Source organism: Venturia canescens, chromosome 5 (genome assembly GCF_019457755.1).
Source record: "Venturia canescens isolate UGA chromosome 5, ASM1945775v1, whole genome shotgun sequence".
Lineage (NCBI taxonomy): Eukaryota > Metazoa > Arthropoda > Insecta > Hymenoptera > Ichneumonidae > Venturia > Venturia canescens.
The window spans coordinates 21,173,439-22,326,871 of record NC_057425.1 but is presented as its reverse complement, the minus strand read 5'-3'; the positions used below and the strand labels follow the sequence as shown (position 1 = coordinate 22,326,871).

The following is a 1,153,433-nucleotide window of genomic DNA, read 5'->3' as shown; positions in this document are numbered from 1 at the left end:
GGAGTGAAGAGTAATGTTGTCGCTAGAACAATAACCTTTGACGATTATATGAAATGCTTAGAGCATGATATTGAAATAACTCGTAGTCAGTCTTGTATAAGATCATTTTTACATCAGGTATATACAATTTCAGAGACAAAAACTGCTCTGAGTCCTCACGACGATAAACGATATATCATTCCAGGAAGTGTACAAACTCTACCATGGGGACATTATCGAGTGCCATTGTAAATAATAGCTTAAGGAAAGTCATGAAAGCGAGAGAGAGAGAGAAAGAGAGAGAGAGAGAGAGAGAGAGAGAGAGCGAGAGTGTAGTGATATCTAATGTACATTTCCTGTATATTTTTCACACATAATAAAAATAGTTTTATCAAACCATTGATGTTTCCTCTTTTTTCTATCAATTAGCAGTTTTTCCAGACCCAGAGCATGTTAACACATGATGTTATTTCAGGATAAATTTCCCATGGTATTTTTTCATATAAAATACCAAAACGTTTTCCTTTGACACACCATCGATACCTGCTCACGTTTCCAACCTGGGGAACGGTTAAGCTTTCAACGCATTCGAAGAGTGGGCCAGAGAGAGAAAGATTAAAATGACTGAGGCACCTGCTCAGGCTAGGATGATACCTAAGGTTCAAAATCTGCGTTGTTTAACGTTTGCCTTTTTCCGCATCTCCCCCATACCCTTCTTCTCGCAGTTCTCTTCCTTACTTTCAACAATTTTTTTTACTCATTAGGAGGATACACTGCCCATTTTTTCCCACTCTTATCCCCCATTCACATTGTTTTTTGGGGAAAAAAATGTTTCAGGGAGAGAAAATTTTGGAAAGAAAAACTTCCCTCATTCAACCGTAGTACTCACCACAGTACGTTTCGCAATCTTTTCAAATCATCCATCTCAAAAAAGTATTCATCATGTATTATGAAAACTTCAATACTGACAAATTGGTCGGACCATATCATTATGTACGCATTTCCAGCGTGCTCAATCCGAGCCAAGTGTGTGTTCATATATTCGGTGAAGACAACAGTTTAGTGCATCGAGTGTTGGAAGCAGTCAACGATATACCCCTTGATCATGCAGAGGTTCATCCCATTCTCGAGGAAGAGGTGCACCCGGGGAAGGCTCTTCTCTATCGTGAGGAGGAAATAACACATTATCGGGCCACGTTCATCCGCCGAGCGGGAGTGGATAATGTGATTGTTTGGCTCGGTGATTATGGCTTCGAAATCATGGTGAAAATCAATGAACTTTTCACACCACCAAGATGGACATTCGAAGTGCCATATCAGGCGGTAGTGTGTGGGATCCGCGGCATTGGACCGATTGGTGTGGACTATGAACCATTACACATCGAGAGTGTTGATGCAGCGATTAAAGGTGTCGGCTGGACTCTTGAAATATCACAAGAGGAAACCAACACCGATGCAGTGTGGGGACGGCTCATAAAAAATTCGGAGGACCCGGACGAACGCATCGACTATGTCGATCTCGTTTACAGCCTCTCAGCTGGTCGAAAATCCAACGACACGACACCATTCGAGTTTGCTGCTGCAGGATCGTGGTTCTGCAGCGTAGGGGAGTATGGGGCAAAGTGGCCCACTTAAGGAATTTAACGAGTTTTGTCGGGTAGCACATGGTCATTTACTTATTTTTATGTCCCCAAACTGATTCCACCTCCTTATTGCTCGAATTTTGAAAAAAAAAATTTTTGGGGCAAAGTGGCCGACCCCTCGAATGCGGTGAAAATCGATAATTGTCACTTCTCGTTAAATAGACGTTGGAATTGACTGTTCTCGCATGGAACATTGAAGGATGCGATAAAACGAAAAGAAACGAGGCATAGTAGGAACCCTCCTTCGATGGGATGAAAAAAAAATTAGTCAGAATACTTCGATAAATTTTGCCAAATTTTTTTTCATGCCGAAAATGAATATCCAGCCCACTTTATCAGATAATAAATGATCTTTCGACTATTGTTGAGTCTTAAAACTCTTTGTTCATCCTCTTTTTCCTTATTTGGTCGAGAAAATTTTTTGGGGCAAAGTGGCCACCCTCTCGAATGCGGTGAAAATCGATAATTGTCACTTCTGGTTAAATAGACGTTGTAATAGACTGTTCCCGCATGGAACATTGAAGGCCGCGATAAACCGAAAAGAAACGAGGCATAGTAGGTACCCTCCTTCGATGGGATGAAAAAAGAATTAGTCGGAATACTTGGATAAATTTTGCCATTACCAGTGGCAAAAGCCCGTTCTTATCGGGGGCAAATCGTGGGAAAACCGCCATTATCACGAGTCTGTCGTATCGCGCAAATCTAGTGAGTAAGAAAAAAGAGATCATCAAAAAAGAAAAATTCTTGTCTGCGGCGGACGTTGCGTGTATTTTCTGCGATCAACTTTATTCGCATTCCTCCAAAGATTGAATTCGCTGCGAAACATGCCTAAAATGGGCGCACACCTTGTGTGCAGGTGTTGATGAAGATGAAGTCCATTATAAGTACGATTTTTGTCAATTAAAATAAAATAGACATTCATCAGTAATTCGCAAAATGATTCTCACCCTCTGCCTCAAATAGCTATCAATTTCTCAAAAAACATAGAATTCTCACTGAACCTGAGCCCCGCCAGAAATCGGAATTGCGTGAGTCGCCACTTTGCCCCAGAATTCAAAAATGCCCCAAAAAAGTGGATGGCCACTTTGCCCCATGTGGCCACTTTGCCCCATGTTCCCCTATATGAGCAAACTAACAAATTTGCTAACTTCGCGAATGGTGAGGATGATGATGATGATGATGATGGAACTCATCCAGTTGGTGATGCAGATGACCAGATATCATTGTTTGATGACGATGATGATATGTGGTTAAATTTCGACTTGGAAGAAGAGGAGATGGACGCGATGGCAGCGGGCGAGGAGGAGGAGGAGGAGGAGGACGATAACTTGAGGGCTCCACCAATGCATCCCGAGGAAATCCGATTCCTTCAACAATGGGGTGTGTTGGAAATACCAATGTTGGAGGAGGAGGAGGAGGAAGAGGCTAGTGACTCCGACAATTCCATCGACTTATGTTGAAGAAAAAAGTGTGTGTGTGTGTGTGTGTGTGTGTGTATTATATTGTTGATAACCTTTCATATATTTTGTCACAATATATTGTAACGGTACGCTTTTATGACGTCACCCGCTACGCGTGTGTTCGAGCTACTAAAATTTAGGAGCAGGCATGAAATGAGCGAAAGAGTGAAAATTTGTGGTCAAAATTATAATGATCGTGTTTATTCACAACGGTTTCAGTATACAAAAGAAATTGTGATGCAAATCGTTGGTGTTTTTGTGATAAATATGAATTCTTTCTCTAATTTGTCCAGTTTCGCAATTCTGTCCTTTTATTTCAATAAACTTGTCCAATTTTAAGGAATCGCTCTCTTGTCTCAATGAACTTGTCCAAATTACAGTTTCTTTCCCTAATGTCAAGAAACTTGTCCACTTTAATTATTTCTGCTCTCTTTTGCTAATTCTTATAAATTCAGATCTGTGAGATCAGAAATTAATTCCTATTCTTCTCAATTCTCAAATTTAATCAATCCGACTAATTCTCTGCCTCTATACAATTTTATATGATCTTTGTGGACTGGCTCGATATAAATCAACTGAGATTGATTAATTTTTTCAGGACAATTAAATTAAATTTCATTTTAATCGAATGTTTTAAAATAATTTATGTAATTCAGACAGTTCCCGCTTCAAAGAGGATAGTGGAGACTCACGCTCTCGAAATAAATTATCTATTGCCTCCAACAAAATAAATTAAATTGGGTTAAACGAAAAGGGGCCTATGCCAAGAATCTGCAGACCGTACGGAATCGCACCGTCCCCTCCCTCTTTAGCATAGGAATAGAAGGAACCGAATTGAGAATCTTCAGACCCCACGGAATCGCAGGGTCCCCTCCCTCTCAATAAGGAATGGATAGGTTATCACCCTCGAATCTTTGGCCTGAACGGAGTCGCTCAGTCCCCTCCCTCTCGGCGTGATCGGAAAGGAATTTCACCCTCGAATCTTTGGCCTGAACGGAATCGCTCAGTCCCCTCCCTCTTGGCGTGAAATTTGGAGTATTTGGGTTGGTTGGTTTGTTGGAGCTGATTTCCAGAGTCACTACCTCTGTACTAAAGCGAGAGCTGATTCAAGAATGAGCTGCCGTTGCTGCTCCGCACGGCCTTTTATACTCGTTTGAACAAAGAAATAATAATGATAATTCTGTCTAAAAATAACTTGGACTTTGATTCGCTTTGAAAAATAATCTCCAACCAGAATTTTGCTCTCTAAATTCATGGATTGGTCGATAATTCCCGCTCGCGCCGTAATTGGACAAGCTTGAGGCTGTTTTCCCTCGCTTTTGAGAACTTAATGATTTCTGTGTGAAATTAAATGCTTTTAACGAACAAAAATTGTATTCTGCTTTTTAAAGTTTAAATGGATCAAGTTTATCTTTTAATCAACGTTAAATTAATACATTATGATCATTTTCGATCATTATTTCCCCTGGAACCAAATGCTCGCTCGTGACTGGTCATTTCTGTTGGAGCCAGCACGCTATTGGAGTTTTCTGGACAAGTTTTCTCTGGACGCTCTCAATTGCTTTTGACACCGACTTTTTAACTTGTTTTGTTTAATTGAATCTTGCCTCGTATCAAAATGAAATTAATTGTGTCATTTAAAACATAAAATGAAAGTAATTACGAGAGAAAAGAGTTTTTCTTATTTAAGCAATAGCCTTTACGCCGAGCCACGGAGAGTCGCGTCGAGCGGCTGAGTACGAGCTCGCGTGGCGCGAAGTTCAAACGTCATATTTTCTTTATTTAAAAAGGGAGTGCCGTTTCAACGCCCCCAGGACAAAAAGAATTGAGAATAGCGAAATGACTTTTTGTTCTAAATTGGAGGACGGGGCAAGGGCGCGTCGTCTGGATGTTTAGATGGCTTTTATCCCTCAGGCTCGTCTTCCATCATTTGTCGGAATTCTTCTTCGGCGTCAAGATGTTCCAAGTGTTCGAGCAGCCTTTGGTGGGCTCGTTCATCATCGAATCCTTGATCCACTTCGCCATTTTGTTGATCGAAAAGTTGTTGTATTTGTCGAATAGATGCCCATGGAATGTCGTCTCTCAAACTGAGTCCGTAGACACCTCGTTTTGCAAAAAGGTTTCGGACGAGACTTTCACTCAATTTGACTCTGTAGGAGCTGATGTAGAGCTCGATTTCAAAGCCCCCAATTGTTCGATGTTCGCCAATAATGGAAATGTATGCCGTTTTCTCGACCAGCTTGTCCCGGTAATGTATGCATAGGGTCTCCTCCCATTGCTCTCCGATGTATGGTTTGACGTCAGATATAAACGCTTTGGTTGAAAAGCACGGCGCGCACGCAAATTCGTGCGGAATGCGCCTTAAATCGTCGACAGGAGTCATTAATTTCACCCCTCTGTCGATTAATCTGACTGTGGCCTCGTCCTCGTCGATTTCAAGGACTTTTGCTCGATATGCGATATTTTTATTCATTAAGGCGTATAATTTGCCTGTTTCGACGTTTACAAGTGGGCTCGGTCGTTGGTGAGCTATGAAATCACCCAACTCCTCTTCAAAATCTTTTAATTCCAGATTTTTCGCCGGAGTGGTGAAAGTCAAATTTGTAGGGTTCATGAAGTCCAATATTATGACCTCAAGGTTGCCTTCCCAGGTTGATGGCCACGAAGTTGGATTGGGAACTCCCGGGATCATGTGTTGACTCATTTTGATTTGTAAGATGGCGGTGGGTCTCTGGATCGATGTTGACGGTAGCTCGTCTCGGTGTGGAATGGTGATTCTCGACCCGAGGAAGCTCGATTTATACGACTCGATGTTCCCCCACTTCTCGTCCCGTGGCGCCCTCTCTAATGATGTTCTCCGATGACTTTTGGGGTGGGGATGATTCTAAATTTGCTATTTCTCAATTTTCTCTTTTCTTTTATTTTACAGGTCTCTCTGGTAAGTACGACACTCAAAACTTCTTTCTCTTTTTCTCTCATTTTTCAGGTTTTAACAATAATCTCATTTCTTTTCTCTTTTCTTTATTTTTGGGTTAGTATTCGATTTTCTTTTAATAATTTGTTCTTTCTTTTTCAGGTTTCAGGTAAGCGATGTCTCTTTTCTCTTTATTCTAAATCTTTTTGTTTTTTCATTTTTCAGATTCTAGGTTCTACGAGGCAAGCTTCATCGGTAAGTAAGAATCTTTCAAGCATTTTATTTTATTTTCTGTCTATTAATTTTCTTTTTATTTTTCTTTCAGGTCTGCAGAGGCGAGAGTTCCAGGTAAGTCCTATTCTTATTTCTAAATTTCAGGTAAGTATGATTTTTCGGGTTTTTCTAATCAATTTCTTTTTCTTTTTCAGATTTCTTGGTTCCAGGCACGAGACAAAATTCTTGGGTAAGTAAATGATTCTATTTTCGTAAAAAAAATATTCTTTTCGATGTTTTTAATTGTTATTTTTCTGCTTTCCAGGTTCTACGGACATTGGACATCTCGCAGGTAAGTAGTATTTTTCGTCCTCATATCTAGTAGATCATTATTGATAATAATTTTTTAAATACACGCTTTTTGTTTTTAGGGCATGGAGAATAACACGCAAACACCAAGGATTTGTCAGGTAAGAAAAAATATATTTATTGGATAATTGTCTTTGACTAAAGAGATTACGGATAGCCCTTTTAGCAGACTGTTTACATGATAGTCGCTGCCGTTGTTAACATAAATCGTTTCGTAAAAAAAAAAAAACTTCCTTTCATTTAATAACAAAATTTTTATCTGTTAATCAGTCATAGTTCTTAGGAAATAATAAAATGGTCTTCTTGTTTCAAAAGACTAATTCGTCTTTTTGTCACCAATTTTCAAAAAAAAAATATATCTAATATGTCTCTTAATGTTTTCCAAAAATAATATCACAGTTTTTCACTCCCCTTTTTTTTTTTTTTTTTTTTGATTAGTTGCTCAATTGCCCGTTTTTTATTTCCTCCGCGATTTGCTTTCGTTCATCGCTTATGTCATCTTGACTGAAGTCGAATTTCCGATTTTCCGCTGCATATTTGGCAAATAGACAAACAAACACCCCACAGTCGTAATCGTTCATCTGTCGGGGAATGTCCTTGTTTATTTTCAAAATCCATTTATCAGGAAGAAAATTTGTCTGTCCCGTGTGCTTTGCTTCGTCGATCAGGTATTGGAAGAGCGTCGTTAGGCAGCCTTTGTCTCCTCCGTGTAGACTGTCGTAGAAGCTGATACATTTTTCATTTAAGCCAATAGATGCCATGCACCAGTGATTTCCAAAATGCAGAGGTACGAGGATTAGATCGTATGAGAAAAGGTTTATTTTCTTCGTCCATCGTTTGACAGAAGGGTGTCCTCCTGATCGGAGGCGAGCATAGAAAAAGGAGTTCATACAGTGAATATTTCTGTTTGTTTTTTTGCTCCTTTCAGCAATTAGCGTGAAATAAATGTTTATCACCTCATCATTTACCCATCTCTTGTCCTTCAACGTTTCACAGTGTTGATCTAGGCATATTTTGGCGACTTTCGTTTCTCTTTCCACTTTCATTTTCTTTTTGTTGTTCTCCTTGCACCCTTCTACGTTAGACTTTTGTTTTATTCCCTTCACTGCCTCACCCGTTTCTTCCTTCTCCGGATGTTCCTCTTTTTTTTTTTTTTTTTGATTTTGTCACGCACACCCAAATCTCCTTTTCCTTCCATTTTCTTTAACCCCCTTCCTTTGACCTCATTTATTTCTCGTTCTTGTTTTGTTTTGGCATCGTTTTCATCCTCCTTCCATTTAAACTCTCCAACCCGCCATTGGGTCCATTCCTGTCCTTCTCTCCTCATTTTTTCCGTTTCATCCATTTCTTTTTTGTACTGTTCCCTCTTTTTGGCTTCTAACTCCCTCCTCTGACTTCTTTGTTCGCTGCTTGAGATCGACGTCGGAGTGGTTCGATCGCATACTGGTGAGATCATAATCGGTACCGTCATTTCTTTTGATACATCGGCTACTTGTCGTTGTGCCGCTATGAATCCCAGTGTTCTTTGTCGACTAGACTTTTCCGTCTCCGGTATATCCACTTTACTCAGCGTCCAGGCAAAAACTTGCACCGATTTATTTTTTTGTGGTGGGGTCTGTGTGTCCGAATTTTGGTTTTTCTTTTTTTCTTTTCTCTTGACTTGTCCTCTATGTTTCTCCTCCCGTTGGTTCTGTCCTTTCTCTTTATTCGGCGCTGTTTCTACTTCTTGCACTTCGGTTGTTGTGAGCTCGCCATCCCAACCTCCATTTTCACCCGTTTGTTGGCTGAAGTTCATCCTCTTGACCATTACCTTGGTTTGTGTGGAGACGTCCCTCATCTCTATTTTGAGAACACATTTTGATGTATTCTTTGTCTTTAATTTATTTATTCTCTTTTCATACCTTTTTTATGCCTTGATCCTTCTTTTTATGGACTTCGTTTACCCTTCTTAGCTGCGTCCTTTCTTCGTTCGTCGGACTCGGGGATTTAATTTTTGTTCATTATTGCCGGATCCTTGTTCGGTGATTCAATTTTTGTTCAAGATCACCGGATTCCCCGTTCTCTGTCTGCTGCACCGCCCTTTTCTACATGGGTGAAGTCAGCCGGCGCGGCCCTTCTTTTCGAGCGCCACGAAGTTTGCTGCTCTTTCTTGTCCAGTTTCCATTCCTCTCCTTTTTATTGTTACTCTCCCGTTTATGTTTAATTATGTTATGGTAGTTATAGGTAGTTATTTAAATTTTTATTTTATTTTCGATTTTATTGATTTTTTTTATGTTTTTCAGATTTTCCATAAAATTGTTAGGTAAGTGGTGAATTTTTTAGTTTATTTTCGATTTTATTAATTTTTTTTCTTATTTTCAGGTTTTTCATAAAATTGATGGTCCTCGTCGTGTGTGGAGTAACCATTCTGGTAAGTAAACATAAATTTTTTTATCTTTTAGTTGTTTAAATCATAATAACAATTTTTTTCTTTTTCTCTTTTCAGGTTTTCGTCAGGAATTCGTTCCCCAACGGTAAGTATTAACTCAAATTGATAGTCTTTTTTATTATTTGTTGAATTTTTATGTTTTATTTTTCAGGGTCACCGTGTGAGACATTCTTCTAGGTAAGTACGCATGATTCTTATCTCCAATTTAGAGGATAACTAAAAATATAATTTCTTTGTTTTCCTTTTTTTCAGGTTCCCTTTGGATTGTATCCCCTGCGGGTAAGTATTAAATGAAAATCATAAATTTGTTTATTGTTTATTTATCCATTTATTTATTTTTCTTTTCAGGTTAGCTGGGCGACGTATCCCTCTTGGTAAGTATGCATAATTCTTGTTTCTTTGTACACATAAAATAAAAACTTTCTTTTGTCCTTTCTTTTTACAGGTTCCTCCAGGAATTCGTCCAGCCGGTAAGTAATAAATGAAAATCAGGAATTTATTGTTTGTTTATTTAACTTTTGTATTTTTTCAGGTTGGCAGCGTGGTACATTCCCCTCTCCACATCGGTGTTCGTGTTTTCGAGAATGTAAGTAGCAGCTGCTATTTGTTTTTTGATTCTATACGGTCCTTCGTAAATAGAAAAGAACTTTGCCATCTTTTTGTTCATTGGATCACTCACGTTGCATGCTTTTGCTAACACAAGATCTCCAACTTGAAATTCTATTAATTTATGTCTTTGATCGAACTTTTCAGCTCTTTTTCTTCCTTTTCTTGCAATCCTTTCTCGCGCCAGCATTAATTTTTCTTCAATTTCATCCTCTTGTTCATTTTCTTCTTTATCGATTTGAATCCAATTTTTCCAGATTCTTTGAGGTTTTATATTTTTTTGTATCTCAATTGGCGTCATTTCCGTAGTATCGTGATGAGTTTCATTAATACAACCTTCAATTACCTTGACCCATTTCAGCCAATCAGTGTGCTTGTCAGTTAGGAACGTTCTAAAAAATCTACCTATCTCTCGGTTTACCCTTTCTACTACATTTCCTTGAGGATGTCTAATTGACGAGAAAACTGGCTGTATTCCTTCACTAGCTAATTTTTGTAGCCATAATCGCGACGTGAACTGTGTTCCGTGATCGAATTGTAATTTTCTGGGTTTTCCATTTTCCGGAATGTAATAATTAAAGATTTTATTGATTGTAGCTGGCGCTGTTGCAGCTTTCAATGGATATAGAGCGACAAATTTCGAAAAAACATCGATCGTGACGAGGATGTGTTTCATTCCGCCTTGTGAGGCTGGCAAAGGACCGAAAAAATCGATTGATACGATATCTCCGGGTCCTTCCGGAATGATGTTTTGCTGTGCCGCATATGAATGCTGATTCGGAACCTTGTTTCTTTGGCACGAATCGCATGATGCGAGAATTTGTCTAACAGCGCGATACATTCTTGGGTAAGTAAAATCCTCATTTATAATTTTCCAAACTTTCTTTGCCCCTATGTGACCGTACATTTCGTGTGTTTCAGATACTAGACGTTGGAAGATTTCGCGCGGCAGCACCACTTTACTCGAATTCGTTTTCAATAAAATATTATTTCTCAACTGAAATTTATCGTCTTGTTGATTTTCAATCCTCTCTCTGATTTCCTGAATTTTTTCTTCCCTCATTTGCCAATCTCCTATGTTTTTCATCATGTTTTCTAATTCTCTAGATGGTTTTGTTGCTAGCATCGTATTTATGACGAGTTCTCTTCCTTTTCTGCCCCCCGTATCCGGAGGATTTAAACGACTTAGGACGTCGGCTACAACATTTCTCGTACCGGGACAGTATTCAAATTGGATATCGTAATCCTGAATTGCTAGTATCCATCTAGTCAAACGTTCGCTTAACAGCTGACTATTTTTCAAAAAAGTGATTGCTTGGTGATCTGTTACGACTCTGATTTTTGATCCTAACAAATAAGTTCTCAATTTTTTTAGCGACCACACAATTGCCAGTAATTCTTTTTCAGTAGTCGTGTATGCTAATTCTGGCCCTTTTAGCGTCCTACTTGCAAACATTACGACCCCTAAATCTCCGTTATCGTCGCGTTGAGCTAAAGTGCCCCCCAATGCATAATTGCTTGCATCTGTTTGCAATATGTACTCTTTCGTTGGATCAGGATGTTTTAAAAGCACGTTTTCGACAAATAAATTTTTTATTCTCTGAAATGCTATTTGTTTTTCTTTATCCCAATCCCATTTTGTTTCTTTGCGTAATAACTTCAAAAGAGGAATCGTTTCTTTTGCATGTTCTTTTGTGAACTTAGTATAATAATTAATCAAACCAAGGAAACCTCTAAGCTGTTTTAAGTTTCGCGGCGCAGGAAAATCGTGTATTGCCTGTATCTTTTCAGGCTGGGGTTTAATACCTTCAGTTGTTAAAATATGGCCTAAGAATTCTACTTCTTTCCTGAAAAATCTGGCCTTTTTTAGTTTGATTGTCATACCGTGTTTTTCTAATCGGTCTAAAAGTTCATCTAATTGTTGCATATGCTCTTCGAAGCTTGTTGAGATGCACAATAGATCGTCTACAAAATTAATCACGTGGTCGCCTAGACCGTGTAAAATAATGTCTAGAGCTCTTAACAATGATGCAGTACTCGTTTTTAATCCAAATGGAGTGACAGTAAATTCGTACACTTTTCCACGATATCTAAAGGCTGTGTACTTCATTGAGTTCGGATGCAACGGAATTTGCCAAAAGCTATTCGTTAGATCAAGCGTGGTCATGACTTTAGCTGTGTGACATTTTTGAAAAACTTCTTCGATATTGGGCACTGACTCGTGATCGTCCTCCATAACCTGATTTAATTTTCTCGCGTCCAAACACAACCTAACGGACCCATCTTTTTTTATGACTGGAATGATTGGATTGATCCACGGACTACTAGATCTTTGAATAATCCCATAATCTAACAATTTCTCAATTTCCTTATCTACCTTCTCTCGATGCATTAATGGAACCTCGTAAGCGTGGGCAACGATCGGTTTATCCGTCGTAATATTTAGCTCGTGTTCGTAAACCGAGATTCTACCTGTACTTTTTCGAAAAACGTTCCTTCTATTCCATAAAACCTGCCTATGGATTTCTTTTTCTTTTTCGGAGAGTTCTGTGTGATCTACGATTTCGTTTATTTCCTCTATTGTGACTTCTTCATTATTTTCTCGATTGTACATCAGATTATGTACTGGCTGAATGATAATTTTATTTAAACTTTGCACTGGCTTAATAACTTTACTTCTCAATAATTCTTTGTAATCATTTTCTTTTAATCCCCATTTTTCATTAATTTCCCCTTTTTCAATAACTTCTTCAATCTCCGACGTAACTTCTCCCCTTTCAACCATACTCTCTTTTTCTTTTTTTGATTTCTTTTTCTATTATTTCTCCCTCAACAATTGTTTCATCACCTTTAACTTCCTTATTTACTTTTTCTCCATTTTTAATTTCTCCCTTAACTTCTTCTGTAATTTCTTTTTTAACGACATTCTCCTCAACTTCATCTTCATCAGTAACTTCTTCATTTTTAATTTCTTTTTTTACTCCTTCATTTTCTTCTTTAACTTCATTCTCATTTTTACCCTTTATCTCTTCTTTAACAACTACATTACTCTCTTTTTCTCCCATTTTGAATTCTACACTTTTTTCTTTTTCAATTTTCCCCACCGCGGGAATTATTTCAATGACTTCATTGTATTTGACCTGGAGAGACATCTCTCCCAGGTCTATTAAACTTTTTAAAGGTTGAAGGGCATCTACCCCCAGCAACACATCCCTTATTAAACCAGGCACTATTAAATATTTTACGAAAGTCTTTATTTTTCCGATCTCTGTTACAGCCATAATCTGATGCTTTATCTTTGTCATTTTTCCTTTGATTGCCCCTTTTACCGTAACTCCTGTCACTGGCAAAAGAGGACAATTTTTTAGAACTTCTTTATTCTCCAAATAGAACTCCTCCGAAATCGTAGTCACTTTAGAACCAGAATCTATAAGTGCAGTTACCGGAATCCCCTCGATTTTCGCGTAAATTTCTGGGCATTCTATAATCGGGACTGCTTCCCCATTTATTTCCTCTCCTAACAAGAATTCACGGGTATCCGTGAAGATTGTATTAATGGGGAGCTCATTATCACGATTTAAACGTTTCTCTCCATTGAGGTACCATTTCATTTCATCGGGTATCGTGTATTTTTCATTACTTTCTTTTTTCGTTGTACCTCGCACATTTTTGTTATTTTTCTTTTGACGATTTCTTTTGAGTACGGGTACAACGCTTATGCGTTTCCCGCCTTGGAAGTGCTTGGCTGAGGTTCAACTTTTGTTTCGATTGTCGCCTCTATGGCTTGAATCGGTTGTTGTTGCCGAGCATTGTTGTTCGGAGGTCCATTATTCTGGTTTGGGTTCGGTGGACCCCAATTTTGATTCCGAACTTGCTGGTGGTTGGGATTATAAGGAGGCCGATTATTGTAATTGTTTCCCCAGTTTTGTTGGTTGTTGCGGAAGTTTCCGTCGTTCGGCCGTTGGTTGGAATACCCATTGTTCGGTCGTTGGTTATTATTTTGTTGGTGGCCCTGTTGGTTGAAATTTCTACTTTGTTGGTTGTTCCAATTGTAGTTATTATATCCTCCATTTTGACCTCTATTGTTTTGTTGCCAATTATTATTTGGTTGGCCATTGGGTTTCCAGTTTTGGTTCTGGTAACCACCGTTTTGCGGCATTTTGAAAGGCCTTGGCTCATTTTTGTCACTATTATTTTTATGACCCTGAACTTTTGGAGGTGTTTCCTCCTCAATTCCCGTGTTCACTGGACCACTCTGGTCCAGCTTTTCGAGGAATTCGATCAATTGCTCGAGGTTTAAGAAACCTCGGCTTATGATTGTGGCCCTTATTTCCTCCGTGAAATGTTGTGACAAAGAAGCCACAATGTCTTTGTCAGATGGCGGTGGAATCAAATCCCTAGCCGTTCCAAACGTTCGAGTGGCATACTCGACCTTAGTCATTTTGCTTTTCTCGGGATATTTCCCGAATTCGAGCTCCTTGCGGACCTTCCTTTGCACCTCATAGCTCCAGAATCGATTTATGAATTTGGTTTCTATGTCCTCGAAGTCATTTATTTCCTCTTCTACGAGGACCCACCATTCCTGGGCTGCTTTTTCCAGGCATTGTCCAAGCAGATATTTCATTTCGGTAAAGGTGGGGTTTATCACCTCACAGTAGCGCCTGAATTCTTTGACGAATTTGATCGGTCGTTTGTCTTTCGACCCATCGTATGTTGGCGCCTTTATTTTGAACTTGTTGTTCAGAGGCATGATGTCACGGTGAGGAGATTTCATTTCTCGATGATCTTCACCATCATCCGATTCTTCTTCCTCAACTTCGGGTTTCGGAACGATTCGCGTACTCTCGATCGTAGGACTGTGGAATTTGTCCTTCGTTTCTAAGTTTTCAACCCGTTTCCGGATTGCGTTCGCATCCAATTGCATCTGCGCTACGCTCACTTCGACAACGGCACTTTTTGCCTCGTTCTCTTGGACGATTCTTGTCAGACCCGTTACGTGGCGTTTGATCGGATCGTAGATTTGATGCACGTCACTGGCAATTTTTGCCTGCATGACCGTTAATTTCTCCGAAAATTCGGCTCTCAATTCAATTGTTGCCTGGTTGTTTTTGGCGATTTCATTCGCCATTATTTGCACTTGCGATCTTACTTCCTGCATCGCTTCCATTAGACCAACCAGCAACTGATTGTTTACCTCCCCAAACTCAATCCGGCCACGGTCTGATTTCGGAGTGCCAAATTCTTCCAAACGATTATCTTCTTTATTGATGTGTGAATCAACATTATCAGCAAAATTTGCCCTTGATTCGTTGAAAATATCACCCGCTCCGGGAGGCGGAAGCGTGGTTGTAAAATCATGCGTTTGTGCGTCAGTTTCTGGATTCTGAATTCCAGAATCTGCGACAATTTCCTCGGTTTTATTTTTGTCAGCCATTTCAAAGACTCGAATAATTTTCATTCAAAAAAAAGAGTTTTCTAATTCTTGCGTCCACTTGCAATGCCTGCCCCACGTTGGGCGCCAAGTTGTAACGGTACGCTTTTATGACGTCACCCGCTACGCGTGTGTTCGAGCTACTAAAATTTAGGAGCAGGCATGAAATGAGCGAAAGAGTGAAAATTTGTGGTCAAAATTATAATGATCGTGTTTATTCACAACGGTTTCAGTATACAAAAGAAATTGTGATGCAAATCGTTGGTGTTTTTGTGATAAATATGAATTCTTTCTCTAATTTGTCCAGTTTCGCAATTCTGTCCTTTTATTTCAATAAACTTGTCCAATTTTAAGGAATCGCTCTCTTGTCTCAATGAACTTGTCCAAATTACAGTTTCTTTCCCTAATGTCAAGAAACTTGTCCACTTTAATTATTTCTGCTCTCTTTTGCTAATTCTTATAAATTCAGATCTGTGAGATCAGAAATTAATTCCTATTCTTCTCAATTCTCAAATTTAATCAATCCGACTAATTCTCTGCCTCTATACAATTTTATATGATCTTTGTGGACTGGCTCGATATAAATCAACTGAGATTGATTAATTTTTTCAGGACAATTAAATTAAATTTCATTTTAATCGAATGTTTTAAAATAATTTATGTAATTCAGACAGTTCCCGCTTCAAAGAGGATAGTGGAGACTCACGCTCTCGAAATAAATTATCTATTGCCTCCAACAAAATAAATTAAATTGGGTTAAACGAAAAGGGGCCTATGCCAAGAATCTGCAGACCGTACGGAATCGCACCGTCCCCTCCCTCTTTAGCATAGGAATAGAAGGAACCGAATTGAGAATCTTCAGACCCCACGGAATCGCAGGGTCCCCTCCCTCTCAATAAGGAATGGATAGGTTATCACCCTCGAATCTTTGGCCTGAACGGAGTCGCTCAGTCCCCTCCCTCTCGGCGTGATCGGAAAGGAATTTCACCCTCGAATCTTTGGCCTGAACGGAATCGCTCAGTCCCCTCCCTCTTGGCGTGAAATTTGGAGTATTTGGGTTGGTTGGTTTGTTGGAGCTGATTTCCAGAGTCACTACCTCTGTACTAAAGCGAGAGCTGATTCAAGAATGAGCTGCCGTTGCTGCTCCGCACGGCCTTTTATACTCGTTTGAACAAAGAAATAATAATGATAATTCTGTCTAAAAATAACTTGGACTTTGATTCGCTTTGAAAAATAATCTCCAACCAGAATTTTGCTCTCTAAATTCATGGATTGGTCGATAATTCCCGCTCGCGCCGTAATTGGACAAGCTTGAGGCTGTTTTCCCTCGCTTTTGAGAACTTAATGATTTCTGTGTGAAATTAAATGCTTTTAACGAACAAAAATTGTATTCTGCTTTTTAAAGTTTAAATGGATCAAGTTTATCTTTTAATCAACGTTAAATTAATACATTATGATCATTTTCGATCATTATTTCCCCTGGAACCAAATGCTCGCTCGTGACTGGTCATTTCTGTTGGAGCCAGCACGCTATTGGAGTTTTCTGGACAAGTTTTCTCTGGACGCTCTCAATTGCTTTTGACACCGACTTTTTAACTTGTTTTGTTTAATTGAATCTTGCCTCGTATCAAAATGAAATTAATTGTGTCATTTAAAACATAAAATGAAAGTAATTACGAGAGAAAAGAGTTTTTCTTATTTAAGCAATAGCCTTTACGCCGAGCCACGGAGAGTCGCGTCGAGCGGCTGAGTACGAGCTCGCGTGGCGCGAAGTTCAAACGTCATATTTTCTTTATTTAAAAAGGGAGTGCCGTTTCAATATTTTTCATGAAATATTTTTTCTTAATAAAAATAATAAAATCTAATATCCAAAAAACATAATAAGCCTGTCTCCGAGTCATTTTTTGATTTACTACTCCAATATATCTCCTTCCCAGTTAGTAATTTCAAGTCAACGTGAAAACGAGTGAGGTAGAACGCGAGAGAGAGAGAAGAATAAGAAAATTACCTGCACCATCCGAGGGAAAGGACTGTGTAAAGGGAGTGAGCGAGAGAGGGGAGAGATACATAGAAAAGGAAAAACTACGGGGCACTTTTCCTTTTTTTTTTCATTTCATTTTATTGCACCAGCATCAATCCATGAATTCTGGCTATCGTCGAAACCGAGCCATTTTACAAATATCTTATTGCCACGCCTCTTAACTACTTTTTCTATGAGATAAATATCAGGATATTTCACCTTTAAAAGTTCATGCTCGTAAAAACCACCGGCAATGACCTCGTCTTGGTAATCTTTTAAATGGTAAGTTATTGGGTTAGTTCTTCTTACACGGGAGACGGTAAATATTTCAGTTGTCCAATTTGGCGTATAACCTTTATCGAAAACATTTTTAAACTTATACGCACTTTATCACCTATTTTAAATTTTGCTCGTTTTTTCACCACCTCTATTCGGTTATAAACGCTATGTAAAAGTCGTTCTTCATTCGCGATGTTAACATCTTTCGGCTTCATTTTTGTCGTACTATGAATAGTATTATTATAATTCTTAATTAAAGTACTAAGAATATCTAACCATTTCCAATTGCCGCGAAGACTAAATTGTAGCCACATTTTATTTTTGAGTGTGCGATTGAAGCGTTCGCAAATCGAAGCTTTTAAATTGCTAAATGTTGAATATAAATTTATATTATATTTTTTCATTAAATTCTTAAAGTCCATATTGTAAAACTCTTTGCCACGGTCGACATGAAGATTTTTCGGTACACGTCCTTTGCGGAAAATTGATTCCATAACGGCGGTGACATCTTTCCCACTCTTACTCTTCAACGGTGCGGCCCAGGCGAATTTGGAGAAAATATCGATGACGGTAAGTAAAAATTTATACTTGGAGTTGTATTGTGCGTATGCGGTCATATCCACAAGATCAGCTTGCCAAGTCTTATCCAGGCCGCGTATATCCACTCGTTGACGTGGATAATTTCGTCGAGCTGGCTTATGCAGCTCCTCCACCACGGCACGCTTCTTATCACTCATTTTCTCTCGTCAGTCGCAACACGTCTTACCACATTTTCATGATTGAGTATTGTTGGCTTTTTCTTCGATCGTTTCACTTCAGTTTGATTGTAAAATTTTGAAGTCACTTTTAAGCTTTGCAACTGCACTTTCCAATTTTGCATCTCCTTTAACAGGATGGGGAGATCATCTTTTATTTGCTTCGCGATCGCATTTTCCAAATTTTTCATCTCCTTGCGTAGAGTGGTGAGATCATCTTTTACACGCTTCTCTAGAGCAGCCACATTCGATTCGCACCTTTGCGTCGTTATATGAGTCACACCATGAGTTATAGAATGGATGTGTTTACTTAATACACCGAGTGTTACAACATCTCTGGCATTTATTGGGTCGCCAACGTTTCCCAATCGTTTTCGTTCCAAATTAAAATGACCGTCTGGGGTTTTATTGAATCCAACACCTGGTTTACCCGGAGGACCTGCACCACGTCTACTCAGCTTTCGTCCAAACACATCGACTGTCATGTTGGGAATGCGGATGAAAGCAAGCCCTCACATGTTAATAAATGATTTCAGCTTCGCGCAATTCTTCAATAATTGAAATAATTTCATTCGAATGCGATGAGTTTCCGGCTGCTTGCGATGCGAGTAATAAGCGAAGACGATCCACTAGTTCATTCGGATCGTCCCAATGCACGTAGTCGATAGAGGTATGCTTGCGTGCCACCTTATACTTGGGCAGACCAACACTATCACCCCCACCACCACCTTTTTTATATCCACCATTGCTATGCAGCATATTGGATATATAATTTTTGAATTTATTACTTTTATCATGGCGTACAGCACCATTACGTTTATAAAATTTTCTATGAGCATTCGTTGAAATAATAATTTTTTGATATTTCTCCAAGTCATTTGGTGTTAAATATTTGAGCTCAGGCTCTTTTTTAAACAATAATTCGACCAAACCAATACTTTTTGGATACTTTTCCGCTCCAACTGATATATGATCGAGTTCAAAATGAATTGGTGAATTGCCAATCATCAATTTATTCTGAGCGAGATTTCGTACACCATACAAGCAGTCTAATTTCGTCTTGTTATTTCCACGTAGTAAACTCAAATGTTCATTTATCAACTCATCAACATCTTTAGATGATTCATCATCATCATCATCATCATCATCATCATCATCATCATATTTTGGAGAAATATTATGTAACATGTTGTCTTGTATTTTTTCAAAGATTTGGGGCTCCTCTTCACCCCTCTTCTCCACCTTAACATTCACACGTTCCTTCTTAATTTTATCTTTTGGGTTTTTTGTATATGACACTAGCTCTTCTAACGGCTCAACAATCGGTTTAAACACATCATGCATTTTCTGCTGAACACTGTCTCGTCCACTTTTTAACATTCGATGTTTCCGTCTGATTGCATCACTTGCCTTGGCAAGTTCACTCAATACAGCCTTCTCCTTTAAAAGTTCTTTGCTCTTCATGTTGACATGAGCAAGTCAGACTTCAGACTGTTCTATAAACACTAAAGAACAATCATTTATTATCATCATTATCATCCTCAGTGAGGAAGAAATCAAATCCTCTTCTATATCTCCCAGCATTCATTTCACTATCCTTGTCAATCGTGTTGAATCCATACTTTTCCGACTTCCAACACTTTATACACATGTTTTTGAAGCAAGCATAAGTCATATCGGTATTCACATGATCATTATACACATGTTTGAGGTTCATGTCGTCTTGCTTGAACAGCACAACAAAATTTGCATTATCTCTCACAAGATGTTTCGGGATACGCGTGTACGTTTGACATATATAAAAACTGTCTACAATCTCATGTCTCCCCATGGAAAAAAATGCTCGCACATTATCCTGCTTTTCACATGCTATATCGTCAAAGATAAATATTGAGTTTGGTCGAGCCTCATTTGGTGCAATGACTTGTTCATGCTCGTTGAAAGGAAAAAATTTCACTCCATCCACGGGTTGAAGCATTTGCTCAAGCAATCTATATTTTGGCTGCTTCAACGATTTGGAGTAGAGATAAATGTTTTCAAATCTCAGACCATTTGGATGTATTAGTAGCGTGAGTAATGCATTACTCTTTCCACAATTCGATGGTCCACAAAATATGGCGCGAATACTGTCGGGTAGTAGATTTCCATGACGCTTCTTCACACCCGCACCCGCTCCAACGACAAATTCATCGAAATTTATGATGGGGAGTTGACCGCCACCACCACCACCACCTGAAACTTGTTTCTTGGGCACCATCTCATACGCGACTAATTGAAAACCCTATAAATACACCATTATAACATCTGCAATGATCAGTTAAGAACGACCTGTCCAACGGTGATGATCATACATCATAAGTCGGGTAAAGGTTTAATCAACGATCTCATCAACAATCTTCCCATAGAATTACATTTACCGGGTTATCAATATTGTGGACCTGGCACAAAGTTGGTCAAACGTCTTGCGCGTGGTGATCCTGGAATAAACCCGCTGGATACAGCTTGCAAAGAGCACGATATTGCATACTCGAAAAATCGACATAATTTAGAAGCGAGGCATTTGGCCGACAAAGTTTTGTCTGAACAAGCGTGGCAACGAGTCATCGCAAAAGACGCTAGTATCGGTGAGAGAGCAAGCGCTTTGGCAGTAACGAACATTATGAAGGCGAAAAGAAAATTCGGTATGGGCATAGAGTCGTTGAATAAGAAGAAGAAGAAGAAGACGAGAAAAACTGCGGCAAAAAGTGTTTGCTTGAAGAAGGTCATTAGTGCAGCACGAAAAACTATGATTCGAAGTGATGATCCTCATAAAGTGGTCTTGTCCGCACTGAAAGGGGCTCGTGCCAGCGTGAAAGGTGTCAAAGTACGCACACCTCCAGTGTTACCTGTTCCCCCGAAAACCGGGGGTCTGCTACCCTTTCTCATTCCAATCTTTGCCGGTCTCAGCGCTGCAGGTGCTTTGTCTGGTGGTGCGGCCGCAATAACAAATGCTGTGAATAATGCTCAATCGGCTAAAGAACAATTGGAAGAAAACAAACGTCATAATCGAACCATCGAGGCGATTGCTTTGGGCAAAGGTTTAGCAATGAAACCATTTAAGTAGGGTTTGGGCCTTCATATTTCACCAAAAAAAAACGCATAATCACGCTACCACATCGGCCACTCACCAATCATGATCTACTAAAGTATGTGAGAATCATGAAAATTTCAAATTTTCGAGGAGTTTACATGCGAGATACTCTACCTGCGAGTGGACCACTGAAACGCGAATCTGCCATTGTGAATTTGGATAAAAATGTTGGTCCTGGCACGCATTGGGTTGCTTTCAAAAAAACTGGTGGGAAAATCATGTATTTTGATAGTTTTGGAAATCTCCCACCTCCACCCGAACTCATGAAATACTTCAATGTTGGTAGCGTGAAATATAATTATAAAAAATATCAAGCATATAATACCGTAATATGCGGTCATTTATGTTTAAAATTTTTGTGTGGTCAGTTAAATCGTCGAGGCAAATACACACTATATAAATGAGGAATACAAGTCTAATAGTTTAGTTCTAATTTGTAAGCATCATGGATGATAGCTTAACAATCACCATATCTGGATCGTCATCTGTTCTCGAGGCGCAATTCTTTCCACCTATCGTGCTATCACCCGACAAAAATTATACTCTTGGCCTCGTTGAGCTACTCACATTCAATTCAATTCCCAATATCGACATTGGCTCGAATGAGTTTCATGTTGGACCACATACATTGATCATACCAACGGGTAGTTATGAAATAGAGGACATTGAAAATTACTTAAAATCTGAACTAACTCGTAAAAACATAAAAATTCAGCTCAAACCGAATAATAATACACTACGCAGTGAACTGGAGTGTGATCAACCTATACATTTTCCAACTAAAAACTCGATTGGACCCCTGCTGGGCTTTGCATCGCGCTCATTGGAAGCCAATAAAAGACATGTGTCTGATCTGCCAGTATCCATTCTCAAAGTGAACGCCATACGAGTCGAGTGCAATATAACCACTGGTGCTTACATTAACGGACAAAAAGTGCATACAATTCATGAATTTTTCCCATCTGTACCGCCAGGCTATAAAATCATTGAAGTACCATCAAGCGTCATATATCTACCTATTACAACTCGTTCAATCGACAATATACAACTTCGTATTGTTGATCAAGACGGTGATTTGGTAAATTTTCGCGGAGAAATCATCACCGTACGACTGCACATAAAATCTCGATGGGCATAGTTTACAATAGAGTGGACAATATTAATAAGCCACCGGCATGGAATTGCAGAATCAGTCATCGATCATCGCTCAAAGCGCTAACACCGCAAAATCGTCTACTCTTGAAAAATTTGGGTCTCAGAGTTCGTGGGCTACGCGTGTGAAGAATTATCTACTTTGTGCATTGTGCATCTGTTGTGTGAAATGGAAGCGGAAATTGTAAACATTCAAACACCCGTAATGTTCGATGAATCCATCAAGAGACTCGGTAGAGTCTCGGGACAAGTACATTGACAGCCCTGTCGTCTGCTGGCCCGAGACTCTCGCCGAGACTATACTTTCTCTGAATAAAACGATCCATAAAAAAACTTTAAAAAAAATTTTCTTTAAAAATTGTCAAAAAAATTATTTTATAAAAAAAAAATACAGAACAATTCGAAAAAAATTTCACAAATCTAGAAAAAACATTATGTTAAAAAAAAAAAAGTTCAAAAAAATTCAACAATAAAAAACAATCGAAAAAAATTCTGTAAAGAAAAATAAAATTTTTCAAAAAAAATCATAAATATTGAACAAATTGAAAAATGTACTATCCAAGTTACATGCAGTATAAAAATGTCTGATATCAATTAGAGGCCAAGTTTTTATTGATAATTTGGAATATTTATTGAACAAATCGGAAACTTTAATTGAAACTCATGATAATTATTTTCAAGAAAAAAGTTAATGAAAAAAAAGTCATAACGGAAGTTACGTGCAGTACTAAAATGTATTATATCAATTCGAGGTCAAGTATTTATCAGTTATTCGAAATATAATCTCCGGCGACAAATGAGCGTTGAGAATCCTTGTCGGGCTCACAACGTTTTATCAAAATTACTAAAAAATTAATGGAAATGAAATCATTAAAAATTCACATGAAAGTCATTCGTTACTTCAACAAGGTACATACTTTAAAGAATCGATTTCCCTCCGATTTTCAGGATCCCCTGGTATTATTCACAACATTCAACTTCGATTGGATCGGTACAAATTATGTTCAAATACGTCTTAAACGTACTTGTCCGGCCCATCACTTTTTATTCAAATTGCTCATTCGAAAACAAATCAGAGCTGCTCTAAAATGACAAATATAATAAAATCGATAGAAATAAAAATAATATCTGCAAGTAATTTGAACTTGACTGTTCGCAAGTTCGTATAGCAATATCCACTTCTCATTTTCTTCAGTGAACACATACCATTCGGTAAGAACCAATGAAAATGAGAAATAATCAGGCACATTACAAGAAATTTTCGAACGTACTCAGCCATGCATTGTTTTTTTTTTCTATAGTCACGTACACATTTTGATAAATACCACTAGTCGAGTACGACACGTGGATTCCTGGAATTTGGAGAAAAATTATTTTGTTGTGAATTATGACTCCATACAATATAAATAGATTAATCAACTTCATCTTTCATTTTCGTTTCATTTTGACAAGAGTAATTCGAAGGAAAATTATTTCCTTGGGAATTACTGTTCCTTAATATTAACATATGCATTAACTTTGTTTTTGATTTGTTTTCGAATGAGCAATTTGAATAAAAAGTGATGGGCCGGACAAGTACGTTTAAGACGTATTTGAACATAATTTGTACCGATCCAATCGAAGTTGAATGTTGTGAATAATACCAGGGGATCCTGAAAATCGGAGGGAAATCGATTCTTTAAAGTATGTACCTTGTTGAAGTAACGAATGACTTTCATGTGAATTTTTAATGATTTCATTTCCATTAATTTTTTAGTAATTTTGATAAAACGTTGTGAGCCCGACAAGGATTCTCAACGCTCATTTGTCGCCGGAGATTATATTTCGAATAACTGATAAATACTTGACCTCGAATTGATATAATACATTTTAGTACTGCACGTAACTTCCGTTATGACTTTTTTTTCATTAACTTTTTTCTTGAAAATAATTATCATGAGTTTCAATTAAAGTTTCCGATTTGTTCAATAAATATTCCAAATTATCAATAAAAACTTGGCCTCTAATTGATATCAGACATTTTTATACTGCATGTAACTTGGATAGTACATTTTTCAATTTGTTCAATATTTATGATTTTTTTTGAAAAATTTTATTTTTCTTTACAGAATTTTTTTCGATTGTTTTTTATTGTTGAATTTTTTTGAACTTAACAATTTTTCGTTTATTATTTTTATAGAATTTTTTTCGTGGTTCTGAATTTTTTTTCTATGTCATCCAGAAACAAGGGACCATCAATGTACTTGTCCCAACCTTTTTTTCCCAAGGGGAAGTTTATGGTTTGATATCACGCCTTTTTTCTCAAAAGTTCCTCATTTATGTTATGACGGTTATAGTATTTTAGTTTAAATATCTATGAATTATTTGCTTAGTACATTTTTATAGATTCCATTCTCATACGAACATTTTTTTATGGGATAATCTTTTTCATGAAATTATCAGCAAATAAGGGACCATCAATGTACTTTTCACAACCTTATTTTCCCTGGGTATGATGTCCGGCTTATAAAGTTGGTTTCCACCATAGAAAACCAATTTTTCGTAAAAATTGTAGTGAAAATATTTCGTCACAAGTCTGCCCTTGAACTTTGGCGATTTTTTCTCTTATACTCTAATATGTTATGCCTATTAGGAACTCAACAGCATGGAGGAATCCGGGATGAGGCCCGAGAAATAAATTTCGGTTTATAATGTTGGTTTCCATGTAAAAGACCAATTTTTCTTCAAAATTGTACTGAAAATATTTAGGCACTGGTTTGGTCTTGGACTTTGGTGATTTTTCTCCTTGTCTTCTAATATGTTTTGTCTATTGGGAACCCAAGAGCTTGAAGAAATGCGTGTTGTGGGCCGTAATATGATTTTCGGCCTATAACGTTGGTTTCCACGAAAAACAACAAATTTCTCGTCAACATTGTACAGACAATATTCCGTCACAGGTCTGTCCATGGACTTGGGCTATTTTTTTTCTTCTACTCTAATATGCTATGCTTATTGGGAACCCAAGAGAATGGTAGAAAGCGGGTTGGGGGCCGAGATATGATTTTCGGCTTATAACGTTGGTTTCCACAAAAAAGGACCTATGTTTCGTCAAAATTGTACTGGAAATATTTCGGCACTGGTTTTTTCTTCCACGTTGGTGATTTTCCCCCTTATCTTCTCATATGTTTTGTGCAATAGGAACCCAAAAGAGTAAAGAAATGCGTCTCGTGGGCTGTAATATGATTTTCGGCTCATAACGTTGGTTTCCGCGACAAAAGATCTATTTTTCGTCAAAATTATACTGGAAATATTTCGTCACCGGTCTGTCCTTGGCCTTTGGCAATTGTTTCCAAGTCTTTAAACGAAGAAAGAACTGACGTAAAGATTTCCTTAATAGAACAGATTTTATTTATCCCTTTTCTTCAAAATTCAAATGAAAGAACACGAAAAATCCAACAGATTTGCCCACTTTAAATGTCGCTTTTGCATTCTGAATCTAGAGATTTCATCTCATCCAAAATGTGCTCCCAATGAAATATATTTCCAAAGTTTGCAAGTGGCCGCTGAGGTCCAATTATCCACAGTTTGATAGTTGCTGAAAAAAAGTACCCAAAAACTTCTAACATTTATTATGCCAGAACTCAAAGCAGCAAAAAAAACTAAGCGAACTTAATTCAACAGAGCAACAGAATTCAAAGACGTTTAAGGTACCTGCATTGGTTGTGGAGGAAAACCATTTCAGGACAATTCAGAAATGAATTTAGAAATTCGAAAACTCACAATGGAGTAGAAAAAGGAAAATTGAAGTATTTAGAAAAGCGGAAGACTTTTGTGATGAATTTTCTAGATTACATGATACGGTTGGAGTAAATGATTTGAATGATTGGCACACATGCTGCAACACAGAAATATCAAAGTTTGGAAGTATTCGCTGTATATCAGTCATACAAACTTCAATACTATTTGAAAAGGAACACTTAAAAACTTGCATTTACCTTACATATTACCATAATCAAAGATAAGGGGTGATCCGTCGCATATATATTTATCCACAGAAATTTCAGAGTTCGCAGGTATCTGCTGCGGTTCAATGTATCTGCGCAATGAGCTTCGAAGACAGCAATTTCAAATCTATCCATAAATGAGCAACTGAAGACTTTTATAATCAATTTTTTACTTCATATAGATGTTACAGTTAGATTCAAAATGTAAAATGAATGGCACAGTATTTAAATTGTATAGTTTGCAGATTTTTGCAGTATTTTAATGATCCGAATCTACAGCATTATAATGAAAAGTTGTCAAAAGTCATGATGTTACATTAAAATGACATAGCGCACATTGCATTCAGCAATTCTGTAAGTTTCTGGGGATGTTGGTAGGCACCATATTTGATCGCATCCAAAACTGAGCAACAGTAGACTTATCGGAATGAATTTTTTTTATAATTCCATATTTGTAGTTTGCAAAGTGGAAATACTCAACATACATGTCATTCTATAAGTTTTGTTATCAAAATTTGTGTTTGCATACCGCATTCCTAAGATACGACTTTTCATATTATTAGCAAAAAAAGCATCCAATGGCTTTCTGGAAAAGTTTTCAAATTTATCACTTGACAGACCTAATGGGAAAAGAATATATAACTGCACACTATACCAAGACCAGATTTTTTTTTGAAAATCTGATTTACAAAATGTGCAATTCTAGATCATGGTTAGAAACCTCTCGAATCATGTTACCACAATCATCATGAAGGAGTAGAAAATCATAGGACACATATTAGGGAACGAATTAAAAATATGAATCGGTTCGCTGCAAACTGAGCGGGTGAAAACAAGGATCGGAGAGGGCAGAGCCAAACTGAATATCAAGCAAAATATGGGGATGTTTAAAAATAATGACCACACAAGAAATAAATTAGAAAACATTTATTCAATTAAAGTTTCTAATATCATTCTAACAGTTGCGTGTATTTTTGTTCTATTTATTCGTATATATAACCTATGTACACATGATATATAACCACGCCACTGACAATTTATTCGCACTGGACAATATTTCTCGTACTCTGGTTTAATTGAAGGATTATTTCAGTTAACACTTATTTCCAATCGAACGAAATAATGAAATCTTGAAAAGTTTCGTTGACATATATGCATCGCGCATTTTTTATATTCTTTTTCACACACACATCACAGACTACATTTACGCGGCCGCTTTGATACCGGTTTAATATATCACAAATAACAAAATAAATAGTAATATGCACTTCTTTAGATGACGAAAATTATTTTTTTATTGATCCCGCACGCACTTCGTAATGTCGAAACTCTGTTCATACGATCAAAAACTGACACATGGTTTGTACATATATATATATATATCGGTCGAATTTATGACTGCTGTTACCAGCTGTGCTGCGCCGTGTGCTACGTTCTGAAGTTGACGTCAGATTTCCAATCATCAACAACTAATTTCAACAACCAATCACAACGTCTAAAAATGGATGTCGTCAGATCCAACGAATCAGAAACTCGAGAGCATCAAAGTGCCTTTGATGGTGTTTATAAATACAGACGCATAAATTCTTGAATGTGTTGGTAACTTTTGCATAATCTTGAGCCCGTGCAAAGTTTTTTCTCAGCAATTACAACATCGATCATGCTGATTTAGGGCGGAAACGAAAGAGAATTACTCATTTGGCTTAAACTTCAATTTTCAAGTTGCTAAATGGCTCCTGAGCTTCGTAATTCAATAAAATCACATGCCAATTTTACCCCCACCACGGCGAATCGTTTTATTCAGAGAAAGTATAGTCTCGGCGAGAGTCTCGGGCCAGCAGACGACAGGGCTGTCAATGTACTTGTCCCAAGACTCTACCGAGTCTCTTGATTCGCCGTGGTGGGGGTAAAATTGGCATGTGATTTTATTGAATGACGAAGCTCAGGAGCCATTTAGCAACTTGACAATTGAAGTTTAAGCCAATTGAGTAATTCTCTTTCGATTCCGCCCTAAATCAGCATGATCGGTGTTGTAATTGCTGAGAAAAAACTTTGCACGGGCTCAAGATTATGTAAAAGTTACCAACACATTCAAGAATTTATGCGTCTGTATTTATAAACACCATCAAAGGCACTTTGATGCTCTCGAGTTTCTGATTCGTTGGATCTGACGACATCCATTTTTAGACGTTGTGATTGGTTGTTGAAATTAGTTGTTGATGATTGGAAATCTGACGTCAACTTCAGAACGTAGCACAGCTGGTAACAGCAGTCATAAATTCGACCGATATACATATATATATGTACAAACCATGTGACAGTTTTTGATCGTATGAACAGAGTTTCGACATTGCGAAGTGCGTGCGGGATCAATAAAAAAATAATTTTCGTCATCTAAAGAAGTGCATATTACTATTTATTTTGTTATTTGTGATATATTAAACCGGTATCAAAGCGGCCGCGTAAATGTAGTCTGTGATGTGTGTGTGAAAAAGAATATAAAAAATGCGTGATGCATATATTTCAACGAAACTTTTCAAGATTTCATTATTTTGTTCGATTGGAAATAAGTGTTCACTGAAATAATCCTTCAATTAAACCAGAGTACGAGAAATATTGTCCAGTGCGAATATATTGTCAGTGGCGTGGTTATATATCATGTGTACATAGGTTATATATACGAATAAATAGAAAAATATAGTCCAGTGCGAATATATTGTCTGTGGCGTGGTTATATATCATGTGTACATAGGTTATATATACGAATAAATAGAACAAAAATACACGCAACTGTTAGAATGATATTAGAAACTTTAATTGAATAAATGTTTTCTAATTTATTTCTTGTGTCGTCATTATTTTTAAACATCCCCATATTTTGCTTGATATTCAGTTTGGCTCTGCCCTGTCCGATCCTTTTGTTTTCACCCGCTCAGTTTGCAGCGGATCGATTCATATTATTAATTCGTTCCCTAATATGTGTTCTATAATTTTCTACTCCTTCATGATGATTGTGGTAACATGATTCGAGAGCTTTCTAACCATGATCTTGAATTGCACATTTTGTAAATCAGATTTTCAAAAAAAAATCTGGTCTTGGAATAGTGTGTAGTTATTCTTTTCCCATTAGGTCTGTCGAGTGATAAATTTAGAAACTTTTCCAGAAAGCCTTTGGATGCTTTTTTTGCTAATGATATGAAAAGTCGTATCTCAGGAATGTGGTATGCAAACACAAATTTTGATAACAAAACTTATAGAATGACATGTATGTTGAGTATTTCCACTTTGCAAACTACAAATATGGAATTATTATAAAAAAAATTCATTCCGATAAGTCTACTATTGCTCAGTTTTGGATGCGATCAAATATGATGCCTACCAACATCCCCAGAAACTTACAGAATTGCTGAATGCAATGTGCGCTATGTCATTTTAATGTAACATCATGACTTTTAACAACTTTTCACTATAATACTATAGTTTTGGATCATTGAAATACAGCAAAAATCTGCAAACTATAAAATTTATATACTGTGCTATTCATTTTACTTTTCGACTCTCACTGTAACATAAACATAAAGTGAAAAATTCATTACAAAAGTCTTCAGTTGCTCATTTATGGGTGGATTTGAAATTGCTGTCTTCCAAACTCATTGCACGGATACATTGAATCGCAGCAGATACCTGCGAACTTTGAAATTTCTGTGGATAAATATGTGCTAAGTATCACTCCCTATCTTTGATTATGGTAATATGTAATGGAACTTGGTTGAGCAAGTTTTTAAGTGTTTCTTTTCAAATAGTATTGAAGTTTGTATGACTGATATACAGCGAATACTTCTAAACTTTGATATTTCTGTGTTGCAGCATGTGTGCCAATCATTCAAATCATTTACTCCAACCGTATCATGTAATCTAGAAAATTCATCACAAAGGTCTTCAATTTTTCTGAATTTCTTAATATTCATTTTTCTATTCTATTCTGAATTTTTACATTTCTGAATTCATTTCTAAATTCTCCTGAAATTGTTTTTCTCCAAAACCAATGAAGGTACCTTAAACGTTTTTGAATTCTGTTGCTCTGTTGAATTAAGTACGCTCAATTTTTTTTGCTTTTTTGAGTTCTGACATAATAAATGTTTCCGGGTGCCTTTTTTCGGCCACTGGCATACTTTCGAAATATATTTCATCGGGGGCACGTTTTGGATGACACGAAAATATCTAGATTCAGAATGCAAAAGCAACATTTAAAAATGGACAATTCTGTTGGATTTGTTGTGTCTTGAATTTGATCAATCTTTCCTCTTTTCCTTTCTTTTTTCTAACTTTCTAACGTTATAAGCCGAAAATCATATCTCAGCCCGCAACACGTATTTCGGCATGCTCTTGGATTGCCAATAAGCATAACATATTAAAGTATAAGGAAAGAAATCGTCAAAGTCCAAGGATAGACCTGTGACGAAATATTTCCAGTACAATTTTGACGAAAAATAGGTCTTTTTTCGTGAAAACCAACGTTATAAGCCGAAAATCATAAATAATTTATAGAAATTGAAACTAAAATCCTATAGTCATCTGAACATAAATAAGGAACTTTCGAGAAAAAAGACGTGATATCAAACCATAAACTTCCCCTAGGAAAAAAAAGGTTGGGACAAGTACATTGAAGGTCCCTCGTTTGCTGATAATTCCATCCATAAAAAAAACTTAAAAAAAATTATTTTACAAAAAAAAATACAGAACAATTCGAAAAAAAATTTTCAAATCTTGAAAAAACATTATCTTTGAAAATAACTAATCTATATCTATTATTTAAAGTGTCAAAAGAATCAAAAAACAAGTAAAAAATAAAAAACCGAAAAATCATGCTTGAAATCATTTTGGAAACCGATGCCTCATTCTTCTTATTTGATTCGAACAACTAAATCAATTGAAAAAATTCCATCTAATTTACGTGCAGCATTAAAATTTATGATATCAATCGGTGGACAAGTATTTTATTAGTAACTCCAAATTTTGACATTATTAAATTGTTCTAAGAACCTTTTAAATCGAAAAAAATGACATGAAAGCGAGTCATTTGTTACTCTATGGTAGCAGAGACTTATAAGAAAATCGATTCTTCTCAGACTTTCAGGATCCTCTGGTATTATTCACAAAATTCGACGTCGATTGGATCGATACAAATTATGTTTAAATATGTGTTAAAAGTACTTGTCCGGCCCATCACTTTTCGTTCAAATTGTTTATCCAAATAAAAATCCGTGCTTGTCTAGAACTGATGAGTCACAAGTATTCATGTAGAGGGAATTGAGAGAATTATCTTCAAGTAATTGTTGCTTAATTGCACTAATTTAATAAAAAACGGAAACAAATTGTTTCGCAATATACAAGGGATATTATTGTGAATCGATAAATAAAAAAAATTGTACATAATACATATGTTTTAGCTTCCAAAATAACTCTCCAGTTTGTATTCAATAATTATTGAATATAAACTGGAGAGATAAATGAAAAAAATTGTACATAATACATATGTTTTAGCTTCCAAAATAACTCTCCAGTTTATATTCAATAATTATTGAATATAAATTGTTATTGAAAAAAAATTGTACATAATACATATGTTTTAGCTTCCAAAATAACTCTCCAGTTTATATTCAATAATTATGTACAATTTTTTTTATTTATCGATTCACAATAATATCCCTTGTATATTGCGAAACAATTTGTTTCCGTTTTTTATTAAATTAGTGCAATTAAGCAACAATTACTTGAAGATAATTCTCTCAATTCCCTCTACATGAATACTTGTGACTCATCAGTTCTAGACAAGCACGGATTTTTATTTGGATAAACAATTTGAACGAAAAGTGATGGGCCGGACAAGTACTTTTAACACATATTTAAACATAATTTGTATCGATCCAATCGACGTCGAATTTTGTGAATAATACCAGAGGATCCTGAAAGTCTGAGAAGAATCGATTTTCTTATAAGTCTCTGCCACCATAGAGTAACAAATGACTCGCTTTCATATCATTTTTTTCGATTTAAAAGCTTCTTAGAACAATTTAATAATGTCAAAATTTGGAGTTACTAATAAAATACTTGTCCACCGATTGATATCATAAATTTTAATGCTGCACGTAAATTAGATGGAATTTTTTCAATTGATTTAGTTGTTCGAATCAAATAAGAAGAATGAGGCATCGGTTTCCAAAATGATTTCAAGCATGATTTTTCGGTTTTTTATTTTTTACTTGTTTTTTGATTCTTTTGACACTTTAAATAATAGATATAGATTAGTTATTTTCAAAGATAATGTTTTTTCAAGATTTGAAATTTTTTTTTCGAATTGTTCTGTATTTATTTTTGTAAAATAATTTTTTTTAAGTTTTTTTTATGGATGGTTTATTATGCCAGAACTCAAAGCAGCAAAAAAACTAAGCGAACTTAATTCAGCGGAGCAACAGAATTCAAAGACGTTTAAGGTACCTGCATTGGTTTTGGAGGAAAACCATTTCAGGACAATTCAGAAATCAATTTAGAAATTCAAAAACTCAGAATAGAGTAGAAAAAGGAAAATTGAAGTATTTAGGAAAGCGGCAGACTTTTGTGATGAATTTTCTAGATGACATGATACGGTTGGAGTAAATGATTTGAATGATTGGCACACATGCTGGTACACAGAAATATCAAAGTTTGGAAGTATTCGCTGTATATCAGTCATATAAACTTCAATACTATTTGAAAAGGAACACTTAAAAGCTTGCCGAACCAAGTTCCATTATATATTACCATAATCAAAGATAAGGGGTGATCCGTCGCATATATATTTATCCACAGAAATTTCAGAGTTCGCAGGTATCTGCTGCGGTTCAATGTATCTGCGCAATAAGCTTCGAAGACAGCAATTATAAATCTATCCATAAATGAGCAACTGAAGACTTTTATAATCAATTTTTTAATTAGAATAACTACACACTATACCAAGACCAGATTTTTTTTTGAAAATCTGATTTATAAAATGTGCAATTGAAGATCATGGTTATAAACCTCTCGAATCATGTTACCACAATCATCATGAAGGAGTAGAAAATCATAGGACACATATTAGGGAACGAATTAATAATATGTATCGATCCGCTGTAAACTGATGGGGTGAAAACAAGGATCGGAGAGGGCAGAGCCAAACTGAATATCAAGCAAAATATGGGGATGTTTAAAAATAATGATATGACAAGATGTAAATTAGAAAACATTTATTCAATTAAAGTTACTAATATCATTCTAACAGTTGCGTGTATTTTAGTTCTATTTATTCGTATATATAATCTTGACATATAACCACGCCACTGACGATATATTCGCACTGGACAATATTTCTCATACTCTGGTTTAATTGAAGGATTATATCAGTTAACACTTATTTCCAATCGAACGAAATAATGAAATCTTGAAAAGTTTCGTTGACATATGCATCGCGCATTTTTTATATTCTTTTTCACACACACATCACAGACTACATTTACGCGGCCACTTTGATACCGGTTTAATATATCACAAATAACAACATAAATAGTAATCTGCACTTCTTTAGATGATGAAAATTATTTTTTTATTTATCCCGCACGCACTTCGTAATGTCGAAACTCTATTATTACGATCAAAAACTGACACATGGTTTGTACTTATATATATATATGTATATCGATTGATTTATGACTACTGTTACCAGCTGTGCTGCGCCGTGTGCTACGTTCTGAAGTTGACGTCATATATTTTGTACATTCATAGTCAGTACTGAAATGCACATGCTATATGCTTGCGCATGCCATTTCAAACTTTGATGTAATTGGCCTAGGATTTTTTTCATTTCTCATTGGTTGGAACAAGAATATTCTCACCGGGGATTGGTGATCATGGGGGCCAAGGAGCCTATGCTTGTAGCGGTCAGAGTACGCGTATACAGATTGTCAATAAATAAATTTAAAAAAATGTTTAACTGTGAAAAAATATGAGATCTATTGTAACATATACAGTGAATGAATTACGTTTCCTGTAGGAATTCTGAATTTTGGAAATAAAAAAAAATGAGATCATTTTCTAACGTAGCCAAGTACAGTGAATGAATTAAGGTTCTTGTGGAATTCATTCGTGTACACTTTTAGCCCTAATCCCTCACTTATTCAGAAAAATTTTCCAGCAAACGTCACAGAGCAACAAAGGTTTCTCGAATGATTCTGCAATTATTAAGAGATTATCATCTGTTTTTATGCTAGCTCGGGTTATAAACTTAAAACAGTTTACGCGTACAAGTGCATGCATTGTATCTATACGATGAACTGCACAAATTCATTTTCAACATTACACACAAGCTTGGCGTGCATGGTTTTCAATCGGAAGCTCGGGAAGAGACAATTGTTCAAATTTACTATGAAAACAATAATTAATTAGAATTGTATGAACGAGTGTGAAAAAAACCGAACCCCCAATAAAATAAGAGGGGCCCTGTTATATAATGATTTGGTAAACAATACAGATGGGTGAAATTTGTGGATAAAATTGAACAATTAAACGAACGGATAAAGAAATGAAATCAATCTATCCCTTTATATGCCTTTATCTTGTACGGATAGATACGGCCATTCTTTCATGCCCATACGCATTTTAATTTATGCACGCGTCACTTTCACTCGTTTGTCCGTACACTCTTTTTTTTACCAAATCGGCAGTATTTACCACAAGTATTGAAATGGATGAACAAAGAAGTAAGCTGTGTAAACATTGATTTGAGAAAAGAAAACGTGTTGAATACGAAACATTTGGAGTAATGAATTTATCAGTCAAACTAGTCAAGAATAGATATTTTTCTTTGTGTACATAGCGCGGGATCTCACGTCGAACTACTCAATAAAATAGTTGGATGGAAAAGGGATGGCAAATTAAAAAACAATTACATGAGAGGATCATCAAGTTTTCTTCAAATATATGGACGGATGAGGCATTCCTCCGCCGAGCTTCCGATTGAAAACCATGCACGCCAAGCTTGTGTGTAATGTTGAAAATGAATTTGTGCAGTTCATCGTATAGATACAATGCATGCACTTGTACGCGTAAACTGTTTTAAGTTTATAACCCGAGCTAGCATAAAAACAGATGATAATCTCTTAATAATTGCAGAATCATTCGAGAAATCTTTGTTGCTCTGTGACGTTTGCTGGAAAATTTTTCTGAATAAGTGAGGGATTAGGGCTAAAAGTGTACACGAATGAATTCCACAAGAACCTTAATTCATTCACTGTACTTGACTACGTTAGAAAATGATCTCATTTTTTTTTATTTCCAAAATTCAGAATTCCTACAGGAAACGTAATTCATTCACTGTATATGTTACAATAGATCTCATATTTTTTCACAGTTATACATTTTTTTAAATTTATTTATTGACAATGCGAATATAGAAAATCATTTAAAACGACGGTCACGACCTTTTAATACTTGGCGTGCCTTTTTTACTTTTTGAAGTTTTAATATTTACTGATTTCACTTCTTTTTGCGAGACGTGACAACTATATAGCAATCGTATTTCATTCACTATATTTGTCAACTTCAGAAAACGATCTCATTTTTTTTTATATTTTGAAGTTTTTTATTGATAATGCAAATATAGAAAATTATTGGAAACTACGGTCGCGACCTTTTAATAATTGGCGTTCTTCTTTTACTTTGTCAATTATTTTTTTTTCTAATTTAGCTTATTTTTTAGAGGCGTGACAATATTTACTTAAGAAAAAAAATAAATTCCTCGTCTTCGACGAAAATTTTTAAAACGATTTGTTTCAAGTTGAGTGCTTTTCTCTATGTGCCAAAAGCAATCGACACAGCCAATTTTTCTATGTAGACGGACGAAAACTGTGCGGTTATGTTCATGTGAGTTGAAACCTTTTACAAGCAATAATGGTAACGATTTTGATTATCCATTCAGCAAATCGAATTTTCCAATGAAAGATTGGGAAATTCCTATGCAATGGGATGATATTTTCATTTTCTATTCCTTTTTTTGAAAAGCTCCACTTGTTTACTTGGAAAAATGATTTTTGAAACTATCTTCTTCTCATTCATGGATTCCATGTTGACATGTATACTGTCAATGGTTTGCAATGCCCAAGGAGATGTTTCCATGGTATTCAATGTCTAAGACCACAGCTTTATGGTTATTGGTGTCCAGTGATATTTTTTCATGGTCTACTGTAACGTCTGAACCTGCCTCGTCAATGTAAACTATTAAATCGCATATCTAGATATCGATAACTATGAGGAAACATATCGTAAACCATTGCACCGTTTACCTAAATATCGGGAAATATAAAATTGTCGAATATATATTGAAAAATACGAAGGCATCCACCTAGACATCGAAAACCCTATAGTCGCCAAACTAGACATCGAAAACTATAGAGCCGACGACCTAGATATCGAAAACCTTAGAAAAACTCACCACACTATCGGAAACTATGGAGCCTGTTTAAAAATAGTTATGTGATGGAAATATATGTCGACATTTTTCACACCAAAAAACAAAAAATCTTATATTCACTGTCGGTAACACTCCGATCAATTTTTCTCTTCTTGTTTCCAAGGAAACGAAGAAATCAACGGGTTCGTGTGTTTTTTTTTCAAAACCAGTAAAAAGAAAATACCATTGAATCAAACTTTGGGTCCATTGCACGTTTTTTTTCAATTCATCCTTTGACATGAATTGCACTCATCTCAATTAATTGTTTACTTCGACTACTCGTTAAGTTTTGTTTGCATAGTGCTTACCAGTGATATTTTTAATTTGATATTATCAAAAGAATTCAAATGTCTGAAGACACAAAGCTCACCCGCTGATTAACCGGAACCAGACGCCACCGCAATCCGGTTAATCTGTGTCTTCAGGTTCCTCTCCTCAATCTTTCTTCTGATCATGAGTGTGGCACGCTTGTTAAATTACGCAAACATCGTTATACCGCTTTACAATCGAAGTTATACCGCTCTACGTTTTAACCTTTTTTTTATAACCAAGAATAAAGGTAATGTTCATCTTTATGATTATTATTTATGTTAACAAATGTACGATATTGTATTAACTCTAACAAACTCTCAAACTATGTGATTTTCCATCTGAATAAACTTAACCTATTTCCTGGAACAGGGTATTATTTATTCGATCAGAGCCATTAACTTTCATATCGGGAACCATGGACAAATTCACCTTAACATCGGAAACTATGGAGCTATCGACCGGGATAGTGAAAACTATGAAGTCGTCAACCTAGTCCACGAAAACAATGGGAAAACATACCTGGACATTGAAAACTACGGAGCCGTTGATCTAGACCTCGAAAAGCATGAAAAAACATACCAGGATGACGAAAGCCATGGAGAAATATACCTAGCCATCGAAAACCATGGAGCTGTCGACGTAGACATCGAAAACAATGGAACCGTCGACCTAGACCATGCAAACCATGGAGAACCATAACCAAACATCGAAAACTATGGAATTGTTGACCTAGCATCAAAAGCCATGACGGAATATACCTGGACCACGAAAACCATGAAGGAACATACGTAGACATTTAAAACTATGAAGAAATATACCTGGACATCCAAAACCATGGAGGAATATACCTAGACATTGAAAAATATGTAGACACATACCTAGACATCGAAAAGTATGGAGTCATCGACCTAGATCACGGAAATGATGAAGAAATATACCTAGAGAACAAAAACCATGGAGGAATCTACCTAGTCCACGAAAACCATGGAGAAACATATCCAGACATCGAAAACTCTGGAGGAATATACCTGAACCACGAAAACCATGGAGGAATCTACCTAGACCACGAAAACCATGAAGCAATGTACCTAGACCACGAAAACCATGGAGAAACATATCCATACATCGAAAACCATGGAGGAATATACCTGGACCACGAAAACCATGAAGGAACATGTCCAGACATTCAAAACCATAAAGGAATATACCTAGACATCAAAACCCATGGAGGAATTATCCTAGACCACGAAAACCATGGAGAAGCATACTTGGACATCGAAAACTGTGGAGCCGTCGACCTCGACCGCGAAAACCATGATAAAACATGCCTAGACATTGAAAACCATGGAGGAATATACCTGGACCACGAAAACCATGAAGGAACACGTCTAGACATTGAAAACCATGAAGGAATATACCTAGACATCAAAACCCATGGAGAAATTATCGTAGACCACGAAAATCATGGAGAAACATACCTAGACATCGAAAACTGTGGAACCGTCGACCTCGACCGCGAAAACCATGAAGAGACATACTTAGACCACGAAAACCATGGAGAAATATACCTTAGACATCAAGAACTATGGAGAAATACACCTGGACATTAAAAACTATGGAGAAATACACCTGCACATCAGAAACCATAGAGGAATATACCTAGTCATCGAAACCCATAGAGGAATTATCCGAGACCACGAAAACCATGGAGAAACATACCTGGACATCGAAACCTGTGGAGCCGTCAACCTCGATCGCGAAAACCATGGAGGAATATACCTAGACATCAAGAACTATAGAGAAATACACGTGGACATGAAAAGCTATGGAGAAATACACTCGCACATCAGAAACCATGAAGGAATATACCTAGACATCGAAATCCATGGAGGAATTATCCGAAACCATGAAAACCATGGAGAAACATACCTGGATATCGAAAACTAAGGAGCCGTCGACCCAGACCTCGAAAACCATGAAAAAACATACCTAGACGACGAAAGCCATGGAGGAATATATCTGGACATAAAAAACTATGGGGTCGTCCACCTAGAAATCGAAAATCGCGATAGAATGTACCTAAACCTAGTCCTCCAAAACCCATGAGCTATCGCCCTAGACATCCTCGAAAAATCCAGCGGCGTCGACCAGAATTTTATATTTTTTTATTTTTATTATTTATTATTTAATGTTATTCGTATTATTCAATTTTTTTATTTAATTATATTATTATCATTTTATATTATATATTGTATAATATAATATATATATTATATTATATATTAATTATATTAAAATATTTATTATAATAATATTTTATTATTAATTAATATTAATAAATAAAATATATATTATATAATTATATACATATTTTATGCGCAAACCAGGAGCTGGTATTGCCCCCGCTGTGCGCCCATTCTCTGTCTCTCTCGCTCGGCGACGCAGAAGGAGAGGGGGTAGCCGCGTTCAGCGTAGTACGTGACGTAGAGTGTGACAAAAGTAAGAAATCGTGCAAAGGACGTAAGTCCAAATGTAAACAAGCGTAACTTACGCCCCTCTGTCTCTAAGAAAATGAAAATCCCGAAATGATGGATTTTAAATCACTAACGTTACATATCTCAGGATCTACTGGACGGATTTACTTGCAACAAAGACCAATGGAAAGAGAAAAATCGGGAAAAAATCGTCACAAATTTTAAAGTTCTTTTATGAAATGGTTTATTTGTGAGAGCCATTTGAAAATTCTGTGACGTCATAAAACCGGCATATTCGCGTATATAAGAGTAGCGGCAGGGCTCGCGCTGGCTTTTCTTTTGCGCTGCAGTTTTTCCTTTTAATACTTGGCGTCGAGCCGCTACCGCGTCTCTTGATACGTCGAATCCCCAATGTGTTAGTAACTTTTGCATAATCTTAAGCCCGTGCAAAGTTTTTTCTCAGCAATTACGACACCGATCATGCTGATTTTGGGCTCATTCGACAGAGAACTTCTTAATTAGCTGAAAGTTCAATTTTCAAAGCCGTACAGAACTCATAAGTTTCGTAATTAAAGAAAATCGCATGCCAATTTTACCCCCACCACGGCGAATCGTTTTATTCAGAGAAAATATAGTCTCGGCGAGAGCCTCAGGCCAGCAGACGACAGAGCTGTCAATGTACTTGTCCCGAGACTCTACCGAGTCTCTTGATAAATTGTTTTCAGTGAGTTAAATTGGTTTCGAATAATTTAATTAGCTCAAAATGATAAATGGCTCGAAATTGTCTCGTTTTGAGAATAAAGAAAACTTGCTTGGTTTTAATCATTTTTAATGAATTTGATCGTCACTCAGAAAACAATGACTCGTTGATGGAAAAGTATCCACCCCGAGATCTTGGGACAGAACGAAGCCGAACTGTCCCGGCCTCTCTGGCCTGGAAAGGCAGGAGTCCTACCCAAGAATTTTGTGACCGAACGAAATCGAACGGCCACGGCCCTCTTGGATAGAAAAAAGGATTGGAAATCTACCAGGAATCTTGAGACAGAACGAAATCGAACAGTCCCGGCCCTCCTGGATAGATCGGAAACTCTCACCTAAGAATCTTGAGTTCAAACGAAATCGAATGAACCCGGCCCTCTTAGCGTGAGAGAGGAAAGGTGTTATTTTTGAATTCTGAGTGGTATTTTCGCGATGTTATTTTGCTCTTTGTTTTTCGAGCTGTTTTGAAATGAGCCAAAATTTTTATGTTTCTTTATTCTTGCTTCTATTGGCAAATTTACGTGACGAGATCCTGAGGCATGACTGGCGTTTGATATTTGTGAGTGCGAGTCAAGCTCTCTAAGATTCGAGACGAAACTGTCTCTTTGTTAGCTCCGAGAGCGTTATTGCTTTAGCGAGTCTAGCGTGGCGAGATTCGAGACGAGACTGGCTCTCGGACCTTCGGCGCTCGGGTTTCAAGAGACTCGGTAGAGTCTCGGGACTAGTACATTGACAGCCCTGTCATCTGCTGGCCCGAGGCTCGCCGAGTATACTTTCTCTGAATAAAACGATTCGCGGTGGAGGGGGTAAAACTGGCATGTCATTTTCGGGGAGAGTACGCTTTCCGAGGCGCCAAGATTTGACGATTGATTCTTCATATTTCGACCATTCTAAAACGAATTACAAGAATAAAATTTTTGCGAATTCGGCTTCCTTAAAGAGTTATCACCATTTGAAGTTGAAAAAAAGTGTTTTTTTGGCTATTGATGATAAATTCCTAACGCACGCGAATACGTGAGGGTATTAAGGATATATTGCACAGGCGATACAATGTTGCCATGCTAAACCATGCTAAAAACATAAAAAAATTCAAAATGATCAGAATTTTATAAAATTTGGTGAACATATTCTTTAGTGCCAAATTTGACAATACAAATTTTTTAAGATTTTTCTTCTGTACAGTTATCGAGTAATTGATCACTAAAGTTCACGTGTATAAGCATAGCGTTTCCATATATATAGGTATACATTCCGGGCATAAGAAATCTGCTTTAATGCGTAATTACTTGATAACTAAACAGAAGAAAATTTTGAAAAAATTTGTGTTTTCGCACTTGATGTTGAAGAACATTATCACCAAATTTGATCAATTTCTAATTATTTCGACTTTTGTATCATTCACCCTTAATATCTTGCGTTGAAATGATTTTTCGAAGTATAAAATAGTATTTTTAATAGTGTTTCAATGCCGTATTAAAACATTGCGCCTTGATTTTCAAAATGTGTGCGCTAAATTGCGGACTATTAGCGTAACCCGGAAAACACTACGTGGAGGTTGTCTTGTTGTGTTGTTGTGTTGTGTTGTTTACCATCTCCTGTTTCAATTTGCGTTCATTTGTTTATTTGGCAGTATAAGCGAACATTGTTACAAAAAATAACTTCAATTCATTGGGGAAAGTGCGATTTCGGATGCGGCAAGATTTTACGATTGATTCCGCACACACATCGAAAGTGCTTCAAACCCACCCAACGATTCCGCGCACACATCGCAGGTGCTTCAAACCCGCTCAACGATTCCGCACACACATCAAAGGTGCTTCAAACCTACCCAACGATTCCGCACACACATCATAGGTGTTCCAAGCCCGCCCAACTATTCCGTACACACACCGAAGGTGCTTTAAACCCACCCAACGATTCCGCACACACATGAAAGATGTGTCGAATGGAGAAATGAATTTCAACATTTTTATAAATTAAAAAAAAACGCGCCTCATCGTTACAAACCCTATTGAGTGATGTTCTGGACCCACCCAAAAATCAAAAACAGTATTTCTAACGAGTTTTCGACAAATTTTCAAAGGATTGTGATTCGATGAATTGTGATTTGACGAATTGTGATTCGACGAATTGTTTTCGACAAATTTTCCCCAAATCACCGTTCCACCCCCTTAAATTTTTTTATTTTTTTGAATTTTGATTTTCATTTTACTGCAAAGTAGTATCATTTCCGATAAAAAAAAGGGCGCTACATGGTCCAAATTAGGGAGCATACACATCATAATGATACTTCAACTTTCAACCCCCCGTTTCACCCCCTTAAAGGCAAAATTTCGATTTTTTTTACTCTTGAAAAACATCTTATTTTGGGCTAATTATGAAGACTGCATGGTCAAAACTTGGCGCCTCGGAAATCGTACTCTTGCCTCATTTTCTAAAATTGCAGAGCTCAGGAGATTTTTTAGAAATCAAAAATTGGTTTGGAGACTAATTTTCAAAATCCCTTTCGAATGAGCACGAAACCAACACGATCAGTAGCGTGAATGCTGAGAAAAAACTTTGCACAGGCTCAAGATTATGCAAAAGTTACTAACTCATTTAAGGATTTGCCGTGTCTGTACAGAACACCATCAAAGGCCTCTTGATGCCAGCTATAACCCATTTCTATGGAAGCTCGAGTCCCGGGATCCCGGCTACAGAAATAATGAGTTGTGATTGGTCAGGATACTCGCTGTACCGTTCCAGCGGAATGAAGTTTATGAATATATACCTATATATACAATCCCATCAGTCAGCTGTCAGCTTTTGATGTTATAATAATCGGATTTCCGACATTACGAAGTGCGGCGTGAAAAAAAAAAATTTTTCATCTAATCAAGTGTTCAATATGTATTTATTTTATTCAAAGTAGTGGTATGTGGTGTCATACATGCAGTGTATTACGAAAAACAGATACCCTAGGAAAAAAAAGGTTGGGACAAGTACATTGATGGTCCCTCGTTTGCTGATAATTCCATCCATAAAAAAAACTTGAAACAAATTTTTTTTTAAATTGTAAAAAAAATTATTTTATAAAAAAAAATACAGAACAATTCGAAAAAAATTTCATAAATCTTGAAAAAACATTATATTAAAACAAAAACTAATCTGTATCTATTTTTTAAAGTGTCAAAAGAATCAAATAACAAGTAAAAAATAAAAAACCGAAAAATCGGTCTTGAAATCATTTTGGAAACCGATGCCTCATTCTTCTTATTAGATTCGAACAGCTAAATCAACTGAAAAAAATTCCATCTAATTTATGTGCGGCATTAAAATTTATTATATTAATTCGAGGCCAAGTATTTTCTAATGAATTGAAAAAAGTTACCACTTGAATTACGTGCAGCATTAAAATTTATGATATCAATCGGTGGACAAGTATTTTATTAGTAACTCCAAATTTTGACATTATTAAATTCTTCTAAGATGCTTTTAAATCCAGAAAAATCACATGAAAGCTAGTCATATGTTACTCTATGGTGGCAGAGACTTATAAGAAAATCAATTCTTCTCAGACTTTCAGGTTCCTCTGGTATTATTCACAAAATTCGACGTCGATTGGATCGATACAAATTATGTTTAAATATGTGTTAAAAGTACTTGTCCGGCCCATCACTTTCCGTTTAAATTGTTCATCCCAATAATAATCAGTGCTTATCTAGAACTGATGGATCACAAGTATCCATGCAGAGGGAATTGAGAGAATTATCTTCACGTAATTTTTACATAATTGCACTAATTTAATAAAAAAAGCAAAGAAATTGTTGCGCAATATACAAGGCATATTATTATGAAAATAATTGTACATAATATATATGTTCAAGTTTAAAAAATAATTCTCCAGTTTGTATTCAATGACGGCAATTTTTGCTTCTCACTTATTCTTCCAGCAAACGAATTCCACTCGGAATAAGAACTAACCTATACTATTATTAAGAACATTAAACTAATAATGAATCGCATTTCAATAAATGTTTAACCGGATTCTGCCATACAATTCCATTTTTTCATGATTGATTTTTATTTAAATGAATAGTGATGGGCCGGACAAGTACTTTTAACACATATTTAAACATAATTTGTATCGATCCAATCGACGTCGAATTTTGTGAATAATACCAGAGGAACCTGAAAGTCTGAGAAGAATTGATTTTCTTATAAGTCTCTGCCACCATAGAGTAACATATGACTAGCTTTCATGTGATTTTTCTGGATTTAAAAGCATCTTAGAAGAATTTAATAATGTCAAAATTTGGAGTTACTAATAAAATACTTGTCCACCGATTGATATCATAAATTTTAATGCTGCACGTAATTCAAGTGGTAACTTTTTTCAATTCATTAGAAAATACTTGGCCTCGAATTAATATAATAAATTTTAATGCCGCACATAAATTAGATGGAATTTTTTTCAGTTGATTTAGCTGTTCGAATCTAATAAGAAGAATGAGGCATCGGTTTCCAAAATGATTTCAAGACCGATTTTTCGGTTTTTTATTTTTTACTTGTTATTTGATTCTTTTGACACTTTAAAAAATAGATACAGATTAGTTTTTGTTTTAATATAATGTTTTTTCAAGATTTATGAAATTTTTTTCGAATTGTTCTGTATTTTTTTTTATAAAATAATTTTTTTTACAATTTAAAAAAAAATTTGTTTTAAGTTTTTTTTATGGATGGAATTATCAGCAAACGAGGGACCATCAATGTACTTGTCCCAACCTTTTTTTTCCTAGGGGAAGTTTATGGTTTGATATCACGTCTTTTTTCTCAAAAGTTCCTTATTTATTTTCAGTTGACTATAAGATTTTAGTTTGAATTTCTATGGATTATTTATGATTTTCGTCTTATAACTTTGGTTTTCACGAAAAAAGACCAATTTTTCGTCAAAATAGTACTGAAAATATTTCGTCACAGGTCTGTCCTTGGACTTTGGCAATTTTTTTCTTTGTACTTTGATATGTTTTGTCAATTAGAAACCCAAGCACACGGTCGCAAGCGGGTTGGAGGCCGGGATATGATTTTCGGCTTATTACGCTGGTTTCCACGAAAGAGGACCTATTTTGCGTCAAAATTTTACTGGAAATATTTCGTCACAGGTCTGTTCTTGGACTTTGGCGCTTTTTTTCCTTTTACCCTAATATGTTTTGTCCATTGGGAACTCAAGAGCATGTAGCAATGCGTGTTGCGGGCTGAGATGTGATTTCCGGCTTATAACGTTAGAAAAAAGAAAGGAGAAGAGGAAAGACAGATCAAATTCAAGACACAACAAATCCAACAGAATTGGCCATTTTTAAATGTCGCTTTTGCATTCTGAATCTAGACGTTTTCGTGTCATCCAAAACATGCCCCCGATGAAATATATTTCCAAAGTTTGCAAGTGGCCGCTGAGATCCAATTATCTACAGTTTGATAGTTGCAGAAAAAAGGCACGCGAAAACATTTATTGTGTCAGAACTCAAAGAAGCAAAAAAAACTGAGCGTACTTAATTCTACAGAGCAACGGAAATCAAAGACGATTAAGGTACCTGCATTGGTTGTGGAGAAAAACATTTCATTTCAGGATAATTTAGAAATAAATTTAGAAATTAAGAAATTTAGCATGGAATTTAGAAAAAGGAAAATTAAGTTAAATAGTAAAGCTGAAAACTATTGTGATGAATTTTTGAAATTACATGTTACGGTTGGAGTAAAAAATTAAAATGATTGGCACACATGCTGCGACACAAAAATATCAAAGTTTGAAGTTATTCGCTCCATACCGCAGTAATACAAACTTCAATACTATTTGAAAAGAAACACTTTAAAACTTGCTGAACAAAGTTCCATTTCATATTACTATAATCAAAGATAGGGGATGATACTAGCACATATACTTATCCACAGAAATTTCAAAGTTCGCAGGTATCTGCTGCGATTCAATGTATCTGTGCAATTAGTTTGGAAGACAGCAATTTCAAATCCATCCATAAATGAGCAACTGAAGACTTTTCTAATGAATTTTTCACTTCATATTTATGTTACGGTGAGAGTCAAAAAGTAAAATGAATGGCACAGTATATAAATTTTATAGTTTGCAGATTTTTGCTGTATTTCAGTGATCCAAATATATAGTATTATAGTGAAAGGGTGTTAGAAGTCATGATGTTACATTAAAATGACATAGCGCACATAAGATTCAGAAATTCTGTAGGTTTCCATGATGTTGGCAGGCATTATACTCAATCGAATCCAAAACTGAGCAACTGTAGACTTATCGTAATGAATGTTTTCACCAATAATTCCACATTTGCAGTTTGCAGAATAGGAATACTCAACATACACGTTATTTCATAAGTATTGTTGTCAAAATTTGTGTTTGCCTACCGCATTCCGAAGATTTAACTTTTCATATTATCAGCAAAAAAAGCATCCAAAGACGTTTTGGAACAAGTTTCAAAATTTATTACTCGACAGGCCAGGTGGAAAATGTATAACTACACTTATATCAACACCAGAAACTGTTTTGAGAATCTGGTATACAAAATGTGCGAATAATGATCATAGTCGAAAACCACTTGAATCAGGTTACCACAACCAGCATGAAGAAATGGTAGAAAATTAAAGGACACATATTGGGCAACCAATTAATAATATATATCGATCGGCTGCAAACCGATAGAGTCAAAACAAGGATCGGAAAGGGCAGAGCCAGACTCAATAGGAAGCAAAATATGGGAATATTCAAAAATAATGATGACACAAAAAATAAATTAGAAAACATTTATTCGATTGGAGTTTCTCACATTATATATACTAACAGTTCCGTGTGTTCTTGTTTTATTAATTATCAACCATAATATTTCAGATCGCAAAAAGAAAATTTGACGTTATAAGTTGACGAACATTTTTTCTTACAACTTCCAGATCTATTTTTGATAAACTGATTTGCCTTATTTATATTATTCACTAACTATGCGAACGTATGTTACATATGTCCCGCACTTCGTAACGTCAAACCCCGGCCGGTTCGTTACCACACAGCATCAAAGGGAACTCGTACATATAACCTACATAATTACACATGATATATAATCACGCAACTGACGATATATTTACACTGAACAATATTCCGCGCACTCTGGTTTAATTGAAAGATTATCTCAGTTGACACTTATTTCCAATCGAATGAAATAATGAAATCTTAAAAAGTTTCGTTGACATATGCATCGCGCATTTTTTATATTTTTTATTTGCACACACAGATCACAGTCTACATTTACGCGGCCGCTTTTATACCGGTTTAGTATACCACAAGTTTTAACAAAATAAATTTTAACCACTTTTCACTAACCATTTTCATTTATTAATTAGAGTCCGCACACAACAGCACTTTGGGATCATAACCTCACCTGTCAAAATGACGTTCAGTATGAAAACAAGTCTCGGGTGGTTTCGGATGTGCGTATTGATGTATTGATATCATATAACCTATTTACGAATGATATAAATGATAAACTTATTTTCAGTCAAACGAATTAATGAAATCTTAAAAAGTTTCGTCGACATGCACCGCGTATTTTTTTATTTTATTCTTTTTTACACACGTCGGATCACAGACTACATTTACGCGACTGCTTTTATACCGGTTTAGTTTAGCATTCCACAGGTTTTCGACAGGCAACCTATGGAATGCTAAACTATCTCATCTAACGAAGTGGTACTATGCACTTCGTTAGATGACCAAAGTTTTCTGTATTTATCCCACACGCGTTCCATAATGTCAAAACTCCGTTTGTTTGTACGATGATCGAAAACTGACACATGGTTTATATATATATATATAATATTCACGGCGTCTGAGCGCGGTCGGGGTAAGACTCAAAAGTTAGAAGGCCTAAAATGGCGAACAGGCATTCTGTATAACGCATATATAGATATACAGAATGCCTGTTCGCTATTTTAGGCCTTCTAACTCTTGAGCCCCACTCGCGGTCGGCCTAGCAGCTGGAGGAGCCGACATCGTTGAGCCAATCAGAATGCGTAGAGGCACAACTCTACTACCACTAACTACGTCAAAACGCGTATACGTATACGTCGAACTCGTGATGTGTCGGTAACTTTTGCATAATCTTGAGCCCGTGCAAAGTTTTTTCTCAGCAAATACGCCACCGAGAATGCTGATTTTGGGCTCATTCGACAGAGAACTTCTTAATTAGCTTAAAGTTCAATTTTCAAAGGCGTACATAACTCATGAGCTTCGCTATTAAAGAAAATCACATGCCAATTTTACCCCCACCACCGCGAATCGTCTTATTCAGAGAGAGTATAGTCTCGGCGAGAGCCTCGGGCCAGCAGACGACAGGGCTGTCAATGTACTTGTCCCGAGACTCTACCGAGTCTCTTGATATAGTGACTTTGGCGTGATATATTGTTCAACCATCTGTCAGTTTTTGATGGCATGATCAAATTAATAGCAACAGCGATCTAAATGATAAAATTTCGGCGAAACAGTGCGAGCTGTATTCAAAATTCTTATATGACTATAAAAAAAAATGTTATGTAAGTTTTGTGAAAACCATGTGGGTTAGTTTACCCTCATCGCAATCGGTTCGCGAGTATTTGTTATATAGGACATATATTAGTATTGGGAAATTTCTCCTTGTACAAATTCTTTGATTTTACTTTTATTTATGACATAATTTTGTTGCAATCCTGGTTCTGGTTCTTTAAACATTTTCAACGGGAGTTATGTGAGAAAAAAGAACTTTCGCTCGTTATAACCTCTCAAACGTTCTTTAAAAACAGAAAATTTATGTTGTGTAATTACATTATAGAAAAAATTTGCTTGGTTGTATGTAAATGAATGCAAATAAAGTTTGAAAAACTTTGGTGAAGTAAGTGTCTAATTCATAGTATTGTTGTCATATTTTCTTTCATTTCGTTTGGCTGTGTTCACCGGCTCCTTTAATTTTCCCACCTCCTTAGCTTACAGTATATCCATATCAATTTAATTCGAGTGACTTTCGTATTTTTATTCCCTCATATTGATTTCAATAAATTGGAAAATTCATAACAAAAAGTTTTCACGATTGCTTGTTCATACACCCGAGTTTTATAAAAATCTTTGGGCCATGTAAGTGCATAGATATATTCACTTGAGTTATAGCATAATGAATTTGGAAATTTATTTCAATAACGCATTGGGTGGTTAATTTTCATGATATCAAAATTCGTATCTTCGAAATGCAATGAACACCTCTAAAGTGCGACAAAGTCATGAAGCGACATGTATGTTGAGTATTTTCAGACCATGTTTGCGATTGGCATCATGGGTTGAAAAATTCATGTGTATAAGTCTACGCCTGATAATTTTTGGATGTGATCAAATATTTTGTCTGCGTATAACCATGGAGACATAGAGAAATACAGCATTTTGCTTGCTTCAACATGCAGCGTATCTGTCACTTTTTTTCTTGAATGTGACATAATAAGTTTCAAGAATGTGGTTCATGGAATTTTGAAGTGGTTTGCCCCATAGCACCAAAGTTTGTATTACTGGTATGCAGCAAATATCTATGAACTTTGATATTTCTGTGAAGCGTAGGTGTGCCAATCTTTTCACTTTTTGGTTCCGACTGCAATATATAAACGAAGATACATGAAACAATTTTGAGTTCTGTTCACTTTGAAGTGCGCTGTCTTTTTTCCTTTTAGTTTTGGCATAATGAATTTTATGAATCGGTGGCAATTTTTTCTTTCTGTATCAAAATTTAGATGAATAAATTGCAGCGGATACTTGCAAACTTTGAAAATTCTGTGTATTGACATGCACGCTAGGTATTAGCACTTCCTATTTTTGATTATGAAATATAGATACTTACAATTAATAAAAATTGTAGAAGAATTATAGAATTACGATATGGATTACTAGTAATAAATAACTCAAAATAATGATAAATGATACAAGAAGTCAGCGATGGCCTATTTATGAATGACATAAGAAGTTATGTTTTCAAAATGCAATGGACATATTAATAAATAAGCAATTCTGTTGGTCTTGACGCACTTCATAGTTTATCTTTTGTCTGGTTGAACCTTGGTGCCTACATGCAGAGTTTAAAAATGTTGTGCATCGACGTGGGTGTGTCAACTTTTATCTCTGGGTATGATAATACGAATGAAAAAGATTGCTTCAAAAAGTCCTTAGAAACACGTTTTTAAATGAAATAAAAATTGGTAGCATTAGAATTCAATAAACATATGTGAAAATTGCGAATTCTGGTTGACTTGGTGAACATTGTATATATTTTTTTCTTTCTCCTTCTATCCAATTTTAAAGAAAATCAATCAAAAAATTCATTTCATTGAAAAATCTTCATATTTTCTTTATTCACAATGATTTCATCAAAACTATTGAAAACAAAATTTATAAATGACGAGGGAAAATTCCACAATCATACAAAATATTGAAAAACCTTACGGAATATGATTTTAATCCCACAAAATTATGGACACATTCGAAATAGTTGAAAAATTGAGGGTATCACTTGAAACATTCGAAGAATATCAAACTGTTATAAATTGTACAAAACTTAAAGAAAATCATAGGAGAACTTATTTTTAAATATCACAATAGAAACATTGGTTAACTTTAGAAAATCTTATTTAAGAATATTTTTTGTCGTTTAGAACTGCCATAGAAAAAAGATTTGATATCAAGCCGTAAAAATCCTCACTCGGAGAAAAAAAATTTGGACAATTACATTGATGATCGCCCGTTTTCTTATTACACCACAAAGAATGTAAACAAAACTTCTTAAGTCACACAACGAAAATGATTTCGAACCGTAAGAAAATATCAAATATATTACAATCCTACAGCAATCATGTATAATACTCTTCACTAGTATACTGATTGTGCGTTATCAGTCTTTTTTCGACGAATCGGATGTTACAAGCCAAAATCATATCTCGGCCTCCAACCTGCTTTCCACTATGCTCTTGGGTTCCTAATTGACAAAACATATTAGAGTACAAGGAAAAAAATCGCCAAAGTCCAAGGATAGACCTGTGACGAAATATTTCCAGTACAATTTTGTTGAAAAATAGGTCTTTTTTCGTGGAAACCAATGTTACAAGCATTAAATCGTAAATAATTCATAGAAATTAAAATTAAAATTATATAGTCGTCAAAACATAAATAAGGAACTTTCGAGAAAAAAGACGTGATATCAAATCATAAACTTCCCCTAGGGAAAAAAAGGTTGGGACAAGTACATTGATGGTGTCGTGTTTGCTGATAATTCCATCCATAAAAAAAACTTAGAAACCGATGCCTCTTTCTTCTTATTTGATTCGAACAGCTAAATCAATTGAAAAAAAATTCATCTTATTTACGTGCAGCATTAAAATTTATTATATCAATTCGAGGCCAAGTATTTTCTAATGAATTGAAATAAGTTACCACTTGAATTACGTGCAGCACTAAAATTTGTGATATCAATCGGTGGACAAGTATTTTAGTAGTAACTTCAAAGTTGAACATTATGGAATTGTTCTAAGAAGCTTTTAAATCCAAAAATATCACATGCAAGCTAATCATTTCTTGCTCTATGGTGGCAGAGACTTATAAGAAAATCGATTCTTTTCAGACTTTCAGGAGCTTCTGATATTATTCACAATATTCGACGTCGATTGGATCGTTACAAATTATGTTTAAATATGAGTTAAAAGTACTTGTCCGGCCCATCACTTTCCATTAAAATTGTTTATTCAAATAAAAATCAGGGCTTTTCTAGAACTGATGGAGCACAAATATTCATGCAGAGGGAATTTAGAGAGTTATCTTCAAGTAATTTTCCCTCAAGTGCACTAATTTAATAAGAATGGAAACGAATTGTCCTGTACTATACAAGGGATGTATTTGTGCATCGATAAATAAAAAACATTATGCACATTAAATATTGAAGCGAAATACACTGACTTTAACTCTTTATTTTATCTTTTTATCGACATGGCACGCACGAGTGTTTACACCGGCGGCCATGATGAAAAACTGTCACTTCGCGAAGCGGCGCTCGGGAAGTGAGGCGCTCAGCGCTGCCAACTTAATTTCGTTCCACCAAAATTCCCTAGATTCATGAAATTCTTTATTTTATTGAATATCAATTAAATAATCTTTTTCTTATTAAAAATAATGATGCGAACTATTAAAGAAACATATTTTGAACAAACGGGTGTAAATTTCAGGTCAAAATTACTCAAATTTTTAAGAAAACTTTTCGTTGCGAGATAAAGTGCACAGTGCGCATGCGCAATGACCCACTTTCAACAGACGCGTGCAAGAACGTGACTTTTTGCAAATTGGTGAATAAAGCTAAATAAAAATAATCTTGTGAATGAAATTAATAAAAAAATAATGTCAAATAATAATAAAAGTCATAAAATCGATAAAAATTCATCTGAAATTCGTTTTATTCAAAATTCATTGAATTTCCACACATGCGCATTGTGACTCTAGCTCAATTCGACGAATTGGGACTCACGCGGGGCCTCACCGAGCCAATGAGAGAATTTAGCGTAGGAGTCCCTGGTTCAAGATTAAATCACTGAGCGAATCATGAAACGGGACAAAGTCCATCATATTATTATTATTATTTCCTTTGTTTGAAAGGGTATAAAAACCCGAGCGCGGAAGCTCAGTTGGCTAGTCTCGTCTCGAATCTCGCCACGCTAAGAGCCAGTCACGTCTCGAATCCCTGAGAGCTCGACTCGCATGCCAAAACAAAAAGCCAGTCTTGCCTTCGGATCTCGCCGCGTGCACTCACCTTAATTGAAGAGAATAAAGAAACATAAAAATTTTTTCGCTCATTTAAATAGCTCTCAGAACAAAGAGCAAAATAACATCGCTCATTAACACTCAGAATTCAAACAGAATAACACCTTTCCTCCTCACGCTAGGAGGGCCGGGTTCATTCGATTTCGTTTGAACTCAAGAATCCTAGGTGAGTCTCCGATCTATCCAGGAGGGCCGGGACAGTACGATTTCGTTCTGTCTCAAGATTCCTGGTAGATTTCCTATCCTTTTTCTATCCAAGAGGGCCGTGGCCGTTCGATTTCGTTCGGTCACAAGATTCTTGGGTAGAATTCCTACCTTTCCACGCCAGAAGGGCCGGGACAGTTCGATTTCGTTCTGTCTCAAGATCTCTGGGTGGATTCTTTTCCATCAAAAATCATTGTTCTCTGAGTGGCGATTTAATTGATTAAATTCATTAAAATTAATAAAACCAAGCACGTTTCTTTATTCTCCAAACGAGACATCGATTAATAGAATTTTGCGAGTCAAACAAAATATCATTTTCAAATCAAATTGAGCTTATTAAATTAATCAAAACGAATTAACTCACTGAAAACAATTTAATTGGATTGTATCGAGTCTTTAAGAGTGAAGACAAAACAATAATTCACTCGTCAAAATAAACTTGTATTGTATAGAATCAAAAAGTGAGTCTCTAAGAATCATAGCTCAATTGTTCAATTCCTAATTTAAAACAGCGTTGGCAAAATAAATCAGAAATTAATTATTACGAGCGAGACTATTAGTGCGAGCGTAAATTCACTGTCGATATTATTATTGTTATCATTGCGAAAAGTATTAGAAATTTGACATTAAATAATTGCGAAAATTGTCACAAAGAAAAATACCGGAAATAAAATTTTTCATGCAATTAAAATAAAGCTAAAAACACGATTTCAAATAAAAAGCCTTTATTTTTGTGATTTGGTTCAAAACAATTTAAAATTGAATAAAGCATTTGTCATTTCAATTTAATTTCATTTTACTTTTGTTTTTCCTTCATGCCCGCTCTTCTTTAATATAGAATTGCTCGAATCCAGGCGTGACGGTGTGCGAAAATTGTCACAAAGAAAAATACCGGAAATAAAATTTTTCATGCAATTAAAATAAAGCTAAAAACACGATTTCAAATAAAAAGCCTTTATTTTTGTGATTTGGTTCAAAACAATTTAAAATTGAATAAAGCATTTGTCATTTCAATTTAATTTCATTTTACTTTTGTTTTTCCTTCATGCCCGCTCTTCTTTAATATAGAATTGCTCGAATCCAGGCGTGACGGTGTGCACAAGCATTAACGTACCGTTACAACTATTGGCGCCCGAACAGGGACGGGCATTGCGTAGGAAAAACAAGGGTTAGTAAATTCAGTAAATGAAAATTATTCGAAATCTCAAAATGGCTGATAATAAAGAACAAATTGATAGCGCCACTGGCGATTCGGGATTTCAAAATCCAGAGCATGAAATTCAATCAAACGATTTCACGACCACGTTGCCTCCACCCGGTGCGGGGGACATTTTCAATGAATCTAGAGCCAATTTTGGGGACGAATTTGGAAATAAAAGGAATGAAAATAAGGAGGTGAGGTTAGAGGAATTCGGTACGCCTAAATCGGAAAAGGGAAAATTAGAATTTGGAGAAATAAATAATCAATTGCTTGTCAGTTTAATCGAATCAATGCAGGAGATGAAATCTCAAATGCAGAGTATGGCGAATGAAGTCGCGAAAAATAATCAGGCGACAATTGAATTGAGAGCCGAATTTTCTGAAAAATTGACCGTCATGCAGGCTAAAATAGCTTCGGACGTTCATAGCATATACGATCCAATCAAACGTCATGTTACGGGGCTTACTAGAATTGTGCAAGAAAACGAGGCCAAAAGCGCCGTAATCGAAGTAAACGTAGCCCAAATTCAACTCGACGTGAGTGCAATCAAAAAAAGGGTAGAAAATTTGGAGTCAACGGACAAATTACAAAGTCCAAATACAGAGAGCACCCGGATCCATCCACGGCAGAAGGAAATTCCGGAAGAACAGGAAGAAGATGAAGAATCGGATGACGATGAGGAGCAACAACAACAGAGGCCAATTTTCCGAAACGAAATTTCCTCAACCAACAAAATTAAAATCAAGCCTCCAACATTTGATGGGTCGAGCAACAAGCGGCCAATCAAATTCATAAAAGAATTTCGACATTATTGCGAGGTGACAAACCCGACGTTCACCGAAATGAAATATCTACTCAGCCAATCGCTTGAGAAAGCCGCCAAGGAATGGTGGGAACTGTTCGAGGACCAAGTTAACAGTTTCGACGACGTCGAAAAACGATTTACAAATCGATTTTGGAGTCACGACGTACAGCGTAAAGTGCGTAAAGACCTGGAATTCGGGAGATATCCCGAAAAACCAGGCAAATTAACAAAAGTCGAGTATGCAACTCGGACGTTTGGAGCGGCTCGAGATTTGATTCCGCCACCGAGCGATCCGGACATTGTTGCATCGCTTTCGCAGCACTTTACGGAGGAGATTGGAGCCACGATCATAAGTCGTGGGTTCGAAACCCTCCAGCAATTGATCGAGTTTCTGGAGAAACTCGATCAAAGTGGGCCTGTCAACACGGGAACTGAGGAAGGAAAGCCTCAAAATCAAAAACCGAATAACGACAGAAATGAGCAACGGCCATTCAAAATGCCTCCGCAAAATAACTGGAACAACAATGGTTACCAGAACAACAATAATTTCAATCGCGGCAATCAAAACTGGCAAAATAATCGCCAAAATTGGAACCAGAACAACGGAGGATTCCAAAATAATCGAGGTAACAATGGGGGCGAATACCAAAACAATAATGGGTACAACCAACAAAATCGCAATTTCAATTACCAACAGAATTATGGTAATCAACGGCCGAATAACGGAAACTTCAATCGGAATGAACAAAATAGCGGGCAAAACAGAGGAAACAATCGCCCAAATTACAATCCTCCACAAAATCAAAACCAAAACTGGGGACCGCCGAATCAAAATCGGGGACCGCACCAAAATAATGGGGGATATCGGCCACCTGCGAACAATAATGCGCAGCAACCACCGATTCAAACGATTGAGGCGCAAATAGAACCTCAACCATCAACATCGAAAGCGGGAAACGCGTAGGCGTTGTACCCGCAATAAATACAAACAATCGAGAAAATGAAAATTATAGAAAAGTGCGAGGTACAACGGAAAACAATAATGAAAATCAAAGGAATAAAATTAAAAATTACCCGCACGACGCATTAAAAATGGACCTCAACAGTGAAAATCAAATTCCGATTAATACAATTTTCACTGATACTAGAGAATATTTGATGGGAGAGGAGATCAACGGCGAAGCAGTCCCGATTATTGAATGTCCGGAAATTTATGCGAAAATTGAAGGCATTCAGGTGACAGCTCTCGTTGACTCCGGATCGAAAGTAACTACGATTTCGGAGGAATTTTATCTCGAAAATCGAGAAATTTTGAAAAATTGTCCACTTTTGCCTGTGACGGGAGTCACGGTGAAAGGTGCCATTAAAGGCAAAATGACAAAAATTAAACATCAAATTATGGCTGTAACTCAAATTGGCAAAATAAAAACGTTTATGAAATATCTAATTATTCCTGGCTTAATAAGGGATGTATTGTTGGGAGTAGATTCACTCCAACCGTTAAAGAGTTTGATTGATCTGGGAGAGATGTCTCTCCAGGTAAAATATAATGATGTAACTGAGATCATTCCCACAGTGGGATCATTTGAAAAAGAAAAATTGATTGAAAAAGAAATTAAAGAGGATGTTCAAACAGTTTTGATTGGAGAAAGAGAGAGTAAAATTGTGAAAGATTTTGAAAAAGAAGTTAATGTGTTGGGAGAAAATAATGTAGTTGTAGTTGAGATGGGAGAAAATGAAGTTAATGTTTTGGGAGGAATTTAAAAAATTGAAAAAGTTATTGAAGTGGGAGAAAGTGTTATTGAAGTGGGAGAAAAAGTTATTGAAGAAGTTATGGATGAAAAAAATGTTATTGATGAAGAAGTTGAAAATGAAGAAGTAGAAATAGAAGTAATTGAAGTTGATGTTGAGAAAAATGTTAATGAAGAAGAAAATGTTGAAAGTGAAGTTAAAGTATCAAAAGAAAATGTTGTTGAAGATGAAGTTATGGAAAAAGCAAAAGAAGTAGAAAGGAATGTTGTTAACTGGGGGGCAATCAAAACTGTACAAATTGAAAAGAAAAATGAAGAATTAAGGGGAGAATCAAATGCTAAAATCAAAAGTCGAGTGAAAATTATTAAGCCAATGCCAAAATTAAAAACAATTGAAATTATTAGTGAAAAAAATGTTCAGCCTATACAAAATTTGATTTTTAATCAAAGCATCAATCATGATCAAAATAATAGCAATGAAATAACCATTGAAGACATAGAAGAAATCGTAGATCAAACCGCACTCCCTGAATATCAAAAAGAAATTCACAAACAGGTGCTTTGGAATAGACGGAACGTCTTTCGCAAGGACACTGGTAGAATTTCCGTTTATGAGCATCAATTGAACATTACATCGGAGAAACCGATTGTCGCTCATGCATACGACGTACCATTAATGCATCGTGAAAAAGTTGATAAAGAGATCGAAAAATTATTAGATTATGGTATTAAAAAATAAAAAACCGAAAAATCGGTCTTGAAATCATTTTGGAAACCGATGCCTCATTCTTCTTATTAGATTCGAACAGCTAAATCAACTGAAAAAAATTCCATCTAATTTATGTGCGGCATTAAAATTTATTATATTAATTCGAGGCCAAGTATTTTCTAATGAATTGAAAAAAGTTACCACTTGAATTACGTGCAGCATTAAAATTTATGATATCAATCGGTGGACAAGTATTTTATTAGTAACTCCAAATTTTGACATTATTAAATTCTTCTAAGAAGCTTTTAAATCCAAAAAAATCACATGAAAGCTAGTCATATGTTACTCTATGGTGGCAGAGACTTATAAGAAAATCGACTCTTCTCAGACTTTCAGGATCCTCTGGTATTATTCACAAAATTCGACGTCGATTGGATCGATACAAATTATGTTTAAATATGTGTTAAAAGTACTTGTCCGGCCCATCACTTTCCGTTTAAATTGTTTATCCAAATAAAAGTCAGGGCTTGTCTAGAACTGATAGATCACAAGTATTCATGCAGAGGGAATTGAGAGAATTATCTTCAAGTAATTTTTACTTAATTGCACTAATTTAATAAAAAACGGAAACAAATTATTCCGCAATATAGAAGGGATATTATTGTGCATCGATAAATGAAAAAAAATTGTACATAATGTATATGTTCAAGCTTCCAAAATAACTCTGCAGTTTACATTCGATGACGGCAATTTTTACTTCCCACTTATTCTTCCAGCGAACGAGTTCCATTCGGAATAAGAACTAACCTATAATATTATTAAGAACATTAAATTAATAATGAATCGCATTTCAACAAACTTTTAACGAGATTCTGCCGTGCCATTTCGTTTTTTTATGATTGATTCTTTATTGAATGAATAGTGATGGGCCGGACAAGTACTTTTAACACATATTTAAACATAATTTGTATCGATCCAATCGACGTCGAATTTTGTGAATAATACCAGAGGATCCTGAAAGTCTGAGAAGAGTCGATTTTCTTATCAGTCTCTGCCACCATAGAGTAAGAAATGACTAGCTTTAATGTGATTTTTTTGGATTTAAAAGCTTCTTAGAAGAATTTAATAATGTCAAAATTTGGAGTTACTAATAAAATACTTGTCCACCGATTGATATCATAAATTTTAATGCTGCACGTAATTCAAGTGGTAACTTTTTTCAATTCATTAGAAAATACTTGGCCTCGAATTAATATAATAAATTTTAATGCCGCACGTAAATTAGATGAAATTTTTTTCAGTTGATTTAGCTGTCCGAATCTAATAAGAAGAATGAGGCATCGGTTTCCAAAATGATTTCAAGACCGATTTTTCGGTTTTTTATTTTTTACTTGTTATTTGATTCTTTTGACACTTAGAAAAATAGATACAGATTAGTTTTTGCTTTAATATAATGTTTTTTCAAGATTTGTAAAATTTTTTTCGAATTGTTCTGTATTTTTTTTTATGAAATAATTTTTTTTACAATTAAAAAAAATTTTTTTTTAAAGTTTTTTTTATGGGTGGAATTATCAGCAAACGAGGGACCATCAATGTACTTGTCCCAACCTTTTTTTTCCCTAGGGGAAGTTTATGGTTTGATATCACGTCTTTTTTCTCAAAAGATCCTTATTTATGTTCAGATGACTGTAAGATTTTAGTTTAAATTTCTATGAATTGTTTATAATTTTCGGCGTATAACGTTGGTTTTCACGAAAAAAGACCTATTTTTCGTCGAAATTGTACTGAAAATATTTCGATAGAGGTTTAGTTTTGGACTTTTGTGATTTTTCTCCTTGTCTTCTAATATGTTTCGTCCATTGGGAACTCAGGAGCATGGAGCAATGCGTGTTGCGGGCCGAGATATGATTTTCGGCTGATAACGTTAGGAAAAAGAAAGGAAAAGAGGAAAGATACATCAAATTCAAGACACAACATATCCAACAGAATTGGCCCTTTTCAAATGTTGCTTTTGCATTCTGAATCTAGACATTTTCGTGTCATTCAAAACGTGTCCCAGATGAAATATATTTCCAAAGTTTGCAAGTGGCCGCTGAGATCCAATTATCCAGTTTGATAGTTGCTGAAAAAAGACACCCGGAAACATTTATTATGTCAGAACTCAAAGAAGCAAAAAAAACTGAGCGTACTTAATTCAACAGAGCAACCGAATTCAAAGACGTTTAAGGTATCTGCATTTGTTTTGGCGAAAAACAATTTCAGGAGAATTCATTAATGAATTTAAAAGTTTAAAAACTCAGAATAAAATAGAAAACGGAAAATTTAGGAATTTAGAGAAGCTGAAGACGTTTGTGATGAATTTTTGAGATTACATGTTACGGTTGGAGTAAAGAATTTAAATGATTGGCACACATGCTGCGACACAAAAATATGAAAGTTTGGAGGTATTCGCTTCATACCGCAGTAATACAAACTTCAATAGTATTTAAAAAGAAATACTTTAAAACTTACTAAACCAAGTTCTATTACTCATTCTCATAATCAAAGATAGGGGGTGATACTTAACACACATAATTATGCACAGAAATTTCAGAGTTCGCAGGTATCTGCTGCGATTCAATGTATCTGCGCAATAAATTTTGAAGACAGCAATTTAAAATCTATCCATAAATGAGCAACTGAAGACTTCTGTGATGAGTGTTTACTTCATATATTGAGACGTAACACTCGCGTAGCGGCCCGAGCCCGCTCGAACTACTAGATACTACGCATGTGAAAAACATCGCGGCGCGATGACGGGCGTGCGACCCGACCGGCGGCCATCTTGGCTACTGGCACAAAGGCCCGAGCGAGCCGGCGGGCAACGCACTGAACGGCGCCACAAGCCCCAAATTCGTACCAAAATTGTATTTTTATTTTCAATTATTCCCAATCTTTTTATTTATCAATATGAGCGTAATTAGGCTCAAAATGTCGGGCAAAATAGCCGCTATCAAAGAAAAATAGAGAAAAGATTAAAGCTTGTAGAAAATTTGGGTTATTTCAAATAAAGCGAGATGCTTGATCACAGCGCATGCGCAGAGCTAAGCGTTCATGGGCTATAGGAACCCGAACGTGACTTTTTCCAATTTTACGGATAAAATTAAAGTAAATGATATTAAATAAAACAATGAAGCCAAATCGCTTAAATAATTAAACAATAAGAATTGGCATTGAAATTTCATTATTTTTAAGTCGTGTAGAGCGGAAAATTAATCAAAGCGGAACTCGGCGCATCGGGCAAAATAGCGATCAGCCAATAGCAAGGCGCGAATTAAGGCAGCGAGCCAATAGGGAAGCCCGTTACAAAAGAATGCGCAGAACGCGTCCGAAACTGAGAAATTCGGCGTTTGAGAGAATTTAGAGTGGGGAACGGGGTATAAGAGTCGGTGCACGGCTCATTCGGCAGGCAGTTGACCCTACCTCTAGAACCAACTCGGATCTCCTAGAAGAGCTAGCAGACTCAAATAGAAAAATACACTCTATTCTGATATAACCTAAAATCCTTTTTCCTATTATTCCTTTGGATGCCTGGGGTATTGGTGAGACTCGGCGACGTATCGATCCCGTAGTCCAGGGTCCATTCCACATAACCTATAATTTCCGAATTTTGCTGCACGGGGCATTGGTGAGACTCGGCGACGTATCGATCCCGTGGTCCGTGGGCAAAATTACCTAACCTAGTGAATGCTCAGGACATTGGCGAGACTCGGCGACGTATCGAGCCCGTGGTCTGGGGTTCACATCCTAACCTGTCTTGTGTTTCTGGGCATTGGCGCCATTCGGCGACGTTTGAGGCCCGTGGTCAAGCACAAACTTTCCACCTAGCATTTTTGGGTTTATTGAGAATAGAGGCGGTAAATAAATGATTTTATGATTAATTATTATTAAATTCAAAATTGTTTCATAATTTATCCGAATTGGTTGGGTCGAACGAATTAATTAGCATTAGAATTAAATAAATCAATAATCCGCGCCCCATTTGAACCATTGTACGACTCCAAAGTCAAGATAAATCGTCTAATCGATTATAACAAATAACAAGCAGATAAAAGCGTTGATTCAAGAGGCAGCGGTAAGGCTAGAGTTTGTATAGCATCCAAGCGATCACAAATTGAAAAAATTGTAAAAACAAAAGCGTACAACACTCTTGAATTGCTAGGAAGCGTAAAGAATTCAGGGTCAAGCGGTTAGGATTACAGGACATCGGTTGTCAATTAGTAGTGTTGCGAATTTTATTATTTTTTGTTTGTTTTTTATCTGAAAAATCTCATGCAAGCGGAAAGGAGAGGCAATAGAATAAGCAGGGGCACGATAAACCATAAAGCGTTCTTTATTGTATAAACAAAAACAAAAACAAATTTGAAAATTCAATCGAAATTTCATACAGTAAAACGCTCCGTTTTTCCGGGTCTTTCGAGTCTTCTCTCGCCTGACTTGGTTAAACAACGCGGACAAACAAAGATTAAAATTAAAAACGCGTATCATTTTGTAAAAACATAATAGTATTGTTTAATAAATTCATTTTGTTATCTTATCAACACAATTCTTGTCTCTCGTCTCGTTCATACCTGCTCCTTTTAAAATTAAGGTAGCTCGAACCGACGTGTGGCGGCGTTCAGGCCGGGTCGGCAAGAGCGTTACGTTATAATATATGTTACAGTTAGTTTTAAAAAGTAAAATGCGTGACACAGTATATCAATTTTAGAATTCGCAGATTTTTGCTGTATTTCAATAATCCAAATCTATGGTATTATAGAGAAAAGTTGGTAAAAGTCATGATGTTATGTTGAAATTACATAGCGAATTTTGTATTCAGAAATTCTGTATGTTCCCATGGATGTTAGCAGGCATTATATTTGATCGCATCCAAAACTGAGCAACTGTAGACTTAGCGTAATGAATCTTTTCACTAATAATTCCACATTTGTAGTTTGCAAAGTGAGAATACTCAATATTACCATAATTAAAGATAGGAGGTGATACTTAGCACATATATTTATCCACAGAAATTTTAAAGTTCGCAGCTATCTGCTGCAATTCAATGTATCTGCGCAATGAGTTTGGAAAACAGCAATTTCAAATCAAATTTCAAAGCATAAATGAGCAACTGAACACTTTTCTAATGAATTTTTCACTTCATATTTATGTTGCAATGAGAGTCAAAAAGTAAAATGAATGGCAAAGTATATAAATTTTATAGTTTGCAGATTTTTGCTGTATTTCAATGATCCAAATCTATATAGTATTATAGTGAAAAGTTGTTCAAAGTCATGATGTGCCATTAAAATGACATAGCGCATATAACATTTAGAAATTCTGTAGGTTTCCATGATGTTGGCAGGCATTATACTCAATCGCATCCAAAACTGAGCAACTGTAGACATATCGTAATGAATGTTTTCACCAATAATTCCACATTTGCAGTTTGCAGAATAGGAATACTCAACATACACGTCATTTCATAAGTATTGTTGTCAAAATTTGTGTTTGCCTACCGCATTCCGAAGATTCAACTTTTCATACTATCAGCAAAAAAAACATCCAAAGACTTTTTGGAACAAGTTTCAAAATTTATTACTCGACAGACCAGGTGGAAAAAGTATAACTACACTTATATCAACACCAGAAACTGTTTTGAGAATCAGATATACAAAATGTGCGATTGATGATCATAGTCGGAAACCACTTGAATTACGTTACCACAATCAGCATGAAGAAATATTAGACAATCATAGGACACATATTAGGAAACCAATTAATAATATGTATCCATCCGCTGCAATCCGATGGAGTCAAAACAAGGATCGGATAGAGCAGAGCCAAACTCAACAGGAAGCAAAATATGGGAATATTCAAAAATAATGATGACACAAGAAATAAATTAGAAAACATTTATTCAATTGAAGTTTCTAACATCATACTAACAGTTCCGTGTGTTTTTGTTTTATTAATTATTTATCAACCATGTCATTTCAGATCAAAAAGAAAATTTGAGGTTATAGGTTGACGCACGTTTTTCCTCACAACTTTGAACTTTTAGAACTCTTTTCGATTAACTGATTTGACTTAGAAAGTTTATATTATTTACCAACTATACAGACGTTCGTTACATTTGTCGCGCCTTCGTAACGTCAAACGCCGGCTGATTCGTTAACACACAACTATCAAAGCGAACTCGTATACATAATCTAATTACACACATGACATATAACCATGCTTTAACTGACGATATATTTACACTGGACAATATCCCTCGCACACTGGTTCAATTGAAGGAATTAATACTTATTTCCAATCGAACGAAATAATAAAATCTGCATCACCCAAAAACACACGGATCACAGACTACATTTACGCGGCCGCTTTTATACCGGTTTAATTCACTAAAAGACCGGTTTTCTTAATATTATGACACCACATCACTATTTTTACTAAAATAATAAATATTATGCACTCTACTAAACAACAAACATTTTTTAAAATTGAATTTAGACCGCACTTTATTATGTCGAAACTACGTTTGTTCATGATGCTATCAAAAACTGACAGATGGTTGTACATATATACGTTGACGAAGTCTGAGCGTGGTTACGTTCATGGAGTGTGACCGTGGATACGTTTATGGAGTTAAAACGTGGTCTGTCAGATGGAGTGAGCCAATCAGAATGCGTTGAGATACAACTCTACTACCACTAACTCACGTCAAAACGCGTATACGTATACGTCGAACTCGTAATGTGGCAGTAACTTTTGCATAATCTTGAGCCCGTGCAAAGTTTTTTCTCAACAATTACGCCACCGATCATGCTCATTTTGGGCGGAATCGAAAGAGAATTTATTAATTAATCTCCAGTTCAATTTTCAAAGTCTCAGATGACTTATGAGTTTCGTATTTGAACAATATGACATGCCAATTTTACCCCCACCACGGCGAATCGTTTTATTCAGAGAAAGTATACTCGGCGAGAGCCTCAGGCCAGCAGACGACAGAGCTGTCAATGTACTTGTCCCGAGACTCTACCGAGTCTCTTGATCCAGAGATCCAGTAGCCCATGGATCAATCCGATCATCCCAGTTATAAAAAAAGACGGTTCAGTTAGATTATGTCTTGACGCCCGAAAATTGAATCAAGTTATGGAGGACGACCACGAGTCTGTTCCTAATATCGAAGAAGTCTTTCAAAAATGTCACTCGGCAAAAGTAATGACAACACTCGATTTAACCAACAGTTTTTGGCAAATACCATTACATCCAGATTCTATGAAGTTTACGGCATTTAGATATCGCGGTAAAGTTTACGAGTTCACAGTCACCCCATTCGGTTTAAAAACAAGCACTGCTGCTTTGTTAAGGGTGTCACGTCCGGAGGGGCGTGAAGGAAAGGTTCGGGTGTTTGAGCGTCGAGCGGCAAACGCTATGTCCCATAGACTTTTCCATTCAGCATGTATACGCAGAGCGTTATTATATAGATATACTCGTTCGAGTATCGTGGGCGCACGCTGAGAGACCTCGAGAAGTCTTGCTTTTGTCTAGTTGCGATTGAGGAAAGGTATTAAAAGTCGTGGACAAAGAGATCTAGGATTCCTTATACACTCTTTAATGAAAATAGATTTTTAGTAAAATACAGTAGTAGAACATGATAGAGAGATCTAGGATTCTCTATATGTTCGTGATACAACGTAAGGTGTTAGTAAAGTACAATCGTAGAATATGATAAAGGGATCTAGGATTCTCTATGTATTCTGGATATTGCGTAAGTTACAATAAGTGATACGATTCGTTACGATACGTGGTACGTTACCGGAGAGGTGTCTTCAACTCGTCGATGCGCGGTCGTTATTAGATTTCGCGATCGGTCGTAAATATTTGAAGTCACTAGTCGAGGCGATTGGAGGAATGTTTAAAGTCTCGAATCGGAGCAAAAATACCTTAACACCTTCGTTGCTGGAGTCGACTCGCTCTCTTCTACGGAAGACCTGGAGTTCGTCCAGAGGTTAAGTATAAGACGGCTAACCGAATGACAACCGAACTACTGCGAACAGTATAAACGCGACTCTAGGTACGGAACGGAATGCAAGTTGTACCGCAAATCTTGGCCTTTTTATAGGGCTAGATTTGGATCAAATAGGTGGGGTTTGTTATCGTTACCTTGGGCACAAGTGTTCAGAGTTCTATTTTTCGGTCCTTATAAGGAAAAAAACATCTGTGTAATCAATCGATGAATCCCCGAAATTTAGGGCAGTAGTGCTCGGATGGGAGTTTCGTAAAGCCCAGAATACTTGCGTCAGGCACGTGTTCTTGGTAATGATATGTCTATGCGTTATATTCGGTGTTTTGATTAGGTGATATGCGTACTTAGTTCGAGTTTGTGTTAGTTAAGTTGTAACAGAAAAATAAAATAATAAAAATTTAACGTCGGTTGTGACAAGGGGATTAGACATTGTTCTTCATGGTCTCGGTGACCACGTGATAAATTTCGTTGACGATTTATTATGCATTTCAACTAGTTTCGAACAGCACATGCAGCATTTAGATGAATTGCTTGAACGATTAGAGAGTCATGGGATGACAATTAAATTAAAGAAAGCTAAATTTTTCAGGAAAGAAGTAGAATTTTTGGGACACATTTTAACAACAGAAGGGATTAAACCACAACCTGAAAAAATTAAGGCAATTCATGACTTTCCAGCTCCAAGAAATTTAAAACAATTGAGGGGTTTTCTGGGTTTGATAAATTATTATACGAAATTTACGAGAAATCATGCCGAGGAAACAATTCCTCTATTAAAATTGTTGAAAAAAGAAACTAAATGGCATTGGGGTGAGAACGAAAAAATTGCTTTCCAGAGAGTTAAAGATTTGTTCGTAAATAACGTGCTATTAAAACATCCTGATCCGAAAAAAGAGTACATTTTGCAGACAGACGCGAGTAATTATGCTTTGGGGGGCACTCTGGCTCAAAAAGATGAAAATGGAGATTTAGGGGTAATAATGTTTGCTAGCAGAACTCTTAAAGGGTCAGAGCTAGCTTACACAACAACAGAAAAAGAATTACTTGCAATCGTGTGGTCTTTAAAGAAGTTGAGAACTTATTTACTGGGAGCAAAAATCAGAGTCATTACCGATCACCAAGCTATAACTTTCTTAAGGAACAGTCAATTATTGAGCGAACGATTAACGAGATGGATCCTAGCAATCCAGGATTACAACATCAATTTTGAATATTGTCCTGGAGCTAGAAACGTTGTTGCAGACGTTTTGAGTCGTTTAAATCCACCTGATACGGGGGGCAGAAAAGGCAGAGAATTAATAATAAATACAATGCTGGCATCAAAACCTTCGAAAGAACTAGAGTCAATGATTAAAAATATCGATGAGTTTCAAACTAGAGACAATAAAATTCGCGAAATGAAGGAAAGGGTTGAAAATGAAGAAAACGACAAATTTCAGATCAAAAATAACATTTTATTAAAATCAACCAATCAAAATTCTTACAAAGTCGTATTGCCGAAAGAAGTTTTCCATCGCTTAGTATCTGAAACACATCAAATGTACGGTCACATTGGGGCTAAAAAAGTTTGGAAAATAATTGATGAAGATTTTACTTACCCAAAAATGTACCATTCAGTTAGACAAATTCTCTCTTTTTGTGATTCGTGTCAAAGGAACAAAGTTCCAAACCAGCATTCGTACGCTGCACAGCAAAATATCATTCCAGAAGGACCTGGAGATATTGTGTCAATCGATTTTTTCGGTCCTTTGCCAGCCTCTCAGGGCGGAATGAAACATATTCTTGTTACAATCGATGCTTTTTCCAAATTTGTAGTTTTGTATCCATTAAAAGTCGCAACTGCCCCAGCGACAATAAACAAAATTTTTAATCATTACATTCCAGAGTACGGCAAACCACGGAAATTACAATTTGACCACGGTACTCAATTCACATCGCGTTTATGGCTCAGTAAATTAGCAAGTGAGGGTATTCAACCTGTTTTCTCGTCAATCAGACATCGTCAGGGGAACATCGTGGAAAGAGTAAATCGCGAAATCGCTAGATTTTTCAGAACATTCTTAACAGACAAACACACCGATTGGGTGAAATGGGTCAAAGTAATAGAAGACTGTATGAACGAAACGTATCATGAGACAACGGAAATGACTCCACTTGAAATTCAGAAAAATCAAAAACCTCAAAGAATCTGGAAAAACTGGTTAAAAATCGATAAAAACGAAAATTTAGATAATGAACAAGAAATTGATGCCAGATTAATGCTTGCAAGAAGTCGAATAGAAAGAAAAGGCCGAAAAAGAGCCGAAAAATTTGATCAAAAACATAAATTGGTTCAATTTCAGGTAGGAGATTTAGTACTCGCAAAAGCGTGCAACGTAAGCGATCCAATCAATAAGAAAATGGCAAAATTTTTCTCAATTTACGAGGGGCCGTATAGAATCAAAAAACAAATAGCAGCCGCGACTTATATTTTAGAAAATCCTGAAAATGGCATTGAAAGGGGCATGTACCATGCCGCAAACTTGAAAAAATACAAAAATGAAGTCGAAAACGACGATAACAATCGGGATTTAGATCAAGAGTAAAATATAAATGGCGATAACACAGAGTATCCAACTATTACTTTCGAATACTTGACTTTAAAAGCAGCCAATAAAAAACAAGCGTCCTTCGATCCAATCATTGGTCGATCATTATTAAAAGAGATATTCCCAAACAATCAAATAATTTTAATTGTGGGGTTTTTGTTTGTTCCTTTACCGAATACGAGGCGGCAAGTCGTGAAATAGATTTTTGTCAAAATGACATGGGGGCAAAGCGCCAAATGATAAAACATTGCCTAATCAGAGGCCAAATAGAATAAGGATTTCGAGTAATTTTCTTTAAAAATTTATTTATTTTCGCTACACCATACAAGGTTTATAGAAAAATATTATTAACAAAGAGTTAAACAAACATTATTATAATTCTGTGATAAATCATAAGACACCATTTAATGGCAAACTGTTGAACAGATTGAATTACTTATTTTGTTAAAAGAACATAGAGTTCATTTTATATTATTTCCAACAAAATCATTGTTTCAACATGATACAAACAAACAAACATACAAACATTGTTGAAACAGAACAAACAATTAAATAAAAATTGTTGCTATCATTATCTTTGTTACACACGAAATTTCCGGTGTTTTTCTTTCTTTGCGTTACCTAAAAATAAAAAAAAGGGGTTATTATTATTATTATTTTTATAAATAAGCGATCAAAAAATGAAACACAAAAAGCGCCACTTACCTGAAATTTTCACCTAAACAGAATAAAATGAAAAAGAGACAAATTATACTTACCTCGCTACCTGAAAAAACAAAAAATTCGAAAAATGCTAAATGAAGAGGGCAGTACTTGTAAAAAGTAGTAGGGATAGAAAAATGTAATTTCCCTTTCCCCAAACCACCAACTCGACTCATCATGGGCCACCAGAGGGCAGCACTACCGAGCGAGGAGTGGGAGAAGCCGGAGCGGTATAAAAGCAGCCGAGCGGAGCAGCGATCCTTCAGTCCACATCGAGACGAGCTACAAGCAACACCCCGAGTCGAACCTTCTACCAGCTCACACCCAATTGCCAAAACCATCTCAAAATGAGAATCGAACAAGTCATTCCGGGAGTTCCGACACCTTCTCCATGGCCAGCGACTTGGGAGGGCGTTTATGACGTCAAGATCTTGGAATTTCTTAATCCAACCAACTTTTCGTATACAACTCCTTCAAAATTTGAAGAGCTGCGTATTTTCGAAGAAAAATTATTCATCGAACCCACAAACAGAAGACACGATCAAAGGGTGTCTCTAAAAACAGATCGAATGTACGCTGTTATAAATGGTGACCGTGCCTGTCGTGGGAGATTGACCAACGTCGAGGATGAAGAAGCTACCTTGATGCTCATTGACCGAGGGATGACGCTCATGCATCCGGTTGATGAACTTCATAATTTACCACATCAATATGCCAGCGTGCCACCTTTCTGTACAAAGGCATACATCACCAACATTAAACCGTACATTGGGGATCGATGGGATATGGTTTGCAGCCTTCACTATCAACGAAAGCTAGTCAATCAAAGGGTAAAAGTCAACATCCTCAGGGATCATCCAACCCTAGATGGACATGAGGTCGGTCTTTTTTTCACTCCACACTACGTCAACCTGCGGGAAAGCCTCATTCAACGTGGATACGCTACAGAAGGCGAATATGCATTTTCGCTTCGAGATGACATCAAATGTGCAACACCAGAAGAAATACAAAGACTGGTAAATGGAGAGCAACGGCAGGAACCTTTCGATCCAATCGAGGCTGAGCTGAGGCAATTAGAACATCTGCAATTTATGGACTTGGAGGAAGAGCAGGAGAGAGAGGTCGATTTTTGGAGCGACTAATCACCATCGAGAACTCCGCTGAAAAACAACATCGCTGTCATCTAGAGCCAAGCTGAATAAACATCAAGATCCTCGAGAAACCTGCAAATCATCAAAATCATCACCATCTTCAAGATATCATCGCCCTGTCCTCCCACTATCCATTTTTTTTATTATTTTCTGTTGAAAACAAAAATCAATTTAGAGTCTCAAAATTTCTTTTTGTTCTGGGGGGCGTTGAAGCGAAATACACTGACTTTAACTCTTTATTTTATCTTTTTATCGACATGGCACGCACGAGTGTTTACACCGGCGGCCATGATGAAAAACTGTCACTTCGCGAAGCGGCGCTCGGGAAGTGAGGCGCTCAGCGCTGCCAACTTAATTTCGTTCCACCAAAATTCCCTAGATTCATGAAATTCTTTATTTTATTGAATATCAATTAAATAATCTTTTTCTTATTAAAAATAATGATGCGAACTATTAAAGAAACATATTTTGAACAAACGGGTGTAAATTTCAGGTCAAAATTACTCAAATTTTTAAGAAAACTTTTCGTTGCGAGATAAAGTGCACAGTGCGCATGCGCAATGACCCACTTTCAACAGACGCGTGCAAGAACGTGACTTTTTGCAAATTGGTGAATAAAGCTAAATAAAAATAATCTTGTGAATGAAATTAATAAAAAAATAATGTCAAATAATAATAAAAGTCATAAAATCGATAAAAATTCATCTGAAATTCGTTTTATTCAAAATTCATTGAATTTCCACACATGCGCATTGTGACTCTAGCTCAATTCGACGAATTGGGACTCACGCGGGGCCTCACCGAGCCAATGAGAGAATTTAGCGTAGGAGTCCCTGGTTCAAGATTAAATCACTGAGCGAATCATGAAACGGGACAAAGTCCATCATATTATTATTATTATTTCCTTTGTTTGAAAGGGTATAAAAACCCGAGCGCGGAAGCTCAGTTGGCTAGTCTCGTCTCGAATCTCGCCACGCTAAGAGCCAGTCACGTCTCGAATCCCTGAGAGCTCGACTCGCATGCCAAAACAAAAAGCCAGTCTTGCCTTCGGATCTCGCCGCGTGCACTCGCCTTAATTGAAGAGAATAAAGAAACATAAAAATTTTTTCGCTCATTTAAATAGCTCTCAGAACAAAGAGCAAAATAACATCGCTCATTAACACTCAGAATTCAAACAGAATAACACCTTTCCTCCTCACGCTAGGAGGGCCGGGTTCATTCGATTTCGTTTGAACTCAAGAATCCTAGGTGAGTCTCCGATCTATCCAGGAGGGCCGGGACAGTTCGATTTCGTTCTGTCTCAAGATTCCTGGTAGATTTCCTATCCTTTTTCTATCCAAGAGGGCCGTGGCCGTTCGATTTCGTTCGGTCACAAGATTCTTGGGTAGAATTCCTACCTTTCCACGCCAAAAGGGCCGGGACAGTTCGATTTCGTTCTGTCTCAAGATCTCTGGGTGGATTCTTTTCCATCAAAAATCATTGTTCTCTGAGTGGCGATTTAATTGATTAAATTCATTAAAATTAATAAAACCAAGCACGTTTCTTTATTCTCCAAACGAGACATCGATTAATAGAATTTCAAGTCAAACAAAATATCATTTTCAAATCAAATTGAGCTTATTAAATTAATCAAAACGAATTAACTCACTGAAAACAATTTAATTCGATTGTATCGAGTCTTTAAGAGTGAAGACAAAACAATAATTCACTCGTCAAAATAAACTTGTATTGTATAGAATCAAAAAGTGAGTCTCTAAGAATCATAGCTCAATTGTTCAATTCCTAATTTAAAATAGCGTTGGCAAAATAAATCAGAAATTAATTATTACGAGCGAGACTATTAGTGCGAGCGTAAATTCACTGTCGATATTATTATTGTTATCATTGCGAAAAGTATTAGAAATTTGACATTAAATAATTGCGAAAATTGTCACAAAGAAAAATACCGGAAATAAAATTTTTCATGCAATTAAAATAAAGCTAAAAACACGATTTCAAATAAAAAGCCTTTATTTTTGTGATTTGGTTCAAAACAATTTAAAATTGAATAAAGCATTTGTCATTTCAATTTAATTTCATTTTACTTTTATTTTTCCTTCATGCCCGCTCTTCTTTAATATAGAATTGCTCGAATCCAGGCGTGACGGTGTGCACAAGCATTAACGTACCGTTACAATATGTTCAAGTTTACAAAAATAACTCCCCAGTTTGTATTGGAATGACGGCAATTTTTACTTCTCACTTCTTCCAGCGAACGAATTTCATTCGGTATAACTAACCTATACTATTATTAAGAACATTAAACTAATAATAAATCGCATTTCAATACATTTTTAACCGGATTCTGCCGTACAATTTCGTTTTTTTATGATTGATTTTTATTTGAATGAATAGTGATGGGCCGGACAAGTACTTTTAACTCATATTTAAACATAATTTGTAACGATCCAATCGACGTCGAATATTGTGAATGATATCAGAAGCTCCTGAAAGTCTGAAAAGAATCGATTTTCTTATAAGTCTCTGCCACCATAGAGCAAGAAATGATTAGCTTGCATGTGATATTTTTGGATTTAAAAGCTTCTTAGAACAATTCCATAATGTTCAACTTTGAAGTTACTAATAAAATACTTGTCCACCGATTGATATCACAAATTTTAGTGCTGCACGTAATTCAAGTGGTAACTTATTTCAATTCATTAGAAAATACTTGGCCTCGAATTGATATAATAAATTTTAATGCTGCACGTAAATAAGATGATTTTTTTTTCAATTTTAAAGTATTTGGTGAAGAGAGTGCTAAAAAACGTGCCAAGGGTATAAAACAATCGACATTAACGGAAATCGAATTTGAAGATTATAAAAAATGTTTATTCGAGCACGAAAATTTAGTAAGAGATCAGTATTTAATTCAAAGCAAAAATCATGAAGTCAATACTGTCAAACAGAAAAAATTAGCATTAAGTTGGTTAGATGATAAGAGAATTCTTTTACCCGATATTACGTATACTGTACCATATGGCTATAATAAAAACACTAGAATATATTTTTCGTTTTTTATTTAAAAATCTTTTACAAAATCATCATCGTTTATTATTATTAGGTAGAAGCTTATGACGGTCTTCTTTACCACATATACATCGTCCATTTTCATAAACGGTACATCGATTTGTTGACGGTTTTTCCGACGACTTATCCCGCTCATCCTTTGGATCCTTTTTGTTAGGCTGCCACGACATGACTGATTGCAGCGACGTTGAGAACACTTGGATTTTTAAAATTTTTTTACAAAATCGTTTTTTATGACAAAGAATGATCCTTTCCGTATAGCTGCTGAACACGACTGATTGCAGGAATGTTGTAGTTGAACCTCTTACAAATCTTTCTTATTTATCCAACTGTTGTGTGTACTATCGAAACCTTGCCACTTTACTAACAGCTGATTTCCACGTTTTCGCACTATTTTTTCCACAAGGAAAATATCCGAATTTCTGACTAGAGTGAGTTCTTCCTCATAGAAACCACCTTCGATCGGTTGATTCTGATAATCCGTGAGCTTGTATGTGATCGGATCGGTATTTCGTATCTCGCTTATGGTAAAAATCTCAGTTGTCCAATTCGGTGTGTAGCCTTTCTCGAAAACGTGTTTGTGCTTGCTGACTCGAACTTTGTCTCCAATTTTAAACTTTATATTACGCGTACGATTGACACGATAATTTCCATAAATATTTCGTAGAATATTTCTTTCATTCTCAGCAGTGACATCTTTTGGTTTCATTTTTAACGTACGATGTTTGCTGTTGTTATAGTTAGACAACAATTTTGGTAGAATATCTATCCATTTGTATGAGCCGCGCAAACTGAATTGCTTCCACATTTTTGCCTTCAAAGTACGATTAAAACGTTCACATATCGATGCTTTCATGTTACTGAATGTGGAATATAATTCAACATTATGATGTTTCAAGAGAGCTTTGAAGTCGCTGTTACAAAATTCTTTGCCACGATCAACGTGTAATTTTTGCGGTACACGACCTTTTGCGAGTACAGATTTCATGGCGTCCGCCACATCTTTGCAATTTTTACTTTTAATCGGAACAGCCCAGGCGAATTCGGAAAATGTATTGTAACGGTACGTTTGCGCTAGTGCACACCGTTACGCGTGGATTCGAGCAATTCTATGTTAAAGAAGAGCGGGCATGAAAGAAAAACAAAAGTGCGATGAAATTAAATTGAAATTAACAAATTATTTATTGAATTTTGAATATTCACGGATCAAATTACAAAAATAAATGAATTTTGTTTGCATGAGAATTTTGTTTCCGGTATTTTTCTTTCTATTGCAATTTCGCAATTATTTATTTTTCGAAATTATAATAATTATTATTTCGCATGAAGGAATTTGTTTTTAATGTCAAATTTCTAATATTTCTCGCAATAATAATCCCGCCAACGCTGGTTTTGATAAATTTTTAATTAATTTTATTTGATAACTTGATAATTGAGCTATAATTTAATGAACTCACTTTTTATGATTCTATATAATGCAAAAAAGTGTGACGAGTGAGTTTTGTTTACTTTTCCACTCTTAAAGGCTCGATATAATCCAAATGAATGATTTTTAATGAATTAAATTGGTTTCGAATAATTAGCTCAAAATGGTAAATGACTCGAAATTGTCTCGTTTTGAGAATAAAGAAAATTGCTTGGTTTTAATAAGTTTTAATGAATTTAATCGCCACTCAGAAAACAATGATTCGTTGATGGAAAAGAATCCACCCAGAGATCTTGAGACAGAACGAAACCGAACTGTCGAAATCTACCAGGAATCTTGAGACAGAACGGAATCGAACTGTCCCGGCCTTCCTGGATAGATCGGAAACTCTCACCTAAGAATCTTGAGTTCAAACGAAATCGAATGAACCCGGCCCTCTTAGCGTGAGAGAGGAAAGGTGTTATTCTATTTGTAACTTTTTGAAGGGATATTTCCTGGTTTGTGAGGATGGAATCGTGGATAGTTGTATGGCCGGGTGAAAGAAAAAAAGAATGAAGGCGAAGCTGTAGATTTTCGTGTAAAAAATAGCGTAAAAATATCACAGTTTTATTGAAATCGAAGAGTTCACAATCGAAGTATCTCGAAGAGTCCACAGGTGGCCAATATGGCGGAGAAGTGTTCGAAGAGAGCCGTTACGAATTCGATTCCGATAGTGAAGGAGAACTTTAGATAATGCCGGAAAACAATCGAAGTGAACGTTTTAATTCCACGGGCGTAAATCGCAAGACTAAAACGCGCACTTAGAAAACGTAACCAAACGAAGAAGAGAACTGTTGGAAGAGTGAAAATGAGACCGAAAGTAGAAACACGTGGTGTCTTGCACAACGTTCCGAACAGAAGAGAGAGAAGAAGACGCTGGTCACAACCGGCACGACGAGCACGAGGGAGGGGAGCGCGTACAGAGGTGCACAGCACCGCCGAGCTCAAGCGAGAGACCGACCGTCGACTGAGGGCCTCCCACGAGAGAACGGCGAACTATGCCCTTTTCTGAACACTATTTGAATTCTGAGTGGTATAATATCGATGTTATTTTGCTCTTTGATTTTAGAGCGATTTTTAAAACGAGTGAAAAATTTGATGTTTCTTTATTCTCGTTTTAATGGCGCGTACACGCGGCCAAATCCGGAGGCAAGACTGGCTTTTGGTTATCGGCATGTGAGTCGAGCTCTCAAGGATTCGAGACGTGACTGGCTGTTTGTCTGCTCAGTGAGCGTTGTTGCTTTAGCGAGTCTAGCGTGGCAAGATTCAAGACGAGACTAGCTCCTAGCGTGGCGAGATTCGAGACGAGACTGGCTACCGGAGCTTCTGTGCTCGGGTTTTTATACCCTTTCAAACAAAGGAATAATAATAATTATTAATTTGGACTTTGTCCCTCTCTATGAATTCCTGCGCGACTTAATCTCGAAACAGGGACTCCCACTCTAAATTCTCTGATTGGTGCGCTAACTCCCCCGCGTGGGTCCCAATTGGCCGAGTCGAGCTATAGTCACACTGCGCATGTGCAAGAATTTAATATAATTCAATAAAACAGTTTTTTGATCAATTTTGATTCATTTTATGACTTTCTCCATTATTTTGTTTTGTTTTCTATCAATTCTGTCCATAAGATTATTTTTATTTGATTTTATTCACTAATTTGCCGAAAGTCACGTTCCTGCACGTACCTGTTGAATGTAGGTCATCGCGCATGAACACTGTGCACGCTCGATCTTTCAAAGAAAAGTTTTCTTAAATTTTTAAATAATTTTAATCTGAAATCTTCACCCATTTGTTCCAAACAAGAATTTTGCGAGTCTAGGGAATATAGGTGAAGCGAAATTGAGTTGGCAGCGCTGAGCGCCTCGCTTCCCGAGCGCCGCTTCGCGAAGTGACAGGTTTTCAACATCGCCGCCGATGTAAACACTCGTGCGTGCCATGTCGTCGAAATAAGTGTTTAAGAGTGTGTTTCGCTTCAGTATCGATAATCGTTAGCAAGAATTTCTTCCGATTGTTGAACGATGCGTACGCTGACATGTCCACGAGATCCGCCTGCCAGGTTTCATCCAATCCACGAATATTCACATGACGACGGGGATTGTTTCTTCGCACGGGCCTATGAAGTTCCTCAACGACCAACGTTTTTTTCTCATTCATGTTTCGTTTTTCAACTCTTGTCTAGTTTGCATACTCGGCATCAACTTGTTGTCGTTTTTTCCAATAGCAGCTTTTTCCAATGTTCTCAGTCGCGCTTCCAAACTCGTAATGAGCTGATAATTACGAAGCGTTAGTTCTTCAAGATTTTTACTTTTTTCCATTTGCACTGTATTTACAAAACTTTGCATCGACCGCACAGTGACAGCATCATTTTCCAGTTTAGGATCGGCAAGATTGCACAATCTCTTGTTGTCCATATCATACTGACCATCGATTGTAAATTTAAATCCATTACCAGGAGGACCTTGGGCACCTCGAGGATCACCCAATAAATTTCGTCCAAACACGTCAACACTCATAATTGCAATGAACTCGACTAGTACGCACTGTCTAATAAATTATTTGAGCTTCACGCAATTTCTCAATGATAGATATTATTTCGTTATTGTGGCTTGTATTTCCAGCTGCTTGTGAGGCGAGAAGAAGACGCAATCTATCGACCAGCTCGTTAGGATCGTCCCAATAAACGAAATCCATATTTTCCTTGGGGGTAGTCATGTAGCGTGGTAAAGCTTTACCAATTTTTCGTGTTGGAAGAATATTCGAGATAATATTTTGGTATTTTTTGCTCTCCGTGCGAATAGGTTTTTCAGCTTTATAGTATTTTCGGTGAGCACTCGTGTCGATAATGATGGCTCCATAATTATCCATATCTGCTGCAGTTACGATCTCTCTGTTTGGTAATTTTTTGAATATCAATTCGAGTAAACCAGGCGAGGCTTCGTACGTCTTGTTTTTCACTGAGACGAGTTTGTTGTCAAATGTCGCGGGTGAGTCACCAATCATTAAAACGCCTCCTGCGAGTTTTCGAACACCGTACGAGGTATCCAGTTCTTTTTCTTCAGCCGTTCCAAACATTCGCAGATACTGCTGAACAAGCGATTCAACAGCTTGCTCCTTGAATGGTTCAGTGTCCTTCTCAGTTGACACTTGTTGATAATCATCATCATCATATGCGGTATTGAAAGTATTGTCGAGATCTTCCTCCTCTTTTATCGCTTCTTTCGTCTCTCTTTTTACCTCTTTTTTTACACTCTCTACTTGTTGACTCGCAATTTTTTTCAGAGGAGTCACCACAGGACGAAACACTTCATCCATGACTCTTTCAACGGCCTCTTTGCCTAATTTTATGAGTTTATGTTTACGTCGAATAGCATCACTCGCATGAGCGATTTTCCGTAAAACATCTTTTTCCTTATTAAATTCTGCGCTCTGCATGCTGACCGAACACTGACTGATTTCACTGTATCGATGCTTCTGTATTGTAACGACACGCTCTTGCCGACCTGGCCTGAACGCCGCCACGCGTCGGTTCGAGCAACCTTAATGGTAAGGAGCAGGTATGAAGGAAACGCGGACACTGTTAATTTTGGTAAAATATAAAAATAATCAATTTTATTCAATTATTTGACCGAATTTTGACAAAAATAAAAGAAATCTTGAGCCTTGGCTCGCTAATTCTAAAACAATTTGGTGTTTTTTTGTTTTTAAACTGTCTTGCTTTGTTTAATCGGATCTGGCGAGAAAAAGACCCGAAAGACCCGAAAACGTTGCAAATTCTCTGTCTGAGAAATTTTAAATTTCTCAATTTTCGAATTTTATAGTGTACAAGGAAAAATCTGTTTTTTAAAATCGCAAAAACCCGAAAATCAATGTCTACCGCACGCTGTATTACGCGAAACTCAATATTCCCGATGTCCTGTCACGCTTGTTTTCTTTTTTTAAAAAAATAAATGAATCCAAGAGGATCTCTTCGCTTTTACAATTTTTCAATTTTGTTTTGACTCGATATAATTTTAACTCGATCTATCGCCTCTTGGATTTTTGTTAATTTTCTAAATTGCGTTAGGTCTCCGTACCCGGCCAACTCGAACGAGATTTTTATCAAATTTGAATTAAAAATTTTAATTAACCAAACAAAAATTATTACAGCTCTGCTCTTAACGATCATAAAATGATAAAATAGAATCTAACATGAGTTAAGACAGGATAGCGTAGACCACAGGCTCTGGGATTGAAACGTCGCCGAATCGCTCCGAGATCCCGTGGAACGGAAATTTGGAAAAACTAAGAGTGGACCCTGAACTCTGGGATTGAAACGTCACCGAATCGCTCCGAGATTCCAGGCATCCAGGATATTTTAGGAAAGGAATTTATGAGTTTTGAGCAGAGGGCTTAGTTAGTACTGTAAGAGAGAGAGGTCCGAGTTGATCCTTGAGGCAGGGAGAACTGACTGCCGAATGAGTCGCGCAGCGCTTCTTATACCCCGTTCCCCACCATGAAATTCTCGAGCGCCGAGAATCTCAGCTTTCGATCGGTTCTGCGCATCTCCATGGTACGCCGTCACTGATTGGCCCGCCGACATGATTCGCGCTCGCCCGTTGGCCAAGCGGGCTAACATACGATGCGCGGACTACCGCTTTTTATGAATTTCAGCTTATTGCGATTTTCAACAATAAAAACTTCAATCTGATCAAATATTATTTAATTTCTTCTTTAATTTGGCATTGTTATTTCATTTAATATGATTTGAATAATTACAATCGCGAAAAGTCACGTACGCGTCCTATAGCCCATTAACGCTCTGCTCGCGCATGCGTCGCAGTCGATTTTTACATTTTTCATTTGTGATTGTTTTTTATACTATTAATTTGACTTGTGATCAATTTTCTTACTCTCGTGTTATTTTTCTGATGATATTGATAGTAATTACGCGCTTGGGCGACTTAAAAAAAAAAGAATTAATTTCCTAAAATATAGCGCGGCGAAGTTCAGAGCGGTGCGGTTGCCCCACTGGGGCTCATGCCTACCGGCCTAAGATGGCCGCCACCTGTCGGTGGCGGCCATTAGTCCGGTAGTTTCGTTAGTCCCGACGGGCTCGGGCCGTCGCGCGAGTGTTTCGTCACAAATGCCCCCCAGAACAAAAAAATCTAAGAATTAGAGATTTTTGTTCTCAAATCTCATTTTACTTAAAAATCAAGAGACTCGGTAGAGTCTCGGGACAAGTACATTGACAGCTCTGTCGTCTGCTGGCCTGAGGCTCTCGCCGAGTATACTTTCTCTGAATAAAACGATTCGCCGTGGTGGGGGTAAAATTGGCATGTCATATTGTTCAAATACGAAACTCATAAGTCATCTGAGACTTTGAAAATTGAACTGGAGATTAATTAATAAATTCTCTTTCGATTCCGCCCAAAATGAGCATGATCGGTGGCGTAATTGTTGAGAAAAAACTTTGCACGGGCTCAAGATTATGCAAAAGTTACTGACACATTACGAGTTCGACGTATACGTATACGCGTTTTGACGTGAGTTAGTGGTAGTAGAGTTGTATCTCAACGCATTCTGATTGGCTCACTCCATCTGACAGACCACGTTTAAACTCCATAAACGTATCCACAGTCACACTCCATGAACGTAACCACGCTCAGACTTCGTCAACGTATATATGTACAACCATCTGTCAGTTTTTGATAGCATCATGAACAAACGTAGTTTCGACATAATAAAGTGCGGTCTAAATTCAATTTTAAAAAATGTTTGTTGTTTAGTAGAGTGCATAATATTTATTATTTTAGTAAAAATAGTGATGTGGTGTCATAATATTAAGAAAACCGGTCTTTTAGTGAATTAAACCGGTATAAAAGCGGCCGCGTAAATGTAGTCTGTGATCCGTGTGTTTTTGGGTGATGCAGATTTTATTATTTCGTTCGATTGGAAATAAGTATTAATTCCTTCAATTGAACCAGTGTGCGAGGGATATTGTCCAGTGTAAATATATCGTCAGTTAAAGCATGGTTATATGTCATGTGTGTAATTAGATTATGTATACGAGTTCGCTTTGATAGTTGTGTGTTAACGAATCAGCCGGCGTTTGACGTTACGAAGGCGCGACAAATGTAACGAACGTCCGTATAGTTGGTAAATAATATAAACTTTCTAAGTCAAATCAGTTAATCGAAAAGAGTTCTAAAAGTTCAAAGTTGTGAGGAAAAATGTGCGTCAACCTATAACCTCAAATTTTCTTTTTGATCTGAAATGACATGGTTGATAAATAATTAATAAAACAAAAACACACGGAACTGTTAGTATGATGTTAGAAACTTCAATTGAATAAATGTTTTCTAATTTATTTCTTGTGTCATCATTATTTTTGAATATTCCCATATTTTGCTTCCTGTTGAGTTTGGCTCTGCTCTATCCGATCCTTGTTTTGACTCCATCGGTTTGCAGCGGATGGATACATATTATTAATTGGTTTCCTAATATGTGTCCTATGATTGTCTAATATTTCTTCATGCTGATTGTGGTAACGTAATTCAAGTGGTTTCCGACTATGATCTTCAATCGCACATTTTGTATATCTGATTCTCAAAACAGTTTCTGGTGTTGATATAAGTGTAGTTATACTTTTTCCACCTGGTCTGTCGAGTAATAAATTTTGAAACTTGTTCCAAAAAGTCTTTGGACGTTTTTTTTGCTGATAGTATGAAAAGTTGAATCTTCGGAATGCGGTAGGCAAACACAAATTTTGACAACAATACTTATGAAATAACGTGTATGTTGAGTATTCCTACTCCGCAAACTGCAAATGTGGAATTATTGGTGAAAACATTCATTACGATATGTCTACAGTTGCTCAGTTTTGGATGCGATTGAGTATAATGCCTGCCAACATCATGGAAACCTACAGAATTTCTAAATCTTATATGCGCTATGTCATTTTAATGGAACATCATGACTTTGAACAACTTTTCACTATAATACTATATAGATTTGGATCATTGAAATACAGCAAAAATCTGCAAACTATAAAATTTATATACTTTGCCATTCATTTTACTTTTTGACTCTCACTGCAACATAAATATGAAGTGAAAAATTCATTAGAAAAGTGTTCAGTTGCTCATTTATGCTTTGAAATTTGATTTGAAATTGCTGTTTTCCAAACTCATTGCGCAGATACATTGAATTGCAGCAGATAGCTGCGAACTTTAAAATTTCTGTGGATAAATATATGTGCTAAGTATCACCTGCTATCTTTAATTATGGTAATATTGAGTATTCTCACTTTGCAAACTACAAATGTGGAATTATTAGTGAAAAGATTCATTACGCTAAGTCTACAGTTGCTCAGTTTTGGATGCGATCAAATATAATGCCTGCTAACATCCATGGGAACATACAGAATTTCTGAATACAATGTTCGCTATGTAATTTCAACATAACATCATGACTTTTACCAACTTTTCTCTATAATACTATAGATTTGGATTATTGAAATACAGCAAAAATCTGCGAATTCTAAAATTGATATACTGTGTCACGCATTTTACTTTTTAAAACTAACTGTAACATATATATGAAGTAAACACTTATCACAGAAGTCTTCAGTTGCTCATTTATGGATAGATTTTAAATTGCTGTTTTCAAAATTTATTGCGGAGATACATTGAATCGCAGCAGATACCTGCGAACTCTGAAATTTCTGTGCATAAATATGTGTGTTATGTATCACCCCCTATCTTTGATTATGAGAATGAGTAATAGAACTTGGTTTAGTAAGTTTTAAAGTATTTCTTTTTAAATACTATTGAAGTTTGTATTACTGCGGTATGAAGCGAATACCTCCAAACTTTCATATTTTTGTGTCGCAGCATGTGTGCCAATCATTTAAATTCTTTACTCCAACCGTAACATGTAATCTCAAAAATTCATCACAAACGTCTTCAGCTTCTCTAAATTCCTAAATTTTCCGTTTTCTATTTTATTCTGAGTTTTTAAACTTTTAAATTCATTAATGAATTCTCCTGAAATTGTTTTTCGCCAAAACAAATGCAGATACCTTAAACGTCTTTGAATTCGGTTGCTCTGTTGAATTAAGTACGCTCAGTTTTTTTTGCTTCTTTGAGTTCTGACATAATAAATGTTTCCGGGTGCCGTTTCTCAGCAACTATCAAACTGGATAATTGGATCTCAGCGGCCACTTGCAAACTTTGGAAATATATTTCATCGGGGACACGTTTTGAATGACACGAAAATGTCTAGATTCAGAATGCAAAAGCAACATTTAAAAAGGGCCAATTCTGTTGGATTTGTTGTGTCTTGAATTTGATCTATCTTTCCTCTTTTCCTTTCTTTTTCCTAACGTTATCAGCCGAAAATCATATCTCGGCCCGCAACACGCATTGCTCCATGCTCTTGAGTTCCCAATGGACGAAACATATTAGAAGACAAGGAGAAAAATCACAAAAGTCCAAGACTAAACCTCTATCGAAATATTTTCAGTACAATTTCGACGAAAAATAGGGCTTTTTTCGTGAAAACCAACGTTATACGGCGAAAATTATAAACAATTCATAGAAATTTAAACTAAAATCTTACAGTCATCTGAACATAAATAAGGATCTTTTGAGAAAAAAGACGTGATATCAAACCATAAACTTCCCCTAGGGAAAAAAAAGGTTGGGACAAGTACATTGATGGTCCCTCGTTTGCTGATAATTCCACCCATAAAAAAAACTTTAAAAAAAAAATTTTTTTAATTGTAAAAAAAATTATTTCATAAAAAAAAATACAGAACAATTCGAAAAAAATTTTACAAATCTTGAAAAACATTATATTAAAGCAAAAACTAATCTGTATCTATTTTTCTAAGTGTCAAAAGAATCAAATAACAAGTAAAAAATAAAAAACCGAAAAATCGGTCTTGAAATCATTTTGGAAACCGATGCCTCATTCTTCTTATTAGATTCGGACAGCTAAATCAACTGAAAAAAATTTCATCTAATTTACGTGCGGCATTAAAATTTATTATATTAATTCGAGGCCAAGTATTTTCTAATGAATTGAAAAAAGTTACCACTTGAATTACGTGCAGCATTAAAATTTATGATATCAATCGGTGGACAAGTATTTTATTAGTAACTCCAAATTTTGACATTATTAAATTCTTCTAAGAAGCTTTTAAATCCAAAAAAATCACATGAAAGCTAGTCATTTCTTACTCTATGGTGGCAGAGACTTATAAGAAAATCGACTCTTCTCAGACTTTCAGGATCCTCTTGTAGTATTCACAAAATTCGACGTCGATTGGATCGATACAAATTATGTTTAAATATGTGTTAAAAGTACTTGTCCGGCCCATCACTATTCATTCAATAAAGAATCAATCATAAAAAAACGAAATGGCACGGCAGAACCTCGTTAAAAGTTTGTTGAAATGCGATTCATTATTAATTTAATGTTCTTAATAATATTATTGGTGAGTTCTTATTCCGAATGGAACTCGTTCGCTGGAAGAATAAGTGGGAAGTAAAAATTGCCGTCATCGAATGTAAACTGCAGAGTTATTTAGGAAGCTTGAACATATACATTATGTACAATTTTTTTCATTTATCGATGCACAATAATATCCCTTCTATATTGCGGAATAATTTGTTTCCGTTTTTTATTAAATTAGTGCAATTAAGTAAAAATTACTTGAAGATAATTCTCTCAATTCCCTTTGCATGAATACTTGTGATCCATCAGTTCTAGACAAGCCCTGACTTTTATTTGGATAAACAATTTAAACGGAAAGTGATGGGCCGGACAAGTACTTTTAACACATATTTAAACATAATTTGTATCGATCCAATCGACGTCGAATTTTGTGAATACTACAAGAGGATCCTGAAAGTCTGAGAAGAGTCGATTTTCTTATAAGTCTCTGCCACCATAGAGTAAGAAATGACTAGCTTTCATGTGATTTTTTTGGATTTAAAAGCTTCTTAGAAGAATTTAATAATGTCAAAATTTGGAGTTACTAATAAAATACTTGTCCACCGATTGATATCATAAATTTTAATGCTGCACGTAATTCAAGTGGTAACTTTTTTCAATTCATTAGAAAATACTTGGCCTCGAATTAATATAATAAATTTTAATGCCGCACGTAAATTAGATGAAATTTTTTTCAGTTGATTTAGCTGTCCGAATCTAATAAGAAGAATGAGGCATCGGTTTCCAAAATGATTTCAAGACCGATTTTTCGGTTTTTTATTTTTTACTTGTTATTTGATTCTTTTGACACTTAGAAAAATAGATACAGATTAGTTTTTGCTTTAATATAATGTTTTTCAAGATTTGTAAAATTTTTTTCGAATTGTTCTGTATTTTTTTTTATGAAATAATTTTTTTTACAATTAAAAAAATTTTTTTTTTTAAGTTTTTTTTATGGGTGGAATTATCAGCAAACGAGGGACCATCAATGTACTTGTCCCAACCTTTTTTTTCCCTATTTGAATATTCGGAAATCGGAAATGGAGTTTTTGAAAAGAAAAGATGACGCGTTGACCCAGGAGATGGATGGATTTGATGATCTTGGTATTCTCGATATTCTCGATGTTCTCGATGTTCTCGATGTTTTTCACTGATTTGGGGGATCGCCGAGGACACGTTCTCGTCGATAGGCATACCAGTTACCAGCTGCTTTCTCTTCTTCTATTAGGTCCTGCATATCTTCGGGAGAAATCATCCCGATGTCTTCGTTTAAACAACATTCGTACGGCCCTTCTCTCGCAAACTCTTTAAGAACGAGTCGATCTCCCAAGTTGTCGTTGTTCGGCAGTGTGAACAATCGAACCTCATGTGCTTCTTTGGTAGGATGTTCCGAAACAATCTTGATCTTGACTCTCTTCTCTTCCAAGGCCCGTTGGTAGTAGAGGCATACAGTTTCCTCCCATCGTTCTCCCAAAAATGGTTTAATTCCCGATAGGTAGCCTCTTGACGAAAAAGGTGGAGCGACAAGGAACGCATACGGAAGGGCAGTTAATTCAAAAACTGGATGCCTGAGTGTTGTTCCTCGATCAATGAATCTTAGAATGGCTTCGCTGTCCTCGTATTCCATCAATTCCACGCGATGGGCTACACTGCCGATTTCTAAAGCGTAGTGATCTCCAATCCGATAACCTGTCCTTTGCATATACCCAACTCGGTTGACGTGCGCCCCAAGCTCATACTCGAAGTCACATAACTCCCAATATTTGGTCTTAGTTGTGAACGTGAAGTTCGTTGGATTTTTTAAATCCAAGATGATGCATTCCATGGTCCCTTCCCACGTGCCAGGCCACGGAGAGGGCGTTGGTACTCCAGGAATGTTGCGGATCCTCATTTTGGTGTTAAAAAAGATTTTCGATGTTGCTCAGGATGAAAATAGCGGATTTTTCGATGTTGAATTCTCCTTCCAGATGCCGATGTCGTTGTTGAGGATCAGGTAGACTTGCCGATGTTGCTAGTAGCTGGACTGGAGCTGGAATGACGCTCCGGAGCCCGCTGCTCCGACTCTTTTACCCAAATTCAATCCCCACTCTTTTCACACTCCCCACTCTTTCAGTTTCCCAGTCCATATTACCCCCACTTCACTTTTACAGTCCTTATTCGAACTTCAAGTCACTTTCCCCACTTTTATAGTCTCTAATTGTCCATCCCTCCTTCATTTTTATTAATTCAGTCCTTCTTTTATTTTCACCCCCTTCCCTTCCTTTCCGATTCCTTTTTTCTTATTTTTCAGTGTTACAGGTAAGTACTTATTTTCTAATTGTTATCGCTAGTTATTTTCCGCAAGTATACGCTTTTATTGTTAAAGTTTTCCTAAATTTGAATTTCTTATTTTCAGCTTCAGCGTTCCCAGGACATCGATTTCTCATCAGGTAAGTAAGGTGATTTATTCTATTTTCTAATTAAATTTCTTAATTTTATTTTCTATTTTTCAGGTTCAGCATTCCCAGGACATCGATCTTCTACGGTAAGTATATATTTTTTTTAATTTCGTATTTAATATTATTATCATTTTTTTTTCCTTTTCAGGCGCAGATTTTCCAGGACATCGATTCTCGAGCAAGGTAAGTATTTTTATGTTTTTCAGGTGCAGAGTTTCCCAAGGACAACGATGGTATGCTTATTTTCAGGTATAAAATAAAGAAATAAAACACAGGAGAGTTTGTTTGAGTGTAGCAAAGAAAAATGACGTCTTTTATTGCGTTTTGATTGATTAAGCCGTTTTAACAAAGTAAAATAAATAAAGAAATCATAATTCTATAGTGGATATTTGAGATCCGTCGAAAAAAAAAATAAACATAATGATAGGTCAAAAAAAAAATCCTCTCTAGTTTTCGAGGCATCTCATTTGTAATTCGCGGATCATTTTTGTCCTGATTTGAGGCATATCTCGTTGGGTGAAATTAAACTCTTTATTCCTCGCTTCGTAACGGGCAAACATGCAGGTGAAAATCCCGCAATCATACCCATTTGTTTGTCGAGGGATATTCATTTTGGTTTCCAAGGACCAATCTTCTCTCCTTATCGGCTTCACGCCTTTCTCCTCTGCTTCCTCTTTCAAGTACTCCAAAAGGGTATCCAAATACCTGGGTTGACTACCCCCAAGGCTATCATAATAGCGAATTTGTCCGAAAATGATGTCTATCACGGCAAGACACCAGTGATTGCCCATGTGAATAGGGATGATCACTTTGCGGTACTCGAAGATGTTAACTTTTTTTGTCCAACGTCTAACGGCGCTATATCCGTTGACTTGGAGCCTCGGAAAGAAAAACGAACTCATGGCGTATGTGTTCTTGTTGCTAATCAACTCGAGGTAGTTGTTTATAACTTCGTCGTTCAGCCAATTTGTCCCACTTAGGTTCTCGAGGTCCTCTTGTTTAATCTTAATCCTTTTTGTTTGTCTCTCTCCATTGTCGTTAGTGCTCTTCCTTTTGTTTTCGTTTACCGCGTTCTCTTTGTCTTGTTTCGTTATCTCTTCTTTGATCCTCTTCACTTGTTTTTCTGCATGATCGTCAGTCCTTTTCCTCTTGTTGTCAATGTTGCTACTGTCGTTGTTTTGTGTGTTCTCTTTTTCGTCCTCGACCCACACAAATTCTCCTGCTCCCCATCCTTTCCATTCTTCCGCCTTATCCTCTACCTCCCTTATCGGGGAAAGCATCTCCGGCACACTAAATTCATTCTCTTGCCTGATCAGGAACCATTTGCGAGAGATGTACCTGAGAAGCATATCTCGGTTCGGTCTCCTAGATTCCTCGATTTCGATTTTGTGCAAGACCCATTCGGTCTGCACCCCCTTCTCTTTCGTTGGAAACGCGGTCTGCGTTTTGACGCTCTGCATGCGTCTTTTTGACGCGTGCGGGCGAACCACGGCGATCACTATGACGTCATCTTCTTCCTCTTTCTTTCTTCTTATTTCCCTCAAGATTTCTACCTCCTTTTCCTAATTCACCCATTCTCCCCTTCCTCCGTCCGTCTGTTGTGCGAAGTCTTTTCGCACAACTTCAGTCTGTGTGCTTGCGTCCATCTTCGTGCCTATATCCGTCCAGAGAAATTTTTTTTTTTTTTGCTCATTCCTACTTCCTTTTGTCTCTCCTATTATCTACTTACTTTTTCATCATTTTGTCATTCCTCATGCTTAATACGCCTAAATCTGTAATTTTTACCTGTTCTCTCACTCAAGATCGCCTAAAATACCCTCAAGTCCTTCGAACTTCTATACTCTGATCCGCACGGTCCGTCTCGGTCAAGTGTCGCTCGTAGAATAACAACTTAACATGGCGGCCGGACCTCGTTAACGCTCGTGAGTTCGGCTGCTAACAGCGCCACTCGCCGATCGTGGATACTTCGGGAACTAATGCCTAAAACTTCGTTTTCATGAACTTCCGGTCGTGCCGAAAGCGTGACGCAATCGCAAACTTCTCAAATTGTGTTTTTGGTTGTTTAAATGAATTCTATTGTTAATTAACTTAAACAGTCGAGTAGAAACAACTTTGTAAAAAAAATGTTTTAAAAAAACATTTAAAAAACTCCCGACTGAAAAATTGTATAGCGTATTTAAAATAAAACAAAGTCGAGAAAAAAATGAATGTTAGAAAAAAACAATATTGTAAAAAAAGGATATGCCTTTCCAGAAAATGATTTTAAACTCTTTTTCTTAAGAAAGTTGCAGTAAACTTTGGAAAGACTGAAATAAAAATAGATTAATAATAAGATAGATAAGAAATCATTTAATACAACTCCCTCGAGATTCGATTTTTATGGTTAATATCGATTGATGGTAGTTAAGTCATTTATATATGAAAATAAAAATTTTAAATAGTAATTGTCGAAGTTGAATGATTGTACAAAGAATGGTGATAATACAACAAAAAATTTTATCACACAAACAACTAAAATATGTTATAATCATAATGGAGTTTAATATTTTTCGGGAGATGTCTCTAACTTTTACTCAATGATTTGATTAGAGATTTGATTTAACAGATTCATTTTTTTATTCATTGCATTTGAAATGGTTTTTTTTTTATAACCTTTAATAATGAATTGCTCATTTGAAGCAAGTTTCGAGAGAACAGATATGCCTTTCCAGAAAATGATTTTAAACTCTTTTTCTTAAGAAAGTTGCAGTAAACTTTGGAAAGACTGGAATAAAAATAGATTAATAATAAGATAGATAAGAAACCATTTAATACAACTCCCTCGAGATTCGATTTTTATGGTTAATATCGATTGATGGTAGTTAAGTCATTTATATATGAAAATAAAAATTTAAAAATAGTAATTGTCGAAGTTGAATGATTGTACAAAGAATGGTGATAATAAAACAAAAAATTTTATCACACAAACAACTAAAATATGTTATAATCATAATGGAGTTTAATATTTGTCGGGAGATGTCTCTAACTTTTACTCAATGATTTGATTAGAGACTTCTCCTGACAAATATTAAACTCCATTATGATTATAACATATTTTAGTTGTTTGCGTGATAAATTTTTTTGTTTTATTATCACCATTCTTTGTACAATCATTCAACTTCGACAATTACTATTTTTAAATTTTTATTTTCATATATAAATGACTTAACTACCATCAATCGATATTAACCATAAAAATCGAATCTCGAGGGAGTTGTATTAAATGGTTTCTTATCTATCTTATTATTAATCTATTTTTATTCCAGTCTTTCCAAAGTTTACTGCAACTTTCTTAAGAAAAAGAGTTTAAAATCATTTTCTGGAAAGGCATATCTGTTCTCTCGAAACTTGCTTCAAATGAGCAATTCATTATTAAAGGTTATAAAAAAAAACCATTTCAAACGCAATGAATAAAAAAATGAATCTGTTAAATCATGATAATGCGTGAAAAACGTTTGGTTCAAAGGAACAAAACGTGGTCAAATAAATGCAAAAGTGACGAGTACATTGGATGACGAGTGAAAAAAATTCAAAACATAATGGCATGTAAAAAAAATTACGAAACCAACTGTAAATTATTTCAACAAAACAATTAAGAAAAGCTTTCACAAATCATGAAAAAATATTATATTAAAAAAAATACAAATCTGTAAGTATATTGTAAAGGAAAAAAAAATTTAAATAGGACGTGAGAAATTCATTCTTACGGAAAGCACAGGGAACTTGAGAAAGTTCAAGTGAATCAAAAAAGTTACCATCTGAGTTATGTGCAGCACTACAATTTATGGCATCAATCGGAGGATAAGTATTTTATTAGTATATAATACATAATTTTTCACAATATGAAATTGTTCTGAGAAACGTTCAAATCCAAAAAAAAATCGCATCGAAGGTAAAAGTCATTTGTTAGTCTATGGTGGCAGAGACTTACTTAGAAGAAAATCGATTCTTCTCAGACTTTCAGGATCCCCTGGTATTCACAATATTCGACGTCGATTTCGTATCGGTACAAATTATGTTTAAATATGTGCTAAAAGTACTTGTCCGGCCCATCACTTTTCATTCAAATTGCTCATTCAAATAAAAATCAAACTAGACGTTAATTTCTGCGTTATTTTTATGGAACTAGAATTAACGCTGCTACACGCCCACTTGAATTTGGACATCATTCCACATATGCTCGGCGGTAACTATCTCTTCGCAACAATTCATGGCATCGAGTAAACAAAACCATTGCAACGGATAGAGGCTTTACATTCCGATATATCGAAAATTTTTTTTTAAGAAAGGGTATATAGTAATACACTAGGGAATCACTTTTCATCGAATTTCAAGAAATGCCCGTGTCGCACTCATTTTTTAATGTTGATTTCAACAAAGTGCAATTGTGTACGTGACCATAAACAAACGAAATTGTACAGACGAATCTGCTCGAAAATTTATTGAATTGCGATTTATTATCAGCTGAATATCTTCAGTAATAGAATAGATTAGTTGCTGTAACGAATAAAATTCGTGTGAAGAAGAAAACGTGTAGTAAAAATTGCCGTCATTTCAATATAAACTGGGGAGTTAATTTGGAAGCTGGACAATGCTTATCGTCCGAAGGATACTTTTTCATAAATACGCAATAATATCTCTTGGATATTACAGAAAAATTTGTTTGCATTTTTTTATAATGAATGCAATTAAGTTGAAATCTCTTGGAGGTAATTTTTTAAATTCCCTCTGTTTCCCTCTGTACGCATAGATGTGATCCATCAGATCTAGAAGAGCCCTGATTTTTATTTGAATGAGCAATTTGAATGAAAAGTGATGGGCCGGACAAGTACTTTTAGCACATATTTAAACATAATTTGTACCGATACGAAATCGACGTCGAATATTGTGAATACCAGGGGATCCTGAAAGTCTGAGAAGAATCGATTTTCTTCTAAGTAAGTCTCTGCCACCATAGACTAACAAATGACTTTTACCTTCGATGCGATTTTTTTTTGGATTTGAACGTTTCTCAGAACAATTTCATATTGTGAAAAATTATGTATTATATACTAATAAAATACTTATCCTCCGATTGATGCCATAAATTGTAGTGCTGCACATAACTCAGATGGTAACTTTTTTGATTCACTTGAACTTTCTCAAGTTCCCTGTGCTTTCCGTAAGAATGAATTTCTCACGTCCTATTTGAATTTTTTTTTTCCTTTACAATATACTTACAGATTTGTATTTTTTTTAATATAATATTTTTTCATGATTTGTGAAAGCTTTTCTTAATTGTTTTGTTGAAATAATTTACAGTTGGTTTCGTAATTTTTTTTACATACCATTATGTTTTGAATTTTTTTCACTCGTCATCCACTGTACTCGTCACTTTTGCATTTATTTGACCACGTTTTGTTCCTTTGAACCAAACGTTTTTCACGCATTACCATGATTTAACAGATCAAGAGACTCGGTAGAGTCTCGGGACAAGTACATTGACAGCCCTGTCGTCTGCTGGCCCGAGGCTCTCGCCGAGACTATACTTTCTCTGAATAAACCGATTCGCGGTGGTGGGGGTAAAATCGACATGTCATTTTCTTTAATTGCGAAGCTCAGGAGTTATGTCGCCATTTGAAAATTGAACTTTCAGCTAATTAAGAAATTCTCTTTCAATTGTGCCCAAAATCAGCATGATCGGTGGCGTAATTGCTGAGAAAAAACTTTGCACGGGCTCAAGATTATGCAAAAAGTACCAACACATTTACGCAACTGACGTATCCGTATATGGGTTCAGACCGATACATACAAGGGCTTCTTGATGCCCATCATAACCAATCACCGGTGAGAATCTATCCGTCTCGACCAATCGCAGATGAGAAAGTTTCTCATAGTCCTCAATGTTTTCTTGTATACCGTCTGTTATCGTCTGTTATGTTATTATAAAGTGATTGCGATCGTAGCCCCGTGGATCAACGGTGCAAGATTGGCAAATTTCGTTTAAATAAATAAAACATTATTGGAAATAGCAGTGGATATAATCAATTTTATTTTTTTCATAAAAGAAGTTTCAATAAGTTTCGAGCCCAATTCACGACAATAATATCTATAATAAATAAAACCTCAAAAGTGGATTAATTGATCTCATACAGTGTACTGAGAGTGAGTAAAATGTTGAGAAGTGAAAGCGTGAATAATGTGTCATGAAAATTAAGAATTATCTGTTCCACTTCGATATCGTAATATATACGTAGATAGCAAATTTGCGAGATTTCGCGTCATGTTGAGGTATTAGGTTATGACCGCCGGAGTGCTGTTGCGTGCAGAGTGTAGAAAAATAAAAGTGGTTATTGAAAAGTGGAAGGAATCGATATTATTAATGACGTGACTAATTGGTGTTGAATAATAATAACCCTAGGAAAAAAAAGGTTGGGACAAGTACATTGATGGTCCCTCGTTTGCTGATAATTCCATCCATGAAAAAAACTTTAAAAATATTTTCTTTTTAAATTGTCAAAAAAATGATTTTATAAAAAAAAATACAGAACAATTCGAAAAAGTTTTCACAAATCTTCAAAAAACATTATCTGTAAAAAAAACTAATCTGTATCTATTTTTTAAAGTGTCAAAAGAATCAAATAACAAGTAAAAAATAAAAAACCGAAAAATCGCGCTTGAAATCATTTTGGAAACCGATGCCTCATTCTTCTTATTTGATTCGAACAGCTAAATCAATTGAAAAAAATTCCATCTAATTTACGTGCAGCATTAAAATTTATTATATCAATTCGAGGCCAAGTATTTTCTAATGAATTGAAAAAGTTACCACTTGAGTTACGTGCAGCACTAAAATTTATGATATCAATCGAAGGACAAGTAATTTATGAGTAACTCCAAATTTCAACATTATGGAATTGTTCTAAGAAGCTTTTAAATCCAAAAAAATCACATGCAAGCTAGTCATTTCTTACTCTATGGTGGCAAAGACTTATAAGAAAATCGATTCTTTTTAGACTTTCAGGAGCTTCTGATATTATTCACAATATTCGACGTCGATTGGATCGATACAAATTATGTTTAAATATGAGTTAAAAGTACTTGTCCGGCCCATCACTATTCATTCAAATAAAAATCAATCATAAAAAAACGAAATTGTACGGCAGAGTCCGGTTGAAAATTTATTGACATGCGATTTATTATTAGTTTAATGTTCTTAATAATAGTATAGGTTAGTTATACCGAATGAAATACGTTCGCTGGAAAAAGTGAGAAGTAAAAATTGCCGTCATTCCAATACCAACTGGGGAGTTATTTTTGGAAGCTTGAACATATTTAATGTGCAAAATGTTTTTTATTTATCGATGCACAATAACATCCCTTGTATAGTACAGGACAGTTCGTTTCCATTCTTAATCAATTAGTGCAATTAAGGAAATATTACTTGAAGATAACTCTCTAAATACGCTCTGCATGAATATTTGTGCTCGATCAGATCTAGAGAAGCCCTGATTTTTATTTGAATAAACAATTTTGATGGAAAGTGATGGGCCGGACAAGTACTTTTAACTCATATTTAAACATAATTTGTATCGATCCAATCGACGTCGAATATTGTGAATAATATCAGAAGCTCCTGAAAGTCTAAAAAGAATCGATTTTCTTATAAGTCTTTGCCACCATAGAGTAAGAAATGACTAGCTTGCATGTGATTTTTTTGGATTTAAAAGCTTCTTAGAACAATTCCATAATGTTGAAATTTGGAGTTACTCATAAATTACTTGTCCTTCGATTGATATCATAAATTTTAGTGCTGCACGTAACTCAAGTGGTAACTTTTTCAATTCATTAGAAAATACTTGGCCTCGAATTGATATAATAAATTTTAATGCTGCACGTAAATTAGATGGAATTTTTTTCAATTGATTTAGCTGTTCGAATCAAATAAGAAGAATGAGGCATCGGTTTCCAAAATGATTTCAAGCGCGATTTTTCGGTTTTTTATTTTTTACTTGTTATTTGATTCTTTTGACACTTTAAAAAATAGATACAGATTAGTTTTTTTTACAGATAATGTTTTTTCAAGATTTGTGAAAACTTTTTCGAATTGTTCTGTATTTTTTTTTATAAAATCATTTTTTTGACAATTTAAAAAGAAAATATTTTTAAAGTTTTTTTCATGGATGGAATTATCAGCAAACGAGGGACCATCAATGTACTTGTCCCAACCTTTTTTTTCCTAGGGGAAGTTTATGGTTTGATATCACGTCTTTTTTCTCAAAAGTTCCTTATTTATGTTCAGTTGACTATAGGATTTTAGTTTAAATTTCTATGAATTATTTATGATTTTCGTCTTATAACGTTGGTTTTCACGAAAAAAGACCTATTTTTCGTAAAAATTGAACTGGAAATATTTCGTCACAGGTCTGTTCTTGGACTTTGGCGATTTTTTTCCGTGTACTCTAATATGTTTTGTCAATCAGGAACCAAAGAGCACGGTGAAAAGCAGGTTATAGGTCGTGATATGATTTTCGGCTTATAACGTTGATTTCCACGAAAAAAGACCTAAATTTCGTCAAAATTGTACTGGAAATATTTCGATAGAGGTTTGTTCTTGGACTTCGGTGATTTTTCTCCTTGTCTTCTAATATGTTTTGTCCATTGGAAACTCAAGAGCTTGTAGCAATGCGTGTTGCGGGCTGAGATATGATTTCCGGCTTATAACGTTAGTGAAAAGAAAGGAAAAGAGAAAAGATAGATCAAATTCAAGACACAACGAATACAACAGAATTGGCCATTTTTAAATGTCGTTTTTGCATTCTGAATCTAGACATTTTCGTGTCATCCAAAACATGCCCCCGATGAAATATATTTCCAAAGTTTGCAAGTGGCCGCGGAGATCCAATTATCTACAGTTTGATAGTTGCAGAAAAAAGGCACCAGTAAACATTTATTATGTCAGAATTCAAAGAAGTAAAAAAAACTGAGCGTACTTGATTCAACAGAGCAACGGAATTCAAAGACGTTTAAGGTACCTGCATTGCTTGTGGAGGAAAACAATTTCATTTCAGGATAATTTGAAAATAAATTAGGAAATTCAAAAATTTAGCATAGAATTTAGAAAAAGGAAAATTAAGATAATTAGTAAAGCTGAAAACTTTTGTGATGAATTTTTGAAATTACATGTTACGGTTGGAGTAAAAAATTTAAATAATTGGCACACATGCTGCGACACAAAAATATCAAAGTTTGAAGGTATTTGCTCCATACCGCAGTAATACAAACTTTAATACTATTTGAAAAGAAATACTTTAAAACTTGCTGAACAAAGTTCCATTACATATTACCATAATCAAAGATAGGGGGTGATACTTAGCACATATACTTATCCACAGAAATTTCCAAGTTCGCAGGTATTTGCTGCGATTCAATGTATCTGCGCAATTAGTTTGGAAGACAGCAATTTCAAATCCATCCATAAATGAGCAACTGAAGACTTTTGTAATGAATTTTTCACTTCATATTTATGTTACGGTGCGAGTCAAAAAATAAAATGAATGGCACAGTATATAAATTTTATAGTTTGCAGATTTTTGCTGTATTTCAATGATCCAAATCTATAGTATTAGAGTGAAAAGTTGTTAGAAGTCATGATGTTACATTAAAATGACATAGCGCGCATAACATTCAGAAATTCTGTAGGTTTCCATGATGTTGGCAGGTATTATACTTAATCGCATCGAAAACTGAGCAACTGTACACTTATCGTAATGAATGTTTTCACCAATAATTCCACATTTGCAGTTTGCAGAATAGGAATACTCAACATACACGTCATTTCATAAGTATTGTTGTCAAAATTTGTGTTTGCCTACCGCATTCCGAAGATTCAACTTTTCATATTATCAGCAAAAAAAGCATCCAAAGACTTTTTGGAACAAGTTTCATAATTTATTACTCGACAGACCAGGTGGAAAAAGAATAACTACACTTATATCAAGACCAGAAACTGTTTTGAGAATCTGTTGTACAAAATGTGCGATTGATGATCATAATTGGAAACCTCTTGAATCACGTTACCACAATCAGCATGAAGAAATAGTAGAAAATCATAGGACACATATTAGGCAACCAATTAATAATATGCATCGATCCGCTGCAAACCGATGGAGTCAAAACAAGGATCGGAAAGAGCAGAGCCATAGTTAAAAAGAAAAAAGACAGCGCAATTGAAAGAGAACAGAAATCAAAATTGTTTCATGTATCTGTGCATTAGTTTCTGAAGACAGTAATTTCAGATCTATTCAGAAGTAGTAATGAATATCTTCGTTAATATATTCCAGTCGGAACCAAAAAGTTAAAAGATTGGCATACCTGCTATTTCACAGAAATATCAAAGTTCATAGGTACTTGCTACGTACCAGTTATACAGACTTTGGTGCTATAGGGAAAAACACTTCAAAATTACATGAACCACATTTTTGAAACTTATTATGACACATTCAAAAAAAAAGTGACAGATACGATGCATGTTGAAGCAAGCAAAATGCTGTAATTTTGTATGTCTCCATGGTTATCCGCAGACAAAATATTTGATCACATCCAAAAATGATCAGGTGTAGACTTACAGACATGAATTTTTCAACCCACAATGCCAATCGCAAACATGGTCTGGAAATATTCAATATACATGTCGCTTCATCACTTTGTCGAACTTTAGAGGTGTTCATTGCATTTCGAAGATACAAATTTTGATATCATGAAAATTAAGCACCCAATGACTTATTGAAATAAATTTCCAAATTTATCATGTAACAACTCAAGTGAATATATCTATGCATTTACATGGCCCAAAGATTTTTCAAAACTTGGGTGAATGAACAAGCAATCATGAAGGCTTTTTGTTATAAATATTTCAAATTATCTTGTTGAAATTAATATAAAAAAATAGAAATACGAATATCTCTCGTATTGTCTGGAGAACAAATAGAAATTGGTATGACAATACATTGTAAGCTAAGGAGGTGGAAAAAAGGGACCGGTGAACACAGCCAAACTAAATGAAAGAAATTATGACAACAATACATTGAATTACTTGACCAAAGTTTTTTAAAATTTATTTGAATTCGTTTACACACAACCATCCACCTCTTTTTTTAATGTAATTACACAACATAGAATTTTTGTTTGGAAAGAACGTTTTAGAGGTTATAATGAACGAACGTTTTTTTTCTCATTGTTATTATTATTATTATTCAACACTAATTAGTCACGTTATTAATAATATCGATTCCTTCCACTTTTCAATAACCACTTTTATTTTTCTACACTCTGCACGCAACAGCACTCCGGCGGTCATAACCTCAAACGTCAACATGACGCGAAATCTCGCAAATTTGCTATCTATGTACATATTACGATATCGAAGTAGAACAGATAATTCTTAATTTTCACGACACACATTATTCACGTTTTCACTTCTCAACATTTTACTCACTCTCAGTACACTGTATGAGATCAATTAATCCACTTTTGAGGTTTTATTTATTATAGATATTATTGTCGTGAATTGGGCTCGAAACTTATTGAAACTTTTTTTATGAAAAAAATAAAATTGATTATATCCACTGCTATTTCCAATAATGTTTTATTTATTTAAACGAAATTTGCAAATCTTGCACCGTTGATCCACGAGGCTACGATCGCAATCACTTTATAATAACATAACAGACGATAACAGACGGTATACAAGAAAACATTGAGGACTATCAGAAACTTTCTCATCGGCGATTGGTCGAGACGGATAGATTCTTACCGGTGATTGGTTATGATGGGCATCAAGAAGCCCTTGTATGTATCGGTCTGAACCCATATACGGATACGTCAGCTGCGTAAATGTGTTGGTACTTTTTGCATAATCTTGAGCCCGTGCAAAGTTTTTTCTCAGCAATTACGCCACCGATCATGCTGATTTTGGGCGCAATCGAAAGAGAATTTCTTCATTAGCTGAAAGTTCAATTTTCAAATTGCGACATAACTCCTGAGCTTCGCAATTCAAGAAAATGACATGTCGATTTTACCCCCACCACCGCGAATCGTTTTATTCAGAGATAATATAGTCTCGGCGAGAGCCTCAGGCCAGCAGACGACAGGGCTGTCAATGTACTTGTCCCGAGACTCTGCCGAGTCTCTTGATAACAATGAGAAAAAAAACGTTCGTTCATTATAACCTCTAAAACGTTCTTTCCAAACAGAAATTCTATGTTGTATAATTACATTAAAGAAAGAGGTGGATTATTGTGTGTAAACGAATTCAAATAAATTTTAAAAAACTTTGGTCAAGTAATTCAATGTATTGTTGTCATAATTTCTTTCATTTAGTTTGGCTGTGTTCACCGGTCCCTTTTTTCCACCTCCTTAGCTTACAGTGTATTGTCATACCAATTTCTATTTGTTCTCCAGACAATACGAGAGATATTCGTATTTCTATTTTTTTATATTAATTTCAACAAGATAATTTGAAATATTTATAACAAAAAGCCTTCATGATTGCTTGTTCATACACCCAAGTTTTGAAAAATCTTTGGGCCATGTAAATGCATAGATATATTCACTTGAGTTGTTACATGATAAATTTGGAAATTTATTTCAATAAGTCATTGGGTGCTTAATTTTCATGATATCAAAATTTGTATCTTCGAAATGCAATGAACACCTCTAAAGTTCGACAAAGTGATGAAGTGACATGTATATTGAATATTTCCAGACCATGTTTGCAATTGGCATTGTGGGTTGAAAAATTCATGTCTGTAAGTCTACACCTGATCATTTTTGGATGTGATCAAATATTTTGTCTGCGGATAACCATGGAGACATACAAAATTACAGCATTTTGCTTGCTTCAACATGCATCGTATCTGTCACTTTTTTTTTGAATGTGTCATAATAAGTTTCAAAAATGTGGTTCTTGTAATTTTGAAGTGTTTTTCCCTATAGCACCAAAGTCTGTATAACTGGTACGTAGCAAGTACCTATGAACTTTGATATTTCTGTGAAATAGCAGGTATGACAATCTTTTAACTTTTTGGTTCCGACTGGAATATATTAACGAAGATATTCATTACTAAAGTCTTCACCTACTTATTTCTGAATAGATCTGAAATTACTGTCTTCAGAACCTAATGCACAGATACATGAAACAATTTTGATTTCTGTTCTCTTTCAATTGCGCTGTCTTTTTTCTTTTTAACTATGGCTCTGCTCTTTCCGATCCTTGTTTTGACTCCATCGGTTTGCAGCGGATCGATGCATATTATTAATTGGTTGCCTAATATGTGTCCTATGATTTTCTACTATTTCTTCAAGCTGATTGTGGTAACGTGATTCAAGAGGTTTCCAATTATGATCATCAATCGCACATGTTGTACAACAGATTCTCAAAACAGTTTCTGGTCTTGATATAAGTGTAGTTATTCTTTTTCCACCTGGTCTGTCGAGTAATAAATTTTGAAACTTGTTCCAAAAAGTCTTTGGATGCTTTTTTTGCTGATAATATGAAAAGTTGAATCTTCGGAATGTGGTAGGCAAACACAAATATTGACAACAATACGTATGAAATGACGTGTATGTTGAGAATTCCTATTCTGCAAACTGCAAATGTGGAATTATTGGTGAAAACATTCATTACGATAAGTGTACAGTTGCTCAGTTTTGGATGCGATTAAGTATAATACCTGCCAACATCATGGAAACCTACAGAATTTCTGAATGTTATGTGCGCTATGTCATTTTAATGTAACATCATGACTTCTAACAACTTTCCACTCTAATACTGTAGATTTGGATCATTGAAATACAGCAAAAATCTGCAAACTATAAAATTTATATACTGTGCCATTCATTTTATTTTTTGACTCGCACCGTAACATAAATATGAAGTGAAAAATTCATTACAAAAGTCTTCAGTTGCTCATTTATGGGTGGATTTGAAATTGCTGTCTTCCAAACTCATTGCGCAGATACATTGAATTGCAGCAGATACCTGCGAATTTGGAAATTTCTGTGGATAAGTATATGTGCTAAGTATCACCCCCTATCTTTATGGTAATACGTAATGGAACTTTGTTCAGCAAGTTTTAAAGTATTTCTTGTCAACTAGTATTAAAGTCTGTATTACTGCGGTATGGAGCGAATACCTTCAAACTTTGATATTTTTGTGTCGCAGCATGTGTGCCAATTATTTAAATTTTTTACTCCAACCGTAACATGTAATTTCAAAAATTCATCACAAAAGTTTTCAGCTTTAATAATTATCTTAATTTTCCTTTTTCTAAATTCTATGCTAAATTTCTGAATTTCCTAATTTATTTCTAAATTATCCTGAAATGAAATTGTTTTCCTCCACAACCAATGCAGGTACCTTAAACGTCTTTGAATTCCGTTGCTCTGTAGAATCAAGTACGCTCAGTTTTTTTTTACTTCTTTGAATTCTGACATAATAAATGTTTCCGGGTGCCTTTTTTCTGCAACTATCAAATTGTAGATAATTGGATCTCCGCGGCCACTTGCAAACTTTGGAAATATATTTCATCGGGAGCATGTTTTGGATGACACGAAAATGTCTAGATTCAGAATGCAAAAACGACATTTAAAAATGGCCAATTCTGTTGTATTCGTTGTGTCTTGAATTTGATCTATTTTTTCTCTTTTCCTTTCTTTTCACTAACGTTATAAGCCGGAAATGATATCCATAAAAAAAAACTTGGAAATCGATGCCTCATTCTTCTTATTTGATTCGAACAGCTAAATCAATTGAAAAAAATTCCACCTAATTTACGTGCAGCATTAAAATTTATTATATCAATTCGAGGCCAAGTATTTTCTAATGAATTGAAAAAAGTTACCACTTGAGTTACGTGCAGCACTAAAATTTATGATATCAATCAGTGGACAAGTATTTTATTAGTAACTCCAAATTTTGACATTATTAAATTGTTCTAAGAAGCTTTTAAATCCAAAAAAAATCACATGAAAGCTAGTCATTCGTTACTCTATGGTGGCAAAGACTTATAAGAAAATCGATTTTTCTCAGACTTTCAGGATCCTTGGTATTATTCACAAAATTCAACGTCGATTGGATCGATACAAATTATGTTTAAATAAGTGTTAAAAGTACTTGTCCGGCCCATCACTTTCCGTTTAAATTGTTTATTCAAATAAAAATCAGGGCTTGTCTAGAACTGATGGTTCACAAGTCACAAGTATTCATGCAGAGGGAATTGAGAGAATTATCTTCAAGTAATTTTTACTTAGTTGCACTAATTCAATAAAAAACGGAAACAAATTATTCCGCAATATACAAGGGATTTTATTCTGCATCGATAAATGAAACAAATTGTACATAATATATATGTTCAAGCTTCCAAAATAACTCTCCACTTTATATTCAATGATGTCAATTTTTACTTCCTACTTATTCTTCCAGCGAACGAATTCCATACGGAATAAGAACTAACCTATACTATTATTAAAAGCATTAAACTAATAATGAATCGCATTTCAACAAATTTTTAATCAGATTCTGCCGTACAATTTCGTTTTTTTATGATTGATTTTTTATTGAATGAATAGTGATGGGCCGGACAAGTACTTTTAACACTTATTTAAACATAATTTGTATCGATCCAATCGACGTTGAATTTTGTGAATAATACCAAGGATCCTGAAAGTCTGAGAAAAATCGATTTTCTTATAAGTCTTTGCCACCATAGAGTAACGAATGACTAGCTTTCATGTGATTTTTTTTGGATTTAAAAGCTTCTTAGAACAATTTAATAATGTCAAAATTTGGAGTTACTAATAAAATACTTGTCCACTGATTGATATCATAAATTTTAGTGCTGCACGTAACTCAAGTGGTAACTTTTTTCAATTCATTAGAAAATACTTGGCCTCGAATTGATATAATAAATTTTAATGCTGCACGTAAATTAGATGGAATTTTTTTCAATTGATTTAGCTGTTCGAATCAAATAAGAAGAATGAGGCATCGATTTCCAAGTTTTTTTTTATGGATGGAATTATCAGCAAACACGATACCATCAATGTACTTGTCCCAACCTTTTTTTCCCTAGGGGAAGTTTATGGTTTGATATCACGTCTTTTTTCGCGAAAGTTCCTTATTTATGTTTTGATGAATATATAATTTTAATTTAAATTGCTATGAATTATTTACGATTTACTGCTTATAACGTTGGTTTCCACGAAAAACGACCTATTTTTCATCAAAATTGTGCTAGAAATATTTCGTCACAAGTCTGTCCTTGGACTTTGGCGATTTTTTTCCTTGTATTCTAATATGTTTTGTCAATTAAGAACCAAAGAGCATGGTGGAAAGCGGGTTGGAGGCCGAGATATAATTTTCGGCTTATAACGTTGGTTTTCACGAAAAAAGACCTATTTTTCGTCAAAATTGTACTGGAAATATTTCGTCACAGGTCTGTTGTTGGACTTCAGCGATTTTTTTCCTTGTACTCTAATATGTTTTGTCAATTAGGAACCCAAAAGCACGGTGGAAAGCGGGTTGGAGGCCGAGATATGATTTTGGCTTGTAACATCTGATACGTTGAAAAAAGACTGATACCGCACAATCAGTATACTAGTGAAGAACATTATACACTAATGCTGTAGGATTGTAATATATTTGATATTTTCTTACGGTTCGAAATCATTTTTGTTGTGTGATTTAAGAAGTTTTGTTTACATTTTTTTTGGTATAATGCGAAAACGAGCGATCATCAATGTAATTGTCCAAATTTTTTTTCTCCGAGAAAGGATTTTTACGGCTTGATATCAAATCTTTTTTCTGTGGTAGTTCTAAACCACAAAAAATATTCTTAAATAAGATTTTCTCAAGTTCTCCAAGGTTTCTATTGTGATATTTCAAAATAATTCTCCTTTCTCCAATGATTTTCTTTAAGTTTTGTACAATTTATAACAGTTTGATATTCTTCGAATGTTTGAAGTGATATCCTCAATTTTTCAACCATTTCGAACGTGTCTATAATTTTTTGGGATTAAAATCATATTCCGTAAGGTTTTTCAATATTTTGTATCATTGTGGAATTTTCCCCCTTCATTTATAAATTTTGTTTTCATCTGTTTTGATGAAATCATTGTGAATAAAGAAAACATGAAGATTTTTCAATGAAACGAATTTTTCGATTGATTTTCCTTAAAATTTGACAGAAGGAGAAAGAAAAAAATATATATAATGTTCACCAAGTCCACCAGAATTCGCAATTTTCACATATGTTTAATGAATTCTAATGCTAGTTATTTTTATTTCATTAAAAAACGTGCTTCCAAGGACTTTTTGAAGCAATCTTTTCCATTCGTATTATCATTCCCAGAGATAGAAAGTTGACGCACCCACGTTAATGCACAAAATTTTCAAACTCTGCATGTAGCCACCAAGGTTCAACCGGACAAAAGAAAAAGTATGAAGTGCGTCAAGACCAACAGAATTGCTTACTTTTTAATATGAGCATTGCATTTTGAAAACATAACTTCTTATGCCATTCATAAACAGGCCCTCGCTGACTTTTTGTATCATTCATCATTATTTTTTATTATTGATTATTATTTATAATCCATTTCCAAATCCTATAATTCATGTATAATTTTTATTATTTGTAGATATCCATATTCCATAATCAAAAAAAGGAAGTACTAATACCTGGCATGCATGTCAATACACAGAATTTTCCAAATTTGCAAGTATTCGCTGCGATTTATTCATCTAAATTTTGGTACAGACAGAAAAAATTACCACCGATTCATAAAATTTATTATGCCAAAACTAAAAGGAAAAAAGACAGCGCACTTGAAAGTGAACAGAACGCATAATTGTTTCATGTATCTCATTCATATATTACAGTTGGAACCAAAAAGTGAAAAGATTGGCACACCTACCGCTTCGCAGGAATATCAAAGTTCATAGGTATTCGCTGCGTACCAGTAATACAAACTTTGGTGCTATGGGGCAAAAAACTTTAAAATTACCTGAACCACATTTTTGAAACTTATTATGGCATATTCAATAAATAAAGTGACAGATACGCTGCATGTTGAAGTAAATCAAATAGTGTAAAAAGTGACAGACAGATACGCTGCATGTTGAAGTAAATCAAATAGTGTAATTTAGTATGTCTCCATGGTTATACACAGACAAAATATTTGATCACATCCAGAAATGATCAGGCGTAGACTCACACACATGAATTTTTTAATCCATAATGTCAATCGTAAACATGGTCTGGAAATACTCAATATATGTGTCGCTTCATCATGTTGTCAAACTTAAGATGTGTTCATTGCATTTGGAAGATACAAATTTTGATATCACGAAAAATAAGCAACCAATGACTTATTGAAATGAATTTCCAAATTCATCATGCAACAATTCAAGTGAATATCTATGTATTTACATGGCCCAAAGATATTTTAAAACTCGTGTTTGTAAACAAGCAATCATGAAAACTTTTTGTTATGAATTTTCCAATTTATTGACATCAATATGAGGAAATAGAAATACGAATGTCACTCGAATTGTCTAGAGAATGAATAGAAATTAGTATGGATACACTGTAAGCTAAGGAGGTGGGAAAAAGGGCCCGGTGAACACGGCCAAACGAAATGAAAGAAAATATGACAATAATACATTGAATTAGACACTTTTACTTGACCGAAGTTTTTCAACATTTATTTGCTTTCATTTACATACAATCACGCATATTTTTTCTATAATGTAATTACACAACATAAAATTTCTGTTTGGAAAGAACGTTTGAGAGGTTATATAATGAGCGAAAGTTTATTTTTCTCACATAACTCCCGTTGAAAATTTTTGAAGAACCAGAACCAGGATTGCAACAAAATTATGTCATAAATAAACGTAAAATATCAAAGAATTTGTACAAGGAGAAATTTCCCAATACTAATATATGTTCTATATAACAAACACTCGCGAACCGATTGCGATGAGCGTAAACTAACCCACATGGTTTTCACAAAACTTACATAACATTTTTTTTTTATAGTCATATAAGAATTTTGAATCGAATTCATACAGCTCGCACTATTTCTCCGAAATTTTATCATTCAGATCGCTGTTGCTATTAATTTGCTCATGCCATCAAAAACTGACAGATGGATGTATTATATATCACGTCAAAGTCACTATATGTCTGGTTTTCGTAATACTGTATGACACCACATGCCACTATTTTTAATAAAATAAATACATATTTAACACTTTATTAGATGAAAAATATTTTTTTGTCACCCCGCACTTCGTAATGTCGAAAATCCGTTTGTTATAACATCAATAACTGACGGCTGACTGATGGTCTTGTATATATATTCATAAACTGTATTCCGCTGGAACGGTACAGCAAGTGTCCTGACCAATCACAACTCATTATTTCTGTAGCCGGGATCCCGGGACCCGAGCTTCCATAGAAATGGGTTATAGCTGGCATCAAGAGGCCTTTGATGGTGTTCTGTACAGACACAGTAAATCCATATATGTGTTAGTAACTTTTGCATAATCTTGAGCCCGTGCAAAGTTTTTTCTCAGCAATTACGCCACCGATCGTATTGATTTTGGGCGCAATCGAAAGAGAATTTCTTAATTAGCTGAAAGTTCAATTTTCAAAGTCGTACATAACTCATAGGCTTCGCAATTAAAGAAAATCACATGCCAATTTTACCCCCACCACCGCGAATCGTTTTATTCAGAGAAAGTATAGTCTCGGCGAGAGCCTCGGGCCAGCGGACGACAGGGCTGTCAATGTACTTGTCCCGAGACTCTACCGAGTCTCTTGATCTCAGCCCACAACACGCATTGCTACATGCTCTTGAGTTTCCAATGGACAAAACATTTTAGAAGACAAGGAGAAAAATCACCAAAGTCCAAGAACAAACCTCTATCGAAATATTTCCAGTACAATTTTGACGAAATTTAGGTCTTTTTTCGTGGAAACCAACGTTATAAGCCGAAAATCATATCACGACCTACAACCTGCTTTTCACCGTGCTCTTTGGTGCCTAATTGACAAAACATATTAGAGTACAAGGAAAAAAATCGCCAAAGTCCAAGGAGAGACCTGTGACGAAATATTTTCAGTACAATTTGGATGAAGAATAGGTCTTTTTTCGTGGAAACCTACGCTATAAGCCGAAAATCATATCCCGGCCTCCAACCCGCTTGCGGCCGTGCTCTTGGGTTCCTAATTGACAAAACATATTAGAGTACAAGGGGAAAAATCGCCGAAGTCCGAGGACAGACCTGTGACGAAATATGTCCAGTACAATTTTGACGGAAAATAGGTCTTTTTTCGTGAAAACCAACGTTATAAGACGAAAATCATAAATAATTCATAGAAATTTAAACTAAAATCCTATAGTCAACTGAACATAAATAAGGAAATTTTGAGAAAAAAGACGTGATATCAAACCATAAACTTCCCCTAGGAAAAAAAAGGTTGGGACACGTACATTGATGATCCCTCGTTTGCTGATAATTCCATCCATGAAAAAAACTTTAAAACAAAATTTTTATAAAAAATGGGCAAAAAAATTATTTTATAAAAAAAAAACAGAACAATTCGAAAAAAATTTCACAAATCTTGAAAAAGCATTATCTTTAAAAAAAACTGAACTGTATCTATTTTTTAAAGTGTTAAAAGAATCAAATAACAAGTAAAAAATAAAAACCGAAAAATCGCGCTTGAAATCATTTTGGAAACCGATGCCTCATTCTTCTTATTTGATTCGAAGGGCTAAATCAATTAAAAAAAAATCCATCTAATTTACGTGCAGCATTAAAATTTATTATATCAATTCGAGGCCGAGTATTTTCTAATAAATTGAAAAAAGTTACCATTTGAGTTACGTGCAGCACTAAAATTTATGATATCAATCGAAGGACAAGTAATTTATGAGTAACTCCAAATTTCAACATTATGGAACTGTTTTAAGAAGCTTTTAAATCCAAAAAAATCACTTGCAAGCTAGTCATTTCTTACTCTATGGTGGCAGAGACAATCGATTTTTTTCAAACTTTCAGGAGCTACTGATATTATTTACAATATTCGACGTCGATTGGATCGATAGAAATTATGTTTAAATATGAGTTAAAAGTACTTGTCCGGCCCATCACTTTTCATTTAAATCAAATAAAAATCAATCATAAAAAAACGAAACTGTACGGGAGAATCCGGTTAAAAATTTATTGAAATGCGATTTAGGTTAGTTATGCCGAATGAAATTCGTTCGCTGGAAGAAGTGAGAAGTAAAAACTGCCGTCATAGCAATACAAACTGGGGAGTTATTTTGGAAGCTTCAACATATTTAATGTGCAAAATGTTTTTTATTTATCGATGCACAATAACATCTTTTGTATATTACAGGACAATTTGTTTCCATTCTTATTAAATTAGTGCAATTAAGAGAAAATTACTTGAAGATAATTCTCTAAATTCCCTCTGCATGAATATTTGTGCTCCAACAGTTCTAAAAAAGCCCTGATTTTTATTTAAATATAATAAGTTTAATGGAAAGTGATAGGCCGGAGAAGTACTTGTAACTTATATTTAAACATAATTTCTATCGATCCAATCGACGTCGAATATTGTGAATAATATCAGTAGCTCCTGAAAGTCTGAAAAAAATCGATTGTCTCTGCCACCATAGAGTAAGAAATGACTAGCTTGCATGTGATTTTTTTGGATTTAAAAGCTTCTTAAAACAGTTCCATAATGTTGAAATTTGGAGTTACTCATAAATTATTTGTCCTTCGATTGATATCATAAATTTTAGTGCTGCACGTAACTCAAATGGTAACTTTTTTCAATTTATTAGAAAATACTTGGCCTCGAATTGATATAATAAATTTTAATGCTGCACGTGAATTAGACGGAATTTTTTAAATTGATTTAGCCCTTCGAATCAAATAAGAAGAATGAGGCATCGGTTTCCAAAATGATTTCAAGCGCGATTTTTCGGTTTTTATTTTTTACTTGTTATTTGATTCTTTTAACACTTTAAAAAATAGATACAGTTTAGTTATTTTTAAAGATAATGCTTTTTCAAGATTTGTGAAATTTTTTTCGAATTGTTCTGTATTTTTTTTATAAAATAATTTTTTTGCCCATTTTTTATAAAAATTTTGTTTTAAAGTTTTTTTCATGTTCATTTTTTTATTCATTGCGGTTGAAATGGTTTTTTTTTTATAACCTTTAGTAATGAATTGCTCATTTGAAGCAAGTTTCGAGAGAACAGATCGAACAACTTCTTATAAATCATCGTGCATTCGTGTTTTGAACTACATGAGTGTCACATAGGGTTTCACTGAGACTACTGTCCAGGTGACATCAAACATATATGTACTTGTCTCCAATTTTTTAACAGCATTCGTGCTGTTACTTATGGTTTGATTTGACTACTTTTTGTGCACTGTGAACTTGAAAAAATTTTACAGGATATTGGAAAATCAAATTCTTCATGTTAGGGCACAATATAGATGACATTCTGTTATTGTTAATTCATTTTTTGTTCGTACCAAGAAATGCACACTACATGTATGAGTAACATATATGTAGGGTTTATTCACTGAGACTACCGTTCAGATGTAATGATCATATTATCACCCATCAGAGTGTACTTGCGAAAAGAAAATTTTTTAATTAAAATTATTCCCTGTTTCATTGAAAGAGATATCAAAAAAAAGGAAACAAAAATTTTTTAATCAAATTACGGCTAATTTATTTAAAAACTCAAAAAATTAAAACGAATAATAAATTTCAATGTCGTTAAATAACGACAGGATTTCAATGACTAAGGCACTCGAATCTTTTTTCAAGATAACGCGATATTGATCGATTGGAATAATTAAATCCAACATAGGGGGTCACCCCTCATGGCGGCCAAATTTCGTAGGGTTTTTTCGCAATTTTCTTGCGGTAAAGAAAAAACCCGAGGGAAAAAAAGGTTGGGACAAGTACATTGATGGTGTCGTGTTTGCTGATAATTCCATCCATAAAAAAAACTTAGAAACCGATGCCTCTTTCTTTTTATTTGATTCGAACAGCTAAATAATTGAAAAAAAATTCATCTCATTTACGTGCAGCATTAAAATTTATTATATCAATTCGAGGCCAAGTATTTTCTAATGAATTGAAATAAGTTACCACTTGAATTACGTGCAGCACTAAAATTTGTGATATCAATCGGTGGACAAATATTTTATTAGTAACTTCAAAGTTGAACATTATGGAATTGTTCTAAGAAGCATTTAAATCCAAAAATATCATATGCAAGTTAATCATTTCTTGCTCTATGGTGGCAGAGACTTATAAGAAAATCGATTCTTTTCAGACTTTCAGGAGCTTCTGATATAATTCACAATATTCGACGTCGATTGGATCGTTACAAGTTATGTTTAAATATGAGTTAAAAGTACTTGTCCGGCCCATCACTATTTATTGAAATAAAAATCAATCATAAAAAAACGAAATTGTACGGCAGAATCCGGTTAAAAATGTATTGAAATGCGATTTATTATTAGTTTAATGTTCTTAATAATAGTATAGGTTAGTTATACCGAATGAAATTCGTTCGCTGGAAGAAGTGAGAAGTAAAAATTGCCGTCATTCCAATACAAACTGGGGAGTTATTTTTGTAAACTTGAACATATTTAATGTGCATAATGTTTTTTATTTATCGATGCACAATAACATCCCTTGTATAGTACAGGATAATTCATTTCCATTCTTATTCAATTAGTGCAATTAAGGGAATATTACTTGAAGATAACTCTCTAAATTCGCTCTGCATGAATATTTGTGCTCGATCAGTTCTAGAGAAGCCCTGATTTTTATTTGAATAAACAATTTTAATGGAAAGTGATGGGCCGGACAAGTACTTTTATCTCATATTTAAACATAATTTGTATCGATCCAATCGACGTCGAATATTGTGAATAATATCAGAAGCTCCTGAAAGTCTGAAAAGAATCGATTTTCTTATAAGTCTTTGCCACCATAGAGTAAGAAATGACTAGCTTGCATGTGATTTTTTTGGATTTAAAAGCTTCTTAGAACAATTCCATAATGTTGAAATTTGGAGTTACTCATAAATTACTTGTCCTTCGATTGATATTATAAATTTTAGTGCTGTACGTAACTCAAGTGGTAACTTTTTTCAATTCATTAGAAAATACTTGGCCTCGAATTGATATAATAAATTTTAATGCTGCACGTAAATTAGATGGAATTTTTTTCAATTGATTTAGCTGTTCGAATCAAATAAGAAGAATGAGGCATCGGTTTCCAAAATGATTTCAAGCGCGATTTTTCGGTTTTTTATTTTTTACATGTTATTTGATTCGTTTGACACTTTAAAAAATGGATACAGATTAGTTTTTTTTACAGATAATGTTTTTTCAAGATTTGTGAAAATTTTTTCGAATTGGTCTGTATTTTTTTTTATAATATAATTTTTTTGACAATTTAAAAAGAAAATTTTTTTAAAGTTTTTTTTATGCATGGAATTATCAGCAAACAAGGGACCATCAATGTACTTGTCCCAACCTTTTTTTTCCTAGGGGACGTTTATGGTTTGATATCACGTCTTTGTTCTCAAAAGTTCCTTATTTATGTTCAGTTGACTATAGGATTTTAGTTTAAATTTCTATGAATTATTTATGATTTTCGTCTTATAACGTTGGTTTTCACGAAAAAAGACCTATTTTTCGTCAAAATTGTACTGGACATATTTCTCACAGGTCTGTCCTCGGACTTTGGCGATTTTTTCCCTTGTACTATAATATGTTTTGTCAATTAGGAACCCAAGAGTACGGCCGCAAGCAGGTTGGAGGCCGGGATATGAATTTCGGCTTACAGCGTAGGTTTTCACGAAAAAAGACCTATTTTTCATAAAAATTGAATTGGAAATATTTCGTCACAAGTTTGTTCTTGGTCTTTGGCGATTTTTTTCCTTGTACCCTAATATGTTTTGTCAATTAGGAACCAAAGAGCACAGTGGAAAGCGGGTTGGAGGCCGAGATATAATTTTCGGCTTATAACGTTGGTTTCTACGAAAAAAGACCTATTTTTCATCCAAATTGTACAGAAAATATTTCGTCACAGGTCTCTCCTTGGACTTTGGCGATTTTTTTCCTTGTACTCTAATATGTTTTGTCAATTCGGAATCAAAGAGCACGGTGAAAAGCAGGTTGTAGGTCGTGATATGATTTTCGGCTTATAACGTTGGTTTAAACGAAAAAAGACCTAAATTTCGTCAAAATTGTAATGGAAATATTTCGATAGAGGTTTGTTCTTGGACTTTGGTGATTTTTCTCCTTATCTTCTAATATGTTTTGTCCATTGGAAACTCAAGAGCATGTAGCAATGCTTGTTGCGGGCTGAGATATGATTTCCGGCTTATAACGTTAGAGAAAAGAAAGGAAAAGAGGAAAGATAGATCAAATTCAAGATACAACGAATCCAACAGAATTGGTCATTTTTAAATGTCGTTTTTGCATTCTCAATCTAGACATTTTCGTGTCATCCAAAACATGCCCCCGATGAAATATATTTCCAAAGTTTGCAAGTGGCCGCGGAGATCCAATTATCTACAGTTTGATAGTTGCAGAAAAAAGGCACCCGGAAGCATTTATTATGTCAGAATTCAAAGAAGTAAAAAAAACTGAGCGTACTTGATTCAACAGAGCAACGGAATTCAAAGACGTTTAAGGTACCTGCATTGGTTGTGGAGGAAAACAATTTCATTTCAGGATAATTTAGAAATAAATTAGGAAATTCAGAAATTTAGCATAGAATTTAGAAAAAGGAAAATTAAGATAATCAGTAAAGCTGAAAACTTTTATGATGAATTTTTGAAATTACATGTTACGGTTGGAGTAAAAAAGTTAAATAATTGGCACACATGCTGCGACACAAAAATATCAAAGTTTGAAGGTATTCGCTCCATACCGCAGTAATACAAACTTTAATACTATTTGAAAAGAATTACTTTAAAACTTGCTGAACAAAGTTCCATTACATATTACCATAATCAAAGATAGGGGGTGATACTTAGCACATATACTTATCCACAGAAATTTCCAAGTTCGCAGGTATTTGCTGCGATTCAATGTATCTGCGCAATTAGTTTGGAAGACAGCAATTTCAAATCCATCCATAAATGAGCAACTGAAGACTTTTGTAATGAATTTTTCACTTCATATTTATGTTACGGTGCGAGTCAAAAAATAAAATGAATGGCACAGTATATAAATTTTATAGTTTGCAGATTTTTGCTGTATTTCAATGATCCAAATCTATAGTATTAGAGTGAAAAGTTGTTAGAAGTCATGATGTTACATTAAAATGACATAGCGCGCATAACATTCAGAAATTCTGTAGGTTTCCATGATGTTGGCAGGTATTATACTTAATCGCATCGAAAATTCAGCAACTGTACACTTATCGTAATGAATGTTTTCACCAATAATTCCACATTTGCAGTTTGCAGAATAGGAATACTCAACATACACGTTATTTCATAAGTATTGTTGTCAAAATTTGTGTTCGCCTACCGCATTCCAAAGATTTAACTTTTCATATTATCAGCAAAAAAAGCATCCAAAGACTTTTTGGAACAAGTTTCAAAATTTATTACTCGACAGGCCAGGTGGAAAAAGAATAACTACACTTATATCAAGACCAGAAACTGTTTTGAGAATCTGATGTACAAAAGGTGCGATTCATGATCATAATTGGAAACCTCTTGAATCACGTTACTACAATCAGCATGAAGAAATAGTAGAAAATCATAGGACACATATTAGGCAACCAATTAATAATAAGTATCGATCCGCTGCAAACCGATGGAGTCAAAACAAGGATCGGAAAGAGCAGAGCGAAACCTAATAGGAAACAAAATATGGGAATATTCAAAAATAATGTTGACACAAGAAATAAATTAGAAAACATATTTATTCGATTGGAGTTTCTCACATTATACACACTAACAGTTCCGTGTGTTCTTGATTTATTAATTATCAACCATAATATTTCATATCGCAAAAAGAAAATTTGACGTTTTAGGTTGACGAACATTTTTCCTTACAACTTCCAGACCTATTTTTGATAAACTGATTTGCCTTATTTATATTATTCACTAACTATGCGAACGTTTGTTACATTTGTTCCGCACTTCATAACATCAAACCCCGGCCGGTTCGTTATTACCACACAGCTATCAAAGGGCACTCGTATATATAACCTACATTATTACACATGATATATAATCACGCAACTGATGATATATTTACACTGCACAATATTCCGCGCACTCTGGTTTAATTGGAAGATTATCTCAGTTGACACTTATTTCCAATCGAACGAAATAATGAAATCTTGAAAAGTTTCGTTGACATATGCATCGCGCATTTTTTTATATTTTTCATTTTCACACACAGATCACAGTCTACATTTACGCGGCCGCTTTTATACCGGTTTAGTATTCCACAAGTTTTAACAAAATAAATATCAATATGCACTTCGTTAGATGACGTGAAAATTATTTTTATTTTCCCGCACGCACTTCATAACATCATAACCCCAAATGTCAACATGACGTGAAACTTCAGCTGGTGACTTTCGAGTACTTTCGAGCTCTCGAGCTTTTTAGCTTTCCGCCAAACTTCCTTGCTCTTCTTCTTGAATGTCATTGGCCCAAAAATTCTCTCACTCTTCATTGGTTGAAACAAAATTTCTCTCACCAGGGATTGGTGATCATGGGGGCCAAGAGGCCTATGTTTGTAGCGGTTGGAGTACGCGTATACAGATACGTAAAATCCTGAATGTGTTAGTAACTTTTGCATAATCTTAAGCCCGTGCAAAGTTTTTTCTCAGAAATTACGACACCGAGCATGCTGATTTTGGACTCATTCGACAGAGAACTTCTTAATTAGCTAAAAGTTCAATTTTCAAAGCCGTACATAACTCATGAGCTTTGCAATTAAAGAAAATCACATGCCAATTTTACCCCCACCACCGCGAATCGTTTTATTCAGAGAAAATATAGTCTCGGCGAGAGCCTCAGGCCAGCAGACGACAGGGCTGTCAATGTACTTGTCCCGAGACTCTACCGAGTCTCTTGATCATAAAAAAACAAAATTGTACGGCAGAATCCGGTTAAAAATTTATTGACATGCGATTTATTATTAGTTTAATGTTCTTAATAATAGTATAGGTTAGTTATACCGAATGAAATTCGTTCGCTGGAAAAAGTGAGAAGTAAAAATTGCCGTCATTCCAATACCAACTGGGGAGTTATTTTTGGAAGCTTGAAAATATTTAATGTGCAAAATGTTTTTTATTTATCAATGCACAATAAATCCCTTGTATAGTAAAGGATAATTCATTTCCATTCTTATTCAATTAGTGCAATTAAGGGAATATTACTTGAAGATAACTCTCTAAATTCGCTCTGCATGAATATTTGTGCTCGATCAGTTCTAGAGAAGCCCTGATTTTTATTTGAATAAACAATTTTAATGGAAAGTGATGGGCCGGACAAGTACTTTTAACTCATATTTAAACATAATTAGTATCGATCCAATCGACGTCGAATATTGTGAATAATATCAGAAGCTCCTGAAAGTCTGAAAAGAATCGATTTTCTTATAAGTCTTTGCCACCATAGAGCAAGAAATGATTAACTTGCATATGATATTTTTGGATTTAAATGCTTCTTAGAACAATTCCATAATGTTGCAATTTGGAGTTACTCATAAATTACTTGTCCTTCGATTGATATCATAAATTTTAGTGCTGCACGTAACTCAAGTGGTAACTTTTTTCAATTCATTAGAAAATACTTGGCCTCGAATTGATATAATAAATTTTAATGCTGCACGTAAATTAGATGGAATTTTTTTCAATTGATTTAGCTGTTCGAATCAAATAAGAAGAATGAGGCATCGGTTTCCAAAATGATTTCAAGCGCGATTTTTCGGTTTTTTATTTTTTACTTGTTATTTGATTCTTTTGACACTTTAAAAAATAGATACAGATTAGTTTTTTTTACAGATAATGTTTTTTCAAGATTTGTGAACATTTTTTCGAATTGTTCTGTATTTTTTTTTATAAAATCATTTTTTTGACAATTTAAAAAGAAAATATTTTTAAAGTTTTTTTTATGGATGGAATTATCAGCAAACGAGGGACCATCAATGTACTTGTCCCAACCTTTTTTTTCCTAGGGGAAGTTTATGGTTTGATATCACGTCTTTTTTCTCAAAAGTTCCTTATTTATGTTCAGTTGACTATAGAATTTTAGTTTAAATGTCTATGAATTATTTATGATTTTCGTCTTATAACGTTGGTTTTCACGAAAAAAGACCTATTTTTCGTCAAAATTGTACTGGACATATTTCGTCACAGGTCTGTCCTCGGACTTTGGCGATTTTTTTCCTTGTACTCTAATATGTTTTGTCAATTAGGAACCCAAGAGCACGGCCGCAAGCGGGTTGGAGGCCGGGATATGATTTTCGGCTTATAGCGTAGGTTTCCACGAAAAAAGACCTATTTTTCGTAAAAATTGAACTGGAAATATTTCGTCACAGGTCTGTTCTTGGACTTTGGCGATTTTTTTCCTTGTACTCTAATATGTTTTGTCAATCAGGAACACAAGAGCACGGTCCAAAGCGGGTTGGAGGCCGGGATATGATTTTCGGCTTATAACGTTGGGTTCCACTAAAAAAGACTTATTTATCGTAAAAATTGAACTGGAAATATTTCGTCACAGGTTTGTTCTTGGACTTTGGCGATTTTTTTCCTTGTACCTTAATATGTTTTGTCAATTAGGAACCCAAGAGCACGGCCGCAAGCGGGTTGGACGCCGGGATATGATTTTCGGCTTATAACGTTGGTTTCTACGAAAAAAGACCTATTTTTCATCCAAATTGTACTGAAAATATTTCGTCACAGGTCTCTCCTGTGACTTTGGCGATTTTTTTCCTTGTACTCTAATATGTTTTGTCAATTAGGAACCAAAGAGCACGGTGAAAAGCAGGTTGTAGGTCGTGATATGATTTTCGGCTTATAACGTTGGTTTCCACGAAAAAAGACCTAAATTTCGTCAAATTTGAACTGGAAATATTTCGATAGAGGTTTGTTCTTGGACTCTGGTGATTTTTCTCCTTGTCTTCTAATATGTTTTGTCCATTGGAAACTCAAGAGCATGTAGCAATGCGTGTTGCGGGCTGAGATATGATTTCCGGCTTATAACGTTAGTGAAAAGAAAGGAAAAGAGAAAAGATAGATCAAATTCAAGACACAACGAATACAACAGAATTGGCCATTTTTAAATGTCGTTTTTGCATTCTGAATCTAGACATTTTCGTCTCATCCAAAACATGCCCCCGATGAAATATATTTCCAAAGTTTGCAAGTGGCCGCGGAGATCCAATTATCTACAATTTGATAGTTGCAGAAAAAAGGCACCCGGAAACATTTATTATGTCAGAATTCAAAGAAGTAAAAAAAACTGAGCGTACTTGATTCAACAGAGCAACGGAATTCAAAGACGTTTAAGGTACCTGCATTGCTTGTGGAGGAATACAATTTCATTTCAGGATAATTTAGAAAGAAATTTAGAAATTAAGAAATTTAGCATGGAATTTAGAAAAAGGAAAATTAAGTTAAATAGTAAAGCTGAAAACTTTTGTGATGAATTTTTGAAATTACATGTTACGGTTGGAGTAAAAAATTACAATGATTGGCACACACGCTGCGACACAAAAATATCAAAGTTTAAAGGTATTCGCTCCATACCGCAGTAATGCAAACTTCAATACTATTTGAAAAGAAACACTTTAAAACTTGCTGAACAAAGTTCCATTCCATATTACTATAATCAAAGATAGGGGGTGATACTAGCACATATACTTATCCACAGAAATTTCAAATTTCGCAGGTATCTGCTGTGATTCAATGTATCTGCGCAATTAGTTTGGAAGACAGCAATTTCAAATCCATCCATAAATGAGCAGCTGAAGACTTTTCTAATGAATTTTTCACTTCACATTTATGTTACGGTGAGCGTCAAAAAGTAAAATGAATGGCACAGTATATAAATTTTATAGATTGCAAATTTTTGCTGTATTTCAGTGATCCAAATATATAGTATTATAGTGAAAGGGTGTTAGAAGTCATGATGTTACATTAAAATGACATAGCGCACATAACATTCAGAAATTCTGTAGGTTTCCATGATGTTGGCAGGCATTATACTCAATCGCATCGAAAACTGAGCAACAGTAGACTTATCGTAATGAATGTTTTCACCAATAATTCCACATTTGCAGTTTGCAGAATAGGAATACTCAACATACACGTTATTTCATAAGTATTGTTGTCAAAATTTGTGTTTGCCTACCGCATTCCGAAGATTTAACTTTTCATATTATCAGCAAAAAAAGCATCCAAAGAATTTTGGAACAAGTTTCAAAATTTATTACTCGACAGGCCAAGTGGAAAAAGTATAACTACACTTATATCAACACCAGAAACTGTTTTGAGAATCTGATATACAAAATGTGCGAATAATGATCATAGTCGGAAACCACTTGAATCAGGTTACCACAATCAGCATGAAGAAATGGTAGAAAATTAAAGGACACATATTAGGCAACCAATTAATAATATGTATCGATCCGCTGCAAACCGATGGAGTCAAAACAAGGATCGGAAAGAGCAGAGCCAGACTCAATAGGAAGCAAAATATGGGAATATTCAAAAATAATGATGACACAAAAAATAAATTAGAAAACATTTATTCGATTGGAGTTTCTCACATTATATATACTAACAGTTTCGTGTGTTCTTGTTTTATTAATTATCAACCATAATATTTCAGATCGCAAAAAGAAAATTTGACGTTATAAGTTGACAAACATTTTGTCTTACAACTTCCAGACCTATTTTTGGTAAACTGATTTGTCTTATTTATATTATTCACTAACTATGCGAACGTTTGTTACATATGTCCCGCACTTCGTAACGTCAAACCCCGGCCGGTTCGTTACCACACAGCTATCAAAGGGAACTCGTATATATAACCTACATAATTACACATGATATATAATCACGCAACTGACGATATATTTACACTGAACAATATTCCGCGCACTCTGGTTTAATTGAAAGATTATCTCAGTTGACAATTATTTCCCATCGAATGACGTAATGAAATCTTGAAAAGTTTCGTTGACATATGCATCGCACATTTTTTATATTTTTTATTTGCACACACAGATCACAGTCTACATTTACACGGCCGCTTTGATACCGGTTTAGTATACCACAAGTTTTAACAAAATAAATATTAACCACTTTTCACTAACCATTTTCATTTATTAATTAGAGTCCGCACACAACAGCACTTTGGGGATCATAACCTCACCTGTCAAAATGACGTTCAGTATGAAAACAAGTCTCGCGTGGTTTCGGATGTGCGTATCGATGTATTGATATCATATAACCTATTTACAAATGATATAAATGATAAACTTATTTTCAGTCAAACGAATTAATGAAATCTTAAAAAGTTTCGTCGACATGCACCGCGTAATTTTTTATTTTATTCTTTTTTACACACGACATATCACAGACTACTTTTACACGACTGCTTTTATACCGGTTTAGTTTAGCATTTCACAGGTTTTAGTACTATGCACTTCGTTAGATGACGAAAGTTTTCTTTATTTATCCCACACGCATTCCACAATGTCAAAACTCCGTTTGTTTATACGATGATCGAAAACTGACACATGGTTTATATATATATATAATATTCACGGAGTCTGTGCGCGGTCGGGGTAAGACTCAAATGTTAGAAGGCCTAAAATGGCGAACAGGCATTCTGTATAACGCATATATAGATATACAGAATGCCTGTTCGCTATTTTAGGCCTTCTAACTCTTGAGCCCCACCCGCGGTCGGCCTAGCAGCTGGAGGAGCCGACATCGTTGAGCCAATCAGAATGCGTAGAGGCACAACTCTACTACCACTAACTACGTCAAAACGCGTATACGTATACGTCGAACTCGTGATGTGTCAGTAACTTTTGCATAATCTTGAGCCCGTGCAAAGTTTTTTCTCAGCAAATACGCCCTCGAGAATGCTGATTTTGGGCTCATTCGACAGAGAACTTCTTAATTAGCCTAAAGTTCAATTTTCAAAGCCGTACATAACTCAGGAGCTTCGCAATTAAAGAAAATCACATGCCAATTTTACCCCCACCGCCGCGAATCGTTTTATTCAGAGAAAGTATAGTCTCGGCGAGAGCCTCGGGCTAGCAGACGACAGGGCTGTCAATGTACTTGTCCCGAGACTCTACCGAGTCTCTTGATTTTTCAACAAAATTGTACTGGAAATATTTCGTCACAGGTCTATCCTTGGACTTTGGCGATTTTTTTCCTTGTACTCTAATATGTTTTGTCAATTAGGAACCCAAGAGCATAGTGGAAAGCAGGTTGGAAACCGAGATATGATTTTGGCTTGTATCATCTGATTCGTCGAAAAAAGACTGATACCGCACAATCAGTATACTAGTGAAGAGTATTATACACGAATGCTGTAGGATTGTAATATATTTCATATTTTCTTACGGTTCGAAATCATTTTTGTTGTGTGATTTAAGAAGTTTTGTTTACATTTTTTTTGGTATAATGCGAAAACGAGCGATCATCAATGTAATTGTCCAAATTTTTTTTCTCCGAGAAAGGATTTTTACGGCTTCATATCAAATCTTTTTTCTGTGGTAGTTCTAAACCACAAAAAATATTCTTAAATAAGATTTTCTAAAGTTAACCAATGTTTCTATTGTGATATTTTAAAATAAGTTCTCCAATGATTTTCTTTAAGTTTTGTATAATTTATAACAGTTTGATATTCTTCGAATGTTTCAAGTGATACCCTCAATTTTTCAACTATTTCGAATGTGTCCATAATTTTGTGGGATTAAAATCATATTCCGTAAGGTTTTTCAATATTTTGTATCATTGTGGAATTTTCCCCCGTCATTTATAAATTTTGTTTTCAATAGTTTTGATGAAATCATTTTGAATAAAGAAAATATGAAGATTTTTCAATGAAATGAATTTTTTGATTGATTTTCTTTAAAATTGGATAGAAGGAGAAAGAAAAAAATATATACAATGTTCACCAAGTCCACCAGAATTCGCAATTTTCACATATGTTTATTGAATTCTAATGCTACCAATTTTTATTTCATTAAAAAACGTGTTTCCAAGGACTTTTTGAAGCAATCTTTTTCATTCGTATTATCATACCCAGTGATAAAAGTTGACACATCCACGTCGATGCACAAAATTTTTAAACTCTGCATGTAGCCACCAAGGTTCAACCGGACAAAAGATAAACTATGAAGTGCGTCAAGACCAACAGAATTGCTTATTTATTAATATGTCCATTGCATTTTGAAAACATAACTTCTTATGTCATTCATAAATAGGCCATCGCTGACTTCTTGTATCATTTATCATTATTTTGAGTTATTTATTACTAGTAATCCATATCTTAATTCTATATGTCTTCTACGATTTTTATTAATTGTAAGTATCCATATTTCATAATCAAAAATAGGAAGTGCTAATACCTAGCGTGCATGTCAATACACAGAATTTTCAAAGTTTGCAAGTATCCGCTGCAATTTATTCATCTAAATTTTGATACAGAAAGAAAAAACCCCTAGGGAAAAAAAGGTTGGGACAAGTACATTGATGGTCCCTCGTTTGCTGATAATTCCACCCATAAAAAAAACTTTAAACAAAATTTTTTTTTAATTGTAAAAAAAATTATTTCATAAAAAAAAATACAGAACAATTCGAAAAAAATTTTACAAATCTTGAAAAAACGTTATTTAAAAAAAAAACTAATCTGCATCTATTTTTTAAAGTGTCAAAAGAATCAAATAACAAGTAAAAAATAATAAACCGAAAAATCATGCTTGAAATCATTTTGGAAACCGATGCCTCATTCTTCTTATTTGATTCGAACAATTAAATCAATTGAAAAAATTCCATCTAATTTACGTGCAGCATTAAAATTTATGATATCAATCGGTGGACAAGTATTTTATTAGTAACTCCAAATTTTGACATTATTAAATTGTTCTAAGAAGCTTTTAAATCGAAAAAAATGACATGAAAGCTAGTCATTTGTTACTCTATGGTGGCAGAGACTTATAAGAAAATCGATTCTTCTCAGACTTTCAGGATCCTCTGGTATTATTCACAAAATTCGACGTCGATTGGATCGATACAAATTATGTTTAAATATGTGTTAAAAGTACTTGTCCGGCCCATCACTTTTCGTTCAAATTGTTTATCCAAATAAAAATCCGTGCTTGTCTAGAACTGATGAGTCACAAGTATTCATGTAGAGGGAATTGAGAGAATTATCTTCAAGTAATTGTTGCTTAATTGCACTAATTTAATAAAAAACGGAAACAAATTGTTTCGCAATATACAAGGGATATTATTGTGCATCGATAAATGAAAAAAATTGTACATAATACATATGTTTTAGCTTCCAAAATAACTCTCCAGTTTATATTCAATAACGGCAATTTTTACTTCCCACTTATTCTTCCAGCGAACGAATTCCATTCGGAATAAGAACTAACCTATACTATTATTAAGAACATTAAACTAATAATGAATCGCATTTCAATAAATGTTTAACCGGATTCTGCCATACAATTCCATTTTTTCATGATTGATTTTTATTTAAATGAATAGTGATGGGCCGGACAAGTACTTTTAACACATATTTAAACATAATTTGTATCGATCCAATCGACGTCGAATTTTGTGAATAATACCAGAGGATCCTGAAAGTCTGAGAAGAATCGATTTTCTTATAAGTCTCTGCCACCATAGAGTAACAAATGACTAGCTTTCATGTCATTTTTTTCGATTTAAAAGCTTCTTAGAACAATTTAATAATGTCAAAATTTGGAGTTACTAATAAAATACTTGTCCACCGATTGATATCATAAATTTTAATGCTGCACGTAAATTAGATGGAATTTTTTCAATTGATTTAATTGTTCGAATCAAATAAGAAGAATGAGGCATCGGTTTCCAAAATGATTTCAAGCATGATTTTTCGGTTTATTATTTTTTACTTGTTATTTGATTCTTTTGACACTTTAAAAAATAGATGCAGATTAGTTTTTTTTTTAAATAACGTTTTTTCAAGATTTGTAAAATTTTTTTCGAATTGTTCTGTATTTTTTTTTATGAAATAATTTTTTTTACAATTAAAAAAAAATTTTGTTTAAAGTTTTTTTTATGGGTGGAATTATCAGCAAACGAGGGACCATCAATGTACTTGTCCCAACCTTTTTTTTCCTAGGGGAAGTTTATGGTTTGATATCACGTCTTTTTTCTCAAAAGATCCTTATTTATGTTCAGATGACTATAAGATTTTAGTTTAAATATCTATGAATTGTTTATAATTTTCGGCGTATAACGTTGGTTTTCACGAAAAAAGACCTATTTTTCGTCGAAATTGTACTGAAAATATTTCGATAGAGGTTTATTCTTGGACTTTGGTGATTTTTCTCCTTGTCTTCTAATATGTTTCGTCCATTGGGAACTCAAGAGCATGGAGCAATGCGTGTTGCGGGCCGAGATATGATTTTCGGCTGATAACGTTAGGAAAAAGAAAGGAAAAGAGGAAAGATAGATCAAATTCAAGACACAACAAATCCAACAGAATTGGCCCTTTTTAAATGTTGCTTTTGCATTCTGAATCTAGACATTTTCGTGTCATCCAAAACATACCCCCGATGAAATATATTTTCAAAGTTTGCAAGTTGCCGCGGAGATTCAATTATCTACAGTCTGATAGTTGCAGAAAAAAGGCACCCGGAAACATTTATTATGTCAGAATTCAAAGATGTAAAAAAACTGAGCGTACTTGATTCAACAGAGCAACGGAATTCAAAGACGTTTAAAGTATCTGCATTGGTTTTGGAGAAAAACAATTTCAGAAGAATTCAGGAATGAATTTAAAAGTTTAAAAACTCAGAATAAAATAGACAACGGAAACTTTAGGAATTTAGAAAAGCTGAAGAGGTTTGTGATGAATTTTTGAGATTACATGTTACGGTTGGAGTAAAAAATTTAAATGATTGGCACACATGTTGCGACACAAAAATATGAAAGTTTGGAGGTATTTGCTTCATACCGCAGTAATACAAACTTCAATAGTATTTAAAAAGAAATACTTTAAAACTTGCTAAACCATGTTCTATTACTCATTCTCATAATCAAAAATAGGGGGTGATACTTAATACACATATTTATGCACAGAAATTTCAGAGTTCGCAGGTATCTGCTGCGATTCAATGTATTTGCGCAATAAATTTTGAAGACAGCAATTTAAAATCTATCCATAAATGAGCAACTGAAGACTTCTGTGATGAGTTTTTTACTTCATATATATGTTACAGTTAGTTTTAAAAAGTAAAATGAGTGGCACAGTATATCAATTTTATAATTCGCAAATTTTTGCTGTATTGCAATAATCCAAATCTATAGTATTATAGAGAAAAGTTGGCAAAAGTCATGATGTTACGTTGAAATGACATAGCGAATATTGTATTCAGAAATTCTGTATGTTCCCATGGATGTTAGCTGGCATTATATTTGATCACATCCAAAACTGAGCAACTGTAGACTTAGCGTAATGAATCTTTTCACTAATAATTCCACATTTGTAGTTTGCAAAGTGGGAATACTCAACATACATGTCATTTCATAAGTATTGTTGTCAAAATTTGTTTTTGCCTACTGCATTCCAAAGATTCGACTTTTCATATGATCAGCAAACAAAGCATCCAAAGACTTTTTGGAATATGTTTCAAAATTTGTTACTCGACAGACCAGGTGGAAAAAGAATAACTACACTTATATCAAGACCAGAAACTGTTTTGAGAATCTGATGTACAAAATGTGAGATTGATGATCATAGCTGGAAACCTCTTGAATCACGTTACCACAATCAGCATGAAGAAATAGTAGAAAATCATAGGACACATATTAGGCAATTAATTAATGATATGTATCGATCCGCTGCAAACCGATGGAGTGAAAACAAGGATCGGAGAGGGCAGAGCCAAACTGAATATGAAGCAAAATATGGAAAACATGAGAAATAAATTAGAAAACATTTATTCAATTAAAGTTTACAACATCATTCTAACAGTTCTGTGTGTTTTTGTTGTATTTATTCATATATATAATCTGACGCCTTCATATATATAACCTAGCCTACTGACGATATATTTACACTGCACAATATTTCTCGCACTCTGATTTAATTGAAAGATTACTTTAGTTAACGCTTATTTCCAGTCGAACAAAATAATGAAATCTTGAAAAGTTTTCGTTGACATATGCATCGCGCATTTTTTATATCCTTTTTCGCACACATATCACAGACTACATTTACGCGGCCGCTTTGATACTGGTTTAGTATATCACAAAATTTAACGAAATAAATAGTAATATGCACTTCGTTAGATGACAAAAATTATTTTTAGTCATCCCGCACGCACTTCATAACATCATAACCCCAAACGTCAACATGACGTGAAACTTCGGCTGGTGACTTTCGAGCTCTCGGCATGTGACGTCAGTCCGCGACACCGCCGCGAAGTTAGACCGAGGGACATGAGGCCTTTGATGGTATTATATACAGACATGTCAAATTTCTAAATGTGTTAGTAACTTTTGCATAATCTTGAGCCTGTGCAAAGTTTTTTCTCAGCAATTACGCTACTGATCGTGTTGGTTTCGGGCTCATTCGAAAGAGATTTTGAAATTTAGTCTCCAAACTAATTTTCGCTTAACAAAACATCTCTTGAGCTCCGCAATTCTAGAAAATGACGTGCCAGTTTTACCCCCACCACCGCGAATCGGTTTATTCAGAGAAAAGATAGTCTCGGCGAGAGCCTCAGGCCAGCAGACGACAGGGCTGTCAATGTACTTGTCCCGAGACTCTACCGAGTCTCTTGATTGCCACCGATTCATAAAATTCATTATGCCAAAACTAAAAGGAAAAAAGACAGCTCACTTCAAAGTGAACAGAACTCAAAATTGTTTCATGTATCTTCGTTTATATATTGCAGTCGGAACCAAAAAGTGAAAAGATTGGCACACCTACGCTTCACAGAAATATCAAAGTTCATAGATATTGGCTGCATACCAGTAATACAAACTTTGGTGGTATGGGGCAAACCATTTCAAAATTCCATGAACCACATTCTTGAAACTTATTATGTCACATTCAAGAAAAAAAGTGACAGATACGCTGCATGTTGATGCAAGCAAAATGCTGTATTTCTGTATGTCTCCATGGTTATACACAGACAAAATATTTGATCACATCCAAAAATTATCAGACGTAGACTTACACACGTGAATTTTTCATCCCATGATGCCAATCGCAAACATGGTCTGGAAATACTCAACATACATGTCGCTTCATGACTTTGTCGCACTTTAGAGGTGTTCATTGCATTTCGAAGATACGAATTTTGATATCATGAAAATTAACCACCCAATGACTTATTGAAATAAATTTCCAAATTCATTATGCAATAACTCAAGTGAATATATCTATGCACTTACATGGCCCAAAGATTTTTCTAAAACTCGGGTGTATGAACAAGCAATCATGAAAACTTTTTGTTATGAATTTTCCAATTTATTGAAATCAAAATGAGGGAATAGAAATACGAAAGTCACTCGAATTAAATTGATATGGATATACTGTAAGCTAAGGAGGTGGGAAAATTAAAGGGGCCGGTGAACACAGCCAAACGAAATGAAAGAAAATATGACAACAATACAATGAATTAGACACTTACTTGACCAAAGTTTTTCAAACTTTATTTGCATTCATTTACATACAACCACGCAGATTTTTTCTATACTGTAATTACACAACATAAATTTTCTGTTTTTAAAGAACGTTTGAGAGGTTATAATGAGCGAAAGTTTATTTTTCTCACATAACTCCCGTTGAAAATTTTTGAAGAACCAGAATCAGGATTGCAACAAAATTATGTCATAAATAAACGTAAAATCAAAGAATTTGTACAAGGAGAAATTTCCCAATACTAATCAAGAGACTCGGTAGAGTCTCGGCACAAGTACATTGACAGCCCTGTCGTCTGCTGGCCTGAGGCTCTCGCCGAGACTATCTTTTCTCTGAATAAAACGATTCGCGGTGGTGGGGGTAAAACTGGCATGCCATTTTCTAGAATTGCGGAGCTCAAGAGATGTTTTGTTAAGCGAAAATTAGTTTGGAGACTAAATTTCAAAATCTCTTTCGAATGAGCCCGAAACTAACACGATCAGTAGCGTAATTGCTGAGAAAAAACTTTGCACAGGCTCAAGATTATGCAAAAGTTACTAACACATTTAAAAATTTGACATGTCTGTATATAATACCATCAAAGGCCTCATGTCCCTCGGTCTAACTTCGCGGCGGTGTCGCGGACTGACGTCACATGCCGAGAGCTCGAAAGTCACCAGCCGAAGTTTCACGTCATGTTGACGTTTCGGGTTATGATGTTATGAAGTGCGTGCGGGATAACTAAAAATAATTTTCGTCATCTAACGAAGTGCATATTACTATTTATTTCGTTAAATTTTGTGATATACTAAACCAGTATCAAAGCGGCCGCGTAAATGTAGTCTGTGATATGTGTGCGAAAAAGGATATAAAAAATGCGCAATGCATATGTCAACGAAAACTTTTCAAGATTTCATTATTTTGTTCGACTGGAAATAAGCGTTAACTAAAGTAATCTTTCAATTAAATCAGAGTGCGAGAAATATTGTGCAGTGTAAATATATCGTCAGTAGGCTAGGTTATATATATGAAGGCGTCAGATTATATATATGAATAAATACAACAAAAACACACAGAACTGTTAGAATGATGTTGTAAACTTTAATTGAATAAATGTTTTCTAATTTATTTCTCATGTTTTCCATATTTTGCTTCATATTCAGTTTGGCTCTGCCCTCTCCGATCCTTGTTTTCACTCCATCGGTTTGCAGCGGATCGATACATATCATTAATTAATTGCCTAATATGTGTCCTATGATTTTCTACTATTTCTTCATGCTGATTGTGGTAACGTGATTCAAGAGGTTTCCAGCTATGATCATCAATCTCACATTTTGAACATCAGATTCTCAAAACAGTTTCTGGTCTTGATATAAGTGTAGTTATTCTTTTTCCACCTGGTCTGTCGAGTAACAACTTTTGAAACTTATTCCAAAAAGTCTTTGGATGCTTTGTTTGCTGGCCATATGAAAAGTCGAATCTTTGGAATGCAGTAGGCAAACACAAATTTTGACAACAATACTTATGAAATGACATGTATGTTGAGTATTCCCACTTTGCAAACTACAAATGTGGAATTATTAGTGAAAAAATCCATTACGCTAGGTCTACAGTTGCTCAGTTTTGGATGCGATCAAATATAGTGCCTGCTAACATCCATGGGAACATACAGAATTTCTGAATACAATGTTCGCTATGTCATTTCAACGTAACATCATGACTTTTGCCAACTTTTTTCTATAATACTATAGATTTGGATTATTGAAATACAGCAAAAATCTGCGAATTATAAAATTGATATACTGCGCCACTCATTTTATTTTTTAAAACTAACTGTAACATATATATGAAGTAAACACTCATCACAGAAGTCTTCAGTTGCTCATTTATGGATAGATTTTAAATTGCTGTCTTCAAAATTTATTGCGCAGATACATTGAATCGCAGCAGATACCTGCGACCTCTGAAATTTCTGTGCATAAATATGTGTGTTAAGCATCACCCCCTATTTTTGATTATGAGAATGAGTAATAGAACTTGGTTTAGCAAGTCTTAAAGTATTTCTTTTTAAATACTATTAAAGTTTGTATTACTGCGGTATGAAGCGAATACCTCCAAACTTTCAAATTTTTGTGTCGCAGCATGTGTGCCAATCATTTAAATTTTTTACTCCAACCGTAACATGTAATCTCAAAAATTCATCACAAACGTCTTCAGCTTTTCTAAATTCCTAAATTTTCCGTTTTCTATTTTATTCTGAGTTTTTAAACTTTTCAATTCATTCCTGAATTCTCCTGAAATTGTTTTTCTCCAAAACCAATGCAGATACCTTAAACGTCTTTGAATTCCGTTGCTCTGTTGAATTAAGTACGCTCAGTTTTTTTTGCTTCTTTGAGTTCTGACATAATAAATGTTTCCGGGTGCCTTTTTTCAGCAACTATCAAACTGTAGATAATTGGATTTCAGCGGCCACTTGCAAACTTTGGAAATATATTTCATCGGGGACACGTTTTGAATGACACGAAAATGTCTAGATTCAGAATGCAAAAGCAACATTTAAAAAGGGCCAATTCTGTTGGATTTGTTGTGTCTTGAATTTGATCTATCTTTCCTCTTTTCCTTTCTTTTTCCTAACGTTATCAGCCGAAAATCATATCTCGGCTCGCAACACGCATTGCTCCATGCTCTTGAGTTCCCAATGGACGAAACATATTAGAAGACAAGGAGAAAAATCACCGAAGTCCAAGAATAAACCTCTATCGAAATATTTTCAGTACAATTTCGACGAAAAATAGGTCTTTTTTCGTGAAAACCAACGTTATACGCCGGAAATTTTAAACAATTCATAGAAATTTAAACTACAATCTTATAGTCATCTGAACATAAATAAGGTCTTTTGAGAAAAAAGACGTGATATCAAACCATAAACTTCCCCTAGGGAAAAAAAAGGTTGGGACAAGTTCATTGATGGTCCCTCGTTTGCTGATAATTCCACCCATAAAAAAAACTTTAAACAAATTTTTTTTTTAATTGTAAAAAAAATTATTTCATAAAAAAAAATACAGAACAATTCGAAAAAAATTTTACAGATCTTGAAAAAACGTTATATTAAATAAAAACTAATCTGCATCTATTTTTTAAAGTGTCAAAAGAATCGAATAACAAGTAAAAAATAATAAACCGAAAAATCGCCCTTGAAATCATTTTGGAAACCGATGCCTCATTCTTCTTATTTGATTCGAACAGCTAAATCAATTGAAAAAAATTCCATCTAATTTACGTGCAACATTAAAATTTATTATATCAATTCGAGGCCAAGTATTTTCTAATGAATTGAAAAAAATTACCCCTTGAATTACGTGCAGCACTAAAATTTATGATATCAATCGGTGGACAAGTATTTTATTAGTAACTCCAAATTTTTACATCATTGAATTGTTCTAAGAAGCTTTCAAATCCAAAAGAATCACATGCAAGCTAGTCATTTCTTACTCTATGGTGGCAGAGACTTATAAGAAAATCGATTCTTCTCAGACTTTCAGGATCCTCTCGTATTATTCACAAAATTCGACGTCGATTGGATCCATACAAATTATGTTTAAATATGTGTTAAAAGAACTTGTCCGGCCCAGCACTATTCATTCAATAAAGAATCAATCATAAAAAAACGAAATGGCACGGCAGAATCTCGTTAAAAGTTTGTTGAAATGCGATTCATTATTAATTTAATGTAGTATAGGTTAGTTCTTATTCCGAATGGAACTCGTTCGCTGGAAGAATAAGAAGGAAGTAAAAATTGCCGTCATCGAATGTAAACTGCAGAGTTATTTTGGAAGCTTGAACATATACATTATGTACAATTTTTTTCATTTATTAATGCACAGTAATATCCCTTCTATATTGCGGAATAATTTGTTTCCGTTTTTTATTAAATTAGTGCAATTAAGTAAAAATTACTTGAAGATAATTCTCTCAATTCCCTCTGCATGAATACTTGTGACTCATCAGTTCTAGGCAAGCCCTGATTTTTATTTGGATAAACAATTTGAACGGAAAGTGATGGGCCGGACAAGTACTTTTAACACATATTTAAACATAATTTGTATGGATCCAATCGACGTCGAATTTTGTGAATAATACCAGAGGATCCTGAAAGTCTGAGAAGAATCGATTTTCTTATAAGTCTCTGCCACCATAGAGTAAGAAATGACTAGCTTGCATGTGATTCTTTTGGATTTGAAAGCTTCTTAGAACAATTCAATAATGTAAAAATTTGGAGTTACTAATAAAATACTTGTCCACCGATTGATATCATAAATTTTAGTGCTGCACGTAATTCAAGGGGTAATTTTTTTCAATTCATTAGAAAATACTTGGCCTCGAATTGATATAATAAATTTTAATGTTGCACGTAAATTAGATGGGATTTTTTTCAATTGATTTAGCTGTTCGAATCAAATAAGAAGAATGAGGCATCGGTTTCCAAAATGATTTCAAGGGCGATTTTTCGGTTTATTATTTTTTACTTGTTATTCGATTCTTTTGACACTTTAAAAAATAGATGCAGATTAGTTTTTCTTTAATATAACGTTTTTTTAAGATCTGTAAAATTTTTTTCGAATTGTTCTGTATTTTTTTTTATGAAATAATTTTTTTTACAATTAAAAAAAAAATTTTCTTAAAGTTTTTTTTATGGGTGGAATTATCAGCAAACGAGGGACCATCAATGTACTTGTCCCAACCTTTTTTTCCCTAGGGGAAGTTTATGGTTTTATATGTTTTATATAACAAACACTCGCGAACCGATTGCGATGAGCGTAAACTAACCCACATGGTTTTCACAAAACTTACATAACATTTTTTTTTATAGTCGTATAAGAATTTTGAATACAGCTCGCACTGTTTCTCCGAAATTTTATCATTTAGATCGCTGTTGCTATTAATTTGATCATGCCATCAAAAACTGACAGATGGTTGAACATATCACGTCAAGGTCACTATATATCTGGTTTTCGTGATACACTGCATGTATGACACCACATACCACTACTTTGAATAAAATAAATACATATTGAACACTTGATTAGATGAAAAATATTTTTTTTTTCACGCCGCACTTCGTAATATCGGAAATCCGATTATTATAACATCAAAAGCTGACAGCTGACTGATGGGATTGTATGTATAGGTATATATTCATAAACTTTATTCCGCTGGAACGGTACAGCGAGTATCCTGACCAATCACAACTCATTATTTCTGTAGCCGGGATCCCGGGACTCGAGCTTCCATAGAAATGGGTTATAGCTGGCATCAAAAGGACTTAGATGGTGTTCTGTACAGACACGGCAAATCCTTTAATGAGTTAGTAACTTTTGCATAATCTTGAGCCTGTGCAAAGTTTTTTCTCAGCATTCACGCTACTGATCGTGTTGGTTTCGTGCTCATTCGAAAGGGATTTTGAAAATTAGTCTCCAAACCAATTTTTGATTTATAAAAAATCTCCTGAGCTCTGCAATTTTAGAAAACGACATGCCAGTTTTGCCCCCTCCACCGCGAATCGTTTTATTCAGAGAAAGTATAACTCGGCGAGCCTCGGGCCAGCAGACGACAGGGCTGTCAATGTACTTGTCCCGAGACTCTACCGAGTCTCTTGAAAAACATAGACTTTTAAAATTTAAAGGGTTTATTCAATGGTATTTAAACTCGATGGTAGAATTTTTAACTCTGATATCTCTGGTAGATTCGGTGTAAAGCTACTCCACAGGAACCTATATGTTTCTTCATAGTCTCCACGATTCCAGGGGATCGGTTTATCTGAAATCAAAAAACCAAGGGGCGTTTGGATTAGTAAAGCAGTGGTTATCGCCTGAATTAAAATTATACAGAAATATTAAGCATTGAAGGATTATTCCGTTTAGAAAAACCTTATTTGAATTTTTCAAAATGTTGCATAGCTCAATAATCCTTCAATTTCGATATTTCTGTATGATTTTATTTCAGGCACTAGCCCACTGCTTTACAAATCAAAACGCTCCTCGGTTTTTTGATCGCAGATAAACGGGATCCCCGGGAATCGTGGACACCATGGAGAAGCTTATGGGATCCTGTCGATTAATTTTACACGGAATTAACTCGAGACATCAGAGTTAAAAAATTCTATCATAAAGTTGAAATACCAATGAATAAACTCTTTAAATTTTAAGTCTGTGTTTTTTTCTCGTCGCAAAAAATAGAGGAAACCCCAAAAAATGCGGTTGCCATGGGGGGTGACCCCCTCAAGCCGAATCAGTTTTTTTGAAAATAAAAATCGTTTTATTATGCATGCAAGTTGTTTTAGGTATTTTAATACCCACTAGGGTGGTAGTTATTTGGGATCAAATTTATTTTACCCTTTTCGCCCCCTAAATTGGTTCGAAATACATAGAAAGTAATGCTGTAATTTTGTCAGATTTGTAGAACAATGCTCAACCCTCGACCATGGGGGTTGAAGTTTTCTGTTCATAATACATGGAATTTTTCTGCGTTTGTGGTCACGATTATACTGTGGGCCTCAATACATTTGGAAAATCTTGAAATTTCCATAAATTGTTTTACAAGCATGTTGCTACACGAAAAAAATTTTCAAAACTCCTACCCTTAAAATGTTGTATAGCATCACTATAAGAACCCATTAATGCGCAAAACGACAATTTTGGACACACAATTTCAGGTACGCAGTTTTAACTAAAGAACAAAATCTGATATAGGGGGTTTTCGAGAGTGCTCTTTCAGAATCTTGCATTTATTTTGTAAAATTAAATCAAAATCTTCATTATTTGTTCGTTTTTAATTGAAAAGTCAAGATTTTCTAACATTTTTTTTTTCAAAGCGATTTCTCTCACTGTTGCTGCTCTCAAACAACCATATTATCGCCAGCATACATGTTCTTAAGGTCTGACGAGTCCAGAATACTGGTTATAGACACTTTTTTCTTACTCAGTTTTTGCATAATGGCGGCTTTTGCAAAACAGCATGATGAAAATCTGTATGATTTTTTTTCTCGAAAGTCTTGACATAACAAAGAAATGTTCCAAAACAAAAAGTATTGAGAATCTTCTAAAGAATACGTGTGATTTTTTTCAAAAATTTTCTAGCTATTTTTGTATTTTTCAATTTCGATAAATTTTCAAAATATTTAAAATCTTTGAAAAGATTCACATTCTTTGGATGATTCTAAACAATTTTTGTTATATAATTTTTTTTTTCAAGTTGAAACTTTTTAAGAAGAAAATTATGAACCTATTTATTATTCGATGGAAAATAATTTTTTTTTCAAAAAGTTTCAACTTTACAAAAAAATTATATAACAAAAATTGTTTAGAATCATCCGAAGAATGCGTGTGAATCTTTTCAGAACTTCAAAAATTTTACAAAATTAATCGAAATTGAAAAATACAAAACTAGCTAGAAAATTTTTGAAAAAAATCAGGCGTATTCTTTACATGATTCTCAACACTTTTTGTTCTGTTACATTTCTTTGTTGAGTCTTTCGAGAAAAATACTGGTTATAACCAATGTTCCGGAAAGGTCAGACATTGAAAACACTTTTGCTGGCCTTAATATGGTTATTTGAGTGCAGCGACAGTAACGGAAATCGATTTGAGGGAAAAAAACGTTAAAAATTTTTGACTTTCCAATTCAAAACGCAAAAATAATGAAGATTTTGATTTAATTTTAAAAAATAAACGCCAGGTTCTGAAAGAGCACCCTCAAAGACCCCCTATATCAGATTTTGGAGAATTTTTCTTTTGTTTTTCAGTCAAAACTGCGTACTTGAAATTGTGTGTCCAAAAATATCGTTTTGCGCATTAATGGGTTAGTATGATGATGCTATACAACATTTTAAGGATAGGAGCTTTGAAAATTTTTTCCGTGTAGCAACATGCTTGTAAAATAATTTCTGAAAATTTCAAGATTTTCCAAAGGTATTGAGGCCCACAGTAAGATCGTGACCACAGACGCAGAAAAATTCCACGTATTTTAAACGGAAAACTTCAACCCGCATGGTCGAGGGTTAAGCATTGTTTTAAAAGACCCCAAATAACGACCACCCTAATACACACATATACACACACGCGGACATATTTTATTTCGAACTTAAATTTTACTTTGTTGGAATTGAAGTGAAAAATCTCCGAGATTATCAATTTAGTCTTTTTGATGAAAAAATTTCCACCAATGCAAAATGAAAAAAATACTGATTGCCTCAGTTTCGATTTGCCAATAGAAATTTTGTAATCAAGCACTTTCGGATAGTCTGTTATGCGTTTACAGACAATGCGATTATACTGCCTTTCTATATTTTTGTAGTCCCTGGCTCTTTTTCGTCATTCCTGTTTTGGGTTATTTTATTACAAGACGATGCCGCGTCTTTAGATATTCTGCAATAACAAACATCGACAAGTTTGATGATACAATCAGAGAGGGCTGATGAGAAAGAGCGGAGGCGTGGATTTTTATTTCTAATGTTTCAGAATCCGGACTACATCTCAAGATATATATAGAAAAAATCTCTACCCTTTCTAAATATTTTTACCATCAATCCGAACGTTGTTGACAATTTTCGGTTTTTTTTCCATTACACAACACTCTTGGATTCCTCGGTCTTTATCTCTTTCTTCTTCACTTTTTTCTCACCACTTTCACTAAAACATTGTACTGCTTTTATTTATTTTCTACAGAACCGGAAAAAATTGGAACAGTTTCGGTGAATTGTAACATTTGCGATCTTTATAATCTCATTTAGTTAGCATTGAAATAACACACCATACGTCATATCATAACGGAAATATATAGGTATATATGTAGGATTTTGGATGGTTTTACGAGAATAAAACGTTCGACGACACGGGGTGTAAACTTGAGCCTTTATTTCAATTAGATGCCGGTAGCCACGAGAGCGTCGTCCGAGGTACTACCATCTCTCGGCCCGGCTAATCGCCAGCTCTTCTAGACTATTTGGTAGTGGGGATAACGTTCAGTGTACTACCCGTTACGCGTATGTGGCGGTCGCCACATGTCTCCCCTTTTTAGTGATGAAAAATCGTAAAGAGAAAAGAAAAAAAAAATATGTGGTGATATTTACAAAGTATTTACACTATTTACATTCGGGCGCACTAGCGAAGAGAAAGGAAAAACTTTTGTTGCACTGATGAGAAAAAAAATTGTAAGTAAGAGAAAAAAAATTAATGTTGTTGTGCGGTGCTAGTTCGAACGCCCCTTGGTTCGTGGGCGGGCACTGGTAAGATCAATCCTGGATATTAAATCTTACGCGCCCTTTTTTTGTTCGCTGTTTAGTCGAGTCCGACAGTTTCGGCTGTGGAGCTGTCTCATTGTCCTGAACGTAGTACGTTGGTTTCAAACGATCCACTGATACGACCATGCGTTTGTTTTTGTATCGAATTACGAAATGCTTGTCGCTTCTCTCGATCACCTCGAACGGGCCGTCGTAAGGCGCCGCATATGAGGGCCCAATTTGGCCTTTGCGTACGAATACGTGTGAAGTCGTTCCGAGATCCTTGAACTCGAAAACGGCTTTTTTTCCGTGTCGAGAAGTCTTTTCAGGGGACAAATTTCGAAAATGTTCTCGCAGCTGTCTCGCCATTTCCGATTCTCTGAGTTCTTTTCCTGACGGAGCGAGGAATTCGCCGGGGAGGCGGATCGGTTCCCCATAAACTAGTTCAGCTGGGGTTGTTTTTATGTCTTCTTTCCAGGCCGCTCTGAGGCCCATTAGTACTGCTGGCAGAGAGTCGCACCACGTATCGTCATGGCATAGCAGTGCCGCTTTCAGTTGTCGATGTAGTCTCTCGACGAGGCCGTTCGCTTGTGGGTGGTATGGAGTTGTCCTGAGGTGTTTGATTCCGAGCATTTTGTTTAGTCCGCGAAACAGGTCGGATTCGAATTGACCGCCTTGGTCTGACGTTATCTTGTCAGGTGGTCCGTGGTGAGCAATCCAATGTAACAACAGTGCTCGTGCGACGGTTTCCGCACTGGCGTTCTCGAGCGGGATTGCAACGGGGTATCGCGTGTAGCGGTCGATTATTGTCAGGCATTGGCGAAACCCTCGCGACGGAGGCAGAGACACCAAATCTATGTGGATGTGTTGAAACCGTTGTGTCGGTAATTCAAAATCGTGGATCGGCGATACGTTATGGCGAGTGATCTTGTTTCGTTGGCACTCGACGCAGTGTTTTGCCCATTCGCTGCAGTTTTTATTCATTTCTGGCCATACGTAGCGCGCTGCTACCAGTTTTACCGACGCTCTTCGCCCGGGGTGAGCCAACGAGTGGAGAGAGTTGAAAATTTGTTTCCTGTATCGTCGTGGGACGAAAGGACGCGCCGAGTTTGACGAAACATCACAAAACAGCGAGACGTCCGGGTCGGAAAAATGAATTTTCGTAAGTTGCAGGCTCGTGTCATTTTTCTGGAGGAGATTTTGAAGTTCTGCGTCCTCGCTCTGCGCTTGCGATAGCTCTCGTGCTTGGACGGCCGGCGCTATCGCCTCTACTCGCGATAGTGTGTCCGCCACGGTGTTTTGGGGGCCTGCCACGTGCCTGATATCGGAGGTGAATTGGCCGATGTAGTCGAGACGTCGGAATTGCCACGGGGATGCTCTTTCTGGTCGTTGTTTGAAAGCGTGAACAAGTGGCTTGTGATCTGTGTAGATTATCACATGTCGGCCTTCGAAAATGTGTTTGAAATATCTCACGGCCTCGTAGATTGCGTGGAGTTCTCGGTCGTACGTCGAGAGTTTCTGTATGTTGGGCGCCAGTTTGCGGCTGAAAAATGCAAGGGGTTGCCATGTCTGGTCACAAGTTTGTTGTAGGACCGCTCCTATCGCATTTTCGGAAGCATCTGTGAAAATAGACCATTCTGCATTAGTATTAGGGTGAGCGAGGAGTGTGACGTCAGCTAACGCCCTTTTACACTTGTCGAAAGTCGTTTCGAGTTCCGGAGTCCAAATCACTGGGGTGTTGTTCTTAACGTCTGGGCCCACCAGCAGTTGGTTTAGCGGCGCGAGCAACTGTGCGCATCCTCTAATGAATCGTCTGTAAAAATTGATTGTGCCGATGAATCCGCGGAGTTTTTTTATGTTTGGAGGGCGCGGAAAATCCATTAAAGCGGCGACTCGGCTCTGCGGCGGTCGGATTCCTCGTGGAGACACCAAGTGTCCCAGAAATTCGACCTCTGATTTTCCAAGTTGGCATTTTTCGGCATTGACCACGAGACCGAATTCTTTCAGGCGTTGGAAAAACGTTATCAAATGCGCTTGGTGCTCACTCTCGTTTTCTGAAACGATTAATATGTCATCGATGTATGGGAAAACAAATGGTAAATCTCTCGTTACTTCGTCAATGAAACGTTGGAAAGTTTGTGCTGCGTTTCGCAAACCGAACGTCATGACCGGAAATTCGAACAAACCGAACGGGGTAATGATTGCCGTTTTTTCGATGTCCTCCGGGGCCACCGGGATTTGATGAAAAGCTCTAACCAGGTCTATTGTAGAAAAAATGTTTTTACCGAACAAGTTAGCGGCGAAATCTTCAAGGTACCGTACTGGGTATTTATCTGGAATGGTGCGATCGTTAAGCCGCCGATAATCTCCGCATGGTCGCCATTCGTCGTTTTTCTTGGGGACCAAATGGAGTGGGGATGACCACGGTCCGTTGGATCGTCGAGCAATGCCCAACTGGACCATTTTCTCGAATGCGTCTTGGGCGATCTTCAGTTTGTCTGGCGACAGTCTTCGAGCTTTGCTGCATACCGGCGGTCCTTCGGTTGTATTGATGTAGTGTACGGTTGTGTGCTTGGATTGCGTAAACACTCCGTCTGGCCTCGTGATTTCAGGATAATTTGCGAGCAGCTGCAGGTACGGTGAATCATCGTGCCCCTGCAGTAGTTTTACTGATGCTATGGTACGGGTCCTTTTAACTTGTCCGACTGCCGATAACCCCGTTATCTCGTCGATGACACGCTGGTTTTTTAGGTCAACCAGAAGGCCGAAGTGACTGATGAAATCGGCTCCGATAATTGGGTTCGAGACATCGGCCATGAGAAAACGCCATGTAAATTCCCTCCGCAGCCCGATTTTCAGAGTAATAGGGATGACGCCGTACGTGTTGATCGGGGAATTGTTTGCAGCGAACAATCGGTATCCCAGGGGGGAGCACCGTCCTGTTTTGGGGTATACCGATACTTCCGAGCCCGTGTCGACTAGAAATTCCGTGCCACACGGACTGTTTTTGATAAACAGGCGGGGTGATCCTTGACGAGAGTCTGTAACCGCCTCTACTGACTCTCGGTTGCGTTTCCCTGAAACTTGCAGCCAGGCATACATTTCCGTGCTTTTTGGGCGAATTTGAAATGATACCAGCACGTACCTGATTTGTGTAGGGATCTGCCGCGAGATTGGCTCCTCGAACGACTGCGAGACTCCCGTTTTCTCTGGTCTTTTCTCCCTCTGACCACCTCCGTGAGGGCCGCGACTTGTTTTGTCAGTGCGGCAATTTGTCCTTCGAAATCGGAGACAGCAGCTACGCTACGCGGTCTCAGAATTTCGCTCAGGGCGTCCGCTGCTTCGCACAACTGCTCCGTCGTCGCGTCTTTCTGGACGACGAGGCCCGCTCGTATTTGTTCGGGGAGGTGCGATAGCCACCTGGCCTTGAGAACCTCGTCGTCTATATCGGGAACTAAGCTGCGGAGATGTCGAAAATGTTGTGACGGCTTCCGATCGCCTAGGCTCTCGCCGTCGAGTAATTGTAAAAGTTTGGCTGCTCGGAGATAGTGATGCTCTGTACTGTGTTTACCTCGTCGAGCACGCGTATGCTGTCTCCTTCTCCCTCACCGCTAGGCTGGGTGGCCATGATGGCTGTAGCTGTACGTGGCTTCGCTTACCGGGCGTGAAAAGAGAAGAAATGAAAAGAAAACACGTGCACTGTTTCACTCACTGCACCGGGTGCACTTTCAGTCTCTGTCTCGCTACCAGCGCAGCACAACGTCTCTGGGTGCTCAGCAATGCGCCAGTTTGGATGGCGAGAGCAGCTTCGGTGCAGGGGAGATCACTTATTTTAGCTTTTCACTGCTTAACGATGCCGTGCTAGAACAATATGGCCGATGCGCAACACGTGTCGCGAAAAATTCGCGGCCCACGCGGTTTTCCAATCCTAACGGCAGAGAAATTAGACTCTATGTAACCACAGAAGTTTGCTCTGCGGTCGTCGCGTCTCCAGTCGGGGTCACCAATGTAGGATTTTGGATGGTTTTGCGAGAATAAAACGTTCGACGACACGGGGTGTAAACTTGAGCCTTTATTTCAATTAGATGCCGGTAGCCACGAGAGCGTCGTCCGAGGTACTACCATCTCTCGGCCCGGCTAATCGCCAGCTCTTCTAGACTATTTGGTAGTGGGGATAACGTTCAGTGTACTACCCGTTACGCGTATGTGGCGGTCGCCACATATACTTGTACTACCGACCGGGATATCGGTGAACTGTCAAATTCACGATCTTTATAACCTCATAATCTATCAGCATAAACAACACACCATACGTCATACGACACGAAAATATATAGGTATATATTGGTATTATGGCACCAGAAAAACAATATATCGGTATATAAAATGTATTATGGCACCAGATTTGTCACTAGATATAAAACAAATAAACATCAAAAATGTGTGCGAAAATCCGACCCATTTTTTGATGCAGTTAAAAAATAAATAATTAATATCTCTTCAACGCGTCAAGCTACAGAGTTCGAAGAGGTCGCAATCGAAAGAAAAAAAATAACAAAAAATATGTCAACGTATAATATTCTCCGAAATGATATAGTTAATTAATTATTGAAGAAACAAATTTTGAAATTTTTCGAAAACAATTGGAAACGCTATCGCTCCGGTAAAGAGTCTCTGGCAGCAACTCGTCATATCTTATAAATGTACTTGTCTCAGAGTCGCTGCCGCGACTCTAGATTCTTTTTTTACAATATTGTTTTTTTCTAACATTCATTTTTTTCTCGACTTCGTTCTATTTTAAATACGCTATACAATTTTTCAGTCGGGAGTTTTTTAAATGTTTTTTTAAAACATTATTTTTACAAAGTTGTTTTTTCTACCACAGATTTTTTTTTAACATTTTTTTACAAAGCTGTTTTTTATAACATAAATTTTTTTTAAACCTTTTTTTCAAACATTTTTTTTAACAAAGTTGTTTTTTCGAACACTCATTTTTTTTATTACTAAAACATTTATTATTTCATAATTTTTAAAGTTCACTACGATTTCTCAGTCCCAATAATTTTTATTATTATTTTACACTCGTTTTCACTATATTTTTCAATACACTATATAACCCTTGGGAAAAAAAGGTTGGAACAAGTACACTGATGGTCCCTTGTTTCTGGATGACATAGAAAAAAGATTCAGAACCAGGAAAAAAATTCTATAGAAATAATAAACGAAAAATTGAAAAGTTCAAAAAAATTCAACGATAAAAAACAATCGAAAAAAATTCTGTAAAGAAAAATAAAAATTTTCAAAAAAATTCATAAATATTGAACAAATTGAAAAATGTACTATCCAAGTTACATGCAGTATAAAAATGTATGATATCAATTAACGCATTAATGCAATAACAACACGCATTTCTTCATGCTCTTGGGTTCCCAATAGACAAAACATATTAGAAAACAAGGAGAAAAATCACCAAAGTCCAAGACCAAACCAGTGCCTAAATATTTTCAGTACAATTTTGAAGAAAAATTGGTCTTTTACGTGGAAACCAACATTATAAACCGAAATTAATTTCTCGGGCCTCATCCCGGATTCCTCCATGCTGTTGAGTTCCTAATAGGCATAACATATTAGAGTATAAGAGAAAAAATCGCCAAAGTTCAAGGGCAGACTTGGGACGAAATATTTTCACTACAATTTTTACGAAAAATTGGTTTTCTATGGTGGAAACCAACTTTATAAGCCGAACATCATACCCAGGGAAAATAAGGTTGTGAAAAGTACATTGATGGTCCCTTATTTGCTGATAATTTCATGAAAAAGATTATCCCATAAAAAAATGTTTGTATTAGAATGGAATCTATAAAAATGTACTAAGCAAATAATTCATAGAAATTTAAACTAAAATCCTATAACCGTCATAACATAAATGAGGAACTTTTGAGAAAAAAGGCGTGATATCAAACCATAAACTTCCCCTTGGGAAAAAAAGATTGGGACAAGTACATTGATGGTCCCTTGTTTCTGGATGACATAGAAAAAAGATTCAGAACCAGGAAAAAAATTCTATAGAAATAATAAACGAAAAATTGAAAAGTTCAAAAAAATTCAACGATAAAAAACAATCGAAAAAAATTCTGTAAAAAAAAATAAAAATTTTCAAAAAAATTCATAAATATTGAACAAATTGAAAAATGTACTATCCAAGTTACATGCAGTATAAAAATGTATGATATCAATTAGAGGCCAAGTTTTTATTGATAATTTGAAATATTTATTGAACAAATCGGAAACTTTAATTGAAACTCATGATAATTATTTTCAAGAAAAAAGTTAATGAAAAAAAAGTCATAACGGAAGTTACGCGCAGTACTAAAATGTATTATATCAATTTCGAGGTCAAGTATTTATCAGTTATTCGAAATATAATCTCCGGCGACAAATGAGCGTTGAGAATCCTTGTCGGGCTCACAACGTTTTATCAAAATTACTAAAAAATTAATGGAAATGAAATCATTAAAAATTCACATGAAAGTCATTCGTTACTTCAACAAGGTACACACTTTAAAGAATCGATTCCCCTCCGACTTTCAGGATCCCCTGGTATTATTCACAACATTCAACTTCGATTGGATCAGTAGTAAGGCTATACCAGTTCTAACTCAGGGATCTCAGGGGGGAGCGGGGACGGGGGAGCGCGGGGACCGTTGCGGGGCTGCATGGTATGTGGAGGGGGAAGGTTCTCGGACAGCGGGGGTGCGGCGGCACTTTGATGACAAAAGATTGCCGCACTTCTCGAATGACTGATTTATGTTTCCGGTGTGATCATCAGATTGCATTGGACGGAATTTTCTTTTGAAAAAGTGACCTGCTCTTTTCGAAAATGATCTCAATTATCGGACCAAAGCACTACTCTAATGACAAATTTATGTGTCCTAGATATTTTTGCATTCCTGAGATGGTGCCAGTTTCCATGAGATTTCTTTTTCAAAATGCCCCTCCCCCGACTTTTCACTTGAGACTTGTATCTTTGAAAAAATATATTGTTATTCCGAGAATTGCACGTCACACGACGTCTAATGATAAATGTCCAGTGTTACATATCTCTACATTCCTCAGACGGCGCAAGATCCGACGAGATTTCTTTTTCAAAATGCACCTGCCCTTCCCCGAACTTTTGACTTGAGAGTTGTTTGAATGTTTTCCGAGAAAAAAAAAATTTTCACATCGAACGCTTATTCTGAAAGTAAACGTCGCGATGGAAAGGTGTGCTAGTATGTATGCTATCCATCCAGCAAAAGATCCATCGACATTAACGGAAAATGAACTTGAGTCATTGCCGAAGGCTTTGCTTTTAAAGTACTATAGTAATTCTATTCCTACGTTATGGGATCGTTTACCCAAGTATTTGCAATGTGATGCTGATGTGCAATCATATCAATTGTGTTTCGATCATTTCAATCAACCCTGGGTGCGAACTCATGTTGATTCAGCTAGACCCAGACGTAGAAATTGTGAAAAGTGCTCGATTATGGAACGACTTGTAAACATCTATGGGACTTTACGGATAAAAAATCCCTGTGAAATGACATCGGAGGAGCTCCAAATTATATCTCCAACCATCTTCAAGGAATACTTTGGTGAATATACAGATATTTTGTGGGATCGTTTACCGGAATATTACAAATCCGATAGTGAGATTGCATTATTACGTCGTTGCGTTGAACATTGGAATGTATCATCGATGGACGATCATATTGACGGTCCGGCTCCGCAACGTCGAAATTGTAGGAAATGCTGTGAACGTGTTTAAACAAGTTTAGAATGCACGTGTTCATAACGTCGGCGGAATCAAAGAGCCTGTACAGAAAAAAGGACCACCGGAGGAGATTGCATCGATTCCAATATAGATCACGTTTGAACCTGTTTGAAAGCGTGTGGAAGGGGATGGTTCAGTTTTGGGGTAGGGATAGATGGAAAAACTACAAATAGCAGAGTCCAGAAGAAAAAAGCATCACTTCACGTCTTCGTAAAGTTGAGTCAAGACTTGCTCTTTAAAGAAAATCTCAAAAAACTATATCCATAATGGAGTTCTCCGCCATCAACAATATCATTGCAAAGTCGGAGTATCTCCCCGCCAAGAAGCTGAAAGAACTCCAAGTCAACGAGGAATATCTCATCTCGGACGTGCGGACAGCAAATACCAAATGGGGAAAAAGATACGTCGCCGAAATCGGGAATGAATTCACCGTATTCCTGCCACCGCGAGTTGTCAAGGCATTCGATCAGAATCCAGCGGTATTCGAGAAACTTCTGGAAACGGCTCATTGTGGACAACTATACATGAAATATCTCGGTGGTGATTGGAACGCTATTGAATTTTCTCAAAGAGATTTCTAATATTCTCAACGCAAAAATGTATATATCTGAATCACCGATGAAATGTATGTTGAAGGAGGAGGAGGAGGAGGAATATTGTATAAATAAAATTACACATTTATGAAAAAATTGTTTTGTTTATTCCAAGATCCCTCTATTACATAATGCATGATATACGTATAACCAGCTTTGCAAAGATTTTACATTCTTCGTTGCACAATTAAATTTCGATTCGTTGATGTGGTGGTGATGGTCGCATTTCGATGGACTTTTCGGCAGTTTTTTCAACGATGGGCAGTCCAAAGTCTCCAAATCGACAATCTCCGTTGACAGATCCAAAAAGTTCGTCAGCCATAAAGACTTTTCGCCGCCTTTTACGAAGATGGTATGAGCGCCGCGTAAGATAGTTTGAATTATTCCTCTTGCAGCATCGTATGGTATTACACCAAAATCCCATGGCAATCCATGAAAATTACGTTCCAGCCATTTGTTTGTCGTTTTATACTTTGTCGGCAGAGAATCCCATGCATACGGTGGTGCGAAGAAAAGTGTGAGAGGTTCAGCATTCTTCACGTCCGCACGAATGATTGAAATTTCTTTGAGTATAAACTCATTGATGGGTCCTTTGAAGCCTTGTAGATCGATGACAAAATCCATGATGACTGTTGGCCGAAGAAGTTGATGGTACGGTTTTATACCAATTTTCTCACCCCACCACTCACAGGATTGTATTCAACGATGCGATCGTGTAGAATAAGGCAGTATGCGCATGTTTGTGCTGGAATATTTGTGCTTGTTTCAAATTCGAGGCGCACATCAACAGGTCCAGACTTGAGAGAATCGTTCTGCTTCGAGCAGTCAATCACAATGAGAGGTGCAAATTTGAGAAAATCCGCTTTTGTAAGCCATGGTTCGGCCTCCTTATTGTAGTACATCGGTTGAAAGTTTGTATACATATCGTAGAGTACTGCATACTGATTTTGTTCTATATTCAAATTCATATTACCATAAGGATAACATTGTGAATTCAAGTATAATTTTACATCAGTAACGTTGCAATGATCAAAATTACTCGCATTTTGCCTCTTATTATTCTTTCGTCCTGTTTGGAATGCCAGGATCACATATCGAGGTTTTTCCAGCTGCGTTGATGTCTTGACTGACCACACGTGTTTCGATGTCGCCGGTAACATTGGATATTCATACAATTCCCACGTACGAAAACTCATTGGAATTGGGGTATCTTTGGCGATGAATTTCAGCAATTGAATTTTCCGTTTATCCGCCACGGTGACGTATGGAACGAGCCATTCAATTTTCCGTAGTGTAATTTTATAATCTTCAGCGGCTGGTTGAACTATGGCATTATCATCGGAACGTGATCTAGTCAAAATCAATTCGTGCTTTGCATTCACCACCATTTTTCGATAATCTTCAGCAAATCCCAGCAGCATGCTCAGTGGTATGCATACGTCAAAGTTGCCTGCTACGTCTACAATTTGTTTAGTCTCCTCAACATCGAGCCAACCGGTGTTCTCAAGCATTGCACTTCTCGCCGACGAATGAGATGTATATCCTTTCATAAGAGATGTGATTCCCACATTTTTATTACGATCGATTTCAACTGCGTTAAGTTCATAACGCACCTCCTCGAATAAATGACAAATGGCATTGTTGACGAGGCTCGTTGCAGCTAACGCTGCACCATCCGCCTTTGTCAGTTTGCCGCAAATGTGAATTGAACTTTTGCTCGGTAGAATTGATAAATCTTGATGTTGGATTGAAATACGTATTTCATCACTATTGTTGTATGTTGACGATGCGTATGGTTGATGAGCATGAACCTCATAATGTATGATGGATTCGTCAAACATGACGGGTGTCTGGATGTTTACGATTTCTTCCTCCATTGCAGGCAGCAGATGCACAACGAGCAAAGCAGATAATTTCTCACACGCGAACTCCACGAATTTTGAGACCCAAACTCTTCAATAGCAGAAGGTTTTGAGGTGTTAGCTCTTTGAGCGTTGATCGACGACTGCTTTCGCGATCCCATGTTGGCTTATTAATATTGCCAATACGATGATTGTAAATTATGCCCATTGAGATTTTATATGAAGTCTTATGGTGATGACTTCACCGCGGAAATTGATCAAATCTCCGTCTTGATCGACAATACGAAGCTGTATATTGTCAATGCGACGAGTTGTGATTGGTAGATAAATGACGCTCGACGGTACTTCGATGATTTTATAGCCGGCCGGTACAGATGGGAAAAATTCGTGAATTGTATGAACTTTTCGCCCGTTGATGTATGCACCAGTGGTTATGTTACACTCGACTCGAATGGCGTTCACTTTGAGAATGGACACGGGTAGATCGGACACATATCTTTTATTGGGCTCCAATCGACGCGACGTAAAACCCAGCAAAGGTCCAATCGAATTTTTGGATGTAAAATCAATCGATTGATTGCACTCAATTTCACTGCGTAGCGTATAATTATTCGGCTTAAGCTGAATTTGTATGTTTTTAGATGCCAACTCAGTTTTCAAATATTTTTCAATATCTTCAATTTCATAGCTGCCCGTTGGAATGGTCACCACATGATTTCCAACGTGAAATTCATTGCAACCAATGTCGATATTTGGAATCGAATTGAATGTGAGCAGCTCGACGAGTCCAAGAGTATAATTTTTGTCGGGCGATAGTTCGATGGGTGGAAAAAATTGTGCCTCGAGTATGGAGGATGATCCAGTAATGGTGATCGTCAAACTATCATCCATGATGCTCGCAGATTTAGAACTAAACACGCAGCTCCATAGTCCTCATTTATATAGTGCATAATTGTCTCGTCGATTTAGTTGTCCACACAAAAATTTCAAGCATAAATGCCCGCATATTATTGTATCGTATTCCTGATACTTTTTATAATTGTATTTCACGCTACCAACATTGAAGTATTTCATGAGTTCGGGTGGAGGTGGGAGATTACCGAAGCTGTCAAAGTATGTGACTCGTTGACCATTCTTTTTATATGCAACCCAGTGTGTCCCAGGGCCCACATTTTTATCCAAATTCACGATTGCTGATTCTTGCTTGTGTGGTCCATTTTCAGGCAAAGTGTCACGCATGAAAACCCCACGAAAGTTACGAATTTTCATGGCTCTCGCATACTTTAGCAGATCGATGTCGGTGAGTGGTTGATGTGGTAGCGTGATTATACGTTTTTTGTCCCGAGGTAAAGACCCAAACCCTGTTTGTATGGTTTCAGATGTAAACCTTTACCCAAAGCGATGGCCTCGAGTGTTCTGTTGTGACGTTTACTTTCCTCCAATTCCTTTTTAGCCGCTTGAGCAGCATTTACAGCTTTGACTATTGCAGCACTTCCACCAGACAGTGCACCAACGGCGCTAAGGCCGGCAAAGATGGGTACGAGGAAGGGCAATAAACCGCCGATTTTGCGAGGTACAGGTAGAACCCGAGGCGTGCGTACTTTAACACCTTTAACACTGGCACGCGCACCTTTCAATGCTGACATGACGATTTCACGGGGGTCACCACTACGAATCATGGCTTTCTTTGCGGCACTAATGATCTTTTTCAGGCAAACACTTTTTTTGGTCTTTTTCGTCACTCCTTTCATACCTAGACCAAATTTCTTTTTCGCCTTCATAATGTTTGTCACGGCCCAAGCACTTGCTCTTTCACCAAGACTTGCGTCTTTCGAGGTTACACGTTGCCAGGCTTGTTCAGCCAAAATTTTATCCGCCAGATGTCGTGCTTCCAAGTTTTCACGATTTTTCGAATATGCGATATCGTGTTCTTTACACGCAGCGTCCAGCGCGTTTATACCAGGATCACCACGAGCAAGACGTTTGATCAATTTCGTACCGGGTCCACAATATTGATATCCCGGTAGATGTAGTTCCACGGGGAGATTGTTGATTATACTGTTTACCAAACCTTTACCAGGTTTATCATGTACAATCATCACTCCGCAGTGGTTACAATTCGACTGACTATTCCAACATTATAAAGTTGCATTTATATGATTTTTTCAATCAGTCGCATGCGAGATGAAGTCGAAGAAACAAGTTTCGAGCGGTCAACTCCCCATAATAAATTTCGATGAATTTATTGTTGGAGCGGGTAGTGTGAAGAAGCGTCATGGAAACTTACTACCTAACAGCATTCGAGCCGTATTTTGTGGCCCCTCGAATTGTGGAAAAACGAATGCCTTACTCACGCTCCTAATACATCCAAATGGTTTGAGATTTGAGAATATATATCTATACTCGAAATCTTTGAAGCAGCCTAAATACCGATTGCTCGAGCAAATGCTTAAACCTGTGGAAGGAGTGGAATTTTTTCAATTTAACGAGCATGAACAAGTTGTGGCACCTAGTGAAGCTCGCCCAAACTCCATATTCATTTTTGACGATATAGCGTGTGAGAAACAGGACAACGTGAGAGCATTTTTTTCCATGGGAAGACACGAGATTGTGGATAGTTTTTATCTCTGTCAGACGTATACTCGTATTCCGAAACATCTCGTGAGAGACAATGCAAATTTTATAGTGCTATTCAAACAAGATGATATGAACCTCAAGCATGTATATAATGATCATGTCAATACGGATATGACTTATGCAAGTTTCAAAAAAATGTGTGTCAAGTGTTGGAAATCGGACAAGTATGGATTCATCACGATTGACAAGGACAGTGAGTTGAATGCTGGAAGATATAGAAGGGGATTTGATTCTTTCCTCACTATCGATGATGATGATGATGATGATGATAAATAATTGTTCCCCTGGATTTTACAAGACAGTCTAAAGTCTGACTTACTCGTGTCAACATGAAGCGCAAAGAACTTTTAAAGGAGACGGCTGTATTGAGTGAACTTGCCAAGGCGAGTGATGCAATCAGACGAAAACATCGAATGTTGAAAAGTGGACGTGATAGTGCTCAGCAGAAAATGCAAGATGTGTTTAAACCGATTGTTGAACCATTAGAAGAACTAGTTTCATATACGAAAAAACCTAAAATTAAGAATGAACGTGTAAATGTTAAAAAGGAGGAAGAGGAGGAGGAGAAGGAGGAAGAGTCTCCAAATTTTGGAGAAAATAGCATGAAGCAAGATATTTCTTTCAAAGATGATATTTGGCATGATGCAATTACTAATGAGAATGTCGGTGTACCCTTAACTAAAAATAGTGATAATGATATTCATGAAGATAATAATGATGATGATGAGGACGATGATAACTTGGAATCATCTGGAGATGTTGATAATTTGATACGTGAATATCTGGGCTTACTGCGTAGTAATAACAAAACAAGATTAGATGGCGTGTATGGAGTACGAAATCTCGCTCAAAACAGATTAATGATTGGTGATTCACCAATTCATTTCGAACTCGATCATATAGTGGTTGGAGATGAAAAGTATCCCAAAAGTATTGGCTTGGTGGAACTGTTGTTTAAAAAAGAGCCCGAACTCAAATATCTAACACCAAATGACTTGGAGAAATATCAGAAAATTATCATCACAACGAATGCTCATAAAAAATTTTATAAACGCACGGGTGCGGTACGTCAGGATAAAAATACTAAATTTAAAAATTATATATCCCAAATGCTCGGTAGCAACGATAAGAAAGGTGGTGCTCTGCCTCAGTATAAGGTAGCACGAAAGCATACCTCTGTCGACTATGTTCATTGGGATGATCCAAATGAGCTGGTAGATCGTCTTCGCTTATTGCTCGCATCGCAAGCTGCTGGAAATTCATCACATTCGAATGAAATTATATCGATTATCGAGGAGTTGCGTGAAGCTGAAATCATTTATTAACATGTGATGGCTTGCTTTCATCCACATTCCCAACATGAGCGTCGATGTGTTTGGACGAAAGTTGAGTAGACGTGGTGCAGGTCCTCCGGGTAAACCAGGTGCTGGATTCAAAATTACATCGGACGGTCATTACGACTTGGAACGAAAACGACTGAGCAACGTTGGCGAGCCAGTAAATGCTCGAGATGTTGTAACACTCGGTGCATTCAGCAAACACATTCATTCTATAACTCATAGTGTGACTCATACAACGAATCAAAAGTGTGAATCGAATGTGGCGGCTGCAGAAAAGCGTGTGAGAACCGAGCTCGCCCATCTCCGTGAAGAAATTGATAATATAAAGAGAGAAATCTCAGAACTTCATGATGATATGAAGTTTTTACGAGATCATCTAATGATAAGTCAGTGAAAAATCCTCCAGACTCTTATCTTCTGCAATTGATGAGGACTGTGGGGGGGAGAAGAAAAAATGAGTGAAAAGAAGCTTGCGGTGGTTGAAGAACTGCATAAGCCAGCTCGGCGGAATTATCCACGTCGACATGTGGATATACGCGGCCTGGATGAGACTTGGCAAGCTGATCTTGTAGATATGTCTGCATATGCACAACACAACTCCAACCATAAATTTCTCCTCACCGTCATCGATATATTCTCCAAATTCGCCTGGGCCGCACCGTTGAAGAGTAAAAGTGGAAAAGATGTGAGTGCTGCAATGGAGACGATTCTCAGCAAAGGGCGCATACCGAAAAATCTTCACGTCGATCAAGGAAAAGAATTTTATAATACTGACTTTAAGGCTTTGATGAAAAAGTATAATATACACTTGTATCAAGAGACTCGGTAGAGTCTCGGGACAAGTACATTGACAGCCCTGTCGTCTGCTGGCCCGAGGCTCTCGCCGAGTATACTTTCTCTGAATAAAACGATTCGCCGTGGTGGGGGTAAAATTGGCAAGTGATTTTTTTGAATTACCGAAGTTATGAGTCATCTGAGGCTTTGAAAATTGAACTTTCAGCTAATTAAGAAATTCTCTTTCGATTGCGCCCAAAATCAACACGATCGGTGGCGTAATTGCTGAGAAAAAACTTTGCACGGGCTCAAGATTATGCAAAAGTTACTGACACATCACGAGTTCGACGTATACGTATACGCGTTTTGACGTAGTTAGTGGTAGTAGAGTTGTTGCCTCTACGCATTCTGATTGGCTCAACGATGTCGGCTCCTCCAGCTGCTAGGCCGACCGCGGGTGAGGCTCAAGTGTTAGAAGGCCTAAAATAGCGAACAGGCACTCTGTATATCTATATATGCGTTATACAGAATGCCTGTTCACCATTTTAGGCCTTCTAACTTTTGAGTCGTACCCCGACCGCGCTCAGATGGATATTATATTATATATATATATATATAAACCACGCGTCAGTTTTCGATCATCGTATAAAAAAACGGAGTTTTGACATTATGAAATGCGTGTGGGATAAATAAAAAAAACTTTCGTCATCTAACGAAGTGCATAGTACTAAAACCTGTGGAATGCTAAACTAAACCGGTATAAAAGCAGTCGCGTAAATGTAGTCTGTGGTCTGTGTGTGAAAAAGAATAAAATAAAAAAATACGCGGTGCATGTCGACGAAACTTTTTAAGATTTCATTAATTCGTTTGACTGAAAATAAGTTTATCATATATCATTTGTAAATAGGTTATATGATATCAATACATCGATACGCACATCCGAAACCACCCGAGACTTGTTTTCGTACTGAACGTCATTTTGACAGGTGAGGTTATGATCCCCAAAGTGCTGTTGTGTGCGGACTCTAATTAATAAATGAAAATGGTTAGTGAAAATTGGTTAATGTATATTTTGTTAAAACTTGTGGTATACTAAACCGGTATAAAAGCGGCCGCGTAAATGTAGACTGTGATCTGTGTGTGCAAATAAAACATATAAAAAAATGCGCGATTCATATATGTCAACGAAACTTTTCAAGATTTCATTATTTCGTTCGATTGGAAATAAGTGTCAACTGAGATAATCTTTCAATTAAACCAGAGTTCGCGGAATATTGTCCAGTGTAAATATATCATCAGTTGCGTGATTACATATCATGTGTAATAATGTAGGTCATATATACGAGTTTCCTTTGATAGCTGTGTGGTAACGAACCGGCCGGGGTTTGACGTTACGAAGTGTGGGACAAATGTAGCAAACGTTCGCATAGTTAGTGAATAATATAAATAAGGCAAATCAGTTTATCAAAAATAGGTCTGGAAGTTGTAAGAAAAAATGTTCGTCAACCTATAACGTCAAATTTTCTTTTTGCGATCTGAAATATTATGGTTGATAATTAATAAAACAAGAACACACGGAACTGTTAGTATATATAATGTAAGAAACTCCAATCGAATAAATGTTTTCTAATTTATTTCTTGTGTCATCGGTATTTTTGAATATTCCCACATTTTGCTTCCTATTGAGTTTGGCTCTGCTCTTTCCGATCCTTGTTTTGACTCCATCGGTTTGCAGCGGATCGATACATAGTATTAATTGGTTGCCTAATATGTGTCCTATAATTTTCTACTATTTCTTCATGCTGATTCAAGTGGTTTCCGACTATGATCATCAATCGCACATTTTGTATATCAGATTCTTAAAACAGTTTCTGGTGTTGATATAAGTGTTGTTATACTTTTTCCACCTGGTCTGTCGAGTAATAAATTTTGAAACTTCTTCCAAAAAGTCTTTGGATGCTTATTTTGCTGATGATATGAAAAGTCGTATCTTGGGAATGCTGTATGCAAACACAAATTTTGATAACAAAACTTATGGAATGACATGTATGTTGAGTATTTCCACTTTTCAAACTACAAATATGGAATTATTATAAAAAAAATTCATTCGAATAAGTCTACTGTTGCTCAGTTTTGGATGCGATCAAATATAATGCCTACCAACATCCCCAGAAACTTACAGAATTGCTGAATGCAATGTGCGCTATGTCATTTTAATGTAACATCATGACTTTTGACAACTTTTCATTATAATGCTGTAAATTCGGATCATTGAAATACTGCAAAAATCTGCAAACTATACAATTTAAATACTGTGCCATTCATTTTACATTTTGACTCTAACTCTAACATATATATGAAGTAAAAAATTGATTATAAAAGTCTTCAGTTGCTCATTTATGGATAGATTTGAAATTGCTGTCTTCGAAGCTCATTGCGCTTTGCGCATTGCGAATACATTGACTCTGAAATTTCTGTGGATAAATATATATGCGACGGATCACCCCTTATCTTTGATTATGGTAATATGTAATGGAACTTGGTTCGGCAAGGTTTTAAGTGTTCCTTTTCAAATAGTATTGAAGTTTGTATGACTGATATACAGCGAATACTTCCAAACTTTGATATTTCTGTGTTGCAGCATGTGTGCCAATCATTCAAATCATTTCCTCCAACCGTATCATGTAATCTAGAAAATTTATCACAAAAGTCTTCCGCTTTTCTAAATACTTCAATTTTCCTTTTTCTACTCCATTGGGAGTTTTCGAATTTCTAAATTCATTTCTGAATTGTCCTGAAATGGTTTTCCTCCAAAACCAATGCAGGTACCTTAAACGTCTTTGAATTCTGTTGCTCTGTTGAATTAAGTTCGCTTAGTTTTTTTTGCTGCTTTGAGTTCTGGCATAATAAATGTTAGAAGTTTTCGGGTACTTTTTTTCAGCAACTATCAAACTGTGGATAATTGGATCTCAGCGGCCACTTGCAAACTTTGGAAATATATTTCATTGGGGGCACATTTTGGATGAAATGAAATCTCTAGATTCAGAATGCAAAAGCGACATTCAAAGTGGGCAAATCTGTTGGATTTTTTGTGTCTTGAATTTGATCTATCTTTCATTTGAATTTTGAAGAAAAGGGATAAATGAAATCTGTTCTATTAAGGAAATCTTTACGTCAGTTGTTTCTTGGTATGAAGACTTGGAAAAAATCGCCAAAGGCCAAGGACAGACCGGTGACGAAATATTTCCAGTACAATTTTTACGAAAAATAGATCTTATTTCGTGGAAACCAACGTTATAAGCCGAAAATCATATTACGGCCCACAACACGCATTTCTTCATGCTCTTGGGTTCCCAATAGACAAAACATATTAGAAGACAAGGAGAAAAATCACCAAAGTCCAAGACCAAACCAGTGCCGAAATATTTTCAGTCCAATTTTGAAGAAAAATTGGTCTTTTACGTGGAAACTAACATTATAAACCGAAATTCATTTCCCGGGCCTATCATCCCGGATTCCTCCATGCTGTTGAGTTCCTAATAGGCATAACATATTAGAGTATAAGGAAAAAAATCGCCAAAGTTCAAGGGCAGTCTTGTGACGAAATATTTTCACTACAATTTTTACGAAAAATTGGTCTTTTATGGTGGAAACCAACTTTATAAGCCGAACATCATACCGAGGGAAAATAAGATTGGGAAAAGTATATTTATGGTCCCTTACTTGCTGATAATTTCATGAAAAAGATTATCCCATAAAAATTGTTCGTATGAGAATGAAATCTATAAAAATATACTAAGCAAATAATTCATAGAAATTTATACTAAAATCCTATAACCGTCATAACATAAATGAGGAACTTTTGAGAAAAAAGGCGTGATATCAAACCATAAACTTCCCCTAGGGAAAAAAAGGTTGGGACAAGTACATTGATGGTCTCTTGTTTCTGGATGACATAGAAAAAAGACTCAGAACCAGGAAAAAAATTCTATAGAAATAATAAACGAAAAATTGAAAAGTTCAAAAAAATTCAACAAAAATAAAAAATAATCGAAAAAAATTCTGTAAAGAAAAATAAAAAATTTTCAAAAAAATTCATACATATTGGACAAATTGAAAAATGTACTATCCAAGTTACATGCAGTATAAAAATGTATGATATCAATTGGAGGCCAAGTTTTTATTGATAATTTGCAATATTTATCGAACAAATCGGAAACTTTAATTGAAATTCATGATAATTATTTTCAAGAAAAAAGTTAATGAAAAAAAGTCATAACGGAAGTTACGTGCAGTTCTAAAATGTATTATATCAATTCGAGGTCAAGTATTTATCAGTTATTCGAAATATAATCTCCGGCGACCAATGAGCGTTGAGAATCCTTGTCGGGCTCACAACGTTTTATCAAAATTACTAAAAAAATAATGAAAATAAAATCATTAAAAATTCACATGAAAGTCATTCGTTACTTCAACAAGGTACACACTTTAAAGAATCGATTCCCCTCCGACTTTCACGATCTCCTGGTATTATTCACAACATTCAACTTCAATTGGATCGGTACAAATTATGTTCAAATACGTCTTAAACGTACTTGTCCGGCCCATCACTTTTTATTCAAATTGCTCATTCGAAAACAAATCAAAGACGAAGTTAATGCATGTGTTAATATTAACGAACAGTAATTCCCGAGAAAATAATTTTTCTTCGAATCACTCTAGTCAAAATGAAACGAAAATGAAAGATGAAGTTGATTAATCTATTTATATTATATGGAGTCATAATTCACAACAAAATCATTTTTCTCCAAATTCCAGGAATCCACGTGTCGTACTCGACTAGTGATATTTATCAAAATGTGTACGTGACTATAGAAAAAAAAACATTTCATGGCTGAGTAGGTTCGAAAATTTCTAGTAATGTGCCTGATTATTTCTCATTTTCATTGGTTCTTACCGAATGGTATGTGTTCACTGAAGAAAATCAGAAGTGGATATTGCTATACGAACTTGCGAACAATCAAGTTCAAATTACTTGGAGATATTATTTTTATTTCTATCCATTTTATTATATTTGTCATTATAGAACAGCCCTAATTTGTTTTCGAATGAGCAATTTGAATAAAAAGTGATGGGCCGGACAAGTACGTTTAAGACGTATTTGAACATAATTTGTACCGATCCAATTGAAGTTGAATGTTGTGAATAATACCAGGAGATCGTGAAAGTCGGAGGGGAATCGATTCTTTAAAGTGTGTACCTTGTTGAAGTAACGAATGACTTTCATGTGAATTTTTAATGATTTTATTTTCATTATTTTTTTAGTAATTTTGATAAAACGTTGTGAGCCCGACAAGGATTCTCAACGCTCATTGGTCGCCGGAGATTATATTTCGAATAACTGATAAATACTTGACCTCGAATTGATATAATACATTTTAGAACTGCACGTAACTTCCGTTATGACTTTTTTTCATTAACTTTTTTCTTGAAAATAATTATCATGAATTTCAATTAAAGTTTCCGATTTGTTCGATAAATATTGCAAATTATCAATAAAAACTTGGCCTCCAATTGATATCATACATTTTTATACTGCATGTAACTTGGATAGTACATTTTTCAATTTGTCCAATATGTATGAATTTTTTTGAAAATTTTTTATTTTTCTTTACAGAATTTTTTTCGATTATTTTTTATTTTTGTTGAATTTTTTTGAACTTTTCAATTTTTCGTTTATTATTTCTATAGAATTTTTTTCCTGGTTCTGAGTCTTTTTTCTATGTCATCCAGAAACAAGAGACCATCAATGTACTTGTCCCAACCTTTTTTTCCCTAGGGGAAGTTTATGGTTTTCTACATTTAGTAATTTGAAAGCATCAATTTGTGAGCGCTTCAATCGTACACTTAAGAATAAAATGTGGATTCAATTTAGTTTTCGCGGAAACTGGAAATGGATCGATATTCTCGATACATTAATTATAAAATATAATGATACATTACATCGTACGATAAAAATGAAACCGAAAGATGTGAACACTGCGAATGAAAAACGCCTGTTGCGTAATGTATACAATAGATCAGAAGTTGGAAACCAAGCAAAATTTAAAATCGGTGATAAAGTACGCATAAGTAAATTTAAGAATGTATTCGAAAAAGGTTATACACCAAACTGGACAACGGAAATATTTACAATATATCGAGTTAGAAAAACTAATCCAGTTACTTATAATATAAAAGATCATCAAGATGAACCCATCGCAGGTAGTTTCTATGAGCAAGAGCTGCTTCGAGCAAAATATCCCGACATATATCTTATTGAAAAAGTATTGAAGAAACGTGGTAGTCAGTTGTTTGTAAAATGGCTAGGTTTCGACAAAACACACAATAGTTGGATAAGTAAAAATGATTTGTAAACAATAAAGATGGAAAATTCAAAAGTCTGATTGATTTTTACGACCTTTCCCCAACTCCGCATGAAAAGCAGATTAAAGAAAAAGAATGACAGATTTTCACAAAAAATTTTTATTTTACATAAATTACAACATATATTTACAAATTTACAAGTTTTTGAGGAAAAGTCCTCTCGCACAAAATTTTTTTTATTTCATATCAATGTTGAGAACAAGTTCTCACTCTCACAATTTTTTTTTTCGCTTTCAATGTACAAATATTCTCGCAATCTCTAACATTCACAAGCACACATTCGTATTTACAATGATCTATGCCTCCATAGCTTCTGGAAATTCGGGAATATTGTAATGGCCCCATGGTAACGTGTCTACCGTTCCAGGTATAACATAACGCTTGTCATCGTGTGGACTTAGAGCAATTTTTGTCTCCGTGATGGTATAGACATTGTGTAATGTCGAGCGAATTGAAGATTGAGAACGCTTCATTTCGATCTGCTCATTGAGACATTTCACGTAATCTTCGAATGTTATGGTCCTCGCCACAACATTACTTTTTACTCCTTTTGCTTTTTTAACATCGTTCTCACCCTCAACTCGCGTCGCATACATCTTCGATTTAAGTCCAACGAATTCGGTCATTATGGCCCCATTGTTCTCATCTTTCATGAGACCCGGGACCTTTTTGTTGACTAGCGGTATACCATAAACGTTGTCATGGGGATAGTCACTGGTGTCATATTTGTCGAGATTACATTTCATGTCCTCGTACACATCTTCACATTCAATGTGGTAAATTAAACTATCAGTATCCGTATACATGACTTTACATTTATTTTGATACGACGGCATCATGAACTCGTGATGGAATTCATATAAACAAGTTTTTGAAATATCTAAAATAGACATGCCAACATATATCGGTTTATTGAATTTGACTTGTAGATTTCGCAACTCTACAGCGATTAAATTTTCCGCAAAAATACTTCGACTGTGAAAGTTAGGTTTAGCAATCATAGCCTCTGCTCCGTATCGACCTGCCCATTCCGTTAACAGTTTAACTTGGACGTGACTACGAACATCCTCCATGGTTTTTCCAAACACGGCATTATTCATTAATTTGAATAGATTTTTTTCAAAATCATTTTTCGCACGTGTACGAAACTGTGTATTCAAATCAATGTATGTTTTGAGCCAGGAAGATTGCTTAAACTTCAAGACTCTATGAATTTTAGTGATTGTCAAACCATGTTTCAAACACTGCTGCAATGCACGATAGTGGATGACATATCGTTTTTTCGCATTCACCGTGGCAAGAAGCTTCTCTTGCTTCGCGCCCGGAGGTTTGTCATGCGTTGGACAAAATGGCAAATCACTATGTGCATCGTGCAAGTGTTTCGGATATTCCAGATCAACCTCAAGAATATAGCCAATTTCAGATTCAAATGGATGAGACTCGATGTTGAAGTTGGCAATGTCTTCAATCCATTCGAAATCTGCATACGGCAGTGGTTGACTCATTGCCCAACCATACAAATTGTTCACATCAAAATACATCAAGTATGACGATGGAATAGATGGGTCATACGAGTTCATGTACTTGTTATTGGCACGGGCATGTCTTTTGGAGCATTGACTAAGACCACCTCGGATACCTCTCTCCACAAACAATACCATGTCGATGTCTGTGAGCAATTCAAACTTTACTTTTGTATATTTCATCATGGCATCCCAGGTATATCCGGGGAGAGTGTAGTAAAACGCAGGGTCAAGACCATAACTTTTCAGGCAAGTATCGCGAAAATTCTCAAAGATATCGGCTAATAGTAATACGTCAGTCTTCAAGTATAAATCGCTGTATTCGCCGAGCGTTCGCGTTGAAAATCGTTCCCACACATTTTTCGCATGTGCATACTCCTTCTCGGAAACTGTTGAATCAGTTAAAGAGCTGTAAAATGCTTCCCGCGGTGGAAGCTCCGTTTCATCCAACTTTTCGAAACTGTCAATATACTCGTACGGGAAGACACCTTTCCGTGTTAATAAATGAAAATGGTCTACATCTTGGAATTGCGACTTTAACGTCGCGAGTTTATCTACAGTTAAAAAGGATGCTAATTTGTCTAGGCTCGTATTGAGAAATCTGAGCGAGTCAATGAAACGCAATTTTATATTTTTCCGCGTGTCTTTGCCTGTTTGAACCGTTTTCGAGAAGGAGATGTACTTTTCTTTTGTTATTGGGAGCAAGTCGATTTTCCCCGCGAACGCAGTTGCTACTTCTTTAATTATAAAATGTGCATCATAACCGGATAAATTGTGGAAAACTATTGGCATGAAAAACGAATTCTGATAGTTTAAATTACAATTTGAATGAGCCGGACCTCTGAATTGCCCTGTCAAGTGGCAATGATCGCGAACACGCTCGTCACCCTCGACAAAAGGTTTCTCACAAATATGGCACTCTTTTTCTTCCCGAAATTTCCTCCACTCTTGCGGAGACAATTCTTTCATCGGAACGTTCGTAAGAAGAATCTTTTCTACGCGCAAAGCTAATTGTTTAAGTTCTTCTACGAACCATTCCACGCAGTCCTCACCTCGGCGTTCGTGGTATCCCGAAAGCGAATCATCGTAGGAGCACTTTACATAATATCCAACGCTGAAGACGCGATGATGTTGGCTCTTATTTTTCTCCCTTTCTTCAGCGCTGGTCTTCTCCAAGATGCATTCGAGGTCGGCGTATACCACGAACGGGAGACGCTCCTTCCGATTGGCATTGGTAAACTCCAACCATTTGTCGTTCTCAGCTGGTAGTCGAACGGCACAATCGTTGATAACGCCACAATCCACCTCATGGAACTGCAGCTTATCAATGGTTGGGAAGTAATGAAGGCATCTATAACAATAAAAAATTTCAAATATTTACAGTATATTATCATAATCGTAAAGAAATGTATACAGTTGTATATTAAAAATACTTACCGATCACAGATGTATTTCTTGTGCCCATCAGAATTGAGCTGTGAGTTGACGAGCCGGGATAAATTCTTGATCCACGCGAAGTGTCCAATTCCACATCCCGACACGTCTTCGATGTAAAGCAAGTTGAAGTGTCGCTCTTTCTTCTCCTTGCTCACGCGGACTGGTAGAATGACTTCCTCCTTCTCGCTATAGACATTGATTGAGAGATTATTCATCTTCTCAAATTTCCCAATCTGGTCCAACGTCATAGGGAAGTTGATGCCTTGGAAGTTGAATATCGTTGAATAATGCGGGTAAGAGGATGTGCGATCGCTGTTTTTTTCTGCTGGATAAAGTGCAGCAGTCATAGCCCATCCAAAACACGCATTATCCGCCGATTTCACATTTACCACCGCTCTTTTCAACTGTATACGTTTCGCCAATGAAACGTGACATCCCGCCCGCAAAGCGTTGTACTTGTTGATGTTCACAGTTAAATTTGTTATTGATGTTAATGTCCAGCCACTGTCACTCTCCTGGAACTCCTCGAGCGATCTCAGAGTCGGCTCCACGACTCGCTTCCGATACCACTCACTCAAGTCCGATGTTGTGAAAAGTTCAACATTTCCCGTGTTGACACTTTTATTTGCCCGCTTATCGCCCACGGTAAACTCTCCGTTAAACGAAGTGTTCACTTTTATACTATTATATTTGCAAATATGAGCCTGCACTTGTTCTTCAACAAGCTCATACGCATCCAATAGAAACTTTCGTGGGTCGATATGATCACGATTAATCACAGCACCGGTTGACAAGCGATTTTCAAATGCGCTGTCAATTTCACGCCATGTTAATCCATGATCATTTAATCCTCCGCCCCAATGTATGAAGCGTTGGCGTGTTGCCTGCTTCAAACATTCGAGACGCAAGATTTGCGAAGTGACCGAGTGGTGATATCCCAGTCGCGGTCGTTTCGATCGAACTTGCTCCTCCAGCGATTCGATGAGGGTATCACACTGGTGTTCCCACACCAAAAATTGCTCCAACGTCCGCAGAAGAGTTGCTTGCATACGCAGCAATTGCTCGGTAGCGATGTCGACGGTGAGAGACATGATGCGCTGAACGAAATTTGACTCGAAATGTAACTGTTACGTCGTCTCAACAGAGTCTGAACCTTCCTCAAAATTGTTTCATTTTATATACGCGTTTTTTCGTTTCTGAGGTGGGGATGAGTAGGAGGGAGGAAAAATCTTGACTTTTCTGGAAACTCGAATGTGGTACCCAGGATCTAATCGAGGAAGTGCGGTTGACTTCAAAAATCCCTTCTTGCGCCTTTTGAGAAATGCCTCTGCAGGTTAAAAATGTGCAACACCGGACACATAAATCTGTCATTGAGCGAGTGCATCTCTGTAAAGATTTCTAGTCCAATGTGAACATTTTTTTTTTCTCGGAAAACATTCTTCTAAACATCTCTCAAGTCAAAAGTTGGAGGGAAGGGCAGGTGCATTTTTAAAGAAATCTCATCACCATCTCACGAATGTAAAAATATGTAATATGGGACACATAAATTTCTCATTAGGGGTCTCCGTCACGGATTCCAATAATTGAGAGCACTTTTCTTCTCAACTGACTTTTCTTAAAACTCCGCAGGAAACATAAATCAGTCATTCGAGGGGGGGGGGGGAGGGGGGGGGGGGGCATCCACGAGTTCTTTTTATTCCTGAAAATATACTTTGTCTATGCAATGCCGCAAACAGGACCGCTGCATCCCCTCTCCCCCTCTTTGTTACCCTGAGAACCTCCACACACCATGCAGCCCCCGCAATGCGCTTCCCCGTTGTCGCACTCCCCCTAAGAGCCCATCGGTTAAAACTGGTTTTGAAAACAGAAATCTTGTCGGAACTTGCACCACCTCAAGAATACAAAATACGTAACACCGGACACATAAATTTGTCATTAGTGTGACATGTAAACATCTTTCGTCACGGAGTCCGATAATTAAGATCATCTTCGGCAAGAGCACTTTAAAAAGAAAATTCCGTTCAATCTGATATACCAGAAACATAAATCAGTCATTGGAGGGTGTAAAAAAATCTTTTGTCTCTTCAAAGTGCCGCCGCACCCCCGCTGTGCGAGAACCTTCCCCCTCCACATACCATGCAGCCCCGCAACGGTCCCCGCGCTCCCCCGTCCCCGCTCCCCCCTGAGATCCCTGAGTTAGAACTGGTATAGCCTTACTACTTGGATCGGTACAAATTATGTTCAAATACGTCTTAAACGTACTTGTCCGGCCCATCACTTTTTATTCAAATTGCTCATTCGAAAACAAATCAAAAACGAAGTTAATGCATGTGTTAATATTAAGGAACAGTAATTCCCGAGAAAATAATTTTCCTTCGAATCACTCTTGTCAAAATGAAACGAAAATGAAAGATGAAGTTGATTAATCTATTTATATTATATGGAGTCATAATTCACAACAAAATCATTTTTCTCCAAATTCCAGGAATCCACGTGTCGTACTCGACTAGTGATATTTATCAAAATGTGTACGTGACTATAGAAAAAAAAAACATTTCATGGCTGAGTAGGTTCGAAAATTTCTAGTAATGTGCCTGATTATTTCTCATTTTCATTGGTTCTTACCGAATGGTATGTGTTCACTGAAGAAAATGAGAAGTGGATATTGCTATACGAACTTGCGAACAGTCAAGTTCAAATTACTTGCAGATATTATTTTTATTTCTATCCATTTTATTATATTTGTCATTATAGAACAGTTCTGATTTGTTTTCGAATGAGCAATTTGAATAAAAAGTGATGGGCCGGACAAGTACGTTTAAGACGTATTTGAAAATAATTTGTACCGATCCAATCGAAGTTGAATGTTGTGAATAATACCAGGAGATCGTAAAAGTCGGAGGGGAATCGATTCTTTAAAGTGTGTACCTTGTTGAAGTAACGAATGACTTTCATGTGAATTTTTAATGATTTTATTTCCATTAATTTTTTAGTAATTTTGATAAAACGTTGTGAGCCCGACAAGGATTCTCAACGCTCATTTGTCGCCGGAGATTATATTTCGAATAACTGATAAATACTTGACCTCGAAATTGATATAATACATTTTAGTACTGCACGTAACTTCCGTTATGACTTTTTTTCATTAACTTTTTTCTTGAAAATAATTATCATGAATTTTAATTAAAGTTTCCGATTTGTTCGATAAATATTCCAAATTATCAATAAAAACTTGGCCTCCAATTGATATCATACATTTTTATACTGCATGTAACTTGGATAGTACATTTTTCAATTTGTCCAATTTTTATGAATTTTTTAAAAATTTTTTATTTTTCTTTACAGAATTTTTTTCGATTATTTTTTATTTTTGTTGAATTTTTTTGAACTTTTCAATTTTTCGTTTATTATTTCTATAGAATTTTTTTCCTGGTTCTGAGTCTTTTTTCTATGTCATCCAGAAACAAGAGACCATCAATGTACTTGTCCCAACCTTTTTTTCCCTAGGGGATTATATTTATCCTTCAGGCCTTGTATATCAACGACAATGTTCATGATGCCTCCCGACCGATGTAAAGTCTCAAGCCTTGAGCGCCGACTGACGATGAGCGTTGAACGCTCTGCAACTGCATTAGAGACAACAGCGCTGATCGTCAGCGAAATCTGATATCCGGCCCCCGTCACCACTCGTACAATTTTCGCCGAAAGAAACGGGATAGGAGACAGACACAGGATTTTAAAACGGCGCGTGTGATTCTTGTTGAAAGCAACGAGACAGTCGTTAGAAGTAGCATTTAAAATTTTATTACCATTTAATTACCGAGAACGAGAGCAACACGCTGTATACAATGTATATGCTTAATCCTATAACCCCTGCCGATACAGTCATCTGTATCGGAAACCACACCCTTAGATTTACCACCCTTGCTGCTATACGCATTATAATACTCATGAACTATTTTATCGTTTCGCTGCAAATCATGCGAAAAAACATCTCTAAATCATTGAATACCGAGACCAGTAGCCATATAATGAAGAAACATAACACAATACTGTCCACAACACTGCGAATTAGGGCCTTGGAGCTGAACCGTGTTGCAACGGAAGAGTCGACAGTTTCTTCGGAGACGCGCGAGATGCTGTGGGATGATTGGAGGTAGGCCGTAACTGTCGAAGAACCATCCGTGTCCATTTCGATCGACGTACATGGCGACCCAGTGGGCCCCTGGGCGTTTGTATCCATCGGTGTTAACCACGAATGCCGTCGGTTTCGTCCACACCTTCGGGATACGATCGGCCGGGTAGACGCCTATAGCATGCTCCTTTATGTTTTTGAGAGATTGTAAGATCTGAAGACTGTTCATGATTCGGGGGTTCTTTTTCCTCTTCGGTCCTGGCCTCAGACATACCAATGCTCCACGACGTGGTAGTCCTATACTCCGATAAGGAGGTAATCCGTTCGCTTTGACAGAGCCAGGCTTTGATTCTCATAGCGTTGTTCAGGGCGCATCTGTAGGCCTGTCTGTGATTTGCGACGCGGTGGTGCATACAGCATGCGTCGCTTCGAGGTAGCTGACGTAATGAAGGAGCCTCTTCATCATCTTCTAAATTTATAATAAAATAGCCCGTGAGCTGCGCCAGATACGATGATTTGTCAGAGCCACGCGTGAAAATCCGTGTCGCCTGACCCGCAATCCTTTTCAGATTTGTCTCCAACGCTTGTAGCGATGTATCGCCTTTAAACCATTCTATACCATGGACATTATCGCGTAGCTACATATTTTGACGCTTTACAAAGACTGGTAAGTTATCGTCCTTATAGGGCGGCTTTACAATCCAGTGACCATAGTCTTCAGTTTTTACCGATACGACGGCTACTTCTTTAGGTATAAATTGGTTATCTCTACCTCTCACGCCCTGCACATCAATAACAATATACATGATGCCGTCTTTTTTATTTGACCGTCACTCTTTGAATGCTCAGTGAAAACTGAGGGTGCTTCTCTCTCTCGCTCATCAACCGCTGAAATCTACGATGACCTATCTGGATGAGTCAATCTCAAGCACATTATCATATTCAGCGTACACAATACAGTTAATCGTTGTAGGTAAAGACCCCGCGAAGCGTACTTCTATCCTCACGCTGCCATGCCTCACCAGATTCCAGTGGGTGCTGCTATTAGCAGAGAGATCGAGTGTCAGATCAAACGCGAAAAGGCAATGGCCGTATGGGTAGTTCAAACGCGAGATACAATTACCGTCGTTGAGAAAGTGAATACCCGAGCCAGAAAATAACGTGTGATATGCATCCACATACATATTACTATCTGTGAAGTCTGTCTGCAGAGGTTTTGACGGTATCTGTTGGCCGTCTACATATAAAGAAAGATAATTGATCGAGTAGTGGTGAAAATTGAACGGATTTTTGGCATAATCACCGTTGAAAGCCTTATTATCGACAAAACCAATTATTATACGTTTTGGTAGTTGGCCCAGTATGACGTTATCAAGAGTATCGCCGTGTATTCCGGCGTGCATTGATATAGCTTTAACCTAGACACGCGTCAGCGGATATTTTGCTGTAGATTTAGACAGAGCTCTCGCATAAGACAGGAGTATACTGGGCGCTATCTTAACGCGTCGCACGATTAGCGATGCTTCTGTAATGCGGATTTTACAGTTTTTCAAATCAGTCATGAGACAGAAAGCGCTATTGTTCTGCACAAGTCGCAAACGCATCTCAACACCGTTCAGCAAAAACCTTTCCTGATTGAAGATATCGCAATGCAGATGTCCAAGAAGATCGATCGTTCTATCCTTGCCTAATGCATCCCGTCTCTCTACAAGTCCTTTGTTACCATCGCCCTTATCATCCATTGCTCCCTCTGTATCGCTATACCATAAAGCGCTCGTAAGATGCGAGGTCTTCGCGGCGTACGCGTAGTTCAATAGAGTTTCAATATAAGCTCTATAAGCATAAGCATTGTTAGGAGGAGACACAAGTTTTTGATTCAAAAATACATCGATCTGACTGAACATTGAGTATAGGAGATTATTGACAGGTCCTACATCGGGTGATACGCCCTCTAACCCCCCTGTCTTTTTATAATCTGGAGCATCTATCTTAACGCGTTTACTTAGCATTGTATGCGCGAGATCAATGTACTCATCCCCCTGGCCTGGGACGACAAATTCTATCGGTGAATCATCCGTCAGCGATGAGATTGGTTTGTAGTATACAGAGTGTGTCCCCTCGATCGTTGTCTGGGTTGGCGGTAATGAAAATAATTCAAGCTCCGACTTAAGACACTCGCACGAGTGCGCGTGTAGGAACGCCATTTTTCAGAGCGCAGTTTAAGCAAAAATATCCGTCACTGTTCTTGGTTTTTTGTTACGTCTCGTGACGCGTGGTTTAGCCGATGATCTTCTACCTCTCACAGCCTTCTTCCTCTTCTTAACACACTTCGTTCTCGCGCCACCGCCGCTTGAACGTTTTCGCGATTTCACTGCCTTTCTTTTCACAGAGTTCCGCCGTGATACGCTCCCCGCAGCAGAATGCATCAGTTTATTAATTTTGCTGCCTTTATAGCCGGAGCCCTTCATGAGCGATGTAATTTTTTCCTCAGCTTTACGCCTCAGGTTTTGTCCTGATTCGCGCAGGCGCGTTTGAAACGCTTCTCTCGGTTGTATGCCGGAGTTAACGACATCAGAGGCCATGTTAATCCCCGAGCGAAGCGCCTCTCTACCAACAGTCCGAGCCCCCTGTTTCAAGAGAGGTATGATACGTCGAAAGAGACCCCCTAAAAAACTTCCAATACCATGACCTTGAATGGTATTGGTGAGCCGATATACACATGGCTGATACCGCCATAGCCTGTTCGAGCCCCACTCCCCGTTTGCATGTCGAAGTACTCGTCATAGTAATCTATTGTAGATACACCCAGGTCAGTCTATACGTTTGAATTGTAGCGTCACCGTCAGCGTCCCGTGCTCGAATGGTATTGGCTCGCCAAACTCATCCCTTATATCAATGATTATTGTTTGAAAACTAGTATGTAGTAAGGGAATATAACGCGGTGGCGAGAAGCTTCTTATCCTCACAGATCCGTAATTATGGGCATCGGCGATAGCAACAGGCACAACACGTAGCAATGGCGTGCGAACATCATCGGTAATATAGGGCTCACAGATATCGGTATAAACGTACATCATGTTGGGGGTCCCGTTGGCTAAATTGGCAGGCCTCTGAGCAGTGTATCCTCCACGGGGTACTACTACGCCTCCTGTTTCGGTGAACCCTAAAACCTTGCTCAGTACGTCGGAGAAAAAAAAGGTATGCTCCAGGTTCTTACAGGATTCGCAGACGCGCTTCACCGTCACATACCCGTTGCGGGCGTACTTGAATTTCAAATGGCCCGTGACATAAGGTATTTCGTTAATAGCCTCGAGCAATGTCCCTATGCTATGGTATACACCGGGTGGCACACAGGCGTTATCTTCCTTAAAAGCAAATGCCGTTGAAACACCGGCCGCCAACTCGCGCTCGATAGGCACGTACTTCACCGGGGTACCAGCCGGCTGCCTCGTTGTCACACTCAGGAGGTTTCGCGCGCCCTCGACAGGTACGTACTTCGTTGAGATACCAACCGCCTGCTCCGTTGTCATATTTAAAAAGTTTCGCTTGACATCGGTAGGCACGTGTACAATGGTTGCGGGTATATGGATCTCAGCTAATGAAACAGCCCAACTACCGCGAAGAGACATACGCTGCGGTAGATGTGTGGTATACCGTGTTGTTACATTATCGGGATAATATTCCATAGTACTATTGCTAGGCAAAACCATGTAAAACTCGTCTTTCATTTTAACGCCCGCTGTTTAACCTGCTTTGTTTGCACTCTCGATAGCTCGGGCTCATAAAATATACCATCAATATCCTCGTCGTGGAGATCGCGCAGGAAGTATACCGCAGGGCAAATGCCGAACGACACACGGTGAATCTTGAATAGCTCGCTACTCCAGCCACCTTCGTAACCTTTTGCAAAGGCCGCCTTCGCGCTACTGATACGCACAATGTCACCCACCTTATATTTAGGGAGACAATGCTCTGGTCTTTTGTATCGCTGTATTAGGTTATTCCGAGCCCTAGCGGCTGTAGCAAACGTCACTGAGACGGGCTTCATTTTTATAGCGCTATGCGTAGAGTTGTTGTATGCTGAAACAATGCTCTGTAGAACGTCGAGGTAGCGTTTTTGTCGGGAATACGTGAAATAGCGTCACATTCTCTCCTTCAGTGTTCTATTGAATCTCTCGACAATAGCCGCTTTGATATCGGGGTTTCTCGCAATGCGAAACTGTATGTCTTTTTTCTTTAAGAAATCCTGAAACGCAGCACCTACGAATTCTTTACCTCTATCCGTCTGCAGATAAACGGGTGATCGACCGTTGCTATTTTTCTTAGACAAGATGAGATTAAACGCTTTAGCCACAGATGCGGCAGATTTGTCGCGTAGAGGTTGAACCCATGCGAATTTACTGAGAGTGTCTATCACAACGAGTAGATAAACATAACCGTCGTTATAATCTTTAAATGAGCGAAGATCTACCAGATCAGCTTCTCAAAAGTCATCAATGTTCCGTACGTTATAAAAACGTCGCGGAAAGTGCTGTCGCACGGGTTTGTGTTTCGTGCAAGCATCCTGTCCCTCAAGCCACTGCAGAGTCTTCGTTCTGGATACTTTTTTCTGACGTGCCAGACGTAGCAGTTTAGTAGCACCTGAAAACGATGCTTCATGGGATGGATTAAAATACACTTTTTCCAACGTTTTCATATTTATAATTTGAGGTTAGCCCAGGTTACATGTCTTTTCTTATGATATTTATTAGGATAACCGTTGCCGCTCTGCCCTGCGTTATCTGATTTGCTATCGCGGCCGCTGAAGAACGGCGACTGACTCGTCGCACCTGTACTGTCGCTGTTTGTACTGCTGTTGCTGCTCTCCTCGAGCTGCGACGGTCGTAGCGTTGAATTGGCCCTTGTCTCCTGCCACAACGCGTCATTGCCGATGAACTCCCGCGGTGTCTGTATTGCTCTCAGAAATTTAGCGAAAGCACCACGCCCCGCCGGTTTAGATATTTTTCTAGCTCTCATGGCGTCGTTCACAAGATCAACAATATACGAACCTTGTGGCGGTTGTGCCGAGGCGTTCCAGCCGGCCGTTGGCTGTCTCTGGTTTTGCATGCCCAGCTGTGCCACATGCTCCTCAGGGATAAGAACCATTTTTCTCGCGTGCTCCATCATCCCCCTCCGCCAATCAGGCTCGATAGAACAGTGCCTAGTATCGGTGCTAGTAGGAGCGGTAGAAACCCGCCGCTCTGGATAACGAAACGTTTTTTACTTTTCCAGCAGCCTTTTTTCGCGGCTAAACGACGGAGAGCGGGAGCGTGTCGTCGTAGCTTTTTTCGCTGATCAGCCTTCAAAGGAACGTTACCACAAAGAACGTTCAAGGCACACTCGCAGATACAACGGACGATGCTTGGGTCCGCTTTACGCAGGACAGCCTCGCGCTGCTCTTTATTGAGATACTGAAGAGCCCGTAATATCGTCACGTGCTTTTTACAGAGCGGTGCACCGTTTCGCTCCATTACGTGTGTCAAACTGTCTAACCTCTCGACGTATCGCCCCTTTTAGCCGATTTTTTCGACCTATAGGGATGGGGGGTAGCGGTGCCTTTAAGAATATACCACACGCATAGACCAATACAATAATAAGGGTGGGAGGTGTTTCCACAGGTGCTGGGTCCTTGCGTTATCTTGTTAGCTCGCTGAAGTGCGCTCAAAACGATCATGCATTTATCACAGTACGATAACCCTTTGGGCGCCATTACATGCGCTGAACTGGTAATTCGCCAGCATTGCATCCGCTTTTAAACTTTTTCCGCGGTACGTAGACAAAATGATGGGGGTCGTCGGGAAAAATACAGGTACGGAATTTACAGTTGTCAGGCGTCGATTGTTTCAAGTCGAGTAGCAAATAACCGTGCGGCTTGGATGTTGCGTCGTGGTACGCCTCCTGTAGGAAACGCGGGTTTTCAGGATACACCTGTCGCGCGAGATGCTGAATTTGAGCACGATCACGGGGATTTTTGAAAATCACTATATAGTTGGCATTCAGCGAGATATCTCGCTGGCCGTGTCCTTGATGGAATAAGTTCTGGGTACTAAAAATAACGCTGAGATTTTTATGATGACTGCCTTTGGTGAAAAGGTTCACAACATTGTTGTTAGATGCCTCGCGCATCAAATCATCGATTATGAGAAGTTTTGCGCGAGGGTCGTTAGCATAATCAGCACTCTGAGGTAGACCCTCATGGAACTCTATTGATTCACCATACTCCGTGTACGCTGACTGCCACTCGGAGTAATAGAAAATGACTCGCTCAAACGGCTCACTGTTCATCCGTGATATAAACTTTAAAAACTTTTTTACTAAGTACGTTTTACCGTAGCCTGTGGGACCACAGATCATTGAGGTCCAGGGATGCTTCCACCGTACATCCATCTGCACGAATGACCATGTTTCCTGCGGGGCGGTATAATATAAAGAATTCGAACAGCTGAAACATGTACAGAGATTTTATTTTCCGGTAACAGTATAGATATTTTACAGTAATAACATAGATATTTTACAACGTTACTTAACAATGTTTAAAGCGAGAGTTTTTATAAACTGTTATTTGTAGCCGTAAGGGAGCGAGCCGTATTCGCCATCACGTCTTCGCTTGACACTCAGAGGCATGCACGATTTCTTTTCGGGTCGTGTGACAACCTGGTGGAACGGTGTACGACGTATTGAATCAAACTGTAGTACAACAGGATTTTCTCTCTCACCGATTATAAATGACCCTATTGATTCGTAATTTATCAGCGAGCTGTTTGCGTAATTCAGCGTTATGCCTTTAACCTTGCAAACCTCGCTTTCCGCGCCGCTCGGTGTATTAACTATGAAAGAATAAAAAATTTTCAAAAAAATTCACAAATATTGAACAAATTGAAAAATGTACTATCCAAGTTACATGAAAAAGGACCTATTTTTCGTCAAAATTTTACTGAAAATATTGCGGCACAGGTTTGTTCTTGGACTTCGGTGATTTTTCCCCTTGTCTCCTAATATGTTTTGTCTATTAGGAATCCAAGAGCACGGTGGAAAGTGGGTTGGAGGCCGGGATATGATTTTCGGCTTATAACGTTGGTTTCCCCGAAAAAAGACCGATTTTTCGTCAAAATTATACTGGAAATATTTCGGCACTGGTTTGTTCTTGCACGTCGGTGATATTCCCCCTTATTTTCTAATCTGTTTTGTGTATTAGGAACCCAAGAGTGTGAAGAAATGCGTTTCGTGGGCTGTAATATGATTTTCGGCTTATAACGTTGGTTTCCGTGAAAAAAGATCTATTTTTCGTCAAAATTGTACTGGAAATATTTCGTCACCGGTCTGTCCGTGGCCTTTGGCGATTTTTTCCAAGTCTTCATACCAAGAAAGAACTAACGTAAAGATTTCCTTAATAGAACAGATTTTATTTATCCCTTTTCTTCAAAATTCAAATGAAAGATAGATCAAATTCAAGACACGAAAAATCCAACAGATTTGCCCACTTTAAATGTCGCTTTTGCATTCTGAATCTAGAGATTTCGTCTCATGCAAAACGTGCCCCCAATGAAATATATTTCCAAAGATTGCAAGCGGCCGCTAAGGTTCAATTATCCACAGTTTGATAGTTGCTGAAAAAAAGTACCCGTAAACTTCTAACATCAAGAGACTCGGTAGAGTCTCGGGACAAGTACATTGACAGCCCTGTCGTCTGCTGGCCCGAGACTCTCGCCGAGACTATACTTTCTCTGAATAAAACGATTCGCCGTGGTGGGGGTAAAATTGGCATGTGATTTTATTGAATTACGAAGCTCAGGAGCCATTTAGCAACTTGAAAATTGAAGTTTAAGCCAATTGAGTAATTCTCTTTCGTTTCCGCCCTAAATCAGCATGATCGGTGTTGTAATTGCTGAGAAAAAACTTTGCACGGGCTCAAGATTATGCAAAAATTACCAACACATTCAATAATTTATACGTCTGTATTTATAAACACCATCAAAGGCACTTTGATGCTCTCGAGTTTCTGATTCGTTGGATCTGACGACATCCATTTTTAGACGTTGTGATTGGTTGTTGAAATTAGTTGTTGATGATTGGAAATCTGACGTCAACTTCAGAACGTAGCACACGGCGCAGCACAGCTGGTAACAGCAGTCATAAATTCGACCGATATACATATATATATGTACAAACCATGTGTCAGTTTTTGATCGTATGAACAGAGTTTCGACATTACGAAATGCGTGCGGGATCAATAAAAAAATAATTTTCATCATCTAAAGAAGTGCATATTACTATTTATTTTGTTATTTGTGATATATTAAACCGGTATCAAAGCGGCCGCGTAAATGTAGTCTGTGATGTGTGTGTGTGTGTGAAAAAGAATATAAAAAATGCGCGATGCATATATGTCAACGAAACTTTTCAAGATTTCATTATTTCGTTCGATTGGAAATAAGTGTTAACTGAAATAATCCTTCAATTAAACCAGAGTACGAGAAATATTGTCCAGTGCGAATAAATTGTCAGTGGCGTGGTTATATATCATGTGTACATAGGTTATATATACGAATAAATAGAACAAAAATACACGCAACTGTTAGAATGATATTAGAAACTTTAATTGAATAAATGTTTTCCAATTTATTTCTTGTGTCATCATTATTTTTAAACATCCCCATATTTTGCTTGATATTCAGTTTGGCTCTGCCCTCTCCGATCCTTGTTTTCACCCCATCAGTTTTGCAGCGGATCGATTCATATTATTAATTCGTTCCCTAATATGTGTTCTATGATTTTCTACTCCTTCATGATGATTGTGGTAACATGATTCGAGAGGTTTCTAACCATGATCTTGAATTGCACATTTTGTAAATCAGATTTTCAAAAAAAAATCTGGTCTTGGTATAGTGTGTAGTTATTCTTTTCCCATTAGGTCTGTCGAGTGATAAATTTGGAAACTTTTTCAGAAAGCCTTTGGATGCTTTTTTTGCTAATGATATGAAAAGTCGTATCTTAGGAATGCGGTATGCAAACACAAATTTTGATAACAAAACTTATAGAATGACATGTATGTTGAGTATTTCCACTTTGCAAACTACAAATATGGAATTATTATAAAAAAAATTCATTGCAATAAGTCTACTGTTGCTCAGTTTTGGATGCGATCAAATATGATGCCTACCAACATCCCCAGAAACTTACAGAATTGCTGAATGCAATGTGCGCTATGTCATTTTAATGTAACATCATGACTTTTGACAACTTTTCATTATAATGCTGTAGATTCGGATCATTAAAATACTGCAAAAATCTGCATTCTATACAATTTAAATACTGTGCCATTCATTTTACATTTTGACTCTAACTGTAACATCTATATGAAGTAAAAAATTGATTATAAAAGTCTTCAGTTGCTCATTTATGGATAGATTTGAAATTGCTGTCTTCGAAGCTCATTGCGCAGATACATTGAACCGCAGCAGATACCTGCGAACTCTGAAATTTCTGTGGATAAATTTATATGCGACGGATCACCCCTTATCTTTGATTATGGTAATATGTAATGGAACTTGGTTCGGCAAGTTTTTAAGTGTTCCTTTTCAAATAGTATTGAAGTTTGTATGACTGATATACAGCGTATACTTCCGAACTTTCATATTTCTGTGTTGCAGCATGTGTGCCAATCATTCAAATCATTTCCTCCAACCGTATCATGTAATCTAGAAAATTCATCACAAAAGTCTTCCGCATTTCTAGATACTTTAATTTTCCTTTTTCTACTCCATTGTGAGTTTTCGAATTTCTAAATTAATTTCTGAATTGTCCTGAAATGGTTTTTCTCCAAAACCAATGCAGGTACCTTAAACGTCTTTGAATTCTGTTGCTTTGTTGAATTAAGTTCGCTTAGTTTTTTTTGCTGCTTTGAGTTCTTGCATAATAAATGTTAGAAGTTTTCGGGTACTTTATTTCAGCAACTATCAAACTGTGGATAATTAGACCTCAGCGGCCACTTACAAACTTTGGAAATATATTTCATTGAGGGCACGTTTTGGATGAAATGAAATCTCTAGATTCAGAATGCAAAAGCGACATTTAAAGTGGGCAAATCTGTTGGATTTTTCGTGTCTTGAATTTGATCTATCTTTCGATTGAATTTTGAAGAAAAGGGATAAATAAAATCTGTTCTATTAAGGAAATCTTTACATCAGTTCTTTCTTGGTATGAAGACTTGGAAAAAATCGCCAAAGGCCAAGGACAGACAGGTGACGAAATATTTTCAGTACAATTTTGACGAAAAATAGATCTTTTGTCGCGGAAACCAACGTTATAAGCCGAAAATCATATTACAGCCCACGAGACGCATTTCTTCACTCTCTTGGGTTCCTATTACACAAAACATATTAGAAGATAAGGGGGAAAATCACCAACGTGGAAGAAGAAACCAGTGCCGAAATATTTCCAGTACAATTTTGACGAAAAATAGGTCCTTTTTCGTGGAAACCAAAATTTTCGGCCCCCAACCCGCTTTCTACCATTCTCTTGGGTTCCCAATAAGCATAGCAAATTAGAGTAGAAGAAAAAAATAGCCCAACTCCATGGACAGACCTGTGACGGAATATTTTCTGTACAATGTTGAGAAATTTGTTGTTTTTCGTGGAAACCAACATTATAGGCCGAAAATCATATCTCGGCCCGCAACACACTTTTCCCCATGCTCTTGGGTTCCAAATAGACGAAATATATTAGAGTACAAGGAAAAAAATCGCCAAAGTCCAAAAACAGACCTGTGACGAAATATTTCCAGTACAATTTTAACGAAAAATAGATCTTATTTCGTGGAAACCAACGTTATAAGCCGAAAATCATATTATGGCCCACAACACGCATTTCTTCATGCTCTTGGATTCCCAATAGACCAAACATATTAGAAGAAAAGGAGAAAAATCACCAAAGTCCAAGACCAAACCAGTGCCGAAATATTTTCAGTACAATTTTGAAGAAAAATTGGTCTTTTACGTGGAAACAAACATTATAAACCGAAATTCATTTCGCGGGCCTCATCCTGGATTCCTCCATGCTGTTGAGTTCCTAGTAGACATAACATATTAGAATATAAGGAAAAAAATCGCCAAAGTTCAAGAGCAGACTTGTGACGAAATATTTTCACTACAATTTTTACGAAAAATTGGTCTTTTATGGTGGAAACCAACTTTATAAGCCGGACATCATACCTAGGGAAAATAAGATTGGGAAAAGTACATTGAAGGTCCCTTATTTGCTGATAATTTCATGAAAAAGATTATCCCATAAAAAATGTTCGTATGAGAATGGAATCTATAAAAATGTACTAAGCAAATAATTCATAGAAATTTATACTAAAATCCTATAACCGTCATAACATAAATGAGGAACTTTCGAGAAAAAAGGCGTGATATCGAACCATAAACTTCCCCTAGGGAAAAAAAGGTTAGGACAAGTACATTGATGGTCTCTTGTTTCTGGATGACATAGAAAAAAGATTTAGAACCAGGAAAAAAATTCTATAAAAATAATAAACGAAAAATTGAAAAGTTCAAAAAAATTCAACAAAAATAAAAAACAATCGAAAAAATTCTGTAAAGAAAAATAAAAAAATTTCAAAAAAATTCATAAATATTGAAGACATTGAAAAATGTACTATCCAAGTTACATGTAGTATAAAAATGTATGATATCAATTGGAGGCCAAGTTTTTATTGATAATTTGGAATATTTATCCTACAAATTGGAAACTTTAATGAAATTCATGATAATTATTTTCACGAAAAAAGTTAATGAAAAAAAAAGTCATAACGGAAGTTACGTGCAGTACTAAAATGTATTATATCAATTCGAGATCAAGTATTTATCGGTTATTCGAAATATAATCTGCGGCGACAAATGAGCGTTGAGAATCCTTGTCGGGCTCACAACGTTTTATCAAAATTACTAAAAAATTAATGGAAATAAAATCATTAAAAATTCACATGAAAGTCATTCGTTACTTCAACAAGGTACACACTTTAAAGAATCGATTCCCCTCCGACTTTCAGGATCCCCTGGTATTATTCACAACATTCAACTTCGATTGGATCGGTACAAATTATGTTCAAATACGTCTTAAACGTACTTGTCCGGCCCATCACTTTTTATTCAAATTGCTCATTCGAAAACAAATCAGGGCTGTTCTATAATGATAAATATAATAAAATGGATAAAAATAAAAATAATATCTCCAAGTAATTTGAACTTGATTGCTCGCAAGTTCGTATAGCAATATCCACTTCTCATTTTCTTCAGTGAACACATACCATTCGGTAAGAACCAATGAAAATGAGAAATAATCAGGCGCATTACTAGAAATTTTCGAACCTACTCAACCATGCAATGTTTTTTTTCTATAGTCACGTACACATTTTGATAAATATCACTAGTCGAGTACGACACGTGGATTCCTGGAACTTGTAGAAAAATGATTTTGTTGTGAATTATGACTCCATATAATATAAATAGATTAATCAACTTCATCTTTCATTTTCGTTTCATTTTGACAAGAGCGATTCGAAGGAAAATTATTTTCTCGGGAATTATTGTTCCTTAATATGAACACATGCATTAACTTCGTTTTTGATTTGTTTTCGAATGAGCAATTTGAATAAAAAGTGATGGGCCGGACAAGTACGTTTAAGACGTATTTGAACATAATTTGTACCGATCCAATCGAAGTTGAATGTTGTGAATAATACCAGGGGATCCTGAAAGTCGGAGGGGAATCGATTCTTTAAAGTGTGTACCTTGTTGAAGTAACGAATGACTTTCATGTGAATTTTTAATGATTTTATTTCCATTAATTTTTTAGTAATTTTGATAAAACGTTGTGAGCCCGACAAGGATTCTCAACGCTCATTTGTCGCCGCAGATTATATTTCGAATAACCGATAAATACTTGATCTCGAATTGATATAATACATTTTAGTACTGCACGTAACTTCCGTTATGACTTTTTTTTTCATTAACTTTTTTCGTGAAAATAATTATCATGAATTTCATTAAAGTTTCCAATTTGTAGGATAAATATTCCAAATTATCAATAAAAACTTGGCCTCCAATTGATATCATACATTTTTATACTACATGTAACTTGGATAGTACATTTTTCAATGTCTTCAATATTTATGAATTTTTTTGAAATTTTTTTATTTTTCTTTACAGAATTTTTTCGATTGTTTTTTATTTTTGTTGAATTTTTTTGAACTTTTCAATTTTTCGTTTATTATTTTTATAGAATTTTTTTCCTGGTTCTAAATCTTTTTTCTATGTCATCCAGAAACAAGAGACCATCAATGTACTTGTCCTAACCTTTTTTTCCCTAGGGGAAGTTTATGGTTTTTATTATGCCAGAACTCAAAGCAGCAAAACAAACTAAGCGAACTTTATTCAACAGAGCAACAGAATTAAAAGACGTTTAACGTACCTGCATGGGTTTTGAAGGAAAACCATTTCAGGACAATTTAGAAATGAATTTAGAAATTCGAAAACTCAGAAAGGAATAGAAAAAGGAACATTGAAGTATTTAGAAAAGCTGAAGACTTTTGTAATGAATTTTCTAGATTACATGATACGGTTGGAGTAAATGATTTGAATGATTGGCACACGTGCTGCAACACAGAAATATCAAAGTTTAGAAGTATTCGCTGTATATCAGTCATACAAACTTCAATACTATTTGTAAAGAAACACTTCAAAACTTGCTGAACCAAGTTCCATTACATATTACCATAATCAAAGATAAGGGGTGATCCGTAGCATATATATTTATCCACAGAAACTTCAGAGTTCGCAGGTATCTGCTGCGGTTCAATGTATCTGCGCAATGAGCTTCGAAGACAGCAATTTCAAATATATCCATAAATGAGCAACTGAAGACTTTTATAATCAATTTTTTACTTCATATATATGTTATGGTTAGAGTCAAAATGTAAAATGAATGGCACAGTATATAAATTGTATAGTTTGCAGATTTTCGTTGTATTTCAATGATCCGAATCTACAGCATTATAATGAAAAGTTGTCAAAAGTCATGATGTTGCATTAAAATGACATAGCGCACATTGCATTCAGAAATTCTGTAAGTTTCTGGGGATGTTGGTAGGCATTATATTTGATCACATCCAAAACTGAGCAACTGTAGACTTATCGGAATCAATTTTTTTTATAATAATTCCATATCTATAGTTTGCAAAGTGGAAATACTCAACATACATGTCATTCCATAAGTTTTGTTATCAAAATTTGTGTTTGCACACCGCATTCCGAAGATACGACTTTTCATATCATCAGCAAAAAAAGCATCCAAAGGCTTTCTGGAACAAGTTTCCAAATTTATCACTCGACAGACCTAATGGGAAAAGAATAACTACCCAGTATACCAAGACCAGGAATTTTTTTGAAAATCTGATTTACAAAATGTGCAATTCAAGATTATGGTTACAAACCTCTCGAATCATGTTACCACAATCATCATGAAGAAGGAGTAGAAAATCATAGGACACATATTAGGGAACGAATTAATAATATGTGTCGATCCGCTGCAAAACTGATGGGGTGAAAACAAGGATCGGAGAGGGCAGAGCCAAACTGAATATCAAGCAAAATATGGGGATGTTTAAAAATAAGACACAAAAAAATCCGATAACAATAAAAGTTAAAATTGAGCCTCACAAAAAGTTGTTAAATAAATGAAACCTATGAAAAGTATCAATAGTCAAATACATCCCCGAAAGTAGCCCCACAAAACTTGTTAAATTAATGAAACCGATGAATGAAAAGCACGAATAATCAAATACATTAAACTTATTAACCTTGAATAAATATTTTTTAAATTATTTGAAAGTATAGTTGTTCGACACAAAAAAATCCGATAACAATAAAAGTTAAAATTAAAATTGATTAAAAAAAAAAAAATTCTGATACGAAACAAACTTCAAACGAAAAAACAATTGATTGAAAAATAACAATTTGATTGAAGGAAAAAAAAATAATTGAAATAAAAAATTTAATTGAAAAAAAATTTGACTGAAAAAAAATGAAAAGAAAAAAATTGACAGAAGTACTTGGCGACTTTGTGGTAATGATCAATATATTATAATAAGAATATGTGAACAAACACTCGCCAAGTACTTCTGTCAATTTTTTTCTTTTCATTTTTTTTCAGTCAAATTTTTTTTCAATTAAATTTTTTATTTCAATTATTTTTTTTTCCTTCAATCAAATTGTTATTTTTCAATCAATTGTTTTTTCGTTTGAAGTTTGTTTCGTATCAGAATTTTTTTTTTTTTAATCAATTTTAATTTTAACTTTTATTGTTATCGGATTTTTTTGTGTCGAACAACTATACTTTCAAATAATTTAAAAAATATTTATTCAAGGTTAATAAGTTTAATGTATTTGATTATTCGTGCTTTTCATTCATCGGTTTCATTAATTTAACAACTTTTGTGGGGCTACTTTCGGGGATGTATTTGACTATTGATACTTTTCATAGGTTTCATTTATTTAACAACTTTTTGTGAGGCTCAATTTTAACTTTTATTGTTATCGGATTTTTTTGTGTCGAACAACTATACTTTCAAATAATTTAAAAAATATTCATTCAAGGTTAATAACTTTAATGTATTTGATTATTCGTGCTTTTCATTCATCGGTTTCATTAATTTAACAACTTTTTGTGGGGCTACTTTCGGGGATTTATTAATTAACTTTTTGTGAGGCTACTTTCGGGGATGTATTTGACTATTGATGCTTTTCATAGGTTTCATTTATTTAACAACTTTTTGTGAGACTACGTTCGGGGGAAGTAAATGTACTTGTCTCACTTTTTTTACAGCATTTTTGCTGTTTTTGGCGGGGATTTGTCGACTTTTTGTATGGAATTTATAGTTCGTGTATTAAAACTGTCAATTTATTTTGTAAGTACTCGGATGATACAAAACGATCAGCATTTTTCCCCATATTATAGCAAAGTATGGCAATATTTAGTTGTGTAAGTACTTGGATGATGTAAAACGATCAGTATTTTTTCCCGTGTATGGCAAAGTATGGCAATATTTAGTCTAAAATTTCTCATGAAATAGTTGCTTGGTAAAAAAACTTATTTTTTAGTTTGTTCCAAAAAAAAAATGTAAGCATTTTTAGCATTCCTCGGCCAACTTCTTTTCTCAATTTTAGCATCATCTGCAAAAATCCATGAAGAAGCACCTGTTCTCAACATACTTGTATAATGACCTTCGAAAACGGTTTGACCGTGGTGAAATATGACACTTTTGATTTTATATTTTTGGCCACCAATGAAAATTGTAGTAGACGGAATACTTTTGATACTATAGTCAATTTTCGCAAATTGTAAGGTTTTTTCGTGCACAGACATTATTGAAAGTTGTAGAATTAAAACTTGTTTAGCCGCTGCTAAATCAATTTTTGTCATAAGTTTCCTCATTTCACCACAAGAATTACATTGACCTTCAGTCGAACGCCATTGAGAGAATGTGTGTTCAATTATTCCTTGCAAAGTTAAGGCTTTCTTAACACATGGTACGGTCAGCACGAGTATGTTATTTGGTTGCTCTTCCGTCTTCGTGCACTGACAAGTCTGACATCGAATCTTAATTGTTAATTTATGTTCAACAACATCTTTAATAACACAATTCTTGCTGCATAGGCCAATAAAAAATCCTGAAGCATCGTGCTGTTTTTTTTCAATGAATGACCCACCTACATATTCCCTCACGGCTAATGAGCTTGATAATGTATTTCATTCTACATAAGCACGAAGTAAAAGTGTTAATGGATTTTCTTCTGATTTGCCATTCCTTACGAGTTCTTCTCGGAGTGGTTGACAATGAAACATGCAGTGTATGATAGCATTGGCATAACATGAAACACCATCCACATTTGAAAGGCCATTGATCTGCCAGGTACTGATTTTTGTTTCAGTCGGTGGTTCTTGACATTCCATTACATTCTTGGGTATCGCCCAAAGTAAATCCGGTACTTTTGCAGCTCGTTCTGTAGAGAATTTTATTAAGGCAAGATCTGGGCGATACTTCTGTCTCAAACGATTATATTCGATTACAGCTAATTCATCTGCTTTCACAGAATGAGGGTCGAAATTTATCAAATGTAGTCCGTCCAAAGTAGTCACACGAGAAAGAGCAACATAACTTTGCCCACAAGTAAATATTGAATTTCCTGCATCTATCGCAACATGGTCTAAGCTTAATCCTTGGCTCTTATGAATACTAATACCATAGCTTAGATTCAAAGGAAATTGTTTGCGTATGACATAAACTCCATCCATTATTTGAAATTTTATACTTACGCGTTCTATTTCGTACTCCAACCCCGTTTTCAAACGAATTTTTATCTTCTCAACATCATTTGTATCAAGTGAACGAGTAATCGAAATAATTTTACCGATTGTACCGTTAACCAAACCTATTGTAACATCAATATTTCGCCGAAGCATAATCTTTGCTCCTATTTTAACCCTTATACGAGTTGCGAGACCAGCTGTTCGAGAACTATCATCATCATCGCGAGCCAAAATCTTTGCCGCTTTTGATTTATTATAGGGAGCACAATCAATATCATCACGAGCCATTAATATAATATCTTCCGACGGTATACGATTTAACATAGCTTCGTTCAAAACGTCACACAAATGATTTGTGGGCAATAAACAAACAGTATCATCTGATAGTTCATTAATGTAATCACACAACTCTTCAATTCTATCACGGAACTCCATAGATTTAAAATTTATTTTCCGTGTATTCAAAATTTTGGTATCTGACTCTGTTATGAACCCTAAACGAATTCTAGAAAGTATTTCTCTGTACGAAGAATCATTTTTCTGACGCATATTGATTGTTAGTTCATCGTAGCTGAATAAATTCGCCCAAATATCCGCACTTCCTAAAGATTCTAACAACTGTTGAACCTTGGATGTATCAAGTTTAACAAATGCTTGTTCTTGACGCACCGGTGGTAATTGAAGAAGATCGCCAAACAACAAAATATGTTTTTTACCGAACCAGCCGTCGTCAACGTTGGATGTATTAAATATTTCCGTTAATCTAAGATGGATATATAATAACATAACATTTGATATCATCGAGACTTCATCAATAATTATCAGCGAAACATTTCTTAATTGATCACGAATTATTTTTAAAACCATGTCGGAGAGTTCTTTATATTTAGGTGTCTGGCCATGCTCAACGGGTAATTGGAATAATCTATGGACCGTAAATCCGTCAACGTTAAATGCTGCCAAACCTGTAGGAGCCGTTACCGCTGTATCTTTTCCGAATGTTTCTTTAATCCAACATCTTAGAGTCTTAATTAAAAAACTTTTGCCGGTTCCCCCTTCACCACTGATGTACATTCTTAGAATATTTTTTCCAGACGTGACGGTATCGGTGACCTTATCGAAAATTCGTTTTTGGTCCTCATTCAATTCAGATATCATTTGAGTGAGATTGACTTCGACAGCATCGTGTTTATCACCCATATCAGCGAAATCTTTCATAGCATCATCGGCTTCAATTTGAATACAGCCTATATGATCAATATTATCGTCAACATTTTTCTCTTCTTCTATATTTTCAGCCATTTGTTTTTCAATAAGCTCTTTGGCACAATTGAAGTCGTTCTGTATTTCTGGCAGTTTTTCATGATACCCTAGAGCAGTAGTAAGTTTAGATTCCATTGACGAAAATGATTCCATGTATGTATCACATCCATTTTTAAGTTCGTCCGTATCTCTCCATGGTTGGAAAAGCAATAGCAAAGCGAAAAAGTATTTTTCTGGCTGCGTATTCACATCATATTTAAAATGATTGATCAAATAACCTCTTTCACGGCGTTTTAAATACTTTCCTCTACCTAATGTATAAAATTCAACTTCACCTTTTGGCTCAGTGGAAACTATATCATACCACTTTGTGAAGTCATATAAATTCGTTCCCTCTAATTCCATGGGTCTTGTGGGATAGTAGTAATCTACCAAGTCAGGGTAGAAAATATCGGTTGAATCTTCATTCATTTTCTCAATTTCCTTATAAGACTTCAATCTTCGACGTCTTATGATATTAACATCTAGCCATCTAATAGTAGTTAACGGATCAGTACCGTATAAAGAAATTCCTAGTAAACTATCAGCGGCTTCAAGAGCACCGCATTCTCTGTTGCATAACATACGTAAAGCAACATTCCAAAGACGACTCGTCAATGATTTGGTAGAATTTATCCGTTCAAAAATTTCCGTCGCATAACTTTTTTCAGCTTTGGATATATATTTAGTGCAATACATTGTTAACACCGAAGATTTTTCTCCAACAAATTGTATATCCATGTTGCCCTCCCATGCTGTAAGTATTACAGGGTTGTAGTCATTAATATGCGTTTCATTCTGAGATCGTGGAAGATCATACAGTCTACTTTTCGTTTTCAATTGTCTTCTGCCAGTTACAGCACTGACAACATCTCTCATGACCAAGGTATCACTTACAGGTCGAGGAAAGCCAAAACGGCAAGCTCGAATCGTACGATTTTTAATTTTTTTGCTACGTAAGCAATAGCTGTTATGATGATGATTTTGATGTGAAATAGCCCGACTATATAGAGTTGGCGACTCATCTTTATTGGGTAATCTGCAGGTTACGTACTTTGAAATAAAAGTAGCAACATCTTCAGTTGAAGATTCACCGAGAATCGGTGCGTCTTTTACCCAAATTAATAAATGGAAGTGTTGAGTACCTCTAGTTTGATACTCCCGCCTCCAAAAGTAATGAGTGACTTCACCAATGGGATTCGATTTCGAGCATATAAAATTCAACATAGCTCGAAACTTATTATCCATAAATCGTGATACAGACACGGGATCTGCTGCAATTAAAGAATTGGCTGAAACGTGTGCCATTGTAAGATTTACTTCGCGCAGATATTCTATCAAATCAGACCATAAATATTCACTCGGGCTTAATGTAAGAAACCACGTAGCTGGACCATAATGATGAATCATACAATCCAGATTTAACCTAGGTATGCGCCAATATTGCTGTGTATTGCGGAGCCGTGAAAAGATGGTATTCAAATTACCTTCAAGTTCCCCCTTTGCTAATTTTTGTAAATAATTACCAGCGGTAAACCGCCATCGTGCATCAGTAACATTCATTTTATGGAATATACCACTTTTCAACTGACGAATGTTACTGTCATTCAATAAGAAAAATAAATACTGTTGATTCAATCTAAATCGAGAGTGCTTAGACATTAGCTTTGACTTAATATACTCAAACTCAGTTAGTCGAACTACTCTCTCTGCACGTTGTCCATTGATACCATAGGGGTACAAGTCGGGATAACATTTCAAGTCTAGTGCCTTATAATGAAAGTCGAGGGCCAAATCTTCAATTTTCAACATTTGATAAAGTTCAGATGCTAATTTATTTTCTTTTTCGGTATACATTGGATGAATCGTAAATTGCTCATAGCAAGGATCGGATTGAGACTTTTGCGTTAATAGCGCCTTTCTCTTGTCGATATCTTTTGTATTCTTGTTCATTTCAGGCCCCTTGATATCTTCTGTATTATTGTTGATTTCAAATTGTCTATTATCTTCTATATTTTTATCCATTCCAAGCGCTTCCATATCTTCATTATTTCTGTCCGTTTGAATTTCCTCATTAATTGGTCCATTTATTGCATCTTCGCACTCACTTTCGTCGTCAACCGCGTCTCTTTCAAGATTGAATTCAACATTTGAAATCAAATCGTTTAAGAGTAAATCCGGAGTCTCTGGTAAGTTGATTTCATAGTATAATGGATTATTTTTTTTAAGCCACTTAAGGACTTTGAATACTTTTGTTCTATTTACCAAGTTTTCCCACACAACCTTAGCCTTTGTGGGTATGCCACGAACTAAAATGTATAATTCATGTTGTAGATTAAGTGGTTCTGTCGTGGGACAAATTTTTTTTAGCGTTTCTTCAATCGGCAGAGGCAAATGGAATGTTCTTCCTACAACTTTTTTATTCACTACTTTGTGAGGCATATTTTTATTCGAAACCGTGCCCATTTTCTGAACTACTTGGAATGCCTTAGCTCTTTGAATCAATATTTTTTCGTACTCATTAAGATTTAACATTTCTTCTGGAATCTCTCCCGTATCAAGATTATTCAAAATACAAGTCGGCGGTAGTTTGCCTGAACGAAACTTTGCGAGACAATAATTACAAACGTATTCACATTCTTTCCCACTTTTCAGAATATGCATTAAGTCTTTCCAAAATGGACACATTATACTGGTTCTTAATTTTTTTATTGCTACAACATTTTTTCGATAGCAGAGTTTTTCACAAGACACACAAGCAAACCGTGGTGTATCTATCGAACTTTTTTTCAATAACCTAAATGCGTCAAAATGTTTTGAAATTATAGACTCTTCGTTCAAATTAATTTCTTTGTTAGCATCGAAGGATTTGGACCTTTCCCGTGCTTCGTTTGCAATTTTCAACAATATATCGATATTTGTAGTCTCCAATGCTTCATCCAATTCGTACAATTTTCGCAAAGACGCTTGTATTTCATAAAATGATCTTTTCATGGTTCTCACCCTTGGAAAATGCGGCGATAAAAATTCCAGTGATAAAAAAAGTGATTTGCAGATCATAGGACTTATGTAACAACTGTGACTGTGCCCTAATAACATACCGACTTGTCGAACTGTGCATTTGTGAAGTTGACAAAACACTTTTCGAATATTTCTCAAAGTACAATTATGTATCTTCAACAAAAGAAGATGATAAGTATCAACGAGCTTACTATCAATCGGCTTACAGAGGGGTGAACAGATCCAGGAAATTTCACCTTTTCTATTTCTGCTGGTAGATAAAACGTTCATCGCACGACCTTTACTATCCATGACAATCGCATCTGAAAATTGTATCGGTTTTTGATACATCGTTTCTGCAAAATAGGCTTCAGATGAAGTTGTGTGTTTTCTAGTGCTACCACACAAGATAGTTACCTTATCCTCGTTTGAAACATTATGAGATTCAGCAAATTGGGTCAATATAACCTCTATTTTCTCTTTAATCAATTTCAGTTTTTTTTTAATGTCAAACAAAGATTTTTTTCTCATATGTAAACACCATTTTATTATTGACTCTGCTTCCATGAGACGTTCCTCAATTGACAGACCACTCATTGCTGGAGCAACATTTGATATATAATATTCTCTTGAAGATAATAGCTGAATAGTGTCAAATTTGTTCCTGATCCGTTTATATTTATTCGATATTTTCCTCGCTGAATTGACGTTAGTTTTAGAATCTGCAATAAATACATTCTGTTTTTTTGACGGGTCAGATGATAGAACTCGTTTTCGACATTGTTGACCTAGAATTTTCAAAACATTCGACTGTCGCTGGATTACAATATTCTCATCTATATTATTGTTCAAGTTAAGTTTCTTCAATTTTTTTTTCGTATATTTTTCACGTCTTATTTTATTTACTTTGTTCTTCCGCAAAGTCCACGATCCTACTTTATTCTCACTGTCAGTTTTATCAAAAATAACACTCGGAACCGTGGTGTTTTCTAAATAAACTGAAGGAACATCTAACACATTTACTGTTCCATCCAAAGATTGTAGTTTCTTGTTATGATCGGCGGTATTCTCTTTTTGGTTATTAAAAGAAACTAATTCTCGACTGATATCGTCGCGAAGATTTTTTTTTTCGTTTTCCATTCATACAAATCTCTTCGTTTTTTTCAAATTTTATTTTGGAAACCGAATCATTTCGTCTTTTTCGTTGTCTATGTAAATTATTGTTTTCAATATCAATTATATTTGTCATTTCACATGTACGTTTTCCGTTCTTCGCTGTCTTTTCGGAAATTTTATTTCTTTTGGATTTAACAACCGTGAAGCCTGATTCTGTATTCAATGTATTCAATGTGCCTGTTTCTTGTGAAAGATTTTTGTCATAATTAGTACCTTCGTGTCTTTTCTGAACGTTGTGACGATTTGTTATGGGTGACTGAACTGCAATTACAATTGATTCAATGTTGTTTGTAACATTGGTTTCGACTTGCTTATGTATTTTTTGGCATTGTACATCTCTTTTTTTTGTTCGTTGTTCTTGGTTCTTAATAGATAATTTTGTTAATCGTTCAGACCGTTGGCCAGAAACAGAGGATCTAATAAGTTTTTCGGGTTGAACAGAACACGGAAATGGTTCCAACGTGTTAGTATTAAATATTTACAACAGATGTTGTCTCATAACAGAGGGAAAGTATTTAACATTGTCTGGTTTCAGCCCATATAGAATAGAAACAGCAAATGCAATAGCGAAAACACCACAATCTCTACCGTTCAATTGTTGCTGAACTTTCGGAAATTCAATATCTTCCAGAGGATAGTAAGGAAATAATGCTTTAAGATATTCTGCGTGATGCTGATGTAACTTTTTTCTATTTAGCGAATCATAAATATAAATCTTTTGTGTGTCATAGTAAGCGCATACCCAATGACCACCTTCGTTCGTCGAAAAGTTTTCGCAGCTATGCAAAATCTGGATATGTTTTTTATCCGGAGGCCGTACAGTAATCCAGCGGGGTTGCTGTACTTTCCACGTCTCTTGCATTTCAAAGTTAGGATTGGTCATTTTTAATAGTTCACCAAATCGATCCATGTGTCGATCCTCTATTAAATACCCATGCGAAATCACCCGTTCAAACGTGACACTAAACTCGTTTGCGTGCATGTCAACTTTCTTGAATGCTATGTTGAAATTCAGAAACCTGGGTAAAAAGTGTTAGCGTAAAGAGATCCAAATCTCCACAATAAAGAGAATGGCAGGTAAGTAACAACGCCAAATATGTATTTTTTTTTTATTTAGCACAATTCTTTTATCTATTTACAATTTTTCTAAGTAAGTGTTAAAAAATTGAAATCAGAGTAGATGTATTCTGATTCTGTTTTACGATCCACAATTTTTTTCAAGTATTTATCTGTAAATATCACACTAAAGTGGAGCCCACAAAAATTTATTATTTTGGCGCACTGCAGCCTATTATTTGGCGCACAGCAGCCTATTATGTGGCGCACAGCAGCCAAGAATTTCAAAGTACGAAGAAAGTTATTGATTATATCGAAGCCGCTTTTCGGGAGAATTTGAAGCAGTCGTTGTCTGAAACAAAAAATGAAAATATCAGATGAACCTCAAAAAGCGGTAAATTTCAATCAGGATAACTGTATGAAAGCGCCCCTGAATAAATTTTCAGCCAATTTTAAATAGTAAATGATAATTATTTTCATACACACTAATGCGAGAAGATACTGAAAAATCTTGTCCGATATTTATATTAAGTCTATTATAAAATCAATTTGGACATTCGCAGGTGTATGTTCTTGAACAGTTCTTTTTGAATACCTTCTTGTTGATCGCGATACTTTAAATAAAATACCGATGAATTGGAAATGTAAATATCATGAAAAGTTGTTCAATAGCTATCTAAACCGATTGTTAATTTTATAACACATGGAATGTTCAATAAGTCATCAAAATACTGTAACGGTACACTTTATGTAGATCGCTGGGCGATTTGCTACGCTTCAATTTAGGGTTCTTGAATTTGTCGAGCAGGTAAAGAAGAAACCGGATAAAGACGAAATTTGTATAGAAAAATAAAGAGAGATGGATTTATCAATTTGACCAGTGATTTGATATGTTAATTGGACCTGGATCAACTTTGATTTGTTTTGTTGCGAGCTCATGGTTTACGAAAAAATAAACGAACTTTAAATGCTTATTGCGTTCGCATTTTTTTTAATTTTCCCGCAATTTTTAATCTTCTATCATTTTTCATAGATTTCTCTTATACAAAACTTGATATTAAACAAACTATACGTATACTAGAACACGCACTGTCATTTGAAAAACTGTCCAATCGCGATAACCAAAAATCTAGTTCTATTATTGTTTTGCGGTAAGGTTCTGTCTCGTTCTATCGCTCCTACTACCGACACACGATGTCAGTACAGTCCAAAGCAAAGTTTATGACAGAACGTTTGGCGTACTACGAAAGAATAGTGCGCCGAACTCACTAGTATTTTTAACAGCAATTACAAAACGTAGATACAGTATTTCATACAAATTTTATGATTTTCCAAACTTGAAATTTCTTATACTTTTAATACCGACTGTACACTTAGCTGTACAAGAGAGATAGGTTAGGCGATCTTTTACGACTATTGTTATCACTCGATGCATGTTTCAATAGACTTACAGTGAACGATAGTATTCATCCAGGGGATATATTAAACCAAATCTCCTCTGTACGAATACTTTCGTCGCTCACTATATATATATATATATTTCAGCGGTCGAAAATACGAAGCGCGAAACCTTTCATAGTCCGATCACGACGATGTGTATCTTCCCGATCATATATAGCGACCGAAATTCTCAGTCTTTTTAAATGTTTAATTTACCAAAGAAAAAAAATTGAGTCGTTTAAAACTGAGAAAGTTAAATCGAGACGTTAATTTGACAGAAAAATTTCAGTCGATTTTCATTAAAAACTACAAAAATTTAGCCTAAAAGCATATTCGGTCGCTATCATCCGCCAAGATTATTACTATGAATGAAACATACGAATTTCCAATCACTGTACTTACCTCTTTCTATAAATCGATGTTCACCGTGATGACCCGAAACACTGGCAGAAAAACTCTTAGTTTATTATAAACAAACTTTCGTTGTCGGTTCTAGCGCTCGCTCGAAGTAAAATTGGCACGTAAATGAACAAGCTGTCGCACGATTTTCGTAATGGTATATATGTACTACACCACAATCAACAATGGCGCGAGCGAGACCTCGATGAGTACGTGCAACGAATTATAATGTAGGGTGAAAAGCTGCAATGATACTATCGTATCTTAGGGACGATAACTAATTTCATTAAAATTTCGTAAATTGTTCGAAACATTTTTATGTTTGCTGTAAAAATTAAAATTATAGTAATGACCTCGCAATTATCGATTATCGATAACGTGAATGTACTTGTCTCGAGTCGCTACCGTGTGACTCTAGATCAATGTTATTGTTAAATAGATTTTTCTTACGTTTGAAAAGTTGGAGAATAGACTCATTTATTAATAATTTTAACTTATCTATATAAATGTGCAAATGCGACAAAAATAGAATGATCATTTTTAGTGGTTTTTAAAATTAATTCCCTATGAATAAACATTTCAGAAGATGCAACGAGAAACATAGCTGGAATCAAGTCACGGGGTAAACCACTGGCATGAAAATAGAACAAACGGATCAATATTAGACCGAGATTAGATGGAATTTGATAATAAACACAAACAGTCAAACAAATATTGTTTTTTTATTAAAGACTGTCAGTTATCATAATATCACAAGTGTTTTTATGTATTTATTTAGAAAAGTTAAATGTAATTAAAAATATGAGACAAAAAGAAAAAAACTGAATGAATATCATTATTGGTGTCAGTAAGGGTTTTGCGGACGCCCACGGCTATAACGACGTCCCCGGAACGGATTTGACATCTGGTACAGCATGTTGATCATCCGAGCTTGAGCATTCGCAAAGCTTCTTTCTTGACGGGCTCGACGTTGTTCAAAATACCCTGAAAAAAAGAGACATGTGAAAGAGGCTTAGTGCATGTGAATTTTATATTTGTATTGGAAGATGAATTGTGGCTAACTGGAAAAGCGCGCGCGCTCAGGTGTGTGCGTGTGTGCGAGAGAGAGAGAGAGAGAAGAGGGAAGAGAAAAGGAAAAAAACTAGAGAAAAACGTCTGCATGAAGGCTAAAAACAAGGAAAATGATAAGAAATTTATATGAAACTAAAAAAGAAAAAGAACGTGGATAGATATGAAAATTGAATGAGCTTGAAAATCATGTCTGAGAGAGAATAAATGAATGATATTGTTTATTAGATAGATAGTATTAGATTAAAGAGGTTTAGAAGTTGAGAGAAAGAAAGAGAGAGAAAAGAGTGACAGAAAGAAGGCCAAAAGCGCAGAATAATCTGCGTGAAGAGGAGGAAAAAATGAAAGAGAAAAAAATTTTATTCAAAGTAAGAAAGGTAAAAACGGATTGTATAAATGAAATGAATAGACACGAAAAAAATATGAAAAGGAGAAGAGAGAGAGAGAGAGAGAGAGAGAGAGAGAGAGAGAGAGAGAGAGAGAGAGAGAGAGAGAGAGAGAGAGATTGATTGATTGATTGATATATATATTTGCCCTGGATAGATCCGTAGGGCCAAAAACAATAAAAAAAGTTATATACAAGTTTGTACAATATGTCTTTTACAAATAATGTGGTGCAATAACAATAGGTATATGTAAATCTTAAATAAAATTTAACATGAGAAGGCAGCATAGTGCACAACAATAAAATAGACTCTGTAGACATTAACAATAGGGTTGATCACGTTCATGGTAATGAAATTTACATTTAATTCATTATGCGTTCATTGTTCGGATCCTCAAGATCAAAAAGATGTGAGAATAAGCGAGTTTTGAAAGTATCAATAGTTGTTTCACAACGTATTTCCATTGGAAGTGAGTGCCAGAAATACATTGAGGTCAGAACAAATGAATTCCGGAGGGTAGTAGTACGATGATTCGGTATACGAAAAACCTCTGGTTCACGACGTATATTAGATCTCTGTAACTGATTTATTCTAGGAAATAGCTCAATCAAATAGTTAGGAGCCTGATTGTTAAATATTCGAAATATCATGATCCCTACAAAATAAAGTCTCCGCGATCTCGCAGTTAGCCATCTTAACTGTCTCCTATAGGGTGTAATATGCTCGTCTTTTCTTAGGTTAAAGATGAAACGGATTCCACTGTTAAGTAATATTTCAAGTTTGTTATTAAGTTCTTGAGAGAGGTCAGTGTACACAGCACAGCAATAATCAATGGGTGGAAAAATGAGAGCAACGACTAACATGGCCTTGGTTTGTGGCAGTAGAGCAGCTCGGTGATATCGCAATCGGTAAAGCACTAGGTTAACCTTGCTTGAAATACTGTTAACATGTTTATTCCAGGAGAGGTTAGACGACATAATCACCCCCAGATTACGGGCATCATTGACAAAAGGAAGAGCAACTCCATCAATCATAATGGGAGGAAGCACTGAAAAATCAAGTCGACTGATAAATTTATTACTGCCTAATATAAGCACTTTGGACTTACTGAGATTGAGTTTGAGACCATTTGCAACAGCATAGTTGGAAATCGCTTTAGCATCCTGAGCAACGAGATTTAACTCATCAATGATACTGGAGGGAAAACAGCTGCGATATATCTGCATATCATCAGCGAAAATTAAGTGACTAGTATTCGACAATACCCCCCCAATATCATTGATGTAAAGAGAGAATAGTAAGGGTCCCAAAACTGAGCCCTGTGGCACTCCAGAGGTGGTGATAGCCCAGTCAGAGCAATTTCCAGAGCTGTCAATACAGGCTTGCGATCTTCCCGAAAGGTAGGAATGAAAGAAATGTAAAGTTTCATCAGTAAGTCCAAAGTTGCGAAGTTTAGATAATAAATTATGGTGAGGTACAGTATCAAAGGCTTTACTGAAATCAAACAAAATAAGGATTGTAATCTTTCTGTTATCAACTGCCTGCCTAATGTCATGATTCAGTCTTAATAATGCAGTTTGAGTACTGTGACCGATGCGATACGCCGATTGTCTCGAATCAAGTAGACTATGTTTTATAAGAAAGGAGTAGAGTTGATCAAATACTGAGCGTTCAAGTAATTTCGACAGTTCACTAAGATTCGCGATTGGTCGAGTATCAGAAGGTGATGCTGGAGGAGTAGTTTTGATAAGAGGTCGTATATAGGCTCTCTTCCAGATCGATGGAAAATATGAGAGGCGGAGACAGTCGTTAAAGAGATCTACAAGTATGGGTAGTACTTTTGTTGATCCATTTCTAAGAGCAAAAGGAGAAATACCATCAGGACCAGCCTGTAGAGAGGTAGAGGATTTGGCAGACAGTGATTTGAGTAGTGAACCAGCTGTGATTTGAGAGAATTCAAAGACCGGCTTATTCTCACATAATGGATTTAAAGTACTTAATAATGTGATAAAATTACAGGGCGGAGTCGTAGAAGATATTTGAGCATAAAATTGATTTAGTATATCCGGTGAAAAAAATGTAAATGGTGACAGGAAGTTTGTTCTGATTAAGCCGAGATTAGAAAGTTCACGCCATAATGATGAAATGTTAGATGTTGAGGATAATCTTGCAAGATAATATTCATTTTTTATTTGCTTAATGTAAAGGCCAAGTTCATTTCTGAATTTCTTGTAGATCTCTATGGCTAATAGATTGCCAGATCTTTTTGCCTGTTTATATAAGGTATTCTTTAATTTTATGCGAGCTTTAATTTCATTTGTTAGCCATGGCGCCAGAGGTTTACTAACATTAAAAGTATTGAGTGGTGCATGAGTATTCAAAGATTCTTCAATTTGAGTACATAGAGATTGTGCTGAATTTTCAAGCTCATAGGTAGATGAATATATTCTTGATCGCGTGAGATTATTAGTTTCTAAGAGTAATTCTAGGGTTTCATTATAAGCATTTATGTTAAAATTTTTCAGAGAGCGTCTAGTAACGGTTCGTGTAGTAGCAGCTTTTAGAGGAATATCATATGTTACTGTGAGCATGTCATGGCCACCAATAAAAGGTGACTCAGACTGAAGAAATGAAAGAATTTTATTTTGATTGTCCACAATAAACACATCAAGCCAGGAATCACTGTAGTTTGTGTGGTGAGTTGCTTTTGAATCAACAATATGTAGTGCTTGCGAAAAGACAAGTTCTTTCAAGTAATTCGACTCAAAGCTGCTACTTAATAGATCGCAATTTAGATCACCACTGATAATAATGTTTTCATAGAAAGGCGCAAAACGAAGATAATCATTTAAAAAAGCATGAAAAAGGAGGCCTTTTGGTCTCCTCTACATTGTAATGAAAAGAAGGGAAATATTGGAAGTAGTGGAAATGTCTAGAATAAGATATTCCGGTGAGTTTGAGAATTGCGATGGTGAGCTAGCCAAAATTTTAACCTTGAGTGACTCATGAATATAGCATGCAACACCACCTCCCGATTTCCCCTCTCTATCATTACGAATAAGAGCGTAATTTTTTAGATCAACTAAATCAGAGAGAGAGAGAGAGAGAGAGAGAGAGAGAGAGAGAGAGAGAGAGAGAGAGTTAATGAATGAATAAATAAATGAAATTGTTTATTGCATACTATTAGAAAATATTCAGAGATGATGATGATGAAATGCTTACAGAGGAAGAGAGAGAAAAAAAAACGCTAGAGGGGATTAGCCTGCGTGAGGAATGAAAAAAATAAGAAACATTATGAGTTGATAAAAGATAGATTGCGTGGGCGTAAAGAATGAAAAATATTGAGAAAAAAAGGTGAGACTACATGCATGAATGAACTGTATCTAAAAGGAAAAGTATACAAGGATATTTATAAATAGAGGAGAAGAAAAAGAATAGAAAGGGATATGGCATAAAGCGGTATAGAGAGAAAAGATGATAGAAATACCATTGCGATCTTGCCTCGCAGGGAACACAGGCAATCGTTCAAGCTGGGGGTTCCTCGCAAGTTGGTTTCTCCGCAGATTTTGGGCTGCCGCTGGCTGCCGGTCTTCTCTGAGTCCTGCGACTAAAGGTGCTGCCGGTGGCTGATCAATTATTTGCTGCTGGTCTTGATTAATGACCCGCTGTTGTGGATGTCGCTGCAGGGCCTCCTGATGAACATCAGGGATGACTCTTCGATATAGATTGCCTGAAAGATTATATTTTATATATACATTTTCAATAGAGCTGGAATATTTTTATATGTAGAAAGGAAAAAAATCTTACCTTGATAGCGAATCATTGCTGCCTGAGGTTATGGTTGTGCGACTGGACCATCACCTGCTTGCTGTGGTTGTGCGACTGGATCAACACCTACTTGCTGTGGTTCTGCAACTGGACCATCACCTGCCTGTTGTGGTTGTGCGACTTGACCGTCACCTGCCTGTTGTGCTTCAAGAATTGGATGATCGATGTCTGAAAAAATGAGTTAGCGCATCAGAAATAAAGAAAAAAAAAAGATTCTATGCGAAATTCAAATGTAGAAGAAAGAGAAGAGAAAATAACACCAGTACCTTTCCCAGCTATAGGCAAACAAGGGATTACGTAGCACAATCTTACCTTGTTGAGGAATTTCTGCTGCCGGAAGTGGTGCTCCTTGCAATAATTCTTCCTCATCTGGCTGATTATTTTCCACCTCTGCTGCTGCAATTTCCTCCAATTCTGCAAATGAAAAACGATTGATATCATGTTGTGGCCGGCTATCGTTTTTTTAAAAGTATTACATGCAAAAATAAGAAAAATATCCGCATTTAATGCTATCCGAGAATTGATAAATTAACCTCAAAAAATACCGTTTACGGCCTAACAAACCAGGTTAATACGTGTTGGTGTCCATGCGGCGAGCTGTAATTCAACAATGCATCGCAGTTCACTCGAATCAAATCGTTGTATCATTTCAAGTAAACGGCGTGCAATTACCGAACACGAGTACCACGTGTACAACCTTTTTTTAAGCTACAGGTTGGTTTTTGCACATCAAATTTATCAATTTCTCCCGAACAGCATATCGGGACTATAATAATTTCATTAGCGTTGCATGAACAAAAAAATAAAAAGACTAATTGGATTACAATGCGTATACAATGCACGCTTATTACACACGAACATTAATATTTTGGAACAAAAAATAACTCACCCATATCAATATCAGCAAAGTCCATCTAAAAAAAATGTAAAATTAGTTTGTTTTTAAAAATCTAACAATGAAAAATTATTGAAATACGAAAATAGAAAAATACTTACGTCTCCGTACGACATGTTGTGATCTCGAAGATTTTTTCCGGAACCGGCAATGGGAGCTTTTTTCGCTGTTTCCCCCGTCTCGATTTTCTTGAATCGCGGATCATAAACGGAAATCGAAACTATCAAAGGTTGTATTCCAAAACCGGCTACCAGCGCTGTGAGTGTGCTATCACTGAACCACGACATAATATATGTCCAACTATATTGTTTTATTATTAACTATGGGTGATATTTTGATCAAGAGACTCGGTAGAGTCTCGGGACAAGTACATTGACAGCCCTGTCGTCTGCTGGCCCGAGGCTCTTGCCGAGTATACTTTCTCTGAATAAAACGATTCGCCGTGGTGGGGGTAAAATTGGCAAGTGATTTTTTTGAATTACCGAAGTTATGAGTCATCTGAGGCTTTGAAAATTGAACTTTCAGCTAATTAAGAAATTCTCTTTCGATTGCGCCCAAAATCAACACGATCGGTGGCGTAATTGCTGAGAAAAAACTTTGCACGGGCTCAAGATTATGCAAAAGTTACTGACACATCACGAGTTCGACGTATACGTATACGCGTTTTGACGTAGTTAGTGGTAGTAGAGTTGTTGCCTCTACGCATTCTGATTGGCTCAACGATGTCGGCTCCTCCAGCTGCTAGGCCGACCGCGGGTGAGGCTCAAGTGTTAGAAGGCCTAAAATAGCGAACAGGCATTCTGTATATCTATATATGCGTTATACAGAATGCCTGTTCGCCATTTTAGGCCTTCTAACTTTTGAGTCTTACCCCGACCGCGCTCAGACTCCGTAAATATTATATATATATATAAACCATGTGTCAGTTTTCGATCATCGTATAAACAAACGGAGTTTTGTCATTATGGAATGCGTGTGGAATATATAAAAAAAACTTTCGTCATCTAACCAAGTGCATAGTACTAAAACCTGTGGAATGCTAAACTAAACCGGTATAAAAGCAGTCGCGTAAATGTAGTCTGGTGTGTGAAAAAGAATAAAATAAAAAAATACGCGGTGCATGTCGACGAAACTTTTTAAGATTTCATTAATTCGTTTGACTGAAAATAAGTTTATCATTTATATCATTTGTGAATATAGGTTATAAGATATCAATACATCGATACGCACATCCGAAACCACCCGAGACTTGTTTTCATACTGAACGTCATTTTGACAGGTGAGGTTATGATCCCCAATGTGCTGTTGTGTGCGGACTCTAATTAATAAATGAAAATGGTTAGTGAAAATTGGTTAATGTATATTTTGTTAAAACTTGTGGTATACTAAACCGGTATAAAAGCGGCCGCGTAAATGTAGACTGTGATCTGTGTGTGCAAATAAAACATATAAAAAAATGCGCGATTCATATATATGTCAACGAAACTTTTCAAGATTTCATTATTTCGTTCGATTGGAAATAAGTGTCAACTGAGATAATCTTTCAATTAAACCAGAGTTCGCGGAATATTATCCAGTGTAAATATATCATCAGTTGCGTGATTACATATCATGTGTAATAATGTAGGTCATATATACGAGTTCCCTTTGATAGCTGTGTGGTAACGAACCGGCCGGGGTTTGACGTTACGAAGTGTGGGACAAATGTAGCAAACGTTCGCATAGTTAGTGAATAATATAAATAAGGCAAATCAGTTTATCAAAATAGGTCTGGAAGTTGTAAGAAAAAATGTTCGTCAACCTATAACGTCAAATTTTCTTTTTGCGATCTGAAATATTATGGTTGATAATTAATAAAACAAGAACACACAGAACTGTTAGTATATATATAATGTAAGAAACTCCAATCGAATAAATGTTTTCTAATTTATTTCTTGTGTCATCGGTATTTTTGAATATTCCCACATTTTGCTTCCTATTGAGTTTGGCTCTGCTCTTTCCGATCCTTGTTTTGACTCCATCGGTTTGCAGCGGATCGATACATAGTATTAAATGGTTGCCTAATATGTGTCCTATACTTTTCTACTATTTCTTCATGCTGATTGTGGTAACATGATTCAAGTGGTTTCCGACTATGATCATCAATCGCACATTTTATATATCAGATTCTTAAAACAGTTTCTGGTGTTGATATAAGTGTTGTTATACTTTTTCCACCTGGTCTGTCGAGTAATAAATTTTGAAACTTCTTCCAAAAAGTCTTTGGATGCTTATTTTGCTGATGATATGAAAAGTCGTATCTTGGGAATGCTGTATGCAAACACAAATTTTGATAACAAAACTTATGGAATGACATGTATGTTGAGTATTTCCACTTTGCAAACTACAAATATGGAATTATTATAAAAAAAATTCATTCGAATAAGTCTACTGTTGCTCAGTTTTGGATGCGATCAAATATAATGCCAACCAACATCCCCAGAAACTTACAGAATTGCTGAATGCAATGTGCGCTATGTCATTTTAATGTAACATCATGACTTTTGACAACTTTTCATTATAATGCTGTAAATTCGGATCATTGACATACTGCAAAAATCTGCAAACTATACAATTTAAATACTGTGCCATTCATTTTACATTTTGACTCTAACTGTAACATATATATGAAGTAAAAAATTGATTATAAAAGTCTTCAGTTGCTCATTTATGGATAGATTTGAAATTGCTGTCTTCGAAGCTCATCGCGCAGATACATTGACTCTGAAATTTCTGTGGATAAATATATATGCGACGGATCACCCCTTATCTTTGATTATGGTAATATGTAATGGAACTTGGTTCGGCAAGGTTTTAAGTGTTCCTTTTCAAATAGTATTGAAGTTTGTATGACTGATACACAGCGAATACTTCCAAACTTTGATATTTCTGTGTTGCAGCATGTGTGCCAATCATTCAAATCATTTACTCCAACCGTATCATGTAATCTAGAAAATTTATCACAAAAGTCTTCCGCTTTTCTAAATACTTCAATTTTCCTTTTTCTACTCCATTGTGAGTTTTCGAATTTCTAAATTCATTTCTGAATTGTCCTGAAATGGTTTTCCTCCAAAACCAATGCAGGTACCTTAAACGTCTTTGAATTCTGTTGCTCTGTTGAATTAAGTTCGCTTAGTTTTTTTTGCTGCTTTGAGTTCTGGCATAATAAATGTTAGAAGTTTTCAGGTACTTTTTTTCAGCAACTATCAAACTGTGGATAATTGGATCTCAGCGGCCACTTGCAAACTTTGGAAATATATTTCATTGGGGGCACGTTTTGGATGAAATGAAATCTCTAGATTCAGAATGCAAAAGCGACATTCAAAGTGGGCAAATCTGTTGGATTTTTCGTGTTTTGAATGTGATCTATCTTTCATTTGAATTTTGAAGAAAAGTTATAAATAAAGTCTGTTCTATTAAGGAAATCTTTACGTCAGTTGTTTCTTGGTATGAAGACTTGGAAAAAATCGGCAAAGGCCAAGGACAGACCGGTGACGAAATATTTCCAGTACAATTTTGACGAAAAATAGATCTTATTTCGTGGAAACCAACGTTATAAGCCGAAAATCATATTACGGCCCACAACACGCATTTCTTCATGCTCTTGGGTTCCCAATAGACAAAACATATTAGAAGACAAGGAGAAAAATCACCAAAGTCCAAGACCAAACCAGTGCCGAAATATTTTCAGTACAATTTTGAAGAAAAATTGGTCTTTTACGTGGAAACCAACATTATAAACCGAAATTCATTTCTCGGGCCTATCATCCCGGATTCCTCTATGCTGTTGAGTTCCTAATAGGCATAACATATTAGAGTATAAGGAAAAAAATCGCCAAAGTTCAAGGGCAGTCTTGTGACGAAATATCTTCACTACAATTTTTACGAAAAATTGGTCTTTTATGGTGGAAACCAACTTTATAAGCCAAACATCATACCGAGGGAAAATAAGATTGGGAAAAGTACATTTATGGTCCCTTATTTGCTGATAATTTCATGAAAAAGATTATCCCATAAAAATTGTTCGTATGAGAATGGAATCTATAAAAATATACTAAGCAAATAATTCATAGAAATTTATACTAAAATCCTATAACCGTCATAACATAAATGAGGAACTTTTGAGAAAAAAGGCGTGATATCAAACCGTAAACTTCCCCTAGGGAAAAAAAGGTTGGGACAAGTACATTGATGGTCTCTTGTTTCTGGATGACATAGAAAAAAGACTCAGAACCAGGAAAAAAATTCTATAGAAATAATAAACGAAAAATTGAAAAGTTCAAAAAAATTCAACAAAAATAAAAAATAATCGAAAAAAATTCTGTAAAGAAAAATAAAAAATTTTCAAAAAATTCATAAATATTGGACAAATGGAAAAATGTACTATCCAAGTTACATGCAGTATAAAAATGTATGATATCAATTGGAGGCCAAGTTTTTATTGATAATTTGGAATATTTATCCAACAAATCGGAAACTTTAATTGAAATTTATGATAATTATTTTCAAGAAAAAAGTTAATGAAAAAAAGTCATAACGGAAGTTACGTGCAGTACTAAAATGTATTATATCAATTCGAGGTCAAGTATTTATCAGTTATTCGAAATATAATCTCCGGCAACAAATGAGCGTTGAGAATCCTTGTCGGGCTCACAACGTTTTATCAAAATTACTAAAAAATGAATGAAAATAAAATCATTAAAAATTCACATGAAAATCATTCGTTACTTCAATAAGGTACACACTTTAAAGAATCGATTCCCCTCCGACTTTCAGGATCTCCTGGTATTATTCACAACATTCAACTTCGATTGGATCGGTACAAATTATGTTCAAATACGTCTTAAACGTACTTGTCCGGCCCATCACTTTTTATTCAAATTGCTCATTCGAAAACAAATCAAAAACGAAGTTAATGCATGTGTTAATATTAAGGAACAGTAATTCCCGAGAAAATAATTTTCCTTCGAATCACTCTTGTCAAAATGAAACGAAAATGAAAGATGAAGTTGATTAATCTATTTATATTGTATGGAGTCATAATTCACAACAAAATCATTTTTCTCCAAATTCCAGGAATCCACGTGTCGTACTCGACTAGTGATATTTATCAAAATGTGTACGTGACTATAGAAAAAAAAAACATTTCATGGCTGAGTAGGTTCGAAAATTTCTAGTAATGTGCCTGATTATTTCTCATTTTCATTGGTTCTTACCGAATGGTATGTGTTCACTGAAGAAAATGAGAAGTGGATATTGCTATACGAACTTGCGAACAATCAAGTTCAAATTACTTGGAGATATTATTTTTATTTCTATCGATTTTATTATATTTGTCATTATAGAACAGTCCTGATTTGTTTTCGAATGAGCAATTTGAATAAAAAGTGATGGGCCGGACAAGTACGTTTAAGACGTATTTGAACATAATTTGTACCGATCCAATCGAAGTTGAATGTTGTGAATAATACCAGGAGATCCTGAAAGTCGGAGGGGAATCGATTCTTTAAAGTGTGTACCTTATTGAAGTAACGAATGATTTTCATGTGAATTTTTAATGATTTTATTTTCATTCATTTTTTAGTAATTTTGATAAAACGTTGTGAGCCCGACAAGGATTCTCAACGCTCATTTGTTGCCGGAGATTATATTTCGAATAACTGATAAATACTTGACCTCGAATTGATATAATACATTTTAGTACTGCACGTAACTTCCGTTATGACTTTTTTTCATTAACTTTTTTCTTGAAAATAATTATCATAAATTTCAATTAAAGTTTCCGATTTGTTGGATAAATATTCCAAATTATCAATAAAAACTTGGCCTCCAATTGATATCATACATTTTTATACTGCATGTAACTTGGATAGTACATTTTTCCATTTGTCCAATATTTATGAATTTTTTGAAAATTTTTTATTTTTCTTTACAGAATTTTTTTCGATTATTTTTTATTTTTGTTGAATTTTTTTGAACTTTTCAATTTTTCGTTTATTATTTCTATAGAATTTTTTTCCTGGTTCTGAGTCTTTTTTCTATGTCATCCAGAAACAAGAGACCATCAATGTACTTGTCCCAACCTTTTTTTCCCTAGGTAATCTTACATTTGAGAATAATTTTCAATTCGTACCAAAAATCTAGTACGAAGATGATATTGAAAATGTTGAGAGAAAATGTACTGGGAGTAAATTATGGAGATACTCCTTTTTTATACGAACGATTCAAAAGGATTATTTTTTTCAAACGTACCGCCATTTTAGATAAGGGTTGCATAAAGTGTTTCATCTGCTTCAAGAAGCGCACAACCCGTACGACACTAGCAGCGACACAGACGGCGAGTAACCGAAACTGAAAATGGATGGTTTTTTCCTTCATACTTATTCAAAAAAACAGCCACTCATACTTTTTAAATGAAAAAAAGATGTAAGTTTTAGTAATGTTCAAATAACATGATAAATAAAATTATTACTGTGAGGAAGGTCACGCGCACGTGGGTATGTGTGAGAGAAAGAAAATAAAACTTTGAATCTAGAAATCGTTCCGGGATCTTCTTCACCGACAATTCACGGAAAAGCACTCAAATATCATGGAAGAGTACCTGATTCCAACTGCGTTTTGCGGGGGAAGTCCCTGAACTTGTAGCCTGCCTACAAACGAATAAATACATTAGCAGCATTCACTAGTGGAATGTAATAAACTGATGTGACATCTAGTGTCAAATTTCAAATAAAAAATAGAGTGCACACAGAAAACTAATATTTATCAACAACGTTATCGCTATTATTATTATTGTTGTTGATACAACATGATATTTTTATTGAATTATTGTCAATTATTACGATTGTTATTGTTACGAACACTCCCAATTTTTAATCTTTCGAAAAAGCAAAAAGGGTGACCCGTTATTATATCAATTGAATGCAAAGTAAATTCATTTCTTATAAATCAATGAATGACGAGAAGATTGTTGAGGTTCAAGCCCACTTGGATTTTTTTTTTTTTTTAATAAAAACAAAAAAAACATTGATTCAACACCGAACTTGTTTTTAATAAGTGATTTTGTAAAATATTGATGTTTGCACATATGTTTTACATAAAAAATGAAGCTCTTCATTGGTAACATTTTTTAATAAGAAAGAAAATACATTTAAATCATAGTCATTTTGGTGCCGTAGATACAATTTTTCAAGTGCTAGTTAATTGAATAGCTATTAATTGAATAAAAAAATCTCCATAAGGCATTGCTGACGTCAAACCGTGGTGGTGTACAATGTATGTATACATACCTCTGGAATGCCGAAGTGGTAATCTGAGACAATGCTATCAAAGCATATCAACTGTGGTCGAGTATGTCAGTCGCTACGGTCAGTCTGATCATTGAAAATCTCGTCTTTGAAACTTTTGTGCTCTTTAAGAAAGTACATAACTAAAGAGATTTTGTGATTGAAAAACAAAATTCGGCCAATTCCAAAATGGGTGAGTCTTGTGATGATTATTGATTTACAATTCGATGTTAATACCACAATTTAAGACACTCTTCAGAATAATAATAAGTGTGAAAAAATCAAACATATTAAAAATTCTTCTGATATTCGAAACCTAACTACATCCATAATTTTTCAATTTCGGCGTGCATAAAATATAATATAATATATAATAACTAATAATATAATACTAAAAATTTTAAAAAACTTCACTTTTATGATTTTACATATTTTATTTCAGAAACTGGGAAACATAACGAAACGCGGAATGGCGATGAAAAAAGGACTTCAGCAGTTAAAGAAAGCAGCTCCACAGGTGACTGAAATAAAAACTATTTATCATGTAATTGTTATCGTGTCATGTTATCATATAATTGATTGCTTGAAAATAGCTTGACCCAATAAACAAGAGTATCGTTCTCGAAGAAAAAAAGGGGATTCTATCATTTTTTGATGTTGTGTTGGGCATTCTTCAAAATAATGTATAAATAATGTAATTGAAATGCGTTAATAAAAAGTGATTGATAATTATTGAGCGGTTAATATACAAACAACTATAATGAGGAATCTCTAATAGTTTCACAAAAAACCGATACGACTGATATTTATATTTAAGCTTTGTGATAAAATACAAACAACTATAACGAAGCATTTAATAGCTTAACAAAAAATATAGCGGCTTGTCCCAGTAGGGCTGATTCCATACTCAGCAGCAAAACGCTGCCACAACTCTTTATATATCATTGAATTGAAAAATGAAAATGAAAGCGATGGTGAGCCACTAACAATCGGAGTCACATAATCTATTCGGAAGGATGTCCTGCGATAAATGCAATGACATCAGAAGTGAGGTTGACCCATTTTCTTAACTAAACTCTTCATTTTTCAGGTGAACCACAGTCAAGACCTCCACGATGGAAGCGTTCAGGAAGAAAAGCTCGGGAAAATGAAGAATCGGCTCAAAAACGATTCCAAAACTTCTTGAAAGAATTATCAACTCCTCGTCGATGGAACTGAAAAAAAAGACAAATAAACATATCAGCATAATCTCTCTCTCGAAATTGCACTCTTCAATATACAATGTAAAAAATGTAATTTTTGGATCTGACATTCAAAAGAATAGAGGTTTCATAAGTTTATCTTCATTAGTTGAAAGATAATTTTTTTCAAACTTCCATAATCACTCTCCAAAAAAGGGATATGTATTTTTTAATGAAAAACACAATCCTCGACTGCAAAAATATCAAATCTACTTTACTAAGGTGTTGAACTGCGACACAGGTTACTATTTTCTTATCGATAGCATTAATAATCTGTTTCGAAGGAGAAAATCAATCTGACATTAAATACAATTTTATCATCATACATTTGACAGCATTTAAATTTGCATCGCCATAAACAAAAAAAATTCATTTATCAATGGGTTATGACATAATTGTCCGTGTAATTATCAACTTTTCAATATGTTATCAACAATTAAGGAAAAAGAGAATCTCAAACACTTTAGGAACTTTTAATCTAAAATATTTTATTTTATAACTTACCTTGATGACTGCTCCATTAAGTAAAATTAGGGACAGTTCGAAATTTTGTCCAAACAAAATCTTTGGGAGTGAAATTTTTCTTCAATATTCGCACTTACATAGCTGTTCCAAATTCTGAAGTGATTTTTGATAGAGTTTCGATGCCTAATAACCTCAAAACCGTCAATATTAACTCAACAAACACAACAAGAAATCCCGATCTTTCTTAAATATATATCTCCATACTAACGAACACGAACCAAAAACAATTAATCAAACACGATCTTTATAACCTTATATAAAACACAGCTGTCACTGTTTTGTATTAAAATCAAACGCGATCTTTATAACCTTTTATATAAAACACAGCTGTCACTGTTTTGTATATGTATGAAGTTTGGTATGGGCTGTCACATCAATGAACACAGTCTCACATATTACCAGAATTTCTAGATACAACTAGTGTCACTAGACAGCAACTGCTGAACGTCAGAAAATGTGTGCGAAAAATGCCACCTTTTTTCGACGATATTGAAAATTAAAATTGATATATTTCTTAGATGCGTTAAGCTACAGAGTTTTAATTAGTCACGATCGAAAGAGAAAAAAAAATAAAAAATACGTGAACTAATAACATCTTTGAAAACACTGTAATTTATTAAATATCGGTGAAACAATTTTCGAAAACCCTTCGAAACGACTCTGCTTGCGGTAAAGACTCTAGTAGCGACTCGTCTTCATCTTACTATAGATTTGTAAATGTACTTGTCTCGAGTCGCTACCGCGACTCTAGATGATGACACAAGAAATAAATTGGAAAACATTTATTCAATTAAAGTTTCTAATATCATTCTAACAGTTGCGTGTATTTTTGTTCTATTTATTCGTATATATAACCTATGTACACATGATATATAACCACGCCACTGACAATATATTCGCACTGGACAATATTTCTCGTACTCTGGTTTAATTGAAGGATTATTTCAGTTAACACTTATTTCCAATCGAACGAAATAATGAAATCTTGAAAAGTTTCGTTGACATATATGCATCGCGCATTTTTTATATTCTTTTTCACACACATCACAGACTACATTTACGCGGCCGCTTTGATACCGGTTTAATATATCACAAATTAACAAAATAAATAGTAATATGCACTTCTTTAGATGACGAAAATTATTTTTTTATTGATCCCGCACGCACTTCGTAATCTCGAAACTCTGTTCATACGATCAAAAACTGACACATGGTTTGTACATATATATATGTATATCGGTCGAATTTATGACTGCTGTTACCAGCTGTGCTGCGCCGTTTGCTACGTTCTGAAGTTGACGTCAGATTTCCAATCATCAACAACTAATTTCTACAACCAATCACAACGTCTAAAAATGGATGTCGTCAGATCCAACGAATCAGAAACTCGAGAGCATCAAAGTGCCTTTGATGGTGTTTATAAATACAGGCGCATAAATTCTTGAATGTGTTGGTAACTTTTGCATAATCTTGAGCCCGTGCAAAGTTTTTTCTCAGCAAATACGTCACCGATCATGCTGATTTAGGGCGGAATCGAAAGAGAATTACTCAATTGGCTTAAACTTCAATTTTCAAGTTGCTAAATGGCTCCTGAGCTTCGTAATTCAATAAAATCACATGCCAATTTTACCCCCACCACGGCGAATCGTTTTATTCAGAGAAAGTATAGTCTCGGCGAGAGTCTCGTGCCAGCAGACGACAGGGCTGTTCATACTCTCCAGGCTCTTTTCTCGTGACATAAATAACGGAATCGGTGTCGCAGTACAGAGCACGCTTACCCAGCGGTTCGAGATAGGTGTAAAGTTTTAAACGGGCTTGGGCTGTGGTGTATGCAGCTATAACAGTATTTGCTATATTAGACGGTATTACAGCATCATCGGTGTTCGTATAATTAACATACAGTACCTGGTTGTTAACAGGTAGCATACCAGTGATCTCGTGCTCGGGGCTGTTTAGCAACTCAGTAGAGTAGCTAGGAGAGACCTAACCCATGGGATCTCAGGGGGGAGCGGGGACGGGGGAGCGCGGGGACCGTTGCGGGGCTGCATGGTATGTGGAGGGGGAAGGTTCTCGCACAGCGGGGGTGCGGCGGCACTTTGAAGAGACAAAAGATTTTTTTACACCCTCCAATGACTGATTTATGTTTCCGGTATATCAGATTGAACGGAATTTTCTTTTTAAAGTGCTCTTGCCGAAGATGATCTTAAATATCGGACTCCGTGACGAAAGATGTTTCCATGTCACACTAATGACAAATTTATGTGTCCGGTGTTACGTATTTTGTATTGTGGCGCAAGTTCCGACAAGATTTCTTTTTCAAAATGCCCCTCCCCCAATTTTTGCTTAGAGGAATATATTGTTTTTTTTCTGAGAAAAAATGAAAGTTTGCATCAGACTGGAAGTATTTGCTCTCAATGACAGATTTATGTGTCCTGTGTTACATTCCTGAGATGGCGATTTCTTTTTTCAATATGCACCTGCCCCTCCCTCGACAAATTTATGTGTCCTGTGTTGCATCTTTTGTATTCCTGAGGTGGTACAAGTTTCGACGAGATTTCTTTTTTCAAAATTGGATCATTACTGAAGTCGAGGTCGAGATGGAAAGATGTGCAAGTATGTATGCTATCCACCCGGCGAAACATCCATTGGCATTAACAGCAAATGAACTTGAATCATTACCGAAGGCTTTGCTTTTGAAGTATTATAGTGCATTCATTCCTGTTTTATGGAATCGTTTACCCAAGTATTTGCAGTGTGATAGTGAAGTGCAATCATATCAATTGTGCTACGATCATTTTAATCAACCCTGGCTACATACGCATATTGATTCTTGTAGACCTAAACGACGAGATTGTGAAAAGTGTCACATAATGGAACGACTTGTGAATATCTATACGACTCTACGCATAAAAAATCCCTGTGAAATGACATCGGAGGAGCTCCAAATTATATCTCCTACCGTCTTTAAACAATGTTTTAGTGAATATACAGATATTCTGTGGGATCGTTTACCCGAATATTACAAATCCGATAGTGAGATTGCATTATTACGTCGTTGCGTTGAACATTGGAATGTATCATCGATGGACGATCATATTGACGGTCCGGCTCCGCAACGTCGAAATTGTAGGAAATGCTGTGAACGTGTTTGAACAAGTTTAGAATGCACGTGTTATTAACTTCGGCGGAATCAAAGAGCCTGTACAGAAAAAAGGACCACTGGAGGAAATTGCATCGATTCCAATATAGATCACGTTTGAACCTGTTTGAAAGCGTGTGGAAGGGGATGATCCAGTTTTGGGGTAGGGATAGATGGAAAAACTACAAATAGCAGAGTCCAAAAGAAAAAAAGCATCACTTCACGTCTTCGTAAAGTTGAGTCAAGACTTGCTCTTTAAAGAAAATCTCAAAAAACTATATCCATAATGGAGTTCTCCGCCATCAACAATATCATCGCAAAGTCAGAGTATCTCCCTGCCAAGAAGCTGAAAGAACTTCAAGTCAACGAAGAATATCGCGTCTCGGACGTGAGGACAGCGAATACCAAATGGGGAAAAAGATACGTCGCCGAAATCAGGAATGAATTCACCGTATTCCTGCCACCGCGAGTTGTCAAGGCATTCGATCAGAATCCAGCGGTATTCGAGAAACTTCTGGAAACGGCTTATTGTGGACAACTATACATGAAATATCTCGGTGGTGATTGGAACGCTATTGAATTTTCTCAAAGAGATTTCTAATATTCTCAACTCAAAAATGTATATATCTGAATCACCGATGAAATGTATGTTGAAGGAGGAGGAGGAGGAGGAGGAGGAGGAGGAGGAGGAATATTGTATAAATAAAATTACACATTTATGAAAAAATTGTTTTGTTTATTCCAAGATCCCTCTATTACATAATGCATGATATACGTATAACCAGCTTTGCAAAGATTTTACATTCTTCGTTGCACAATTAAATTTCGATTCGTTGGTGTGGTGGTGATGGTCGCATTTCGATGGACTTTTCGGCAGTTTTTTCAACGATGGGCAGTCCAAAGTCTCCAAATCGACAATCTCCGTTGACAGATCCAAAAAGTTCGTCAGCCATAAAGACTTTTCGCAGCCTTTTACGAAGATGGTATGAGCGCCGCGTAAGATAGTTTGAATTATTCCTCTTGCTGCATCGTATGGTATAACACCAAAATCCCATGACAATCCATGAAAATTACGTTCCAGCCATTTGTTTGTCGTTTTATACTTTGTCGGCAGAGAATCCCATGCATACGGTGGTGCGAAGAAAAGTGTGAGAGGTTCAGCATTCTTCACGTCCGCACGAATGATTGAAATTTCTTTGAGTATAAACTCATTGATGGGTCCTTTGAAGCCTTGTAGATCGATGACAAAATCCATGATGACTGTTGGCCGAAGAAGTTGATGGTACGGTTTTATACCAATTTTCTCACCCCACCACTCACAGGATTGTATTCAACGATGCGATCGTGTAGAATGAGGCAGTATGCGCAAGTTTGTGCTGGAATATTTGTGCTTGTTTCAAATTCGAGGCGCACATCAACAGGTCCAGACTTGAGAGAATCGTTCTGCTTCGAGCAGTCAATCACAATGAGAGGTGCAAATTTGAGAAAATCCGCTTTTGTAAGCCATGGTTCGGCCTCCTTATTGTAGTACATCGGTTGAAAGTTTGTATACATATCGTACAGTACTGCATACTGATTTTGTTCTATATTCAAATTCATATTACCATAAGGGTAACATGCTGAATTCAAGTACAATTTTACATCAGTAACGTTGCAGTGATCAAAATTACTCGCATTTTGCCTCTTATTATTTTTTCATCCTGTTTAGAATGCCAGGATCACATATCGAGGTTTTTCCAGCTGCGTTGATGTCTTGACTGACCACACGTGTTTCGATGTCGCCGGTAACATTGGATATTCATACAATCCCCACGTACGAAAACTCATTGGAATTGGAGTATCTTTGGCGATGAATTTCAACAGTTGAATTTTCCGTTTATCCGCCACGGTGACGTATGAAACGAGCCATTCAATTTTTCGTAGTGTAATTTTATAATTTTCAGCGGCTGGTTGAACTATTGCATTATCATCGGAACGTGATCTAGTCAAAATCAATTCGTGCTTTGCATTCACCACCATTTTTCGATAATCTTCAGCAAATCCCAGCAGCATGCTCAGTGGTATGCATACGTCAAAGTTGCCTGCTGCGTCCACAATCGGTTTCGTCTCATCGGCATCGACCCAACCAGTGTTCTCAAGCATTGTACTTCTCGCCGACGAATGAGATGTATATCCTTTCATAAGAGATGTGATTCCCACATTCTTATTACGATTGATTTCAATGGCTTTAAGTTCATAACGCACTTCCTCGAATAAATGACAAATGGCATTGTTAACGAAATTCGTTGCAGTTAACACTGTACCATCCGGCATTGTCAGTTTGCCGCAAATGTGAATTGAACTTTTACTCGGTAGAATTGATAAATCTTGATGCTGGATTGAAATACGTATTTCATCACTATTGTTGTATGTTGACGATGCGTATGGTTGATGAGCAGGAACCTCATAATGTATGATGGAGTCATCAAACATGACGGGTGTTTGGATGTTTACGATTTCTTCCTCCATTGCAGGCAGCAGATGCACAACAAGCAAAGCAGATAATTTCTGACACGCGAACTCCACGAATTTTGAGACCCAAACTCTTCAATAGTAGAAGGTTTGTAAATCATTTCAATCAGACATGTCTTGTTAATACTATACCCTATTAAGTTCCATACAATATGTCAACGGCGCTAAGGCCGGTAACAAGAGGTATTAGAAAGGGCAATAAACCATCGGGTTCGAAGGCGCAGGTAACGCCCAAAGCGTGCACACTTTAACGCACAATACTGACACGCGCCTCTCTCAATGCTAACATAAGAATTTCACGGAGGGCCACCATGACGAATCATGGCTTTCATTGTGACACTGACGACCTTTTTTTTCAGGTAAACACTCTTCTACGGTTTAGTCCCATTTACATCACTACCAATGATCTACGATCCATTTCCCGCTGAAAATGCTCTGCTAGACATGCTCTGCTGCAAATGCTCTGCTAGAAATGCTCTGCTAGAGATGCTCTGCTAGACATGCTCTGCTGCAAATGCTCTGCTAGAGATGCTCTGCTAGACATGCTCTGCTGCAAATGCTCTGCTAGAGATGCTCTGCTAGAGATGCTCTGCTGGAAATGCTCTGCTAGAGATGCTTTGCTAGAAATGCTCTGCTAGAGATGCTCTGCTAGAGATGCTCTGCTAGAAATGTTCTGCTAGAGATGCTCTGCTAGAGATGCTCTGCTAGAAATGTTCTGCTAGAGATGTTCTGCTAGAGATGCTCTGCTAGAGATGCTCTGCTAGAGATGCTCTGCTAGAGATGCTCTGCTGGAGATGCTCTGCTAGAGATGCTTTGCTAGAGATGCTCTGCGGCAAATGCTCTGCTGGAGATGCTCCGCTAAAGATGCTCTGCTGCAAATGCTCTGCTGGAAATGCTCTGCTAGAGATGCTCTGCTAGAAATGCTCTACTGGAGATGCTGTGCTGGAGATGCAAGCATCGAAAGTTCTCCATGAATCAGTATAACCATCTGAACTCGATGAAACTAAGATTGAGAATAATAGCATTTTCATCTCTATATTGGTACGCACTCACAGCGCAGCATGCTGTCGCCATAAAAATTATCTTTTGCTACAAATTATGACCGCTGAGTGGCGCAGAGCGTTGAGATTCTTCTCGCATATGATACATTGTGTATTCGAGTATAAATTTTCGAAACTTTACTTGAAATTATTTCTAAATCGACGTTGAATAAGATTGTACCCCCACAATATTTGAATCGTATATTTAAACTTTGAACCAGCGTACTGAATATTCTGTTGCGAGTGAAATTTGAAAGGCATCAACGATTGCACTATCAATGATCGCTTGACATTACGGAATGTCACGGTGTCCCCATGGTCACCGAGTATTCACTGTGCCAGGAATAATGTCTTTGAAAGCGATATAAATAAGTATGAGTGAGTGAGAGCAAGAGAGTTTGTATATTTGGAAGTGAAATGAAAAAAATCTCCGATTAAGCTCAATGTATCCTTTTTTTCTTTTAAAAACGCCGGAGTCCCCGTTATGGTGGCGCTGGCAGTATGCATGAATACACTAATACTATTAATGCAGTAGTATAAGATTGTTTGCTCCGCCCACCTGCACACAGCGAATAGGGAGTGGTCATAAAAAAAAAACCCAGAGTCGAAACGTTTCCTTCTCCATTATCTTTATTCATAGGTCATCCTTGCTTATCCAACTATTGTGTGTATTGTCGAAACCTAGCCATTTTACAAACAACTGACTGCCACGCTTCATCAACACTTTTTCAATGAGATATATGTGGCACATGTTAATAAATGATTTCAGCTTCACGCAACTCCTCGATAATCGATATAATTTCATTCGAGTGTGATGAATTTCCAGCAGCTTGCGATGCGAGCAATAAGCGAAGACGATCCACTAATTCATTCGGATCATCCCAATGAACATAGTCGACAGAGGTATGCTTTCGTGCTACCTTATACTTGGGCAGAGCACCACCTTTCTTATCGTTGCTACGCAGCATTAGGGATATATAATTTTTTAATTTACTATTTTTATCCTGACGTACGGCACCATTGCGTTTATACATTTTTTTATGATTGTTCATTGCGATCTTGGTTTTTTTACATTTAACCAAGTCATTTGATGTTGAATATTCGAGCTCAGACTCTTCCTTGTTCTGAAAATTTTCGAACAGCAATTGCGATGAATCATTAGTTTTCGGATATTGTTGGTTATCGATACCCACATCTTCGGAGATGTTCTTATATGCGCTTTGTTCACTCTCTAAATCATTATCAAACTTAAATTCGGAACGATTTTCCGTAGACACTTCTTCATCACAGTTCTCATTTTTCAGAAAATAATTAGCATGAGTTTGAGGTTTAATGTCCATAATATGACATTTTAGAATAATGTCATCATCGTCTCTCGGCTTCTTCATCAATTCACAGTGAATTATAGCACCACACTCACGGCATAACCCCTTAATCGTTAAAAAAAGTTTTGCTCCAGCACTTTGGTAAACATTATTATTTTTGAACGAGAAAATACACTGAAGCTTAAGCTGCGTTGATATTTCTTGAGCAATCACATTTGTCCAGCCATTTTGCAGCTTCCAGTAATTTCGTTTCCCATATTTTCTTGGTTCAGGTCGTACAGCACACCACTTTTCATGCGGTATTCTAATATTAGCATCAATGGAATTTGAAGTAGTAGTAGTAGTAGTAGTAGCCATGCTTGAAGTCGTTTTACGATGATGTAGTGGACAAACAGACATTTTTCAAGTTTTGCATCAACGTTGTCATGTATCACACATGATAGTTGACGAACCTTCAGTTTAATTATAGATGAAAATGGTAGATGTTCGTATAACCGATGGCGCTGACATTAAATTATTAGATATTTATTATTAAAAACTGTGGCAACTTGCTAAGATACATGTGTTGGATCATTGATAGTGCAATCGTTGATGCCTTTCAAATTTCACTCGCAACAGAATATTCAGTACGCTGGTTCAAAGTTTAAATATACGATTCAAATATTGTGGGGGTACAATCTTATTCAACGTCGATTTAGAAATAATTTCAAGTAAAGTTTCGAAAATTTATACTCGAATACACAATGTATCATATGCGAGAAGAATCTCAACGCTCTGCGCCACTCAGCGGTCATAATTTGTAGCAAAAGATAATTTTTATGGCGACAGCATGCTGCGCTGTGAGTGCGTACCAATATAGAGATGAAAATGCTATTATTCTCAATCTTAGTTTCATCGAGTTCAGATGGTTATACTGATTCATGGAGAACTTTCGATGCTTGCATCTCCAGCACAGCATCTCCAGTAGAGCATTTCTAGCAGAGCATCTCTAGCAGAGCATTTCCAGCAGAGCATTTGCAGCAGAGCATCTTTAGCGGAGCATCTCCAGCAGAGCATTTGCCGCAGAGCATCTCTAGCAAAGCATCTCTAGCAGAGCATCTCCAGCAGAGCATCTCTAGCAGAGCATCTCTAGCAGAGCATCTCTAGCAGAGCATCTCTAGCAGAACATCTCTAGCAGAACATTTCTAGCAGAGCATCTCTAGCAGAGCATCTCTAGCAGAACATTTCTAGCAGAGCATCTCTAGCAGAGCATCTCTAGCAGAGCATTTCTAGCAAAGCATCTCTAGCAGAGCATTTCCAGCAGAGCATCTCTAGCAGAGCATCTCTAGCAGAGCATTTGCAGCAGAGCATGTCTAGCAGAGCATTTGCAGCAGAGCATGTCTAGCAGAGCATCTCTAGCAGAGCATTTCTAGCAGAGCATTTGCAGCAGAGCATGTCTAGCAGAGCATTTTCAGCGGGAAATGGATCGTAGATCATTGGTAGTGATGTAAATGGGACTAAACCGTAGAAGAGTGTTTACCTGAAAAAAAAGGTCGTCAGTGTCACAATGAAAGCCATGATTCGTCATGGTGGCCCTCCGTGAAATTCTTATGTTAGCATTGAGAGAGGCGCGTGTCAGTATTGTGCGTTAAAGTGTGCACGCTTTGGGCGTTACCTGCGCCTTCGAACCCGATGGTTTATTGCCCTTTCTAATACCTCTTGTTACCGGCCTTAGCGCCGTTGACATATTGTATGGAACTTAATAGGGTATAGTATTAACAAGACATGTCTGATTGAAATGATTTACAAACCTTCTACTATTGAAGAGTTTGGGTCTCAAAATTCGTGGAGTTCGCGTGTCAGAAATTATCTGCTTTGCTTGTTGTGCATCTGCTGCCTGCAATGGAGGAAGAAATCGTAAACATCCAAACACCCGTCATGTTTGATGACTCCATCATACATTATGAGGTTCCTGCTCATCAACCATACGCATCGTCAACATACAACAATAGTGATGAAATACGTATTTCAATCCAGCATCAAGATTTATCAATTCTACCGAGTAAAAGTTCAATTCACATTTGCGGCAAACTGACAATGCCGGATGGTACAGTGTTAACTGCAACGAATTTCGTTAACAATGCCATTTGTCATTTATTCGAGGAAGTGCGTTATGAACTTAAAGCCATTGAAATCAATCGTAATAAGAATGTGGGAATCACATCTCTTATGAAAGGATATACATCTCATTCGTCGGCGAGAAGTACAATGCTTGAGAACACTGGTTGGGTCGATGCCGATGAGACGAAACCGATTGTGGACGCAGCAGGCAACTTTGACGTATGCATACCACTGAGCATGCTGCTGGGATTTGCTGAAGATTATCGAAAAATGGTGGTGAATGCAAAGCACGAATTGATTTTGACTAGATCACGTTCCGATGATAATGCAATAGTTCAACCAGCCGCTGAAAATTATAAAATTACACTACGAAAAATTGAATGGCTCGTTTCATACGTCACCGTGGCGGATAAACGGAAAATTCAACTGTTGAAATTCATCGCCAAAGATACTCCAATTCCAATGAGTTTTCGTACGTGGGGATTGTATGAATATCCAATGTTACCGGCGACATCGAAACACGTGTGGTCAGTCAAGACATCAACGCAGCTGGAAAAACCTCGATATGTGATCCTGGCATTCTAAACAGGATGAAAAAATAATAAGAGGCAAAATGCGAGTAATTTTGATCACTGCAACGTTACTGATGTAAAATTGTACTTGAATTCAGCATGTTACCCTTATGGTAATATGAATTTGAATATAGAACAAAATCAGTATGCAGTACTGTACGATATGTATACAAACTTTCAACCGATGTACTACAATAAGGAGGCCGAACCATGGCTTACAAAAGCGGATTTTCTCAAATTTGCACCTCTCATTGTGATTGACTGCTCGAAGCAGAACGATTCTCTCAAGTCTGGACCTGTTGATGTGCGCCTCGAATTTGAAACAAGCACAAATATTCCAGCACAAACTTGCGCATACTGCCTCATTCTACACGATCGCATCGTTGAATACAATCCTGTGAGTGGTGGGGTGAGAAAATTGGTATAAAACCGTACCATCAACTTCTTCGGCCAACAGTCATCATGGATTTTGTCATCGATCTACAAGGCTTCAAAGGACCCATCAATGAGTTTATACTCAAAGAAATTTCAATCATTCGTGCGGACGTGAAGAATGCTGAACCTCTCACACTTTTCTTCGCACCACCGTATGCATGGGATTCTCTGCCGACAAAGTATAAAACGACAAACAAATGGCTGGAACGTAATTTTCATGGATTGTCATGGGATTTTGGTGTTATACCATACGATGCAGCAAGAGGAATAATTCAAACTATCTTACGCGGCGCTCATACCATCTTCGTAAAAGGCTGCGAAAAGTCTTTATGGCTGACGAACTTTTTGGATCTGTCAACGGAGATTGTCGATTTGGAGACTTTGGACTGCCCATCGTTGAAAAAACTGTCGAAAAGTCCATCGAAATGCGACCATCACCACCACACCAACGAATCGAAATTTAATTGTGCAACGAAGAATGTAAAATCTTTGCAAAGCTGGTTATACGTATATCATGCATTATGTAATAGAGGGATCTTGGAATAAACAAAACAATTTTTTCATAAATGTGTAATTTTATTTATACAATATTCCTCCTCCTCCTCCTCCTCCTCCTCCTCCTCCTCCTTCAACATACATTTCATCGGTGATTCAGATATATACATTTTTGAGTTGAGAATATTAGAAATCTCTTTGAGAAAATTCAATAGCGTTCCAATCACCACCGAGATATTTCATGTATAGTTGTCCACAATAAGCCGTTTCCAGAAGTTTCTCGAATACCGCTGGATTCTGATCGAATGCCTTGACAACTCGCGGTGGCAGGAATACGGTGAATTCATTCCTGATTTCGGCGACGTATCTTTTTCCCCATTTGGTATTCGCTGTCCTCACGTCCGAGACGCGATATTCTTCGTTGACTTGAAGTTCTTTCAGCTTCTTGGCAGGGAGATACTCTGACTTTGCGATGATATTGTTGATGGCGGAGAACTCCATTATGGATATAGTTTTTTGAGATTTTCTTTAAAGAGCAAGTCTTGACTCAACTTTACGAAGACGTGAAGTGATGCTTTTTTTCTTTTGGACTCTGCTATTTGTAGTTTTTCCATCTATCCCTACCCCAAAACTGGATCATCCCCTTCCACACGCTTTCAAACAGGTTCAAACGTGATCTATATTGGAATCGATGCAATTTCCTCCAGTGGTCCTTTTTTCTGTACAGGCTCTTTGATTCCGCCGAAGTTAATAACACGTGCATTCTAAACTTGTTCAAACACGTTCACAGCATTTCCTACAATTTCGACGTTGCGGAGCCGGACCGTCAATATGATCGTCCATCGATGATACATTCCAATGTTCAACGCAACGACGTAATAATGCAATCTCACTATCGGATTTGTAATATTCGGGTAAACGATCCCACAGAATATCTGTATATTCACTAAAACATTGTTTAAAGACGGTAGGAGATATAATTTGGAGCTCCTCCGATGTCATTTCACAGGGATTTTTTATGCGTAGAGTCGTATAGATATTCACAAGTCGTTCCATTATGTGACACTTTTCACAATCTCGTCGTTTAGGTCTACAAGAATCAATATGCGTATGTAGCCAGGGTTGATTAAAATGATCGTAGCACAATTGATATGATTGCACTTCACTATCACACTGCAAATACTTGGGTAAACGATTCCATAAAACAGGAATGAATGCACTATAATACTTCAAAAGCAAAGCCTTCGGTAATGATTCAAGTTCATTTGCTGTTAATGCCAATGGATGTTTCGCCGGGTGGATAGCATACATACTTGCACATCTTTCCATCTCGACCTCGACTTCAGTAATGATCCAATTTTGAAAAAAGAAATCTCGTCGAAACTTGTACCACCTCAGGAATACAAAAGATGCAACACAGGACACATAAATTTGTCGAGGGAGGGGCAGGTGCATATTGAAAAAAGAAATCGCCATCTCAGGAATGTAACACAGGACACATAAATCTGTCATTGAGAGCAAATACTTCCAGTCTGATGCAAACTTTCATTTTTTCTCAGAAAAAAAACAATATATTCCTCTAAGCAAAAATTGGGGGAGGGGCATTTTGAAAAAGAAATCTTGTCGGAACTTGCGCCACAATACAAAATACGTAACACCGGACACATAAATTTGTCATTAGTGTGACATGGAAACATCTTTCGTCACGGAGTCCGATAATTAAGATCATCTTCGGCAAGAGCACTTTAAAAAGAAAATTCCGTTCAATCTGATATACCGGAAACATAAATCAGTCATTGGAGGGTGTAAAAAAATCTTTTGTCTCTTCAAAGTGCCGCCGCACCCCCGCTGTGCGAGAACCTTCCCCCTCCACATACCATGCAGCCCCGCAACGGTCCCCGCGCTCCCCCGTCCCCGCTCCCCCCTGAGATCCCATGGGTTCGGTCTCTCCTAGCTACTCTACTCAACTCCATAAATTTTTCGCGTGTCGACACTATTTCTGTTTGAGGTAAATTTTCGCGTTGTCCAAATTTACCCCAAAAAGAGTTAAGACAAAGTTTGGCTACCGAGCACAGCCCCGGGTTTTTCGCTACCGCACCCCGCTCCAGCTGAACCCCTTCGGCTGTCTTAAAAGAAGTTATATAACGCTCTTGGGCAGCCTCGTCACCTGTATAACCCTCGGGCCAACCGCTAGCCTCTTGTTTGATTTTAAGAAAAGTATTTATGTACCCGGTGAAAAGGCCCCCCTCCTGTGTATCGCGGTTGTACTGCGTTATCTCATACTGCCAAATCTCGCTCACGGTTAATATTTTATACCCGCGCGCAATAGCTTTTCGCAATTCATCCACCACCCAAGTACCGCTAAATACACGCTCCGCGGGGTTTTCACGAGGACACGCGTTCTGGTTCATTGTTTCGCAGCAGCTACGACATAACCCGAATAACAGGCGCTGGTGCATTCGCACCGGCAGCACCGGATGATAAAGATTTTGCGGTGGAAGCACTGTACATTTAACAAGGCCCTCGACGCGGGAAAGACTGACATTATTTTCGGGACCTGTCAGCGCCCTGCACTCGTCGCCGACGTATACCGTTGGATGGCCCACCGGATATTTACCGTACTTGCAGATGTATGGGTACAAAGAGCAAACGTCAACATATCGTATCTGCTCCCCGTCTTTCACATCGTACAGAGTGACCATGTTTTCCGTGCGACCACCGAAAAAAGCATCGCGCGGATTGAGAGGCTCCGCTCGAACCAGAGCGTGATCACTCACAAAAGCGCTCATCTCTAAATCTGTTTTTATCATCCGGTCATACGCGCACTCCCAAATCTCGGTTAACGTGTAGCCGCTTGAGCGGATTCTCTGCGATATAGCGTTTGTTCTCTCGAGACGCTCGTTCAATGTATCACCGTCGCTTTGTGCACGGTCTCTGTTTACAGTGAAACAGCTCAAGCACCCGTGCCAATAGCAACCGTGAAACTGTAACACGTGGGTTGAATCAGGTGTTTCGCAGTAACCGTCTACTAATAAATTTTGAGGCAATTTAAACTCGCGCGAGCGTCCTGCGTGAATGATACGACGATTTAAAGAATGCTCCATCCACACGAGCGAAGAGATCGCTTTTTTTGACTGATTGTGAGCCCATCTGTAACCACCCGTAGGTATAATACCGATCGTGTTAGGTTTTCAAAAATTTTTTCGAAAGATTTGAAAGCAGGCGGACGCGATTGTTGTGTTTTCGCTAAACGGGCAAACGCGTCCGCTGTCCATGAACATTTTCCGGAAAACCACACAGGCCTGTCTCAATATCGTAACGTCGTTTTTACAATAGGTTATGAGCTCGTTTGAAAAGTTAAATACATAAGAGGCATTCTTTGACGCGTTATACCATGCAAAAAAACGCTTGCGTTCCTCCGGGCGCATAGTGTCGGGAGAGTAATCGGCTGCGGGCGGCATCGGCCCAATATAATTTTGATTCTCTGGTCTATTGAACAGGTGCGGAAAAGATCCTTTGGCGAGAGCAGTTTTTAGACCGAAAGATTTAGGCAGTGCGCTCAGAGGCATGTGAAAGTAGTTCAAGCTGTCGAGAAACACGAGTTTGCCAACGCGCATTGTGATGATTTTAGTGCCGTTCATTATTAAAGACGGGAGCTGCGTTTTTTTCTCCTCGATGAAGTAGCGCAGGATAAACTGGGCGTCGAAGCCACCGGCGTTATGGGCTATTAAAAATATGCGAGAGAAGCCCGGGATACTCTGCATGGCTAACTCCACAAGTTGACACACAGGGTTCGTCCTAAATATAAACTCGTGATCCCCGCAATGCTCGCACAGCTCGTCTATAGAAGCGTTATCGCAGCACCTGGTGCAGACGCGCTGAGCTACGCAAAGATTCGGTTCGTGAACGCGCGTTGCAGGATCACCTTTTACAGGGGTACACTGCTGCGTTTCAAAATCATAGAATATGAATATGTTCTCTTTTGACCTCTCATCGGCGCGAATAGGCCTCATATAGCACAGGTGATTATAGGGCTGCTGCGATTTACACGTTTTACAGAAACCCTCCCCGCACACATGCGTCTTTTTCTCTAAAGGTCTTATCGCGCGAAAGCAGTTACGGCACCGCTGAAGAGACTCGCAAACAGTGTTTACCCTGCGTTTACGACGGATGGTAATAGCCCTGTGATTTTCTAAACATTGTTCCCCAAAAAAATCGCGGTTACATGTCTCGCATCTGATCGTGGCAGCTGCGCCCAGAGCGCAGGGCGGTGCTTGAAGGCAGCGAGGGCATTTCTTTTTTAAACATCTATGATCCAGACGAGAACGGGTGTTACAGATTGCGCAGAAGTTTAAGCTACCTACAGCACCACGCAGATTCAAGATAGGCTGGAAATGATGCGACCGCTCATAATACAGAATGTATAACGTGTGCCGGACTGAGCCTACTGTATCCATAACCGTCTGTGTACCGTCAAACACCGGTCTTTCGCGTCGCCCCAAAGTCAAAAACTCGAAAACCACGATAGCTAACCCCTCGCGAGCCAAATAATTCTGGTATATAGCAATTTCGCGCATACCACAGCCAGCGGGCTGTATAACATTTGTGCTTCTCGTGAGTTCAAGCGCCGCCTCTTTTTGAAGCGACCCGTTAATCTGTCGTATACGCTGCCATCTAGAATGCAGAGCCCCCGAGCGTATCTCACCCCTTTCCGCGTACGCGCGTGCTGTTACTAACGAGCGCGGTAGACACAGATTGTCGGTATTTCGAATCGTTAAAATTGATTTTTTAGCAACGCCCTCGTATGTCAAACCTTTTCACCCCCTACCCTCCAAACCTTTAACGATACATCAAGAGACTCGGGAGAGTCTCGGGACAAGTACATTGACAGCCCTGTCGTCTGCTGGCCCGAGGCTCTCGCCGAGACTATATTATCTCTGAATAAAACGATTCGCGGTGGTGGGGGTAAAATCGACATGTCAGTTACTTGAATTGCGAAGCTCAGGAGTTATGTCGTAATTTGAAAATTGAACTTTCAGCTAATTAAGAAATTCTCTTTCGATTGCGCCCAAAATCAGCATGATCGGTGGCGTAATTGCTGAGAAAAAACTTTGCACGGGCTCAAGATTATGCAAAAAGTACCAACACATTTACGCAGCTGACATATCCGTATATGGGTTCAGACCGATACATACAAGGGCTTCTTGATGCCCATCATAACCAATCACCGGTGAGAATCTATCCGTCTCGACCAATCGCCGATGAGAAAGTTTCTGATAGTCCTCAATGTTTTCTTGTATACCGTCTGTTATCGTCTGTTATGTTATTATAAAGTGATTGCGATCGTAGCCCCGTCGATCAACGGTGCAAGATTTGCAAATTTCGTTTAAATAAATAAAACATTATTGGAAATAGCAGTGGATATAATCAATTTTATTTTTTTCATAAAAGAAGTTTCAATAAGTTTCGAGCCCAATTCACGACAATAATATCTATAATAAATAAAACCTTAAAAGTGGATTAATTGATCTCATACAGTGTACTGAGAGTGAGTAAAATGTTGAGAAGTGAAAACGTGAATAATGTGTGTCGTGAAAATTAAGAATTATCTGTTCTACTTCGATATCGTAATATATACGTAGATAGCAAATTTGCGAGATTTCGCGTCATGTTGAGGTTTAAGGTTATGACCGCCGGAGTGCTGTTGCGTGCAGAGTGTAGAAAAATAAAAGTGTTTATTGAAAAGTGGAAGGAATCGATATTATTAATGACGTGACTAATTGGTGTTGAATAATAATAATAACAATGAGAAAAAAAACGTTCGTTCATTATAACCTCTAAAACGTTCTTTCCAAACAGAAATTCTATGTTGTATAATTACATTAAAGAAAGAGGTGGATTATTGTGTGTAAACGAATTCAAATAAATTTTAAAAAACTTTGGTCAAGTAATTCAATGTATTGTTGTCATAATTTCTTTCATTTAGTTTGGCTGTGTTCACCGGTCCCTTTTTTCCACCTCCTTAGCTTACAGTGTATTGTCATACCAATTTCTATTTGTTCTCCAGACAATACGAGAGATATTCGTATTTCTATTTTTTTATATTAATTTCAACAAGATAATTTGAAATATTTATAACAAAAAGCCTTCATGATTGCTTGTTCATACACCCAAGTTTTGAAAAATCTTTGGGCCATGTAAATGCATAGATATATTCACTTGAGTTGTTACATGATAAATTTGGAAATTTATTTCAATAAGTCATTGGGTGCTTAATTTTCATGATATCAAAATTTGTATCTTCGAAATGCAATGAACACCTCTAAAGTTCGACAAAGTGATGAAGTGACATGTATATTGAATATTTCCAGACCATGTTTGCGATTGGCATTGTGGGTTGAAAAATTCATGTCTGTAAGTCTACACCTGATCATTTTTGGATGTGATCAAATATTTTGTCTGCGGATAACCATGGAGACATACAAAATTACAGCATTTTGCTTGCTTCAACATACATCGTATCTGTCACTTTTTTTTTTAATGTGTCATAATAAGTTTCAAAAATGTGGTTCTTGTAATTTTGAAGTGTTTTTCCCTATAGCACCAAAGTCTGTATAACTGGTACGTAGCAAGTACCTATGAACTTTGATATTTCTGTGAAATAGCAGGTATGCCAATCTTTTAACTTTATGGTTCCGACTGGAATATATTAACGAAGATATTCATTACTAAAGTCTTCGCCTACTTATTTCTGAATAGATCTGAAATTACTGTCTTCAGAAACTAATGCACAGATACATGAAACAATTTTGATTTCTGTTCTCTTTCAATTGCGCTGTCTTTTTTCTTTTTAACTATGGCTCTGCTCTTTCCGATCCTTGTTTTGACTCCATCGGTTTGCAGCGGATCGATGCATATTATTAATTGGTTGCCTAATATGTGTCCTATGATTTTTTACTATTTCTTCATGCTGATTGTGGTAACGTGATTCAAGAGATTTCCAATTATGATCATCAATCGCACATTTTGTACAACAGATTCTCAAAACAGTTTCTGGTCTTGATATAAGTGTAGTTATTCTTTTTCCACCTGGTCTGTAGAGTAATAAATTTTGAAACTTGTTCCGAAAAGTCTTTGGATGCTTTTTTTGCTGATAATATGAAAAGTTGAATATTCGAATGCGGTAGGCAAACACAAATATTGACAACAATACTTATGAAATGACGTGTATGTTGAGTATTCCTATTCTGCAAACTGCAAATGTGGAATTTTTGGTGAAAACATTGATTACGATAAGTGTACAGTTGCTCAGTTTTCGATGCGATTAAGTATAATACCTGCCAACATCATGGAAACCTACAGAATTTCTGAATGTTATGTGCGCTATGTCATTTTAATGTAACATCATGACTTCTAACAACTTTCCACTCTAATACTATAGATTTGGATCATTGAAATACAGCAAAAATCTGCAAACTATATAATTTATATACTGTGAAATTCATTTTATTTTTTGACTCGCACCGTAACATAAATATGAAGTGAAAAATTCATTACGAAAGTCTTCAGTTGCTCATTTATGGATGGATTTGAAATTGCTGTCTTCCAAACTCATTGCGCAGATACATTGAATTGCAGCAGATACCTGCGAATTTGGAAATTTCTGTGGATAAGTATATGTGCTAAGTATCACCCCCTATCTTTATGGTAATATGTAGTGGAACTTTGTTCAGCAAGTTTTAAAGTATTTCTTTTCAAATAGTATTGAAGTTTGTATTACTGCGGTATGGAGCGAATACCTTCAAACTTTGATATTTTTGTGTCGCAGCATGTGTGCCAATTATTTAAATTTTTTACTCCAACCGTAACATGTAATTTCGAAAATACATCAGAAAAGTTTTCAGCTTTACTAATTATCTTAATTTTCCTTTTTCTAAATTCTATGCTAAATTTCTGAATTTCCTAATTTATTTCTAAATTATCCTGAAATGAAATTGTTTCCCTCCACAAGCAATGCAGGTACCTTAAACGTCTTTGAATTCCGTTGCTCTGTTGAATCAAGTACGCTCAGTTTTTTTTACTTCTTTGAATTCTGACATAATAAATGTTTCCGGGTGCCTTTTTTCTGCAACTATCAAACTGTAGATAATTGGATCTCCGCGGCCTCTTGCAAACTTTGGAAATATATTTCATCGGGGGCATGTTTTGGATGACACGAAAATGTCTAGATTCAGAATGCAAAAACGACCTTTAAAAATGGCCAATTCTATTGTATTCGTTGTGTCTTGAATTTGATCTATCTTTTCTCTTTTCCTTTCTTTTCACTAACGTTATAAGCCGGAAATCATATCTCAGCCCGCAACACGCATTGCTACATGCTCTTGAGTTTCCAATGGACAAAACATATTAGAAGACAAGGAGAGAAATCATCAAAGTCCAAGAACAAGCCTCTATCGAAATGTTTCCAGTACAATTTTGACGAAATTTAGGTCGTTTTTCGTGGAAACCAACGTTATAAGCCGAAAATCATATCACGACCTACAACCTGCTTTTCACCGTGCTCTTTGGTTCCTAATTGACAAAACATATTAGAGTACAAGGAAAAAAATCGCCAAAGTCCAAGGAGAGACCTGTGACGAAATATTTTCAATACAATTTGGATGAAAAATAGGTCTTTTTTCGTAGAAACCAACGTTATAAGCCGAAAATCATATCTCGGCCTCCAACCCGCTTTCCATCGTGCTCTTTGGTTCCTAATTGACAAAACATATTAAGGTACAAGGAAAAAAAACGCCAAATTCCAAGAACAAACCTGTGACGAAATATTTCCAGTTCAATTTTTACGAAAAATAAGTCTTTTTTAGTGGAACCCAACGTTATAAGCCGAAAATCATATCCCGGCCTCCAACCCGCTTTCGACCGTGCTCTTGTGTTCCTGATTGACAAAACATATTAGAGTACAAGGAAAAAAATAGCCAAAGTCCAAGGAGAGACCTGTGACGAAATATTTTCAGTACAATTTGGATGAAAAATAGGTCTTTTTTCGTGGAAACCTACGCTATAAGCCGAAAATCATATCCCGGCCTCCAACCCGCTTGCGGCCGTTCTCTTGGGTTCCTAATTGACAAAACATATTAGAGTACAAGGGAAAAAATCGCCGAAGTCCGAGGACAAACCTGTGACGAAATATGTCCAGTACAATTTTGACGAAAAATAGGTCTTTTTTCGTGAAAACCAACGTTATAAGACGAAAATCATAAATAATTCATAGAAATTTAAACTAAAATCCTATAGTCAACTGAACATAAATAATGAACTTTGGAGAAAAAAGACGTGATATCAAACCATAAACTTCCCCTAGGAAAAAAAAGGTTGGGACAAGTACATTGATGGTCCCTCGTTTGCTGATAATTCCATCCATGAAAAAAACTTCAAAACGAAATTTTTATAAAAAATGGGCAAAAAAATTATTTTATAAAAAAAATACAGAACAATTCGAAAAAAATTTCACAGATCTTAAAAAAGCATTATCTTTAAAAAAAACTAAACTGTATCTATTTTTTAAAGTGTTAAAAGAATCAAATAACAAGTAAAAAATAAAAACCGAAAAATCGAGCTTGAAATCATTTTGGAAACCGATGCTCCATTCTTCTTATTTGATTCGAAGGGCTAAATCAATTAAAAAATATTCCATCTATTTTACGTGCAGCATTAAAATTTATTATATCAATTCGAGGCCAAGTATTTTCTAATAAATTGAAAAAAGTTACCATTTGAGTTACGTGCAGCACTAAAATTTATGATATCAATCGAAGGACAAGTAATTTATGAGTAACTCCAAATTTCAACATTATGGAACTGTTTTAAGAAGCTTTTAAACCCAAAAAAATCACATGCAAGTTAGTCATTTCTTACTCTATGGTGGCAGAGACAATCGATTTTTTTCAGACTTTCAGGAGCTACTGATATTATTCACAATATTCGACGTCGATTGGATCGATAGAAATTATGTTTAAATATGAGTTAAAAGTACTTGTCCGGCCCATCACTTTTCATTTAAATCAAATAAAAATTAATCATAAAAAAACGAAACTGTACTGGAGAATCCGGTTAAAAATTTATTGAAATGTGATTTAGGTTAGTTATGCCGAATGAAATTCGTTCGCTGGAAGAAGTGAGAAGTAAAAACTGCTGTCATAGCAATACAAACTGGGAGTTATTTTGGAAGCTTCAACATATTGAATGTGCAAAATGTTTTTTATTTATCGATGCACAATAATATCTTTTGTATATTACAGGACAATTTGTTTCCATTCTTATTAAATTAGTGCAATTAAGAGAAAATTACTTAAAGATAAGTCTCTAAATTCCCTCTGCATGAATATTTGTGCTCCAACAGTTCTAAAAAAGCCCTGATTTTTATTTAAATATAATAAGTTTAATGGAAAGTGATGGGCCGGACAAGTACTTTTAACTCTTATTTAAACATAATTTCTATCGATCCAATCGACGTCGAATATTGTGAATAATATCAGTAGCTCCTGAAAGTCTGAAAAAAATCGATTGTCTCTGCCACCATAGAGTAAGAAATGACTAGCTTGCATGTGAATTTTTTGGATTTAAAAGCTTCTTAAAACAGTTCCATAATGTTGAAATTTGGAGTTACTCATAAATTACTTATCCTTCGATTGATATCATAAATTTTAGTGCTGCTCAAATGGTAACTTTTTTCAATTTATTAGAAAATACTTGGCCTCGAATTGATATAATAAATTTTAATGCTGCACGTAAAATATATGGAATTTTTTTTAATTGATTTAGCCCTTCGAATCAAATAAGAAGAATGGAGCATCGGTTTCCAAAATGATTTGAAACTCGATTTTTCGGTTTTTATTTTCTACTTGTTATTTGATTCTTTTAACACTTTAAAAAATAGATACAGTTTAGTTTTTTTTAAAGATAATGCTTTTTCAAGATTTGTGAAATTTTTTTCGAATTGTCCTGTATTTTTTTTATAAAATAATTTTTTTGCCCATTTTTTATAAAAATTTTGTTTTGAAGTTTTTTTCATGGATACTTTTATATGGAAAGAATCATCAATATCCAGAGACGCTGCACTTTGAGCTATGTTTGTTATTAATTGTCAGATATCTACAAATGTATAGGCGCGGACAGGACGGAATGAAAGCCAGACGGGGCCGTGCGCTAAGCAGCTCGCGGAGAACGAGATCCCCGCGTAGTCACCACCCTCACAGTGACTCGTGAGATGCGTCAGAAGATCGCGGAATGCTCCTTCAAGCCATGTTGTCACGTTTGCGCCAGCGTGCGGTTGGCGGATACGCAATGTTATCTCCCGACCACGTAGTTGAAAACGTTTGAAATAACGGGCTGTATCGTGCGTGATGATGATCCGCCCTCCCGGGGGTTGCACATCCCCGAAAGCCTCGTTCCCCTGTGTATTGCGTGTTCTTCCCCCGCCCGTTTGTATATCTGTAATCAAACAAAGGCGTGAGTTATAGAGTAGAGATCGCCGATAAAAAGGCATATTGTAACTTTAGTGTACCTCGTACTAATCGCGGTACGCCAATAACGAGTCAGCTGTCGAGTCAACTGACGAGTACCCTGTGGTAAATATAACCTTGGGAAAAAAAGGTTGGGACAAGTACATTGATGGTCCCTTGTTTCTGGATGACATAGAAAAAAAATTCAGAACTACGAAAAAAATTCTATAGAAATAATAAACGAAAAATTGTTAAGTTCAAAAAAATTCAACAATAAAAGCAATCGAAAAAAAATCTGTAAAGAAAAATAAAATTTTTCAAAAAAATTCATAAATATTGAACAAATTGAAAAATGTACTATCCAAGTTACATGCAGTATAAAAATGTCTGATATCAATTAGAGGCCAAGTTTTTATTGATAATTTGGAATATTTATTGAACAAATCGGAAACTTTAATTGAAACTCGAGGTCAAGTATTTATCAGTTATTCGAAATATAATCTCCGGCGACAAATGAGCGTTGAGAATCCTTGTCGGGCTCACAACGTTTTATCAAAATTACTAAAAAATTAATGGAAATGAAATCATTCAAAATTCACATGAAAGTCATTCGTTACTTCAACAAGGTACAAACCAGGAAAAAAATTCTATAGAAATAATAAACGAAAAATTGAAAAGTTCAAAAAAATTCAACAAAAATAAAAAATAATCGAAAAAAATTCTGTAAAGAAAAATAAAAAATTTTCAAAAAATTCATAAATATTGGACAAATGGAAAAATGTACTATCCAAGTTACATGCAGTATAAAAATGTATGATATCAATTGGAGGCCAAGTTTTTATTGATAATTTGGAATATTTATCCAACAAATCGGAAACTTTAATTGAAATTTATGATAATTATTTTCAAGAAAAAAGTTAATGAAAAAAAGTCATAACGGAAGTTACGTGCAGTACTAAAATGTATTATATCAATTCGAGGTCAAGTATTTATCAGTTATTCGAAATATAATCTCCGGCAACAAATGAGCGTTGAGAATCCTTGTCGGGCTCACAACGTTTTATCAAAATTACTAAAAAATGAATGAAAATAAAATCATTAAAAATTCACATGAAAATCATTCGTTACTTCAATAAGGTACACACTTTAAAGAATCGATTCCCCTCCGACTTTCAGGATCTCCTGGTATTATTCACAACATTCAACTTCGATTGGATCGGTACAAATTATGTTCAAATACGTCTTAAACGTACTTGTCCGGCCCATCACTTTTTATTCAAATTGCTCATTCGAAAACAAATCAGGACTGTTCTATAATGACAAATATAATAAAATCGATAGAAATAAAAATAATATCTCCAAGTAATTTGAACTTGATTGTTCGCAAGTTCGTATAGCAATATCCACTTCTCATTTTCTTCAGTGAACACATACCATTCGGTAAGAACCAATGAAAATGAGAAATAATCAGGCACATTACTAGAAATTTTCGAACCTACTCAGCCATGAAATGTTTTTTTTTTCTATAGTCACGTACACATTTTGATAAATATCACTAGTCGAGTACGACACGTGGATTCCTGGAATTTGGAGAAAAATGATTTTGTTGTGAATTATGACTCCATACAATATAAATAGATTAATCAACTTCATCTTTCATTTTCGTTTCATTTTGACAAGAGTGATTCGAAGGAAAATTATTTTCTTGGGAATTACTGTTCCTTAATATTAACACATGCATTAACTTCGTTTTTGATTTGTTTTCGAATGAGCAATTTGAATAAAAAGTGATGGGCCGGACAAGTACGTTTAAGACGTATTTGAACATAATTTGTACCGATCCAATCGAAGTTGAATGTTGTGAATAATACCAGGAGATCCTGAAAGTCGGAGGGGAATCGATTCTTTAAAGTGTGTACCTTATTGAAGTAACGAATGATTTTCATGTGAATTTTTAATGATTTTATTTTCATTCATTTTTTAGTAATTTTGATAAAACGTTGTGAGCCCGACAAGGATTCTCAACGCTCATTTGTTGCCGGAGATTATATTTCGAATAACTGATAAATACTTGACCTCGAATTGATATAATACATTTTAGTACTGCACGTAACTTCCGTTATGACTTTTTTTCATTAACTTTTTTCTTGAAAATAATTATCATAAATTTCAATTAAAGTTTCCGATTTGTTGGATAAATATTCCAAATTATCAATAAAAACTTGGCCTCCAATTGATATCATACATTTTTATACTGCATGTAACTTGGATAGTACATTTTTCCATTTGTCCAATATTTATGAATTTTTTGAAAATTTTTTATTTTTCTTTACAGAATTTTTTTCGATTATTTTTTATTTTTGTTGAATTTTTTTGAACTTTTCAATTTTTCGTTTATTATTTCTATAGAATTTTTTTCCTGGTTCTGAGTCTTTTTTCTATGTCATCCAGAAACAAGAGACCATCAATGTACTTGTCCCAACCTTTTTTTCCCTAGGGGAAGTTTACGGTTTGATATCACGCCTTTTTTCTCAAAAGTTCCTCATTTATGTTATGACGGTTATAGGATTTTAGTATAAATTTCTATGAATTATTTGCTTAGTATATTTTTATAGATTCCATTCTCATACGAACAATTTTTATGGGATAATCTTTTTCATGAAATTATCAGCAAATAAGGGACCATAAATGTACTTTTCCCAATCTTATTTTCCCTCGGTATGATGTTTGGCTTATAAAGTTGGTTTCCACCATAAAAGACCAATTTTTCGTAAAAATTGTAGTGAAGATATTTCGTCACAAGACTGCCCTTGAACTTTGGCGATTTTTTTCCTTATACTCTAATATGTTATGCCTATTAGGAACTCAACAGCATAGAGGAATCCGGGATGATAGGCCCGAGAAATGAATTTCGGTTTATAATATTGGTTTCCACGTAAAAGACCAATTTTTCTTCAAAATTGTACTGAAAATATTTCGGCACTGGTTTGGTCTTGGACTTTGGTGATTTTTCTCCTTGTCTTCTAATATGTTTTGTCTATTGGGAACCCAAGAGCATGAAGAAATGCGTGTTGTGGGCCGTAATATGATTTTCGGCTTATAACGTTGGTTTCCACGAAATAAGATCTATTTTTCGTCAAAATTGTACTGGAAATATTTCGTCACCGGTCTGTCCTTGGCCTTTGCCGATTTTTTCCAAGTCTTCATACCAAGAAACAACTGACGTAAAGATTTCCTTAATAGAACAGACTTTATTTATAACTTTTCTTCAAAATTCAAATGAAAGATAGATCACATTCAAAACACGAAAAATCCAACAGATTTGCCCACTTTGAATGTCGCTTTTGCATTCTGAATCTAGAGATTTCATTTCATCCAAAACGTGCCCCCAATGAAATATATTTCCAAAGTTTGCAAGTGGCCGCTGAGATCCAATTATCCACAGTTTGATAGTTGCTGAAAAAAAGTACCTGAAAACTTCTAACATTTATTATGCCAGAACTCAAAGCAGCAAAAAAAACTAAGCGAACTTAATTCAACAGAGCAACAGAATTCAAAGACGTTTAAGGTACCTGCATTGGTTTTGGAGGAAAACCATTTCAGGACAATTCAGAAATGAATTTAGAAATTCGAAAACTCACAATGGAGTAGAAAAAGGAAAATTGAAGTATTTAGAAAAGCGGAAGACTTTTGTGATAAATTTTCTAGATTACATGATACGGTTGGAGTAAATGATTTGAATGATTGGCACACATGCTGCAACACAGAAATATCAAAGTTTGGAAGTATTCGCTGTGTATCAGTCATACAAACTTCAATACTATTTGAAAAGGAACACTTAAAACCTTGCCGAACCAAGTTCCATTACATATTACCATAATCAAAGATAAGGGGTGATCCGTCGCATATATATTTATCCACAGAAATTTCAGAGTCAATGTATCTGCGCGATGAGCTTCGAAGACAGCAATTTCAAATCTATCCATAAATGAGCAACTGAAGACTTTTATAATCAATTTTTTACTTCATATATATGTTACAGTTAGAGTCAAAATGTAAAATGAATGGCACAGTATTTAAATTGTATAGTTTGCAGATTTTTGCAGTATGTCAATGATCCGAATTTACAGCATTATAATGAAAAGTTGTCAAAAGTCATGATGTTACATTAAAATGACATAGCGCACATTGCATTCAGCAATTCTGTAAGTTTCTGGGGATGTTGGTTGGCATTATATTTGATCGCATCCAAAACTGAGCAACAGTAGACTTATTCGAATGAATTTTTTTTATAATAATTCCATATTTGTAGTTTGCAAAGTGGAAATACTCAACATACATGTCATTCCATAAGTTTTGTTATCAAAATTTGTGTTTGCATACAGCATTCCCAAGATACGACTTTTCATATCATCAGCAAAATAAGCATCCAAAGACTTTTTGGAAGAAGTTTCAAAATTTATTACTCGACAGACCAGGTGGAAAAAGTATAACAACACTTATATCAACACCAGAAACTGTTTTAAGAATCTGATATATAAAATGTGCGATTGATGATCATAGTCGGAAACCACTTGAATCATGTTACCACAATCAGCATGAAGAAATAGTAGAAAAGTATAGGACACATATTAGGCAACCATTTAATACTATGTATCGATCCGCTGCAAACCGATGGAGTCAAAACAAGGATCGGAAAGAGCAGAGCCAAACTCAATAGGAAGCAAAATGTGGGAATATTCAAAAATACCGATGACACAAGAAATAAATTAGAAAACATTTATTCGATTGGAGTTTCTTACATTATATATATACTAACAGTTCTGTGTGTTCTTGTTTTATTAATTATCAACCATAATATTTCAGATCGCAAAAAGAAAATTTGACGTTATAGGTTGACGAACATTTTTTCTTACAACTTCCAGACCTATTTTGATAAACTGATTTGCCTTATTTATATTATTCACTAACTATGCGAACGTTTGCTACATTTGTCCCACACTTCGTAACGTCAAACCCCGGCCGGTTCGTTACCACACAGCTATCAAAGGGAACTCGTATATATGACCTACATTATTACACATGATATGTAATCACGCAACTGATGATATATTTACACTGGACAATATTCCGCGAACTCTGGTTTAATTGAAAGATTATCTCAGTTGACACTTATTTCCAATCGAACGAAATAATGAAATCTTGAAAAGTTTCGTTGACATATATATGAATCGCGCATTTTTTTATATGTTTTATTTGCACACACAGATCACAGTCTACATTTACGCGGCCGCTTTTATACCGGTTTAGTATACCACAAGTTTTAACAAAATATACATTAACCAATTTTCACTAACCATTTTCATTTATTAATTAGAGTCCGCACACAACAGCACATTGGGGATCATAACCTCACCTGTCAAAATGACGTTCAGTATGAAAACAAGTCTCGGGTGGTTTCGGATGTGCGTATCGATGTATTGATATCTTATAACCTATATTCACAAATGATATAAATGATAAACTTATTTTCAGTCAAACGAATTAATGAAATCTTAAAAAGTTTCGTCGACATGCACCGCGTATTTTTTTATTTTATTCTTTTTCACACACCAGACTACATTTACGCGACTGCTTTTATACCGGTTTAGTTTAGCATTCCACAGGTTTTAGTACTATGCACTTGGTTAGATGACGAAAGTTTTTTTTATATATTCCACACGCATTCCATAATGACAAAACTCCGTTTGTTTATACGATGATCGAAAACTGACACATGGTTTATATATATATATAATATTTACGGAGTCTGAGCGCGGTCGGGGTAAGACTCAAAAGTTAGAAGGCCTAAAATGGCGAACAGGCATTCTGTATAACGCATATATAGATATACAGAATGCCTGTTCGCTATTTTAGGCCTTCTAACACTTGAGCCTCACCCGCGGTCGGCCTAGCAGCTGGAGGAGCCGACATCGTTGAGCCAATCAGAATGCGTAGAGGCAACAACTCTACTACCACTAACTACGTCAAAACGCGTATACGTATACGTCGAACTCGTGATGTGTCAGTAACTTTTGCATAATCTTGAGCCCGTGCAAAGTTTTTTCTCAGCAATTACGCCACCGATCGTGTTGATTTTGGGCGCAATCGAAAGAGAATTTCTTAATTAGCTGAAAGTTCAATTTTCAAAGCCTCAGATGACTCATAACTTCGGTAATTCAAAAAAATCACTTGCCAATTTTACCCCCACCACGGCGAATCGTTTTATTCAGAGAAAGTATACTCGGCAAGAGCCTCGGGCCAGCAGACGACAGGGCTGTCAATGTACTTGTCCCGAGACTCTACCGAGTCTCTTGAACTTTAAAGAATCGATTCCCCTCCGATTTTCAGGATCCCCTGGTATTATTCACAACATTCAACTTCGATTGGATCGGTACAAATTATGTTCAAATACGTCTTGAACGTACTTGTCCGGCCCATCACTTTTTATTCAAATTGCTCATTCGAAAACAAATCAGAGCTGCTCTAAAATGACACATATAATAAAATCGATAGAAATAAAAATAATATCTCCAAGTAATTTGAACTTGATTGTTCGCAAGTTCGTATAGCAATATCCACTTCTCATTTTCTTCAGTGAACACATACCATTCGGTAAGAACCAATGAAAATGAGAAATAATCAGGCACATTACAAGAAATTTTCGAACCTACTCAGCCATGCATTGTTTTTTTTTCTATAGTCACGTACACATTTTGATAAATACCACTAGTCGAGTACGACACGTAGATTCCTGGAATTTGGAGAAAAATTATTTTGTTGTGAATTCTGACTTCATATGATATAAATAGATTAATCAACTTTATCTTTCATTTTCGTTTCATTTTGACAAGAGCGATTCGAAGGAAAATTATTTCCTTGGGAATTACTGTTCCTCAATATTAACATATGCATTAACTTTGTTTTCGATTTGTTTTCGAATGAGCAATTTGAATAAAAAGTGATGGGCCGGACAAGTACGTTTAAGACGTATTTGAACATAATTTGTACCGATCCAATCGAAGTTGAATGTTGTGAATAATACCAGGGGATCCTGAAAATCGGAGGGGAATCGATTCTTTAAAGTATGTACCCTGTTGAAGTAACGAATGACTTTCATGTGAATTTTGAATGATTTCATTTCCATTAATTTTTTAGTAATATTGATAAAACGTTGTGAGCCCGACAAGGATTCTCAACGCTCATTTGTCGCCGGAGATTATATTTCGAATAACTGACCCCTAGGAAAAAAAAGGTTGGGACAAGTACATTGATTGTCCCTCGTTTGCTGATAATTCCATCCATAAAAAAAACTTTAAAAATATTTTATTTTTAAATTGTCAAAAAAATGATTTTATAAAAAAAAATACAGACCAATTCGAAAAAATTTGCACAAATCTTGAAAAAACATTATCTGTAAAAAAAACTAATCTGTATCTATTTTTTAAAGTGTCAAAAGAATCAAATAACAAGTAAAAAATAAAAAACCGAAAAATCGCGCTTGAAATCATTTTGGAAACCGATGACTCATTCTTCTTATTTGATTCGAACAGCTAAATCAATTGAATAAAATTCCATCTATTTTACGTGCAGCATTAAAATTTATTATATCAATTCGAGGCCAAGTATTTTCTAATGAATTGAAAAAAGTTACCACTTGAGTTACATGCAGCACTAAAATTTATGATATCAATCGAAGGACAAGTAATTTATGAGTAATTCCAAATTTCAACATTTTGGAATTGTTCTAAGAAGCTTTTAAATCCAAAAAAATCACATGCAAGCTAGTCATTTCTTACTCTATGGTGGCAAAGACTTATAAGAAAATCGATTCTTTTCAGACTTTCAGGAGCTTCTGATATTATTCACAATATTCGACGTCGATTGGATCGATACAAATTATGTTTAAATATGAGTTAAAAGTACTTGTCCGGCCCATCACTATTCATTCAAATAAAAATCAATCATAAAAAAACGAAATTGTACGGCAGAATCCGGTTAAAAATTTATTGACATGCCATTCATTATTAGTTTAATGTTCTTAATAATAGTATAGGTTAGTTATACCGAATGAAATTCGTTCGCTGGAAAAAGTGAGAAGTAAAAATTGCCGTCATTCCAATACCAACTGGGGAGTTATTTTTGGAAGCTTGAACATATTTAATGTGCAAAATGTTTTTTATTTATCGATGCACAATAACATCCGTTGTATAGTACAGAACAATTCGTTTCCATTCTTATTCAATTAGTGCAATTAAGGGAATATTACTTGAAGATAACTCTCTAAATTCGCTCTGCATGAATATTTGTGCTTGATCAGTTCTAGAGAAGCCCTGATTTTTATTTGAATAAACAATTTTAATGGAAAGTGATGGGCCGGACAAGTACTTTTAACTCATATTTAAACATAATTTGTATCGATCCAATCGACGTCGAATATTGTGAATAATATCAGAAGCTCCTGAAAGTCTGAAAAGAATCGATTTTCTTATAAGTCTTTGCCACCATAGAGTAAGAAATGACTAGCTTGCATGTGATTTTTTTGGATTTAAAAGCTTCTTAGAACAATTCCAAAATGTTGAAATTTGGAGTTACTCATAAATTACTTGTCCTTCGATTGATATCATAAATTTTAGTGCTGCATGTAACTCAAGTGGTAATTTTTTTCAATTCATTAGAAAATACTTGGCCTCGAATTGATATAATAAATTTTAATGCTGCACGTAAAATAGATGGAATTTTTTTCAATTGATTTAGCTGTTCGAATCAAATAAGAAGAATGAGGCATCGGTTTCCAAAATGATTTCAAGCGCGATTTTTCGGTTTTTTATTTTTTACTTGTTATTTGATTCTTTTGACACTTTAAAAAATAGATACAGATTAGTTTTTTTTACAGATAATGTTTTTTCAAGATTTGTGCAAATTTTTTCGAATTGGTCTGTATTTTTTTTTATAAAATCATTTTTTTGACAATTTAAAAAGAAAATATTTTTAAAGTTTTTTTCATGGATGGAATTATCAGCAAACGAGGGACAATCAATGTACTTGTCCCAACCTTTTTTTTCCTAGGGGAAGTTTATGGTTTGATATCACGTCTTTTTCTCAAAAGTTCCTTATTGATGTTCAGTTGACTATAGGATTTTAGTTTAAATTTCTATGAATTATTTATGATTTTCGTCTTATAACGTTGGTTTTCACGAAAAAAGACCTATTTTTCGTCAAAATTGTACTGGACATATTTCGTCACAGGTTTGTCCTCGGACTTCGGCGATTTTTTCCCTTGTACTCTAATATGTTTTGTCAATTAGGAACCCAAGAGAACGGCCGCAAGCGGGTTGGAGGCCGGGATATGATTTTCGGCTTATAGCGTAGGTTTCCACGAAAAAAGACCTATTTTTCATCCAAATTGTACTAAAAATATTTCGTCACAGGTCTCTCCTTGGACTTTGGCTATTTTTTTCCTTGTACTCTAATATGTTTTGTCAATCAGGAACACAAGAGCACGGTCGAAAGCGGGTTGGAGGCCGGGATATGATTTTCGGCTTATAACGTTGGGTTCCACTAAAAAAGACTTATTTTTCGTAAAAATTGAACTGGAAATATTTCGTCACAGGTTTGTTCTTGGAATTTGGCGTTTTTTTTCCTTGTACCTTAATATGTTTTGTCAATTAGGAACCAAAGAGCACGATGGAAAGCGGGTTGGAGGCCGAGATATGATTTTCGGCTTATAACGTTGGTTTCTACGAAAAAAGACCTATTTTTCATCCAAATTGTATTGAAAATATTTCGTCACAGGTCTCTCCTTGGACTTTGGCGATTTTTTTCCTTGTACTCTAATATGTTTTGTCAATTAGGAACCAAAGAGCACGGTGAAAAGCAGGTTGTAGGTCGTGATATGATTTTCGGCTTATAACGTTGGTTTCCACGAAAAACGACCTAAATTTCGTCAAAATTGTACTGGAAACATTTCGATAGAGGCTTGTTCTTGGACTTTGATGATTTCTCTCCTTGTCTTCTAATATGTTTTGTCCATTGGAAACTCAAGAGCATGTAGCAATGCGTGTTGCGGGCTGAGATATGATTTCCGGCTTATAACGTTAGTGAAAAGAGAGGAAAAGAGAAAAGATAGATCAAATTCAAGACACAACGAATACAATAGAATTGGCCATTTTTAAAGGTCGTTTTTGCATTCTGAATCTAGACATTTTCGTGTCATCCAAAACATGCCCCCGATGAAATATATTTCCAAAGTTTGCAAGAGGCCGCGGAGATCCAATTATCTACAGTTTGATAGTTGCAGAAAAAAGGCACCCGGAAACATTTATTATGTCAGAATTCAAAGAAGTAAAAAAAACTGAGCGTACTTGATTCAACAGAGCAACGGAATTCAAAGACGTTTAAGGTACCTGCATTGCTTGTGGAGGAAAACAATTTCATTTCAGGATAATTTAGAAATAAATTAGGAAATTCAGAAATTTAGCATAGAATTTAGAAAAAGGAAAATTAAGATAATTAGTAAAGCTGAAAACTTTTGTGATGAATTTTTGAAATTACATGTTACGGTTGGAGTAAAAAATTTAAATAATTGACACACATGCTGCGACACAAAAATATCAAAGTTTGAAGGTATTCGCTCCATACCGCAGTAATACAAACTTTAATACTATTTGAAAAGAAATACTTCAAAACTTGCTGAACAAAGTTCCATTACATATTACCATAATCAAAGATAGGGGGTGATACTTAGCACATATACTTATCCACCGAAATTTCCAAGTTCGCAGGTATCTGCTGCGATTCAATGTATCTGCGCAATGAGTTTGGAAAACAGCAATTTCAAATCCATCCATAAATGAGCAACTGAAGACTTTTCTAATGAATTTTTCACTTGATATTTATGTTACGGTGCGAGTCAAAAAATAAAATGAATGGCACAGTATATAAATTTTATAGTTTGCTGATTTTTGCTATATTTCAATGATCCAAATCTATAGTATTAGAGTGGAAAGTTGTCAGAAGTCATGATGTTACATTAAAATGACATAGCGCACATAACATTCAGAAATTCTGTAGGTTTCCATGATGTTGGCAGGTATTATACTTAATCGCATCGAAAACTGAGCAACTGTACACTTATCGTAATGAATGTTTTCACCAATAATTGAACATTTGCAGTTTGCAGAATAGGAATACTCAACATACACGTCATTTCATAAGTATTGTTGTCAATATTTGTGTTTGCCTACCGCATTCCGAAGATTCAACTTTTCATATTATCAGCAAAAAAAGCATCCAAAGACTTTTTGGAACAAGTTTCAAAATTTATTGCTCGACAGACCAGGTGGAAAAAGAATAACTACACTTATATCAAGACCAGAAACTGTTTTCAGAATCCTGATGTACAAAATGTGCGATTGATGATCATAATTGGAAACCTCTTGAATCACGTTACCACAATCAGCATGAAGAAATAGTAGAAAATCATAGGACACATATTAAGCAACCAATTATAATAATATGTATCGATCCGCTGCAAACCGATGGAGTCAAAACAAGGATCGGAAAGAGCAGAGCCAAACCCAATAGGAAAAAAAATATGGGAATATTCAAAAATAATGTTGACACAAGAAATAAATTAGAAAACATTTATTCGATTGGAGTTTCTCACATTATACACTAACAGTTGCGTGTGTTCTTGATTTATTAATTATCAACCATAATATTTCATATCGCAAAAAGAAAATTTGACGTTTTAGGTTGACGCACATTTTTCCTTACAACTTCCAGACCTATTTTTGATAAACTGTTTTGCCTTATTTATATTATTCACTAACTATGCGAACGTTTTTGTTACATTTGTTCCGCACTTCATAACATCAAACCCCGGCCGGTTCGTTATTACCACACACCTATCAAAGGGCACTCGTATATATAACCTACATTATTACACATGATATATAATCACGCAACTGATGATATATTTACACTGCACAAAATTCCGCACACTCTGGTTTAATTGAAAGATTATCTCAGTTGACACTTATTTCCAATCGAACGAAATAATGAAATCTTGAAAAGTTTCGTTGACATATGCATCGCGCATTTTTTTTATATTTTTTATTTTCACATACAGATCACAGTCTACATTTACGCGGCCGCTTTTATACCGGTTTAGTATTCCACAAGTTTTAATAAAATAAATATCAATATGCACTTCGTTAGATGACGTGAAAATTATTTTTATTTTCCCGCACGCACTTCATAACATCATAACCCCAAATGTCAACATGACGTGAAACTTCAGCTGGTGAGTTTCGAGTACTTTCGAGCTCTCGAGCTCCTTAGCTTTCCGCCAAACTTCCTTGCTCTTTTTCTTGAATGTCATTGGCCCAAAAATTCTCTCACTCTTCACTGGTTGCAACAAAATTTCTCTCACCAGGGATTGGTGATCATGGGGGCCAAGAGGCCTATGTTTGTAGCGGTTGGAGTACGCGTATACAGATACGTAAAATCCCGAATGTGTTAGTAACTTTTGCATAATCTTAAGCCCGTGCAAAGTTTTTTCTCAGAAATTACGACACCGAGCATGCTGATTTTGGACTCATTCGACAGAGAACTTCTTAATTAGCTAAAAGTTCAATTTTCAAAGCCGTACATAACTCATGAGCTTTGCAATTAAAGAAAGTCACATGCCAATTTTACCCCCACCACCGCGAATCGTTTTATTCAGAGAAAATATAGTCTCGGCGAGAGCCTCAGGCCAGCAGACGACAGGGCTGTTAATGTACTTGTCCCGAGACTCTACCGAGTCTCTTGATAAATACTTGACCTCGAGTTTCAATTAAAGTTTCCGATTTGTTCAATAAATATTCCAAATTATCAATAAAAACTTGGCCTCTAATTGATATCAGACATTTTTATACTGCATGTAACTTGGATAGTACATTTTTCAATTTATTTAATATTTATGAATTTTTTTGAAAAATTTTATTTTTCTTTACAGATTTTTTTTCGATTGCTTTTATTGTTGAATTTTTTTGAACTTAACAATTTTTCGTTTATTATTTCTATAGAATTTTTTTCGTGGTTCTGAATTTTTTTTCTATGTCATCCAGAAACAAGGGACCATCAATGTACTTGTCCCAACCTTTTTTTCCCAAGGGGAAGTTTATGGTTTGATATCACGCCTTTTTTCTCAAAAGTTCCTCATTTATGTTATGACGGTTATAGTATTTTAGTTTAAATTTCTATGAATTATTTGCTTAGTACATTTTTATAGATTCCATTCTCATACGAACATTTTTTTATGGGATAATCTTTTTCATGAAATTATCAGCAAATAAGGCACCATCAATGTACTTTTCACAACCTTATTTTCCCTGGGTATGATGTCCGGCTTAGAAAGTTGGTTTCCACCATAGAAAACCAATTTTTCGTAAAAATTGTAGTGAAAATATTTCGTCACAAGTCTGCCCTTGAACTTTGGCGATTTTTTCTCTTATACTCTAATATGTTATGCCTATTAGGAACTCAACAGCATGGAGGAATCCGGGATGAGGCCCGAGAAATTAATTTCGATTTATAATGTTGGTTTCCACGTAAAAGACCAATTTTTCTTCAAAATTGTACTGAAAATATTTAGGCACTGGTTTGATCTTGGACTTTGGTGATTTTTCTCCTTGTCTTCTAATATGTTTTGTCTATTGGGAACCCAAGAGCATGAAGAAATGCGTGTTGTGGGCCGTAATATGATTATCGGCCAATAACGTTGGTTTCCACGAAAAACAACAAATTTCTCGTCAACATTGTACAGACAATATTCCGTCACAGGTCTGTCCATGGACTTGGGCTATTTTTTTTCTTCTACTCTAATATGCTATGCTTATTGGGAACCCAAGAGAATGGTAGAAAGCGGGTTGGGGGCCGAGATATGATTTTCGGCTTATAACGTTGGTTTCCACAAAAAAGGACCTATGTTTCGTCAAAATTGTACTGGAAATATTTCGGCACTGGTTTGTTCTTCCACGTTGGTGATTTTCCCCCTTATCTTCTCATATGTTTTGTTTAATAGGAACCCAAAAGAGTAAAGAAATGCGTCTCGTGGGCTGTAATATGATTTTCGGCTCATAACGTTGGTTTCCGCGACAAAAGATCTATTTTTCGTCAAAATTATACTGGAAATATTTCGTCACCGGTCTGTCCTTGGCCTTTGGCAATTGTTTCCAAGTCTTTGAACGAAGAAAGAACTGACGTAAAGATTTCCTTAATAGAACAGATTTTATTTATCCCTTTTCTTCAAAATTCAAATGAAAGAACGCGAAAAATCCAACAGATTTGCCCACTTTAAATGTCGCTTTTGCATTCTGAATCTAGAGATTTCATCTCATCCAAAATGTGCTCCCAATGAAATATATTTCCAAAGTTTGCAAGTGGCCGCTGAAGTCCAATTATCCACAGTTTGATAGTTGCTGAAAAAAAGTACCCGAAAACTTCTAACATTTATTATGCCAGAACTCAAAGCAGCAAAAAAACTAAGCGAACTTAATTCAGCGGAGCAAGAGAATTCAAAGACGTTTAAGGTACCTGCATTGGTTTTGGAGGAAAACCATTTCAGGACAATTCAGAAATCAATTTAGAAATTCAAAAACTCAGAATAGAGTAGAAAAAGGAAAATTGAAGTATTTAGGAAAGCGGCAGACTTTTGTGATGAATTTTCTAGATTACATGATACGGTTGGAGTAAATGATTTGAATGATTGGCACACATGCTGTAACACAGAAATATCAAAGTTTGGAAGTATTCGCTGTATATCAGTCATATAAACTTCAATACTATTTGAAAAGGAACACTTAAAAGCTTGCCGAACCAAGTTCCATTATATATTACCATAATCAAAGATAAGGGGTGATCCGTCGCAAATATATTTATCCACAGAAATTTCAGAGTTCGCAGGTATCTGCTGCGGTTCAATGTATCTGCGCTATAAGCTTCGAAGACAGCAATTTCAAATCTATTCATAAATGAGCAACTGAAGACTTTTATAATCATTTTTTTAATTAGAATAACTACACACTATACCAAGACCAGATTTTTTTTTGAAAATCTTATTTATAAAATGTGCAATTGAAGATCATGGTTAGAAACCTCTCGAATCATGTTACCACAATCATCATGAAGGAGTAGAAAATCATAGGACACATATTAGGGAACGAATTAATAATATGAATCGATCCGCTGCAAACTGATGGGGTGAAAACAAGGATCGGAGAGGGCAGAGCCAAACTGAATATCAAGCAAAATATGGGGATGTTTAAAAATAATGATATGACAAGATGTAAATTAGAAAACATTTATTCAATTAAAGTTACTAATATCATTCTAACAGTTGCATGTATTTTAGTTCTATTTATTCGTATATATAACCTTGATATATAACCACGCCACTGACGATATATTCGCACTGGACAATATTTCTCATACTCTGGTTTAATTGAAGGGTTATATCAGTTAACACTTATTTCCAATCGAACGAAATAATGAAATCTTGAAAAGTTTCGTTGACATATGCATCGCGCATTTTTCATATTCTTTTTCACACACACATCACAGACTACATTTACGCGGCCGCTTTGATACCAGTTTAATATATCACAAATAACAACATAAATAGTAATCTGCACTTCTTTAGATGATGAAAATTATTTTTTTATTTATCCCGCACGCACTTCGTAATGTCGAAACTCTATTATTACGATCAAAAACTGACACATGGTTTGTACTCATATATATATATGTATATCGATTGATTTATGACTGCTGTTACCAGCTGTGCTGCGCCGTGTGCTACGTTCTGAAGTTGACGTCATATATATTGTACATTCATAGTCAGTACTGAAATGCACATGCTATATGCTTGCGCATGCCATTTCAAACTTTGATGTAATTGGCCTAGGATTTTTTTCATTGCTCATTGGTTGGAACAAGAATATTCTCACCGGGGATTGGTGATCATGGGGGCCAAGGAGCCTATGCTTGTAGCGGTCAGAGTACACGTATACAGATACGTCGAATCCCCAATGTGTTAGTAACTTTTGCATAATCTTAAGCCCGTGCAAAGTTTTTTCTCAGCAATTACGACACCGATCATGCTGATTTTGGGCTCATTCGACAGAGAACTTCTTAATTAGCTGAAAGTTCAATTTTCAAAGCCGTACAGAACTCATGAGTTTCGTTATTAAAGAAAATCGCATGCCAATTTTACCCCCACCACGGCGAATCGTTTTATTCAGCGAAAATATAGTCTCGGCGAGAGCCTCAGGCCAGCAGACGACAGAGCTGTCAATGTACTTGTCCCGAGACTCTACCGAGTCTCTTGATAAAGCCTTTTAAACATATCCTGTATATACCGCAAGGGCTAGTGATAAAGAGAGAGAAAGCGTGCGAGTGAGGGAGAAAGAGAGAGAAGACGTTATTATTTCTTTACCTGAATCACACTCCATCAGCTCTTGAAACCATAGGGCGAAGCGTCTAGCTTCTAATCGCTCCTCGTTTAGACGCTCCTCCTCCTCCTCCTCCTGTCGAGCATCCATCGGATACACCCCCAGCTGATTCTCGGGCTGTACGAGGTCATCTTCCTGCTGACGATGGTGGTGATACGATGAACCCGCTATCGCTCCGTCGTCATCGTTTGCTCTGGCTTGCCGGTACACAGCTGTTTGGGTTATTTCATAATTTCTGTTTATTAACGCGGTTTATTTTTATTTTTATTATCACTGTACGACTATGCTTACCCAGTATATCAGACCGATCGCTAAACATCAAGGAGGGGTTGAGAATAGTCGACGCCTCGTCGTCATTAGACGCGGGCTGCAGCGGTATCGGTTCGGCCGATGCTGCCGAGGCGCTCGCTCTAGGCTCTTCCCCTACCCCCTCCTCATGCAGCGGTTCTGAAAAAATACCACCCCCCAGTAGTTTTTATATCTAAAAACGAAAATCGAGGGTAATAACGCCAAAACAGTTGAATACGCACGGTAGAGGGCGGTTTGACGCTCTAGAGCCGTTTCCTCCACAGCTCTCGTCGCCTCAGCGAGAGCCTCTTCTTCGTCACTCCCCACATTGTAAAACTGCCGATGGCCTATGGTAAAAATAACTGCTGTATTGCTAACCACCAACAACAGTGATTTATCGAGATAATGGTACTTACATCTGATTTCATCGACAAGGCCTCTTACGCGGGGAGCTTCTAAAACACCGCGGCGCTGTAACTCCTCATACACAACACCCAGCACTCGTTGACCACTTAATATGCCTCTGTTATAGGCCACCACTAGAGCGCGTAAAGGGGCCCACCAGATTACGTATTTAAGTCTGTTCACGAGTCGATCACCCGATAAATGCAGCAGCTCGTAAGACCTGTGACGTGACAATACGACCCGCCACTCGTACGAATCGTGTCGACCAGTGGACCGGGTTTACGGCCCTGTGGACGCCGCTGCGACTCGTCGGGTGGTGCTCGGAAGGAAAACTCCTCATTGCGTAGTTTTAAGTTTGTATTAAGAATTGTCTACCTTACCTGCCGAGCGCTATTTACCGTGCGAAACTCATTACCTACTGCGTGCCTGGACAGAGAGAGAGAGAGAGAGGAAAATTTGAATTATCCCGAATAGTTTTCGTAATACCCTAATCTGATTAGCATTTCAGCTGCCTCCTTTAGCGTGAAAGTCCGGTGTTGCCTCCATCACTTCGGACTCACACATCGCTCGATACGTCGTGAGGTGGCTCTTCGTTCTACCCGATCTCGCTTGGGGGGATGGGCCCTTCCAAAACTTCGAGCATAAAACATCGCTCTCGGCACGCGGACGGATGAAGGGACACGCTGGCATAGGCCACTTGTGAACGCCGCCCGTGCCCTTCCCGCGGAGCAACCGAGAGTTACACCGACCACTAGACCGTGAATTCGGGTATCGGAGTCCGTGAGACACGGCGCCTTGTCCAGTGGGGTCCGGGGGAGTTTCCTGGGGGAGAGGTGCTGTATTGCCTGGTGGTTGTGTCGTGGGCCCACCGTGATCCTGTGGGACGCCCAGGGTCGTGAGGGAGGCCTCCCCTTTGCCCTTGCAGAGATGCCCGCCGGATCCCCAAGAGGAAGGATGCCCAAACCACGGTCGTCAAATCGGGAGGCCCTACCCAAACGGGCGGGGGAAGGGAGCACGAAGAGGTGTGGTATTAGATAATCATCCGTTAAGAAGCGCGGCGAAGAATCATTTTCGCGCGCGCTTCCACTTTCAAAATTGCCGCGAAAGCGTGAGCCGGGGCCCACACTTCGGCCGCGCCTAGCAACCGAGCGCTGCGATGTGATACCCGAGTGGTGGGGATAGCGCCGGGCGCCGGGAGCAGCTCGCTCGCATAAATTAGTCTACTTCCGAGCACCCGATTGACGAGCCACGTCCAGATTGCTGCGCCACCCGTCTTTCTTCGTGCCTTTCCTTTTGTTGCGAGCTGTTCCTCGGTAAGTCCGTCTTTCTCTCCATGAGTTCTTTTATCTCGTTGAGCCTTCCGTTCTCGTTTAGTATTTTCGGAATATCGTTCCGGATTAAAGTTTAGTTTATTGCGATTTATTGGGGACGCGTGGGTTGTAGTACCGAGCGAGATTGCGGCCGGTACTTCCCGCTCCCCCAGCCCTTTTGATTTTGTGGCTCAATTAGATGAACGAACTCGATATTAGTTTGGTCCATAAATTTAGAATGATTGTGGAAAACAGACGTTATGCTGTTCTCCTAATTTTGCCGATTGCGCGTTGGAGATTTCCACGCATTATTTTTCGAGTCGCTCTATCTCTCTCCCGGCACGTGCTAAGGTCGCTAGCGAGCGCGCTCGGGCGCGCAATGTTTTCGTTGTGTCTCTCTCGCTCCTACGACGCGCTACGGCTAGTATGGTGGCCCACCTCTCGTTCTGTATTAATTATATTTCGTTCGTTTCTTCGTCCTTTGTCACTGCATATCGCCTCGAACACTGTGTAGTGGATCGCATCGGGACTTTGCTCGCGTGTAGTTTCTCCGCATTATTTTATAATTCATTACTCGGTTTTATTTATCGTATTGGTTCGGGATGTGAGGAAATCTCGGCGTACCTTCCGCCTGGCCGAAGTTTCCTTCTCTATTACTTGTGATACTCGCGCAGTACCCCTCGGATTACCTAGCGTCATTACCTTGCCTATGTTGCCTACGACGCTTTCGCGAATTATTTTAGGGTTACCTAGCGTCATTACCTTGCCTATGTTGCCTACGACGCTCTCGCGAATTATTTTAGGGTTACCTAGCGTCATTACCTTGCCTATGTTGCCTACGACGCTCTCGCGAATTATTTTAGGGTTACCTAGCGTCATTACCTTGCCTATGTTGCCTACGACGCTCTCGCGAATTATTTTAGGGTTACCTAGCGTCATTACCTTGCCTCTGTTGCCTACGACGCTCTCGCGAATTATTTTAGGGTTACCTAGTGTCGATTACCTTGCCTATGTTGCCTATGACACTCTCGCGATTATCTCTCGTTACCTGCGGAATCCGGCCGAACCGCGTGCGTGATCGGCGATTACCTACTCGGCCTCGGCGAAGCCTGTAAACGGGCGAATACTAGTACTCGAACCTGCGCTCTTTATTACTCTTCGTATCTCAACCACACGACAAACTATGTTAATTTAATCACCCCGATTTTGTTCATTATTTGTAATTCGACCTAACGGAATAAATTGTTATTTAATATTTAATTCCCCGCTGTTTCGGCTACATTTTGTTTGTGCTGTAATTCGTGTTGCGACCATCGCTACCTTCTCTCAAGGATCCCCCCTCCTCTACCTTTCGTACCTCAGCTGAGCTGAGTAGCTGGACCGTCCTCGGTCACGTGCGTCCCTCAGGAACTCGTTATTCTATCATTTAGTTAAGCTAACACCGCGAGAAGGGGAAAATTCAAGTCGAGTAATTCGGCGGTACTCTGTACCTGGCGCCCATCCCATCTTCGCTGCCGGTGAGTTCATGAGGAGGCGCAATCCGTGAGCCGAGAAGGGACCGATCGTACCTCTTCCGGAAAAATCGATGTTACCCACCATAGATCATTACACCGACGTCTCAGCTGAGCGCTATGCGGTTTTGTTAGACGTAAAAGACCCAAAATACAAGAACGCACTGATTCATCCGACATTGTAAGGGGTAATCGTTAAATTCCGCTCTATATGACGGTTGAATCGCTACTGACATATCTCGAGCGAGAAGATAGGTGTGAATCATAATTAAAATGCTAGCGATATTTTTTTCAAGACAGCAAAGGAGCAGTCGCTGAAGTTTAACAGTACTCTGCATGGCCCCCGGTGTTTGCGTGAAAAAGCACGCGCACGAGTGAGACAGCTTTGTTTATGCCTGCAAGCATATTTCCGAGCATATTGCTCCATCTCCTGTATAGCATCTTTTCCCGAATACCGAGCTATGTCTTTAGCCCTCGGAGATACGCCCTTCATAAGTGAATCGGTTGAATCTGCAAAAATAGCATATAATAAAGAATATATATGGGTGGGGTTTGTTTAGAGGTATCAAGAGGCTGCAGCCGTATGCGTCGTTTTGACAGCTCTGTATAAAGCATCGCGTCTCACGGGAGAGCGAGAGAGAGGATTGCTCGCTAAAGGATCGGTGTGATGAGAGCGAGCGAGACGGTATATGGTATCACTGCTACAACTCTGAAGCACTGTACCTCTATATCTAGCGAAAGAGCGCGTGAGAGAATGCACGGTGTCACGAGCTTGAGTGAGAGGGTATATGCTGTTGCTGCTGCTCTCGCGCTCGTGCGCTTCACAAGAGAGAGAGAGAGTGAGCGAGAAAATGTATCATGTCTCCAGGTGTGGACGAGAGGCTGTGCTCTATCCTCGTTACAGCTCTGGAGCTCTCGGCCGATGCACGTGCAATTCTGATGACGCTGCACGACGACGTCGCGAGAGCGCAGGGCCTCGCATCTCATGAGAGAGCGAGCGAGAGGGTTTATCACGGCACGGGTGTGAGCGAGATAGCATGCACAATCATAGCCGCGACTCTCAAACGCTCGAGTATTGGGCCTCACGAGAGAGAGAGAGAGAGAGAGAGAGAGAGAGAGAGGGTATATCATGACGTTGGAGCGAGCGAGACGGTATACGGTATCACTGCTACAGCTCTGAAGCGCTGTGCCTGTACATCTAGCGAAAGAGCGAGTGAGAGAATGCACGGTATCGTTAGTGTGAGCGAGAGGGCATATACTGTTGCTGCTGCTCTCGCGCTCGTGCGCTTCACAAGAGCGAGAGAGTGAGCGAGAAGATGTATCATGTCTCCAGGTGTGGGCGAGAGGCTGTGCTCTATCCACGTTACAGCTCTGGAGCGCTCGGCCGGTGCACGTACAATTCTGATGACGCTGCACAACGACGTTGCGAGAGCGCAGGGCCTCGCATCTCATGAGAGAGCGAGCGAGAGGGTTTATCACGGCAGGGGTGCGAGCGAGATAGCATGCGCTATCATTGTCACGACTCTCAAATGCTTGAGTATTGGCCTCGCGAGAGAGAGAAAGAGAGAGAGGCCTGTATCATGCCGTTGGAGCGAGCGAGACGGTATATGCCTTCGCTGCTGGCTGCTGCTTAAAGAACCAGCGCGATGCTATGACTTAAGGTCAATGCTACGATGACGTACTCCCCCGCCTGCTTAGAGGCTGTGCACGGTGAGCGCGAGGTATCGCATCTCAAGAGAGAGCGAGCGAGAGCGTATACGTTGACGCGTATGCTAGCACGAGAGCGAGTAAGAGGGTGTACGTCGTCGAGATTGCAGCCACGTGCAGTTTCGATGAAGCAGCGAATACCTCAAGCTCTCGCGAGCGGCCTTATCTAAGCGTGAGAGGGAGTGAGAGGGCATGTGTGAATCCTTTGCCCCGTATACGAGGATGACTGCATCGAGCCGAGGTGCCAGCTGTTTTACACCCCTCCTGTCCTTCTTTTGCCCCTGCACTGATATGCTCATCATAAGCACGTATTTGCATAAACGTCTTAGCCTCTTCTCCCATCAGTCTTCAACCGAAACGCGCGCGAGCATCTCATCCCGGTCACACTTATATTCTGTCCCTCTACAAGTTTTTTCTTTTTTTTTTTTTGTTTTTTGCTTCAAAATGTATCCACGCTACCGCTATTACGAATTTCTGTGTCGTTCATTTACGTGCCGCGTCATACGGTTGTTGAGCGTTGCGTCCCTGTACATCCGTACCGACGCTCTAGAACAATTGTATCTCCACGTGGTAGATTTAATGCATATCGAGTTTAAAGACAGGAGGTTGGGCCGGCCCATCCAAAGCGAGGAGGCAACGCCGGGCGTGAACTGTGTGGTGGTGCTGCGGGGCTCACGTATTGCGTACCGTGGGGAAATCGTGTACCGCGATAGCGGTGATTTTGTCGAGGTGTATCTGGTGGACCATGGTGACAGTGAATTTTATGACCTAAACTGTCTCTACCACCCCTCACCGGCATTAGAGGCGATACCGGCGCTCGTGATAGAGTGCTCCCTCCACAGCCTCGCCTACTTAGAGGCTTTTCATTATCCCATCCATGAGATGGAAGCGCTGTGCGAGGGGCCTCTTACGGCTATGGTCATGAGCCCTCCTACACGTCACCCCCTGAGCATCCAGCTGTTTGCTGAGGACGGCCGGGATCTCGGGGGTGATCTCGTGAACGAGCTGCCGGCCGACTATCACGGTTACGACGAAGGGGTTGAAGACGGGCTCCTCGGCGTTGCCGCCGCCCCGGACGACCCTGAAGAGTTGTGTGTGTGTGTGTGTGTGTGTGTGTGTGTGTGTGTGTGTGTGTGTGTGTGTGTGCGCGCGCGCGTGCGCGCGCGTGAAAAACGATGGTGCGTGAGACAGCGTCGTGGAGCCTGGATCGGGGAGAGAGAGAGACGCGTCACCCTGGTGAGTTTTTCAATATACATTTTTTCTTTTATTTTATTTTATTTTTATTTTTTCTTTTTTCTTTTTAATTTTTATTTTTTTGATTTTTTTTTATCCATTTTAAAAATAAAATTAATATAGAGAGAGAGAGAGAGATTTTTTATTTTATATTTTTTCACAAATATAAAATAAAAAATATATATATATATATACACCGGAAAAAACGATGGTGCACTATGGCGACACGCTCACCCCCCTCCGCACACCCGCAAACCTCTCGCCCACAACGCCGGCCGCTCGGCCTAGTGGGGGAAAGGAGTGGGGATAGGAGTGGGGGTCGCCATAGTGCACCACCTACTACTAGAGTGGCACGAGGTGATCCCGGTATTAACCCTCTGGACGCTGCTTGCAAGGAACACGACATTGCCTATTCGAAGAGTCGTGAAAATCTTCCAGCAAGACACGAAGCGGATCGAGTACTTGAGGAAAAAGCCTGGCAAAGAGTCCTCGCGAAAGACGCTGGTATTGGAGAAAAAGCAGTGGCTTGGGGTATAGCAAACACGATGAAAGTCAAAACGAAGCTCGGTATGGGTGTTAAGAGAAAACGAAAGCATATCAAGACGACGCTGAAACAGGTTATCAATTCAGCTAAAGCATCAATGAGTGGTTTGAATCCCATAAAATCGGCTCTCAGAGTCGCACGTGATGCAGTAAAAAAGGCGGGTGGACGAAGCAAAGTGAAGTCACCTCGTGTCCTTCCAATGCCAGCGAAAATTGGTGGTTTTCTACCACTTCTCGCGCCTATTCTCGCTGGGCTGAGTGCCACTGGAGCTCTCGCTGGTGGTGCAGCAGGAATAGCGAAAGCTGTGAACGATGCTATCGCTGCCAAGCGTCAATTGGAAGAAAGTAAACGCCACAATGAAACGATGGAAGCTATCGCGATGGGTAAAGGACTATACCTGAAACCCTACAAAAAAGGCATGGGACTGTATCTAACAAAAAACGCATAAAGCTACCACACCGAGCACTCACCGACTTCGATCTGATAAAGTATGAAAAGCTATGAAAATTCCTCATTTTCGCGGAGTTTTCATGAGAAACAACTTACCCAAGAACGGTCCAAGAAAATACGAATCGGCTATTGTAAATTTCGATGACAAGGATGTGCCTGGCACACATTGGGTCGCATACCGGAAAACCAACGACAAAGTCATGTATTTTGACAGTTTTGGTAATCTCCAACCACCTCAAGATTTGAAGAAATATTTCGGTGTTGGTAGCACTATCACATACAATCATGAACGATATCAGGACTACGATACTGTCGTGTGTGGTCATTTATGCTTGAATTTTTTATATAAAAAGAATGATTTTTAGTGGCAAATCATCAGTTGAACGACAACTACCATGAATAATTCTTTCACGCTGACGCTTTCGGGAACGAGCTCGGTATTGGATGCTTACTACTTCCCACCTATAGAACTGTTACCGTTCAAAAATTATACCCTCGGACTCGTCGAATTGCTCACTTTCAATTCCATACCGAATATCGATGTGGGCAAGAATAAATGTTATGTGGGACAAGAAGTTGTGACTATACCTACTGGGAGCTACGAAATTGCGGATATCGAGCGTTATTTACAGAGTGCACTCTCTGACAAAAACATCTTCATAAACCTCAGGCCAAACAACAATACTCTATGCAGCGAGATCAAGTGTAATCAGCAAATAAATTTCGAACCCGATGACTCTATCGGTCGACTGTTGGGATTCGTGGCACGCAAACTGGAAGCCAATGTCGTACACAAGTCCGAATTACCTGTAGCCATTCTTAAAATCAATTCTCTACGAGTCGAGTGCAACATCACCACAGGTGCTTACATCAATGACCAACGAGTGCACACGATCCATGAATTTTTTCCCGTTGTTCCGCCAGGATATAAGATCATAGAAGTACTATTGCACGTCATTTATCTACCGATCGCCGTACAATCAATAGATCATCTTCAGCTCAGACTTGTAGATCAAGACGGAAACCCGGTGAATTTTCGTGGTGAAATTATAACAATAAGATTACACATTAAAACAACATAATGGGTAATGTATTTAATACTAAAGTTGGATTGGGCTATAAAAACGAATCGATATGTGCAAAACCCATCAGTCGTCGAGCACCTCTCAAGGAGCTAACCCGTCAAAACATTCAGTTCCTAAAGAATTTGGGATTAAAACTAAAAAGAAAAAGTGGAAAATTTGCTGTATTGTAATTGCATGCATTACACCACCATGGAAGAAATCCTAGCCATACAAAAACCCGTTATCTTCGATGAGGCTATCGCCCACTACGAAATTCATGCGCATCAACCGTTCGCGTCAGCAACCTTCAACAACAACGATGAAATCCGCATTTCCGTTCAACATCAAGATCTGTGCTTGCTCCCGAGTAAAAGCTCTTTGCACGTACATGGAAAATTAATGAAAACAGATGGAACTGCGGTTCAACATACACGACTCGCCAATAATGCCATCTGTCATCTGTTTGAGGAAATGCGTTATGAGTTGAACGCTATCGAGATCGATCGTAGCAAAAATGTTAGTCTCACGACACTCATGAAAAATTACGTATCGCAAAATCCTAGAAAAGAGATGGAAAATGCTGGCTGGCGCGAGGATGATGCAACATCATTGACGGATGACAATGGAAATTTTGACCTTTCAATACCCCTAAGTCTTATTCTCGGATTCGCTGAGGATTATCATCGAATTGTCATCAATGCCAAGCACGAGCTGATTCTCACGAGATCGAACAGCGATATGAATGCTGTTGTGCAAACACCGGGCGAAGCTGCTGCTGAACAATTAAAAATTTCATTGCTCAAAATTGAATGGATGATTCCGTATATCAGAGTATCAGATCAACGAAAAGTTCAATTGCTCAACTACATCGCCAAAGATCCATCCATCGCCATGAGTTTTCGTACGTGGGAATTGTACGAGTATCTGTTACTCCCAGTTACCTCGAAACACGTGTGGGACGTAAAAACATCGACGCAGCTCGAAAAACCGCGATACGTGATTCTTGGATTTCAAACCACGAGAAAAAACAACGCGATAAAAAATGCGAGTAATTTTGATCATTGCGATATTCGCGATGTCAAGAGACTCGGTAGAGTCTCGGGACAAGTACATTGACAGCCCTGTCGTCTGCTGGCCCGAGGCTCTCGCCGAGACTATATTATCTCTGAATAAAGTAAATTTCGGTGGTGGGGGTAAAATTGACATGTCATTTTCTTGAATTCCGAAGCTCAGGAGTTATGTCGCAATTTGAAAATTGAACTTTCAGCTAATTAAGAAATTCTCTTTCGATTGCGCCCAAAATCAATACGATCGGTGGTGTAATTGCTGAGAAAAAACTTTGCACGGGCTCAAGATTATGCAAAAGTTACTAACACATCTATGGATTTACTGTGTCTGTACAGAACACCATCAAAGGCCTCTTGATGCCATCTATAACCCATTTCTATGGAAGCTCGGGTCCCGGGATCCCGGCTACAGAAATAATGAGTTGTGATTGGTCAGGACACTTGCTGTACCGTTCCAGCGGAATACAGTTTATGAATATATATACAAGGCCATCAGTCAGCCGTCAGTTATTGATGTTATAACAAACGGATTTTCGACATTACGAAGTGCGGGGTGACAAAAAAATATTTTTCATCTAATAAAGTGTTAAATATGTATTTATTTTATTAAAAATAGTGGTATGTGGTGTCATACAGTATTACGAAAACCAGACATATAGTGACTTTGACGTGATATATAATACATCCATCTGTCAGTTTTTGATGGCATGAGCAAATTAATAGCAACAGCGATCTGAATGATAAAATTTCGGAGAAATAGTGCGAGCTGTATGAATTCGATTCAAAATTCTTATATGACTATATAAAAAAAATGTTATGTAAGTTTTGTGAAAACCATGTGGGTTAGTTTACGCTCATCGCAATCGGTTCGCGAGTGTTTGTTATATAGAACATATATTAGTATTGGGAAATTTCTCCTTGTACAAATTCTTTGATTTTACGTTTATTTATGACATAATTTTGTTGCAATCCTGGTTCTGGGTTCTTCAAAAATTTTCAACGGGAGTTATGTGAGAAAAAAAAACTTTCGCTCATTATAACCTCTCAAACGTTCTTTCCAAACAGAAATTTTATGTTGTGTAATTACATTATAGAAAAAATATGCGTGATTGTATGTAAATGAATGCAAATAAATGAGACTGGCGCTCTGGTCTAGTGGTTAGCGTGCTTGCCTCTAAACTAGAGCGCCGGGAAGGTCCTGGGTTCGATTCCCGGTCTCGTAGCCTTTTCGCGGAAATTGAAATATGAGCGTGACGTAGCTCCAGGCGTATGTATGGGTCACACTCAGGTACTTGTACCTGTGCGACACATGCATATGACTGTAGTTCATGTTTACATTCCCGTGAAAAGGCGCGACGTAGCTCCGATACCGTGAGGCGAGCTCAGGGCCGGGCTGTAGTGGCACAGGTTTTCCGCAATTTCCCTGTGCCCATGGAATCGAGTGCCATGGCAAATGCGCTACAGAGGGGGAAGTCGGGTGCGGCCGCATGGGGGACTGGTTACTGATCCGGACCAGACCCCCAGGGGGGACTGGCTACTGACCCGGGCCGACCCTGCAATAGGCGAAAGCCTCTACGCGGGGGGACAATACGAGTTAAAAAAAAAAAAAAAAAAATGCAAATAAATGTTGAAAAACTTCGGTCAAGTAAAAGTGTCTAATTCAATGTATCGTTGTCATATTTTCTTTCATTACATTTGGCTGTGTTCACCGGGCCCTTTTTCCCACCTCCTTAGCTCACAGTGTATCCATACCAATTTCTATTCATTCTCTAGACAATTCGAGTGACATTCGTATTTCTATTTCCTCATATTGATGTCAATAAATTGGAAAATTCATATCAATAAGTTTTCATGAGTGCTTGTTTACAAACACGAGTTTTAAAAAATCTTTGGGCCATGTAAATACATAGATATTCACTTGAATTGTTGCATGATGAATTTGGAAATTCATTTCAATAAGTCATTGGTTGCTTATTTTTCGTGATATCAAAATTTGTATCTTCCAAATGCAATGAACACATCTTAAGTTTGACAACATGATGAAGCGACACGTATATTGAGTATTTCCAGACCAAGTTTACGATTGGCATTATGGATTAAAAAATTCATGTGTGTGAGTCTACGCCTGATCATTTCTGGATGTGATCAAATATTTTGTCTGTATATAACCATGGAGACATTCTAAATTACACTATTTGATTTACTTCAACATGCAGCGTATCTGTCACTTTATTTATTGAATATGCCATAATAAGTTTCAAAAATGTGGTTCGGGTAATTTTAAAGTTTTTTGCCCCATAGCACCAAAGTCTGTATTACTGGTACGCAGCGAGTACCTATGAACTATATTCCTGCGAAGCGGTAGGTGTGCCAATCTTTTCACTTTTTGGTTCCAACTGTAATATATGAATGAGATACATGAAACAATTATGCGTTCTGTTCACTTTCAAGTGCGCTGTCTTTTTTCCTTTTAGTTTTGGCATAATAAATTTTATGAATCGGTGGTAATTTTTTCTGTCTGTACCAAAATTTAGATGAATAAATCGCAGCGAATACTTGCAAATTTGGAAAATTCTGTGTATTGACATGCATGCCAGGTATTAGTACTTCCTTTTTTTGATTATGGAATATGGATATCTACAAATAATAAAAATTATACATGAATTATAGGATTTGGAAATGGATTATAAATAATAATCAATAATAAAAAATAATGATGAATGATACAAAAAGTCAGCGATGGCTTGTTTATGAATGGCATAAGAAGTTATGTTTTCAAAATGCATTGCTCATATTAAAAAGTAAGCAATTCTGTTGGTCTTGACGCACTTCATACTTTTTCTTTTGTCCGGTTGAACCTTGGTGGCTACATGCAGAGTTTGAAAATTTTATGCATCGACGTGGGTGTGTCAACTTTCTATCTCTGGGAATGATAATACGAATGGAAAAGATTGCTTCAAAAAGTCCTTGGAAGCACGTTTTTTTAATGAAATAAAAATAACTAGCATTAGAATTCAATAAACATATGTGAAAATTGCGAATTCTGGTGGACTTGGTGAACATTATATATATATTTTTCTTTCTCCTTCTGTCAAATTTTAAGGAAAATCAATCCAAAAATTCGTTTCATTGAAAAATCTTCATGTTTTCTTTATTCACAATGATTTCATCAAAACAGATGAAAACAAAATTTATAAATGAAGGGGCAAAATTCCACAATGATACAAAATATTGAAAAACCTTACGGAATATGATTTTAATCCCACAAAATTATAGACATGTTCGAAATGGTTGAAAAATTGACGATATCACTTCAAACATTCGAAGAATATCAAACTGTTATAAATTGTACAAAACTTAAAGAAAATCATTGGAGAAAGGAGAATTATTTTTAAATATCACATTAGAAACATTGGAGAACTTGAGAAAATCCTATTTAAGAATATTTTTTGTGGTTTAGAACTACCACAGAAAAAAGATTTGATATCAAGCCGTAAAAATCCTCTCTCGGAGAAAAAAAATTTGGACAATTACATTGATGATCGCCCGTTTTCGCATTATACCACAAAAAATGTAAACAAAACTTCTTAAATCACACAACAAAAATGATTTCGAACCGTAAGAAAATATCAAATATATAACAATCCTACAGCATTAGTGTATAATGTTCTTCACTAGTATACTGATTGTGCGGTATCAGTCTTTTTTCGATGAATCAGATGTTACAAGCCAAAATCATATCTCGGCCTCCAACCCGCTTTCCACCGTGCTCTTGGGTTCCTAATTTCCAAAACATATTAGAGTACAAGGAAAAAAATCGCTGAAGTCCAACAACAGACCTGTGACGAAATATTTCCAGTACAATTTGACGAAAAATAGGTCTTTTTTCGTGAAAACCAACGTTATAAGGCGAAAATTATATCTCGGCCTCCAACCCGCTTTCCACCATACTCTTTGGTTCTTAATTGACAAAACATATTAGAATACAAGGAAAAAAATCGCCAAAGTCCAAGGACAGACTTGTGACGAAATATTTCTAGCACAATTTTGACGAAAAATAGGTTGTTTTTCGTGGAAACCAACGGTATAAGCAGTAAATCGTAAATAATTCATAGCAATTTAAATTAAAATTATATATTCATCAAAACATAAATAAGGAATTTTCGAGAAAAAAGACGTGATATCAAACCATAAACTTCCCCTAGGGAAAAAAAGGTTGGGACAAGTACATTGATGGTATCGTGTTTGCTGATAATTCCATCCATAAAAAAAAACTTGGAAATCGATGCCTCATTCTTCTTATTTGATTCGAACAGCTAAATCAATTGAAAAAAATTCCATCTAATTTATGTGCAGCATTAAAATTTATTATATCAATTCGAGGCCAAGTATTTTCTAATGAATTGAAAAAGTTACCACTTGAGTTACGTGCAACACTAAAATTTATGATATCAATCAGTGGACAAGTATTTTATTAGTAACTCCAAATTTTGACGTTATTAAATTGTTCTAAAAAGCTTTTAAATCCAAAAAAAATCACATGAAAGCTAGTCATTCGTTACTCTATGGTGGCAAAGACTTATAAGAAAATCGATTTTTCTCAGACTTTCAGGATCCTTTGGTATTATTCACACAATTCAACGTCGATTGGATCGATACAAATTATGTTTAAATAAGTGTTAAAAGTACTTGTCCGGCCCATCACTTTCCGTTTAAATTGTTTATCCAAATAAAAATCAGGGCTTGTCTAGAACTGATGGTTCACAAGTCACAAGTATTCATGCAGAGGGAATTGAGACAATTATCTTCAAGTAATTTTTACTTAGTTGCACTAATTTAATAAAAAACGGAAACAAATTATTCCGCAATATACAACGGATTTTATTCTGCATCGATAAATGAAACAAATTGTACATAATATATATGTTCAAGCTTCCAAAATAACTGTCCAGTTTATATTTAATGATGTCAATTTTTACTTCCTACTTATTCTTCCAGCGAACGAATTCCATACGGAATAAGAACTAACCTATACTATTATTAAAAGCATTAAACTAATAATGAATCGCATTTCAACAAATTTTTAACCAGATTCTGCCGTACAATTTCGTTTTTTTATGATTGATTTTTTATTAAATGAATAGTGATGGGCCGGACAAGTACTTTTAACACTTATTTAAACATAATTTGTATCGATCCAATCGACGTTGAATTGTGTGAATAATACCAAAGGATCCTGAAAGTCTGAGAAAAATCGATTTTCTTATAAGTCTTTGCCACCATAGAGTAACGAATGACTAGCTTTCATGTGATTTTTTTTGGATTTAAAAGCTTTTTAGAACAATTTAATAACGTCAAAATTTGGAGTTACTAATAAAATACTTGTCCACTGATTGATATCATAAATTTTAGTGCTGCACGTAACTCAAGTGGTAACTTTTTCAATTCATTAGAAAATACTTGGCCTCGAATTGATATAATAAATTTTAATGCTGCACATAAATTAGATGGAATTTTTTTCAATTGATTTAGCTGTTCGAATCAAATAAGAAGAATGAGGCATCGATTTCCAAGTTTTTTTTTATGTTAAACTGTTTCTAAACTCGCAATGTTATCCTTATGGAAATTTGAATCTCGATATTAGTCACAATCAGTACGCTCTGCTATACGATATGTGTGCGAATTTCCAAGCGTCTTACTACGGCAAAGAGTCAGAACCTTTGTTGAGCAAAGCTGATTTTGTAGAAAAAGCCCCTCTCATTGTTATCGATTGTTCGAAACAAAAAGAGTTCCTGAAATCAGGACCAGTGGATATACGTTTGGAATTTGAATCGTGAACTCCGTTCCCACCGCAAACATCCGCGTACTGTCTGATTCTACACGATCGAATCGTCGTATACAACCCAATTAGCGGAAATGTAAAAAAACTGATGTAAGAGGGAAAAAAGGAAACATGTAATTTTTTTTTTTTTTAATTCAACATTTACATACGTTTGTAAAAATAATAAAAATTTTCTACATATTATACTCGTATGATTTCTATAAATTCCTTCATATTCTCCAGACGCTTCTTCAATGTTAGAAAAAGATTAATCACGTTGCTGATTCTTTCGTCAAGGTTGATTCCTTCATCATCATCGTCGTCGTCATCGTCTACGTTCAGCTCATTCAATTTCATTTTTATTTCTTCAACTTGACGATGTAAACTTCGAATGTGGCTCTCGATAGTCTCGAATGATCCCTGAGTATAACCACAGCGCGCACATTTTTGTTCACTCTTTTTCCGGTCACTTTTCACCTGTTCCAAATTTGCTTGGAACTGCGATAGATCCTGTAGAAACTCGTATACTTTTTCCGGTGGATCATCGCCGAAATACTTGACCACAGCATCATCGTAGTCACAGAAATATGGGGGAAGACAGCCCAAGTGCTTAATCTCATCTGGTGTCAAGTCGTCCATCGTGTAACGTAATAAGCCGTAACAGCTTGAAAACCATTTGTTTTATAGGGTGTAACAAGATTTTCCCGGGAAGGTACGATCCAATCCCTTCTCGGCTCACTCTCCTCGCCTCGTGCTACTCTCCGGCTACGAGGATGAACTGGGCGCCAGGTACAAAGTACCGTCGAATTAATCGACTTGATTTTCGTCAATTCTCGTGATGGTAACGCAACGCAAAATTAAAGTCTAGAGTGCACGAGGGAAACAAGTGACCGAGGACGGTCCGACTACTCAGCTTATCTGAGATACAAAAGGTAGAGGGGGGGATCCTTGGGGCAAAGTAGCGGTCACGAAACACAAAAGAAATAGCCCACAACAAAATATAAAATTCGAAACAGTATGCGTCATTTATTCACAATTTTTAGCGGAAAACAAATTATACAGGAGAAAAATACGAGATCGCCAATTAATGTTCAACAAAATAATATTTTAGGAAACGATAGTTTAGATTCGCCAGTTAAACGGAACAAGATAATAATTCGGAAAAATGGTAATTTTAATTCGCCATCGCGTTGGCCCTGTTTACAAGTAGGTAACTAAACGTCGCCAACGACCTACCCGAGTTCGCAAGGTAACTACAGGCAATAGGCAATAGGTAATAGGTAACTGCTATGACGGAAATTGTAACGCATTGGTCACTAAGGCAGGGTAGGCAACAAAGTGACCACGGTGAGACAATTCCAGGTAGATTACGCGGGTGTCGTATGTAGCGCAAAGGCAAAAGGTAATCGACACCTGGTAATTTACTACCCAATAATTCATCCGCGAGCTAACCTACCACACGGCGACAGAAATCTCAAAAGATAGAAGTCCGCGATTTTGGGCAATGCACGGACGCAACGCGAAAGACAAAAGATAGGCGAAATTATGATCGACAACGGAGAATAACGCAATTTTACAATAGAATACTTCAAAAGAGGTAACAGAAAATACGTCGATCGTGAGACAAGAAATAATACAATAGCAGGTACGAAAGAGTGCGCAATATAAAAGAAACGCGGGAAAAATACTGAAAAATAATGCCTTGACTAACCGCCATACATCCCGAACGCGACAATGAGAAAGAGAGAGACACAACGAAAACATCGCGCGGCGAGCGCGCTCGCTAGAGCTCTCGACACGTGCAGGGAGAGAGAGACAAAAGAGAACTCAAACTTTACTGCGCGTAATATTCAGCGCTTTATCAAAACTCGAACGAATAATCGTTCACACCATCTTCGAAATCAGATAATAATGCATTGGACCAGATTACGAGTGAATCCTCTGATAGAGTTGAGCATCTCAATAAACTACACGAAAAATAATGGAGATTGGGAAATAGCGGCCGCAATCTCGCTCGCTACTTCGCCACACAGGTCTCCCTCCCAGAAAAGGCCACCAAAACTCAAAGAAAACCGGAACTAAATTCCGAAACAATACGCTCAACTCTACCAAAGAACCCGGGGAGAAAGAGTAGTGGGCTTACCGAGGAGATCACTCGTCGCACCCGAAGAAAAGACAAAAGAGACCTAGATGACTGCAGACTCGGACTTTTGACTCGCCGGGGAGGTGATCGGACCAAGACTAATTGTGCGAACGAGTGGTCCTCAATATTCGGCGCCATCCCCACCACTAGGCCCACGAACCGCAGCGCTCACACGCTAGGCGTGAGCCAGAGCATAGGCTCGTAGTTCACGCTTTCGCGGGAATTCAAATTAAGAGGCGCCACGTCGGTAATTTGCCTCCCTGTTGCTCTCATCTCTCCCCTCCGTTTGAAACATTCCTCCCGACTTAATTACCGTGATTCGAGTGCCTTTCCTCTTGGGGATCCGGCGGGCAGCTCTGAAGGACCGAGGGAGGCCTCCCTCATGACTTCGGACGTCTAGAAGTCATGGTGGGCCCACTACAAAAACCACCAGGCAAAACAGCACCTTGGCTCCAGAAAACTCCCCCGAATCCCACCTGACGAGGCGCCGTATCGCACGGACCGTGGCACCCGAATTTACGGTGTAGCGGACGGTGTAACTCTCGGTTACTGCAGCGGGAGAGGCACGAGCGGCGTTCAACGAATGGCCTATGCCAGCGTGTCCTCTCAGCCGTCCACTGGTGGAGAATGATACTCGTAACTCGAAAACGGTGTGGGAGGGTGTTTCTCGCGAACGAGATCGGGTCGAACAACAGCAAAGCATCGTCACAATAAAAGACGGTTCGCAAACCCAGTCGCGGAGGCGACACCAAATATCCCAAAACGACAATGAAATTTTACTTTAAATAAACGTCAGATTAAATCCAAAAATAGACAACGAAATTCTCTGTAAATAAATGTCAGATTAAACTCAAAAATAGACAACGAAATTCTCTGTAAATAAACGTCAGATTAAACTCAAAAATAGACAACGAAATTCTCTCTCTTCCCGCCACGTCGGTAATAGGTAGCTAAAATTAACTAACATCTCTCAAATCGGTAATGTAGGCGGATTTTCGAACTTAATACAATAATTACGCAATAATGAGTCCGGCTCCGACCAACACCCGACGAGTCGAAAAGTCGTGGAAAACGGGCCGTACACCCGGTCCACTGGTCGACACAATTCGTACGAGTGGCGGGGCAAAATGTCACGTCACAAGGGATTACTCCCTCCAAAAAAGTAATTTTAAACTACCAATACTGCGCAGAAGTAGCCTTCCAATAATTATCATAAACATTTCTGGAAAAACAGAGAATTCTCGAAGCGGCCTCGTTTACAACGCACACGTCCAGGGACAGGTTCATGAATGAATTTCAGTCTCTTGACATTTTTTACAATTTTTTCGTAGAGGTGCTGGAGCATCAATGTGCTCTCCCATCGAAGATGTATGCTAATGATGATAACATCGACGAAATGATTGAATTTCAACGTCAGATTTGTAATAATGTGGTAAACGCTCCCACAAAATATCTGTAAAGTCACTGAAATATTTTTTGAACGTTGATGGTAATATGATCAAGAGTTCTTCTGCCGTCGTTTCATTAGGATTTCTTGTACAATAAATTGCATAAGTATTCACTAGCTGCTCTATGATCCAACATTTTTCACAGTCTCGACGTATTGGTCCCAGATCATCAATATGAGACCGCACCCATGGTGGATTAAAATGATCATGACAATATTGATACGACTGAACATCACTATCACTCTGCAAATGTTCAGGTAATCGATCCCATAACGAAGGAATGAATCTGCTATAATATTTTATGAGCAGAACCTTGGGAATCGATTTGAGATCATTTTTAGTCAACATCGAAGGTGGTTTCAATGGATCGATTGCATACATACGCGCACATCTGTCCATCTTCAGATCAACTTGAAAAATAAAATTTGCTATGCTTAATTCCAATCTTTTATATCTTGCCCTAGAAATACCCCCACTTCTTCGCTGCCAAAGCCCTTACTGCGCTTCCAGACGCGTCATTTTTCTGTACACACAAGGTCACAGCGCAGTGATGACCCCTCCTCAATTCTCCTATGACGCAAAAAAACATCCAAGGACACTGCGCTATTATGACGTCACCGTAATTCACCCGACGCAAACAAGGTCACTGCGCAGTTATGACGTCACCGTAATTCCCCGACGCAAACAAAGTCACTGCGCAGTATGACGTCACCGATCCCCCCCCCCCCATGGAACCTTCTAGAACATGCGCAGTAGAACCTGCGCAATGGATTTTTCTGCGCATGCGCAGTAGAGAAAAAGTGGTCCAGAACCGGTGTTGTATATCTACTGATTCCATTGATTTTTGACCAAGCTATCTAACTTTTAGTGTGGGTAAAAATTCCGACTGGTGAACCCAAACTTTTGGACGGGAGTGTATATATCGATCGAATTTATGACTGCTGTTACCGTGCTACGTTTTTTAAATGTCTGCTATGCTGCCATGTGCTACGTTTCGAAGTTGACGTCAGATTTCTAATCACCAACAACCAATTTCAACAACCAATCACAACGACTAAAAATGGATGTCGTCAGATCCAACCAATCAGAAATTCGAGAGCATCAAGGTTTTATGGTGTTTATATTGTAACGATACACGTTACACGCACACGGCAAGCGCCCGTGTGCGTAAGAACAGTCGAGTCCGACGCCCCACCACGGCGAGGGAAACCCCGCGCCGCGTGCCCCGCCGCACCACGGAGTGGACACTATATAAGGCGACACCTCCGTGGCCAATTACCTATCATTTGATCCAAAAACTCCAACCCTATAATACACTCTCGGCGTGTCTCCTGGCATAGCGTCCAGCTATCACGCTTCCTTAGGAAAGCCCATCCTACCTCGAATATCGTGTCTCCTGGCACAGCGTCCAGCTATCACGATATTCTCCTCGATCTCGGAATCGAGCGTCTCTCGGCATAGCGTCCGACTATCACTCGGGAACGAAATCACCCTAAGATCTCCGTGACAAGTGTCTCTCGGCATAGCGTCCGACTATCACTTGCCATAGAAATCTAAACTCCTTGGCACAGCCCAGGCCACTCTTAGATATAAGTTCTCGGCAAAGCCCATGCCACGTAGTTTATAAGTCTCGGTACAGCCCATACCTCATTAGTATACTAAGTCCTCGGTATAGCCCATACCATTCTAAACGCAGCACCCACTTCATCATTTCGAAACACACTAAATCAAGCATTATCCCAACGCCATTCGTGAGCCACCCGATAGATCAGAAAAAACCGAGTTATGTGTTAAAAGTCTCTCGACATTGCGTTCGACTATCCTTTGACACATAAATCGTTCGAAGAATTCCTTTATTGTCGTGTCTCTCAGCAGAGCGCCTGACTATCACACAATCAAGGGAATTCCCAAGTCCCCACCTCCAGACTACCAAAACATCAAATCCTCATCCTAACCGATGATGAAAAAGTGCGACAGTACGCGCCGTATGTAAACACGGCAGCCGACGCGCTCCTGAGGTTGTATTCCTATCTCTCTCTCTCCTTCTTATCCGCCTGTCCGAAGATCCACACAGCTGAGCCGGTCAATAACCCCAGATTCGACGGCCAGCTCAACAAATAAGAATTAAAAGTCGGCATCCCCGAACCCGCGAAGCGGCTGGTAGACATTTGTTTCGTTTCAATATGTTTATATGGTGTTTATAAATACAGACGCATAAATTCTTCAATGTGTTGGTAACTTTTGCATAATCTTGAGCCCGTACAAAGTTTTTTCTCAGCAATTACACCACTGATCATGCTGACTTAGGGCAGAATCGAAAGAGAATTACTCAATTGGCTTAAACTTCAATTTGCAAGTTGCTAAATGGCTCCTGAGCTTCGTAATTCAATAAAATCACATGCCAATTTTACCCCCACCACGGCGAATCGTTTTATTCAGAGAAAGTATAGTCTCAACGAGAGCCTGGGACCAGCAGACGACAGGGCTGTCAATGTACTTGTCCCGAGACTCTAACGAGTCTCTTGATTACATTAAAATCTAAAAGCTTTTACCCGTATCCCGAATAATTAGCTTGATAGGTTCCTTGTTGCCAATAGGGTTAACGAGTAGCATTGCACATATTTAATAAAAAATGGTCTTTTCTCTTTCAGATATATGATTGGAGAAGCTCAATATGGTGGACGTATCACCGACGACTATGACAAGCGCTTGCTGAATACTTTCGCCAAAGTCTGGTTTACAGATGCTCTTTTTAGGGAAGATTTTGCTTTCTATAAAGGCTATGGAGTGCTGAATTTCAAACAAGTAACTGAATACTTACGTGCAATCGAAAATATGGCAGCGGTCGATCCACCGCAGGTATACGGTCTCCATCCAAACGCCGATATCTCGTGAGTTTCAGTATTTTGGAAGTTATTCTTTTTATAATTACAAATTACTCTTTACGGTGATTTGAAAAAAAGATCAGAAAGAAAAAGTTTTAGTTTTCAGTGGGAAAAACCATGAAAAAAAAACATACCTAATTTTTTTAGTATACGGCTTTCGCTCATGCAACTGATAAATTACTTTATCGCATGAAGTCACGAAAGAACAATTCTCACTCGATAATGAATGTCTTGATTTGCATATTCGATCGTTGATGGGAACACTAAAAGCATTTCCCCTGCCTGGAAATCTTGTTTAAGCCCAAGAGTAACTTTGTACAAATGGAATAGAAAATGAAGAAAAAAAACCGAAACCTCGTTAAAAACCTTTCAAAACAATGCCAACTTTTTCTAGTACATTCAAAAAACTTGACTGAGTCGCAGGACGAATACACTGACAGCTTCGTCGTGCTAACCCGAATTTTTGTGGAAAGATTTACTTCGATAAAAATGAAAAATGAGAAAAAGAATTGCATAAGAAATTATCAAGAGACTCGGTAGAGTCTCGGGACAAGTACATTGACAGCCCTGTCGTCTGCTGGCCTGAGGCTCTCGCCGAGACTATCTTTTCTCTGAATAAAACGATTCGCGGTGGTGGGGGTAAAACTGGAATGTCATTTTCTAGAATTGCGGAGCTCAAGAGATGTTTTGTTAAGAGAAAATTAGTTTGGAGACAAAATTTCAAAATCTCTTTCGAATGAGCCCGAAACCAACACGATCAGTAGCGTAATTCCTGAGAAAAAACTTTGCACAGGCTCAAGATTATGCAAAAGTTACTAACACATTTAGAAATTTGACATGTCTGTATATAATACCATCAAAGGCCTCATGTCCCTCGGTCTAACTTCGCGGTGGTGTCGCGGACTGACGTCACATGCTGAGAGCTCGAAAGTCACCAGCCGAAGTTTCACATCATGTTGTCGTTTGGGGTTATGATGTTATGAAGTGCGTGCGGGATAACTAAAAATAATTTTCGTCATCTAACGAAGTGCATATTACTATTTATTTCGTTAAATTTTGTGATATACTAAACCAGTATCAAAGCGGCCGCGTAAATGTAGTCTGTGATATGTGTGCGAAAAAGGATACCACCCATAAAAAAAACTTTAAACAAAATTTTTTTTAATTGTAAAAAAAATTATTTCATAAAAAAAAATGCAGAACAATTCGAAAAAAATTTTAAAAATATTGAAAATACGTTATATTAAAAAAAAACTGATCTGCATCTATTTCTTAAAGTGTCAAAAGAATCAAATAACAAGTAAAAAATAATAACATCCATAAAAAAAACTTTAAAAAATTTTTGTTTTTAAATTGTAAAAAAAATTATTTTATAAAAAAAATACAAAACAATTCGAAAAAAATTTCATAAATCTTGAAAAAACATTATATTAAAGCAAAAACTAATCTGTATCTATTTTTCAAAGTGTCAAAAGAATCAAATAACAAGTAAAAAATAAAAAACCGGAAAATCGGTCTTGAAACCATTTTCGAAACCGATGCCTCATTCTTCTTATTAGATTCGGACAGCTAAATCAACTGAAAAAAATTTCATCTAATTTACGTGTGGCATTAAAATTTATGATATTAATTCGAGGCCAAGTATTTTCTAATGAATTGAAAAAAGTTACCACTTTAATAACGTGCAGCATTAAAATTTATGATATCAATCGAAGGACAAGTAATTTATTAGTAACTCCAAATTTTGCCATTATTAAATTCTTCTAAGAAGCTTTTAAATCCAAAAAAATCACATGAAAGCTAGTCATATGTTACTCTAAGGTGGCAGAGACTTATAAGAAAATCAATTCTTCTCAGACTTTCAGGATCCTCTGGTATTACTCACAAAATTCGACGTCGATTGGATCGATACAAATTATGTTTACATATGTGTTAAAAGTACTTGTCCGGCCCATCACTTTCCGTTTAAATTGTTCATCCCAATAATAATCAGTGCTTGTCTAGAACTGATGTATCACAAGTATCCATGCAGAGGGAATTGAGAGAATTATCTTCAAGTAATTTTTACGTAATTGCACTAATTTAATAAAAAAAGCAAAGAAATTGTTCCGCATTATACAAGGGATATTATTGTGCATTGATAAATGAAAATAATTGTACATAATATATATGTTTAAGTTTAAAAAATAACTCTCCAGTTTGTATTCAATGACGGCAATTTTTGCTTCTCACTTATTCTTCCAGCGAACGAATTCCATTCGGAATAAGAACTAACCTATACTATTATTAAGAACATTAAACTAATAATGAATCGCATTTCAATAAATGTTTAACCGGATTCTGCCATACAATTCCATTTTTTCATGATTGATTTTTATTTAAATGAATAGTGATGGGCCGGACAAGTACTTTTAACACATATTAGAACAACATTGAAAAATGTACTATCCAAGTTACATGTAGTATAAAAATGTATGATATCAATTGGAGGCCAAGTTTTTATTGATAATTTGGAATATGTATCCAACAAATTGGAAACTTTAATGAAATTCATGATAATTATTTTCACGAAAAAAGTTAATGAAAAAAAAGTCATAACGGAAGTTACGTGCAGTACTAAAATGTATTATATCAATTCGAGGTCAAGTATTTATCAGTTATTCGAAATATAATCTCCGGCGACAAATGAGCGTTGAGAATCCTTGTCGGGCTCACAACGTTTTATCAAAATTACTAAAAAATTAATGGAAATAAAATCATTAAAAATTCACATGAAAGTCATTCGTTAATTCATCAAGGTATACACTTTAAAGAATCGATTCCCCTCCGACTTTCAGGATCCCCTGGTATTATTCACAACATTCAACTTCGATTGGATCGGTACAAATTATGTTCAAATACGTCTTAATCGTACTTGTCCGGCCCATCACTTTTTATTCAAATTGCTCATTCGAAAACAAATCAAAAACGAAGTTAATGCATGTGTTAATATTAAGGAACAGTAATTCCCCAGAAAATAATTTTCCTTCGAATCGCTCTTGTCAAAATGAAACGAAAATGAAAGATGAAGTTGATTAATCTATTTATATTATATGGAGTCATAATTCACAACAAAATCATTTTTCTACAAATTCCAGGAATCCACGTGTCGTACTCGACTAGTGATATTTATCAAAATGTGTACGTGACTATAGAAAAAAAAACATTGCATGGCTGAGTAGGTTCGAAAATTTCTAGTAATGCGCCTGATTATTTCTCATTTTCATTGGTTCTTACCGAATGGTATGTGTTCACTGAAGAAAATGAGAAGTGGATATTGCTATACGAACTTGCGAACAATCAAGTTCAAATTACTTGGAGATATTATTTTTATTTTTATCCATTTTATTATATTTGTCATTATAGAAGAGCCCTGATTTGTTGTCGAATGAGCAATTTGAATAAAAAGTGATGGGCCGGACAAGTACGTTTAAGACGTATTTGAACATAATTTGTACCGATCCAATCGCAGTTGAATGTTGTGAATAATACCAGGGGATCCTGAAAGTTGGAGGGGAATCGATTCTTTAAAGTGTATACCTTGATGAAGAAACGAATGACTTTCATGTGAATTTTTAATGATTTTATTTCCATTAATTTTTTAGTAATTTTGATAAAACGTTGTGACCCCGACAAGGATTCTCAACGCTCATTTGTCGCCGGAGATTATATTTCGAATAACTGATAAATACTTGACCTCGAATTGATATAATACATTTTAGTACTGCACGTAACTTCCGTTATGACTTTTTTTTCATTAACTTTTTTTGTGAAAATAATTATCATGAATTTCATTAAAGTTTTCAATTTGTTGGATACATATTCCAAATTATCAATAAAAACTTGGCCTCCAATTGATATCATACATTTTTATACTACATGTAACTTGGATAGTACATTTTTCAATGTCTTCAATATTTATGAATTTTTTTGAAATTTTTTTATTTTTCTTTACAGAATTTTTTCGATTGTTTTTTATTTTTGTTGAATTTTTTTGAACTTTTCAATTTTTCGTTTATTATTTTTATAGAATTTTTTTCCTGGTTCTAAATCTTTTTTCTATGTCATCCAGAAACAAGAGACCATCAATGTACTTGTTCCAACCTTTTTTTCCCTAGGGGAAGTTTATGGTTTGATATCACGCCTTTTTTCTCAAATGTTCCTCATTTATGTTATGACGGTTATAGGATTTTAGTATAAATTTCTATGAATTATTTGCTTAGTACATTTTTATAGATTCCATTCTCATACGAACATTTTTATGGGATAATCTTTTGCATGAAATTATCAGCAAATAAGGGACCATCAATTTACTTTTCCCAATCTTATTTTCCCTAGGTATGATGTTCGGCTTATAAAGTTGGTTTCCACCATAAAAGACCAATTTTTCGTAAAAATTGTAGTGAAAATATTTCGTCACAAGTCTGCTCTTGAACTTTGGCGATTTTTTTCCTTATACTCTAATATGTTATGCCTATTAGGAACTAAACAGCATGGAGGAATCCGGAATGAGGCCCGCGAAATGAATTTCGGTTTATAATGTTTGTTTCCACGTAAAAGACCAATTTTTCTTCAAAATACTACTGAAAATATTTCGGCACTGGTTTAGTCTTGGACTTTGGTGATTTTTCTCCTTGTCTTCTAATATGTTTTGTCTATTGGGAATCCAAGAGCATGGAGAAATGCGTGTTGTGGGCCATAATATGATTTTCGGCTTATAACGTTGGTTTCCGCGACAAAAGATCTATTTTTCGTCAAAATTGTACTGAAAATATTTCGTCACCTGTCTGTCCTTGGCCTTTGGCGATTTTTTCCAAGTCTTCATACCAAGAAAGAACTGATGTCAAGATTTCCTTAATAGAACAGATTTTATTTATCCCTTTTCTTCAAAATTCAAATGAAAGATAGATCAAATTCAAGACACGAAAAATCCAACAGATTTGCCCACTTTAAATGTCGCTTTTGCATTCTGAATCTAGAGATTTCATTTCATCCAAAACGTGCCCTCAATCAAATATATTTCCAAAGTTTGCAAGCAGCCGCTGAGGTTCAATTATTCACAGTTTGATAGTTGCTGAAAAAAAGTACCCGTAAACTTCTACCATTTATTATGCCAGAACTCAAAGCAGCAAAAAAACTAAGCGAACTTAATTCAGCAAAGCAACAGAATTCAAAGACGTTTAAGGTGCCTGCATTGGTTTTGGAGAAAAACCATTTCAGGACAATTCAGAAATTAATTTAGAAATTCGAAAACTCACAATGGAGTAGAAAAAGGAAAATTGAAGTATCTAGAAATGCGGAAGACTTTTGTGATGAATTTTCTAGATTACATGATACGGTTGGAGGAAATGATTTGAATGATTGGCACACATGCTGCAACACAGAAATATCAAAGTTTGGAAGTATTTGCTGTATATCAGTCATACAAACTTCAATACTATTTGAAAAGGAACACTTAAAAACTTGCCAAACCAAGTTCCATTACATAACACCACAATCAAAGATAAGGGGTGATCCGTCGCATATATATTTATCCACAGAAGTTTCAGATTTCGCCGGTATCTGCTGCGGTTCAATGTATCTGCGCAATGAGCTTCGAAGACAGCAATTTCAAATCTATCCATAAATGAGCAACTGAAGACTTTTATAATCAATTTTTTTCTTCATATAGATGTTACAGTTAGAATCAAAATGTAAAATGAATGGCACAGTATTTAAATTGTATAGTTTACAGATTTTTGCAGTATTTTAATGATCCGAATCTACAGCATTATAATGAAAAGTTGTCAAAAGTCATGATGTTACATTAAAATGACATAGCGCACATTGCATTCAGCAATTCTGTAAGTTTCTGGGGATGTTGGTAGGCATCATATTTGATCGCATCCAAAACTGAGCAACAGTAGACTTATCGGAATGAATTTTTTTTATAATAATTCCATATTTGTAGTTTGCAAAGTGGAAATACTCAACATACATGTCATTCTATAAGTTTTGTTATCAAAATTTGTGTTTGCATACCGCATTCCTAAGATACGACTTTTCATATCATTAGCAAAAAAAGCATCCAAAGGCTTTCTGGAAAAGTTTCCAAATTTATCACTCGACAGACCTAATAGGAAAAGAATAACTACACACTATACCAAGACCAGATTTTTTTTTGAAAATCTGATTTACAAAATGTGCAATTCAAGATCATGGTTAGAAACCTCTCGAATCATGTTACCACAATCATCATGAAGGAGTAGAAAATCATAGAACACATATTAGGGAACGAATTAATAATATGAATCGATCCGCTGCAAACTGAGCGGGTGAAAACAAGGATCGGAGAGGGCAGAGCCAAACTGAATATCAAGCAAAATATGGGGATGTTTAAAAATAATGACGACACAAGAAATAAATTAGAAAATATTTATTCAATTAAAGTTTCTAATATCATTCTAACAGTTGCGTGTATTTTTGTTCTATTTATTAGTATATATATAACCTATGTACACATGATATATAACCACGCCACTGACAATTTATTCGCACTGGACAATATTTCTCGTACTCTGGTTTAATTGAAGGATTATTCCAGTTAACACTTATTTCCAATCGAACGAAATAATGAAATCTTGAAAAGTTTCGTTGACATATATGCATCGCACATTTTTTATATTATTTTTCACACACACATCACAGTAGAGTAACTAGGGGAGATCTAACCCGCGGGATCTCAGGGGGGAGCGGGGACGGGGGAGCGCGGGGACCGGCGCGGGGACTGCTGCGGGGCAGGGTTCGAGGAGTGTGGAGGGGATGTGTTGCCGGGCAGGGTCTGAGGAGTTTGGTGGGTATGTGTTGCGGGGGTGTGTGGAAGTGGATGGTTAAGTGGAGAGAGAGAGAGAGAGAGAGATGGAAAGATGGGGGTGAATGTCACCGTTTTGGAGGATTCAGGGCAGACTTTTTAAATATCCATCATTAGATCAAATTGTTAATATGTTCCTATTACTACTTACATTTTCTATTATTCTTATTATTACTAATATGCTTATTATTACTATTATTCTTATTATTATTATTCTTATCAATATTATATTCTTATTTTGATTTTTATAAATCTTATAGTTATACGTATTCTTATAATATACATTCATATTATAAAGAGCCTCCTGCAACAAAAAAAAAATCGAAAATTCTTAATTTTTTATTCAGTTTATTCAGCAAAAAGGAAAACGTTAAAGAATGAAAATCACTCACCATCAATTCATGCATATCCTGCACATCCTATCAGCGATGAATAAGGAGAGCGGCCTCCCACAGTTACTACACCACCGGTCATCGAGGCTGTCATAAACCCCTCGCAGGTGCGTGAAGTGCGCAGTCACCACCCCGTAGACTTCAGGGTCGCGGATAAAACAGCCCGCGCACACGAAGTAGTCCCGTTCATCCGCGTAATACGATTGAATACGACAGCTTTGAGACATCGGTGTAATGGTTGCTACCGACTCTAGCTGCCGCATCATCGCTAGATGCGAATTACATTCATCCACACCAATTTCATAATTGGGTGATGCAACTCGTTCACTATCGGGGAACTCGAAAGGCCCTTCATAAAGCGATAAATCGTCCTCCGTTTCATCACTCATTACACAATTCGCGTCCCTTTCTTCATCCACAATATGAATTTCGTTGTGAACACAATCGCCGTCAGTAACTGAAGCTGCACTCGTACTTTCATTAGGTTCAAGATCGATGACTTCAATTTCGCGCTCATAAACATCCTCATTCGTGAGGTCGATAACGTCAAATGCAAACATTTTTTCTATTTTTTTTTATTTTCGCGAACTTCGAAACAAAACTTCGATGAGTCAGAAGAGACGTAGAGAGCAGAGTGATTTTCCTCGTGAGAAAAATGTCCTTTTAACTCTTCGTAGAAAGAAAGAAAAAAAGGGAGGATTCTGCATACTCTCAACACTTTAACGAATAGCAAGCATTGAATCCCCTCCAACAACTTTCCACCAAAATTAGAAAATATACAACTGAACTTTTCCAGCAAAAAAAAAACTTCTACTGCTGGGAAAAAAATCTAAGGACCCGCAATGACCTGCGAGTGAGGAACGAAAAGGAGCGGAAGTTTTTTTCAACAATTTCAAACTACCCATGAAATTCATAATCAAATTTATGACATTCGAAGTATGTCGAATATCCGCCATGGTGTAACTAACTAAGATTTACTGACACTGAAAAAAAGTGTTTCGAAAACTTTCTACGGAATTGCCCACCCACGCAACTTTTCTCAAACCAGATTTATCTTGATCACTTAATGGGTTTTTAGGGGGACGGAGTATTAAAATATATATAATGAAATGATTTGGGGTAGTAGAACGGAAATTCTAATGATGAAAGTGGGGAGGGAAATATTTAAAAGACATTGGAATAAAAAATGGGATCATTTCTGAAGTCGAGGTCGAGATGGAGAGGTGTGCAAGTATGTATGCTATCCACCCGGCGAAACATCCATTGGCATTAACAGCAAATGAACTTGAATCATTACCGAAGGCTTTGCTTTTGAAGTATTATAGTGCATTCATTCCTGTTTTATGGAATCGTTTACCCAAGTATTTGCAGTGTGATAGTGAAGTGCAATCATATCAATTGTGCTACGATCATTTTAATCAACCCTGGCTACATACGCATATTGATTCTTGTAGAGCTAAACGTCGAGATTGTGAAAAGTGTCATATAATGGAACGACTTGTGAATATCTATACGACTCTACGCATAAAAAATCCCTGTGAAATGACATCGGAGGAGCTCCAAATTATATCTCCTACCGTCTTTAAACAATGTTTTAGTGAATATACAGATATCCTGTGGGATCGTTTACCAGAATATTACAAATGTGATAGAGAGATTGCATTGTTACGTCGTTGCGTTGAACATTGGAACGTATCGTCGATGGATGATCATATTGACGGTCCTGCTCCTCAACGACGACATTGTTGGAAATGTTGCGAAGGCCCGAACGTGTTTGAACAAGTTTAGAATGCAGGTGTTCAAAACGTGTTCGATCAAGTTTAGAATGCACGTGTTCATGACGTCGGCGGAATCAAAGAGATGACCCGTCTGAGCCGATACAGAAAAAAGAACCACCGGAGGAGACTGCATCGATCACAATATAGATCACGTTTGAACCTGTTTGAAAACGTGTGGAAGGGGATGATTCAGTTTTGGGGTAAGGATAGATGGAAAAACTACAAATAGCAGAGTCCAGAAGAAAAAAGCATCACTTCACATTTTCATAAAGTTGAGTCAAGACTTGCTCTTTGTGGAAAAATCTCAAAAAAACTATATTCATCGTAAAATGGAGTTCGCCGCAATAAACGACATCATCGCAAAGTCCGAATATCTCCCTACTAAGAAGTTGAACGAGCTCGAAGTCGATGGGGAATATCTCGTCTCGGATGTCAGGATCGCAAACACCAAGTGGGGCAAAAGATACGTTGCCGAAATCAAGAATGAATTCAACATATTCCTGCCGCCACGAGTCGTAACGGCATTCGATCAGCATCCTGCTACATTCAAGAAACTCCTGGAAACAGCTCATAACGGGGAACTTTATATGAAGTATCTCGGTGGCGATTTGAAGGCCATCAAATTTTGTCAAAGAGAAGTTTAATGTTTCTCAACAAATAGAAAAATGTAAATAGTATATGTAAATCTTCGATGAAGTGTGAGTAATGTTGAAAGAGGAGGAGGAAGAGTATTATATAAAATAAAAAAAAAAACACACTCATATATGGAAAAAATTGTTTCGTTTATTCAAAAATCCCTCGTTTGCACAATGCATGATATACATATAACCAGCTTTTCAAAGATTTTACATTCATCGTTGCACAATTGAATTTCGATTGGTCGGTATGATGGTCGCATTTCGATGGACTTTTCGGCAGTTTTTTCAACGATGGGCAGTCCAAAGTCTCCAAATCGACAATCTCCGTTGACAGATCCAAAAAGTTCGTCAGCCATAAAGACTTTTCGCCGCCTTTTACGAAGATGGTATGAGCGCCGCGTAAGATAGTTTGAATTATTCCTCTTGCAGCATCGTATGGTATTACACCAAAATCCCATGATAATCCATGGAAATTACGTTCCAGCCATTTGTTTGTCGTTTTATACTTTGTCGGCAGAGAATCCCATGCGTCCCATGCAGGTGGTGCGAAGAAAAGTGTGAGAGGTTCAGCATTCTTCACGTCCGCACGAATGATTGAAATTTCTTTGAGTATAAACTCATTGATGGGTCCTTTGAAGCCTTGTAGATCGATGACAAAATCCATGATGACTGTTGACTGAAGAAGTTGATGGTACGGTTTTATACCAATTTTCTCACCCCACCACTCACTGGATTGTATTCAACGATGCGATCGTGTAGAATGAGACAGTATGCGCATGTTTGTGCTGGAATATTTGTGCTTGTTTCAAATTCGAGACGCACATCAACAGGTCCAGACTTGAGAGAATCGTTCTGCTTCGAGCAGTCAATCACAATGAGAGGTGCAAATTTGAGAAAATCCGCTTTTGTAAGCCATGGTTCGGCCTCCTTATTGTAGTACATCGGTTGAAAGTTTGTATACATATCGTAGAGTACTGCATACTGATTTTGTTCTATATTCAAATTCATATTACCATAAGGATAGCATTGTGAATTCAAGTATAATTTTACATCAGTAACGTTGCAATGATCAAAATTACTCGCATTTTGCCTCTTATTATTCTTTCGTCCTGTTTGGAATGCCAGGATCACATATCGAGGTTTTTCCAGCTGCGTTGATGTCTTGACTGACCACACGTGTTTCGATGTCGCCGGTAACATTGGATATTCATACAATCCCCACGTACGAAAACTCATTGGAATTGGGGTATCTTTGGCGATGAATTTCAACAGTTGAATTTTCCGTTTATCGGCCACGGTGACGTATGGAACGAGCCATTCAATTTTCCGTAGTGTAATTTTATAATCTTCAGCGGCTGGTTGAACTATGGCATTATCATCGGAACGTGATCTAGTCAAAATCAATTCGTGCTTTGCATTCACCACCATTTTTCGATAATCTTCAGCAAATCCCAGCAGCATGCTCAGTGGTATGCATACGTCAAAGTTGCCTGCTACGTCTACAATTTGTTTAATCTCCTCAACATCGAGCCAACCGGTGTTCTCAAGCATTGCACTTCTCGCCGACGAATGAGATGTATATCCTTTGATGAGAGATGTGATTCCCACATTTTTATTACGATCGATTTCAACTGCGTTAAGTTCATAACGCACCTCCTCGAATAAATGACAAATGGCATTGTTGACGAGGCTCGTTGCAGCTAACGCTGCAACATCCGCCTTTGTCAGTTTGCCGCAAATGTGAATTGAACTTTTACTCGTTAGAATTGATAAATCTTGATGCTGGATTGAAATACGTATTTCATCACTGTTGTTGTATGTTGACGACGCGTATGGTTGATGAGCATGAACCTCATAATGTATGATGGATTCGTCAAACATGACGGGTGTCTGGATGTTTACGATTTCTTCCTCCATTGCAGGCAGCAGATGCACAAAGAGCAAAGCAGATAATTTCTCACACGCGAACTCCACGAATTTTGAGACCCAAACTCTTCAATAGCAGAAGGTTTTGAGGTGTTAGCTCTTTGAGCGTTGATCGACGACTGCTTTCGCGATCCCATGTTGGCTTCTTAATATTGCCAATACGATGATTGTAAATTATGCCCATTGAGATTTTATATGAAGTCTTATGGTGATGACTTCACCGCGGAAATTGATCAAATCTCCGTCTTGATCGACAATACGAAGCTGTATATTGTCAATGCGACGAGTTGTGATTGGTAGATAAATGACGCTCGACGGTACTTCGATGATTTTATAGCCGGCCGGTACAGATGGGAAAAATTCGTGAATCGTATGAACTTTTCGCCCGTTGATGTATGCACCAGTGGTTATGTTACACTCGACTCGAATGGCGTTCACTTTGAGAATGGACACGGGTAGATCGGACACATGTCTTTTATTGGGCTCCAATCGACGCGACGTAAAACCCAGCAAAGGTCCAATCGAATTTTTGGATGTAAAATCAATCGATTGATTACACTCAATTTCACTGCGTAGTGTATAATTATTCGGCTTAAGCTGAATTTGTATGTTTTTAGATGCCAACTCAGTTTTCAAATATTTTTCAATATCTTCAATTTCATAGCTGCCCGTTGGAATGGTCACCACATGATTTCCAACGTGAAATTCATTGCAACCAATGTCGATATTTGGAATCGAATTGAATGTGAGCAGCTCGACGAGTCCAAGAGTATAATTTTTGTCGGGCGATAGTTCGATGGGTGGAAAAAATTGTGCCTCGAGTATGGAGGATGATCCAGTAATGGTGATCGTCAAACTATCATCCATGATGCTCACAGATTTAGAACTAAACACGCAGCTCCATAGTCCTCATTTATATAGTGCATAATTATCTCGTCGATTTAGTTGTCCACACAAAAATTTCAAGCATAAATGCCCGCATATTATTGTATCGTATTCCTGATACTTTTTATGATTGTATTTCACGCTACCAACATTGAAGTATCTCATGAGTTCGGGTGGAGGTGGGAGATTACCGAAGCTGTCAAAGTATGTGACTCGTTGACCATTCTTTTTATATGCAACCCAGTGTGTCCCAGGGCCCACATTTTCATCCAAATTCACGATTGCTGATTCTTGCTTGAGTGGTCCATTTTCAGGCAAAGTATCACGCATGAAAACACCACGAAAGTTACGAATTTTCATGACTCTCGCATACTTTAGCAGATCGATGTCGGTGAGTGGTTGATGTGGTAGCGTGATTATACGTTTTTTGTCCCGAGGTAAAGACCCAAACCCTGTTTGTATGGTTTCAGATGTAAACCTTTACCCAAAGCGATGGCCTCGAGTGTTCGGTTGTGACGTTTACTTTCCTCCAATTCCTTTTTAGCCGCTTGAGCAGCATTTACAGCTTTGACTATTGCAGCACTTCCACCAGACAGTGCACCAACGGCGCTAAGGCCGGCAAAGATGGGTACGAGGAAGGGCAATAAACCGCCGATTTTGCGAGGTACAGGTAGAACCCGAGGCGTGCGTACTTTAACACCTTTAACACTGGCACGCGCACCTTTCAATGCTGACATGACGATTTCACGGGGGTCACCACTACGAACCATGGCTTTCTTTGCAGCACTGATGATCTTTTTCAGGCAAACACTTTTTTTGGTCTTTTTCGTCACTCCTTTCATACCTAGACCAAATTTCTTTTTCGCCTTCATAATGTTTGTCACGGCCCAAGCACTTGCTCTTTCACCAAGACTTGCGTCTTTCGAGGTTACACGTTGCCAGGCTTGTTCAGCCAAAATTTTATCCGCCAGATGTCGTGCTTCCAAGTTTTCACGATTTTTCGAATATGCGATATCGTGTTCTTTACAAGCAGCGTCCAGCGCGTTTATACCAGGATCACCACGAGCAAGACGTTTGATCAATTTCGTAACAGGTCCACAATATTGATAGCCCGGTAGATGTAGTTCCACGGGGAGATTGTTGATTATACTGTTTACCAAACCTTTACCAGGTTTATCATGTACAATCATCACTCTGCAGTGGTTACAACTCGACTGACTATTCCAACATTATAAAGTTGCATTTATATGATTTTTTCAATCAGTCGCATGCGAGATGAAGTCGAAGAAACAAGTTTCGAGCGGTCAACTCCCCTTAATAAATTTCGATGAATTTATTGTTGGAGCGGGTAGTGTGAAGAAGCGTCATGGAAACTTACTACCTAACAGCATTCGAGCCGTATTTTGTGGCCCCTCGAATTGTGGAAAAACGAATGCCTTACTCACGCTCCTAATACATCCAAATGGTTTGAGATTTGAGAATATATATCTATACTCGAAATCTTTGAAGCAGCCTAAATACCGATTGCTCGAGCAAATGCTTAAACCTGTGGAAGGAGTGGAATTTTTTCAATTTAACGAGCATGAACAAGGTGTGGCACCTAGTGAAGCTCGCCCAAACTCCATATTCATCTTTGACGATATAGCGTGTGAGAAACAGGACAACGTGAGAGCATTTTTTTCCATGGGAAGACACGAGATTGTGGATAGTTTTTATCTCTGTCAGACGTATACTCGTATTCCGAAACATCTCGTGAGAGACAATGCAAATTTTATAGTGCTATTCAAACAAGATGATATGAACCTCAAGCATGTATATAATGATCATGTCAATACGGATATGACTTATGCAAGTTTCAAAAAAATGTGTGTCAAGTGTTGGAAATCGGACAAGTATGGATTCATCACGATTGACAAGGACAGTGAGTTGAATGCTGGAAGATATAGAAGGGGATTTGATTCTTTCCTCACTGTCGATGATGATGATGATGATAAATAATTGTTCCCCTGGATTTTACAAGACAGTCTAAAGTCTGACTTACTCGTGTCAACATGAAGCGCAAAGAACTTTTAAAGGAGACGGCTGTATTGAGTGAACTTGCCAAGGCGAGTGATGCAATCAGACGAAAACATCGAATGTTGAAAAGTGGACGTGATAGTGCTCAGCAGAAAATGCAAGATGTGTTTAAACCGATTGTTGAACCATTAGAAGAACTAGTTTCATATACGAAAAAACCTAAAATTAAGAATGAACGTGTAAATGTTAAAAAGGAGGAAGAGGAGGAGGAGGAGGAGAAGGAGGAAGAGTCTCCAAATTTTGGAGAAAATAGCCTGAAGCAAGATATTTCTTTTAAAGATGATATTTGGCATGATGCAATTACTGATGAGAATGTCGGTGCACCCTTAACTAAAAATAGTGATAATGATATTCATGAAGATAATAATGATGATGATGAGGACGATGATAACTTGGAATCATCTGGAGATGTTGATAATTTGATACGTGAATATCTGGGCTTACTGCGTAGTAATAACAAAACAAGATTAGATGGCGTGTATGGAGTACGAAATCTCGCTCAAAACAAATTAATGATTGGTGATTCACCAATTCATTTCGAACTCGAACATATAGTGGTTGGAGATGAAAAGTATTCCAAAAGTATTGGCTTGGTGGAACTGTTGTTTAAAAAAGAGCCCGAACTCAAATATCTAACACCAAATGACTTGGAGAAATATCAGAAAATTATCATCACAACGAATGCTCATAAAAAATTTTATAAACGCACGGGTGCGGTACGTCAGGATAAAAATAGTAAATTTAAAAATTATATATCCCAAATGCTCGGTAGCAACGATAAGAAAGGTGGTACTCTGCCTCAGTATAAGGTAGCACGAAAGCATACCTCTGTCGACTATGTTCATTGGGATGATCCAAATGAGCTGGTAGATCGTCTTCGCTTATTGCTCGCATCGCAAGCTGCTGGAAATTCATCACATTCGAATGAATTTATATCGATTATTGAGGAGTTGCGTGAAGCTGAAATCATTTATTAACATGTGATGGCTTGCTTTCATCAACATTCCCAACATGAGCGTCGATGTGTTTGGACGAAAGTTGAGTAGACGTGGTGCAGGTCCTCCGGGTAAACCAGGTGCTGGATTCAAAATTACATCGGACGGTCATTACGACTTGGAACGAAAACGACTGAGCAACGTTGGCGAGCCAGTAAATGCTCGAGATGTTGTAACACTCGGTGCATTCAGCAAACACATTCATTCTATAACTCATAGTGTGACTCATACAACGAATCAAAAGTGTGAATCGAATGTGGCGGCTGCAGAAAAGCGTGTGAGAACCGAGCTCGCCCATCTCCGTGAAGAAATTGATAATATAAAGAGAGAAATCTCAGAACTTCATGATGATATGAAGTTTTTACGAGATCATCTAATGATAAGTCAGTGAAAAATCCTCCAGACTCTTATCTTCTGCAATTGATGAGGACCGTGGGGGGGAGAAGAAAAAATGAGTGAAAAGAAGCTTGCGGTGGTTGAAGAACTGCATAAGCCAGCTCGGCGGAATTATCCACGTCGACATGTGGATATACGCGGCCTGGATGAGACTTGGCAAGCTGATCTTGTAGATATGTCTGCATATGCACAACACAACTCCAACCATAAATTTCTCCTCACCGTCATCGATATATTCTCCAAATTCGCCTGGGCCGCACCGTTGAAGAGTAAAAGTGGAAAAGATGTGACCGCTGCAATGGAGACGATTCTCAGCAAAGGGCGCATACCGAAAAATCTTCACGTCGATCAAGGAAAAGAATTTTATAATACGAACTTTAAGGCTTTGATGAAAAAGTATAATATACACTTGTATTCTACATTTAGTAATTTGAAAGCATCAATTTGTGAGCGCTTCAATCGTACACTTAAGAATAAAATGTGGATTCAATTTAGTTTTCGCGGAAACTGGAAATGGATCGATATTCTCGATACATTAATTATAAAATATAATGATACATTACATCGTACGATAAAAATGAAACCGAAAGATGTGAATACTACGAATGAAAAACGACTGTTGCGTAACGTATACAATAGATCCGAAGTTGGAAACCAAGCAAAATTTAAAATCGGTGATAAAGTACGCATAACTAAATTTAAGAATGTATTCGACAAAGGTTATACACCAAACTGGACAACGGAAATATTTACAATATATCGAGTTAGAAAAACTAATCCAGTTACTTATAATATAAAAGATCATCAAGATGAGCCGATCGCCGGTGGTTTCTACGAGCAAGAGCTGCTTCGAGCGAAAAATCCCGACATATATCTCATTGAAAAAGTGTTGAAGAAGCGTGGCAGTCAGTTGTTTGTAAAATGGCTAGGTTTCGACAATACACACAATAGTTGGATAAGCAAGGATGATCTATGAATAAAGAAAATGGACAAGGAAACGTTTCGACTCTGTTTTTTTTTTTTTTATGACCACTCCCTATACATGCAGCGGAGCTTGAAACATAGCAGGTATAAGAAAAAAGGACACATTGAGCTTGGTCGGAGATTTTTTTTTTTTATTTCACTTCCAATGTACAAACTCTCTCTCGCTCTCACCCACTCATACTTATTTACATCGCTTTCAAAGATATTACGGTATGTCACGGTGACCCCATGGCAAAGTATTCACTGCGCCAGGAATAATGTACCGCTTATCGTCATACGGACTTAGAGCTATTTTTGTTTCCTTAATAGTATATACATTGTGTAATGTGGACCTTATCGAAGATTGAGTGCGCTTCATCTCAATTTCCTCATTTAAACATTTAGTGTAGTCGTCAAAAGTTATAGTTCGCGCTACAACATTACTATTAACACCCTTTGCTTTTTTTACATCATTCTTACCTACAACTCGTGTTGCATACATTTTTGACCTAAATCCGACGAATTCGGTCATAATAGCCCCGTTATTCTCATCTTTCATGAGACCGGGTACTTTTTTATTAACTAGCGGTATACCGTATTTATTATCTATAGGGTAGTCACTTGTATCGTATTTACTAAGATTATTCTTCATATCATTATATACATCGTCACACTCAATATAATAGATTAAACTATCGGTGTCAGTGTATAAGATTTTACATTTGTTCTGATATAACGGGGACATGAATTCATGATGGAATTCATACAAACATGTTTTTGATATATCTAGAATAGACATTCCAACATATATTGGCTTATTAAACTTGACCTGCAAGTTCCGAAGTTCTACAGCAATTAAATTTCCAGCGAAAATACTACGACTATGAAAGTTGGGTTTCGCAATCATGGCTTCAGCACCATATCTTCCTGCCCATTCCGTTAAAAGTTTCACTTGTACATGACTTCGAACATCCTCCATAGTTTTCCCAAAAACCGCATTGTTCATTAATTTGAAGAGATTTTTTTCAAACTCATTCTTTGCATTTGTTCGAAATTGGGTATTCAGGTCGATATATTTCTGAAGCCACGATGATTGCCTAAATTTCAAAATCCTATGTATTTTTGCGAGTTTTACACCATGTTTTAGACATTGCTGTAACGCGCGATAATGTATGACGTAACGCTTTTTCGCACTAAGAGACCGTAACTTTTCAAACAGGTGTTACGAAAATTTTCAAAAACGTCAGCTAGCAATAAAACATCGGTTTTTAAATATAAATCACTATATTCTCCAAGTGTTTGAGTGGAAAATCGCTCCCAAACGGTCAAAGCATGAGCGTACTCATTTTCCGATACCGTTGAATCGGTTAAAGAACTATAGAATGATGCTCGCGGTGGAAGTGCCGTTTCCTCCAGTCTGTCAAAGCTATCGATGTACTCGTATGGGAATACACCTTTTCGCGTTAACAGATTGAAATTATCGGTATCTCGGAATTCAGATTTTAAAACCGTGAGTTTATCAGGAGTCAAGAAAGATGCTAATTTATCAAGACTTGTGTTCAGAAATCTATATGAATCAATGAAGCGCAACTTAATATTTTTTCTATGATCTTTCGAAGTTATAACGGTTTTCGAAAAAGAAATATACTTTTCTTTCGTTATAGGTAGTAAATCAGTTTTCCCCTTGAACGCCGTAGCTACTTCTTTGATGATAAAATGAGCATCGTAACCCGACAAATTATGGAAAACTATGGGGATGAAGAAAGACTCTTGATATTTTAAATTACAGTCTTGATGCGCTGGACCTCTGAATTTGCCTGTTAAATGACAATGATCGCGTACTCGAATATCACCCAGTACGAATGGTTTCTCACAGATATGACATTCCGTATTTTCTCGGAATTTTCGCCACTCTTGTGGAGTCAATTCTTTCATCGGAATGATGGTATATAAAATGGTTGCTACTTGTTTCGCCAATTGTTCTAATCTACGTACGAACCATTGAACGCAGTCCTCGCCCCGATGTGTGTGATACCCTGATAATGATTCGTCATACGAGCAGTTGACGTAGTATCCCACGCTGAAGACTTGGTGATGTTGATATTTATTGCGGTCCATATCTTCAGCCGTGGTTTTTTTCAAAATGCACTCGAGGTCGGCATACACGATGAACGGTAGAAGCTCCTTTCGATTCACGTTCTTGAATTCCAACCATTTGTCATGTGCATTAGGCAGCAGAATCGCGCAATCGTTCATCTCGCCACAATCCACCTCATGTGATTGGAGCTTCTCATGAGATGAAAAATAATGAAGGCATCTATGAAGGAGCAGAAAAAAAAACATTTTTTAATTACTCACAAATTTTTATTATATTTTAAAAATCGTATATATATAGTGGTAAACCGATATCACTTACCGATCACAGATGTATTTTCGACCGTTGTGCGCATTCAGCTGCTTGCTCACTAACTGCGATAGATTTTTAATCCATGCGAAATGTCCCATGTTTACATCCCTCGCATCTTCTATGTATAGTAAATTGATGTGTCTCTCCTTTTTTTGTTTGCTCAAGCGAATGGGTTGAACCACATCATTTGGTGCACTATATATATTTATTGAGAGGTTGTTGAGATTCTCAAATTTTTTCATTTGATCTAAAGTCATGGGGAAATTGATACCCGCAAGATTTAAGACCGTTGAGTAATGTGGATACGATGATGGGCGTTCGCTATATTTTGCGACTGGGTAGAGTGCCGCAACCACCGCCCAGCCGAAACACGCGGTATCATTGGATTTCACATTGATCACAGCTCTCTTCGATATAACATTTTTTGATAATGTTATATGACAACCCGCACGCATAGAATTATACTTATTTATATTAAGAGTTAAATTTAAAATTGAACTTAATGTCCAACCGCTCTCACTCTCTTGAAATTCGTCGAGTGATTTTAACGTCGATTCAACCACTTTCTTTTGGTACCAATCACTTATATCACACGTTTCAAATAGTTCAACAGTCTTCGTAATAATACTTTTATTTGCACGCCTGCCATTCACAGTAAACTCGCCATTGAACTCAGTATTTACTTTTATACTATTATGTTTAGAAATATTGTCCATCACTTGCAGTGCTACCAAGTCGTATAAATCTTGTAGAAATTTTCGCGGATCGATGTAATTTTTATTAATCACAGCACCGGTTAGCACGCGATTTTCGAACGCTGTGTCGATTTCACACCATATCAAGTTACGATCTTTCAATCCATCACCCGTGTGAATGAATTGTGAACGCGTTGTTGATTTCAAAGTTTCTAAACGTATAATTCGCGCAATTAATGAACGTTGTGACGCTATGTTTAATCGAGCACGTTTGGAAGAATTTTCGCCACTCAACGATGCGATAAACACGTCGCACTGTTCTTCCCACGCAATATATTCTTCCACCGATTGTAACGAAGCCGCACGGTTACTTAAAAACTTTTCCATATCATCATCATTGAAATTTGCCATGGTGATGCGGAGAATACGAAACTAAACTTCGATGTGGTCTCAAAGAAAACTCAATCCCGAATGTCTCGAGTTTTGAAATCATCTTGATAAAATTGACATCATCCCTAAAAACTTTTTCCTTAAAAATTGACTTTTTAAGAGAGGGGGTGTATATGAGAACTGTATATGTGAGGGTTGACCTGTCGGCATTTCTTTTACATATTCCCATGATTACTCTAGATCGATGTTAGGAAAAAAATGTGGGTGGGCGAACATTTTTTTACGAGGAAAAAAAAAACGTGGAGACATCTTTTGTGGAAACAATGGGTCAATCATGAACAAGCAGGTGTATGCACTTCGGACGATTATAGCGTGAAAGTCGGTCCCTAACTCAAAGACATCTTCATTCCTTTAACGTCTCGTTATAACTCCACGAATCGGCATCTTTCTTTTCAACTATCCTTTTACCTAGTATGGTGTAAGAACGGAATATACGAAGATAAACATCTATTAGTAGATTCGACATGATAATATCAGTAACCAAACTCGGGAAAAATTGTGGGTGGGCAGCTATTCGGGGAAAAAATCTAGGAGACATATTTTTCGGAAACAATGTAGTGTAAGTGCAGGTGCTCCTGACTTTATAAACCATACCATGAAAAAAAAGTCGGTTGCCGAAAGACTTAATTTAAAAGGTCATGGATGACGAGTGCATTTCTTTCCAAAGTTTCACAAAAAACCAGAGGACATCTTTTTGAGAACAATGGATCAATTCTGGGATGCAGGTGCTAGTATTTTTGGAACCCTGTAAACGTAGAAGTCGGTTCCCCCCCTTTTTTTTCATCAAAGACGTAAATTTAATTAGGAAAGGTTCTTGCAATGACCGAAACAAATCTTTCGTTTCAGAGGTCATAAATCCTATACTTTATTACTACCGCACAGGTTGCTGCTGTTTCTTAGGGTTGAAGACATGAGTGGCTTCCTCCGATAGCCATTTCATAGAATTCTGCTTTGAGAAAAACCTGTGTGAAAGTTCATGTAAAAAAAACCCACTGTTCGAAAAGACTTTTGCTAAAAGTTATAAATTTTATTGTCTCACTCCCTCTCTCACACTTGGCCATCACCCCCTCCTCCCTCTCCACGTCGCATCCAGCCTCTTCCTCTCTCTCTCTCTCTGACCATCCCCTCCACAACGGTTCCCCCTCCATACCCTGCCCCGCAACAGACCCCACGCCGGTCCCCGCGCTTCCCCGTCCCCGCACCCCCCCTGAGATCCCGTGGGTTAGATCTCCCCTAGTTACTCTACTCATCACAGACTACATTTACGCGGCCGCTTTGATACCGGTTTAATATATCACAAATAACAAAATAAATAGTAATATGCACTTCTTTAGATGACGAAAATTATTTTTTTATTGATCCCGCACGCACTTCGCAATGTCGAAACTCTGTTCATACGATCAAAAACTGACACATGGTTTGTACATATATATATGTATTCAAAAAAATTCAACAAAAATAAAAAATAATCGAAAAAAATTCTGTAAAGAAAAATAAAAAATTTTCAAAAAATTCATAAATATTGGACAAATGGAAAAATGTACTATCCAAGTTACATGCAGTATAAAAATGTATGATATCAATTGGAGGCCAAGTTTTTATTGATAATTTGGAATATTTATCCAACAAATCGGAAACTTTAATTGAAATTTATGATAATTATTTTCAAGAAAAAAGTTAATGAAAAAAAGTCATAACGGAAGTTACGTGCAGTACTAAAATGTATTATATCAATTCGAGGTCAAGTATTTATCAGTTATTCGAAATATAATCTCCGGCAACAAATGAGCGTTGAGAATCCTTGTCGGGCTCACAACGTTTTATCAAAATTACTAAAAAATGAATGAAAATAAAATCATTAAAAATTCACATGAAAATCATTCGTTACTTCAATAAGGTACACACTTTAAAGAATCGATTCCCCTCCGACTTTCAGGATCTCCTGGTATTATTCACAACATTCAACTTCGATTGGATCGGTACAAATTATGTTCAAATACGTCTTAAACGTACTTGTCCGGCCCATCACTTTTTATTCAAATTGCTCATTCGAAAACAAATCAGGACTGTTCTATAATGACAAATATAATAAAATCGATAGAAATAAAAATAATATCTCCAAGTAATTTGAACTTGATTGTTCGCAAGTTCGTATAGCAATATCCACTTCTCATTTTCTTCAGTGAACACATACCATTCGGTAAGAACCAATGAAAATGAGAAATAATCAGGCACATTACTAGAAATTTTCGAACCTACTCAGCCATGAAATGTTTTTTTTTTCTATAGTCACGTACACATTTTGATAAATATCACTAGTCGAGTACGACACGTGGATTCCTGGAATTTGGAGAAAAATGATTTTGTTGTGAATTATGACTCCATACAATATAAATAGATTAATCAACTTCATCTTTCATTTTCGTTTCATTTTGACAAGAGTGATTCGAAGGAAAATTATTTTCTCGGGAATTACTGTTCCTTAATATTAACACATGCATTAACTTCGTTTTTGATTTGTTTTCGAATGAGCAATTTGAATAAAAAGTGATGGGCCGGACAAGTACGTTTAAGACGTATTTGAACATAATTTGTACCGATCCAATCGAAGTTGAATGTTCTGAATAATACCAGGAGATCCTGAAAGTCGGAGGGGAATCGATTCTTTAAAGTGTGTACCTTATTGAAGTAACGAATGATTTTCATGTGAATTTTTAATGATTTTATTTTCATTCATTTTTTAGTAATTTTGATAAAACGTTGTGAGCCCGACAAGGATTCTCAACGCTCATTTGTTGCCGGAGATTATATTTCGAATAACTGATAAATACTTGACCTCGAATTGATATAATACATTTTAGTACTGCACGTAACTTCCGTTATGACTTTTTTTCATTAACTTTTTTCTTGAAAATAATTATCATAAATTTCAATTAAAGTTTCCGATTTGTTGGATAAATATTCCAAATTATCAATAAAAACTTGGCCTCCAATTGATATCATACATTTTTATACTGCATGTAACTTGGATAGTACATTTTTCCATTTGTCCAATATTTATGAATTTTTTGAAAATTTTTTATTTTTCTTTACAGAATTTTTTTCGATTATTTTTTATTTTTGTTGAATTTTTTTGAACTTTTCAATTTTTCGTTTATTATTTCTATAGAATTTTTTTCCTGGTTCTGAGTCTTTTTTCTATGTCATCCAGAAACAAGAGACCATCAATGTACTTGTCCCAACCTTTTTTTCCCTAGGGGAAGTTTACGGTTTGATATCACGCCTTTTTTCTCAAAAGTTCCTCATTTATGTTATGACGGTTATAGGATTTTAGTATAAATTTCTATGAATTATTTGCTTAGTATATTTTTATAGATTCCATTCTCATACGAACAATTTTTATGGGATAATCTTTTTCATGAAATTATCAGCAAATAAGGGACCATAAATGTACTTTTCCCAATCTTATTTTCCCTCGGTATGATGTTTGGCTTATAAAGTTGGTTTCCACCATAAAAGACCAATTTTTCGTAAAAATTGTAGTGAAGATATTTCGTCACAAGACTGCCCTTGAACTTTGGCGATTTTTTTCCTTATACTCTAATATGTTATGCCTATTAGGAACTCAACAGCATAGAGGAATCCGGGATGATAGGCCCGAGAAATGAATTTCGGTTTATAATATTGGTTTCCACGTAAAAGACCAATTTTTCTTCAAAATTGTACTGAAAATATTTCGGCACTGGTTTGGTCTTGGACTTTGGTGATTTTTCTCCTTGTCTTCTAATATGTTTTGTCTATTGGGAACCCAAGAGCATGAAGAAATGCGTGTTGTGGGCCGTAATATGATTTTCGGCTTATAACGTTGGTTTCCACGAAATAAGATCTATTTTTCGTCAAAATTGTACTGGAAATATTTCGTCACCGGTCTGTCCTTGGCCTTTGCCGATTTTTTCCAAGTCTTCATACCAAGAAACAACTGACGTAAAGATTTCCTTAATAGAACAGACTTTATTTATAACTTTTCTTCAAAATTCAAATGAAAGATAGATCACATTCAAAACACGAAAAATCCAACAGATTTGCCCACTTTGAATGTCGCTTTTGCATTCTGAATCTAGAGATTTCATTTCATCCAAAACGTGCCCCCAATGAAATATATTTCCAAAGTTTGCAAGTGGCCGCTGAGATCCAATTATCCACAGTTTGATAGTTGCTGAAAAAAAGTACCTGAAAACTTCTAACATTTATTATGCCAGAACTCAAAGCAGCAAAAAAAACTAAGCGAACTTAATTCAACAGAGCAACAGAATTTAAAGACGTTTAAGGTACCTGCATTGGTTTTGGAGGAAAACCATTTCAGGACAATTCAGAAATGAATTTAGAAATTCGAAAACTCACAATGGAGTAGAAAAAGGAAAATTGAAGTATTTAGAAAAGCGGAAGACTTTTGTGATAAATTTTCTAGATTACATGATACGGTTGGAGTAAATGATTTGAATGATTGGCACACATGCTGCAACACAGAAATATCAAAGTTTGGAAGTATTCGCTGTGTATCAGTCATACAAACTTCAATACTATTTGAAAAGGAACACTTAAAACCTTGCCGAACCAAGTTCCATTACATATTACCATAATCAAAGATAAGGGGTGATCCGTCGCATATATATTTATCCACAGAAATTTCAGAGTCAATGTATCTGCGCGATGAGCTTCGAAGACAGCAATTTCAAATCTATCCATAAATGAGCAACTGAAGACTTTTATAATCAATTTTTTACTTCATATATATGTTACAGTTAGAGTCAAAATGTAAAATGAATGGCACAGTATTTAAATTGTATAGTTTGCAGATTTTTGCAGTATGTCAATGATCCGAATTTACAGCATTATAATGAAAAGTTGTCAAAAGTCATGATGTTACATTAAAATGACATAGCGCACATTGCATTCAGCAATTCTGTAAGTTTCTGGGGATGTTGGTTGGCATTATATTTGATCGCATCCAAAACTGAGCAACAGTAGACTTATTCGAATGAATTTTTTTTATAATAATTCCATATTTGTAGTTTGCAAAGTGGAAATACTCAACATACATGTCATTCCATAAGTTTTGTTATCAAAATTTGTGTTTGCATACAGCATTCCCAAGATACGACTTTTCATATCATCAGCAAAATAAGCATCCAAAGACTTTTTGGAAGAAGTTTCAAAATTTATTACTCGACAGACCAGGTGGAAAAAGTATAACAACACTTATATCAACACCAGAAACTGTTTTAAGAATCTGATATATAAAATGTGCGATTGATGATCATAGTCGGAAACCACTTGAATCATGTTACCACAATCAGCATGAAGAAATAGTAGAAAAGTATAGGACACATATTAGGCAACCATTTAATACTATGTATCGATCCGCTGCAAACCGATGGAGTCAAAACAAGGATCGGAAAGAGCAGAGCCAAACTCAATAGGAAGCAAAATGTGGGAATATTCAAAAATACCGATGACACAAGAAATAAATTAGAAAACATTTATTCGATTGGAGTTTCTTACATTATATATATACTAACAGTTCTGTGTGTTCTTGTTTTATTAATTATCAACCATAATATTTCAGATCGCAAAAAGAAAATTTGACGTTATAGGTTGACGAACATTTTTTCTTACAACTTCCAGACCTATTTTGATAAACTGATTTGCCTTATTTATATTATTCACTAACTATGCGAACGTTTGCTACATTTGTCCCACACTTCGTAACGTCAAACCCCGGCCGGTTCGTTACCACACAGCTATCAAAGGGAACTCGTATATATGACCTACATTATTACACATGATATGTAATCACGCAACTGATGATATATTTACACTGGACAATATTCCGCGAACTCTGGTTTAATTGAAAGATTATCTCAGTTGACACTTATTTCCAATCGAACGAAATAATGAAATCTTGAAAAGTTTCGTTGACATATATATGAATCGCGCATTTTTTTATATGTTTTATTTGCACACACAGATCACAGTCTACATTTACGCGGCCGCTTTTATACCGGTTTAGTATACCACAAGTTTTAACAAAATATACATTAACCAATTTTCACTAACCATTTTCATTTATTAATTAGAGTCCGCACACAACAGCACATTGGGGATCATAACCTCACCTGTCAAAATGACGTTCAGTATGAAAACAAGTCTCGGGTGGTTTCGGATGTGCGTATCGATGTATTGATATCTTATAACCTATATTCACAAATGATATAAATGATAAACTTATTTTCAGTCAAACGAATTAATGAAATCTTAAAAAGTTTCGTCGACATGCACCGCGTATTTTTTTATTTTATTCTTTTTCACACACCAGACTACATTTACGCGACTGCTTTTATACCGGTTTAGTTTAGCATTCCACAGGTTTTAGTACTATGCACTTGGTTAGATGACGAAAGTTTTTTTTATATATTCCACACGCATTCCATAATGACAAAACTCCGTTTGTTTATACGATGATCGAAAACTGACACATGGTTTATATATATATATAATATTTACGGAGTCTGAGCGCGGTCGGGGTAAGACTCAAAAGTTAGAAGGCCTAAAATGGCGAACAGGCATTCTGTATAACGCATATATAGATATACAGAATGCCTGTTCGCTATTTTAGGCCTTCTAACACTTGAGCCTCACCCGCGGTCGGCCTAGCAGCTGGAGGAGCCGACATCGTTGAGCCAATCAGAATGCGTAGAGGCAACAACTCTACTACCACTAACTACGTCAAAACGCGTATACGTATACGTCGAACTCGTGATGTGTCAGTAACTTTTGCATAATCTTGAGCCCGTGCAAAGTTTTTTCTCAGCAATTACGCCACCGATCGTGTTGATTTTGGGCGCAATCGAAAGAGAATTTCTTAATTAGCTGAAAGTTCAATTTTCAAAGCCTCAGATGACTCATAACTTCGGTAATTCAAAAAAATCACTTGCCAATTTTACCCCCACCACGGCGAATCGTTTTATTCAGAGAAAGTATACTCGGCAAGAGCCTCGGGCCAGCAGACGACAGGGCTGTCAATGTACTTGTCCCGAGACTCTACCGAGTCTCTTGATATCTGTCGAATTTATGACTGCTGTTACCAGCTGTGCTGCGCCGTGTGCTACGTTCTGAAGTTGACGTCAGATTTCCAATCATCAACAACTAATTTCAACAACCAATCACAACGTCTAAAAATGGATGTCGTCAGATCCAACGAATCAGAAACTCGAGAGCATCAAAGTGCCTTTGATGGTGTTTATAAATACAGACGCATAAATTCTTGAATGTGTTGGTAACTTTTACATAATCTTGAGCCCGTGCAAAGTTTTTTCTCAGCAATTACAACACCGATCATGCTGATTTATGGCGGAATCGAAAGAGAATTACTCAATTGGCTTAAACTTCAATTTTCAAGTTGCTAAATGGCTCCTGAGCTTCGTCATTCAATAAAATCACATGCCAATTTTACCCCCACCACGGCGAATCGTTTTATTCAGAGAAAGTATAGTCTCGGCGAGAGTCTCGGGCCAGCAGACGACAGGGCTGTCAATGTACTTGTCCCGAGACTCTACCGAGTCTCTTGATTTTGCGTCAAAATTTTACTGGAAATATTTCGTCACAGGTCTGTTCTTGGACTTTGGCGCTTTTTTTCCTTGCACCCTAATATGTTTTGTCCATTGGGAACTCAAGAGCATGTAGCAATGCGTGTTGCGGGCTGAGATGTGATTTCCGGCTTATAACGTTAGAAAAAAAAGGAAAAGAGGAACGACAGATCAAATTCAAGAAACAACAAATCCAACAGAATTGGTCATGTTTAAATGTCGCTTTTGCATTCTGAATCTAGACGTTTTCGTGTCATCCAAAACATGCCCCCGATGAAATATATTTCCAAAGTTTGCAAGTGGCCGCTGAGATCCAATTATCTACAGTTTGATAGTTGCAGAAAAAAGGCACCCGAAAACGTCTATTGTGTCAGAACTCAAAGAAGCAAAAAAAACTGAGCGTACTTAATTCTACAGAGCAACGGAAATCAAAGACGTTTAAGGTACCTGCATTGGTTGTGGAGGAATACAATTTCATTTCAGGAAAATTTAGAAAGAAATTTATAAATTAAGAAATTTAGCATGGAATTTAGAAAAAGGAAAATTAAGTTAAATAGTAAAGCTGAAAACTTTTGTGATGAATTTTTGAAATTACATGTTACGGTTGGAGTAAAAAATTAAAATGATTGGCACACATGCTGCGACACAAAAATATCAAAGTTTGAAGGTATTCGCTCCATACCGCAGTAATACAAACTTCAATACTATTTGAAAAGAAACACTTTAAAACTTGTTGAATCAAGTTCCATTACATATTACCATAATTAATGATAGGAAGTGATACTTAGCACATATATTTATCCACAGAAATTTTAAAGTTCGCAGCTATCTGCAGCAATTCAATGTATCTGCGCAATTAGTTTGGAAGACAGCAATTCCAAATCCATCCATAAATGAGCAGCTGAAGACTTTTCTAATGAATTTTTCACTTCATATTTATATTTATGTTACGGTGAGCGTCAAAAAGTAAAATGAATAGCACAGTATATAAATTTTATAGTTTGCAAATAGTTGCTGTATTTCAGTGATCCAAATATATAGTATTATAGTGAAAGGGTGTTAGAAGCCATGATGTTACATTAAAATGACATAGCGCACATTAAATTCAGAAATTCTGTAGGTTTCCATGATGTTGGCAGGCATTATACTCAATCGCATCCAAAACTGAGCAACTGTAGACTTATCGTAATGAATCTTTTCACCAATAATTCCACATTTGCAGTTTGAAGAATAGGAATACTCAACATACACGTTATTTCATAAGTATTGTTGTCAAAACTGTCAAAAAGCATCCAAAGACTTTTTGGAACAAGTTTCAAAATTTATTACTCGACAGGCCAGGTGGAAAAAGTATAACTACACTTATATCAACACCAGAAACTGTTTTGAGAATCTGATATACAAAATGTGCGAATAATGATCATAGTCGGAAACCACTTGAATCAGGTTACCACAATCAGCATGAAGAAATGGTAGAAAATTAAAGGACGCATATTAGGCAGCCAATTAATAATATGTATCGATCCGCTGCAAACCGATGGAGTCAAAACAAGGATTGGAAAGAGCAGAGCCAGACTCAATAGGAAGCAAAATATGGGAATATTCAAAAATAATGATGACACAAAAAATAAATTAGAAAACATTTATTCGATTCTAGTTTCTCACATTATATATACTAACAGTTCCGTGTGTTCTTGTTTTATTAATTATCAACCATAATATTTCAGATCGCAAAAAGAAAATTTGACGTTATAAGTTGACGAACATTTTTTCTTACAACTTCCAGACCTATTTTTGATAAACTGATTTGCCTTATTTATATTATCAAGAGACTCGGTAGAGTCTTGGGACAAGTACATTGACAGCCCTGTCGTCTGCTGGCCCGAGCTCGCCGAGACTATCTTTTCTCTGAATAAAACGATTCGCCGTGGTGGGGGTAAAATTGGCATGTCATTTTGTTCAATTACGAAAATCCTGAGTCATCTGAGGGTTTGAAAATTGAACTGGAGATTAATTAATAAATTCTCTTTCGATTCCACCCACAATCAGCATGATCGGTGGCGTAATTGCTGAGAAAAAACTTTGCACAGGCTCAAGATTATGCAAAAGTTACCAACACACTTTAGAATTTATGCGTCTATATTTACAACACAATCAAAGGCACTTTGATGCTCTCGAGTTTCTGATTGGTTGGATCTGACGACATCCATTTTTAAACGTTGTCATTGGTTGTTGAAATTAGTTGTTGATGATTGGAAATCTGACGACAACTTCAGAACGTAGCACACGGCGCAGCACAGCTGGTAACAGCAGTCATAAATTCGATCGATATACATATAATAATGTACAAACCATGTGTCAGTTTTTGATCGTATGAACAGAGTTTCGACATTACGAAGTACGTGCGGGATCAATAAAAAAATAATTTTCGTCATCTAAAGAAGTGCATATTTATTTTGTTATTTGTGATATATTAAACCGGTATCAAAGCGGCCGCGTAAATGTAGTCTGTGATGTGTGTGTGAAAAAGAATATAAAAAATGCGCGATGCATATGTCAACGAAACTTTTCAAGATTTCATCATTTCGTTCGATTGGAAATAAGTGTTAACTTCAATTAAACCAGAATACGAGAAATATTGTCCAGTGTAAATATATCGTCAGTAGGCTAGGTTATATATATAAAGGCGTCAGATTATAAACTTTAATTGAATAAATGTTTTCTAATTTATTTCTCATGTTTCCCATATTTTGCTTCATATTCAGTTTGGCTCTGCCCTCTCCGATCCTTGTTTCCACCCCATCAGTTTGCAGCGGATCGATTCATATTATTAATTCGTTCCCTAATATGTGTCCTATGATTTTCTACTCCTTCATGATGATTGTGGTAACATGATTCGAGAGGTTTCTAACCATGATCTGGAATTACACATTTTGTAAACCAGATTTTCAAAAAAACATCTGGTCTTGGTATAGTGTGTAGTTATTCTTTTCCCATTAGGTCTAACGAGTGATAAATTTGGAAAATTTTCCAGAAAGCCTATGGATGCTTTTTTTGCTGATGATATGAAAAGTCGTATCTTAGGAATGCGGTATGCAAACACAAATTTTGATAACAAAACTTATAGAATGACATGTATGTTGAGTATTTCCACTTTGCAAACTACAAATATGGAATTATAAAAAAAATTCATTCCGATAAGTCTACTGTTGCTCAGTTTTGGATACGATCAAATATGATGCCTACCAACATCCCCAGAAACTTACAGAATTGCTGAATGCAATGTGCGCTATGTCATTTTAATGTAACATCATGACTTTTGACAACTTTTCATTATAATGCTGTAGATTCGGATCATTAAAATACTGCAAAAATCTGCAAACTATACAATTTAAATACTGTGCCATTCATTTTACATTTTGACTCTAACTGTAACATCTATATGAAGTAAAAAATTGATTATAAAAGTCTTCAGTTGCTCATTTATGGATAGATTTGAAATTGCTGTCTTCGAAGCTCAATGCGCAGATACATTGAACCGCAGCAGATACCTGCGAACTCTGAAATTTCTGTGGATAAATATATATGCGACGGATCACCCCTTATCTTTGATTATGGTAATATGTAAGGTGAATGCAAGTTTTTAAGTGTTCCTTTTCAAATAGTATTGAAGTTTGTATGACTGATATACAGCGAATACTTCCAAACTTCGATATTTCTGTGTTGCAGCATGTGTGCCAATCATTCAAATCATTTACTCCAACCGTATCATGTAATCTAGAAAATTCATCACAAAAGTCTTCCGCTTTTCTAAATACTTCAATTTTCCTTTTTCTACTCCATTGTGAGTTTTCGAATTTCTAAATTCATTTCTGAATTGTCCTGAAATGGTTTTCCTCCAAAACCAATGCAGGTACCTTAAACGTCTTTGAATTCTGTTGCTCTGTTGAATTAAGTTCGCTCAGTTTTTTTTGCTGCTTTGAGTTCTGGCATAATAAATGTTGCATGATAATTGGACCTCAGCGGCCACTTGCAAACTTTGGAAATATATTTCATTGAGGGCACGTTTTGGATGAAATGAAATCTCTAGATTCAGAATGGAAAAGCGACATTTAAAGTGGGCAAATCTGTTGGATTTTTCGTGTAATGAATTTGATCTATCTTTCATTTGAATTTTGAAGAACAGGGATAAATAAAATCTGTTCTATTAAGGAAATCTTTACATCAGTTCTTTCTTGGCATGAAGAATTGGAAAAAATCGCGAAAGGCCAAGGACAGACAGGAGACGAAATATTTCCAGTACAATTTTGACGAAAAATAGATCTTTTGTCGCGGAAACCAACGTTATAAGCCGCAAATCATATTACAGCCCACGAGACGCATTTCTTCACTCTCTTGGGTTCCTATTATACAAAACATATTAGAAGATAAGGGGGAAAATCACCAACGTGGAAAAACAAACCAGTGCCGAAATATTTCCAGTACAATTTTGACGAAAAATAGGTCCTTTTTCGTGGAAACCAACGTTATAAGATGAAAATCATATCTCGGCCCCAAACCCGCTTTCTACCATTCTCCTGGGTTCCCAATAAGCATAGCATATTAGATTAGAAGAAAAAAAATAGCCAAAGTCCAAAGACAGACCTGTGACGAAATATTTCCAGTACAATTTTGACGAAAAATAGATCTTATTTCGTGGAAACGAACGTTATAAGCCGAAAATCATATTATGGCCCACAACGCGTATTTCTTCATGCTCTTGGATTCCCAATAGACAAAACATATTAGAAGACAAGGAGAAAAATCACCAAAGTCCAAGACCAAACCAGTGCCGAAATACTTTCAGTACAATTTTGAAGAAAAATTGGTTTTTTACGTGGAAACCAACATTATAAACCGAAATTCATTTCTCGGGCCTCATCCCGGATTCCTCCATGCTGTTGAGTTCCTAATAGGCATAACATATTGGAGTATGAGGAAAAAAATCGCCAAAGTTCAAGGGCAGACTTGTGACGAAATATTTTCACTACAATTTTTACGAAAAATTGGTTTTTTATGGTGGAAACCAACTTTATAAGCCGAACATCATACACAGGGAAAATAAGATTGGGAAAAGTACATTGATGGTCTCTTGTTTCTGGATGACATAGAAAAAAGATTCAGAATCAGGAAAAAAATTCTATAGAAATAATAAACAAAAAATTGAAAACTTCAAAAAAATTCAACAAAAATAAAAAACAATCGAAAAAATTCTGTAAAGAAAAATAAAAAATTTTCAAAAAAATTCATAAATATTGGATAAATTGAAAAATAAACTATCCAAGTTACATGCAGTATAAAAATGTATGATATCAATTGGAGGCCAAGTTTTTATTGATAATTTGAAATATTTATCGAACAAATCGCAAACTTTAATTGAAATTCATGATAATTATTTTCAAGAAAAAAGTTAATGAAAAAAAAGTCATAACGGAAGTTACGTGCAGTACTAAAATGAATTATATCAATTCGAGGTCAAGTATTTATCAGTTATTCGAAATATAATCTCCGGCGACAAATGAGCGTTGAGAATCCTTGTCGGGCTCACAACGTTTTATCAAAATTACTAAAAAATTAATGGAAATAAAATCATTAAAAATTCACATGAAAGTGATTCGTTACTTCAACAAGATACACACTGTAAAGAATCGATTCCCCTCCGACTTTCAGGATCCCCTGGTATTATTAACAACATTCAACTTCGATTGGATCGGTACAAATTATGTTCAAATACGTCTTAAACGTACTTGTCCGGCCCATCACTTTTTATTCAAATTGCTCATTCGAAAACAAATTAGGGCTGTTCTATAATGACAAATATAATAAAATGGATAGAAATAAAAATAATATCTCCAAGTAATTTGAACTTGATTGTTCGCAAGTTCGTATAGCAATATCCACTTCTCATTTTCTTCAGTGAACACATAACATTCGGTAAGAACCAATGAAAATGAGAAATAATCAGGCGCATTACTAGAAATTTTCGAACCTACTCAGCCATGCAATGTTTTTTTTTTCTATAGTCACGTACACATTTTGATAAATATCACTAGTCGAGTACGACACGTGGATTCCTGGAATTTGAAGAAAAATGATTTTGTTGTGAATTATGACTCCATATAATATAAATAGATTAATCAACTTCATCTTTCATTTTCGTTTCATTTTGACAAGAGCGATTCGAAGGAAAATTATATTCACGGGAATTACTGTTCCTTAATATTAACACATGCATTAACTTCGTTTTTGATTTGTTTTCGAATGAGCAATTTGAATAAAAAGTGATGGGCCGGACAAGTACGTTTAAGACGTATTTGAACATAATTTGTACCGATCCAATCGAAGTTGAATGTTGTTAATAATACCAGGGGATCCTGAAAGTCGGAGGGGAATCGATTCTTTACAGTGTGTATCTTGTTGAAGTAACGAATGACTTTCATGTGAATTTTTAATGATTTTATTTCCATTAATTTTTTAGTAATTTTGATAAAACGTTGTGAGCCCGACAAGGATTCTCAACGCTCATTTGTCGCCGGAGATTATATTTCGAATAACTGATAAATACTTGACCTCGAATTGATATAATTCATTTTAGTACTGCACGTAACTTCCGTTATGACTTTTTTTTCATTAACTTTTTTCTTGAAAATAATTATCATGAATTTCAATTAAAGTTTGCGATTTGTTCGATAAATATTTCAAATTATCAATAAAAACTTGGCCTCCAATTGATATCATACATTTTTATACTGCATGTAACTTGGATAGTTTATTTTTCAATATAACCAATATTTATGAATTTTTTTGAAAATTTTTTATTTTTCTTTACAGAATTTTTTCGATTGTTTTTTATTTTTGTTGAATTTTTTTGAAGTTTTCAATTTTTCGTTTATTATTTCTATAGAATTTTTTTCCTGATTCTGAATCTTTTTTCTATGTCATCCAGAAACAAGAGACCATCAATGTACTTGTCCCAACATTTTTTTCCCTAGGGGTTCACTAACTATGCGAACGTTTGTTACATATGTCCCGCACTTCGTAACGTCAAACCCCGGCCGGTTCGTTACCACACAACAATCAAAGGGAACTCGTATATCAAGAGACGCGGTAGCGGCTCGACGCCAAGTATTAAAAGGAAAAACTGCAGCGCAAAAGAAAAGCCAGCGCGAGCCCTGCCGCTACTCTTATATACGCGAATATGCCGGTTTTATGACGTCACAGAATTTTCAAATGGCTCTCACAAATAAACCATTTCATAAAAGAACTTGAAAATTTGTGACGATTTTTTTTCGATTTTTCTCTTTCCATTGGTCTTTGTTGCAAGTAAATCCGTCCAGTAAATCCTGAGATATGTAACGTTAGGGATTTAAAATCCATCATTTCGGGATTTTCATTTTCTTAGAGACAGAGAGGCGTAAGTTACGCTTGTTTACATTTGGACTTACGTCCTTTGCACGATTTCTTACTTTTGTCACACTCTACGTCACGCACTACGCTGAACGCGGCTACCCCCTCTCCTTCTGCGTCGCCGAGCGAGAGAGACAGAGAATGGGCGCACAGCGGGGGCAATATCAGCTCCTGATTTGCGCATAAAATATGTATATAATTATATAATATATATTTTATTTATTAATATTAATTAATAATAAAATATTATTATAATAAATATTTTATTATAATTAATATATAATATAATATATATATTATATTATACAATATATAATATAAAATGATAATATTATAATAAAATAAAAAAATTGTATAATACGAATAACATTAAATAATAAATAATAAAAATAAAAAAATATAAAATTCTGGTCGACGCCGCTGGATTTTTTGAGGATGTCTAGGGCGATAGCTCATGGGTTTTGGAGGACTAGGTTTAGGTACATTCTATCGCGATTTTCGATTTCTAGGTGGACGACTCCATAGTTTTTTATGTCCAGATATATTCCTCCATGGCTTTCGTCGTCTAGGTATGTTTTTTCATGGTTACCGAGGTCTGGGTCGACGGCACCTTAGTTTTCGATGTCCAGGTATGTTTCTTCATGGTTTTCATGGTTTCGGATAATTCCTCCATGGATTTCGATGTCTAGGTATATTCCTCCATGGTTTCTGATGTGCGAGTGTATTTCTCCATAGTTTTTCATGTCCACGTGTATTTCTCTATAGTTCTTGATGTCTAGGTATATTCCTCCATGGTTTTCGCGATCGAGGTTGACGGCTCCACAGGTTTCGATGTCCAGGTATGTTTCTCCATGGTTTTCGTGGTCTCGGATAATTCCTCTATGGGTTTCGATGTCTAGGTATATTCCTCTATGGTTTCTGATGTGCAGGTGTATTTCTCCATAGTTCTTGATGTCTAAGGTATATTCCTCCATGGTTTTCGTGGGCTAAGTATGTCTCTTGATGGTTTTCGCGGTCGAGGTCGACGGTTCCACAGTTTTCGATGTCTAGGTATGTTTCTCCATGATTTTCGTGGTCTAGGATAATTTCTCCATGGGTTTTGATGTCTAGGTATTTTCCTTCATGGTTTTCAATGTCTAGACGTTTTCCTTCATGGTTTTCGTGGTCCAGGTATATTCCTCCATGGTTTTCGTGGTCTAGGTACAATCCTCCATGGTTTTCGTGGTCTAGGTACGTTTGTTCATGGTTTCAATGTCTAGGCATGTTCCTTCATGGTTTTCGTCATCCAGGTATATTCCTCCATGGTTATCTCGGTATAGGTAGATTCCTCCATGGTTTTCGTGGTCTAGGTATGTTTCTTCATGGTGTTCGTAGTCGAGGTCGACGGCTCCACAGTTTTCGATGTCCAGGTATGTTTCTCTCGGGTTTTCGTGGTCGAGGATAATTCCTCCATGGGTTTCGATGTCTAGGTATATTCCTCCATGATTTTCAATGTCTAGGCATGTTTAATCATGGTTTTCGCGGTCGAGGTCGACGGCTCCTCAGTTTTCGATGTCCAAGTATGCTTCTCCATGGTTTTCGTGGTCTAGGATAATTCCTCCATGGGTTTTGATGTCTAGGTATATTCTTTCATGGTTTTGAATGTCTGGACATGTTCCTTCATGGTTTTCGTGGTCCAGGTATATTCCTCCATGGTTTTCGATGTATGGATATGTTTGTCCATGGTTTTCGTGGTCTAGGTACATTGCTCCATGGTTTTCGTGGTCTAGGTAGATTCCTCCATAGTTTTCGTGGTCTAGGTAGATTCCTCCATGGTTTTCGTGGTTCAGGTATATTCCTCCAGGGTTTTCGATGTCTGGATATGTTTTTCTATGGTTTTCGTGGTCTACGTAGATTCTTCCATGGTTTTCGTGGTCTAGGTATGTTTCTTCATGGTTTTCGCAGTCGAGGTCGACGGCTCTACAGTTTTCAATGACCAAGTATGAAGGACCACGAAAACCATGTTCCTTCATGGTTTTCGTGGTCCAGGTATATTCCTCCATGGTTTTCAATATCTAGGCATGTTTCATCATGGTTTTCGTGGTTCAGGTATATTCCTCCATGGTTTTCGATGTCTGGGTATGTTTCTCCATGGTTTTCGTGGTCTAAGTTGATGGTTCCACAGTTTTCGATGGCTAGGTCTGAGTTTCCATAGTTTTTGTTCTCTAGGTATATTTCTTCATCATTTCCGCGATCTAGGTCGATGACTCCATACTTTTCGATGTCTAGGTATGTGTCTACATATTTTTCAATGTCTAGGTATATTCCTCCATGGTTTTGGATGTCCAGGTATATTTCTTCATAGTTTTAAATGTCTACGTATGTTCCTTCATGGTTTTCGTGGTCCAGGTATATTCCGTCATGGCTTTTGATGCTAGGTCAACATTTCCATAGTTTTCGACGTTTGGTTATGGTTCTCCATGGTTTTCATGGTCTAGGTCGACGGTTCCATTGTTTTCGATGTCTACGTCGACAGCTCCATGGTTTTCGATGGCTAGGTATATTTCTCCATGGCTTTCGTCGTGCTGGTATGTTTTTTCATGCTTTTCGAGGTCTAGATCAACGGCTCCGTAGTTTTCAATGTCCAGGTATGTTTTCCCATTGTTTTCGTGGACTAGGTTGACGACTTCATAGTTTTCACTATTCCGGTCCATAGCTCCATAGTTTCCGATGTTAAGGTGAATTTGTCCATGGTTCCCGATATGAAAGTCAATGGCTCCATAGTTTCCGATAGTGTGGTGAGTTTTTCTAAGGTTTTCGATATCTAGGTCGTCGGCTCTATAGTTTTCGAAGTCTAGTTTGGCGACTATAGAGTTTTCGATGTCTAGGTGGATGCCTTCGTATTTTTCAATATATATTCGACAATTTTATATTTCCCGATATTTAGGTAAACGGTGCAATGGTTTACGATATATTTCCTCATAGTTATCGATATCTAGATCTGCGATTTAATAGTTTACATTGACGAGGCAGGTTCAGACGTTACAGAAGACCATGAAAAAATATCACTGGACACCAATAACCATAAAGCTGTGGTCTTAGACATTGAATACCATGGAAACATCTCCTTGGACATTGCAAACCATTGACAGTATCCATGTCAACATGGAATCCATGAATGAGATGAAGATAGTTTCAAAAATCATTTTTCCAAGTAAACAAGTGGAGCTTTTCAAAAAAAGGAATAGAAAATGAAAATATCATCCCATTGCATAGGAATTTCCCAATCTTTCATTGGAAAATTCGATTTGCTGAATGGATAATCAAAATCGTCACCATTATTGCTTGTAAAAGGTTTCAACTCACATGAACATAACCGCACAGTTTTCGTCCGTCTACATAGAAAAATTGGCTGTGTCGATTGCTTTTGGCACATAGAGAAAAGCACTCAACTTGAAACAAATCGTTTTAAAAATTTTCGTCGAAGACGAGGAATGTATTTTTTCTCTTAAGTAAATATTGTCACGCCTCTAAAAAATCAGCTAAGTTAGAAAAAAAATAATTGACAAAGTAAAAAAAGAACGCCAGTTATTAAAAGGTCGCGACCGTAGTTTTCAATAATTTTCTATATTTGCATTATCAATAAAAAACTTCAAAATATAAAAAAAAAATGAGATCGTTTTCTGAAGTTGACAAATATAGTGAATGAAATACGATTCCTATATAGTTGTCACGTCTCGCAAAAAGAAGTGAAATCAGTAAATATTAAAACTTCAAAAAGTAAAAAAGGCACGCCAAGTATTAAAAGGTCGTGACCGTCGTTTTAAATGATTTTCTATATTCGCATTGTCAATAAATAAATTTAAAAAAATGTTCAACTGTGAAAAAATATGAGATCTATTGTAACATATACAGTGAATGAATTACGTTTCCTGTAGGAATTCTGAATTTTGGAAATAAAAAAAAATGAGATCATTTTCTAACGTAGCCAAGTACAGTGAATGAATTAAGGTTATTGTGGAATTCATTCGTGTACACTTTTAGCCCTAATCCCTCACTTATTCAGAAAAATTTTCCAGCAAACGTCACAGAGCAACAAAGGTTTCTCGAATGATTCTGCAATTATTAAGAGATTATCATCTGTTTTTATGCTAGCTCGGATTATAAACTTAAAACAGTTTACGCGTACAAGTGCATGCATTGTATCTATACGATGAACTGCACAAATTCATTTTCAACATTACACACAAGCTTGGCGTGCATGGTTTTCAATCGGAAGCTCGGCGAAGGAATGCCTCATCCGTCCATATATTTGAAGAAAACTTGATGATCCTCTCATGTAATTGTTTTTTAATTTGCCATCCCTTTTCCATCCAACTATTTTATTGAGTAGTTCGACGTGAAATCCCGCGCTGTGTACACAAAGAAAAATATCTATTCTTCACTAGTTTGACTGATAAATTCATTACTCCAAATGTTTCGTATTCAACGTGTTTTCTTTTCTCAAATCAATGTTTACACAGCTTACTTCTTTGTTCATCCATTTCAATACTTGTGTAATTCATCCAATCATCTGCCCATTTGGTAAAAAAAGAGTGTACGGACAAACGAGTGAAAGTGACGCGTGGATAAATTAAAATGCGTATGGGCATGAAAGAATGGCCGTATCTATCCGTACAAGATAAAGGCATATAAAGGGATTGATTGATTTCATTTCTTTATCCGTTCGTTTAATTGTTCAATTTTATCCACAAATTTCACCCATCTGTATTGTTTACCAAATCATTATATAACAGGGCCCCTCTTATTTTATTGGGGGATCGGTTTTTTTCACACTCGTTCATACAATTCTAATTAATTTTTGTTTTCATAGTAAATTTGAACAATTGTATCTTCCCGAGCTTCCGATTGAAAACCATGCACGCCAAGCTTGTGTGTAATGTTGAAAATGAATTTGTGCAGTTCATCGTATAGATACAATGCATGCACTTGTACGCGTAAACTGTTTTAAGTTTATAATCCGAGCTAGCATAAAAACAGATGATAATCTCTTAATAATTGCAGAATCATTCGAGAAACCTTTGTTGCTCTGTGACGTTTGCTGGAAAATTTTTCTGAATAAGTGAGGGATTAGGGCTAAAAGTGTACACGAATGAATTCCACAATAACCTTAATTCATTCACTGTACTTGGCTACGTTAGAAAATGATCTCATTTTTTTTTATTTCCAAAATTCAGAATTCCTACAGGAAACGTAATTCATTCACTGTATATGTTACAATAGATCTCATATTTTTTCACAGTTTTTATAACCTACATAATTACACATGATATATAATCACGCAACTGACGATATATTTACACTGAACAATATTCCGCGCACTCTGGTTTAATTGAAAGATTATCTCAGTTGACACTTATTTCCAATCGAATGAAATAATGAAATCTTGAAAAGTTTCGTTGACATATGCATCGCGCATTTTTTATATTTTTTATTTGCACACACAGATCACAGTCTACATTCACGCGGCCGCTTTTATACCAGTTTCGTATACCACAAGTTTTAACAAAATAAATATTAACCACTTTTCACTAACCATTTTCATTTATTAATTAGAGTCAGCACACAACAGCACTTTGGGGATCATAACCTCACCTGTCAAAATGACGTTCAGTATGAAAACAAGTCTCGGGTGGTTTCGGATGTGCGTATCGATGTATTGATATCATATAACCTATTTACAAATCATATATAAGATTATTTTCGGTCAAACGAATTAATGAAATCTTAAAAAGTTTCGTCGACCTGCACCGCGTATTTTTTTATTTTATTCTTTTTTACACACGTCGGATCACAGACTACATTTACGCGACTGGCTTTTATACCGGTTTAGTTTAGCATTTCACAGGTTTTAGTACTATGCACTTCGTTAGATGACGAAAGTTTTCTTTATTTATCCCACACGCATTCCAAAATGAAACAACTCCGTTTGTTTATACGATGATCGAAAACTGACACATGATTTATATATATATATAATATAATATTCACGGAGTCTGAGCGCGGTCGGGGTAAGACTCAAAAGTTAGAAGGCCTAAAATGGCGAACAGACATTCTGTATAACGCATATCAAGAGACGCGGTAGCGGCTCGACGCCAAGTATTAAAAGGAAAAACTGCAGCGCAAAAGAAAAGCCAGCGCGAGCCCTGCCGCTACTCTTATATACGCGAATATGCCGGTTTTATGACGTCACAGAATTTTCAAATGGTTCTCACAAATAAACCATTTCATAAAAGAACTTGAAAATTTGTGACGATTTTTTTTCGATTTTTCTCTTTCCATTGGTCTTTGTTGCAAGTAAATCCGTCCAGTAGATCCTGAGATATGTAACGTTAGTGATTTAAAATCCATCATTTGGGGATTTTCATTTTCTTAGAGACAGAGGGGCGTAAGTTACGCTTGTTTACATTTGGACTTACGTCCTTTGCACGATTTCTTACTTTTGTCACACTCTACGTCACGCACTACGCTGAACGCGGCTACCCCCTCTCCTTCTGCGTCGCCGAGCGAGAGAGACAGAGAATGGGCGCACAGCGGGGGCAATACCAGCTCCTGGTTTGCGCATAAAATATGTATATAATTATATAATATATATTTTATTTATTAATATTAATTAATAATAAAATATTATTATAATAAATATTTTATTATAATTAATATATAATATAATATAATATATATATTATATTATACAATATATAATATAAAATGATAATAATATAAGAAAACAAAAAAATTGAATAATACGAATAACATTAAATAATAAATAATAAAAATAAAAAAATATAAAATTCTGGTCGACGCCGCTGGATTTTTCGAGGATGTCTAGGGCGATAGATCATGGGTTTTGGAGGACTAGGTTTAGGTACATTCTATCGCGAATTTCGATTTCTAGGTGGACGACCCCATAGTTTTTTATGTCCAGATATATTCCTCCATGGTTTTCGCGATCGAGGTTGACGGCTCCACAGGTTTCGATGTCCAGGTATGTTTCTCCATGGTTTTCGCGGACTCGGATAATTCCTCCATGGTTTTCAATGTCTAGGCATGTTTCTTCATGGTTTTCGTGGTCTAGGATAATTCCTCCATGGGTTTTGATGTCTAGGTATATTCCTTCATGGTTTTCGATGTCTGGATATGTTCCTACATGGTTTTCGTGGTCCAGGCATATTCCTCCATGTTTTTCGTCGTCCAGGTATATTCCTCCATGGTTTTCAATGTTTAGGCATGTTTCATCATGGTTTTCGTGGTTCAGGTATATTCCTCCATGGTTTTCGATGGCTGGATTTGTTTCTCCATGGTTTTCGTGGTCTGGGTATGTTTCTTCATGATTTTCGCAGTCGAGGTCGACGGCTCCACAGTTTTCGATGTTCAGGTATGTTTCTCTCGGGTTTTCGTGGTCGAGGATAATTCCTCCATGGGTTTTGATGTCTAGGTATATTCCTCCATGGTTTTCAATGTCTAGGCATGTTTTATCATGGTTTTCGGGGTCGAGGTCGACGGCTCCACAGTTTTCGATGCCCAAGTATGCTTCTCCATGGTTTTCGTGGTCTAGGATAATTCCTCCATGGGTTTTGATGTCTAGGTATATTCCTTCATGGTTTTCGATGTCTGGATATGTTCCTACATGGTTTTCGTGGTCCAGGTATATTTCTCCATGGTTTTCAATGTATGGATATGTTTCTCCATGGTTTACGTGGTCTGGGTATGTTTCTTCATGGTTTTCGCAGTTGAGGTCGACGGCTCCACAGTTTTCGATGTTCAGGTATGTTTCTCTCGGGTTTTCGTGGTCGAGGATAATTCCTCCATGGGTTTCGATGTCTAGGTATATTCCTCCATGGTTTTCAATGTCTAGGCATGTTTCTTCATGGTTTTCGTGGTCTAGGATAATTCTTCCATGGGTTTTGATGTCTAAGTATATGCCTTCATGGTTTTCGATGTCTGGATATGTTCCTACGTGGTTTTCGTGGTCCAGGTATATTCCTCCATGGTTTTCGATGTATGGATATGTTTTTCTATGGTTTTCGTGGTCTACGTAGATTCTTCCATGGTTTTCATGGTCCAGGTATATTCCTCCATGTTTTTCGTCGTCCAGGTATATTCCTCCATGGTTTTCAATGTCTAGGCATGTTTCATCATGGTTTTCGTGGTTCAGGTATATTCCTCCATGTTTTTCGATGTCTGGGTATGTTTCTCCATGGTTTTCGTGGTCTAAATTGATGGTTCCACAGTTTTCGATGGCTAGGTTTGAGTTTCCATAGTTTTTGTTCTCTAGGTATATTTCTTCATCATTTCCGTGATCTAGGTCGATGACTCCATACTTTTCGATGTCTAGGTATGTGTCTATATATTTTTCAATGTCTAGGTATATTCCTCCATGGTTTTGGATGTCCAGGTATATTTCTTCATAGTTTTAAATGTCTACGTATGTTCCTTCATGGTTTTCGTGGTCCAGGTATATTCCGTCATGGCTTTTGATGCTAGGTCAACAATTCCATAGTTTTCGATGTTTGGTTATGGTTCTCCATGGTTTTCATGGTCTAGGTCGACGGTTCCATTGTTTTCGATGTCTACATCGACAGCTCCATGGTTTTCGATGGCTAGGTATATTTCTCCATGGCTTTCGTCGCCTTGGTATGTTTCTTCATGCTTTTCGAGGTCTAGATCAACGGCTCCGTAGTTTTCAATGTCCAGGTATGTTTTCCCATTGTTTTCGTGGACTAGGTGGACGACTTCATAGTTTTCACTATCCCGGTCGATAGCTCCATAGTTTCCGATGTTAAGGTGAATTTGTCAATGGTTCCCGATATGAAAGTCAATGGCTCCATAGTTTCCGATAGTGTGGTGAGTTTTTCTAAGCTTTTCGATATCTAGGTCGTCGGCTCTATAGTTTTCGATGTCTAGTTTGGCGACTATAGGGTTTTCGATGTCTAGGTGGATGCCTTCGTATTTTTCAATATATATTCGACAATTTTATATTTCCCGATATTTAGGTAAACGGTGCAATGGTTTACGATATATTTCCTCATAGTTATCGATATCTAGATCTGCGATTTAATAGTTTGCATTGACGAGGCAGGTTCAGACGTTACAGAAGACCATTAAAAAAATATCACTGGACACCAATAACCATAAAGCTGTGGTCTTAGACATTGAATACCATGGAAACATCTCCTTGGACATTGCAAACCATTGACAGTATCCATGTCAACATGGAATCCATGAATGAAAAGAAGATAGTTTCAAAAATCATTTTTCCAAGTAAACAAGTGGAACTTTTCAAAAAAAGGAATAGGAAATGAAAATATCATCCCATTGCATAGGAATTTCCCAATCTTTCATTGGAAAATTCGATTTGCTGAATGGATAATCAAAATCGTCACCATTATTGCTTGTAAAAGGTTTCAACTCACATGAACATAACCGCACAGTTTTCGTCCGTCTATATAGAAAAATTGGCTGTGTCGATTGCTTTTGGCACATAGAGAAAAGCACTCAACTTGAAACAAATCGTTTTAAAAATTTTCGTCGAAGACGATGAATGTATTTTTTTTCTTAAGTAAATATTGTCACGCCTCTAAAAAATAAGCTAAATTAGAAAAAAAAATAATTGACAAAGTAAAAAAAGAACGCCAATTATTAAAAGGTCGCGACCGTAGTTTCCAATAATTTTCTATATTTGTATTATCAATAAAAAACTTCAAAATAGAAAAAAAAATGAGATCGTTTTCTGAAGTTGACAAATATAGTGAATGAAAGACGATTCCTATATAGTTGTCACGTCTCGCAAAAAGAAGTGAAATCAGTAAATATTAAAACTTCAAAAAGTAAAAAAGGCACGCCAAGTATTAAAAGGTCGTGACCGTCGTTTTAAATGATTTTCTATATTCGCATTGTCAATAAATAAATTTTAAAAAATGTTTAACTGTGAAAAAATATGAGATCTATTGTAACATATACAGTGAATGAATTACGTTTCCTGTAGGAATTCTGAATTTTGGAAATAAAAAAAAATGAGATCATTTTCTAACGTAGCCAAGTACAGTGAATGAATTAAGGTTCTTGTGGAATTCATTCGTGTACACTTTTAGCCCTAATCCCTCACTTATTCATAAAAATTTTCCAGCAAACGTCACAGAGCAACAAAGGTTTCTCGAATGATTCTGCAATTATTAAGAGATTATCATCTGTTTTTATGCTAGCACGGGTTATAAACTTAAAATAGTTTACGCGTACAAGTGCATGCATTGTATCTATACGATGAACTGCACAAATTCATTTTCAACATTACACACAAGCTTGGCGTGCATGGTTTTCAATCGGAAGCTCGGCGAAGGAATGCCTCATCCGTCCATATATTTGAAGAAAACTTGATGATCCTCTCATGTAATTGTTTTTTAATTTGCCATCCCTTTTCCATCCAACTATTTTATTGAGTAGTTCGACGTAAGATCCCGCGCTGTGTACACAAAGAAAAATATCTATTCTTGACCAGTTTGACTGATAAATTCATTACTCCAAAAGTTTCGTATTCAACGCGTTTTCTTTTCTCAAATCAATGTTTACACAGCTTACTTCTTTGTTCATCCATTTCAATACTTGTGTAATTCATCCAATCATCTGCCCATTTGGTAAAAAAAAGAGTGTACGGACAAACGAGTGAAAGTGACGCGTCGATAAATTAAAATGCGTATGGGCATGAAAGAATGGCCGTATCTATCCGTACAAGATAAAGGCATATAAAGGGATTGATTGATTTCATTTCTTTATCCGTTCGTTTAATTGTTCAATTTTATCCACAAATTTCACCCATCTGTATTGTTTACCAAATCATTATATAACAGGGCCCCTCTTATTTTATTGCGGGATCGGTTTTTTTCACACTCGTTCATACAATTCTAATTAATTATTGTTTTCATAGTAAATTTAAACAATTGTCTCTTCCCGAGCTTCCGATTGAAAACCATGCACGCCAAGCTTGTGTGTAATGTTGAAAATGAATTTGTGCAGTTCATCGTATAGATACAATGCATGCACTTGTACGCGTAAACTATTTTAAGTTTATAACCCGTGCTAGCATAAAAACAGATGATAATCTCTTAATAATTGCAGAATCATTCGAGAAACCTTTGTTGCTCTGTGACGTTTGCTGGAAAATTTTTATGAATAAGTGAGGGATTAGGGCTAAAAGTGTACACGAATGAATTCCACAAGAACCTTAATTCATTCACTGTACTTGGCTACGTTAGAAAATGATCTCATTTTTTTTTATTTCCAAAATTCAGAATTCCTACAGGAAACGTAATTCATTCACTGTATATGTTACAATAGATCTCATATTTTTTCACAGTTAAACATTTTTTAAAATTTATTTATTGACAATGCGAATATAGAAAATCATTTAAAACGACGGTCACGACCTTTTAATACTTGGCGTGCCTTTTTTACTTTTTATAGATATACAGAATGCCTGTTCGCTATTTTAGGCCTTCTAACACTTGAGCCTCACCCGCGGTCGGCCTAGCAGCTGGAGGAGCCGACATCGTTGAGCCAATCAGAATGCGTAGAGGCAACAACTCTACTACCACTAACTAAGTCAAAACGCGTATGCGTATACGTCGAACTCGTGATGTGTCAGTAACTTTTGCATAATCTTGAGCCCGTGCAAAGTTTTTTCTCAGCAATTACGCCACCGATCGTGTTGATTTTGGGCGCAATCTAAAGAGAATTTCTTAATTAGCTGAAAGTTCGATTTTCAAAGCCTCAGATGACTCATAACTTCGGTAATTCAAAAAAATCACTTGCCAATTTTACCCCCACCACGGCGAATCGTTTTATTCAGAGAAAGTATACTCGGCGAGAGCCTCGGGCCAGCAGACGACAGGGCTGTCAATGTACTGGTCCCGAGACTCTACCGAGTCTTTTGAACCGAAAAATAGCCCTTGAAATCATTTTGGAAACCGATGCCTCATTCTTCTTATTTGATTCGAACAGCTAAATCAACTGAAAAAAACTCCATCTAATTTACGTGCGGCATTAAAATTTATTATATTAATTCGAGGCCAAGTGTTTTATAATGAATAGAAAAAAGTTACCATTTGAATTACGTGGAGCATTAAAATTTATGATATCAATCGGTGGACAAGTATTTTATTAGTAACTCCAAATTTTGACATTACTAAATTCTTCTAAGAAGCTTTTAAATCCAAAAAAATCACATGAAAGCTAGTCATATGTTACTCTATGGTGGCAGAGACTTATAAGAAAATCGATTCTTCTCAGACTTTCAGGATCCTCTGGTATTATTCACAAAATTCGACGTCGATTGGATCGATACAAATTATGTTTAAATATGTGTTAAAAGTACTTGTCCGGCCCATCACTTTCCGTTTAAATTGTTTATCCAAATAAAAGTCAGGGCTTGTCTAGAACTGATGGATCACAAGTATTCATGCAGCGGGAATTGAGAGTTATCTTCAAGTAATTTTTACTTAATTGCACTAATTTAACAAAAAACGGAAACAAATTATTCCGCAATATAGAAGGGATATTATTGTGCATCGATAAATGAAAAAAATTGTACATAATGTATATGTTCAAGCTTCCAAAATAACTCTGCAGTGCACATTCGATGACGGCAATTTTTACTTCCCACTTATTCTTCCAGCGAACGAGTTCCATTCGGAGTAAGAACTAACCTATACTATTATTAAGAACATTAAATTAATAATGAATCGCATTTCAACAAACTTTTAAAGAGATTCTGCCGTGCCATTTCGTTTTTTTATGATTGATTCTTTATTGAATGAATAGTGATGGGTCGGACAAGTACTTTTAATAACACATATTTAAACATAATTTGTATCGATCCAATCGACGTCGAATTTTGTGAATAATATCAGAGGATCCTGAAAGTCTGAGAAGAATCGATTTTCTTATAAGTCTCTGCCACCATAGAGTAACATATGACTAGCTTTCATGTTATTTTTTTGGATTTAAAAGCTTCTTAGAAGAATTTAATAATGTCAAAATTTGGAGTTACTAATAAAATACTTGTCCATCGATTGATTTCATACATTTTATTGCTGCACGTAATTCAAATGGTAACTTTTTTCAATTCATTAAAAAATACTTGGCCTCGAATTAATAAAATAAATTTTAATGCCGCACGTAAATTAGATGGAGTTTTTTTTCAGTTGATTTAGCTGTTCGAATCAAATAAGAAGAATGAGGCATCGGTTTCCAAAATGATTACAAGGGCGATTTTTCGGTTTATTATTTTTTACTTGTTATTTGATTCTTTTGAGACTTTAAAAAATAGATGCAGATTAGTTTTTTTTTAATATAACGTTTTTTCAAGATTTGTAAAATTTTTTTCGAATTGTTCTGTATTTTTTTTTATGAAATAATTTTTTTTACAATTAAAAAAAAATTTTGTTTAAAGTTTTTTTTATGGGTGGAATTATCAGCAAACGAGGGACCATCAATGTACTTGTCCCAACCTTTTTTTTCCCTAGGGGAAGTTTATGGTTTGATATCACGTCTTTTTTCTCAAAAGATCCATATTTATGTTCAGATGACTATAAGATTTTAGTTTAAATTTCTATCAATTGTTTATAATTTTCGGCGTATAACGTTGGTTTTCCCGAAAAAAGACCTATTTTTCGTCGAAATTGTACTGAAAATATTTCGATACAGGTTTTTTCTTGTACTTTGGTGATTTTTCTCCTTGTCTTCTAATATGTTTCGTCCATTGGGAACTCAAAAGCATGGAGCAATGCGTGTTGCGGGCCAAGATATGATTTTCGGCTGATAACGTTAGGAAAAAGAAAGGAAAAAGGAAAGATAGATCAAATTCAAGACACAAGAAATCCAACAGAATTGGCCATTTTTAAATGTCGTTTTTGTATTCTGAATCTAGACATTTTCGTGTCATCCAAAACATGCCCCCGATGAAATATATTTCCAAAGGTTGCAAGTGGCCGCGGAGATCCAATTATCTACAGTTTGATAGTTGCAGAAAAAAGGCACCCGGAAACATTTATTATGTCAGAATTCAAAGAAGCAAAAAAAACTGAGCGCACTTAATTCAACAGAGCAACGGAATTCAAAGACGTTGAAGGTTTCTGCATTGGTTTTGGAGAAAAACAATTTCAGGAGAATTCAGAAATGAATTTAAAAGTTTAAAAACTCCGAATAAAATAGACAACGGAAAATTTAGGAATTTAGAAAAGCTGAAGACGTTTGTGATGGATTTTTGAGATTACATGTTACGGTTGGAGTAAAAAATTTAAATGATTGGCACACATGTTGCGACACAAAAATATGAAAGTTTGGAGGTATTTGCTTCATACCGCAGTAATACAAACTTCAATAGTATTTAAAAAGAAATACTTTAAAACTTACTAAACCAAATTCTATTACTCATTCTCATAATCAAAGATAGGGGGTGATACTTAACACACATATTTATGCACAGAAATTTCAGAGTTCGCAGGTATCTGCTGCGATTCAATGTATCTGCGCAATAAATTTTGTAGACAGCAATTTGAAATCTATCCATAAATGAGCAACTGAAGACTTCTGTGATGTGTGTTTACTTCATATATATGTTACAGTTAGTTTTTAAAAGTAAAATGAGTGGCACAGTATATCAATTTTATAATTCGCAGATTTTTGCTGTATTTCAATAATCAATATGTTCCCATGGATGTTAGCAGTCATTATATTTGATCGCATCCAAAACTGAGCAACTGTAGACTTAGCGTAATGAATCTTTCCACTAATAATTCCACATTTGTAGTTTGCAAAGTGAGAATACTCAACATACATGTCATTTCATAAGTATTGTTGTCAAAATTTGTGTTTGCCTACTGCATTCCAAAAATTCGACTTTTCATATAATCAGCAAACAAAGCATCCAAAGACTTTTTGGAATAAGTTTCAAAATTTGTTACTTGACAGACCAGGTGGAAAAAGAATAAATACACTTATATTAAGACCAGAAACTGTTTTGAGAATGTGATGTACAAAATGTGAGATAGATGATCATAGCTGGAAACCTCTTGAATCACGTTACCTCAATCAGCATGAAGAAATAGTAGAAAATCATAGGACACATATTAGGCAATTAATTAATGATATGTATCGATCCGCTGCAAACCGATGGAGTGAAAACAAGGATCGGAGAGGGCAGAGCCAAACTGAATATGAAGCAAAATATGGGAAACATGAGAAATAAATTAGAAAACATTTATTCAATTAAAGTTTATAATCTGACGCCTTTATATATATAACCTAGCCTACTGACGATATATTTACACTGGACAATATTTCTCGCACTCTGATTTAATTGAATTTAAATATCTTTAGTTAACGCTTATTTCCAGTCGAACAAAATAATGAAATCTTGAAAAGTTTTCGTTGACATATGCATCGCGCATTTATCAAGAGACTCGGTAGAGTCTCGGGACAAGTACATTGACAGCCCTGTCGTCTGCTGGCCCGAGGCTCTCGCCGAGACTATACTTTCTCTGAATAAAACGATTCGCGGTGGTGGGGGTAAAATTGGCATGTGATTTTCTTTAATTGCGAAGCCTATGAGTTATGTACGACTTTGAAAATTAAACTTTCAGCTAATTGAGAAATTCTCTATCGAATGAGCCCAAAATCAGCATTATTTGTGGCGTAATTGCTGAGAAAAAACCTTGCACGGGCTCAAGATTATGCAAAAGTTACCAACACATTCAAAAATTTATGTGTCTGTATATTATATTATAACACCATCAAAGGCACTTTGATGCTATCGAGTTTCTGATTAGTTGGATCTGACGACATCCATTTTTAGACGTTGTGATTGGTTGTTGAAATTAGTTGTTGATGATTGGAAATCTGACGTCAACTTCATAACGTAGCACACGGCGCAGCACAGCTGGTAACAGCAGTCATAAATTCGATCGATATACATATATATATGTACAAACCATGTGTCAGTTTTTGATCGCATGAACAGAGTTTCGACATTACGAAGTGCGTGCGGGATAAATAAAAAAATAATTTTCGTCCTCTAAAGAAGTGCATATTACTATTTATTTTGTTAAAATTTGTGATATATTAAACCGGTATCAAAGCGGCCGCGTAAATGTAGTCTGTGATGTGTGTGTGAAAAAGAATATAAAAAATGCGCGATGCAGATGTCAACGAAACTTTTCAAGATTTCATTATTTCGTTCGATTGGAAATAAATGTTGACTGAAATAATCTTTTAATTAAACCAGATTACGAGAAATATTGTCCAGTGCGAATATATCGTCACTGGCGTGGTTATATATCATGTGTAAATAGGTTACACATACGAATAAATAGAACAAAAACACACGGAATTGATAGAATGATATTAGAAACTTTACTTGAATAAATGTTTTCTAATTTATTTCTTGTGTCATCATTATTTTTAAACATCCCCATATTTTGCTTGATATTCAGTTTGGCTCTGCCCTCTCCGATCCTTGTTTTCACCCCATCAGTTTTGCAGCGGATCGATACATATTATTAATTCGTTCCCTAATATGTGTCCTATGATTTTCTACTCCTTCTTCATGATGATTGTGGTAACATGATTCGAGAGGTTTGTAACCATAATCTTGAATTGCACATTTTGTAAATCAGATTTTCAAAAAAATTTCTGGTCTTGGTATATACTGGGTAGTTATTCTTTTCCCATTAGGTCTGTCGAGTGATAAATTTGAAAACTTGTTCCAGAAAGCCTTTGGATGCTTTTTTTGCTGATGATATGAAAAGTCGTATCTTCGGAATGCGGTGTGCAAACACAAATTTTGATAACAAAACTTATGGAATGACATGCATGTTGAGTATTTCCACTTTGCAAACTACAGATATGGAATTATTATAAAAAAAATTCATTCCGATAAGTCTACAGTTGCTCAGTTTTGGATGTGATCAAATATAATGCCTACCAACATCCCCCGAAACTTACAGAATTTCTGAATGCAATGTGCGGTATGTCATTTTAATGTAACATCATGACTTTTGACAACTTTTCATTATAATGCTGTAGATTTGGATCATTGAAATACAGCGAAAATCTGCAAACTATACAATTTATATACTGTGCCATTCATTTTACATTTTGACTCTAACCGTAACATATATTGAAGTAAAAAATTGATTATAAAAGTCTTCAGTTGCTCATTTATGGATAGATTTGAAATTGCTGTCTTCGAAGCTCATTGCGCAGATACATTGAACCGCAGCAGATACCTGCGAACTCTGAAATTTTTGTGGATAAATATATATGCTACGGATCACACCTTATCTTTGATTATGGTAATATGTAATGGAACTTGGTTCAGCAAGTTTTTAAATGTTTCTTTTCAAATAGTATTGAAGTTTGAATGACTGATATACAGCGAATACTTCTAAACTTTGATATTTCTGTGTTGCAGCATGTGTGCCAGTCATTCAAATCATTTACTCCTACCGTATCATGTAAACTAGAAAATTCATTACAAAAGTCTTCAGCTTTTCTAAATACTTCAATGTTCCTTTTTCTATTCCTTTCTGAGTTTTCGAATTTCTAAATTCATTTCTAAATTGTCCGCAAATGGTTTTCCTTCGAAACCAATGCAGGTACGTTAAACGTCTTTGAATTCTGTTGCTCTGTTGAATAAAGTTCGCTTAGTTTTTTTTGCTGCTTTGAGTTCTGGCATAATAAAGGTTAGAAGTTTTCGGGTACTTTTTTTCAGCAACTATCAAACTGTGGATAATTGGACCTCAGCGGCCACTTGCAAACTTTGGAAATATATTTCATTGAGGGCACGTTTTGGATGAAATGAAATCTCTAGATTCAGAATGCAAAAGCGACATTTAAAGTGGGCAAATCTGTTGGATTTTTCGTGTTATGAATTTGATCTATCTTTCATTTGAATTTTGAAGAACAGGGATAAATAAAATCTGTTCTATTAAGGAAATCTTTACATCAGTTCTTTCTTGGTATGAAGACTTGGAAAAAATCGCCAAAGGCCACGGACAGACCGGTGCCGAAATATTTCCAGTATAATTTTGACGAAAAATCGGTCTTTTTTCGGGGAAACCAACGTTATAAGCCGAAAATTATATCTCGGCCTCCAACCCACTTTCCACCGTGCTCTTGGATTCCTAATAGACAAAATATATGAGGAGACAAGGGGAAAAATCACCGAAGTCCAAGAACAAACCTGTGCCGAAATATTTTCAGTACAATTTTGAAGAAAAATTGGTCTTTTACGTGGAAACCAACATTATAAACCAAAATTAATTTCTCGGGCCTCATCCCCCGGATGCCTCCATGCTGTTGAGTTCCTAATAGGCATAACATACTAGAGTATAAGAGAAAAAATCGCCAAAGTTCAAGGGCAGTCTTGTGACGAAATATTTTCACTACAATTTTTACGAAAAATTGGTTTTCTATGGTGGAAACCAACTTTATAAGCCGAACATCATACCCAGGGAAAATAAGGTTGTGAAAAGTACATTGATGGTCCCTTATTTGCTGATAATTTCATGAAAAAGATTATCCCATAAAAAAATGTTCGTATTAGAATGGAATCTATAAAAATGTACTAAGCAAATAATTCATTGAAATTTAAACTAAAATCCTATAACCGTCATAACATAAATGAGGAACTTTTGAGAAAAAAGGCGTGATATCAAACCATAAACTTCCCCTTTGGAAAAAAAGGTTGGGACAAGTACATTGATGGTCCCTTGTTTCTGGATGACATAGAAAAAAAGATTCAGAACCAGGAAAAAAATTCTACAGAAATAATAAACGAAAAATTGAAAAGTTAAAAAAAATTCAACAATAAAAAACAATCGAAAAAAATTCTGTAAAGAAAAATAAAAATTTTCAAAAAAATTCATAAATATTGAACAAATTGAAAAATGTACTATCCAAGTTACATGCAGTATAAAAATGTATGATATCAATTAGAGGCCAAGTTTTTATTGATAATTTGGAATATTTATTGAACAAATCGGAAACTTTAATTGAAACTCATGATAATTATTTTCAAGAAAAATATTAATGAAAAAAAAGTCATAACGGAAGTTACGTGCAGTACTAAAATGTATTATATCAATTCGAGGTGAAGTATTTATCGGTTATTCGAAATATGATCTCCGGCGACAAATGAGCGTTGAGAATCCTTGTCGGGCTCACAACGTTTTATCAAAATTACTAAAAAATTAATGGAAATGAAATCATTAAAAATTCACATGAAATTCATTCGTTACTTCAATAAGGTACACACTTCAAAGAATCGATTCCCCTCCGATTTTCAGGATCCCCTGGTATTATTCACAACATTCAACTTCGATTGGATCGGTACAAATTATGTTCAAATACGTCTTAAACGTACTTGTCCGGCCCATCACTTTTTATTCAAATTGCTCATTCGAAAACAAATCAGGGCTGCTCTAAAATGACAAATATAATAAAATCGATAGAAATAAAAATAATATCTCCAAGTAATTTGAACTTGATTGTTCGCAAGTTCGTATAGCAATATCCACTTCTCATTTTCTTCAGTGAACACATACCATTCGGAAAGAACCAATGAAAATGAGAAATAATCAGGCACATTACTAGAAATTTTCGAACCTACTCAGCCATGCAATGTTTTTTTTTCTATAGTCACGTCCACATTTTGATAAATACCACTAGTCGAGTACGACACGTGGATTCCTGGAATTTGGAGAAAAATTATTTTGTTGTGAATTCTGACTTCATATGATATAAATAGATTAATCAACTTTATCTTTCATTTTCGTTTCATTTTGACAAGAGCGATTCGAAGGAAAATTATTTTCTCGGGAATTACTATTCCTTAATATTAACACATGCATTAACTTTGTTTTTGATTTGTTTTCGAATGAGCAATTTCAATAAAAAGTGATGGGCCGGACAAGTACGTTTAAGACGTATTTGAACATAATTTGTACCGATCCAATCGAAGTTGAATGTTGTGAATAATACCAGGGGATCCTGAAAATCGGAGGGGAATCGATTCTTTGAAGTGTGTACCTTATTGAAGTAACGAATGAATTTCATGTGAATTTTTAATGATTTCATTTCCATTAATTTTTTAGTAATTTTGAAAAAACGTTGTGAGCCCGACAAGGATTCTCAACGCTCATTTGTCGCCGGAGATCATATTTCGAATAACCGATAAATACTTCACCTCGAATTGATATAATACATTTTAGTACTGCACGTAACTTCCGTTATGACTTTTTTTTCATTAACTTTTTTCTTGAAAATAATTATCATGAGTTTCAATTAAAGTTTCCGATTTGTACAATAAATATTCCAAATTATCAATAAAAACTTGGCCTCTAATTGATATCATACATTTTTATACTGCATGTAACTTGGATAGTACATTTTTCAATTTGTTCAATATTTATGAATTTTTTTGAAAATTTTTATTTTTCTTTACAGAATTTTTTTCGATTGTTTTTTATTGTTGAATTTTTTTTAACTTTTCAATTTTTCGTTTATTATTTCTATAGAATTTTTTTCCTGGTATCCTTTTTCGCACACATATCACAGACTACATTTACGCGGCCGCTTTGATACTGGTTTAGTATATCACAAAATTTAACGAAATAAATAGTAATATGCACTTCGTTAGATTATGAAAATTATTTTTAGTTATCCCGCACGCACTTCATAACATAATAACCCCAAACGTCAACATGACGTGAAACTTCAGCTGGTGACTTTCGAGCTCTCAGCATGTGACGTCAGTCCGCGACGCAGCCGCGAAGTTAGACCGAGGGACATGAGGCCTTTGATGGTATTATATACAGACATGTCAAATTTCGAAATGTGTTAGTCACTTTTGCATAATCTTGAGCTTGTGCAAAGTTTTTTCTCAGCAATTACGCTACTGATCATGTTGGTTTCGGGCTCATTCGAAAGAGATTTTGAAATTTAGTTTTCAAACTAATTTTCGCTTAACAAAACATCTCTTGAGCTCCGCAATTCTAGAAAATGACATGCCAGTTTTACCCCCACCACCGCGAATCGTTTTATTCAGAGAAAAGATAGTCTCGGCGAGAGCCTCAGGCCAGCAGACGACAGGGCTGTCAATGTACTTGTCCCGAGACTCTACCGAGTCTCTTGATAAAAAATGCGCGATGCATATATGTCAACGAAAACTTTTCAAGATATCATTATTTTGTTCGACTGGAAATAAGCGTTAACTAAAATAATCTTTCAATTAAATCAGAGTGCGAGAAATATTGTCCAGTGTAAATATATCGTCAGTAGGCTAGGTTATATATATGAAGGCGTCAGATTATATATATGAATAAATACAACAAAAACACACAGAACTGTTAGAATGATGTTGTAAACTTTAATTGAATAAATGTTTTCTAATTTATTTCTCATGTTTCCCATATTTTGCTTCATATTCAGTTTGGCTCTGCCCTCTCCGATCCTTGTTTTCACTCCATCGGTTTGCAGCGGATCGATACATATCATTAATTACTTGCCTAATATGTGTCCTATGATTTTCTACTATTTCTTCATGCTGATTGTGGTAACGTGATTCAAGAGGTTTCCAGCTATGATCATCAATCTCACATTTTGTACATTAGATTCTCAAAACAGTTTCTGGTCTTGATATAAGTGTAGTTATTCTTTTTCCACCTGGTCTGTCGAGTAACAAATTTTGAAACTTATTCCAAAAAGTCTTTGGATGCTTTGTTTGCTGATCATATGAAAAGTCGAATCTTTGGAATGCAGTAGGCAAACACAAATTTTGACAACAATACTTATGAAATGACATGTATGTTGAGTATTCTCACTTTGCAAACTACAAATGTGGAATTATTAGTGGAAAGATTCATTACGCTAAGTCTACAGTTGCTCAGTTTTGGATGCGATCAAATATAATGACTGCTAACATCCATGGGAACATATAGAATTACTGAATTGAATGTTCGCTATGTCATTTCAACGTAACATCATGACTTTTGCCAACTTTTCTCTATAATAATATAGATTTGGATTATTAAAATACAGCAAAAATCTGCGAATTATAAAATTGATATACAGTGCCACTCATTTTACTTTTAAAAACTAACTGTAACATATATATGAAGTAAACACTCATCACAGGAGTCTTCAGTTGCTCATTTATGGATAGATTTTAAATTGCTGTCTTTAAAATTTATTGCGCAGATACATTGAATCGCAGCAGATACCTGCGAACTCTGAAATTTCTGTGCATAAATATGTGTGTTAAGTATCACCCCCTATCTTTGATTATGAGAATGAGTAATAGAACTTGGTTTAGTAAGTTTTAAAGTATTTCTTTTTAAATACTATTGAAGTTTGTATTACTAGGGTATGAAACGAATACCTCCAAACTTTCATATTTTTGTGTCGCAGCATGTGTGCCAATCATTTAAATTTTTTACTCCAACCGTAACATGTAATCTCAAAAATTCATCACAAACGGCTTCAGCTTTTCTAAATTCCTAAATTTTCCGTTTTCTATTTTATTCTGAGTTTTTAAACTTTTAAATTCATTCCTGAATTCTCCTGAAATTGTTTTTCTCCAAAACCAATGCAGAAACCTTAAACGTCTTTGAATTCCGTTGCTCTGTTGAATTAACTACGCTCAGTTTTTTTTGCTTCTTTGAGTTCTGACATAATAAATTTTTCCGGGTGCCTTTTTTCAGCAACTATCAAACTGTAGATAATTAGATCTCAGCGGCCACTTGCAAACTTTGGAAATATATTTCATCAGGACACGTTTTGAATGACACGAAAATGTCTAGATTCAGAATGCAAAAGCAACATTTAAAAAGGGCCAATTCTGTTGGATTTGTTGTGTCTTGAATTTGATCTATCTTTCCTCTTTTCCTTTCTTTTTCCTAACGTTATCAGCCGAAAATCATATCTCGGCCCGCAACACGCATTGCTCCATGCTCTTGAGTTCCCAACAGATGAAACATATTAGAAGACAAGGAGAAAAATCACAAAAGTCCAAGACTAAACCTCTATCGAAATATTTTCAGTACAATTTCGACGAAAAATAGGTCTTTTTTCGTGAAAACCAACGTTATACGCCGAAAATTATAAACAATTCATAGAAATTTAAACTAAAATCTTACAGTCATCTGAACATAAATAAGGATCTTTTGAGAAAAAAGACGTGATATCAAACCATAAACTTCCCCTAGGGAAAAAAAAGGTTGGGACAAGTACATTGATGGTCCCTCGTTTGCTGATAATTCCACCCAAAAAAAAAACTTTAAAAAAAAATTTTTTTTTGATTGTAAAAAAAATTATTTCATAAAAAAAAATACAGAACAATTCGAAAAAAATTTTACAAATCTTGAAAAAACATTATATTAAAGCAAAAACTACAAAAGAATCAAATAACAAGTAAAAAATAAAAAACCGAAAAATCGGTCTTGAAATCATTTTGGAAACCGATGCCTCATTCTTCTTATTAGATTCGGACAGCTAAATCAACTGAAAAAAATTTCATCTAATTTACGTGCGGCATTAAAATTTATTATATTAATTCGAGGCCAAGTATTTTCTAATGAATTGAAAAAAGTTACCACTTGAATTACGTGCAGCATTAAAATTTATGATATCAATCGGTGGACAAGTATTTTATTAGTAACTCCAAATTTTGACATTATTAAATTCTTCTAAGAAGCTTTTAAAAAGCAACATTTACAAAAGCAACATTTAAAAAGGGCCAATTCTGTTGGATTTGTTGTGTCTTGAATTTGATCTATCTTTCCTCTTTTCCTTTCTTTTTCCTAACGTTATCAGCCGAAAATCATATCTCGGCCCGCAACACGCATTGCTCCATGTTCTTGAGTTCCCAATGGACGAAACATATTAGAAGACAAGGAGAAAAATCACAAAAGTCCAAGAATAAACCTCTATCGAAATATTTTCAGTACAATTTCGACGAAAAATAGGTCTTTTTTCGTGAAAACCAACGTTATACGCCGAAAATTATAAACAATTGATAGAAATTTGAACTAACATCTTATAGTCATCTGAACATAAATATGGATCTTTTGAGAAAAAAGATGTGATATCAAACCATAAACCTAGGGAAAAAAAAGGTTGGGACAAGTACATTGATGGTCCCTCGTTTGCTGATAATTCCACCCATAAAAAAAACTTTAAACAAAATTATTTTTTAATTGTGAAAAAAATTCATTCATAAAAAAATATACAGAACAATTCGAAAAAAATTTTACAAATCTTGAAAAAATGTTATATTAAAAAAAAACTAATCTGCATCTATTTTTTAAAGTGTCAAAAGAATCAAATAACAAGTAAAAAATAATAAACCGAAAAATCGCCCTTGAAATCATTTTGGAAACCGGTGCCTAATTCTTCTTATTTGATTTGAACAGCTAAATCAATTGAAAAAAATTCCATCTTATTTACGTGCAACATTAAAATTTATTATATCAATTCGAGGCCAAGTATTTTCTAATGAATTGAAAAAAATTACCATTTGAATTACGTGCAGCACTAAAATTTATGATATCAATCGGTGGACAAGTATTTTATTAGTAACTCCAAATTTTGACATCAAGAGACTCGGTAGAGTCTCGGGACAAGTACATTGACAGCCCTCTCGTCTGCTGGCCCAAGGCTCGCCGATCAAGAGACTCGGTAGAGTCTCGGGACAAGTACATTGACAGCCCTGTCGTCTGCTGGCCCGAGGCTCGCCGAGTATACTTTCTCTGAATAAAACGGTTCGCGGTGGTGGGGGTAAAACTGGCATATCATTTTCTAAAATTGCAGAGCTCAGGAGATGTTTTATAAATCAAAAATTGGTTTGGAGACTAATTTTCAAAATCTCTTTCGAATGAGTGTTACGTCCTAGCATTACGCTAAACGCCCCTCACTTTTTCTCTTCTACTCAAACGCTATCACGAGTATATTTCTAACCCTTATCATCATTTGTCGATACATAGTTCTTATCTAGGAATATATTTAAACACAGAGCGTATCCAGACCACCCATAACAAATACATCCTGCGAGACACTCGGCGCTCGCACATATTTTTTTCCTCAACTGTCCATTCTCTAAACACTCACAACGCGTGCCCTAGACTCTCCCCGACGTTCCGGCGCCATAAATAATCCTACAAGACGAGCACGGAAAACCAGAAATAAACACTCCAAGACCGATTTCCTATCCTTGAATTTATTATCAATGCAGCATTTCCTAAATCCACACAAAATTCCAGAGATGCGTTCCGAAACTCGCGTTTCCCACGAGTCCCGAAAACAGATGCTCTTATCTCAAGTGCAACACGTGTACATCTCAGAACTCCGCTCAACACACTTTCCCTAATTCTAAGAAATCTCGAGCGACTTTTCCTCCAATCATATCTCCGGCAAAGTCTCCCCCATATTCAAATCCAATCACCAAATCAGACGATACTTTTTACCCAATCCAAACTAAAAAACCACAGAGAACAAACCCCCTCTACAGCATCCTACCCCCAAAAAACACATCCTCCTCTCGAACTCTAACTAGGCTAAGAATCTTAGTTGTTAGTCAGTTAGCATCGAACGATAAAGACATTAACATCGGAGAACTCTCCTTTCTCTAAATCCTAATTCATCCGAATAATAGCTAACTCTTTGTTTAACAGTTTAATTTCTTAATTTGTAAAGTAAATAAGTGCATAAGTGTCTCAATAAACACATCACAATATTCTGTAATAAACAAAATATCATCGAGTGTACTTATTTCATCAAGCCTTCGACACCGCTCAACAATTGGAAAATCCTTCCAATTCGCGGGCACAACCTCAATAAAAGGTCACGTATACCTAAAAATATAGTATATGTTCTCGGGCCTCGCACTAGTCCCAAAGAAGACTCACTGGCAGAGGTACTCAACGTACACTCTGCTTCTCTAAATCGGCGACTGTGCGCCCCCAACTAATCCTCCCTCCTGGGACGTAACATGAGCACGAAACCAACACGATCGGTAGCGTAAATGCTGAGAAAAAACTTTGCACAGGCTCAAGATTATGCAAAAGTTACTGACACATTTATGGATTTACCGTGTCTGTACAGAACACCATCAAAGGCCTCTTGATGCCAGCTATAACCCATTTCTATGGAAGCTCGGGTCCCGGGATCCCGGCTACAGAAATAATGAGTTATGATTGGTCAGGACACTCGCTGTACCGTTCCAGCGGAATAAATTTTATGAATATATACCTATATATACAATGCCATCAGTCAGCCGACAGTTTTTGATGTTATAACAAACGGATTTTCGACATTACGAAGTGCGGGGTGAAAAAAAAAATTTTTCATCTAATAAAGTGTTCAACCCTAGGGAAAAAAGGTTGGGACAAGTACATTGATGGTGTCGTGTTTGCTGATAATTCCATCCATAAAAAAAACTTAGAAACCGATACCTCTTCTTATTTGATTCGAACAGCTAAATCAATTGAAAAAAAATTCATCTTATTTACGTGCAGCATTAAAATTTATTATATCAATTCGAGGGCAAGTATTTTCTAATGAATTGAAAAAAGTTACCACTTGAATTACGTGCAGCACTAAAATTTGTGATATCAATCGGTGGACAAGTATTTTATTAGTAACTCCAAGTTTTGACATTATTAAATTGGCCTAAGAAGCTTTTAAATCCAAAAATATCACATGCAAGCTAATCATTACTTGCTCTATGGTGGCAGAGACTTATAAGAAAATCGATTCTTTTCAGACTTTCAGGAGCTTCTGATATTATTCACAATATTCGACGTCAATTGGATCGTTACAAATTATGTTTAAATATGAGTTAAAAGTACTTGTCCGGCCCAACACTATTTATTGAAATAAAAATCAATCATAAAAAAACGAAATTATACGGCAGAATCCGGTTAAAAATGTATTGAAATGCGATTTATTATTAGTTTAATGTTCTTAATAATAGTATAGGTTAGTTATACCGAATGAAATTCGTTCGCTGGAAGAAGTGAAAAGTAAAAATTGCCGTCATTCCAATACAAACTGGGGACTTATTTTTGGAAACTTGAACATATTTAATGTGCAAAATGTTTTTTATTTATCGATGCACAAAAACATCCCTTGTATAGTACAGGACAATTCGTTTCCATTCTTATTAAATTAGTGCACTTGAGGGAAAATTACATGAAGATAACTCTCTAAATTCCCTCTGCATGAATATTTGTGCTCCATCAGTTCTAGAAAAGCCCTGATTTTTATTTGAATAAACAATTTTAATGGATAGTGATGGGCCGGACAAGTACTTTTAACTCATATTTAAACATAATTTGTAACGATCCAATTGACGTCGAATATTGTGAATAATATCAGAAGCTCCTGAAAGTCTGAAAAGAATCGATTTTCTTATAAGTCTCTGCCACCATAGAGCAAGTAATGATTAGCTTGCATGTGATATTTTTGGATTTAAAAGCTTCTTAGGCCAATTTAATAATGTCAAAATTTGGAGTTACTAATAAAATACTTGTGCACCGATTGATATCACAAATTTTAGTGCTGCACGTAATTCAAGTGGTAACTTTTTTCAATTCATTAGAAAATACTTGCCCTCGAATTGATATAATAAATTTTAATGCTGCACGTAAATAAGATGATTTTTTTTTCAATTGATTTAGCTGTTCGAATCAAATAAGAAGAGGCATCGGTTTCTAAGTTTTTTTTATGGATGGAATTATCAGCAAACACGACACCATCAATGTACTTGTCCCAACCTTTTTTCCCTAGGGGAAGTTTATGGTTTGATATCACGTCTTTTTTCTCGAAAGTTCCTTATTTATGTTTTGACGACTATATAATTTTAATTTTAATTTCTATGAATTATTTACGATTTAATGCTTATCACATTGGTTTCCACGAAAAAAGACCTATTTTTCGTCAAAATTGTACTGGAAATATTTCGTCACAGGTTTATCCTTGGACTTTGGCGATTTTTATCCTTGTACTCTAATATGTTTTGTCAATTAGGAACCCAAGAGCATAGTGGAAAGCAGGTTGGAGGCCGAGATATGATTTTGGCTTGTAACATCTGATTTGTCGAAAAAAGACTAATACCGCACAATCAGTATACTAGTGAAGAGTATTATACACGAATGCTGTAGGATTGTAATATATTTGATATTTTCTTACCGTTCGAAATCATTTTCGTTGTGTGATTTAAGAAGTTTTGTTTACATTTTTTGTGGTGTAATAAGAAAACGGGCGATCATCAATGTAATTGTCCAAATTTTTTTCTCCGAGAGAGGATTTTTACGGCTTGATATCAAATATTTTTTCTATGGCAGTTCTAAACGACAAAAAATATTCTTAAATAAGATTTTCTAAAGTTAACCAATGTTTCTATTGTTATATTTAAAAATAAGTTCTCCAATGTTTTTCTTTAAGTTTTGTACAATTTATAACAGTTTAATATTCTTCGAATGTTTGAAGTGATACCCTCAATTTTGCAACCATTTCAAACGTGCCCATAATTTTTTGGGATTAAAATCATATTCCGTAAGGTTTTTCAATATTTTGTATCATTGTGGAATTTTCCCCCGTCATTTATAAATTTTGTTTTCAATAGTTTTGATAAAATCATTGTGAATAAAGAAAATATGAAGATTTTTCAATAAACCGAATTTTTTGATTGATTTTCCTTAAAATTTGACAGAAGGAGAAAGAAAAAAATATATACAATGTTCACCAAGTCCACCAGAATTCGCAATTTTCACATATGTTTATTGAATTCTAATGCTAGCAATTTTCATTTCATTAAAAAACGTGCTTCCAAGGACTTTTTGAAGCAATCTTTTTCATTTGTATTATCATACCCAGAGATAAAAGTTGACACACCCATGTCGATGCACAAAATTTTTAAACTCTGCATGTAGCCACCAAGGTTCAACCGGACAAAAGATAAACTATGAAGTGCGTCAAGACCAACAGAATTGCTTATTTATTAATATGTCCATTGCATTTTGAAAACATAACTTCTTATGTAATTCATAAATAGGCCATCGCTGACTTCTTGTATCATTTATCATTATTTTGAGTTATTTATTACTAGTAATCCATATCATCATCCATAATAGTAATCCATATTGTATCATTTATCATTATTTTGAGTTATTTATTACTAGTAATCCATATCGTAATTCTATAATTCTTCTACAATTTTTATTAATTGTAAGTATCCATATTTCATAATCAAAAACAGGAAGTGCTAATACCTAGCGTGCATGTCAATACACAGAATTTTCAAAGTCTGCAAGTATCCACTGCGATTTATTCATCTACATTTTGATACAGAAAGAAAAAATTACCACCGATTCATAAAATTCATTGTGCCAAAACTAAAAGAAAAAAAGACAGCGCACTTCAAAGTGAACAGAACTCAAAATTGTTTCATGTATCTTTGTTTATATATTGCAGTCGGAACCAAAAAGTGAAAAGATTGGCACACCTACGCTTCACAGAAATATCAAAGTTCATAGGTATTCGCTGCATGCCAGTAATACAAACTGTGGTGCTATGGGGCAAACCACTTCAAAATTCCATGAACCACATTCTTGAAACTTATTATGTTACATTCAAGAAAAAAAGTGACAGATACGCTGCATGTTGAAGCAAGCGAAATGCTGTATTTTTGTATGTCTCCATAGTTATACGCAAACAAAATATTTGATCACATCCAAAAATTATCAGACGTAGACTTACACACATGAATTTTTCAACCCATGATGCCAATCGCAAACATGGTCTGGAAATACTCAACATACATGTCGCTTCATGACTTTGTCGCACTTTAGAGGTGTTCATTGCATTTCGAAGATATGAATTTTGATATCATGAAAATCAGACACCCAATGACTTATTGAAATAAATTTCCAAATTCATTATGCATTAAGTCAAGTGAATATATCTATGCACTTACATGGCCCAAAGATTTTTCTAAAACTCGGGTGTATAAACAAGGAATCATGAAAACTTTTTGTTATGAATTTTCCAATTTATTGAAATCAATATGAGGAAATCGAAATACAGAAGTCACTCGAATTGTCTAGAGAATGAATAGAAATTGGTATGGATATACTGTAAGCTAAGGAGGTGGGAAAAAGGGCCCGGTGAACACAGCCAAACGAAATGACAGAAAATATGACAACAATGAATTAGACACTTTTACTTGACCAAAGTTTTTCAAAATTTATTTGCATTCATTTACATACAACCACGCATAATTTTTCTATAATGTAATAACACAACATAAAATTTATGTTTGGAAAGAACATTTGAGAGATTATAATGAGCGAAAGTTTTTTTTTCTCACATAACTCCTGTTGAAAATTTGTAATGAACCAGAACCAGGATTGCAACAAAATTATGTCATGAATAAACGTAAAATCAAAGAATTTGTACAAGGAGAAATTTCCCAATACTAATATATGTCCTATATAACAAATACTCGCGAACCGATTGCGATGAGGGTAAACTAACCCCATGGTTTTCACAAAACTTACATAACATTTTTTTTTATAGTCATATAAGAATTTTAAATCGAATTCATACAGCTCGCACTGTTTCTCCGAAATTTTATCATTTTGATCGCTGTTGCTATTAATTTGATCATGCCATCAAAAACTGACAGATGATTGAACAATATATCACGCCAAAGTCACTATATATCTGGTTTTCGTAATATACACTGCATGTATGACACCACATACCACTATTTTGAATAAAATAAATACATATTGAACACTTGATTAGATGAAAAATATTTTTTTTTCACCCCGCACTTCGTAATGTCGGAAATCCGTTTATTATAACATCAAAAGCTGACAGCTGACTGATGGGATTGTATATATAGGTATATATTCATAAACTTTATTCCGCTGGAACGGTACAGCGAGTATCCTGACCAATCACAACTCATTATTTCTGTAGCCGGGATCCCGGGACTCGAGCTTCCATAGAAATGGGTTATAGCTGGCATCAAGAGGCCTTTGATGGTATTCTGTACAGACACGGCTAATCCATAAATGTGTTAGTAACTTTCGCATAATCTTGAGCCTGTGCAAAGTTTTTTCTCAGCATTCACGCTACTGATCGTGTTGGTTTCGTGCTCATTCGAAAGGGATTTTGAAAATTAGTCTCCAAACCAATTTTTGATTTATAAAAAATCTCCTGAGCTCTGCAATTTTAGAAAATTACATGCCAGTATTACCCCCACCACAGCGAATCGTTTTATTCAGAGAAAGTATATCGGCGAGAGCCTCGGGCCAGCAGACGACAGGGCTGTCAATGTACTTGTCCCGAGACTCTACCGAGTCTCTTGATACACGGTTGATTTGCCGCTCGACAAAGGCGCCTCAAGGGATTTGAGAGTTCCGATAAAGAGTAAAAAAAATTAAATTCCAGACCCGTGTCAAGCTAAAAGAAAAGTAAGCTGATACTTTGTCTTTAACTTTAAAATATTATTAAGCGCTTAATGTTTAAGAGCGATTAAAAAAAAAATTATCATTTTCTGATTACAGGTACAAATCTAGCAAGAACAAATGGCTCTTCTAGAAACTCCGTTTCTAGGCGACAAAAAATAAACATTTAAAAAAAAACGACGACGTGACTACCATTTATTTTAAGTTTTCATCAATATTTATTAACACCTCAACATAAAAAAAGCATCATAAATAATAAGCCGACAATTTTTGTTTTATTAATGACAAATCAAAATGCGTTTCTTAAATTACTCTAACTCAAAAGTATTAGTGCAAATGATCGTTTGTTCAATTGTTTTATTCTCTTATCCAAATATGCTATATTGTTGCGTATTGATTCCAAATTCGAGGCAAAACTTTCTTAAATTCCTTTAAGCAAGTCTTTGTTGCTGTCCAGTCCATTGGTTATGTCGGTTTGTAGTAGGAGCTCTAGTTGTGCCAGTAACGTATTTCCGACCATATGAAAAGAAAAAATAAAACATTTTAGTGCTTTGAAATTAGTCTGCAGTTGAAAAATTTGCTTCATTTTGAAAATTGGGATCACACCAATCTCGTGTGTCGCGGAAATGTTAACTCGATGACAAAATACTGAGAAATATTTTGGTGAATTTTACCTTGCTGATGGAAAGAGCTAAGAGCCAACATGCGATTGACCGTTTGAGGTACAATGATCGAGGAAGCTTCGTTTTTTTTTCATGATTTCGTACATCTCAATTTTTCGTTCTCTTTCTGTGTCCTGTTGAGCGGCCGATTTTTTCTGTGCTAATTTGTTCATTCGATGAAGAAGCATCGAGAGGCTACTCGCCATTGCTATGATCTGAATGCTGTTGAGTAAAGCCGATTTTGCGCTCAATTGCTGAACCACCTCGACGATTTCCTGGGTCTTCATAGTTTGAGACAATTTTCCAAGTTATGCGTTTTTAATACTCCAGACTTCGTTTGCGAATTTTATCCACTTCAGTAAATGCCGTTTTTTCCTCTCCAACTTTAGTCGAACCCGTTTGTTTGAATAGCTGAATCTGCAACGTCAATTGTCTAAAACAAAATAAAAGTCGGTCGTTCTTAAATTCTCGAATTTTAACATGTTCCAAAGTTATTTGTGGATTGTTTTACAAGGAATATTAATAAATTTGCAATTTGGGAATCGCTATGATCTTTACAAATTCAATGGTTTTTTGTTATTCAAATAATTCTAGTCACTTTTCGTTTAGAACTGTCTTTGGAAAAGAAAACTCCAGTGAATGTTTAATAATTGAATGGATCTTCACTCACTTTAAGCTGGCACCTTGAGGATCAGCGAAAGTCGCGACCAGATTGCTGCTAAGGTTTCTTGCAATTTCAGGAAATTCAATTTTTTCCCCATTATCTCGACCTGGGACAGAATTTCTGCCATACTTTTTTGTTCTGCCTCATCGTTCGCTTTTTCTTTGAGTCTATTAATTTCTTCGAAACGATCTTTCAGCTCAAACTGCAAAAAGTCTCAGATTTTTGAATCGGTGTTTCTTGCTCTCCCTCACCTGGCAACTCCCAGTCTCCAAAACTGTTTTTCAATAAACGTAATTTTCATGACAATAGCGAAAAAATAATTCCTATTATTTTTAAACGTCCAATATAAAATTTGAGTAGAGCAAAGTTGTTATTATGCTTAGAACTCCCATAAAATAAAATTATAGTTCTTAACCAGAATTATAGTTCTTGAAATTCTGTCGGAAAAATCAACACCTTGGTTGAGAACACGTTTCCCCTTGAATTTATTGAAGGTTGTAGTAGCGCTTGTGTGCAAACGTTCAATAAAAATAAGCCAATAGTTTACTATCCCACAAACAGTTATGATTATTTTTTTTTGTATTTGAATAATTTTTCATTTCAATTCCATTATAGAAAATAATAATAATTTCGCATCCAAAATTTTTCGAGAAAATCAGATTAATTGAAGTTTAATTAAAACTAAGGAGTAAATTACATTCAGTTATATGTTGTCTTACATGATTGAATCTTTAAGGTAATCCAAGAGTTTCGAATTTGTCATTTCCAAATGCAAATTCTTGAAAGGTTATTCTGGTGGTAGACAAAATAGGAATATCGATCTCGACGGTGAATCCTGGCAGTAGCTTCATAAGATGTCTAAGTTTACTGAAGTGTTTGAACAGTGCGGTCACTTCCAAAACATTTAGAAGCATGTCCACGGTCAATGAAAAATCCATATACATCGCTACTGTCGCTTTGATAGATTCACTACTTTCCTTGTATACAAGATTTTGACCTAAGAATGGACTTTCTCCTGCCTGAGCTTCCAGACATACTTCCTGATATCTGAGTATCAAGGGAAGGATTTGTGGAAACTCTTCTCATCGGAGGCTATGCGACAAATACAAAATATAGAAAATATTATAGAAACAATATTCTGTGTAAAATCAAATTAATTGAAATTTGATGAAAACTAAGGAGTAAATTACATTCACTTATATGTTGTCTTACCTGATTGAATCTTTAAAGTAACCCAAGAGCACTTGTAAGAGTTTCAAATTTGTCATTTCCAAATGCAAATTCATGAAAGGTTATTCTGGCGGTAACCGTAGACAAAATGGGAATATCGATCTCGACGATGAATCCTGACAGTAGCTTCATAAGAAGTCTAAGTTTACTGAAGTATTTGAACAGTGCGGTCACTTCCAAAACGTTTAGAGGCATGTCCACGGTCAATGAAAAATCCATACACATCGCTACTGTAGCTTTGACAGATTCACTACTTTCCTTGTATACGAGATTTTGACCTAAGAACAGACTTTCTCCTGCCTGAGCTTCCAGATATTCTTCCTAATATCTGAGCATCAAGGGGAGGATTTGAGAAAACTCTTCTCATCAGAGGCTATGTGAAAATACAAAATATGAATTAGTCCAATACATTACAATGATTCAGATCTATTATTATTGGCTTCGCTAAATAAATAATCAACCCTCAGTAAGGAACTGATGTTTATGCTGTTGAATTTTTTGTTTAAATACTACATAACATACCTTGTATAGTTTCATTCAATACGTAGTGAATCAGCGAGAACTTGTCCTGTAGTCGTCCAAATCTCCATACCAATCAAAAATCACTGAGGATCCGAAAATCGCCGTAGATCCATTTGAGCGTATTGCAATAGCACTTAAAATATTTCTTGTCGGAATGATGCGAAAAATCGTAAACCTGCCAACGAACATCGGACTGTAGATAGATCGTTTCTGAGCGGGTCTCATCCGACGTGATCGTACGCTTTTTCCTTGCGTCATAAACAATTTATTATGGGCAAGGGTTCTGAATTGCATATGCTAGCTGAATTTTATATACATTCCATTAAATGATCCATAAAATGATAAACGTTTTTTTCATTAATCCCGCACTTCGTTACATCGAAATTCCGTTTTTTTATACCATCAAAAACTAACAGATGGTTTTTTATATATAAGCATTTACCTTGCGTCCTAAGCAATTTTTTTATGACCAAGGGTTCTGAATTGCATATGCTCGCTGAACTTCATATATGTATTCCATTAAATAAATAATAATAGTTTTTTTTTATTAATCCCGCACTGCCGAACATCGAAACTCCGTTTTTTTATAACCATCAAAACTGACATATGGTATTATATATATATATATATATGTAGGTCCAGCGGTGGGTTTCGGGACATTTTGTAGTTGTGATCGTAAACAATGATTTTTCCTATTCTTAACAAATGACACCCCCCAGATTTTAAATAAATTCATTAATTCCCTTTATACATCACTTTGTTTTCAAAATGGTGGATTCCAGACCACTAACAAATGGCATGTTCCAGGATTGCAGATTTTCCAGGACTGTCCCCATAGACATTTAGGTCACACGGTACTTCCCGGGACAGTTATTAATTACCTTTAATGGACTCGAATAAAAATGATTTTTCAGGGAATAACAGAAACATTACCGTAGATGATATGATTTGTAGTAAAGCAAACCGTGAGAAATCAGTCCTCGATACATTTTTACTAGAGAAAAGGGTGGTTCTGTGATACAGTTCATCGTGTTCCGGGACATCGAGCGAACGGCCTATTCCAGGACACGATTGTCCCTGAACCCTTTTAGATCATGAGGCATTTCCCAGGACGGCAGTAAATTGAATTAAAGTATCGACACATAAAGCGTTTTAGCCCAAGTCGCCTAAAAATTCCTCCGATGAAAGTCACTGTAACTACCGTAATAAGTTTGAAAATCTCAAAAGATGGCAGCTTCAGGTATAAATATTATTTCGATTACGAAGGTTGTTCTGAGAAATACCATTTGATGTATCGATGAACCTTTGATTTTAATACTTTCGAGGATAATTATTAGATATATGGGAATATTTATTAGAGCTACATTCCAGCGTAAATCGTTGTAGCAATGGAAAAAGACCCGGCAACTACCGTAATGGATTCGAACATCTCATAACTTGGTAGCTTCAGGGACAGACATTGTTTTTATTGAGAAGTGACTACCCACCAACCTGAAATGGGTTATCAGAGGCTCAGTCTGATGGTTTTTGTCCTGCAGGAACAAACAAATGTATAAATTTTTTGCATCACTGATACGATTCGAAATGAAAAATGTCTCATACAGCGATTTATGCCAAGTTGCGTTAAAGATGCTAAAATAAGAGTCCCGGTACCTCCCGTAATGTTTTTAGGAATTTTATTAAATGGTATCTTCAACGACAAACAGTAATTTGAGTATCAGGTTTGTCCTGGAAAATACCATTCGATTCATCGCCATATTCGATTCCCAAAGTATCGATAATAATCATTGGATATTGGAAATAACTATTGTAGTTGGATGACTGCATAAATTCCTGGAGTACTGAAAGGTCAATACGCAAAAAACAGAGGATCTGGCACACCAGAAATTAGCTTCAATGTTTTGAAGCCATAAAAACTGATGCCTTAGATAAAACCCTGCAGCAGTCGTGGTAAATTTATATCACATTATCGCTAGGTACAGGAAAAATAACGAATTTACCAGTATTCAATGAAACTTTATAAAAAAATTTAGAAGCGCAACACAGGCTTACTCAGCAATTTATGTTTTATCAGGAAATAAGATGATTGTTATATGACTGAAAAATTCATTAACAAAAAAAAACTCGTACAGGAATTCGAGTCTCACACAAGATGAGAGGAATAGACTTTAACGATAGGAGAGCAAGTAGCGACAGCGATGCAGACAGCACTAACTTCCGCAATGTATTACACGCTAGTAACACAGACAGGCCAAACAATTGAAAATGAGTTATTATAGGCTCAGATTGATCGTCCGTGTCCGCCAGGAGCAAAAATATGCATGTATTTTTCCGAGCACCGATGCGCTTTTCAATGAAAAATAACCCTTCCAGTATTTTTATGCCTAGTCGCGTGAAAGTACTGAGACCAAAGTTCCGGTAACTGCCATAATAAATTCGAAAAACTTATAACATGGTAGTTTCAGGGACAAACATTATATTCATTAAGATTGCCCTGAGAAGATGTGAAGGTCCTTGGATACAATTTTAGTAATCCGACATTTCAGGACACGGCGAAAAAAACTGAGCACTGGAAAGAAATTATGCTGGCACATGAAACGACATAGAAGGAGAACAGTTCGAATAGACGCTCGTTATATTCCTTGTTGGCGCATAACCGAAAAGCAATCACCGGGCGTCAATAGCACTATGTTGTGGGTTAAGAACGTTGTGCCGATCGCAAAGCTTTTGCAAAAGAAAACTGCATGATTTTTATGGGCCGGGTGAAATTCGGAAGGAAAAACAACAGGTATCGCGTCTCGGGACACGGTGTAGCAGGTTTCCGTGAATTGACATTACACTCTAAAAGCACGAAATCACTCAGCATCACGTACTAACTTAGACATTGTACTACGCTCGTAACACTGACAAGCCCACCAACCGAAAACGAGCTATCAGCTGCTTAGGCTAATACTTCTTGTGCTGCAAGCGCACAAATATGCATGTTTTTTTCGTAGCAATAATGCGATCTTTAATGAAAAAAAATCCATACACCGTTTTTATGCCGAAAGTCGCGTAAAAAGTTCAGAGACGAAAGTCGCGTAAAAATTTCAGAGACGAAAGTCCCGGTAACTGCCGTTATGATTTCGAAAATCTTATAACATGGTTGTTTCCAGGACAAAATTTATAATAGGTTAGGAAGTTTGTCCTTGAAAGTAGCGGTCGATGCATCGGGGAACCCTCTTTTTTACAATTTCGAAGACAATCATTCGATATTTATTGATATTAGATTCCTGTGTAGAGTATCGTAGCACTGGAAGATTAATGGATAGCAAAGGCAACAAAAATGAAAACCCTCCGGCTAGCAGTCTCCCATTACACTTTAGGAGAAACTTAGAAATACAACATAGACTTATTCAGCAAATTATGTTACATCGACAAGTAGAATATTTTGTTGTATAACTGAAAGTTTCATTAGCAAAGAAAAACTCAAAAAGAAACTTAGTTCTCAGACATGTTTTGTAGGAGGACATAGAATTTATTGATGAAAGACATAGGAACCACACCGATGAAGAATTATTGTCACAAAGATAAGTCACTCAATGGAAATTCAGTCATCCGGCATGACAGAACTCAGCGCAGAGAAATTTGGTAGTCAAAAACACATGCAACTACCATAAAGTGTTGTTGCAGCATAAAATGACTTTTTTTATATAACTGTTAGGTCAACGAATGGAAACTGTCCCATTCAACTTCTTTAGGCTCATCGAAAACGTTTTTCCTAACAATTGCTACTCTTGATGAAACACATATCCTTCGCCAGCAGGGTCAAACATTCATTGTAACATCAGTAGGTCCGAGGATGATATTTTAGTAATCCGACATTTCAGGACACTGCGAAGAGGACTTTGGAAACTGAAAAGAAATTGGGCTAGCATATGAAACGGAATAGTAGAAGAAATCTAGCCTTTATTCAAACACTATTGAAACACAAGATCTCAAATATGTATGTTTTTTACGTAGCGCCGATGCAATCTCGAACGAAGAAGATTTCATACACCGTTTTTATGCCACATCGCGTGGATAGTTCAGAGACAAAAGTCCTGGTAACTGCCGCGATGATTCCGAAACTCTAATAAAATGGTAGTTTCCGGGACAGACTTTATAACAGGTTAGGAAGTTTGTCCTTGAAAGTACCGATCGGTGCATCGATGAATCTTCCATTTTGACAGTTACAAGAGGTAATGATCGGATATATTGGAAATATTTATTGAAGTTAAATTTTTTTGTAATGTATGGTCGCACTGATGCAAGATCAATGTACAGCAGAGAAAACAAAAATGAAAACCCTCCGGTTAGTAGTGTCCTATTACACTTCAGAAAATTCTGAAAAGTACAACATAGGCTTATTTAGCAAATTATATTGCATCGGCACGTAGAATATTTTGTTGGATGAATGATGGGTTCATTATTGAAAAGCAAATCATAAAGCAATTTAGGTCCAGACAAGTTTTGTTGAGGGACATAGAATTTATTGATGAAAGACCCAGGAACCACACCGATGAAGAGTTATTGTCACACAGATAAGTCACTCCATGGAAATTCAGTCATCCGGCATGACGGAACTCAGCGCAGAGAAATTTGGTAGTCAAAAACACATGCAACTACCATAAAGTGTTGTTGCACCATAAAATGACTTTTTTTATATAACTGTTAGGTCAACAAATGAAAACTGTCCCATTCAACTACTTTAGACTCAGCGAAAACTTTTTTCCTAACAATTGCTACTCTTGATGAAACACATATGCTTCGCCGGCAGGGTCAAACATTCATTGTCACATCGGTAGATCCGAGGATGATATTTTAGTAATCCGACATTTCAGGACACTGCGAAGAGGACTTTGGAAACTGAAAAGAAATTGGCCTAGCATATGAAACGGAATAGTAGAAGAAATCTAGCCGTTATTCAAACACTATTGAAACACAAGAGCTCAAATATGCATGTTTTTTACGTAGCACCGATGCAATCTCCAACGAAGAAGATTTCATCCACCGTTTTTATGCCACATCGCGTGGATAGTTCAGAGACGAAAGTCCTGGTAACTGCCGCGATGATCCCGAAACTCTTATAAAATGGTAGTTTCCGGGACAAACTTTATAACAGGTTAGGAAGTTTGTCCTTGAAAGTACCGATCGGTGCATCTATGAATCTTCCATTTTGACAGTTACAAGAGGTAATGATCGGATATATTGGAAATATTTATTGAAGTTAGATTTTTTTGTAATGTATGGTCGCACTGATGCAAGATCATAGCACAGCAGAGAAAACAAAAATGAGAACCCTCCGGTTAGTAGTGTCCTATTACACTTTAGAAAATTTTGAAAAGTTCAACATTGGCTTATTTAGCCAATTATATTGTATCGGCTCGTAGAATATTTTGTTGGATGAACGATGGGTTCATTATTGAAAAGGGAATCATAAAGCAATTTAGGTCCAGACATATTTTGTTGAGGGACATCGAATTTATTGATGAAAGACCCAGGAACGACAGCGATGAATAATTATTGTCACACAGATAAGTCACTCCATGGAAATCCAGTCATCCGGCATGACAGAACTCAGCGCAGAGAAATTTAGTAGTCAAAAACACATGCAACTACCATAAAGTGTTGTTGCAGCATAAAATGACTTTTTTTATATAACTGTTGGGTCAACGAATGAAAACTGTCCCATTCAACTTCTTTAGACTCAGCGAAAACTTTTTTCCTAACAATTGCTAATCTTGATGAAACACATATGCTTCGCCGGCAGGGTCAAACATTCATTGTCACATCGGTAGGTCCCAGGATGCAATTTTAGTAATCTGACAGTTCAGGACACTGCGAAGAGGACTTTGGGAACTGAAAAGAAATTGGGCTATCATATGAAACGATGTAGTAGAAGAAATGAATCCTTTATTGAAACACTTGCACGTTAACCAGTAAAATGAAGATCACCATGAGTCAGAGAACATGGTGTGAATCACTTTGGATATGATAATTTATAATTGTAAAAAAAATTATTTCATAAAAAAAAATACAGAACAATTCGAAAAAAATTTTACAAATCTTGAAAAAACGTTATATTAAAAAAAAACTAATCTGCATCTATTTTTTAATATGTCAAAAGAATCAAATAACAAGTAAAAAATAATAAACCGAAAAATCGCCCTTGAAATCATTTTGGAAACCGATGCCTCATTCTTCTTATTTGATTCGAACAGCTAAATCAATTGAAAAAAATTCCATCTAATTTACGTGCAATATTAAAATTTATTATATTAATTCGAGGCCAAGTATTTTGTAATGAATTGAAAAAAGTTACCATTTGAATTACGTGCAGCACTAAAATTTATGATATCAATCGGTGGACAAGTATTTTATTAGTAACTCCAAATTTTGACATTATTGAATTGTTCTAAGAAGCTTTCAAATCCAAAAGAATAACATGCAAGCTAGTCATTTCTTACTCTATGGGGGCAGAGACTTATAAGAAAATCGATTCTTCTCAGACTTTCAGGATCCTCTGGTATTATTCACAAAATTCGACGTCGATTGGATCGATACAAATTATGTTTAAATATGTGTTAAAAGTACTTGTCCGGCCCATCACTTTCCGTTTAAATTGTTTATCCAAATAAAAGTCAGGACTTGTCTAGAACTGATGGATCACAAGTATTCATGCAGAGGGAATTGAGAGAATTATCTTCAAGTAATTTTTACTTAATTGCACTAATTTAATAAAAAACGGAAACAAATTGTTTGGCAATATGCAAGGGATATTATTGTGCATCGATAAATGAAAAAAATTGTACATAATATATATGTTCTAGCTTCCAAAATAACTCTCCAGTTAATATTCAATACCGGCAATTTTAACTTCCCACTTATTCTTCCAGCGAACTCATTCCATTCGGAATAAGAACTAACTTACACTATTATTCAGAATATTGAATTAATAATGAATCGCACTTCAACAAATTTTTAACCAGATTCTGCCGTACAATTTCGTTTTTTTATGATTGATTTTTTATTGAATGAATAGTGATGGGCCGGACAAGTACTTTTAACACATATTTAAACATAATTTGTATCGATCCAATCGACGTCGAATTTTGTGAATAATACCAGAGGATCCTGAAAGTCTGAATAGAATCGATCTTCTTATAAGTCTCTGCCACCCATAGAGTAAGAAATGACTAGCTTGCATGTTATTCTTTTGGATTTGAAAGCTTCTTAGAACAATTCAATAATGTCAAAATTTGGAGTTACTAATAAAATACTTGTCCACCGATTGATATCATAAATTTTAGTGCTGCACGTAATTCAAATGGTAACTTTTTTCAATTCATTACAAAATACTTGGCCTCGAATTAATATAATAAATTTTAATATTGCACGTAAATTAGATGGAATTTTTTTCAATTGATTTAGCTGTTCGAATCAAATAAGAAGAATGAGGCATCGGTTTCCAAAATGATTTCAAGGGCGATTTTTCGGTTTATTATTTTTTACTCGTTATTTGATTCTTTTGACATATTAAAAAATAGATGCAGATTAGTTTTTTTTTAATATAACGTTTTTTCAAGATTTGTAAAATTTTTTTCGAATTGTTCTGTATTTTTTTTTATGAAATAATTTTTTTTACAATTATAAAAAAATTTTTTTTAAAGTTTTTTTTATGGGTGGAATTATCAGCAAACGAGGGACCATCAATGTACTTGTCCCAACCTTTTTTTTCCCTAGGGGAAGTTTATGGTTTGATATCACGTCTTTTTTCTCAAAAGATCCTTATTTATGTTCAGATGACTGTAAGATTTTAGTTTAAATTTCTATGAATTGTTTATAATTTTCGGCGTATAACGTTGGTTTTCACGAAAAAAGACCTATTTTTCGTCGAAATTGTACTGAAAATATTTCGATAGAGGTTTAGTCTTGGACTTTTGTGATTTTTCTCCTTGTCTTCTAATATGTTTCGTCCATTGGGAACTCAAGAGCATGGAGCAATGCGTGTTGCGGGCCGAGATATGATTTTCGGCTGATAACGTTAGGAAAAAGAAAGGAAAAGAGGAAAGATACATCAAATTCAAGACACAACATATATCCAACAGAATTGGCCCTTTTTAAATGTTGCTTTTGCATTCTGAATCTAGACATTTTCGTGTCATTCAAAACGTGTCCCCGATGAAATATATTTCCAAAGTTTGCAAGTGGCCGCTGAGATCCAATTATCCAGTTTGATAGTTGCAGAAAAAAGGCACCCGGAAACATTTATTATGTCAGAACTCAAAGAAGCAAAAAAAACTGAGCGTACTTAATTCAACAGAGCAACCGAATTCAAAGACGTTTAAGGTACCTGCGCATTGGTTTTGGAGAAAAACAATTTTAGGAGAATTTAAAAATGAATTTAGAAATATAAAAACTTAAAATAAAATAGAAAACGGAAAATTTAGGAATTTAGAGAAGCTGAAGACGTTTATGATGAATTTTTGAGATTACATGTTACGGTTGGAGTAAAGAATTTAAATGATTGGCACACATGCTGCGACACAAAAATATGAAAGTTTGGAGGTATTTGCTTCATACCGCAGTAATACAAACTTCAATAGTATTTAAAAAGAAATACTTTAAAACTTACTAAACCAAGTTCTATTACTCATTCTCATAATCAAAGATAGGGGGTGATACTTAACACACATATTTATGCACAGAAATTTCAGAGTTCGCAGGTATCTGCTGCGATTCAATGTATCTGCGCAATAAATTTTGAAGACAGCAATTTAAAATCTATCCATAAATGAGCAACTGAAGACTTCTGTGATGAGTGTTTACTTCATATATATGTTACAGTTAGTTTCAAAAAGTAAAATGAGTGGCACAATATATCAATTTTATAATTCGCAGATTTTTGCTGTATTTCAATAATCCAAATCTATAGTATTATAGAGAAAAGTTGGCAAAAGTCATGATGTTACGTTGAAATTACATAGCGAACATTGTATTCAGAAATTCTGTATGTTCCCATGGATGTTAGCAGGCATTATATTTGATCGCATCCAAAACTGAGCAACTGTAGACTTAGCGTAATGAATCTTTTCACTAATAATTCCACATTTGTAGTTTGCAAAGTGAGAATACTCAATATTACCATAATTAAAGATAGGAGGTGATACTTAGCACATATATTTATCCACAGAAATTTTAAAGTTCGCAGCTATCTGCTGCAATTCAATGTATCTGCGCAATGAGTTTGGAAAACAGCAATTTCAAATCAAATTTCAAAGCATAAATGAGCAACTGAAGACTTTTCTAATGAATATTTCACTTCATATTTATGTTGCAGTGAGAGTCAAAAAGTAAAATGAATGGCAAAGTATATATATTTTATAGTTTGCAGATTTTTGCTGTATTTCAATGATCCAAATCTATATAGTATTATAGTGAAAAGTTGTTCAAAGTCATGATGTTACATTAAAATGACATAGCGCACATAACATTTAGAAATTCTGTAGGTTTCCATGATGTTGGCAGGCATTATACTCAATCGCATCCAAAACTGAGCAACTGTAGACATATCGTAATGAATGTTTTCACCAATAATTCCACATTTGCAGTTTGCGGAGTAGGAATACTCAACATACACGTTATTTCATAAGTATTGTTGTCAAAATTTGTGTTTGCCTACCGCATTCCGAAGATTTAACTTTTCATACTATCAGCAAAAAAAACATCCAAAGACTTTTTGGAACAAGTTTCAAAATTTATTACTTGACAGACCAGGTGGAAAAAGTATAACTACACTTATATCAACACCAGAAACTGTTTTGAGAATCAGATATACAAAATGTGCGATTGATGATCATAGTCGGAAACCACTTGAATTACGTTACCACAATCAGCATGAAGAAATATTAGAAAATCATAGGACACATATTAGGAAACCAATTAATAATATGTATCCATCCGCTGCAAACCGATTCAGTCAAAACAAGGATCGGATAGAGCAGAGCCAAACTCAATAGGAAGCAAAATATGGGAATATTCAAAAATAATGATGACACAAGAAATAAATTAGAAAACATTTATTCGATTGGAGTTTCTTACATTATATATACTAACAGTTCTGTATGTTCTTGTTTTATTAAATATCAACCATAATATTTCAGATCGCAAAAAGAAAATTTGACGTTATAGGTTGACGAACATTTTTTCTTACAACTTCCAGACCTATTTTTGATGAACTGATTTGCCTTATTTATATTATTCACTAACTATGCGAACGTTTGTTACATTTGTCCCGCACTTCGTAACGTCAAACCCCGGCCGGTTCGTTACCACACAGCTATCAAAGGGAACTCGTATATATGACCTACATTATTACATATGATATGTTATCACGCAACTGATGATATATTTACACTGGACAATATTCCGCGAACTCTGGTTTAATTGAAAGATTATCTCAGTTGACACTTATTTCCAATCGAACGAAATAATGAAATCTTGAAAAGTTTCGTTGACATATGCATAGCGCATTTTTTTATATTTTTTAGCACACACAGATCATAGTCTACATTTACGCGGCCGCTTTTATACCGGTTTAGTATACCACTCGTTTTAACAAAATAAATATTAACCACTTTTCACTAACCATTTTCATTTATTAATTAGAGTCTGCACACAACAGCACTTTCGGGATTATAACCTCACCTGTCAAAATGACGTTCAGTATGAAAACAAGTTTCAGTTGGTTTCGGATGTGCGTATCGATGTATTGATATCATATAACCTATTTACAAATGATATAAATGATAAACTTATTTTCAGTCAAACGAATTAATGAAATCTTAAAAAGTTTCGTCGACATGCATTTCATTTTTATTTTATTCTTTTTCACACACAGATCACAGACTACATTTACGCGACTGCTTTTATACCGGTTTAGTTTAGCATTCCACAGGTTTTAATACTATGCACTTCGTTAGATGACGAAAGTTTTTTTTATTTATCCCACACGCATTCCATAATGTCAAAACTCTGTTTGTTTATACGATGATCGAAAACTGACACATGGTTTATATATATATATATATAATATAATATTCACGGAGTCTGAGCGCGGTCGGGGTAAGACTCAAAAGTTAGAAGGCCTAAAATGGCGAACAGGCATTCTGTATAACGCATTTATAGATATACAGAATGCCTGTTCGCTATTTTAGGCCTTCTAACACTTGAGCCTCACCCGCGGTCGGCCTAGCAGCTGGAGGAGCCGACATCGTTGAGCCAATCAGAATGCGTAGAGGCAACAACTCTACTACTACTAACTACGTCAAAACGCGTATACGTATATGTCGAACTCGTGATGTGTCAGTAACTTTTGCATAATCTTGAGTCCGTGCAAAGTTTTTTCTCAGCAATTACGCCACCGATCGTGTTGATTTTGGGCGCAATCTAAAGAGAATTTCTTAATTAGCTGAAAGTTCAATTTTCAAAGCCTTAGATGACTCATAACTTCGGTAATTCAAAAAAATCACTTGCCAATTTTACCCCCACCACGGCGAATCGTTTTATTCAGAGAAAGTATACTCGGCGAGTGCCTCGGGCCAGCAGACGACAGGGCTGTCAATGTACTTGTCCCGAGACTCTACCGAGTCTCTTGATACATTTGAACAAAACTGACATTTGGAATAGCACGAATAAACGCTCGTTATATTCTTCGTTGACGCATAAACGAAAAAGAATCACCCGGCGTTAATAGCACTATGTAGACAATGTTGTAGGTTAAGAACGTTATGCCTATCGCAAAGCTTCTCCAAAAGTAAACTGCATGATTTTTATGGACCGGGTGAGTCTCTGAAGGAACAGCGACCCGTATCGCGTCTCGGGACACGTCGTCGCAGGTTTTCGTGAATTGACATTACACTCCAAAAAAACGAAATCACTCTCAACATCACGTACTAATTTCGGCATTGTACTACGCTCGTAACACTGACAAGCCCAGCAACTGAAATCGAGCTATCAGCTGCTTAGTCAAATACTTCTTGTGCTGCAAGCGCACAAATATGCATGTTTTTTTCGTAGCACCGATGCAATCTCCAACGAAGAAGATTTCATACACCGTTTTCATGCCACATCGCGTGGATAGTTCAGAGACGAAAGTCCTGGTAACTACCGCGATGATTCCGAAACTCTTATAAAATGGTAGTTTCCGGGACACGTACGTTTCCACAAAGAATCGATCTCTAATTGGGCAGTTTCCGGATATTCATTCTCATACAGACCTATTGCAGTTTTTATTTACGTGTTCTACCCACCCGTATCGCTGAAACGTTCGCTCAATTTTATTACTATTAAACGGAGGTCTTTTTCAGTGAATTGGTAGTTTCCAGGACACGCCGATTTCCGCGGAGATTCGCACCATATTTTGCCAGTTTCCGAGAAATGATTTCCATACAGGGCTATTTGCGTTTTCAATTTTCTCATTCTATCCACTCGTATCTCTGAAACGGGAGCTTAGTTTTATTCCGATTCAACGGTGGTCTTCTCCAGTCAATTGGTAGTTTCCAGGACACGTAGATTCTCGCGGAGAATCAATCACTAGTTCGACAGTTTCCGGATAATGATTTCCATGCGAAGCTATTGCCGTTTTTTATTTTCGTATTTCATTCATCCTCGTCTTTGAAACGTTAGCTCAGTTTTATCAGGATCCACTGGAGATATTCTCCAGTGACTAGGTACTTTGCAGGACCCCAAGATTTCTACGAAGAATCGCACCACATTTGAATAGTTTCTCAATATTCATTACCATACAGGGCTATGGCCATTTTATTTTGGTATTCTACCCACTCGTATCCCTGGAATGTTTGCTCAGTTTTATTCTCATTCAACGGAGGTCTTCTTCAGTGACTTGGTAGTGTGATGGACACGCTGATTCCTGTGGAGATTCGCACCACATTTTGCCAGTTTCCGAGACATGATTTCCATACAGGGCTCTTTTTGTTTTCAATTTTCTCATTCTATCCATTTGTATATCTGAAACGCGCGCTTAGTTTTATTCCGATTCAACCGAGGTCTTATTCAGTGAGTTGGTAGTTTCCAGGACTTGTAGATTCCCGCTGAGAATCTCTTGCTAGTTGGACATTTTCCGGATATTGATTCCCATACGAAGTTATTGCCGTTTTTTATTTTCGTATTCAATCCACCCTTGACTCTGAAACGTTAGCTCAGTTTTATCAGGATCCGCTGGAAATATTCTCCAGTGACTTGGTACTTTTCAGGACACCCAGATTTCTACGAAGAATTGCACCACATTTGAATAGTTTTCGAATATTCATTTCCAAATAGGACTATGATCGTTATATTATCGTATTCTATCCACTCGTATCCCTGAAACGCACGCTTAGTTTAATTGCGATTCACTACTGTTCTTCTTCAGTGAAATGGTAGTGTCCAGGACTCGCCGATTTCCACGGAGTTTCGCACCACATTTGGACAGTTTCCGAAAATTGATTTCCATACAGGGGTACTTCCGTTTTTATTTTCGCATTCTATCCACTTATATCTCTGAAACGCGCGCCTAGTTTTAATGCGAGCTACCGAAGTTCTTCTCCAATGAATTGGTAGTTTCCGGGACACGATTTCTACGATGAATTTCCCCACATTTGAATAGTTTCCCAATATTTATTTCTATACAGAGCTATGACCGTTATATTTTCGTATTCCACCCTGAAACGTTTGCTTACTCAGTTTTATTCCGATTCAACGGAGGTCTTCTTCAGTGAACTGGTAGTTTCCAGGACACGCCCATTTCCGCGGAGATTCGCACCACATTTGGATAGTTTCCGAAAATTGATTTACATACACGTGGGTACTCCTGTTTTCATTTTCGTATTCTATCCACTCGTATCTCTGAAACGGGAGCTTAGTTTTATTCCGATTCAACGGAGGTCTTCTCCAGTGAATTGGTAGTTTTCAGGACACGTAAATTCCCGTGGAGAATCGCTCTCTAGTTGGATAGTTTCTGGATATTGATTCCCATACAGAACTATTCCTGTTTTTTAATTTTCGTATTGAATTCACACTCGTCTGTGTTACGTTAGCTTAGTTTTATCAAGATTTAGGAGATATTCGGTTTTGAATTGGTACTTTCCAGGACACCTAGATTTCTACGAAGAACCGCACCACATTTGAATAGTTTCCGAATATTTATTTCCATACAAGGCTGTGGCCGTTTTATTTTCGTATTCTACCCACCCGCATCCCTGAAACGTTTCCTCAATTTTAATTTGAAATATTAATTCAATATAATTTACAGTTTTAATTTTAAATTAAAGGATTTTAGACAGGTAGATTTCTGCGGATAAGTGCTCTCTAATTGGGCAGTATCTGAATATCCATTCCCATTCAGGGCTATCTCCGTTTTTGATTTTGGTATTCTACGTACCCGTTCCCTGAAACGTACATTCAGTTTCATCCTGACAGATCAAAAATTTTTTTCAGTGCATTAGTAGTTCCTGGGACAAGTCAATTTTCGCGGAAAACCAATGCATATTTAAACAGTTTTTGATTTTTGTATTTTTTTCACTAATGTCCGTAAAACGTTTGCTCCGACTTATTCTCACTTCTCAAGCATGCTTGACCGATCAAGCTAATTATATAGCTAGACCTGTTTTCGTAAAAAAAAAAAACATGAACCAAGTAAGATAGAGAGTATTAGGAAACTTCGGCGGTCTTTACGCGTCTACTGTAATGATGCTCCAAAAATATTTTCATATTCAACAAACGGGTAGATTCCAGGACGATTATATGTACATACATTTCATAATATGCCGTGAAATGTACGTACATCTATTTGTACGTACATTGGAGTCTCGGAACGTGCCAGTCAATTAAATTGGCAGTTTCAAGGACGTCCCGGTAAGCTCCTCGTGACCTAAAACTCTTCCAGGACAGTCCTCAAACCTGCCAATTGTCCCGGTAGACACCACTCCCTTCATATTTTTGGCCTGGAAGACACCGCTGTACCTACATATAGACATAGGCAATCAAGAACTTTATTCCGCTGGATCGGTACAGCGAGTGTTGTGACCAATCGCAACTCGCTACTTTTGTCGCCGGGGTACGAGGCTTCCATATCCATAGAAATGGGTTATAGCTGGCATCAAGAGGCCTTTGATGGTGTTCTATACAGACAAGGTAAATCCATAAATGTGTTAGTAACTTTTGCATAATCTTGAGCCTGTGCAAAGTTTTTTCTCAGCAATTACGCCACCGATCATACTGGTTTTGGGCGCAATCGAAAGAGAATTTCGTCATCAGTCTCCAGTTCAATTTTCAAAGCCTCAGACGACTTATGAGCTTTGTAATTCAAGAAAATAACTTGTCAATTTTACCCCCACCACCGCGAATCGTTTTATTCAGAGAAAGTATACTCGGCGAGAGCCTCAGGCCAGCAGACGACAGGGCTGTCAATGTACTTGTCCCGAGACTCTACCGAGTCTCTTGATATCTATTTATTTTATTAAAAATAGTGGTATGTGGTGTCATACATGCAGTGTATTACGAAAACCAGACATATAGTGACTTTGGCGTGATATATTGTTCAACCATCTGTCAGTTTTTGATTGCATGAGCAAATTGATAGCAACAGCGATTTAAATGATAAAATTTCGGAGAAACAGTGCGAGCTGTATGAATTCGATTTAAAATTCTTATATGACTATAAAAAAAAAAAATGTTATGTAAGTTTTGTGAAAACCATGTGGGTTAGTTTACCCTCATCGCAATCGGTTCGCGAGTAATTGTTATATAGGACATATATTAGTATTGGGAAATTTCTCCTTCTACTAATTCTTTGATTTTACGTTTATTCATGACATAATTTTATTGCAATCCTGGTTCTGGTTCTTTAAAAATTTTCAACGGGAGTTATGTGAGAAAAAAAAACTTTCGCTAATTGTAACCTCTCAAACGTTCTTTCCAAACAGAAATTTTATGTTGTGTTATTACATTATAGAAAAAATATGCGTGGTGGTCTGTAAATGAATGAAAATAAATTTTGAAAAACTTTGGTGAAGTAAAACTGTCTAATTCAATGTATTGTTGTCATATTTTTTTTCATTTCGATTGGCTGTGTTCACCGGGCCCTTTTTCCCATCTCTCCTTAGCTTACAGTATATCCTGTAACAATGATTTTCCCCGGGGGGTACGATCACGTCCCTTCTCAGCTCACCCGTCTCGTCCTCTCGCACCACTCTCCGGCCATGAGAGTGAATTGGGCGCCAGGTACGAAGTACCGCCGATTACTCGACTTTTGATTCATCCACCCTCAACGATGGTAACGTCAAATAATATAATGTACGACACAGAGGGAAAGAGAGACACGCGTGACTGAGGACGGTCCGGCTACTCAGCTCATCTGAGATACTGAAAGGCAGAGGGGGGGATCCTTGGGGGAAAGGTAGCAATTCGCAACGCAAAAAAATTGAGCCAAGACAAAGCAAAATTCAGGAAACAGTTCAGACTTTATTCGACATTGTCGGAGACGCTAAAGTACAGGGAAAAAGATATATTATGCCGGAGGCCGATTCGATACAAAATAAAATTCGGACGAAGGTAATTCGATGATACACCAGATCGCATAACTTTTACCTCCCGCGCCGTAAGGAGGGAATTCGCGCGGGGCGCGACCGCATTCGTTAGGTAGTAGCGCGGATAACGATTCGCCTCGTGGTCTCCCAGGTGCCGTAGGTAATCGACAACCGATGCTCTGGCGTGCAGGTAAAAGGTAATCAGCTGTCCGCCAGGCGGATGCTTTAGGTAAAAGGTAAAAGGTAAGCAACGCCAGGGCAGCCGGTGCCTTAGGTAACTCAAGGTAAAAGGTAAAGGGCACCCGTTCGACCGCGAGACGTCCGGCAATACGCGACGAAAGGTAACCGAAGATAACAGCGGACAAACTTCGGCCAAGCGCGAGGTAACGCCGAAGTCCCGGCGCGTTTAACAGAGGTAATGCGAGCTGACGCGATTAGAGAATAAGGTAAAATAGGGAAAATGAGCGTCGGGTGAACATTTGCGAAGATAACAAAGGTAATGCAACAATACGATATAATAATGCTCGCAATAAGGTAACAGAAAAGAAGGTAAGCGCCACACGAAATAAAGAAAGAGCAATATAGACGAATGTAAAAATAACGGTTGGAAAAGATTCGATACGAAAGACAAAATATAACGCCGTATAAACGATGCTCGCCAGCGCGGGCGAGAGAGACAGAGCGCAAACAAACGCGAGGTAACGTGCTCGCTAGAGCCTCGGCGCGTGCGGGGAGAGAGAGAGAGAGAGGCGTCGTCGCGTGGAATATTCCAGCGCGCACTACGCAATTTCACAAAGACTCGAACTCTATAATTACTCGATTTTAACGCGAAACTTGAAAGAATTAACTGAGACCAAATTAATGACGAACCACGGATCAAGCTGAGCCCCTCAGAACAACATTATCAAAAGACTGGAAACACGGGAAGTATCGGCCGCAATCTCGCTCGATACTTAGCCCTCGTGTCCCACTAAAACGCCACATAAGCTATAAGAAACCGGAACTGTATTCCGAAACGATACGAGAAAAGAAAAGGGGCTCGACTAGACCAGTGAATTCGGTGGAGATAAAGAGTTGGACTTACCGAGTAACACGCTCGCTGCACAAAGGAATGGTCGTCGGACTCGGCTGGGCGCTGACTCAACGGTATGATGTTCGAAATTGGACTAATTGTCCGTGCGAGCGGTCCTCGCGATTCGGTGTTGTCCCCACCACCGGACCCCGGTACGGCAGCGCTCTCACGCTAGGCGCGAGTCCGAGCGCGGACTCGTGGCTCGCGCTTTCGCGCGGGGTTTTCAAATGCGGAGCGCGCAATGAACGTAATTGTGGTTACGCCTCTTGCCCGAACGGATTAATAACAACTCACCTCTTGTCCTCACCTCCCTCGCCCGCTCGGAACACTCCTCCCGACTTGATAGCCGTGATCCGGGTGTCTTTTCTCTTGGGGATCCGGCGGGCAGCTCTGGAAGGATGAGGGGCGGCCTCCCTCACGACTCCGGACGTCTCGGAGACGTGGTGGGCCCACAAAATAAACCACCAGGTACAACAGCACCTCGCCTCCAGAAAAACTCCCCCAGATCCCACCTGACGAGGCGCCGGTTCACACGGACTGTGACACCCGAATCCACGGTAGTGCGGGCGGTGCAACTCTGGGTTGCTACAGCGGGAAAGACACGGGCGGCGTTCAAAATATGGCCTATGCCAGCGTGCTCTTTCAGCCGCCCGCAAGTCGAGAGTGTTATTCGATGCTCGGTGACGGTGTGAGAGGGGTGATCCTTATGAGCGAGATCGGCTCAGTCAATCGGCGAGCCTCAAGCATACTGGTGAGGGGGGGGGGGGGCCCGGTGGGTGGCAACCCCAAATCACTCCACTATCAAACGAAGCTGTCAAAACAAACGTCATTAGGACTTAAAACAGGCAAACTAAAATTCTCTCTCTCTTCTTTGCACGCGGAGGTAACAGAAGGTAAAACAGGTAGATTTCGCTAGCAAGGTAATACACGGGTTAATAAACTAATACTTAAAGATACGTGACGCTGAGTCTCGTTCCGAACATCGCCCAGTGAGTCGAGGGGCGTCCAATCATGGACCGTAAATCCGGTCCACTGGTCGACACAGATCGTACGAGTGGCGGGGCAGAAATGTCACGTCACAATCCATACCAATTACTATTCATTCTCTAGACAATTCGAGTGACATTCGTATTTCTATTTCCTGATATATTCAGTTCAATAAATTGGAAAATTCATAACAAAAAGTTTTCATGATTGCTTGTTTATAAACCCAAGTTTTAAAAAATCTTTAGGCCATGTAAATACATAGATATTCACTTGAATTGTTGCACGATGAATTTGGAAATTTATTTCAATGAGTCATCGGTTTCTTATTTTTCATGATATCAAACTTTGTATCTTTGAAATGCAATGAACACCTCTTAAGTTTGACAACATGATGAAGCGACATGTATATTGAGTATTTCCAGACCATGTTTACGATTGGCATTATGGATTAAAATATTCATGTGTGTGAGTACTGCGCGTGATCATTTTTGGTTGTGATCAAATATTTTGTCTGTGTGTAACCATGGACACATACTAAATTACACTATTTGATTTACTTCAGCATGCAGCTTATCTGTCACTTTATTTCTTGAATATGCCATAATAAGTTTCAAAAATGTGGTTCGGGTAATTTTAAAGTTTTTTGCCCCATAGCACCAAAGTTTGTATTACTGGTACGCAGCGAATACCTATGAACTTCTATTCCTGCGAAGCGGTAAGTAGAGTAGCTAGGAGAGACCTAACCCATGGGATCTCAGGGGGGGTGCGGGGACGGGGGAGCGCGGGGTCTGTTGCGGGGCAGGGTGAGCTGTGTGGAGGGGGAATTCGGAGGTGCGTGAAGGAGATGGGAATCTCAGGGGGGTGCGGGGACGGGGGAGCGTGGGGAAGGGTCCGGCGCGGGGTCTGTTGCGGGGCAGGGTCGGCTGTGTGGAGGGGGAACCGTCTGAAAGAATAGTGCGAGACAGAGAGGAGATGAGAAGAGAGAGATGGAAAAACGGGGGTGAAAGAATATTTTCTTAACATCTTACATTTTTTTTGCAAATTTGATGTACGCAAAATTATCTCGCATATTTATTGATTCAATACAAAATTGAGATATAAAAAATTATAAAAATAATATGAATTTAAAAAATTACAATCGTCATTTAATTAAATTCAAAAATTTTTTAATTTGAATTTCGAAGATTCCGTCTTCTGCAACAGATAAAATCCCCCTATTCATGATTTTTCTTTTTATGCGGAATTCAGTGATAAATTAGGAATAGAATTACTCACCATTAATTTTTACAATATATACAAGTGTTGTATGCTGGGAATACACAGAGCGTTCGATTACAGTTGTAGCACCATATATCTTCCAGTGTCTCATACGGCCCCACGTTATGATCGCAGAAGGGCACCACGTGACCATAGATCTCAGGGTTCCGAGTGAAACAATCGGTGCAGATCCGATTGTTCATTCGATCCAAATAATATGAACTTATTCGACAGGTCCGCGTTGCAGGCGTTATGGCCAGGGCCGTAGGTCATGAGAGTGGCCGGCGATGTATCGACTCCCCATCATCCAAGGAAGAGTTGGACTCAAATCCCTCGTCCGATGTGATGGCCTCTGCTGGCTCGATTTCATCGAACTCGACGTCCCTCCCATAGTAAGCGAAATCACGCTCGATGTCATCGAGGATGTTGTTCATTTCCTCATCATTAACATCAACATCATCATTTCCATCATCACTGTCATTATCGTGTTCATCATCACTCACATTCTCCATGTCTGGATTGTTGTCATCATCGTCCGAGATGTCGACAATTATAAGATTATTTCTTTGAACACTAGAATCACATTCGTAATCATTCACGAGATCAATCACTTCGACCTCATCGTCGGAAATGTTACTTTCATCACGATAACCATTGTTCCTGAGATCAATAATTTCGACATCGTCATCGGATATGTCGACAACCATTATTTCACTTTCTTTATCACTACAATAACTATCATTGTCGTTCACGAGATCGAAGATCTCCACTTCACTTTTACATAAGTTGAAACTTTGAGACATTTTTACGTTTTTGGCGAAAAGATAAATATGACACGAACGCGACTGGCAATGTCACCGATACTTTTTCGAGGAGTGATTTTTGACGTAACGAAACAAAACTTTGATGAGTCAGAAGAGACGTAGAGAGCAGAATGATCTTCCTCATGAGAAAAATACCCTTTTAACTCTTCGTAGAAAAACAGAACAAGAGGGAGGATTCCGCATACTCTAACACTTCAACTAATGGCGAGCATTGAATCCCCTCCAACGACTTTCCACCAAAAATTAGAAAATGTACAACTGAACTTTTCCAGCAAAAAAAAAACTTCTACTGCGGGGACAAAAAATCTAAGGACCCGCAATGACCTGCGAGTGAGGAACGAAAAGGAGCGGAAGTTTTTTTCAACCATTTCAAAGTACCCATGAAATTCATAATCAAATTTATGACATTCGAAGTATGTCGAATATCCACCATGGTGTAACTAACTAAGATTTACTGACACTGAAAAAAAAAGTGTTTCGAAAACTTTCTACGGAAATGCCCACCCACGCAACTTTTCTCAAACCAGATTTATCTTGATCACTTAATGAGTTTTTAGGGGGACGGAGTATTAAAAAAATATATCATGAAATGATTTGGGGTAGTAGAACGGAAATTCTAGTGATGAAAGTGGGGAGGGAAATATTTAAAAGACATTGGAATAAAAAAAATGGGATCATTTCTGAAGTCGAGGTCGAGATGGAGAGGTGTGCAAGTATGTATGCTATCCACCCGGCGAAACATCCATTGGCATTAACAGCAAATGAACTTGAATCATTACCGAAGGCTTTGCTTTTGAAGTATTATAGTGCATTCATTCCTGCTTTATGGAATCGTTTACCCAAGTATTTGCAGTGTGATAGTGAAGTGCAATCATATCAATTGTGCTACGATCATTTTAATCAACCCTGGCTACATACGCATATTGATTCTTGTAGACCTAAACGTCGAGATTGTGAAAAGTGTCACATAATGGAACGACTTGTGAATATCTATACGACTCTACGCATAAAAAATCCCTGTGAAATGACATCGGAGGAGCTCCAAATTATATCTCCTACCGTCTTTAAACAATGTTTTAGTGAATATACAGATATCCTGTGGGATCGTTTACCAGAATATTACAAATGTGATAGAGAGATTGCATTGTTACGTCGTTGCGTTGAACATTGGAACGTATCGTCGATGGATGATCATATTGACGGTCCTGCTCCTCAACGACGACATTGTTGGAAATGTTGCGAAGGCCCGAACGTGTTTGAACAAGTTTAGAATGCAGGTGTTCAAAACGTGTTCGATCAAGTTTAGAATGCACGTGTTCATAACGTCGGCGGAATCAAAGAGATGACCCGTCTGAGCCTGTACAGAAAAAAGAACCACCGGAGGAGACTGTATCGATCACAATATAGATCACGTTTGAACCTGTTTGAAAACGTGTGGAAGGGGATGATTCAGTTTTGGGGTAGGGATAGATGGAAAAACTACAAATAGCAGAGTCCAGAAGAAAAAAGCATCACTTCACATTTTCATAAAGTTGAGTCAAGACTTGCTCTTTGTGGAAAAATCTCAAAAACTATATTCATCGTAAAATGGAGTTCGCTGCAATAAACGACATCATCGCAAAGTCCGAATATCTTCCTACTAAGAAGTTGAACGAGCTCGAAGTCGATGGGGAATATCTCGTCTCGGATGTCAGGATCGCAAACACCAAGTGGGGCAAAAGATACGTTGCCGAAATCAAGAATGAATTCAACATATTCCTGCCGCCACGAGTCGTAACGGCATTCGATCAGCATCCTGCTACATTCAAGAAACTCCTGGAAACAGCTCATAACGGGGAACTTTATATGAAGTATCTTGGTGGCGATTTGAAGGCCATCAAATTTTGTCAAAGAGAAGTTTAATGTTTCTCAACAAATAGAAAAAATGTAAATAGTATATGTAAATCTTCGATGAAGTGTGAGTAATGTTGAAAGAGGAGGAGGAGGAGGAGGAAGAGTATTATATAAAATAAAAAAAAAAAAAACACACACACTCATATATGGAAAAAATGTTTTGTTTATTCAAAAATCCCTCGTTTGCACAATGCATGATATACATATAACCAGCTTTTCAAAGATTTTACATTCATCGTTGCACAATTAAATTTCGATTCGTTGGTGTGGTGGTGGTCGCATTTCGATGGACTTTTCGGCAGTTTTTTCAACGATGGGCAGTCCAAAGTCTCCAAATCGACAATCTCCGTTGACAGATCCAAAAAGTTCGTCAGCCATGAAGATTTTTCGCAGCCTTTTACGAAGATGGTATGAGCGCCGCGTAAGATAGTTTGAATTATTCCTCTTGCCGCATCGTATGGTATTACACCAAAATCCCATGATAATCCATGAAAATTACGTTCCAGCCATTTGTTTGTCGTTTTATACTTTGCCGGTAGAGAATCCCATGCATACGGTGGTGCGAAGAAAAGTGTGAGAGGTTCAGCATTCTTCACGTCCGCACGAATGATTGATCAAGAGACTCGGTAGAGTCTCGGGACAAGTACATTGACAGCCCTGTCGTCTGCTGGCCCGAGGCTCTTGCCGAGTATACTTTCTCTGAATAAAACGATTCGCCGTGGTGGGGGTAAAATTGGCAAGTGATTTTTTTGAATTACCGAAGTTATGAGTCATCTGAGGCTTTGAAAATTGAACTTTCAGCTAATTAAGAAATTCTCTTTCGATTGCGCCCAAAATCAACACGATCGGTGGCGTAATTGCTGAGAAAAAACTTTGCACGGGCTCAAGATTATGCAAAAGTTACTGACACATCACGAGTTCGACGTATACGTATACGCGTTTTGACGTAGTTAGTGGTAGTAGAGTTGTTGCCTCTACGCATTCTGATTGGCTCAACGATGTCGGCTCCTCCAGCTGCTAGGCCGACCGCGGGTGAGGCTCAAGTGTTAGAAGGCCTAAAATAGCGAACAGGCATTCTGTATATCTATATATGCGTTATACAGAATGCCTGTTCGCCATTTTAGGCCTTCTAACTTTTGAGTCTTACCCCGACCGCGCTCAGACTCCGTAAATATTATATATATATATAAACCATGTGTCAGTTTTCGATCATCGTATAAACAAACGGAGTTTTGTCATTATGGAATGCGTGTGGAATATATAAAAAAAACTTTCGTCATCTAACCAAGTGCATAGTACTAAAACCTGTGGAATGCTAAACTAAACCGGTATAAAAGCAGTCGCGTAAATGTAGTCTGGTGTGTGAAAAAGAATAAAATAAAAAAATACGCGGTGCATGTCGACGAAACTTTTTAAGATTTCATTAATTCGTTTGACTGAAAATAAGTTTATCATTTATATCATTTGTGAATATAGGTTATAAGATATCAATACATCGATACGCACATCCGAAACCACCCGAGACTTGTTTTCATACTGAACGTCATTTTGACAGGTGAGGTTATGATCCCCAATGTGCTGTTGTGTGCGGACTCTAATTAATAAATGAAAATGGTTAGTGAAAATTGGTTAATGTATATTTTGTTAAAACTTGTGGTATACTAAACCGGTATAAAAGCGGCCGCGTAAATGTAGACTGTGATCTGTGTGTGCAAATAAAACATATAAAAAAATGCGCGATTCATATATATGTCAACGAAACTTTTCAAGATTTCATTATTTCGTTCGATTGGAAATAAGTGTCAACTGAGATAATCTTTCAATTAAACCAGAGTTCGCGGAATATTGTCCAGTGTAAATATATCATCAGTTGCGTGATTACATATCATGTGTAATAATGTAGGTCATATATACGAGTTCCCTTTGATAGCTGTGTGGTAACGAACCGGCCGGGGTTTGACGTTACGAAGTGTGGGACAAATGTAGCAAACGTTCGCATAGTTAGTGAATAATATAAATAAGGCAAATCAGTTTATCAAAATAGGTCTGGAAGTTGTAAGAAAAAATGTTCGTCAACCTATAACGTCAAATTTTCTTTTTGCGATCTGAAATATTATGGTTGATAATTAATAAAACAAGAACACACAGAACTGTTAGTATATATATAATGTAAGAAACTCCAATCGAATAAATGTTTTCTAATTTATTTCTTGTGTCATCGGTATTTTTGAATATTCCCACATTTTGCTTCCTATTGAGTTTGGCTCTGCTCTTTCCGATCCTTGTTTTGACTCCATCGGTTTGCAGCGGATCGATACATAGTATTAAATGGTTGCCTAATATGTGTCCTATACTTTTCTACTATTTCTTCATGCTGATTGTGGTAACATGATTCAAGTGGTTTCCGACTATGATCATCAATCGCACATTTTATATATCAGATTCTTAAAACAGTTTCTGGTGTTGATATAAGTGTTGTTATACTTTTTCCACCTGGTCTGTCGAGTAATAAATTTTGAAACTTCTTCCAAAAAGTCTTTGGATGCTTATTTTGCTGATGATATGAAAAGTCGTATCTTGGGAATGCTGTATGCAAACACAAATTTTGATAACAAAACTTATGGAATGACATGTATGTTGAGTATTTCCACTTTGCAAACTACAAATATGGAATTATTATAAAAAAAATTCATTCGAATAAGTCTACTGTTGCTCAGTTTTGGATGCGATCAAATATAATGCCAACCAACATCCCCAGAAACTTACAGAATTGCTGAATGCAATGTGCGCTATGTCATTTTAATGTAACATCATGACTTTTGACAACTTTTCATTATAATGCTGTAAATTCGGATCATTGACATACTGCAAAAATCTGCAAACTATACAATTTAAATACTGTGCCATTCATTTTACATTTTGACTCTAACTGTAACATATATATGAAGTAAAAAATTGATTATAAAAGTCTTCAGTTGCTCATTTATGGATAGATTTGAAATTGCTGTCTTCGAAGCTCATCGCGCAGATACATTGACTCTGAAATTTCTGTGGATAAATATATATGCGACGGATCACCCCTTATCTTTGATTATGGTAATATGTAATGGAACTTGGTTCGGCAAGGTTTTAAGTGTTCCTTTTCAAATAGTATTGAAGTTTGTATGACTGATACACAGCGAATACTTCCAAACTTTGATATTTCTGTGTTGCAGCATGTGTGCCAATCATTCAAATCATTTACTCCAACCGTATCATGTAATCTAGAAAATTTATCACAAAAGTCTTCCGCTTTTCTAAATACTTCAATTTTCCTTTTTCTACTCCATTGTGAGTTTTCGAATTTCTAAATTCATTTCTGAATTGTCCTGAAATGGTTTTCCTCCAAAACCAATGCAGGTACCTTAAACGTCTTTGAATTCTGTTGCTCTGTTGAATTAAGTTCGCTTAGTTTTTTTTGCTGCTTTGAGTTCTGGCATAATAAATGTTAGAAGTTTTCAGGTACTTTTTTTCAGCAACTATCAAACTGTGGATAATTGGATCTCAGCGGCCACTTGCAAACTTTGGAAATATATTTCATTGGGGGCACGTTTTGGATGAAATGAAATCTCTAGATTCAGAATGCAAAAGCGACATTCAAAGTGGGCAAATCTGTTGGATTTTTCGTGTTTTGAATGTGATCTATCTTTCATTTGAATTTTGAAGAAAAGTTATAAATAAAGTCTGTTCTATTAAGGAAATCTTTACGTCAGTTGTTTCTTGGTATGAAGACTTGGAAAAAATCGGCAAAGGCCAAGGACAGACCGGTGACGAAATATTTCCAGTACAATTTTGACGAAAAATAGATCTTATTTCGTGGAAACCAACGTTATAAGCCGAAAATCATATTACGGCCCACAACACGCATTTCTTCATGCTCTTGGGTTCCCAATAGACAAAACATATTAGAAGACAAGGAGAAAAATCACCAAAGTCCAAGACCAAACCAGTGCCGAAATATTTTCAGTACAATTTTGAAGAAAAATTGGTCTTTTACGTGGAAACCAATATTATAAACCGAAATTCATTTCTCGGGCCTATCATCCCGGATTCCTCTATGCTGTTGAGTTCCTAATAGGCATAACATATTAGAGTATAAGGAAAAAAATCGCCAAAGTTCAAGGGCAGTCTTGTGACGAAATATCTTCACTACAATTTTTACGAAAAATTGGTCTTTTATGGTGGAAACCAACTTTATAAGCCAAACATCATACCGAGGGAAAATAAGATTGGGAAAAGTACATTTATGGTCCCTTATTTGCTGATAATTTCATGAAAAAGATTATCCCATAAAAATTGTTCGTATGAGAATGGAATCTATAAAAATATACTAAGCAAATAATTCATAGAAATTTATACTAAAATCCTATAACCGTCATAACATAAATGAGGAACTTTTGAGAAAAAAGGCGTGATATCAAACCGTAAACTTCCCCTAGGGAAAAAAAGGTTGGGACAAGTACATTGATGGTCTCTTGTTTCTGGATGACATAGAAAAAAGACTCAGAACCAGGAAAAAAATTCTATAGAAATAATAAACGAAAAATTGAAAAGTTCAAAAAAATTCAACAAAAATAAAAAATAATCGAAAAAAATTCTGTAAAGAAAAATAAAAAATTTTCAAAAAATTCATAAATATTGGACAAATGGAAAAATGTACTATCCAAGTTACATGCAGTATAAAAATGTATGATATCAATTGGAGGCCAAGTTTTTATTGATAATTTGGAATATTTATCCAACAAATCGGAAACTTTAATTGAAATTTATGATAATTATTTTCAAGAAAAAAGTTAATGAAAAAAAGTCATAACGGAAGTTACGTGCAGTACTAAAATGTATTATATCAATTCGAGGTCAAGTATTTATCAGTTATTCGAAATATAATCTCCGGCAACAAATGAGCGTTGAGAATCCTTGTCGGGCTCACAACGTTTTATCAAAATTACTAAAAAATGAATGAAAATAAAATCATTAAAAATTCACATGAAAATCATTCGTTACTTCAATAAGGTACACACTTTAAAGAATCGATTCCCCTCCGACTTTCAGGATCTCCTGGTATTATTCACAACATTCAACTTCGATTGGATCGGTACAAATTATGTTCAAATACGTCTTAAACGTACTTGTCCGGCCCATCACTTTTTATTCAAATTGCTCATTCGAAAACAAATCAAAAACGAAGTTAATGCATGTGTTAATATTAAGGAACAGTAATTCCCAAGAAAATAATTTTCCTTCGAATCACTCTTGTCAAAATGAAACGAAAATGAAAGATGAAGTTGATTAATCTATTTATATTGTATGGAGTCATAATTCACAACAAAATCATTTTTCTCCAAATTCCAGGAATCCACGTGTCGTACTCGACTAGTGATATTTATCAAAATGTGTACGTGACTATAGAAAAAAAAAACATTTCATGGCTGAGTAGGTTCGAAAATTTCTAGTAATGTGCCTGATTATTTCTCATTTTCATTGGTTCTTACCGAATGGTATGTGTTCACTGAAGAAAATGAGAAGTGGATATTGCTATACGAACTTGCGAACAATCAAGTTCAAATTACTTGGAGATATTATTTTTATTTCTATCGATTTTATTATATTTGTCATTATAGAACAGTCCTGATTTGTTTTCGAATGAGCAATTTGAATAAAAAGTGATGGGCCGGACAAGTACGTTTAAGACGTATTTGAACATAATTTGTACCGATCCAATCGAAGTTGAATGTTGTGAATAATACCAGGAGATCCTGAAAGTCGGAGGGGAATCGATTCTTTAAAGTGTGTACCTTATTGAAGTAACGAATGATTTTCATGTGAATTTTTAATGATTTTATTTTCATTCATTTTTTAGTAATTTTGATAAAACGTTGTGAGCCCGACAAGGATTCTCAACGCTCATTTGTTGCCGGAGATTATATTTCGAATAACTGATAAATACTTGACCTCGAATTGATATAATACATTTTAGTACTGCACGTAACTTCCGTTATGACTTTTTTTCATTAACTTTTTTCTTGAAAATAATTATCATAAATTTCAATTAAAGTTTCCGATTTGTTGGATAAATATTCCAAATTATCAATAAAAACTTGGCCTCCAATTGATATCATACATTTTTATACTGCATGTAACTTGGATAGTACATTTTTCCATTTGTCCAATATTTATGAATTTTTTGAAAATTTTTTATTTTTCTTTACAGAATTTTTTTCGATTATTTTTTATTTTTGTTGAATTTTTTTGAACTTTTCAATTTTTCGTTTATTATTTCTATAGAATTTTTTTCCTGGTTCTGAGTCTTTTTTCTATGTTTGAAATTTCTTTGAGTATAAACTCATTGATGGGTCCTTTGAAGCCTTGTAGATCGATGACAAAATCCATGATGACTGTTGGCTGAAGAAGTTGATGGTACGGTTTTATACCAATTTTCTCACCCCACCACTCACAGGATTGTATTCAACGATGCGATCGTGTAGAATGAGGCAGTATGCGCATGTTTGTGCTGGAATATTTGTGCTTGTTTCAAATTCGAGGCGCACATCAACAGGTCCAGACTTGAGAGAATCGTTCTGCTTCGAGCAGTCAATCACAATGAGAGGTGCAAATTTGAGAAAATCAGCTTTTGTAAGCCATGGTTCGGCCTCCTTATTGTAGTACATCGGTTGAAAGTTTGTATATATATCGTAGAGTACTGCATACTGATTTTGTTCTATATTCAAATTCATATTACCATAAGGATAGCATTGTGAATTCAAGTATAATTTTACATCAGTAACGTTGCAATGATCAAAATTACTCGCATTTTGCCTCTTATTATTCTTTCGTCCTGTTTGGAATGCCAGGATCACATATCGAGGTTTTTCCAGCTGCGTTGATGTCTTGACTGACCACACGTGTTTCGATGTCGCCGGTAACATTGGATATTCATACAATTCCCACGTACGAAAACTCATTGGAATTGGGGTATCTTTGGCGATGAATTTCATACGGTGACGTATGGAACGAGCCATTCAATTTTCCGTAGTGTAATTTTATAATCTTCAGCGGCTGGTTGAACTATGGCATTATCATCGGAACGTGATCTAGTCAAAATCAATTCGTGCTTTGCATTCACCACCATTTTTCGATAATCTTCAGCAAATCCCAGCAGCATGTTCAGTGGTATGCATACGTCAAAGTTGCCTGCTACGTCCACAATCTGTTTCGTCTCTTCAACATCGAGCCAACCAGTGTTCTCAAGCATTGTACTTCTCGCCGACGAATGAGATGTATATCCTTTCATGAGAGATGTGATTCCCACATTCTTATTACGATCGATTTCAACGGCGTTAAGTTCATAACGCACCTCCTCGAATAAATGACAAATGGCATTGTTGACGAGGCTCGTTGCAGCTAACGCTGTACCATCCACCTTTGTCAGTTTACCGCAAATGTGAATTGAACTTTTGCTCGGTAGAATTGATAAATCTTGATGCTGGATTGAAATACGTATTTCATCACTATTGTTGTATGTTGACGATGCGTATGGTTGATGAGCATGAACCTCATAATGTATGATGGATTCATCAAACATGACGGGTGTCTGGATGTTTACGATTTCTTCCTCCATTGCAGGCAGCAGATGCACAACGAGCAAAGCAGATAATTTCTCACACGCGAACTCCACGAATTTTGAGACCCAAACTCTTCAATAGCAGAAGGTTTTGAGGTGTTAGCTCTTTGAGCGTTGATCGACGACTGCTTTCGCGATCCCATGTTGGCTTATTAATAATGCCAATACGATGATTGTAAATTATGCCCATTGAGATTTTATATGAAGTCTTATGGTGATGACTTCACCGCGGAAATTGATCAAATCTCCGTCTTGATCGACAATACGAAGCTGTATATTGTCAATTCGACGCGTTGTGATTGGTAGATAAATGACGCTCGACGGTACTTCGATGATTTTATAGCCGGCCGGTACAGATGGGAAAAATTCGTGAATTGTATGAACTTTTCGCCCGTTGATGTATGCACCAGTGGTTATGTTACACTCGACTCGAATGGCGTTCACTTTGAGAATGGATACGGGTAGATCGGACACATGTCTTTTATTGGGCTCCAATCGACGCGACGTAAAACCCAGCAAAGGTCCAATCGAATTTTTGGATGTAAAATCAATCGATTGATTGCACTCAATTTCACTGCGTAGCGTATAATTATTCGGCTTAAGCTGAATTTGTATGTTTTTAGATGCCAACTCAGTTTTCAAATATTTTTCAATATCTTCAATTTCATAGCTGCCCGTTGGAATGGTCACCACATGATTTCCAACGTGAAATTCATTGCAACCAATGTCGATATTTGGAATCGAATTGAATGTGAGCAGCTCGACGAGTCCAAGAGTATAATTTTTGTCGGGCGATAGTTCGATGGGTGGAAAAAATTGTGCCTCGAGTATGGAGGATGATCCAGTAATAGTGATCGTCAAACTATCATCCATGATGCTCGCAGATTTAGAACTAAACACGCAGCTCCATAGTCCTCATTTATATAGTGCATAATTGTCTCGTCGATTTAGTTGTCCACACAAAAATTTCAAGCATAAATGCCCGCATATTATTGTATCGTATTCCTGATACTTTTTATAATTGTATTTCACGCTACCAACATTGAAGTATCTCATGAGTTCGGGTGGAGGTGGGAGATTACCGAAGCTGTCAAAGTATGTGACTCGTTGACCATTCTTTTTATATGCAACCCAGTGTGTCCCAGGGCCCACATTTTCATCCAAATTCACGATTGCCGATTCTTGTTTGAGTGGTCCATTTTCAGGCAACGTGTCACGCATGAAAACCCCACGAAAGTTACGAATGTTCATGGCTCTCGCATACTTTAGCAGATCGATGTCGGTGAGTGGTTGATGTGGTAGCGTGATTATACGTTTTTTGTCCCGAGGTAAAGACCCAAACCCTGTTTGTATGGTTTCAGATGTAAACCTTTACCCAAAGCGATGGCCTCGAGTGTTCGGTTGTGACGTTTACTTTCCTCCAATTCCTTTTTAGCCGCTTGAGCAGCATTTACAGCTTTGACTATTGCAGCACTTCCACCAGACAGTGCACCAACGGCGCTAAGGCCGGCAAAGATGGGTACGAGGAAGGGCAATAAACCTCCGATTTTGCGAGGTACAGGTAGAACCCGAGGTGTGCGTACTTTAACGCCTTTAACACTGGCACGCGCACCTTTCAATGCCGACATTATTACTTTACGAGGATCCTCACTACGTATCATTCCTTTTCTTGCAGCAGCGATGATCTTTTTCAAACAAACAGTCTTTCGCGGTTTTGTTTTTTTCCCAGCTCGCTTCATGCCTAGACCAAATTTCTTTTTCGCCTTCATAATGTTCGTCACAGCCCAAGCACTTGCTCTTTCACCAAGACTTGCGTCTTTCGAGGTTACACGTTGCCAGGCTTGTTCAGCCAAAATTTTATCCGCCAGATGTCGGGCTTCCAAGTTTTCACGATTTTTCGAATATGCGATATCGTGTTCTTTACAAGCAGCGTCCAGCGCGTTTATACCAGGATCACCACGAGCAAGACGTTTGATCAATTTCGTACCAGGTCCACAATATTGATAGCCCGGTAGATGTAGTTCCACGGGGAGATTGTTGATTATACTGTTTACCAAACCTTTACCAGGTTTATCATGTACAATCATCACTCTGCAGTGGTTACAACTCGACTGACTATTCCAACATTATAAAGTTGCATTTATATGATTTTTTCAATCAGTCGCATGCGAGATGAAGTCGAAGAAACAAGTTTCGAGCGGTCAACTCCCCATAATAAATTTCGATGAATTTATTGTTGGAGCGGGTAGTGTGAAGAAGCGTCATGGAAACTTACTACCTAACAGCATTCGAGCCGTATTTTGTGGCCCCTCGAATTGTGGAAAAACGAATGCCTTACTCACGCTCCTAATACATCCAAATGGTTTGAGATTTGAGAATATATATCTATACTCGAAATCTTTGAAGCAGCCTAAATACCGATTGCTCGAGCAAATGCTTAAACCTGTGGAAGGAGTGGAATTTTTTCAATTTAACGAGCATGAACAAGTTGTGGCACCTAGTGAAGCTCGCCCAAACTCCATATTCATCTTTGACGATATAGCGTGTGAGAAACAGGACAACGTGAGAGCATTTTTTTCCATGGGAAGACACGAGATTGTGGATAGTTTTTATCTCTGTCAGACGTATACTCGTATTCCGAAACATCTCGTGAGAGACAATGCAAATTTTATAGTGCTATTCAAACAAGATGATATGAACCTCAAGCATGTATATAATGATCATGTCAATACGGATATGACTTATGCAAGTTTCAAAAAAATGTGTGTCAAGTGTTGGAAATCGGACAAGTATGGATTCATCACGATTGACAAGGACAGTGAGTTGAATGCTGGAAGATATAGAAGGGGATTTGATTCTTTCCTCACTGTCGATGATGATGATGATGATAAATAATTGTTCCCCTGGATTTTACAAGACAGTCTAAAGTCTGACTTACTCGTGTCAACATGAAGCGCAAAGAACTTTTAAAGGAGACGGCTGTATTGAGTGAACTTGCCAAGGCGAGTGATGCAATCAGACGAAAACATCGAATGTTGAAAAGTGGACGTGATAGTGCTCAGCAGAAAATGCAAGATGTGTTTAAACCGATTGTTGAACCATTAGAAGAACTAGTTTCATATACGAAAAAACCTAAAATTAAGAATGAACGTGTAAATATTAAAAAGGAGGAGGAGGAGGAGGAGAAGGAGGAAGAGTCTCCAAATTTTGGAGAAAATAGCATGAAGCAAGATATTTCTTTCAAAGATGATATTTGGCATGATGCAATTACTGATGAGAATGTCGGTGTACCCTTAACTAAAAATAGTGATAATGATATTCATGAAGATAATAATGATGATGATGAGGACGATGATAACTTGGAATCATCTGGAGATGTTGATAATTTGATACGTGAATATCTGGGCTTACTGCGTAGTAATAACAAAACAAGATTAGATGGCGTGTATGGAGTACGAAATCTCGCTCAAAACAGATTAATGATTGGTGATTCACCAATTCATTTCAAACTCGATCATATAGTGGTTGGAGATGAAAAGTATCCCAAAAGTATTGGCTTGGTGGAACTGTTGTTTAAAAAAGAGCCCGAACTCAAATATCTAACACCAAATGACTTGGAGAAATATCAGAAAATTATCATCACAACGAATGCTCATAAAAAATTTTATAAACGCACGGGTGCGGTACGTCAGGATAAAAATAGTAAATTTAAAAATTATATATCCCAAATGCTCGGTAGCAACGATAAGAAAGGTGGTACTCTGCCTCAGTATAAGGTAGCACGAAAGCATACCTCTGTCGACTATGTTCATTGGGATGATCCAAATGAGCTGGTAGATCGTCTTCGCTTATTGCTCGCATCGCAAGCTGCTGGAAATTCATCACATTCGAATGAAATTATATCGATTATCGAGGAGTTGCGTGAAGCTGAAATCATTTATTAACATGTGATGGCTTGCTTTCATCAACATTCCCAACATGAGCGTCGATGTGTTTGGACGAAAGTTGGTCAATCATGAGAAAAATGGTACTTGCACGTGTTCTATCCTGTCAATTATAGCGTGAAGAAAAAAAGTTGGCCCGAACTCAAAGAGATCTTCATTCCTTGGACGTCTCGTAACAGCCCCTACGAATCGGCTTCGCGTCTTTGAACCATCCTTAAGAAACCTATGGGACATCTTTTTTTTTCGGAAACAATGGGTCAATCACGTGAATACAGGTATTGCCGGTGCTTCATAAACTATGCCATACCTGCGTGAAGTCTTAATTATCGATAATGATCAAATAAGTTTTCTAAAGTTTTGAAGAAAAATTCCTGAGGACATTTTTGGGAACAATAAATCAATCGTGGGGATGCAGGTGGTAGTTCAACATGAAAGTTTTTTTTGCACGTGTTCTATCCTGTCAATGATAGCGTGAAGAAAAAAGTCGGCCCGAACTCAAAGAGATCTTCATTCCTTGAACGTCTCGTAACACCCCCCCACGAATCGGCTTCGCGTCTTTGAACCAACCTTAAGAAACCTATGGGACATCTTTTTTTTCGGAAACAATGGGTCAATCACGTGAATACAGGTATTGCCGGTGCTTCATAAACTATGCCATACCTGCGTGAAGTCTTAATTATCGATAATGATCAAATAAGTTTTCTAAAGTTTTGAAGAAAAATTCCTGAGGACATTTTTGGGAACAATAAATCAATCGTGGGGATGCAGGTGGTAGTTCAACATGAAAGTTTCCGCGGTTTTTTTTTCCATCAAAGACTTACATTTAATTAGGAAACGTCATGCTCATCTTGCAACGACTGAAAAAAATATTTCGTTTCGGAGGTCATAAATCTCATACTTTATTACTAACGCACAGGTTGCCGCTATTGTCCCTTAGGGCTGAAGACATAAACGGCTTCCTCAATACCCATTCCATAAAATTTCGCTTTGAAAAAAACCGTGTGAAAGTTCATGTGAAAAAAACACTATTCAAAAACTTTCGCTAAAAGTTATAAATTTCAGCATCTCACTCCCTCTCTCACGCCCCTCCACTTGACCATCCCTTATACTCACCTTGTGACGCAACCCATAAATTTTAGCATCTCACTCCCTCTCTCACGCCCTCCATCCCTTCTACTCACTTTGTGACGCAACCTCATCCCCTCCATGCACCCCCCGAGTTCCCCCTCCACTCTGGACCCTGCCCCGCAGTCCCCGTACTCCCCCGTCCCCGCTCCCCCCTGAGATCCCATGGGTTAGGTCTCTCCTAGCTACTCTACTGCGGTAGATGTGCCAATCTTTTCATTTTTTGGTTCCAACTGTAATATATGAACGAAGATACATGAAACAATTATGAGTTCTGTTCACTTTTAAGTGTACTGACTTTTTTCCTTTTAGTTTTGGCATAATAAATTTTATGAATCGGTGGTAATTTTTTCTTTCTGTATCAAAATTTAGATGAATAAATAGCAGCGGATACTTGCAAACTTGGAAAATTCTGTGTATTGACATGCATGCCAGATATTAGTACTTCCTATTTTTGATTATGGAATATGGATATCTACAAATAATTAAAATTATGCATGAAATATAGTATTTGGATATGGATTATAAATAATAATCAATAATAAAAAATTATGATGAATGTTACAAAAATTCAACAATGGCCTGTTTATGAATGGCATAAGGAGTTATGTTTTGAAAATGCAATGGACATATTAATAAATAAGCAATTCTATTGGTCTTGACGCACTTCATAGTTTATCTTTTGACCGGTTGAACCTTGGTGGCTACATGCAGCGTTTGAAAATTTTGTGCATCGACGTGGGTCCGTCAACTTTCTATTTCTGCGTATGATAATACGAATGGAAAAGATTGCTTTAAATAGTCCTTGGAAACACGTTTTTTAATGAAACAAAAATTGCTAGCATTAGAATTCAATAGACATATGTGAAAATTGCGAATTCTGGTGGACTTGGTGAACATTATATACATTTTTTTCTTTCTCCTTCTGTCAAATTTTAAGGAAAATCAATCGAAAAATTCGTTTCATTGAAAAATCTTCATATTTTCTTTATTGACAATGATTTCATCAAAACTATTAAAAACAAAATTTATAAATGACGGGGGAAAATTCCACAATGATACAAAATATTGAAAAACCTTATGGAAAATGATTTTCATCCCACAAAATTATGGACACCGTTCGAAATGGTTGAAAAATTGAGGGTATCACTTCAAACATTCGAAGAATATCAAACTGTTATAAATTGTACAAAACTTGAAGAAAATAATTGGAGAAATTATTTTTAAATATCACAATAGAATCATTGGAGAACTTTAGAAAATCTTATTTAAGAATATTTTTTGTCGTTTAGAACTATACCACAGAAAAAAGATTTGATATCAAGCCGTAAAAATCCTCTGTCGGAGAAAAAAAAATTGGACAACTACATTGACGGTCGCCCGTTTTCGCATTATACCACAAAAAATGTAAACAAAACTTCTTAAATCACACAACGAAAATGATTTCGAACCGTAAGAAAATATCAAATATATTACAATCCTACAGCATTTGTGCATAATATTCTTCACGAGTATACTGATTGTGCGGTATCAGTCTTTTTTTGACGAATCAGATGTTACAAGCCAAAATCATATCTCGGCCTCCAACCCGCTTTCCACTATGCTCTTGGGTTCCTAATTGACAAAACTAATTAGAGTACAAAGAAAAAAATCGCCAAAGTCCAAGGATAGATCCGTGACGAAATATTTACAGTACAATTTTGACGAAAAATAGGTCTTTTTTCGTGGAAACCAACGTTATAAGCAGTAAATCGTAAATAATTCATAGAAATTTAAATTAAAATTATATAGTCATCAAAATGTAAATAAGGAACTTTCCAGAAAAAAAGACGTGATATCAAACCATAAACTTCCCCTGGGGAAAAAAAGGTTGGGACAAGTACATTGATGGTGTCGTGTTTGCTGATAATTCCATCCATAAAAAAAAACTTAAAAACCGATGCCTCATTCTTTTTATTTGATTCGAAAAGCTAAATCAATTGAAAAAAAATCCATCTAATATACGTGCAGCATTAAAATTTAATATATCAATTTGAGGCCAAGTATTTTTTAATGAAATGAAAAAAGTTGCCATTTGAGTTACGTGCAGCACTAAAATTTATGATATCAATCGAAGGACAAGTAATTTATGAGTAACTCCAAATTTCAACATTATGGAATTGTTCTAAGAAGCTTTTAAATCCAAAAAAATCACTTGCAAGCTAGTCATTTCTTACTCTATGGGTGGCAGAGACTTATAAGAAGATCGATTCTATTCAGACTTTCAGGATCCTCTGGTATTATTCACAAAATTCGACGTCGATTGGATCGATACAAATTATGTTTAAATATGTGTTAAAAGTACTTGTCCGGCCCATCACTATTCATTCAATAAAAAATCAATCATAAAAAAACGAAATTGTACGGCAGAATCTGGTTAAAAATTTGTTGAAGTGCGATTCATTATTAATTCAATATTCTGAATAATAGTGTAAGTTAGTTCTTATTCCGAATGGAATGAGTTCGCTGGAAGAATAAGTGGGAAGTTAAAATTGCCGGTATTGAATATTAACTGGAGAGTTATTTTGGAAGCTAGAACATATATATTATGTACAATTTTTTTCATTTATCGATGCACAATAATATCCCTTGCATATTGCCAAACAATTTGTTTCCGTTTTTTATTAAATTAGTGCAATTAAATAACAATTACTTGAAGATAATTCTCTCAATTCCCTCGGCATGAATACTTGTGACTTATCAGTTCTAGACAAGCCCTGATTTTTATTAGGATAAACAATTTAAACGGAAAATGATGGGCCGGACAAGTACTTTTAACACATATTTAAACATAATTTGTATCGATCCAATCGACGTCGAATTTTGTGAATAATACCAGAGGATCCTAAAAGTCTGAATAGAATTGATTTTCTTATAAGTCTCTGCCACCATAGAGTAAGAAGTGGCTAGCTTGCAAGTGATTTTTTTGGATTTAAAAGCTTCTTAGAACAATTCCATAATGTTGAAATTTGGAGTTACTCATAAATTACTTGTCCTTTGATTGATATCATCAAGAGACTCGGCAGAGTCTCGGGACAAGTACATTGACAGCCCTGTCGTCTGCTGGCCCGAGGCTCTCGCCGAGACTATACTATCTCTGAATAAAACGATTCGATGTGGTGGGGGTAAAATCGACATGTCATTTTCTTGAATTGCGAAGCTCAGGAGTTATGTCGCAATTTGAAAATTGAACTTTCAGCTAATTAAGAAATTCTCTTTCGATTGCGCCCAAAATCAGCATGATCGGTGGCGTAATTGCTGAGAAAAACTTTGCACGGGCTCAAGATTATGCAAAAAGTACCAGCACATTTACGCAGCTGACGTATCCGTATATGGGATCAGACCGATACATACAAGGGCTTCTTGATGCCCATCATAACCAATCACCGGTGAGAATCTATCCGTCTCGACCAATCGCCGATGAGAAAGTTTCTGATAGTCCTCAATGTTTTCTTGTATACCGTCTGTTATCGTTCGTTATGTTATTATAAAGTGATTGCGATCGTAGCCCCGTGGATCAACGGTGCAAGATTTGCAAATTTCGTTTAAATAAATAAAACATTATTGGAAATAGCAGTGGATATAATCAATTTTATTTTTTTCATAAAAGAAGTTTCAATAAGTTTCGAGCCCAATTCACGACAATAATATCTTTAATAAATAAAACCTCAAAAGTGGATTAATTGATCTCATACAGCTGCAGTGTACTGAGAGTGAGTAAAATGTTGAGAAGTGAAAACGTGAATAATGTGTGTCGTGAAAATTAAGAATTATCTGTTCTACTTCGATATCGTAATATATACATAGATAGCAAATTTGCGAGATTTCGCGTCATGTTGACGATTGAGGTTGTGACCGCCGGAGTGCTGTTGCGTGCAGAGTGTAGAAAAATAAAAGTGGTTATTGAAAAGTGGAAGGAATCGATATTATTAATGACGTGACTAATTAGTGTTGAATAATAATAATAATAACAATGAAAAAAAAAACGTTCGTTCATTATAACCTCTAAAACGTTCTTTCCAAACAGAAATTCTATGTTGTGTAATTACATTAAAGAAAGAGGTGGATGTTTGTGTGTAAACGAATTCAAATAAATTTTAAAAAACTTTGGCCGAGTAATTCAATGTATTGTTGTCATAATTTCTTTCATTTAGTTTGGCTGTGTTCACCGGTCCCTTTTTTCCACCTCCTTAGTTTACAGTGTATTGTCTTACCAATTTCTCCAAATTCGTTCTTCAGACAATACGAGAGATATTCGTATTTCTATTTCTTTATATTGATTTCAACAAGATAATTTGAAATATTTATAATAAAAAGCCTTCATGATTGGGCCATGTAAATGCATAGATATATTCACTTGAGTTGTTACATGATAAATTTGGAAATTTATTTGAATAAGTCATTGGGTGCTTAATTTTCATGACCTCAAAATTGATATCTTCGAAATGCAATGAACACCTCTAAAGTTCGACAGAGTGATGAAGCGACATGTATATTGAATATTTCCAAACCATGTTTGCGATTGGCATTGTGGGTTGAAAAATTCAGGTCTGTAAGTCTACACCTGATCATTTTTGGATGTGATTAAATATTTTGTCTGCGGATAACCATGGAGACATACAAAATTACAGCATTTTGCTTGCTTCAACATGCATCGTATCTGTCACTTTTTTTTCTTAAATGTGTCATAATAAGTTTCAAAAATGTGGTTCAAGTAATTTTGAAGTGTTTTTCCCTATAGCACCAAAGTCTGTATAACTGGTAGGTAGCAAGTACCTATGAACTTTGGTATTTCTGAGAAATAGCAGGTATGCCAATCTTTTAACTTTTTGGTTCCGACTGGAATATATTAACGAAGATATTCATTACTAAAGTCTTCACCTACTTATTTCTCAATAGATCTGAATTTACTGTCTTCAGAAACTAATGCACAGATACATGAAAAAATTTTGATTTCTGTTCTCTTTCAATTGCGTTGTCTTTTTTCTTTTTAACTATGGCTCTGCTCTTTCCGATCCTTGTTTTGACTCCATCGGTTTGCAGCGGATCGATGCATATTATTAATTGGTTGCCTAATATGTGTCCTATAATTTTCTACTATTTCTTCATGCTGATTGTGGTAACGTGATTCAAGAGGTTTCCAATTATGATCATCAATCGCACATTTTGTACAACAGATTCTCAAAACAGTTTCTGGTCTTGATATAAGTGTAGTTATTCTTTTTCCACCTGGTCTGTCGAGTAATGAATTTTGAAACTTGTTCCAAAAAGTCTTTGGATGCTTTTTTTGCTGATAATATGAAAAGTTGAATCTTCGGAATGCGGTAGGCAAACACAAATATTGACAACAATACTTATGAAATGACGTGTATGTTGAGTATTCCTATTCTGCAAACTGCAAATGTGGAATTATTGGTGAAAACATTCATTACAATAAGTGTACAGTTGCTCAGTTTTCGATGCGATTAAGTATAAAATCGAAAAAAATCTGTAAAGAAAAATAAAAAAATTTCAAAAAAATTCCTAATTATTGAAGACATTGAAAAATGTACTATCCAAGTTACATGTAGTATAAAAATGTATGATATCAATTGGAGGCCAAGTTTTTATTGATAATTTGGAATATTTATCCAACAAATTGGAAACTTTAATGAAATTCATGATAATTATTTTCACGAAAAAAGTTAATGAAAAAAAAGTCATAACGGAAGTTACGTCCAGTACTAAAATGTATTATATCAATTCGAGATCAAGTATTTATCATCTATTCGAAATATAATCTCCGGCGACAAATGAGCGTTGAGAATCCTTGTCGGGCTCACAAAGTTTTATCAAAATTACTAAAAAATTAATGGAAATAAAATCAATAAAAATTCACATGAAAGTCATTCGTTACTTCAACAAGATACACACTTTAAAGAATCGATTCCCCTCCGACTTTCAGGATCCCCTGGTATTATTCACAACATTCAACTTCGATTGGATCGGTACAAATTATGTTCAAATACGTCTTAAACGTACTTGTCCGGCCCATCACTTTTTATTCAAATTGCTCATTCGAAAACAAATCAAAAACGAAGTTAATGCATGTGTTAATATTAAGGAACAGTAATTCCCGAGAAAATAATTTTCCTTCGAATCGCTCTTGTCAAAATGAAACGAAAATGAAAGATGAAGTTGATTAATCTATTTATATTATATGGAGTCATAATTCACAACAAAATCATTTTTCTACAAATTCCAGGAATCCACGTGTCGTACTCGACTAGTGATATTTATCAAAATGTGTACGTGACTATAGATAAAAAAACATTGCATGGCTGAGTAGGTTCGAAAATTTCTAGTAATGCGCCTGATTATTTCTCATTTTCATTGGTTCTTACCGAATAGTATGTGTTCACTGAAGAAAATGAGAAGTGGATATTGCTATACGAACTTGCGAACAATCAAGTTCAAATTACTTGGATTTTATTTTGGATATTATTTTTATTTTTATCCATTTTATTATATTTGTCATTATAGAACAGCCCTGATTTTTTTCGAATGAGCAATTTGAATAAAAAGTGATGGGCCGGACAAGTACGTTTAAGACGTATTTGAACATAATTTGTACCGATCCAATCGAAGTTGAATGTTGTGAATAATACCAGGGGATCCTGAAAGTCGGAGGGGAATCGATTCTTTACAGTGTGTATCTTGTTGAAGTAACGAATGACTTTCATGTGAATTTTTAATGATTTTATTTCCATTAATTTTTTAGTAATTTTGATAAAATGTTGTGAGCCCGACAAGGATTCTCAACGCTCATTTGTCGCCGGAGATTATATTTCGAATAACTTATAAATACTTGACCTCGAATTGATATAATACATTTTAGTACTGCACGTAACTTCCGTTATGACTTTTTTTCCATTAACTTTTTTCGTGAAAATAATTATCATGAATTTCATTAAAGTTTTCAATTTGTTGGATAAATATTCCAAATTATCAATAAAAACTTGGCCTCCAATTGATATCATACATTTTTATACTGCATGTAACTTGGATAGTACATTTTTCAATGTCTTCAATATTTATGAATTTTTTTGAAATTTTTTTTATTTTTCTTTACAGAATTTTTTCGATTGTTTTTTATTTTTGTTGAATTTTTTTGAACTTTTCAATTTTTCGTTTATTATTTTTATAGAATTTTTTTCCTGGTTCTAAATCTTTTTTCTATGCCATCCAGAAACAAGAGACCATCAATGTACTTGTCCCAACGTTTTTTTCCCTAGGGGAAGTTTATGGTTTGATATCACGCCTTTTTTCTCAAAAGTTCCTCCTTTATGTTATGATGGTTATAGGATTTTAGTATAAATTTCTATGAATTATTTGTTTAGTACATTTTTATTGATTCCATTCTCATACGAACATTTTTTATGGGATAATCTTTTTCATGAAATTATCAGCAAATAAGGGACCATCAATGTACTTTTCATAATCTTATTTTCCCTAGGTATGATGTTCGGCTTATAAAGTTGGTTTCCACCATAAAAGACCAATTTTTCGTAAAAATTGTAGTGAAAATATTCCGTCACAAGTCTGCCCTTGAACTTTGGAGATTTTTTACCTTATACTCTAATATGTTATGCCTATTAGGAACTCAACAGCATGGACGAATCCGGGATGAGGCCCGAGAAATGAATTTCGGTTTATAATGTTGGTTTTTTCTTCAAAATTGTACTGAAAATATTTCGGCACTGGTTTGGTCTTGGACTTTGGTGATTTTTCTCCTTGTCTTCTAATATGTTTTGTCTATTGGGAATCCAAGAGCATGATGAAATGCGTGTTGTAGGCCATAATATGGTTTTCGGCTTATAACGTTGGTTTCCACGAAATAAGATCTATTTTTCGTTAAAATTGTACTGGAAATATTTCGTCACAGGTCTGTTTTTGGACTTTGGCGATTTTTTTCCTTGTACTGTAATATGTTTCGTCTATTCGGAACCCAAGAGCATGGAGAAAAGTGTGTTGCGGGCCGAGGTATGATTTTCGGCCTATAACGTTGGTTTCCACGAAAAACAACAAATTTCTTGTCAACATTGTACAGAAAATATTCCCTCACAGGTCTGTCCATGGAGTTGGGCTATTTTTTTTCTTCTACTCTAATTTGCTATGCTTATTGGGAACTCAAGAGAATGGTAGAAAGCGGGTTGGGGGCCGAGATATGATTTTCGGCTTATAACGTTGGTTTCCACGAAAAAGGACCTATTTTTCGTCAAAATTGTACTGGAAATATTTCGGCACTGGTTTGTTCTTCCACGTTGGTGATTTTTTCCCTTATCTTCAAATATGTTTTGTGTAATAGGAACCCCAGAAAGTGAAGAAATGCGTCTCGTGGGCTGTAATATGATTTTCGGCTTATAACGTTGGTTTCCGCGACAAAAGATCTATTTTTCATCAAAATTGTACTCAAAATATTTCCTCACCTGTCTGTCCTTGGCCTTTGGCGATTTTTTCCAAGTCTTCATACCAAGGAAGAACTGATGTAAAGATTTCCTTAATAGAACAGATTTTATTTATCCCTTTTCTTCAAAATTCAAATGAAAGATAGATCAAATTCGAGACACGAAAAATCCAACAGATTTGCCCACTTTAAATGTCGCTTTTGTATTCTGAATCTAGAGATTTCATTTCATCCAAAACGTGCCCTCAATGAAATATATTTCCAAAGTTTGCAACTGGCCGGTGAGGTCCAATTATCCACAGTTTGATAGTTGCTGAAAAAAAGTACCCGAAAACTTCCAACATTTATTATGCCATAACTCAAAGCAGCAAAAAAAACTAAGCGAACTTAATTCAACAAAGCAACAGAATTCAAAGACGTTTAAGGTACCTGCATTGGTTTTGGAGGAAAACCATTTCAGGACAATTCAAAAATTAATTTAGAAATTCGAAAACTCACAATGGAGTAGAAAAAGGAAAATTGAAGTATCTAGAAAAGCGGAAGACTTTTGCGATGAATTTTATAGATTACATGATACGGTTGGAATAAATGATTTGAATGATTGGCACACATTCTGCAACACAGAAATATCAAAGTTTGGAAGTATTCGCTGTATATCAGTCATACAAGCTTCAATACTATTTGAAAAGGAACACTTAAAAACTTGCATTTACCTTACATATTACCATAATCAAAGATAAGAGGTGATCCGTCGCATATATATTTATCCACAGAAATTTCAGAGTTCGCAGGTATCTGCTGCGGTTCAATGTATCTGCGCATTGAGCTTCGAAGACAGCAATTTCAAATCTATCCATAAATGAGCAACTGAAGACTTTTATAATCAATTTTTTACTTCATATAGATGTTACAGTTAGAGTCAAAATGTAAAATGAATGGCACAGTATTTAAATTGTATAGTTTGCAGTTTTTTGCAGTATTTTAATGATCCGAATCTACAGCATTATAATGAAAAGTTGTCAAAAGTCATGATGTTACATTAAAATGACATAGCGCACATTGCATTCAGGGCAGTATTACGATATCTGTGGCCCCCAGTTTTGACTATGTAGTCTTTATATTTGGCCCAAAATAAGACTTTTTTCAAGAGTGACAAAAATCGAAATTCGGCCTTTTAAGGGGTGAAACAGGGGGTTGAAAGTTGAAGCATTATAATGTTTGTGGTCCCTAATTCTGACGATACAGCGTCTATATTCCATCGAAAATCAGACTTTTTTTTATTTACTCAAGATCCAAGTTCGACCATTAAGGGGGTGATAGAGTGGTTTCAAAATTGCAGCGTTTTTATAATGTATGTTATTTGTGGTCGCTAATTCTGACCATGCAAACTTTTTTAAACAAAGATAATCGGAACTCGGCCTTTGAGGGGGGAAAATGAGAGACATGAAGTTTGCGTATTATATTATTTGGGGTACCTAAATTGTTTTAAAAAAATTTGCAAATTAAATGTGTTCTTTCGGGGGCTCTGTAAGTTTTGTTATCAAAATTTGTGTTTGCATACCACATTCCTAAGATACGACTTTTCATATCATTAGCAAAAAAAGCACCCAAAGGCTTTCTGGAAAAGTTTCCAAATATATCACTCGACAGACCTAATGGGAAAAGAATAACTACACACTATACCAAGACCAGATTTTTTTTTGAAAATCTGATTTACAAAATGTGCAATTCCAGATCATGGTTAGAAACCTCCCGAATCATGTTACCACAATCATCATGAAGGAGTAGAAAATCATGGAACACATATTAGGGAACGAATTAATAATATGAATCGATCCGCTGCAAAATGAGCGGGTGAAAACAAGGATCGGAGAGGGCAGAGCCAAACTGAATATCAAGCAGAATATGGGGACGTTTAAAAATAATGACGACACAAGAAATAAATTAGAAAACATTTATTCAATTAAAGTTTCTAATATCATTCTAACAGTTGCGTGTATTTTTGTTCTATTTATTCGTATATACAGGGTGTTCCATTTTAATCTTACACCTGACTTTTCTCGGAAAATATTGCTCGGATCAAATATTGTGTGAAACAAAACTTTTAGGGGTTGAAGGGGGACGTTTGATAACAATTGGTTTGTGGACCCAAAATTCAAAACGGCCGCGTTAGAATGGCCGACATGTTTTTTTCGAATGGAAACATAACTTTTTTTCATCACCAAAAAATTTTACAGCGCAAAACCAACAACTTTTGTTGGAAAAATTTTTTGATTAAGTTCATATTTTTTAAGTGAGAACATCATTTTCAACTATTTTAGAGGTATCCAGGATGTACCGCGAAGAGATCTTTAACGTACCAAGTGCAAGTGCGTTTGCGTGTAAGGAGCATATCAAGGATTTCGTTGGGACTGAAATCAGCCATTGTTGCTAATTTTCAGAATTTTCCTCTAATTTAAGAACTTTTAAAAATTTCGAGAATCAAGAATTTTTCTCTGATTTCAGAACCTTTACAAATTTTCGATTTCGTCTCTTGCTAATGGCTGCGGAGTCAGACGATAAACGTTTCAATCAATTTTTCATCCGTGGGCGATCACAATAACTTCTAAAATAAAAAATTGTTCTCTGATTTAAAACTCTAAAGTAAGAGAACTACGCAAAGTCAGACTACGTCAGTACTACCAATGATGTTTTCTTTAATCTCTTACAAAGTGAACTTACCTTTAATCGTACGCGAGGCTTACGCTTAAAGATAAGTACACGCAAGCGAGGCTTACACTTAAAGATAAGTTCACGTAAGCGAGACTTACACCTACTTTTGAGTTGTAAATCAGAGAAGAGTTTTTTATTTTAGAAGTCATTGTGATCGCCCACGGATGAAAAATTAATTGAAACGTTTATCTTCTGACTCCGCAGCCATTAGCAAGAGACGAAATCGAAAATTTGTAAAGGTTCTGAAATCAGAGAAAAATTCTTGATTCTCGAAATTTTTAAAAGTTCTTAAATTAGAGGAAAATTCTGAAAATTAGCAACAATGGCTGATTTTAGTCCCAACGAAATCGTTGATATGCTCCTTATTTTAGGGAGGTGTCGGGGCAATTACTTCCGAGCTGAAAATTTGTATCGACGTGAATATCCTGATCGTCGTCACCTATCACGGCAGACAATCCGAACCCTTGAGCAGCGGGCGAGGGCAGGTCGGATGATCCGCCACCGTCGACATTTCCCAAACGTCAATAATTTTGGTGGATTGCATGAAGCCCGAAACATGGCTATTTTAGCCATGGTAGCAATTGATCCTCATTTGAGTACCAAAGTGATCTCGGAACGACTGGGGTTTCCCAAATCGACAGTGCACCGTGTATTGAAAGGTGCGAAACTTCACCCGTACCGTCTACAATTCCACCAAGACACTCCTAATCCAGATCCGTTGCGAATGGTGGCGTTTTGTCGGTGGGCGTTGAGACAAATCGAGCGATCCAGGGACTTTTTTCGATACGTTATGTTCAGTGATGAATCCACTTTCAACAACCGTGGTCAAGTGAACCGATGGAACTTTCGGTATTGGTCTGATCAGAATCCACATTGGTTGGAGTCTGAACGTATGGTGTGGTATTGTGAACGGGCAAATTAATAGGTCCCCATTTTTTCGAGGGGAAATGTGAACTCTGTCCGTTACCTTGATTTTCTACAAAATGAACTGTCTCTTTTGCTAGAAGATCTGGATTTGGAAACACGTCAACAGATGTGGTTTCAGCAAGACGATGCACTCGCTCACTGGGCTCATGTTGCTCGAAATCATCTGGATACAACATTTGGTCAACGGTGGATTGGTCGAGACGGTCCTGTAAATTGGCCTCCAAGGTCACCAGATCTTACCTCTCCTGATTTCTTTTTGTGGGGGTACTTAAAAGACGCTGTCTACCGTCAAGCTCCAACAACACGAGAGAACATGAAGGAGCGGATAAGAGCTGCCTGCCGTGCGATCCCGAGAGATGTTTTCCTACGCACAGTTGATGGTTTTGAGAGAAGAGTTCAGGCATGTTTAAACATGAATGGAGGGATCTTTGAACATCTCTAGGGAGGGATCAGAGTACACTCACAAGGAGGGTTTGGAGTCCGAAAATACTGCGGTAGTGACGAACCGCAGAGACCTAATCCTTGTGAGCTCGTACCTATGGGCATAAAGGCATTGAATGCCCCTCTTTTTAAAAAAAGTTGAAAAATATAATGAAAATAAAAAACACACACACATGCACCTCCACGTATGCACACATATGCAGACGCACACGCAAACGCACTTGCACTTGGTACGTTAAAGATCTCTTCGCAGTGCATCCTGGAAACCTCTAAAATAGTTGAAAATGATGTTCTCACTTAAAAAATATGAACTTAATCAAAAAATTTTTCCAACAAAAGTTGTTGGTTTTGCGCTGAAAAATTTTTTGGTGATGAAAAAAAGTTATGTTTCTTGAAAAAAACTTTTCAAGATTTCATTATTTTGTTCGACTGGAAATAAGCGTTAACTAAAATAATCTTTCAATTAAATCAGAGTGCGAGAAATATTGTCCAGTGTAAATAAATCTCCAGTAGGCTAGGTTATATATATTGTAACGAGCCTAACTCGCTGTTTCTTCCCCACTCCTCAATTCGCCGAATCACCATCCCAGCCTAGAATCCCGGATCGAGATTTTAGGCAGTTGGTCGTCGACAATCGAGATCGAAACAAGCATTATCAGTTAAGAATTGAGTTCCTTCGTGTTAATCATCGTAGCCCAGGCCTGGCACTCTAATAGAAGGTTCTTCAATTACAACTTCTCACAAAAACCACAAAAAAAAGGAAAGAAAAGATATGTATTATCCAAAGATATGTATTATATAATTTGAATGATATCAACAAATGTATTATTTATCATCAACTTCATCAATTCTAAATTATATTTGCATACTCCGGATTTGACCACATATTCAATGACAATATTTTGTACACGCTCGTTCTTCCATTATTTATAATATTTTTCGATCTCACATTCCGAGTTATTATTGAATAATTGAATCACACAACATTATAAGTAATTGACTATCCTATAAGAAAATGTGCTGAAATCTATCCTGTATAAACGAAAATAAAATATTACATTGGCGCCCGAACGTGAACACGAAGTTTGGCCTTGAGCTCTTCAATCACAAGGTACAATAGATGTATACAAATGAAAAAGTAACGTGTGATCGAGTAACTAGAGCGAAGTCTAGATTGAATAGTAATATACGTGATCAAGTAATAATTCAAAGTGAAAATTCAGACAGAATTTTGAAGAGCGTTGCCAATAATAAGAATAATCTATCTAATAAGAATAATAATAGTGAATCGAATTCCTCACCAGAAATATTAAACGAAACAAACATGACCAAAGAAAGAGAAACAGTATTAACACGTGAGGATATGGAAGAGGAGTGGCGACGTTTGAAAGAAATGCAGAAAGACATCGCCGAACAGAGAGCTGAAGTAGAAGCCATGCAGGCCGAAATAATGAAGCAGCAACAAGATAGACAAACCGAAATAATAACTCAGCTACGCAGCCGTATAACCCAGATGCCAACACCACCTGTGCAAAACGTGCAAGATCGAGAAGATGGCGCGCCGAATGAGCAGTTAGTGAGCGGACTGGTAAACCATTTGCAAAATTTTTATATAAATATTAAGCTACCTAAATTTGTAGAAGAGAATAACCCGATCGAATTTATCGAGGAACTCGAACGATATTTTAAATTTAAAAACGTACGCGAAGAGCTAAAAATGTTGGTCGTGGAAAGTTTAATGGAAAATCGACTGAAAATATGGTATGAGGTTGTCAAAGTCGATATTAATAGTTTCAATGATTCCAAGAAAGCGTTCAAAGATGAATTTTACTCCGTTCAAACGAGAGTGCGTGTAAAAAGCCAGTGGGCAACGCGTCGCTATAGAGCGCATGAGGGTAGCATGCATTCGTATTTTTATAAACAGTTGAAAGAGACAAAATATTTTGAACCACAGTTAACTCCATATGAAATAAATTTTACGATTGTGCAACAATTCTCACATAAAGTTCAAACCGCATTGGCAGTAGTAGATTTTGCGGATACGAATATGGTCGCACAGGCTCTTTCTCAGCTCAATAGAGTGCAAGGCGAACAAAATAATATCGATTCACGCAATTGGAGAGCATCGAGTGACGGAAATAATATGTACGCTAATAACGGGAAACGAGAAACTAAAGTCAACAGCATGCAGATGCAATATGAAACACGTGACGGTAATGAAAAAAATGGTCGGAATAAACGTCGCGGTGTTAACGATAAGCGAAATAATGAGGATTTTAATCATCTTCAACGCGTGAATACAAGTCAGTATAATCCTTACGTAAATCAAAATATAGGTTATCCTCCTTATGCGTTTCAACCACAAACAAATCTGCCAATAATGCCCGGAACATACTATAGCTATGGATTCTCACAAAATTTGCCCGACACTCGTTTTCCTCCGCCCAATATTATTAGCCAATCTCAACAAAAGTCGTTAAAGAATACAGAACATTTAAACTAAAGGTCGGCGCGGTCCAAAAAAGTCCAGTTCCGTGCCATAGTTATGATGATTTGGTTAAGGACTTACAATCAGATATAGACGGAGCATACTTACCTGACTCAGATATACCGATTGGAATATGCCCGCAGATTAAAGTGAAAATTAATAATAATTACACAAATGCGCTAGTAGATACTGGTAGCCAAATAACGTGTGTTTCTGAAAACTTTTATAATAGAATCAAAAATGAAATAGTTGGAGAGCTGCCCGTAACAAACATTTATGTTACAACCGCTGTTGGGGAAAAGAAAACATCGGTAAAACGCCAGATTTGGATAGACACAGTGGTGGATTGTTTGAAAATGAAAACTATTTTTCTAGTCGTGCCATATCTTACCTCCGAGATAATTTTCGGAAATGATTGGTTAAAAAGAAATGAAGCAGTAATAAATTATAAAGAGAATATGATTGAAATTAGAAACGTTCGATTGAGTTCCGGGGCCGTTTCGTTTGAGCGGAGATCGGTAGAGAGGATTCAAACTACGCTCAATAATAGCGAAATAAACATTCGAATTATTCGAAATAGTGAAAGTTTTTCTGAATACGAGTCGAATACTATCAACAAGACAGACGACTGTATTCCAATCGATGTCAACAAAACAATAACCCCAGGTGAAAAGGGGGATGTGAATATAGATAATGATTTTTCAACGGATTTACAATGTATTTTTGATCAAAATTGTGAAGAAATCGTGGAACATGTTAATCTGGACTTAATGCATGAACAAAATATTGCATGCAATAATGTTAAAGTTGAAGTCGTTAGTGTAAACCGAGAAAGTTCGATTGATCAGAAGAATAAAACATGCATTGGTAGCGATGAATCTTTCCCTGCAGATCTCGGCTCTGTCGCGCGAATGCTCACGTCATTGACCCCGACTCAATCGAGCACCGTGTTAGACGTCATACAAAAATATCGCCCATTATTTTCAAACAAACCTGGGTGTACCACAGTGTATGAACATCACATAAAATTAAGAAAAATAAAACCTTATATACGGCGTTCGTATCCTATTCCATTGTCATATCGTGCTGCGGTGGAGAGGGAGATAGATTCCATGCTCAGAGGGGGGATAATCGAGAGATCGTCGAGTCAATATTGTAATCCGTTACGCATTGTTAAGAAAAAGGACGGTAATGTTCGTGTATGTCTCGACGCCCGGTTCCTCAATGACGCGATAGAGGGTGACAATGAATCACCACCACCGATTAACGAAATTATGCAAAAACATTATGGAAAGAAAATTTTCTCGTCACTTGACCTAACGCATGGTTATTGGCAGATCCCATTAGCCGAAGAATCGCGTCAATACACCGCTTTCTTGCATGGCTCCACTTTATACCAATTCAAACGTATTCCATTCGGCTTGAAAACCGCGGGGAGTGGTTTTATTCGCGCCCTAGATTTGGCTATGGGCACGGATTTCCACGAATTTGTCACATTATATATAGATGACGTACTTGTAGCATCAAACAATTTTGAGCAGCACCTCTATCATTTAGACCTGATATTTAGAAAGCTACAAGAATCGAATTTCACGTTACGGCTTAACAAAGCAATGGTGTGTCAATCTGAAATTCCGTTTCTTGGGTACGTGCTTTCACCTCGTGGAATTAAACCTGATCCGAACAAATTGGATGTAATTAGAAAATTTTCTGAGCCACACAATCAATTACAATTACAAAAGTTTTTAGGCGTATGTAATTATTATCGGCAGTTTAGCTTGTGTCATTCACGTTTTCTTGAACCTTTTAGGGAACTGTTAAGAAAAAATAGCCCATGGGTATGGAATCGTGAACATTCGAAAGCTTTCGAGGCTCTAAAAAATAACTTCTTGAGTATTGTCGAATTAGCACATTACGATCCCTCTAAAAGATTCAGAGTTCAAACCGACGCGTCTGACGCTGGTATAAGCGGGATTTTGTTTCAAACAGAAATTAATGGAGATCATCGGTTGATCTCTGTAGTAAGTCGTTGCCTTACATCCGCGGAAATTCATTATAATACGACCGAAAAGGAATTGCTCGCAATCGTGTATTCGATTACCAAGTTCAGGATTTACCTCATTGGCAATCCTTTTGACATAATTACTGATCATCAAGCGTTGACATTTCTCAATACAACACAATTTCAAACAGCCAGACTATCAAGATGGAATCTGTTGCTGCAAGAATACACATTCACTGTTATTCATTGTAGCGGCAAAGATAATATCGTGGCTGATTTTTTGAGCAGAAATCCTAACAAAGCATTTCAAGATGATTCCGGTGATAAGATTATTGTTTCTGCGATCGTCTCTCGGGGTGTTGATGAAAAGCACAATTTTGGGGTCGATGCACTGGCACTGATTTGTCACTTGGAGCTTGATCCAATATTGAAAACGCAATTAAAAAATTTAATCAAATTACAGCAGGATGATATGGAGTTGCAAAGATTTTGTGTTCAGGGGAGTGCCAGTGGTGATGGTCAAGAATTTTGTCGCTATAACGACATATGGTTTCATAGAAATTCAGCTAAAGAAAATTGGAGTTTAGTCGTACCGGCGAGTCTTCAAAGATTGGTGGTCGTATCGGAACATGATCGTTTTGGTCATATGGGTGTGTATAAAACTCTTGGCCATTTAAAACAGTTTTTCTACTGGAAAGGAATGACCAAAGACGTAAAGCGGTATGTTCTTGCATGCGATTTATGCCAAAGGGTGAAATATTTGTCACGTGCAGTTGAAGGTGAATATTGTTTCGTAAAATCAGAGCATCCGAATGATCTTATCACCGTCGATTTTTATGGTCCCTTGCCACGATCGATTGGCGGCGTCCAGTATATATTTGTAGTCATAGATGCTTTTTCAAAAATGGTCTCTTTATACCCTATTAAAAAAGCCACCACTGTTATCGTGCTGAGAAAGATTTTTGATCACTTTATCGTGAAGTTCGGAAGTCCAAAACGTATTTTATCTGACAATGGTTCTCAATTTACTTCCGCTGCATGGAATCATAAATTAGAACAGTCAGGCATTAGAGTCGTTCATTCATCCATTCGTCACCCCCAGTCGAATCCGACTGAAAGAGTGATGAGAGAATTAGGAAGATTATTTCGAACTTTATGTGCGGATCAACACACTCGTTGGGCCAAATATATACAAACAATTGAAACGATGCTCAATTATGCGACGCATTGTAGCACGGGTTATTCTCCGTATGAACTACATTATGGTGAGAAACCATATGACAAAATCAAGGAATTGATTGACTTTCCGCAAGGTGACGAAAATTCGCATAATCAAAAACTCATCTTAGCGAAAGAACGACTTCTTGAAAATTTTGAAAGACGAAAAAATCAACAAAAATCTCGATCTCTAATTGATATTCGAGTCAATGATTTAGTATTGTTGCGAGATCCTCATATCTCTAGTAATTCCGATCGGGTTACGCATAAATTTTTTCATTTATACGAAGGCCCCTACATTATTGTGCGGGTATTGGGACGTAATACATTTGTTCTTGGTACTGTTGATGACCCAACGAAAATAAAAGGTACCTATAATCGAATTAGTCTGCGAAAATATTACCAGTTGGCTCAGGACTAACTTTCGGCGGTTAAACGAATTTATCTGATTGTTGTATTATATCCGTATCGTTGACGAAATTCTAAGCAATTGATACCTCGAAGCGCTATTGGCACATGGGTCAAAATTTTGTCATTTATTTCTCTAATCGACCAAATCCTTTGGTTTTACTATATCTGTATTTCATGTATGTCATTTGTAATGAACTGAATCTCGCACGATTAATTTCATTTTAGGACAAGATCCTTAGTGGGATGGAGTCACGATCAGTAGTTTTAAGTTAGGACGAGATCCTTCGTGGGATGGAGTCACTACATCGTAGTCTAACGCAAAAAAAAAAAAAAAAAAAAATGTTTATATATATCCGGTATTTTGTCGTTAACATGTTGATTTATTAACGTCAAAATAAGGGGGATCATGTAACGAGCCTAACTCGCTGTTTCTTCCCCACTCCTCAATTAGCCGAATCGCCATCCGAGCCTAGAATCCCGGATCGAGATTTTAGGCAGTTGGTCGTCGACAATCGAGATCGAAACAAGCATTATCAGTTAAGAATTGAGTTCCTTCGTGTTAATCATCGTAGCCCAGGCCCGGCACACTAATAGAAGGTTCTTCAATTACAACTTCTCACAAAAACCACAAAAAAAAGGAAAGAAAAGATATGTATTATCCAAAGATATGTATTATATAATTTGAATGATATCAACAAATGTATTATTTACCATCAACTTCATCAATTCTAAATTATATTTGCATACTCCGGATTTGACCACATATTCAATGACAATATTTTGTACACGCTCGTTCTTCCATTATTTATAATATTTTTCGATCTCACATTCCGAGTTATTATTGAATAATTGAATCACACAACATTATAAGTAATTGACTATCATATAAGAAAATGTGCTGAAATCTATCCTGTATAAACGAAAATAAAATATTACAATATGAAGGCGTCAGATTATATATATGAATAAATACAACAAAAACACACAGAACTGTTAGAATGATGTTGTAAACTTTAATTGAATAAATGTTTTCTAATTTATTTCTCATGTTTCCCATATTTTGCTTCATATTCAGTTTGGCTCTGCCCTCTCCGATCCTTGTTTTCACTCCATCGGTTTGCAGCGGATCGATACATATCATTAATTAATTGCCTAGTATGTGTCCTATGATTTTCTACTATTTCTTCATGCTGATTGTGGTAACGTGATTCAAGAGGTTTCCAGCTATAATCATCAATCTCACATTTTGTACATTAGATTCTCAAAACAGTTTCTGGTCTTGATATAAGTGTAGTTATTCTTTTTCCACCTGGTCTGTCGAGTAACAAATTTTGAAACTTATTCCAAAAAGTCTTTGGATGCTTTGTTTGCTGATCATATGAAAAGTCGAATCTTTGGAATGCAGTAGGCAAACACAAATTTTGACAACAATACTTATGAAATGACATGTATGTTGAGTATTCTCACTTTGCAAACTACAAATGTGGAATTATTAGTGAAAAGATTCATTACGCTAAGTCTACAGTTGCTCAGTTTTGGATGCGATCAAATATAATGACTGCTAACATCCATGGGAACATACAGAATTTCTGAATTCAATGTTCGCTATGTCATTTCAACGTAACATCATGACTTTTGCCAACTCTTCTCTATAATAATATAGATTTGGATAATTGAAATACAGCAAAAATCTGCGAATTATAAAATTGATATATTGTGCCACTCATTTTACTTTTTGAAACTAACTGTAACATATATATGAAGTAAACACTCATCACAGAAGTCTTCAGTTGCTCATTTATGGATAGATTTTAAATTGCTGTATTCAAAATTTATTGCGCAGATACATTGAATAGCAGCAGATACCTGCGAACTCTGAAATTGCTGTGCATAAATATGTGTGTTAAGTATCAACCCCTATCTTTGATTATGAGAATGAGTAATAGAACTTGGTTTAGCAAGTTTTAAAGTATTTCTTTTTAAATACTATTGAAGTTTGTATTACTGCGGTATGAAGCAAATACCTCCAACCTTTCATATTTTTGTGTCGCAACATGTGTGCCAATCATTTAAATTTTTTACTCCAACCGTAACATGTAATCTCAAAAATCCATCACAAACGTCTTCAGCTTTTCTAAATTCCTAAATTTTCCGTTGTCTATTTTATTCGGAGTTTTTAAACTTTTAAATTCATTCCTGAATTCTCCTGAAATTGTTTTTCTCCAAAACCAATGCAGAAACCTTCAACGTCTTTGAATTCCGTTGCTCTGTTGAATTAAGTACGCTCAGTTTTTTTTGCTTCTTTGAGTTCTGACATAATAAATGTTACCGGGTGCCTTTTTTCAGCAACTATCAACCTGTAGATAATTGGATCTCAGCGGCCACTTGCAAACTTTGGAAATATATTTCATCGGGGACACGTTTTGAATGACACGAAAATGTCTAGATTCAGAATGCAAAAGCAACATTTAAAAAGGGCCAATTCTGTTGGATTTGTTGTGTCTTGAATTTGATCTATCTTTCCTCTTTTCCTTTCTTTTTCCTAACGTTATCAGCCGAAAATCATATCTCGGCCCGCAACACGCATTGCTCCATGCTCTTGAGTTCCCAACAGATGAAACATATTAGAAGACAAGGAGAAAAATCACCAAAGTCCAAGAATAAACCTCTATCGAAATATTTTCAGTACAATTTCGACGAAAAATAGGTCTTTTTTCGTGAAAACCAACGTTATACGCCGAAAATTATAAACAATTGATAGAAATTTAAACTAACATCTTATAGTCATCTGAACATAAATATGGATCTTTTGAGAAAAAAGACGTGATATCAAACCATAAACCTAGGGAAAAAAAAGGTTGGGACAAGTACATTGATGGTCCCTCGTTTGCTGATAATTCCACCCATAAAAAAAACTTTAAACAAAATTATTTTTTAATTGTGAAAAAAATTCATTCATAAAAAAATATACAGAACAATTCGAAAAAAATTTTACAAATCTTGAAAAAACGTTATATTAAAAAAAAACTAATCTGCATCTATTTTTTAAAGTGTCAAAAGAATCAAATAACAAGTAAAAAATAATAAACCGAAAAATCGCCCTTGAAATCATTTTGGAAACCGATGCCTCTTCTTCTTATTTGATTCGAACAGCTAAATCAATTGAAAAAAATTCCATCTAATTTACGTGCAACATTAAAATTTATTATATCAATTCGAGGCCAAGTATTTTCTAATGAATTGAAAAAAGTTACCATTTGAATTACGTGCAGCACTAAAATTTATGATATCAATCGAAGGACAAGTAATTTATGAGTAACTCCAAATTTCATCATTATGGAATTGTTCTAAGAAGCTTTTCAATCCAAAAAAATCACTTGCAAGCTAGTCATTTCTTACTCTATGGTGGCAGAGACTTATAAGAAAATCGATTCTTCTCAGACTTTCAGGATCCTCTGATATTTTTCACAAAATTCAACGTCGATTGGATCGATACAAATTATGTTTAAATAAAAGTACTTGTCCGGCCCATCACTATCCATTCAATAAAAAATCAATCATAAAAAACGAAATTGTACGGCAGAATCTGGTCAAAAATTTGTTGAAATGCGATTCATCATTAGTTTAATATTCTTAATAATAGTATAGGATAGTTCTTATTCCGAAATGAATTCGTTCGCTGGAAGAATGAGTGGGAAGTAAAATTTGCCATCATTGAATATAAACTGGAGAGTTATTTTGGAAGCTTGAACATATATATTATGTATAATTATTTTCATTTATCGATGCACAATAATATCCCTTGTATATTGCGGAACAATTTGTTTACGTTTTTTATTAAATTAGTGCAATTAAGTAAAAATTACTTGAAGAAAATTCTCTCAATTCCCTCTGCATGAATACTTGTGATCCATCAGTTCTAGACAAGCCCTGATTTTTATTTGGATAAACAATTTAAACGGAAAGTCATGGGCCGGACAAGTACTTTTATTTAAACATAATTTGTATCGATCCAATCGACGTTGATTTTTGTGAAAAATACCAGAGGATCCTGAAAGTCTGAGAAGAATCGATTTTCTTATAAGTCTTTGCCACCATAGAGTATGAAATGACTAGCTTGCATGTGATTCTTTCAGATTTGAAAGCTTCTGAGAACAATTCAATAATGTCAAAATTCGGAGTTACTAATAAAGTACTTGTCCACCGATTGATATCATAAATTTTAGTGCTGCACGTAATTCAAATGGTAACTTTTTTCAATCCATTAGAAAATACTTGGCCTCGAATTGATATAATAAATTTTAATGTTGCACGTAAATTAGATGGAATTTTTTTCAATTGATTTAGCTGTTCGAATCAAATAAGAAGAATGAGGCATCGGTTTCCAAAATGATTTCAAGGGCGATTTTTCGGTTTATTATTTTTTACTTGTTATATAATATATATTTTATTTATTAATATTAATTAATAATAAAATATTATTATAATAAATATTTTATTATAATTAATATATAATATAATATATTGTAACGAAACGCTCTTGCCGACCTGGCCTGAAGTCCGCCACGCGTCGGTTGGAGCAACCTTAATAATAAGGAGCAGGTATGAAGGAAACGCGGACACTCTTAATTTTGGTGAAATATAAAAATAATTAATTTTATTCAATTATTTGACCGAATTCTGACAAAAATAAAAGAAATTTTGCGCCTTGGCTCGCTAATTCGAAAACAATTTTGTGTTTTTTGTTTTGAAACTGTCTTGCTTTGTTTAATCGGATCTGGCGAGAGAAAGACCCGAAAGACCCGAAAACGTTGCAAATTCTCTGTCTGAGAAATTTTAAATTTCTCAATTTTTGAATTTTAAAGTGTACAAAGAAAAATCTGTTTTTTAAAATCGTAAAAACCCGAAAATCAATGTCTACCGCACGCTGTATCTCGCGAAACTGAATATTCCCGATGTGCTGTCACGCTTGTTTTCTTTAAAAAAAAAATAAATGAATTCAAGAGGATCTCTTCGCTTTTACAATTTTTCAATTTTGTTTTGACTCGATATAATTTTAACTCGATCTATCGCCTCTTGGATTTTTGTTAATTTTCTAAATTGCGTTAGGTCTCCGTACCCGGCCAACTCGGACAAGATTTTTATCAAATTTTAATTTAAAATTTTAATTAACCAAACAAAAATTATTACAGCTCTGCTCTTAACGATCATAAAATGACAAAATAGAATCTAACATGAGTTAAGACAGGATAGCGTAGACCACGGGCTCTGGGATTGAAACGTCGCCGAATCGCTCCGAGATCCCGTGCAACGGAAATTTGGAAAAACTAAGAGTGGACCCTGGACTCTGGGATTGAAACGTCACCGAATCGCTCCGAGATTCCAGGCATCCAGGAAAATTTAGGAAAGGAATTTATGAGTTTTGAGCAGAGTGCTTAGTTAGTACTGTAAGAGAGAGAGAGGTCCGAGTTGATCCTTGAGGCAGGGAGAACTGACTGCCGAATGAGTCACGCAGCGCTTCTTATACCCCGTTCCCCACCATGAAACTCTCGAGCGCCGAGAATCTCCGTTTTCGACCGGTTCTGCGCATGAACTTGTAACGCCTTCTCAGATTGGCCCGTTGCCATGATCCGCGATCGCCCGTTGGTCGAGCGGGCCAACATACGATGCGCGGACTACCGCTTTTTATGATTTTCAGCTTATTCTGTTTTTCAATAATAAAAACTTCGATTTGATTAGTTATTATTCATTTTTTTCTTTAATTTGGCATCGTCACTTTGTTAAATACGATTCGAAAAATTACAATTGCTAAACGTCACGTACGCGTCCTATAGCCCATCAACGCTCTGCTCGCGCATGCGTAGCAGTCGATTTTTACATTTTTTTGTTTGTGATCATATTTTACACTTGTAATTATTTTCCTTAAGTTCATATTATTTTTTTCGATGATTTTAAACCTAATTACTCGCTTGGGCGAGTTGAATAATAAATAAAAAGAAAAGAGATATTTTCCGAAAATATAGCGCGGCGAAGTTCAGAGCGGCGCTGGTAGCTCCACTCGGGCTCATGCCTACCAGCCTAAGATGGCCGCCACCTGTCAATAACGACGAGCGTGGTCGCCGCGATGTTTTGTCCGCGATCTAAAGATCGTGGAGTTTCGTTAGTTTCGACGGGCTCGGGCCGTCGCGCGAGTGTTTCGTCACAAATGCCCCCCAGAACAAAAAAATCTAAGATTTAGAGATTTTTGTTCTCAAATGTCTTTCTACTGAGAATAATCAAAAAAAAAAATGCTTAAAAATTTGAATATTCGGATATCGGAAATGGAGTTTTTGAAAAGAAAAGATGACGCGTAGACCCTGGGGATGGATGGATTCGATGATCTTGATATTCTCGATGTTCTCGATGTTCTCGATGTTTTTCACTGATTTGGGGGATCGCCGAGGATACGTTCTTGTCGATAGGCATACCAATTACCAGCTGCTTTTTCTTCCTCTATCAGGTCCTGCATCTCCTCGGGAGAAATCATCCCGATGTCTTCGTTTAAACAACACTCGTATGTCCCTTCTCTCGCAAACTCTTCAAGAACGAGTCGATCTCCCAAGTTATCGTTGTTCGGCAGTGTGAATAACCGAACCTCATGTGCTTCTTTGGTAGGATGTTCCGAAACAATCTTGATCTTGACTCTCTTCTCTTCCAAGGCCCGTTGGTAGTAGAGGCATACAGTTTACTCCCATCGTTCTCCCGAAAATGGCTTAATTCCCGATAGCTAGCCTCTTGACGAAAAAGGTGGAGCCACAAGGAACGCATGCGGAAGGGCACACAATTTAAAAACTGGATGCATAAGTGTCGTTCCTCGATCGATGAATCTCAAAGTGGCTTCGCTGTCCTCGTATCCCATCAATTCCACGCGGTGGGCTACACTGCCGATTTCTAAAGCGTAGTGATCTCCAAACAAAACGTGGTCAAATAAATGCAAAAGTGACGAGTACATCGGATGACGAGTGAAAAAAATTCAAAACATAATGGTATGTAAAAAAAATTACGAAACCAACTGTAAATAATTTCAACAAAACAATTAAGAAAAGCTTTCACAAATCATGAAAAAATATTATATTAAAAAAAATACAAATCTGTAATTATATTGTAAAGGAAAAACAAAATTCAAATAGGACGTGAGAAATTCATTCTTACGGGAAGCACTCGGAACTTGAGAAAGTTCAAGTGAATCAAAAAAGTTACCATCTGAGTTATGTGCAGCACTACAATTTATGGCATCAATCGGAGGATAAGTATTTTATTAGTATATAATACATAATTTTTCACAATATGAAATTGTTCTGAGAAACGTTCAAATCCAAAAAAAAAATCGCATCGAAGGTAAAAGTCATTTGTTACTCTATGGTGGCAGAGACTTACTTAGAAGAAAATCGATTCTTCTCAGACTTTCAGGATCCCCTGGTATTCACAATATTCGACGTCGATTTCGTATCGGTACAAATTATGTTTAAATATGTGCTAAAAGTACTTGTCCGGCCCATCACTTTTCATTCAAATTGCTCATTCAAATAAAAATCAGGGCTCTTCTAGATCTGATGGATCACATCTATGCGTACAGAGGGAAACAGAGGGAATTAAAAAAATTACCTCCAAGAGATTTTAACTTAATTGCATTCATTATAAAAAAATACAAACAAATTTTTCTGTAATATCCAAGAGATATATTTGCGTATTTATGAAAAAGTATCCTTCGCACGATAAGCATTGTCCAGCTTCCAAATTAACTCCCCAGTTTATATTGAAATGACGGCAATTTTTACTACACGTTTTCTTCTTCAAACGAATTTTATTCGTTACAGCAACTAATCTATTCTATTATTGAAGATATTCAGCTGATAATAAATCGAAATTCAATAAATTTTCGAGCAGATTCGTCTGTACAATTTCGTTTGTTTATGGTCACGTACACAATTGCACTTTGTTGAAATCAACATTAAAAAATGAGTGCGACACGGGCATTTCTTGAAATTCGATGAAAAGTGATTCTCTAGTGTATTACTATATACCCTTTCTTAAAAAAAAATTTTCGATATATCGGAATGTAAAGCCTCTATCCGTTGCAACGGTTTTGTTTACTCGATGCCATGAATTGTTGCGAAGAGATAGTTGCCGCCGAGCATATGTGGAATGATGTCCAAATTCAAGTGGGCGTGTAGCAGCGTTAATGCTAGTTCCATAAAAATAACGCAGAAATTAACGTCTAGTTTGATTTTTATTTGAATGAGCAATTTGAATGAAAAGTGATGGACCGGACAAGTACTTTTAGCACATATTTAAACATAATTTGTACCGATACGAAATCGACGTCGAATATTGTGAATACCAGAGGATCCTGAAAGTCTGAGAAGAATCGATTTTCTTCTAAGTAAGTCTCTGCCACCATAGAGTAACAAATGACTTTTACCTTCGATGCGATTTTTTTTTGGATTTGAACGTTTCTCAGAACAATTTCATATTGTGAAAAATCAAGAGACTCGGTAGAGTCTCGGGACAAGTACATTGACAGCTCTGTCGTCTGCTGGCCTGAGGCTCTCGCCGAGTATACTTTCTCTGAATAAAACGATTCGCCGTGGTGGGGGTAAAATTGGCATGTCATATTGTTCAAATACGAAACTCATAAGTCATCTGAGGCTTCGAAAATTGAACTGGAGATTAATTAATAAATTCTCTTTCGATTCCGCCCAAAATGAGCATGATCGGTGGCGTAATTGTTGAGAAAAAACTTTACACGGACTCAAGATTATGCAAAAGTTACTGATACATTACGAGTTCGACGTATACGTATACGCGTTTTGACGTGAGTTAGTGGTAGTAGAGTTGTATCTCAACGCATTCTGATTGGCTCACTTCATCTGACAGACCACGATTAAACTCCATAAACGTATCCACGGTCACACTCCATGAACGTAAACACGCTCAGACTTCGTCAACGTATATATGTACAACCATCTGTCAGTTTTTGATAGCATCATGAACAAACGTAGTTTCGAGTAGAGTAGCTAGGAGAGACCTAACCCATGGGATCTCAGGGGGGGTGCGGGGACGGGGGAGCGCGGGGACTGCGGCGCGGGGTCTGCTACGGGGCAGGATGTGGAGGGGGAACCGTTGTGCGGTTGTTTGGAGGGGATGGTCAGAAAGGTTGGCGGCAATGCGGGGAGAGGGGAGGGGCGTGATGGTTAAGTGGCGGGTGTGAGAGAGGGAGTGAGATGAAAAGAAATTATGGAGAGGGGATCCGAAGATAAAAATTTTTTCGATGATATATACAGTATTTATTCTTATAACTAGATACATTTACTTATTATTACTTCTTAAATTATTATTATTATTAAGAGACGCGATAACGACCCGGTAAGTATTAAAACTATATATTATAATTATAACTATTATTATGATTATTATTATGATTATCATTATTATTCAGTAAAAAAAAAAATCGGAGCCTTCCTGTAACAAAAAAAAAACAAAAACATTCTTAATTCATTAATTATAAAATGAGAAAAAGAATTGTGCAAGATGAAACTCACCGTCACTGCATACATATCCGGCACATCGTTTCAGCGACGAATAATGATAGCGATCTCCCACAATTGCCGCACCACCGATCGTCCAAGACGTCATACGGCCCCCTCAGGTGGGTGAAGTGCGCGGTGACTCGTCCGTACGCATCTGAGGCCTGTACGAAACAGCTCGTACAGACCGAGAATTGTTGATCGTCGGCATAAAATGATTGCATGCGGCAAATCTGGGTCATCGGTGTTACATCAACCGATTCCAGATGCCGCATCATTTCGAGCCGACAATCGTCACGGCTTTCCTCCGGCGATGTAGCTGGTATAGGGGTACTGGTCGCGAAGCCCCACGAATTCAGAGACAAGTCCCCACCAGCCCTCCACAGCGCCACTTCACTATAATCCTCCATATCAATACGGATTGAATTATAATTGGGTGACGCAACACGTTCACTATCGGGGAACTCGAAAGACCCTTCATAGAGGGATAGATCGTCCTCCGTTTCATCACTAATGGCACAGTTCACGTCCCTCCCATAGTAAGCGAAATCACGCTCGATGTCATCGAGGATGTTGTTCATTTCCTCATCATTAACATCAACATCATCATTTCCATCATCACTGTCATTATCGTGTTCATCATCACTCACATTCTCCATGTCTGGATTGTTGTCATCATCGTCCGAGATGTCGACAATTATAAGATTATTTCTTTGAACACTAGAATCACATTCGTAATCATTCACGAGATCAATCACTTCGACCTCATCGTCGGAAATGTTACTTTCATCACGATAACCATTGTTCCTGAGATCAATAATTTCGACATCGTCATCGGATATGTCGACAACCATTATTTCACTTTCTTTATCACTACAATAACTATCATTGTCGTTCACGAGATCGAAGATCTCCACTTCACTTTTACATAAGTTGAAACTTTGAGACATTTTTACGTTTTTGGCGAAAAGATAAATATGACGCGAACGCGACTGGCAATGTCACCGATACTTTTTCGAGGAGTGATTTTTGACGTAACGAAACAAAACTTTGATGAGTCAGAAGAGACGTAGAGAGCAGAATGATCTTCCTCATGAGAAAAATACCCTTTTAACTCTTCGTAGAAAAACAGAACAAGAGGGAGGATTCCGCATACTCTAACACTTCAACTAATGGCGAGCATTGAATCCCCTCCAACGACTTTCCACCAAAAATTAGAAAATGTACAACTGAACTTTTCCAGCAAAAAAAAAACTTCTACTGCGGGGACAAAAAATCTAAGGACCCGCAATGACCTGCGAGTGAGGAACGAAAAGGAGCGGAAGTTTTTTTCAACCATTTCAAAGTACCCATGAAATTCATAATCAAATTTATGACATTCGAAGTATGTCGAATATCCGCCATGGTGTAACTAACTAAGATTTACTGGCACTGAAAAAAAAAGTGTTTCGAAAACTTTCTACGGAAATGCCCACCCACGCAACTTTTCTCAAACCAGATTTATCTTGATCACTTAATGAGTTTTTAGGGGGACGGAGTATTAAAAAAATATATCATGAAATGATTTGGGGTAGTAGAACGGAAATTCTAGTGATGAAAGTGGGGAGGGAAATATTTAAAAGACATTGGAATAAAAAAATGGGATCATTTCTGAAGTCGAGGTCGAGATGGAGAGGTGTGCAAGTATGTATGCTATCCACCCGGCGAAACATCCATTGGCATTAACAGCAAATGAACTTGAATCATTACCGAAGGCTTTGCTTTTGAAGTATTATAGTGCATTCATTCCTGCTTTATGGAATCGTTTACCCAAGTATTTGCAGTGTGATAGTGAAGTGCAATCATATCAATTGTGCTACGATCATTTTAATCAACCCTGGCTACATACGCATATTGATTCTTGTAGACCTAAACGTCGAGATTGTGAAAAGTGTCACATAATGGAACGACTTGTGAATATCTATACGACTCTACGCATAAAAAATCCCTGTGAAATGACATCGGAGGAGCTCCAAATTATATCTCCTACCGTCTTTAAACAATGTTTTAGTGAATATACAGATATCCTGTGGGATCGTTTACCAGAATATTACAAATGTGATAGAGAGATTGCATTGTTACGTCGTTGCGTTGAACATTGGAACGTATCGTCGATGGATGATCATATTGACGGTCCTGCTCCTCAACGACGACATTGTTGGAAATGTTGCGAAGGCCCGAACGTGTTTGAACAAGTTTAGAATGCAGGTGTTCAAAACGTCGGCGAAATCAAAGAGATGACCCGTCTGAGCCTGTACAGAAAAAAGAACCACCGGAGGAGACTGTATCGATCACAATATAGATCACGTTTGAACCTGTTTGAAAACGTGTGGAAGGGGATGATTCAGTTTTGGGGTAGGGATAGATGGAAAAACTACAAATAGCAGAGTCCAGAAGAAAAAAGCATCACTTCACATTTTCATAAAGTTGAGTCAAGACTTGCTCTTTGTGGAAAAATCTCAAAAACTATATTCATCGTAAAATGGAGTTCGCTGCAATAAACGACATCATCGCAAAGTCCGAATATCTTCCTACTAAGAAGTTGAACGAGCTCGAAGTCGATGGGGAATATCTCGTCTCGGATGTCAGGATCGCAAACACCAAGTGGGGCAAAAGATACGTTGCCGAAATCAAGAATGAATTCAACATATTCCTGCCGCCACGAGTCGTAACGGCATTCGATCAGCATCCTGCTACATTCAAGAAACTCCTGGAAACAGCTCATAACGGGGAACTTTATATGAAATATCTTGGTGGCGATTTGAAGGCCATCAAATTTTGTCAAAGAGAAGTTTAATGTTTCTCAACAAATAGAAAAAATGTAAATAGTATATGTAAATCTTCGATGAAGTGTGAGTAATGTTGAAAGAGGAGGAGGAGGAGGAGGAAGAGTATTATATAAAATAAAAAAAAAAACACACACACTCATATATGGAAAAAATGTTTTGTTTATTCAAAAATCCCTCGTTTGCACAATGCATGATATACATATAACCAGCTTTTCAAAGATTTTACATTCATCGTTGCACAATTAAATTTCGATTCGTTGGTGTGGTGGTGGTCGCATTTCGATGGACTTTTCGGCAGTTTTTTCAACGATGGGCAGTCCAAAGTCTCCAAATCGACAATCTCCGTTGACAGATCCAAAAAGTTCGTCAGCCATGAAGATTTTTCGCAGCCTTTTACGAAGATGGTATGAGCGCCGCGTAAGATAGTTTGAATTATTCCTCTTGCCGCATCGTATGGTATTACACCAAAATCCCATGATAATCCATGAAAATTACGTTCCAGCCATTTGTTTGTCGTTTTATACTTTGCCGGTAGAGAATCCCATGCATACGGTGGTGCGAAGAAAAGTGTGAGAGGTTCAGCATTCTTCACGTCCGCACGAATGATTGAAATTTCTTTGAGTATAAACTCATTGATGGGTCCTTTGAAGCCTTGTAGATCGATGACAAAATCCATGATGACTGTTGGCTGAAGAAGTTGATGGTACGGTTTTATACCAATTTTCTCACCCCACCACTCACAGGATTGTATTCAACGATGCGATCGTGTAGAATGAGGCAGTATGCGCATGTTTGTGCTGGAATATTTGTGCTTGTTTCAAATTCGAGGCGCACATCAACAGGTCCAGACTTGAGAGAATCGTTCTGCTTCGAGCAGTCAATCACAATGAGAGGTGCAAATTTGAGAAAATCAGCTTTTGTAAGCCATGGTTCGGCCTCCTTATTGTAGTACATCGGTTGAAAGTTTGTATACATATCGTAGAGTACTGCATACTGATTTTGTTCTATATTCAAATTCATATTACCATAAGGATAGCATTGTGAATTCAAGTATAATTTTACATCAGTAACGTTGCAATGATCAAAATTACTCGCATTTTGCCTCTTATTATTCTTTCGTCCTGTTTGGAATGCCAGGATCACATATCGAGGTTTTTCCAGCTGCGTTGATGTCTTGACTGACCACACGTGTTTCGATGTCGCCGGTAACATTGGATATTCATACAATTCCCACGTACGAAAACTCATTGGAATTGGGGTATCTTTGGCGATGAATTTCAAGAGTTGAATTTTCCGTTTATCCGCCACGGTGACGTATGGAACGAGCCATTCAATTTTCCGTAGTGTAATTTTATAATCTTCAGCGGCTGGTTGAACTATGGCATTATCATCGGAACGTGATCTAGTCAAAATCAATTCGTGCTTTGCATTCACCACCATTTTTCGATAATCTTCAGCAAATCCCAGCAGCATGCTCAGTGGTATGCATACGTCAAAGTTGCCTGCTACGTCTACAATTTGTTTAGTCTCCTCAACATCGAGCCAACCGGTGTTCTCAAGCATTGCACTTCTCGCCGACGAATGAGACGTATATCCTTTGATGAGAGATGTGATTCCCACATTTTTATTACGATCGATTTCAACTGCGTTAAGTTCATAACGCACCTCCTCGAATAAATGACAAATGGCATTGTTGACGAGGCTCGTTGCAGCTAACGCTGTACCATCCGCCTTTGTCAGTTTACCGCAAATGTGAATTGAACTTTTACTCGGTAGAATTGATAAATCTTGATGCTGGATTGAAATACGTATTTCATCACTATTGTTGTATGTTGACGATGCGTATGGTTGATGAGCATGAACCTCATAATGTATGATGGATTCGTCAAACATGACGGGTGTCTGGATGTTTACGATTTCTTCCTCCATTGCAGGCAGCAGATGCACAACGAGCAAAGCAGATAATTTCTCACACGCGAACTCCACGAATTTTGAGACCCAAACTCTTCAATAGCAGAAGGTTTTGAGGTGTTAGCTCTTTGAGCGTTGATCGACGACTGCTTTCGCGATCCCATGTTGGCTTATTAATAATGCCAATACGATGATTGTAAATTATGCCCATTGAGATTTTATATGAAGTCTTATGGTGATGACTTCACCGCGGAAATTGATCAAATCTCCGTCTTGATCGACAATACGAAGCTGTATATTGTCAATTCGACGCGTTGTGATTGGTAGATAAATGACGCTCGACGGTACTTCGATGATTTTATAGCCGGCCGGTACAGATGGGAAAAATTCGTGAATTGTATGAACTTTTCGCCCGTTGATGTATGCACCAGTGGTTATGTTACACTCGACTCGAATGGCGTTCACTTTGAGAATGGATACGGGTAGATCGGATACATGTCTTTTATTGGGCTCCAATCGACGCGACGTAAAACCCAGCAAAGGTCCAATCGAATTTTTGGATGTAAAATCAATCGATTGATTGCACTCAATTTCACTGCGTAGCGTATAATTATTCGGCTTAAGCTGAATTTGTATGTTTTTAGATGCCAACTCAGTTTTCAAATATTTTTCAATATCTTCAATTTCATAGCTGCCCGTTGGAATGGTCACCACATGATTTCCAACGTGAAATTCATTGCAACCAATGTCGATATTTGGAATCGAATTGAATGTGAGCAGCTCGACGAGTCCAAGAGTATAATTTTTGTCGGGCGATAGTTCGATGGGTGGAAAAAATTGTGCCTCGAGTATGGAGGATGATCCAGTAATGGTGATCGTCAAACTATCATCCATGATGCTCGCAGATTTAGAACTAAACACGCAGCTCCATAGTCCTCATTTATATAGTGCATAATTGTCTCGTCGATTTAGTTGTCCACACAAAAATTTCAAGCATAAATGCCCGCATATTATTGTATCGTATTCCTGATACTTTTTATAATTGTATTTCACGCTACCAACATTGAAGTATCTCATGAGTTCGGGTGGAGGTGGGAGATTACCGAAGCTGTCAAAGTATGTGACTCGTTGACCATTCTTTTTATATGCAACCCAGTGTGTCCCAGGGCCCACATTTTCATCCAAATTCACGATTGCCGATTCTTGTTTGAGTGGTCCATTTTCAGGCAAAGTGTCACGCATGAAAACTCCACGAAAGTTACGAATGTTCATGGCTCTCGCATACTTTAGCAGATCGATGTCGGTGAGTGGTTGATGTGGTAGCGTGATTATACGTTTTTTGTCCCGAGGTAAAGACCCAAACCTTGTTTGTATGGTTTCAGATGTAAACCTTTACCCAAAGCGATGGCCTCGAGTGTTCGGTTGTGACGTTTACTTTCCTCCAATTCCTTTTTAGCCGCTTGAGCAGCATTTACAGCTTTGACTATTGCAGCACTTCCACCAGACAGTGCACCAACGGCGCTAAGGCCGGCAAAGATGGGTACGAGGAAGGGCAATAAACCTCCGATTTTGCGAGGTACAGGTAGAACCCGAGGTGTGCGTACTTTAACGCCTTTAACACTGGCACGCGCACCTTTCAATGCCGACATTATTACTTTACCAGGATCCTCACTACGTATCATTCCTTTTCTTGCAGCAGCGATGATCTTTTTCAAACAAACAGTCTTTCGCGGTTTTGTTTTTTTCCCAGCTCGCTTCATGCCTAGACCAAATTTCTTTTTCGCCTTCATAATGTTCGTCACAGCCCAAGCACTTGCTCTTTCACCAAGACTTGCGTCTTTCGAGGTTACACGTTGCCAGGCTTGTTCAGCCAAAATTTTATCCGCCAGATGTCGGGCTTCCAAGTTTTCACGATTTTTCGAATATGCGATATCGTGTTCTTTACAAGCAGCGTCCAGCGCGTTTATACCAGGATCACCACGAGCAAGACGTTTGATCAATTTCGTACCAGGTCCACAATATTGATAGCCCGGTAGATGTAGTTCCACGGGGAGATTGTTGATTATACTGTTTACCAAACCTTTACCAGGTTTATCATGTACAATCATCACTCTGCAGTGGTTACAACTCGACTGACTATTCCAACATTATAAAGTTGCATTTATATGATTTTTTCAATCAGTCGCATGCGAGATGAAGTCGAAGAAACAAGTTTCGAGCGGTCAACTCCCCATAATAAATTTCGATGAATTTATTGTTGGAGCGGGTAGTGTGAAGAAGCGTCATGGAAACTTACTACCTAACAGCATTCGAGCCGTATTTTGTGGCCCCTCGAATTGTGGAAAAACGAATGCCTTACTCACGCTCCTAATACATCCAAATGGTTTGAGATTTGAGAATATATATCTATACTCGAAATCTTTGAAGCAGCCTAAATACCGATTGCTCGAGCAAATGCTTAAACCTGTGGAAGGAGTGGAATTTTTTCAATTTAACGAGCATGAACAAGTTGTGGCACCTAGTGAAGCTCGCCCAAACTCCATATTCATCTTTGACGATATAGCGTGTGAGAAACAGGACAACGTGAGAGCATTTTTTTCCATGGGAAGACACGAGATTGTGGATAGTTTTTATCTCTGTCAGACGTATACTCGTATTCCGAAACATCTCGTGAGAGACAATGCAAATTTTATAGTGCTATTCAAACAAGATGATATGAACCTCAAGCATGTATATAATGATCATGTCAATACGGATATGACTTATGCAAGTTTCAAAAAAATGTGTGTCAAGTGTTGGAAATCGGACAAGTATGGATTCATCACGATTGACAAGGACAGTGAGTTGAATGCTGGAAGATATAGAAGGGGATTTGATTCTTTCCTCACTGTCGATGATGATGATGATGATAAATAATTGTTCCCCTGGATTTTACAAGACAGTCTAAAGTCTGACTTACTCGTGTCAACATGAAGCGCAAAGAACTTTTAAAGGAGACGGCTGTATTGAGTGAACTTGCCAAGGCGAGTGATGCAATCAGACGAAAACATCGAATGTTGAAAAGTGGACGTGATAGTGCTCAGCAGAAAATGCAAGATGTGTTTAAACCGATTGTTGAACCATTAGAAGAACTAGTTTCATATACGAAAAAACCTAAAATTAAGAATGAACGTGTAAATATTAAAAAGGAGGAGGAGGAGGAGGAGAAGGAGGAAGAGTCTCCAAATTTTGGAGAAAATAGCATGAAGCAAGATATTTCTTTCAAAGATGATATTTGGCATGATGCAATTACTGATGAGAATGTCGGTGTACCCTTAACTAAAAATAGTGATAATGATATTCATGAAGATAATAATGATGATGATGAGGACGATGATAACTTGGAATCATCTGGAGATGTTGATAATTTGATACGTGAATATCTGGGCTTACTGCGTAGTAATAACAAAACAAGATTAGATGGCGTGTATGGAGTACGAAATCTCGCTCAAAACAGATTAATGATTGGTGATTCACCAATTCATTTCAAACTCGATCATATAGTGGTTGGAGATGAAAAGTATCCCAAAAGTATTGGCTTGGTGGAACTGTTGTTTAAAAAAGAGCCCGAACTCAAATATCTAACACCAAATGACTTGGAGAAATATCAGAAAATTATCATCACAACGAATGCTCATAAAAAATTTTATAAACGCACGGGTGCGGTACGTCAGGATAAAAATAGTAAATTTAAAAATTATATATCCCAAATGCTCGGTAGCAACGATAAGAAAGGTGGTACTCTGCCTCAGTATAAGGTAGCACGAAAGCATACCTCTGTCGACTATGTTCATTGGGATGATCCAAATGAGCTGGTAGATCGTCTTCGCTTATTGCTCGCATCGCAAGCTGCTGGAAATTCATCACATTCGAATGAAATTATATCGATTATCGAGGAGTTGCGTGAAGCTGAAATCATTTATTAACATGTGATGGCTTGCTTTCATCAACATTCCCAACATGAGCGTCGATGTGTTTGGACGAAAGTTGAGTAGACGTGGTGCAGGTCCTCCGGGTAAACCAGGTGCTGGATTCAAAATTACATCGGACGGTCATTACGACTTGGAACGAAAACGACTGAGCAACGTTGGCGAGCCAGTAAATGCTCGAGATGTTGTAACACTCGGTGCATTCAGCAAACACATTCATTCTATAACTCATAGTGTGACTCATACAACGAATCAAAAGTGTGAATCGAATGTGGCGGCTGCAGAAAAGCGTGTGAGAACCGAGCTCGCCCATCTCCGTGAAGAAATTGATAATATAAAGAGAGAAATCTCAGAACTTCATGATGATATGAAGTTTTTACGAGATCATCTAATAATAAGCCAGTGAAAAATCCTCCAGACTCTTATCTTCTGCAATTGATGAGGACCGTGGGGAGGAGAAGAAAAAATGAGTGAAAAGAAGCTTGCGGTGGTTGAAGAACTGCATAAGCCAGCTCGGCGGAATTATCCACGTCGACATGTGGATATACGTGGCCTGGATGAGACTTGGCAAGCTGATCTTGTAGATATGTCTGCATATGCACAACACAACTCCAACCATAAATTCCTACTCACCGTCATCGATATATTCTCCAAATTCGCCTGGGCCGCACCGTTGAAGAGTAAAAGTGGAAAAGATGTGACCGCTGCAATGGAGTCGATTCTCAGCAAAGGACGCATACCGAAAAATCTCCATGTGGATCGAGGGAAAGAATTTTATAATACGGACTTTAAGGCTTTGATGAAAAAGTATAATATACACTTGTATTCTACATTTAGTAATTTGAAAGCTTCAATTTGTGAACGCTTCAATCGTACACTTAAGAATAAAATGTGGATTCAATTCAGTTTTCGCGGAAGCTGGAAATGGATCGATATTCTCGATACATTAATTATAAAATATAATGATACATTACATCGTACGATAAAAATGAAACCGAAAGATGTTAGTGCTGCGAATGAGAAACAACTATGGCGTAACGTATTTAATAGAACTGTGAATCGGGAAAAACCAGCAAAATTTAAAATCGGCGATAAAGTGCGCATAAGTAAATTTAAGAATGTTTTCGAAAAAGGTTATACCCCAAACTGGACAACAGAAATATTTACAATATATCGAGTGAGAAAAACTAATCCAGTTACTTATAATATAAAAGATCATCAAGATGAGCCCATCGCAGGTGGTTTCTACGAGCAAGAGCTACTACATGTTAAATACCCCGACATATATCTCATTGAAAAAGTGTTGAAGAAGCGCGGCAGTCAGTTGCTTGTAAAATGGCTAGGTTTCGACAATACACACAATAGTTGGATAAGCAAGGATGACCTATAAATAAAGAAGATGGAAAAAATTTCAACTCTGTTTTTTTTTTTTTTTTTTTATGACCACTCCTTATACATATAGCGGAGCTCGAAACATAGCAGGTATAAGAAAAAAAAAGGACACATTGAGCTTGGTCGGAGATTTTTTTTTTCTTTATTTCACTTCCAATGTACAAACTCTCTCTTGCTCTCACCCACTCATACTTATTTACATCCCTTTCAAAGACATTACGGTATGTCACGGTGACCCCATGGCAAAGTATTTACTGTGCCAGGAATAATGTACCGCTTGTCGTCGTGCGGACTTAGCGCTATTTTTGTTTCCTTAATAGTATATACATTGTGTAAAGTAGATCTAATCGATGATTGAGTGCGCTTCATCTCAATTTCCTCATTTAAACATTTAGTATAATCATCAAAAGTTATAGTTCGCGCTACAACATTACTATTAACACCCTTGGCTTTTTTTTACATCATTCTTACCTAAAACTCGTGTTGCATACATTTTTGACCTAAGACCGACGAATTCGGTCATAATAGCCCCGTTATTCTCATCTTTCATGAGACCGGGTACTTTTTTATTAACTAGTGGTATATTATATTTATTATCGATGGGATAATCACTTGTATCATACTTATTAAGATTGTTCTTCATATCATTATATACATCATCACATTCAATGTGATATATTAAACTATCGGTGTCAGTGTACAATATTTTACATTTATTCTGATATAACGGAGACATGAATTCGTGATGAAACTCATACAAACATGTTTTCGATATATCTAGAATTGACATGCCAACGTATATCGGTTTATTAAACATTACATGCAAGTTCCGAAGTTCCACAGCAATTAAATTTTCAGCGAAAATACTGCGGCTATGAAAGTTGGGCTTTGCAATCATGGCTTCGGCACCATATCTTCCTGCCCATTCCGTCAAAAGCTTCACCTGCACATGACTTCGAACATCTTCCATCGTTTTCCCAAAAACAGCATTGTTCATTAGTTTAAACAGATTTTTTTCGAACTCATTCTTCGCATTTGTTCGAAACTGGGTATTCAGGTCGATATATTTCTGAAGCCATGATGATTGCCTAAATTTCAAAATCCGATGTATTTTCGTGAGTTTTACACCATGCTTCAGACATTGCTGTAATGCGCGATAATGTATGATGTAGCGTTCTTTCCCACTGACTGACGCAATGAGCTTCTCTTGTTGTTTACCCGGAGGTTTTTCATGGGATGGACAGAATGGTAAATCACTATGGATATCATGGAGGTCTTCTGGATATTCTAAATCAACCTCCAGCAGATAACCATGTGTACCATTCAATGGAATCGATTCTACATCGAAATTCTCAATATTTTCAACAAACTCAAACTGATCGTAGGGTAAAGATTGACTCATTGCCCAGCCATATAAGTTATTAACATCATAATACATTAAATACGCCGATGGTTCTGATGGATCATACGATGGCATGTATTTATTATTAGCGCGTGCATACCTACCACTGCATTGACTTAAACCCCCACGAATGCCTCTTTCGACAAATAAGACCATGTCAATATCTGTGAGCAATTCGAATCTGATCTTTGTGTATCGCATCATTGCATCCCAGGTATATCCAGGAAGTGTATAATAATATGCGGGATCAAGACCGTAACTTTTTAAGCAAGTACTACGAAAGTTTTCAAAAATGTCAGCCAACAATAAAACATCGGTTTTCAAATATAAATCACTGTATTCTCCAAGCGTTTGAGTGGAAAACCGCTCCCAAACGGTCAAAGCATGAGCATACTCATTTTCCGATACCGTTGAATTGGTTAAAGAACTATAGAATGATTCTCGCGGTGGAAGTGCCGTTTCCTCCAGTCTGTCAAAACTATCGATGTACTCGTATGGGAATACACCTTTTCGCGTTAACAGATTGAAATTATCGGTATCTCGGAATTCAGATTTTAAAACCGTGAGTTGATCGGGAGTTAGGAAAGATGCTAATTTATCAAGACTTGTGTTCAGAAATCTATAAGAATCAATGAAACGCAACTTGATATTTTTCCTATAGTCCTTCGAAGTTATAACGGTTTTCGAAAAAGAAATATACTTTTCTTTCGTTATGGGCAGTAAATCGGTTTTCCCCTCGAACGCCGTAGCTACTTCTTTTATAATAAAATGAGCATCATAGCCCGACAAATTGTGAAAAACTATTGGGATAAAAAAAGACTGTTGATATTTTAAATTACAGTCTTGATGCGCTGGACCTCTGAATTTACCTGTCAAATGACAATGATCGCGTACTCGAACATCACTCTCTACGAATGATTTCTCACAGATGTGACATTCCTTATTTTCTCGGAATTTTCGCCATTCTTGAGGAGTCAATTCTTTCATCGGAATTACAGTGTATAAGATGGTTGCCACCTGTTTCGCCAATTGTTCCAATTTTCGTACGAACCATTGAACGCAGTCCTCACCCCGATGTGTGTGATACCCCGACAATGATTCGTCATACGAGCAGTTGACGTAGTATCCCACGCTGAAGACTTGATGCTGTTGAAATTTATTATTCTCCATATCTTCAGCCGTGGTTTTTCTCAAAATGCACTCGAGGTCTGCATATACAATAAATGGGAGAAGCTCCTTATGATTCACGTTCTTAAACTCCAACCATTTGTTTCGTGCATTCGGCAGGAGAATTGCGCAATCATTCATCTCACCACAGTCCACCTCATGTGATTGGAGCTTCTCATGAGATGAAAAATAGTGAAGGCATCTATGGAAAAATCAGAATTTTTTTTTAACATTCAACAAATCTCATTATATTTATTGTGTGATAGTGCGATATTACTTACCGATCACAAATGTATTTTCGGCCATTGTGAGCACTCAGCTGCTTGCTGACCAACATCGATAGATTTTTAATCCATGCGAAGTGTCCCATATTTACATCCATCACATCTTCTATATACAGTAAATTAATATGTTTCACCTTTTTCTGCTTGCTCAAGCGAATAGGTTGAACCACATTATTTGGTGCACTGTATACATTTATTGAGATGTCATTGAGATTCTCGAATTTTTTTATCTGATCTAGACTCATGGGGAAGTTTATACCCGCAAGATTCAAGATCGTAGAATAGTGAGGATATGATGATGGGCGCTCACTATATTTCGCTGCAGGGTGAAGAGCCGCAACCACCGCCCAGCCGAAACACGCGTTGTCATTAGATCGCACATTGACCACTGCTCTCCTCGATATAATTTCTTTTGTCAGAGATATGTGGCAACCCGCGCGCATAGCATTATACTTATTGATATTGACAGTCAAGTTCAGAATTGAACTTAAGGCCCAACCACTCTCACTCTCTTGAAATTCGTCGAGGGATTTAAGAGTTGGCTCAACAACATGATTTTTATACCAATCACTTATATTACATGTTTCGAGTAGCTCAACTGTCTTTGTAATTATACTTTTATTTGCATACCTGCCGTTCACAGTGAATTCACCATTAAACTCGGTATTTACTTTTATACTACTATGTTTAGAAATATTATCCATCACATGTAATTTCACTAATTGGTATGAGTCTTGCAGAAATTTTTGTGGATCGATGTAATTTTTATTAATCACAGCACCAGTAAGCACTCGATTGTCAAATGCCGTATCGATTTCACGCCATAGCAAGCTCTGATTATTTAATCCATCACCCGTGTGGATGAATTGTGAACGCACTGTCAATTTCAAAGTTTCTAAACGTATAATTCGCGCAATTAATGAACGGTGTGACGCTATGTTCAATCGAGCACGTTTGGGAGAATTTTCACCACTCAATGATTTGATGAACGCATCGCACTCTTCTTCCCACACGTTATATTCTTCTACCGATTGTAATGAAACCGCACGATCACTCAAAAGCTTTTCTACAGCTTCAGCATCATTGAAGTTTGCCATGGTGACGAGGAGAATGTGAAAGAAAACTTTGATGTGAACTCGAAGAAAACTCGATCCTGAATGTCTCGATTTTTGAAATCATCTCGACTAAATTAACATCATCCCTTTTAAACTTTTTTTCCCCCCAAAAGTTAACTTTTTTTTCTTGGAGAGGGGGTGAAATATGTGAAAACGCGGAGGTGGAAACCTGTCGACATTTTCTTTGACATTTCCATATCATTGCTCCAGATCGATGTCGTGTGGGGGAAAAAAAAGTTGGTAGGCAAAGATTTTTTGAAAGAAAAAAATTTTTTAGGACATCTTTTGCCGAAAAATGGGTCAATCATGAGAAAAATGGTGCTTGCACATGTTCTATCCTGTCAATTATAGCGTGAAGAAAAAAAGTTGGCCCGAACTCAAAGAGATCTTCATTCCTTGGACGTCTCGTAACAGCCCCTACGAATCGGCTTCGCGTCTTTGAACCATCCTTAAGAAACCTATGGGACATCTTTTTTTTTTCGGAAACAATGGGTCAATCACGTGAATACAGGTATTGCCGGTGCTTCATAAACTATGCCATACCTGCGTGAAGTCTTAATTATCGATAATGATCAAATAAGTTTTCTAAAGTTTTGAAGAAAAATTCCTGAGGACATTTTTGGGAACAATAAATCAATCGTGGGGATGCAGGTGGTAGTTCAACATGAAAGTTTTTTTTGCACGTGTTCTATCCTGTCAATGATAGCGTGAAGAAAAAAAGTCGGCCCGAACTCAAAGAGATCTTCATTCCTTGAACGTCTCGTAACACCCCCCCACGAATCGGCTTCGCGTCTTTGAACCAACCTTAAGAAACCTATGGGACATCTTTTTTTTTCGGAAACAATGGGTCAATCACGTGAATACAGGTATTGCCGGTGCTTCATAAACTATGCCATACCTGCGTGAAGTCTTAATTATCGATAATGATCAAATAAGTTTTCTAAAGTTTTGAAGAAAAATTCCTGAGGACATTTTTGGGAACAATAAATCAATCGTGGGGATGCAGGTGGTAGTTCAACATGAAAGTTTCCGCGATTTTTTTTCCATCAAAGACTTACATTTAATTAGGAAACGTCACGCTCATCTTGCAACGACTGAAAAAAATATTTCGTTTCGGAGGTCATAAATCTCATACTTTATTACTAACGCACAGGTTGCCGCTATTGTCCCTTAGGGCTGAAGACATAAACGGCTTCCTCAATACCCATTCCATAAAATTTCGCTTTGAAAAAAACCGTGTGAAAGTTCATGTGAAAAAAAAACACTATTCAAAAACTTTCGCTAAAAGTTATAAATTTCAGCATCTCACTCCCTCTCTCACGCCCCTCCACTTGACCATCCCTTATACTCACCTTGTGACGCAACCCATAAATTTTAGCATCTCACTCCCTCTCTCACGCCCTCCATCCCTTCTACTCACTTTGTGACGCAACCTCATCCCCTCCATGCACCACCCGAGTTCCCCCTCCACTCTGGACCCTGCCCCGCAGTCCCCGTACTCCCCCGTCCCCGCTCCCCCCTGAGATCCCATGGGTTAGGTCTCTCCTAGCTACTCTACTGTTTCGACATAACAAAGTGCGGTCTAAATTTAATTTTAAAAAATGTTTGTTGTTTAGTAGAGTGCATAATATTTATTATTTTAGTAAAAATAGTGATGTGGTGTCATAAACCGGTCTTTTAGTGAATTAAACCGGTATAAAAGCGGCCGCGCAAATGTAGTCTGTGATCCATGTGTTTTTGGGTGATGCAGATTTTATTATTTCGTTCGATTGGAAATAAGTATTAATTCCTTCAATTGAACCAGTGTGCGAGGGATATTGTCCAGTGTAAATATATCGTCAGTTATAGCGTGGTTATATGTCATGTGTGTAATTAGATTATGTATACGAGTTCGCTTTGATAGTTGTGTGGTAACGAATCAGCCGGCGTTTTGACGTTACGAAGGCGCGACAAATGTAACGAACGTTCGCATAGTCGGTAAATAATATAAACTTGATAAGTCAAATCAGTTAATCGAAAAGAGTTCTAAAAGTTCAAAGTTGTGAGGAAAAACGTGCGTCAACCTATAACCTCAAATTTTCTTTTTGATCTGAAATGACATGGTTGATAAATAATTAATAAAACAAAAACACACGGAACTGTTAGTATGATGTTAGAAACTTCAATTGAATAAATGTTTTCTAATTTATTTCTTGTGTCATCATTATTTTTGAATATTCCCATATTTTGCTTCCTATTCAATTTGGCTCTGCTCTTTCCGATCCTTGTTTTGACTCCATCGGTTTGCAGCGCATCGATACATAATATTAATTGGTTGCCTAATATGTGTCCTATGATTTTCTACTATTTCTTCATGCTGATTGTGGTAACGTGATTCAAGAGGTTTCCAGCTATGATCATCAAACGCACATTTTGTACATCAGATTCTCAAAACAGTTTCTGGTCTTGATATAAGTGTAGTTATTCTTTTTCCACCTGGTCTGTCCAGTAATAATTTTGAAACTTGTTCCAAAAAGTCTTTGGATGCTTTTTTTGCTGATAATATGAAAAGTCGAATCTTCGGAATGCAGTAGGCAAACACAAATTTTGACAACAATACTTATGAAATGAAGTGTATGTTGAGTATTCCTATTCTACAAACTGCAAATGTGGAATTATTAGTGAAAAGATTCATCACGATAAGTCTACGGTTGCTCAGTTTTGGATGCGATTAAGTATAATACCTGCCAACATCATGGAAACCTACAGAATTTCAGAATGTTATGTGCGCTATGTCATTTTAATGTAACATCATGACTTTTAACAACTTTTCACTATAATACTATAGATTTGGATCATTGAAATACAGCAAAAATCTGCAAACTATAAAATTTATATACTGTGCTATTCATTTAACTTTTTGACTCTCACTGTAACATAAACATAAAATGAAAAATTCATTACAAAAGTCTTCAGTTGCTCATTTATGGGTGGATTTGAAATTGCTGTCTTCCAAACTCATTGCACAGATACATTGAATCGCAGCAGATACCTGCGAACTTTGAAATTTCTGTGGATAAATATGTGCTAAGTATCACTCCCTATCTTTGATTATGGTAATATGTAAACCATAAACTTCCCCTAGGGAAAAAAAAGGTTGGGACAAGTACATTGATGGTCCCTCGTTTGCTGATGATTCCACCCATAAAAAAAACTTTAAACAAAATTTTTTTTTAATTGTAAAAAAAAATTATTTCGTAAAAAAAATACAGAACAATTCGAAAAAAATTTTACAAATCTTGAAAAAACGTTATGTTAAAAAAAAACTAATCTGCATCTATTTTTTAAAGTGTCAAAAGAATGAAATAACAAGTAAAAAATAATAAACCGAAAAATCGCGCTTGAAATCATTTTGGAAACCGATGCCTCATTCTTCTTATGAGATTCGAACAGCTAAATCAACTGAAAAAAATTCCATCTAATTTACGTGCGGCATTAAAATTTATTATATTAATTCGAGGCCAAGTATTTTCTAATGAATTGAAAAAAGTTACCATTTGAATTACGTGCAGCACTAAAATTTATGATATCAATCGGTGGACAAGTATTTTATTAGTAACTCCAAATTTTGACATTATTGAATTGTTCTAAGAAGCTTTCAAATCCAAAAGAATCACATGCAAGCTAGTCATTTCTTACTCTATGGTGGCAGAGACTTATAAGAAAATCGATTCTTCTCAGACTTTCAGGATCCTCTGGTATTATTCACAAAATTCGACGTCGATTGGATCGATACAAATTATGTTTAAATATGTGTTAAAAGTACTTGTCCGGCCCATCACTATTCATTCAATAAAGAATCAATCATAAAAATACGAAATTGCACGGCAGAATCTCGTTAAAAGTTTGTTGAAATGCGATTCATTATTAATTTTATGTTTTTAATAATAGTATAGGTTAGTTCTTATTCCGAATGGAACTCGTTCGCTGGAAGAATAAGTGGGAAGTAAAAATTGCCCGCATCGAATGTAAACTGGAGAGTTATTTTGGAAGCTTGAACATATACATTATGTACAATTTTTTTCATTTATCGATGCACAATAATATCCCTTCTAAATTGCGGAATAATTTGTTTCCGTTTTTTATTAAATTAGTGCAATTAAGTAAAAATTACTTGAAGATAATTCTCTCAATTCCCTCTGCATGAATGCTTGTGATCCATCAGTTCTAGACAAGCTCTGACTTTTATTTGGATAAACAATTTAAACGGAAAGTGATGGGCCGGACAAGTACTTTTAACACATATTTAAACATAATTTGTATCGATCCAATCGACGTCGAATTTTGTGAATAATACCAGAGGATCCTGAAAGTCTGAGAAGAATCGATTTTCTTATAAGTCTCTGCCACCATAGAGTAACAAATGACTAGCTTTCATGTCATTTTTTTCGATTTAAAAGCTTCTTAGAACAATTTAATAATGTCAAAATTTGGAGTTACTAATAAAATACTTGTCCTCCGATTGATATCATAAATTTTAATGCTGCACGTAAATTAGATGGAATTTTTTCAATTGATTTAGTTGTTCGAATCAAATAAGAAGAATGAGGCATCGGTTTCCAAAATGATTTCAAGCATGATTTTTCGGTTGTTTATTTTTTACTTGTTATTTGATTCTTTTGACACTTTGAATAATAGATATAGATTAGCTATTTTCAAAGATAATGTTTTTTCAAGATTTGAAAATTTTTTTTCGAATTGTTCTGTATTTTTTTTTTGTAAAATAATTTTTTTTACAATTAAAAAAAAAAATTTTTTCAAGTTTTTTTTATGGATGGAATTATCAGCAAACGAGGGACCTTCAATGTACTTGTCCCAACCTTTTTTTTCCTAGGATTATGTATTATATACTAATAAAATACTTATCCTCCGATTGATGCCATAAATTGTAGTGCTGCACATAACTCAGATGGTAACTTTTTTGATTCACTTGAACTTTCTCAAGTTCCGGGTGCTTCCCGTAAGAATGAATTTCTCACGTCCTATTTGAATTTTTTTTTTTTCTTTACAATATAATTACAGATTTGTATTTTGTTTAATATAATATTTTTTCATGATTTGTGAAAGCTTTTCTTAATTGTTTTGTTGAAATTATTTACAGTTGGTTTCGTAATTTTTTTTACATACCATTATGTTTTGAATTTTTTTCACTCGTCATCCGATGTACTCGTCACTTTTGCATTTATTTGACCACGTTTTGTTCCTTTGAACCAAACGTTTTTCACGCATTACCATGATTTAACAGATTCATTTTTTTATTCATTGCGTTTGAAATGGTTTTTTTTTTATAACCTTTAGTAATGAATTGCTCATTTGAAGCAAGTTTCGAGAGAACAGATCGAACAACTTCTTATAAATCATCGTGCATTCGTGTTTTGAACTACATGAGTGTCACATGGGGTTTCACTGAGACTACTGTCCAGGTGACATCAAACATAAATGTACTTGACTCCAATTTTTTAACAGCATTCGTGCTGTTACTTATGATTTGATTTGACTACTTTTTGTGCACTGTGAACTTGAAAAAATTTTACAGGATATTGGAAAATCAAATTCTTCATGTTAGGGCACAATATAGATGACATTCTGTTATTGTTAATTCATTTTTTGTTCGTACCAAGAAATGCACACTACATGTATGAGTAACATATGTAGGGTTTATTCACTGAGACTACCGTTCAGATGTAATGATCATATTATCACCCATCAGAGTGTACTTGCGAAAAGACATTTATTGAAAAATTTTTTAATTAAAATTATTCCCTGTCTCATTGAAAGAGATATCAAAAAAAAGGAAACAAAAATCTTTTAATCAAATTACGGCTAATTTATTTAAAAACTGAAAAAATTACAACGAATAATAAATTTCAATGTCGTTAAATAACGACAGGATTTCAATGACTAAGGCACTCGAATCTTTTTTCAAGATAACGCGATATTGATCGATTTGAATAATTAAATCCAACATAGGGGGTCACCCCGGATGGCGGCCGAATTTTGTAGGGTTTTTTCGCAATTTTCTTGCGGCAAAGAAAAAAAAACATAGACTTTTGAAATTTAAAGGGTTTATTCAATGGTATTTCAACTCGATGGTAGAATTTTTTAACTCTGATATCTCTGGTAGATTCGGTGTAAAGCTACTCCACAGGAACCTATGTGTTTCTTCATAGTCTCCACGATTCAAGGGGATCGGTTTATCTGAAATCAAAAACCAAGGGGCGTTTGGATTAGTAAAGCAGTGGTTATCACCTGAATTAAAATTATACAGAAATATTAAGCATTGAAGGATTATTCCGTTTAGAAAAACCTTATTTCAATTTTTCAAAATGTTGCATAGCTCAATAATCCTTCAATTTCGATATTTCTGTATGATTTTATTTCAGGCAATAGCCCACTGCTTTACAAATCAAAACGCTCCTCGGTTTTTTGATCGCAGATAAACGGGACCCCCGGGAATCGTGGACACCATGGAGAAGCATATGGGATCCTGTGGATTAATTTTACACGGAATTAACTCGAGACATCAGAGTTAAAAAATTCTATCATAAAGTTGAAATACCAATCAATAAACTCTTTAAATTTTAAGTCTGTGTTTTTTTCTCGTCGCAAAAAATAGAGGAAACCCCGAAAAATGCGGTTGCCATGGGAGGTGACCCCCTCAAGCCGAATCAGTTTTTTTGAAAATAAAAATCGTTTTATTATGCATGCAAGTTGTTTTAGGTATTTTAATACCCAGTAGGGTGGTAGTTATTTGGGATCAAATTTATTTTACCCTTTTCGCCCCCTAAATTGGTTCGAAATACATAAAAAGTAATGCTGTAATTTTGTCAGATTTGTAGAACAATGCTCAACCCTCGACCATGGGGGTTGAAGTTTTCTGTTCATAATACATGGAATTTTTCTGCGTTTGTGGTCACGATTATACTGTGGGCCTCAATACATTTAGAAAATCTTGAAATTTCCATAAATTGTTTTACAAGCATGTTGCTACACGAAAAAAATTTTCAAAACTCCTACCCTTAAAATGTTGTATAGCATCACTATAAGAACCCATTAATGCGCAAAACGACAGTTTTGGACACACAATTTCAAGTACGCAGTTTTAACTAAAGAACAAAATCTGATATAGGGGGTTTTTGAGAGTGCTCTTTCAGAATCTTGCATTTATTTTGTAAAATTAAATCAAAATCTTCATTATTTATTCGTTTTTAATTGAAAAGTCAAGCTTTTCTAACATTTTTTTTTTCAAAGCGATTTCCCTTACTGTTGCTGCTCTCAAATAACCATATTATCGCCAGCAAAGATGTTCTTAAGGTCTGACGAGTCCAGAACACTGGTTATAAACACTTTTTTCTTACTCAGTTTTTGCATAATGACGGCTTTTGCAAAACAGCATGATGAAAATCTGTATGATTTTTTTTCTCGAAAGTCTTGACATAACAAAGAAATGTTCCAGAACAAAAAGTATTGAGAATCTTCTAAAGAATACGTGTGATTTTTTTCAAAAATTTTCTAGCTATTTTTGTATAGGGATAGGAGCTTTGAAAATTTTTTCCGTGTAGCAACATGCTTGTAAAATAATTTCTGAAAATTTCAAGATTTTCCAAACGTATTGAGGCCCACAGTAAAATCGTGACCACATACGCAGAAAAATTCCATGTATTTTAAACGGAAAACTTCAACCCGCATGGTCGAGGGTTAAGCATTGTTTTAAAAGACCCCAAATAACGACCACCCTAATACACACATATACACACACGCGGACATATTTTATTTCGAACTTAAATTTTACTTTGTTGGAATTGAAGTGAAAACTCTCCTTGATTATCAATTTAGTCATTTTGATGAAAAAATTTCCACCAATGCAAAATGAAAAAAATACTGATTGCCTCAGTTTCGATTTGCCAATAGAAATTTTGTAATCAAGCACTTTCGAATAGTCTGTTATGCGTTTACAGACAATGCGATTATACTGCCTTTCTATATTTTTGTAGTCCCTGGCTCTTTTTCGTCATTCCTGTTTTGGGTTATTTTATTACAAGACGATGCCGCGTCTTTAGATATTCTGCAATAACAAACATCGACAAGTTTGATGATACAATCAGAGAGAGCTGATGAGAAAGAGCGGAGGCATGGATTTTTATTTCTAATGTTTCAGAATTCGGACTACATCTCAAGATATATATAGAAAAAATCTCTAACCTTTCTAAATGTTTTTACCATCAATCCGAACGTTGTTGACAATTTTCGGTTTTTTTTCCATTACACAACACTCTTGGATTCCTCGGTCTTTATCTCTTTCTTCTTCACTTTTTTCTCACCACTTTCACTAAAACATTGTACTGCTTTTATTTATTTTCTTCAGAACCGGAAAAAATTGGAATAGTTTCGGTGAATTGTAACATTCGCGATCTTTATAACCTCATTTAGTTAGCATTGAAATAACACACCATACGTCATATCATAACGGAAATATATAGGTATATACTTATACTACCGACCGGGATATAGGTGAACTGTCAAATTCGCGATCTTTATAACCTCATCATCTATCAGCATGAACAACACACCATACGTCATACGACACGAAAATATATAGGTATATATTGGTAGTATGGCACCAGAAAAAAAATATATCGGTATATAAAATGTATTATGGCACCAGATTTGTCACTAGATATAAAACAAATAAACATCAAAAATGTGTGCGAAAATCCGACCCATTTTTTGATGCAATTAAAAAATAAATAATTAATATCTCTTCAACGCGTCAAGCTACAGAGTTCGAAGAGGTCGCAATCGAAAGAAAAAAAATAATAAAAAATATGTCAATGTATAATATTCTCCAAAATTATATGGTTCATTAATTGTTGAAGAAACAAATTTTGAAATTTTTCGAAAACAATTGGAAACGCTATCGCTCCGGTAAAGAGTCTCTGGCAGCAACTCGTCATATCTTATAAATGTACTTGTCTCAGAGTCGCTGCCGCGACTCTAGATCCGATAACCTGTCCTTTGCATATGCCCAACTCGGTTGACGTGCGCCCCAATCTCATACTCGAAGTCACATAACTCCCAATATTTGGTCTTCCATGTTGCTAGTAGACTTCCCGATGTTGCTAGTAGCTGGACTGGAGCTGGAATGATTCTCCGGAGCCCGCTGCTCCGACTCTTATACCCAACTTCAATCCCCACTCCTTTCACACTCCCCACTCTTTCAGTTTTTCAGTCCATTTTACCCCCACTTCACTTTTACAGTCTTTATTACAGTCTCAAGTTCACCCCCTCTTTTTTTTCACTTTTACAGTCTCTTTTTGTCCATCCCCCCTTCACCTTTATTAGTCCAGTCCTTCTTTTGTTTTCATTCCCTTCCTTTCCTTTCCGATTCGTTTTTCCTTATTTTTTAGTGTTACAGGTAAGTACTTAATCTCTAACATTTCTAATTTTTACAATTATTTCTAATCTTTTTCTTTTCTTTCCAGGACATCGGATCTAGACGAGTAAGTATTCACATTTATTGCTAAATTTAAAAAATTTTTCTCTTTTTTCTTTTGCAGGCGAGCGCGTTCCAGGACATCGATTTCTCATCAGATAAGTAAGGTGATTTATTCTATTTTCTAATTAAACTTTTTTTATTTTCTATTTTTCAGGTTCAGCATTCCGAGGACATCGCTTCTCTACGGTAAGTATTTTTCGCGTTTTCTAATCTCGTATTTATTATTATTATCATTTTCTTTTTCTTTTTCAGGCGCAGACCTTCCAGGACATCGATTCTCGAGCAAGGTAAGCATTTTTTATGTTTTTAGCTTTCTAATTCTATTTTCTTTCGCAGGTACAGAGTTTCTCCGGACATCGTATGAACAAGGTAAGTATTTTTATGTTTTTCAGGTGCAGAGTTTCCCAAGGACAACGATAGGATGCTTATTTTCAGGTATCAAGAAATAAAACAGGCGAATTTGTTTGAATGCAGCGAAAAATGCCGTCTTTTATTGCGTTTCGACTGATTGAAGACGTTTTATAACAAAAAATAAATAATAATCAATTTTAAAAAATGTAAAACATAACAAAAATGAGGATATTTGAAATCCCCAAATAAAGAGAAAAAAGAAAGGGAAAAAAAATAAAAAAAATTTATAAATTTCACTCTTCGAGGCATCCCGCCTTGAACTCTCGCATCATTTTCGCCCTTATTATGGGCATTTCGTTTTGGGTGAACTCCATCTTTCTCTCGGAGATCTTGCATCGGGCGTACATGCAAACGAATACCCCACAATCGTATCCGTTGGATTGCCGAGGAATGTCCATTTTGGCTGCCAGATGCCATTTTTCTCTCATTATCGGCTCTCCTTCTTTTTGCCTTGCCTCTTCGATCAAATATTGGAGAAGGGTCTCCAGAGATCTGGGATTTTCTTTTTTAAAACTATCATAGTACATGATAGTTTTTGCTATGAAATTTATTGTTGCCAGGCACCAGTGATTGCCCAAATTGATTGGGACAATCACTTTTTCGTATTTGAAGATATTGACTTTTTTAGTCCATCTTTTGACTGCAGCATATCCGTTGTGGTGCAGTCTAGGGAAAAAGAAGGAGCTCATGACGTATGTTTTTTCATCTCTAATCAAGTCCATATAATCGTTAATGACTTCGTCATTTAGCCAATTTGTACCACTCAGGGTCTCAAGGTCTTCCCTCTTGGTTTCCTTCTTTGTCCTTTTTGTTACTTGTTCTTTCTCCTTGTCGTCCATGCTCTTTCTTTTTCTTCCATTGTTGTTTTTGTTGCCGTTAACGCCGTTTTCTGTGTTTTCTTCCTCTTTTGTCTCCGTCTTTATTTTCTTTATCTGTTCTTGTCTGTCTTCATTAGACCTTGTTGTTGTTGCTATTTTCGTTGGCTATGTTCTCCTTGTCGTCCTCAATCCACACAAACTCTCCTGGTCCCCACTTCCTCCATTCCTCTGCTTTGTCCTCGACCTCATCTCTTATAGGGGAAAGTATATCTGGGACCTTAAACTCGTCCCTCTGCCTTATGAGGAACCACTGTCGCGATATATAGCGAAGAAGGAAATCCCGGTTGGACCTTCGAGAATCTTCAATTTCGATCGGGTGGATCATCCACTCTGTTTGTACCCCTTTTTCCTTTGTTGAGATAGAGGTTTGCGTCTTGACGCTTTGCGTCCTCTTCCTTGACGTGTGCGGGCGGATGACAGCAATGATTGCCACGTCTTCCTCATCCTTCCTTCCCTTTGTTTCTTTCAAAAACTCCACCTCGTTCTCTTCTTTTACCCATTCTCCCTTTCCTCCGTCCGTCTGTTGGATGAAGTTTTTTCGCACAACTTCAGTCGTCTGCGTGCTTGCGTCCATTTTTGTGCCTATACCCGTCCAGAAATTTTTCCACGCATTCCTATTTCCTTTTGTTCTTCTATCCTCTACTTACTTTTTCGTCATTTCGTTATTCCTCATGCTGTTCATGCCTAAATCTGTAATTTTTACCTGTATTTTCTCCTAAAAAAAACCTTAAGTCCTTCGGAAACTCTCGAACTTCAATCTCTGCTACAGAACACGTCCGTCTCGGCCAAGCGTTGCTCGTAGAATGACAACTTAACATGGCGGCCGGACCTCGTTAACGCTCGTGAGTTCGGCTGCTAACAGCGCCACTCACCGATCGTGGATACTTCGGGAACTAATGCCTAAAACTTCGTTTTCATGAACTTCCGGTCGTGCCGAAAGCATGACGCAGTCGCACACTTCTCAAATCGTGTTTTTTGGTTGTTTAAATGAATTCTACTGTTAATTAACTTGAACAGTCGAGTAATTATGGCTCTCAAATGCAACATTTACCCTTCTTCGTAATATCTTTGAAATTTCTAATAAAAATGAGTTTTATCATTGTTTATTGCTGTTATTGCTAACTAAATGCTTTAGTATTGTTTGTCTTTCTTTTCTTTTCATTATTATTAAATTTTTTCGAGTTTTTGTGCGTTTTTCTGATCTTTAAATAGTCCCGTAGAAAAAATAAGGATGGAGAGTGCGTAACGGTTTTGTATGACGCTTAACGTGAAATTTTGAAATTTTTATTGTAATTTGGCAATTTTTTTGCATTGGAATCGTTTGGAAATAATATGAAAAGATTTGTAACATAGTTAATTGAAATGCATCCTGGTAATTTTACTTGAAATCAGCAATTTTTAACAATTTCGGTATTTCTTAAGATTCGCGGCATGGTACATCCCTCTTTCTACTTCGGTCTCCGGATTTTCGAGGATAAATGTTGCAGCAGCTATTTGCTTTTTAATTCTGTATGGTCCCTCGTAAATTGAAATGAATTTCGCTTACGTTGCACGCCTTAGCCAATACTAGGTCGCCCTCATTGAAGTTAACTAATTTGTGTTTCTGATCAAATTTTCGAGCTCTTTCCCTGCCTTTTCTCACTATTCTATCCCTAGCAAGCACTTATTTAGCTTCAATCCCTTCTTCCTCATCAAATTGTTTGTCTTTTTCTACCTGGATCCAGTTTTTCCAAATTCTCTGTGGTTTTATGTTTCTCTGAATTTCGACCGGCGTCATTTCTGTTATCTCGTGATGAGTTTTATTCATACAATCCTCTATTACTCGAACCCACTTTAGCCAATCGGTGTGCTTGTCAGTCAAAAACGTTCGGAAAAATCTACCGATCTCTCTATTTACCCTTTCGACTATGTTCCCTTGAAGATGGTGAATAGATGAGAAAACTGGTTGAATCCCTTCACTGGCTAATTTCTCTAACCATAATCGCGAAGTGAATTGCGTGCCATGGTCAAATTGCAATTTCTTAAGTTTTCCGAATTCCGGAATATAGTGATTGAAAATCTTATGAATAGTTGCCGGCGCTGTCGCCGCTTTGAGAGGGTGTTACGTCCTAGCATTACGCTAAACGCCCCTCACTTTTTCTCTTCAACTCAAACGCTATCACGAGTATATTTCTAACCTTTATCATCATTTGTCGATACATAGTTCTTATCTAGGAATATATTTAAACACAGAGCGTATCCAGACCACCCATAACAAATACATCCTGCGAGACACTCGGCGCTCGCACATATTTTTTTCCTCAACTGTCCATTCTTTAAACACTCACAACGCGTGCCCTAGACTCTCCCCGACGTTCCGGCGCCATAAATAATCCTACAAGACGAGCACGGAAAACCAGAAATAAACACTCCAAGACCGATTTCCTATCCTTGAATTTATTATCAATGCAGCATTTCCTAAATCCACACAAAATTCCAGAGATGCGTTCCGAAACTCGCGTTTCCCACGAGTCCCGAAAACAGATGCTCTTATCTCAAGTGCAACACGTGCACATCTCAGAACTCCGCTCAACACACTTTCCCTAATTCTAAGAAATCTCGAGCGACTTTTCCTCCAATCATATCTCCGGAAAAGTCTCCCCCATATTCAAATCCAATCATCAAATCAGACGATACTTTTTACCCAATCCAAACTAAAAAACCACAGAGAACAAGCCACTTCTACAGCATCCTACCCCCAAAAAACACATCCTCCTCTCGAACTCTAACTAGGCTAAGAATCTTAGTTGTTAGTCAGTTAGCAGCGAACCTCGAAACAATTAAGATCGGAGAACTCTCCCTCTCTAATCCAAATCACTTGGGAGAACTCTGTCATAATCGCTAACTCAAAAGTACATAGAAAAACATTTCAATTTCAAAGTGTAAATAACTCTAATAATCAATCAATAAATTCATCAATATATTTTGTAGTGAAAAAAATATCATCGCATACACTTATTTCGCGAAGCCTTCGACACCGCTCAACAATTGGAAAATCCTTCCAATTCGCGGGCACAACCTCAATAAAAAGGTCACGTATACCTGAAAATATAGTATATGTTCTCGGGCCTCGCACAAGTCCCAAAGAAGACTCACTGGCAGAGGTACTCAACGTACACTCTGCTTCTCTAAATCGGCGACTGTGCGCCCCCAACTAATCCTCCCTCCTGGGACGTAACATATTACTATATTAAAAACTGGTGGCAGCGGAAAAAACACAAAAAACACCATTTTTTAATTTTATATTAAAAACTGGTGGCAACGGAAAACAACAAAAATCAGCAAACACCAATTCTTCAATTTTATCTCCAAATTGGTGGCTTCGGAAAACAACAACAAACACCCACCACTTTTAATTTTATATTAAAAATTGGTGTCAACGGAATTCACACCGAAGGACAACATCGAAAATAAACATCAACAAGTATCAACTGTTGTGCCCGTACATCGCACTCCTAAAATAAAGAGTATATAAATTAAGCGTTCTCAGCATAAATGCATCGACGGCGAAATATCGACGTTCCCGAACGAGCGCATCGACCCTCGATGTCATCACCGAAACTTCGAGAAAGAATATCACGCCATATTGTCGCGAGAGGGGGAAACACCCCCAAGTCTATAAATTTACCAACTAACCAAAATTCGACAGTCTTTGACGAGAATTGTAACGATCGGTCTCGAGGCAATAAAACCTCGAATTTGTAACTTCTTAAATAAACTTATTATTAACTTGTTGTAAAAGTATCGAGTTGGAGTTCAGCTCTTTTGGCCTAAATACCTTAAATACTCGTCCTTGATAACTCGTCCCTTCGCGACGGTCTTCGCGGACACAACATTGGTGGCAGCGGTGGGATAGCCACTACTCGAGAAACCCGACACGTCTACGATAGTCAAACGGAAGGAATTCAAATTGCTGAGGAGGACCGATAATTCTAGAAAAGTCGATATATCGAACGAACGTTCGATCACCGATCATCGCATCCAAGGCAGACCGATCTACGTCAAGATTCAACCCAAAATACGACTGGAGCTGGAGCGGAAGAAATTCAACACGACAACAAATCCGAACATCATGTTAGCGATCATCTTACTGTAAGTGACGGAACATTATTAAATAACATTGTAATCCGCCAAAGCCAGATCGTATATAAAAATTTATATGTCAGACGACGAGTACGCTGACAGTCTCAAATTACCGGGCGTAAGCACTATTTCGCGTTCGCTCAATTCATTTTTCGACGATAAACTCGACTACAATCGCGAAAGAAAAAACGAAATCACCTCGCAAAGTAGAAGGCGACGAAGTAGCGCAAAATCTTTAAATCGATCTCCGACATCGGAAGACGATTATTTAGACGCGGAAAATACGCCGGAAAATTCGGTAGTAGAAACAACAAATCCTTTAGTATCAACAATGGTTGAAACAGTAAATTTAGACACAACGGGAGATAATCAGAATTCCGGAAATCCCGGAAATAGTCGAAATAATAATCCCGGAAATCCTGGAAATAATGGTGAAAATAATAGAGGAAATAATTCTCAAAATTCCCCGCCAAATCACTCGCGAACTAACAGACTTCGAGGCTCAATGTCTCTTAAAAAAGCGCGTAGTTTAATTCCTCGATTCGACGGTTCAAAACCGGAAGAAGCGCGAGAACTTGTAGATTCTTTTGCTCACGTCAACAAACATATTTTAGAGGAGGACCAAGAGATTCTCCTGGAATCAGTGTTAACAACGAAACTAACCGGTAGAGCCCGAGCAGAAGTAAGATATAAAAATATTCCAAATTTCGAAACATTTAAATCCGTTATGTTAGAAATATTCTGCGGTACGAGAACCGTAGGAGCCCTTCAAACAGAGCTGTATTCTTGTCGACAGAAATTTAACGAATCAGTAAAAGAATTCGGAAGAAGAGTAGAAGACACAATGATGGAATTAATTGATGCAAGTATAAAAAAGCACTCGACAATGATCGAACAAATGGCGGTAGAAAAGCACATACGCGAAGTAGCCCTTTCGAGTTTCGCGCAAGGTCTCAAACGCGAATACCAAACCATTATTAAAGCTAGGGCATATCCAACACTTAATGAAGCAATCACAGCCGCGATTGACGAAGAAAAGATACAACAGGGAACTCGTAGAGAACCTGGAAATACGACTATTTGCAGTAAGTGTAATAAGAAGGGTCACATTGCACGCGACTGTAGAAGCTCAGGGAATAAAAACGGTTATAACGGTAATAATGGTAACTACAATCAGTATAACGAAAATAAAAGCATAAATTCAGTCTTCTGCAATTATTGCAAAAAACCAGGTCATGTCTATGATGACTGCTGGAATAGGAAAAATAAAAATGGCGATCAAAGAGGAAATAATCGGAATAACCAAAATAGAAGTCAAGGAAACAGAGGAAACAATAATAATCAAAATAATCGCGAAAATCAAGGAAACAGGGGTAAAAACAGAGGTTATCAAAATAATAGACCGAATAACGGTCAAAATAATAATCAAAATAACCAAAATCAAAATCAGTCAGGTAACGCGGAAGAAAAGAAAACGATAGGGTCGCTGAACCTCAGTCTCCTTGCACGTACGGCCGAGCGAAAGAACGCGCACGTCAGCTGTTTGGAGGCCGAGCGAGCTACAGGCTCACCCACACCTCAGGCAAACCAAACGCGAATGAAACTAGAAATTAATTCTTTCGGTTCCTGGGGAATGGCTAGCGATTTTTATATCACGTCACCGCACGCTATAAATTCAGCTCTCCTTTTGAAAGCTGATACGGGAGCCCAATGCAGCATAATTAAAAGGGGCCCCCTAAAAGAAGATACCGAAATAATCGACGAAACCGTCGAACTGACTGGCGTCGGAGGACAAGCCTTCAACGCCCTGTGTAAAGTCATACTCGAGATCGAAACGCCCGCCGTCAACATTCTTCACGGATTTTTCGTCGTCGACAACGACGTTCCAATCAAAACAGACGGAATCCTGGGACTCGATTTCATGAAAAAACACAAGGTCGACATATTGGGTGACCGGATAATCAAAATATATGGTCACGTCGAGCCTTTGGTGAACGGTTCGGAGAAATTAAAATTACCCCCCGTTCTGAGAGTATTCACTACGTGAAAGCAAAAAAACTGGCAATCGGATGCGTAGCAGCCAGAAAAATTGAAAAAGGAATAAAAATAGGACAAGGGACGGTTCACGAAAAAAGTATGATTTTCCCCATCTCTTTTCTAAACACGTTAGACCAGGAAGTCTCGATCGAAAGAACGACGGTCGAAATCGAAGAAATAGGAAGCGTCCAAGAATAAAATCAAACGAAAACATGCGAAACGGCGAACGGCTTAGCTAAGGAAGGAATCTACGTCACCAACGCTGAAGAAAAAGGTAACAGAGTAAGTCAAATAATGATGCAAATTGGTGAACATTCGCACCTCAACAAAGAAGAAGAAAAATTTCTACAAGAATTTTGCCAGGAATTCGGAGACGTATTCCACCTAGAAGGAGAAACTCTGGGAAATACAAGCCTCGTGGAACATCGTATCTATACAAAAAAGGACACCGTACCAGTCAATATTCGACCGTACAGATTGCCCGAGAATCACAAGCAAGAAGTGACGACTCAGACGCAGGAAATGCTGAAAGCTGGAATTATTAGGCCAAGTCGAAGCCCGTGGAACGCGCCGCTACTGGTCGTTCCTAAAAAAGCGGACGCTCAAGGTAACGTCAAGAAGAGAGTCGTCGTCGACTTCAGAAAATTGAACGAGGTCACCGAGGGAGATTCTTACCCTCTGCCCAATATCACAGAGATCTTGGATCAATTGGGAAAAGCAAAGTACTTCATCACACTTGATCATGCCTCTGGATTTCATCAAATTCCGATGGCGGAAGAAGACAAACAAAAAACTGCCTTTTCAACTCCGTTGGGCCACTACGAATACAATCGAATGCCTTTCGGATTAAAAAACGCACCACCGACTTTCCAAAGATTGATGGATGCTGTTTTAGCAGGTCTTCAAGGTCTCAAATGTTACGTTTACCTGGACGATATCGTAATACACGGATCAAGTTTCAAGGAACACAACGAACGACTACGAGATGTCTTCAAACGGTTGAGAGAAGCTCAATTAAAAGTGCAACTGAAGAAATGCCAATTTCTGAGAAAAGAAACGCAATATTTGGGTCACATCATCACAGAAGTGGGAGTGAAACCCGATCCGGAGAAAATCAAAGCTGTAAAAAATTTTCCTTCACCAAAAAATGTTAAAGAAGTCCAATCATTCCTGGGACTCGCAGGATACTACAGGAAATTCATTCAAGATTTTTCAAAACTCGCAAAACCATTAACAGAGCTGATAAAAAAGGACAGAAAATTCGAGTGGAACGAGCATACGCAGGCAGCGTTCGAGACGTTAAAAGAAACACTCAGCACCGCACCAATACTTCAATATCCCGACTTCACGAAGCCGTTCGTCGTCACCACCGACGCATCGGACAAGGCAATCGGAGCTATCCTATCACAGGGAAAAGTAGGGGAAGATCTACCAATTTGTTATGCGAGCAGAACGCTAAACAAAGCGGAAAGAAACTACTCAGCAACGGAAAAGGAAATGCTGGCAATAGTTTGGGCTGTACATCAGTTTCTCCCGTACATTTATGGAACGAAATTCACTATCGTTACCGATCATCAACCCCTCATCTGGTTATTCAACGTAAAAGATCCAGGCTCCAGACTAATGCGGTGGAGAATAAAATTAGAAGAATACACATACAAAATTGAATATAAAGAAGGCAAAAAGAACACTAATGCTGACGCACTGAGCCGCATATACGCAATCACGCGCAGTCAAAACAAAAACACAGATCAGCTGCAAAAAGAAGGAAGAAGAAGGCTGCGAAAAATCAAAGCCGACGCGACTCCATCTTCTTCAACACCAGCCTCCTCAGACAATCGGTCCAGCCCTAATCATAATGGCCGACTTGATAATCAGCCGAGTGTGGCTGAAGATAAAAATGAGACGCATATAGTGAACAGCGACGAATGAGATAGCGAGAGTGAAACCGAACACCTCGACTCGCATTTGAAAAATGCGCGGTCGATATAGTAGGACCTCTACCCGAAACCGACCGGAGAAATAAATATATTCTAACAGCACAATGTTTATTAACAAAATTTTCCGAAGCAATTCCATTGGAAAATCAGGAGGCACAAGAAGTAGCAAGGGCATTGACCACTCAGATCATTTGCCAGCATGGAACTCCCCAAACCATTCTCTCCGATCAGGGAACGAATTTTCTGAGCGACGTTTTTAAGGAAACGTGCAAATTATTACGCATCAAGAAAATTCAAACAACTGCATATCATCCGCAATCAAATGGAGCATTGGAAAGATCCCATCGCACTCTGGCAGAATACCTAAAACATTTTGTTCAAGAGGATCAAAGGGATTGCGATTTATGGCTACCATACACCATGTATACATACAATACAACACCTCACTCATCTACAGGATTCACCCCGTATGAATTGAGGTATGGTCAAAAACCTGTGTTACCAACTGCACTCAAAGAGCCGCCGAGAACCACATACTCGTACGACGACTATGCAGCCGAACTTCGAGAACGACTCAGGGCGACTTGGCAAGTCGGGAGAGAAAAATTAATGGAAAAAAAGGAGAAAATAGCGGAAAAACAATGGGAAACTGCAAAAAACACCGAATATCGCGTTGGCGATAAAGTACTGCTGCTCGACCCAACAGTTCGTCGAGGCAGGTCAGCGAAATTAACGCCAACATGGACAGGACCGTTTGAAATCAAAAGTAAAGATTCACCGGTAAACTACAGCATCGGCAAGGGACGCAAAACTGTTCGAGTTCACGTAGAGCGGATCAAGCCCTACGTTACCCTTTAGCCGATCGCAGTGAGCCTTGCCGGTATTACAGCAAATAAACAAAAGAGAATGTACAAAAACGATAAAAGAACAAATATAAAATTGGAATATGAAGAAAGAAATTAAATATACAAAAAAATACGAAAATAAATACAAAAATAATAAACAGAACGAAACGAATAATACGGAACGTGTATAATAACACGAAATAAATAAATAAATTATAATCCGAACGAAAAAATTAATAATAATAATTATTATTTTAAAATATTGAAACTCAACAAAGTCTATCCACTAACAACAAAAATTAATGAAAAACAATTCCAATTTATAGTAACCACTTCCAAAACAATAATTGTGGATAATTACAAAAGAACGTATTTAATAATGACTGGAGAAGATTTAAACAATGCGAAAAAAGTTGACAACATCTATTATTACAAACCTAAGCAATCACTGCAAACAATAAGCGATAATACATCATGCAAAATAGCGATTTATTTAGGAAATAATCCCGAAAAATTTTCACGTAATCAATGAATTGTAAAAATCGAAAAAACATTAATGATCGCACTAGAAAAGAAGGTAGATGGCTATTCGTAGCCCCAAAACCCGAAAATATTAGAATCGATTGTAAAAATAAGTCTACGACACACGAAATAATCCACAATACAGGATTACTGGCTTTGGACGGAAAATGTTCCGCCACATCAATTAATTTTCAATTGTTTTCTTTAAATGAACTGCGACAAAATGAATTTATAACATATGTACCATTATATAACTTAACGAACGCAATCGGAATGGTAAACGCTAATCACCCTATTTTCAATTACAGCGTACCATCAAAAGTAATTATCAATCCACTAGAAACGAACGCATTAGGAGAAAGAATCGAAATCCTTAAGAAAAAACTAGATGAAGAACCAAATATTTGGGCACATCCCTATCACATAATCGGAAATTATTCTATAAGTGCCATTAGCATGACTATGATCATTTTAATAATCATCATATTAACAATTTTCAAAGCTAAACATTGTCAACGAATTCGATTAATACAACAAACTAATGATATCGAACTAGCCCCGACTTTCGTGGCAAGACCAAAAATTATAGAAGAACTCGCATCTGAATCTACTAACGACAAAATTGTCATCAGAAAAGCAAAATCGAAAAACGCAAACAAAAATGGCTCATTGTAACCTCAAAAAAAAAAAAAAACTTACATTAAACAGGGAACTAGAAAACAAACATAACTACGGAATGATTCAAATTTAATTATTTTATTCCGTGGGAAAAAGTAGCCGAAATGAATTTCGTCTCCCGAAGGGGGGAGGGATGTTGTGCCCGTACATCGCACTCCTAAAATAAAGAGTATAAACCATAAACTTCCCCTTGGGAAAAAAAGGTTGGGACAAGTACATTGATGGTCCCTTGTTTCTGGATGACATAGAAAAAAGATTCAGAACCAGGAAAAAAATTCTATAGAAATAATAAACGAAAAATTGAAAAGTTCAAAAAAATTCAACAATAAAAAACAATCGAAAAAAATTCTGTTAAGAAAAATAAAAATTTTCAAAAAAATTCATAAATATTGAACAAATTGAAAAATGTACTATCCAAGTTACATGCAGTATAAAAATGTATGATATCAATTAGAGGCCAAGTTTTTATTGATAATTTGGAATATTTATTGAATAAATCGGAAACTTTAATTGAAACTCATGATAATTATTTTCAAGAAAAAAGTTAATGGAAAAAAAAGTGATAACGGAAGTTACGTGCAGTACTAAAATGTATTATATCAATTCGAGGTCAAGTATTTATCGGTTATTCGAAATATAATCTCCGGCGACAAATGAGCGTTGAGAATCCTTGTCGGGCTCACAACGTTTTATCAAAATTACTAAAAAATTAATGGAAATGAAATCATTAAAAATTCACATGAAAGTCATTCGTTACTTCAACAAGGTACACACTTTAAAGAATCGATTCCCCTCCGATTTTTAGGATCCCCTGGTATTATTCACAACATTCAACTTCGATTGGATCGGTACAAATTATGTTCAAATACGTCTTAAACGTACTTGTCCGGCCCATCACTTTTTATTCAAATTGCTCATTCGAAAACAAATCAGGGCTGCTCTAAAATAACAAATATAATAAAATCGATAGAAATAAAAATAATATCTCCAAGTAATTTGAACTTGATTGTTCGCAAGTTCGTATAGCAATATCCACTTCTCATTTTCTTCAGTGAACACATACCATTCGGTAAGAACCAATGAAAATGAGAAATAATCAGGCACATTACAAGAAATTTTCGAACCTACTCAGCCATGCAATGTTTTTTTTCTATAGTCACCTACACATTTTGATAAATACCACTAGTCGAGTACGACACGTGGATTCCTGGAATTTGGAGAAAAATTATTTTGTTGTGAATTCTGACTTCATATGATATAAATAGATTAATCAACTTTATCTTTCATTTTCGTTTCATTTTGACAAGAGCGATTCGAAGGAAAATTATTTTCTCGGGAATTACTGTTCCTTAATATTAACACATGCATTAACTTTGTTTTTGATTTGTTTTCGAATGAGCAATTTGAATAAAAAGTGATGGGCCGGACAAGTACGTTTAAGACGTGTTTGAACATAATTTGTACCGATCCAATCGAAGTTGAATGTTGTGAATAATACCAGGGGATCCTGAAAATCGGAGGGGAATCGATTCTTTAAAGTGTGTACCTTGTTAAAGTAACGAATGACTTTCATGTGAGTTTTTAATGATTTCATTTCCATTAATTTTTTAGTAATTTTGATAAAACGTTGTGAGCCCGACAAGGATTCTCAATGCTCATTTGTCGCCGGAGATTATATTTCGAATAACTGATAATTACTTGACCTCGAATTGATATAATAGATTTTAGTACTGCACGTAACTTCCATTATGACTTTTTTTTCATTAAATTTTTTCTTGAAAATAATTATCATGAGATTCAATTAAAGTTTCCGATTTGTTCAATAAATATTTCAAATTATCAATAAAAACTTGGCCCCTAATTGATATCATACATTTTTATACTGCATGTAACTTGGATAGTACATTTTTCAATTTGTTCAATATTTATGAATTTGTTTGAAAATTTTTATTTTTCTTAACAGAATTTTTTTCGATTGTTTTTTATTGTTGAATTTTTTTGAACTTTTCAATTTTTCGTTTATTATTTCTATAGAATTTTTTTCCTGGTTCTGAATCTTTTTTCTATGTCATCCAGAAACAAGGGACCATCAATGTACTTGTCCCAACCTTTTTTTCCCAAGGGGAAGTTTATGGTTTGATATCACGCCTTTTTTCTCAAAAGTTCCTCATTTATGTTATGACGGTTATAGGATTTTAGTTTAAATTTCTATGAATTATTTGCTTAGTACATTTTTATAGATTCCATTCTAATACGAACATTTTTTTATGGGATAATCTTTTTCATGAAATTATCAGCAAATAAGGGACCATCAATGTACTTTTCACAACCTTATTTTCCCTGGGTATGATGTTCGGCTTATAAAGTTGGTTTCCACCATAGAAAACCAATTTTTCGTAAAAATTGTAGTGAAAATATTTCGTCACAAGTCTGCCCTTGAACTTTGGCGATTTTTTCTCTTATACTCTAATATGTTATGCCTATTAGGAACTCAACAGCATGGAGGAATCCGGGATGAGGCCCGAGAAATTAATTTCGGCTTATAACGTTGGTTTCCACGAAAAAGGACCTATTTTTCGTCAAAATTTTACTGAAAATATTTCGGCACAGGTTTGTTCTTGGACTTCGGTGATTTTTCCCCTTGTCTCCTAATATGTTTTGTCTATTAGGAACCCAAGAGCACGGTGGAATGTGGGTTGGAGCCCGAGATATGATTTTCGGCTTATAACGTTGGTTTCCCCGAAAAAAGACCGATTTTTCGTCAAAATTATACTGGAAATGTTTCGGCACTGGTTTGTTCTTGCACGTCGGTAATATTTCCCCTTATTTTCTAATATATTTTGTGTATTAGGAACCCAAAAGTGTGAAGAAATGCGTTTCGTGGGCTGTAATATGATTTTCGGCTTATAACGTTGGTTTCCGTGAAAAAAGATCTATTTTTCGTCAAAATTGTACTGGAAATATTTCGTCACCGGTCTGTCCGTGGCCTTTGGCGATTTTTTCCAAGTCTTCATACCAAGAAAGAACTGACGTAAAGATTTCCTTAATAGAACAGATCTTATTTATCCCTTTTCTTCAAAATTCAAATGAAAGATAGATCAAATTCAAGACACGAAAAATCCAACAGATTTGCCTACTTTAAATGTCGCTTTTGCATTCTGAATCTAGAGATTTCGTCTCATGCAAAACGTGCCCCCAATGAAATATATTTCCAAAGTTTGCAAGCGGCCGCTGAGGTTCAATTATCCACAGTTTGATAGTTGCTGAAAAAAAGTACCCGTAAACTTCTTACATTTATTATGCCACAACTCAAAGCAGCAAAAAAAACTAAGCGAACTTTATTCAACAGAGCAACAGAATTCAAAGACGTTTAACGTACCTGCATTGGTTTTGAAGGAAAACCATTTCAAGACAATTTAGAAATGAATTTAGAAATTCGAAAACTCAGAAAGAAATAGAAAAAGGAACATTGAAGTATTTAGAAAAGCTGAAGACTTTTGTAATGAATTTTCCAGATTACATGATACGGTTGGAGTAAATGATTTGAATGATTGGCACACATGCTGCAACACAGAAATATCAAAGTTTAGAAGTATTCGCTGTATATCAGTCATACAAACTTCAATACTATTTGAAAAGAAACACTTCAAAACTTGCTGAACCAAGTTCCATTACATATTACCATAATCAAAGATAAGGGGTGATCCGTAGCATATATATTTATCCACAGAAAGTTCAGAGTTCGCAGGTATCTGCTGCGGTTCAATGTATCTGCGCAATGAGCTTCGAAGACAGCAATTTCAAATCTATCCATAAATGAGCAACTGAAGACTTTTATAATCAATTTTTTACTTCATATATATGTTACGGTTAGAGTCAAAATGTAAAATGAATGGCACAGTATATAAATTGTATAGTTTGCAGATTTTCGTTGTATTTCAATGATCCCAATCTACAGCATTATAATGAAAAGTTGGCAAAAGTCATGATGTTGCATTAAAATGACATAGCGCACATTGCATTCAGAAATTCTGTAAGTTTCTGGGGATGTTGGTAGGCATTATATTTGATCACATCCAAAACTGAGCAACTGTAGACTTATCGGAATCAATTTTTTTTATAATAATTCCATATCTGTAGTTTGCAAAGTGGAAATACTCAACATACATGTCATTCCATAAGTTTTGTTATCAAAATTTGTGTTTGCACACCGCATTCCGAAGATACGACTTTTCATATCATCAGCAAAAAAAGCATCCAAAGGCTTTCTGGAACAAGTTTCCAAATTTATCACTCGACAGACCTAATGGGAAAAGAATAACTACCCAGTATACCAAGACCAGAAATTTTTTTGAAAATCTGATTTACAAATTGTGCAATTCAAGATTATGGTTACAAACCTCTCGAATCATGTTACCACAATCATCATGAAGAAGGAGTAGAAAATCATAGGACACATATTAGGGAACCAATTAATAATATGAATCGATCCGCTGCAAACTGAGCGGGTGAAAACAAGGACCGGAGAGGGCAGAGCCAAACTGAATATCAAGCAAAATATGGGGATGTTTAAAAATAATCACGACACAAGAAATAAATTAGAAAATATTTATTCAATTAAAGTTTCTAATATCATTCTAACAGTTGCGTGTATTTTTGTTCTATTTATTCGTATATATAACCTATGTACACATGATATATAACCACGCCACTGACAATTTATTCGCACTGGACAATATTTCTCGTACTCTGGTTTAATTGAAGGATTATTTCAGTTAACACTTATTTCCAATCGAACGAAATAATGAAATCTTGAAAAGTTTCGTTGACATATATGCATCGCGCATTTTTTATATTCTTTTTCACACACACATCACAGACTACATTTACGCGGCCGCTTTGATACCGGTTTAATATATCACAAATAACAAAATAAATAGTAATATGCACTTCTTTAGATGACGAAAATTATTTTTTTATTGATCCCGCACGCACTTCGTAATGTCGAAACTATGTTCATACGATCAAAAACTGACACATGGTTTGTACATATATATATGTATATCGGTCGAATTTATGACTGCTGTTACCAGCTGTGCTGCGCCGTTTGCTACGTTCTGAAGTTGACGTCAGATTTCCAATCATCAACAACTAATTTCTACAACCAATCACAACGTCTAAAAAATGGATGTCGTCAGATCCAACGAATCAGAAACTCGAGAGCATCAAAATGCCTTTGATGGTGTTTATAAATACAGACGCATAAATTCTTGAATGTGTTGGTAACTTTTGCATAATCTTGAGCCCGTGCAAAGTTTTTTCTCAGCAAATACGCCAACGATCATGCTGATTTAGGGCGGAATCGAAAGAGAATTACTCAATTGGCTTAAACTTCAACTTTCAAGTTGCTAAATGGCTCCTGAGCTTCGTAATTCAATAAAATGACATGCCAATTTTACCCCCACCACGGCGAATCGTTTTATTCAGAGAAAGTATAGTCTCGGCGAGAGTCTCGGGCCAGCAGACGACAGGGCTGTCAATGTACTTGTCCCGAGACTCTACCGAGTCTCTTGATAAATTAAGCGTTCTCAGCATAAATGCATCGACGGCGAAATATCGACGTTCCCGAACGAGCGCATCGACCCTCGATGTCATCACCGAAACTTCGAGAAAGAATATCACGCCATATTGTCGCGAGAGGGGGAAAAACCCCCAAGTCTATAAATTTACCAACTAACCAAAATTCGACAGTCTTTGACGAGAATTGTAACGATCGGTCTCGAGGCAATAAAACCTCGAATTTGTAACTTCTTAAATAAACTTATTGTTAACTTGTTGTAAAAGTATCGAGTTGGAGTTCAGCTCTTTTGGCCTAAATCCCTTAAATACTCGTCCTTGATAACTCGTCCCTTCGCGACGGTCTTCGCGGACACAACACAACGAACTCCAGAAATCTCCTCCAACACGTACGAGTACTCCAAGCCATCGGAGGGACACAGCCATAAACCATCGGCATCATCGAAGAGCAGGTCAAAAACACCAGCAGCGGTAGACCACTAGCAGGATCATCACCACAACTCAACAACAGGTTCATCGGCACGTGTCACCCGACTACAAGATCTTCGTAACGTAAGTCATAAAACTCACAATGTCCAACGAAGACCAGAACCCCATGAACGTCTACGGACAGGGCGGACCGCCAAATCAAAATAACGCAGGTCAGCCAAATCCACACAACGAATTTGGACCAAATCCCAACCCTCTACAAGTTAATGTAGATATAGACGTACTCAGTAGATATATTGCAGATAATATTCAACGTCAAGCTCCCCAACATGTCAATGCTAATCGAGCACCAGAAAACACACCATACCCCATACATGCGAATTATAAAGATTTCACTAGGTATGTACCAGAGTTCGATGGTACAACAAAAACATGTTCCCTCAATACTTTTATTAATTATTGTGAATCCGCAAGAGAATACACTCAAGCGATTGGCGAAAGACCAGTAGTCGCATTACTGAGAAGTAAATGCAAAGGCGTTGCATGCGAAAGTCTAGAAAGTTTTACAATTTCAACAATCGATGACCTCATCAACATTTTGAGAAGTAGATTCATTACATCGAAACCCTTGTTCGCGTGGCTCGAGGAATCAAGAGACTCGGTAGAGTCTCGGGACAAGTACATTGACAGCCCTGTCGTCTGCTGGTCCGAGACTCTCGCCGAGACTATACTTTCTCTGAATAAAACGATTCGCCGTGGTGGGGGTAAAATTGGCATGTGATTTTATTGAATTACAAAGCTCAGGAGCCATTTAGCAACTTGAAAATTGAAGTTTAAGCCAATTGAGTAATTCTCTTTCGATTCCGCCCTAAATCAGCATGATTGGTGTTGTAATTGCTGAGAAAAAACTTTGCACGGGTTCAAGATTATGCAAAAGTTACCAACACATTCAAGAATTTATGCGTCTGTATTTATAAACACCATCAAAGGCACTTTGATGCTCTCGAGTTTCTGATTCGTTGGATCTGACGACATCCATTTTTAGACGTTGTGATTGGTTGTTGAAATTAGTTGTTGATGATTGGAAATCTAACGTCAACTTCAGAACGTAGCACACGGCGCAGCACAGCTGGTATCAGCAGTCATAAATTCGACCGATATACATATATATATATGTACAAACCATGTGTCAGTTTTTGATCGTGTGAACAGAGTTTCGACATTACGAAGTGCGTGCGGGATCAATAAAAAAATAATTTTCGTCATCTAAAGAAGTGCATATTACTATTTATTTTGTTATTTGTGATATATTAAACCGGTATCAAAGCGGCCGCGTAAATGTAGTCTGTGATGTGTGTGTGAAAAAGAATATAAAAAATGCGCGATGCATATATGTCAACGAAACTTTTCAAGATTTCATTATTTCGTTCGATTGGAAATAAGTGTTAACTGAAATAATCCTTCAATTAAACCAGAGTACGAGAAATATTGTCGAGTGCGAATAAATTGTCAGTGGCGTGGTTATATATCATGTGCACATAGGTTATATATACGAATAAATGGAACAAAAATACACGCAACTGTTAGAATGATATTAGAAACTTTAATTGAATAAATATTTTCTAATTTATTTCTTGTGTCGTGATTATTTTTGAACATCCCCATATTTTGCTTGATATTCAGTTTGGCTCTGCCCTCTCCGATCCTTGTTTCCACCCGCTCAGTTTGCAGCGGATCGATTCATATTCTTAATTCGTTCCCTAATATGTGTTCTATGATTTTCTACTCCTTCATGATGATTGTGGTAACATGATTCGAGAGGTTTCTAACCATGATCTTGAATGGCACATTTTGTAAATCAGATTTTCAAAAAAAAATCTGGTCTTGGTATAGTGTGTAGTTATTCTTTTCCCATTAGGTCTGTCGAGTGATAAATTTGGAAACTTTTCCAGAAAGCCTTTGGATGCTTTTTTTGCTAATGATATGAAAAGTCGTATCTTAGGAATGCGGTATGCAAACACAAATTTTGATAACAAAACTTATAGAATGACATGTATGTTGAGTATTTCCACTTTGCAAACTACAAATATGGAATTATTATAAAAAAAATTCATTCCGATAAGTCTACTGTTGCTCAGTTTTGGATGCGATCAAATATGATGCCTACCAACATCCCCAGAAACTTACAGAATTGCTGAATGCAATGTGCGCTATGTCATTCTAATGTAACATCATGACTTTTGACAACTTTTCATTATAATGCTGTAGATTCGGATCATTAAAATACTGCAAAAATCTGCAAACTATACAATTCAAATACTGTGCCATTCATTTTACATTTTGACTCTAACTGTAACATCTATATGAAGTAAAAAATTGATTATAAAAGTCTTCAGTTGCTCATTTATGGATAGATTTGAAATTGCTGTCTTCGAAGCTCATTGCGCAGATACATTGAACCGCAGCAGATACCTGCGAACTCTCAAATTTCTGTGGATAAATATATATGCGACGGATCACCCCTTATCTTTGATTATGGTAATATGTAATGGAACTTGGTTCGGCAAGTTTTTAAGTGTTCCTTTTCAAAACTTTGATATTTCTGTGTTGCAGCATGTGTGCCAATCATTCAAATCATTTCCTCCAACCGTATCATGTAATCTAGAAAATTCATCACAAAAGTCTTCCGCATTTCTAGATACTTCAATTTTTCTTTTTCTACTCCATTGTGAGTTTTCGAATTTCTAAATTAATTTCTGAATTGTCCTGAAATGGTTTTCCTCCAAAACCAATGCAGGTACCTTAAACGTCTTTGATTTCCGTTGCTCTGTTGAATTAAGTACGCTCAGTTTTTTTTGCTGCTTCCAGTTCTGGCATAATAAATGTTAGAAGTTTTCGGGTACTTTTTTTCAGCAACTATCAAACTGTGGATAATTAGACCTCAGCGGCCACTTACAAACTTTGGAAATATATTTCATTGAGGGCACGTTTTGGATGAAATGAAATCTCTAGATTCAGAATGCAAAAGCGACATTTAAAGTGGGCATATCTGTTGGATTTTTCGTGTCTTGAATTTGATCTATCTTTCATTTGAATTTTGAAGAAAAGGGATAAATAAAATCTGTTCTATTAAGGAAATCTTTACATCAGTTTTTTCTTGGTATGAAGACTTGGAAAAAATCGCCAAAGGCCAAGGACAGACAGGTGACGAAATATTTTCAGTACAATTTTGACGAAAAATAGATCTTTTGTCGCGGAAACCAACGTTATAAGCCGAAAATCATATTACAGCCCACGAGACGCATTTCTTCACTCTCTTGGGTTCCTATTACACAAAACATATTAGAAGATAAAGGGGAAAATCACCAACGTGGAAGAAGAAACCAGTGCCGAAATATTCCAGTACAATTTTGACGAAAAATAGGTCCTTTTTCGTGGAAACCAACGTTATAAGCCGAAAATCATATCTCGGCCCCCAACCCGCTTTCTACCATTCTCTTGGGTTCCCAATAAGCATAACAAATTAGAGTAGAAGAAAAAAAATAGCCCAACTCCATGGACAGACCTGTGACGGAATATTTTCTGTACAATGTTGACGAGAAATTTGCTGTTTTTCGTGGAAACCAACGTTATAGGCCGAAAATCATATCTCGGCCCGCAACACACTTTCCTCCATGCTCTTGGGTTCCAAATAGATGGAACATATTAGAGTAAAAGGAAAAAAATCGCCTAAGTCCAAATACAGACCTGTGACGAAATATTTCCAGTACAATTTTAACGAAAAATAGATCTTATTTCCTGGAAACCAACGTTATAAGCCGAAAATCATATTATGGCCCGAAACACGCATTTCTTCATGCTCTTGGATTCCCAATAGACATAACATATTAGAAGACAAGGAGAAGAATCACCAAAGTCCAAGACTAAACCAGTGCCGAAATATTTTCAGTACAATTTTGAAGAAAAATTGATCTTTTACGTGGAAACCAACATTATAAACCGAAATTCATTTCGCGGGCCTCATCCCGGATTCCTCCATGCTGTTGAGTTCCTAATAGGCATAACATATTAGAGTATAAGGAAAAAAATCGCCAAAGTTCAAGGGCATACTTGTGACGAAATATTTTCACGACAATTTTTACGAAAAATTGGTTTTCTATGGTGGAAACCAACTTTATAAGCCGAACATCATACCCAGGGAAAATAAGATTGGGAAAAGTACATTGATGGTCCCTTATTTGCTGATAATTTCATGAAAAAGATTATCCCATAAAAAATGTTCGTATGAGACTGGAATCTATAAAAATGTACTAAGCAAATAATTCATCGAAATTTATACTAAAATCCTATAACCGTCTTAACATAAATGAGGAACTTTTGAGAAAAAAGGCGTGATATCAAACCATAAACTTCCCCTAGGGAAAAAAAGGTTGGGACAAGTACATTGATGGTCTCTTGTTTCTGGATGACATAGAAAAAAGATTTAGAAACAGGAAAAAACTTCTATAAAAATAATAAACGAAAAATTGAAAAGTTCAAAAAAATTCAACAAAAATAAAAAACAATCGAAAAAATTCTGTAAAGAAAAATAAAAAAATTTCAAAAAAATTCATAAATATTGAAGACATTGAAAAATGTACTGTCCAAGTTACATGTAGTATAAAAATGTATGATATCAATTGGAGGCCAAGTTTTTATTGATAATTTGGAATATTTATCGAACAAATTGGAAACTTTAATGAAATTCGTGGTAATTATTTTCACGAAAAAAGTTAATTAATGAAAAAAAAGTCATAACGGAAGTTACGTGCAGTACTAAAATGTATTATATCAATTCGAGGTCAAGTATTTATCAGTTATTCGAAATATAATCTCCGGCGACAAATGAGCGTTGAGAATCCTTGTCGGGCTCACAACGTTTTATCAAAATTACTAAAAAATTAATGGAAATAAAATCATTAAAAATTCACATGAAAGTCATTCGTTACTTCAACAAGGTACACACTTTAAAGAATCGATTCCCCTCCGACTTTCAGGATCCCCTGGTATTATTCACAACATTCAACTTCGATTGGATCGGTACAAATTATGTTCAAATACGTCTTAAACGTACTTGTCCGGCCCATCACTTTTTATTCAAATTGCTCATTCGAAAACAAATCAGGGCTGTTCTATAATGACAAATATAATAAAATGGATAAAAATAAAAATAATATCTCCAAGTAATTTGAACTTGATTGTTCGCAAGTTCGTATAGCAATATCGACTTCTCATTTTCTTCAGTGAACACATACCATTCGGTAAGAACCAACGAAAATGAGAAATAATCAGGCGCATTACTAGAAATTTTCGAACCTACTCAGCCATGCAATGTTTTTTTTTCTATAGTCACGTACACATTTTGATAAATATCACTAGTCGAGTACGACACGTGGATTCCTGGAATTTGTAGAAAAATGATTTTGTTGTGAATTATGACTCCATATAATATAAATAGATTAATCAACTTCATCTTTCATTTTCGTTTCATTTTGACAAGAGCGATTCGAAGGAAAATTATTGTCTCGGGAATTACTGTTCCTTAATATTAACACATGCATTAACTTCGTTTTTAATTTGTTTTCGAATGAGCAATTTGAATAAAAAGTGATGGGCCGGACAAGTACGTTTAAGACGTATTTGAACATAATTTGTACCGATTTTGTTATTTGTGATATATTAAACCGGTATCAAAGCGGCCGCGTAAATGTAGTCTGTGATGCAGTGTTGCCATAAATATTCTTACGTCCCCACCAGTTTCCAAAAGGAAAATCACCAGAAAACAACTAAAACGTTTGAGACACAATACATGCACATAAGTAGTGTAGTAAGTGGTATGATGTTGCAGTTTCCGGTCACTAGGAGCGCTGCAGTCGCTTCTCTACACGTGCCGTCACTGCCGTCCTAGTCTTTTATCCCACGCTAAATTCAAATGTATTTTTTATTTCATTTTACTATTTTATTTTCTCTGTACTTCTACTTTATCACAATCTGATTGAATGGATAATAATCAAACATTGATCAGAGATATACTATTACGTCCCGGTATAAATTGTTATTACCGTGGTCGTAAACGATGCTTCAGTTTCGGTCAGCTGGGAGAGACCGGGGATTGAAGCGATGTCGCTTGACAAGCGGATCCTTTTTGGTTATATTTTGAGTAAAACCCACTTACCTTTACGCTGATGCTTAGGGTTTACGTGGATTGTGCTTGACGTCTGCAAGACGGTCCGATCCCTTGTTCTCGGGTCGCCCGGTATGTAGGCGACGGTGATTAGAGAGAAATGAGTAGAGGATAACAGGCGTATCCGTTGTTCGCGGATATATTCGCGCGGGTGCAATAAAAACGGAACTCCGCGCGTTAAGTATTCAAAACATAAAATTATATTCAAAATAATGAGTTGATGATGCGATACAATTTTGAATGCGTTTTAATATTTGGTCAGAGCGACCAAAGCCGGAGAAGCACCGATCGGTTTAGTTCGCGAATCAAGACTAACTGCCCTTTTTCATTTTTCCCACTGACTCCGGCTATCTTGTCCGAGTCAGTCGAAAATGCTTAGGCCGAGGTTCCCATGATCTTGGATTGATGCTTCGCATTTTCTCATGGCAAACCGTCTCACGGCGTTCGTCGCTGCTGATTTGCGTTTTCTTATCGCTAGGTGAGGCGGACCTAGCGGACCTATTAATTATTTATTATATTTCTATAGATTCTGTTAGGCAAAAATCAAAACGAATCTCCAGGACGTAACAATACAAATAGATATATTTTTAATGATCTTATAATTATTATAATTATTCTTTTTTTCTATTTCTACATTTGTTCAGGATTGAGCGAGGCCTCGACGGTAGCGCGAGAGAATTCGGGCCGGGCTCTCGCGCTCCGCCGCTGGCGTCGCCAGTTCGCGAGTTCGGACATTTTGGGCGCGTGCAATTAGAGCAGCCGGGTGCTCGTTTCACGTGCTCACGGGGGGCGTCGCCACCTCCTGAGCAGTAATTAGCACGGGACCGGGGAAGCACACCGCGCATGTGCGCGGGGCTTTATCATCGATCTCCATGATTGATGCCTCAGTCTTGATCCGGTCGCTGAAGCGTGCAATACGGCTAATCACTGCATCTCACCTTCTCACCAGTTTTCGGTATCAAATTCGGGTTCTCTTATTCATTTTCGGTTCAAATCATTACACGGACTCTGCGCATTTAACGGAACATTCTCTCGGACTCATTTTAACGGTATATCTCTAAAAATCATCGGGTTCTTTCTCACGAGCACGCTTCGGTCGTCCATCTTGTTCGTCTCGCACGTGCTCGACGAACACCAGGTCAACTCGCCATTTTCATCATCGGGCTACTCGCCGGGCTCTTTCTCAACAATTATCGGGACTCATTGTACGGTATCATCGGGAGTTGTCTCACAAATAAATCTACTTACAATTTGTCGCTATTCTCCGCCGCATTTATTATTTACCACCTACACCAGACTCCTTGCACAAACATTTTGGTCCTTCGAGCCGGATCTGGTGGTAAGTGCGCGCGGAGTGGGTGTAAAAAGTGAGTGAAAATTCAGTGGGAACAGTTTCAACGGGTTCTCACGGACCATCGCATCTCAACGGGACTTCGAACATTCTCGTCTCCACGGCTTGGTTCGCACGTGGTTCGAGCTCAACGGGCGGCCATCTTGGTCATCGACCGCGCACTCTCATCGATTCTTCGATTTCAACGGGTTTTTTCTGAGTGCGTCTTCACATCGGGTGAGTTTTTTCGCAAACTTTATTCATCAATTTATTTGGAAAAATGGACATCAGTGCGGGAAGTGAAGCAAGTGTGCGGTCGCGGGCTCAGCGGTAGCGCTTTCTCTCTCACTCTCGGCGCGCGGGAACATTGGCGTCGATCTCAGCTCTCATTCTCGGGACGCTCACCGCGCGGCGTGGCGCGGCACTACTGAGTCGGTAATCAGTCACTGGCATTGGGTCACAGGCGGTAAAGTAACGGTCACATTACCGCGCATCGGTAATTTATCGGTTTTCCACGGGATTCGGACATTCGGCGGCAACTCATCGGCTAAACTCAATGCATGGACAATTCTCACGACCGTTACGGGCAATTACTCGGTTTTTCACACCTTTTTGGGCAATCTTGGGTACTTTTCGGGAGTGGCCAGTGACTTCGGGCAAAATCAACGGACATTTCTCACGGGTTCTAGCAGTGATCAGTGACACTTCGCATTCGGGTTTACAGTGATGTTCCGTTATCGAATTTTGGACAAATTCGCGGGTGCTTTATCGGTATTCTGTGCACTTTCGGGATTATCGGTGACAGGTGGTGCGGGTCGGGCGGGTTCGGGGCCACCTCGTCTCTTCAAGCATTTCGGGCTTGTACAAAAAATACGGGCTGCAGCATTCATACTCCGGGACAATATCCTCCGGTTTTTTTGGGGATTTTTTTGTCGGTTTATTGGGCTCCACGCAATTCTTGGGGAGCATACGTCACCGGGGACGTATATTCGCAGGCGTTCCACCTGCACCAGCGCATCACCTCAATCATTTCTCGGTTTCGGGACGAGATTCAGCCTTCCTCTACGGGAGCTTCCACATCGGGCGGCGCTGCAGCCATCGGGAGGGAGAATCTTCCGAAGATCTCTCTACCCACATTCACCGGGGACTTCTCAGCCTGGATTTCATTTCGGGATCTGTTCACATCTTTGGTTCGGGACAACGCATCGCTCACTGATGTCGAGCATATGCACTATTTGCGGACGGCCACATCGGGAGAGGCGGCGAAACTCATCGCCAGCCTCGCAATAGAAGCCAAATCTTTCGCAACGGCTTGGGAGATTCTCCCGGATCGGTACAACGACACACGGGTGCTCATCCGCTCTCACCTGGACAGCATTTTTCGCACAACGGTCATCTCACCAAACTCTGCACGGGATCTTCGCACCCTCATCCACGACGTCTCGGAGGCGTACAACTCACTCCGGGTTCTGGGGGCACCTATCGACTACTGGGACTGGGTTCTCGAGTATGCGATCACGCGACGTCTCGACACCGCGAGTCGCGTCGCCTGGGAAACAAAAGCGGGCCAATCACCAAATCAGCCAAAATTGGCAGAATTACGGGCGTTCCTCACCAATCGGGCTCGGGCTCTTGAGGGCTCTGCTGTCTCCACGGGTCCTCCTCACTCTCGGAGCGGAAGCAACACGGGATCGGGCAAATCAGCACCGGGTACATCCTCAAGGCCGTCAGCAAGGGCTCATGCGGCAACAACGGGGAGCCAGCAATCATGCTCGCTCTGCCAGCAGGCGCACTTCATCGTCGCCTGCCCCAAATTTCGGGAGCTCACCAACGAGCAACGGCGGGAAAAGGTGCAGTCCTTGCGGCTGTGCTTTAATTGCTTGGGCCGGCACAACGTGTCGTCGTGCCAGACGACGACGTGCAAGGAGTGCGAACGGAAGCATCACACCATGATCCACGTCGGGTGGAGTCGGGACGGGAGCACTCCTGCACCATCACGTTCGGTCAAGTCGGGCGAGGCATCGGGAGCCTCTACGGCGGGACCATCCTCATCAAGCTCCGCATGAGACAACGGGGCATTAACTTTGTCCGCCTCGGGAGCTGCCAGGCCGGCAGTTCTTCTCGCAACGGGTCAAGCTAACCTCATCACACCACACGGGGCTTCTCACCGGGTACGAATGTTGATCGACACGGGCGCGGAGATCACATTCATCACTGCTTCTCTCGTGCAGCAACTCAAGGTTCACCGGGAAGCATCGGTAACACCGATCATCGGGATCGGCGGGACGCATTCGGGCCACACGCGCGGGGTGGTTAGCGTAAAGCTTCGGTCTATACACTCATCGGACATTGTCTCAATAAAAGCTCACATTTTGTCAAAGTTAATGCCTACTCTCCCTTCATTTACACCTCCTAACATCTCACTTTCTCATCTGCAAGGTCTTCCACTTGCAGACCCGGAATTTCTCTTACCAGGGTCCATCGATTTAATTCTCGGGGCTGACATCTATGGGCAACTCATTCGGGAGCAGATCAAGCGGGGGCCTCACGGCACACCGATTGCACAGAATACGGTTTTCGGGTGGATCGTTCTCGGTCCTATGGACTCTTCTCAACAGTCAGCCGGGTTGGTTCATCACGCTGCAGTGGATCACGGGTATCAGGAGCTTCAGGATCTCCTCACACAGTTTTGGGTACAGGAAGAAGTCTCGGGCTCGGGCGAATCGCATCTCACTCCTGACGAGCAGGAATGTGAGACTCATTTCTTGACGACACACAAACGGGACTCAGACGGGCGGTACGTCGTCAGATTGCCGGTTCAATCCGCATCGGGGACATTGGGCGGGTCCTTTCACACAGCTTCTTCTTGTCTCCATCGACTACGGTGCAAACTCAATCGGGATTCAAGCTACAAGGGCCTCTACGACACGTTTCTCGGGGAATACGAATCATTGGGGCACATGACTCGAGTCTCGGGCAATCACGCCCCGCTCGAGCCCATTTACTACTTGCCGCACCACGGGGTGCTCACCACAAAGTTACGTGTTGTATTCAACGGGTCGTGCAATACAGATTCGGGAATTTCGCTTAACGACATTCTGCACACGGGCGCGAAACTGCAGCGGGATATTTCGGACGTTCTCTTGTGGGTCAGACGACACCGTTTCGTCTTCGCGACCGACATCGTTAAGATGTTCCGGCAAATTCGGGTTCACGAAAGTGATTGGGACTTACAACGCATTTTATGGGTGGACGAGGGCGGGCGGGTCGTTCCATTCCATCTCACCACGGTCACTTACTGTACTCGGTCAGCACCATTTCTCGCGGGACGGGCCCTGGATCAACTGGTTACAGACGAGGGCGGGAAATATCCCGAAGCTGTCGCCCCTCTTACAAAGGGGCGATATGTGGACGATATTTACGGCGGTGCTGACCAGCTCGCAGATCTCATCACGCAAGCGGAGCAACTCATGGGGATTTGTACAACGGGCTGCTTTCCTCTGGCCAAGTGGCAGAGCAATCATCCGGAGCTTCTCACGGCGGTCGGGGCGACCGCATCAACGGAAAACGCTCGGGTATTTGAAGAATGTGAGACAAAAGTCCTTGGTCTCGCATGGCTTCCTCACACGGACGTGTTCAAATTCACGGTTCACAAGTACACAGCCGGGGACGGGATCACGAAACGCATCATTCTCTCGGAGATCGCACAATTCTATGATCCACTGGGTTTTCTCTCACCGGTAACAATTCGAGCCAAAATTCTCTTACAAAGGCTTTGGTTAGAAAAGTTAAATTGGGACGACCTCGTGTCAACGGAAGTTCGCAACTCCTGGGTCGCGTTTCGGCAGGAACTATCGCATCTCGGGACGGTTTCGGTACCACGGTGGCTCAACATCGCGACGGGTACATCGGTCGAACTACACGGGTTTTCGGATGCATCTCAACTAGCAATGGGCGCAGCTGTGTACGTTCGGGTTTCGGGCGCGGGTAATCAAACAACGGTCTCACTAGTCTGCCCTAAGACTAAGGTCACACCGATCAAACGGCTCACAATTCCTCGGTTGGAGCTCGCAGCAGCGGTGCTGCTTGCTAAACTCACACACCACGTGCAAAACGTGCTGGGCCTTGATGACTCACGGGTACACCTATGGACGGACTCAATGGTAACGCTCACTAGGGTCACTTCTCATCCTTCACGGTGGAAGGATTTTGTTCGGAATCGAGTATCACTGGCACAGGAGCTCGTGCCACGGGCCCAATGGAGATTCACACCGGGTCGCGACAATCCAGCGGATTGCGCATCATGGGGGCTAACCATCTCACAACTCGCGCGACATTCATCATGGTGGGACGGGCCTCACTGGTTAGCAAAAGACTCATTCCATTGGCCAACTCAACGCATCGGGACGGGGGACGCAGCGGCGCTCAAAGAGCGGCCAGGTCTTACACTCTCACTCGCAACATCACCCTCACCGGTTTACGATCTCATCTTGAAGTACTCATCTCTCACATGGTTGTTGCGAATCACCTCATGGCTCTTCAAGGTGATTACAAACCTGAAAGGAGCGGGCGACGGTACATCGGGTTCAGCCAACATCACACCGGGAGACCTGGAGAACTCACGGCTTTATTGGGTGAAAGCCATTCAGGGAGCATACTTCACTTCAGAGCTCAAAACACTTACATCTGGCTACACTCTCCCGAAATCGCATCCGATCACGCGATTAACGGGCTTCATAGATCATCAAGGCATTCTCAGGGTGGGAGGACGGCTGAAGCACTCAGCCTTACAACCTGATAACAAACACTCAGTCATTCTCCCTCGGGACTCACCACTTACAGCACTTCTCATCGCTGATGCCCACGAGCGCACTCTTCACGGCGGGACTCAACTCACTCTGGCTTATCTACGGCAGAGCTGCTGGATCATCGGCGGGCGTGGGCCAGTACGCTCATACATTTTGCGTTGCGTGCGGTGCGCGCGCTTCCGGGCGCTCAAGGCCCAGCAACTAATGGGTCAGTTGCCAATCTCACGGGTTACGCCGGCAAGGCCGTTTCTCTTCTCGGGGGTCGACTACGCGGGGCCAGTTTCACTCAAAAGCTGGCGCGGGCGCGGGAGCAAATGTCACAAAGGCTGGTTGTGCATTTTCGTTTGTTTCGCTACCTCCGCTATGCACCTTGAAGTTGTTACAGATTTAACCACGGACGGGTTCCTCGCAGCACTCAGGACGGTTCACGGGCAGACGCGGGATTCCGCACACGATCCAAAGTGATTGCGGAACCAACTTTCAGGGTGCAGCAGCGGAGCTACGACAATTATTCAACACGGGTACACGGGAATCCGAACTCATTCAGCACACTGGGGCAACTGACGGGATTAAATGGGTGTTCAACCCAGCGGGGGCACCTCATATGGGCGGAAAATGGGAGGCCGCAGTAAAATCGGTCAAGTATCATCTCCGGCGGACGATTGGGGATGCCAGTCTCACGTTTGAAGAATTTACGACTCTTCTCACACAAATTGAGGGCATACTCAACTCGCGGCCGTTGGAGCCTCTGTCGGATGACCCGGATGATTATTCGGTTCTCACCCCTGGGCATTTTCTCATCGGGGACACACTCACCTCCATTCCTGAGCCCTCATTACGGGATGTGCCTCAAGGTCGCCTCACACGGTGGCAATGGCTCCAGGAACGGGTTCAATACTACTGGGAGCATTGGTCATCGGGATACCTGCAACGGCAGCAGGCTATATCAAAATGGCATCATCCGAGTCACGACATCCGGGTCGGGTCTATGGTTCTACTCATGAACGAAAACACGTCACACGTCACTCGCGCTCCGCCGCTGGCGTCGCCAGTTCGCGGGTTCGGACATTTTGGGCGCGTGCAATTAGAGCAGTCGGGTGGTCGTTTCACGTGCTCACGGGGGGCGTCGCCACCTCCTGGGCAGTAATTAGCACGGGACCGGGGAAGCACACCGCGCATGTGCGCGGGGCTTCATCATCGATCTCCATGATTGATGCCTCAGTCTTGATCCGGTCGCTGAAGCGTGCAATACGGCTAATCACTGCATCTCACCTTCTCACCAGTTTTCGGTATCAAATTCGGGTTCTCTTATTCATTTTCGGTTCAAATCATTACACGGACTCTGCGCATTTAACGGAACATTCTCTCGGACTCATTTTAACGGTATATCTCTAAAAATCATCGGGTTCTTTCTCACAAGCACGCTTCGGTCGTCCATCTTGTTCGTCTCGCACGTGCTCGACGAACACCGGGTCAACTCGCCATTTTCATCATCGGGCAACTCGCCGGGCTCTTTCTCAACAATTATCGGGACTCATTGTACGGTATCATCGGGAGTTGTCTCACAAATAAATCTACTTACAATTTGTCGCTATTCTCCGCCGCATTTATTATTTACCACCTACACCAGACTCCTTGCACAAACAACTTTCTATTACTCTCCTTGAGAAGAGTCCAAGTTCAATTCCAAAGCAGCAACGCTGACATCGTGCTCAGACTGCTCGGAATCATAAGCTTGCCTTGTCCCAATTTTTTTTAATACATCAACCGGAATTTCATAATTGTTGCAGCATTTTCCTGCGCGCGTCAAACCTGCTCTCACTCGCAAAATCGAAGTCAATAATTGACTTTTCATTCGATTTCTCTGCTTAGATTTCACGATGTTCATACTGCTAAACAATCTCTCTACATCAGCGTTGGAGTGAAGTAAAATTAACAAAGATATAGCAAAAGTTGCCAATTCGACAAATCTCGGTTGTCCTAACGCGTCCTTGTGCTCTAAAACTTCATACCAAAAATGCTTCGTACTTTTAGTTTCTTTCCATTTCAAAAGGTGGATTTGATTCCACTGCTCATCAACTTTTGCTATATATTCGTCGGTTTTACGAAAGTGGCGCAGCAACTCTACGATTGACCCTTTGTTATGATTTAGTGCTTGTGATACGCTGATCTTATCGATGTTTGTCATGATGTTCAAATTTTCCGGCAATCGATTTTTTAGCTCTGAAATTAAACATACGATGAACTTAATGCAGCGATTACGCAAATTCTCTTCGTCTGTTTTTTGGAGACCGTTTTTTTCTTTCATTTGTGTTATGTGTGTCTCAAACCTGAAACCGAGATAACACGTAGGGTCAACAAAGTCTTGAACCTTTTGTGAGAAGATGTCGATTTTTGTCGATGGTAAGGTGATTTTACTGACAAGCATATTTATTAATCCCGTTAATTCATTGCAGAGTTTTGTGTGATCAGCATCTTTGGTCTCAAACATTTTGTTGACCCTATTGATCTCGGTTAATATCGGATACAAAAACGAAATGTATGCGTAATTCGTGTCATCTTCGTACATTGTGTGTAACACATCTGCTGAATAGCATCTGTCACTTATTTTCGCTATAGAAAAATGAGTTTTTAATTCGAGCCATTGTGTATATATTCGTGAAACAGCAGATTCGATGGAGAGCCATCTCGTTTGACACGATTGAACGATCTTTAGAGGATTTTGCCCGTCGTTAATAATTTTGTAAAGATCTTTATAAAAAGCCTGTCTTGATGGGGAGCGACTGAACCAATCATAAGTTTCTCGTATAATGAACTCTAAATTTCTGGGAAGAAATTGCTTTGCAGCAGCTGAAACAGCTAATTGCAATGAATGACAAAGGCATCGCACTAAAATGAGATGAGGAACTTCTGCTTTTAATTTGGCAAACACTCCATTGTTGATGCCAGTCATTACAGATGCGTTGTCTGTACCAATTCCCATTACGTTCGAAAGAGACAAGTCAAAACCTTTGAGCGTTCCTTTGATTGCCGTAATGCGATCATCTGCATTACATTCAGACAATTCAGGCAGATCTAAGAAAGTAGATTCGATTTTTTTCTATTCTTTACTATAGTAAATGACAACAATACCGAGATATTTTTGTACCGCGATGTCTGTCGACTCGTCGATTAGCAAACTGAACGGTTGGTTTCTTAGATCTGCCTTTAACAATTCGTGAAAATGTGGGGCGTGTACATTGTTTATAATATTTGCACATTTGGTTCGATGCAATCTTATGGAATCTTCCGGTGTGTGAGTATGGTTCAAAACTTCACCAATATGATCAACCACTCGAATACTGCTATGTGCCGCGATAAATAATGACACTCGAGCTTCTCGTTGCTGTATCGATGTTGTTCGACTTGGTTTAAACGGCAATTTCGGCTGCTCAGTTGTTACAACCTGTGAATCAAAATTAGATACATAAGCAATACATTTTTACAATTTAAGGCTTTAATCCCTCCATTGAATTATTGCTGAATCTTTTCAAAATATATAAAACACATCGTATTAGCCCTATCATTGGTTTATTGAAAATGTTGTTTTTTTTTAATTACTTCATGGTGAATGTAAGTTCGCGCTTTTTCGTTTATGTTTGTGTTCCAATATTTCCCTACAAATCCCTACCGACCGTCATTCCGCTGTCCAAAAAAACGTGAAACGTCGTTGCCCTTTTCCCGCCTTTGATTCGCCACTATGTATTTTATGTTATTTTTTATTCGTCGCTTTTATTTGCGACTTTCTTCATACTTTCGAACCCAAAGCCTTAACATGACTTCGACGTTCGACCGCCATTTCAGTTATTTCACTTTCCGAAAAACGTAAAACATCGTTGTCCTTGCGCCGCCCTTAGTTCGCTACTGTATTGTGTACTTCAACTGTTTTGTTATTTTTTATTCGTCGTCTATATTTGCGATTTTCTTCGTTCCCAAATCCATACCATATATACCACAATATGACTTACCTTTGTATTTTGTTGATGTTTTTTTGTTGATACATGACTTTTTAAGTCGCCGTAGTGATTTCTTAGTATAACACCACAATATTTGCACTTAGCTACTACACCAGCCGTGCTTTCAACGGCTTGTATCCAATTTTTCAGAACTGGATCGTTGAGCCATTTATCCCGGAATTTTTAAGTGTATTGTGGTTTCGGCATATTTTTCTGAAGAAAAGACCGTAACGCACGTCATGCACTCGTCAATAAAACAAAAAATACACGTTCGCATGAACAAATTTATTGAAGAGTCTACAATATAAGTAGAGATTTCGGGAAATACCGAACGAACAAGTCCGAACAACATACAGCACTACAAACACCAAACACCGCTTACTGTTGTCGCGGACGTCACGTGAAGCGTAAAGGTGAAGTGTGAAGGTGAAGCGTGAACGTTCAGCGCCCAGAAAGTTGAGTCGATAATGTCGATATCGATCATATCTAGAGATTTTTGTCCCCAAAAGTATTATTCAATTACAAAATATTTTGCTAAAACGCTCCGCTCGATGCTTCTGGCGTAATGTTCCTCAAAAATCGAATGGCTGCAGTTTGTTTAATGATTTAAATTTCATTTCGCAAAAAAAAAATCATGTAGGCAGCACGAACACTCAACCATTAGCTCATGAAAGATGAGAGTCGTTCTTAACTCACTCGGCTACAAGAGCACATAAAAATAATGTATTAAACAATCGTATGTGTTTATTAGAACAGCTTGTCATAATGGAGATTTATAAACAGATAATGTTTTCAAATCATACATAATTTCTATAAGCTCATAAATAATTTGTTTCATTTGCTGAAAATATTCGAAAAATTTAAAAAAAAATCAAGGTTTCATTATACATGACATACCACTGAAAAAACCACTGATCACTAGAAGCATTATTTCCCCACTAACAGCCAGGTACAAACCACCAGTTCTGGTGGTAAAACCACTAACTGAGAAAAAACTTTGCACGGGCTGAAGATTATGCAAAAGTACCAACACATTTACGGAGTTGACGCGTCTGTATATGGGTTTAGACTGATACATACAAGGGCCTCTTGATGCCCATCACAACAAATCACCGGTGAGAATCTATCCGTCTCGACCAATCGCCGATGAAAGAATTTCTGATAGTCCTCAATATTTTCTTGTATACCGCGTCTGTTATTGTCTCCCCTATAACCAAGAAACGTCAGATGAACGCCAGAAACGCGTTAGCCTGTGGCGTATGGCGTTACGCTGTAACGCGACTAGTGCGCCATCTACTTCGCCATTTTCATATTCCTTTGGCGTTAGCGAGTAACGCTACAGCGTGGCGCGTTTCTAACGCAAACGTGGCGTTGGGATTCCAACAGCATTCTAGCGTTAGGTCGTGGCGTCAATCTATCGTTACAGTTGAACAGTATTATAACGTTACGTTTTGACGGTGTTTTGACGTTAGATCTCAACAGCATTATAACGGTACGTTGTAACATTATTCTAGCGTGAGATTTAAACAATATTTAGCGTTTTATTTTAATATGAGATTTCAATAATATGTAGAGTTTTTTCTACCAGCATTACGTGGGTGTAATACCTAATAATAGAAAGGTGGTCTGGACTGTGCCGTTACAGATAAATATTTGTTTATTTATTGATTAACCAACAACTTATTATTTGATGTTAATATTCATTGTGATCGAAATTATAATAATTGCTTGTTTGATTATGCGATAAATGTTGTTACTCGAAAATACAAAAAATTTTACATTATGAAGTTATGGAAATTTTTTTTAAATCAAACTTTTCGGATTTTTCCATAAGTTACTTGAAAAAAAATTTTCTCCAAGATACACGAAAATTGTTAATTTTCAATAGTTGGCAAATCGAAGAGACTTGCGCATTATGTACCAGCATGGGGAATGGTGTGATACAACACGTTCATCCTATACCGGTTGTAATACTGATTTTCCCGCGGGGGTACGATCACGTCCCTTCTCGGCTCACCCGTCTCGTCCTCTCGCACCTCTCTCCGGCCATGAGAGTGAATTGGGCGCCAGGTACGAAGTACCGCCGATTACTCGACTTTTAATTTATCCGCTCTCAGCGATGGTAACGTCAAATAATATAATATACGACACAGAGGGAACGAGAGACACGAGTGACCGAGGACGGTCCGGCTGCTCAGCTCATCTGAGATACTGAAAGGTAGAGGGGGGGATCCTTGGGGGAAAGGTAGCAATTCGCAACGCAAAAAAATGAGCCAAGACAAAGCAAAATTTACGAAATAGTTCAGACTTTACTCAAAATTGCCGAATAAGCTAGAGTACAGGAAAAAGATAAATTATGACGGAGGTAGATTCGATACAAAATAAAATTCGAACGAAATTAATTCGGTGATACACCAGATCGCATAACTCTTACTCCTCACGCAGTAACGAGGGAATTCGCGTGGGGCGCGTCCGTAGTGCAGGTAAAAGGTAATCAGCCATCCGCCAGGCGGATGCTTTAGGTAAAAGGTAAAAGATAAGCAACGCCCGGACAGCCGGTGCCTTAGGTAATTCAAGGTAAAAGGTAATTGACACCCGTTCGATCGCGAGGAGTCCGGCAATACGCGACGAAAGGTAACCGAAGATAACAGCGGAACGAACTTCGGCCAAGCGCGAGGTAACGCCGAAGTTCCTGCGCGTTTAGTAGAGGTAATGCGAGCTGACGCGATTAGAGAAATACTTGACCTCGAATTGATATAATACATTTTAGTACTGCACGTAACTTCCGTTATGACTTTTTTTTCATTAATTAACTTTTTTCGTGAAAATAATTACCACGAATTTCATTAAAGTTTCCAATTTGTTCGATAAATATTCCAAATTATCAATAAAAACTTGGCCTCCAATTGATATCATACATTTTTATACTACATGTAACTTGGACAGTACATTTTTCAATGTCTTCAATATTTATGAATTTTTTTGAAATTTTTTTATTTTTCTTTACAGAATTTTTTCGATTGTTTTTTATTTTTGTTGAATTTTTTTGAACTTTTCAATTTTTCGTTTATTATTTTTATAGAAGTTTTTTCCTGTTTCTAAATCATTTTTCTATGTCATCCAGAAACAAGAGACCATCAATGTACTTGTCCCAACCTTTTTTTCCCTAGGGGAAGTTTATGGTTTGATATCACGCCTTTTTTCTCAAAAGTTCCTCATTTATGTTAAGACGGTTATAGGATTTTAGTATAAATTTCGATGAATTATTTGCTTAGTACATTTTTATAGATTCCACTCTCATACGAACATTTTTTATGGGATAATCTTTTTCATGAAATTATCAGTAAATAAGGGACCATCAATGTACTTTTCCCAATCTTATTTTCCCTGGGTATGATGTTCGGCTTATAAAGTTGGTTTCCACCATAGAAAACCAATTTTTCGTAAAAATTGTCGTGAAAATATTTCGTCACAAGTATGCCCTTGAACTTTGGCGATTTTTTTCCTTATACTCTAATATGTTATGCCTATTAGGAACTCAACAGCATGGAGGAATCCGGGATGAGGCCCGCGAAATGAATTTCGGTTTATAATGTTGGTTTCCACGTAAAAGATCAATTTTTCTTCAAAATTGTACTGAAAATATTTCGGCACTGGTTTGGTCTTGGACTTTGGTGATTCTTCTCCTTGTCTTCTAATATGTTATGTCTATTGGGAATCCAAGAGCATGAAGAAATGCGTGTTTCGGGCCATAATATGATTTTCGGCTTATAACGTTGGTTTCCAGGAAATAAGATCTATTTTTCGTTAAAATTGTACTGGAAATATTTCGTCACAGGTCTGTATTTGGACTTAGGCGATTTTTTTCCTTTTACTCTAATATGTTCCATCTATTTGGAACCCAAGAGCATGGAGGAAAGTGTGTTGCGGGCCGAGATATGATTTTCGGCCTATAACGTTGGTTTCCACGAAAAACAGCAAATTTCTCGTCAACATTGTACAGAAAATATTCCGTCACAGGTCTGTCCATGGAGTTGGGCTATTTTTTTCTTCTACTCTAATTTGTTATGCTTATTGGGAACCCAAGAGAATGGTAGAAAGCGGGTTGGGGGCCGAGATATGATTTTCGGCTTATAACGTTGGTTTCCACGAAAAAGGACCTATTTTTCGTCAAAATTGTACTGGAAATATTTCGGCATTGGTTTGTTCTTCCACGTTGGTGATTTTCCCCCTTATCTTCTAATATGTTTTGTGTAATAGGAACCCAAGAGAGTGAAGAAATGCGTCTCGTGGGCTGTAATATGATTTTCGGCTTATAACGTTGGTTTCCTCGACAAAAGATCTATTTTTCGTCAAAATTGTACTGGAAATATTTCGTCACCGGTCTGTCCTTGGTCTTTGGCGATTTTTTCCAAGTCTTCATACCAAGAAAGAACTGATGTAAAGATTTCCTTAATAGAACAGATTTTATTTATCCCTTTTCTTCAAAATTCAAATGAAAGATAGATCAAATTCAAGACACGAAAAATCCAACAGATTTGCTCACTTTAAATGTCGCTTTTGCATTCTGAATCTAGAGATATCATCTCATGCAAAACGTGCCCCCAATGAAATATATTTCCAAAGTTTGCAAGCGGCCGCTGAGGTTCAATTATCCACAGTTTGATAGTTGCTGAAAAAAAGTACCCGTAAACTTCTAACATTTATTATGCCAGAACTCAAAGCAGCAAAAAAAACTAAGCGAACTTTATTCAACAGAGCAACAGAATTCAAAGACGTTTAACGTAGCTGCATTGGTTTTGAAGGAAAACCATTTCAGGACAATTTAGAAATGAATTTAGAAATTCGAAAACTCAGAAAGGAATAGAAAAAGGAACATTGAAGTATTTAGAAAAGCTGAAGACTTTTGTAATGAATTTTCTAGATTACATGATACGGTTGGAGTAAATGATTTGAATGATTGGCACACATGCTGCAACACAGAAATATCAGAGTTTAGAAGTATTCGCTGTATATCAGTCATACAAACTTCAATACTATTTGAAAAGAAACACTTAAAAACTTGCTGAACCAAGTTCCATTACATATTACCATGATCAAAGATAAGGGGTGATCCGTAGCATATCAAGAGACTCGGTATAGTCTCGGGACAAGTACATTGACAGCCCTGTCGTCTGCTGGCCCGAGGCTCTCGCCGAGACTATACTTTCTCTGAATAAAACGATTCGCGGTGGTGGGGGTAAAATTGGCATGTGATTTTTTTTAATTGCGAAGCCTATGAGTTATGTACGACTTTGAAAATTGAACTTTCAGCTAATTGAGAAATTCTCTATCGAATGAGCCCAAAATCAGCATTATTGGTGGCGTCATTGCTGAGAAAAAACTTTGCACGGGCTCAAGATTATGCAAAAGTTACCAACACATTCAAAAATGGATGTGTCTGTATATTATATTATAACACCATCAAAGGCACTTTGATGCCATCAAGTTTCTGATTGGTTGGATCTGACGACATCCATTTTTAGACGTTGTGATTGGTTGTTGAAATTAGTTGTTGACGATTGGAAATCTGACGTCAACTTCATAACGTAGCACACGGCGCAGCACAGCTGGTAACAGCAGTCATAAATTCGATCGATATTACATATATTGAGACGTAACACTCGCGTGGAGGCCCGAGCCTGCTCGAACGATTTGATACTACGCGTGCGAAAAACATCGCGGCGCGATGACGGGCGTGCGTCCCAACCGGCGGCCATATTGGCGACTGGCACAAAGGCCCGAGCGAGCCGGCGGGCAACGCTCCGAACAGCGCCACTTGAAAAGAAATCAAACTAAATCATAATTTCTTTATTCTAATTGTTTTCAAGCTTTTTATTTATCAATATGAGCGTAATTAGGCTCAAAATGTCGGGAAAAATAGCCGCTATCAAAGAAAAATAAAGGAAAGATTAAAGCTTGTAGAAAATTTGGGTTATTTTAAATAGAACGAGATGCTTGATCACAGCGCATGCGCGGGGCTAAGCGTTCATGGGCTATAGGAACCCGAACGTGACTTTTTGTGATTTTTCAAATTAAATTAAATTAAAAGATATTAAATGAAACAATGGAGCCAAATCATTCAAATAATTAAGCAACAACAATTGACATTGTAATTTCATTATTTTAAAGTCACGGTAAGCTGAAAATTGATCAAAGCGGAATTCGGCGCATCGGGCAAAATAGCGATCAGCCAATGGCAAGGCGCGAAATATGGCAGCGAGCCAATAGAGAGGCCCGTTACAAAAGAATGCGCAGAACGCGTCCGAAACAGAGAAATTCGGCGTTTGAGAGAATTTAGAGTGGGGAACGGGGTATAAGAGTCGGTGCACGGCTCATTCGAAAGGCAGTTCACCCTACCTCTAGAACCAACTCGGATCTCCTAGAAGAGCTCTCCTAACATCAAATAGCAAAATACACTCTATTCTGATATAACCTAAAATCCTTTCTCCTATTATTCCTTTGGATGCCTGGGGTATTGGTGAGACTCGGCGACGTATCGATCCCGTAGTCCAGGGTCCATTCCACATAACCTATAATTTCCGAATTTTGCTGCACGGGGCATTGGTGAGACTCGGTGACGTATCGATCCCGTGGTCCGTGGGCAAAATTACCTAACCTAGTGAATGCTCAGGACATTGGCGAGACTCGGCGACGTATCGAGCCCGTGGTCTGGGGTTCACATCCTAACCTGTCTTGTGTTTTTGAGCATTGGCGCCATTCGGCGACGTTTGAGGCCCGTGGTCAAGCACAAACTTTCCACCTAGCATTTTTGGGTGTATTGAGAATAGAGGCGGTAAATAAATGATTTTATGATTAATTATTATTAAATTCAAAATTGTTTCATAATTTATCCGATTTGGTTGGGTCGAACGAACTGATTAGCGTTAGAATTCAATAATTTAAGAATCTATAGTCCATTGTACGACTCTAAAGTCAAGAAAAATTGTCCGAACTAATTATAACGAGTAGAAACAAATAACAAGCGGATAAAAGCATTAATTCAAGAGGCAGCGGTAAGACTAGAGTTTGTATAGCATCCTAGCGATCACAAATTGAAAAAAATTGTAAAAACAAAAAGCGTACAACACTCTTGAATTGCTACCAAGCGTAAGGACTCAGGCTCAAGCGGTTAGGATTACAGGACATCGGTTGTCAATTAGTAGCGTTGCGAATTTCATTATTTTTTGTTTGTTTTTTTTTTTGCCTGAAAAATTTCATGCAAGCGGAAAGGAGAGGCAATAGAATAAGCAGGGACACGATAAACCTTAAAGCGTTCTTTATTGTATAAACAAAAAACAAAAACAAATTTGAAAATTCAATCGAAATTTCACACAGTAAAACGCTCCGTTTTTCCGGGTCTTTCGAGTCTTCTCTCGCCTGACTTGGTTAAACAACGCGGACAAAAAAAAAGATTAAAATTAAAAAACGCGTCATTTTCGCTATCATTTTGTAAAAACATAATTAAAATTAAAAACGCGTATCATTTTGTAAAAACGCGTATCATTTTGTAAAAACACAATAGTATTGTCTAATAAATTCATTTTGTTATCTTATCAACATAATTTTTGTCTCTCGTCTCGTTCATACCTGCTCCTTTAAAAATAAGGTAGCTCGAACCGACGCGTGGCGGCGTTCAGGCCGGGTCGGCGAGAGCGTTACGTTATAACTGGCGCCCGAACAGGGACAGGTATTGCAAACGAGCGTGAGATTTGTTGAATGAAATTAATTAATTACGTCAAAATGGCAGAGAAGACCGATAGAGACGAAACAGCGAGAGATTCCGGGTTCCAAAATCCCGATGAGCGAACGGCACAAAATGTCGATTTAACCACTTCAGTTCCTCCTCCAGGGGCGGGGAACATTTTTAATGAATCTCGTGGGAATTTCGGATTTGAACAGCAAGAGAAATTTGACGATGATAATAAAGATCAAAATGAAGAAATTAGAATGGAGGAATTTGAAACCCCTAAATCGAATAAAGGAAAAATTGAATTCGCAGAATTAAATCATGAGCTATTGATGAGCCTAATCGACGCAATGAAAGAAATGAAAACACAAGTACAGAGCATGGCTAACGAGATTGCACGAAATAATCAGGCCACTAGCGATTTGAGGTCTGAATTTACGGAAAAATTCAAGACTCTGCAAGCTACAATCGCTAGTGACGTTCACAGAATATATGACCCAATTAAACGTCACGTAACGGGTTTAACAAAAATAGTTCAGGAAAATGAGTCGAAAAGTGCCGTTATTGAGGTTAGTGTGGCTCAAATACAACTTGATGTCAGCGCAATCAAGAAAAGGGTGGAGAATCTTGAATCGAAGGACAAAATTCATAGTCCAAACACGGAGAGCACTCGGATCGTTCCAAAGCCCAGTAAAGTAGTTTCAGATGACGAATCTGAGAACGACGAGGAAAAATATGAGCCCGAAGAGAAAACAGATAGGATTCGGACGATGCTGCCAATGGACATGCATCCAAACAAGATAAAAATTAAACCTCCCACATACGATGGATCGGAAAGGAAAAGACCGATGAAGTTCATTAAGGAGTTCCGGCGGTATTGTGAGGTAACAAACCCCACGATCACCGAAATGAAATATTTGCTGGGACAATGTTTAGAGAAAGCCGCAAAGGAGTGGTGGGTTCTTATTGAGGACCGTGTAGAGGATTTCGAGGAAGTGGAGAAGAAATTCGTTGAGCGTTTCTGGAGCACCGATGTCCAGAGAAAGGTGAGGAAAGACCTTGAATTCGGACACTACTCCGATAAGGATAATAAAACATCGAAAGTGGAGTATACGATCAACATTTTCGGAGCCGCGAAGGATCTCATCCCTCCTCCAAGCGATGAAGACATAATTGCATCACTCTCGCAGCATTATACGGATGAGATTCAGGCAACTATAATAAGCCGTGGATTCAAAACATTGGAACAATTGATCGAATTCTTGGGAAAGATCGATCGGCATGGACCGATAAACTCGAAAAAAGAAAAAGAAACCTCGACGAATCCAAATCAAAACAAAAACGAGCAAAGGCCATTCCGAATGCCTCAAAATAACAACTGGAATAACCAGGGTGGATTCCAGAACAATTTCAACCGGGGAAATCCAAACTGGAACCAAAATAACCGACCCAATGGAGGTTATAACAACAACAATGGCTGGAACAATCAACAGAACCGCAATTACCAGCAAAATTACAATCAGAGGCCCAATAATGGCAATTATCAACAAAATTATAACCAGCGGCCAAACAATGGATATCCTCAACAAAATCGCAATAATGGAAATAATAATCAGCAGAACGGATATAACCGACAAAATCAAAACCCTAATTGGAGACCGCAACAGAACAATGGAGGATACCGGCCGCCGAATAATCCGAACGACCATCGTCAAACCAACGAACGACAACGGCCAGAAATTCAAGCGATCGAGGTCCACCAAGAGCCTCAACCGTCGACATCTCGGGCGGGAAACGAATAGACGTTGTACCCGTGCTTAATGATGATAAACAAGGAAAAATGGATAAAGGGAACGAACGAGGTACAACGGAGAAAAAGAAGAAGATTAAAAAGAAAGAATCTCAGGATGGTTTATCGGAGGACCTCCACAAAATAAGAGATGTAAACAAACCGAAAAACGGAATTCAGGATATAAAGGTGGCAATAAATACGATTTTTACGGATACTAGGGAATTTTTAATGGAAGAAGGAATAAATGAAGAAGCTTTGCCAATTATAGAGTGTCCAGAGATTTATGCTAAAATAGAAGGGATTCAGGTTACAGCATTAGTAGATTCAGGTTCTAGAGTTACCACGATCTCTGAGGAATTTTATTTGGAGAATAGGGAGATTTTAAAGGATTGTCCACTTTTGCCTGTCACGGGAGTGACGGTGAAAGGAGCAATAAAAGGGAAATTAACGAGAGTAAAGAATCAAATAATGGCAATGACTGAAATTGGAAAAATTAAAACCTACATAAAATTTTTGATAGTGCCCGGCTTGATTAGGGATGTGTTGCTTGGAGTAGATTCTTTGCAACCACTTAAAAGTTTAATTGACCTGGGAGCAATGTCTCTCCAGGTGAAGTATAATGAAATTATTGATGTAGTACCCACGATTGGGACTACAGAAAAAGAGAATTTTTTACGAGAAATTGTTTTTGAAGAGAAAGTTAAAGAAATAGAAGAAGAAGAGAATTTTAAGCCGGAGCAAAATTTGAAATTTGAAAAGAGAAATATTGAGAAAATTTGTGAGCCAATCCAAAACTTGATTTTTGATAATAGGAGTGATGAGGAAATAACTCTGGAAGAGATTAATGAGATCGTGGAACAAACTGAGCTCTCATTAGAACAAAAGCAAGCACATAAAGAAGTAATTTGGAATAGAAGGGAAGTCTTTCGTAAAATAACAGGTAGAATTTCAGTTTATGAACATCGATTAGATATCACAACGGATAAGCCAATAGTTGCACACGCTTACGAGGTTCCTCTAATGCATAGGGAAAAAGTAGATAAAGAAATAGAAAAGCTACTAGATTTTGGAATAATACAGAGATCGAATAGTCCGTGGATTAATCCGATAATCCCGGTAATTAAAAAAGATGGTACAGTTAGACTTTGTTTAGACGCTAGAAAGTTAAATCAGGTTATGGCAAACGACCATGAGTCAGTACCAAATATGGAGGAAATATTCCAAAAATGTCATTCGGCAAAGGTTATGACAACGCTAGACTTAACAAACAGTTTTTGGCAGATCCCTCTTCATCCAGATTCAATGAAGTATACTGCATTTCGATATAGGGGAAAAGTTTATGAATTTACAGTAACACCATTTGGGCTGAAAACAAGTACCGCCGCATTACTGAGAGCATTAGACATTATTCTCCATGGGTTGGGAGATAATGTAATAAATTTTGTTGATGATCTACTGTGCATTTCCTCTAATTTTGACGAACACATGAGACATTTAGACGAACTACTAGAACGACTGCAACAACACGGAATGACAATTAAATTGAAAAAGGCTAAATTCTTTCGGAAAGAAGTAGAGTTTCTAGGTCACATCTTGACAACTAAGGGTATAAAGCCACAACCAGAAAAGATTCAAGCAATTCATGATTTCCCTGCACCTAGAAATTTGAAACAGTTGAGAGGGTTTTTGGGATTAATCAATTATTATACTAAATTCACAAAAAAACATGCAGAGGAAACAATCCCGCTTTTGAAATTATTGAAGAAGGAAACAAAATGGCGGTGGGAAGAACCAGAGAAAATTGCTTTCCAAAGAATTAAAGATTTATTCGTAAATGACGTTCTTTTACAACATCCAGACCCAGAAAAGGGATTCATTTTACAGACTGACGCAAGTAGCTATGCTTTGGGGGGCACCCTTGCTCAAAAAGATGAAAATGGCGATTTGGGAGTGATAATGTTTGCCAGTAGAACACTGAAAGGGGCCGAGCTAGCTTACACAACCACCGAAAAAGAATTGTTAGCAATTATTTGGTCATTAAAGAAATTCCGAACGTATTTGCTTGATGCTAAAATCAACGTCATTACAGACCATCGAGCCATAACATTTTTGAAAAATTGTCAGTTGTTAAACGAGAGACTAACTCGATGGATTCTAGCGATTCAAGATTACAATATCGAATTCGAATTTTGTCCCGGGGAGAGAAACGTAGTGGCCGATGTGTTAAGCAGATTAAATCCACCAGATACTGGGGGGCGAAAGGGCAAGGAGATAGTGATCAGCACAATGTTAGCGATCAAACCATCGAAGGAATTGGAACAAATGATTAAACAAATAGGAGTTTGGCAGGAAAGGGATGACAGAATTAGGGAAATCAGGGAAGGTTTGGAAAATGAAAACAACGACAAACACAAAATTGAAAGTAATATTTTATTGAAAAAAGTTAATCAAGAGTCCTGGAAAATTGTTCTGCCAAGAGAGATCCTCCATCCTCTGGTATCTGAAACACATCAAATGTATGGTCATGTAGGAGCTAAAAAGATATGGAAAATAATTACAGAAGATTTTACTTACCCGAGACTGTACCACTCTATCAGACAGATTCTTGCTTCTTGCGATTCTTGCCAAAGAAATAAAGTCCCAAACCAGCATTCATATGCGGCACAGCAGAATATCGTTCCGGAGGGACCGGGAGATATTGTTTCAATTGATTTTTTTGGTCCTTTACCCGTGACAAAAGGAGGAATGAAACACATCCTCGTCACAATTGATGCTTTTTCCAAATTTGTTGTTTTATATCCCTTAAAAGCGGCAACAGCGCCAGCAACAATTAACAAAATTTTTAACCATTACATTCCCGAATTTGGAAAACCGAAAAAGCTTCAATTTGACCATGGCACTCAATTTACTTCGCGATTATGGCTAGGGAAATTAGCTAGCGAGGGAATTCAGCCAGTTTTCTCCTCTATTAGACATCCGCAAGGAAATATAGTAGAGAGAGTCAATCGAGAGATCGGTAGATTTTTTCGAACATTTCTAACCGATAAACACACCGACTGGCTGAAATGGGTTAAGGTTATCGAAGACTGTATGAATGAAACACACCACGAGACAACCGAAATGACGCCCATTGAAATACAGAAAAACGCTAAGCCTCAAAGAATCTGGAGGAATTGGATTAAAATAGAGAGGGATGAGGAATTAGATGAGGAAGAAGGGATCGAAGCCAAACTGATGCTTGCTAGGGAGAGAATAGTCAGGAAAGGTAGAGAAAGAGCAAGAAAATTCGACTCAAAACACAAATTAATTCAATTTAATGTAGGAGATTTAGTTTTGGCCAAAGCGTGCAACGTTAGTGACCCTGTAAATAAAAAAATGGCAAAATTCTTCTCGATTTACGAGGGGCCATATAGAATAAAAAAACAAATAGCCACAGCCACGTTTATCCTGGAGAATCCTGAGACTGAGATGGAGAGAGGCATGTACCACGCCGCAAATCTGAAAAAATACAAAAATTGATCAAAAACACGTATTACAAATAAAGTTACCAGGATGTAGTGTTCTAAGCTATATAACTTACCTTTATTTATAATTTCCAAACGTATCCGCCGAAAAAAGTTTTCAAATTAATAAAAAACTTACAATTTTATGCTCAGGGTGACGTCACAGCTATACTCACCTGTTGAATCCATATTTCTTCTACGGCACGACCTAAAACACATAAAAACAATAGAAAAACAAAAAAAAATAAATAAAATCGAAAAGAAAAGAGAAAATTACATGTTTATTACAATTTTTATAAATAATAACAATTTTTAATTCAAAATTACAATTCCCGACAATAAAAATGTTGATTATTTAAAAGTTACTAGCGGGAACACAGATTTATTACACTTAAAGACTTCAAATGTCGAAAAACGAATTTACGATAGCCAAATTTTTGAAAAATTGGAAGTTGTGTACAAAACAAACAGTGTCATGCTCCTTCTCACTCTAGGGATACACTAGAACACGAAAAACCTATTGCCGATAATAAAAATGTCGATATTTTAAAAGATAATCATTCAAGTGGTTATTAGTAGTTATTATAGCTTAATTAAACGAGTTATGACTCAAAAAACCATTAAAACAGTCAAAAACACAATTTTCTGAATGCTGGTAACGTCACGCTTCTGTAGCGGCAAACTTCAGACGGTACTCGTAGCTAGGACCCTAGACTTTAGTTCCCGAGTAATCCGTACGCGGCGAGTGGCGCTGAAAGCAGCCGAACTCGCGTAGTAACAGCCGAATTTAAACGAGAACGGTCACCAAGTTCATGACCTCACTCAACATCAAACGCTAACGGACAATCGATCGAGATAGACGTCTCGTGCGAAACCAAAAACAAAGAAATTCGGAGTTTGAAAAGAAATAAAGGAATAGAACGTGCTAAGGTAAACATGAATGATTAATAGGTAGATATAGAATGGCAGGGAAAAATGAAATTAATCGGGAATAAATCCATGGAACGGTTGATTTAGGAAACGAACATGGATGCTTCCACACAAACAGAAGTCGAAAAAAAGAATTTTTCACAACAGACAGACGGCAAAGAAGGAGAATGGATCTTAGATGAGGAAGGTATTGGCGAGAAATATGGTATCAACGGAAACAAGAGCAAGGAGAAAATGGAAATCTCACCAATTATCACCATAGAGTGGAGCAAGAAATTCAAACAAAGTCAAGGCACACAAACTACGGAACGGGGCCGAGAGAAGGCAATACAAACGATGTGGATCCTAAATAAAATAGAATTAGAAGAAAGTCAGAAATCTGACAGGGAACGAACCTTGCTTTTTATCGCTAAGCATCATTTTCTGTCAAAGATACGTGACGAGTTCCACGTACCACCTATTCTCTCTCCGATCGAGGAAAATAACAGGTGTAAGATTGGGGAATGTATGGAAGAATGGATGGCATGGAAATCTGGTGAATTTTTCTGGAACAACGAAGAAAAAGAAAACTACGAGGAAAAGAAGCAGGAGATTAGAAATGAAAAGAGGAGGACGAAGGAGGCAGAAAAAGCGATTGTAAAAAGAAACAAACAGGAGGGAGAGGAGCAAAAAGAACATGGACGAATGAAAAACCTGGTGAATAAAGAAGATTTGGCGACTCTGAATGATGGAAAATGGGTGAATGATCAAGTCATTAACGCGTATCTTGAGTTAATTACAGAGAGAGGAAATTTGACGCAAAATTTATACGAGAAGGTTTGTTCTTTTAATTCTTTCTTTTTTCACCGACTGCATCTGAGCGGAAATAAATCTGTGCGAAAATGGACAAAAAGGATAAACATATTTGTTTACGATAAGATCCTCGTACCCGTACACCTTGGTAACCATTGGTGTTTGATCGTTGTTGAATTGAAGAGTCGGAGCATTATCTATTACGACAGTTTTTTACGTGAAAATCCTAGATATCTCCAAACAATGCTCAACTACCTCGCCTTTGAAGCCGTTCAGAAGAACGAAAAACGATTCAAGAAGGAAGAATGGAATCTACGTGCAAATAAAGATATTCCAAGACAGGAAAATGGATGCGACTGTGGAATCTTCGTCTGCCTATACGCCAAATATGCATCAATCAACAGGAAATTCGATTTTGAACAAAAGGATATTCCGAGTCTTCGCCGAAAGATAATTCAAGAGTTAAAAAAACAAAAAATTGAATAAAAAAAAAAATAAATAAATAAATAAACTACGAGAAATCTCCAAAGATAATTTACTATTTGTCTACGCGATGTTACTCTCATGGAAATGTGTAAACAGTGGAAGTACAATAAACAGCGTTTTGTCCCATCCAGGTTTTTGTCTGTTTATTTATTATTGTCAACTTAGCTAGAAAATCATATCGATGTCCTGGATGCCTCCATATCTGACAAACATGCAAAAACATTCTATCGATGATCCCTGAAACCTGGAATAAGAGAAGCGAATAAAAAGAATTGCCAAATGGAAAGAAAACAATATAAGAAACGTACTTACTTGAATTGATGTCCGGGATGACTCCTCTGCTGAAAAATGAATAAATGAGTAGTAAAAATAGATTATAAATCACGAAAAACACTTACCTGATGAGCCGATGTCCTGGGGTCCGCGAGCCTAAAAAAAAAAAAAAATAAAAAAAAAAAAGAAAATGATTAGAAAATAATTAAAATAGCTATAGAATGAAAAGAATACTTACCTACTAAATTACTCCGAAAACCTAGAAATAAGAAAAAAGAGGAGAAAAGGAATAGAAAAAAAAGGGGAAAGGAAAATGGCGTAAAAGAGATTAAAGAGGAGAATGGGGGAGAAATGAGAAGAATTTGGGGTAAAATGAATCAAGGTAAAACGAAATAAGGGATAAGGAGAATTAAGGGAGTACGAGGAGCATGGAATTGAAGTAGAATAGGGGATAGGAAATTTGAGAGCGGGGTAGGAAGAATCCTGAAAATATGACAAAGAACCTGAAAATCAAAGAAAATAAATTGTAGAATAGAATAAACCTGAAAATAAAAGAAGAATGAATGGTGAAAGGGACGAGAAAAAGGGAGCGTTGAGATCCTGAAAATAAAACTTGAAAAAGAAACACGGCGCTGAAATTGAAAAAACAATAAACCTAAAAAAAAAAAAAAAAAAAAATGATATTGAAAACCTGAAAATAAAAAGAAAAGTGGGGATAAAAACAATAAAGGGAATGAAATAGACGAATAAGAAGGGAGTGGGAGTAATAAGAGATAAAAGGGACGAATAATAAGGCTACGAGCGAAAGAGGGGGAAAATATGAACTAATGGGAAGACAAAAATAATAAAAGTGGGGTAAAATGGACGAATGAGGTGCGAGAAGGACTGAAAAAGGCAAAGTGGGGTAAAATGGACAGAAGTAGAGAAGTGGGGAAAGTGAAAGGAGTGGGGATGTAGAAAGAGTATAAAGGTCGGAGCAGCAGGCTCCGGAGCGTCATTCGAGCCTCTGTCAAGCTTCAAACAACACCGGGAGCTACCCAAGCGATTGGACGACATCGGGAGCTCTACCTCGTTATTCAAAGCGACTTTGAGAATCTAAATCTCTACAACCACCAAGATGCGGATCGACCCAATCATCCCGGGAGTTCCAACACCTTCTCCATGGCCAGCGACCTGGGAAGGAAGCTTCGAGATTATCATATTGGAATTCCTTAACCCAACGAATTTTTCCTACACAACTCTGACAAAATTTGAGGAGCTGTGTACATTCGAGGAGCAGTTATTCACCGACATCGCAGAAAGAAACCACTATCCAAGGGTTTATGCTTCCATCGACCGGATATACGCGGTCGTCAGTCAAGAAACGGCCTACAGAGGAAAATTGGTCGACGTGGAAGATGGAGAAGCTACCTTACTGCTTATCGATAGAGGGGTTACTCTCATGCATCCGGTTCATGAGCTTCAGAATCTACCTCATCAATATGTCAACGTGCCTTCTTTCTGCACGAAAGCATTCATTTCTGGAATCAGGCCATTTTATGGAAACAGATGGGAGATGACCTGCAGCCTCCATTATCAACGGAAGCTGGTTGATCAAAAAGCTAGAATCACTATCATCGGCGATCATCCTACGAAGAAGGGCCACGAAGTTCACCTTTTCATAACACCTCAACGGGTCAATCTGGGAGAAAGCTTGGTCAGGCACCAATATGCTCTACCTGGCGAATATCGATTCAGCCTTCGGGACGACATAAAGTGTGCAACGCCTGAAGAAATACAAAGATTGGCGAATGGAGAGCAACTACAGGAGCCTTTCAATCCTATTGCGGCAGAGCTGAGACAACTAGAACATCTGCAACTCCTAGACTTGGAAGAAGAACAAATGAACGAGGTCAATCAACTCCGCTGATGGAAGACAAGCTGAAAAACATCAAGAGACCTGCAAATCATCATTTTCAAGACATCATCGCCCTGTCCTCCCTTTATCCCCAAATCAAATTGCATTTTTAAATTGTCTACGGTCCCAATCCCACTTCCGGCATTTGAAAGTTTGAATTTTTATATTTTTTCTTTTTGTTTTGACTCTTTAAATGAGTTTTTTAGAACAAAAAGCATCATTTCAAAGATCTTTTTGTTCTGGGGGGCATTTGAGACGTAACACTCGCGTGGAGGCCCGAGCCTGCTCGAACGATTTGATACTACGCGTGCGAAAAACATCGCGGCGCGATGACGGGCGTGCGTCCCAACCGGCGGCCATATTGGCGACTGGCACAAAGGCCCGAGCGAGCCGGCGGGCAACGCTCCGAACAGCGCCACTTGAAAAGAAATCAAACTAAATCATAATTTCTTTATTCTAATTGTTTTCAAGCTTTTTATTTATCAATATGAGCGTAATTAGGCTCAAAATGTCGGGAAAAATAGCCGCTATCAAAGAAAAATAAAGGAAAGATTAAAGCTTGTAGAAAATTTGGGTTATTTTAAATAGAGCGAGATGCTTGATCACAGCGCATGCGCGGGGCTAAGCGTTCATGGGCTATAGGAACCCGAACGTGACTTTTTGTGATTTTTCAAATTAAATTAAATTAAAAGATATTAAATGAAACAATGGAGCCAAATCATTCAAATAATTAAGCAACAACAATTGACATTGTAATTTCATTATTTTAAAGTCACGGTAAGCTGAAAATTGATCAAAGCGGAATTCGGCGCATCGGGCAAAATAGCGATCAGCCAATGGCAAGGCGCGAAATATGGCAGCGAGCCAATAGAGAGGCCCGTTACAAAAGAATGCGCAGAACGCGTCCGAAACAGAGAAATTCGGCGTTTGAGAGAATTTAGAGTGGGGAACGGGGTATAAGAGTCGGTGCACGGCTCATTCGAAAGGCAGTTCACCCTACCTCTAGAACCAACTCGGATCTCCTAGAAGAGCTCTCCTAACATCAAATAGCAAAATACACTCTATTCTGATATAACCTAAAATCCTTTCTCCTATTATTCCTTTGGATGCCTGGGGTATTGGTGAGACTCGGCGACGTATCGATCCCGTAGTCCAGGGTCCATTCCACATAACCTATAATTTCCGAATTTTGCTGCACGGGGCATTGGTGAGACTCGGTGACGTATCGATCCCGTGGTCCGTGGGCAAAATTACCTAACCTAGTGAATGCTCAGGACATTGGCGAGACTCGGCGACGTATCGAGCCCGTGGTCTGGGGTTCACATCCTAACCTGTCTTGTGTTTTTGAGCATTGGCGCCATTCGGCGACGTTTGAGGCCCGTGGTCAAGCACAAACTTTCCACCTAGCATTTTTGGGTGTATTGAGAATAGAGGCGGTAAATAAATGATTTTATGATTAATTATTATTAAATTCAAAATTGTTTCATAATTTATCCGATTTGGTTGGGTCGAACGAATTGATTAGCGTTAGAATTCAATAATTTAAGAATCTATAGTCCATTGTACGACTCTAAAGTCAAGAAAAATTGTCCGAACCAATTATAACGAGTAGAAACAAATAACAAGCGGATAAAAGCATTAATTCAAGAGGCAGCGGTAAGACTAGAGTTTGTATAGCATCCTAGCGATCACAAATTGAAAAAAATTGTAAAAACAAAAAGCGTACAACACTCTTGAATTGCTACCAAGCGTAAGGACTCAGGCTCAAGCGGTTAGGATTACAGGACATCGGTTGTCAATTAGTAGCGTTGCGAATTTCATTATTTTTTGTTTGTTTTTTTTTTTTGCCTGAAAAATTTCATGCAAGCGGAAAGGAGAGGCAATAGAATAAGCAGGGACACGATAAACCTTAAAGCGTTCTTTATTGTATAAACAAAAAACAAAAACAAATTTGAAAATTCAATCGAAATTTCACACAGTAAAACGCTCCGTTTTTCCGGGTCTTTCGAGTCTTCTCTCGCCTGACTTGGTTAAACAACGCGGACAAAAAAAAAGATTAAAATTAAAAAACGCGTCATTTTCGCTATCATTTTGTAAAAACATAATTAAAATTAAAAACGCGTATCATTTTGTAAAAACGCGTATCATTTTGTAAAAACACAATAGTATTGTCTAATAAATTCATTTTGTTATCTTATCAACATAATTTTTGTCTCTCGTCTCGTTCATACCTGCTCCTTTAAAAATAAGGTAGCTCGAACCGACGCGTGGCGGCGTTCAGGCCGGGTCGGCGAGAGCGTTACGTTATAATATATATATATGTACAAACCATGTGTCAGTTTTTGATCGCATGAACAGAGTTTCGACATTACGAAGTGCGTGCGGGATAAATAAAAAAATAATTTTCGTCATCTAAAGAAGTGCATATTACTATTTATTTTGTTAAAATTTGTGATCTATTAAACCGGTATCAAAGCGGCCGCGTAAATGTAGTCTGTGATGTGTGCGTGAAAAAGAATATAAAAAATGCGCGATGCATATTTCAACGAAAGTTTTCAAGATTTCATTATTTCGTTCGATTGGAAATAAGTGTTGACTGAAATAATCCTTCAATTAAACCAGATTACGAGAAATACTGTCCAGTGCGAATATATCGTCACTGGCGTGGTTATATATCATGTGTAAATAGGTTATACATACGAATAAATAGAACAAAAACACACGGAACTGTTAGAATGATATTAGAAACTTTACTTGAATAAATGCTTTCTAATTTATTTCTTGTGTCATCATTATTTTTAAACATCCCCATATTTTGCTTGATATTCAGTTTGGCTCTGCCCTCTCCGATCCTTGTTTTCACCCCATCAGTTTGCAGCGGATCGATACATATTATTAATTCGTTCCCTAATATGTGACCTATGATTTTCTACTCCTTCTTCATGATGATTGTGGTAACATGATTCGAGAGGTTTTTAACCATAATCTTGAATTGCACATTTTGTAAATCAGATTTTCAAAAAAATTTCTGGTCTTGGTATACTGGGTAGTTATTCTTTTCCCATTAGGTCTGTCGAGTGATAAATTTGGAAACTTGTTCCAGAAAGCCTTTGGATGCTTTTTTTGCTGATGATATGAAAAGTCGTATCTTCGGAATGCGGTGTGCAAACACAAATTTCGATAACAAAACTTATGGAATGACATGTATGTTGAGTACTTCCACTTTGCAAACTACAGATATGGAATTATTATAAAAAAAATTCATGCCGATAAGTCTACAGTTGCTCAGTTTTGGATGTGATCAAATATAATGTCTACCAACATCCCTAGAAACTTACAGAATTGCTGAATGCAATGTGCGCTATGTCATTTTAATGCAACATCATGACTTGACAACTTTTCATTATAATGCTGTAGATTCGGATCATTGAAATACAGCGAAAATCTGCAAACTATACAATTTATATACTGTGCCATTCATTTTACATTTTGACTGTAACCGTAACATATATATGAAGTAAAAAATTGATTATAAAAGTCTTCAGTTGCTCATTTATGGATAGATTTGAAATTGCTGTCTTCGAAGCTCATTGCGCAGATACATTGAACCGCAGCAGATACCTGCGAACTCTGAAATTTCTGTGGATAAATATATATGCTACGGATCACCCCTTATCTTTGATTATGGTAATATGTAATGGAACTTAGTTCAGCAAGTTTTTAAATGTTTCTTTTCAAATAGTATTGAAGTTTGTATGACTGATATACAGCGAATACTTCTAAACTTTGATATTTCTGTGTTGCAGGATGTGTACCAATCATTCAAATCATTTACTCCAACCGTATCATGTAATCTAGAAAATTCATTACAAAAGTCTTCAGCTTTTCTAAATACTTCAATGTTCCTTTTTCTATTCCTTTCTGAGTTTTCGAATTTCTAAATTCATTTCTAAATTGTCCGGAAATGGTTTTCCTTCAAAACCAATGCAGCTACGTTAAACGTCTTTGAATTCTGTTGCTCTGTTGAATAAAGTTCGCTTAGTTTTTTTTGCTGCTTTGAGTTCTGGCATAATAAATGTTAGAAGTTTACGGGTACTTTTTTCAGCAACTATCAAACTGTGGATAATTGAACCTCAGCGGCCGCTTGCAAACTTTGGAAATATATTTCATTGGGGGCACGTTTTGCATGAGACGAAATCTCTAGATTCAGAATGCAAAAGCGACAATTAAAGTGGGCAAATCTGTTGGATTTTTCGTGTCTTGAATTTGATCTATCTTTCATTTGAATTTTGAAGAAAAGGCATAAATAAAATCTGTTCTATTAAGGAAATCTTTACGTCAGTTCTTTCTTGGTATGAAGACTTGGAAAAATCGCCAAAGGCCACGGACAGACCGGTGACGAAATATTTCCAGTACGATTTTGACGAAAAATAGATCTTTTTTCACGGAAACCAACGTTATAAGCCGAAAATCATATTACAGCCCACGAAGCGCATCTCTTCACACTCTTGGGTTCCTAATACACAAAACATATTAGAAAATAAGGGGGAATATTACCGACGGGCATAACATATTACAGCCCACGAAGCGCATCTCTTCACACTCTTGGGTTCCTAATACACAAAACATATTAGAAAATAAGGGGGAATATTACCGACGTGCAAGAACAAACCAGTGCCGAAATATTTCCAGTATAATTTTGACGAAAAATCGGTCTTTTTTCGGGGAAATCAACGTTATAAGCCGAAAATCATATCTCGGCCCTCAACCGGCTTTCTACCGTTCTCTTGGGTTCCCAATAAGCATAGCATATTAGAATAGAAGAGAAAAAATCGCCCAAATCCATGGACAGACCTGTGACGGAATATTTTCTGTACAATGTTGACGAGAAATATGTTGTTTTTCGTGGAAACCAACGTTATTAACCGAAAATCATATCTCGACCCGCAACACGCTTTTCTCCATGCTCTTGGGTTCCAAATAGACGAAACATATTAGAGTACAAGGGACAGAACCACCAAAGTCCAAGGACAGACCTGTGACGAAATATTTCCAGTACAATTTCGACGAAAAATAGATCTTATTTCGTGTAAACCAATGTTCTAAGCCGAAAATCATATTACGGCCCACAATACGCATTTCTTCATGCTCTTATGTTCCTAATAGACAAAACATATTAGAAGACAAGGAGAAAAATCACCAAAGTCCAAGAACAAAACAGTGCCGAAATATTTTCAGTACAATTTTGAAGAAAAATTGGTCTTTTACGTGGAAACCAACATTATAAACCGAAATTCGTTTCTCGGGCCTCATCCCGGATTCCTGCATATTGTTAGGTTCCTATTAGGCATAACATATTAGAGTATAAGGAAAAAATCGTCGAAGTTCAAGGACGGACTTGTGACAAAATATTTTCACGACAATTTTTACGAAAAATTGGTTTTCTATGGTGGAAACCAACTTTATAAGCCGAACATCATACCCAGGGAAAAAAATGTTGGGAAAAGTACATTGATGGTCCCTTATTTGCTGATAATTTCATAAAAAAGATTATCCCATAAAAAATGTTCGTATGAGAATGGAATCTATAAAAATGTACTAAGCAAATAATTCATAGAAATTTAAACTAAAATCCTATAGCCACCATAAGATAAATGAGGAACTTTTGAGAAAAAAGGCGTGATATCAAACCATAAACTTCCCCTAGGGAAAAAAAGGTTTGGACAAGTCCATTGATGGTCCCTTGTTTGATGATATAGAAAAAAGATTCAGAACCAGGAAAAAAATTCTATAGAAATAATAAACGAAAAATTGTTAAGTTCAAAAAAATCCAACAAAAATAAAAAACAATTGAAAAAAATTCTGTAAAGAAAAATAAAAAATTTTCAAAAAAATTCATAAATATTGAACAAATTGAAAAATGTACTATCCAAGTTACATGCAGTCTAAAAATGTATGATATCAATTAGAGGACAAGTTTTTATTGATAATTTGGAATATTTATCGAACAAATCGGAAACTTTCATTGAAAAATTAACGTTTTACGCATCGGAGCCACTAATCATTCATGATAATTATTTTCAAGAAAAAAGTTCTTGAAAAAAAAGTCATAACGGAAGTTACGTGCAGTACTAAAATGTATTATATCAATGCGAGGCCAAGTATTTATCAGTTATTCGAAATATTATCTCCGGCGACAAATGAGCGTTGAGAATCCTCGTCGGGCTCAGAACGTTTTATCAAAATTACTAAAAAATTAATGGAAATAAAAAATCGCAGAATATTTCTTTCGAATAATAAGAACGATGTCAAACCATTTCTTTTTAACCAGACCATATAAAAATCGTTAAAAATTCACATGAAAGTCATTCGTTACTTCAACAAGGTACAGACTTTAAAGAATCGATTCCCCTCCGACTTTCAGGCTCCTCTGGTATTATTCACAACATTCAACTTCGATTGGATCGGTACAAATTATGTTCAAATACGTCTTAAACGTACTTGTCCGGCCCATCACTTTTTATTCAAATTGCTCATTCGAAAAAAAATCAAAAACGAAGTTAATGCATGTGTTAATATTAAGGGACAGTAATTCCCGAGAAAATAATTTTCCTTGAAATCGCTCTTGTCAAAATGAAACGAAAATGGAAGATGAAGTTGATTAATCTATTTATATTGTATGGAGTCATAATTCATAACAAAATCATTTTTCTCCAAATTCCAGGAATCCACGTGTCTTACTCGACTAGTGATATTTATCAAAATGTGTACGTGACTATAGAAAAAAAAACATTGCACGGCTGAATAGGTTCGAAAATTTCTTGTAATGTGCCTGATTATTTCTCATTTCCATTGGTTCTTACCGAATGGTATGTGTTCCCTGAAGGAAATGAGAAGTGGATATTGCTATACGAACCTGAGAACAATCAAGTTCAAATTACTTGGAGATATTATTTTTATTTCTATCCATTTTATTATATTTGGGATTATGGAACAGCCCTGATTTTTTTTGAATGAGCAATTTGAATAAAAAGTGATGGGCCGGACAAGTACGTTTAAGACGTATTTGAACATAATTTGTACCGATCCAATCGAAGTTGAATGTTGTGAATAATACCAGAGGATCCTGAAAGTCGGAGGGGAATCGATTCTTTAAAGTCTGTACCTTGTTGAAGTAACGAATGACTTTCATGTGAATTTTTAACGATTTTTATATGGTCTGGTTAAAAAGAAATGGTTTGACATCGTTCTTATTATTCGAAAGAAAGATTCTGCGATTTTTTATTTCCATTAATTTTTTAGTAATTTTGATAAAACGTTCTGAGCCCGACGAGGATTCTCAACGCTCATTTGTCGCCGGAGATAATATTTCGAATAACTGATAAATACTTGGCCTCGCATTGATATAATACATTTTAGTACTGCACGTAACTTCCGTTATGACTTTTTTTTCAAGAACTTTTTTCTTGAAAATAATTATCATGAATGATTAGTGGCTCCTATGCGTAAAACGTTAATTTTTCAATGAAAGTTTCCGATTTGTTCGATAAATATTCCAAATTATCAATAAAAACTTGTCCTCTAATTGATATCATACATTTTTAGACTGCATGTAACTTGGATAGTACATTTTTCAATTTGTTCAATATTTATGAATTTTTTTGAAAATTTTTTATTTTTCTTTACAGAATTTTTTTCAATTGTTTTTTATTTTTGTTGGATTTTTTTGAACTTAACAATTTTTCGTTTATTATTTCTATAGATTTTTTTTCCTGGTTCTGAATCTTTTTTCTATATATATTTATTCACAGAAATTTCAGAGTTCGCAGGTATCTGCTGCGGTTCAATGTATCTGCGCAATGAGCTTCGAAGACAGCAATTTCAAATCTATCCATAAATGAGCAACTGAAGACTTTTATAATCAATTTTTTACTTCATATATATTGAAACGGCACTCCCTTTTATTCGAACGAAATATCACATTTGAATCCCGCGCCACGCGAGCTCGTACTTAGCCGCTCGACACGACTCTCCGTGGCTCGGCGTAAAGGCGATCGTCTTATTGAATAAACTCTTTTCTCTCGTAATTACTTTCATTTTATGTTTTAAATAACCCAATTAATTTCATTTTGATACAAGGCAGGATTCAATTAAACAAAACAAATTAAAAAGTCGGTGTCAAAAGCAATAGTAAGCGTTCAGGGAAAACTTGTCCAGAAAAGTCCAATTACACACTGGATCCAACGGAAATGGCCAGTCGCAATCAAGCTATTGGTTCCAGGAGAAATAATCATTGAAACGATCAGAAATTATCAATTTAACAATAACAAAAAGAAAATTTGATTTATTTAATTTAGAAAAAGCAAAATATGAATCTTTGGTCGTTAAAAACATTTATTTTAACACAGTGATCATTAAGTTCTCAAAAGCGAGGGAAAACAGCCTCTAGTTTGTCCAGTCACAGTTCGAGCGGGAATTGGAGAACCAATCCCAGAATTTAGGAATCGAAACTCTGGTTCGAGATTATTTTCCAAGAGAATCAAAGTCCAAGTTATTTTTAGACTGAATTATGATCATTATTCCTTTGTCTAAATCAGTATAAAAGGCCGTGCGGAGCAGCAACGGCAGCTCATTCTTGAATCAGCTCTCGCTTCGAATACAGAGGTAGTGACTCTGGAAGACAAGCTCCAACAAACCAACACCCTATAAAATTCCAAATTTCACGCCGAGAGGGAGGGGATTGTGCGATTCCGTACGATCTGCAGATTCGAGGGTGAAATTCCTTTCCAATCACGCCGAGAGGGAGGGGACTGAGCGATTCCGTTCAGGCCAAAGATTCGAGGGTGATTTCCCATTCATTTAGTTAGAGAGGGAGGGGACCTTGCGATTCCGTGGGGTCTGAAGATTCTCTAACTTGATCCATCTGTCCTATGTTAAAGAGGGAGGGGACCCTGCGATTCCGTGGGGTCTGAAGATTCTTGGCATAGGCCCCTTTTCCTCAACCCATTTTTGATTTTTTTTCTGTTGGAAGCAAAAGATTAGTTTAATTTGAAAATAAACGCTTCATGATCCTCTTAGAGCCGAGAACTGATTCGATTCTCCAAAATATTTCAATTATTCAACAGAGACAGAACTTTGATAGAAAAAGAAAATTTATTTTTGTTTGTCCAAAAATTAATCAATCTCAGTTGATTTGTATCGAGCCAGTCCGCAAAGATCATATAAAATTGTATAGAAGCAGAGAATTAGTCGGATTGATTAAATTTGAAAAAAAAAAATTAGGCATTAATTTCTGAGCTCACAGACCAGAATTGATAAGAATTAGCAAAAGAGAGCAGAAATAATTAAAATTGGACAAGTTTCTTGACGTAAGAGAGCGACACCACGCATAAATTGGACAAGTTTATTGAAATTGGGCAGGTATTATCATTTACACCACAAAACACCAACGATTTGCACCGCATTAACATTTGTTCAACCAAATTATTTTGAATAAACACGATTGTTATATTTTCAAACACAAATTCTTAATCTCTCGTTCATTTCATGCCTGCTCCTAAATTTTTAGTAGCTCGAAAACACGCGTAGCGGGTCACGGCTAAAAGCGTACCGTTACAATATGTTACGGTTAGAGTCAAAATGTAAAATGAATTGCACAGTATATAAATTGTATAGTTTTCAGTTTTTCGCTGTATTTCAATGATCCGAATCTATAGCATTATAATGAAAAGTTGTCAAAAGTCATGATGTTGCATTAAAATGACATAGCGCACATTGCATTCAGAAATTCTGTAAGTTTCTGGGGATGTTGGTAGGCATTATATTTGATCACATCCAAAACTGAGCAACTGTAGACTTATCGGAATGAATTTTTTTAATAATAATTCCATATCTGTAGTTTGCAAAGTGGAAATACTCAACATACATGTCATTCCATAAGTTTTGTTATCAAAATTTGTGTTTGCACACCGCATTCCGAAGATACGACTTTTCATATCATCAGCAAAAAAAGCATCCAAAGGCTTTCTAGAACAAGTTTCCAAATTTATCACTCGACAGACCTAATGGGAAAAGAATAACTACCCAGTATACCAAGACCAGAAATTTTTTTGAAAATCTGATTTACAAAATGTGCAATTCAAGATTATGGTTAGAAACCTCTCGAATCATGTTACCACAATCATCATGAAGAAGGATTAGAAAATCATAGGACACATATTAGAGAACGAATTAATCTTATGTATCGATCCTCTGCAAACTGATGGGGTGAAAACAAGGATCGGAAAGGGCAGAGCCAAACTGAATATCAAGCAAAATATGAGGATGTTTAAAAATAATGATGACACAAGAAATAAATTAAAAAACATTTATTCAAGTAAAGTTTCTAATATCATTCTAACAGTTCCGTGTGTTTTTGTTCTATTTATTCGTATGTATAACCTATTTACACATGATATATAACCACGCCAGTGACGATATATTCGCATCTGGTTTAATTGAAGGATTATTTCAGTCAACACTTATTTCCAATCGAACGAAATAATGAAATCTTGAAAAGTTTCGTTGACATATGCATCGCGCATTTTTTATATTCTTTTTCACACACACATCACAGACTACATTTACGCGGCCGCTTTGATACCGGTTTAATATATCACAAATTTTAACAAAATAAATAGTAATATGCACTTCCTTAGATGACGAAAATTATTTTTTTATTTATCCCGCACGCACTTCGTAATGTCGAAACTCTGTTCATGCGATCAAAAACTGACACATGGTTTGTACATATATATATATATCGATCGAATTTATGACTGTTGTTACCAGCTGTTCTGCGCCGTGTGCTATGTTATGAAGTTGACGTCAGATTTCCAATCATCAACAACTAATTTCAACAACCAATCACAACGTCTAAAAATGGATGTCGTCAGATCCAACCAATCAGAAACTTGATAGCATCAAAGTGCCTTTGATGGTGTTATAATATAATATACAGACACATAATTTTTTGAATGTTTGGTAACTTTTGCATAACTTGAGCCCGTGCAAAGTTTTTTCTCAGCGATTACGCCACCAATAATGCTGATTTTGGGCTCATTCGATAGAGAATTTCTCAATTAGCTGAAAGTTCAATTTTCAAAGTCGTACATAACTCATAGGCTTCGCAATTAAAAAAAATCACATGCCAATTTTACCCCCAACCACCGCGAATCGTTTTATTCAGAGAAAGTATAGTCTCGGCGAGAGCCTCGGGCCAGCAGACGACAGGGCTGTCATTGTCATTTTTGAAGTAAAACTTTTATAGGCGCGGTGGGCTTGGGGGGTAAACTAGTGAAAATCTTGTTACGGAAGTGTGTAACGGAAATGCTATGAAAAGTGGGAATTCGCATGCGCATGTACATTTTCGTTCTTTCTCACCCTCATTGCCATGGGCTCGTGTGATTGGACGAGGCGAACGATAATTAAGAGAGAGATATACGTAGGTAGAGATAGAAATATCTAATACACAGTGTAGGCCCATCGTCCCCACTTTTACATTTATTCTTGAGCTCTGACTTGAAAGTATCAAGAGACGCGGTAGCGGCTCGACGCCAAGTATTAAAAAAAAACGAGAGTGTAAAAGAAAAATAAGCGCGAGCCCTGCCGCACTCTTATATACGCGAATATGTCGATTTATGACGTCATAACGTTTTTCAAACTGTTCTCACGGATAAACCATTGCAGTTAAAAATCTGAAAATTGATGATGATTTTTTTACGATTTTTCTCTTTCAATTGATCTATGTTGCAAGTAAATCCGTTCATTCAATCCCGAGATATGATGATTTAGACGATTGAAATCGAGTGTTTCGGTACGCGCTAGTTGCTTGGAGTCAGAAAGACTTAAGTAGCGTTTGATTACCTTTGGACATACGTCCTTTGCACGAAACGTGACTTTTGTCCCGTTTCGTTTCGCCCAGTCCACTGAACGCGATATCCCCTCTATTCGCGCCCGATCGAGCGCGAGAGACAGAACGCGAACACTCGTTCCCTCTCTCTCCCACTCGTCGTAACGTGGCGAGAGATCTATACGAGTAGAGAAGCTAGGAGAGAGCTGGACCAGGGATCTCAGGGGGGTGCGGGGACGGGGGAGCGTGAGGAAGGGTCCGGCGCGGGGTCTGTTGCGGGGCAGGGTGAGCTGTGTAGAGGGGGATTCGGAGGTGCGTGAAGGAGATGGGATCTCAGGGGGGTGCGGGGACGGAGGAGCGCGGGGTCTGTTGCAGGGTATGGAGGGGGAACTCGGAGGTATGTGGAGGGAATGGTCAGAGAGAGGATGAGGGTAGTGGCGACGCGGAGTGAGAGGATGGGTAATGGTCAAGTGGAGGGTGCGAGAGAGGGAGTGAGACAATAAAATTTATAACTTTTAGCAAGAGTTTTTGAACAATGGTTTTTTTTTTCACATGAACTTTCACACAGGTTTTTTTTCAAAGGAGAAGTCAATTATGGCTTCATCCCTAAGAAACAGCAGCAACCTGTGCGGTAGTAATAAAGTATAGGATTTATGACCTCCGAAACGAGAGATTTGTCTCGAGCATTGCAAGATGACCATGACGTTTCCTAATTAAATTTAAGTCATGAAAAAAGGGGGAACCGACTTGTACGTTTCCAAGATTCAGAATTACTAGCACCCGCATTCCCACGACTGGTCCATTGTTCCCGAAAAATATGTCCTCTGGGTTTTTCGTGAAACTCTGGAAAGAAATTCGATCGTCATCCATGACGTCTTTAATTAAGTCTTTCGGCAAAAAGGCTTTTTCACGGTATGGTAAAGTCAGGAGCACCTGCATTTACACGACATTGTTTCCGAAAAAGATGTCTCCTAGGTTTTTTCTCCGAATAGCCGCCCACCCACAATTTTTCCCGAGCTTGGTTACTGATATTATCATTTCGAAGAAATACCTACTAATAGATTGTCATCTTCGTATATTCGATTCTTACATCATACTTGGTAAAAGGATAGTTTAAAAGAAAGATGTCGATCCGTGGGGGTGTAACGAAACGTTAAAGTAATAAAGATGTCTTTGAGTTAGGGACCGACTTTCACGCTATAATCGACAGGAGTGCATGCACCTGCTTGTTCATGATTGACCCATTGTTTCCGCAAAAGATGTCCTTAAGTTTTTCCTCTTAAAAAATCTTCGCCCACCCGCATTTTTTTCCTAACATCGATCTAGAGTAATCATGGGAATATGTAAAAGAAATGCCGACAGGTTTCAACCCTCACATATACACTTCTCATATACACCCCCTCTCCTAGAAAAAAGTTAACTATTGGGAAAAAGTTGGAGGGATGATGTTAATTTTGTCGAGATGATTTCAAAAATCGAGACATTCGGGATCGAGTTTTCTTCGAGTCCACATCGAAGTTTAGTTTCATATTCTCCTCATCACCATGGCAGACGTCAATGATGTTGATGATATGGAAAAGTTTTTAAGTGATCGTGCGGCTTCGTTACAATCGGTGGAAGAATATATTGCGTGGGAAGAACAGTGTGATGCGTTTATCGCATCGTTGAGTGGCGAAAATTCTTCCAAACGTGCTCGATTGAATATAGCATCACAACGGTCATTAATTGCGCGAATTATACGTTTAGAAACTTTGAAAACAACAACCCGTTCCCAATTCATTCACACGGGTGATGGGCTAAATGATCGAAACTTGGTGTGGTGTGAAGTCGACACAGCGTTTGGAAATCGTGTGCTAACCGGTGCTGTAATTAATAAAAATTACATCGATCCACGAAAATTCCTTCAAGACTCATACGACTTGGTGGCATTGCAAGTGGTGGACAATATTTCCAAACATAGCAGCATAAAAGTTAATACCGAATTTAATGGCGAGTTCACGGTGAATGGCAGGTATGCAAATAAAAGTATAATTACAAAGACAGTTGCACTGCTCGAAACATGTGATATAAGCGAATGGTATCGAAATCATGTTGTTGAGCCAACGCTAAAATCCCTCGATGAATTTCAAGAAAGTGATAGTGGTTGGACATTAAGTTCAATTTTGAATTTAACTGTGAACATTAATAAATATAATTCTATGCGTGCGGGTTGTCATATAACATTATCAAAACACATTAGATTGAAAAAAGCAGTGATCAATGTGAAATCTAATGATAACGCGTGTTTCGGCTGGGCGATCGTTGCGGCCCTCCATCCCGCCGCCAATCATAGTGATCGCTCATCATCATATCCACACTACTCAACGATCTTAAATCTTGCGGGTATCAACTTCCCCATGACTTTAGATCAAATAAATAAATTTGAGAGCCTCAACAATCTCTCGATAAATATATATAGTGCACCGAATGATGTTGTTCAACCTATCAAGAGACTCGGTAGAGTCTCGGGACAAGTACATTGACAGCCCTGTCGTCTGCAGGCCTGAGGCTCTCGCCGAGACTATCTTTTCTCTGAATAAAACGATTCGCGGTGGTGGGGGTAAAACTGGCATGTCATTTTCTAGAATTGCGGAGCTCAAGAGATGATTTGTTAAGCGAAAATTAGTTTGGAGACTAAATTTCAAAATCTCTTTCGAATGAGCCCGAAACCAACACGATCAGTAGCGTAATTGCTGAGAAAAAACTTTGCACAGGCTCAAGATTATGCAAAAGTTACTAACACATTTAGAAATTTGACATGTCTGTATATAATACCATCAAAGGCCTCATGTCCCTCGGTCTAACTACGCGGCGGTGTCGCGGACTGACGTCACATGCCGAGAGCTCGAAAGTCACCAGCCGAAGTTTCACGTCATGTTGACGTTTGGGGTTATGATGTTATGAAGTGCGTGCGGGATGACTAAAAATAATTTTCGTCATCTAACGAAGTGCATATTACTATTTATTTCGTTAAATTTTGTGATATACTAAACCAGTATCCAAGCGGCCGCGTAAATGTAGTCTGTGAAATGTGTGCGAAAAAGGATATAAAAAATGCGCGATGCATATGTCAACGAAAATTTTTCAAGATTTCATTATTTTGTTCGACTGGAAATAAGCGTTAACTAAAGTAATCTTTCAATTAAATCAGAGTGCGAGAAATATTGTGCAGTGTAAATATATCGTCAGTAGGCTAGGTTATATATATGAAGGCGTCAGATTATATATATGAATAAATACAACAAAAACACACAGAACTGTTAGAATGATGTTGTAAACTTTAATTGAATAAATGTTTTCTAATTTATTTCTCATGTTTTCCATATTTTGCTTCATATTCAGTTTGGCTCTGCCCTCTCCGATCCTTGTTTTCACTCCATCGGTTTACAGCGGATCGATACATATCATTAATTAATTGCCTAATATGTGTCCTATGATTTTCTACTATTTCTTCATGCTGATTGTGGTAACGTGATTCAAGAGGTTTCCAGCTATGATCATCAATCTCACATTTTGTACATCAGATTCTCAAAACAGTTTCTGGTCTTGATATAAGTGTAGTTATTCTTTTTCCACCTGGTCTGTCGAGTAACAAATTTTGAAACTTATTCCAAAAAGTCTTTGGATGCTTTGTTTGCTGATCATATGAAAAGTCGAATCTTTGGAATGCAGTAGGCAAACACAAATTTTGACAACAATACTTATGAAATGACATGTATGTTGAGTATTCCCACTTTGCAAACTACAAATGTGGAATTATTAGTGAAAAGATTCATTACGCTAAGTCTACAGTTGCTCAGTTTTGGACGTGATCAAATATAATGCCAGCTAACATCCATGGGAACATACAGAATTTCTGAATACAATATTCGCTATGTCATTTCAACGTAACATCATGACTTTTGCCAACTTTTCTCTATAATACTATAGATTTCGATTATTGAAATACAGCAAAAATTTGCGAATTATAAAATTGATATACTATGCCACTCATTTTACTTTTTAAAACTAACTGTAACATATATATGAAGTAAAAAACTCATCACACAAGTCTTCAGTTGCTCATTTATGGATAGAATTTAAATTGCTGTCTTCAAAATTTATTGCGCAGATACATTGAATCGCAGCAGATACCTGCGAACTCTGAAATTTCTGTACATAAATATGTGTGTTAAGTATCACCCCCTATCTTTGATTATGAGAATGAGTAATAGAACTTGGTTTAGCAAGTTTTAAAGTATTTCTTTTTAAATACTATTGAAGTTTGTATTACTGCGGTATGAAGCAAATACCTCCAAACTTTCATATTTTTGTGTCGCAACATGTGTGCCAATCATTTAAATTTTTTACTCCAACCGTAACATGTAATCTCAAAAATTCATCACAAACGTCTTCAGCTTTTCTAAATTCCTAAAGTTTCCGTTGTCTATTTTATTCTGAGTTTTTAAACTTTTAAATTCATTCCTGAATTCTCCTGAAATTGTTTTTCTCCAAAACCAATGCAGATACCTTAAACGTCTTTGAATTCCGTTGCTCTGTTGAATTAAGTACGCTCAGTTTTTTTTGCTTCTTTGAGTTCTGACATAATAAATGTTTCTGGGTGCCTTTTTTCAGCAACTATCAAACTGTAGATAATTGGATCTCAGCGGCCACTTGCAAACTTTGGAAATATATTTCATCGGGGACACGTTTTGAATGACACGAAAATGTCTAGATTCAGAATGCAAAAGCAACATTTAAAAAGGGCCAATTCTGTTGGATTTGTTGTGTCTTGAATTTGATCTATCTTTCCTCTTTTCCTTTCTTTTTCCTAACGTTATCAGCCGAAAATCATATCTCGGCCCGCAACACGCATTGCTCCATGCTCTTGAGTTCCCAATGGACGAAACATATTAGAAGACAAGGAGAAAAATCACCAAAGTCCAAGAATAAACCTCTATCGAAATATTTTCAGTACAATTTCGACGAAAAATAGGTCTTTTTCCGTGAAAACCAACGTTATACGCCGAAAATTATAAACAATTCATAGATATTTAAACTAAAATCTTATAGTCATCTGAACATAAATAAGGATCTTTTGAGAAAAAAGACGTGATATCAAACCATAAACTTCCCCTAGGGAAAAAAAGGTTGGGACAAGTACATTGATGGTCCCTCGTTTGCTGATAATTCCACCCATAAAAAAAACTTTAAACAAAATTTTTTTTTAATTGTAAAAAAAATTATTTCATAAAAAAAAATACAGAACAATTCGAAAAAAATTTTACAAATCTTGAAAAAACGTTATATTAAAAAAAAACTAATCTGCATCTATTTTTTAAAGTGTCAAAAGAATCAAATAACAAGTAAAAAATAATAAACCGAAAAATCGCCCTCGAAATCATTTTGGAAACCGATGCCTCATTCTTCTTATTTGATTCGAACAGCTAAATCAATTGGAAAAAATTCCATCTAATTTACGTGCAACATTAAAATTTATTATATCAATTCGAGGCCAAGTATTTTCTAATGAATTGAAAAAAGTTACCATTTGAATTACGTGCAGCACTAAAATTTATGATATCAATCGGTGGACAAGTATTTTATTAGTAACTCCAAATTTTGACATTATTGAATTGTTCTAAGAAGCTTTCAAATCCAAAAGAATCACATGCAAGCTAGTCATTTCATACTCTATGGTGGTAGAGACTTATAAGAAAATCGATTCTTCTCAGACTTTCAGGATCCTCTGGTATTTTTCACAAAATTCAACGTCGATTGGATCGATACAAATTATGTTTAAATAAAAGTACTTGTCCGGCCCATCACTATCCATTCAATAAAAAATCAATCATAAAAAACGAAATTGTACGGCAGAATCTGGTCAAAAATTTATTGAAATGCGATTCATTATTAGTTTAATATTCTTAATAATAGTATAGGTTAGTTCTTATTCCGAAATGAATTCGTTCGCTGGAAGAATAAGTGGGAAGTAAAATTTGCCATCATTGAATATAAACTGGAGAGTTATTTTGGAAGCTTGAACATATATATTATGTATAATTTTTTTCATTTATCGATGCACAATAATATCCCTTGTATATTGCGGAACAATTTGTTTACGTTTTGTATTAAATTAGTGCAATTAAGTAAAAATTACTTGAAGATAATTCTCTCAATTCCCTCTGCATGAATACTTGTGATCCATCAGTTCTAGACAAGCCCTGATTTTTATTTGGATAAACAATTTAAACGGAAAGTCATGGGCCGGACAAGTACTTTTATTTAAACATAATTTGTATCGATCCAATCGACGTTGAATTTTGTGAAAAATACCAGAGGATCCTGAAAGTCTGAGAAGAATCGATTTTCTTATAAGTCTCTACCACCATAGAGTATGAAATGACTAGCTTGCATGTGATTCTTTTGGATTTGAAAGCTTCTTAGAACAATTCAATAATGTCAAAATTTGGAGTTACTAATAAAATACTTGTCCACCGATTGATATCATAAATTTTAGTGCTGCACGTAATTCAAATGGTAACTTTTTTCAATTCATTAGAAAATACTTGGCCTCGAATTGATATAATAAATTTTAATGTTGCACGTAAATTAGATGGAATTTTTTCCAATTGATTTAGCTGTTCGAATCAAATAAGAAGAATGAGGCATCGGTTTCCAAAATGATTTCAAGGGCGATTTTTCGGTTTATTATTTTTTACTTGTTATTTGATTCTTTTGACACTTTAAAAAATAGATGCAGATTAGTTTTTTTTTAATATAACGTTTTTTCAAGATTTGTAAAATTTTTTTCGAATTGTTCTGTATTTTTTTTTATGAAATAATTTTTTTTACAATTAAAAAAAAATTTTGTTTAAAGTTTTTTTTATGGGTGGAATTATCAGCAAACGAGGGACCATCAATGTACTTGTCCCAACCTTTTTTTCCCTAGGGTTCGATTGAGTAAACAAAAAAGGGAGCGACACATCAATTTGCTGTACATAGAAGATGTGATGGATACAAATGTGGGACACTTCGCATGGATTAAAAATCTTTCCCATTTAGTGAGCAAGCAACTGAATACTCATAATGGTCGAAAATACATCTGTGATCGGTAAGTGATATCAGTATACTACTATATATAAAGATTTTAAAAATATAATAAAGATTTGTGGGTAATCAAAAAATGTTTCTTTTTTTCTGCTCATTCATAGATGCCTGCATTATTTTTCATCTCATGAGAAGCTCCAATCACATGAGGTGGATTGTGGCGAGATGAATAATTGCGCGATTCTGCTGCCGAACGCACATGACAAATGGTTGGAATTCAAGAACGTGAATCGAAAGGAGCTTCTACCGTTTATCGTGTATGCCGACCTCGAGTGCATTTTGAAAAAAACCACGGCTGAAGATATGGACCGCAATAAATATCAACATCACCAAGTCTTCAGCGTGGGATACTACGTCAACTGCTCGTATGACGAATCATTGTCAGGGTATCACACACATCGGGGCGAGGACTGCGTTCAATGGTTCGTACGTAGATTAGAACAATTGGCGAAACAAGTAGCAACCATTTTATATACCATTATTCCGATGAATGAATTGACTCCTCAAGAATGGCGAAAATTCCGAGAAAATAAGGAATGTCATATCTGTGAGAAATCATTCGTAGAGTATGATGTTCGAGTACGCGATCATTGCCATTTAACAGGCAAATTCAGAGGTCCAGCGCACCAGGACTGTAATTTAAAATATCAAGAATCATTCTTCATCCCCATAGTTTTCCATAATTTGTCGGGCTATGATGCTCATTTTATTATAAAAGAAGTAGCTACAGCGTTTGAGGGAAAAACCGATTTACTACCCATAACGAAAGAAAAGTATATTTCTTTTTCGAAAACCGTTATAACTTCGAAGGATTATAGGAAAAATATTAAGTTGCGCTTCATTGATTCATATAGATTTCTGAACACAAGTCTTGATAAATTGGCATCTTTCTTGACTCATGATCAACTCACGGTTTTAAAATCTGAATTCCGAGATACCGATAACTTCAATCTGCTAACGCGAAAAGGTGTATTCCCATACGAGTACATCGATAGTTTTGACAGACTGGAGGAAACGGCACATCCACCGCGAGAATCATTCTATAGTTCTTTAACCGATTCAACGATATCGGAAAGTGAGTATGCTCATGCTTTAACCGTTTGGGAGCGGTTTTCCACTCAAACGCTTGGCGAATACAGTGATTTGTATTTGAAAACCGATGTTTTATTACTAGCTGACATTTTTGAAAACTTTCGTAACACCTGTTTGAAAAGTTACGGTCTTGATCCCGCATATTATTATACACTTCCTGGATACACCTGGGATGCAATGATGCGATACACAAAGATCAGATTCGAATTGCTCACAGATATTGACATGGTCTTATTTGTAGAAAGGGGCATTCGGGGGGGTCCAAGCCAATGCAGTGGTAGATATGCCCGCGCCAATAATAAATACATGCCATCGTATGATCCATCAGAACCGTCCACGTTTTTAATGTATTATGATGTTAATAATTTATATGGATGGGCAATGAGCCAAGCATTGCCCTACGATCAGTTTGAGTTTATTGAAAATGTTGAGAATTTCGATGTAGAATCGATTCCATTGAATGGTACACATGGTTATCTGCTTGAGGTCGATTTAGAATATCCAGAAGACCTACATGATATCCATAGTGATTTACCATTCTGTCCGAGCCACGAAAAACCTCCGGGTAAACAGCACGAGAAGCTCATTGCTTCACTGCAGGTGAAAAAGCGGTACATCATTCACTATCGCGCATTACAGCAATGCTTAAAACACGGTGTAAAACTCACGAAAATACATCGGATTTTGAAATTTAGGCAATCATCATGGCTTCAGAAATATATCGACCTGAATACCCAGTTTCGAACAAATGCCAAGAATGAGTTTGAAAAAAATCTGTTTAAACTAATGAACAATGCGGTTTTTGGGAAAACGATGGAAGATGTTCGAAGTCATGTTCAAGTGAAACTTTTGACGGAATGGGCAGGAAGATTTGGTGCCGAAGCCATGATTGCGAAACCCAACTTTCATAGCCGTAGTATTTTCGCTGAAAATTTAATTGCTGTAGAGCTACGGAACTTGCAGGTCAAGTTTAATAAGCCGATATACGTTGGAATGTCAATTCTAGATATATCGAAAACATGTTTGTATGAGTTTCATCACGAATTCATGTCTCCGATATATCAGAATAAATGTAAAATATTGTACACTGACACCGATAGTTTAATATATCACATTGAATGTGATGATGTATATAATGATATGAAGAACAATCTTAATAAGTATGATACAAGCGATTATCCCATCGATAATAAATATAATATACCGCTAGTTAATAAAAAAGTACCCGGTCTCATGAAAGATGAGAATAACGGGGCTATTATGACCGAATTCGTGGGACTTAGATCAAAAATGTACGCAACACGAGTTTTAGGTAAGAATGATGTAAAAAAAGCCAAGGGTGTTAGTAGTAATGTTGTAGCGCGAACTATAACTTTCGACGATTATACTAAATGTTTGAATGAGGAAATTGAGATGAAACGCACTCAAGCATCGATTAGATCTACTTTACACAATGTATATACTATTAAGGAAACAAAAATAGCTCTAAGTCCGCATGACGACAAGCGCTACATTATTCCTGGCACAGTGAATACTTTGCCATGGGGTCATCGTGACATTCCATAATGTCTTTGAAAGCGATGTAAATAAGTATGAGTGGGTGAGAGCGAGAGAGAGTTTGTACATTGGAAGTGAAATAAAAAAAAAAAAATCTCCGACCAAGCTCAATGTGTCCTTTTTTCTTATACCTGCTATGTTTCAAGCTCCGCTGCATGTATAGGGAGTGGTCATAAAAAAAAAAACACAGAGTCGAAACGTTTCCTTGTCCATTTTCTTTATTCATAGATCATCCTTGCTTATCCAACTATTGTGTGTATTCTCGAAACCTAGCCATTTCACAAACAACTGACTGCCACGCTTCTTCAACACTTTTTCAATGAGATATATGTCGGGATTTTTCGCTCGAAGCAGCTCTTGCTCGTAGAAACCACCGGCGATCGGCTCATCTTGATGATCTTTTATATTATAAGTAACTGGATTAGTTTTTCTAACTCGATATATTGTAAATATTTCCGTTGTCCAGTTTGGTGTATAACCTTTTTCGAATACATTCTTAAATTTACTTATGCGCACTTTATCACCGATTTTAAATTTTGCTTCGTTTCCAACTTCGGATCTATTGTATACGTTACGCAACAGTCGTTTTTCATTCGTAGTATTCACATCTTTCGGTTTCATTTTTATCGTACGATGTAATGTATCATTATATTTTATAATTAATGTATCGAGAATATCGATCCATTTCCAGTTTCCGCGAAAACTAAATTGAATCCACATTTTATTCTTAAGTGTACGATTGAAGCGCTCACAAATTGATGCTTTCAAGTTGCTAAATGTAGAATACAAGTGTATATTATACTTTTTCATCAAAGCCTTAAAGTTCGTATTATAAAATTCTTTTCCTTGATCGACGTGAAGATTTTTCGGTATGCGTCCTTTGCTGAGAATCGACTCCATTGCAGCACTCACATCTTTTCCACTTTTACTCTTCAACGGTGCGGCCCAGGCGAATTTGGAGAATATATCGATGACGGTGAGGAGAAATTTATGGTTGGAGTTGTGTTGTGCATATGCAGACATATCTACAAGATCAGCTTGCCAAGTCTCATCCAGGCCGCGTATATCCACATGTCGACGTGGATAATTCCGCCGAGCTGGCTTATGCAGTTCTTCAACCACCGCAAGCTTCTTTTCACTCATTTTTTTCTTCTCACCCCCCACGGTCCTCATCAATTGCAGAAGATAAGAGTCTGGAGGATTTTTCACTGACTTATCATTAGATGATCTCGTAAAAACTTCATATCATCATGAAGTTCTGAGATTTCTCTCTTTATATTATCAATTTCTTCACGGAGATGGGCGAGCTCGGTTCTCACACGCTTTTCTGCAGCCGCCACATTCGATTCACACTTTTGATTCGTTGTATGAGTCACACTATGAGTTATAGAATGAATGTGTTTGCTGAATGCACCGAGTGTTACAACATCTCGACCATTTACTGGCTCGCCAACGTTGCTCAGTCGTTTTCGTTCCAAGTCGTAATGACCGTCCGATGTAATTTTGAATCCAGCACCTGGTTTACCCGGAGGACCTGCACCACGTCTACTCAACTTTCGTCCAAACACATCGACGCTCATGTTGGGAATGTGGATGAAAGCAAGCCATCACATGTTAATAAATGATTTCGGCTTCACGCAACTCCTCTATAATCGATATAATTTCATTCGAATGTGATGAATTTCCAGCAGCTTGCGATGCGAGCAACAAACGAAGACGATCTACCAGCTCATTTGGATCATCCCAATGAACATAGTCGACAGAGGTATGCTTTCGTGCTACCTTATACTGAGGCAGAGTACCACCTTTCTTATCGTTGCTACCGAGCATTTGGGATATATAATTTTTAAATTTACTATTTTTATCCTGACGTACCGCACCCGTGCGTTTATAAAATTTTTTATGAGCATTCGTTGTGATGATAATTTTCTGATATTTCTCCAAGTCATTTGGTGTTAGATATTTGAGTTCGGGCTCTTTTTTAAACAACAGTTCCACCAAGCCAATACTTTTGGGATACTTTTCATCTCCAACCACTATATGATCGAGTTCGAAATGAATTGGTGAATCACCAATCATTAATCTGTTTTGAGCGAGATTTCGTACTCCATACACGCCATCTAATCTTGTTTTGTTATTACTACGCAGTAAACCCAAATATTCACGTATCAAATTATCAACATCTCCAGATGATTCCAAATTATCATCGTCCTCATCATCATCATTATTATCTTCATGAATATCATTATCACTATTTTTAGTTAAGGGTACACCGACATTCTCATCAGTAATTGCATCATGCCAAATATCATCTTTGAAAGAAATATCTTGCTTCATGCTATTTTCTCCAAAATTTGGAGACTCTTCCTCCTTCTCCTCCTCCTCCTCTTCCTCCTTTTTAACATTTACACGTTCATTCTTAATTTTAGGTTTTTTCGTATATGAAACTAGTTCTTCTAATGGTTCAACAATCGGTTTAAACACATCTTGCATTTTCTGCTGAGCACTATCACGTCCACTTTTCAACATTCGATGTTTTCGTCTGATTGCATCACTCAATACAGCCGTCTCCTTTAAAAGTTCTTTGCGCTTCATGTTGACACGAGTAAGTCAGACTTTAGACTGTCTTGTAAAATCCAGGGGAACAATTATTTATCATCATCATCATCGACAGTGAGGAAAGAATCAAATCTCCTTCTATATCTTCCAGCATTCAACTCACTGTCCTTGTCAATCGTGATGAATCCATACTTGTCCGATTTCCAACACTTGACACACATTTTTTTGAAACTTGCATAAGTCATATCCGTATTGACATGATCATTATATACATGCTTGAGGTTCATATCATCTTGTTTGAATAGCACTATAAAATTTGCATTGTCTCTCACGAGATGTTTCGGAATACGAGTATACGTCTGACAGAGATAAAAACTATCCACAATCTCGTGTCTTCCCATGGAAAAAAATGCTCTCACGTTGTCCTGTTTCTCACACGCTATATCGTCAAAGATGAATATGGAGTTTGGGCGAGCTTCACTAGGTGCCACAACTTGTTCATGCTCGTTAAATTGAAAAAATTCCACTCCTTCCACAGGTTTAAGCATTTGCTCGAGCAATCGGTATTTAGGCTGCTTCAAAGATTTCGAGTATAGATATATATTCTCAAATCTCAAACCATTTGGATGTATTAGGAGCGTGAGTAAGGCATTCGTTTTTCCACAATTCGAGGGGCCACAAAATACGGCTCGAATGCTGTTAGGTAGTAAGTTTCCATGACGCTTCTTCACACTACCCGCTCCAACAATAAATTCATCGAAATTTATTATGGGGAGTTGACCGCTCGAAACTTGTTTCTTCGACTTCATCTCGCATGCGACTGATTGAAAAAATCATATAAATGCAACTTTATAATGTTGGAATAGTCAGTCGAATTGTAACCACTGCAGAGTGATGATTGTATATGATAAACCTGGTAAAGGTTTGGTAAACAGTATAATCAACAATCTCCCCGTGGAACTACATCTACCGGGCTATCAATATTGTGGACCTGGTACGAAATTGATCAAACGTCTTGCTCGTGGTGATCCTGGTATAAACGCGCTGGACGCTGCTTGTAAAGAACACGATATCGCATATTCGAAAAATCGTGAAAACTTGGAAGCACGACATCTGGCGGATAAAATTTTGGCTGAACAAGCCTGGCAACGTGTAACCTCGAAAGACGCAAGTCTTGGTGAAAGAGCAAGTGCTTGGGCCGTGACAAACATTATGAAGGCGAAAAAGAAATTTGGTCTAGGTATGAAAGGAGTGACGAAAAAGGCCAAAAAAAGTGTTTCCCTGAAAAAAAACATCAGTGCTGCAAAGAAAGCCATGGTTCGTAGTGGTGACCCCCGTGAAATCGTCATGTCAGCATTGAAAGGTGCGCGTGCCAGTGTTAAAGGTGTTAAAGTGCGCACGCCTCGGGTTCTACCTGTACCTCGCAAAATCGGCGGTTTATTGCCCTTCCTCGTACCCATCTTTGCCGGCCTTAGCGCCGTTGGTGCACTGTCTGGTGGAAGTGCTGCAATAGTCAAAGCTGTAAATGCTGCTCAAGCGGCTAAAAAGGAATTGGAGGAAAGTAAACGTCACAACCGAACACTCGAGGCTATCGCTTTGGGTAAAGGTTTACATCTGAAACCATACAAACAGGGTTTGGGTCTTTACCTCGGGACAAAAAACGTATAATCACGCTACCACATCAACCACTCACCGACATCGATCTGCTAAAGTATGCGAGAGCCATGAAAATTCGTAACTTTCGTGGGGTTTTCATGCGTGACACTTTGCCTGAAAATGGACCACTCAAGCAAGAATCAGCAATCGTGAATTTGGATGAAAATGTGGGCCCTGGGACACACTGGGTTGCATATAAAAAGAATGGTCAACGAGTCACATACTTTGACAGCTTCGGTAATCTCCCACCTCCACCCGAACTCATGAGATACTTCAATGTTGGTAGCGTGAAATACAATTATAAAAAGTATCAGGAATACGATACAATAATATGCGGGCATTTATGCTTGAAATTTTTGTGTGGACAACTAAATCGACGAGACAATTATGCACTATATAAATGAGGACTATGGAGCTGCGTGTTTAGTTCTAAATCTGTGAGCATCATGGATGATAGTTTGACGATCACCATTACTGGATCATCCTCCATACTCGAGGCACAATTTTTTCCACCCATCGAACTATCGCCCGACAAAAATTATACTCTTGGACTCGTTGAGCTGCTCACATTCAATTCGATTCCAAATATCGACATTGGTTGCAATGAATTTCACGTTGGAAATCATGTGGTGACCATTCCAACGGGCAGCTATGAAATTGAAGATATTGAAAAATATTTGAAAACTGAGTTGGCATCTAAAAACATACAAATTCAGCTTAAGCCGAATAATTATACGCTACGCAGTGAAATTGAGTGTAATCAATCGATTGATTTTACATCCAAAAATTCGATTGGATCTTTGCTGGGTTTTACGTCGCGTCGATTGGAGCCCAATAAAAGACATGTGTCCGATCTACCCGTATCCATTCTCAAAGTGAACGCCATTCGAGTCGAGTGTAACATAACCACTGGTGCATACATCAACGGGCGAAAAGTTCATACAATTCACGAATTTTTCCCATCTGTACCGGCCGGCTATAAAATCATCGAAGTACCGTCGAGCGTCATTTATCTACCAATCACAACTCGTCGCATTGACAATATACAGCTTCGTATTGTCGATCAAGACGGAGATTTGATCAATTTCCGCGGTGAAGTCATCACCATAAGACTTCATATAAAATCTCAATGGGCATAATTTACAATCATCGTATTGGCAATATTAATAAGCCAACATGGGATCGCGAAAGCAGTCGTCGATCAACGCTCAAAGAGCTAACACCTCAAAACCTTCTGCTATTGAAGAGTTTGGGTCTCAAAATTCGTGGAGTTCGCGTGTGAGAAATTATCTGCTTTGCTCGTTGTGCATCTGCTGCCTGCAATGGAGGAAGAAATCGTAAACATCCAGACACCCGTCATGTTTGACGAATCCATCATACATTATGAGGTTCATGCTCATCAACCATACGCGTCGTCAACATACAACAACAGTGATGAAATACGTATTTCAATCCAGCATCAAGATTTATCAATTCTACCGAGTAAAAGTTCAATTCACATTTGCGGCAAACTGACAAAGGCGGATGGTGCAGCGTTAGCTGCAACGAGCCTCGTCAACAATGCCATTTGTCATTTATTCGAGGAGGTGCGTTATGAACTTAACGCAGTTGAAATCGATCGTAATAAAAATGTGGGAATCACATCTCTCACCAAAGGATATACATCTCATTCGTCGGCGAGAAGTGCAATGCTTGAGAACACCGGTTGGCTCGATGTTGAGGAGACTAAACAAATTGTAGACGTAGCAGGCAACTTTGACGTATGCATACCACTGAGCATGGTGCTGGGATTTGCCGAAGATTATCGAAAAATGGTGGTGAATGCAAAGCACGAATTGATTTTGACTAGATCACGTTCCGATGATAATGCCATAGTTCAACCAGCCGCTGAAGATTATAAAATTACACTACGGAAAATTGAATGGCTCGTTCCATACGTCACCGTGGCGGATAAACGGAAAATTCAACTGTTGAAATTCATCGCCAAAGATACCCCAATTCCAATGAGTTTTCGTACGTGGGAATTGTATGAATATCCAATGTTACCGGCGACATCGAAACACGTGTGGTCAGTCAAGACATCAACGCAGCTGGAAAAACCTCGATATGTGATCCTGGCATTCCAAACAGGACGAAAGAATAATAAGAGGCAAAATGCGAGTAATTTTGATCATTGCAACGTTACTGATGTAAAATTATACTTGAATTCACAATGCTATCCTTATGGTAATATGAATTTGAATATAGAACAAAATCAGTATGCAGTACTCTACGATATGTATACAAACTTTCAACCGATGTACTACAATAAGGAGGCCGAACCATGGCTTACAAAAGCGGATTTTCTCAAATTTGCACCTCTCATTGTGATTGACTGCTCGAAGCAGAACGATTCTCTCAAGTCTGGACCTGTTGATGTGCGCCTCGAATTTGAAACAAGCACAAATATTCCAGCACAAACATGCGCATACTGCCTCATTCTACACGATCGCATCGTTGAATACAATCCTGTGAGTGGTGGGGTGAGAAAATTGGTATAAAACCGTACCATCAACTTCTTCAGCCAACAGTCATCATGGATTTTGTCATCGATCTACAAGGCTTCAAAGGACCCATCAATGAGTTTATACTCAAAGAAATTTCAATCATTCGTGCGGACGTGAAGAATGCTGAACCTCTCACACTTTTCTTCGCACCACCGTATGCATGGGATTCTCTACCGGCAAAGTATAAAACGACAAACAAATGGCTGGAACGTAATTTTCATGGATTATCATGGGATTTTGGTGTAATACCATACGATGCGGCAAGAGGAATAATTCAAACTATCTTACGCGGCGCTCATACCATCTTCGTAAAAGGCTGCGAAAAATCTTCATGCCTGACGAACTTTTTGGATCTGTCAACGGAGATTGTCGATTTGGAGACTTTGGACTGCCCATCATTGAAAAAACTACCGAAAAGTCCATCGAAATGCGACCACCACCACACCAACGAATCGAAATTTAATTGTGCAACGATGAATGTAAAATCTTTGAAAAGCTGGTTATATGTATATCATGCATTGTGCAAACGAGGGATTTTTGAATAAACAAAACATTTTTTCCATATATGAGTGTGTGTTTTTTTTTTTTTTTATTTTATATAATACTCTTCCTCCTCCTCCTCCTCTTTCAACATTACTCACACTTCATCGAAGATTTACATATACTATTTACATTTTTTCTATTTGTTGAGAAACATTAAACTTCTCTTTGACAAAATTTGATGGCCTTCAAATCGCCACTAAGATACTTCATATAAAGTTCCCCGTTATGAGCTGTTTCCAGGAGTTTCTTGAATGTAGCAGGATGCTGATCGAATGCCGTTACGACTCGTGGCGGCAGGAATATGTTGAATTCATTCTTGATTTCGGCAACGTATCTTTTGCCCCACTTGGTGTTTGCGATCCTGACATCCGAGACGAGATATTCCCCATCGACTTCGAGCTCGTTCAACTTCTTAGTAGGAAGATATTCGGACTTTGCGATGATGTCGTTTATTGCAGCGAACTCCATTTTACGATGAATATAGTTTTTGAGATTTTTCCACAAAGAGCAAGTCTTGACTCAACTTTATGAAAATGTGAAGTGATGCTTTTTTCTTCTGGACTCTGCTATTTGTAGTTTTTCCATCTATCCCTACCCCAAAACTGAATCATCCCATTCCACACGTTTTCAAACAGGTTCAAACGTGATCTATATTGTGATCGATACAGTCTCCTCCGGTGGTTCTTTTTTCTGTACAGGCTCAGACGGGTCATCTCTTTGATTCCGCCGACGTTATGAACACGTGCATTCTAAACTTGATCGAACACGTTTTGAACACCTGCATTCTAAACTTGTTCAAACACGTTCGGGCCTTCGCAACATTTCCAACAATGTCGTCGTTGAGGAGCAGGACCGTCAATATGATCATCCATCGACGATACGTTCCAATGTTCAACGCAACGACGTAACAATGCAATCTCTCTATCACATTTGTAATATTCTGGTAAACGATCCCACAGGATATCTGTATATTCACTAAAACATTGTTTAAAGACGGTAGGAGATATAATTTGGAGCTCCTCCGATGTCATTTCACAGGGATTTTTTATGCGTAGAGTCGTATAGATATTCACAAGTCGTTCCATTATGTGACACTTTTCACAATCTCGACGTTTAGGTCTACAAGAATCAATATGCGTATGTAGCCAGGGTTGATTAAAATGGTCGTAGCACAATTGATATGATTGCACTTCACTATCACACTGCAAATACTTGGGTAAACGATTCCATAAAGCAGGAATGAATACACTATAATACTTCAAAAGCAAAGCCTTCGGTAATGATTCAAGTTCATTTGCTGTTAATGCCAATGGATGTTTCGCCGGGTGGATAGCATACATACTTGCACACCTCTCCATCTCGACCTCGACTTCAGAAATGATCCCATTTTTTTTATTCCAATGTCTTTTAAATATTTCCGTCCCCACTTTCATCACTAGAATTTCCGTTCTACTACCCCAAATCATTTGATGATATATTTTTTTAATACTCCGTCCCCCTAAAAACTCATTAAGTGATCAAGATAAATCTGGTTTGAGAAAAGTAGCGTGGGTGGGCATTTCCGTAGAAAGTTTTCGAAACACTTTTTTTCAGTGTCAGTAAATCTTAGTTAGTTACACCATGGTGGATATTCGACATACTTCGAATGTCATAAATTTGATTATGAATTTCATGGGTACTTTGAAATGGTTGAAAAAAACTTCCGCTCCTTTTCGTTCCTCACTCGCAGGTCATTGCGGGTCCTTAGATTTTTTGTCCCCGCAGTAGAAGTTTTTTTTTGCTGGAAAAGATCAGTTGTACATTTTCTAATTTTTGGTGGAAAGTCGTTGGAGGGGATTCAATGCTCGCCATTAGTTGAAGTGTTAGAGTATGCGGAATCCTCCCTCTTGTTCTGTTTTTCTACGAAGAGTTAAAAGGGTATTTTTCTCATGAGGAAGATTATTCTGCTCTCTACGTCTCTTCTGACTCATCGAAGTTTTGTTTCGAAGTTCGCGAAACCTTATCACGAAAAATAATACATCATGTCTCATATTGAAATTATCGACCTCACAATTGAGGATGTTGTTGAAAATGAGTGTGGTGGTAGTGGTGAAGTTGATTCGAATATTGAAATCATTGAAATTGCAAGTGTTCAAAGTGCAAGTGAAGAATCTTTGAGTATCGAAAACTACGATACCGAGGATGATTTAGGCCTCTATGAAGAGTTCCAATTATATCGGAATAGATCTGAATTACCCGATTATGGAACTGACATAGACTGCTCAGAATATGAAAATGATTCGCGAGCGTCGCCCAATTATGAGCTGGATGCCGATCACTCTGGAGTGCGTGAAATCGTCGACCTCACTCATGGAGACGAAAATGATGATGATGATGATGTAGAAGAACTTTCATGTGATCGTGCTGTGTCGCCGTATGAATACTCGAGTGATTCCTGGCTGGACATGATGCGGCGTCCGGAATCGGCGGTAAACTTGACCCCGATGACGGAGATTTGCCGCATCCAATCGTTCTACGCGGATGATCGCGAATTCTGGGTCTGCACAGGCTGCTTTGTAAAGGACCCGGAAGTCTATGGGCGAGTCACCGCCCACTTCACCCACCTGAGGGGAAGGTATGACATCTTGGACGATCGGTGGTGTAGCAACTGCGGCAGATCGCTATCGGTGTTCATCGCCCACGCAATGTGCAGAATATGCATGAAGTGATGGTGAGTTATCTTTCATTTACACACGATTTTAGCTATACTAAATGAAAAAATTAAGAATTTTTGGGGGGTTTTTTTCTGTTGCAGGGGGACGTTTGAAAATAGTTTTGAAATTAATAATAAAAAATTGTATAAGTATATAGATTTAGAATAAAATTGGTTTTGTATAGATTCATGAAGAAAAAAAAAAAATGTACTTAGATATAGGAATAAAATAAGAAATGTTCACTTAATCGTGAATAATAATAATCCCCCCAACCCCTTGCCAGCAGCCTCTTTCTCTGACCATCCCCTCCACTCACCTCCACAACGGTTCCCCCTCCACACCCTGCCCCGCAACAGACCCCGCGCTCCCCCGTTCCCCCCCCCCCCCCCCGAGATTCCCATCTCCTTCACGCACCTCCGAATTCCCCCTCCACACAGCTCACCCTGCCCCGCAACAGACCCCGCGCTCCCCCGTCCCCGCACCCCCCTGAGATCCCTGGTCCAGCTCTCTCCTAGCTTCTCTACTTATACGTATATCCAAAAATGTTCTTACGTTCTTTTTAATGCTACTGCACCGCTGGTTTGGATATTTGGATCCAACAAGGCGCATTTTGAAGGGAAGGCATTTAGCTTTACTTTGATGTATTCGAAAAGTCTCTACGACTTTCATTACGGGTACTATATCGTTTCAACAAACATTGATATTTTGGTTCGTTTGATTTCTTTTTCAACTGGGCTGCAAGTTCAGATAAAACATTTTGTCTCCTCAATTTTTCGATATATTTTTTTTTAATTTATTTACGTAGTACCGGCTGGATTTTCGGAATTTTGAGCCTTCTGATTTCGCACAGTTTGAAATTTCAATCAGTAAAACAATGGGGTTTTTTGGAAAATTTGGGAGAAAAAATTTTACTTTTTCAATTCCAACACATTCAAATTTTATCAGATTTTTTTGAAAACTTTTGTCAACCAAAAATTTCTACATTGTACGTTAATAAATTGATCTGGAATTTTCGAGAACTATAGAGCCGTATTAGAATATACACAGTGGAAAAAATTTCATTTTTACATTTGATTTTTTATTATTAACCGGTTGACTGGTAAGCTTTTTTTTCTGGTTTCCGTGCCAAAACTGGTACGAGCCAATAAATTACCGAAATACCTGAAAATTTGTTTCTGGGGATATTCGAGGTTGCTGATTTCATTCCCAATCTTAATTTTCATGTACCTACCTTCGAAAAGGATGAAAATGAGGGTTGAAAGTGAATATTTCCGATTTTCCAGCGGCATGTTTTTATGTTATATTACATGGAAAATCCAAATTTTTTAGGATGAAAATGAACAAAATTCACGATCCCCGAGGGGGTGAAAAATGAGGGTTGGAGGTAAAATTTTCAGATTTTTCAATGGGAAATTCTTATGTTATATTACATAAAAAATGTTCGTTTTTGAGGGTACCAGATTCTTTCATCGAAATAAAATAAAATTCGCTACCTGCGAAAGGATGAAAAATAAAGTTTGGGGATGAAATTTTTAGATTTCTTAATGGGGAGTTTTTGTGCTATATTACATGAAAATTTCGAGATTTTTAGAACACTAGCCTCTTCTATCGAAATGCACCGCAACCCTCATTTTTCACCCCTTGGCAGATCGGGAGTTTTGGTTTATTTTGATAAAGGACTGTCATGCTCGACAAAAAACATACAGTTTTTATGTGGAAAAGCATAAAATTTCTCGTTGAAAAATCTGGAAATTTCACCCTCAAACCTTATTTTTCACCTCTTAGGGAATAGTTATTTTTTTTTTCATTTCAATAAAATAGTTTAGTGTCCTAAAAAACTTGCAATTTCCATGTAATGTAAAAAACTTTCACATTGAAAAATCTGAAAATTTCACCCCAACCCTTATTATTCATCTCTTCGGGGATAGTGAATTTAGTTTTATTTCGACAAAAGAGTCTACTTTGGAACTTGGAATTTTCGGGTAATATCGCATAATAACTTTCCATTGAAAAATCTAACAATGTCAGCCTTAACGCTCAATTTTCACCTATTTCAAGGTAAAAATTAAGCCCGGAACTCGATTCAGTGACACAAAAAACCCTTGTAAACCATTTTTCGTCCCAATCGGTTGAAAATTAAAAACGAGATTTCAATATGTACGCATATGATACATTATTACCAGAACTGACCCGACTTTTTTTTTGTATATACCAGTCAACAGGTTATACCTGATATGAGACGCCGATGCTCATTTTTTAGAAACTTGTGAATTTTGCGGATTGGGAAAAAAGTACTGCATACGAAAGGTAGTTTCTTCGATATGAGACAAACATTTGATGGATGCTTTTTACGCAATCCACGGTATCTTTTCTACGAGTTTTTCAGGAATGCTCTTCAGTACTTCATGCCATGTCTTATAAAAGAAATCGTTCAATAAAAAATTCAAAAACAAAAATGATACTTTTTCTATTTTGGATATTCTAATACGACTTCATGATTCTCGAAAAACCTAGATCAATCCATAACTGTTTGAAGTAAAAAATGTTAAAAATCTGATAACATTCTCATGAGCTGAAATTGAATAGAAGGTAAAACTTTTCTCTCCCTTCAAATTTCATTAAAAAAACCACATTGTTTCAGAGTTACGACAATCAAGGTACTTGAAGTTTCACTGGAAATTGGACGGAGGAAAATGTAAAAAAAAATTCAGTAAATAAACAATCGCTGACGCAACTCTTCTTATGCTTGAAATATCGTGTGCAATCTAATATTTCTCACGATACGCGGGAATTTTCAAAATTTTTCTTTCGCTAAAAACGCGATGATTGAGCGAAAAAAATCGTTTCCAATAAAAAAATTGAAACTAAAACCTCAACTTTTGAGGATTCGCTCGTGGAATTGAGGAGAAAAAATTTCATGTGAAAACGCGGTCCAATTGAAAAGAGAATCCAACAAATCAAAAATCAACGTCTTTCGAAATGACGTAGCACCCATAAAAAGGGTCGTAGTGACTTTTCGAATGAACCAAAGTAAAGGTGAATGTCTTCCCTTCAAAATGCGCCTTCTTGCATCCGAGATCTAAACCAGTGGTCTAGTAGAAGAAAAAAGAGCGCGGAACATTTTTGGTCTTTTATTCAAAAATTTTTCCCCGGTAGTAAAAACACTTGAAAAAAAGTAAAAAAAAAAAGAGCGAAAAATATTGAAAGACCGCAACCTTAGTTTTGAATGACCTTCAAATATTATCATTGTTAATTTGAAATTTTCTTCCTCATTATTTGTTGCATGATAGGGAAAAAAATATAAGACCATTCTAATATAGACAAGATGTACATCATTTGAAATTGACTAAACAATTTTTGTCCGTCAACGTAGAAAAAATAACTATTTAATACCGTTGATTGCTTTCGCCACCTGAAGGTACTTACTCAACTTTAAACAAATCATTTGTAAAAAATTTTTTGGAGATAAGAAAAAATGTATAATTTTCCAAAATATTTAGTAATTGTTACTCTTCTAAAAAAAAAGCGAAATCACTATAAAAATACTTCAAAAAAGTAAAAAAAGAACGCCAAGTATTAAAAAACCGCCCCTTTAGTTTCGAATATATTTTCAGTAAATGAAAAATTTCCTTTCCCATTATTTATTGCTAAAATGACATAGTAGGGAAATCAAGATAGGAAAAAAAATATGAGATCATTTTAGCATAGCCAAGAATTTTGAATAAATTTCGATTTCTGCAGAGAATCATGTTACACCTCCAACTGTACCGGCTAAAGAGTTTTGTGACTTCAAGCGTTCCCAGAATGATTTTGCGATTAAGATATTGTTATTCTAATTTAATGCCCAAATTCACTGTCAAAATTACACACAAACTTGGCGTGGATGGATGACAAGTACATTTATAACAACAACATGACATGACGAGTTGCTGCCAGAGACTCTTTACCGGAGCGATAGCGTTTCCAATTGTTTTCGAAAATTTTCAAAATTTGTTTATTTAATAATTAATTAACTATAGTATTCCAGAGAATATTATAAGTTAACGTATTTTTTATTTTTTTTTTCTTTCGATCGCGACCTCTTCGAACTCTGTAGCTTAACGCGTTGAAGAGATATTAATTATTTATTTTTTAATAGCATCAAAAAATGGGTCGGATTTTCGCACACATTTTTGATGTTTATTTGTTTTTTTTTTTAGTGACAAATCTGGTGCCATAATACATTTTATATACCTATATATTTTTTTTCTGGTGCCATAATACAAGTATATACTTATATATATTTCGTGATATGACGTATGGTGTGTTGTTAAATGAATGAGGTTATAAAGATCGCGTTTGACAGTTCTCTGTAGTACAAGTATATATCTATAATCCCTCACTTATTCAGAAAAATTTTCCAGCAAACGTCACAGAGCAACAAAGGTTTCTCGAATGATTCTGCAATTATTAAGAGATTATCATCTGTTTTTATGCTAGCTCGGATTATAAACTTAAAACAGTTTACGCGTACAAGTGCATGCATTGTATCTATACGATGAACTGCACAAATTCATTTTCAACATTACACACAAGCTTGGCGTGCATGGTTTTCAATCGGAAGCTCGGGAAGATACAATTGTTCAAATTTACTATGAAAACAAAAATTAATTAGAATTGTATGAACGAGTGTGAAAAAAACCGATCCCCCAATAAAATAAGAGGGGCCCTGTTATATAATGATTTGGTAAACAATACAGATGGGTGAAATTTGTGGATAAAATTGAACAATTAAACGAACGGATAAAGAAATGAAATCAATCAATCCCTTTATATGCCTTTATCTTGTACGGATAGATACGGCCATTCTTTCATGCCCATACGCATTTTAATTTATCCACGCGTCACTTTCACTCGTTTGTCCGTACACTCTTTTTTTACCAAATGGGCAGATGATTGGATGAATTACACAAGTATTGAAATGGATGAACAAAGAAGTAAGCTGTGTAAACATTGATTTGAGAAAAGAAAACGCGTTGAATACGAAACATTTGGAGTAATGAATTTATCAGTCAAACTAGTCAAGAATAGATATTTTTCTTTGTGTACACAGCGCGGGATTTCACGTCGAACTACTCAATAAAATAGTTGGATGGAAAAGGGATGGCAAATTAAAAAACAATTACATGAGAGGATCATCAAGTTTTCTTCAAATATATGGACGGATGAGGCATTCCTTCGCCGAGCTTCCGATTGAAAACCATGCACGCCAAGCTTGTGTGTAATGTTGAAAATGAATTTGTGCAGTTCATCGTATAGATACAATGCATGCACTTGTACGCGTAAACTGTTTTAAGTTTATAATCCGAGCTAGCATAAAAACAGATGATAATCTCTTAATAATTGCAGAATCATTCGAGAAACCTTTGTTGCTCTGTGACGTTTGCTGGAAAATTTTTCTGAATAAGTGAGGGATTAGGGCTAAAAGTGTACACGAATGAATTCCACAAGAACCTTAATTCATTCACTGTACTTGGCTACGTTAGAAAATGATCTCATTTTTTTTTATTTCCAAAATTCAGAATTCCTACAGGAAACGTAATTCATTCACTGTATATGTTACAATAGATCTCTAATTTTTTCACAGTTGAACATTTTTCTAAATTTATTTATTGACAATGCGAATATAGAAAATCATTTAAAACGACGGTCACGACCTTTTAATACTTGGCGTGCCTTTTTTACTTTTTGAAGTTTTAATATTTACTGATTTCACTTCTTTTTGCGAGACGTGACAACTATATAGGAATCGTATTTCATTCACTATATTTGTCAACTTCAGAAAACGATCTCATTTTTTTTTTATATTTTGAAGTTTTTTATTGATAATGCAAATATAGAAAATTATTGGAAACTACGGTCGCGACCTTTTAATAATTGGCGTTCTTTTTTTACTTTGTCAATTATTTTTTTTCTAACTTAGCTGATTTTTTAGAGGCGTGACAATATTTACTTAAGAGAAAAAATACATTCCTCGTCTTCGACGAAAATTTTTAAAACGATTTGTTTCAAGTTGAGTGCTTTTCTCTATGTGCCAAAAGCAATCGACACAGCCAATTTTTCTATGTAGACGGACGAAAACTGTGCGGTTATGTTCATGTGAGTTGAAACCTTTTACAAGCAATAATGGTGACGATTTTGATTATCCATTCAGCAAATCGAATTTTCCAATGAAAGATTGGGAAATTCCTATGCAATGGGATGATATTTTCATTTTCTATTCCTTTTTTTGAAAAGCTCCACTTGTTTACTTGGAAAAATGATTTTTGAAACTATCTTCATCTCATTCATGGATTCCATGTTGACATGGATACTGTCAATGGTTTGCAATGTCCAAGGAAATGTTTCCATGGTATTCAATGTCTAAGACCACAGCTTTATGGTTATTGGTGACCAGTGATATTTTTTCATGGTCTTCTGTAACGTCTGAACCTGCCTCGTCAATGTAAACTATTAAATCGCAGATCTAGATATCGATAACTATGAGGAAATATATCGTAAACCATTGCACCGTTTACCTAAATATCGGGAAATATAAAATTGTCGAATATATATTGAAAAATACGAAGGCATCCACCTAGACATCGAAAACCCCATAGTCGCCAAACTAGACATCGAAAACTATAGAGCCGACGACCTAGATATCGAAAACCTTAGAAAAACTCACCACACTATCGGAAACTATGGAGCCATTGACTTTCATATCGGGAACCATGGACAAATTCACCTTAACATCGGAAACTATGGAGCTATGGACCGGAATAGTGAAAACTATGAAGTCGTCAACCTAGTCCACGAAAACAATGGGAAAACATACCTGGACATTGAAAACTACGGAGCCGTTGATCTAGACCTCGAAAAGCATGAAAAAACATACCAGCACGACGAAAGCCATGGAGAAATATACCTAGCCATCGAAAACCATGGAGCTGTCGACGTAGACATCGAAAACAATGGAACCGTCGACCTAGACCATGAAAACCATGGAGAACCATAACCAAACGTCGAAAACTATGGAAATGTTGACCTAGCATCAAAAGCCATGACGGAATATACCTGGACCACGAAAACCATGAAGGAACATACGTAGACATTTAAAACTATGAAGAAATATACCTGGACATCCAAAACCATGGAGGAATATACCTAGACATTGAAAAATATGTAGACACATACCTAGACATCGAAAAGTATGGAGTCATCGACCTAGATCGCGGAAATGATGAAGAAATATACCTAGAGAACAAAAACTATGGAAACTCAGACCTAGCCATCGAAAACTGTGGAACCATCAACTTAGACCACGAAAACCATGGAGAAACATACCCAGACATCGAAAACCATGGAGGAATATACCTGAACCACGAAAACCATGATGAAACATGCCTAGATATTGAAAACCATGGAGGAATATACCTGGACCACGAAAACCATGAAGGAACATGGTTTTCGTGGTCCTTCATACTTGGTCATTGAAAACTGTAGAGCCGTCGACCTCGACTGCGAAAACCATGAAGAAACATACCTAGACCACGAAAACCATGGAAGAATCTACGTAGACCACGAAAACCATAGAAAAACATATCCAGACATCGAAAACCCTGGAGGAATATACCTGAACCACGAAAACCATGGAGGAATCTACCTAGACCACGAAAACTATGGAGGAATCTACCTAGACCACGAAAACCATGGACAAACATATCCATACATCAAAAACCATGGAGGAATATACCTGGACCACGAAAACCATGAAGGAACATGTCCAGACATTCAAAACCATGAAAGAATATACCTAGACATCAAAACCCATGGAGGAATTATCCTAGACCACGAAAACCATGGAGAAGCATACTTGGACATCGAAAACTGTGGAGCCGTCGACCTCGACCGCGAAAACCATGATTAAACATGCCTAGACATTGAAAATCATGGAGGAATATACCTAGACATCGAAACCCATGGAGGAATTATCCTCGACCACGAAAACCCGAGAGAAACATACCTGGACATCGAAAACTGTGGAGCCGTCGACCTCGACTACGAACACCATGAAGAAACATACCTAGACCACGAAAACCATGGAGGAATCTACCTATACCGAGATAACCATGGAGGAATATACCTGGATGACGAAAACCATGAAGGAACATGCCTAGACATTGAAACCATGAACAAACGTACCTAGACCACGAAAACCATGGAGGATTGTACCTAGACCACGAAAACCATGGAGGAATATACCTGGACCACGAAAACCATGAAGGAAAACGTCTAGACATTGAAAACCATGAAGGAAAATACCTAGACATCAAAACCCATGGAGAAATTATCCTAGACCACGAAAATCATGGAGAAACATACCTAGACATCGAAAACTGTGGAACCGTCGACCTCGACCGCGAAAACCATCAAGAGACATACTTAGACCACGAAAACCATGGAGAAATATACCTTAGACATCAAGAACTATGGAGAAATACACCTGCACATCAGAAACCATAGAGGAATATACCTAGACATCGAAACCCATAGAGGAATTATCCGAGACCACGAAAACCATGGAGAAACATACCTGGACATCGAAACCTGTGGAGCCGTCAACCTCGATCGCGAAAACCATGGAGGAATATACCTAGACATCAAGAACTATAGAGAAATACACGTGGACATGAAAAACTATGGAGAAATACACTCGCACATCAGAAACCATGGAGGAATATACCTAGACATCGAAATCCATGGAGGAATTATCCGAAACCATGAAAACCATGAAGAAACATACCTGGACATCGAAAACTAAGGAGCCGTCGACCCAGACCTCGGTAACCATGAAAAAACATACCTAGACGACGAAAGCCATGGAGGAATATATCTGGACATAAAAAACTATGGGGTCGTCCACCTAGAAATCGAAAATCGCGATAGAATGTACCTAAACCTAGTCCTCCAAAACCCATGAGCTATCGCCCTAGACATCCTCGAAAAATCCAGCGGCGTCGACCAGAATTTTATATTTTTTTATTTTTATTATTTATTATTTAATGTTATTCGTATTATTCAATTTTTTTATTTTATTATAATATTATCATTTTATATTATATATTGTATAATATAATATATATATTATATTATATGTTAATTATAATAAAATATTTATTATAATAATATACATATTTTATGCGCAAACCAGGAGCTGGTATTGCCTCCGCTGTGCGCCCATTCTCTGTCTCTCTCGCTCGGCGACGCAGAAGGAGAGGGGGTAGCCGCGTTCAGCGTAGTGCGTGACGTAGAGTATGACAAAAGTAAGAAATCGTGCAAAGGACGTAAGTCCAAATGTAAACAAGCGTAACTTACGCCTCTCTGTCTCTAAGAAAATGAAAATCCCGAAATGATGGATTTTAAATCCCTAACGTTACATATCTCAGGATCTACTGGACGGATTTACTTGCAACAAAGACCAATGGAAAGAGAAAAATCGAAAAAAAATCGTCACAAATTTTCAAGTTCTTTTATGAAATGGTTTATTTGTGAGAGCCATTTGAAAATTCTGTGACGTCATAAAACCGGCATATTCGCGTATATAAGAGTAGCGGCAGGGCTCGCGCTGGCTTTTCTTTTGCGCTGCAGTTTTTCCTTTTAATACTTGGCGTCGAGCCGCTACCGCGTCTCTTGATATATTTCCGTGATGTAAAAGAAAGATCGCGAATGTAACAGTTTTTACCGACTATTCACCGACTATTTAAAAGCAGGACAATGTTTAGTGAAAATGGTGAAAAAAGTAAAGATGAAAAAAAGCGAAATAGAGGTCGAAATCCAAGATTGTGTTTTCAACAATTAAAGTTTCATACGCAGAAGACTGCCAGTCAGAAGACCGAAATAAAATTTTGGTTCCTTCCGGATAGAGATTTCTTGAGTTGGTCCGTATTCTGAATTTTTGGATCAACAAAAATTTTTGGATCCGCAAAGAAAATGAAGAAAGATAGAGTGCGGGTGAGTATACTTGCAGGCTCCGGTGACAATGCTTTTAAGTAAGTAGAATAATTTTTCAATATAATAGTAATTTTCTGATTACAGAATCTTTTATCTCCAGCGCTAATGAAATGTGGAAGCGGTCTGTTGCTGTTCCTTTTCATTTTTGGTTGTGAAGACTGTCGCAATGGTCCAAGTCCACGGGTTCCTAAAGTGTCAGAATTTGTTACGGACCAGCAAAAATTTTGTTGTCTGAGATAAAGGTATCAAAATTTGATCCTCAATCAGAATTTAAACCACAAGTTAATAGTAGAGATGAAGATGAAATTGCAATCAACAGCGTTAAAGTTTCATACTAGAAGACTGCCAGTCAGAAGACCGAGATAAAATTTTGGTTCCTTTCGGATAGAGATTTCTTGAGGTTTGGATCAACGTTGATCTGCAAAGAAAATGAAGAAAGATCAAGTGCGGGTGAGTATACTTGCAGGCTCCGGTGACAATGCTTTTGAGTAAGTAGAATAATTTTTCAATATAATAGTAATTTTCTGATTACAGAATCTTTTATCTCCAGTGCTAATGAAATGTGGAAGCGGTCTGTTGCTGTTCCTTTTCATTTTTGGTTTTGAAGATTGTCGCAATGGTCCAAGCGTACAGGTTCCTAAAGTGTCAGAACTTGTTACGGACCAGCAAATCTGAGATAAAGGTATCAAAATTTGATCCTCAATCAGAATATAAACCACAAGCCCTATAAACTCGTTCAGTTTAATAGTATAGATGAAGATGAAATTGCAATAAAAATTTTTTTTTATTACAGTGGAAGCGGTGTTTCCTGATAAAACTCTTTTGATTCAAATGGACACGGTGTGATTTTTCCATGACCTCAGTTTGGTTGGTCAACACGGTTTTACAGTCTCAAGCGTTCCATGAAAATATATGGCTCAAAGTCTTGATTGTCCAGATTTCGTGATCTCAAGTGATTGTTATGGAGGTATTCCTTGAGACAAAGGCTTCAAATGAGTGGATACTGGGAATGAGATTCTTGGGTCAGACTCGTTGGGAATATGTTAGAACTTTTCAGTTCTGGAAGGTGCGATACTACAGAGAATGAAATTTCGATTCAGGTATATTTATATGCATTTTTTTGTAGTTTTCTATCAAATTGAATGAGAAACGAAGTCATCATTAAGTGATTAATTGTATTCTATTTCAGTTAAAAAAAAAAATATTTCTGGATTTTCGCTGTGAGAATTCCGTCCAAACTGCTTGGTCATTTTTCGTGTTGCTCTTGCCAAGACACAACCATTGATTCAAGTGTTTCTCAAGGTAAGTCAGTATCCAAGTTTAACGCTACGAATTAGTCGATGATGGAAATTATTGCAATCATGGTTTGAAACACTTATATATATATATATATATAAACTTTAAAAAAATACAGAAAAATTCGAAAAAAATTTCACAAATCTTGAAAAAACATTATGTTTAAAAAAAAACTATTCTGTATCTATTTTTTTAAGTGTCAAAAGTATCAAATAACAAGTAAAAAATAAAAAACCGAAGAATCGCGCTTCAAATCATATTAGAAACCGATGCCTCATTCTTCTTATTTGATATTCGAACAGCTAAATCAATTTAAAAAAATTCCATCTAATTTACGTGCAGCATTAAAATTTATGATATCAATCGAAGGACAATTAATTTCTAATCAATTGAAAAAAGTTACCATTTGAGTTACGTGCAGCACTAAAATTTATGATATCAATCGAAGGACAAGTAATTTATGAGTAACTCCAAATTTTGACATTATTAAATTGATCTAAGAAGCTTTTAAATCCAAAAAAATCACATGCAAGCTAGTCATTTCTTACTCTATGGAGGCAGAGGCTTATAAGAAAATCGATTCTTTTCAGACTTTCAGGAGCTGCTGATATTATTCACAATATACAACGTCGATTGGATTGATACAAATTATGTTTAAATATGAGTTAAAAGTACTTGTCCGGCCCATCACTATTCATTCAAATAAAAATCAATCATAAACAAACGAAATTGTATGGCAGCATCCGATTAAAAATTTATCGAAATGCGATTTATTATTAGTTTAATGTTCTTAATAATAGTATAGGTTCGTTATGCCGAATGCAATTCGTTCGCTGGAAAAAGTGAGAAGTAAAAATTGCCGTCATTTCAATACAAACTGGGGAGTTATTTTGGAAGTTTGAACATATTTAATATGCAAAATGTTTTTTATTTATCGGTGCACATTAACATCCCTTGTATATTACAGGACAAGTCGTTTCCATTCTTATTAAATTAGTGCAATTAAGGGAAAATTACTTGAAGATAACTCTCTAAATTCCCTCGGCATGCATATTTGTGCTCCATCAGTTCTAAAAAAGCCCTGATTTTTATTTGAATAAACAATTTAAATGGAAAGTGATGGGCCGGACAAGTACTTTTAACTCATATTTAAACATAATTTGTATCAATCCAATCGACGTTGTATATTGTGAATAATATCAGCAGCTCCTGAAAGTCTGAAAAGAATCGATTTTCTTATAAGCCTCTGCCTCCATAGAGTAAGAAATGACTAGCTTGCATGTGATTTTTTTGGATTTAAAAGCTTCTTAGATCAATTTAATAATGTCAAAATTTGGAGTTACTCATAAATTACTTGTCCTTCGATTGATATCATAAATTTTAGTGCTGCACGTAACTCAAATGGTAACTTTTTTCAATTGATTAGAAATTAATTGTCCTTCGATTGATATCATAAATTTTAATGCTGCACGTAAATTAGATGGAATTTTTTTAAATTGATTTAGCTGTTCGAATATCAAATAAGAAGAATGAGGCATCGGTTTCTAATATGATTTCAAGCGCGATTCTTCGGTTTTTTATTTTTTACTTGTTATTTGATACTTTTGACACTTAAAAAAATAGATACAGAATAGTTTTTTTTTAAACATAATGTTTTTTCAAGATTTGTGAAATTTTTTTCGAATTGTTCTGTATTTTTTTAAAGTTTTTTTTATGGATGGAATTATCAGCAAACGAGGGCCATCAATGTACTTGTCCCAACCTTTTTTTTCCTAGGGGAAGTTTATGGTTTGATATCACGTCTTTTTTCTCAAAAGTTCCTTATTTATGTTCAGTTGACTATAAGATTTTAGTTTGAATTTCTATGGATTATTTATGATTTTCGGCGCTGGTTTCCACGAAAAAGGACCTATTTTGCGTCAAAATTTTACTGGAAATATTTCGTCACAGGTATGTTCTTGGACTTTGGCGCTTTTTTTCCTTGTACCCTAATATGTTTTGTCAATTAGAAACCAAAAAGCACGGTGAAAAGCGGGTTGGAGGACGAGATATGATTTTCGGCTTATAACGTTGGTTTCTACGAAAAAAGACCTATTTTTCGTCCAAATTGTACTGAAAATATTTCGTCACAGGTCTGTCCTTGGACTTTGGCGATTTTTCCCTTGTCTTCTAATATGTTTTGTCCATTGGGAACTCAAGAGCATGTAGCAATGCGTATTGCGAGCTGAGATATGATTTCTGGCTTATAACGTTAGAAAAAAGAAAGGAACAGAGGAAAGATAGATCAAATTCGAGACACAACAAATACAACAGAATTGGCCATTTTTAAATGTCGTTTGTGCATTCTGAATCTAGACATTTTCATGTCATCCAAAACATGCCCCCCATGAATTTCCAAAGTTTGCAAGTGACCGCTCAGATCCAATTATCTACAGGTTGATAGTTGCAGAAAAAAGGCACCTGGAAACATTTATTATGTCAGAACTCAAAGAAGCAAACAAAACTGAGCGTACTTAATTCAACAAAGCAACGGAAATCAAAGACGTTTAAGGTACCTGCATTGGTTGTGGAGGAAAACAATTTCATTTCAGGATAATTTAGAAAGAAATTTAGAAATTCAGAAATTTAGCATGGAATTTAGAAAAAGGATAATTAAGTTAAATAGTAAAGCTGAAAACTTTTGTGATGAATTTTTGAAATTACATGTTACGGTTGGCATAAAAAATTAAAATGATTGGCACACATGCTGCGACACAAAAATATCAAAGTTTGAAGGTATTTGCTCCATACCGCAGTAATACAAACTTCAATACTATTTGAAAAGAAACACTTTAAAATTTGCTGAATCAAGTTCCATTACATATTACCATAATCAAAGATAGGAGGTGATACTTAGCACATATATTTATCCACAGAAATTTCAAAGTTCGCAGGTATCTGCTGCGATTCAATGTATCTGCGCAATGAGTTTGGAAAACAGCAATTTCAAATCCATCCATAAATGAGCAACTGAAGACTTTTCTAATGAATTTTTCACTTCATATTTATGTTGCAGTGAGAGTCAAAAAGTAAAATGAATGGCAAAGTATATAAATTTTATAGTTTGCAGATTTTTGCTGTATTTCAATGATCCAAATCTATATAGTATTATAGTGAAAAGTTGTTCAAAGACATGATGTTACATTAAAATGACATAGCGCACATAACATTCAGAAATTCTGTAGGTTTCCATGATGTTGGCAGGCATTATACTCAATCGCATCCAAAACTGAGCAACTGTAGACATATCGTAATGAATGTTTTCACCAATAATTCCATGTTTGCAGTTTGCGGAATAGGAATACTCAACATACACGTTATTTCATAAGTATTGTTGTCAAAATTTGTGTTTGCCTACCGCATTCCGAAGATTCAACTTTTCATACTATCAGAAAAAAAAACATTCAAAGACTTTTTGGAACAAGTTTCAAAATTTATTACTCGACAGGCCAGGTGGAAAAAGTATAACTACACTTATATCAACACCAGAAACTGTTTTGAGAATCTGATATACAAAATGTGCGATTGATGATCATAGTCGGAAACCACTTGAATCACGTTACCACAATCAGCATGAAGAAATAGTAGAAAATTAATGGACATATATTAGGCAACGAATTAATAATATGCATCGATCCGCTGCAAACCGATGGAATCAAAACAAGGATCGGAAAGACCAGAGCCAAACTCAATAGGAAGCAAAATAAGGGAATATTCAAAAATAATGATGACACAAGAAATAAATTAGAAAACATTTATTCGATTGGAGTTTCTCACATTATATATACTAACAGTTCCGTGTGTTCTTGTTTTATTAATTATCAACCATAATATTTCAGATCACAAAAAGAAAATTTGACGTTATAGGTTGACGAACATTTTTTCTTACAATGTTTCAGACCTATTTTTGATAAACTGATTTACCTTATTTATATTATTCACTAACTATGCAAACGTTTGTTACATTTGTCCAGCACTTCGTAACGTCAAACCCCGGCCGGTTCGTTACCACACAGCTATCAAAGGGAACTCGTATATATAACCTACATTATTACACATGATATGTAATCACGCAACTGATGATATATTTACACTGGACAATATTCCGCGAACTCTGGTTTAATTGAAAGATTATCTTAGTTGACACTTATTTCCAATCGAACGAAATAATGAAATCTTGAAAAGTTTCGTTGACCTATGCATCGCTCATGTTTTTATATTTTTTATTTTCACACACAGATCACAGTCTATATTTACGCGGCCGCTTTTATACCGGTTTAGTATTCCACAAGTTTTAACAAAATAAATATCAATATGCACTTCTCTAGATGACGTGAAAATTATTTTTATTTTCCCGCACGCTCTTCATAACATCATAACCCCAAATGTCAACATGACGTGAAACTTCAGCTGGTGATTTTCGAGTACTTTCGAGCTCTCGAGCTCCTTAGCTTTCCGCCAAACTTCCTTGCTCTTTTTCTTGAATGTCATTGGCCCAAAAATTCTCTCACTCTTCATTGGTTGCAACAAAATTTCTCTCGCCAGGGATTGGTGATCATGGGGGCCAAGAGGCCTATGTTTGTAGCGGTTGGAGTACGCGTATACAGATACGTAAAATCCTGAATGTGTTAGTAACTTTTGCATAATCTTAAGCCCGTGCAAAGTTTTTTCTCAGAAATTACGACACCGAGCATGCTGATTTTGGACTCATTCGACAGAGAACTTCTTAATTAGCTAAAAGTTCAATTTTCAAAGCCGTACATAACTCATGAGCTTTGCAATTAAAGAAAGTCACATGCCAATTTTACCCCCACCACCGCGAATCGTTTTATTCAGAGAAAATATAGTCTCGGCGAGAGCCTCAGGCCAGCAGACGACAGGGCTGTCAATGTACTTGTCCCGAGACTCTACCGAGTCTCTTGATATATATATTTACATTTTTTGCAGTTTTCCTCGTTGTTGCTGATAAGAAGTTACGGACTTGTGGCTTGGTTCATCGTGTTTTTCAGAAACGAGTTTGCTTAATGTATTTTGGTAAAAAATATGGTTCATTTTGAAATTTGCTCTGACTCGTTAATTCAGGAGTCAATGGGGTTGGAGAAGAAATTTATGAGGGCGTTGATGGAATTCTTGATAATTTAGAAAATGGCGCTGAATTTGTAACCGCATAACAGACTATTGAAAAGTGTTGATGATTTTTAATCGAACAAAGTAAAATTTAAGTTGGAAATAAAATATGCGCGCGCATGTTTGTTTGGCTGTATAGTACTTAAAACAACTTTAATGTATAATAAAATGATTTTTCAAAAAAACTAATTCTGCGTAAGTTGGATTTTCAATATCGCGTTATCTGGAATTTTTATTAGCCGTAATTTGATAAATTTTTCTCTTTCAATGAGGCAGGGAATTTTTTAAAAAATTTCCAAGGTAGAGAAACTAAAAATCTATTTTATTAATTAAAAATTTTTCCGAATACACTGATAGGTAATAATTATAATGCAGGAAATTCTATATTCACTTGTGGACAGACTTATGTCGATCTTTCTCGTGTTACTACTTTAGACGGACTACATTTAATCAATTTCGATCCCCATTCTGTAAAAGCAGATGAGTTAGCTATAAGGGAATATAATCGTCTCAGACAGAAGTTTCGTACAGATCTTGTCCTCATAAAGTTTGCCAAACAATGGGCTCCCAAAATTCCAGATTTTGTTTGGGCTATATCCAAAAATGTTATGGAGTGTCAATCAGCGCCAAGTGAATGGAAAAATATGAGCTCCTGGTCTATTAACGGATTAACCAATACGGATGGTGTTTCGTGTTATGCTAATTCTATTATAAAATGTATTTTCAATTGCAAACCTCTTAGGGAAGAATTTTTCAGAACTTCGGAGGAGAAAGAAAATCCTATACCTCTTTTACTTCGGTCTTATGTGGAAAGAAATAAATCAGTGAGTTCATGCGTTGTAAGAGAATATGTAAAATATACAAAATTTTCAATAAACAAATTTTTAATAAACAAACGAATAAACAAAATTTTTAACATAATGGTAAGTAGATATACAACACCGGTTCTGGACCACTTTTTCTCTACTGCGCATGCGCAGAAAAATCCATTGCGCAGGTTCTACTGCGCATGTTCTAGAAGGTTCCATGGGAGGGGGAGGTACTGCGCATGTTCCAGAAGGTTCCATGGGAGGGGGGGGGGGGGATCGGTGACGTCATAACTGCGCAGTGACCTTGTTTGCGTTGGGTGAATTACGGTGACGTCATAACTGCGCAGTGACCTTGTTTGCGTTGGGCGAATTACGGTGACGTCATAACTGCGCAGTGACCTTGTTTGCGTCGGGCGAATTACGGTGACGTCATAACTGCGCAGTGACCTTGTTTGCGCCGGGTGAATTACGGTGACGTCATAACTGCGCAGTGACCTTGTTTGCGTCGGGTGAATTACGGTGACGTCATAACTGCGCAGTGATCTTGGGTGAAATCTGATTGATGACGTCATCTCGATTTCATCTCAAGAGTTCCGATTCTAAAATTCAGGAAAAATGTGTGTCAGCGTGGGGATGTACCCTATAAAAGGAGATTTTTTCCCTCATCGTCACTTTATGCTGAATACTTGAGCATTGCGATACTGTGAAAAACAAACTGAGCAATGGAAGCCATTTTGGATTTGCAAGGTTTTAAGATGCCTATCAATAAATTCGTATTGAAAGAGCTGGCAGTCATTAAAATTTATCCCAGTGCGGAAGCTTATGAGGAGTTTGGATACCTTTTAGTTAAGCCTCCATGTGAATGGGATAGTTTACCAGCCAAGTATAAGAGTCAGAACAAGTGGTGTGAACGCAACCATCACGGTATCCCATGGAATACCGGTGATATTCCTTATGATGAAGTGAAAAACGTATTTGACATTATTTTAAAAAATGTGAGTTTTGTTTATGTGAAAGGGTTGGAAAAAAAGCAATGGATCACCGATATTATAGGAGATTCAAAGTTGATCATTAATATGGAGGATTTGGGTTGCCCCGCATTGCGAAAATTACCCGCACCAATATATCAACATTACAAGTACCATAATGGGGTACGCGAATACAATTGTGCATTTGAAAACGTTCACCGTTTGAAGGAATGGCATTTGAAGCATGGTGTTAAAAATTCATCGTCTCCATGATCCTTAAGAATCTTCACTACATTGGGAAGTCTGAGAGCAATGAAGACGGAGGATATCGCTCGTCTTCCTCAAGAATTTATTCTAACGTACGCATGGAAGGACATTGACGACGTATGGGTCAGACTTCTTGAAGAATGGTGCATCGATGAGAGTTATCGTCGATGTCGAAAACACTATCAAAAAACGGATACTGACGAATTCGATGGACCTATACCGTTAATCATAAATTGTCTCAAATGTCATTTTTTTTCTGAAAATTTGTATGATAAATAAAATATATATATATAAATGTTTCCAAGTTTTTTAAATCTCACAATACTGCTTGCAAATAGAAAGAAATATCAATCTCTGATTAAGAAAGAAAATGACTCATTTTCATCTTTCAAATATGACATCAGTCATGAGCCGCACGATAGAACAACAAATCCGTGGTAGTTCGAGCATGCTTGTAACATGATGCCCTGCGGAGCGAGCCACGTGGAGAAAAAATAATTATTTATATTTTTCTGGGTGACCGAGTGACGTGAATACGTAGCAATGCGTATAATCCATTATGCTCTATGATCCAAGAAAAAATTTGAATTATTACCTGCTTATTCAAGTTTATCTATAGACTGAATAAACATTTTTCGTAGTGGAACGTCTTATCTCCTGTAACCCAATCTTCTTTCGCGTGGTCCAGTGACACGAGACTCACGACATACGCATTACGTTATTAATACTAATTGTTGATTACAATGTTTTTTGCAAAGTACCTTTTATAACAAATAATTTGCATATATCATTTGTAAATAGAAATGATATTGAAAAAAATCTATAGAAAGTCATTTGAATTTTGAATGATTATTTATTGAATATTCTTACTGATAGATACTTTTGTAGAAACTTCTAGAACCATCTATCGTTAAGAAAATGTTCTATTATAAAAAAATCATTTTTTCCATTTAAAAACAATTTTTGATTGTGAGTATTATTTCTATCTCTTTCTAATATCAAATTACAAAGCTTGCCGCAAAAATTCTTTGGAAATGTTTTCATCCCTCTCTAGCGTTGCAAAATTATATCGCTGTCTCTTTTTACGACTTTTCATATATAATGATCCTTGCTTGTGCGATCTCGTCATTCACATCATAATCTTTTGCAAGTTAACAAATGTTAAAAAATGGATTCGGCAAAGTGTTTGCAATTAATAAGGCTGATGGAAAATGCTTACATAGCATTAAAACACGCACCACACGAACAAGTAGAAAAGTGGAAAAATCACCAGGCTCGAAACATTAGGCTCCTTAATAAAATTTTGAAAACACCAAATTTGTCGAGTGGTGAAAAAACAAGAATTCAAACGACGATTTCCCTGCTCAAGGCTCTGAGTGAAAAGTACAGAGCTCGAGCAGGTGGAAATATCGGTGTGCGAGACAAAACATCCGATCGCGTTCGTTGGACGCATTTGGAGTCCGCTTTTCAAAACCGTATACGAACCGGTGCAGTAGTAAATCTCATACACACGGACCTTCGATCTTTCTTATACGACGCCAAAGTCGTTACAGTTAAACGATTAAAAAATGTACTAAAGAAAGACGGGAATATCAAAGCCAATGTTGTATTGACGTGTAAATTTTCAATGATAAAAAACGGTGCTATGATTGAAGAAACAAAGTACTTTAACACGCGAAACATGGCGATTCTCACAGCCACGGACATTCAGACATGGTTCGACGAAAATGTGACAGATCGCCTCCTGGTTGACGTGGAAGAATTCCAAGAACGTGATTCCGGCTGGTCGATGCGAGAAATCATCAATTTGACAGTGAACATCAATCGCTACGAGCCACTGCGGGGTGGTATCTCAACATATGCCGATATCCCACGAGATATAAAAATGAAAAAAGCTGTCGTCAATATAAAAAATAACGATGAGTTCTGTTTCTTGTGGACTGTGACAGCAGCACTTCATCCAGCAGAAAATCATGCCGACCGTACAAGTTCGTACCCCGACTTCGAGACAGTATTGAAATACGATGGCATACGTTTTCCAATTGCCTTGAAAGACATTTGCAAATTTGAAAAAATGAACAATTTGACGATTAACGTATACGGTGTGGACAAATGTGGTAAAAAAAGTGAAATAGTGCCGTTGTACTTGAGTAAAATCAAATCAGATAAATCCACTATCCATCTTCTCATGATTGAGGGAAATATGGATATAGATGAAGAAGACAATTTCCAACCAATCTACCACTTTGCTTGGATCCGTAATCTATCACGTTTGCTGAGTTCTCAAGTTACAAATTATGATAAACGCACATGGTTTTGTGATAACTGTTTGAACCATTTTTACCTTCAACAGTCTTTTGAAAATCATAAACGTGATTGCATGAGCATAAACAAAACGAAAATGGTTTTACCGACCGAGGAAAATAAAATTTTGAATTTCAAAAATTATCGGTTCAAAGAAGATGTACCGTTCGTCGTGTACGCGGATCTCGAATGCCTTATCGAATCAATGGGTGAGTCTCAAAAGCATATCCCGCACAGTGCTGCGTATTATTTGAAATGTTCCTTCAACGATTCACTCTCAAAATTCGATATGAAACGTGGAACCGATTGTATCGAGTGGTTCATCGATCAATTGCACGAAATCGCAGAAACAGTTAATTCTTATTTGACAAATATTGTGCCGATGAAACCACTCACATCGGATGAAAAAATACAGTTTAGAAATGCCACAAAATGCCATATTTGTGAAAAGCCGTTCGACTCCGCGGATGTAAAGCACCGCGATCATTGCCATTTCACAGGAAATTATCGGGGTGCTGCGCATCCTGGATGCAATTTGAATTATACGAAATCTCATAGTATCCCAATAGTTTTTCACAATCTCTCTGGCTATGACTCACACTTTTTAATCAAAACATTGGCTACACGATTCAACGGCACAGTCAAACTTCTCCCTATAAACAAAGAGCGATACATTTCATTCACGAAATACGTTGAAGGTACAAATGTAAATTTACGGTTTATCGACTCCTTCAGGTTTATGGCTAATAGTCTCGAAAAATTAGCCTCATACCTGAGGGATGAGGATAAGTCAATCACACGTAAGCACTCTAGTACTGTAGAGGAATTCCAGTTGCTCACGAGGAAGGGAGTTTTCCCTTACGAATACGTGGACTCGTGGGAGAAACTTGACGAAGAGCAGTTGCCATCGAAAGAAAATTTTTATTCAAAATTAAATAATGCAAACATTTCGGAGCAAGATTACGAACACGCAAAAAACATTTGGAATATTTTCAACATTATTTCATTGGGTGAATATTCCGATTTATATTTAAAGACAGACGTTTTACTATTGGCTGATATATTTGAAAATTTTCGACGCAACTGCTCTTCGACGTACGGCTTGGATCCTCTACATTATTTTACAGCTCCGGGACTTGCTTTTGACGCGATGCTCAAATGTACGGGTGTTCAACTTGAACTCCTCACAGATCCTGAAATGCTCCTGTTTATCGAAAAAGGCATTCGAGGTGGTGTATCGCAGTGTTGCAATAGATATGCTCATGCAAACAATCGGTACATGGGAGCCGATTTTGATCCAAGCAAAGAGGAATCGTATTTAATGTACTTTGACGTGAATAATTTGTACGGTGCAGCCATGTCCCAATACCTACCTGTTGGTTCTTTCGAATGGGAGTCCGAGCCTATAGATATTCTCAATATCCCCGATGACTCTTCGACAGGATATATTTTCGAAGTAGATTTGGAATATCCTGAGGAGCTTTTCGAGTTGCATAAAGATCTGCCTCTTTGTCCCGAGCACAACGCACCTCCTCACAATAAACATTCAAAATTAATGACAACATTTTTGCCGAAAAATAAATACGTTATTCATTACAAAAATTTGAAACAATGCTTAAATTTCGGACTGAAATTGACAAAAATTCACCGAGTTTTAAAATTTCATCAAGTTCCATGGCTCAAAACATACATCGACTTGAACACCGAATTACGAAAAAAATCAACCAATGAATTCGAAAAAAATTTTTTCAAATTGATGAATAATGCGGTATTCGGAAAAACTATGGAAAATGTGAGGAAACAGAAAGACGTAAAACTCGTGACACAGTGGGAAGGTCGATATGGTGCAAAGGCTCTCATTGCGAAGCCCAACTTCCATAGCTGCACTGTTTTCGAACATGATATTGTAATAATTGAAATGAATCGCATCAAAGTACATTTCAATAAACCCATTTACGTTGGATTTTGTGTCCTTGATCTATCAAAAACATACATATATGATTTTCACTATAATTACGTTAAAAATACCTTTGGCGATCGGGCAAAACTAATGTACACGGACACTGATAGCCTTCTATACCACTTTAATATGCCCGATATATATGAATATATAAAGCGCGATATACATAAATTTGATACTTCCGATTATCCAGCGAATAATATTTATGGAATACCTTTGGCAAATAAGAAAGTTCTCGGTCTAATGAAAGATGAGATGAATGGAAAAATTATGAAGGAATTTATCGGACTTCGAGCGAAATTGTATACGTTTAAAGTATTTGGTGAAGAGAGTGCTAAAAAACGTGCCAAGGGTATAAAACAATCGACATTAAGGGAAATCGAATTTGAAGATTATAAAAAATGTTTATTCGAGCACGAAAATTTAGTAAGAGATCAGTATTTAATTCAAAGCAAAAAACATGAAGTCAATACTGTCAAACAGAAAAAATTAGCATTAAGTTGGTTAGATGATAAGAGAATTCTTTTACCTGATACTACGGATACTGTACCATATGGCTATAATAAAAACACTAGAATATATTTTTTGTTTTTTATTTAAAAATCTTTTACAAAATCATCATCGTTTATTATTATTGGGTAGAAGCTTATGACGGTCTTCTTTACCACATATACATCGTCCATTTTCATAAACGGTACATCGATTTGTTGACGGTTTTTCCGACGACTTATCCCACTCATCCTTTGGATCCTTTTTGTTAGGCTGCCACGACATGACTGATTGCAGCGACGTTGAGAACACTTGAATTTTTAAAAATTTTTTACAAAATCGTTTTTTATGACAAAGAATAATCCTTTCCGTATGGCTGCCAAGACACGACTGATTGCAGGAACGTTGTAGTTGAACCTTTTACAAATCTTTCTTATTTATCCAACTGTTGTGCGTACTATCGAAACCTAGCCACTTTACTAACAGCTGATTTCCACGTTTTCGCACTATTTTTTCCACAAGGAAAATATCCGGATTTCTGACTAGAGTGAGTTCTTCCTCATAGAAACCACCTTCGATCGGTTGATTCTGATAATCCGTGAGCTTGTATGTGATGGGATCGGTATTTCGTATCTCGCTTATGGTAAAAATCTCAGTTGTCCAATTCGGTGTGTAGCCTTTCTCAAAAACGTGTTTGTGCTTGCTGACTCGAACTTTGTCTCCAATTTTAAACTTTATATTACGCGTACGATTGACACGATAATTTCCATAAATATTTCGTAGAATATTTTTTTCATTCGCAGCAGTGACATCTTTTGGTTTCATTTTTATCGTACGATGTTTGCTGTTGTTATAGCTAGACATCAATTTTGGTAGAATATCTATCCATTTGTATGAGTCGCGCAAACTGAATTGCTTCCACATTTTTGCCTTCAAAGTACGATTAAAACGTTCACATATCGATGCTTTCATATTACTGAATGTGGAATATAATTCAACATTATGATGTTTCAAGAGAGCTTTGAAGTCGCTGTTATAAAATTCTTTGCCTCGATCAACGTGTAATTTTTGTGGTACACGACCTTTTGCGAGTACAGATTTCATGGCGTCCGCCACATCTTTGCCATTTTTACTTTTAATCGGAACAGCCCAGGCGAATTTGGAAAATGTATCGATAATCGTTAGCAAGAATTTCTTCCGATTGTTGAACGATGCGTACGCTGACATGTCCACGAGATCCGCCTGCCAGGTTTCATCCAATCCACGAATATTCACGTGACGACGGGGATAGTTTCTTCGTACAGGCCTATGAAGTTCCTCCACGACCAACGTTTTTTTCTCATTCATGTTTCGTTTTTCAACTCTTGTCTAGTTTGCATACTCGGCATCAACTTGTTGTCGTTTTTTTCAATAGCAGCTTTTTCCAATGTTCTCAGTCGCGCTTCCAAACTCGTAATGAGCTCATAATTACGGAGCGTTAGTTCTTCAAGATTTTGACTTTTTTCCATTTGCACTGTATTTACAAAACTTTGCATCGACCGCACAGTGACAGCATCATTTTCCAGTTTAGGATCGGCAAGATTGCACAATCTCTTGTTGTCCATATCATACTGACCATCGATTGTAAATTTAAATCCATTACCAGGAGGACCTTGGGCACCTCAAGGATCACCCAATAATTTTCGTCCAAACACGTCAACACTCATAATTGTAATGAACTCGACTAGTACGCACTGGTTAATAAATTATTTGAGCTTCACGCAATTCCTCAATGATAGATATTATTTCGTTATTGTGGCTTGTATTTCCAGCGGCTTGTGAGGCGAGAAGAAGACGCAATCTATCGACCAGCTCGTTAGGATCGTCCCAATAAACTAAATCCATATTTTCCTTGGGGATAGTCATGTAGCGTGGCAAAGCTTTGCCAATTTTTCCTGTTGGAAGAATATTCGAGATAATATTTTGGTATTTTTTGCTCTCCGTGCGAATAGGTTTTTCAGCTTTATAGTATTTTCGGTGAGCACTCGTGTCGATAATGATGGTTCCATAATTATCCATATCTGCTGCAGTTACGATCTCTCTGTTTGGTAATTTTTTAAATATCAATTCGAGTAAACCAGGCGAGGCTTCATACGTCTTGTTTTTCACTGAGACGAGTTTGTCGTCAAATGTCGCGGGTGAGTCACCAATCATTAAAACGCCTCCTGCGAGTTTTCGAACACCGTACGAGGTATCCAGTTCTTTTTCTTCAGCCGTTCCAAACATTCGCAGATACTGCTGAACAAGCGGCTCAACAGCTTGCTCCTTGAATGGTTCAGTGTCCTTCTCAGTTGACACTTGTTGATAATCATCATCATCATCATTATCTTCATATGCGGTATTGAAAGTATTGTCGAGATCTTCCTCCTCTTTCATCGCTTCTTTCTTCTCTCTTTTTACCTCCTTTTTTACACTCTCTACTTGTTGACTCGCAATTTTTTTCAGAGGAGTCACCACAGGACGAAACACTTCATCCATGACCCTTTCAACGGCCTCTTTGCCTAATTTTATGAGTTTATGTTTACGTCGAATCGCATCACTCGCATGAGCGATTTTCCGTAAAACATCTTTTTCCTTATTAAATTCTGCGCTCTGCATGCTGACCGAACATTGACTGATCTCACTGTATCGATGCTTCTGTATTTATAAAGCAGTCGAAACCCTTTCGATATCGACCGTCATCGACGTCTCTGTCTTTATCGATTACGACGAAAGAATATTTATCCTCGCTCCAGCATGCTGAGCACAAATCTTTGAACTGCGTGTATGACATGTCGGTGTTCACGTGATCATCATAAATATGTCGCAAATTCATCTCATCTTGACGAAAAAGTACAATAAGATTGGTATTGTCCCGAACTAGATGCTTGGGAATACGAGCGTACGTTTGACAAAGATAAAACGAGTCAACGTCTCGATGTCGGCCCATACAGAAAAAAGCTCTCATGTTGTCTTGCTTTTCACAGGCAACATCATCGAAAATCATTACGGAATTCGGGCGAGCGTCTTCCGGTTTGATCACTTGCTCGTGATCTTGAAAAGCAAAATATCCCAGCCCTTTTACGGGTTCGAGTACGCGTTTGAGAAGTTGATACTTTGGCTGATTCAGCGATTTCGAGTACAGATAAACGTTTTCAAATCTCAAACCATTGGGGTGGGTAATTAGAGTAAGAAGAGCATTGGTTTTACCACAATTGGAGGGGCCACATATTACAGCACGCACACTATTTGGCAGTAGAGGGCCGTGACGTCGTTTACGTTGTTTTTTCTGAGCAAGATCGTCGAAATTCATGACGGTCAATTTATTGGGTTGTGTTTCGAATCTCATCTTGATAACGACTGACACGAACACATATAAGTAGGGTGCTTATAAAGGCATCTGTCAGTCGTAAACGAGCTTTCTTCCGAAGCACATCGGAAAAAATGAATCGATACAATCCTATAACTTCAAGTTTAAAGAAATTCGCTCCATAAAAAAGTGAAATCGGTCCAATTATGATCAAACGAAAGCGCGGAAAAGGATTTGTCAATAAACTGATCAATAAACTCCCTTTCGAAGTACACGTACCAGGCTATCAGTACTGTGGTCCAGGTACGAAATTAGCAAAAAGAGTGGCACGAGGTGATCCCGGTATTAACCCTCTGGACGCTGCTTGCAAGGAACACGACATTGCGTATTCGAAGAGTCGTGAAAATCTTTCAGCAAGACACGAAGCGGATCGAGTACTTGAGGAAAAAGCCTGGCAAAGAGTCCTCGCGAAAGACGCTGGTATTGGAGAAAAAGCAGTGGCTTGGGGTATAGCAAACACGATGAAAGCCAAAACGAAGCTCGGTATGGGCGTCAAGAGAAAACGAAAGCATAGCAAGACGACGCTGAAACAGGTTATCAATTCAGCTAAAGCATCAATGAGTGGTTCGAATCCCATAAAATCGGCTCTCAGAGGTGCACGTGATGCAGTAAAAAAGGCGGGTGGACGAAGCAAAGTGAAGTCACCTCGTGTCCTTCCAATGCCAGCGAAAATTGGTGGTTTTCTACCACTTCTCGCGCCTATTCTCGCTGGGCTGAGTGCCACTGGAGCTCTCGCTGGTGGCGCAGCAGGAATAGCGAAAGCTGTGAACGATGCTAGCGCTGCCAAGCGTCAATTGGAAGAAAGTAAACGCCACAATGAAACGATGGAAGCTATCGCGATGGGTAAAGGACTATACCTGAAACCCTACAAAAAAGGCATGGGACTGTATCTAACAAAAAACGCATAAAGCTACCACACCGAGCACTCACCGACTTTGATCTGATAAAGTATGCTCGAGCTATGAAAATTCCTCATTTTCGCGGAGTTTTCATGAGAAACAACTTGCCCAAGAACGGTCCTCGAAAATACGAATCGGCTATTGTAAATTTGGATGACAAGGATGGGCCTGGCACACATTGGGTCGCATACCGGAAAACCAACGACAAAGTCATGTATTTTGACAGTTTTGGCAATCTCCAACCACCTCAAGATTTGAAGAAATATTTTGGTGTTGGTAGCACTATCACATACAATCATGAACGATATCAGAACTACGATACTGTCGTGTGTGGTCATTTATGCTTGAATTTTTTATATAAAAAGAATGATTTTTAGTGGCAAATCATCGGTTGAACGACAACTACCATGAATAATTCTTTCACGCTGACGCTTTCGGGAACGAGCTCCGTATTGGATGCTTACTACTTCCCACCTATAGAACTGTCACCGTTCAAAAATTATACCCTCGGACTCGTCGAATTGCTCACCTTCAATTCCATACCGAATATCGATGTGGGCAAGAATAAATTTTATGTGGGACAAGAAGTTGTGACTATACCTACTGGGAGCTACGAAATTGCGGATATCGAGCGCTATTTACAGAGTGCACTCTCTGACAAAAACATCTTCATAAACCTCAGGCCAAACAACAATACTCTATGCAGCGAGATCAAGTGTAATCAGCAAATAAATTTCGAACCCGATGACTCGATCGGTCGACTGTTGGGATTCGTGGCACGCAAACTGGAAGCCAATACCGTACACAAGTCCGAATTACCTGTAGCCATTCTTAAAATCAATTCTCTACGAGTCGAGTGCAACATCACCACAGGTGCTTACATCAATGACCAACGAGTGCACACGATCCATGAATTTTTTCCCGTTGTTCCGCCAGGATATAAGATCATAGAAGTACCATCGCACGTCATTTATCTACCGATCGCCGTACAGTCAATAGATCATCTTCAGCTCAGACTTGTAGATCAAGACGGAAACCCGGTGAATTTTCGTGGCGAAATTATAACAATAAGATTACACATTAAAACAACATAATGGGTATTGTATTTAATACTAAAGTTGGATTGGGCTATAAAAACGAATCGATATGTACAAAATCCATCAATCGTCGAGCACCTCTCAAGGAGCTAACACGTCAAAACATTCAGTTCCTAAAGAATTTGGGATTAAAACTAAAAAGAAAAAGTGGAAAATTTGCTGTATTGTAATTGCATGCATTACACCACCATGGAAGAAATCCTAGCCATACAAAAACCCGTTATCTTCGATGAGGCCATCGCCCACTACGAAATTCATGCGCATCAACCGTTCGCGTCAGCAACCTTCAATAACAACGATGAAATCCGCATTTCCGTTCAACATCAAGATCTGTGCTTGCTCCCGAGTAAAAGCTCTTTGCACGTACATGGAAAATTAACGAAAGCAGATGGAACTGCGGTTCAACATACACGACTCGCCAATAATGCCATCTGTCATCTGTTTGAGGAAATGCGTTATGAGTTGAACGCTATCGAGATCGATCGTAGCAAAAATGTTGGTCTCACGACACTCATGAAAAATTACGTATCGCAAAATCCTAGAAAAGAGATGGAAAATGCTGGCTGGCGTGAGGATGACGCAACATCATTGACGGATGATGATGGAAATTTTGACCTTTCAATACCCCTAAGTCTTATTCTCGGATTCGCTGAGGATTATCATCGAATTGTCATCAATGCCAAGCACGAGCTGATTCTCACGAGATCGAACAGCGATATGAATGCTGTTGTGCAAACACCGGGCGAAGCTGCTGCTGAACAATTCAAAATTTCATTGCTCAAAATTGAATGGATGATTCCGTATATCAGAGTATCGGATCAACGAAAAGTTCAATTGCTCAACTACATCGCCAAAGATCCATCCATCGCCATGAGTTTTCGTACGTGGGAATTGTACGAGTATCCGTTACTCCCAGTCACCTCGAAACACGTGTGGGTCGTAAAAACATCGACGCAGCTCGAAAAACCGCGATACGTGATTCTTGGATTTCAAACCGCGAGAAAAAATAACGCGATAAAAAATGCGAGTAATTTTGATCATTGCGATATTCGCGATGTTAAACTGTTTCTAAACTCGCAATGTTATCCTTATGGAAATTTGAATCTCGATATTAGTCACAATCAGTATGCGCTGCTATACGATATGTATGCGAATTTCCAAGCGTCTTACTACGGCAAAGAGTCAGAACCTTTGTTGAGCAAAGCTGATTTTGTAGAAAAAGCCCCTCTCATTGTTATCGATTGTTCGAAACAAAACGAGTTCCTGAAATCAGGACCAGTGGATATACGTTTGGAATTTGAATCGGGAACTCCGTTCCCACCACAAACATCCGCGTACTGTCTGATTCTACACGATCGGATCGTTGAATACAACCCAATTAGCGGAAATGTAAAAAAACTGATGTAAGAGGGAAATAAGGAAACATGTAATTGTTTTTTTTTTTTTATTCAACATTTACATACGTTTGTAAAAATAATAAAAATTTTCTACATATTATACTCGTATGATTTCTATAAATTCCTTCATATTCTCCAGACGCTTCTTCAATGTTAGAAAAAGATTAATCACGTTGCTGATTCTTCCGTCAAGGTTGATTCCTTCATCATCATCGTCGTCGTCATCGTCTACGTTCAGCTCATTCAATTTCATTTTTATTTCTTCAACTTGACGATGTAAACTTCGAATGTGACTCTCGATAGTCCCGAATGATCCCTGAGTATAACCGCAGCGCGCACATTTTTGTTCACTCTTTTTCCGTTCACTTTTCACTTGTTCCAAATTTGCTTGGAACTGCGATAGATCCCGTAGAAACTCGTATACTTTTTCCGGTGGATCATCACCGAAATACTTGACCACAGCATCATCGTAGTCACAGAAATATGGGGGAAGACAGCACAAGTGCTTAATCTCATCTGGTGTCAAGTCGTCCATCGTGTAACGTAATGAGCCGTAACAGCTTGAAAACCATTTGTTTTATAGGGATTACCCCCACCAAAAAAGTAATTTGAAACTACCAAAACCGCGCAGAAGTTGCCTTCCAATGATTATCATAAACATTTCTGGAAAAAACAGAGAATTCTCGAAGCGGCCTCGTTTACAACGCGCACGTCGAGGGGCAGGTTCATGAGTGAATTTCACTCTCCTGACATTTTTTACAATTTTTTCGTAAAGGTGCTGGGGCATCAATGTGCTCTCCCATCAAAGATGTATTCCAATGATGATAACATCGACGAAATGATTGAATTTCAACGTCAGATTTGTAATAATGTGGTAAACGCTCCCACAAAATATCTGTAAAGTCACTGAAATATTTTTTGAATGTTGATGGTGATATGATCAAGAGTTCTTCTGCCGTCATTTCAGTAGGATTTCTTGTACAATAAATTGCATAAGTATTCACTAGCTGCTCCATGACCCAACATTTTTCACAGTCTCGACGTATTGGTCCCAGATCATCAATATGAGACCGCACCCATGGCGGATTAAAATGATCATGACAATATTGATACGACTGAACCTCACTATCACTCTGCAAATGTTCAGGTAATCGATCCCATAACGAAGGAATGAATCTGCTATAATATTTTATGAGCAGAACCTTGGGAATCGATTTGAGATCATTTTTAGTCAACATCGAAGGTGGTTTCAATGGATCGATTGTATACGCACATCTGTCCATCTTGAGATCAACTTGAAAAATAAAATTTGCTATGCTTAATTCCAATCTTTTATATCTTGCCCTAGAAATACCCCCACTTCTTCGCTGCCAAGGCCCTCACTGAGCTTCCAGACGCATCATTTTTCTGTACACCCAAGGTCACAGCGCAGTGATGACCCCTCCTCAATTCTCCTATGACGCAAAAAACACCCAAGGTCACTGCGCAGTTATGACGTCACCGTAATTCACCCAACGTAAACAAGGTCACTGCGCAGTTATGACGTCACCGTAATTCGCCCAACGCAAACAAGGTCACTGCGCAGTTATGACGTCACCGTAATTCGCCCAACGCAAACAAGGTCACTGCGCAGTTATGACGTCACCGTAATTCGCCCAACGCAAACAAGGTCACTGCGCAGTTATGACGTCACCGATCCCCCCCCCCCCTCCCATGGAACCTTCTGGAACATGCGCAGTACCTCCCCCTCCCATGGAACCTTCTAGAACATGCGCAGTAGAACCTGCGCAATGGATTTTTCTGCGCATGCGCAGTAGAGAAAAAGTGGTCCAGAACCGGTGTTGTATATCTACTATGGTATGTAAAAAAAATTACGAAACCAACTGTGTTTGAATAAAACAATTAAGAAAAGCTTTCACAAATCATGAAAAAACATTATATTAAAAAAAAAAATAAAAATCTGGAATTATTTTGTAAAGGAAAAAAAAATTCAAATAGAACGTGAAAAATTCCTTCTTACGGGAAGTATCCGGAACTTGAGAAAGTTCTAAAACTTGCTTCAAATGAGCAATTCATTACTAAAGGTTATAAAAAAACCATTTCAAACGTAATGAATAAAAAAAATGAATCTGCTAAATCCTGGTAATGTATGAAAAACGTTTGGTGTTCAAATGAACAAAACGTTGTCAAATAAATGCAAGTGACGAGTACATCGGATGACGAATGAAAAAAATTAAAAACATAATGGTATGTAAAAAAAATTATGAAACCAACTGTAAATAATTTCAACAACAAGCTTTCACAAATCGTGAAAAAAACATTATATTTAGAAGAAATACAAATCCGTAATTATATTGTAAAGGAAAAAAAAATTCAAATAGAACGTGAGAAATTCATTCCTACGGGAAGCATCCGGAACTTGAAAAAGTTCTAGTGAATCAAAAAGTTACCAAAAAATCGCATCAAAGGTAAAAGTCATTTGTTACTCTATGGTGACAGATACTTAGAAGAAAATCGATTCTTCTCAGACTTTCAGGATCCCTTGGTATTCACAATATTCGATGTCGATTTCGTGTCGGTACAAATTATGTTTAAATATGTGCTAAAAGTACTTGTCCGGCCCATCACTTTTCATTCAAATTGCTCATTCAAATAAAAATCAGGGCTCTTTTAGATCTGATGGATCATATGTATGCCTACAGAGGGAATTGAGAAAACTATCTCCAAGAGATTTCAACTTAATTGCATTCAATTTTTCTGTAATATACAAAAGATATTATCGTGTATTGATGAAAAAATACCGTTCGGACGATAAAAATTGTCAAGCTTCCAAATTAACTCTCGCGTTTATATTGAAATGACGGCAATTTTTACTTCACATTTTCTTCTTCAACCGAATTTTATTTGTTATAGCAACTAACCTATTCTATTACTGAAGATATTCAACTGATAATAAATCACATTTTAATAAATTTTCGAGAGGATTCGTCTGTATAATCTCGTTTTTTTTTATTATCACATACACAATTGCACTTTGTTAAAATCAACATAAAAACATGAGTGAATTGTTGCGAAGAAATAGTTGCCGCCGAGCATATATGAGATGATGTTCGAATTCAGGTGGGCGTGTAACGGCAGCGTTAATACTAGTTCCATAAAAATAATACATTAATTAAGGTCTAGTTTGATTCTTATTTGAATGAGCAATTTGAATAAAAAGTGATGGGCCGGACAAGTACTTTTAGCACATATTTAAACATAATTTGTACCGACACGAAATCGACATCGAATATTGTGAATACCAAGGGATCCTGAAAGTCTGAGAAGAATCGATTTTCTTCTAAGTATCTGTCACCATAGAGTAACAAATGACTTTTACCTTTGATGCGATTTTTTGGTAACTTTTTGATTCACTAGAACTTTTTCAAGTTCCGGATGCTTCCCGTAGGAATGAATTTCTCACGTTCTATTTGATTTTTTTTTCCTTTACAATATAATTACAGATTTGTATTTCTTCTAAATATAATGTTTTTTTCACGATTTGTGAAAGCTTGTTGTTGAAATTATTTACAGTTGGTTTCATAATTTTTTTCCTTTACAATATAATTACAGATTTGTATTTCTTCTAAATATAATGTTTTTTTCACGATTTGTGAAAGCTTGTTGTTGAAATTATTTACAGTTGGTTTCATAATTTTTTTTACATACCATTATGTTTTTAATTTTTTTCATTCGTCATCCGATGTACTCGTCACTTGCATTTATTTGACAACGTTTTGTTCATTTGAACACCAAACGTTTTTCATACATTACCAGGATTTAGCAGATTCATTTTTTTTACTCATTACGTTTGAAATGGTTTTTTTATAACCTTTAGTAATGAATTGCTCATTTGAAGCAAGTTTTAGAACTTTCTCAAGTTTTATGCATAATTCAGACCCTCCAGCACAAATTAATTCCATAATTTGTGGAATGACCCAAACATCTGTACGTTGCGAAAAAGTTTTAGTTCAGTTGTGTGGTCTAAAGCACACTCTTTTTTTTTACTAACATATCGTACGGAAAATTCTAAAAAACAAAATTGAAGGTAAATGAACAAGCTACCCGATGCTTGTATTGATTTTGGTTGCAAAATTTTTTTCAAGACTGTGCACATTCGTGAAAAAAATAAAAAACTTGCAAATTTTTCCTCTCGAGGTATTTCATGAAATTTCTCAGTATCCGTAATGTGCGAGTAAAAAATGATATATTCAAAGTCAAAGAACAAAGCTTCAAAATGCTTTTTTATTTATCGTCATATGATTATTTTTGACTGAGATTCAGCTTTTCAAAAATTTGCGAAAAAAATGACGGAAATTTCTGTTTCCTTTAATTGTTTCCAGTAGTGTATATGGAAACGCTATTCTTATGCACGTGAACTTTAGTGAAATTGTGAAATTTTATAAAATTCTGATTATTTGGAAATTTTTTATGTTTTTAGCATGGTTTAGCATGGCAACATTGTATCACCTGTACCAAATATCCTTAAGTGTTTCTGTATAGTTTTTTGAAGAGTTCTAGTCTTCAGCCCATCGAGTAACTTCTGAATTTATTTTATTGTAGATAAAAAAAAACTTCAACCATTTGATGGTGTTGTACTCTGAGGAGTTCCAATTTACGTAATGATCCCGAATAATAACTGGATTGGTTCTGTATTCTTTTTTGAAAAAATATAGCTTTTAGAGTTTGGGGAAAATAAAAAAATGATAGATAATTGGCGATAAAAAAAAATTAACCATGATATGCTGTCGTACTCGTACGAGTTTCAGTTTATTCGATGATTCTGAATAATGACTGAAGTGTTTCTGTATAACTTTTCAAATAGGTTTTGCCTCTAGCATTTCGTTAAACTAAATAAATTATAGTTCTAGATAAAAGGAAACTCCAATCCTCTAATGAAATTCAGCTTATAGAATGGTTTTTAATGGAGACTGGAGTATTCTTGTATAACTTTCCGAAGAGTTCTAACGTCCAGCGCTTCACGAAATTTTAAGAATTATCATCGGTGATAGAATGAAACGTCAACCATGAGATGCTGCCGTACTCTGATGAGTTCCAGTTTATTCAATGGTTTAAATCATGACTGAGTGTTTCTGTATAACTTTTCGGAGAGCTCTAGCATTTAGCATTTTGTGAAATTAAATAAAATATTATTGTGAAAAGAGGAAACTTCGTCCCTGAGATTCTGTCGTACTCTAACAAGGTTCAGGTCATTGAATGGTTCTGAACAATGACTGGAGCGTTTATGATTAACTTTTTTGAATAGCTCTAGCTTTCAGCATTTCGTGAAAATAAACGAGCCGCTACCGCGTCTCTTGATATGTTATTGTTATTGATGAAAAAAAACTTTAACCATAAGATTCTGTCGTAGTCTGACCAGTTCCAGTTCGTGTACAGATTCTGAATGATGACTGGAGTGTTTCTGTATAACTATTCGAAGAGTTCTTAGCCTTTAGGATATCGTGAAATTTACTTCACTACATTTTCATTATCGATGAAAGGATACTTTAACCGTGCGATGCTGTTATACTCGTACGAGTTCCAGTTTATTCAAAAGTTCTGAACAATGACTGGAGCATTTCAGTATAACTTTTCGAAGAGTTCTTATAGCCTTTAGGACTTCGTGAAATTTATTTCATTTTCATTGTTGATTAAAGGATATTTTAACCGTGAGATGCTGTCGTACTCGTTCGAGTTCCAGTTCGATCAATGGATCTGAATGATGACTGGAGTGTTTCTGTACGTCTTTCCAAAGAGTTCTAGCCTCCAGCGTTTTAGGAAACTAATAACATTACTGTTGTTTATAAAAAGAAACATTAACTAAAAGATACTGTCGTAGTTCGACCAGTTCGAGTTCATTGAATGATTCCAAACAATGACTGGAGCGTCCCTGTATAACATTCCGGAGAGTTCTAGTGATCTCTAAAGAGATTTAGCCTTCAGCATTTCCTGGAAATGAATAAATTATTGTTGTTCACAAAGAAACATTTTAACCATAAGATTTTATCATAGTTTGACAAGTTCCAGTTTATGTACAGATTCTGAATGATGACTGGAGTGTGTCTGTAATGTTGTTCGATCTATTCTCTCGAAATTTGCTTCAAATGAGCAATTCATTACTAAAGGTTATAAAAAAACCATTTCAAACGTAATGAATAAAAAAAATTGAATCTGCTAAATCTTGGGAATGTCGAAAAACGTTTAGTTCAAATGAACAATACGTTGTCAAATAAATGCAAAAGTGATGAGTACATCGGATGACGAATGAATAAAATTAAAAACATCATGATATGTAAAAAAAATTACGAAACCAACTGTAAATAATTTCAACAAAACAATTAAGTAAAGCTTTCACAAATCATGAAAAAACATTATATTTAAAAAAAATACAAATCCGTAATTATATTGTAAAAGAAAAAAAAATTCAAATAGAGCGTAAGAAATTCATTCCTACGGGAAGCATCCGGAACTTGAGAAAGATCTATTGAATCAAAAAGTTATCAAAAAATTGCATCAAAAGTAAAAGTCATTTGTTACTCTATGGTGGCAGAGACTTAGAAGAAAATCGATCACAATATCTTTTGCAAAATTTCGTACAATTTTTTTGTGAACGCCCATAACTTCTTCAATAACAGAGATATCGAAGTAGAATAGTAGGTCATTTTTTTCGTCTTGAGTTGTAGTTTTATGAAAAAAGTACAAAAAAAATAACAAAATGAATTTTTATACTTTTGTTTTTAGTTTTTAACCAAAAATGGTTTTTTTTTAAACTTGGACCGTTTTGATTTTTTTTTTAAATTTACCACGTTTCAATAGACTTTTTTACACATGCAGAAAAATTATTAGCTTGTGATATTCATAACTTGTTACTTTTTTTTTCTATTTTCTACTACGTGTAAAGCGAAATATGAAAGCAATATATGGACGGATGAGGCATTCCTTCGCCGAGCTTCCGATTGAAAACCATGCACGCCAAGCTTGTGTGTAATGTTGAAAATGAATTTGTGCAGTTCATCGTATAGATACAATGCATGCACTTGTACGCGTAAACTGTTTTAAGTTTATAACCCAAGCTAGCATAAAAACAGATGATAATCTCTTAATAATTGCAGAATCATTCGAGAAACCTTTGTTGCTCTGTGACGTTTGCTGGAAAATTTTTCTGAATAAGTGAGGGATTAGGGCTAAAAGTGTACACGAATGAATTCCACAAGAACCTTAATTCATTCACTGTACTTGGCTACGTTAGAAAATGATCTCATTTTTTTTTATTTCCAAAATTCAGAATTCCTACAGGAAACGTAATTCATTCACTGTATATGTTACAATAGATCTCATATTTTTTCACAGTTAAACATTTTTTTAAATTTATTTATTGACAATGCGAATATAGAAAATCATTTAAAACGACGGTCACGACCTTTTAATACTTGGCGTGCCTTTTTTACTTATTGAAGTTTTAATATTTATAGATATACATAGGCGCTAAAATCCTTCATGTAGTAAAAATAGATTCCAATTCACATTTTTGTTTTAATTATCATTTCTGAACTTATGGATTATATTTTGAACAGTAATGATGTTCTTCGAAGAAATGTTTGAAACAAAGTGATTTTTTACACCACGAACATCTTACTACAGCCACATTTGTGCAGCCTTCAATTTCACATTGTGTTTGAGATGATATACCAAAAGCAAATTCAACGGGATTTTCGAAATTCTCAGGTCGTTCTTCTATGTACCCACTTTTGAACCAGGCATATCGAAATAAATTTTCGTACCTCGGAGATGGTAATTGATTATGTACTAGAGATTGCAGCTTGATTATATTATTTCGTAAATGTAGACTTAAATCATAATCAAGTAATATGACACTGTCTGAAAAATGTCTGACATAATTTTTCCAAATTCTAAGTCCGAAGACATCGAGTGGTTGGATATTCCCTGTCGTTCCCTTTGGTATGATCATTGTAACAATTTCTTTGGTACGTGGTGTAACTTCCGTGACAACACTGGGACAATGTCCACTCCATGAATGTATCAAAAGCACACTTTTCTCGCCGACGTTTGGGAAAAACACTTCTTGAAGCCATACTTTGAAATGTTCTATAAATCAATACGTGAAAGTTAATGGCATATCTTTTTTTTTATATTTGAATATCACATACCAACGTACCTGATGTAGCCTTGCCAGATTTTGAAACGCTTATAAAGACATTAGGAGGTCGAAAAATGGTTCTTCTACAATTGGCCCCAACCGCCCGGATGGCTCTTTTAAAATTATCAAAAGAGGTGACAACAATTTTCCTGCTGCTGATATTGTTGGCTTGATTGTGTAGCTATGAGTTGTCGCTGAAACGGATTGTACAAGGCATTCTACTTGTTTTGTACCTTCTTCTGTTAACGTTCGCCCTGAATGGATTTCTAATTGGAAACCACTTTGATCAGAATTATAAATATTTTCCGAGTCATATTCTTTAATTCTCAATTGAACTTCGGAGACAAATTTTTTTGCATCGTTTTGTAATATGTCCTTTGATTCGAGGGTCTTTCTTGTCACGAATTTATTTATTTTTCTACTTGTTATTCGATGAATTTTTAAAAATTTTTTTATCCATGTTGGCGAAGCGCTGAAACGCAAATCCTCATGCCCAATTAATTTTTGGGCCTGTAGTGCCCATCTCCGAAGATCAATATCGTGCACGATGAGACCTGCTTCTATGGCGCTTTTCAGATTATCAATTGTATATTCAGAAATGCGCAATAATTTTTCCTTGTAATTTCCGCCTTTATTAATTTGTTTAGCCCAGCGCCTTAATTGCTGCACAGATTTAACGAGTTTAAATCGATTTTGGACTTGTTCTATTTTCCTATTTTGTTTTGTTTTTGCACTTCTCCAGTACTCAACAGCTCTTTTTTTGTAGTCGTAGCTCAATTCTTCTTCATCGTCAGTACACGTTTCAGGGCTTAATGAAGATTCTCCAAGACCCCATTCGATGTCATTATCTTCGACAGGTTCTACTATGACATCTCTATACGGTTCTTGAAAATCTAATGTCGTATCTTCGACGATTTCTAGCCGATTGAACTCTGCCATAGAGGCTTTCAGAATTGCCGCGAAACTTTCTTTCAATTCCACTTCATAATTATTAACAGGACGTCAGGAATGTTCATCACTTCGAATGTAAGAAACAGCAGTCTTATTACGTTCATTGGATTGATCGACATGATAATAACGATATGAAATTCACGATAGCGGACACGATAATGACTCATCAACAGTCGAACAGCAACTTAACTTCTGGAGTGATATGAAGGCAGTTTTTGCCTTTTTATCTTGAATGGGAGGCTTAATCTGATATCACCACGAAAACAGCATTTTTTTTGTTTTTCGGATACCCCTCAAGCATTAGCCTGAGCGAGCTGGCTTTTCCAAGAATATAATAGGCGTCGAGCCACTATTGCGACTCTTGATAATTGAGATTTTTTATCGTCGTAAATCGTTCAAAATAGAAACTTATATAAATAGAAGAGATACCAACACTTCTGTATGAAGGTGAAGCATGCCAGAATATTCAATTCTCTATCTGATTATGATGGCAGCCGATGTACATGCGAGATAGATATTATTTAGTATATAAGTGGATACGCAATGATGATGAGACCAATCTGCAATGCGGCACGCAATATAGAATTTGAGATTTAAGGGGTGTTTCACCCCCAGAATTTTTATTATCGGAAAAATCCAAAGACACGTCACCTTTAATTTTTTGCTCTTCAAAATATTGTTTGTTCCATTGAAATCGAACGACAATTTTTTTTTTATACCAAAAAATTATGAATGTCAAGGGGTGGTTTACCCCCTGCAGTAAGGGTGCATAAGAAGTTGAAAATATTATACAGGTTATTTGACGTAAAAAACATTTTGCAATTGGTTTCGTTTCGATCGGTTAAGTGCTTCTATATGAAACACTCTAACACATGCAAAACATGCCCAACTTTGGGGATTGATTTTACCCCTTAAAAATAATTTTGAGCCAATAAAAAAATATGTGTCTCTTATTTTTTGACAAGCTATATTCTATAAAAAAAATACTGAAATCGGAAGGGGACAGTGCTCGAAATAAAATTTGACATTTTAAAGGTGTTTTATTACCTTAATTTTTTTTTTATTTGAGGAAAACCCAAAAACACGTCAATTTTATTTTTTTTTCTCTGCAAAATGGCGTTTATTTTATGAGAATCGGATCGTAAGTTTTTTTATACGACAAAAATCTTGATATTCGGGGGTGGTCCTTTGCAGTAAGGGTGCATAAAAAGTTGAACATGTCATATAGGTTATTTGACATGCAGAACATTTTGCAATTGGTTTTGTTTCGATCGGTTGAGTGCTTCTATATGAAACAGTCTACCAGATGCAAATCATGCCCAACTTCGAGGCTCGATTTCACCCCTTAAAAATAACTTTAAGCCGATAAAAAAAAATTCGTGTCTCTTATTTTTCGATGGACTATAACATATAAAAAAATTATCAAAATCGGCGGGGAACACTAAAGTACCTTTCCTTGTTAGTCAATGGGCAAGTTATATTTACGAAGACTAGTTCGATTATACACCCCTATAATTCTGTGGGTTTCGGGATGCATTAACCTGAAAGCATTAGTACCGAAAGTGTGGCAGATTTCGTACGGACCTTCGTATAAATGGAAAAACTTGTGCGTCACTCTGTCCGTGTTACTGGACAGATGAGGTACTCGAAGTAAAACTAAATCGCCCAGTTTTAAATCCTCAGGGGGTCTCCTCCCTCTTTTATTTTTTCTACGACCCATAAAGCTTTCAAGCAGACGTTTGCGTGCCAATACTAATTTTCTTTCTCGAGTTAAATCTTCGCTGTTAGGAAACTCCACGAGATCAAATATTGGGTCAGGAGGCCTTCTTCCGTAATGTAATTCATATGGCATGAAGCCCGTACTCGTATGGGTGCAATAATTCAACAACTCCTCTATACGTTTCACATATTTTGCTCATTCAGTATGCTGTTCCGCACAAAAGGTTCTAAAGAAACGACCGAGCTCTCTCATGACGCGCTCCGTGGGATTCGATTGCGGATGCCTAATTGATGAATAGATGACGCTAATCCCCTCCTGCTCTAACTCTTTTTTCCACACCGATGAGGTGAATTGCGATTAATTATCAGATAAGATTCGCTTCGGCTTTCCCACGGTTCATATATAATCTCCCAATAATTTCTTTAAAACGATACGCGTGGTCGCTCTTTTTATCGGATACAAGCGAACGTATTTCGAGAAAGCATCCATGACAACGAAAAGATACTGAACTCCTCCTATCGACTTTGGCAAAGGGCCGTAAAAATCCACGGTTACGAGATCTTTTGGGGCTTCTGACTTTACAAAACAATACTCTCCTTCAACCGGTCGAGTGTAATGTTTTACTCGCTGGCACAAGTCACACCTTAAAATAACTCTTTTCACATCTCGAGCCATACCCTTCCAGTAAAAGAATCGTTTTAAGTGTGCAAGTGTTTTATAAATGCCTACATGACCCAATCTCTCATGTTCAGTACTAACGAATAATGATTGAAAGTCCCGAGGAACAATCACAGCTCATTGCCCCTCATTGGTACCGCGATGGAACCAAATGTTGTTATATTCTTGGTTTACACGGTATTCATCATCTTGTCCTTTTGATTTTATATTAATTATAAAAGGATCATTCGCTTGCGATCTAGCTAGCTCCGCTAATCGACGCCGCAATCGCGGATCGAGTTCAAGTGTACACACCAGGGTCAAACCGTCACCGGTTAGATTCCCTTTTCCACCCACGATCCCCGATTTCAACATCGAAATTAACACAGCTTCAGGTTGATCCTCATGAAATATACGGTTTGGGTTGCGGCTGAAGAAATCAGCAATAATGTTATCACTACCTCTACAGTGTGAAACATCAAACTGATATTCCTGCAATAACAGGCACCACCTCGTCAAACGAGCAGTTCGAAATGTGGTTTCTTTCAAAAACTTCAGGCATTCGTAATCTGTAATTATTTCGAAATTTTTACCGAGCAAATAAATTCGAAACTTTTGTACGGAATACACAATGGCGAGCAACTCCTTTTCTGTGGTCGTATAGTGCCCCTCAGCCTCATTCAAGCATCGACTAACAATGGAAATTACCCTCTGCACCTTAAACGTTCGATCGGTAAAATAATGCGACAACTCTATGCACTTACAAAAATTCAGTTTTAACGCCTTGAACGCCTTAGCGTGTTCTTCTGTCCATACATACGGTGTGTCCTTTCTCAATAAAGTTCGAAATGGATCGATATAGTGGGCGTGACAAATACTAAATTGCCGATAGTAATTACAAAGCCCCAGAAACTTCTGAAGTTGTAATTTACTATACGGTTCTTCGAATTTGAGTATGTTGTCGAGCTTACCCGGATCAGGCACAATACCGTTCGGCGATAAAATAAATCCTAAAAAGGGCACTGAAGTTTGACACAATAATACTTTGTCCAATTTAATCGTGAAATTATGCGGCATTAACCTATCAAACAACAGCTGGAGGTGTTCGATATGCTGATCAAAATTTTCGGACGTTATGAGAAGATCGTCTATATACGTGGTTACAAAATGGTTCATTTCATGGCCCAATGCTATATTTAACGCTCGGATGAACCCACTTCCAGCCGTTTTAAGGCCGAAAGGTACCCTACAAAATTGATACAAGGTTGAATTATGTAAAAACGCAGTATAAGGTCTGGAATCCTCGGCCAATGGGATTTGCCAGTATCCACACGTCAAATCGATAGTTGACATAATTTGGTTTCCGTGAAATTCTTGCATGAGCTCATCAATTCTTGGAGGCGATTCATTATCCCCCTGGATCGCATCGTTTAGAAATCGCGCATCCAAGCAGAGTCGAATTTTACCATCCTTTTTAGTTACTATTCTGAGGGGATTGCAGTAGGGACTCACTGATCTTTCTATTATACCCGATTCTAACATTCCTTCAATTTCCTTAGTTACCGCTTCGCGATGTGCTATCGGCACAGGGTACGAGTGGCGAATATACGGTTTGGCTTTTATCGGTACTATTCGATGTTCATAAACGGTAGTACACCCCGGTTTATCCGAAAAAAGGTTTTTATATTTTAAGATAATTCGAGATACCGCATCAGACTGACTCGGATGCAACTCTGAGAGCTTTCGCGCGACAAAACCCAACTCATCCGCGAAAGGCCGTTCTTCCTCACGGAAACTCGCTGTTGATTGTACCATCATCTTTTGCCTTATGTTTTCATCATTATTACAATGAAATTCATTGTCATCAGTTTTATTGATATTTTGTATTGACATTTCTCGAACGGGCTTTTCGCAATCGAATAAATTTCCGAAATTATTATCAATTCTCACAGTATTATCCCATATTGAAGACTGTCTTATACAGGTATTGGTTTTTTCTGCATCGTTTTTAACATGTGTTATATTATCATTCTCAACACTTTGACTTATTTGGTCAATACTTTTATTTTCATTATTTTTTGATTCACGAGCAATCTCGCTCACATTTTCATATTTTGTCTTTTTTATACGATACAAATTCTCGTTCTCTTTGCCACTGTGGCACGTCAAAGCGCTGACAATGACGATGTTTACTTCGTTCTTATCCGTTACGGAAAATAACCTTTCCGACGAGCTGAATTTAAACAGTGCTACATCTCGATTCAGTCGTCTGCCTTGAACATAGATATTGCTTTCGTCATAGCATATTCTTACCCCATTTCTGTCTAACCAATCGTTACCCAGGATTATCTCAGCCGTGAGATAGGGTATTACCAAAAAAACATGAGTTATTCTAAGATCTCCAATCTCTACTTGCATGAATATTTGTCTCTTTATGGAAGTTTTCTTTTTTCCTACAGCCACAGTTACATACATATTCGCGACAGGCATCTCATGCAATTTGTCGCTGACTGATAGTGTGTTATAAAAATCTTCTGAGATGCATGTAATTTGAGACCCCGTATCCACGAGTGCTGTAACCTTGTTTTCATTTACACATACCTTTAATCGAGGGGAAGAAACTACTAAATTCTCCGGGAGGTATGGTTGTAGTTCGGTGTTTACGTCGCGTTTGAGATCCTCAATAAAATCGTAAAATTTCCGACACGACACTGGACCCTTTTACATCGCGTCTTCAGTCCGTTTAAAGTGTTATTCGACTTTGAGATAAGTCCACTAGAATCATTAGAATTTCTAATATTTTGACAATTGATATTCCAGTTTGGAGGAGGAAAGCGCGTGTCGGGTAATCGACTTTGTCCGTTGTAAGAGCATAGCAGTTGTTCATAATATAGTGACGGAGGTGATTCTTTCGGTACATTATTATCAGATAATCCCACGTATCTACCGAATTCATTTTGATTTTGCTGTGTATATTGATATTCTGAATAGCCTGATTTTTTCTTATCCATTCGCATGCTATTTACGCGTTTATTACCGCCCTGATTATTATTTGGATTCGTGTTATGAGTTTTTTCTTCCTTATTATAATCTTTGTTTTCCAACCGATCGATCTCATTTCCCGTATTGTCTAATTTCGATAACGCCTAAACAATACGCTCCGAATCCATAAAATCAACCGTGGTCAAAATATTTTGAATTTTACAAGGTAATTGTTGAATTATTGTATGGTTGATTTCATACGTAGAGAGCGGTGGATCAAAATATTTCGTCTCGTGTACTTGTCTATAATAATAAGATTGCAAAGTACTCTCTTTCCATCTATACCTGCGTGCTTGCCACTGATTTTTTATACGGCATTGTATTGATATCGAATAGAAAGTTTCACGAAACGCTACTTTAAAAGCTTGAAAGGTCGCTACTCTATCTTTTTGGGCATCAAACCATACTTTTACGCGTCCTTCTACCACACTTTCAATCACCAATACTTCATGTTCTTGTTTGACATTTTTGAATTTCAAGTACCGTTCTATTTCCTCTAAAAATTCCAAAGGATTCTTTTCCTCGTCAAATTTTGGCGTTTTAATGTTGATATGTAAGTATTGGAGGTGGTTCACAAGCCCATCGACCAATTGATTACCTTGAATATTCATAGTTGGCGGCGATACGTTTCTCGAGGCTTGTGGTTCGATGTTTTCAGCATTTATTGATGGTCGTGTGAGATTAACATATGTCGAATCTCGCGCCGTTTTCGAAACTCTCGTGCTCGGTCTTTCGGTGACCGGTATGCGTGTAACGTCGTGTCATGGACGATAAGAGTGGGGAGAGCTCGCTCCCAGCTCTCGGTCAATTAATCTATGCTCGCTCTCTCGCTCCGGGACCGTCGAAAGGAACGTGACTGGTTGGACTCTCCTAAAAATTCACCTCTTTCTCAAAGTGACAGGATTTATTTGGGTTTGGCCGCCCCAAAGCCTTCATTTTCGCCAGCGAGAGAGATATATCAATCGACAGAGAGGAAATTCGTCCAAAAAACCGTCTTATTATCATCGAAATACTTCTCCTGAGGTTCCCGGAGTCGAAGAACCAACGTGGGACGAGCATGAAAAGCACACAACAAAAAACGAGATAAGCGACTTCTTTTATCCGTCTTAAGTTAAAAGAACATTAATTTGCCAGAAAAATATATTTTCAATTGTATGGGTGTGAGTGTGTATAGTATGCGGTTGTATGAATGATTGTCATGGTTCTTATGTTATATTACCAATAATAAAAAAGTGGAAACTTACAGTCGATAACCACGCATTTCTTCGCGCATTCGTTCCAATTCCGTCTATTTATATACTTTCAGCTCGTCTATTTGCCTCTAAGCCTGTCGCAAATGTTCCTTGTCGGTACGCTGATCGCTTTCATCATTATTCGTTTCACCCATGTCGCTCGATGATTTATCTATATCGTCAAATAACTTATTATTTCGTTTACCTTTCGATTTCTTAGATGTATGACTCTTTCTATCTTGAAGAGATAAGAAAACAGTGGGACTTAAGCCGGTTTTTGTTCTCGTCAACCGAGGCGAGATACGGTCTCTTTTCCTTGCTGGCATGTACGTTAAACTTTAATCAAGGCCGCGATCGTGCCTCTACTCGGGCGCCAATAATGTAATGTAATAAAATACTTTTATTTATTTCTTTTATTCATAATACCCACTCGTAGAATATAATAATAACATAGACATATACCCCTTATTTTATTGTCGACGAAGTTCCATATTTATACAAATTTTATAATTAATACGTTGGTATAAAAATCGAACGAAGATAACGACGAAGTGTAGTAACACGAGTACAGGTAAACGAAAATTGATTCGAATGGGCATTATAATAGGAAAAATGTGAGCATCTCATTTGAATTGTCTGATTTCTCACGTACCTTTTTTTTAATACAGAAACATATGGCGGACCCGTGAATTAATGCACTACACACAGATTTACGTTGCGAATAATCTTTTGTTTCCTCTTTACAATGATCGTGTCATTTATCAATTATATTACGTATCTGTTGCATGATGATCCACTCTCCTCTCGGATTATTGATGAGACTAGATTTCCAGGCCTTTTATGCGGAAATGGTCAACCCCTAGGGAAAAAAAGGTTGGGACAAGTACATTGATAGTCTCTTGTTTCTGGATGACATAGAAAAAAGACTCAGAACCAGGAAAAAAATTCTATAGAAATAATAAACGAAAAATTGAAAAGTTCAAAAAATTCAACAAAAATAAAAAATAATCGAAAAAAATTCTGTAAAGAAAAATAAAAAAATTTCAAAAAAATTCATAAATATTGAAGACATTGAAAAATGTACTATCCAAGTTACATGCAGTATAAAAATGTATGATATCAATTGGAGGCCAAGTTTTTATTGATAATTTGGAATATTTATCGAACAAATCGGAAACTTTAATTGAAATTCATGATAATTATTTTCAAGAAAAAAGTTAATGAAAAAAAGTCATAACGGAAGTTACGTGCAGTACTAAAATGTATTATATCAATTCGAGGTCAAGTATTTATCAGTTATTCGAAATATAATCTCCGGCGACAAATGAGTGTTGAGAATCCTTGTCGGGCTCACAAAGTTTTATCAAAATTACTAAAAAATTAATGAAAATAAAATCATTAAAAATTCACATGAAAGTCATTCGTTACTTCAACAAGGTACACACTTTAAAGAATCGATTCCCCTCCGACTTTCACGATCTCCTGGTATTATTCACAGCATTCAACTTCGATTGGATTGGTACAAATTATGTTCAAATACGTCTTAAACTTACTTGTCCGGCCCATCACTTTTTATTCAAATTGCTTATTCGAAAACAAATCAAAAACGACGTTAATGCATGTGTTAATATTAAGGAACAGTAATTCCCGAAAAAATAATTTTCCTTCGAATCACTCTTGTCAAAATGAAACGAAAATGAAAGATGAAGTTGATTAATCTATTTATATTATATGGATTCATAATTCACAACAAAATCATTTTTCTCCAAATTCCAGGACTCCACGTGTCGTACTCGACTAGTGATATTTATCAAAATGTGTACGTGTCTATAGAAAAAAAACATTTCATGGCTGAGTAGGTTCGAAAATTTCTAGTAATGTGCCTGATTATTTCTCATTTTCATTGGTTCTTACCGAATGGTATGTGTTCACTGAAGAAAATGAGAAGTGGATATTGCTATACGAACTTGCGAACAATCAAGTTCAAATTACTTGCAGATATTATTTTTATTTCCATTTCTATCCATTTTATTATATTTGTCATTATAGAACAGTCCTGATTTGTTTTCGAATGAGCAATTTGAATAAAAAGTGATGGGCCGGACAAGTAAGTTTAAGACGTATTTGAACATAATTTGTACCAATCCAATCGAAGTTGAATGCTGTGAATAATACCAGGAGATCGTGAAAGTCGGAGGGGAATCGATTCTTTAAAGTGTGTACCTTGTTGAAGTAACGAATGACTTTCATGTGAATTTTTAATGATTTTATTTTCATTAATTTTTTAGTAATTTTGATAAAACTTTGTGAGCCCGACAAGGATTCTCAACACTTATTTGTCGCCGGAGATTATATTTCGAATAACTGATAAATACTTGACCTCGAATTGATATAATACATTTTAGTACTGCACGTAACTTCCGTTATGACTTTTTTTCATTAACTTTTTTCTTGAAAATAATTATCATGAATTTCAATTAAAGTTTCCGATTTGTTCGATAAATATTCCAAATTATCAATAAAAACTTGGCCTCCAATTGATATCATACATTTTTATACTGCATGTAACTTGGATAGTACATTTTTCAATGTCTTCAATATTTATGAATTTTTTTGAAATTTTTTTATTTTTCTTTACAGAATTTTTTTCGATTATTTTTTATTTTTGTTGAATTTTTTGAACTTTTCAATTTTTCGTTTATTATTTCTATAGAATTTTTTTCCTGGTTCTGAGTCTTTTCTATGTCATCCAGAAACAAGAGACTATCAATGTACTTGTCCCAACCTTTTTTTCCCTAGGGGAAGTTTATGGTTTGATATCACGCCTTTTTTCTCAAAAGTTCCTCATTTATGTTAGGACGGTTATAGGATTTTAGTATAAATTTCTATGAATTATTTGCTTAGTATATTTTTATAGATTCCATTCTCATACGAACAATTTTTATGGGATAATCTTTTTCATGAAATTATCAGCAAATAAGGGACCATCAATGTACTTTTCCCAATCTTATTTTCCCTAGGTATGATGTTCGGATTATAAAGTTGGTTTCCACCATAAAAGACCAATTTTTCGTAAAAATTGTAGTGAAAATATTTCGTCACAAGTCTGCTCTTGAACTTTGGCGATTTTTTTCCTTATACTCTAATATGTTATGCCTATTAGGAACTCAACAGCATGGAGGAATCCGGGATGAGGCCCGCGAAATGAATTTCGGTTTATAATGTTTGTTTCCACGTAAAAGACCAATTTTTCTTCAAAATTGTACTGAAAATATTTCGGCACTGGTTTGGTCTTGGACATTGGTGATTTTTCTCCTTGTCTTCTAATATGTTTTGTCTATTGGGAATCCAAGAGCATGAAGAAATGCGTGTTGTGGACCATAATACGATTTTCGGCTTATAACGTTGGTTTCCACGAAATAAGATCTATTTTTCGTTAAAATTGTACTGGAAATATTTCGTCACAGGTCTGTCTTTGGACTTTGGCGATTTTTTTCCTTGTACTCTAATATGTTTCGTCTATTTGGAACCCAAGAGCATGGGGAAAAGTGTGTTGCGGGCCGAGATATGATTTTCGGCCTATAACGTTGGTTTCCACGAAAAACAACAAATTTCTCGTCAACATTGTACAGAAAATATTCCGTCACAGGTCTGTCCATGGAGTTGGGCTATTTTTTGTCATCTACTCTAATTTGCTATGCTTATTGGGAAGGCAAGAGAATGGTAGAAAGCGGGTTGGGGGCCGAGATATGATTTTCGGCTTATAACGTTGGTTTCCACGAAAAAGGACCTATTTTTCGTCAAAATTGTACTGGAAATATTTCGGCATTGGTTTGTTCTTCCACGTTGGTGATTTTCCCCCTTATCTTCTAATATGTTTTTTGTAATAGGGACCCAAGAGAGTGAAGAAATGCGTCTCGTGGGCTGTAATATGATTGTCGGCTTATAATGTTGGTTTCCGCGACAAAAGATCTATTTTTCGTCAAAATTGTACTGAAAGTATTTCGTCACCTGTCTGTTCTTGGCCTTTGGCGATTTTTTCCAAGTCTTCATACCAAGAAATAACTGATGTAAAGATTTCCTTAATAGAACAGATTTTATTTATCGCTTTTCTTCAAAATTCAAATGAAAGATAGATCAAATTCAAAACACGAAAAATCCAACAGATTTGCCCACTTTAAATGTCGCTTTTGCATTCTGAATCTAGAGATTTCATCTCATCCAAAATGTGCCCCCAATGAAATATATTTCCAAAGTTTGCAAGTGGCCGCTGAAGTCCAATTATCCACAGTTTGATAGTTGCTGAAAAAAAGTACCCGAAAACTTCTAACATTTATTATGCCAGAACTCAAAGCAGCAAAAAAACTAAGCGAACTTAATTCAACGGAGCAACAGAATTCAAAGACGTTTAAGGTACCTGCATTGGTTTTGGAGGAAAACCATTTCAGGACAATTCAGAAATGAATTTAGAAATTCAAAAACTCAGAATAGAGTAGAAAAAGGAAAATTGAAGTATTTAGGAAAGCGGCAGACTTTTGTGATGAATTTTCTAGATTACATGATACGGTTGGAGTAAATGATTTGAATGATTGGCACACATGCTGCAACACAGAAATATCAAAGTTTGGAAGTATTCGCTGTATATCAGTCATACAAACTTCAATACTATTTGAAAAGGAACACTTAAAAACTTGCCGAACCAAGTTCCATTACATATTACCATAATCAAAGATAAGGGGTGATCCGTCGCATATATATTTATCCACAGAAATTTCAGAGTTCGCAGGTATCTGCTGCGGTTCAATGTATCTGCGCAATGAGCTTCGAAGACAGCAATTTCAAATCTATCCATAAATGAGCGACTGAAGACTTTTATAATCAATTTTTTACTTCATATAGATGTTACAGTTAGAGTCAAAATGAAAAATGAATGGCACAGTATTTAAATTGTATAGTTTACAGATTTTTGCAGTATTTTAATGATCCGAATCTACAGCATTATAATGAAAAGTTGTCAAAAGTCATGATGTTACATTAAAATGACATAGCGCACATTGCATTCAGCAATTCTGTAAGTTTCTGGGGATGTTGGTAGGCATCATATTTGATCGCATCCAAAACTGAGCTACAGTAGACTTATTGGAATGAATTTTTTTTATAATAATTCCATATTTGTAGTTTGCAAAGTGGAAATACTCAACATACATGTCATTTTATAAGTTTTGTTATCAAAATTTGTGTTTGCATACCGCATTCCTAAGATACGACTTTTCATATTATTAGCAAAAAAAGCATCCAAGGGCTTTCTGAAAAAGTTTCCACATTTATCACTCGACAGACCTAATGGGAAAAGAATAACTACACACTATACCAAGACCAGATTTTTTTTTGAAAATCTGATTTACAAAATGTGCAATTCAAGATCATGGTTAGAAACCTCTCGAATCATGTTACCACAATCATCATGAAGGAGTAGAAAATCATAGAACACATATTAGGGAACGAATTAATAATATGAATCGATCCGCTGCAAACTGAGCGAGTGAAAACAAGGATCGGAGAGGGCAGAGCCAATCTGAATATAAAGCAAAATATGGGGATGTTTAAAAATAATCACGACACAAGAAATAAATTAGAAAATATTTATTCAATTAAAGTTTCTAATATCATTCTAACAGTTGCGTATATTTTTGTTCTATCTATTCGTATATATAACCTATGTACACATGATATATAACCACGCCACTGACAATTTATTCGCACTGGACAATATTTCTCGTACTCTGGTTTAATTGAAGGATTATTTCAGTTAACACTTATTTCCAATCGAACGAAATAATGAAATCTTGAAAAATTTCGTTGACATGTATGCATCGCGCATTTTTTATATTCTTTTTCACACACACATCACAGACTACATTTACGCGGCCGCTTTGATACCGGTTTAATATATCATAAATAACAAAATAAATAGTAATATGCACTTCTTTAGATGACGAAAATTATTTTTTTATTGATCCCGCACGCACTTCGTAATGTCGAAACTCTGTTCATACGATCAAAAACTGACACATGGTTTGTACATATATATATGTATATCGGTCGAATTTATGACTGCTGTTACCAGCTGTGCTGCGCCGTGTGCTACGTTCTGAAGTTGACGTCAGATTTCCAATCATCAACAACTAATTTCAACAACCAATCACAACGTCTAAAAATGGATGTCGTCAGATCCAACGAATCAGAAACTCGAGAGCATCAAAGTGCCTTTGATGGTGTTTATAAATACAGACGTATAAATTCTTGAATGTGTTGCTAACTTTTGCATAATCTTGAGCCCGTGCAAAGTTTTTTCTCAGCAATTACAACACCGATCATGCTGATTTAGGGCGGAAACGAAAGAGAATTACTCAATTGGCTTAAACTTCAATTTTCAAGTTGCTAAATGGCTCCTGAGCTTCGTAATTCAATAAAATCACATGCCAATTTTACCCCCACCACGGCGAATCGTTTTATTCAGAGAAAGTATAGTCTCGGCGAGAGTCTCGGGCCAGCAGACGACAGGGCTGTCAATGTACTTGTCCCGAGACTCTACCGAGTCTCTTGATCGATGATAGATGGAAATTCTTCGACCATCGCGAGGGGATACGACGTGGATCCGCGCTCGTATAACTTTTCTTGGTAGCGCAGAGCGTGTGTAATTTAACGCCGGGTCTCGCCGAACTGAAAACTCTAACTCTCTCTTCTCACCTATGACCGCTCATCGGGACGTCACGAGAGAGGGAGTTCGATTGACGCGAGTGGGGATTTCTTCCCAAAATGTACGTTCATCACAAACTTTAAAATATTTCTTTTATTGAACCTGCTAGAACGTTCTTGATTCGGTGGGTACGCGATGCCTCGTGCCTTAGCAACCTCTTGGAATCCGCCGATTCGGCATCGCCTGATCGCGACCTCCAAGGTGGCACGTGAATACCCTTGGTAGCGACTAAAGTCATAACTTAGAGACTTAAGTGCTGAGATGCACTGAAAACCCCGTCACGACGATCGCTTTCGAGCTCTCGTCGCCGTGGCGAGGATTTTTGTACATCAGTTCCGTTTGATTTTCACTGACACTCGGTTGTCCACGTGGATAACTCCGTAGGTTAGCAACTCGCGGCGGTTTAGTAAAGCCTGAAAGATCGGTGAAACTGCATAGAGGACCCGTAAGCCTAACCTCCGATAACAAACGCGAAGTGAGCAACACACTGCCCGTTGCCATACGGACGTTCTTTTGCCGAGTCTTGCAGACTTTTGCGTGCACCCTCTATTAAGTTATTTCTCAATTTGTTATTCTTTCTAAAATCAAGTTAATTCTGTGCGTGTGTGTGAACCGCGCGTCAAACGAAGGCGCGTTTATTGTGTGCGGAGCGGAACGGGAGAATTGTTCCTGTTCGTGTGAGAGAGTAAGTGGGAGTAAATGTTAATTCACGGTTCCGTCTTCAAAATCGTACCTTGATTCATTCAAATTGTAAACCTTAATTAGTTGAGCGGCCCAATCTCCTGCTTCGGGGCCCGTACGGGACCTTATAGTTTCGTTATTTCTTAAATGATTTCGATACTTAATCACTTCAATATTGCAATATTTCGGTTATTCCCATAATTATCGAATTATATTAATTTCATTTAGACCAAACAAAATATCTACTAAATATTTCACATTTCAAAAATCCTACACTATGTGTAGGTTGGTGGCAGCGAAAACTAAGTAAATTTCCCGATAACGTTCGTCCCTTCTCGACGTAACAAATCTAGCGACTGAATGTAAATCTCTTCTTGTTGATGGTGGACGACCGAATCCTTATTACTGTCCGGACTTCTCTAACAATTTTATCAGGTTGGCAAAAATTTTCCTTCTGTGCACTGCGGTAATGACCCAGGATAAGTCGTCGGTCGCCACATCATCATTTAGTGAGGAGTATTTTCGGGAAGTGAAGCAGCTTGTACTAAAAGGAAAATCAGTCATACGAATCGACAAATTTTTGGTAATACATATGCGATCGATTTCAGAGACAACAAAAATCCTTCACGCTTTGTATCAGAACGAAGATGACGTTTTGCAACCATGTCTCAAGAAAATGAAGCTCAAAAAACGAGAATTGACGAAAGACGATGCGAAAGTCAAGAAACACAAGGAGATGGTTCCAAGCGATGGTGAAGAGCTTGCTGACCATGCCGATGTCACACTGTATGACGATAATATCACGTGGTGTGAGTCAAGACCGTGTGAAGATGAAATAATGGGAACTGAGATCACGAAGAGCGAGAACAAAGTTACGGAGAGAAAGGTCACGAAAGACAATGACAAAGTTCTCAAGATAGGCGTCATAAATGACGAGGATGAAATTGGAGGTGTCAGAGAATTTCCTTCTCCGTCAATATTTGCCCAGTCATTCCAGACGATAGGTACCCCGAGATCCGAGGAAATCTGTGATAATCCAGTCGACACATGTAATCCCAAAGACAGTGAGAAGTCAAATGCGTATCTTAATGAGAAGGAAACATGGAAAGTCAAGAGCCGGGACAAAAAGAAACATGGTAAATTTTTACGTCCATGTCCTGACATTCGGCACCGTCACAAACGACCAAAATCTATAAGCTCGATTGTACCTTTATTGAAAAATGGATTGCTTCTCGGACCCGTTAAGTTGAGGAATAAAAACATTATGGTCCGTAATACATGCCCGTTTGATTACATTTCTCAATCAATGTTAGTCGCTTATTGCGATTGGGCTCGTTATCAAGAGTACATCTCATCCACGAAAAACCGTTTTTTCGATTTTATAAAACTTTTTGATAAGTCAGGTTGCACTCTAAAAGTTTACAAAGAAAGGGCTGAATTGACGAGTCAGATTAAGGAAATTGATCATGGGGTTCTAGGTTGTATGATGAACGTGAACAACTTGATGAAACATCTGTCAAAGGACGAACCATCGTACATGGTCGATTATCATTGTAAGTCTTGCGAAAATAACGATCAAGTACAGTCTGTTGTAGTCGAAGTGGATGTAAATCCGTTTTATATTCACGGTATACAATGCTTGCAGCAAGTTTTACAAGATCAACTGCATAAAAAGAGACAGTGTGCAGTTTGCCGATTGGATGATGTGACAAAAACGATCAAAATCGGTAATCATATAATTGTCGACATTGAGTGTCTCCAATGGGCTCAGCTTGCCAAAAATCTGGGACATATTGAGTGGCCAGGAACTTTCACGGTAGGTCAAGTCCCAGAACAAATTAAATTAGAAAATATGACTTACACTGTACAGTCTGTAATAGAATATGTTGGCGAAATGAAATCATCCACGCCTTGCGAAATGAAAACCGAAGCATCGATAAGCCATTACATCGCTCATGTGCGTCGAATAACAGGTCGGTGGGAAGTCCACAATAACATTCACATCGGTGGAAAGTCAGTAATCACGACGGCACGAATGTTGTTCGAAAAAAAGGTTGTCAGTCCTGACCTATGTTAGAACAGATTAAATAAAGAGTTTGCTTTGGAAAAAAACGTAGTTTTGGCTTCTTGAATTGCAAAAGATCTTTTTTATTTTTATTATTCTTTTTTTCGTTTTACACAGATTTTTTTTCGTTTTATGTATGAAACTTTTAGCTTATTTCAAACGGGGAGACTGTTTATGTAAGGCTTCTTAAACTGCGAAGAAACGTTTCTTTTTTTATTATTATTCATTATGTTTTTGAATTTTTTAATTTATAATTTGGGAGTTACACATTCATTGGATCAGAAAAAAATTTTATGTTGATGATACAATTCTTTTTTGTTTGTTTTATATATAAAACTGTTTCAGCTTATTCCGAAAGGGAGGATCGTTGAGGTAAGGTTTCTGAAACTGCAAAAGATCGTTTTTGTTTTCATTATGTTTCATTTTGTTTTTAAGATTTTTTTTCCATACAAAAAAGAAGCAAATTATTTTATGGCGAACGCGATTTTCAGAAATCCAACGATCCAACGACGCAATTGATAATGAACAATGGAAAAAAAGCAACATCCTTTCTGAGAAAATATCGACGGAAGATGAAAGGAAAAATTTTCCTAAAAAAAATGAGAAAAAAGTTGAAAAAAAACAAAAAATAAGAAATCAGAAAAAATACAAAAAAAATAAAAAATTAGAAAAAAATACAAAAAAATAAAAAATCAGAAAAAAATACAAAAAAATAAAAAAATCAGAAAAAAAATACAAAAAAATAAAAAATCAGAAAAAAAATACAAAAAAATAAAAAAAACCCTTACAGTTACTACAACCTTGACGAATGGTGTATGGGCTTAAGCTCAAGTTTTCTTAGCGAACCAATGTAGTAAATAAAATGAAGGTTGACAAAATTCAATAACACTTGAAATAGAATCCGACTAAAACAATCTGCGAAAACTAAAATTTTACTGATGAATACTGGAAATTCGACGGAATCGCGGTGTATTCGAGGAAAGGTGAATAGAGATGGTATGAGAGGAAAAGAATTGATAACGTGTTGAATTTGATAGGAAAGACATCGATGAAAAATACGTTTTCAAGAAGACGTGGCTATTTTAGGTGTTGACAGAACTTCAGAAGAATCGCTAGAATTTCATCGTCTGTACAAACGCTATTCTTCAACATAGCATCGACAAAGATATTGTATCAATCGAACTAGCCAAAAACCATGAATTTTCGCCAATACATTCCTCCCCTTTTTCAGATTGAAACGATTTGACAAACGGTACAATCATATACAAATCTAGTACGAGTCGGGAAAAACTTGAAAACAACGGTTACAGACGATGTTCTTCAACCGAGCATCGACACAGATGTGTAATTTTGTAATTTATTGTGTTGGAAGTTGGTTTCTCAACTCGATGAGGTACGAACTATTTAGAAAGTGCTATAAGTCGTTATCTACTAGCAATATCCGATACAAACGATAATCTTCGAGAAAAAATCAAAGAAAATGTTGATTTTTGGAGTTCGTTGCGAACTGTACTTCCTCAACCCAAAAATTCTCAATTTCTGTGAGGTACAAACGATTCGAAAGGTGGTACGATCCAGTATCAATCGAGTACGATTGAGTACAAACAAATTCTCATTTCCTGTGAGGTACAAACGATTCGAAAGGTGGTACGATCTAGTATCAATCGAGTACGATTGGGTACAAACCTCGTTCGATCCGGTACGAACGGTAATCTTCGAGACAGAGATGTTCAAAAATTGTATCAATTGATACTTAATACTTGATACAAATGTATCAAAGTATCAAAAATTTTTTGATACTGGATGCAAATGTATCAAAGTATCAAAAATTTTTTGATACTTGATACAAATGTATCAAAGTATCAAAAAATGTTTGATACTTGATACAAATGTATCAAAGTATCAAAAATTTTTTGACACTTTGATACAAGTGTATCAAGAATCAAAAAAAATCTTGATACATTTGTAACAAGTATCAAAAAAAATCTGTTACTTGATACAATTGTATCAAGCATCAAAAATGTTGTTGAATCAAATGTATTCAATGTCTATAGCATTTTTTTACACGTGATATATTCGCATCATGATAAAAATTGAATCAAAAGCATTTTTTCCCCCAATTTTTTTTTCAAAATCCTTTCATCAATTTTTTCCAAAATTTTTTTCCCCAATTTTTTTTCAAAATCCTTTTTTCAATTTTTTCCAAAATTTTTTATGAAATTTTTTTCAAAAATTTTTTCTGTAATTTTTTTCCAAAATTTTTTTACTCGAAACTTCCTTGTTTCTTATGTGTTCATCCGCGAGTATTTATTGGGATCCCGTAAAAACTGGATTTTGTAGTTGGCCACGAAGTAATGTTAATCCGGCTGTTCTTTTCGGTTGTGGCAAGAGTATGTACAATTTGTTACAAAATAATCCTCGTGCTTGGCGTAAAAACTGTCATAACGTAAATAAACCGTTTCGTATTTTTGTTTTTTAGTGTCTTTATAAGAAGATATCTGATATTTGAAAACGGAAGTGCATAGGTGCTTCCCATCTCATTGCTCGATGAATCTTGATTTACGTCCGCTTAAACTAGTCAAGAGAGGGTTACGGAAATTGAACGACTCGTAAACATATTGAACATAAAAATCAATTATATTATTATAAAAATTACATTTTCAACTTTTTGAACAATATTTAGCTTTGAAAAAAATTTTAATCAACAAGAATATCACAGAGAGACGTAAACTAGAATGGTTATCGTTGGAATCCGCCTTGATTGGGAGACTGTCAAAGCTACACACCCAGGTAAATAAAACATGAAATGTAAGATACATCATTCAACAAAACAGAGTGGCGATAACTCAACCAAAAAAATGTGGTGATAACTTGTCCAAAACATGAAGGTGGTGATAACTCAGCCAAAAGTGGAAGTGGCGATAACTCAGCCAAAAATATGAATCGCGATAATTTACCCAAACGGTTAATGCAGCAGTGACTCAGTCAGGCAGTGGCGATAACTCAATCAAGTTTGGCAAGTATCTATTATTTAGATCTCGAACTTCGACGGTCATTAATGATATTGGAGGACGCTTTGACTGCATTAGCTTTCATAAGTACCCTCTGTTCAAAATGTTCGTCTGTCAAACGATTCCATTTGGGCAAATCCATCATTGTCGCAAAACTAAACAACCGTTCAACAGCTGCAGATGATGGTAGGGGCGTATTAAACTTAATAAATAATCTTTTGATGAGCGGATGTTCCTCTAGCATTTCCAAGTTAGTGCTAGGACTTGCCATGTACCTTGCGATTTCAACACTAACTGTTGGACTTTCATGAGGAATAAACGCCTGAGGATCCTCTCCAAAATCAAAAAAGTCATCGACCGGCTGAGCAGGAACATTTTCGTTAGCAGTTACTTCCCGCCCTTTTTGATATTCTTCCGTTGCAGCCTGTAGAAAAATACTCTCTACTTTTCGACGAATGGACTCTGAAAGAGGAACTAGCCATCGCGATTTGAAGCGCGGATGGCTGCAAGCTGCAACAGCTGCTCCGGCGACTTTATCGTCGAGATCGAAGAATGGTTTAAATCGATCATTCAGCGACTTAATTAAACCTGTGATCAAAGGTGAAAATCGTGTATTCGCTTCTGAGTTCTGCAGCATCTTTAATTTCCTCTCCAATGATACCAAAGATGGAAAAAGATATCCATAATGACAAAAAGTTTCTCCCTGGAGAAGGTCAAGCGTCTCTGCGATGGGTTTCAGGACTTTCAAATACCCTTCGATATATCTGAAATCATTTTCATTTAAAAGATTCTGTTCAGGATTGAGCGAGGCCTCGATGGTAGCGCGAGAGAATTCGGGCCGGGCTCTCGCGCTCCGCCGCTGGCGTCGCCAGTTCGCGGGCTCGGACATTTTGGGCGCGTGCAATTAGAGCAACCGGGTGCTCGTTTCACGCGCTCACGGGGGGCGTCGCCACCTCCTGGGCAGTAATTAGCACGGGACCGGGGAAGCACACCGCGCATGTGCGCGGGGCTTCATCATCGATCTCCATGATTGATGCCTCAGTCTTGATCCGGTTGCTGAAGCGTGCAATACGGCTAATCACTGCATCTCACTTTCTCACCAGTTTTCGGTATCAAATTCGGGTTCTCTTATTCATTTTCGGTTCAAATCATTACACGGACTCTGCGCATTTAACGGAACATTCTCTCGGACTCATTTAACGGAATATCTCAAAAAATCATCGGGTTCTTTCTCACGAGCACGCTTCGGTCGTCCATCTTGTTCGTCTCGCACGTGCTCGACGAACACCGGGTCAACTCGCATTTTCATCATCGGGCTTAATCGCACTTACTCGGGCAAATACTGTACTTACGATAGAACAGCGGAACAATAAATTCCTCACTATTTTTCTCGCACCACCGGCGTACTTATTATTCGTTTACCACCTACACCAGACTCCTTGCAAAAACATTTTGGTCCTTCGAGCCGGATCTGGTGGTAAGTGCGCGCGGAGTGGGTGTAAAAAGTAAGTGAAAATTCAGTGAGAACGGTTTCAACGGGTATTTCACGGCGCATCGCATCTCAACGGGACTTCGAACACTCTCGTCTCCACGGCGTGGTTCGCACGTGGTTTGAGCTCAACGGGCGGCCATCTTGGTCATCGACCGTGCACTCTCATCGATTCTTCGATCTCATCGGGTTTTTTCTCAGTGAGTCTTCACATCGGGTGAGTTTTTTCGCAAACTTTATTCATCAATTTATTTGGGAAAATGGACATCAGTGCGGGAAGTGAAGCAAGTGTGCGGTCGCGGGCTCAGCGGTAGCGCTTTCTCTCTCACTCTCGGCGCGCGGGAACATTGGCGTCGATCTCGGCTCTCATTCTCGGGACGCTCACCGCGCGGCGCGGCGCGGCGCTGCGCAGTCGGTAATCAGTCACTGGCGTCGGGTCACGGGCGGTAAAGTAACGGTCACATTACCGTGCACCGGTAATTTATCGGTTTTCCACGGGATTCGGACATTCGGCGGCAACTCATCGGCTAAACTCAAGGCATGAACAATTCTCACGACCGTTACGGGCAATTACTCGGTTTTTCACACCTTTTTGGGCAATCTTGGGTACTTTTCGGGAGTGGCCAGTGACTTCGGGCAAAATCAACGGACATTTCTCACGGGTTCTAGCAGTGATTAGTGACACTTCGCATTCGGGTTTACAGTGACGTTCCGTTATCGAATTTTGGACAAATTCGCGGGTGCTTTATCGGTATTCTGTGCACTTTCGGGATCAACGGTGACAGGTGGCGCGGGTCGGGCGGGTTCGGGGCCACCTCGTCTCTTCAAGCATTTCGGGCTTGTACAAAAATTACGGGCTGCAGCATTCATACTACGGGACAATATCCTCCGGTTTTTTGGGGATTTTTGTCGGTTATTGGGCTCCACGCAATTCTTTGGGAGTAATTGGGTCCCTTTCTCATTTGGATCGGATACCTCGCATTTTCGGACGGTTCTATCATTCGGTTGCGCTCAACAGGTAACATGTCGGACGGGGAATCCTCACACCCAAAAGCGGAGCCGGGCGAAGAGCAGCGGGTTCTCCTCGTCCCCACGGGACACGAGGTCGCTCCTCCAACGGGACCACCGGGATCCTCCTCACCGCGGCGGGACGTCTCCCCCGCAGCCTCACTCCAGGAGCTGGACGCGGGCAATCGGGATTTGGCCTCACGCTCACGGGATAATTCTCGATCGGGCAGCCGGGAACCGTCACCGGGCACACGGAACCCACCTCGAGCGGGTAATCGGGCAACGGGACCGCTCGAGCTCAAGGTGGCTACACAGAACGCTCGGGTAAAACTCCTGGAGTCACTGCTCACTACGGTGACTCAGGCGGTCGCACGGGATTTCACCCCTTCGCAGCTCGACAATTTGCGGGTGCAGTCGACGGAGCTGTGGAGCAAATTCTCACAGGTGCACGACGCGATCTCGGAGTCGTGCACGCCAGCGTTCTTATCGGGAGCATACGTCACCGGGGACGTATATTCGCAGGCGTTCCACCTGCACCAGCGCATCACCTCAATCCTTTCTCGGTTTCGGGACGAGATTCAGCCTTCCTCAGCGGGAGCTTCCACATCGGGCGGCGCTGCAGCCATCGGGAGGGAGAATCTTCCGAAGATCTCTCTACCCACATTCACCGGGGACTTCTCAGCCTGGATTTCATTTCGGGATCTATTCACCTCTTTGGTTCGGGACAACGCATCGCTCACTGATGTCGAGCGTATGCACTATTTGCGGACGGCCACATCGGGAGAGGCGGCCAAACTCATCGCCAGCCTCGCAATAGAAGCCGAATCTTTCGCAACGGCTTGGGAGATTCTCTCGGATCGGTACAACGACACACGGGTGCTCATCCGCTCTCACCTGGACAGCATTTTTCGCACAACGGTCATCTCACCAAACTCTGCACGGGATCTTCGCACTCTCATCCACGACGTCTCGGAGGCGTACAACTCACTCCGGGTTCTGGGGGCACCTATCGACTACTGGGACTGGGTTCTCGAGTATGCGATCACGCGACGTCTCGACACCTCGAGTCGCGTCGCCTGGGAAACAAAAGCGGGCCAATCACCAAATCAGCCAAAATTGGCAGAATTGCGGACGTTCCTCACCAATCGGGCTCGGGCTCTTGAGGGCTCTGCTGTCTCCACGGGTCCTCCTCACTCTCGGAGCGGAAGCAACACGGGATCGGGCAAATCAGCACCGGGTACATCCTCAAGGCCGTCAGCAAGGGCTCATGCGGCAACAACGGGGAGCCAGCAATCATGCTCGCTCTGCCAGCAGGCGCACTTCATCGTCGCCTGCCCCAAATTTCGGGAGCTCACCAACGAGCAACGGCGGGAAAAGGTGCAGTCCTTGCGGCTGTGCTTTAATTGCTTGGGTCGGCACAACGTGTCGTCGTGCCAGACGACGACGAAGTGCAAGGAGTGCGAACGGAAGCATCACACCATGATCCACGTCGGGTGGAGTCGGGACGGGAGCACTCCTGCACCATCACGTTCGGTCAAGTCGGGCGAGGCATCGGGAGCCTCTACGGCGGGACCATCCTCATCAAGCTCCGCATGAGACAACGGGGCATTAACTTTGTCCGCCTCGGGAGCTGCCAGGCCGGCAGTTCTTCTCGCAACGGGTCAAGCTAACCTCATCACACCACACGGGGCTTCTCACCGGGTACGAATGTTGATCGACACGGGCGCGGAGATCACATTCATCACTGCTTCTCTCGTGCAGCAACTCAAGGTTCACCGGGAAGCATCGGTAACACCGATCATCGGGATCGGCGGGACGCATTCGGGCCACACGCGCGGGGTGGTTTGTGTAAAGCTTCGGTCTATGCACTCATCGGACATTGTCTCAATAAAAGCTCACATTTTGTCAAAGTTAATGCCTACTCTCCCTTCATTTACACCTCCTAACATCTCACTTTCTCATCTGCAAGGTCTTCCACTTGCAGACCCGGAATTTCTCTCACCAGGGTCCATCGATTTAATTCTCGGGGCTGACATCTATGGGCAACTCATTCGGGAGCAGATCAAGCGGGGGCCTCACGGCACACCGATTGCACAGAATACGGTTTTCGGGTGGATCGTTCTCGGTCCTATGGACTCTTCTCAACAGTCAGCCGGGTTGGTTCATCACGCTGCAGTGGATCACGGGTATCAGGAGCTTCAAGATCTCCTCACACAATTTTGGGTACAGGAAGAAGTCTCGGGCTCGGGCGAATCGCACCTCACTCCTGACGAGCAGGAATGTGAGACTCATTTCTTGACGACACACAAACGGGACTCAGACGGGCGGTACGTCGTCAGATTGCCGGTTAAATCCGCATCGGGGACATTGGGCGGGTCTTTTCACACAGCTTCTTCCTGTCTCCATCGGCTACAATGCAAACTCAATCGGGATTCAAGCTACAAGGGCCTCTACGACACGTTTCTCGGGGAATACGAATCATTGGGGCACATGACTCGAGTCTCGGGCAATCACGCCCCTCTCGGGCCTATTTACTACTTGCCGCACCACGGGGTGCTCACCACAAAGTTACGTGTTGTATTCAACGGGTCGTGCAATACAGATTCGGGAATTTCGCTTAACGACATTCTGCACACGGGCGCGAAACTGCAGCGAGATATTTCGGACGTTCTCTTGTGGGTCAGACGACACCGTTTCGTCTTCGCGACCGACATCGTTAAGATGTTCCGGCAAATTCGGGTTCACGAAAGTGATTGGGACTTACAACGCATTTTATGGGTGGACGAGGGCGGACGGGTCGTTCCATTCCATCTCACCACGGTCACTTACGGTACTCGGTCAGCACCATTCCTCGCGGGACGGGCCCTGGATCAACTGGTTACCGACGAGGGCGGGAAATATCCCGAAGCTGTCGCCCCTCTTACAAAGGGGCGATATGTGGACGATATTTACGGCGGTGCTGACCAGCTCGCAGATCTCATCACGCAAGCGGAGCAACTCATCGGGATTTGTACAGCGGGCTGCTTTCCTCTGGCCAAGTGGCAGAGCAATCTTCCGGAGCTTCTCACGGCAGTCGGGGCGACCTCATCAACGGAAAACGCTCGGGTATTTGAAGAATGGGAGACAAAAGTCCTTGGTCTCGCATGGCTTCCTCACACGGACGTGTTCAAATTCACGGTTCACAAGTACACAGCCGGGGACGGGATCACGAAACGCATCATTCTCTCGGAGATCGCACAATTATACGATCCATTGGGTTTTCTCTCACCGGTAACGATTCGAGCCAAAGTTCTCTTACAAAGGCTTTGGTTAGAAAAGTTAAATTGGGACGACCTTGTGTCAACGGAAGTTCGCAACTCTTGGGTCGCGTTTCGGCAGGAACTATCGCATCTCGGGACGGTTTCGGTACCGCGGTGGCTCAACATCGCGACGGGTACATCGGTCGAACTACACGGGTTTTCGGATGCATCTCAACTAGCAATGGGCGCAGCTGTGTACGTTCGGGTTTCGGGCGCGGGTAATCAAACAACGGTCTCACTAGTCTGCGCTAAGACTAAGGTCGCACCGATCAAACGGCTCACAATTCCTCGGTTGGAGCTCGCAGCAGCGGTGCTGCTTGCTAAACTCACACACCACGTGCAAAACGTGCTGGGCCTTGATGACTCACGGGTATACCTATGGACGGACTCAATGGTAACGCTCACTTGGGTCACTTCTCATCCTTCACGGTGGAAGGATTTTGTTCGGAATCGGGTATCACTGGCACAGGAGCTCGTGCCACGGGCCCAATGGAGATTCACACCGGGTCGGGACAATCCAGCGGATTGCGCATCACGGGGGCTAACCATCTCACAACTCGCGCGACATTCATCATGGTGGGACGGGCCTCACTGGTTAGCAAAAGACTCATTCCATTGGCCAACTCATCGCATCGGGACGGGGGACGCAGCGGCGCTCGAAGAGCGGCCAGGTCTTACACTCTCACTCGCAACATCACCCTCACCGGTTTACGATCTCATCTTGAAATACTCATCTCTCACACGGTTGTTGCGAATCACCTCATGGCTCTTCAAGGTGATTACAAACCTGAAAAGAGCGGGCGACGGTACATCGGGTTCAGCCAACATCACACCGGGAGACCTGGAGAACTCACGGCTTTATTGGGTGAAAGCCATTCAGGGAGCATACTTCACTTCAGAGCTTAAAACACTCACATCGGGCTACACTCTCCCGAAATCGCATCCGATCACGCGATTAACGGGCTTCATAGATCATCAAGGCATTCTCAGGGTGGGAGGACGGCTGAAGCACTCAGCCTTACAACCTGATTGCAAGCACTCAGTCATTCTCCCTCGGGACTCACCACTTACGGCACTTCTCATCGCTGATGCCCACGAGCGCACTCTCCACGGCGGGACTCAACTCACTTTGGCTTATCTACGGCAGAGCTGCTGGATCATCGGCGGGCGTGGGCCAGTACGCTCATACATTTTGCGTTGCGTGCGGTGCGCGCGCTTCCGGGCGCTCAAGGCACAGCAACTAATGGGTCAGTTGCCAATCTCACGGGTTACGCCGGCAAGGCCGTTTCTCTTCTCGGGGGTCGACTACGCGGGGCCAGTTTCACTCAAAAGCTGGCGCGGGCGTGGGAGCAAATGTCACAAAGGCTGGTTGTGCATTTTCGTTTGTTTCGCTACCTCCGCTATGCACCTTGAAGTTGTTACAGATTTAACCACGGACGGGTTCCTCGCAGCACTCAGACGATTCACGGGCAGACGCGGGATTCCGCACACGATCCAAAGTGATTGCGGAACCAACTTTCAGGGTGCAGCAGCGGAGCTACGACAATTATTCAAAACGGGTACACGGGAATCCGGACTCATTCAGCACACTGGGGCAACTGACGGGATTAAATGGGTGTTTAACCCACCGGGGGCACCTCATATGGGCGGAAAATGGGAGGCCGCAGTAAAATCGGTCAAGTATCATCTCCGGCGGACGATTGGGGATGCCAGTCTCACGTTTGAAGAATTTACGACTCTTCTCACACAAATTGAGGGCATACTCAACTCGCGGCCGTTGGAGCCTCTGTCGGATGACCCGGATGATTATTCGGTTCTCACCCCTGGGCATTTTCTCATCGGGGACACACTCACCTCCATTCCTGAGCCCTCATTACGGGATGTGCCTCAAGGTCGCCTCACACGGTGGCAATGGCTCCAGGAACGGGTTCAATACTACTGGGAGAATTGGTCATCGGGATACCTGCAACGGCAGCAGGCTATATCAAAATGGCATCATCCGAGTCACGACATCCGGGTCGGGTCTATGGTTCTACTCATGAACGAAAACACGTCACCCACAAAGTGGCCACGGGCACGGGTCACACAGCTACATCCGGGAAAGGACGGGCTCACACGGGTGGTTACACTCAAAACGGCGACGACCACACTCACACGGCCTATCACCAAACTGGCACTCTTGCCAGTGCCTCAACCGGGATCAATCGACAGCACTGCTGCCGATGGCGGGCGGAATGTTCAGGATTGAGCGAGGCCTCGACGGTAGCGCGAGAGAATTCGGGCCGGGCTCTCGCGCTCCGCCGCTGGCGTCGCCAGTTCGCGGGCTCGGACATTTTGGGCGCGTGCAATTAGAGCAACCGGGTGCTCGTTTCACGCGCTCACGGGGGGCGTCGCCACCTCCTGGGCAGTAATTAGCACGGGACCGGGGAAGCACACCGCGCATGTGCGCGGGGCTTCATCATCGATCTCCATGATTGATGCCTCAGTCTTGATCCGGTCGCTGAAGCGTGCAATACGGCTAATCACTGCATCTCACTTTCTCACCAGTTTTCAGTATCAAATTCGGGTTCTCTTATTCATTTTCGGTTCAAATCATTACACGGACTCTGCGCATTTAACGGAACATTCTCTCGGACTCATTTAACGGAATATCTCAAAAAATCATCGGGTTCTTTCTCACGAGCACGCTTCGGTCGTCCATCTTGTTCGTCTCGCACGTGCTCGACGAACACCGGGTCAACTCGCATTTTCATCATCGGGCTTAATCGCACTAATTGTCGGGCAAATACTGTACTTACGATAGAACAGCGGAACAATAAATTCCTCACTATTTTTCTCGCACCACCGGCGTACTTATTATTCGTTTACCACCTACACCAGACTCCTTGCAAAAACAGATTCGTTACACGAATTTGGGGGCTTACCTGAACGATTTGTTCTTTCAGAGCAACAATACGCCCCAAAGTGTCATAGAGCGAATTCCATCTCGTGACCACAGGTCGAGGTAATGCTACTCCTACATGTTCGTGAAAGATCTCTCTTGATTTTGGCGAACGAAGTGCGTTTAAAACCAAATGTGCTGAAACCAAATTCAATGTATGACTAGTACATCGCAATTGCTTAGGCAATGATTTCAATGACTCAGACTGTTCAGGTACGGCACGATCATGTTCGAGACTATGATTCTCGACGTTATCGGAGGTTAATTCGGCTGTTCGAGAGATAGTCCTCCATGCTTCATCATCGTTTGAATTCTCATCTGAAATTTAATGGTTTCCGTACGTGTGTTGTGCATTACATACTCTATCAGCGAGTGTATCTCTGCATTAATAGCCTCGCAAAAATAATAACTCACCAAGCAAGAAACTGTCCAGCGAATTGACACCAAATTCACGGAAAGCCTTCGCGAAATTTGAGCCATTGTCGGTAACAGTTGCAACGACCTTTTCCGTGTTTAATCCAAAAGATTCATTTATATCCAATAAAACCTCCGCAATCCTTTCTGCTGTATGAGATCCTGGGAATCTCTGACACGCGATGGCGAAGGATTGTCGCGTTAAAGTCGCGTTATCGATCTACAACGTAAATGTTAAAAATATCATTGACTTTTACGTGTCTAAATTTTAAAGTTTATTTGCGCCTTACCCAATGAGCCGTTACACCGAGAAATCGGCGACTTCGCGAGGTCCAGATATCGGCTGTGGTGCATACATACATCGCTTTCGTTTCAAGAGTGTTGCGAATTTCCTTCATTTTATCTTGAAACAAATTTTCAATCCGCCTACAAAGCGTTGCTCTCGACATATGAATCAGTGCCTTGTTTCTTTGCTTAATTTCGAAATCTAAATAGATTGTGAAAATGAATTTTCAATGATGCAATTGCGGTAATCTAACGTTCATGACATTCAATTTCTTAATGTTTTTCATAAAATTTTTTTTTCTTTTCAATAATATAATAATTATAAATTGGTAAATATCCGGAACGTAAGTACAAAATTGCGTATCCCGATACGCCACTGAATCTATCGATGCAGGCTAATGTGTTTTATTTGATGTAACATAACGATTCCCGCCATTTTAATTTTGCAATAAATTCACATTGGACTTGCCATCAAACAGCTTCTGAAAACTCGGCATTTCGACAGTGCTCGTTGGTGCCATGCTTTCGAGCACATAATTCACAACATTGTTTTCGAATTTTTTTTGTGAAAATTTGCAAGTAGTAACAAGCTCTCGTTCTCGAATCTTTGGTTCCGTTTGTTTGCTCGTTTTGTATTCATCATACTCATGTAATACCGAATTATGTTTTCGCTGCGAATATGTGTCAATTATAACATTTTGTTAATGAAATTTAATGGGTTAAGGAAAAAAGCTTATGGCGGAAAAAATTACCATAAATTTACCCTGATATGGGTTCTAAAGTTTGTTGGCCACCGAAATTGTCCTCTAATTATTTGATGATGGGAGCATAATTGACAAATCCCGACAACTGTACCCTCATCCAATGATTTCTCAACGTCAATTACATAATACTTCCCACCAGAGAAGAAATGTTTTTCACACTCATCCAAGAAACCTTGAAGCTCTTCTTGTTGCTCAATTCTGGAGTCAGCGCAATCATTTTCACTATCGGATAAACCAATATCCATAGCCGAAGGTTCGTCTACCCAAATAGTCAATTATTAACATTTCGATATTCAATTGAACAATTTGGGACATACCCAGGTATACTGCTAATAAATAAGTATGAGATCACCTGACAAAAATCGAAACGCACTAAAGTTTAAGATAAAGTTTAAAAATAAAGATACTTCTATTCCTCGAACGACTTTTTGGAGGGGACAAATTACCTATATATGCCCTTTGTGTTGTGTACCCTTCAATATTTCTTTATTTCGTTCACATTTCTGGAAAAAGCTCCTGGCGTCTTTTTTCTGCGTACAATTGAACGTATCACTCGTAAGAAATGTTTCTGCTATTTATTTCTCAAAACAACCCTCAAAATGAGAGAACTAATTCCAATGTCGTTTTTGAAAAAGTTACAGCAGTTATTAAAATTTTAGGCAAAAATTTAGCCAAAATTTTAATTCATGGAGATCCCCGTGCTGGGAAAAATCACGTGATTTTTTTTGAAAAAAAAATCAAAACTTATTGCCCCCATCTGCACAATTTCCATGACAGAAAATTGAGGAAATACTGTCTACAAGTTCAATTGTACGCAAGGAAAAGAAGCCAGAAAAAGCTACCTTCAGAAAAGTTAATCTGATCTACAAAGAACGGAATCAAACTTTTGGTTGGCATCAAACTCCTGACATCAAATTATTGTCCATCGATTCCATGTGTTTGGCCAATAATGTATAAATTAAATCGATAAAGATAGTCATTAAAAATTTGAATTACGTGATGCTCAAAGCTTTTCAAAACTTACTTTGAGCTTGGTTGTCGTGAGAACAGCTGGCTTCTCCTTCCATTGTGATTTTGAATTTTGTTAATTACTAAAAAAAGGCATACGAAAATACGTGCTTTACATTGATAACATTTTAATCACGTAATAATAAAATATTGATGTTTTATGATCGCAATAGAATACATTCATGACATTGAAAATATAAAATCATTATATTATTGGGGAAAATATTTTTTAATATAATACGTCGGTGAATCCCATAATATGGAAATTTTACCCCGCCATATTAAATCCTCTGTTGTGATGCTTCAAAATAAATGGCAAATTCTTAATCAGCAGCTCCAAAAACCCAACGAACAAGAATTTTAGAAATGTCTCGCGAATTGAAAATTTTGTTCCGCCAAATTGAAATGGACATCTTGGTTTTTCGAAATTCTATGGCAGATTCGCAATCGGTAGCGCCAAAAACCCCGTAAATATAAATTTCAGAAAATTCTCTAAATTAAAACTTTTGTTCCACCATACTGGATCCGTCATTTTGATTTTTCGAAAATCAACGACAGATTAGTAATTGGCAGCCCCAAAAATCCTTTGAACAAGAACATTCAAAAAATCTTGCAATTAGAGCACGTTGTTCTGCCGTATTGGATTCGCCACCTTAATTTTTTTATATTCAATGGCAGATTCGTAATTGGCACTCCTGAAAACTCCTTTAACATGAATTTCAAAAAAATCTCGTAAATTGAAAATTTTGTTCTACCGTATTGGATGAGCCACCTTAATTTTTCAAAATTCACCGGCAGAATCCTCATTAGCACTCCTTAATACCCTCCAAACAAGAATTTTCGAAAAATCGCGCAAATTCTTGCTTTTCGTTCCACCGTGTGGATCCGCCACCTAAATGTTTAAAAACTCAATGGCAGATTCGTAATTGGCACTCCTAAAACTCCTCGAACAAGAATTTTTGAAAAATGTCGCAATTTGGGCATTTTTTTCCGCCGTATTCGATCCGCCACCTTAATTTTTTTTAATTAAATGGCAGATTCGTAATTGGCACCCCTGAAAACCCCTTTAACATGCATTTCAAAAAAATCTCGTAAATTGAAAATTTGTTCCACCGTATCGGATGAGCCACCTTAATTTCTCAGAATTCACCGGCCGATTCCTCATTAGAACCCTGAAAAACCCACTGAACAAGAATTTTCGAAAAATGTCGCAATTTGGGCATTTTTTTCCGCCGCATTGGATCCGTCACCTTAATTTTTTTTAATTAAATGGCAGATTCGTAATTGGCACCCCTGAAAACCCCTTTAACATTAATTTCAAAAAAATCTCGTAAATTGAAAATTTGTTCCACCGTATCGGATGAGCCACCTTAATTTCTCAGAATTCACCGGCAGATTCCTCATGAGAACCCCGAAAAACCCCCTGAACAAGAATTTTCGAAAAATGTCGCAATTTGGGCATTTTTTTCCGCCGTATTCGATCCGCCACCTTAATTTTTTTTAATTAAATGGCAGATTCGTAATTGGCACCCCTGAAAACCCCTTTAACATGCATTTCAAAAAAATCTCGTAAATTGAAAATTTGTTCCACCGTATCGGATGAGCCACCTTAATTTCTCAGAATTCACCGGCACATTCCTCATTAGAACCCTGAAAAACCCACTGAACAAGAATTTTCGAAAAATGTCGCAATTTGGGCATTTTTTTCCGCCGTATTGGATGAGCCACCTTAATTTTTCAAAATTCACCGGCAGAATCCTCATTAGCACTCCTTAATACCCTCCAAACAAGAATTTTCGAAAAATCTCGCAAGTTCTTGCTTTTCGTTCCACCGTGTGGATCCGCCACCTAAATGTTTAAAAACTCAATGGCAGATTCGTAATTGGCACTCCTAAAACTCCTCGAACAAGAATTTTTGAAAAATGTCGCAATTTGGGCATTTTTTTCCGCCGTATTCGATCCGTCACCTTAATTTTTTTTAATTAAATGGCAGATTCGTAATTGGCACCCCTGAAAACCCCTTTAACATGCATTTCAAAAAAATCTCGTAAATTGAAAATTTGTTCCACCGTATCGGATGAGCCACCTTAATTTCTCAGAATTCACCGGTAGATTCCTCATTAGAACCCCGAAAAACCCCCTGAACAAGAATTTTCGAAAAATGTCGCAATTTGGGCATTTTTTTCCGCCGTATTCGATCCGCCACCTTAATTTTTTTTAATTAAATGGCAGATTCGTAATTGGCACCCCTGAAAACCCCTTTAACATGCATTTCAAAAAAATCTCGTAAATTGAAAATTTGTTCCACCGTATCGGATGAGCCACCTTAATTTCTCAGAATTCACCGGCAGATTCCTCATTAGAACCCTGAAAAACCCACTGAACAAGAATTTTCGAAAAATGTCGCAATTTGGGCATTTTTTTCCGCCGTATTGGATCCGTCACCTTAATTTTTTTTAATTAAATGGCAGATTCGCAATTGGCACCCCTGAAAACCCCTTTAACATTAATTTCAAAAAAATCTCGTAAATTGAAAATTTGTTCCACCGTATCGGATGAGCCACCTTAATTTCTCAGAATTCACCGGCAGATTCCTCATTAGAACCCCGAAAAACCCCCTGAACAAGAATTTTCGAAAAATGTCGCAATTTGGGCATTTTTTTCCGACGTATTGGATCCGCCACCTTAATTTTTTTTAATTAAATGGCAGATTCGTAATTGGCACCCTTGAAAACCCCTTTAACATGCATTTCAAAAAAATCTCGTAAATTGAAAATTTGTTCCACCGTATCGGATGAGCCACCTTAATTTCTCAGAATTCACCGGCAGATTCCTCATTAGAACCCTGAAAAACCCACTGAACAAGATTTTTCGAAAAATGTCGCAAGTTCTTGCTTTTCGTTCCACCGTGTGGATCCGCCACCTAAATGTTTAAAAACTCAATGGCAGATTCGTAATTGGCACTCCTAAAACTCCTCGAACAAGAATTTTTGAAAAATGTCGCAATTTGGGCATTTTTTTCCGCCGTATTCGATCCGTCACCTTAATTTTTTTTAATTAAATGGCAGATTCGTAATTGGCACCCCTGAAAACCCCTTTAACATGCATTTCAAAAAAATCTCGTAAATTGAAAATTTGTTCCACCGTATCGGATGAGCCACCTTAATTTCTCAGAATTCACCGGCAGATTCCTCATTAGAACCCCGAAAAACCCCCTGAACAAGAATTTTCGAAAAATGTCGCAATTTGGGCATTTTTTTCCGTCGTATTCGATCCGCCACCTTAATTTTTTTTAATTAAATGGCAGATTCGTAATTGGCACCCCTGAAAACCCCTTTAACATGCATTTCAAAAAAATCTCGTAAATTGAAAATTTGTTCCACCGTATCGGATGAGCCACCTTAATTTCTCAGAATTCACCGGCACATTCCTCATTAGAACCCTGAAAAACCCACTGAACAAGAATTTTCGAAAAATGTCGCAATTTGGGCATTTTTTTCCGCCGTATTGGATCCGTCACCTTAATTTTTTTTAATTAAATGGCAGATTCGTAATTGGCACCCCTGAAAACCCCTTTAACATTAATTTCAAAAAAATCTCGTAAATTGAAAATTTGTTCCACCGTATCGGATGAGCCACCTTAATTTCTCAGAATTCACCGGCAGATTCCTCATTAGAACCCCGAAAAACCACCTGAACAAGAATTTTCGAAAAATGTCGCAATTTGGGCATTTTTTTCCGCCGTATTGGATCCGTCACCTTAATTTTTTTTAATTAAATGGCAGATTCGTAATTGGCCCTCCTGAAAACCCCTTTAACATGAATTTCAAAAAAATCTCGTAAATTGAACATTTTGTTCTACCGTATTGGATGAGCCACCTTAATTTTTCAAAATTCACCGGCAGAATCCTCATTAGCACTCCTTAATACCCTCCAAACAAGAATTTTCGAAAAATCTCGCAAATTCTTGCTTTTTGTTCCACCGTGTGGATCCGCCACCTTAATGTTTAAAAACTCAATGGCAGATTCGTAATTGGCACTCCTAAAACTCCTCGAACAAGAATTTTCGAGAAATGTCGCAATTTGGGCATTTTTTTCCGCCGTATTGGATCCGCCACCTTAATTTTTTTTAATTAAATGGCAGATTCGTAATTGGCACCCCTGAAAACCCCTTTAACATGCATTTCAAAAAAATCTCGTAAATTGAAAATTTGTTCCACCGTATCGAATGAGCCACCTTAATTTCTCAGAATTCACCGGCAGATTCCTCATTAGAACCCCGAAAAACCCCCTGAACAAGAATTTTCGAAAAATGTCGCATTTTGCGCATTTTTTTCCGCCGTATTGGATCCGCCACCTCAATTTTTTAAAATTAAATGTCAGATTCGTAATTGGCACCTCTAAAAACCTCTTCAACGTGAATTTCAAAAATATCTGGCAAATTGATAATTTTGTTCTACCGTATTGGATGAGCCACCTTAATTTTTCAAAATTCACAGGCAGATTCCTCATTAGCACCCCTTAATACTCTTCAAACAAGAATTTTCGAAAAATCTCGTTATTTAGGCGTTTTGTTCCACTGTATTGGATTCGCCACCTTAATTTATAAAAATTCAATAGCAGATTCGTAATTTGCACCTCTAATAATTCCTTGACCATGAATTTCAAAAAATCTCGCAAATTGGAAATTTTGTTTCGCTATATTGGATTCGCCATCTTTATTTTTCCAAATTAAATGGCAGAGTTATAATTGGCAACCCTAAAAACCCCTTGACTATGAATTTCAAAAAAATTTCGCAATTCTCGCATTTTGTTCCATCGTGTGGATCTGCCCCCTTAATTTTTAAAATCTCAATGGCAGATTCGTAATTAGCACCCTTAAAAACCCCTTGACCATGAATTTCTAAAAAATCTCGCCAATTGAAAATTTTGTTCAATATCTAGAGTCGCGGTAGCGACTCTGAGACAAGTACATTTATGTATGACGAGTCGCTTCCAGAGAGTCTTTACCGGAGCGAGAGTGTTTTTCAGCTGTTTTCGATAACACTCAAAATTTATTTCTTTAATAACTGAATAATTACAGTATTCCAAAGAATCCTGCAAGATGGCGTATTTTTTATTTTTTTTTATCTTTCGATCGCGACCTCTACGAACTCTGTAGCTTAACGCATTGAAAAGATATTAATTATTTATTTTTTAATTTCATCAAAAAATGTTGCATTTTTTCGCACACATTTTTGATGTTTATTTGTTTTTTCTTTAGTGACAAATCTGGTGCCATAATACATTTTATATATCTATATATTTTTTTCTGGTGTCATAATACAAATTGTATACCTATATATTTCCATGAATCTGTTCATGCTTCAAAAATTTGGAAAGTGACAGTTCCCCGTTGTATTCAAAATTTAAGCTGTCAATTTCACGAAATGTTATCGAATCATTCAGAGATTAAAGGATACCACATGTTCGTTTTACCAAGAAATCTGAGTCACGTATTGTAGCCGAATCTTTTTTTTAATGTTCTTTTAGCCGGTGTGATGCTATCGTTTAATGTTCTTTTAGTAGGTATGATGCTATCGAGTAAATCGTTGGATTGGGCTTTTTTTTACTCGTGTTTATCGTTGATGATAAGCATTGGAGTGAATTTAAGTGAAGAATGCGCCAAATGTACATTCGTACATTCTTTATTTTTTGTATGAGCAAAACTTGCAGGAAAAAAATAATTACGCGCGTCATCGTACGAGGTTAGAATGATGTGTCGGTGCATACGCAGTAGAGAAACGATCTCGACCCCTTTTCACCAAGGGCACAAGCAAAATCCATCTCTCGTAGGTGGCTTGATAGTTTTCGATTTCTAGGTCGACGGCTCCATGGTTTTCGATGTCTAGATAGATTTCTCCCAGGTTTTCGAAGTCTAGGTCGACAGCTCCATGGTTTTCGATGTCTAGATAGATTTCTCCCAGATTTTCGAAGTCTAGGTATATTTCTCCATGGTTTTCGATGTCTAAGTATATTTCTCCACGATTCTCAATGTCTAGGTCGACGGCTCCAAGAATTTCGATGTCTAGGTCGATGGGTCCGTAGTTTCCGATGTCTAGGTATATTTCCTCATGGTTTTCGATGTCCAGGTATATTTGTCCATAGTCTTCGATGTCTACGTATATTTCTCCATAGTTTTCGATGTCTAGGTATATTTCTTCATGGTTTTCGATATCTAGGTATGATTCATGATAGTCGTTGCCATTCACATCGACGGCTTCATAGATTTCGACCCTAGGTATATTTCTTAACGGCTTTTGATGTCTAGGTCGACAGCTCTATGGTTTTCGATGTCTAGGTCGAAGGCTCCATGGTTTTTTATGTCTAGGTCGACGGTTCCATGGTTTTTGATGTCCAGATCGACGGCTCCATAGTTTTCGATATCTAGGTCGACGACTGCAAGGTTTTCGAGATTTAAGTCGGCGCCTCCATAGTTTTCAATGTCCAGATATATTTCTTCATGGTTTTCAATGTCTAGGTATATTTTTTTCCACTGTTTCCGTTATCCAGGTCGTCGGCGCTATAGTTTTTAATGTCTAGGTATACTTCTCCATGTTTTTCGATGCCTAGGCATATTTCTCCATGGTTTTTCATGTCCAGGTATAGTTCTCCATAGTTTTCGCTATCCCGGTCGACAGTTCCATAATTTTCCATGTCTAGCTATGTTTCTCTACGGTTTGCGATGTCTAGGTTGATGGATCCATGGTTTTCAAAGTTTGGGTCGATAGCTCTATAGTTTTCGATGTCCAGGTCGACGGCTCCACAGTTTTTGATGTCTAGGTATTTTCCCCGTAGCTTTCGATGTCGAGGTCGATGACTCAATGGTTTGCGATGTCTGGATATATTTCATCATGGTTATCGATATCCTGATCGAAGACTCCATGGTCTTCAATAACAGGGGAGATTTCAAGAACCCAGAATATCGTGAATAAATATCACCGGACACTGATAAACATGAAACTGTCAATCTAGATACTGGAACCTAATGAAACATGATACGAGATGAAAAAGATAATGAAACATGGAAACGTCCTCTCAAACATCGAAAAACAATGACAATAACAGTGTTAACATGGTAATCATTGAGAGATTGTTCTCGACCCCATAAACTACAGCGACCTAAATATCGAAAACTATGGAGCCGTTGACCTCGCCATCGAAAGCCGTAGAGAAATATACCTAGACATCAAAAACTCTTGAGAAATATACCTGGACATCGAAAACTATGGAGCCATCCCCCTGTACTCCTGTTTATTCTTATTGAACTGCTTCAAGATTGGTGGGCTTGAAGACGCTGTTGCAATAAAAGTAGCGCTGCAGCGCTACAAGAAAACTATTCACACGCTTAATCGCACGGAATGCACCCTAGTTCGGAATAAATTTTCAAATAAAATGTATTGTGTATGATATAAATATTGAATCCAAACGGAAATGTGTAGAATTGAATTGAATATTATAGATGGGTATATTTGTTGAATATATCTATTTTTACAATAATTCAATTTAACACATTACATTTTTGATTCTTTATTCAATTCTCATGGAAAACATTTTATTTAATAACAAATGAAGAATTTATATTCGTCTACGATATTTGTTTGATTATATACTCAGATTTCAATTCCCTACACATTCCATTTTCGTTTCATTTGTTATATCATATGGAAAACATTTTATTCAATAATTCACGAGAAATTGGTTTTTAAATATCCTTTTACATTTTAAAGGAGATTTAAATAAATAAATAAATCCATGCCTCTGCATCTTTGTCATGGCGACAATTTTCATCAGCTCTCCAAAATTGAATATTATCAGATTTGTAGATGATCATTATCATTTTCATTATGCTATTTTATCAAAAATTGGATAGATTCCATTGAAAAATATAAATAAAATAACCCAAGATAGGAGTGACGAATAAGATCAAGGACTACAAAAATATCTATCGAAGAAGCAAACCCATTGTATGGAAAAACACTAAGAAAGTTTAATTCTAGTCAAGGGCTCGACGCATTGAGAAAATTTCTGGTGGTCTGAAAAGAAAATGATGATAGAGATCTTGCGATTGTAATTGCATACGTACAAGCTGGTGACAATGGTTTTGAAATTCTCAGACTTTTGGATACTTCTATAAAAAAATGTTAATAATGCCTGTGCTGTGTGTTCTGCCGTGTAGTTTATGCTTGTCAAGTAAGCAGAAAAATGTTCATTATTGACTTGAATTTAAAGAGAACTTTTAAAAGTCTTACGACTATTGGATGGAATCAAATCATTTGAAATGTCATTTATGATTAAAAGATTTTCTGATAAACGTTTTTCCAAAGTAAAACAGTAATTGCATGTTTTCGATTGCAGAATCTTGTAACAATACGAGCCGCTACCGCGTCCCTTGATCCCCAGTGCTGATAAATGTGGAAGAGGCTTGTCGCAGCTTCACTATTTCTCATTCGTCATTTATTCATGGTATGCTATCGAGTCAGAGCAATGTCAGATGGTTCCGCTTGGTGGTATTTTTCATTTCACACAGAAGTTTTGGAGACTTTGTCGTAACGAACCAAGCTCATGGATTCCCAAAGTATTAGAACTTGTTACGTACACTTTATACTCGCTTTTCTTGTGGAAGGTCATTCCTCGGTCATTCGAGCTTTACTCGACGGACAGGGAATTATTTCTTGTATTTTCCTCGAGTTGACATATTATTTTCACACCACCGTTCATTTCGTCCTCGACACCGCGAAATCTTGGGTTTTTGAAAATTCAGCCATAGCAAAACTAATGCGTGTTTTTTTTTTCGTTTCCGGTCTTGCAGAGTCTTGTTTCGCGGTACAATAATAGGAAGGGACCCGGAAATTTGCCTGGTTCAAAAGCAAAACAGGCAAACGAACCGGCAAACATTTTGTTAATCCGAAAGAAGGAGTGATAAAAACGTTGTATTCATCATTTTTAATCATTACCTTTTGATAAAACATCCTAAAACAGAATATAAACTGCACAACTGATAAACTCGTTTAGCGTCATGTTCAATTTTAATTAAAATTCTACAGTCAATTGATTTCTGAAGTAATATTCAAGTTTCAATTCGATTTTTTGACGTCGATAGATTTTGCAGTGGAAAGGGTGCACAATTTCCTAATAATACTTTTAACTTCAAACCGATACGGAGTGATTTTCTACGATCGCAATATTGGTACATCTGTTCGGAAGAACAAAATCAATTGGTCAACATGGTTTTACAAAGTCTCGGGTGCCTCATGGAAATATTCCAAGCTTTTGGACCTCATAATAAAAATTCTCATCGCTTGTCCAGATTGTGTGAAATCTCAACTGATTCATACCAAGACATTCCTTGAGCCAGGGGCTTCAAATATATAAGTGGATACTGACAATGAGATTCATGGGTCACTTGTGAGAATCGAAAAATCCGAAATATTGTCTGAAACCTTGTTTATCAGAACTTTCGAAAAACACGAGAAACATTCTAGATTTAGGTCAACAAAATTTTGCTCAACGACCATTTTTCGCAATTTTCACCTATTTTCACGGTATTTTGGAATTCGGCTTCAGCATGTCAAAATAAATATATAGAGAGAGATAGGTGTAGGTGAATATATAAACTGCTTTATTGGGTGATCAGATGTTTCAATTTTATGATCATTATTTCAATTTTTCAATGTATCCCATAAAATTTCAGATTTCGAGTACACAAAAAGTCGTCAAATAAACCTGCAACACAGCACGAATGCTGTAAAAAAACTAGAGACAAGTACATTTATGCCCTCTGGGAAGTCATCTGTAAAATCATGGAAATCAATGGTCGTAAGACTTTAAATCCAAGAAACAAAACGTTGTTAAATAAATGCAGAAGTTGCCGAGTACATCGCACTACGTACAATAGAATTACTAAAGAAGAAAAATAGGACACAACAAATTACAACCACAAAGAATACAAAGACAAAACATTACAAAAACAAATTGCGACTAAAATAAATTAAGATCATAAAAATTTTAAATAAATTACCCACGGAAAAAAATTATATACCAAAAAATTGAAACAAAAAAAATTTGGCCGTTGTACTTGGCGTTTTACTCGACTTTCGAATTTGTGAGTATAAGATACAGGTAAATTAGATAATATTAGCTAGAAAAAAAACGCCAAGTACAACGGCCAAATTTTTTTTGTTTCAATTTTTTGGTATATAATTTTTTTCCGTGGGTAATTTATTTAAAATTTTTATGATCTTAATTTATTTTAGTCGCAATTTGTTTTTGTAATGTTTTGTCTTTGTATTCTTTGTGGTTGTAATTTGTTGTGTCCTATTTTTCTTCTTTAGTAATTCTTTTGTACGTAGTGCGATGTACTCGGCAACTTCTGCATTTATTTAACAACGTTTTGTTTCTTGGATTTAAAGTCTTACGACCATTGATTTCCATGATTTTACAGATGACTTCCCAGAGGGCATAAATGTACTTGTCTCTAGTTTAAAAGTAACAGTTAGTATTGAATACACCAATATTCAAATTCTTTACTGAAATGGTTTATCCGCGGGAGCAGTTTTAAAAATGCTATGACGTCATATTTCGGCATATTCGCGTATCAGTGGGGCAGGGCGTGCTTTTCTTTCATAGGCTAGTTTCTTCCTTTAAATATTTGACGTCGAGCCGCTACCCCGTCTCTCGATGATTCCATGCAAATGTTTTTACAATGAAATTTTAATAAAGCAGTCAGTTTAGTACTCAGTACAGGTTTCCTTTTATTGATAATAAATTCATATTTCAGGGAAATAAAGCGATTGCGCTTTATTCAATATATAACGAGCTAGGTCTATATTTCTCGCGGAAAATATTTCATCGACGAAAGAACTTGAAATTTCTTACAAAGATTGCACTGCAATCACCAACTCTCCGACTGCATAGTGAATAGTGAGCAAGATTTTGAATCTCAAATTACATATGTTTCTAAATTTTACGTAAACACGATTTTCAAGTTCTTTCTCTATAATGACAAATAATCATAGAGAAGGATTTTGAGGGTTCAAAATCGCTTGTGAATTGAGTTTATAATCGATGCTAGCAGAATATATATGTATATATTGATTTGAATTGCATTCGTAAAATATGTCGTACATAATTATAATATTCAAATAAACTTACCCCAAATTGACGATCGAAACACTCCGATTTTATCCACCGTTTACGTGCGTATAAAAAAATTTGAAAAGATTTCTTTTGTCACAAAAAACGTGGAAGCACAAAAGTGTTTCACCAGCAACTGCTCTACATTAAATTTTGCACAAATTTTCAACGACTGTAACAAAGTGACTCGGTGGAAGGTCAAATTCGACTGTTCATCACAAATATAGGTATGACAAGCCTCCGCGTGGCGGCGACACTAACCCGTTACTGTTTCCAAATTCCTTGTGTTAAACGTTCCCGAAAAATATATGATTATCCGTTTGCGACTGCAGAGACGTTGTACTGCAATTTATGGAAATATCTTCAAAAGCGACAAATATAATTATGCTAGAGAGAGAGAGAGAGAGAGGGAGAGAGAGAGAAACAGCGATACTGGAAAACGAAGGCATCGCTTAACATTGCCAAAAATCCAGGTGGTGCAGTAGTGCATAAAAACAATCTGTGCAACAGTCTGCGTGGAACCTTTGGCGTAAACGGTCAGTGCACGTATTGCTTTCAAATATGTTGTAAACGCTGCATACGTAATCAGTGGAATGAATTAAGGTGGCATATTCAATACGGCGGAAAAAAATAGCCAAATTACGACATTGTTTGAAAATTCTTGTTCGAGGGGTATTTAGGCGCGCTAATGACGAATCTAATATAACGAAACAGTGTTTTCAATTAGCGAGATTTTTTTGGAATTCACGTTTCAAGGGTTTTCAGGGGTGCCGATTATGAATCTGCAATTGCATTTTGAAAAATTAAGATGGCGGAACCAATACGGTGGAACAGAATGCTCAAATTGCGAGTTTTTTCGGAAATTCTTGTTTGAAGAGTATTAAGGGGTGCTAATATAATAATTATAATAATGAGGAATCTGCCGGTGAATTTTGAAAAATTAAGGTGGCTCATCCAATACGGCGGAACAAAATTTTTTATTTGCGAGATGTATTTGAAATTCATGTTTAAAGGGTTTTTACGGGTGCTATTTACGAATCTGTCATTGAGTTTAAAAAAATTAAGGTGGCGGATCCACACGGCGGAACAAAATGCCGAAATAGCGAGATTTTTCGAAAATTCTTGTTCAAGGGGTTTTTGGTGCTGCCAACTACGAATCTAGCATTTAATTTTTAAAAATTAAGGTGACGGATCCAATACGGCGGAAAAAAATGCGCAAATTTATCGAAAATTCTCATTCAAGGGGTATTTCGAGGTGCTAATGAGGAATCTGCCGGTGAATTCTGAAAAATTAAGGTGGCTCATCCAATAGCGCGGAACAAAATTTTCAATTAGCGAGATTTTTTTGAAATTCATGGTCAAGGGGTTTTTAGGGATGCCAATTACGAGTCTGCCATTGCGTTTTATAAAATTAAGGTGGCGGATCCTATACGGCTGAGCAAAATTATCAATTTGCGAGATTTATCGAAAATTCTTGTTCGAAAGGTATTAAGGGGTGCGAATGAGGAATCTGCCGGTGAATTTTGAAAAATTAAGGTGGCTCATCCAATACGGTAGAACAAAATTTTCAATTTACGAGATTTTTTTTTAAATTCATGTTAAAGGGGTTTTCAGGGGTGCCAATTATGGATCTGCCATTGCGTTTTTTTAAATTAAGGTGGTGGATCCTATACGGCTGAGCAAAATTATCAATTTGCAAGATTTTTCGAAAATTCTTGTTTGAAGGGTATTAAGGGGTGCTAATGAGGAATCTGCCGGTGAATTTTGAAAAATTAAGGTGGCTCATCCAATACGGTGGAAAAAATTTTCAATTTACGAGATTTATTTGAAATTCATGGTCAAGTGGTTCTACCGATGCCAATTACGATTCTGGCATTGAGTTTTTTTAAATTAAGGTGGCGGATCCAATACGGCTGAACTAAATTGTCAATTTGCAAGATTTTTCGAAAATTTTTGTTTGAAGAGTTTTAAGGGGTGCTAACAAGGAATCTGCCGGTGAATTTTGAAAAATTAAGGTGGCTCATCCAATACGGTGGAAGAAAATGATCAATTTGCGAGATTTTTTTGAAATTCATGTTTAACGGGTTTTCAGGGGTGAAATATACGAATCTGGCATTTAATTTTTTTAAATTGAGGTGGCGGATCCAATACGGCAGAAAAAAATGCCCAAATTGCGACATTTTTCGAAAATTCTTGTTCAGAGGGTTTTTCGGGGTGCTAATGAGAAAGCTGCTGGTAAATTTTGAAAAATTGAGGTGGCTCATCCACGGTGGATGAGCCAATACGGTGGAACAAAATTATCAGTTTTCGAGATTTTTCTGAAATGCATGTTCACGGGATTTTTGGGGCTGCCGATTACGGATCTACTCTATAAATTTGAGAAATCGAATGTCCGTTTTTATATGGTGGAACAAAATTTCGACAATTGGCGAGATTTTTCGAGAATTTTTGTTCGAGGGGATTTCGGTGCTGCCAATTACGAATCTGCTATTTAGTTTCGAAAAATTAAGATGGCGAATTCAGTATGGCGGCACGAAAATTTCAATTTACGAGATTTTTTTGAAATTTATGTTTAAGGGGTTTTTAGGGGTGCTAATACGAATCTGCCATTAAATTTTGAAAAATTAAGGTGATGGATCCATACAGTTGAACAAAACGCTCAAATCGCGAAATTTTTCGAAAATTCTCATTTGAGGGGTTTTTATAGTATAGCTGACCAAAGTTTTCAATTTGTGATATATATTTTCAATATTTTTTTTTCGAGCGGCTCTTGGCGCTGCCAATTATGAATCTGCCATTGCATTTGTTAAAATCTAATGTTGCGGACCAAAACTCTCAATTAACTCACTGTGATTCATGGATTCAATGTATCATTAACATTTTCAACACCTCTATCATCATTAATATCGTCAAGAATTTTTATAAATATTACAGTATTTCCTTTACTTACCTCAAATTAACAATTCTAGAAGAAATGGGTAACTCAACGAGCACCGATAAGAAAAAAATCAAGGAGGAAGAAGAAAAAGAGATGGCGAGAGTCCAGGCGGAAATAGAAAGTTTGAGAAAAGAAGAAGCGGAGAAGGAAAAAAAAGCTGAAAACGAAAAGATTGAAAGAGAAAAGGCGGAAAAAGAAAAAGAAGAGAAAGCAACGGCGGCGAGGCTAACGGCCGAGCGAGAATTAGAGGCGGCCATGACGCGGATGCAACTGCGCATGTTGCTGCAATTGCAAATGCAGCAAAATTTTCACCAGCCGCAAATGAATGGCCGTCGTGAGTCTTATTTCCATTTGTTATTAACGTAAGATTTTGTTCTAAGCTGCTTCATCGTTTTTCTCCAGTAGACTTCATTTATTTATCCTGATTCTTCAAACGGTTCTGCAAATTGTAATCGTCTCCGAATGGAATACCGCTACCCTTAGTAATGCCTTGACTTCAACGCAATGTTACTGAATTTTTTTGTCCAACTGGATAAAGATCCAACTGCAAAGTATTTACTGCATATTCATCAACATTCCAAGTGCATTTCATGGTTCGTTCGTCTCAAAATCATCGCTTATCGCTGAAATACTGTGCAATTTGAAGAAAAAATTCTTTTCCATATCCCGAACAAATCTAGACAAATTTTAATCGGATCAATTTTGTTTTTGCCTCAAGATCGGTGGAGAGTAGCTGCCGGTCGGAGTCGTGCCGCCTGGTACAGGCAGCGTGGAGGTCGCGGCTGGGGCACGGGCCAGGGTTCGAACTGGGGCGCGGGCCAGGACCATGGCCAAGGCGGAGACGGGGGCACGTACAGGGGTCAGGGCCAAGCCCAAAACGGAGGAGGCCGAGGCATGGGCCGGGGCCGGGACCGACGCCGGGGCCCGTATTATATTTATTTTTAAACAAAATTTTTAATTTCAATTCATTTTCTTTAATAAAAAAAAAAATAACAATAAAACCGAATTTTTATTCAAAATTGCGTCATTTTTATTTATTCTCTTGACTCACAAGTCCTTCTCGACTGTATCCTCTCATTTCCAAGTATTATTATTCAATCGTTATAACTCTTCCGTTCCAGTTTTTTAATATTTATATATATATTCATACAAGATTCATCGAGTAAACGCATGGAAACCGCCAAGTACCAAGAATTATTAGCGAGAAAGATAAGAGAAATGAGATTGATTTTGTCGGTTCCGTGTGTGGTTGGTTTTCGGATATCAAACATCTCTTACAAACATTCTGAAATACAAAAATACGAAACGGTTTGTTTACGCTGTCACAGCTTTTACGCCAAGCATAACAACTATTTTGTGACAAATTGTACACAAACTTGCCACAACTAGAAATATCAGAGCCAAATGAACACCACTTCGCTGCCAATTACGGAATCTGTTTCTTTACGTAATTTCAATGAATACTCATGGGTAGATCCGGGAGTAACAAGAAAGTTTCGAGTGAAAAAATTTTTGAAAATAAAATTGAAAAAGAAAAAATTATTTGAAAAAAAAAAATTGAAAACATTGAAAAATGCAATTGTGGAAAATTTTTGTTTTTTTTGAAAAAATTTTGGACAATGTTTTTGTAAAAAATTTTGGAAACAATTTTTCGTTAAATTCAAGAAAATAATAAAAGAAAAGATTTTACAAAAAAAAATTTCGAGAAAAAAATGTATTCAGTCATCAAGAGACTCGGTAGAGTCTCGGGACAAGTACATTGACAGCCCTGTCGTCTGCTGGCTCGAGGGTCTCGCCGAATATACTTTCTCTGAATAAAACGATTCGCCGTGGTGGGGGTAAAATTGGCAAGTGATTTTTTTGAATTACCGAAGTTATGAGTCATCTGAGGCTTTGAAAATCGAACTTTCAGCTAATTAAGAAATTCTCTTTAGATTGCGCCCAAAATCAACACGATCGGTGGCGTAATTGGTGAGAAAAAACTTTGCACGGGCTCAAGATTATGCAAAAGTTACTGACACATCACGAGTTCGACGTATAAGTATACGCGTTTTGACGTAGTTAGTGGGGTAGGGTGGAGATTGTCCGAAAAAACACTAGGACTCGAGAACCTAGCCTAACGTTAGAGCTTAGTTGCAAACGCTAAGCAGAGATGTCACCACGGTCGTTTTTGTCGGTAAAAACAGTCAGTCAGCAGGGGTTCTCAACTTTGTTGATAATTGAATGCAGCACTTAATTTCGTGGTTAATTTTTCAGTCCGGAAACCATTTTAAAAATAGTGAATGAAGAAAATTTAAGAAATAAAGGAACGATAAATGATATGTGTGCGTGTGTGTAAATGTGGCAATCGTGTTTTTCCAAGCCCGTTCTTAAAAATTAAATATTTAAAATTCAATAAAAGAGCAATAACCTATTTCCCCAGCTGTTGATATTTTCATACATTTTACGACGTTCAATTATGTTTTTATAGTACGAGGCACTAAGGAATCTACCGAATTTACTCCGGCACCGAATAATCATTCAATAAATAGATATCCTCATCAATTTCCTGAATAAAACAAACAAAACATCACCAGGATTAGTGGTCGGGACATGGGTTCGAGCGAGCTTTTGGATTCGGCGGCTTTGAACGCGAAGACAATTGATTTTATGCACAATATTGGTTAGTATCCAATCAAAAACAAACGATATTCATGCTTTCATTGTCATTAATATCGATTTTCCACTCAGAAGTTCGACTTTTTTTATATTTTTTTCCCGGTTTTCAATTCTCATATCTAGATGAAAAAATCTCAGTGCATCGAAAATCGATATTAATGACAATGAAAGCATGAATATCGTTTGTTTTTGAATGGATACTACCAATATTGTGCATAAAATCAATTGTCTTCGCGTTCAAAGCCGCCGAATCCAGAAGCTCGCTCGAACCCATGTCCCGACCACTGATCCTGGTGATGTTTTGTTTGTTTTATTCAGGAAATTGATGAGGATATCTATTTATTGAATGATTATTCGGTGCCGGAGTAAATTCGGTAGATTCCTTAGTGCCTCGTACTATAAAAACATAATTGAACGTCGTAAAATGTTTGAAATTATCAACAGCTGGAGAAATAGGTTATTGCTCTTTTATTGAATTTTAAATATTTAATTTTTAAGAACGGGCTTGGAAAAACACGATTGCCACATTTACACACACGCACACATATCATTTATCGTTCCTTTATTTCTTAAATTTTCTTCATTCACTATTTTTAAAATGGTTTCCGGACTGAAAAACTAACCACGAAATTAAGTGCTGTATTCAATTATCAACAAAGTTGAGAACCCCTGCTGACTGACTGTTTTTACCGACAAAAACGACCGTGGTGACATCTCTGCTTAGCGTTTGCAACTAAACTCTAACGTTAGGCTAGGTTCTCGAGTCCTAGTGTTTTTTCCGACAATCTCCACCCTACCGTTAGTAGTAGAGTTGTTGCCTCTACGCATTCTGATTGGCTCAACGATGTCGGCTCCTCCTCCAGCTGCTAGGCCGACCGCGGGTGAGGCTCAAGTGTTAGAAGGCCTAAAATAGCGAACAGGCATTCTGTATATATGCGTTATACAGAATGCCTGTTCGCCATTTTAGGCCTTCTAACTTTTGAGTCTTACCCCGACCGCGTTCAGACTCCGTGAATATTATATTATATATATATATAAAAACCATGTGTCAGTTTTCGAATATCGTATAAACAAACAGAGTTTTGACATTATGGAATGCGTGTGGGATAAATAAAGAAAACTTTCGTCATCTAACGAAGTGCATAGTACTAAAACCTGTGGAATGCTAAACTAAACCGGTATAAAAGCAGTCGTGTAAAAGTAGTCTGTAATCTGTCGTGTGTAAAAAAGAATAAAATAAAAAAATACGCGGTGCATGTCGACGAAACTTTTTAAGATTTCATTAATTCGTTTGACTGAAAATAAGTTTATCATTTATATCATTTGTAAATAGGTTATACGATATCAATACATCGATACGCACATCCGAAACCACCCGAGACTTGTTTTCATACTGAACGTCATTTTGACAGGTGAGGTTATGATCCCCAAAGTGCTGTTGTGTGCGGACTCTAATTGATAAATGAAAATGGTTAGTGAAAAGTGGTTAATATTTATTTTGTTAAAACATGTGGTATACTAAACCGGTATAAAAGCGGCCGCGTAAATGTAGACTGTGTTCTGTGTGTGCAAATAAAAAAAAATAAAAAATGCGCGATGCATATGTCAACGAAACTTTTCAAGATTTCATTATTTCATTCGATTGGAAATAAGTGTCAACTGAGATAATCTTTCAATTAAACCAGAGTGCGCGGAATATTGTTCAGTGTAAATATATCGTCAGTTGCGTGATTATGTATCATGTGTAATTATGTAGGTTATATATACGAGTTCCCGTTGATAGCTGTGTGGTAACAATGAACCGGCCGGGGTTTGACGTTACGAAGTGCGGGACATATGTAACAAACGTTCGCATAGTTATATAGTGAATAATATAAATAAGGCAAATCAGTTTATCAAAAATAGGTCTGGAAGTTGTAAGAAAAAATGTTCGTCAACTTATAACGTCAAATTTTTTTTTTGCGATCTGAAATATTATGGTTGATAATTAATAAAACAAGAACACACGGAACTGTTAGTATATATAATGTGAGAAACTCCAATCGAATAAATGTTTTCTAATTTATTTTTTGTGTCATCATTATTTTTGAATATTCCCATATTTTACTTCCTATTGAGTCTGGCTCTGCTCTTTCCGATCCTTGTTTTGACTCCATCGGTTTGCAGCGGATCGATACATATTATTAATTCGTTGCCTAATATGTGTCCTTTAATTTTCTACCATTTCTTCATGCTGATTGTGGTAACCTGATTCAAGTGGTTTCCGACTATGATCATTATTCGCACATTTTGTATATCAGATTCTCAAAACAGTTTCTAGTGTTGATATAAGTGTAGTTATACTTTTTCCACCTGGCCTGTCGAGTAATAAATTTTGAAACTTGTTCCAAAAAGTCTTTGGATGCTTTTTGACAATTTTGACAACAATACTTATGAAATAACATGTATGTTGAGTATTCCTATTCTTCAAACTGCAAATGTGGAATTATTGGTGAAAAGATTCATTACGATAAGTCTACAGTTGCTCAGTTTTGGATGCGATTGAGTATAATGCCTGCCAACATCATGGAAACCTACAGAATTTCTGAATGTTATGTGCGCTATGTCATTTTAATGTAACATCATGACTTCTAACACCCTTTCACTATAATACTATATATTTGGATCACTGAAATACAGCAACAATTAGCAAACTATAAAATTTATATACTGTGCCATTCATTTTACTTTTTGACGCTCACCGTAACATAAATATAAATATGAAGTGAAAAATTCATTAGAAAAGTCTTCAGCTGCTCATTTATGGATGGATTTGGAATTGCTGTCTTCCAAACTAATTGCGCAGATACATTGAATTGCAGCAGATAGCTGCGAACTTTAAAATTTCTGTGGATAAATATATGTGCTAAGTATCACTTCCTATCTTTAATTATGGTAATATGTAATGGAACTTGATTCAGCAAGTTTTAAAGTGTTTCTTTTCAAATAGTATTGAAGTTAACTGGCGCTCGGGTCTAGTGGTTAGCGTGCTTGCCTCTAAACTAGAGCGCCGGGAAGGTCCTGGGTTCGATTCCCGGTCTCGTAGCCTTTTCGCGGAAATTGAAATATGAGCGTGACGTAGCTCCAGGCGTATGTATGGGTCACACTCAGGTACTTGTACCTGTGCGACACATGCATATGACTGTAGTTCATGTTTACATTCCCGTGAAAAGGCGCGACGTAGCTCCGATACCGTGAGGCGAGCTCAGGGCCGGGCTGTAGTGGCACAGGTTTTCCGCAATTTCCCTGTGCCCATGGAATCGAGTGCCATGGCAAATGCGCTACAGAGGGGGAAGTCGGGTGCGGCCGCATGGGGGACTGGTTACTGATACGGACCAGACCCCCAGGGGGGACTGGCTACTGACCCGGGCCGACCCTGCAATAGGCGAAAGCCTCTACGCGGGGGGACAATACGAATTAAAAAAAAAAAAAATTAGTATTGAAGTTTGTATTACTGCGGTATGGAGCGAATACCTTCAAACTTTGATATTTTTGTGTCGCAGCATGTGTGCCAATCATTTTAATTTTTTACTCCAACCGTAACATGTAATTTCAAAAATTCATCACAAAAGTTTTCAGCTTTACTATTTAACTTAATTTTCCTTTTTCTAAATTCCATGCTAAATATCTTAATTTATAAATTTCTTTCTAAATTATCCTGAAATGAAATTGTTTTCCTCCACAACCAATGCAGGTACCTTAAACGTCTTTGATTTCCATTGCTCTGTAGAATTAAGTACGCTCAGTTTTGTTTGCTTCTTTGAGTTCTGACACAATAGATGCTTTCGGGTGCCTTTTTTCTGCAACTATCAAACTGTAGATAATTGGATCTCAGCGGCCACTTGCAAACTTTGGAAATATATTTCATCGGGGGCATGTTTTGGATGACACGAAAACGTCTAGATTCAGAATGCAAAAGCGACATTTAAACATGACCAATTCTGTTGGATTTGTTGTTTCTTGAATTTGATCTGTCGTTCCTCTTTTCCTTTTTTTTTCTAACGTTATAAGCCGGAAATCACATCTCAGCCCGCAACACGCATTGCGACATGCTCTTGAGTTCCCAATGGACAAAACATATTAGGGTGCAAGGAAAAAAAGCGCCAAAGTCCAAGAACAGACCTGTGACGAAATATTTCCAGTAAAATTTTGACGCAAAATAGGTCCTTTTTCGTGGAAACCAGCGTTATAAGCCGAAAATCATATCCCGGCCTCCAACCCGCTTACGACCGTGCGTTTGGGTTTCTAATTGACAAAACATATCAGAGTACAAAGAAAAAAATTGCCAAAGTCCAAGGACAGACCTGTGACGAAATATTTTCAGTACTATTTTGACGAAAAATAGGTCTTTTTTCGTGGAAACCAACGTTATAAGATGAAAATCATAAATAATCCATAGAAATTCAAACTAAAATCCTATAGTCAACTGAAAATAAATAAGGCACTTTTGAGAAAAAAGACGTGATATCAAACCATAAACTTCCACTAGGAAAAAAAAGGTTGGGACAAGTACATTGATGGTCCCTCGTTTGCTGATAATTCCATCCATAAAAAAAACTTAAAAAAATTTTTGTTTTTAAATTGTAAAAAAAATTATTTTATAAAAAAAATACAAAACAATTCGAAAAAAATTTCATAAATCTTGAAAAAACATTATATTAAAGCAAAAACTAATCTGTATCTATTTTTTAAAGTGTCAAAAGAATCAAATAACAAGTAAAAAATAAAAAACCGAAAAATCGGTCTTGAAATCATTTTGGAAACCGATGCCTCATTCTTCTTATTAGATTCGGACAGCTAAATCAACTGAAAAAAATTTCATCCAATTTACGTGTGGCATTAAAATTTATTATATTAATTCGAGGCCAAGTATTTTCTAATGAATTGAAAAAAGTTACCACTTGAATTACGTGCAGCATTAAAATTTATGATATCAATCGGTGGACAAGTATTTTATTAGTAACTCCAAATTTTGACATTATTAAATTCTTCTAAGAAGCTTTTAAATCCAAAAAACTCACATGAAAGCTAGTCATATGTTACTCTATGGTGGCAGAGACTTATAAGAAAATCAATTCTTCTCAGACTTTCAGGATCCTCTGGTATTATTCACAAAATTGTCAAAAATTGACAAAGATGTCAAGAAATATGTACTGTAACGTAATATTTTCCCCCGATGGGTACGATTACGTCCCTTCTCAGCTCACCCGTCTCGTCCTCTTGCACCACTCTCCGGCCATGAGAGTGAATTGGGCGCCAGGTACGAAGTACCGCCGATTACTCGACTTTTGATTCATTCACTCTCAACGATGGTAACGTCAAATAATATAATGTACGACACAGAGGGAACGAGAGACACGCGTGACTGAGGACGGTCCGGCTACTCAGCTCATCTGAGATACTGAAAGGTAGAGGGGGGGATCCTTGGGGAAGAGGTAGCAATTCGCAACGCAAAAAAAATAAGCCAAGACAAAGCATAATTCTGGACATATTTCAGGCTTTATTCAAAGTGACCGAATAATTTCGAATACAGCAACAGAGATAAATTATAACCGGGTTGGACTCGATACAAAATAAAGTTTGAGTGGAATTAATTCGGGGGGGGGGGGGGGGGGGGCATCAGGTCGCAAAACTTTGACCGCTCGCGCAGTAACGAGGTGCTTCGCGCGGGGCGCGCCCGAATTCATCGAGTAATATCGTGATTAAGAGTCATCGAGCGATGGCGTATGTAGCGCCAAGTGGCAAAAAATCGAACTGAAATCTTATTCTACCGGATTTCGTCGCGAGTATTGAAAAAAAACCGAAAAAAAAAATTGCGAAAAATTTCATTTAATTTCCCGAATCCGGCTGTGCTCCGTTTTTGGACGTGCGATTTTTGTGATGACCACAATAAATCAACGAAAATATAAGGCGGATTTTTGACGCCATGACAGTTTTGACACCGGTCGCGAAACACATTTAATTAAAAATAATTCGCACATTAGTCACAACTATCGAGAGCACAGCCGGATTCGCACCACTTCACTGCACTCGAGAGAATTTTTTTCACGACACTTAGAACAAAACTCGCGGAGAAATCCGGTAGAACAGAACACGAAGCGTCTGACGCTAAACCGCGGCCATATGGAGACTGAGGACTGTGGGTACCGGGTTCGCCCTTGTGACGGTAGGTTCGCTAGTCCCGTTTGTCGGTAAAAGCGAACTACCATCGGTCACATGAAATATGGAGAAATTTTCTAAGTCCCCGAACCTCGGATTCTTTTCAAAGTCCCTCGCTCCCTTTAAAAAAAATTTTTTTTTTGTCTCCACACGAGTGTCTCATTCGACTCAGAATCGAATGAAACGCGTTTCTGACCCATCATGAAGAGACTTTTTTCCGATTTGTGAAAATTTCGAAAAATCTTGCAAGTCCCTGAACCTCGGATTTTTTTCAAGTCCCTCGCTCCCTTTAAAAAAAATTTTTTTTTTTGTCTCCACACGTGTGTCTCATTCGATTCAGAATCGAATGAAACGCGTTTCTGACCCATCGTGAGAGGACATTTTTCCGATTTATGAAAATTTCGAAAATTTTCAAAGTCCACGAACCTGGAAATTTTTTCGAAGTCCTACGACTCCTTTCGAAATATTTATGTCATCTTTGTCATCATACGGGACAGCAAAAAAGTTTAACTAAATAAAAAAAAATACATTCACTCGAAGTGAGATTCGAGCCCAGGATCTAGGCTACATTCTGGTGCGCTACCCACTAGACTACCAGACATACTATCCTCGAGTTAAACGAAACTCCTATATAAATCATGATTCACAATTTATATGTAAGATCAGTTATATTTCAAATATTACATGTCTCATCATGTTTTATCTACTACGCTACGACACATGTAATATATGAAATATAATTGAACTTACATATAAATTCTGAATTCACAATTTATATAGAAGTTTCGTTATAAGACTATTGTAAAGTGTCTATCAGTCCAGTAGGTAGCGCACAGAATTGCAATTTCAGGGGTCTTGGGCTCGAATCTCACTCCGAGCAATTTATTTTTTTTTTATTTAGTTAAATTTGTTTGCTGTCCCATATGATGAAGAAAAATCTTTCGAAAGGAGCCGTGGGACTTGAAAAAATTTCGAGGTTCGGAGACTAAAAAAATTCCGACATTCGAGGACTTTGAAAAAATTTCGAGGTTCGTGGACTTTGAAAATTTTCGAAATTTTCATAAATCGGAAAAATGTCCTCTCACGATGGGTCAGAAACGCGTTTCATTCGATTCTGAATCGAATGAGACACACGTGTGGAGACCAAAAAAAAAAAATTTTTAAAGGGAGCGTGGGACTTGAAAAAATTTCGAGGTTCGGAGACTTTAAAAAAATTCCGAGATTCGAGGACTTTGAAAAAATTTCGAGGTTCGTGGACTTTGAAAATTTTCGAAATTTTCATAAATCGGAAAAATGTCCTCTCACGATGGGTCAGAAACGCGTTTCATTCGATTCTGAATCGAATGAGACACACGTGTGGAGACCAAAAAGAAAAAAATTTTAAAGGGAGCGTGGGACTTAGAAAAAAAACTCATGAACGGACCGCGGCGACGGGTCGAGATCGTGCTTGCACTCGATACGACATGGAAGCAACAGCTGTTATTTCGCTGTCCTTGTCGCTCGCATTGGGCTGGCAGAAATCAATAGTTGAAATATTTATCGCTAGGCGCGTTAGTGTCGATTCGTGGCTAGTTCAGACTTTTCCACCGTGAGGCGCTACCCTCGATTTTGAGTTGGTCACGTGAGCTCGATGACTCTTAACGATTCGCCTCGTGGTCTCCCGGGTGCCGTAGGTAATCGACAACCGATGCTCTGGCGTGCAGGTAAAAGGTAATCAGCCGTCCGCCAGGCGGATGCTCTAGGTAAAAGGTAAAAGGTAAGCAACGCCAGAACAGCCGGCGCCCTAGGTAATCCAAGGTAAAAGGTAATTGGCACCCGTTCGATCGCGAGGAATCCGGCGCTACGCGACGAAAGGTAACCGAAGGTAACAGCGGGACGAACTTCGGCCAAGCGCGAGGTAACGCCGAAGTTCCCGTGCGTTCAGTGGAGGTAATACGAGCTGACGCGAATAACGAATACGATAAAATAGGGATAATGAGCGTCGGATTAATATTGGCGAAGATAACAGAAATGATGCAATAATACGAGATCATAATGCTCGCAGAAAAAGGTAACAGAAAAGACGGTAAGCGTCACACGAAATAGAGAAAGAACAATATAGGCGAAGGTAAAAATAACGGTTGAAAAAGATTCGATACGAAAGACAAAATATAACGCCGTATAAACGATGCTCGCCAGCGCGAACGAGAGAGACAGAGCGCAAACAAACGCGAGGTAACGTGCTCGCTAGAGCCTCGGCGCGTGCAGGGAGAGAGAGAGAGAGAGAGAGAGAGGCGTCGTCGCGTGGAATATTCCAGCGCGTACGACGCAATTTCACAAAGACTCGACTTCTATGATTGACTCTACATTAGCGCGAAACTGTAAAGAATTGACTGAGACCAAATTAATAACGAAAAACTGATCAAGCTAAGCCCTTCAAAACGACAATATCAAAAGACGGGAAACACGGGAAGTATCGGCCGCAATCTCGCTCGATACTTCGCCCTCGTGCCCCACTAAAACGCAACATAAACTACAAAAACCGGAACTATATTCCGAAATAATAAGAGAAAAGAAAAGGGCTCGACTAGATCAGTGAATTCGGTGGAGATAACGAGTTGGACTTACCGAGGAACGCTCGCTGCACAAAGGGGTGGTCGTTGGACTCGACTGGACGCTGACTCACCGGAATGATGTTCGGAACTCGACTAATTGTGCGTGCGAGCGGTCCTCGCGATTCGGCGTTGTCCCCACCACCGGGCCCCAGCAACGCAGCGCTCTCGCGCTAGGCGCGAGCCCGAGCGCGAACGCTTGGCTCGCGCCTTCGCGCGGGGTTTTTCAAATGGGGAGCGTGTAATGAACGTAATTTTGATTACGCCTTTTGCCCTAACGGGTTAATCACGACTCACCTTTTGTTCTCCCTTCCCTCGCTCACTCGGAACACTCCTCTCGACTTGATAGCCGTGATCCGGGTGTCTTTCCTCTTGGGGATCCGGCGGGCAGCTCTGGAAGGACGAGGGGAGGCCTCCCTCACGATTCCGGACGTCTCGGAGACGTGGTGGGCCCACAAAATAAACCACCAGGTACAACAGCACCTCGCCTCCAGAAAAACTCCCCCAGATCCCACCTGACGAGGCGCCGGTTCACACCGCCTGTGACACCCGAATCCACGGTAGTGCGGGCGGTGCAACTCTGGGTTGCTACAGCGGGAAAGACACGGGCGGCGTTCAAAATATGGCCTATGCCAGCGTGCTCTTTCAGCCGCCCGCGAGTCGAGAGTGTTATTCGATGCTCGGTGACGGTGTGAGAGGGGTGATCCTTATGAGCGAGATCGGCTCAAACAATCGGAGAGCCTCACTCAAAATAATACTGATGGGGGGAGAGGGGCCCCGGCGGGTGGTAACGCCAAATCGCTCCAATATCGTTCGAAGCTGTCAAAATACACGTCATTAGAACTTAAAACAGGCAAACTAAAATTCTCTCTCCCTCTTCTTTGCACGCGGGGGTAACAGAAGGTAACACAGGTAAATTTCGCTAGCAAGGTAATACACGGGTTAATAAACTAATACTTAAAGATACGTGACGCTGAGTCTTGTTCCGAACACTGCCAGTGAGTCGAGGGGCGTCCCAAAATGGACCGTAAACCCGGTCCACTGGTCGACACAGATCGTACGAGTGGCGGGGCAGAAATGTCACGTCACAGTACTGAGTTGTGACCTATGCCAAAGAGTTAAACATTTGCAAAAAACGATGGCAGGCGAATATATTCAAGTTAAATCAGAGCATCCCGGTGATCTGATAACTGTGGATTTTTATGGGCCGTTACCAAAATCAGTTGGTGGGGTGCAGTATATATTTGTGGTTTTGGACGCGTTTAGAAAGTTGGTGAAGCTATACCCAGTAAAAAGAGCGACAACGAAAATTGTTATAAAAAAAATCATCGAGGACTACGTTAAAAATGTAGGGCCTCCCCGACGCATCTTATCGGATAACGGTTCCCAGTTTACGGCCAAGTTATGGAAAAAGGCAATGGAAGAAAATAACATTCGGGTCGTATTCTCCTCTATTAGGCATCCACAATCAAACCCGACAGAGCGGATAATGCGTGAACTGGGAAAATTCTTTCGGTTATATTGTGCCGAACAACATACGCGGTGGGCGAAGCATATTTCTAAAATTGAAACGTTGCTGAATTTCACAACACACACAAGCACCGGTTTCTCACCGTATGAATTATATTGGGGAAAACCCATGGATGAGCAATTTTTAAAATTATTTTCGTTTCCAAAATCTGAGCCATCACCTCATAAAGTTAAATTAGAACTAGCAAAAGAACGGATGAACAAGAATTTCGAGCAACGCAAAAAACACCAGAGAACGTTTTCTCGCATAAAACTTGACCTCGGAGATGTAGTATTACTGAAGGTTCCCCATCTCTCGAGTAACAGTGACAGAGTGACTCATAAGTTTTTTCATTTGTTCGAGGGCCCATACAAAATTATCAAGGTAAAGGGGGAAAATGCATTTTTACTCGCGGATCCGCTGAATGAGAAGAATATCAAGGGAACGTATAATCGAAGTAGTTTGAGAAAATATAACGAACCCATGCTAAGGGAATATAATGAAAAATAGGACGACTATGACGATGACTTGATCGGCAACGATTTAAAAAAAAAAAAAAAAAAAAAAACTAACTCTAACCTGATATATATTGTGACGTGACATTTTGCCCCGCCACTCGTACGAATTGTGTCGACCAGTGGACCGGGTTTACGGCCCATTGTCCACGACTTTTCGACTCGTCGGGTGTTGGTCGGAGCCGGACTCATTATTGCGTAATTATTGTATTAAGTTCGAAAAACCGCCTACATTACCGATTTGAGAGATTTTAGTTAATTTTAGCTACCTGTTACCTACGTGGCAGGAAGAGAGAGAATTTCGTTGTCTATTTTTGGATTTAATCTGACGTTTATTTAAAGTAAAATTTCATTGTCGTTTTGGGATATTTGGTGTCGCCCCCGCGACTGGGTTTGCGAACCGCCTTTTATTGTGACGATGCTTTGCTGTTGTTCGACCCGACCTCGTTCGCGAGAAACACCCTCCCACACCGTCTTCGAGTTACGAGCATCATTCTCGACCAGTGGACGGCTGAGAGGACACGCTGGCATAGGCCATTCGTTGAACACCGCCCGTGCCTCTCCCGCTGCAGTAACCGAGAGTTACACCGTCCGCTACACCGTAAATTCGGGTACCACGGTCCGTGCGATACAGCGCCTCGTCGGGTGGGATCCGGGGGAGTTTTCGGGAGCCAAGGTGCTGTTTTGCCTGGTGGTTTTTGTCGTGGGCCCACCATAACTTCTAGACGTCCGAAGTCATGAGGGAGGCCTCCCCTCGGTCCTTCGGAGCTGCCCGCCGGATCCCCAAGAGGAAAGGCACTCGAATCACGGCAATTAAGTCGGGAGGAATGTTTCAAACGGATGGGAAAGGTGAGAGCAACAAGGAGGCAAATTACCGACGTGGCGCTTCTTAACCCCTTCACTGTGAGTGACACGTATAGGGGCAAAAAAAAGTCATGCCATTTTTGTGTCATGACACGTATGGGGGCATTTGAAAAAAAACATATTTCTCCTGCACCGATTCGATTGAAATTTGGTACACTATGGTTTTTGGAGTCGCTGATTACGAATTCAACATCAGATTTTCAAAATTCAAAATGGCGGATCCAATATGGCGGACGCAAATTCGAAAAATGGTTTGAATTCGACGAAAGTGAGTACCTCATGGTTTTTGGGGTCGCTGAATTCGAATTTTACATCAGATTTTCAAAATTCAAAATGGCGGATCCAATATGGCGGACGCAAATTCGAAAAATGGTTTGAATTCGACGAAAGTGAGTACCTTTATTCTTAGTCCTTCTTCTTACTTCTTCAAAGAATGAAAATTCGATTTTTACTCTATTTGACACCCTCAAGAAAAATATATTGGTTCTCCCAATCCTTCGATGATAACCATGTGTGGGATGGTGGGTTGATTATTAGAGAACGACGATGGGATCATAGATCAACTTCGGGTCAAAAGAGAGCGATTCAAGGGTATAGTGGATGCCCCTAGGATGGTACCCTCGATTTTCATGTCACAGGTGTGGCGGGAACATTGTAGAAGCACTAGAGTGCAGACATAGGTCCAGCGGGCTCGGATATGAGATGAAGAGTAGTGATAAAATTAATCTACAACTGATTGAGTACAAAAATACGCGTATGAAGCCAAATGAAACTGATCTATACCGAGTATGAGTGTGGTGTCTTTATTTCCGCGACCTGGGAGCCTATACGAAAAGAAAAAATCTCGCTATATATTTACATGGTTTAGAATACTTTTATATTATGTTGAATTCTTTCTCACATTTAGGCGCTCGAGTTTAAATCAACTCAATTAAATCAAAACTTAAAGCCGTATTTTTTGTATTTGCGTCCACCATATTGAATCCGCCATTTTGAATTTTGAAAAACCGATTCCAGATTCGGATTCAGCGGCCCCGAAAATCATAAGGTACTCACTTTCGTTAAAATCAAACCATTTTTCGAATTTGCGTCCACCATATTGGATCCGCCATTTTGAATTTTGAAAAACCGATTCCAGATTCGGATTCAGCGACCCCAAAAACCTCATGGTACTCACTTTCGTCGAAATCAAACCATTTTTCGAATTTGCGTCCGCCATATTGGATCCGCCATTTTGAATTTTGAAAATCTGATGTCGAATTCGTAATCAGTGACCCCAAAAACGTTCATACTGTGACTTTGAGACAAATCTAAGAAAATTTTTTTCCAACACAAAAATGGCACGAAAACGTGATTTTCACCTCACTGCGAAGGGGTTAATTTGAATTCCCGCGAAAGCGTGAACTACGAGCCTATGCTCTGGCTCACGCCTAGCGTGTGAGCGCTGCGGTTCGTGGGCCTAGTGGTGGGGATGGCGCCGAATATTGAGGACCACTCGTTCGCACAAGGAGTCTTGTTCCGATCACCTCACCGGCGAGTCAGAAGCCCGAGTCTGCAGTCATCTAGGTCTCTTTTGTCTTTTCTTCGGGTGCGACGAGTGATCTCCTCGGTAAGCCCACTACTCTTTCTCCCCGGGTTCTTTGGTAGAATTGAGCGTATTGTTTCGGAATTTAGTTCCGGTTTTCTTTGAGTTTTGTTGCCTGGTGGCCTTTTCTTTGAGGGAGATCTGTGTGGCGAAGTAGCGAGCGAGATTGCGGCCGCTACTTCCCAATCTCCATTATTTTTCGTGTAGTTTATTGAGACGCTCAACTCTATCAGAGGATTCACTCTTAATCTGGTTCAATGCATTATTATCTGATTTCGAAGATAGTCTGAACGATTATTCGTTCGAGTTTTGATAAAGCGCTGAATATTGCGCGCAGTAAAGTTTGAGTTCGCTTTTGTCTCTCTCTCCCTGCACATGTCGAGAGCCCTAGCGAGCGCGCTAGCCGCGCGATGTTTTCGTTGTGTCTCTCTCTTTCTCATTGTCGCGTTCGGGATGTACGGCGGTTAGTCAAGGCATTATTTTTCAGTATTTTTCTTTCGCTTCTTTTATATTGCGCATTCTTTCGTACCTGCTATTGTATTAGTTCTTGTCTCACGATCGACGTATTTTCTGTTACCTCTTTTGAAGTACTCTATTGTAAAATTGCGTTATTCTCCGTCGTCGATCATAATTTCGCCTATCTTTTGTCTTTCGCGTTGCGTCCGTGCATTGTCCCAAAATCGCGGACTTCTATCTTTTGTGATTTCTGTCGCCGTATGGTAGGTTAGCTCGCGGATGAGTTATTGGGTAGTAAATTACCAGGTGTCGATTACCTTTTGCCTTTGCGCTACTTACGACACCCGCGTAATCTACCTGGAATTGTCTCACCGTGGTCACTTTGTTGCCTACCCTGCCTTAGTGACCAATGCGTTACAATTTCCGCCATAGCAGTTACCTATTACCTATTACCTATTGCCTGTAGTTACCTTGCGAACTCGGGTAGGTCGTTGGCGACGTCTAGTTACCTCCTTGTAAACAGGGCCAACGCGATGGCGAATTAAAATTACCATTTCTCCAAATTATTATCTTGTTCCGTCTAACTGGCGAATCTAAACTATCGTTTCCAAAAATATTATTTTGTTGAACATTAATTGGCGATCTCGTATTTCTCTCCTGTATAATTTGTTTTCCGCTAAAAATTGTGAATAAATGACGCATACTGTTTCGAATTTTATATTTTGTTGTGGGTTATTTCTTTTGTGTTTCGTGACCGCTACTTTGTCCCAAGGATCCCCCCCTCTCCCTTTTGTATCTCAGATGAGCTGAGTAGTCGGACCGTCCTCGGTCACTCGCTCCCCTCGTGCACTCTAGACCTTAATTTTGCGTTGCGTTACCATCACGAGAATTGACGAAAATCAAGTCGATTAATTCGACGGTACTTGGTACCTGGCGCCCAGTTCATTCTCGTAGCCGGAGAGTAGCGCGAGGCGAGGTGAGTGAGCCGAGAAGGGACAGATCGTACCTTCCCGGGAAAATCTTGTTACAATATAAGAAAATAAACAAATAAATCAATAGAACTGATTTGTAAATGATTGTGTGGATACTGACCTGTATGCAATTATGGTAATATCGAGCGATCGTGAAATAATAATATATTATGTGTGACGTTTGGAAGTGAGCGATATATATATAAAAAAAAAAGGGGGAAGAGGACGGGGTGATCACGAAAAATGGAGTGTGAGACGTGTGGGTGTGTTTTCATTTATGTTAGAACGAGACCCTTAGTGGGGTGGAGTTGTGTGAATGGTTTGTAAAGTGGATGGATGAGTGTGATTTGATCTGTGGTTAATTTCAGTAACGATGAATCGAAAATGAAATTAAAGTGGGGTAATGTAATAATTTGAATTTAGCGCGATATAATATTTCACGAAACGACTGAAATTGTGATCTCACCCCTCCCCGAAATTGTAATCCTCGGATGTCGCTGACCAGAGAGTTAGTGTGAAGAGTGCCCTCGAGTAATAAAGATCGTCATAGACCCTGCCCGTTTCTTAATCATTTGCCTCACCTTATTTCATCACTCGATAATTCGATATTTGGATCAACGCATCGAGTAGTTCAGGCGAGTAAAGATTTTGATAAAAACATAATACCAAAAAACAGAAAAAATGAAAATTGTAAATTTTTTAATCGAATTAATGTAATAATAATAAATAAATTTCCAATAATTACATGAAATCCGCACAGAAAAAAGGTTTATTACATAGTTAAATATATATTTACTGAAATTTCGTATTTGAACAGCTAGCATCATCGGATGATGCTACTTATTCAAATAATTTGAATTTTTTTTTTTTTAATGCCCTGGAACAGGAAAGGTTCCAGGACCCAACAATGGCCTACCAATTTAGACATTTCAATAAATTCTAAATAGATATCCTAATATATTGCCAAAATGAATACCGAAGAAGCGATCGTTGCAGAAGATATGTGTTTTTATCTCCATCTCGTGGGTTCGCAGAAAACGAGTGTGTCGCTCATTTTATTATCGGGTCGAAGAATTCAGCAAATACAGAATCGCAGCATTTTGTGATTGGAAAAAATGACAAAAACGCGTGATAACGGTAAGTTGATGAAAAAATAATGCTAAAAACAATTCTTCCTTCATGAAGATTTCAGTATTCAAATATTGGGCTTTACGGTCACTTTTCCGATCGCGAACGTACCCATCTTCTCACCAGTCATGAGCGTTTTTGGCGCCGAAGTCAAGCACATTCTTAGGGCGGGTTGTTCCAACTTCTGGGTACTAGCTTATCTGGTGGGTAAAAGCATTGACTTGGAGACTTTTAAGTGTCAGATAGGCTTACCTAGAAGTTGAAACAACCCGCCCTAAATCAATTTGGAGTATACGAAACATCGTGTCCCTTATAAACAGATTGCTCTAGAAGTTCAATCCTTTCTCCTTCTAATATTTGCTGCGAATTATTAGAACTATTTTGTATGAGCTCTGCGATACCTTCATTCAAACATCAGAAACTATAAAGGTAGGAGAGGACAAATTTCTGTATCTCACTGACGATAATAAAAAAAAAATTTGCAATACCATTTATTCAAAGAAATTTAACATTTTTCCTTAAACGTCCATTCCGCGACCATCGCCTTCAATCGAAATTGGACGAGAATCCATTGCGTGGTAACGTCAAAGGCAATAATGATGTAAGAAAAAATGACTTTCGGAAAAAATCACGAAATCAATATAACCTAAAAATAACTTTTTTGCATTAAATATGAGTCCCGATCATTTTGTTCCAATCGCTTTATTTGAAATGATCAAAAGTTCTACTTCTTTTTTTAAATCGTCAAACCAAATGTATATATGAAAGTATTCTATATTTTCAGGATCTCCCCAGGTTGAGCAAATATGAATCCTGAAAAACCGACCACCTGCAATAAGCGTCTGCCTCATGGAAACTGCAAAGACAGCCTCCATATAAGTGAGTAGAATCCGTCACAAGAAAGTTCTAATGAAATTTTTTTTATTACAAAAATACCCTTTTCAACGGATCATTGACAATTTCATGAAGGGTCTGTGAAATCAAATTTCTCAATTGTTTTCATTGGCTTTTCCAGACGCTGCAGCTGAAACTACTTCATCCGCTTCAGTCGTTTCCAGAAGTGAGTTTTTACTGAAGGAGTTTGATAGGTGTATTGATGGTGAGTGAATTTTTTTTTGGGGAGCAAAAATTATAATTCACACTAAAATTTGGTTCTTGCCTTCCTGCTGTACTCAATTTGATTATCAATGAATGAATTAACTTCCCTTCAGTTTCACTGATATTTTTTCATGCATGTTTCCATCCGGTTTGATACATCACAACATATTATCCCTTTAATAGACTGGTTAAGATTTCAATACACATGTCTTGATTAACAGTAATTTTTTCCATACCATTGAAGTAGACAAAAAAAAAGAGGTTTACGCAAGAATCTATTTCCCAATTCAGATTTACATTATTTTTGCTATACTTATTTATCGATTTTTTCTAAGTCAGTAGCACAGTTTAATTTTTCTTTGTATAATCTTACCACAGACAAAAAGCAGTGGCCAGAGAAGGTATCAAGAGCGAGTAGAGCCATATCATAACATCGCTGGACCGCCGAAGGAAAATATGAACCACTTTACTGTCTCCATTGTTAAATTGAAGAAACAAAAAATTACCTTCGTGAATAGAAATCGTCAGAGCCTCTAATTATGTTATCAGATAATTTTAAAATCCAAATATTTTTCATGTATTTGTCAATAAATATTTTTGTGTGATTACATCTGATGATTTTTTATTTTTGTTAATATTCCTTCATCCTGTAACCTTCATCAACTATTTATTAATTCTCATTCATCTATCAATTTCTTCATTTACAAACTTGATGATTATTATTCGAAAATTATGCAGAGAAGAAAAATTATGAAAATGGAAGAACAAATTTAACAAACTATAGAATTTTTCGACCTGTCACAGTTAAGTTCCTCTCAGAATTCTATCAAAAGAACGATTTAGATAAAATCAGAAACATATTTTATTGCGACGTTCTTGATACCCGAAAAAACAGCAAAAATGCTGTAAAGAAAGTTGAGACAAGTACATTTACTTCTCACGACAGTAGGCCTACCGTAAGTTGTCAAATAAATCCCCCGAAAATAGCTTCGCAAAAAGTTGATAAAAACTATAAAAAGGTTTTTTGGTTCACGAGGAGATAAGGAAAGGAGTACGAATGATAATTAAATTCATTAATTGTTTTAAATTGTCTTCACTTAAAAAATCTTAACATTTATACGTATGGGCGCTGATGCCCTTGGCGCTGTATAGCTCCTGGCATTTTTTACATTCGACGTAAAATCGTTCCAGCCTCTTACTCCGATGCGTCGATCGACGAACAGGAATGAATTTCCCGTCGTTTGCATGTGGCGAGTTATAAAAAAGAAAATCGCCCTTCTTGCGAATTTTCGCCAACAATTTGAGGCGAGCCGCACTTTTCGGCTGAAGTTTGATAATCTTCTTAACGGCCTGCTTGTCGTCATGTTGGTTCAAGATGTGGCGACCAATTTTGCTATATAAGCGTTGGCAATAAAAACAGAAATGTTTTTTGCCTGATCCTGTCGGGCCTCGCGACATATCGCTCAGCAGAGTGTGGTCGTCATCGTCGTCCCCGTCATCGTCGTCCCTGCTATCGTCGTCCTCGTCAACGTCGTTCTCGTCGTTATAGTCGTCCTCGTCAAAAATATCCTTCGACGTGTTTTTGGCTTCTGGAATAACAAGTGAAAATATTATTAGAAGAAATATTATGAAAGTGAAATAATAATTATAAAAGTAGTGGAAAGTCCAATTGTAAAATTTCGACGAAAACTTTCCTTTTTGGAAAAAAATTCCTAAATATTTTACAACTGGACTTTTCCCAAAGCTCATGGTAGCATTCAAAACAAAGTTTCCCATTGCTTGATTTGATAAAATTTTGCATTGAGTATTTTGAGAGTATACCAATTGAGCACTGAAATAATTTTCCATGAAAAAAATGAAGTACTCTTATTGGAATAGTCAATGCAAAATTTCATCAGATTAGGCAGCATAAAACTTTGTTGAGAATGCTAGTATGAGCGTTATTCAAAGTCCAATTGTGAATGACATTTTTACAAAAACGTTCATGTTTGTAAAAATATTGTGCGAGTAAAGCTCAAGGTGGCATTCTCAACAAAGTTTCTCGTTGTAACTTTATCCAGTTAACCCGCCAGCGGTTGTGCTGTCCAGGGACTTTTTTTGTGCCTCGCTGCGAACAGAATTGACTCACAAATTTCATATCGGATGAGCAGTAGAATTTTTTTATAAATATAAATATAAATAAAAAAAAAATTCTAGCAGTAGAATTTTGTTATAAATATAAATAAACCATAAACTTCCCCTAGGAAAAAAAAGGTTGGGACAAGTACATTGATGGTCCCTCGTTTGCTGCCAATTCCATCCATGAAAAAAACTTTAAAAATATTTTCTTTTTAAATTGTCAAAAAAATGATTTTATAAAAAAAAATATAGAACAATTCGAAAAAATTTTCACAAATCTTGAAAAAACATTATCTGTAAAAAAAACTAATCTGTATCTACTTTTTAAAGTGTCAAAAGAATCAAATAACAAGTAAAAAATAAAAAACCGAAAAATCGCGCTTGAAATCATTTTGGAAACCGATGCCTCATTCTTCTTATTTGATTTGAACAGCTAAATCAATTGAAAAAAATTCCATCTAATTTACGTGCAGCATTAAAATTTATTATATCAATTCGAGGCCAAGTATTTTCTAATGAATTGAAAAAATTACCACTTGAGTTACGTGCATTAAAATTTATGATATCAATCGAAGGACAAGTAATTTATGAGTAACTCCAAATTTCAACATTATGGAATTGTTCTAAGAAGCTTTTAAATCCAAAAAAATCACATGCAAGCTAGTCATTTCTTACTCTATGGTGGCAAAGACTTATAAGAAAATCGATTCTTTTCAGACTTTCAGGAACTTCTGATATTATTCACAATATTCGACGTCGATTGGATCGATACAAATTATGTTTAAATATGAGTTAAAAGTACTGGTCCGGCCCATCACTATTCATTCAAATAAAAATCAATCATAAAAAAACGAAATTGTACGGCAGAATCCGGTTAAAAATTTATTGACATGCGATTTATTATTAGTTTAATGTTCTTAATAATAGTATAGGTTTGTTATACCGAATGAAATTCGTTCGCTGGAAAAAGTGAGAAGTAAAAATTGCCGTCATTCCAATACCAACTGGGGAGTTATTTTTGGAAGCTTGAACATATTTAATGTGCAAAATGTTTTTTATTTATCGATGCACAATAACATCCCTTGTATAGTACAGGACAATTCGTTTCCATTCTTATTCAATTAGTGCAATTGAGGGAATATTACTTGAAGATAACTCTCTAAATACGCTCTGCATGAATATTTGTGCTCGATCAGTTCTAGAGAAGCCCTGATTTTTATTTGAATAAACAATTTTAATGGAAAGTGATGGGCCGGACAAGTACTTTTAACTCATATTTAAACACAATTTGTATCGATCCAATCGACGTCGAATATTGTGAATAATATCAGAAGCTCCTGAAAGTCTGAAAAGAATCGATTTTCTTATAAGTCTTTGCCACCATAGAGTAAGAAATGACTAGCTTGCATGTGATTTTTTTGGATTTAAAAGCTTCTTAGAACAATTCCATAATGTTGAAATTTGGAGTTACTCATAAATTACTTGTCCTTCGATTGATATCATAAATTTTAGTGCTGCACGTAACTCAAGTGGTAATTTTTTCAATTCATTAGAAAATACTTGGCCTCGAATTGACATAATAAATTTTAATGCTGCACGTAAATTAGATGGAATTTTTTTCAATTGACTTAGCTGTTCAAATCAAATAAGAAGAATGAGGCATCGGTTTCCAAAATGATTTCAAGCGCGATTTTTCGGTTTTTTATTTTTTACTTGTTATTTGATTCTTTTGACACTTTAAAAAGTAGATACAGATTAGTTTTTTTTACAGATAATGTTTTTTCAAGATTTGTGAAAATTTTTTCGAATTGTTCTATATTTTTTTTTATAAAATCATTTTTTTGACAATTTAAAAAGAAAATATTTTTAAAGTTTTTTTCATGGATGGAATTACCCTAGGGAAAAAAAGGTTAGGACAAGTACATTGATGGTCTCTTGTTTCTGGATGACATAGAAAAAAGATTTAGAACCAGGAAAAAAATTCTATAAAAATAATAAACGAAAAATTGAAAAGTTCAAAAAAATTCAACAAAAATAAAAAACAATCGAAAAAATTCTGTAAAGAAAAATAAAAAAATTTCAAAAAAATTCATAAATATTGAAGACATTGAAAAATGTACTATCCAAGACACATGTAGTATAAAAATGTATGATATCAATTGGAGGCCAAGTTTTTATTGATAATTTGGAATATTTATCCAACAAATTGGAAACTTTAATGAAATTCATGATAATTATTTTCACGAAAAAAGTTACTGAAAAAAAAAGTCATAACGGAAGTTACGTGCAGTACTAAAATGTATTATATCAATTCGAGATCAAGTATTTATCAGTTATTCGAAATATAATCTCCGGCGACAAATGAGCGTTGAGAATCCTTGTCGGGCTCACAACGTTTTATCAAAATTATTAAAAAATTAATGGAAATAAAATCATTAAAAATTCACATGAAAGTCATTCGTTACTTCAACAAGGTACACACTTTAAAGAATCGATTCCCCTCCGACTTTCAGGATCCCCTGGTATTATTCACAACATTCAACTTCGATTGGATCGGTACAAATTATGTTCAAATACGTCTTAAACGTACTTGTCCGGCCCATCACTTTTTATTCAAATTGCTCATTCGAAAACAAATCAAAAACGAAGTTAATGCATGTGTTTATATTAAGGAACAGTAATTCCCGAGAAAATAATTTTCCTTCGAATCGCTCTTGTCAAAATGAAACGAAAATGAAAGATGAAGTTGATTAATCTATTTATATTATATGGAGTCATAATTCACAACAAAATCATTTTTCTACAAATTCCAGGAATCCACGTGTCGTACTCGACTAGTGATATTTATCAAAATGTGTACGTGACTATAGATAAAAAAACATTGCATGGCTGAATAGGTTCGAAAATTTCTAGTAATGCGCCTGATTATTTCTCATTTTCATTGGTTCTTACCGAATGGTATGTGTTCACTGAAGAAAATGAGAAGTGGATATTGCTATACGAACTTGCGAACAATCAAGTTCAAATTACTTGGAGATATTATTCTTATTTTTATCCATTTTATTATATTTGTCAATATAGAACAGCCCTGATTTGTTTTCGAATGAGCAATTTGAATAAAAAGTGATGGGCCGGACAAGTACGTTTAAGACGTATTTGAACATAATTTGTACCGATCCAATCGAAGTTGAATGTTGTGAATAATACCAGGGGATCCTGAAAGTCGGAGGGGAATCGATTCTTTAAAGTGTGTACCTTGTTGAAGTAACGAATGACTTTCATGTGAATTTTTAATGATTTTATTTCCATTAATTTTTTAGTAATTTTGATAAAACGTTGTGAGCCCGACAAGGATTCTCAACGCTCATTTGTCGCCGGAGATTATATTTCGAATAACTGATAAATACTTGATCTCGAATTGATATAATACATTTTAGTACTGCACGTAACTTCCGTTATGACTTTTTTTTTCATTAACTTTTTTCGTGAAAATAATTATCATGAATTTCATTAAAGTTTCCAATTTGTTGGATAAATATTCCAAATTATCAATAAAAACTTGGCCTCCAATTGATATCATACATTTTTATACTACATGTAACTTGGATAGTACATTTTTCAATGTATATATATATCGGAGAATGACACAGAAATAAATATCACAATCACGTAATTTGTTCACTTAATTATTGAAGTATTATAATTCAGTCACTCTTTGAAATTATTATAATGAAATTTATTGATTTACATTTCGATAAACAAACTCAATTAAACATTTTATTTATTTACGAAGCGTAGTGATCTCGACGGCTGTTCGATTCGTTCTCGAACGTCTTTGATTTCACTCGAGCGTTTTGTTTTTCGTTGCTTAGCAACGTAATTTCAATGCTCTTCGAATCTCGCTCGACGCTTCATTCAATTATTTTTCTATCAAATGATGCTTATCATGCATACTACGAAACGGCCATTCTGACAGTTCACACGTCCTCGTGTGATTTATCTGTAAATTAAATTAAGCAAGAGTATCGAATTGTTCGTCCATCCTGACAAAATAAATGAAACTTTTTTTTTTTTTTTTTTACCATGTGATAAGCAACATTTTATACATAATTTTATATTTTTACATTTGAATATTTCATTTATTACACTAAACACATGGCTCAATTAATATGTAAATCGCTTTCATCCGGCGACTATTCAAAATCAATTTTTTTTTTTTTTTAAACATTTTGAACTACTATTACTTCCATCCAGTAATAGTAATCATCAACAATCACTTCCATCCAGTGATACCAATATCATCAATAATCACTTCCATTCAGTGATACCAACTTTTATTTTTGTCTAACTGATTTACAGTCGCACACCGCTCACTCACGGTCTACATTAAAGACATACCGATTTCTATTGAGCTACGGCTACGAACTGTGTCATCAATACTCTTTTTTTTTATTAATTTGAGCAATGCATGTAGTTTACACTTTATCAATCTCATCTTCTTTTTTAAACACATAACCTTCAGGCATCTTTCTTATTCGATCATGCGCATATTTATACGTCTGATTCGAATTAAGAGCTTTCAAAACATATCTGTCTCCTTCTAATAATTCAATAATTTTGTAAGGTCCTTTGTATTTTGCGTCGAGTTTAGTTTGATTACGTTCTTCATTTTGTAATAGAACAAAATCACCTATTGAAAATTTATTTACGTTTGATTTATTTTTATCAAATCTAGTTTTGTCATATTGCGATATTTTTTTTTAATATTATTTACAGCTTGTGTTCTTGCTTCGGTAATATCGATTTCTGCTTCGTCAATAACAGACAACATTCGGTTTAATGGTCTAGTAACTTTACCGATCATTAATTCTAAGGGACTAGATTTAGTGACTCGATTCATTGTACAATTGAGTGCTAATTGTATATCTGGAAGGGCATCTTTCCAAGAATGATTTTCTTTCACTTCTACAATAGTTAACATATTTTTTAAGGTTCCCATAACACGTTCCACTTGTCCATTAGCACGAGAGCTTCCTGTAGCAATTAGATGTAATTTTATGTTGCGATTGTTACAAAATTCGCGAAATTCTGTACTTGCAAAACAGCGACCTTGATCGGCAATAATGCGTGTTGGATTACCAAACACTGAGATACTCATTTTTAATGCTCCAATGCTACTATTAGTATCAATTCGTAATGTATGATTTAAAATCACGTATTTCGTGAAAGCATCGATTAAAACAAAAACGTATTCTTTTTTGTCATTTTTCCCATTCAGTTTGCCTGAAACATCAATAAAAGTTCAACATTATGGAATTGTTCTAAGAAGCTTTTAAATCCAAAAATATCACATGCAAGCTAATCATTTCTTGCTCTATGGTGGCAGAGACTTATAAGAAAATCGATTCTTTTCAGACTTTCAGGAGCTTCTGATATTATTCACAATATTCGACGTCGATTGGATCGTTACAAATTATGTTTAAATATGAGTTAAAAGTACTTGTCCGGCCCAACACTATTTATTGAAATAAAAATCAATCATAAAAAAACGAAATTGTACGGCAGAATCCGGTTAAAAATGTATTGAAATGCGATTTATTATTAGTTTAATGTTCTTAATAATAGTATAGGTTAGTTATACCGAATGAAATTCGTTCGCTGGAAGAAGTGAGAAGTAAAAATTGCCGTCATTCCAATACAAACTGGGGACTTATTTTTGGAAACTTGAACATATTTAATGTGCAAAATGTTTTTTATTTATCGATGCACAAAAACATCCCTTGTATAGTACAGGACAATTCGTTTCCGTTCTTATTAAATTAGTGCACTTGAGGGAAAATTACTTGAAGATAACTCTCTAAATTCCTTCTGCATGAATATTTGTGGTCCATCAGTTCTAGAAAAGCCCTGATTTTTATTTGAATAAACAATTTTAATGGAAAGTGATGGGCCGGACAAGTACTTTTAACTCATATTTAAACATAATTTGTAACGATCCAATCGACGTCGAATATTGTGAATAATATCAGAAGCTCCTGAAAGTCTGAAAAGAATCGATTTTCTTATAAGTCTCTGCCACCATAGAGCAAGAAATGATTAGCTTGCATGTGATATTTTTGGATTTAAAAGCTTCTTAGAACAATTCCATAATGTTGAACTTTGGAGTTACTAATAAAATACTTGTCCACCGATTGATATCACAAATTTTAGTGATGCACGTAATTCAAGTGGTAACTTTTTTCAATTCATTAGAAAATACTTGCCCTCGAATTGATATGATAAATTTTAATGCTGCACGTAAATTAGATGGAATTTTTTTCAATTGATTTAGCTGTTCGAATCAAATAAAAAGAAAGAGGCATCGGTTTCTAAGTTTTTTTTATGGATGGAATTATCAGCAAACACGACACCATCAATGTACTTGTCCCAACCTTTTTTTCCCTAGGGGAAGTTTATGGTTTGATATCACGTCTTTTTTCTCGAAAGTTCCTTATTTATGTTTTGACGACTATATAATTTTAATTTTAATTTCTATGAATTATTTACGATTTAATGCTTATAACATTGGTTTCCACGAAAAAAGACCTATTTTTTGTCAAAATTGTACTGGACATATTTCGTCACAGGTCTGTCCTCGGACTTCGGCGATTTTTTCCCTTGTACTCTAATATGTTTTGTCAATTAGGAACCCAAGAGCACGTCCACAAGCGGGTTGGAGGCCGGGATATGAATTTCAGCTTATAGCGTAGGTTTCCACGAAAAAAGACCTATTTTTCGTAAAAATTGAACTGGAAATATTTCGTCACAGGTCTGTTCTTGGACTTTGGCGATTTTTTTCCTTGTACTCTAATATGTTTTGTCAATCAGGAACACAAGAGCACGGTCGAAAGCGGGTTGGAGGCCGGGATATGATTTTCGGCTTATAACGTTTGGGTTCCACTAAAAAAGACTTTTTTTTCGTAAAAATTGAACTGGAAATATTTCGTCACAGGTTTGTTCTTGGACTTTGGCGATTTTTTTCCTTGTATCTTAATATGTTTTGTCAATTAGGAACCAAAGAGCACGATGGAAAGCGGGTTGGAGGCCGAGATATGATTTTCGGCTTATAACGTTGGTTTCTACGAAAAAAGACCTATTTTTCATCCAAATTGTACTGAAAATATTTCGTCACAGGTCTCTCCTTGGACTTTGACGATTTTTTTCCTTGTACTCTAATATGTTTTGTCAATTAGGAACCAAAGAGCACGGTGAAAAGCAGGTTGTAGGTCGTGATATGATTTTCGGCTTATAACGTTGGTTTCCACGAAAAAAGACCTAAATTTCATCAAAATTGTACTGGAAATATTTCGATAGAGGTTTGTTCTTGGACTTTGGTGATTTTTCTCCTTGTCTTCTAATATGTTTTGTCCATTGGAAACTCAAGAGCATGTAGCAATGCGTGTTGCGGGCTGAGATATGATTTCCGGCTTATAACGTTAGTGAAAAGAGAAAAGATAGATCAAATTCAAGACACAACGAATACAACAGAATTGGCCATTTTTAAATGTCGTTTTTGCATTCTGAATCTAGACATTTTCGTGTCATCCAAAATATGCCCCCGATGAAATATATTTCCAAAGTTTGCAAGTGGCCGCGGAGATCCAATTATATCTACAGTTTGATAGTTGCAGAAAAAAGGCACCCGGAAACATTTATTATGTCAGAATTCAAAGAAGTAAAAAAAACTGAGCGTACTTGATTCAACAGAGCATCGGAATTCAAAGACGTTTAAGGTACCTGCATTGCTTGTGGAGGAAAACAATTTCATTTCAGGATAATTTAGAAATAAATTAGGAAATTCAGAAATTTAGCATAGAATTTAGAAAAAGGAAAATTAAGATAATTAGTAAAGCTGAAAACTTTTGTGATGAATTTTTGAAATTACATGTTACGGTTGGAGTAAAAAATTTAAATAATTGGCACACATGCTGCGACACAAAAATATCAAAGTTTGAAGGCATTCGCTCCATACCGCAGTAATACAAACTTCAATACTATTTGAAAAGAAATACTTTAAAACTTGCTGAACAAAGTTCCATTACATATTACCATAAAAATAGGGGGTGATACTTAGCACATATACTTATCCACAGAAATTTCCAAATTCGCAGGTATCTGCTGCAATTCAATGTATCTGTGCAATGAGTTTGGAAGACAGTAATTTCAAATCCATCCATAAATGAGCAACTGAAGACTTTTGTAATGAATTTTTCACTTCATATTTATGTTACGGTGCGAGTCAAAAAATAAAATGAATGGCACAGTATATAAATTTTATAGTTTGCAGATTTTTGCTGTATTTCAATGATCCAAATCTATAGTATTAGAGTGGAAAGTTGTTAGAAGTCATGATGTTACATTGAAATGACATAGCGCACATAACATTCAGAAATTCTGTAGGTTTCCATGATGTTGGCAGGTATTATACTTAATCGCATCGAAAACTGAGCAACTGTACACTTATCGTAATGAATGTTTTCACCAATAATTCCACATTTGTAGGTTGCAGAATAGGAATACTCAACATACACGTCATTTCATAAGTATTGTTGTCAATATTTGTGTTTGCCTACCGCATTCTGAAGATTCAACTTTTCATATTATCAGCAAAAAAAGCATCCAAAGACTTTTTGGAACAAGTTTCAAAATTTATTACTCGACAGACCAGGTGGAAACAGAATAACTACACTTATATCAAGACCAGAAACTGTTTTGAGAATCTGTTGTACAAAATGTGCGATTGATGATCAAAATTGGAAACCTCTTGAATCACGTTACCACAATCAGCATGAAGAAATAGTAGAAAATCCTAGGACACACATATTAGGCAACCAATTAATAATATGCATCGATCCGCTGCAAACCGATGGAGTCAAAACAAGGATCGGAAAGAGCAGAGCCATTGTTAAAAAGAAAAAAGACAGCGCAATTGAAAGAGAACAGAAATCAAAATTGTTTCATGTATCTGTGCATTAGTTTCTGAAAACAGTAATTTCAGATCTATTCAGAAATAAGTAGGTGAAGACTTTAGTAATGAATATCTTCGTTAATATATTCCAGTCGGAACCAAAAAGTTAAAAGATTGGCATACCTGCTATTTCACAGAAATATCAAAGTTCATAGGTACTTGCTACGTACCAGTTATACAGACTTTGGTGCTATAGGGAAAAACACTTCAAAATTACATGAACCACATTTTTGAAACTTATTATGACACATTCAAAAAAAAAGTGACAGATACGATGCATGTTGAAGCAAGCAAAATGCTGTAATTTTGTATGTCTCCATGGTTATCCGCAGACAAAATATTTGATCACATCCAAAAATGATCAGGTGTAGACTTACAGACATGAATATTTCAACCCACAATGCCAATCGCAAACATGGTCTGGAAATATTCAATATACATGTCGCTTCATCACTTTGTCGAACTTTAGAGGTGTTCATTGCATTTCGAAGATACAAATTTTGATATCATGAAAATTAAGCACCCAATGACTTATTGAAATAAATTTCCAAATTTATCATGTAACAACTCAAGTGAATATATCTATGCATTTACATGGCCCAAAGATTTTTCAAAACTTGGGTGTATGAACAAGCAATCATGAAGGCTTTTTGTTATAAATATTTCAAATTATCTTATTGAAATCAATATAAAGAAATATAGAAATACGAATAGAAATTGGTATGACAATACACTGTAAGCTAAGGAGGTGGAAAAAAGGGACCGGTGAACACAGCCAAACTAAATGAAAGAAATTATGACAACAATACATTGAATTACTTGACCAAAGTTTTTTAAAATTTATTTGAATTCGTTTACACACAACCATCCACCTCTTTCTTTAATGTAATTACCCAACATAGAATTTCTGTTTGGAAAGAACGTTTTAGAGGTTATAATGAACGAACGTTTTTTTTCTCATTGTTATTATTATTATTATTCAACACTAATTTTTTTTTTTTTTTTTTTTTTTTTCCAAGAAGTTGCGGAAATCCTTTTTACGGATTCCATGTAGTCTTACGGACTACATGGGTATGTGGGACTCCCAAAAAAACAGGCCTACCCACTAAAACCGCCACCTCCTTGTTGTCCTTCCCCCCAGCCAGGGACTATGTTGATATTACTTCTGACTGGGGGTTCTGTCTGTGTTCGTTCGTCCGTTCTGTCCCACCGTTATCGTCACGTCGCGTCACTCCGTCTGCTCAGTCATCCGTCAAGCAGCCGTCCGCGTTCTTACGTCGCAGTATCGTTTCCGTGTAGGTGGCGACTAAGCACCACCACTCAGGTTCGTGCAGCATCGCCCCGACGATATTCTCCGGGGTAATACTGCCAACTGTTATTTCCAGTTCTTGTCTCTGTCTCGTCCAGCGGTCACACACGAAAAACGTGTGTTCCGCGTCGTCTCGTTCATGTCCACAGTACTTACAGTCAGGTGTCCGTACTCTGTTCATTCTGTGGAGGTACCGTCGGAAGTAACCGTGCCCCGTCAAGAGCTGGGTAACGTAAAAATTCACGTCCCCGAACTTCCTTCCGAGCCACGGCCTCAGGTCCCGTATAAGTCGTCTCGTCCAGTTGCCATCGTTCCCGTTTGTCCACCGTCCTTGCCAAGTGTCTATCGTCCTTTCGCGCTCGGCAATTGCCGCGTTCTTCCGTCCTATGTCCGCGCTGCTCCCGTAGACCCTCTTACGTTCAAACGCAAGGAGATCCACGGGAATTACGCCCGCCACCACCAGAACAGCTTGTGCAGAGACTGTCCGGTAGGAGCAAGCGATTCGCAGCGCTCCTTGTCGCTGTACCATCGTCATCGTCTTGCAGTACTTCTTTGTCTGCAGGGAGTCTGCCCAGATCTCCGCACCGTACAGGAGGATCGAGTGAGCTGTCGCCATTAACAGTCGCCGTTTCCCCGGTCTCGGTCCCGTCGTGTTGGCCATCAGGCGGCTCAAGGATGCTATCCTCTCTGCCGCCCTTTGGGCCGTCTTCTGTATGTGAGGCCAGAAGGTCATCTTCGTATCAAGGGTTACCCCAAGGTACTTGACTTCCCCCTTGGTCTCCGTCTCGTGTGCTCCCACTCTCATGGGCAGTATCGTCTGTATGCGTCTTCTCGTAAGGAGCGTCAGTTCCGTCTTTTCCGTTGCGAGTTGCAGTCCGTGGTCTGTCATCCAACGTCCAACTCGTCTCATGGTCTGGTTCAACTTCAACTGTGCTAGTTCCGGAGATCGCTCTGTAATCACCGCCGCTACGTCATCAGCGTAGGCGACGAGGATCACTCCGAGCGGCATCTCCAGCCGAAGCAAGCTGTCGTATAAGCCATTCCAGAAGTCAGGTCCCAGTATCGACCCCTGGGCAACCCCAGCGGTGACCTGTCTCGTTACCTGTCCTTCTATCGTCTCGTACGTTATACGTCTGTTTTTCAGGTAATCCTCCACAACCCGAGCCAAGTAAGGTGGGATCTCGAAGTTGCTTTTCAGCGCCTCCAAGATATCCACCCACCTGGCCGAGTTGAAAGCATTCCTGATGTCCAGTGTCGCTAGCAGCACGATAGGTCGGGCTGCGTGGCAGTGTCTGTCCAGTTCCAGGAAAGAGTCAACCACCTTTTGGATTGCTCCAATCGTCGATCGACCCCTCCTGAAACCGAACTGCAGGTCGGAGAGACCCCCTCCGGCCTGCATCGCGTCCGTCAGTCTCGGTCTCAGTAATTGTTCGTAGAGTTTACCTGTCGTGTCAAGTAAACTCAACGGTCGGTAGGCCGAGGGCGTGTTAGGGTCGCCCTTACCTTTCGGGATAAGGACGAGCCTCGCCTCTTTCCACCGACCGCTGAACGTTCCTGTCGTCAAGCACGTGTTGTACAGGTCGAGAAGTATCTCCGGCCGTAGGCGAGCCACGAGCCGGAGGATCTCAGCCGGTACTCCGTCTGGTCCCGGCGCCTTACCACTCTTCATCGCCTTCGTTGCTCTGGTGAGCTCCTCAGCGACAAAGACGGGGGGCGCCGGCACGTCAGCGTCGTCCGTCGCGTTCGTCCGTATCGGGTGCGTCGGAAACAATCCGTCAACAATCCGTCCTGCTGTTTCGGCGTCTTTGAGTTCTGGTGGAACTCGGGCCCCTAGTTTGCCGGTCACAATCTTGTAACCGGTTCCCCAGGGATCCTCGTTCACCTCCTCGCAAAGCTTCCTCCAGCATCGCGTCTTGCTGTCCCGTATTGCCTTCGTCAGCGTCTTCCGTGCTGTTTTGTATATGGCCTGGAGGTTTCCCCTTTCGGGTCCGCCCCCAGCCCTCGTCACTCGTCGCCGATTTGCCAGGCAAATCCTGCGCAATTCGGCGATCTCGTCCGTCCACCAGTATTGTGGTCGTCTTTTCTGTGTCTGTCGTCGTTTCGGCATTGTGCTGTTGCACAAGCCGCCTATTAGTTTGGCCGTCTCGTCTGTCAGTCTCTCCGCCCTTTGCCGGCCAGTTAGCTCGGGGGGAATTTTCGTCATCGGAGCTGGTGCTGCCATCAACTCCTCAGAAAATTTTCGTCCGTCCAGTCTGTCAAGGTTCCACCGCGGGGGTTGGTGGGCTCTCGTTCGTCTCGTTTCTGTCCGTCCTGCCACTTCGAAGGTGATGTACTGGTGATCGCTGGCTGTATAGTCCTCGATCACCCGCCACCCCCTCAGCCGTGACAGGATACCGTCCGACGTCAGCGTCACGTCCGGGATGGAGTCTCCAAATCCTGGTCGTCTGTACGTCGGCGTATGTCCCGTATTGACCACTGCTAGGTCCAGCCTTGCGGCCATCTCCAGCAGCAGTCGTCCACGTCTGTTCGTTTCCGTCATTCCCCACTCGATCGCCCTCGCGTTGAGGTCCCCCGCAACGACGACGTCCCCGGGCAGGTCCCTGATACCGTCTTCTAGTAGTGCCACCTTCCTCTCGAACTCGGCCGCGGTGCAGTTGGGTGTCAAGTAGACGCTGACGTAAGTGACAGCGCCGACTTTAGCCCAGACGTAATCGTCCCCGACACCGCGGTTAGAGACTCGGGATTGGGTGGCACCCCTTACCCAGATAGCTGTGGTCTCTGTCTCGTTCGTAATGTACGTCTGAGTCGTCCTTCTCCTGTATGGTTCACACAGGATCAGGATGTCCGCGTCGTGTTCGTCTGCTATCTGTGGTAGGAGCATGTCTGCGGTCCTACTTCGGTTCAGGTTTCCCTGAATCACTCTGTCCGTCTTCCGGCCTGCTTCCTGCACTCCTCCAGCGCGGCCCGAAACACGGCACACCTGCCGGTTCCGGCGAGGTGCGCCACGTCCCTGTGCCCGGCCTCGGAGCACAGTGGACAGACCGGTTTGTTCTTGCAGTCCGTCGCGAGGTGTCCGGATGCACCGCACTTGCGGCAGCATTTCGTCCTGTCTTTGCCTTTGCATTCGGCCTTAACGTGGCCGAAGCCCAGGCACCTGTAACATTTCGTCACCGTCAGTCGTTTCCGAACGCGGCAATGTACCCAGCCAATTCCGATCCGGCCGCGCCGAAGCAGCGCATCGGCTTCCCGCGAATCGAGTTCGCAGACCGCCATGTACTGCTCAGCGCGGTTCGGACCGAAAATGTGGACCCGAAAGTCCGCGTCTCGTCCGGTCTCTCGTCTGAGCGCGTCCGTCACGTCGTCCGGGGTCGCCACACAGTCCAGGTCCATGATCTCCAGTTGAACCTTGGAGGTCATAGCCCTGACATTGCCCGCTTCCCCGATCGCGTCTTGAATTTGTCGTCCAAATTCGTCGCGTCCGTCAGGCTTGTCTGCGTCAACTTGAAGTTTCAGCAGGCACAATCCATTCTTCGTCTTCCTCAGGGTCGTCACCTGCACGTGACTCTCCTTCGGGTCGATCGTCGTCCGTATCTTGCGTACTATGTCGGAGTACGTCGTGTTCGTGCCCGGTTTGACCAGAACAGCCAGTCCCCTTTTCCGGGGGGCCGGTCCGCTCCGGTCAGCTCGGGTCTTTGCGTCCGTTTTCTTTTTTGTTTTGTCCTTGTTTTTCTTCGTAACGGTCTGCCAGTCTGTGGGCGGTCCCATCGTCGGAGGCCTCTTTTGGGAGGACTCCGGCGTGGATCCGTTCGACGAACGTTTCCGTTTCGTGCGTGGCGTCTCTTCGCTGTTGTTTGTACCCGTCACTGTCTTGTTAGTGTCTACAAGACGTCCCTTGGAGGCCGTTTCGGACTGCATGTGCAGTGCAATGTCCGCGGTCTCGAGGATCGTCTTGATTCCCGTCTTGACAGTCATGTTCATGTTTTTCTGAACGTTTGCTGCTTCGGCCATTTTCGTCGCCGTCTCGTGGATAAGCCGAAGCAGTTCTGTCAAGTCTCGTTTGTTGCTTGTCGTTGTGGCTGTTTGTTTCGTCGTCAGTAGCGCGTTCTCTACGGCGGAAGCATAGCTTGCCGCGCTGCTCCCGCTAGATACGCTGTCCGTCCTGTTTCGTCTCGGTAAGTTAAGTAACGTCTTGTTCGTGTCGTTGTTTCGTCTCGTCCTCCTCGTCTCCGTGCACAAGTTGCGGCCCTCTGAATCCATGCCGCTGCCCGTGGCCACCGGGGCTTTCACCCGATCGGAACCCGGGGTGGATTCCCCCTGAGAAGGGGTTACCACCTGAGGTAAGTCATTGTTTTTATTGTGCATGTCCATGTTTGTTTGTCCCATCGTGCTACGGGTCCCTCGTGGTCGCGACTCCACGAACCGCGCTGGGACAAGGCACGGCCCCTGAGGTCCCCCCCCCCCTCTCCCTGTGGGTTCTGTGTTCCCCCCTGTCGAGTGTGCGTGGGTGTGAGTGCCCGTGATGACAAACCGGGCTCCATTCGCGGGGAGAGCCCGTTTATAGGGATCCCCTTCATTCGCTTTCGGGCGACTCCGTTTATAGGAGTCCCCGGACATTCGCTTTTCGGTAGGACCCGTTTATAGGGTCCCCGAGCATTCACGTCCCCGGTTTGTCGAAAGGCGTGTACGTGTGAATGTTTGTGTAGTGTGTGAGTGTGGGTGTGTGTGTGTGACCAGAGCCCTGTTAGCCGTGTGCAAAAGCACACGTTGCCCGCCCTGCACGTGAGAAATCTCGGACGTAGGGTTGGATTTTGCAGAGCATTCAACACTAATTAGTCACGTCATTAATAATATCGATTCCTTCCACTTTTCAATAACCACTTTTATTTTTCTACACTCTGCACGCAACAGCACTCCGGCGGTCATAACCTCAAACGTCAACATGACGCGAAATCTCGCAAATTTGCTATCTATGTATATATTACGATATCGAAGTAGAACAGATAATTCTTAATTTTCACGACACACATTATTCACGTTTTCACTTCTCAACATTTTACTCACTCTCAGTACACTGTATGAGATCAATTAATCCACTTTTGAGGTTTTATTTATTATAGATATTATTGTCGTGAATTGGGCTCGAAACTTATTGAAACTTCTTTTATGAAAAAAATAAAATTGATTATATCCACTGCTATTTCCAATAATGTTTTATTTATTTAAACGAAATTTGTAAATCTTGCACCGTTGATCCACGGGGCTACGATCGCAATCACTTTATAATAATATAACAGACGATAACAGACGGTATACAAGAAAACATTGAGGACTATCAGAAACTTTCTCATCGGCGATTGGTCGAGACGGATAGATTCTCACCGGTGATTGGTTATGATGGGCATCAAGAAGCCCTTGTATGTATCGGTCTGAACCCATATACGGATACGTCAGCTGCGTAAATGCGTTGGTACTTTTTGCATAATCTTGAGCCCGTGCAAAGTTTTTTCTCAGCAATTACGCCACCGATCATGCTGATTTTGGGCGCAATCGAAAGAGAATTTCTTAATTAGCTGAAAGTTCAATTTTCAAATTGCGACATAACTCCTGAGCTTCGCAATTCAAGAAAATGACATGTCGATTTTACTTCCACCACCGCGAATCGTTTTATTCAGAGATAATATAGTCTCGGCGAGAGCCTCGGGCCAGCAGACGACAGGGCTGTCAATGTACTTGTCCCGAGACTCTGCCGAGTCTCTTGATAAATATTAAAAAATTCTACTGCTCATACGATATGAAATTTGTGAGTCAATTCTGTTCGCAGCGAGACACAAAAAAAGTCCCCGGACAGCACAACCGCTGGCGGGTTAACTGGATAAAGAATAGTAGTAGATAATAATAGTAAAATACTACTAATAGTAGATAAAGAACAGTAGAATTTTTTTATAAATATAAATATAAATATAAAAAAATTCTACTGCTCATCCGATATGAAATTTATGAGTCAATTCTGTTCGCAGCGAGGCACAAAAAAAGTCCCTGGACAGCACAACCGCTGGCGGGTTAACTGGATAAAGTTACAACGTGAAACTTTGTTGAGAATGCCACCTTGAGCTTTACTCGCACAATGTTTTTACGAACATGAACCTTTTTGTAAAAATGTCATTCACAATTGGACTTTGAACAACTCTCATACTAGCATTCTCAACAAAGTTTTACGCTGCCTAATCTGATGAAATTTTGCATTGACTATTCCAATAGGAGCACTTCATTTTTTTCATGGAAGCGTTTTTTGAATCAACGGACATCTTGAGAGAAAAAAATTGCAGTGCGTCATAGACGTCCTGCAAAAAATGTTCACAAAAATGTTTTTTCGAGGGCTCCCAGGAGCCTGTGAGACTTTTTCTCACCACTCGACCGCTAGTGGGTTAAATGGGAATAAAAGTGGAAGTTTTTATGTACTTTGTTAAACAAAATATCTCTAACGCGGGGCTTACCATCTTCCGGAGGCGATTCTTGCCAGACAGGCCTATTTTGACTGTCAACCCTGCTACCCAAATTCACCAACAAGCTGCTGTCGCAGAATGCATTCCCAGTTGCTAAAAAGAAGAAAAAACATATAAATTGTATCATTGCTATATACAAATATATATCATATAAAAATATATGCTCTTACGTCCTCGAATCATGTGACTTATTTCATCAGTGGTGTGACCGATGACATTATTTTTGGCTCTTGACCGGGTCAGAATGTTGCCTCCAGAGGACTCTGGAACATTCGAAATATAAATTATGTTTGTGAAAACTTCTAACATGCATACTAATTGTGGTAACTTGGGACAGGGAGCCGCAATGAGACGAACACACGGGTACGTATAGATGTATATCCTTTAATATTCGGGTAATTGATGAGTACTGTGTACGACCTCGGCCCGAGCTTGACTGACTCGTTATATAGTAGTTCAACCTGTAAGTACCTCTTACGAACTATATTGATCCCACCTTGACGAGGCAGCACCTTACAGACACGGGATGCCACACTCTCCCCCGCTATATTTTCTAGCGGGTCTTACAATAATGTATACCTGAATATACTGCACCTTCTTTCCTTAATTCTTAAACTAGCTTAAACGTTACCACTATTCTTTTGCCGAATTCGCTCCGATCTTCGCGGTTCTACAATCACCGGTTCCGCGTGCAATGGTTGTTTCTCGGCCCCGCCAATGTTTGCTGCAATGAGCTGATTAACGTGCCGTTTCCAGATCAACCCGTCTTCTGTTTTAACATCATAAATTGTTCTTAGAGTACGCTCTCGTATTATTTCGGCCGGCGTCCAACGCTCACCCCCACCCCTATAGTCTTTCGCCATGACTGCATCGCCTATTCGAAAATCAATTTTACGTGAACCGGTGTAATTTTTTATTTGGCGCTCTTGTTGTACTTGCACATGTTCGGTCGCCGACGGTGGGCGCAATTTAGAAAACCGCGTTTTCAATTCCCTATTCATCATCATGTTTGCTGGCGATCGCTGTGTCGTCGCGTGGGGCGTCGCTCGAAAATCAAACAGAAATTGACGCACCGCTACCCGAAGGGACATGCCATCTTCCATCATACTTTTGACTTTCCTCTTGAACGTATCGACGAGGTTCTCTGCCGCGCCGTTCGTGGCCGGACTGTGGGGTGCGATGGTACTGTGTCTGATGCCTCTTTCTCGAAGTAACTGTCGAAATTTTTCTCCCGTGAATGTAGCGAAGTTATCCGTTACAATATGCGCTGGGTAGCCGTGATTAGAAAACATTTCAAGAAACGCATCTACTGTGGCTTCCTCGCTCATATTCCGCATAATAAATATCTCCGGCCATTTGGAATAGCTATCAATTGTTATTAATATCATTTTTCCGCCAATCGGACCTAAAAAGTCCGAGTGAATACGGTGCCATGGCGCGGGTGGCCACGGCCACGGCGTAAGGGGTACTTTAGGAGGATTTTTACGTTTTTTTAGACACGCCAGGCAGGCTTTCGTAATTTCTTCGATATCTTTATCGATTTGTGGCCACCAAACATATGACCGTGCTAAAGCTTTCATACGTGCTACGCCGAAGTGGCTGTGATGGAGTTCCTTCAGCACTAGCTTCCTCAGCTGCCTAGGGATGATCACGCGGTGTCCCCACAATACGCAATTGCTTTCTACGGACATCGCGTCACGTTTTTCCCAGAAACTTTTCATTCCCTCCTCTTTCGGGTTAACTTCCGGCCATCCGTCCATGCAATATCTAATTACGCGGCACAATACAGCATCCTTACGCGTGGCTTTTCGAACCGCATTCCAATCTAATGACGCAAAATCAGATTCTATAACATCATTCACGAATGAATCGTCTACGTAATTTAACATTTGGAATTTATCTTCCAAATCTTGTGATCGTTCGATCGGGAGTCTGCTGAGCCAATCCGCGTAATTTTGTTTTCCAGGTATGTGTTTGATTTTATACTTGAAGACCGATAAGAATATAGCCCACCGCTGCAAACGTGCAGTTGTGATCTCCGGGATCGACTTATCGGGATGGAATATACGTGACAACGTTGTACTGTCGGTCTGGATTATAAATTCGTTTCCATATAAATATTGATAAAATTTGCGAATTCCGAATATTACCGATAGACCTTCTTTGTCATGATGTGCGTATTTTTTTTCGGCCGAAGTTAATGTGCGGCTCGCAAAACAAATCGGCCTATCGTATGAATTCGCTTCACGATGCGATAGGACTGCACTTATTCCATACGGTGATGCGTCGCAAGTAAGTACTATCGGTTTTTGTTGGTCAAAATGCGCCAACGTTAGCTCGCATGATAATTCTTTTTTTATTTCCGTAAAACTTCGGTTACATGCGTCTGACCAACTGAATTCTTTTTGTTTTAAGCACTCGTATAACGGATAAAGTTTGTCCGTTATGTTTTTAATAAACCGTGTATAATAATTAATAGAGCCCAAAAAACTTTTCAGTTCTGAAATATTTTTTGGCGTTGGCGCGTTTTTTACACTGTTTATTTTCTTCTCGGAGGGGTGGATCCCGTTCGAATTCACGCGGAAGCCTAGATATTCAATTTCTTCTTGTGCGAATTCGTATTTTTCAAACTTCAGCCGCAGTCCGGCATCCCTTAACCGCCGCAATACTTCTCGTACGCGGTCTATGTGTGTTTCCCAGTTCGATGCTGCGATCAAAATATCGTCTATAAACACTATTACCCCCGGTATTCCCAACAACAATGATGCCATAACGCGTTGGAACGAACCTGGTCCTGTGGACACTCCAAACGGTAAGCGGTTATATTGAAACAACCCCATGTGAGTGCTTATCACTACTAGTTTTTTTGCTCTCTCTGTTAATGGTAGTTGTTGATAGGCCTCTGACAAGTCGAGTTTCGTAAACACTTTTCCCCCTCTTAACACATCCAACACCTCCTCGACTCTCGGTAAAGGATAATGATCGACTTTCAGCGCTTTGTTCAACGTAACTTTAAAATCGCCACACAATCTTATGGCTCCGTTTTTTTTAACAATTGGTACCACCGGCTTACCCCACTCTGAATATTCAACCGGCGAGATGATGCCCCTATCACGTAAACGTTCAATTTCCTTCTCCACCGATTCGCGCATTGCTAATGGTATACGCCTTGGTTGCATGAAGCGTGGTTGCGCCCCTTCAGTTAGCTGTAAGTCTAAACTACCTTTATTGAACATTCCCAAACCCGATGAGAATACGCTAACAAATTCCGTACGTAACTTCGTAATTTCGGTTGTCGAATCATTCATAGCTTGTATTTTCACTATTTTTTCATACTGTGGTGGCCACATTTTCAAAGCTACTAACCAACTTCTACCTAGCAATGGGATCCCCCCTCCCGGAATCACATACAAAATTCGTTCCATTTTTATTCCGTTCGCCTCGATCGGTACTTTGATATAGCCTAACGATTTTATCGGTTCCCGATTGTAAGCTCTGAGCGTTCGGCTGGTCGTTAACAATGGTGTTCTCGTAAACATTTTTTTATAACACCTACTTGATATTGCCGAGTATGCGGCCCCTGTATCCATTTCCATTTTTAGAAAAATATTACCGACTTTGATGGTGATATAATGGGGTTCGACGCTTTTCTCTTTTAATTCGCAGTCTTCTGCCTCCACCTTATACACATCATTTGCTCGGATCGTGAAGGTGTCTGACTCGTAACGCGGGTCGCTGCTGCTTTCTTCGTCGTCCTCTTCTTCCTCCGAGATGAGTTCGTCCGTGAATTCTGCATCTATGCGATGTTGGGCTCCATTTTTTTCTTCCTGATTGGGCACACTCGAAATATATGTCCTTTCGTCCCGCAGTCACTACAATATTTATCTCTCAGTGAGCACTGATCACGCACGTGATTATCTTTGCCACAACAAAAACAAGTTCGGTTCTCCGTACTTGTTGACGCTCTCGCCGCGTTATTCCCTCGACTCGCTGGTCCGTAATTTCTATTGCTTGAGTAGCATTTCGATTGCTTGTTTTTGTTACTCGCCTGGACTACGTTAATCTCCGTTGCCGTGTGGTTTTCTTTCACGCTCTCTGATGCTGCCTTCACCGGATCTGCTTTATGTGTACTAGCCATTTCCACCGTTATGGCTAATCGCTCCATTTCTGCTAGTGTGCTCTCGGATGACTTTAGAAGTTCATATCTTACTAGGTCGTTTGATGCCCCCACGATGAGTTGATCCTTGATTTGTTTATCAAATTCGGTGTTGGCGAATTTACACTCCTTCGCTAGCAATCTCAGAGATAACACAAAATCCTTAATTTCTTCGCCCGGTTTTTGTTTCCTTTCGCGAAATGTATAGCGTTGCAAATGTTCATTCCGCTTCGGCGCGAAAAGTTGTACTAATTTTTCTTTTAAATTTTGGTATGGTAACTTAATTAGCTTTTCCGGCTCGCAAATTATCTGCAAATCTTTAAATACCTCTGGTGCTAACTGAGTAATTAACAGCGTTGCCTTTTTTTCTTCTGGTATATCATTGAGCAAGATAAATGCTTCAAGCTGGTCCTCGAATGTATCCCAACACGAATCTCTCTTGAATGTATTAACATTTCCCAAAATGGAGGCCATTGCTCGTGGTTCGGTGCTCGGGCTCCGCCCGTTTGCCGCCACCTCACTTTCGATGTTGTCTCGTCTAGTGTCTTCCTTGCCTTGTGTTCCTTTGGCAGCCTTGACATAGGCGTTTAATGCTTGTCGAATGATATCGATGCTGTCCACGATCGTTACTTCGATGCCGTATTCGTTACAAATGTCTACTAGCTCGGTTTTATTGAGTTGGTATATCCACGAAGTCCGCCCTTTTCTTATTACCTCGGCTACCAGTCCCCGATCACTTACACCACTTTCTTAGTGCATAATTAATTTACCGCAGTTTCGGTGGATCGAAACAATGCCTTCCTCGTCGCCATTGTGGTAACTTGGGACAGGGAGCCGCAATGAGACGAACACACGGGTACGTATAGATGTATATCCTTTATTATTCGGGTAATTGATGAGTACTGTGTACGACCTCGGTCCGAGCTTGACTGACTCGTTATATAGTAGTTCAACCTGTAAGTACCTCTTACGAACTATATTGATCCCACCTTGACGAGGCAGCACCTTACAGACACGGGATGCCACACTAATATTATAGTAGTTGGCGTTCGAAGATACTTTTGTTACTTTTTTCTAATTTCCCCTCAATTCTGGTTTTTGGGTTATGGTACTTCTAATGTTCGATCTATTCGAAAATCAAATTTTCAAATTTTATTTATTCGTTACTTTTTGATCGTGCATATTTGAAAATATTTGAAAATGTAAATAATATGCGAAAAGACCGAATATTGAAGAATCAAACCTCGCCATTGGGAGGGGAAAAAAGTAAAAAAGATCAGTCTGTAGAAATAATTATGTCTATAGAAAAAAAATCATGGAAAAGTGAAAATTTTACATAATTTCAATTTCTTTCACTTACCTGTTTTTTTGCTCATCTTCACAGAAACTTCACTAATTCTCGGAATGAAGATTTTCGCACAACGGTCGAAGTGGTCAGTCGAAAACGAAGAGAAGGGGTTTCCTTCAATTCCCTATTCGCTCTCTGCGCGTACACATACTACTCTGGAACTAAGTGTGTCGTGTATACGTATAGTTCTGTATGCCTCAAAAAACGCCGGAGCCCCCTTTATGGTGGCGCTGGCAGTATGCATGAATACACCAAACTATTAGTGGAGTAGCATTAGATTTTTGGCTCCGCCCACGCGTACAGAGCGAATAGCGCTAGCTGTTCCACCTGTGTGAACCTATAGGGCCCTTCTTTGAAAAAATAAACTTTTTTTTAATAATAGGTTTATGTAAATAGTGGTAAGTAGGTGAGCCTGAAATCGCGTAATTAGTGACGCAAAAAAAATATGGCGAAATAATGAGAAAATTCATCTTCCCAAATAAAAAAAATCTAGCGTTGCGGTAACAGCTCGAGACAAGTACATTTACGTATATGTTAGATGGCGATGACGCGTCGCAATTAAAGTCTTTACGACAAGCAGAACGGTTTCGAACGGTTTTAAAAAATTATTTTAATTCCAAAAATTTTAAACAAAAATCAGTTTGAAACTGGCGGATAATTTCATGATTGTTAGATTGTGTCAATTGTTCAATGATAAATCGAAGAGCAATCGTTTTTCGGTTACAGATTTTGTAATCCAAAAAATTGTCAAACGTCTGGTTATTAGAACGGCAAGAGAAGGATCGTGTAAAATCGACGGATTTTTAGAAATCTGTAAGCTATCGACGATTTTCGAAAGTTTATCCGAAGCACATTGGTTTTCGTTAGCTACTAGTATATATTCTGGAACTATTAAAGTTCCAAGACCCCATATACTTAACAAAGCGCTATGCTAGTTTTGACAATTTCGAGAATTTATCAATGATTTAAAGAAGTGCTTCCCATTTATGGAAAATGTAAACCATAATACGATGTGTAAAAAAAAATACTAAAGCTAAAGATATGTAAACCTTAATATGTTCTGTTCATACTAAATATTACCACCTCAAGTTCTAGTACGTTCGATATTTGACGCCGACAACGTTTAAATTGCTGAAAACGTTTGATACTATTACACGCGTTCGACTTGAGTTAATTTGGTTTTAAATGCACATACATATATCGACACATGGGAACTTGTACAACGCCAAGTCAAACGGAAAGTAACACTTTCAACTTTATCGCTGCCTAAGTCGAATGCACCCTTTGTAAATCCCATTTCATTTTTGTTTTTGCAACACAAGTCCAATCACATTATACAGTTTCAAAAAACGCGATGAAACAGCACCAGGAACTATCTCAGTGAGCAATGCATTTCCAGATTAACTCATTTCAAATATCCTACTTTTTTGACAGACTTTCATGATTTTTCATTTGAATATTTTGGAGAACATTGAGTGTTGTTGTTAATATTAGATCTACTATCCATCTCAGCAGTAGAAAAAACTAAAAACGACCAACAAAAGCTGTGCATTATTATAAAACATCCGCAAAAAACTGGGATGAATGAGTGAAAATTTACTTACTTCTTTTTTTTTTCAAATGTCCTCGAACAGGAAAGGTTCCAGGACCCAAAAATGGCCTACCAATATAGATATTTCATAAAATCCTAAATAATGCCAAAATGTTCACGAAGTATCGTTACCATCCATGAATATTGAAAACAGTTGTAGCATGTGACAAAATATAAAAAAATTAAGGTTTTTATCAAATTTGCAAATGAAATTTTATTTGATTCCATCAATTTGAACGTGCAATGAAACAAATTGAAGATACATCACAACAAGAAAAAGTTCATCAAGATACCAGGAGAAAATGAAGAAAACCGAAGTTTCGCTTTCACTTGTAGGTTAATTAAAAAGTAAGCTTATTTCATTTGTGTAATGTCAATCTAGAGATTAAATTTTTGTTTTTTTTTTCATTCGAAAAGAATCCGATTAAACAGTGACAGAATCGAAATGAAAATGTTACCGCAATATACATCTCTGGCGTCATAAAACAATATCTATGAAAACGAAGAACGTATAAAAGGAATAACGTATCACCGGAAATAAGAACAAAAATCGTTAAACGTGGAAGTTGAAGTTTATTTTGCCATTACAGACTGCAAAAATACTTTCTAGTCCAGGAATTCTAGCTCAAAAAAGGGGTTCGCTCGACAAAAATTTTCAAGTCGAATTTTTTTACGGAATAAGGTAAGGGGGTGTCCCCTGAGTATAAAACCAAATTTGTGGACACCAAAACGTGTTGCGTTAGCCGCCATCTTGAAAAACGCTTTTTTGCAAAATTCTCGAAAACGGTGAGTTTGACGTTAAAAATCGTAAGGACCTTTTTTGTAGAGCATAAAATTTCCCATCTTTTTTATTTAAAACTTTTTTCTCTATTGTTAATATTTTTCGAGATATAGTCGAAAAAAAAACCAAATTTTTGTTTTTGCAAAATATCTCGCTAATTTTTGAAAATACGAAAATAAAAGTGGTAATCAAAGTTGTAGAGCATAAAATATTCTACAATTTTTGTATGAAACTTTTTTTTGTAAAATGAATAGTTGCTGAGTTGTAGCCGATTTAAAGTTGCCACCAGGTGAAGCAAAACGGCGGTGAGCGGTAATACGCTTCTCTAGCATGCAAATGAAAAGTGTCATTGGACGCGCCGTCTAGGCGGCAAATATTGCAGGGGATTATTAGCATACGTCGGCGCATTCTTCAACAATAAGGCTTAATGCATATATATTAATGAGTTTCGGTACATGTTAACAAATGTTAAGAAATTTACAAAACTTGATGATAACGTTCTGGCGATTATGTCCAGCAGTGTCAAAGTGGATTCAGCTTCGATTCCTATCGATCCTTTACTCCTTTTCCAAAGGATGTGCATTACAAAAGAATCGCCAGAAGATTTGCAAAATCATCTGACGTACGAACTTGCGCCTTACCCTCTATCATTATTCACAGAAGCAGGAATGCGACATGGAACAAAATCTACGTTATACAGCTGCTTCCGGTCACTGCCAGCCAACACAAGCTTGGGGCCCAACAGAATGGTTGTTGTGGACGGAGGTTTTCTTCTACACCGTGTTTTGTGGGATCGCAATGTCTCATACCAAGATATTTGTCGCAAGTATGTTGCATACGTGAAAAAACATTTTGGGTGTAATACAACGGTAGTTTTTGATGGATATCCTGAAGATATAACTCTCATGGGTACAAAGTCCTTCGAACGTCTTCGCCGATTGAAAAACAACTATTCCCAAAACATTATTATCACTGAGACAATGATTGCCACAACTCCTCAAGAAAAATTCTTGGGCAATGACAGCAATAAATCTCGCTTGATAGCAATGTTATCCAAGGAGCTTCAAACGTCTGAAATTCGTGTCGAACAAGCTGTGGAAGATGCAGACACGCTGATCATCCAAACAGCTGTGGATTTTTCTTCGCATTTCAAGACCGTCATCGTCGTAGGCGAGGATGTCGATCTGCTTGTATTGTTGACCGCATTAGCGCCAAAGAAAAAAAATATCTATTTCCGCAAACCCGGAAAAGGACGCACTGCCGAATCACTATATAACTCTCGTTGCCTCAAGCCGGAGTATGATCTAAACATTAGAGAAAACATTTTATTTTTACATGCATTCAGCGGTTGTGACACAACTTCAGCTCTGTTCAAAATTGGAAAATGCAAAGCTTTGACAACATTAAAGAACCATGAAGAATTGCTGACGGCTGTGGCATTGTTCAAAGACAGAAGGAGCGATCCCAATATGATTGCTCAAGCTGGCGAGCGCTTTCTCATTGCTCTGTACGGAGGTAACAAAACCGATCTGTCCATCGACTCTCTGCGGTACAAGAATTTTGGTAAGTTAGCTCGAAACACGAAGCTGAACTTGGCAATTCTACCACCGACCCAGGATGGGGCTCGTTACCATTCGTTCAGGGTGTATCATCAGGTGCAAAGTTGGCTGGGATTTCACCATGACCCGGAAGACTGGGGTTGGAAACGGTCTGCGACTCGTTTGTTGCCAATACAAACAAAAAAAGCTCCCGCGCCGCAAAGTTTGCTGCAAGTTATATCTTGCAAATGTAAAACAAATTGCGGAGCTGCCTGCGGATGTCGAAAGAGTGGCTTGAAATGTTCTATCATTTGTTCAAATTGCAGTGGCCAATCATGCAATAACGCAACCCCAATAATCGACGATGACGATGAAGAGGATATCGAAGATGAATCTTTCATAGATTCTTTTGCTTTACATGACTTCGGCATGGAAGAAGAAAGCGCGCAAACCGACGAAAATTGTCCCTCCTCATCCAAACAAAGAAAATTGTATTAAATTTGACATTGAATAAATTTGTCTTTTTCAAACTATTCGTCGAAATGTTTTTATTGTGTAAATACTTCTCCTATCGTCCGTGTCCCTTTTTTCCATTGTAAATATTGTTGTTACTATCTCTATGATCAAATTCTTCAGTAACACTTTTCGTTTGCATGCTAGAGAAGCGTATTACCGCTCCCCGCCGTTTTGCTTCACCTGGTGGCAACTTTCAATCGGCTACAACTCAGCAACTATTCATTTTACAAAAAAAAGTTTCATACAAAAATTGTAGAATATTTCATGCTCTACAACTTTCATTACCACTTTTATTTTCGTATTTTCAAAAATTAGCGAGATATTTTGCAAAAACAAAAATTTGGTTTTTTTCGACTATATCTCGAAAAATATTAACAATAGAGAAAAAAGTTTCAAATAAAAAAGATGGGAAATTTTATGCTCTACAAAAAAGGTCCTTACGATTTTTAACGTCAAACTCACCGTTTTCGAGATTTTTGCAAAAAAGCGTTTTTCAAGATGGCGGCTAACGCAACACGTTTTGGTGTCCACAAATTTGGTTTTATACTCAGGGGACACCCCCTTACCTTATTCCGTAAAAAAATTCGACTTGAAAATTTTTGTCTTGAAAAAGTCTAGAATTCCTGGACTATTCAGAAAATGAAAAAATACTTAGCATATACATTGTAACGTAGATTTTCCCCGCAAGGGTACGATCCAGTCCCTTCTCGGCTCACCCGCTCCTTCCCGTATGACTCTCCGGCTGCGAGAATGAACTGGGCGCCAGGTACAAAGTACCGTCGAATTAATCGACTTTATTTTCGTCGATTCTCGCGATCGTAACGCAATGCAAAACTAGAATTTAGAGTACACGAGGGGAACGAATGACCGAGGACGGTCCGACTACTCAGCTCATCTGAGATACAAAAGGTAGAGGGGGGGATCCTTGGGGAAAAGTAGCAATTCACAACGCAAAGCAAATAATTGACACAGACAGAAGATTCAGAAAAGATTCACAATTTATTCAAATAAACCAAAGTACAAGAAAAGATGAACCCTCGCGAGATTGGATTCTACACAAAATAAGAGTTGAGAAGGAAATTCAATTTACGGCTCGCTAGAATCGCATGGCCAATACGTATCGGACGACAATGCAGTTTCGGCGCGTGGCTTACTCGAATTCATCAGGTAATTCAGGTAATAGGTAATCGCATCGCAGTTTCGCGGGTGTCGTAGGTAATCGACGACCGATGCTCTGGCATTGTAGGTAAAAGATAATCAGCGATCTGACGAGCAGATGCCTTAGGTAACAGGTAAAAGGTAACCAACGCCAGAACAACCGGGGTCTTAGGTAAATTCAGGTAAAAGGTAATCGACACCAGGTAACCCGAAAGTAATTCGCGAGAGCGTCATAGGCAACACAGGCAAGGTAATTGACGCTAGGTAACCCTAAATAATTCGCGAGAGCGTCATAGGCAACATAGGCAAGGTAATTGACGCTAGGTAACCCTAAAATAATTCGCGAGAGCGTCATAGCAAACATAGGCAAGGTAATTGACGCTAGGTAACCCTAAAACAATTCGCGACGAACGGTATTCGAAGGTAATAGTGAAGCGACTTCGGCTAAGCGCGAGGTAACACCGAAATTCCCGAACGATCAGTACAATAATACGAAGATAGCGGCGTTATACGATAAAATAAATCACAGAAACTAATAGCAAGATAATCTTTGAAACGGTAACAGAGGTAACGGAAGAGTGCCGTAAGATAATTCGCCATAGAGAGGCACAAAATGATACGATCGTCCCGAAATAGAGAAAAGGAAATAACTGCGAACGCAAAAGGAACGGCTGAAAAATACGCAATACAAAAGATAGAATAAATCGCCGTATAGACGACGCGCGACAATAAGTGCGAGAGACAGAGCGAAAACATCGCACGAACGACCGTGCCCGCTAGAGCCTCAACGCGTGCAGGGAGAGAGAGAAACGTAGCTGCGTGGAATATTCCAGCGCGTACTACCAAAATTCGATATCAAAAATTCGACATTACAAAACTCAAACTTAATTAATTCATGCGCAACCGGATTACGTCAAATAAACTAGACTGAATGGACCCAAATTAATATCGAATCGATTAGTGGAGCTGAGCCGCCAAACTACAAAATTCGGGAACACGGGAAGTATCGGCCGCAATCTCGCTCGAAACTTCGACACACATGTTCCCCGAAACGCCAAATAAACCGGAACTAAATTCCGAAACTCAAAATGCTCAACTCCATTAATCATTCCGGGAGAAAGTGAAAGGGCTTACCGAGGAACCAGCTCGTCGCACGCCGAAAGACAAAGGAACCTCGATGATCGGGAGGTATTGATGACTCGCCGGTGAGGTGATCGGAAGAAGACTGATAGTGCGTACGAGCGGTCCTCCAGATTCGGCGTTCTCCCCACCACTAGGCCCATGCACAACGGCGCTCACGCGCTAGGCGCGAACTAGAGTACAGAGTCTTTGCTCGCGCTGTCGCGGGAAACTCAAAACAAGGGAGCGTGTACGGAGGATAATTCCCGTTACGCTTCTTTACCCAATATCGCAATAATTACCCTTCTGCTGCTCTCACCTCTCCCGCTCACTCGAAACACTCCTCTCGACTAGATGACCGTGATCCAGGTGTCTCTCCTCTTGAGGATCCGGCGGGCAGCTCTGAAAGGACGAGGGGAGGCCTCCCTCACGACTCCGGATGTCGCGGTGGGCCCACAAGATAAGCCACCAGGCAAGAACAGCACCTCGCCTCCAGAAAACTCCCCCAGACCCCACCTGACGAGGCGCCGGTTCACACGGACTTTGACACCCGAATTCACGGTATTGCGGGCGGTGCAACTCTGGGTTGCTACGGCGGGAAAGACACGGGCGGCGTTCAATAAATGGCCTATGCCAGCGTGCTCTTTCAACCGCCCGCAGGTCGAGAATGTTCTTCGGTACTCGAAGACAGCGTGAGAGGGATGATTCTTGCGAGCGAGATCGGCTCGAACAGCAGGAAAGTATCGTCAAATAACTAATGCTCGCTGGGACCAATGTGGTGACGTTAACAACAAATCTCTCAAAAAACAAACGGAATAGTCAAAAGGAAACTTCATCAAACTCAAAATTAAACAATCAAGAATTTCTCTCTCTTCCTTGCACCGAGGTAAAAGGTAACGGTTATTAAACTTACAAGGAAAGGTACTTTAGTGTCCGCCTCCGATTTTGATAATTTTTTTCTATGTTATAGTCCATCCAAAAATAAGAGACACGTATTTTTTTTTATCGGCCGAAAGTTATTTTTAAGGGGTGAAATCAACCCTCAAAGTTGGGCATGTTTTGCGTCTGGTAGAGTGTTTCATATAGAAGCACTCAACCGATCGAAACGAAACCAATTGCAAAATGTTCGGCATGTCAAATAACCCATATGACATGTCCAACTTCTTATGCACCCTTACGGCAAAGGGATGAACCACCCCCGAATATTCAGAATTTTTTCGTATAACAAAAACTTACAATCCGATTTTAATAAAACAAACGCCATTTTGCAGAGCAAAAAAAAATAAAATCGACGTGTTTTCGGGTTTTCCTCAGATCAAAAAAATTAAGGGGGTAAAACACCCTTAAAATGTCAAATTTTGTTTTGAGCACTGGCCCCTTCCAATTTTAGTATTCTTTTCATAGAATGTAGCTTATCAAAAAATAAGAAACACGTATTTTTTTTATCGGCCGAAATTTATTTTCAAGGGGTAAAATCAACACCCAAAGTTGGGGATGTTTTGCATCTGGTAGAGTGTTTCATATGGAAGCACTCAACCGATCGAAACAAAACCCATTGCAAAATGTTCTGCATGTCAAATAACCTATATGGCATGTCTAACTTCTTATGCACCCTTACTGCAAAGGGGTGAACCACCCCCGAATATTCAGAATTTTTTCGTATAAAAAAAACTTACAGACCGATTTTAATAAAAGAAACGCCATTTTTCAGAGCAAAAAAAATAAAATGTACGTGTTTTTTGGTTTTTCTCGTATCAAAAAAATTAAGGGGGTAAACCAGTCCTAAAATCTTGAATTTCACTTTGCGCATCGAAATGTTTACATTCAATTCATATGGTTCCTTTATCATTGCGTATCGACTTATATGTTAAATAATATTTATTTCACATATTCATTGGCTGACATCATAATCGTATAGAGAATCGAATACTTTGACATGCTTTACGTGAGAAGTGTTAGTTTTCGTTCTATTTATATAAGTTTCTATTTTGAACGATTTACGAAAACAGAATAAAACTCAAATATCGAGAGTCGCATCGACAATTCCCCGCCCAGAATGCAAACAAAGCTGACTCAAACCTTGCCATATTCTTATTCATATCAAGAACCGCTATAGCGGCTCGTAGCCAAGTATTCTTAAAAAAGCCAGCTGGCTCAGCCTAATGCTTGAGAGATATCCGAAAAACAAAAAAAATCTGTTTTTGTGATGATGTCAGATTAAGCCACCCATATCATTTAGCACAGACGATAGAATTTTCATATAGGAATAATAAGTTTCACTTCGTACTTCCATCTCAATTGTCATTCCTACATTCATTTATTGATCATAATTTGAACAGTAATGATATTCTTCGAAAAAATGTTTGAAACACAAGGACTTTTTACACCATGAACATCTTATTACGGCTACATTTGTACACCCTTTCATTTCACATTGAGTTTGGGATGACATACCGAAAGCAAATTCAATGGGGTTTTCGAAATGCTCAGGTCGTTCTTCAATATACCCACTTTTGAACCAGGCATATCGAAATAAATTTTTGTACCTCGGAGATGATAATTGATTATGTACTAGAGACTGCAGTTTGATTATATTATTTCGTAAATGTAGATTCAAATCATAATCAAGTAACATGACACTGTCGGAAAAATGTCTGACATAATTTTTCCAAATTCTAAATCCGAAAACATCAAGGGGCTGAATATTTCCCGTCGTCCCTTTTGGTATAATCATTGTAACAATCTCTTTATTATGCGGTGTAGCTTCGTCGACAACTCTGGGACAATGTCCACTCCAAGAGTCAATCAAAAGGACACTTTTCTCACCGACGTTTGGGAAAAACACTTCTTGAAGCCATGTTTTGAAATGTTCTGTAAACAAATGCATTTAATATAAGTAGCAGATCTATTTTTCACAATCAAAGTATCATATATGTACAAACGTACCTGATGTTGCCTTGCCAGATTTCGATACACTTATGAAGACATTGGAAGGTTGAAAGATGGTTTGCTCTACGATCGGTCCCAACCGTCCAGAAGGCTCTTTCAAAATTATAAGAAGTGGTGACAGCAATTTTCCTTCCGCGGAAATTGTTGGCTGTATGGTATAACTATGAGTCGTCGCTGAAACGGATTGTACAAGGCATTCCACTTGTTTCGTACCTTCATCTGCTAAAGTTCGTCCTGAATGTATTTCTAATTGGAATCCACTTTGATCGGAATTATAAATGTTTTTCAAGCCATATTCCTTAATTTTTAAGTGAACTTCAGACACGAATTTATGAGCAAGGTTTTGTAATTCTTTCTTGGATTCGACGGTCTTCCTCGTTATGAATCTATTAACTTTTCTACTTGTTATTCGATGCACTTTTTTAAATTTTTTAATCCATGTTGGGGATGCGCTGAAACGCACATCTTCGTGTCCGATTAATTTTTTAGCCTGTAACGCCCACCTTTGCAGATCGATATCGTGCACAATGAGTCCTGCGTCTATGGCGCTTTTGAAATTATTAATTGTATATTCAGAAATACGCGACAATTTCTCCTTGTAAGTACCGCCTTTATTCAGTTGATGAGCCCAGCGTCTCAACTGGCGCGCCGACTTGACAAGTTTGAAACTCTTTTGAACTGTTTCTATTTTCCTATTTCGTTTCGTTTTAGCACTTCTCCAAAATTCTACCGCTTTTTGTTTGTACTCATGGCTCAAATCTTCTTCATCGTCAGTACACGTTTCAAGGCTTAATGGAGATTCTCCAAGACCCCATTCGATGTCATTATCTTCGACAGGTTCTACTATGACATCTTTAAAAGGTTCTTGAAAATCTAATGTCGTATCTTCCACGATTTCTAACTGATTGAACTCTGCCATAGAAGCCTTCAGAATTCTCTCGAAACTTTCTTTCAATTCCACTTCATTATTGTTAACAGGACTGTCAGGAATGTTCATTACTTCAAATGTAAGAAGCAACAGTCTTATTACGTTCATTGGGTTGATAGACATGTTAATGACAATACGTTATTCACAATAGCGGACACGGTAGTGACAGATCAACAATCAAACAGCAACTAAACTTCTGGAGTAATATAAAGTCAGTTTTAGCTTCTTCATCTTGAGTGGGTGGCTTAATCTGACATCATCACAAAAACAAATTTTTTTTTGTTTTTCGGATATCTCTCAAGCATTAGGCTGAGCGAGCTGGCTTTTTTAAGAATACTTGGCTACGAGCCGCTATAGCGATTCTTGATATGAATAAGAATATGGCAAGGCTTGAGTCAGCTTTGTTTGCATTCTGGGCGGGGAATTGTCGATGCGACTCTCGATATTTGAGTTTTATTTTGTTTTCGTAAATCGTTCAAAATAGAAACTTATATAAATAGAACGAAAACTAACACTTCTCACGTAATGCATGTCAAAGTATTCGATTCTCTATACGATTATGATGTCAGCCAATGAATATGTGAAATAAATATTATTTAACATATAAGTCGATACGCAATGATAAAGGAACCATATGTTGTGCCCGCGAAAACCGTCTCGGAGGGATGAGTGATCGTGGACGAGGTATTTAAAGGTTTATTGCCAATAAATGAGTTGAACTCCAGCTCAATACTTTAAAACAGGTTAACAATGGGTTTATTAGATAGAGTTTTACAAAGTCAAAGTTTATTTGCCTTGAGACCAAATGATTGACGTGTTACTGGAATTTTGGCTGACTCTCGCAGACTGCCTGATTCGGGCAGTGTCAAGTGTTTTTGTACATTCGTCGATTTCCTCTAAAATGGTATCAATTTACCCCTACTATTGGATATTCGTTCTCGATCGTTCTCGGGCGATCGGTGGCGTGACGCTCCGTCAGCATTCTCAGGGTGTGCACTTCTTGGGGTCGATAGACTCCAGCGTGAGTTTTGAGAATCGCGAATTAGCAATTCTACTGAATTAGCTTAGTTGCTGAATCTTTATGTACTGCCAATTTTGGTGTTACCATGGGCACAACACATATGAATTGAATGTAAACATTTCGATGCGCAAAGTGAAATTCAAGATTTTAGGACTGGTTTACCCCCTTAATTTTTTTGATCCGAGGAAAACCAAAAAACACGTCCATTTTATTTTTTTTGTTCTGAAAAATGGCGTTTCTTTTATTAAAATCGGATTGTAAGCTTTTTTTATACGAAAAAATTCTGAATATTCGGGGGTGGTTCACCCCTTTGCAGTAAGGGTGCATAAGAAGTTGGACATGCCACATAGGTTATTTGACATGCAGAACATTTTGCAGTGGGTTTTGTTTCGATCGGTTGAGTGCTTCTATATGAAACACTCTACCAGATGCAAAACATCCCCAACTTTGGGTGTTGATTTCACCCCTTGAAAATAAATTTCGGCCGATAAAAAAAATACGTGTTTCTTATTTTTTGATAAGCTACATTCTATGAAAAGAATACTAAAATTGGAAGGGGCCAGTGCTCAAAACAAAATTTGACATTTTAAGGGTGTTTTACCCCCTTAATTTTTTTGATCTGAGGAAAACCCGAAAACACGTCGATTTTATTTTTTTTTGCTCTGCAAAATGGCGTTTGTTTTATTAAAATCGGATTGTAAGTTTTTGTTATACGAAAAAATTCTGAATATTCGGGGGTGGTTCATCCCTTTGCCGTAAGGGTGCATAAGAAGTTGGACATGTCATATGGGTTATTTGACATGCCGAACATTTTGCAATTGGTTTCGTTTCGATCGGTTGAGTGCTTCTATATGAAACACTCTACCAGACGCAAAACATGCCCAACTTTGAGGGTTGATTTCACCCCTTAAAAATAACTTTCGGCCGATAAAAAAAAATACGTGTCTCTTATTTTTGGATGGACTATAACATAGAAAAAAATTATCAAAATCGGAGGCGGACACTAAAGTACCTTTCCTTTAGTAAATTGTCGCTCGAAAGGTACTATACGCGATTCTTAAAATAAATCTTATAATTACGTGACGATGAGTCTCGTTCCGACCAACATCCGACGAGTCGAACGGCGTCAAAATGGGCCGTAAACCCGGTCCACTGGTCGACACGATTCGTACGAGTGGCGGGGCAAAAATGTCACGTCACAACATTAAATACAACACGTTGCCGATGGCAAAAATCGACGAGCAAACAATATATTTTTCAAGAAATCGGCACATCATTGATCTCATCAAAGAACTATTTTACATAAAAAAAAATTTTTTAATTAAGAGAAAAAAAATATAGCGACGAAAAAATCGACAGCAACTTCTTTGAGACACCTCATTGTTTGTCATCAGATTTTAAAAATAATGGATAATCTACATGAAGTAATGACAGAAAATCCATTACTTTTTTTTTCATGATCTTGTTTCACGATGCACTCTTCGTTCAGGAAATAATCCATTTTTCGAAGAGCTGAACGAATGATCACAGCGGAACATGGGGATTTGCTTATTGGCATTCCAGCTTCAAAATTATTGAAATAGTCTAGGACTCAGATGACCCCATGGTAATACTCAGGGTCGAATACAGAAGCCATGGTCGTTAAATTTGGATTCATGTTCTTCATCATGCTCAAAAAATTGACAATGAGCCCAAGTCTGAATCTGACGGACTCCAGATTATCAGGAAAGGAAATGTTGCATAATTCATTGCCGTAGAGTACAACCTAGGGAAAAAAAGGTTGGGACAAGTACATTGATGGTCTCTTGTTTCTGGATGACATAGAAAAAAGATTTAGAACCAGGAAAAAAATTCTATAAAAATAATAAACGAAAAATTGAAAAGTTCAAAAAAATTCAACAAAAATAAAAAACAATCGAAAAAATTCTGTAAAGAAAAATAAAAAAATTTCAAAAAAATTCATAAATATTGAAGACCTTGAAAAATGTACTGTCCAAGTTACATGTAGTATAAAAATGTATGATATCAATTGGAGGCCAAGTTTTTATTGATAATTTGGAATATTTATCGAACAAATTGGAAACTTTAATGAAATTCATGATCAAGAGACTCGGTAGAGTCTCGGGACAAGTACATTGACAGCCCTGTCGTCTGCTGGCCCGAGGCTCTCGCCGAGACTATACTTTCTCTGAATAAAACGATTCGCGGTGGTGGGGGTAAAATTGGCATGTGATTTTCTTTAATTGCGAAGCCTATGAGTTATGTACGACTTTGTAAATTGAACTTTCAGCTAATTGAGAAATTCTCTATCGAATGAGCCAAAAATCAGCATTATTGGTGGCGTAATTGCTGAGAAAAAACTTTGCACGGGCTCAAGATTATGCAAAAGTTACGAACACATTCAAAAATTTATGTGTCTGTATATTATAGTATAACACCATCAAAGGCACTTTGATGCTATCGAGTTTCTGATTGGTTGGATCTGACGACATCCATTTTTAGACGTTGTGATTGGTTGTTGAAATTAGTTGTTGATGATTGGAAATCTGACGTCAACTTCATAACGTAGCACACGACGCAGCACAGCTGGTAACAGCAGTCATAAATTCGATCGATATACATATATATATACAAACCGTGTGTCAGTTTTTGATCGCATGAACAGAGTTTCGACATTACGAAGTGCGTGCGGGATAAATAAAAAAATAATTTTCGTCATCTAAAGAAGTGCATATTACTATTTATTTTGTTAAAATTTATGATATATTAAATCGGTATCAAAGCGGCCGCGTAAATGTAGTCTGTGATGTGTGTGTGAAAAAGAATATAAAAAATGCGCGATGCATATGTCAATGAAACTTTTCAAGATTTCATTATTTCGTTCGATTGGAAATAAGTGTTGACTGAAACAATACTTCAATTAAACCAGATTACAAAATATTGTCCAGTGCGAATATATCGTCACTGGCGTGGTTATATATCATGTGTAAATAGGTTATACATACGAATAAATAGAACAAAAACACACGGAACTGTTAGAATGATATTAGAAACTTTAATTGAATAAATGTTTTCTAATTTATTTCTTGTATCAACATTATTTATAAACATTCCCATATTTTGCTTGATATTCAGGTTGGCTCTGCCCTCTCCGATCCTTGTTTTCACCCCATCAGTTTGCAGAGGATCGATACATATTATTAATTCGTTCCCTAATATGTGTCCTATGATTTTCTACTCTTTCTTCATGATGATAGTGGTAACATGATTCGAGAGGTTTCTAACCATAATCTTGAATTGCACATTTTGTAAATCAGATTTTCAAAAAAATTTCTGGTCTTGGTATACTGGGTAGTTATTCTTTTCCCTGTCTGTCGAGTGATAAATTTGGAAACTAACTACAAATATGGAATTATTATAAAAAAAATTCATTCCGATAAGTCTACAGTTGCTCAGTTTTGGATGTGATCAAATATAATGCCTACCAACATCCCCAGAAACTTACAGAATTTCTGAATGCAATGTGCGCTATGTCATTTTAATGGGACATCATGACTTTTGACAACTTTTCATTATAATGCTGTAGATTCGGATCATTGAAATACAGCGAAAATCTGCAAACTATACAATTTATATACTGTGCCATTCATTTTACATTTTGACTCTAACCGTAACATATATATGAAGTAAAAAATTGATTATAAAAGTCTTCAGTTGCTCATTTATGGATAGATTTGAAATTGCTGTCTTCGAAGCTCATTGCGCAGATACATTGAACCGCAGCAGATACCTGCGAACTCTGAAATTTCTGTGCATAAATATGTGTGCTAAGTATCACACCCTATTTTTGATTATGGTAATATGTAATGGAACTTGGTTCAGCAAGTTTTAAGGTGTTTCTTTTCAAATAGTATTGAAAATGTATTACTGTGGTATGGAGCGAAAACTTTCAAACTTTCATATTTTTGTGGCGCAGCATGTGTGCCAATACTGCGGTATGGAGCGAATACCTGCAAACTTTCATATGTTTGTGTCGCAGCATGTGTGCCCATCATTTAAATTTTTTACTCCAACCGTAACATATAATCTCAAAAATTCATCCCAAAAGTCTTCAGCTTTACTAATTAACTTAATTTCCTTTTTCTAAATTCTATGCTGAATTTCTGAATTTCTAAATTTATTTCTAAATTATCCTGAAATTAAATTGTTTACCTCCACAACCAATGCAGGTACCTTAAACGTCTTTAAATTCCGTTGCTCTGTTGAATTAAGTACGCTCAGTTTTTTTTGCTTCTTTGAGTTCTAACATAATAAATGTTTCCAGGTGCCTTTTTTCGGCAACTATCAAACTGTAGATAATTGGATCGCAGCGGCCACTTGCAAACTTTGGAAATATATTTCGTCGGGGGTACGTTTTGGAAGACACGAAAATGTCTAGATTCAGAATGCAAAAGCGACATTTAAAAATGGCCAATTCTGTTGGATTTGTTGAGTCTTGAATTTGATCTATCTTTCCTCTTTTCCTTTCTTTTTTCTAACGTTATAAGCTGAAAATCACATCTCGGGCCGCAACACGCATTGCTCCATGCTCTTGAGTTCCCAATGGACAAAACATATTAGAAGACAAGGAGAAAAATCACCAAAGTCCAAGAACAAACCTCTGTCGAAATAGTTCCAATACAATTTTGACGAAAAATAGGTCTATTTTCGTGGAAACCAAAGTTACAAGCCGAAAAACATATCTCGGCCTCCAACCTGCTTTCCACCGTGCTCTTGTGTTCCTAATTGACAAAACATATTAGAGTTAAAGGAAAAAGATTGCCAAAGTCCAAGAACAGACCTGTGAAGAAATATTTGCAGTACATTTTTGACGAAAAATAGGTCTTTTTTTTGTGGAAACTAACGATATAAGCCGAAAATCATATCGCAGCCTCCAACCCGCTTTCGACCGTGCTATTTGATTCCTAATTGATAAAACACATTAGAGTACATGGAAAAAAATCCTCAAAGTCCAAGGACAGACCTGTGACGAAATATTTTCAGTACTATTTTGACGAAAAATAGGTCTTTTTTCGAGAAAACCAACGTTATAAGCCGAAAATCATAAATAATTCGTAGAAATTTAAACTAAAATCCTATAGTCAACTGAACATAAATAAGGAACTTTAGAAAAAAAATACGTGATATCAAACCATAAACTTCCCCTAGGAAAAAAAAGGTTGGGACAAGTACATTGATGGTCCCTCGTTTGCTAATAAATCCATCCATAAAAAAACTTTAAAAAAAATTTTCTTTAAAAATTGTCAAAAAAATTATTTTATAAAAAAAAATACAGTACAATTCGAAAAAAAATTGACAAATCTAGAAAAAACATTATGTTTAAAAAAAAAATATTCTGTATCTATTTTTTAAAGTTCAAAAAAATCAAATAACAAGTAAAAAATAAAAAACCGAAAAATCGCGTTTGAAATCATTATGCAAACCGATGCCTCATCCTTCTTATTTGATTCGAACAGCTAAATCAATTGAAAAAAATTCCATCTAATTTACGTGCAGCATTAAAATTTATTATATTAATTCGAGGCTAAGTATTTTCTAATGAATTGAAAAAAGTTACCACTTGAGTTACGTACAGCACTAAAATTTATGATATCAATCAGTGGACAAGTATTTTATTAGTAACTCCAAATTTTGACATTATTAAAATGTTCTAAGAAGCTTTTAAATCCAAAAAAAATCACATGAAAGCTAGTCATTCGTTACTCTATGGTGCCAAAGACTTATGAGAAAATCGATTTTTCTCAGACTTTCAGGATCCTTTGGTATTATTCACAAAATTCAACGTCGATTGGATCGATACAAATTATGTTTAAATATGTGTTAAAAGTACTTGTCCGGCCCATCACTATTCATTCAATAAAAAATCAATCATAAAAAAATGAAATTGTACGGCAGAATCTGGTTAAAAATTTGTTGAAATGCGATTCATTATTAGTTTAATGCTTTTAATAATAGTAGAGGTTAGTTCTTAGTCCGTATGGAATTCGTTCGCTGGAAGAATAAGTAGGAAGTAAGAATTGACATCATTGAATATAAACTGGAGAGTTATTTTGGAAGCATGAACATATATATTATGTACAATTTGTTTCATTTATCGATGCAGAACAAAATCCCTTGTATATTGCGGAATAATTTGTTTCCGTTTTTTATTAAATTAGTGCAACTAACAAGGAACATCACTTTGGTGTCCCCCTCCGATTTTCTTGAAACTGCTGTATGTGAAAGAGCATTCGAAAGTAAGAGACACGTATTTTTTTTTATCGGCGGAAAAACGGTTTTAAGGGGTGAAACCACCCTTGAAAGTAAGGCATGTCAGGGGGTGATTTTGCAGTTTCACCAGCAAGCACTCAACAGATTTTGATAAAACCAAAACCAAAATGTTTCTTATCTGAAGTGATGAAAAGTTCACCCTGTGCACGAAAAAAAAAAAAAAAAAACAGGGGGTTAACCACCCTTACATTCTTATATTTCTCACGCCACAATGAAAAGGAACGAATATGATGGAATGAAACGGGTTCTATTTCCATGAAAACATGAAAATAAAGTTCACATGTTTTTGCATTTTTGCAAAATAGCAGTCTTAAGGGGGTAAACTACCCCTTTTTTGAATTTTCGTACTGTATGTGGCTTATTTCTGTTTTACATGTTTTTGCTGATTCGAAATATTATAATAATTTCGAATCAAGATTTTCTGAGGTATCAAAGTCAATACAAGACTCTGAAAGTGTGAATCTCCCCCACTCGATTTTCCTCTTTATTCGCTATTTCAAAATTTCTCCCTGCATTTCGTTCAATTTGGTTGCTCTGCATCGAAATTACGAATTCAATAATTTTAGGAACGTATAATGATCGTATTGACCTCAATCTTGGCGGGCAAGGGAAGGAGGAGGGGAGCCATTTGATATTTACTACGATTCAACTTTGAAGTCTGAATAAGTCTATGCTGTTGATCTTGTTTACTAACGAACATTTTTTAAATGAAACTTCAATACACATTAACAATTCATTAACCGTCTCATAGTATAGAATCGGATTTTATTAGATAAGTACATATATCGAAATAAAATATAATAAAACCTATCATTTCCAGCAATTATGGCTCATACGTTGTACAATAATGATATTCATCAAAAAAATGTTTCAAACACAAAGATTTTTTGCACCATGCACATTTTATAATCGCTATATTATTGCAACCAGGTATTTCACAGTGTGTTTTTGATTGACCGAACCCAAAATCAACAGGATTTTCGAAATATTCCGGTTTTTCCGTAATATAATTACTTTTAAACCATGAATATTTGAAAAGATTGATATAGCGTGGAGATGACAATTGATTGTGGGCCAAAGATTGCAGTTTGATTATATTATTCCTCAAATGTAAATTTATATCAGCATCCACTAATAGAACACTATCTGAAAAATGTCGTACAAAATTTTTCCATATCCTGAATCCAAATACATCAAGCGGTTGAATTTTTCCAGTTGTACCTTTTGGGATAATCATTGTGATGATTTTTTTATCATGAGGGGTGGCTTCACGTACAACTTTGGGGCAGTGTCCACTCCAGGAATCAATCAGTAATACATTGTCACTTCCAACATTCGGAAAAAAAACTTTTTCCATCCAAATTTTAAAATGATCTGTAAACATATAACAAATTATATATTTATAACTATATTTTGGAAAAAGTTGATGCACCCTTAACGATAATACGCACCGGAAGTAAGTTTCCCAGATTTCGATGCTGTTACTATGACGTTATCTGGCTTAAACAATTCGTTCGTTACTCTCGGTCCAAATTCACCTTTTGCCTCCTTTAATACTATGAAAAGTGGAGAAAGTAGTTTCCCGTTGGCATTTATTGTTGGCTGAATCGTGTAGCTATGGGTCGTTGAAGACACTGATTGTACAACGCATTCAACTTTTTTCGATCCTTCCATCGCTAAAGTTCGTGCTGAATGGATTTCCAGTTGAAAACCGCTTTGGTCCGAATTATATACATTACTTGACCCATACTTTTCTATTAGTAATTTAACATCTTGAACAAATTTGTCCGCATTTGTTTGCAGAAGCGCTTCTTCCTCCACAGTTTTTCTCGTTATAAATTTATTAATTTTTCTGGAAACAATGCGATGCGATTTCTTAAATTTCCATAGCCAGTTATGAGAAGCTTTGAATCGTATATCTTCATGGCCTATTTCTTTCTGTGCCTGTAGAGCCCACTTTCGAAGGTCAATATCATGAACAATGACACCCGCGTCTACAGCAGTTTTCATATTCCGTAATGTGTATTCAGAAATTCGAGCAAGTTTTTCTTTATATGTACCACCCTTGTTCAGTTGTTGTGCCCAGCGTCGTAACTGCCGTATGGATTTTACAGATTTGTATTTTTGTTTGACGGTTTCAACACTGTAATTCTTTTTTTTACCAGATCTCCAATATTCAACAGCTTTTTTTTTATAATCATAGCTCAGCTCATCGTCACCAGAACAAGCGTCGGAATCGACATCATCATCCTTTTGCCATATCATATCTTCAACAGCAATTGCTTCGAACTCTTTAAATGGTTCTTGAAAATCAAGAGTTTCTTCCTGTATCATCTCAATCCCGTTGTAATCTTGCATAGAATCGATTAAAATTTTTTCGAAATTCTCCTTCATCTCTATTTCTGCATTATTAACAGGAGTTTGTGCAATGTTCATAGCTTCAAATGTAGCCAGTAACAATTTGATAACGTTGATTGGGTTGACTTTCATGCTGGTAAAAGTAGTAGGCACAATACACCAAAAGCACAGAAAAAGCACGCGCGATTTGGAGCTCACTCAAAAATGCACTAGTACAATGCTAATGGTTACCGCCTTCGAAAATAAGTATCGAAAGAAAAAAATATTTATTAATCTCACGATGCCTGATAACGTTTTTATCTGATGCATGACTCAAGAATATTCGGAATGACTAATGTTATTCGGTGTGTGAGAATGCCAAAAATATCAGGTGATCATAACTACTTGATAACATTTTTATCTAGCACAAACACCGGGATCATATGTCTACGCCTCTATTTTTCCGCCAAAGTTATGAAAGTGTTTTATAGAGGCATTTTTATCTGTAGCATGGTACCTATTCATTTACGTGCAGTTTACAAGCTTTCTATGATCACCGAAAAAGTAGTTGTGAGAACTTCCCCCCCCCCCCCCCCCGCCAAACCGACACCATCCAGGTCAATACGAGTTTTATATGTTCCTAAAATTATTAAATTTGTAATTTCGATGCAGAGCAACCAAATTGAACGAAATGCAGGGAGAAATTTTGAAATAGCGAATAAAGAGGAAAATCGAGTGGGGGAGATTCACCCATTCAGAGTCTTGTATTGACTTCGATACGTCAGAAAATCTTGATTCGAAACTATTATAATATTTCGAATCAGCAAAAACATGTAAAACAGAAATAAACCACCTACGGTACGAAAATTCAAAAAAGGGGTAGTTCACCCCCTTAAGACTGCTATTTTGCAAAAATGCAAAAACACGTGAACTTTATTTTCATGTTTTCATGGAAATAGAACCCGTTTCATTCCTTCATATTCGTTCCTTTTTATTGTGGCGTGAGATATATAAGAATGTAAGGGTGGTTAACCCCCTGTTTTTTTTTTTTTTTTTCGTGCACAGGGTGAACTTTTCATCACTTCAGATAAGAAACATTTTGGTTTTGGTTTTATCAAAATCAGTTGAGTGCTTGCTGGTGAAACTGCAAAATCACCCCCTGACATGCCTTACTTTCAAGGGTGGTTTCACCCCTTAAAACCGTTTTTCCGCCGATAAAAAAAAATACGTGTCTCTTACTTTCGAATGCTCTTTCACATACAGCAGTTTCAAGAAAATCGGAGGGGGACACCAAAGTGATGTTCCTTGTAAGTAAAAATTACGTAAAGATAATTCTCTCAATTCCCTCTGCATGAATACTTGTGACTTGTGAACCATCAGTTCTAGACAAGCCCTGATTTTTATTTGGATAAACAATTTAAACGGAAAGTGATGGGCCGGACAAGTACTTTTAACACATATTTAAACATAATTTGTATCGATCCAATCGACGTTGAATTTTGTGAATAATACCAAAGGATCCTGAAAGTCTGAGAAAAATCGATTTTCTCATAAGTCTTTGGCACCATAGAGTAACGAATGACTAGCTTTCATGTGATTTTTTTTGGATTTAAAAGCTTCTTAGAACATTTTAATAATGTCAAAATTTGGAGTTACTAATAAAATACTTGTCCACTGATTGATATCATAAATTTTAGTGCTGTACGTAACTCAAGTGGTAACTTTTTTCAATTCATTAGAAAATACTTAGCCTCGAATTAATATAATAAATTTTAATGCTGCACGTAAATTAGATGGAATTTTTTTCAATTGATTTAGCTGTTCGAATCAAATAAGAAGGATGAGGCATCGGTTTGCATAATGATTTCAAACGCGATTTTTCGGTTTTTTATTTTTTACTTGTTATTTGATTTTTTTGAACTTTAAAAAATAGATACAGAATATTTTTTTTTTAAACATAATGTTTTTTCTAGATTTGTCAATTTTTTTTCGAATTGTACTGTATTTTTTTTTATAAAATAATTTTTTTGACAATTTTTAAAGAAAATTTTTTTTAAAGTTTTTTTATGGATGGATTTATTAGCAAACGAGGGACCATCAATGTACTTGTCCCAACCTTTTTTTTCCTAGGGGAAGTTTATGGTTTGTTTTCACGAAAAAAGTTAATGAAAAAAAAGTCATAACGGAAGTTACGTGCAGTACTAAAATGTATTATATCAATTCGAGGTCAAGTATTTATCAGTTATTCGAAATATGTACTCTAATATGTTTCATCTATTTGGAACCCAAGAGCATGAAGAAAAGTGTCTTGCGGGCCGAGATATGATTTTCGGCCTATAACGTTGGTTTCCACGTAAAACAACAAATTTCTCGTCAACATTGTACAGAAAATATTCCGTCACAGGTCTGTCCATGGAGTTGGGCTATTTTTTTTCTTCTACTCTAATTTGGTATGCTTATTGGGAACCCAAGAGAATGGTAAAAAGCGGGTTGGGGGCCGAGATATGATTTTCGGCTTATAACGTCGGTTTCCACGAAAAAGGACCTATTTTTCGTCAAAATTGTACTGGAAATATTTCGGCATTGGTTTGTTCTTCCACGTTGGTGATTTTCCCCCTTATCTTCTAATATGTTTTGTGTAATAGGAACCCAAGAGAGTGAAGAAATGCGTCTCGTGGGCTGTAATATGATTTTCGGCTTATAACGTTCGTTTCCGCGACAAAAGATCTATTTTTCGTCAAAATTGTACTGAAAATATTTCGTCACCTGTCTGTCCTTGGCCTCTGGCGATTTTTTCCAAGTCTTCATACCAAGAAAGAACTGATGTAAAGATTTCCTTAATAGAACAGATTTTATTTATCCCTTTTCTTCAAAATTCAAATGAAAGGTAGATCAAATTCAAGACACGAAAAATCCAACAGATTTGCCCACTTTAAATGTCGCTTTTGCATTCTTTATCTAGAGATTTCATTTCATCCAAAACGTGCCCTCAATGAAATATATTTCCAAAGTTTGCAAGTGGCCGCTGAGATCCAATTATCCACAGTTTGATAGTTGCTGAAAAAAAGTACCCGAAAACTTCTAACATTTATTATGCCAGAACTCAAAGCAGCAAAAAAAACTAAGCGAACTTAATTCAACAGAGCAACAGAATTCAAAGACGTTTACGGTACCTGCATTGGTTTTGGAGGAAAACCATTTCAGGACAATTCAGAAATGAATTTGGAAATTCGAAAACTCACAATGGAGTGGAAAAAGGAAAATTGAAGTATCTAGAAAAGCGGAAGACTTTTGTGATGAATTTTCTAGATTACATGATACGGTTGGAGTAAATGATTTGAATGATTGGCACACATGCTGCAACACAGAAATATCAAAGTTTGGAAGTATTCGCTGTATATCAGTCATACAAACTTCAATACTATTTGAAAAGGAACACTTAAAAACTTGCCGAACCAAGTTCCATTACATATTACCATAATCAAAGATAAGGGGTGATCCGTTACATATATTCGCAGGTATCTGCTGCGGTTCAATGTATCTGCGCAATGAGCTTCGAAGACAGCAATTTCAAATCTATCCATAAATGAGCAACTGAAGACTTTTATAATCAATTTTTTACTTCATATAGATGTTACAGTTAGAGTCAAAATGTAAAATGAATGGCACAGTATTTAAATTGTATAGTTTGCAGATTTTTGCAGTATTTTAATGATCCGAATCTACAGCATTATAATGAAAAGTTGTCAAAAGTCATGATGTTACATTAAAATGACATAGCACACATTGCATTCAGCAATTCTGTAAGTTTCTGGGGATGTTGGTAGGCATCATATTCGATCGCATCCAAAACTGAGCAACTGTAGACTTATTGGAATGAATTTTTTTTATAATAATTCCATATTTGTAGTTTGCAAAGTGGAAATACTCAACATACATGTCATTCTATAAGTTTTGTTATCAAAATTTGTGTTTGTATACCGCATTCCTAAGATACGACTTTTCCTATCATTAGCAAAAAAAGTATCCAAAGACTTTCTGGAAAAGTTTCCAAATTTATCACTCGACAGACCTAATGGGAAAAGAATAACTACACACTATACCAAGACCAGATTTATTTTTGAAAATCTGATTTACAAAATGTGCAATTCAAGATCATGGTTAGAAACCTCTCGAATCGTGTTACCACAATCATCATGAAGGAGTAGAAAATCATAGAACACATATTAGGGAACGAATTAATAATATGAATCGATCCGCTGCAAACTGAGCGGGTGAAAACAAGGATCGGAGAGGGCAGAGCCAAACTGAATATCAAGCAAAATATGGGGATGTTCAAAAATAATGACGACACAAGAAATAAATTAGAAATATTTATTCAATTAGAGTTTCTAATATCATTCTAACAGTTGCGTGTATTTTTGTTCTATTTATTCGTATATATAACCTATGTAGACATGATATATAACCACGCCACTGACAATATATTCGCACTGGACAATATTTCTCGTAATCTGGTTTAATTGAAGGATTATTTCAGTTAACACTTATTTCCAATCGAACGAAATAATGAAATCTTGAAAAGTTTCGTTGACATATATGCATCGCGCATTTTTTATCACACACACATCACAGACTACATTTACGCGGCCGCTTTGATACCGGTTTAATTATCACAAATAACAAAATAAATAGTAATATGCACTTCTTTAGATGACGAAAATTATTTTTTTATTGATCCCGCACGCACTTCGTAATGTCGAAACTCTGTTCATACGATCAAAAACTGACACATGGTTTGTACATATATATATATGTATTTCTGTCGAATTTATGACTGCTGTTACCAGCTGTGCTGCGCCGTGTGCTACGTTCTGAAGTTGACGTCAGATTTCCAGTCATCAACATTTAATTTTAGTACAGGATCCGGCTGCATGATTTGTACATTGACCTGTTATTTAATCGAAATACATCTATAATGATGAATATAATATGAGGTAATAAATTGGTGCTGGTGTGCCTAGCAAAATTTTGCCGCAAGTACTTTTAATTAGAGTCGTTTTAATTGATTTTTTTCATACATCTTAAATCATTTGTTTGTGGAATAAATGGAACGCTATTCGTAAGAAAATAATCCAAAAAACTAGAAAAAATAAGGTTGCCAACTTTTAGTCTGCCGCAACCTCCTGGCAGCCAGGTGTCCGAAGGTCCTCTCTTGTTGATTATTAGCGCTCATCGTGTATTGATAAAAATTTTACATGAAATTGAAGCAAAATTTGTCCGCTACATGATGGAATATGGTTGCCTGCGTGAAGGCTGCCGCAACTTGTGGTTGCCAGCATTTGAATGACCAGACCTCGCTTGCACGAACGGGAATGTTGAAAAATTCATACAACAAATACTTCCCGGTAAGTATTCTCAGTTTCTGGGCCGATTTGCTAATTTTTTTGGCTCGAATAATTGTAATTAAGCTACAGTGTCCCACAGTTCTTCTGCCACTGTCACTGACATTGATTGCCACTGTAAGACTTGGAAAATATATTTCGCTATGAATGATTTATTGGATATAAAAATGAACTTTGATTCTAAGAAGGCACTTTTTAGGTTACTTCAAAATGTTAAAATATATTATAATAAAATAACCATACATATCTTCTAAAATTTCCTTTTTTGCGGTACAATACATACGCACGCACGTTGTTTTGATTGTAAAATGCATCAACAGGTATTAGAGGGCTAAGAAAAGTTGTTGAATATATTTTTATTTAATTTCCAAACAAATATTTATAATGCAATTTATAAATTCTGAAACTTATTCATCTTCTGACTCTTCTGAACTTGTAACATTAAATTCTAGATCATCAAAATGATTAATATTGTTCTCCGGAATTTCGTTCATCGATACGTGCAATATATCTTCAACTTGTAATGGTGTTGGGTCTCCGATGAACCACGTTGGTTTTAAAGAGCTATCCAACAACCAGCCGCAATCTTGAGCGCGTAATTTAAGACAGCGCCGTTCTGTAGCGTTTTGCCACATCGAATTTACGAGAACCGTTCGTAACATTTTCTGTTTCAATGATTTCCAGCATGGTGGAATCTGACTGGAGTCAAAGCCTTTTACTTTTTTCAAAAATTGTGAGTTCCCTTTCGTCCCTGCATACATTTTGTGAAATATTTGATATCTGGCAGCATTTACGCTTTTACAATTTTTGATGCCATATATGAGGGAGGTAAACTCCTGGACAGCATCAATTTTTTTTTCGTTAAAAACGTCAGTTGGGTCGGTCAATGATGCGAAAACCTTTTGAAAAACTGGGTTATTCCAAAAAATTTTGAAAGGCCTGACTTTTCCTTTACTGTAAAATGCAGCTGTGTAATCACAACCCGTGAATGCATGAAATGCTGGCAAAGCGAGGCATAAGGTTGAACCCAACTTTGACGCCAAGACCCCACAATTTATGCACTGTTGATCATTCTTATTTCCTTTCTTCGATGTACTAGCCAACCAAATTTCTAGCTCAGGGATTTTTTGTATGTTACCCAGTAAAATTATCAGAACGTCAGTGTCAGTAGCTTTTACCAAAATTTTAGACCCTGGACGTGCTTTGCTTATATGAAACATAATTCGCGTATCAACCTCTTCATGTTCACATTTCAAATCAATTTCTTCGGCTTTTATGACGCGATTTCCGTCCGAGCAGTAAGAAAAGCATTTCTCGGCGACCGTAATGAAAACTTTTTTATCACGTAATATTGAGTTTAAATAGTTGTTATTCCAGTGATCAGCCAAGAACCTTACCAGAGCCTCTTTAAAACGGTAATTTTTTAGACTTGCCAAAAAATCGTTGGGTCTAGGCTGAAGAGGACCTTGAATCATGTACGGGATATCAAATTCTTCTCGGCTTTGACGTTCACAATCTTTAATGGAAGGCGTTAGGTATCGATCAAAAATTATATGTACTTCACGGACACTTGTTGAGCAAAGTTTTATCAAAATTGACTCAGCGATCTTTCCAAATGTTTGAGGCATAGAGGCTCCGACGAGATGCAAGAAGTAGAAACCATCAATTATTTCAACGTCAACATGCGCAGGATCACTTAGTTCAATGTTTAACTTCAACTGCTTGGCAAAAGTCGACTTATCCGTTTTAAACATTTCACCTGAATGGTGGAAAAGAGCAGGAGGTACGGGTGCAAGAGGATATGTCAAACAGTGCTCAATATTGATTTTTTTTTCGAGAGCAATCGCCAACAGCCGGCCAAAAATGTCCCGTTCCATTTTGAGAAGGGCTTGCTTGCTACTATCTCTACTTTTTTGAACCTTTTTAACACACTGAGATGCAAAATTGAGGATTTTGTTTTGTTTTATGGGCTTCTCGAATCTACCAGGAACAAGAACACATTCTGCAATAAAACACAGTTTTTGTTCACTACCAAATGTCCCAATATTTAGCAAAAAGTCAGCTACTTCTGAAGACGCTGCTTTGCCGGTCGAGATATTGTACAATCTATTTTTATCTATATTGTCATCGAATGGATTGACCGTGTTTTTTATTGTTTCAATAATATTTTTTAGACTTTTATTGTCTTTTTCAATTCGATTCTTCTGCAAGGAGTGAGAAGTATCATCTTTGTGCGATAAACCAACCTCCTGTTTCACTGTTGACAAAATTTTGGTCCTCATACTGTGACTAAGAGCCCATCTTTGGCGTGCAGATATGGAATCAGTGAAATGACTAACGCCTGTTAAGGTATTTCCAGCATCAGCATTGATGGTTTGCTCTAGAGTCAAGTCCACTGGCAACCTGGCGAAACTTGCCTTCGTTCGTCTGATACCAAATGCTCCTCGACGAAATTCCAAAACCAGAGGTGAATTTTCAATCTTCAAATTGATCAAGTTGTTCAAATACTTAGCCGACCATCTGGCATAATTCGGTTGATTGAATACAAAGAATAAATCGCACATTTGGAAAATAGAGTCCATGTAGAGCTCGAAATTACTGCACCGAATGCTTCTCGAAAATTGGAGGAATAGGTTTATGAACTGAGTATATTGAAAGTAATATTGCGCGGTTTTTCCGTGACCACCTTCCAAAGTTACTTTACAAAAATGCTTATAGCCCTCCAAAATGTCCTGCAATGAATCAGGCAGAACGAGTCTGTCATTAACGTCAGATGATGTCAAGTCTGGAGAAGTATTCATAATCATGAGCAAATCTTCATTCAACGTTCCAGAATCGAATTCAATTTGAGACAAATACTGCTCAAAATGGAGAAACTGCAAGGCACTGGAAGTTAAAGGGTGAAGCCTTTTGCAACGATTGAAATGCTTGCTGTCTAGGAAACTGTTCATCGAGCCTCCTGCTAATACTTCTGCTTGAACTAGAATTTCAACTAATCCACTGGAGTCAATATACTTTCCGATGGCTTTGAAGAACGCCATTTGCATATGAAATGCTCCCAAATTAATGAATACATGGTCGAATTTGGGACTTTCATTTTCCTGAATTTGCATGGCCATTTTGGCTATAGCCAAATCGTACGTGACAATGATTTGATTTTGATGGCACTTTTCGGCAATTTCACTCGTAAGTACGAGAGTTTCACGAACAATAGCATATGACGTCGGAGAAGAATTTATTGGTGGCAAATAATCGATATTTTGAATTTCGCTACGATCGAGAGAGACCTTGCAGTTGTAGCCCAACCACATGGGAACTGAATCAATCCGTGACCATGTCATGGCCCACACGAAATCTTTTTCCATGGCAATTTCTCTAGCGTGTTTGCATGCATCGATAGCTCGTATAATTGAATCAACGGGGAGCAAGGCCATACTTGTTACGGGTTTCTTGTAATACGGTTGAATGTCTCGAGAAATTTCATCGAAACGCCGCCTCTTGCGAGAAAGTGGACGAGATTCGTCGATTTTTTCATGAATCTTGGAAGTAGAATCGATTATTCCACAATCGGTCGACTCCCCGTTTCCCCTTTGCGCAAATTGATAAACAATACCAACCGTATCGTGCAAAGTATCTTTTCCAGAACAAGTATCAACGAAACGGTCGAAATTGTCAAACGCTACATGAGTGCTTCGCCCATTAACCGCAATGATGCCAGCTGGTATCACTTTACTTTCTTTGGTTGATGTATATGTCATCTCTGTCTCGATTTCTTCTGCCAAATTGTAGCCTATCGTGTGACCGTATCTGTTGAGTATTGTGAGAACTTTTCTTGAATTCGTAATTTACTTCATGGCTAATCCAAGAGTGAGATGTTTCGACGGCTTCACTCTACCTTTCGTTATTGCGTAAATTATGTCACTACACAAGGACCGTATTTTTACAAAATCGTCGTCCGAATTTTTACGACGTATATCTGGCCCTTGAATGAGGTTACACATGAAGTCAAACAATTTATCGGGAATCTCACATGCTCCACGAATTATGTCATCTGCGGTCAGATTATCTGGCAACTTTTTGCTGTCCAGAGACGTGACATAATTTCTCAATTCGTAAGCAACATTTTCAAATTTATTTTAATCCCTCGTGTCCGACATTGCAGTTTCGCTTGCTAATAGGGAGACGTCGATGTCACGCTTGTAAACAATTTTTTTTCTATGCGGTCCTGTTGATGCTTCTATGACGATGCGGTCACCGAAAGTACCCATGATTTTATTTTCCAAATTTTCAGGACGGTAATTTTGAAAATCTTCGGTACTTACTTTATTTCCTCCAAATTCCAACAGTAGGGCCTTGTATCGCGAAAACAAGTCAGTGACGTACATAATTTTTTTGTTTTTGATGATGTCGGTAGTTATGAGTGCAGAGAGAGAGTCAAATGCTGCCTTATGCAGCTCTCTACTTTCATGCCAGTGACGGGGTTCGAAAGGTTCTTCCGTTCGTCGCTTTATCTGTACTTGATATGCCGTGAAGCACGTTGCATGGTATGCCACGGTTTCCTTTATTAGTTTTTCGAGTACCTGGGTATCGTTTAATGTTTTCGCCATGTCTTTGATCGCGTCTACTGTTGTTCCTGACTGCGGAAATGAAACATATACCCGTCGTCTGCCAATTCTTTTTTCTACATTACCACAAATAAGGCATGCTGATTTTGAATTCGTTGCAGGTGACTTTTGAGGTGAAGCCACTTGCTCAAATAAACAAAGCGTTGCCGGTTCCGATCGCTCAGATGTACAATTTTCAAATTCAAGTTCTTCCTTTTCAGCGTTAGAAATGCTCAGCTGCTCATCATCATCACCAGATGTATTTCTCTGTTCCAGCAAAGTAGATTTAATTAGTAAAAAAAAGATAAGCAAAAGAAAACTAAACTTTATCATTAATAAACTTTAAAAAAAAAAATTCAAGTAACTCCGGGTAAATATTCAAACCACCCACTTGAAGAATTTTTGAATAATTTTCGACTCAAGTTACTCGATAAAAATTGCTACGATATACTGAAATGTAGGTGACAAATTCTATTTTTTGCTAAGCATGATTGTAAATTTGACTACGTGTCTTGTAAGATTTATCTGGTCTTTGGTTGAAAGTTGAAAAGAAATATTAAAAATTTTTTGTAAAGTATGTCACTGCTTGTTTTCATAATCTTAAATACGTGAAATAATGGATTGTCCGGCAAAACTTCACTAGAACTACGCAATTTCCGAATTTATGGTCATACCATTTTTCTGTATATTAATAAATACAATTTTTTAAAAATCGTGACTAGTATTCAGAATTTTTATTGAAACGGTTCGTCCGTAAAACCGATTTAAAAAATCTTTGACGGCATAAAACTGGTGTATTCGCGTAGATAAGAGTGCGACAAGGCTCGTAGTGGCTTTTTCTTTCAATAATTGATGTCGTTCCGCTACCATGTCTTTTAACCGGTTGATTGGTATTGTATCATATATGTAAAAAAAAAAGTCGGGCCCATTCTGGTAATATACCATACGTGTACATTAGAGTGTTTCAAAAAGATCGAACTTACAGTTTGTGTCTTACAGAAATCATCAAATTCTGTCTTATACTTCTGCTTCAAAACTGTAATTTTTTTGTAGCACGATAAGTGGAAACGATAATCTTCCGCTGTCTCGAGTGACAACGAGATATCGCCGTATTTGAAACCTTTTTCACGACGAAACAGTAACATCAAACAGCACTTTTCAAAGGATTCATTATTAAATGCAAGCACTGGTCCACCAGAGTGACACAAAAAACATTTATCCATATCAAAAAGTTGAGATTGACGGAGCAAAATATTGGAAGCAATAGATTTTTAATATTGGATGCTGTCAAAAATGTTCACGGTCGATAACCTCAGTCAGTATACTTTATGAACAAAATGCTGAAGATCTGTATTTTACGAAATTACGAGCTGAAGATGGCAGTTGGTTATTGTGTTTTATTTTCAAAATCAATACGGTTGATTGAAAGTACAAGGCTATTGTATATCGAAGACGTTTTTTGCGTGTTGATAAGTAAAATTTCTGAAAACACGAGTATTAGTTTAAACGAATTTGAGTATCATGTTCAGAGTTTGAACAAACCGGAAGAAGGATGATCAGTGATCATTCATTAAAATAATATTTGGCCAATTTTGTTTAAAAATTCTACTAATCATTAGATTTTACAATAGAGCGGATATACATAAATAGTTAATGCACTATAAATAATGAAATCCAAAGATATTGTTGTGTCCATTATTATACGTCGTTATAGGAAATATAGTCATTTGAAATATTTGTTTCTTCTAAATAAGAGTACATTTTTAATTGCAAAGAGGATCTTTCTGTAACGTTTGCGCTCGTACAGGCGAAATCTGGTCATTCAAATGCTGGCAACCACAAGTTGCGGCAGCCTTCACGCAGGCAACCATATTCCATCATGTAGCGGACAAATTTTGCTTCAATTTCATGTAAAATTTTTATCAATACACGATGAGCGCTAATAATCAACAAGAGAGGACCTTCGGACACCTGGCTGCCAGGAGGTTGCGGCAGACTAAAAGTTGGCAACCTTATTTTTTCTAGTTTTTTGGATTATTTTCTTACGAATAGCGTTCCATTTATTCCACAAACAAATGATTTAAGATGTATGAAAAAAATCAATTAAAACGACCTAATTAAAAGTACTTGCGGCAAAATTTTGCTAGGCACACCAGCACCAATTTATTACCTCATATTATATTCATCATTATAGATGTATTTCGATTAAATAACAGGTCAATGTACAAATCATGCAGCCGGATCTTAGACTATTTCAACAACCAATCACAACGTCTAAAAATGGATGTCGTCAGATCCAACGAATCAGAAACTCGAGAGCATCAAAGTGCCTTTGATGGTGTTTATAAATACAGACGCATTAATTCTTGAATGCGTTGGTAACTTTTGCATAATCTTGATCCCGTGCAAAGTTTTTTCTCAGCAATTACAACACCGATCATGCTGATTTTGGGCGCAATCGAAAGAGAATTACTCAATTGGCTTAAACTTTAATTTTCAAGTTGCTAAATGGCTCCTGAGCTTCGTAATTCAATAAAATCACATGCCAATTTTACCCCCACCATGGCGAATCGTTTTATTCAGAGAAAGTATAGTCTCGGCGAGAGTCTCTGGCAAGCAGACGACAGGGCTGTCAATGTACTTATCCCGAGACTCTACCGAGTCTCTTGATGAGCTCATCATAGCGAAGAACATGGGAGATTTCATTGTTGCTGAGCATCTGGAACATTATTACCCACAGCGATGCACATGGGTAAATCAATTTCACACCCATCGTGACACCAGTTCTTTTAGAATTCCAAGTGTTTTGGTCAGGTGGGTTCCCCATATTCGGATTTCTTTGAGCGTTTTTTGCGACTGCCTGGGATCACGATTGCTAGAACGATCAGGGGAATTTAGAAAAATGTTATACCATAATCATTTTTAAAAGATATGCCGTATAACGAAAGATAACGCATAACAAAGTTATTTGAAGTTTTAGAAAATTGTGAATCGGCCCCAGAATAATAACTTCCCATTTTCACAATCGTATACCGCATATGTGTGACGGCAGAGTGCAACCTCATGAAGAGGTTAGAAGATAAAAAATCACAGAGTAATAAGACGATGTAAAAATATTTTTTTTTAATAAAACAAAACTTTTCAACAATTATATTATCAGTGGCTTACCTTAATTACAGACACTCGTCAGCTACTAACAATAATTGATGATGTTGAAGGTTTTTCTCGCACGTCGAGTCGATTATTATCGGGAAAAGAGTTGGAATACGTGAGCTTTTTTTGAGGTGAAGGGGAGGTTTGTGCTGTCTGTGGCTATACGAATACATAAGCCGAGGAATACCGAAGAAGCGATCGTTGGAGAATATATGTGTTTTTATCGCCATCTCGTGGGTTCGCAGAAAACGAGTGTATCGCTCATTTTATTATCGGGTCGAAGATTTCAGCAAATACAGGATCGCAGCAATTTGTGATTGGAAAAAATGACAAAAACGCGTGATAACGGTAAGTTGATGAAAAAATAATGCTAAAAACAATTCTTCCTCCATTAAGTTTTCAGTATTCAAATATTCGGCTTTACGGTCACTTTTCCGATCGCGAACGCACCCATCTTCTCACCGGTCATGACCGTTTTTGGCTCCGAATTCAAACACATTCTTAGGGCGGGTTATTCCAACTTCTGGGTACTAGCTTGGGTGCGTTCGACTTGAACGCTTACACGCTTACACGCTTTCTATAGTACTGCATATAAACGTGAGCGCTGAAAGCGTGTAAGCGCCCAAGTCGAACGCACCCCTTATCTGGCGGGTAAAAGCATTGACTTTTATGTGTCAGATAGGCTTACCTAGAAGTTGAAACAACCCGCCCTAAATCGATTTGGAGTATACAAAACATCTCACTGACGATAATAAAAAAAAATTCGCAATACCATTTATTCAAAGAAATTTCACATTTTTCCTTAAACGTCCATTCCGCGACCATCGCCTTCAATCGAAATTGGACGAGAAACCAACACTGCGTGGTAACGTCAAAGGCAATAATAATGTAAGAAAAAGTGACTTTCGGAAAAAATCACGAAATCAACATAACCTAAAAATAACTTTTTTGCATTAAATATGAGCCCCGTTCATTGTTCCAATCGCTTTTTTTAAAATGATCAAAAGTTCCACTCCTTTTTTTAAATCGTCAAACCACAGCCTCCATATAAGTGAGTAGAATCCGTCACAAGAAAGTTCCAATAGGGAAAAAAAGGTTGGGACAAGTACATTGATGGTCCCTCGTTTGCTGATAATTCCATCCATAAAAAAAACTTTAAAAAAAATTTATTCGAAACATTGTAAAAAAATTTATTAAAAAAAAAATACAAAACGATTCGAAAAAAATTTCACGAATCTTGAAAAAACATTATATTTAAAAAAAATAATCAGTATCTATTTTTTAAAAAGACCAAAGAATCAAATAACAAGTAAAAAATATAAAACCGAAATTCGCGCTTGAAATCATTTTGGAAACCGCTGCCTCATTCTTCTTATTTGATTCGAACAGCTGAATCAATTTAAAAAAATTCCATCTAATTTACGTGCAGCATTAAAATTTATTATATCAATTCGAGGCCAAGTATTTTTTGATAAATTGAAAAAAGTTACCACTTGAGGTACGTGCAGCACTAAAATTTATGATATCAATCGGTGGACAAGTATTTTATTAGTAACTCCAAATTTTGACATTATTGAATTGTTCCAAGAAGCTTTCAAATTCAAAAGAATCACATGCAAGCTAGTCATTTCTTACTCTATGGTGGCAGAGACTTATAAGAAAATCGATTCTTTTCAGACTTTCAGGAGCTTCTGATATTATTCACAATATTCGACGTCGATTGGATCGATACAAATTATGTTTGAATATAAGTTAAAAGTACTTGTCCGGCCCATCACTTTCCATTAAAATTGTTTATTCAAATAAAAATCAGGGCTTCTCTAGAACTGATCGAGCACAAATATTCATGCAGAGCGTATTTAGAGAGTTATCTTCAAGTAATATTCCCTTAATTGCACTAATTGAATAAGAATGGAAACGAATTGTCCTGTACTATACAAGGGATATTATTGTGCATCGATAAATAAAAAACATTTTGCACGTTAAATATGTTCAAGCTTCCAAAATTACTCCCCAGTTTGTATTGCAATGACGGCAACTTTTGCTTCTCAATTCTTCCAGCGAACGAATTTCATTCGGTATAACTAACCTATACTATTATTAAGAAAATTAAACTAATAATAAAACGCATTTCAATAATTTTTCTACCGGATTCTGCTGTACAATTTCGTTTTTTTATGATTGATTTCCATTTGAATGAATAGTGATGGACCGGACAAGTACTTTTAACTTATATTCAAACATAATTTGTATCGATCCAATCGACGTCGAATATTGTGAATAATATCAGAAGCTCCTGAAAGTCTGAAAAGAATCGATTTTCTAATAAGTTTCTGCCACCATAGAGTAAGAAATGACTAGCTCGCATGTGATTTCTTTGAATTTAAAAACTTCTTAGAACAATTCCATAATGTTGAAATTTGGAGTTACTCATAAATTACTTGTCCTTCTATTGATATCATACATTTTAGTGCTGCACGTACCTCAAGTGGTAGCTTTTTTCAATTTATCAAAAAATATTTGGCCTCGAATTGATATAATAAATTTTAATGCTGCACGTAAATTAGATGGAATTTTTTTAAATTGATTCAGCTGTTCGAATCAAATAAGAAGAATGAGGCATCGGTTTCTAAAATTATTTCAAGCGCGATTTTCCGGTTTTATATTTATTACTGGTTATTTGATTCTTTGATCACTTTAAAAAATAGATACAGATTATTTTTTTTTTAAAGATAATGTTTTTTCAAGATTTGTGAAATTTTTTTCGAATTGTTTTGTATTTTTTTGTTTTAAATAAATTTGTTTACAATGTTTCGAATAAATTTTTTTTTTAATTTTTTTTATGGATGGAATTATCAGCAAACGAGGGACCATCAATGTACTTGTCCCAACATTTTTTTCCCTAGGGGAAGATTATGGTTTGAAATCACGTCTTTTTTCTCAAATGTTCCTTATTTATGTTCAGATTATTATAGGCATTTTAGTTTAAATTTCTATGAATTATTGATGATTTTCGGCTTATAACGTTGGTTTTCACGAAAACAGACCTATTTTTCGTCAAAATTGTACGGAAAATATTTCGTCACAGGTCTGTCTTGGACTTTGGCAATTTTTTTTCTTGTACTCTCGTATGTTTTGTCAATAGGGAACCAAAGAGCACGGTCGAAAGCGGGTTGGAGGCCGCGATATGATTTTCAGCTTATAACGTTGGTTTCCATCAAAAAAAACCTATTTTTCGTCAAAATTGTACTGAAAACATTTCGTCACAGGTCTGTTCTTGGACTTTGGCGATTTTTTCTCTTGTACTCAAGTATGTTTTGTCAATGGGGAACCAAAGAGCACGGTCGAAAGCGGGTTGGAGGCCGGGATATGATTTTCAGCTTATAACGTTGATTTCCACGAAAAAAGACCTATTTTTCGTCAAAATTGTACTGGAAATATTTCGTCACAGGTCTGTTCTTGGACTTTGACGATTTTTCCTCTTGTACTCTCGTATGTTTTGTCAATAGGGAACCAAAGAGCACGATCGAAAGCGGGTTGGAGGCCGCGATATGATTTTCAGCTTATAACGTTGGTTTCCATCAAAAAAGACCTATTTTTCGTCAAAATTGTACTGAAAACATTTCGTCACAGGTCTGTTCTTGGACTTTGGCGATTTTTTCTCTTGTACTCAAGTATGTTTTGTCAATGGGGAACCAAAGAGCACGGTCGAAAGCGGGTTGGAGGCCGCGATATGATTTTCAGCTTATAACGTTGGTTTCCATCAAAAAAGACCTATTTTTCGTCAAAATTGTACTGAAAACATTTCGTCACAGGTCTGTTCTTGGACTTTGGCGATTTTTTCTCTTGTACTCAAGTATGTTTTGTCAATGGGGAACCAAAGAGCACGGTCGAAAGCGGGTTGGAGGCCGGGATATGATTTTCAGCTTATAACGTTGATTTCCACGAAAAAAGACCTATTTTTCGTCAAAATTGTACTGGAAATATTTCGTCACAGGTCTGTTCTTGGACTTTGACGATTTTTCCTCTTGTAATCTCGTATGTTTTGTCAATAGGGAACCAAAGAGCACGATCGAAAGCGGGTTGGAGGCCGCGATATGATTTTCAGCTTATAACGTTGGTTTCCATCAAAAAAGACCTATTTTTCGTCAAAATTGTACTGAAAACATTTCGTCACAGGTCTGTTCTTGGACTTTGGCGATTTTTTCTCTTGTACTCAAGTATGTTTTGTCAATGGGGAACCAAAGAGCACGGTCGAAAGCGGGTTGGAGGCCGGGATATGATTTTCAGCTTATAACGTTGATTTCCACGAAAAAAGACCTATTTTTCGTCAAAATTGTACTGGAAATATTTCGTCACAGGTCTGTTCTTGGACTTTGGCGATTTTTCCTCTTGTACTCTAGTATGTTTTGTCAATGGGGAACCGGAAAATTATGCAGAGAAGAAAAATTATGAAAATGGAAGAACAAATTTAACAAACTATAGAATTATTCGACCTGTCACAGTTAAGTTCCCCTCAGAATTCTATCAAAAGAACGATATTGTTAAAATCAGATACATATTTTATTGCGACGTTATTGATACCCGAAAAAACAGCATAAATGCTGTAAAAAAAGTTGAGACAAGTACATTCACTTCTCACGATAGTAGGCCTACCGTAAGTTGTCAAATAAATCCCCCGAAAATAACCTCGCAAAAAGTTGTTGAATCGATGAAAACTATAAAAAGCATCAATAGTCAAATAAGACATTGAAATTATTAACCTTGAATGATTTTTTTTTCATCACTCGAAAGTATAGTTGTTCTACACTACAACAAAAAAAATATTAAAAATGAATATGAAAAAAACATTTCGATACGAAACAAATATTGAAACGAAAAAAAAAATCCAATGATTATTTTGATGCCATCTAAAAAAGAGAATTTGAAATCATTACGCCACAACTAAAATGACACTATGAGAATTCCTAGCACACTTTGTTCCAAAACAGTGTAAGTCATAAAATATCGCCAAAACAGTTTTCGGAAACTTTGATAAACATTTCGATCTACTTTGGGTGCGTTCAACTTGGGCGCTTACATGCTTTCAGCGTCCGAACGTCCTATAGCACTGCTTATAAGCGTCAGCTCTCAAAAGCGCGGTAAGCGCCCAATTCGAATACACCCTTTGCCTGCTGTAAAGAGTTTATATAGTAGCGACTATTTCACCAACTACCCTAATTTCCTGTTCGAATGTGACTCCCCACAGTCTTGTGACATTTCAAGACAAGAGGCAGTGCCGATTGCAATCAATACAAAAGAAGAATCAACTGTTCGGTTGTTCCCAGAACTCGCCAGTCAAGGAAGGTCCTGAGAATATCCAATCATTATTACACAATTAAACAACTGATTCTTATCTCTCGGGACTGACTAGTTCTGAAGATGCTCTAGGAACATACAATCACTCTGAAAGAACCATCAATATATCGGCTGTAATCAGATCCCGAGGGTCTTGAGAATCTGCGATTCCGGCGACAGACCTTTCAATTGCTCCGTTGTAGTCGGGGCTTACAATATTTGTGCGTGTTCTGATAACGTACAATGAATCAGATAAAGAGCCCTGATAACGTCCCGGGAATATTTAATGGCTACACAATACTAAATGCTCCCGTAAAAACCACCAAAATCATTTCATTTTCTGAAGAATGCAAAATTTCATCAGTCAATTATTTTTGTTTAGTCGTTACTTAGCGCAAAACGGAACACCGCATCGAGAAAGTGGAATTTTCTAGTCTTTGAAAAATTGCAAAATTATATCATTCGGACTTAGCTCAGTGTATCGGTTAGGACATAGGTTAAAGACACCAGGCTTATTCGATAAGACGATCAATTTTTTTGGAAATTAAAATTTTTTGGAAACTAGAAAATTTGCTGATTTATCTGAGGATTTGTTAATAGAATTTTATTCTATCTACACAACTGATTTCAATGTTATTGAGAAAATTAATTTAACAACCTAGTTCTATGTGAGTATCAATAACGCAGTTGAAACTTGGATCTTTTCTATTGTTTTTTTTTTTTATTGATTAGCTTGTAAAATTTTGCAGTTTGCGGTAAACCCGAACGGAATTACGGGGAAATTCTGAATTTGTCTTTTACGGTAAAATGACTTTCAAAAGAAAAAGTATAACGACAAGACGCACAAAAAAATAAAATCGATATGTCGATGGTCTTATCTTAAAAGCGAAAATTAACGATGAGAGAATGTTTTTGCCTGTTTTATTTTGAAAAATATAAAGATCCTTCATCTAAAGACTGATTATGACATATGTGGCACGTCTTATAATGGAATGGTTTGCAGTTATCCCAACTTTTTCGAATTTATCGCAAAAAGTGTCCGGAAATACCCTAGAGAGTCGGGGTACATTAGAATTTACAACGTCTTGTATTGTATTAAATATCTAACGATCGTTTGTTTTTTTTGTTAAAATTTGTATCGGATATCATAGACTAAAAATGCCAAGGACTAAAAATGATTGAAAATTTATTTTATAATTGCATTCTTTGATTGATTTTTTTTCATTTTCCGGACAGAATTACCACAACTTTTCCTGGGGTTCACAGCTGCACAAAAGGTTGCCGCAGTGAGAAAAAATTATGTTGAATTTACCAAAATTTCGTCCAAGTCAATAGATTTAGATCAATGAACGATTGTGTTTTGTTAAATGGAAGAAAAAAAAATCTGCATTCAAGAAAAAAACGTGCATTGAATCAAATCCATTTGGTCGTAAGAAATTTGGAAAATCTAAGAAATTTTTTTTCTTAGTACTCTTAGTATTCTTAGAAAACCGAGGTCATTGGCACATTTAATTGCAAATTGGCTTTTTCAATCGCTGAATACATTTTTTTTGCATTGAAAGCCATAGTCGTTTTATTAAATACCATGTTTTTAACGTATTTACATGATCAACTTTTTTGTTTCTTCTGTGAAAAAAAGAATTTTTTTTATTAGAAATATTCATATTTATAATAAAAACCATTTCTCCAAGGCTTACTCTCCATTAAATGAGAGAATTTTTCAGTCAACAACAAATTCAAAATTTCAAAAATAAAAGTGGTCGTTTTACTGAATTCTGTGTTTTCAACACGTGTTCTGAGTTGAAAAATTGTATTTTGCAACTACGTAACGGAAAAAAAACGTTCACTTTTTCAGAGATTTGTTCTGCTTCGCTCGCCTCTTCTCTGTAGAGAAAACTGTACAGTAAAGCGTCTTGGGTTGAAAAAAATATTCTCTGTTCATATAGATGTTTATCAGGACATGTCCTGATATTACGCGCTTTTAACAAAATCTTGTCGAGATGGTCCTCTTTTAGTACAAAAAAAAATATTTGCCGACCGTTCGGATCTTGTCGGGACCAGTTGTTCATAGAAAACTGTCCTGTGAAGCGTCTTGGGTTGAAAAAAATATTCTCTGTTCATATAGATGTTTATCAGGACATGTCCTGATATTACGCGCTTTTAACAAAATCTTGTCGAGATGGTCCTCTTTTAGTACAAAAAAAAATATTTGCCGACCGTTCGGATCTTGTCGGGACCAGTTGTCTATAGAAAACTGTCCTGTGAAGCCTCTTTGGTTGAAAAAAATATTCTCTGTTCATGAAGATGTTTATCAGGACATGTCCTGATATTATGCGTTTTTAACAAAATCTTGTCAGGACAGTCCTCGTATACGCCAAGTGTCCTGACAACTTACAGTGGGCTATCCAAAAAGTCCTCACAACCTTCATTTTATATATATATTAGGGTGCTTCAAAAAAAATCGATTTTTTTTTTTTTCGTGGGCCGAAGAGGGATGTTAGTACATGTAAAAAAAGTGACTTTCCCAAAATTTGAGATTAAAAAAAAAATATTTAGCGGTCCCTCAAACGACTTTTCTATGTTTTTTCCTATTTTGAGGAAAATCATCATGGAAAAAGTCTTAAAAAGTCATGAAACGTTATGTAAACATAAAATGCACTTTCTTTGTTGAATAAGTGAAATATTGTGAGCATAAAATACATTGAATAATGCGCTGAACATGTGTATTCCAGTATACTACGAAAATTCATTGCAAAATTATGTTATATGTTTTTTGAATATTTAGCTCGGAAATAATTTTTCTCTGCGCTGAATATGAAGCATATTTTTCACATGTTTTTTGCGAAGCCCCTAGCTCATGTAGCTGTTGAGCTTTGTCCTTGTCGTGGTGACAGTAGCTCTGTTTATATTGCTTCACGGTCTACAATGTAACAAGTACAAGTGCACTAGTACGAACAAAAATGTCATATGAACAGAAAAGTCATTTGAGGAACCGTTTAATTAATGATTTTTTTTTTCAACACAAAGGTAAAGTTTCATGTATTCAAGGGAGAAGTGCATTTTATGTTTGCATAACGATTTATGATTTTTTTCATGACGTTTGTCCCCAAAACAGGAAAAAAAATACAAAAGTCGTTTGAGGGACCGTTATATATTTTTCAAAAGATCTGAAAATTTGAGTAAATCATTTTTTTTACATGTACTAACACCCCTCTTCGGCCCACGAAAAAAAAAATATCGATTTTTTTTGAAGCACCCTAATATATATTGTAACGGTACGTTTCTGCTAATGCACGCCGTTACGCGTGAGTTCGAGCTTTATATTGAAATAAAGAGCGGGCATGAAAGAAAAACAAAAGTATAATTGAATTGTGTTGAAATTAACAAATAATTTATTCAATTTTAAATGCTTTGAAACAATTTACAAAAATAAAGAATTCTTGTTCGATATCGTGTTTTTGTTTTATCTTATTTTGCATGAAAAATTCGCACGATCATTAATTTCCGATATTTTTCTCTCGCATGAAGGAATTTGATTTAAATTTCGCAGTAATTCAAATTTTTGATAATTCTTGCAATAATAATCTCTCGCTAACGCTTAATAATTTTTAATTGAGCTATGATTCTTAGAGACTCACTTTTTGATTCTATACAATACAAGTTTATTTTGACGAGTGAATTATCGTTTTGTCTTCACTCTTAAAGACTCGATACAATCCAATTAAATTGTTTTCAGTGAGTTAATTCGTTTTGATTAATTTAATAAGCTCAATTTGATTTGAAAATGATATTTTGTTTGACTCGCAAAATTCTATTAATCGATGTCTCGTTTGGAGAATAAAGAAACGTGCTTGGTTTTATTAATTTTAATGAATTTAATCAATTAAATCGCCACTCAGAGAACAATGATTTTTGATGGAAAAGAATCCACCCAGAGATCTTGAGACAGAACGAACCCGAACTGTCCCGGCCCTTCTGGCGTGGAAAGGTAGGAATTCTACCCAAGAATCTTGTGACCGAACGAAATCGAACGGCCACGGCCCTCTTGGATAGAAAAAGGATAGGAAATCTACCAGGAATCTTGAGACAGAACGAAATCGAACTGTCCCGGCCCTCCTGGATAGATCGGAGACTCACCTAGGATTCTTGAGTTCAAACGAAATCGAATGAACCCGGCCCTCCTAGCGTGAGGAGGAAAGGTGTTATTCTGTTTGAATTCTGAGTGTTAATGAGCGATGTTATTTTGCTCTTTGTTCTGAGAGCTATTTAAATGAGCGAAAAAATTTTTATGTTTCTTTATTCTCTTCAATTAAGGCGAGTGCACGCGGCGAGATCCGGAGGCAAGACTGGCTTTTTTGTTTTGGCATGCGAGTCGAGCTCTCAGGGATTCGAGACGTGACTGGCTCTTAGCGTGGCAAGATTCGAGACGAGACTAGCTCACTGAGCTTCCGCGCTCGGGTTTTTATACCCTCTCAAACAAAGGAAATAATAATAATAATACGATGGACTTTGTCCCGTTTTATGATTCGCTCAGTGATTTAATCTTGAACCAGGGACTCCTACGCTAAATTCTCTCATTGGCTCGGTGAGGCCCCGCGTGAGTCCCAATTCGTTGAATTGAGCTAGAGTCACAATGCGCATGTGTGGAAATTCAATGAATTTTAAATAAAACGAATTTCAGATGAATTTTTATCGATTTTATGACTTTTATTATTATTTGATATTATTTTTTATTAATATTATTCACAAGATTATTTTTATTTAGCTTTATTCACCAATTTGCAAAAAGTCACGTTCTTGCACGCGTCTGTTGAAAGTGGGTCATTGCGCATGCGCACTGTGCACTTTATCTCGCAACGAAAAGTTTTCTTAAAAATTTGAGTAATTTTGACCTGAAATTTACACCCGTTTGTTCAAAATATGTTTCTTTAATAGTTCGCATCATTATGTTTAATAAGAAAAAGATTATTTAATTGATATTCAATAAAATAAAGAATTTCATGAATCTAGGGAATTTTGGTGGAACGAAATTAAGTTGGCAGCGCTGAGCGCCTCACTTCCCGAGCGCGGCTTCGCGAAGTGACAGTTTTTCATCATGGCCGCCGGTGTAAACACTCGTGCGTGCCATGTCGATAAAAAGATAAAATAAAGAGTTAAAGTCAGTGTATTTCGCTTCAATATACATATATATGTATATAATTCGATATGTACATTCATATACGATCATATCCAAAAATTGGCCAGGTGTGATCATATATATATATTGTGACGAAACACACGCGCGACGGGCCGAGCCCGTCGAAACTAACGAAACTCCGCGATCTTTAGATCGCGGACAAAACATCGCGGCGACCACGCTCGTCGTTACTGACAGGTGGCGGCCATCTTAGGCCGGTAGGCATGAGCCCGAGCGGGGCAACCGGCACCGCTCTGAACTTCGCCGCGCTATATTTTTGGAAATTAATTCTTTTTGATTTTTATTATTTTAAGTCGCCCGAGCACGTAATTACGATCAAAATTATCAGAAAAATAACACGAGTTTAAGAAAAATGTGTTGTACGTCACTCTGTGACCACAACTTTCTTTTTTCGTCGCCCATTTTTTATATCCTGAAATAAATAACAAATTATTAATATTAATAAATAATAGTCTTAAGTGTAAATAAATCCGATAAAGATATAACCCTTAGAAGTAAAAAGTAAAAAGCGCTTACCGCTGCAAGCCTCCGCAGGCTAAAAAGGCTCCTCCGCAGTCACCCCAGCTGAAAAAATTCACTCCGCTGGCTGCGCTAACATGTAAATACAAAAATCTTTGTTTAATATTAATTTAATACCTTAAAACTATTTCCTCTCAATGAAGATAAGTTGTACTTGCTTACCCTCGCTGCAACTAGCTGCAAAAGTTCCCTCCGCTGACTCCGTCGGTGGAATTGTCCCTTCTGCTGGGTCTGCGGATCTGTAACTTCAATAACCTTTTAGCATTTTCGAATGTTAGTCCTAAAATCTAGGAATACTAATAGAGCTATTTTACTAACCTACGCTTACTCACTGTCCCTGTCGCTGATGGGGAAAAGTCTTCTTCGCAGTCTTCCCTGGCTGAAATTTCCTTTCCGCTGGCTGCGCTTTACTGTAAATACAACAATCCTTAGTATTAATTAATTTATTTCCTGAAAAATACTTAACATTTAATTATTAATAATCCTACAAGCTAAAGCAACTAATTTTTACTTACCTTTATGGCTATCGGACTAAAAGGTCCTTGCGCTGTTGTTCCAGTGGACGCTGTTGCCCCGCGAGACCTAAAGAATATAATAGTATACGAGAAGGAACTGGAAAGTAACATAGCTTAATAACGGGGCCAGTATTAATTCTCTTAATTAATTCCCAATCATTCCCAAACTGTTTCATGCAAAATACCGAAATACTTACCGTCGGTAATATCGCGAGCACGCGAACACTAAAATCCCCTAGGCGGAGAAATTTTCACTCTCGACGCCACTGTAGCCTGTCTCTAAGGTACGCGCTCGCCCCGAGTTCGTGCGACGCCTCTGCGAGGCCTCTCGATCAGGTACGCGCGAAGTCTAGAGGGTCGCGAACAAACCCCGCATAGGTTGCATTTTTTTTCCTGAGCTCGGACTACCGTAAGGAGGAAAGAGCTCGCTACCGAAAGGAGGCACCCCAAGCTACCGAAAGGAGGCACCCCAAGCTACCGAAAGGAGGCACCCAAGCTACCGAAAGGAGGCCCCTCGCCAAGGGCCGATGGCATAGATTAACCATACTAAAAATCTTTTTATATAGCTTGTGACGTTGTGGCAGAGCCGCAACGCCCCGCGTCGTGGTGGGATCCACCACATCGCTCACTCACTTTCGGAGCGTCAAAAAAATCGCTATATTTTTTCTTGTATTTTTAATTATCTGCGAACCGTATAATTTTCTTATGTAATTTCGCCTATTAATTTCCCTGCTTTACTATTGTTATTAGTCATAAGTTTCTTCGGCCGTTTTGGCACTCGCTCGCATCGTCTACAACTGAAACTCAGCGGACTACAATCCTCCTTCCCCCCGAACGAGAGTCCCCGTCGAGTCCTGCCCCCAGTAAATCCCTCCCACTGATAAAAAGCCCCTTCCCCGAATCCCAAAAGGCTAGAACATCGGATAAAGGCTATCGGAACCGAGTCATGGAACCAACCACCATCATCGAACGTATTCTCGAGGAGGAATTGTCTCCAATTCGAGAAAATCATTGAACGAGTTCCCTGGCGTCGAGGTTCCGAGCTATGACAGAATTAACACCGGCCGCCACGCATCAGCCCAGCTGTTATCACGAGTTCGTCAACCGAAAATTCGCGCGTAAGGCCGAGCTTCGTCCAGGCGGCGCCATCGATCGAGTCGACTGATAACAGCGCCGCGCCGTCAAGCCATCAATCGCCAATCAATAGCCCTCGTCGTTAGCCCTTTTCCTTACTCACCCTCCCCCGTCACCGAATCGCTACTCCTGCGCGAGATAAAGGAGTCCGATTGGACAATCATCGGCGCGCGCAAGGATCCATAATCGATAATGTATGCTGTGACGTGACATTTCTGCCCCGCCACTCGTACGGACGTTGTCGACCAGTGGACCGGGTTTACGGCCCTTTTGACGCCCCTCGACTCGTCGGGCGATGTTCGGAGTGAGACTCAGCACCACGTAGCTCTTAAGTTTAGCTTAGAATGCGTCTATATTACCGACCGAGCGTTAATTACCTTCTGTGACTACCTTTTACCTCTGAATGCAGGGTGGAGAGAGAATTTTAGTTTGTCTGTTTTTGAGTAATAATGACGTTGCGTTTTGACAGTGGAGTTCGATATTGGAACGAGTTGGTGTTGTCGCTACCACAGGGGCCTAACAATTGAAACTTGTCGGCTGTCTCTCCGGCTGTTCGAGCCGATCTCGCTCGCAAGAACCCATCCTCCCACACCGTCTACGAGCACCGAAAAACAATCTCGACCTGCGGGCGGTTGAAATAACACACTGGCATTGGCCATTTCATGAACGCCGCCCGTGTATTTCCCGCCGTAGCAACCCCGAGTTGCACCGCCCGCACTACCGTAGATTCGGGTGTCAAAGTCCGCGTGAACCGGCGCCTCGTCAGGTGGGATCTGGGGGAGTTTTCCGGAGGTGAGGTGCTGTTTTGCCTGGTGGTTATTTTGTGGGCCCACCGCGCATCCTAGACGTCAGGAATCGTGAGGGAGGCCTCCCCTCAGCCTTCCGGAGCTGCCCGCCGGATCCCCAAGAGGAAAGACACCCGGATCACGGTCATCTTGTAGGGAGGAGTGTTTCGAGTGAGCGGGAAAGGTGAGAGCAGCGGAGGGGTCAGTATTTGATCCGATCATGCAACAAACGTAGCAGCAATTTTGGCATTGACGCACTCCCCGTTTGAAAATCCCGCGCGACAGCGCGAACCCCGAGTTCACGCTCGGGTTCGCGCCTAACGCGTGAGCGCTGCAGTACCTGGGCCTCGTGGTGGGGACAACGCCGAATCGCGAGGACCGCTCGCACGCACCAATTAGTCTTTCTCCGAGCACCGTTACGACGAGTCAACAGCCGAGCCTTCCTCAAAGTCGAGTTTTCATGGTCCTGGTGCGGCGAGCGTGTTCCTCGGTAAGTCCACGTCTCTTTCTCCATCGAGTTCGCTAGTTAAGTCGAGTCCTTTTTCGAGTTTCGGAATCTAGTTCCGGTTTTTGTAGAGTATTTTTGCTTTGGCCGTTGTAGTCGGGCACGGGGCCGAAGTATCGAGCGAGATTGTGGCCGATACTTCCCGTGTTCATTCTTTAGTACGGCAGTTTTGCGTGGCTCGACTTGCCTATCGAACTCACAGTCCATTTGGTCTTCGCGTTAATTAATTAAAGCCTTGTTCATTCAAATATTTCGAAAATATCGAGTTCAAGTCTGATGTAAGGTAGTATTAAGCGCTGGAACTTTCCACGCAGTTACGTTGTTCTCTCTCTCCCTCTCCCTGCACGCGCTGAGGCTCTCGCCGGCCTGTTCGTTCGCGCCTTTGTTTTCGTTCCGTCTCTCTTGCTCGCGTGGTCGCGCGTCGTTTATACGGCAGTACCTGTTATCTTTTGCGTTGAATGTTTCTCGATTCTTTCTTTTGCCTGAGCCTTCACGCTACGATGTCTACTGCGTGTCGTATTTTAGTCACATTCCGATACATTTTTGCGGGCGGCGTTACGCCCTAAATTTCAATCCGTTCTCACATCATCTCAATATTAATTTTTCTATTACTTTATTCTCTAACCCCCTCTCGATCGACCGGGTGCCGCTACCTTTTGCCTCGAATTACCTGCGACACCGTTCGTTCTGGCGTGGGTTATCTTTTGCCTACTACCTCCAGCCCCGCTTGTCGGGTTACTGGCTACCTGTTACCTGCCATGTCAGAGCATCGGTTGTCGTCTATCTACGGCACCTGTGAGATCGCGGGGCGAATCGCTAATCGTTTTCACCTGGCGGGTTCGCGCCCGCCGTACGCGAATTTCCATCGTCGCTGCGCAAGACCTAACCGTTGTACGCTCGGACTCGGTAGCGACTTACTTCCCCCCCGGTTTTGTTTTATATCGCATCCACTCTATTTCTAATATATCTCTCGCTGTATTCTGATCTTTCGAATAAATTGTGACACCTTTTCTGAATTACTTGATTTGTGTCGGCTATATTTTTTTGTTGCGTTACGAATTGTTACTCTCTCCCAAGGATCCCCCCCTCTACCTTTTGTACCTCAGCTGAGCTGAGTAGCCGGACCGTCCTCGGTCACTTGTTTCCCTCGTGCTCTCTACATTCTAATTTTGCCTGACGTTACCATCGCGAGATCCGACGAAATTCAAGTCGATTCATTCGGCGGTACTTTGTACCTGGCGCCCAGTCCGTTCTCGCAGCCGGAGGGTAGCGCGAGGCGAGGTGAGTGAGCCGGGAAGGGACGAATCGTACCTCCCCGGGAAAAATTCGTTACAAATGGCGCCCAACGCGGGGCCCGAAAGTAACAATTTATTAGAGTTTCGCGAATTTTAATGTCGACTTTCGATTTCCGCTATAACCTTTTTCGTTGTGATTTATTTTTTTCAACGGCTACGCCGAGGATTCGCGTCCATCCGCGTCGAGAAATTTCGATTGACCCTGTCGTGTATTTGTACTGTTTTTTTTTTGAGCGAAAGAGAGACCTCGACGTGCTTGGAGAGATTGAGAGATTTATAGAGTATTTTTCTTTCTAGCTATTGTGAGTATTTCATAGATTATTGTGCTTAGCGGACACTCCCGAGAACAGAGGCATGGTTGGTAGAAGGTGCCCGAATAACTTTGTTTTTTTCTTTTACCTCTCGTGTGACTACGAGAGATTTTGCTGTTGAAATATTCGTACACCCTGTGTCGGGCCATGATATTGCCCGTAATAATAACTTCTCCGTTTGTTTACATTTTTTTTTTCTCTCTACTGCTTATCGCTTGTGCTTCCGACCACTCTGTCATGCCGCTTAGACTAAGCTATATTTGCGTCTCCGGTTCCCTAACTATAAGAAATTACTTCGAATTCTTGTGCCTGTTTCGATATCTTGTGTCTTTTCCCTAATCCTTTGTGTCATCGGCGGACCGTGTTGCGTGGCCGAGCGGCGCGAAGTCATGTTGTCCCGTACGATTGCCTCGCGCAAGAGGGCATAAGACCAACGGGTCGAACTCAAACCACGTTGGCAGTTAGCCCCAACATACACAATTCTCGCGACCGAGGTTGGCTGTGAGCCCCGAACATGTAAACAGAGTCTCTACTGTTCGTACAGAAGACTCGAAATCACTCACGCGTGAGCCATCAACGTTACCGGGAAGATTATTTCGACATTCGTTCGCCTTCCGCGAAGCACTAATCCGTTGTTTACTTTGACTCGAGCGGTTTCTCGAAAACAATTTTTTTTTTCGGGAGTCGAGCGTTCGGCAAGTCCCCTCCTCCTACCACCCCGGAAGGGGGAGAGCGGGCGCTCGCCAGTTGACTCGTCCGGCACAGCCATTCTTCGAGTACTCGCGTTAGCGAACGGTTCATCTTTCGACTCACCACCATCGTTAATTCGGCTACTCGCATCATCGTCAGTTTTTCGCATTATTAATTCCTATTTACGTTCGGTACCCAGTTCGCAATACCCTAGTACCAATTTCGCGGACGTGCTACGCCGCGAGGCAAACATCGTTCAGCCATTCCCTGGTACTAAAACTGCGTTGAGCTCGAGTACGCGTCGGCTAGTACGGCATTATTTTTTTTGGGGTACTTCTTCCATTTTTGACGAACCTGAACATTACGTGAAATTCTTTGACGTAATCAGGCGTCTTTATTTTTTTTTCTCTCCGACGAGTTCGATTCCTTACCTTTTACCTGGCGGAGTTGAATTCTTACCTATTACCTTTCGAATTTGGAGTCATTCAAATTTGGACTACCTTCGGATTCAAACTCTTGCTTACTCTCTTCGGAATCGAATTCTTTCCCAGTACCTATCTGACTAATTCGAATCATTACCTATTACCTTCGGACTCGAGTTCTTACCTACCAAATCGGACTCGAGGCCGTGCTTACCGGGTTCGAATTTTTCAGTCCTATCTTGGCGTTTATTCTTTTCTTTCTTTCGTTTACTCCCCGCTTCCTGATTACCTGGTGAATTTGAATTCGTACCTATTCTCTGGAATTCAAATTCCCTCCCTCCCTGACGTTTACATTTTTTTTTGGGGTAATAATTTTGGGTCCCGTGCGCGGCGCTGCCCGAGCTCTCGTAGTTAACCATTCGGAAGTTTTTTTGGGGAACGGCCCCGGAATAATTCGGCATTCGACTCATTCGCCGAAATTCGTCACTCGGACCGCGTGCACCCTATAACGTCTCGAACTTATACCCGGTTGGTTTCGTGCGTGCGTGGCCCCTATTTCCCGTGACTACACGCCCCGGCGGCCCCGCGTACATTTTCTTCAGTGGCGCTATACGTCGCGGATCGCAATATCTTTTGCCTTAATTGCCGGGATGCCGCAAGAAAACCGTAACGGCTCCCAGAAATCCGGCGAAGGCCCACCGCGTACGTCCTCCCCTCCGCCAGCGGGCGCCAAGGGTGGAGAGAATTTGACGTTCGGCACCGACCCGCGGATATCTGATATTCAATCGGTCCCCGGCCTGGCCGAAATGGACTCCGGCATGGGTCGTACCCTGCCGCCGGAAGACGGATTGAGTGCATCGTACCCGTGGTCCGGCGACTCGACCAGAGTCACGGAAAGCCTTAAAGGCCCGATTACATCGGCAACGAGAGTGAACGGCGGCCAGCCCGAACCGCAGTTGGGGCCGGAGCGATCCAGCCACCAAGAGATCTGGACTCGGTTGATCCACGCGGGAACCAACCTAGGCCCAGGCCCGCTAAATCACCAGCCGTGGATGGGACTCCCCGCGAGCACTCCTCCCACGCATACCGGCGCACGGCCACGTACCCAAACGTCGGTGGGTGCGAACCATCCGCCCGGGAGCCATCTTAGCGGCGATCCACGCTTTCGAACCGGCGAACACTCCCTCGGCGGACGAGCGCCTCCACATTATACCGCCCCCACCACCGGCGAACCAAGGTCAGTATACGAGCCACCTCCTCGGCATAATTCAGAGTACACCCATGCCCGCGCGCCCGTCTCCGCTGCTTCCGTATTGCACCTGATGAAGAAGTGGAACATTTCGTTCGCGGGACGGCGAGGCGAGGACGTAGACACGTTTCTAACCCGTATCTCGGAAGGCCGCGCACTAGTGCCTGTCGGCGACACCGAACTAATTCGTTGTATTCCCTTTTTCCTAACCGGTGTCGCCCTACAGTGGTTTCGTAACGATAGCGACCGTTGGAGCACGTGGGCGGAATTCGCGTCCGCCTGTCGCGTACGATTCGGAGACCCCGATTATCAATACGCCCTGCGAGAGGAGATCATGCGTCGAACGCAAGGTCTAGACGAGCCCGTTGCCGATTTTCTCACCTGTCTCCGGGGACTGTTTAATCGCCTCCAGCCTCCCTGGAGCGAATCGGAGCAAATCCAATACGCGCACCGAAATCTAATCCCCAGACTACACATCGCTATCCACCGAGACGACGTCTTTGACTTTGATTCGTTCGAACACATCGCCGTGAGGATTGAGAAGAGCTTCGCTGTCTCTCGCACGTACCGCGCCCCACCCGCTCCAAACCAATCTCTTTGCCCAGAATTAGCCTACCGGGGAACGAAAAACCAGTCTAACGGCCCCTCGCGAAAGCTATTCGCCGCGGTAGAGACCTGGCCGGAGGTAGAGGACGAAGACGCCCCTTCCCTCGCGGTAGAATATCGGTCGGACGATCCCGACAACACCCCGACCTCGGAGAGGGTCAACGCCGTACAGAAGACCGCGAAGAAACCTTCACAACGACGCAGGGAACCCCCTAAAGCGACCGGGTCACCGTCGCCGAAACCGAGCGCGACCGCAGAGCCCCTCCACTCGCTAAACCCGTTCCTGGACCCCCCTCCGTCCAACGAGGGAAACGCCGCGACTAACCCACGACCGGCGAACTGTTGGAATTGCGGGAAACCAGGCCACCGCTTTAATTCGTGTGGAGAGCCCCGAGCCGTATTTTGCTATCGCTGCGGACGCCGGGGTCAGAAATCGAACGAGTGTCCGTGTTCGGGAAACCGTTGAGGGCGGACATACCTTCTGCCTTGTCGTCTTCGAACGACGAATTACCACGCGAAATACCTTCTGCCTTGTCGTCTTCGAACGACGAATTACCGCGCGAATTACCTTCTGCCTCCCCGCGGTTGAATGACGAGCTACCCCGAACGCCCCTCAAACGGACGCCGCGTGACGGCGAAACCATCTGGTGCGGAACCGTCCAGACGGGGGAAAGTCCGACTGCCTTCTTTGTAACTTTCACCATCCAAGGGCATCCGATACGAGCATTATTCGATTCCGGCTCCAGCCGTACCTTTTTCGGCCCCCTCGCGATCCAGTGGGTCGACAACCTGGGAATCTCAAGAGAACGCTGCCGCCCGCGAGGCGTCGAAATGGCCGGCGGACAGAAAGCCATCGCGAGTGAAGTCGTGAGCCCCACTATTTACCTAAACGGCAGTCCCTTTCGGTTGACTGCGTACCTGTTACCTGTATTAGTATTACCTTGTATCTTGGGGTTGGACTTCATGCGCGCCGCCCATTGGGTTGTCGATTTCGCAAGCGGGAAATGGTTTAGTTGGTTCGAACCGCGTCGCGTCCACTCTTTCGAGGTCCAAATGAGCCAGGCCACGGTCAATTATCTTTGCTGCGGGCTAAGAGTCTTAACACCCGACCAGGACGCCACCTTGAAGGCGCTAGTTAATCGAGAAATACCGCGACCCCCCGAAAAACCCGGTTGCACCTCCCTGACGGAACACCACATCGACGTGGGCGGACACGCCGCGATCAAGCAACGTTATTACGCCGTCTCGCCGGCTATCGAGAAAGCCATTCACGACGCGGTCCGAGAAATGCTGGCAGACGAGATAATAGAACCATCTAGCAGCGATTGGTCCAGCCCGATCGTCATGGTCAAAAAGCCTAACGGTAAATTACGATTCTGTCTCGATTTCCGGAAAGTCAACGAGGTAACGAAGAAAGACGCGTATCCCATCCCCTTGATGAATAGTATTTTGGACCGATTACGTCAAGCGAATTATATCACCACCCTCGACCTCAGTCAGGCGTATTTCCAGATCCCATTAGCGGAGAAGAGTCGGGAGATCACCGCCTTTACGGTCCCCGGAATGGGCCTGTTCCAGTTCCGCCGTATGCCGTTCGGTCTGACCAACGCGCCCGCGACCTTTCAACGGTTGCTCGATCAGCTTATCGGTCCCGAAATGCAACCCCACGTCTACGTCTACCTCGACGACATAATAATCGTAACCGCGACGTTCGAAGAACACCTGGGATGGTTACAGCGCGTGTTGGCGAAAATCCGTAATGCCGGGCTAACCATAAACGCGGACAAGAGCGAATTTTGCCGGTCGGAGGTGAGATATCTCGGGTTCCTAGTCAACCGCGACGGGTTACAGACCGACCCCGAGAAGGTCGCGCCGGTCGTGAATTACCCCGCGCCGCACAACATCAAACAACTCCGTCGTTTTCTCGGTATGGCGTCGTGGTACCGCCGTTTCATTCCCTCGTTCGCGACTTTAGCCAACCCGCTCACCTCCTTGTTGAAAAAGACGTCAGCTTGGTCCTGGGAAGCCCCTCAACGAGAAGCGTTCAAAGAAATTCGCGCACGGTTGTCCACCTCTCCGACCCTGAGTTGCCCCGATTTCAACTTACCTTTTGTCTTACAAACCGACGCCAGTAGCGTGGGTTTAGGAGCCGTTCTAACTCAGACCGTGGACGACGTAGAACACGTGATCGCGTACGCGAGTCGCGCTCTCATAGCCGCCGAGAGGAATTACACAACCACCGAGCAGGAGTGCCTCGCCGTCATTTGGGCGGTGCGAAAATTCCGATGCTACCTGGAAGGTTACCACTTTACCGTGATAACCGACCACTCGAGCTTACGGTGGCTGCATAATTTAAAAAACCCCTCCGGGCGTCTTGGACGCTGGGCTTTGGAACTCCAGGAATATAATTATCAAATCATTCATCGGAAGGGTGCTCTGCACCATGTGCCCGATGCCCTTTCACGCATTCCGGAAGAGACCTGTGCCGCGCTTGGCCCTCCTCTCGAGAGTAAAGATCGGTGGTACAATCGAAAATTCCGTACCGTCCGCCGAGCGCCCGACCGCTACCCAGACTGGCGTTGTCAGGATGACCGCCTGTACCACCACCGGCCCCCTCGATTTCCAGCCCTCGAAGTCGGGGACCTAGAAGCCTGGAAACTCGTGCTACCGTTCGAACGCCGACAGCAGGCTCTATTCAATTCTCACGATGTCCCGCAGGCCGGACACTTAGGCGTGGAAAAAACCTTCCACCGCCTTAGTATCCAATATTACTGGCCCAATATGTTTCGCGACGTGGCCAAGTACGTGCGGAGATGCGCGGTTTGCCAGCGGTGTAAAATTGAACAAGCCGCCCCGGTTGGCCTCATGGGTAAACGCAACCTCGAGCAACCCTGGGACATAGTTGCCGGCGATGTTATGGGACCTCTACCTCCCAGTAAAAGTGGGTTTGCCTACGTGCTCGTCCTCCAGGATCTGTTCACGAAGTGGATCGAAATCGTCCCTCTCCGCAAAGCGACCGGAAAGAAAATCGCGGAAGCCTTCGAGAACGAAATCGCGTGCCGCTGGGGCCATCCTCACGTCTTCCTCACGGATAATGGTACCGAATTTGTCAATCGCGATATCAGGGCGCTAACGGAGCGGTTGGGGGTAAAACACCAGACGATCGCCCCGTACCACCCGCAATCTAACCCCGTCGAACGTGTCAACCGCGTCATAAAAACCATGATCACGTCCTACCTCGGCCCGGACCATCGTGAATGGGACGAACACCTACCCGCGCTGCGTTTCGCGTATAATACCGCCCACCACACGTCGATTCAGGCGACTCCCGCGTATTTGAACTACGGGCGGGAGCCGCAACCTCCGCGCTACCTTTTGCCTCCGGACGGCCAAGGACGGGTGCCCCACACCCCACAGTCCTGGGCCGAACGTATGAAAAACGTGGAAGAGTTGCGGAGACTCGCGCGGATCGCGATCGACGAAGCCCAAGAGCGTCAGGCCCTATACTATAACCGGAAACACCGCGATCGCGATTATCGAGTCGAAGATCTAGTTCTTAGAAGACAGCACGTACTATCCTCCCCGACGCAACACATAGCCGCAAAACTAGCGACCAGGTTCCATGGCCCCTTCATCATTCGGAGGAAAGTATCTCCGGTGGTCATGGAGCTCGCGAACCTGGAAGGAACGTGGAGCGGAAAAGTCCACGTACAGGACCTCAAGCCTTACGTGGACTGACCTCCCACCCCTGGACACAACTCCCTGACCTCGCTAAACTGTTTTTTTTTCTTCTCCTTTTTCTTGGTCCCGGTTTTGTTTTTTTTTGCTGTTTTTTCTGTTTCTCCTTGCTTTTCTCTTTGTTTCCCTTTTGCCTTGTGCCTTCATTCACCTTGTGCCCCTACTTATCACTGTGGAATTACCTATTAAACTTAACGGCGTTGGTTAAAACCTGGTGTGTTAATTCTATGGAACCCGTATTCCCCTCTGTCCTCGTCCCCGGGAGCCGTCCGCTATCGTTCCGGGCGAAGCGAATTTCGAGTTCGCTAAGCCCGGACGTCAGTAACTCTCGCTTCCGTCTTCAGAGCTCAGCCTGTCGGCTATAGTCTCGTTGTCGTTTTGAGTTTCTTTTATGTCGTTTCTGGACCAAATTGTGATGGAGATGGAGCACGCCTACGGCGTGGTGGACTGGTAAAATCTGGGCTCCGAGAAGGGCGAGCCGAGGAACTAGCTCTGTTGCAGATTCAGCACACCAGGCCAATTCGGGAGCAGGAAGACACGTTCGTGCGAGTGGGCCACTAGACGAGTCACCCGAAGGAAGAACGACACCGCCAACCACCCATCGCCGACATCGCGGAGCGTCGCCCAGCACCGAGCCAAACAAATTCTGGGGTGGGGGTTTGTGACGTGACATTTCTGCCCCGCCACTCGTACGGACGTTGTCGACCAGTGGACCGGGTTTACGGCCCTTTTGACGCCCCTCGACTCGTCGGGCGATGTTCGGAGTGAGACTCAGCACCACGTAGCTCTTAAGTTTAGCTTAGAATGCGCCTATATTACCGACCGAGCGTTAATTACCTTCTGTGACTACCTTTTACCTCTGAGTGCAGGGTGGAGAGAGAATTTTAGTTTGTCTGTTTTTGAGTAATAATGACGTTGCGTTTTGACAGTGGAGTTCGATATTGGAACGAGTTGGTGTTGTCGCTACCACAGGGGCCTAACAATTGAAACTTGTCGGCTGTCTCTCCGGCTGTTCGAGCCGATCTCGCTCGCAAGAACCCATCCTCCCACACCGTCTACGAGCACCGAAAAACAATCTCGACCTGCGGGCGGTTGAAATAACACACTGGCATTGGCCATTTCATGAACGCCGCCCGTGTATTTCTCGCCGTAGCAACCCCGAGTTGCACCGCCCGCACTACCGTAGATTCGGGTGTCAAAGTCCGCGTGAACCGGCGCCTCGTCAGGTGGGATCTGGGGGAGTTTTCCGGAGGTGAGGTGCTGTTTTGCCTGGTGGTTATTTTGTGGGCCCACCGCGCATCCTAGACGTCAGGAATCGTGAGGGAGGCCTCCCCTCAGCCTTCCGGAGCTGCCCGCCGGATCCCCAAGAGGAAAGACACCCGGATCACGGTCATCTTGTAGGGAGGAGTGTTTCGAGTGAGCGGGAAAGGTGAGAGCAGCGGAGGGGTCAGTATTTGATCCGATCATGCAACAAACGTAGCAGCAATTTTGGCATTGACGCACTCCCCGTTTGAAAATCCCGCGCGACAGCGCGAACCCCGAGTTCACGCTCGGGTTCGCGCCTAACGCGTGAGCGCTGCAGTACCTGGGCCTCGTGGTGGGGACAACGCCGAATCGCGAGGACCGCTCGCACGCACCAATTAGTCTTTCTCCGAGCACCGTTACGACGAGTCAACAGCCGAGCCTTCCCCAAAGTCGAGTTTTCATGGTCCTGGTGCGGCGAGCGTGTTCCTCGGTAAGTCCACGTCTCTTTCTCCATCGAGTTCGCTAGTTAAGTCGAGTCCTTTTTCGAGTTTCGGAATCTAGTTCCGGTTTTTGTAGAGTATTTTTGCTTTGGCCGTTGTAGTCGGGCACGGGGCCGAAGTATCGAGCGAGATTGTGGCCGATACTTCCCGTGTTCATTCTTTAGTACGGCAGTTTTGCGTGGCTCGACTTGCCTATCGAACTCACAGTCCATTTGGTCTTCGCGTTAATTAATTAAAGCCTTGTTCATTCAAATATTTCGAAAATATCGAGTTCAAGTCTGATGTAAGGTAGTATTAAGCGCTGGAACTTTCCACGCAGTTACGTTGTTCTCTCTCTCCCTCTCCCTGCACGCGCTGAGGCTCTCGCCGGCCTGTTCGTTCGCGCCTTTGTTTTCGTTCCGTCTCTCTTGCTCGCGTGGTCGCGCGTCGTTTATACGGCAGTACCTGTTATCTTTTGCGTTGAATGTTTCTCGATTCTTTCTTTTGCCTGAGCCCTCACGCTACGATGTCTACTGCGTGTCGTATTTTAGTCACATTCCGATACATTTTTGCGGGCGGCGTTACGCCCTAAATTTCAATCCGTTCTCACATCATCTCAATATTAATTTTTCTATTACTTTATTCTCTAACCCCCTCTCGATCGACCGGGTGCCGCTACCTTTTGCCTCGAATTACCTGCGACACCGTTCGTTCTGGCGTGGGTTATCTTTTGCCTACTACCTCCAGCCCCGCTTGTCGGGTTACTGGCTACCTGTTACCTGCCATGTCAGAGCATCGGTTGTCGTCTATCTACGGCACCTGTGAGATCGCGGGGCGAATCGCTAATCGTTTTCACCCGGCGGGTTCGCGCCCGCCGTACGCGAATTTCCATCGTCGCGGCGCAAGACCTAACCGTTGTACGCTCGGACTCGGTAGCGACTTACTTCCCCCCCGGTTTTGTTTTATATCGCATCCACTCTATTTCTAATATATCTCTCGCTGTATTCTGATCTTTCGAATAAATTGTGACACCTTTTCTGAATTACTTGATTTGTGTCGGCTATATTTTTTTGTTGCGTTACGAATTGTTACTCTCTCCCAAGGATCCCCCCCTCTACCTTTTGTACCTCAGCTGAGCTGAGTAGCCGGACCGTCCTCGGTCACTTGTTTCCCTCGTGCTCTCTACATTCTAATTTTGCCTGACGTTACCATCGCGAGATCCGACGAAATTCAAGTCGATTCATTCGGCGGTACTTTGTACCTGGCGCCCAGTCCGTTCTCGCAGCCGGAGGGTAGCGCGAGGCGAGGTGAGTGAGCCGGGAAGGGACGAATCGTACCTCCCCGGGAAAAATTCGTTACAATGCGCAATGAGGAAGGATGATGAGCGAGCACTGAGATCAATCACTTCCATCACGACCCCGGCGTGCGTGCCACGGCCCAGTTCCCCCAGTTTTCACGAATAGTTTTTCGTTTTCCCCAGTGATCCCGTTTCAACGACCACCGGCTTGGTATTGAGGACCATCGGAGTAAATCTAAAAGCTAGAAATCGTACGACGCATAAAAGCGACGCCAAGTAAGTCGTTTTCACTCTCCAAACGCCGCGACGAAAAACACGTGGTCGTTCCGCCATTTTTCGTCGGGGCTCACGTCTCAATTTCCCCGGTCGATTGAACAATTGCAACTATTGCTATCGAGACTTCTCCGAGCCCTTCTGGCTCGTTATCGATTTCCCCCTGTGCTCCGAGTAATTATCTTGGCATTATTATTTTTTTTGTTTTAAACGCGAGTGAGTGCTGTGGTGATAGGTTTAAGCCCCTTTTTCGCGTGATCTACCCCCCCCCCCCCCTCCCTTTCGCCCCTCGCCGTTCGAGTTATTTGCTGATTTGCGCGTCGTAATTCAGTGCATTATTATTATTATTGTGTGCTATTGTAAACTCACGGGTATATGTAAGACGCCTGAGCGACAGGTGCCCGTCGACCCGAAGATAGTGAGTCTCAAAAGCGTTGAGCCATTTTTCCCCGTTTTCTTTTTCTCCCTCCGAGCTAGCCCCGTTTTGTACATTTTCCCCCGCTTTAGACGTAATTGTTGTTAACATTCGAGACCCAAAGAGATTTATTTTTGTTAATTTTTATTATAAAAACTAACTGGCGCCCAAGGAGATTATCTTGTGAAATAAAGCCCATTTTCTTTTGTTATTATTTTCTTCTATGAAATTTCGGCTTATTATTTATTTAATTTGTACCCCCCTTTATTTCCAACCGTTTCAGCCACTAGTGACGAAAACCCCGTCACAAGCTTTACATATCGTCAAGTGAACCCCGCGAATTATCACTCGTTTTCGTTTCCGCGTGCTGCGCCATTAGCCGCCGGTTCATGCCCTAGCTGAAATAGTCAGTCGTAATTTTTTTTTTTGGGAGTTCCGTTTTTTTTTTATTTTAACAGCTTCGTGGTTCAAGTACCCATTTCTTTTATCCCGTCAATTTACTTTTCTGTCTTCTTCTCAAAAAAAACTCGTACCTCTCATGCCAGCCAAAGATAACCGCAGCACCCGGAGACGTAAACTCCTGCGTCAGCAACGGTTTGCACCCCCGAACGTAACGGTCCATCGTACCGGCATTGACCCCCGCAGCCACGCTATTTGCGAGGAATTTTTTTCGAAATTCCGGAAATGCCCGACCACCTACCGAATAGATGGAATCGTTGAAAATAAAGAAAATGTTAAAACCACCAACGCAGAGTTCAAACTTCCTCTCCCTCTAACTATCCCTCCTAAAAAACCCTTGTCGCGAGATTTAATCACGGAAGTGAATACCCAAACGGAGTTCGATTCTCTTTTCGACCGGCTTTTAGACGCGCCCCTTCCGCCACCTGATAACGCCACCAGGGCTATCATCCGCGAATTAGAGGACTTAGAACCGGCACGCAAAGAACCAAAGGTGGTAAGCGATGAAATTCTGTCAGGGGAGAATCGAATCCCAAAGGTTGTTCTGACCGACCGAGTCGTTCCCTCGTCGTCTCGGGTTGTTTCTCCCAGGGTCCTGGTGAACATCCCGTTGCAGCAGGTGCCCGACAACGGCCAGGGGAAGAGCGGCCGGAGCATGCCGAGCCTCGATTAAGGTTCCCGGCTCAGAACCCTGAAAAACATAAGATACGGAAAAAAATCCTAAAAAAACAAAAAAACAAAAAAAAAAAAAACAAAAAAAAAACAAAAAAACAACAAAAAAAAAAACAAAAAAAACAAAAACAAAAACAAAACAAAAAAAAATCAATCAAACAATCAATCAATCCAAGGGTTACTTACCTGTATACTTACCTTACCTACTTACCTTCTGCCGACGACTTCGCTGGAAATCTCACGTGGCCATCGCTGGGCCGAATTCTCACATCCGCGTGGTTCACCCACTCTCACCGCGTTTGCTCCACATTGTTGATCCGCCTCGCTAGCCTATGCTCATCGGTGATTTCAACAAATGATCACAAGTCAAATTAACAGTATAAAAAACAATCACAATGAAAAATGTAAAAAGCGACTACGACGCATGCGCGGGGAGAGCGTCGATGGGCTATAGGACGCGTACGTGACTTTTCGCGATTGTAATTATTCAAATCATATTAAATGAAATAACAATGCCAAATTGAAGAAGAAATTAAATAATATTTGATCAGATTGAAGTTTTTACTGTTGAACATCGTAATAAGCTGTAAATCAAGAAAAGCGGTAGTCCGCGCATCGTATGTTAGCCCGCTCGACCAACGGGTGAGCGTGAATCATAGCAGCGGGCCAATCAGAGTAGGCGTTACAGAAAGGTGCGCAGAACCGAGCGAAAACGGAAATTCTCGGCGCTCGAGAATTTTATGGTGGGGACACGGGTATAAGAAGCGCTGCGCGACTCAGTCGGCAGACAGTTCTCCCTGGCTAAAGAATCAACTCGGACCTCTCTTAGTACACTTCAACATCAGCCTCAGCAATACTAAACCTATCCTCAAAATTTTTGGGGTTCCCGTAGCGCGGACTCTCGGATCGACTCGGTGACGTCTCGATCCCATAGCCCGTGGACGGTGAATTGCCTATTTCCTTGGATGCCTGGATTCTCGGAGCGACTCGGCGACGTCTCGATCCCATAATCCAGGGTCCACACCTAACCTCTAAAAAATTTCCGCCTTTCCGTTGCACGGAGTTCTCGGATCGATTCGGTGACGTCTCGATCCCATAACACGTGGACGGGAGGTTACCTCTACCCTGTAAATGCACGGACTCTCGGAGGGATTCGGTGACGTTTCTATCCCATAGACCGTGGTTTACATCCTACCTTTTCATTTTTTTTATACCTTTCTTATTGTTGAGGAGAATTAAAAATTTATTCTGTTATCAAAAATTAAATTCTCGTTTGAAAAACATTGTCCGAGGTGGTCCAGGTAGGGAGATCTAGACCCATTTTAGAAAATAACAATCCAAGAGACGATAGTTTAAAATTAAGTTTATATCGAGTAAAAAGAAATTCAAAATTGTAAAAGTGAGAAATACTCTTAGTTGATTTTAAAAGAAAGCGTAACAGGACATCGGAAAAACCGCGTCAAACGAATTATTATAGCTCGAAGCATTAAATCGAGAGGTTTTTACGCTCGAGGCGTGTCGAAAGATTAGAACGAACGCGACCATTTAATTTAAAATTGTTTTATTTCTAATTATTATTTTTGTACAATTAAATTCCGAAAATTGAGAAATTAAAAATTATCTCAGACAGAGAATTTGCAACGTTTTCGGGTCTTTCGGGTCTTTTTCTCGCCAGATCCGATTAAACAAAGGAAGACAGTTTAAAAACAAAAAAACACAAAATTGTTTTCGAATTAGCGAGCCAAGGCGCAAAATTGCTTTTATTTTTGTCAAAATTCGGTCAAATAATTGAACCTAGGAAAAAAAAGGTTGGGACAAGTACATTGATGGTCCCTCGTATGCTGATAATTCCATCCATGAAAAAAACTTTAAAACAAAATTTTTATAAAAAATGGGCAAAAAAATTATTTTATAAAAAAAATACAGAACAATTCGAAAAAAATTTCACAAATCTTGAAAATGCATTATCTTTAAAAAAAACTAAACTGTATCTATCTTTTAAAGTGTTAAAAGAATCAAATAACAAGTAAAAAATAAAAACCGAAAAATCGCGCTTGAAATAATTTTGGAAACCGATGCCTCATTCTTCTTATTTGATTCGAAGGGCTAAATCAATTTAAAAAAATTCCATCTAATTTACGTGCAGCATTAAAATTTATTATATCAATTCGAGGCCAAGTATTTTCTAATAAATTGAAAAAAGTTACCATTTGAGTTACGTGCAGCACTAAAATTTATGATATCAATCGAAGGACAAGTAATTTATGAGTAACTCCAAATTTCAACATTATGGAACTGTTTTAAGAAGCTTTTAAATCCAAAAAAATCACATGCAAGCTAGTCATTTCTTACTCTATGGTGGCAGAGACAATCGATTTTTTTCAGACTTTCAGGAGCTACTGATATTATTCACAATATTCGACGTCGATTGGATCGATAGAAATTATGTTAATATATGAGTTAAAAGTACTTGTCCGGCCCAACAATATTTATTGAAATAAAAATCAATCATAAAAAAACGAAATTGTACGGCAGAATCCGGTTGAAAATTTATTGAAATGTGATTTATTATTAGTTTAATGTTCTTCTATTTTAAGTCTATTTAACTCATATTTAAACATAATTTGTATCAATCCAATCGGCCCATCACTTTCCATCAAACTTATTATATTTAAATAAAAATCAGGGCTTTTTTAGAACTGTTGGAGCACAAATATTCATGCAGAGAGAATTTAGAGAGTTATCTTCAAGTAATTTTCTCTTAATTGCACTAATTTAATAAGAATGGAAACAAATTGTCCTGTAATATACAAAAGATGTTATTGTGCATCGATAAATAAAAAACATTTTGCACATTAAATATGTTGAAGCTTTCAAAATAACTCCCCAGTTTGTATTGCTATGACGGCAGTTTTTACTTCTCACTTCTTCCAGCGAACCAATTTCATTCGGCATAACTAACCTAAATCGCATTTCAATAAATTCTTAACCGGATTCTCCCGTACAGTTTCGTTTTTTTATGATTGATTTTTATTTGATTTAAATGAAAAGTGATGGGCCGGACAAGTACTTTTAACTCATATTTAAACATAATTTTTATCGATCCAATCGACGTCGAATATTGTGAATAATATCAGTAGCTCCTGAAAGTCTGAAAAAAATCGATTGTATCTGCCACCATAGAGTAAGAAATGACTAGCTTGCATGTGATTTTTTTGGATTTAAAAGCTTCTTAAAACAGTTCCATAATGTTGAAATTTGGAGTTACTCATAAATTACTTGTCCTTCGATTGATATCATAAATTTTAGTGCTGCACGTAACTCAAATGGTAACTTTTTTCAATTTATTAGAAAATACTTGGCCTCGAATTGATATAATAAATTTTAATGCTGCACGTAAATTAGATGGAATTTTTTTAAATTGATTTAGCCCTTCGAATCAAATAAGAAGAATGAGGCATCGGTTTCCAAAATTATTTCAAGCGCGATTTTTCGGTTTTTATTTTTTACTTGTTATTTGATTCTTTTAACACTTTAAAAGATAGATACAGTTTAGTTTTTTTTAAAGATAATGCATTTTCAAGATTTGTGAAATTTTTTTCGAATTGTTCTGTATTTTTTTTATAAAATAATTTTTTTGCCCATTTTTTATAAAAATTTTGTTTTAAAGTTTTTTTCATGGATGGAATTATCAGCATACGAGGGACCATCAATGTACTTGTCCCAACCTTTTTTTTCCTAGGGGAAGTTTATGGTTTGATATCAAGAGACTCGGTAGAGTCTCGGGACAAGTACATTGACAGCCCTGTCGTCTGCTGGCCCGAGGCTCGCCGAGTATACTTTCTCTGAATAAAACGATTCGCGGTGGTGGGGGTAAAACTGGCATATGATTTTCTAAAATTGCAGAGCTCAGGAGATGTTTTATAAATCAAAAATTGGTTTGGAGACTAATTTTCAAAATCCCTTTCGAATGAGCACGAAACCAACACGATCGGTAGCGTAAATGCTGAGAAAAAACTTTGCACAGGCTCAAGATTATGCAAAAGTTACTAACACATTTATGGATTTACCGTGTCTGTACAGAACACCATCAAAGGCCTCTTGATGCCAGCTATAACCCATTTCTATGAAAGCTCGGGTCCCGGGATCCCGGCTACAGAAATAATGAGTTATGATTGGTCAGGACACTCGCTGTACCGTTCCAGCGGAATGAAGTTTATGAATATATACCTATATATACAATGCCATCAGTCAGCCGTCAGTTTTTGATGTTATAACAAACGGATTTTCGACATTACGAAGTGCGGGGTGAAAAAAAAAACTTTTCATCTTATAAAGTGTTTAATATCTATTTATTTTATTAAAAATAGTGGTATGTGGTGTCATACATGCAGTGTATTACGAAAACCAGACATATAGTGACTTTGGCGGGATATATTGTTCAACCATCTGTCAGTTTTTGATGGCATGAGCAAATTAATAGCAACAGCGATCTAAATGATAAAATTCGGAGAAACAGTGCGGGCTGTATGAATTCGATTCAAAATTCTTATATGACTATAAAAAAAAAATGTTATGTAAGTTTTGTGAAAACCATGTGGGTTAATTTACCCTCATCGCAATCGGTTCGCGAGTATTTATTATATAGGACATATATTAGTATTGGGAAATTTCTCCTTCTACTAATTCTTTAATTTTACGTGTATTTATGACATAATGGTGTTGCAATCCTGGTTCTGGTTCATTAAAAATTTTCAACGGGAGTTATGTGAGAAAAAAAAACTTTCGCTCATTATAACCTCTCAAGCGTTCTTTCAAAACAGAAATTTTATGTTGTGTTATTACATTATAGAAAAAATATGCGTGGTTGTATGTAAATGAATGCAAATAAATTTTGAAAAACTTTGGTGAAGTAAAAGTGTCTAATTCAATGTATTGTTGTCATATTTTTTTTCATTTCGTTTGGCTGTGTTAACCGGGCCCTTTTTTCCATCTCTTCTTAGCTTACAGTATATCCATACCAATTTCTATTCATTCTCTAGACAATTCGAGTGACATTCGTATTTCCATTTCTTCATATATTGCGTTCAATAAATTGGCAAATTCATAACAAGAAGTTTTCATGATTGCTTGTTTATAAACCCAAGTTTTAAAAAATCTTTGGGCCATGTAAATATATAGATATTCACTTGAATTGTTGCACGATGAATTTGGAAATTTATTTCAATGAGTCATTGGTTGCTTATTTTTCGTGATATCAAAATTTGTATCTTTGAAATGCAATGAATACCTTTTAAGTTTGACAACATGATGAAGCGACATGTATATTGAGTATTTCCAGACCATGTTTACGATTGGCATTATGGATTGAAAAATTCATGTGCGAGTCCTACGCGTGATCATTTTTGGATGTGATCAAATATTTTGTCTGTGTATAACCGGAGATATACTAAATTACACTATTTGATTTACTTCAGCATGCAGCGTATCTGTCACTTTATTTCTTGAATATGCCATAATAAGTTTCAAAAATGTGGTTCAGGTAATTTTGAAGTTTTTAGCCCCATAACACCAAAGATTGTATTACTGGTACGCAGCGAATACCTATGAAGTTCTATTCCTGCGAAGCGGTAGGTGTGTTAATCTTTTTACTTTTTGGTTCCAACTGTAATATATGAACGAAGATACATGAAACAATTATGAGTTCTGTTCACTTTTAAGTGTACTGACTTTTATCCTTTTAGTTTTGGCATAATAAATTTTATGAATCGGTGGTAATTTTTTCTGTCTGTATCAAAATTTAGATGAATAAATCGCAGCGGATACTTGCAAACTTGGAAAATTCTGTGTATTGACATGCATCCCAGATATTAGTACTTCCTATTTTTGATTATGGAATATGGATATCTACAAATAATTAAAATTATGCATGAATTATAGGATTTGGATATGGATTATAAATAAAAACTTCAAAAAGTAAAAAAGGCACGCCAAGTATTAAAAGGTCGTGACCGTCGTTTTAAATGATTTTCTATATTCGCATTGTCAATAAATAAATTTTAAAAAATGTTTAACTGTGAAAAAATATGAGATCTATTGTAACATATACAGTGAATGAATTACGTTTCCTGTAATAATTCTGAATTTTGGAAATAAAAAAAAATGAGATCATTTTCTAACGTAGCCAAGTACAGTGAATGAATTAAGGTTCTTGTGGAATTCATTCGTGTACACTTTTAGCCCTAATCCCTCACTTATTCAGAAAAATTTTCCAGCAAACGTCACAGAGCAACAAAGGTTTCTCGACTGATTCTGCAATTATTAAGAGATTATCATCTGTTTTTATGCTAGCTCGGGTTATAAACTTAAAACACTTTACGCGTACAAGTGCATGCATTGTATCTATACGATGTACTGCACAAATTCATTTTCAACATTACACACAAGCTTGGCGTGCATGGTTTTCAATCGGAAGCTCGGGAAGAGACAATTGTTCAAATTTACTATGAAAACAATAATTAATTAGAATTGTATGAACGAGTGTGAAAAAAACCGATCCCCCAATAAAATAAGAGGGGCCCTGTTATATATCGATTTGGTAAATAATACAGATGGGTGAAATTTGTGGATAAAATTGAACAATTAAACGAACGGATAAAGAAATGAAATCAATCAATCCCTTTATACGCCTTTATCTTGTACGGATAGATACGGCCATTCTTTCATGCCCATACGCATTTTAATTTATCCACGCGTCACTTTCACTCGTTTGTCCGTACACTCTTTTTTTTACCAAATGGGCAGATGATTGGATGAATTACACAAGTATTGAAATGGATGAACAAAGAAGTAAGCTGTGTAAACATTGATTTGAGAAAAGAAAACGCGTTGAATACGAAACATTTGGAGTAATGAATTTATCAGTCAAACTAGTCAAGAATAGATATTTTTCTTTGTGTACACAGCGCGGGATCTCACGTCGAACTACTCAATAAAATAGTTGGATGGAAAAGGGATGGCAAATTAAAAAACAATTACATGAGAGGATCATCAAGTTTTCTTCAAATATATGGACGGATGAGGCATTCCTTCGCCGAGCTTCCGATTGAAAACCATGCACGCCAAGCTTGTGTGTAATGTTGAAAATGAATTTGTGCAGTACATCGTATAGATACAATGCATGCACTTGTACGCGTAAAGTGTTTTAAGTTTATAACCCGAGCTAGCATAAAAACAGATGATAATCTCTTAATAATTGCAGAATCAGTCGAGAAACCTTTGTTGCTCTGTGACGTTTGCTGGAAAATTTTTCTGAATAAGTGAGGGATTAGGGCTAAAAGTGTACACGAATGAATTCCACAAGAACCTTAATTCATTCACTGTACTTGGCTACGTTAGAAAATGATCTCATTTTTTTTTATTTCCAAAATTCAGAATTATTACAGGAAACGTAATTCATTCACTGTATATGTTACAATAGATCTCATATTTTTTCACAGTTAAACATTTTTTAAAATTTATTTATTGACAATGCGAATATAGAAAATCATTTAAAACGACGGTCACGACCTTTTAATACTTGGCGTGCCTTTTTTACTTTTTGAAGTTTTAATATTTACTGATTTCACTTCTTTTTGCGAGGCGTGACAACTATACAGGAATCGTATTTCATTCACTGTATTTGTCAACTTCAGAAAACGATGTCATTTTTTTTTATATTTTGACGTTTTTTATTGATAATGCAGATATAGAAAATTATTGGAAACTACGGTCGCGACCTTTTAATAATTGGCGTTCTTTTTTTACTTTGTCAATTATTTTTTTTCTAATTTAGCTTATTTTTTAGAGGCGTGACAATATTTACTTAAGAAAAAAAATACATTCCTCGTCTTCGACGAAAATTTTTAAAACGATTTGTTTCAAGTTGAGTGCTTTTCTCTATGTGCCAAAAGCAATCGACACAGCCAATTTTTCTATGTAGACGGACGAAAACTGTGCTTTTATGTTCATGTGAGTTGAAACCTTTTACAAGCAATAATGGTGACGATTTTGATTATCCATTCAGCAAATCGAATTTTCCAATGAAAGATTGGGAAATTCCTATGCAATGGGATGATATTTTCATTTTCTATTCCTTTTTTTGAAAAGCTCCACTTGTTTACTTGGAAAAATGATTTTTGAAACTATCTTCTTTTCATTCATGGATTCCATGTTGACATGGACACTGTCAATGGTTTGCAATGTCCAAGGAGATGTTTCCATGGTATTCAATGTCTAAGACCACAGCTTTATGGTTATTGGTGACCAGTGATATTTTTTCATGGTCTTCTGTAACGTCTGAACCTGCCTCGTCAATGCAAACTATTAAATCGCAGATCTAGATATCGATAACTATGAGGAAATATATCTTAAACCATTGCACCGTTTACCTAAATATCGGGAAATATAAAATTGTCGAATATATATTGAAAAATACGAAGGCATCCACCTAGACATCGAAAACCCCATAGTCGCCAAACTAGACATCGAAAACTATAGAGCCGACGACCTAGATATCGAAAACCTTAGAAAAACTCACCACACTATCGGAAACTATGAAGCCATTGACTTTCATATCGGGAACCATGGACAAATTCACCTTAACATCGGAAACTATGGAGCTATCGACCGGGATAGTGAAAACTATGCAGTCAACGAAAACAATGGGAAAACATACCTGGACATTGAAAACTACGGAGCCGTTGATCTAGACCTCGAAAAGCATAAAAAAACATACCAGGACGACGAAAGCCATGGAGAAATATACCTAGCCATCGAAAACCATGGAGCTGTCGACGTAGATATCGAAAACAATGGAACCGTCGACCTAGACCATGAAAACCATGGAGAACCATAACCAAACATCGAAAACTATGGAATTGTTGACCTAGCATCAAAAGCCATGACGGAATATACCTGGACCACGAAAACCATGAAGGAACATACGTAGACATTTAAAACTATGAAGAAATATACCTGGACATCCAAAACCATGGAGGAATATACCTAGACATTGAAAAATATGTAGACACATACCTAGACATCGAAAAGTATGGAGTCATCGACCTAGATCACGGAAATGATGAAGAAATATACCTAGAGAACAAAAACTATGGAAACTCAGACCTAGCCATCGAAAACTGTGGAACCATCAACTTGGACCACGAAAACCATGGAGAAACATACCCAGACATCGAAAAACATGCAGGAATATACCGGAACCACGAAAACCATGATGAAACATGCCTAGACATTGAAAACCATGGAGGAATATACCTGGACGACGAAAAACATGGAGGAATATACCTGGACCACGAAAACCATGAAGGAACATGGTTTTCGTGGTCCTTCATACTTGGTCATTGAAAACTGTGGAGCCGTCGACCTCGACTGCGAAAACCATGAAGAAACATACCTAGACCACGAAAACCATGGAAGAATCTACGTAGACCACGAAAACCATATCCAGACATCGAAAACCATGAAGGCATATACCTAGACATCAAAACCCATGGAAGAATTATCCTAGACCACGAAAACCATGAAGAAACATGCCTAGACATTGAAACCATGGAGGAATATACCTAGACATCGAAACCCATGGAGGAATTATCCTAGACCACGAAAACCCGAGAGAAACATAACTGGACATCGAAAACTGTGGAGCCGTCGACTTCGACTGCGAAAGCCATGAAGAAACATACCTAGACCACGAAAACCATGGAGGAATCTACCTAGTCCACGAAAACCATGGAGAAACATATCCAGACATCGAAAACTCTGGAGGAATATACCTGAACCACGAAAACCATGGAGGAATCTACCTAGACCACGAAAACCATGGAACAATGTACCTAGACCACGAAAACCATGGAGAAACATATCCAGACATCGAAAACTCTGGAGGAATATACCTGAACCACGAAAACCATGGAGGAATCTACCTAGACCACGAAAACCATGGAACAATGTACCTAGACCACGAAAACCATGGAGAAACATATCCATACATCGAAAACCATGGAGGAATATACCTGGACCACGAAAACCAAGAAGCAACATGTCCAGACATTCAAAACCATGAAGGAATATACCTAGACATCAAAACCCATGGAGGAATTATCCTAGACCACGAAAACCATGGAGAAGCATACTTGGGCATCGAAAACTGTGGAGCCGTCGACCTCGACCGCGAAAACCATGATAAAACATGCCTAGACATTGAAAACCATGGAGGAATATACCTAGACATCGAAACCCATGGAGGAATTATCCTCGACCACGAAAAGCCGAGAGAAACATACCTGAACATCGAAAACTGTGGAGCCGTCGACCTCGACTGCGAAAACCATGAAGAAACATACGCAGACCACGAAAACCATGGAGAAACATATCCAGCCATCGAAAACCATGGAGGAATATACCTGAACCACGAAAACCATGATGAAACATGCCTAGACATTGAAAACCATGGAGGAATATACCTGGACGACGAAAAACATGGAGGAATATACCTGGACCACGAAAACCATGAAGGAACATGGTTTTCGTGGTCCTTCATACTTGGTCATTGAAAACTGTGGAGTCGTCGACCTCGACTGCGAAAACCATAAAGAAACATACCTAGACCACGAAAACCATGGAGAAACATATCCATACATTGAAAACCATGGAGGAATATACCTGGACCACGAAAACCATGTAGGAACATATCCAGACATCGAAAACCATGAAGGAATATACCTAGACATCAAAACCCATGGAGGAATTATCCTAGACCACGAAAACCATGAAGAAACATGCCTAGACATTGAAAACCATGGAGGAATTATCCTAGACCACGAAAACCCGAGAGAAACATACCTGGACATCGAAAACTGTGGAGCCGTCGACCTCAACTGCGAAAGCCATGAAGAAACATACCTAGACCACGAAAACCATGGAGGAATCTACCTAGACCACGAAAACCATGGAGAAACATATCCATACATCGAAAACCATGGAGGAACCTGGACCACGAAAACCATGAAGGAACATGTCCAGACATTCTAAACCATGAAGGAATATACCTAGACATCAAAACCCATGGAGGAATTATCCTAGACCACGAAAACCATGGAGAAGCATACTTGGACATCGAAAACTGTGGCAACGTCGACCTCGACCGCGAAAACCATGATTAAACATGCCTAGACATTGAAAACCATGCAGGAATATACCTAGACATCGAAACCCATGGAGGAATTATCCTCGACCACGAAAACCCGAGAGTAACATACCTGGACATCGAAAACAGTGGAGCCATCGACCTCGACTACGAACACCATGAAGAAACATACCTAGACCACGAAAACCATGGAGGAATCTACCTACACCGAGACAACCATGGAGGAATATACCTGGACCACGAAAACCATGAAGGAACACGTCTAGACATTGAAAACTATGAAGGAATATACCTAGACATCAAAACCCATGGAGAAATTATCCTAGACCACGAAAATCATGGAGAAACATACCTAGACATCGAAAACTGTGGAACCGTCGACCTCGACCGCGAAAACCATGAAGAGACATACTTAGACCACGAAAACCATGGAGAAATATACCTTAGACATCAAGCACTATGGAGAAATACACCTGGACATTAAAAACTATGGAGAAATACACCTGCACATCAGAAACCATAGAGGAATATACCTAGACATCGAAAACCATAGAGGAATTATCCGAGACCACGAAAACCATGGAGGAATATATCTGGACATCGAAACCTGTGGAGCCGTCAACCTCGATCGCGAAAACCATGGAGGAATATATCTGGACATAAAAAACTATGGGGTCGTCCACCTAGAAATCGAAATTCACGATAGAATGTACCTAAACCTAGTCCTCCAAAACCCATGATCTATCGCCTTAGACATCCTCGAAAAATCCAGCGGCGTCGACCAGAATTTTATATTTTTTTATTTTTATTATTTATTATTTAATGTTATTCGTATTATTCAATTTTTTTGTTTCATTATATTATTATCATTTTATATTATATTATATTATATATTAATTATAATAAAATATTTATTATAATAATATTTTATTATTAATTAATATTAATAAATAAAATATATATTATATAATTATATACATATTTTATGCGCAAACCAGGAGCTGGTATTGCCCCCGCTGTGCGCCCATTCTCTGTCTCTCTCGCTCGGCGACGCAGAAAGAGAGGGGGTAGCCGCGTTCAGCGTAGTGCGTGACGTAGAGTGTGACAAAAGTAAGAAATCGTGCAAAGGACGTAAGTCCAAATGTAAACAAGCGTAACTTACGCCCCTCTGTCTCTAACAAAATGAAAATCCCGAAATGATGGATTTTAAATCACTAACGTTACATATCTCAGGATCTACTGGACGGATTTACTTGCAACAAAGACCAATGGAAAGAGAAAAATCGAAAAAAAATCGTCACAAATTTTCAAGTTCTTTTATGAAATGGTTTATTTGTGAGAGCCATTTGAAAATTCTGTGACGTCATAAAACCGGCATATTCGCGTATATAAGAGTAGCGGCAGGGCTCGCGCTGGCTTTTCTTTTGCGCTGCAGTTTTTCCTTTTAATACTTGGCGTCGAGCCGCTACCGCGTCTCTTGATAATCAATAATAAAAAATTATGATGAATGTTACAAAAATTCAACAATGGCCTGTTTATGAATGGCATAAGGAGTTATGTTTTCAAAATGCAATGGACATATTAATAAATAAGCAATTCTATTGGTCTTGACGCACTTCATAGTTTATCTTTTGTCTGGTTGAACCTTGGTGGCTACATGCAGAGATTAAAAATTTTGTGCATCGACGTGGGTCCGTCAACTTTCTATTTCTGCGTATGATAATACGAATGGAAAAGATTGCTTCAAAAAGTCCTTGGAAGCACGTTTTTTAATGAAATAAAAATAACTAGCATTAGAATTCAATAAACATATGTGAAAATTGCGAATTCTGGTGGACTTGGTGAACATTATATACATTTTTTTCTTTCTCCTTCTGTCAAATTTTAAGGAAAATCAATCGAAAAATTCGTTTCATTGAAAAATCTTCATATTTTCTTTATTCGCAATGATTTCATTAAAACTATTAAAAACAAAATTTATAAATGACGGGGGAAAATTCCACAATGATACAAAATATTGAAAAACCTTATGGAAAATGATTTTCATCCCACAAAATTATGGACACCGTTCGAAATGGTTGAAAAATTGAGGGTATCACTTCAAACATTCGAAGAATATCAAACTGTTATAAATTGTACAAAACTTGAAGAAAATAATTGGAGAAATTATTTTTAAATATCACAATAGAAACATTAGAGAACTTTAGAAAATCTTATTTAAGAATATTTTTTGTCGTTTAGAACTATACCACAGAAAAAAGATTTGATATCAAGCCGTAAAAATCCTCTGTCGGAAAAAAAAAAATTGGACAACTATATTGATGGTCGCCCGTTTTCGCATTATACCACAAAAAATGTAAACAAAACTTCTTAAGTCACACAACGAAAATGATTTCGAACCGTAAGAAAATATCAAATATATTACAATCCTACAGCATTTGTGTATAATATTCTTCATTAGTATATTGATTGTGCGGTATCATCAGTCTTTTTTCGACGAATCAGATGTTACAAGCCAAAATCATATCTCGACCTCCAACCCGCTTTCCACCATGCTCTTGGGTTCCTAATTGACAAAACTTATTAGAGTATAAAGAAAAAAATCGCCAAAGTCCAAGGATAGACCCGTGACGAAATATTTCCAGTACAATTTTGACGAAAAATAGGCCTTTTTTCGTGGAAACCAACGTTATAAGCAGTAAATCGTAAATAATTCATAGAAATTTAAACTAAAATTATATAGTCATCGAAATGTAAATAAGGAACTTTCGAGAAAAAAAGACGTGATATCAAACCATAAACTTCCCCTGGGGAAAAAAAGGTTGGGACAAGTACATTGATGGTGTCGTGTTTGCTGATAATTCCATCCATAAAAAAAAACTTGGAAACCGATGTCTCATTCTTCTTATTTGATTCGAACAGCTAAATCAATTGAAAAAAATTCCACCTAATTTACGTGCAGCATTAAAATTTATTATATCAATTCAAGGCCAAGTATTTTCTAATGAATTGAAAAAAGTTACCCCTTGAATTACGTGCAGCACTAAAATTTATGATATCAATCGGTGGACAAGTATTTTATTAGTAACTCCAAATTTTGACATTATTAAATTGTTCTAAGAAGCTTTTAAATCTAAAAAAATCACATGAAAGCTAGTAATTTGTTACTCTATGGTGGCAGAGACTTATAAGAAAATCGATTCTATTCAGACTTTCAGGATCCTCTGGTATTATTCACAAAATTCGACGTCGATTGGATCGATACAAATTATGTTTAAATATGTGTTAAAAGTACTTGTCCGGCCCATCACTTTCCGTTCAAATTGTTTATCCAAATAAAAATCAGGGCTTGTCTAGAACTGATGAGTCACAAGTATTCATGCAGAGGGAATTGAGAGAATTATCTTCAAGTAATTGTTACTTAATTGCACTAATTTAATAAAAAACGGAAACAAATTGTTTCGCAATATACAAGGGATATTATTGTGCATCGATAAATGAAAAAAATTGTACATAATATATATGTTCTAGCTTCCAAAATAACTCTCCAGTTTATATTCAATAACGGCAATTTTTACTTCCCACTTATTCTTCCAGCGAACGAATTCCATTCGGAATACGAACTAACTTACACTATTATTCAGAATATTGAATTAATAATGAATCACACTTCAACAAATTTTTAACCAGATTCTGCCGTACAATTTCGTTTTTTTATGATTGATTTTTTATTGAATGAATAGTGATGGGCCGGACAAGTACTTTTAACACATATTTAAACATAATTTGTATCGATCCAATCGACGTCGAATTTTGTGAATAATACCAGAGGATCCTGAAAGTCTGAATAGAATCGATTTTCTTATAAGTCTCTGCCACCATAGAGTAACAAATTACTAGCTTTCATGTGATTTTTTTAGATTTAAAAGCTTCTTAGAACAATTTAATAATGTCAAAATTTGGAGTTACTAATAAAATACTTGTCCACCGATTGATATCATAAATTTTAGTGCTGCACGTAATTCAAGGGGTAACTTTTTTCAATTCATTAGAAAATACTTGGCCTTGAATTGATATAATAAATTTTAATGCTGCACGTAAATTAGGTGGAATTTTTTTCAATTGATTTAGCTGTTCGAATCAAATAAGAAGAATGAGACATCGGTTTCCAAGTTTTTTTTTATGGATGGAATTATCAGCAAACACGACACCATCAATGTACTTGTCCCAACCTTTTTTTCCCCAGGGGTCACGTCTTTTTTCTTAAAAATTCCTTATTTATGTTCAGTTGACTATAGGATTTTAGTTTAAATTTCTATGAATTATTTATGATTTTCGTCTTATAACGTTGGTTTTCACGAAAAAAGACCTATTTTTCGTCAAAATTGTACTGGACATATTTCGTCACAGGTCTGTCCTCGGACTTCGGCGATTTTTTCCCTTGTACTCTAATATGTTTTGTCAATCAGGAACACAAGAGCACGGTCGAAAGCGGGTTGGAGGCCGGGATATGATTTTCGGCTTATAACGTTGGGTTCCACTAAAAAAGACTTATTTTTCGTAAAAATTAAACTGGAAATATTTCGTCACAGGTTTGTTCTTGGACTTTGGCGATTTTTTCCTTGTACCTTAATATGTTTTGTCAATTAGGAACCAAAGAGCACGATGGAAAGCGGGTTGGAGGCCGAGATATGATTTTCGGCTTATAACGTTGGTTTCTACGAAAAAAAGACCTATTTTTCATCCAAATTGTACTGAAAACATTTCGTCACAGGTCTCTCCTTGGACTTTGACGATTTTTTTCCTTGTACTCTAATATGTTTTGTCAATTAGGAACCAAAGAGCACGGTGAAAAGCAGGTTGTAGGTCGTGATATGATTTTCGGCTTATAACGTTGGTTTCCACGAAAAAAGACCGAAATTTCGTCAAAATTGTACAGGAAATATTTCGATAGAGGTTTGATCTTGGACTTTGGTGATTTTTCTCCTTGTCTTCTAATATGTTTTGTCCATTGGAAACTCAATGCGTGTTGCGGGCTGAGCATGTAGCAATGCGTGTTGCGGGCTGAGATATGATTTCCGGCTTATAACGTTAGTGAAAAGAAAGGAAAAGAGAAAAGATAGATCAAATTCAAGACACAACGAATACAACAGAATTGGCCATTTTTAAATGTCGTTTTTGCATTCTGAATCTAGACATTTTCGTGTCATCCAAAACATGCTCCCGATGAAATATATTTCCAAAGTTTGCAAGTGGCCACGGAGATCCAATTATCTACAGTTTGATAGTTGCAGAAAAAAGGCACCCGGAAACATTTATTATGTCAGAATTCAAAGAAGTAAAAAAAACTGAGCGTACTTGATTCAACAGAGCAACGGAATTCAAAGACGTTTAAGGTACCTGCATTGGTTGTGGAGGAAAACAATTTCATTTCAGGATAATTTAGAAATAAATTAGGAAATTCAGAAATTTAGCATAGAATTTAGAAAAAGGAAAATTAAGATAATTATTAAAGCTGAAAACTTTTGTGATGAATTTTTGAAATTACATGTTACGGTTGGAGTAAGAAATTTAAATAATTGGCACACATGCTGCGACACAAAAATATCAAAGTTTGAAGGTATTCGCTCCATACCGCAGTAATTCAAACTTTAATACTATTTGAAAAGAAATACATTAAAACTTGCTGAACAAAGTTCCATTACATATTACCATGAAGATAGGGGGTGATACTTAGCACATATACTTATCCACAGAAATTTCCAAATTCGCAGGTATCTGCTGCAATTCAATGTATCTGCGCAATGAGTTTGGAAGACAGCAATTTCAAATCCATCCATAAATGAGCAACTGAAGACTTTTGTAATGAATTTTTCACTTCATATTTATGTTACGGTGCGAGTCAAAAAATAAAATGAATGGCACAGTATATAAATTTTATAGTTTGCAGATTTTTGCTGTATTTCAATGATCCAAATCTACAGTATTAGAGTGGAAATTTGTTAGAAGTCATGATGTTACATTAAAATGACATAGCGCACATAACATTCAGAAATTCTGTAGGTTTGCCTACCACATTACGAAGATTCAACTTTTCATATTATCAGCAAAAAAAGCATCCAAAGACTTTTTGGAACAAGTTTCAAAATTTATTACTCGACAGACCAGGTGGAAAAAGAATAACTACACTTATATCAAGACCAGAAACTGTTTTGAGAATCTGTTGTACAAAATATGCGATTGATGATCATAATTGGAAACCTCTTGAATCACGTTACCACAATCAGCATGAAGAAATAGTAGAAAATCATAGGACACATATTAGGCAACCAATTAATAATATGCATCGATCCGATGCAAACCGATGGAGTCAAAACAAGGATCGGAAAGAGCAGAGCCATAGTTAAAAAGAAAAAAGACAGCGCAATTGAAAGAGAACAGAAATCAAAATTGTTTCATGTATCTGTGCATTAGTTTCTGAAGACAGTAATTTCAGATCTATTCAGAAATAAGTAGGTGAAGACTTTAGTAATGAATATCTTCGTTAATATATTCCAGTCGGAACCAACAAGTTAAAAGATTGGCATACCTGCTATTTCACAGAAATATCAAAGTTCATAGGTACTTGCTACGTACCAGTTATACAGACTTTGGTGCTATAGGGAAAAACACTTTAAAATTACATGAACCACATTTTTGAAACTTATTATGACACATTCAAAAAAAAAGTGACAGATACGATGCATGTTGAAGCAAGCAAAATGCTGTAATTTTGTATGTCTCCATGGTTATCCGCAGACAAAATATTTGATCACATCCAAAAATGATCAGGTGTAGACTTACAGACATGAATTTTTCAACCCACAATGCCAATCGCAAACATGGTGTGGAAATACTTAATATACATGTCGCTTCATCACTTTGTTGAACTTTAGAGGTGTTCATTGCATTTCGACGATACAAATTTTGATATCATGAAAATTAAGCACCCAATGACTTATTGAAATAAATTTCCAAATTTATCATGTAACCAACTCAAGTGAATATATCTATGCATTTACATGGCCCAAAGATTTTTCAAAACTTGGGTGTATGAACAAGCAATCATGAAGGCTTTTTGTTATAAATATTTCAAATTATCTTGTTGAAATTAATATAAAAAAATAGAAATATGAATATCTCTCGTATTGTCTGGAGAACAAATAGAAATTGGTATGACAATACACTGTAAGCTAAGGAGGTGAAAAAAGGGACCGGTGAACACAGCCAAACTAAATGAAAGAAATTATGACAACAATACATTGAATTACTTGACCAAAGTTTTTTAAAATTTATTTGAATTCGTTTACACACAACCATCCACCTCTTTCTTTAATGTAATTACACAACATAGAATTTCTGTTTGGAAAGAACGTTTTAGAGGTTATAATGAACGAACGTTTTTTTTCTCATTGTTATTATTATTATCCAACACTAATTAGTCACGTCATTAATAATATCGATTCATCCTTCCACTTTTCAATAACCACTTTTATTTTTCTACACTCTGCACGCAACAGCACTCCGGCGGTCATAACCTCAAACGTCAACATGACGCGAAATCTCGCAAATTTGCTATCTATGTATATATTACGATATCGAAGTAGAACAGATAATTCTTAATTTTCACGACACACATTATTCACGTTTTCACTTCTCAACATTTTACTCACTCTCAGTACACTGTATGAGATCAATTAATCCACTTTTGAGGTTTTATTTATTAAAGATATTATCGTCGTGAATTGGGCTCGAAACCTATTGAAACTTCTTTTATGAAAAAAATAAAATTGATTATATCCACTGCTATTTCAAATAATGTTTTATTTATTTAAACGAAATTTGCAAATCTTGCACCGTTGATCCACGGGGCTACGATCGCAATCACTTTATAATAACATAACAGACGATAACAGACGGTATACAAGAAAACATTGAGGACTATCAGAAACTTTCTCATCGGCGATTGGTCGAGACGGATAGATTCTCACCGGTGATTGGTTATGATGGGCATCAAGAAGCCCTTGTATGTATCGGTCTGATCCCATATACGGATACGTCAGCTGCGTAAATGTGTTGGTACTTTTTGCATAATCTTGAGCCCGTGCAAAGTTTTTTCTCAGCAATTACGCCACTGATCATGCTGATTTTGGGCGCAATCGAAAGAGAATTTCTTAATTAGGTGAAAGTTCAATTTTCAAATTGCGACATAACTCCTGAGCTTCGCAATTCAAGAAAATGACATGTCGATTTTACCCCCACCACCGCGAATCGTTTTATTCAGAGATAATATAGTCTCGGCGAGAGCCTCGGGCCAGCAGCCGACAGGGTTGTCAATGTACTTGTCCCGAGACTCTGCCGAGTCTCTTGATAAAATTGATTATTTTTATATTTTACCAAAATTAACAGTGTCCGCGTTTCCTTCATACCTGCTCCTTATTATTAAGGTTGCTCGAACCGACGCGTGGCGGCGTTCAGGCCAGGTCGGCAAGAGCGTTTCGTTACAATATATGTTTAAAGTATGGTTTGAGGACTTGAAAACATTTTCGGTAAAAACGATCATTTCAGGTATTATATTCTATATGGAACAGTTTTTATCAAAATAAATAAATTATTTATGAAGATATTTGAAAAAAACTACCTTTTGGCTACTATGAGCCTTTTCATTTATCAATTATTTCGAGGACACGTATCGCTTTTTCGTATACCACTATTATAAGGACTGCTATAAAATCTTTTATATTTTCTAGAATCGAAAATCTTGCAAATTGGTTGGTATGAGGCTTTTCATACGTTGCCGGTTTTGACGACATATGAATTATTATGCAACATGACTGTTATGAGGACTGCTATAGGTCACTATATTTTGTAGAATTAGAAAAACTGTGGTTCCCCTATTATGAGGATCCCCATACATTGGCCGGTTTTGAGGATTTTCGATGTTCTGCCATACGAAACGACTACTTTGAGGACAACTTGATATTTTATAGGTTATGAAGAACTGTTTAACAAATTCAATGAGGCCACTTATATACATTTTCTGGTTTGAGTACATATCATTCAATTTGAGGACACTATATGTACGGGCTTTCCGTGATAATGTCAGTTTAACTCATTCGAAACGAATTTTCCGAGAAACTAATGATCTGCATGTGAAAAGCGCATAAATTCATAATAATTTGCCAAATAAGTACATATAATTGTAACCTAATTATAACATGTACGCTCTAATTGAAACCTGTTTTATTGCTTCTTGTACCTAATATAAGTTCACATTTTTTATATTATGGAAACCATCATTATTGCTTATGCCAGCTCATGAATATTATGATATCCATCGATGTTCGACTTTCTTCGTGTCGCCACCCCATATACAGCTATACCGGATTTATCTCGAACTATTGTCCAATTCGTATGAATCAAGAGACTCGGTAGAGTCTCGGGACAAGTACATTGACAGCCCTGTCGTCTGCTGGCCCGAGGCTCTCTCTGAGACTATACTTTCTCTGAATAAAACGATTCGCGGTGGTGGGGGGTAAAATTGGCATGTGATTTTCTTTAATTGCGAAGCCTATGAGTTATGTACGACTTTGAAAATTGAACTTTCAGCTAATTGAGAAATTCTCTATCGAATGAGCCCAAAATCAGCATTATTTGTGGCGTAATTGCTGAGAAAAAACTTTGCACGGGCTCAAGATTATGCAAAAGTTACCAACCCATTCAAAAATTTATGTGTCAGTATATTATATTATAACACCATCAAAGGCACTTTGATTCTCTCGAGTTTCTGATTCGTTGGATCTGACGACATCCATTTTTAGACGTTGTGATTGGTTGTTGAAATTAGTTGTTGATGATTGGAAATCTGACGTCAACTTCAGAACGTAGCACACGGCGCAGCACAGCTGGTAACAGCAGTCATAAATTCGACCGATATACATATATATATGTACAAACCATGTGTCAGTTTTTGATCGTATGAACAGAGGTTCGACATTACGAAGTGCGTGCGGGGTCAATAAAAAAATAATTTTCGTCATCTAAAGAAGTGCATATTACTATTTATTTTGTTATTTGTGATATATTAAACCGGTATCAAAGCGGCCGCGTAAATGTAGTCTGTGATGTGTGTGTGAAAAAGAATATAAAAAATGCGTGATGCATATATGTCAACGAAACTTTTCAAGATTTCATTATTTCGTTCGATTGGAAATAAGTGTTGACTGAAATAATCCTTCAATTAAACCAGAGTACGAGAAATATTGTCCAGTGCGAATATATTGTCAGTGGCGTGGTTATATATCATGTGTACATAGGTTATATATACGAATAAATAGAACAAAAATACACGCAACTGTTAGAATGATATTAGAAACTTTAATTGAATAAATGTTTTCTAATTTATTTCTTGTGTCCTCATTATTTTTAAACATCCCCATATTTTGCTTGATATTCAGTTTGGCTCTGCCCTCTCCGATCCTTTTGTTTTCACCCGCTCAGTTTGCAGCGGATCGATTCATATTATTAATTCGTTCCCTAATATGTGTTCTATGATTTTCTACTCCTTCATGATGATTGTGGTAACATGATTCGAGAGCTTTCTAACCATGATCTTGAATTGCACATTTTATAAATCAGATTTTCAAAAAAAAATCTGGTCTTGGTATAGTGTGTAGTTATTCTTTTCCCATTAGGTCTGTCGAGTGATAAATTTGGAAACTTTTCCAAAAAGCCTTTGGATGCTTTTTTTGCTAATGATATGAAAAGTCGTATCTTAGGAATGTGGTATGCAAACACAAATTTTGATAACAAAACTTATAGAATGACATGTATGTTGAGTATTTCCACTTTGCAAACTACAAATATGGAATTATTATAAAAAAAATTCATTCCGATAAGTCTACTGTTGCTCAGTTTTGGATGCGACCAAATATGATGCCTACCAACATCCCCAGAAACTTACAGAATTTCTGAATGCAATGTGCGGTATGTCATTTTCATGCAACATCATGACTTTTGACAACTTTTCATTATAATGCTGTAGATTCGGATCATTGAAATACAGCGAAAATCTGCAAACTATAAAATTTATATACTGTTGTTACATACTAACCATTTATTAAACGCAATAGAAAAAAAGGAAGTGAAAAAAATAATAATAATAACATTGTTTTTACATAGTATGCCCACCAAAACTCGGGAAGTTGATAAAGAAATAATTAGGTCCCCTTCATATGTGTCAACAGTATCGGGGAAATGAAGTTCAAATAAAGCGACAGATAAAGACAAAGGAAGTACCACTAAATATAAAATTCTCGGTCAAGGAAAGAAGCGGCACGTGCACTAATATATATAGTCCTCTGTGAGGCTGTAAGCCGCAAGGCCTTATCTCAGAGAAAGAAAGAAAAAACATCCTGTGACACAGTACCAAAAACCAGTAGTAACAATAGTATTTTCATACTTCGTTGCCATGCGCACTAAAAATACTTTTCTTATAAGCGAAAAAGAATAAGACAGGATAACCCCACCAAGAAATTAGCCAATAGCCAGGAAGCCACTAAATGGGGGCAAAGGGTATTTAAACGAGAAAAAGCGACGCCCAAGTGTGTGATTTCTACCAAATCTTTTCGAAGTCGTTACTACGTTCAATTATTTCGCGAATTTTCGTCTCAATTAAGACTTATAAAATTTTCAATAAAGTCTGCAAATAATCTGAAATTCAATCACTTACTCCACGAGTCAATTTATACTAGAGTGAACATTTTGTAAAAGTTAGAATTAATTAATAAGAATAAGTTCATTTATCGACAAGTTGTAACTTGTAACCCCTACGACGACGTTTTGTACCGGCCAACTGTAAATCAGGAGATCAGGAAAAATTCGACCAAATAAAATATCGACCACCTTATAAATTGTGAATCTATCTTGTGAGTACTTATTTACAAACTTATGATAAAATAAATCATCATCACATCGCTGAAGGTTACCCTGTCATCCATCAGAGCCTACATCATCTAGAACCTCGCAAAAATCATTCTTGCACTCCCATATTTGACAGACGTGGTTCTCGTCCCTGGGTAAAGGACTTGAGTGTCTTGACCCGAAAGAAGAGTCAATACCGTGCTGCGTTCCCAGTTAATTCAATATTTTCTACTGGAACGTAACACTGTGCCATTCATTTTACATTTTGACTCTAACCGTAACATATATATGAAGTAAAAAATTGATTATAAAAGTCTTCAGTTGCTCATTTATGGATAGATTTGAAATTGCTGTCTTCGAAGCTCATTGCGCAGATCTAGAGTCGCGGCAGCGACTCTGAGACAAGTACATTTATAACAACAACATGACATGACGAGTTGCTGCCAGAGACTCTTTACCGGAGCGATAGCGTTTCCAATTGTTTTCGAAAATATTCAAAATTTGTTTCTTTAATAATTAATTAACTATAGTATTCCAGAGAATATTATAAGTTAACGTATTTTTTATTTTTTTTTTCTTTCGATCGCGACCTCTTCGAACTCTGTAGCTTAACGCGTTGAAGAGATATTAATTATTTATTTTTTAATAGCATCAAAAAATGGGTCGGATTTTCGCACACATTTTTGATGTTTATTTGTTTTTTTTTAGTGACAAATCTGGTGCCATAATACATTTTATAGCACTGTGTGACCTAAACCCGCATTTAAGTCACGCTTTTCCGTGACTTAAATAGCTCTTTTTTACACCGTGCGAAAATGAAACAACTAACTTCACAGATGCATAATAAACAAGCAAAAGTACTTTGACATTTCCTTTGACACTTCGAAATTTACAGCAAACGAATGTCAAATGAGGGGTAGGTTAGCATTACGCTTAAAAACAGTTTCATGTTATTGAAAAAGTGACAACGGTAATTAAGACGTAACGAAACAGTTTGTAAATCGTGAATTTTAACTTTTATTCGAAAATGAACAGCTCGGAAAGTGAATTAAGTGAAAGTGAAATTGTCCCGGATGCCATAAAAGAAATCGCGAAATCTGTTACCCTTAATTTGTTGCCCAATAAATCGAAAAAATTATATACAGCATCATACAACGCCTTCAAGAAATGGCGCAAAGAAAATAAAGCAAATTCATTTTGCGAAGATGTAATCTTAGCATACTTTGCCCATTTATCAAAAAAGTACGCACCGACAAGTTTATGGGCAACGTATTCTATGCTAAAATGCAGTATCAACACTTATGATCATGTCGATATTGGTCGCTACAACAACCTAGCATCTTTTTTGAAAAAGAATAGTTTGGGGTACCGACAAAAGAAGTCCCAAATTTTTACCCGAAAAAACATTTCACAATTTCTAAACGAAGCACCTGATGATATCTATTTATGCGAAAAAGTAAGTAAAACTTGAATACTATACATTCTTGAAATTGAATCATTTATTGTACAAAATAATGTTCAGGTAGCTCTAATCTTTGGAATTTCCGGGGCATTACGGAGAGAAGAGTTGGTAAATATTACCATCAATGACGTAAAAAAATTGGAAGACGACGTACTTCTTGTCCAAATACCAAAAACTAAAAACTACGTTCCACGGTCGTTTACAATAAATGATGCATTATTCAACTTCTGTTGGAAATATATGCAAGCTAGACCAGAACCTTGTCCCGTGAATAGATTTTTTCTTCGCTATTCAAACGGAAAATGCACGCTACAAGCTGTAGGAATCAATAAATTAGGATCGATGCCACGAGATATTGCTGAATATCTGAATCTGCCTGACGCCAAAGAATTCACAGGCCACAGCTTCCGAAGAACTTCGGCAACTCTTTTAGTCGATGCTGGTGCCGATATAACAACATTGCAGCGACACGGGGGCTGGAAATCTGCGACAGTTGCTTTCGGCTACATTGCAGATTCTATCCAAAATAAAAAACGGATTAGCGAAAGTATCAGTAGTGGAATCGAAATATCGAAGCGAGCCAAAAAAGTTGTTTCTGGAACATTGTTCGATAGTGGAACATCGACTTCTGGGGTCACTTCCGAAGTTGCGGTTATATCGAATAAAAAAAGATTGATGACGGCTCAGACGAATACTGCCTGTGTCGATAGAAATAACGACAATTCGAAAATTCCTTCGAATACCGCCTCTGTCGTCAGAAATAACGACAATTCGAAAATTCCTTCGAATACCGCCTCTGTCGTCAGAAATAACGACAGTTCGAACATTCCTTCGACATCAAAGGCAAACAATGTTCAACCGGAAGGATCAAAAGGACACAGTTTCTATCATCCGGACATCGGTTTATATTTTAAAGATTCCACTGATAATGAAGCACCTCGATCGAATTACATATTTAACAATTGCACAGTAACCATAAATGGTTCTGGCAACAATTTTACATTTAATAATTGTAATATTATACGAACGTATAATAGTCAAAATGAGGTCCAACAAGCAGAGGAAAATAGTTAAAATAATTCGTTAAAGTTGGTTAATACACTATTTAAATCAGTTTTAAGAATTTGTAAAATTGAATGTATTATAATTTGTTGAAATACTTTTTCAAGTACATTTTTGAATAAACGGACTTGAATTGAAAAAACGTATTTGAATTGAATAAACGTACTTAAATTGAAAAAACGTACTTGAATTGAAAAAACATATTTGAATTGAATAAATGTATTTGAATTGAATAAACGTACTTGAATTGAAAATACGTACTTGAATTGAAAAAACGTATTTTATTTTACTTTTGAAGATTCAATTTGATCTCTAGGTGAGCTGTACCCCCCAAAACCCCCTTGGGCTAGTTTCAAATATTATTTTCGTTATGTCCTTGCCACTTTTGCCTTCGGCTTGAGTGACAATTGTGCATGGGTTTGATATAACCCTTCCCAAGCTGCCTAATATACTATTTTAAGTACATATTTTTAATAAACCTAAAAGATAGCGGGTTTATGTCACACGAGCTATAAAATAGTATACGATACTCGTGACTTAAGTAAGCCTATTAATGCACGGCGTTTAGCACCCTCGCTGCGCTCGGGCGCTAACTTCACGCCGTGCAATAATGGGCTACTTAAGGCACACGTATCGTAATGTACTATTATATACCTATATATTTTTTTTCTGGTGCCATAATACAAGTATATACTTATATGTAGATGCAAGGTTATTCGTTGGAGATATTCCGATGTTATTAACTTTTCGATGAGACATGATTTAAACGATTTAAACACTAAGGATAAAATAAATCAAACACTAATTCAAATAATAAATGAACTGATATTATTTATTGAATATAAATCGTTTTAGATCCTTTTATGATTTTAATTTGTCAAACATCTTGTTCAACATTCCGTTTTATCCCTTTCTCTCTACTACTCTCCTCTTCTTTTCTTGTTGTGTTTCCATAGCAACCTCAACGACCTTCATCTCCTCTACACGGCCTTCCTGACAATTCACACGTCCTCGTGTGATAAAGAAGTGGCAGTTCCTTCTTTTGCTTCTTCACTGTCTGAAACTACTGCCTCTTCGTCGTCTGAAAGTGTAAAATTATGTGTTTTGATCAAAGTCGTTCGGCCGCTCCTGACTATTTATTTATTCATTTATTTATTTATTTATTTTTTTTTTATTTCACCATATCAATCGTCTTGCCACACAGGCTTTTTTTTTTTTTTTTTTTTACATAGATGACCTTGCCACATAGGCGATTTTGCCACACAGGCGATCTTGCCACACAGGCAACCTTACCACACAGGCAACCTTGCTACACAGGCGATCTTGCCACATAGGCGATCTTGCCACACAGGCAACCTTACCACACAGGCAATCTTACCACACAGGTTTCTTTCTCTTTTTTTTTTTTTTTTTTTTCACTTATTCATTCATATATTCGTTACCTTCTTCATCTGTGATATGCAAGTCGAGTTCATTTGGAACATGGGGCATAGGAAAAGGACGTAGACGTTCTCGAGCGTACTTATACGTACGATTCGAATCAAGACTTTTAAGTTGATACCTATCACCTTCTAACACATTGGTGATTATAAAAGGTCCTCTGAATTTAGCATTCAATTTAGTCTGGTTTCGCTCATGGTTTTCGATTAAAACATAATCGCCGGTTGTGAATTTTGTCACTTTTGCTTTATTTTTGTCAAATTGACTTTTGTTTATCTTTGCGTTCTTTTCTATTGAACACATTGCTTGTTTTCTAATCTCATCTATATCTACTTCTGTTTCATTTTCGTTTGACACGATAAGCTTGAGTGGCCTGGCTACTCGACCAATTAGTAATTCCAAGGGACTTGCTTTGGTTACTCTGTTATGTGTTGTATTGATGGCTAATTGAATTTCTCCAATACTATTTTGCCATGGTTCTTCTTGATTTATTTCAACAGCTGTTAGCATATTTTTGAGTGTACTCATAATTCTTTCTACTTGTCCATTAGCACGAGGAGAACCAGTAGCTATTAAATGTAAGTTTATTTTGTTTTTAATACAAAAATCACGAAAGTCCCTGTTTGCGAAACATCTACCCTGATCAGCAATGATTCTTGTAGGAGGCCCGAAAATTGTTATATAAGGGTATAAGGCTTTCACGGCATTAGCTGCATCAATATGCATAGCGTGATGTAATAGAGTGAATTTTGTGAATGCATCAATTATTACAAATACATATTCTTTTGTATTATTTTTTCCACTTAATTTACCAGTGACATCGATATGTATAGTATGCCATGGTATACTGATTTTTGGAATAGGATGTAGTTCTATTTGTTGTTTTCCTGAGGTTGGTTTCGATATTTTACAAGTATAACAATTCTCGACAAATTTTCTTATATATTTGGACATGTGAGGAAACCAATAATATTGATATGCTTTTTCTAATGTCTTTTTCCATCCCAGGTGCAAGATTGCTTCGTGTATATGATTTATTACTGACCACCGGAATGCTGTAGGTATTATGGGAAGCCATGTTTCTTTATTATTTCTTTGGATTTTGCGGTAAAGGATTTTTGATTTTAATTGATAAGTAAAATCTATTTCTGTTGGTGAATCATTATTTTTCAATTTTTCTATAATATTTTTTAATTCTGCATCACGATTTTGTTCTACTTCAAGCCAATTCGGGGATATTTGCGTTAAGTGAACATGTTTTTCTTTTTGTCCGTTTTTTCTAAGGGTTTTCTCAACAGGAAGAGCTTCATCTTTTTCTGTTGGCAAAGAATTTCTTGAAAAAAAATCAGCATGAGCCATATTTTTACCTTCTTTGTAAAGAATATCGAAATCAAAAGCTTGTAAAAAAACCCACCATCTGTGTACCCGAGGTGTTAAATCAAGCTTTGTTTTGGAAGCTTTCAATGAGTTACAGTCAGTAACAACAATGAATTTTCGTCCGTAAAGGTAATGTCGAAAATGTTTTACTGCATTGACAACAGCTAGTGTCTCTAACTCATATGAGTGATACTTAGATTCCACTTTCGTTGTTCGTAAACGCTCCTAAAGCTGTATTCATTCATCGTTGAAATACTGCAGGAGCATTACGTAAACCGAAAGGTACAGCGAGGTATTCAAAGTGCCCATCTGGTGTAATGAAGGCTGTTCGTTCTATAGACTCTGAGTGAATTGGTATTTGGTGAAATCCACAGGCCATGTCAAGACAAGAAAAATATTTTGCACCTGTTAATCGTTGAATTTGATCACAAATTAATGGCAAAGGATAGTGATCAGGAATGGTATTTAAATTCAATTCGCGGTAGTCTACACACATGCGATCAGATCCATCTTGTTTTTTTACTAATAGAATAGGACTCGCGAATGGTGAAGTACTTGGTCGAATTATACCAGCTGATAATAATTCATCACATTTTTTTCGAACAATTTGTCTTTCTTCAAGACTCAGATGATATGGTCGTCGTTGAACGGTTTTGTTTGGATCTTTTAATTTTATTTCCAAAGAACCATTTTTGACTCTGCTAGTTGGTGTTCCTTCGATAAAGAATGGAGTAAATTTTTTTAATAGTTCTATTAGATTTGTTTTCTCGTTGCCTGTTATATCTGTATTAATATTTTCAAAGGAACTTACAGCATGTCCTACTTCGCACAAATTTATGGAATATATTTTTTTTATTGAAAGGCCGTCAGAAGTTAGCTCAATTGAAAATCCTTGGGATATTAAATCACGACCAATCAAAATGTTATTACTCAATAATTTATCGGGCAGAACATGAAATAAAAGTTCGACTGAATGATTTGAGAGAGATACTAGTGATAGAATTTGCAAAGTGCAAATCACTCTTGAATGACCAATACCCAACAGAGTAACCAAATCATCTTTTCGTTTTCCTTGAAATTTATTTGCTAAACTTTCTGCGATTAAAGAACATTCAGCACCAGAGTCAAAACAAAATGAATATTGCTCACCGGATTGTGTTAGAGTTCCAGTGATAGGTCTCATACTACAAAAGTTGATTCGTCGTTCAGTCTGTTTTGGTGGCTCTTTATTTGAACACTTCGATGCAATATGACCCATCATTCCACACTTAAAGCAGGTGATTGTTGATTTTGAGGTTGTTGTGTTGGATATTTGATTTGTGTCTTCTTTGTTTGACGTGTTTTTATTAAAGTTGCTTGTGTTGTTCCAGCATTCAGCAGTGATATGGCCCATTTTTCCACAAGTATAACATTTTTTTGACGTTTTTAAGCGCTTCCATGTTTTAGTCGAATCATCATTTTCGATAAGTGGTCGTTTCCGATAAGCAAACGCCATCAATTCTTGCTGCATTTTATTCCTTGTAGAGATTTCTTCTGTAAAAACTACGCGTTGTAGTTTTGGTTCGAGTTTTGCGATGTGACTGAGAACAGTAGCAACAGCTATATTTTCTACACTCAAATTTTGCCAATTTGTTAATAATGAGGATATGAGGTTGCTTGCGTATGCTGCGAGACATTCTCCTTCTGTTGGTTTGATGTTCAAAATTCGCATTAGAGCCGCAGTATTTGTCTCTACGGTGGCATAACGGGAAAGAAAAATTTCTTGAAATTGTGGCCAATCCATATTTGGAAAAGTTACTTGAGATAGCCATGCTGAAGCTGATCCTTTCAAAGCTTTACTTAGTGCAATTAGTAATTCACTTCCACTTAAAGAACGTTCCGCAAGACAAATGTTCACTGTCGATGACCAGGCTTTTGCATCACAGTCTTTAATATCGGGGTTAAATTTTGGGAGAGAAATTATGTCTGATTTTGAACTGACAGGAGCTCGCAATGTATTTATGAGTTGGGTTATATTTTGCGTATGTGATTCGAATATTTCGCGCCAAATTAAATCGTTATTTGCACTGTCCGCACTATTTTCTGTAGCTTGGGCTTGAGCAGATCCCACTTCTGATGTAGATGCAAGGTTATTCGTTGGAGATATTCCGATGTTATTAACTTTTCGATGAGACATGATTTAAACGATTTAAACACTAAGGATAAAATAAATCAAACACTAATTCAAATAATAAATGAACTGATATTATTTATTGAATATAAATCGTTTTAGATCCTTTTATGATTTTAATTTGTCAAACATCTTGTTCAACATTCCGTTTTATCCCTTTCTCTCTACTACTCTCCTCTTCTTTTCTTGTTGTGTTTCCATAGCAACCTCAACGACCTTCATCTCCTCTACATATATATATTTCGTGATATGACGTATGGTGTGTTGTTAAATGAATGAGGTTATAAAGATCGCGTTTGACAGTTCTCTGTAGTACAAGTATATATCTATATATTTCCGTGATGTAAAAGAAAGATCGCGAATGTAACAGTTTTTACCGACTATTCACCGACTATTTAAAAGCAGGACAATGTTTAGTGAAAATGGTGAAAAAAGTGAAGATGAAAAAAAGCGAAATAGAGGTCGAAATCCAAGATTGTGTTTTCAACAGTTAAAGTTTCATACGCAGAAGACTGCCAGTCAGAAGACCGAAATAAAATTTTGGTTCCTTCCGGATCGAGATTTCTTGAGTTGGTCCGTATTCTGAATTTTTGAATCAACAAAAATTTTTGGATCCGCAAAGAAAATGAAGAAAGATAGAGTGCGGGTGAGTATACTTGCAGGCTCCGGTGACAATGCTTTTAAGTAAGTAGAATAATTTTTCAATATAATAGTAATTTTCTGATTACAGAATCTTTTATCTCCAGTGCTAATGAAATGTGGAAGCGGTCTGTTGCTGTTCCTTTTCATTTTTGGTTGTGAAGACTGTCGCAATGGTCCAAGTCCACGGGTTCCTAAAGTGTCAGAATTTGTTACGGACCAGCAAAAATTTTGTCGTCTGAGATAAAGGTATCAAAATTTGATCCTCAATCAGAATTTAAACCACAAGTTAATAGTAGAGATGAAGATGAAATTGCTATCAACAGCGTTAAAGTTTCATACTAGAAGACTGCCAGTCAGAAGACCGAGATAAAATTTTGGTTCCTTTCGGATAGAGATTTCTTGAGGTTTGGATCCACGTTGATCTGCAAAGAAAATGAAGAAAGATCAAGTGCGGGTGAGTATACTTGCAGGCTCCGGTGACAATGCTTTTGAGTAAGTAGAATAATTTTTCAATATAATAGTAATTTTCTGATTACAGAATCTTTTATCTCCAGTGCTAATGAAATGTGGAAGCTGTCTGTTGCTGTTCCTTTTCATTTTTGGTTTTGAAGATTGTCGCAATGGTCCAAGCGTACAGGTTCCTAAAGTGTCAGAACTTGTTACGGACCAGCAAATCTGAGATAAAGGTATCAAAATTTGATCCTCAATCAGAATATAAACCACAAGCCCTATGAACTCGTTCAGTTTAATAGTATAGATGAAGATGAAATTGCAATAAAATTTTTTTTTTATTACAGTGGAAGCGGTGTTTCCTGATAAAACTCTTTTGATTCAAATGGACACGGCGTGATTTTTTTCCATGACCTCAGTTTGGTTGGTCAACACGGTTTTACAGTCTCAAGCGTTCCATGAAAATATATGGCTCAAAGTCTTGATTGTCCAGATTTCGTGATCTCAAGTGATTGATATGGAGGTATTCCTTGAGCCAAGGGCTTCAAATGAGTGGATACTGGGAATGAGATTCTTGGGTCAGACTCGTTGGGAATATGTTAGAACTTTTCAGTTCTGGAAGGTGCGATACTACAGAGAATGAAATTTCGATTCAGGTATATTTATATGCATTTTTTTGTAGTTTTCTATCAAATTGAATGAGAAACGAAGTCATCATTATGTGATTAATTGTATTCTATTTCAGTTAAAAAAAAAAATATTTCTGGATTTTCGCTGTGAGAATTCCGTTCAAACTGCTTGGTCATTTTTCGTGTTGCTCTTGCCAAGACACAACCATTGATTCAAGTGTTTCTCAAGGTAAGTCAGTATCCAAGTTTAACGCTACGAATTAGTCGATGATGGAAATTATTGCAATCATGGATTGAAACACTTATATATATATATATATATATATTGTGACGAAACACTCGCGCGACGGCCCGAGCCCGTCGGAACTAACGAAACTCCGCGATCTTTAGATCGCGGACAAAACATCGCGGCGACCACGCTCGTCGTTATTGACAGGTGGCGGCCATCTTAGGCCGGTAGGCATGAGCCCGAGCGGGGCAACCGGCACCGCTCTGAACTTCGCCGCGCTATATTTTACTGAAATTAATTCTTTTCGTAATTTGTTATTTTAAGTCGCCCGAGCAAGTAATTACGATCAAAATCATCAGAAAAATAACACGAATGTAAGAAAAATGATCACAAGTCAAATTAATAGTATAAAAAACAATCACAATGAAAAATGTAAAAAGCGACTGCGACGCATGCGCGAACAGAGCGTTAATGGGCTATAGGACGCGTACGTGACTTTTCGCGATTGTAATTATTCAAATCATATTAAATGAAATAACAATGCCAAATTAAAGAAGAAATTAAATAATATTTGATCAGATTGAAGTTTTTATTGTTGAAAATCACAATAAGCTGAAATTCATAAAAACCGGTAGTCCGCGCATTGTATGTTAGCCCGCTCGACCAACGGGCGAGCGTGAATCATGGCAACGGGCCAATCAGAGTAGGCGTTACAGAAAGATGCGCAGAACCGATCGAAAGCTGAGATTCTCGGCCCTCGAGAATTTCATGGTGGGGAACGGGGTATAAGAAGCGCTGCGCGACTCATTCGGCATTCAGTTCTCACTGCCTCAAGGATCAACTCGGACCTCTCTCTCTTACAGTACTAACGAAGCACTCTGCTCAAAACTCATAAATTCCTTTCCTAAATTTTCCTGGATGCCTGGAATCTCGGAGCGATTCGGTGACGTTTCAATCCCAGAGTCCAGGGTCCACCCTTAGTTTTTTCAAATTTCCGTTGCACAGGATCTCGGAGCGATTCGGCGACGTTTCAATCCCAGAGCCCGTGGACGGTGAATTACCTAACCTAGTGGATGCCCAGGATCTCGGAGCGATTCGGTGACGTTTCAATCCCAGAGCCTGTGGTCTACGCTATCCTGTCTTAACTCATGTTAGATTCTATTTTGTCATTTTATGATCGTTAAGAGCAGAGCTATAATAATTTTTTTTTTGGTTAATTAAAATTTTAAATTCAAATTTGATAAAAATCTTGTCCGAGTTGGCCGGGTACGGAGACCTAACGCAAATTAAAAGATTAACAAAAATCCAAGAGGTGATAGATCGAGTTAAAATTATATCGAGTCAAAACAAAATTGAAAAATTGTGAAAGCGAAGAGATCCTCTTGGATTCATTTATATTTTTTTTTAAAAAGAAAACAAGCGTGACAGGACATCGGGAATAATGAGTTTTGCAAAATACAACGTGCGGTAGACATTGATTTTCGGGTTTTTGCGATTTTAAAAAAAAACAGATTTTTCTTTGTACACTTTAAAATTCGAAAATTGAGAAATTTAAAACTTCTCAGACAGAGAATTTGCAACGTTTTCGGGTCTTTCGGGTCTTTTTCTCGCCAGATCCGATTAAACAAAGCAAGACAGTTTAAAAACAAAAAACACAAAATTGTTTTAGAATTAGCGAGCCAAGGCGCAAAATTTCTTTTATTTTTGTCAAAATTCGGTCAAATAATTGAATAAAATTGATTATTTTTATATTTTACCAAAATTAACAGTGTCCGCGTTTCCTTCATACCTGCTCCTTATTATTAAGGTTGCTCGAACCGACGCGTGGCGGCGTTCAGACCAGGTCGGCTAGAGCGTTTCGTTACAATATATATATATTTACGTTTTTTGCAGTTTTCCTCGTTGTTGCTGATAAGAAGTTACGGACTTGTGGCTTGGTTCATCGTGTTTTTCAGAAACGAGTTTGCTTAATGTATTTTGGTAAAAAATATGGTCCATTTTGAAATTTGCTCTGACTCGTTAATTCAGGAATCAATGGGGTTGGAGAAGAAATTTATGAGGGCGTTGATGGAATTCTTGATAATTTAGAAAATGGCGCTGAATTTGTAACCGCATAACAGACTATTCGAAAGTGTTGATGATTTTTAATCGAACAAAGTAAAATTTAAGTTGGAAATAAAATATTTGTTTGGCTGTATAGTACTTAAAACAACTTTAATATATAATAAAATGATTTTTCAAAAAAACTAATTCTGCGTAAGTTGGATTTTCAATATCGCGTTATCTGGAATTTTTATTAGCCGTAATTTGATATATTTTTCTCTTTCAATGAGGCAGGGAATTTTTTAAAAAATTTCCAAGGTGGGGAAACTAAAAATCTATTTTATTAATTAAAAATTTTTCCGAATACACTGATAGGTAATAATTATAATGCAGGAAATTCTATATTCACTTGTGGACAGACTTATGTCGGTCTTTCTCGTGTTACTACCTTAGACGGACTACATTTAATCAATTTCGATCCCCATTCTGTAAAAGCAGATGAGTTAGCTATAAGGGAATACAATCGTCTCAGACCGAAGTTTCGTACAGATCTTGTCCTCATAAAGTTTGCCAAACAATGGGCTCCCAAAATTCCAGATTTTGTTTGGACTATATCCAAAAATGTTATGGAGTGTCAATCAGCGCCAAGTGAATGGAAAAATATGAGCTCCTGGTCTATTAACGGATTAACCAATACGGATGGTGTTTCGTGTTATGCTAATTCTATTATACAATGTATTTTCAATTGCAAACCTCTTAGGGAAGAATTTTTCAGAATTTCGGAGGAGAAAGAAAATCCTATACCTCTTTTACTTCGGTCTTATGTGGAAAGAAATAAATAAGTGAGTTCATGCGTTGTAAGAGAATATGTAGAAGAATCGTTTATTCAAAAAAAAAAAACAGCACGATGTTTCTGAATTTTTCATGGGAATCTGCAAAAAATCTGATTTACTTCGAAATGCTGTAGAACATAAATTGATTATTAAAGTTCGATGCAAAGCTTGTCAATATACGACCACAGATGAACAAGCAAATAATATACTAGTTTTGAGCTTTCCGCGTGTTAAAAAACCTTTTACTTTACAGGAATTAATCGAACATAGTTTGTCTCAGTGGAATCCGATTGAAGGACATCAGTGCAATGCTTGTGGCGGAATGGGAACACTCTTAACAAAAACTTCGCTATCAACTGTTCAAGGCGTTTTGATTCTTCAACTTTTAATATTATCTATAGATCAAAAAACTATGAAACTTTCAAAGATTGATTTTAGTATTAAAGGTATTCCATCCGCTGTAGTTACTGTATGCGGCGAAAAATATAAAGTCAATAGTGCTATTTTCCATCATGATCGAACAGTATTTGAAGGGCATTATACGAACATGTTAAGATCTGGTACGTCATGGGTTTTTGCTGATGATGCTAAGGTCGAAAAAAGAAGTTGGCCGAGAAACGCCAAGAATAGTTATGTGTATTTCTTGGAACGAACAAAAAAATGAATTAACGATAATAGTTGTGTCGTAACATGTCCTGTGAATTTTTTTCAAGTTCACAGTGCACAAAAAGTAGTCAAATCAAACCGTGAAAACAGCATGAGTGCTGTAAAAAAATTGGAGACAAGTACATTTATGTTTTATGTAACCTCGACTGTGTAAAACCCGACGTGTTACTCGTGTAGTCCAAAAAATAAATGCACGATGATTTATAAGATGTTATTCGATCTATTCTCTGGAAACTTGCTTCAATAATGAGCAATTCATTACTAAAGGTTATAAAAAAAAACTATTTCAAACGTAATGAATAAAAAAAATGAATCTGTTAAATCTTGGTAATGTATGAAAAACATTTGGTTCAAAGGAACAAAAGGTTGTCAAATAAATGCAAAAGGGACGAGTACATCGGATGACGAATAAACAAAATATTTAACATAATGGTATGTAAAAAAAATTACGAAACCAACTGTGTTTGAATAAAACAATTAAGAAAAGCTTTCACAAATCATGAAAAAACATTATATTAAAAAAAATAAAAATCTGGAATTATTTTGTAAAGGAAAAAAAAATTCAAATAGAACGTGAAAAATTCATTCTTACGGGAAGTATCCGGAACTTGAGAAAGTTCTAAAACTTGCTTCAAATGAGCAATTCATTACTAAAGGTTATAAAAAAACCATTTCAAACGTAATGAATAAAAAAAATGAATCTGCTAAATCCTGGTAATGTATGAAAAACGTTTGGTGTTCAAATGAACAAAACGTTGTCAAATAAATGCAAGTGACGAGTACATCGGATGACGAATGAAAAAAATTAAAAACATAATGGTATGTAAAAAAAATTATGAAACCAACTGTAAATAATTCCAACAACACAATTAAGAAAAGCTTTCACAAATCGTGAAAAAAACATTATATTTAGAAGAAATACAAATCCGTAATTATATTGTACAGGAAAAAAAAAATCAAATAGAACGTGAGAAATTCATTCCTACGGGAAGCATCCGGAACTTGAAAAAGTTCTAGTGAATCAAAAAGTTACCAAAAAATCGCATCAAAGGTAAAAGTCATTTGTTACTCTATGGTGACAGATACTTAGAAGAAAATCGATTCTTCTCAGACTTTCAGGATCCCTTGGTATTCACAATATTCGATGTCGATTTCGTGTCGGTACAAATTATGTTTAAATATGTGCTAAAAGTACTTGTCCGGCCCATCACTTTTCATTCAAATTGTTCATTCAAATAAAAATCAAACTAGACCTTAATTAATGTATTATTTTTATGGAACTAGTATTAACGCTGCCGTTACACGCCCACTTGAATTCGAACATCATCTCATATATGCTCGGCAGCAACTATTTCTTTGCGACAGTTCACTCATGTTTTTATCTTCATTTTAACAAAGTGCAATTGTGTATGTGATAATAAAAAAAACGAGATTATACAGACGAATCCTCTCGAAAATTTCAATATAAACTGGAGAGTTAATTTGGAAGCTTGACAATTTTTATCGTCCGAAGGGTATTTTTTCATCAATACACAATAATATCTCTTGTATATTACAGAAAAATTGAATGCAATTAAGTTAAAATCTCTTGGAGATAATTTTCTCAATTCCCTCTGTAAGCATACATATGATCCATCACATCTAAAAGAGCCCTGATTTTTATTTGAATGAACATAATTTGTACCGATACGAAATCGACGTCGAATATTGTGAATACCAGGGGATCCTGAAAGTCTGAGAAGAATCGATTTTTTTCTAAGTAAGTCTCTGCCACCATAGAGTAACAAATGACTTTTACCTTCGATGCGATTTTTTTTTGGATTTGAACGTTTCTCAGAACAATTTCATATTATGAAAAATTATGTATTATATACTAATAAAATACTTATCCTCCGATTGGTGCCATAAATTGTAGTGCTGCACATAACTCAGATATGGTAACTTTTTTGATTCATTTGAACTTTCTCAAGTTCCGGGTGCTTCCCGTAAGAATGAATTTCTCACGTCCTATTTGAATTTTTTTTTCCTTTACAATATAATTACAGATTTGTATTTTTTTTAATATAATATTTTTTCATGATTTGTGAAAGCTTTTCTTAATTGTTTTGTTGAAATTATTTACAGTTGGTTTCGTAATTTTTTTTACACACCATTATGTTTTGAATTTTTTTCACTCGTCATCCGATGTTATACTCTTTACTTCCATACGAATTTAGATAATTTTCTGGTTACGGACCCTAAAACGAATGATCATTTGGAGCACGATGTTCTATTGTCAACGGAAGCATTTTCCTCGGATAATATGCAATTTTTGACAACTGTAAAACAATCCAAAATTATCAGTGACGAGATTTTACAATTTCCGTTACTCCTACAACCACGAGCTCCCGGCAGAAATTTTGGTAAATAACGTGATGATCGCTACTTAGGTTGATTATTTTTGGTTTTCAAGTTCAATATAATAATAATATTATTTTTTATTTTTTATTCTAGAACAACCCGTTGAAAAAAATTCTCCAGAAATATTGATACACACGACTCGCCAAAATAGCGACAATAAAAAACAATTTCCCATCGATGAGGAGGTTTCAAGCGGGCTTACTTCTTTTGAGTTGTTCTCTACGAACCCAATTCTAACTTCAACATTATGCGAACAGGATTCTGGTGAAAGCTCTCATGTCAACGATGAAGAATAGAAGCCTGAAGTGGAAAATTCTTCGGATTCTGAATGTTCTTCATCCAATGAATCAATTCGGCGCACATCTGATCAGCCTAAAAAAAAAATGTTGAATATATCGTTGGGCATGAATAGGCCGGGAGTCTCTGCACCAAATGATGCAGATTTGCATGTAGCAACATCCGCTACTCCGTCCTATTCAAAAAAACATTTCTGTTTTTACTGTCAAAAATTTCAAGTAAAAATTGCCCGACATTTAGAGGCAGTACATGGAAACGAAGAAGAAGTAAAAAAATTCACGCGACTTGCCATAAAAAGTAAAGTAAGAAAGGCAGTAATTGCAGAAATTAGGAAGAAGGGGAACCATCTACACAATAACGACACTCGCTTTAACACGGGAGAGCTTCTAGTATGTCGACGGCCGAATGTAAGAATGCAAAGAGGGGCTGGAGATTATTTGGCTTGCGGAAATTGTAAAGGTCAGTATGCAAGGTCGAGTATCGGACATCACTTTAGTGAGTGTACAGGAACTTCTGGAAAATCCGAACACATTGCGGTGTCAAGTGGAAAAAAGGCAACGGCTCGACTTCATGAAACTGCCAACGTTTTGGTGCGAAAGTGGATTTTCCCCTATCTACGAGAGGATGCAATTGTTCGAGGAATTCGCTATGATGAATTGATTATTTTATATGCAAATAAAGAATGCGAAAAATACGGTGCACACCAACATCATTATGCGATGATAGGCGCCCGTCTCCGCTTGCTTGGACGATTTTTTGAAGCTATCAAAGTCTTGAAACCGGCTATCAAAGTTTTTGCGGATGTCTACATACCACGGCACTATGACAGCGCAATAGCTGCTGTACGAGTGGTAGCAAATTTCAATGAAGAAACCCGTATGTTCGCACATCCAGCTGTGGCGTCAAACCTCGGGACCTTAATTAAATACTGTGGCGAAATCTTAAGATCAGAAAAAATCAAAACTGAATTAGCTGCTGAGCAAAAACAAGTCGAGGATTTCTTAAAATTAATGGCGGAAGGTTTCGGTACGAGCATCAACAGAGCAGTGGCTGAGACTCAGGCGCAAAATAACCGACGAAAAAAAGTCGTTTTACCGTTAGACGAAGACATAAAAAAACTTGATAACTTCATCAAATCGGAAAGAACCAAATATTTCAACGAATTGAAGGAAAAATTCTCATTCCTCGCATGGAAAAAACTCGCAGAAGCAACATTACTTTCGCTGCAAACTTTTAATCGACGGCGCCCTGGCGAAATCGAACGAATTCACGTTCAGGATTTCGAAACGCATCAAAACATCGACAAGGTTGCCAATAAGGACTCATATGAGCGTTTGTCGGGTGAGGGAAAAAAACTGGCAAAAGAATTCGTACGATTCGAAATCCGCGGAAAGAGAGGTAGAGGGGTCCCCGTCCTTGTGGATAAGAGCGTTTTCGATTGCATGCAATTATTATTAGCATATCGAGCTGAGGCTGGCGTCGCAGGAAAAAATCCCCATTTTTTTGCGCTTCCCTCGAGTAATGAAGAATGCTATCGGTATTTGCGTGCCTGTAATTTAATGCGAGAATTTTCCCAAAAATGCGGTGCTTCAATTCCGAATACTCTTCGTGGAACACAGCTGCGGAAACATATAGCCACCCGTTGCATACAGCTAAACTTGAAAAGTGGACAAGTCACCAATCTAGCGAATTTCTTGGGTCACGAGGAAAAGATTCACAAAGACATATATCGACAACCGGTTCTTGAAACCGATATAATTGAAATGTCGAAAATCTTGAAAATAGCCCAAGGCCACGACGATTCGTCTGATGAATCTGAGGAAAATGAAACAGATAATTTGAATAGCCGAGAAGTTCCGAAAAAAAGAAGGTAATAATTATATCTTCTGGATACTGCAGCTTTACTCGTATGCTGAAAAAAAATCGATTGAATTTGGTTCTTGTGATATTTAATTGATAAATTCTTCATGAAAGTAATAAAAACGTAATATTTTATTCAATTTTTTATTTACAGCCGATTTCAAGGGTGAAACAAGTTTGGTATCTGCAACCAATTCGCGACGGTGGACGACCGAGCAACAAGAAGTGGTTTTGAGTCGTTTCAAATCGTTGCTAATGTCAAACAAAATTCCATCCGGAATGGAAATTGAGAAGATTTTGAAAAAAGAAAAATGTCTGCAGAACAGGACGGTTGCGCAAGTGCGTACATGGCTGCATGGCCAACGGAAAAAACTGATTGAGACAGATGGATGCAGTAAAAAAAAAAATTGAGTTTGGAAGAACACGTACTGAAGAAAACGAGAAAAGAATTTACAGAATAAGAATAACTTTACTTTTTTTTCACATGTACACTTCATGAAATTTTCAAGAATTTTTCCTGTTTGTATTAGACCGGTGATATGTGTTGTTTAAAACGCAATGAAAATGTAATTGTCTTTTGTACGATAAAGTTGTACAAGACATGAAATTTTTCGCAATAAAAACTTTTCTTTTGAATTGATTTTGAACAGATTTGTGATTACCACCAATTTATGCATAATTCTGATATAAACAAAAAGCTGTGAAATAACTTCGACAAAAATGATTCTTTTTAAATTAATCGTTTTATCAGTCACTCTGTTTTGCGATCAGTATTACGTTATCTTTTTATAGCAAACGAAAAATCATATGTGAAGTTCTTCGACCCTCCGTGGATAAGCCAAATTTTATTCGTCGGTTCGACTACGCCAATTCTTTCAAAATATATTTCCCTTTTGTTGATTTAGACTTCTTTTCAATTGGACTATTTTTTAAAATGGCCTCAAAAGAATCGAAAAATGGATGTCCTCACAATCCAGGATGCGCATAATAATAATACAAGGACAGCATCATTATATATATTTGTAGTTTTTTACGTCCTCAAAAATGAGAATTCATACATAACGTATAGGTAGAACTATTGAACCAAATTATTTTTATGCAGTGTCCTCATAATGGCTGCATGGCCAATGTCCTCAAAATCACTGAACAACATAGCAGATATTTCGAGGACAGGGTCCTCGTATAAGTTATAAGTTTGTCATGTCCTTGAAGTACATGTTTCGTAGACAAGTTGTAAGAAGAATGTGTCCAAACCGATCGTTCGATTCAGTGTCCTCACAAAGTGGATTTAATCAATGTCCTCGAAATTAATCGAAATCGTACGAGTACCTTTGAGGACAATGTCTCGTTACTTTTTGCTGTTTTCACACGACCTCGAAGAGCACCATACGTAAACCGCACCATTATGAAGACTGTCCTCAAAGAAGCGAAAAGTCCTCAAACTAGTATGTACTCTGTAATAACGTAATGGTAATAACGTAAAGTAACGAAATGGTCCTTGAAATAGGGGATAGGTATATATATATTTCTATATGCACATATACGGTTATATATTATACAATTTTGACTCAATTGAGTCGTGTATTCATATATAATGATATATGGTTGGGTCTAGGTATACGATTTTATATATAATCATGCCCAATTTAATCCGTATACGTTCGAACATCAGGCGACTATATTGTCCGAAAATTCTTCAGATTTCATCATTCATAATTGGATATGATTATATATGTAATAAAAAATTTTTGAAAATTTTTTTGCTCGCATAGAAAAAACCTTTATTTAAAAAAATGTTATTATGCTACTGGCAATAATTGAAACGGCGATTACCTTCGCGAAAAAAATGAGAGAAATGGAACTATTTACGATTTATTTTTTTGAGCCATTTTTTCGTTGGCTTCATGTTTTCTTTTAAGCTCCCCAATTTTCTGCGACATAGCATGACGTACTTCTTTTTCAGTCTGAAGTAAGCCATCCTTGTTTTTCCATCCTTTTTTCTCTGCTCGCATCATAGCAAAATCTTTAAAAGAGCAAGAACATTCATTAACGTTATGAAAAACGATTTACAAAACTTGCGGAAATCTTTAAAAAAAAAACGATATTTAAATACTTACTCAAAATTTCATTTTTGGCAATTTCATTTAACGGCTTTACGAGTTGATTGTTCCCCGGTTTATTTTGATGAGCACGTGCAGCTTGTCCAGTGAATGTACAGTTCAAATAGCCAGAAGGTTTAAAAACACCGACAATTAATCTTCGAGCAAGATGAGAAGCTTGTGAAGCCATTGCCAGAGCAGGTTTCAATTCGGAATCCTTACAATAAACTTGATCCACAAGTTTTACCATCTGATCCGTAAAAACATAACCAGAAAAAGGATAGTTAATTTTATTTAAAATCATAAATAGAGGAATCCAAATAATCAAATTTTAGATGTATACACACCTTATCTCCTGACCAATCTTTTCCAAAAAGGTCATTTGAATCTGATAACCCGAAATCAGCTTGAACAGGCTCGTTTCCTTCATTTTCGCTTTTCTTTTTTTTCCATGTACGAATCCCTCGTTTTTTTCGTTCTTCATTTTCAAATTGTTATTTGTTTCGTTTTCAATTGATTCTCGATCAGATTCGCTGCTCAGAATTTTTATTCATACCAAATATTTTTGTTTTTTGCACTGCGATAATCCTTTTTCCTTTATGTTTCCAGCGGACTGCGGAGATGAATGACTTCTTTTTTTTAGCTGCGTATTGGAGGTTGAACCTTTTGCTTTTGACTGCTTGCTTTTATTTTTTTTTAGAGCTTCGTATCTTCGATTGACGAGATTCAGATCATCTAAACATTATAGTATTAATGATAATTTTTCGTTTATTCAACTGGGGAACGACACACTTTTTACGTTCCCGTAAAACTTTGAACGTTCAAAAAAAGGAAAACGAAGCAGCAAGATAGTTTGTAAAATGCCATGAAATATATCTTAACTCACCGGAATGCAATAAGACTTCTCCTGTGTACTCGGTACCTGACCATAAAAAACGAACGTTGTCTCCTTCATTTGGTGGATGCTTTTCATCGAAAATCACGTCTTTATCGAGGATTTGACAAACTGAATTGTCGTCGTCGCACAAAACGATAAACATTGTTTGCGATTCTTTTTATTCACATAATTTAACTGGTGAAATACAATTGTGTGAAGTAAGGGTACACTTAGAAAACACGCACGTGCGCCCACTTCGTTTTTTGCAAAGAACAAATATTCACTTACGCTTGAATAAAACACGGGCTTACGTCTACTTTGTTCTTGTGCACAGAACGAATATTAGAATATTATAGAATATTGCTATAACGAATATTACAACACTGCTGAATATAATTAAACGAAGTACCAATAAACTATATGAAACACGCACTTATGCGTCGTCACTACGTTTTCGGGCAAAGAACGTCCGACGGAATTTACGAATGTCAGAAGTGGCTGCGCATTGTATGAACATTTCGTTAAAACCCTTTGTTCGTTCGCACCCGCGCGCGCGGCACGCGGGAACGTTTCGGCTCCCGCGCGCCGCGCGCGGCTGTTGCAATACTACGAAGAGTTCGAGAACGATAGAGGTCAAAAAAGACGAATTTGAGGAAGACGAAAAATATTGAATATCGATACAGTGACACACCATTTGAGAGAAACCGTTTGATACGATTGTCATTCTCTGTCACAAAATGACTGTGATAAAACCAATAAAAAGTGAATATTGTTTCGTGCCGAAAATCTGTAAGTATATACTTTTTTTCGTACCGTGTATATCGTAGTGAATATCGAATACGTTGTGTTCGATCAAACGGATAAATACATATTTCGTTCTCATGAAAAATTAAGCCGTTGAATTTTTCGTTCTACTCGCAAAGAAAATAAAACTTCCGAAGAAAACTGAAAATTTATTCTCTAATTTATGGAAACCGTCTCCTCATTTATTACAGTGTGTTCGTCAGTGTTTCTACAAAATCTTGAGACAAGTATATATGTATTTCACACGAATTTGTCAAAATGTCATCGGATGATGCCGATCACAACTCGCCTGTCCCAAAAAAAAAAGTACAAACTCTACAAGACAGGTTCTTCTATTACGGTACGTTTTGACGATCTTTTTTGTTTTACGATTATATGTACCTGGACAGGAGTCTCAGTGAAACCCTATGTGACACTCATGTAGTTCAAAACACGAATGCACGATGATTTATAAGAAGTTGTTCGATCTGTTCTCTCGAAACTTGCTTCAAATGAGCAATTCATTACTAAAGGTTATAAAAAAAAGCCATTTCAAACGCACTGAATAAAAAAATGAATCTGTTAAATCATGGTAATGCGTGAAAAACGTTTGGTTCAAAGGAACAAAACGTGGTCAAATAAATGCAAAAGTGACGAGTACATCGGATGACGAGTGAAAAAAATTCAAAACATAATGGTATGTAAAAAAAATTACGAAACCAACTGTAAATAATTTTAACAAAACAATTAAGAAAAGCTTTCACAAATCATGAAAAAATATTATATTAAAAAAAATACAAATCTGTAGTTATATTGTAAAGGAAAAGAAAAATTCAAATAGGACGTGAGAAATTCATTCTTACGGGAAGCACCCGGAACTTGAGAAAGTTCCAGTGAATCAAAAAAGTTACCATCTGAGTTATGTGCAGCACTACAATTTATGGCATCAATCGGAGGATAAGTATTTTATTAGTATATAATACATAATTTTTCACAATATGAAATTGTTCTGAGAAACGTTCAAATCCAAAAAAAAATCGCATCGAAGGTAAAAGTCATTTGTTACTCTATGGTGGCAGAGACTTACTTAGAAGAAAATCGATTCTTCTCAGACTTTCAGGATCCCCTGGTATTCACAATATTCGACGTCGATTTCGTATCGGTACAAATTATGTTTAAATATGTGCTAAAAGTACTTGTCCGGCCCATCACTTTTCATTCAAATTGCTCATTCAAATAAAAATCAGGGCTCTTTTAGATCTGATGGATCACATCTATGCGTACAGAGGGAAACAGAGGGAATTAAAAAAATTACCTCCAACAGATTTTAACTTAATTGCATTCATTATAAAAAAATGCAAACAAATTTTTCTGTAATATCCAAGAGATATTATTGTGTATTTATGAAAAGGTATCCTTCGCACGATAAGCATTGTCCAGCCTCCAAATTAACTCCCCAGATTATATTGAAATGACGGCAATTTTTACTACACATTTTCTTCTTCAAACGAATTTTATTCGTTATAGCAACTAATCTATTCTATTACTGAAGATATTCAGCTGATAATAAATCGCAATTTAATAAATTTTCGAGCAGATTCGTCTGTACAATTTCGTTTTTTTATGGTCACGTACACAATTGCACTTTGTTGAAATCAACATTAAAAAATGAGTGCGACACGGGCATTTCTTGAAATTCGATGAAAAGTGATTCCTTAGTGTATTACTATATACCCTTTCTTAAAAAAAAATTTTTCATATATCGGAATGTAAAGCCTCTATCCGTTGCAATGGTTTCGTTTACGCGATGCCATGAATTGTTGCGAAGAGATAGTTGCCGCAGAGCATATGTGGAATGATTTCCAAATTCAAGTGGGCGTGTAACGCCAGCGTTAATGCTAGTTCCATAAAAATAACGCAGAAATTAACGTCTAGTTTGATTTTTATTTGAATGAGCAATTTGAATGAAAAGTGATGGGCCGGACAAGTACTTTTAGCACATATTTAAACATAATTTGTACCGATACGAAATCGACGTCGAATATTGTGAATACCAGGGGATCCTGAAAGTCTGAGAAGAATCGATTTTCTTCTAAGTAAGTCTCTGCCACCATAGAGTAACAAATGACTTTTACCTTCGATGCGATTTTTTTTTGGATTTGAACGTTTCTCAGAACAATTTCATATTGTGAAAAATTATGTATTATATACTAATAAAATACTTATCCTCCAATTGATGCCATAAATTGTAGTGCTGCACATAACTCAGATGGTAACTTTTTTGATTCTCTTGAACTTTTTCAAGTTCCGGGTGCTACCCGTAAGAATGAATACATTTATGTCCCCTGGACAGCCCTCGTCAAATATTAATTCATTACAACGTATGAAAAACTATGATCAAAAAAAATTCAACACCTATAAAAAACTACAAGCTCGTCATAGCAGCTCAAGAAAACATGATTGAACCCTCAAAAAATAAAATCATACATTGTTTCTTGAAAATGAAAAAGGAAATTGAAAATTGTCCGAGTAAAAGTCTGCTTCTAAAAAAACTATCCAAAAACCAAACTCATCATACACTTTATGAAAAACCTTCTTCGTTATCATTCAAAAGAATATCGAACCTCGTAAAAACACGCTTCCTTCCAAATAATTATTACAAAATAATTCACAAAAATGACGTCTCAAATGACCATCTCAAATGCATTAATGAATAACCTCGAACCTGTGATATGGAAATACGTAATCTCAAGACGTTCCGCTCAAAGGAACTGAATGTTGTCAAATAAGTGCAAAAGTGAAAAGTACATTGCATTGAGAACCGAAAAAATACAAATGTAGTATATTTAAAGAAGATTAAAAAATACAAATAATCAAATGATAAACAAAAGAAAAACAAAAACACAAAAAAATCGCAAACACAAAAAGTTATAATAACAAAAAATTACGAAGATTTTAACTTACTGAATAGTCAACTAAATTATTGAATTTTAGCCGTTGTGAAATCATGTTCTAATGGGCTTTGAGAATACTCGTCTGCCTCAGAACGTTTTAGCTAAATTACTAAAAGATCGACAACCATAAGAGTTACAAAATCTTGCTTTTAAGCAATTATATAGAAGAACAATGCCACCCATTTTTTTTATAACCAGCACATATAAAACTGTGGTTAATTTCGAGTTGAGAATACTCTTCCAGCCCAAGGAGTCCTGACTGAGTTACTATTCGACAGTAGAAACTTATAAGGAAACCGAAATCTTCCTGCCCATGACTTTTTGAGAAAATGGCTAATCCAAAATATCATATCAAAGGTGAAGTCATTTTTCACTTTATGATAGTAGAGATTTATAAGAAAATCGATTCTTCTCCGACTTTCAGGATCCCCTGGTATGATTCACTACATATTCGACGTCGATTGGATCGGTACAAGTTATTTTTAAATACGTGTTAAAAGTACTTGTCCGGCCCATCACTTTCTATTCAAATTGCTCATTCATAAAAAAATCAAAAACGAAGCTAATCCGCATGTTAATATCATGGAACAAAAAAATCATATTTCTTTGAATTCCTCGAAACGCTCGTGTTTACTTAACTGTTGATATTTATTGATTTTAACCGGATAAAATTGTATACGTCGATATAAAAAATAAACATACAATCGTATGGCTGAGTCCGATCGAAATTTTTCAAAAAATGCGACATATTATCATTTCAATATTCTCAGCATTAGTATACGATGGTTCCTATACTGACTATGGAATTTCTGCGCTGAAAGAAATGAGAGGTAAAAATTGCTTTCATTTTGCAATGTAAGCTGAGAAGTTATCTTGAATGCTTGAAAATTTGTATCGTGCAAAGTATATTTTTTTTATTTAATGGATGCACAATGAAATCCCTTGTAAAATACGGGGAAATTCGATTAGATTTTTTTCACAATTTATTCAATTACCTAAAGATATTATTGTCAACTCTCTCCGAATTCATACTTGTGGTTCATCAATTTTAGGAGAGCCCTGATTTTTTTATGAATGAGCAATTTGAATAGAAAGTGATGGGCCGGACAAGTACTTTTAACACGTATTTAAAAATAACTTGTACCGATCCAATCGACGTCGAATATATAGTGAATCATACCAGGGGATCCTGAAAGTCGGAGAAGAATCGATTTTCTTATAAATCTCTACTATCATAAAGTGAAAAATGACTTCACCTTTGATATGATATTTTGGATTAGCCATTTTCTCAAAAAGTCATGGGCAGGAAGATTTCGGTTTCCTTATAAGTTTCTACTGTCGAATAGTAACTCAGTCAGGACTCCTTGGGCTGGAAGAGTATTCTCAACTCGAAATTAACCACAGTTTTATATGTACTGGTTATAAAAAAAATGGGTGGCATTGTTCTTCTATATAATTGCTTAAAAGCAAGATTTTGTAACTTTTATGGTTGTCGATCTTTTAGTAATTTAGCTAAAACGTTCTGAGGCAGACGAGTATTCTCAAAGCCCATTAGAACATGATTTCACAACGGCTAAAATTCAATAATTTAGTTGACTATTCAGTAAGTTAAAATCTTCGTAATTTTTTGTTATTATAACTTTTTGTGTTTGCGATTTTTTTGTGTTTTTGTTTTTCTTTTGTTTATCATTTGATTATTTGTATTTTTTAATCTTCTTTAAATATACTACATTTGTATTTTTTCGGTTCTCAATGCAATGTACTTTTCACTTTTGCACTTATTTGACAACATTCAGTTCCTTTGAGCGGAACGTCTTGAGATTACGTATTTCCATATCACAGGTTCGAGGTTATTCATTAATGCATTTGAGATGGTCATTTGAGACGTCATTTTTGTGAATTATTTTGTAATAATTATTTGGAAGGAAGCGTGTTTTTACGAGGTTCGATATTCTTTTGAATGATAACGAAGAAGGTTTTTCATAAAGTGTATGATGAGTTTGGTTTTTGGATAGTTTTTTTAGAAGCAGACTTTTACTCGGACAATTTTCAATTTCCTTTTTCATTTTCAAGAAACAATGTATGATTTTATTTTTTGAGGGTTCAATCATGTTTTCTTGAGCTGCTATGACGAGCTTGTAGTTTTTTATAGGTGTTGAATTTTTTTTGATCATAGTTTTTCATACGTTGTAATGAATTAATATTTGACGAGGGCTGTCCAGGGGACATAAATGTACTTGTCTTCAGTTTTTCACAGCATTCATGCTGTATTTCATGTTTATTTGCCGACTTTTTGTGCACCGTGAACTTGAAATTTAACAAGATATTAAAAAATCGAAATCATAATAGTGAAGACCGGTTCATCTCTTCTTTATATTACGACAATATATAGATGTGATCTGATATCGTTGATTTATTTCTCAATTTGTTCTAAGAAAAACACATAACTATTTTTGGCGTTTCTCGGCCAACTTCTTTTCTCGACCTTAGTATCATCCAGAGATCGTCAAAAAAAAATTTTTTCATTTTTAATTTTTACATTGATCAAAAATGCACACTGGGAAAATAATTATTATCAGTTGATTAAAAATTTAAATCAGTCATTATTTCAAATTACATTGTCAATTGAAAAACCAATTTCTAATTGATGAAGGAGATATTACCAATTGACAAAAAATTTCCAATTGATGGAGAAGATATTGTCAATTGACCAACCAATTTCCAATTGATGGAGGAGATATTACCAATTGACCAACCAATTTCTAATTAATAAAGGTGATATTGCCAATTGACGATAATTTTTCAATTGATCTAAAATATTCTGTCAATTGATCATATAAAATTCAATTCTAGAGACATTTTTAACCAATTGGTAGATCATACATTGTCTGGTTTACGCATACATAGTATGCGATACGTCCGTGAAGATCTTCGACGCTTAGGTCTACCGGCTCCATGATTTTCGATGTCTAGTTATTTTTCTCCATGGTTTCCGATGTCTAGGTCAACGGTTCCATGGTTTTCGATGTCCAGGCATATTGCTCCATGGTTTTTGGTGTCTAGGTATACTTCTCCATGGTTTTCGATGTCAAGGCAAATTCCTCTATGGTTTTCGATGTCTAGGTATATTACTCCATGGTTTTGGATGTCCAGGCCTATTGCAACATGGTTTTCGATATCTAGGTATACTTCTTCATGGTTTTCTATGTCGAGGAATATTTATCCATGGTTTTCGATGTCAAGGCATATTCCTCCATGGTTTTCGATGTCTAGGTCGACGGGTCCATGGTTTCCGATGTCTAGGTCGACGGATCCATGGTTTCCGATGTCTAGTTCGACGGATCCATGGTTTCCGATGTCGAAGTCGACGGATCCATGGTTTTCGATATTGACAGGTCGACAGCTCTATAGCTTTCGATGGCTAGGTCGACTCTTCTGATTTTCGAAATTATGAAAATCTGACATCGGAATTGTGCTCAGCAGTCACAAAAACTCTCGAGAAATAATTTCAGGTTAATGGGATTGATTTTAAGAAAGTCCTTCAAGATATTATATTTGACACTTTAAATTTTTGAAATTTTAAACATTCGACATCAGATTTCTGCTCAGCGATCCCGGAAACCTTTCAGTAACAAGTTTCGGGCCAATTGCATTGTTGTTCAAGAAATCATTCGAAATATCAGATTCATCACTTCGAATTTTTGAAATTTTGAAAAGTCGGCGGCAGATTCATGTTCAGCGACACCTCTGAATAACAAGTTTCAGGCCAGTTGGATCAATTTTTCAAAAAGTGGTTTGGAATATAAGATCCGCCATTTTGAATTTTCGAAATCTAGGAAATCTGATACTGGAGTTGCGCTCAGCAGCCCCAAAAACCCCCGATCTCCATCAATCTATCGTATTCCATGTCTAAATTGTATCGCTCATTATCGATAAATATATAATCATTTAACAACATTGTGGGCGAATTGACGAAGAACGATCTGGTCTTCATCGATTGACCAAAAACTTTTTATTTAATGGACAAATTTACGGCATTTGGCAAAACATTCTCCATCAATTGGAAAATTTCTGTCAATTGGCAATACATTTTTCATTAGTTGCCAATAATTTCCAATAATTGATCATTTCATTTCCACAAATTTAAACTGTTCAATCAATTGAGAATCGACTAACGGTAACTTCCAAATTCTCAAGCATTTTGCAATACCCCCTGTCCAATTACTACTTTTTCAAGAAAATAACAATAGTGTTCTTCGTGATTCTAATTTTCGGAGAATGAATAATAACTATCAAAATTCGTGGCAAAAAAATTATTGGGGCTGATATCTGCTTTGACATCGAAAACAATGGAGTCACGGACCTAGACCTGGAAAACCATGAATCCGTCGACCTAGACATCGGAAACCATGGACTCGTCGACCTAGACATTGAAAACCATGGAGAAATATACCTAGACATCGAAAACCATGGAGAAATATACCTAGACATCAAAAACCATGGAGAAATATACTTAGACGTCGAAAACCATGGAGAAATATACCTAGACATCGAAAACCATGGAGAAATATACGAGACATCGAAAACCATGAAGCCGTCGACATAGACATCGGAAACCATTTAGAAATATGCCTAGATATCGAAAACCATGGAGAAATATACCTAGACATCGAAAACCATGAAGCCGTCTACCTAGACATCGGAAACCATGGACCCGTCGACCTAGACATGGAAAACCATGGAGAAATATACCGAGACATCAAAAACCATGGAGAAATATACCTAGACATCGAAAACCATGAAGCCGTCGACATAGACATCGGAAACCATGGACCCGTCGACCTAGACATCGGAAACCATGGAGAAATATGCCTTGATATCGAAAACCATGGAGAAATATACCTAGACATCGAAAACCATGAAGCCGTCTACCTAGATATCGGAAACCATGAACCCGTCAACCTAGACATCGAGAACCATGGAGAAATATACCGAGACATCAAAAACCATGGAGAAATATACCTAGACATCGAAAACCATGAAACCGTCGACATAGACATCGGAAACCATGGACTCGTCGACCTAGACATTGAAAACCATGGAGAAATATACCTAGACATCGAAAACCATGGAGAAATATACCTAGACATCGAAAACCATGGAGAAATATACCTAGACATCGAAAACCATGAAGCCGTCTACCTAGACATCGGAAACCATGGACCCGTCGACCTAGACATCGGAAACCATGGAGAAATATGCCTTGATATCGAAAACCATGGAGAAATATACCTAGACATCGAAAACCATGAAGCCGTCTACCTAGACATCGGAAACCATGAACCCGTCAACCTAGACATGGAGAACCATGGAGAAATATACCGAGACATCAAAAACCATGGAGAAATATACCTAGACATCGAAAACCATGAAGCCGTCGACATAGACATCGGAAACCATGGACTCGTCGACCTAGACATTGAAAACCATGGAGAAATATACCTAGACATCGAAAACCATGGAGAAATATACCGAGACATCAAAAACCATGGAGAAATATACCGAGACATCGAAAACCATGAAGCCGTCGACATAGACATCGGAAACCATTTAGAAATATGCCTAGATATCGAAAACCATGGAGAAATATACCTAGACATCGAAAACCATGAAGCCGTCTACCTAGACATCGGAAACCATGGACCCGTCGACCTAGACATGGAAAACCATGGAGAAATATACCGAGACATCAAAAACCGTGGAGAAATATACCTAGACATCGAAAACCATGAAGTCGTCGACATAGACATCGGAAACCATGGACCCGTCGACCTAGACATCGGAAACCATGGAGAAATATGCCTTCATATCGAAAACCATGGAGAAATATACCTAGACATCGAAAACCATGAAGCCGTCGACATAGACATCGGAAACTATGGACCCGTCGACCTAGACATCGGAAACCATGGAGAAATATGCCTAGATATCGAAAACCATGGAGAAATATACCTAGACATCGAAAACCATGAAGCCGTCTACCTAGACATCGGAAACCATGAACCCGTCAACCTAGACATGGAGAACCATGGAGAAATATACCGAGACATCAAAAACCATGGAGAAATATACCTAGACATCGAAAACCATGAAGCCGTCTACCTAGACATCGGAAACAATGAACCCGTCGACCTAGACATGGAGAACCATGGAGAAATATACCGAGACATCAAAAACCATGAAGAAATATACCTAGACATCGAAAACCATGAAGCCGTCGACATAGACATCGGAAACCATGGACCCGTCGACCTAGACATCGGGAACCATGGACCCATCGACCTAGACATCGAAAACCATGGAGAAATATGCCTAGATATCGAAAACCATGGAGAAATATACCTAGACATCGAAAACTATGGGACAATATACCTGGACTTCGAAAACCATGGAGAAGTATACCTAGACATCGAAAACCATGGAGCCGTCGACCTAAGTACAATTTCACATCCGCATTCTCACCAGCACTTCTCAAAAAAATAGAATTCGAATTTGAGTTCAAAACACCACTAACACAATATCATGCTCATGATATCTTTAGTATATAAAAAATGTAAGTTTACTAAATGATTATTGAATTAAAATACCACTAACACAGTAACTGCGCACTAAAATCAGTGAGCTTTCACATCACGATCACGATCACAATATATATAGGTGTCATCCATGGTCACGATGTTAGGTCAACTTGGACACTGACGGCGTTCCAACCTCATTATTTCATGCACATAATAGAAATGTCAGACACGGAAATATATAGGTATACAAAATATGTTTGGAACCAGATATCCCTAGTTCTTGAAACAAATAAACATCAAAAATGTGTGCGAAAAAATGCACAATTTTCTGATGAAATTAAAAAAATAATAATTAATATCTTTCGAATGCGTTAAGCTACAGAGTTGCAAGAGGTCGCAATCGATAGAAAAAAATAAATAAAAAATACGTCAAGTGGAAATATCCTATGAAATTCTGTGATTATTATTTTATTGAAGAAAGAAATTTTCGAAACAAGTAGAAAAGCGATGGCTCCTGTAAAGAGTCTCTGGCCGAATTTTGTAGGGTTTTTTCGCAATTTTCTTGCGGCAAAGAAAAAAAACATAGACTTTTTAAATTTAAAGGGTTTATTCAATGGTATTTCAACTCGATGGTAGAATTTTTTAACTCTGATATCTCTGGTAGATTCGGTGTAAAGCTACTCCACAGGAACCTATATGTTTCTTCATAGTCTCCACGATTCCAGGGGATCGGTTTATCTGAGATCAAAAAACCAAGGAGCGTTTGGATTAGTAAAGCAGTAGTTATCATCTGAATTAAAATTATACAGAAATATTGAACATTGAAGGATTTTTCCGTTTAGAAAAACCTTATTTCAATTTTTCAAAATGTTGCATAGCTCAATAATCCTTCAATTTCGATATTTCTGTATGATTTTAGTCCAGGCAATAGCCCACTACTTTACAAATCAAAACACTCCTCTGTTTTTTGATCGCAGATAAACGGGACCCCCGGGAATCGTGGACACCATGGAGAAGCATATGGGATCCTGTGGATTAATTTTACACGGAATTAACTCGAGACATCAGAGTTAAAAAATTCTATCATAAAGTTGAAATACCAATGAATAAACTCTTTAAATTTTAAGTCTGTGTTTTTTTCTCGTCGCAAAAAATCGAGGAAACCCCAAAAAATGCGGTTGCCATGGGGGGTGACCCCCTCAAGCCGAATCAGTTTTTTTGAAAATAAAAATCGTTTTATTATGCATGTAAGTTGTTTTAGGTATTTTAATACCCACTAGGGTGGTAGTTATTTGGGATCAAATTTATTTTACCCTTTTCGCCCCCTAAATTGGTTCGAAATACATAAAAAGTAATACTGTAATTTTGTCAGATTTGTAGAACAATGCTTAACCCTCGACCATGGGGATTGAAGTTTTCTGTTCATAATACATGGAATTTTTCTGCGTTTGTGGTCACGATTATACTGTGGGCCTCAATACATTTGGAAAATCTTGAAATTTCCATAAATTGTTTTACAAGCATGTTGCTACACGAAAAAAATTTTCAAAACTCCTACCCTTAAAATGTTGTATAGCATCACTATAAGAACCCATTAATGCGCAAAACGACAATTTTGGACACACAATTTCAAGTACGCAGTTTTAACTAAAGAAACAAAATCTGATATAGGAGATTTTTGAGAGTGCTCTTTCAGAATCTTGCATTTATTTTGTAAAATTAAATCAAAATCTTCATTATTTATTCGTTTTTAATTGAAAAGTCAAGATTTTCTAACATTTTTTTTTTCAAAGCGATTTCCCTTACTGTTGCTGCTCTCAAATAACCATATTATCGCCAGCAAAGATGTTCTTAAGGTCTGACGAGTCCAGAACACTGGTTATAAACACTTTTTTCTTACTCAGTTTTTGCATAATGGCGGCTTTTGCAAAACAGCATGATGAAAATCTGTATGATTTTTTTTCTCGAAAGTCTTGACATAACAAAGAAATGTTCCAGAACAAAAAGTATTGAGAATCTTCTAAAGAATACGTGTGATTTTTTTCAAAAATTTTCTAGCTATTTTTGTATTTTTGTAATATGGTTATTTGAGTGCAGCAACAGTAACGGAAATCGATTTGAGGGAAAAATACGTTCAAAATTTTTGACTTTCCAATTCAAAACGCAAAAATAATGAAGATTTTGATTTAATTTTAAAAAATAAACGCCAGGTTCTGAAAGAGCACCCTCAAAAACCCCCTATATCAGATTTTGGAGAATTTTTCTTTTGTTTTTCAGTCAAAACTGCGTACTTGAAATTGTGTGTCCAAAAATGTCGTTTTGCGCATTAATCGGTTAGTATGATGACGCTATACAACATTTTAAGAATAGGAGCTTTGAAAGTTTTTTCCGTGTAGCAACATGCTTGTAAAATAATTTCTGAAAATTTCAAGATTTTCCAAACGTATTAAGGCCCACAGTAAAATCGTGACCACAGACGCAGAAAAATTCCATGTATTTTAAACGGAAAACTTCAACCCGCATGGTCGAGGGTTAAGCATTGTTTTAAAAGACCCCAAATAACGACCACCCTAATACACACATATATACACACGCGGACATATTTTATTTCGAACTTAAATTTTACTTTGTTGGAATTGAAGTGAAAACTCTCCGTGATTATCAATTTAGTCTTTTTGATGAAAAAATTTCCACCAATGCAAAATGAAAAAAATACTGATTGCCTCAGTTTCGATTTGCCAATAGAAATTTTGTAATCAATCACTTTCGAATAGTCTGTTATGCGTTTACAGACAATGCGATTATATTGCCTTTCTATATTTTTGTAGTCCCTGGCTCTTTTTCGTCATTCCTGTTTTGGGTTATTTTATCTAGAGTCGCGGCAGCGACTCTGAGACAAGTACATTTATAAGATATGACGAGTTGCTGCCAGAGACTCTTTACCGGAGCGATAGCGTTTCCAATTGTTTTCGAAAATTTTCAAAATTTGTTTCTTCAATAATTAATTAACTATATCATTTCGGAGAATATTATACGTTGACATATTTTTTATTATTTTTTTTCTTTCGATTGCGACCTCATCGAACTCTGTGGGTTGACGCGTTGAAGAGATATTAATTATTTATTTTTTAATTGCATCAAAAAATGGGTCGGATTTTCGCACACATTTTCGATGTTTATTTGTTTTATATCTAGTGACAAATCTGGTGCCATAATACATTTTATATACCGATATATTTTTTTTCTGGTGCCATAATACCAATATATATCTATATATTTTCGTGTCGTATGACGTATGGTGTGTTGTTTATGCTGATAGATGATGAGGTTATAAAGATCGCGATTTGACAGTTCACCGATATCCCGGTCGGTAGTACAAGTATATACCTATATATTTCCGTTATGATATGACGTATGGTGTGTTATTTCAATGCTAACTAAATGAGGTTATAAAGATCGCGAATGTTACAATTCACCGAAACTGTTCCAATTTTTTCCGGTTCTGTAGGAAATAAATAAAAGCAGTACAATGTTTTAGTGAAAGTGGTGAGAAAAAAGTGAAGAAGAAAGAGATAAAGACGGAGGAATCCAAGAGTGTTGTGTAACGGAAAAAAAACCGAAAATTGTCAACAACGTTCGGATTGATGGTAAAAATATTTAGAAAGGTTAGATTTTTTCTATATATATCTTGAGATGTAGTCCGGATTCTGAAACATTAGAAATAAAAATCCATGCCTTCGCTCTTTCTCATCAGCTCTCTCTCTGATTGTATCATCAGACTTGTCGATGTTTGTTATTGCAGAATATCTAAAGACGCGGCATCGTCTTGTAATAAAATAACCCAAAACAGGAATGACGAAAAAGAGCCAGGGACTACAAAAATATAGAAAGGCAGTATAATCGCATTGTCTGTAAACGTATAACAGACTATTCGAAAGTGCTTGATTACAAAATTTCTATTGGCAAATTGAAACTGAGGCAATCAGTATTTTTTTGCATTGGTGGAAATTTTTTCATCAAAAGGACTAAATTGATAATCACGGAGAGTTTTCACTTCAATTCCAACAAAGTAAAATTTAAGTTCGAAATAAAATATGTCCGCGTGTGTGTATATGTGTGTATTAGGGTGGTAAAATAGCTAGAAAATTTTTGAAAAAAATCACACGTATTCTTTAGAAGATTCTCAATACTTTTTGTTCTGGAACATTTCTTTGTTATGTCAAGACTTTCGAGAAAAAAAATCATACAGATTTTCATCATGCTGTTTTGCAAAAGCCGCCATTATGCAAAAACTGAGTAAGAAAAAAGTGTTTATAACCAGTGTTCTGGACTCGTCAGACCTTAAGAACATCTTTGCTGGCGATAATATGGTTATTTGAGAGCAGCAACAGTAAGGGAAATCGCTTTGAAAAAAAAAATGTTAGAAAATCTTGACTTTTCAATTAAAAACGAATAAATAATGAAGATTTTGATTTAATTTTACAAAATAAATGCAAGATTCTGAAAGAGCACTCTCAAAAATCTCCTATATCAGATTTTGTTCTTTAATTAAAACTGCGTACTTGAAATTGTGTGTCCAAAATTGTCGTTTTGCGCATTAATGGGTTCTTATAGTGATGCTATACAACATTTTAAGGGTAGGAGTTTTGAAAATTTTTTTCGTGTAGCAACATGCTTGTAAAACAATTTATGGAAATTTCCAGATTTTCCAAATGTATTGAGGCCCACAGTATAATCGTGACCACAAACGCAGAAAAATTCCATGTATTATGAACAGAAAACTTCAACCCCCATGGTCGAGGGTTGAGCATTGTTCTACAAATCTGACAAAATTACAGCATTACTTTTTATGTATTTCGAACCAATTTAGGGGGCGAAAAGGGTAAAATAAATTTGATCCCAAATAACTACCACCCTAGTGGGTATTAAAATACCTAAAACAACTTGCATGCATAATAAAACGATTTTTATTTTCAAAAAAACTGATTCGGCTTGAGGGGGTCACCCCCTATGGCAGCCGCATTTTTTGGGGTTTCCTCGATTTTTTGCGACGAGAAAAAAACACAGACTTAAAATTTAAAAAGTTTATTCATTGGTATTTCAACTTTATGATAGAATTTTTTAACTCTGATGTCTCGAGTTAATTCCGTGTAAAATTAATCCACAGGATCCCATATGCTTCTCCATGGTGTCCACGATTCCCGGGGGTTCCGTTTATCTGCGGTCAAAAAACCGAGGAGCGTTTTGATTTGTAAAGCAGTGGGCTATTGCCTGAACTAAAATCATACAGAAATATCGAAATTGAAGGATTATTGAGCTATGCAACATTTTGAAAAATTGAAATAAGGTTTTTCTAAAGGGAAAAATCCTTCAATGTTTAATATTTCTGTATAATTTTAATTCAGGTGATAACCACTGCTTTACTAATCCAAACGCTCCTTGGTTTTTTGATCTCAGATAAACCGATCCCCTAGAATCGTGGAGACTATGAAGAAACATATGGGTTCCTGTGGAGTAGCTTTACACCGAATCTACCAGAGATATCAGAGTTAAAAAATTCTACCATCGAGTTGAAATACCATTGAATAAACCCTTTAAATTTCAAAAGTCTATGTTTTTTTTCTTTGCCGCAAGAAAATTGCGAAAAAACCCTACAAAATTCGGCCGCCATGCGGGGTGACCCCCTATGTTGGATTTAATTATTCCAATCGATCAATATCGCGTTATCTTGAAAAAAGATTCGAGTGCCTTAGTCATTGAAATCCTGTCGTTATTTAATGACATCGAAATTTATTATTCCTTGTAATTTTTTGAGTTTTTAAATAAATTAGCCGTAATTTGATTAAAAAATTTTTGTTTCCTTTTTTTTGATATCTCTTTCAATGAGACAGGGAATAATTTTAATTAAAAAATTTTTCAATAAATGTCTTTTCGCAAGTACACTCTGATGGGTGATAATATGGTCATTACATCTGAACGGTAGTCTCAGTGAATAAACCCTACATATGTTACTCATACAGGTAGTGTGCATTTCTTGGTACGAACAAAAAATGAATTAACAATAACAGAATGTCATCTATATTGTGCCCTAACATGAAGAATTTGATTTTCCAATATCCTGTAAAATTTTTTCAAGTTCACAGTGCACAAAAAGTAGTCAAATCAAACCATAAGTAACAGCACGAGTGCTGTTAAAAAATTGGAGACAAGTACATTTATGTTTGATGTCACCTGGACAGTAGTCTCAGTGAAACCCTATGAGACACTCATGTAGTTCAAAACACAAATGCACGATGATTTATAAGAAGAAGTTGTTCGATCTGTTCTCTCGAAACTTGCTTTAAATGAGCAATTCATTACTAAAGGATATAAAAAAAAACCATTTCAAACGCAATGAATAAAAAAATGAATCTGTTAAATTATGGTAATGCGTGAAAAACGTTTGGTTCAAAGGAACAAAACGTGGTCAAATAAATGCAAAAGTGACGAGTACATCGGATGACGAGTGAAAAAAATTCAAAACATAATAGTATGTAAAAAAAATTACGAAACCAATTGTAAATAATTTCAACAAAACAATTAAGAAAAGCTTTTACAAATCATGAAAAAATATTATATTAAAAAAAAATACAAATCTGTAATTATATTGTAAAGGGAAAAAAAATTTAAATAGGACGTGAGAAATTTAATCTTACGGGAAGCACCCGGAACTTTAGAAAGTTCAAGTGAATCAAAAAAGTTACCATCTGAGTTATGTGCAGCACTACAATTTATGGCATCAATCGGAGGATAAGTATTTTATTAGTATATAATACATAATTTTTCACAATATGAAATTATTCTGAGAAACGTTCAAATCCAAAAAAAAAATCGCATCGAAGGTAAAAGTCATTTGTTACTCTATGGTGGCAGAGACTTACTTAGAAGAAAATCGATTCTTCTCAGACTTTCAGGATCCCCTGGTATTCACAATATTCGACGTCGATTTCGTATCGGTACAAATTATGTTTAAATATGTGCTAAAAGTACTTGTCCGGCCCATCACTTTTCATTCAAATTGCTCATTCAAATAAAAATCAGGGCTCTTTTAGATCTGATGGATCACATCTATGCGTACAGAGGGAAACAGAGGGAATTTAAAAAATTACCTCCAAGAGATTTTAACTTAATTGCATTCATTATAAAAACATGCAAACAAATTTTTCTGTAATATCCAAGAGATATTATTGTGTATTTATGAAAAAGTATCCTTCGCACGATAAGCATTGTCCAGCCTCCAAATTAACTCCCCAGTTTATATTGAAATGACGGCAATTTTTACTACACATTTTATTCTTCAAACGAATTTTATTCGTTATAGCAACTAATCTATTCTATTACTGAAGATATTCAGCTGATAATAAATCGCAATTCAATAAATTTTCGAGCAGATTCGTCTGTACAATTTCATTTTTTTATGGTCACGTACACAATTGCACTTTGTTGAAATCAACATTAAAAAATGAGTGCGACACGGGCATTTCTTGAAATTCGATGAAAAGTGATTCCCTAGTGTATTACTATATACACTTTCTTAAAAAAAATTTTTCGATATATCAGAATGTAAAGCCTCTATCCGTTGCAATGGTTTTGTTTACTCGATGCCATGAATTGTTGCGAAGAGATAGTTGCCGCCGAGCATATGTGGAATGATGTCCACATTCAAGTGGGCGTGTAACGCCAGCGTTAATGCTAGTTCCATAAAAATAACGCAGAAATTAACGTCTAGTTTGATTTTTATTTGAATGAGCAATTTGAATGAAAAGTGATGGGCCGGACAAGTACTTTTAGCACATATTTAAACATAATTTGTACCGATACGAAATCGACGTCGAATATTGTGAATACCAGGGGATCCTGAAAGTCTGAGAAGAATCGATTTTCTTCTAAGTAAGTCTCTGCCACCATAGAGTAACAAATGACTTTTACCTTCGATGCGATTTTTTTTTGGATTTGAACGTTTCTCAGAATAATTTCATATTGTGAAAAATTATGTATTATATACTAATAAAATACTTATCCTCCGATTGATGCCATAAATTGTAGTGCTGCACATAACTCAGATGGTAGCTTTTTTGATTCACTTGAACTTTCTAAAGTTCCGGGTGCTTCCCGTAAGATTAAATTTCTCACGTCCTATTTAAATTTTACAAGACGATGCCGCGTCTTTAGATATTCTGCAATAACAAACACCGACAAGTTTGATGATACAATCAGAGAGAGCTGATGAGAAAGAGCGGAGGCATGGATTTTTATTTCTAATGTTTCAGAATCCGGACTACATCTCAAGATATATATAGAAAAAATCTCTAACCTTTCTAAATATTTTTAACATCAATCCGAACGTTGTTGACAATTTTCGGTTTTTTTTCCATTACACAACACTCTTGGATTTCTCGGTCTTTATCTCTTTCTTCTTTACTTTTTTCTCACCACTTTCACTAAAAAATTGTACTGCTTTTATTTATTTTCTACAGAACCGGAAAAAATTGGAACAGTTTCGGTGAAATGTAACATTCGCGATCTTTATAACCTCATTTAGTTAGCATTGAAATAACACACCATACGTCATATCATAACGGAAATAGGGTGGGGCTCAAAATGTCGAACAACCAAATAGTAGAACGACTAATTTTTCGAAATTTCAAAATTTGCCGTATCAAATAAGTAATTCGAATATTTTATTCTCGATAGACCAATTAATAGATTATGTATTTAATGTGATATTTTTTCTTCGAACGCGCTTTCTTCGAAATTCATTCAGACCATCTGCTCTTATTAGAATGCATAGAAAATAGAACATAGTATTGCAAGAAGTTCATATTTTCCGAATTCCAAATGAAAAGTGTTTGTTTTATAGAAAGACCAAAATATATAGTCGCTAAAAATCGAGAGTAAATATTTCGAATGATGAAAACTTCGATGTACGGAATGGCGAACTCTCGAAATAGCGAACGTTGAAACAGCGAACGTTTGGAATGGCGAACAATGCGTATAGCGATAGTTACAAAAACGAACACATGGTGGCGCCCCCTGTTCACCACGAAGTTAAAATCGTATTTTAATGTTTGTACTTACATCAGAAATATGTACGACTCTGATATCCAAAAAAACATCAATTATTTAGCCTCTGAGGTTTGGATCAAGTTAAGGAGGGTGGCTACATTCGTCAAAATGATAAGAAATTGATCAAATTTGGTGATAATGTTCTTCAACATCAAGTGCGCAGACAAAATTTCTTTCAAAATTTTCTTCTGCTTAGTTATCGAGTAATTACGCATTAAAGCAGATTTCTTATGCCCGGAATAATATATGGAAACGCTATGCTTATACACATGAACTTTAGTGATCAATTACTCGATAACTGTACAGAAGAAAAATCTTAAAAAAATTGTAGTGTCAAATTTGGCACTAAAGAATATGTTCACCAAATTTTATTAAATTCTTATCATTTTGAAATTTTTTATGTATTTACCATGGTTTAGCATGGCAACATTGTATCGTCGCTAGCCACCCTCCTTAATCCTTTGAGGATACATCTCTGACAAATTCTTGGAAATATACACCGGGTCTAGTGTGGCCCCCTATCAATTTTTAAAGGCTTACTATGAAGAGACGTCCGATTTGAAAAAACCAAAACCAAAATGAAGTTCAATTTATCTAGAATACGGTAGAATCAATTTGGAAAAAAAAAATTTTTAGTGGTCAAAATCGCACGGAAACGAGCAAAGTCGTGAAAAAAAACTTTCATTCATAAAAAATCGTAACTCCGTTAATTTGATAGATAATTGAATAAAATTTTCAGGAAGTATCATTATATACGATAGTTTCATTGAAAAAAAGTACAATATTGGCTGATTAATAAGAGTATTTATTGAATACGAGACATTTTGGAGTGAAAATTTTTCTGTTTATTTATGACGGTCAAGCAAGTATCATTTTGACATATGCAACAACTCTTTCCGCTCAAAATATCTAGAAAAACTCCATGTCACTTTCTTTTATAGCCCGATCATTCTGAGTCGGACGAATGTCTGACCAAAAAATTATTTTCGAATAATAATAATAATAATAATTGAAATTCCAGATATGTTACGATTAGGAAAGACAATCGATGCATTCCGGTGGAAAGAAATGATACAGAATAATTTGAAAAATAGCGAACTATGTAGACGCAATATCCCTAGTAATAGTTTCAAAAAAGGTGCCAAAAGCTATCTTATCACTGATTCGATTGTGAAATTTATAAGTCATCTGCAGACAAATTGTGAAGAAAATGTTTTTCAATTGCAAAAAAAATATACGGTATTGTGATGATGGGATTTACTTTTTTTTTACGGTCAACAACACTTGCAAATCGAAAAAAAATCCGCAATTTACAAAAAAGTATTACACGAAGTACACACATCAGGGTCCAGCGGCCCTCAGCACAAAAACTTTATCGCTCGATCTCGCGCGGTTCATGCGATATGGGACCCACCTACAGAGAACCCTTCGAACTATAGTTAAGGGTGTGGGGAATTCTGTCTGTAGGCTCTAAGAGCTCTATATTTATCTTCAAAGTTGGCGCTGAGGCCGCTGGACCCCAGATGTACTCGAAAGGTTAAATGGTAGGACATTCAGAGGACACAAAATCAATTACTTGTAATATAATTTCCTTCTATGTAGAAATATTATGTAGATATATTTTTTTCATTTATTTATTCATTTTTTTCAAAATTCTGACGGTTGGAATATTCTTCGAGGAGCTTCGGATGCCCGTGTCCGACATATTGGACACCGTCTTTCTAAAAATTGGTTCCATAAGACTTCTGCACAGTCGGAACAACAACAGCAATGCCCACAGGGCAGGTAGAGGTGCGTCGCTTTCGCCAATAAGCACACCTTGCACGAATCTGAAAAAAAATCGTAACAAGGAGTACACGAAGTTCCATATATTATGTGATAACGAAATGAACGTTTCAAGATATGCTCTAAAATTAAATTTTTTGAAATTGACTAAGCTTTATCTATTTTGTCTCTGTACATTATTATTTAATTTTTACGGAGCATTTTTAGCTATTTGGAAAATATTGATCTGTATAGATTATTAACAAATTAAACACTAATATTCAACCAAAATTATGGATCAAATAGATGTCACGTCCGGAGGGGCGTGAAGGAAAGGTTCGGGTGTTTGAGCGTCGAGCGGCAAACGCTATGTCCCATAGACTTTTCCATTCAGCATGTATACGCAGAGCGTTATTATATAGATATACTCGTTCGAGTATCGTGGGCGCACGCTGAGAGACCTCGAGAAGTCTTGCTTTTGTCTAGTTGCGATTGAGGAAAGGTATTAAAAGTCGTGGACAAAGAGATCTAGGATTCCTTATACACTCTTTAATGAAAATAGATTTTTAGTAAAATACAGTAATAGAACATGATAGAGAGATCTAGGATTCTCTATATGTTCGTGATACAACGTAAGGTGTTAGTAAAGTACAATCGTAGAATATGATAGAGGGATCTAGGATTCTCTATGTATTCTGGATATTGCGTAAGTTACAATAAGTGATACGATTCGGTATGATACGTGGTACGTTACCGGAGAGGTGTCTTCAACTCGTCGATGCGCGGTCGTTATTAGATTTCGCGATCGGTCGTAAATATTTGAAGTCACTAGTCGAGGCGATTGGAGGAATGTTTAAAGTCTCGAATCGGAGCAAAAATACCTTACCACCTTCGTTGCTGGAGTCGACTCGCTCTCTTCTACGGAAGACCTGGAGTTCGTCCAGAGGTTAAGTATAAGACGGCTAACCGAATGACAACCGAACTACTGCGAACAGTATAAACGCGACTCTAGGTACGGAACGGAATGCAAGTTGTACCGCAAATCTTGGCCTTTTTATAGGGCTAGATTTGGGTCAAATAGGTGGGGTTTGTTATCGTTACCTTGGGCACAAGTGTTCAGAGTTCTATTTTTCGGTCCTTATAAGGAAAAAAACATCTGTGTAATCAATCGATGAATCCCCGAAATTTAGGGCAGTAGTGCTCGGATGGGAGTTTCGTAAAGCCCAGAATACTTGCGTCAGGCACGTGTTCTTGGTAATGATATGTCTATGCGTTATATTCGGTGTTTTGATTAGGTGATATGCGTACTTAGTTCGAGTTTGTGTTAGTTAAGTTGTAACAGAAAAATAAAATAATAAAAATTTAACGTCGGTTGTGACATAGACAAAAAAATGAAGGGCCCTTCCATTCAAATGTCAAAATGATTTGTTCTTGGATTGAATATTACCGGCTTGACTTTGTTACGAACATGAACTTCACAGTATCTACGTCACCTTTTCCGCCGCCAGCGCAAGAAATAAATACTCGGATCAAATGCCAACTTCACTGCGGGCCACGTTAACTCCGGAGAGAAGCGGCCCGACGGATTTGTTGGCAAGTTTCATAAACAATCTTACGAATATGAAATAAGCACTAATAAAACCATGGGCCACCTTAACTCAGATGAGAAGCGGCCCTAAGAGTTACTAGTACTTGGATCAAATGCTGACTTCACCGCGGGCCACGTTAACTCCAGAGAGAAGCGGTCCGACAGATCTGCCGGCAAGTTTCATAAACGCCATTTTACGAAAAATTGTATGTACATAAAACGAGCACTAGTGAAACCACGGGCCACGTTAACTCAGATGAGAAGCGGCCCTAAGAATCACTAATACTCGGATAAAATGCTGACTTCACCGCGGGTCACGTTGACTCCGAAGAGAAGCGGCCTGACAGATCTGCCGACAAGGTACATACGAAAAAAAATCAATGTTTAATTTTTTATACAGATAGGAATGTAGATACTGATCGGAGTGCATGGTTCGTCCCAAATCAAATTTTGAAAATAGTTTTCCCTTCCCCCCTCTTCCGTATTTAATCGAATGAAAATCGACCTTGTAAATCATTGGTCCCCGAAATAGACACCCCCCCCCCCCCCCCCAGATAGGACATCCGACGGAAAAATCTTTTTAACTACAGAATAGTTTATGATATAATAATTTAACAAAACGTCTTAACAATTGATACTACATTATTTGAAGGAAAATTAGATACATGACAATAATTTGTCATTTTCTTTAATTGGACACTAAATAATAAGCCATAGAGTTGAAATTACTTATCATGATGAGTTTTTGATGCGAAATGATTTTTCACATACTACAAGCACACATTCATTTTGAAACGTTCATATCATTACGAGTACGAGTTATTCCATGTTAATAAGTCGGTGGATATGTAACGAAGTTACTTCAAGTTTTTTTCACCATTGTTTCATGCCTATAGAATTATTAAATATTAGATGGAATAATTCCACAAGTGCTGTACTTCCAAAATTAACTATTCATCATAATATCGGTATTGAATTGTCAATTTGGAAAATTTATACAAAGGCGAAGCAATGACAAGGCGTGTTACTATAAAATCGAGATGAAATTTGAGAACTATTGCAATGTTATTTCAAACTCAGCCATCCATTTGACATGGAATAACTCTTGGAGGAACAGTGTGTAAATACATCATTGTGAACACAAGAAATCGTCCTAAATATTTTATAAGTTTTTCAAATTGTTCAAAAAATTGTAATTCAACAAATGCGCACCTCGAAACGAACAATCCGTTTTTGCAAAAATGTCTGAAACAGTGCGATCAATGTATCTTCGGGAAAAATTTATATTCACTATAACTTTCATTGAGAACTTTTTTCACATCCTATATTGTTCGAGATACCAGTCACTTCAATGACATTGATAGTAATTTTTGTTAAGTAGTGGACAGTGGTTTAAGATGAAGAATAATTGTAAGGATTTTAGTAACTGAACTTGTAGAGCGTAAAAATTTAGAGTTGAACTATTGAATATCGAATAATGAAGTAGTTCAAAAAAATCGTAGATATTCCTAACCGCAATAGTTGTTTCTTATAATCAATTTAGAAAACAATATTCAATTGATCATGAACGTTATTACGTTAGGGAAAAATTTTCGCTTTATATCCACGTCAACTAAATTTTACGAGCAGCTCGATTTTTTCTACATTTCTTTGGTTTTTTGTGTTAAATATTTATCTTGTCTTCCAGTATAATGCTTTTTATTCCTATTTCTTTATTTGTAAAAGCTGGCCGCATCGTCGCATACTTCCGTGAGCATGTTCTTCTCCCTCACAATTTTCACCCATTCACGCCGTTTCGCGGTTAAGTTTTCCTGTGCGTTCGCCGTTAGGATGTTTAACAAGCCTAAATCCGTCTCACAGCCTTGCTTGTCGTTTTGCGCATTAATGGGTTAACTCTAATTACCGTATATACATTATCCCCTGTCCCCCTACCCTTCCTTGCCTTATCAGTACGATTAACTTCCCCATTTCGTTTGCTATCTGTCTGTTGACCAGGTTTTTTGTAACGAGATATTCATAGCTGTTAAAAAATTGGAGACAAGTACATTTATGTTTGATGTCACCTGGACAGTAGTCTCAGTGAAACCCTATGAGACACTCATGTAGTTCAAAACACAAATGCACGATGATTTATAAGAAGAAGTTGTTCGATCTGTTCTCTCGAAACTTGCTTTAAATGAGCAGTTCATTACTAAAGGATATAAAAAAAACCATTTCAAACGCAATGAATAAAAAAATGAATCTGTTAAATTATGGTAATGCGTGAAAAACGTTTGGTTCAAAGGAACAAAACGTGGTCAAATAAATGCAAAAGTGACGAGTACATCGGATGACGAGTGAAAAAAATTCAAAACATAATAGTATGTAAAAAAAATTACGAAACCAATTGTAAATAATTTCAACAAAACAATTAAGAAAAGCTTTTACAAATCATGAAAAAATATTATATTAAAAAAAAATACAAATCTGTAATTATATTGTAAAGGGAAAAAAAAATTTAAATAGGACGTGAGAAATTTAATCTTACGGGAAGCACCCGGAACTTGAGAAAGTTCCAGTGAATCAAAAAAGTTACCATCTGAGTTATGTGCAGCACTACAATTTATGGCATCAATCGGAGGATAAGTATTTTATTAGTATATAATACATAATTTTTCACAATATGAAATTATTCTGAGAAACGTTCAAATCCAAAAAAAAATCGCATCGAAGGTAAAAGTCATATTCATATGGTACCAAAACCTTATTTGAAGCTCTTTTGGTGTTTCGGCGACACACCCTCCTTCGGAGATTATTGTTCAATCTGCCACCCCTCCGATCTGCTCTCCACCCTTCGGGCCTTATCTGTCAAATTATTTATACCATTTATACTTTCAGCACTAAGAAACTTCGATCGAAATATCATCACGTCTGAGGATCTCTATTCCGCTGCTCTTGATCGCTCTCTGTATTTCCCTTTTCGAGATATTTCTACGTCTTATAACCTTCACTCGTATGAGTACCCTTTCTGACACTTCCGCAACAACCCCATGAAGTGATGTATCCATTTCCTCCGTTATCTTTCTCCCTTTATCCACCAGCTTCATAAATCTTCTTTTGTCTTTTCGCCCCACCACTGCTCCCGCTAATCCGTCTAATTGTATTCTTTTTTTACATAATAATTATTCCTCCGTATATTTGTCCCCCACATCTTCCTTTTTATCATCTCAATGCGGTTCATAGCGTTACCTTTACAATTTTGCATTTTTATTCTTACCGCCCTTCCCTCTTTTTTAACCAAATTCCAGCCCCCACTCTCTTTCAGCTCTTACTTATATTCTTCATTCACATTTCCATATTTTCCATTATTTTCCGTGATCTTTCCCACTCGAAACGCATAATTATGACTCGTAAATGCTTTTGCTAGATATAGAGACTATTTACTATTACACTAAACATTAATAATTATCTACGCAGAAAAGACTCTACTTTATACGTACGAAGAATTTTATGCTCTACAAGTTCAACTGCTATTTTTACATCCCTTTCCATTATATGCAAATTTCATGAGAACGATGAAACTGAAAACATTCAATTGACTTTAAAGTCGGAAAAGATAAGCTGTAAAAAATAGGTTCATCGAATATTTTTTCAATTTAATGAGAAAATTGCATTGATAATGATGATGCTACCATTATTCTCCTCGCTATGTCGACGGTTCTCGGCTTCTTGAGGTTCCTCCTGCTCTTGTATTTCAGCAGATTCCTCTCTCCGTTCCTCCTGCTCTTGTGTTTCAGCAGATTCCTCCCTCCGTTCCTCCTGCTCTTGTGTTTCAGCAAATTCCTCCCTCCGTTCGGCAAATCGACGTGCCACCGCTCTTTTTCTCATCGCTGTAATTTTTAAAAATCTGTATGATACTTCCTAATCCATAATCCTAAACCATCAATTTCCCTCGCCGGAATATCTTACCTTTCCGACGCTTATTTCTTTTTTGTCTCGCCGAATTTGGCTCCGATGCAGGGCCTACAACAAACTCATTACGAATCACCGAATTGCTTTGTCTTCGGATAGCACCTACCGCTGTAAACATCGACATAAATTATATTTCTATACATAAGTTCTATTATTTTATTTTTACAGTTTTGGTGGTTTAAAAACAATCGTTGATACCAGTGTTTGTAATGATTAGTACACTGGAAAAATCCATCGAAATATAATAATTACCAATATTTCTGGGCTGGGGAGCTTCTTCTATGGCTGCTGAACCATCGGCTATGAGTTCATCCGGGTCATCTTCTAGAAAGAAAATGCGCACATAAATAATTAGATTTTCAGTTATAGATTAAACAAATACAATAATAACGATTATGATAAAAACTTTATGAAAAATTACCATTATCGCCGGGCGTCGAATACGCTTCAAACTCCTCGTCTATCACGATTGGTTGATTTTCTACCAAACGAATTCATAATATTTTATTTTTCAATTCTTACATTATCAGTTGTTGATATAAAATCATAGATATAAGTTTTTCTAACAGTAGATTGAAAAAGCCTATGAAATGGTTACCGATATTTCTGGGCTGGGGAGCCTCTTCTACAACCTTCTCCAAATCATTCGCCATGAGTTCGACCGGGTCATCTTCTACAACAAAAAGAGCAAATGAAAGTAAATAATTGGACTTTTAGTTACAGATTGAACAAGCACAATACTAGTTGTTATGAAAATGGTTTTGGGAATAATTAGCACTATCATCCGGTGAAGAATATCCTCGTTTACTACGATCCGTTGATTTTCTATGGAGCAAATCCATAACGTTTCGTTTTTGATTTGTTTCAATTTCATTTGTTGAATTTCATCGATATAAGTTTTCCTAATAGTCAGTGGATTGAAAAAATCTGTGAAATACCAATATTTCTGAGCTGGGGAGCTTCTTCAACAACCTCTTCCAGATCATTGGCTATCAGATCATCCGGGTTGTGTTCTACAAAAACAAATGCATGTAAATAATTAGATTTTTAATCACAGACTAAACAAAAACAATTCTACTCATTATGAAAATTGTTCTGCGAAAACTACCATTCTCATCGGGCGAAGAATATCCTTCGATTTCCTCATTTACCACAATCGGTTGATTTCCTGTCGAACAGATACATAAAACTTTATTTTTTTAATTCTTAGATTTTCGGTCTTCAGAAAAAATTTAATAATAAGTTATACAAAAGACAGAGTAAACATTTATCAGTGATTATCATTATCATGATTGTGAGATTTTGTAAATTGATTGTTGCTAAATTCCATACCATAATTTACTATTTACTCCAATGCAACATTCTAGAAATAATCTTGAAAGGCTATTATTATTAAAAACACCCAAGAATAATGCCGTTTTCGACGTATATCGACATCTACGGAAATTTCATAACTCGTTAGTCTCCCTAATATATAAAATTACATCGTATTATTTACCGTTTTCTGCATTGTCCAAGAGCCATCGTGGTGGCTCTTCAGCAAAGATTTCTTGTTCGAAATCTGGATCTGAAATAATTTAAAGATAACAGTATTTTGAGTGCTCAAGAGTTATCAACAAGCTTGAATTGAGTTTAATAACGAAATTTACCTAATGGTCTGATTGCTGGAGGCTCTTGTAGCTCTTGGATTTCATCGTTCTCCTGTTCAGTTAACTGTTGTGCCATACGAAAATCGATGTTTCCCTTTAAAGAAGCAGCTTTATCCATGAACTCCTCAACTGTGATCTCGAGCATATGTAATTGACGCCATGCTAGGTGAAAAGTAAATGAATGAATTGACATGTTTCTTTTGAAATGTACTAATTTACTTCCAATTTCGAAAATAATATGTGTACATTTGCAAATGAGGCACTGAGAACGAGGTATAACATGCATTACGAATTTTAGCTCGAATGCGCCTTTGAAATTGGAAAAAATATATTAATAAAGAAATGAAACCTTTTGTGAGTTTGTTTTGTTTAAAAACAGTTGAATATCTCGCATGGCGGCCGATGTTCACATTATTTTTTAATCGTGCAATATCGGTTTGAATTTTTGACTGCAATTTTAGTATTTTGCCTGAAACAAAAAATAGCATCAATTTTTATCACGTTTTCTCTATTTGTTGGAGATGTAAGTTGCTTGTGGTTGAGTTGAACTATAAGTTCGACTTACATAAAAAATCCCATGGTCCAGGGCGTCTTTCTAAATGATGTTGAAGCCGGCTGTGGTAGGACTCGATTATATTGTTCGTTCTACGGCTCAACCCGTATACACTGAACCCCTCTGGCCTGACCGTTCGGATCCAATATCGATCATAATAATTGCAAAATGTGCGGAATTGCGTCTTCAGTATTCCTGGCAAATTATTGCGTAGTTCCCGGAACTTCGTAGTTATTAGTTCTGCCGGCAAGTACGCCAGAGCTAAAACTTTTTTGAAAAAAGTTTTCGCTACGTCATTTGTCCGAAGAACGTTGGCGAGTTGAAGGACCTTGGCTTTTCTGTATATCGCCTGAAATCCAGTACATTATTTTTTTCCCTTTTCGTACACTATAGTTCGGTAGTGCTGACGAAATAGCCATGAGGGGTTAATAACTCAACATTATCTACAAAGCAATGTTTATATGAGAATGAAAATTGTTATATCTGTAAATGGCTGGAATGTCAAAAACGATCATCGAAAATACAGTTAAGGATACCCCTAGAATTATCAACATAAATTTAAACTATGAAAAATACGCATAAAAATTGCAATACGAATATTATATCCTTTATCATTTCTACTTCTCCATTCGATACTCACCCGATCGTAATGGGTATTACAACCCGTACTGTGAGCCATTGGGTATACTTGTAGAACGGCATTGCGTAATGCGCGTTCAAAATCACTCATCATAAGTATAATATGCGCCTGCAGGACGTGCTCTCTGATATAACGCAGGCATGACTCATAGGCGCCTTGAGTTTTCCTTGTCATCAAGACCCATATGAAGGGAAAGCCCTATAACCCATTCGAATAGGTAAGCATGATTTAATGTGCATGATATATGATGTGAGCAGTCCCAACCATAGCAACAATTATTATTCAAAAAATTGGCTCTAAATTTGGTCATGCAATGGACTTACAATCAGGTTAATTTATTTTTCAAATTTCATATAAAAAGATTGAATTCCATTTAAACCAAAATACGATTTCAATCTTGCCCAATTAATTACGAAAAAACATACTTAAAAGATACTCAAGTAAAATTAAAGTGTACCGAAAGTATATTAGTAATAGCAACATTGTATACTATACTCAATAAAAAGGAAAAAAATGTTATCCAAGAATATATTTATATGAAACTTATAGAAGAATACATATTCCATCAGAGGGCAAAATATTTTTCATAAAAGCGGAATATATGTTATAGAAAATAATGACTAATTTATCTATATAATATTTCAAATGGAAACTTTTTCTATACAAAAACAATGCATTCTATTTTCAATAAATTATTGTTTCTGATTTCTTCCATACATTCGTGGTAAATATTTTTTACCAATGCGTGCGTATGTTCGCATCTTATGTTTTATGAAAAAAATTGCAAGTTCATTTTTGTAACCCTCCACATGATTCTTTTTTATTACTACGTTCGAAGAATTTGACTGCAGTTAGTACGCGTTTCAAGATAATGTTTTGGTATCCGATTTAAAAAACTATACACAACATATGAAACAGTGTTAAAAATTCCGGCAGCGGTCTTCATGCATTGTTTTATCGTACGGAATCGAATTCTCTTACGTCAGTTGAATTATGAAAAATATTTTGCGATATTAGTTAATTCTTACGTGATTAAGTTTAATTCCCATGATTGTCATCAATTGATAAACCCCTTCGATCCTGGGTCTAGTGCAAAAGGTGGCATCAATGAGGAGCTTCGTAACTTCGCTCATTTCTCGCCGCACGAAGTCTTCGTCATACAGGATTGCATGCTGCGCACCGTTGTCGTCCGTTACAGAACGCACCGTGAGCCGACCATTGATATATTCCAAAATTCTCGCGAACTGCGGATCAGTGAGTCGGTCCACAAATTCTTGAATCGTCCGAGGGTTGGGGGGATAATTTTTCTTCCTGCACTGTTGCATAAATGACCGTATGGCACGAAACGAAACGTATCGGGCGGCTTCTGCATGACTTGATTTGTCAAATAACAATTACAAGAATAATCAACATGTCTATCAATAATGACCTGAGAATGTATGCAAAATGATAATTAACAGATTTCATTAATGTAGATAATATAGGATAAAATCATATATCACATGCATTTCAATTTAAGTACGTTTTCAATTTTGACCGCAATTTTGTTAAGCATTGCACTACCCCGAAATGCGTTGAGGAGTTTATTCGGATTTTAAAAATCGATTTTACTTGATTTCATTTTGATTCTAAGAAAATTTACAAATATTAAATTTTTTGTACGAGATATTTGGGCTCTAAACTGATGTGGGCACGGATTTCCTTCTCCACCAGAAAACGTCTTTTTACATTTTCTGATCGCTCATAAGGAAAATCCTAAATAGTGCCATGAAGGTATATGGTTTTGAAGACAAAAGAAATAAGAAAAGTTGAAGCGATGAAATGTGTGCCATGTACCTTCTCCATATTATATAGCTCAAATAATATTTAGTCGCATGGGTTGACATTATATTTACGTTTGCTTTTTTTTAAAATTTTATCCAATATTATTATTAATAAAAATTAACTTCTTCAGGGGATTCAATTAATAGGGGGAAAAAATATCTTATTTTTATAATTTTTATGTTCTGTAGAATGTTCTATAGATAGAACATAACAATAAATATCATAAAACATATCATAAAAAACAAAAAATTATTCCACATACTTAAAATTAAATTGAAGAAAGTAAACGAAAAGATATTAAAGAATCAAATCAACATTCAGAAAGAGAATTTTTTCCCAATGAAAAATTTTAAAAAAGAACAAATTGATTAAAATTAAACAAATAATAATTGAAAAAATTCGGTTCAAACAATTTTTATAAACTTTTCATCCTGAGATTGCATGGCTAAATTTATGCTCTTCAAATTTGATTATCTTTCGTGAATATCATATTGTCATCATTGAAAATATTGGTGAGAATAATAATATTATTCCTAATAACATCCATTTCTAATTCTATTCATGAAATTATTTGCCCGTGCAAATTAATAAAATTAATAAATTTAGTGGAGTTATGAATGGTCTAAGCCTTAATGATTCTACATGAATTAGATGATTGTGAATTTTGTTTGTTAAAATATTTACATTAATCGTAATTAGTTTCTTTAGTATAAAAAGGTTTAAAATTGTAAAATCATGTCATTGCATAGTAGGTACTCCAAAGTCCAATATTACTCAAATGAATTGAATTAAAAATAACAAATAACAATAACAAAATAATTATGATTATGATTATGGTCAATTAGAATTATCACTGAATAGAGTCAATAATTAATTACCCGCAATTATATTGGCATTTAAACGATTTTCAAATCATTTGTAATACGATTTTTGATTCGTTACAATGTAACATTTAGTCAACGAGGTACTATCTACTAGAGATGAAGAGTGGTAGAAAAGAATTTGAAACCCTTTTGAAGATTTTTTTTATGACTCCCATTGAAAAAAAGCTTTTTTTCTCATTGTGTATACAAGAAAGCCAGCCCCATGCGCTGGTTTCTAGCGGGTGTTTGGCTTGCTGCTTTTTTTCTAAAATCGCCATTAAAGCGAATTTGAGTCAAAAGAATTGTTAAAAAATTTTAAGTACTTTTCGAGGTACTACAATGCTATGAGAAATTGCGGACATATTCGAAGAAATCTAGAGTTTAATAAGTCGAATCAGCGTGGAATTCCTCACACATACACTGTTTGGAAAATAAGCATGCTAGCGTTGTCCAATCGATTTTTTTGAACACACGAAAAATGAGCCATTCATATGACTGAGAAATTAAAAATTATGCATAAATTTACAAGGAAAAAGTCATGCAAAAAAAACTCACACAATCGCATACGAATCATAGAGGTCCTTCAGTTGGTACCAATGGTGTTCTAATGCTTCAGATAACGCTGTTTTAAAGCGAAAAATGTGCTCAATAATTTCGTCAGGCATGCAGAATTGTGAATGAGGGTGTCCATCTTCTATAAAACCGTTCACTAACTTTGCCGTGCCCTGACAAACTGTATTATTTTTACAGCGAAGATAACTGTGGAATAAAATTTAAATCTAGTTGAAGTTTGTTTATATTGTATGGATAGCTTCGATATATAAGATTCTCCATGTGAAGAGAAGTAAGAAAAAATAATCAATTTAAAAAAAATAAATTCGAGTGAGTACCTTGCAATTCTGAATTATATTGTGATGAAAACGAGTTCATACGTAACGCATTGTATATACTCGGATTGTTTTTTTTTCCTAGAAATTTTTTGTACGAATTTTTCTTGTAAAAATACTTTATATAACCAAACCACGTTTCCGAGCTTTTTCAAGCGTTCCGGCGGTACGGAAAGTAGGTGTTTTAACGACTGTTGGAGTGGATTAGTGGTGCGGAGTACGTAAAACACTTACTTTCCGTACCGCCGGCAGGTTCGAAAAGTGAGGAAAACGTGGTTGCGCTATATAAAAAAATTGTTTGCATCCTCATTTAAACTTGACAAAATATACAAAATTTGACTAATTTTGGTATGTAAAAAGTTTTTTCAAAAGTTTCTGAATATGAGAAAAAGTATCAATGTATATTTTACGCGAATTCCGTTTTTATATACGTGCATAGATTCTACGATCGGTGGCCAAAAACAAAAGCATAACTAAATTAATTCAGTTATTTCGGGTGTAGAATATCGCTCCGGTAAAGAGTCTCTGGCAGCATCTCGTCATAACATAAATGTCTCAGAGTCGCTGCCGCGACTCTAGATCCTATACGAGCAGCCGAACGCCAGTCTTCCCTAGACCAGTCGGCACTAAACCAGAATAAGACTATCTCGTTAACGTGGTCACTGACTAAATTTCCACGGCGCTTTTATTCCGCTATAGTAATACTCGATGTGGTAAAACCGGTGTTAAAATGTGTGTAAACTATACTTCTCCGGAATAACAAATTGGTCTAGTTATTCCGGACGAGTCAAGTACCGTCACAGCTTATATCTTTTTTATTCCGTATGCTGTGATTATCTGCAACGAATTTTGCTAGTATTACGATCGTCATACCTTCATAATTTCATAACCAGATTTGCAGATGATGTGACGAAACTTTTTTATTTGAATTTTTCTAGCGCGATATAGTACGTTTGATAGTCGTTATAGTTTATACCGATTCCTTGTTTATTTGTGGAATTCGCGTGTTTTCAACCCAAATAAAAGGACATTTTAGATACTTACAGATGAAATCTGTACGAAATGTCTGTCCGAACTATTCTGCCAAGCCATTCAAAAAACCTTTTTCAAATATTAGGTAATGTATCGTCAAAGAGAAGTTTTTTTTTAATAAAAATGAGAGAAATTGAAGCTTAACTCGACTTGAAGAAGGGAGAGCGAGATATAGATAGATATACATGTATAATAATCTGGCAAGTCCTACGGCTCAGGTATATATATAGATAAAAAGAACGAGTAGTAAGGCTATACCAGTTCTAACCCATGGGGCTCTCAGGGGGGAGCGGGGACGGGGGAGCGCGGGGACCGTTGCGGGGCTGCACGGCATGTGGAGGGGAAGGTGCGGGGGTGCGGCGGCACTTTGAAGAGACAAAAGATTTTTTTACACCCTCCAATGACTGATTTATGTTTCCGGTATATCAGATTGAACGGAATTTTCTTTTTAAAGTGCTCTTGCCGAAGATGATCTTAATTATCGGACTCCGTGACGAAAGATGTTTACATGTCACACTAATGACAAATTTATGTGTCCGGTGTTACGTATTTTGTATTGTGGCGCAAGTTCCGACAAGATTTCTTTTTCAAAATACCCCTCCCCCAATTTTTGCTTAGAGGATTATATTGTTTTTCTCAGAAAAAATGAAAGTTTGCATCAGACTGGAAGTATTTGCTCTCAACGACAGATTTATGTGTCCTGTGTTACATTCCTGAGATGGCCATTTCTTTTTTCAAAATGCACCTGCCCCTCCCTCGACAAATTTATGTGTCCTGTGTTGCATCTTTTGTATTCCTGAGGTGGTACAAGTTTCGACGAGATTTCTTTTTTCAAAATTGGATCATTACTGAAGTCGAGGTCGAGATGGAAAGATGTGCAAGTATGTATGCTATCCACCCGGCGAAACATCCATTGGCATTAACAGCAAATGAACTTGAATCATTACCGAAGGCTTTGCTTTTGAAGTATTATAGTGCATTCATTCCTGTTTTATGGAATCGTTTACCCAAGTATTTGCAGTGTGATAGTGAAGTGCAATCATATCAATTGTGCTACGATCATTTTAATCAACCCTGGCTACATACGCATATTGATTCTTGTAGACCTAAACGTCGAGATTGTGAAAAGTGTCACATAATGGAACGACTTGTGAATATCTATACGACTCTACGCATAAAAAATCCCTGTGAAATGACATCGGAGGAGCTTAAAATTATATCTCCTACCGTCTTTAAACAATGTTTTAGTGAATATACAGATATTCTGTGGGATCGTTTACCCGAATATTACAAATCCGATAGTGAGATTGCATTATTACGTCGTTGCGTTGAACATTGGAATGTATCATCGATGGACGATCATATTGACGGTCCGGCTCCGCAACGTCGAAATTGTAGGAAATGCTGTGAACGTGTTTGAACAAGTTTAGAATGCACGTGTTCATAACGTCGGCGGAATCAAAGAGCCTGTACAGAAAAAAGGACCACCGGAGGAGATTGCATCGATTCCAATATAGATCACGTTTGAACCTGTTTGAAAGCGTGTGGAAGGGGATGATCCAGTTTTGGGGTAGGGATAGATGGAAAAACTACAAATAGCAGAGTCCAGAAGAAAAAAGCATCACTTCACATCTTCGTAAAGTTGAGTCAAGACTTGCTCTTTAAAGAAAATCTCAAAAAACTATATCCATAATGGAGTTCTCCGCCATCAACAATATCATCGCAAAGTCAGAGTATCTCCCTGCCAAGAAGCTGAAAGAACTTCAAGTCAACGAAGAATATCGCGTCTCGGACGTGAGGACAGCAAATACCAAATGGGGAAAAAGATACGTCGCCGAAATCAGGAATGAATTCACCGTATTCCTGCCACCGCGAGTTGTCAAGGCATTCGATCAGAATCCAGCGGTATTCGAGAAACTTCTGGAAACGGCTCATTGTGGACAACTATACATGAAATATCTCGGTGGTGATTGGAACGCTATTGAATTTTCTCAAAGAGATTTCTAATATTCTCAACGCAAAAATGTATATATCTGAATCACCGATGAAATGTATGTTGAAGGAGGAGGAGGAGGAGGAATATTGTATAAATAAAATTACACATTTATGAAAAAATTGTTTTGTTTATTCCAAGATCCCTCTATTACATAATGCATGATATACGTATAACCAGCTTTGCAAAGATTTTACATTCTTCGTTGCACAATTAAATTTCGATTCGTTGGTGTGGTGGTGATGGTCGCAATTCGATGGACTTTTCGGCAGTTTTTTCAACGATGGGCAGTCCAAAGTCTCCAAATCGACAATCTCCGTTGACAGATCCAAAAAGTTCGTCAGCCATAAAGACTTTTCGCAGCCTTTTACGAAGATGGTATGAGCGCCGCGTAAGATAGTTTGAATTATTCCTCTTGCTGCATCGTATGGTATAACACCAAAATCCCATGACAATCCATGAAAATTACGTTCCAGCCATTTGTTTGTCGTTTTATACTTTGTCGGCAGAGAATCCCATGCATACGGTGGTGCGAAGAAAAGTGTGAGAGGTTCAGCATTCTTCACGTCCGCACGAATGATTGAAATTTCTTTGAGTATAAACTCATTGATGGGTCCTTTGAAGCCTTGTAGATCGATGACAAAATCCATGATGACTGTTGGCCGAAGAAGTTGATGGTACGGTTTTATACCAATTTTCTCACCCCACCACTCACAGGATTGTATTCAACGATGCGATCGTGTAGAATGAGGCAGTATGCGCATGTTTGTGCTGGAATATTTGTGCTTGTTTCAAATTCGAGGCGCACATCAACAGGTCCAGACTTGAGAGAATCGTTCTGCTTCGAGCAGTCAATCACAATGAGAGGTGCAAATTTGAGAAAATCCGCTTTTGTAAGCCATGGTTCGGCCTCCTTATTGTAGTACATCGGTTGAAAGTTTGTATACATATCGTACAGTACTGCATACTGATTTTGTTCTATATTCAAATTCATATTACCATAAGGATAGCATTGTGAATTCAAGTATAATTTTACATCAGTAACGTTGCAATGATCAAAATTACTCGCATTTTGCCTCTTATTATTCTTTCGTCCTGTTTGGAATGCCAGGATCACATATCGAGGTTTTTCCAGCTGCGTTGATGTCTTGACTGACCACACGTGTTTCGATGTCGCCGGTAACATTGGGTATTCATACAATTCCCACGTACGAAAACTCATTGGAATTGGGGTATCTTTGGCGATGAATTTCAACAGTTGAATTTTCCGTTTATCGGCCACGGTGACGTATGGAACGAGCCATTCAATTTTCCGTAGTGTAATTTTATAATCTTCAGCGGCTGCTTGAACTATTGCATTATCATCGGAACGTGATCTAGTCAAAATCAATTCGTGCTTTGCATTCACCACCATTTTTCGATAATCTTCAGCAAATCCCAGCAGCATGCTCAGTGGTATGCATACGTCAAAGTTGCCTGCTACGTCTACAATTTGTTTAGTCTCCTCAACATCGAGCCAACCGGTGTTCTCAAGCATTGCACTTCTCGCCGACGAATGAAATGTATATCCTTTGATGAGAGATGTGATTCCCACATTTTTATTACGATCGATTTCAACTGCGTTAAGTTCATAACGCACCTCCTCGAATAAATGACAAATGGCATTGTTGACGAGGCTCGTTGCAGCTAACGCTGCACCATCCGCCTTTGTCAGTTTGCCGCAAATGTGAATTGAACTTTTGCTCGGTAGAATTGATAAATCTTGATGTTGGATTGAAATACGTATTTCATCACTGTTGTTGTATGTTGACGACGCGTATGGTTGATGAGCATGAACCTCATAATGTATGATGGATTCGTCAAACATGACGGGTGTCTGGATGTTTACGATTTCTTCCTCCATTGTAGGCAGCAGATGCACAACGAGCAAAGCAGATAATTTCTCACACGCGAACTCCACGAATTTTGAGACCCAAACTCTTCAATAGCAGAAGGTTTTGAGGTGTTAGCTCTTTGAGCGTTGATCGACGACTGCTTTCGCGATCCCATGTTGGCTTATTAATATTACCAATACGATGATTGTAAATTATGCCCATTGAGATTTTATATGAAGTCTTATGGTGATGACTTCACCGCGGAAATTGATCAAATCTCCGTCTTGATCGACAATACGAAGCTGTATATTGTCAATGCGACGAGTTGTGATTGGTAGATAAATGACGCTCGACGGTACTTCGATGATTTTATAGCCGGCCGGTACAGATGGGAAAAATTCGTGGATTGTATGAACTTTTCGCCCGTTGATGTATGCACCAGTGGTTATGTTACACTCGACTCGAATGGCGTTCACTTTGAGAATGGACACGGGTAGATCGGACACATGTCTTTTATTGGGCTCCAATCGACGCGACGTAAAACCCAGCAAAGGTCCAATCGAATTTTTGGATGTAAAATCAATCGATTGATTGCACTCAATTTCACTGCGTAGCGTATAATTATTCGGCTTAAGCTGAATTTGTATGTTTTTAGATGCCAACTCAGTTTTCAAATATTTTTCAATATCTTCAATTTCATAGCTGCCCGTTGGAATGGTCACCACATGATTTCCAACGTGAAATTCATTGCAACCAATGTCGATATTTGGAATCGAATTGAATGTGAGCAGCTCGACGAGTCCAAGAGTATAATTTTTGTCGGGCGATAGTTCGATGGGTGGAAAAAATTGTGCCTCGAGTATGGAGGATGATCCAGTAATGGTGATCGTCAAACTATCATCCATGATGCTCGCAGATTTAGAACTAAACACGCAGCTCCATAGTCCTCATTTATATAGTGCATAATTGTCTCGTCGATTTAGTTGTCCACACAAAAATTTCAAGCATAAATGCCCGCATATTATTGTATCGTATTCCTGATACTTTTTATAATTGTATTTCACGCTACCAACATTGAAGTATTTCATGAGTTCGGGTGGAGGTGGGAGATTACCGAAGCTGTCAAAGTATGTGACTCGTTGACCATTCTTTTTATATGCAACCCAGTGTGTCCCAGGGCCCACATTTTCATCCAAATTCACTATTGCTGATTCTTGTTTGAGTGGTCCATTTTCAGGCAAAGTGTCACGCATGAAAACCCCACGAAAGTTACGAATTTTCATGGCTCTCGCATACTTTAGCAGATCGATGTCGGTGAGTGGTTGATGTGGTAGCGTGATTATACGTTTTTTGTCCCGAGGTAAAGACCCAAACCCTGTTTGTATGGTTTCAGATGTAAACCTTTACCCAAAGCGATGGCCTCGAGTGTTCGGTTGTGACGTTTACTTTCCTCCAATTCCTTTTTAGCCGCTTGAGCAGCATTTACAGCTTTGACTATTGCAGCACTTCCACCAGACAGTGCACCAACGGCGCTAAGGCCGGCAAAGATGGGTACGAGGAAGGGCAATAAACCGCCGATTTTGCGAGGTACAGGTAGAACCCGAGGCGTGCGTACTTTAACACCTTTAACACTGGCACGCGCACCTTTCAATGCTGACATGACGATTTCACGGGGGTCACCACTACGAATCATGGCTTTCTTTGCGGCACTAATGATCTTTTTCAGGCAAACACTTTTTTTGGTCTTTTTCGTCACTCCTTTCATACCTAGACCAAATTTCTTTTTCGCCTTCATAATGTTTGTCACGGCCCAAGCACTTGCTCTTTCACCAAGACTTGCGTCTTTCGAGGTTACACGTTGCCAGGCTTGTTCAGCCAAAATTTTATCCGCCAGATGTCGTGCTTCCAAGTTTTCACGATTTTTCGAATATGCGATATCGTGTTCTTTACACGCAGCGTCCAGCGCGTTTATACCAGGATCACCACGAGCAAGACGTTTGATCAATTTCGTACCAGGTCCACAATATTGATAGCCCGGTAGATGTAGTTCCACGGGGAGATTGTTGATTATACTGTTTACCAAACCTTTACCAGGTTTATCATGTACAATCATCACTCTGCAGTGGTTACAACTCGACTGACTATTCCAACATTATAAAGTTGCATTTATATGATTTTTTCCATCAGTCGCACGCGAGATGAAGTCGAAGAAACAAGTTTCGAGCGGTCAACTCCCCATAATAAATTTCGATGAATTTATTGTTGGAGCGGGTAGTGTGAAGAAGCGTCATGGAAACTTACTACCTAACAGCATTCGAGCCGTATTTTGTGGCCCCTCGAATTGTGGAAAAACGAATGCCTTACTCACGCTCCTAATACATCCAAATGGTTTGAGATTTGAGAATATATATCTATACTCGAAATCGTTGAAGCAGCCAAAATACCGATTGCTCGAGCGAATGCTTAAACCTGTGAAAGGAGTGGAATTTTTTCAATTTAACGAGCATGAACAAGTTGTGGCACCTAGTGAAGCTCGCCCAAACTCCATATTCATCTTTGACGATATAGCGTGTGAGAAACAGGACAACGTGAGAGCATTTTTTTCCATGGGAAGACACGAGATTGTGGATAGTTTTTATCTCTGTCAGACGTATACTCGTATTCCGAAACATCTCGTGAGAGACAATGCAAATTTTATAGTGCTATTCAAACAAGATGATATGAACCTCAAGCATGTATATAATGATCATGTCAATACGGATATGACTTATGCAAGTTTTAAAAAATTGTGTGTCAAGTGTTGGAAATCGGACAAGTATGGATTCATCACGATTGACAAGGACAGTGAGTTGAATGCTGGAAGATATAGAAGGGGATTTGATTCTTTCCTCACTGTCGATGATGATGATGATGATAAATAATTGTTCCCCTGGATTTTACAAGGCAGTCTAAAGTCTGACTTACTCGTGTCAACATGAAGCGCAAAGAACTTTTAAAGGAGACGGCTGTATTGAGTGAACTTTTTTTATATTTTTCCGCGTGTCTTTGGATGTTTGAACCGTTTTCGAGAAAGAGATGTACTTTTCTTTTGTTATTGGGAGCAAATCGATTTTCCTCGCGAACGCAGTTGCTACTTCTTTAATTATAAAATGTGCATCATAACCGGATAAATTGTGGAAAACTATTGGCATGAAAAACGAATTCTGATAGTTTAAATTACAATTTGAATGAGCCGGACCTCTGAATTGTCCTGTCAGGTGGCAATGATCGCGGACACGCTCATCACCCTCGACAAAAGGCTTCTCACAAATATGACATTCTTTTTCTTCCCGAAATTTCCTCCACTCTTGCGGAGACAATTCTTTCATTGGAACGTTCGTAAGAAGAATTTTTTCTACCCGCAAAGCTAATTGCTTAAGTTCTTCTACGAACCATTCCACACAATCCTCACCCCTTCGTTCGTGGTATCCCGACAGCGAATCGTCGTAGGAGCACTTGACATAATATCCAACGCTGAAGACACGATGATGTTGGCTCTTATTTTTCTCCCTCTCATCAGCGTTGGTCTTCTCCAGGATACATTCGAGGTCGGCATATACCACGAACGGGAGACGCTCCTTACGATTGTCGTTCGTGAATTCCAGCCATTTGTCGTTTTCGCCCGGTAGTCGAACAGCACAATCGTTGAGTACGCCGCAATCAACCTCATGAGACTGTAGCTTTTCGATGGTTGAAAAGTAATGCAGGCATCTGTAACAATAAAATAAATTTCAAATTTTTAAAAACGTTTCATCATTATCGCAACGAATGAAATTTTTTACAGTTGTATATTAATTTACTTACCGATCACAGATATATTTCTTGTGCCCATCAGTATTAAGTTGAGAGTTGACTAGTCGGGATAAATTCTTGATCCACGCAAAGTGTCCAATTCCACATCCCGACACGTCTTCAATGTACAGCAAGTTGATGTGGCGCTCTTTTTTCTCCTTGCTCACGCGGACCGGTAAAATGACTTCCTTGTTCTCGCTATAGACGTTGATTGAGAGATTATTCATCTTTTCAAATCTCCCAATCTGGTCCAACGTCATAGGGAAGTTGATGCCTCGGAAGTCGAATATCGTCGAATAATGCGGGTAAGAAGATGTGCGATCGCTGTATCGGTCTACCGGATGAAGAGCAGCAGTCATTGCCCATCCAAAACACGCATTATCCGTCGATTTCACATTCACCACCGCTCTTTTCAACTGTATCCATTTTACCAATGAAACGTGACATCCTGCACGTAAGGCATTATATTTGTTGATGTTCACTGTTAGATTGGTTATGGATGTCAAGGTCCAGCCGCTGTCACTCTCTTGGAACTTCTCGAGCGATTTTAGAGTCGGCTCCACGACTCGCTTCTGATACCACTCACTCAGGTCCGATGTTGTGAAAAGTTCAACATTTGCCGTGTTGACACTTTTATTCGCCCGCTTATCACCCACGGTAAACTCTCCGTTAAACGAAGTGTTCACTTTGATGCTATTGTGTTTACGAATATGAGCCTGCACTTGTTCTTCAACAAGCTCATACGCATCCAATAGAAACTTTCGTGGGTCGATATGATCACGATTAATCACAGCGCCAGTTGACAAGCGATTCTCAAATGCGCTGTCAATTTCGCGCCATGTTAATCCGTGATCATTTAATCCTCCGTTTCGATCGAACTTGCTCCTCCAACGATTCGATGAGGGTATCACATTGGTGTTCCCACACCAAAAATTGCTCCAACGTCCGCAGGAGAGTTGCTTGCATACGCAGCAATTGCTCGGTAGCAATGTCGACGGTGAGAGACATGATGCACTGAACGGAATTCGACTCGTAACTGTTACGTCGTCTCAACAGAGTCTGGACCTTCCTCAAAATTGTTTCATTTTATATACGCGTTTTTTTTCGGTTCTGAGGTGGGGATGAGTAGGAGGGAGGAAAAATCTTGACTTTTCTGGAAACTCGAATGTGATTCCCAAGATCTAATCGAGAAAGTGGAGGAAGTGCGGTTGACTTCAAAAAATCCCTTCTTACACTTTTTGAGAAATGCCTCTGCAGGTTAAAAAATGTGCAACAGCGAACACATAAATCTGTCATTGTGCATCTCTGTAAAGATTTCTAGTCCAATGTGAAAATTTTTATAGTTTTTCTCGGAAAACATTCTTCTTGACAACTTTCAAGCTAAAAATGGGTGGGAAGGCAGGCGCATTTCCCAAAGAAATCTCATTGCCTTCTCAGGAATGTAGCACAGGACACATAAATCTCGTATTAGGGGTCTCCTTCGTCACGGATACCAATAATTGAGAACACTTTTCGTCTCAACTGACTTTTCTATGCAGGAAACATAAATCTGTTATTGGGCATCAGCGAATTCTTTTTTCCTCGAATATACTTTTGTCTATGCAATGCCGCAAGCAGGACCACTGCATCCCCCCTCCACTTCCTCACTACCCTGAGGACCTTCACACAGCCCCCGCAACGCACTCCCCCTGAAATCTCTGAGTTAAAACTAGTTTTTGAAAAAAAGAAATCTCGTCGAAACTTGTACCACCTCAGGCATACAAAAGATGCAACACAGGACACATAAATTTGTCGAGGGAGAGGCATTTTGAAAAAAGAAATCGCCATCTCAGGAATGTAACACAGGACACATAAATCTGTCATTGAGAGCAAATACTTCCAGTCTGATGCAAACTTTCATTTTTTCTCAGAAGAAAACAATATATTCCTCTAAGCAAAAATTGGGGGAGGGGCATTTTGAAAAAGAAATCTTGTCGGAACTTGCGCCACAATATAAAATACGTAACACCGGACACATAAATTTGTCATTAGTGTGACATGTAAACATCTTTCGTCACGGAGTCCGATAATTAAGATCATCTTCGGCAAGAGCACTTTAAAAAGAAAATTCCGTTCAATCTGATATACCGGAAACATAAATCAGTCATTGGAGGGTGTAAAAAAATCTTTTGTCTCTTCAAAGTGCCGCCGCACCCCCGCACCTTCCCCTCCACATGCCGTGCAGCCCCGCAACGGTCCCCGCGCTCCCCCGTCCCCGCTCCCCCCTGAGAGCCCCATGGGTTAGAACTGGTATAGCCTTACTACTAGAACGATATGTAAGAAGAATAATTTTGATAATAGTTCCGAGTTTTTTATTTCTTAAATAATCCAATAAAGATGATGCAATTCTCTGGTCATCGCGTAAAGATGACCCTTTCTTCGGCGACTCGTGCCTCTTTCACCCGCCCCTTTCTTTCTTTATTAGGCAAGCCTGCACAAAACGTCGCACGTGACACGTTCGAACACGTTGCTTGCGACTTTCGCAACGGTTCGACTCGCTGGCTAATCGACCCTGTTTTGCTCATATCGCCCATAAACAAAACATTTACTTCAGATATTTGCACTTGAAAAAAATATTTCGAATTTTAGAGAGAGAACTTGCGGATAAAGCACCAAGTACAAAAACATCATGAAATCGCAAGACCAAGACAAGAATCGCAGAAAAATGTTTATGATAAAACTCAAAGAACAACCAAAAAGTTATGATTGAACAAAAATAAAAATTCAAACAACGTGATTAACGCAAAAAAAATCATGAAAAGAACGTAGAAAATCGCCAGTAGAGGAAATGACCCAATCTCGCTAAAAATGACGGCAGAAGAAAATAAGAGTTTTTAATTTCAAGGAATGAACCAATGTATCTACCGAACGATAGAGACAGAGACAGAGACCGAGACCAAGACCAACACCGAGAGAGAGAAAGAGAGAGAGAGAGAGGAGAGAGAGAGAGAGAGAGAGAGAGAGAGAGAGAGAGACACATACGTACATTATCTAGAGAGTGAAGAAGGCAAAGAAAAAAAGTATAAGGAGAGAGACAGGTAGTGGACACGCGTGCCAGCGGGATGTAACCGCAACCTCTAGGGCAGAATTCAACAGCCCCGTAGTTCAAAATATCGAAAAAAATGACTACCCCTCAAAATTTGATTAAGAGAAAGACAACTAAAAACACACAGCTGAATAAAAAACTAATCAACTTTTTAGCAGAATATCAAAATTGGTTGAAAAAACGGGAAATTTCAAAAGGCAACCTGTACACTTGCTTTGATCATTTATCATTATGATATAGTTACGATAATAATATAATATAATAATAATAATAATAATAATAATAATATGGAATAGAGATTTCAACTTACATGGTTTTTCCATCACAAGATGTACTACTCTTCTGATAAACACGTCCGTCCTTTATACGATCAAGCGAAGCTAATCGCCTCTGCCCACTTAGTGGCATATTTAATGTCCACAACACAATAAAATCCACAAAAAAAATGAATGTCCAGAACACAAAAACCGCGGAAAGAATTCAATGTCCAACACAAAATCCACCAAAAAAAATTTATACAAGAAATGTACAAAACTAACTTTTAAAAAATATGCACTAAGATATAAATGTGCACTAACATCAAGAGACTCGGTAGAGTCTCGGGACAAGTACATTGACAGCCCTGTCGTCTGCTGGCCCGAGCTCGCCGAGACTATCTTTTCTCTGAATAAAACGATTCGCGGTGGTGGGGGTAAAATTGGCATGTCATTTTGTTCAATTACGAAACTCCTGAGTCATCTGAGGCTTTGAAAATTGAACTGGAGATTAATTAATAAATTCTCTTTCGATTCCACCCACAATCAGCATGATCGGTGGCGTAATTGCTGAGAAAAAACTTTGCACAGGCTCAAGATTATGCAAAAGTTACCAACACATTCTAGAATTTATGCGTCTATATTTACAACACAATCAAAGGCACTTTGATGCTCTCGAGTTTCTGATTGGTTGGATCTGACGACATCCATTTTTAAACGTTGTCATTGGTTGTTGAAATTAGTTGTTGATGATTGGAAATCTGACGTCAACTTCAGAACGTAGCACACGGCGCAGCACAGCTGGTAACAGCAGTCATAAATTCGATCGATATACATATAATAATGTACAAACCATGTGTCAGTTTTTGATCGTATGAACAGAGTTTCGACATTACGAAGTACGTGCGGGATCAATAAAAAAATAATTTTCGTCATCTAAAGAAGTGCATATTACTATTTATTTTGTTATTTGTGATATATTAAACCGGTATCAAAGCGGCCGCGTAAATGTAGTCTGTGATGTGTGTGTGAAAAAGAATATAAAAAATGCGCGATGCATATGTCAACGAAACTTTTCAATATTTCATCATTTCGTTCGATTGGAAATAAGTGTTAACTGAAATAATCCTTCAATTAAACCAGAATACGAGAAATATTGTCCAGTGCGAATATATTGTCAGTGGCGTGATTATATATCATGTGTACATAGGTTATATATACGAATAAATAGAACAAAAATACACGCAACTGTTAGAATGATATTGGAAACTTTAATTGAATAAATGTTTTCTAATTTATTTCTTGTGTCGTCATTATTTTTAAGCATTCCCATATTTTGCTTGATATTCAGTTTGGCTCTGCCCTCTCCGATCCTTGTTTCCACCCCATCAGTTTGCAGCGGATCGATTCATATTATTAATTCGTTCCCTAATATGTGTCCTATGATTTTCTACTCCTTCATGATGATTGTGGTAACATGATTCGAGAGGTTTCTAACCATGATCTTGAATTGCACATTTTGTAAATCAGATTTTCAAATAAAAATCTGGTTTTGGTATAGTGTGTAGTTATTCTTTTCCCATTAGGTCTGTCGAGTGATAAATTTGGAAACTTGTTCCAGAAAGCCTTTGGATGCTTTTTTTGCTAATGATATGAAAAGTCGTATCTTAGGAATGCGGTATGCAAACACAAATTTTGATAACAAAACTTATAGAATGACATGTATGTTGAGTATTTTCACTTTGCAAACTACAAATATAGAATTATTATGAAAAAAATTTATTCCGATAAGTCTACTGTTGCTCAGTTTTGGATGCGATCAAATATGATGCCTACCAACATCCCCAGAAACTTACAGAATTGCTGAATGCAATGTGCGCTATGTCATTTTAATGTAACATCATGACTATTGACAACTTTTCATTAAAATGCTGTAGATTCGGATCATTAAAATACTGCAAAAATCTGCAAACTGGACAATTTAAATACTGTGCCATTCATTTTACATTTTGATCCTAACTGTAACATCTATATGAAGTAAAAAATTGATTATAAAAGTCTTCAGTTGCTCATTTATGGATAGATTTGAAATTGCTGTCTTCGAAGCTCATTGCGCAGATACATTGAACCGCAGCAGATACCTGCGAACTCTGAAATTTCTGTGGATAAATATATATGCGACAGATCACCCCTTATCTTTGACTATGGTAATATGTAATGGAACTTGGTTCGGCAAGTTTTAAAGTGTTCCTTTTCAAATAGTATTGAAGTTTGTATGACTGATATACAGCGAATACTTCCAAACTTTGATATTTCTGTGTTGCAGCGTGTGTGCCAATCATTCAAATCATTTACTCCAACCGTATCATGTAATCTAGAAAATTCATCAGAAAAGTCTTCCGCTTTTCTAAATACTTCAATTGTCCTTTTTCTACACCATTGTGAGTTTTCGAATTTCTAAATTCATTTCTGAATTGTCCTGAAATGGTTTTCCTCCAAATCAATGCAGGTACCTTAAACGTCTTTGAATTCTGTTGCTCCGTTGAATTAAGTTCGCTTAGTTTTTTTTGCTGCTTTGAGTTCTGGCATAATAAATGTTAGAAGTTTTCGGGTACTTTTTTTCAGCAACTATCAAATTGTGGATAATTGGACCTCAGCGGCCACTTGCAAACTTTGGAAATATATTTCATTGAAGGCACGTTTTGGATGAAATGAAATCTCTAGATTCAGAATGCAAAAGCGACATTTAAAGTGGGCAAATCTGTTGGATTTTTCGTGTTATGAATTTGATCTATCTTTCATTTGAATTTTAAAGAACAGGGATAAATAAAATCTGTTCTATTAAGGAAATCTTTACATCAGTTCTTTCTTGGTATGAAGACTTGGAAAAAATCGCAAAAGGCCAAGGACAGACAGGAGACGAAATATTTCCAGTACAATTTTGACGAAAAATAGATCTTTTGTCGCGGAAACCAACGTTATAAGCCGAAAATCATATTACAGCCCACGAGACGCATTTCTTCACTCTCTTGGGTTCCTATTATACAAAACATATTAGAAGATAAGGGGGAAAATCACCAACGTGGAAAAACAAACCAGTGCCGAAATATTTCCAGTACAATTTTGACGAAAAATAGGTCCTTTTTCGTGGAAACCAACGTTATAAGCTGAAAATCATATCTCGGCCCCCAACCCGCTTTCTACCATTCTCTTGGGTTCCCAATAAGCATAGCATATTAGAGTAGAAGAAAAAAAAAAGCCAAAGTCCAAAGACAGACCTGTGACGAAATATTTCCAGTACAATTTTGACGAAAAATAGATCTTATTTCGTGGAAACCAACGTTATAAGCCGAAAATCATATTATGGCCCACAACACGTATTTCTTCATGCTCTTGGATTATTCCCAATAGACAAAACATATTAGAAGACAAGGAGAAAAATCACCAAAGTCCAAGACCAAACCAGTGCCGAAATATTTTCAGTACAATTTTGAAGAAAAATTGGTCTTTTACGTGGAAACCAACATTATAAACCGAAATTCATTTCTCGGGCCTCATCCCGGATTCCTCCATGCTGTTGAGTTCCTAATAGGCATAACATATTAGAGTATGAGGAAAAAAATCGCCAAAGTTCAAGGGCAGACTTGTGACGAAATATTTTCACTACAATTTTTACGAAAAATTGGTTTTTTATGGTGGAAACCAACTTTATAAGCCGAACATCATACACAGGGAAAATAAGATTGGGAAAAGTACATTGATGGTCCTGTATTTGCTGATAATTTCATGAAAAAGATTATCCCATAAAAAATGTTCGTATGAGAATGGAATCTAAAATGTACTAAGCAATTAATTCATAGAAATTTATACTAAAATCATATAACCGTCATAACATAAATGAGGAACTTTTGAGAAAAAAGGCGTGATATCAAACCATAAACTTCCCCTAGGGAAAAAAAGGTTGGGACAAGTACATTGATGGTCTCTTGTTTCTGGATGACATAGAAAAAAGATTCAGAACCAGGAAAAAAATTCTATAGAAATAATAAACGAAAAATTGAAAACTTCAAAAAAATTCAACAAAAATAAAAAACAATCGAAAAAATTCTGTAAAGAAAAATAAAAAATTTTCAAAAAAATTCATAAATATTGGACAAATTGAAAAATAAACTATCCAAGTTACATGCAGTATAAAAATGTATGATATCAATTGGAGGCCAAGTTTTTATTGATAATTTGAAATATTTATCGAACAAATCGCAAACTTTAATTGAAATTCATGATAATTATTTTCAAGAAAAAAGTTAATGAAAAAAAAGTCATAACGGAAGTTACGTGCAGTACTAAAATGAATTATATCAATTCGAGGTCAAGTATTTATCAGTTATTCGAAATATAATCTCCGGCGACAAATGAGCGTTGAGAATCCTTGTCGGGCTCACAACGTTTTATCAAAATTACTAAAAAATTAATGGAAATAAAATCATTAAAAATTCACATGAAAGTCATTCGTTACTTCAACAAGATACACACTGTAAAGAATCGATTCCCCTCCGACTTTCAGGATCCCCTGGTATTATTCACAACATTCAACTTCGATTGGATCGGTACAAATTATGTTCAAATACGTTTTAAACGTACTTGTCCGGCCCATCACTTTTTATTCAAATTGCTCATTCGAAAACAAATTAGGGCTGTTCTATAATGACAAATATAATAAAATGGATAGAAATAAAAATAATATCTCCAAGTAATTTGAACTTGATTGTTCGCAAGTTCGTATAGCAATATCCACTTCTGATTTTCTTCAGTGAACACATACCATTCGGTAAGAACCAATGAAAATGAGAAATAATCAGGCGCATTACTAGAAATTTTCGAACCTATTCAGCCATGCAATGTTTTTTTTTCTATAGTCACGTACACATTTTGATAAATATCACTAGTCGAGTACGACACGTGGATTCCTGGAATTTGAAGAAAAATGATTTTGTTGTGAATTATGACTCCATATAATATAAATAGATTAATCAACTTCATCTTTCATTTTCGTTTCATTTTGACAAGAGCGATTCGAAGGAAAATTATTTTCTCGGGAATTACTGTTCCTTAATATTAACACATGCATTAACTTCGTTTTTGATTTGTTTTCGAATGAGCAATTTGAATAAAAAGTGATGGGCCGGACAAGTACGTTTAAAACGTATTTGAACATAATTTGTACCGATCCAATCGAAGTTGAATGTTGTGAATAATACCAGGGGATCCTGAAAGTCGGAGGGGAATCGATTCTTTACAGTGTGTATCTTGTTGAAGTAACGAATGACTTTCATGTGAATTTTTAATGATTTTATTTCCATTAATTTTTTAGTAATTTTGATAAAACGTTGTGAGCCCGACAAGGATTCTCAACGCTCATTTGTCGCCGGAGATTATATTTCGAATAACTGATAAATACTTGACCTCGAATTGATATAATTCATTTTAGTACTGCACGTAACTTCCGTTATGACTTTTTTTTCATTAACTTTTTTCTTGAAAATAATTATCATGAATTTCAATTAAAGTTTGCGATTTGTTCGATAAATATTTCAAATTATCAATAAAAACTTGGCCTCCAATTGATATCATACATTTTTATACTGCATGTAACTTGGATAGTTTATTTTTCAATTTGTCCAATATTTATGAATTTTTTTGAAAATTTTTTATTTTTCTTTACAGAATTTTTTCGATTGTTTTTTATTTTTGTTGAATTTTTTTGAAGTTTTCAATTTTTCGTTTATTATTTCTATAGAATTTTTTTCCTGGTTCTGAATCTTTTTTCTATGTCATCCAGAAACAAGAGACCATCAATGTACTTGTCCCAACCTTTTTTTCCCTAGGGGTATGTCTTAGGCAACTAAACTAATGAATTAAAAAAAGAAAGTAAATACTTTGCAAAAAAAGTAAACGAGTGTGAGAAAATTCTGGACACTACGACGCGCTCGGAATGACGTTACAGTAGAGACTAAAATATCATAATATAAGAAAACAACGTGCGAGCGCGCACACGAGCGCGAGCTTGTTTCAGCGAGTAAATCGCGCGCGCACACGCAGACATGTATGTGTGATGTATAGGAATTATGAAATTAAAAATTTTTTGTGCAGCTTTTCAACTCAACATCAACCTTATCTCGTAATTTTTTCCTTCGTTACTCATTATTCGCGACATTGTCGATTATGCATAAACTAGTTCTTCGTTCTTTGTTTAAATATTGGAAAATACCTGGAAGTTGCGCAAAAGATGACCGAAAACGGTAGAGCGCGTGTGAGCTGTCAAGAAGTGGGAGTAGAAAGATGACCCCCAGAAAGATGGAGAAGCCCCCGGATCCTAAATGCATAATTTTCAACTCAAGTTTCCCATTGTCTTTTTTGTTGGTAATAATTTAGTGCAAAAATCCTATTTTTTCGTTTTTCACTTCTAAAAGAAAATTTGACAGAGCAATGTAAGCGGTCCCAATAGAAAAATTATAGAGAACTACAATACTGAGAAAATGAGACTTGAAAAAATCTGATCGGTTTATTATTTCGGGAAAGAACCAGAAAAAAAACAAAAAAATGTGGCGTTTTTTTCAAAAATTTGTGACGCAGCCATTTTTTGAGTTGTACCGTAGGCTTTTCGTACGGTTCCTTTTGTGTGTAGCAAGGTGTTGTCGGATAATTAATTTTTGAACAGTTGCAGTCAGAAGCTTTCATACCATATTTTGAAACGGGGTAGGGTGCCTGGGAGGTAGTCTAATTTAAATTTATCAAATGGATTTGAAAAAGTAGAAGGGTTAAGCTATTAAGTGTCAATCTTCGTTTTCCATTTAAATGTTGGAAAATAGGTGAAAATTGCACGCGAACATGAGCAAAAACGGTCGACCGCGCAAGAGTGGTCAAGTTGTGGAGGTCAGGAAGAAACAGCGGGAAGGCGAATATATAACAATACAAGCGTGCTGAGCGCTTTTCTCACGGCTGCTGCCGACCCCATCATTCAACCACCTTCCCGAAAATTCATTCTTTTTATTTGCACAAAGTGCTTATAATGGATACGTTTCTGCCTTTCCAACGCAATTGTACTCGAATGAAATCATAGCAAATCGAAAAAAAAATTATTACGTATTTTTGTTTATGGGAAGATAGAGAGAAAAATCTGAAAAAGAAGATGCGGGAGAAAAATCTGAAAATTCTCAAAGTGGAATTGTTTGGCACTCTACGATCGATTTGCCATCTTGCATAGGCAAACTGATCATTTTTTTGTGGGTCAAACTGTACTGTAGAACTTGTTCTCACATCTTAAAAGTCAAGTCAGGGAATTGATTCATATTCTGGAAGAAAAATCTTTACGTTCAAGTTAAGAGAGTAAGAAAGAAAGAAAGAGAGAGAGAGAGAGAGAGAGAGAAACTTTCAACCAAAAAAGCGGACCTGTGCATTCGACTTATTCGTTTCAGTGAGAAAAAGAAAGAAACGTATAGGCGGAAAGACGGTGACCGGTGGTTTGGGTGAGAAAAGAAGAGACAGAAACTCGGAGATACATGAGGCAAAATAAATGGGGCTAGAGAAAAACAAAGAGAGAGAAGGTGAAAGAAAATTTGAATGGTCAACGCGCAGTAGACTGGGAGCAAGTGAGGCATAAACTCGGAGACAGGGAGTGTAAAGGGATGAACAAAGACGGATAGCGTAGCGTACGTTTGCTGGCAGGATCAAAATAAACGAATGGCGCCATGTGATGGTTTATTTCAAGCCTAGGCTTCCCATCTCCGTTCCCCGTTGATAAACGTAGAATTCGAATCACGTCCATGATTTTTCGCGGTCCATTCGATCAGATTGAATGAAATGCAATCTTGACCTGATCAAATTGACATTTCTTAGCGTGAAAATTCTCGAAGGAAGGGAATAGACAATATCGAATCATTGAGTTATGCTCGTTGCTGTGGTTCCGTCACACCTGCCAGCAGCCTGCAGATTTTAATTGCATAGTTTTCCCCCATCCAGCTGTCCAGTTTTTGTTTGATACTACCATTACACCCTTTGGGGTGTAATAATGACTCTTTGTACTTTGCTCAGGAAAAAAAAACGAATGGAAAAATGTCAACGAGCAGAGCAGATGAATCGTAAACAATTCTTATATCAACCAAATAAAGGTTATGGAACAACTCGATTGATGCATTCTGGAAAGAGAGAACTAAGAAAGCAATGGTTTTTTTTTTCAATAAACTCGTGATCTCGTTTATTTTTTAGTTGAAAAACGAACTGTTTCTGTGATACAGTAGCATCCATACATTGACCGGTATTTACGTAATTCCAATCAGAAATGAATAATGTCCTATTTTGCAGTAGGGCCTGGTGCTATGAAAGTTAGCCGATTTGAATTCATGTAATGGATGAAAGTAGAATTTTTCTGTTGATTTGCTCAAAAAAATAAATGAATATTGCCGCGCAGTGATGATCGACAACAGCGGAGAGCGCTGTGGTGGTAAAACGGCAGCAACGCTATTTCCTCCTTTCAAAAACCGTTTGATAAATTTAAAATTCGACGATCTTTAACTTAAAAAATGCTGAACTTCAGAAATGACGGTGCTCGGAATTTTCGAGATAAATACTTTTTTTTGTTCATTACCGTTCTATTTAAATTCTTTTTACTTTATCTTTCGAGACCATTCACATTACTAGATTGCTTTTCATCCGATAATCAAACCCAAACAATTAGATGGGACATTTCGATCTAATTTATTAATAACCAAATTGAACGGGAAACGTGAGTAAAAAACTTCTGGTAATATTTTTATCAAAATTTAGTGATGTAAGAGCTAAACGAAGAAAGCATTAATATCCGTTTAGTTATACAATTTTGTGTCACTGGGTATAAAAAAATAAGCTAAAAACGCTTTCCCCTATTTTTCCGATTTGCCTCGTTCCTTGTTGAGACTATTCGATTTTTTTTCTTTATATCATATTAGTTGAAAATCTTAGTTTTTCTTTCTTCGAAAAAAGATCAGCATTGAGGAGTATTCCCTGCGGAAACTTTGGAACGGTTCTTTTTCAGCAGAGTACGTGCATCATCGGACCAGGATTTAATCTAGTATAAATGACTTACCTGTAAAAAGTGATGTTATGAAATATCGATGAACCAATTCAAGTAACAACACTAAGTTTCGTTCCACTTTTTTCACACGACATCTGCAGATTTTACAGGAAAATAGCATGTATGATATAACATGATACATTCACATGTAGTTGTTCGTTTATCAGCTAATTATACAGAAAAACACGAAAAAATAAACTTGACTTTGAATAAGTTTTCCTTTTACAAGTTTGATCATTGCACATGTGTAATCTTCTGAATTGTCAGTCTGTAGAATCTAATCCACGATTGAGGATCTAGGACGATCCAATTTTTATTCATAATACCCTATTCAAATATTCAACTGAAACCTGAAAACTATGAAAAGTACATAGACACATTGGACTTCGTTGACCTTTTTCATGGAAAGAAGCTCAAATATTTCTTGAATAACAATTTCAATGCGAGAATACTAGATGTAACACTCCATTGAAGTAGCTCTTAAAGAAGAATGATTATGTAACACAGTTATCGATTGATCACAAGATTCTATTTTGGATATATTTCGACGGCCATCTATTCTATAACACGTTGAATGTTTTCGCAAAACTTATTACTTATAATTCACTTTTTTTGTGTAAAATAATATTCAAATAGCTGATCTCTAACTTACCTAGGTGATTAATGCTCCGCCAAATATGTTGTAGATGTTCTAAATCGAAAATGTGCATGTAAACGGTTTCTTCTTTCAAAATTAAGTGATAAACCCGTTAATGTTCTTCGATTCTTACATGGATTCGATTGTAGGACATTCTGGATAAATAATTCAATCAAATATATATCGCAATTACTAGGTAATGATTCATGTTCCAGAATATTAATGGTTGGAACGGTTAAACATGGGAATAGCTCGTAAAAATCTAGAAAGATTATGCTCAAGAACAATAGAAAATTTGAAAAGAAATATTGTTCTCTGCACACATTATACTAACGTCGAATAGTTGTTTCAGTTCAAAACAAAGTACGTATTTCTTTCATTAAGTTCTCCACCAACTTCGCAGCAAAATATGGTTTGATTAACGAGTATATCGCATATTTTCATTTGTGCAATTTTTTGTACCGGTACTATTCGCATTCGTTTTTACTTTCTCTACGCTACCAGTATACTTTCGTTTTTCAATGGAATATTACAAAATATTGCATTATGTTAAATACAGAGGTAAATGTACCTCTTCCTTTCAATCTAGAGTCGCGGTAGCGACTCTGAGACAAGTACATTTATGTATGACGAGTCGCTTCCAGAGAGTCTTTACCGGAGCGAGAGTGTTTTTCAGCTGTTTTCGATAACACTCAAAATTTATTTCTTTAATAACTGAATAATTACAGTATTCCAAAGAATCCTGCAAGATGACGTATTTTTTATTTTTTTTTATCTTTCGATCGCGACCTCTACGAACTCTGTAGCTTAACGCATTGAAAAGATATTAATTATTTATTTTTTAATTTCATCAAAAAATGTTGCATTTTTTCGCACACATTTTTGATGTTTATTTGTTTTTTCTTTAGTGACAAATCTGGTGCCATAATACATTTTATATATCTATATATTTTTTTCTGGTGTCATAATACAAATTGTATGCCTATATATTTCCATGAATCTGTTCATGCTTCAAAAATTTGGAAAGTGACAGTTCCCCGTTGTATTCAAAATTTAAGCTGTCAATTTCACGAAATGTTATCGAATCATTCAGAGATTAAAGGATACCACATGTTCGTTTTACCAAGAAATCTGAGTCACGTATTGTGGCCGAATCTTTTTTTTAATGTTCTTTTAGTCGGTGTGATGCTATCGTTTAATGTTCTTTTAGTAGGTATGATGCTATCGAGTAAATCGTTGGATTGGGCTTTTTTTTACTCGTGTTTATCGTTGATGATAAGCATTGGAGTGAATTTAAGTGAAGAATGCGCCAAATGTACATTCGTACATTCTTTATTTTTTGTATGAGCAAAACTTGCAGGAAAAAAATAATTACGCGCGTCATCGTACGAGGTTAGAATGATGTGTCGGTGCATACGCAGTAGAGAAACGATCTCGACCCCTTTTCACCAAGGGCACAAGCAAAATCCATCTCTCGTAGGTGGCTTGATAGTTTTCGATTTCTAGGTCGACGGCTCCATGGTTTTCGATGTCTAGATAGATTTCTCCCAGGTTTTCGAAGTCTAGGTCGACAGCTCCATGGTTTTCGATGTCTAGATAGATTTCTCCCAGATTTTCGAAGTCTAGGTATATTTCTCCATGGTTTTCGATGTCTAAGTATATTTCTCCACGATTCTCAATGTCTAGGTCGACGGCTCCAAGAATTTCGATGTCTAGGTCGATGGGTCCGTAGTTTCCGATGTCTAGGTATATTTCCTCATGGTTTTCGATGTCCAGGTATATTTGTCCATAGTCTTCGATGTCTACGTATATTTCTCCATAGTTTTCGATGTCTAGGTATATTTCTTCATGGTTTTCGATGTCTAGGTATGATTCATGATAGTCGTTGCCATTCACATCGACGGCTTCATAGATTTCGACCCTAGGTATATTTCTTAACGGCTTTTGATGTCTAGGTCGACAGCTCTATGGTTTTCGATGTCTAGGTCGAAGGCTCCATGGTTTTTTATGTCTAGGTCGACGGTTCCATGGTTTTTGATGTCCAGATCGACGGCTCCATAGTTTTCGATATCTAGGTCGACGACTGCAAGGTTTTCGAGATTTAAGTCGGCGCCTCCATAGTTTTCGATGTCCAGATATATTTCTTCATGGTTTTCAATGTCTAGGTATATTTTTTTCCACTGTTTCCGTTATCCAGGTCGTCGGCGCTATAGTTTTTAATGTCTAGGTATACTTCTCCATGTTTTTCGATGCCTAGGCATATTTCTCCATGGTTTTTCATGTCCAGGTATAGTTCTCCATAGTTTTCGCTATCCCGGTCGACAGTTCCATAATTTTCCATGTCTAGCTATGTTTCTCTACGGTTTGCGATGTCTAGGTTGATGGATCCATGGTTTTCAAAGTTTGGGTCGATAGCTCTATAGTTTTCGATGTCCAGGTCGACGGCTCCACAGTTTTTGATGTCTAGGTATTTTCCCCGTAGCTTTCGATGTCGAGGTCGATGACTCAATGGTTTGCGATGTCTGGATATATTTCATCATGGTTATCGATATCCTGATCGAAGACTCCATGGTCTTCAATAACAGGGGAGATTTCAAGAACCCAGAATATCGTGAATAAATATCACCGGACACTGATAAACATGAAACTGTCAATCTAGATACTGGAACCTAATGAAACATGATACGAGATGAAAAAGATAATGAAACATGGAAACGTCCTCTCAAACATCGAAAAACAATGACAATAACAGTGTTAACATGGTAATCATTGAGAGATTGTTCTCGACCCCATAAACTACAGCGACCTAAATATCGAAAACTATGGAGCCGTTGACCTCGCCATCGAAAGCCGTAGAGAAATATACCTAGACATCAAAAACTCTTGAGAAATATACCTGGACATCGAAAACTATGGAGCCATCCCCCTGTACTCCTGTTTATTCTTATTGAACTGCTTCAAGATTGGTGGGCTTGAAGACGCTGTTGCAATAAAAGTAGCGCTGCAGCGCTACAAGAAAACTATTCACACGCTTAATCGCACGGAATGCACCCTAGTTCGGAATAAATTTTCAAATAAAATGTATTGTGTATGATATAAATATTGAATCCAAACGGAAATGTGTAGAATTGAATTGAATATTATAGATGGGTATATTTGTTGAATATATCTATTTTTACAATAATTCAATTTAACACATTACATTTTTGATTCTTTATTCAATTCTCATGGAAAACATTTTATTTAATAACAAATGAAGAATTTATATTCGTCTACGATATTTGTTTGATTATATACTCAGATTTCAATTCCCTACACATTCCATTTTCGTTTCATTTGTTATATCATATGGAAAACATTTTATTCAATAATTCACGAGAAATTGGTTTTTAAATATCCTTTTACATTTTAAAGGAGATTTAAATAAATAAATAAATCCATGCCTCTGCATCTTTGTCATGGCGACAATTTTCATCAGCTCTCCAAAATTGAATATTATCAGATTTGTAGATGATCATTATCATTTTCATTATGCTATTTTATCAAAAATTGGATAGATTCCATTGAAAAATATAAATAAAATAACCCAAGATAGGAGTGACGAATAAGATCAAGGACTACAAAAATATCTACCGAAGAAGCAAACCCATTGTATGGAAAAACACTAAGAAAGTTTAATTCTAGTCAAGGGCTCGACGCATTGAGAAAATTTCTGGTGGTCTGAAAAGAAAATGATGATAGAGATCTTGCGATTGTAATTGCATACGTACAAGCTGGTGACAATGGTTTTGAAATTCTCAGACTTTTGGATACTTCTATAAAAAAATGTTAATAATGCCTGTGCTGTGTGTTCTGCCGTGTAGTTTATGCTTGTCAAGTAAGCAGAAAAATGTTCATTATTGACTTGAATTTAAAGAGAACTTTTAAAAGTCTTACGACTATTGGATGGAATCAAATCATTTGAAATGTCATTTATGATTAAAAGATTTTCTGATAAACGTTTTTCCAAAGTAAAACAGTAATTGCATGTTTTCGATTGCAGAATCTTGTAACAATACGAGCCGCTACCGCGTCCCTTGATCCCCAGTGCTGATAAATGTGGAAGAGGCTTGTCGCAGCTTCACTATTTCTCATTCGTCATTTATTCATGGTATGCTATCGAGTCAGAGCAATGTCAGATGGTTCCGCTTGGTGGTATTTTTCATTTCACACAGAAGTTTTGGAGACTTTGTCGTAACGAACCAAGCTCATGGATTCCCAAAGTATTAGAACTTGTTACGTACACTTTATACTCGCTTTTCTTGTGGAAGGTCATTCCTCGGTCATTCGAGCTTTACTCGACGGACAGGGAATTATTTCTTGTATTTTCCTCGAGTTGACATATTATTTTCACACCACCGTTCATTTCGTCCTCGACACCGCGAAATCTTGGGTTTTTGAAAATTCAGCCATAGCAAAACTAATGCGTGTTTTTTTTTTCGTTTCCGGTCTTGCAGAGTCTTGTTTCGCGGTACAATAATAGGAAGGGACCCGGAAATTTGCCTGGTTCAAAAGCAAAACAGGCAAACGAACCGGCAAACATTTTGTTAATCCGAAAGAAGGAGTGATAAAAACGTTGTATTCATCATTTTTAATCATTACCTTTTGATAAAACATCCTAAAACAGAATATAAACTGCACAACTGATAAACTCGTTTAGCGTCATGTTCAATTTTAATTAAAATTCTACAGTCAATTGATTTCTGAAGTAATATTCAAGTTTCAATTCGATTTTTTGACGTCGATAGATTTTGCAGTGGAAAGGGTGCACAATTTCCTAATAATACTTTTAACTTCAAACCGATACGGAGTGATTTTCTACGATCGCAATATTGGTACATCTGTTCGGAAGAACAAAATCAATTGGTCAACATGGTTTTACAAAGTCTCGGGTGCCTCATGGAAATATTCCAAGCTTTTGGACCTCATAATAAAAATTCTCATCGCTTGTCCAGATTGTGTGAAATCTCAACTGATTCATACCAAGACATTCCTTGAGCCAGGGGCTTCAAATATATAAGTGGATACTGACAATGAGATTCATGGGTCACTTGTGAGAATCGAAAAATCCGAAATATTGTCTGAAACCTTGTTTATCAGAACTTTCGAAAAACACGAGAAACGTTCTAGATTTAGGTCAACAAAATTTTGCTCAACGACCATTTTTCGCAATTTTCACCTATTTTCACGGTATTTTGGAATTCGGCTTCAGCATGTCAAAATAAATATATAGAGAGAGATGGGTGTAGGTGAATATATAAACTGCTTTATTGGGTGATCAGATGTTTCAATTTTATGATCATTATTTCAATTTTTCAATGTATCCCATAAAATTTCAGATTTCGAGTACACAAAAAGTCGTCAAATAAACCTGCAACACAGCACGAATGCTGTAAAAAAACTAGAGACAAGTACATTTATGCCCTCTGGGAAGTCATCTGTAAAATCATGGAAATCAATGGTCGTAAGACTTTAAATCCAAGAAACAAAACGTTGTTAAATAAATGCAGAAGTTGCCGAGTACATCGCACTACGAACAAAAGAATTACAAAAGAAGAAAAATAGGACACAACAAATTACAACCACAAAGAATACAAAGACAAAACATTACAAAAACAAATTGCGACTAAAATAAATTAAGATCATAAAAATTTTAAATAAATTACCCACGGAAAAAAATTATATACCAAAAAATTGAAACAAAAAAAATTTGGCCGTTGTACTTGGCGTTTTACTCGACTTTCGAATTTGTGAGTATAAGATACAGGTAAATTAGATAATATTAGCTAGAAAAAAAACGCCAAGTACAACGGCCAAATTTTTTTTGTTTCAATTTTTTGGTATATAATTTTTTTCCGTGGGTAATTTATTTAAAATTTTTATGATCTTAATTTATTTTAGTCGCAATTTGTTTTTGTAATGTTTTGTCTTTGTATTCTTTGTGGTTGTAATTTGTTGTGTCCTATTTTTCTTCTTTTGTAATTCTTTTGTTCGTAGTGCGATGTACTCGGCAACTTCTGCATTTATTTAACAACGTTTTGTTTCTTGGATTTAAAGTCTTACGACCATTGATTTCCATGATTTTACAGATGACTTCCCAGAGGGCATAAATGTACTTGTCTCTAGTTTTTTTACAGCATTCGTGCTGTTTTATCATTACTTCGCTTGAGTAGAAGTCGGGGTGAAAATAAATACGTAAAATTTGAGATCAGGAATATCGTTTCGAGTGTTCAACAATAAATAAATTATCCGGAACATGTTGAGCCAAATTTGATATAAAATGACAGTATATTGATTTGTTTGGTAATATTATTCTTATACTATACTAGACACAACAAGTGAAGGATATTAAGAAAATTCGCAATTTTCAGGTGATTTTTAACAGGCTCTAAAACTTGGAGAAAAATTATGGCTCAGGATATTAAAAGAAAAGTAACAATTTTAGTTTCAAGGGTCTAGTTTCCAGAGTTATGCTCGAAATTTGTTCAGCGCGAGTAGTTAATGAGTAGTCGTAAGTAAACGATTGTAAAAACAAATTTACCAAATTTTTTCTTTTTCAAAACGGTCTCCGGGTTTTCAAAAAACTCTTCGAGTTATGTTACCATAATGCTCGTTTATAAAATTAAATTCTCTTCAATTTGGCCTGTTCATGAGATTTCTGCGATCATTTCTCATAGAGTTATCGTAGATGAAAGCAAAAAAGACATTTTTAACTTTGGTGATTGATTACTTGGGGAATAATGTTTATACAGAAAACGGAATGATGGTCTTGTGAACGGCGAATGTTTCCCTACGTAACGGTGTCGAAATGTGTCGTTGTTCAACGTGTTAATATAAAATGAAAAGGAGGTAATAATGGAAAATTAAAGGATATTTGGATAATTTCATGTAACTTTGAATATAAACGAAAAACGAAAGATAACGAATTTTTCAACTTTAAAGTATTCTGAAAAAATATTGAAAATTTCAAGGCGCTGCGACTTTTATTTTCAAGTGCCCCAAACTTCCAAATCTCTCGTTTCTACCGAGCGTTTCTGCCGAATGAGCGATTTTTCAATTTTTATTCGTTTTTTCAACCCGAAAGCGCTTTTATTACAAAAATCCATGTCTTGCATAAAGAGCATTAAATTCTAGAAAAATCTGAACAAAAACTTTTTTTCGAAAATATATTTTTTCAAAACCTTTTTTCTCAAAATCTTTACAATGGTTTATAATTGTAAAAAAATACGCTTGATTTTTTTTTAACGCTATGATTTATTGTCGTCATAACGATGTGATTTTTTGCAATAATCGACCATTGTAAACATGAAAAAGAGGTTTTGAAAAAAAAAAAAATTTTTCAAAAAAGTTTTTGGTTCAAATTTTTTCAGAGTTCAATGCTTTTTATCCAACAAATATGGATTTTCTTAAAAAAAAAACGTTCTCGGGTTAAAAAATGAATTAAAATAAAAAAAGTTTTCGCTATGGTGACTATCAGCAGAAACAAGAGATTTCAACGTTTATATAACTAAAAAATAAATCGTAGCGCCTTGAAATTTTCAAGGTTAAATGGCACTGAGGTTGAAAAATTATCGGCGCATTTCGTTTATATCCAAAGTTATACAAAATTCTCCAATACACGAAATAATTTAGCAAATTTTTTCTTACAGTCGTTTTCTTACGATTACTCATGAACCACTATTGCTAAAAAAATTTCAAGCTTACGTCTGCAAATCAGAAACTTGAAACTTCAATTTGTTTTTTATTTTAGAGCGATCATTTTCCTCTGAGCCTGTTAAAAATCATCAAAAAATTTTAAGTATCCTTAATATCCTTTTTATTTGGTGTACTATTAATAACCTTACTGCAGCGGGAAAAAAGTTTTTTCCAAACTGTGTTGCTTATTTTTTTTTTTCAAAAATGCACTAAAATGTCTGCGAGTTTGTTTCTGGGATCGCGGGATAAAAAGCTGATGTCAAATTTTGGAAAAATTTAACAGAATTAACCACACACGAAAAAACCTCGAGTGTAAACGTCCAATTAAAGAGAAAATAATTTAATCTTTTCATTCCAAGATTTTTTTCAATTTTGAAAACTGATTACAGATTCGCATACGGAAGTTTTTTTTGAGCATATTGATGGAAAAATACTGTCCGCGAATCGCGAACGAGCGATAACTGTGGCTTATATTCCGCGAAAATAGTTCTCTGCACATTACGGTTAGATGAATTTTTTGTCAACTGATCTTTCATGTTATATCAGCATAATGTTAATAGCTATTATACATATATGTACTCGGTATCCAAAATTGAGCGCGTAAGTCGAGAAGAACCGAATGAAATTTGTTCAGTGGTCTTCTCCAGAGAGATATATATTAGTCGTCGTTACATGATTCAGTGCACCAACTAGCGTCATCTGTTACCTCCGCCGGCAAGCACGAAGAGTGAGAAGTGTATATTTTGGGCTCTGCTGTTGTTCGTTATTTTGATCGTTCGATTTTCAAGCATTTCGCTATTTCGACCGTTCGACTTTTTGGTGTTTCACTATCTCAACTTCAATAATATTTAGGCTATTGTTATTATATTTTCGAAATGGGAATATTAGCACTATTGCTGATTCTAGTAATTCATGAATCAAATGTGTGCTAGTCGAATTTTGGTGAAATCGATATTTCAGCCTTCGTTGTATGGTGATTATTGTTTTCTATTTTCGATGTAAATGTGCTTCGAACTTTAAGATTTCTAATTTACTTTTTTTCGACATTTTAGGCTCTAGTCGAATTGATCAATCTACATATTATCATCATGAATTTATAAATTCGAAGTTTTAGGTGTTCGAAATTTTATAAATTCGAAAATTTTACCCCCACCCACGGAAATATATAGGTATATACTTGTATTACCGACCGGGATATCGGTGAACTGTCAAATTCGCGATCTTTATAACCTCATCATCTATCAGCATAAACAACACACCATACGTCATACGACACGAAAATATATAGGTATATATTGGTATTATGGCACCAGAAAAAAAATATATCGGTATATAAAATGTATTATGGCACCAGATTTGTCACTAGATATAAAACAAATAAACATCAAAAATGTGTGCGAAAATCCGACCCATTTTTTGATGCAATTAAAAAATAAATAATTAATATCTCTTCAACGCGTCAAGCTACAGAGTTCGAAGAGGTCGCAATCCAAAGAAGAAAAATAATAAAAAATATGTCAACGTATAATATTCTTCGAAATGATATAGTTAATTAATTATTGAAGAAACAAATTTTGAAAATTTTCGAAAACAATTGGAAACGCTATCGCTCCGGTAAAGAGTCTCTGGCAGCAACTCGTCATATCTTATAAATGTACTTGTTTCAGAGTCGCTGCCGCGACTCTAGACATGAGACACTCGGAAACTATTTAAACTTGTAAACTTTTTCAGGATATTCGTTGACACATTATAAATAGAATATTCACAATCATTTTTAGAGTCTACGTCATACCGTGCAAATATTGAAATTTTGTGAAATATTTTTATCCATGAAAAAAAATCCTTTTTAGAAAATAACAAAAGAATTTATTAATAACATCATTTTCACTATTAATAACAATATTTTTTAGTTCCAAAAAAAGAATTGAGTAAAAGCAATGGTATGACTTGGAAATGTTAGACCGAAACGAAAAATGAAATAAAAAAAAATTGTTAAATAATTCTCTCATAATAAAAAAAGTATTGCTGCACGGTATTAGTTAATTATTCTATATATCTATTTTATCTCATTTACATACGATCTGTTCGAATCCACGTAATTGAAACAATATTCTTTTTAAGATCTTTTGAATGAGCTGATATAAAACCTAAAAATCGGTTGTTAAATTCCTCTTATATTGTCTGTACTGATATTATTTATCTGTACTGATTTTTATCTGTGAAAAATGATAGTATTATTTGCACTCATAAATTTTCATAAATACATTTAGGTTCCATTGAGAACGTTGTCGAGATGGCAAAAAAGTACTTCAAGGACCAGTGACGAACAGAGTGATCATGATGAACAAAATTTCCTGCACAACAACGAGGATCAACGGAACACCTCAGATCACTCACTCCCTTGCGCTGAAAATTTTGACGACAGCTATTCATCAGGTGGCGATCATAGAGTTTCTAGTAAGCTTAATACGGATGACTGTAACGAATGCACGGATACTGCATCCGAATTAAATATTCGCATGGGTGATCATCTTACTGATTACGATAATCATGAAGATGATAATGAGAGTGATGATGAAAATCATTTGGAGGATGTAAATGAGATGAATAGACATGATAAGCTGTATGAAAACGGCACGGTATATGTAGATCAAGCCGTGGTCAATTTATTGAATTATTACGTGCAACATAATATCTCTAAAGCTGCGTTAGAAGAATGCTTAAAAATGCAACATGAAATTATTCCTAGAGATAACCAACTTCCAAAAACAGTATATAAATTTCTCCAATACGCCAAAAATGTTGCACCATCAGGCTAACAAGGAAACATAGGGAGGTCGACCCCTCCGATTTTGATCAAATTTATATATGTTGTAGTACATCGAAAACTAAGAGACACGTATTTTTTCTTATCGGCCCATAAACGGTTTAACGGGGTGAAAACAACCCCCGAAGATGGGCACCTCACGGGGTGGTTTCTCAGTTTTGCATATAAGCGCTATATGTATTCGAATGAAACGAACGCTAAAATATTTATATTGATAAATCATCGAAAACGCGCCCAAGACTTTTTAGAGGAAAGGGTTTTTAAGGGGTGAACAACCTCTAATTCGAAAATTTTATTCTGTACCATAAAAACTATTCTTCCGATTCGAACGGTACCAACTGCATTTTGTAGAGGTCGATAAATTAGTCGATACGTGTTTCGGGGTTTTTCGGAAAAATTCGCTTTTAAGGTGGTAAATCACCCCTTTCGTCGTAATACCTTATATCATTATAAAAACATTTTTATTCTTAATTATATTGTTGTACGGTAGCACAACCACTTATATATATTATTGGAATGTGTTCAAACTCAAAACTACATATTCAACTACCATCATAATACGTTAATATAGTTTTCAGATTATTATTAGTTTTTATAGTCCGTGCAGTAATGGTATTCATCAAAAAAGTGTTGTAAGCAAAGTAATTTCTTACACCACGAACATCTTATTATTGCCAATTTCTCACAACCTTGAACATCACATTGAGGTCTCGATGATTGTCCGAAAGAAAATTTGACAGGGTTGACAAATTCTTCAGTTTTATCGCTTGTAAACCCCTTTTGTACCAAGCATATCGAAACAAATTTTGATACCTTGGAGAAGATAACTGATTATGAGATAAAGATTGCAATTTGATTATATTATTTCTTAAAGGTAGTTTGAGATCATAATCGAGTAACAAGACAGTGTCTGAAAAATGTCGAACAAAATTCTTCCATATTCTGAGTCCATATACATCGAGTGGTTGACTCCTTCCGGTTGTACCTTTTGGTATGATCATTGTTTTGATGCTTTTTCCAATCGGTGTAACCTGCCTGACTACTTGTGTGCAATGTCCACTCCATGAATCTATCAAAAGTACGCTTTTTGAACCGATGTTAGGGAAAAAGACCTTTTCCAGCCACATCTTAAAGTGATCTGCAAAATTCAAGATAACGTTTGTTTTAATTTTTCTTCCATATGTAGGATTGACAGATTTTGAAACAATTTTTTTTTCTTATAGCTGAAAATACAAAAGAAAATAGGGTATACAAATACCTGAAGTGAATTTTCCTGACTTGGAAGCAGTCAAAAAGATATTACTTGGTTTGAATAAGGTCGTCTCTATAATTGGTCCAAATGTTCCGGAAGGTTCTTTCAAAACAATGAAAAGTGGCGATAGTAATTTTCCCTCTGCAGATATTGTGGGCTGTATAGTGTAGCTGTGAGTTGTCGAAGACACTGACTGCACAAGGCATTCGATTTGTTTTGTGTCTTCTACTGCCAATGTTCGTCCTGAATGCATTTCTAATTGAAACCCACTTTGGTCTGAATTGTATATGTTTTGTAAACCATATTGTTCAAGAAGAGATTTAATTTCATTAACGAAGTTATCTGCATCTTTTTGCAAATCTGCTCCTTCCTCTACAGTTTTTCGGGTTACAAATTTGTTAATTTTTCGAGATGTTATACGGTGAGCTTTCTTAAATTTCAACAACCACCAGTCGGAAGCCTTGAACCGAACGTCTTCAAATCCCATCTCTTTTTGTGCTTGTAGGGCCCACCTCCGAAGATCCACATCATGAACAATTAAGCCGGCATCAACAGCACTCTTCATATTTTCCAATGTATATTGAGACCCTAGGGAAAAAAGGTTGGGACAAGTACATTGATGGTATCGTGTTTGCTGATAATTCCATCCATAAAAAAAAACTTGGAAATCGATGCCTCATTCTTCTTATTTGATTCGAACAGCTAAATCAATTGAAAAAAATTCCATCTAATTTACGTGCAGCATTAAAATTTATTATATCAATTCGAGGCCAAGTATTTTCTAATGAATTGAAAAAAGTTACCACTTGAGTTACGTGCAGCACTAAAATTTATGATATCAATCAGTGGACAAGTATTTTATTAGTAACTCCAAATTTTGACATTATTAAATTGTTCTAAGAAGCTTTTAAATCCAAAAAAAATCACATGAAAGCTAGTCATTCGTTACTCTATGGTAGCAAAGACTTATAAGAAAATCGATTTTTCTCAGACTTTCAGGATCCTTGGTATTATTCACAAAATTCAACGTCGATTGGATCGATACAAATTATGTTTAAATAAGTGTTAAAAGTACTTGTCCGGCCCATCACTTTCCGTTTAATTTGTTTATCCAAATAAAAATCAGGGCTTGTCTAGAACTGATGGTTCACAAGTCACAAGTATTCATGCAGAGGGAATTGAGAGAATTATCTTCAAGTAATTTTTACTTAGTTGCACTAATTCAATAAAAAACGGAAACAAATTATTCGCAATATACGAGGGATTTTATTCTGCATCGATAAATGAAACAAATTGTACATAATATATATGTTCAAGCTTCCAAAATAACTCTCCAGTTTATATTCAATGATGTCAATTTTTACTTCCTACTTATTCTTCCAGCGAACGAATTCCATACGGAATAAGAACTAACCTATACTATTATTAAAAGCATTAAACTAATAATGAATCTCATTTCAACAAATTTTTAACCAGATTCTGCCATATAATTTCATTTTTTTATGATTGATTTTTTATTGAAATGAATAGTGATGGGCCGGACAAGTACTTTTAACACTTATTTAAACATAATTTGTATCGATCCAATCGACGTTGAATTTTGTGAATAATACCAAGGATCCTGAAAGTCTGAGAAAAATCGATTTTCTTATAAGTCTTTGCTACCATAGAGTAACGAATGACTAGCTTTCATGTGATTTTTTTTGGATTTAAAAGCTTCATAGAACAATTTAATAATGTCAAAATTTGGAGTTACTAATAAAATACTTGTCCACTGATTGATATCATAAATTTTAGTGCTGCACGTAACTCAAGTGGTAACTTTTTTCAATTCATTAGAAAATACTTGGCCTCGAATTGATATAATAAATTTTAATGCTGCACGTAAATTAGATGGAATTTTTTTCAATTGATTTAGCTGTTCGAATCAAATAAGAAGAATGAGGCATCGATTTCCAAGTTTTTTTTTATGGATGGAATTATCAGCAAACACGATACCATCAATGTACTTGTCCCAACCTTTTTTCCCTAGGGGAAGTTTATGGTTTGATATCACGTCTTTTTTCTCGAAAGTTCCTTATTTATGTTTTAATGAATATATAATTTTAATTTAAATTGCTATGAATTATTTACGATTTACTGCTTATAACGTTGGTTTCCACGAAAAACGACCTATTTTTCGTCAAAATTGTGCTACTTTGGCGATTTTTTTCCTTGTATTCTAATATGTTTTGTCAATTAAGAACCAAAGAGCATGGTGGAAAGCGGGTTGGAGGCCGAGATATAATTTTCGGCTTATAACGTTGGTTTTCACGAAAAAAGACCTATTTTTCGTCAAAATTGTACTGGAAATATTTCGTCACAGGTCTGTTGTTGGACTTCAGCGATTTTTTTCCTTGTACTCTAATATGTTTTGTCAATTAGGAACCCAAGAGCACGGTGAAAAGCGGGGTGGAGGCCGAGATATGATTTTGGCTTGTAATATCTGATTCGTTGAAAAAAGACTGATACCGCACAATCAGTATACTAGTGAAGAACATTATACACTAATGCTGTAGGATTGTAATATATTTGATATTTTCTTACGGTTCGAAATCATTTTTGTTGTGTGATTTAAGAAGTTTTGTTTACATTTTTTGTGGTATAATGCGAAAACGAGCGATCATCAATGTAATTGTCCAAATTTTTTTTTCTCCGAGAAAGGATTTTTACGGCTTGATATCAAATCTTTTTTCTGTGGTAGTTCTAAACCACAAAAAATATTCTTAAATAAGATTTTCTCAAGTTCTCCAATGTTTCTATTGTGATATTTAAAAATAATTCTCCTTTCTCCAATGATTTTCTTTAAGTTTTGTACAATTTATAACAGTTTGATATTCTTCGAATGTTTGAAGTGATATCCTCAATTTTTCAACCATTTCGAACGTGTCTATAATTTTGTGGGATTAAAATCATATTCCGTAAGGTTTTTCAATATTTTGTATCATTGTGGAATTTTCCCCCTTCATTTATAAATTTTGTTTTCATCTGTTTTGATGAAATCATTGTGAATAAAGAAAACATGAAGATTTTTCAATGAAACGAATTTTTGGATTGATTTTCCTTCAAATTTGACAGAAGGAGAAAGAAAAAAATATATATAATGTTCACCAAGTCCACCAGAATTCGCAATTTTCACATATGTTTAATGAATTCTAATGCTAGTTATTTTTATTTCATTAAAAAACGTGCTTCCAAGGACTTTTTGAAGCAATCTTTTCCATTCGTATTATCATTCCCAGAGATAGAAAGTTGACGCACCTACGTCGATGCACAAAATTTTCAAACTCTGCATGTAGCCACCAAGGTTCAACCGGACAAAAGAAAAAGTATGAAGTGCGTCAAGACCAACAGAATTGCTTACTTTTTAATATGAGCATTGCATTTTGAAAACATAACTTCTTATGCCATTCATAAACAGGCCATCGCTGACTTTTTGTATCATTCATCATTATTTTTTATTATTGATTATTATTTATAATCCATTTCCAAATCCTATAATTCATGTATAATTTTTATTATTTGTAGATATCCATATTCCATAATCAAAAAAAGGAAGTACTAATACCTGGCATGCATGTCAATAAACAGAATTTTCCAAATTTGCAAGTATTTGCTGCGATTTATTCATCTAAATTTTGGTACAGACAGAAAAAATTACCACCGATTCATAAAATTTATTATGCCAAATCTAAAAGGAAAAAAGACAGCGCACTTGAAAGTGAACAGAACGCATAATTGTTTCATGTATCTCATTCATATATTACAGTTGGAACCAAAAAGTGAAAAGATTGGCACACCTACCGCTTCGCAGGAATATCAAAGTTCATAGGTATTCGCTGCGTACCAGTAATACAAACTTTGGTGCTATGGGGCAAAAAACTTTAAAATTACCCGAACCACATTTTTGAAACTTATTATGGCATATTCAATAAATAAAGTGACAGATACGCTGCATGTTGAAGTAAATCAAATAGTGTAAAAAGCCGTGGTAAAAAGTGACAGACAGATACGCTGCATGTTGAAGTAAATCAAATAGTGTAATTTAGTATGTCTCCATGGTTATACACAGACAAAATATTTGATCACATCCAGAAATGATCAGGCATAGACTCACGCACATGAATTTTTTAATCCATAATGTCAATCGTAAACATGGTCTGGAAATACTCAATATACGTGTCGCTTCATCATGTTGTCAAACTTAAGATGTGTTCATTGCATTTGGAAGATACAAATTTTGATATCACGAAAAATAAGTAACCAATGACTTATTGAAATGAATTTCCAAATTCATCATGCAACAATTCAAGTGAATATCTATGTATTTACATGGCCCAAAGATTTTTTAAAACTCGTGTTTGTAAACAAGCAATCATGAAAACTTTTTGTTATGAATTTTCCAATTTATTGACATCAATATGAGGAAATAGAAATACGAATGTCACTCGAATTGTCTAGAAAATGAATAGAAATTGGTATGGATACACTGTAAGCTAAGGAGGTGGGAAAAAGGGCCTGGTGAACACGGCCAAACGAAATGAAAGAAAATATGACAACAATACATTGAATTAGACACTTTTACTTGACCGAAGTTTTTCAACATTTATTTGCTTTCATTTACATACAATCACGCATATTTTTTCTATAATGTAATTACACAACATGAAATTTCTGTTTGGAAAGAACGTTTGAGAGGTTATATAATGAGCGAAAGTTTTTTTTTCTCACATAACTCCCGTTGAAAATTTTTGAAGAACCAGAACCAGGATTGCAACAAAATTATATCATAAATAAACGTAAAATCGAAGAATTTGTACAAGGAGAAATTTCCCAATACTAATATATGTTCGATATAACAAACACTCGCGAACCGATTGCGATGAGCGAAAAACTAACCCACATGGTTTTCACAAAACTTACATAACATTTTTTTTTTATAGTCATATAAGAATTTTGAATCGAATTCATACAGCTCGCACTATTTCTCCGAAATTTTATCATTCAGATCGCTGTTGCTATTAATTTGCTCATGCCATCAAAAACTGACAGATGGCGATGTACTATATATCACGTCAAAGTCACTATATGTCTGGTTTTCGTAATACTGTATGACACCACATACCACTATTTTTAATAAAATAAATACATATTTAACACATTATTAGATGAAAAATATTTTTTTGTCACCCCGCACTTCGTAATGTCGAAAATCCGTTTGTTATAACATCAATAACTGACGGCTGACTGATGGTCTTGTATATATATTCATAAACTGTATTCCGCTGGAACGGTACAGCAAGTGTCCTGACCAATCACAACTCATTATTTCTGTAGCCGGGATCCCGGGACCCGAGCTTCCATAGAAATGGGTTATAGCTGGCATCAAGAGGCCTTTGATGGTGTTCTGTACAGACACAGTAAATCCATAGATGTGTTAGTAACTTTTGCATAATCTTGAGCCCGTGCAAAGTTTTTTCTCAGCAATTACACCACCGATCGTATTGATTTTGGACGCAATCGAAAGAGAATTTCTTAATTAGCTGAAAGTTCAATTTTCAAAGTCGTACATAACTCATAGGCTTCGCAATTAACGAAAATCACATGCCAATTTTACCCCCACCACCGCGAATCGTTTTATTCAGAGAAAGTATAGTCTCGGCGAGAGCCTCGGGCCAGCAGACGACAGGGCTGTCAATGTACTTGTCCCGAGACTCTACCGAGTCTCTTGATATGCGAGCTAGTTTTTCCATGCATGTTCCACCTTTGTTGAATTGATGAGCCCAACGTTTTAATTAACTTTTAGATGTCACTCTTTTGAATCGGTGTTTAACAGTGTCTACGCTTAAGTTCTTTTTCTTTCCGCTCCTCTAAAATTCAACTGCTCTTCTTTTATAATCATAGCTCAAATCTTCTTCATCGGTCGAACATGTATCGTATGGTATTCCACGACTCCATTCCATCGCATTATCTTCTATAGGATTCGTCTCACACTCTTTATTAGGCTCTTGAAAATCTAAAGTATTTTCTTCAATATATTTCATTCCGGTAAAATCTTGCATACTTTGCAGTAAAAATTTTTCGATATTTTCTTTCAATTCCCGCTCTTCATTATTGATTGGGCTTTCAGCAATGTTCATCGCTTCAAACGTGATCAATAAAAGTCGTATAACATTTAATGGATTTACAATCATTTTGTATTACGCGTGCAATAGCGGTGTATATTTCACTTGAATATCCCGTGACGAACTGATATTTGTCTCCAAAAATTGCTTTGAGGAATATGAAAATATACGCAACACCCAAGCCAGATAAGCACGCTTGGCAGAACGATAAACAAGGAGACAGATGGCACAAGGCTACAACCTACGCACAACTATAACTACGCACAAATCTATCTTCCGAATAACAGTCATATCACGATAAAATCACAATAAAGACACTTTGGAGTTTGGTAATCGGCGATGGATATCAAGGCCGTGATATTTTTATTCCGTTGTACTCTGATGTATCATTTAAGAGTATGGATCAGTCGACTAACCTCACTTAGAATTTTTGAAATTGGAATTCTCTGACACGGTTTGATCGATTAAAAAAAGGCTCTGTCAGCCTACGCAGAACGATGGCAAAAATCGACTGACAGAGCCTTTTTTTAATCGGTCAAACTGTGTCAAAGAATTTCGATTTCGAAATTTGCAGCTATCTCTCTCGCACTCACGGTTGCGATATACCGACTGATCCATCCTCTTTATATAAATTTACAGAGCGTAGCATGGAGTGTTCACATCATTTAATATGGATATACATACTATACTTTATAATTAAATCTAATTTTCTATATTTTTCTGAACGGGGCTCTGCGGCAGGAATTCCTTTCGAATGTACAACATTCTATGGTCTATAGCTTATCACATTTAAATCTATGCTTTATTTCCATTCATAATAATTAAATCGTAACTCACAAAGGGGCGATGTGGAAATTATCGATACGGGGATGATCTCGCGTAGAAATATGGTCAAAGGTAAACTTATTTTCGAGTTTGAAGACATTCCAATAATATATATAAGTTGTCGAGCTACCGTACAACAATATAATTAAGAATAAAAATGTTTTTATAATGATATAAGGTATTACGACGAAAGGGGTGATTTACCACCTTAAAAGCGAATTTTTCCGAAAAACCCCGAAACACGTATCGACTAATTTTTCGACCTCTACAAAATGCAGTTGGTACCGTTCGAATCGGAAGAATAGTTTTTATGGTACAGAATAAAATTTTCGAATTAGAGGTTGTTCACCCCTTAAAAACCCTTTCCCCTAAAAAGTCTTGGGCGCGTTTTCGATGATTTATCAATATAAATATTTTAGCGTTGGTTTCATTCGAATACCTAAAGCGCTTATATGCAAAACTGAGAAACCACCCCGTGAGGTGCCCATCTTCGGGGGTTGTTTTCACCCCGTTAAACCGTTTATGGGCCGATAAGAAAAAATACGTGTCTCTTAGTTTTCGATGTACTACAACATATATAAATTTGATCAAAATCGGAGGGGTCGACCTCCCTATGTTTCCTTGTAAGTAATTAAACATTACTATTGTAAGAAATGTTTACTTTACATTGATTGCGATGGAAAAGTACTAAAATGTCCTATATGCAATAGTTCTGAAAAAAAAACATTGCATTTTTTTTTGAATTCGATATTTTTCATCAAATCAAATTTATGTTTGAAAAGAATAATTTAGCTCAAATGTTAAAGTCGCCTAGGTTGTCACGACCTGAATATATTTCGGACATAACCGATGGTTCTGAATACATCAGAGTCAATTCGCGTCCGGGCCGTTCTGAATATGACTTAACATTGATTCTTAATACCGATGGATTGTCTTTGATAAAAAGTGCTCAAAGTCACTGCTGGCCATTGATGTACACAATTGCAGAGCTTCCGCAACAAATTAGAGAATCGTTTGTGATTATTGCTGGACTATGGCAAGATGAAGAAAATAAACCACCTATGAATGTTTTTCTCAGACCACTTTGTCTCAAATTAAAACAGTGTTTCACTGATGGTGTAAATTGGGTTGATCCACAAACTCAAAAAATGATGAACTCCAAAATCGTCGCTCCTCTAATTATTGCTAATGCTCCCGCAAGAGCCCAAATTCAGAATATTTTCAATTTCAATGGACGTTATGGATGTAATATTTGCGAAATTCGAACTATACGGGCGAAAAAAATTGCACTAAAAAAAACTATTCGAATTTATCCATTTCAAGATGAATACAAGATAAGAACTGGAGCGAGAATGGAATCACAAGCTCGGAAATTGAAAAAACTGCTTAATAAGAGTCATATTAGAGGGGTCGAAAGGATTCTCTATTATATCCTGTTTGCCTTTTATCGATATCGGAACATGTGTTTTACCAGAGTAGATGCATTCTGTATTGCTTGGAGTTATAAAAAAATTCATCAAATTATGGTTCTCTAAAAAAGGCCCTTGGAACATCAAAAACTGCGCTGCTGCGATTGATGATTTCATGTTGAGTATCCGCACTCTCCTGTCATTCTGTAGACTACCTCGACGATTGACGGAATATAGGTTTTATAAAGCGTCCGAATTTTATAATTTCTTGATTTTTTATTCTCTTCCAGCGCTTGTAAATTATTTGCCGAAAAAATACTTGCAACATTGGATGCTCTTTGTTAAAGCGCTGTTCAATTTGCTGAAAGATCATATCTCGCAAGCTGATCTCAAACCATCAGAAATCTTACTCAGATTATTCGTAAAGCAAATTGAGAATTTGTACGGTGATGGAGCGTTGAGTTATAATACTCATCAGCTTTTACATTTGCAATTATGCGCTGAACGTTGGGGACCGGTCAAGAAATTATTAATCATTCAATGATCGCGCAGGGAGTGCAGATTTTAAAAAATAGGGTACTTGAAATTCAACGTAACGTTACAGTACTGAACAGTAAAAAAGAGTCACAAAACTACGAGCTTCTAGGTAAAGAAGTAAAACATTACATCTTCAATGTTACTGAAAGCCACTTATTTTTTCACGAGAGTTTGAATTTGAGTAATGTCTGCGTTTTTGCACGGGCCAAAATAAATCGAGAAATTTACAATTCTGAAATATACAAAGTGACAAAAACAAATAGCCACACGGTCGAAATAGATATTGATGAAGATACCAGTTTATACGGATCAATTCGGTTCTTCTTTGAAATAGAAAACGACTTGTGTTTCGTTCTCCATTCTTATACTGTCGAATATACTAAAATGTTCTTTCACTCTCAGACACCTACAAAAATTGAGCACGTAATTCCAATAAAACCAAGCGACCAATTTTTGGTATTAAAATTGAAAGATTTAAAATCTATCTCACAAGTTTTATAAGTCGGTAATTTCATTTGTAAAAAACCAAATTCCATTAAAAATATTTGGTAATCATATTTTTTACTCAATATCAGACGTATTTTCTGTATATATGAAGATGGGTACAATGTACAAAATAAAAATGTCCGCATACCAAGATTTCGCTTTCGTGTTTTATGCTGCTTATTTATGGACATATATACAAATAATATATTGTAACGTAACGCTCTTGCCGACCTGGCCTGAACGCCGCCACGCGTCGGTTCGAGCTACCTTAATTTTAAAAGGAGCAGGTATGAACGAGACGAGAGACGAGGATTAGATGAATAAATAACAAAATGAATTCATTCAATAATAATTCTGTGTTTTTACAAAATGATACGCGTCTTTAATTTTAGTTTTTGTTTGTCCGCGTTGTTTGACCGAATCAGGCGAGAGAAGACTCGAAAGACCCGGAAAAACGGAGCGTTTTTCTGTATGAAATTTCGATTGAATTTTCAAATTTGTTTTCGTTTTTGTTTGTACAATAAAGAACGCTTTATGATTTATCGTGCCCTCTGCTTATTTTATCTCCTTTCCTTCCCGCTTTGCATGTGATTTTTCAGACAAAAAATGAAATTCGCAACACTAATCATTGACAACCGATGTCCTGTAATTCTAACCGCTTAAGCCTGAGTTCTTACGCTTTTTGATAATTCAAGAGTGTTGTACGCTTTTGTTTTTACAATTTTTATGTTTTTTGATCGCTTTTGACGCTATACAAACTCTAGTCTTACCGCTGCCGCTTGAATTAATGCTCTTATTCGCTTGTTATTTGTTTTTATTCGCTGTAATTTCTTATAATTTGTCCGAGTAATTTATATCGACTTTGGTGTCGTACAATGGCCCAAATGGACTGCGGATTATTGAATTATTCAATTCTAACGCTAATTGATTCGTTCGACCCAACCAAATCGGATAAATTGCAAAGCAATCTTGAAGTTAATAATAATTAATCATAAAATCATTTATTTATCGCCTCTATTCTGAATAAACCCAAAAAGGTTGTGCCCACTAGGTGGAAAGTTTGTGCTTGACCACGGGCCTCAAACGTCGCCGAATGGCGCCAATGTTCAAAACACAGGACAGGTTAGGATGTGAACCCCAGACCACGGGCTCGATACGTCGCCGAGTCTCGCCAATGTCCTGAGCATGCACTAGGTTAGGTAATTTTGCCCACGGACCACGGGATCGATACGTCACCGAGTCTCACCAATGTCCCATGCAGCGAAAATTCGGAAATTATAGGTTAAGTGGAATGGACCATGGATTACGGGATCGATACGTCGCCGAGTCTCACCAATACCCCAGGCATCCAAAGGAATAGTAGGAAAAAAGGATTTTTAGGTTTTACCAGAGTAGAGTGAATTTTGCTATTTGATGTTAGGAGAGCTCTTCTAAGAGATCCGAGTTGGTTCTAGAGGTAGGGTGAACTCCCTGCCGATGAGCCGTGCACCGACTCTTATATCCCGTTCCTCACTCTAAATTCTCTCAAACGCCGAATTTCTCTATTTCGGACGCGTTCTGCGCATTCTTTTGTAACGGGCTTTACTATTTGCTCGCTGCCTTAATTCGCGCCTTGTTATTGGCTGATCGCTATTTTGCCCGATGCGCCGAATTCCGCTTTTAGTAATTTCCAGCTCAGCATGACTTTAAAATAATAAAATTACAATGTCTATTGTTATTGTTTAATTATTTGCGTGATTTTGGCTTCATTGTTTCATTCAATTTTATTTTATTTGGAAAATCACAAAAAGTCACGTTCGGGATCCTATAGCCCATGAACGCTTAGCCCCGCGCATGCGCTGTGATCAAGCATCTCGCTCTATTAGAAATAATAGAAATTTTCTACAAGCTTTAACCTTTTCTCTATTTTTTTTCAATAGCGGCTATTTTTCTCGTTAATTTAGGCCTAATTACGCTCATAAGGATCAATAAAATGTTAGAAAACAATTAGAAAAAGAAAAATATAATTTAGTTTGAATTATCGTCGAGTGGCGCTGTTTGGAGCGTTGCCCGCCGGCTCGCTCGGGCCTTTGCGTCAGTAGCCAAGATGGCCGCCGGTTGGGACGCACGTCCGTCATCGCTCCGCGATGTTTTCCGTACGCGTAGTACTCGAGAGTTCGAGCGGGTTCCGTCCGCTCCGCGGGCGTTACGTCTCAATATATATTATTTCTAATTAGTTTTAAATATGCTTAAATATGTGATCATACATGGCTCAATACATACCCATATGTTCATCTACTGCTATGAGTTTGTACCTGTTATCAAGAGACTCGATAGAGTCTCGGGACAAGTACATTGACAGCCCTGTCGTCTGCTGGCCTGAGGTTGACAGCCCTGTCGTCTGCTGGCCTGAGGCTCTCGCCGAGACTATCTTTTCTCTGAATAAAACGATTCGCGGTGGTGGGGGTAAAACTGGCATGTCATTTTCTAGAATTGCGGAGCTCAAGAGATGTTTTGTTAAGCGAAAATTAGTTTGGAGACTAAATTTCAAAATCTCTTTCGAATGAGCCCGAAACCAACACGATCAGTAGCGTAATTACTGAGAAAAAACTTTGCACAGGCTCAAGATTATGCAAAAGTTACTAACACATTTAGAAATTTGACATGTCTGTATATAATACCATCAAAGGCCTCATGTCCCTCGGTCTAACTTCGCGGCGGTGTCGCGGACTGACGTCACATGCCGAGAGCTCGAAAGTCACCAACCGAAGTTTCACGTCATGTTGACGTTTGGGGTTATGATGTTATGAAGTGCGTGCAGGATAACTAAAAATAATTTTCGTCATCTAACGAAGTGCATATTACTATTTATTTCGTTAAATTTTGTGATATACTAAACTAGTATCGAAGCGGCCGCGTAAATGTACTCTGTGATATGTGTGCGAAAAAGGATATAAAAAATGCGCGATGCATATGTCAACCAAAACTTTTCAAGATTTCATGATTTTGTTCGACTGGAAATAAGCGTTAACTAAAATAATCTTTCAATTAAATCAGAGTGCGAGTAATATTGTCCAGTGTAAATATATCGTCAGTAGGCTAGGTTATATATATGAAGGCGTCAGATTATATATATGAATAAATACAACAAAAACACACAGAACTGTTAGAATGATGTTGTGAACTTTAATTGAATAAATGTTTTCTAATTTATTTCTCATGTTTCCCATATTTTGCTTCATATTCAGTTTGGCTCTGCCCTCTCCGATGCTTGTTTTCACTCCATCGGTTTGCAGCAGATCGATACATATCATTATTTAATTGCCCAATATGTGTCCTATGATTTTCTACTATTTCTTCATGCTGATTGTGGTAACGTGATTCAAGAGGTTTCCAGCTATGATCATCAATCTCACATTTTGAACATCAGACTCTCAAAACAGTTTCTGGTCTTGATATAAGTGTAGTTATTCTTTTTTCACCTGGTCTGTCGAGTAACAAACTTTGAAACTTATTCCAAAAAGTCTTTGGATGCTTTGTTTGCTGATCATATGAAAAGTCGAATCTTTGGAATGCAGTAGGCAAACACAAATTTTGACAACAATACTTATGAAATGACATGTATTTTGAGTATTCCCACTTTGCAAACTACAAATGTGGAATTATTAGTGAAAAGATTCATTACGCTAAGTCTACAGTTGCTCCGTTTTGGATGCGATCAAATATAATGCCTGCTAACATCCTTGGGAACATACAGAATTTCTGAATACAATGTTCGCTATGTCATTTCAACGTAACATCATGACTTTTGCCAACTTTTCTCTATAATACTATAGATTTGGATTATTGAAATACAGCAAATATCTGCGAATTATAAAATTGATATACTGTGCCACTCATTTTACTTTTTAAAACTAACTGTAACATATATATGAAGTAAAAAACTCATCACACAAGTCTTCAGTTGCTCATTTATGGATAGATTTTAAATTGCTGTCTTCAAAATTTATTGCGCAGAAACATTGAATCGCAGTAGATACCTGCGAACTCTGAAATTTCTGTGCATAAATATGTGTGTTAGGTATCACCCCCTATCTTTGATTATGAGAATGAGTAATAGAACTTGGTTTAGTAAGTTTTAAAGTATTTCATTTTAAATACTATTGAAGTTTATATTACTGCGGTATGAAGCGAATACCTCCAAACTTTCATATTTTTGTGTCGCAGCATGTGTGCCAATCATTTAAATTTTTTACTCCAACCGTAACATGTAATCTCAAAAATTCATCACAAACGTCTTCAGCTTTTCTAAATTCCTAAATTTTCCGTTTTCTATTTTATTCTGAGTTTTTAAACTTTTAAATTCATTCCTGAATTCTCCTGAAATTGTTTTTCTCCAAAACCAATGCAGATACCTTAAACGTCTTTGAATAATTCCGTTGCTCTGTTCAATTAAGTACGCTCAGTTTTTTTTGCTTCTTTGAGTTCTGACATACTAAATGTTTCCGGGTGCCTTTTTTCAGCAACTATCAAACTGTAGATAATTGGATCTCAGCGGCCGCTTGCAAACTTTGGAAATATATTTCATCGGGGACACGTTTTGAATGACACGAAAATGTCTAGATTCAGAATGCAAAAGCAACATTTAAAAAGAGCCAATTCTGTTGGATTTGTTGTGTCTTGAATTTGATCTATCTTTCCTCTTTTCCTTTCTTTTTCCTAACGTTATCAGCCGAAAATCATGTCTCGGCCCGCAACACGCATTGCTCCATGCTCTTGAGTTCCCAATGGACGAAACATATTAGAAGACAAGGAGAAAAATCACCAAAGTCCAAGAATAAACCTCTTTCGAAATATTTTCAGTACAATTTCGACGAAAAATAGGTCTTTTTTCGTGAAAACCAACGATATACGCCGAAAATTATAAACAATTCATAGAAATTTAAACTAAAATCTTATTGTTTTTGCAAGGAGTCTGGTGTAGGTGGTAAACGAATAATAAGTACGCCGGTGGTGCGAGAAAAATAGTGAGGAATTTATTGTTCCGCTGTTCTATCGTAAGTACAGTATTTGCCCGACAATTAGTGCGATTAAGCCCGATGATGAAAATGCGAGTTGACCCGGTGTTCGTCGAGCACGTGCGAGACGAACAAGATGGACGACCGAAGCGTGCTCGTGAGAAAGAACCCGATGATTTTTTTGAGATATTCCGTTAAATAAGTCCGAGAGAATGTTCCGTTAAATGCGCAGAGTCCGTGTAATGATTTGAACCGAAAATGAATAAGAGAACCCGAATTTGATACCGAAAACTGGTGAGAAAGTGAGATGCAGTGATTAGCCGTATTGCACGCTTCAGCGACCGGATCAAGACTGCGGCATCAATCATGGAGATCGATGATGAAGCCCCGCGCACATGCGCGGTGTGCTTCCCCGGTCCCGTGCTAATTACTGCCCAGGAGGTGGCGACGCCCCCCGTGAGCGCGTGAAACGAGCACCCGGCTGCTCTAATTGCACGCGCCCAAAATGTCCGAACCCGCGAACTGGCGACGCCAGCGGCGGAGCGCGAGAGCCCGGCCCGAATTCTCTCGCGCTACCGTCGAGGCCTCGCTCAATCCTGAACACTTATAGTCATCTGAACATAAATAAGGATCTTTTGAGAAAAAATACGTGATATCAAACCATAAACTTCCCCTAGGGAAAAAAAGGTTGGGACAAGTACATTGATGGTCCCTCGTTTGCTGATAATTCCACCCATAAAAAAAACTTTGAACAAAATTTTTTTTTAATTGTAAAAAAAATTATTTCATAAAAAAAAATACAGAACAATTCGAAAAAAATTTTACAAATCTTGAAAAAACGTTATATTAAAAAAAAACTAATCTGCATCTGTTTTTTAAAGTGTCAAAAGAATCAAATAACAAGTAAAAAATAATAAACCGAAAAATTGCCCTTGAAATAATTTTGGAAACCGATGCCGCATTCTTCTTATTTGATTCGAACAGCTAAATCAATTGAAAAAAATTCCATCTAATTTACGTGCAAAATTAAAATTTATTATATCAATTCGAGGCCAAGTATTTTCTAATGAATTGAAAAAAGTTACCATTTGAATTACGTGCTAAAATTTATGATATCAATCGGTGGACAAATATTTTATTAGTAACTCCAAATTTTGACATTATTGAATTGTTCTAAGAAGCTTTCAAATCCAAAAGAATCACATGCAAGCTAGTCATTTCTTACTCTATGGTGGCAGAGACTTATCAGAAAATCGATACTTCTCAGACTTTCAGGATCCTCTGGTATTATTCACGAAATTCGACGTCGATTGGATCGATACAAATTATGTTTAAATATGTGTTAAAAGTACTTGTCCGGCCCATCACTTTCCGTTTAAATTGTTTATCCAAATAAAAGTCAGAGCTTGTCTAGAACTGATGGATCACAAGCATTCATGCAGAGGGAATTGAGAGAATTATCTTCAAGTAATTTTTACTTAATTGCACTAATTTAATAAAAAACGGAAACAAATTATTCCGCAATATAGAAGGGATATTATTGTGCATCGATAAATAAAAAACATTGTACATAATGTATATGTTCAAGCTTCCAAAATAACTCTGCAGTTTATATTCGATGACGGCAATTTTTACTTCCCACTTATTCTTCCAGCGAACGAGTTCCATTCGGAATAAGAACTAACCTATACTATTATTAAGAACATTAAATTAATAATGAATCGCATTTCACCAAACTTTTAACGAGATTCTGCCGTACCATTTCGTTTTTTTATGATTGATTCTTTATTGAATGAATAGTGATGGGCCGGACAAGTACTTTTAACACATATTTAAACATAATTTGTATCGATCCAATCGACGTCGAATTTTGTGAATAATACCAGAGGATCCTGAAAGTCTGGGAAGAATCGATTTTCTTATAAATCTCTGCCACCATAGAGTAAGAAATGACTAGCTTGCATGTGATTCTTTTGGATTTGAAAGCTTCTTAGAACAATTCAATAATGTCAAAATTTGGAGTTACTAATAAAATACTTGTCCACCGATTGATATCATAAATTTTAGTGCTGCACGTAATTCAAATGATAACTTTTTTCAATTCATTAGAAAATACTTGGCTTCGAATTGATATAATAAATTTTAATGTTGCACGTAAATTACATGGAATTTTTTTCAATTGATTTAGCTGTTCGAATCAAATAAGAAGAATGAGGCATCGGTTTCCAAAATGATTTCAAGGGCAATTTCTCGGTTTATTATTTTTTACTTGTTATTTGATTCTTTTGACACTTTAAAAAATAGATGTAGATTAGTTTTTTTTTAATATAACGTTTTTTCAAGATTTGTAAAATTTTTTTCGAATTGTTCTGTATTTTTTTTAAGAAATAATTTTTTTTACAATTAAAAAAAAATTTTGTTTAAAGTTTTTTTTATGGGTGGAATTATCAGCAAACGAGGGACCATCAATGTACTTGTCCCAACCTTTTTTTCACTAGGGGATACATAGTCATATATAATGATAAATGGTTCTACATTTATCTATATTGTGACGAAACACTCGAGCGACGGCCCGAGCCCGTACACACTAACGAAACTCCGCGATCTTTAGATCGCGGACAAAACATTGCGGCGACCACGCTCGTCGTTATTGACAGGTGGCGGCCATCTTAGGCCGGTAGGCATGAGCCCGAGTGGGGCAACCGCCACCGCTCTGAACTTCGCCGCGCTATATTTTACTGAAATTAATTCTTTTTGATTTTTATTATTTCAAGTCGCCGAAGTGAGTAATTACGATCAAAATCACCAGAAAAATAACACGAATGTAAGAAAAATGATTACGAGTGAAATTAATAACATAAAATCTAATCACAATGAAAAATGTAAAAAGCGACTGCGACGCATGCGCGGGGAGAGCGTCGATGGGCTATAGGACGCGTACGTGACTTTTAGCGATTATAATTTTACGAATCATATTAAAACAACTAACAATGTTAAAAAATGAAGAGAATTAAATAATAAAGGATCAATTCGAAGTTTTTGTTGTTGAACATCGTAATAAGCTGTAAATCATAAAAAGCGGTAGTCCGCGCATCGTATGTTAGCCCGCTCGACCAACGGGCGAGCGTGAATCATGGCAACGGGCCAATCAGGGTAGGCGTTACAGAAAGGTGCGCAGAACCGAGCGAAAACGGAGATTCTCGGCGCTCGAGAATTTTATGGTGGGGACACGGGTATAAGAAGCGCTGCGCGAGTCATTCGACAGACAGTTCTCCCTGGCTAAAGAATCAACTCGGACCTCTCTTAGTACACCTCGACATCAGCCTCAGCAGTACTAAACCTATCCTCAAAATTTTTGGGGTTCCCGTAGCGCGGACTCTCGGATCGACTCGGTGACGTCTCGATCTCATAGCCCGTGGACGGTGAATTGCCTATTTCCTTGGATGCCTGGATTCTCGGATCGACTCGGTGACGTCTCGATCCCATAACACTTGGACGGGAGGTTACCTCTACCCTGTAAATGCACGGACTCTCGGAGGGATTTGGTGACGTTTCTATCCCATAGCCCGTGGTTTACATCCTACCTTTTCACATTTTATTTCTTTCTTATTGTTGAGGAGGATTAAAAATTCATCTTATTATCAAAAATTAACTTCTCGTTTGAAAAACATTGTCCGAGGTGGTCCAGGTAGGGAGATCTAGACCCAGTTTAGAAAATAATCGTCCAAGAGGCGATAGATAACACTAGAGTTTATATCGAATCAAAAACGGAGATAAGAATTGTAAAAGTGAGAAATACTCTTAGTTGATTTTAAAAGAAAGCGTAACAGGACATCGGAAAAACCGCGTCAAACGAATTATAGCACGAAGCATTGAATCGAGAGGTTTTTAAGCTCGAGGCGTATCGAAAGATTAGAACGAACGCGACCATTTAATTTAAAATGGTTTCATTTCTAATTATTATTTTTGTACAATTAAATTCCGAAAATTGAGAAATTAAAAATTATCTTAGACAGAGAATTTGCAACGTTGTCGGGTCTTTCGGGTTTTATTCTCGCCAGATCCGATTAAGCAAAGCAAGACAGTTTAAAAACAAAAAACACCAAATTGTTTTAGAATTAGCGAGCCAAGGCGCAAGATTTCTTTTATTTTTGTCAAAATTCGGTCAAATAATTGAATAAAATTGATTATTTTTATTATTTTCACAAAATTCACGGTGTCCGCGTTTCCTTCATACCTGCTCCTTATTATTAAGGTTGCTCGAACCGACGCGTGGCGGCGTTCAGGCCAGGTCGGCAAGAGCGTTACGTTACTATATATATATTTTTATATAGTCAGATTTGAGCTCATATCATTCAGGTCCATTAAAACACACATATATATAAATATATTGAAACGTAACACTCGCGCAGCGGCCCGAGCCCGCTGAACTCTCGAATACTACGCGTACAGAAAACATCGCGAAGCGATGACGGGCGTTCGTCCCAACCGGCGGCCATCTTGGCTACTGACGCAAAGGCCCGAGCGAGCCGGCGGGCAACGCTCCAAACAGCGCCACTCGACGATAATTCAAACTAAATTATATTTTTCTTTTTCTAATTGTTTTCTAACATTTTATTGATCCTTATGAGCGTAATTAGGCCTAAATTAACGAGAAAAATAGCCGCTATTGAAAAAAAATAGAGAAAAGGTTAAAGCTTGTAGAAAATTTGTATTATTTCAATTAAAGCGAGTCGCGTGCTTACGGCGCATGCACGGGGGTGAGCGTCCATGAGCTATAGGAACCCGAACGTGACTTTTCTCGATTTTCCAAATAAAATTAAAATTAATGATATTAAATAAAACAATGAAGCCAAATCATGCAACTAATTAAATAAGGGTAATTGGCATTATAATTTTATTATTTCAAAGTCACGGTGAGCTGAAAATTAATCAAAGCGGAATTTGGCGCATCGGGCAAAATAGCGATCAGCCAATAACAAAGCGCGAAATATGGCAGCGAGCCAATAGAGAAGCCCGTTACAAAAGAATGCGCAGAACACGTCCGAAATAGGGAAATTCGGCGCTTGAGAAATTTTAGAGTGGGGAACGGGGTATAAGAGTCGGTGCACGGCTCATTCGGCAGGCAGTTCACCCTACCTCTAGAACCAACTCGGATCTCCTAGAAGAACTAGACCAGACTCAATAGCAAAATACACTCTATTCTGGTATAACCTAAAATCCTTTTTTCCTACTATTCCTTTGGATGCCTGGGATATTGGTGAGACTCGGCGACGTATCGATCCCGTAGTCCAGGGTCCACTCCACATAACCTCCAATTTCCGAATTTTCCTTGCGCGGGACATTTGTGAGATTCGGCGACGTATCGATCCCGTGGTCTGTGGACGAGAATTACCTAACCTAGTGCATGCTTAGGACATTGGCGAGACTCGGCGACGTATCGAGCCCGTGGTCTGGGGTTCACATCCTAACCTGTCTTGTGTCTTTGAACATTGGCGCCATTCGGCGACGTTTGAGGCCCGTGGTCAAGCACAAACTTTCCACCTAGCATTTTTTTGGGTTTATTGAGAATCCCCTAGGGAAAAAAAGGTTGGGACAAGTACATTGAGGTCCCCCGTTTCCTGATCATATCACGGAAGATGTGAAAAAAATTGTATTAAAAAAATTATTCAACCAACTGTAAATAATTTCCACACGAAAATTCGAAAAAAATTTCACAAATCATGAAACAACATTACAATAAAAAAAATCCAAATCTGTAATTATTATTTGAAGTGTCAAAAAATTCTAATAAAACGTAAGAAAAAAAACGAAAAACCAAAATGAAAAATTTAAAAAAATCAATTGAAAAAAATTTCCATCTATAAGTTACGTTCAGCATTAAAACTTATGATATCAATTCGAGGCCAAGTATTTAATGATAATTCAGAATATTCATTCCTACGGGTACCATCAGAACTTGAGAAAATTCTTATGAATCAAAAAAGTTACCATTTGAGTTACGTGTAGAATTAAATTTATGATAGTAATCGGAGGACAAGCGTTTTAGGAGTAATTTCGAGTTTGAACATTATGAAATTGTTTCAAGCAGCGCGAAATCCAAAAAAAAACATCGAAGGTATAGTAGTTTGTTACTCTATGGTGGAAGAGACTTGGAAGAAAATCGATTCTTCTCAGACTTTTAGGATCCCCTGGTATTATTCACAATATTCGACCTCGATTTTAGATCGGTACAATTTCTCTTCAAATATGTGTTAAAAGTACTTGTCCGGCCCATCACTTTCCATTAAAATTGTTTATTCAAATAAAAATTAGGTCTTTTCTAGAACTGATGAAGCACAAAATATTCATGCAGAGAGAATTTAGAGAGTTATCTTCAAGTAATTTTCCCTTAATTGCACTAATTTAATAAGAATGGAAACGAATTGTCCTGTAATATACAAGGGATGTTATTGTGCATCGATAAATAAAAAACATTTTGCTCATTAAATATGTTCAAGTTTCCAAAATAACTCCCCAGTTTGTATTGCAATGACGGCAATTTTTACTTCTCACTTCTTCCAGCGAACGAATTTCATTCGGCATAACTAACTTATACTATTATTATGAACATTAAACTAATAATAAATCGCATTTCAATAAATTTTTAACCGGATTCTGCCGTACAATTTCGTTTTTTTATCATTAATTTTTATTTGAATGAATAATGATGGGCCGGACAAGTACTTTTAACACATATTTGAAGATAAATTGCACCGATCTAAAATCAAGGTCGAATATTGTGAATAATACCAGGGGATCCTGAAAGTCTGAGAAGAATCGATTTTCTTCCAAGTCTCTTCCACCATAGAGTAACAAACTACTATACCTTCGATGTTTTTTTTTTGGATTTCGCGCTGCTTGAAACAATTTCATAATGTTCAAACTCGAAATTACTCCTAAAACGCTTGTCCTCCGATTACTATCATAAATTTAATTCTACACGTAACTCAAATGGTAACTTTTTTGATTCATAAGAATTTTCTCAAGTTCTGATGGTACCCGTAGGAATGAATATTCTGAATTATCATTGTTTGAGAATGCGTCTCGTCGTCAGGCGAGTCGCTCTTCTTGGACTGGCCACTCGCGGCAGCACTTGCTGGACGCTCTCAGGCACGCTACGGGGCTCACGAGCACGGCTCGCCTCCTCACGTGCGTCGTACCGGACCAGGGAGCGGCCATTATCGTCCAGTTCGCGTTGCTATACACATCGCTCTGTATTGTACTCTCAACATTCACACTCATTATCGTTGCACTCATCTTGTTTCACTCATGTAGTAAGTAATTAAACTCACGGGAACTCATCTAGCGATTGATCCACGCGGGGACAATTTGCATAAGCTTTAAAAAAGGTACATCATCATTTGGGAAACACTCATCTCACCTCGTGGCAGTGCCGACGCCACGTGTCTTTCTTTCTCATCGGGCCACTCCAGCCATTCACGAGTGTATTAATATAATCTCTCGTGAAATAAAGGTGCTCATTAACTCACACATTCGCTCATCACACAAACTCACAATCGTTGAACATTTGCATTCATTTTCATTATTATTTGGTGCTGTGAATAAAATACATGTTGTAATATTAGTGAAGAAACTCGTGTGTGTTGCCTCAATTGATTTCGCCCACCCGTGTCGCTATCCCCTTCCACCCGGCAAATTCTTTTCTACGTTATTTCTCAAACATTTGGTCCTTCGAGCCGGATAGCGACCGTCGAGTGAACGTGCGCGAGTGCTAGTGTTACACACGTATTCAACATTCATTGCGCGTCTCAGTGCCGCGAGTGCCAATCACTGTGCCCCTCGAGCGAAAAGGTGGCCAATAACTGTGCTCTCACGTCACAAAGTGGCCAATCACTATACATTTTCATATTTTTGACCACTTTTCGTGCGCTCTCATTATTTCACTCATTTCTCGCGCTTTTTTGAATTCATTCGGTAGCACTCATCGCGCAGTGATTCGCGCTCATTTCTCAACTCAGTTTTCGTGCGCTCTCATCCATTCGGTGTGCTGCAAACGTGGTGTTACGCGTGTGACTTCTCAGCTCATCGTTTGTGAACACTCATTGCGGAGTTTTAGTGAATTCCTCTCAGTTCGCGGAAATTCGAAATGTCTCAACCAAACTCAGGCAGGTCAACGCCCGAGTCGCGTGAATCGGGCAAAATCACCACTCCTCCGGTGCCCACATTCACTCTCGAGCCATCGAGTGAGGAGCGCGCTGCCTCCAGCATAGGGATGTTCGATTCTTTAGAAAAAATCGATTCTTGAATCGATTTTGAATCGCATTGTGAAAATCGGTTCTCTTAAAAATCGTATGTAAAGAATCGATTTCGTAAGAATCGATCTAAAAAATCATAAAAAACATCAATATTTATTTAAAGCGTACATTAATCTGAATAAATTAGTTTATTTTCATTGAAATATATACATAGCTATTATATATCTTACAGATTACATTTGGATGGCAGTATTGCGAGCTCTGGAAATGTCGTATGCGAAATTTTGAAACATTTCGTACAAGCCAACGTGTATTCTTTGGTTCTGCCTCTACTGCTTCACTCACAGCTAAAATAGAAAATTTGATGTTGTTACATTCGGAATTGATATTGTGAGGGTTTTTTGTGAATTCTGTAGAGTTTTCGTGTGGTTTATACATTTTTTAATTGTTTCACGATTGTAGTTTCACAGTTTATAGTTTATCGTTTATTGTAAATATTTATAGAGTTTCATATAATCAAATCCGAACGACAGCGGTCAGGTCCCTTCTTAAGGAAATTTGTACTTTCCAAAATATACTTTCTCACTCACACAATCATATATCAAAAAACAATTTAAACTTTTTATCGAAAAAAATGAAAAAAAATTGTTTTATAGCTTCAGGCCAGAAATAAGTTCTTCTGTATACCTGGAGGAGAAAATTTGAAAGACGCTCGTTTGTTTCTTGAATTCATCTTTGTTTATGTGGTTAGGCTCGTATGAAAAAGTCACCCGCGTTTTTTATTGATCCAGCAGTCCAGCGGTGTCAAATATTCTTCTGCAACCACAAGAAATCCAATTCGTTTTTTTTCCTCGCTTTTCTGTAATGATGCCTTATGCCTTTATGCCATACGAATAATTTTTCTCGTATTCTCGATAGTGATTCCAATTCCTTTGAGAAAAAATCCATCCTGTAATATGTGACATAATTTTTTATGAATATTTGATATTATATTCAAATCTAAACGCTCGTGGTTACCTCAAATATTTTTTTTAATTGTCTCTGATAAACTACTTGTATTTTCATCAATTTTTAAAAATTTTCCTTCAACAATTGATGTTGCATTTTTCAAAATGTATTTTTCGTTTTTTCGAAAATTAATTCGAACTTTTCATGCAAAAAATAATTCAAAAACCAATTTTTTTGGCTTTTATCCAGAATAGCGTTCTACAATTTACCTAAAGCATAAAATCCGAAAACGATCGATTTTTTTTCTCCGGAACATCATTGCTAATGTATTTCGAAGACCACCAGGGCTCCAGTTCCTCCGAAAAAAGTTGGTACCGCATTCGACCAAAATTTTACCAATGATATTTGGCTTTGACAATTTTGTGAAGATCTGTCATATTTTCTTCAGTTTGATCATATTTTACAAATTTTATTTTGTCTCTTTTTTAGTTTCTGATCATGTTTTTCAAATTTTTTCCGATAAATTTTTCATTTTAATCATATTTTAGAAATTTCTTTTGATCATTTCTTCGTTCGATTCGTTCATTTTGATTAATTTTTTTGCTTCAATTCTGATGTCAATGTCATCTTTTGTTTTTCCAATTGCCAATCTTTGATAGATAATGAATTTAGGAATAGTAGTTGCTGCAAGTGATCAGGAGAGAGTCGACTTCGAGAATCGGTTAAAATATTGCCAGCTCTCGAAAATAATCTTTCAGAAGGCACCGATGTTGCAACGATTGACAAATATTTTTGAGCGATCATCCATAAAGTCGGATAAAGTGTTTTGCGACTCGACCAATAATGTATCGGATCTTGCGTTCGATTCACCATTGGTTGATTCAAATAGTGCCGTAAATCGGTTGGCATTTGGTTTTGTTCTTGAGCAGAAACAGCGTTTCCACTATTTGTGTTGAGTAAAACGTCATGGAAAGACCACAGATCATCACTTTGGCTATGCACCTGCACCGGCGTTTCAGTAGTTTTATCATTCGAAAAAACGGTTTGATCCAATTCAGTCATCGAGCGGCCAATACGGTTGATCGCTTTCGAATATGCCAAACGATCATTAAAGTGCAACTTTTTGAATCGTGGATCCAAAATCGTTGCTATTGCCATAATAGGATTATTTTCAATTTGCCCAAACCGCAATGAAACTGATTTTTCAAGGCGGTCAAGCAAAGCAAATGCAGTTGGCGTTTCGAGATTCTTTCGAAGTTGTGCGATTTTATTTTTTAAACAATTGATCAGCGGAATCACTTTGCTAACTGTAACGATTTTTTCCGCACAAAGCTCCGTGGTAACTTTTTCAAGCGGTTGGAGTATCCGAACAATTTCGTTTGCTAATTGTAATTCCGATGCAGTCAACATCTCCGGCGAACTCGGGTTGCTTAGCAAAATTGATCCGACTTCTTTTGATAGCAGACTGAATCTTGTTAACATAGCGAAAGTTGAATTCCACCGTGTCTCAACGCTTTGTGTCAATTTGAGGTGAGTAGCCTTCCGTAATTCGTCAGCCGCGATCGTGGATTGTTTGAAATATGTCACAATTTTTTTAATTTTCATGCACAATGTTGTAGCCTCATTGAAATCCATTGTATCCTCAGCGACCAAATTTATGGAATGAGCAAAACAAGAAATATGTTTTGTAAGCCCAAAAAAATCTTTGACAGCTTTTTTCATGTTTGATGCGTTATCAGTGATGATCGCAACAATTTTGTTATCATCAATCCGCCATTCTTGTAAAATATTTTTCAACCATCCTCCGATGACTTCAGCTGTGTGTCGCTCAGTCAACTCCGTAACACCGACTGTAGTAGATTGTAATTCTTTATCAAATTCGTAGTGAAGAGTCACCCCTAAGTAGCTGATGGTGTTGAGAACATCGGTCCAGACATCCGAAGTTACCGAGAAGTAATCAATTGTTTTCAGTTTTTCTTTCTCACATTCTACGAGGTACTCATATTTTTCTTCTAGTTTTTTTGTGATTGATTTCCTTCCAGGCATAGAATAAAGAGGGACAGTAGTTTTCATGAGGTTTCTGAAGCCTTCATTTTCCACCATCTGAAAAGGCATATTATCCTTGGCAATCATGAAAAGTATGGCATTGGTAATTTCTCCTGCTTTTGATCCTCCCACTGAAAAAGAAAAACAAGGCTTTATAATTACCAAAATAAGGATACCAATCAGTGAACTTAGAAACCAATTTAATTCATTTTACAAAAAAAACGGCGCTTTGCTTTGAATATTCGATTTTGTGATTAAGGAAGTTGAGGTCGTACAGTCATTTTTTTTACCCAAAAGTTATGATCTGTACCTTTTAAAAGTTAGGCCAGTTTACAGTTTGGCAATGTTGCATACACTTTAAAGAAGAATTGGGGGAAAAAAGACAAAAAACTGGTGAAAGCTCAGTCGAAAACACGGACGGTGACGATCCTAGCCTAAAAAAACTGCACGGGAAACAGATGATTATTAATATAATCTCAGCAAATCTCCTAATAAATCTAAAAAAAAAATTGACATTATTCAGCAAGCCTTGTTCATGTTGCCCAAAAAATTTCATATTTTTAGCATCATTTTTAACAGAGATATCACTGAATGTGTCTTGACTTCCATAAGGTTACATGTTGTTTGGCCCAAATTGTTATTGATTTTTCTCAGCAACGACGCTCCTAAACTGTCTGAAAATTTAACTGATTTTTTTTTACACTTCACTTTATAAGATGCAATCGGTTTAAAAGCGATGACATCATTTTCATTCTAATGCCTCAACTTACTTAAAAAGTTCTAGAAACTTTCCAACAGTAGTGTATATGTAAACAGACATAAATATTACCTTCAAATGACCTGATTTGCTTAAAAGAGCTGTCGATTTTTGGCTGAACTGCAGATGATCTCTTTTGTACATTAGCACTGATGAATCCTTTTCTCGTTTCCGAAAGTGCTGGCGAAGACGTATGCGTTGGTGAATCTGGCGAATCACAGTCAGATTCACTGAGGTCCATTTGCATGGATGTTGATGACGCTGAAGGCATTGATAATGCTATTGATTTTTCCTAAAAATAAACGACAAGAGTGAATAAATTATAGTAAAAGTATTGAAAGAATGCCAGTTATAAGATTTCCACATACTGATATATTTCCTTGTTGTTGATTACAAGTGTATTCATCACCGTTTTGATTTTTTGTTAATGCTAATTTGATTTGAGCATTTTCGCTATGATTGCGAGTCAAGTGGTTTCTCAGATTTGTTGTACCACCACCTTTTCCACCAGACTTTACTGCTCTATTGCAAATTTTGCATGTGGAGTCACCGTCATTGTCAGCAGATTTCAGGAAAAATTTCCAGACGACGGATTGTCTCACTTTGGGCACTGTAGGCAGTATATTATTTGTTTAATCATTAAAACAAGTGAAATTAAGAAAATAATTTTCTGATTAAAGAATATTAGAAATTCAAAAACGCAGCGAAGGAAAAGAAAAATGTGTTAAAAAGTCAGCTTAAGTAAAAAGTGAGATTAATTTCGACATTTCAAAAGATTACCCGAAAAGATATACACACTTTTTCTAGCGTTTGGTATCCACCACCAACACTCAAATCAGTCAAAGCCAAGCCTTACAATAAATTCTGCGGGTAAAGGGGAGAAGAAAGATGTTTAATGGATATACCGTGACCGTGAAAACAAAACCATGAAAAGTGCAAAAGGATTAATTGTACAGGTTAAACGAAAAAGTTTGTGCAGTAAACTTAAAAAATGTGTACTTACCAAAGTCTTTATAAAATCTTTTCATTCAATAAACTCCACTGATTGTTACAACTTCACCGATTGTTATCATCACGTTCACATTCCGTTACACTCCGTTACAGCCGGCAGAACCAAAACTTCGAAAGTCTTCTTCTTCTTCGGTTTTGGCTAGGCTCACTTCTGCCCGTGAGACTAGCCTGGCGGTCTGATTGACCGCTTCGACCAAGGAACTTCGAAAGTCGAATATCGAATAGCCAATGATGATAGACGATCTACACCACCGAGGCGGCGCTCGCGTTACTCATAAAAATGATGCTATTAGAATGCATGTTATAATAGCTAGTTATTTTGCGGTATTAGTTGGATATTCGACAATCACCTACTGTTCATTTTTATAAAATTACTCATTTAATCATTATATATCTGATCCGTACCTATTTTCATCGATAATTATCGAAAGTTGACATCACATTTACAGCTGAGTGTACTCTAACAGTGGTTTTTTAAAAATCCGCTAGGGTCGCCTGGGTCGTATTCTTGTGACGAATGCGTAATTCGTCACCAGAGTGCGCTGATTTCTGCGCTAAGGACCGCGAATTTACGAATTTCGTACTTTAGCATTTCATACGGATTTGATAATTTGATCATTGAAATATTATTAAATGAGAGGAACGTGACGGACTTGGGTGACTAATATATAAGTATAGCATAAACAATAACCGCTAGTCGATAAGAAATATGAACGTATTGACTAACTCATTCTTATAGTTTACATTATAATAATCTCCATACGTTGAAATGTATCGAAATAAGGCTTTCTTTGATTTCTTATGTAAATAGTTTTAATATCCCAATACGATACTTTTACCCACTTTCATCTTATAAACATTAGGCTAGGACATATCCTTCGTCACTCTTATGCTAAGGACCTAGAATAATAAGGGCATTGTGCGGTTGCGAAGCGAGCGTGTGAAACCGAAGCGTGGGTCGCGAGACCCTAGAATTGAATGAGTGGGAGGATGAAAACCAGCGTGATTGGTCCGCGTATGAGCGGAGCGTACGGAGTCTGCGCGTGAGAATCAAAAGATTTGTGAGACTAAAAGTCGAACGGAATAGAATTAGAGAGAACATTGTTGTCAGCCGAAGAGTCAAGATCCATATTTTCGTCAATATATTCATCAAACATTTAAATCTTTGTCTTGAGTTATTGAAGAGAAATTCGCAAGGCGAGTTTCAACTCCTTATCAATCGAACCCACCCAAAACTAAATCATTCGAAATAATAGTTACTATAATTCCCGCTCGGAGTGTTACATTCTTAGTTTAAGATTACACGACCATACACTTATCAATAGGCAACGGAACGACCTTTGGCCGAAGCGGATAAACTAGTGACCAGGCTAGACTCACGTACCGGGTTGCCGGGAGTATAGCCAAACAGAGAAGAAGAAGAAGAAGAAGAATAGGCAACGGAATCATTTTTGTTTCAAATATTTATTTGGGAGCTTTCCGGCTACCACACAAAGCGACATAGTGTGACAGTGTTCGACACAATATGTTCCTACCACCACAGACGACACTGTATCAAGCTGTTGGAAGACAACCATCCAAATGTCTGAGTTTTTTGCAATTACGTTTTTTATTTGAAAAAGTTAAAAACAAAAAATCGAATGTTCGATTCTTAAGTAACAGAATCGATTCTTATCCAAATCGGAAGAAAATAATCGATTCTGAATATCGATTCTCCAACTAAAAGAATCGATATTTCAAAGAATCGAATCGGAATCGAACATCCCTACTCCAGCAACACACTGCAAATCGAGGGCTCTCCCGACACCGAGACCGTGGCAACTCAGCCACCCACCGCACTCACTCTCACAGCTGACACTCAAAAGTCAGCTGCAGGCTTAACCGGAGGAACCCGCACTCTCCGAAGAACCTCACCGACGCGATTGCCTGTTGAGCTCACACTCAAGAGTCAATCGCAGGCAACACGCATCACCTGCATTCTCTCTATCCTCCACACTCTGCCCAGCGATTTGTCCACCCTCACTCTCAACGAAGTTGAGGCTGATCTCGAACAGCTGGAGGATTTGCATCGCGATTTCTCCGCCACTCATGCATTTTTTGACCTCAATTGGCCTGCCAACGTCCTCGATCATGAATACTTCACGCATGATCTTTATCAAAAGGAGGTAAAGGCGTACCGAAGTGCCAAATTAGCACTCACGAAAGCAAAAAAGGCATGCACCGTTCCCACTCACCCCCCTGCAGCGCACTCATCGGGTGACCCACGTCACAACTCAAAGCTGCCGGACATTGCGCTTCCAAGCTTCTCCGGCCAGTATTCAGATTGGTCGCAGTTTAGGGAAATGTTCTCATGCCTTATTATGGACTGTGATCAGCTCTCAGACGTTGAGAAGCTGCATTACTTGCGCAGTTGCATGGAAGCGGCGCCTGCCCAACTCATCGCCAACTTCCCTCTTGTCGGCAGTTCCCTGAGGCCATCATGGGAACTACTCATTGGGCGCTATGAGAACAAACGCCTACTCATTCAAGCTCAATTGGACAAGGCCTGCAGTATCACTCAGCTCAAGTCTAAATCTGCGAAGGGACTTTCCGCACTCATTTCAAAGGTCTCTGAGGCCCGGAAAGCCTTGGAATCTCTTGGTGTCACCGATTCTCTGGGAGACATAATTCTCGTCCATCATGTTTCCCGCAGTCTGGACAATGCCACGCGGGAGGGATGGGAGACCTCGTTGGGTGCATCAACTGAGTACCCATCATTCTCACGACTTGAGGAATTTATCAATGCTCGAGCACGCGCTCTCGAACGCATTGAGTCGAGCTCATTGTCGAACTCATCAGCCGCATCATCAACAAGCACTCATCCCAGAAAATCGGCAACTGCTCATCAGGCGAGTAGCACGCCTCAAACCCAACAGGCAGCAGCTGGTGCATACAACTGCGACTGCTGCAATGGCAATCATTTCGTGGTGATGTGTCCCAAGTTTCGTAGCCTCGATGTGGCCGCGCGAAGGAAGCTAGCCAACAATTCTCGGCTTTGTTTCAATTGCCTAGGCAGACACAATGCGAACTCATGCCGCTCAACCAAGGGGTGTAAAACTTGCGGTGCAAAACACCACACAATGCTACACGAACCAGCTCAACGTCAGTCACCGACCTCTCAATCAAACGCTGAGCCGTCTCCATCCACAGCAACGAGCACTCAATAGGAAGTCGGTGCAATCGTCCACTCATCAACTGCCTGCTGCACTCAACCGACTACTCTGCTTGCCACAGCAATTGCTGAGGTCCACTCAGCACTCAACACTCATCATGTTCGCATACTCATCGATCCGGGCTCTGAGCTCACCTTCGCCTCAGAGCAACTCATTCGAGCACTCAACGTCAGCCGCCAACACTCAACAATCAACATCACAGGCATTGGAGGAAAAAAGGTAACTCACACACGAGGCATTGTCTCCTTGACTTTGCACTCAATGCAAGCTGACTCCTCGGTCACCGTGCAGGCACATGTTCTTCAAACTGTCTCATCAATATTACCATCCTTCGAAATGTGCTCACATGCGTGGCCTCACCTCAACAATTTAAGATTGGCCGATCCAGACTTCTTGAAGCCGCGGCCGATCGACATTATCCTCGGAGCGGATGTTTACGGGCTCATCATCAAGCCCAACATTCTCAACCACTCACCTTCAATGCCAATTGCTCAGTTGTCAATTTTTGGTTGGCTCGTTCTTGGCCCAGTGCACTCAACACCGTCTACTTCTTGCACTGCATTTCATGTCAAGGCTCAAACTAACAACAATGACTTGCAGCAACTCCTCACCAAGTTCTGGATTCAGGAGGAGCTACCATCCGACGCTGCAAGCCCACTCACACCTGAAGAGCAAGAGTGCGAAGATCACTTTCGTGCCACTCATTCTCGAGACGCCTCAGGTCGGTACATTGTTCGAATCCCACTCAAATCATTTCGCAACTTATTAGGCAACTCATACAGAACCGCTCACCATTGTTTACAACGAATGCTCAAAAAGCTTGAGCGAGATGACACACTCAAGAAACTCTACGCAAATTTCATGCGGGAGTACGAAGACTTAGAACACATGGTTCGTGTATCGGGACACTCATCAAAGCCAACTCATCACGGCGAGTCCACTGTTGACACAGTCTCCGGTGAGATGACCTTGGCACCAGATGCTTCAAAACCATTTGGAGGGTTGAGGGTCTCATCTGGCGGCTCGGAGACACGGATGAAGCCTGTGTATTATTTGCCGCATCATGGCGTTCTCAGACCCGATAGTACCACCACTAAGCTCCGTGTTGTATTCAATGGCTCAAGCTCAACGTCTTCAGGACGCTCAGTCAACGACATCATGCACACAGGCCCAAACCTGCTGCTAGACGTCTTTGACGTACTCATTTGGATTCGACATCATCGGCACATCTTCGCCACCGACGTGACAAAAATGTATCGTCAAATCAAAGTGCATGAAGACGATTGGGATCTTCAGCGCATTCTCTGGGTTGATGAACACCTCAATGAAGCTCATTATCAGCTCACCACGGTGACCTATGGCACAAAGGCAGCCCCATACCTTGCTGTCCGAGCTCTCCTCCAACTGGTTGAGGACGAAGGCCATCGGTTTCCGCTGGCAATCCCCTCATTGCTCAAGGGACGATATGTCGATGACATATTCGGGGGAGCAGATTCAAGCGAACAACTCATCAAAATCGCTCACCAACTCACCAATCTTTGCAAGGCGGGAGGCTTCCCTCTTGCAAAATGGCAAGCAACTGATCAGGCTCTACTAGCGGCAGTTTCAGCAACTCATGAGCCCTCAAAACCCATCTCATTCGACGATTGCTCGACCAAACTTCTCGGACTCAAGTGGCTCCCACGAGCCGACACCTTTGTTTTCACAGCAAAGCCTAGTGATCACTCAAAATCAATCACGAAGCGACTCATATTATCTGAGGTAGCACAGATATTCGATCCACTTGGACTCATCTCACCTGTGACAATCAGAGCAAAATTGCTCCTGCAAGAGCTCTGGTTACACGAAATCAACTGGGACGACCCATTGCCGTCTCACATCATTTCAAGATGGTCTCACTTCAGAGAAGATCTCAAAAATTTGGCTCAAATCTCAATTCCCAGGTGGTTTTACACCTGGACTAACTCAACAGTGGAGCTCCACGGTTTCTCTGATGCTTCTCAACTAGCGATGTCAGCTGTCGTCTACATCGTCTCACACTCGCCGTCCACAGGCGCCAAATCATCTCTCGTTTGCGCAAAGACGAAAGTAGCTCCAATCAAACCACTCACAATCCCGAGGTTAGAACTCACAGCAGCGCTGCTACTATCAAAACTCATCAAGCATACACAAGCTACACTCCAGCTACCAATTACTTCAACTCATTTGTGGACGGACTCTCAAGTCGCACTCATGTGGATCAAATCACCCGCTTCGCGCTGGAAGGACTTTGTCAGGAACCGAGTAACTCAAATTCAAGAACTCACGTCTCAAGCTCATTGGAGACACGTTCCTGGCACATCCAACCCAGCTGACGGCCCATCAAGGGGCTTAACCGCTCAACAACTCAAAGATCACTCACTCTGGTGGACGGGACCACCATGGATACTCAAACCAATGACCTCATGGCCTCGACAGACTCAACCCTCAGCTGACCTCAGTGCACATGAGGCCCGTCAAGGCGTTGCGCTCTTCGTGGCCACTCCGAGAGTCGAGTATCATTGGGACCTCATTCATCGATACTCGACGCTCTCAAAACTCATCCGAGTCACCGCTTTGTGCTCTAAGGTCATTTCAAGATTGAGGAGACAAACTGACTCACCACTCATTTCGCGAGACGACATGGAGGCTGCTAAAGTCTTTTGGATTAAGGCCACTCAAGCAGCGTATTTCTCACTCGAGCTACGCTCATCGAAGTCAACTATTCCACTACAAAGAACTCACGTTTTTTCTCGATTGACCGCCTTCCTTGATCACGAAGGCGTCATTCGGGTCGGTGGTCGGCTCAACTTGTCAACACTCAGTCCGGAGACTAAGCACCCAGCCATATTGCCTCGCCACTCACGCCTATCAACACTCGTAATCGACAATTCTCATCGTCGCACATTGCATGGGGGCACTCAACTCACTCTGGCTGACACTCGCCAGTCATACTGGATACTCGGAGGCAGAGCTCCAGTGAAAACTCACATTCTCCATTGTGTAAAGTGCGCACGTCAGCGAGGGATACGCGCTCAACAGCTGATGGGTCAGCTGCCTGCAGCTCGTGTCACCCCATCTCGCCCATTCACTCACACTGGAGTCGATTACGCAGGGCCACTCACACTCAAGACCTGGAAAGGGCGAAGTGCAAAAACAATGAAGGGTTGGATTTGCGTCTTCGTGTGTCTCACAACTTCAGCAGTTCATCTGGAAGCAGTCAGTGATTATTCAACTGATGGATTCATCGCTGCATATCGACGCTTCGTCTCAAGGCGAGGCATTCCAGGCACACTCTACTCAGACTGTGGAACCAACTTCGTAGGCGGTGATGCAGCTCTGAAGCGAATGGTTACTCAGTACACTCACGAAAGTCGTCAAATTGCCTCACTGCTGGCTGTTGACGGCACTCAATGGCACTTCAACCCTCCAGCCACTCCTCACATGGGAGGAAAGTGGGAAGCAGTGGTAAAATCAATGAAGTATCATCTCAGACGCATAGTAGGAGAGACTGTGCTGACATTTGAGGAACTCACAACCATGCTTTCACAAATCGAAGCAGTGTTGAACTCACGACCGCTAGAAGCACTCAGCGACGATCCAGAGGACGTATCAGCACTCACTCCTGGTCATTTCTTGACTGGAGATGCTCTATCAAGTTTGCCTGAGCCATCGCTGACTCACTTAAACATCAATCACCTCTCTCGTTGGCAACTCATTCAACAAAAGATTCAAAACCTTTGGTCTCAGTGGTCAGCTCACTATCTCCAGCGTCAACAATCAATTTCGAAATGGCATCATCCATCAAATGAAATCAAAGTGGGATCACTCGTGCTCATCACAGATGAAAGATTCTCGCCAGGCAAGTGGCCTTTGGCCAGGGTCACTGCTCTACACCCAGGTGGGGATGGACTCATCAGAGTGGTCACACTCAAAACAGCCTCTTCGACACTCACTCGGCCGATCGCGAAGCTCGCGCCTCTGCCCTCTCAACAACAAGACGTCTCAAACTAGAACATCATCTCCACGGTGCTGATGGCGGGAGGAATGTTTGAGAATGCGTCTCGTCGTCAGGCGAGTCGCTCTTCTTGGACTGGCCACTCGCGGCAGCACTTGCTGGACGCTCTCAGGCACGCTACGGGGCTCACGAGCACGGCTCGCCGCCTCACGTGCGTCGTACCGGACCAGGGAGCGGCCATTATCGTCCAGTTCGCGTTGCTATACACATCGCTCTGTATTGTACTCTCAACATTCACACTCATTATCGTTGCACTCATCTTGTTTCACTCATGTAGTAAGTAATTAAACTCACGGGAACTCATCTAGCGATTGATCCACGCGGGGACAATTTGCATAAGCTTTAAAAAAGGTACATCATCATTTGGGAAACACTCATCTCACCTCGTGGCAGTGCCGACGCCACGTGTCTTTCTTTCTCATCGGGCCACTCCAGCCATTCACGAGTGTATTAATATAATCTCTCGTGAAATAAAGGTGCTCATTAACTCACACATTCGCTCATCACACAAACTCACAATCGTTGAACATTTGCATTCATTTTCATTATTATTTGGTGCTGTGAATAAAATACATGTTGTAATATTAGTGAAGAAACTCGTGTGTGTTGCCTCAATTGATTTCGCCCACCCGTGTCGCTATCCCCTTCCACCCGGCAAATTCTTTTCTACGTTATTTCTCAAACATTTGGTCCTTCGAGCCGGATAGCGACCGTCGAGTGAACGTGCGCGAGTGCTAGTGTTACACACGTATTCAACATTCATTGCGCGTCTAGGTTGTCTGTTTGGAATCCCTTGGCCCTCATAAAAGCCGTTTTGTGTGTGTGTGTGTGTGCGTGCGTGCGTGCGTGCGTGCGTGCGTGCGTGCGTGCGTGCGTGCGTGCGTGTGTGTGTGTGTGTGTGTGTGTGTGTGTGTGTGTGTGTGTGTGTGTGTGTGTGTGTGTGTGTGTGTGTGTGTGTGTGTGTGTGTGTGTGTGTGTGTGGGTGGGTGGGTGGGTGCGTGTGTGTGTGTGTGCGCGCGCGCGCGCGTTAGAACGCGAAGTCCGGATCCGTGGCATTATCGTCATCGTCGTTATCGGAGGCGGCATTTTCGAACTCTTCGTCGATACTGTTTATTCGTGCACGTTTCGCAGGAATTAACTCTTCAAGCTGTTCGGATTCGATGGTTGGAGGATCTATTTCCTGCAGCTCAAGCCCAGCAACCTTTTCACCGTCCACGAATCCGGGATAAACCCGTTTTATGTCCAGCTAAAATACCATGATCTGCGATCCAAGGTGTAACTTGTAGCTCTTTTCTAAATACTGCTGCCGATAAAAATGAAGCGCCATATTGAAACGGCACTCCCTTTTATTCGAACGAAATATCACATTTGAATCCCGCGCCACGCGAGCTCCTACTTAGCCGCTCGACACGACTCTCCGTGGCTCGGCGTAAAGGCGATCGTCTTATTGAATAAACTCTTTTCTCTCATAATTACTTTCATTTTATGTTTTAAATAACCCAATTAATTTCATTTTGATACAAGGCAGGATTCAATTAAACAAAACAAATTAAAAAGTCGGTGTCAAAAGCAATAGTAAGCGTTCAGAGAAAACTTGTCCAGAAAAGTCCAATTACACGCTGGATCCAACGGAAATGGCCAGTCGCAATCAAGCTATTGGTTCCAGGAGAAATAATCATTGAAACAATCAGAAATTATCAATTTAACAATAACAAAAAGAAAATTTGATTTATTTAATTTAGAAAAAGCAAAATATGAATTTTTGGTCGTTAAAAACATTTATTTTAACACAGTGATCATTAAGTTCTCAAAAGCGAGGGAAAACAGCCTCTAGTTTGTCCAGTCACAGTTCGAGCGGGAATTGGAGAACCAATCCCAGAATTTAGGAATCGAAACTCTGGTTCGAGATTATTTTCCAAGAGAATCAAAGTCCAAGTTATTTTTAGACTGAATTATGATCATTATTCCTTTGTCTAAATCAGTATAAAAGGCCGTGCGGAGCAGCAATGACAGTTCATTCTTAAATTAGCTCTCGCTTCGAATACAGAGGTAGTGACTCTGGAAATCAAGCTCCAGCAAACCAAACCACCCGCAATATTCCAAATCTCACGCCGAGAGGGAGGGGACTGAGCGATTCCGTTCAGGCCAAAGATTCAAGGGTGAGATTCCTTTCCGATCACGCCAAGAGGGAGGGGACTGAGCGATTCCGTTCAGGCCAAAGATTCGAGGGTGATTTCCTATTCATTCAGTTTGAGAGGGAGGGGACCCTGCGATTCCGTGGGGTCTGAAGATTCTTGGCATAGGACCATTTTCAAATTTTCCCTTTTTATTTGTCGGAAGCATTAATCATTTATTTTGAGAGCATAAGCCTCCACTATTCTCTTTGAAGCGAGAACTGATTCCATTCTCCAAATTATTCCAATTATTTAACAGAGAAAAACTTTGATAGGAAAAGAAAATTTATTTTTGTTTGTCCAAAAATTAATCAATCTCAGTTTAATTGTATCGAGCCAAACCGCAAGTTTGTTTAAAAATTGTATAGAGCCACTTAACAGATCGGATTGATTGGACAAAATTATTAACAAATTGAATGAGTTAGTGAATAACAGGAAGAACTATCAGATTGTAGAATTTATCGAAGCAAAGTTTATTGAAATAAAAGAGCTATTTTGTCAAATTGGACAAGTTAGTTGAAACAAGAGAGCGAGTCCGTAAAATTGGATAAGTTAATTGACACAAGAGAGCGATTCCGTAAAATTGGACAAGTTTATTGAAATAAAAGAACAGAATTGCGAAACTGGACAAATTAGAGAAAGAATTCAAATCTATCACAAAAACACCAACGATTTGCATCACAATTTCTTTTTGTATACTAAACCCGTTGTGAATAAACACGATCATTATAATTTTTACCACAAATTTTCACTCTTTCGTTCATTTCATACCTGCTCCTAAATTTTAGTAGCTCGAAAACACGCGTAGCGGGTGACGTCATAAAAGCGTACCGTTACAATATATTGATGGACCAGCTTCGGGGTTCTGCGGCACAGAAGGGCACGTTTCATCAGTTTGTTCTGATTTTCAAGGTCATTGATCGTATTTGACCTATCATCTTTCGAAACGTATTCGCCAATGCTGTGATTCGTCGTCTTATGACTCGTCCCTTCATCAAACAGTTTTTCAACGCCACAGTACTGCTTTGCACTGTCAGTACAAAGGTGACACGTATCCTTGGCAACGTATTTGCTAATATACGGCCACAAGTCTGCTTTGCTCTTCGAGTTGACTGTGAAGAAAAGCCCGACCTTGTCCTCTTTACAAAAAAGACCCAGAACCGTCGTCGTCATCTGTTCAGTCACCCGTCCGCGATGGTATTTCCGTTTCGTCAAAAACGTCTCATCAATTTGCACGGTTTTCCCTTCGCCGCCAAGGAGGATCTCACCATGAGAAACAATCACTTCAGCTATCTCCCGACAATAGCTATAGTAATCGACCACGGTCGAAATGCTGAGCTCTTCGTTATCGTCTTCGCGACGCCATTCCGTGAGGTGTTTATGGAGCTCTGTCACCTTCATTTTTCCAATGAAGCAAATTATAATTGCTAAAACTTCGCGAATTTTTATTCGGCAGTCCGCCCCGAAGAAAAAAGTTCCGTTGCTGGGGTTTTCGAATCTTCTACAAATTCTCGCGCCTTTTTTCTTGGCCCCCCCCGGAGGAACACCTCCAATTCCATCCGAATTTCTTGGCCGCATAATTTTCGATTTTCATCGGTTTTCCGCAACATTGCGGTGGCGTCGACGATCTCGATGGGATGAGACCAATTTCTTCCAAAAACTCAATCGCTGCTGCATCAGTTGAAATTAGCGAATGAAATGAAGACAAATATGAAAAATGCTTCAATTTTGGATGTATCGCAGGATGTACCGCTTCCATTGTTTCCGCTTGTTTTGTCGCCATTGAATTCAAAATTGCCGTATAAAACTTGCTAGACAAAATCAGGTTCACCGTCCGAAAAAGAGTTAGCGAATTATTCCTATACTACTCTTACTTTTAATCGCCGTTTATTACGATGAACAAAAGCTGTTCACCCCAGAAGTGATTTTTGCTAACAACAGTTATCGCAATAACGCTTCTCTTATATTCGAGTATTGACTCCCTGTTCGAACTCAAAATCTTGATTGCAGTGCTGACGTTTATGGTAACTAGCTAAACTTTTATAAAATTTATGAATTACGAGAAGTATAGTCCTGTATCTACTATCATTTATGGAAGTTGCACAAAATTGTTTCGTTAGCGGTAGTGCTCGTTCGCGGTCTTTTTGTTCAATGTTTCCCTGTAAGTGCATCGCCAAATATTTCAGATCTTCATACCAAAACGTAATTTGAACCCCTTGTATCAACCTGCCATGTCTTTAAACATTTGCTGTCATTACGACTTGTCTAACCATCCTATGTACGTAATAATAGAAGTGCTGAACATTTTCAAACCAAGCAACCCGAAAACCTCGCGAACTTTTTCCCCCACAATACGTTTCGATGCTAGCAAAAGAAACAGCGATTGCAACCACCAACGGGAGGGCCCAGGGGGGCGTAGCCCCCCGGTGGAGGTCGAGGGGGCGAAGCCCCCCGCGGGGGGCAGGGGTAGAGCCCCCCGAGAAAAGACTTTTAATATTAAATTTTTTTGAAAATAATTTAGGTACCCCAAATAATATGATACGCAAACTTCATGACACTCATTTTCCCCCTCAAAGACTGAGTTCCGATTATCTTTGTTTTAAAAAGTTTGCATGATCATAAGTAGCGACCACAAATAATATGTTATAAAAACTCTGCAACTTTGAAACTACTGTATCACCCCCTTAATGGTTGAACTTTGATCTTCAGTATATTAAAAAAAAATCTGATTTTCGATCGAATATGGACCCTGTATCGTCAAAATTAGGCACCACAAACATTGTAATGCTTCAACTTTCAACCCCCTGTTTCACCCCCTTAAAGGCCGAATTTCGATTTTTTTTATTGTTGAAAAAAGTCTTATTTTCGGCCAAATATAAAGACTACATAGTCAAAACTTGGGGCCACAAATATCGTAATCCTGCCGTTTATATATACGCATATTCCATAATCAAAAATAGGAAGTGCTAATACTTGGCGCACAAGTGTAAACACAGAATTTTCAAAGTTTGCCAGTATCTGCTGCAATTTCTTCATCTACGTTATGATACAGACAGACAAAAGTACCGCAGATTCATGAAATTAATTATGCCATAGTTAAAAAGAAAAAAGACAGCGCAATTGAAAGAGAACGGAAATCAAAATTGTTTCATGTATCTGTGCATTAGTTTCTGAAGACAGTAATTTTAGACCTATTCAGAAATAAGTAGGTGAAGACTTTAGTAATGAATATCTTCGTTAATACCCTAGGGAAAAAAAAGGTTGGGACAAGTACATTGATGGTCCCTCGTTTGCTGATAATTCCACCCATAAAAAAAACTTTAAAAAAAATTTTTTTTTAATTGTAAAAAAAATTATTTCATAAAAAAAATTATTATTATATATTTTTTAAAGTGTCAAAAGAATCAAATAACAAGTAAAAAATAATAAACCGAAAAATCGCCCTTGAAATCATTTTGGAAACCGATGCCTCATTCTTCTTATTTGATTCGAACAGCTAAATCAACTGAAAAAAACTCCATCTAATTTACGTGGGGCATTAAAATTTATTATATTAATTCGAGGCCAAGTATTTTCTAATGAATTGAAAAAAGTTACCATTTGAATTACGTGCAGCATTAAAATTTATGATATCAATCGGTGGACAAGTATTTTATTAGTAAATCCAAATTTTGACATTATTAAATTCTTCTAAGAAGCTTTTAAATCCAAAAAAATCACATGAAAGCTAGTCATTTCTTACTCTATGGTGGCAGAGACTTATAAGAAAATCGATTCTTCTCAGACTTTCAGGATCCTCTGGTATTATTCACAAAATTCGACGTCGATTGGATCGATACAAATTATGTTTAAATATGTGTTAAAAGTACTTGTCCGGCCCATCACTTTCCGTTTAAATTGTTTATCCAAATAAAAGTCAGGGCTTGTCTAGAACTGATGGATCACAAGTATTCATGCAGAGGGAATTGAGAGAATTATCTTCAAGTAATTTTTACTTAATTGCACTAATTTAATAAAAAACGGAAACAAATTATTCTGCAATATAGAAGGGATATTATTGTGCATCGATAAATGAAAAAAATTGTACATAATGTATATGTTCAAGCTTCCAAAATAACTCTGCAGTTTACATTCGATGACGGCAATTTTTACTTCCCACTTATTCTTCCAGCGAACGAGTTCCATTCGGAATAAGAACTAACCTATACTATTATTAAGAACATTAAATTAATAGTGAATCGCATTTCAACAAACTTTTAACGAGATTCTGCCGTGCCATTTCGTTTTTTTATGATTGATTCTTTATTGAATGAATAGTGATGGGCCGGACAAGTACTTTTAACACATATTTAAACATAATTTGTATCGATCCAATCGACGTCGAATTTTGTGAATAATACCAGAGGATCCTGAAAGTCTGAGAAGAATCGATTTTCTTATAAGTCTCTGCCACCATAGAGTAAGAAATGACTAGCTTTCATGTGATTTTTTTGGATTTAAAAGCTTCTTAGAAGAATTTAATAATGTCAAAATTTGGATTTACTAATAAAATACTTGTCCACCGATTGATATCATAAATTTTAATGCTGCACGTAATTCAAATGGTAACTTTTTTCAATTCATTAGAAAATACTTGGCCTCGAATTAATATAATAAATTTTAATGCCCCACGTAAATTAGATGGAGTTTTTTTCAGTTGATTTAGCTGTTCGAATCAAATAAGAAGAATGAGGCATCGGTTTCCAAAATGATTTCAAGGGCGATTTTTCGGTTTATTATTTTTTACTTGTTATTTGATTCTTTTGACACTTTAAAAAATATATAATAATAATTTTTTTTATGAAATAATTTTTTTTACAATTAAAAAAAAATTTTTTTTAAAGTTTTTTTTATGGGTGGAATTATCAGCAAACGAGGGACCATCAATGTACTTGTCCCAACCTTTTTTTTTCCCTAGGGGAAGTTTATGGTTTGATATCACGTCTTTTTTCTCAAAAGATCCTTATTTATGTTCAGATGAATGTAAGATTTTAGTTTAAATTTCTATGAATTGTTTATAATTTTCGGCGTATAACGTTGGTTTTCACGAAAAAAGACCTATTTTTCGTCGAAATTGTACTGAAAATATTTCGATAGAGGTTTAGTCTTGGACTTTTGTGATTTTTCTCCTTGTCTTCTAATATGTTTCGTCCATTGGGAACTCAAGAACATGGAGCAATGCGTGTTGCGGGCCGAGATATGATTTTCGGCTGATAACGTTAGGAAAAAGAAAGGAAAAGAGGAAAGATAGATCAAATTCAAGACACAACAAATCCAACAGAATTGGCCCTTTTTAAATGTTGCTTTTGCATTCTGAATCTAGACATTTTCGTGTCATTCAAAACGTGTCCCCGATGAATGATATATTTCCAAAGTTTGCAAGTGGCCGCTGAGATCCAATTATCCAGTTTGATAGTTGCTGAAAAAAGGCACCCGGAAACATTTATTATGTCAGAACTCAAAGAAGCAAAAAAAACTGAGCGTACTTAATTCAACAGAGCAACCGAATTCAAAGACGTTTAAGGTATCTGCATTTGTTTTGGCGAAAAACAATTTCAGGAGAATTCATTAATGAATTTAAAAGTTTAAAAACTCAGAATAAAATAGAAAACGGAAAATTTAGGAATTTAGAGAAGCTGAAGACGTTTGTGATGAATTTTTGAGATTACATGTTACGGTTGGAGTAAAGAATTTAAATGATTGGCACACATACTGCGACACAAAAATATGAAAGTTTGGAGGTATTCGCTTCATACGGCAGTAATACAAACTTCAATAGTATTTAAAAAGAAATACTTTAAAACTTACTAAACCAAGTTCTATTACTCATTCTCATAATCAAAGATAGGGGGTGATACTTAACACACATATTTATGCACAGAAATTTCAGAGTTCGCAGGTATCTGCTGCGATTCAATGTATCTGCGCAATAAATTTTGAAGACAGCAATTTAAAATCTATCCATAAATGAGCAACTGAAGACTTCTGTGATGAGTGTTTACTTCATATATATGTTACAGTTAGTTTTAAAAAGTAAAATGAGTGACACAGTATATCAATTTTATAATTCGCAGATTTTTGCTGTATTTCTATAATCCAAATCTATAGTATTATAGAGAAAAGTTGGCAAAAGTCATGATGTTACGTTGAAATTACATAGCGAACATTGTATTCAGAAATTCTGTATGTTCCCATGGATGTTAGCAGGCATTATATTTGATCGCATCCAAAACTGAGCAACTGTAGACTTAGCGTAATGAATCTTTTCACTAATAATTCCACATTTGTAGTTTGCAAAGTGAGAATACTCAATATTACCATAATTAAAGATAGGAGGTGATACTTAGCACATATATTTATCCACAGAAATTTTAAAGTTCGCAGCTATCTGCTGCAATTCAATGTATCTGCGCAATGAGTTTGGAAAACAGCAATTTCAAATCAAATTTCAAAGCATAAATGAGCAACTGAAGACTTTTCTAATGAATTTTTCACTTCATATTTATGTTGCAGTGAGAGTCAAAAAGTAAAATGAATGGCAAAGTATATAAATTTTATAGTTTGCAGATTTTTGCTGTATTTCAATGATCCAAATCTATATAGTATTATAGTGAAAAGTTGTTCAAAGTCATGATGTTACATTAAAATGACATAGCGCACATAACATTTAGAAATTCTGTAGGTTTCCATGATGTTGGCAGGCATTATACTCAATCGCATCCAAAACTGAGCAACTGTAGACATATCGTAATGAATGTTTTCACCAATAATTCCACATTTGCAGTTTGCGGAGTAGGAATACTCAACATACACGTTATTTCATAAGTATTGTTATCAAAATTTGTGTTTGCCTACCGCATTCCGAAGATTCAACTTTTCATACTATCAGCAAAAAAAACATCCAAAGACTTTTTGGAACAAGTTTCAAAATTTATTACTCGACAGACCAGGTGGAAAAAGTATAACTACACTTATATCAACACCAGAAACTGTTTTGAGAATCAGATATACAAAATGTGCGATTGATGATCATAATCGGAAACCACTTGAATTACGTTACCATAATCAGCATGAAGAAATATTAGAAAATCATAGGACACATATTAGGAAACCAATTAATAATATGTATCCATCCGCTGCAAACCGATGGAGTCAAAACAAGGATCGGATAGAGCAGAGCCAAACTCAATAGGAAGCAAAATATGGGAATATTCAAAAATAATGATGACACAAGAAATAAATTAGAAAACATTTATTCGATTGGAGTTTCTCACATTATATATACTAACAGTTCTGTATGTTCTTGTTTTATTAAATATCAACCATAATATTTCAGATCGCAAAAAGAAAATTTGACGTTATAGGTTGACGAACATTTTTTCTTACAACTTCCAGACCTATTTTTGATGAACTGATTTGCCTTATTTATATTATTCACTAACTATGCGAACGTTTGTTACATTTGTCCCGAACTTCGTAACGTCAAACCCCGGCCGGTTCGTTACCACACAGCTATCAAAGGGAACTCGTATATATAACCTACATTATTACATATGATATGTTATCACGCAACTGATGATATATTTACACTGGACAATATTCCGCGAACTCTGGTTTAATTGAAAGATTATCTCAGTTGACACTTATTTCCAATCGAACGAAATAATGAAATCTTGAAAAGTTTCGTTGACATATGCATTGCGCATTTTTTTATATTTTTTAGCACACACAAATCATAGTCTACATTTACGCGGCCGCTTTTATACCGGTTTAGTATACCACAAGTTTTAACAAAATAAATATTAACCACTTTTCACTAACCATTTTCATTTATTAATTAGAGTCCGCACACAACAGCACTTTGGGGATTATAACCTCACCTGTCAAAATGACGTTCAGTATGAAAACAAGTTTCAGGTGGTTTCGGATGTGCGTATCGATGTATTGATATCATATAACCTATTTACAAATGATATAAATGATAAACTTATTTTCAGTCAAACGAATTAATGAAATCTTAAAAAGTTTCGTCGACATGCATTTCATTTTTATTTTATTCTTTTTCACACACAGATCACAGACTACATTTACGCGACTGCTTTTATACCGGTTTAGTTTAGCATTCCACAGGTTTTAATACTATGCACTTCGTTAGATGACGAAAGTTTTTTTTATTTATCCCACACGCATTCCATAGTGTCAAAACTCTGTTTATACGATGATCGAAAACTGACACATGGTTTATATATATACATATAATATAATATTCACGGAGTCTGAGCGCGGTCGGGGTAAGACTCAATAGTTAGAAGGCCTAAAATGGCGAACAGGCATTCTGTATAACGCATATATAGATATACAGAATGCCTGTTCACTATTTTAGGCCTTCTAACACTTGAGCCTTACCCGCGGTCGGCCTAGCAGCTGGAGGAGCCGACATCGTTGAGCCAATCAGAATGCGTAGAGGCAACAACTCTACTACTACTAACTACGTCAAAACGCGTATACGTATACGTCGAACTCGTGATGTGTCAGTAACTTTTGCATAATCTTGAGCCCGTGCAAAGTTTTTTCTCAGCAATTACGCCACCGATCGTGATGATTTTGGGCGCAATCTAAAGAGAATTTCTTAATTAGCTGAAAGTTCAATTTTCAAAGCCTTAGATGACTCATAACTTCGGTAATTCAAAAAAATCACTTGCCAATTTTACCCCCACCACGGCGAATCGTTTTATTCAGAGAAAGTATACTCGGCGTGAGCCTCGGGCCAGCAGACGACAGGGCTGTCAATGTACTTGTCCCGAGACTCTACCGAGTCTCTTGATACGACAGCTTGCTTCGGCTGGAGATGCCGCTCGGAGTGATCCTCGTCGCCTACGCTGATGACGTAGCGGCGGTGATTACAGAGCGATCTCCGGAACTAGCACAGTTGAAGTTGAACCAGACCATGAGACGAGTAGGACGTTGGATGACGGACCACGGACTGCAACTCGCAACGGAAAAGACGGAACTGACGCTTCTTACGAGAAGACGTATACAGACGATACTGCCCATGACAGTGGGGACATACGAGACAGAGACCAAGGGGGAAGTCAAGTACCTTGGGGTAACCCTTGATACTAAGATGACCTTCTGGCCTCACATACAGAAGACGGCCCAGAGGGCGGCAGAGAGGATAGCGTCCTTGAGCCGCCTGATGGCAAATACGACGGGACCGAGACCGGGGAAACGGCGACTGTTAATGGCGACAGCTCACTCGATCCTCCTGTACGGTGCGGAGATCTGGGCAGACTCCCTGAAGACAAAGAAGTACTGCAAGACGATGACGATGGTACAGCGACAAGGAGCGCTGCGAATCGCTTGCTCCTACCGGACAGTCTCTGCACAAGCTGTTCTGGTGGTGGCGGGCGTAATTCCCGTGGATCTCCTTGCGTTTGAGCGTAAGAGGATCTACGGGAGCAGCGCAGATATAGGACGGAAGAACGCGGCAATTGCCGAGCGCGAAAGGACGATAGACACTTGGCAAGGACGGTGGACAAACGGAAACGATGGTAACTGGACGAGACGACTTATACGGGACCTGAGGCCGTGGCTCGGAAGGAAGTTCGGGGACGTGAATTTTTACGTTACCCAGCTCTTGTCGGGGCACGGTTACTTCCGACGGTACCTCCACAGAATGAACAGAGTACGGACACCTGACTGTAAGTACTGTGGACATGAACGAGACGACGGGGAACACACGTTTTTCGTGTGTGACCGCTGGACGAGACAGAGACAAGAACTGGAAATAACAGTTGGCAGTATTACCCCGGAGAATATCGTCGGGGTAATGCTGCACGAACCCGAATGGTGGCGCTTAGTCGCCACCTACACGGAAACGATACTGCATGCGACGTAAGAACGCGGACGGCTGCTTGACGGATGACTGAGTAGACGGAGTGACGCGACGTTACGATAACGGTGGGACAGAACGGACGAACAAACACAGACAGAACCCCCAGTCAGAAGTAATATCAACATAGTCCCTGGCTGGGGGGAAGGACAACAAGGAGGTGGCGGTTTTAGTGGGTAGGCCTATTTTTTTGGGAGTCCCACATACCCATGTAGTCCGTAAGACTACATGGAATTCGTAAAAAGGATTTCCGCAACTCCTTGGTAAAAAAAAAAAAAAAAAAAAATAGTATCAATAACAATAACAATATCAATAACAATAACAATGTCCATGGTATTATTATTGTTGTTGTTGTTGTTATTAATAATTATAATTTCAGCATTTCGTACGACGTCACTTTCGCAGACCGTCACCTGAAATTACGAAGCATTTTCGTCCGAGTGGTATGACGTCGCGTGCGTCATCCTATCGGTAACACAGCTGACAGCCGCATGTCAAGTGTCACTTGGAATCAAACAGCGTTTCGCGTGAACATAGCCTCCGCGCGAAGTTGACTCTCAAACAAACGATATTGCTGTCGGCTGATCGTTGCTGGCCCCAGCCACGATCGCACTCGACTTCTACACCTCTGTATAGTTAGCAGGTAAAATTGGTATTTCTGAATTTCGTTAGCTGTAATCGATAGGGCATAAATTAGGTAAATTAAGGTAATTAATTGCATAATTAAGGTACAAGTAATTAGTCTGTAATTAATTAAAATTGATTGACCGTATAGTTAGCAGAAATTGGTCGATATTTCAAATCCTGATCATAGGAATCTTTAGGGCGTAATTTAGGCAAAATTAGGTAATTATTGAAAACTAGATAAATCATTGATTAGCTTCAAATAAGCGAAAATTTTGAATCGTGTAATAGCAAAAGCGCAGGCCGGAGAATCAACAACACTGAGAAACAACTTCAGGCCGCTGCTAACTATACAGAGGTGTCGGCGTGACACTTGGATCAACCACGCGCCGGATTCCATTTTTAATCAACAAATAATCTATATTTTGATTACAGATTACGTAAGTGAAGTGTCAGTGGCCGTTTTCCAGCAAGCGACATTGTGTAACACTGTGTAACACTGTGTAACACTGTGTAACACCGTGCAACACAGTGTCGTATGGTGCCCATGTTATTTCGCTCTTAGTGGAACGCATAATGTAACACAGTGCATGCGCTTGCTGGAAAACAGGGAGTGAAGATAGCATCATGAAAAAAAAAATGACGAGCAAGTTTGGTAAGCGATCACGATATCGGGGAAAAATTAAAGAAACGATTGCGATTGAAGCATTAACAAAACCGTTAGTAGCGTGAACACTAACGGGATCTTCATGCGAGGATGAGAAACCAATTGAGACTGAATGATGAAGCTGTCCAAATTGAAGCACAACTGAAAATTCAACGCAGGATACAGAAAAAAATGATCAAGTATGCAAACTGTCCAAAAGAAGTGATCAATTGTTGAAGACGTTACCTTGATTGAAAAATTCGTACTTCGCATAGAAATTTGTGATCATGAAATTGAGAAAGTATAATTTTTTTCATAAAGTCTTCATAAAGTCATAAAGTAAATTTTAAATGTGTTTTTACATGCCACTACATGCATAAATACTAGCATGAAAGATGATGTTTGGTTTAAAAGTTTTTAAAAATCCAACTGTTCAAGTCGTTGCATAAAATATTAGATAAAGTCGAAATTCTCAAAGTTTTCCTTCTCAATTCTATAATATGGACTTTTGCATTAGTACCTTTGAACATTTCTGTTGTTCAACACTTGAAATTTTGTTTAGGAGCTGGCGAGAAATCTGGCGAGTGCGTACGATCTGGCGGTTGAGAGACCATCCAGACCAGATAAATTTGATATAAGACCGGCTTATAATAAAACAAGAACACATAATCAAATACAATTTGAGGATCCTAATGTCGCTGCATTTATAGATCCCAACTCACAACAGCCAAGCATATTGTAGCACGTCAAGCAGCTCGAGTAATATCGTTAGCCCAACTTATTATGCTCTTTCAACACCACTTCAAGAGCTAATGGTCGACAAGGCATCATGTTACATGCCGATTCAAGGCCAGCGACGAACACAAATGCAATCACCTCTCTCTCACAAGGAGAAACAAGAACGTAAGGTTAAGATGACTGTAAGTAGCAATAGAGTTCCAAGAGCACCACATTTCTCAAGTCGTCTAAATGCTACCCCCGATCGGGTGAGGCGGTTCATTGTTTGCACATATTTACATGAAAAAACTCTGGCTCACAAGCGTGAGTTGAGATAAGAGTCTTTCCTGAACTATATACGATCGCGATCGAATGTGTTGCAATTGTTTCCTCCTTTTTTCTACGATCTGAAATCCGCACATGAACAAACTCCGAGCACAACATTGACAACCAATCAAAGTACGTCTATAACAGCTCCAAAAATAACTCGCACTTCGAGATTTCGTGACAACTATTTTTTTATGAAAAGGATTAGGACACATCACACATGAATATCTAAGATTGTCGAATATTGTATATGCAATTATAATTGTCAAGAATTGTTTATTTAGATTGAATAAATAATTTTTCTCAAAGTGTGAGTTTCCAAGCAGCTATAAATTGGTCGTCTTAATGCTCTGGTTATCGAATCTATTTCTCAAATGAAGGAACGATAGTTCGGGCAATCAATCGAGTAATTTTTGATAATACATATAAGAATCATGAATTTCGATGATGAAACGTAGCCTTATTAGTGAACTTTTTTACACTATCTAGAATTCAATTTGGCACTGTTAAGATAAAATAGTTTTCATATCATATACGTTTATTGTATTGATACGATTATATATGAGAATATTAATAAATTATTTACAAACTTCACGGTACAAGTATTTTTTCCAGAATTCTGCGCGTGAGCATCATGGAACGACAGTTTGCGACATGCGAAGCAAGTCGTGGGCCAATTATTTGAAAAAAGAATCAAATAAATAAAAAGAACCGTTCCAATTTTCGTGGCTGGAGCGAAAAAGCAATCCTTATCAATTGAGACATTGAGCATAATAGTCTGATCGTTAGGTGTACGTTTAAATGTGGACCATTCGAATGAGATATGATCTACAATGACAAAACGGTTGTTGTACAAAAAAAAATGTACAGTAAAAATTTGGGAAATAACAAATATATTGGTTTCTATCTTATCGCTCGAGAATTTAGTTGTCAACAATTTTCAACGAAACCATCCGGGGGCAACTGATCAATGTGAATGTAATTTTTTATGGATATATGAAGGAATGGTGGAAAAATTGAAATCTATTTATGCAAACTTAAAAATTTTCTCCAGGAACTAATTATGACGCATGAATAAATCCTTAGAAATTAAAAACTCGTGTAAATTAGAGCTATAAAATCAATCCTCGGCTGGGGGAAAAAAACTCATTTTCAGGGAAAAGTTTGAGTGTTGTGGTGAATTCCCAATGAAATATTTGGATTCATTTTGAAGTTCATGAGTTTGTTACATTTTCAGTCGAACTAAGGGAAAATTTCGACCTTTATCGTGACCGATAATTTTGTGTATTTTAAGTATGCTGACATTACGCATAAAAATATGATTTGCATTATAACACTTAGAATTGAAGTTTTACCTATACGAAAAATTATTTTGATAAATATTTTTTTCCATAGAACAAATGCTAATGTACAAGAATGAGAAATTTACTAGTACTTAAACTATAGTGAGACAAGATTTTCAATTTAACTTTCAAGAAATTAACAATGCAAGCAAATCATTGCTACATCTATTCTTTTGTTTGTGAAAAAATACTGCTTATGAATTTATCGGGAAAACAGTTGAGCACCAATATTAGCGGGAAACATCCAAACGTAAACGTGTGATTTACTATCGAACAAGGAGAGGATTTATTGAAAAAATAATAATTGACAAGCTCGAAATTTCAGAAACAGTTATATTTATCACAATATAAAAGCCATTACAGACGAGTCACAGTAATGCATAAATTATTACGAAAACATAAAGAAAAAAAAATAAACATAGCTATGTGACCAATCCCAGAGTAAAACTTGTGCACCGCAAATAACAGCATTTATTCAACTGGTATAAGCTGAGACTGAATGTTTGAACTAGTCAAAATTGTTTTGTTGAGTTTATGACATACTTTGTCGATAAAAAAAAGGAGACTGATATTGACTAGAAAACACATTTTCAGGCGATGTGTTCTCAAAGTTAACAAATTTGATGCTCGCTGAGAAGGAACAATTGGATTCTGAAACGCGCATTAGATGCTTGAAAAAATGCAACGGGTACGTGTACGTTCCAAATGCAAAATAAAAACGTTCAAAAATTGTGATATTTAAGAATAATGATTTTTTCATTCCATTCATTATTTTCTCATTATTTAACATATTTTCGCGCGGTAATTGCACCTGTTTAAGAGAGCCAAAAACTCTGTCAAAAAATCAATACTTATTTTCTAGATTCATATTGTTGAAGAATTGAAAGAGAACAAAATTGACTTGGGGATCCCATAAAGACAAACGCTCTCATCGGTGGTGGTTTTGGTGTGCTCGTTAGTAACATTATTTTTTTATTGAAGTGGTGCCATCACAGCGGTTGTGGTGCAAGTTCTGGAAACCGAGCTGCGATAACCGCTTCTCGTTGAATTTCTCGATTGAAAGCTATTATTTTGGCATCCGGGACGGTCCAACAGTAATCCTTCGGTTTTATCTTTCCATACGAATATTATGAATATGATAACACCCTGCAGCGTATTTGCGAAATCTGTCATGTACCAAACATATTGGGGCGAGTCCTTGAAAAGCCAGCTTATTATTTCCATTGACCAGTTGATTCCCATTACGATGAAGAGCTTCAGATACAAATTGAACCTTAATCAAGAAAATGCGTTGCATTTTAATATAACAATCCACTTATTCGAAACATAATTTTGGTAATTCTATTTGATTTTCGACGAAAAATATATGTGTTCATTTTTCGTCGAATATAATAAAAAGACAATGGGAGATGGAGAGAAAAAAATCAGCAGAAACGTATGGAAATAGTGTACAGCTCATCGCGGAAATATGTCCTAACGCGGAGCGATAATCTTAGGTTTAGCAAAGCACCACATGGTATGTGTCTTCAAACTTTTTTCGGCTCAAACACAACAGATCTGAAAATAATTTCCATGCGATATACACGAAAACTGAGAATCATTCGGTTGGGAAAAATGAGGCATGTCCATTGAAAATCGTATATAGTGTGTAGGGTTGGAATATTGTTTTTATTGCTATGAAAAATCTATTCAAGCTTCGAATTATTCGCTTCAATCATGACTGAAAAATTTTTAGAAGCTTTAATTGTGAGTTAAAGCTCCGGGAATTCAATGTTTGACTATTCAACGTTCATTTACACGCCCGCCTTTCTCGCTACGAGTATTAAATTGACCGATTTAGTATTTCATATCAAAAGCGCGCTTCGATTTTGGAAAACTAACGAACTTGAAAAGGAAAGAATATTTGGGAACAAACCATTGTTTGTTATCATCATGACGTTGACTGTCCATATCTTTTAAATGATGAGCTTCTTAGGTTGAATGATCTTCATCGTCGTCGATATGAATAAACAGGTGTTGCACAGCACCGTAACTCTTATTGGTCCATAGAAGTAAAGAGCCTTGGCAGATTCACCTTACAACGGAGGAAAAAAGGGAAAACGATTTTCATTAATGAGTAATATTTATACAACAAGATCTGAAATTAAATATGCAAATGGTAACTCAATCCAAATCAAATCTTGGCCCAAATTAGAGGCTAAAGGAGGATTGAAATTTTATTACCTGAACCTTCAACTTTATTCATCAGTCTGACCGCGTAGATGAAATCGGAATGTACTTGAACGTGAAAGTTATTTCAAATTTGTGATTTGAATGTTACAACTAGATTAGGCCTTCTTTAAAACCTAACGTTTTACTAGTTTTTTTTTTTCACATTGCTCAGAAAAAAAATGATGAAAGAGATATTAAAGAAAATTCAAAAAACTTTGACTAAGAAACCCGAAGAATTGTATGCAATATCATAGACGAAGTTTGTGACGAGAACGTAAATAAAATATCAAGTTACCTTCATTTCTTGAGTTTGTCTAAATTTTTATAAGTAGTATTGACGACTACTGCAATCTATAAGCCCTGCGTTGCTGTTTCCCCAGAAATTGACGTGACAATACAACGTTCACACTATCAGCGGTTTTATTAATGTTTTGCTCTTCAGCAATCACAATCGTCTCTTCAATTTTATCGCCGGTATCTTTCGTCTCGATCACTTCCAAAACTTGCTCGTCATTTTTTTTCCTTGATGCTATTCCTGACACTTCACTTACATAATCTGTAATCAAAATATAGATTATTTATTGATTAATAATAGAAGTTATCGCGTGCTCGACGAAGGTTTTAGAGGACTCATTAATGTTACCTACGAACTATTGTCCAAATTTAAGCACACCATCAGGAATCTCCTGCTCCTGCGCTAACATTTTCTTATATACAGTGCGAGATGAGGTTGAATAGCTTTTCCTGGATTGCAAACCGTTTTCTTTTTATTAATATCATTGAACGTATCCCAGAAACCACCATTTCTAAGTGAGTGAGCTATATAATGTCCTGGAACGTATTCCGAAACGGCAGCAAGTCTGAAATAAAACGAAAAACCCGATTTTTGAAAAACTTCTCTCATACCAACATTTTTATTTTTTTTTCTCCGATCAATAAGATTAATTTCGTAACTCATTTACATTTACAATAAACATTATTTCAATTGTTGCAATTGCAACTCAAATGTATACAATTTCAAAAAGCAGTATTTTATTCTATTCAAACTACTGTCAGAAAATCACTCCAACATTCAAAATATTTTAAACTTCCAACGTACCTGTACTTAGAAGTGATCTGCTCATCTGAATTCGGGAACACCAATTCTTTCGGAAATGCTTGCAGTGTACACTGCAATGTTTTGTTGAAGTTTTTGTTGTCTCTAACTTCTAGCTCAATATATGCTCAGCGAAACGATTCTCACAACGAGCACAGTTGCTACCATCTTTGCAACACGGACCATTTGTATCATAGGTAGTGAGCCGAGGGAAATTGCTAACAAAATTTGTGACGAGAACATAAATGATATATCAAGTTACCACCTTCTTTTCTTTAGTTTGTCTAAACTTTCATGAGTATATAGTATTGACTGCTTCCACAATCAATAAGCTCTGCGTTGCTGTTCTCTCAGAAATCGACGTGACTGTATAGCGTTCACATACTACACGTTTCTTTAATTTTTTGCCGATATCGTGATCGCTTAAAAAACTTGCTCATCATTTTTTTTTCATGATGCTATCACCCCCTGTTTTCCAGCAAACGCACTACGTTACATTGCGTTCCACTAAGAGCGAAATAACATGGGCACCATACGACACTGTGTTGCACGGTGTTACACAGTGTTACACAATGTCGCTTGCTGGAAAACGGCCACTGACACTTCACTTACGTAATCTGTAATCAAAATATAGATTATTTGTTGATTAAAAATGGAATCCGGCGCGTGGTTGATCCAACAAGTGTCACGCCGACACCTCTGTATAGTTAGCAGCGGCCTGAAGTTGTTTCTCAGTGTTGTTGATTCTCCGGCCTGCGCTTTTGCTATTACACGATTCAAAATTTTCGCTTATTTGAAGCTAATCAATGATTTATCTAGTTTTCAATAATTACCTAATTTTGCCTAAATTACGCCCTAAAGATTCCTATGATCAGGATTTGAAATATCGACCAATTTCTGCTAACTATACGGTCAATCAATTTTAATTAATTACAGACTAATTACTTGTACCTTAATTATGCAATTAATTACCTTAATTTACCTAATTTATGCCCTATCGATTACAGCTAACGAAATTCAGAAATACCAATTTTACCTGCTAACTATACAGAGGTGACTTCTACGCTACTGAAGCGTCGCCTGTCATGGCGCCAAGCGACCTTCTGGTTCGTTGAAAATGCAAAATTCTATTGCTTCTCATTTAAAAACTATTGCACTCACAGAAAAACGCCTTTGCAGTTTTGCTTAAAAATGCGTCCCGAACACGCCAGTAACGGGTTTATAGGTTATTCTGAATCACCCTGTATATGTATATCGATCGAATTTATGACTGCTTTTACCAGCTGTGCTGCGCCGTGTGCTACGTTATGAAGTTGACGTCAGATTTCCAATCATCAACAACTAATTTCAACAACCAATCACAACGTCTAAAAATGGATGTCGTCAGATCCAACCAATCAGAAACTCGATAGCATCAAAGTGCCTTTGATGGTGTTATAATATAATATACAGATACATAAATTTTTGAATGTGTTGGTAACTTTTGCATAATCTTGAGCCCGTGCAAAGTTTTTTCTCAGCAATTGCGCCACCAATAATGCTGATTTTGGGCTCATTCGATAGAGAATTTCTCAATTAGCTGAAAGTTCAATTTTCAAAGTTGTACATAACTCATAGGCTTCGCAATTCAAGAAAATCACATGCCAATTTTACCCCCACCACCGCGAATCGTTTTATTCAGAGAAAGTATAGTCTCGGCGAGAGCCTCGGGCCAGCAGACGACAGGGCTGTCAATGTACTTGTCCCGAGACTCTACCGAGTCTCTTGATATTCCAGTCGAAACCAAAAAGTTAAAAGATTGGCATACCTGCTACTTCACAGAAATATCAAAGTTCATAGGTACTTGCTACGTACCAGTTATACAGACTTTGGTGCTATAGGGAAAAACACTTCAAAATTACCTGAACCACATTTTTGAAACTTATTATGACACATTCAAGAAAAAAGTGACAGATACGATGCATGTTGAAGCACGCAAAATGCTGTAATTTTGTATGTCTCCATGGTTATCCGCAGACAAAATATTTGATCACATCCAAAAATGATCAGATGTAGACTTACAGACATGAATTTTTCAACCCACAATGCCAATCGCAAACATGGTTTGGAAATATTCAATATACATGTGGCTTCATCACTTTGTCGAACTTTAGAGGTGTTCATTGCATTTCGAAGATACAAATTTTGATATCATGAAAATTAAGCACCCAATGACTTATTGAAATAAATTTCCAAATTTATCATCTAACAACTCAAGTGAATATATCTATGCATTTACATGGCCCAAAGATTTTTCAAAACTTGGGTGTATGAACAAGCAATCGTGAAGGCTTTTTGTTATAAATATTTCAAATTATCTTGTTGATATCAATATAAAGAAATAGAAATACGAATATCTCTCGTATTGTCTGGAGAACAAATAGAAATTGGTATGACAATACACTGTAAGCTAAGGAGGTGGAAAAAAGGGACCGGTGAACACAGCCAAACTAAATGAAAGAAATTATGACAACAATACAGTGAATTACTTGACCAAAGTTTTTTAAAATTTATTTGAATTCGTTTACACACAACCATCCACCTCTTTCTTTAATGTAATTACACAACATAGAATTTCTGTTTGGAAAGAACGTTTTAGAGGTTATAATGAACGAACGTTTTTTTTTCATTGTTATTATTATTATTATTAAACACTAATTAGTCACGTCATTATTAATATCGATTCCTTCCACTTTTAAATAACCACTTTTATTTGTCTACACTCTGCACGCAACAGCACTCCGGCGGTCATAACCTCAAACGTCAACATGACGCGAAATCTCGCAAATTTGCTATCTATGTATATATTACGATATCGAAGTAGAACAGATAATTCTTAATTTTCACGACACATTATTCACGTTTTCATTTCTCAACATTTTACTCACTCTCAGTACACTGTATGAGATCAATTAATCCACTTTTGAGGTTTTATTTATTATAGATATTATTGTCGTGAATTGGGCTCGAAACTTATTGAAACTTCTTTTATGAAAAAAATAAAATTGATTATATCCACTGCTATTTCCAATAATGTTTTATTTATTTAAACGAAATTTGCAAATCTTGCACCGTTGATCCGGGGGGCTACGATCGCAATCACTTTATAATAACATAACAGACGATAACAGACGGTATACAAGAAAACATTGAGGACTATCAGAAACTTTCTCATCGGCGATTGGTCGAGACGGATAGATTCTCACCGGTGATTGGTTATGATGGGCATCAAGAAGCCCTTGTATGTATCGGTCTGAACCCATATACGGATACGTCAGCTTCGTAAATGTGTTGGTACTTTTTGCATAATCTTGAGCCCGTGCAAAGTTTTTTCTCAGCACTTATGCCACCGATCATGCTGATTTTGGGCGCAATCGAAAGAGAATTTCTTAATTAGCTGAAAGTTCAATTTTCAAATGGCTACATAACTCCTGAGCTTTGCAATTCAAGAAAATGACATGTCGATTTTACCCCCACCACCGCGAATCGTTTTATTCAGAGATAATATAGTCTCGGCGAGAGCCTCGGGCCAGCAGACGACAGGGCTGTCAATGTACTTGTCCCGAGACTCTACCGAGTCTCTTGATAGAGGCGATAAATAAATGATTTTATGACTGATTATTATTAAATTCAAGATTGTTTTATATTTTATCCGATTTGGTTGGGTCGAACGAATTAATTCACATTAGAATCCATTATCAATTGAATAATTTAACAATCCATTGTCCATTTGGGCCATTGTACGACACCGAAGTCGAAATAAATCATTTGAACAAATTATAATAAATTATAACAAATAATACCCGAATAAAAGCATTAATTCAAGAGGCTGCGGTACGACTAGAGTTTGTAATGCATCCAAGCGATCACAAATTGAAAAATTGTAAAAAGAAAAGCATCCAACACTCTTGATTTACCAGGGAGCGTAAAAATTCAGGCTCAAGCGGTTAGGATTACAGGACATCGGTTGTCAATCATTAATGTTGCGAATTTCATTTTTTTTTGTTTTCTGAAAAATCTCATGCAAAGCGGAAAGGAAAGGAAATAGAATAAGCAGGGGACACGATAAATCATAAAGCGTTCTTTATTGTACAAACAAAAAAGAAAACAAATTTGAAAATTCAATCGAAATTTCATACAGATAAACGCTCCGTTTTTCCGGGTCTTTCGAGTCTTCTCTCGCCTGATTCGGTCAAATAACGCGGACAAACAAAAATTAAAATTAAAGACGCGTATCATTTTGTAAAAACACAGAATTATTGTTGAATAAATTCATTTCGTTATTTATCCATCTAATCCTCGTCTCTCGTCTCGTTCATACCTGCTCCTTTTAAAAAATAAGGTAGCTCGAACCGACGCTTGACGGCGTTCAGGCCAGGTTGGCAAGAGCGTTACATTACAACTGGCTCCCGACGTGGGGCAGGTATTGCAGACGAGCGTGAGATTTTGCTTTTTCCAAATTAAATGAAATTAATTAATTACGTCAAAATGGCGCGAGAAGACCGATAGAATCGAAACAGCGAGAGATTCCGGTTTCCAAAATCCAGAAGAACGAACGGCACAAAATGTCGATTTAACTACCTCAGTTCCTCCTCCAGGAGCAGGGAACATTTTCAATGAATCTCGCGGTAATTTTGGATTTGAACAACAAGAAAAATTCCACGAGGATAATAAGGATGAAAATGAAGAAATTAAAATGGAGTAATTTGAAACCCCTAAATGGAACAAAGGGAAAATTGAATTCGCGGAATTAAATCATGAATTATTGATGAGCCTAATCGAGGCAATGAAAGAAATGAAAACGCAGGTCCAGAGCATGGCCAACGAAATTGCTCGAAATAATCAGGCCATTAGCGACTTAAGGGCCGAATTTACAGAAAAATTCAAGACCTTACAAGCCACAATTGCTAGTGACGTCCATAAAATTTATGATCTGATCAAACGCCACGTAACGGGTTTATCAAGAATAGTGGAGGATAACGGGTCAAGAAGTGCCGTAATCGAGGTAAACGTGGCCTAAATGCAACTTGATGTCAGTGCAATCCAAAGAAGGGTGGATCAGCTTAAATCCAAGGACAAAATTCAGAGTCCAAACACAGAAAGCACTCGGATCGTCCCAAAGCCCACTAAAGAGGTTTCTGATGACGAATCCGAGAATGAGGAGGAAAAATATGAGCACGAAGAAAAAACAGACAGGATTCGGACGATGCTGCCCATGGACATGCATCCAAATAAAATTAAAATTAAACCTCCCACGTACGATGGATCGGAGAAGAAGAGACCGATGAAGTTTATAAAAGAGTTTCGGAGGTATTGTGAGGTAACTAACCCCACGATCACCGAAATGAAATACTTGCCTGGACAGTGTCTAGAGAAAGCCGCAAAGGAGTGGTGGGTTCTCATAGAGGACCGTGTCGAGGATTTTGAGGAAGTGGAGAAGAAATTCGTGGAGCGTTTCTGGAGCACCGATGTCCAGAAAAAAGTGAGGAAAGACCTTGAATTCGGACACTACTCCGACAAGGATAATAAAACATCTAAAGTGGAATACACGATCAACATTTTCGGGGCCGCGAAGGATCTCATCCCTCCTCCAAGCGATGATTGATTGAGTTTTTGGGAAAGATCGATCGGCATGGACCGATAAACTCGAAAAAAGAAAAAGAAGCCTCGCAAACGAATCAAAATCAGAACAAAAATGAGCAAAGGCCATTCCGTATGCCACAAAACAACTGGAATAACCAGGGTGGTTACCAAAACAATTTCAACCGTGGAAATACAAACTTTGAACCAAAATAACCGACCCAATGGAGGTTATAACAATAACAACGGCTGGAACGGTCAACAGAACCGCAATTACCAGCAGAACTATAATCAGAGGCCTAACAACAATAATTATCAACAGAATTACAATCAGCGGCCAAACAACGGATATCCTCAGCAAAATCGCAACAATGGAAATAATAATCAACAAAACGGATATAACCGACAAAATCAGAACCCAAATTAGAGACCGCAATAGAACAATGGAGGATACCGGCCGCCGAATAACCCTAATGATCATCGTCAAACTAACGGACGACAACAGCCAGAAATTCAAGCGATAGAGGTCCATCAAGAGCCTCAGCCATCAACTTCTCGGGCGGGAAACGAATAAACGTTGTACCCGTACTCAAAAATAATGAACAAGGAAGAATGAATAAAGGAAACGAACGAGGTACAACGGAAAAAAAAAGATTAAGAGGAAAAAGAAAGAATCTCAGGTCGGTTTATTGGAGGACCTCCACAAAATGAGAGATGTAAACAAACCGAAAAACAAAATTCAGGAAATTAAAGTGGCAATAAACACGATTTTCACGGACACGAGGGAATTTTTGATGGAAGAGGAAATCAATGAGGAAGCAGTGCCAATCATTGAGTGTCCAGAGATTTATGCTAAAATAGAGGGTATTCAGGTTACAGCGTTAGTAGATTCAGGGTCGAGAGTTGCCACGATTTCTGAGGAATTTTATTTGGAAAATAGGGAAATTTTTAAGGATTGTCCACTTTTGCCTGTCACGGGAGTGACGGTGAAAGGAGCGATAAAAGGGGAGCTAACGAAGGTGAAAAATCAAATAATGGCAATGAATAAAATTGGAAAAATGAAAACCTACATAAAATTTTTGATAGTGCCCGGCTTGATTAGGGATGTGTTGCTTGGTGTAGATTCTTTGCAACCTCTCAAAAGTTTAATTGACCTGGGAGCAATGTCTCTCCAGGTAAAATATAATGAAATTATTGATGTAGTGCCCACGATTGGGACTACAGAAAAACAGAATTTTTTGCGTGAAATTGTTTTTGAAGAGAAAGTTAAAGAAGTAGAAGAAGAAGAAGAGAATTTTAAGCCGGAGCAAATGTCACGTCCCGCGTGCCACGTTAATACGCGGGTCGTCACGACGGCCTCCTCCGACAACTCGCGACTTGGCAACGGAGCGTCCTTAGGTGACCTCTGTGCGGTGCCTCGTGTCGCCGCAGGCCGGATGTCTTCGGAATTCGCGCGGTCAGCATCGCCTGATCGCGAGCTCCGAGGGCCGTGTCCGCGTGGACGAGCGTAACACTGAGATGCTGAGAATCCCCGTCACGACGATCGCTCTCGAGCTATCGTCGCCGTGGCGAGGACTCTCATAAGTTAGTTTCGTTTGATCGCTTTAGACACTCGGTCGTCCCTCGGGATAACTCCGTAGGTTAGCAACTCGCGGCGGTTTAGTAAATCCTGAAAGATCGGTGAAACTGCATAGAGACCGTAAGCCTAACCTTCGATAACAAACGCGAAGTAAGCAACACACTGCCCCTTGCCTCACGGACGTTCTTTTGCCGAGTCTTGCAGACTTTTGCGTGCACCCTTTGTTAAGTTTATTCGTCAATTTGTTATTCTTCATAAAACCAAGTTATTGTGTGCGGAGCGGAACGGAAGAATTGTTCCCGTTCGTGTGATGTAAACCTTTTTGTATCTTTCCTTTTCGCATACTTTTCACATCTATTTCTGTTCTCGTCAAACCTTCTATTTCCATGTCAATAAATCTGATTTCCCGGTTAATCAAGAGACTCGGTAGAGTCTCGGGACAAGTACATTGACAGCCCTGGCGTCTGCTGGCCAGAGGCTCTCGCCGAGTATACTTTCTCTGAATAAAACGATTCGCCGTGGTGGGGGTAAAATTGGCTAGTGATTTTTTTGAATTACCGAAGTTATGAGTCATTTGAGGCTTTGAAAATTGAACTTTCAGCTAATTAAGAAATTCTCTTTCGATTGCGCCCAAAATCAATACGATCGGTGGCGTAATTGCTGAGAAAAAACTTTGCACGGTCTCAAGATTATGCAAAAGTTACTGACACATCACGAGTTCGACGTATACGTATACGCGTTTTGACGTAGTTAGTGGTAGTAGAGTTGTTGCCTCTACGCATTCTGATTGGCTCAACGATGTCGGCTCCTCCAGCTGCTAGGCCGACCGCGGGTGAGGCTCAAGTGTTAGAAGGCCTAAAATAGCGAACAGGCATTCTGTATATCTATAACCCATAAAAAAAACTTTAAACAAAATTTTTTTTTAATTGTAAAAAAAATTATTTCATAAAAAAAAATACAGAACAATTCGAAAAAAATTTTACAAATCTTGAAAAAACGTTATATTAAAAAAAAACTATTCTGCATCTATTTTTTAAAGTGTCAAAAGAATCAAATAAAAAGTAAAAAATAATAAACCGAAAAATCGGTCTTGAAATCATTTTGGAAACCGATGCCTCATTCTTCTTATTTGATTCGAACAGCTAAATCATTTGAAAAAAATTCCATGTAATTTACGTGCAACATTAAAATTTATTATATCAATTCGAGGCCAAGTATTTTCTAATGAATTGAAAAAAGTTACCATTTGAATTACGTGCAGCACTAAAATTTATGATATCAATCGGTGGACAAGTATTTTATTAGTAACACCAAATTTTGACATTATTGAATTGTTCTAAGAAGCTTTCAAATCCAAAAGAATCACATGCAAGCTAGTCATTTCTTACTCTATGGTGGCAGAGACTTATAAGAAAATCGATTCTTCTCAGACTTTCAGGATCCTCTGGTATTATTCACAAAATTCGACGTCGATTGGATCGATACAAATTATGTTTAAATATGTGTTAAAAGTACTTGTCCGGCCCATCACTTTCCGTTTAAATTGTTTCTCCAAATAAAAGTCAGGGCTTGTCTAGAACTGATCGAGCACAAATATTCATGCAGAGCGTATTTAGAGAGTTATCTTCAAGTAATATTCCCTTAATTGCACTAATTGAATAAGAATGGAAACGAATTGTCCTGTACTATACAAGGGATGTTATTGTGCATCGATAAATAAAAAACATTTTGCACATTAATTATGTTCAAGCTTCCAAAAATAACTCCCCAGTTGGTATTGGAATGACGGCAATTTTTACTTCTCACTTTTTCCAGCGAACGAATTTCATTCGGTATAACTAACCTATACTATTATTAAGAACATTAAACTAATAATAAATCGCATGTCAATAAATTTTTAACCGGATTCTGCCGTACAAATTCGTTTTTTTATGATTGATTTTTATTTGAATGAATAGTGATGGGCCGGACAAGTACTTTTAACTCATATTTAAACATAATTTGTATCGATCCAATCGACGTCGAATATTGTGAATAATATCAGAAGCTCCTGAAAGACTGAAAAGAATCGATATTCTGATAAGTCTTTGCCACCATAGAGTAAGAAATGACTAGCTTGCATGTGATTTTTTTGGATTTAAAAGCTTCTTAGAACAATTCCATAATGTTGAAATTTGGAGTTACTCATAAATTACTTGTCCTTCGATTGATATCATAAATTTTAGTGCTGCACGTAACTCAAGTGGTAACTTTTTCAATTCATTAGAAAATACTTGGCCTCGAATTGATATAATAAATTTTAATGCTGCACGTAAATTAGATGGAATTTTTTTCAATTGATTTAGCTGTTCGAATCAAATAAGAAGAATGAGGCATCGGTTTCCAAAATGATTTCAAGACCGATTTTTCGGTTTTTTATTTTTTACTTGTTATTTGATTCTTTTGACACTTTAAAAAATAGATACAGATTAGTTTTTTTTACAGATAATGTTTTTTCAAGATTTGTGAAAATTTTTTCGAATTGTTCTGTATTTTTTTTTATGAAATTATTTTTTTTACATTTAAAAAAAATTTTGTTTAAAGTTTTTTTTATGGGTGGAATTATCAGCAAACGAGCGACCATGAATGTACTTGTCCCAACCTTTTTTTTCCCTAGGGGAAGTTTATGGTTTGATATCACGTCTTTTTTCTCAAAAGATCCTTATTTATGTTCAGATGACTATAAGATTTTAGTTTAAATTTCTATGAATTGTTTATAATTTTCGGCGTATAACGTTGGTTTTCACGAAAAAAGACCTATTTTTCGTCGAAATTGTACTGAAAATATTTCAATAGAGGTTTATTCTTGGACTTTGGTGATTTTTCTCCTTGTCTTCTAATATGTTTCGTCCATTGGGAACTCAAGAGCATGGAGCAATGTTCTCGTCGAGTTGTTGTCAAACGCGCTTCACAACACTGGACGACATATCCTTCTACCGGTTTCCAAAATTCAAAAGTAATAGCAGTGATAGAATTTTCTTACTTTCATTTACTTCCCAGTTGAGTTAAAGTAGTGAAAAATACGTCCACTTTTATATTATATTAAAAAGTGGACAACCACGATAAAATACTCACAGCCTCGGAAGAGGTTGCAAGTAGCAAGAATGGAACAGAATCGAAGAAGTCTGAATCCCTCAAGACTCAGCTAAACGATCCGCAACGGCTTCCGCCAGTTAGGCAAACCATCGCAGGTAACAAAGAAGTTGACAATGAAAAAACTGAGTTATTCAAAGCAAAATTACGTGGCATCAATATCACGGGTGTATTAAAAAGTGAAAAAACCAAAAAAAAGCGTCGTTTAAATCCGTCGCCGAATATCATTGCTAGAAAAACTCGTAAACTATCGTTATCTAGTCAAAGTGATTATACGGACTCAGAATCTCAGAGCCACAGCTCCAAGATGCTAAACTCTGTGAGCATGGCAGGAGTTCAAAGCCAAAACTCTCCCGTCAGTAATATTAACGACGAAATTGAATCATCGAGCATGGAGAATTTAAATCTTCTGCAAGAAAATCTAGTTCTCCGGGAGCAAATAAGTGAGCTTCGAAAGAAGCTAAGCGGCAAAAATGCTCCTCCACGAGAGCGGCGAAGTAATAACAGCCCCGAACCGAATTTCGAGTCTGTCAACAAGTTCAGTTCGTTGACCTGTGAAGACGACAACCAGACCAGCCAAGTTCTTCATATAGATGAGGACAATATCTTGAGCCAGCTGAAAAAGAAAAATAGCTCTGAAGCAGAAAAAAAAACTATAAATATGCGAAATTCGAGCCGACTCACGAATGGCACAAAAACAGCGGATGCCCATCCAGCCGACAATATCATCGAGCACAACGTCACGACCTTCCGCAAGAAAGGCTTTAAACCACCGCCTATCTTCATCGCTACTCAAGAAACGAAGGACACAGTGAGACTGTGCGTCGAACACCTTCAGATCAAAGACTTCCATACGAAAAGTTTCAGATCAGGCGACCATGTACTTCACATACACAATCACGAAGATCACAAGATCGTGAAAAAAGCCCTAGAGGAAGCCAACACAAATTTCTACACTTATACACCGAAATCCGACAGATTGCAATCGTTTTTACTGAAAGGCATAAACAGTGGTTTCTCCGAGGACGAGGTCGAGGCCAAACTCAAAGAACTGACAATACCGGGACTGAAATTTCACCGAGTACAACGTTTTTCCACCGCCCACTCGCGCAAAAGTAATTTTAAATGACCAATATTTCTAGTGCAACTAACAGCAGACAGTGTCGCAACTAAATTGAATTCAATCAAATTTATCGCTTATCAAGCAGTGCGGTGGGAAAAGTTAAAAAAATCTGAATCAGTTCAGTGCATCCGATGTCAAAGAATGGGACATACCGCTTCTAATTGCAGAATGTCATATCGCTGCGTGAAGTGCAACGAAAATCACCTTCCCAGAGAATGTGTTATTTCGAAAGATGAACGAATAGAAAAGGACCATCTCTTCTGTGTAAATTGTAACAGCTATGGTCACCCAGCCTCGTACAGAGGCTGCCCTAAAATTGTACAATTTAAAAAGCAAATAAAGGATCGAATTCAACGTCAAAAAGAGTCCCGGACTGCGAAGTTACAATCTCTGAACCGATTCCGAATATCAATTTCGCAAACGCGGTCAGAGGAACGAGACTCGAACACTCGGAACGACTTACCAGAGAGCCACCAATCTACACGGCACAAACGACCAGACTGCAGATTCCAAGGAACCTTCAACACCCGGTCTCCACGACTCCAGCAGCCTCCATAGCGGAAGAAGTAAAAAAAGCAGTACTAGACTGTATAATGCAAGAAATAAGTATCATAAGAAAAGAAGTTGCGAATAATACTAGAATGATCCAATTAATTTATTCCTCGCTCGAAATAGATCCTCTTTCCAATGATAACTGAAGATTTGCAAAACTTCAAATTAATCTCCATCAATGTGAATTCGTTGATCCAAAACCAGAGGAGAGATAGTTTACTGCACTTAACCAAAAAGTATAAACCACATGTTGTTATGGTGAATGAAACCAAACTCAGTGAAAGATACAAATTAAGCTTCAAAGACTTTAATATAGTCAGAAACGATCGACCCGGGAATTCTCAAGGGGGTGGTACTGCAATCTTGATTCGTAAACCTTTCAAATTTGAAGTGATAGATTTACCACAATTGAAAAATTTTGTAACGCTTGAGCTCTCTATTGTCAAATTTCGTCTACCAAAAAATCAAAACTTATTTATCATTGCTGCTTATGCACCAGGAAACAATAAACGAAATTTCAGAGCAGGATGGAATCAGACATTTCAAATTCTCAAATTAAATGAGCTGCAAAATTTTTACATTTTGGCGGGTGACCTAAATGCAAAACACGCATGCTGGAAGAACAGATCAAATAACCCAAGAGGAGTGTTTTTGAATCAATGGCTAGATGAAAACAAAATAGAATTCAGAGCAAAGGTGTTTACCTCAGATTTACCATCTTACCCAAGTGGAAACTCTTTCCTTGATATCTGCATTGCCGACTGCCGAATAGATATTTCCACGGTTGGGCATGAAAATGATCTAATATCGATTCCTTATGACAGCGATCATAACGCAATCAATATTCCCGTCAAAAAAATTGATTAAAACTCTCTGGTTATGGAACACTCAATTCCAAAAGACCAACTGGTAATCCATAAAGCCGATTGGAATAAATTCAAAAACATTCTTGCCTCGGACTTGTCAACGAAGGTACCAAAGAACAAAAATCTAAGTAATTCACAAATAGATGATTACCTTGCGACTTTAACCGGAGAAATAACCAGAGCTCTGAATAGTTCAACGCCCAAACGTAGTTACTTTAATTCTACCGACGTTTATGATAACGAAAAAATATCGAAACTGCGAAAACAAAAAAGTAACATACTCACGCAAATCCATCGACTCAAAAGAACATTTGATCCACGTCACAATGAACTCATAGACGCACTCTCCGGAGCTTTAGTTCACGTCAGGTCGGAGCTGAAGCAAAATTTTGCGGTATCAGTTAACAACTTCTGGAAGAAAAAAATTAAAAATATATCAAGTAATGATCCGAAAAATATGTTCCCGAACCTAAATCAAATCTTCAGACAGAAAGAAAATTTATCGCTACCAACATTAGTAATACCACAAGATAAGGAAGTCATTCTTGCAGATGCTGCCGTCGATCTCCGAGGCCTGATTAAAGACCCAAACAATAATTATATGATAAACAAATCGGACGAAGAACTGAACGTATTAGGTGCTCATTTTGCCAAAGTGTACACTCAAAATCAAAACCTGGGTAGAATTGAACTGAGCAATATTGTGAACAACACAGTTAACGATCTGAAGCAAGAAATTGCAAGGGAATCGTTGCACAATCTTACGTTGACAGTCTTCTCCGACACGAATTTATCTGACAAGCCAATGATAGATGAATTTCAAGATTACTTTACGTCCTCTACAAAAATGTGCAGTATCTTAAAAAAAACAAATTCTAAAAAATCCTCGGGTATCGACGGCATACCTAATGTAGCTCTCAAAAATATACCTCTCAAAACCATCCGAAATTATTCGGCCTTATTCAACAACATGCTCAATAATAGCTACTTCCCGTCTGCATGGAAAGAGGCGAAGGTTATAGCTCTTAAAAAAAAAGACAAAGACGGCTCGAATCCGTCGAATTACAGGCCAATAAGTTTGCTTCCAAACATAAGTAAAATATTTGAAACGGTTTTGAATCAAAATATTGCGTTATTCTGCAGTAAAAACGATATTATACCCGATAGCCAATTTGGATTTCGCTTCAAACATTCGACCACCCACGCTATCAATAAACTTTCTTCAGACGTATGTTGGGCTTTAAACAATAAAGAGTGCGTAGGAGCATGTCTAATCGACTACGAGAAAGCGTTCGACACTGTCTGGACAGAGGGACTAATCAACAAATTAATAAAAAAAAGATTCCCTCGACATGTGATCAAAATGATTTGGAATATGATAACGGGGCGTAGCTATGCGGTAACAAATGGTGAAGGGCAAAAAAGCAAAATGTTCAAAGTTAAAAACGGACTTCAACAAGGGACCGTGAACTCACCGATTTTATTCAATATTTTCAATAGTGATGTACTACGTCTTTTCGGATTTAATGAGAGTCCAAATAAAAAAGCCATTGCTTTTGCAGATGATTTAATATTATATATCATCGACAAAAAGCCCTCTATAATAAATGAAAAACTCCAAGAAAGTTATGAGAAAATCAAATTTTATAGCCACTCCTGGAAGCTGAAAATCAATGCCAACAAATGCGAAACGATTTTATTCCGGCCGAGATTGTCTAAAGCAAATAGAGATGCCAAAAGACACTGGAAACATTTCAGAATAACCGACCGCGATAATGATCACATGCTAGAACATAAAGACACCGTTAAATATTTAGGCCTACATATAGACAAATTTCTTACGTTCACAAACCATGTCAACACTCAAATAAGAAAAGCAAAAAATGCATTTTTCGCGCTGAGTAGGTTATTCTACAACAACAATTTGGACTCCAGAGTCAAAATCTTGGCATACCAATCGTTAATAAGACCGATCATAACCTATGGTTCACCAATTTGGTATAATATAGGCGCTGCAACTATGGAAAAACTACGCGTCTTTGAAAGAAAATGCATCAGAACCTGTGTTAGGAAATACAGATCTGCAGAGACGAGTTTTATCTACTACATGAGTAACAAAACGCTGTATGATACTGCCAAAATTCCCCGAATCGATACGCATCTATTGAAACTATCAAGGGACCATTTTGCTAAGACCCGATTGATTCGTTCGAACGGCCTAATATTTAGCATAATATACCCAAATCCCATGTACATTGATAAAACACTAAAAACGGGATACATACCTCCAGAAGCGCTCCCTTATCTCGATGTACACGGCTATTTACAAGATGCGAACAATATTCCGATCATCTACCATGTACCCCGTAAAGCGGGTAACACAAAAATTTTGTACCCTCCAAATTCAAATGCTCAAGCGGAAAATGTCGTAACTAGGTACTCGACGTCGTTACCACAGAGAGATGTGAAAGATAAGCGAAGAAAAAACAAAAATCGATATTGGTGGTTGAATGTGTAGAAAAACTAGGTAATTCGAACCAAGTAGCCGAACCCGAAATGAGTTACTCGAGAAAAATGAAAAATACTTTATAAAGAAAATAAAAATCAAAAACATTTATAATATATATTAATAGCTAGGGGTTATAAATCTTTCTCTAGCGACGAATATGTAAAGACTACATAACATAAATATACTTAACTTTTATTTTAGTATTAGTTGTAGGATTAAGTGTAGTTTTAAGTATTTATGTGTCCCAAAAAAGAGCATGCAAAGTTATAGTGAGTAGTTTCCCCGCAGAGACCTTCTGCTCCTGAAGATTATGTATACGTTGTCATTACGCTCAAAGTCACTTGAGTGAAAGTTCGAAGGTGATAAAGAATCCTCTCACCAAATATTTCTGTTTACATTGTGACGATTTTATTTTACATTATCGTCACAAATGACATGTTCGTATGACGGAGAATTGTCGAGCCGGCATCCCGTCCTCCTCGCTCGTTGTCGCGGCCACGCACCGGCCACGTAGAACTTTTGTAAGATAGAAAATGGCAGGGAAAATAATAATTTATTACCACGCGGTTTATTTTAATTTTTCTTGGAAAGCAACATTGGAGAGAGAGGAGCCAGAGGGGAAGAACTCAACGTTGTTACTTCGGAATATTTCAATTATTGGAGCATTAACATCGATTTTCCCGCCCGAGATCACTCCCGTCGGATAGTCCGAGTGAAGCCAGAGGGGAGGGCAGAGAAACGAGGCTCTAAACGTCGGCGTACTTCGAGCGGGGCTCGTACGCGAAGTCCCGGACAGCGTGGACACTCACACCAGCATAATACCTGCGTCGAATATTCTCGAGATTTCGAGAAAAGAATCGAAGCGAAGATTTCAGGGGAGTCCCGTTAAGAGGGGCGTTTGACCTTTTTTGTTGAAATTGAATCTCATTCGCGATACCCGAGTCACAAATCTAAAGAAGTTATTCTCTCTCTTCCCGTTACGTAAATTGATAGTCATCGCATGTTCGGGCTAGGGGTTATTATCATCGAAATAATATCATCAAACAGTTTATCCCGAGAAATTTGGGGCCCCGTCTAACGCCCGACTAGAAAGATTGATGTGTCGCACCTGATGTAGGGCGAGAAAAGATCGAAGCAAGAGGGGAGAGGGAGGAGTGACACCGCGTAACGAGTATCGATCGCTTTCGGCAGAATTTCGTAGGATATCGAGCGAGCAGGACGTGTGATCCCGAGAGTGTAATACCGTGAGTCTTACCCCTTTTCATTGTTCGTTTGGTTCAGTGAGCTCTCGTAAATATTAGTCCCGAATATTGTCTGTTTGACAGAAACCATAGTTATTGTTAACGGGAAGAATTATTTTGTGACGGATCCCGTCTATTTGATTTTGGCTCGACAAATTGTGGCCACGGCGACGATTTCGCCGCGCTGATATAGAAGCTTTAGTTTGCTTAATTTTAAAAAATGTTTAACTGTGAAAAAATATGAGATCTATTGTAACATATACAGTGAATGAATTACGTTTCCTGTAGGAATTCTGAATTTTGGAAATAAAAAAAAATGAGATCATTTTCTAACGTAGCCAAGTACAGTGAATGAATTAAGGTTCTTGTGGAATTCATTCGTGTACACTTTTAGCCCTAATCCCTCACTTATTCATAAAAATTTTCCAGCAAACGTCACAGAGCAACAAAGGTTTCTCGAATGATTCTGCAATTATTAAGAGATTATCATCTGTTTTTATGCTAGCACGGGTTATAAACTTAAAACAGTTTACGCGTACAAGTGCATGCATTGTATCTATACGATGAACTGCACAAATTCATTTTCAACATTACACACAAGCTTGGCGTGCATGGTTTTCAATCGGAAGCTCGGGAAGAGACAATTGTTTAAATTTACTATGAAAACAATAATTAATTAGAATTGTATGAACGAGTGTGAAAAAAACCGATCCCCCAATAAAATAAGAGGGGCCCTGTTATATAATGATTTGGTAAACAATACAGATGGGTGAAATTTGTGGATAAAATTGAACAATTAAACGAACGGATAAAGAAATGAAATCAATCAATCCCTTTATATGCCTTTATCTTGTACGGATAGATACGGCCATTCTTTCATGCCCATACGCATTTTAATTTATCGACGCGTCACTTTCACTCGTTTGTCCGGGCACTCTTTTTTTTACCAAATGGGCAGATGATTGGATGAATTACACAAGTATTGAAATGGATGAACAAAGAAGTAAGCTGTGTAAACATTGATTTGAGAAAAGAAAACGCGTTGAATACGAAACTTTTGGAGTAATGAATTTATCAGTCAAACTGGTCAAGAATAGATATTTTTCTTTGTGTACACAGCGCGAGATCTTACGTCGAACTACTCAATAAAATAGTTGGATGGAAAAGGGATGGCAAATTAAAAAACAATTACATGAGAGGATCATCAAGTTTTCTTCAAATATATGGACGGATGAGGCATTCCTTCGCCGAGCTTCCGATTGAAAACCATGCACGCCAAGCTTGTGTGTAATGTTGAAAATGAATTTGTGCAGTTCATCGTATAGATACAATGCATGCACTTGTACGCGTAAACTGTTTTAAGTTTATAACCCGTGCTAGCATAAAAACAGATGATAATCTCTTAATAATTGCAGAATCATTCGAGAAACCTTTGTTGCTCTGTGACGTTTGCTGGAAAATTTTTATGAATAAGTGAGGGATTAGGGCTAAAAGTGTACACGAATGAATTCCACAAGAACCTTAATTCATTCACTGTACTTGGCTACGTTAGAAAATGATCTCATTTTTTTTTATTTCCAAAATTCAGAATTCCTACAGGAAACGTAATTCATTCACTGTATATGTTACAATAGATCTCATATTTTTTCACAGTTAAACATTTTTTAAAATTTATTTATTGACAATGCGAATATAGAAAATCATTTAAAACGACGGTCACGACCTTTTAATACTTGGCGTGCCTTTTTTACTTTTTGAAGTTTTAATATTTACTGATTTCACTTCTTTTTGCGAGACGTGACAACTATATAGGAATCGTCTTTCATTCACTATATTTGTCAACTTCAGAAAACGATCTCATTTTTTTTTCTATTTTGAAGTTTTTTATTGATAATACAAATATAGAAAATTATTGGAAACTACGGTCGCGACCTTTTAATAATTGGCGTTCTTTTTTTACTTTGTCAATTATTTTTTTTCTAATTTAGCTTATTTTTTAGAGGCGTGACAATATTTACTTAAGAAAAAAAATACATTCATCGTCTTCGACGAAAATTTTTAAAACGATTTGTTTCAAGTTGAGTGCTTTTCTCTATGTGCCAAAAGCAATCGACACAGCCAATTTTTCTATATAGACGGACGAAAACTGTGCGGTTATGTTCATGTGAGTTGAAACCTTTTACAAGCAATAATGGTGACGATTTTGATTATCCATTCAGCAAATCGAATTTTCCAATGAAAGATTGGGAAATTCCTATGCAATGGGATGATATTTTCATTTCCTATTCCTTTTTTTGAAAAGTTCCACTTGTTTACTTGGAAAAATGATTTTTGAAACTATCTTCATCTCATTCATGGATTCCATGCTGACATGGATACTGTCAATGGTTTGCAATGTCCAAGGAGATGTTTCCATGGTATTCAATGTCTAAGACCACAGCTTTATGGTTATTGGTGTCCAGTGATATTTTTTTAATGGTCTTCTGTAACGTCTGAACCTGCCTCGTCAATGCAAACTATTAAATCGCAGATCTAGATATCGATAACTATGAGGAAATGTATCGTAAACCATTGCACCGTTTACCTAAATATCGGGAAATATAAAATTGGCGAATATATATTGAAAAATACGAAGGCATCCACCTAGACATCGAAAACCCTATAGTCGCCAAACTAGACATCGTAAACTATAGAGCCGACGACCTAGATATCGAAAAGCTTAGAAAAACTCACCACACTATCGGAAACTATGGAGCCATTGACTTTCATATCGGGAACCATTGACAAATTCACCTTAACATCGGAAACTATGGAGCTATCGACCGGGATAGTGAAAACTATGAAGTCGTCAACCTAGTCCACGAAAACAATGGGAAAACATACCTGGACATTGAAAACTACGGAGCCGTTGATCTAGACCTCGAAAAGCATGAAGAAACATACCAAGGCGACGAAAGCCATGGAGAAATATACCTAGCCATCGAAAACCATGGAGCTGTCGATGTAGACATCGAAAACAATGGAACCGTCGACCTAGACCATGAAAACCATGGAGAACCATAACCAAACATCGAAAACTATGGAATTGTTGACCTAGCATCAAAAGCCATGACGGAATATACCTGGACCACGAAAACCATGAAGGAACATACGTAGACATTTAAAACTATGAAGAAATATACCTGGACATCCAAAACCATGGAGGAATATACCTAGACATTGAAAAATATATAGACACATACCTAGACATCGAAAAGTATGGAGTCATCGACCTAGATCACGGAAATGATGAAGAAATATACCTAGAAAACAAAAACTATGGAAACTCAGACCTAGCCATCGAAAACTGTGGAACCATCAATTTAGACCACGAAAACCATGGAGAAACATACCCAGACATCGAAAAACATGGAGGAATATACCTGAACCACGAAAACCATGATGAAACATGCCTAGACATTGAAAACCATGGAGGAATATACCTGGACCACGAAAACCACGTAGGAACATATCCAGACATCGAAAACCATGAAGGCATATACTTAGACATCAAAACCCATGGAAGAATTATCCTAGACCACGAAAACCATGAGGAAACATGCCTAGACATTGAAAACCATGGAGGAATATACCTAGACATCGAAACCCATGGAGGAATTATCCTCGACCACGAAAACCCGAGAGAAACATACCTGAACATCGAAAACTGTGGAGCCGTCGACCTCAACTGCGAAAACCATGAAGAAACATACCCAGACCACGAAAACCATGAAGAAACATATCCATACATTGAAAACCATGGAGAAATATACCTGGACCACGAAAACCATGTAGGAACATATCCAGACATCGAAAACCATGAAGGAATATACCTAGACATCAAAACCCATGGAGGAATTATCCTAGACCACGAAAACCATGGAGAAGCATACTTGGGCATCGAAAACTGTGGAGCCGTCGACCTCGACCCCGAAAACCATGATAAAACATGCCTAGACATTGAAAACCATGGAGGAATATACCTAGACATCAAAACCCATGGAGGAATTATCCTCGACCACGAAAACCCGAGAGAAACATACCTGAACATCGAAAACTGTGGAGCCGTCGACCTCGACTGCGAAAATCATGAAGAAACATACCCAGACCACGAAAACCATGGAGAAACAAATCCAGCCATCGAAAACCATGGAGGAATATACCTGAACCACGAAAACCATGATGAAACATGCCTAAACATTGAAAACCATGGAGGAATATACCTGGACGACGAAAAACATGGAGGAATATGCCTGGACCACGAAAACCATGTAGGAACATATCCAGACATCGAAAACCATGAAGGAATATACCTAGACATCAAAACCCATGGAGGAATTATCCTAGACCACGAAAACCATGAAGAAACATGCCTAGACATTGAAAACCATGGAGGAATTATCCGAGACCACGAAAACCATGGAGAAACATACCTGGACATCGAAACCTGTGGAGCCGTCAACCTCGATCGCGAAAACCATGGAGGAATATATCTGGACATAAAAAACTATGGGGTCGTCCACCTAGAAATCGAAATTCGCGATAGAATGTACCTAAACCTAGTCCTCCAAAACCCATGATCTATCGCCCTAGACATCCTCGAAAAATCCAGCGGCGTCGACCAGAATTTTATATTTTTTTATTTTTATTATTTATTATTTAATGTTATTCGTATTATTCAATTTTTTTGTTTTCTTATATTATTATCATTTTATCAAGAGACTCGGTAGAGTCTCGGGACAAGTACATTGACAGCCCTGTCGTCTGCTGGCCCGAGGCTCTCGCCGAGACTATACTTTCTCTGAATAAAATGATTCGCGGTGGTGGGGGTAAAATTGGCATGTGATTTTCTTTAATTGGGAAGCCTATGAGTTATGTACGACTTTGTAAATTGAACTTTCAGCTAATTGAGAAATTCTCTATCGAATGAGCCCAAAATCAGCATTATTGGTGGCGTAATTGCTGAGAAAAAACTTTGCACGGGCTCAAGATTATGCAAAAGTTACGAACACATTCAAAAATTTATGTGTCTGTATATTATAGTATAACACCATCAAAGGCACTTTGATGCTATCGAGTTTCTGATTGGTTGGATCTGACGACATCCATTTTTAGACGTTGTGATTGGTTGTTGAAATTAGTTGTTGATGATTGGAAATCTGACGTCAACTTCATAACGTAGCACACGACGCAGCACAGCTGGTAACAGCAGTCATAAATTCGATCGATATACATATATATATACAAACCGTGTGTCAGTTTTTGATCGCATGAACAGAGTTTCGACATTACGAAGTGCGTGCGGGATAAATAAAAAAATAATTTTCGTCATCTAAAGAAGTGCATATAACTATTTATTTTGTTAAAATTTATGATATATTAAATCGGTATCAAAGCGGCCGCGTAAATGTAGTCTGTGATGTGTGTGTGAAAAAGAATATAAAAAATGCGCGATGCATATGTCAATGAAACTTTTCAAGATTTCATTATTTCGTTCGATTGGAAATAAGTGTTGACTGAAATAATCCTTCAATTAAACCAGATTACAAAATATTGTCCAGTGCGAATATATCGTCACTGGCGTGGTTATATATCATGTGGAAATAGGTTATACATACGAATAAATAGAACAAAAACACACGGAACTGTTAGAATGATATTAGAAACTTTACTTGAATAAATGTTTTCTAATTTATTTCTTGTGTCAACATTATATATAAACATTCCCATATTTTGTTTGATATTCAGTTTGGCTCTGCCCTCTCCGATCCTTGTTTTCACCCCATCAGTTTGCAGAGGATCGATACATATTATTAATTCGTTCCCTAATATGTGTCCTATGATTTTCTACTCCTTCTTCATGATGATAGTGGTAACATGATTCGAGAGGTTTCTAACCATAATCTTGAATTGCACATTTTGTAAATCAGATTTTCAAAAAAATTTCTGGTCTTGGTATACTGGGTAGTTATTCTTTTCCCATTAGGTCTGTCGAGTGATAAATTTGGAAACTAACTACAAATATGGAATTATTATAAAAAAAATTCATTCCGATAAGTCTACAGTTGCTCAGTTTTGGATGTGATCAAATATAATGCCTACCAACATTCCCAGAAACTTACAGAATTTCTGAATGCAATGTGCGCTATGTCATTTTAATGGGACATCATGACTTTTGACAACTTTTCATTATAATGCTGTAGATTCAGATCATTGAAATACAGCGAAAATCTGCAAACTATACAATTTATATACTGTGCCATTCATTTTACATTTGGACTCTAACCGTAACATATATATGAAGTAAAAAATTGATTATAAAAGTCTTCAGTTGCTCATTTATGGATAGATTTGAAATTGCTGTCTTCGAAGCTCATTGCGCAGATACATTGAACCGCAGCAGATACCTGCGAACTCTGAAATTTCTATGGATAGATATATATGCTACGGATCACCCCTTATCTTTGATTATGGTAATATGTAATGGAACTTGGTTGGGTAAGTTTTTAAGTGTTCCTTTTCAAATAGTATTGAAGTTTGTATGACTGATATACAGCGAATACTTCCAAACTTTGATATTTCTGTGTTGCAGCATGTGTGCCAATCATTCAAATCATTTACTCCAACCGTATCAGGTAATCTAGAAAATTCATCCCAAAAGTCTTCAGCTTTACTAATTAACTTAATTTTCCTTTTTCTAAATTCTATGCTGAATTTCTGAATTTCTAAATTTATTTCTAAATTATCCTGAAATTAAATTGTTTACCTCCACAACCAATGCAGGTACCTTAAACGTCTTTGAATTCCGTTGCTCTGTTGAATTAAGTACGCTCAGTTTTTTTTGCTTCTTGGAGTTCTAACATAATAAATGTTTCCAGGTGCCTTTTTTCGGCAACTATCAAACTGTAGATAATTGGATCGCAGCGGCCACTTGCAAACTTTGGAAATATATTTCGTCGGGGGTACGTTTTGGAAGACACGAAAATGTCTAGATTCAGAATGCAAAAGCGACATTTAAAAATGGCCAATTCTGTTGGATTTGTTGAGTCTTGAATTTGATCTATCTTTCCTCTTTTCCTTTCTTTTTTCTAACGTTATAAGCTGAAAATCACATCTCGGGCCGCAACACGCATTGCTCCATGCTCTTGAGTTATCAATGGACAAAACATATTAGAAGACAAGGAGAAAAATCACCAAAGTCCAAGAACAAACCTCTATCGAAATAGTTCCAATACAATTTTGACGAAAAATAGGTCTGTTTTCGTGGAAACCAAAGTTACAAGCCGAAAAACATATCTCGGTCTCCAACCTGCTTTCCACCGTGCTCTTGGGTTCCTAATTGACAAAACATATTAGAGTTAAAGGAAAAAGATTGCCAAAGTCCAAGAACAGACCTGTGAAGAAATATTTGCAGTATATTTTTGACGAAAAATAGGTCTTTTTTTTGTGGAAACTAACGATATAAGCCGAAAATCATATCGCAGCCTCCAATCCGCTTTCGACCGTGCTCTTTGATTCCTAATTGATAAAACACATTAGAGTACATGGAAAAAAATCCTCAAAGTCCAAGGACAGACCTGTGACGAAATATTTTCAGTACTATTTTGACGAAAAATAGGTCTTTTTTCGTGAAAACCAACGTTATAAGCCGAAAATCATAAATAATTCGTAGAAATTTAAACTAAAATCCTATAGTCAACTGAACATAAATAAGGAACTTTAGAGAAAAAATACGTGATATCAAACCATAAACTTCCCCTAGGAAAAAAAAGGTTGGGACAAGTACATTGATGGTCCCTCGTTTGCTAATAAATCCATCCATAAAAAAACTTTAAAAAAAATTTTCTTTAAAAATTGTCAAAAAAATTATTTTATAAAAAAAAATACAGTACAATTCGAAAAAAAATTCACAAATCTAGAAAAAACATTATGTTTAAAAAAAAAATATTCTGTATCTATTTTTTAAAGTTCAAAAAAATCAAATAACAAGTAAAAAATAAAAAACCGAAAAATCGCGTTTGAAATCATTATGCAAACCGATGCCTCATCCTTCTTATTTGATTCGAACAGCTAAATCAATTAAAAAAAATTCCATCTAAGTTTACGTGCAGCATTAAAATTTATTATATCAATTCGAGGCCAAGTATTTTCTAATGAATTGAAAAAAGTTACCACTTGAATTACGTGCAGCATTAAAATTTATGATATTAATCGGTGGACAAGTATTTTATTAGTAACTCCAAATTTTGACATTATTAAATTCTTCTAAGATGCTTTTAAATCCAAAAAAATTACATGAAAGCTAGTCATATGTTACTCAGGTATTATTCACAAAATTCGACGTCGATTGGATCGATACAAATTATGTTTTAATATGTGTTTAAAGTACTTGTCCGGCCCATCACTTTCCGTTTAAATTGTTCATCCCAATAATAATCAGTGCTTGTCTAGAACTAATGGATCACAAGTATCCATGCAGAGGGAATTGAGAGAATTATCTTCACGTAATTGCACTAATTTAATAAAAAAAGCAAAGAAATTGTTCCGCAATATACAAGGGATATTATTGTCCATTGATAAATGAAAATAATTGTACATAATATAAATTCGAAAAAAATTTCACAAATCTTGAAAAAGCATTATCTTTAAAAAAAACTAAACTGTATTTATTTTTAAAAGTGTTAAAAGAATCAAATAACAAGTAAAAAATAAAAACCGAAAAATCGCGCTTGAAATCATTTTGGAAACCGATGCCTCATTCTTCTTATTTGATTCGAAGGGCTAAATCAACTAAAAAAAATTCCATCTAATTTACGTGCAGCATTAAAATTTATTATATCAATTCGAGGCCAAGTATTTTCTAATAAATTGAAAAAAGTTACCATTTGAGTTACGTGCAGCATTAAAATTTATGATATCAATCGAAGGACAAGTAATTTATGAGTAACTCCAAATTTCAACATTATGGAACTGTTTTAAGAAGCTTTTAAATCCAAAAAAATCACATGCAAGCTAGTCATTTCTTACTGTATGATGGCAGAGACAATCGATTTTTTTCAGACTTTCAGGAGCTACTGATATTATTCACAATATTCGACGTCGATTGGATCGATAGAAATTATGTTTAAATATGAGTTAAAAGTACTTGTCCGGCCCATCACTTTTCATTTAAATCAAATAAAAATCAATCATAAAAAAACGAAACTGTACGGGAGAATCCGGTTAAAAATTTATTGAAATGCGATTTAGGTTAGTTATGCCGAATGAAATTCGTTCGCTGGAAGAAGTGGGAAGTAAACACTGCCGTCATAGCAATACAAACTGGGGAGTTATTTTGGAACCTTTAACATATTTAATGTGCAAAATGTTTTTTATTTATCGATGCACAATAACGTCCTTTGTATATTACAGGACAATTTGTTTCCATTCTTATTAAATTAGTGAATTAAGAGAAAATTACTTGAAGATAACTCTCTAAATTCCCTCTGCATGAATATTTGTGCTCCAACAGTTCTAAAAAAGCCCTGATTTTTATTTAAATATAATAAGTTTAATGGAAAGTGATGGGCCGGACAAGTACTTTAAACACATATTAAAACATAATTTGTATCGATCCAATCGACGTCGAATTTTGTGAATTATTATATATTGTATAATATAATATATATATTATATTATATATTAATTATAATAAAATATTTATTATAATAATATTTTATTATTAATTAATATTAATAAATAAAATATATATTATATAATTATATACATATTTTATGCGCAAACCAGGAGCTGGTATTGCCCCCGCTGTGCGCCCATTCTCTGTCTCTCTCGCTCGGCGACGCAGAAGGAGAGGGGGTAGCCGCGTTCAGCGCAGTGCGTGACGTAGAGTGTGACAAAAGTAAGAAATCGTGCAAAGGACGTAAGTCCAAATGTAAACAAGCGTAACTTACGCCCCTCTGTCTCTAAGAAAATGAAAATCCCGAAATGATGGATTTTAAATCACTAACGTTACATATCTCAGGATCTACTGGACGGATTTACTTGCAACAAAGACCAATGGAAAGAGAAAAATCGAAAAAAAATCGTCACAAATTTTCAAGTTCTTTTATGAAATGGTTTATTTGTGAGAACCATTTGAAAATTCTGTGACGTCATAAAACCGGCATATTCGCGTATATAAGAGTAGCGGCAGGGCTCGCGCTGGCTTTTCTTTTGCGCTGCAGTTTTTCCTTTTAATACTTGGCGTCGAGCCGCTACCGCGTCTCTTGATTTTTCCGGTGCCTGCGTTCCATTATCGCGAAGTGGGTTTCCTTTCACATTGATTCATTGCGTAAAAGAAAACGGTTAATTCGCGTGGCCGCATACGAAAATTCTCACGAGTCGTGTCGTCAACATTTCGGAAGTAACCGTGGGGAAAAGGTCGGGAACCTTGGTGCGAGAGTGTGTGAGAAAGTACGAGTGGATCGGGAGCGCGTACGCGTGCGACGGGAGAACAGCCCGGCCAAGTAACCGAATAACGGGGGCTTGGTGATTTTTCTGATATCCCGAGTTCCTTTAACAACGAAATTTCCAACAATAGTAAATTTTCTGACCGCGAGTAGACCCGCGACAGAAAGGACGGGCTCGATAGAATTTTGTGATGTGTGTAGTTTTCCCGATCAGAGAGTGAGAGTGAGTGTGAGTTCGTGACTTTTTCCCCTCGTGTTTCGCGATCCTCCCGTACACTGAAAAATTAGAATAATTCTCCGCCGCGGTAAATGTAATCTCGTAAGGAATAAATCTCAACTGAATATTGGAATGACTTTCAATTTATCCACCCCTTCCCGCTGAACTACGCTGGTAAATCATCTTTCTCTCTTTTTGGTCGAGTCGCTTTGCGACTGGCGCCCAAGAAATTATTTTTCGGAAAATTAAATCGACGAAATAGAGAGAGAGAGATTTTGTGACATCAAGTACCAAGTGAAGAAAATTTCGGCCACAACATACATAGCGAAATAATGTCGAAGACTGCGAGTGCCTAAGAAATTGGCCATTTTGTCTCACCGCATAATTGTTAATCCTAGTCAGACTGTTTACTGACTCCTACTTATGTCAAAAAATTGTATCCTCGGTCTCCTGGCTTGAATAAACAGATTTAAAAAAAAAAAAAAAAAGCATGGAGCAATGCGTGTTGCGGGCCGAGACATGATTTTCGGCTGATAACGTTAGGAAAAAGAAAGGAAAAGAGGAAAGATAGATCAAATTCAAGACACAACAAATCCAACAGAATTGGCCCTTTTTAAATGTTGCTTTTGCATTCTGAATCTAGACATTTTCGTATCATTCAAAACGTGTCCCCGATGAAATATATTTCCAAAGTTTGCAAGTGGCCGCTGAGATCCAATTATCTACAGTTTGATAGTTGCTGAAAAAAGGCACCCGGAAACATTTAGTATGTCAGAACTCAAAGAAGCAAAAAAAACTGAGCGTACTTAATTCAACAGAGTGTTGTGCCCGTACATCGCACTCCTAAAATAAAGAGTATATAAATTAAGCGTTCTCAGCATAAATGCACCGACGGCGAAATATCGACGTTCCCGAACGAGCGCATCGACCCTCGATGTCATCACCGAAACTTCGAGAAAGAATATCACGCCATATTGTCGCGAGAGGGGGAAAAACCCCCAAGTCTATAAATTTACCAACTAACCAAAATTCGACAGTCTTTGACGAGAATTGTAACGATCGGTCTCGAGGCAATAAAACCTCGAATTTGTAACTTCTTAAATAAACTTATTGTTAACTTGTTGTAAAAGTATCGAGTTGGAGTTCAGCTCTTTTGGCCTAAATCCCTTAAATACTCGTCCTTGATAACTCGTCCCTTCGCGACGGTCTTCGCGGACACAACATTGGTGGCAGCGGTGGGATAGCCACTACTCGAGAAACCCGACACGTCTACGATAGTCAAACGGAAGGAATTCAAATTGCTGAGGAGGACCGATAATTCTAGAAAAGTCGATATATCGAACGGACGTTCGATCACCGATCATCGCATCCAAGGCAGACCGATCTACGTCAAGATTCAACCCAAAATACGACTGGAACCAGAGCGGAAGAAATTCAACACGACAACGAATCTGAACATCATGCTAGCGATCATCTTACTGTAAGTGACGGAACATTATTAAATAACATTGTAATCCGCCAAAGCCAGATCGTATATAAAAATTTATATGTCAGACGACGAGTACGCTGAACGTCTCAAATTACCGGGCGTAAGCACTATTTCGCGTTCGCTCAATTCATTTTTCGACGATAAACTCGACTACAATCGCGAAAGAAAAAACGAAATCACCTCGCAAAGTAGAAGGCGATGAAGTAGCGCCCAATCTTTAAATCGATCTCCGACATCGGAAGACGATTATTTAGACGCGGAAAATACGCCGGAAAATTCGGTAGTAGAAACAACAAATCCTTTAGTATCAACAATGGTTGAAACAGTAAATTTAGACACAACGGGAGATAATCAGAATTCCGGAAATCCCGGAAATAGTCGAAATAATAATCCCGGAAATCCTGGAAATAATGGCGAAAATAATAGACGAAATAATTCTCAAAATTCTCCGCCAAATCACTCGCGAACTAACAGACTTCGAGGCTCAATGTCTCTTAAAGAAGCGCGTAGTTTAATTCCTCGATTCGATGGTTCAAAACCAGAAGAAGCGCGAGAACTTGTAGATTCTTTTGCTCACGTCAACAAACATATTTTAGAGGAGGACCAAGAGATTCTCCTGGAATCAGTGTTAACAACGAAACTAACCGGTAGAGCCCGAGCAGAAGTAAGATATAAAAATATTCCAAATTTCGAAACATTTAAATCCGTTATGTTAGAAATATTCTGCGGTACGAGAACCGTAGGAGCCCTTCAAACAGAGCTGTATTCTTGTCGACAGAAATTTAACGAATCAGTAAAAGAATTCGGAAGAAGAGTAGAAGACACAATGATGGAATTAATTGATGCAAGTATAAAAAAGCACTCGACAATGATCGAACAAATGGCGGTAGAAAAACACATACGCGAAGTAGCCCTTTCGAGTTTCACTCAAGGTCTCAAACGCGAATATCAAACAATTATTAAAGCTAGGGCATATCCAACCCTCAACGAAGCTATCACAGCCGCGATCGACGAAGAAAAGATACAACAGGGAACTCGAAGAGAACCTGGAAATAATACGATCATTTGCAATAGGTGTAACAAAAAAGGTCATCTCGCACGCGACTGTAGAAGCTCAGGAAATAGAAATGAGAATCATGGTAACGGAAATAACAGTTTACCGACACCGAGTCGAAGCATAAATTCTGTCGTTTGTAATTATTGCAAAAAACCAGGTCACGTATATGACGATTGTTGGAATAGAAAAAATAGAAATGGTAACCAAGGAAATAATAGTAATAATGGAAATCAAGAAAATCGTGGAAATCAAGGCAACAGAAGCAGAAATAGAGGTTATCAAGATAATAGACAACAGAATAACGGTCAAAATAACAGTCAAGAAAACAATCAAGGTAATAACCAAAATTCGAATCAATCGAACAACGGGAATGCGGAAGAAAAGAAAACAATAGGGTCGCTGAACCTCAGTCTCCTCGCGCGAACGGCTGAGCGAAAAAATGCGCACGTTAGCTGTGTGGAGGCTAAGCGAGCTACCGGCTCGAATGCACACGTCGTGAAACCCAAAACAAAATTCGTAATTAATTCGATCGGTTCCTGAGGAATGGCTAGCGACTTTTATATCACATCACCGCACGCAATAGATTCAGCTCTCCTCTTGAAAGTTGACACGGGAGCTCAATGTTGCATAATAAAAAGAAATGCTCTAAGAAAAAATACAGAAATAATCAATGAAACAGTCGAATTGACAGGCGTCGGAGGAAAACCCTTCAATGCCCTATGTAAAGTAATCCTCGAAATCGAAACACCCGCCGTCAAAATTCTTCATGAATTTTTCGTCGTCGATAACGACGTTCCAATCAAAACAGACGGAATATTGGGACTCGATTTTATTAAAAAACACAAGGTCGACATTCTAGGTGGCCGCATAATCAAAATGTATGGTCACGTCGAGCCTTTGGTGAACGGTTCGGAGAAACTACAATCCCGTTCCGAGAGCATCCACTACGTAAAAGCAAAAAATTTAGCGGTAGGATGTTTATCAGCCCGCAAAATTAAAAAAGGAGTAAAAATAGAGCAAGGAATAGTTCCGGAAAAAAGAATGACTTCTCCAATCATGTTTTTAAATATGTTAGATCAGGAAATCTCAAGAGAAAGGCCGACAATCGAAATCGAAAAAATAGAGAGCGATCACAAACAAAAACAATTAGAAATAATTGAAATTAAAAACTCTCCAGGCAAGGAAGAATACACTTACAGAATTGAATATAATGAAGGAAAAAGGAATACAAATGCTGACGCGCTGAGTCGCATATACGCGATCACGCTCGATCAGAATGAAACCACTGATCAGCTGCTAAAAAGGGGGAAAGAAAGAACGCGTAAAGTCATAAACGACGCGTTTTCATCTTCTTCAACAACTACAGCCTCCTCGGAGAATCGGTCCTGCCCCAATTATAATGGCCGACTTGATAATCAACCGAGTGCGGCTGAAGATAAAAATGAGATGCCCATAGAGGACAGCCATGAAGGCGATAACGAGAGTGAAACCGAACATCTCGACTCTGACGCGACGAACCTGTCAGAGAAAGACAGAAAAACAATACTACGAGAGTACCACGACACGGCCCACGGAGGACACCCCGGAGTAAAAAGAATGACTCAACGAATTCAAGAAAAGTATCGTTGGTCAGGAATGAAAAAGGAAATAAAGAAATATGTAGAAAAATGCGACAAATGTCAGAAAACCAGAAGAAAAAGTAGCAAGAGCATTGACCACACGGATCATTTGCCAACATGGACCTCCCCAAACCATTCTTTCCGATCAATTACTAATTTAATCGAAAAAAAAAAAAAAATTATTCCAGATTTTGAAACATTCAAATCCGTTAAGGAACGAATTTTCTGAGCGACATTTTTAAAGAAACGTGCAAATTATTACGCATCAAGAAAATTCAAACGACCGCATATCACCCAAACAATTAATTAACTACTCAACAAAAGCAATTCTTCACATTACTAAACTTTTAAACTTTCCAACAAACATTAAAAGTAGCGAAATGACTAACCTATTAAAAACCGCAGAAATTACTAGCTACACAGCAAAACTACGATTTGTTCTAATCATAAAATTTCCTTTGATCGAAAATTCTATGCTAAAAATCTACAAAGTCTACCCACTACCAACAAAAATCGATGAAAATCAGTTCCAGTTCATAGAAACTACATCGAAAATAATAATCGTAGATAATTACAAAAGAATGTATATAACAATGTCTGAAGAAGATTTAAACAAAGCCAGAAAAGTCGACAATATCTATTATTACAAACCTAAACAGTCACTACAAACAATAAACGGCAATACGCCATGCGAAATAGCGATTTATTTAAGAAATAATCCCGAAAAACTATTATGTAATCAACGAATTGTAAAACTCGAGAAAACATTAATAATCGCACTGGAAAAAGAAGGTAGATGGCTATTCGTAGCCCCAAAACCCGAAAGCGTAAGAATAGATTGTAAAAATAAATCTACGACACACGAAATAATCCACAATACAGGATTACTGGCTTTGGACGGAGAATGTTCCGCCACATCAATAAATTTTCAATTGTTATCTTTAAACGAACTACGACAACACGAATTTATAACATTTATACCACTATATAATCTAACAAATGCGATTGGAATGGTAAACGCTAATCACCCAATTTTCAATTTCAGCGTACCATCAAAAATAATTACTAATCCACTGGAAACGAATAAATTAGGCGAACGAATTGAAATTCTTCAGCAAAAAACTAAAAGAAGAACCGAATATTTGGGCACATCCTTATCACATAATTGGAAATTATTCTATAAGTGCCATTAGCATGACTATGATCATTTTAATAATCATCATATTAACAATTTTCAAAGCTAAACATTGTCAACGAATTCGATTGATACAACAAACTAATGATATCGAACTAGCCCCGACTTTCGTGGCAAGACCAAAAATTATAAAAGAACTCGCATCTGAATCTACTAACGACAAAATTGTCATCAGAAAAGCAAAATCGAAAAACGCAAACAAAAATGGCTCATTGTAACCAAAAAAAAAAAAAAAAAAAAAACTTACATTAAACAGGGAACTAGAAAAAAGGAACTAGAAAACAAACATAACTACGAAATGATTCAAATTTAATTATTTTATTCCGTGCGAAAAGTAGCCGAAAAGAATTTCGTCTCCCGAAGGGGGGAGGGATGTTGTGCCCGTACATCGCACTCCTAAAATAAAGAGTATATAAATTAAGCGTTCTCAGCATAAATGCATCGACGGCGAAATATCGACGTTCCCGAACGAGCGCATCGACCCTCGATGTCATCACTGAAACTTCGAGAAAGAATATCACGCCATATTGTCGCGAGAGGGGGAAAAACCCCCAAGTCTATAAATTTACCAACTAACCAAAATTCGACAGTCTTTGACGAGAATTGTAACGATCGGTCTCGAGGCAATAAAACCTCGAATTTGTAACTTCTTAAATAAACTTATTGTTAACTTGTTGTAAAAGTATCGAGTTGGAGTTCAGCTCTTTTGGCCTAAATCCCTTAAATACTCGTCCTTGATAACTCGTCCCTTCGCGACGGTCTTCGCGGACACAACAAGAGCAACGGAATTATTCAAAGACGTTTAAGGTATCTGCATTGGTTTTGGAGAAAAACAATTTCAGGAGAATTCAGGAATGAATTTAAAAGTTTAAAAACTCAGAATAAAATAGAAAACGGAAAATTTAGGAATTTAGAAAAGCTGAAGACGTTTGTGATGAATTTTTGAGATTACATGTTACGGTTGGAGTAAAAAATTTAAATGATTGGCACACATGCTGCGACACAAAAATATGAAACTTTGGAGGTATTCGCTTCATACCGCAGTAATATAAACTTCAATAGTATTTAAAAAGAAATACTTTAAAACTTACTAAACCAAGTTCTATTACTCATTCTCATAATCAAAGATAGGGGGTGATACCTAACACACATATTTATGCACAGAAATTTCAGAGTTCGCAGGTATCTACTACGATTCAATGTATCTGCGCAATAAATTTTGAAGACAGCAATTTAAAATCTATCCATAAATGAGCAACTAAAGACTTCTGTGATGAGTGTTTACTTCATATATATGTTACAGTTAGTTTTAAAAAGTAAAATGAGTGGCACAGTATATCAATTTTATAATTCTCAGATTTTTGCTGTATTTCAATAATCCAAATCTATAGTATTATAGAGAAAAGTTGGCAAAAGTCATGATGTTACGTTGAAATGACATAGCGAACATTGTATTCAGAAATTCTGTATGTTCCCATGGATGTTAGCAGGCATTATATTTAATCGCATCCAAAACTGAGCAACTGTAGACTTAGCGTAATCAATCTTTTCACTAATAATTCCACATTTGTAGTTCGCAAAGTGGGAATACTCAACATACATGTCATGTCATAAGTATTGTTGTCAAAATTTGTGTTTGCCTACTGCATTCCAAAGATTCGACTTTTCATATGATCAGCAAACAAAGCATCCAAAGACTTTTTGGAATAAGTTTCAAAATTGGTTACTCGACAGACCAGGTGGAAAAAGAATAACTACACTTATATCAAGACCAGAAACTGTTTTGAGAATCTGATGTACAAAATGTGAGATTGATGATCATAGCTGGAAACCTCTTGAATTACGTTACCACAATCAGCATGAAGAAATAGTAGAAAATCATAGGACACATATTGGGCAATTAATTAATGATATGTATCGATCCGCTGCAAACCGATGGAGTGAAAACAAGCATCGGAGAGGGCAGAGCCAAACTGAATATGAAGCAAAATATGGGAAACATGAGAAATAAATTAGAAAACATTTATTCAATTAAAGTTTACAATATCATTCTAACAGTTCTGTGTGTTTTTGTTGTATTTATTCATATATATAATCTGACGCCTTCATATATATAACCTAGCCTACTGACGATATATTTACACTGGACAATATTTCTCGCACTCTGATTTAATTGAAAGTAGATATACAAGGCCGGTTCTGGATACTTTTTTGCTGAGTCATTGTCACGATGACGTCATCATTTCGAACGTTCTAGAACGATGACGTCATCATTTCGAATGTTCTGGAACGATGACGTCATCATTTCGAATGGTCTGGATACTTTTTTGCTGAGTCATTGTCACGATGACGTCATCATTTCGAACGTTCTAGAACGATGACGTCATCATTTCGAATGTTCTGGAACGATGACGTCATCATTTCGAATGTTCTGGAACGATGACGTCATCATTTCGAATGTTCTGGAACGATGACGTCATCATTTCGAAAATTCTGGATACTTTTTTTGCTGAGTCATTGTCACGATGACGTCATCATTTCGAATGTTCTGGAACGATGACGTCATCATTTCGAACGTTCTGGAACGATGACGTCATCATTTCGAATGTTCTGGATCTTGCGGGGTAATGCGAGTCACCTAACGAAGCGAGTCAGAACCTTCGAGAACGTTCTAGAACGATGACGTCATCATTTCGAATGTTCTAGAACGATGACGTCATCATTTCGAATGTTCTGGAACGATGACGTCATTATTTCGAATGGTCTGGATACTTTTTTGCTGAGTCATTGTCACGATGACGTCATCATTTCGAATGTTCTAGAACGATGACGTCATCATTTCGAAGGTTCTGGAACGATGACGTCATCATTTCGAACGTTCTAGAACGATGACGTCATCATTTCGAATGTTCTGGAACGATGACGTCATCATTTCGAAAATTCTGGATACTTTTTTGCTGAGTCATTGTCACGATGACGTCATCATTTCGAATGTTCTGGAACGATGACGTCATCATTTCGAAGGTTCTGGAACGATGACGTCATCATTTCGAATAACGATGACATCATTTCGAAAGTTCTAGAACGTCATTTCAAAATGTTCCACGAGACACCATTTCCTGTTTTACCGACTGAAAAATTCGGAAAAATGTTGGAAATGTAGATGTCGCAATTCCTGATAATAATACATCCCAAGAATTTTCAAATCTGATTGATGACATCATCTCGATATGCGTCATCATTTCGAATGTTCCAGAACGATTTCCTGTTTTACCGACTGAAAATTTCAGAAAAATGTTGGAACCGTAGATGGCGCAATTTGGATTCAACGGAAATGACCAATCAGATGACGTCATAATTTCGAAAAACGATGACGTTATTCCGGATGTTCCAGAGCGATGCATCATCTCGAACCTTCTGGAACCTTCGATGAAGTCATTTCGAATGTTCCGGTTCTGGATACTCTGGATCCAACGGAAATAACCAATCAAATGACGTCATCTCGAATGTTCTAGAACGTCATTTGAAAATGTTCTATGAGACGCTCATTCCTGTTTTACCGACTGAAAAATATTGGAACCGTAGATGTCGCAATTAATAGGGAGCTGCTCCTTCTAAGAATTTTCAAGTCGTCGTGACAGTGTTACGTTACCAAAAAGCTGAAGAGGCTCCCCATGACGTTAGCAAAAATGTCGATCATCACACCCCCCTATAAAATTTTTACACTAAAAATCATTTTTTTTTTCGTGTTTCATTTTCAAACATAGTATATTCATTTCTAGTAAATTTGATTAAAATTATAATTTTTCATTCTTTAACCAATTCTAAGATATTTTTGTCCTTACATAATTTGAGCTTAGCTCAATAGTTTCCGAAAAAAATTAGCTTATGTTTTTATAGAATAAAAGAAATTGAATAAAATGACATGCCAATTTCACCCCCACCACCGCGAATCGTTTTATTCAGAGAAAGTATAGTCTCGGCGAGCTCGAGCCAGCAGGTGACAGGGTTGTCAATGTACTTGTCCCGAGACTCTACCGAGTCTCTTGGTCAATGAGACCTCCTGTTCTTTTACCTGTAAAAATAAGCTAATTTTTTTCTCGGAAACTATTAAGTTTAGCACAAATTATCTAGGAACAAGAATATCTTAGAATTAGTCAAAGAATACCCTCAAATTTTTTAAGAAAAAATCAAAATTAGCAATTTTAATTTTTTTTGATATTTTGGAAAACCAAAATCCATCTCAAAAATACCCTCAAATTTTTTAAGAAAAAATCAAAATTAGCAATTTTAATTTTTTTGATATTTTGGAAAACCAAAATCCATCTCAAAAAATTTAAAAAAAATTTTAGGATATTCTTTGACCAATTCTAAGATATTTTTGTACCTACATAATTTGAGCTAAGCTCAATAGTTTCCGAGAAAAAATTAGCTTATGTTTTTGTAGAATATTTACGTTCTTACCGCCATATTGTAAACCGGAGTGGTTCAATGATAACATGAAAATTCCCTGTTAAACTTCAACTATCGCGAGCACCCCTGATCATGATTACAGTACGAATTTTTTGCGGTAAGATTAAAAAAAAAAAAAAAACAAATACAAAAAAAAAGTTTTTTTCAAAAATGTTCACGTTTGAATCGACCATATTTTTTTCTTTGTGTCTATTCGGAATTTTAAGCCAATATTCTGAGAGAGCATAAAATTCAACGTCGATATATCTGAAAATGACATTTTTTCAACGCTGATAACATAAAAAATAATCGCGTTGAAAGTTAGGTAAAAAATCGGGACGCTTGGGCGTTAATGGGTTAAGAGAGAAAATAACTCATCTTCATCTTTCAAATATGACATCAGTCATGAGCCACACTATAGAACAGCATATTCATGATAGTTCGAGCATGCTTGTAATATGATGCTTTGCGGAGTCAGTCACGTGGAGAAAAAAAATAATTATTTATATTATTCTGAGTGACCGAGTGACGTAAATACGTAGCAATGCGTATAATCCATTTTGCTCTATGATCCAAAAAAAATTTTGAATTATTACCTGCTTATTCAAGTTTACCTATAGAATGAACAAACATTTTTCGTAGTGGAGCGTCTTATCTCCTGTAACCCGATCTTTTTTTGCGTGGTCCAGTGACACGAGACTCACGACATACGCATTACGTTATTATTAATACTAATTGTTTATTATAATGTTTTTTTTGCAAAGTACCTTTTATAACAAATGTTTTGCATATATAATTTGTAAATAGAAATGATATTGAAAAAAATCTATAGAAATGCATTTGAATTTTAAATGATTATTTATTGAACATTCTTACTGATACATACTTATATAGAAACTTCTAGAGCCATCTATCGTTGAAAAAAGGTTTTATTATAAGAAAATGACGTTTTTTCCATTAAAACCATTTTTGATAGTGAACACTAGGGTAAATCAATAACTTTTTGAAAACAATATGCATTCTTTATTAAAATGATTTTTTACTTTGATTATTATATTATTTTGAATTTATTTATTCGAATGTTCTTGATACTCCTATAGAAGCATACGAAGAAATGTATAAAATTATTTGAACAATTTGATCTAAAGTAATCTACCATTTTACCGGATTCGAAGGAAACATTTTGTAGAGAAGAAGTCTGTATATCTCTATTGAAAACCAATTCAATGCTATAATTAATTTTTGAAAGAATTTAAAGAGAATTTTGTAAAAGTCGCATTTGTATCTTTCTCGAATCATCAAACATAAACATTTGAGACCTTATAAAGCGACACATCACAGAGTCGGACCTATCAATCGCCGGGAGTTGCCGAACAATTAACATCATCATCGTCAGTACGTAATATTTCGTGCGTAAATTTCAAAAGTGTCTTAACATTGATTGTACGGAGTGAATAAATGTTCTGATACTTTTTTCAATAAACTCGGTCATCAAGTGATTTTAACCAAAAATTTAATTTTTAAAGTGATTCATAACAATAAATTTTGATAAATTGTCGTGATAACAAGTTTATTTAACAAGTTTTTCATAGTGATATTCATTATTATTCACTAACTTTTTTAATGCGAGACATACCAGTATAAATACCATTTAAATAAAATTATTTCTAAATATTTAAAATAATGAATAATAATAACAATAATACACAATTTTGTGATCATTCAAAAGGTATCAGAACATTTATGTCTGTGCACGCACTTAATGTTAAGAGGGATTAAAAAAGTGAAGTCTAGGAAAATTATATCACTACAATTTTTAATATGAATTTTTAAGATCATGAAATCGTCGACTAGTTCAGTAGTTGTTGCGGTTAACGTGCCGAGACAGTGGATAACAGCGTGTTCGAGGGCTGAGCTGAAAAGTATCCTCCAGCGAGCGCTTTGATCCTACATCGCGGGAGGTAATGATGTGACTCTCACAATCGCTGGGATAGAGACACAGCTGTGTAGGTGCAATCACGGTGAATATTGGTTTTTGCCGTATGGCCCCATCGATGACGACGAGGATAAGAACAACAAGGACAAGGACAAGGATAACGACGACGACGACGTAATCGTACTTAATTAATCATGGTAAGTAATCACATTTGTTGTTCTATTAACGCTTTGTCTGCAAACGTTTTTTGCACACATCCTACCTGTAAACGTGGATCGTTGGCGTTTCATCCATTATTTCTCGAAAATTAATTTTTTTCATCATTTTTTTTATTCAATAAAGCTGTCAAAGGGCCAAAGCTCTTCTTGCTCAGATACGAACGACCTAGATTTACAGACGAAGGTTTAAGAAATATAATTTCAATAAATTTTTCTATAAATTAATATATGTTTGTGTTTTTTCTGGTCAGCATTATCAACTACGGATGGTTTTCAACGTGACGATGGTTCGTACCACAATCATCATTATAATCATGATCATGACTATGATGATGGTCATCATCATCCCATCATCATCATCATCATCATTCACAGAATCATCGAGAGCGAGCATGTGGATTTTTTATAATGCATATTATTTTGGTTTCATGTAAGAAAGAAAAAACTGCTTTTCATTTTTATAAAAAAAATAATTGTATGCATTGTACCTTATTCATAACCTATTGAATTTATGACTCAATAAATAAACAACAGTGTAATGAGTAAATTCGTCTATGAATGTTACGAAGTATTTTCTCCCGTCTATTGTAGGAAATTGCGCGTCTCAGCGCACAGAAGCTTCTCTTCTGCATTCTCTGTAACAACACTTTATTTCTCGAATAAACGGACGATCTATAATTTCTTGTGTTTTCTTTATTTCGCGCTGACCTGCCTCACTCCCTTTCTGCATGTTCGATTGACGATACGTTTCACATTCTGACTCAGAAAATAATCATAACTAAAATATATCTAATTTCGTGTCCGTGTGAGAAGAAGACGGGCGACTGAAGAAATCAAGTCGTACTCGTGTGCTCCACGCACACCAGCATGGAACATTCGGCACGTCGATCGACAGTTCAACGTTTTATTATCTTATTGATCTCATATTTTCAGAGCCCAATTTTCTATTAAACAAAATACAGTAACCGTATTTTTCTCACCGTATACCGGTCTGACACATCACTTTTTAGTCAGATTGCTCGTTCAAATAAAAACCGAAAAAGTTAATTTGAGTGCTGGACGTCACTTGGTAAATGTTTTGATTCCTCAAACCTTTTTAAGTTTCTGATGCGTCCCGTAGAAATAGATATTCCGAATTACCGATAAACACTTGGTCTCAAATTGACATTGTGTTTTTTTCAATTGTCGTGTTAAAATCATTTTCAATAAGGTTCATGATTGTTGGTTGCCACAATGTCGATACATCGATCTGTAAATGTTGTGCGCCACATGTGTGTTTCTATTAATATTTCTGAATGAGCAAATTTCATGTTCTAATAATAACAATAAATGTGTGGATTTTTTAATAATTTCGATAAAGCGTCCCGGCTCGAACCAATATTCCCTCAACTAACTTTCAAACACAATTTTATATTCTAATAATAAAAATAAATGTGTTGGCAAAATTGTTGGAAAGAGAGGTTTTGGGATTTTTTATGGTTGTTGATTTTTCAAAAATTAAAAAAAGTTTTTTTCAAAAAATATTCATATTTTTCACGTTTAAATCGACCATACTTTTTTTCTTTAAATTTAATCGGAATTTTGAGCCAATATTCTGGAAGAGCATACAATTCTACGTCGATATATCTGAAAACAACAATTTTTCCAACGCCGATAACATAAAAAAAATCATTGCGTCCAAGTTTGGTAAAAAATCGGGACGCATGCGCGTTAATTGATTAACGGAATAAAACTCATATTTTTAGGTATTGAACGACTCAAACTCCATCTTTTCACCCACATGTGAAAACCATCTTTACAAATATACGACACAATTAGCAGCTGATATTTTGAGTAGTGTTGTACTATTTCCTTGGTTCCACAAAGTAGCCCAAAATACGGTTGATTACCTTTGTTATCAAAATCAATAGACAATTAATAAATTTTTTTGAATTTTTACATTATCCAATACCAATCAACTAACTAAGGAGGACAGGAAATTGAAAGCTAATTTTTTTCTGTTTTATCATATAAACCTCATGTTTCTGACTCTGATTATCTAGGAACAAGAATATCTTAGAATTGGTCAAAGAATACCCGCAATTGTTTAAGAAAAAAAACAAAATTAGCAATTTTAATTTTTTTTAATATTTTGGAAAACCAAAAATCATCTCAAAAAATTTTTTTAAATGTCAGGATATTCTTTGACCAATTCTAAGATATTCTTGTTCCTAGATAATTTGTGCTAAACTTAATAGTTTCCGAGAAAAAATTTAGCTTATTTTTGCAGGAAAAAGAACAAAAAACATTGCAAGCGAAAAAAACCAAAAAATCTTGCTTGAAAACTTTAAAAAACCGATTTTTCCTAAAAATGTATGAAATATTGACGTATTTTCATAATTATCATAACTCCCCCTCTCTTAGCTGATTGAGTGGTAAGTTTTTTTCAGTTTTTGTGCCAAAACTGGTAGGAGCCTTACTGAAGTATACGAAAATTAGTTTCTAAGGGTTTTCGAGGATACTAACTCCATTCCCAAACTTAGTTTCTACTTAGCTACTCTCGAAAAAGGTGAAAATGAGCGGTGAAGGTGAAAATTTGAGATTCTTCAATAGCAGCTTTTTATGTTATATCACATAAAAATTCCCAGTTTTTTAGGATACTAGATTCTTACATCAAAATCAAACAAATCTCACTGTCCTCAAAGGTAAAGAAATAAGGGTTGGGGGTGAAATTTTTAGATCTTTCACATGACATGGAAATTGTACGTTTTCCAGGATACTGTACTCCTTTTTTGAAATAAAACAAATTTCGCGATCCTCAAAAAATGCTCAACAAAAAAAAATTCCAATACCGATCAACTAACTAAGGAGGACAGGAAATTGAAAGCTAATTTTTTTCTGTTTTATCGTATAAACCTCATGTTTCTGACTCTGATTATCTAGGAACAAGAATATCTTAGAATTGGTCAAAGAATACCCGCAATTGTTTAAGAAAAATAAACAAAATTAGCAATTTTAGTTTTTTTGATATTTTGGAAAACCAAAAATCATCTCAAAAAATTTTTTTAAAATGTCAGGATATTCTTTGACCAATTCTAAGATATTCTTGTTCCTAGATAATTTGTGCTAAACTCAATAGTTTCCGAGAAAAAAATTAGCTTATTTTTGCAGGAAAGAGAACAAAAAACATTGCAAGCGAAAAAAACCAAAAAATCTTGCTTGAAAACTTTTAAAAACCGATGCCTCATTCATCTCATCTTATTCGAAAAATTTCAAAAATATGTATTCCTTATACTTTTCCCAAAAATTTATGAAATATTGACGTATTTTTATAATCATCATAACTTCCCCTCACGTAGCTGATTGAGTGGTAAGTTTTTTTCAGTTATTCCCAGTTTTTTAGGATACTGATTCTTACATCAAAATCAAACAAATCTCACTGTCCCCAAAGGTAAACAAATAAGGGTTGGGGGTGAAATTTTTAGATTTTTCACATGACATGGAAATTGTACGTTTTCCAGGATACTATACTCTTTTTTGAAATAAAACAAATTTCACGATCCTCAAGAAATGCTCAACAAAAAAATCAATTTCCTGTCCTCCTTAGTTAGTTGATTGGTATTGGATAATGTAAAAATTCAAAAAAATTTATTAATTGTCTATTGATTTTGATAACAAAGGTAATCAACCGTATTTTGGGCTACTTTGTGGAACCAAGGAAATAGTACAACACTACTCAAAATATCAGCTGCTAATTGTGTCGTATATTTGTAAAGATGGTTTTCACATGTGGGTGAAAAGATGGAGTTTGAGTCGTTCAATACCTAAAAATATGAGTTTTATTCCGTTAATCAATTAACGCGCATGCGTCCCGATTTTTTACCAAACTTGGACGCAATGATTTTTTTTATGTTATCGGCGTTGGAAAAATTGTTGTTTTCAGATATATCGACGTAGAATTGTATGCTCTTCCAGAATATTGGCTCAAAATTCCGATTAAATTTAAAGAAAAAAAGTATGGTCGATTTAAACGTGAAAAATATGAATATTTTTTGAAAAAAACTTTTTTTAATTTTTGAAAAATCAACAACCATAAAAAATCCCAAAACCTCTCTTTCCAACAATTTTGCCAACACATTTATTTTTATTATTAGAATATAAAATTGTGTTTGAAAGTTAGTTGAGGGAATATTGGTTCGAGCCGGGACGCTTTATCGAAATTATTAAAAAATCCACACATTTATTGTTATTATTAGAACATGAAATTTGCTCATTCAGAAATATTAATAGAAACACACATGTGGCGCACAACATTTACAGATCGATGTATCGACATTGTGGCAACCAACAATCATGAACCTTATTGAAAATGATTTTAACACGACAATTGAAAAAAACACAATGTCAATTTGAGACCAAGTGTTTATCGGTAATTCGGAATATCTATTTCTACGGGACGCATCAGAAACTTAAAAAGGTTTGAGGAATCAAAACATTTACCAAGTGACGTCCAGCACTCAAATTAACTTTTTCGGTTTTTATTTGAACGAGCAATCTGACTAAAAAGTGATGTGTCAGACCGGTATACGGTGAGAAAAATACGGTTACTGTATTTTGTTTAATAGAAAATTGGGCTCTGAAAATATGAGATCAATAAGATAATAAAACGTTGAACTGTCGATCGACGTGCCGAATGTTCCATGCTGGTGTGCGTGGAGCACACGAGTACGACTTGATTTCTTCAGTCGCCCGTCTTCTTCTCACACGGACACGAAATTAGATATATTTTAGTTATGATTATTTTCTGAGTCAGAATGTGAAACGTATCGTCAATCGAACATGCAGAAAGGGAGTGAGGCAGGTCAGCGCGAAATAAAGAAAACACAAGAAATTATAGATCGTCCGTTTATTCGAGAAATAAAGTGTTGTTACAGAGAATGCAGAAGAGAAGCTTCTGTGCGCTGAGACGCGCAATTTCCTACAATAGACGGGAGAAAATACTTCGTAACATTCATAGACGAATTTACTCATTACACTGTTGTTTATTTATTGAGTCATAAATTCAATAGGTTATGAATAAGGTACAATGCATACAATTATTTTTTTTATAAAAATGAAAAGCAGTTTTTTCTTTCTTACATGAAACCAAAATAATATGCATTATAAAAAATCCACATGCTCGCTCTCGATGATTCTGTGAATGATGATGATGATGATGATGGGATGATGATGACCATCATCATAGTCATGATCATGATTATAATGATGATTGTGGTACGAACCATCGTCACGTTGAAAACCATCCGTAGTTGATAATGCTGACCAGAAAAAACACAAACATATATTAATTTATAGAAAAATTTATTGAAATTATATTTCTTAAACCTTCGTCTGTAAATCTAGGTCGTTCGTATCTGAGCAAGAAGAGCTTTGGCCCTTTGACAGCTTTATTGAATAAAAAAAATGATGAAAAAAATTAATTTTCGAGAAATAATGGATGAAACGCCAACGATCCACGTTTACAGGTAGGATGTGTGCAAAAAACGTTTGCAGACAAAGCGTTAATAGAACAACAAATGTGATTACTTACCATGATTAATTAAGTACGATTACGTCGTCGTCGTCGTTATCCTTGTCCTTGTCCTTGTTGTTCTTATCCTCGTCGTCATCGATGGGGCCATACGGCAAAAACCAATATTCACCGTGATTGCACCTACACAGCTGTGTCTCTATCCCAGCGATTGTGAGAGTCACATCATTACCTCCCGCGATGTAGGATCAAAGCGCTCGCTGGAGGATACTTTTCAGCTCAGCCCTCGAACACGCTGTTATCCACTGTCTCGGCACGTTAACCGCAACAACTACTGAACTAGTCGACGATTTCATGATCTTAAAAATTCATATTAAAAATTGTAGTGATATAATTTTCCTAGACTTCACTTTTTTAATCCCTCTTAACATTAAGTGCGTGCACAGACATAAATGTTCTGATACCTTTTGAATGATCACAAAATTGTGTATTATTGTTATTATTATTCATTATTTTAAATATTTAGAAATAATTTTATTTAAATGGTATTTATACTGGTATGTCTCGCATTAAAAAAGTTAGTGAATAATAATGAATATCACTATGAAAAACTTGTTAAATAAACTTGTTATCACGACAATTTATCAAAATTTATTGTTATGAATCACTTTAAAAATTAAATTTTTGGTTAAAATCACTTGATGACCGAGTTTATTGAAAAAAGTATCAGAACATTTATTCACTCCGTACAATCAATGTTAAGACACTTTTGAAATTTACGCACGAAATATTACGTACTGACGATGATGATGTTAATTGTTCGGCAACTCCCGGCGATTGATAGGTCCGACTCTGTGATGTGTCGCTTTATAAGGTCTCAAATGTTTATGTTTGATGATTCGAGAAAGATACAAATGCGACTTTTACAAAATTCTCTTTAAATTCTTTCAAAAATTAATTATAGCATTGAATTGGTTTTCAATAGAGATATACAGACTTCTTCTCTACAAAATGTTTCCTTCGAATCCGGTAAAATGGTAGATTACTTTAGATCAAATTGTTCAAATAATTTTATACATTTCTTCGTATGCTTCTATAGGAGTATCAAGAACATTCGAATAAATAAATTCAAAATAATATAATAATCAAAGTAAAAAATCATTTTAATAAAGAATGCATATTGTTTTCAAAAAGTTATTGATTTACCCTAGTGTTCACTATCAAAAATGGTTTTAATGGAAAAAACGTCATTTTCTTATAATAAAACCTTTTTTCAACGATAGATGGCTCTAGAAGTTTCTATATAAGTATGTATCAGTAAGAATGTTCAATAAATAATCATTTAAAATTCAAATGCATTTCTATAGATTTTTTTCAATATCATTTCTATTTACAAATTATATATGCAAAACATTTGTTATAAAAGGTACTTTGCAAAAAAAACATTATAATAAACAATTAGTATTAATAATAACGTAATGCGTATGTCGTGAGTCTCGTGTCACTGGACCACGCAAAAAAAGATCGGGTTACAGGAGATAAGACGCTCCACTACGAAAAATGTTTGTTCATTCTATAGGTAAACTTGAATAAGCAGGTAATAATTCAAAATTTTTTTTGGATCATAGAGCAAAATGGATTATACGCATTGCTACGTATTTACGTCACTCGGTCACTCAGAATAATATAAATAATTATTTTTTTTCTCCACGTGACTGACTCCGCAAAGCATCATATTACAAGCATGCTCGAACTATCATGAATATGCTGTTCTATAGTGTGGCTCATGACTGATGTCATATTTGAAAGATGAAGATGAGTTATTTTCTCTCTTAACCCATTAACGCCCAAGCGTCCCGATTTTTTACCTAACTTTCAACGCGATTATTTTTTATGTTATCAGCGTTGAAAAAATGTCATTTTCAGATATATCGACGTTGAATTTTATGCTCTCTCAGAATATTGGCTTAAAATTCCGAATAGACACAAAGAAAAAAATATGGTCGATTCAAACGTGAACATTTTTGAAAAAAACTTTTTTTTTGTATTTGTTTTTTTTTTTTTTTAATCTTACCGCAAAAAATTCGTACTGTAATCATGATCAGGGGTGCTCGCGATAGTTGAAGTTTAACAGGGAATTTTCATGTTATCATTGAACCACTCCGGTTTACAATATGGCGGTAAGAACGTAAATATTCTACAAAAACATAAGCTAATTTTTTCTCGGAAACTATTGAGCTTAGCTCAAATTATGTAGGTACAAAAATATCTTAGAATTGGTCAAAGAATATCCTAAAATTTTTTTTAAATTTTTTGAGATGGATTTTGGTTTTCCAAAATATCAAAAAAATTAAAATTGCTAATTTTGATTTTTTCTTAAAAAATTTGAGGGTATTTTTGAGATGGATTTTGGTTTTCCAAAATATCAAAAAAAATTAAAATTGCTAATTTTGATTTTTTCTTAAAAAATTTGAGGGTATTCTTTGACTAATTCTAAGATATTCTTGTTCCTAGATAATTTGTGCTAAACTTAATAGTTTCCGAGAAAAAAATTAGCTTATTTTTACAGGTAAAAGAACAGGAGGTCTCATTGACCAAGAGACTCGGTAGAGTCTCGGGACAAGTACATTGACAACCCTGTCACCTGCTGGCTCGAGCTCGCCGAGACTATACTTTCTCTGAATAAAACGATTCGCGGTGGTGGGGGTGAAATTGGCATGTCATTTTATTCAATTTCTTTTATTCTATAAAAACATAAGCTAATTTTTTTCGGAAACTATTGAGCTAAGCTCAAATTATGTAAGGACAAAAATATCTTAGAATTGGTTAAAGAATGAAAAATTATAATTTTAATCAAATTTACTAGAAATGAATATACTATGTTTGAAAATGAAACACGAAAAAAAAAATGATTTTTAGTGTAAAAATTTTATAGGGGGGTGTGATGATCGACATTTTTGCTAACGTCATGGGGAGCCTCTTCAGCTTTTTGGTAACGTAACACTGTCACGACGACTTGAAAATTCTTAGAAGGAGCAGCTCCCTATTAATTGCGACATCTACGGTTCCAATATTTTTCAGTCGGTAAAACAGGAATGAGCGTCTCATAGAACATTTTCAAATGACGTTCTAGAACATTCGAGATGACGTCATTTGATTGGTTATTTCCGTTGGATCCAGAGTATCCAGAACCGGAACATTCGAAATGACTTCATCGAAGGTTCCAGAAGGTTCGAGATGATGCATCGCTCTGGAACATCCGGAATAACGTCATCGTTTTTCGAAATTATGACGTCATCTGATTGGTCATTTCCGTTGAATCCAAATTGCGCCATCTACGGTTCCAACATTTTTCTGAAATTTTCAGTCGGTAAAACAGGAAATCGTTCTGGAACATTCGAAATGATGACGCATATCGAGATGATGTCATCAATCAGATTTGAAAATTCTTGGGATGTATTATTATCAGGAATTGCGACATCTACATTTCCAACATTTTTCCGAATTTTTCAGTCGGTAAAACAGGAAATGGTGTCTCGTGGAACATTTTGAAATGACGTTCTAGAACTTTCGAAATGATGTCATCGTTATTCGAAATGATGACGTCATCGTTCCAGAACCTTCGAAATGATGACGTCATCGTTCCAGAACATTCGAAATGATGACGTCATCGTTCCAGAACATTCGAAATGATGACGTCATCGTTCTAGGACGTTCGAAATGATGACGTCATCGTGACAATGACTCAGCAAAAAAGTATCCAGAACCGGCCTTGTATATCTACTATTGAAAGATTATTTTAGTTAACGCTTATTTCCAGTCGAACAAAATAATGAAATCTTGAAAAGTTTTCGTTGACATATATGCATCGCGCATTTTTTATATCCTTTTTCGCACACATATCACAGAGTACATTTACGCGGCCGCTTTGATACTGGTTTAGTATATCACAAAATTTAACGAAATAAATAGTAATATGCACTTCGTTAGATGACGAAAATTATTTTTAGTTATCCCGCACGCACTTCATAACATCATAACCCCAAACGTCAACATATGACGTGAAACTTCGGCTGGTGACTTTCGAGCTCTCGGCATGTGACGTCAGTCCGCGACACCGCCGCGAAGTTAGACCGAGGGACATGAGGCCTTTGATGGTATTATATACAGACATGTCAAATTTCTAAATGTGTTAGTAACTTTTGCATAATCTTGAGCCTGTGCAAAGTTTTTTCTCAGCAATTACGCTACTGATCGTGTTGGTTTCGCGCTCATTCGAAAGAGATTTTGAAATTTAGTCTCCAAACTAATTTTCGCTTAACAAAACATCTCTTGAGCTCCGCAATTCTAGAAAATGACATGCCAGTTTTACCCCCACCACCGCGAATCGTTTTATTCAGAGAAAAGATAGTCTCGGCGAGAGTCTCAGGCCAGCAGACGACAGGGCTGTCAATGTACTTGTCCCGAGACTCTACCGAGTCTCTTGATATGCGTTATACAGAATGCCTGTTCGCCATTTTAGGCCTTCTAACTTTTGAGTCGTACCCCGACCGCGCTCAGACTCCATGGATATTATATTATATATATATATATATATATATATATATAAACCACGCGTCAGTTTTCGATCATCGTATAAACAAACGGAGTTTTGACATTATGAAATGCGTGTGGGATAAATAAAAAAAACTTTCGTCATCTAACGAAGTGCATAGTACTAAAACCTGTGGAATGCTAAACTAAACCGGTATAAAAGCAGTCGCGTAAATACGCACATCCGAAACCACCCGAGACTTGTTTTCGTACTGAACGTCATTTTGACAGGTGAGGTTATGATCCCCAAAGTGCTGTTGTGTGCGAACTCTAATTAATAAATGAAAATGGTTAGTGAAAATTGGTTAATGTTTATTTTGTTAAAACTTGTGGTATACTAAACCGGTATAAAAGCAGCCGCGTAAATGTAGACTATGATCTGTGTGTGCTAAAAAATATAAAAAAATGCGCGATGCATATGTCAACGAAACTTTTCAAGATTTCATTATTTCATTCGATTGGAAATAAGTGTCAACTGAGATAATCTTTCAATTAAACCAGAGTGCGCGGAATATTGTTCAGTGTAAATATATCGTCAGTTGCGTGATTATATATCATGTGTAATTATGTAGGTTATATATACGAGTTCCCTTTGATAGCTGTTCGGTTAAATACATTTTGAAACGGCGGGTATCTCCGATTGGCGAAGATGGGTGGCCAATCGGGAACGCGAAAGATAGAGGGCGACAATGTCGGGAAAAAAGGCGGGCGGCGTAGCGTTGGAGTCGTCGTGGTTATGTTTTGTCGCTTCGAGTGAAGGAGAGTGTTCAATAAAGTAAACTTTTGAAATCGTACAACGTGATAGATTTTTTGTAAAAACCTTGTCAAAACATTTGGCGACCGTGACAGGACTTTGGTGTTACAATAATCGAACGTACGCTCTGGAAAAATGGAAGGTGCAAAAAAGTTGAGAAAAGTCACTCGTAGCGCGTTCTCGAGGGCGTGCAATAACCTCGAAAAACTTGTCGAAAACGAACAATCGGATTTAGACAATATTCAAGTGATTTACGAGATCCTAAGGGACAATGCTACTGATCTGGAAATCGCAAACAAAAGGGTTTTCGATGAAATGATAGCTGCGGACTGTAGAGAAAGATTTTGAAGCGGAGAGTATATCCGTGGAAGAATACAAAACGAAATACATTCGAGTTAAACTAAAAGTTACGGAGAGGCTCGAACAACGCAACATGGCCGTTATGAACGGGGGCAAAATCGGTAACCACGCAGCAAACGAGATTGGGACGAACCGAAGGAGTTTCAAGCTGCCAAAGATCGAGTTGAAAAAGTTTAGCGGAGAAGTGAAAGATTGGCTGCAATTCTGGTCGCAGTTTAAGAAGATTCATGACGATGCGACGATTGAAAAAGAGGACAAATTTCAGTATTTGTTACAAGCTATGGTTACAGGATCACATGCAAGCGAATTGGTCAACAGTTTTCCACCGTCAGGAGAAAATTATCAAAAGGTAATCAAAAGCTTAAAAAGTCGTTTTGGTCGAGACGAACTTCTCGTCGAAGTTTACGTTCACGAATTATTGAAACTCGTTTTGCAAAACGCGGTAAAATCGAAAGATAAGCCTACGTTGTCGAGACTATACGATAAACTCGAGTCACACATACGTGCCTTAGAAACACTGGGAGTCACGACGGATAAATGCGCTGCGATGTTGTACCCACTGGTAGAGTCTGCGCTTCCTGAGGAAACATTACGGGCTTGGCAAAGGAGTGCCGTATTGGGAAATGATATTGAGTCGAAGGAGCGTTTATCCTCACTTTTGAATTTTCTAGCAAATGAAGTTGAAAACGAGGAAAGAATTGCCATGGCTGTGCAAGGGTTCGGGATAACATCCGAGTCGGAAAATGGGAAAAGATTAGATTCAGAAAAGGTAAAGAAATTAAAAACGAAATCTGAAATGAAGGATATAGCGACTGCGACGACGTTGTTGACGACGAAGGATGACAAATTGGTATGTGTGTTTTGTTCCGGAGGACATAAAAGTCCAGACTGTAATGAAGCACGGCAAATGACGCATCAGGAGAAGCAAACGAAATTGAAGCAGCAGAATTGTTGTTTCAATTGTACGAGAAGCGGACATACGGCACGAAGATGCCGAGTCCATCTGAATTGTGCCTGGTGTGGTAAGAGACACGTAGTGGTCATGTGTCCAGAGATGGTAGAAAAAAGGAAAACAACCGAGGAAAAAACAAAACCCGAGACGAAAATTGATACCGATCAAAATTTAGCCAATTTTGAAAATGACCCAGAAGTTCTTTTGCAGACGTTGCGTGTGAGATTGTGTGGCGAGGAAAAGGACTGTGAAGTACGAGCCCTTATTGACACCGGTTCACAGAGGTCATACGTGACGAAGGATGCTGTGAATGCTATTGGCTGCACACCCCTGGGAAGTTTACTACTGAAGCACGCTTTATTTGGAGGGATCAAATCGCAACAACAGGAACATAAGAGGTATCAGTTGAGAATGACGGATTTGCAAGGTGAGTTTCCTTGTCGGTTCGAGGTATTGGACAACGAACAAATATGTAGCAACGTTCCTAATGTACGAGTAGGACCATGGGCAGCTGAATTGAAACGTTTAAACATCGAACTTTCTGATACACACGATGTTTCCGAACCGATACAAGTATTAATCGGAGCGGATGTTGCGGGAAAATTGATGACAGGGAAAACGCATATATTAACAAGTGGTCCCGTGGCAGTAGAGACACGATTGGGATGGACTCTGATGGGAAAAGTAACAAAAAATCGCGACAGATGGGACACTACATTGATGGTAATTTCGATGTTCCAGATGGAGGCTAAGATTGAGAAGTTGTGGGAATTGGATATACTCGGTATATCGGAGCCGGTTCGAAAACTAACGATCAAAGAACGGGAAAAAATGGTCGAAGAGAATTTTCGATCCACCGTGCGGGTGAACAATGAAAATCGTTACGAAGTACAACTACCGTGGATTAGTGATCATCCACCAATACCGTCAAATCGAATGTTGGCAGAGAAACGCTTAGAAACAACAACAAAAAGACTGCAAAAAGAAGGATATTTCGTCGAGTATGACAACGTATTGAACGGATGGCTGGAAGAGGGAATAATCGAGCGAGTACCCGACACAGAGATTGACAAATTCGGGCATTACATCCCTCACAGACACGTGGTCAAAAAGAATAGTACGACGAACGTACGACCAGTGTTCGATGCTTCGGCGAGAGAGAAAGAATCGCCTTCTTTAAATCTATGCCTCGAAAAGGGTCCAAACTTGATTGAATTGATTCCTGCGATTTTGACGAGATTTAGAACGTCAAAAATTGGTGTTATCGCGGATATAAAAAAGGCTTTTTTGCAGATCAGTGTTCGTCAAGAGGACCGCGACTTTCTTCGTTTCTTGTGGTGGAAACCAGGGTCGAGTCAAGAAACTGTAGTCTATCGACATTGTCGTGTCGTCTTCGGTGTGTCGTGTAGTCCTTTTCTGCTGGGAGCAGTCATAAATCTACATCTGGAAAGGGCGTCAAAAGACAACCAAGACGTTGAACAAGAAGCGGATGACCAACGTGTACTCGATAAAATGAAAAGAAGTTTTTATGTGGATGATTGCATAACGAGTGTAGATATGGAAGACGAGGTCGAATGCTTCGTGAAAGTCGCCTCTGAGGTCATGGCAAATGGCGGATTTGAATTGAGAGGGTGGGAGAAAACTGGACAAGACGGAAATGAACAAGCAAAAGTTTTGGGGCTTGTCTGGAATAAAAGAAACGATACTCTCGAAATAAACAGAGGGATCTTGAAAGATGAGTTGCCTGAAAAAATAACAAAAAGAGTTATTCTGTCAACGGCACAAGCTCTTTTCGATCCGATCGGTTTTACAGCACCTGTAAGTCTCTTTCCCAAAGTTTTGCTTCAAGAGGCTTGGTCATCGAGGATCGACTGGGATACCGAAGTGGATGACGACATGCGAATGAGATTCGTTGCTTGGTTCGAGGAATTGCAAGCGTTGAGCGAAATAAAAATACCGAGACACTTATTTAACGGAGCCAAAAGATCAAATGATGTGAGTCTTCATGTTTTTTGCGATGCTAGTCAGAAAGCATATGCGGCCGTAGTCTATATACGTTCTGAAAATGACGATGGCACAACGATACAACTCGTACAAGCAAAATCTCGAGTGGCGCCGAAGAAAACAACGATTCCTCGACTGGAACTGCTAGCGGCAACGATTGGGGCGCGACTGGCGGCTTCGACGAAAAACGCCTTGGACCTGCAGGAAGTCACTACGTTTTTTTGGAGTGATTCGACTACGGTGCTGTCCTGGATACACAGAGAATCGGAATGGAGTGTGTTCGTATGGAATCGCGTGCAGGAGATATGCAATCGCTACTTGCATCAAAATGGTGGGAGGGACCAGAATGGTTGTCGAAACCCGAGCGAGAGTGGCCTTGCCAGTCCTTCACAGCGGACGAGACAGAAATACGTACGGAGTTGAAGACGTCGATGGCGATGGTCAACGCTTCTTAAGGAATTTCACCATGTGATTGGATTTGTCAACATCGGTCTGGCTATCGGAAAACTATCCGTTTAATGGCATATGTACGGCGATTCATTGCCAATTTGCGATGCTCTAAGAAAGATCGAAAAATCGGAAGTTTAACGTTGCAAGAGAGCGAGGAAACGGAAATACAAATTTTGAAAGTGGTTCAAAAGGAAGCGTTCAAAAACGAGCTAGATGAGAAACTCGGATCGTTAAGTGCGTTCAAGGACGAGAACGGTCTCATTCGATTGAATACGAAAGTTGCAAGACGTCCAGACACTTATGATTTTCGTTCTCCAATCGTTTTGCCGAAACATAATACGATAACGGATCGATTGGTATTCGAGAGACACGAAGAATTATGCCACGCCGGAGTTCAAACAGTCTTGGTTAACCTTCGAGAGAATTTTTGGATCGTTGGAAGGCGAAAAACAGTCCGTTCAATAGTCAAGAGATGCGTTATTTGTAAAAAAACAAGAAGCCAAGAGTTTCGAGACCAAAACGACGTCGCTGCCTTTGAATCGTGTAAGAGAAGCAGGTGTTTTCGAAATAACGGGTGTTGATTTCGCCGGGCCAGTATTTCTGGTGGGAAAACAAAAGGCATGGATATGTTTGTTTACGTGTGCAATATATCGAGCTGTTCATCTAGAATTGGTAACATCACTGTCGACCAGTGTATTCTTGGAGGCATTTCGACGGTTCGTCGCGAGACGGGCAAGGCCGTATATAATCTACAGCGACAATGGAACGAATTTTGTGGGAACTGAGAACCTGTTTAAAAGAATCGATTGGGAAAAGGTATCCAATTATTCGGGAGCACAGAAAATTAGATGGATTTTCAATCCTCCGTCTGCTTCGTGGTGGGGAGGATGGTGGGAGCGGCTAATCGGACTCGTCAAACGATTACTTCGTCGAGTACTGGGAAAAGCATGTCTGTCTTATGAAGAAATGATGACGACGCTGTGTGACTGTGAATCGGTCATCAATTCGAGACCTATCACCTACGTTTCGGACGACCCCACGGATTTGGTCCCGTTATCACCATCCATGTTCCTGCAAGAAGGCCGAGAAATTGGCGTGCCCGATTGTGATGATGTGGATCGTAGGAGCCTGGTGAAAAGAATGCGTTACAAACAAAAATTGCGCGACAATTTACGACGTCGTTTTCGAGCTGAGTATCTCGGTCAGCTGATGCAGCGAAACAAAAACAAAATAGATCAACGTGTGCCCAAGGTGGGAGACATCGTCATGGTTGGAAACGATATACATAAACGGCTGGAATGGCCGTTGGCGCGAGTTGTGGAAACTATTGAGGGAAACGATGGAGAAATTAGGGTAGTTCGTTTGAGAACGGCTTCGGGAGAAGTCACGAGACCGGTGCAACGAGTGTATCCTCTCGAACTAAACGATGGCGAGAGCTGTGAGATGAGGAAGAGACAGGTCAACATTCTCCCCAGAAAGGAGACTGTCAGAGAACCACATACAGAAGAAACAACTACTACGCGAAGGGGACGCGTCGTAGTACGACCCGAGCGTTACTCACCTTGAAGAAAAAAAAACAAAACAAGACTACACACGTACATTTTGAGATTTTGAATTTTATTTTTTCTTTTCTTAATTTTGTTTTGATATTCCGGCTCAAGATTCATTGGAATAAATCTCGGGTGGGAAGATGTTCGGTTAAATACATTTTGAAACGGCGGGTATCTCCGATTGGCGAAGATGGGTGGCCAATCGGGAACGCGAAACATAGAGGGCGACAATGTCGGGAAAAAAGGCGGGCGGCGTAGCGTTGGAGTCGTCGTGATTATGTTTTGTCGCTTCGAGTGAAGGAGAGTGTTCAATAAAGTAAACTTTTGAAATCGTACAACGTGATAGATTTTTTGTAAAAACCTTGTCAAAACAATAGCTGTGTGGTAACGAACCGGCCGGGGTTTGACATTACGAAGTGCGGGACATATATAACAAACGTTCGCATAGTTAGTGAATAATATAAATAAGGCAAATCAGTTTATCAAAAATAGGTCTGGAAGTTGTAAGAAAAAATGTTCGTCAACTTATAACGTCAAATTTTCTTTTTGCGATCTGAAATATTATGGTTGATAATTAATAAAACAAGAACACACGGAACTGTTAGTATAAATAATGTGAGAAACTCCAATCGAATAAATGTTTTCTAATTTATTTTTTGTGTCATCATTATTTTTGAATATTCCCATTTTTTGCTTCCTATTGAGTTTGGCTCTGCTCTTTCCGATCCTTGTTTTGACTCCATCGGTTTGCAGCGGATCGATACATATTATTAATTGGTTGCCTAATATGTGTTCTTTAATTTTCTACCATTTCTTCATGCTGATTGTGGTAACCTGATTCCAGTCGTTTCCGACTATGATCATTATTCGCACATTTTGTATATCAGATTCTCAAAACAGTTTCTGGTGTTGATATAAGTGTAGTTATACTTTTTCCACCTGGCCTGTCGAGTAATAAATTTTGAAACTTGTTCCAAAAAGTCTTTGGATGCTTTTTTTGCTGATAATATGAAAAGTTTAATCTTCGGAATGCGGTAGGCAAACACAAATTTTAACAACAATACTTATGAAATAACGTGTATGTTGAGTATTCCTATTCTGCAAACTGCAAATGTGGAATTATTGGTGAAAACATTCATTACGATAATTCTACAGTTGCTCAGTTTTGGATGCGATTGAGTATAATGCCTGCCAACATCGTGGAAACCTACAGAATTTCTGAATGTTATGTGCGCTATGCCATTTTAATGTAACATCATGACTTCTAACACCCTTTCACTATAATACTATATATTTGGATCACTGAAATACAGCAAAAATCTGCAAATTATAAAATTTATATACTGTGCCATTCATTTTACTTTTTGACTCTCACAGTAACATAAATATGAAGTGAAAAATTCATTGCAAAAGTCTTCAATTGCTCATTTATGGATGGATTTGAAATTGCTGTCTTCCAAACTCATTGCGCAGATACATTGAATCGCAACAGATACCTGCAAACTTCGAAATTTCTGTGGATAAGTATATGTGCTGGTATCATCCCCTATCTTTGATTATAGTAATATGGAAAGGAACTTTGTTCAGCAAGTTTTAAAGTGTTTCTTTTCAAATAGTATTGAAGTTTGTATTACTGCGGTATGGAGCGAATACCTTCAAACTTTGATATTTTTGTGTCGCAGCATGTGTGCCAATCATTTTAATTTTTTACTCCAACCGTAACATGTACTTTCAAAAATTCATCACAATAGTTTTCAGCTTTACTATTTAACTTAATTTCCTTTTTTCTAAATTCCATGCTAAATTTCTTAATTTCTAAATTTATTTCTAAATTATCCTGAAATGAAATGTTTTCCTCCACAACCAATGCAGGTACCTTAATCGTCTTTGATTTCCGTTGCTCTGTAGAATTAAGTACGCTCAGTTTTTTTGCTTCTTTGAGTTCTGACACAATAAATGTTTTCGGGTGCCTTTTTTCTGCAACCATCAAACTGTTGATCATTGGATCTCAGCAGCCACTTGAAAATTTTGGAAATATATTTCATCGGGGGCATGTTTTGGATGACACGAAAACGTCTAGATTCAGAATGCAAAAGCGACATTTAAAAATGGCCAATTCTGTGTTACGTCCTAGCATTACGCTAAATGCCCCTCACTTTTTCTCTTCAACTCAAACGCTATCACGAGTATATTTCTAACCTTTATCATCATTTGTCGATACATAGTTCTTATCTAGGAATATATTTAAACACAGGGCGTATCCAGAGCACCCATAACAAATACATCCTGCGAGACACTCGGCGCTCGCACATATTTTTTTCCTCAACTGTCCATTCTTTAAACACTCACAACGCGTGCCCTAGACTCTCCCTGACGTTCCGGCGCCATAAATAATCCTACAAGACGAGCACAGAAAACCAGAAATAAACACTCCAAGACCGATTTCCTATCCTTGAATTTATTATCAATGCAGCATTTCCTAAATCCACACAAAATTCCAGAGATGCGTTTCGAAACTTGCGTTTCCCACGAGTCACGAAAACAGATGCTCTTATCTCAAGTGCAACACGTGCACATCTCAGAACTCCGCTCAACACACTTTCCCTAATTCTAAGAAATCTCGAGCGACTTTTCCTCCAATCGTATTTCCAGAAAAGTTGCCCCCATATTCAAATCCAATCAGCAAATCAGACGACACTTTTTACCCAATCCAAACTAAAAACCACAGAGAACAAACTCCCTCTACAGCATCCTACCCCCAAAAAACACATCCTCTTCTTAACTCTGACTAGGCTAAGAATCTTATTTGTTTTAGTTAGTTAGCATCGAACTATAAAGACATTAACATCGGAGAACTCTCCTTTCTCTAAATCCTAATTCATCTTAGAGAGCTCCGAATAATAGCTAACCCTTTGTTTAACAGTTCAATTTCTTAATTTGTAACGTAAATAAGTGCATAAGTGTCTCAATAAACACATCAGAATATTTTGTAATAAACAAAATATCATCGAGTGTACTTACTTCATCAAGCCTTCGACACCGCTCAACAATTGGAAAATCCTTCCAATTCACGGGCACAACCTCAATAAAAAGGTCACGTATACCTGAAAATATAGTATAAGTTCTCGGGCCTCGCACAAGTCCCAAAGAAGACTCACTGGCAGATGTACTCAACGTACACTCTGGTTCTCTAAATCGGCGACTGTGTGACCCCAACTAATCCTCCCTCCCTCCTGGGACGTAACATCTGTTGGATTTGTTGTGTCTTGAATTTTATCTGTCTTTCCTCTTTTCCTTTCTTTTCTTCTAGCGTTATAAGCCGGAAATCACATCTCAGCCTGCAACACGCATTGCTACATGCTCTTGAGTTCCCAATGGACAAAACATATTAGAAGACAAGGGGAAAAATCGCCAAAGTCCAAGAACAGACCTGTGACGAAATATTTCCAGTACAATTTTAACGAAATTTAGGTCTTTTTTCGTGGAAACCAACGTTATAAGCCGAAAATCATATCCCGGCCTCCAACCCACTTTCGACCGTGCTCTTTGGTTCCTAATTGACAAAACATATTAGAGTACGAAGAAAAAAATTGCCAAAGTCCAAGAACAGACCTGTGACGAAATATTTTCAGTACAATTAGGACGAAAAATAGGTCTTTTTTCGTAAAAACCAACGTTATAAGCAGAAAATCATATCTCGGCCTCCAACCCGCTTTTCACCGTGCTCTTTGGTTCCTAATTGACAAAACATATTAGGGTACAAGAAAAAAAGCGCCAAAGTCCAAGAACAGACCTGTGACGAAATATTTTCAGTACAATTTGGACGAAATTTAGGTCTTTTTTCGTAGAAACCAACGTTATAAGCCGAAAATCATATCTCGGCCCCCAACCCGCTTTTCAGCGTGCTCTTTGGTTCTTAATTAACAAAACATATTAGGGTACAAGGAAAAAAAGCGCTAAAATCCAAGAACAGACCTGTGTCGAAATATTTCCAGTAAAATTTTGACGCAAAATAGGTCCTTTTTCGTGGAAACCAGCGTTATAAGCCGAAAATCATATCCCGGCCTCCAACGCGCTTGCGACCGTGCGCTTGAGTTTCTAATTGACAAAACATATCAGAGTACAAAGAAAAAAATTGCCAAAGTCCAAGGACAGACCTGTGATGAAATATTTTCAGTACTATTTTGACGAAAAATAGGTCTTTTTTCGTGGAAACCAACGTTATCAGACGAAAATCATAAATAATCCATAGAAATTCAAACTAAAATCCTATAGTCAACTGAAAATAAATAAGGAACTTTTGAGAAAAAAGACGTGATATCAAACCATAAACTTCCCCTAGGAAAAAAAAGGTTGGGACATGTACATTGATGGTCCCTCGTTTGCTGATAATTCTATCCATAAAAAAAACTTGAAAAATTTTTTTTTTAAATTGTAAAAAAAATTATTTTATAAAAAAAATACCGAACAATTCGAAAAGAATTTCACAAATTTTGAAAAAACATTATATTAAAACAAAAACTAATCTGCATCTATTTTTTAAAGTGTCAAAAGAATCAAATAACAAATAAAAAATAAAAAACCGAAAAATCGGTCTTGAAATCATTTTGGAAACCGATGCCTCATTCTCCTGATTAGATTCGAACAGCTAAATCAACTGAAAAAAATTCCATCTAATTTACGTGCGACGTTGAAATTTATTATATTAATTCGAGGCCAAGTATTTTCTAATGAATTGAAAAAAGTTATCACTTGAATTACGTGCAGCATTAAAATTTATGATATCAATCGGTGGACAAGTATTTTATTAGTAACTCCAAATTTTGACATTATTAAATTCTTCTAAGAAGCTTTTATATCCAAAAAAATCACATGAAAGCTAGTCATATGTTACTCTATGGTGGCAGAGACTTATAAGAAAATCAATTCTTCTCAGACTTTCAGGATCCTCTGGTATTATTCACAAAATTCGACGTCGATTGGATCGATACAAATTATGTTTAAATATGTGTTAAAAGTACTTGTCCGGCCCATCACTTTCCGTTTAAATTGTTCATCCCGATAATAATCAGTGCTTGTCTAGAACTGATGGATCACAAGTATCCATGCAGAGGGAATTGAGAGAATTATCTTCAAGTAATTTTTACGTAATTGCACTAATTTAATCAAAAAAAGCAAAGAAATTGTTCCGCACTACACAAGGGATATTATTGTCCATTGATAAATGAAAATAATTGTACATAATATATATCTTCAAGTTTAAAAAATAACTCTCCAGTTTGTATTCAATGACGGCAGTTTTTGCTTCTCACTTATTTTTCCAGCGAACGAATTCCGTTCGGAATAAGAACTAACCTATACTATTATTAAGAACATTAAACTAATAATGAATCGCATTTCAATAAATGTTTAACCGGATTCTGCCATACAATTCCATTTTTTCATGATTGATTTTTATTTAAATGAATATTGATGGGCCGGACAAGTACTTTTAACACATATTTAAACATAATTTGTATCGATCCAATCGACGTCGAATTTTGTGAATAATACCAGAGGATCCTGAAAGTCTGAGAAGAATTGATTTTCTTATAAGTCTCTGCCACTATAGAGTAACATATGACTAGCTTTCATGTGATTTTTTTGGATTTAAAAGCTTCTTAGAAGAATTTAATAATGTCAAAATTTGGAGTTACTAATAAAATACCTGTCTACCGATTGATATCATAAATTTTAATGCTGCACGTCATTCAAGTGGTAACTTTTTTCAATTCATATAACTTACCTTTTCATACTACTTCCAAACGTATCCGCTAAAAAAAAAAAAAAAAATTCAAAATTAATGAAAACTTGATAAATTCATACTCAGAGTGACGTCACAGCTATACTTACCTGTGGGGTCCATATTACTCCTACGGGGCGACCTAAAACACATAAAAACAACAGAAAAACACAAAAAAAATAAATAAAATCGTAAAGAAAAGAGAAAATTACATGTTTATTACCATTTTTATAAATAATAGCGATTTCTAATTCAAAATTACCATTTCGACAATAAAAATGTTGATTGTTTAAAAGTTACTAGCGAAAGTACAGATTTACTAAACTTAAGGATCCTGAATGTCGAAAAACGAATTTACGACAGTCGACGAACTTCAGACGACAGCCTAGTAGAGATTCTAAAACTTAATTCCCGAGTAATCTGTACGCGGCGAGTGGCGCTCATAGCTACCGAACTCGCGTAGCAATTGCCGAACTTAAACGACAACGGTTGCCATATTCATGACCTTACTCAAACTCGAACACCCGTTCGGAACAGATAGCTCCCGCGTTGAACAATTTAGAGAACTGATTTCGAAAGGATTTGGGACACTCGAGGATACGAAACTAGGTGATGATAATGGATGTCTCGACGCAAACGGAAAAAGGCGAAAAAAGACATTTTGTACAAAATACGAATGAAAACGAGGGACATTGGGATGCACAATACTGTGTCGGGAATTGTTAAAAAGGAAAGAGTTACTTTGCACATACAGTGCCGCCATCTGTCTGTTCGTTCACAGAATCACAGGTGCACACGCTCGGTCGCTTTTACTTTGTTCAACTTTTTCATTCCGTGTAGAGCCGCTGTGCCGAGTGTTCTTGCCCTCTGTGTTCCCAACAATAAAAAGACGCTATGAGATACTTAGATGAAGCCTAAGAGTTTAATTATTTATTATTTAAGTCATCCTTCCTAGGTGTCCATATTTAAGATTTAGTCCTACAGGAATGAAGAAGTAAAGCTAGAGGGGGAAGACCTTCAAATCATCCCGGTCATTACTCTCGACCCGACAAAAAGGGCGAAGCGAAATCAAAGCTCGCAAACTGAGTGGCGCATAAAAAAAAATAGATTTTGAGGATCCATCGAAAGAAAGTAGGATAAATACACTGCATCTGCTGGCAAAGGAACATTTCTTTAATAAGATGAAGGAGGAATTCGCCGTTCCACCACCTCTCTCTCCGATTTATGAACCATGTGGGCAAAGTAACGACGAGTAGAAAACTTGGAGAGTAGGGGAGTTTAAATGGAACGAGGATAAGGAGAACAAAAAAGAGAATAAACAAATCAAAAAGCAGAGCAATAAGGAACAAGAAGAGGAGAAGAACAAACAAGAGAAAACCAAACAAACAATAAAGGAGGGAGAACAGAAGAACGATGTGGAGGAAACAAAAAAGAGCGATGCAAAAAAAAAAGGAGAGATAGAGAAAAGAAAAAGGGATGATGAAGGGGAGGATGGAAGAAACCCCAAGATGAAGAGAAGAGAAATAATTAAGGACGATGATCTGGAAACGCTGACAGGGAAGAATTGGTTGAATGACGAAGTCATCAACGTATATTTTGAATTAAAAAAACCATAGTAATGATCAACTAAAAAAAAAAATATATACCTTTAACAGTTTTTTTTCCGCGCCTTCACCTTGGGGGCTACGAAGCAGTAAAGAGATGGACAAGAAAAATCAACGTTTTTACGTATGATATCATCTTGATTCCCATACACCTGGGAAACCATTGGTGCCTTATGGTTGTCAAAATGGTAGATGAGACCATCAGTATATACGATAGCCTGATGGGAAACAATACACGATACCTCCAAACAATAAAAGAATATCTCCAAAAAGAGGCAAAGGAGAAGGAGATTATGGGCAATCCAAGGAAATGGGAGCTCGTATCAAGACTCCACATTCCGCGACAGACAAATAATCATGATTGCGGAGTATTTGTTTGCGTTTTGGCAAAATACCAAGCAGAAGATAAAAATATAGATTTCGACCAAGAGGATATGCCACGAATTCGAGAAGAAAGGAAAAAGGAACTCAAATAAGGATTTTTGGAGTAAAGTTATTTTATAAATTCAAGTGCTTTTCTTTTATTGCTCAAGAAGCTTTAATAAACGAAAAAAAAAAATTGTAAATTCAAAACTGAAAATTGTAAATTGGTCAAATTACATGAGACTCAAATAACCTTAAGGTAATTCGGAGAAAATAATAAAATATTCTCTTTTTAAGCTACGTGTCCCCTGTGTTGTGTTGGTTTTTTTTTATATATTTATTGCCATAACCTGAAAATAGAAAAATTAATAAATAAAAAGAGAACATGGAAAAAATACTTACGATGTGAAATCGATGTCCTGGATGTTTCCGCACCTGAAAAATTGAAAAATTGGTTAATAAATAATAAAAATTGAAAGATAGAAAAAGATACTTAACGGGATGATCCTGCGCCTGGAAGATTAAAAAAATTGATTAATAAATAGTATAAAAAAATAGATTGTAAATCATGAAAAATTACTTACCGATGAGTCCGATGTCCTGGAGTCCGCGAACCTGCAAAAAGAAAAACAAAAATGATTGGATAATAATAAAAATAGCTATAGAATAAGAAAAATAAGTACTCACCTGATGAATTACTCCGAAAAACGATGAAAAACCTAAAAAAAAAGGAGAAAAGGAATGAGATGAAGGGGGGTAAAAATGAAAACAATGAGAAATGGGATAAAATGAATCGATGAGAAACGAAATAAGGGACAAGAAGAATTAAGGGAGTACGAAGAGTATGGAAATGGAGTAGAATAGGGGATAGAAAATTTGAGAGCGGGGTAGGAAAGATGAATAGATTTATGAGAGGGAAACAACCTGAAAATAAAGAAATAAAAAAAAATGAACTGAAACCTGAAAATAAAAAGAAAAGTGGGGATAAAAACAATAAAGGGAGTGAAATAGACGAATAAAGAGGGAGTGGGAGTAAAAGGAGATAAAATGGACAAATAATAAGGCTAGGAGTGAAAAAGGGGGAAATATGAACAAATGAAAAGATAAAAATCATAAAAGTGGGGTAAAATGGACGAATGAGATGTGAGAAGGGACTGAGAAAGGCAAAGTGGGATAAAATGGACAGAAATAGAGAAGTGGGAGAAGTGAAAGGAGTGGGGATAGAGAATGGGTATAAAAGTCGGAGCAGCAGGCTCCGTAGCATCATTCGAGCCATAGTCAAACTTCGAACAACACCGAGAGCTACCGAAGTGATCGAACGACATCGGGAGCTCTACCTCGTTATCCAAAGTGACATCTGCAATACAGATCTCTACAATGCGAATCGACCCAGTCATTCCGGGAGTTCCAACGCCTTCTCCATGGTCAGCGACCTGGGAAGGAAGCTTCGAGATCATCATATTGAAGTTCCTCAATCCAACCAATTTTTCCTATACAAATCTAACAAAATTTGAGGAGTTGTGTGCATTCGAGGAGCAGTTATTCATCGACATCGCAGAAAAAAATCACTATCCAAGGGTTTATGCTTCCATTGACCGAATATACGCAGTCGTCAGTCAAGAAACAGCATATAGAGGAAAATTGGTCAACGTGGAGGATGGGGAAGCTACCTTATTATTAATCGACCGAGGGGTAACCTTGATGCACCCTGTTCATGAGCTTCAAAATCTGCCTCACCAGTACGTGAACGTGCCATCTTTCTGCACGAAAGCGTTCATTTCGGGAATCAAGCCATTTTATGGAAACAAATGGGAGATGACCTGCAGCCTCCATTATCAACGGAAGCTGGTCGATCAAAGGTCTAGAATCACCATCGTCAACGATCATCCTACGAGGAGGGTCACGAAGTTCACCTTTTTATAACTCCTCAACGGGTCAGTCTGGGAGAAAGCTTGGTCAGGCACCGATATGCTCTACCAGGCGAATATGAATTTAGCCTTCGGGACGACATCGAATGTGCAACGCCGGAAGAAATACAAAGATTGGCGAATGGGGAGCAACTACAGGAGCCTTTCAATCCTATTGAGGCTGAGCTGAGACAACTAGAACATCTGCGATTCCTAGATTTGGAAGAAGAACAAATGAACGAGGTCAATCAACTCCGCTGATGGAAGACAAGCTGAAAAACATCAAGATCATCGGGAAATCTGCAAATCATCATCTTCAAGACATCATCGCCCTGTCCTCCTTTTATCCCCAAATCAAATTTCATTTTTAAAATTGTCTACGGTCCCAATCCCATTTCCGGTTTTCGAAAATTTGAACTTCTGTATTTTTTCTTTTGTTTTAACTGCTTAAATGAGTTTTTGAGAACAAAAAGTATCATTTCAAAGATCTTTTTGTTCTGGGGGGCATTTGAAACGTAACATTCGCGCAGCGGCCCGAGCCCGCTCGAACTCTCGAATACTACGCGTACAGAAAACATGACGGGCGTGCGTCCCAACCGGGAGCCATCTTGGCTACTGACGCAAAGGCCCGAGCGAGCCGGTGGGCAACGCTCTGAACAGCGCCACTTGACGATAATTCAAACTAAATTATATTTTTATTTTTCTAATTGTTTTCTAACATTTTATTGATCCTTATGAGCGTAATTAGGCTTAAATTAACGAGAAAAATAGCCGCTATCGAAGAAAAATAGAGAAAAGGTTAAAGCTTGTAGAAAATTTGTATTATTTCAATTAAAGCGAGTCGCGTGCTTACGGCGCACGCACGGGGGTGAGCGTCCATGGGCTATAGGAACCCGAACGTGACTTTTCTCGATTTTCCAAATAAAATGAAAATTAATGATATTAAATAAAACAATGAAGCCAAATCATGCAACTAATTAAATAAGGGTAATTGGCATTATAATTTTATTATTTCAAAGTCACGGTGAGCTGAAAATTAATCAAATCGGAATTCGGCGCATCGGGCAAAATAGCGATCAGCCAATAACAAGGCGCGAAATATGGCAGCGAGCCAATAGAGAAGCCCGTTACAAAAGAATGCGCAGAACACGTCCGAAATAGGGATATTCGGCGCTTGGGAAATTTTAGAATGGGGAACGGGGTATAAGAGTCGGTGCACGTCTCATTCGGCAGGCAGTTCACCCTACCTCTAGAACCAACTCGGATCTCCTAGAAGAACTCGACCAGACTCAATAGCAAAATACACTCTATTCTGGTATAACCTAAAATCCTTTTTTCCTACTATTCCTTTGGATGCCTGGGATATTGGTGAGACTCGGCGACGTATCGATCCCGTAGTCCAGGGTCCATTCCACATAACCTCAAATTTCCGAATTTTCGTTGCGCGGGACATTGGTGAGACTCGGCGACGTATCGATCTCGTGGTCCGTGGACGAGAATTACCTAACCTAGTGAATGCTCAAGACATTGGCGAGACTCGGCGACGTATCGAGCCCGTGGTCTGGGGTTCACATCCTAACCTGTCTTGTGTCTTTGAACATTGGCGCCATTCGGCGACGTTTGAGGCCCGTGGTCAAGCACAAACTTTCCACCTAGCATTTTTTTGGGTTTATTGAGAATAGAGGCGCTAAATAAATGATTTTATGACTGATTATTATTAAATTCATGATTGTTTTATAATTTATCCGATTTGGTTGGGTCGAACGAATTAATTCACATTAGAATCCATTATCAATTGAATAATTTAACAATCCATTGTCCATTTAGGCCATTGTACGACACCGAAGTCGAAATAAATCATTTGAACAAATTATAATAAATTATAACAAATAATAACCGAATAAAAGCATTAATTCAAGAGGCTGCGGTAAGACTAATGCATCCAAGCGATCACAAATTGAAAAATTGTAAAAAGAAAAGCATCCAACACTCTTGATTTACCAGGGAGCGTAAAAATTCAGGCTCAAGCGGTTAGGATTACAGGACATCGGTTGTCAATCATTAATGTTGCGAATTTCATTTTTTTTGTCTGAAAAATCTCATGCAAAGTGGAAAGGAAAGGAAATAGAATAAGCAGGGGGCACGATAAATCATAAAGCGTTCTTTATTGTACAAACAAAAACGAAAACAAATTTGAAAATTCAATCGAAATTTCATACAGAAAAACGCTTCGTTTTTCCGGGTCTTTCGAGTGTTCTCTCGCCTGATTCGGTCAAACAACGCGGACAAACAAAAATTAAAATTAAAGACGCGTATCATTTTGTAAAAACACAGAATTATTGTTGAATAAATTCATTTCGTTATTTATCCATCTAATCCTCGTCTCTCGTCTCGTTCATACCTGCTCCTTTCAAAAAATAAGGTAGCTCGAACCGACGCGTGGCGGCGTTCAGGCCAGGTCGGCAAGAGCGTTACGTTACAATATATACACTCATATACATACTGTAACGAAAGAGCGTTACGTTACAATATATACACTGTGACGGTTTTTTATTTTTAACCGTCACTAAAGCATAGAGTATCGGAAGGAGAGCGCTCCCATAGCTCCTGCTCGATACTTCGGCCACACGATTATCTCACAGGGCTTGCTTAGGGCGATAGTTTTGTTAATATTTTATTAATTTGCGTCTTGGAATATATTTTTTCATGTGAGTGATCCCGGGAAAGATAGAGAGAGAGAGAGAGAAAGGACTTCGCATTCTGTTGTTGATACAAGGACGAGGCAACGGAAATCTCACGGAAGGCTCGAGAATATTCGAGTTGGAAAATATTCGTTTGGCATCGAGGACTTGGTTGTTTTTCCATCGTTACGCCAGGGCCGTCGTACCCGCCGGATTCTCCCGTCGACAATCATTGAACGGCGATCATCGCATCATTCTCGCGAGGTTCCGTAAATTATGCGAACTCCACGGTCCGTTTTCTTGCGTAAAAATATAATGGTCGAGCCAGGGGTAAAATGCATTGACATCGTGTGTAGCATTTCCCGATTTTCAAACTCATTCTGGGGCCCTGTCTAACGCTCGGACCAATTTTGTAATTGCGCCGGACCTGTCAATAATTTTCGGGAGTATTCGAAATTAGGAGAGGGGCGGGAGACAAAATCCTCGTTACGCGTAACGTTCTGGTTCTCGAGGAGATTCTCGTGAAGTATCGAGCAGAGAGGACGTGTCGCGAAAATGGGAAGAAACACCGTGAGTTCCTTCCTTTTCACTTTCTGGTTTGGTTGGTGGGCCCTCGAACATCTTTCCCGGGTCATATTTTTCGTGATCGTGCATAATTAAAAGAATTACCGTCCTTCTCTTGTGTTGAGAGAAATTTGGTCACGATGACGACTCTGTCACGTGTTTCTTTGTCGGCTCTTTCGATTTCTGTTCCCGCGATCGCCCGTTTAGCGTTTCGTGTTAGTTAAAGTAAAATTTTGTGTCGAAGAGTAATCGCGGCCGTACTCGAGATCTCCAATTTTCGTGTTTCGTGTTTCCAAGTTTCGCGTTTGGTAAATAATTGTTCCCGATTGGCGTAAGTTGTTTCCCGGGCTGAAGGGTCGCGAAATTGTGTAATTGCGTGCGCGTGTGAGTGACTGGGTCGGGATGATTTGACGCGAACAACGTTCGATAGCTCGACCGAGTAACCGAATATCGGGGGCTCGGTATTGCGAATAAAACATCGACAATTTCGTTTTCATCTTAAAATTTATTTTCTCGACCGTGAGTAGATCCACGGAGAGAATAAATTCGAGCTCGGTTTAGATTGTAGAGAATGTAGGATCCCGACCAATTTTGTGTGTGAGCGTGCGAGAATTTTGAGTGTGTGAGTTCGCGATTCTTCCCCCGTGGTTCAGTAGAGACGCGTGATCGTTATATTTTCGTTCTCCCGTGTTAAATCTTTCGATAAATTAAATTTGGATAAACTCTTTTCTTGAGCGAAATAATGTAAATTTGTTTGCGACTGGAACTTATCCCGAGCGTGCGTATTTCTGTTGTCATTTTTCTTATATTTTCCGACTTTAAGATTAAATTTGTTATTATTATTTCCAAACGTAATTTTTGTGTTTTAATTATTCTCGAGGTCACCCCGCCCATCCCGCTGATCGCAAGCTGGTCAACTTTACGTCTCTCTCTCTTTGCCGTCGAGTCGCTTTGCGACTGGCGCCCAACTTTAAAATTTCCATCTTAGATTTTATTTAAAATCGACGGGAAAGAGAGCCAGACTTTTGTGGCATTTTTCGGGGCTTGGAAAAATCCGTCACAACACTCTATGACGATAATTCCTTACCTGTCACTCGAGCGGGGGGGGGGGGGGGACTGCGAGGGAAGGGGGCAAAAATAAATGAAATCGAAAGTACACAATAAATGAAGAAAAGAGAACAAAATGTGGCTTTATTTCGCGGGACAAGAATCACTGGGCGCCAGTTAATTTTTATAAGAGAAAAAAAGTAACAAAAAAAATATAATTGGTAACAAGCTCTCGATTTTTATCGAAGAAAATAACAAAGAAATATAACCCGTCGCAATCTCTCCGGGTCTCTCTCACGAGAGAAAGTAACAGCGCAATGACTCGTCGTAACACGGGTCGAATTACACAAGTACGCGGAGGAGGCAGGATACGCCTCGTTCGAGGGCTGAATGATATCACGGAAGAAAGAAAAACAAAAAGGGGGGGGGGGGGGTTGGCTACGAGACTCGAAGTCGTCGGGTCGATGGGCGCCTATCGCTCAGGCGTCTCACAATACCCGTGAGCTTCCGGGAACAATGAACACTCAGGATAACCCGCGCGGGGCTGATATCCGGGGGGGAGGCACGGGGGGAAAAGGGCCGCTGCCCACGCACGGTTCACTACACTATTCTTAACCACCACAGCACTTTTCGGATCGCGACAGATAATCGGGCGAAACCGGGGCGAAGCGAATTGAATTGCGCTCAAACGAGCCCAGCGGCTCGGAGAATAATCCGGGGAAACAGGCGCACGACTTTGGCGAGTGCGTAAGGAGCCGGGAGGAAAGATGGCCGTCGGCCACGTGCTCCTTTCGTCGCGGCTGTACAGAGAACGAAAACGACTTACTTGATCGCCGGGGAACTCTAATCGCAACACAATAAATACAGGCGTCAACGTCCAATCGATACTCCAAATCGTTTTTCCGGGAAAAGCCTTCGTCGTTGTAATAAAGAACTCGTTGATTATTAATTGGGTCGAATTGCCGGGTTAAATCGCTCAGAGCCACGGTACGCACGCCGAGTCGTGAAGAAGTGAGGCCTCGTACCGGCTTCCGCGATCTTCTTCCTGCTTGCGCAACATCGATCTATAATTGATCGATGCGCGCGTCGACGGGGGGTCCAATGGCGATGACTCATCTCGCGCACCTCGATGTGGTCGGTGGCGAGGGGGAGAGGCGGGGAGGTGAACGGGGCTGGGAAGTCGGGGCTGGATTGGCTAACGACGCCGTGACGTCACGATCGCTGATTTATTCTTCGCTCGCTGTGTGGCGCCTCGGGTCGATACATCGATGACAGGCGCCACTGTGGCGGGTGACGTAATCTCGGTGTTGGGTATTCAAGCCCCGCGGGGCGTCTCGAGCTGGCGCGCTGGTATCTGGCGCCACCGTGGCCGACCGGGGTACTGTGTCCGATGGCTCGCTCCGCGAGTTGTTGACAGCTCGGATGTTGGGCCGAGGAAATACGGTGGTGCGACGGGGCTGTGAGTTCCGCGCTGTTTTTCCTCGGCAACCCGGGTCGGTGTCGTGGCGACGGGGGACGGCTTCGTGTTTGAGTCTTCGACGCCGGGGGCCCGACGGGCAGCCGTTCGAGGACTCGTGGCGGCATTCCAGTGTCGGTGTTTTGAGGTTAAGGGCCTCCGACTCGACTCCTGTCACTCCGCTGGCGGCTCGGTGGTTGCGGCTCTTCAGGCTGGTAAGGGGTTCATCCCCTTACCCGAGGTGAGTTGCCAATTGGGGATTAATGGGGAAAGGGCTGCGGGGGAGTATGAAGGAGCTGGGAGTGTCGGGTGGTTTAGTGCGGGGGGTGATCTGAGGCTGGGCGAGGGAGTATTGTCGGGGAGAAGCAGGCTTGTGAGGGTCTAGGGGCTGGTGTAAAGGGTGAGGGCTCTTCCGGTTATTCGAAGGGTTGGTGTTGATTCTTCCTGATGGCATGCAGGTGCTGCGGTGGTCTTGTCTTCGGTGGTGACTTAGGCCTAATGCGAGGACTCCTCCGGAGTCAAAAGACAAAAAGGGGGCTCGCTGGCTTAAACTACGAGGGAGAGAAAAGCGCTGTGGTGGGACAGCTCCACGACTGCGGTGACGGGGTAGCCACAACGTCACAACTGATATACATACTGTAACGAAACGCTCTTGCCGACCTGGCCTGAACGCCGCCACGCGTCGGTTCGAGCAACCTTAATAATAAGGAGCAGGTATGAAGGAAACGCGGACACTGTTAATTTTGGTAAAATATAAAAATAATCAATTTTATTCAATTATTTGACCGAATTCTGACAAAAATAAAAGAAATTTTGCGCCTTGGCTCGCTAATTCTAAAACAATTTGGTGTTTTTTGTTTTTAAACTGTCTTGCTTTGTTTAATCGGATCTGGCGAGAAAAAGACCCGAAAGACCCGAAAACGTTGCAAATTCTCTGTCTGAGATAATTTTTAATTTCTCAATTTTCGGAATTTAATTGTACAAAATTGACAAACAAAAAAAAACTTGTTTTTATTCTAATTATCGCTTTTGTCTTGTATTTACGACACGCCTTAAACCGAAAAACTCGCTATAATTGCAAAGTTCAATTTTCCCGATGTCCTGTTACGTTAGCTCTAAGAATAAGTGAATCCAAGAATATTGCTCGCTTTTACAATTTTGAATTTCTTTTTACTCGATATGAAATCAATTTTAAACTATCGTGTCTTGGATTATTATTTTCTAAATGGGTCTATATTTCTCTGTCTGGACCACCTCGGAAAATGTTTTTCAAATGAGAATTTAATTTTTGATAATAGGATAAATTTTAATCCTCCTCAACAATAAGAAAGATGCAAAAATGTGAAAAGGTAGGATGTAAACCACGGGCTACGGGATAGAAATGTCACCGAATCCCTCCGAGAGTCCGTGCATTTACCGGGTGAAGGTAACCTCCCGTCCACGTGTTATGGGATCGAGACGTCACCGAATCGATCCCAGAACTCCGTGCAACGGAAAGCCGGATATATTTTTTTTTTTAGGTTAGGTGTGGACCCGGGATTATGGGATCGAGACGTCACCGAATCACTCCGAGAATCCAGGCATCCAAGGAAATAGGCAATTCACCGTCCCCGGGCTATGGGATCGAGACGTCACCGAGTCGATCCGAGAGTCCGCGCTACGGGAACCCCAAAAATTTTGAGGATAGGTTTAGTATTGCTGAGGCTGATGTCGAGGTGTACTAAGAGAGGTCCGAGTTGATTCTTTAGCCAGGGAGAACTGTCTCTCGAATGAGTCGCGCAGCGCTTCTTATACCTGTGTCCCCACCATAAAATTCTCGAGCGCCGAGAATCTCCGTTTTCGCTCGGTTCTGCGCACCTTTCTGTAACGCCTACTCTGATTGGCCCGTTGCCATGATTCACGCTCGCCCATTGGTCGAGCGGGCTAACATACGATGCGCGGACTAACGCTTTTTATGATTTACAGCTTATTACGATGTTCAACAACAAAAACTTCGATTTGATCCGTTATTATTTAATTTCCTTCATTTTTTAACATTGTTAGTTGTTTTAATATGATTCGTAAAATTATAATCGCTAAAAGTCACGTGCGCGTTCCTATAGCCCATCGACGCTCTCCCCGCGCATGCGTCGTAGTCGCTTTTTACATTTTTCATTGTAATTAGATTTTATGTTATTAATTTGACTCGTAATCATTTTTCTTACATTCGTGTTATTTTTCTGGTGATTTTGATCGTAATTACTCACTTCGGCGACTTGAAATAATAAAAATCAAAAAGAATTAATTTCCGAAAATATAGCGCGGCGAAGTTCAGAGCGGTGCCGGTAGCCCCGCTCGGGCTCATGCCAACCGGCCTAAGATGGCCGCCACCTGTCAACAGCGATGATCGTGGTCGCCGCGATGTTTTGTCCGCGATCTAAAGATCGCGGAGTTTCGTTAGTTTCGACGGGCTCGGGCCGTCGCGCGAGTGTTTCGTCACAATACTTATATATGATTGAATATGGCTGAACATCAGATGTGCATGATCGAGTTGGACCATGTATGATTTGATATATGGAATGATATTTGATTATAAATGATTATATATAACTCTATGTACAATTATATATATATATATATATATTAGGGTGGTCCTTAATAGGGGTGTTGACGAATTTCGATAAGTGCGCCCCCCAGATACGTTCGAAATGAATAAAAAATAATGTGTGTGAAACCCCAGCGCTGTAGTTCAATAAGAAGACGTGCCTGTAAGCTCGTTTTGTTTCCCATTTGAATAACATAGGATTTTCCGACTAATTCAGTCATTATTTTTCCGATGTGCTCCTGAGCATTGAAAAAAAATATTATTCATATAAATCCATTCTGAATTTGCATGTTTACGCGTAAATTCTTTCCCATGGCGTTATTACAACCCTTATGCCCCCCCATCCCCCTCATATTATACTCGACGCAAAATTAATCAACTTTTTGGCCGCTCGATGCTTAACAGTATTTTACCCATTAAAAAGCAGTTTTGTTTGCGTCATATGTTTCAAAAAATAATAATTGTACATGTAGGAAAAAATATTTATTTCAATTAGCATATTTCAAAACAAACCCAAACACTTTTTGCGAAAAAATAACAAAAATTAAAATAGTTTTATCACCGTCTGTTTTTTTGGATCGGGAAAGCTTTTGCGATATTCCGAGACAATGTGAAGAATATACTGCTTCTGATCTTCGTTCCTTGTGAGAATATTGTTATATTCTTCCATTAAATGAACTGCTCTCTCAGCCGTATCATTGACAACCTTTAAAAGTTTGACCACATGTAAACCTTTTTTGAAATCCTCATCTTCAGGCCAAAAAGACGGATCGAGTTTCAAAAAATTTGTACTAATTTCGAATCTCGTGAAAAAGTTTAGCGATTGTGAAGATATGAAGTAATCCATCTCTTTGTCGAGTATGAGATTAATATTTTTGGGATTTATCTCTATGCGATTGGGGTAATCCTCTTCGGTTTCGTCACTCGTGTTCAACTCGAGCAACATTTTTCGTTTCACGCACAGTGATATTTCTCGATCAAAAAAAGACATCGCTGCAGTTTGCGGATTGAGATACCATAAGTGCTTCATGAGTTTTTGGATTGTAACTCGAGAAACATCAGGATCAATTGATTTGTAATCATCAAGTCTTTTCAATAGCTGCAAGTCGTGGTTCGGTGCCTGAGATGCAAATGGAGCTGTAAACCATGCTCTTACGTATATTAAAACAATAAAAATACACACCCCAGCAATTGCTTTTCGTTCTTTTGAAGTTAACTTAAAACTTTCGCGAAACAAATATATTTTCAAGCAATAGATCGCCTTTGCCATCCAACGAGCATGATGATACGCTCCGGGGAACCGGAATGTAACACCACGAGGCGGAGTAATTCCGATAAATATTTGAGTTAATTCCAGTAGCTCCTTATAATCTTCTCTCGGCTGACTATTGATCGAAGTTTTTTCCACGAATGATTCAATATTTTCGATATGCTCGATTAATATTTTTTTTACATCCGCATCCTCGATTCCACTTTTCCATGAGGTTTTATCTATCTTAGTCCACGATTCTTGAAACCTCTTAAAAATAGCGACGTTTGGACCGCTCGATGCAGGCATTTTTTGTTCGAAAACACTTCTTAGAATAATTTCGAATATATGGTGTCGACAAGGTAAGAATAAAATATCACCTTTCAAAATCTGTTCCAAAACGACTGCCGCGCCTTTTGTGTGACCGAGATTAGAGGCTGTCGTATCACAGCATAGTGCCTTGACAGTATGTGAGAGACCCCAATCTTCAAGTACTTCGTATATGGCGTTTGCTTGGGATAGCCCAGTTCCGTCCTCCAACTCTGGTACTCCCAAAAGTTTTTCGACATTTCCATTCGTTATGATGATAGGCAGTCTGTCATTTACCTCACGTTTCAATATATTGGGCAGCATTTTTCCATCCCAGTGTAAGACGACTGCATCGAGTTCCGTTTCTTTAAATACTCGTTTAATATTGATGGCTTTCGCTGCACGCAATTTTTCTCTGTAGCGTCGAATTGACGTTCTATTAAGAACCAACGAGTTGAGATCGTATTGTAGAGATTGAGCAACGGCAGCAATTACATGGACAGCATCTCTGTCGCTCAATTTACATTTATCTTATACAGCGACCAATTTTTCGTTAATTATATTTACGCTCCCACGGGACCTTTTGGGCTGCGACGGTCCGGCTTCGGACTCATCGATTAAGAGAACCGACGAATCCATATCATCTTCTATAGAAACGTTAGAATAAGTGCCAACGCTTCTTTGACTCAGTGTGTTCAGAGAGGCTTCATTACTTGATGCCAATTCTACGAATTCTCCTACAACAAATTATAATCATTTTGAGTCGTATCAAATCTAAATAAAAAATATTACGTAGGAACAAAATGTTTCGTCCAACAGTAAATAAAAATAATTTCAATAAAAATAAAAACTTACTGGCTAAGTTTTTCTCCATTTCGCTTTTTCGCAGTCTTTGAAGAATAATCTCTTCTTTATGTCGCTGGAGTTCTTCATCATTCTCGTACATTGTTTCGATGTCTCCGATATAACCAACTCGTCCGTCCTTCCTTTGGTTTAGTGAAAATTCTCTTCCCTTCTCATCAACCATGTCCATAACATTTCCGTGGGCGATGTCGAATAGGTTGTTAAGTCCGAGGGAGAAAGCTTCCTCTTTTTCTTTGTTAAAGAATTTCTCGGCATTTTTTTGCAATTTTCGCCACTTCTCATATAAATTTATCAATTTTTGTACAGCGCGATGCGATTGTTGTGTCGGTAAACGGGCTTTTTCCCAAAATACAATTACTTCTTTTATCACCAACGTCGCACTTTCTAGCAGCGTTAATTTCAATTCGCGAATGTTGAAAAAAAGTACTTTTAAAACTTGTTTTCGAGACGGTAACTTGTTTCCATAAATTTGAGTGTCAATATCACCAATAAAAAAAATGTTCAACCGTGTCGTACGTGACGAAGACATTGTACATTTCACAATAATGTACAAACTCACGAATAAAATAGCAAAACGAAACTATTGAAAGTACAATGACCAACTGTGAATTAACCTACTACGAAATGATGATAATTTTACATAGACTCGCGCACACACGCTCGGGACAGAAAACGTCGTGCTCTGCCAAGCGGCGTCTCGTTGTAAACAGAGGCGCTTCCGCGCGTCCTGTGCTATCCTCGGGCCGACCGACTCGCATATTCTGTTTCCGGGAATTACGATGAATTCTATTGAATTACGGTTCGTTGCCGCCTAGCGATAAGAAAATTTGACACTGAAGCCCGGGAGACTAAGGATTCATTTAAATTCAATGAATTAAAAAATGAACATTTTTATGATATCAAGAGACTCGGTAGAGTCTCGGGACAAGTATATTGACAGCCCTGTCGTCTGCTGGCCCGAGGCTCTCGCCGAGACTATATTATCTCTGAATAAAACGATTCGCGGTGGTGGGGGTAAAATCGACATGTCATTTTCTTGAATTGCGAAGCTCAGGAGTTATGTCGCAATTTGAAAATTGAACTTTCAGCTAATTAAGAAATTCTCTTTCTATTGCGCCCAAAATCAGCATGATCGGTGGCGTAATTGCTGAGAAAAAACTTTGCACGGGCTCAAGATTATGCAAAAAGTACCAACACATTTACGCAGCTGACGTATCCGTATATGGGCTCAGACCGATACATACAAGGGCTTCTTGATGCCCATCATAACCAATCACCGGTGAGAATCTATCCGTCTCGACCAATCGCCGATGAGAAAGTTTCTGATAGTCCTCAATGTTTTCTTGTATACCGTCTGTTATCGTCTGTTATGTTATTATTGCGATCGTAGCCCCGTGGATCAACGGTGCAAGATTTGCAAATTTCGTTTAAATAAATAAAACATTATTGGAAATAGCAGTGGATATAATCAATTTTATTTTTTTCATAAAAGAAGTTTCAATAAGTTTCGAGCCCAATTCACGACAATAATATCTATAATAAATAAAACCTCAAAAGTGGATTAATTGATCTCATACAGTGTACTGAGAGTGAGTAAAATATTGAGAAGTGAAAACGTGAATAATGTGTGTCGTGAAAATTAAGAATTATCTGTTCTACTTCGATATCGTAATATATACATAGATAGCAAATTTGCGAGATTTCGCGTCATGTTGACGTTTGAGGTTATGACCGCCGGAGTGCTGTTGCGTGCAAAGTGTAGAAAAATAAAAGTGGTTATTGAAAAGTGGAAGGAATCGATATTATTAATGACGTGACTAATTAGTGTTGAATAATAATAATAATAACAATGAGAAAAAAAACGTTCGTTCATTATAACCTCTAAAACGTTCTTTCCAAACAGAAATTCTATGTTGTGTAATTACATTAAAGAAAGAGGTGGATGGTTGTGTGTAAACGAATTCAAATAAATTTTAAAAAACTTTGGTCAAGTAATTCAATGTATTGTTGTCATAATTTCTTTCATTTAGTTTGGCTGTGTTCACCGGTCCCTTTTTTCCACCTCCTTAGCTTACAGTGTATTGTCATACCAATTTCTATTTGTTCTCCAGACAATACGAGAGATATTCATATTTCTATTTTTTTTATATTAATTTCAACAAGATAATTTGAAATATTTATAACAAAAAGCTTTCATAATTGCTTGTTCATACACCCAAGTTTTGAAAAATCTTTGAGCCATGTAAAATGCATAGATATATTCACTTGAGTTGTTACATGATAAATTTGGAAATTTATTTCAATAAGTCATTGGGTGCTTAATTTTCATGATATCAAAATTTGTATCTTCGAAATGCAATGAACACCTCTAAAGTTCGACAAAGTGATGAAGCGACATGTATATTGAATATTTCCAGACCATGTTTGCGATTGGCATTGTGGGTTGAAAAATTCATGTCTGTAAGTCTACACCTGATCATTTTTGGATGTGATCAAATATTTTGTCTGTGGATAACCATGGAGACATACAAAATTACAGCATTTTGCTTGCTTCAACATGCATCGTATCTGTCACTTTTTTTTTGAATGTGTCATAATAAGTTTCAAAAATGTGGTTCATGTAATTTTGAAGTGTTTTTCCCTATAGCACCAAAGTCTGTATAACTGGTACGTAGCAAGTACCTATGAACTTTGATATTTCTGTGAAATAGCAGGTATGCTAATCTTTTAGCTTTTTGGTTCCGACTGGAATATATTAACGAAGATATTCATTACTAAAGTCTTCACCTACTTATTTCTGAATAGATCTGAAATTACTGTCTTCAGAAACTAATGCACAGATACATGAAACAATTTTGATTTCTGTTCTCTTTCAATTGCGCTGTCTTTTTTCTTTTTAACTATGTCTCTGCTCTTTCCGATCCTTGTTTTGACTCCATCGGTTTGCAGCGGATCGATGCATATTATTAATTGGTTGCCTAATATGTGTCCTATGATTTTCTACTATTTCTTCATGCTGATTGTGGTAACGTGATTCAAGAGGTTTCCAATTATGATCATCAATCGCACATTTTGTACAACAGATTCTCAAAACAGTTTCTGGTCTTGATATAAGTGTAGTTATTCTTTTTCCACCTGGTCTGTCGAGTAATAAATTTTGAAACTTGTTCCAAAAAGTCTTTGGATGCTTTTTTTGCTGATAATATGAAAATTTGAATCTTCGGAATGCGGTAGGCAAACACAAATATTGACAACAATACTTATGAAATGACGTGTATGTTGAGTATTCCTATTCGGTAAACTGCAAATGTGGAATTATTGGTGAAAACATTCATTACGATAAGTGTACAGTTGCTCAGTTTTCGATGCGATTGAGTATAATACCTGCCAACATCATGGAAACCTACAGAATTTCTGAATGTTATGTGCGCTATGTGATTTTAATGTAACATCATGACTTCTAACAACTTTCCACTCTAATACTATAGATTTGGATCATTGAAATACAGCAAAAATCTGCAAACTATAAAATTTATATACTGTGCCATTCATTTTATTTTTTGACTCCCACCATAACACAAATATGAAGTGAAAAATTCATTACAAAAGTCTTCAGTTGCTCATTTATGGATTTTCTGTGGATAAGTATATGTGCTAAGTATCACCCCCTATCTTTATGGTAATATGTAATGGAACTTTGTTCAGCAAGTTTTAAAGTATTTCTTTTCAAATAGTATTAAAGTTTGTATTACTGCGGTATGGAGCGAATACCTTCAAACTTTGATATTTTTGTGCCGCAGCATGTGTGCCAATTATTTAAATTTTTTACTCCGACCGTAACATGTAATTTCAAAAATTCATCACAAAAGTTTTCAGCTTTACTAATTATCTTAATTTTCCTTTTTCTAAATTCTATGCTAAATTTCTGAATTTCCTAATTTATTTCTAAATTATCCTGAAATGAAATTGTTTTCCTCCACAAGCAATGCAGGTACCTTAAACGTCTTTGAATTCCGTTGCTCTGTTGAATCAAGTACACTCAGTTTTTTTTACTTCTTTGAATTCTGACATAATAAATGTTTCCGGGTGCCTTTTTTCTGCAACTATCAAACTGTAGATAATTGGATCTCCGCGGCCACTTGCAAACTTTGGAAATATATTTCATCGGGGGCATGTTTTGGATGACACGAAAATGTCTAGATTCAGAATGCAAAAACGACATTTAAAAATGGCCAATTCTGTTGTATTCGTTGTGTCTTGAATTTGATCTATCTTTTCTCTTTTCCTTTCTTTTCACTAACGTTATAAGCCGGAAATCATATCTCAGCCCGCAACACGCATTGCTACATGCTCTTGAGTTTCCAATGGACAAAACATATTAGAAGACAAGGAGAAAAATCACCAAAGTCCAAGAACAAACCTCTATCGAAATATTTCCAGTTCAAATTTGACGAAATTTAGGTCTTTTTTCGTGGAAACCAACGTTATAAGCCGAAAATCATATCACGACCTACAACCTGCTTTTCACCGTGCTCTTTGGTTCCTAATTGACAAAACATATTAGAGTACAAGGAAAAAAATCGCCAAAGTCCAAGGAGAGACCTGTGACGAAATATTTTCAGTTCAATTTTTACGAAAAATAGGTCTTTTTTCGTGGAAACCTACGCTATAAGCCGAAAATCATATCCCGGCCTCCAACCCGCTTGCGGCCGTGCTCTTGGGTTCCTAATTGACAAAACATATTAGAGTACAAGGGAAAAAATCGCCGAAGTCCGAGGACAGACCTGTGACGAAATATGTCCAGTACAATTTTGACGAAAACTAGGTCTTTTTTCGTGAAAACCAACGTTATAACACGAAAATCATAAATAATTCATAGAAATTTAAACTAATATCCTATAGTCAACTGAACATAAATAAGGAACTTTTGAGAAAAAAGACGTGATATCAAACCATAAACTTCCCCTAGGAAAAAAAAGGTTGGGACAAGTACATTGATGATCCCTCGTTTGTTGATAATTCCATCCATGAAAAAAACTTTAAAACAAAATTTTTATAAAAAATGGGCAAAAAAATTATTTTATAAAAAAAATACAGAACAATTCGAAAAAAATTTCACAAATCTTGAAAAAGCATTATCTTTAAAAAAAACTAAACTGTATCTATTTTTTAAAGTGTTAAAAGAACCAAATAACAAGTAAAAAATAAAAACCGAAAAATCGCGCTTGAAATCATTTTGGAAACCGATGCCTCATTCTCCTTATTTGATTCGAAGGGCTAAATCAACTAAAAAAAATTCCATCTAATTTACGTACAGCATTAAAATTTATTATATCAATTCGAGGCCAAGTATTTTCTAATAAATTGAAAAAAGTTACCATTTGAGTTACGTGCAGCACTAAAATTTATGATATCAATCGAAGGACAAGTAATTTATGAGTAACTCCAAATTTCAACATTATGGAACTGTTTTAAGAAGCTTTTAAATCCAAAAAAATCACATGCAAGCTAGTCATTTCTTACTCTATGATGGCAGAGACAATCGATTTTTTTCAGACTTTCAGGAGCTACTGATATTATTCACAATATTCGACGTCGATTGGATCGATAGAAATTATGTTTAAATATGAGTTAAAAGTACTTGTCCGGCCCATCACTTTTCATTTAAATCAAATAAAAATCAATCATAAAAAAACGAAACTGTACGGGAGAATCCGGTTAAAAATTTATTGAAATGCGATTTAGGTTAGTTATGCCGAATGAAATTCGTTCGCTGGAAGAAGTGAGAAGTAAACACTGCCATCATAGGAATACAAACTGGGGAGTTATTTTGGAACTTTCAACATATTTAATGTGCAAAATGTTTTTTATTTATCGATGCACAATAACATCCTTTGTATATTACAGGACAATTTGTTTCCATTCTTATTAAATTAGTGCAATTAAGAGAAAATTACTTGAAGATAACTCTTTAAATTCCCTCTGCATGAATATTTGTACTCCAACAGTTCTAAAAAAGCCCTGATTTTTATTTAAATATAATAAGTTTAATGGAAAGTGATGGGCCGGACAAGTACTTTTAACTCATATTTAAACATAATTTGTATCGATCCAATCGACGTCGAATATTGTGAATAATATCAGTAGCTCCTGAAAGTCTGAAAAAAATCGATTGTCTCTGCCATCATAGAGTAAGAAATGACTAGCTTGCATGTGATTTTTTTGGATTTAAAAGCTTCTTAAAACAGTTCCATAATGTTGAAATTTGGAGTTACTCATAAATTACTTGTCCTTCGATTGATATCATAAATTTTAGTGCTGCACGTAACTCAAATGGTAACTTTTTTCAATTTATTAGAAAATACTTGGCCTCGAATTGATATAATAAATTTTAATGCTGTACGTAAATTAGATGGAATTTTTTTTAGTTGATTTAGCCCTTCGAATCAAATAAGGAGAATGAGGCATCGGTTTCCAAAATGATTTCAAGCGCGATTTTTCGGTTTTTATTTTTTACTTGTTATTTGGTTCTTTTAACACTTTAAAAAATAGATACAGTTTAGTTTTTTTTAAAGATAATGCTTTTTCAAGATTTGTGAAATTTTTTTCGAATTGTTCTGTATTTTTTTTATAAAATAATTTTTTTGCCCATTTTTTATAAAAATTTTGTTTTAAAGTTTTTTTCATGGATGGATTGAAAATATTTCTCATCAATATTTATACTCTGAATGAGTATGTTGTGCCCGTACATCGCACTCCTAAAATAAAGAGTATATAAATTAAGCGTTCTCAGCATAAATGCATCGATGGCGAAATATCGACGTTCCCGAACGAGCGCATCGACCCTCGATGTCATCACCGAAACTTCGAGAAAGAATATCACGCCATATTGTCGCGAGAGGGGGAAAAACCCCCAAGTCTATAAATTTACCAACTAACCAAAATTCGACAGTCTTTGACGAGAATTGTAACGATCGGTCTCGAGGCAATAAAACCTCGAATTTGTAACTTCTTAAATAAACTTATTGTTAACTTGTTGTAAAAGTATCGAGTTGGAGTTCAGCTCTTTTGGCCTAAATCCCTTAAATACTCGTCCTTGATAACTCGTCCCTTCGCGACGGTCTTCGCGGACACAACATTGGTGGCAGCGGTGGGATTGCCACTACTCGAGAAACCCGACACGTCTACGATAGTCAAACGGAAGGAATTCAAATTGCTGAGGAGGACCGATAATTCTAGAAAAGTCAATATATCGAACGGACGTTCGATCACCGATCATCGCATCCAAGGCAGACCGATCTACGTCAAGATTCAACCCAAAATACGACTGGAGCAGGAGCGGAAGAAATTCAACACTACAACAAATCTGGACATCATGTTAGCGATCATCTTACTGTAAGTGACGGAACATTATTAAATAACATTGTAATCCGCCAAAGCCAGATCGTATATAAAAATTTATATGTCAGACGACGAGTACGCTGAACGTCTCAAATTACCGGGCGTAAGCACTATTTCGCGTTCGCTCAATTCATTTTTCGACGATAAACTCGACTACAATCGCGAAAGAAAAAACGAAATCTCCTCGCAAAGTAGAAGGCGACGAAGTAGCGCCCAATCTTTAAATCGATCTCCGACATCGGAAGACGATTATTTAGACGCAGAAAATACGCCGGAAAATTCGGTAGTAGAAACAACAAATCCTTTAGTATCAACAATGGTTGAAACAGTAAATTTAGACACAACGGGAGATAATCAGAATTCCGGAAATCCCGGAAATAGTCGAAATAATAATCCTGGAAATAATGGCGAAAATAATAGAGGAAATAATTCTCAAAACTCCTCTCCAAATCACTCGCGAACTAACAGACTTCGAGGCTCAATGTCTCTTAAAGAAGCGCGTAGCTTAATTCCTCGATTCGACGGTTCAAAACCGGAAGAAGCGCGAGAACTTGTAGATTCTTTTGCTCATGTCAATAAACATATTTTAGAAGAGGACCAAGAGATTCTCCTAGAATCAGTGTTAACTACTAAATTAACTGGTAAAGCTCGAGCAGAAGTACGATATAAAAATATTCCAGATTTTGAAACGTTTAAATCCGTTATGTTAGAAATATTCTGCGGTACGAGAACCGTAGGAGCCCTTCAAACAGAGCTGTATTCTTGTCGACAGAAATTTAACGAAACAGTAAAAGAATTCGGAAGAAGAGTAGAAGACACAATGATGGAATTAATTGATGCAAGTACAAAAAAGCACTCGACAATGATCGAACAAATGGCGGTAGAAAAACACATACGCGAAGTAGCCCTTTCGAGTTTCACTCAAGGTCTCAAACGCGAATATCAAACAATTATTAAAGCTAGGGCATATCCAACACTTAATGAAGCAATCACAGCCGCGATTGACGAAGAAAAGATACAACAGGGAACTCGAAGAGAACCTGGAAATAATACGATCATTTGCAATAGGTGTAACAAAAAAGGTCATCTCGCACGCGACTGTAGAAGCTCAGGAAATAGAAATGAGAATCATGGTAACGGAAATAACAGTTTACCGACACCGAGTCGAAGCATAAATTCTTTATTTTGTAATTATTGCAAAAAACCAGGTCACGTATATGACGATTGTTGGAATAGAAAAAATAGAAATGGTAACCAAGGAAATAATAGTAATAATGGAAATCAAGAAAATCGTGGAAATCAAGGAAACAGAAGCAGAAATAGAGGTTATCAAGATAATAGACAACAGAATAACGGTCAAAATAACAGTCAAGAAAACAATCAAGATAATAACCAAAATTCGAATCAATCGAACAACGGGAATGCGGAAGAAAAGAAAACAATAGGGTCGCTGAACCTCAGTCTCCTCGCGCGAACGGCTGAGCGAAAAAATGCGCACGTTAGCTGTGTGGAGGCTAAGCGAGCTACCGGCTCGAATGCACATGTCGTGAAACCCAAAACAAAATTCGTAATTAATTCGATCGGTTCCTGGGGAATGGCTAGCGACTTTTATATCACATCACCGCACGCAATAGATTCAGCTCTCCTCTTGAAAGTTGACACGGGAGCTCAATGTTGCATAATAAAAAGAAATGCTCTAAGAAAAAATACAGAAATAATCAATGAAACAGTCGAATTGACAGGCGTCGGAGGAAAACCCTTCAATGCCCTATGTAAAGTAATCCTCGAAATCGAAACACCCGCCGTCAAAATTCTTCATGAATTTTTCGTCGTCGATAACGACGTTCCAATCAAAACAGACGGAATATTGGGACTCGATTTTATTAAAAAACACAAGGTCGACATTCTAGGTGGCCGCATAATCAAAATGTATGGTCACGTCGAGCCTTTGGTGAACGGTTCGGAGAAACTACAATCCCGTTCCGAGAGCATCCACTACGTAAAAGCAAAAAATTTAGCGGTAGGATGTTTATCAGCCCGCAAAATTAAAAAAGGAGTAAAAATAGAGCAAGGAATAGTTCCGGAAAAAAGAATGACTTCTCCAATCATGTTTTTAAATACCTTAGATCAGGAAGTCTCAAGAGAAAGGCCGACAGTCGAAATAGAAGAAATAGAAAGCGATCACAAACAAAAACAAATAGAAAAAATTGAAGTTAAAAACTCTCCAGGCAAGGAAGAATACACTTACAGAATTGAATATAATGAAGGAAAAAGGAATACAAATGCTGACGCGCTGAGTCGCATATACGCGATCACGCTCGATCAGAATGAAACCACTGATCAGCTGCTAAAAAGGGGGAAAGAAAGAACGCGTAAAGTCATGAACGACGCGTTTTCATCTTCTTCAACAACTACAGCCTCCTCGGAGAATCGGTCCATCCCCAATTATAATGGCCGACTTGATAATCAACCGAGTGTGGCTGAAGATAAAAATGAGATGCCCATAGAGGACAGCGACGAAGGCGATAACGAAAGTGAAACCGAACACCTCGACTCTGACGCGACGAACCTGTCAGAGAGAGACAGAAAAACAATACTACGAGAGTACCACGACACGGCCCACGGAGGACACCCTGGAGTAAAAAGAATGACTCAACGAATTCAAGAAAAGTATCGTTGGTCAGGAATGAAAAAGGAAATAAAGGAATATGTAGAAAAATGCGACAAATGCCAGAAAATCAAAGTCATGAAATCAAAGCGATCACCGATGGCAATCACCGACACTCCGGAAAGAGCATTTAACAAGTGCGCGGTTGATGTAGCAAGACCGTACCCAGAAACAGACCTAAGAAATAAATACTTTTTGGCAGCTCAATGTATAAAAAAAAAAATAACAAAAAAAAAACGATAGAATTACATATATATAAAATTGAAATATGAAGAAAGAAATCGAATATACTAAAAATACGAAAATAAATACAAAAATAATAAACGGAACGCAACGAATAATACGGAACGTGTATAATAACATGAAATAAATAAATAAATTATAATCCGAACGAAAAAATTAATAATAATAATGATAATTTAAAAATATTGAAAGTCAACAAAGTCTATCCACTAACAACAAAAATTAATGAAAAACAATTCCAATTTATAGCAACCACTTCCAAAATAATAATTGTGGATAATTACAAAAGAACGTATTTAATAATAACTGAAGAAGATTTAAACAATGCGAAAAAAGTTGACAACATCTATTATTACAAACCTAAGCAATCACTGCAAACAATAAGCGATAATACATCATGCAAAATAGCGATTTATTTAGGAAATAATCCCGAAAAATTGTCACGTAATCAATGAATTGTAAAAATCGAAAAAACATTAATAATCGCACTAGAAAAGAAGGTAGATGGCTATTCGTAGCCCCAAAACCCGAAAATATTAGAATCGATTGTAAAAATAAGTCTACGACACACGAAATAATCCACAATACAGGATTACTGGCTTTGGACGGAGAATGTTCCGCCACATCAATAAATTTTCAATTGTTATCTTTAAACGAACTACGACAACACGAATTTATAACATTTATACCACTATATAATCTAACAAATGCGATTGGAATGGTAAACGCTAATCACCCAATTTTCAATTACAGCGTACCATCAAAAATAATTACTAATCCACTGGAAACGAATAAATTAGGCGAACGAATTGAAATTCTTCAGCAAAAACCTAAAAGAAGAACCGAATATTTGGGCACATCCTTATCACATAATTGCAAATTATTTTATAAGTGCCATTAGCATGACTATGATCATTTTAATAATCATCATATTAACAATTTTCAAAGCTAAACATTGTCAACGAATTCGATTAATACAACAAACTAATGATATCGAACTAGCCCCGACTTTCGTGGCAAGACCAAAAATTATAGAAGAATTCGCATCTGAATCTACTAACGACACAAAATTGTCATCAGAAAAGCAAAATCGAAAAACGCAAACAAAAATGGCTCATTGTAACCAAAAAAAAAAAAAAAAAAAAAAACTTACATTAAACAGGGAACTAGAAAAAAGGAACTAGAAAACAAACATAACTACGAAATGATTCAAATTTAATTATTTTATTCCGTGCGAAAAAGTAGCCGAAATGAATTTCGTCTCCCGAAGGGGGGAGGGATGTTGTGCCCGTACATCGCACTCCTAAAATAAAGAGTATATAAATTAAGCGTTCTCAGCATAAATGCATCGATGGCGAAATATCGACGTTCCCGAACGAGCGCATCGACCCTCGATGTCATCACCGAAACTTCGAGAAAGAATATCACGCCATATTGTCGCGAGAGGGGGAAAAACCCCCAAGTCTATAAATTTACCAACTAACCAAAATTCGACAGTCTTTGACGAGAATTGTAACGATCGGTCTCGAGGCAATAAAACCTCGAATTTGTAACTTCTTAAATAAACTTATTGTTAACTTGTTGTAAAAGTATCGAGTTGGAGTTCAGCTCTTTTGGCCTAAATCCCTTAAATACTCGTCCTTGATAACTCGTCCCTTCGCGACGGTCTTCGCGGACACAACAAGTAGAATTTTCGATTAAACACAATTCAAACTGAATGAACATAATTTGAATGCAACTCAAATCAAACTTCGGATATGGAATATCAAGTATCAAATTTATAATAAACTGCAGCGACGTCGTTTTTTGATTAAGAAATATCACTGTGCGTGAAACGAAAAATGTTGCTTGAGTTAAACACGAGCGACGAAACCGAAGAGATTACTCATTGCTACGGTTACTCGAATAAATATTTTTTCCTACATGTACAATTATCATTTTTTTAAACATATAACGCAAACAAAACTGCTTTTTAATGGGTGAAATACTGTTAAGCACCGAGCGGCCAAAAAGTTGATTAATTTTGCGTCGAGTATAATATGAGGGGGATGGGGGGGCATAAGGGTTGTAATAACGCCATGGGAAAGAATTTACGCGTAGACATGCAAATTCAGAATGGATTTATATGAATGATATTTTTTTTCAATGCTTAGGAGCACATCGGAAAAATAATGACTGAATTAGTCGGAAAATCCCATGTTATTCAAATGGGAAACAAAACGAGCTTACAGGCACGTCTTCTTATTGGACTACAGCGCTGGGGTTTCACACACATTATTTTTTATTCATTTCGAACGTATCTGGGGGGCGCACTTATCGAAATTCGTCAACACCCACATTAAGGACCACCCTAATATATATATAATTTTTTTTCGATAAAAAACAAGCATTTAATTAAGGTCACGGATGTTTGATCGGCTATGAATCCGGAGCCATCCTTTCATATGCCACTCGGTCGAAACGGTGTGTGAGATGTGAGAAAGGTCAGTCATCGTTCGAACATGATTGCCGGAAAAACTTTTCAGGAAGCGCAAAACGGATGGAATCGGATATGGCTGTCTAATCAATTACGAAAAATGAATGGCTGATCGATGAAAATAGTTATATCTCGGTATTGATAGCTGACGACGATTCATCAACCATTGCTGCAGTTCGCAGAGCGTCTTTGCGACCGATCGAGAAGTGGTCCGACCTAAATCACGCCAAAAAGTCCCTGACAAGCTCTTTGTATGCGATAAAATTACCTCAACTTCTCATCGAGTATTTTTCGCAGTGTTTTGCAGCTGCTTTGAAACGAAATAAAGATAATGCACCAGCTGTCGAATCAGCACTGAAGAACATTGTATATCATGCATTCGGGGATCATAGTAGCTGTGGCGACTGGTGCAAGTATCGTGAATCAGAGAAAGGCTATTATCACGCTTCACTTCCTAAAGGAAAACCACTTTCCGATCCAGAGTTGAAGCTTTCTTTAACAAAACTCTTCAAAAAATTTGCGAATAATGCCCAAAAACGCGCTCCTTGTGCTTCCAGTCAGGCTAATAAAGCCTTTAATCATACAGTTGCAAGCAAGCATCCAAAAAGTCAGCACTATGGTGCTTCCGAATCTTTAGATTTTCGAGTCGCTGCAGCTGTGTGTCAAAAAAATTTGGGTACCGTCTACATTGCGGCGGTTTACGAGAAATTAGGAATTTCCGTTTCTAAGATGTCTCTGAATCATCGACGCAAACGAGACGAAACAGCAAGTACTCGTAGGCACTGCTATAAAACAGTCGAATATAAACAAAGTAGATTACTTAACAAAAAAAAAAGAGATCGAATAAAGATTGCGCTACCCAAAATAAAGAGGGGATCTCGTACGAATCAGCATCGGGTTTCGAAGGTGTATCGGAACTCGTAAAAGATATAGCTGCAGCGGGTACAGTTGATTTTTCTTTATGTTGAAGGAATATTTAAATGAACGATATAATGTCTTCATTTTATTGTTGTAGATGAAGTTCGCATAAAAGATGCCGCTATCGTATTTTTTGACCTAGAAACCACGGGCTTTGGGAAGAAGGCTGAAATCTGTCAGGTGAGACATGGCGTCTAGTCTACTCCGTTAAATAATTTATAATTATAAAATATTTATTGTTGATTATATAGATCGCTGCTCTTCATGAAAATCGGCAGTTCGAAGTCTATACGGTACCCGATAAGGGTATAACAGCTCAAGCGTCTGCCGTTACTGGCCTTCAAATAGTTTGCGTAGAGATATTTTTCAATGACTGTCGACTTCCCACCGTCCCTCCACGCCTAGCCCTTCAACAATTCATAGCGTTTTTGAATTCCATCAGTAAAGCAGTCCTTCTTATTGCTCACAATGGTTTCAGGTAAATATTTATCATTATAACATTAATAAAAATTTAATATTGTTTGAATCTCCTAAGTTATTCAAATTAAAATGTGACGGTGATTAAACTACATTGTATATTTTAGGTTTGACGTTCCGATCATCTTACGTCAAGTCATGCAGAACGAGCTGCTCACAGAATTTATGTCCGTTGTGACAGGTTTCGCCGACACCGTGATCATCTTCAAGAACCATTTGCCAGAGCGGAAAAAGAGAAAAAGAAATTTTCCCAAACTGCACTGGCACAAGAATTCTTAGGTGAAGCGGTGACAATAGGCGCTCACAATGCCAAAAATGATGTCACGGTTTTAAATGGATTGATCCGAGTTATTGTCATCGACGCAGGGATAATTATGCAGGAAGCGAAAAGCGTCACCGAGATCTTAAGAGAACAGGAATTGTCAGCAATTCATGCCATTAGTAAAATTAGCCTTCAAGTCCTCAAACCGGGTACGTGTCACCTCCGGTACCATAAATAAAATTGCAAACGGTGGTTTAACGCTGGAGGTCTTAAAAAAATCATATCTAGATGGCCAAGAAAAAGCAATCAAAATTCTTTTAGGTGAGGACATAGGTGGCCGGCCAAGAGTGACAAAAAATTTGCGTATTATTGCGCAAGTGAGCACTCAACTCGAATTGCTGACATCAAATAACAATAATAGCAGTTTATAAGAGTGCTTGACTATGTTTTTTGAATTTTGATTTTTGACAAATTGAGTTTGTTGAATAATGAAATATATATATTGTAACGGTACGTTTGTGCTTGTGCACACCGTCACGCCAAGATTCGAACAATTCTATAATAAAGAAGAGCGGGCATGAAGGAAAAACAAAAGTAAAATGAAATTAGATTGAAATGACGAAATCGAATGAACCCGGCCCTCTTAGCGTGAGAGAGGAAAGGTGTTATTCTGTTTGAATTCTGAGTGGGATAGTAGCGATGTTATTTTGCTCTTTGTTTTTAGAGCTATTTTTGAAAATAAGCGAGAATTTTATGTTTCTTTTTTCTTTAAATTTGGGCGAGTTCACGCGGCGAGATCCGGAGGCAAGACTGGCTTTTGGTTATGGCATGCGAGTCGAGCTCTCAGGAATTCGAGACCTGACTGGCTCCTAGCTCCTAGCGTGGCGAGATTCGATATGAGACAAGCTCCTAGCGTGGCGAGATTCGATATGAGACTAGCTACCGGAGTCTCTGCGCCGGGGTTTTTATACCTTCTCAAACAAAGGAAATAATAATAATAATGCGCTTGGACTTTGTTCCTCACTCTAATTCGCTGCGCGACTTAATCTCGAACCAGGGACTCCCACTCTAAATTCTCTGATTGGTGCGCTAACTCCCCCGCGTGGGTCCCAATTGGCCGAGTCGAGCTGCAGTCACACTGCGCATGTGCAAGAATTCAATAAAATTTAATAAAATGAATTTTGGATCGATTTTTATCCCTTTTAAGTCTTCTTCTATTATTTGATTTTGTTTTCTATTGATTCTGTTCACAAGATTATTTTTATTTGATTTTATTCATTAATTTGCCGAAAGCCACGTTCTTGCACGTGCCTGCTGAAAGTAGGTCATCGCGCATGCGCACTGTGCACGCTCGATCTATAAAAGAAAAGTTTTCTTAAGTTTTTAAATAATTTTAATCTGAAATTTTCACCAAATTGCCCACAATACGTTTCTTTAACGATCCGCATCATTATTTTCAATAAGAAAGAGTTTATTTAATTGAAATTGAATAAAATCAAGAACTTTGAGAATCTAGGGAGTTTTGGTAAAATGAAATTGAGTTGGCAGCGCCTCGCTTCCCGAGCGCCGCTTCGCGAAGTGACAGTTTTTCTACATGGCCGCCGGTGTAAACACTCGTGCGTGCCATGTCGTCGAAATAAGTGTTTAAGAGTGTGTTTCGCTTCAACGCCCCCCAGAACAAAAAGAAATTTTGAGACTCTAAATTGATTTTTGTTCTCAACAGAAAATAATAAAAAAAATGAAATTTGATTTGGGATAGTGGGAGGACAGGGCGATGATCTTCTGAAGATGATGATGATTTTGATGATTTGCAGGTTTCTCGAGGATCTTGATGTTTTTTCAGCTTGGCTCTAGATGACAGCGATGTTGTTTTTCAGCGGAGTTCTCGATGGTGATTAGTCGCTCCAAAAATCGACCTCTCTCTCCTGCTCTTCCTCCAAGTCCATAAATTGCAGATGTTATAATTGCCTCAGCTCAGCCTCGATTGGATCGAAAGGTTCCTGCCGTTGCTCTCCATTTACCAGTCTTTGTATTTCTTCTGGTGTTGCACATTTGATGTCATCTCGAAGCGAAAATGCATATTCGCCTTCTGTAGCGTATCCACGTTGAATGAGGCTTTCCCGCAGGTTGACGTAGTGTGGAGTGATAAAAAGATCGACCTCATGTCCATCTAGGGTTGGATGATCCCTGAGGATGTTGACTTTTGCCCTTTGATTGACTAGCTTTCGTTGATAGTGAAGGCTGCAAACCATATCCCATCGATCCCCAATGTACGGTTTAATGTTGGTGATGTATGCCTTTGTACAGAAAGGTGGCACGCTGGCAAATTGATATGGTAAATTATGAAATTCATCAATGGGATGCATGAGCGTCATCCCTCGGTCAATTAGCATCAAGGTAGCTTCTTCATCCTCGACGTTGGTCAATCTCCCACGACAGGCACGGTCACCATTTATAACAGCGTACATTCGATCTGCTTTTAGAGACACCCTTTGATCGTGTCTTCCATTTGTGAGTTTGATGAATAATTTTTCTTCGAAAATACGCAGCTCTTCAAATTTTGAAGGAGTTGTATACGAAAAGTTGGTTGGATTAAGGAATTCCAAGATTTTGACGTCATGAACGCCCTCCCAAGTCGCTGGCCATGGAGAAGGTGTTGGAACTCCCGGAATGACTTGTTCGATTCTCATTTTGAGATGGTTTTGGCAATTGGGTGTGAGCTGGTAGAAGGTTCGACTCGAGGTGTTGCTTGTAGCTCGTCTCGATGTGGACTGAAGAATCGCTGCTCCGCTCGGCTGCTTTTATACTGCTCCGACTTCCCCCACTCCTCGCTCGGTGGTGCTGCCCTCTGGTGGCCCATGATGAGTCGAGTTGGTGGTTTGGGGAAAGGGAAATTACATTTTTCTATCCCTACTGCTTTTTACAACTGCTGCCCTCTTCATTTGGCATTTTTCGAATTTTTTCATTTTACCCCCTTAATGATTACCCCTTTTTCGCTGTTTCTCCCCCTTAATTTTTCGAGGTAAGTAAAATTTTTGCTAGTTAAATAATATTCTTTTCCTTTCAGGTTTAGGTGAAAATTTCAGGTAAGTAGCGCTAATTCATTTTTCCATAAATTATCTCATTTTTGTCGTTCATTTATAAAAATAATAATAATAATTCATTTTCAGGTTGCGCAGAGAAAAGAAAAACACCGGAAATTTTGAGTTTAACAAAAATAGAAATAACGATATTTATTAAATTGTTTGGTTTGTTTAAACAATAATTCGTTTCATTGGGTTTATTTTGATTCATAAGAAATAATAACAATTATAAAAGTTTGTATTTGTTGTAACAGTAATAAATAAATTTGTTAAAGAGAACTGTTCGAAATCCTTATTCTAATTTTCCTTGGATTAAGGATCTTTTTATTTTTTGACGTTTGGCTGCCATGTCTTTTTGACAGAAATCGATTTCACGCCCTGAAGCCTCACATTCGGCAAAGGAACAAACAAAAATTCCACAATTAAAATTATTTGATTGTTTGGGAATACCTTTTTTTTATAATGATCGACCAATAAATTGGATCGAAGGACGCTTGTTTTTTATTGGCTGCTTTTAAGATCAATAATTCGAAGTTAAAGGTAGGATACTCTTTGTTATTGCTCATCAAGCTATCAAAATATTTAATTTTTCTACTTTTGAAGTCAATGGTTGTGAGGCACCAATGTGCTCCCGAGTGTACTAGAATGAGGACGAGATTGAATTCGAAGATGTTGACCTTTCTGGTCCAACGTTTAATAGACAAATAACCTTCATTTAATAATTTTTCAATTTCTTTGTTAACTTTTTCACGATGCATCAATGGTACCTCGTATGCATGAACTACTATCGGTTTTTCCGATGTAATATTCAAATGATGCTCATAAACGGAAATTCTTCCAGTGTCTTTGCGAAAGACGTTCCGTCTATTCCAAAGCACCTGTTTGTGAATTTCTTTTTGGTTTTCAGGGAGTCCGGTTTGATCTACGATTTCATTAATTTCTTCGATTGTAATATGATCATCATCATTTTTATCATTAAAAATCAAATTTTGAATTGGCTGAACATTTTTCTCACTAATAATTTCAATTGTTTTTAATTTTGGCATTGGCTTAATAATTTTCACTCGACTTTTGATTTTATCATTTGATTCTCCCCTTAATTCTTCATTTTTCTTTTCAATTTGTACAGTTTTGATTGCCCCCCAGTTAATAACATTCCTTTCTACTTCTTTTGCTTTTTCAATAACTTCATCTTCAACAACATTTTCTTCACTTTCAACATTTTCCTCTTCATTAACATTTTTCTCAACATCAACTTCAATTACTTCTATTTCTACTTCTTCATTTTCAACTTCTTCATCAATAACTTCTTCAATAACTTTTTCTCCCACTTCAATAACACTTTCTCCCACTTCAATAACTTTTTCAATTTTTTTAATTCCTCCCAAAACATTAACTTCATTTTTTTCCTTTCTAACATCAACTTCATCATTATCAATTACTTCTTCTTTTTCAATCAAAACTGTTTCTAAATTTTCCCCAATTTTTTCTTTTATTTCTTTTTCAATCAATTTTTCTTTTTCAAATGATCCCACTGTGGGAATGATCTCAGTTACATCATTGTATTTTACCTGGAGAGACATCTCTCCCAGATCAATCAAACTCTTTAACGGTTGGAGTGAATCTACTCCCAACAATACATCCCTTATTAAGCCAGGAATAATCAAAAATTTGATAAATGTTTTTATTTTGCCAATTTCAGTTACAGCCATAATTTGATGTTTAATTTTTGTCATTTTGCCTTTAATGGCACCTTTCACCGTGACTCCCGTCACAGGCAAAAGAGGACAATTTTTCAAAATTTCTCTATTTTCAAGATAAAATTCTTCAGAAATCGTAGTCACTTTCGATCCCGAGTCAACGAGAGCTGTCACCTGAATGCCTTCAATTTTCGCATAAATTTCTGGAGATTCAATAATCGGGACTGCTTCACCGTTGATCTCCTCTCCCATCAAAAATTCTCTAGTATCTGTGAAAATTGTGTTAATCGGAATTTGATTCTCACTTGTGAGGTCCATTTTAAATGCGTCGTGCGGGTAATTTCTAATTTTGTTAGTTTTCTTTTGATTTTTCGTTGTACCTCGCCTTTCTCTGTATTTTTCGTTATCTTGATTATTTTCTTTAGTTGCGGGTACGACTACGCGTTTCCCGCTTTCGAGGTACTCTCAGTATTTGGACTGTGTAATTTGTCCGTTGACTCTAAATTTTCGATCCTTTTTTTGATCGCACTCACATCGAGTTGAATTTGAGCTACGTTTACTTCCACAACGGCACTTTTGGCCTCGTTCTCCTGTACAATTCTAGTGAGACCCGTGATATGACGTTTGATGGGATCCTACATTTTGTGTACGTCCGAAGCTATTTTTGCCTGCATGACCGTTAGTTTTTCCGAAAATTCGGCTCTCAATTCAATTGTCGCCTGATTATTTTTTGCGACCTCGCTCGTCATGCTCTGCACTTGCGATTTCATCTCTTGGATTGATTCTATTAAATTAATTAGCAACTGATTGTTTACTTCTACAGTGTTGATTTTAACCCGATCGGATTTCGGCGTGCCGAATTCCTCTAATCTTTCTTCTTTATTCTCATCAATTTTATTTTCAAAATCTTCCCCAAAGTTAGCTCTAGATTCATTGAAAATATCCCCCGTACCGGGTGGAGGCAACGTGGTCGTGAAATCGCTTGATTGAATTTCATGCTCTGGATTTTGAAATCCCGAATCGCCAGTGGCGCTATCAATTTGTTCTTTATTATCAGCCATTTTGAGATTTCGAATAATTTTCATTCACTGAATTTACTAACCCTTGTTTTTCCTACGCAATGCCCGTCCCTGTTCGGGCGCCAATAGTTGTAACGGTACGTTTGTGCTTGTGCACACCGTCACGCCAAGATTCGAGCAATTCTATAATAAAGAAGAGCGGGCATGAAGGAAAAACAAAAGTAAAATGAAATTAGATTGAAATGACAAATGTTTTATTCAATTTTTAATTGTTTTAAACCAAATTACAAAAATAAAGGCTTTTTATTTGAAATCGAGTTTTTCCGCTTTATTTTAATCGCATGTAAAATTTTATTCCCGGTATTTTTCTCCACACAAAAAGAAAATAATTTTCGCAGAATTAATTATGATGAATTTCGCAATGAATTTAAGCTCGCTTTTATTTGAATAATGATAGTTTCGCTTGCAATAATAATTTTTCAATAATTCTCTCGCCAACGCTTGCTTGATAAATTTTCAATTAACTTATTTGATAATTTGATAATTGAGCTCTAATTCTCACTTTTTGACTCTATACAATACAAATTAATTGTTCGAGTGGATTTTTGTGGTTGATCTCACTCTTTTGACTCGATGTAATTCAAATTATGATTTTTTTAGTGAGATATTTCGCTTTTTGAAATAATTTAATTGGCTCAAAATAATAAATGACTCGCTATTGTCTCGTTATGAGAATAAAGAAACTTGGTCGGTTTTAATCATTTTTAATGAATTTAATTAATTGAACTGCCACTCAGAAAACAATGATTCGTTGGAAAAGAATCCACCCAGAGATCTTGAGACAGAACGAAACCGAACTGTCCCGGCCCCTCTGGCGTGGAAAGGTAGGAGTCCTACCCAAGAATCTTTTGACCGAACGAAATCGAACGGCCACGGCCCTCTTGGATAGAAAAAGGATTGGAAATCTACCAGGAATCTTGAGACAGAACGGAATCGAACTGTCCCGGCCCTCCTGGATAGATCGGCAACTCTCACCTAAGAATCTTGAGTTCAAACGAAAACGAATGAACCCGGCCCTCTTAGCGTGAGAGAGGAAAGGTGTTATTCTATTTGAATTCTGAGTGGGATATCAGCGATGTTATTTGGCTCTTTGTTTTTATGAGCGATTTTGAAAATAAGCGAAAATTTTATGTTTCTTTATTCTTGAAATTTGAGCGAGTTCACGCGGCGAGATCCGGAGGCAAGACTGGCTTTTGGTTATGGCATGCGAGTCGAGCTCTCAGGGATTCGAGACGTGACTGGCTCCTAGCTCCTAGCGTGGCGAGATTCGATATGAGACTAGCTACCGGAGCCTCTGCGCCGGGGTTTTTATACCTTCTCAAACAAAGGAAATAATAATAATAATGCGCTTGGACTTTGTTCCTCACTCTAATTCGCTGCGCGACTTAATCTCGAACCAGGGACTCCCACTCTAAATTCTCTGATTGGTGCGCTAACCCCCCCCGCGTGGGTCCCAATTGGCCGAGTCGAGCTGCAGTCTCACTGCGCATGTGCAAGAATTCAATAAAATTTAATAAAATGAATTTTGGATCGATTTTTATCCCTTTTAAGTCTTCTTCTATTATTTGATTTTGTTTTCTATTGATTCTGTTCACAAGATTATTTTTATTTGATTTTATTCATTAATTTGCCGAAAGCCACGTTCTTGCACGTGCCTGCTGAAAGTAGATCATCGCGCATGCGCACTGTGCACGCTCGATCTATAAAAGAAAAGTTTTCTTAAGTTTTTAAATAATTTTAATCTGAAATTTTCACCAAATTGCCCACAATATGTTTCTTTAACGATCCGCATCATTATTTTCAATAAGAAAGAGTTTATTTAATTGAAATTGAATAAAATCAAGAACTTTGAGAATCTAGGGAGTTTTGGTAAAATGAAATTGAGTTGGCAGCGCCTCGCTTCCCGAGCGCCGCTTCGCGAAGTGACAGTTTTTCAACATGGCCGCCGGTGTAAACACTCGTGCGGGCCATGTCGTCGAAATAAGTGTTTAAGAGTGTGTTTCGCTTCAATATATATATATCAATAAAATATTATAAATGTTTTAAATATTATCAATAAAAAATTATGAACTGCGCCCTCGATCCCATACCTTTTGAGGCCTCTCAATAAAAAATCTTACACATATTACTAAACGTTTGATGAAATGAAATTTATTTTACAAAAATATACCATCCCAAATTTTTTTTGCGCGCATTTTTTCATTTTCCGTTTATCAATGATAAAAAGAGCCTATCTCAAAAGAATTTTTGTATACACAATGTGCAAACCGCCTTTCTAAGCCAATTGAAATATTGTTACGTCCAGAGGGGACGAACAATGAGTAAGAGCAATTCGAGTATTCGCGCTGCCACCAACCTGCAGGGAAGCTGCAGGATTTCTTTGATATATTTGTTTTTTTTGGGTTCAGAACTGAGTAGTTTTCTATCAAGCAATTTCGGATGATCAGGTACGCCTATTTGGTCCCATACGGGCCCCGGGAAGATCGACGGGATCGCTCGAAGGTTCAAAATGAGATTACACTACGCAAATTGGAACAAAAAGAGGTTTTAATGAATAAATCGGAACGGAGAATCAATTTGAGAGTTACAATGGTTACAATGATATTGAATACTGGAATTACAATGGGTTGAAATATTTGAACTCACATTACCGCCGGAAACAATCCTTCCGCCGTCGCTCCTGCTCACACTCACTCACACTTGACAAAAGATTTAATAGGAATAACCACTAAAGGAACATCCGTGAGGCAAGGGGCTGTGTGTTGCTCACTTCGCGTTAATTGATGGAAAACAGACTTATGGTTCTCTGTGCAGTTCACCAATCTTTCAGGATTTACTACCCCGCCACGAGCTTGCTGAATTACGGAGTTATCCACGTGGACGACCGAGAGTCACGTAAGAGCAAACGGAACTAACTTATGAGAGTCCTCGCCACGGCGACGATAGCTCGAGAGCGATCGTCGTGACGGGGATTCTCAGCGTCTCAGCGTTTCGCTCGTCCACGCGGACACGGCCCTCGGAGCTTGCGATCAGGCGATGCTGACCGCGCGAATTCCGAAGACGTCCGGCCCGCGGCGACACTGGGCACCGCACAGAGGTCACCCAAGGACGCTCCGTTGCCAAGTCGCGAGTTGTCGGAGGAGGCCGTCGTCACGACCCACGTATTAACGTGGCACACGGGACGTGACACCCCCCCCCCCCCTAGCGGTTTTTCGGCGTTCTCGACGAACCTTGGCTTTAGTGAAGTAATATTTAACAATACCTTTTTAATTTTAGCTTTAACTCTATGTTTAAAAAAAAAAGAGAAATTATGACCATTAATATTAATTAATAATAATACCAAAGGTATATGCTTCGAGAAGGAAGAGAATCAGCAGAAAAAGAAAAAGAGGATTAAAACTAAACCCGATGACCCCAAAACTCATTTTACTAATTTATTAACGACAGTAGATAGTTGTCTAGCCCAAGAGAAAGGAGGAGAGAGAGAGAGAGAGAGCGCGCCTGTTACTTCCCCATTCGCATCTTCTGGAGAAGTACGGCCGTCAGCTGTCCGAGTTCGGCCGCGCTCGGCCCGTCTCCGTCGCCCATAGCGTTGAGGAGCAGCTCGCCCAGCTGCTCCATGCGTGTCGGTGTCGAGGTGGGCGCGCCAACCGAGGGTGGGGGCACCGTCTCCGGCGTCCGTTGAGCGGCCTCCGTGGCTCGGAGTATCGCCGACTGTTCTCGCATCGAAGGCACGGCGCGTGGAGGAGCCTCGGCCGATACTACTGCCGGTCGCGGTGTTACCAACGGCGATGCGGCGTGCCTAGATGGAGAAGCGGCGCCTCGGGATGATGAGCGAGCGGTCTCGCTCGCGCGTGGTAGTGGTGGCACGCGCGAGCCCTGGGGTGCCGACTGCGTGGCTTGGCCCCTTTTTTCCCACCGGGGGAGGCAACCGCCGGCGTGTTTTGCGAAGGCGTCCCCTTGGACGTAGACGCCGCACAGGGGGAAGGCCACCTTACCCCTCCTCCGCGATACCCGGGCGATGCTGGATTCCAAGCATGCGGCCACCCCTGGGCACCCGTGAAGTTTCCCGCACACTGGGCATTGTATCGAAGCCGGAGGACCGGTAGGGCCAATCGGCGTTACTCTCGTTCCCTCCAGCCGCATCTCCACGCCGGGCTCTAACCGCCGGGCTGACGTTCCTTCTTGCGGGGGGCCCGTTGGCGCCGATTCGGGTGTCGGCGTAGGTGGATTCGTGATGACGTATTGCCGCGCCGCGGGGATTGCGTCCACCACCGCAGCGGCGTCCTCGTAGTCCCTTTCCTGGTAGGTCCCCGCGTGCTTTTGCACCTCAGCTTTGGTCACCTCATGTTTAGCTTCCAGGAAGACGGACAATCGAAATTTACAGAAGCAGCCGAAGAGATGATGGTCGTCACCGGCTGCGTCGCACAGGGGACACCACTCGGGTAATCCATCGTGGGAACGTTGACGGCGAAACGCGTGGAGGCACGCATATAGGTCGTAGCACTGTTCTATCGAAAGGGAACACATCGGGCACTCGCGACGGCGTACATGGATTGCATATTTTATATATATATATATATATATATATATTACTTCATATACAACCGTATATGGATATATGTGATTAGGCAAAAAAAATTTTCTTCTGATCTCCAGCAACATTATAAAAGAATGAAACTATACGAGTATTTTTTTAATGCGAACCTGATGTACTATTGTAAGCGTGACCAGTACCACGATTCTGCCATCCTGCATCGGACGATACCTTCAAACCTACAAATTCTACTTCAGGCAAACCTTGGCCTTCGACAGAATCGTCCGAGGAAACTGCTATTTCGTTCGTTAGTCTAATGGTTGAATTTAGAAAGATGGAAATAAATTTATATGCATCCATTACAGAGATATGAAAAAAATCAGCTAATTGATACAGTTGACTCGATTTCCATTCGCATACCGTTCATATTATAAAACTTTTTTTATTTTATAATTGGTCACTTTCGGAATGAAATTTTATCTAGAAAGAGCAAATATTTTCGGGAAAGGAATGCTTTGGAAATGCAAAAAGGACATGATTATGGAGTAGTGAAAATTATGACGATTTTGTTCACCATCCACAAAATTCTTACCATTATATATATATATATATATAATTATTGTAACGATACACGTTACACACACGCGCCAAGCGCCTGTGTGCGTAAGAACCGTCGAGTCCAACGCCCCACCACGGCGAGGGAAACCCCGCGCCGCGTGCCTCGCCGCACCCCGGAGTAAACACTATATAAGGCGACACCTCCGTGGCCAATTACCTATCATTTGATCCAAAAACTCCAATCCTATAATACACTCTCGGCGTGTCTCCTGGCATAGCGTCCAGCTATCACGCTTCCTTAGGAAAGCCCATCCTACGTCGAATATCGTGTCTCCTGGCACAGCGTCCAGCTATCATGATAGTCTCCTCGATCTCGAAAACGAGTGTCTCTCGGCATAGCGTCCAACTATCACTTGCCATAGAAATCTAAAACTCCTTGGCACAGCCCAGGCCACTCTTAGATATAAGCTCTCGGCAAAGCCCATGCCACGTAATTTATAAGTCTCGGCAAAGCCCATGCGACGTAATTTATAAGTCTCGGTACAGCCCATACCTCGTTAGTCTACTAAGTCCTCGGTATAGCCCATACCATCCTAAACATAGCACCTATTCTGGCATTTCAAACACACTGAATTAAGTATCATCCCAACGCCACTCGTAAGCCACCCGATAGATCAAGAAAATCTCAAACCGAATTATGTGTTAAAAGTCTCTCGACATTGCGTTCGATTATCCTGTGACACATAAATCGTTCGAAGAATTCCTTTATTGTCGTGTCTCTCAGCACAGCGCCTGACTATCACACAATCAAGGGAATTCCCAAGCCCCCACCTCCAGACTACCAAAACACCGGTCCTCGTCCCAGCCGATGATGAAAAAGTGCGCCAGTGCGCTCCGTATGTAAACACGGCAGCCAACGCGCTCCTGAGGTTGTGTTCCTATCTCTGTCTCTCTTCTTCTTATCTGCCTGTCCGAAGATCCACACAGCTGAGCCGGTCATTAACCCCAGATCAGACGGCCAGCACAACAAATAGAAATAAAAGTCGGCCTCCCCAAACCCGTGAAGCCGCTGGTAGACATTTATTTCGTTTCAATTATATTATATTGTAGATATGTTAGAGTTATCGCTACAGCCTAGATATTGCCTAGATACTGCCATGTAACCTAAATTCAGTAAAATATTTATCAGCGAAAGAACATATATATCGAAATCTCATTGTATATTTATTTTCCAACGTCGTCCTTCTGGAGATCAGAATAGCCGGAGTCGTTACAGCTGATTGTACTCTGAAAAGGTTATAACCACCTATTATAACCAACCGAAAATTTAATGATTTTGCATAAATAATGAAAAATCTAATGGACTTTTCAAAATGATAATATTTTCATGCTTTGAAATAAATCTTGCTGCCCCATTGCAAAATGAATCAAGAAATGAAAAGCCATGATTCAACGTCCGCACTATTAAATTTTTCCAGAACAAGAGCAGTATTACTAACTGCCATTATCAAAATAAAGTACGATCAACGGACACAATTATGACGCACTCCAAACAAAAACAAAATGCAACGGTTTAGAACGAACAGGTTCAATAGAGAAGTATTGTGTTTATAATACATACCCCGGTTCTGTAGTTCCTGCTATTGTTTTGATTTTTTCGAGCTGAATATTTTTTCGACACGTTTTTTCAGCCACTTTCTCAATTTCAGGTCTTACTATCCGTTCGTGACGCTTGAGAATTGTTGAATAAATAATCGGCAGATCTATTGATGATAGCACTGTGCACCGAATAATACGAGTCACATTTTTGACATTTGATATTGAAAATACTTGCGAGCCCAATTCGTTGTTCTTCAATAACGTTTCGAAACGATAATGGAACATCACAAATACTGCACCACATCTTTTCGGCAAGACTTTCAATATCCATTATTCGAGAACCTTCTACGATTGAGTACGTTACGATTTGTTTATCGGTTTCTTGTGATTTTTGCACTACTGAGTCGTATGAACAACTCTACACAAAATCTTTTCCATAATAAAATGAACTTGAATATTATTTACCATTCAAAAATCATGACAACATTTTTTAATAATATTGTGCTTCATATAATTACCTGTGGTAATTTCTTTGAAAAAATATGGTCAAAGACCGTCCATTGATTAGTACGACCCCGCTTTAACATCCTTCAGGCCGGAAGAGCAGTATGCGAAAAACATTTTGTGAAAAGTGACATTCTTTGGCAGCGAGAGTTGCTCAGTCCGGATGGTAAAGTGCTCGGAGTGGTAAGTTTTAAAATTATGCTTTGTAAGTTTAAAAATGATGTTATATTTTATTCCTTGCAAAAGACTAACAATTCTTGATTGCATCTTCCCCATACAGTATTGCAATAAAAATGATTAATTATAATATTACAGACACAATACAAAGTTCCAAGGTTGCGAGAAGTTACTGTGCCCATGCAGTTTCCTTGGGTTGAGTGTGTAGTACCACAGTCACAGGTGGAACTTCTAGCTCAGCATGAAAAAGATATAGCATCGGAGTCACCTGAAAATCATGTGTGTATAGGAACAGTTGCCGATACAAAAAATTTTCAGAAGCTAGATCCTCCGTCTGTTGAATCTGTTTCATTCATGAACACCGAACAACCACTGACTGAATCTCTTATGTTGAGTTTCACAGATATTGTTGCAGCGGAGCTGGATCTGCCTTCTAGATGGCTGAAACAAATTACTGGCTGCGCAGGAACACAAATGATCTTTTTTTTTCATCCACAAAATTGAAAAAATGGAGCAGGGTTATGACACGTTCATATTAAAAGATGTGACTGTAACAGACGATTTGTTGATTCAAGTCAGAATTTTAGGCCAGCAACTCGATCTCTCTAAATTCGATATACTCGGTTATATCACGAATATACAGGAACTGCAAAATATCTTGATGACAGTTCATCGGTTAAATCCGTGTCGCGGTTATTCGGAACCAGCAGTAAAGCCGGAAATAGAATAGCTCAATTACGAGAAGCTGAAGAAAGATTCTTCCGGTACTTGGCGACATGTCGAATGTCCTTTGCTGCTCCATGTTGGAAAAATTTGTACATACTGCAACAGGGCAAAAAATACTGTCAACAGAAATTTTCACCGGTACGTACAAGGAAAGGTATAACAACGAAGGAAAATAAAAGATTGAAGAGAGGAGAAAAAAAAATTATTGAATATGAAGGCAAAGCATCGCTCAGCAATGAGGACTAAACGTCTTGCTAGGCAAAAAATACGAAGTTTGAAACAAGAAGTTTTCGAAATGCGCCAGAAAATGGCAAAGTGTACCAGTAAGAACTTTGAAAAATATATTGAAAGCGGAAAAATTCCTCAGAACCAACTTGCGGTGTTAAACCACATCATTGAAGCAGCAAAACACAAGAATTCTAAAGGACGTAATTATTCTGAAGAATGGATACTGCTATGTATGCTGTTACATATGAGATCTGCAGCAGGATACGAGTTTCTGCGATGCAACGAAATCTTACCTCTCCCATCTGTAAGAACGGTTCGAAGGTATTGTGAAAGTACATAAATAATAGTACAAGTAATAGTACAACAAATTTTTAATAACGACAATCACAATTATATGCACTGAATATTCTTTACATTTTGTCTGGATAAGTTATTTGTAGCCAAGCTCACCCTGGATATTTTAATGTGATTCACGATTTCTTATATTTTTACGCCTGCCTAGATTATTTTTTGAAGAATGTGTTCATGATTCGATAAAAGCATGTTTTATATCAGTTTTTAAATTGTAGCAGACTAATAACAATGACAGATGAGGCAAATAATTGTTCAAACTTGAATGAAAATTGTAATCGGTTTTTCCCGATTTCAGAATATCAGCCCACTGTTAAATGTGATAAAAAAACATTTATGGTCCGCGAATTAATGTTTATATTTTTTCAAATTTTCAAGGACCTAGTCATATCGATTTTCAAATTCAAAAAGTTAAACTATAAATTTATCCCTAAGATAACTTAGCTTTTGAAGATATGGACTAAAAGTTATTTAGAAAATTCATTCTGTGAAAAAGATTGAAAAAATATATTCAAATTTTTGGGAATATCGATATAAAAAATCGTAGATTTCGTGACAACAAGTCTGGATTGAATATTATTCAGTTCAGCGAAGAAATTCTTAAGTGTTTTCGACGATTTTTATATACATAATTGTAGCGTAATGAAAGTTGAAAATTTTAACATTTGATCGTGCTTTTTAATTTCGATTTCAAAACTATTTACAGATATTAGTAGTAGGTGGTGCACTATGGCGACCCCCACTCCTATCCCCACTCCTTTCCCCCACTAGGCCGAGCGGCCGGCGTTGTGGGCGAGAGGTTTGCGGGTGTGCGGAGGGGGATGAGCGTGTCACCATAGCGCACCACCTTTTTTTATTTTTCTCCGTATATATTTCAACCCTTATTAATTTTACAAATTTGGTTGTAATATGGCATATAATTCACAATACATATAGTAGTAGGGGGGTATTTTTTGTGGATATTTTCGGATTTTCGTTCGTTTTCACGACGGCGCCGATGACCATGGAGCGGTGGTTTACGGGGTGCGCTGCTTAGATGGTCAGACGATGCTGTAACAGGGCCGATAGAGACACCATAATGTGAGAGAGGTTCGTGTGCGCTTGGGAGTGTTCAGATGGCTGATAAATAAGTTTTGCCCCATACCTGTTTATGATCATTCTTCAGCAGGTTTGAACTCCAGTCTGTTGAGCTTCGTGCCGTGGTACAGCATGATTAAGTTTTTGTTTGAGGCCGCTTCGCACATCTGCTGGAATAAACTGCTCTTATCTTCGAAAACTTTGACGAATCTTGCCGGCAGGAAGCATGTAAATGTGCTGTCCACGTCCATGGCAATTCGCTTGCCCCATTTCGATTCGACGACACGGATACAGGTGATGCGGTATTCCGTGGCGAGTTCAAGCTCGGACAGTTTTTTGACGGGGAGGAAGGACTCCAAAAGGCCTGTTTGATTGACGAGCGTGAAATCCATTGTTCAGATCGAGTTTTTTTATGGACACTGTTAAAGCGCGGAGTTCTGATATGTTGCGTATTCTGGCTTTAAACGTTGCGATATCGTGCAAAAAGAGATCTAAGCGTACTTTCAATTCACGTCGTTTACTCATGCGGCGACTTGGGAGCACTGTCTGACCATCAGAGAGCTCAAATGATTTAAGCCTCCTGTTTGAGAGATTCATATCCCTACCGCGAATGCAGAAAAGAGCTGACAACAAACTTTTGATGCAGCATCTCCCGCCACAGGATGGCAGTGGTGGGAGAATTCCGACAATACCTTGGCGGAGGTATTGGTTTACCATGGTCCCGACCGTCGCTAGCATAAGTCAGCATTTATAAGATAATGAAATGTGAGGATGAGATCAGCGGCAATGCGCTTCTTTACGAGGATGATTTTTTGATACCGGTTGCTTCTCCCTCCTCCCGCTGTGCCACCGTTAATAAGCCAGCAGTCCAGGACGTGGTGGTTCTGTACTCCCACAAGGCGATGGAGCGATCGTTATGAGAAAGCCATTTTTTTAACCTCACAGCGCCGTTGAGAGCACACTTGAACGAGGTGTTTTTATGTAGTAAGCCGTGAAATATGCAAAAAGTACTGCTCTCGGGGAGGTTACGAGACGGTGGTTCTTTGTCCTCCTCTAGATTTATAACGAAGCAGTCTGTTAGCTGTGTCAAATATGCGGCTGCATCAGATCCTCTTGTAAACAGGCGATCGGATTGTACTGCGATTTGCTTTAAAGCAGCTTCGACCGCACGTAAAGGTGTTTCACCCTCGGACCAGTCTATACCGTGGTGATTGCACTTTAGCCACGTGTTTTGTCGTTTCACACTAGGAGGCAGTACGCTATAAGCGTGAGGCGGTGATACGGCCCAGTGTGCTAAGTAAGATGTTTTCACAGAGACCACGGCAATTTCTTTAGGCACGAAGTTATTATATTTATCCTTCAGGACTTGTATATCAACGACGATGTTCATGATGCCTCCCGACCGACGTAAAGTCTCAAGCCTTGAGCGCCGACTGACGATGAACGTTGAACGCTCTGCAGCTGCATAGAGACAACAGCGGTGATCGTCAGCGAAATCTGATATCCGGGGCCCCCCCGTCACCACTCGTACAATTTTCGCCGAAAGAAACGGGATAGGAGACAGACACAGGATTTTAAAACGGCACGTGTGATTCTTGTTGAAAGCAACGAGACAGTCGTTAGAAGTAGCATTTAAAATTTTATTAGCATGTGATTACCGAGAACGAGAGCAACAGTGCTGTATACAATGTAAATGCTTAATCCTATAACCCCTGCCGATACAGTCATCTGTATCGGAAACCACGCCCTTAGATTTACCACCCTTGCTGCTATACGCATTATAATACTCATGAACTATTTTATCGTTTCGCTGCAAATCATGCGAAAAAACATCTCTAAATCGTTGAATACCGAGACCAGTAGCCATATAATGAAGAAACATAACACAATACTGTCCACAACACTGCGAATTAGGGCCTTGGAGTTGAACCGTGTTGCAACGGAAGAGTCGACAGTTTCTTCGGAGACGCGCGAGATGCTGTGGGATGATTGGAGGTAGGCCATAACTGTCGAAGAACCATCCGTGTCCATTTCGATCGACGTACATGGCGACCCAGTGGGCCCCTGGGCGTTTGTATCCATCGGTGTTAACCACGAATGCCGTCGGTTTCGTCCACACCTTCGGGATACGATCGGCCGGGTAGACGCCTATAGCATGCTCCTTTATGTTTTTGAGAGATTGTAAGATCTGAAGACTGTTCATGATTCGGGGGTTCTTCTTCCTCCACGGTCCTGGCCTCAAACATACCAATGCTCCACGACGTGGTAGTCCTATACTTCGATAAGGAGGTAAACCGCTCGCTTTGACAGAGCCAGGCTTTGATTCTCATAGCGTTGTTCAGGGCGCATCTGTAGGCCTGTCTGTGGTTTGCGACGCGGTGGTGCATACAGCATGCGTCGCTTCGAGGTAGCTGACGTAATGAAGGAGCCTCTTCATCATCTTCTAAATTTATAATAAAATAGCCCGTGAGCTGCGCCAGATACGATGATTTGTCAGAGCCGCGCGTGAAAATTCGTGTCGCCTGACCCGCAATCCTTTTCAGATTTGTCTCCAACGCTTGTAGCGATGTATCGCCTTTAGACCATTCTATACCATGGACATTATCGCGTAGCCACATATTTTGACGTCTCACAAAGACTGGCAAGTTATCGTCCGTATAGGGCGGCTTTACAATCCAGTGACCATAGTCTTCAGTTTTTACCGATACGACGGCTACTTCTTTAGGTATAAACTGGTTATCTCTACCTCTCACGCCCTGCACATCAATAACAATATACATGATGCCGTCTTTTTTATTTGACCGTCACTCTTTGAATGCTCAGTGAAAACTGAGGGTGCTTCTCTCTCTCGCTCATCAACCGCTGAAATCTACGATGACCTGTCTGGATGAGTCAATCTCAAGCACATTATCATATTCAGCGTACACAATACAGTTAATCGTTGTAGGTAAAGACCCCGCGAAGCGTACTTCTATCCTCACGCTGCCATGCCTCACCAGATTCCAGTGGGTGCTGCTATTAGCAGAGAGATCGGGTGTCAGATCAAACGCGAAAAGGCAATGGCCGTATGGGTAGTTCAAACGCGAGATACAATTACCGTCGTTGAGAAAGTGAATACCCGAGCCAGAAAATAACGTGTGATATGCATCCACATACATATTACTATCTGTGAAGTCTGTCTGCAGGGGTTTTGACGGTATCTGTTGGCCGTCTACATATAAAGAAAGATAATTGATCGAGTAGTGGTGAAAATTGAACGGATTTTTGCCATAATCACCGTTGAAAGCCTTATTATCGACAAAACCAATTATTATACGTTTTGGTAGTTGGCCCAGTATGACGTTATCAAGAGTATCGCCGTGTATTCCGGCGTGCATTGATATAGCTTTAACCTCGACACGCGTCAGCGGATATTTTGCTGTGGATTTAGACAGAGCTCTCGCATGAGACAGGAGTATACCGGGCGCTATCTTAACGCGTCGCACGATTAGCGATGCTTCTGTAATGCGGATTTTACAGTTTTTCAAATCAGTCATGAGACAGAAAGCGCTATTGTTCTGCACGAGTCGCAAACGCATCTCAACACCGTTCAGCAAAAACCTTTCCTGATTGAAGATATCGCAATGCAGATGTCCAAGAAGATCGATCGTTCTATCCTTGCCTAACGCATCCCGTCTCTCTACAAGGCCTTTGTTACCATCGCCCTTATCATCCATTGCTCCCTCTGTATCGCTATACCATAAAGCGCTCGTAAGATGCGAGGTCTTCGCGGCGTACGCGTAGTTCAACAGAGTTTCAATATAAGCTCTATAAGCATAAGCATTGTTAGGAGGAGACACAAGTTTTTCATTCAAAAATACATCGATCTGGCTGAACATTGAGTGTAGGAGATTATTGACAGGTCCTACATCGGGTGATACGCCCTCTAACCCCCCTGTCTTTTTATAATCTGGGGCATCTATCTTAACGCGTATACTTAGCATTGTATGCGCGAGATCAATGTATTCATCCCCCTGGCCTGGGACGACAAATTCTATCGGTGAATCATCCGTCAGCGATGAGATTGGTTTGTAGTATACAGAGTGTGTCCCCTCGATCGTTGTCTGGGTTGGCGGTAATGAAAATAATTCAAGCTCCGACTTAAGACACTCGCACGAGTGCGCGTGTAGGAACGCCATTTTTCAGAGTGCAGTTTAAGCAAAAATATCCGTCACTGTTCTTGGTTTCTTGTTACGTCTCGTGACGCGTGGTTTAGCCGATGATCTTCTACCTCTCACACCCTTCTTCCTCTTCTTAACACACTTCGTTCTTGCACCACCGCCGCCGCTTGAACGTTTTCGCGATTTCACCGCCTTTCTTTTCACAGAGTTGCGCCGTGATACGCTCCCCGCAGCAGAATGCACCAGTTTATTAATTTTGCTGCCTTTATAGCCGGAGCCCTTCATGAGCGATGTAATTTTTTCCTCAGCTTTACGCCTCAGGTTTTGCCCTGATTCGCGCAGGCGCGTTTGAAACGCTTCTCTCGGTTGTACACCGGAGTTAACGACATCAGAGGCCATGTTAATCCCCGAGCGAAGCGCCTCTCTACCAACAGTCCGAGCCCCCTGTTTCAAGAGAGGTATGATACGTCGAAAGAGACCCCCTAAAAAACTTCCAATGCCATGACCTCGCTGGTTTGGTGAGCCGATATACACATGGCTGATACCGCCATAGCCTGTTCGAGCCCCGCTCCCCGTTTGCATCTCGAAGTACTCGTCATAGTAATCCATTGTAGATACACCCAGGTCAGTCTATACGTTTGAACTGTAGCGTCACCGTCAGCGTCCCGTGCTCGAATGGTATTGGCTCGCCAAACTCATCCCTTATATCAATGGTTATTGTTTGAAAACTAGTATGTAGTAAGGGAATATAACGCGGTGGCGAGAAGCTTTTTATCCTCACAGAGCCGTAATTATGGGCATCGGCGATAGCAACAGGCACAACACGTAGCAATGGTGTGCGAACATCGCCGGTAATATAGGGCTCGCAGATATCGGTATAAACGTACATCATGTTGGGGGTCCCGTTGGCTAAATTGGCAGGCCTCTGAGCAGTGTATCCTTCACGGGGCACTACTACGCCTCCTGTTTCGGTGAACCCTAAAACCTTGCTCAGTACGTCGGAGAAAAAAAAGGTGTGCTCCAGGCTCTTACAGGATTCGCAGACACGCTTCACCGTCACATACCCGTTGCGGGCGTGCTTGAATTTCAAATGGCCCGTGACATAAGGTATTTCGTTAATAGCCTCGAGCAATGTCCCTATGCTATGGTATACGCCGGGCGGCACACAGGCGTTATCTTCCTTAAAAGCAGACGCCTTTGAAGCACCGGCCTCCAACTCGCTCTTGATAGGTACGTACTTCACCAGGGTACCAGCCGGTTGCCTCGTTGTCACACTCAGGAGGTTTCGCCTACCCTCGGTAGGTACGTACCTCATTGAGATACCAGCCGCCTGCTCCGTTATCATATTCAGGAAGTTTCGCCTGCCATCGGTAGGCACGTGTAAAATGGTTGAGGGTATATGGATCTCGGCTAATGAAACAGCCCAGCTACCGTGAAGAGACATACGCTGCGGTAGATGTGTGGTATACCGCGTTGTTACATTATCGGGATAATAATCCATACTACTATTGCTAGGCAAAACCATGTAAAACTCGTCTTTCATTTTAACGCCCTCTGTTTAACCTGTTTTGTTTGCACTCTCGATAGCTCGGGTTCATAAAATACACCGTCAATATCCTCGTCGTGGAGATCGTGCAGGAAGTATACCACAGGACAAATACCGGACGACACACGGTGAATCTTGAATAACTCGCTGCTCCAACCACCTTCGTAACCTTTTGCAAAGGCCGCCTTCGCGCTACTGATACGCACAATGTCACCCACCTTATATTTAGGGAGACAACGCTCTGGCCTTTTGTATCGCTGTATCAAGTTATTCCGAGCCCTAGCGGCTGTAGCAAGCGTCACAGAGCCGGGCGTCATTTTTATAGCGCTATGCGTAGAGTTGTTGTATGCTGAAACAATGCTCTGTAGAACGTCGAGGTAGCGTTTTTGCCGGGAATACGTGAAATAGCGCCACATTCTCTCCTTCAGCGTTCTATTGAATCTCTCGACAATAGCCGCTTTGATATCGGGGTTTCTCGCAATGCGAAACTGTATGCCTTTTTTCTTTAAGAAATCCTGAAACGCAGCACCGACGAATTCTTTACCCCTATCCGTCTGCAGATAAACGGGTGATCGACCGTTGCTATTTTTCTTAGACAAGATGAGGTTAAACGCTTTAGCCACGGATGTGGCAGATTTGTCGCGTAGAGGCTGAACCCATGCGTATTTACTGAGAGTGTCTATCACGACGAGTAGATAAACATAACCATCGTTATAATCTTTAATTGAGCGAAGATCTACCAGATCAGCTTCCCAAAAGTCATCAATGTTCCGTACGTTATAAAAACGTCGCGGGAAGTGCTGTCGCACGGGTCTGTGTTTCGTGTAAGCATCCTGCCCCTCAAGCCACTGCAGCGTCTTCGTTCTGGATACTTTTTTCTGACGTGCCAGACGTAGCAGTTTAGTAGCACCTGAAAACGATGCTTCATGGGATGGATTAAAATACACTTTTTCCAGCGTTTTCATATTTATAATTTGAGGTTAGCCCAGATTACATGTCTTTTCTTATGATGTTTATTAGGATAGCCGTTGCCGCTCTGCCCTGCGTTATCTGATTTGCTATCACGGCCACTGAAGAACGGTGACTGACTCGTCGCACCTGTACTGTCGCTGTTTGTACTGCTGCTGCTGCTCTCCTCGAGCTGCGACGGTCGTAGCGTTGAATTGGCTCTTGTCTCCTGCCACAAGGCGTCATTACCGATGAACTCCCGCGGTGTCTGTATTGCTCTCAGAAATTTAGCGAAAGCACCACGCCCCGCCGGTTTAGATATTTTTCTAGCTCTCATGGCGTCGTTCACAAGATCAACGATATTCGAGCCCTGAATCGGGCTACCCTCAATCGATACGACTCCTCCGGAATCCCAAGAAAAATTGCTGCGTGGCGCGTCATGTAAACGACGGAGCAGTAACTTCGCTTTAGTGCGATATTTGGCTGGTATGCTTTCAATTATGACGGAGTCGTTCATGCCGTTACGAGTTTCTCCTTTTTCACTTTTATCATAATTAGACGCCGTTGTATGGTCGTTCTTCATAAGATCGCTGTGTTGTCGAGCTCTCTCGTCATCAGAAAAATGGAGATAACGCTGTAGCACAACCAGGTACGCTGTCCATTTTTCCCTCTCATTCTTGTAGGTATTAGAGTTCAAAATTTCATTCATCTCCGCGTCCAGTCTGGATAATACGGTATCAGTAGATTGTGGCGGTTGTGCCGAGGCGTTCCAGCCGGCCGTTGGCTGTCTCTGGTTTTGCATGCCCAGCTGTGCCACATGCTCCTCAGGGATAAGAACCATTTTTCTCGCGTGCTCCATCATCCCCGTCCGCCAATCAGGCTCGATAGAACAGTGCCTAGTATCGGTGCTAGTAGGAGCGGTAGAAACCCGCCGCTCTGGATAACAAAACGTTTTTTACTTTTCCAGCAGCCTTTTTTCGCGGCTAAACGACGGAGAGCGGGAGCGTGTCGTCGTAGCTTTTTTCGTTGATCAGCCTTCAAAGGAACGTTACCGCAAAGAACGTTCAAGGCACACTCGCAGATACAGCGGATGATGCTTGGGTCCGCTTTACGCAGGACAGCCTCGCGCTGCTCTTTATTGAGATACTGAAGAGCCCGTAGTATCGTCACGTGCTTTTTACAGAGCGGTGCACCGTTTCGCTCCATTACGCGTGTCAAACTGTCTAACCTCTCGACGTATCGCCCCTTTTAGCCGATTTTTTCGGCCTATAGGGATGGGGGGTAGCGGTGCCTTTAAGAATATACCACACGCATAGACCAATACAATAATAAGGGTGGGAGGTGTTTCCACAGGTGTTGGGTCCTTGCGTTATCTTGTTAGCTCGCTGAAGTGCGCTCAAAACGATCATGCATTTATCACAGTGCGATAGCCCTTTGGGCGCCATTACATGCGCTGAACTGGTAATTCACCAGCATTGCATCCGCTTTTAAACTTTTTCCGCGGTACGTAGACAAAATGATGGGGGTCGTCGGGAAAAATACAGGTACGGAATCTACAGTTGTCAGGCGTCGATTGTTTCAGGTCGAGTAGCAAATAACCGTGCGGCTTGGCTGTTGCGTCGTGGTACGCCTCCTGTAGGAAACGCGGGTTTTCAGGATACACCTGTCGCGCGAGATGCTGAATTTGAGCACGATCACGGGGATTTTTGAAAATCACTATATAGTTGGCATTCAGTGAGATATCGCGCTGGCCGTGTCCTTGATGGAATAAGTTCTGGGTAATAAAAATAACGCTCAGATTTTTATGATGACTGCCTTTGGTGAAAAGATCCACAACATTGTTGTTAGACGCCTCGCGCATCAAATCATCGATTATGAGAAGTTTTGCGCGAGGGTCGTTAGCATAATCAGCACTCTGAGGTAGACCCTCGTGGAACTCTATTGATTCACCATACTCCGTGTACGCTGACTGCCACTCGGAGTAATAGAAAATGACTCTCTCAAACGGCTCACTGTTCATCCGTGAAATAAACTTTAAAAACTTTTTTACAAAGTACGTTTTACCGCAGCCTGTGGGACCACAGATCATTGAGGTCCAGGGATGCTTCCACCGTACATCCATCTGCGCGAATGACCACGTTTCCTACGGGGCAGTATAATATAAAGAATTCGAGCAGTTGAAACATGTATAGAGCTTTTATTTTCCGGTAACAGTATAAATATTTTACAGTAATAACATAGATATTTTACAACGCTGCTTAACAATGTTTAAAGCGAGAGTTTTTATAAACGGTTACTTGTAGCCGTAAGGGAGCGAGCCGTATTCGCCATCACGTCTTCGCTTGACGCTCAGCGGCATGCACGATTTCTTTTCGGGTCGTGTGACAACCTGGTGGAACGGCGTACGACGTATTGAATCAAACTGTAGTACAACAGGATTTTCTCTCTCACCTATTATAAATGACCGTATTGATTCGTAATTTATCAGCGAGCTGTTTGCGTAATTCAGCGTTATGCCTTTAACCTTGCAAACCTCGCTTTCCGCGCCGCTCGGCGTATTAACTATGAAAGAATAAAATTTAGGGCCGCCTGAGATGAAAGACTTAATGTAACTGCCCTCGCCGTAAGAGCTTAGCTCGTCGGTTAAATCCCCTAGCAATTGACCCGTTGGCGGTTCATACTCTCCAGGCTCTTTTCTCGTGACATAAATAACGGAATCGGTGTCGCAGTACAGAGCACGCTTACCCAGCGGTTCGAGATAGGTGTAAAGTTTTAAACGGGCTTGGGCTGTGGTGTATGCAGCTATGACAGTATTTGCTATATTAGACGGTATTACAGCATCACTGGTTTTCGTATAATTAACATACAGCACCTGGTTGTTAACAGGTAGCATACCAGTGATCTCGTGCTCGGGGCTATTTAGCAGCTCCATAAGTTTTTCGCGTGTCGATACTATTTCTGTTTGCGGTAAATTTTCGCGTTGTCCAAATTTACCCCAAAAGGAGTTAAGACAAAGTTTGGCTACCGAGCGCAGCCCCGGGTTTTTCGCTACCGCACCCCGCTCCAGCTGAACCCCTTCGGCTGTCTTAAAAGCAGTTATATAACGCTCTTGGGCAGCCTCGTCATCTGCATAACCCTCGGGCCAACCGCTAGCCTCTTGTTTGATTTTAAGAAAAGTGTTTATGTACCCGGTGAAAAGGCCCCCTTTCTGTGTATCGCGGTTGTACTGCGTTATCTTATACTGCCAAATCTCGCTCACGGTTAATATTTTATACCCGCACGCAATAGCTTTTCGCAATTCATCCACTACCCAAGTACCGCTAAACACACGCTCCGCGGGGTCTTCATGAGGACACGCGTCCTGGTTCATTGTTTCGCAGCAGCTACGACATAACCCGAATAACAGGCGCTGATGCATTCGCACCGGCAGCACCGGATGATAAAGATTTTGCGGTGGAAGCACTGTGCATTTAACAAGGCCCTCGACGCGGGAAAGACTGATATTATTTTCGGGACCTGTCAGCGCCCTGCACTCGTCGCCGACGTATACCGTTGGATGACCCACCGGATATTTGCCGTACTTGCAGATGTATGGGTACAAAGAGCAAACGTCAACATATCGTATCTGCTCCCCGTCTTTCACGTCGTACAGAGTGACCATGTTTTCCGTGCGACCACCGAAAAAAGCATCGCGCGGATTGAGAGGCTCCGCTCGAACCAGAGGGTGATCACTCACAAAAGCGCTCATCTCTAAATCTGTTTTTATCATCCGGTCATACGCGCACTCCCAAATCTCGGTTAACGTGTAGCCGCTTGAGCGGATTCTCTGCGATATAGCGTTTGTTCTCTCGAGACGCTCGTTCAGTGTATCACCATCGCTTTGTACACGGTCTCTGTTTACAGTGAAACAGCTCAAACACCCGTGCCAATAGCAACCGTGAAACTGTAACACGTGGGCTGAATCAGGTGTTTCGTAGTAACCGTCTACTAATAAATTTTGAGGCAATTTAAACTTGCGCGAGCGTCCTGCGTGAATGATACGACGATTTAAAGAATGCTCCATCCACACGAGCCAAGAGACCGCTTTTTTTGACTGATTGTGAGCCCATCTGTAACCGCCCGTAGGTATAATACCGATCGTGTTAGGTTTTAAAAAATTTTTTCAAAAGATTTGAAAGCAGGCGGACGCGATTGTTGTGTTTTCGCTAAACGGGCAAACGCGTCCGCTGTCCTTGAAGATTTTCCGGAAAACCACACAGGCCTGTCTCAATATCGTAACGTCGTTTTTACAATAGGTTATGAGCTCGTTTGAAAAGTTAAATACATAAGAGGCATTCTTTAACTCGTTATACCATGCAAAAAAACGCTCGCGTTCCTCCGGGCGCATAGTGTCGGGAGAGTAATCGGCCGCAGGCGGCATCGGCCCAATATAATTTTGATTCTCGGGCCTATTGAACAGATGCGGAAAAGATCCTTTGGCGAGAGCAGTTTTTAGACCGAAAGATTTAGGCAGTGCACTCAGAGGCATGTGAAAGTAGTTCAAGCTGTCGAGAAACACGAGTTTGCCAATGCGCATTGTGATGATTTTAGTGCCGTTCATTATTAAAGAAGGGAGCTGCGTTTTTTTCTCCTCGATGAGGTAGCGCAGGATAAACTGGGCGTCGAAACCACCGGCGTTATGGGCTATTAAAAATACGTGAGAGAAGTTCGGCATACTCTGTATGGCTAACTCTACAAGTTGACACACAGGGTTCGTCCTAAATATAAACTCGTGATCCCCGCAATGCTCGCACGGCTCGTCTATAGAAGCATTATCGCAGCACTTGGTGCAGACACGTTGAGCTACGCAAAGATTCGGTTCGTGAACGCGCGTTGTAGGATCACCTTTTACAGGGGTACACTGCTGCGTTTCAAAATCATAGAATATGAATATGTTCTCTATTGGCCTCTCATCGACGCGAATAGGCCTCATATAGCACAGGCGATTATAGGGGTGCCGCGATTTATACGTTTTACAGAAACCCTCCCCGCACACATGCGTCTTTTTCTCTAAAGGTCTTATCGCGCGAAAGCAGTTACGGCACCGCTGAAGAGACTCGCAAACAGTGTTTACCCTGTGTTTACGACGGATGGTAACAGCCCTGTGATTTTCTAAACATTGCTCCCCAAAAAAATCGCGGTTACATGTCTCGCATCTGATCGCGGCAGCTGCTCCCAGAGCGCAGGGCGGTGCTTGAAGGCAGCGAGGGCATTTCTTTTTTAAACATCTATGATCCCGACGAGAACGGACGTTACAGATTGCGCAGAAGTTTAAGCTGCCTACAGCACCACGCAGATTCAAGATAGGCTGGAAATGATGCGACCGCTCATAATACAGAATGTATAACGTGTGCCGGACTGAGCCTACTGTATCCATAACCGTCTGTGTACCGTCAAACACCGGTCTTTCGCGTCGCCCCAAAGTCAAAAACTCGAAAACCACGATAGCTAACCCCTCGCGAGCCAAATAATTCTGGTATATAGCAATTTCGCGCATACCGCAGCCAGCGGGCTGTATAACAACATTTGCGCTTCTCGTGAGCTCAAGCGCCGCCTCTTTTTGAAGCGACCCGTTAATCTGTCGTATACGCTGCCATCTAGAATGCAGAGCCCCCGAGCGTATATCACCCCTTTCCGCGTACGCGCGTGCTGTTACTAACGAGCGCGGTAGACACAGATTGTCGGTATTTCGAATCGTTAAAATTGATTTTTTAGCAACGCCCTCGTGTGTCAAACCTTTTCGCCCCCTACCCTCCAAACCTTTAACGATACATACTTTTATATGGAAAGAATCATTAATATCCAGAGACGCTGCACTTTGAGCTATGTTTGTTATTAATTGCCAGATATCTACAAATGTATAGGCGCGGACAGGGCGGAATGAAAGCCAGACGGGGCCGTGCGCTAAGCAGCTCGCGGAGAACGAGATCCCCGCGTAGTCACCACCCTCACAGTGACTCGTGAGATGCGTCAGAAGATCGCGGAATGCTCCTTCAAGCCATGCTGTCACGTTTGCGCCAGCTTGAGGTTGGCGGATACGCAGTGTTATCTCCCGACCACGTAGTCGAAAACGTTTGAAATAACGAGCTGTATCGTGCGTGATGATGATCCGCCCTCCCGGGGGTTGCACATCCCCGAAAGCCTCGCACCCCTGTGTATTGCGCGTTCTCCCCCCGCCCGTTTGTATATCTGTAATCAAACAAAAGCGTGAGTTATAGGGTAGAGATCGCTGATAAAAAGGCATATTGTAACTTTAGTGTACCTCGTACTAATCGCGGTACGCCAATAACGAGACAGCTGACGAGTCAGCTGACGAGTACCCTGTGTTAAATATAATAAAGCCTTTTAAACATATCCTGCATTTACCGCAAGGGCTAGAGATAAAGAGAGAGAGAGAAAGCGCGCGAGTGAGGGAGAAAGAGAGAGAAGACATTATTATTTCTTTACCTGAATCACACTCCATCAGCTCTTGAAACCATAGGCCGAAGCGTCTAGCTTCTAATCGCTCCTCGTTTAGACGCTCCTCCTCCTCCCCCTCCTCCTCCTCCTCCGCCTGTTGAGCGTCCAGCGGATACACCCCCAGCTGATTCTCGGGTTGTACGAGGTCATCATCTTCCTGCTGACGATGGTGGTGATACGATGGACCCGCTATCGCTCCGTCGTCATCGTTAGCTCTGGTGTGCCGGTACACAGCTGTTTGGGTTATTTCATAATTTCTGTTTATTAACGCGGTTTATTTTTATTTTATTATCGCTGTACGGCTATGCTTACCCAGTATATCAGACCGATCGCTAAACATCAAGGAGGGGTTGAGAATAGTCGACGCCTCGTCGTCATCAAATTCGGGCTGCAGCGGTACCGGCTCGGCCGAGGTTGCCGAGGTGCTCGCTCTAGGCTCTTCCTCGGCCCTCTCCTCATGCTGCGGTTCTGAAAAAAAACCGCGCCAGTAGCTTTTATATCTAAAAACGAGAATCGCTGATAATAATGCCAAAACAGAGTTGAATACACACGGTAGAGGGCGGTTTGATGCTCTAGATCCGCTTCCTCCGCAGCTCTCGTCGTCTCAGCGAGAGCCTCTTCTTCTTCGTCACTCACAGCGTCGTAAAACGGCCGATATATGGTAAAATGCTGCGGTATCGTCTCGGCCGGGGCTGCCGAGGTGCTCGCTCTAGGTTCTTCCCCTACCCCCTCCTCGTGCAACGGTTCTGGAAAAATACCGCCCCCGTGGTTTTTACGTCTAAAAACGAAAATCGCGGATGATAATGCCAAAGCAGAGTTGAATACGTACGGTAGAGGGCTGTTTGACGCTCTAGATCCGTTTCCTCCACAGCTCTCGTCGCCTCAGCGAGAGCCTCTTCTTCGTCACTCCCCGCATCGTAAAACTGCCGATAGCCTATGGTAAAAAAAAAATAGCTGTTGTATTGCTAATCGCCAACAACAGTGATTTATCGTGATAATGGTACTTACATCTGATTTCACCGACAAGGTCTCTTACGCGGGGGGCTTCTAAAACACCGCGGCGCTGTAACTCGTCATACACAGCATCCAGCACTCGTTGACCACTTAATATGCCTCTGTTATAGGCCACCACTAGAGCACGTAAAGGGGCCCACCAGATCACGTATTTAAGTCTGTTCACGAGTCGAGCACCCGATAAACGCAGCAACTCGTAACACCATAGGTCGTTACACCGGCGTCTCAGCTGAGCGCTATGCGGTTTTGTTAGACGTAAAAGACCCAAAATACAAGAACGCACTGATTCATCCGACATTGTAAGGGGTGATCGTTAAATACCGTTCTATATGATGGTTGAATCGCTACTGTCATATCTCGAGCGAGAAGATAGGTGTGAATCATGATTAAAATGCTAGCGATACTTTTTTCAAGACAGCAAAGGAGCAGTCGCTGAAGTTTAACAGTACTCTGCATGGTCCCCGGTGTTTGCGTGAAAAAGCACGCGCACGAGTGAGACAGCTTTGTTTAGCCCTGCAAGCATATTTCCGAGCATATTGCTCCATCTTCTGTATAGCATCTTCTCCCGAAGACCGAGCTGTGTCTTTAGCCCTCGGAGATACGCTCTTCATAAGTGAATCGGCTGAAGTCGCAAAATAGCATATAATAAAGAATATATATTGATGGGGATTTGTTTAGAGGCATCAAGAGGCTGCATCCGTATGTGTAATCCCGACAGTTCTGTATAAAGCATCGCGTCTTACGGTAGAGCGAGAGAGAGGACTGCTCACTAAAGGATCGGTATGATGAGAGTGAGCGAGACGGCATACGTCATCACTGCTACAGCTTTGAAGAGTTGTGCCTCTACATCTAGCGAGAGAGCAAGTGAGAGAATGAGCGGTGTCGCGAGTGTGAGCGAGAGGGTATATACTGTTGCTGCTGCTCTCGCGCGCTTCACAAGAGAGAGAGTGAGCGAGAAAATGTATCATGTCTCCAGGTGTGGGCGAGAGGCTGTGCTCTATCCATGTTACAGCTCTGGAGCGCTCGGCCGATGCACGTGCAATTCTGATGACACTGCACGACGACGTCGCGAGAGCGCAGAGCCTCGCATCTCATGAGAGCGCAAGCGAGAGGGTTTATCATGGCACGGGAGCGAGTGAGATAGCATGCTCTATCATTGCCGCGACTCTCAGATGCTCGAGTATCGGGCCCCACGAGAGAGAAAGAGAGAGAGGATGTATCATGATGGTGGAGCGAGCGAGACGGTATATGATATCACTGCTACAGCTGTGAAGCGCTGTGTCTCTACGACTAGCGAAAGAGCGGGTGAGAGAATGAGCGGTGTCGCGAGTGTGAGCGAGAGGGCATATGCTGTTGCTGCTGCTCTCGCGCTCGTGCGCTTCACAAGAGAGAGAGTGAGCGAGAAAATGTATCATGTCTCCAGGTGTGGGCGAGAGGCTGTGCTCTATCCTCGTTACAGCTCTGGAGCGCTCGGCCGATGCACGTGCAATTCTGATGACGCTGCACGACGGCGTCGCGAGAGCGCAGGGCCTCGCATCTCATGAGAGAGCGAGCGAGAGGGCTTATCACGGCACGGGCGCGAGCGAGATAGCATGCTCTATCATTGCCGCGACTCTCAGATGCTCGAGTATCGTCCCCCACGAGAGAGAAAGAGAGAGAGAGAGGATGTATCATGATGTTGGAGCGAGCGAGACGGTATATGGTATCACTGCTACAGCTGTGAATCGCTGTGCCTCTACGGTTAGCGAAAGAGCGAGCGAGAGAATGAGCGGTGTCGCGAGTGTGAGCGAGAGGGCATATGCTGTTGCTGCTCTCGCGCTCGTGTGCTTCACAAGAGAGAGAGAGTGAGCGAGAAAATGTATCATGTCTCCAGGCGTGGGCGAGAGGCTGTGCTCTATCCACGTTACAGCTCTGGAGCGCTCGGCCGGTGCACGTGCAATTCTGATGACACAGCACGACGGCGTCGCGAAAGCGCAGGGCCTCGCATCTCATGTGAGAGCGAGCGAGAGGGCTTATCACGACGCGGGTGCGAGCGAGATAGCATGCGCTATCATTGCCACGACTCTCAAATGTTCGAGTATTGTGCCTCGCGAGAGAGAAAGAGGATGTAGCATGACGTTGGAGCGAGGGAGACGGTATACACCATCGTTGCTGGCTGTTGCTTAAAGAACCAGTGCGATGCTATGACTTAAGGTCAATGCTACGATGACGTACTCCCCCGCCTGCTTAGAGGCTGTGCACGGTGAGCGCGAGGTACCGTATCTCGAGAGAGAGAGCGAGCGAGAGCGTATACGTTGACGCGTATGCTAGCACGAGAGCGAGTAAGAGGGTGTACGCCGTCGAGATTGCAGCCACGTGCAGTTTTGATGAAGCAGCGAATACCTCAAGCTCTCGCGAGGCATCGCGCCTCGCGAACGGTCTTATCTAAGCGCGAGAGTGAGCGAGAGGGCATGTGTGATTCCTTTGCCCCGTATACGAGGATGACTGCATCGGGCCGAGGTGCCAGCTGTTTTACACCCCTCCTGTCCTTCTTTTGCCCCTGCAATGATGTGCTCACCATAAGCACGTATTTGCATGAACGTCTTAGCCGTCAGTCTTCAGCCGAACCGTGCGCGAGTATCTCGTCACGGCCTCGTTTATATACCGCTCCTCTACAAGTTTTTTCTTTTTTTTTTATTTTTCCACCAAAAATGTATCCGCGCTACCGGGATTATGAGTTTTTGTGCCACTCATTTACGTGCCGCGTCATACGGTTCTTGAGCGTTGCGTACCTGTACATCCGTACCGACGCTCTGGAGCAATTGTATCTCCACGTGGTAAATTTAATGTATAGTGAGTTTATAGACGGGAGGTTGGGCCGGCCCATCCAAAGCGAGGAGGCAACGCCGGGTGTGAACTGTGTGGTGGTGCTGCGGGGCTCGCGTATTGCGTACCGTGGGGAAATAGTGTAGTGCGATAGCGGTGATTTTGTCGAGGTGCATTTGGTGGACCACGGTGACAGTGAGTTTTACGAGCTAAACTGCCTGTACCACCCGTCAGCGGCATTAGAGGCGATACCGGCGCTCGTGATAGAGTGCTCCCTCCACAGCCTCGCCTACTTAGAGGCTTTTCACCATCCCATCCATGAGATGGAAGCGCTGTGCGAGGGGCCTCTTACGGCTACGGTCATGAGTCCTCCTGCACGTCACCCCCTGAGCATCCAGCTGTTTGCCGAGGACGGCCGGAATCTCGGGGGTGTTCTCGTGAACGAACTGCGGGCCGCCTATCCCGATTACGACGAAGGGGTTGAAGACGGGCTCCTCGGCGTTGCTGCCGCCCCGGACGACCCTGAAGAGTAGTGTGTGTGTGTGTGTGTGTGTGTGTGTGTGTGTGTGTGTGTGTGCGCGCGCGCGCGCGCGTGAAAAACAATGGTGCGCGAGACAGCGGCGCGGAGCCTGGGTCGGGGAGAGAGAGAGGCACGCCACCCTGGTAAGTTTCTCGATATATATTTTTTATTTTTTTCTTTTTAATTTTTATTTTTTTATTTTCTGCTTTTTTTTTATCCCGTTTAAAAATAAAATTAATATAGAGAGAGAAAGATTTTTTATTTTATATTTTTTCAGAAATATAAAATAAAAATATATATACCTGAAAAAAACGATGGTGCACTATGGCGACACGCTCATCCCCCCTCCGCACACCCGCAAACCTCTCGCCCACAACGCCGGCCGCTCGGCCTAGTGGGGGAAAGGAGTGGGGATAGGAGTGGGGATAGGAGTGGGGATAGGAGTGGGGGTCGCCATAGTGCACCACCTACTACTGATATTTATCGAAAATAAAAACAGCTTGTGGTTTCGATTTAGAATTTTTTGAAGTTCTCAGACTGGCTCTTGAAAAAAAAGAAGAATCGGAGCGACACGGTATTCTTCTACTAGATGAAATCGCAACTCGGGAAAGTGTTAGCGTAAACACAAAACAACTAACGTATAAGGGACTGATTGATATGGGTGACGAAGGTGACAAATCATCGAATTTCAACGAAAAAGCTAACCATGCATTAGTGTTGATGTTTCAGCCCTTGAATGATGGTCATGCTTAACCCATTGCGATGTTCGCTTCGAGAGGACCTGTAGCAGGCGGACTCCTCTCACAGCTTATCGTCAAGGTGATTATTTTATTAGAAGGAGTTGGAGCGAAAATTCACGCGGTTGTGAGTGATGGAGCGAGCCCGAATCGGAAATTTTGGTCCGAAGTTGGAGTGAGTGGAGGGAAGGATTTTCTTCGCAACTATTTCGATCACCCGGTTGAGCAAGGCCGCAAAATATTCGTCTTTTCCGAAACACCACACCTTTTGAAGACTATACGGAATCGTCTGTACAATAATGGAGTATTACAGGTTCTTATGTACACTCCCGTCCAAAAGTTTGGGTTCACCAGTCGGAATTTTTACCCACACTAAAAGTTCGATAGCTTGGTCAAAAATCAATGGGATCGAATTTAATAAACGTCATTTTGAAGGGAATAAGTTGAGCTTCAATTTGCCGCCTCTTAAATTCTTTTGCAATTTTTTTTTTAGCTGACACACGTTTTAGAACAGCGCCGTTTTTTGACAAATTTTTGGCGTTCGTAAACCGGTTTCCAATATAGTAGAATTTTTTTTCGCTACTTTCCTCCATGACATCTTTGAAGGGGATAGAGAAAGCTTTATTTTTATTTTTTTTTAAATATCGTACGATTTTTTTTCGCACGGTTATCTTAATCTCAGCGAAAAATTAGGAGTTTCAGAAATTGTGGCATATTTCGAAAACTTTAGGGGTTCCGAGGAAACGTCAGAAGGGTAAAAAGTTGTGTTGGTTTATAATAAACTTGTTCGAATTATTTTAGATTACGTTTTTGAAAAATTTTGTTTTCATCTTTTCGGTCAGGTCTCGACTGACAATAACTTAAGAAATATGGGGTTTGGGATAAAATTTCAGAGGGGAAGAAAGTTTCAATTTGTAATTTTGAACTCACTGACATTTTTCAAATTTTTTTGTCGATTTTTTTAAAAGAAGTGAGGTACTTGTTTTTAGATTTCATCGCAATCCCCATATCATTTCGATAGAAAACATTATTCTTTTAGTCTCTTACCTTATTTACACCTGTTTCTCATTGAAAAAGCTTCTCCCACAGAAGCTCGATCGGATTCAATTGAATCCGATCTCTTAACTTAAGTTAGGAGATTGTGATGGCCAAGCCGTATTAATGATTGCTCCTTTTTGTCTGAGAGCACGTTCTTCTACCGTGAACTCGTCATTGAGAATGGAAAAATAAAAATTTGGGTTCTTCCGTCTACGCAGTATATTCCTCCACTGACAAACTTTTCATCCATGATGTTAAAGCACCCATTGGTATAGTTTTTTTTTATTAACTAGACGCAGTAGCGGCTTTTTACAACAACACACTGCTGGTGTCAACTAAATTTGCCAAGCCATAATAAACAAATCAATCGAGCGAAACAGGTGTAAATAAGGTAAGAGACTAAGAGTTTTCTATCGAAATGGTATGGGGATTGCGATGAAATCTAAAAAAAAAGTACCTCACTTGTTTTGAAAAAATCGACAAAAAAATTTGAAAAAATGTCAGTGAGTTCAAAATTACAAATGGAAACTTTCTTCCCTTCTGAAATTTCAACCCAAACCCCATATTTCTCAAGTTATTGTCAGTCGAGAGCTGACAAAAAAGATGAAAAAAACAAATTTTCAAAAACGTAATCTAAAATAATTAGAACAAGTTTATTATAAACCGATACTACTTTTTACCCTCCTGACATTTCCTCGGAATCCTCAAAGTTTTAGAAATACGCCATAATTTCTGAAACTCCTCATTTTTTGCTGAAATTAAGATAGCCATGCGAAAAAAAATCGTACGACATTTTTCAAAAAACAGAAATGAAGCTTTTTCTATCTTCTTCAAAGCTGTCGTGGAGAAAAGTAGCGAAAAAAATTTCTGCTACATTGGCAGCCGGTTTACGAAGGCCAAACATTTGTCGAAAAACGGCGCTGTTCTAAAACGCGTGCCAGCTGAAAAAAAAAATTGTAAAAGAATTTAACAGGAGGCAAATTGAAGCTCAACTTATTCCCTTCAAAATGACGTTTATTAAATTCGATTCCATTGATTTTTGACCAAGTTCTCGAACTTTTAGTGTGGGTAAAAATTTCGACTGGTGAACCCAAACTTTTGGACGGGAGTGTATTTCAATATTTAATATTCATATGCACACTGTACACAAACTTGAGCATTTACGTGATAATAATAAAACTTTCAGATGGATCCTTCTGTATCGTTATTGAAGTGGGATCTAGAATCGCGGCAGCGACTCTGAGACAAGTACATTTATATATATGACGAGTTGCTGCCAGTGACTCTTTACCGGAGCGATAGCGTTTCCAATTGTTTTCGAAATTTTTTAAAATTTGTTTCTTCAATAATTAATTAATTATAGCATTCTGGAGAAGATTAAGTTGAAATATTTTTTATTTTTTTTTTCTTTCGATTGCGACGTCTTCGAACTCTGTAGCTTAATGCGTTAAAGAGATATTAATTATTTATTTTTTAATTGCATCAAAAAATGGTCTCGGATTTTCGCACACATTTTTGATGTTTATTTGTTTTATTTAGTGACAAATCTGGTGCCATAATGCAAGTATATACCTATATATTTTCATGACGTATAACGTATGGTGTGTTGTTTATGCTGATAGATGATGAGGTTATAAAAATCGCGAATTTGACAGTTCACCGATATCCCGGTCTGTAGTACAAGTATATACTGTGACGAAACACTCGCGCGACGGCCCGAGCCCGTTGAAACTAACAAAACTCCGCGATCTTTAGATCGCGGACAAAACATCGCGGCGACCACGCTCGTCGTTATTGACAGGTGGCGGCCATCTTAGGCCGGTAGGCATGAGCCCGAGCGGGACAACCGGCACCGCTCTGAACTTCGCCGCGCTATATTTTACTGAAATTAATTCTTTTTGATTTTTATTATTTCAAGTCGCCGAAGTGAGTAATTACGATCAAAATCACCAAAAAAATAACACGAATGTAAGAAAAATGATTACGAGTCAAATTAATAACTGTGACGTGACATTTCTGCCCCGCCACTCGTACGGACGTTGTCGACCAGTGGACCGGGTTTACGGCCCTTTTGACGCCCCTCGACTCGTCGGGCGATGTTCGGAGTGAGACTCAGCACCACGTAGCTCTTAAGTTTAGCTTAGAATGCGCCTATATTACCGACCGAGCGATACTTACCTTCTGTGACTACCTTTTACCTCCGAGTGCAGGGTGGAGAGAGAATTTTAGTTTGCCTATTTTTGAGTAATCATGACGTTGCGTTTTGACAGTGGAGTTCGATATTGGAACGAGTTGGTGTTGTCGCTGCCACCTGACCCTAGCAAAGAATACTAGTCGGCTTGCTCTCCGGCTGTTCGAGCCGATCTCGCTCGCAAGAACCCTTCCTCCCACACCGTCTACGAGCACCGAAAAACAATCTCGACCTGCGGGCGGTTGAAAGAACACGCTGGCATTGGCCATTTTATGAACGCCGCCCGTGTATTTCCCGCCGTAGCAACCCCGAGTTGCACCGCCCGCACTACCGTAGATTCGGGTGTCAAAGTCCGCGTGAACCGGCGCCTCGTCAGGTGGGATCTGGGGGCGTTTTCCGGAGGTGAGGTGCTGTTTTGCCTGGTAGTTATTTTGTGTGCCCACCACGCATCCTAGACGTCAGGAATCGTGAGGGAGGCCTCCCCTCAGCAGTAGACTACATACAGGTATGGCGCCCCCCACTCCTTCCCCCACCACAACACCTACCCACTCCAAGCTATTTTTTCTCACTCCACGGGTAAATAGCTTGGTGGACAGGTGTGAGGGGGGGGGGGAAGGAGGGAGATAGTGTGAGAAGTACCATACCTGTATGTTTTTCTACTTTTTTCTTTTTTTCTCTTTGGGAGTAGTGGGTCGAATAACACTGTTGAATACATTTTAATTGTTTTTTTTATTTTTCACTCATATTCTAAATACATTAATGGTTTACAAAATATTTGAAAAAACCCACATATTTATTATGATTACAATATTGTTTATGGAGTTGACGCGCTGCATTCTTTTATCTACGCGTACAACACCTTTGTGTACAAGCAAATCTACGATCCGTGAAACTACCACCACCACCACTCATCATATCATTTTTACGAACGCTGTTATTTATCCGACGGAATGCGAAGGCTTTATAATATTGACGCACTATTTCATCATTTTTTCGGGGATTATCAGAGAAGAGATTGTTGAATTTATCCATACCAAAACCACAAGACATAAGGTGCAAAAAAATAACACAAAATTGGCCACAAACGTCTGAAGAATCACTTTGGAGTTGCTTAACGTTGAAACGGAAGAACTTGCAATTTCTCCGGAGTCGTTCGAGGTGTTGTGGAATGATTGGTGGTAATCCATAACTATCGAAGTACCATCCGCTTCCATTTCGATCGACGTACATTGCGACCCAGTGCTCGCCAGGTTTTGAGTGTTCATCTGTGTTCACAATTATTCCAGCAGGCCTTGTCCAAGTACGAGGAATTTCATCAGCCGGAAATACTCCAGTAGTCGCAATCGGTAAATAACGTAGAGCGTCTCGAATTTGTTGTGTGTTCATGCTCCGTTAGCAAATTGAAGAATGGTGAAATGATATACTTTTTCACTTTATATCTGAATTCATAACAGATGCATATCGCAGAGTTATAATGCTCATGAATAGTTTCTATTCCTTCAAATGAGAACTTCGTTTTGAGGAAAATTTATACAGGGGAAGCAACTCATAAATGAATCTTCACTCTTGTCGTCCGTTTCTGGATTTTTTTTCTCCTCCTCTGGGAGTACGGTGACAGGTACTTGATTATTCATCCGTAGGATAAATTTTTTCAACATGAGAGTCTGCGTTAATGCACAACGATTCGTAGGCTTCACAGCACCCAAACTATGTCGTAGACATCTACTGCGTAATTTTTTGAATCCTTGGCATCCCCATTCCGGTTTTTCGAGATCGTTGATTTCTCGCGTAATTACATGGCTCAATAAATCGGCTTTTTCGTGACCGTGCGTCCAAATAGTTTTTGCATGCCGTGCTATTTCACGCAAATTGGCATAAAGTTGTTTACAGGAGACATCACCCTCGTATCGATCCAATCCATGGTGATGAAGAGTCAAAATTTGATTCTCGTGACGTATTATGCTGGGCAGTTCGTGGAATGCGTATGGAGGAGAAACAATCCAATGCATGGTGAAAGGTTGATTTAGAGCAACGACGGCAACTTCTTTCGGTAAAAAACGATGCTCTCTATCACGCATTCCCTGAATGTCGATGATTATTTCCATTTTTTACGTCCGTACTGAACAGCGGCGCGCAATGAACTGACTTGTTTTCTCTCCAAAATCCAATTCTCCGTCGAAAAGACGAACGACGAATGCAGAGTAATCTGACACCTGCTTTTTCTTGAAGTTCAACCGCTGAAGTCAGCAATTACTTGACGCGAGGCATCGATCTCCAGAACATTATCATATTCTGCATATACTATACAATTTACAGTAGAAGCGAGTGCCTCAGCAAATCGTACCTCGATTCTCACACTTCCATGTTTCACTAAATTCCAGTGCGAACTGGTATTCGCGGAAAGATCAGGTGTCAAGTCAAATGCGAAGAGACAATAACCCCTTGGATAATTTTCTCGATTGATTGAGTTACCCTCGTTCAAAAAATGTATTCCTGTACCAGAAAATAATGTATGATAGGCATCAATGTAAAGATTATTTTGGGTGAAATCAGGTTGCAGAGGTCGAGAAGGTACTTGCGCCCCATCCACATATAATGAGAGGTAATTGATTTTATAGTTTTGAAAATTGAACGGATTCATTTGAACGTTTCCATTATATGCTCAATTATCGACAAATCCGATTATGATTCGTTTTGGAAGTTGCCCAAGCACGATGTTGTCAATCGTTTCTCCATGCACTCCTCCATGTAGCGAAATGGCTTTAACTTCAACGCGTGTAAGAGGGTATTTTGCTGTTGTTTTTGCCAATGCACGATCATGAGAGAGTAAAACTCCTGGTGCAATTTTTGTTCGTCTTACTAATAATGTAGCTTCGCTTATATTCAAGCCACATGAAATATCCGGTTGAGAGCTCATTAGACAAAACGAGTCTCTTGCTCTCACAAGTCGCAGACGCATTTCTACATCATTTAAAAGGAAACGTTCTTGATTGAAAATATCACAATGTAAATGTCCAATTAAATCGACTGTTTTTCCAGCTGATAGTAGTTTTGCTCTTTCTCGCAAGCAGATATTATTTTTAAAACTCGTATCATCCATTTTCCCTGGAGTATCATCACTCCATAAAACGGAAGTCAAGTGAGATTTTTTGGCCGCAGGCCCATAATTTAACAATGTTTCTATGTAAGCACGGTATGCATAAGCGTTATTCGGTGGTGAAACGAGTTTTTGATTTAAATACACATCCACTTGGTTAAACATGGAGTGTAGTAAATTGTTTACAGGGGCAATTTCTGGTAATTTCTTAAGCGCATCTTTCGATCCTTCAGCTTGCAAAGAGGTAGATGGAGTTTTTATTTGCACACGAAGACTTAACATGGTATGAGCGAGATCGATGTACTCATCACCTTGTCCGGGAACGACGAATTCTATCGGAGAATCATCTGTTAGAGAGGAAATAGGCTTATAGTGCACCCAATTTGATCCCTCGATCGTAGTTTGCGTAGGTGGTAGCGAAAAAAGTTCGAGCTCAGATTTTAAACATTCGCGTGAGTGTGTATGTAAGAAAGCCATGTTCGCTGTATTCCGAACGATCTCTTATGCAAATATATCAGCTACGCTACGATAATTTCTCCTTTTTTTCGTCGTTTTCCTCCGTTTGTTAGTCGGTTTCTTCTTAGTTTTCTTTTTCGTTTTAGCACTTTTCTTCTTTTTCTGAGCGGTTCGGTTCGTTCCACGGCCACTGAGAGAATGACCAGATGACGCTTTTTTCCTCATTTTATAGCCCGCGCCCGTCATTAATTTATCTATTTTTTCCTCAGCTTTCCGTTTTAAATTATTACCAGATTCGCGTAGTCTGGTATGAAATGATTCCTTCAAATTCATATTATTTCTGACGACATCAGATGCGATATTGGCACCTGTGCGAATAGCTTCTTTACCGATCGCAGCAGCTCCTTTTCGTAGAAGCGGTAATACACGACGAAAAAGTCCTCCCAAAAAACTTCCGATTCCGTTTCCTCGTTGGTTTGGGGCACCGACATAGACGTGACTGATTCCACCATAGCCGCGACGCCCATATTCCAGCAGAGCATCCTCGTCGTCGAAGTAATGTTCCATCAGTTATTTATTGTAAGCGCTTAAAATGTAGCGTCACGGTCAACGTCCCCTCCTCGAATGGAATTGGTTGTCCAAATTCGTCTCTTATATCGATTTCGATCGTGTGGATTTCATGGCGTATAAGAGGGATGTATCGTGGAGAAGGGAAGTGTACAGTTCTGTTCGCTCCATAAACATATTCATCTTCGACTTCTATGGAAACTTTTGATAATAATGGTGCTTGGACGTCTCCAATTATATAGGATTCGCAAATATCTGAGTATACGAACAGACTATGTGGGATTGCACGAGCTAGAGACGCAGGGCGATAACCTTTATACGGATGTTTAAAACTGATACCTTTTTCCTCCTCAGTAACTTCACCGAATCCTAACATTTTTGCAATTGAAGGAGACATACGAAACCCGTGGTACCTCGGCTCATCACATTTTCGCGAAACTTTAACGTATCCATTATATTCTTGGGTAAATTCTAAATGTTTCATTATACAAGGTAAATTATTTATCGTATCAAGCAAAGTGTTAATAGTACGATACACGCCGCTCGGAATAATATCCGTTTCTTCTAAACGTTTACTATGATCACTGCGACCAGACTTATCATAATCACCGTGTTAAAAAGTTACAGTATGCGGTGTTCGCGGAACGTGATAGAAACATTGGATAGCTTATTTCTTTGACAGCTACTCTCCACACTCCATCTAGGTGAAGATGGCGTGGTAACTTGGTGTTGAATTTTGTAGGGGCATTGCTAGGAAAATATCGTGTACTGCTCTTACTAGGCAGTACGACGAAGAAAAATTCTTTGTCTCTAAAATTCATTTTGCAGAGTCAGCAATTTTAGAATTTCGTTATTCCGTACGAACGCGAGATAATTTTTGCGAGTAAAAGATTCCGTCAATGGGCTCGTTGTTTAAATCGTGTAAAATATATACGACTGGATGACGGTTCCTTGATATTCGCTGTATTTTGAATATCTCTCGAGTCCATCCACTTTCGTAACCTTTCGCGAACGCAGCTTTTGCACTACTGATACGCACCAAGTCTCCTACACTGTATTTAGGCAATTCAATATTTAATTTTTTTCTCGAAGAATTATATCGGCGCGCGAGATTTTCACGAGCTAGGCTAGCATTTTCTAAAGTCACTTCAGAAGGTCGCATTCGTGTGCCAGAGTGACGCGTCTGATTATACGCATGTGCGAATTTTTGCAAAACATCGATATAACGCTTGTTTCGCGTGTATGTAAAGTATCGCCACATTCGATTTTTAAGTGTGCGATTGAATCGTTCAGCAATCGAAGCTTTGATATCGGGATTACGCGCTGTACGGAAATTAATTTTTTTTTGTGCTGAAAAATGTTGGAATGGAGATCCCGTGAATTCTCGTCCGCGATCTGTTTGTAAAAGAAGGGGAAATCTAGGATTTGAGTGTGAAAGTACCCGTGCAAACCCCTGAGACACACTTCCGCATGTTTTATCACGCAGCGGCTCGATCCAGGCAAATTTACTCAACACATCGATTACAACTAAGATATATTTGTAGCCATCGTTGTATGTCGCGATAGAACGGAGGTCCGCCAGATCAACTTCCCATACATCATCAATATTATTCACATTATACGTACGTCGAGGAAATCGACGTCGGATGAGCCGATGTCTGGTATAAGCGTCTTGACTCTCTAACCACGGCTCGACTTTATTTTTGTCAATACCTTTTACGTTTTTCAAATTTTCAGCGTTAGAAAAGGATGCAGGGTGGGAGGGATTATAATAGATCGATTTGAATCGTTTCATAGTTTTAACGATCTCCAAATAATTCGTTTTTTACTCGAGCGGCCACGTCCTTGTTGAAACCCAGTTGCGTCCGTCTCCTCGTACTCACTACTACTTGTATCTGAAGTTATATCAGCAATCTCTGGGGAGATGACGCGTTTGCGGGGCGTAGATGCTTCGATGATTGTAGGCTCTTGAAGTACCTCAGGGTTACCAATAAATTCTCGAGGCATCTGTATCTTTCGGAGATGTTCAGCGAAATGAGCACGACCCGTCGGTTTAACTCGTTTTCTAGCACGCATCGCATCATTGATGAGATCAACAATATTGGAATTAGGAATTCTGGTACCACCTATAGATACCACGCCGTTCGCATCCCAACTCATTCTTTTTGAGGGTGAGGTATTTCTATGAAGATTGCGCAATAACATTTTAGCCTTTGGGTGAAATTTTTTTGGAACACTGTCGATAATAAGAGTGTCGTTTAATCGCGATCTCATCTCAGCTGATTGTTCCGATGTATCATGATCTTCATCCGCATGCATTTCATGTTTTTCCGAAGTTTCATCCGTTTTTGCGGAAGTATTCAATTTATTTTTCTCATCGTACTTTGAATGTGAAGTGAGATTCAGATATCTATGTAAAATCTGTAGATATGCTGTCGATTTATCTCTATCACTAGCATACGATGTAGAATTCAAAATTTCAGCCATTTCGGAGTCCAAACGAGAAAGAGGAGTTCCCCTCGTTTGAACACTGCTCAGAGATGTTGTTAGAGGAGGAGAAAGCGTTTCGTCAGTGGATTTCTGTTGTTTTTCTCCAAGACGATGTAGATTATCATGTGGAATGAGAACCATTTTCCTCGCGTGTTCCATGCTCAAAATATTTCAATACCGGAACAAGGAGAAGCTTGAGAAAGGCAGTACAGCGATTGATGATGAAACGTCTTTTAGTTTTCCAATTTCCTCGTTTTTCAGCTAAGCGGCGAATCAATACTGCATATTTTCGCAGCCGACGTCTTTCACTAGTTTTGAGGTTCACATTACCGAGCAATACATTGAGCGCACATTCACAGATTATTCGGATTAATGCTGGTTCGATTATTCGTAAAATCTGTCGTAGTTGATTTTGTGTAAAGTAGCAAAGTGCTCGTAAAATTATAACATGTTTTTTATCGAGACTTCCTCGCGCTGCCATTACAAACGCATTACTGGAACATCGCGAGATGTGTCGCGCGTTTTTATTTCTTTTTTTGGTAAATAAACATAATTATATTGGTCATCAGGAAATACGCATGCGCGAAATCGGCAATTATCGGGTGTCGATTGTTTGAGATCGAGTAATAAATAGCCATGAGGGGCAGACGTAGCATCAAAATATACTTCTTGCAAAAAACGAGGATTTTCTGGATAAACCGGCCTGGCAAGATGTTGTATTTGGGCGCGGTCTCGAGGATTTTTAAAAATAACGATATAATTCGTGTTTAAAGAAATATCTCTCTGTCCGCGTCCTTGATGAAATATGTTTTGAGTTATGAAAATGACGCTCAGATTTTTATGATGACTCCCCTTTGTGAATAAATCTACAATACTATTATTTGAGGCCTCACGCATTAAATCATCGATCACAATAAGTTTAGGACGCTGATCTGCTGAATAGTCACCAGATTGCGGTAATCCCTCGCGAAATTCGATTTTATTACCATACTCTGAATAACCAGGTTGCCATTCAGAGTAATAAAAAAGTATTCGATCGAAACGAACGTCAGCCATTTCGTGAATGTATTTGAAAAATTTTTTTCCGAAAAAAGTTTTGCCACAACCAGTAGGTCCGTAAATTATGGAGGTCCATGGATGTTTCCACCGCGGATCCATAATGAGAAATGATTGTCAAAATCGAATGCTCTATATTTATATTCGTTCACGTTCATAAAAACAAGAATAAAAAATGTTAAACTGAATGACTTTCTTAAAAAGTAACCTGATTTTTGTTTCAATTAACTTTTGGAATAACAATCAGAATTATATTAATAAACAATAATTATTACTCTTCGTTCATTATTATTTATACTAGCTATTTTTTTTTTAAATCTCATAGTCTTCATTACCTTTTTGGAGTGTGAGAGATCGCCTCTTACCTTTTTCTTCTCAGCATAAAAATAATAAGGAAATAACAGACAACCTTCTGAAGAATTCATTATTCAGACATGCTAAGAAATAATATCCGTCCTTCGGAAGAATTCACGATAACAACTGTAGCGAAGCCAGGTCTTTAAACCTGAGGTGTAAAATAGCTAGCCGCGAGATAATGTCCAGCCTTCGAAAGAATGCGAAGTGTCAGGTGTAATGGAGTAAGGCCTTTTTACCCACGATGCAAAATGAAGCCCTGTGGATGGTAGAGTAGAACAAGGCCTCTTTACCCTACACGCCAGAGCTAGACGCAAAATAATATTCATTTTCGAGAGAATATGGAATTCCGTTATGTCACCGCAAAAACTTTATCTTCTAAGATGGAAAAAAAGGAAGGCGCAATTTATTTCCGTAAACATACATAAAAATAAAGTTCACCATTTTTATTAAACGTTATCGCAATATTTTTTTCATTACAAAACTGTACATAATTTTTCTTATTATAAAATTAAACAATAAAAATATGATAATACTAATCCCATTTTTTTCTTTTTTTTTTACACCCTATATTAATATTTTATTACTCAATTCACATTCATGCCGTTGTTCGAACAAAACCGTAGGGTAGGGTACAATATTCTCTATCCTGTTGACGTTTTACACTCACTGGGGCGCAAGCCTTAGTTTCTTCGCGTGAAATTACATGATGGAACTCGGTACGTCTTATTGCATCGAATTTCAAAACGATTGGTGCACTCCTTTCTCCCGTCACAAATGAGCGAATCGTTTGATAATTTATTTGTTGACTATTTTGAAAGTTCAACGTGATACCTTTAACTTTACATACTTTTACAGTGGTACCATCAGGTTTACGCACAATAAAAGAATAGAATTTTGGTCCACCCGACACAAACGAAGTGATGTATGAACCATCTCCGTACGCACTTAACTCGTCAGTCAGATCTCCGAGAAATTGTCCGACAGGAGGCTGGTATTCATCACTTCGTTCGTGACTTACATAAATGCACGAGTCGGTGTCACAATACAACACGCGACGACCAAGTCCCTCCAAATATTCATACAGTTTGAGCCGCGCCTGTGCTGTCGTGTATGCAGCAATTACAACATTAGCTGTAAGCGATGGTCGAATAGCCTCATCAGAGTTTTTGTAATTTACGTACATAATTCTATAATTTACAGGTAAGATTCCTGTAATTTCAATTTCTGGACTTGTTAGTAAATCCATGAGCTCTACACGCGTAGAAATAATCAAAGTATTAGTTTGATTTTCACGCTGTCCAAATTTTCCCCAAAATGAATTGAGAGCGAGTTTGGCAAGCGAACGAAGACCCGGGTTGAAATCTATAGCATTTGCATCAAGCACGACTCCTTCTGCATTTTTATAATCGTCGATGTATTGTTGCATCGCTTCAGGATTCCCAACATAATTCGTTGGTGCTCCGCTGGCTTCTTGTTTGATTTTTAGGAAAGTATTTATATAATCTGCAAAAAGACAATACAGTATAACCTAGTGAGATCGCTTTCCTCAATTCATCGACAACCCATGTACCGTTGAAAGCACGGTCTTCTGGATTTTCATGCTCGCAATTCCCATTTGTATCTAAATTCAGACAGCATGATTTACATAAAGTAAATAACAATTTTCCATGAGCTCGAAACGGTAAAACCGGAAAATACAAATCACGAGGGGGTAAAACGGTACACTTGACCAGGCCCTCAACAAGCTCTAAAGAATTATTTTGTCCAATGAGAACGCGACACTCCTCACCGACGTACACTTTAGGATGACCTATTGGAAATTTTCCAGTTTTACATACCCATGGATATAATGAACATACATCTACATATTTTATTTTTTTACTTTCTTTTACTTTGTACATATTTACAAAATTTTCCGTTCTTCCTCTAAAAAATGCTTCACGCGGCTCAAGCGGTTCTGAAATCACCATAGGGTGATTTTTCACAAATTCAGCCATTTCATCATTATTTTTCCACATAGCATCATATTCGCATTCCCATATTTCTGTTAGTAAAAATCCCTGCTCTTTAATTCGTGCTGATATCGTAACAGTACGCTCGTATCGCTGATCCATTGTATCATCACAACGCATTCGTTTGTCTCTATTTATACGAAAGCAACGTTTACATCCATGCCAATAACAACCATGGAATTGCAAGACGTGACGAATATTGTTCTCCTCGTAATATCCGTCTACCGGAGGTAAGCCCAGGGGTAAACGCTGCTCTCGTGTGCGACCAGCGTGTGTGATAATAATACCATTTTCTCGCTCGAGCCATACGAGCCACGAAACAGCTTTACGAGATTGTTTATCAGCCCATCGATAACCTCCAGGGGGTAATAGTGCAATTTTATCCGCTGGTAGGAAGTTTTTGCGATATACTAATGAACATGCTGATGCTATTGTACAACTTTCAGCAAACGGGCAAACTTTACCGCATTGGATAAATAATTTACGAAAAGCTAAGCATGCTCGACGTAGCACTGATACATCATCGTGACAATATCGCAAAAATTCCTCAGCAAAATTAAAAATATATCCAGTCTCACTCGTTTCTTGGTACCATGCCATGAACCGCTTACGTTCCGCAGTAAACATTTTGTCAGGAGAATAATAGTGCAGAGCTGGTAACGATCCGATATAATTTTGATTTTCTGGAGTGTTGAACAGATGAGGAAATGTACTGTAACGAATTTTTCCCGGGGAGGTACGATTCGTCCCTTCCCGGCTCACTCACCTCGCCTCGCGCTACTCTCCGGCTGCGAGAACGGACTGGGCGCCAGGTACAAAGTACCGCCGAATGAATCGACTTGAATTTCGTCGGATCTCGCGATGGTAGCGTCAGGCAAAATTAGAATGTAGAGAGCACGAGGGAAACAAGTGACCGAGGACGGTCCGGCTACTCAGCTCAGCTGAGGTACAAAAGGTAGAGGGGGGGATCCTTGGGAGAGAGTAACAATTCATAACGCAACAAAAAAATATAGCCGACACAAATCAAGTAATTCAGAAAAGGTTTCACAATTTATTCGAAAGCTCGATGAATAGATCAGAATACAGCGAGAGATATATTAGAAATAGAGTGGATGCGATATAAAACAAAACCGGGGGGGGGGAAGTGAGTCGCTAACGAGTCCGAGCGTACAACGGTTAGGTCTTGCGCCGCGACGATGGAAATTCGCGTACGGCGGGCGCGAATCCGCCGGGTGAAAACGATTAGCGATTCGCCCCGCGATCTAACAGGTGCCGTAGATAGACGACAACCGATGCTCTGACATGGCAGGTAACAGGTAGCCAGTAACCCGACAAGCGGGGCTGGAGGTAATAGGCAAAAGATAACCCACGTCAGAACGAACGGTGTCGCAGGTAATGCAAGGCAAAAGGTAGCGGCACCCGGTCGATCGAGAGGGGGTTAGAAAATAAAGTAATAGAAAAATTAACGTTGGGACGATATGAGACGGATTGAAATTTAGGGCGTAACGCCACTCGCAAAATATATCGGAAAGGGATCAAAATACGACACGCAGTAGACATCGTAGCGTGAAGGCTCAGGCAAAAGAAAGACTCGAGAAATATTCAACACAAAAGATAGAAAGTACTGCCGTATAAACGACACGCGACCCCGCGAGCAAGAGAGACGGAACGAAAACAAAGGCGCGAACGAACCGGCCGGCGAGAGCCTCAGCGCGTGCAGGGAGAGAGAGAGAGAACAACGTAACTGCGTGGAAAGTTCCCGCGCTTAATACTACATTACATCAAACTTGAACTCGATATTTTCGAAATATTTGAATGAACAGGACTTTAATTAATTAACGCGAAGACCAAATGGACTGTGAGTTCGATAGTCAAGTCGAGCCACGCAAAACTGCCGTACTAAAGAATGAGCACGGGAAGTATCGGCCACAATCTCGCTCGATACTTCGGCCCCGTGCCCGACTACAACGGCCAAAACAGAAAAACTCTACAAAAACCGGAACTATATTCCGAAACTCAAAAAGGGCTCGACTTATCTAACGAACTCGATGGAGAAAGAGACGTGGACTTACCGAGGAACACGCTCGCCGCACCAGGACCATGAAAACTCGACTCTGGGAAGGCTCGGTTGTGGACTCGTCGTAACGATGCTCGAAGAAAGACTAATTGGTGCGTGCGAGCGGTCCTCGCGATTCGGCGTTATCCCCACCACGAGGCCCAGGTACTGCAGCGCTTCACGCGTTAGGCGCGAACCCGAGCGTGAACTCGGGGTTCGCGCTGTCGCGCGGGATTTTCAAACGGGGAGTGCGTCAATGCCAAAATTGCTGCTACGTTTGTTGCATGATCGGATCAAATACTGACCCCTCCGCTGCTCTCACTTTTCCCGCTCACTCGAAACACTTCTCCCTACAAGATGACCGTGATCCGGGTGTCTTTCCTCTTGGGGATCCGGCGGGCAGCTCCGGAAGGCTGAGGGGAGGCCTCCCTCACGATTCCTGACGTCTAGGATGCGTGGTGGGCCCACAAAATAACCACCAGGCAAAACAGCACCTCACCTCCGGAAAACTCCCCCAGATCCCACCTGACGAGGCGCCGGTTCACGCGGACTTTGACACCCGAATCTACGGTAGTGCGGGCGGTGCAACTCGGGGTTGCTACGGCGGGAAATACACGGGCGGCGTTCATGAAATGGCCAATGCCAGCGTGTTATTTCAACCGCCCGCAGGTCGAGATTGTTTTTCGGTGCTTGTAGACGGAGTGGGAGGACGGGTTCTTGCGAGCGAGATCGGCTCGAACAGCCGGAGAGACAGCCGACAAGTTTTAATTGTTAGGCCCCTGTGGTAGCGACAACACCAACTCGTTCCAATATCGAACTTCACTGTCAAAACGCAACGTCATTATTACTCAAAAACAGACAAACTAAAATTCTCTCTCCACCCTGCACTCAGAGGTAAAAGGTAGTCACAGAAGGTAATTAACGCTCGGTCGGTAATATAGGCGCATTCTAAGCTAAACTTAAGAGCTACGTGGTGCTGAGTCTCAGTCCGAACATCGCCCGACGAGTCGAGGGGCGTCAAAAGGACCGTAAACCCGGTCCACTGGTCGACAACGTCCGTACGAGTGGCGGGGCAGAAATGTCACGTCACAGTACCTTTTGTCACAATATCATCAAATCCGAATGCTTTGGGTAGCGCACTGAGAGACATTGGCAAATAATTTAAACTATCGAGAAAACAGATTTTTCCTACTCTCATGGAAATTATTTTTGTTCCTCTCATTATCAGTGTAGGCATTTGAGTTTTTTGATCTTCAATGAGATAACGGAGTATGAATTGACCGTCAAATCCTCGAGCGTTATGAGCTATGCAAATTATTTTCTCAAATTTTGAATTAATAGCCAATTTTACAAGAATTCCTACTGGGTCGTCGTGAAATACAAATTCTCTCTGGCCACAAACTTCGCATTCATTTTCTATGATTTCATCGCTTAAATACGAGAGGCAAACACGTTGAGCTACACAGAGATTTGGTTCATGAACACGAGAAGAATTATCTCCTCGTAAACGTGTATGCTGCTGCGTTTCGAAATCATAGAAAATAAATTGCAACACTAAATTTTTTCGTTCCGTTGATTTTTTCCGATCAAATGGTTTAATTTTCAGCGGAGCAATATAACAATTATGCGATGTGGGGCGTACGCGTTTGCATGTTTTACAAAACGACACTCCACATTCGTGAGGTGTTTTGCACCAGCTTTTAATATGTCTAGAACAAGAGCGACAAATTTTCAACATTTCGCAAACGCTAGATTCTTGCTTATTTTTACATCCTCGGACTTTACGAGCTCTAGCTTTTTTATGCAACTCGAAACACTGTACTCCAAAAAATGAACGATTGCAGTCATTACACGGGGTGAGTGGCTCGCCATTACCCCTACATTCTACTGATTTACAGCGTGAGCATTCTTTGGAGTACCGATGTTCGATCGCGCGAGTATATCCAGTGTTGCACAATGAACAAAATCCTCGACTTCCGAGAGCTCCGACTAGATTTAAAATCGGTTGGAAATGACGGGAACGCTCGTAATAAATTATAAACAAAGTATGCTTTATTCGATCGAACTCTGAAATAACATTTTCTCTTCCATCAAACAACGCGGGGGTACGTTTTCCGAACGAAAGAAATTCGTAGACTACGATGGCAACACCCTCACGAATAAAATATTTTTGAAATAATTTTATTTCGCGTAGCCCGCATCCACGAGATGGAATTTGGATGTTAGCCTTTTGCACTAGTTTTATTGCCTCTGAGCGTTGATATTCTCGTCGAGAATCGCGTATTTTTTGCCAATTTTTATGCAATTCTCCTGTACGCAATTCTCCTCGATCAGCGTAAGCATAGGCGGTGACAAGTGATCGAGGTAAACATAAATTATCGCGATTATCTATATGTAGAATTGAGCGTTTAGCTACCTCTTCGTGAGAGAGAGGAGTGCCCCCACGACCACCGCCCTGAACGCCGCGAACGATACACATTTTTATTTCTAACGAATCATCAACTATTCTAAACTCACGGGCGCTTTGTGAAATTTCGTTGATCAATTTCCAAATATCATCGAGCGAGAAGTCACGTACAGGTCGAAAAGATAGCCACGCTGCTCCTTGAGAAAATCCTGGAGAATTGATTTCCAGTCCAGCGTAATCATGAGGCTCGCATGATTCCGTGAGATGAGTCATAACGTCTCGCATCGCTCCCTGAATCCAAGAAAACTGGTCCGCGTTTTCTGGAGGTTTCCTCAGTTTTAATACGATTTCCCGTCCTCATGTTTTGAAACGGCGAAAGTAGCGCGCCCTTTCGCTTAAAATCTGGAAGCGTTGGCCTGGTGGCAGAATATCACCCCATTCTTCTCCTCCGCCGGTTTGGTGAACTAAAAATGAAAAAAAAAGATAAGTACTTTAATCATGAGTAATCAGATAAATAGTAAAAACATAAGAAAAACATAGGTGATTACTAACAAAAAATTTTTTTGTTGATCAATCTCTACTCCCCCTCATTATCATCGGATGTTTCCAATAGCTCTAGAACCCTCAGCGTTGTAAATTCGCCTATCAGCCTCACGTATAAAAGGATCGATGTCAAAAAAATCATTCTCCGCGGAAAAATACCCTGTATTTTTTCAATTTCCGTTATATACATAAGATTATGAAAAGGAGCCCGGAGTTGATGATTTATTTGAATTTTACGAAAGAGCGTTTCTTACCTGAATCGGCTTCAGAGGTTTCAGAGGCATCAGAAAATTGTTCCTCGTTATCCTCCCACTCGTTCCTTTCCAGCTCATCATCAGCCTCATTATCATGATCTATATTGTGATCAGATTCATCTCTCTCCTCTTCACTGATCTCTTCTTCACTACTGCTAATGCTGCTGCTTTCACTGCTGGAATCGCTGATTTCAAAATTCAAACGACGTACTCCCGATGTTCTAGCGATCCCTGAAGGTCCTGCAACCGCCTGGTCCCCTATTTCCTCGTCGATTCGATACGATGGACCCGTTATCTTGATTTCCCAGGGCTTTATCACTACCGGGGCTCGCGTATCGATCCAGCAATCGATTTTTGGATGACCTTCGGCTTTAGGGGTATCATCTATGTCGTGATCGTCGGAATCTGTGCGTCCTTCTTCATTGAAATCGTAACGCTCCTCTTCGTTACACAATTCTAGGTATCGTCGCACTGTACACACAATGATTTTATGAGAATTTGAGTGAGAATTTAAATCACATACACTCTCACTCATTTTCACACTCTCACTTACTCGCTTACTTCACACTTGTACTCGCTTACTCACACCTGCATTCATAAACTGTTTGACACTTACCCCGTTCGTCAAATATCCCTGCTAACTCAGGATCATCACTCCATCCTCGGCGACGTATCACCCTGACAAGTGAATCAATCAGAGGAGTAGCGTGAAAATATCCCGTCCTCCAGCCGTAGATAATATCACGTTTCGATAAATCTAATAAAGCACCACGAATTTTTCGAAGCACTACACCTGAAGGTAAATGATACATCATTTCCTTCTGTTTAGCATCCGTCCATCTTGAAGCTAAACGCGGAACACGACGCACCAAAAACTTGAATAATTCACCCAATAAATATCGCGGAATAACTCGAGACATATTAACCGAACGAACTCTTTGAATGTCAGAAATCAAATGAAAGATTTTCAAAAGAGTTCTTCGATATTTGAATAGATTGAAAAATTCCACTCGTTGCATCTTGAAATGATACCAACGAGGTATAGGAAAAAGAGGGGGTAGAATAAAAAATAATTCACAGGGATTCATATTCACCGAAGAACGTTACATGGATATGAGGATAAAATGCTGATCGAGTTCCGTTCACACGGATCGAAGTTAAATCGAAATACAAAAAGTAGAATGATTTTCCATCTCACTCCCACATTCTATCGAGTCTAATGCTGAGTAGAACGGATGTGAAGGATCAAGTTCGGTTATCAAGGTTGTCCGGTATGATCGGAGATTCTGCATATTTCACCAAAAAACGTGGCGAACTGTTAACCAGATATTTTTACTTTCATTTTTTTCTCTCTCGAGGAAAATAACGTCGACGCTGCATTTTTGCACGTGTGCTCGAAAACTTCAGGAGACTTCTGTCTCCACATGCGAGCATGTGAGTAGGTGTCAATATATGCATATGTGAATATATGTATATATTGCCGCAAAAACGGAGGCGGCGTTTGACTTCGAAAAATAATGAAAAATATCATTTTTTTATCCAATCACGTTGTGATTGAGACGGTGAGAGGTGGGGGAAAATATATAAATCGGAATTTTTTTCCGATCTGCTATCATTATTTCAAGTGTCTACAAACCTGAAGCATCAAAGAAATGGAGTATACCGGAACAATGACGGGGTGCAACGAGTTTCATCATCGTCATCTCAGCTCGTGATGGGAGTTGTTTACGGGATGAATAATTCGTTCGGGAAAATAATTGCATCAGGTTTTGAGCTTTCTCCTAAAACCGGAATTCTTACACCAATCATCAAATTGTTGACAAATTCTTTCATCGGAGTAACTCTCAATATCGAGGGATGGCAAAGTTTTAAATCGGACTACGATCGAATTTCGCATTATTTTGTAGGGCCACGCTGGAACGCTGAAAGAATGCTTGGAACAAAAATCGTTCATGGATCGCATTGCACCGTTTTTACCTCCTGCTTTCAACAATCAGCAGTCTGCTTCAGCAACACTAGTATACCAGCAATTGGAGAGGTTCCCACCGGAGTTCGACAGTGCAATATTATCCTACAGGGATCGACCTTCAAGAAGTTGAAAGAAGTCAGCAAGTGCATCGACGCTCATGTGCAAAAACTTGAGCGTGAGAGTGCAGCAGTAAATATGTGTGTGACCATCATAATCTCCACCACCCATGATCTCCACATTGCAAGCGGCGGGCAGCAGGATGTAATGCGAATCCTTGAGACAGAAGACTACTTGGGAAAAATAATGGAAGAAACTCGGCAAAAAATGGGTGAACAATACCCTGATTTCGTTCGAAATTCGATGGAAGCAGTGATTTCTGAAATCACTACACTGTTCCGATTTGAAATTTGTCAACTCGTAACAGACTACGAAGGAAAATCACGTTAAATTTCTTGGAAATAATTTTTAGTTGTAAGGTTTAATCAATAAGTATTCAATAATAAATTACATTATAACTATAAACATAAACATAAAACTCTTTAAAATTCATTATACAAACAAATAAATCTCATCAAATAAATCCCTTCAAATAAAAACGCAAGTAAAAAAGATAGCAGCTAGCACTCTAGTTTCGGTACCATCCTGGGAACATACCTAAGACATCAAACTGCAGATTCAGCATTGGGATGGAGTGGGGGGAGGTGTCCATCCATTTCATTTGGATGATTTTTACCTCATTAGCACTCCAGTGTTTGAAGTGATCAAATCGAGTAGAAAACGTGAGACAATGCGTAAGTTAAAAAACAGAACTCGCGAATTCGTATAGTGTTTGTGAATGTGTAAGTGGAGGAAATGAGTGACGTGATTTTGAACCAAGTTTCTTTTCCAGAGCTTCGTTACGAGGATTATGTGTCTCCATCCGACCCCTGGCCAATACCAAATATTTGGGTAGAGGTGACAGCTGGAGAAAGACGGGTGTACCTAGTGTACGACGACGTCACTCCGGAATTTCAGGCCGCTCCGAAGATGAACGTATGCAGTCATGGCAGAGCGGCAAATGATGAAGAAGCTCGTCAAATAGCAGCTCGTTCGCGAGCATTATCAAAACGTAGGAAGGCGAAAAACACCAGCAGGAAAAGAACGTCGGAGCCTTCCGCATGGACCGATGTCGTTTTCAAAAAATCCAGAATTATGCAAGATGCAGAAAAACAGTAAGTTTTTATTTCTAGTTTTCATTATTTACGAATTTAACATTTTTAGTAATGCGTTTTATAAATGTTTCAGGGAGGAAACGAAGAAGAAATCAAAATATAGGCTCATACCCGTCGATCTCGATTCTCCGCGCCCTCCGAATATACATCAGCTGGAAAATGAGCTCAACAGAGTAGCTCTCTTGGAGAGTGATGAAGAGGAAGAAGAATTAGACCCGTAAGTATAAGTTTTTTGAAAACATGAAAACCTTAATCGAAAGAAGAAAGTATATTTTTTTAAAATTTGTTCTCTGTTCTCTGTTTCAGGAGAAAGAAGAAGAAGCGAATCGAATGAAAATAAATTTCTATCGAATAAAATTCTGTACTTAAAATTAAACTTCAAAAAATAAAGTAAAAAGTCTTAAATCTACCCGACTTTTCGGAAAAATATTTTCTTTTACGATAAATATTCATCATCATCGTCATCATCGTCATCATCGTCATTCTAATTAATAAGGTAAATAACATAAAAAGTAGAAAACATACAAGTATGGCACTTCTCACTCTATCCCCCCTCCTCCCCCCCCCTCGCACCTATGCACCAAGCTATTTACCTGTGGAGTGGGAAAAAATAGCTTGGAGTGGGTAGGTGTTGTGGTGGGGGAAGGAGTGGGGGGCGCCATACCTGTATGTAGTCTACTCTCAGCCTTCCGGAGCTGCCCGCCGGATTCCCAAGAGGAAAGACACCCGGATCACGGTCATCTTGTAGGGAGGAGTGTTTCGAGTGAGCGGGAAAGGTGAGAGCAGTGGAGGAGTAAGTATTTGATCCGATCGTGCAACAAGCGTAGCAGCAATTATGGCTCTGACGCGCTCCTCGTTTGAAAATCCCGCGCGAAAGCGCGAGCCCAGAGTTCGCGCTCGGGTTCGCGCCTAGCGCGGGAGCGCTGCAGTACCTGGGCCTCGTGGTGGGGACAGCGCCGAATCGCGAGGACCGCTCGCACGCACCAATTAGTCTTTCTCCGAGCACCGTTACGGCGAGTCTACCATCGAGCCCTCCCGAAATCGAGTTCTTGGTCCTGGTGCGGCGAGCGTGTTCCTCGGTAAGTCCACTTCTCTTTCTCCATCGAGTTCGCTGGTTAAATCGAGTCCTTTTTGAGTTTCGGAATATAGTTCCGGTTTTCTTTTTGGTTGTAGAGTTTTCTTTTTGGCCGTTGTAGTCTGGCACAGGGCCCGAGTATCGAGCGAGATTGTGGCCGATACTTCCTGCGCCTATTCTTTAGTACGGCAGTTTTGCGTGGCTCGACTTGACTAACGAACTCACAAGCCATTTGGTCTTCGCGTTAATTAATTAAAGTCTTTTCCGTTCAAATATTTCAAAGATCTTGAGTTCCATTCTGATGTAATGTAGTAGTAAGCGTTGGAACCTTCCACGCAGTAACGTTGTTCTCTCTCTCTCTCTCCCTGCACGCGCTGAGGCTCTCGCCGGCCTGTTCGTTCGCGCCTTTGTTTTCGTTCCGTCTCTCTTGCTCGCGTGGTCGCGCGTCGTTTATACGGCAGTACCTGTTGTCTTTTGCGTTGAATATTTCTAGATTCTTTCTTTTGCCTGAGCCTTCACGCTACGATGTCTACTGCGTGTCGTATTTTAGTCACATTCCGATACATTTTTGCGGGCGGCGTTACGCCCTAAATTTCAATCCGTTCTCATACTATCTCGATGTTAATTTTTTCTATTATTTTATTCTCTAACCCCCCCTCGGTCGAGCGGGTGCCGCTACCTTTTGCCTTGCATTACCTGCGACACCGTTCGTTCTGACGTGGGTTATCTTTTGCCTATTACCTCCAGCCCCGCTTGTCGGGTCGCTGGCTACCTGTTACCTGCCATGTCAGAGCCTCGGTTGTCGTCTATCTACGGCACCTGTGAGATCGCGGGGCGAATCGCTAATCGTTCTCACCCGGCGGATTCGCGCCCGCCGTACGCAAATTTCCCTCGTCGCGGCACAAGACCTCACCGTTGTACGCTCGGACTCGTTAGCGAATTACTTTCCCCCCCGGTTTTGTTTTATATCGCATCCACTCTCTTTCTAATATATTTCTCGCTGTATTCTGGTTTATTCATCGAGCTTTCGAATAAATTGTGAAACCTTTTCTGAATTATTTGTTCTGTGTCGGCTACATTTTTTTGTTGCGTTATGAATTGTTGCTCTTTCCCAAGGATCCCCCCCTCTACCTTTTGTACCTCAGCTGAGCTGAGTAGCCGGACCGTCCTCGGTCACTTGTTTCCCTCGTGCTCTCTACATTATAATTTTGCATGACGTTACCATCGCGAGATCCGACGAAATTCAAGTCGATTCATTCGGCGGTACTTTGTACCTGGCGCCCAGTCCGTTCTCGCAGCCGGAGAGTAGCGCGAGGCGAGGTGAGTGAGCCGGGAAGGGACGAATTGTACCTCCCCGGGAAAAATTCGTTACATAACATAAAATCTAATCACAATGAAAAATGTAAAAAGCGACTACGACGCATGCGCGGGGAGAGCGTCGATGGGCTATAGGACGCGCACGTGACTTTTAGCGATTATAATTTTACGAATCATATTAAAATAACTAACAATGTTAAAAAATGAAGGAAATTAAATAATAACGGATCAAATCGAAGTTTTTGTAGTTGAACATCGTAATAAGCTGTAAATCATAAAAAGCGGTAGTCCGCGCATCGTATGTTAGCCCGCTCGACCAATGGGCGAGCGTGAATCATGGCAACGGGCCAATCAGAGTAGACGTTACAGAAAGGTGCGCAGAACCGAGCGAAAACGGAGATTCTCGGCGCTCGAGAATTTTATGGTGGGGACACGAGTATAAGAAGCGCTGCGCGACTCATTCGAGAGACAGTTCTTCCTGGCTAAAGAATCAACTCGGACCTCTCTTAGTACACCTCGACATCAACCTCAGCAATATTAAACCTATCCTCAAAATTTTTGGGGTTCCCGTAGCGCGGACTCTCGGATCGACTCGGTGACGTCTCGATCCCATAGCCCGTGGACGGTGAATTGCCTATTTCCTTGGATGCCTGGATTCTCGGAGCGACTCGGCGACGTCTCGATCCCATAATCCAGGGTCCGCACCCAACCTCTAAAAAATTTTTCTGGCTTTCCGTAGCACGGAGTTCTCGGATCGATTCGGTGACGTCTCGATCCCATAACACGTGGACGGGAAGTTACCTTTACCCGGTAAATGCACGGACTCTCGGAGGGATTCGGTGACGTTTCTATCCCATAGCCCGTGGTTTACATCCTACCTTTTCACATTTTTATATTTTTCTTATTGTTGAGGGGGATTAAAATTTATCCTATTATCAAAAATTAAATTCTCATTTGAATAACATTGTCCGAGGTGGTCTAGACAGGGAAATCTAGATCCATATTAGAAAATAATAATCCAAGAGACGATAGTTTAAAATTGATTTTATATCGAGTAAAAAGAAATTCAAAATTGTAAAAGCGAGCAATATTCTTGGATTCACTTATTCTTAGAGCTAACGTAACAGGACATCGGGAAAATTGAACTTTGCAATAATAGCGAGTTTTTCGGTTTAAGGCGTGTCGTAAATACAAGACAAAAGCGATAATTAGAATAAAAACAAGTTTTTTTTTGTTTGTTAATTTTGTACAATTAAATTCCGAAAATTGAGAAATTAAAAATTATCTCAGACAGAGAATTTGCAACGTTTTCGGGTCTTTCGGGTCTTTTTCACGCCAGATCCGATTAAACAAAGCAAGACAGTTTAAAAACAAAAAACACCAAATTGTTTTTGAATTAGCGAGCCAAGGCGCAAAATTTCTTTTATTTTTTTCAGATTTCGGTCAAATAATTGAATAAAATTGATTATTTTTATATTTTACCAAAATTAACAGTGTCCGCGTTTCCTTCATACCTGCTCCTTATTGTTAAGGTTGCTCGAACCGACGCGTGGCGGCGTTCAGGCCAGGTCGGCAAGAGCGTTTCGTTACAACTGGCGCCCAACGCGGGGCAGGTATCGCAAAGAGACGTGGATGTTTCGTTTGGTTTAAAAATTTTTTTTTTTTATTTGAATCAAACTTATCGGTTATACGAAAATGGCGGAGAAGACCGAAAGAGACGAAACAGCTAGAGATTCAGGGTTTCATAATCCCGAGGACAATGGTGCAGGTGTTCAAAATGTCGATTTAACTACCTCGATTCCTCCTCCAGGAGCGGGGGATATTTTTAACGAATCTCGGGGTAATTTTGGTTTGCAGTTAGAAAATATTGACGAGAATCCCGGGGATATTAAATGAGAGGAATTTGGCACTCCCAAATCGAATAGGGGAAGAATAGAGTTTGGTGAATTAAATCACGAATTATTCATGAGTTTGATAGATGCGATGAAAAAGATGAAGGCTCAAGTGCAGAGCATGGCAAATGAGATCGCCCGAAATAATCAGGCAAACATTGACTTGAGGTCTGAATTCACAGAAAAATTCAAGACAATGCAAGCCACAATCGCTAGTGAGGTTCACCAAATATACGAACCAGTTAAACGACATGTAACAGGTTTGACAAAAATCGTCCAGGACAACGAGTCGAAGAGTGCTGTGGTCGAGGTGAGTGTTGCACAAATGCAACTGGATGTGAACGCGATCAAAAAAAGGGTCGAAAACCTTGAACACAAGGACAAAATTGAAAGTCCAAACACGGAAAGTACGAGGATTGTCCAGAAACCGAACAAAGAAGTTTCTGACGACGAATCGGAAGAGGAACCGGAAGAAGAAAGAAGAGAACGGATTCGGACGATGCTACCACTAGACATGCACCCGAATAAAATTAAAATTAAACCTCCCACGTACGATGGATCGGAGAAAAAGAGACCGATGAAATTCATCAAGGAATTTCGGAGGTATTGTGAGGTCACCAACCCCACCATAACTGAAATGAAATATTTACTGGGACAATGTCTGGAGAAAGCGGCAAAGGAATGGTGGGTACTCATCGAAGACCGCGTTGAGGATTTTGATGAAGTGGAGAAGAAATTCGTGGAGTGATTCTGGAGTATGGATTTGCAGAGAAAAGTGAGAAAGGACCTCGAGTTCGGACATTACTCGGAAAAGGACAGTAAAATATCTAAAGTGGAATATACAATCCACATTTTCGGGGCGGCAAAGGATCTCATCCCTCCTCCTAGTGATGAGGATATAATCGCATCACTTTCGCAACACTACACGGACGAAATCCAAGCAACAATTATCAGCCAGGGAATCAAGATTCTCGAACAACTGATTGAATTCCTGGGGAAAATGGATCGGCATGGACCAATCAACTCAAAAAAGGAAAAAGAAGCCGCTCAATCCTCTCCAAATCCGAATCACAATAAAAACGAACAGCGACCGTTCCGTATGCCGCAGCAAAATAATTGGAATAACTAAGGAGGCTATCAAAATAATTTCAACCGTGGCAACCCGAATTGGAATCAAAATAATCGACCAAATGGGGGATACAACAACAACGGCTGGAACAATCAACAGAATCGAAATTACCAGCAGAATTATAATCGGCCCAATAACGGCAATTATCAACAGAATTACAACCAGCGGCAAAACAATGGATATCCTCAACAAAATCGCTATAACGGAAATTACAATCAACAAAACGGCTATAATCGCCAGAATCAAAATCCCAGACCAAATCAGAACAATGGAGGATACCGGCCACCCAATAACTCAAACGATCATCGACAAAACAACGAGCAACAACAGCCAGAGATTCAAGCAATAGAAGTTCATCAAGAACCACAACCCTCAACTTCAGCGGCGGGAAACGAATAAACGTTGTACCCGTGCTCGAAAAAGATGTTGATCAAATAAAAGAAAAAGGAAACGAACGAGGTACAACGGCAGAAAAAGACAAGAAAGATAATTCGCAGGACGGTTTATCGGAGGACCTCCAACAAACAAGCGAAACAAACGAAACAGAGGAAATTAAAGTGGCCATCAATACGATTTTTACGGACACAAGAGAGTTTTTAATGGAAGAAGAAATAAATGGAGAATCCGTGCCTATAATAGAATATCCAGAAATTTACGCTAAGATTGAGGGTATTACAGTAACTGCATTAGTAGATTCAGGTTCGAGAGTAACCACGATTTCGGAAGAGTTTTATTTAGAAAATAGAGAGATTTTGAAAAATTGTCCACTTTTACCTGTCACGGGAGTGACGGTAAAGGGAGCGATAAAAGGGAAAATGACAAAAGTCAAAAATCAAATAATGGCGAGAACTGAGATTGGAAAAGTAAAAACGTACGTTAAATTTTTAATAATTCCTGGTTTGATTAGAGACGTTCTGCTCGGTATTGATTCCCTGCAACCGCTCAAAAGTTTGATTAATTTGGAGGAGATGTCTTTACGAGTTAAGTATAACGAAGTTATGGATGTAGTGCCCACAAAGGGGTCATTTGAAAAAGAAAAAGTTGTTGGAGTTTTTGAAGAAGAAGTTGAAATAATTTTTGAAAAAGAAGAAATTGAGAGAGATGAGAATAGTGAAGACATTGAAGATAAAGTTAATGGGGAATTTTTGAAGAAATCGAATGGAATTGAAGAGGTAGAGGATAATGAATTCATGGAGGCATTTTACCAAATTGAAGAAAACATTTCTGAGCCAGAGCAAGAGATGAATTTTAAAATAGAAAATATTGAAGAAAAATTTGAGCCAATACAAAATTTGATTTTTGACGATACAAACAGTGAGGAGATAACTTTTGAGGAAATAGATGAAATTGTAGGACAGACTGAATTCTCTAAAAGGGAAAAAGAAATTCACAACGAGTAATATGGAATAGGAAGGAAGTTTTTCGTAAAACCACAGGAAGAATTTCGGTTTACGAACATCGATTAGACATTACGACGGATACGCCGATCGTTGCACACGCTTATGAGGTACCTTTAATGCATAGGGAAAAAGTAGACAGGGAGATAGAGAAATTGTTAGATTACGGAATAATACAAAGATCGAATAGTCCCTGGATAAATCCAATAATTCCTGTTATAAAGAAAGATGGCTCGGTTAGACTTTGTTTAGACGCGCGAAAATTAAATCAGGTAATGGCAAATGATCACGAATCAGTTCCAAACATGGAAGAAATTTTTCAGAAATGCCATTCGGCGAAAGTAATGACCACTCTAGATTTAACAAATAGTTTTTGGCAGATTCCTCTTCATCCAGATTCGATGAAGTACACGGCATTCAGATACAGGGGAAAAGTCTACGAATTCAAAGTAACGCCATTTGGGCTCAAAACAAGTACCGCCGCATTATTGCGAGCTCTTGATATAATACTTCATGGTCTAGGGGATCACGTAATAAATTTTGTCGATGACCATTTGTGTATTTCCTCGAATTTCGATGAACACATGGCACATTTAGTTGAGCTTTTAGAGAGATTACAGCAACACGGAATGACAATAAAATTGAAAAAAGCAAAATTTTTCAGGCAAGAGGTAGAATTTTTAGGACACATTTTGACAACTAAAGGCATAATGCCGCAGCCAGAGAAAATACAAGCAATTCATGAGTTTCCGCCACCCAGAAATCTAAAACAGTTAAGGGGTTTCTTGGGGTTAATTAATTACTATACTAAATTCACGAAAAAACATGCTGAAGAAACTATTCCACTTTTAAAATTGCTGAAAAAAGAGACAAAATGGCGATGGGGGGAAGAAGAAAAAATTGCTTTCCAGAAAATTAAAGATTTATTTGTTGATAACGTTCTTCTAACGCATCCTGATCCAAAAAGAGAATTTATTTTGCAATCTGATGCGAGTAGCTATGCTTTGGGGGGCACCCTGGCTCAAAAAGACGAAAATAATGATTTAGGGGTAATAATGTTTGCGAGCCGTACGCTCAAGCGTCCCGAATTAGCCTACACCACAACAGAAAAAGAATTGCTCGCGATTATCTGGTCTTTGAAAAAATTCAGAACTTATTTGCTCGGAGCAAAAATTAACGTCCTTACTGACCATCGAGCTATTACCTTCTTAAAAAATTGTCAATTGTTAAATGAAAGATTAACGAGATGGATTCTCGCCATTCAAGATTACGATATAGAATTCGAGTTTTGTCCGGGAAATAGAAATGTAGTAGCAGATGTCTTGAGTCGATTAAACCCACCAGATGCTGGGGGGCGGAAAGGAAAAGAATTGGTGATTAGTACAATGTTGGCAATTCAACCATCCCGGGAGTTAGAACAAATGATCAGACAAGTAGGAATTTGGCAAGAAGGAGAAGACAAAATCAGGGAAATTAGGGAGAGGATACAAAATGAACAAGACGATAAATATCAGATTAAAAATAACATTTTATTGAAAAAAGTAAATCCGGATTCCTGGAAAGCAGTTTTGCCGCGAGAAATCCTTCACCGTCTCGTATCTGAAACACACAAAATGTATGGTCATGTAGGCGCGAAAAAAGTATGGAAGATAATAAAAGAAGATTTCACTTACCCGAGATTATACCGCGTAATCAGACAAATTCTTGGTTCGTGCGATTCTTGTCAAAGAAATAAAGTTCCTAACCAGCATTCTTATGCGGCACAGCAAAATATCATTCCGGAGGGACCGGGAGATATTGTGTCGATCGATTTTTTCGGTCCCTTACCAGTTACGAAAGGTGGAATAAAACACATCCTCGTAACAATAGGTGCTTTTTCGAAATTTGTAGTTTTATATCCTCTCAAAGCGGCAACAGCGCCAGCGACAATTAATAAAATATTCAATCATTACATTCCGGAATTCGGTAAACCAAGAAAATTGCAATTTGACCATGGCACACAATTCACTTCACGATTATGGTTAGAGAAATTAGCCAGTGAAGGAATTCAGCCAGTTTTCTCGTCTATTCGTCATCCCCAGGGAAATATAGTAGAAAGAGTAAATAGAAAGATCGGTAGATTTTTCAGAACGTTTTTGACCGATAAGCACACCGATTGGCTTAAGTGGGTTCGAGTAATAGAGGATTGTATGAATGAAACTCATCACGAGATAACAGAAATAACGCCGGTCGAGATTCAGAGAAACATAAAACCACAGAGAATTTGGAAAAACTGGATACAGATAGAAAGAGACGAACAATTTGATGAGGAAGAAGGGATTGAAGCTAAATTAATGCTTGCCAGGGATAGAATAGTGAGAAAAGGCAGGGAAAGAGCTCGAAAATTTGATCAGAAACACACATTAATTAACTTCAATGAGGGCGACCTAGTATTAGCTAAGGCGTGCAAAGTAAGCGATCCGGTTAACAAAAAAATGGCGAAATTCTTTTCAATTTACGAAGGACCATACAGAATTAAAAAACAGATAGCTGCTGCGACATTTATCCTTGAAAATCCCGAAACAGAAGTAGAAAGAGGGATGTACCATGCCGCGAATCTTAAGAAATACCCAAACTCTTAAAAATTGCTGATTTCAAGTAAAATTACCAGGATGTATTTCAATTAACTATGTAACAAATCTTTTCATATTATTTCCAAACGATTCCAATGCAAAAAAATTGCCACATTACAATAAAAATTTCAAAATTTCACGTTAAGTGTCATACAAAACCGTTACGCACTCTCCATCCGTATTTCTTCTTCGGGACCTTCTAAAAATAAGGGAAACGCACAAAAACTCAAAAAAATTTGATAATAATGATAAGAAAAGAAAGAATCACAATACTAAAGCATTCAGTTAGCAATAATAGCAACAAACAATGATAAAACTCATTTTTATTATAAATTTCAAAGATATTACGAAGAAGGGTGAATGTTGCATTAGAGAGCCATAATTACTCCACCGTTCAAGTTAATTAACTGTAGAATTCATTTAAACAACCAAAAATACAATTGGAGAAGTGTGCGACTGCGTCATGCTTTCGGCACGACCGGAAGTTCATGAAAACGAAGTTTTAGGCATTAGTTCCCGAAGTATCCACGATCGGCGAGTGGCGCTGTTAGCAGCCGAACTCACGAGCGTTAACGAGGTCCGGCCGCCATGTTAAGTTGTCATTCTACGAGCGACACTTGACCGAGACGGACCGTGCGGATCAGAGTATAGGAGTTCGAAGGACTTGAGGGTATTTTAGGCGATCTTGAGTGAGAGAACAGGTAAAAATTACAGATTTAGGCGTATTAAGCATGAGGAATGACAAAATGATGAAAAAGTAAGTAGAAAATAGACGGAACAAACAAAGATAGAAATGAGCGGGAGAAAATTTCTGGACGGATATAGGCATGAAGATGGACGCAGGCACGCAAACGGATGAAGTTGTGCGCAAACACTTCACCCAGCAGACCGACGGAGAAAAGGGGAAGTGGGTGAATGAGGATAAGGAGGTGGAGATAGTGAAGGAGATGAAGGGAAGGAAGGATGAGGAGGACGTCGCCATCATTGCGGTGTTTTGTCCGATCGCGTCAAATAAAAAGACGAGAGATGTCAAAACGCAAACCGCGGCCTCAACCAAAGAAAAAGGGGTACAGACGGAGTGGATGCTCCATGTAATTGAGATCGAGGAGTCGCGACGATCGAATCGGGACCTACTCCTTCGATACATCCGACGGCAGTGGGACTTGATCGAAGTGAGGGAGGCATTTAAGGGGCCGGATATACTTTCACCTATAAGGGAAGTTGAGGACAAGGGGGAAGCATGGAAGGAATGGGGAGCAGGAGAATTTATATGGATAGAGGACAAGGAAAGCACACAGAACAATGACAACATTAACAACCAGGGGAGCGAGGAAAATAAAAGAAGAAGGATTGACGATAATGAGGAAAAACAAACAAAGAAGATGAAGAAGGAGACAAAAAAAGAAAACACTGAAAACAACAACAATAACAACGTTAATCACAACGACGAAAACGAAAAAAAAAGAAAAAGAAGTGATGACGATGAACAACAAGACACAAAAAGGACAAAGAGGGAAACAAGAAAGGAAGACCTCGAGACACTAAAAGAAACAAAGTGGTTGAATGACGAAATTATAAACAACTACATGAATCTGATCATAGACGAAAATTCTTACGCTATGAATTCGTTTTTCTTCCCCCGGCTTCACCTCAACGGATACAATGCCGTCAAGAGATGGACGAAGAAAATTAACATTTTTAAGTATCGAAGAGTGATTGTCCCAATCCATTTGGGAAACCATTGGTGCCTCGCCATCATAAATTTTGAAAATAAAACCATAATTTATTATGATAGTTTTAAAGGAAAAAATCCCAGATATTTGGAGACTCTTCTCCAATATTTAATCAAGGAAGCAGGGCAAAAAGAAGAGAAGCCGATAATCAAGGAGGAATGGCATCTGGCAACGAAACAAGACATTTCTCGGCAATCCAACGGATACGATTGTGGGGTATTCGTTTGCATGTACGCCCGATGCGAGATCTCCGAGAGAAAGATGGAGTTCACCCAGAACGAAATGCCCCTAATACGGGCGAAAATGATGCGAGAGCTCAAGGCGGGATGCCTCGAAGAGTGAAATTTTAAAGTTTTTTTAATTTTTTTCCCTTTCTTTTTTCTCTTTGTTTGGGGATTTCAAATATCCTCATTTTTGTTATGTTTTATTTTTTTTTTATTTATTATTATTTATTTTTTGTTATAAAACGTCTTCAATCACTCGAAACGCAATAAAAGACGTCATTTTTAGCTGCATTCAAACAAATTCTCCTGTGTTTTATTTCTTGATACCTGAAAATAAGCATCCTATCGTTGTCCTTGGGAAACTCTGCACCTAAAAAACATAAAAAAATTCTTACCTGGAAACTCTGTACCTGCGAAATAGAATAGAATTAGAAAGCTAAAAACATAAGAAATACTTACCTTGCTCGAGAATCGATGTCCTGGAAACTCTGCACCTGAAAAACATAAAAAAATACTTACCTGGAAACTCTGTACCTGCGAAATAGAATAGAATTAGAAAGCTAAAAACATAAGAAATACTTACCTTGCTCGAGAATCGATGTCCTGGAAAATCTGCGCCTGAAAAAGAAAAATAAAATTGAAACAATATCGAATACGAAATTAGAAAACGCAAAAAATACTTACCGTAGAGAAGCGATGTCCTGGAAATGTTGAACCTGAAAAATAGAAAATAGAATTTAAAAAAATCTAGAATTAGTCAGAAAGAAGCGAAAAAATTCCTACTTGTGGAGATCCGATGTCCTGAAAAAGAAAATTAATTAGAAATAAGGATTAGAAATTAAGTACTTACCTGAAACACTGAAAAATGTAAATTAAGGATCGGAAAGGGAAATAAGGGAGGAGAAATGGAAGTGGAGATGAAAAATGATGGACAGAAGGGTGAAAGTGGACTAAGAAGTGAAGTGGGGGTAAAATGGACTGAAAAACTGAAAGATTGGGGAGTGTGAAAGGAGTGGGGATTGAAGTTGGGTATAGAGGTCGGAGCAGCGGGCTCCGGAGTGTCATTCCAGCTCCAATCCAGCTACTAGCAACATCGGCAAGTCTACCTGATCGTCAACAACGACATCGGCATCTGGAAGGAGAATTCAACATCGAAAAATCGGCTATTTTCATCCTGAGCAACATCGAGAATCTTTTTTAACACCAAAATGAGGATCCACACCATTCCTGGAGTACCAACGCCTTCTCCGTAGCCTGGCACGTAGAAAGGGACCATGGAATGCATCATCTTGGATTTTAAAAACCCAATGAACTTCACGTTTACGACTAAAACGAAATATTGGGAGCTGTGCGACTTCGAATACGAGCTTGGGGCGCACGTCAACCGAGTTGGTCATATGCAAAGGACAGGTTATCGGATTGGCGATCACTACGCTTTAGAAATCGGCAGTGTAGCCCACCGCGTGGAATTGATGGGATACGAGGACAGCGAAGCCACTTTGAGATTCATCGATCGAGGGACAACGCTTATGCATCCAGTTTTTGAATTGTGTGCTCTTCCGCATGCGTTCCTTGTGGCTCCACCCTCTTCAACAAAAGGCTACCTGTCGGGAATTAAACCATTTTTGGGAGAACGATGGGAGGAAACTGTATGCCTCTACTACCAACGGGCCTTGGAAGAGAAAAGAGTCAAGATTGTTACGTCGGATGATTGAATTCCCGGATTTATCGGAGAAGTTCACGGGGAACCGACGTGTAAGTCTATGTTGGATCCTTACCTTTAAGAGGGGGAGATCTTCCCTCTTGGGAGAAGAACCCGTGTACGCGAAATAATCGTAGGTGATTCGGGGAACGAACGAGTAAAATGAAAGGGAAAAATTAAAAAAAAAGGAATACCGTTATTTTACTCACCCCTAGTCGAGGGTTACCGTCTCGACGCCTGCAGGTACGATCGGTGGCGGTGGTGTAGGCGGTCCAGCTGTAGCGGCGACGGCGGGGCGAGGGGTCGGGCTTACCACCGCGACCGGTGCGTTCTTTGGAAAATTCGTGAAGGAGATGTGGCGTACCACGTAGGTGGATCCGCCAGGTGTTGACGGTGCGGAGTCTGTCGACACGTCCGAAAGCTCGCCCGATTCGGTGACGGTTGCCGGGGTTGGAAGACCGGTGGTGACGGACACAACGCTAATTGAAGCGGAGGGTGAACCGCGACTGGTTATCACAATACGGCTGTTCGGTGTATTTTCGTTGCCGGTTCTCTGACTCTGGGCCTGGTACAGGAGGGCTTTCGCCTTGCGAACTTGGAACGCCCTGCCGGCCCGGCGCTTAGGCATGGTACTCGAACATCTTAACAATTTTCGCGGGGATCAGGATCTGCTCACTGTAGGTGGTGGAAGGAATTCTACGCTCCGTGCCGATTTTACAAGGCGCGGAGGGCGAAGAATAAGGGGTCGCAATACGCGCCGATTTGGTAGGCGCAGTGGTTGCGAAGGATGAGAGGGTTTCCTGTGCCGACGTGCCGAATAGTAAGGCTCGGAAGGCAGAAATCAGGATTACCCGCGCTTATCGTAACAGCGCAGGTGGTTGAGAGCAGATGATAAACCCCAAAAAAATTGTCAAGAACCAGAGGAGAACTGCTGATGAATTCACGAACCAAAGAATTTAACGGGTAGCCGGTTTTTGGAAATTTGCGGTAAAACCCGGAAGAAAAATGTTGGAAATCGACGGCGGAAATAAATAAAGAGTATTTACCGATAAACGCGAAGGAGCCGAAAATGATTATGAGTGATGCGGAGTATGATGTGCACACTTGTAGTTTATTGTGAATAATAACGAGCACGGAAGTATCTCCGCAAAGGGTTAACAAATGGTTTACAGAAAAAGTGACGATTTTAGCCTTGCGACGTTTTACAAAGGTCCTCCTCGGATTGAGAGACACAGTGGACTGGTGAGAGATCGAGAACTGAGCGCGTTACAATCTTGCGCTCTTAAATAAACACCCCGAGAAGGCACCCCGAGAGAGAGAAAAATGACGTGATTGCAACTAAGCAGTTTTGGCCATGGTTGACACATACGCGCGCACATACGTGCTTCGCGCGACTCGAGGGTGTAATACGATTCCTTCAGATAAGCGGCCGTCTTCGGGAGTGACTTCTCGAGCGTAGGTATACTTTACTTTTTCTATAGATTGTAGTCTTTCGCTCGCTTAATTTTTTTTATCTTGCGTTATGGAGAAATACGCCTGTATTCCCGTTGAAATCGTTGGATATATAATAGGAATTAGTTATCCATCGATTACCCTTATTTTTACTCTTTTTTATAATTACGGCGCGTACCATGTTCGTTTACTGGAATATCAACGATCAACTAACCTTGGTTAATTGGTCGTTGATTTGACAGCTGATTGTTGCGGGGTGATGACCTTCCGAGTTCCAAAGAGATGAAGCGAGTGAAAATGTTTGACGATCGAGTGTAGGTCTAGCTGGTTACAATTTTCTATGTACGGATCTCGAGGTTACAGGTTTGCGGGGCGTGGCCCTCGACGGTATCCACGACCGCGGCACGGAGGACCGGATATTGCAGGTAGGAATTCGTGGAGCGGATATTTCGTAAATGGGCTATTACCGAAACTGATTGTCGTAAGTATACGAGAGTTAATTTTTTCAGGGGGTCGTACCGCGCTCGTGAGATCGCGCCAGCACCGGATGAGGCTATCGGATATCGTCTGGAGACTTTTGCTGATAAGGGTGATCAGCAAAACACTTCTCCGCTCGCGTGAGAAAGAAATTGTGATGACTTCATCTCGCGAGCCGTTGTGTATCGGATATTCTCAACGGATGCGAGCGCGGCGGTGAGCCACGTGGTGCTCCTGTTACCACGGGGCTAAATAGCGAGTAGGCATATCTCTTTCCTTCTTTCTCGTTTACGAATTCAATAGCGGCCACTCTCAAGTGTCTTCGCCGGTTCGAACTCGAAGAGCGTGCACATCTCTGTGCGTACAAGTATATGTATGTATGTATATGTATATGTATTGTAACGGTCCTTTTGGTGACAGAACACCACGTTACGCGTAGATTCGAGCTTAGTGTAGATTGCGAAGCAGGTATGAAAGCAAAACAAGAGTGATGCGAGAAGATGTTGAAGGATAACAAAAGAAATTTTTATTCAGAGTCCGTGTTTGTTTTGTGTTGGTGTATAAAAACAAATTTGATACTCCGCACGTTCAATTCCAGCAATTTTCGAATTATAACTCAAACGCTCGCATAGATTCTATAAATGATAAGTTTATAATGACTCAAACGCTCGCAAAGATTCTATAAATGATAAGTTTATAATGACTCAAACGCTCGCAAATATTCTATAAATGATAAGTTTATAATGACTCAAACGCTCGCAAATGAATAAAGTTTCGTAAAATTATGAAAGTTCGCAACTATAATAGGTTTCGCAAAAAAAATAAGAGAGTTCACAAATATAATAAAATTCCGCAAAATTATAAAGATTCGCAAATATGATAGAGTTTCGCTAGATTGAGAAAATTCGGAATTGATAATCTTTCGCACTTTTTATGACGATTCATAAAGATTCGAAATTTTGAAGAAAATTCATAATTGATTGAGTTTCGCAATTGTATGACCTTTTTATAATTGATAAAGATTCGCAATTTTAATTGATAAAGTTTCGCAATTTTAATTTATAAGGTTTCGCAATTTTAATTGATAAATGATAAATATTCGCAATTTTAATTCATAATTGATAAAGTCTCGTAATTGATAAACTCTAAACTCAGGAAGCCAAGATTTTTGACGAATGGATTTGAACCCACCCAGGATTCATAGAGTAGCACGTATCCGCACTACCCGGGCCCTCCTGGGATGAGTGGTAAGGAGTCCACCAAGAATCTTTTGATCGAACGTACCCGCTCGATCGCAGCCCTCTTGATAGACAAGGATGAGTAATCTAGCCAGAAATCTGGTTGTGACACGTATCCGCGCCACACCCGCCCTCCTGACTAGATCGGAGACTCACACTAACAGTCCTGATCCCAAACATCCCCGAATAGTGCCTGCCGTGTTAGCGTGAGTTGGTGGTATGAGAATGCTTCCTGAGTGTTTTCTTTATAATTTACGTATGCGGACTCTGGTTTTCCAGGCCAGAGTCGGCGTAATTGCGTGTGCGGATCAGAGTTGCTCGGTCTCGTGATCGGCGAGTAGCAGCGGGTCTAGCGTGATGAGGGCTAGACTGGCTCCTGAGACCAGTTTCCATGGGCTCTTTATACTCACGCGAAACAACGACCAACTATCATAATAATTTTGTCGCATTGCGACAATTACGCCCATTCACCAATCAAGTTCACCTCAAACCTTCTTAAATTTCCCGATTGGTTAAATTTTGTGTCGTATGTTCTTTGCTATTGGTTGATTGGCTCGGACCTCTTGATTGGCGAATGTGCGCTTGTTGCCTGAAGCGCGCGAAGTACATTTAAATTTGAAAGGATCTGTGACAATTTCATTTTAGAATTTTTCTTAATTTTAATTTCATTTTCTTTAAGGAAGTTCCATCATTTGAAATGGGTATAGTTTCGCAATAACTTGGATGCTTATTTGTATTGGGTTTGCTTTTGTTTTATTGAAATTTAAAGAAATTGTTTTACGCTCGAATCTATGCGAGGATCCCTGTGCTGATGGGTCGATAACGCGTCCAGGCGCTGTCGCCTCTATTGATTAATTGTTGTACCGCGCTCTAGCGCGTCGGTACAATAGGTTGCGGTGTGATCGATGGGTGTGGATCGTCTCAGTATGTGTACACAATAAAATTTATATATCTATAGTATGGGCTTCGGAGTTGATTTCGATAGTCGTAGTTAGTCGTCGACGAGGGGGTAGACCCTAGGACGTAACAAGATAAAGATTGTTGCTGAACATCCTACCAAGGAAGCACATGAGGTTCGATTGTTCACACTGCCGAACAACGACAACTTGGGAGATCGACTCGTTCTTGAAGAGTTTGCGAGAGAAGGGACATACGAGTGTTGTTTAAACGAAGACATCGGGATGACTTCTCCCGAGGATATGCAGGACCTGATAGAAGAAGAAAAAGCAGCTGGTAATTGGTATGCCTATCGACGAGAACGTACCTTTGACGATCCGCCAAATCATTGAAAAACATCGAGAACATTAAGAACATCGAGAACATCGAGAACATCGAGAATACCAAGATCATCAAATCCATCCATTCCCAGGGTCAACGCGTCATCTTTTCCTTTCAAAAACTCCATTTCCGATTTCCGAATATTCAAATTTTTAAGCATTTTAAATTGTTATCTTATTAAACTAAGATTGGAGAACAAAAATCTCTAATTCTTAGATTTTTTTGAACTGGGGGGCATTTGTGACGAAACACTCGCGCGACGGCCCGAGCCCGTCGAAACTAACGAAACTCCGCGATCTTTAGATTGCGGACAAAACATCGCGGCGACCACGCTCGTCGTTATTGACAGGTGGCGGCCATCTTAGGCCGGTAGGCATGAGCCCGAGCGGGGCAACCGGCACCGCTCTGAACTTCGCCGCGCTATATTTTACTGAAATGAATTCTTTTTGATTTTTATTATTTCAAGTCGCCGAAGTGAGTAATTACGATCAAAATCACCAGAAAAATAACACGAATGTAAGAAAAATGATTACGAGTCAAATTAATAACATAAAATCTAATCACAATGAAAAATGTAAAAAGCGACTACGACGCATGCGCGGGGAGAGCGTCGATGGGCTATAGGACGCGTACGTGACTTTTAGCGATTGTAATTTTACGAATCATATTAAAACAACTAACAATGTTAAAAAATGAAGGAAATTAAATAATAATGGATCAAATCGAAGTTTTTGTTGTTGAACATCGTAATAAGCTGTAAATCAAGAAAAGCGGTAGTCCGCGCATCGTATGTTAGCTTTAACAAAAATAGTTCAAGAAAATGAGTCGAAAAGTGCCGTTATTGAGGTTAGTGTGGCTCAAATACAACTTGACGTCAGAGCAATCAAGAAAAGGGTGGAGAATCTCGAATCTAAGGATAAAATTCATAGTCCAAACACTGAGAGCACTCGGATCGTCCAGAAGCCCAGTAAAGTAGTTTCAGATGACGAATCCGAGAACAAAGAGGAAAAATATGAGCCCGAAGAGAGAACGGATAGGATTCGGACGATGCTGCCAATGGACATGTATCCAAACAAAATAAAAATTAAACCTCCTACATACGATGGATCGGAAAGAAAAAGACCGATGAAGTTCATTAAGGAGTTCCGGCGGTATTGTGAGGTGACAAATCCCACAATCACTGAAATGAAGTATTTGCTGGGACACTGTCTCGAGAAAGCCGCAAAAGAATGGTGGGTTCTTATTGAGGACCGTGTAGAGGATTTCGAGGAAGTAGAGAAGAAATTCGTTGAGCGTTTCTGGAGCACAGATGTCCAGAGAAAAGTGAGGAAAGACCTCGAATTCGGACACTACTCTGATAAGGATAACAAAACATCGAAAGTGGAATACACAATCAACATTTTCGGAGCCGCGAAGGATCTCATCCCTCCTCCAAGCGACGAGGACATAATCGCATCACTCTCGCAACATTATACGGATGAGATTCAGGCAACTATAATCAGTCGAGGATTCAAAACACTGGAACAATCGATCGAATTCTTGGGAAAGATAGATCGGCATGGACCAATAAATTCGAAAAAGGAGAAGGAAGCTTCTCAAACAAGTCAAAATCAGAACAAAAATGAGCAAAGGCCATTCCGTATGCCTCAAAACAACAATTGGAATAACCAGGGTGGATATCAGAACAATTTCAACCGTGGAAACCCAAACTGGAATCAAAATAACCGACCCAATGGAGGTTATAACAACAATAACGGCTGGAACAATCAACAAAACCGCAATTACCAGCAAAATTACAATCAAAGGCCCAACAACAATTATCAACAAAATTACAACCAGCGGCCAAACAACGGATATCCTCAGCAGAATCGAAATAACGGAAATAATAATCAACAGAACGGATATAATCGACAAAATCAGAATCCGAATTGGAGACTGCAACAGAACAATGGAGGATACCGGCCGCCGAATAATCCTAACGACCACCGTCAAACCAACGAACGACAACAGCCGGAAGTCCAAGCGATGGAGGTCCATCAAGAGCCTCAGCCGTCGACATCTCGGGCGGGAAACGAATAAACGTTGTACCCGTGCTTAATAACAATGACCAAATTAATAATAAAGGAAACGAACGAGGTACAACGGAGAAAAAGAAGAAGATTAAGAAAAAGAATAAAGAATCTCAGGATGGTTTATCGGAGGACCTCCGCAAAAGAAGAGATGTAAACAAACCGAAAAACGATAGTCAGGAAATAAAAGTGGCAATAAACACGATTTTCACGGATACTAGGGAATTTTTAATGGAAGAGGGAGTAAATGAAGAAGCTTTGACAATTATAGAGTGTCCAGAAATTTATGCTAAAATAGAAGGTATTCAGGTTACAGCGTTAGTAGATTCAGGTTCGAGAATCACCACGATCTCGGAGGAATTTTATTTGGAGAATAGGGAGATTTTGAAAGATTGTCCACTTTTGCCTGTCACGGGAGTGACGGTGAAAGGAGCGATAAAAGGGAAGTTAACGAAGGTTAGAAATCGAATAATGGCGATGACTGAAATTGGAAAAATTAAAACCTACATAAAATTTTTGATAGTGCCCGGTTTGATTAGGGATGTGTTGCTTGGTGTAGATTCTTTGCAACCGCTTAAAAGTTTAATTGACCTGGGAGCAATGTCTCTCCAGGTGAAGTATAATGAAATTATTGATGTAGTACCCACGATTGGGACTACAGAAAAACAGAATTTTCTACGAGAAATTGTTTTTGAAGAGAAAGTTAAAGAAATAAAAGAAGAAGAGAGTTTGAAGCCGGAGCAAAATTTGAAATTTGAAAAGAGTAACAGTGAGAAAATTTGTGAGCCAATCCAAAATTTGATTTATGATAATAGAAGTGACGAGGAAATAACTCTTGAGGAGATTAACGAGATCGTGGAACAAACTAAACTCTCATTAGAACAAAAAGAAGCACATAAAGAAGTAATTTGGAATAAAAGGGAAGTTTTTCGTAAAACAACAGGTAGAATTTCAGTTTATGTGCATCGATTAGATATCACAACGGATAAGCCAATAGTTGCACACGCTTACGAGGTTCCTCTAATGTATAGGGAAAAAGTAGATAAAGAAATAGAAAAGTTACTAGATTTTGGAATAATACAGAGATCGAACAGTCCGTGGATTAATCCGATAATCCCGGTAATAAAAAAAGATGGAACAGTTAGACTTTGTTTAGACGCTAGAAAGTTAAATCAGGTAATGGCAAACGATCACGAATCAATACCAAATATGGAGGAAATATTTCAAAAATGTCATTCGGCGAAGGTTATGACAACGTTAGATTTAACAAACAGTTTTTGACAGATCCCTCTTCATCCAGATTCAATGAAATACACTGCGTTTCGATATAGGGGAAAAGTTTATGAATTTACGGTAACGCCATTCGGGCTGAAAACAAGTACCGCCGCATTACTGAGAGCATTAGACATCATTCTCCATGGGTTGGGAGATCATGTGATAAATTTTGTTGATGATCTACTGTGCATTTCCTCTAATTTTGACGAACACATGAGACATCTAGACGAACTACTAGAACGACTGCAACAACACGGAATGACAATTAAATTAAAAAAGGCTTAATTTTTTCGGGAAGAATTAGAGTTTTTAGGTCACATCTTGACAACTAAGGGTATAAAGCCACAGCCAGAGAAGATTCAGGCAATTCATGATTTGCCTGCACCTAGAAATTTAAAACAGTTAAGAGGATTTTTGGGGTTAATCAATTATTATACTAAATTCACTAGAAAACACGCAGAGGAAACAATCCCGCTTTTAAAACTATTGAAAAAGGAAACAAAATGGCGCTGGTTAGAGGATGAGAAAATTGCTTTTCAAAGAATTAAAGATTTATTCGTGGATGACGTTCTTTTATAACACCCAGACCCAGAAAAGGGATTCATTTTACAGACCGATGCAAGTAGCTATGCTTTGGGGGGCACCCTGGCTCAAAAAGATGAAAATGGCGATTTGGGAGTGATAATGTTTGCCAGTAGAACACTGAAAGGGGCCGAGCTAGCTTACACTACCACCGAAAAAGAATTGTTAGCAATTGTGTGGTCCTTAAAGAAATTTAGAACGTATTTACTTGGGGCAAAAATTGATGTTATTACAGACCATCGAGCCATCACATTTTTGAAAAATTGTCAGTTGTTAAACGAGAGACTAACTCGATGGATTCTAGCGATTCAAGATTATGATATCGAATTCGAATTTTGTCCAGGAGAAAGGAACGTTGTGGCCGACGTGTTAAGCAGATTAAATCCACCAGATACTGGGGGGCGAAAGGGCAAGGAGATAGTGATCAGCACAATGTTGGCGATCAAACCATCGAAGGAATTGGAACAAATGATTAAACAAATAGGGGTTTGGCAGGAAAGGGAAGACAGAATTAGGGAAATCAGGGAAGGCGTAGAAAATGAAAACAACAATAAATATCAAATCAAAAATAATATTTTATTAAAAGCAATAAATCCCGAATCCTGGAAAATAGTTCTGCCAAGAGAGATCCTCCATCCTCTGGTATCTGAAACACATCAAATGTATGATCATGTAGGAGCTAAAAAAATATGGAAAATAATTACAGAAGATTTTACTTACCCGAGACTGTATCATTCTATCAGACAGATTCTTGCTTTTTGCGATTCTTGCCAAAGAAATAAAGTCCCAAATCAGCATTCATATGCGGCACAGCAAAATATCGTTCCAGAGGGACCGGGAGATATTGTTTTAATTGAATTTTTTGGTCCTTTACCCGTGACAAAAGGAGGAATGAAACACATCCTCGTTACAATTGATGTTTTTCCAAATTTGTTGTTTTATATCCCTTAAAAGCGGCAACAGCGCCAGCAACAATTAACAAAATCTTTAACCATTACATTCCCGAATTTGGAAAACCGAAAAAGCTTCAATTTGACCATGGCACGCAATTTACTTCGCGATTATGGCTAGAGAAATTAGCTAGCGAAGGAATTCAGCCAGTTTTCTCTTCTATTAGGCATCCGCAAGGAAACATAGTAGAGAGAGTCAATAGAGAGATCGGTAGATTTTTTCGAACATTTCTGATCGAGAAACACACCGACTGGCTGAAATGGGTCAAAGTTATCGAGGATCGTATGAATGAAACACACCACGAGACAACCGAAATGACGCCCATTGAAATACAGAAAAATGTTAAGCCTCAAAGAATATGGAGGAATTGGATTAAAATAGAGAGGGATGAGGAATTACATGAGGAAGACGGGATCGAAGCCAAATTAATGCTTGCCAGGAATAGGATAGAGAGAAAAGGTAGAGAAAGGGCAAGAAAATTCGACTCAAAACACAAATTAATTCAATTTAATGTAGGAGATTTAGTTTTAGCCAAAGCGTGCAACGTTAGCGACCCTGTAAATAAAAAAATGGCCAAATGCTTCTCGATTTACGAGGGGCCATATAGAATTAAAAAACAAATAGCCACAGCCACGTTTATCCTGGAGAATCCTGAGACTGAGATGGAGAGAGGCATGTATCACGCCGCAAACCTAAAAAAATACAAAAATTGATCAAAAACACGTATTACAAATAAAGTTACCAGAATTTATTGTTCTAAGCTATATAACTTACCTTTATTTATTACTTCCAAACGTATCCACTGGAAAAAGTTTTCAAATTAATAAAAAACTTTCAATTTTATGCTCAGGGTGACGTCACAGTTATACTCACCTGTTGAATCCATATTTCTCCTACGGGACGATCTAAAACACATAAAAACAATAGAAAAACACAAAAAAATAAATAAAGCCAAAAAGAAAAGAGAAAATCACATGTTTATTACTATTTTTATTAATAATAACAATTTTTAATTCAAAATTACAATTCCCGACAATAAAAATGGTGATTATTTAAAAGTTACTATGTACAAAACAAGCAGTGTCACGCTCCATCTCACTCTAGGGATACACTAGAACACGAAAAACCTATTTCCGATAATAAAAATGTCGATATTTTAAAAGATAATCATTCAAAGTGGTTTATTAGTAATTATTATGGCTTAATTAAACGAGTTACGACTCGAAAAACCGTTAAAACAGTCAAAAACGCAATTTTATGAATCTCGGTAACGTCACGCTGTTGTAGCGGCAAACTTCAGACGGTACCCGTAGCCAGGACTCTAAATTTTAGTTCCCGGGTAATCCGTACGCGGCGAGTGGCGCTGAAAGTAGCCGAATTCGCGTAGTAACGGCCAATTTTGAACGAACAATCGCCATATTCTTGACCTCACTCAACGTCGAACAAGCATCCTAAACGGACGGCCCCGGCGTAACAAGTCCAGAAGGAGTTGGGACAAATTAGCAAAAAAAAAGCAGGTAAAATGAATGTTTTAAACATGACAGAAGCAACGAGCATGAAAATCTATCCAACAAAACATTGAATGACTACAAGATATGATAAAACAGGTGAAAAATGGAGCAGGCGACACAAACAGAAGAGGTGAAAAAAATGAATTTTTCGCACCAGACTGGGGAAGAGGGAACATGGGAGGAGTGTCAACAAAGATTCAAAATCCTCAAGAACGAGACGAAGGGAATAAAAATTAGTCCTAAAGTAAATTTAAATCCTGCCAAAAAAGTAAAAAGTCAAAATCAAATGACGCAAACAACGAATACATCAAGAGAAAAAGGAACACAGACAGCGTGGAGGATATTTCCAATCGAGTTTGATGAATCTCGGAAATCAAATCACGAAGTTTTGCTTCGATTTATTAATGAACACAAACTCGCTAATATTCAAAAGGAAGTTGCTGTCCCAAAATGCCTTTCACCGATACCTGACCTCGAGAACGAGTTCAAAATAATAAGAAAAGAAGAGAAAGAGATGAGAAAACAATATACCAAGGAGATCGAGAACGACATGGGAAACGAATGGAAGTCATGGAAGCCTCATGAATTTTGGTGGAACGATAATGAGAACGTCTCTCCTGAAGAAACGAGAATACATGTTCAAGGTGGAAAAAGAAAATTTCAAGAAACGGATATGGTTGAAATGAACGACGAAAAAGAAAAAGAGTCTAAAGACCAGTCCAAAATCAAAATAAAACAAATAGCTAGACTCCACAAAAAAGACCTTAAAACATTAGAGGGAACAAATTGGTTAAACGATGAAGTAATCAATGCATATCTCGAAATAATCGCTGATGAGTTCAAGGGCAAAGTCTATGTGATAAATACATTTTTTTATACTCGATTATTGCTCAGCGGATATGACGCAATTGAAAGATGGACGAGAAGGATAAATATTTTTGATTTTGATGTTGTCCTGGTCCCTGTGCATCTGGGAAACCATTGGTGTCTTGCAACCATGGCAATAAAGGAAAAAGCCATCTACTATTACGATAGTTTCCAAAAAAGCAATCAGAAATGTCTTGGGGAATTAATGAAATATTTGGAAAGAGAGGCAGCCGAAAAAAAAATACCAATTTCAAAACAGGCGAATGGAAAATGGAAGCAAGGAAGGACATTCCCCAACAAACAAACGGCTATGATTGTGGCATTTTCCTGTGTATTTTCGCTAAGAATGTAGCGCTGGGAAGAAAAATGGAGTTCACGCAAGAAGACGTCTCAAAAATGAGATTGCAAATAACCGCGGAGATAGAGGCTAGAAGACTGATTGTATAATAATAATAATAATAATGAAAAAAAAAACAAGAAGGGAAGATGAAGAGCACATCAAATTGTATATAGATATTAATTCACCATAAAACAAAGTTTATTCGTTTTATCGTTTCTCTAAATATTTAAATTTTCGATTTATATTATATAAAAAAAAAGGAGGGGGGAAGGGGAAAATCACCAAAGGATGGTGATGAAGACGCAGGCTTATAAAAATAAAAAAAATTTTTTTTTCTCTTTCTTCCACTATTATTGTTGTTGCTATTATTAACTATTTAACGACTCTTATCCTGTGTTTTTATTCTATAATATTTACCAAAATTCAACCACTGTTAAAACGTCGAAAAATCATTGAAATCGCAATAAAGAGCGTTGTTTTAGACATAGAAACCATAGAAAAAATACTTACCTGATGATCCGATGCCCTGGAACCCACGAACCTGAAAGAGAAAACAAAAACGATTACAAAAATGATAAAAATAGCAATAGAATAAGAAAAATGGCTACTTACCTGTAGATTTGCTCCGAAAAACCTAAAAATAAGAAAGGGGAAGGAGAAAGGGGTAAAAAAGATTAATGGGCAAGCAAAAGGAAAAAAGGAATGGGAAATGGGGTAAAATGAATCAATGTAAAACGAAATAAGGGACAAGAAGAATTAAGGGAGTACGAGGAGTATGGAAATGGAGTAGAATAAGGGATAGGAAATTTGAGAGCGGGGTAGGAAGAATAAGTAAATTAATGAAAGGGAAAGAACCTGAAAATCAAAGAAAAAGAACTGTAGAATAAAATAACCTGAAAATAAAAGAACATAACTTGTAAATGAGAGAATAAACCTGAAAATAAAAGAAGAATGAATGGTGAAAGGGGCGAGAAAAAGGGAGCGTTGAGACCCTGAAATAAAATATAACTTGTAAAAAGAATAAAGAAAAAAAAACACGGCGCTGAAATAAAAAAAAAAAAAACAATGATGAAAACCTGAAAATAAAAAGAAAGGGGGGATAAAAACAATAAAGGGAGTGAAATAGACGAATAAAGAGGGAGTGGGAGTAATAGGAGATAAAAGGGACGAATAATAAGGCTACGAGTGAAAGAGGGGGAAAATATGAACTAATGGAAAGACAAAAATAATAAAAGTGGGGTAAAATGGGCGAATGAAGTGCGAGAAGGAACTGAGAAAGGTAAAGTGGGGTAAAATGGACGAATGAGGTGCGAGAAGGGACTGAAAAAGGCAAAGTGGGGTAAAATGGACAGAAATAGAGAAGTGGGGAAAGTGAAAGGAGTGGGGATGGAGAAAGAGTATAAAGGTCGGAGCAGCAGGCTCCGGAGCGTCATTCGAGCCTCTGTCAAGCTTTAAACAACACCGGGAACTACCCAAGCGATTGGACGACATCGGGAGCTCTACCTCGTTATTCAAAGCGACTTTGATAATCTAAATCTCTACAACTACCAAGATGCGAATCGACCCAGTCATTCCAGGAGTTCCAACGCCTTCTCCATGGCCAGCGACCTGGGAAGGAAGCTTCGAGATCATCATACTGGAGTTCCTTAACCCAACAAATTTTTCCTACACAACTCTGACAAAATTTGAGGAGCTGTGTGCATTCGAGGAGCAGTTATTCACCGACATCGCAGAAAGAAACCACTATCCAAGGGTTTATGCTTCCATCGACCGAATATACGCGGTCGTCAGTCAAGAAACGGCCTACAGAGGGAAATTGGTCGACGTGGAAGATGGAGAAGCTACCTTACTGCTTATCGATAGAGGGGTCACTCTCATGCATCCGGTTCATGAGCTTCAGAATCTACCTCATCAATATGTCAACGTGCCTTCTTTCTGCACGAAAGCATTCATTTCGGGAATCAGGCCATTTTATGGAAACAGATGGGAGATGACCTGCAGCCTCCATTATCAACGGAAGCTGGTTGATCAAAAAGCTAGAATCACTATCATCAGCGATCATCCTACGAAGAAGGGCCACGAAGTTCACCTTTTCATAACACCTCAACGGGTCAATCTGGGAGAAAGCTTGGTCAGGCACCAATATGCTCTACCTGGCGAATATCAATTCAGCCTTCGGGACGACGTAAAGTGTGTGACGCCTGAAGAAATACAAAGATTGGCGAGTGGAGAGCAACTACAGGAGCCTTTCAATCCTATTGCGGCAGAGCTGAGACAACTAGAACATCTGCGACTCCTAGACTTGGAAGAAGAACAAATGAACGAGGTCAATCAACTCCGCTGATGGGAGACAAGCTGACAAACATCAAGAACATCGAGAAACCTGTAAATTATCATCTTCAAGACATCATCGCCTTGTCCTCCCTTTATCCCCGAGTCAAAATTGCATTTTTAAATTGTCTACGGTCCCAATCCCATTTCCGGTTTTCGAGAATTTGAATTTCTGTATTTTTTCTTTTTGTTTTGACTCCTTAAATGAGTTTTTGAGAACAAAAAGCATCATTTCAAAGATCTTTTTGTTCTGGGGGGTATTTGAGACGTAACACTAGCGTAGCGGCCCGAGCCCGCTCGAACTATCTAATACTACGCGTGCGAAAAACATCGCGGCGCGATGACGGGCGTGCGTCCCAACCGGCGGCCATGTTGGCGACTGGCACAAAGGCCCGAGCGAGCCGGCGGGCAACGCTCCGAACAGCGCCACTTGACAAGAAATCAAACTAAATCATAATTTCTTTATTCTAATTGTTTTCAAACTTTTTATTTATCAATATGAGCGTAATTAGGCTCAAAATGTCGGTAAAAACAGCCGCTATCAAAGAAAAATAGAGAAAAGATTAAAGCTTGTAGAAAATTTGTGTTATTTCAAATAGAGCGAGATGCTTGATCACAGCGCATGCGCGGGGCTAAGCGTTCATGGGCTATAGGAACCCGAACGTGACTTTTTCAAATAAAATTAAATTCAATGATATTAAATGAAACAATGAAGCCAAATCACTCAAATAATTAAACAACAACAATTGACATTGTAATTTCATTATTTTAAAATCATGCTGAGCTGAAAATTAATCAAAGCGGAATTCGGCGCATCGGGCAAAATAGCGATCAGCCAAAAACAAGGCACGAATTAAGGCAGCGGGCCAATTGTGAAGCCCGTTACAAAGGAATGCGCAGAACGCGTCCGAAATAAAGAAATTCGGCGTTTGAGAGAATTTAGAGTGGGGAACGGGGTATAAGAGTGGGCGCACGGCTCATTCGAGAGGCACCCTACCTCTAGAACCAACTCGGATCTCCTAGAAGAGCTCTCCTAACATCAAATAGCAAAATACACTCTATTCTGGTAAAACCTAAAAATCCTTTTTCCTACTATTCCTTTGGATGCCTGGGGTATTGGTGAGACTCGGCGACGTATCGATCCCGTAGTCCAGGGTCCATTCCACTTAACCTATAATTTCCGAATTTTCGCTGCACGGGACATTGGTGAGACTCGGTGACGTATCGATCCCGTGGTCCGTGGGCAAAATTACCTAACCTAGTGAATGCTCAGGACATTGGCGAGACTCGGCGACGTATCGAGCCCGTGGTCTGGGGTTCACATCCTAACCTGTCTTGTGTTTTGAGCATTGGCGCCATTCGGCGACGTTTGAGGACCGTGGTCAAGCACAAACTTTCCACCTCGCATTTCTTTGGGTTTTATTGAGAATAGAGGCGATAAATAAATGATTTTATGATTAATTATTCTTAAATTCAAAATTGTTTTATAATTGATCCGATTTGGTTGGGTCGAACGAAGAAATTAGCATTAAAAATTGAATAATTCAATAATCTACAGTTCGTTTGAACTGTTGTAAGACTTCAAAGTCAAAATAAATCATCCGATCAAATTATAATCAATAAAAACAATAACAAGCGAATAAAAGCGTTAATTCAAGAGGCAGCGGTGAGACTAGAGTTTGTATAGCGTCCAAGCGATCACAAATTGAGAAATTGTAAAAACTAAAGCGTACAACACTCTTGAATTACTAGGAAGCATAAAAATCCAGGTTCAAGCGGTATAGGATTACAGGATATCGGTTGTCAATTATTAGTGTTGCGAATTTCATTATTTTGTTTGTTTTTTTGTTTGTTTTTGTTTTGTCTGAAAAATCTCATGCAAGCGGAAAGGAAAGGAAACAGAATAAGCAGGGGGTATGATAGACCATAAAGCGTTCTTTATTGTATAAACAAAAACGAAAACAAATTTGAAAATTCAATCGAAATTTCATACAGAAAAACGCTCCGTTTTTCCGGGTCTTTCGAGTCTTCTCTCGCCTGATTTGGTCAAACAACGCGGACAAACAAAGATTAAAAATAAAAACGCGTATCATTTTGTAAAAACACACAAGTATTGTTTAATAAATTCTTTTTGTTATCTTATCAACACAATTCTCGTCTCTCGTCTCGTTCATACCTGCTCCTTTTAAAATTAAGGTAGCTCGAACCGACGCGTGGCGGCGTTCAGGCCGGGTCGGCAAGAGCGTTACGTTACAATATATTTATATAAAACTCAAAACTAAAACATACTTATTTGGAATAGTTATTGAACGCGATATTAACTGGCGATTTCAATCGAAAAACATGTGACTGAATTCAAAGTATCGTGAATGAGTCTTGATGAGAAATAATTATTACGTAAAATAAAACGATCTAATTTCAAAAAAATTCATTAGATAACCATGTCGTTCTTGTGACTCTTGTTGGAGCACTTCGAAGTTCATGTGTCAATCTTTTTTTATAGAATGCAGCTACTCACAGCCCCACTTGTTAGCATTCTGCGAATGCACAAAGTCTGACAGCTCGTGAAGAGAGCTTCCTGTCGTACAACATCTCTAGTTTTGTTTTTTCGAGAATATGACGTTTCGGGGCTATGCCTTTTCGGGTATATGTCTTTTCGGGATCAAGTCTTTTCGGGAATATGTCATTTCGGGATCAAGTCTTTTCGGGAGTATGTCATTTCGAGGTTGTGTCTTTCGGGAATCTGTCATTTCTGAACTCTTACATTTCTGGAGTATGACAGCCTACCGTTTTATTCAAACACAGTTGGTTTCGTAATTTTTTTTACATACCATTACGTTAAAAATTTTGTTTATTCGTCATCCGATGTACTCGTCCTTTTTGCATTTATTTGACAACCTTTTGTTCCTTTGAACCAAATGTTTTTCATACATTACCAAGATTTAACAGATTCATTTTTTTTATTCATTACGTTTGAAATAGGTTTTTTTTATAATCTTTAGTAATGATTTTTATAACCTTTAGTAATGAATTGCTCATTATTGAAGCAAGTTTCCAGAGAATAGATCGAACAACTTCTTATAAATCATCGTGCATTTATTTTTTGGACTACGCGGGTAACACGTCGGGTTTTACTCAGTCGAGGTTACATAAAACATAAATGTACTTGTCTCCAATTTTTTTACAGCACTCATGCTGTTTTCACGGTTTGATTTGACTACTTTTTGTGCACTGTGAACTTGGAAAAAATTCACAGGACATGTTACGACACAACTATTATCGTTAATTCATTTTTTTGTTCGTTCCAAGAAATACACATAACTATTCTTGGCGTTTCTCGGCCAACTTCTTTTTTCGACCTTAGCATCATCAGCAAAAACCCATGACGTACCAGATCTTAACATGTTCGTATAATGCCCTTCAAATACTGTTCGATCATGATGGAAAATAGCACTATTGACTTTATATTTTTCGCCGCATACAGTAACTACAGCGGATGGAATACCTTTAATACTAAAATCAATCTTTGAAAGTTTCATAGTTTTTTGATCTATAGATAATATTAAAAGTTGAAGAATCAAAACGCCTTGAACAGTTGATAGCGAAGTTTTTGTTAAGAGTGTTCCCATTCCGCCACAAGCATTGCACTGATGTCCTTCAATCGGATTCCACTGAGACAAACTATGTTCGATTAATTCCTGTAAAGTAAAAGGTTTTTTAACACGCGGAAAGCTCAAAACTAGTATATTATTTGCTTGTTCATCTGTGGTCGTATATTGACAAGCTTTACATCGAACTTTAATAATCAATTTATGTTCTACAGCATTTCGAAGTAAATCAGATTTTTTGCAGATTCCCATGAACAATTCAGAAACGTCGTGCCGTTTTTTTTTGAATAAACGATTCTCCTACATATTCTCTTACAACGCATGAACTCACTGATTTATTTCTTTCCACATAAGACCGAAGTAAAAGAGGTATAGGATTTTCTTTCTCCTCCGAAGTCCTGAAAAATTCTTCCCTAAGAGGTTTGCAATTGAAAATACATTGTATAATAGAATTAGCATAACACGAAACACCATCCGTATTGGTTAATCCGTTAATAGACCAGGAGCTCATATTTTTCCATTCACTTGGCGCTGATTGACACTCCATAACATTTTTGGATATAGCCCAAACAAAATCTGGAATTTTGGGAGCCCATTGTTTGGCAAACTTTATGAGGGCAAGATCTGTACGAAACTTCTGTCTGAGACGATTGTATTCCCTTATAGCTAACTCATCTGCTTTTACAGAATGGGGATCGAAATTGATTAAATGTAGTCCGTCTAAGGTAGTAACACGAGAAAGACCGACATAAGTCTGTCCACAAGTGAATATAGAATTTCCTGCATTATAATTATTACCTATCAGTGTATTCGGAAAAATTTTTAATTAATAAAATAGATTTTTAGTTTCCCTACCTTGGAAATTTTTTAAAAAATTCCCTGCCTCATTGAAAGAGAAAAATATATCAAATTACGGCTAATAAAAATTCCAGATAACGCGATATTGAAAATCCAACTTACGCAGAATTAGTTTTTTTGAAAAATCATTTTATTATACATTAAAGTTGTTTTAAGTACTATACAGCCAAACAAACATGCGCGCGCATATTTTATTTCCAACTTAAATTTTACTTTGTTCGATTAAAAATCATCAACACTTTCGAATAGTCTGTTATGCGGTTACAAATTCAGCGCCATTTTCTAAATTATCAAGAATTCCATCAAAGCCCTCATAAATTTCTTCTCCAACCCCATTGACTCCTGAATTAACGAGTCAGAGCAAATTTCAAAATGGACCATATTTTTTACCAAAATACATTAAGCAAACTCGTTTCTGAAAAACACGATGAACCAAGCCACAAGTCCGTAACTTCTTATCAGCAACAACGAGGAAAACTGCAAAAAACGTAAATATATATATAGGTCAGACGGCAGATTCCAGGACATATTCCAGTTTTGAGGACAATTCTGGAATTTTTTTTAGTAACACGGATGGCAAACGTTGCGCTCCTTGGCTGGGCTACTCCGGGGATTTTGACCTAAAAATTCCGTCTCTCCGGCGCGAAGCGCCGGAGAGACCCACCCATTTACTTCTCAAGAATTTTCTTTTTTCTTTGTTCAAATTTAAAAAATTGAAAAAAAAAAATTCTTAAAAAGTAAATGGGTGGGTCTCCCCGGCGCTTCGCGCCGGGGAGACGGAATTTTTAGGTCAAAAACCCCAGAGTAGCCCAGCCAAGGAGCGCAACGTTTGCCATCCATACCTTTTATAGTAGCATGATTCTGGAATTTTTTCTAGTAACACGGATGGCAAACGTTGCGCTCCTTGGCTGGGCTACTCTGGGGTTTTTGACCTAAAAATTTCGTCTCCCCGGCGCTTCGCGCCGGGGAGACCCACCCATTTACTTTTCAAGAATTTTTTTTCTTTAATTTTTTAAAATTGAACAAAGAAAAAAGAAAATTCTTGAGAAGTAAATGGGTGGGTCTCTCCGGCGCGAAGCGCCGGAGAGACGGAATTTTTAGGTCAAAATCCCCGGAGTAGCCCAGCCAAGGAGCGCAACGTTTGCCATCCGTGTTACTAGAAAAAATTCCAGAATCATGCTACTATAAAAGGTATGGATGGCAAACGTTGCGCTCCTTGGCTGGGCTACTCTGGGGTTTTTGACCTAAAAATTCCGGCTTCGCGCCGGGGAGACCCACCCATTTACTTTTTAAGAATTTTTTTTTTTCAATTTTTTAAATTTGAACAAAGAAAAAAGAAAATTCTTGAGAAGTAAATGGGTGGGTCTCTCCGGCGCTTCGCGCCGGAGAGACGGAATTTTTAGGTCAAAATCCCCGGAGTAGCCCAGCCAAGGAGCGCAACGTTTGCCATCCGTGTTACTAAAAAAAATTCCAGAATTGTCCTCAAAACTGGAATATGTCCTGGAATCTGCCGTCTGACCTATATATATATATATATAAGTGTTTCAAACCATGATTGCAATAATTTCCATCATCGACTAATTCGTAGCGTTAAACTTGGATACTGACTTACCTTGAGAAACACTTGAATCAATGGTTGTGTCTTGGTAAGAGTAACACGAAAAATGACCAAGCAGTTTGGACGGAATTCTCACAGCGAAAATCCAGAAATATTTTTTTTTTTAACTGAAATAGAATACAATTAATCACATAATGATGACTTCGTTTCTCATTCAATTTGATAGAAAACTACAAAAAAATGCATATAAATATACCTGAATCGAAATTTCATTCTCTGTAGTATCGCACCTTCCAGAACTGAAAAGTTCTAACATATTCCCAACGAGTCTGACCCAAGAATCTCATTCCCAGTATCCACTCATTTGAAGCCTTTGGCTCAAGGAATACCTCCATAACAATCACTTGAGATCACGAAATCTGGACAATCAAGACTTTGAGCCATATATTTTCATGGAACGCTTGAGACTGTAAAACCGTGTTGACCAACCAAACTGAGGTCATGGAAAAATCACACCGTGTCCATTTGAATCAAAAGAGTTTTATCAGGAAACACCGCTTCCACTGTAATAAAAAAAAATTTTTATTGCAATTTCATCTTCATCTATACTATTAAACTGAACGAGTTTATAGGGCTTGTGGTTTATATTCTGATTGAGGATCAAATTTTGATACCTTTATCTCAGATTTGCTGGTCCGTAACAAGTTCTGACACTTTAGGAACCTGTACGCTTGGACCATTGCGACAATCTTCAAAACCAAAAATGAAAAGGAACAGCAACAGACCGCTTCCACATTTCATTAGCACTGGAGATAAAAGATTCTGTAATCAGAAAATTACTATTATATTGAAAAATTATTCTTACTCAAAAGCATTGTCACCGGAGCCTGCAAGTATACTCACCCGCACTTGATCTTTCTTCATTTTCTTTGCAGATCAACGTTGATCCAAACCTCAAGAAATCTCTATCCGAAAGGAACCAAAATTTTATCTCGGTCTTCTGACTGGCAGTCTTCTAGTATGAAACTTTAACGCTGTTCATTGCAATTTCATCTTCATCTCTACTATTAACTTGTGGTTTAAATTCTGATTGAGGATCAAATTTTGATACCTTTATCTCAGACAACAAAATTTTTGCTGGTCCGTAACAAATTCTGACACTTTAGGAACCCGTGGACTTGGACCATTGCGACAGTCTTCACAACCAAAAATGAAAAGGAACAGCAACAGACCGCTTCCACATTTCATTAGCGCTGGAGATAAAAGATTCTGTAATCAGAAAATTACTATTATATTGAAAAATTATTCTACTTACTTAAAAGCATTGTCACCGGAGCCTGCAAGTATACTCACCCGCACTCTATCTTTCTTCATTTTCTTTGCGGATCCAAAAATTTTTGTTGATCTAAAAATTCAGAATACGGACCAACTCAAGAAATCTCTATCCAGAAGGAACCAAAATTTTATTTCGGTCTTCTGACTGGCAGTCTTCTGCGTATGAAACTTTAATTGTTGAAAACACAATCTTGGATTTCGACCTCTATTTCGCTTTTTTTCATCTTTACTTTTTTCACCATTTTCACTAAATATTGTCCTGCTTTTAAATAGTCGGTGAATAGTCGGTGAAAACTGTTACATTCGCGATCTTTCTTTTATATCACGGAAATATATATATATATATACTTGTACTACAGAGAACTGTCAAACGCGATCTTTATAACCTCATTCATTTAACAACACACCATACGTCATATCACGAAATATATATAAGTATATACTTGTATTATGGCACCAGAAAAAAAATATATAGGTATATAAAATGTATTATGGCACCAGATTTGTCACTAAAAAAAAACAAATAAACATCAAAAATGTGTGCGAAAATCCGACCCATTTTTTGATGCTATTAAAAAATAAATAATTAATATCTCTTCAACGCGTTAAGCTACAGAGTTCGAAGAGGTCGCGATCGAAAGAAAAAAAAAATAAAAAATACGTTAACTTATAATATTCTCTGGAATACTATAGTTAATTAATTATTAAAGAAACAAATTTTGAAAATTTTCGAAAACAATTGGAAACGCTATCGCTCCGGTAAAGAGTCTCTGGCAGCAACTCGTCATGTCATGTTGTTGTTATAAATGTACTTGTCTCAGAGTCGCTGCCGCGACTCTAGATGAGGCATCGATGTGGAACTTTTTTCGAATTGTTCTGTTGAAATTATTTACACTTGGTTTTATAATTTTTCGAATGGAATTGTTTTTACACTTTTCGTGATATGATCAGGAAACAAGGGACCATCAATGTACTTGTCCCAACCTTTTTTTCCCTAGGGGCATCAATGTACCGATGAAAAAAAAACTTTTAGACCCTATATCGGTAATATAACTACTTTTCTACTCGGTGGAGTTGTCGATGAAGTAGTTTAGTTTGTTGATTCTTGTAAAAATAGATATTGGTGTTCCTCAGTGTGTATTATTTTTTTGAAATATGATTTTCATCAAATACTGAAAGTTATTTTGAATTTTTTTTCTCAGAGTTTCGCTGGCCATATTATTACAAAAAAATATGAACAAATATTCTCTAATAGACGAAATTTAAGATTAACACAAATTTTTTGCCAGTCTTTTCCAATAAAACCATTAAATCCGCTATAATGTACTGAAAATGGTCAAATTTGCGATAGTTTGAACTTTGACCTGTAATAAATTTGAAACTATCAAGTTTAATGAAAAATCATAAGAGACCTTTTTTGTAGAGCGTGCGATTTTCTACAAGAATAAGTGGAGACCTTTTTTATATAACATACGATGGGCTGGCAGTAAAGATCAGAATGTGCCAAACAGAAATTTCCAATGTTATTCTTATGAGAAATAGAAAAGTGCGATGAGGACTATCTAAATATTAATATTAAGGGCTCAAATTTTAACTGGAGTCTTTTTACACCAACAAGAAACTTTTAAGCTTGTTTGCGATCGAAAACAAAAAAAAAATTTATTTTGAATCGCCCTAATCGACATGCCTCAACAGTAGCAGAAAATACATGGTTTGAGCGATGCTATATTTCTCCTGAAGCGCGTATGATCATAACTTATTGTTTTGCCAATCACATGAGCTTTAAACAAACATTAAGAAAAAGTTAAATCATTCAAGATAAAAATATTTCCACCGAAACAATAGCAGACCGTTTTTCTTTCTGTAGAGAAGTCTGTATGATTACATTGGATAATTATTTCAAAAAAGAGGGTCAGCTCGGGGGTGACGGAGCAATCGTTGAAATAGATGAATGCAAAATTGGACGGCGAAAATATCAGCGTAGACGCATTGTCGAAGGTTATTGGATCCTCGGAATGATCGAGCGAGGTCAGCGTGAAAAGTATCGGATCGAAATTTGTCTCGATAACAAAAGAGATAAAGCATTAATAAAGAAAACATGTCAAAACAGGAACAACAATCTATACTGACTGTTGGAAGGGATATATAGACCTCAAATTATACGGATATGCTCACGAAAACATAAATCACTAATTAGAATTTGTCAATGCAGAAACTCACACGCACAAGATCGAGTCATCATGGAGATGGATGCGGCGGGAATTGTCAAGAGGTGGTGTTCATGTGGATACGCTTGCGGATCACATGTGCGAGTTTATATGGCGCCGCAAATACACATCTTGAACAAAGATTCGTTCAATTAATTAATTGCAAACATAAATACATGTTACCCCGGAATTTAAAAAATCCTAAAATCGAACAACAAGAAAGATTGCAATCGAATAAAAAAAAAAAAAAATTGATCAATGAATACGATACAAAAATCTAGAAAAATGGTAATAAAAAAATAACAATCAAACAAATCTAACGTAGGTGCATAAAAGAAAAATCAACAAAAATAACTAATAAACTGATATCAAATAACAATTGGGAAAATAACAATAAACAGAATATGGCAGCTATGTGAGAAGTAAATCGACAAAAGTAAAAACAAAAAGAACAACAATAAATGAAACAACAAATCTGCGGAAGAATCAATAAAAATAACCGAAACAAACGAATCAACATTAAACCATAGAGAGCCAATTAAAAACAATGGAATAAGTCAGTCGATCAGAAAAAATAACATATATAAAAAAACGTATCCTGATTTTAATTCAGAACATCCTTTTAAATTGCAATTAAATAAAAAAAAGAATTGATCGATAAAATACAAATACGATATGAAAATTTAGAAAAATGATGATAAAAAAATAACTAAAAAAATCGAACGTAATGGAAAAAACAACGAAAATAACAAAAAATAATAAGTCATAAAAATAACATCCAAGAACAATTGTATAAATGATATAAAAAAAAACACAATGCAGCAGCTATGTAAGGAAAAATAAAAAAAAAACAGAGTGAACGAAAAGGAGCGAGTCAACAAACCTGTAGAAGAATCAATCACCAAAACCCAAGCAAATGATCAACATTGGAACAAAAATCATCAATTAAAAACAAGGCTAGTCAATTGATCCAAATAATTGACGAATATGAAAAGATGTATCGTGATTTCGATTCAAATCACCTTTGAATTTTACAATGGAATCTAAGAATACAAACTAATCAATATAAAAAAATAACGGTGGAAAAATCTCGAAAATGATAATCAAAGTTTAAAAAAACGGTTAAAAAACTATAACGTAAGTGTTCAAGAAAAAACCTACAAAAATAAGGAGAAAATGAACAATAAAAAAATAACTAACAAATTTACTGACAATCAATCTTTAAAATATAGTTGGGTGGATCCAAAGCATTTTTGTATAGTAGTACGGAATCATTGAGTGAGTTTGGAGCACTTCCAATGTGTGTACGATATCGTTGGGTGGGTCTGGAGCACTTTCGATGTGTATGCGGAATCGTCGGGTGGGTCTGGAGCATCTTCGATGTATGTGCGGAATCGTCAGGTGAGTTTGGAGCGCCTTCGATGTGTGTGCGGAATCATTGGATGCAATTGGAAGACTTTTGATGTACGGACGGAATAAAGTATGACCGCAAATTCATCCAAAAGGTATATTATTGTCCTCGCACCCAAACAGCCGCGCTAAAACGTACTGCTTCTATATTACGTATTGTATCTAAATTTATTAGGATAACCGTGAAAAACATTAAAAATCTTTTTTTTTCGAGATTTGACCTTAAAAATAGAATATGCGGCCATTTTGCCTATCATATTCGTTATCAGCACGTCGAAGTATACCAAATTTCAGATCAATCGGAGGTATGAGCTTTTCGAAACTACACCAAACTCTTCAAATTCCTGTTTCACCCTCTTAAAGTCCGAACTTCAATTTTGCCACTTTTGAATAAAGTCCCATTTTTAGATTTTTGGTATTTGTACACTTCTATATTTGTATTCGTAGAAGTAGAAATATCTAACTCGTGAGTAACGACACGATATAGTGTAACGTAACGCTCTTGCCGACCTGGCCTGAACGCCGCCACGCGTCGGTTCGAGCTACCTTAATTTTAAAAGGAGCAGGTATGAAAGAAACGTGAGAACGCGGAATTTCGATTTTGACAATTTTAACAATTCGGATTTATTCAACTTTTATCGATTTTACAGGATTATTGATTTTTTTATTTATTATTTCGATTGCGCTCGCCGTTTTCGAATTCATCAAATTTTTAATTTACACGTTTTTTCGCTCGCTTTTCAAAATAGTAGTTTCAATAATTCAAAAATGTTTCGATTTTATACATTAAAAGAAATTATTATAGGTGAAAAAAGAAATAAAAATTGGATAAGTTAAGGAACAAACCCCAGGCTCTGGGATTGAAACGTCACCGAATCGCTCCGAGATCCCGTGCAACAAAAATTTGGAAAGTTTAGAGGTTAGGTGCGGACCCTGGACTCTGGGATTGAAACGTCGCCGAATCGCTCCGAGATTCCAGGAATCCAGGAAAAATTAGGATAATAGGTTAGGTTGCTTGCCAAAATCAAGAAGAATGTTTGAGGTCAGCCTTTTTGTTCCGAGTCAGAATTTTGAGGAAGGACTGCCTCCCGAATGAGTCGCGCAGCGCTTCTTATACCTGTGTCCCCACCATAAAATTATCAAACGCCGAATTTTCGATTTTCGGATCGGTTCTGCGCATCTTTTCGTAACGCCTTCTTTGATTAGCCCGTTGCCATGATTCACGCTCGCCCGTTGGTTGCGCGGGCTAACATACGATGCGCGGACTACCGCTTTTTATGTTTTTTTGCTTATTCCGATTTTCAATAACAAAAACTTCGATTTGATCCGTTATTATTTAATTTTCTTCATTTTTTAACATTGTTAGTTGTTTTAATATGATTCGAATAATTACAATTGCTAAAAGTCACGTACGCGTCCTATAGCCCATTAACGCTCTATCCGCGCATGCGTCATAAACACGCGTCTCATTTTATTTGAATTGACACCAATTTTCTAAAAGAAATAATCTTTTCCTTATTTTTTTTTTTCGATTCGTTATAATTTTCCGCTTCATTTGAGCCCAGTTACAATATTTTACGAAATTGCGTTGAATTTTAATTAACAAAACAAAAAAATATAATAGTTCGAGTTTTTAATACGCGGCGCCGCTAGTGTCGTGCTCCGCCGCTTGTATCGGGCCTTTGTATTTGGCCGGCGGCGACCCTCCAGTACGGCCGCCGCCGGCCAGCAGTGACGCGTCTCACCGGTCGTTGTACGCGCTCGGTCAAAACATCGCGCCGCGACGCGATGTTTTTTTGAGGTTATGTTCGGGTTTGAGTCGATTCGGTCGCACAGGAGGAGGTTACGTTACAATAGATATACTCTGTAATACTAAAAATTGACTTTCAAATTCAATATCTCAGAAAATATTGCGATCCGCCAAAATTCCTTTTACAGGGTCTCTTATATTGTTAAAAAGAAGGTCTGTGCCAAATTTGAAGCCAATCGGAGGTAACAGCTTTTCGGAAGTCCACCCAATTTTTTTCCAAATTCGTCATCATTACTCCAAAAAGGACTGGAAAAATCCTCTGTGCTTTTCGGAGGTATAATGTACTGTGACATAACAGTTTACATATGAACTAAACGAAATTTATTTAGTGATATATTTCGCGGTGATTTCGTTCTTTTCTACCTTTAGTATTATTGACTTACTCGCCATTTTATTTTCGTTGTTGTCAAGTGTGCAGCAGACTTAAAGATTTATTTCAGCGTCCGTTTTCATAGCGATATCGAGTCGTTGTATTTTCCTGAAAGTAGTAGTACTGTGTTTTATGCAGCTGGAGGGTTAGACAAAAAGTGACGAAAAATTTGAGTCGATCGAGCATCCTGACTTACTTCCCAAAATCTTCGCCATCTTGTAATGTTTCAGGAAGTTTACAACCAGTCGTTTCCGGCAAGAAACAGCAAAGTGAAGCGGCAATAAGAGGAAAAATTCCAAATATTACTGGTGGCAACCAAACCTTGATGAATACCTTCAAATGAAACGATTTCTCTGATAAACATTGTCTATATATTAGGGTGATTCGTTTTTAGCGAATATTTTTTTTTTTCACTCCCGCAGCAACAAATATCATTCTCGGGTGGGGCTCAAGCGTTAGAACGACTAAAATAGCGAACAGACATTCTTTATAGTGTAACGAGATTTTCCCCTCGAGGGTACGATTCGTCCCTTCTCAGCTCACCCGTCTCGTCTTCTCACACGACTCTCCGGCTACGAGAGTGAACTGGGCGCCAGGTACGAAGTACCGCCGATTACTCGACTTTATATTTTATTCACCTTCAACGATGGTAACGCCAAAAGATCATAATACTCAGAGTGCGCGAGAGACACGAGTGACCGAGGACGGTCCGGCTACTCAGCTCAAACTGCGATACAGAAGGTAGAGGGGGGGGGGGGATTCTTGGGGAAAGTAGCAATCACGAGTACAAAACAACATAATCGACACAAGATAGAAATTCAGCACAATATTCACAATTTATTCAGCTCAGTGACGACGCGTAAAGTTACAAGAAAGACATTGATATTGAACGCCGCGAGTAATCGGGAACAAAATAATAAAATACGAGATTCGGTATATATGAATGGTCGGGCATAATTTCAAGCGATATAATGAAAGTGGCGAGTAGAATATTGACAGTGAAAATGATAGAAATGATTTGCTGCTTCGCATGTTTGCACGCTCCATATTAGTCATTCGATACCCACGAATTGAGTGTCTCAGGTAAGCGCAGGTAACAGGTAACCAGCCGCAAAGGTCGTAGGTAAAGGGCAGGTACAATTAATTTAGCAGCAAGTGCTGTAGGTAAGATTAATCAGTCGCAAGGACTGTAGGTAAAGCGCAGGTACAATTAATTCAGCAACAAGTGCTGTAGGTAAGATTAATCAGTCGCAAGGACTGTAGGTAAAGCGCAGGTACAAGGTAATCGGCCGCAAGGACCGCAGGTAAAGCGCAGATAAAATTGATCTACAACCAGTGCTGTAGATACGATTAATCAGTCTCAAGGACTGTAGGTAAAGTACTGGTGTGAGAACATGCGAGCGACAAGGTAATGAAAGAATGATAAATAATTTAAGTAACATTTAGCGTAATAAAAGAATAAGGTATCGGAAAGCGGTAATACGCCGTACGTCTGTTAAACTGCGAGAAACTAACAATACGCGATACAAAAGAAATGAAGAAAATATAAAAATAAACGAAGACGCTACTAACCAACGTATATTCCATAGCGCGACAACAAGTAAGAGAGAGAAAGCACGAAAACTACGCGCGACCGGGCGCGCTCGCCCTCAGCACGTACCAGGAGAGAGAGAGACAGAGATGATCGGAAGATATTGCGCATTATATTCAGCGCTTTACGCAACGAAAACTCAAATGATATAATTGTGTAACGGAAGTGCTACGAAAAGTGTGAATGCGCATGCGCATGTACATTTTCGTTCTCTCTCACGCTCATTGCCATGGGCTCGTGTGATTGGGCGAGGCGAACGATAATTGAGAGAGAGATATACGTTGGTAGAGATCAAGAGACTCGGTAGAGTCTCGGGACAAGTACATTGACAGCCCTGTCGTCTGCTGGCCTGAGGCTCTCGCGGAGACTATATTTAATTATTTCATAAAAAAAAATACAAAACAATTCGAAAAAAATTTTACTAATTTTGAAAAAACGTTATATTGAAAAAAAACTAATCTGCATCTATTTTTTAAAGTGTCAAAAGAATCAAATAACAAGTAAAAAATAATAAACCGAAAAATCGCCCTTGAAATCATTTTGGAAACCGATGCCTCATTCTTCTTATTTGATTCGAACAGCTAAATCAATTGAAAAAAATTCCATCTAATTTACGTGCAACATTAAAATTTATTATATCAATTCGAGGCCAAGTATTTTCTAATGAATTAAAAAAAGTTACCATTTGAATTACGTGCAGCACTAAAATTTATGATATCAATCGGTGGACAAGTATTTTATTAATAACTCCAAATTTTGACATTATTGAATTGTTCTAAGAAGCTTTCAAATCCAAAAGAATCACATGCAAGCTAGTCATTTCTTACTCTATGGTGGCAGAGACTTATAAGAAAATCGATTCTTCTCAGACTTTCAGGATCCTCTGGTATTATTCACAAAATTCGACGTCGATTGGATCGATACAAATTATGTTTAAATATGTGTTAAAAGTACTTGTCCGGCCCATCACTATTCATTCAATAAAGAATCAATCATAAAAAAACGAAATGGCACGGCAGAATCTTGTTAAAAGTTTGTTGAAATGCGAAATAATTTTTTTTACAATTAAAAAATAATTTTGTTTAAAGTTTTTTTTATGGGTAGAATTATCAGCAAACGAGGGACCATCAATGTACTTGTCCCAACCTTTTTTTTCCCTAGGGGAAGTTTATGGTTTGATATCACGTCTTTTTTCTCAAAAGATCCTTATTTATGTTCAGATGACTATAAGATTTTAGTTTAAATTTCTATGAATTGTTTATAATTTTCGGCGTATAACGTTGGTTTTCACGAAAAAAGACCTATTTTTCGTCGAAATTGTACTGAAAATATTTCGATAGAGGTTTATTCTTGGACTTTGGTGATTTTTCTCCTTGTCTTCTAATATGTTTCGTCCATTGGGAACTCAAGAGCATGGAGCAATGCGTGTTGCGGGCCGAGATATGGTTTTCGGCTGATAACGTTAGGAAAAAGAAAGGAAAAGAGGAAAGATAGATCAAATTCAAGACACAACAAATCCAACAGAATTGGCCCTTTTTAAATGTTGCTTTTGCATTCTGAATCTAGACATTTTCGTGTCATTCAAAACGTGTCTCCGATGAAATATATTTCCAAAGTTTGCAAGTGGCCACTGAGATCCAATTATCTACAGTTTGATAGTTGCTGAAAAAAGGCACCCGGAAACATTTATTATGTCAGAACTCAAAGAAGCAAAAAAAACTGAGCGTACTTAATTCAACAGAGCAACGGAATTCAAAGACGTTTAAGGTATCTGCATTGGTTTTGGAGAAAAACAATTTCAGGAGAATTCAGGAATGAATTTAAAAGTTCAAAAACTCAGAATAAAATAGAAAACGGAAAATTTAGGAATTTAAAAAAGCTGAAGACGTTTGTGATGAATTTTTGAGATTACATGTTTCGGATGGAGTAAAAAATTTAAATGATTGGCACACATGCTGCGACACAAAAATATGAAAGTTTGGAGGTATTTGCTTCATACCGCAATAATACAAACTTCAATAGTATTTAAAAAGAAATACTTTAAAACTTACTAAACCAAGTTCTATTACTCATTCTCATTTATTTCGGCTATTTTTCGCACGGAATTAAAATAAACAAATTTGTGTGAAGCTTAAATATGTTTTTCCTTTTTTTTTTTTAATTCCTTTTCCACTTTTAGTAGAATTATGTTTAGGTTATAATGAAGCGTTTTGTGTGGCATTATTTTTGTTTTTTGGGCGTGCCTTAGTTATGTAAATTTTATCATCAGTAGATCTAGATGCAAGTTCTTCTATGATTTTTGGTCTTGCCACGAAAGTCGGGGCTAGTTCGATATCATTAGTTTGTTGTATTAATCGAACTCTTTGACAATGTTTAGCTTTAAAAATTGTTAAAATGATAATTATTATGATAATCAGAGTCATGCTGATGGCACTTAGAGAGTAATTTCCAATTATGTGATAAGGATGTGCCCAAATATTCGGTTCTTCATCTAGTTTTTTCTTAAGGATTTCGATTCTTTCTCCTAATGCGTTTGTTTCTAGTGCATTGATAATTATTTTTGATGGTACGCTGTAATTGAAAATAGGGTGATTAGCGTTTACCATTCCAATTGCGTTCGTTAAGTTATATAATGGTACATATGTTATAAATTCATTTTGTTGCAGTTTATTTAAAGAAAACAATTGAAAATTAATTGATGTGGCGGAACATTTTCCGTCCAAAGCCAGTAATCCTGTATTGTGGATTATTTCGTGTGTCGTAGACTTATTTTTACAATCGATTCTAATATTTTCGGGTTTTGGGGTTACGAATAGCCATCTACCTTCTTTTCTAGTGCGATTATTAATGTTTTTTCGATTTTTACAATTCATTGATTACGTGACAATTTTTCGGGATTATTTCCTAAATAAATCGCTATTTCGCATGATGTATTTTCGCTTATTGTTTGCAGTGATTGCTTAGGTTTGTAATAATAGACGTTGTCAACTTTTTTCGCATTGTTTAAATCTTCTTCAGTCATTATTAAATACGTTCTTTTGTAATTGTCCACAATTATTATTTTGGAAGTGGTTGCTATAAATTGGAATTGTTTTTCATTAATTTTTGTTGTTAGTGGATAGACTTTGTTGACTTTCAATATTTTTAAATTATTATTATTCTTATTAATTTTTTCGTTGGGATTATAATTTATTTATTTATTTCATGTTATTGTACACGTTCCGTATTATTCGTTTCGTTCTGTATATTATTTTTGTATTTATTTTCGTATTTTTGGTATATTCGATTTCTTTCTTCATATTTCAATTTTATATATTTGTTATTCTATCGTTTTTTTTGTTAGTTTTTTTTTTATACATTGAGCTGCCAAAAAGTATTTATTTCTGAGGTCTGTTTCTGGGTACGGTCCTGCTACATCAACCGCGTCTAAATAATCGTCTTCCGATGTCAGAGATCAATTTAAAGATTGGGCGCTACTTCGTCGCCTTCTACTTTGCGAGGTGATTTCGTTTTTTCTTTCGCGATTGTAGTCGAGTTTATCGTCGAAAAATGAATTGAGCGAACGCGAAATAGTGCAATAACGCCCGGTAATTTGAGACGTTCAGCGTACTCGTCGTCTGACATATAAATTTTTATATACGAACTGGCTTTGGCGGATTACAATGTTATTTAATAATGTTCCGTCACTTACAGAAAGATGATCGCTAGCGTGGTGTTCAGATTCGTTGTAGTGTTGAATTTCTTTCGCTCCTGCTCCAGTCGTATTTTGGGTTGAATCTTGACGTAGATCGGTCTGCCTTGGATGCGATGATCGGTGATCGAACGTCCGTTCGATATATCGACTTTTCTAGAATTATCGGTCCTCCTCAGCAATTTCAATTCCTTCCGTTTGACTATCGTAGACGTGTCGGGTTTCTCGAGTAGTGGCTATCCCACCGCTGTCACGAATGTTGTGTCCGCGAAGACCGTCGCGAAGGGACGAGTTATCAAGGACGAGTATTTAAGGGATTTAGGCCAAAAGAGCTGAACTCCAACTCGATACTTTTACAACAAGTTAACAATAAGTTTATTTAAGAAGTTACAAATTCGAGGTTTTATTGCCTCGAGACCAATCGTTACAATTCTCGTCAAAGACTGTCGAATTTTGGGTTAGTCGATAATTTTATAGATTTGGGGGTTTTCCCCTTCTCGTGCGAATATAACCTAGATTTCCTTCTGGAAGTTTCGATGTTGACATCGAGGGTCGATGCGCTCGTTCGGGAGCATCGATATTTCATCATTCCTGCGTTTGCGCTGAGAGTGCTTAATTTGTTTTAATGAGTGCGATGTACGGGCACAACACTACTCTCTAATCTTTGTAGATTAAAAAAAAAAATTCAACATTCGACCTGCAACACATTCAAAAAAATAAAAATCACAAAATTTCACATTTTTCCGATGGAAATCTATAAATAAATCATTCTTTAAGCTCAATTGATGAGCAGTAATGACTGTAGGTATTGTGGGGCATCGCACAAAAACGTAAATGATCGGAATTTATTGTTGATTTCAGACGAGCTTGAATTTGCGAGGTCTATTAAATACTGAAAGGACTCAATGCGATTTCTCAGCATTTCTCAATCTGGTGTTGATAAAAGTCGGTCAAAATGCACGGTTTAAGTGGTGTCTCTAGTAGCCATGCGTAAAACCTGACAGAGATACATACTCGATATTACGCATTTTAGTTTGTATGTTAATTTTCGAACTCCTTATAAGTGATTCCTTTTCCATGACAATTATAAACCATTATTTTTTTTCTTCTTTCATAGTTTCTTTCATTGTACATAACTGAATATTATAAACCATAAACTTCCATTAGGAAAAAAAAGGTTGGGACAAGTACATTGATGGTCCCTCGTTTGCTGATAATTCCATCCATAAAACAAACTTTAGAAAAAAATTTTATAAAAAATTGCCAAAAAAATTATTTAAAAAAAAAATACAGAACAATTCGAAAAAAATTTCACAAATCTTGAAAAAACATTATCTTTAAAAAAAAACTAACCTGTATCTATTTTTTAAAGTGTGAAAAGAATCAAATAACAAGTAAAAAATAAAAACCGAAAAATCGCGCATAAAATCATTTTGGAAACCGATGCCTCATTCTTCTTATTTGATTCGAAGGGCTAAATCAATTAAAAAAAAATCCATCTCATTTACGTGCAGTATTAAAGATTATTATATCAATTCGAGGCCAAGTATTTTCTAATAAATTGAAAAAAGTTATCATTTTAGTTACATGCAGCACTAAAATTTCTGATATCAATCGAAGGACAAGTAATTTATGAGTGACTTCAAATTGTAACATAATGGAATTGTTCTAAGAAGCTTTTAAATTCAAAAAAATCACATGCAATAAGCTAGTCATTTTTTACTCTATGGTGGCAGAGAGCAGAGAAAAGAAAATCGATGCTTTTCAGACTTTCAGGAGCTTCTGATATTATTCACAACATTCGACGTCGATTGGATTGATACAAATTATGTTTAAATATGAGTTAAAAGTACTTGTCCGGCCCATCACTATTCATACAAATAAAAATCAATCATAAAAAAACGAAATTGAACGGCAGAATCAAGTAAAAAATTTATTGAAATGCGATTTAGTATTAGTTTAATGTTCTTAATAATAGTATAGGTTTGTTATGAGGAATGAAATTCGTTCGCTGGACGAAGTTAGTGATTCGACAAGCGAGAGAAGACGAGCATGTGTCATCGAATTTTGACAGAACACATTGAACAAGATGCGTTCTTGTTCTTGGATTGGACAGTCAAGATGACATCTCGTCTCGATCTTGCGTTTCGCATTTATTCGAGATTTGACATTCGAGACGAGCTGTCGTGTCGATCTTGTAGATCGAATTTTTCCGGTTTCAAAGATCAAAAATGGAGCGACAAAGTGAAACCAATAACGAGGATAAAAAACGGAGCTGTTTAGAGGAAAATACAGTCGTGAGTACGATTAATCGTTCTATCACTGAGAAACATTTTTGGTTCATAGTACCATATCCCTGAGGTGATAAAAATACTATTATGGTAACGCTCATTCAAAAAAATATGATTGTATTTACTAAATTTTATAAGTCGTTTACATCAAGCGCATATATTAACAGCAACAATGACTTTGCCAAACATATATTGTGTACATGTCACCAAATAATAGTAATACTTTTGACAATCAGGTATTGTACTCTCGACTATATGCTTATGGTACGCTTGGCAAAGATTTAAGGTAGACCACGGAGAGGAAGGATTTTAACAAAAAGAAATAATTTCAACAAACCGAAGAACATTGATTGACCTAGTGAGACTTGATCCCGGGACTCTTGGAGTTCGAGCCTGGAGCGCTATCCACTACGACGCTGAAGTTTCCAACGTTGGAGTCCAACGAAATGAACGAAAAAAACGTTTGTAATTCACCAATTTTTTATTTCACGAGTCGTTGGTGCAGCTTGAAAAACTACGAATCGGAAATTTGGCAGAGAACAAAATAGGAGAATTACTGGTGTTTTTGCAAGGAGTCTGGTGTAGGTGGTAAACGAAGAATAAGTACGCCGGTGGTGCGAGAAAAATAGTGAGGAATTTATTGTTCCGCTGTTCTATCTTAAAGTACAGTATTTGCCCGACAATTAGTGCGATTAAGCCCGATGATGAAAATGGCGAGTTGACCCGGTGTTCGTCGAGCACGTGCGAGACGAACAAGATGGACGACCGAAGCGTGCTCGTGAGAAAGAACCCGATGATTTTTTGAGATATTCCGTTAAAAATGAGTCCGAGAGAATGTTCCGTTAAATGCGCAGAGTCCGTGTAATGATTTGAACCGAAAATGAATAAGAGAACCCGAATTTGATACCGAAAACTGGTGAGAAGGTGAGATGCAGTGATTAGCCATATTGCACGCTTCAACGACCGGATAAAGACTGAGGCATCAATCATGGAGATCGATGATGAAGCCCAGCGCACATGCGCGGTGTGCTTCCCCGGTCCCGCGCGGTGTACTGCCCAGGAGGTGGCGACGCCCCCCGTGAGCGCGTGAAACGAGCACCCGGCTGCTCTAATTGCACGCGCCCAAAATGTCCGAACCCGCGAACTGTCGACGCCAGCGGCGGAGCGCGAGAGCCCGGCCCGAATTCTCTCGCGCTACCGTCGAGGCCTCGCTCAATCCTGAACAACTGGAATTATTCGAGAGTTTTTTCGATCGTTTCGTTGGACTCCAACGTTGGAAACTTCAGCGTCATTATCCACTGCGCTACCACACGTTCTATAACTAGTATACGATCAAACGCATATATAAGTCGTCATCACGGTTTATATAGAAGTTTTGTTTTTTTTTTCAGCTATAAAGTGTGTAGTAGCGTAATGGATTGTGTTCCAAACTCAAACTCCAAAAGTCCCGGGGTCGAGCCCTTCCTCTGATCGACTTTTTTTTTGTCGCGTCGTACTTTTACTCAGGATAATGGTGTAACTATCCCTTGCGGTATGGTTGCCTTAACGATAACAAATAAACATCAATACCTGGAAACACAAGTCTCCGCAAAATTACAAAAATTGTTCCTATCATGAAATATTATGATAATGCCTATTCAATTATAGATATAAATTGCAATATGGATGGTAAAATTCAGTAAGGTTTATCCAAACATGAATATGATACAGTATATCATATTTTTCTTACCTACAACGACTTACTTATAAAGTTACTTGCATTATCTGATCATTGTGAAGATTTTTACCATGATCGTTAGTTACTTTTAAATAACACATGGTCATCCACACCATAGAGATTACATGTTTTGATGATCATAACAGATATAGTTCAATTAACAATGGAAAAATTGTCCTAACAATATTTTTTGGTACATTTTACCATAGAGGTGATAACTATACGTGTATAGTAGCAGTAACCACTGCTTTTACGCAAGAAGTGGAAGGATGTTCTGCCAACTCTGATATTCGAATGAACATTAATTCGAAATCGTCTTCATCCAAACAACTTCGAGCTGAGGCTTTCGAAATAACTTTAGGCGAAAATAACATCAAAATTGCGAAATGTAAAATTTGCTCTGGCTTTGGAACAACGAAATTTATAAAGATGACGAACGGGAATACAACAGGGCTAAGAAGACATTTGAAGCGAGAACATTCAAAATCATTCGCGAAAATTTACGGCACAGAAGTAGGGACATCATCCAGGGTAATTGTTTTGCTTAATTACTAGTAAAGTAATTAGTAGTCATCAAAATGAAAATAATAATAAAAATAATGAGAGGCATTTCAAAGGAGAGGCATTCAGTTTCATTTTGGGTTTTTGGATAAGCCTCTACAAGATTTTTCACATGTAGATCGTCAGTTTGACAACGATAATTTTTTTACGTCTTTCCCGTTTCAATTGGACCGCGTTTTCAAATAAACTTCTTTTCCCTCATTCATGCGGGCATCCGCATATTTCGAAAACTATGAGGTTGTTTTAAAATATCCCGGAAAAAAGTTATATTTTCGAATTTTTAATTTCAATTATATATTTTTGCAGTCACTAATTAAATTTTGCTTCCATCAAAGGAACCACCTAAAGACATTATAGATCGTAAATCATATTCGTCGAATCAAAGTAATTCATTTTAAATTGAATGAATAGTCGAGGTGGTAGGGGGGTGCCTCGTACCAATTATGAGGAAACCGGGTTCGATTCTCACCATCATAAGACTTTCATTTCATTACCATTATTTGGTTTTCACTTTTATTTTTAGCATTCATCAATATACAAGGTAGCGGCTCGACGTCAAACATTAAGAGAAAATAGCTTGCGTGAGCCCTCCCACACTCTTATATACTCGAATATGACTGTTTTCGGATTTTGCTCAAATGTACATACAGGGCTTGATTAGAAATAAAAATTTCGTCGCAGGATTCGCACCTTTTAAGCTATGTATTGAAACGTTCTTGATTTTCTCGTTTCTTAATGTAATTGAGTCAGGACACGATAGAGGGTGTTTAATTAATGGAGGCCTTGTTGAGTGTAGTGTCATACGAAATCACAATCGTTTATTCAGACTCCACTGTTGATGATACAATAAAGAATTTGCAGGCAGTTTGCGTGTGTTAATTTATTCCCAGAAACGTCTAGGATACTTGTTTTTGTGCGTCGTATGTCTCACCTATGCTCGCTTTTACCGATATATCGCGGGCCGTGTCTGAGTATCAAGAGACTCGGTAGAGTCTCGGGACAAGTACATTGACAGCCCTGTCGTCTGCTGGCTCGAGGCTCTCGCCGAGACTATATTATCTCTGAATAAAACGATTCGCGGTGGTGGGGGTAAAATCGACATGTCATTTTCTTGAATTGCAAAGCTCAGGAGTTATGTCGCAATTTGAAAATTGAACTTTCAGCTAATTAAGAAATTCTCTTTCGATTGCGCCCAAAATCAGCATGATCGGTGGCGTAATTGCTGAGAAAAAACTTTGCACGGGCTCAAGATTATGCAAAAAGTACCAACACATTTACGCAGCTGACGTATCCGTATATGGGATCAGACCGATACATACAAGGGCTTCTTGATGCCCATCATAACCAATCACCGGTGAGAATCTATCCGTCTCGACCAATCGCAGATGAGAAAGTTTCTGATAGTCCTCAATGTTTTCTTGTATACCGTCTGTTATCGTCTGTTATGTTATTATAAAGTGATTGCGATCGTAGCCCCGTGGATCAACGGTGCAAGATTTGCAAATTTCGTTTAAATAAATAAAACATTATTGGAAATAGCAGTGGATATAATCAATTTTATTTTTTTCATAAAAGAAGTTTCAATAAGTTTCGAGCCCAATTCACGACAATAATATCTATAATAAATAAAACCTCAAAAGTGGATTAATTGATCTCATACAGTGTACTGAGAGTGAGTAAAATTTAATGTTGAGAAGTGAAAAGGTGAATAATGTGTGTCGTGAAAATTAAGAATTATCTGTTCTACTTCGATATCGTAATATATACATAGATAGCAAATTTGCGAGATTTCGCGTCATGTTGACGTTTGAGGTTATGACCGCCGGAGTGCTGTTGCGTGCAGAGTGTAGAAAAATAAAAGTGGTTATTGAAAAGTGGAAGGAATCGATATTATTAATGACGTGACTAATTAGTGTTGAATAATAATAATAATAACAATGAGAAAAAAAACGTTCGTTCATTATAACCTCTAAAACATTCTTTCCAAACCGAAATTCTATGTTGTGTAATTACATTAAAGAAAGATGTGGATGGTTGTGTGTAAACGAATTCAAATAAATTTTAAAAAACTTTGGTCAAGTAATTCAATGTATTGTTGTCATAATTTCTTTCATTTAGTTTGGCTGTGTTCACCGGTCCCTTTTTTCCACCTCCTTAGCTTACAGTGTATTGTCATACCAATTTCTATTTGTTCTCCAGACAATACGAGAGATATTCGTATTTCTATTTTTTTATATTAATTTCAACAAGATAATTTGAAATATTTATAACAAAAAGCCTTCATGATTGCTTGTTCATACACCCAAGTTTTGAAAAATCTTTGGGCCATGTAAATGTATAGATATATTCACTTGAGTTGTTACATGATAAATTTGGAAATTTATTTCAATAAGTCATTGGGTGCTTAATTTTCATGATATCCAAATTTGTATCTTCGAAATGCAATGAACACCTCTAAAGTTCGACAAAGTGATGAAGCGACATGTATATTGAATATTTCCAGACCATGTTTGCGATTGGCATTGTGGGTTGAAAAATTCATGTCTGTAAGTCTACACCTGATCATTTTTGGATGTGATCAAATATTTTGTCCGCGGATAACCATGGAGACATACAAAATTACAGCATTTTGCTTGCTTCAACATGCATCGTATCTGTCACTTTTTTTTTGAATGTGTCATAATAAGTTTCAAAAATGTGGTTCATGTAATTTTGAAGTGTTTTTCCCTATAGCACCAAAGTCTGTATAACTGGTATGTAACAAGTACCTATGAACTTTGATATTTCTGTGAAATAGCAGGTATGCCAATCTTTTAACTTTTTGGTTCCGACTGGAATATATTAACAAAAATATTCATTACTAAAGTCTTCACCTACTTATTTCTGAATAGATCTGAAATTACTGTCTTCAGAAACTAATGCACAGATACATGAAACAATTTTGATTTGTGTTCTCTTTCAATTGCGCTGTCTTTTTTCTTTTTAACTATGGCTCTGCTCTTGCCGATCCTTGTTTTGACTCCATCGGTTTGCAGCGGATCGATGCATATTATTAATTGGTTGCCTAATATGTGTGTCCTAGGATTTTCTACTATTTCTTCATGCTGATTGTGGTAACGTGATTCAAGAGGTTTCCAATTATGATCATCAATCGCACATTTTGTACAACAGATTCTCAAAACAGTTTCTGGTCATGATATAAGTGTAGTTATTCTTTTTCCACCTGGTCTGTCGAGTAATAAATTTTGAAACTTGTTCCAAAAAGTCTTTGGATGCTTTTTTTTGCTGATAACATGAAAAGTTGAATCTTCGGAATGCGGTAGGCAAACACAAATATTGACAACAATACTTATGAAATAACGTGTATGTTGAGTATTCCTATTCTGCAAACTGCAAATGTGGAATTATTGGTGAAAACATTCATTACGATAAGTGTACAGTTGCTCAGTTTTCGATGCGATTAAGTATAATACCTGCCAACATCATGGAAACCTACAGAATTTCTGAATGTTATGTGCGCTATGTCATTTCAATGTAACATCATGACTTCTAACAACTTTCCACTCTAATACTATAGATTTGGATCATTGAAATACAGCAAAAATCTGCAAACTATAAAATTTATATACTGTGCCATTCATTTTATTTTTTGACTCGCACCGTAACATAAATATGAAGTGAAAAATTCATTACAAAAGTCTTCAGTTGCTCATTTATGGATGGATTTGAAATTGCTGTCTTCCAAACTCATTACGCAGATACATTGAATTGCAGCAGATACCTGCGAATTTGGAAATTTCTGTGGATAAGTATATGTGCTAAGTATCACCCCCTATCTTTATGGTAATATGTAATGGAACTTTGTTCAGCAAGTTTTAAAGTATTTCTTTTCAAATAGTATTAAAGTTTGTATTACTGCGGTATGAAGCGAATACCTTCAAACTTTGATATTTTTGTGTCGCAGCATGTGTGCCAATTATTTAAATTTTTTACTCGAACCGTAACATGTAATTTCAAAAATTCATCACAAAAGTTTTCAGCTTTAATAATTATCTTAATTTTCCTTTTTCTAAATTCTATGCTAAATTTCTGAATTTCCTAATTTATTTTTAAATTATCCTGAAATGAAATTGTTTTCCTCCACAAGCAATGCAGGTACCTTAAACGTCTTTGAATTCCGTTGCTCTGTTGAATCAAGTACGCTCAGTTTTTTTTACTTCTTTGAATTCTGACATAATAAATGTTTCCGGGTGCCTTTTTTCTGCAACTATCAAACTGTAGATAATTGGATCTCCGCGGCCACTTGCAAACTTTGGAAATATATTTCATCGGGGGCATATTTTGGATGACACGAAAATGTCTAGATTCAGAATGCAAAAACGACATTTAAAAATGGCCAATTCTGTTGTATTCGTTGTGTCTTGAATTTGATCTATCTTTTCTCTTTTCCTTTCTTTTCACTAACGTTATAAGCCGGAAATCATATCTCAGCCCGCAACACGCATTGCTACATGCTCTTGAGTTTCCAATGGACAAAACATATTAGAAGACAAGGAGAAAAATCACCAAAGTCCAAGAACAAACCTCTATCGAAATATTTCCAGTACAATTTTGACGAAATTTAGGTCTTTTTTAGTGGAACCCAACGTTATAAGCCGAAAATCATATCCCGGCCTCCAACCCGATTTCGACCGTGCTCTTGTGTTCCTGATTGACAAGGCATATTAGAGTACAAGGACAAAAATCGCCAAAGTCCAAGAACAGACCTGTGACGAAATATTTCCAGTTCAATTTTTACGAAAAATAGGTCTTTTTTCGTGGAAACCTACGCTATAAACCGAAATTCATATCCCGGCCTCCAACCCGCTTGCGGCCGTGCTCTTGGGTTCCAAATTGACAAAGCATATTAGAGTACAAGGACAAAAATCGCCAAAGTCCAAGAACAGACCTGTGACGAAATATTTCCAGTTCAATTTTTACGAAAAATAGGTCTTTTTTCGTGGAAACCTACGCTATAAACCGAAATTCATATCCCGGCCTCCAACCCGCTTGCGGCCGTGCTCTTGGGTTCCAAATTGACAAAGCATATTAGAGTACAAGGACAAAAATCGCCAAAGTCCAAGAACAGACCTGTGACGAAATATTTCCAGTTCAATTTTTACGAAAAATAGGTCTTTTTTCGTGGAAACCTACGCTATAAACCGAAATTCATATCCCGGCCTCCAACCCGCTTGCGGCCGTGCTCTTGGGTTCCAAATTGACAAAACATATTAGAGTACAAGGGAAAAAATCGCCGAAGTCCGAGGACAGACCTGTAACGAAATATGTCCAGTACAATTTTGACGAAAAATAGGTTTTTTTCGTGAAAACCAACGTTATAAGACGAAAATCATAAATAATTCATAGAAATTTAAACTAAAATCCCATAGTCAACTGAACATAAATAAGGAACTTTAGAGAAAAAAGACGTGATATCAAACCATAAACTTCCCCTAGGAAAAAAAAGGTTGGGACAAGTACATTGATGGTCCCTCGTTTGCTGATAATTCCATCCATGAAAAAAACTTTAAAACAAAATTTTTAAAAAAAATGGGCAAAAAAATTATTTTATAAAAAAAATACAGAACAATTCGAAAAAAATTTCACAAATCTTGAAAAAGCATTATCTTTAAAAAAAACTAAACTGTACCTATTTTTTAAAGTGTTAAAAGAATCAAATAACAAGTAAAAAATAAAAACCAAAAAATCACGCTTGAAATCATTTTGGAAACCGATGCCTCATTCTTCTTATTTGATTCGAAGGGCTAAATCAATTTAAAAAAATTCCATCTAATTTACGTACAGCATTAAAATTTATTATATCAATTCGAGGCCAAGTATTTTCTAATAAATTGAAAAAAGTTACCATTTGAGTTACGTGCAGCACTAAAATTTATGATATCAATCGAAGGACAAGTAATTTATGAGTAACTCCAAATTTCAACATTATGGAATCGTTTTAAGAAGCTTTTAAATCCAAAAAAATCACATGCAAGCTAGCCATTTCTTACTCTATGGTGGCAGAGACAATCGATTTTTTTCAGACTTTCAGGAGCTACTGATATTATTCACAATATTCGACGTCGATTGGATCGATAGAAATTATGTTTAAATATGAGTTAAAAGTACTTGTCCGGCCCATCACTTTCCATTAAACTTATTATATTTAAATAAAAATCAGGGCTTTTTTAGAATTGTTGGAGCACAAATATTCATGCAGAGGGAATTTAGAGAGTTATCTTCAAGTAATTTTCCCTCAAGTGCACTAATTTAATAAGAATGGAAACGAATTGTCCTGTACTATACAAGGGATGTTTTTGTGCATCGATAAATAAAAAACATTTTGCACATTAAATATGTTCAAGTTTCCAAAAATAAGTTTGTATTGGAATGACGACAATTTTTACTTCTCACTTCTTCCAGCGAACGAATTTCATTCGGCATAACTAACCTAAATCGCATTTCAATAAATTTTTAACCGGATTCTCCCGTACAGTTTCGTTTTTTTATGATTGATTTTTATTTGATTTAAATGAAAAGTGATGGGCCGGACAAGTACTTTTAACTCATATTTAAACATAATTTCTATCGATCCAATCGACGTCGAATATTGTGAATAATATCAGTAGCTCCTGAAAGTCTGAAAAAAATCGATTGTCTCTGCCACCATAGAGTAAGAAATGGCTAGCTTGCATGTGATTTTTTTGGATTTAAAAGCTTCTTAAAACGATTCCATAATGTTGAAATTTGGAGTTACTCATAAATTACTTGTCCTTCGATTGATATCATAAATTTTAGTGCTGCACGTAACTCAAATGGTAACTTTTTTCAATTTATTAGAAAATACTTGGCCTCGAATTGATGTAATAAATTTTAATGCTGTACGTAAATTAGATGGAATTTTTTTAAATTGATTTAGCCCTTCGAATCAAATAAGAAGAATGAGGCATCGGTTTCCAAAATGATTTCAAGCGTGATTTTTTGGTTTTTATTTTTTACTTGTTATTTGATTCTTTTAACACTTTAAAAAATAGGTACAGTTTAGTTTTTTTTAAAGATAATGCTTTTTCAAGATTTGTGAAATTTTTTTCGAATTTTACAATTGTTTCGCAAGGTATCGCGTCGGTAGTTGATTTTATCGATCTTCACGTGTGCTAGTTTGTGGATCGCCCACGTGTTTCCAGTGGCGTACCAATCGCAAGATTTCGTAACGGCTGGTCGAAGTGAGAGTTTGAACAATATGGCGGCTCGTAGTGATCGCAAGTGCGTGAATGTGTTTACGTGTCGAGTTACTAAATTTGTAATTTTGATAATCGCAATTTTTATAATGATGTTTTTGTTCGTGAGTGTATTTTAAACGACTATGAGCGATGTTTCGTCCCGCTCTCCGTCTGTGTATCGGGATAGTGAGCAGTGATACCTGTGCCCAATGTTTCCTTGTATATTTCCTGTGTTTGTCTCTTCTTAAATTCAGTTATCCTTTTATTTCCCGGGTCTGTTGATCCAGGAACTCCTTCCTTTTAATTCTGTACGAGTGCTCGTCAGGATTTCCTTTATTTATCTCCCGAGTCCCCAAATTCCCTTTGAGGTTATGTGACGCTGCTCCGCTCCCTACTTTTGAGCCAGGCCCCGGGCAGCGCTCTTAACCTTACTGTATATTTGCTAATTAATCTCTCGTATCAAGAGACTCGGTAGAGTCTCGGGACAAGTACATTGACAGCCCTGTCGTCTGCTGGCCCGAGACTCTCGCCGAGACTATACTTTCTCTGAATAAAACGATTCGCCGTGGTGGGGGTAAAATTGGCATGTGATTTTCTTAAATTACGAAACTCATGAGTTATGTACGGCTTTGAAAATTGAAGTTTAAGCCAATTGAGTAATTCTCTTTCGATTCCGCCCTAAATCAGCATGATCGGTGTTGTAATTGCTGAGAAAAAACTTTGCACGGGCTCATGATTATGCAAAAGTTACCAACACATTCAAGAATTTATGCGTCTGTATTTATAAACACCATCAAAGGCACTTTGATGCTCTCGAGTTTCTGATTCGTTGGATCTGACGACATCCATTTTTAGATGTTGTGATTGGTTGTTGAAATTAGTTGTTGATGATTGGAAATCTGACGTCAACTTCAGAACGTAACACACGGCGCAGCACAGCTGGTAACAGCAGTCATAAATTCGACCGATATACATTGAAGCGTAATTGCTTCTTTTCAATAATTCATAGGATCGAGGACACGAGAGTGGTGTGAAGAAATGTAGACGTTGGGTGCTGATAAAATGATAACAGTACTTTTATTCCTAAAGCTAGTTGTATACAATGAGTTGGTTTAAATTTCCCTCTGTACTCTTAATCGAGCGGGATGTGAGTGATTCGTGTGTGGTTTCGTGTAATGTCCGCCCGATGGCGTTGGTGTTGTTTCTATCGATAAATCTCGGTCGGGTCGATATCAGTAGTGTCGCTACTCTGGCGCCCTGATCGCAAGACGACAGCCTGTCCACAATGGTCGTGCCCGTGCTGTTCGACACCCGGCTCGCCTATCGAAATGTTTCTTAAGTTCTACTTCATCCGCGCAGTTTCACAGTGTTTTTCGTGTATCAATTATTGCGTGCCGGCTTTAGTGCAGCGATATACCTAAGTGTTTTGTGTTTAATTTATTGTGTGTCGTGACAGTGATTGTTTTGTCACGAGAGGTTATGTCTGTGGTTTTGTTTATCGTTTGTTTTTCGATCTCCTTGTTCCGTTCTCTTGGACAATTATTCCCTTTTATTCGCTTCCTTTTGTTTAGTCACTTATCGCTATTTCCTCGTTCTCAAGATTGATCCTTGTTTCCTTTCTTCATCCCCTTGATTCTGACTTTTCTTTTAAGTTGGTTTCTGGGCTTGGTATCCAGCCTTAGATTTCTTATCCCCCTTAACCCCACGTTACTCCCAATAGCAATCTCTTTCCCCGTTGGTACTCCCGATTATTATTTCTTTCCCGATGGGTTGTTCCGTTGCCCCAATTTCTTGTATTAATTGTTCTGAAATCAAATTTCTACAATTTCTACAACTGTTCTGGTTTCTCTGCCGCGGAACGCTTGGTAAATTTGTCTGAATGTCTATCGTCCCTCACATCACCCTATAGATTCTGCTGCTCTCGGGCCTCTCCAGTTCCGTCATTAACTTTGCAAGAAGTTATCTTACCAATTGGTCTTCCCGAATCGCGGTTAGCGTAGGGATCCTTTTGGTAGTCAATTTCACAAGGTTGTGACAAAAAAGGGTACGGCCTGTCGGAGACAGAAGAAGGAAGAGTTTCTTTTCCTTCTTCTACTTATTTGTTTCCCACCTTCTATTAGTTTCCGAGAATAAATTCCCTCTGTTACCCAATTAATGAACCCGGTACTCGAAATTTCTTTTAGTTTTTCTTTATTTTCTAAATTTTCTTTTATCATTACAGGTTTCCCTGGGAGATGACGCCACTGTTGCGGGAGGGGTGGTGGCGGGGGGTGTTTGGAACGGGTCTACCGTTACATTTGTCCCCCAAGATTTTCCGATCGGAGCCCCTTCGGTGAGGAAAATCTTCACACCGATGCGTTCGAAAGGTACCCATCAGATTCCTCTTCTTCTTCTTGGATCCAATCTTCTGCTTCGTTCATCTCCTCTTGTTCCTCCTCGATTTGTCCGAAGCTCAGTTCGTCATACTCTCTCTCTCAAATTCATCAGAATCCACGTCTTATTTGCGACTAATTCTGCCACCGTCTCCATATTTTTTGACCCGTACCTTTTCTTTCTGGGTTCGATTCCTTTTATACCGCAAATTACTCCTTGGTATGGGATTGTGAAGGTCCAGCTCGGTGGTGTGAAGAGGGCCTCTTGACGGGTTATGACCTGCATCCCGTAATCTCCTAGCCAGACTGTGATGTTCTTTTGTCCGCTTTTGGTGATCGTACCTCTAAAAAAAGTTGGTTCCTTTCCTTTGCTCTCTTCTCGGAACAAAATCGCCTTTCCTGGGTATATTTCCTCCTCCAAAATTGGGTGTACTTCCTTATCGTTTATTTTAATCTTCATGATTAGTTCTAATACCCGTTCTAATACACCCGTTCCTTGCTGTACATGGAGGCACAATTGTTCTGGGCTAATTATTCCGCATACTTCCGCTGAGAAGTATTTTCCGTTTAATTTTGTAATGTCGAAGTTTTTGTAATATGTGTCCATCTTGTCTCTTTGACCGGCGAATTTCAACTATCTCCAAACTTTTCTCAGACCACGTTTCTTGCGATTCACTTGATTATTATTTTTGTCACGATTACAAACCCAACGACTTTCCCGGATACCAATCCTTGATCTCCTCGTCTCTTAGACTGCGAATTTCGTATTCTTCTTCTCTTTCGGGTTTCTTGTTTAATTTCGCTTTCTCTTTTCTTTTCAATCTTCTTTTAATTTTTCGATTTTCTCGAATTTTTTCTCTTTTTGTTAACTTTTGGACTCCTACTTCCTTTGGTTTTTCGAAATTCTTGAATTCTGTTGTTGGGTTGGTACTCGCCATTCCGTCGACGTTTCGAGAACACTAAGGACCGTTGGTCCACGATTATCCTTTATATAGATCGTGCTGATTACATAAGCTTATCAGGATAATCGATCGATATTGCAGGACATTACTATTTATCTCCCGGGCCGGCGTGAGGCGTGTTTATCACTCTCTTTGCTTCCGCCCCTTTTTCTCCCCCTCCCGAAATTTCTGTTGTTTTTATTCTGTCGATGTACCTTTTCAGCAGGCAACCGTGAAATTTACCCCCATCCTTTTTTGTTTTTGGATCGTAGAGTAGGTATGTGGCGATTCCCACACATTTTTTGATTGTGTATGGTCCTTCGTATAATGGCATAAATTTGGCCGTAACGTCTTTACTCGGGTCCGAGACGTTTAGTGCCCGTACAAGCACGCGCTCTCCCTCCTCAAAGCATGTAGTTTTGTGTGTCGTATTGAATCTTTCCGCGCGCTGCCATCCTTTTCGCGTGATCCGTTCCTTCACCGCTGCTACTTTTTCCTCATACGTTAATTTTTCTACCCTTCCTTCGTCTAATGCGGTTATCCACTCTCTCCATACTCTATAAGGCTTTTTTTTGTCTGTAGTTCCGTGGGCGTTACTTCCGTGGTTTCATGGTGTGTGTCGTTTATGCATGTTTCGATAATTGGTATCCATTTTGCCCATGCAGTATGTTTCTCATCCAGGAAGGTTCTAAAAAATCGGGCAAGTTCTCTATTTACCCGTTCCACTATATTTCCTTGCGGGTGTCGGATTGAGGAGAAAATGCCTTTCACTCCCTCTTTCTCCAAATGATTCAACCATAATTTTGAGGTAAATTGTGTCCCGTGGTCAAATTGGATTCTTTTGGGCTTCCCGTAATTGGGAATGTAGTGTTCGAAAATTTTCTTTATTGTCGTCGCTGCATTTGCCTTTCGAATCGCATATAGTTTCACGAATTTCGTAAACGCATCGATCGTGACGAGGATATGTTTTACTCCTCCTGCTGCGGTCGGCAGTGGTCCGAAGAAATCTATGGACAATAAGTCCCCCGGGCCCTCAGGGATAATTGTTTGCATTTTTGCGTAATTCGTTTGCGTTGGGACTTTATTTCTTTGGCATTTTTCGCATTGTGCCACTATTTGTCGTATTCTTTTGGCAAAATGAGGGAAGGTAAAGTCCTCATCGAATATCCGAAATAGTTTTCTTGCGTCTACATGACCGTACATTTTATGGAAATCCTCGACCATGCAATCCACCATTTTACTTGGGAGCATGATTTTTAAACATCCATTCTTTGTTTTCTTTAATAGGCAGTTTTCTTGTATGCGGTAATTTGGGTATTCTTCCGGTTTTTCCTCTACTGCTCTCCATAGTGCCTGTAGGAATTCCTCTTCTTTCTGTACTTCCCCAATATTTTTCAATCCCAATTCAACTTCGGGATCGATCTGTTTAGCCAAGATTAGGGCAATAATAATCTGTTTCTGTTTTTCGTTTCTTTCCAGGTTATATGGCCGGCTCAACGTATCGGCTACGGCATTCTTCTTGCCTTCACAGTGCTCGATTTCCAGATCATAGTCTTGGAGGAGTAGTGCCCAGCGGAGGAGTCGATCGCCGACAAATCGACACGTCTTCATGAACGTCAGTGCCTTATGATCTGTGATGATCTTTATTCTCGCTCCCAGGAGATAAGTGCGGAATTTTTGGAGAGACCACACAATTGCTAGGAGTTCTTTCTCCGTCGTTGTATATCCGATTTCTGCGCCTTTCAAGGTTCGGCTGGCAAAAGCGACAACTCCCGTTTCTTGGTTGTCGTCTTTTTGGCCTAAAACCGCTCCGATGGCGTAGTCGCTTGCATCCGTCGTGAGAATGAACGGTTTGCTAACATCTACGTGTCGTAGCATCACACTCTTAGTGAACAACTGTTTCACGTTTTGAAAAGCTTTTTCTCGTCGTTCATCCCACCTCCATAGTTCATTTTTCTTTAGGAGTTCTAGGAGAGGAACGGTTGCTTCTGCATGTTTGTTTGTGAACTTGGTATAGAAATTCACAAGTCCCAAAAATCCTCTTAATTGTTTCAGATTTTTCGGTGTTGGAAAATCATAAATAGCGCTGATTTTTTCCGGTTGTGGTTTTATTCCGTTCGTAGTGAGGATGTGTCCCAGAAAGACTACCTCTTTTTTGAAAAATTGTGATTTTTTGAAATTTAGTGTCATCCCATGTTCATGAATTCGTTGGAATAGTTCTTCCAAGTGGCCCAAATGCTCGTCCACGCTTTTGGAGACACAGAGTAAATCATCCACGAAGTTGATGACCGAGTCTCCTAGGTTTTGTAACACAATATCTAGTCCTTTGATTAGACTTGCCGTGCTTGTTTTTAGTCCGAAAGGTGTTACTGTAAATTGGTAGCATTTTCCTTCGTGCATGAAGGCCGTATATTTCCGTGATTCTTCGTGTAACGGAATTTGCCAGAAACTGCTGGTCATGTCTAAACTTGACATGACTTTTATTCCTCCGCACCTTTGGAAGATTTCATCAGTGGGTGGTGCTGAGTCGTGATCTTCAATAAGATGTTTGTTTAACTGTCTTGCATCCAGACACAGCCGAACTATTCCATCCTTTTTTATTACGGTGACCATGGGATTTATGAAACGGCTGGTCGCTCTTTCGATCACACCATGCCCCAGCATTCGTTGTATTTCCTGATTCACCTGCTCCCGGTATTGTATTGGAATCGGCTACGAGCGGTGCATATATGGCTCCGGATTTTCATTATAAGCTTGTGTACATATGCTGACATTTTCCCCGGTCTCTTTGTGAAGATATATCGATATCGAGCAATTAAATTTTTAAATTCTTGTTTAATCTGTGTCGGCATATCCTCAGATTCCTTTATTTTTAAATCGACTTGTTCTTCTGCCAATTCTTGATCCTCCACTCTTTGTTTTGGTGCTTCTATTTCCATCACATGGATTTCTTCTTTAGCGCTTCGTTTTGTTGGCTTCTCCCATAATCCCTCTTTCAAGATTAATACTACTTGACCATGGACATAGATTTTACCGAATTCAGTGTCGATGTGCAGCTTCAAAAATTTCATCCCGTCAATTCCCAGTCATGCCTCCCTTCGAAGTTTTGGGATAATCATGAGTTGTAAGTACTCCTTCACGCCCACCATTTCCACTTCTATCAAGATCTGTCGCTTGATTCGACTCAGGTTTCCGCTGAATGCTCCTCTTACTTCTCCCCCCACCACTGGTAGTTCAGGACATTTCTCAAAGGTCTCGGAGAATGTTTGAAAAAATTCTTCAGAGATGCCCGAAATTTCGCTTCCACTGTCCACTAGCATTCCGACCTCGATTCCTTCCATTTTCACGTGAATCACGGGGCATTTTGGATATGCTTCGTTGTTGTTGATCTTTGTTAATCCATCTTCCGTCAAATAATCTCTAGGACTTTCAAAAGTATCGATGTTGTTTGTTTCCTTGAAATTATTTTTTCTTTTTCCCGATTCGTCGTCTCCGTCTTGCTTTTCCAAGCAGATGATATTGAGGTTTTCCACCGAATCGCTCTTAGATGGTTTTTCTTCAGCCCTTAGTTTCTTACTTCTTTTTCTTATTCTTTTTGCTTCATTCCTTTTTTGTCTCTTTCGTGCTTCTTTCAGTTCTTCTTGTATTAATTTTTCTTCTTCCATTGCGCCTCGAGAAGTTCCTTTATTTTGGATTTCCATTAGTTCGGGCGCAACGTTTACTCGTTTCCCTGGTTGTGTTTGGTTCGTAAACGGGTTCGGTTGTCCCACAAAGGGCCCCTCCCTAGTTTTTGTTTCGCTCTGGTGCGTGGTTGGTGGTATGTTAGCTGGCTGCCATGGGTGCTGATTGCTTTGTTTTGGGAGTTCCTGGTGGTTTTGCGTCCCCCAGTGCTGGTTGGGCATATTTCCCCATCTTGCGTGCATTTGGGGCCCTGTTTTTCTTTCCCAGTTGGGGTTTTGTTGTCCTCGCCACTGTTGAGACTGAAAATTCTGTCCTTGGTTGAATTTTCCTTGAGTTTGAACTGGATTTCCGAAGTTTCCCTTTCCTCTTTGAATGTTTAGTGGTCTAGCGCTCTCCAAACTTTCTAGGAGGTCGAGAAACCCTTCAATTGTTTTTACCGTTCCAATTTGAATGGCCGAACGGACGGTCTCGTTGAAATGATTTCCGAGATACCGAATGATCTCTTCGTTGGTGAGATTTTTGTTTAAATCCTTTGCGTTGCCGAATATCCGTGTTGCATATTCTGCTCTCGTGGATTTGTGTCCGTCTATCTCGTATGCTCCAAATTCAAGATTCCGACTTATTTTATCTTGAATTTCACGGCTCCAGTATCTCGATTTAAATTTGTTCGAGAAATCTTCGATGGTGTTCACCTCATCCTCCACGACTCTCCACCAATCCTTTGCGGCGTCTTTGAGTGATTGGCTGATTAAATAGTGTAGATCAGCATTCCCCGTGATATGCCAGAATTGTCGGAATTCCTTGAGGTATCGCATCGGTCGTTCTTTTCCATCCCCGTTGAATATTGGCGGTCGTTGTTTGGCCACGAACATTTGGCTCATATTCATGCCTCCTTGTGTGATATTCATCGTGTGTGACAGTCGGCTTCTCAGCTCCTCTTCACAGGCAGCGATTCTTTCCTGATTTTTCTTTGTCAGGTTATAAGTCGTCTTTGATACGTCCCCGAATTGAGTGATACTGTTCATCGCACGTTGTAGTTTCTTTTCTAGATCTTAAAAATCGGCTCTTCTCTCTCGATCCGCCGCGTCGACTGTTTCTCGCATTAAATCTTGGGCTATGGTAATTTTTCGATCAGTTTCTGCCACCACCCTGTCGATTTCCTCTATAAATTCTTTGTGGGTGTCTTCCCGTATTTTTAGACAACGTAATGCGCATTTTTCATTCAATTCCTTCACGTTCTCTATTGTTCTTAATCTTTCGATATTTTGTTCATTTTTCAAGTCTTTCATTTCTCTTATCATGACTTTAAGAGTCTCATCTATTTCTGATTGTAACTTATTCGTTATATCCCCCTCTTCTACTTCGAATGTATCATTAATTTCTCTTTCGTTTTCAGTTTCTCTTGGCCCCGGGATATTTGAAATTCTATCGGGTATAGGTCTGTCTCGAGCTGCCTCTAACAAATGGTCAGCCGTAGTTGACTCCCAGTTCATAGTTTCTCGGTCGTTTTCCGCCATCTTTAATTTGTCCCACTATAGTTTTTGTAATATCCCGAAGATTGTATGAGACTTTTCTGAACTTGAATTCTCTTTGTCACTTTTGGTGTTATTACTTTATCGCACCGCGGTCTCTCTTCACTCACCTCGAGTCCCTGTTCGGGCGCCAAATGAAGCGTAATTGCTTCTTTTCAATAATTCATAGGATCGAGGACACGAGAGTGGTGTGAAGAAATGTAGACGTTGGGTGCTGATAAAATGATAACAGTACTTTTATTCCTAAAGCTAGTTGTATACAATGAGTTGGTTTAAATTTCCCTCTGTACTCTTAATCGAGCGGGATGTGAGTGATTCGTGTGTGGTTTCGTGTAATGTCCGCCCGATGGCGTTGGTGTTGTTTCTATCGATAAATCTCGGTCGGGTCGATATCAGTAGTGTCGCTACTCTGGCGCCCTGATCGCAAGACGACAGCCTGTCCACAATGGCCGTGCCCGTGCTGTTCGACACCCGGCTCGCCTATCGAAATGTTTCTTAAGTTCTACTTCATCCGCGCAGTTTCACAGTGTTTTTAGTGTATCAATTATTGCGTGCTGGCTTTAGTGCAGCGATATACCTAAGTGTTTTGTGTTTAATTTATTGTGTGTCGTGACAGTGATTGTTTTGTCACGAGAGGTTATGTCTGTGGTTTTGTTTATCGTTTGTTTTTCGATCTCCTTGTTTCGTTCTCTTGGACAATTATTCCCTTTTATTCGCTTCCTTTTGTTTAGTCACTTATCGCTATTTCCTCGTTCTCAAGATTGATCCTTGTTTCCTTTCTTCCTCCCCTTGATTCTGACTTTTCTTTTAAGTTGGTTTCTGGGCTTGGTATCCAGCCTTAGATTTCTTATCCCCCTTAACCCCACGTTACTCCCAATAGCAATCTCTTTCCCCGTTGGTACTCCCGATTATTATTTCTTTCCCGATGGGTTGTTCCGTTGCCCCAATTTATTGTATCAATTGTTCTGAAATCCCCTGGCAGGTTTGTCCCGGAGGAGCTGCTGTTCGGAGGCTGGAGGCGAGGATCAATCTTGTCGAATGACAAATTTCTACAACTGTTCTGGTTTCTCTGCCGCGGAACGCTTGGTAAGTTTGTCTGAATGTCTATCGTCCCTCACATCACCCTATAGATTCTGCTGCTCTCGGGCCTCTCCAGTTCCGTCATTAACTTTGCAAAAAGTTATCTTACCAATTGGTCTTCCCGAATCGCGGTTAGCGTAGGGATCCTTTTGGTAGTCAATTTCACAAGGTTGTGACAAAAAAGGGTACGGCCTGTCGGAGACAGAAGAAGGAAGAGTTTCTTTTCCTTCTTCTACTTATTTGTTTCCCACTTTCTATTAGTTTCCGAGAATAAATTCCCTCTGTTACCCAATTAATGGACCCGGTACTCGAAATTTCTTTTAGTTTTTCTTTATTTTCTAAATTTTCTTTGATCATTACAGGTTTCCTGGGAGATGGCGCCACTGTTGCGGGAGGGGTGGTGGCGGGGGGTGTTTGGAACGGGTCTACCGTTACAACATATATATATGTACAAACCATGTGTCAGTTTTTGATCGTATGAACAGAGTTTCGACATTACGAAGTGCGTGCGGGATCAATAAAAAAATAATTTTCGTCATCTAACGAAGTGCATATTACTATTTATTTTGTTATTTGTGATATATTAAACCGGTATCAAAGCGGCCGCGTAAATGTAGGCTGTGATGTGTGTGTGAAAAAGAATATAAAAAATGCGCGATGCATATATGTCAACGAAACTTTTCAAGATTTCATTATTTCGTTCGATTGGAAATAAGTGTTAACTGAAATAATGCTTCAATTAAACCAGAGTACGAGAAATATTGTCCAGTGCGAATAAATTGTCAGTAGCGTGGTTATATATCATGTGTACATAGGTTATATATACGAATAAATAGAACAAAAATACACGCAACTGTTAGAATGATATTAGAAACTTTAATTGAATAAATGTTTTCTAATTTATTTCTTGTGTCGTCATTATTTTTAAACATCCCCATATTTTGCTTGATATTCAGTTTGGCTCTGCCCTCTCCGATCCTTGTTTTCACCCCATCAGTTTGCAGCGGATCGATACATATTATTAATTCGTTCCCTAATATGTGTTCTATGATTTTCTACTCCTTCATGATGATTGTGGTAACATGATTCGAGAGGTTTCTAACCATGATCTTGAATTGCACATTTTGTAAATCAGATTTTCAAAAAAAAATCTGGTCTTGGTATAGTGTGTAGTTATTCTTTTCCCATTAGGTCTGTCGAGTGATAAATTTGGAAACTTTTCCAGAAAGCCTTTGGATGCTTTTTTTGCTAATGATATGAAAAGTCATATCTTAGGAACGCGGTATGCAAACACAAATTTTGATAACAAAACTTATAGAATGACATGTATGTTGAGTATTTCCACTTTGCAAACTACAAATCAAGAGACTCGGTAGAGTCTCGGGACAAGTACATTGACAGCCCTGTCGTCTGCTGGCCCGAGGCTCTCGCCGAGACTATACTTTTTCTGAATAAAACGATTCGCGGTGGTGGGGGTAAAATTGGCATGTGATTTTCTTTAATTGCGAAGCCTATGAGTTATGTACGACTTTGAAAATTGAACTTTCAGCTAATTGAGAAATTCTCTATCGAATGAGCACAAAATCAGCATTATTGGTGGCGTAATTGCTGAGAAAAAACTTTGCACGGGCTCAAAATTATGCAAAAGTTACCAACACATTCAAAAATTTATGTGTCTGTATATCAAGAGACTCGGTAGAGTCTCGGGACAAGTACATTGACAGCCCTGTCGTCTGCTGGCCTGAGGCTCTCGCCGAGACTATATTTTCTCTGAATAAAACGATTCGCGGTGGTGGGGGTAAAATTGGCATGTGATTTTCTTTAATTGCAAAGCTCATGAGTTATGTACGGCTTTGAAAATTGAATTTTTAGCTAATTAAGAAGTTCTCTGTCGAATGAGTCCAAAATCAGCATGCTCGGTGTCGTAATTTCTGAGAAAAAACTTTGCACGAGCTTAAGATTATGCAAAAGTTACTAACACATTCAGGGTTTTACGTATCTGTATACGTGTACTCCAACCGCTACAAACATAGGCCTCTTGGCTCCCATGATCACCAATCCTTGGTGAGAGAAATTTTGTTTCAACTAATGAAGAGTGAGAGAATTTTTGGGCCAATGACATTCAAGAAGAAGAGCAAGGAAGTTTGGCGGAAAGCTAAAGAGCTCGAGAGCTCGAAAGTACTCGAAAGTCACCAGCTGAAGTTTCACGTCATGTTGACATTTGGGGTTATGCGTGCGGGAAAATAAAAATAATTTTCACGTCATCTAACGAAGTGCATATTGATATTTATTTTGTTAAAACTTGTGGAATTCTAAACCGGTATAAAAGCGGCCGCGTAAATGTAGACTGTGATCTGTGTGTGAAAGTAAAAAATATAAAAAAAAGCGCGATGCATATGTCAACGAAACTTTTCAAGATTTCATTATTTCGTTCGATTGGAAATAAGTGTCAACTGAGATAATCTTTCAATTAAACCAGAGTGAACGGAATATTGTGCAGTGTAAATATATCATCAGTTGCGTGATTATATATCATGTGTAATAATGTAGGTTATATATACGAGTGCCCTTTGATAGCTGTGTGGTAATAACGAACCGGCCGGGGTTTGATGTTATGAAGTGCGGAACAAATGTAACAAACGTTCGCATAGTTAAGGAATAATATAAATAAGGCAAATCAGTTTATCAAAAATAGGTCTGGAAGTTGTAAGGAAAAATGTTCGTCAACCTAAAACGTCAAATTTTCTTTTTGCGATATGAAATATTATGGTTGATAATTAATAAATCAAGAACACATGGAACTGTTAGTGTATAATGTGAAAAACTTCAATCGAATAAATGTTTTCTAATTTATTTCTTGTGTCAACATTATTTTTGAATATTCCCATATTTTGTTTCCTATTGAGTTTGGCTCTGCTCTTTCCGATCCTTGTTTTGACTCCATCGGTTTGCAGCGGATCGATACATATTATTAATTGGTTGCCTAATATGTGTCCTATGATTTTCTACTATTTCTTCATGCTGATTGTGGTAACGTGATTCAAGAGGTTTCCAATTATGATCATCAATCGCACATTTTGTACAACAGATTCTCAAAACAGTTTCTGGTCTTGATGTAAGTGTAGTTATTCTTTTTCCACCTGGTCTGTCGAGTAATAAATTTTGAAACTTGTTCCAAAAAGTCTTTGGATGCTTTTTTTGCTGATAATATGAAAAGTTGATTCTTGGCAATGCGGTAGGCAAACACAAATTTTGACAACAATACTTATGAAATGACGTGTATGTTGAGTATTCCTATTCTGCAAACTGCAAATGTGGAATTATTGGTGAAAACATTCATTACGATAAGTGTACAGTTGCTCAGTTTTCGATGCGATTAAGTATAATACCTGCCAACATCATGGAAACCTACAGAATTTCTGAATGTTATGTGCGCTATGTCATTTTAATGTAACATCATGACTTCTAACAACTTTTCACTCTAATACTATAGATTTGGATCATTGAAATACCACAAAAATCTGCAAACTATAAAATTTATATACTGTGCCATTCATTTTATTTTTTGACTCGCACCGTAACATAAATATGAAGTGAAAAATTCATTACAAAAGTCTTCAGTTGCTCATTTATGGATGGATTTGTAATTGCTGTCTTCCAAACTCATTGCGCAGATACATTGAATCGCAGCAGATACCTGTGAACTTGGAAATTTCTGTGGATAAGTATATGTGCTAAGTATCACCCCCTATCTTTGATTATGGTAATATGTAATGGAACTTTGTTCAGCAAGTTTTAAAGTATTTCTTTTCAAATAGTATTAAAGTTTGTATTACTGCGGTATGGAGCGATACCTTCAAACTTTGATATTTTTGTGTCGCAGCATGTGTGCCAATTATTTAACTTTTTTACTCCAACCGTAACATGTAATTTCAAAAATTCATCACAAAAGTTTTCAGCTTTACTAATTATCTTAATTTTCCTTTTTCTAAATTCTATGCTAAATTTCTGAATTTCCTAATTTATTTCTAAATTATCCTGAAATGAAATTGTTTTCCATTTCATCGGGGGCATGTTTTGGATGACACGAAAATGTCTAGATTCAGGATGCAAAAACGACATTTAAAAATGGCCAATTCTGTTGGATTCGTTGTGTCTTGAATTTGATCTATCTTTCCTCTTTTCCTTTCTTTTCTCTAACATTATAAGCCGGAAATCATATCTCAGCCCGCAACAAGCATTGCTACATGCTCTTGAGTTTCCAATGGACAAAACATATTAGAAGACAAGGAGAAAAATCACCAAAGTCCAAGAACAAACCTCTATCGAAATATTTCCATTACAATTTTGACGAAATTTAGGTCTTTTTTCGTGGAAACCAACGTTATAAGCCGAAAATCATATCACGACCTACAACCTGCTTTTCACCGTGCTCTTTGGTTCCTAATTGACAAAATATATTAGAGTACAAGGAAAAAAATCGCCAAAGTCCAAGGAGAGACCTGTGACGAAATATTTTCAGTACAATTTGGATGAAAAATAGGTCTTTTTTCGTAGAAACCAACGTTATAAGCCGAAAATTATATCTCGGCCTCCAACCCGCTTTCCATCGTGCTCTTTGGTTCCTAATTGACAAAACATATTAGGGTACAAGGGAAAAAATCGCCAAAGTCCAAGAACAAACCTGTGACGAAATATGTCCAGTTCAATTTTTATGAAAAATAGGTCTTTTTTCGTGGAAACCTACGCTATGAGCCGAAATTCATATCCCGGCCTCCAACCCGCTTGCGGCCGTGCTCTTGGGTTCCTAATTGACAAAACATATTAGAGTACAAGGGAAAAAATCGCCAAAGTCCGAGGACAGACCTGTGACGAAATATGTCCAGTACAATTTTGACGAAAAATAGGTCTTTTTTCGTAAAAACCAACGTTATAAGACGAAAATCATAAATAATTCATAGAAATTTAAACTAAAATCCTATAGTCAACTGAACATAAATAAGGAACTTTTCAGAAAAAGACGTGATATCAAACCATAAACTTCCCCTAGGAAAAAAAAGGTTGGGACAAGTACATTGATGGTCCCTCGTTTGCTGATAATTCCATCCTTAAAAAAAACTTTAAAAAAATTTTCTTTTTAAATTGTCAAAAAAATTATGTTATAAAAAAATACAGAACAATTCGAAAAAATTTTCACAAATCTTGAAAAAACATTATCTGTAAAAAAAACTAATCTGTATCTATTTTTTAAAGTGTCAAAAGAATCAAATAACAAGTAAAAAATAAAAAACCGAAAAATCGCGCTTGAAATCATTTTGGAAACTGATGCCTCATTCTTCTTATTTGATTCGAACAGCTAAATCAATTGAAAAAAATTCCATCTAATTTACGTGCAGCATTAAAATTTATGATATCAATCGGTGGACAAGTATTTTATTAGTAACTCCAAATTTTGACATTATTAAATTGTTCTAAGAAGCTTTTAAATCGAAAAAAATGACATGAAAGCTAGTCATTTGTTACTCTATGGTGGCAGAGACTTATAAGAAAATCGATTCTTCTCAGACTTTCAGGATCCTCTGGTATTATTCACAGAATTCGACGTCGATTGGATCGATACAAATTATGTTTAAATATGTGTTAAAAGTACTTGTCCGGCCCATCACTTTCCGTTTAAATTGTTTATACAAATAAAAATTAGTGCTTGTCTAGAACTGATGAGTCACAAGTATTCATACAGAGGGAATTGAGAGAATTATCTTCAAGTAATTGTTGCTTAATTGCACTAATTTAATAAAAAACGGAAACAAATTGTTTCGCAATATACAAGGGATATTATTGTGCATTGATAAATGAAAAAAATTGTACATAATACATATGTTTTAGCTTCCAAAATAACTCTCCAGTTTATATTCAATAACGGCAATTTTTACATCCCATTTATTCTTCCAGAGAACGAATTCCATTCGGAATAAGAACTAACTTATATTATTATTAAGAACATTAAATTAATAATGAATCGCACTTCAACAAATTTTTAACCAGATTATGCTGTACAATTTCGTTTTTTTATGATTGATTTTTTATTGAATGAATAGTGATGTGCCGGACAAGTACTTTTAACACATATTTAAACATAATTTGTATCGATCCAATCGACGTCGAATTCTGTGAATAATACCAGAGGATCCTGAAAGTCTGAGAAGAATCGATTTTCTTATAAGTCTCTGCCACCATAGAGTAACAAATGACTAGCTTTCATGTCATTTTTTTCGATTTAAAAGCTTCTTAGAACAATTTAATAATGTCAAAATTTGGAGTTACTAATAAAATACTTGTCCACCGATTGATATCATAAATTTTAATGCTGCACGTAAATTAGATGGAATTTTTTTCAATTGATTCAGCTGTTCGAATCAAATAAGAAGAATGAGGCATCGGTTTCCAAATAGATTTCAAGCATGATTTTTCGGTTTTTTATTTTTTACTTGTTATTTGATTCTTTTGACACTTTAAATAATAGATATAGATTAGTTATTTTTAAAGATAATGTTTTTTCAAGATTTGAAAAATTTTTTTCGAATTGTTCTGTATTTTTTTTGTAAAATAATTTTTTTTACAATTAAAAAAAAAAAATTTTTTCAAGTTTTTTTTATGGATGGTATGGAATTATTATAAAAAAAATTCATTCCGATAAGTCTACTGTTGCTCAGTTTTGGATGCGATCAAATATGATGCCTACCAACATCCCCAGAAACTTACAGAATTGCTGAATGCAATGTGCGCTATGTCATTTTAATGTAACATCATGACTTTTGATAACTTTTCATTATAATGCTGTAGATTCGGATCATTAAAATACTGCAAAAATCTGCAAACTATACAATTTAAATACTGTGCCATTCATTTTACATTTTGACTCTAACTGTAACATCTATATTATGAAGTAAAAAATTGATTATAAAAGTCTTCAGTTGCTCATTTATGGATAGATTTCAAAGTGCTGTCTTCGAAGCTCATTGCGCAGATACATTGAACCGCAGCAGATACCTGCGAACTCTGAAATTTCTGTGGATAAATATATATGCGACGGATCACCCCTTATCTTTGATTATGGTAATATGTAATGGAACTTGGTTCGGCAAGTTTTTAAGTGTTCCTTTTCAAATAGTATTGAAGTTTATATGACTGATATACAGCGAATACTTCCAAACTTTGATATTTCTGTGTTGCAGCATGTGTGCCAATCATTCAAATCATTTACTCCAACCGTATCATGTAATCTAGAAAATTCATCACAAAAGTCTGCCGCTTTCCTAAATACCCCAATTTTCCTTTTTCTACTCTATTCTGAGTTTTTGAATTTCTAAATTCATTTCTGAATTGTCCTGAAATGGTTTTCCTCCAAAACCAATGCAGGTACTTTAAACGTCTTTGAATTCTGTTGCTCCGTTGAATTAAGTTCGCTTAGTTTTTTTGCTGCTTTGAGTTCTGGCATAATAAATGTTAGAAGTTTTCGGGTACTTTTTTTCAGCAACTATCAAACTGTGGATAATTAGACCTCAGCGGCCACTTACAAACTTTGGAAATATATTTCATTGAGGGCACGTTTTGGATGAAATGAAATCTCTAGATGAGAATGCAAAAGCGACATTTAAAGTGGGCAAATCTGTTGGATTTTTCGTGTCTTGAATTTGATCTATCTTTCATTTGAATTTTGAAGAAAAGGGATAAATAAAATCTGTTCTATGAAGGAAATTTTTACATCAGTTCTTTCTTGGTATGAAGACTTGGAAAAAGTCGCCAAAGGCCAAGGACAGACAGGTGACGAAATATTTTCAGTACAATTCTGACGAAAAATAGATCTTTTGTCGCGGAAACCAACGTTATAAGCCGAAAATCATATTACAGCCCACGAGACGCATTTTTTCACTCTCTTGGGTTCCTATTACACAAAACATATTAGAAGATAAGGGGGAAAATCACCAACGTGGAAGAAGAAACCAGTGCCAAAATATTTCCAGTACAATTTTGACGAAAAATAGGTCCTTTTTCGTGGAAACCAACGTTATAAGCCGAAAATCATATCTCGGCCCCCAACCCGTTTTCTACTATTCTCTTGGGTTCCCAATAAGCATAGCAAATTAGAGTAGAAGAAAAAAAATAGCCCAACTCCATGGACAGACCTGTGACGGAATATTTTCTGTACAATGTTGACGAGAAATTTGTTGTTTTTCGTGGAAACCAACATTATAGGCCGAAAATCATATCTCGGCCCGCAACACACTTTTCCCCATGCTCTTGGGTTCCAAATAGACGAAACATATTAGAAGACAAGGAGAAAAATCACCAAAGTCCAAGACCAAACCAGTGCCGAAATATTTTCAGTACAATTTTGAAGAAAAATTGGTCTTTTACGTGGAAACAAACATTATAAACCGAAATTCATTTCGCGGGCCTCATCTCGGATTCCTCCATGCTGTTGATTTCCTAATAGGCATAACATATTAGAGTATAAGGAAAAAATCGCCAAAGTTCAAGAGCAGACTTGTGACGAAATATTTTCACTACAATTTTTACGAAAAATTGGTCTTTTATGGTGGAAACCAACTTTATAATCCGAACATCATACCTAGGAAAAATAAGATTGGGTACAGTGCATTAATGGTCCCTTATTTGCTGATAATTTCATGAAAAAGATTATCCCATAAAAAATGTTCGTATGAGAATGGAATCTATAAAAATGTACTAAGCAAATAATTCATAGAAATTTATACTAAAATCCTATAACCGTCATAACATAAATGAGGAACTTTTGAGAAAAAAGGCGTGATATCAAACCATAAACTTCCCCTAGAGAAAAAAAGGTTGGGACAAGTACATTGATGGTCTCTTGTTTCTGGATGACATAGAAAAAAGATTTAGAACCAGGAAAAAAATTCTATAAGAATAATAAACGAAAAATTGAAAAGTTCAAAAAAATTCAACAAAAATAAAAAACAATCGAAAAAATTCTGTAAAGAAAAATAAAAAAGTTTCAAAAAAATTCATAAATATTGAAGACATTGAAAAATGTACTATCCAAGTTACATGTAGTATAAAAATGTATGATATCAATTGGAGGCCAAGTTTTTATTGATAATTTGGAATATTTATCCAACAAATTGGAAACTTTAATGAAATTCATGATAATTATTTTCACGAAAAAAGTTAATGAAAAAAAAGTCATAACGGAAGTTACGTGCAGTACTAAAATGTATTATATCAATTCGAGGTCAAGTATTTATCAGTTATTCGAAATATAATCTCCGGCGACAAATGAGCGTTGAGAATCCTTGTCGGGCTCACAACGTTTTATCAAAATTACTAAAAGATTAATGGAAATAAAATCATTAAAAATTCACATGAAAGTCATTCGTTACTTCAACAAGGTACACACTTTAAAGAATCGATTCCCCTCCGACTTTCAGGATCCCCTGGTATTATTCACAACATTCAATTTCGATTCGATCGGTACAAATTATGTTCAAATACGTCTTAAACGTACTTGTCCGGCCCATCACTTTTTATTCAAATTGCTCATTCGAAAACAAATCAGGGCTGTTCTATAATGACAAATATAATAAAATGGATAAAAATAAAAATAATATCTCCAAGTAATTTGAACTTGATTGTTCGCAAGTTCGTATAGCAATATCCACTTCTCATTTTCTTCAGTGAACACATACCATTCGGTTAGAACCAATGAAAATGAGAAATAATCAGGCCCATTACTAGAAATTTTCGAACCTACTCAGCCATGCAATGTTTTTTTTTCTATAGTCACGTACACATTTTGATAAATATCACTAGTCGAGTACGACACGTGGATTCCTGGAATTTGTAGAAAAATGATTTTGTTGTGAATTATGACTCCATATAATATAAATAGATTATTCAACTTCATCTTTCATTTTCGTTTCATTTTGACAAGAGCGATTCGAAGGAAAATTATTTTCTCGGGAATTACTGTTCCTTAATATTAACACATGCATTAACTTCGTTTTTGATTTGTTTTCGAATGAGCAATTTGAATAAAAAGTGTTGGGCCGGACAAGTACGTTTAAGACGTATTTGAACATAATTTGTACCGATCCAATCGAAGTTGAATGTTGTGAATAATACCAGGGGATCCTGAAAGTCGGAGGGGAATCGATTCTTTGAAGTGTGTACCTTGTTGAAGTAACGAATGACTTTCATGTGAATTTTTAATGATTTTATTTCCATTAATTTTTTAGTAATTTTGATAAAACGTTGTGAGCCCGACAAGGATTCTCAACGCTCATTTGTCGCCGGAGATTATACCTAGGGAAAAAAAAGGTTGGGACAAGTACATTGATGGTCCCTCGTTTGCTGATAATTCCACCCATAAAAAAAACTTTAAAAAAAATTTTTTTTTAATTGTAAAAAACATTATTTCATAAAAAAAAAATACAGAACAATTCGAAAAAAATTTTACAAATCTTGAAAAAACGTTATATTAAAAAAGAACTAATCTGCATCTATTTTTTAAAGTGTCAAAAGAATCAAATAACAAGTAAAAAATAATAAACCGAAAAATCGCCCTTGAAATCATTTTGGAAACCGATGCCTCATTCTTCTTATTTGATTCGAACAGCTAAATCAACTGAAAAAAACTGCATCTAATTTACGTGCGGCATTAAAATTTATTATATTAATTCGAGGCCAAGTATTTTCTAATGAATTGAAAAAAGTTACCATTTGAATTACGTGCAGCATTAAAATTTATGATATCAATCGATGGACAAGTATTTTATTAGTAACTCCAAATTTTGACATTATTAAATTCTTCTAAGAAGCTTTTAAATCCAAAAAAATCACATGAAAGCTAGTCATATCTTACTCTATGGTGGCAGAGACTTATAAGAAAATCGACTCTTCTCAGACTTTCAGGATCCTCTGGTATTATTCACAAATTTCGACGTCGATTGGATCGATACAAATTATGTTTAAATATGTGTTAAAAGTACTTGTCCGGCCCATCACTTTCCGTTTAAATTGTTTATCCAAATAAAAGTCAGGGCTTGTCTAGAACTGATGGATCACAAGTAATGCAGAGGGAATTGAGAGAATTATCTTCAAGTAATTTTTACTTAATTGCACTAATTTAATAAAAAACGGAAACAAATTATTCCGCAATATAGAAGGGATATTATTGTGCATCGATAAATGAAAAAAATTGTACATAATGTATGTGTTCAAGCTTTCAAAATAAACATAATTTGTATCGATCCAATCGAAGTTGAATGTTGTGAATAATACCAGGGGATCCTGAAAGTCGGAGGGGAATCGATTCTTTAAAGTGTGTACCTTGTTGAAGTAACGAATGACTTTCATGTGAATTTTTAATGATTTTATTTCCATTAATTTTTTAGTAATTTTGATAAAACGTTGTGAGCCCGACAAGGATTCTCAACGCTTATTTGTCGCCGGAGATTATACCTAGGGAAAAAAAAGGTTGGGACAAGTACATTGATGGTCCCTCGTTTGCTGATAATTCCACCCATAAAAAAAACTTTAAAAAAATTTTTTTTTTAATTGTAAAAAACATTATTTCATAAAAAAAAATACAGAACAATTCGAAAAAAATTTTACAAATCTTGAAAAAACGTTATATTAAAAAAGAACTAATCTGCATCTATTTTTTAAAGTGTCAAAAGAATCAAATAACAAGTAAAAAATAATAAACCGAAAAATCGCCCTTGAAATCATTTTGGAAACCGATGCCTCATTCTTCTTATTTGATTCGAACAGCTAAATCAACTGAAAAAAACTGCATCTAATTTACGTGCGGCATTAAAATTTATTATATTAATTCGAGGCCAAGTATTTTCTAATGAATTGAAAAAAGTTACCATTTGAATTACGTGCAGCATTAAAATTTATGATATCAATCGATGGACAAGTATTTTATTAGTAACTCCAAATTTTGACATTATTAAATTCTTCTAAGAAGCTTTTAAATCCAAAAAAATCACATGAAAGCTAGTCATTTCTTACTCTATGGTGGCAGAGACTTATAAGAAAATCGACTCTTCTCAGACTTTCAGGATCCTCTGGTATTATTCACAAATTTCGACGTCGATTGGATCGATACAAATTATGTTTAAATATGTGTTAAAAGTACTTGTCCGGCCCATTACTTTCCGTTTAAATTGTTTATCCAAATAAAAGTCAGGGCTTGTCTAGAACTGATGGATCACAAGTATTCATGCAGAGGGAATTAAGAGAATTATCTTCAAGTAATTTTTACTTAATTGCACTAATTTAATAAAAAACGGAAACAAATTATTCCGCAATATAGAAGGGATATTATTGTGCATCGATAAATGAAAAAAATTGTACATAATGTATGTGTTCAAGCTTTCAAAATAAACATAATTTGTATCGATACAATCGACGTCGAATTTTGTGAATAATACCAGAGGATCCTGAAAGTCTGAGAAGAGTCGATTTTCTTATAAGTCTCTGCCACCATAGAGTAAGAAATGACTAGCTTTCATGTGATTTTTTTGGATTTAAAAGCTTCTTAGAAGAATTTAATAATGTCAAAATTTGGAGTTACTAATAAAATACTTGTCCATCGATTGATATCATAAATTTTAATGCTGCACGTAATTCAAATGGTAACTTTTTTCAATTCATTAGAAAATACTTGGCCTCGAATTAATATAATAAATTTTAATGCCGCACGTAAATTAGATGCAGTTTTTTTCAGTTGATTTAGCTGTTCGAATCAAATAAGAAGAATGAGGCATCGGTTTCCAAAATGATTTCAAGGGCGATTTTTCGGTTTATTATTTTTTACTTGTTATTTGATTCTTTTGACACTTTAAAAAATAGATGCAGATTAGTTTTTTTTTAATATAACGTTTTTTCAAGATTTGTAAAATTTTTTTCGAATTGTTCTGTATTTTTTTTTATGAAATAATTTTTTTTAGAATTAAAAAAAAATTTTTTTTAAAGTTTTTTTTATGGGTGGATCTATCAGCAAACGAGGGACCATCAATGTACTTGTCACAACCTTTTTTTTCCCTAGGTATAATCTCCGGCGACAAATGAGCGTTGAGAATCCTTGTCGGGCTCACAACGTTTTATCAAAATTACTAAAAAATTAATGGAAATAAAATCATTAAAAATTCACATGAAAGTCATTCGTTACTTCAACAAGGTACACATTTTAAAGAATCGATTCCCCTCCGACTTTCAGGATCCCCTGGTATTATTCACAACATTCAACTTCGATTGGATCGGTACAAATTATGTTCAAACACGTCTTAAACGTACTTGTCCGGCCCAACACTTTTTATTCAAATTGCTCATTCGAAAACAAATCAAAAACGAAGTTAATGCATGTGTTAATATTAAGGAACAGTAATTCCCGAGAAAATAATTTTCCTTCGAATCGCTCTTGTCAAAATGAAACGAAAATGAAAGATGAAGTTGAATAATCTATTTATATTATATGGAGTCATAATTCACAACAAAATCATTTTTCTTCAAATTCCAGGAATCCACGTGTCGTACTCGACTAGTGATATTTATCAAAATGTGTACGTGACTATAGTAAAAAAAACATTGCATGGCTGAGTAGGTTTGAAAATTTCTAGTAATGCGCCTAATTATTTCTCATTTTCATTGGTTCTTACCGAATGGTATGTGTTCACTGAAGAAAATGAGAAGTGGTTATTGCTATACGAACTTGCGAACAATCAAGTTCAAATTACTTGGAGATATTATTTTTATTTCTATCCATTTTATTATATTTGTCATTATAGAACAGCCCTGATTTGTTTTCGAATGAGCAATTTGAATAAAAAGTGATGGGCCGGACAAGTACGTTTAAGACGTATTTGAACATAATTTGTACCGATCGAATCGAAATTGAATGTTGTGAATAATACCAGGGGATCCTGAAAGTCGGAGGGGAATCGATTCTTTAAAGTGTGTACCTTGTTGAAGTAACGAATGACTTTCATGTGAATTTTTAATGATTTTATTTCCATTAATCTTTTAGTAATTTTGATAAAACGTTGTGAGCCCGACAAGGATTCTCAACGCTCATTTGTCGCCGGAGATTATATTTCGAATAACTGATAAATACTTGACCTCGAATTGATATAATACATTTTAGTACTGCACGTAACTTCCGTTATGACTTTTTTTTCATTAACTTTTTTCTTGAAAATAATTATCATGAATTTCAATTAAAGTTTCCGATTTGTTCGATAAATATTCCAAATTATCAATAAAAACTTGGCCTCCAATTGATATCATACATTTTTATACTGCATGTAACTTGGATAGTACATTTTTCAATTTGTTCAATATTTATGATTTTTTTTGAAAATTTTTTATTTTTCTTTACAGAATTTTTTTCGATTGTTTTTTATTTTTGTTGAATTTTTTTGAACTTTTCAATTTTCGTTTATTATTTCTATAGAATTTTTTTCCTGGTTCTGAATCTTTTTTCTATGTCATCCAGAAACAAAGACCATCAATGTACTTCTCCCAACCTTCTTTTCCCTAGGGGTAATGATGTACGTTAATAAAAAGTCATCATAGAGATTAAAAACATGATTAAATATAATTATTTTGGCAACATTTTTTATCCCAACCTTTTTTCATAAGCATTATTGTAATGACATTCAGTTATGATAGTCATAAAAGAATTGAAAATTCAAATATTAATTATTATTTCTACAAAAAAAATTGAATAGTCGAAATAATCATTATCCAATAAATATAATGCTTATAATTATTATCATTCATAATTTTAAAGATTCAAATTTGGACTTCCGAATGTTGTGAGACGGGAGAATAAGGTTGTGTTGCACAACAGAAAACTCAGACGGCGTTGCCAGTTTGGTACAGCTGACTGCTCGGAATTATTCTCCTCGTGCGATCTTTACGAACTTTACCTATTTTCAGAATTAATTTTGATATAACGACGTGGTGAAAAAATATTACAAAATTCTAATGGATTCAAAATTTTTCGAATAAAGTGATGCTAATTTTTCAAGCATTTCTGTCGATGCGTTTTCCAATGACATATGCAAACGTGAATTTTGTCAGGTATTTTGCGGATTTTCCCATAAGCCCTGTGTTAATTTTCGGATTTTCAGATTCGATTTATTCTGAAACGACGTGGTCGATCGCATTAAAATTTTGCAAGAAATTAAGAAATATTATAAACAAGACCCGAGCAAAATTTTAACAAAATCTGTCGAAAAGGGTGTTTTGCATACAACGTCCTTAACAATTACTTATTTTTCACCAAGCTTTTTATATGAAAGATCATTTAATCATTTCAATACATCTTCACTTTCCGAAAAACTGATTACGCATGTATGAGAATATTGAAAAAAAATTCCATTATAATAATAATTGTTATAACTGTTATTAATGATATTACTGTCAGTAATATAACAATAAAAATAAACTAATTTGACAATCTCTATGGATGATTTATTGATTCCATTTTAATCAAAACTATACCAAAATTCAATTATTTATATCAATCAATGTGATTAATATCATATTACGTTTTCCAACAATTATAAAAATAATATTTATTAAAACAAAAATAATTTTTTCGAGTGTTTTTGTGATTTAAGAGACAAAAGTAGCAATTTTATCGTTTTTTAGAAAATTATTTTCCTAAATGTTGAATATCTCTTAAACTATAAATTGTATTGCTTACATTTAGGAACCTTTTTTGTAGAAAATTAAATTTCCTAAAATTCATTATCCACATTTTTTCTGTAGCTCTCGTTGTTAACGAGATAATGGCTAATATCATGATAATGTCATAAAAAAATCAGGTTTAGCGACCCGCAATAGCTCACCAGTGTGATTACGGTTTTGCTGCTATGAGGACTTTTGAAAAGCGTTCAATTCTGAAGAAAACCTATTTGTGGGTGCGATGATACCATCAAATGCCGTAGAATTATAAAAATTGAAGAAAAAAAATCGAATATTACGTGTATTTTTAATGGGAAATCTTTAAAATTGAAAAAAAGTACTTAGAATTTAAATTAAGAGCTCCGTTTGGACAGGATTTTTTTCCAGAGTAAAGAATGATATTTTGCTACGGGAGTGGGAAAAAATTATTCGCTCAAAACGAAGTACCCTAGTATATATGGAAAATACTATCTTCCACAGGCGTTATTATCATTTTAATTATAAAAAAAAAAAAAATAAAAAATATTTCAACTTAGAATATTCTATGAAATACTTCTATTATTCTATTATTCATTAATTATTAAAAAAAAACTTTTGAAAATTTTCGAAAACAATTGGAAACTTTATCGTTCCGGTAAAGGGCAGGGTGTCAATATGTCACCGGTAAATAGTTTCTGGCAGCAACTCGTCATGACATAAATGTACCTACTTGTCTCAGAGTCACTGCCGCGACTCTAGATTGTTTTTATTATTGAGCGCTTTGTTTGCATGATTGAATTGCTATTTTAGTCTCATCGATTGCTTTATATAGTAATCTATTTTGATCTAATTTGAGTTTCTATTGCTGTAACATATGTATTCATAAAGTCATTAGGTTTATTGATTGCTTACTAATGACACGACGAAAGGAGATATCATCGACCCTATTCTGGCACACATACTACTTGTGCCGACGCCAATATTTCTCACCACTGTTGGAAACAACTCGCCAGAAAATAAATAAGCCGTTGTGAAAGACACGGACATTCCAACGATGCCAAAACACGCGAGAATTAATTTGAGCCATGCAGTTGCTGTGAACATAATAATAGAGAACATATGATACAAAAAATTTTTTTTTACTATTGAAATTGTTATATCGTGATTTTTTTTGTCATTATATTTGCTTCAACATACTTTCGGGCACAACGAGGAGCAGAAGCGCGGCAATCCCAGCGATGCTGTTACTCGATACGAGAGTGACTTTCCTGCCCAAAGAATTCATAGTCCACCATGCTAAAAAGTTACCCGGTATCTGTATCATACCAGAGACGGCGAAGTTCAGGAATATATCTCCTTTAACTTGACCTATATATTGGGTCATTCCAAATAACCCCATACCGCACACTATCCAATTGAAAAATATGCACAATGATTTCCTTCTCATGTTCGGTGTTCTGAATAGATCAAAAAGTGATGCTTCATGATCCAGAGCGGTGCGTCTTGAATTCTGCAAGAAGAAAATTTTTTTTCGTTATAAATTTTAAGAAAACCCGATTAACATTGCAGATTTGGTGAATTTTATTAATATATCAAAGGAAATAGTAAATGAAAATACTCGAGAGACATTATGTTTGTGTAAGATTGTAGTAAGGCTCAAGCTAGGCTTATTTTAAAATGGATCACCATTCATATAGCTCTTAATGATTATTATGATTCGCTAACTTTTCGAATTTATTTTTTCCACCCCCCCCCCCCCAAAATTTGAGGGTTAATTAATACAGTGTATCGACGATTGTCCTATTTTATTCATAACTAATTTTATACAAGAACTTGTACCTGATAAAGATAATGCTTTCTGACCATAGTTGGTATGTCTTGACCCTCGATTTTATTCCATTTAGCTGCTTTCTCGAGTATATGACATGCTCTTTTTTGTTTACCAACTACGAGTAACCATCTTGGTGATTCCGGCACGATCCACCAGTAGCTCAGAAGGATAATTGATGGTAAAGTGATTGCTAACTGGAGATGCTGCCAATGCCGAAACCAATAAGCCAATCCAGCCAAAGACATGTGTCCCAAACAGTAAGGAATTTGATAAAGGACTGTAATTGCTGCTCGCCATTGAGGTCCAACTATTTCCATACCTGAATTTTGATGGACCATTGGGAAATTATTATTTTTTGCACCATGACTATTCCATTATTAATAAAATCATTCATCATATCATATATCTTACAAATCACATAGCTTGTGACCATAGTACCCCCTGTAGCGACTGCGCCGAGTAATTTGAAGCTAAGTAAAGCGATATACCACGGGACAGTTGCACAACCAATACCAGATAACAATTGGAAAACCACCGAAACCAATAACGGTATTTTTCTTCCATACCTACAACATATGAAGTGACTCCGTAAGTATGCCACGTGTATGAGTCTGTTTTAGCAAATTCACGAATGAAAGCGATTATCATGCACGTCATCCTTAAAAAAAAATCTACGGCCACAAAACCTCGATATGTAAAAAGTCATGTAAAGAGTCGAAATAAATACATCTATGAAAGAGAGTTCGCTTGCGGAGACTCTTTAAAGGAATCATCGCGTTTCCAACTGTTTTCAAAAACTTCTCAACTGTGTTTTCGAAACCAAATATTGAAAGCAAAGTCAGCATAGTAAAAGAAAAAATCTTTTAGTGGGATGTACGACCGGGATTACGATCTAAACGACTACAAAAACGACCGATTTCGGTCGTTTCGACCGAAATCCTGGTCGTATAATCCGCTAGGGTCCCGAGAGCTCTATGCCGTACTCTGAGAAAAACAAATTTGCCAATTTTATGACGTCATAGCATTTTTCAACTGCTTTAATGGATTAACCGATGCAACGGAACGTCCTCGAGTTTAACCCCATTAAGGGAATTTTACCTTTTTTCGAAGTTTGAAAAATTGTATAAAAGGTTCATGATGAGCCCTTAAAGAAATTTTTCATAATAATAACCAAAAAACTATAACTAGTTTCAACTTAGCGTATTGGCGTAATTTTATGTTGACTTTTTGTTCACTCACGGTAATGAGAGAAATTTGGGCCGTCCAGTAAAAATTCTCATATTCAAAAAAAAATTTGCAATGTTAGTCCAGTCATTTGGGGCTCAAAAAAGAGTTGACCTGGAAAATTCTCAGAGAGTTTTAAAAATTGGAGACTTCATAGATTTTGACCTCCTCTTTTCAAATTTTCACTTTGCCACCTCAGATCTTTGCCGCTTGCGCCGCCATTGAAAAATAAAAATAGCGTCTAGAATCAGTTTTTCGCCAATATCTCATTTCCGACTCATTTTACGGTAAAAATAGTTAGCAACTCCCGATTGCCCGCAGGGCAAAAAAGACGGGATTTATACGTTTCACTGCGATCAGCTGATCAGGGATATTTTCACTATCGCCAGTTTTCTCTGAAACGGTAATAAATGTCTTAACCAACTTTGTGCCTGTCCTTCTGTGAGTAGCAGAGAGTGTTCTAAAGCAAATTTAATCAGAATCTATTGAATATTTTCCTTTTGAATTGATATTTACGCTATACTTAGTTTAAACATATCGCATCATAATTCGATTATCGACTACTTCACGCTGTTCTGGATTGCCTTTCATTCAGCTCTCAGCTATTAGCGATCCGCACTACCGATGACGGCGCTCGTGTCCCACGGAAATATGACGCTATTGGAGTGCAATTTTGACAGTTATGAATGATTTATTAGTTTTTTTAACTCCCGACTGCTCGCAGGGCCAAAAAGACGGAAGTTATGCGTTTCACTGCGATCAGTGAGTGGGGGGATATTCCTTTGTCGCCAGTTTTCTCGAAAACGGTGATAGTTGTCGTGACCAATTTTTGACATAATGTTCTATATATTCCGGACAGTGTTCTTATTTGTAGTATGTGAAGATTTATCGCGAACTTTTTTTTTTATTTTAATTTAAAAAATTTATCATCACACATCGTTTGAACATATCGCAATATGACCATATTTCGATCATCGACTACTTTACACCATTGTATGTTCCGAGCTTTTTCAAGGGTAGGATCGTCCCAACTCGACAGTGGCGGCTAAGTGGCCAAGTGTGTAAACTCTACACTATATCAGGAGACTCGATAGAGTCTCGGGACAAGTACATTGACAGCCCTGTCGTCTGCTCGCCCGAGGCTCTCGCCGAGTATACTTTCTCTGAATAAAACGATTCGCCGTGGTGGGGGTAAAATTAGCAAGTGATTTTTTTGAATGACGAAACTTCTGAATCATCTGAGGCTTTGAAAATTGAACTGGAGATTAATTAATAAATTCTCTTTCGATTCCACCCGAAATCAGTATGATCGGTGGCGTAATTGCTGAGAAAAAACTTTGCACGGGCTCAAGATTATGCAAAAGTTACCAACACATTCAAGAATTTATGTGTCTGTATTTACAACACCATCAAAGGCACTTTGATGCTCTCGAGTTTCTGATTGGTTAGATCTGACGACATCTATTTACAGATGTTATGATTGGTTGTTGAAATTGGTTGTTGATGCGATTGGAAATGTGATGACAACTTCAGAACGTAGCACGGCAGCACAGCAGACATTTAAAAAAGACGTAGCACAGTAAGGCCTGCTACACACGGTCAATAATATTGCGCAATTTAGGTGATTGCACAATATTATTGAACGTGCAGATGTAGTACTGAAACATTGCGCAATCATTGAACTATCTTAAAGTTTGAGCTATCTTAAATTTATGGCGCACTACATACCATACAAACTTATTGTGCAATATTACTGTGCAATATTATTGACCGTGTGTAGCGGGCCTAACAGCAGACATAATTTCGATCGAAAAGCGAGTGTCAGTGTACAACTAGCTGTGATTGTAAAAAAAAGTACAGTTAAAAACTGAGTGAATAAAAAAAAAAACAGACGTTTCTCAGAAATTACAGTTGTTTTGTGCAGTTATCGTATTATATACGAAGATAGCACATTTGCGAGTTTTCACGTCATGTTGACGTTTGAGGTTGTGATCCCCAGAGTGCTGTTGCGTGCGGAGTGTAAAAAAATGAAAATGGTTATTGTAAAGTGGAAGGAATCGATATTATTAAAGTCGTGACTAATTAGTGTTGAATAATAATAATAATGAGAAAAAAACGCTAGTTCCTTATAACCTCTCAAACGTTCTTTCCAAACGGAAATTTTATGTTGTGTAATTACCGAAAAAATATGTGTAGTTGTATGTAAATGAATTCAAATAAATTTTTTTTAAATTTGTTCAAGTAAAAGTGTCTAATCCAATGTATTGTTTTCATATTTTTTTTATTTAGTTTGGCTGTGTTCACCGGGCCCCTTTTCCCACCTCCTTAGCTTGCAGTGTATCATCATACCAATTTCTAGAGATATTCGTATTTCTATTTCTTTATATTGATTCCAACAACATAATATGAAATATTTATAACAAAAAAGCCTCATGATTGCTTGTTTATACACCAGAGTTTTGAAAAATCTTTGGGTACCATGTAAATACTGTAACGTAGATTTTTCCCGCGAGGGTACGATTCGTCCCTTCTCGGCTCACCCATCTCGTCTGCTCACACGACTCTCCGGCTACGAGAGTGAATTGGGTGCCAGGTACGGAGTACCGCCGATTACTCGACTTTATTTTATTCACTCTCTACGATGGTAACGCCAAAAAGATCATAATACTCAGTGCGCGAGAGACACGAGTGACCGAGGACGGTCCGGCTACTCAGCTCAAACTGAGATACAGAAGGTAGAGGGGGGGGGGGGGGGGATCCTTGGGGAAAAGTAGCAACCAGAAACACAAAATAACATAATCGAAACAAGATAGAAATTTGGGCAAAATATTCACAATTTATTCAACACCTTGACGACGCGTAAAGTTATAAGAAAGACATTAATATTGAACGCCGTGAACAATCGAGAACAAAATAATAAAATACGAGATTCGGTAAATTTTAATGAACGGACATAATTTCAAGCGATATAATACAATTGGCCGGTAGAATCTGGACAATGAAAATGATAGAACTGATCTGTCGCTTCGCATATTCGCACGCCTCACATTCGTTATTCGACACCCCCGAATTGAGTGTCTCAGGTAAACGCAGGTAACAAGTAACTAGCCACGAAGGCCATAGGTAAAGCGCAGGTAAAGTTCATCAGCCGCGAGGGCTGGAGGTACGATTAATCAGCCACGAGGGCCGTAGGTAAAAGGTAACCGGTAACAAGTACTGTAGGTAATGCGCAGGTAATGTTCATCAGCCGCGAGGGCTGGAGGTACGATTAATCAGTCGCGAGGACTGTAGGTAAGATTAATCAGTTGCGAGGACTGTAGGTAAAGTTAATCAGTCGCGAGGACTGTAGGTAAAGTTAACCAGTCGCGAGGACTGTAGGTAAAGCGCAGGTACGAGGTAATCGGCGGCAAGGGCCGCAGGTAAAGTACTAGTGCGAGAAAATGCGAGCGACAAGGTACTCAAAGAATGATAAATAATTTAAGCAACAGTTAACGTAATAAAAGAATAAGGTAACGGAAAACGGTAATACGCTGCACGACTGTTAAGCTACGAGAGGATAATAATACGCGATACAAAAGAAAGGAACAAAATATAACAATAAACGAAGACGCTACTAACCGCTGTATAGCCCGTAGTGCGACAACAAGTACGAGAGAGAAAGCACGAAAACATCGCGCGACCGGGCGCGCTCGCTAGAGCCCTCGGCACGTGCCAGGAGAGAGAGACAGAGGTACTCGAAAGATATTGCGCATTATATTCAGCGCTTTTACACAACGAAAACTCAAAGGATATAATTCTAATAACGACAATTTCACGGAATTTAATGCATGAAATGATTGAACCAACTTAAAGGAATCGATTTGTCTAGCTGAGCGTTACATCCTCAAAATTCGAGACCCGGGAAGTATCGGCCGGACTCTCGCACGATACTTCGACTCGTAAGTCTCCCGAAAACGCCAAATAGAGCTACTAAAATCCGGAACTATATTCCGAAAAATAACACACGAAAAAGCTCAACAAGACAAACGATTCGGGGAGATAAAGAACGGACTTACCGAGGGATCCAACTCGCCGCACAAAGGATAGGCTCGATGGTCGTGGCTGGAACCTGGACTCGTCAGTACGGTGCTCGGAATTAGACTCCTTGTGCGTGCGAGCGGTTCTCGGTGTTCGGCGCTCTCCCCACCACTCGGACCCAGCACCGCAGCGCTCACACGCCGGGCGTGAACTAGCGTTCGGCCTCCCGGCTCGCGCATTCGCGGTAAATTCGAAAAGGGAAGCGCGTACGGAAATTACTTTCCGCACCGCTTTTACGCTATGCTTAATTGCATGATGTTCTTCGCTGCTCTCGCCTCTTCCGCCCACGCGAAACGCTCCTCCCGACTAAGTGGCTGTGATCCGAGTGCCTTTCCTCTTGGGGATCCGGCGGGCATCTCTGAAAAGGCAGAGGGGAGGCCTCCCTCATGACTCCAGACGTCATGGAATCACGGTGGGCCCACGACGAAAAGCCACCAGGCAATTGCAGCACCTCTCCTCCAGGAAACTCCCCCGAACCCCACCGACCGAGGCGCCGTATTGCACGGACCGTGGCACCCGAATTCACAGCTGTGCGGACGGTGCAACTCTCGGTTGCTACGGCGGGAGAGGCACGGGCGGCGTTCAACGAATGGCCTATGCCAGCGTGTCCTCTCAGCCGTCCGCAGGTCGAGAGTGATGTTCGAAGCTCGAAGACGATGTGAGAAGAGTGCTCCCCGCGGGCGAGATCGGTTTGAACAGCGAGGTAGTGTGGGTGGTATAAATTAGCGATGCGCTCGGTCCAACGTGGCGGAGGCAGGGCCAAACCTCGGAAACTACAGTAGATTTCTGAAATATTGGAATCAAGGTAACTCACGAAAAATTGAACTCTTTCTCTCTCTTCCCAACACGGGCCGGGAATAGGTAAAACAAAAGGTAATTGTCGCGCAACAGATAATAGGCGCGAATTCTTAAACTAAATCTTAACATTACGTAGCGGTGAGTCTCGTTCCGAACAGCGCCCAACGAGTCGCAGTGGCGTCAAAATGGGCCGCAAACCCGGTCCACTGGTCGACACGATTCGCACGAGTGGCGGGGCAAAATGTCACGTCACAATGCATAGATATTCACTTGAGGTGATGCATGATGAATTTGGAAATTTATTTCAATAAGTCATTAGGTACTTAATTTTCATGATATCAAAATTTGTATCTTCGAAATACAATGAACACCTCTAAAGTTCGACAAAATGATGAAGCGACATGTATATCGAGTATTTCCAGACCATGTTTGTGATTGGAATTATGAGTTTCAGTTTATCTAATGGTTATGAATAGTGACTGAAGTGTTCCTGTATAACTTTTTAAAGTATTCTAGCCTTTAGCATTTCGTGACGTTTACTACATTATTGTCCTCTTCTAAATAGTTGGTGAGTAACGTCCGAAGTTGGTCACCAACGAGGGGCATTGTTGTCACTTTATTCGTACTGTGATTGGTCGCTGGGGCTTTCAAATTCGGAGTCTTGCTGTCAGTTTCACAGTTGTTTACATCAATTTGACAGTGGTGTATACGCGAGTGGTTATAGGCTTTCCTTGGGCGCAGCAGCGCTAATAGACCCTTATACGAGCGCTTCAGCGCGCGCTAATATATCCTAGTTGTTTATAAAAAGAAACTTTCATCATGAGATGCTGTCGTAATCGAGCGAGTTCCAGTTCACTCAATGGTTCTGAATGATGACTGGACTTTATCTGTACCAACGCTGTTTGGAGATATAGCTTCAAAAAGTTCTATCCTCTAGCGCTTCATGGAATTATTAAAATTACTATTTTTTATAAAAATACTTGAACCAAGATGCTGCCGTAGTCTGACCAGTTCCAGTTTATTCAATGGTTCTGAAGAATGACTGAAGCGTTTCTGTATAACATTTCAGAGAGTGGTAGAGTTTAGCATTTCGTGAAATTTAACAAATTATTACTGTAGGTAAAAGGATACTCCAACTATGAGATGCTGTCATATTCTAATGAGTTCCAGTTCATTCAATCCTTCTGAACAATAACTATAGCGTTTCTGGATAACATTTCGGAGAGTTGTACAGCTTAGTTCTTCGTGAAATTTAATAATGATTAATGTAGGTAAAAGAAAACTATAAAATGCTGTCGTAGGCTGACCAGTTCCAGTTTGTTGAATAGTTCCGAAGAATGACTGGAGTGTTCCTGTATAATATTTCGGAGCGTTCTAGCGTTTAGCAATTCGTAAAATTGATTTATTTCAGTGTAATTTCGATTTAGGTAAAAGGATACCTCAACTATGAGATACTGTCATATTCTAATGAGTTTCTGTATATTTAATGGTTCTCAATGATGCCTCGGAAGGTTTTGTATAAATTTACTAATTGTAAGAGCCCTTAGCGTTTCATGAAACTCAGTAAGTTATCATTGTTGAAAAGAATTAACTTCAACCACGAGATACTTTCCTACTCTGGCGAGTTCTAATCTACGGAATTGTTCCGAATGATGACTGGAGTGGTTCTCTATTTCTTTCTGAAGATTTTTAGCCTCCAGCGCCTCATGGAATTATAAAAATATTTGTTGTAAATCAAAAGAAACGTCAAATATAAGATGTTGTCGTAGTCTAACCAATTCCAGAGTTTATTCGTAGGTTCTAAATGATGACTAGAGTGGTCCTGTATAATTTTTCAAATAGTTCAATCCTACAGAAATTCGTGTAGCTTACTGATGTATTAATGTAGAGAAAAGGAAACTTCAACCATGTGATGTTGTCATACTCATAGGAGTTCTGGTTTAGTCAATAGTTCTGAATGTTGACTCGAGTCTTTCTATATATCTTCCTAAAGTTTCCAGCGCCTCATGAAATTATAAAAATTTTTGTTCCAGATAATATAAAAGTATAAGATGGTGTTGTAGTCTGGCCAGCTCCAGTTTTTTCGGAGGTTCTGAACAATGACTGGAGCTTTTCTGTATAATATTTCGGAAACTTCTAACGTTTAGTATTTCGTGAAAGATTTATACCCTAGGAAAAAAAGGTTGGGACAAGTACATTGATGGTCCCTCGTTTGCTGATAATTCCATCCATAAAGGAAACTTTAAAAAAAAATTGTCAAAAAAATTATTTTATAAAAAAAACAGAACAATTCGAAAAAAATTTCACAAATTTTGAAAAAACATTATCTTTAAACAAAAACTAATCACTATCTATTTTTTAAAGAGTCAGAAGAATCAAATAGTAAGTAAAAATAAAAAACCGAAAAATCGCGCTTGAAATCATTATGGAAACCGATGCCTCATTCTTCTTATTTGATTCGAACAGCTAAATCAATTGAAAAGAAATCCATCTAATTTACGTGCAGCATTAAAATTTATTATATCAATTCGAGGCCAAGTATTTTCCAATGAATTGAAAAAAGTTACCACTTGAATTACGTGCAGCACTAAAATTTATGATATCAATCGGTGGACAAGTATTTTATTAGTAACTCCAAATTTTGACATTATTAAATTGTTCAAAGAAGTTTTAAATCCAAAAAAATCACATGAAAGCTAGTCATTCGTTACTCTATGGTAGCAGAAAAAATTGTATATAATATATTATATACAATTTTTTTCATTTATAGATGCAGAATAATATCCCTTGTATATTGCAGAATAATTTGTTTCCGTTTTTTATTAAATTAGTGCAATTACGTAAAAATTACTTGAAGATAATTCTCTCAAATCCCTCTGCATGAATACTTATGAACCATCAGTTCTAGACAAGCCCTGATTTTTATTTGGATAAACAATTTAAACGGAAAGTGATGGGCCGGACAAGTACTTTTAACACATATTTAAACATAATTTGTATCGATCGAATCGACGTTGAATTTTGTGAATAATACCAAAGGAACCTAAAAATCTGAGAAAAATCGATTTTCTTATAAGTCTCTGCTACCATAGAGTAACGAATGACTAGCTTTCATGTGATTTTTTTGGATTTAAAACTTCTTAGAACAATTTAATAATGTCAAAATTTGGAGTTACTTATAAAATACTTGTCCACCGATTGATATCATAAATTTTAGTGCTGCACGTAATTCAAGTGGTAACTTTTTTCAATTCATTAGAAAATACTTGGCCTCGAATTGATATAATAAATTTTAATGCTGCACGTAAATTAGATGGATTTTTTTTTCAATTGATTTAGCTGTTCGAATCAAATAAGAAGAATGAGGCATCGGTTTCTAAGTTTTTTTTTATGTTATATTTGATCGTATCCAAAACTGAGCAACTGTAGACTTATCATAATGAATCTTTTCACTAATAATTCCACATTTGCAGTTTGCAAAGTGGGAATACTCAACATACATGTCATTTCATAAGTTCTATTGTCAAAATTTGTGTTTGCCCACTGAATTCCGAAGATACGACTTTTCATATCATCAGAAAAAAGCATCCAAAGGCCTTCTGGAATAAGTTTCCAAATTTGCCACTCGACAGACCAAGTAGAAAAACAATAACTATACTTATATCAAGACCAGAAATTTTTTAAAAAATCTGATTTACAAAATGTGCAATTAAAGATCATGGCTAGAAATCTCTCGAATCATGTTACCTCAATCAGCATGAAGAAGTAGTAGAAAATCAGAGGACACATCTCAGGCAACGAATTGATAATATGTATCGATCCGCTGCAAACCGATGGGGTGAAAACAAGGATCGGAGAGGGCAGAGCCAAACTTAATATCAAGCAAAATATAGGAATGTTTTAAAATAATGATGACACAAGAAATAAATTAGAAAACATTTATTCAATTAAAGTTTCTAACATCATTCTAACAGTTCCGTGTGTTTTTCTTTTATTCATTCGTATATATAACTTATTTACTGTAACGAAACGCTCTCGCCGACCTTGCCTGAACGCCGCCACGCGTCGGTTCGAGCTACCTTAATAATAAGGAGCAGGTATGAAGGAAACGCGGACACCGTGAGTTTTGTGAAAATAATAAAATAATCGATTTTATTCAATTTAGATCGATATTCAACAAAAATAAAGAAGATTTAGCGCTTTGGCTCGCGGAAAATAAAATTTCTATTTTTTTTTAATATTGTCTTGCTTTGTTTAATCGGATCTGGCGAGAAAAAGACCCGAAAGACCCGAAAACGTTGCAAATTCTCTGTCTGAGATATTTTTAAATTTCTCAATTTTCGGATTTTAAATTATACAAAAATAACAAGAATTCTATTAAATTTATTTATCGCATTCGTTCCAGTTTATTTGATCTGTCTTAAATGAGAGAAACAAAACTGAAAATCAACGTCATACACGCCGCAATTCGCGGGATTTAATTTTTCCAATGTTGTTAAAAAATAAATGTTATTTATCATCATTATAAGAGTTGTTATTATTATCACGAAAAGAAATGCAGAATAAACGAGCTGTTGATCAGATGTTCAACTTTTGTCTGCATATATTGTATAGAAAGAAAAACTATTGATTTTTTCCTTCCTTAACGACGGGTTTTTTTATAGTTTGTTTGGTGGATAAAGACAGCTGTGTTCTTTGAAGCTAAGAAAACTAAGGACGATTTAAAGAAACTTCACTAATGATTTGTACTTTCCTGAGAAGATTGCATTCCAAGACTCGGAAATTCCCAAATGTTACGAAGTGAATATTCGTTAATCACTAGACGAAAGAAAGGAAATTGATGACTATCAATTTCCGTAATTTCATTCAACCACCGAATATGAAAATATTCGTAATCAATTATGCTTCACGCTATCCGCTTTCCACCTTTCCTTGAGATTAGTTCATGCATGACATTCTGATCGGAATAATCCACTTGATTCACAAACCACTCACGCACCGGCAAACCAAATTAAAGCTTAGGCTATTGGTTTAAGCGTCGGTTACAGTCTTCAATTTTCTCATAATTTTATACTCTAATTTATGATTTTATTTACTCCAACCTATATCCCCTTTAAACAGGACGATCGCGCAAATCAGAGTTGGAATAAGAATTCAACCCAAAATGCTTCTCAAATAACATTACCTGATGCACCTACCAACTTCACAAGGTAACGAATCCGATTACTTTATCGAACAAATGTCGTGTTACGCTTAAAAATAATGAATCCAAGAGTATTTTTTGTTTTTACAATTTTTAATATCCATTGACTCGATATAATTTTAATTTAATCCATTTCCTCTTGGATTTTCGTTCTAAATTGGGTTAGATCTCCGTGCAAGACCAGTTCGGACAAGACTTTTATCAAATTTAAATTTAAAATAAATTTCAATTAATTAAGACAAAATTATTACAACTCTGCTCATTTGAATCATAAAATGAAAAAAGTTACGTGAATACACATAGAAAAAGTGGACCACAGACTCTGGGATTGAAACGTCACCGAATCGCTCCGAGATCCTGTGCATCCACTAGGTTAGGTAATTTACCGTCCACGGGCTCTGGGATTGAAACGTCACTGAATCGCTCCGAGATTCCAGGCATCCAGGATAATTTAGGAAAGAAATTTATGAGTCTTGAGCAGAGTGCTTGGTTAGTACTGTAAGAGAGAGGTCCGAGTTGATCCTTAAGGCAGGGAGAACTGACTCTCGAATGAGTCGCGCAGCGCTTCTTATACCCAGTTCCCCACCACGAGATTCTCGAGCGCCGAGAATCTCCGTTTTCGATCGGTTCTGCGCACCTTTTTGTCACGCCTTCACTGATTGGCCCAATGCCATGATTCACGCTCGCCCGTTGGTCGAGCGGGCTAACATACAATGCGCGGACTACCGCTTTTTATGATTTTCAGCTTATTACGATGTTCAACAACAAAAACTTCAATTTGATCCGTTATTATTTAATTTTCTTCATTTTTTAACATTGTTAGTTGTTTTAATATGATTCGTAAAATTATAATCGCTAAAAGTCTCGTACACGTCTGTTCGTAACACCCCGTGCTGCCGAGAGAGAAGGAGAGACCCACGAGTCAGCCTCTAGGCTCACGCTGCGAGGCAGCACCTCCCGGGCTCTCGCGCGATCTAGCACGCGCGCGCTCTCGCTACGTTTCCATCCTTCCCGCTACGAGGCTCCGCAGCTCGGGCTCTCCCGACTAGTCCACACAGTCGCCGCGAGGTGGCGCTTCAAGAATCAGATTCGCGTAAGCCCTTCTGACTCTAGAAGGAGATATAAACGGCACAGCTCGAACTCGAATTCGGATCACACTCGAACCCTCTCTGGAGAGCGTTATACTAGCTTCCAGCAGACTACCCTCTCGTTACACGAGGACCGACCAGCCGCAAAACGTCGCCGTCATCAGCTCCGACGAACCAGCCAGAGTGGAAGCTGATTCCGATCTCAGGATTGACATTCCGGCGCACCCGTCCACCGAGAGCGACTCTTCATCCCTACGACGATCGCCCCGACGCTGGACATCACCGTCATTTGGAGGAGCCCTCCCATTGCTGTCCCCGCTGCCTGACTCTCCAGTGGCACTCGCCACGACCAGTACCCAAACCCGGCCAGCCATCCGAGTACATAGAGGCATCCAGGCTGACATCAGCTCGGACAGCGAGTGGGAGGCCAGCAGCACTCCACGCAGAGCTCCTGCAATAGCGCCTCTACTGCCAGGTCCAGTGCCGGAGCCTCCAGTCATCGACGCTATCAAACAGCGGGAGAAATCGCCGCACACACCACCGTGCCCAGTGCCTCCAATCAACCGCGAAGGCTCCCGGTGGCGAGTCACCACTACTCTCCCCCCATTAATCTGGCGAGAACGCCCCATTGTAACCGATCAATACGATCAGAATAATAATTTGAATAAATGAGGTTCCACCTCCTTGAAAATTGAAACAAACACAAGATTACAGCCGTGTCACTTGGAATCAGCTCACTTTGCCCGATTCCCAGTAACGTCGTTCGGCAGACGACTCGCTTGTCAGCGAATCCAGAATCATCCACCGTCGCTCGCTCCGCATCGCTATCGACTCTGAACATTGGTCCTTCGAGCCGGATCCTGCATGCTAGCTGGATTACATCGCTACCCCACGAGCGAATATGGACGATCTAATTCGCAGCCAACTCGACTTACACGGTCGAATTTCCCGGATCATCGAAAACATGAGGAAACTGGGACAAGCTAACATCACTCCTGGGATCATTCAGACCCGGTTAACAACCCTCGATCGATATTGGACGAAATTTGAGGACCAGCACGAGACGCTACTCTCGCAACACAGGGCCGACCTCAAGCATCATGAGTATCTAACACAAGATCTCGCAAGCACCGTTGAAGAACTTTACATGAACCAGCGAGGCACACTGATCGACTACATTCCCGAAGCATCCCCCGTGTCACTCGATCAAGCTCCTCCCATTCGAACGGAGCCCTCGCACGCTCGATCATCTCTACCACGAATTCAACTACCGTCATTCAACGGCGAATACGAAGACTGGCCGAGATTTCGAGATTTATTCTTGTCCATGATCGGCAACGACAGACATCTTAACGAAGTTGAGAAACTTCACTATCTTAAAAGCACGCTCAAGGGAGCGGCCGAAGCAACAATAAAGAACATCCCCATCACAGCGGAAAATTACAAACGCGCTTGGGAATCCCTGGCGAATATCTACGAAAACAAACGCCTTCTAGTGCGCTCCTGCTTGGCAAAATTCTCTCAGCAGCAAAGGATGAACGCGGAATCGACGGCAGAACTCAAGCGAGTGTTTCACTGCATGATCACCACTGTCAATGTGCTCGAAGGGATTGGACGGCCGATCAACAGCTCCGAAGACCTCTTCGTGTTCACCGTGACGGAGCTTCTCGACCCTCGCACGCGCCGAGAGTGGGAATGCGCCATCAACGATTCACAGGAGACTCCTTCCTATGAGACTCTGAAAACGTTCCTCGAGAAAAGACTTCAGATGCTCGAAGCACTAAATCCGTCGACCGCAAGCTCGTCGCCCAGAACCGCCCAATCCCGAAAAGCTAAGACTCATTGCGCGCAAGTAAAAAAATACAATGAGTGCTTGAGTTGTAAGCAAAACCATTTCGTTTTATTCTGCCCGGACGATAAAGAAAAGGACGCAGCGCAGCGCCTAAAGCTCATCGAGCAGAAAAACGCATGCACGAATTGCCTCGGACGCCACAAAGTAGCCGAATGCAAGAATACGAAAGCATGCAATACGTGCTTACAGAAACACCACACCACTCTCCACGATGCGCTCCACCGGAACAATTCCGCGCCAAGCACATCCGTCACGTCCCACATAATTGGGAAGGGAGACGATCTCCACACTCCTATTCTCTTAGCCACAGCCAGAATTCGCGTAAAGGATCGAAACGGGCAAGAACACGGCATCAGAGCGCTCATCGATCAAGCCTCCGAAGTCAGCCTTGCCACTGAAAGGTTAATTCAGAAGCTCCGGCTACAGCGCAAGCGAACGTGCAACGCAATCTGTGGGGTCGGCGGACTGGAAGCAGGACGCAGCCGAGGAGAAACCACGATCGAAATCAACTCCAAACGATCCAACCGGCCCATCAAAACGAACGTGCTCATTCTCCATGAAATCACTGCTTACCCAGGCCAACTGCACCCTACCGGCTCCATGTGGAGACACGTAGCCAACCTACCACTCGCAGATCCGAGCTTCTCGAACAGCGACGCAGTGGACCTCCTTCTCGGCGCCAACATTTACTCCAGCATCATCCTGCCAGGGCTCCGAAAAGGTTCAAAACTCGAACTAGTAGCGCACGAAACAATTTTCGGGTGGACCTTCACCGGAGTGGCGGGACAAGCTCAGAATCGCCCCCCCCCCCCCCCCCCCCCCGTCATTGCACTTCAAATCAGCAAGACAGAAAATCTCAATCAACTCGTACGACAATTTTGGGAGCAAGAAGAGATCCGGTCATGTAGCATCACCAAAGACGAGATGCAGTGCGAAAACGAATTCGCTTCCACCCACTCCCGACAAAAGGATGGCAGATACATGGTCCGACTTCCGCTCCTCCAACAGCCCCCAGATCTCAGCAGCTCCCGCAAAGGAGCCATGATCGCCCTGACCAGCACTGAAAATAGATTCAAAGGAAATCCCAAGTTTGAAAACCTCTATCGAGAGTTCATGCTGACATATGAACAAATGGGACATATGCAAGAAGTGCCCTCCGAACAGCCCAGTCCCACAGGAACGTGCTACCTGCCTCATCACGGCGTGTGGCGCGAGTCAAGCAGCACGACAAAATTGCGAGTAGTGTTCAACGGATCGTGGCGAACCTCAACGGGAAAATCGCTCAACAATTACCTCAATCCAGGGACGAATCTGCTACCGGCCCTCTCTGACATCCTGCTCAAGTGGCGAACTCATCAATTCGTCATAGCCGCCGACATCGAAAAAATGTACCGCCAAATACTAGTACATCCAGACGACCGAATGAGGCAGCGCATACTGTGGCGGCACAGTCCCTCGCAAGCAATTAAGGAATATCAACTCAATACAGTAACATACGGGCTGGCGAGTGCTCCTTTCCTGGCACTACGCTGCATAAAACAGCTAGCGGAAGACGAGCGACATCGCTTCCCTCTAGGCGCGAAAGCACTCCGCGACGCCATCTACGTGGACGACATCCTCACGGGCGCTGACGACATGCAACACTTAATAAAGCTACGAGAAGAACTAACCGAAATCTGCAAAGCGGGCGGATTCCCCTTAAGAAAATGGGTGAGCAACTCAGCAACTCTATTGAAGTCAATACCCCCTCAAGAAAGAGCAAACTCATCAAGTCTGCAATGGCTTCCCCATGAATCAGTCCATTCGACTCTAGGACTCAAATGGGACCCAGTGGAGGATTCCTTCTCATATACGGTCAAAACCTCTCAACAAGACCACCCGACGAAGCGATCCATACTCTCCGCGACCGCTCAGTTGTTCGACCCACTCGGTTGGATCACTCCAGTCACCACGCGAGCCAAAGTAACCATCCAAACAACGTGGCTCTTGAACCTGCTGTGGGACGATCAACTACCAGCCACTCTCGCTCAAGAGTGGAAGGCATTCTACGCCCAATGGCCAGAGCTAGCCAGCATCAGAATCACTCGACCGCTACGCGATTACAAAGCAACTGAGGTCGAAATACATGGGTTTTCAAATGCATCAGAAAGAGCATATGCCGGAGTCGTCTACCTACGTACGAAAGTTGGCAGTGGCGCTCCCAACATCACGCTCCTCACGGCCAAGAGCAAAGTAGCCCCACTCAAACAAGTATCACTACCACGCCTCGAGTTGTGCGGAGCCCAACTACTAGCAAGACTAGTACACCACACTCGGAAAACTCTAAACCAAAACATCAAAACTCATCTCTGGACCGATTCGACTATAGTACTGGGGTGGATACAAGGGCATCCTACAAAATGGACCACCTACGTCGCAAACCGAGTTTCGGAAATACAACAGCTTCTCCCAGACGCTGTGTGGCATCACATTTGCGGCAAGGAAAATCCAGCGGACTGCGCGTCAAGGGGCATCTCCCCATCCGAGCTAGCGCAACACCGATTATGGTGGACTGGACCGGCATCTCTGCTGGACAACTCGTCATCTTGGGCAGCGAATGAGGCCACGGAGATAGACGAACTCCCAGAAAAAAGGCACCGCAGCCTCACGACAACTGCGCTCCCTCAAATCAAGATCAATCCTCTGCTTGATCAATTCTCGAATTACTGCAGACTCCTCCGAATGTCAGCTTGGTGTCGTCGATGGCTCAACCGAGTGAAGGCTGATAAAACGAAGCAACCCGCTCCCTCAGGACCCCTGTCAGCCAAGGAAATTGAGACAGCAGAAACATCATGGCTAAAAGAGATCCAAGAAACACACTTTCATCACGAACTTCATCAACTACGGACTGGACAAAGCATCCAAAGCAAGAGCCGACTCGTCCCCCTCACCCCGTTCATAGATCATGACGGAGTATTACGGACCGGGGGGCGACTTCGCCACGCAACAACGCACTACAGCGGAAAACATCCAATCATTCTCCCGAGCAACTCACGATTCACTGAACTGCTGATCAATGCCACCCACAAGCGAATGCTGCACGGCGGACCACAATTGACCCTCGCTGCACTTCGCCAACGTTTTTGGGTACCCCAGGGGCGGAGACTAACCAAAACACTGATACATCGCTGCCCGACTTGCATTCGATGGAAAAACTCCCCCGCCACTCAGCGGATGGCTGACCTCCCGAGACAGCGGGTTACGCAAGCGCGACCCTTCCAGTACTGTGGAGTAGACTACGCGGGACCGATCAACCTAAAAACAGCTCCAGGAAGAGGCAGGAAAAGCATGAAAGGATTCATCGCAGTCTTCGTATGCCTCAGCACTCGAGCCATACATCTAGACGCAGCGTCAGATTATACATCGGAGGCTTTTCTTGCAGTTTTACGCCGCTTCATCTCACGGTGGGGACCCTGCTCAGAAACCTGGAGTGACCAGGGAACGAATTTCATTGGGGCTGACCGAGAACTCCAGAAACTTTTTGCAGCTAGCAGCAAGAACGGACAACTGATCGCCAATCACGCAGCAACTGAAAGAATCCAATGGCACTTCAACCCCCCAGCGGCACCGCACTTCGGCGGGATCTGGGAGGCCGCCGTAATATCAACGAAACATCACTTACGCAGGACAATTGGTGATACCCTCCTGACATTCGAAGAAATGTCAACTCTCCTGACAAAAATCGAGGCGTGTCTAAACTCCAGACCTCTCTGCGCCATGAGCGACGATCCCGAAGACTTCAACATCCTGACCCCAGGACACTTCCTCATCGGATCCGCCATTACGGCCATCCCAGAACCAACTACCCTGGACTCTGACAGAACGTATCGTTCCAAATGGGAACACATCACCAAGATGAGAGATGACTGCTGGAATCGATGGCACAAAAACTACCTAAACGAACTCAACCAAAGAGCAAAATGGCATACACCATCTCAAGAATTCCAGGTCGGGCGACTCTGCCTCATCCGAAGTGAACAGAATCCCCCCTCTCGATGGCCACGAGGGAGAATAAAAGCCGTGCACCCTGAAAATGACGGCCTCATTCGCACAGCAACAGTCAAAACAGCAACAAGCGAATTCACTCGACCTATCGCAAAATTGGTCCTGCTACCAGGACCAAGCTCCAACACCGACGCTCCATCATTGCCGCAGCCAGCGGCAAGGCGGGCGGAATGTTCGTAACACCCCGTGCTGCCGAGAGAGAAGGAGAGACCCACGAGTCAGCCTCTAGGCTCACGCTGCGAGGCAGCACCTCCCGGGCTCTCGCGCGATCTAGCACGCGCGCGCTCTCGCTACGTTTCCATCCTTCCCGCTACGAGGCTCCGCAGCTCGGGCTCTCCCGACTAGCCCACACAATCGCCGGGAGGTGGCGCTTCAAGAATCAGATTCGCGTAAGCCCTTCTGACTCCAGAAGGAGATATAAACGGCACAGCTCGAACTCGAATTCGGATCACACTCGAACCCTCTCTGGAGAGCGTTATACTAGCTTCCAGCAGACTACCCTCTCGTTACACGAGAACCGACCAGCCGCAAAACGTCGCCGTCACCAGCTCCGACGAACCAGCCAGAGTGGAAGCTGATTCCGATCTCAGGATTGACATTCCGGCGCACCCGTCCACCGAGAGCGACTCTTCATCCCTACGACGATCGGCTCCGACGCTGGACATCACCGTCATTTGGAGGAGCCCTCCCATTGCTGTCCCCGCTGCCTGACTCTCCAGTGGCACTCGCCACGACCAGTACCCAAACCCGGCCAGCCATCCGAGTACATAGAGGCATCCAGGCTGACATCAGCTCGGACAGCGAGTGGGAGGCCAGCAGCACTCCACGCAGAGCTCCTGCAATAGCGCCTCTACTGCCAGGTCCAGTGCCGGAGCCTCCAGTCATCGAGGCTATCAAACAGCGGGAGAAATCGCCGCACACACCACCGTGCCCAGTGCCTCCAATCAACCTCGAAGGCTCCCGGTGGCGAGTCACCACTACTCTCCCCCCATTAATCTGGCGAGAACGCCCCATTGTAACCGGTCAATACGATCAGAATAATATTTTGAATAAATGAGGTTCCACCTCCTTGAAAATTGAAACAAACACAAAATTACAGCCGTATCACTTGGAATCAGCTCACTTTGCCCGATTCCCAGCAACGTCGTTCGGCAGACGACTCGCTTGTCAGCGAATCCAGAATCATCCACCGTCGCTCGCTCCGCATCGCTATCGACTCTGAACAACGTCCTATAACCCATTGACGCTCTCCCCGCGCATGCGTCGTAGTCGCTTTTTACATTTTTCATTATGATTAGATTTTATGTTATTAATTTGACTTGTAATCATTTTTCTTACAATCGTGTTATTTTTCTGATAGTTTTGATTGTAATTATGTGCTTGGGCGACTTAAAACAACAAATTACGAAAAGAATTAATTTCCGAAAAATATAGCGCGGCGAAGTTCAGAGCGGTGCCGGTTGCCCCGCTCGGGCTCATGCCTACCGGCCTAAGATGGCCGCCACCTGTCAACAACGACGAGCGTGGTCGCCGCGATGTTTTGTCCGCGATCTAAAGATCGCGGAGTTTCGTTAAAAACCCTATGTGACACTCATGTAGTTCAAAACACAAATGCACGATGATTTATAAGAAGTTGTTCGATATATTCTCTCGAAACTGGCTTCAAATGGCCAATTCATTACTGAAGGTTATAAAAAAATCCATTTCAAACGTAATAAAAAAATGAATCTTCTAAATCTTGGTAATGTATGAAAAACCTTTGATTCAAAGGAACAAAACGTTGTCAAATAAATGCAAAAGTGACGAGTACATCGGATGACGAGTGAAAAACATTCAAAACATACTGGTATGTAAAAAAAATTACGAAACCAACTGTAAATAATTTCAACAAAACAATTAAGAAAAGCTTTCACAAATCATGAAAAAATATTATATTAAAAAAAATACAAATCTGTAATTATATTGTAAAGGAAAAAAAAATTAAATAGGACGTGAGAAATTCATTCTTACGGGAAGCACCCGGAACTTGAGAAAGTTCAAGTGAATCAAAAAAGTTACCATCTGAGTTATGTGCAGCACTACAATTTATGGCATCAATCGGAGGATAAGTATTTTATTAGTATATAATACATAATTTTTCACAATATGAAATTGTTCTGAGAAACGTTCAAATCCAAAAAAAAATCGCATCGAAGATAAAAGTCATTTGTTACTCTATGGTGGCAGAGACATACTTAGAAGAAAATCGATTCTTCTCAGACTTTCAGGATCCCCTGGTATTCACAATATTCGACGTCGATTTCGTATCGGTACAAATTATGTTTAAATATGTGCTAAAAGTACTTGTCCGGCCCATCACTTTTCATTCAAATTGCTCATTCAAATAAAAATCAGGGCTCTTCTAGGTCTGATGGATCACATCTATGCGTACAGAGGGAAACAGAGGGAATTAAAAAAATTACCTCCAAGAGATTTTAACTTAATTGCATTCATTATAAAAAAATGCAAACAAATTTTTCTGTAATATCCAAGAGATATTATTGTGTATTTATGAAAAAGTATCCTTCGCACGATAAGCATTGTCCAGCCTCCAAATTAACTCCCCAGTTTATATTGAAATGACGGCAATTTTTACTACACATTTTCTTCTTCAAACGAATTTTATTCGTTATAGCAACTAATCTATTCTATTACTGAAGATATTCAGCTGATAATAAATCGCAATTCAATAAATTTTCGAGAAGATTCGTCTGTACAATTTCGTTTTTTTATGGTCACGTACACAATTGCACTTTGTTGAAATCAACATTAAAAAATGAGTGCGACACGGGCATTTCTTTTTCGACGGGCTCGGGCCGTCGCGCGAATGTTTCGTCACAATATAGAGTAAGACTTATTTATTAACGATGTATGGTACAAAAGTCTAAATAATTAGAATAGGATCAAATTTGGTGATAACGTTCTTCAACCTCAAGTGCGAAAACATATTTTTTTTTTTTAATTTTCTTCTGCTTAGTTATTGAGTGATTACCCATTAAAGCAGATTTTTTGTGCCTGGAATGAATACCTATATTGTAACATAACGCTCTCTTGCCGACCTGGCCTGAGCGCCGCCACGCGTCGGTTCGAGCTACCTTAATTTTAAAAGGAGCAGGTATGAAAGAAACGTGAGAACGCGGAATTTGAATTTGACGAATTTAACGATTCCGATTTATTCAATTTTAATCGATTTTACAGGATAAATTCGGTTTTGTGATTTATTATTGTGATTGTGTTCGCCAATTAGGGGAAATTCGATTGCGCTCGCCGTTTTCGAATTGATCAAATTTTTAATTTACACGTTTTTTCGCTCGCTTTTCAAAATAATAGTTTCAATAACTCAATCGTGTTTCGATTTTATACAATAAAAGAAATTATTATAGGTTTGACACGATATAACCGCAAATTCGTACCGCGGCCTTTTTAATTATTTGAAATTTACAAGATTTACAAATTTTACAGAAATCTCGGTTTTGTTTGACTCGGACTCGATTAATTTCAACTTTGAATTTAAAAAGAAAATTTACAGAATTTACAAATTTACAAATTAATTTACAAGAAAAATCATTCCTGATTTTAAGCAAAAGAATAATAAAAAAAAAAATAAGTTCAGTTAAGGAACAAACCTCAGACTATGGGATAGAAACGTCGCCGAATCCCTCCGAGAGTCTGAGCATTTGGAAGGTTAAGGTAACTTCCCGTCCACGTGTTATGGGATCGAGACGTCGCCGAATCGCTCCGAGAACTCCGTGCAACGGAACGCTTGGAAAATTTAGAGGTTAGGGGTGGACCCTGGATTACGGGATCGAGACGTCGCTGAATCGCTCCGAGAATCCAGGCATCCAGGAAAATTTAGGATAGGTTGGATTGCTTGCTAAAATCAAGAATGTTTGAGGTCAGCCTTTTTGTTCCGAGACAGAATTTTGAGGAAGGACTGCCTGCCGAATGAGTCGCGCAGCGCTTCTTATACCCACGTCCCCACCATAAAATTATCAAACGCCGAATTTTCGGTTTTCGGATCGGTTCTGCGCATCTATTTCTAACGCCTTCTCTTATTGGCCCGTTGCCATGATTCACGCTCGCCCGTTGGTTGCGCGGGCTAACATAAAATGCGCGGACTACCGCTTTTCACGTTTTTCAGCTTTGTGTGATTATTAACAATAAAAACTTCAATTTGATCAATTAACTTTTAATTTCTTTTTTGATTTGGCATTGTTACTTTGGTTAATATGATTCGAATAATTTCAATCGCTAAAAGTCACGTACGCGTCCTCTAGCTCATTAACGCTCTCTCCGCGCATGCGTCGTGGTCGCTTTTTACATTCTTTATTATTAATTTATTTTTGTTACATTGATTTGACTTGTGATCATTTTTCTTCGATTCATTATAATTTTTCGCTTCATTTGAGCCTAGTTACAATATTTTACGGGATCGCGTTGAATTTTAATTAACAAAACAAAAAAATATAATAGTTCGAGTTTTTAATACGCGGCGCCGCTAGTGTCGCGCTCCGCCGCTTGTATCGGGCCTTTGTATTGCCCACCAGTACGGCCGCCGCCGGCCAGCAGTGACGCGTCTCACCGGTCGTTGTACGCGCTCGGTCAAAAACATCGCGCCGCGTAGCGATGTTTTTTGAAGTAAGGTTCGGGTTCTTGTCGATTCGGGTCGTTCAGGAGGGCGTTACGTCACAATATATATATATATATATATATATTGTAACGGTACGTTCGTGCTTGTGCACACCGTCATGCCTGGATTCGAGCAATTCTATAATAAAGAAGAGCGGGCATGAAGGAAAAACAAAAGTAAAATGAAATTAGATTGAAATGACAAATGTTTTATTCAATTTTCAAATGTTTTAAACCAAATTACAAAAACAAAGGCTTTTTATTTAAAATCGAGTTTTTCCGCTTTATTTTAATCGCATGTAAAATTTTATTTCCGGTATTTTTCTCCACACAAAAAGAAAATAATTTTCGCAGAATTAATTATGATGAATTTCGCAATGAATTTAAGCTCGCTTTTATTTGAATAATGATAGTTTCGCTTGCAATAATAATTTTTCAATAATTCTCGCCAACGCTGGTCTTGATAAATTTTTAATTAATTTTGTTTGATAATTCGATCATTTGATAATTTGATAATTGAGCTATAATTCTTAGAAACTCACTTTTTGACTCTATACAATACAAATTGATTGTTCGAGTGGATTTTTGTGGTTGATCTCACTCTTTTGACTCGATATAATTCAAATTATGATTTTTTTTTAGTGAGATATTTCGCTTTTTGGAATAATTTAATTGGCTCAAAATAATAAATGACTCGCAATTGTCTCGTTATGAGAATAAAGAAACTTGGTCGGTTTTAATAATTTTTAATGAATTTAATTAATTGAACTGCCACTCAGAAAACAATGATTCGTTGGAAAAGAATCCACCCAGAGATCTTGAGACAGAACGAAACCGAACTGTCCCGGCCCTCTGGCGTGGAAAGGTAGGAGTCCTACCCAAGAATCTTGTGATCGAACGAAATCGAACGGCCACGGCCCTCTTGGATAGAAAAAGGATTGGAAATCTACCAGGAATCTTGAGACAGAACGGAATCGAACTGTCCCGGCCCTCCTGGATAGATCGGAAAATCTCACCTAAGAATCTTGAGTTCAATCGAATGAACCCGGCCCTCTTAGCGTGAGAGAGGAAAGGTGTTATTTTTGAGTTCTGAGTGGTGTTTTAGCGATGTTATTTGGCTCTTTGTTTTTATGAGCGATTTTGAAAATAAGCGAAAATTTTATGTTTCTTTATTCTTGAAATTTGGGCGAGTTCACGCGGCGAGATCCGGAGGCAAGACTGGCTTTTGGTTATGGCATGCGAGTCGAGCTCTCAGGGATTCGAGACGTGACTGGCTCCTAGCGTGGCGAGATTCGAGACGAGACTAGCTGCTGGAGCTTCTGCGCTCGGGTTTTTATACCCGTTGAAACAAAGGAAATAATGATCATAATACTTTTGGACTTTGTCCCTCTCTCTGATTCGCTGCTCGACTCTCCCGCGTGGGTCCCAATTGGCCGAGTCGAGCTGCAGTCACACTGCGCATGTGCGAGAATTTAATAAAATTTAATGAAATCAATTTTTATTGCCTTTATGCCCAATTTGTGTCTTTTTGAATTATTCTCCTTTATTTTTAATTGATTTTCCCAATAACAAAGCTTTTATTTCCTTTTAATTAATTATTCTATCGTAATTGCGTCTATTGCACGTGCCTATGGAAAGTAGGTCATCGCGCATGCGCACTGTGCACTCGATCTCGCAAGGAGAAGTTTACTTAAAAATTTAAATAATTTTATCCTGAAATTTTCACCCATTTGTTCAAAAAACGTTTCTTTAATGATCCGCATTAATTTTCTGAACAAGAAAAGGTTTGTTTAATTAAAATTGAATAAAATAAAGAATTTCACGAATCTAGGGCATTTTGTGAAATCGAAATTGAGTTGGCAGCGCCGAGCGCCTCGCTTCCCGAGCGCCGCTTCGCGAAGTGACAGTTTTTCAACATGGCCGCCGGTGTAAACACTCGCGCGTGCCATGTCGTTGAAATAAAGTTCTCGAGTCGGTGTTTCGCTTCAATATATGAAAACGCTATGGTTTGTGACGTGACAATTCGACCCGCCACTCGTACGAATCGTGTCGATCAGTTGACCGGGTTTACGGCCCTGTGGACGCCGCTGCGACTCGTCGGGTGGTGCTCGGAAGGAAAACTCCTCATTGCGTAGTTTTAAGTTTGTATTAAGAATTGTCTACCTTAGCTGCCGAGCGCTATTTACCGTGCTAGACTCATTACCTACTGCGTGCCAGGGCAGAGAGAGAGAGGAAAATTTGAATTGGCCCCAGCAGTTCTCGTAATGTCATAATCTGATTAGTATTTCAGCTGCCCCTTTTAACGTGAAAGTTTCGGTGTTACCTCTATCGCTTCGGGCTCACACATCGCTCGATACGTCGTGAGGTGGCTCTTCGTTCTACCTGATCTCGCTTAGGAGGATTGTCCCTCCCAAAACTTCGAGCATAAAACATCACTCTCGGCCCGCGGACGGCTGAAGGGACACGCTGGCATAGGCCACCTGTGAATGCCGCCCGTGCTCTTCTCGCGGAAGCAACCGAGAGTTGCACCGTCCGCTAGACCGTGAATTCGGGTATCGCAGTCCGTGAGACACGGCGCCTCGTTCAGTGGGGTCCGGGGTAGTTTCCTGGGGGAGAGGTGCTATATTGCCTGGTGGTTGTGTCGTGGGCCCACCGTGATCCTGTGGGACGCCCAGGGTCGTGAGGGAGGCCTCCCCTCTGCCCTTTCAGAGATGCCCGCCGGATCCTCAAGAGGAAAGATGCCCGGACCACGGTCGTCAAATCGGGAGGCACTGTCCGAGTAAGCGGGGGAAGCGAGAACGAAGATGTAGAGTATTAGCGACTCATCCAGTAAGAAGCGCGGCGGAGAATCAATTTCACGCACGTTTCCACTTTCAAAATTGCCGCGAAAGCATGAGCCGGGGCCCACACTTCGGCCGCGCCTAGCACCCGAGTGCTGCGATGTGACACCCGAGTGGTGGGGATAGCGCCGGGCGCCGAGAGCATCTCACTCGCATAAATTAGTCTACTTCCGAGCACCCGATTGACGAGCCACGTCCAAATTGCTGCGCCAACTTTCTTTCGTCGTGCCTTTCCTTTGTTGTGAGCTGTTCCTCGGTGAGTCCGTCTTTCTCTCCACGAGTTCTTTCGTCTCGTTGAGCCTTTAGTTCCCGTGTAGTGTATTTTTGGAATATCGTTCTGGATTATGAGCTGGTTTTATTGCGATTTAGTGGGGACGCGTGGATTGCTATGCCGAGCGAGATTGTGGTCGGTACTTCCCGCTTCCCCAGCCCCTTTTTATTTTGTAGCTCAATTAGATGAACGAACTCGATATTAGTTTGGTCCCTAAATGTAGAATAACTATGAAAAACAGGCGTTAATATTCTTTCAATTTTGCTGACTGCGCGTTGGAAATTTCCACGCATTATTTTTCGAGACGCTCTATCTCTCTCTCCCTGCATGTGCTCGGTCGCGCAATGTTTTCGCGGCGTCTCTCTCGCTCCTACGTTCGCGCTACGGCTTGTACGGTGGCCCACACCTCGTATTGTATTAATTGTATTTCGTTCCTTTATTCGTCCTTTGTTACCGCGTATCGGCTCGAATATTGTGCCGTGGATCGCATCGGGACTTTAGTCGTACATAGTTTCTCCGCATTATTTTATAATTTATTTCTCGCTTTTATTTACTGTATCGGTTCGAGATGTGAGGAAATCTCGGCGTACCTTCCGCCTGGCCGAAGTTTCCTTCGCTATTACTTGTGGTACACGCGCATTACCTCTCGAGTTACCTAGCGTCAATTACCTTGCCTATGTTGCCTAGGACGCTCTCGCGAATTATTTTAGGGTTACCTAGCGTCAATTACCTTGCCTATGTTGCCTAGGACGCTCTCGCGAATTATTTTAGGGTTACCTAGTGTCAATTACTTTGCCTATGTTGCCTATGACGCTCTCGCGATTATCTCTTGTTACCTGCGGAATCCGGTCGGACCGCGTGCATGGTCGGCGATTACCTGCTCGGACTCGGCGGAGCCTGTAAACGGGCGAATACTAGTATTCGAACCTGCGCTCTTTATGATTCTTCGTATCTCGGCCGCACGACCAACTATGTTAATTTGATCACACTCGATTTTGTCCATTATTGTAAATTCGATCTGACAGAATAAACTGTTATTTAATATTTAATTTTCCGTTGTTTCGGCTATATTTTGTTTGTGCTGTAATTCGTGTTGCGACCATCGCACCTTTTCTCAAGGATCCCCCCTCCTCTACCTTTCGTACCTCAGCTGAGCTGAGTAGCCGGACCGTCCTCGGTCGCGTGTGTCCCTCAGGAACTCGTTGTTCTATTGTTTAATTAAGTTAACATCGCGAGAAGGGGAAAAATCAAGTCGAGTAATTCGGTGGTACTCTGTACCTGGCGCCCATCCCATCTACGTTGCCGGTGAGTTCATGAGGAGGCATAGCGCGTGAGCCGAGAAGGGACCGATCGTACCTTCTCCGGGAAAATCGTGTTACAGGTTATACACGTGAACTTTAGTGATCAATTACTCGATAACTGTATAGAAGAAAAATCTTTAAAAATTTGTATTGTCAAATTTGGCACTATACAGGGTGTCCCATTTTAATCTTACACCTGACTTTTCTCGGAAAATATTGCTCGGATCAAATATTGTGTGGAACAAAACTTTTAGGGGTTGAAGGGGGACGTATGATAAAAATTGGTTTGTGGATCCAAAATTCAAAATGGCGGCGTTAGAATGGCCGACATGTTTTTTTCGAAAGGAAACATAACTTTTTTTCATCACCAAAAAATTTTTCAGCGCAAAACCAACAACTTTTGTTGAAAAATTTTTTTGATTAAGTTCATATTTTTCAAGTAAGAACATCATTTTCAACTATTTTAGAGGTATCCAGGATGTACCGCGAAGAGATCTTTAACGGACCAAGTGCAAGTGCGTTTGCGTGTAAGGAGCATATCAACGATTTCGTTGGGACTGAAATCAGCCATTGTTGCTAATTTTCAGAATTTTCCTCTAATTTAAGAACTTTTAAAAATTTCGAGAAACAAGAATTTTTCTCTGATTTCAGAACCTTTACAAATTTTTGATTTCGTCTCTTGCTAATGGCTGCGGAGTCAGAAGATAAACGTTTCAATTAATTTTTCATCCGTGGGCGATCACAATGACTTCTAAAATAAAAAATTCTTCTCTGATTTAAAACTCTAAAGTAAGAGAACTACGCAAAGTCAGACTACGTCAGTACTACCAATGATGTTTTCTTTAATCTCTTACAAAGTGAACTTATCTTTAATCGTAAGCGAGGCTTACGCTTAAAGATGAGTACACGCAAGCGAGGCTTACGCTTAAAGATAAGTACACGCAAGCGAGGCTTACGCTTAAAGATAAGTTCACGTAAGCGAGACTTACGCCTACTTTTGAGTTGTAAATCAGAGAAGAATTTTTTATTTTAGAAGTCATTGTGATCGCCCACGGATGAAAAATTAATTGAAACGTTTATCTTCTGACTCCGCAGCCATTAGCAAGAGACGAAATCGAAAATTTGTAAAGGTTCTGAAATCAGAGAAAAATTCTGGATTCTCGAAATTTTTAAAAGTTCTTAAATTAGAGGAAAATTCTGAAAATTAGCAACAATGGCTGATTTCAGTCCCAACGAAATCGTTGATATGCTCCTTATTTTAGGGAGGTGTCGGGGCAATTACTTCCGAGCTGAAAATTTGTATCGACGTGAATATCCTGATCGTCGTCACCCATCACGGCAGACAATCCGAACCCTTGAGCAGCGAGCGAGGGCAGGTCGGATGATCCGCCGCCGTCGACATTTCCCAAACGTCAATAATTTTGGTGGATTGCATGAAGCCCGAAACATGGCTATTTTAGCCATGATAGCAATTGATCCTCATTTGAGTGCCAAAGCGAACTCGGAACGACTGGGGTTTCCCAAATCGACAGTGCACCGTGTATTGAGAGGTGCGAAACTTCACCCGTACCGACTACAATTCCACCAAGACACTCCTAATCCAGATCCGTTGCGAAGGGTGGCGTTTTGTCGGTGGGCGTTGAGACAAATCGAGCGATCCAGGGACTTTTTTCGATACGTTATGTTCAGTGATGAATCCACTTTCAACAACCGTGGTCAAGTGAACCGATGGAACTTTCGGTATTGGTCTGATCAGAATCCACATTGGTTGAGACAGATCGATCACCAGCATCGATGGAGTTTGAACGTATGGTGTGGTATTGTGAACAAGCAATTAATAGGTCCCCATTTTTTCGAGGGAAATGTGAACTCTGTCCGTTACCTTGATTTTCTACAAAATGAACTGCCTCTTTTGCTAGAAGATCTGGATTTGGAAACACGTCAACAGATGTGGTTTCAGCAAGACGGTGCACCCGCTCACTGGGCTCATGTTGTTCGAAATCATCTGGATACAACATTTGGTCAACGGTGGATTGGTCGAGACGGTCCTGTAGATTGGCCACCAAGGTCACCAGATCTTACGTCTCCTGATTTCTTTTTGTGGGGGTACTTAAAAGACGCTGTCTACCGTCAAGCTCCAACAACACGAGAGAACATGAAAAAGCGGATAAGAGCTGTCTGCCGTGCGATCCCGAGAGATGTTCTCCTACGCACAGTTGATGGTTTTGAGAGAAGAGTTCAGGCATGTTTAAACAGGAATGGAGGGATCTTTGAACATCTCTAGGGAGGGATCAGAGTACACTCACAAGGAGGGTTTGGAGTCCGAAAATACTGCGGTAGTGACGAACCGCAGAGACCTAATCCTTGTGAGCTCGTACCTATGGACATAAAGGCATTGTATGCCCCTCTTTTTAAAAAAAGTTGAAAAATAAAATGAAAATAAAAAACACACACACATGCACCTCCACGTATGCACGCATATGCAGACGCACACGCAAACGCACTTGCACTTGGTACGTTAAAGATCTCTTCGCGGTGCATCCTGGATACCTCTAAAATAGTTGAAAATGATGTTCTCACTTAAAAAATATCAACTTAATCAAAAAATTTTTCCAACAAAAGTTGTTGGTTTTGCGCTGAAAAATTTTTTGGTGAAGAAAAAAAGTTATGTTTCCATTCGAAAAAAACATGTCGGCCATTCTAACGCCGTCATTTTGAATTTTGGATCCACAAACCAATTTTTATCAAACTTCAACCCCTAAAAGTTTTGTTCCACACAATATTTGATCCGAGCAATATTTTCCGAGAAAAGTCAGGTGTAAGATTAAAATGGGACACCCTGTAGAATATGTCCACCAATTATAAAATTCTAATCATTTTGAAATTTGTTATGTTCTTAGCATGGTTTAGCATGGCAACATTGTAAGCCTGTACCAAATATCCTTAAGCGACAGAGCTGTCCGGCACTATTTCTGTCGTTGGTTACGGCATTCCGATGCCCCATTCATTCGAAGAAATTGGTGAATTATCTATCAGTTCTTGAAAAGTTTGATCAACCAACCGAAAAAAAATTTTTTACATAGCATTGAAATAAAAAAATTTTTTTTTGCAATCAATAAATGAAAAATTGATACTGTATAATGAAATTATAATCGAATAGATCAATTTAGAAATTTTATCATTTGACTCGTATGGAGTATGGAGACTTGAAAAATAATTTCAACCGTTCAACGACCCTGCAGACAGCGAAGCGTTGCATTGCATTAGATGATGGGCGGTAACAGCACCGATTAGGCTCAGCGCTGCAGCTTTCGACGCCACAGAGTGTACACACCGTGTCGGCACTGTGCAGTCTCGGCAACATCTATGCTCGCCTCATGTGACGCTTGTTCGCTGTTTCTGTGCCGCTTCTGAAGTGTATGCGAATGCAGCACGTAAGAGCACGGTATAAGCACGCCGTGCCGTTACGCCGTGGTGTTAGAAATCAGTCATGTTCAGACAGACATAACGCGTATGTAACGGCACGCGTGCAGTGCCGCATAGTCACCGTGCCGTCACCGTGCAGATGCTCTTTTTTGGACTGCACGAATTTCTTTCTGGGTACTTTCTATTTTCGATGTAAACGTTCTTCGAACCTTGCAGTTTCTGCTTTATTCATTTTCGGCATTCAAAGCGTTAGTCGAATCTATCTGTCTCCATATTACCATTCGAAGTTTATAAACTCGAGATTTTAGCTGTTCGAAATTTTAGTCATTCCAACATTTGATCCCCACCCGGAGCACGTCAGCACGCTGTACAACCGGATCAAAGACTGATGAAATCAATATGGAGATCGATGAAGACGCGCCGTGGGCATGCGCCACACGTCTCGTCGATCGCACCCGAATTGCGTGTTACTGGACACGTGCTGACCTCCCGCGAGAGCGTAAGAACTAGAGCGCGAAAAGCCCATTGTCTCACGTTTCCCAAATTCCCGAGCCCGCGAGCTAGCGACGCTCGCGGTGGGGCGAGCACTCGATCCCGAGAACGCTCGCCGGCACCGAAACCTCGCTAATTCCTGAACAGATCTACATTTCTCTAATTGATAAAAAGTATAATCAAATCTATCCACGAGAATTTTTTAGAAGTATCACAGATTCTCAAAAAAGATTACCATAAAATTTCAATGATTTTGAGTGGGAATTTCAACGTGAATTTAATTTCAAATTGCCCAGCAGTCGAACTGAGTCGACAACTGATCGAAAACTATGATCGACGCTGTCTTTTGACTATATGTTGATAGAATTCACATGAAAGCATTCGTTTTCCATTTCACTTATCACAAGCCACTCATGTCATTCGTTGAAATAGAATATATGCAGTGGAAATAATAAAATGTTAAAAAATCTTTGAAACTCTATACCAGTTCAATATCCAACAGAAATCTACCATCATATTAACATCCTAATGTACCTGATATCGTATTTCCATTTCTTTGAGGGTTTAATGAAAACGTTCTCCCTGTTCTTTACTATCGGTATTACAGTTTTTAAGAAATGCATCCAAGTGGAAATGAAGGAAGTGCAATTCGAGAATCAAGCAACGTTGTTTATCGTAGTTAATAACCATTCCTCTGACGATTTTTCCGTAATTGGAGCTTTAGTTACTGCCTAAGAAGTTCTCAACGACTTGTTTGAAACTGCGCCATAGGGCTCTCTCTCGCTCTCTTTCTGAGTGAGTTGATCATTGTGATGACAAATATTTCATGTCTCAACGTTTTTCTGATTTTTACCCCATCGAAAATACCATAAAATACCATCATAAATAAATTGAATAATCTCCCTCTTTGTTCGAAGATTTCATTAACTGCTTAATCAACTCAAGTTTGATATTCAACGGGGGTGGCAAGATTCTAATGGATTCTATCAACAGTTTCCAGATGATGCTAGGTGCCCCAGGATTCAAATTTATTCTATTAGGCCATACTTTGTCGGTATAATCTTTCCTATCAATAACTTACCTGTCGGCCAAAATCCCAAAGATTACGTTCCCCAACAGTATACCAAACATCAAAATAGATTGCTGAATATTGGCAAAGTGAGATCGGTTGCATACCAAATTCCACTGTAATGGAATAAACAAACGATGATTTTATTGACATTCGAAGTTATTGAATATATTATTTACGTGACAGTTCATTTACCTGCGATATCATGGTTTCTGAAAAAATACTAGTATCGAATTGCCATTGTGTACAATCAGTGGTAGTGCCATTGATGATTATGATGCATTGATCTTCCGCTAACGTCCTACCAGGACTCGTGCAATTGTATCTTTGTCCAACTGGTGCAGCAAATACTATCATCAACTGGTGCCAAGCAACAGGAAACTTGATTAAAGAAATTGCGAGACAGATAATAATTTGCCATCTGCCTAAGGCACCAATTGCTCCCTGAATTGCATCGACAGCCTCATCGCACGAATGTGGTATATCGTTCTTTTCGGGAGGCATATTTATCTCATGCTCTTCGTCTAAAAAAAAACTTACATTAGCATCTAAAACTTCGTGCATCAGAGAAATTGTTATTGTTGCGTAAGGATCTGGTACTGGTGTGGGAAGAAAAAAATTACGCAAGGAGAGCAAAGTGTTTAAATATACACTACTGGATACAATTAAAGGAACAAGAAATTTCCATCAATTTTTCTCAATTTTTGAAAAGCTGTATCTCAGTCAAAAATAGTCATATGACGATAAATAAAGAAGTATTTTGCAGCTATATTCTTTGACTTTGAATATTGTAACGGTACGTTTGTGCTAGTGCACACCGTCACGCGTGGATTCGAGCAATTCTATGATAAAGAAGAGCGGGCATGAAAGAAAAACAAAAGTGCGATGAAATTAAATTGAAAATAACAAATTATTTATTGAATTTTGAATATTCACGGATCAAATTACAAAAATAAATGAATTCTGTTTTGCATAAAAATTTTGTTTCCGGTATTTTTCTTGACAATACTTGATATTTATTGAAAGTTCACAATAATCTAATTTTTCGAAATTGTAATAACTATTATCTCGCCAACGCTTGTTTGATCGATGAAATAATTATTGAGCTTTTAATTTTATGAACTCACTTCTTGACTCTATACAATACAAATTAATTGTTCGAGTGGATTTTTCTTGTTGATCTCACTCTTTTGACTCGATATAATTCAAATTAATGATTTTTACTGGGTAATTTTGTTTTGAATAATTTTGTTAGCTCAATTTAATAATTGACTCGAAATTGTCTCGTTTTGAGAATAAAGAAAATACTCAGATTTTATTGAAAATGAATTAATTGATTAGTTGAATCACCACTCAGAAAACAATGACTCGTTGATGGAAAAGAATCTACCCAGAGATCTTGAGACAGAACGGAATCGAACTGTCCCGGCCCTCCTGGATAGATCGGAAAATCTCACCTAAGAATCTTGAGTTCAATCGAATGAACCCGGCCCTCTTAGCGTGAGAGAGGAAAGGTGTTATTTTTGAGTTCTGAGTGGTGTTTTAGCGATGTTATTTTGCTCTTTGTTTTTAGAGCTGTTATGTAATGAGCCAAAAATTTTTATATTTCTTTATTCTCGCTTCTATTATGGCGAGTTTACGTGGCGAGATCCTGAGGCAAGACTGGCGTTTGATATTTGCGAGTGCGAGTCAAGCTCTACAAGATTCGAGACGAAACTGGCTCTTTGTTAGTTCAGAGAGCGTTATTGCGTAAGCGAGTCTAGCGTGGCGAGATTCGAGACGAGACTGGCTACCGGAGCTTCTGTGCTCGGGTTTTTATACTCGTCGAAACAAAGGAAATAATAATAATAATTCACTTGGACTTTGTCCCTTACTCTAATTCGCTGCGCGACTTAATCTCGAACCAGGGACTCCCACTCTAAATTCTCTGATTGGTGCGCTAACTCCCCAGCGTGGGTCCCGATGGCCGAGCTGTAGTCACACTGCGCATGTGCAAGAATTCAATAGAATTTAATAAAATGAATTTTGGATCGATTTTTATCCCTTTTAAGTCTTCTTCTATTATTTGATTTTGTTTTCTATTGATTTTGTTCACAAGATTATTTTTATTTGATTTTATTCACTAATTTGCCGAAAGTCACGTTCTTGCACGTGCCTGTTAAATGTAGGTCATCGCGCATGCGCACTGTGCACGCTCGATCTCTCAAAGAAAAGTTTTCTTAAATTTTTAAATAATTTTAATCTGAAATTTTCACCAAATTGTTCAAAATGTGTTTCTCTAATGATCCGCATTAATTTTTGGAACAAGAATAATATTATTTTATCGTTATTCAATAAAAACAAGAGTTAAGAGAATCTAGGGAATTTTGTTGAAATGAAATTGAGTTGGCAGCGCTGAGCGCCTCGCTTCCCGAGCGCCGCTTCGCGAAGTGACAGTTTTTCAACATGGCCGCCGGTGTAAACACTCGCGCGTGCCATGTCGTTGAAATAAAGTTCTCGAGTCGGTGTTTCGCTTCAACGCCCCCCAGAACAAAAAGAAATTTTGAGACTCTAATTTGATTTTTGTTCTCAACAGAAAATAATAAAAAATGAAATATGATTTGGGATAGTGGGAGGACAGGGCGATGATATCTTGAAGATGATGATGATGATTTACAGTTTTGCAGGCTCGATGATCTTGATTGTTTTTCAGCTTGGCTCTAGATGACAGCGATGTTGATTTTCAGCGGAGTTCTCGATGGTGATTAGTCGCTCCAAAAATCGAACTCTCTTTCCTGCTCTTCCTCCAAGTCCATAAATTGCAGATGTTCTAATTGCCTCAGCTCAGCCTCGATTAGATCGAAAGGTTCCTGCCGTTGCTCTCCATTTACCAGTCTTTGTATTTCTTCTGGTGTTGCACATTTGATGTCATCTCGAAGCGAAAATGCATATTCGCCTTCTGTAGCGTATCCACGTTGAATGAGGCTTTCCCGCAGGTTGACGTAGTGTGGGGTGATAAAAAGATCGACCTCATGTCCATCTAGGGTTGAATGATCTCTGAGGATGTTGACTTTTGCCCTTTGATTGACTAGCTTTCGTTGATAGTGAAGGCTGCAAACCATATCCCATCGATCCCCAATGTACGGTTTAATGTTGGTGATGTATGTCTTTGTACAGAAAGGTGGCACGCTGGCATATTGATGTGGTAAATTATAAAGTTCATCAATCGGATGCATGAGCGTCATCCCTCGGTCAATGAGCATCAAGGTAGCTTCTTCATCCTCGACGTTGGTCAATCTCCCACGACAGGCACGGTCACCATTTATAACAGCGTACATTCGATCTGTTTTTAGAGACACCCTTTGATCGTGTCGTCCGTTTGTGAGTTCGATGAATAATTTTTCTTCGAAAATACGCAGCTCTTCAAATTTTGAAGGAGTTGTATACGAAAAGTTGGTTGGATTAAGAAATTCCAAGATCTTGACGTCATGAACGCCCTCCCAAGTCGCTGGCCATGGAGAAGGTGTTGGAACTCCCGGAATGACTTGTTCGATTCTCATTTTGAGATGGTTTTGGCAATTGGGTGTGAGCTGGTAGAAGGTTCGACTCGAGGTGTTGCTCGTAGCTCGTCTCGATGTGGACTGAAGGATCGCTGCTCCGCTCGGCTGCTTTTATACCGCTCCGACTTCCCCCACTCCTCGCTCGGTGGTGCTGCCCTCTGGTGGCCCATGATGAGTCGAGTTGGTGGTTTGGGGGAAAGGGAAATTACATTTTTCTATCTCTACTACTTTTTACAAGTACTGCCCTCTTCATTTAGCATTTTTCGAATTTTTTGTTTTTTCAGGTAGCGAGGTAAGTATAATTTGTCTCTTTTTCATTTTATTCTGTTTAGGTAAAGACTTCAGGTAAGTATCGCTCTCTTCTTGATTTTTTTTTTTTTTTTTTTATAATAATTTTTCTTATTTTCAGGTTTTCAGATTTGGGTGAAAATCGCAGGTAAGTATCGCTTTTTACGTTTCATTTTTATCGCTTATTTATAAAAATAATAATAGCCCTTTTTTATTTTCAGGTAACTCAAAGAAAGAAAAACACCGGAAATTCATGTGTAACAAAATTAGTAACAGCAATGTTTATTCATTTGTTTGTTTGATTTTAACAATGTTTTTGTTTGTTTTAACAATAACAATGATTTTCTTTTTCTTTTAAAAACAATATTTTGTTCTATTCATCATAAAAATAACAATAACAATGATCAACTTTGTATTTGTTGTAACAAAAATAAACAATTTGATCCACTTAACAATTTGTCATTTAATTTCGCCTTATAGCGAAAAAGAAGAAAAAAAAAACTGTTCGAAATCCTTATTCTAATTTTCCTTCGATTAAGGATCTTATTATTTTTTGACGTTTGGCTGCCATGTCTTTTTGACAGAAATCGATTTCACGCCCTGAAGCCTCATACTCGGCAAAAGAGCAAACAAAAACCCCACAATCAAAATTATTAAGTTGTTTCGGGATGTCCCTTTTTATTACAATTGACCACTGCTTTGGGTCGAACGAGCTCTGTTTTTTATTGGCTGCCTCCATTATTAAATATTCAAAAATGATCGTGGCGTACTCTCGATTTTTGCCCATCAAACTATCAAAATATTGAATTTTTTTAGTTTTAAGATCAATGGTTGCAAGGCACCAATGTGCTCCCAAATGCAACGGAATCAGAACGAGGTCGAAATCGAAAATATTAAATTTTTTCGTCCAGCGTTGGACTGCCGAAAATCCCCCTGATATCAGTCTTGAGAAGAAAAAAGTACCGAAGGCGAACGTTTTTTGATTTTTTTTTAAGATAAGCTCAAAATATCTGTTGATAACCTCGTCGTTCAGCCACTTTTTTCCGTCCAAAGTCTTCAGGTCCTCCTCATTAATTTTCTGATTCTTATTTCCCTCGCTGCTTTTGTTCTTGTTTGAATCCTCCTTCTTTAACTCTATGTTCTCCGTCTGCCTTGTTTCTACGTTCACTTCTTCTTTCTTGATGTTCGTTCCTTTTTCCTTTAGCTCGATGTTTTCGTTTTTTCTATTGTTTGCTTCTCTCTTAATTTTCTTGAGGTTTTCTTCCTTCTTAATGCTGTCATCTTCCCTTTTCCTTCTTCGTTTTTTGTCTTCATTATCGTTTAGCCTTTCGTTTTCCTTTCCCTCGTATTCCCAATGAAACTCTCCTATCTTCCAATCTGTCCATTGCTTCCCATTTTTCTCGATTTCTTTTCTATATCTCTCTCGTTCTTGTTTCTCGTCCTCCCTTTTTCTTCGTGTCCACTCCTCCGTGGGCATCGGCAATTTGAAATTTTCCTCTGCGACGTCTGGGATTGGAGATAATATTTCCGGAGTACGCATCTCCTCGAAAACTTTATCGAAATTTTTGCATTTCTGCAAAAACTCCTCCATTCTCTCGCGATTTGACCTCCGGTTCTCGGGAATATCAGCCGGAATCAGACGCCACATAAAAACTTGCGTTCCCTTATTCTTGGGAGGCGCAGTCTGAGTCCCCGTCGATTGTTTCGCATTTTTTTTCTTTTTCAGGGTATTTCGTTTGTTCTGGGATCGCTCTACCTCCTTTATCATCGATTCAAACTGCTCTGATTGTTCCCAGAAGCCAATTTCGCCCGTTTGCATGCCAAAATGCACTTTGGCATTGGCATTCATTGTTTGCGTCGACGCATCCATATTTCGCTATTAAAGGGTATAATTTTTGTTCAAATCGGCTCTAATTATTTAATTAAACGTTTTTAATTACTTTTTATGGGACATTATTACCTTTTCTCCTTTATTTTGACCTTTTTTCGTCCAAAAAAATCGCTCCCGCTCGAAAAGACGCTTCGTTCGAATTTTTTTGAAAGGGGTATGCAATTTTTCCCTAAATGGGTAGACTCGCATGTAAATACGGGGATCGTTAGTCGACACCAGCGACAGTGGCGGACACAGGAACTACATTTAGTGATATTTTGGCCCGATGAAATAATTTTCATTTTTTTATTGTTTTGAGCGATATTTTTGATTAAATAAATGTTTCTTTTGATAGAATTGAATGTTTTGAGCATAATTATGCATATTTTCAGTAAATAAATGTAAAAATAAGATGCTTTTCTGTCAGATTTTTGACTTTTGAAACTTTTAATAGACTTTTTGGATTCTCCTTATGGGACTGATTCCTTCTTATTGTTTTCTCGTAAAATTTGTGCAACAAAGTGAATTTTGTCATTATGATTATTTTTATTGTTTTTTCGATTTTTCTCTTAGAAAATCTTTTTCCCAAATTAAATAACTGATATCATTAAATGTTTTATACTATTCCCAAACTATTAGGAGTAATTTGAACAAAATCCTTTAGTTATTTTTCACAATCTCATTGATTCATTTTCTTGGCTTCGAAAGCGGAGTTTCTTAACTTATAAAAAAAAATGTTTTTCGGCCACTGCAAATGTCTTTTAGGCAAATTTTGACAGAAAATAAGATTTTTGATTCATCATTAAATTTTTTCTTTCGTTTTCGCTTTTATAATTTTTTTCTTGTGATTTTCGTGTTTTCTATAAAATTGATAGCGATTTGAGCTCAAAATAGCAATGTAAGAGATAATCGTAATTTCGATTCTATTGAACTAATTATTATTTGATAGTGAAAATTTTTACTTTTTATTGAATTGGTTTGTTATTTTTTCGTAAATAAAAGGTAGTTTATTCGTTTTCATTAATCTTCCAAATCCTGATTGTTGTTGTCGTTTTCGACTTCATTTTTGTATCTTTTTAAGTTTGCCGCATGATACATCCCCCTTTCGATACCATTTTCTGGATTTTCTAAAATAAAAGTTGCGGCTGCTATCTGTTTTTTGATTCTATATGGCCCCTCGTAAATTGAGAAAAATTTTGCCATTTTTTTATTGATCGGATCGCTCACGTTACAGGCTTTTGCGAGAACTAAATCATCAACTTGGAATTGAACCAATTTATGTTTTTGATAAAATTTTTCGGCTCTCTTTCGGCCTTTTCTCTGTATTCGGTCTCTTGCAAGCATTAATTTTGCATCGATTTCCTGTTCATCTAAATTTTCGTTTCTTTCGATCTTTAACCAATTTTTCCAGATTCTTTGAGGTTTTTCGTTTTTCTGAATTTCAAGTGGAGTCATTTCTGTTGTCTCGTGATAAGTTTCGTTCATACAGTCTTCTATTACTTTGACCCATTTTACCCAATCGGTGTGTTTGTCTGTTAAGAATGTTCTAAAGAATCTACCGATTTCGCGATTTACTCTTTCCACGATATTCCCCTGAGGATGTCTGATTGACGAGAAAACTGGTTGAATACCCTCACTTGCAAATTTGGAAAAGGCATCGATAGTTACGAGAATATGTTTCATTCCGCCCTGAGAGGCAGGCAAAGGACCGAAAAAATCGATTGACACGATATCTCCAGGTCCTTCTGGAATGATATTTTGCTGTGCGGCATACGAATGCTGATTCGGAACTTTGTTCCTTTGACAAGAGTCACAACAAGAGAGAATTTGTCTGACTGAATGGTACATTCTTGGGTAAGTAAAATCTTCGCTAATAATTTTCCAGACTTTTTTAGCCCCAATATGACCGTACATTTCGTGTGTTTCAGATACTAAGCGCTGGAAAATCTCTTTTGGAATTACGACTTTACAAGAATTTGGATTGATTGTCTTGAATAAAATGTTATTTTTTATTTGAAATTTATCGTTTTCTTCATTTTCAACCCTTTCTTTAATTTCCCGAATTTTGTTATCTCTCGTTTGCCAATCTGCAATGTTTTTGATCATGGATTCTAATTCTCTTGATGGTTTTGTAGCTAGCATTGTATTAATAATTAATTCCCTGCCTTTTCTGCCCCCCGTATCAGGTGGATTTAAACGACTCAAAACGTCTGCAACAACGTTTCTAGCTCCGGAACAATATTCAAAATTGATGTTGTAATCCTGGATAGCTAAGATCCATCTCGTTAATCTTTCACTCAGCAATTGACTATTTTTCAAGAAAGTTATAGCTTGATGATCGGTTATGACTCGAATTTTAGCTCCCAATAAATACGTTCTCAATTTTTTTAGAGACCAAACGATTGCTAGTAATTCTTTTTCTGTTGTTGTGTAAGCTAGCTCTGGCCCTTTAAGAGTTCTGCTAGCAAACATTATTACCCCTAAATCTCCATTTTCATCTTTTTGAGCCAGAGTGCCCCCCAAAGCATAATTGCTTGCATCGGTTTGCAAAATGTACTCCTTTTTCGGATCTGGATGTCTAAGTAATACGTCGTTAACAAATAAATCCTTTACTCTCTGAAAAGCAATTTTCTCTCCATTTCATTCCAGTGCCATTTAGTTTCTTTTCTCAATAATTTTAAAAGAGGAATTGTCTCTTCTGCATGATTTTTCGTAAATGGTATTTGCCAAAAACTGTTAGTTAAATCGAGTGTTGTCATTACTTTCGCGGAATGACATTTTTGAAAAACTTCTTCGATATTCGGAACTGATTCATGATCGTCCTCCATAACTTGATTCAATTTTCTCGCATCAAGACATAATCTAACTGAACCGTCTTTTTTGATAACTGGGATAATCGGATTGATCCATGGACTACTGGATCTCTGAATAATGCCATAATTTAATAATTTCTCGATCTCTTTATCAACTTTTTCACGATGCATTAATGGTACCTCGTACGCATGAGCTACTATCGGTTTTTCCGATGTAATATTCAATTGATGCTCATAAACAGAAATTCTACCAGTGTCTTTGCGAAAGACGTTCCGTCTATTCCAAAGCACCTGTTTGTGAATTTCTTTTTGGTTTTCAGGGAGTCCGGTTTGATCTACGATTTCATTAATTTCTTCGATTGTAATTTGATAATCATTTTTATCATTAAAAATCAAATTTTGAATTGGCTGAACATTTTTCTCACTAATAATTTCAATTATTTTTAATTTTGGCATTGGCTTAATAATTTTCACTCTTTTTTGAATTTCTCGATTTGATTCACTCTCTGAATCTTCAATTTTTTCTTTGATTTGAACAGTTTTGATTGCCCCCCAGTTAATAACATTCTTTTCTACTTCTTTTGCTTCTTCAATAACAGCATTTTCAACCACATTTTCTTCTATTACTTTAACTTCAACTTCAATTACTTCTATTTCTACTTGTTCATTTTCAACTTCCTCATCAATAATATTATTTTCATCCATAACTTCTTCAATAACTTTTTCTCCCACTTCAATAACACTTTCTTCCACTTCAATAACTTTTTCAATTTTTTTAATTCCTCCCAAAACATTAACTTCATTTTCTCCATTTCTAACTTCAACTTCATCATTATCAATTACTTCTTCTTTTTCAATCAAAACTGTTTCTAAATTTTCCCCAATTTTTTTTTTAATTTCTTTTTCAATCAATTTTTCTTTTTCAAATGATCCCACTGTGGGAATGATCTCAGTTACATCATTATATTTTACCTGGAGACTCATCTCTCCCAGATCAATTAAACTTTTTAATGGTTGGAGTGAATCTACTCCCAACAATACATCTCTTATTAAGCCAGGCACGATTAAGAATTTAATAAATGTTTTGATTTTACCAATTTCAGTTACAGCCATAATTTGATATTTGATTTTTGTCATTTTGCCTTTAATGACACCTTTTACCGTGACTCCCGTCACAGGCAAAAGTGGACAATTTTTCAAAATTTCTCTATTTTCAAGATAAAATTCTTCAGAAATCGTAGTCACTTTCGATCCGGAGTCAACGAGAGCTGTCACCTGAATGCCTTCAATTTTTGCATAAATTTCTGGACATTCAATTATCGGGACTGCTTCACCGTTGATTTCCTCTCCCATCAAATACTCTCTAGTATCAGTGAAAATTGTATTTATTGGAATTTGTTTATCGCGACTGAGGTCCATTTTTACTGCATCGTGCGGGTAAATTCTATTTTTGTTAATTTTATTTCGGTTTTTCGTTGTACCTCGCATTAGATCGCCACTTTAGTTTTCTTGCTTATTGTTTTTATTTATCGCGGGTACAACGACTACCCGTTTCCCGCTTTCGAGGTAGAGGGTTGAGGTTCTATTTGCGCCTCTATCGTTTGAATCGGTGGTTGCTGCGCATTATTATTCGGAGGTGGCCGATATCCCCCGTTGTTTTGAGGTGGTCCCCGATTTTGGTTCGACGATCCCCAATTTTGATTCTGATTTGGCTGAGGACTGTTGTTTGGGCGATTGTTTCCGTTTTGTCCTCCATTTTGAGCATTTCGATTGAAATTTCCGTTGTTCGGACGCTGGTTGTAATTAGGATTATAGCCCCGATTTTGTTGGTTGTTCCAACCGTTGTTCTGGTATCCTCGATTATTTTGGTAGCCTCCATTGTTTTGATTCCAATTCTGGCGGTTGTTCTGTTGCCAGTTTGAATTTCCACGGTTATTGTTGTTCTGGTAACCATTGTTGTTCCAGTTATTTTGCGGAGGCATTTTGAATGGACGCTGCTCATTTTTATCGTTATTGTGAGTCGGGTTTTTCGGACTTTGAGTCTTCTGCTCGTCCGTCCCGGTGTTAACCGGCCCGCTCTGATCGAGTTTTTCCAGGAACTCGATCAGCTGCTCGAGGGTTTTGAACCCACGACTTATAATGGTGGCTCTAATCTCCTCGGTAAAGTGCTGCGATAGAGAAGCCACAATATCCGGATCGCTTGGAGGCGGAATCAAATCTCGAGCCGCTCCAAACGTGCGAGTAGCATACTCGACTTTTGTTAATTTGCCTGGTTTTTCGGGGTATTTCCCGAATTCCAGGTCTTTACGCACTTTACGCTGTACGTCATGACCCCAAAATCGATTAATAAATCGTTTTTCCACGTCTTCAAAACTGTTAACTTGGTCTTCGACCAGTACCCACCATTCCTTGGCGGCTTTCTCAAGCGATTGGCTGAGTAAGTACTTCATTTCGGTGAACGTTGGGTTCGTCACCTCGCAATAATGCCGAAATTCTTTTATGAATTTTATTGGCCGTTTATTGCTTGACCCGTCAAAAGTAGGAGCTTTAATTTTTATTTTGTTGGTTGACGTCATCTCATTTCGGAAGGTCTGTTTTTGTTGATGCTCCTGCTCTTCATCATCCGACTCTTCATCTTCTTCTTGTTCTTCCGGAATGTCTGTCAATCGTGGATGGATCCGGGTGCTTTCTGTATTTGGACTGTGTAATTTGTCCGTATTTTCCAGATTTTCGACCCTTTTTTTAATTGCACTCACGTCGAGTTGGATTTGGGCTACGTTTACCTCTACAACGGCACTTTTGGCCTCGTTATCTTGCACGATTTTTGTAAGGCCCGTCACATGACGTTTTATTGGCTCGTATATTTTATGAACATCCGAAGCTATTTTAGCCTGCATGACCGTTAGTTTTTCCGAAAATTCGGCTCTCAATTCAATTGTCGCCTGGTTATTTTTCGCGACCTCGTTCGCCATGCTTTGTATTTGAGACTTCATTTCTTGTATTGACTCAATTAGATTAATTAGCAAATCATTGTTTACTGTTACAGTGTTAATTTTAACCCGATCGGATTTCGGCGTGCCGAATTCCTCTAATCTTTCTTCTTTATTCTCATCAATTTTATTTTCAAAATCTTCCCCAAAGTTAGCTCTAGATTCATTGAAAAAGTCCCCCGCACCGGGTGGAGGCAACGTGGTCGTGAAATCGTTTGATTGAATTTCATGCTCTGGATTTTGAAATCCCGAATCGCCAGTGGCGCTATCAATTTGTTCTTTATTATCAGCCATTTTGAGATTTCGAATAATTTTCATTTACTGAATTTACTAACCCTTGTTTTTCCTACGCAATGCCCGTGCCTGTTCGGGCGCCAATAGTTGTAACGGTACGTTCGTGCTTGTGCACACCGTCACGCCTGGATTCGAGCAATTCTATAATAAAGAAGAGCGGGCATGAAGGAAAAACAAAAGTAAAATGAAATTAGATTGAAATGACAAATGTTTTATTCAATTTTTAATTGTTTTAAACCAAATTACAAAAATAAAGGCTTTTTATTTGAAATCGAGTTTTTCCGCTTTATTTTAATCGCATGTAAAATTTTATTTCCGGTATTTTTCTCCACACAAAAAGAAAATAATTTTCGCAGAATTAATTATGATGAAACTTGGTCGGTTTTAATAATTTTTAATGAATTTAATTAATTGAATTGCCACTCAGAAAACAATGATACGTTGGAAAAGAATCCACCCAGAGATCTTGAGACAGAACGAAGCCGAACTGTCCCGGCCTCTCTGGCGTGGAAAGGTAGGAGTCCTACCCAAGAATCTTGTGACCGAACGAAATCGAACGGCCACGGCCCTCTTGGATAGAAAAAGGATTGGAAATCTACCAGGAATCTTGAGACAGAATGGAATCGAACTGTCCCGGCCCTCTGGATAGATCGGCAACTCTCACCTAAGAATCTTGAGTTCAAACGAAATCGAATGAACCCGGCCCTCTTAGCGTGAGAGAGGAAAGGTGTTATTCTATTTGAATTCTGATTGGGATATCAGCGATGTTATTTGGCTCTTTGTTTTTATGAGCGATTTTGAAAATAAGCGAAAATTTTATGTTTCTTTATTCTTGAAATTTGAGCGAGTTCACGCGGCGAGATCCGGAGGCAAGACTGGCTTTTGGTTATGGCATGCGAGTCGAGCTCTCAGGGATTCGAGACGTGACTGGCTCCTAGCGTGGCGAGATTCGAGACGAGACTAGCTGCTGGAGCTTCTGCGCTCGGGTTTTTATACCCGTTGAAACAAAAGAAATAATGATCATAATACTTTTGGACTTTGTCCCTTTCTCTGATTCACTGCGCGACTTAATCTCGAACCAGGGACTCCCACTCTAAATTTTCTGATTGATGCGCAAACTCCCCCGCGTGGGTCCCAATTGGCTGAGTCGAGCCGTAGTCACACTGCGCATGTGCGAGAATTTAATAAAATTTAATGAAATCAATTTTTATTGCCTTTATGCCCAATTTGTGTCTTTTTGAATTATTCTCCTTTATTTTTAATTGATTTTCCCAATAACAAAGCTTTTATTTCCTTTTAATTAATTATTCAATCGTAATTGCGTCTATTGCACGTGCCTATGGAAAGTAGGTCATCGCGCATGCGCACTGAGCACTCGATCTCGCAAGGAGAAGTTTACTTAAAAATTTAAATAATTTTATCCTGAAATTTTCACCCATTTGTTCAAAAGACGTTTCTTTAATGATCCGCATTAATTTTCTGAACAAGAAAAGGTTTATTTAATTAAAATTGAATAAAATAAAGAATTTCACGAATCTAGGGAATTTTGTGGAATCGAAATTGAGTTGGCAGCGCTGAGCGCCTAGCTTCCCGAGCGCTTTCAATTGATTAGAAAATACTTGGCCTCGAATTGATATAATAAATTTTAATGCTGCACGTAAATTAGATGGAATTTTTTTCAATTGATTTAGCTGTTCGAATCAAATAAGAAAAATGAGGCATCGGTTTCCAAGTTTTTTTTTATGAATGGAATTATCAGCAAACACGACACCATCAATGTACTTGTCCCAACCTTTTTTTCCCCAGGGGAAGTTTATGGTTTGATATCACGTCTTATTTTCTCGAAAGTTCCTTATTTACATTTTGATGACTATATAATTTTAATTTAATTTTCTATGAATTATTTACGATTTACTGCTTATAACGTTGGTTTCCACGAAAAAAGTCCTATATTTCGTCAAAATTGTACTGGAAATATTTCGTCACGGGTCTATCTTTGGACTTTGGCGATTTTTTTCTTTGTACTCTAATAAGTTTTGTCAATTAGGAACCCAAGAGCATGGTGGAAAGCGGGTTGGAGGCCGAGATATGATTTTGGCTTGTAACATCTGATTCGTCAAGAAAAGACTGATACTGCACAATCAGTATACTAGTGAAGAATATTATACACAAATGCTGTAGGATTGTAATATATTCGATATTTTCTTACGGTTCGAAATCATTTTTGTTGTGTGACTTAAGAAGTTTTGTTTACATTTTTTGTGGTATAATGCGAAAACGGGCGACCATCAAAGTGGTTGTCTAATTTTTTTTTCTCCGAGAGAGGATTTTTACGGCTTGATATCAAATCTTTTTTCTGTGGCAGTTTTAAACGACAAAAAATATTCTTAAATAAGATTTTCTAAAGTTCTCCAATGTTTCTATTGTGATATTCAAAAATAATTTCTCCATATATTTTCTTCAAGTTTTGTACAATTTATAACGGTTTGATATTCTTCGAATGTTTGAAGTGATACCCTCAATTTTTCAACCATTTCGAATGGTGTCCATAATTTTGTGGGATGAAAATCATTTTCCGTAAGGTATTTCAATATTTTGTATCATTGTAGAATTTTCCCCCGTCATTTATAAATTTTGTTTTTAATAGTTTTGATGAAATCATTGGGAATAAAGAAAATATGAAGATTTTTCAATGTAACGAATTTTTTGATTGATTTTCCTTAAAATTTGACAGAAGGAGAAAGAAAAAAATATATATAATATTCACCAAGTCCACCAGAATTCGTAATTTTCACATATGTTTATTGAATTCTAATGCTAGCAATTCTTATTTCATTAAAAAACGTGCTTACAAGGACTTTTTGAAGCAATCTTTTCCATTTGTATTATCATACCCAGAGATAGAAAGTTGACGCACCCACATCGATGCACAAAATTTTTAAACTCTGCATGTAGCCACCAAGGTTCAACCGGACAAAAGATAAACTATGAAGTGCGTCAAGACCTACAGAATTGCTTATTTATTGCATTTTGAAAACATAACTCCTTATGCCATTCATAATCAGGCCATCGCTGAATTTTTGTAACATTCATCATAATTTTTTATTATTGATTATTATTTATAATCCATATCCAAATCCTATAATTCATGTATAATTTTAATTATTTGTAGATATCCATATTCCATAATCAAAAATAGGAAGTACTCATACCTGGCATGCATGTCAATACATAGAATTTTTCAAGTTTGCAAGTATCTGCTGCGATTTATTCATCTAAATTTTGAAACCATAAACTTCCCCTAGGAAAAAAAAGGTTGGGACAAGTACATTGATGGTCCCTCGTTTGCTGATAATTCCATCCATGAAAAAAACTTTAAAAATATTTTCTTTTTAAATTGTCACAAAAATGATTTTATAAAAAAAAATACAGAACAATTCGAAAAAATTTTCACAAATCTTGAAAAAACATTATCTGTAAAAAAAACTAATTTGTATCTATTTTTTAAAGTGTCAAAAGAATCAAATAACAAGTAAAAAATAAAAACCGAAAAATCGCGCTTGAAATCATTTTGGAAACCGATGCCTCATTCTTCTTATTTGATTCGAACAGCTAAATCAATTGAAAAAAATTCCATCTAATTTACGTGCAGCATTAAAATTTATTATATCAATTCGAGGCCAAGTATTTTCTAATGAATTGAAAAAGTTACCACTTGAGTTACGTGCAGCACTAAAATTTATGATATCAATCGAAGGACAAGTAATTTATGAGTAACTCCAAATTTCAACATTATGGAATTGTTCTAAGTAAGAAGCTTTTAAATCGAAAAAAATCACATGCAAGCTAGTCATTTCTTACTCTATGGTGGCAAAGACTTATAAGAAAATCGTTTCTTTTCAGACTTTCAGGAGCTTCTGATATTATTCACAATATTCGACGTCGATTGGATCGATACAAATTATGTTTAAATATGAGTTAAAAGTACTTGTCCGGCCCATCACTATTCATTCAAATAAAAATCAATCATAAAAAAACGAAATTGTACGGCAGAGTCCGGTTGAAAATCGATTGACATGCGATTTATTATTAGTTTAATGTTCTTAATAATAGTATAGGTTAGTTATACCGAATGAAATTCGTTCGCTGGAAAAAGTGAGAAGTAAAAATTGCCGTCATTCCAATGCCAACTGGGGAGTTATTTTTGGAAGCTTGAACATATTTAATGTGCAAAATGTTCTTTATTTATCGATGCACAATAACATCCCTTGTATAGTACAGGACAGTTCGTTTCCATTCTTAATCAATTAATGCAATTAAGGGAATATTACTTGAAGATAACTCTCTAAATACGCTCTGCATGAATATTTGTGCTCGATCAGATCTAGAGAAGCCCTGATTTTTATTTGAATAAACAATTTTGATGGAATGTGATGGGCCGGACAAGTACTTTTAACTCATATTTAAACATAATTTGTATCGATCCAATCGACGTCGAATATTGTGAATAATATCAGAAGCTCCTGAAAGTCTGAAAAGAATCGATTTTCTTATAAGTCTTTGCCACCATAGAGTAAGAAATGACTAGCTTGCATGTGATTTTTTTCGATTTAAAAGCTTCTTAGAACAATTCCATAATGTTGAAATTTGGAGTTACTCATAAATTACTTGTCCTTCGATTGATATCATAAATTTTAGTGCTGCACGTAACTCAAGTGGTAACTTTTTCAATTCATTAGAAAATACTTGGCCTCGAATTGATATAATAAATTTTAATGCTGCACGTAAATTAGATGGAATTTTTTTCAATTGATTTAGCTGTTCGAATCAAATAAGAAGAATGAGGCATCGGTTTCCAAAATGATTTCAAGCGCGATTTTTCGGTTTTTATTTTTTACTTGTTATTTGATTCTTTTGACACTTTAAAAAATAGATACAAATTAGTTTTTTTTACAGATAATGTTTTTTCAAGATTTGTGAAAATTTTTTCGAATTGTTCTGTATTTTTTTTTATAAAATCATTTTTGTGACAATTTAAAAAGAAAATATTTTTAAAGTTTTTTTCATGGATGGAATTATCAGCAAACGAGGGACCATCAATGTACTTGTCCCAACCTTTTTTTTCCTAGGGGAAGTTTATGGTTTGATATCACGTCTTTTTTCTCAAAAGTTCCTTATTTATGTTCAGTTGACTATAGGATTTTAGTTTAAATTTCTATGAATTATTTATGATTTTCGTCTTATAACGTTGGTTTTCACGAAAAAAGACCTATTTTTCGTAAAAATTGAACTGGAAATATTTCGTCACAGGTCTGTTCTTGGACTTTGGCGATTTTTTTCCTTGTACTCTAATATGTTTTGTCAATCAGGAACACAAGAGCACGGTCGAAAGCGGGTTGGAGGCCGGGATATGATTTTCGGCTTATAACGTTGGGTTTCACTAAAAAAGACTTATTTTTCGTAAAAATTGAACTGGAAATATTTCGTCACAGGTTTGTTCTTGGACTTTGGCAACTTTTTTCCTTGTACCTTAATATGTTGTGTCAATTAGGAACCAAAGAGCACGATGGAAAGCGGGTTGGAGGCCGAAATATGATTTTCGGCTTATAACGTTGGTTTCTACGAAAAAAGACCTATTTTTCATCCAAATTGTACTGAAAATATTTCGTCACAGGTCTCTCCTTGGACTTTGGCGATTTTTTTCCTTGTACTCTAATATGTTTTGTCAATTAGGAACCAAAGAGCACGGTGAAAAGCAAGTTGTAGGTCGTGATATGATTTTCGGCTTATAACGTTGATTTCCACGAAAAAAGACCTAAATTTCGTAAAAATTGTACTGGAAATATTTCGATAGAGGTTTGTTCTTGGACTTCGGTGATTTTTCTCCTTGTCTTCTAATATGTTTTGTCCATTGGAAACTCAAGAGCTTGTAGCAATGCGTGTTGCGGGCTGAGATATGATTTTCGGCTTATAACGTTAGTGAAAAGAAAGGAAAAGAGAAAAGATAGATCAAATTCAAGACACAACGAATACAACAGAATTGGCCATTTTTAAATGTCGTTTTTGCATTCTGAATCTAGACATTTTTGTGTCATCCAAAACATGCCCCCGATGAAATATATTTCCAAAGTTTGCAAGTGGCCGCGGAGATCCACTTATCTACAGTTTGATAGTTGCAGAAAAAAGGCACCAGTAAACATTTATTATGTCAGAATTCAAAGAAGTAAAAAAAACTGAGCGTACTTGATTCAACAGAGCAACGGAATTCAAAGACGTTTAAGGTACTTGTATTGCTTGTGGAGGAAAACAATTTCATTTCAGGATAATTTAGAAATAAATTAGGAAATTCAAAAATTTAGCATAGAATTTAGAAAAAGGAAAATTAAGATAATTAGTAAAGCTGAAAACTTTTGTGATGAATTTTTGAAATTACATGTTACGGTTGGAGTAAAAAATTTAAATAATTGGCACACATGCTGCGACACAAAAATATCAAAGTTTGAAGGTATTCGCTCCATACCGCAGTAATACAAACTTTAATACTATTTGAAAAGAAATACTTTAAAACTTGCTGAACAAAGTTCCATTACATATTACCATAAAGATAGGGGGTGATACTTAGCACATATACTTATCCACAGAAATTTCCAAGTTCGCAGGTATCTGCTGCAATTCAATGTATCTGCGCAATGAGTTTGGAAGACAGCAATTTCAAATCCATCCATAAATCAGCAACTGAAGACTTTTGTAATGAATTTTTCACTTCATATTTATGTTACGGTGCGAGTCAAAAAATAAAATGAATGGCACAGTATATAAATTTTATAGTTTGCAGATTTTTGCTGTATTTCAATGATCCAAATCTATAGTATTAGAGTGGAAAGTTGTTAGAAGTCATGATGTTACATTAAAATGACATAGCGCACATAACATTCAGAAATTCTGTAGGTTTCCATGATGTTGGCAGGTATTATACTTAATCGCATCGAAAACTGAGCAACTGTACACTTATCGTAATGAATGTTTTCACCAATAATTCCACATTTGCAGTTTGCAGAATAGGAATACTCAACATACACGTCATTTCATAAGTATTGTTGTCAATATTTGTGTTTGCCTACCGCATTCCGAAGATTCAACTTTTCATATTATCAGGAAAAAAAGCATGCAAAGACTTTTTGGAACAAGTTTCAAAATTTATTACTCGACAGACCAGGTGGAAAAAGAATAACTACACTTATATCAAGACCAGAAACGGTTTTGAGAATCTGTTGTACAAAATGTGCGATTGATGATCATAATTGGAAACCTCTTGAATCACGTTACCACAATCAGCATGAAGAAATAGTAGAAAATCACAGGACACATATTAGGCAACCAATTAATAATATGCATCGATCCGCTGCAAACCGATGGAGTCAAAACAAGGATCGGAAAGAGCAGAGCCATAGTTAAAAAGAAAAAAGACAGCGCAATTGAAAGAGAACAGAAATCAAAATTGTTTCATGTATCTGTGCATTAGTTTCTGAAGACAGTAATTTCAGATCTATTCAGAAATAAGTAGGTGAAGACTTTAGTAATGAATATCTTCGTTAATATATTCCAGTCGGAACCAAAAAGTTAAAAGATTGGCATACCTGCTATTTCACAGAAATATCAAAGTTCATAGGTACTTGCTACGTACCAGTTATACAGACTTTGGTGCTATAGGGAAAAACACTTCAAAATTACATGAACCAAATTTTTGAAACTTATTATGACACATTCAAAAAAAAAGTGACAGATACGATGCATGTTGAAGCAAGCAAAATGCTGTAATTTTGTATGTCTCCTTGGTTATCCGCAGACAAAATATTTGATCACATCCAAAAATGATCAGGTGTAGACTTGCAGACATGAATTTTTCAACCCACAATGCCAATCGCAAACATGGTCTGGAAATATTCAATATACATGTCACTTCATCATTTTGTCGAACTTTAGAGGTGTTCATTGCATTTCGAAGATACAAATTTTGATATCATGAAAATTAAGCACCCAATTACTTATTGAAATAAATTTCCAAATTTATCATATAACAACTCAAGTGAATATATCTATGCATTTACATGGCCCAAAGATTTTTCAAAACTTGGGTGTATGAACAAGCAATCATGAAGGCTTTTTGTTATAAATATTTCAAATTATCTTGTTGAAATTAATATAAAAAAATAGAAATACGAATATCTCTCGTATTGTCTGGAGAACAAATAGAAATTGGTATGACAATACACTGTAAGCTAAGGAGGTGGAAAAAAGGGACCGGTGAACACAGCCAAACTAAATGAAAGAAATTATGACAACAATACATTGAATTACTTGACCAAAGTTTTTTAAAATTTATTTGAATTCGTTTACACACAACCAACCACCTCTTTCTTTAATGTAATTACACAACATAGAATTTCTGTTTGGAAAGAACATTTTAGAGGTTATAATGAACGAACGTTTTTTTTCTCATTGTTATTATTATTATTATTCAACACTAATTAGTCACGTCATTAATAATATCGATTCCTTCCACTTTTCAATAACCACTTTGATTTTTCTACACTCTGCACGCAACAGCACTCCGGCGGTCATAACCCCAAACGTCAACATGACGCAAAATCTCGCAAATTTGCTATCTATGTATATATTACGATATCGAAGTAGAACAGATAATTCTTAATTTTCACGATACACATTATTCACGTTTCCACTTCTCAATATTTTACTCACTCTCAGTACACTGTATGAGATCAATTAATCCACTTTTGAGGTTTTATTTATTATAGATATTATTGTCGTGAATTGGGCTCGAAAATTATTGAAACTTCTTTTATGAAAAAAATAAAATTAATTATATCCACTGCTATTTCCAATAATGTTTTATTTATTTAAACGAAATTTGCAAATCTTGCACCGTTGATCCACGGGGCTACGATCGCAATCACTTCATAATAACATAACAGACGATAACAGACGGTATACAAGAAAACATTGAGGACTATCAGAAACTTTCTCATCGGCGATTGGTCGAGACGGATAGATTCTCACCGGTGATTGGTTATGATAGGCATCAAGAAGCCCTTGTATGCATCGGTCTGAACCCATATACGGATACGTCAGCTGCGTAAATGTGTTGGTACTTTTTGCATAATCTTGAGCCCGTGCAAAGTTTTTTTTCAGCAATTACGCCACCGATCATGCTGATTTTGGGCGCAATCGAAAGAGAATTTCTTAATTAGCTGAAAGTTCAATTTTCAAATTGCGACATAACTCCTGAGCTTCGCAATTCAAGAAAATGACATGTCGATTTTACCCCCACCACCACGAATCGTTTTATTCAGAGATAATATAGTCTCGGCGAGAGCCTCGGGCCAGCAGACGACAGGGCTGTCAATGTACTTGTCCCGAGACTCTGCCGAGTCTCTTGATACAGACTGAAAAAATTACCACCGATTCATAAAATTTATTATGCCAAAACTAAAAGGAAAAAAGATAGCATACTTGAAAGTGAACAGAACTCATAATTGTTTCATGTATCTTCGTTCATATATTACAGTTGGAACCAAAAAGTGAAAAGATGTGCACACCTACCGCTTCGCAGGAATAGAAGTTCATAGGTACTCGCTGCGTGTACCAGTAATACAAACTTTGGTGCTATGGAGCAAAAAACTTCAAAATTACCTGAACCACATTTTTGAAACTTATTATGGCATATTCAAGAAATGAAGTGACACATACGCTGCATGTTGAAGTAAATCAAATAGTGTAATTTAGTATGTCTCCATGGTTATACACAGACAAAATATTTGATCACATCCAGAAATGATGAGGCGTAGACTCACACAGATGAATTTTTCAATCCATAATGCCAATCGTAAACATGGTCTGGAAATACTCAATATACATGTCGCTTCATCTTGTTGTCAAATTTAAAAGGTGTTCATTGCATTTCAAAGATACAAATTTTGATATCACGAAAAATAAGCAACCAATGACTCATTGAAATAAATTTTCAAATTCATCATGCAACAATTCAAGTGAATATCTATGTATTTACATGGCCCAAAGATTTTTTAAAACTTGGGTTTATAAACAAGCAATCATGAAAACTTTTTGTTATGAGTTTTCCAATTTATTGAACTCAATATGAGGAAATAGAAATACGAATGTCACTCGAATTGTCTAGAGAATGAATAGAAATTGGTATGGATATACTGTAAGCTAAGGAGAGATGGGAAAAAAGGCAACATAAAATTTTGACGCAAAATAGGTCCTTTTTCGTGGAAACCAGCGTTATAAGTCGAAAATCGTATCCCGGCCTCCAACCCGCTTGCGACCGTGCGCTTGGGTGTCTAATTGACAAAACATATCAGAGTACAAAGAAAAAAATTGCCGAAGTCCAAGGATAGACCTGTGACGAAATATTTTCAGTACTATTTTGACGAAAAATAGGTCTTTTTTTCGTGAAAACCAACGTTATAAGACAAAAATCATAAATAATCCATAGAAATTCAAACTAAAATCCTATAGTCAACTGAAAATAAATAAGGAACTTTTGAGAAAAAAGACGTGATATCAAACCATAAACTTCCCCTAGGAAAAAAAAGGTTGGGACACGTACATTGATGGTCCCTCGTTTGCTGATAATTCCATCCATAAAAAAAACTTGAAAAAAATTTTTTTTTAAATTGTAAAAAAAATTATTTTATAAAAAAAATACAGAACAATTCGAAAAAAATTTCACAAATTTTGAAAAAACATTATATTAAAACAAAAACTAATCTGTATCTATTTTTTAAAGTGTCAAAAGAATCAAATAACAAGTAAAAAATAAAAAACCGAAAAATCGGTCTTGAAATCATTTTGGAAACCGATGCCTCATTCTTCTTATTAGATTCGAACAGCTAAATCAACTGAAAAAAATTCCATCTAATTTACGTGCGGCATTAAAATTTATTATATTAATTCGAGGCCAAGTATTTTCTAATGAATTGAAAAAAGTTACCATTTGAATTACGTGCAGCATTAAAATTTATGATATCAATCGGTGAACAAGTATTTTATTAGTAACTCCAAATTTTGACATTATTAAATTCTTCTAAGAAGCTTTTAAATCCAAAAAAATCACTGCATTCTGACAGAAACCGTACCGTTACAGGTTATATCAAAGTACTACTAAAAGGCACTCTATGTGAATTTTTTCAGATTTTTAAATTCATTATTTTAGAAAATACCATTTTTTCAAGTGAATATATCTCGGAAACTTGAAGTAATTGAAAAAAAATGTTTTCACTTAAAAGGTGTAGTTTCGTGTTAGCTTTCGAATGGACGACTCGAAATAATTTTTACGTTCTGGTAACGATAACTTTTTACTGAAAGAGGGGGAATTATTTTTTTATTCAGAATCAGCCATTTTTTTCTGACTGAAAAAATTACAGAGTCTTTCAGTATTTTTGACGAACTCGCGAAAAAATCGCCAGAGTGGTGCGGATCGAAGTACCTGTATGAAAAAATTTATTTGTGTGATTTCATTTTTTATCCTAGAGCCTCTATCCGTGCCACTCTGGCGATTATTTTGCAATATCGTCAAACAAATTGGAAAACTCTGTAATTTTTTTAGCCAAAAAAATGACTGTTTCTGAATAAAAAAAATAATTCCCCCTTTTTTTTAAAAAATCATCGTTACCAGAACGTAAAAATTATTTTTAATCGTCCGTTCAAAAGCTAACACGAATAAAACTACAACTTTAATGTGAAAACATTTTTTTTAGTTACTTCAAGTTTCTGAGATATATTCATTTAAAAAAAAACGGTATTTTCTGAAATTATGAATTTAAAAATCTGAAATAATTCACATAGAGTAGTAGTAAGTTTTAGTTCGACAAAGAATCCCTCAATGGTAAATTGCATGCATAAATATTTAGCGATAATTGATTCGGGAGAGAATACTCATAAAAAACGCATTCATTTTGAAGGTAGCTGATTGTTAAAGCAAGACTTTGCCACGATACATATTGTAACGAATCTCTCTTTTTTAATGGCAGAGGGTGGAATATGGGGTTTCGTGTACTAGACTCTATCGGCATGATCTGAGGATAGTGACGTTTTATTGTTGTTATTGTGATTATATTATTATTACGATTTTTTTTTGATGCCTCAGATTCCCTTTCCACGAATAAACGCTTCTTTGGGTAGTTTCATCATCGGCTTTTTGAACTTTGGAAAAATATGAACTGATCAATAAATGCGAGGGCTGCTGAAGGCGAGCCTCGTAGAAAATTTGATTGATTGCTTTATAGCTTCTAAAAAATGGGGGACTTCGCCGGTCCCCTGCGGCCAAAAAACAAAAGTCAAAATGAAGAGATTAAGATATTTTTTTCTTTGGGGATTTGAGATCCTGATTAGTCTAAGCGGGACTTCACCGGTCCGTAGCGGCCAAAGACGGAGATAGATCGCGTCAGAAAATGATTTCTTTTTTTATCTGGTTAGTAGTGCATGAGCCGAGGTCGAGTTTTTACCGTATATCTCTACAGGATAATTGCTGTCCTCTAGGCCCCTTTAATCTTATGTTATATCGTCAGGACTTTACTCCTGCGCTGGACGCTATGCCAGTACATGGTGTTGAGTCATGTCGATTTTATGAGCTGGGCATACTCAGGGGACAACACAGGTGGACCCTCGGATCCTTTATCACCTCACAAGATGATAAAATCCGTATCCTGAGAAAAAGTGTCGGTGCTTGTAATTGCGTACTCGCTTACCCCACCCTATCACTTTTGGGACACCCGATATGCACGAGACGTAATGCTTGCACATATGCGTGATGCTAAAAGGATAGGACAGAGCTCGGCAATCGTGCGGTACGACCACGTCCCTCCTTTTTCTTTTGAAGCACCGAATATGCGCTAGACGCGATGCTAATACATTAGTCGGCGGCGTTACAGGATTTTGGATATGCGAGGCGTTCGTGCGATACGAGTACTTCGCATGTGGATGAGAGGAGTCGTTTTGCTGGGCGTCAGGCGCAATGCTGATACTTAGCTTGAGGATGATTAGGTTGCTAGAAAGCATGTAACGAGTCCTGGAAGAAAGTGATTCCTTCGTGCCGGCCGGTTCGCTTTATATACTCGTTCGGTACAATAACTTTCGGGGGAAATCTGGATTGATCCGGATTTCTGGGTCTTCTATTTCTTTCTCCGTTTGCTCGGAGCCGTAAACACGGCACGTGTGCGTCGGGGAGCGCCGTGGTGTGTGAGGTATAATCTGCGTGTGTTGTGTGGGTATTGGTTCCGTTACAATATAGAGTAAGACTTATGTATTAAGCGACAGAGCTGGCTGGTACTATTTCTGTCGTTGGTTACGGCATTCCGATGCCTCATTCATTTGAAGAAATTATTGAATTATCTATCAGTTCTTGAAAAGTTTGATCAACCAACCGCAAAAAAATTGTTTACATAGCATTGAAATAAAAAAATTTTTTTTTTGCAATCGATAAATGAAAAATTGATACTATGTAATAAAATTATAATCGAATAGATCAATTTAGAACTTTTATCATTTGACTCGTATGGAGAATGGAGACTTGAAAAATGATTTCAACCGTTCAACGACCCTGCAGACAGCGAAGCGCTGCATTGCATTAGATGATGGGCGGTAGCAGCACCGATTAGGCTCAGTGCTCCAGCGTTCGACGCCACAGAGCGTACACACCGTGCCGGCACTGTAGCGGGATTCTGTAACTCGTTATACTATCGTTATGCGCTCATAGCGACAGTTTTCGGTATGAGAAATAACGAGAGGTCGCTGTAACGACAAACGCGATTCCGTACACCAAGAATAACGAGTTTTATCGTTATTCATACCGCAAAACGTCGGTACGATGTCGTTATGGTTTGCCAGCATACCGAGGCCTAGGTACCCCCTCGTTATAGCATAACGACATAAAGTGCTGTTGAAAGCATAAAAAATCGCACGCGTAGCATCGAGAGAGAGAGTGTGAAACTGTGATCCACAATGCGTACGGTAGCGTAAATTTTTCGAGGATTACAATTATAGCATTTTTAAAAAATCGGTAAGTAAAAAGTACATTTGTAATAATACATACGATGGATGAAACATCATTAATTAGTACACGTATACATTTTTAAGATATTTTTAATCCGACATAACCTATAAATATTATTCTGTACAAGAAATTTTTTCTCTTCAGTGAATATTGTAATGAAACTTTTGTTTTCATACAATCGCTAATAATGCAAACGGTCTAATATTTGTCGTTCTTCGATTTTTGCATTTTATTAAACAATCTCTACAATTTCCAGTGAATATGGCCGTAGAATTTTTGGCTCTGGAATTGGCTTTTCTTGGTGAGAGAGTACGTCGAGTAGAACGGCGTGTGGAAAGAAGACGCCTAAGAGATGCTCAGAACCCGTTTCATTTATCACGAGACGAATTCATCGATTGTTTTCGTCTCACTCCAGAACTTGTACACAGCATTGCACATGAGTTGCAAGCTGATTTACAGAGTGAACGAAGTACTGGCTTGAGCCCACAAATAAAGGTAAAGTTTGAGATTAAGTATTTTTTTAATTGATATTATTAATAGGATTGATGTATTATTTGTTCGAAATAATGAAATGTATAAAAATTTTGTGATAGGTATTGATTGCCATTCAATTTTATGCGCAAGGCAACTATCAAAGGAGTGTCGGCAATCAATTTCATTTCAATGTCAGTCAGACAACAACAAGCCGTTGCCTTCACGCTGTAACTGAGGCAATAAATCTGCGGTTGCTACGTAGGTGGGTAAAATTCCCAATGACCAACGAAGATCGACAGCGAGCTCGCGAAAAATTTTCAACTGCTGCACAGCCATTCGAAGGTGCTATTGGTGCTATAGACTGCACTTTTGTTCACATTCTTGGCCCTTCGATACATGAAGAAGCATTTATTAATCACCATGGTCGACATTCATTGAACGTTCAAGCGGTAAGTATACATTCATAACAACCATACTGTGAGAGTAAAAGGTATTCCTGCACTTGTGAGCAAAACTTTCAATACATTAAAATACAGAAATTGGCGGAGCGAAACTTTTAGAGGTCACCATGCGCCCGAATTTTGATAAACATTTTTTTTTAATTTTGAAAAAAAAGATCTTGAAATGTATTAATGAACAGAATAGGTGTAATTAAAATAGTTTCATTATCTTTGTTTATGGCAGATCACTATTTTCATTTTAATATTGTGTTCTTACTAAAGCAATTATGATTTTGTTGAAAGTGGTGTTATTTATTACTTTTTAGAAATTAAAGGTGAAAAATACCAAAGATTCGATTGAGGAATTGAAGATCACTGTTGTAACTCTTTCGTGTACAAATACTTTTAACACTTACTGAGAGCTCGCTTTAAAGGTCAGGTCTAACTATTTCATCACAAACTTATGTTTTCAGATTGTTGATCCAGATTTAAAACTGCTCAATATCAACGCAAGGTTCCCAGGTGCTCGCAATGATGCATACATCTGGAGCATATCACCAATTCGCCGAGCTATGGAATTTCATTACAATCGAGGCGAACGAAAAACTTGGCTTATTGGTAAGTTTCACCGCGTTGAGGTATTTGCTTCAATGCTGCGTACTTTATAGTACTGCTAAAAGCTACATCATATCTCCATAGAATAGTAACTTCTGAAAAATGATTTGTTTTTCTTCACATATACATTCAAAGCATTTGTAACGATAAAAATATTTTTCAGGTGATGCTGGATACCCATTAGAACCATGGCTCATGACACCCTTGGCTAATTATCCTGAAAATACTCAACAATTTCAATACACGCAGCAGCTTTGTAAGGCAAGAAATGTTGTTGAGCGATTCTTTGGTGTTTTCAAATCTGTATGGAGATGTCTTTCCTATCAGCGTGTGCTTATGTATGAACCAGCATTCGCTTCAAAAATAGTTAATGCCTGTGCAGTGCTGCATAATATGAGAATACAACATCGTTTGAATAACGAAGTATTTCAAGCAGCGATAGCTGATCATCGTCAAAATGAAAACATTGATATAGATTTCGATAACGATTTACCTCAAAGAGGCCCACGCGCTGTAGCGCTGAGGATCCAACGGCAAATTATGAGGGAGAAATTCCCTCATTATCGCGATGCACAAGATATTGATAGATGAGCACGATGAATGAACTATGTTTTTTCTATTTTTATTGGCATTCTATAATTACTAACTACGATTTGTAGCTATTGCCATCAAATGCATTATTTTTACTGTAAATAAATACTGTAACAAAAAATGTGGAACGCGCTTGTACATAACGAAATTGTAATATGAAATTCACTATAAATATCCATGTACACTTTCATTGTCATATGTATGCGATGCTTCGTATTGCCGGAATTGTATTAAAATGTTGAAAGGAACGTTTTGAAAATAAAAAAACGATTTGGAATATATTGTAATTTGTTTCCATTTTTTTAATATTTGGCATCGAGCTGGTTATAATATCAAAAATATGGCACTTTAGTCTGAGGTTAAAGAACTATGTAAACTTATACACTACACAAGTAACTTTCAATAAAATTCTTAATGATTTAAATATAAAACATCTATATAAACAAAAAACTCTATTTAGATAAAAAAAATTTCAATTCCTTTTTAAAGCGTCAACACAGTCTTTTATTACAACAGTGAGCTGCGAAAATGCCTCGTCTCGAGTTTTTTGACTTTCGACCAAGGTACGAAAAATTTCGTTCCTCTCTTTGTCATTGTCCGCAATTTGTTGCATAGTTTTAGCAAACATCTAAAAAAATAACAATTTTAAAATTTGATTGAAACGACAAATTTGTTAGAAAAAGAATAAGCATATCAAAGACCTGTACTATTTATTTACCTCCATGCACGAAATTTGTCGTTCAGCTAGATCCACAAAATCGTCCCGTGCATCTTGCAACTGTATGCCCAGCCTATTGGGACCTTGAAAATATAACAAAAATTGTACGCATGTTTTTGTACGTTGTGACAATTGAATGAATGACTATAATCGTACTTACAACGCTTTATGGCGTTTGTGACTCTTCCTGGTCGACTTGGGGTCTTTTGGCGACTTGAATTTTTGTCGGATGTTGATAGTGCATATGATGGTTTCTGCGGACTCGATGATTGACACGGTTCGGATAGAGCAGCTGCTTGAGCGTCTGTTGCTGTTAATGCCGTTTTTTGCTTTTTCACTGATTTGTTTTTTATCAGAAACAACTCAGTTTCATCGGTCCCTTCTAATAGGTCGTCCAGCTGGTCATAATCTAAAATGGAATAGTATATGCTTTGTTCTGCCATCAAAGTAGTTTCAGTCAATTCTGAAAGTTGAAAATTTTACTAACTAGTATAATGGGTGCTGTCACTGATATCACTGTTGCTACGCACTGTCAAGGAATTAGCACCGATTTCCAATATATCTTCGTCCCCCTCTGCGAGTAGCTCAATGGCGTTGGCCTGAAATAATTAAAGAAGAGAATCATGTATCGATTTATCAATTTTACTGTTGAAGTATCTACAAACTTTCAAGCTGTGAAAGAAATAATCGTTTAAAATACTATTGAAATGTTGACACTCTATTTCTACCACACAACTCAATAACTTATGGAGTTTGCGAATATTTGCACCAAGAAGGTGGTTACAACTGTTTTCAAAGACATATTATTACCTGTTCTTCTGGGAATGCATCCGGACTCTCAACACCTTCAACGTAATCGTGACCCATTAAGCCCAAAATTTTTTGGTCGCGCTCGGTTAGTTTTACAGGAGGACCCGTAACATTTCCTGTTGCAGCTTGATTGGCACGTATCTTTGCCACTTTTTGAGATACCAATGTTTTGTTGTCTCGCCACGTCTATAAAAATGTTTTATATGTACATAATTTAGAGCTGTAGAAAAATCTTGACGGGAAATATTGAAATATCCCTTTCATGTATTAATTATTTTTCAATAAAAACATAACGCTAATGACTTACGGATTTCCATGACTTCACGTCTTTTGTTCTTCCATCGTTCCACATCTGATTTAACTGTTCCGCTAACTTCTCCCATGAAGCGGACAAATCAAATTTACCGTGCAAAGTTTGGAATTTCCCTGTAGCAACATGGGGATTCTGTATAAAATAATCGACCATAAAATCGATTTGTGATGAGGTTGCCTTTGCTTGCCTTTTCCTCGCACCTACTGCCGTACACATTTTGTTCCTAAAAGAATATTGAAACCACGTTTGATTGATTTGATGTACTTAAGCAAATATATATATATATATACCAACTACGAAT

At 37.6% G+C, this 1,153,433-nt stretch overlaps 30 protein-coding genes and 4 long non-coding RNA genes across 40 annotated transcripts in view; 13 read left to right on the top strand and 21 right to left on the bottom strand.

The window, feature by feature from the left end:
• Positions 1 to 54,704: 54,704 nt before the first annotated feature.
• Positions 54,705 to 56,465, top strand: LOC122411399 (myb-like protein W). Its single transcript, XM_043420147.1, has one exon. The coding sequence runs from the start codon at positions 54,705 to 54,707 to the stop codon at positions 56,463 to 56,465; it is 1,761 nt and encodes a 586-aa protein (XP_043276082.1).
• A 30,885-nt stretch (positions 56,466 to 87,350) lies between these two features.
• On the bottom strand, positions 87,351 to 88,364 carry LOC122411398 (sentrin-specific protease 1-like). Its single transcript, XM_043420146.1, has one exon. It carries the CDS (start codon positions 88,362 to 88,364, stop codon positions 87,351 to 87,353), a length of 1,014 nt encoding a protein of 337 aa, XP_043276081.1.
• A 77,828-nt stretch (positions 88,365 to 166,192) lies between these two features.
• LOC122411396 (uncharacterized protein F54H12.2-like) lies at positions 166,193 to 166,978 on the bottom strand. Its single transcript, XM_043420145.1, has one exon. It carries the CDS (start codon positions 166,976 to 166,978, stop codon positions 166,193 to 166,195), a length of 786 nt encoding a protein of 261 aa, XP_043276080.1.
• Positions 166,979 to 195,901: 28,923 nt separating this feature from the next.
• On the bottom strand, positions 195,902 to 196,935 carry LOC122411395 (uncharacterized). The gene is made up of 4 exons (XM_043420144.1): positions 196,832 to 196,935; positions 196,725 to 196,749; positions 196,148 to 196,249; positions 195,902 to 196,003 (listed from the first exon to the last, which is right to left on the bottom strand). Exons 1-4 carry the CDS (start codon positions 196,933 to 196,935, stop codon positions 195,902 to 195,904), a joined length of 333 nt encoding a protein of 110 aa, XP_043276079.1.
• Positions 196,936 to 204,136: 7,201 nt separating this feature from the next.
• Positions 204,137 to 205,327, top strand: LOC122410999 (uncharacterized). Its single transcript, XR_006261048.1, has 3 exons — positions 204,137 to 204,248; positions 204,498 to 204,572; positions 205,146 to 205,327. It is a non-coding gene; the product is annotated as an uncharacterized lncRNA (long non-coding RNA).
• A 130,151-nt stretch (positions 205,328 to 335,478) lies between these two features.
• Positions 335,479 to 337,194, bottom strand: LOC122410684 (uncharacterized). The gene is made up of 4 exons (XR_006261000.1): positions 337,039 to 337,194; positions 336,546 to 336,918; positions 335,833 to 336,100; positions 335,479 to 335,595 (listed from the first exon to the last, which is right to left on the bottom strand). It is a non-coding gene; the product is annotated as an uncharacterized lncRNA (long non-coding RNA).
• A 20,576-nt stretch (positions 337,195 to 357,770) lies between these two features.
• LOC122411394 (coiled-coil domain-containing protein 1-like) lies at positions 357,771 to 358,304 on the bottom strand. Its single transcript, XM_043420143.1, has one exon. It carries the CDS (start codon positions 358,302 to 358,304, stop codon positions 357,771 to 357,773), a length of 534 nt encoding a protein of 177 aa, XP_043276078.1.
• Positions 358,305 to 411,512: 53,208 nt separating this feature from the next.
• LOC122411393 (uncharacterized) lies at positions 411,513 to 414,592 on the bottom strand. The gene is made up of 7 exons (XM_043420141.1): positions 414,147 to 414,592; positions 414,012 to 414,067; positions 413,568 to 413,906; positions 413,399 to 413,498; positions 413,034 to 413,317; positions 412,490 to 412,862; positions 411,513 to 411,639 (listed from the first exon to the last, which is right to left on the bottom strand). Exons 1-7 carry the CDS (start codon positions 414,590 to 414,592, stop codon positions 411,513 to 411,515), a joined length of 1,725 nt encoding a protein of 574 aa, XP_043276076.1.
• Positions 414,593 to 425,443: 10,851 nt separating this feature from the next.
• LOC122411392 (sentrin-specific protease 1-like) lies at positions 425,444 to 426,049 on the bottom strand. The gene has a single exon (XM_043420140.1). It carries the CDS (start codon positions 426,047 to 426,049, stop codon positions 425,444 to 425,446), a length of 606 nt encoding a protein of 201 aa, XP_043276075.1.
• A 25,919-nt stretch (positions 426,050 to 451,968) lies between these two features.
• LOC122411391 (uncharacterized) lies at positions 451,969 to 455,746 on the top strand. Its single transcript, XM_043420139.1, has 2 exons — positions 451,969 to 455,022; positions 455,084 to 455,746. Exons 1-2 carry the CDS (start codon positions 451,969 to 451,971, stop codon positions 455,744 to 455,746), a joined length of 3,717 nt encoding a protein of 1,238 aa, XP_043276074.1.
• Positions 455,747 to 466,376: 10,630 nt separating this feature from the next.
• LOC122411390 (G-quartet DNA-binding protein TGP1-like) lies at positions 466,377 to 468,125 on the top strand. Its single transcript, XM_043420138.1, has one exon. It carries the CDS (start codon positions 466,377 to 466,379, stop codon positions 468,123 to 468,125), a length of 1,749 nt encoding a protein of 582 aa, XP_043276073.1.
• A 77,170-nt stretch (positions 468,126 to 545,295) lies between these two features.
• LOC122411038 (uncharacterized) lies at positions 545,296 to 546,228 on the bottom strand. The gene is made up of 2 exons (XR_006261062.1): positions 545,948 to 546,228; positions 545,296 to 545,877 (listed from the first exon to the last, which is right to left on the bottom strand). It is a non-coding gene; the product is annotated as an uncharacterized lncRNA (long non-coding RNA).
• Positions 546,229 to 561,481: 15,253 nt separating this feature from the next.
• LOC122410621 (uncharacterized) lies at positions 561,482 to 563,678 on the top strand. 3 transcript variants are annotated; one of them, XM_043418902.1, is made up of 3 exons: positions 561,482 to 562,108; positions 562,451 to 562,525; positions 562,618 to 563,678. In XM_043418902.1, exons 1-3 carry the CDS (start codon positions 561,565 to 561,567, stop codon positions 562,641 to 562,643), a joined length of 645 nt encoding a protein of 214 aa, XP_043274837.1. In that variant the 5' UTR covers positions 561,482 to 561,564; the 3' UTR covers positions 562,644 to 563,678. The 3 variants fall into 3 exon arrangements, with proteins under 3 accessions (XP_043274837.1, XP_043274835.1, XP_043274836.1); XM_043418900.1 differs by having other exon boundaries at positions 562,451 to 563,678; XM_043418901.1 differs by having other exon boundaries at positions 561,482 to 562,525.
• A 6,574-nt stretch (positions 563,679 to 570,252) lies between these two features.
• LOC122411389 (uncharacterized) lies at positions 570,253 to 574,092 on the top strand. Its single transcript, XM_043420136.1, has one exon. The coding sequence runs from the start codon at positions 570,253 to 570,255 to the stop codon at positions 574,090 to 574,092; it is 3,840 nt and encodes a 1,279-aa protein (XP_043276071.1).
• Positions 574,093 to 574,980: 888 nt separating this feature from the next.
• On the bottom strand, positions 574,981 to 575,555 carry LOC122411131 (uncharacterized). The gene is made up of 3 exons (XR_006261092.1): positions 575,490 to 575,555; positions 575,200 to 575,419; positions 574,981 to 575,103 (listed from the first exon to the last, which is right to left on the bottom strand). It is a non-coding gene; the product is annotated as an uncharacterized lncRNA (long non-coding RNA).
• A 15,693-nt stretch (positions 575,556 to 591,248) lies between these two features.
• On the top strand, positions 591,249 to 592,314 carry LOC122411388 (glycine-rich cell wall structural protein 1.0-like). Its single transcript, XM_043420135.1, has 2 exons — positions 591,249 to 591,703; positions 592,088 to 592,314. The coding sequence occupies exons 1-2, from the start codon at positions 591,406 to 591,408 to the stop codon at positions 592,312 to 592,314; spliced, it is 525 nt and encodes a 174-aa protein (XP_043276070.1). The 5' UTR covers positions 591,249 to 591,405.
• Positions 592,315 to 612,513: 20,199 nt separating this feature from the next.
• LOC122411264 (organic cation transporter protein-like) lies at positions 612,514 to 1,135,212 on the bottom strand. 3 transcript variants are annotated; one of them, XM_043419956.1, is made up of 10 exons: positions 1,135,118 to 1,135,212; positions 1,123,478 to 1,123,806; positions 1,123,295 to 1,123,398; positions 1,091,341 to 1,091,495; positions 1,090,938 to 1,091,248; positions 1,090,296 to 1,090,608; positions 1,090,011 to 1,090,192; positions 1,046,856 to 1,046,992; positions 1,046,673 to 1,046,767; positions 612,514 to 612,532 (listed from the first exon to the last, which is right to left on the bottom strand). In XM_043419956.1, the coding sequence occupies exons 2-9, from the start codon at positions 1,123,784 to 1,123,786 to the stop codon at positions 1,046,713 to 1,046,715; spliced, it is 1,566 nt and encodes a 521-aa protein (XP_043275891.1). In that variant the 5' UTR covers positions 1,123,787 to 1,123,806; positions 1,135,118 to 1,135,212; the 3' UTR covers positions 612,514 to 612,532; positions 1,046,673 to 1,046,712. The 3 variants fall into 3 exon arrangements, with proteins under 3 accessions (XP_043275891.1, XP_043275890.1, XP_043275889.1); XM_043419955.1 differs by lacking the exon at positions 612,514 to 612,532 and adding an exon at positions 1,046,406 to 1,046,599; XM_043419954.1 differs by lacking the exon at positions 612,514 to 612,532 and adding an exon at positions 1,046,406 to 1,046,573.
• LOC122411266 (uncharacterized) lies at positions 722,454 to 726,963 on the bottom strand. The gene is made up of 2 exons (XM_043419958.1): positions 725,615 to 726,963; positions 722,454 to 722,729 (listed from the first exon to the last, which is right to left on the bottom strand). Exons 1-2 carry the CDS (start codon positions 726,639 to 726,641, stop codon positions 722,650 to 722,652), a joined length of 1,107 nt encoding a protein of 368 aa, XP_043275893.1. The 5' UTR covers positions 726,642 to 726,963; the 3' UTR covers positions 722,454 to 722,649.
• On the top strand, positions 734,359 to 737,320 carry LOC122411262 (uncharacterized). Its single transcript, XM_043419950.1, has 3 exons — positions 734,359 to 734,529; positions 734,621 to 736,694; positions 736,839 to 737,320. Exons 2-3 carry the CDS (start codon positions 734,911 to 734,913, stop codon positions 736,852 to 736,854), a joined length of 1,800 nt encoding a protein of 599 aa, XP_043275885.1. The 5' UTR covers positions 734,359 to 734,529; positions 734,621 to 734,910; the 3' UTR covers positions 736,855 to 737,320.
• Positions 738,500 to 739,365, bottom strand: LOC122411267 (uncharacterized). Its single transcript, XM_043419959.1, has 3 exons — positions 739,131 to 739,365; positions 738,802 to 739,033; positions 738,500 to 738,707 (listed from the first exon to the last, which is right to left on the bottom strand). Exons 2-3 carry the CDS (start codon positions 739,031 to 739,033, stop codon positions 738,550 to 738,552), a joined length of 390 nt encoding a protein of 129 aa, XP_043275894.1. The 5' UTR covers positions 739,131 to 739,365; the 3' UTR covers positions 738,500 to 738,549.
• Positions 760,653 to 781,979, bottom strand: LOC122411386 (uncharacterized). Its single transcript, XM_043420134.1, has 17 exons — positions 781,542 to 781,979; positions 781,131 to 781,448; positions 772,468 to 772,671; positions 770,254 to 770,599; positions 769,226 to 769,423; positions 768,598 to 768,934; positions 768,382 to 768,501; positions 768,033 to 768,194; positions 767,882 to 767,950; positions 767,492 to 767,551; positions 767,322 to 767,396; positions 766,982 to 767,056; positions 766,805 to 766,864; positions 766,636 to 766,707; positions 766,381 to 766,491; positions 766,104 to 766,301; positions 760,653 to 760,909 (listed from the first exon to the last, which is right to left on the bottom strand). Exons 1-17 carry the CDS (start codon positions 781,886 to 781,888, stop codon positions 760,728 to 760,730), a joined length of 2,934 nt encoding a protein of 977 aa, XP_043276069.1. The 5' UTR covers positions 781,889 to 781,979; the 3' UTR covers positions 760,653 to 760,727.
• LOC122411385 (E3 SUMO-protein ligase ZBED1-like) lies at positions 830,629 to 835,314 on the bottom strand. Its single transcript, XM_043420133.1, has 5 exons — positions 835,250 to 835,314; positions 833,957 to 834,066; positions 833,223 to 833,464; positions 832,927 to 833,146; positions 830,629 to 832,228 (listed from the first exon to the last, which is right to left on the bottom strand). The coding sequence occupies exons 1-5, from the start codon at positions 835,312 to 835,314 to the stop codon at positions 830,643 to 830,645; spliced, it is 2,223 nt and encodes a 740-aa protein (XP_043276068.1). The 3' UTR covers positions 830,629 to 830,642.
• Positions 837,339 to 841,109, top strand: LOC122411384 (uncharacterized). The gene has a single exon (XM_043420132.1). The coding sequence runs from the start codon at positions 837,339 to 837,341 to the stop codon at positions 841,107 to 841,109; it is 3,771 nt and encodes a 1,256-aa protein (XP_043276067.1).
• Positions 857,191 to 859,067, bottom strand: LOC122411268 (G-protein coupled receptor Mth-like). Its single transcript, XM_043419960.1, has 2 exons — positions 858,791 to 859,067; positions 857,191 to 858,148 (listed from the first exon to the last, which is right to left on the bottom strand). Exons 1-2 carry the CDS (start codon positions 858,823 to 858,825, stop codon positions 857,848 to 857,850), a joined length of 336 nt encoding a protein of 111 aa, XP_043275895.1. The 5' UTR covers positions 858,826 to 859,067; the 3' UTR covers positions 857,191 to 857,847.
• LOC122411383 (uncharacterized) lies at positions 910,225 to 915,661 on the top strand. Its single transcript, XM_043420131.1, has 4 exons — positions 910,225 to 910,308; positions 910,652 to 914,056; positions 914,209 to 914,502; positions 914,912 to 915,661. The coding sequence occupies exons 1-4, from the start codon at positions 910,225 to 910,227 to the stop codon at positions 915,659 to 915,661; spliced, it is 4,533 nt and encodes a 1,510-aa protein (XP_043276066.1).
• On the bottom strand, positions 975,067 to 977,373 carry LOC122411382 (uncharacterized). The gene is made up of 2 exons (XM_043420130.1): positions 977,139 to 977,373; positions 975,067 to 976,799 (listed from the first exon to the last, which is right to left on the bottom strand). The coding sequence occupies exons 1-2, from the start codon at positions 977,371 to 977,373 to the stop codon at positions 975,067 to 975,069; spliced, it is 1,968 nt and encodes a 655-aa protein (XP_043276065.1).
• Positions 978,946 to 980,583, bottom strand: LOC122411381 (uncharacterized). Its single transcript, XM_043420129.1, has 7 exons — positions 980,569 to 980,583; positions 980,101 to 980,236; positions 979,823 to 980,017; positions 979,584 to 979,739; positions 979,260 to 979,505; positions 979,075 to 979,133; positions 978,946 to 979,001 (listed from the first exon to the last, which is right to left on the bottom strand). Exons 1-6 carry the CDS (start codon positions 980,581 to 980,583, stop codon positions 979,081 to 979,083), a joined length of 801 nt encoding a protein of 266 aa, XP_043276064.1. The 3' UTR covers positions 978,946 to 979,001; positions 979,075 to 979,080.
• Positions 1,000,291 to 1,004,113, bottom strand: LOC122411263 (uncharacterized). Of its 3 annotated transcripts, XM_043419951.1 has the most exons (3): positions 1,002,872 to 1,004,113; positions 1,002,627 to 1,002,777; positions 1,000,291 to 1,002,538 (listed from the first exon to the last, which is right to left on the bottom strand). In XM_043419951.1, the coding sequence occupies exon 3, from the start codon at positions 1,002,357 to 1,002,359 to the stop codon at positions 1,000,749 to 1,000,751; it is 1,611 nt and encodes a 536-aa protein (XP_043275886.1). In that variant the 5' UTR covers positions 1,002,360 to 1,002,538; positions 1,002,627 to 1,002,777; positions 1,002,872 to 1,004,113; the 3' UTR covers positions 1,000,291 to 1,000,748. The 3 variants fall into 2 exon arrangements, with proteins under 3 accessions (XP_043275886.1, XP_043275887.1, XP_043275888.1); XM_043419952.1 differs by lacking the exon at positions 1,002,627 to 1,002,777.
• On the top strand, positions 1,010,139 to 1,011,083 carry LOC122411380 (uncharacterized). Its single transcript, XM_043420128.1, has 2 exons — positions 1,010,139 to 1,010,283; positions 1,010,422 to 1,011,083. Exons 1-2 carry the CDS (start codon positions 1,010,139 to 1,010,141, stop codon positions 1,011,081 to 1,011,083), a joined length of 807 nt encoding a protein of 268 aa, XP_043276063.1.
• LOC122411379 (putative mediator of RNA polymerase II transcription subunit 26) lies at positions 1,024,367 to 1,025,656 on the top strand. Its single transcript, XM_043420126.1, has one exon. It carries the CDS (start codon positions 1,024,367 to 1,024,369, stop codon positions 1,025,654 to 1,025,656), a length of 1,290 nt encoding a protein of 429 aa, XP_043276061.1.
• On the bottom strand, positions 1,127,624 to 1,128,979 carry LOC122411378 (sentrin-specific protease 1-like). The gene has a single exon (XM_043420125.1). The coding sequence runs from the start codon at positions 1,128,977 to 1,128,979 to the stop codon at positions 1,127,624 to 1,127,626; it is 1,356 nt and encodes a 451-aa protein (XP_043276060.1).
• On the bottom strand, positions 1,133,337 to 1,135,076 carry LOC122411377 (putative uncharacterized protein DDB_G0291812). The gene has a single exon (XM_043420124.1). It carries the CDS (start codon positions 1,135,074 to 1,135,076, stop codon positions 1,133,337 to 1,133,339), a length of 1,740 nt encoding a protein of 579 aa, XP_043276059.1.
• Positions 1,135,213 to 1,148,813: 13,601 nt separating the features above from the next.
• On the top strand, positions 1,148,814 to 1,151,568 carry LOC122411046 (putative nuclease HARBI1). The gene is made up of 5 exons (XM_043419560.1): positions 1,148,814 to 1,149,177; positions 1,149,428 to 1,149,666; positions 1,149,765 to 1,150,094; positions 1,150,559 to 1,150,703; positions 1,150,864 to 1,151,568. The coding sequence occupies exons 2-5, from the start codon at positions 1,149,433 to 1,149,435 to the stop codon at positions 1,151,289 to 1,151,291; spliced, it is 1,137 nt and encodes a 378-aa protein (XP_043275495.1). The 5' UTR covers positions 1,148,814 to 1,149,177; positions 1,149,428 to 1,149,432; the 3' UTR covers positions 1,151,292 to 1,151,568.
• LOC122411047 (uncharacterized) overlaps positions 1,151,569 to 1,153,433 on the bottom strand; it is a 3,284-nt gene continuing 1,419 nt past the window's right edge. Inside the window, exons 1-6 of the mRNA XM_043419561.1 lie at positions 1,153,127 to 1,153,433; positions 1,152,820 to 1,153,005; positions 1,152,497 to 1,152,608; positions 1,152,170 to 1,152,418; positions 1,152,010 to 1,152,092; positions 1,151,569 to 1,151,919 (exon numbers count right to left, since the gene is read on the bottom strand). The exon at positions 1,153,127 to 1,153,433 is cut by the window's right edge and continues 1,419 nt beyond it. Of these exons, the coding sequence (XP_043275496.1) occupies positions 1,151,764 to 1,151,919; positions 1,152,010 to 1,152,092; positions 1,152,170 to 1,152,418; positions 1,152,497 to 1,152,608; positions 1,152,820 to 1,153,005; positions 1,153,127 to 1,153,348 (1,008 nt within the window). The 5' untranslated portion in view covers positions 1,153,349 to 1,153,433 and the 3' untranslated portion in view covers positions 1,151,569 to 1,151,763. The remainder of the gene's footprint in view (positions 1,151,920 to 1,152,009; positions 1,152,093 to 1,152,169; positions 1,152,419 to 1,152,496; positions 1,152,609 to 1,152,819; positions 1,153,006 to 1,153,126) is intronic.

Coding starts and splice junctions, on each gene's coding strand:
- LOC122411399 (XM_043420147.1), top strand. CDS start 54,705: ATGGCTGATAATAAAGAACAAATTGATAGCGCCACTGGCGATTCGGGA.
- LOC122411398 (XM_043420146.1), bottom strand. CDS start 88,364: ATGCAGAGCGTCAAAACGCAGACCGCGTTTCCAACGAAAGAGAAGGGG.
- LOC122411396 (XM_043420145.1), bottom strand. CDS start 166,978: ATGGCGTTCCTACACGCGCACTCGTGCGAGTGTCTTAAGTCGGAGCTT.
- LOC122411395 (XM_043420144.1), bottom strand. CDS start 196,935: ATGATCCGCGATTCAAGAAAATCGAGACGGGGGAAACAGCGAAAAAAG. Junction 196,250..196,724: donor CTTTGCTGATATTGATATGG/GTGAGTTATTTT, acceptor TTTCATTTGCAG/AATTGGAGGAAATTGCAGCA. Junction 196,004..196,147: donor AGCAGAAATTCCTCAACAAG/GTAAGATTGTGC, acceptor TCATTTTTTCAG/ACATCGATCATCCAATTCTT.
- LOC122411394 (XM_043420143.1), bottom strand. CDS start 358,304: ATGTCTCAAAGTTTCAACTTATGTAAAAGTGAAGTGGAGATCTTCGAT.
- LOC122411393 (XM_043420141.1), bottom strand. CDS start 414,592: ATGCGCGCGGGTTGCCACATATCTCTGACAAAAGAAATTATATCGAGG. Junction 413,499..413,567: donor CGATCATTGTCATTTGACAG/GTAAATTCAGAG, acceptor TTATCCCAATAG/TTTTTCACAATTTGTCGGGC. Junction 411,640..412,489: donor CAACAAGAGAAGCTCATTGC/GTCAGTCAGTGG, acceptor ATCATCGATTAG/ATCTACTTTACACAATGTAT.
- LOC122411392 (XM_043420140.1), bottom strand. CDS start 426,049: ATGGACGACAAGGAGAAAGAACAAGTAACAAAAAGGACAAAGAAGGAA.
- LOC122411391 (XM_043420139.1), top strand. CDS start 451,969: ATGTTGATCGACACGGGCGCGGAGATCACATTCATCACTGCTTCTCTC. Junction 455,023..455,083: donor TCCTCGCAGCACTCAGGACG/GTTCACGGGCAG, acceptor ACCAACTTTCAG/GGTGCAGCAGCGGAGCTACG.
- LOC122411390 (XM_043420138.1), top strand. CDS start 466,377: ATGGCAGAGAAGACCGATAGAGACGAAACAGCGAGAGATTCCGGGTTC.
- LOC122410621 (XM_043418900.1), top strand. CDS start 561,565: ATGCGATCGATTTCAGAGACAACAAAAATCCTTCACGCTTTGTATCAG. Junction 562,109..562,450: donor CCGGGACAAAAAGAAACATG/GTAAATTTTTAC, acceptor ATGGGGTTCTAG/GTTGTATGATGAACGTGAAC.
- LOC122411389 (XM_043420136.1), top strand. CDS start 570,253: ATGTTGATCGACACGGGCGCGGAGATCACATTCATCACTGCTTCTCTC.
- LOC122411388 (XM_043420135.1), top strand. CDS start 591,406: ATGGGTAACTCAACGAGCACCGATAAGAAAAAAATCAAGGAGGAAGAA. Junction 591,704..592,087: donor GCCGCAAATGAATGGCCGTC/GTGAGTCTTATT, acceptor TTTTGCCTCAAG/ATCGGTGGAGAGTAGCTGCC.
- LOC122411266 (XM_043419958.1), bottom strand. CDS start 726,641: ATGTCTCATCGAAAAGTTAATAACATCGGAATATCTCCAACGAATAAC. Junction 722,730..725,614: donor TGGAACTCTAACACAATCCG/GTGAGCAATATT, acceptor TTACACTTTCAG/ACGACGAAGAGGCAGTAGTT.
- LOC122411262 (XM_043419950.1), top strand. CDS start 734,911: ATGTTGAATATATCGTTGGGCATGAATAGGCCGGGAGTCTCTGCACCA.
- LOC122411267 (XM_043419959.1), bottom strand. CDS start 739,033: ATGGTAAAACTTGTGGATCAAGTTTATTGTAAGGATTCCGAATTGAAA. Junction 738,708..738,801: donor TGCCAAAAATGAAATTTTGA/GTAAGTATTTAA, acceptor GCTCTTTTAAAG/ATTTTGCTATGATGCGAGCA.
- LOC122411386 (XM_043420134.1), bottom strand. CDS start 781,888: ATGACTGCTGCTCTTCATCCGGTAGACCGATACAGCGATCGCACATCT. Junction 770,600..772,467: donor TATGATTCGTATGCGATTGT/GTGAGTTTTTTT, acceptor TGACAAATCAAG/TCATGCAGAAGCCGCCCGAT. Junction 767,552..767,881: donor CTTGGACAATGCAGAAAACG/GTAAATAATACG, acceptor TCTGTTCGACAG/GAAATCAACCGATTGTGGTA.
- LOC122411385 (XM_043420133.1), bottom strand. CDS start 835,314: ATGATTCCGTTGCCTATTCTTCTTCTTCTTCTTCTTCTCTGTTTGGCT. Junction 833,147..833,222: donor AACAACAAGGAAATATATCA/GTATGTGGAAAT, acceptor GTTTATTTTTAG/GAAAAATCAATAGCATTATC. Junction 832,229..832,926: donor GCAAATCAGGTCATTTGAAG/GTAATATTTATG, acceptor TTTCTTTTTCAG/TGGGAGGATCAAAAGCAGGA.
- LOC122411384 (XM_043420132.1), top strand. CDS start 837,339: ATGCAAGCTGACTCCTCGGTCACCGTGCAGGCACATGTTCTTCAAACT.
- LOC122411268 (XM_043419960.1), bottom strand. CDS start 858,825: ATGGACAGTCAACGTCATGATGATAACAAACAATG. Junction 858,149..858,790: donor CATGATGATAACAAACAATG/GTTTGTTCCCAA, acceptor TTCTTGATTAAG/GTTCAATTTGTATCTGAAGC.
- LOC122411383 (XM_043420131.1), top strand. CDS start 910,225: ATGGGTGGCCAATCGGGAACGCGAAAGATAGAGGGCGACAATGTCGGG. Junction 910,309..910,651: donor GTAGCGTTGGAGTCGTCGTG/GTTATGTTTTGT, acceptor ATGAAATGATAG/CTGCGGACTGTAGAGAAAGA. Junction 914,503..914,911: donor CCGGAGTTCAAACAGTCTTG/GTTAACCTTCGA, acceptor GATTGGGAAAAG/GTATCCAATTATTCGGGAGC.
- LOC122411382 (XM_043420130.1), bottom strand. CDS start 977,373: ATGAACGGCACTAAAATCATCACAATGCGCATTGGCAAACTCGTGTTT. Junction 976,800..977,138: donor GCGCCCGGAGGAACGCGAGC/GTTTTTTTGCAT, acceptor TCATTCACGCAG/GACGCTCGCGCAAGTTTAAA.
- LOC122411381 (XM_043420129.1), bottom strand. Junction 979,740..979,822: donor GCATCAAACCGCCCTCTACC/GTGTGTATTCAA, acceptor GTTTTTTTTCAG/AACCGCAGCATGAGGAGAGG. Junction 979,134..979,259: donor GCTGATGGAGTGTGATTCAG/GTAAAGAAATAA, acceptor TATTTAACACAG/GGTACTCGTCAGCTGACTCG.
- LOC122411263 (XM_043419951.1), bottom strand. CDS start 1,002,359: ATGCGAGACGTTATGACTCATCTCACGGAATCATGCGAGCCTCATGAT.
- LOC122411380 (XM_043420128.1), top strand. CDS start 1,010,139: ATGGCGGAGAAGACCGAAAGAGACGAAACAGCTAGAGATTCAGGGTTT. Junction 1,010,284..1,010,421: donor TATTTTTAACGAATCTCGGG/GTAATTTTGGTT, acceptor TGAGTTTGATAG/ATGCGATGAAAAAGATGAAG.
- LOC122411379 (XM_043420126.1), top strand. CDS start 1,024,367: ATGTTAGCTTTAACAAAAATAGTTCAAGAAAATGAGTCGAAAAGTGCC.
- LOC122411264 (XM_043419956.1), bottom strand. CDS start 1,123,786: ATGCCTCCCGAAAAGAACGATATACCACATTCGTGCGATGAGGCTGTC. Junction 1,091,496..1,123,294: donor TTTGGGATTTTGGCCGACAG/GTAAGTTATTGA, acceptor CATATGTTGTAG/GTATGGAAGAAAAATACCGT. Junction 1,090,193..1,090,295: donor GCTCCTCGTTGTGCCCGAAA/GTATGTTGAAGC, acceptor TTATGTTCACAG/CAACTGCATGGCTCAAATTA.
- LOC122411378 (XM_043420125.1), bottom strand. CDS start 1,128,979: ATGGATGCGTCGACGCAAACAATGAATGCCAATGCCAAAGTGCATTTT.
- LOC122411377 (XM_043420124.1), bottom strand. CDS start 1,135,076: ATGGCTGATAATAAAGAACAAATTGATAGCGCCACTGGCGATTCGGGA.
- LOC122411046 (XM_043419560.1), top strand. CDS start 1,149,433: ATGGCCGTAGAATTTTTGGCTCTGGAATTGGCTTTTCTTGGTGAGAGA. Junction 1,150,095..1,150,558: donor ATTCATTGAACGTTCAAGCG/GTAAGTATACAT, acceptor TTATGTTTTCAG/ATTGTTGATCCAGATTTAAA. Junction 1,150,704..1,150,863: donor ACGAAAAACTTGGCTTATTG/GTAAGTTTCACC, acceptor AATATTTTTCAG/GTGATGCTGGATACCCATTA.